This window comes from Xenia sp. Carnegie-2017, unplaced genomic scaffold, assembly GCF_021976095.1.
Source record: "Xenia sp. Carnegie-2017 unplaced genomic scaffold, XeniaSp_v1 HiC_scaffold_19, whole genome shotgun sequence".
Taxonomy (NCBI): Eukaryota; Metazoa; Cnidaria; class Anthozoa; order Malacalcyonacea; family Xeniidae; genus Xenia; species Xenia sp. Carnegie-2017.
Genome location: NW_025813481.1, coordinates 1,325,001 through 2,362,500, shown reverse-complemented (window position 1 = coordinate 2,362,500; position 1,037,500 = coordinate 1,325,001). Strand labels below are relative to the sequence as shown.

General features: G+C 35.3%; 72 protein-coding genes, 15 long non-coding RNA genes and 3 pseudogenes across 113 annotated transcripts in view; 28 read left to right on the top strand and 62 right to left on the bottom strand.

The window, feature by feature from the left end:
- Positions 1–7,644: 7,644 nt before the first annotated feature.
- LOC124438737 lies at positions 7,645–17,471 on the bottom strand. The gene is made up of 6 exons (XM_046988937.1): positions 17,372–17,471; positions 12,621–13,537; positions 11,092–11,807; positions 10,404–10,995; positions 8,358–9,073; positions 7,645–8,269 (listed from the first exon to the last, which is right to left on the bottom strand). Exons 2-6 carry the CDS (start codon positions 13,444–13,446, stop codon positions 8,027–8,029), a joined length of 3,093 nt encoding a protein of 1,030 aa, XP_046844893.1. The 5' UTR covers positions 13,447–13,537; positions 17,372–17,471; the 3' UTR covers positions 7,645–8,026.
- A 24,349-nt stretch (positions 17,472–41,820) lies between these two features.
- Positions 41,821–51,437, bottom strand: LOC124438525 (serine/threonine-protein kinase/endoribonuclease IRE2-like). 2 transcript variants are annotated; one of them, XM_046988693.1, is made up of 7 exons: positions 51,345–51,437; positions 50,717–50,792; positions 48,703–48,861; positions 45,237–45,949; positions 44,559–45,150; positions 42,536–43,251; positions 41,821–42,447 (listed from the first exon to the last, which is right to left on the bottom strand). In XM_046988693.1, exons 3-7 carry the CDS (start codon positions 48,776–48,778, stop codon positions 42,205–42,207), a joined length of 2,340 nt encoding a protein of 779 aa, XP_046844649.1. In that variant the 5' UTR covers positions 48,779–48,861; positions 50,717–50,792; positions 51,345–51,437; the 3' UTR covers positions 41,821–42,204. The 2 variants fall into 2 exon arrangements, with proteins under 2 accessions (XP_046844649.1, XP_046844650.1); XM_046988694.1 differs by having other exon boundaries at positions 48,731–48,861.
- Positions 51,438–53,995: 2,558 nt separating this feature from the next.
- Positions 53,996–77,022, bottom strand: LOC124438521. Of its 6 annotated transcripts, XM_046988687.1 has the most exons (11): positions 75,486–75,497; positions 68,973–69,088; positions 64,600–65,373; positions 63,096–63,802; positions 62,404–62,995; positions 60,500–61,212; positions 59,822–60,419; positions 56,034–56,737; positions 55,382–55,958; positions 55,144–55,221; positions 53,996–54,968 (listed from the first exon to the last, which is right to left on the bottom strand). In XM_046988687.1, exons 3-11 carry the CDS (start codon positions 65,279–65,281, stop codon positions 54,934–54,936), a joined length of 4,686 nt encoding a protein of 1,561 aa, XP_046844643.1. In that variant the 5' UTR covers positions 65,282–65,373; positions 68,973–69,088; positions 75,486–75,497; the 3' UTR covers positions 53,996–54,933. The 6 variants fall into 6 exon arrangements, 1 of the variants encoding a protein (XP_046844643.1); XR_006946121.1 differs by lacking the exons at positions 53,996–54,968; positions 55,144–55,221; positions 55,382–55,958; ... (5 more) ...; positions 64,600–65,373; positions 68,973–69,088 and adding exons at positions 69,951–70,068; positions 73,275–73,868; positions 75,794–75,844; positions 76,392–76,486; positions 76,915–77,022 and having other exon boundaries at positions 75,486–75,554; XR_006946124.1 differs by lacking the exons at positions 53,996–54,968; positions 55,144–55,221; positions 55,382–55,958; ... (5 more) ...; positions 64,600–65,373; positions 68,973–69,088 and adding exons at positions 69,951–70,068; positions 73,275–73,868; positions 75,794–75,844; positions 76,392–76,486; positions 76,864–76,875 and having other exon boundaries at positions 75,486–75,554.
- A 7-nt stretch (positions 77,023–77,029) lies between these two features.
- LOC124438538 lies at positions 77,030–78,527 on the bottom strand. 2 transcript variants are annotated; one of them, XM_046988709.1, is made up of 3 exons: positions 78,089–78,527; positions 77,422–77,600; positions 77,030–77,299 (listed from the first exon to the last, which is right to left on the bottom strand). In XM_046988709.1, the coding sequence occupies exons 1-3, from the start codon at positions 78,134–78,136 to the stop codon at positions 77,056–77,058; spliced, it is 471 nt and encodes a 156-aa protein (XP_046844665.1). In that variant the 5' UTR covers positions 78,137–78,527; the 3' UTR covers positions 77,030–77,055. The 2 variants fall into 2 exon arrangements, with proteins under 2 accessions (XP_046844665.1, XP_046844666.1); XM_046988710.1 differs by having other exon boundaries at positions 77,030–77,523.
- Positions 78,528–79,317: 790 nt separating this feature from the next.
- On the bottom strand, positions 79,318–83,234 carry LOC124438531 (annotated as a pseudogene).
- Positions 83,235–90,390: 7,156 nt separating this feature from the next.
- LOC124438544 lies at positions 90,391–90,754 on the top strand. The gene is made up of 3 exons (XR_006946128.1): positions 90,391–90,407; positions 90,522–90,620; positions 90,686–90,754. It is a non-coding gene; the product is annotated as an uncharacterized LOC124438544 (long non-coding RNA).
- A 992-nt stretch (positions 90,755–91,746) lies between these two features.
- LOC124438734 (isoaspartyl peptidase/L-asparaginase-like) lies at positions 91,747–101,797 on the bottom strand. The gene is made up of 5 exons (XM_046988934.1): positions 101,207–101,797; positions 93,524–93,641; positions 92,969–93,298; positions 92,699–92,868; positions 91,747–91,962 (listed from the first exon to the last, which is right to left on the bottom strand). Exons 1-5 carry the CDS (start codon positions 101,795–101,797, stop codon positions 91,747–91,749), a joined length of 1,425 nt encoding a protein of 474 aa, XP_046844890.1.
- Positions 100,117–101,200, bottom strand: LOC124438533 (probable LRR receptor-like serine/threonine-protein kinase RPK1). The gene is made up of 2 exons (XM_046988702.1): positions 100,900–101,200; positions 100,117–100,787 (listed from the first exon to the last, which is right to left on the bottom strand). Exons 1-2 carry the CDS (start codon positions 101,177–101,179, stop codon positions 100,168–100,170), a joined length of 900 nt encoding a protein of 299 aa, XP_046844658.1. The 5' UTR covers positions 101,180–101,200; the 3' UTR covers positions 100,117–100,167.
- Positions 101,798–103,259: 1,462 nt separating the features above from the next.
- LOC124438540 (propionyl-CoA carboxylase alpha chain, mitochondrial-like) lies at positions 103,260–104,055 on the top strand. Of its 2 annotated transcripts, XM_046988712.1 has the most exons (4): positions 103,260–103,375; positions 103,511–103,576; positions 103,731–103,805; positions 103,879–104,055. In XM_046988712.1, the coding sequence occupies exons 2-4, from the start codon at positions 103,526–103,528 to the stop codon at positions 104,023–104,025; spliced, it is 273 nt and encodes a 90-aa protein (XP_046844668.1). In that variant the 5' UTR covers positions 103,260–103,375; positions 103,511–103,525; the 3' UTR covers positions 104,026–104,055. The 2 variants fall into 2 exon arrangements, with proteins under 2 accessions (XP_046844668.1, XP_046844669.1); XM_046988713.1 differs by lacking the exon at positions 103,260–103,375 and having other exon boundaries at positions 103,413–103,576.
- Positions 104,056–104,109: 54 nt separating this feature from the next.
- Positions 104,110–147,779, bottom strand: LOC124438523 (probable serine/threonine-protein kinase ireA). Its single transcript, XM_046988692.1, has 21 exons — positions 147,592–147,779; positions 143,225–143,314; positions 142,908–142,994; positions 142,647–142,700; positions 141,624–141,677; positions 139,407–139,427; positions 138,424–138,504; positions 137,425–137,445; positions 137,268–137,324; positions 137,113–137,187; positions 136,954–136,998; positions 114,040–114,060; positions 111,743–111,829; positions 111,167–111,220; positions 109,475–110,184; positions 108,496–109,087; positions 106,409–106,536; positions 106,181–106,331; positions 105,626–105,955; positions 105,350–105,519; positions 104,110–104,611 (listed from the first exon to the last, which is right to left on the bottom strand). The coding sequence occupies exons 3-21, from the start codon at positions 142,960–142,962 to the stop codon at positions 104,393–104,395; spliced, it is 2,925 nt and encodes a 974-aa protein (XP_046844648.1). The 5' UTR covers positions 142,963–142,994; positions 143,225–143,314; positions 147,592–147,779; the 3' UTR covers positions 104,110–104,392.
- On the bottom strand, positions 144,436–177,966 carry LOC124438522 (AP-3 complex subunit mu-1-like). 4 transcript variants are annotated; one of them, XM_046988689.1, is made up of 16 exons: positions 177,858–177,966; positions 177,625–177,746; positions 177,310–177,382; positions 177,035–177,082; positions 176,840–176,872; positions 176,717–176,750; positions 176,278–176,357; positions 175,920–175,968; positions 175,763–175,819; positions 175,474–175,537; positions 175,326–175,372; positions 175,209–175,256; positions 174,611–174,658; positions 174,301–174,369; positions 173,090–173,224; positions 172,524–172,803 (listed from the first exon to the last, which is right to left on the bottom strand). In XM_046988689.1, the coding sequence occupies exons 4-16, from the start codon at positions 177,052–177,054 to the stop codon at positions 172,795–172,797; spliced, it is 693 nt and encodes a 230-aa protein (XP_046844645.1). In that variant the 5' UTR covers positions 177,055–177,082; positions 177,310–177,382; positions 177,625–177,746; positions 177,858–177,966; the 3' UTR covers positions 172,524–172,794. The 4 variants fall into 4 exon arrangements, with proteins under 4 accessions (XP_046844644.1, XP_046844645.1, XP_046844647.1 ...); XM_046988691.1 differs by having other exon boundaries at positions 175,326–175,339; XM_046988690.1 differs by having other exon boundaries at positions 177,310–177,379.
- Positions 177,194–180,091, bottom strand: LOC124438733 (AP-3 complex subunit mu-1-like). The gene is made up of 8 exons (XM_046988933.1): positions 179,914–180,091; positions 178,978–179,036; positions 178,471–178,549; positions 178,223–178,331; positions 177,858–177,970; positions 177,625–177,746; positions 177,310–177,382; positions 177,194–177,199 (listed from the first exon to the last, which is right to left on the bottom strand). The coding sequence occupies exons 1-8, from the start codon at positions 180,010–180,012 to the stop codon at positions 177,194–177,196; spliced, it is 660 nt and encodes a 219-aa protein (XP_046844889.1). The 5' UTR covers positions 180,013–180,091.
- A 1,570-nt stretch (positions 180,092–181,661) lies between these two features.
- LOC124438529 (serine/threonine-protein kinase/endoribonuclease IRE2-like) lies at positions 181,662–184,262 on the bottom strand. Its single transcript, XM_046988699.1, has 5 exons — positions 184,238–184,262; positions 183,127–183,833; positions 182,159–182,750; positions 181,920–181,997; positions 181,662–181,744 (listed from the first exon to the last, which is right to left on the bottom strand). Exons 2-5 carry the CDS (start codon positions 183,790–183,792, stop codon positions 181,707–181,709), a joined length of 1,374 nt encoding a protein of 457 aa, XP_046844655.1. The 5' UTR covers positions 183,793–183,833; positions 184,238–184,262; the 3' UTR covers positions 181,662–181,706.
- Positions 184,263–202,836: 18,574 nt separating this feature from the next.
- On the bottom strand, positions 202,837–203,217 carry LOC124438548. The gene is made up of 2 exons (XR_006946132.1): positions 203,145–203,217; positions 202,837–202,888 (listed from the first exon to the last, which is right to left on the bottom strand). It is a non-coding gene; the product is annotated as an uncharacterized LOC124438548 (long non-coding RNA).
- A 6,945-nt stretch (positions 203,218–210,162) lies between these two features.
- Positions 210,163–210,606, bottom strand: LOC124438732 (serine/threonine-protein kinase Nek2-like). The gene has a single exon (XM_046988932.1). It carries the CDS (start codon positions 210,604–210,606, stop codon positions 210,163–210,165), a length of 444 nt encoding a protein of 147 aa, XP_046844888.1.
- Positions 210,607–212,200: 1,594 nt separating this feature from the next.
- On the bottom strand, positions 212,201–214,264 carry LOC124438731 (serine/threonine-protein kinase/endoribonuclease IRE1-like). The gene is made up of 3 exons (XM_046988930.1): positions 214,021–214,264; positions 213,436–213,651; positions 212,201–212,793 (listed from the first exon to the last, which is right to left on the bottom strand). Exons 1-3 carry the CDS (start codon positions 214,262–214,264, stop codon positions 212,201–212,203), a joined length of 1,053 nt encoding a protein of 350 aa, XP_046844886.1.
- Positions 214,265–230,327: 16,063 nt separating this feature from the next.
- LOC124438730 lies at positions 230,328–296,207 on the bottom strand. The gene is made up of 12 exons (XM_046988929.1): positions 296,186–296,207; positions 274,499–274,807; positions 273,301–274,007; positions 271,310–271,934; positions 267,072–267,781; positions 266,407–266,983; positions 254,839–255,545; positions 254,181–254,757; positions 250,082–250,788; positions 249,563–249,993; positions 231,599–231,633; positions 230,328–231,079 (listed from the first exon to the last, which is right to left on the bottom strand). Exons 2-12 carry the CDS (start codon positions 274,767–274,769, stop codon positions 230,328–230,330), a joined length of 6,099 nt encoding a protein of 2,032 aa, XP_046844885.1. The 5' UTR covers positions 274,770–274,807; positions 296,186–296,207.
- Positions 256,453–259,248, bottom strand: LOC124438537. 4 transcript variants are annotated; one of them, XR_006946126.1, is made up of 5 exons: positions 258,652–259,248; positions 258,177–258,324; positions 257,506–257,773; positions 256,938–257,047; positions 256,453–256,561 (listed from the first exon to the last, which is right to left on the bottom strand). XR_006946126.1 is itself a non-coding variant. In XM_046988707.1 (4 exons), exons 1-4 carry the CDS (start codon positions 258,694–258,696, stop codon positions 256,996–256,998), a joined length of 513 nt encoding a protein of 170 aa, XP_046844663.1. In that variant the 5' UTR covers positions 258,697–259,248; the 3' UTR covers positions 256,687–256,995. The 4 variants fall into 4 exon arrangements, 3 of the variants coding, with proteins under 3 accessions (XP_046844663.1, XP_046844661.1, XP_046844664.1); XM_046988707.1 differs by lacking the exon at positions 256,453–256,561 and having other exon boundaries at positions 256,687–257,047; XM_046988705.1 differs by lacking the exons at positions 256,453–256,561; positions 256,938–257,047 and adding an exon at positions 257,056–257,383.
- On the bottom strand, positions 259,611–261,658 carry LOC124438543. Its single transcript, XR_006946127.1, has 2 exons — positions 260,483–261,658; positions 259,611–260,414 (listed from the first exon to the last, which is right to left on the bottom strand). It is a non-coding gene; the product is annotated as an uncharacterized LOC124438543 (long non-coding RNA).
- Positions 296,208–300,795: 4,588 nt separating the features above from the next.
- Positions 300,796–302,358, bottom strand: LOC124438545. Its single transcript, XR_006946129.1, has 3 exons — positions 302,251–302,358; positions 301,344–301,414; positions 300,796–300,971 (listed from the first exon to the last, which is right to left on the bottom strand). It is a non-coding gene; the product is annotated as an uncharacterized LOC124438545 (long non-coding RNA).
- Positions 302,359–304,791: 2,433 nt separating this feature from the next.
- On the bottom strand, positions 304,792–305,661 carry LOC124438547. The gene is made up of 2 exons (XR_006946131.1): positions 305,605–305,661; positions 304,792–305,489 (listed from the first exon to the last, which is right to left on the bottom strand). It is a non-coding gene; the product is annotated as an uncharacterized LOC124438547 (long non-coding RNA).
- Positions 305,662–308,642: 2,981 nt separating this feature from the next.
- LOC124438546 lies at positions 308,643–309,673 on the top strand. Its single transcript, XR_006946130.1, has 3 exons — positions 308,643–309,000; positions 309,375–309,402; positions 309,641–309,673. It is a non-coding gene; the product is annotated as an uncharacterized LOC124438546 (long non-coding RNA).
- Positions 309,674–313,559: 3,886 nt separating this feature from the next.
- Positions 313,560–314,384, top strand: LOC124438729 (putative nuclease HARBI1). The gene has a single exon (XM_046988928.1). The coding sequence runs from the start codon at positions 313,560–313,562 to the stop codon at positions 314,382–314,384; it is 825 nt and encodes a 274-aa protein (XP_046844884.1).
- Positions 314,385–316,678: 2,294 nt separating this feature from the next.
- LOC124438539 lies at positions 316,679–319,428 on the bottom strand. The gene is made up of 6 exons (XM_046988711.1): positions 319,328–319,428; positions 319,019–319,087; positions 318,151–318,192; positions 317,880–318,014; positions 317,468–317,594; positions 316,679–316,787 (listed from the first exon to the last, which is right to left on the bottom strand). The coding sequence occupies exons 3-6, from the start codon at positions 318,179–318,181 to the stop codon at positions 316,751–316,753; spliced, it is 330 nt and encodes a 109-aa protein (XP_046844667.1). The 5' UTR covers positions 318,182–318,192; positions 319,019–319,087; positions 319,328–319,428; the 3' UTR covers positions 316,679–316,750.
- Positions 319,429–320,034: 606 nt separating this feature from the next.
- On the bottom strand, positions 320,035–322,667 carry LOC124438535 (AP-3 complex subunit mu-1-like). Its single transcript, XM_046988703.1, is given in 11 exon segments — positions 320,035–320,293; positions 320,458–320,501; positions 320,504–320,536; positions 320,615–320,648; positions 320,743–320,775; positions 320,938–320,985; positions 321,188–321,266; positions 321,502–321,623; positions 321,754–321,866; positions 322,109–322,217; positions 322,354–322,667. Coding segments are annotated over 11 exon segments (882 nt in total). The 5' UTR covers positions 322,537–322,667; the 3' UTR covers positions 320,035–320,209.
- Positions 322,668–332,395: 9,728 nt separating this feature from the next.
- On the bottom strand, positions 332,396–335,434 carry LOC124438526 (U-box domain-containing protein 70-like). Its single transcript, XM_046988695.1, has 3 exons — positions 333,976–335,434; positions 332,743–333,452; positions 332,396–332,655 (listed from the first exon to the last, which is right to left on the bottom strand). Exons 1-3 carry the CDS (start codon positions 334,835–334,837, stop codon positions 332,398–332,400), a joined length of 1,830 nt encoding a protein of 609 aa, XP_046844651.1. The 5' UTR covers positions 334,838–335,434; the 3' UTR covers positions 332,396–332,397.
- A 1,652-nt stretch (positions 335,435–337,086) lies between these two features.
- On the bottom strand, positions 337,087–362,566 carry LOC124438727 (serine/threonine-protein kinase/endoribonuclease IRE2-like). The gene is made up of 13 exons (XM_046988927.1): positions 362,349–362,566; positions 347,466–347,641; positions 346,690–346,791; positions 346,337–346,403; positions 345,781–345,842; positions 345,361–345,444; positions 344,103–344,188; positions 343,804–343,854; positions 342,754–342,815; positions 341,062–341,128; positions 338,919–339,839; positions 338,112–338,806; positions 337,087–338,024 (listed from the first exon to the last, which is right to left on the bottom strand). Exons 11-13 carry the CDS (start codon positions 339,709–339,711, stop codon positions 337,395–337,397), a joined length of 2,118 nt encoding a protein of 705 aa, XP_046844883.1. The 5' UTR covers positions 339,712–339,839; positions 341,062–341,128; positions 342,754–342,815; positions 343,804–343,854; positions 344,103–344,188; positions 345,361–345,444; positions 345,781–345,842; positions 346,337–346,403; positions 346,690–346,791; positions 347,466–347,641; positions 362,349–362,566; the 3' UTR covers positions 337,087–337,394.
- LOC124438726 lies at positions 349,667–362,180 on the bottom strand (annotated as a pseudogene).
- A 2,954-nt stretch (positions 362,567–365,520) lies between the features above and the next one.
- On the top strand, positions 365,521–366,085 carry LOC124438541 (propionyl-CoA carboxylase alpha chain, mitochondrial-like). The gene is made up of 3 exons (XM_046988714.1): positions 365,521–365,649; positions 365,802–365,880; positions 365,954–366,085. The coding sequence occupies exons 1-3, from the start codon at positions 365,599–365,601 to the stop codon at positions 366,046–366,048; spliced, it is 225 nt and encodes a 74-aa protein (XP_046844670.1). The 5' UTR covers positions 365,521–365,598; the 3' UTR covers positions 366,049–366,085.
- A 94-nt stretch (positions 366,086–366,179) lies between these two features.
- On the bottom strand, positions 366,180–482,962 carry LOC124438520. Its single transcript, XM_046988686.1, has 30 exons — positions 482,782–482,962; positions 482,553–482,669; positions 481,776–481,877; positions 481,324–481,390; positions 480,460–480,543; positions 478,629–478,714; positions 478,321–478,371; positions 402,899–403,450; positions 401,776–402,496; positions 401,050–401,614; positions 398,648–398,714; positions 395,998–396,973; positions 394,748–395,463; positions 394,078–394,669; positions 392,716–393,428; positions 392,051–392,627; positions 388,724–389,416; positions 375,844–375,872; positions 375,180–375,756; positions 373,886–373,975; positions 373,556–373,642; positions 373,298–373,348; positions 371,674–372,383; positions 370,699–371,290; positions 370,460–370,537; positions 368,432–368,559; positions 368,205–368,355; positions 367,650–367,979; positions 367,374–367,543; positions 366,180–366,642 (listed from the first exon to the last, which is right to left on the bottom strand). Exons 12-30 carry the CDS (start codon positions 396,827–396,829, stop codon positions 366,418–366,420), a joined length of 7,341 nt encoding a protein of 2,446 aa, XP_046844642.1. The 5' UTR covers positions 396,830–396,973; positions 398,648–398,714; positions 401,050–401,614; positions 401,776–402,496; positions 402,899–403,450; positions 478,321–478,371; positions 478,629–478,714; positions 480,460–480,543; positions 481,324–481,390; positions 481,776–481,877; positions 482,553–482,669; positions 482,782–482,962; the 3' UTR covers positions 366,180–366,417.
- LOC124438528 (serine/threonine-protein kinase/endoribonuclease IRE2-like) lies at positions 410,369–414,643 on the bottom strand. The gene is made up of 4 exons (XM_046988698.1): positions 414,565–414,643; positions 412,858–412,937; positions 411,602–412,308; positions 410,369–411,226 (listed from the first exon to the last, which is right to left on the bottom strand). Exons 2-4 carry the CDS (start codon positions 412,913–412,915, stop codon positions 410,618–410,620), a joined length of 1,374 nt encoding a protein of 457 aa, XP_046844654.1. The 5' UTR covers positions 412,916–412,937; positions 414,565–414,643; the 3' UTR covers positions 410,369–410,617.
- LOC124438536 (serine/threonine-protein kinase/endoribonuclease IRE2-like) lies at positions 421,524–423,170 on the bottom strand. Its single transcript, XM_046988704.1, has 2 exons — positions 423,002–423,170; positions 421,524–422,679 (listed from the first exon to the last, which is right to left on the bottom strand). Exons 1-2 carry the CDS (start codon positions 423,131–423,133, stop codon positions 422,068–422,070), a joined length of 744 nt encoding a protein of 247 aa, XP_046844660.1. The 5' UTR covers positions 423,134–423,170; the 3' UTR covers positions 421,524–422,067.
- LOC124438530 (serine/threonine-protein kinase/endoribonuclease IRE2-like) lies at positions 458,883–466,676 on the bottom strand. The gene is made up of 5 exons (XM_046988700.1): positions 466,511–466,676; positions 465,135–465,173; positions 462,690–462,776; positions 460,956–461,662; positions 458,883–460,579 (listed from the first exon to the last, which is right to left on the bottom strand). Exons 1-5 carry the CDS (start codon positions 466,539–466,541, stop codon positions 460,271–460,273), a joined length of 1,173 nt encoding a protein of 390 aa, XP_046844656.1. The 5' UTR covers positions 466,542–466,676; the 3' UTR covers positions 458,883–460,270.
- On the bottom strand, positions 466,604–468,268 carry LOC124438532. The gene is made up of 4 exons (XM_046988701.1): positions 467,713–468,268; positions 467,184–467,492; positions 466,894–467,083; positions 466,604–466,780 (listed from the first exon to the last, which is right to left on the bottom strand). The coding sequence occupies exons 1-4, from the start codon at positions 468,020–468,022 to the stop codon at positions 466,684–466,686; spliced, it is 906 nt and encodes a 301-aa protein (XP_046844657.1). The 5' UTR covers positions 468,023–468,268; the 3' UTR covers positions 466,604–466,683.
- Positions 482,963–491,049: 8,087 nt separating the features above from the next.
- Positions 491,050–503,544, bottom strand: LOC124438527 (serine/threonine-protein kinase/endoribonuclease IRE2-like). The gene is made up of 5 exons (XM_046988697.1): positions 503,456–503,544; positions 497,433–498,145; positions 496,426–497,050; positions 492,327–493,024; positions 491,050–492,240 (listed from the first exon to the last, which is right to left on the bottom strand). Exons 3-5 carry the CDS (start codon positions 496,814–496,816, stop codon positions 491,611–491,613), a joined length of 1,719 nt encoding a protein of 572 aa, XP_046844653.1. The 5' UTR covers positions 496,817–497,050; positions 497,433–498,145; positions 503,456–503,544; the 3' UTR covers positions 491,050–491,610.
- LOC124438724 (serine/threonine-protein kinase/endoribonuclease IRE2-like) lies at positions 496,826–498,074 on the bottom strand. Its single transcript, XM_046988926.1, has 2 exons — positions 497,433–498,074; positions 496,826–497,014 (listed from the first exon to the last, which is right to left on the bottom strand). The coding sequence occupies exons 1-2, from the start codon at positions 498,072–498,074 to the stop codon at positions 496,826–496,828; spliced, it is 831 nt and encodes a 276-aa protein (XP_046844882.1).
- Positions 503,545–509,083: 5,539 nt separating the features above from the next.
- Positions 509,084–509,452, bottom strand: LOC124438009. The gene is made up of 2 exons (XR_006945948.1): positions 509,385–509,452; positions 509,084–509,202 (listed from the first exon to the last, which is right to left on the bottom strand). It is a non-coding gene; the product is annotated as an uncharacterized LOC124438009 (long non-coding RNA).
- Positions 509,453–512,253: 2,801 nt separating this feature from the next.
- LOC124439290 (serine/threonine-protein kinase/endoribonuclease IRE1-like) lies at positions 512,254–561,892 on the bottom strand. The gene is made up of 16 exons (XM_046989514.1): positions 561,824–561,892; positions 560,090–560,142; positions 559,542–559,568; positions 553,883–553,900; positions 551,663–551,698; positions 551,091–551,123; positions 549,208–549,240; positions 543,885–543,917; positions 543,449–543,517; positions 543,118–543,138; positions 542,773–542,859; positions 542,514–542,567; positions 541,501–541,554; positions 540,399–540,422; positions 513,394–514,106; positions 512,254–513,030 (listed from the first exon to the last, which is right to left on the bottom strand). Exons 2-16 carry the CDS (start codon positions 560,115–560,117, stop codon positions 512,410–512,412), a joined length of 1,851 nt encoding a protein of 616 aa, XP_046845470.1. The 5' UTR covers positions 560,118–560,142; positions 561,824–561,892; the 3' UTR covers positions 512,254–512,409.
- LOC124439293 (serine/threonine-protein kinase/endoribonuclease IRE2-like) lies at positions 523,188–527,978 on the bottom strand. The gene is made up of 4 exons (XM_046989516.1): positions 527,921–527,978; positions 526,214–526,293; positions 524,956–525,662; positions 523,188–524,585 (listed from the first exon to the last, which is right to left on the bottom strand). Exons 2-4 carry the CDS (start codon positions 526,269–526,271, stop codon positions 523,974–523,976), a joined length of 1,377 nt encoding a protein of 458 aa, XP_046845472.1. The 5' UTR covers positions 526,272–526,293; positions 527,921–527,978; the 3' UTR covers positions 523,188–523,973.
- On the top strand, positions 533,794–534,787 carry LOC124439295. Its single transcript, XM_046989519.1, has 3 exons — positions 533,794–534,069; positions 534,136–534,351; positions 534,441–534,787. Exons 1-3 carry the CDS (start codon positions 533,915–533,917, stop codon positions 534,544–534,546), a joined length of 477 nt encoding a protein of 158 aa, XP_046845475.1. The 5' UTR covers positions 533,794–533,914; the 3' UTR covers positions 534,547–534,787.
- On the bottom strand, positions 537,073–539,101 carry LOC124439294 (serine/threonine-protein kinase/endoribonuclease IRE2-like). The gene is made up of 2 exons (XM_046989517.1): positions 538,555–539,101; positions 537,073–538,232 (listed from the first exon to the last, which is right to left on the bottom strand). The coding sequence occupies exons 1-2, from the start codon at positions 538,906–538,908 to the stop codon at positions 537,621–537,623; spliced, it is 966 nt and encodes a 321-aa protein (XP_046845473.1). The 5' UTR covers positions 538,909–539,101; the 3' UTR covers positions 537,073–537,620.
- On the bottom strand, positions 561,683–565,737 carry LOC124439292. Its single transcript, XM_046989515.1, has 4 exons — positions 565,406–565,737; positions 564,253–564,978; positions 562,600–563,320; positions 561,683–562,446 (listed from the first exon to the last, which is right to left on the bottom strand). Exons 1-4 carry the CDS (start codon positions 565,525–565,527, stop codon positions 562,234–562,236), a joined length of 1,782 nt encoding a protein of 593 aa, XP_046845471.1. The 5' UTR covers positions 565,528–565,737; the 3' UTR covers positions 561,683–562,233.
- Positions 565,738–567,069: 1,332 nt separating this feature from the next.
- On the bottom strand, positions 567,070–582,687 carry LOC124439289 (nuclear pore complex protein Nup214-like). Of its 2 annotated transcripts, none has more exons than XM_046989512.1 (41): positions 582,642–582,687; positions 582,346–582,472; positions 581,856–581,927; positions 581,554–581,702; positions 581,384–581,432; positions 581,037–581,180; positions 580,714–580,784; positions 580,559–580,616; positions 579,414–579,511; positions 579,200–579,297; positions 578,858–578,921; positions 578,623–578,749; positions 578,253–578,420; positions 577,601–577,947; positions 577,060–577,521; positions 576,899–576,958; positions 576,673–576,828; positions 576,402–576,472; positions 576,229–576,277; positions 576,057–576,136; positions 575,743–575,796; positions 575,477–575,549; positions 575,187–575,278; positions 574,619–574,686; positions 574,471–574,554; positions 574,038–574,369; positions 573,536–573,710; positions 572,739–573,311; positions 572,288–572,499; positions 571,667–572,132; positions 571,142–571,576; positions 570,520–571,062; positions 570,276–570,314; positions 570,094–570,189; positions 569,882–569,934; positions 569,620–569,659; positions 569,487–569,546; positions 568,886–569,135; positions 568,763–568,801; positions 567,834–567,950; positions 567,070–567,346 (listed from the first exon to the last, which is right to left on the bottom strand). In XM_046989512.1, the coding sequence occupies exons 1-41, from the start codon at positions 582,684–582,686 to the stop codon at positions 567,316–567,318; spliced, it is 6,327 nt and encodes a 2,108-aa protein (XP_046845468.1). In that variant the 5' UTR covers position 582,687; the 3' UTR covers positions 567,070–567,315. The 2 variants fall into 2 exon arrangements, with proteins under 2 accessions (XP_046845468.1, XP_046845469.1); XM_046989513.1 differs by having other exon boundaries at positions 568,886–569,132.
- A 5,244-nt stretch (positions 582,688–587,931) lies between these two features.
- LOC124438999 (long-chain fatty acid transport protein 4-like) lies at positions 587,932–593,661 on the top strand. The gene is made up of 7 exons (XM_046989192.1): positions 587,932–588,465; positions 588,742–589,127; positions 589,195–589,350; positions 589,445–589,514; positions 589,818–590,019; positions 590,126–590,495; positions 592,002–593,661. Exons 1-7 carry the CDS (start codon positions 588,233–588,235, stop codon positions 592,571–592,573), a joined length of 1,989 nt encoding a protein of 662 aa, XP_046845148.1. The 5' UTR covers positions 587,932–588,232; the 3' UTR covers positions 592,574–593,661.
- A 1,705-nt stretch (positions 593,662–595,366) lies between these two features.
- On the top strand, positions 595,367–610,979 carry LOC124438922. Its single transcript, XM_046989116.1, has 26 exons — positions 595,367–595,539; positions 598,885–599,085; positions 599,156–599,302; positions 599,434–599,582; positions 600,021–600,170; positions 600,269–600,559; positions 601,000–601,098; positions 601,730–601,823; positions 601,928–601,992; positions 602,174–602,282; positions 602,709–602,999; positions 603,736–603,896; positions 604,305–604,454; positions 604,536–604,737; positions 604,896–604,975; positions 605,153–605,410; positions 605,492–605,680; positions 606,150–606,269; positions 606,999–607,373; positions 607,498–607,581; positions 607,750–607,965; positions 608,102–608,344; positions 608,885–608,943; positions 609,068–609,121; positions 609,643–609,784; positions 610,052–610,979. The coding sequence occupies exons 1-26, from the start codon at positions 595,485–595,487 to the stop codon at positions 610,106–610,108; spliced, it is 4,041 nt and encodes a 1,346-aa protein (XP_046845072.1). The 5' UTR covers positions 595,367–595,484; the 3' UTR covers positions 610,109–610,979.
- Positions 610,980–611,166: 187 nt separating this feature from the next.
- LOC124438428 (sodium/hydrogen exchanger 2-like) lies at positions 611,167–622,447 on the top strand. The gene is made up of 22 exons (XM_046988562.1): positions 611,167–611,574; positions 612,556–612,601; positions 612,682–612,723; positions 612,789–612,863; positions 613,273–613,354; positions 613,963–614,082; positions 614,349–614,424; positions 614,693–614,763; positions 615,311–615,422; positions 615,823–615,904; positions 616,014–616,109; positions 616,480–616,601; positions 617,260–617,333; positions 617,403–617,528; positions 617,780–617,869; positions 618,677–618,742; positions 619,065–619,180; positions 619,631–619,675; positions 620,178–620,218; positions 620,416–620,504; positions 620,893–620,966; positions 621,338–622,447. Exons 1-22 carry the CDS (start codon positions 611,319–611,321, stop codon positions 621,717–621,719), a joined length of 2,283 nt encoding a protein of 760 aa, XP_046844518.1. The 5' UTR covers positions 611,167–611,318; the 3' UTR covers positions 621,720–622,447.
- On the bottom strand, positions 615,526–617,780 carry LOC124438429. Its single transcript, XR_006946091.1, has 2 exons — positions 617,635–617,780; positions 615,526–615,763 (listed from the first exon to the last, which is right to left on the bottom strand). It is a non-coding gene; the product is annotated as an uncharacterized LOC124438429 (long non-coding RNA).
- A 97-nt stretch (positions 622,448–622,544) lies between the features above and the next one.
- On the top strand, positions 622,545–709,631 carry LOC124438426 (midasin-like). Of its 3 annotated transcripts, XM_046988556.1 has the most exons (94): positions 622,545–622,780; positions 673,952–674,050; positions 674,149–675,045; positions 675,492–675,724; positions 675,830–675,932; positions 676,273–677,116; positions 677,550–677,805; positions 678,018–678,236; positions 678,411–678,482; positions 678,646–678,721; positions 678,960–679,228; positions 679,769–679,947; positions 680,294–680,385; positions 680,955–681,071; positions 681,149–681,295; positions 681,402–681,546; positions 681,893–682,178; positions 682,810–682,951; positions 683,107–683,382; positions 683,453–683,579; positions 683,684–683,753; positions 684,369–684,709; positions 685,145–685,353; positions 685,571–685,693; positions 685,806–685,868; positions 685,952–686,086; positions 686,508–686,615; positions 686,695–686,802; positions 687,335–687,415; positions 687,485–687,571; positions 687,642–687,785; positions 687,983–688,111; positions 688,181–688,475; positions 688,661–688,817; positions 688,928–689,044; positions 689,125–689,209; positions 689,541–689,643; positions 689,720–689,850; positions 690,257–690,632; positions 691,028–691,154; positions 691,260–691,366; positions 691,434–691,567; positions 691,983–692,146; positions 692,252–692,399; positions 692,609–692,792; positions 693,109–693,358; positions 693,500–693,623; positions 694,265–694,321; positions 694,396–694,601; positions 694,682–694,965; positions 695,096–695,241; positions 695,344–695,550; positions 695,623–695,874; positions 696,071–696,157; positions 696,247–696,361; positions 696,444–696,510; positions 696,626–697,164; positions 697,280–697,377; positions 697,467–697,498; positions 697,571–697,703; positions 697,785–697,880; positions 698,081–698,175; positions 698,244–698,488; positions 698,617–698,726; positions 698,826–698,930; positions 700,023–700,160; positions 700,460–700,595; positions 700,663–700,715; positions 700,870–700,960; positions 701,044–701,164; positions 701,237–701,342; positions 701,862–701,977; positions 702,292–702,373; positions 702,460–702,642; positions 702,822–702,925; positions 703,005–703,091; positions 703,177–703,295; positions 703,700–703,819; positions 703,946–704,394; positions 704,838–705,095; positions 705,381–705,462; positions 705,561–705,863; positions 706,323–706,444; positions 706,513–706,566; positions 706,638–706,853; positions 706,961–707,083; positions 707,175–707,387; positions 707,601–707,783; positions 707,905–708,110; positions 708,318–708,492; positions 708,610–708,683; positions 708,760–708,874; positions 708,949–709,071; positions 709,289–709,631. In XM_046988556.1, exons 2-94 carry the CDS (start codon positions 673,952–673,954, stop codon positions 709,547–709,549), a joined length of 15,966 nt encoding a protein of 5,321 aa, XP_046844512.1. In that variant the 5' UTR covers positions 622,545–622,780; the 3' UTR covers positions 709,550–709,631. The 3 variants fall into 3 exon arrangements, with proteins under 3 accessions (XP_046844512.1, XP_046844513.1, XP_046844511.1); XM_046988557.1 differs by lacking the exon at positions 622,545–622,780 and having other exon boundaries at positions 673,839–674,050; positions 703,949–704,394; XM_046988555.1 differs by lacking the exon at positions 622,545–622,780 and having other exon boundaries at positions 673,839–674,050.
- Positions 623,634–624,843, top strand: LOC124438723. Its single transcript, XM_046988925.1, has 4 exons — positions 623,634–623,811; positions 624,053–624,247; positions 624,417–624,708; positions 624,792–624,843. The coding sequence occupies exons 1-4, from the start codon at positions 623,784–623,786 to the stop codon at positions 624,841–624,843; spliced, it is 567 nt and encodes a 188-aa protein (XP_046844881.1). The 5' UTR covers positions 623,634–623,783.
- LOC124438427 lies at positions 625,446–671,721 on the top strand. Of its 4 annotated transcripts, none has more exons than XM_046988561.1 (11): positions 625,446–625,694; positions 627,093–627,165; positions 628,884–629,849; positions 631,763–632,469; positions 632,563–633,154; positions 640,113–640,819; positions 667,454–668,039; positions 668,503–669,278; positions 669,829–670,113; positions 670,214–670,450; positions 670,739–671,721. In XM_046988561.1, exons 3-11 carry the CDS (start codon positions 628,988–628,990, stop codon positions 671,039–671,041), a joined length of 5,055 nt encoding a protein of 1,684 aa, XP_046844517.1. In that variant the 5' UTR covers positions 625,446–625,694; positions 627,093–627,165; positions 628,884–628,987; the 3' UTR covers positions 671,042–671,721. The 4 variants fall into 4 exon arrangements, with proteins under 4 accessions (XP_046844517.1, XP_046844514.1, XP_046844515.1 ...); XM_046988558.1 differs by having other exon boundaries at positions 668,497–669,278; XM_046988559.1 differs by lacking the exon at positions 627,093–627,165 and having other exon boundaries at positions 625,447–625,694; positions 668,497–669,278.
- A 7,545-nt stretch (positions 709,632–717,176) lies between the features above and the next one.
- LOC124439257 lies at positions 717,177–720,182 on the bottom strand. The gene is made up of 2 exons (XR_006946332.1): positions 719,858–720,182; positions 717,177–717,664 (listed from the first exon to the last, which is right to left on the bottom strand). It is a non-coding gene; the product is annotated as an uncharacterized LOC124439257 (long non-coding RNA).
- A 1,496-nt stretch (positions 720,183–721,678) lies between these two features.
- On the top strand, positions 721,679–724,060 carry LOC124437957. Its single transcript, XM_046987918.1, has one exon. It carries the CDS (start codon positions 722,479–722,481, stop codon positions 723,007–723,009), a length of 531 nt encoding a protein of 176 aa, XP_046843874.1. The 5' UTR covers positions 721,679–722,478; the 3' UTR covers positions 723,010–724,060.
- On the bottom strand, positions 723,966–725,985 carry LOC124438720 (DEK domain-containing chromatin-associated protein 3-like). Its single transcript, XM_046988918.1, has 4 exons — positions 725,977–725,985; positions 725,338–725,939; positions 725,145–725,232; positions 723,966–724,795 (listed from the first exon to the last, which is right to left on the bottom strand). The coding sequence occupies exons 1-4, from the start codon at positions 725,983–725,985 to the stop codon at positions 724,721–724,723; spliced, it is 774 nt and encodes a 257-aa protein (XP_046844874.1). The 3' UTR covers positions 723,966–724,720.
- On the bottom strand, positions 725,730–737,606 carry LOC124437955 (FK506-binding protein 15-like). Of its 2 annotated transcripts, XR_006945921.1 has the most exons (29): positions 737,437–737,606; positions 737,025–737,128; positions 736,834–736,891; positions 736,701–736,770; positions 736,383–736,457; positions 736,187–736,285; positions 736,043–736,114; positions 735,833–735,904; positions 735,693–735,761; positions 735,516–735,599; positions 735,191–735,372; positions 734,142–734,181; positions 733,812–733,961; positions 733,298–733,576; positions 732,513–732,779; positions 731,328–731,453; positions 731,103–731,197; positions 730,701–730,803; positions 730,199–730,370; positions 729,991–730,127; positions 729,803–729,886; positions 729,636–729,707; positions 729,278–729,430; positions 728,790–728,882; positions 728,350–728,484; positions 728,201–728,272; positions 726,967–727,188; positions 726,006–726,465; positions 725,730–725,931 (listed from the first exon to the last, which is right to left on the bottom strand). XR_006945921.1 is itself a non-coding variant. In XM_046987915.1 (28 exons), exons 1-28 carry the CDS (start codon positions 737,496–737,498, stop codon positions 726,085–726,087), a joined length of 3,528 nt encoding a protein of 1,175 aa, XP_046843871.1. In that variant the 5' UTR covers positions 737,499–737,606; the 3' UTR covers positions 725,934–726,084. The 2 variants fall into 2 exon arrangements, 1 of the variants encoding a protein (XP_046843871.1); XM_046987915.1 differs by lacking the exon at positions 725,730–725,931 and having other exon boundaries at positions 725,934–726,465.
- A 233-nt stretch (positions 737,607–737,839) lies between these two features.
- LOC124437956 (peroxiredoxin-6-like) lies at positions 737,840–739,335 on the top strand. 2 transcript variants are annotated; one of them, XM_046987917.1, is made up of 6 exons: positions 737,840–738,042; positions 738,371–738,668; positions 738,758–738,831; positions 738,913–738,985; position 739,031; positions 739,071–739,335. In XM_046987917.1, exons 1-6 carry the CDS (start codon positions 737,957–737,959, stop codon positions 739,199–739,201), a joined length of 663 nt encoding a protein of 220 aa, XP_046843873.1. In that variant the 5' UTR covers positions 737,840–737,956; the 3' UTR covers positions 739,202–739,335. The 2 variants fall into 2 exon arrangements, with proteins under 2 accessions (XP_046843873.1, XP_046843872.1); XM_046987916.1 differs by lacking the exon at position 739,031.
- A 287-nt stretch (positions 739,336–739,622) lies between these two features.
- Positions 739,623–748,831, bottom strand: LOC124437958 (ral guanine nucleotide dissociation stimulator-like 1). Its single transcript, XM_046987919.1, is given in 18 exon segments — positions 739,623–740,101; positions 740,555–740,666; positions 741,065–741,269; positions 741,944–742,012; positions 742,117–742,238; positions 742,316–742,348; positions 743,490–743,576; positions 743,907–743,987; positions 744,062–744,146; positions 744,215–744,318; positions 744,567–744,791; positions 744,990–745,120; positions 745,360–745,538; positions 746,084–746,137; positions 746,459–746,473; positions 746,476–746,756; positions 747,543–747,608; positions 748,417–748,831. Coding segments are annotated over 18 exon segments (2,037 nt in total). The 5' UTR covers positions 748,504–748,831; the 3' UTR covers positions 739,623–740,000.
- Positions 748,832–752,914: 4,083 nt separating this feature from the next.
- On the bottom strand, positions 752,915–753,486 carry LOC124439178. The gene is made up of 2 exons (XR_006946296.1): positions 753,417–753,486; positions 752,915–753,098 (listed from the first exon to the last, which is right to left on the bottom strand). It is a non-coding gene; the product is annotated as an uncharacterized LOC124439178 (long non-coding RNA).
- Positions 753,487–760,017: 6,531 nt separating this feature from the next.
- LOC124438912 lies at positions 760,018–761,219 on the bottom strand. Its single transcript, XR_006946215.1, has 2 exons — positions 760,964–761,219; positions 760,018–760,511 (listed from the first exon to the last, which is right to left on the bottom strand). It is a non-coding gene; the product is annotated as an uncharacterized LOC124438912 (long non-coding RNA).
- A 1,289-nt stretch (positions 761,220–762,508) lies between these two features.
- On the top strand, positions 762,509–763,188 carry LOC124438913. Its single transcript, XR_006946216.1, has 2 exons — positions 762,509–762,627; positions 762,712–763,188. It is a non-coding gene; the product is annotated as an uncharacterized LOC124438913 (long non-coding RNA).
- Positions 763,189–764,021: 833 nt separating this feature from the next.
- Positions 764,022–766,674, bottom strand: LOC124438911 (ribonuclease P protein subunit p30-like). Its single transcript, XM_046989104.1, has 2 exons — positions 765,805–766,674; positions 764,022–764,781 (listed from the first exon to the last, which is right to left on the bottom strand). The coding sequence occupies exons 1-2, from the start codon at positions 766,633–766,635 to the stop codon at positions 764,776–764,778; spliced, it is 837 nt and encodes a 278-aa protein (XP_046845060.1). The 5' UTR covers positions 766,636–766,674; the 3' UTR covers positions 764,022–764,775.
- Positions 766,675–767,427: 753 nt separating this feature from the next.
- Positions 767,428–773,473, bottom strand: LOC124438717 (adenylate kinase 8-like). Its single transcript, XM_046988917.1, has 17 exons — positions 773,195–773,473; positions 772,949–773,030; positions 772,647–772,696; positions 772,470–772,547; positions 772,368–772,394; positions 772,199–772,267; positions 771,115–771,153; positions 771,010–771,052; positions 770,854–770,925; positions 770,281–770,395; positions 770,040–770,125; positions 769,828–769,959; positions 769,239–769,328; positions 769,022–769,163; positions 768,350–768,430; positions 767,990–768,047; positions 767,428–767,800 (listed from the first exon to the last, which is right to left on the bottom strand). The coding sequence occupies exons 1-17, from the start codon at positions 773,276–773,278 to the stop codon at positions 767,621–767,623; spliced, it is 1,428 nt and encodes a 475-aa protein (XP_046844873.1). The 5' UTR covers positions 773,279–773,473; the 3' UTR covers positions 767,428–767,620.
- Positions 773,474–773,598: 125 nt separating this feature from the next.
- LOC124439241 (cilia- and flagella-associated protein 77-like) lies at positions 773,599–775,545 on the top strand. Its single transcript, XM_046989468.1, has 7 exons — positions 773,599–773,740; positions 774,015–774,106; positions 774,190–774,289; positions 774,463–774,694; positions 774,831–774,936; positions 775,049–775,151; positions 775,277–775,545. Exons 2-7 carry the CDS (start codon positions 774,050–774,052, stop codon positions 775,423–775,425), a joined length of 747 nt encoding a protein of 248 aa, XP_046845424.1. The 5' UTR covers positions 773,599–773,740; positions 774,015–774,049; the 3' UTR covers positions 775,426–775,545.
- LOC124439242 lies at positions 773,894–774,541 on the bottom strand. The gene is made up of 3 exons (XR_006946322.1): positions 774,457–774,541; positions 774,230–774,313; positions 773,894–774,079 (listed from the first exon to the last, which is right to left on the bottom strand). It is a non-coding gene; the product is annotated as an uncharacterized LOC124439242 (long non-coding RNA).
- LOC124439240 (abasic site processing protein HMCES-like) lies at positions 775,544–777,794 on the bottom strand. The gene is made up of 8 exons (XM_046989467.1): positions 777,663–777,794; positions 777,407–777,541; positions 776,932–777,165; positions 776,518–776,689; positions 776,344–776,424; positions 776,181–776,246; positions 775,871–775,977; positions 775,544–775,761 (listed from the first exon to the last, which is right to left on the bottom strand). The coding sequence occupies exons 1-8, from the start codon at positions 777,680–777,682 to the stop codon at positions 775,632–775,634; spliced, it is 945 nt and encodes a 314-aa protein (XP_046845423.1). The 5' UTR covers positions 777,683–777,794; the 3' UTR covers positions 775,544–775,631.
- Positions 777,795–778,372: 578 nt separating this feature from the next.
- LOC124439235 (serine/threonine-protein kinase N2-like) lies at positions 778,373–800,497 on the bottom strand. Its single transcript, XM_046989462.1, is given in 23 exon segments — positions 778,373–779,329; positions 780,519–780,620; positions 780,931–780,990; positions 781,517–781,597; positions 782,294–782,401; positions 788,858–788,938; positions 789,014–789,152; positions 789,605–789,667; positions 790,041–790,129; positions 790,233–790,320; positions 790,406–790,497; positions 790,611–790,701; positions 791,329–791,418; positions 791,838–791,932; positions 792,429–792,594; positions 792,938–793,085; positions 793,230–793,305; positions 797,499–797,642; positions 797,987–798,096; positions 798,228–798,375; positions 799,267–799,464; positions 800,072–800,298; positions 800,301–800,497. Coding segments are annotated over 23 exon segments (2,556 nt in total). The 5' UTR covers positions 800,419–800,497; the 3' UTR covers positions 778,373–779,287.
- Positions 800,498–804,192: 3,695 nt separating this feature from the next.
- LOC124438716 (laminin subunit beta-1-like) lies at positions 804,193–822,610 on the bottom strand. Its single transcript, XM_046988916.1, has 29 exons — positions 821,864–822,610; positions 821,547–821,780; positions 821,231–821,336; positions 820,529–820,693; positions 819,738–819,902; positions 819,005–819,088; positions 818,856–818,875; positions 818,138–818,341; positions 817,665–817,805; positions 816,704–816,958; positions 815,894–816,203; positions 815,508–815,786; positions 814,568–815,154; positions 814,278–814,400; positions 813,227–813,515; positions 812,501–812,706; positions 812,011–812,173; positions 811,757–811,929; positions 811,103–811,196; positions 809,715–809,849; positions 808,268–808,518; positions 807,777–808,028; positions 807,387–807,550; positions 806,894–807,104; positions 806,334–806,617; positions 805,747–805,888; positions 805,410–805,586; positions 805,031–805,175; positions 804,193–804,636 (listed from the first exon to the last, which is right to left on the bottom strand). Exons 1-29 carry the CDS (start codon positions 822,404–822,406, stop codon positions 804,491–804,493), a joined length of 6,048 nt encoding a protein of 2,015 aa, XP_046844872.1. The 5' UTR covers positions 822,407–822,610; the 3' UTR covers positions 804,193–804,490.
- A 322-nt stretch (positions 822,611–822,932) lies between these two features.
- On the bottom strand, positions 822,933–826,557 carry LOC124439239 (RNA 3'-terminal phosphate cyclase-like). Of its 2 annotated transcripts, none has more exons than XM_046989465.1 (10): positions 826,166–826,553; positions 825,971–826,088; positions 825,638–825,888; positions 825,504–825,562; positions 825,285–825,426; positions 824,556–824,677; positions 824,288–824,346; positions 824,026–824,120; positions 823,431–823,535; positions 822,933–823,357 (listed from the first exon to the last, which is right to left on the bottom strand). In XM_046989465.1, the coding sequence occupies exons 1-10, from the start codon at positions 826,214–826,216 to the stop codon at positions 823,250–823,252; spliced, it is 1,110 nt and encodes a 369-aa protein (XP_046845421.1). In that variant the 5' UTR covers positions 826,217–826,553; the 3' UTR covers positions 822,933–823,249. The 2 variants fall into 2 exon arrangements, 1 of the variants encoding a protein (XP_046845421.1); XR_006946321.1 differs by having other exon boundaries at positions 823,340–823,357; positions 823,917–824,120; positions 826,166–826,557.
- Positions 826,558–827,429: 872 nt separating this feature from the next.
- LOC124439237 (vesicular inhibitory amino acid transporter-like) lies at positions 827,430–829,396 on the top strand. Its single transcript, XM_046989463.1, is given in 2 exon segments — positions 827,430–827,882; positions 827,885–829,396. Coding segments are annotated over 2 exon segments (1,350 nt in total). The 5' UTR covers positions 827,430–827,716; the 3' UTR covers positions 829,069–829,396.
- On the bottom strand, positions 829,236–834,566 carry LOC124439238 (COP9 signalosome complex subunit 4-like). Its single transcript, XM_046989464.1, is given in 11 exon segments — positions 829,236–829,922; positions 830,386–830,470; positions 830,576–830,613; positions 830,616–830,690; positions 831,570–831,655; positions 831,727–831,811; positions 832,084–832,234; positions 832,982–833,135; positions 833,630–833,733; positions 833,796–833,947; positions 834,397–834,566. Coding segments are annotated over 11 exon segments (1,221 nt in total). The 5' UTR covers positions 834,557–834,566; the 3' UTR covers positions 829,236–829,791.
- A 453-nt stretch (positions 834,567–835,019) lies between these two features.
- LOC124438715 (neurogenic locus notch homolog protein 1-like) lies at positions 835,020–869,346 on the bottom strand. Its single transcript, XM_046988915.1, is given in 26 exon segments — positions 835,020–836,803; positions 837,109–837,206; positions 837,274–837,421; positions 837,852–838,061; positions 838,247–838,338; positions 838,341–838,606; positions 839,508–839,730; positions 841,179–841,312; positions 841,742–841,941; positions 842,860–842,974; positions 843,070–843,263; positions 843,660–843,769; positions 843,926–844,105; positions 844,108–844,824; positions 845,378–845,614; positions 845,841–846,028; positions 846,830–847,091; positions 847,811–848,038; positions 848,910–849,260; positions 849,949–850,167; positions 850,312–850,345; positions 850,820–851,055; positions 851,823–852,073; positions 855,886–855,949; positions 868,834–869,010; positions 869,145–869,346. Coding segments are annotated over 26 exon segments (6,015 nt in total). The 5' UTR covers positions 869,203–869,346; the 3' UTR covers positions 835,020–835,780.
- A 4,835-nt stretch (positions 869,347–874,181) lies between these two features.
- On the top strand, positions 874,182–892,386 carry LOC124438019 (A disintegrin and metalloproteinase with thrombospondin motifs 6-like). 2 transcript variants are annotated; one of them, XM_046988006.1, is made up of 32 exons: positions 874,182–874,396; positions 877,653–878,499; positions 878,702–878,787; positions 878,915–878,987; positions 879,087–879,367; positions 879,625–879,817; positions 879,892–880,067; positions 880,395–880,481; positions 880,845–880,969; positions 881,838–881,987; positions 882,297–882,425; positions 882,986–883,142; positions 883,506–883,610; positions 883,695–883,846; positions 883,988–884,051; positions 884,120–884,225; positions 884,597–884,721; positions 884,794–885,082; positions 885,356–885,485; positions 885,926–886,133; positions 886,229–886,391; positions 886,688–886,826; positions 887,169–887,570; positions 888,737–888,912; positions 889,010–889,102; positions 889,279–889,362; positions 889,496–889,531; positions 890,417–890,479; positions 890,570–890,623; positions 890,730–890,798; positions 891,224–891,367; positions 891,847–892,386. In XM_046988006.1, exons 3-32 carry the CDS (start codon positions 878,707–878,709, stop codon positions 891,993–891,995), a joined length of 4,203 nt encoding a protein of 1,400 aa, XP_046843962.1. In that variant the 5' UTR covers positions 874,182–874,396; positions 877,653–878,499; positions 878,702–878,706; the 3' UTR covers positions 891,996–892,386. The 2 variants fall into 2 exon arrangements, with proteins under 2 accessions (XP_046843962.1, XP_046843961.1); XM_046988005.1 differs by lacking the exon at positions 874,182–874,396 and having other exon boundaries at positions 877,602–878,074.
- On the top strand, positions 874,663–877,337 carry LOC124438026 (kelch-like protein 12). Its single transcript, XM_046988014.1, has one exon. It carries the CDS (start codon positions 874,946–874,948, stop codon positions 876,728–876,730), a length of 1,785 nt encoding a protein of 594 aa, XP_046843970.1. The 5' UTR covers positions 874,663–874,945; the 3' UTR covers positions 876,731–877,337.
- LOC124438033 lies at positions 878,607–889,278 on the bottom strand. Its single transcript, XR_006945950.1, has 3 exons — positions 889,263–889,278; positions 882,951–883,017; positions 878,607–878,728 (listed from the first exon to the last, which is right to left on the bottom strand). It is a non-coding gene; the product is annotated as an uncharacterized LOC124438033 (long non-coding RNA).
- Positions 892,387–894,467: 2,081 nt separating the features above from the next.
- On the bottom strand, positions 894,468–904,256 carry LOC124438023 (E3 ubiquitin-protein ligase LRSAM1-like). Its single transcript, XM_046988009.1, is given in 25 exon segments — positions 894,468–894,954; positions 895,055–895,192; positions 895,973–896,095; positions 896,218–896,349; positions 896,589–896,687; positions 896,838–896,933; positions 897,073–897,153; positions 897,244–897,318; positions 897,530–897,617; positions 898,457–898,526; positions 898,529–898,671; positions 899,495–899,546; positions 899,618–899,705; positions 899,875–900,024; positions 900,718–900,779; positions 900,865–900,915; positions 901,216–901,263; positions 901,427–901,469; positions 901,581–901,702; positions 902,321–902,405; positions 902,475–902,543; positions 903,070–903,144; positions 903,355–903,399; positions 903,895–903,948; positions 904,110–904,256. Coding segments are annotated over 25 exon segments (2,184 nt in total). The 5' UTR covers positions 904,182–904,256; the 3' UTR covers positions 894,468–894,831.
- A 94-nt stretch (positions 904,257–904,350) lies between these two features.
- Positions 904,351–905,791, bottom strand: LOC124438027 (probable palmitoyltransferase ZDHHC24). The gene has a single exon (XM_046988015.1). The coding sequence runs from the start codon at positions 905,678–905,680 to the stop codon at positions 904,673–904,675; it is 1,008 nt and encodes a 335-aa protein (XP_046843971.1). The 5' UTR covers positions 905,681–905,791; the 3' UTR covers positions 904,351–904,672.
- A 9-nt stretch (positions 905,792–905,800) lies between these two features.
- On the top strand, positions 905,801–907,046 carry LOC124438031 (uroporphyrinogen-III synthase-like). The gene is given in 2 exon segments (XM_046988019.1): positions 905,801–906,158; positions 906,161–907,046. Coding segments are annotated over 2 exon segments (984 nt in total). The 5' UTR covers positions 905,801–905,854; the 3' UTR covers positions 906,841–907,046.
- LOC124438714 (phospholipase A-2-activating protein-like) lies at positions 906,751–917,866 on the bottom strand. The gene is made up of 29 exons (XM_046988914.1): positions 917,552–917,866; positions 917,309–917,368; positions 916,863–916,953; positions 916,336–916,442; positions 916,040–916,169; positions 915,881–915,952; positions 915,699–915,772; positions 915,285–915,331; positions 915,219–915,241; positions 914,732–914,795; positions 914,608–914,657; positions 914,437–914,501; positions 914,048–914,106; positions 913,944–913,973; positions 913,581–913,658; positions 912,919–912,991; positions 912,581–912,814; positions 912,217–912,254; positions 912,015–912,049; positions 911,569–911,596; positions 911,352–911,391; positions 910,276–910,386; positions 909,770–909,869; positions 909,534–909,645; positions 908,635–908,711; positions 908,021–908,090; positions 907,791–907,853; positions 907,531–907,623; positions 906,751–906,973 (listed from the first exon to the last, which is right to left on the bottom strand). The coding sequence occupies exons 1-29, from the start codon at positions 917,781–917,783 to the stop codon at positions 906,932–906,934; spliced, it is 2,298 nt and encodes a 765-aa protein (XP_046844870.1). The 5' UTR covers positions 917,784–917,866; the 3' UTR covers positions 906,751–906,931.
- Positions 917,867–917,874: 8 nt separating this feature from the next.
- LOC124438020 (DNA-directed RNA polymerase, mitochondrial-like) lies at positions 917,875–927,805 on the top strand. Its single transcript, XM_046988007.1, has 16 exons — positions 917,875–918,050; positions 918,748–919,094; positions 919,262–919,513; positions 919,673–920,102; positions 920,381–920,586; positions 920,692–920,853; positions 922,724–923,006; positions 923,539–923,773; positions 923,873–924,081; positions 924,197–924,387; positions 924,612–924,845; positions 925,463–925,738; positions 925,996–926,331; positions 926,414–926,501; positions 926,976–927,188; positions 927,476–927,805. Exons 1-15 carry the CDS (start codon positions 917,915–917,917, stop codon positions 927,137–927,139), a joined length of 3,549 nt encoding a protein of 1,182 aa, XP_046843963.1. The 5' UTR covers positions 917,875–917,914; the 3' UTR covers positions 927,140–927,188; positions 927,476–927,805.
- On the bottom strand, positions 927,662–930,929 carry LOC124438029 (thrombospondin-1-like). Its single transcript, XM_046988017.1, is given in 6 exon segments — positions 927,662–928,234; positions 928,492–928,662; positions 929,206–929,232; positions 929,235–929,381; positions 930,019–930,124; positions 930,600–930,929. Coding segments are annotated over 5 exon segments (702 nt in total). The 5' UTR covers positions 930,600–930,929; the 3' UTR covers positions 927,662–927,983.
- Positions 930,930–930,986: 57 nt separating this feature from the next.
- Positions 930,987–934,508, top strand: LOC124438024 (repetitive organellar protein-like). Of its 2 annotated transcripts, XM_046988011.1 has the most exons (5): positions 930,987–931,292; positions 932,167–932,281; positions 932,351–932,439; positions 932,619–932,849; positions 932,892–934,508. In XM_046988011.1, exons 1-5 carry the CDS (start codon positions 931,085–931,087, stop codon positions 934,277–934,279), a joined length of 2,031 nt encoding a protein of 676 aa, XP_046843967.1. In that variant the 5' UTR covers positions 930,987–931,084; the 3' UTR covers positions 934,280–934,508. The 2 variants fall into 2 exon arrangements, with proteins under 2 accessions (XP_046843967.1, XP_046843966.1); XM_046988010.1 differs by having other exon boundaries at positions 932,619–934,508.
- A 2,170-nt stretch (positions 934,509–936,678) lies between these two features.
- Positions 936,679–950,123, bottom strand: LOC124438025 (xenotropic and polytropic retrovirus receptor 1-like). The gene is made up of 16 exons (XM_046988013.1): positions 950,001–950,123; positions 949,546–949,626; positions 948,368–948,413; positions 948,175–948,273; positions 945,819–946,051; positions 945,104–945,151; positions 944,932–945,030; positions 944,620–944,703; positions 943,239–943,317; positions 942,501–942,688; positions 941,541–941,720; positions 941,275–941,416; positions 940,171–940,359; positions 939,922–940,088; positions 938,897–939,030; positions 936,679–938,235 (listed from the first exon to the last, which is right to left on the bottom strand). The coding sequence occupies exons 2-16, from the start codon at positions 949,612–949,614 to the stop codon at positions 938,067–938,069; spliced, it is 1,926 nt and encodes a 641-aa protein (XP_046843969.1). The 5' UTR covers positions 949,615–949,626; positions 950,001–950,123; the 3' UTR covers positions 936,679–938,066.
- Positions 950,124–950,973: 850 nt separating this feature from the next.
- Positions 950,974–962,304, bottom strand: LOC124438021 (hamartin-like). Its single transcript, XM_046988008.1, has 17 exons — positions 961,866–962,304; positions 961,323–961,412; positions 960,611–960,673; positions 960,306–960,450; positions 959,784–959,944; positions 959,103–959,176; positions 957,217–958,896; positions 957,059–957,105; positions 955,836–956,002; positions 955,241–955,317; positions 954,940–954,993; positions 953,533–953,629; positions 953,350–953,445; positions 952,422–952,563; positions 952,027–952,115; positions 951,742–951,810; positions 950,974–951,330 (listed from the first exon to the last, which is right to left on the bottom strand). The coding sequence occupies exons 1-17, from the start codon at positions 962,127–962,129 to the stop codon at positions 951,220–951,222; spliced, it is 3,426 nt and encodes a 1,141-aa protein (XP_046843964.1). The 5' UTR covers positions 962,130–962,304; the 3' UTR covers positions 950,974–951,219.
- A 1,253-nt stretch (positions 962,305–963,557) lies between these two features.
- On the bottom strand, positions 963,558–966,186 carry LOC124438028 (proteasome subunit beta type-1-B-like). The gene is made up of 7 exons (XM_046988016.1): positions 965,978–966,186; positions 965,754–965,861; positions 965,599–965,680; positions 965,248–965,279; positions 964,774–964,871; positions 964,369–964,475; positions 963,558–963,858 (listed from the first exon to the last, which is right to left on the bottom strand). Exons 1-7 carry the CDS (start codon positions 966,184–966,186, stop codon positions 963,670–963,672), a joined length of 825 nt encoding a protein of 274 aa, XP_046843972.1. The 3' UTR covers positions 963,558–963,669.
- A 52-nt stretch (positions 966,187–966,238) lies between these two features.
- Positions 966,239–967,610, top strand: LOC124438030 (U6 snRNA-associated Sm-like protein LSm2). The gene is made up of 4 exons (XM_046988018.1): positions 966,239–966,294; positions 966,364–966,462; positions 967,023–967,082; positions 967,152–967,610. Exons 1-4 carry the CDS (start codon positions 966,292–966,294, stop codon positions 967,275–967,277), a joined length of 288 nt encoding a protein of 95 aa, XP_046843974.1. The 5' UTR covers positions 966,239–966,291; the 3' UTR covers positions 967,278–967,610.
- A 2,693-nt stretch (positions 967,611–970,303) lies between these two features.
- On the top strand, positions 970,304–988,163 carry LOC124438702. The gene is made up of 19 exons (XM_046988894.1): positions 970,304–971,024; positions 971,474–971,804; positions 971,990–972,278; positions 972,358–972,668; positions 972,825–973,042; positions 973,123–973,321; positions 974,146–974,280; positions 974,354–974,419; positions 974,773–974,875; positions 976,074–976,137; positions 978,269–978,889; positions 979,338–979,668; positions 979,852–980,140; positions 980,220–980,530; positions 980,687–980,904; positions 980,987–981,185; positions 986,414–986,548; positions 986,622–986,744; positions 987,039–988,163. The coding sequence occupies exons 1-19, from the start codon at positions 970,516–970,518 to the stop codon at positions 987,105–987,107; spliced, it is 4,521 nt and encodes a 1,506-aa protein (XP_046844850.1). The 5' UTR covers positions 970,304–970,515; the 3' UTR covers positions 987,108–988,163.
- A 5,119-nt stretch (positions 988,164–993,282) lies between these two features.
- On the top strand, positions 993,283–999,028 carry LOC124439550 (short transient receptor potential channel 4-like). Its single transcript, XM_046989802.1, has 9 exons — positions 993,283–993,991; positions 994,441–994,771; positions 994,955–995,243; positions 995,323–995,633; positions 995,793–996,010; positions 996,091–996,289; positions 997,619–997,762; positions 997,835–997,900; positions 998,254–999,028. Exons 1-9 carry the CDS (start codon positions 993,414–993,416, stop codon positions 998,320–998,322), a joined length of 2,205 nt encoding a protein of 734 aa, XP_046845758.1. The 5' UTR covers positions 993,283–993,413; the 3' UTR covers positions 998,323–999,028.
- Positions 999,029–1,003,392: 4,364 nt separating this feature from the next.
- LOC124438820 lies at positions 1,003,393–1,008,543 on the top strand (annotated as a pseudogene).
- Positions 1,008,492–1,037,500, bottom strand: part of LOC124438818 (exonuclease mut-7 homolog) — a 43,418-nt gene continuing 14,409 nt past the window's right edge. Inside the window, exons 20-24 of one of the 2 annotated variants that reach the window (XM_046989035.1) lie at positions 1,037,181–1,037,312; positions 1,028,841–1,028,972; positions 1,019,998–1,020,117; positions 1,011,097–1,011,216; positions 1,008,492–1,008,942 (exon numbers count right to left, since the gene is read on the bottom strand). In XM_046989035.1, the coding sequence (XP_046844991.1) occupies positions 1,008,865–1,008,942; positions 1,011,097–1,011,216; positions 1,019,998–1,020,117; positions 1,028,841–1,028,972; positions 1,037,181–1,037,312 (582 nt within the window). In that variant the 3' untranslated portion in view covers positions 1,008,492–1,008,864. Of the gene's footprint in view, positions 1,008,943–1,010,649; positions 1,011,217–1,019,997; positions 1,020,118–1,028,840; positions 1,028,973–1,037,180; positions 1,037,313–1,037,500 lie in introns of those variants that run through there. The other variant, XM_046989034.1, reaches the window with a different exon arrangement.
- On the top strand, positions 1,029,827–1,030,268 carry LOC124438825. Its single transcript, XR_006946171.1, has 2 exons — positions 1,029,827–1,029,947; positions 1,030,023–1,030,268. It is a non-coding gene; the product is annotated as an uncharacterized LOC124438825 (long non-coding RNA).
- LOC124438821 (short transient receptor potential channel 4-like) lies at positions 1,030,357–1,037,186 on the top strand. Its single transcript, XM_046989036.1, has 9 exons — positions 1,030,357–1,030,919; positions 1,032,629–1,032,926; positions 1,033,068–1,033,356; positions 1,033,464–1,033,741; positions 1,033,872–1,034,074; positions 1,034,182–1,034,380; positions 1,035,047–1,035,181; positions 1,035,987–1,036,052; positions 1,036,531–1,037,186. Exons 1-9 carry the CDS (start codon positions 1,030,408–1,030,410, stop codon positions 1,036,687–1,036,689), a joined length of 2,139 nt encoding a protein of 712 aa, XP_046844992.1. The 5' UTR covers positions 1,030,357–1,030,407; the 3' UTR covers positions 1,036,690–1,037,186.

Genomic DNA, 1,037,500 nt, shown 5'->3' with positions numbered 1-1,037,500 from the left:
CGTGGGTATACATAAGATCACACGAGGTCGATCATCTTCATGAACACTCTGTCCACGCGTTGCTTGAGGGTGACTATTCTCCACAGACTTGATTGTGCAATGTTTCAACCGATTGTAGTGAACAATTTGCTTTCTTCCTTCTCCATTCTCTGCCCCAATCTTGTAATTCACGTCAGAAAGTTTGTCAAGGATGACAAACGGTCCTATCCATGGCGATCGTAACCTGCGTGACTCGCCTTGTTTTGATGCGGAATTGAGAAGCCAAACACGATCGCCGATACAAAAACCATCACCAGTACCGCGAGCGCCATAATATCGCTTTTGCCGCTTCTGTGCTGTTTTCAGGTGTTCACGAGCTAGATCGTGCGCTGCCACGAGACTGTCTCTCAACTCCTCGACGTACGCGTGCAAATCCTTTGATTGGTCAGGAGTGTTTCCGAACATCACATCTGCAGGTGAACGGATTTCTCGTCCAAACATTAGCTGGTATGGATTAAAGCCAGTTGATTCCTGCACACTCGATCGGTAAGCCATCATTACTCGGGGAAGATGTACGTCCCAATTTTTTTGATGTTTTGCTACATATTTGGAAAGCATCGCTTCAAGGGTTCTATTAAAGCGTTCAATCATTCCATCTCCCTCCGGGTGATACGCCGATGTGCGAGTCTTATGGATTCCCAAAAGCCTACACACTTCTTGGAATAGTGAAGACTCAAAATTCCTACCTTGTTCTGTGTGGATGGTATCTGGTGCACCAAAACGGCAGATGAATTCGTTCACCAACTTTTCCGCAGCTGTATATGCTTCTTGGTTTGGAATGGCATAACCCTCCGTCCATTTTGACAAGTAGTCGCCAACCACCATGATGTATTTGTTGCCATTTGCAGACACTGGTAAAGGTCCCAGTATATCGATTGCAATTCGTTCTAAAGGATAACCAGAGGGGCAACTTACCAGTGGTGCCCGATTCCCTTTTGTTGCACCCTTACCTACAGCGCACTTTTCACATTTCATCAACCATTCTTCGACATCTTGACGTTGACCAGGCCAGTAAAATCTCTGTCGTACTTTCGAGAGAGTTTTTGTTATGCCCAGGTGACCGGAAGTTGGACTGCCATGCAAACTTCTAAACACATCGTCTACTAAACAACGAGGTACTACCAACAAGGGCTCCGTCGTTGTGCCATCGTCATTTTCATAACGACGATACAAAACACCGTCACGAATTTCCAAAACGTCCCAATGTGAACACAAATTGTGCACAGCTCGGCTTAATCCTTTTAATTCTTCTTTTCGTGGAGGATCTACCTGGATCTCCTTTTTAGACAACACATAGGAAATCGTAGGGTCAGCTAACTGTAATGATCGTAACTCAGCGGACGTCCACGTGGGACACCAAGCTTCCTCAGAATTTGTCCGTATTTCAAGCTCCATATTTCTTACATTATGAACTTCGATAGACGGGTTGGGCCGTCGAGACAAACTGTCAGCATTTCCATGTCGCTTCCCAGGTCAAGACTGCACCTTAAAATCAAATTCTGCAAGTTTTTCTAGCCAACGTGCTACTTGCCCGTTTGGTTCTTTAAAGTTCGTTAACCAACGTAAAGCGTCATGATCCGTTCTCGCAATAACGCCGAAATTGTTGGGTATAGAAAACTAAAGCCGACATTTCTCGTTTCGTCACTGAATAGTTACGCTCACTCTTGCTCAATGTTCTACTAGCGTAAGCAATTACCTTTTCCTCGCCATCTTGTATTTGAGACAGAACAGCACCGATGCCGAAGTCACTCGCGTCGGTGTCAAGAATAAATTCCCCGTCCGATCTTGGATAGCCCAAGACCGGTGCGTTCACTAAACACGTTTTAAGCTCTGCGATTGCACGATCACAGGCAGTAGTCCACACAAAGCTTTTCTCGTTACCAACAGTTAATGCATGAAGTAATGGAGCTGCAATTGCTGCAAAGTTCTTGATAAACCGGCGATAGTACGAAGCTAAACCGAGAAAACTCCGCAGGTCTGTTTTCGCGAGAGGTACCGGCCATTTTGTCACCGCATCTACTTTGCGAGGGTCTGTGGCGACCCCCTCCTTGGAGATGACATGACCCAAAAAAGGCACAACTCTCCGAAAGAGGTGACATTTCTGCGGTTTAACTTTTAATCCTGCATCGCGAAGCCTCTCGAGAACCATTTGCAATCGTTCGAGGTGCTCTTCAAATGTCGTACTAAAGATAATAATATCATCCAAGTACACCAGGCATGTTGACCATTGAAGACCTGCTAAGACAGACTCCATCAATCTTTAAAAGGTGCCCGGTGCACTTGTTAATCCAAATGGCATTACACAGAACTCGAACAGCCCTTGAGGTGTTGCAAACGCCGTTTTTTCTTGATCGGACGGTTCCACTTCGACTTGCCAATATCCACTAGCAAGGTCTATAGTTGAAAAGTACTTGGCTCCGCCCAGAGCATCAAGGGTCGAATCAATACTTGGCAACGGATATGCGTCCTTTCGCGTTACTTCATTAAGGCGACGATAGTCAACACAAAACCTTGTGCTCCCGTCCTTCTTTTTTACCGGCACAACTGGAGAAGCCCAGGTGCTGGAAGAGGGTTGAACTATACCGTCGTTCAGCATCGACGCCAAATTCTTATCCAACTCGTCCTTCTGGTGAATGGGAACTCGCCATGGGGACTGTTTGATAGGAGGTGCATTGCCCGTAGGAATGCGATGTTTTACCCGATTTGTTCTGCCAATGTTCGATAAATATTTTGACACAACATCCTCGAAGTCATTTAAAAGTTCGTTTACCCGAGATTTCTGTAAACTGCTAATGTCCGTATCGTCCCAGCTGAATAAATGTGACACTGCTGCACGAGATGCTTTTATCGATGTTGCTTTCGATCGCTTACGACGCTTACAGACGGATGTAACTTGAAAATCGTTGGTAGTAGACTTTAGAGAGTGGCTCACCTCACATTGAGCAAATGTTCCAAGTGTGCATCCCTTATGTAACACTACTGGCTCCGGAGAAGGGTTGCATAACCTGACAGGTACCTGGTTATCTTTTGGTTGAGTTACTACTCGGGCCACCAAGACTGAGGGCTTACCCAAAAATCTTGGACAGGGCTCTATTAAACCAGTGACAGTATCACTTACCGCCCTAACTTTTGCAGACATGATCATTTCATGTCTTCCCGGTATCGTAACCGTTTCCACCAAACTAACCCGACTACATGTCCAATCTTCCCGCTTACAACCCATGACAACCTCTCTATTCCCAGCCTTAACTACACCAGTCTTAAAATCAATTAAGCAATTGTTTTTACCCAAAAAGTCAACACCGATCAAGCAATCCTGAGTAATGTCATTTGCAACTAAAACATTGTGGTTAGTGCTAATGTCTCCCAAACATAGTTTAACTTCAAACCCCCCCAAAATTCCTAGAGTTGACCATTTGCTGAAATGACCTGTTCTTCTACGTCAGACATCTTCTTACCCTTATCCACTTTATCCAATACTCGCTTATGAATGAGAGTTACCGCAGAACCCGTGTCCAAGAGCATGTCTATTTCAACATTACCTACCCACCCAGGGACGTAAAGACTCGCGCCGTCATTGACGCTGTACGAACCTAAAACTTTGGGTATTGACACTCCTGCACCCCCTTCCCAGCTTTTGGAACCTGTTTTATGGGTCTTAGATGAATCATCGGCTGGCACGTGACCCGCGGTGCCAGCCTGGCCTAGTTTTCCTGTTTTTCGCTTGAATCATTGGTAGGGCAATTAGCTTTAAAGTGACCTACCCCACCGCCTTTCCATCAAGTTTTCTTACCACACTTAAACTTATTGCCTGGCCTATGGTTATTTTGGCGAATCTCAGGTTTAGCACGGTCAGTAAGTAAGCTTACGGCCTTTTCAAGTGCTGTAGTCTGCTTGCTGAGCATCTCCAGTATGCGTGACTCGCTAGGCCTCTCGACCGCCTGCACCCGAGACGTCTTACTACGAGCAGTACTGTTTTCTGCCTCGTAAATTTCCTCAAGCTGGATCGCACGACTTAAGCTTTCACCCAGCGTCTTTGGATTGCCTTCCCGCAGACGAATACGAAGGTCAACATTGTCCAAAGACGCTATAAATCGATCCATAGCCAAACGATCGAGACTGTCTGTCGTTGCGCCTGGGAATGCTCTCCTAGCCATCTTACTTAAGCCTGCTGCGAGCTCACCTAACTTTTCCCCCTGTGCGCGTCGCCTAGCTTGAAACTCAGCTTTATATAATTCTAACCGCTCTGTGGGTGCGAATTTCTTACTGAGGGCTTCAGAAAGTACTCCAAAAGTTCCCGCCTGCGCTTCCTCTGACAAGGAAAAATATGTTTCTTGTGCAGCGCCCCGGAGACGAACGGCCAAGAAATCACGTTTCTCTTCGTTATCCCATTTATTTAATTTTGCGCAATTATTAAAATATTTAAGCCACGAAATCCAGTCTTCCTTTTCAGATGCTGCGAAAGCTTCTGGCATTACAAGTACCCTGTGGGGGATGGAATTAGCGAAATTGCTGCTACTAGCACCTTCTTCAGTCATGTTTTCGCTTATTTTATTAGCGATTAACTCTCATTAATTATGCTTAAAAGACACATACGCCCAGACAAAGAACTAACCTAGCAACAGAACCTACAGTGCATATCCAATCCGTTCCTAAAGAACGAACACGAGCCCAGGGTAGCAACTGTCGGTTTATTTAAGCACAAACAGTTCGTCATCCACCGACTCTCTGACTTTAGGCTGATTTCAAGGATCCCACCGCTGCCACCAATGTAACGTTGGACCGTAGAACAGTCAGATTTGGATCCTCATGTCCCTCGGTATATGCACTTGCGCCAGGAAATCATACACTTGCCACGTATCATTATTATTATATTATATTTAATTATACGAGTTACATTGAATTCTGCTATAACTATTTATCTCTGGTCTTGTCTTTATATAATAACTAAAGGGAGTGTTCCCCGTCATATCCTGCACGTAATAGTGGGATGACTTAGTTCCTTCTAAGCGCGTTATAGTGCTTTCATACTTTGTGGTCGGGCTTGTGTGGTTAGCTTGTAGCGCGTTGTTGTGCTTACTCACATCGTATATCCGTTGACGCACAAAAACTATGACTAAGCTTGATTCTTCGCTACAGCTATTTTTATTTCGAAGTTCATTTGGTGAATATTAGTTTACATTTTTAGTAAAGTTTAATATCGATGTTTCCATTTAAAAAATTAACATTCATCTTACTTAATTAATCTCCACTCCATTAAAACTCACCGATTTTACCTAACTTATCTTCAGTTGATGATCATAAAGATTTTCGTCTCCATCATAAAAAATAAGTTAAATATATAACAAGTCAATAAAATGTAAAGGAAAGTTATAAGTGAAATATGACGACAGAAATACAATTCACTTGATACAAGCAGAGATGCTCTGCTTCTACTCGATTTTAATTTTGTTTAGAAAAACGTATTTTGAGTTAGAAATGGACCGTGACTTCCTTTTCACGGACTCCCACGAATTTCAAAATAATATCTTACTGACAATCAATAAGAAAGAATCCTTCATAACGCTCTAGATTTCTATAATGCTAGATTTCTAATAATTTCCAAGGCAAGCAGCATGTTTTTGGATGAAGATCGTCCAGGTTAGTGGAGTCTTGAGAAGGTCTGTTGAATACCGCCAAATTGTACATCAATACCAACAGTCGTTCTCAAGACTCTACTGACCTGGCTGATCTTCATCCACAAACATGTTACGATACTCCAGGGTTCAAACCATTTACTTTAATTTCCTAGCAGCTTATTCAATCCTCCCTGTGCATTATGGCAGAAGCAGATCATTTAATCTTTTTTTATTTCGTACTCCATGCATATCCTACTATCTTCAGTGACACTCTCTAGGCCAAGATGAAATTGATGTCGAAAACATTTCCTTTCAATTTAAAAGAAACATTCAAGCAAAAACAATGATCAAAGCAATTCAATCCTTTCTATCGTTTTTCAGAGAATGTGTAAGCGTAATTACAAAGACAAAAATATGCCATGATTTTTAACGCTATATAATCGATATTTTAGTTTGCAACTTCCAAACAATTTTTGCAGTTTCCATAACATTTTTGCAAGCCATGAACATCCATATTCGATTGAAGGATATTAGTTAAATACAATGGAAAATCCCCTAAAAATCAATGTACAACAAGACCTCGGTCTGATTTTTCTCTCTAAAGGCCTCGAGCGTGGTTCTTAACGGCTTAATATTTGCTCACTAATAGACAGATAACGTCAAATTTTTCTCAGTACTGCTATTCTTTGAGACAATTTTTACATAGCTGCTCAACATGTTGTTTAAAGCCTAGAGACTGTCACTTGTCAAGTATCACTCCAAGTAGTTTCTGGTTACAAACCTGGTAATCATCATGCATTTTGTTTTGCTACATTAATTAAGGCACATCTTTTACATCTGAATAGTTACTTATTCATCTGCACATATATTAAGTACAGAACGTTGTATTGCTAAAGGCATGTCATTTATAAAAAGAAGAAATAACAAAGGTCTTAAAAAATTTCTTTGCCGGAGGCCAGATAAGCTTTTCTGATTATCATAAATTTGGACATATGGAAGACGATCATGTAAATAATTTCGAAGAAGCTTTAAAGTTCAATTCGGTGAACCCATTTTGCTTCAATTTTTTGCAATAATACTTTATGATCGACCTAGTCATGCAAAAGCTTTTATGTAATCAATTGAAAAAAGGCAAGATACTTTACCTTTATGAAGATCAATTAAGTCTTGGTCGACTAGACGTACGAGAGCAGTTTTTGTAGAACAGAATTTACAGAACCCTCATTGTAATTGATAATATACTAGTTTGTCATGGGAAATCATTCTTTCTCCTGAGTGATAACCTGATGACTTCAGGAATTTGTCTTACATTAGTTGAGCGAAGTTGATCGACTTGTAATATAAGACAAATTTATGAAGTCATCAGGTCACTACTCAGGAGTAAGAAAGGAATATTACTTCATATTTAATAATAAAAACACGAAGTTGTGCTCTGCCAGTTACTCCACTCGAGAATTTACGTCTGCCCCTTCCCCCAAAAATGATGGAAGACTTAAGAAGGTATTATGCAAAGACACCATTAAATTTCAAGAAGAATCTTTTGAATGTCATAAACGAAATAAGACATTTTTTGAATGTCATTGTTTCCAGAAGGTTTATCATTCCGAGAATTTGCTCCTTTGAGCGCCGTCTCGGAACGAGCTCCTCACTCGAATGACAGCAGCATTTTTAAACAATATTTTTTAAAGAGCGCCGCACAAATTATTTAATGCATGAGTAATCGACACAGCATTAAAACTGATGAAGACTCTAACAAAAAACAACTATAAATTTCACTCTCGGAAATTTATTTTCTAGCAAAAATATTGTAAAAACGTGTTTATTTGATGTTAAATCTTCTTGTTACAATGCACAATTGACAGATCTTTTTGAAGAGCACTGCTCCCAAATGAGCGCGGCATCCAAAGTTCTAAAATTCGAAGAGCTCTGCGGCGCTCAAACGAGTAAATACTAAATTTACCGACAATAATGTGGAGTGCAAAACAAATACAGAATAACACTATTTGTTAGAATTGCAAAAGCAAATGATATGTGAAAACATATGTCAGAATAACTACGTTTTTTTTACATTTTTTAAAAGTTCAAACTTATTTTTATTCACAAGTGTATGAGTACAATTGACAGTGCAGGCTTAATATAAACATCTAAAAATATTTTCTGTTAGAATCAATACTTTATATAAATCGTTGGTATTGGATATTGACCAACGCACAAAGAACTACCTGACATCGTTGAAATAAAAAACAACAACAATGGATCTGTCCATAAACGTATTACATTAAAAAGTATGCAAGTTGTTTCTATTTTTTACTTGTTTTCTCATATATTTGAGTGTATAAAATATGGTGTATTTAAATTTGACTGCTCATTTATTTTGTGCCAAATTTTTCATTATCAGACTGTAGATAAGGGTGTTTTAACGCCTCGTCAGCAGATGGTCTGTCTTCCGGTTTTTGTTGTAGCATCCGCGACAGAAGATCTTTGAGTGAAGCATCCTTGATTTCGTTCAATCCGACAGGATTTCCATTCAACAAGTTTGGAAGTCTATTCTTTAAAGATCCAAAAGGATGCTTTCCTTTCGTTGCAACATAATAAGCCACCATTCCTGCGTTCTAAAACCAATAAAACATGACTGCGTCAGTGTAAATCAAAAAATTGAGTTAATTTGTAATATGCAAATAGCTACATTTCAACACCTACCATTACATCCGACTCTTTTTTGTAACGTGTTTTATCAAATGAATCTTCACCAGCACTATATGATTCAGGAGCAATCCAATACTGAGTTCCCCTGTTAGCATTGCTTTTTAATGTCGCGTAATCACTTTTCAAAATGCGACTAATACCAAAGTCAGTTATCAGAAATGTTCCTTCAGCGTTTCGAAGAACATTAGAAGGCTTCAAATTCCGATGAAGAATTGTACGCGGATCTCTGTGAAGATCAGCTAATCCTCTTAAAATTTGTCTAAGAATTTTGGGAAGCAATTTTTGAAGATAAGCCAAACTATTTAATTCGGAAAGCACAAAATCCTTCAGCGATTCTTCACATAGGTCTAGTACTAAATAGACATACTCTGTTCCCGTGTCTTCTATTAAGTAGGAATAACTCACAACATACTTCGACTTTTTTGCTTTGATTTCATTAAAAATGTCCTTTTCTTGTTGTGCTAGTTTGATACATTCATCACGAAGTAGTCGTTTCACCGCTTTACCGTAACCATCCTTTCCCAGTCCAAGAAAAACACGGGTTCCATTACTTCCTTTGCCAATGCAAAATTCCTCTGAGAAAATTACGCGTACATCATTCAAATATTTGACTTTAACAACGGGATTGTGCCTGTACTCAATCATTTGTAAGAACAATTTTTCATGTTTTGTTGATTCACCAATGTATTTCCATTCTTGCAACTGCAATTCTAAAATGACATACAATTGTTACAATAAGGGAGGACTAAATGGGAAAACGTAGCTCAAATTCCCTCATTGCCTACAAGTCTGACGAAGAACTTTGCAATAAATCATAAATTAGTTATCTAAAGAGTCGCTTCAGGTAGGACTGGAGAGTCACGGACAACAAATAAGTAATGACAAAAAGCTTTTTTAATGCATTAAAACGCTTTTGACACCACCAGCTCTGAAAAGCAACTGACTACGGTTTATCGAGTGAGCCATATAATTATTATTATATTAATTTTTTTATTGGTGAATTCATAAGTTCTGTCAAGTCAACACTGTATAAAGGTAAAACATAAAGTCATAAATAACCATTCGTCTCGTGTATTAAAATTTACAAAATACTGGAAACGATATTGGAGACCAAAACACCATTTAAATGCATAATTTTTCTCTCTCGTCTTTCTTGCTATCCCTTATTTTCTATAACTGGCTATATCTGAGACTTTCATTGTAAATCATTACTACATAAATGACATTGTTTTGGTTTTATCCAGGGGTGGATCAATGCTCATTTGACAGGAGGGGTGTAGAATTTTTAAAGGAGGGGGTGCATCGTAATCTTAGCCAAGGTCACCAAGGCCTCGGGCTGTTGTGGCTTTTTATGCTTACGGATTAGTGAATCTTGCGAAATGAAAGAGTAATTAGCTTTTCTTTCGCAAAGTTAAGTAAATTGCCAACGACGAGTGAAACACGAATACAACAGTAATTTTCACACATGACAAACAAGGGAGAAGAAAATAAACAGCAAATTAAATTGACATGATAAAACTGCTTACTTCGCGTTAAATAATGTATTTCGATTATAATGTTTAAATAAAAACAGGCATGGTAGTAACTCAATTGCAAATGGTGGTCATATAAAACATGTAATTGTCTTTGGAATGATAACTTCCACTTTTTACTCAGTCCTACTGTACAATTTCGTTACTTCAGATACTGTTATAATATTACTCTACAGTATGTAACACTATTTTAAAATTTCTGTTAGAGGGTACTAGAGAATTTGGGAGGAGAATATTCGCACCCTCCTGTATTCCTAAGAAAATATGCCCCTAATTTTATCCGTCATATTGCAACTGAAACTTAAATTACAAGTAATTGAGTAAAAAACTTAATTTGCTTCATTGACTAACCCAATTGATTATATATCTTAAGTTCAAGCCTTTCATTTTCCATAGCAAGATGTTTCTTTTGAGGGTCGTTGATATTAAGGCTGTTTTCACCTCTAAAGTTATCACAAATTTAACTACACTGTTTAAACTAGACAAATATCTAAATGTTGTAACTTACTTGAAAAGTGTTCTTCGAGATCTGGTTTTGACTTCCATTCATTTAATCTTATAATTCTGTTCACCAAAAGAGGAAGCTCTGGAAAAACTTGCAGGAAAAACGTTTTATAATTACCATCACTTTGAAGCCGTTTTGGACGAGGTACATCATTCCAATGCTGGTGAACATTTTGTATAAATTTCAAGCAACCCAACCATGTAGCATCGTAATGTCCCACATTGAAATTACTAAAGACTTCAGGATCAATACGATCCTTCCAATTTTTTAGCCCATTTAACTGCTCATGGACATTTGAGTTGAGAGGATGACCTAAATATGGTATCTCTATCTCGGGTTGGCTTCCCGCATCACACATCAAGTCAAACTTACATTCATCGGATTGTAGATAAGGGTGTTTTAACGCCTCGTTGGCAGATGGTCTGAGTTCTGGTTTCAATTGTTGCATCCACGAAAGAATATCTTTAAGTTCGACATCTACTATGTTTTTCAATTCAACAGGGTTTCCATTTGACAAGTTTTGCAGTCTTGTCGTTCGATCTCCAAAAGGATGTTTCCCTTTTGTTGCAACATAAAAAGCAACCATTCCTGCGTTCTAAAATTCAATGAAAAGAGCGTGAATAAAATAATAAAGATATGTATTTATTATTATTTATCTGTATTTTGAAAACTGTTATATTCTAAAACATACCATTACATCAGACTCTTTTTTGTAATTTGACTTTTTAATCGACCCATCATCCGGACAATACGATTCGGGAGTAACCCAATAATCAGATCCCCAAATAAGGCCGTGTTTAAATGTATTATATTCACTTTTCAGTATTCGACTGATACCAAAGTCAGCTATCAGAAATTTGCCTTGAGCATCTCGGAGAACATTGGAAGGCTTTAAATCTCGATGAAGAACAGGATGTGGCTCGCTGTGAAGATGAGCTAAACCTTTTAAAATTTGTCTGAGAATTTTGGGAAGCGATTTTTTAAGATAAGCCAAACTATTTGATTCCGATTGCACAAAATCCTCCAGCGATTCTTCACACAGGTCGAGTATTAAATAAACATATTCTGATGTAATGTCTTCTTCTAAGTAAAAATAATTCACAACATCATTCGATTTTTTTTCGATGAATTCTTTGAAAATTTTCTTTTCTTGTTGTGTAAGCCTAATGCAGATATCACGAGGTATTCGTTTCACTGCTTTTCCATAGCCATCTTTTCCCAGTCCAAGATAAACACGAGTTCCATCACTTCCTTTGCCGATGCAAAATTCTCCGGAGAAAATTACACGCACATCGCTTATATATTCAACCTTGACTTTGGGATCTTGTCCATAATTAATCATTTTTAGAAACAATTGATTATGTTTAGTTGATTCATCAACGCATTTCCACTCCAACAACTGCAATTCTGAAATCGGGTAAAAATATTACTTTTAAAGATTACTAAAATAAGAAAACCAATTAATTAGAAATAACTCAACATCCGCCATTGCACAAATGATTCAAATAGGTACTGACTGCACAATTTGCCATAACAACAATTTCATAAATAAATCATTTATGCCATCAGTTCAGGTAAAATTTAGGTATCCAATTCTAGAGAATTACTGGGTATAATTGTTCATCTCGATCACTAGCACGATCATACTTTTAAACATTTAAACTAGCTATTATAAGTATAATCTTGGTAGAATTCTTAAGCTCCTAACCCTGAATTTATTTTAATTGTTATACGCCAGTGATGGTTTAACTGCCGTAACGGTAAAACCGTATAGTAATTGTTAAATCATAAACCACTCGTTCGAGGAAACAAATCCTGGCAAGAGTGGAGGATATAGCTGATAACTAAAATTATCAGATATAATACATCATGTCTCCAGACTGGCGTAACAAAGCTTTGGCACTGGCAAATCCACGTCATATATTTTGGTAACGAACGACTATGTACATATAATGTGAATTGTAGAAAAGTAAAGGTTTCTCCGGATTTTTGAAAATTTATTTTAATGAGCGTTCTTCGAGCCTTTGTCAGAACCGAGTCAAAAGCTCAATAGAATAAATTTTAAAAATCATGAGAAACCTTTACTTTTCTACAATGAAACATTCCTGGATTACCAGTCATTAAACTTCTAATGTCAATTATAATGCATTATTTAAAAAATCCTAAATTTATTGTTAAGCCGAAGCAAAAGTTGTCTCTTACCCTCGCCTGCATTCGTACCTGCATTATTTTTTTTATTATCTAGTTCTTGTAATTTCAATTGTACTGACTCCCTCAAGTTATCACGCCCATCTTTTCCGTATATTCGTATTAAACACACCATAGCATTCCTTTGTTCTTGTACATCATCATCTTCAGTGGCCACCTCCATATATATTTTGTAAATACAAGTCGCCTCGTCCCATCTATTAAGTTTTTCAAACAATTCTGCTAATTCCCGATAAACAACTAACACTCCATTCATGATTTTAGTTGAAGTAATAACTGACAAGTTCTTCATGTTGTGGTCGATGAAATCTTTACTAATGTTAATACCATCAACTTTCTTTGGTTCTTTTTCTAGTTCCTGTTGATTTTCTTGGTGTTGACAATCAATAAGAAAGAATCCTTTTCTATAATGCTCCAAAGATTTCTCATAATTTCCAAGCCGCTTGTTCAATCCTCCCAATGCAATATGGCAAAGACAGACCATTTTATTTTTCTTCAGGTCGTCCACAAATCTTTCAGTGGTAGAATCGATATTTCCTAGGCCAAGATAAACTTGATGTTGACAAAATTTACGTTTCACTTTTGAAGAAATCTTTAAGCATTCATCAAAACAGTTCAATCCATCCTCCCATTTATCAGAGAGGACACAAGCGTTGCCAGCACCAAAATAAGCCATCATTTTGAAGCTATTCTTGCTTGGAGGTCTCAAACATTGTATATAGTGTTCAATTGCTGGTTCATAATCGCCATTATTTATACAACGATTCCCTTTTTTCAAGTGCTGACTCACTGAACCTGACCGCCAGCCAAATTTCAAGAAAGAAAAGACTTTACCCATGTATTGATCAGGCTGTTATTGGTTTGATGTGAGAAAATGAATTTTCTTTGTTGTGTCAGTTGTAAACGACAAATATAATCGTCCAGTATAACTAAAGACAAAACAATCAACTATTGCATCAAAAAAATTTCATGGGAAATTTTGAGTACTTGCAAGATTCGTGAATAAATCACCCCCTTTACAAGATGCAATTAAAGCTCAAGAACATTTTTTAGAGGTCTTAACATTTTTTAATTTCATTCGTTCTTCATTTTGTTGTCATTGCGTTTTGTTGCCATCCATCTTCGATCACATAATAATTTTAATTTTATTGAAATTTCTGTTCACGTTAATTTAATATTTAAGCTTATTTATGTTTCGACTCATTACAGCAAGAACAACAGTTTTACTATTCACACACAACATTACTGTTTTTCTTTATATGCCGTGTTTGATTAAACGGTAAGTCTAACGACTTTCAGCTTTTAACTTCCAAACCAAAAATCCACGCCAGAATACAATACAGTTAAGCCAATCGATCTCAGGAAACGAAGAGACCGTTTTAGAAATGTAGCAATTACCTGTGTATGAAATTAAACTGCAATAAGAGTGTGATCTGAAAATTCTTATTTGTAACATATGTGAAAGATATAAAAACTTATCAGCTTTATTTTGGTTTACTTTCTATTATTTATTAATAACGTTCAAAAAATATATTTATGAAAGTCTTAAGCAGCCTTATTATAGAAACAGACAGACCTGGCCTAATACGTCCTTAAAGGGGAAATAGAACAGCCAAAATGCATTACAATACTTTATTTCAGAACAACATGTAAATACATCACTATTAAGAAAAAGGAAACCCAGAGGTTAGCCCTATATCAAGGGTCTCCTATTTATGTAAAAAATCTTACAGAACTAGTTAATAAAAAATAATAAATAAAAAATAAATAGTAAATAATAAATAAATAAAAAATGTCAAATAAGAAACAGCTAAATATCAATTATTAACTGACGATTCAATAAATATTCGTGTGTTTCTTCAATTTTGATTTAAACTCACGAACGTTAGGTCTGTCACAAAAGTTAAATAAATTAATAGGAAGATTATTCCAGGATTTGATAATTCTAACAAAGAAAGAATTTTTGTAACAGTTCAGTCTTGCGAGTTTGAGCTGTAGTTTATATGGGTGGTTAGATCACGATTTAGTGTTCTTACAAAGTTCAAAATATTCGCTAAAACTCAATCCATTTAGATTGAATACAGTTTTATAACATTTCACTAAGGAAAGGAAATCTCTCCTTTGTACTAAAGAGTTCCATTTAAGAATTTTACACCTCTCTGTGTACGCCATCTCTTTTCTTCTTTGGCCTAAGGCATCTGTTTTAAAATATATTATTGTTACAATAATCGGCTCTTATAGAAATGGAGACAGATAATATGTGATAACTCGAAACTGTTTAAAACGTTGGCTCCAAACTGATGGGATTTTCTGTATTCTTTTATTTTGTGCACAGGTGTTTGAACACACGAAGAATACAATACGCTGCTAAGTCTGGAAAATTTAAAATCCCTACGACGATCTTTACCTGCCGTGCGTTTATGACAGTTTTACAAACTTTCATTTTTTAAAGTAAATGGTATGAACCCGGGAGTATCGTTAGTAGAGTCCTGAGAAGGACTGTTTTTGTTGTTGTTGACTGACGTTTTGACAACCTTAGCAGTAGTCAACCTCAGAGTTAAATGAGGAGTAAACGTCAGGTTAGCCGTATTTGTTGTCTGGTTCTTACGTCATTGTATTGTGTGTACAGGAAATGTGTGGGTGTCAAATGTGTATTGTCATTGTGAATTAGTTTGAAGTGTTATTTTTTTGTTGATCGTTTGTTTGTATTGTGAATAAGTCGTTTGTAAGGTGCAGGTAATTGCTGTGATCTGTTCAGGGGGGTTTGTTCCAAGTTGGTATACCAACTTTCTAAAGTAAGCCGTTGTCTATAGTCAGTACTGTAAGTGATGCATTTTGTCGAGTCCCAGTCAACGTTGTACTTTGTGATTCGGTGATTTTGGCAATGTGATTAATTTTGTCTTGTTTCTTTGTAGCTCGTTTGTGTTCAGTAAGTCTTATGTTTAAGTTCCTGCCAGTTTCCCTGATATAGGAGGCGTGGCACTCGGAGCAGTTTCTTTTGTAAACTGCACCTTGTCCTTCGTTGGGTTGTTCTTTATCCTTTATGTTCGTTAGTACTTGTCGTAACGTTGTGATAGGTTCATGTGCGACACGTATGTTGTATTGTCGTAAGATACGCGAGATAGTCTCAGACGTACCTTTGATGTAAGGTATCGTTGCTGTTGTCACTGAGTTGTTCGTTTCGTTGGGTTCGTTAGGTTTGTAAGTGTTGCGTTTGATAAAGTCAGACTTATAGTTGTTTTTGTCAAAAACACGTTTGAGATGGCTGTTTTCGTTTTATAGAGCGTCCGGTGAATCACGTATGATTTGTGCACGTCTTGTTAATGTTCTGATTGTGATGACTTTGTGTGATGTGGGGTTGTAAGATGATTGTTCTAATAGTCGGTCAATATGTGTTGGCTTGCGATAAACTGTTGTTCGTAGTTTTTGATTGACTTGTTTTACCAAACAGTCGAGAAAAGGAAGAGTTCCATTTTCTTCGACATCTTTGGTAAATTGTATGTGGCTGTTCTGTTTGTTGATGTGAGTGTGAAAGTCATCAATCTCGTCTGCATGTAGTGGTGTGATTGTGTCATCTAAGAAGCTGAACCAAAAAGGTAGTGCATGTCCGTAAGTCGTGAGCGCCCGTTCCTCTTTAGATTGAATTACGATTTCAGCAAATACAACAGAAACGGGTGAGCTCATTGCTGTTCCGTGTAATTGTTTGTAGTGTGTACCTTTGTACTCGAAGTAAGTCGAGGTGAGGCAGAGCTCCAGTAGCTCCATAATGTCTTCTGTCGGTAATGGCAGTACGTCCGTGGTGTTTGTAATGAGTGCTTTATTTTTTGGCATTTTTGGTGCCATTGCACTATAAACATTAAACTATGACAAATACCTGTTTTAAAATTTGTGGTAGATCAAGATATTTTAAAAATGTGGTAATTTCAAAAGACCACAGCAGGAAATCATGATCTTTGCTGGGGGGAGATAGAAGGTATTTATTAAGTATTGTGCATGAATCTAAAGAAATGTGTGTAATGGACAATTTCCGAAACAGTTTAAAATTCAAAATATTTATCTACATATGCAAAACTAGTGAATCGCCCACTCGTTGGCAACGCAAAGTTTTTTTGAGTGTGTGTGTCAGGGGGGGGGGGACAAACGTAACCAAAACCTTCCAAATTCTCATGATTGAGTTCGAACTTTGCAGCTAGTTTCAAAAGCTCTTTATCGAATGTTTACTTTGGAATCTTTAAAAGTTAGAAATAAATTTTTTGGTAATTAAATTTACTTATTAAAGAAAGAAGCGTTTTGTTAATAACAAATCTAACTAATTAAGAACAGATTTTTAAAATTCTTTGGTAGCTAATTTAGACGCTTGACCGGCATTATATACTTCTAAGGCTAAAAGTCTGAGTACTTATATTTCCCAGGATATTCTTTTTCATAAGAAAATTTGCTTGCGTGGGCACTTCTCGTCAAGTATATCGTATACCTGGCATACCACGTCGTCAAGATATAACTTTTACCGTGTCGTGCTCAAAACCTGCACTGTTAGAAATATAATCTAAGGATTTGTATACACAGAAAAATGAGAAACAAACCAACAAGGTAAAAAGACACGCTCCTAGCAATGAAATTTAACTTCTGACGCAATGCAATTTCTTAACGTAACATTGTTATTGTATGCAACGAAAGAATTCAAAAATTTAACCTTGTATTTTAACGCATATCAGTGTTTAACTTTCAAAGGAACACAAAACAAATAAATCTTCAAAACTTACGAAAAATTCCCCGTTCTTTAAGTGCTGCAACAAGATTGAATTCTTTGCCGGTTTTGGTGCGTCTGACTAGAGATAAATAAAACAAAAACTACTTGCTTTGTATCTCATCAAATACATACATAATATTTTAAACATGTGAGCATTTCTAAACAACACAGCAGGAACTACATTTTATGGAATAAATGCTATGTTTTCAATTAGTATACTATTTATATTAGTATTTTAAAGGAGAGGGAGATATTGAATAATTTTTTAAAAATTTTGAATATCAACCTAAAATATATTTGAGGAAGAAAAAAACTAATGGTAAATTATCAAAATGCATAAGTCTATCATAAATTCACTCCATAAAGTTAAATAGAGTGAAAAATAGTTTGTTCCGAAATCATTCAACTTGAACTTTTATTTTATCTTCATGGCCGCTATATGAACGGACTGGCTGCATGTATCTTGCTATCAAAATAATTCTAACGTAACTAATACCAAAAAATGAAATATTTAATCGATAACTAAATACACTACACTGAATGGTTGATGCACGATAAACTAACACTGGTGAATCATGGTAAAATTTATGTATGACAAAAGTTTGTAGCAACAAAAATAGCATTTCTCATTCATTCGTGTCATTTAAATTAAAAAATTTTTTGATTCCTGTTTTATTTTTTATTTCGTCGTCAGCGTTCACACGACCAGGGAGACTGGGGAAAGTTTTGAGAAAATACTCTTTCGGATCGCCAATCTTTTTAAATAATTCTTGTTGCAGCATTGGTCAACTGTACCAATGCTGGCAAACATTTCAAATAAATCTGACCCATTCTGTCCATGAAGGCCCATATTTGACAATCTTTCTATTCACCTCATCTGCTCTAAATTTGTCATAAACATCACTAGCATAAAACATAAAGACGGGTTCCATCACTTCCTTTACAAAGCAAAAACTTTTTCGAGAAAATTACAAGTTTATCACTAACATTTATAACCTTTGTTGGATGTTCGCGTCAATATTCCTTCATTTTTGCGAGTTTTTCAGGTGCATTGATGATTTATCAATACATTTCCATGATTGTGACGATATTACTTCAACTTAAAGGAAAATTATACAACAATGATAAAAGGAATAATGACTATGTTCAGAAATATGCTAATTTTCTCATCTGTATAACACGACTGGCACTAAAAATTCCAATAATGTTTTGATATAAAGCATTTAATCTGTGACAAAAATGAAATGGGTGAAGGTACTAATGAGGGTTGCAGGGGCGGATCCAGTTATTTTCGTAACTGTTGGAAAATTTATTGAGCAGATACAAGCGCTGTTTATAGAGGGTTCATGAACGTGCCCCTCCCCGTCACGAATTTTTGAGATTAAAGCTCTTTCTTGGAGACACAATGTTTTGCCAGTGTAGTTATTATTACGAGCAAGTGAAATCATGCATGCAGATTCAGTCTATACTCAACTAATATTAATACATGTACAATACTGCGCCTAAATAAGTTGTACTTTACTTATGTTATTGCTTATTAGTTGTCATGATGTAAAGTAATCATATAGTCAACAATAACAGACTAGCGTATTTATAAATACAAACGCAAAGTGACGTGTATAACAGTAATCTTTGAATTTGATCATTTAATTTCACTTTTTGGAGATTGCAGTTTAGAAAAGTCTTATCGTTTTATCGAAAAGTCCTATCGCAATCTAGTCCCTTATTTTAAAACGAATCCTGTATTCTTAGTGTAAATGATTTGCACATTGGTGTTGAAGGTATTTAACGCTTCAACTATATTATCTGATTTTGCTTGGCGGCGAAATATCTCTTCAATTTCACTAAAACTGTGGCCATATGTTCCTATGCTTGTGGTAAAAGACGTTTATTGAAGCATAAACAGAACAATTATGTGTCTTTTACATTACATCGTAGAACTTATCAACTATTTTGCTTATAGATTCAGACTTCACAATAATTCAGGGGAAACTCTTGCTTACTGTTGCCAAACTATTGCCATCTGATTAGAACAGCGACTTTTGATTCGCTGGTAACACTTGAGTGTTGCCCACCATGCTAAATATAGCAACAAAAAGACTGCTAACTGTTGCCCAAAAATCGTGTTGGCAGATGTACGAACTCTTTCCGAAACCTAAAAAGATGTTCGGTATATACTCGCGCAAACCTCGTAAAATAATCACCCGCACGGGTTCTTCCCTACAGCTAACACAAAGAACATAAAATTTACATGTTTTTATAGTCGTATTCAATTTGTTCTTTGCTATGCTCACTCCTCAGATTTATAGCAGAATGTATACTTAAAATGCCAGATATATGATAACTGCTTTCTAAGCTAAGCGTATAATAGCACGTCGGTGTACTTGTTAATATGTAACGACAAGTCTGACTGTTGCCAAGGCAAGTTTGACAACACTCTGAATCCGCCCCTGGGTTGCTAACAAAATGTAATCTAGAAATGATTTCCAAGTACACCGACGTAAACAAATAAATTCATACACTAGGGAATGACTATTTGCGGAGCATCAGTAAGCACAAATGTAGGGAAATCATTATAAGGTGGAAAAAACGTTACATTCATCGGGGCTAAGTGCAACAGTTTTGAGAAGTCCAAATTAGTATACTTCATAACCATCACGAATTTCTAATGTAGCTGCATAAAATAGCATTTTTATACGTTATTAATATTCTTGATTTCTCACGCACTTTAAGTAGAACTGCATGAACATCTTAGGTATGAAGTATCATCTCGCTACAATTTAAATTTCGTCCTTAAAGTTTTAAAAAGAGTGTGAGCTCCAATTGCTTATACACATACATTGCAATGACAGAATTTTATGACCAAATTTTTTTATTGAACAAAAACAAAAAAACCAATTATCTTTACGCTGTTCTACTTAGTATGTATGTACTAACCTGTACGCGGCTTTCAAGATGGTTTTACTGTGAATTCTATATATTATCAAAAAAAAACATTGAAAACATACATCATTTGAATTTGCACATGCATCATACATAATTATTTAATTCATTTGGTTCTTACATATACTGAATATATTAGCAACCCTGACAACCGTCAACGAGCAATCATCATGACAAAACCAACCTTCATTACATGACATTAATTGTTTTGAAAAAATAAAAACAAACAACAAAAACATTATTTTTTTGCATTAGCAACCCCCCAAAATCCATAAATACTCATCATCACTGTGCTAATTAACTTTACCAACCTGGACGTGGTGGATGTGATAGTTTCTCCATTAGTACTGAATTACGAAAAAAATGATAAAAATATAAAAAGATGCATACGTTTTGACATTTATAGAATTTGATATTCGTACTTCAGTACACAGTTGTGCAGACGTTTGTTAGTTCAAAACTAAGATTTTTTCAAGGTGTCTGAGCGACTTTTTTATTTACAAAATATAGACTTCATTATGAGAATAGCTTATGGCCATACGAACCTTCAAAATATTGTCCTTGCTTTGGCTTTTCGATTCCTAATATATAAAAAAAACAACAAAAACATTATTATCACGTTAATAATAATATTTAAGAATCAACAAATCGATATTTTACTGTCTCATTAATTTAAAATTGTTAGTTCATAAAGAGGAATCGAAAATAATAATTTATAATAATTAAAAGACTAAAATTTGTGATGGAAATGCTGTAGGTGAGGGGGAAGTACAAGATAAAACGTCATTTTTGTAACAATTGTATTCAAGTTGCAACGTCATTATTGTATCAATTACATTCAAGTTGCAACGTCATTCTTGTATCAATTGTATTCAAGTTGCAACGTCATTTTTGTAACAATTATATTCAAATTAAATGTAGATATGATCTTCGCACTTTGCTGGACAATTTAAGCAATTGTCTCAAGAACCTGAAAAATTCAGATGACTCAACGGGATATAACATATATAACATTCTGACATACAACATTCATATAACATTCATATAAAATTCTTATAACATTGCACTGCATATAACATTCTTGAATTGTATTCAAGTTGCAACGTCATTCTTGTATCAATTACATTCAAGTTACAACGTCATTTTTGTATCAATTACATTCAAGTTGCAACGTCATTTTTGTATCAATTACATTCAAGTTGCAACGTCGTTTTCGTCGCAAACGTTTCCCGGAAATTTGATAAGCTTGAACAACAAGTGCCATATTTTAACCCTAAGTGTTCCAGTTGCTTTTTACCTTTGTCATTTTCGTGCACAAGCTTTTTCAAAAGTGCTTGCCGGTAGCATACTTCTCACTCTATAAATAGCTTTTATTTGAAAAATTTTACCTACAGATAAACCATTGGAAGTCCATCTAACTATTTCCACCAAAGTTTTTGTTGATCTTGCGAGCTGATTACTTTAGCGACGTTTTCCTATCTGTTCAGTTTTTTTTTAAACACCCTGTATTGTGCGTTGTTTGACTACACCAACCTGTACGAGGTATCTGTCGCTGTGTTTTTGGCTTTTTCTCTTTGGATGTAAAAATGAACAAGAAAAACATTATATTTATATTAACAAAAGTAAACATATTACAAAATTTCTTTGCTTTAAGTTATAAAATTGCAAAACACAAATTAACAGATTAGATTAGATTTACACACTTCATATTAGCTCATAGCCAGTTTAGGTGCTTCACTGACTAAATAAATAACGACAATCTTTTAGTAAAACACAGCTCTTATGTTTTATCTTACGATACAATTTCAGCTCTGGAAAAAGTAGCAAGAATACTTGTTATCGTTGCCTATCTTAATATATGGCAATAGAAGTTCATCGAAGTCCTACGAAGTTTATCGTGCCAATGATGATTAACGTTTCTTACAAATCTTAAAAAGTCTTTTAGTTGTTGTTGACTTTAAACCTTCAAGACTTTAAAGTCCACACGCTTCACCATTCTGTCAGAAGACTCAACTGTTCGCAAACATCTGAATTACGAGCATTAAATTGATTTTTCATTATTCTATGCAGTCATTCTTGCAACTTAGATCAATAAGTAAATGTTGACATAGAAAAGATATTTTTTCCAGTCTTCTAAGTTTGCAATATTGTACATTTGTTCATGTGATAGAAAAATGCATAGAAACACAGAAATTGTCATTTCAAAACAAAGCATTTTTTGATACATTTCAATAAAAGTTTTTGATATTCAACTGTGAGTTAAATTTAAGATTTTGACTTTCAGATTCAACGATTAAGCCTCACACACTAGCAAATAGATTATTTGCGATATTATTTATATCTACCATAGACGATGAAATCAATGCGGATTTAATTTGCTATGAAAAAAACAACGTACACGCCGAAGGGTGGAAGATTCTAACATAAAAATATGCATCCAACAAAGACTTGTTTAATGTTTAATGTTTGGTGTACAAGTGCAAATGATCTGTAATAGTTTGACATTCTTTGTTGAACAAAAATTTTCCCAATAAGAACAGATGGTTGATATACAAGGTCCTTATTACATACACGTCATCGAGAAAATAGAATCACATCACCTACACAAGACGACAAACGTTTAGTTGAGAAATAATATAAAACATTTAAGTTATTAAGAAAAACAAAAATTAGGTGATGGTTAAGTACTACTGTTGTAAAGGGATTTTACAAATTGCAACATGGGTTTTATTGAGTAAAAATGGCTGTAGTGATGCAGTCAACAACAATAATGAAATCTTCTATAGAAACCAATAACTTCATTATCTATGTCTGTCTCTAGGGTCATCAAAACACCTTTAATTTCACAGAATTTAATAGACAATACATTATACTCAAGATATTTCACAAGTCAGATTTTTTGAAATCAAACCTGCATGGAAACACTTAATGAAAACTCCTTGTATGTCTTTTCAGTCTTGTTTATCTTGAAAGAATGTCATGCTTTTGTTGAATGAAGACAGTACATACATGCGTAGGGTATTCATACTCAACCCGACAAACAATCTCTTTTAATCAATGATAGTTACTTCCCAATAAACATTATCTAAATATCAATTGACAATCGATTAGTTTGGACACAAACCTTCATTTTTCAACAACAGAAACAACAAAGAGATCATGACAAAATATACTGATAAGATAACTAAATTCGGTTGCAATTACAGGAAGAATGTCTTCAGGAGAGTTGGCCTGAAATTAGAAAATATTTGATTTGATAAAATTAGATGCAATTATTGTCAGACAAATAAATTGTAATGGCACTTAATAGATGCTTAAAAATTCTCATCTAAATATGTCTTCAACACATCACAAGTGCTCAATACCTTAATGCCAATCACCAAAAGATTTTTCCCTGTGCTTTAAAGAAGTAATCACAAACAGCATGTCCTAAAACACGTCTCTTATATTTTCCCAGACATTTATCCCTAAATAAACATGTGCAAAAGGTATCACTAGATCCACAGTCACCATCTTCAGTGTGTATAGTAATGTTGGGCGATAAATAATTTATTATAATTATATACACTGAAACTATTGCTATGTAAATTACTAATGCTAGCAAATATCTCACAATTTTCATGACATTTTTCATTTTATCTATGTAGTAATCACGTCATATGATAACTGATGCCACCTTCCACATACTCTCACTTTGTCCAATCAGTAGTATACAGAGCGTCGTTTCTGGTGCAACCCCGGTCTGGGAGGCTGCGTACATAAATCTGAGCTTCCCAGCCCTAGTTAGCAGTTCTAGCGCACCCCGGTCTGTAGACTGCCATTTCTAGCTCACCTCAACTTGAGAAAGCGTCATTTCTGGCGCACCTCACAGTTTGAGAAGGAGTATACACAAATCTAAGCACCCCAACTCTAGTTCGCGTATGTATGCTAGCATAATTACAGTGAAGGCCAAACCCTGGACAACTGCAGGAGCCAAAGACAGCTGGCGCCCCCCCCTCCCGCGCCCGCGGGGCTGGCCGTCGGGGATAAGGCGGTGCCCTCCGCCGGCCGTCAATCATTTGAAGAAAGACGATTCACAGCGTATATCCAAACTCACAGCGTATATCCACACTTTGTACATCTATGAGGCAAGGCAAGATCAAGTGCGCGTGGCTGAGGGTCCACACTAGAGAGCCACATGGAAAGTTATGTATGGGGAAGTATTGTGGAGTGCATCTGCAACAAATCCAGCGTGGCTCGCCGGTGCCGGTCCTATGTCGCGGTTGTGGTATCAGCACGCAGGCAGAGGCGCAACGATGCGCAGATAGTGGTCAGCAAGCCGGAAAAGCTCGCCTTCGTAGAAAAGATGCCCGAGCACGAAGGCAGTTTAGCCTGAACCTCAGCGATGTGGAGGCTGGGAATTACTATTTAAAGAAGGGCGTATGGTAAGTTATATTAACTGAATTTTTCACTAAATGCTAGGATACATCCATTTAGAAAATAGCGTATGGTAGGTTATATTAGCTGAATTTTCACTAAATGCTAGGATACATCCATTTAGACAATAGCGTATGATAGGTATATTCACTGATATGGATACTGTTAATAAACTTCTGTAACTATATGACCAAGGTGTAATCAGCGGACATGCGCTGAACACCTCTCTTAAGGCTTTTCAACCGCCAGCTGACCCGACACCCACGCCAAGAAAGGGCGCAGGCCTATCCCCAAACCGCGAAAGCGCAGGCCTATCCCCAAACCACGCAAGCGCAAGCCTGCCGAGCCTACCGATGATGAGATGGACGCATACATCAATGAGCCTCTGACTGAATTTACCCACCACCCACGAAACTTAAGTGGGATGAAACAAAGGCCTTCAGCTATCATCTGAGAGCCTGGAAAATGCAGGTGCCGAATGGGCACCCCTCCGAACGCGACTTGATGGCTTTCCTCAAAAACGACCAGCCTCACATCGAACGCAAACTCGTCGAGAAGCTATTAGCTATACGAGGAGTTAAGTTCCAGTTGGCTGAAGAGGTTGAGCTTCAGAAGGATGAAGCAAATGGTACTGAAGTGCTTTAAGCACCAGTGTTCGGGACAAAGCAGATCACGCTGCTACAGGAGCATGAAATTCCGCAAGCCCTACATGAAGCCTTCCCAACAATCCTGGAGAGATTGAAAAAGTTCACTTGAGAAGGGTCTGGGTGGATAGTGGATCGTGTCAAAACACTCTGGCTTGACATCGCTCACTACCAGCCTTTACGTAGAAGCTCATACCTTCCTCTCCCCACCCCTGTCAAGAATAAGAAGGCGATCGTCAACGTGAAAAATAGAGATGACGACTGCCTCCGCTGGTCTCTAAGGCCTGCGCTGTTTCCTGCAGCTAAAGACCTGCAACGGCCGGGAAAATATCCCACTGAAGACGGCCTTGACTTTGTGGGAGTGAGCGCACCCACACCGCTCTCCCAACTCAAACGAGTAGAGCGTCAGAACGACCTTGCTATCAACGTGTACGGTTGGGAAGGCGGCGTCGTTCCTTGCCGTCTGAGCAAAGTAGAGAGAGCTTGCAAGACTGAGAATCTCTTCCTCGTCTCGAATTCGAAACATCCTGAGAAACATCACTACACTTGGATCAATAACTTCGACCGCCTTCTCAACCAGAGTGGCTACCATCAGCTGCACTTCTGTCAGCGTTGCCTTCACGGTTTCACCAGACAGGATTTGCTGGAAGAGCATAAGCCTGAATGTCGAGGCATCAACCAGGCCGCAGTTGCCTTCAGAATGCCAAGCCCCGGAAAAAACTACAAAATCCGCTTTGAGAACTACCACAAGCAGCTCAAAGCGCCCTTCATAATCTACGCCGACTTCATAAGTCTGGTCTGCATGATCGAGGGCCCAGCGTTTAACCCCAAAAGAGCGGCACCCAGCAAACCTCCAGACACGAGGCATGCGGCTACTCGTACATAGTCGCCCGTTCCGACGGGGAAACGCAGCCGCCGCAGCTCTACCGAGGGCCCGACGCGGCCAAACAATTCCTGGAAGCGCTCAAAGAAGAAGAGCGTAGGATCAAGACGATATTGGCTAACCCCGAGCCTGTGCACATGACAGGAAAGGACTGGGGGAGCTACAAGAAAGCCACAAATTGCCACGTCTGCAGCAAGCCCCTCGAAGGCGATTCCGTTCGAGACCACTGCCACATTACTGGCAAGTACCGAGGTGCGGCCCACAATGAGTGCAATCTGAAGTTGTGGCTCAGCTCGAAGACGACAACCATACCGGTTGTCTTTCACAACCTGCGGGGCTACGACAGCCATCTCATCATGCAGACTAGCGCAGAGACTGAAGGGAAGGTCACCTGCATCCCTCACAACGCCGAGAAGTACATCTCGTTCAGCATCAGCCAGCTCCGATTCATCGACAACTCCCAGTTCATGCTCTCAAGCCTGGATGGCCTGGTGAAAGCCAGCAACCCGTGAGACATGCGCATCACAACAGACTACGAGCCGAAGCTCCAGAGGCGTACCCTCTTGCTCCTGAAAGGGGTATACCCCTACGAGTACATGGACGGCTGTCCCCGATTCGTCGAGGAGGCCCTCCCGCCGAAGGAGGCTTTCTACGGCAAGCTCTTGGTAGAAGGCATTACCGACGGCGACTACGCCCACGGGAAAAGGGTCTGGGAAGCCTTCGGCTGCACAAGCCTCGGTAACTACCACGACCTCTATCTCCGGACCGATGTCCTCCTCCTCGCCGACGTCTTCGAGAACTTCCAAAAGCTGTGCCTCGAGCTATTCCGGCTAGACCCGGCCCACTATTACACGAGCCCGGGCTTAAGCTAGGACGCTCTTCTCAAGCACACAGGGGTTGAGCTCGAGCTGCTCACTGACATCAACATGCATCTCTTCATCGAGAAGGGCCTGTGCGGCGGCATCAGCATGGCCAGCAGGCGCTTTGACAAAACCAACTACCCCAAGGTGCCAAACTACGATCCGGGGAAGCCCCAAAGCTGGATCCAGTACTACGACGCCAACAACCTGTACGGCTGGGCAATGTCGCAGCCGCTGCCGACAGGCGCGTTCGAGTGGGTCACCCAAGAGGATGCGAAGGCGCCCTGAACCTGCCTGTAGATGCAGAGAAGGGCTACATTCTCGAAGTCAATCTGGAGTACTCAGAAAAGCTGCACGACAAGCACAATGCATATCCGTTAGCGCCTGAACGCCTGAAGGTCGACAACGCGTGGATGTCGGATTACCAGCAAAATCTCCTCAAACTGATGTATAGGGTTGCGTCTCACGAGGTCGAAAAGCTGGTCCTAAATCTGCTCGACAAGACTCGATACGTCCTGCACTATCGGAATCTGCAGCTCTATCTGCAGCTTGGCATGCGCCTGAAAAAGATCCACAGGGCACTCCGCTTCGATCAAAGCCCATGGATGGAGCCCTACATCCGGAAAAACACCGAACTCCGGAAGAAGACATAGAGTGACTTTGAAGTCAACTCTACAAGCTACTGAACAACAGCGTCTTCAGCAAGACGATGGAGAACCTCCAGAAATGTGTCGATATGAAGCTGCTCCGGCCAAGCGAGACCGAGAGACTCCGCAAACTTATTGCCAAGCTGACATTCAATTGGCATCTCATCTTTGGCGATGCGGGAGACCTCGCAGCCGTTCATATGAATAAAAGCAGTCTGCTGCTCAACCGGCCGGAATTCGTGAGCATGAGTGTTCTCGACCTCTCGAAGCATCTGGTACTACAACCATCTCAAGGCGCAGTACGGGTCGTCAGCAGAGCTCCTCTACACCGACAGCGACGGCCTTGTGCTGGAGATCCAGACGAGGACGTGTACGCCGACATGAGACGCAACGCCGGTCAGTACGACACCAGCAACTATCCCAAAGACCATCCGCTGTTCAGCACAGCCAACAAGAAGGTGCTGGGGATAATGAAGGACGAGTGCGTCGGGGTGCCTATCGCTGAGTTTGTGAGGCTCAGGCCCAAGATGTACTCTATCCTGAAAGCCGATGGTCAGGAGGAGCGCAAAGACAAAGGTGTTAAAAAGGCCGTCGTGAAAAAGCATATCAGTCATGCCCGGTGCAAAGAGGCGCTCTTCGAAGCAAAGCGCTTCCGCCACGGTGTGGATATGCTGCGCAATCGCGGGCATCAGATCTTCGGCGAGCACGTCAACAAGACATCGTTGAGCCTGCTGGACACGAAGCGCTCGATCGCGGCCGATGGGATCTCTACCCTAGCATATGGGCATAGGGAAGCTAGTGCCGCAGGAGAATAAATAATAAATGCGTAATTATCACATCAGAACTAATTATGCTGATTATTACAGTAGAAGAGCTGCTCCACGGCTAAGCGCAAGGTAGTACCTGGTAGTGAAAGGAGTTTTCATAAAAAGCGTGACAGGACCCCATCCACTAAGCCGGCGGCGCTTCGGTCCCAAAGGGCACCACTTGTATCTCCTCGCGCACAAACGCGCTGGGCCCTTCGCTCAAATAATACAACACGGGCTTCCCGCCCTCAACCTCAGCCCGCTCGACCTAGTGGGAGGTCACACTCCAGATAGGATCGGTTGCCATGCGCCGTTCGCCACCCTCGAGTTCGCCAGGCGCATACAAATACCGCACCATAACATCCGATGGTAAGCGTTTCTCATTGAAACCAACTGGACGAAGCGCTGGCGCTGCGGGTTTGGCCTTAACGCTCTTCTTTCGAATTGCAAGGGAGGGCGTTTCGCCCGTCAAACGAGTAGTTTCATTATTGAGGGCTTTAACCACCTCAGGCAATCGTGATACTCATTCTTTGTTCCTAGTTACGGGCTCAGCCAGCTCGCGATGATACTGGTAACCGAACAATCGCTCCGCCAAAGTTCGGTTAAATCTTTCTACGATCCCCTGATCTCTATGAACTCCGACTCTATCCCGTCGAATTGTGACATTATTTTTATCACACGCTTTTGCACAGCCCGCGGAACTCCGAGCCAGGTTCGACTTGAAACGTAAAACTTACACCTAAAACTTTAGGCCATCGAAGAGGCCCATGGGCATAAATAGATTCTAACGCCTTCCTAACCTGGGTCGCTGTCTTGTCTGTGATTTCCTGTGCCCCCATATACCGACTTGCTACGTCGTATTTGAATGTGGGTCTTCCGCCTCGATCGTAAGGCAGATACAAGAGATCGGCCTGGTGGACCTCATTCGGGGTGCTGATGTCAAACTTAGGTCGGGGGATAGCACTTCGCGCTGGTGCGGGCAAGTAGATCTGCCAGATGGCCTGTTTTGTTAGCCATTCATGAGCCACATCCTCGCTGAAGCCTGCCCCCTTAGCCAGCCTTGGGATAGCAGCACGTCCGCGCCGGTACCCCGCAGGACTGTAGTACGCGTCAGCAAGGCGTTCCTCAACGCTTCCGTCCATAGAAACGCGACCATCCTTTGTCGGGACGACGGCTTCGACACTACGACGTATCGTAGGCGACTTCTCTTCAGCTTCGAAATCGTCAGGACTACCATCAGTGATCAGAGGCACAAGGTCGAGCACCTTCTGATCATTGGCTAGAGTGTCTTCCCCGAACACCCCCCTTAATCTTTTTAAAAGCCCCTCTACAGAACCCTCTTCTATAAACAGCCGCCCCACCAGGACAGTATGGCGCCCGCAGACAGCCGTTGCTCGACTTTGCACTGAAAACGTATTTGTAACCATGACCCACTAGGAAAAGGCCTCCAGAAAATATCTGTGCAGCTGGGGCTCTGTATATGCTTCCTCTATTTCAGCGAGCGCACGTCCAAAGCTATCGAAGACAAGCACATGCGTTCCAGTACAACAAACCGTTAGCCAGTGGTGCCCCCCTTCGACCGGATCATGGAAAGGATAGATGTTGTCCGGGTTGCTGATGCAAAACTGCCCATCGTAGAGATGTGGTAGGCTGTCGTAGCTACAGACCCCAACGAACCGTCCTCGGGCTCGCTCGGCCTTCAGGAGGCGTTCGATGTCAACGATCAAGAGCGGGTAATCTATCTTCCATTCCTTACACTATAATTATGCCAGCATAATTACAAGAAGCACAGCGGAAGTCTAAAAAGGCACCAGGGCGCTGCTTGCCAGCGTTAATCAGTTCTCGATGATGCGCCTGTAAACATTCTCGAGTTGTTGGAGCGCTTCTACAGTAAGTGGGCAGCGGCCGCAATAAGCAATGCTGCCTTTTGCCCGCACTGCGCACGGTAGGTTCTTCTTATCCATGTCGACTAACGCTTCCCGAGTCATTGCTCCCTATCCCTCCAGCGAGACATCGGCAATATCGCCTAACTCCAGAAGTGGGAAACCTCGCAGACCTTGACCCCTGAGATCGTGGCGAGCCGCTGCAGCAACACCGTGGCAGGCATTCTAAAGTTCCTCCGGAAGACCCATCTTTAGCTTGAGACGTTGTTCGTATCTTATGGAACATTAAATCTCTGATTAAAATTAATCGATATCAATGGTTCTTAGATCCAGAAAGATCGGATACCCTTTGGAAATGTACTATCCAGTGTTGAATTTCAACTAAAAGGACACCTCATTAACTTGTTGGTAGGGGTGTAGACGCCGCAAGTCGGGCTTAGCAAACACATAATTGTTAATGCCGTCGAGTGTCTGCACGAGAAAGGTTTTGAGGACCCGGCTGTCAGAGTTGTCCTCATACTCCACAGCGGGGTAGATCCGTGTAAAGGAGGACTGTCCGCCGACTCGCGCTCAGGTCTACTGCATAAGGGAGGGTTTTCACGATTCCGGAGGAGCCCCCTGCGGCATCCCACGATTTGCCTGCCGCAATCTCGCCTAAGCCGAGGACGAGGGAGGGGCTATCTTTTTTCATCTTCAAGGTCTTACCAGCCGGCACCCTGACCTGAACTCGGCTCTGAGCCCGCACGTAGTTGAAGACTATACCTTCATGACCGACGTTGGCCAGAGTCTGGTTTATAACTCTGATGAGATGCCCGACCTCTGTGTATGTCCCCGTGAGGATGCTGAGCGCGGTCTCGCTGTCACCAATAACAACGTACAGCTTGTTGCTTTTAGGCCCGACATTCAGATAATGGAGCTCAAACTGGGCACTTTCGACGAAAATCGCCTTTCCCGCAGTGTTCAGGTCCTTAACCCACATAGTAAAGTTGGGCTCGAGGAGGCCGCGGCTGATCGCCAGCGAGTTATGCACCGCGGATAGGACTACGTTTGTTGCTGCTGCCACGTTAAACATGACCAAACAGCCCCCTTACATCCAATTGGAGGTACAAGCCACTGACGCATTTACCGAAGGTTAACCATGGCGACGACTCTTGACACACCCCAACTCCCCGAGCCCTTCCGTGGTCTGCTGTCACCTGTGAAGGTAGTCCAGGATGTCATCGAGGAGTGGAGTGAAAATAAGGTCTCCCTGCTTGAGGGGCGAGCTAGGGTCACTCTCTATCCGGACAATCCAAGTCTCTCGACAGGGATAGACATCAGCTCGGCAAACAGCTTTATGGCGCTTTCGGAATCGTATTTCATCGTAAAGATGCGGTACGCGGTAAAAGACAATCGCAACCACCCAAACACGGGCGATTATCGCAATTGGATCACTCCCACGAGCCCAGCCTTTAGTTGGGTACAAAACATCCGTGTGGAGCTCAACGGACAAGAGGTCACGCAGAGTGGCGTCGTGGCTGATATGCAGCCGGTTCAGCACATCCTGAGTCTTATGGAGAAACGTGTCCTCAGCGGGAACTTTCAGTATAAGTTTCGCCCATTCCTCCACCTCTTCTCCAGTGGGATAGTTGGCTGCCTCCGGGTACACAAGTGAAGATTCTTGTCGACCTCCCACAGGGCGATCTCAGTCGCTTTATGATCATTTCTAACAAAGGGAACGGTGCGGATAACGCAGACGCTATCAGCAGCATACGTATAGAACTGCTAGAGCTCGACTTTTTCCACCCCACCTATCGCATGAAAAAAGACTACAGACACCAGGTCTCGATCGCTAAGGAGCTGTATTTCCACACCTGGTGCCCCAGGATAGTTCAGAAGTCGTTGAACGATGACGCTGGCTTTCTCGCGCTTTTAAACAATGCCCCGATCCCAGGGACGCACCAGGACTTGCCCCAAATGTCGCCGCCGACTCCAGCAACCGATTTGCTATGATCCACGCAAACTTAAGCCAACTCCGCGTCATCGTGAACGAGCAGAACCTCTTTGAGCACCCCCTGAAGTTCTCGTGGCAGTGCAACGCGGGCGAAGCTAACCAAACAGGAGACACTTACTTCTACGACCCCAATAAAAGTTCCTACCTGAGAGGCTACAACTTGGTCCAAGAGCTCTTCGGAAAGACGTACGGCACGGAAGTGCCCATCACGGCCGAGGACTACTGCAACAACTGGTTCATGATCCCGATCAATCTCAGTCTGGACCCTGTCACAGACAACGCAAAAACGCGAGGCGATCTCACAATCGATTATACGTTCACGGCAGTGGCGGACAGTCCTATTGCGCTCCTTTCTGTGCCTCGATCAGTTTATGTACACGATCTCGAAAGAGAAAGGCATCAGCTGGAGTGTCGTCTTAGTTATACTGTAATTATCACATCAGACCTAATTATCACACATCAGAACTAATTATGCTAGCATAATTACATCTGAAGTGTGAAGTTTTTTGTTATAGTGTAATTATGCTAGCATAATTACAAGTAGCAACATGGAAGGTGGTGATCTGAAAACGAGTAACCGCCGTTATCGCGGGGGTGACCTCGCGACAACAAACCGCCAATATGGCGGGTTTCTTCCCCTCCTACGCATGTTAGGCCTGGGGGCCGGTGTGTCGCCGTCGGAGCTGCAAAAAGCGATGAGCGACCCGATCAAGTCACAAATGCTCATGCAGCGTGGAGGCTTTCCTTGGGCGTTGGCGGGGCTGAGCCTGCTCCCCATGCTGATGGGAAAGGGGGCAGGAGACCGGATCGCCAACCAAATGAAGACGCCCCCCCCCTGAACGGTAAACCACAATCATGATCCGTGGGGGATTGGCTTTCCCCCCAAGGCTGTTGGGAGCCGTCACCAGGATGGCCCCTTACGCGAAGATTGCCGCTATCCCCTTCGCCCTCGGTCCGCTCGGCTCGCTGGGGTCAACGTCGTTGACAGTATCTTCGGCGCGGGTATTCTTAACGGGAACATGTCTCACCCCTCCGACGACTACCGCGTGGAATATGTGCCATCCCGCGAGCAGACGACGGGCGATGCTGCAAAAAGATCGAGGGCTGGAAAGACTCGCAAGACGACGGGAACGGTTTGAAGAACACGCGCAGAGCCAAGGACGACAGACAGGGGACGGAAGACAGGGGCGTCGAAGCGCGCAGCGCCTAGAAGAACGGCAGGGATACGACGAAGACCACGGGACGAGCGAAGAATAGCGGTTTGGATGAATTCAAGAGCATGCTCCTGGATGCTGCAAAGAGCACGAGCAAGAGAGCAGCGAATCACGCAAAATCGAGGGCCATTTCTAGGTTGAAATCGTCAGCCACAAATTTGGCACTCAATGTCCTTGCTTCGGCGCCCGCGGCGGCTTCACGTTTCCATCAGCCCATCAGCAACAGCATCTCCCAGGCCTTGCAGACCGCGTCCTCGACCCCGACGAGCACCCACATCGGCCAGTCGTTCAGCATTTAGAGCGGTGCATATCTTTCCGAAATGGATTTTCGGCTGTTATTCCCCGGGTCAGTCGTCCCGACGCCATCACAGGCGCCTGCGCCTCCCGTTCTTCCAAGTGTTATCGCGCGCAATACTAGCACTGGTGGGGGCAAATACCCCGCTATCCCCGGGCTTGAATTTCCCAAAAAGGAATGGTTTGACGAGCTTCTGCCTTCACTCAAAAAATGAGGGCAGAATGTTTTGCTCTTGGGTCAGAGCAATATGGGCAAGAGCTTCTTCATGAAACGGCTCCTTGCTCACGTTCGTCCGAAAAGGTTGTACATCATTTCGAACACCTCCGCTGATCAATATATCCAACCTAACACGGTCTTGAAGCATTATTCCGTCATGCCTGAATCGATCGAGGATACGACTATAGAACCGGAGTCCTACGTCATCATCGACGACATCCGCGTCATGAATCTCAAATGCGGAACGCAGAGGGAATGCCTCTATAAGTTCTTTACGATGTATAGCCATCATCTGAAATTGAACGTCTTCTTCCTCTCCCAGAGCTTCGACAACATAAAGGACATGAAGGTTAACACAAACTTTCTCTATCTCTTCCGATTCACGGATAAGTCGAACGTGAAGCGGTTTCTTAATTCGCTCTTCGGCGGCACGGGCAATAAACCGGCTCTCATCTTCAAACTGTACGAGAAACTCTTGACCCGCTGTGAGCGCCCGATCCTCGCTATCGACTGCACCAATCAGCGATTTGTCTATTATTGCGACGAAAAATCTATTGCGGTGGACTTTCAGTGAAAGCTTAGCTTTCTCCGTCATTACCAGAAAAAATCTGAGCAAGAATTAGAGAAAGAAGTTCAGGAGGAATATCACCAGATTTTTTAGCGTATGTTTGAAGAAAATGGAAGATATTCGAATTCGGATCGTCGATGGTCTCCCACAGCGGCTTGATCGGGTGGCGAATGGTTATCTGTCGGCCTTCCTCATCCCAAAGGCGCGGCGGCTGGAGGTCCTCCAGTTTATCGAGAGCCAACCCGAGCACATAATCAAACGCGCTAAGACCTTTAGGAAGGTCTTGGGTTATCTCCCCGAAGGGGCCCGAGCAAAAGGCGCTGGAGCACCAAATCGCCACCGGGATTTCATCTCCTTCCTGCGCAATGCATTGCAGTATATACCAAACCATCCCCTTGCTAAGTTGAGCTTGCTGGAGCCAAAAAAACACCCAAGCGTAAAAGAACTCTATGCCTTGTTCGAGGGTCACCCTGAGCTTCTCAATGAAGAGTCGGTCCTGAGCGCGGTCAAATCCAGGTTGCTGAACTATTCTGAAGATACAGGCCAAGTTCGCAACAGCGTCGCTGATGTCCGTTTGAAAAACCAACTACCGGCGGTCACTACAACCGCGCCCTCTCTCCAGACTCGGAAAGAGGGGGATTTCGATCGTTTGGTGCTGCTCGTCTTTGGCCGCTTTCTGGCGGGCCAGAAGATTCCCGAGGCCTTTCTCAAAAGCAACAATTTCACTCCGCGTGCGCAGCTTTTCAATTGTTTACGTAAAACCCTCAAGGGTTTGAAGCCAATCTCAGGGAGCCTCAGGCGGAACTGGATATGCGTCTTGTCATCGTGGCTGACTATCGCGTGCTTGTGAACAACGTAAACCAACAGTTTCTCAGCAGGTATCCCTTTGAGGTGGTCGCTAACGCCGTAGTCGACTTCGGCCATCCCCAGTTTCGCCTGGCGAGGCAGAAGTTGCAGGAGATCAAATAGCATACTCTTGCGGTACCGGGGTCAGGGCAGAAGTTTGGTGATTTGGGGGCCTTGCTTGAGACCTACTCCAAAACATCCGAGAGCAAACTTATAAATTATGATCGTCATTTTATGCCTGGAGGCGTCAGAGGCAAGATGACTAGCGATGCTGCCTTTATTAATGCGCTCCTCATTAACGGGAGCCACATCATTAGCAAGTGTCTTGCTATATTAAACGCTCGGAGCCATGTTTGAATGTTTTATGGACATGGCATTTTGGACGACCACTTGGGATAAGACGGCGGCTGCTTCGGTGATCAGTGATCAGGAGGAGCAGCTTGCTCGTTTGCAGAATGATGTGGTGCAAAACAAAAATTGGGAATAAGGATACCGAGGGCACTCTCTCTCATACTGTCGCGCAGCTGAAGGTAAACAAGCTCGACCTCCATGGCGTTGATGACCGTTTAGGTGGTTTGCCGAAAATTGCTACAGGAACGCTGCCTGATCTCGTATGACAGGACTTTGAGGTGGCGCGGTTTGGGGAGGGTGCGAATCTGAAGAATGGCAAGATACAGATTCAGAGTCTCTGGATTGAACGGGCTGAAAACGAGTGGTATCATGAGAGCAGCGGTAAGCTGCGAGAGGCTTGTGGTTGGAACTTCCATCTCTTCGGGCGGGGTGATGAAACCTCTCTTCTCACTCGCTATGCCGCGGTCCCACGGTAAGTCTCGGACAACCGGGGCACGTACAGATACAATTGGAGACGTACCTATAGGTTGTATTATCTTGAGTTCCGCTGTTACTACGTATCAGCATGGCGTTAGATTTGTGTATGACCCAAGCAGTCGAGATTTGGCTCCAAGCAAGGAAACCTCCTGTGGCGGATTTAACGTGCTTCCGCTGCCAATACGATCCCGAGCATGATCCACCGAGCTCGATCTCTGTATGGGAATACGAATTTGACCGCCCCACCCGTACGCAGCTGGAGACCGTTCTCACCCAAGCTCAGGCCGCCAAGCGGGTTGGGTATCGTCGTTCCGATGGCGCTGTGAGGAGGTGGGACGTCCTCCTACGTGTATTACTCTGCAGGCGGAGAGGGGGGTCGACGGATGGTTTCCGCTTGGCCCGGTTCTCAGCTCGAGTCGAGTGCTTCGCATGGGGATTGCGGCTGCTGTAAACGATGTTGCAACCGTCCGGCTGTAGGTGAACGATGTCGAGAAGACAACTTTCCAAGTGCGCAAGCCACGCGGGCAAGTTTCAGTCTTTACAGTTTTCCACTCTGCACTAGAGGTTGACGCGGGGGCAGTTATTGGGTTTTCTTCAACAGACGCTACCGTTGGTTCTATAGTGACATTGCTATTGGAGCAGTATTACCTCGTGTGAGCCCTCCGCGCCCCCTTCTTCACCTCCGGTGTCGACGGCGCCTCTCTATCCTACGCTGCCTACTGCGAGCGTGCCGGAAATACGTACCGATTGCACACGGAAATGGAAGCCCGCCAAACGCTCTACAAAAAGTACATAAGAGCTGTGAACGGGTTAGACGGCGCGGGCAATGCCCTGTCTGCTATCACTGTGGGCAGTGCTGTTAGTGATGTGGCCGTACTCAGTACCGTTGTCTTAACTCCTGTCGGGATCGTGTTTGAAGGCCTAGCAGCTGTTTGCAGCACGGCTACTTTCATTGGTCGGGTCGTGAGCCGCAGATTGGAGAAGAAAGCTGTAAACCACGATCGCATTCGGACGTCCACTGAGACCGTGCTCCGAACAATCTCGCTGATCACGATCCAAGCGCTTCGAGATGGGAACTGCAGCGAAAGTGTGTACCAGCTCATTTCGGACGAAGCTGAGCGCTTCGCTTCTTTAAAAGACAAAATTAGAAGCCAGACAAAGAGAGCTCTCTGCGAACAGACTCGAGAGCTAGAAGCACAGCTGGGCGCTGCACGTGCGAGCATGCGTGAGGAGGGCATTCAGCTCGGGCGCATGGATGCTATGAAAAAATCCAGCGTCAAGTGACGGATGGCGATTCACGCTAGACATAAACTTTGTGCGCCATTGACAGAGTTGCATCATCTTGGTGTGACAGTTTTAATCACCCCACACACGCCAGGGGCAACAGATCGAAGCTGTGATCATACTAAATCACCGCGGTAAACATCTCTTTTGTTCGCGAGGGAAAACCAGTAGTTGAATAAAACGGTGTGTATGAAATAGTGTCAGTGGTATGGAGTGTTTGGCATGTCAAACTGGCGCTATGAGCGTCATGAATCTAGCCGAGCATTTCAATGGTCGGCGGCATAACCGTGCGTGGTTGGCTGGCAAAGCTATGAAATTCGTTTGCCACTTGTGTGACGACAGCGGCGGGGATGTAGAATGGCTGTGTAAGCATATCGAGTCGCCTGGGCACCGAGAAAAGCTAGTTGAGGAGCTGATGAGATCTAGGGGGTGGCCTCACCGCTTCTTCCGGGCTGCTTCCGAGGAACTCCAACGGCAAGTTGTGCTTGCTAGGGAGCGAGTAGATGCCCACCTAAGCATGTTGGACTGGGTTCTCGAGGGGAACTCTCTCGACGAGTACTAACTATCACATCAGAACTAATTATCACATCAGAACTAATTATCACATCAGAACTAATTATCACATCAGAACTAATAGACCCCAGACGGACGGCCGCGCGGGCACAGGGTGTGGGCCGGCCGTCTTTGGCTCCTGCCGTTCTCCAGGATTTGGCCTTCGCTGTAATTATGCTAGCATACGTACGCGATCTAGGGTTGGGGCGCTTAGATTTGTGTATACTCCTTCTCAAACTGTGAGGTGCGCCAGAAATGACGCTTTCTCAAGTTGAGGTGAGCTAGAACTGGCAGTCTACAGACCGGGGTGCGCTAGAACTGCTAACTAGGGCTGGGACGCTCAAATGTATGTACGCAGCCTCCCAAACCGGGGTTGCGCCAGAAACGACGCTCTGTATACTACTCAAGACACAGTTTAAACTTTCATTTAATACAGCAAATTATCACATTTTATCTTTTCATATTATTCTAAAGAAGTGATTTCAATAATCTCAAGCTAATATACACAAAACCAAACAAAGAAATAAAATATTAGTTTGAAATAAAACAATACCTACTGTGGTTACTCACCCTGATGGTTGATGATAAACAAACTGTCAATCCTTGTATAATTCGCAGATAATAAACCTATATAAAGGCAGCAACTAGCAACGTAAATTGCTATTTCACATTAATTCAACCAACTTAATGGTTATAAAACCATTTTTATTTCTAAGTTTATTTTGTGAATATTTATTTACATTTTTAGTAGAGTTTAATATCGATGTTTCCATTTAAAAAATTAACATTCATCTTACTTAACTAATCTCCACTCCATTAAAACTCACCGATTTTACCTAACTTGTCTTCAGTTGATGATCATAACGATTTTTGTCTCCATCATAAAAAATAAGTAAAATATATAACAAGTCAATAAAATGTAAAAGAAAGTTATAAGTGAAATATGACGACAGAAATACAATTCATTTGATACAAGCAGAGATGCTCTGCTTCTACTCGATTTTAATTTTGTTTAGAAAAACGTATTTTGAGTTAGGAATGGACCGTGACTTCTTTTTCACGGACTCCCACGAATTTCAAAATAATATCTTACTGACAATCAGTAAGAAAGAATCCTTCATAACGCTCTAGATTTCTATAATACTAGATTTCTAATAATTTCAAAGGCAAGCAGCATGTTTTTGGATGAAGGTTAGTAGAGTCCTGAGAAGGACTGTTGGTATTGATGTAGACTGACGTTTCGACAACTTTAGTGGTGTAGTCATTTTCAGAGACTACCACTAGGCTTGACTCTAAAGATGACTACCGCCAAGGTTGTTAGTCTGCATTAATACCAACAGTCCTTGTCAGGACTCTATTAACTTGGACGATCTTCATCCACAAACATGTTACGATACTCCCGGGTTCAAACCATTTACTTTAATTTCCTAGCAGCTTATTCAATCCTCCCTGTGCATTATGGCAGAAGCAGATCATTTAATCTTTTTTTATTTCGTACTCCATGCATATCCTACTTTCTTCAGTGACACTCTCTAGGCCAAGATAAAATTGATATTGAAAACATTTCCTTTCAATTCAAAAGAAACATTCAAGCAAAAACAATGATCAAAACAATTCAACCCTTTCTATCGTTTTTCAGAGAATGTGTAAGCGTAATTACAAAGACAAAAATATGCCATGATTTTTAACGCTATATAATCGATATTTTAGTTTGCGACTTCCAAACAATTTTTGCAGTGTCCATTTTCGTACTAGATTCCTCTTCTTTCAAGAATCAAGAACCGTACATAGCTTCTGATTGTACGTATATAACATGCAGCTCAATGAGCTTATTAATCTTAAGGTTAAATCCAACACTGGAAAAGAAATGTCAATTTTTGAACAGCAGCAATTATCCATGTATAGTATCTACTGTTAGTTACAAGTTAAAAGAATTTTCTTTGTTAAGTCAGTTGTAGTTTTTAAATGTTTAAGCCATTCCATATTTAACTAGAAATATGAAAATCAATTTTGTCGTTAGAGTCTTCATCTCAAGAGCATACAAATATTCATTGATCAAACAATATGAAAACTCTCATTGGGAATTGGAATACTTACACAACTACGGGTGGATATTTAATTTTTTTTATTAACAACTTTATTTCATGAGGGTAACACGAGACAGTTTAAGACTGATAAACGCTCCTAACATCTAAATAATTACAATGAAACTATACTACGTAAAGTAAAATATTACATAGACAAGAAAGTGTATTTACTATTTACAAAATTCGAAATGTCTTTACAGGACTTTTACGAAATGAGTTAACAGATGAATCTAATTAAAGAGAACATCGTGAGACTGACACTGCAAACGAGCTGCCACCTTCGATTTCTCGAGCATAAAGTGGGTAGACCCACTTTTCTGAATAGTTACTTATTCATCTGCATACATATCAAGTTGTATGCAGATGAATAAGTAACGTTGTATTGCTGAAGGCATGTCATTTATAAAAAGAAGAAATAACAAAGGTCTCAAAAAACTTCTTTACCGGAGGCCAGATAAGCTTGTCTGATTATCATAAATTTGGACATATGGAAGACGATCATGTAAATAATTGCGAAGAAGCTTTAAAGTTCGCTTCTGTGAACCACGTATGATTTAATTTTATGCAATAATAGTTGATGATCGACCTAGTCATGCAAAAGCTTTTATGTAATCAATTGAAAAAAGCCCAGATACTTTACTTTTATCAAGATCCATTAAGTCTTGGTCGATTAGACGTATGAGTGCAGTTTTTGTAGAATAGAATTTACGGAACCCTCATTGTAATTGATAATATACTAGTTTGTCATGGGAAATCATTCTTACTCCTGAGTGATAACCTGATGACTTCAGGAATTTGTCTTACATTAGTTGAGCGAAGTTGATCGACTTGTAATATAAGACAAATTTATGAAGTCATCAGGTCACTACTCAGGAGTAAGAAAGGAATATTACTTCATATTTAATAATAAAAACACAAAGTTGTCGTCTGCCAGTTACTCCACCTGAGAATTTACGTCTGCCCCTTCCCCAAAAAGATGGAAAACTTAAGAAGGTATTATGCAAAGACACCATTAAATTTCAAGAAGAATCCTTTGAATGTCATAAACGAAATAAAACATTTTTTGAGTGTTATTTTTTCCAGAAGGTTAATCATTCCGAGAATTTACTCCTTTAAGCGCTGTCCCAGAACGAGCTCCTCACTCGAATGACAGCAGCATATTTAAACAATATTTTTTAAAGAGCGCCGCACCCAAATGAGCTCTGCATTAATTATTTAATGCATGATTTATCGACACAGCTTTAAAACTGATGAAGACTCTAACAAAAAACAACTATAAATCTCACTCTCGGAAATTTATTTTCTTGTAAAAATATTGTAAAAACGTGTTTATTTGATGTTAAATCTTCTTGTTACAATGCACAATTGACAGATCTTTTTGAAGAGCACTGCTCCCAAATGAGCGCGGCATCCAAAGTTCTAAAATTCGAAGAGCTCTGCGGCGCTCAAACGAGTAAATACTAAATTTACCGACAATAATGTGGAGTGCAAAACAAATACAGAATAACACTATTTGTTAGAATTGCAAAAGCAAATGATATGTGAAAACATATGTCAGAATAACTACGTTTTTTTTACATTTTTTAAAAGTTCAAACTTATTTTTATTCACAAGTGTATGAGTACAATTGACAGTGCAGGCTTAATATAAACATCTAAAAATATTTTCTGTTAGAATCAATACTTTATATAAATCGTTGGTATTGGATATTGACCAACGCACAAAGAACTACCTGACATCGTTGAAATAAAAAACAACAACAATGGATCTGTCCATAAACGTATTACATTAAAAAAAGTATGCAAGTTGTTTCTATTTTTTACTTGTTTTCTCATATATTTGAGTGTATAAAATATGGTGTATTTAAATTTGACTGCTCATTTATTTTGTGCCAAATTTTTCATTATCAGACTGTAGATAAGGGTGTTTTAACGCCTCGTCAGCAGATGGTCTGTCTTCCGGTTTTTGTTGTAGCATCCGCGACAGAAGATCTTTGAGTGAAGCATCCTTGATTTCGTTCAATCCGACAGGATTTCCATTCAACAAGTTTGGAAGTCTATTCTTTAAAGATCCAAAAGGATGCTTTCCTTTCGTTGCAACATAATAAGCCACCATTCCTGCGTTCTAAAACCAATAAAACATGACTGCGTCAGTGTAAATCAAATAATTGAGTTAATTCGTAATATGCAAATTGCTACATTTCAACACCTACCATTACATCCGACTCTTTTTTGTAACGTGTTATATCAAATGAAACTTCACCAGCACTATATGATTCAGGAGCAATCCAATACTGAGTTCCCCTGTTAGCATTGCTTTTTAATGTCGCGTAATCACTTTTTAACAGTCGACTAATACCAAAGTCAGTTATCAGAAATGTTCCTTCAGCGTTTCGAAGAACATTAGAAGGCTTCAAATCCCGATGAAGAATTGTACGCGGATCTCTGTGAAGATCAGCTAATCCTCTTAAAATTTGTCTAAGAATTTTGGGAAGCAATTTTTGAAGATAAGCCAAACTATTTAATTCTGAAAGCACAAAATCCTCCAGCGATTCTTCACATAGGTCTAGTACTAAATAGACATATTCTGTTCCCGTGTCTTCTATTAAGTAGGAATAATTCACAACATACTTCGACTTTTTTGCTTTGATTTCATTAAAAATGTCCTTTTCTTGTTGTGCTAGTTTGATGCATTCATCACGAAGTAGTCGTTTCACCGCTTTACCGTAACCATCCTTTCCCAGTCCAAGAAAAACACGGGTTCCATTACTTCCTTTGCCAATGCAAAATTCCTCTGAGAAAATTACGCGTACATCATTCAAATATTTGACTTCAACGTCGGGATTGTGCCTGTACTCAATCATTTGTAAGAACAATTTTTCATGTTTTGTTGATTCACCAATGTATTTCCATTCTTGCAACTGCAATTCTAAAATGACATACGATTGTTACAAGAAGGGATGACTAAACGGAAAAAAGTAGCTCAAATTCCCTCATTGCCTACAAGTCTGACGAAGAACTTTGCAATAAATCATAAATTAGTTATCTAAGGAGTCGCTTCAGGTAGGACTGGAGAGTCACGGACGTCAAATAAGTAATGACAAAAAGTTAATTTTACTGCATTAAAACGCTTTTGACACCACCAGCTCTGAAAAGCAATTGAATACGGTTTATTGAGTGAGCCATATAATTATTATTATATTAATTTTTTTATTGGTGAATTTATAAGTTCTGTCAAGTCAACACTGTATAAAGGTAAAACATAAAGTCATAAATAACCATTCGTCTCGTGTATTAAAATTTACAAAATACTGGAAACGATATTGGAGACCAAAACACCATTTAAATGCATAATTTTTCTCTCTCGTCTTTCTTGCTATCCCTTATTTTCTATAACTGGCTATATATGAGACTTTCATTGTAAATCATTACTACATAAATGACATTGTTTTGGTTTTATCCAGGGGTGAATCAATACTCATTTGACAGGAGGGGTGTAGATTTTCCAAAGAAGGGGGTGCATCGTAATCTTAGCCAAGGTTACCAAGGCCTCGGGCTGTTGTGGCTTTTTATGCTTACGGATTAGTGAATCTTGCGAAATGAAAGAGTAATTAGCTTTTCTTTCGCAAAGTTAAGTAAATTGCCAACGACGAGTGAAACACGAATACAACAGTCGTTTTCACACATGACAAACAAGGGAGGAGAAAAGAAACGGCAAACTAAATTGACATGATAAAACTGCTTACTTTGCATTAAGCACTTTGCTTACTTTGTATTTCGATTTTATTGTTTAAATGAAAACACGCATGTTAGTAACTCAATTGCAAATGGTGGTCATATAAAACATGTTTTTACTCAGTCCTACTGCACAGTTTCCTTACTTCAGATACTGTTATAATATTACTCTACAGTATGTAACACTATTTTAAAATTTCTGTTAGAGGGTACTAGAGAATTTGGGAGGAGAATATTCGCACCCTCCTGTATTCCCAAAAAAATATGCCCCTAATATTATCCGACGTGCTGCAACTCAAACTTAAGTAATTGAGTAAAAAACTTAATTTGCTTCATTGACTAACTCAATTGATTATATATCTTAAGTTCAAGCCTTTCATTTTCCATAGCAAGATGTTTCTTTTGAGGATCGTTGATATTAAGGCTGTTTTCACCTCTAAAGTTATCACAAATCTAACTACACTGTTTAAACTAAGCAAATATCTAAATGTTGTAACTTACTTGAAAAGTGTTCTTCAAGATCTGGTATTGACTTCCATTCATTTAATCTTATAATTCTGTTGACCAAAAGAGGAAGCTCTGGAAAAACTTGCAGGAAATATATTTTATAATTACCATCACTTTGACGCCGTTTTGAACGAGGTACATCATTCCAATGCTGGTGAACATTATGTATATATTTCAAGCAACCTAACCATGTATCATCGTAATGTCCCACATTGAAATCACTAAAGACTTCAGGATCAATTTGATCTTTCCAATTTTTTAACTCATTTAACTGCTCACGCACATCTGAATTGAGAGGATGACCTAAATACGGTATCTCCATCCCTGGTTGGTTTGCCATCTCACAAAGCATATCAAAGTTCTTTTCATCGGATTGTAGATAAGGGTGTTTTAACGCTTCGTTGGCAGATGGTCTTAGTTCAGGTAGAAGTTGTAGCATCCATGAAAGTAGATCTTTAAGTTGAACATCGTCGATTTCCTTTAAGCCAACAGGGTTTCCATCTAACAAGTTTTTCAGTCTATACTCTGGATGCCCAAAAGGATGTTTCCCTTTTGTTGCAACATAATAAGCCACCATTCCTGCATTCTAAAATCAAGAAAACGTTTTTTCAGCATTTTTAAAATGTTAATAAATTACATTTCGATTTGCAAATGGTACAATTCTAAACCTACCATTACATCAGACTCTTTTTTGTAACGTGCTTTATCAACTGAATCTTCATCTTTACAATATGATTCAGGAGCAATCCAATACCCAGCTCCCATTTTGGTGCCACTTTGTAATGTGTTAGATTCATTCTTCAAAATTCGACCCATACCAAAATCAGCTATTAAAAATTTGCCTTGTGCGTCTCGGAAAACATTAGAAGGCCTCAAATTTTGATGAAGAATAGGACGTGGCTCGCTGTGAAGATGAGCTAAACCTTTTAAAATTTGTCTGAGAATTTTGGGAAGCGATTTTTTAAGATAAGCCAAACTATTTGATTCCGATTGCACAAAATCCTCCAGCGATTCTTCACACAGGTCGAGTATTAAATAAACATATTCTGATGTAATGTCTTCTTCTAAGTAGAAATAATTCACAACATCATTCGATTTTTTTTCGATGATTTCTTTGAAAATTTTCTTTTCTTGTTGTGTAAGCCCAATGCAGATATCACGAAATATTCGTTTCACTGCTTTTCCATAGCCATCTTGTCCCAGTCCAAGATAAACACGAGTTCCATCACTTCCTTTGCCGATGCAAAATTCTCCGGAGAAAATTACACGTACATCGCTTATATATTCAACCTTGACTTTGGGATCTCGTCCATAATTAATCATTTTTAAAAACAATTGTTTATGTTTAGTTGATTCATCAACGCATTTCCACTGCAATTCTGAAACTGGAGTAAAAATATTACTTTTAAAGATTATTAAAACAAGAAAATCGATTAATTTGAAATAACTCAAGCTCCGCCATTGAATAAATGATTTGGATAGGAATTAAAAGCACATCAACTTAATTACAACCATTTTATAAATCACTCATTAAAGCATTCAGTTCAGGTGAAGTATTATTGGTATAATGCATTCAGAGGCAAAACTAGAGCGCTAATTGGGGAGGGAAGGTGGTAAGTGAATATTTAGACACTCAGCCCTGCTGATTTCTTTTGAAATTAAAATCGCCAACAAAAGAAATGTCGAAATGATAGTATTTTTTTGTAAATATCTGCATTTTTGTGCGTAGTACTTAGTTTCTTTTGTATTTCTTCAGACCCCCAAATAGAAATAAGTACCATCACTTCTTCATTAAATCAGGTTTCTCCGCGTTTTGAAATATTTGCTTAAATAATAAAATAGAGACTTTGTCGTGGTGACAAATCTCAAAATAGTTCTAAAGATAGCAAATACCATAGTGAATGGTAAAAGTAATACAATATGTTGATAGTTCTTAAAAGAACTGTTTTAAGTAAAGAGCACTAACCCAATAGTTCTAAATTAAACGACACGATGCATTTCGGCAGACTACTCCTCAGGTGTAAAGGTCTGCTAAATGAAAATTTACAATCTCTCGATATTTATAATGCCAAGAAAGAGTGTACGTCATCTCAAAAAGGGGAGATGACACTCAAAACAGGGATAAATTAAAAACATAATCTTTTTGTCGGCAGAGGACGGATTGGTTAACTTAATTAAAACAGCCTCCAAGACGCGTAACAGAAAGAATGAAGGGCATTTCTTAAATGATTCTAAATGAACTCCTCTGAGGACAGTCTAAGCGTTCGCTTTATTAAACACTTTACTAAAGAAATCTTTTCTCTGTGTTAAGGAAAAGCGTCAAAGCGTGTGTACAAACCCGTAAAAGTTGCCTTGCGATGAATGCTTGTAAGGAATTGAACATTGCGTTTATGGACAAGAACATCCAAAAACGCTAACTGACAATTTGATTCATGTTCAGACGTATAATTTAAAGAAGGGTGAACAGAACAGAGTTTATGTAGAAATAATTGGCGATTTTTGTCGTTACGAAAAAGGGAAAAGGTGTCGTCAATGTAACGTTTGTACCACAGCACTTCCAGAGGCCCAGAAGAGGCAAACATCTTATACTCATTATAGCCTACGAAAATATTAGCAAGTACTGGTCCTAGTGCTCTTCACTTAAAACAGTTCTTTAAAGAACTATCAACTTATAATACCTTTACCATTCACTATGGTATTTGCTATCTTTAGAACTATTTTAACATATTTGCTTATAACTGTAAAATATTGCTGCAAGCAAACATAGCATGAAACGCGTGATATGTGTCCTCGCACTAAAAGCCTGGCTACTAAGCTAAAAACATGTGATTGATCAAGATTGATCCGATTCTATTCGTGTTGCATGTTCACATTATCATGCAGACTAATCCGATTCGAGACTCTAAGACAACCTTTTGAGGTGGCCGAAGTTATTTCTGATCGAATTCGTTTTCGCATCACTTGTAAGTGTTCACATTAGCTCTCGTACGGACTCTAATCGATTTCGAATCGATTTAAAGTGTTAGTGTGAATGGGCCCTAAAGTAGCACAAGTTTCTAAATTGAGAATTCGAATAGCAACATGCAAATCGTCAAAACAACTTATTAACAACCAATATATCATAAATTACTCGTTAAAACAAACAATGCTACCAAGAGTGAAGCATATTGCTGATAACTGATACAATTGTATACAATGCATCCTATCTCAAGTTTAGGGCAAGCAAGCTTTTAAACAGGCAAATTCAGGTAGAATTTTTACCACTAAGACCAACTTTTGTGAAAAAATAAAAGTTACTTTGTCGAAAATATGCATGTGCGTTAAAAAAGAAAGCGTATTCCACACTAAACATTTCTGTGAAAAACAACCTGTTTTATACGTCGCATTTTACATGCGTCGAATGCATTTAAAACAAAAGAAATTCAGATATAATTCCTCATTAGTTTTGTATGCAATCGACTCATGTAAAATGCGACGTAAAAAACAGGCTTTATGTAAATTTTCAATGATGAATTTCAAGTGCTAGCAATAAATCTATAGTTAATATACAAGGTGTATAGAAAATGATTGACTCTAGGAAAAAAGTTCTTGAAAAGTAGATGCACGCTAAATAACCAAAAACCTTTACTAATTCTAAGTATTTTAACGTTTTTTTGACATGGCAGGCACTTAAAAGTTGGAAAATGCAAGATTTTCTACATAGTTGTTAAAAATCCTTCAAAACAGACCTTTTGAAAAAAATAATCAAAAGAAAAACAATTCTATCGTAATCTCAAATTTTTGGCGCACGCGCTGAAAACATGGATTTTTGCGTTTTTGTATTTCATACCTTGCTTTATATAACAAATTCACTTTCAAGAACTGGAGTTGATAATTTCATATTGTAATTCATGCATTTCCTGATAATGCATAAATTGAACTTGATGTGATAGAACAAACTTTGTTTGAAATGCACAAACTCGAAAAATCCAAGTTTTGAAGACATCGAGTTTACCAAAGCGTGCACCAAATTACTTGAAATTTTGATAGGTTGAAATGTACAGTCCATATTTTGAATCTGGGTGATTAAATTGCTAATCCAATTATTATTTTTTGTGCACAGGGCCTGTTTTGAGGGACTGTTAAGAACAGATCATACCACGATTCCCCTCTTTCAAGAAAGCTACCTCGACAACGGGGGAGGTGTCAATTTCTGGACAGCAGCAATTACCCATGTATGGAATCTACAAGTCAACAGAAGATTCTTCTTTGTTGCGTCAGTTGTAATGGCCAAATGTTAAAGTCATTCCATATTCAACTAAAGACAAAAAAATAAACTTTGTCGTTAGAGTCTCTACTTCCAAAGCATACGAATTTTCATTCATCAAAGTAAATGAAAACTTTCATTTGGAATTTTGAATACTTACTCCACTCGAGAATTTACATCTGACCCCTACACACACACACATGATGGAAGACTTAAGTTGGTATCATGGGAAGACATTATTAAAGTTCAACAAATTTATAGATATTTTTGTCACGCCTTGCTCCAACGGACTTAAATCTTACAGCTGGAAAATTTGATATTTTAGCTTACAAAATGCATTTGGGATGAGCGTGCAGTCCCAGCATGTAGTATGGCAGACGATGATTACATATGGGATTACACCTCGATTACACACGTGATACTCGTGGTTTCTACCATTGCTTTATCTGCTGCGTAGCAGTGGCGTAGACTGCTTCATCAATAATTGGGGAGCCAATACTGATATATGTATGTTGTAATCTCAAGAAAACAATGGATTTCAAAGGAATTTAATACAGATTATAAACGAATATTGCCTTCCAATTATCGAGCTGGCTACGCCTCAGCTACGTAACCATAGCCTGACATTGTGGATGGGTGATATGATACCATCAATTTGGGGTACATCAAAACCAGATTTTCATACCAATAGCACTTTATTTGAACAGTTTGTTACATTTCACAATATACTATACAACAATCAAATTTATAAAAACTTTCTTCCAAGCATATAGGGGTAATTTTACAAATTTTAACAATGATTTCTCCAAAATTGTAAAATCTTGAAAACATTTTCTGAAACACAATGAGGTATTTCATGAAGTATTTGATTGCCAAGTGTATAAATGAGTAATAGCAAAACAATACTTGGTATTAGTATGAATATTGTACACAAATCATTTGTAAGATGGTATTGGATATCGACCAGCAGATCAAGTCCTACCTAATCTTGTTTAAATAAAAACAATGTATCTGGCCACAAACATATTTGACTAAAGTATACAAGTTATTTTTATTTTTAACTTTGCTTGTCACATATTTTAGTGCATAAAGTTATACAACAAGGTGCATTAAATTTGGTTACTCATTTCTTTTGTGCTAGCTTTAGCATTTCAGATTTTGGTTGCATTTTTAATCTTACTTTCAATATAAACAAAATATCACAAACGTATTCACACATAGCTAAAGATTTCACATGTACGCAATTCTTCTATTTTGATTATGAAGCAGTTGATTCTTTTCAAAATGTCATCAGATCAAAATAACAGCTTTGCTTTCATGCCAGTAGATAAACCTCACAAAATTTTCATGTTATATCTGTAGATCCCCAAACTTATTTTTTGTATAAAGCTTAAGATTTAAAATGCTATGATATCTATTATGTTTTAAATCCTATCTATATATAATATAAATCCTAACACGGTTTTTATATGAACATGAAAAACATGTGACTTGGATGAGACTAAACTCGCACCTTTGGGATACTAGTCTGTCCGCTCTACCTGCTGAGCTACCAAGCCAAAAAGGATTGGAGAGGAGTCAAATCTCTTAGGATTTATATTGTGAACCAAACCTAATCTATATACTGTTAACACAAGAAGTTTTTATGTCTTAACCTGGCAAAGAAATGAAGTACATAATCCTATTTGATTGTAGATCACACCAGAAAGATTGAGTACTGATAAATATGTCTTTAAATAAGTATTTTCACAACATTCGCAAGACATGTGAACAATGTGGGGAATCTAAATTCAAACAGCAAGTCCTTTGCTTTGCACAAGTGGCATGACTAAGAACTAAATTATATGGCTTGCATTCCCAATGCAAATTACATTCACTATATGTACTTAATAAAACCAAAGCTTACTTTTACTTATAATCTAATTCTTGCATAATGGTTTTTCTTCATTCCAAGAGCTTTGTGACCCATGTTCACCAGGAAGCTACAATGCAAGATAAGAGTTAACGTTTCATGCATGGTTAGTTATGTTTATAAGCTTCATATTTGTGCATTTATTCTCGTTAGCTTTTACTTTCAGGAAAAAGCAATTTGGGTGTTTTTGGCAAAATTATAAGATATCAATGACTGCTAATTTGTCAAGCAAGTGACCCTTATCCATTTTATTTTCACACATGCCTTGCTTACACCGTTTTACAAACTCTATCTACTTTATTGATTCATGCATTTTTTATACATACATGTCATGTATTTATCTATGTCATTATCTATTTTACAATCTTGAATACTTCTTACAGTCGTGAACACATGTTTTTATAGAGGTCAATATATTCTAGTTATTTTTACCGCACAGAGGAGAACACAAACGGCTCGAAACTAAGAAGTTGTTTCTTTATTTACATTAATGTTCACAACACTTATCGCTGATAGAAATAACTCAAAATAGTTCAGATAAAAACGACAAACCGAAAGATTGACAAAGATAAAGCCAAGACAAGACTTCCCAAAAGTAATACTTATTAAAAGGTTTACTTACGTGTCAATTTACAACTCTGATACCAACACCATCGCGTCACAGAGAATGCACAGAGTACTAACTTAATTAACTATACCTCTGACTATACGACAACTTACTCCCTGGATAAATATTCATAGGATAACGATTTACGAATGATTAGCAGAGTTGGGACAAACAGTCTGGGGTGAGCGCGGAGCCGCCATTTTGGTTCCTACTTGCAAAGTGAAACTATAATAATAATATTAGATACTGGGTTTATATGCAAAAGGGAAATCAATTTGGATTTATTCCGTGGTAATATCTAATATATCAGGCATAATAGCAAGCTCTTAGCGTTTTCTAAATGATTGTCGGCAGACCTGATTTCATTGATTTGAGCTTCATTCGTGGTTTAATAGTTCGTGCTTCAAAATTGATCGTGGCCCATTGTAAGACGTATTTTACGTATGTGAACGTGTTTTTGGGCATGTATTCCGACTCTGTTACAAGTTTTCAAAATCTTTAAGCGTTGTGGTAAGCGGCAATATTATCTTGGCATCAGTGTTATCAAATATTTGGACAAGACTTTTGTTCGACTCATAACAATTTAATGGTAGTGAGTTGTGCATGCCCTCCAATTCGATCCAAGCATGACAGTTTTTATTCTGACAGATTACAAAATTTTCTTGCTCAGGAAAAAATGACAAACTTTTTTAGTTGTTGAAAAATGCAATGATTTGTCCAAGATGAAAGTTGATTTTGTGTTTTTCCTGTGATAGTGTGATTGTAATTAAAGTTTAATTCTAGTGTAGTTTTTATAGGATTCTGCTAAACATTTTGGTGAAACATTCCTTTAAAATGAATATACTATTTCTTTTACATGAAACATTTCTGTTGTTGAACAGTCTTTTTGCTATAAATGTTACTGTTTGTAGAGTCTTTTATAAAGCATTTTAAGTCTAACCCAATCTTTAATTTATCAAAGAGTTAAATATATTGGTTGAGGAATGACAAAACTTCTGTATGTTTTTTTATGACCATACTAGATTGTGTTGGAGGGAGTTCAGCTCCCTTGTTAAAATTCTATGCCTTGTACTGCTAGTGAAATATGTATATCAGAAAGCCAGCAACATTTAAATTTACGTCAGAAAGACAGCAACATTTAAATTTACATCAGAAAGCCAGCAACATTTAAATTTACATCAGAAAGCTAGCAACATTTAAATTTACATCAGAAAGCCAGCAACATTTAAATTTACATCAGAAAGCCAGCAACATTTTAATATAAATCAGAAGGCCAGCAACATTTAAATTTATATCAGAAAGCCAGCAACATTTATTATACATCAGAAGGCCACCATCAGTTGTAATATACATTAAAGGAAATATGCCTTGTGGTTATATATAGACCTAACCTTTTATTAAAATCTCATTGAAAAGTCTAGAAGAAAAATAAATTATGTGTTTTACTTTGAGCTACAGAAGGCAATGTATAATTTTACAATTCATTACCAATAAAATATTGTACTCGGCAGTTGCAGTGAATATCCTCATTATAATTACTTCATTTTTAAATAATGAAATAAAAAAAACATGGAAAATCATAATAGCTTTTTGTGATTTGGTGTAGTTGTTTGTTTTAGTGTGGAAATGGCTGAGAATTGAGAGATTTGTATAATGACCCATTTCAGAACATAGTTAGAAATCATAATTCTCCATTGAAAACATGCTTTGTTGTAAGAAAACTATTGAAAAAGTATTAACACGAACTTTTCCAGTTAGAGTTGGCACCAAAATGATCCTCTACTTTAGTCAATTGAGTGAGCCTTAAATCAACAATCACCATACGCAATCAAATTTCGTAATTTCGACGTAAAAGCATTTCTTTCATTTTTTTCGTATTCCTTAATTTTGGCGATATGCAATGACATTTAGTCGCCGTCAACGATCAAATATTACACACTTATCCATAACAAAAAGTAATATTATCTCAAAATACCATATCACTAGCAGTAATCGCCATATAAACATTACCTGTAATTTCAAAACTAGGAACCAAAATGGCGGAAATTGATCAGGTGATCAATATTGTCCAATCAACGTAAGCATAACAGAGAACAATAGATGTCCCAACTCTTACAAATAGATGGCTCTGATGATTAGTGGCTATAAAATATGGCCGCCGACACCCGTCTCGCGTTTTTAGGAATTGAATCATTCAATTCAGAAATTTCTAGAGTTGGGACTAATACAATGTTATAATATTTAAAGGAAAAATAAACAAGAATTCAATTAAAATAACGAAACATGCATGAAGGCAATACAGCTGGAGTCCCTCGGCAGTATTCATACTTTGAAGTTCCATACACACCAATGATACACACTACAATAATAGAATCAATGGAAATTAACTGAGAATGTAAATCTTGACCTAACAAGTCACAAATGACTGAAAGAGACAGATCTGGCTAACTATTTAAAAGACTGAAATTTATAAATGCAAGCTTGTGGCTTAAAACATACGACTTTAGTCTCAAGAAAAATGCAACACAACTAAGCTTGAATAGACAAAAGTTGAACAAAAATTCAACTTTGACTTCGTCATCATTAACCTCAACGTACACAGATTTTCTTTTAACAATTTCAAAGCTGCAACAAAGGAAATACTAGGAAATGATCACAACCTCACATAAAAGTGTCATTTTATTAAAATATAACCAATTTCCCCGATTCAATAAGTTGTTCTTTTTATGCGTATCAATCTTTTACTCTTTGCAGTGGTACTGTAGTGACGTACATAAACTAAATAGCGTTCTAGTACATTGAACTCACGCTCGGAGCTCATACGAAAGACTTATATAACGCTAAAGTACAACGGATTTTGAGCACAGATCGAGCAACTCCTTAATTGCGTTACAAGTCATGACATCCATATTATATTGTTATATATAGTTATATGTATTGTTATACATTGTTATACTTGAAGAAATGTTATGTATTACTAAATTACACATGTTAAAATTTATTGTATATTTTACATAAGAAACATGATGTATGGAAATCAAATTTAAATTTCATTCGCCTTCAGTTTTAGATCGTTAGTCATTTGAAGACAAAAAAGTAGTTAATTATATAACATTGTAAAATCCAATGAAAATTCATAGCAATCTGGCCATGTAATATCCAACTTGGTTACTTAGCTTAATCTAACTTGCTTACGAGCCTTAAATTAAAACATACATAAAGGAGGATCTTGAATTGTGGTATCATTGATTTCCTTCTTGCCAATTGCTTTCCCATAAACCTCTTTTGCAGACAATAAAATGGCTTCATTGATGTGGCACATTTTAGCTTTAAATTGAAAACGATAATGTTCTTGTTTTTCCTTTCGTCATTTGATCTGACCATTTACACTTAGGATAAATAATGCAAAGAAGAATCGCAATTTCAGCATTAATGCATACGACGTGAAAGCATTTGCTGACTTAAAGCAAAGGATACGCAATATTTACTATTGCACATGTCTTCTTTACAAGTTTGACAACATAATAAGCTATAAGTTTCTTTTTACCATACGATAAAATTATGCCAAAGTCTCTGAATCACCATGATTCGTAGGTACTCTTCACTATCTTTGGATATCTGACAAATCGTTAATCTCGTCTAAAGATTTTTGACAATTGCTAGTACTATCACACATGCTTGAACCGTTATTTTCAGTTGCACAAAGTTAGAAAACGATGCACCAGATAGAACTGGAGGGATTACGGTTTTTGGTAGAATATTTTAGAAAAGTGACACGTACACAGCATTAGTTTGTTGTTACATAGCTATTTACCGTTGAGATCAGGGTAATCAACAACAGCTTCGCTTTTCTTTCCCTTGCCTTCTTCAAGTTTTACAGGATGTTCTCTGTCTAAAAAATGTTTGCAACGGCAATATACAGAATTCAAAACATACATGCATTAAGTACAATAAATGAAGAGGAGAATTAGAGTGAAAAGAACAAACACAGTGTCATGAACCCCTAATTTATAGCTTGGTCATCGAAAATGAAACTCATTTCTGTGTCTTACTTGGAAAATGTTTCTCTAGAACAGGTCTTGTCTTCCAGTCACTCAATCGTATGGTTCTGTGAACTAGAAGAGGCAGTTCCATAAAAAGTCGAAGAAAATACTTTTGATAGTTTCCATCTTTAACACATGACAGTTGTGGACGAGGTTTATCATACCAATGCTGGCGAACGTTTCGCAAAAATCTTAGGCAACCTAACCATGTAGAGTCAGATACTTTATTGAAATGTTTAAAGACTTCAGCATCGATACGGCCCTTCCAATCTATTGAAAGATTCAACTGCTCACGAAGATTTGAGGGAAGAGAATGTGGAGATGATGTTTTTATTTCTGGTTCATTCCCAACATCACACAGCAAATCGAAATTCTCCTCATCGGTTTGTAGATAAGGGTGTTTTAACGCTTCGTTGGCCGATGGTCTGTCTTCCGGTTTTAGCTGTAGCATCCATGACAGTAGATCTTTTAGATCGACATTATCTATTTTCTCCAAGCCAACAGGGTTTCCTTTCAATATATTCTCTTCAGTTTTAAAAGGATGGTCTCCTTTTGTGGCAACATAAAAAGCTACCATTCCTGCAGTCTAAAATAAATCACAACGTAATATGATGAAAGAAATTTAAAAAAAAATAATTAAACTTAAATTGCAAACACCTACCATTACATCCGACTCTGTTTTGTAACGTCCTTTGCCATCCTGATTTTTTTCTGTACCAAATGATTCAGGAGCAATCCAATGCGGAGTTCCCTTATTAGGATTACTTACTTTTGTCTTACTTCCATCTTTCAATATTCGACTAATACCAAAGTCAGCTATCAGAAATTTTCCTTGTGCATCTCGGAGTACATTAGAAGGCTTTAAATCGCGATGGAGAATAGGATTTTCGCCACTATGAAGATCAGATAATCCTTTTAAAATGTGTCTGAGAATTTCGGGAAGAGATTTTTGAAGATAAGCCAAGCTATTTGATTCTGATTGCACAAAATCCTCCAGCGATTCTTCACATAGGTCCAATATTAAATAGACATATTCTTTTCCATTGTCTTCTTCTAAGCAGTGATAATTGACAACAAACTTTGATTCCTTTGCGCTTAATTCATTCAAAATTTCTTTTTCTTTATGTGCAAGATTGATGCCTTTATCACGAAGTATTCGTTTCACTGCTTTACCGTAGCCATCCTTTCCCAGTCCAAGATAGACACGGGTTCCATTACTTCCACAGCCGATGCAAAACGCTTCTGAGAAAATTACACGTACACCGTTCACATCTTTGACCTCAGCATTGGGAATCTTGCCTCCAAACTCAATTAGTTTTGAAATCATTTCTTCATGTTTTGTTGATTTACCAATGTATTTCCACTCTTCGCAACACAAGTTCATAAAATAAAAAAGAGAAATACTTCAAGGGATAAATGATGAGATATCAAACAGAAACTAAAATCATCCCTGTTTCACATTCGGCACGCAGCTAGAACGACGATTAGGGAAGCATATTCATACATGCATGACATGCCGTATGAACATATGAATATTGCTCCCAATTATCGTTCTGGATAAGTTTCAAATGTGAATAGGAAGCAGACACATTAATTGCAAAAATTTTCTTTTCATGCATGCATGATATATAGCTTAATTCAATGTACACAAAAATATATGTTTGTTGCTTTATGTTGACCTCACTAAATTTAACGTTTGAAGAACATTAAGGTTATTCATTCTCGAAAAGAATACAACAGTTTTGTATAAAATCTTGACCGGACTTTTACTCTCAACTCTTAAATTTCATTCTGGACTCTGGTGGTTCATGACCAAATATTTTAAAAGCATAATTTTAATTTTGCGCAATAAACTGTCATAGCTACACGTGTTTCACTTTAAGAACCTATTGGGAGCCAACCAACCACTTGAAGATTACAGTTTCTTTTCTATATTGAATGCAATACGTTTTCAAGGTTCTTGAACACTCTCGGGCTGATCAATTTCTGATGTGATTGATTGAAATATTAAGTATATGATTCATCTCTATATGGAATAGGCACTTTTTGCTGCCTTAACTGTCCTAAACTGCGTAAGTTCGCCATGATTAATTCTGTGGACCTTTTTCATGTTGATTGAATTTCTGTTTCTTCCTTTGGCTCATCCGGTTGCTCAATGCCTTCAGTTGGATCATCTGTTTTTTGTAATCATGTCCATCATAGATCGAACAAAATTCTCAGTAGGTCATCCACTCAGTCTTCGATCGATCATAACGAAAAAGATTAGCGTTCATCGCAACTTATAGCAGATCTCTTTTTTTAGGCGGGGTCAGACTTGTCCTTGCATCTGTAAGACAACCAAAGGAAGTTTCGTCATTGATTATCCTGATTCCATGACCATTACTGTCCGATTCAAAATCTCTGTCAAAACCATTTTGCTCTGGAGACTAAGGAAATGTGAATTGTAACAAGACACCTTAATTTTCCGTGCAAGTCAAACTAATATTCATCTCCATTGTTCTTCATAATTACAGTTTTAATTTTATGATCTTTTCTCTGACTTTCATTAAAGCACAAAAAAGTTTTAAGCTTGGCCAGGACTCACCTTTCCTCTTGAAAGGATGTACCACAGTGTATCTGAAGACTGGAAAAGTACTCAATGAAAGTGAGAATGTAGCAATTAACTTCTTCCAATTGATTTTACCCACATACAAAACAATGCAAAAAAAAAGTTACATAACTTTGCTACAATATAAACCTTTTCCTCTCAATACAGGAGTAGTATGTTCCGATTTAAGCGTCTCTTCTCGATATATTTGGACTTTACTAAACCTCTCTTAGTTTGCAGGACATTTCCTCACAAACATCCCCAAAAGCATGCTCATACTTACAACACTTGCTCCCAAACTTCCTTACCGGAATGATACTTTGTGAAAATTTCCTGATGAGCATTTTACTCTCCTTTGGCTTTTGAACTTCATGAATTCACCACTTCGACCCATTGACCATTTAAATAAACAAACATTTGATGCCATTTATCTGAAGAATCAGTTGGTGAATATCGCTTGCACAGATATAAACTCTTTGCTGATCTTGGCACATGCAAAACTATGTAACTTTGCACTTATGAATCCACATCTTTTGTTTCCGACTTGATCATTACGTGCTGCCTTTGTGCATGTATCATCAACTTGTTGAAAATTTGTACCTTTTGTTATTAATGAGAGAGTTCTCGTATTTAGTCACATTCTTTTTAGCAGCTTAATCGAAATAACGTTCACTGGTATTTCTCGTACCAAAGATTAATGCAACTCCTCCTCTTTCAGGCATTTTTAATTATTCCTGTTGTTTTTCTGAAACAGTGAGTGGGAATTTCTTTGCAATATGCCCTGGCTTGCTTAACTTAAAGCTGACAATGTTCTTCCCTCTTCTGTGAATGTGTCTTCTTCCTTTTCCAATATGTGATTTTCTTTCAGTTACACGTGCATTGTCATTGGCGTTTTGTTATTTGTCTTCTTCTTCTTCAAATTTATCCATCAATGCATAGTCTCTTCGTAATGCCGCATTTCAATTATTCTGCTTACTTCACATTTAAGTTTGTTAAAAATTCGGAAAATGGCTTTCTAACACACTTTCTAACACACTTTCTAACACAAAGTTAGCAATTTTCTTACGAAAAGAATCATCTTGCATCTTTCTTAGTTGCTAAGCCAGTGACTTTATGCCGGTTAAACGCTTTATTTTCTTTCATAAAAGCAACATAGCTTCCATTTGAGGAGTGATTGATTGAGATTCAAATTGCTAGCGTTAGTTATATCTCCCATGGGATGTGGCTTGCTTAAATATGAATCTTTATATGAGTGTCATCGTTTGAAGCAATCAAGAAGTTTAAATTTATTTAAAAAATATTGAGTAAGACGGACTTTCATGCTGAGTTTTTTGTTTGTATTTTATTAGCTATTTGCTGGCGAAGGATTGTGTAAAAATGTATTGCTTTTGCAAATTCAAGTTTTATAGGCCTTTTAGAAAGTGAACATGCAGTAACAAAAACAAAGCTTAGCTTTGCACTAACATCAACGCTTTGCTATGTCGCTACTGACAGCAAAGTTTGAATAAAAAGAAATTCTCTTTGTATTAATGAATACCAGTAAAACAATACACCCTTATTGCTTAACACCATATGCATTTTAGGTATAGTTTAACAATTCAGAAACAACACATGTGCTTTCATACCCAAACATAGAGCTGCTGGGGTTAAATCGTCCAAGTTGAAAAAGCTAATTTTTCATAATATTCGACACGTTGATAAAGAAATATATCGCTAAATTACGATGAATCTAACCAAAAAAGTTTACACTTCCAGAGTATTTACTTGAAATTTTTACACTTGGCATTGTGTAAAATGAGGAACACTACCTTAAATTAATCCATCAGTGAAAATGAAAAAATATTTCTAGGACTGTGACTTACTTGAAAAGTGTTCTTTAAGATCAGGACTTGACTTCCATTTAATCAACCTTTTCATTTTGTTTACTAGCAGAGGAAGCTCTGAAAAAACTTTGAGGAAATACTCTTGATAGTTTCCATCTTTAACATATGATGACAGTTGTGGACGAGGTTCATCATGCCAATTCTGGTGAACGTTTTGCAAAAATTTTAAGCAACCCAACCATGTGGAGTCGTATTGACTTTTATTGAAATTATTAAAAACTTCAGGTTCAATACGGCCCATCCAATTATTTAGACCATTTAACTGCTCACGCACATCTGAGTTAAGAGGATGACCTAAATACGGTATCTCTATCACTGGTTGGTTTGCCACATCACACAACATATCAAAGTTCTTTTCATCGGATCGTAGATAAGGGTGTTCTAACGCCTCGTTGGCATTTGGTCGTAGTTCGGGTTTTACCTGTAGCATCCATGATAGAAGATCTTTAAGTTTAACATCATCAATTTCATTCAAGAAAACAGGGTTTCCATTCAACAAGTTATGCGATATTGTCGCTTGAGTTCCAAAAGGATGTTTCCCTTTTGTTGCAACAAAATAAGCCACCATTCCAGCATTCTAAAATCGTAACAGCGTGAATGAAATGTTAAAATATTGAATTTAAGTTTGGTTTGCAAATCTTACATTTCTACACCTACCATTACATCAGACTCTTTTTTGTAACGTGCTTTATCAACCGAATCTTCATCTTTACAATATGATTCGGGAGCAATCCAATACCCAGCTCCCATTTTGGTGCCACTTTTTAATGTGTTAGATCCATTTTTCAAAATTCGACTCATACCAAAGTCAGCTATTAAAAATTTGCCCTGTGCGTCTCGGAAAACATTAGAAGGCTTCAAATCCCGATGAAGAATAGGATATGGGTCACTATGAAGATCAGCTAATCCTTTTAAAATGTGTCTGAGAATTTTGGGAAGAAATTTTCGAAGATAAGCCAAACTCTTTGACTCCACAAAATGCTCCAGTGATTCTTCACACAGGTCGAGTATTAAATAGACATGTTCTGTTTCAGTGTCGTTTAAGTAAGAATAATTTACAACATACTTCGAGCCCTTTGCTTCGATTTCATTCAAAATTTTCTTTTCTTGTTGCACAAGCCCAATGCAGTTATCACGAATTATTCGTTTTACTGCTTTACCGTAACCATCCTTTCCCAGTCCAAGATAAACACGGGTTCCATCACTTCCTTTGCCAAGTAAAAACTGTTCCGAGAAAACTACACGTACATCGTTCAAATGTTTAACCTCAGCGTTAAGATCTTGTCCATACTCAGTTAGTTTTAACAACAATTCTTTATGTTTTTTTGATTCACCGATGTATTTCCATTTTTGCAAGTGTAATTCTGAAACTGACGTAAATGTATTACCATCAGATAAAAAAGCTCCAAGTTACTCTACTGCAGCGAGGATCGGAATTGTAAAAATATTATAACAGTAAAATAACAGTACTTCCAATCCTAGTCAAAGGCAGGGGCGAAACTAGAACGTTAATTGGGGGGGTATATATTCATATATTCAGCTCTGCCCTGCTGATTTCTTTTGTTTGCGATGTTAATTTCAAATATATGCATATTTACCCACCCCTGGATATATGCAGATTTACCCACCCCAACTAGCGTTCTAGTTTCGCCACTGGTCAAAGGATATTGTCCTTTATATTTTGGGAAACTAGCTTCACTGGATGGATCAGCTTAAACCTACATTTTATTTTTCTGAGTTAACGTAAAACCGTATAATAATTGTTGTTTTAATTCTTTTTGATGTTGAATACGAAAGTTCTGTCCAGTCAATACTAGATGAAAGCAAAACATAAAATCATAAAAAACACATTGGTCTCGTCCATTAAATCTAAAAATTACTGGAATTGGTACAGGAGACCAAAAAATATAATTTAAATATATAAATTTTCTTAAGCATTCTTAATTAATTTTCTTTATTTTTTGTAGTTGCATAGCAATTTCTCAGACTCTCATTGTAAATCATTACAACTTAAATGACTATCCGCCATGTTGGAACTCATAGTTAAAGTACAAGTAAACAAGTAATAAGTGGAAAAGCTTAAATTGCTTCACTGACTATTTCTATGTGCACCTTCTTTCCATACATCATCCTTCCAGTTATCTCTAGTGATACCAATTGGACTTTGTCGTTATATTTCTTAAGCAGAAACCGCAGAAGATCGATAATTGGGGATGGATCATATTCATAAATGCATTTTATAATACGCAGAAAAAAATAGATTAATTGGATTTCAAAAGAGCTTAATAAAGCATATCCTGCATTTACGAATACTATCCAATTATCGACCTTCTGCAGTCCATATTAAGTTCAAGTTCAATTCATCTAATGGTAAATTTTCGATCACAGCTTAAGATTTACAATTTAAGGATGACCCAATATGCAGTAACAGATCTTCCCGCGATCACAAGACCACTAACTTTCTATTGCGTGATGTTTCTTTTGAGGGACTTTTTAAAAGAAACACTAATTTAGCTATACGGTCAAAACGGAAAAAAAATTTCCAAATGTTTGTAACTTACTTGAAAAGTGTTCTTCGAGATCTGGTTTTGACTTCCATTCATTTAATCTTATAATTCTGTTCACCAACAGAGGAAGCTCTTGAAAAACTTGTAAGAAATACTTTTTATAATTACCATCACTTTGAAGCCGTTTTAGACGAGGTACATCATTCCAATGCTGGTGAACATTATGTATAAATTGCAAGCAACCTAACCATGTAGCATCGTAATGTCCCACATTGAAATCACTAAAGACTTCAAGATCAATACGATCCTTCCAATTTTTTAACCCATTTAACTGCTCATGGACATCTGAGTAGAGAGGATGACCTAAATATGGTATCTCTATCTCGGGTTGGTTTCCCGCATCACACATCAAGTCAAACTTACATTCATCGGATTGTAGATAAGGGTGTTTTAACGCCTCGTTAGCAGATGGTCTGAGTTCAGGTCTCAATTGTAGCATCCACGAAAGAAGATCTTTAAGTTCAACATCTACTATGTTTTTCAATTCAACAGGGTTTCCATTCAACAAGTTTTGCAGTCTTGTCGTTCGATCTCCAAAAGGATGTTTCCCTTTTGTTGCAACATAAAAAGCCACCATTCCTGCAGTCTAAAATCGTTGAAAAAGTAAAAGCGTGAATAATATATTAAAGACATATATTTATTATTATTTATATGTATTTTAAAAACGGTTATATTTTAACACATACCATTACATCAGACTCTTTTTTGTAATGTGACTTTTTAATCGACTCATCATCCGGACAATACGATTCGGGAGTAACCCAATAATCAGATCCCCAAGTAAGGCCGTGTTTAAATGTCTTATAATCACTTTTTAGTATTCGACTGATACCAAAGTCAGCTATCAGAAATTTGCCTTGGGCTTCTCGGAGAACATTGGAAGGCTTTAAATCTCGATGAAGAACAGGATGTGGCTCGCTGTGAAGATGAGCTAAGCCTTTTAAAATTTGTCTGAGAACTTTGGGAAGCGATTTTTGAAGATAAGCCAAACTATTTGATTCCGATTGCACAAAATCCACCAGCGATTCTTCACACAGGTCGAGTATTAAATAAACATATTCTGATGTAATGTCTTCTTCTAAGTAAAAATAATTCACAACATCATTCGATTTTTTTTTGATGATTTCTTTGAAAATTTTCTTTTCTTGTTGTGTAAGCCCAATGCAGATATCACGAGGTATTCGTTTCACTGCTTTTCCATAGCCATCTTTTCCCAGTCCAAGATAAACACGAGTTCCATCACTTCCTTTGCCGATGCAAAATTCTCCGGAGAAAATTACACGCACATCGCTTATATATTCAACATTGACTTTGGGATCTCGTCCATACTTAATCATTTTTAAAAACAATTGATTATGTTTAGTTGATTCATCAACGCATTTCCACTGCAATTCTAAAATTGGGGTAAAAATATTACTTTTAAAGATTACTAAAATAAGAAAATCAATTAATTAGAAATAACTCAACGTCTGCCATTGCCCAAACGATTCAAATAGGTACTGACTGCACAATTTGTCATAACAACCATTTCATAAATAAATCATTTAAGCAATCAGTTCAGGTAAAATTGAGGTAGCCCACACTAGAGAATAAATAGGTATAATTGTTCATCTCGATTACCAGCACGATCATACTTTTAAACATTTAAACTCGCTATCATAAGTATATTGTTGGTAGAATTCTTAAGCTCCTAACCCTGAATTTATATTAATTGTTATACGCCAGTGATGGTTAAACTGCCGTAACGGTAAAACCGTAAAGTAATTGTTACATCATAAGCCACTTGTTTAAGGAAACAGATCTTGGCAAGAGTGGAGGATATAGCTGATAACTAAAATTATTAGATATAATACATCATGTCTCCAGACTGGCGTAACAAAGCTTTGGCACTGGCAAATCCACATCATATATTTTGGTAACGAACGACTATGTACATATAATGTTAATTGTAGAAAAGTAAAGGTTTCTCCTGATTTTTGAAAATTTATTTTATTGAGCGTTCTTCGAGCCTTCATCAGAACCGAGTCGAAAGCTCAATAGAATAAATTTTCAAAAATCCTGAGAAAACATTACTTTTCTTCAATGAAATATGCCTGAATCACCAATCTTTAAACTTATAATGTCAATTATAATGTAGTACTTAAAAACCCCTAAATTTATTGTTAATCCGAAGCAAAAGTTGTCTCTTACCCTCCATATATATTTTGTACATACAAGTTGCCTCGTGCCGTCTTTTAAGTTTATCAAACAATTCTGTTAATTCCCAATAAACAACTAACACTCCATTCATGATTCCAGTTGAAGTAACAAGTGACAAGTTCTTCATGTTGTGGTCGATGAAATCTTTACTAACGTTAATACCATCAACTTTCTTTGGTTCTTTTTTTTGTTCTTGCTGATTTTCTTGGTGTTGACATTCAATAAGAGAGAATCCTTTTCTATAATGCTCCAAAGATTTCTCATAATTTTCAAGCCGCTTGTTCAATCCTCCCAATGCAATATGGCAAAGACAGACCATTTTATCTTTCTTCAGGTCGTCCACAAATCTTTCAATGGTAGAATCAATATTACCCAGGCCAAGATAAACTTGATGTTGAAAAAATTCACGTTTCACGTTTGAAGAAATCTTCAAGCAATCATCAAAATTTTTCATTCCATCCTTCCATTTTTTAGAGAGGACACAAGCGTTACCAGCACCAAAATATGCCATCATTTTGACGCTATTCTTGCTTGGAGGTCTCAAACATTGTACATAGTGTTCAATTGCTGATTCATAATCGCCATTATTCATACAGCGATTCCCTTCTTCCAAGTGCTGTCTCACTGAACCTGACTGCGGACCAAATTTTAATAAAGAAAAGAAGTTATCCATGTATTGATCAGGCTGTTATTACTTTCATGTAAATAGATGAATTTTCTTTGTTGTGCCAGTTGTAAACGACAAAATTTAGTCATCCAGTATAACTAAAGACAAAAGAATCAACTCATTCATCAAAAAAAATTCATGGGCAATTTCGAGTACTTGCAAGATTCGTGAATAAATCACTCCCTTTTATTTTATTAAGATTTCTGTTCACGTTAATTTAATATTTAAGCTTATTTATGTTTCGACTCATTACAGCGAGAACAACAGTTTTACTATTCAAACACAGCCATTACTGTTTTTCTTTGTATGCAATGTTTGATTAAAGGGTAAGTCTGACGACTTTCAGCTTTTAACTTTCAAACCAAAAATCTACGCTAGAATACAATACAATTAAGCCAATCGATCTCAGAAAATGAAGAGACCATTTTAGAAATGTAGCAATTACCTGTGTATGAAATTCGACTGTAATTAGACTGTGGTCAGAAAATTCTTATTTGTAACATATGTGAAAGTTATAAAAACTTATCAGCTTTATTTTCGTTTACTTTCTAGTATTTATTAATACCATAAACAAAATATGTTTATGAAAGTTCTAAGCAACCATATTATAAAAACAGACAGACCTGGCCTAATACATCCTTAAAGGCGAAATAAAACAGGCAAAATATATCTGTTTTAAAATATATTACTGTTACAATAATTGGCTTTTGTAGAAATGGAGACAGATAATATGTGATAACTCGAAACTGTTTAAAACGATGGCTTCAAACTGATTGGATTTTCTGTATTCTTTTATTTTGTGCACAGGTGTTTGAACACACGAAGAATACAATACACGGTTAAGTCTGGAAAATTTAAAATCCCTAAGACGATCTTTACCTGTCGTGAGTTTATGGCAGTTTGACCAACTTTGACTTTTTTGGCGTTTTTGGTCCAATCACATTATAAATATTAAACTATGACAAATACATGTTTTAAAATTCGTGTTAGATCAAGATATTTTAAAAATGTGGTAATTTCAAAACACCACAGCAGGAAATCGTGATCTTTGCTGGGGAAGATAGGAGGTATTTATTAAGTACTATGTATGAATCTAAAGAAATGTGTGTAATGGACAGTTTTCGATACAGTACAAAATTGAAAATATTTATCCACATATGCAAAACTAGTGAATCTTTCACTCGTTGGCAACGCAAAGTTTTTTTTGAGTGTGTGTGTAAGGGAGGGGGGGGGGACAAAGGTAACCAAAACCTCCAAGATTCTCATGATTCAGTTCGAACTTCGCAGCTAGTTTCAAAAGCTCTCTATCAAATGTTTGCTTTGGAATCTTTAAAAGTTAGAAATAAATTTTATGGTAAATAAATTTAGGTACTAAAGATAGAAGCGTTTGGTTAATAACAAATCTAACTAATTACGAACAGATTCTTAAAATTTTTAGGTAGCTAATTCAGATGCTTGACCGGCATTGTATACTTCTGAGGCTAAAACTCTGAGTACTTATATTTCCCAGGGTATTCTTTTTCATAAGAAAATTTGCTTGCGTGGGCATTTCTCGCCAAGTATATCGTATACCTGGCATACCAATGTTCTCCAATGTTCTTTATGTGAACAGCAAACTTTTCTTTATTGTACTATTTTTATGCGCCAAGCATCAAAGTTAACTGTTTAACTATATAAGGCAAAATTATCAGCTTTATTTAGTCCACTTTTTAGTTTCAAAATTACAATAGAGGAAATTCATTTATGGAAGCATAAAGCTAGCAAATAAGAGATCCAACTAACATGTATGTAGAGTGTGTGTAGGATGTTATATACCAATAGGTTAAAGATAGGGCAATATTGGTAGATCAATTCTCGATAATGAATATTTTAACATTCCCCCCCCGGATAAGTTTCGTAAGTTAATTAATTCATTCAAGTGCCCATTTCAGCAACATTGAATTTAGGAGTGATTTACACCGTATCAGTAAAAAAGTTTTTAAGTTTCTCAAATCGCTCCAAAAGGCTGTTTAAAGAAGGCAACATGTTCCTTTTATGGAGCTTGTTAGTCGCTCGAAAAGTCTGGAACGACTTACTTTTGTAACGTCATGCAAAGTATTCTTCAAGATATATGTACCAATCACGTGTTTGTCGGTAATTGCACGTTGCAACCCCCCACTCCCACAGTCACGAAAGTCACGCATCAAGACAATACTTAATTCTTCTAATTCTGTAAACTTCTTATAGCTACAATACATTATTTATCATATGAAGACAACGCAAGATACGACAACTTGAAATTGAATAAAATAATACATTAAAAACTTTCCGTCTGATTTCTTTTGAGTATCTTTTTTCCTAATATTTTTATACACAGGTGTTGAAACACGCGAAGAGGAAACAATACAACAAAGTCTGGAAAATTTACAATCAATATGACGATCTTTGAGTTAACGGTGTCACAAATTTTGATTTCTTTACCATTTTTGTTCTCCTCAGATCAGAACCATTAAACTATGTCGAATACCTGTCTTGCATATAATTGCACATAGTCGTAGATTAATATATATAAAATGGGACATTTGCTCTAGCTCGTGTCTAATACATATTTGAGCAAAATTGCGCATGCATAAACAAAGATGCGTCAATACCGAAGCGTGCTTTGAAAAATCCTCAGCGTTTTATTCATGAATTTGTAGTAAATAATGATTTTTCTAGGAAAGAAAACCAAACAACAAAATAATTTTTTTAATAGAGAAGTATATGAGGTTGACCAGGATCAAAACATTTTAAAATGTCTCGTAGTACAAAGCCCTCGGTGCAGTCCAATCTTAATTCGCATGTAGTTTCCAAATAGGGAGGTACCCACACGTCACAAATCATTGTAAATTGCAACTTACATGACAAACTTATTATAAACCACAAAGTTCAGGTCTACAGCGTGATGAATCTGTGTCAAAAGAGAATCACAAGACGCACTAAGAATCAAATTGTTATAAGCCGTTGGCCTTAGTTAGATAGTATACGGGAAATGCGCATAATTGAATCTTTGGAAGCTTCAAAAGATATACATTTGACAAAAGTTGCATTTAATCTATTCGAGATTGCAGTAATGAAGCATAGATGATTGTTTAATGACAAACTATCTCAAAAGGTTGATTCTTCTAATTCTCATCAATAAGGTGCTTCACCTTTATGAAATAAACTTATCAGCCTATAACTCTTAAGTATTGAAATCATTCCTAAGCATATTCTTTTTCATAAGAAAATTTGCAAGCGTGTGCTCTTCCTGCCACGTTTATCATACCACTTTTGTGATGAATACACGTTAACAAAGTAAAAACCTATGTTATTTCCTTGTTTTTTGGAAATCGAAAATCTGCATCTTGACTAGAGAATAAAAACTGTACAAAAATACACCAATTATTATGAAATGGTTTTAGTTTGAATTGTTATTGCCTAAATAATTTTTACTTTGATTCCGGTGAGTTGAAAAGAACTATCCTGTTAAAAATATAATCTGAAGATTTGTACTCGGAAAATAGAAATATAAATAAGGAAGAAAGACAAGCTTTATGTGATCAAATTTAACTTCTGACACAATAAATTTTCCGATGAAAGAAAAAATCCGCAAAATTCAACCTTACGTTTTAAAGCGTCCAGTTTTTAATATTGACTATTGATGAGAGTACATTACAACTAAGTCAGCAAAACTTACTAAAAATTCTCTGGTCTTCAAGTAATTCAACACTATTGACTTCTTCACCGTTTTTACTACTGTCTGACTACAAGCATCAAAACAACAAGAATGACTTGTTTTGCAAGTCCTCATACCTACATAAATTTTCTCAATTTGAAAAGATCACAGCAAGATATAGTGACCTGGTGACCCTTGGTAGCGGAGATTGGAGGAGTTTTGAAGGGGCGTAGTTTAAATTTTACACGCGAATGCTTTCGAAAATGCCTTTGGTGTTAGTCATAAGCAAATACATTAGAGGAAACACAAAAAACAGTCGGTTATTCATCACATACATCATCATAAGTTTGGTCCAAACAGCGAATCAGAAAAGATAAATACTTCATTTTCTAAACCATTCAACTGGAATTTACTTTCTCTTTATCGCATTTTTCATCATATTTTAGCCATATGATCCATTATACGAAAACTGCTGACAATATGAGTCCATGGTGAGCTCTTATAGAAGATAAATGATCATTCATTTTCTCTATGCTTTCTTACTCGCTCTTGCAATAGTTGTGTAAACGCTTGTATATTAACAAATTATTAAACGTTTCATAACTGTAGAAAATAAAAAGTATTACGAGAAAAATTATTAATTTGGATATGCTGATTGAATGGAATAGGCCAAGCAGTGGCTAATAAAATAAACATCAAATCCACTTCACTCGAACAAATAAATTCATGTGACGCATAACTATATGAAGGTCTCTTCACTCGTCATAGACAATCTTGAAAACTTGTTATCAACGAGATTTAGTCCCAACGATATCTGTAACCTTACTTGTGGTTAAAAACGCAACAAAAAAACTCCCAATTCCATGGAAGTACCGTATAGTTATCGCATTTATATTTTTTCCAATAAAATTGTTCACTTTTATACTTATCATCGCAGGATTCCTACATAGAACTTCGAAGAGTTTGGAGAAGATCATGAAAATTCAATCAAACTACGAATGTGTTTCAATTTTTAATATTGACAAAATTACACCCCACCCAGGATTGAAAAAACTCGTAATTCTCTTGTTTTCAAGTGTTGCAATAACTTTAATTTCTTCATCTTTTTTACTTCTGTCTGAAAAAAAAATCAAAGAAAAAAGACGATGAAAATTTAGGGCGGAATTTAGCCATAAGAGACTATGATCAAAATTCTATTATTCAAATTAAATAAAAAAGTGTATGCAACTTTGGTTAGTTATCAACCTTGGAAGTTGGCTGACAGTAAATATTGCCTGTGACACACCACAAAGTGTATGCAACTGTGGTTAGTTATCAACCTTGGAAGTTGGCTGACAGTAAATATTGCCTGTGACACACCACAAAGTGTATGCAACTGTGGTTAGTTATCAACCTTGGAAGTTGGCTGACAGTAAATATTGCCTGTGACACACCACAAAGTGTATGCAACTGTGGTTAGTTATCAACCTTGGAAGTTGGCTGACAGTAAATATTGCCTGTGACACACCACAAAGTGTATGCAACTGTGGTTAGTTATCAACCTTGGAAGTTGGCTGACAGTAAATATTGCCTGTGACACACCACAAAGTGTATGCAACTGTGGTTAGTTATCAACCTTGGAGGTTGGCTGACAGTAAATATTGCCTGTGACACACCACAAAGTGTATGCAACTGTGGTTAGTTATCAACCTTGGAAGTTGGCTGACAGTAAATATTGCCTGTGACACACCACAAAGTGTATGCAACTGTGGTTAGTTATCAACCTTGGAAGTTGGCTGACAGTAAATATTGCCTGTGACACACCACAAAGTGTATGCAACTGTGGTTAGTTATCAACCTTGAAGTTGGCTGACAGTAAATATTGCCTGTGACACACCACAAAGTGTATGCAACTGTGGTTAGTTATCAACCTTGGAAGTTGGTTGACTGTCAATATTGCCTGTGACACACCACAAAGTGTATGCAACTGTCGTTAGTTATCAACCTTGGAAGTTGGCTGACTGTAAATATTGCCTGTGACACACCACAAAGTGTATGCAACTGTGGTTAGTTATCAACCTTGGAAGTTCGCTGACTGTAAACATTGCCTGTGACACACCACAAAGTGTATGCAACTGTGGTTAGTTATCAACCTTGGAAGTTGGCTGACAGTAAATATTGCCTGTGACACACCACAAAGTGTATGCAACTGTGGTTAGTTATCAACCTTGGAAGTTGGCTGACTGTAAATATTGCCTGTGACACACCACAAAGTGTATGCAACTGTGGTTAGTTATCAACCTTGAAGTTGGCTGACTGTAAATATTGCCTGTGACACACACAAAGTGTATGCAACTGTGATTAGTTATTAACCTTGAAGTTGGCTGACAGTAAATATTGCCTGTGACACACCACAAAGTGTATGCAACTGTGGTTAGTTATCAACCTTGGAAGTTGGCTGACAGTAAGTATTGCCTGTGACACACCACAAAGTGTATGCAACTGTGGTTAGTTATCAACCTTGAAGTTGGCTGACTGTAAATATTGCCTGTGACACACCACAAAGTGTATGCAACTGTGATTAGTTATTAACCTTGAAGTTGGCTGACAGTAAATATTGCCTGTGACACACCACAAAGTGTATGCAACTGTGGTTAGTTATCAACATTGGAAGTTGGCTGACAGTAAATATTGCCTGTGACACACCACAAAGTGTATGCAACTGTGATTAGTTATTAACCTTGAAGTTGGCTGACAGTAAATATTGCCTGTGACACACCACAAAGTGTATGCAACTGTGGTTAGTTATCAACCTTGGAAGTTGGCTGACTGTAAATATTGCCTGTGACACACCACAAAGTGTATGCAACTGTGGTTAGTTATCAACCTTGAAGTTGGCTGACTGTAAATATTGCCTGTGACACACTACAAAGTGTATGCAACTGTGATTAGTTATTAACCTTGAAGTTGGCTGACAGTAAATATTGCCTGTGACACACCACAAAGTGTATGCAACTGTGGTTAGTTATCAACCTTGGAAGTTGGCTGACAGTAAGTATTGCCTGTGACACACCACAAAGTGTATGCAACTGTGGTTAGTTATCAACCTTGAAGTTGGCTGACTGTAAATATTGCCTGTGACACACCACAAAGTGTATGCAACTGTGATTAGTTATTAACCTTGAAGTTGGCTGACAGTAAATATTGCCTGTGACGCACCACAAAGTGTATGCAACTGTGGTTAGTTATCAACCTTGGAAGTTGGCTGACTGTAAATATTGCCTGTGACACACCACAAAGTGTATGCAACTGTGGTTAGTTATCAACCTTGGAAGTTGGCTGACTGTAAATATTGCCTGTGACACACCACAAAGTGTATGCAACTGTGGTTAGTTATCAACCTTGGAAGTTGTCTGACAGTAAATATTGTCTGTGATACACCACAAAAATAGCTACGAATTTCTCTTATAATGTTAATAGATTAAAAATGCACTTTTTCATGTTAACTACGACTTCTATATTTTATTATTAAAGCTTTAAGACATTAAACTTAATGAAAAATACGAGTAAAAAATGCAATAAAGCAACAATTATACCACAAATGATAAAGTTTACACAATTTTGACATGACAACTTGGTGGAAAAATATGACGCTTTCTTCACGTTTCAAAAACTTTACAGTTTTTTGATCTAATTAAATAGATTAGTTCAAGTATCTTTCGTTTTGTCAAACTAAATTTACAAGAAAAACACGTTAAAATAAATGATATAAAACTGTGAGTATTTTGTTCTCTCACTATAATTTATTGTTTCACTGATGTATTTTGAATTTTTATTAAAATCTTCAAAACCGTAATAATGTTAGAATTTATATATGTAACTTGCATTTTATAGTGCAACTTTGCTGTAAAATGTCTTCCTCTTAAATGAGATAAAATCTTAATTAGTAGGAATTATGAACAAATGTTTGCAGGTAAATCCATGATGACTGTCGATCCTACCAATCAAATTTTATAAAATTAAAACATACTGTGTCATGAAACGCCATTTTTTATTACAACATCAATAAAACATCGTAAAAATCATACGATATTCAAAACAGACAGGCTGCTGCCTCGTAATGGAAAATACGATCGTTTAGCGTTTTTGTGGATGAAACAACAAGTTGATAAACTGAATGATCAGTTTCCGCAGACAGAAATTTATTTTTAGGAAGAACATAATTAGAGATGTTCACAGCAGATAAAATTTTTGATCGAAAAATCTCTTAGAAAGTTAGAAACAATGCCCAACTTGCGACTGGAACACAGTATATTATGAACGAAAATCAAAATCTTTACATACGTTTAGGAACTACATTTTCTAGCAAATCCATACGCTCTAAGTGCCCCAAGTACGTAACATCAGAAGAACGGAAAGAATTGAAGCCACGTTGAATAGTGGAATGGCAACTTCTTGTTCCGACCAGCAACTCCATATGCTTCAGGCAGCCATGTAACAATAGAAAAATAACAAGAATTCAAGCAATATTGAACAACAAACCTACTAATATTATTGGCAAAACATACGAAATTTTCAGCTTGTAGAAACAAACCATCAAAAGCTTGATTCCAAGTTGGTATTAATGCCTTTAACAAGTCAGATTTGTCCTCCCTTCTACATTTAGAACGGTTCCCTTTTTTAACATTGTACATTGCACTCACAGTGACTGCACAGTTGCTCCAAGTGAAATTTTTCTCTGAATATAACGTGCTGCAATATAACTTAACTTTTTTGCTTGTACAGTATTGCTGCATTGACGCATTTTTATCGTTCAATGTAGTTGAAGATTGCATTCACAACTTTTCTTTTTTTCTCCAACGGTAAAGCTCTATTGCCAATGCAATCACAATAGATGATATATTTTTAGTGCAGAGATTATATGCAAGAAGTCCCGACCTGTAAGATACATACATGTATGTTGAAAAATACACAACAAGTTGAATTAACTTTTCGAAAGCTAATCAAAATTTGTTCTGTCGAAGGATTAGGAAGGAGATTCGCGAATTGTTAACCATGCGTAAATGTTGTGTTGTGCTTTTATTCAACAAAATTTTATGTTCTTATCTTATACCGTCCAGCTGTTGTGTCTTGACGCCTTTAATAGCTTGTAATTCTATAGAGCAGGGGTCTCCAAACTACGGCCCACGGGCCAGATGCGGCCCGTTGGGCCTCTCAATCCGGCCCGCAGAGACACTTAAGAAAATAATAATAATATTATTAAGCAAAATAAACTTTGTGCAGAAAGTTCACGTTATGACGCAAGCCAACTAACAAGAGTGGCTTACGTCAATTTTTGTCCCAACGTCCTACTGAGACAGAATCTGTTGACATGCCATATTACACTGCAGTAAGATGGCTAAGTTGTGGAAAAGTGCTTTCAAGGGTTTTTGAGCTAAGGAAGGAGTTATTTTCTTAACTAATGAAGCTTGTGTTATGTACTTCGTTTTATTAAAATATTCGCTCTTTGACCAGCGGTATAGGGTTCGTCGGCCCTCAACATGCTGGATGAAAGTTAATGCGGCCCTATGGCTATAAAGTTTGGAGACCCCTGCTATAGAGAATGCAACCTAGTTACATATTAGATTACATCAGAAACCATATAACATAAGTTGGACTCAAGTCATCTGTCAAGATTAAAATGAACACCAATTTGTACAACAAACCGTGCAAAGTGTACCCCTACATACACAACAAACCATGCAAAGTGTAACCCTACATACACATCAAACCATGCAAAGTGTACCCCTACAAACACAAGAAACCGTGCAAAGTGTACCCTACATAACAAACCATGCAAAGTGTAACCCTACATACACAACAAACCATGCAAAATGTACCCCTACAAACTGCAAAGTGTACTGCTACATACACATCAAACCATGCAAAGTGTACCCCAACATACACAACAAACTATGCAAGTGTACCCCTACATACACAACAAATCATGCAAAGTGTACCCCTCCAAACACAACAAACCATGCAAAGTGTACCCTTATGTGTACATCAAACCATGCAAAGTGTGCTACATACACAACAAACCATGCAAAATGTACCCCTACATACACAACAAACCATGCAAAGTGTAACATACACATCAAACCATGCAAAGTGTACCCCAACATACACAACAAACTATGCAAAGTGTACCCCTACATACACAACAAATCATGCAAAGTGTACCCCTCCAAACACAACAAACCATGCAAAGTGTACCCTTATGTGTACATCAAACCATGCAAAGTGTACCGCTACATACACAACAAACCATGCAAAGTGTACCCCTACATACACAACAAACCATACAAAGTGTACCCCTACATATACAACAAACCATGCAAAGTGTACCCTACATACACAACAAATCATGCAAAGTGTACCCCTACATACACAACAAACCATACAAAGTGTACCCCTACATACACAACAAACCATGCAAAGTGTACCCCTACATACACAACAAACCATGCAAAGTGTACCCCTACATACACAACAAACCATGCAAACTGTCCCTACCTCTCCATGTACATCCAGTCTACCGACTTTCAATCCCAAAGCGGCAAATGAATATATTTTGAAAGTTGACTACATAAAAGAATGCTACCGATGAAAGACGGCGAAAGGGAGACAGGTTTCAACAAATTTATGATGGCACTGTTGCAGGCTGTTGCATGTTTATGATTAAGGAGTATTGATAAATAAATCATGTCTGAGAGAAGTTATGTTAACTTTGTATCATAGAGAAAGTTTGGTTTGGGAATTATTTTAGTATATCATCCAATTACAACTGGTTTTATATACGTTACTCAGTAAAAAACACTTACGAATTCAGTTGGTGTTTCTTACGAAGGTGGAACATCGCTTTTTAAAGATATCTGAAAAATAAACATTGGAAATTAGACAAAAGGAAAGAAATTAAAAGATTATGGAGATATGCACTAATTCTTTTCATAAAAAAAACAAGAAAAATAAACAAAGATTATGATAAGAAGCAATAAACTACAGAAAACGAACATACAGCAAGAATTTGACGACAAGTAACGTAAGACGAAATGAAACAAGAGCAGTTTCATAAAAAGATCAGAGCGATTCTCACATCACCACGTTGTTTAATTATGGTAGGAAATCAGATCTTTAAAGGTGAATACCAAAGTGGAAGGGAGATAGTATCAATTATTAGAAAAGACAATACAATCTAAGAATATAACTACAGTGATAGCGACCTGTGAAGATCGACCTTACTCTGTGACCAAGGAATGGTTACTGGGAAGATCGACATTACTTTACTTCGTGAGCAAAAAATGTTGTGAAGGGAGATCTTGCTTTGCATGCAAAAAGTTTGAAAATATTTTCTTGAAAAACATGTCAAGACGTCGGTAAATCAACTGAGACGGGCAAAAATTAAAAAAAAGTTTTACTTACATTCAGTGGCGTAGCTAGCGAAAAATATTTGGTCGGGCTCACGAGGCGCCACCATGGTTGGCGCCGAGCGAGAAAATTTTCCGAATTTAGACTCCCTAGAACGTCGGAAACGGCAATCTTAGAAAGCAAATGCGTGATATTTATGCAGGAAATAGAACCATTTTGGTTAATTTAAATTGCCGAAGGATCTTATAGTAAAGAAGAGAAACAGTTCAAAAATAGTTGCAGATATGTGATTATTTTCTCAACACCACATACATAAATAGATACCTATGTACATCTTGTAAAGAAACTTTGACAAAAGAACCGAAAAAGGCTCAGATTTGTCATCAACAACTATCAAAAGTTGTGACGCCGTTCATTGTCGTGCTGAAATGACAATCATCATTGACTGCATTAAAAGTTCCCGGAAAATTCTCACATGCCATGGACGTAAGACATCATCAGCTTGTTATCAGCCATATATGAATACCTATTTGTATGAAAGCAAGTCTTCGTGGTTTTCAATGAACTTCTTTACTACCTCATCATGCAATGTGTTGGCGTCTTCTTTCTCTGACAGTATGTCTTTGTGAATGGAAATCCTGCAAAGAGAACTAAAACGTCCTTGGCTCAAAGTATTTCTAAGATAATTTTTACCCTCTTCAAACAAGAAAATGACCTCTCAACTGAAGCACTTGTAATTGACAAAACCCCATTTATCTTTAACTTCTGGAATACTAGATTGATAATGGAACTGAAAAATATATTTCAATAATTCATCGCATGAATCACAGTGAAAGTCTTTATCTCTGTAAATAAAACAAAGTTGGCTAACTAGCATTGGTATGTCAAACATATCACCATAAACCTCCTTTAGAAGATTTATCTTTTCTGAGGGCACTTCACCTTTCCACATCTTAAACACCCTAGGGTTAACAAGGTCAAAAATCTAAAACGCTCCATATCCTGAAATCGCTCAGTCAGCATAGTCACAATTGTGTCAAGAATTTCAAAATACATTTGTTTGTAATTATGCCGTTGGTCATACCTGGTTACTGGTGGTCCCACTTTCTCAACAGCCAGGTCGTACACCTGACAATATTCTGTATCATTTCTCAGAGAAGCAACAAAGGCCTTGAATCTCTCAAACCTACTCATTCCATAATGAAAGTCAGTGTCCTTGTCTTGCAAGATAGAATAAAGTATGGATGACTGCTCAAGAATTCTCTGAAAACATGTACCAAGAAACAAAACAAGAAGCCATTAAGGTAGCCAAGTAAACCAGTAACCTTACTTAACGTTTCATCATCCCAACCTATTGGATTATCAGTAAGATTTTCAAATATGTCTATCAGTTTCTCATAGTTAGAATGCAAGACATTGATGACATGAGCCCTATAATACCATCTTGTGTCACCAGGACTAGGAAACTCAAGCCTATGGGATGATAGTAAAGCTTTTCTTTGGGGAATTGCTAGTAAAGGTGCAGAAAGCACTAATATTAACAAAGAAAATCTTAACAGGTGAGATGGAGGATGCAGCTTGACATAATACTAGATTTAGTCTATGGGCAGCACAGTGAACAAATTGAGCATAAGGATAATCCTGCTGAACTTGAGCTTGAACACCATTGAGATGACCAGACATAACAGATGCACCATCATAAGTCTGTCCAATAAATTTCTCTTTCACATTATTATATTGACTTAACTTACCCTTAACCACTGATGATATAGCAGTTGCAGTCCTATCACAACTAACATCAACAAACCCAAGCTGTCTTTCAATGACACTTTCCCCTTTGTCCATTCGAACAATTACACTCAATTGTTCTTTGGTAGAAACATCAGTTGCCTCATCAACCTGTATACTTAAGAAAGTGCAGCAATATATTTCCTTTAAAATCTCATCCTCTATTATCTTATCAAGACAATCAATCAAATCATTCTGAATATCAGGAGAGACTCCAGTAAACCGCCCTCCCCCAGCAAGGTGGGTTTCAGCAAGCCTTCCATGTAATCGCCTTTCAAAAACAGAATCCATCTTGGCAAAACTTTCAAGTAGCTCTCTATAATTTCCTCTATTCATGCTGCTACTAGATTCATCATGCCCCCTAAATGCAAGCTCTTGCCTAGACAAGTATAAAACAGCTTCTGTTATGTTTTCAACATTTCCCTGTTTTGCCTTACCTCCTCGTTATGACGCTGAATCTCTTCACGTCTAGTTTGTGACATGAGACAGTCGATACGAGGCTGAAAACCGTAGGTCTTCCAGGTCTTGTAGGCACCCATGTGCGATTTTGCCTTCTCATGCTTCTTACAATCGGATAGGAAATTCTTCATGTTTTTGAATCCCGTCTGCGTCCATGAAGATGACGATCCAGGGCAAAATAAAGACAAGGCCAACAGAACAATGCATTCTTTTCTGAGCTACCACAAAGCCAATCTTTCTTCGAGTACCAACTTTCCTGAAAGCTTCTATTGCCTGTAGTCGCTTGTAAATTTGGAATTGGCTGCTGCTTTACGAGTATATTTTGCTCGCCTGATTGTCGAACAGAAAGGGTTTTTTGTAGTTCACTTATTATATCGATTTCATTAGCCGAAGCCATTGTAATGTAAGTTATCACGATTTCCGAACGTATATTTCGAAAGCTCAAAAATGAGCCCGACTAGATGTTGTTAAACGTTTGAGTGTATTCAGCTACTCTCAACCAATCAGATTACAGATATTCCCACTATAGATTTTATTACTTGGTCGGGCTGAATTTTCAGAGCCCGACTAGATGTTGCGAAACAGCGCATTTGAGTTTGCTCGGTTGCTGTCAACCAATCAGATTGCAGATAATCCCACTATAGATTTTACTACTTGGTCGGGCTGAATTTTCAGAGCCCGACTAAACTGCGTAATGCCTGGCACTAGAAATCCACCTGTCATTGTTGCTAAGTAACGTTTAAAAATATGATAATTTTGCTAATAACGACGCAATTTGACAAATATTACACTAATAGACTGTGGATTATTCCAAAGAGTCGCAGAATTTAAAATTTTTGCAAATCCAATTTTAAAGAAAACAAATTTTTCATTTTTGGGAAAATATTTGGTCGGGCTGGGCCCGACCAGCCAGACCGCTAGCTACGCCACTGCTTACATTTCCTTTGATGTTAGGTGACGATGTCTGAGATTGTATTTTACCGATCTAAAATTGTTTAACGTATCGTAAGATTCACATAACCATGTGATCGTGACAATTTCCTCATGAACCTACCTCCCATGAAAGCTCTTTTTTGATTGGATCAAATGAATAGGTACCTACTGAAAACATGGAACACAAGTCATAAATGTTGATGGGAAACGTCAATGAAGAGCAATGAAACATCAGACTGTAATGTTTAATATTTTATGAGCGTTTTCACCGTTTGTAGTCAAGTTAAGGTTGAGAACTTGTTTAGGAAATGGAACAGTCACGACAACATTCTCGATCTAAATAAAATATGGAAACAATGAGTGAAAAAACTTTGAAAAAGTTAATGTATACAACATTTGACTTGGTATGAGTACGTTAGGACGATGTAGTTAGTTTTATAAAAAATGCTTTGAGATAATACGTATGAAAAAAATGGACTAGTTTAGGTTATATCTTTAAGTTTATAAATGCAAGAAGATGCAACAGCAGTTTAATAAATTGACATGATTATAAATACATACATTTTTACCCATAACAGGTTTTGAACTTATCGACAATTCAAATCTTCCACTTCCACCCTGAAACAACCAAGTAAAAGACGATCATCAAATCAATGTTTTAAACAGTCGTACAAATTAAAACGCAGAAAATAAAACACTTTAATTTATTTCAATCAATAAAAAAAAATATTTTAAAATAATTTCAACAGTTGATAAACCATTTGAAACAAGACACGAGGCTTTGCAAACAATGGTAGCATATTTACTCTAAACAAAAAAAACAAAAATACCGTCAAAATAGACAATTTCATCATGAAAATATAACTGCTAAAACACCCACCCGGTTGCCACGTTACATGATATTAAACGAAAACGACCATCCGGGGGGACAAATGACAAAATTCGTTCAGACTAAAATACACAGACATTTGAAGCAGTCGCGTTCAAACGCAGTTTTAGTGCATGATTGAAAGAAAAGTGTTCAATGTAAAAAGACAATTTTTATTAGTCATATTAAGAATAATTTGTGTTGACTTTGATCAGAGACAATCCATATTCAACATTCACACTTACGTACCCCAAATCTTCTGAAGCGAAGACAAGGATGAAAACTGGCATCTTCAAGGATACGAGGATTTGTAAAACACATGTTGAGATCTATAATTAATAGAAATCTTTAATCTACCGATAAATTCAATTTTAATCTAGAGATATAACAAAGTATCATAAATATACCAGGCATGCCAGATAATTTACAGTTGCAGTCAATCTGAAAGAACAAAGTTGAAAAAAAGTGAAAACTTTAAAATGTTGTGCTAGAGAGTATGAAAAAGGGAAGGCACTTACAGTTCCTTGTATTTCTGAAAATATGGTGGAGCCCTACACAAAACAGAAAATTCTAGAAATTTAAACATGCCATAAGTTTTTAGTTCGTACATGTCCTTAGTTTTAATTTAACATCAAACAAAAACAACAAACATATTTTTGTCATACATCTTCCACATAGGGAACAAGAAATCCCCAGTATTATAATGTTGTTACCTGTTTATCAATGATGGCATCAATGATTTCGGCTACATCAAAATAAATCTATAACATAAATAGAACTAATTAAAAAATACTTATGACTAATTTGTGATGATTAGAATTAATTAGAACTAATTATGAATAATTAGAACTAACAACTAATTAGCAATATTTACTACAACTAATTAACAAAAGAAAAAAGTTCACTCATCACATTACAACTAAAACAAAGCATAAAAAAGGATTTTCTTTCAAATTTCTGAATGGAACAATGTGAATATAGCTACGAACTCATTATTTGCATATTTTACACCAGTTCTCCTCCATGGAACATTGGACAATTGACCAGTTGGGAGATGACTGCTCATACTAGGAAAATATGAAATATTTAACTTAAATTATATGTAGAATGATCATAAATGTGTAAACTAAAACAAATTTAACTAAATATTGTAGTAAGTTGCATATAAAAAACAATGCAATTATAGAAATGTTTAGTGGTTTTATGGATTTGCTTCATATTTATATCTGATCCTTATATGAGCAACAAATAGATCACTACATAAAAACATGGCTTGTATGTTTACTATAAGGAAGGTTCTTACTTGCTGTCTCCAGTCACTTTATTAACAACATTTCTAACTATACTAGGAGGTCTTATCAACTCTTTAAGGACATTTGACTCTGTAGCAAGAGGGAATCCATTATCCAACATCTCTTCCAATAACTGAAGAATATAAAGATATAACATCATATTTTACATCACACACAAAAGAAATAAATTGAAATTCATTCATCAAACAGCTGGATTCTCTACAAAAAATACTAATCTCAAACCTCATATACAATGACACAATTTTCTTTAATGATTGTTTCAGTACAGTCAGAGAAATATTCTTTGATCAAGTCAACGACTCGATGAAGAAATTCAATCACAAACAAAGGTGGAACTGGAAAGGAATGTTTTCAATTCATCAATAATAATAATCATGAAAGTGTTCACCACATGTTGATGATATGAAGGCTAAATTATTTTTATCTACCACTAGGAATGCCTAATGCAATGCCTTTTGTTGAGTGATAACACTTCTTTGCAATGCATACTAGCAATCAATCTCTTGATTGGATTAGAGGCAATCGAATGAATATAAACATTAATAAAACATTAACTAACCTTAATATAAACACAAACCTTAATTTTCAACAACAGAAATAAAGAAAAGATCATGGCGAAATATACTGATGAGATAACTGAATCCTGTTGCAATTACAGGAGGAATGTCTTCTGGAGAAATAGCCTGAACATAAAAGATGATATTTAATTTGTTTAGGAGCATTTTTGTCAGACAAATATAACATGAAAACCGTTCAAGAAAGTACTTACAACTTCTCAACCAAACAAGCACAAACAACAATTTACATATAAATTCATTTACCTTTCCTTGAGCTTCGAAGAAATAATCACAAACAGAGCGTCCCAAAACACTTCTCCAATGTTTTTCCAGAAATATATCCCTAAATGTGTATGAAAAACATCATATGACCTAGTGACTCACAGTAACCCATTTGGTGTAAAGTTGTGATAACGAAAAAATTGAGGAAGCTGAAATCATCAAAATGGCATCATCTAACTGACTTCAACACTATTGAAATTACAGATAACAGGTAATATCTCACGATTTTTATGACATTCTTTATTTTTTCTGGGTATGAATCCTGTCACATGATACTTCTCATAATCTACCTTCACTGGCTTCTGACATTGTTCAAGCTTTCCTTTAATATCTTACTGAAACTAATCTCATTTTACCTCATTCAAATAATTGTAAAGTACTTCTCACAATAATCACAAGCTGATACGTACAAAACCAACAGAAGAGCTTTGAGAGCAAACAAATATAAAACCAATAAATACTGTCACTACCGACTCACCCTGAATGGTTGATGATAAATAAACTGTGAATCATTGTAAAATCCACAGATAATAAAACCTATAAAAATGTATTTCTCCTTTACTTAACTAGCTTAATGGTTATAAAACTATTTTCATGTAAGTTCATTTCGTAAATATTTATTTATATTATTGCCAACATTTAACCAACATTTAAAAGCGATGTTTCCATTTAAAAAAAATTAAGATTCATGTAATCATCTTACTTGTCCCCAGACCACTGAAGACTCAACGGCTTTTACCAGCTGGCTCACCTAACTTATCTTTAATTATGGTCGTGAAGATTTTCGTCTCAATCCCATGATCCTAATTGATAACAAGTCAATGAATTGTAGGAGTCCTAAACAGTTATAAAATACCATGCACCCTAGTACAAGGAGAGATGTTCTGTTTTAGTCGATTTTAATTTTGTTTATAAAAACGTATTTCGACATAGGAATGGACCGTGACTTCCTTCAGTTTTTTAAGCACATGCTACAGAGTCCTTGGAATCTACTAACATGCTAAAACCTTAAACATAGACTGCATTTTGGGAAATAACTTTGTTCAAATCCTCAGTTTAATAAATAAGTCTCATTCTACTCGCTACGAACGCCCTGCAGTGGGTTAGCGGTTCGAATTTTGTAAGCTTGTCATTTGCATCATACAATACGATTTATACCAAAATGCTGAAAATCTTCCTTCTTAGCAATGACAATGTACATAATATCCACATCCTTATTGGACAACCCTTTCTTTGATAACGGATGCACTTTAGTGAAGTCTTGCTGGCGATGGTTGTTATATTTTTATGTTTAAAAGCATAACATTGACTGGTAAAGCCGCTGAATGCATTGCTAAAAATCGTTCTTTCAACCAATAACTTAGTCTAGAAAGTTGGAGTACAAAACATGAACAAAAGGCATTAAATCGATTCACAACAACAAGTTTGGAAAATACTCTCAGGCTCATATCATTGACTAGGTTTGGTTCTTCTTACACCTTGATATTTCGAGCAGACACCTCTTTTCTTCTGGGGTTTTCTGTCGGTACAACAAGAAAACAAGCCCAGAAATATATAATAAACACTTGCATATAAAACAATACATTCAACCGCAAGGGCTTCGAAAAGTTGTGTGTGTGCCATGCTAACTATGTGGTAATTTACAGTAGTTAATCTGGTGTGATAAATTTTTTGATATTCGATTCGATTTTTTTTTGTTTAACTTCATCATGTCACCCTCGTTGAAAAGTTAGCACATCTATATAAACCAGGTATTCAATTTTTTATCAAATCTTATAAAAAATGCTTACAATCTAAAAATTGGAGGTTTCCGAACATACATAGCTTCCCGACTCCGGAGCCATTTTTTTTGTAGAGCTTAAAAATCAAAAATTAGGAAAAAATGTGATTGACAACATGCAAAGACGAGTTGCATTACGAGCGAGTTGTTGTTGACAAAATTATGAGATTAATGACTTGGTTTACTGCATTTATGTTTAATTTGTAGTTTAAATAGCCATCAAAATAAAAATAATTTGATAAAAAATCTTCTCTCAAGACGAAAAGCTTATCATTAGATAACTGATAACTCACAAATAATTGCAAAAATTGTCTTTTGTAAGGCAAGGCATGAGAAATATGGATAAATTGACAAATTGACTTGGTACAAATAACGAAGTTCATTGTAGAGATGAATAAAACACGGGATGTAGTCCGGACTGTTGGCTATCCTGCCTTTAGTTTTCCCGTGTTTTGCTAAAGTTTTTTTTAGGGAAAATGTCATAACAGGGCGATTGACTTTTACAAAATTCATGCCCGCAAACATGCACGAAGCAACTTTGACGAACACATGCAACATTCAACTTGAGCCATCAAAAATTATGAACTTTTGTCATATTTTAATGAGGACATTTGTTATAGAGAAAATACAGAGATGTTCACTAAACACTTCTAAAAATTCCCCAAGATAAATTCTCTCATCACCTGTATTGCAGCATAGACAAAGCCAGCTATATCAAGCATTCCAAGATCATCTGGTTCAGCAATAGTGAAACCATTTGATGTCATGGCAACCACAATGAGTTTAGCATCGTGAATCCCTGAATGGTGACGATATTGTTTGAGAGCCTCCCTTGGATGAACTTTGCCATGATGGATTTCAGAGTTTGTGTAAACAATAAAAACATCAATCTTGAAATTTTTGTCAATGGCATAAAGCATGGGTTGAGCACAATGGGTTTGACTCATTGAAATCTGAAAAATGCAATATAAAATTTTTTGCTTTACACTACATACTTTAAATCTTTCGAGTGTTTTGAACAACTTACTTCATTACAAATCTTCAAAACTTCATTTAAATTCATGTTACTGGAGATCTTCATCGGAATTTTTTCTTGACTGAATGCAACAAATTTGTGATGTTTTTCTCTTCATGCTGTCATCATAGCCATTGCAGTAGAAGCCACGTGAGGATTTATTACACTTGCACCATTAAATCCAAAGGAGTGCATTGAGCCACTTACATCCATGGCTAGTACGTAACTTTTTCCTGATGGTTCAACATTCTAAAATTGTACAAAATAACTTGAAAATGAAAGACAACAGGGTTAGGGTTAGGGTTAGGGTTATTCTTCCTTAAAAATCAAAGAAGCAATCCATATTAACAAAAACTAACCCTGACCTCGATGTTTAAGTTTTTAAATTCAATACAATATTAAGTTTATAATACGCTCGGATGCTCCCCTTTAATTTATCTTATTTCCTTTTTATTGTTGTAATTTATGTATCATATTACATTCATATAAACCTTGTATGATTTATTATTTCACTTATACTGAACATGGCATCATGAGATGTCGAAACATGCCTATCTTAAAAAAACTTGTCGTGTATATTAAAATTGAAAATGAAATGTTTTTACCTCTTTGGAATTAAGCCAAAGTGTTGGAATTTGTTCTCGAACAAGATTATGTTGATTTATTAGTTCAATCACTCCTGCCTCCTCTTGCAATGTTTTAATTCTTTAACTGCCTTAAAAAACACCAACATTGCACTGCCATTCTCTCCAAAAGAACGACGTAGAACTGTCTTATGTCCAGAAAAGAATATTTCAAAAACCCCTTCCAACTATGAACAACATACGTCATAATAACAAACAATTCATGAGAGACATCACTTCCTTCTGACTTAAGATGCATTAACCTTGCAACATCCCTATGTGACCATCCTTCACGCTTCTGATATTTGGTGATATCCATGGCCGATTTCCATGGGTGCTTTCTTTTGTACCAAAGTTTTATTGCATTCCTAACGGCACGACTCCAACCAGAGCCAGACTGACTTAAGCATTTGCAGAATTTATAAACATAAACAAATGAGTCAGAATTTGACAGATCTTGGGTAAAGCATTTTGTGCTTTTCTTGTCATGGCTAAATCTCCTTTCCGGCACAAACAGCGAAAGAAAACACAATGGCCTGCTGCCTTGGTGCTCGTCCTTCAATGCTATACTTCTCTATTTCATTGACAACTTCAACACCCCTTCCTGCTTCCAAAAGATTCACGACGACTGTCGCATTTTCTAGGCCAAATGTTCTTTCAAAACATTAACTTAATTTATGTTACAGTAATAGTTAAGCCATCATGCAACGTGGTTATCATGTGGGTTACATGACTGTTTACCGCATATTGCAACATTTACTGAAATCTTATAACTTGATTTAAATGCTATGAAGACACTGTTATAACATCCCTTAATGTTATAAGTGTCATTCATAGCATTTAAATCCAAGTATACGTACATAAAGTAACGATTTATTTAACGTCGATACTTGACAGCTTGCTTGACTTATACGGTAATCACTTCAAATAGACCTTGAAGTTGTGAAGATTTTTCAATACTCTGCCAGCGTAATGCAACTTCTTTTTGTCACTGTATTTGATCAAATATAAATTCGATGTTATTTTAATATTATATGCATGATACAAAATGATACAAAACTTTAGAAAGCTCAAAAGACGCATCTTCATATTAACATGCTAACAAACATGTCAAATAAATGATCTGTACAAAGATCGTTTTCATCTAACGTCATTGCTGCCATGTTGGTGTACTAATTGAAAAGAATTCTAATGAAATTCTTTTGTTTGGAAAACCAATATGGCAGCTTCCTCCAATGGCATGTTGATCCCTGGGGAATGAATTGAAACGATCTGTATGACATCTCAAATTATCCATTCAGATTTCTAAATTTATCACATTTGTGAAATCATTCACTTCACTGCCATCTTTACGGCCTTTATCATCCCTGATTACAAACCTTTCATCATCTTATCATTCACTTTTTGAAATAGTGATTTTAAAACTGAATTACTTAGCTGATGATTCATGGTTGCAATTAAAAAGATGATTTTCATATCAATTGAGCAGTTTCAATTGCCAACGTCACACAAGGAGATTGTGAATTAAAATCATTATGCATCACAATCAATTACTCTACAAACACCTGCTTTTATCAAAACTATTTGCTAACTTTAACATAATCTAAAAACGACATCTTTGATAACTGAGATATTACCGCCAAGTGACCACGATTTCGCACCAACATCTTTCGAAAGATCCAATATTCCTTATCTCCACCTTCTTTAGGGATTTGCCTAGGAAATTCTTTTCTCTTCAATCAAATCAAACGCCATGAAATGAATTTTTCTAGCCGAACTTTTTAAATCATTTGCTTTAACGTCACTGTCGAGAACTGGTTTTCCCAAATTTCCTCAACACAGCGAAAAACTTACTTCAATTACAGCTTGAGATCCTCACTCGACAAATATCAATCAGATAATAGCAGTCGCGTCATTCAATGAAAATATTTTATCGATATCTACCAACATTATCAGAGTTTATGATTGGTTCAAAGTACAATAAAGAACAATACACTATTGTTCAGAGCTATTCATTGATATTTACTATTAAAGTAACCCAATTATCATTATTATTCTTGACATGCTGGTCACTAATAAGTCCTTTCACAAAATGTTCATGCTTTCAAAATATGTGTCTCATCTTAGATGTGCAAGGCTACAAGTCGTCCTTTATCTATTGAACTTACCCTTACTCTAATAAATTTGTTAAAATTATGTGGTTTGTTCTATTGTCACTTGGTAACAATTATCATATTTTTGAATAAATATTAAAGTTTCAAACTGCTCAATGACACGTTTGAACGGCTATCATTCTGATTCTTTTAGAGGTTTGGGAGGGACCGGTTTAGCTTTTACCTTTGCTTCCTTGGAAGGCAAGTCAAGCTGAAAGATGGTTTGTATTTCAAATACATTCGAAGCAGGCTGTGGTAGGATCGAGAAGCTCTTTCGTTTCTATGGAAACCAAAATAGCAACTTAGTTGGCTGCACCAACGAAACTAAAAACCGCTGTGTTATTTTATTACTAGCATGTTTGTGTTTATGAAAAGGAAAAAAATGGAGAGTGAATTTCCGTAACAAAATGTTAAAGCATTCATTTTCATACCAACTTATTGTGAAAAATATTATGGAAGTATCAAAATATGAAATGAACGATAAATACAAACATTATTTGCAAAGTCCATTTCATTATCAGGTGTTGCTGGCAACTTGATTCTATTGCCGTATGAGATTTTTTTTAACTTATCATTAACAACAAAATGCATGTCACTTAATTTTATCAACTGCTTTTAGGAATAATTTTCCACTTCTTGCCAGGAAACCAGTAAATATCTTTGCATTGACGCAAGAAAAGAGAGGGTCATAGCTGAGCCATCAAAAACACAATTGTTGACAAAAACTGGTCCACATGATCTTCCATTTAATGTTAAACTAAAGCATTCCCGAAACAATGTACGACCAAACAAAGTTAACAAACATATGATTAAAAAAGTGAGCATGTATTTTCATTTACACTACGATACTCTTCAGTATTAAGAATGACAGGTCGATCACGGTTTGTCTCAGAAAACGATGATCAATCATTGGTTATTGATGATTGATGATAGATGCTGGATTACACATTTAAGTGTAGTGTACAAAGAAAAGTTAAAAGCAAACGACAAACCAGATTGCTAACTACAAAATAACATTTCTGTTTTGTTTTCTTTAGACGACCAACCCCAACAGCCATTGCAAGTTGAAAACAAGACTAGCAATAGAATATGTTTGTAGTCTTCTCCCGGATAAACCACCACAAGATCGTCCCGTATCTCGACAAAATAGTTTGAGAAAAAATGGACCGTTAAAGACTTTTTTTCAGGCCAACGAGGCCAACTCTTCGCAAAAGGTTATTTTTTACAGCTAAAACTTTACTACTGTGAGTTCGTTGTAACTTAAAACTTGTAACGAGGAAAAGCCAACTGAAAATTACACTGTATGCTAAAAAGACAATACAATAAGAAAATATGACGAAAAAATATTCAAGCAAAATTTTTTCTTACATTGGAATGTAAATTTTCCAACGGTGTCAGACAGTGTTTGCCTTTTTTGTCCTTTCACTAGATTTTAAGATCTGTTTTTTCGAAGAAAAAAGAAACTTGAATATCCAGTTTTATAAAAAATATTGAGTCTATTACTCGCATTTATACTTTTTACAGAGCGATTGTTATTTTCGTCGATTTGATAGTGCTTAAAATACTAAATGGTTGTCATCTCGATATCAATAATTGAATATCCTTAAACACTTTGATATGTTTTAAAGGAAAACCCCAGCTTAAGAGCAGATCGACGTAATAATACTTTTGCACTGAGGATGATGTAGAATTAAAATAAATATAATTCAAAAGATTTTCTTCGTGAAGATAAGAATGACTAGTAAAATGAAATCACCTGAGGTCAAACTTAAGATTTAGGATCCGAAAAAATACAAATTGCTTATAAACACGCGAGAAACACGAGTGATGACGAATGATGACGACAAATATTTTTTAGGCTTCAATTTTTGGCTTCAGTTATCATTCCAGTTCTTTAAATATTGAGTTCACTGTGAACAATACGTTCGCCATAAAAAAAGGTATGTTTTACTTTTTTCAGGAAAACAGCTGAACAGTGAGGAAGTGAAGGAATTGACAGCCACAGCTTGTTATTTGTTCATACTTCGTGAAAATAGACAGAAACACTTTTTGAATCATACAAGGTATCCATTATAGTTTATATGAAGAACAACATAACATTCTAAAAATAATTTAAACCAACTTTCATGTTTTATCGTGTATTATATGTTTCAAAAGTTATTTTCGACCATTCTGACATATCCTACAACTTTCTATTTATCAGGAATAATTTCGGTTCTACAGACAAAAGCAGGTGGACGCTTTTTGTGCTGGTAAATGATGAGATATACAAAGTGAACGTTATTTTGATAGCTATCTGGTACGTTTTCTTCCAATGTGCATTTTATGATTTGTCACGAAGGAATTGCTTGTTTTGTGCACTTTTTTGGGAAAACGTTTAGTCTTATGTATGTTTTTGTTCTTTAAATGTCAGATGAATATCGACGGAACTTGTGTGAAATTCCATTCCTCGTCTAACCTTGCATCAAATCTTGTAGAAGCAACAATAAATGAGAAAAAAGTCTTTGTACAGGTAATTTGTTGTCGCATTAATTTGCAGGTAAATTTATCGTTTACATCTAATGAAATAATTTTTAGAGTTTGTCAAGAAATGGTCAAAATATCAAACTTCAACATTATGGATGAAAGGCATGAATGACTTTCAAAATTAAGATATTACGTTGAATAAAAACTATCAATTTAATTTATGGTATTTTTTAACGCGAGTCTTGCTAAGCGAAAGTTCTAATTATTATTTTCAAACCTATTATCATCCATTGTAAGTTTGATGTCATCGTGATGAATGAAACTCAGAATGATTACTCACGAAATATGAAAGAAAAACCAAAGGTATCGATTTTATGGTTCACATAGCTATTTATACCTTCAATTTTATACGTTTTCCCTTTTATTGAATTAAACTAAAGATAATAGTATCAATTTCCCGAGTACTTAAAGAGTAAAATATTCTTTTTCTAAGTTTTTTGTAAATTTTCATTTTCAGGAGGATTTGACTCCATTTTTGGATTCACCAATGCCAGGCACAGTGATCTCAGTTACATGAGAACCAGGACAAGAGGTAGTTTTAAAAATTGAAATCAATTGTAGTGCAATTACTTGGTGAGGATATTCTAAAAACTTCACTTTCTCAGGTAGCTGAAGGTCAAGAGGTCTGTGTTGAAACTATGAAAATGCAAAAAAGTTTATGCGTTTAGAAATCTGGCCGAATTAAAAAAGTGAACTGTAAACCAGGAGATAAAATATTGGAAGGTGATCGACTTATTTAGCTTGAGTAACACTGACTTTTAAAGAAACTTTTCTAAGCTGGAGTGATCCATAAACACAAGAAAAAAAACACTTTCCTGTTCAGACAATATTTGAAGTGAAGAAATTTAATCAACAGTGATTTTCTTGTATCATGTGAATAATTAAAAATGCATTGTTTCAAATATTATAGTTCAACAATGAAGGAAAATATGATATGACTAACCGATGCAGCAGAGTACTGTACTTACGTACGATAATTATGTACGTGTATAAATGATTATGATTGTTTTATTGTTTATTTGTTTGTGTAAATTGTGAATATTTAGTTTCAAATGCTAAAGTTCAACAGTGCATGATTGTGAATGAATATTAATTCAGGTATAAATCATAAACTATACAACGCCATTGTTTTCAATCAATTCAAAAGGATAGTTTCCTTCTTCATCCCTTTCCAACCCAAATTTCATTTCATCATTTTTGATGCTAACCCAAGGCATGAGGTCATTTTTAAATGCCTTTCCAATATTTCCATGACTGTCAATGGCAATTCCTCCTGGGCGTCCTCTTAATGTTTCTTGAGCTAAATTCACAGCATCCTGTACAGCTTCCTTTTATGAAAAAAAAAATAAAAGTTAAAACAAAAAAGGGAATATGGGTATTAGTTAAAACTGTGTTGTTGAAGTTTAATTTTATAAATTTCTTATTGGACGGTGTTTTATCACGATATCAAAAAAAAAACAGCAGTTGACCAGTCTTTGAACACTGTGGTAGAAATGTTAGAAATCCACAAAGATATTTTTAAGGCTTAAAATGTTAAAAAAAGAGAGATTGTTTGTTACAGGAATTTCGTTGAGATTTGAGAAGCGACAAAAGAGTTGGGAAAATATGTTTTTAATTTAGAGTAGAGCTTGAGATTTCATGTTCAGTGAATCAAATGTTCTGCCGTGTACACGTATTAATCGACAGCAAGATTTTCTTAAACAAAAACATGATTGAGTTTGGGTTTGATATCCTTTTATCTATAAGTTGATTTCTTAAGGATTAACAGTTGAGGCATGGTCCTTACAACAAAACGAAGTCTATTTGCATGGGGGTGAGAAAAATCAGTAAATTTTCGAATGTAAAGCGACTTGAGTTTGTGTCAAGAAAAGTGCTGAAAAAAAACTTGACTAAATCATATAATTAAATAAGTTGAACGTATCGGTTGATAAAATTGAATGGACTTGATAAATCACACAATTTTTGTCCACGTCATAAGTTTCATAACCTTACACAAAAAAAGTCAATAGTACATAAAATACAATACATCGAAACAATGAAAAAATTTTGAATATTTTGCATTACTTGGGCACTTCCTGATTCCATGTTAAATACAACTTGTCTTGTAAAGTTCAATTGTATCAATTTCTCTCCATGACCAGTTGCTGCAGCTGCTCCTTTATAATTTGCATATCCACCACAACCAACTAATGCAGTGTCACTAACACGACCTTTAAGTTTGCCGGGCATACCTCCTAAAATAATGATTAATTATGTATATGATAACATATAGATGACAATATAGAACTGAATTTATGTATGACTATAAATATGACCTGTATATTTATTCATTACCAGTTGACGTGGCACATGCCAAACGGCCATTTCTATCAATTGCAACAGCAAATGCAGTATCGCCATTGAAACCTTCTTCAAGAGAAATATCAGGGGAGATATCAGGAAAAGGTCTTCCGTCGCAAAAAAAATCAACATATGCCATGAAATATTCAGGAGGAAGACGTTTTTGTTTATTTATCAATTCATTTGGCGAGCAACAAGGAAAACCTTTACTCAAAGCAAATTTCAGAGCACCATCACCACTGAGAGCACAATGTGGTGTTTGTTCCATTATTTTTCGAGCAAGACAAACTGGATTTTTGAAATTTCGACCAGAAATTACAGCACCTACAGTAAACGGAAAAGAGTTAAAAAGCTTTTTACACTGATTACTCACAATTTTAAGAGTACCAAGTTTATTCTCGAGTGACATCATGAGATTTGCTTCGTACAAATTGTAAACAGCATGTATTATGTTTGCCAATTTCTAATGAAGATGCAGCTGGAAATACATTCTGGTTTTATTTGTTATTAAAAAAATTCAAAGTTAAAATATCGCAAATGGATTTTAACCTGTTTGTAAAGTGTGTCCCTCCATAATCATTGCATCACATTCAACTTCTCCTTCACTGTTCAATGGAGATCCACGACCTATCATGAATAAGTCACTGCTCTCTAAAATACTAACTGCCTTTTCTACAGCATCAACAGCAGTGTCACCATTCTGAGGTGATAAAAATAATCATAATGTTAATGCAGTTAATAAAAATTCTGACGAAATTTTTTAAGCGAGTTACTTACCGTTAAGACTGCATATCCCTCTCTGGCTGATTCTTTCAGTTTTTCAAAGTATTCATTACTGATATGTTCTTTAATAAGGTTGCTATAGACTACTCCCATGACAATAAATGCGGGGGCTGCATCGAAATCTTAGAAAAAATACCCATTGTTAAATTTGATGCGTCACTTTAAAGCTGAGCGAATGATGACATAGATGAATATGCAAAAAGTAAATTTTGTCCTGATTCATGCATATCCCATAGTAAAGTTTTTCCTTTTTGTCTTAGTTTAAGAGAAATAAAAGTTGAAATTTCCCGTGCGCACTTTTTTCTTACCACATTTGAGAAAATTGATAATTGATACTAAGACAACTTATCAAAATTTTACTCTGAAAAAGTACGTGTTTTTCGCATATTTAGCAAGCAATTTTATGATGAAAAATCACTTTAAAAACATAAATTTCATAAAAGCGAGTCTACTGTGGTTGCCAGTTGTCGGCTTCTACGACGGATGCCTTTTTTAACTATTGACGAACGAGCTATTTGTTGGCCACATGTGAATGCAGATGTGCGCGTCGATATCAAAGTGTGTAGTATGCACGAAATAAAATGTATCAAATTTTATCTCAACGGATCACGAGAGAAATGTTAGCTCATTTATTCTCATTAGTTTTTTGCTTTCTTTCATGTGATGGCCTTTTTCACAACAATTGTAGGATTTGTTTTTGTACATGCATCTCGCGTTTCGTAAATGAATAATGAAAAAAATATTGTATACAAATCATGAGAACCTTTGAGATTTTTGTGGTCTTCTGAACAAGAACTACATCAAATACTTGTCAAGTTGTAGCATATTTGATTTCGTTGTAATGATTGTGAAATGACAAAAATGCAAATAATTAAAACACTTAAATTACAATAGTGTTTATAACACTTGAATACATGAATACACAATTGTGAATTTAATACTTCTCTTCTTTTTCTCTTTTTTATGTGTTTCCTAATAGCCATGTGAGTTCAAAATTTGATTGACTAATACAGCTTTCGCCTCAAAAATAAAGCTTAAGTTCATCATTGAATCTTAAATGCTTCAATATGGCATGCATTACATATAAGTAACAAGAAAATAATATAATTTTTCTGAAAAGCGATCATTTCAGCGGAAATAGGTCCATTGGCCTCCATGTTTTGGCGTCAGATCCCAGTCCACTTAGCCGCTCCAGTTATTATAGAACTCAATGGTCAAACCAATCACAGTAAGACAAAAATTTAAACGAACCAATTACACGATAGCAATTGGACTCCCTTATCGGTCCGGCCACCCTGCTTAACGGTCGAGATTATTCCAGATGGTCCACTGATCTGGCTATTGACCAATGGAATGACTTAAATAATTGTTCTTAAACTCCGTTATCGGTCGAACCAGTCGAGACATCCCGCTTATCTGTCAGCCAGTTAATGTAATTCTAAATATGTTTTTATCTACTGATCTGTTTGCTAAGGTGGTATTTGTATAAGTTTTCCTACATAAAACAGAATTTTGACGATGAAATCCAAACGATTACAGAACGAAAATTTAACGATCAAAAAAAATTGTAATCATGAAATTTGATAAATAATTTTTGAACTATAAACATCAGTCACATGACTGATTTGACATACCCTAGGTTCCCCCCCTGCGGACAGTATCCTGGGTGTATCTTTGTTTCGCGTGTGCTGACAATATCTTACAATTTAATTTAATTTCAAACACCGCACTGCATAAAACATTCTTTCAAATATCTTACAATCTTACAATACACTGAATGGTATTGTCAGCAGACAATTCACGTTTGCGGAATATAATATACACAAATATACATCATTTTACCGAGTTTTCTTCATGTTGATATGGACTCGCCGACTCGAGACATTAGGGAGCTTTAGCAGTCGCAAAAGCGATCATCATGCAGGCGAATCAACCATCGCTAAGCTAGTTTGCCTTTAAATGTGTGTGCACTAAATTTTTACGTATGAAGGTATTCATTTGGTGAACAATTTGAGTAATGTATTCTCATCTGACATCAAAATGAGTAGTTTCTTATCAAGGCAAAGTTATAGGAGCGTGCGGCAGCAGTTTGATTAAGAATGGATCGTTGATAGCTATAAACTTGATACTTGAGATCATTTTTCGTAATCGCAATAGTTAGAGCACAGTTTTTAGAGAGTCATCAAAAGTTAGCGTCAGTCAAAACTTCTTCTGTGTATAAGTATAGCTAGAAATATGATTTCCTTCTCATACGTTGAATCAAGCTTTTCGTTTTTTTGATCATCCGTCTTCATTTATTACTTAAACTGGATGTTATATTCATGTGAATTGTTTGTCACGCGCAAGATCACGTGTGACTTCAAGTATGTATAGTCTTAACCTTTAACAGTTTTATATTTTTGACTCATATTACATACGTGAAAGTCACGCGAGATCACGTGCGTGACAAAATTACACATGAATCAAGGAATTGCTATTTACATAAATCAATTGCATAAAAAAACCTAAACAGATTTCTCGCCCGCATATGCTATACTTTGTATTTTTTGAACCAGAGAAACAGAAGCGCCACAAGTGCTCCGGACAAACAATGCAAAGAATTTATAAGGAAAGAGAGTATTTTTACGATTCCCGAGAAAAAATTGTTTTTGCAAACTAGTAAAAAACCCTATTATGTTCCAAAGTTACCAAAGGAAAATGCATATAATTTAGCGATATCATTAAAGCTGAAGAATTATTTCTATGGCTGTAACTTACAAGGAACACGTTTTTCCATATCAGCTCTTGAGATCCATTCGTTTAACCTCATGATTTTGTGCACCAGAAGAGAAAGCTGTAAAAAATACTCTTTATAGATGCCTTCCTTGATATATGGTGACGGTTTTGTACGATGCTCATCCTTCCATTGCTGGTAAACATTTTGTATAAATTTCAAGCAACCTAACCATGTAGCATCGTAGTGTCCCACATTGAAATCACTGAAAACTTCAAGATCAATACGATCCTTCCAATTTTTTAACCCATTTAACTGCTCATTGACATCTGAGCTGAGAGGATGATCTAAATTCGGTATCTTTATCTCCGGTTGATTTCCAACTTCACACAGCAAGTCAAACTTTTTTTCATCAGATAGTAGATAAGGGTGTTTTAACGCCTCCTTTGCAGATGGCCTGAGTTCGGGTTTATGTTGTAGCATCCATGAAAGAAGATCATTTAGTTCAACATTACTGATTTTCTTCAAGCCAACAGGTTTTCCATTCAACAAATTTTTAAGTATGCACTCATTAGTACCAAAAGGATGTTTTCCTTTTGTTGCAACAAAGTAAGCAACCATTCCTGCATTCTAAAATAAATTAAACATAACAGAGTACGTAAAATGTAAAAATTAAATTTACGTACAATTTGCAAATAGCAACAACCCAATACCTACCATTACATCGGACTTTGTTTTGTAACGCGCTATATCAAATAATTTTTTATCAACAATATAAGATTCAGGGGCAATCCAATGCGGAGTTCCCCTATTAGCATCGCTTACATATGTCTGAGAGTCATTCTTCATAATTCGACGAATACCAAAATCGGATTTAAAAAATTTGCCTTGTGTGTCTCGGAGAACATTGGAAGGTTTTAAATCTCGATGAAGAATGGAGCGTGGATCACTGTGAAGATCAACTAAGCCGTTCAATATTTGCTTGAAAAAGTTGGGAAGGGATTTTTGAAGATAATCTAAACTATTTGATTCGGATAGCACAAAACGCTCCAACGATTCTTCACATAGATCGAGAATCAAATGGACATATTCTGTTCTTGTATCTTGTCTCGAGCAATAATAATTTAGCACATAATCCGACTTCTTAGCATTGATTTCATTAAAAAATTTTTCTTCATGCAATGCCAAATAAGTATCACAAAGAATTCGTTTCACTGCTTTACCTAACCATCCTTTACCAGTCCAAGATAAACACGGGTTCCATCACTTCCTTTGCGAAGTAAAAACTCTTCTGAGAAAATTACACGTACATCGTCCACTTGTTTAACCTCAACATTAGGGTCTTTCCCATACTCAATTAATTTTAAAAACAATTCTTTATGTTTTGTCGATTTATCATTGTATTTCCATTCATGCAGCTGCAATTCTTAATAGAAGTAAAAGTATTCCATTTGTAGAGAGAGTAATATATTGTAGCTGAATAGTCAAATAATAAATAAATAGCAGTGCTCGAGTTTCCCTATTGCACCAACGATTCAGATAGCAGATAAAATTTGTAAAAAAAAACTTACAAAAACAAAAAATAAACATATTACGACCACTTATTTAAACAATGAGTTCTGATAAGAATGGCTCTAAAAAGCTCTTATACGGGAAATCTCACCCAGGTCTTTTACTCATATCATGAGGGCATTGTTTTGCAAAATGGAAAAACAAAAACTAAGACTAGTTTTTGTAACTAAACGAAAAGTTATTAGCTACTTTTCATAAACGTTAATTTCGACCACTATCATTAGTACCAGACCGTAATAAAATCAATTTGACTAAAAAAAAATAGAAAGTGCAACAGATGCAAGTGAAGGGTTCTAGGTTTAAGTTGAATTCAACAATATAGCTTTTATTGATTTTATCAAGAAAAATGTTATTCGAAAGAAGGATAAATCATTATTTGTTTGTCGCTTAGACATAAACAAAAAATCTTAACTTTTTTTGGCAAGTTTTAACTTTTGCCTATCGCTAACACTACGACACCTTTTGATAGTTTTCTCTATCTTGAAAAGTAATTCAACCTTCATAACGAATGAAAGTCACTCGTAAAAACCAAGATTGCTACTCACTCTTAAATTCAGACCTTTGCACGAAGCTCATAAAAACAGGACTAACCTAAACGACTCTTGCTAGTATAAAAAATAAAATGACTAGATGGACATCAGGAAGGCACCATATAAAATTCTCCAAACAAACATTTGTTGCCTATTTATCTATAGGATTGTTGAATATTTTATATTTTCTTGTTTTCATGGAATTACTCTAATAAAAACCACATTTGGAAGGGGCGTTCACCAGACGGAAACGCGTAAGTGAGGCTAGACGTGTATTAGAGGAATACGGTAACCCTTTTATATTAGAATAATCGACTTTTATTTACTGTTACAAAGTGGATTCTCATCAATTTACATCATTTACCAATTCCTAAAATAATATATGCTAAGTCGTAGACAAGAGTTATATTTTGAGAGTGATTAACTTCCAATAAGGATTAGTTTGTTGTAACTTTATTTACCGTCAAGATCGAGATTGTTCATGACGTCTTTGCTTTTCTTTCCACTAACTTCTTCAATTTTCACATGATCCACAGTATCTGAAAAATGTTCACAACGGTATTGTCACTATTATGTACAGCTTAAAGTGTAGAAAGTCCAGAGAGAAAACATTATAGAGTGTTAAAAACACACTAAATAAAAATACAACCAAAAAAGAGAGTTGGCAGAGTAAGAAAACAATTTTTTTATAGCAAAATATTTTAATTTACCGTAAAAGATTGAGTGAGCATCAAAATTAAATCAGGGATATTTATATCATCATGGAAGCCTAATTCAGTAATGTCTTTGAAAAAGGAAAAATATTTTTATGGCTTACAGGTAAAATGTTTCTTGAGAACAGGTCTTGTTTTCCAGTCAGTTGACCTTATGATTTTGTGCACCAAAAGAGGCAGTTCAGGAAAACGTTGCAAGAAATAATCTACATATTTCTCTTCCTTGACATAACGCAACAGATGTGTACGAGATTTATCTTTCCAATGCTCATTCACGTTTCTAATGAATCTTAAACACCTTGCCCATGTAGGCTCGTAAGTCAAAGTTTTCTTTTTGCCATTCTTTTCAAAAGTTGTGAAATCTTCTAATACTTCATCGTCGATAAGCTCCATCCATTTTGAATGACAATCCAACTGCTTACGAACATGCGAATTCTGACCTTTCGATAGTTTTATCTCTGGTTGATTCCCAACGTTACACAGCATGTCAAACTTCTCCTCATCGGATTGTAGATAAGGATGTTTTAGCGCATCGTTGGCTGATGGCCTGTTTTCTGGTTTTAGTTGTAGCATCCATAACAAAAGGTCTAGGAAAGCAGCATCCTTTATTTCGTTCAAGCCAACATGATTTCCATGTAACAAGTTTTGTAGTCTACAGTCTTCAGTTCCAAAAGGATGCTTCCCTTTTGTTGCAACATAATAAGCCAACATTCCTGCGTTCTAAATCGATCAAACAGAATAGCGTGAATATATTGTCAAGAATTTAATTTATGTGTCATTTACTAAAGGATAAATTTCTACACCTACCATTACATCTGACTCTTTTTTGTAACGTGATGTATCAACTGAATCTTCATCTTTACAATATGATTCAGGAGCAATCTAATCCTGAGTTCCCTTTTTAGAGCTAGTATGATATGTCTTAAGGCCACCCTTCAATTTTCGACTTATACCAAAGTCAGCAATCAGAAATTTACCATGTGTGTCTCGGAGAACATTGGAAGGCTTTAAATCCCGAAGAAGAATAGGACATGGGCCGCAGTGAAGATCAGCTAATCCTTTTAACACTTGTCTGAGAATTTCGGGAAGAGATTTTTGAAGATCCTGCAATGTAGAAGATGCCACAAACCTCTCCAACGATTCCTCACATAGGTCTAGTATCAAATAGACATAGTCTGTTTCAGTGTCCTCTTCTAAGTAGTAATATTTCACAACAAATTTCGACTCCTTTGCGTTGAATTCGCTCAACATTTCCTTTTCTTTCTTGGCAATCGTGATGCAGTTATCTCGACGTATTCGTTTTACTGCTTTGCCGTAACCATCCTTTTTCAGTCCCAGATAAACACGGGTTCCATCACTTCCTCTACCGATGCAAAACTCGTCAGAGATTATCACACGTACATTGTCTACATGCTTGACCTCGACATTGGGATTTCGTCTATACTTAATCAATTTTAAGAACAATTCTTTATGTATAACAGATCCACCAATGTATTCCCACTCTGATGACAACAATTAATAAAATGATAAAAGTATAAAATTAAGGTTAAGTAAAACGGAAACAATCAATGAACAGATTACTAAAAAGCTTTCTCATTAGTGTAAACTCTCTACCTTTTTCGTTCTTTTTCTTAATGATTTCTTGTAACTTGGCTTCCATCGAATTTCTTAAGTAATAACGCTCTTCTTCATCGTATATTTGCACCAGACGCTTCATGACGTTCGCTTGTTTTTCTATATCTTCATCTTTTGTGATCATATCCAGATATGTTTCATATACAAATGCTGCATCTCCCCATTGCTCAAGTTTATCAAACAATTCCGCTAATTCCCATAAAACAGCTAACACTCTATTCACAATTCCAGCTGAAGTAACAAGTGACAAGTTCTTCATGTTAAGGTTCACGAAATCTTTACTAACGTTGATACCACCAACTTTTCTTGGTCGTCGCGATCGATGATGCTGTTCATGTTGCTGCTGTTGAGATTCAATAATAAGAGAGAATCCTTTTCTATAATGCTCCAAAGATTGCTCATAATTTTTAAGCAACTTATTCAATCCTCCCAATGCAATATGGCAGAGACATTCCATTTCATCTTTCTTCATGGCGTCCTCCAATCTTTTCATGTTAGAATGAACACTCCCCATGCCAAGGTATAGTTGATGTTCAAAATATTCACTTTCAACTTTAGACGAAAACTTTAAACAATCATTAAAACTGTTCAATCCTTCCTCCCAATTATCACAGAGGGTGTAAGCATTACCAAGACAAAAATAAACCATCATTTTCACGTTATCCTTGTCGGCATTTTCCAAACATCTTTTGTAGTTTTCAATTGCTGTTCCATAATCACCATTATTCATACTTAAATTTCCTTCTTCAAAAAATGACATAGCTTCTGCTTGACTGCTGTATGAGTTTGATTTCTTATTATAATAATGCACAGATTTATCAGAGCTCTCAGCTGTTGTTTCCATATTGCTTCTACTTGCCTCTGTAGAAATTTCCATCTCTGTTGTCTAGTTAAATTTGGGAAATTTACCTGTTAAATTTGACTTTTAATATCAATTATTAGTTAGATGTTAAAAGCAAATCATCCTTATAACATTAAAATATATTTGCATGCGCCAAATATCAAAGATTTACTAGCCAATACAATTCTTTCTAATCTTTTGCATACGTAGCGGAACCAAAAAGGTAGTGCATGTTTGTAAGTCGTGAGCGCCCGTTCCTCTACAGATTGCATTACAATTTCAGGAACTACAACAGAAACGGGTGAGCCCATTGCTGTTCTATGTAATTGTTTGTAGTGTGTACCTTTGTACTGGAAGTAAGTCGAGGTAAGGCAGAGCTCCAGTAGGTCCATAATGTCTTCTGTCGGTAATGGCAGTACGTCCGTGGTGTTTGTAATGAGAGTTTTTGTACAAGTAAGTGCCAGATTAAGAGGAATACTGGTAAACAGTTTATTTCACATCAAAAGGCACTAGTAAATAGTATAATCTGGACGATATACGTCTACAAACATGTAACGATACTCCCGGGCTCAAACCATTTACTTTATTGACTATTATTATCAATTATTAGTTAGATCTTAAAAGCAAATTCTTCCTTGTAACATTAAAATATATTTACATGCGCCAAATATCAAAGATATACTGGCCAATACAATTCTTTCTAATCTTTTGCACACAGAAATTTCTCAAAATTTGTGGTTACTCTGCAAATTTGCACAAATATCAGTAAAATAGGTTTAATGCACTACATACAATACTCAAAAAAGGCGTTTCAACTTCAATGACCATTTAAAACGACTTATTTCCTTCAAAAATTTGCTTATCTTTATTTATTTTATTCTGTATGTAAACTATTCCAGAACCTTCAAAATTTGATAAATATACAATCTTTGATTTAACACTTTTAATTTTTTGACGAATCATATTAATTGATAAACTAAATGCAAAGTAAATTACTGTTCACTAAACCAAACTTCTGAATCAACCAATACAAAATATTTGGTCCAATTTAATAGCAGTGTAAAATCAGCGTGAAAAGAATTGCTTGCGTGTCAAAATACACGATACAACTTATCGTGTATTTTGTGTTTCAAAAGTTATTTTCGACCATTCTGACACATCCTACAACTTTCCATTTATCAGGAATAATTTTGGTTTTACAGACAAAAGCAGGTGGACGCTTTTTGTGCTGGTAAATGATGAGAAATACAAAGTGAACGTTGATCGAAATGTTGATAGTTATCTGGTACGTTTTTTTCCAATGTGCATTTCATGATTTATGTCACGAATGAAGTGCTTATTTGTGCACTTTTTGGGAAAATTTTTAGTCTTATGTATGTTTTTGTTCTTTTAATGTCAGATGAATATCGACGGAGCTTGTGTGAAATTTCATTCCTCGTCTAACCTTGCAACAAATCTTGTAGAAGCAACAATAAATGAGAAAAAGGTCTTTGTAGAGGTAATTTGTTGTCGCATTAATTTGCAGGTAAATTTATCGTTTACATCTGATGAAATAATTTTTAGAGTTTGTCAAAAAATGGTCAAAATATCAAACTTCAACATTATGGATCAAAGGTATGAAAGACTTTAAAAATTAAGATATTACGTTGAATAAAAACTGTCAATTTAATTCATGGTATTTTTTAACGCGAGTCTTGCTAAGCGAAAGTTCTAATTATTATTTTCAAACCTTTTATCATCCATTGTAAGTTTGATGTCATCGTGATGAATGAAACTCAGAATGATTACTCACGAAATATGAAAGAAAAACCAAAGGTATCGATTTTATGGTTTACATAGCTATTTATACCTTCAATTTTATACATTTTCCCTTTTATTGAATTAAACTAAAGATAATAGTATCAATTTCCCGAGTATATAAAGGGTAAAATATTCTTTTTCTAAATTTCTTGTAAATTTTCATTTTCAGGAAGATTTGACGCCATTTTTGGATTCACCAATGCCAGGCACAGTGATCTCAGTTACATGTGAACCAGGACAAGAGGTAGTTTTAAATATTGAAATCAATTGTAGTGCAATTACTTGGTGAGGATACTCTAAAAACTTCACTTTCTCAGGTAGCTGAAGGTCAAGAGGTTTGTGTTGTTGAAACTATGAAAATGCAAAATAGTTTATGCGTTCTGAAATCTGGCCGAATTAAAAAAGTGAACTGTAAACCAGGAGATAAAATATTGGAAGATGATCGACTTATTGAGCTCGAGTAACACTGACTTTTAAAGAAAATTTGCTAAACTGGAGTGATCCATAAACACAAGAAAAAAAAACAATACTTTCCTGTTCAGACAATATTTGAAGTGAAGAAATTTAATCAACAGTGATTTTCTTGTATCATGTGAATAATTAAAAATGCATTGTTTCAAATATTATTGTTCAACAATGAAGGAAAATATGATATGACTAACCAATACAGCAGAGTACTGTACTTACGTACGATAATTATGTACGTGTATAAATGATTATGATTGTTTTATTGTTTATTTGTTTGTGTGAATTGTGAATATTTAGTTTCAAATGCTAAAGTTCAACAGTGCATGATTGTGAATGAATATTAATTCATGTATAAATCATAAACTATACAACGCCATTGTTTACAATAAATTCAAAAGGATAGTTTCCTTCATCATCCCTTTCCAACCCAAATTTCATTTCATCGTTTTTGATGCTAACCCAAGGCATGAGGTCATTTTTAAATGCCTTTCCAATATTTCCATGTCTGTCAATGGCAATTCCTCCTGCGCGTCCGTCAAGTTTGCCAATTTTAAGCAAATTCACAGCATCCTGTAGAGTTTCCTTTAATGAAAAAAATAAACAAAAGTTAAAACAAAAAAGGGGAATATGGGTATTGGTTAAAATTGTATTGTTGAAGTTTAATTTTATAAATTTCTTATTGGACGGTGTTTTATCACGACATCAAAAAAAAAACAGCAGTTGACCAGTCTTTGAACACTGTGGTAGAAATGTTAGAAATCAACAAAGATATTTTTAAGGCTTAAAATGTTAAAAAAAGAGGGATTGTTTGTTAAAGGAATTTCTTTGAGATTTGAGAAGCGACAAAAGAGTTGGGAAAATAAGTTTTTAATTTAGAGTAGAGCTTGAGATTGCATGTTCAGTGCAATCAAATGTTCTGCCGTGTACACGTATTAATCGACAGCAACATTTTCTTAAACAAAAACATGATTGGGTTTGGGTTTGATATTCTTTTATCTATAAGTTGTTTCTTAAGGATTAACAGTTTGAGGCATGGTCCTTACAACAAAACGAAGTCTATTTGCATGGGGGTGAGAAAAATCAGTAAACTTTCGAATGTAAAGCGACTTGAATTTGTGTCAAGAAAAGTGCTGAAAAAAAACTTGACTAAATCATATAATTAAATAAGTTGAACGTATCAGTTGATAAAATTGAATGGACTTGATAAATCGCACAATTTTTGTCCACGTCATAAGTTTCATAACCTAACACAAAAAAAGTCAATAGTACATAAAATACAATACATCGAAACAATGAAAATTTTTTAATATTTTGCATTACTTGGGCACTTCCTGCTTCCATGTTAATTACAACTTCTCTTGTAAAGTTCAATTTTATCAATTTCTCTCCATGACCAGTTGCTGCAGCTGCTCCATAATCATTTGCATATCCACCACAACCAACTAATGCAGTGTCACTAACACAACCTTTAAGTTTGCCTGCCATACCTCCTAAAATAATGATTAATTATGAATATGATGACATGCAGATAGCGATGTAGAACTGAATTCATGTATGATTTTTTATATAAATACGACCTGTATATTTAGTCATTACCTGTTGACGTTGCACATGCCAGCTTGCCATCTCTATCAATCGCAACAGCACATGCACAATCGCAAGTGTCAGTTTCTTCAGGTCTAATTTCAGGCACATCAGCAGGAAAAGGTCCTCCCTCCATAAAATATTGTGCATAATCATTGAAATATTTATGTGGAAGATATCTCTGTCCATTTAACAATTCATTCGGTTCGCACCAATCCAATCCATTATCCTGAGCAAATTTCAGAGCACCATCACCACTAAGAGCACTATGTGGTGTTTTTTCCATTATTTTTCGAGCAAGGCAAACTGGATTTTTGAAATTTCGACCAGAAATTACAGCGCCTACAGTAAACAGAGAAGAATTAAAAAGCCTTTTATACTGATTACTCACAATTTTAAGAGTACCAAGTTTATTCTCGAGTGATATCATGAGATTTGCTTCGTACAAAATGTAAACAGCATGTATCATGTTTGCCAATTTCTAATGAAGATGCAGCGGGAAATACATTCTGGTTTTATTTGTTATCAAAAAAATTCAAAGTTAAAGTATCACAAATGGATTTTAACCTGTTTTTAAAGTGTCTCCATCCATAATCATTGCATCACATTCAACTTCTCCTTCACTGTTCAATGGAGATCCACGACCTATCATGAATAAGTCACTGCTCTCTAAAATACTAACTGCCTTTTCTACAGCATCAACAGCAGTGTCACCATTCTGAGGTGATAAAAATAATCATAATGTTAAATGCAGTTAACAAAAATTCTGGCAAATTTTTTAAACGAGTTACTTACCGTTAAGACTGCATATCCCTCTCTGGCTGATTCTTTCAGTTTTTCAAGGACCTCATTACTGATATGTTCTCTAATAAAGTTGCTATAGACTCCTCCCATGACAATAATTGCGGGGGCTCCATCGAAATCTTAAAAAATTACCCATTATTAAATTTGATGCCTCACTTTAAAGCTTTGCGATTTACAAAATTGTATGAATGATGTTGTTTGCTGATGACATAGATGAATATGCAAAAAGTAAATTTTTTCCTGATTCATGCATATCCATAGTAAAGTTTTTCCTTTTTGTCTTAGTTTAGGAGAAATAAAAGTTGAAATTTCCCGTGCGCACTTTTAGAGAAAATTGATAATTGATACTAAGACAACTTATCAAAATTTTACTCTATATTTGGGTTGACTAAAATTGTTTTAGGTTATGTGATTATTTCTTGATGAGAGCAGCAAAAAATAATCCCTCACTCTCAGACACCTCGAGTGGGGCATTCTTAGAATAATCATGGAAAATATCTTGATGTACATAACTGCGTGTCACTCTAGACATTTAAATATTGAGTTCACTGGGCTTTAATTAGCGGCTGACGCCAAAAAAATGGAGGATTTGTTCCATTACCGCTGAGATTTACCGAAATTGACTGCTTTTCCGAAAATCTCACAATTTCTCTTTCCCCCCTTGAGAAAGAGTGAGGAAAAAGTACGTGTTTTTCGCATATTTAGCAAGCATATTTATGATGAAAAATCACTTTAAAAACATAAATTTCATAAAAGCGAGTCTACTGTGGTTGCCAGTTGTCGGCTTCTACGACGGATGCCTTTTTTAACTATTGACGAACGAGCTATTTGTTGGCCATATATGAATGCAGATGTGCACGTCGTAACTGTTGTTTAATGATTTGCTCGATCAAAGTTTGTAGTCTGCACGAAATAAAATGTATCAAATTTCATCTCAACGGATCACGAGAGAAATGTTAGCTCATTTATTCTCATTAGTTTTTTGCTTTCTTTTATGTGATGGCCTTTTTCAAAACAATTGTAGGATTTGTTTTTGTACATGCATCTTGCGTTTCGTCAATGAACAATGAAAAAAAAATTGTATACAAATCACGAGAACCTTTGAGATTTTCGTGGTCTTCTGAACAAGAACTACATCAAATACTTGTCAAGTTGTAGCATATTTGATATCGTTGTCATGATTGTGAAATGACAAAAATGCAAATAATTGGTGACAAAAGATTTACTGGAGTCTCCCCAGAAATTCAAAATGATTTTATCAGCTATCTTGATTCAATTATTGAAGATGAAATCAGAAAGGAAATAAATGATTGCACGTTTATGAGTATTCAGGTTGATGAAGCATCTAATGTGTCCACCAAAGAGCAGCTAAGTGTTATTGCTTGGTTTGACAAAGCAAGTGAAAATATTGAGAGGCAATTAGGATTTGTGGATGTAAGTATGAACAAAAATGCCACAGCATTATCACAAGTTGTCAAAGATAAACTTGGTGAGTGTTCTAATATAAAAGAAAATTTGGTTTTGCAAACATATGATAGTGCTTCTGTCATGTCTGGCCATATCAATGGTGTTCAAGCATTGGTTCGACAAGAGTATCCTTTTGCCTATTTTGTTCATTGTGCAGCTCTTAGTTTGAACCTTGTCCTATGCCGGTCAGCCGCATCAATTTCTCCTGTTAAAATCTTTTTCATTAATATAGGTGCATTTAGCACCTATATTTTGGGCACATTTACAAGCAATGCTTTGCCCAAAAGAAAAGCTTTTCTCACATCAAACAACCTTAAGTTTCCTGCCCCAGGTGAAACAAGATGGTATTATCGCTCTAGATTAATCAATGTATTGTACAAAAACTATAAAAAAGTTTTAGATATTTTTGAGGGGGTACTTGAAAAACCAACTGGATGGGATGTGCACTGTCTAAAAAATGTTTGCAACGGCAATATACAGAATTCAAAACATACATGCATTAAGTACAATAAATGAAGAGGACAACTAGAGTCAAAATAACAAATATAGTGTCATGAACCACTAATTTATAGTTTGGCCATCGAAAATAAAAACTCATTTCTGTGTCTTACTTGGAAAAGGTTTCTTCAGAACAGGTCTTGTCTTCCATTCACTCAATCTTATGGTTCTGTGAACTAGAAGAGGCAGTTCCTTATAAAGTCGAAGAAAATACTCTTGATAGTTTCCATCTTTAACACATGATGACAGTTGTGGACGAGATTCATCATGCCAATGCTGGCGAACGTTTCGTAAAAAGCTTAGGCAACCTAACCATGTAGAGTCGGATACTTTATTGAAATGATTAAAAAATTCAGGATCGATACGGTCCATCCAATCTATTGAAAGATTCAACTGCTCACGAAGATTTGAGGGAAGAGAATGTGGAGATGACTTCTTTATTTCTGGTTCATTCCCAACATCACACAGAAAATCGAAATTCTCCTCATCGGTTTGTAGATAAGGGTGTTTTAACAACTTTTTGGCCGATGGTCTGTCTTCCGGTTCTAGCTGTAGCATCCACGATAAAAGGTCTTTGAGCGTGGCATCCTTGATTTTGTCCAAGCCAACTGGCTTTCCATTTAATAAGTTATCCAGTAAAAACCGTTCAGCTCCAAAGGGATGTTTCCCCTTTGTTGCAACATAATAAGCCACCATTCCGGCATTCTATTTTCAATAAAAAATGGAGTTAATTTGTTTGTTAGTTGCAAAAAATACAATTTCAGTTCGAAAAAAAATCAGCAAAATGTTCTCCAATTAAGAATCGTAGCCACAAATTTTTTAGAGCAATCTAAATGAGAGACATACAATCGTAAAACCAATAAGGCAATAACAACAATTCGTTATCCTACATATACATATTTTTATATTTTATACAGTACATGTTGTATTTCGCCACTATATGACTGTACAATGGAGGTAAACAAAAATTTTATTTAAAAGTGATAATGATATCAGTGGCAGTGAAAATAATATCCCTACCAAATACAACATTGAAATGCAAACACAACATTGAGCTGTAGTTGGACCTCTAGTTCTACTTCAAGAACTTACCATAATGTCAGACTCTTTTTTGTAACGAACTTTATTAATTGTATCATCTGATGCGTTGTATGACTCTGGAGCTATCCAATTTTTAGCTCCTCTTTGTATGCTCCAATGTGTCGAAGTTTCATCAGATAATAACATATGACTTATACCAAAGTCAGCGATTAAAAAATTTCCTTTTACATCTCGAAGAACGTTTGATGGTCTTAAATCCCTGTGAAGAATAGGACACGGATCACTGTGAAGATCAGCCAAACCTTTTAAAATCTGCGTAAGAATTGTAGGAAGTGCTTTTTGAAGATCTTGCAAAGTAGAAGATTGTACAAAACTTTCTAACGATTCTTCACACAAATCTAGTATCAAATACAAATAATCTGTGCCTGGTTCTTCTTCAAGATACCAATAATTCACAACATAATTTGAACGCTTGGCATTAAACTCATTCAAAATATCTTTTTCTCGTTTGGCCAACTTCGTACAGTTATCTCGAAGCAATCGTTTTACTGCTTTTCCGTAACCATCTTTTCCGAGTCCAAGGTAAACACGAGTTCCATCACTTCCTTTACCAAGCAAAAACTCTTCAGAACAAATAAACTTTACACCATTTACGAGTTTAACTTTTCTTGGATTTTCTTGCCCATATTCTTCCATCATTCTGAACTTTTGTTGGTGCATTATTGATTTATCATAACATTTCCATGGTTGAGAAAGCAATTCTTCAATTAAAAAGTAAAGTAGACTATTTACAAAGGAATAAATCAATGTATCAAGAAGCAATTTAATTTTCTAATTATACGCACATCAAAAAATTGTGCCTATTAGACAAGATTTGACATACCTACACCGCTTTGCCCGTTAAGGTGAACAGACTTTTATATTTAGCTACGAAATAATATCATAAAAACATAACAACATGTTTGCCTTTGTTTCAGTTTATTTGTATTAGCAGCGTATTTCCCTGCTCCCAAACACACGCATGAGAGATATTTAGTTCAAAGGACGTTGAGGGACGTTTAGACTGAATGTTCCTCATAAAAGTTATCAACACCTTGTTTCCACACTTAATTTACTCTCGTTAACTTTAGAAATTGCGTCAGCTCGCTTTTTGATTTTTCTAATGCTAAATAATTTTCAATTCTTGTGAATGGAAAAGTTAATGTCAGGATCTTTTCCCTTTGAATAGGGAAACATTGAGATTGAAAAATCAAAGATGAAAGCATCTGTCGAGGTGAAAAGAGTACGGAGAATTAAAGAACCTAATGTTTTTAAGGTTACCTTCTGAAATGCTTGTGTTTTTGACCAGAATTATTGGCTTTTATTGGCTATCAATAATCAAATAATATGCTTTAAAAGGATATTTTCAACAATATTCTTTTTAAGTTAATTTGTGTACGTGAAACGTATACATAAAACTGACACGTTGATCATGATGGTTTTCATAATTTACTTTTAGCATCATAGCCAGTTTTCACTTGCTATACATATTGATCAAATTTCTATGTTTGCAAAGTTTAAAATTTTCACATGATTTTGATCCACAACATTTGCATTATTTTTTAATTATAAGATTTCAGTTGGCTACATATAACGATACCTTTTAAAATTAATTTATTAGGTTGTAAATTATTGTTTGTATTTAGCGTTGAAAAACATGGAAATTTTTGGGCAAATGTTTGCTAACAAAATTCTTTTGCTTACCAGGTTTTGATGTGGAAGGCGAAACACCAATGATGAATTCACTGTTATTATCATCTAATAGATAAATCAAATTAATTTTTTGCAATGCAGTTAAATAACATTACAGCATGATGACAAATTCTCAAACTCTCTTATCTGACCCTTTACAAACATATGAATGATACGCATGATATAAACGACTCTTAATTGTTTGTGTTTGACTTTTAAAGGGAATGTAAAGATTTTTATGCAAATGTTTGCTAACAAAATACAATTTCTTACAAAGTACTGCTGAAGAAGGAGTTTTGTCAATGTCGTCATAGTCGTTGTCACTCATGGGAGATGGCAAAGATATCTTTTCGTAAAAAGCTGTACATTACACGGTTAATACATCATAGCAAGATAAAAGGAATACTTGCTGAGTTATTTCACTCTTCATTACATCTCACATTTTTGACCGTTAACAAAAGTATGTGAATAAGGAAGATATAAACGAATCTCAATGGTTACATTGCATTCTTGTTTGTACTTAACATTTCAAAAGGCAATCAAGATTACGTTTGTGTAAATATATGCATATAAAATTTCATTACTTACTAGGTCCTGATGTAGACGTTATACCAATATCAGCATTACTGTCATTATCATTTAGTAGATATAGCAAAGATTTCTTTTCTTCAGAAGCTGAAGCAATGTAAATATGAAACATTTAACAATGATAATATTATTATAAAGTATTGCAACAAATGTATTTTGTAAATAAACTTGAACATACTGATTTCATCGTGACTGCTGTGTAAGATGGTCTTACTAGGAAAAATCTGAGCGTATTTTTACCAAATCGAGAAAGGATCCTCAGAAAATTATGTTAACTATAGGTATTTGTTATGCCTTCGAATGATACGCAGTACTTTTACTTTTTACTATAGTATGTTTTCCTTTTAATACTTTCTACATTTAATGCACATTATTTAGAGTTCTATTCAAGCCTAAAATCAAAGTAATTTAGTCACCAATAATAACAAATGATAATCGGATTGGTAATGCAAATTTTAGATGTTTTCAATTGATTATCTGAAAAAAATATCCAAAAGAATTCGAGACGTTTGCAAATAATAGACATGATGATAACATGTCTATCACGACATATTGCGAATGATAATGGACATGATGATAGAATGATAATAACCTATAAGACAACTTTCAGGTATTCCAAAATGTTTGTAAGAATTTTCTAAGTTGGCATTCACGTAGCATTATAAATGTGTACATAAATTCTATGAAAATAAGCACACAAAGTGAATAAAAATCACTTTAACTTTTAAATCCCGAAGTGTAATTAGTTGCACAGCCATTGAATTTTTAATGTTATAATCTTGTGCAAACAAATTAATGTGTTTACAATTTTTTGATACATGCTGTACAGGGTGTCTCAAAAACTGCACATCTTTGAAATTAGCCGACGTTTAAGATTTGCAAGATTCAGCAGTAATTGATTCCCAAATACACCCTGTAAATTGTTCCTTACGGATGATAACACGCATTTATGAATATGAAGCTCTCCTCCCTAAATTATTGAGCTGGCTACTCCGCTGTTTTCTAAATCCTGATTCACATTTTCACACTTTTAAAAAATGATATCGTCCTTTGACGTATTAGGAGGTCCATTTATCGAAGGCGAGTAGCTACAATTGTATTGACACTAACAAATTAATGAGTGATGATAATATCAACACCACTAATAACGTAAAAAGGTTGGAAAGAAGCAGTTCTAAGCCTTTGTCAAAGAAAGTTTTACCGACCGGAGAATACCAGTTGCAGATACTCTGAAAAAAAAATAAACTGAAAGCATTCATAATTCCCATGTATCACAAGAATTATTTCATACTCTGACGCCAAAGTGGCGGTTTTGAAGAAGGAAGAGAATTAGCAGAGGTTGTTTTCTGTCTATGCTGAAAGGATGATGATGGTAGAAGCATTGCATGGTGTAGATGAAAGAGTAAAATTAAGAGGAAATGAATTTACTGAAAGACATCATAGGCTTGAAGTGGCGTAGCTAGCCCGCAAATTTGTTCGTTCTCAGTAAATTTTACACCATTATTATTATTCATTTCTTGAGAAAGTTATTTGTTTACAGTGAGTGAAAACATTGAAATTTGCATAGCATTAACAAAGTTGTTGGCTGGTTATATGCCACTGGAGGTTTGTGGATGACCAATGCATATTAGCTGGGACGAAAAAATTATGCAAAATATCTTAGATAGATTGGGTGATGTATCAGAAGAACATGGTATGAACATAAATACAAAGACGACAGAAGTTACGGCAGATTCCAAACAATTTGGTGGCAATCTTGATATAGTTTTAAAGAAGTTAGAAAATGAAAAATTGAATCATCAAAACAGTTATTTAATGCTTATAGTATCTTCTCTGGATCATAGCCATGAAAAGCGAGCGATAGATATGAGAAAAATAGAGGCACTTGTGATGTGAATCTCGGGAAGAATGGAGAGTAGACTGAATAGAAAGGAAAACAACAGAAATGATGTTGATGGTGTAGATGAAAAAAGAGAGCTGTTGGGTAGAAATACCATAGAATTAAAAAGAGGTAGAATTGACACATCTTTCGCAGTAATAACTTGTTGAAAGAAGTGGCAGAGGAAAGAGTTTATTGTAAAAAGCCTAAGGAAAGAAAAAGGATTGGATTGCTAAGTAACTTGAAAGGGAACGAATATGCCAACGTGAAAAGAAAACCTGAGAAGTGAGAGACCTGGAGAAGATAAATGCTTAAATAGACTTCTCGGTACATAAATAACTTGACGGCGACAAAAACTATTGTCGTTAATGCGTTATTTATAAACATTTGTAAGTATTATACTACATGATAAACTAACCTTCATCATCATCGTTACTATCTGCAATGTATAAAAAAATCACATTATTATCACATTTACGCATTACACTTCAAATTGAATGTCTTATTGTTACAAATTGTGACTAAATAGAGACGAAAAGCCTCTTAAATGAATTGCATTTGCTCCAAAACAGTTTATACAAACAGCAAACAGGAATTAACAACCACAAAAATCTATCCCAAAATAACGTCAATTCATACGTCAGTTGTCAATTTGTATATCAGTTGTATACACCTTTTTTAAAAACTCAGTGATATTTCAAGAGTGAAAATCAAGAACAGTACATTTTCAGTCAGTGTAATGTGTGAATGACTCTTTTTACTTCTTTTTAGGGACAAATAAACCTGTTGTTGTAACCGAGCTAATCACAGACAACAATGTTTTAAACAAATTTTTCAGCATTTATATGTCAATTTTCAAATGTCAACATTAAAAACTAATATTTAGTGCAAAGAGGACATGTTATATTTAAAACTATTCTTCTTAAATGTGGCTGCATAGAAACAGAAAACACGCTTAAAATTAGTTTCTTTTCAACACAGTAAAATGTAAACGGGCATAGATAAACAAAGTAATCATTATCGTAAGTATAGTTCACCTTTTTGACGTCGTCTTTTTTTTTTCTTTTCTGCATGATGAAAAAATAAAGAATATGAAAACAAACATAATAATTCACAATTTTTCATGATTTGAAATTTACAAATTTTTACTCAGGTTAAATAATTACATGTTTGTAGACGTTAGTAGATAGTTCAGGTTGCTGCAGACTGTTGGTGCTATCCTTAGCTGATGTTTCGACATTCTTTGAAAATTATTGGTATGATGGAAAACAAGGACATAAGCACCGGGTACCAGGTATCGGAAAGCAAATATCGGAAAGCAAATACCGAGTGGAGAGTACCTGGTACCAGGTAGCAGTTTACTCGTATAAATTAGTCTTTGTGCGAAAATATTGCATGCTCAATTGCTATCCAAGATGTGCCTAATTCAAGAAGAATTGAATACAAGCGCCCATAGAAGTAGCATTGTGTCTTTGCCACGCATTGTGAATGCTTGCGCAATGAAATTATGCAGATTATCTAGATCACCATAATAAATGTTGATCATATACAATATTAAACGATATTAAACTAACATGTTTTCAATAATTCCTTTTACAGATCTTTTTCCAGCCGCCAATTTCAAAATGTAACTGAGAAAACACACTCCAAAAATTATCATTTGCAAACTCGAAATTCAAGTTATAAAAGCAAGAGACAAGATTTAAAGCAATATTTCGACTTTATTTCAGAAACATGGTCAAGCCAAGTGATAATGACTTTGAAATAAAAGTTGAAATATTGCTTTAAAGCCAAGTGATAATGACTTTTAAATAAAAGTTGAAATATTGCTTTAGTCATATTTGATTCAGTTTTTTTAACATTTATATTTGTAATAGATAATAATGATCATAATAAAATACGTTTCTTCCCTGAAATATTGCTTTAAATCTTGTTTCTTGCTAACATAACTCAAATCTTGAGTTTGCAAGATGATGTTTTTTGGAGTGTATTTTCTCCGTTACTTTTACAGATAATTGTGGAGCTTTAACGTTACCTTCTGACTCTTCGGCATCTAATAAGGGAAAACTTTGATTTTTGGCATCACTATTCGAAAAGGAGGAATCTTTAATGTCACTTTCTAAAAAACCAGAATATTGACGTCTGAATAATGTTTATCTTACCATGTTTTCAATTAACCTATTAGTGGAGGCACTGAGATGAAAAACTCTATAATACAGCCTCTGTTGAGAGTCTGTATCTTTGAGTAGCGATAGTCTTAAACGTTACCTTTTGGAAAGAATTTGCCTTGATCCATTTGAGTGGCATGCAAGAAAGATCAAAACTAAAAAATCTGTAATCATAAAATTTATGTATTAAGATGGTACGACAATTGTTCAAAAATCAAAAAATGAAAAGAGTGCAAAATCTCATTGTGAGGCACAATACCATAAACATGATCTAAAAATTCTAAAATATTAAAATGGTGTGCAGCCATTCCCCTTGGAGGGAGTGAAAGAATAATAGAATTTTTGCCACGTTGAATGACACTTGCTTTGTGAAAACGTTTGTAAATAAAGAAAATAGTAGGCGTACAAGACGGGATGCTGCACTAATTTTAACAAGGAAATAGGAAGAAATTTTATTATTGGGCAAACTCTCTTTGACCTTTTCCTTTTCTTTTTTACTTAAACAATGCCGTCGGATAAAAACATTTGCGCGTAGCTTAAATATGTAAAAGCATTTTATCTAAACCATGTTTAGGATGCAGTAACATTAAGGCTTTAAAATTTACCAGGCAATATTTGCCATCCATCATTACGTTTTTCTGGCTTCCACATTTAAATTGAATTAAGTATATATTAGTGAAATAAGTTTCTAGTTTAACGTCGTATGGCAACAGAAAACTACCATGATAAATATTCAAAGTAGGTGTACTAAAACAAGTTCTGTGTTGTTCACTTTGGTCCTGAAATAAAGTCCTGAGAAGGACTGTTTTTGTTGTTGTTGACTGATGTTTCGACAACCTTGGTGGTGTAAGTGGTAAGTGTTTGTAAGTACCACTTACAAACAAATCAAAACACAAGCTACATCCCACTTAAACTTTCATTAAAAAACTGTGCACTATACAAATACCGGACAACTATATACTAGTGTCTTTTGATGTGAAATCACTGTTTACCAGTATCCCACTTAATCTGGCACTTACTTGTACAAAAACCCTCATTACAAACACCACGGACGTACTGCCATTACCGACAGAAGACATTATGTAGCTACTGGAGCTCTGCCTCACCTCGACTTACTTCCAATACAAAGGAACACACTACAAACAATTACATGGGACAGCAATGGGCTCGACTGTTTCTGTTGTAGTTGCTGAAATTGTAATGCAATCTATAGAGGAACGGGCGCTCACGACTTACAAACATGCACTACCTTTTTGGTTTCGCTACGTAGATGACACAATCACAGCACAACATGCAGACGAGATTGATGACTTTCATACTCACATCAACTAACAGAACGGCCACATACAATTTACCAAAGATGTCAAAGCAAACAGAACTCTTCCTTTTCTCCACTGTTTGGTAAAACATGATAATCAAAAACTACGAACAACAGTTTATCGCAAACAAACACACACTGACCGACTACTAGACCAATTATCTTACAACCCTACATCACACAAAGCCACCACAATCAGAACATTAACAAGACGTGCACAAATGATATGTGATTCACCGGACGCTCTACAAAACGAAAACAACTATCTCAAACGTGTTTTTGAAAAAAACAACTATAACTCTGACTTTATCAAACGCAACACTTACAAACCCAACGAACCCAACGAAACGAACAACTCAGTGACAACAGCAACGATACCTTACATCAAAGGTACGTCTTAGACTATCTCGCGTATCTTACGACCATACAACATACGTGTCGCACATAAACCAATCACAACGTTACGACAAGTACTAACAAACATAAAGGACAAAGAACAACCCAACGAACGACAAGGTGCGGTTTACAAAATAAACTGCTCCGACTGCCACGCCTCCTATATCGGGGAAACTGGTAGGAACTTAAACATAAGACTTATTGAACACAAACGAGCTACTAAGAAACAAGACAAAACTAATCACATTGCCGAACATCACCGGATCACAAAGCACAACATTGACTGGGACTCGGCAAAATGCATTACTTACAGTACTGACTATAGACAACGGCTTACTTTAGAAAGTTGGTATACCAACTCGGAACAAACTCCCCCAAGAACAGATCACAGCAATTACCGGCACCTTACAAACAACTTATTCACAATACAAACAAACGATCAACTAAAAACATTACACTTCACACTAATTCAAAATGACAATACACAATTGACACCCACACATTACAACTAAAAACATCACACCTAAATCACACATCACAACTAAAAACATCACACCTAAATCACACATCACAACTAAAAATAAAAATATTTCACTCAACACTAATTCACAATGACAGTACACATTTCCTGTACACACAATACAATGACGTAAGAACCATATAACAAATACGGCTAACCTGACGTTTACTCCTCATTTGACTCTGAAGATGACTACCGCTAAGGTTGTCGAAACGTCAGTCAACAACAACAAAAACAGTCCTTCTCAGGACTTTATTAACCTGGATGATCATCATTTACAAACATGTAACGATACTCCCGGGTTCAAACCATTTACTTTAATAAATTATACCTTTTCATCGTTCTTACATGCTTTGTGCAAGATCTCCAACCAGTTAGAAATGAGTAGCAATCGGTGACCTTTAAGCATATGATAAATGGACAGAATATTTTATCCACAAATAGCTAAGTATGGTACGATGTCAGTTAGTAAAAGTTGAAGTACGTACTTAAGCAATGAATACACAAACATAAAGTATTAAAACAATTTAGCGATATTATTGACGTTATTAATATGTTTTAGACAGCAATCCAGGCATAGAGTGTTTTTTTTACATCAATAAAATTCACGTCGGGCAGTTTTCGTTTTCGTCGGGCAAGAAAGTGTCAGCACCCCCATTTCTTTTTGGCCCCGTACGCGAATGAAAAAAATCCTTTGTTAAAATCATCTAACATGGTAGCCATTCATGACATGACTTGAATAAAAATAAAGCACATTCATCAAAAATCTTACACTATCATAGCTACTTTAGTTAACGCTTTACAAAAATACCAGGAATATAAATTTTTTTCAATGATAAAACGCACAAACTTATCTTTAATTTAAATAAAGTTAAATGCAATGCTTTTCAGCATCAGCAAACAGTCGTTATTGACCACTTTTTATTTTATTCATAAAATGAAATTTGAAAGATTATATAACACTACTTTGTTTTTAATGATGTAAATAAGCTGATACATTCGTAAAATTGTATATCACTACATTTATCTACGTTCCCTGAAGGCAATGTGACTAAATGGATATATTAGGATCAGGGAAATAACTTCTTTTGATAGTTAAATTGAGTTAAAGAACATTTGCAATATATTTGATAAGACAAAAATTTTATCTTTATGGGCTTTTTGCAATGGCTTTTTGCGCCTAAAAGTTCGTGACTTCGCACCGGAAGTGACGTAAAAAGAGAAAACGCAGTTCTACACTTTCTAAACGTTGTCTTTGATTATTCTCTCAAATGATGTAGTCAAAGTACACGCATATGTGGAATCTTTTTTAGGGTGACTTTTTAAGAGCAGTTGCTACAACATCATTATTCACTATTCTTGGGTTGCAAGCTACGTCATAGCCGCCAAGTTGGAAGATTTCCCTCATGTACAATGGAAATGTCATCTAACATGGCGAGCACTCTATTGTTCTTTCACTCCCAGGGGGATGGTCGCAACCCACCAATAATGAAAGCTATATCTTTAATGCATGAGTTCTCCTTTTTACGTCACATGCGGTGCGAAGTCATCTACTTCTAGGGCGAAACTTCTGGAAAATATTGGGGGGGGGGGAGAGGGTGATTATCTCCCAAAATATTTCCAATCTTTCGTCTAGTCGGGCAAGTTACATGAATTTCTCTGGCAAATTTTTGAAAATGAGATAGTAACATGTTGTTCTTGTATTCCATAATTTTAAAAAGTACATCGGGTAGGGTTTTCTACTTGCACGTATCAAATCTGATTACAACCATTAACAATTTTGAGATAACATGCACTACAAAATATTTGAAAGTTGCATGACTTCTCAAAATGATATGTGGAAATTCCGTTTACTTTTACTTAGGGAAGCAATTCAAATTTATTTTATGCTAAGTCCAATTCACACGACATAAACAAACCAAGCTAAACCTCGGTTTAGCTCAACTCACGTCCAGAAGTCGAATGAATTAAACCCAGATCAAACCTGAATCAGTAGTGTTCACACACCAAAAACGACAAACATGGCTTCATTTGAACCTGGGCTCAATCTAGATTAATTTATGTCGTGTGAATTATGCTCTAGTTTCCATTAACTTACAGTTTGTTGTATTTACTTGTAATGAAAAATGAACTCGTGTATCCTTTGTTGAATAATATCCTGATTGGTATTAATGGACAGTAAAGAGTAGAAACGTAATGTAGGAAATTCAATAACAACCTCAGCTACGAAAAAATACCGTTACACACACAAATATTTGAGAAATTAAGAATAGTACGTTTCCCACATGCAATTAACAAACAATATTGTCGTGCTGCTCCAGGTAAAGACGCCTTCTTTAAATAAACTTAAAAGAGTGCAAACTTTTAGGCATATATAGTTTTACAGTATTTCCAATTGATTGTCCAAAAAAAAGTGGAAAGGTTTTCTAGCAAAACTAACCTTGATTTTGCATCAGTGATGGTAGATGAAAATTTTTGATTAACAAAAAAGCAACTAAAGAAAAAGTAACTAATTTTGTGAACGTTTTCACGATAAACTCTCCTGCGTGCTCTTACGTTTTGGCTTAAAAGCATGGCCCGTTGTTGCCCTCAGCTTTTTAGTGAGCAATATGCAACACGTTTCTTAGGCCACTAAACACACTGTTTCCCCGAGGTGCTGTAAAATAGTTATAAGTATGTTACAAAGTATTCAGAAAGCATTTAGCTACTGCACTTTGTTGATTCAATTTTATAATTTGTGTTCATTACAGCGTACATACAAGTTTTATAGCGATTAGTCCGGAATTGTTAGATTAGAGGATCTCAAGATTGAGTTGAATTAGCATTTATCGTGATTTTAAGAAGTTATAAAAAAATGCATGTCACGACTCATTATTGCTAAAAATATGACGTATAGCCATGATTTTTATATAGCGCCGTAAAACTTTATTTTATAAGGTGAGTTATTATGCAAGTGAAAATAGCATAGTATTGAAAATTGCATTTATTGTATATATCTATCTCATAAATTACTTTTACAAGCTTTCAAGATTCATTGGGTAAGTCTATAGCTACACTATTTATGTCGGGCAAAATGGTCCGTCAGCCCGCAAAGTTTGTACCCAAATCTCGGCCCTGCCTTCATCTAGGACATAAAGTAAAATTTTCTTCCGTCGATTACATAGCAAATGTTCTTAAATTCTATTTAACTATGTAAACAAGTTATTTCTATGACCATGATGTAGGAACTTTAAGTATATTCTATAAAGATTGCACATACAAGAATTTTGGACGACACTGTGTATAGTTAGTATTCAAGATCATAACTCATATAAGTAGTCAGAAATTAAAGGACTTTCCAATACGTTTTAAACATGTCAAAGTGAAGACCGACTAGTGCCGCTATCATATAATAACATGATGAAGTAGAGCTAATATAATGTTGGTGAAAACTGCGTTGCAATTCATGTCTAAGCTATAAAAGATAAGATAAGTGATACGACCATATATTACTCATATCGCAATCATAATGCAAAGAAATTACAATTGTGAAAGGAACAAGTCATTTTAAAATATTCGGCATCATTTGACTTCCTGTTTTAGGTTGCCATTGCATGCATGTGTCTAATGAACCGGTAACTCTGGCCGAGCGACTGTGGCTACCTTCACTTTTAAAAAGATGATATTCGCCGACAGTCTTGAACATTTGTCGAAGTTGTGATTGACTTAACATTCACCAAGACTATCAATGCTCTCTTAAACATAAAGCTTCCCTATTCAAACGGCTATTAACATGCAAACGACAGACTTGAACAGTGTGTTGATTTAAATGCTGGAAAATCCAGGTAATTTTTCATTTACAGAACTCTCTAACAGTTGTTAGTCGCTTGATCAAATAATTAAAAAAGGAACTGTTCTTTTTCGTAATTTTTTTTATAAATTTTCCCGAAACCGGTCTTCCCATGCAAGAAATAAAAAATTTGCTTGCGTGTCCATTTCCGCCTACGTAGTTCAAGCAACTTTGTCATGACGAATGAACAAGATAAATTTTTAATACACAAGCTAACAATGTTGCTTAGATGATATGAACTCAAACTTTATTTTACTATAACTTTACTTGTGGGTAAAAATGCAAGAAAACTGAAGCCTAGTGAATCGTTTGCAATTGTTTTAGTTGGAATAGTAAAGTCGCTTGATCCTTTCCAATTTTCCGTAATTTGTAGAAATCTATTGCTATACGATTAAAAATATAGTATTGGGATTTGAACACATCGAAAGTACAAATTTATGGCGATAGAAAGTCAAATTCACGGTGATAAAATCAAACGTTTAACGCAATGGAATTTTAATATTGTCATTACATATACTGAATAAATTCGCAAATTTTTATTGCAAAGCGTACCAGTGTTAAATGATAAAGAGAATATGATACAAATAAAACTTACAATAATTTCAGTGCTTGTTCCACTACTTAAAGTTTTTGCTTCGTCTGATGAGAATCAACTATCAAAATAATACTTATGACTTGCTTTGCATCTCGTATGTAAATAATCTTTTAACAATGGAAGCATTTCCAAAGATCACAGCTGGAAAAACTATACTTTCCCTTAGGGAGGGGGTGGGTGGAGTGAAAATAAAATTTGTGAATATTGAATTTGGAAATGTTTTATTTAAATTTTATATGCGCATGCAATTGAGCATGTTTTCTATCGTAAAAATAAAATTTGTTTTACGGATTATAAAATTAATGTATATGAATATGCCCCAATTATTGTTCTGGCTACGTGCATGATCCTGTGCCAATAAATAATATACAAATCTTACCGTCCATAACACGAATAGTGCATGTACATAAAAAGACGTATAAGTTACTAACAGAATTTACTTAAAGGAATGTCAATAAAGAAGTGTAAATAAGAAAATTAGTGAACTATTGTAGGCGGATTGTAAAGAAAATATAAAGTCAAATTGGGTCTACAGCAGCTTGCTAGTGGCATTTGCTCCGTACGTTACAGTTACTACACGTTTTCGTTCATGCAGAGAATGTGAAAATGGAGTAGCCATTGTGGCATGTGGGTGATTAATCTGACTAGCGTTCTTGACATGAAAATGGCTGTTTACTCGCATGTTTTATTGTGCGTGTTAAATTAACTCAATTTAAATTCTAATTATAGTCTGGTTGCTAAATGCCAATTTAAGACAGAACGTTGCTGTTAAGGACCCCAAGCAGGTTTTTGCATTTTTTGTATCTTTACAAAATATAAAATTCATAATTTTAAGAGTGTCAACTTGGCACCCTTGGTGAAAATCTAATTTACGAGCTCATATATTGGCTGACACATTCTATTTCTAGATTTCAGCCATCCAAACTGTCTCACCTCTGCTTTTTAGCACGTTTAAATAAATTATGAAAGTAATACAGACTGATACTGGCATGCTATCTTGTAGAAATGTGTATATATACAAAATGAGTTACAAAGATTTTATAAAACAAAGAGGTTAGGAATCTAAAATTTTATTATTTGGCTGTTATTGAACATTTCCACTGACCGAATAAAAAATGCTGCAAACGATTGATTGTCGGGTTTTGTGGTGATTTTGACAAAGCCATGTGAACATTTTCTAAATTACTGTAATTTAACCCGATAACAAAAACATATTTTAATACTGCTTAAATGTACTCTTTCAGTCATACCTGTTTTTATGACTTCTTTTTACATTTATTTCCTGATCTTTCACCGTATTTTAAAAATAAGGTCATTACTTTTGACATAGAACAGACATATCCAGATTTTTAAAGTATAATGATATCTAATGACTCATATATGATAAAGACACACGAAGCGTAATGGAACATTCATGGAACATTTTTGATTCTCTCCAAGACGCACAGCTTCATCTATCTTGACGAATCTGGAGCAATTTCGCCAGTTACGATATTAAATAAATTCTCACAATGGCTTTCTAGATTTAGTGGAACAATACACAATTGCAGCTTACTCTCAATTTCTCTTGATCTTTTGCATCCGAAAATATACGTGCTGGCATTTCTTCGTTATGGGTAGCTACATCGTTTGATGATGATTCTTCATCTTTCATTTCAGATGCGCATTTAATCAGATCGCTGCAATATGAAGACTAAATTCCCAACGAGATATTGCTGAAAGGTTCAAAGTTTTACCAATATAGCCACCTGGCCATTACCATAACGCATAAACGTTGTTTCGATAAATATATCCGACCAAATTCATTCCATAAACCAGGCTTATGTCCTATTACATGCTTCCCTTTCATAAATCTATCTCTAAGTTCTGCCGGAAGACGCTCCATTGAGCGCAAATAATATAAACCATATCTTGCGTGGTTGAAATGCCCAGCCGCGAAAAGTAGGGCATCATAGCCTCCACTGCTCCAAGATGTAAAGACCAGTCACCCTCTCTCTTTGCCCGAACACACATCATCATGATGAACACTGGTTTAAAGAAATTTTCTAACAAAATTTTGGTTGTCGTTCTTTTTTCTGCCTTTTCTCCCATTAACAAAGTCAAGTGCTCAGAGCACTGGATATCTTTCATAACATTTTGTAAAATTTCCTTTGCAAGCATTCGCAGAGCTCGGACATTCGGAGGAAATCGTTTACCAGAAAGCTTACGGTTAACACCAACAAAAGCCGCTTGAAGGATCTCTTTAAAACCCGTATCAGACATCAGTGATCCAAGCATCCAACAAAACCCATGAAGATATGCATTACTCAATGTCTCGGAATGAATTTCTCGAACATATGCGGATACGCCAAAAGGATGTTTACCATTACTCGATATAGTTGTTGATCACAAGTAAAGCTGTGTAATCCTAGACAGTTTGCATAACAAGTTTCTTTACTTCAACCATAGCAGTCATCATTGTGTTTGGGTTTGACGGAATTTTGTTAATCAGGGATCGAAACACAGCTTTAGTTGCAGGATTCAATGTCTGACCTTGTTCACGCGCCAAATTTGTGTTAAATCCAGAACATTCGGGCATTGTCGACTTTGAAATAAGGGGCCATGAAAATTTTGAAATTGAATGTCGCGTGGTATGCTATCTTTAATTTCTTGTCTATTGAGACGGTGGATATTCTGTGCACTAATGCTTTGATCAGTGGATTTCGTCGATGTCGGCAGCATTATAGGGGCGTGTGTAGATAGCTGGCAATTCTGGGATGAAATGTTGGCATCAAAATTATCAGCCACCACCTGGACAAAATTTGGGAAGCATTTGAAATCCCCATAACAATTGTCAAAAGCTGCCATCGCAGCAGAGGTTTTTAACCTCAAAATTTCATCATATGAGCAAGTGACTCCAAAATCATACAAATTCGATATGAGGGATTTATCTCTCGCAAAAAGATCCCGTGAAATTTGAAGGTAGGTAGGCCGGTTAGAAAAACTGCTAGTTACTATATTGCCAATAAGTATTGCAGGTAAAGTGTTAATCAACTTAATCGAGATATAGGATAACAGATGCAACAACGTAGCGCTTTTGCTTTCGGCAGTAATATTTTTATCCACAGACGTCTTGTACCAGGTTTCATTGTCATGTTTAAGAGTTTTACACTCTTTAACTATACGCTCAGCAATGGCATTTATATCACCGCTGCCAATTTCCTCGACGACTTTAAAAAATTCTTGAGCTTTCTCCCAAAAAATGTATGCAACTCCAGGAGATGACAGGATTAACAAATGTTTACAAAGGACATTGTTAAGATTCTCCAAATGTTAACGTCGAGAAAGTTAGGTTCCACTGTTAGAAATGTACATATTGTAAATTTCAACAGAGTTCCAAACTTGGGAGTAATCGGATCTTATCTTATTAATAACAGTTTGGAAAACCTCATCTTAGTCTTCTTTGTTCTGACTTTCTTTTGCATTTGCACATTTGGACATTCGGATATTTGTCGTGGTGCCATAAAATTTGTCGGCAGTCCCAGTGGTATCTGGCATCGGCAGCATAAAGGTCACTAACTGCCCCTAGTACTCTGGTGCGTACTTGCTCTGCTCATTTATCATTACGTATGTCACACGCATGTAATATCGTTTCTTTAAATGACTTTTGCCCCACACCACGATCTGCCATCTTACACAAGGTAAGTGAATGCCATCGACTATGTTGACGGGGATCCTTTCGCATAAAATATTTTTCACCGCAAAAAACACAGTCTTCCTGGAAAGAAAACGTTGCCCTTGAATTTGATTGTCGTGTACGTTTTGCAACAAACGAGCAAGTTGTAGCATCAGTTTTTCCTTGACTCACGATTTGACTCTTTAAATGACACTTTATATGGTTCAGTGAAGTATATGATGATACATATGACTTGCAACATTGTATTTTAATGTCAGGATTCCCTTCAAGGATTCTCTTTTTCTAATCATTCATGAATGGAATCTCCTCTAGTTTTGCTCGAGTCAATGATTTTCTTCACTCTTTCTTTACCTGCCTTTATTAACACTTTGCTCGTGTCCTCACAATAAAAAAAACGTTCATCCATCTTCGAAAATTTCCATAGGGACTTCCAATTTTTAAGTAACAGTACAAATTGCCCACATTAATTTTTTTCTGATAATGTAGAAATAATTGTCGGAAAACCCTTTTCCGTAGTTCTTGCAATAAACATGATTGTTTTACTAATGATTGAGCTACTTCATGTAAGTTTTGTAAAATTATTTTGTGACTTAAGCATAAGCCGTATGCAAAAAATAACTATTCTTGATGTTTATGACAAAATACTGATCGTTTACCATACAATAAATCTTCTATTCTTGCTGTACCCTGTGGCGTAACATTTCAAACAAAGAGTTTGTTTGGAGTCCATTTTAAATAGAGTACGCAGCCAAAAGCTCCATATTTCACTTCCCTAAAGATTGTTAAATTGGCACACTGAAAATTATAAATTCAAAAACAAATTACATAAATACAAAAACTCTAAAAATCTGTTTGGGGTCCTCCAAAACAAAGTTTAGCCTTTGGCAATTAATTAAAAAGTAATTAGAGATTAATAGGAATCTAATCTAATAGACACCAGAAATATAAAACATAAAAATCATGTCTAGCAGACATCAATTGACTAGATATGGTTAAAAAACTCAGCCCTACGTTAAAAACGATTACAAGGTGGTAATTTTCGTTCCAGTGCTGAGTTCGACACATGGCGATGTTAGAATGTTAAGGGGCTGTTTACATGATCCCAGTTAACCGGGTTTCAGTGAGGCGTGAAATGATTTTGAGGGATTTCGAGGCAAAATTTCAAGATTAAAAACTAGAACAGTTTGTTAAATGCCGCAATTCATTCCTGTTGTAATTCTCAAATTAGGCCAAATTGATTGTTTTCATTTTAAATGTTTTGCGTAGTTATTAAATCAGAATATTGCGAAATTGCTCGAGAAGATTTATCTGATGACAAGTATTGCATTGTTTCCATTCCCCAAAATCATTTAACGCTTGGCTGAATCACGGCTACCCGGGTTTCTGTAATCAGCCCCTAATTGGAGCCGCAATTTTAACCCGATTAGCTAAAACAGGGTTGAAATTTCGACATTGGGCTTGAACTCAGCACAGGGTTGAAAATTTGGCTTATAATTGCGTTTTTGATATAGCTAATGATTTGTATTAAGACGGAGCTGTAGTTTCAACTCACTTAACGGAGCTCAATTTAGCACAGGGTTGAAAATGCTCCATGGCTGTGCAACTGGCTGCTGTATATTTAATTAGTTTACTGGCTGCCGTTGACCATTTCATCATTCCTATTGGTCAGAAATTGCAATTGTTGGCTGCTACTATGGTAATCACATGTGTAATAAGATATGCGTGACACAAAAAATTTCAATAGAGTGTCTCTACTGGCTTCACTATACTGTAGCTGAGCTAAGCTTCACTCGCGAAAGTTGGCGTAAGCAAGTTCTTTTAGTGTTCGGCGGCATTTTTGAGCGCTTTCCGGCACGCGTGTCATATTTGTCATGATATTCATCATGTTGAATAATGTTGGTCACGAATGAATGTTTCCTCCAAATGAGCGCGCATCAAAAGATATCGCCTCAGCAAATGTAACTTTACGCATGCGCAAAGTAACTCATTTTATACTTTAGACAAAGATGGCGGCACAAAACGTGATAGCTGATATAATGTTAGAAGACCAAATTCATTTATCGAAAGCGGTTTTATCCAATCTACGATACTTCCGAAACTGCTCAGCATCTTCAGCATACAGCTCACGGACAATATTTGTAGCTCCCTGTGTAGGCCGTCGAGAAATTCCACACTTTGTCCATGTAGTTTATTTAGCTGCTTTCAAACGCCTTCGCCGTAGCCGCAATAAAAGTGGAAAAAGCAACATTTCTTTGTCTTCTACACCTGACGACGAATCAAACAGATCATAAGCAGCAGCCATTTTGCTTTGAATAGCAAATATTACCGTAGACAGAGCATGCGTAAAGAATACATTTGCTGAGGCGATAGCTTTTTTTGCGCGCACACTTGGAGGAAACATTCATTCCTGACCGAAATTATTCAACATGTTGAATATCTGGTAATTATGACACGGGTGCCGGAAAGCGCTCAAGTTTTCACTCATTTTGCATTTTATCTAACACAGACAATTGTTTTAATCGATCGTTGTTTTCCAACTTTATACATAACATTCTTCGTCTGCAGATGGCTTGTCTTCTGGTTTTAGTGTGGCATCTTTGATTTCATCCAAGTCCACTCCAAGTAGCAAGAAATGTCGGTCAACTTCGTAGAAATGTCAGGCTGTGCTTCTACAGTAGAAATACACAGGACTGCGGTCTATGCGTATATTTTGCCGAGATCTTAAATAGCTCTCGAGATAATTTGATGCGAACGGTAATGAACTGTAACACGAGTAGGACTGAGAATGACCATAACAGGCTTGCAAACGAAAAATCTTCCAATTGTAGAATGGAATATGGCAAATCTATGGGTGTTTTTCGTTTACAAAGAAAGCGGAGAATTATCAATAAAGCATTTTGACATGATGTTGAAATGTGGCAGGTGTACAAACAGCTTGGATATGGCCAGTAATCAAAAGCAAATGGGAAAAGGAAGATTTGTCAAAAATTTCTCAAATTTTTAAAGTGAAGTGAAACATCATCTGTATTTCATTGAATAAATTTGACGAATTTCATTGCATAAAGTGTTACTTAAATAATTGACTTCAACTTTTTGCCAATATCAATTTCATACTGAAAACATTTATGGAAAAATAAAAACCGTTCAGGTCCGAAACGATGTTTTCCATTTGTTTCAACGTAAGAAGCTACTATTCCTGCTTTCCAAAATCAATAAAAAACATCATATTAGTTACAAGGTTAGTTGCGGTGGATACTGAAATGTCAAAAATTGACTTTATTTGTTATTTGCAGAATTCAACTACATTTAAATGTCCACAACAAACACTTATCAGAACATTAGACTATTTCTTGTAACAAGATACATTGATGATTGGATTTTGGATAGATCATATGACTGGAGTTATCCAATTGTTAACTCCTCTCTGTATTCTGCGATGAGGTAAATCTCCAACGCTCAAAAATCTAAATAATTTTGAGTCGCAGCCATGCATATATTTAACAAAATACGAATGACGAACATATGATTTTAATTCATTTAACAAGATGAATAACATGTATTGCGAGGGATACGTTGCCACTATATGACTGTACATTCGAATTAGTAATATTTTAAGTCCCATTATAAATATTTTAAGTAATCATATCCATTTGCGGAGATTACAATTTTTCACAGTATATATTGCATAATTAATTATATGACTCCAGTTTCAAGTGAGAAAATGTTTAAATGAAAAGTCATTAAATTTAAAAGCGAGACAACAAAACTTATGAGTAGATAGTGTAAACAAATCCTGAACAAATGCACGATGTTCTTAATTATTCTTGTGTTCAGTTTTAGTTTTCCTGTGAGTGGACCTAATGACTTTGTGCACCAGAAGAGGAAGTTCAGGAAAACGTTGCAGGAAATACTTTTTATAATTGCCTTGCTTTACATATTGTGATAGATGCAGAAGAGGCTTATTTTTCCAATGTTGGTCAACGTTTCGTATAAATCTTAAGCATCCTGCCCATGTAGACTCGTACTTTAGAGTTCTTATACTGTCGTTTACTTCAAAGTTGATCAAATCTTTGACGACTTCATGATCGATACTCTCCTTCCATTCTGTGGAACCATACAACTGCGCATGATCGTCTGAAGGGGGAGAATTTTGACCTTGTGAATGTTTCACCTCCAGTTGGTTCCCCATATCACACAGCATGTTAAACTTCTCTTCGTCTGATAGTAGATAAGGGTGTTTTAACGCCTCATTGGCAGATGGCCTGTCCTCAGGTTTCAACTGTAGCATCCACGATAAAAGGTCTTTGAACGTGGCATCCTTGATTTTGTCTAAGCCAACAGGGTTTCCTTCCAAAATGTTGTTCAATAAATACCGTTCAGGTCCAAAAGGATGTTTCCCCTTTGTTGCAACATAATAAGCCACCATTCCGGCATTCTATTTTCAATAAAAAATTGTCATAAACAGTCAGTGGTGGATACTAAAACCTTAAAGATTAAATTTATTTGCAATTTGCAGAACTCAACAATAAATGTGCAGCTTATAAAAATCTAAAAAATGTTCTCCAAATAGAATTGTAGCCATATATATGTATTAAAAGCAATCTAAATAAGGAACATACAATTATAACTGTAACACGATTAACAAAAACTAATTTATTTTAATTTAAATTTATAGGTTGACACTATATGACGATACAAATGAGGTAAAATCACTATCTCTACCGAATACCAATATTTAATTAAATGCAAATAAAACATTGAGCTGTAGTTGGACCTCTAGTTCTACTTCAAGAACTTACCATAATGTCAGACTCTTTTTTGTAACGAACTTTATCAATTGATTCATCTGATGCGTCATATGATTCTGGAGCTATCCAATTTTTAGCTCCTCTTTGAATACTTCGATGTGTCGAAGTTTCATTTAATAGTTTTCGACTTATACCAAAGTCAGCGATTAAAAAATTTCCATCCACATCTCGAAGAACGTTTAATGGTCTTAAATCCCGATGAAGAATAGGACACGGACCACTGTGAAGGTGAACTAGACCATTCAAGATCTGAATAAGAACTTTATGAACGACTTTTTGAAGATCTTGCAAAGAAGAAGATTTCACATAACTCTCTAACGATTCTTCACACAAATCTAATATTATGTACCAATACTCTTCGTCAAGGTTCTCTTCCAAATGGCAATAATTCACAACAAAATTTGAACGCTTTGCTTTAAACTCATTAAGAATTTCTTTTTCTCGATTTGCACAGTCTTTGCCTCTATCTTTGCGTATTCGCTTTACTGCTTTTCCATAACCATCATTTCCCAGGGCAAGGTAAACACGGGTTCCATCACTTCCCTTGCCAAGCAAAAACTCCTCCTTAAAAATTACGCGCAATTCACTGAACAGCATAACATTTTCTGGATGTTTGCGTCCATATTCCTCCATCTTTTTAAACTTTTCCTGATGTATTATTGATTTATCACAACATTTCCATGGTTGACGCAACAATTCTTGAACTTAAAGGAGAAGTACAAATCAGGAAAGACTAAAAAAGGACTGATAAATTCGTGCAATAAATTCATCAACTAACAGTTTTATTTGTTTTGGTAATATCACATAACATATAACATTGCTGTGTTTTTCTCTGGATGAGAAAACAAGGATGTTTTTACTTTGATATGGAAATTTACTCAGGTAGAAATGAGTTGGTCATCATACAATTCACGCGCAATAATCGACGTTCCACGATTAGTTCATTGCATGACCATACCAACTTTTAACTCAATAAAGCCAGTGGCGGATCTAGAGTACGTCAAAATAAATTGCTGCAGCTCATGCTTGGATATATTTCCATTTCCAAATACATGGAGGAATGTCTATTGATAAAGTTTAATTTTTTGAAATTCAAATCCAATAGTTTTGGTTTGAACATATTTTGAATTTAAAATTGAGCATCTATAATTCATTTTGACAAACTCTAGATCTGCTATACTATATTGAGCAATTCTGCAATGGATAAAACACACTTCGTTTTCACATTAACATAAAATATGAAATTTAGTATCTGAATGTTAAAAAGTTAGGACCGAAAATCATCTTAAATGAATATACTTAAATGAATAGTGAAAATCATCTTAAATGAATATACTTAAATGAATAAATGAAAATCATCTTAAATGAATAAATTGAATTTACTCAATGATCTCTACAAATGTTTACAAAGCAATGATCGCTTCATTAACTGACTTTATTTTAACTGGGAACAATAAGAAATAGTTGAAATAGTTGCTTACGACATGCTGCACTTTACGTTCTGACACTGACATTTTTATGCATGCAATGAAAAGAATGTTTCATTCTTAATTAATAGTCATTAAAAAATTCTGAGAATTGAAAAAATTTACAAAGCATTTTCTAACTCAAGCAATTGAGAGCAGTAAACAAATTAATCACAATCTTTTACGAAATTGAAAATAATTTGTTATACCAACCTTCCAAACGTTGTTTTCCCTCTTCTGTATTATGAAAAATAAATAATAAAATAATGTTAAAATATTATATAGTTAAGTGACAAGCAACTAGAGCATTTTTTGTTTCATTTATAACACAACAAAACAATTTCATGGGCTCTTTATCATGAAATATGAACAATGTTAATGTATGGGCTTCTTTTAATATTTGGTCGCATCATAATACCACACCGATTATAAAGATAAGAAAATATAAAAATTATAGAACCACAAATTACAATTTTCCATTATGAACATAAGCTCTCCTCCCCAAATTATTGAGCTGGCTACTCCGTTGTTTTTCAAATCCTGATTCACATTTTCACACTTTTAAAAAATGATATTGTCCTTTGTTGTATTAGGAGGTCTATTTATCGAAGGCGAGTAGCTACAATTGTATTTACCCTAAGAAATTTATGAGTAATGATAGTATCAACACCACCAATAACGTAAAAAGGTTGGAAAGAAGCAGTTATAAGCGTTTGTCAAAAAAATTTTTACCGACCGGAGCATACCAGTTGTAGATACTCTGAAAAAAAATAAACTGACTGCATTCAGCATTCCCATGTATCACAAGAATCATTTCATACTCTGACGCCAAAGTGGCGGTTTTGAAGAAGGAAGAGAATGAGCAGAGGTTGTTTTCTGTTTATGCTGAAAGGATGATGATGGTGGAAGCATTGCATGGTGTTGATGTAAGAGTCAATTTAAGAAGAAATGAATTTACTGAAAGACATTACAGGCTTGCAGTTGCGTAGCTAGCCCACAAATTTGTTCATCATTTGTAAATTTTACACTATTATTATTATTCATTTCTCAAAAAAGTAATTATTTTACTGTGAGTGAACACATTAAAATTTACAAAGCATGAACAAAGATGTTGGCTGGTTATATGCCACTGGAGGTTTGTGGATGACCAATGCATAGTAGCGGGGACGAAAATTATGCAGAATATCTTAGATAGATTGGGTGGTGTATCATGAGAATATGGTATGAGCATAAATATAAAGACGACAAAAGTTACTGCAGTTTCCAAATAATTTGGCGGCTAATAAATAATAATTTTGTTATTTGGGTTTCTTGATAACAGATAATGATAAGAGATGAAAATGAAAAGAGAAATGGCAAAATCAGCTTTCAACAAAAGTACTCACAAGAGGTATACGTAGGAAAAAGAAAAATTGAATCATCAAAACAGTTGTTTGGTGTTTGTAGCATCTTTTTTGGATCATAGTCATGAAAAGCGAAGGAAGGATATGAGAAAGATAGAGGCACTTGTGATGTGAATCTTGGAAAGAATGGAGATCAGGCTGAATAGAAAGGAAAACAATAGGAGTGATGTTGATGGTGTAGATGAAAAGAGAGAAGGGTAGAAATACCATAGAATTAAAAAGACGTAGAATTGACACATCTTTCGCGGTAATAACTTGTTAAAATAAGTGGCCGAGAAAAGAGTTTATTGTAAAAAACATAAGGAAAGAAAAAGGATTGGATTGCTAAGTAACTTGAAAGAGAACAGATATGGCAACTTGAAAAGAAAACCTGAGAATTGAGAGACCTGGAGAAGATAAATGCTTAAATAGATCTCTCGGTACATAAATAACTAGACGGCGACAAAAACTTTTGTTGTTGGTATTATACTACATGATAAACTAACCTTCATCATTATCGTTACTATCTGCAAAGTATAAAAAAATCACAATATTATCACATTTACGCATTATACGTCAAATTGAATATCTTATTGTTAAAAATTGTGACTAAATAGAGACGAAAAGCCTCTTAAATGAATTAAGACAGTTTATACAAACAGCAAACAGGAGTTAACAACTACAAAAATCTATCCCAAAATAACGTCAATTCATACATCAGTTGTCAAATTGTATATTACTTGTATACATCTACTTTAAAAACTCAGTGATATTTTAAGAGTGAAAATCAAGAACAGTACATTTTCAGTCAGTGTTATGTGTGAATGACTCTTTTTACGTCTTTTTAGGGACGAATAAACCTGTTGTTGTAACTTAGCTAATCACAGATAATAATGTTTTTTTAACAAATTTTCCAGCATTCTTTGCAAAAGATTGGCATGATAAAAAAAACAAGGGCAGAAGCACGGGGTACCAAGTATTGGAAAGCAGATATCGGAAAGCAAATACCGAGTGGAAGGTACCTGGTAGAAGTTTATTCGTATAAATTAATCTTTGTGCGAAAATATTGCATTTCAAATTGTTATCTAAGATGTGCCTGATTCAAGAAGAATTGGTCACAGGCGCACACAAAAGTAGCATTGTGTCTTTGCCACACATTGTGATTGATTTGCGCTTTAAAAATAAATATTTGCCGATTCGCTTTGAGAATTACGTGGAATGACCACTGTTGCGGTAAGAAAAAAAAGAAGTAACAGTTGTGGCATTGCTTGCTGCGTTTTACTTTTCTTTCTTGGAAAACGCCAACATTTTTTTTCTAGTGTTTTTGGTATTCCAAAAGTTCTTGCTTTAAAGTAGTAAATTCCTCCTGCGTTTTGCTTTGATTTTGAAAGGAAGCTAAGAAAGTATTTTGTTGTGTTTATTGTCAAAGGAGAAAATTACGTGTGCACAAATGGAGGAAGCAACGTATCGAGGACAAAATATCATAATGTTCAGTCAGTATTTTCAGCTTTTCATGCATCCAAACACAAATTCAATTTGCAATGCTTCCATTGTTATACAAAACAACATAAACACAAGTATATATTTTTTTGTCAAAAACGGTAAAAGCTTTAGACAATAAAACTTTTAAGACTTACAATTAAATATGTTAAGTTTCTTTGTTGAATCGCCGTTTTTTTTTACCACAACAAGTTCATTACGTCTTTTTGATAAAGCGTTTATCTGGTATTATATTATACTGCTAAATAGTACCAGTCTTCTCTAGCATTACCCCGCTACATGTTACCCAGTACTTTCTACTTGGTACCTGGTATCACACCCACATTTTTGACTCTGCCGCAGTGGTATTGAGAATCAAGTGAAAAGAAAATGTTCGTGTAAATGCTAATAAATTTGATAATAATAAAAAATGATACATGAAATGAAAGCGTTCATGGATTTCAGCATCGCATCATTATTTCTAATAGAAGTATAGAACCGGCTGTGTGTTGAACGCCCCTCGACATCTTTAGAATGATGATATAAGAATATAAGGCTTCCTGTGATTGGTTAATCCCTGTTTTACTACTTAATTTATTCATACATTGCAAATACTTATATCCTTTTTGCAATCTTATTCCATACTTATACTACCATTCTAAAGATGTCGAGCGCTGCGATGAAACGTCAATAAAATTTCCTCTTTTCATATTTCTGACTACAATGGCATTTTATATTATTGCAATAAGTTGGGCATTAATGTTCATGATACGACTACGTTTCACGCATGGAGAATCTACAGCCACTGTTTGAATTTTGCACGGGTAAACAAGCTGAGAGAGAAAAACTGGAGTTTGAAAGTAACGCTTTTCAAATACATTGAACATAAGCAGACATAAACAACCATATAAACATTATTACTATTAGTTTTTGCATGACTATACCGACCTTTACGATGTCGTTTCTTTTTTATTGCAGTATTAAAAATAAATCTTAAAAACAACGTTATGTTAAATTTACACGTGGCAGTTAACTGATCACTTGCGCATTGCGCATTTTTTTTCATTAGATAAAAAGTCGGAGACTTTGGGAAGAACAAAAACAGATTATTTTAATTTTGTTTAAGTAAATCAGATGGTAGGGAAATACAAAATATAACGCCAACGCATCAATCGTTTTCAGTTTCAGGAGAGTAAATTAAATAATTAATTTGCCGTCAATGTAATGAATAATTGATATTTGCTGAACACAACACAATAAAATAATTCATTCAATGGTAAGAATTTTTTATTCTTAGGGTTTCGGATAAAAATAGCGATCTTTCAAAACGCTGACATTTTGAAAACAACGCTTGTTATTTTTCAAACGACTCACGCCAATATCTAAGTCACAAAGAGCATTTTCATAAAGAACATTTTTTAGCATGCATTTTAATTTTTTGCTGCCCACATCGGCTTTGCATACTTTTAACGATCTTGTGCAAATATTCTAGTGTAACGATCTTATGTTATTATGCAGTACAGTACTATGCAAAACTTTTAGCTCACCTTTTAAAATGTGAAAAATTTAGTAGTAATGTTGCATTTTAGAAATTCAGTAAAGAAACTAGTAACTGTGTATGTAGAATGTAGATTTACATGTATAATTTACGTTGATAATATGAGGCTGGGAAGTAAAGAAAAGACTGTTACTTACCAGCTTCCGATTCAGAAGGCACAGCACTTTTGGCAACGTTAACATCTTCAAATGCAGTAACAATGCAATTATATGATAACATATTTACATAACATCGCATGCAGCAAGATTAAGGTAATATTTGGTGCGCTATTCCACAATAATTTCCCACTTCATTACCTCTCATTTTACTTTTTTCATCACTTTCTAAAGACGTGATATTGGGCAAAATACCCTCTCTTTTTATATGTTGCTCTATAGAGAATAAGACAAGAACATTAATGCAAAGAACAGAGTTTCAAGCTCCATTAATAAATATCAAAAATTCGTATTACTCATTGTACTAGAAGATGAAGATTGGTCTACTTTTTTAAGTTCATCATTATGGGAAACTAAAACATAAATTAGATTTCAAAGTTGACAGGAGTCATAAAATAATTAGCACCAATAGCTGCGGATAGCGCTGTAGATTCACATTGAAATAAAATGTACCTTCTTCTATCGCACGACAAACTAAACATAAAAACAACAGTATAATTACATTGAAACACAGCAAACTAACTGCTTGAAATGCATTTTAAAAAAGTACGTAAGCAATTCAATCTAGCTATAAAACATAATCACAGACTGGCTTGTCATGCTCATGATGTGGCTAACTTTTTTCTAACAATCATCAGTGATTTTTCTAAAACTTATTCTAAAGCTTAAAGAGAGGTTTTTGATTTTTAGTCGCTGAAAATTTTAAGAATTGTACTTTAAAAGACGTCCATGTTTTGGTCATATATTTAGGAACGCAAAAAGGGACTGTATGGATTACCCGAACTCAGGTTATACCTTAGAATAATGACATTTTAAACTTACGCTTCAATGTTTTGTATGACGACAAAAGTGCGTGAATATGACTGGCTAAATTATGATAAACTTCTGTAAAGCCATGCAAAAGTCATGATATTGTTGTATCCCATGAATTAAATAATAGCTTGAAAGACGCTATATGATACGTGATATTTTTTTCTGTGCAGTACAATTATACAGGGTGTCACACTACCGAAACCATCTTATGCTAGAGTATAAATGCCCTAGCAATGATAAATTCATTGTATAAATTTGAGGTATTTTCAGAGAAGTCACTATTTTGTGTTTTTGGCCAGCCCAGTGTGCGAGATTTTCAATACCTTGCGTAAGTAGTGTTTGTGACAATATTTTACAAAATTATTATCATAGTTGTGAAATTATAATCTTTCACTTCTTAAAGAGGCTTTTATAAATCTTATATAAATGTCTGATACATTTTATGTTCGTTAAATATGGATCATTTGAACTGTGTTGAAGAAAGGCTGTTACATGTACGCATTGCGTACCTGTTTTTCTTCAATAATCACTGTTATACACTTTAATGTAAAATTTACATTGTAAATATGAGCTGAGAGACAAGCAGGAAACAGAACGACAATGAAGAATGATTTTTCTAAAAAATAAAAATTTTGTTACCTGATGAAGGCATTGCATCGCTGTCTTCCAAACTGTCATTATCATTCAATTGACATTCAGAAGGTTCTCTTATTTTAGAAGCTGGAACAATGCAAATAAATAACATTACCAAATGATAATAAAATACAATACACAGCTTTCCTCAGTGGCGTAGCTAACTCGATGATGACATAATAATATTCATTATACATGTTTTGCAAGATCATGTTCTTTTGAAACTAATTGTTTCTTACGGATGATAACACGCATTTATGACGAAAAAATTATGCAGAATATCTTAGATAGATTTGTTGGTGTATCATGAGAATATGGTATGAGCATAAATATAAAGACGACAAAAGTTACTGCAGTTTCCAAATAATTTGGCGGCTAATAAATAATAATTTTGTTATTTGGGTTTCTTGATAACAGATAATGATAAGAGATAAAAATGAAAAGAGAAATGGCAAAATCAGCTTTCAACAAAAGTACTCACAAGAGGTATACGTAGGAAAAAGAAAAATTGAATCATCAAAACAGTTGTTTGGTGTTTGTAGCATCTTTTTTGGATCATAGTCATGAAAAGCGAAGGAAGGATATGAGAAAGATAGAGGCACTTGTGATGTGAATCTTGGAAAGAATGGAGATCAGGCTGAATAGAAAGGAAAACAATAGGAGTGATGTTGATGGTGTAGATGAAAAAAGAGAGATGTTGGGTAGAAATACCATAGAATTAAAAAGACGTAGAATTGACACATCTTTCGCGGTAATAACTTGTTAAAATAAGTGGCCGAGAAAAGAGTTTATTGTAAAAAACATAAGGAAAGAAAAAGGATTGGATTGCTAAGTAACTTGAAAGAGAACAGATATGGCAACTTGAAAAGAAAACCTGAGAATTGAGAGACCTGGAGAAGATAAATGCTTAAATAGATCTCTCGGTACATAAATAACTAGACGGCGACAAAAACTTTTGTTGTTGGTATTATACTACATGATAAACTAACCTTCATCATTATCGTTACTATCTGCAAAGTATAAAAAAATCACAATATTATCACATTTACGCATTATACGTCAAATTGAATATCTTATTGTTAAAAATTGTGACTAAATAGAGACGAAAAGCCTCTTAAATGAATTAAGACAGTTTATACAAACAGCAAACAGGAGTTAACAACTACAAAAATCTATCCCAAAATAACGTCAATTCATACATCAGTTGTCAAATTGTATATTACTTGTATACATCTACTTTAAAAACTCAGTGATATTTTAAGAGTGAAAATCAAGAACAGTACATTTTCAGTCAGTGTTATGTGTGAATGACTCTTTTTACGTCTTTTTAGGGACGAATAAACCTGTTGTTGTAACTTAGCTAATCACAGATAATAAATTTTTTTAACAAATTTTCCAGCATTCTTTGCAAAAGATTGGCATGATAAAAACACAAGGGCATAAGCACGGGGTACCAAGTATTGGAAAGCAGATATCGGAAAGCAAATACTGAGTGGAAGGTACCTGATACCAGATAGCAGTTTATTCGTATAAATTTATCTTTTAGGCGAAAATATTGCATTTCAAATTGTTATCTAAGATGTGCCTAATTCAAGAAGAATTGGTCACAGGCGCCCACAAAAGTAGCATTGTGTCTTTGCCACACATTGTGATTGCTTGCGCAATAAAAATAAATATTTGCCGATTCGCTTTGAGAATGATCGTGGAATGACCACTCTTACGGTAAGAAAAAAAAAGAAGTAACAGTTGTGGCATTGCTTGCTGCTTTTTACTTTTCTTTCTTGGAAAACGCCAACATTTTTTTTCTAGTGTTTTTGGTATTCCAAAAGTTCTTGCTTTCAAGTAGTAAATTCCTCCTGCGATTTGCTTTGATTTTGAAAGGAAACAAAAAAAGTATTTTGTTGTGTTTATCGTCAAAGAGGGAAATTACGTGTGCACAAATGGAGGAAGCAACGTATCGAGACAAAATATCACAATGTTCAGTCAGTATTTTCAGCTTTTCATGCATCCAAACACAAATTCAATTTGCAATGCTTCCATTGTTATACAAAACAACATAAACACAAGAATATTTTTTTTGTCAAAAACGGTAAAAGCTTTAGAAATAAAACTTTTAAGACTTACAATTAAATACGTTAAGTTTCTTTGTTGAATCGCCGTTTTTTTTACCACAACAAGTTCATTACCTCTTTTTGATAAAGCGTTTATCCGGTATTATGTTATACTGCTAAATAGTACCAGTCTTCTCTAGTATTACCCCGCTACATGTTACCCAGTACTTGCTACTTGGTACCTGGTATCACACCCACATTCTTGACTCTGCCGCAGTGGTATTGAGAATCAAGTGAAAAGAAAATGTTCGTGTAAATGCTAATAAATCTGATAATAATAAAAAATGATACATGAAATGAAAGCGTTCATGGATTTCTGCATCGCATCATTATTTCTAATAGAAGTATAGAACCGGCTGTGTGTTGAACGCCCCTCGACATCTTTAGAATGATATAAGAATATAAGGTTTCCTGTGATTGGTTAATCCCTGTTTTACTACTTAATTTATTAAGCCGCTGTTTGAATTTTGAATATCTGCAGCCACTGTTTGAATTTTGAATGGGTTAACATGCTGAGAGAGAAAAACTGGAGTTTGAAGGTAACGCTTTTCAAATACATTGAACATAAGCAGACATAAACAACCGTATCAACATTATTACTATTAGTTTTTGCATGACTATACCGACCTTTTTTATGTCGTTTCTTTTTTATTGCAGTATTAAAAATAAATCTTAAAAACAAGGTTATGTTAAATTTACACGTGGCAGTTAACTGATCTCTTGCGCATTTTTGAATTTGAATGGTAAGAATTTTTTATTCTTAGGGTTTCGGATAAAAATAGCGATCTGTCAAAACGCTGACATTTTGAAAACAACGCTTGTTATTTTTCAAACGACTCACACCATTATCTAAGTCACAAAGAAGATTTTCATAAAGAACATTTTTTTGCACGCATTTTAATTTTTTGCTGCCCACAACCTTTTTGCATATATTTAACGATCTTATGAAAATATTCTGGTATAACGATCTTATGTAAATATGCAGTGCAGTCCCTTTAAATGCGGAAACATTGAGATTGAAAAATCAATAATGAAAGCATCTGTCGAGGTGAAAAGAGTTCGGAGAATTAAAGAACCTAATGTTTTTAAGGTTACCTTCTGAAAAGCTTGTGTTCATCGAAAAGTGTTCATCCAAATTATCATCTGCCTCTAAACACATGATAAAAAAAAAACCTGTATATCACATGTTACACTACCCAGATTTTGTAAAATATGAATAAAAAGTAGGTCCACAAACGGATAAAAGACGAAAAATGTCATTCTAACTAAAATTTTGGGATATTTGACTCAATAAAAACACAATAAAGTTGGTTCCATGACGTAGAACACTCCCTCTCAAACCTTTAAGCGAGCCATAATGTATTTAGAATTTGCATTTACGTAACCATTTATTGTATGTTATTCGGTCTTGCAAATATTACATGCATGGTTAGGCTAATACCGTGTGTTTGCAAAGAGGGAGTTGAACCAGTGAGTTGAACTACCTTACTTTGTGGTTTCTAATCTTTTGGGTGGAAAAATGACAACGTGGGTTTCATTGCAAGTTTTTCCGTAAAGCTAATAATATACTTTTTCATAACACATCATAAATATCTCTTGAAACAGTTATTTCTCACAAAAAAAGTTAAAGAAACGAATAACTTAGATCAAACATCAGGGCAACTAAAGGGCAACTAGCTACCAACTAAATGCTAAATGAAACTATGTATTCGTAAACATAATTATTGGCTTTTATTGACTATCAATGATGAAATTATATGTTTTAAATGGATGTTATCAACAATATTCTATTTAAGTTCATCTATGTACGTGTAACGTATACATGTAACTGACACGTTGATCATGATGGTTTTCACAATTCACTTTTAGCATCATAGTCAGTTTTCACTTTCTATGTATATTGATCAAATTTCTATGTTTACAAAGTTTATAATTTTCACATGATTTTGATCCACAGCATTTGCATTACTTTTAAATTAAAAGATTTTTAGTTGGCTACATATAACGATACCTTTCACAATTAATTTATCAGGTTATAAATTATTGTTTATATTTAGCGTTGAAAAACATGGAAATGTTTGGGCAGCAAATGTTTGCTAACAAAATTTTTTTGCTTACCAGGTTTTGATGTGGAAGGCGAAACACCAATGATGACTTCACTGTTATTATCATCTAATAGATAAATCAAATTAATTTTTTGCAATGCAATTAAATAACATTACAGTATGATGACAAATTCTAAAACACTCTTATCTGACCCTTTACAAACGTATGAATGATACGCATGATATAAACAACTCTTAATTGTTTGTGTTTGACTTTTAAAGGGAATGTAAAGATGTTTGTGCAAATGTTTGCTAACAAAAAACAATTTCTTACCAAGTACTGCTGTAGAAGGAGTTTTGTCAATGTCGTCATAGTCGTTGTCACTCATGGAAGATGGCAAAGATATCTTTTCGTAAGAAGCTGAAAATTAATGCATTACCATACACGGTTAATACATTATAGCAAGATAAAAGGAATACTTGCTGAGCTATTTCACTCTTCACTTTTTTGATCGTTAACAAAAGTATGAGAATAAGGAAGATATAAACGAACTCAATGGTTACATTGCATTCTTGTTTGTACTTTACATTTCAAAAGGCAATAAAGATTACGTTTGGGTAAATATTTGCATATAAAATTTCATTACTTACTAGGTCCTGATGTAGAAGACGTTATGCCAATATCAGCATCACTGTCATTATCATTTAGTAGATATAACAAAGATATCTTTTCTTCAGAAGCTGAAGCAATGTAAATATGAAACATTTAAGAATGATAATATTACTATAAAGTATTGCAACAAATATATTTTGTAAACAAACTTGATCATACTGATTTCGTCGTGACTGCTGTGTAAGATGGTCTTACTAGGAAAAATCTGAACGTATTTTTACCAAATCGAGAAAGGATCCTCAAAAAATTATGTTAACTATAGGTATTTGGTTATGCCTTCGAATGGTACGCAGTACTTTTACTTTTTACTATAGTATGTTTTCCTTTTAATACTTTCTACATTTAATGCACAATATTTATAGTTCTACTCAAGCCTAAAATCATAGTAGTTTAGTCACCAATAATAACAAATGATAATCGGATTGTTAATGCAAATTTTGGATGTTTTCAATTGATAATCTGAAAAAAAAAATACCAAAAAGGAATGGAGACGTTTGCAAACGATAATAGACATGATGAGAACATGTCTATCGTAACATTTTGCAAATGATAATGGACATGACGATAGAATGATAATAACCTATAAGACAACTTTCAGATATTCCAAAATGTTTGTAAGAATTTTCTAAGTTGGCAGTCACGTAGTATTATAAATGTGTACATAAAGTTCTATGAAAATAAGCACACAAAGTGAATTAAAATCACTTCAACTTTTAAATCCCCGAAGCGTAATTAGTTGCACAGCCATTGAATTTTTAATGTTATAATCTCGTGCTAACAAATTATGGTATTTGCAATTTTTTGATACATGCTGTACAGGGTGTCTCAAAAAATTACACATCTTTGAAATTAGCCGACGTTTTAAATTTGCAAGATTCATTCAGCAGTAATTGATTCTCAAATAAACCCTGTAAACGCATTTAAAAAAAAATAATACATACGAATTGCTGCCACGAAAAGCTACGAAAATCAATACATTACATCAAAAAATCATGATTTTAAAACATGGCATTGAGATAATTCTCGTGTGCAGGGGCGGATCTAGGCCATGGCGAAAGTGGCTTGAGCCACGGTCAGAATTCTGCCACTTAAGTTTTTCCAGGGTTGACTTTTTCATGATTAAAAATTTTGCTCAAATACAGCAAAATTCGATTTTGTTAACAGAACAAAAACTTCAAATTAGACGTCTTGTTAAAATAGTATTATCATCCAGTTAAACTCTGAACTGTAAAATCACCGAAAGCGTCTCGAATCTTGCCGAATACGCCATGAATATGCTCGGAATATGTTCGTAAATTCGAGCCAGCAATCTCAGAATGAAGAGCCACGGTCAGCGTTCAAAAAATTTCGCAATAGTTGCTAAATATAGTAACCTTTAGCCACGGTGCAGCGTTGCAAGCCAATCACAGGGGACGTTTTGGTCATGTGCGCCATGGTGAGCCACGGTGAATGTATTTTGATTGCGCAATAAATACAAGTCATATGAAATTGCTCGATTCTTGTCGACTTGAAAAACGCTAGTTCTAGTACTACTCAGCGATTAGGATCAATGGAAACTTCTAAAAAGATCGATGTTCTTGAAAAGCTCGTCCAAACCTTTCAGCAAGAGAACGCTTGCGAAATTATTTCTGGTGAATTGTCTAACTTGAGACAACACTGTGTTAAAATAATCAACGAGGAAAGGCTTCGTCGTATAAATTCTACTGGCGATATTATGCTATGAACTTGTTCATTTTCAAAACTGCAGTTCCCTGAAAGCCAAATTGAAAGATCAGGACCCAATGTCCCTGTTAGGTAAGAATTTACATTTATTGGGGTATTAATTTATATTTTTATTTACGTTTGACATCTTGGCCTGAAATATATGATCAATCAGTTAATTATCAGCTATTCATATTTAGTGTATCATGTAAAATATATGTCTAGAGCTGTCATTATTTTGCATACTCAGTCTGTCTAATGTACGGCCTAAATAATTTTAATTATTACTGTCTGTTAAATAAAATGTTTTACTTCAATATTAGTCAAAGCTAGTCTTTTTAAAATTTAACCCAATCAATAATGTATTATCCTTGTATTCCTGGCATTTTATGTTATCCCCTGGTTAAAGAAACTAACATATCATTTTGAATAACTGTTACTTTCTTTCGCTGGTTATATAGAATATTGATGCTATAGTAGATGGAATCAATAAGTCGTCTGAATCCTGTTCGACATGCCTAGACCAGTTCCAAATCTTAGACTACCTGCCTGTGACTTTGACTTTATCATGATGTTACCAAATTAACACAAAGAGAAAATAACTTTCTCAATTTCAATATTATTAGTCTATCTTTAACAGTATTGGTTACCCTTATTTATTCTAATGTCAGAGTCAGTCTAGCAGATTTGTTTCCAGGTATAACTTGGTATAACAAAGCAGCCATTGATACTTAAATACTAATTTTTCTTTTAGTAGTTTAGCCAATGGGAATTTTCTGTTCAATGCATGTTCTATTGAATTAGTTGAGAATGAGACTCTCTCTATTTACTTGAGATTCCTAACTAGTGTTGAAATGTTTGAGAATGCAAAATACTAATCTATCCATCCTCTCATCGAGTCCCAGCATAAAAATGGTGCATTCACTTCACTTAAAAATGCCTTTGCCATGTGTATATGCGATGCAGCTCTAACCTCTTTAGAAAATGCGAATGAAATTGCAGCAGTTTTACAAGAAGCAGTGGAAAGAGCAAATAATTACACCTTTTCACCCTTGATGTGTATGTTTGCTTTGTCAACAGAAATCCAGTGTGCTATTCAGTCATACTACCCAATTACTAATGATGCTGAAGTGAAAGGAAATTGGGATTTGTTGGCTAAAATGTTCAATTTTACAATATATCCAAGAGATTTCGTTGATGGGAGTGCAATTGACTATGTCCATATCTTTCGTTGTGCTGCGATGCCACCTTCTTATTTGGTAGATCAAAAAATCCCATCCACCAAAAATCATTTTGTTACTTTGTTTTTAGAGGACCACCTTTGAACATTGCTTTTATTAATCTTGCCATCTTTACCATTGTTGGATAAACATCTTTGTCGCTGTTGGAAGAAGATCACCTTTGAACATTGTTTTTATTAATCTTGCCAACTTTACGATTATTGGATAAACATCTTTGCTGTTGTTGGAAGAAGATCACCTTTGAACATTGCTTTTATTAATCTTGCCATCTTTACCATTGTTGGATAAACATCTTTGTCGCTGTTGGAAGAAGATCACCTTTGAACATTGTTTTTATTAATCTTGCCAACTTTACAATTATTGGATAAACATCTTTGCTGTTGTTGGAAGACCACCTTTGAACATTGCTTTTATTAGTCTTGCCATCTTTATGGCTGTTACAAAAGGCATCCTCGCTGCTTTTCGAAAAAGACCATTTGATGGGGCAACAAAGATGGGGAATTATTTTTTTGTAGTGAACTGTCTTTTGGTTATTCACTGAAAAATAACATGCTTCATCTTTCTCTCACTCCTGTGGCAACAATCCTGTGATTACAGAAAGGTACGGAAACTGCGTTGATTTTACATCAGACACCACAAGATAAGTAAAATTTTTATCCGAACAGAATTAAAAAAATGGCGATATTAGAATTTTTTTTAGATGAGATTATAACTAAAATATTGTTATATTCTACATTAAAAATGCAGGAATTTGCTTTTCCGAGAGTCTAGATTTCAAAATTTTCTGGGGGAGCATGCCCCCAGACCCCCCTAGCGTTGGCTCGCGCCGAAGTCGCTCAATACGTCACAGGGCCACGGTCAGCCAAGAAGCTGGATCCGCCCCTGGTGTGTGATTGGTTGATGACAGTGCAGTTTATCTCTAAGTGCACTGTGAAAATATGTTATTGTACTCTTCAAATAAGACAACAAATATATGACAGAAAATCATCATATATTTGCGCATAGATCGTGAAACAAACATTTAACTACCGCAATCGATGTTTTCTAAAGACAAAGCAAAGTAAAATCTTACAACTATATAAATGATCATGGAGCTATATAACATAGGTACGTTGTGGAAACGCAGCAGCAGAGTATAAGAATAAATAATTATGCAGGTATTTAATTTACGTTTCTTTCCATCAACTACTTTGTTTTCCACAACATGTATGGTATCTAGAAATATTTGCAAGAGTAATTGCTAAAAATTAAGCGATATTAAATGCAAATATATTTTATAATTTAGGCAAACAAGTAGAGTGAAAATTACTATCAAAGTTTTGACATTGTAAATCGTAAATTGAACTCTATATATAGCTACTTAATTCGTATACACTAAAAATAATTTCGAATGCTTTACTTACTCGTAAAATGTTTTCTTAGATCAGGTCTTGTTTTCCAGTCAGTCGACCTTATGATTTTGTGCACAAGAAGAGGCAGTTCAGGAAAACGTTGCAAGAAATATTCTTTATAGTTGCCTTCCTTGACATAACGCAAGAGATGTGTACGAGGTTTATCGTTCCAATGCTCTTTCACGTTTCTTATGAATCTTAAACACCTTGCCCATGTAGGCTCGTAAATCAGAGTTATCTCTTTGCCATTCTTTATAAAGGTTTTGAAATCTTCCAAGACTTCATCATCAATACGCGTCATCCATTCCATGGGAGCATATAATTGCGCAACGACATATGAATTTGGAGAACTTTGACCTTGTGATTGTTTCATTTCCGGCTGGTTTCCCATATCACATAGCATGCTAAATTTCTTTTCAAAGGATATCAGATAAGGGTGTTTTAACGCCTTTTTGGCAGATGGCCTGTCTTCTGGTGAATGTTGTAGCATCCACGAAAGAAGATCTTTAAGTTGAACATCATTGATTTCTTCCAAACCAACGGGTTTTCCCTCCAACATGTTTCGTAGTCTATACTTCTCAAGTCCAAAAGGATGTTTTCCTTTTGTTGCAACAAAGTAAGCCACCATTCCTGCATTCTAAAATAAATTAAACATAACAGAGTACGTAAAATGTAAAAATTAAATTTACGTATAATTTGAAAATAGTAACAACCCAATACCTACCATTACATCGGACTTTGTTTTGTATCGCGCTTTATCAAATATTTTTTTATCAACAATATAAGATTCAGGGGCAATCCAATGCTGAGTTGCCCTATTAGCATCGCTTACGTATGTCTGAGAGTCATTCTTCATAATTCGACTAATACCAAAATCGGCTATCAAAAATTTGCCTTGTGCGTTTCGTAGAACATTGGAAGGTTTCAAATCTCGATGAAGAATTGGATGTGGACCGCTATGAAGATCAGCTAATCCTTTTAAAATTTGTTTAAGAATGTCGGGAAGTAATTTTTGAAGGTAATACAAACTATTTGAATTTGATTCCACATATTCCTTCAACGACTCTTCACATAGGTCAATTATCAAGTAGACATATTCTGTTCCAAGGTTTTCTTCGTAGTAGGAATAATTCACAACATATTGCGAGTATTTTGCGTTTCCCTCATTCAAAATTTTCTTTTCCTTCTCTGCTATTTTGATGCAGCTATCTCGACGAATTCGTTTCACAGCTTTTTCAGAGCCATCCTTTCCCAGTCCAACATAAACGCGGGTTCCATCGTTTCCTTTTCCAATGCAAAATTCGTCTGAGAAAATAACCCGTACATTGTTCACATTTTCAACATTCTCACACTTAATTAACTTTAATAACTTTTCTTTGTGCTTTGTTAGTTCATCAATGTGTTTCCATTCTTGCAACTGCATTTCTTAAAATTATGTAAAATGAATTTAGAGATTAATAATAAAAATATGCAAACAATTGGAAGTAGTTCAAAGTTTCCATCACACACAAAATTTGGATGGTGGCAAATTAATTATCATATATTTCTGATTTATGCAATTGATTGGACAGCAGTATAAAGGCATAAGCAGATATCATAACATGTTCTTTTTATTGTGAAATAAAGCCGTATATAATTACACCTAGTATTTGCTGCTTTTGAGTGTAAAAAACGTGAAGAACATGTTTATCATGTCTACAGCTATATAATCAAGTGACAAATACAACAGAACAAATTTATTTCAAATCTCAACTTTTACTCTTGACTTTCAGTCTTTATGAGCATTTCGATGCTCGCCTATCTAGCAATCTGTTATGTATTCACTTTTTATCAGTGAAATTAGACCACAGATAAGAGACTATGCACTATAAAAAGAAATCATCAATTTTAAACTTCAAGGGAAGTATAATGCATGGCCCAAATTTTTGATCTAATATTTTCAGAAAAGATTTAGTATTGTCTATTTCAACCATCATTTCCAAATTCCAATCCCATGATATGATATTGTACATTTTTATTTTTGATAAATTAACTGTGGTAAAAAGTATTTCTTTGATAGTAACTTACTGGTTAAATGTTCTTCGAGATCTGGAAGTGATTTCCCTTCAATTAACTTCATGATACTATGTACAAGTAGAGGAAGCTTAGGGAAAACATGCAGGAAATACTCTTCATAGTTACCATTGCTTTGAGGCAGTTGTGTAGGAGGCTTATAGCGCCAATGCTGGTGAAAATTTAGTAAAAAATCTACACAACCCAACCATGTAGAGTCGTAGTATCCTTTATTGAAAAGATTAAAGACTTCAGGGTCGATACAATCTTTCCAACTTATTTGACGATTCAACTGCATATTGACATCTGAATTAGGAGAATGAAGTAAACGCGATATTTTTGTCCGTGGTTGGTTACTCAGGTCACACAGCATATGAAACTTCTCTTTATCAGATAGTAGATAAGGGTGTTTAAGCGCCTCGTTTGCTGATGGTCTGAGTTTGGGATTTAGCTGTAGCATCCATGAAAGAAGATGTTTAAGTTGAACATCCTTGATTTCCTTCAATCCAACAGGATTTCCATGTAGCAAATTTGCCAGTCTACACTCTTCAGATCCAAAAGGATGTTTACCTTTTGTAGCAACATAATAAGCAACGAGTCCTGCATTCTAAAATCAATAAAAGCAGTGTGAAAGAAATGTAAAAATTCAACTTTATTTAACACATGGTTACATTTTTATACCTACCATTACATCCGACTCTCTTTTGTAACTTGATTTGCCAAACGACTCATAATCTTTACGATATGATTCAGGAGCAATCCAATACGGAGTTCCCCTCTCACCAATGCTTGCATGTGTCGTACGGCCATTCTCCATTGTTCGGCTTAAACCAAAGTCAGCTATCAGAAATTTTCCTTCTGCGTTGCAGAGAACATTGGAAGGCTTCAAATTCCTGTGAAGAATAGAACTTGGCTCGCGGTGAAGATCAGCTAATCCTGTTAAAATGTGTCTGAGAATTTTGGGAAGAGAATTTTGAAGATCCTCCAAAGTAGAAGAATGCACTAAACACTCCAACGATTCTTCACACAGGTCGAGTATCAAATAGACCCATTCTGTTTCAGTATCTTTTTTGAAGAAAGAATAATTCACCAGATAATTCGAATTCTTTTCTTTAATTTCATTAAAAATTTTCATTTCTTCCTCTGCAAAATCGATAAAGTTGTACTGAAGTATTCGTTTCACAGCTTTCCCGTAACCATCCTTGCTCAGTCCAAGATAAACACGGGTTCCATCACTTCCTTCGCCAATGCAAAATTCATCTGAGAATATTACTCGAACATCGTTTAAAAGTTCAACGTTCACATTAGGATCTCGCCCATACTTAATCATTTTTAAAAATAATTCTTGGTGTTTTATCGATGGATCATTATATTTCCATTGCAATTCTGAAACTGAAGGAAAAAAAATAAATTTAGAAATGAATGGAGATAATAAAATACAAAAAAGTAATTAACGTTAGACTATTACAGTGAGAAATTGGATAGTGACTGCACAGTTTGTGCAAAGTACTAAAAGCAACCACTACATCATAAACTACCCGTTCAAGCAAACAGTTCTAGCAAGAGTGGAGGATAGTTGATAACAAAAAATTAATGAATATAATACAATATGACTACAGATTAGAAAAATACAGACACACACCCTGCTGAGTTTTTACTCTAGCGGTAGTAATATTTTTATGTTCAACAAAAACAAACAAAAAACAAATTTTTTCAAAGAATGACAAGTAATTCTTTTCAAAATTTGCATAAGCACTGAAAAAATTGTAAATGAAGGATTGTCAAGTTCTTAACCCGGAACTTAAAATATTAGTCAATTAGAAACAAAACTTTGCATCTTAATCAAGTTGAATTTATTTGCATTTTGTACCTATAATTTTGTCAACTTCATGTAACTTCTTTTTCATCGAATCCCTTTGCAAATCACTTCCTTCCTTCCCATATAATCGTATCAGACGTTCCATAGCGTTCTTTTGTTTTGCTATATCTTTATCATTTTCGACGATATGAAGATATACTTCATAAACATCTATTGCATCCCTCCGTTCTTCAAGTTTATCAAACAATTCTGCTAATTCCCAATAAACAGCCAACACTCCATTCACAATTCCAGCTGAAGTAACAATTGACAAGTTCTTCATGTTACAGTTGACAAAATCTTTACTAACGTTAATACCACCTTTTCTGACATTTTTTTGTCGCTGCATTCGATAATGATGTTCTTGTTCACTGTCTTCCAATTGTAAACGTTGCACTTCGTCTTCTAGCTCTTGACTTTCAATCAGAGAGAATCCTTTCCTATAATGCTCCAAGGATTTGTCATAATTTTCAAGTAACTTATTCAATCCTCCCAATGCAACATGACAAAGACAGACCATTTCTTCTTTCTTCATGCCGTTCTCCAACCCTTCAGTGGTAGAACAAATACTTCCCAAGCCAAGGTACACTTGATGTTCAAAATATTTACAACTGACTTCAGCAGAAAGATTCAAACAATGATTAAAATATTTCGTTGCTTCATCAAATACATTAGAGAGGGTGTAAGCATTACCAAGGCCAAAATATGCTATCGTCTTCAGGCTATTTTCGTCGGTAGAATTCAAACATTTTTTGTAATGTTCAATAGCCGTTTCATAATCGCCATTATTCATAGAACAATTCCCTTCTTCCAAGATCTCCATAACTGCTGGAACCGTGGAAGCTAGTTCTCTTCTAGCAGTCATGCAAAAATTTATCTAAGTTCTCCAGTGTTCTTCATGTGAGCAGCAACTTTTCTTTATTGTACTTATTTTTTTGCGCCAAACATCAAAGTTAAACTTTTTAACTATATAAGGCAAAATTATGAGCTTTATTTAGTTCACTCTTTAGTTTCAAAATTTTAATAGAGGAAATTCATTTCTGAAAGTTTAGAGCAAGCAAATGAGAGATCTGACTAACATGTATGTAGAGTGTGTGTAGGGTGTTATATACCAATAGGTTAAAGATAGGGCAATTTTGCAAATTGAAGGTAAAGAAATTCTCGATAATGACCGTTTTAACATTTCCCCCCAATAAGTTTCGTAAGTTAATTAATTCATTCAAGTGCCCATTTCAGCAACATTGAATTTAGGAGTGATTTCCACAGTATTAGTAAAAGTTTTTAAGTTTCTCGAATCGCTCCATTTTTAAGGCTATTTAAAGTAGGCAAAATGCTCCTTTTTATGGAGCTTGTCAATCGCAGGAAACGTCTGGAACGACTTACTTTTGTAACGTCATGCAAAGTATTCATCAAGATATATATATACCAACCACATGTTTGTCGATAATTGCACGTTGCAAAACCCCCACTACCACAGTCACGAAAGTCACGCATCAAGACAATACTTAATTCTTCTAGTTTTGTAAACTTCTTATAGCTACAATACATTATTTACCATATGAAGACAATGCAAGATGCGAGAACTTAAAATTGAATATAATATTTTGCATTAAAAACTTTCCGTCTGATTTCTTTTAAGTATCTTTTTTCTTAGTATTTTTATACACAGGTGTTGAAACACGCGAAGAAGAAAACAATACAACAAAGACTGGAAAATTTACAATCAATGTGACGATCTTTGAGTTAACAGTGTCACAAATTTTGATTTACTATTTTTGTTCTCGTCAGATCAGAACCATCAAACTATGTCGAATACCTGTCTTGCATATAGTTACATATAGTCGTAGATTAATATATCTAAATTGGGACATTTGCTCCAACTCGTGTCTAATAAATATTTGAGGAAAATTGCGCATGCATAAACTGTATGAAGGTCTCCTCACTCGTCATAGACAATCTTGAAAACTTGTACTCGACGAGATATAGTCCCAACGACATGGGGATTACTTGTGGTTAAAAACGGTACAAAAAACTCCCAACTCCATGGAATTACTGTATAGTTATCGCATTTATATTTTTATATTTTCCCAATAAAATTGTTCACTATTATACGTATCATCGGAGAATTTGTACATAGAAGTAACTCCGATGAGTTTGGAGAAGATCATGAAAATTCAATCAAACTACAAATGTGTGTCAATTTAGATACATAAATATATATATAAATTGGGACATTTGCTCCAACTCGTGTCTAATAAATATTTGAAAATTGCGCATGCATAAACAAAGATGCGTCAATACCGAAACGTGCTTTGAAAAAACCTCAGCGTTTTATTGATGAATTTGTAGTAAATGATTTTTCTAGGAAAGAAAACCAAACAACAAAATAAAGGCGCCAATTTTTTTAATATAGAGGTATATGAGGTTGACCAGGATCAAAAAAATTTGAAAATGTCTCGTAGTACAAAGCCCTCGGTGCAGTCCAATCTTAATTCGTATGTAGTTTCCAAATAGGGAGGTACCCACACGTCACAATGCATTGTAAATTGCAAATTACATGACAAACTTATTATAAACCCCAAAGTTCAGGTCTACAGCGCGATGAATTTGTGTCAAAACAGAATCACAAGACGCACTAAGAATCAAATTCTTATAATCCGTTGGCCTTAGTTAGATAGTGTACGGAAAAATCACATGATCAAATCTATGGAAGCTTCAAAAGATATACATTTGATAAAAGTTGCATTTAATCTATTCGAGATTGCAGTAATGCAGCATAGATAATTGGTTAATGATAATGCAGCATAGATGATTGGTTCTATTTTTCCCAATAAAATTGTTCACTTTTATACTTATCATCGGAGGATTTGTACATAGAACTTCGAAGAGTTTGGAGAAGATCATAAAAATTCAATCAAACTACGAATGTGTTCCAATTTTTAATATTGGCAAGAATACACCCCACCCAGGATTGAAAAAAACTTACACGTAATTCTCTTGTTTTCAAGTGTTGCAACAACTTTAATTTCTTCACCATTTTTACTTCTGTCTGAAAAAAAAATCAAAGAAAAAAGACAATGAAAATTTAGGGAGGAATTTAGCCATAAGAGACTATGATCAAAATTCTATTGTTCAAATTAAATAAAAAAAAGTGTATGCAACTGTGGTTAGTTATCAACCTTGGAAGTTGGCTGAATGTAAATATTGCCTGTGACACCACAAAGTGTATGCAACTGTGGTTAGCTATCAACCTTGGAAGTTGGCTGACAGTAAATATTGCCTGTGACACACCACAAAGTGTATGCAACTGTGGCTACCTATCAACCTTGGAAGTTGGCTGACAGTAAATATTGCCAATGATACACCCACAAAGTGTATGCAACTGCGGTTAGTTATCAACCTTGAAGTTGGCTGACAGTAAATATTGCCTGTGACACACCACAAAGTGTATGCAGCTGTGGTTAGTTATCAACCTTGGAAGTTAGCTGACAGTAAATATTGCCTGTGACACACCACAAAGTGTATGCAACTGTGGTTAGTTATCAACATGGAAGTTAGCTGACAGTAAATATTACCTGTGACACACCACAAGTGTATGCAACTGTGGTTAGTTATCAACAACAGAGTTGGCTGACAGTAAATATTGCCTGTGACACACCACAAAGTGTATCTACAACTGGTTAGTTATCAACCTTGGAAGTTGGCTGACAGTAAATATTGCCTGTGACACACTACAAAGTGTATCCAACTGTGGTTAGTTATCAACCTTGAAGTTGGCTGACTGTAAATATTGCCTATGACACACCACAAAAAAAGCTACGAGTTTCTCTTATAATGATTTTGGCTGCCGTATGATTTACCGCTTTGGACGGAATGGGGAGCAGGAAGTGACGTTTGAAAGGGTGTTGTTGTTTAGCTAGAGTAAAAGACAAATTGTTGTTGTTGAATTTTGTACGTGGAACCAAACGGTCCTTAACGTAATTTGAAAGTAATAAATTGTAATTTGGTTTATTTCATTAAATTGTTTATTCCCAAGTTGTATGACGACTTGATAGTCACAACATCCTTATTCGCGGTAACCTTCCACTGACATGAACAGTCATAAACAAGCACATGATGGGGCAGCAAAAACCTATATGACTCGACATCTGAATGCAGTTACTAGACCCAATTCAAAGAAAAAGAACCGAAGGCTTGATTGGTATATTGTGTAGCTCATTCTTGTCTTTTCGGTTGACTAATGGCTGAAGTGGCTCACTTTAATCTACCATAAAATCTTTGAGCGAGACTACGTTCTACTGTCAGAACTGCAGATATCGATGCCTTTTTTTAAAAAAAGTATGCAGTGTTGCACGCGGATAGCAGTATTTGATATGAACTGGAGCTCAGGTTTGACAAATAAAGTTTGATCTTAGGCAAATATTGAACTTGTGATAGGTGCATATAGGGGTTTTATGTTATGTACCCATCACACAGACAACAGAAAGTAGCCGCAAACGAGCAAATTTTATACTAAGATCAAATACGAATTATGGATATCACTTGAATTAGCACGATAGGCGACATCATGAAAACGTACGTCCTTGTATGTGTAGTAAAGCTCATAAACTTCTTTGTACCGATTTAATGAATACAACAAATGTCAATTTTTAACTCTTCAGAGAGTGAAAACATCTTAGTCTGACATTGAACTAGAATTCGTAGCTTGCAAATAGTACGACCAATCGTTTAGGTTATTAGTTAAATTCGTTCGTTTTGTGCAATGTATTGATTTGAAGTCTCTTTGATACGCTAGGACAGCCTCGACACTTGATACGATCGTCTCAGTCGGGATTTGTCTAGGTGTTATGGAATGTTTTAGTCCGTAAGATAGTAGTCGCGTTTCAGTTTCGTCTAATGAGCGGGAAGAAATATTCCTCACCCAGTTATCGTCATGTCTATGTCTTGTACGTGTTTTAGTTTGTTTTAAACGTTCAGTTTTGTTGTTGTTTGATTTGGTGTTGTGTCTCTGTCTTGTTTGCTCGTTTCTCTGCAATAGTTTCATATCGTAGAAAGTAAAGTATCACTTACTGTCGTTGGTATGAGTTCCTTCAGTTTGTTCAGTCTTTGTTCTTGTTGTTTGATGCTAATAGTTGATTCATCTGCTGACAGTCGTTAATCCGTGCTCATCAGTCGTCTGCTGGTGGATTTGATAATCTGAATAGCCTCTTGTGTGTTCGGGACTTAATTCTAAGTCCTGCCGGAACGAGACCATAATCCTTGCAGCGGATGGTTGAACCAGAGTTGTTGGCGTATGCGTCTGACGTTCTTACCAAAACGTATGTAGTCGTTAGCAAGTTTGTTCGCTCTGTCGTCCAAATGATCGTAATAAAGTAAATGGTTTGAACCCGGGAGTATCGTTATATGTTTGTAATTGATGATCGTCCAGGTTAATAAAGTCCTGAGAAGGACTGTTTTTGTTTTTGTAGACTGACGTTTCGACAACCTTAGCGGTAGTCATCTTCAGAGTCAAATGAGGAGTAAACGTCAGGTTAGCCGTATTTGTTATCTGGTTCCTACGTCATTGTATTGTGTGTACAGGAAATGTGTATTGTCACTTACTTGTACAAAAAACCCTCATTACAAGCACCACTGATCTGGCACTTACTTGTACAAAAACCCTCATTACAAACACGACGGACGTACTGCCATTACCGACAGAAGACATTATGGAGTTACTAGAGCTCTGCCTCACCTCGACTTACTTCCAAAACAAAGAAACACACTACAAACAATTACATGGGACAGCAATGGGCTCGCCCGTTTCTGTTGTAGTTGCTGAAATTGTAATGCAATCTATAGAGGAACGGGCACTCATGACTTACAAACATGCACTACCTTTTTGGTTTCGCTACGTAGATGACACAATCACAGCACTACATGCAGACGAGATTGATGACTTCCATACTCACATCAACAAACAGAACAGCCACATACAATTTACCAAAGATGTCGAAGAAAACGGAACTCTTCCTTTTCTCGACTGTTTGGTAAAACATGACAATCAAAAACTACGAACAACAGTTTATCGCAAGCCAACACATACTGACCGACTACTAGACCAATCATCTTACAACCCTACATCACCCAAAGCCACCACAATCAGAACATTAACAAGACGTGCACAAATCATGTGATTCACCAGACGCTCTACAAAACGAAAACAACTATCTCAAACGTGTTTTGGACAAAACAACTATAACTCTGACTTTATCAAACGCAACACTTACAAACTCAACGAACCCAGCGAAAGAACAACTCAGTGACAACAGCAACGATACCTTACATCAAAGGTACGTCTGAGACTATCTCGCGTATCGATACCTACCGCGTGTCGCATAAACCAATCACAACTTTACGACAAGTACTAACGAACATAAAGGACAGAACAACCCAACGAACGACAAGGTGCAGTTTACAAAATAAACTGCTCCGACTGCCACGCCTCCTATATCGGGGAAACTGGCAGGAACTTAAACATAAGACTTACTGAGCACAAACGAGCTACTAAGAAACAAGACAAAACTAATCACATTGCCGAACACCACCGAATGACAAAGCACAACATTGACTGGGACTCGGCAAAATGCATCACTTACAGTACTGACTATAGACAACGGCTTACATTAGAAAGTTGGTATACCAACTTGGAAATAACCCCCCTGAACAGATCACAGCAATTACCGGCACCTTACAAACGACTTATTCACAATACAAACAAACGATCAAATAAAAACATTACACTTCAAACTAATTCATAATGACAATACACAATTGACACCCACACATTACAACTAAAAACGTTACACCTAAATCACACATCACAATAAAATATTTCACTTCACACTAATCCACAATGACAATACACATTTCCTGTACACACAATACAATGACGTAGGAACCAAATAACAAATACGGCTAACCTGACGTTTACTCCTCATTTGACTCTGAAGATGACTACCGCTAAGATTGTCGAAACGTCAGTCTACAAAAACAAAAACAGTCCTTCTCAGGAATTTAATAACCTGGACGATCATCAATTACAAACATATAACTTGTATCAATGTTTTAAAACATCCAACTGTATGAAGTTAATCGTCAAAAATCTACGATAATCATTTGATGCACGCCAAATAAGAGTGTTTCTTTTTTACAAATTATTGTCGAAATAAAAATATATTTATCATAATAGTAGTAAAGTAGCTACATCTTAGGGGAAAGCTTATCATTCACAGATTCTAAAAATTATGATTACCCAACAAAACAACAAAATCATAAAAAAATTGTCACAGCAACAAGGTAGTTATAACAAGGTATAGAAAAGACTACTATCGTCAAGTTTCATCTTTATAAACTTGATTTAAAACATATTAAGTGCAATGGTTTACTTTCACCAATTATAATGAAGCTATCACAATCAGGGACACCTTAAACTCAGTAAGGCAATGGTGTCTTTGTCTATGTGAACGTAATTGGAAGTTACTTTTTTCCGTACAAATCTCTACCAAGAAAATTAAAAGCATAAATGAAAACACAATCCGCTTATTGTAATCACAGCAAATGGAACGTTTTATAGTATAACTGTTTAATGTTTGTGATTAACCATTGATTGCAGTCGACTAGATTAAAAAAAAAAACACAGGAGATTCTAAATTTGGACAACCGAATCAAACAAGGCGCTACCATGCAACACCTAATGAGAAGAAAAAAACCTTAAAGGTATTGGCATGTAAGATATACAGTATTTGAATTAAGAATAGTCCGTTTATCTAAAATGTAAGAATTCATTGAAAAATGTGATATTACACGTGTCAATGATACACTTAATTGCATAACTATTTAAGATGCAACTATTTAAAATAACAAGAAAAAGATCTTTGTTCATTCGATACTAGCGATACCCAGTGGCGTAGCTAGCGGTCCCGCTACTCCCGCCCGGCGGGAGTAGAAATTTCCCAAAAAATAATAAATATTCTATTTGGACATAAGATATACATTATTTCACGAACAATTTGTAATATTATGTTTTATTCGTTCATATTTACGCTTTTATTAGGTATTTCGTAATCGTAATACAGCAAAATCTCGAGATTTGTTATGTAACCTAGCAACCGCCTTTTCTCGCACATTGCATACTCGCGCGATTCTCCACGTATTCCGCCCATCTTCAGAGGGCGGAACATACAATATAATTCTATATAAGAAGTTTTGAATTCTGGTTGGCTAAGGGACTTGACGCATGCTCAAATCTCCTGTTTTTATAGTCGAACTCCCGCTATTTTAAATTGGCGGAGGTTGTAATTATTCGACCTTTTAATACGAGTACAGCGATTAGTGATTATCAAATTACGTGTCATTGTCGGTATTAATTTTCCATTGTGTTTACTCTCAAATTGCTATTTTGTATTTGTGTATGACACAATGGCTTCAAGTGCGACTGCGATTTGCTCAACTGATGTTGATTTAGTAAATAGCTTATTAGCTAAACCGTTCTCTGCTCGATCGTCGGTCGAACAGAATGTTATCGTTCATGAACGGCCTACTCCTGATTTAAAGTGGTTATATCACGAATTTTAGCCCCCCTTTTTTATTAGCTAAATTGAAAGACCTTGTTTCAGTGATTTTAAATCTGCAATTATAATTGAAATTGGATTGGTGAAAGTGATTTTACGGACGTTCAAAGTCACGATTTTCAGCATTTTTTTGCGAACTTTTTGATCGGTATGCTAATGACTTGTGACGTAGAAAGTTGAACACATATATCAACATGGCGTATTCTACTAGTAATCTTAATAAGAAACGCGGAGGAAAACGCTGTGTTTCTGGCGGACCTAATCAAATTAGTTGCGCCAATGATTCAAAAACCGAAAGAATGTCGATGCATCTGTTTCCTAAAAAAGAAACAGAGCCGCAAAGACATAGAAAATGGGTAAATTTTGTGCGTAAACATAGACCGGGTTTTGAGACTTCCTCTACCTCGTGTCTGTGTTCTGCGCATTTTGAAGATTCTTGTTTTGACCTTAATTTGAGCGTGTAAGTCCAGCTCAAAAGAAAGTTGAAGAAAGATGCTATCCCAACCATTGACGTGGCTGGGATTCCTGAACCATTACAGGACGAAATAACCGATCGAAAGCGAAGACAAGTAAGTTTACGCTTGTTTATGTTAATTTTCTTTTGTCATTTGTAAATTCAATATAAGTTTGTAGATTATTCGACATACTCCATAAGCCATCGCTGAAGGAAACATGTTCTCTCAATGAGGAAGTACCATCTACTAGTGATGAAGCTGAGCATGTTTAAGTATGCACTGGGAAGCAAACGATTCGCCATTTGAACGGCTTGCTATTTTCCATTTTACATTTATGCTATGATTTAATTCCATATATTTTTCTTTTGTCTTTTTCCCAGACTGACATTGAAGAAAAGATATTCTTTCATTAATTCTTTCAGCTTAACCTCTCAGTAGTTGCACCAATTTGTTTTATTGTTTACTCTTGTTTCAAACCATTAAACTGCATGTCAACTTATATAGTGCATCCATGTATCTCCTATTTGGTTTTCATCTAGGCATATTTCCTGACCATTCCAAACTCAGCAAGAAGGTCAACAGTCTCTACAGTGCACAAGTTAAAGACTATTCCATCGCCCCTCTGATGGTATGTAACCTTTGTGTTACCACTTGGATATGCTTTCCGAATAAAGTGGTAAACACAAGCAGAAAAAGAGTATTCTCCCATCCCATAGACCCACAAACCATCGCATCAACCATCTGTATGCCACAGCTCTCAAGTACCTGAAGTAAATAAAAAGGTTGGACTAATTATTGTTGATGAAACAATGTTGATTATAAAATTGTTTCTCATACAATTTACAATCTTACATATTTAATGATTGTGATGCTTGGCGGCGATAAGCACGTTCATTCCTATCTCTCAATAGTGGCCCGACGTTTTCAAGGACAGCCTCATGAACTAAAGGCCCAAATTTGACATGCTGTGTTATGCATGATATTTTCTCAATGCTGCCATCGAATGTCATTTCTAAAGCTGGTCCAATTTCCTTACAGCATCTGTACTCTAATGCGCCTTCTAACAAATCGGTATGACAGCATTGACAATTACACCTGAAACGTGGGAGCATTCTGGTTTATAAAGTAACTTTATGTATATTACAAACAGGAGAAAACAACAACTTACCATTCACCAAGTGGAATTACGCCATCACTTCGTTGTTCTAATGTCGCAGGGAGAATTCCATCGGGATCATCTGGAGTATGCACTTCATCACCATCTCCTGCTAGCGGTTAATCGTCATATGCGAAGTCGTTTAAATGCTCGACATAACCCACGGATTCCGAGCTCGAATCAGATACGCATTCAGACATCGAATTCGAATTATCTGAGCACTGATTTGAGGCCATACTTTCCGGACAACTTGTTTTTTAATATTTTATTGAAAATACTGTCATTATTTGTTTTTAAGACAAGAAAAACGACAACAAAATCACCTACTAGAATATAATATTATATTGACGGAAACAGACGTGTTCAACTATCTACGTCACAAGTATCAATATGGCGTCGTAAAAAATTCGCAAATAGTACCCGACTTTGGAGGCAAAATTAAGCAACTTATATTTATCTGTTTAAGTCCAGCGACATGTCATAGTTCTTCAAATAATCCAAATTTTCAAGTAAGCACATAAAAAAGGGGGGCTAAAATTCGTGATATAACCACTTTAACTATCCAAAATAAGGGAAGAGCATTTCAGAGAGATTGGTATGAGGCGAAGGACTGGCTGTGTGGCAGTACAACCTTGCAGAAAGTGTTTTTGTTGGCCATGTCTAATGTTTTCCCCAAAAACATCGCCATCGTGGACTAAGAATGGCTACAACGATATGCGGAGTATTATGTCTGATGCTAAGAAGCATGAAAAATCTAAATCGCATTTGACTGCATTTAAGACATAGAAAACGTATGGAGCTAGTGAACGAATTGATTGTCTCATGTCCCTCGCTAGAAGAAATGAGATTCAGCGTCACAATGAGGAGGTAAGACAAAATCGAGAAATTTTAAAAACTGTTACTGAGGCCGTGCTGTATTTGTCAAAGCAAGAGTTGCCATTTAGAGGTCACAATGAGTCCGAAGGTAGCTTGAACAAAGGTAATTATAGAGAGTTGCTCGAATGTTTTGCTAAGTTGGATTCTGTATTTGAGCGTCGACTGCACAGTAGACTAGCAGAATCTGATATAGTTGGTGACAGAAGATTAACTGGAGTCTCCCCAAAAAGTTCAAAATGGTCTTATCAGCTGTCTTGATTCAATTATTGAAGATGAAATCAGAAAGGAAATAAATGATTGCACATTTATGAGTATTCAGGTTGATGAAGCATCTGATGTCTCCACCAAAGAGCAGCTAAGTGTTATTGCTCGGTTTGACAAAGCAAGTGAAATTATGGAGAGGTAATTAGGATTTGTGGATGTAAGTATGAACAGAAATGCCACAGCAATATCACAAGTTGTCAAAGATAAACTTGGTGAGTATTCTAATATAAAAGAAAAACTGGTTTTACAAACATATGATGGTGCTTCTGTCATGTCTGGCCATATCAATGGTGTTCAAGCATTGGTTCGACAAGAGTATCCTTTTGCTCATTTTGTTCATTGTGCAGTTCATAGATTGAACCTGGTCCTATGCCAGTCAGCCTCATCAATTTCTCCTGTTAAAATTCTTTTCATTAATACAGGTACATACAGTACATTTACAAGCAATGTCCCAAAAGAAAAGCTTTTCTCACATCAAATAACCTTGAGTTTCCTGCCCCTGGTGAAACAAGATGGTATTATCGCTCTCGATTAATCAATGTATTACACAAAAACAATGAAAAACTTTTAGATATTTTAGAGCTGGTACTTGAACCAGCTTGGTGGGATGATGAGTCATTAAGTAAAATAAGTGGCTTACTGCATTATCTTGGTAGCTTTCTCTTTTGTTTTCTAGTGTGTGTTTTTTACAAGATTTTAGAACAGTCCACAATTTTGTATTCCATTCTTCAAAATAGGGAAACCCATTTTAACTATGGCATAAGCAAGATTGACAATTTCAAGCAGTTTATTGTGTCACTTCGCACAGATCAAGCTTTCACCGAGTTTTACCAAACTGCACTAGAAAAAGTACGCCCACCAGCAACCACAGCAGATAGTAGATACAATTACAAACAGCTTTATTTTGAGATTATTGATTCCATTAAAGGCATGTTAAGTGAACGATTTCAAGATATTAATCAGTTCGAGTTTTTAGACCTTGTAAATCCTAAACTATTTACTACATGGAAGGGCATAGTTCCACAGGAGAAGATCAATCTTCTTAAAGATAAGTATAGTCCTCTTTTTGACATCCAAACTTTGGAGAGTCAACTTTCCTTCATTTACAACGACAAGGACTTTCACAAAGAGTGCAGTAATGAGGTTCTTAAATACATCTTCAAATTTAATCTCCAGTCGAGTTTAGGTCAAGTGGTAAATTTGTTAAAATTGAATGGTGTGTTGGCAGTGGCAAGTGCTTCAGTAGAGAGGTCGTTTTCTTGCTTAAAAAGGGTAAAAAGCTATTTAAGAAATAGAATGGGTCAAGGTCGGCTTAGCTCTTTGTGTAGAATATCTATTCACAAAGATATCATTGAAAAGAAAGAGGAATCAGAGGTGTTGCATAACGAGGTGGTTGAAAAATTTGTAGAAAAACCCAGGAGGCTGGCCTTTCTTTATAAATGATGAGTATAGTATGTGTTTTGATATTTGTTCGTATAATACATGGTACTGCATTGAGAAAATTAAGCATAACTTTAAAGAATAAAGCCATCCCTGTCTACTTGCCCCAATCTAAACAAGTTTAAACTAACAAGTAGAATGCTAAGAAAAATCTCTCTATGCACTTTAGAAGTGTCGTATACTATATTATTTTTGTGCTAATACAAATTTCTTCTGTTTATGCAGGGCAGTGATGAGTAAATTATGTTTTAGGGGACAATTGTCTCCTGCGTAACGTTTCTCTGAGCCACCTTTAGTACCTTTTAACTAGTTGCAGTTTCAACGATTGCCACATTAAGAATGCAGCTAACAAAATGGGTTTTATAAATTATTGTACAACAAATAATTCGCCCTCGAAATCGCAGGAAATGCTGTTTCCAAGGCTCTGGATTTCAAAATTTTCCGGGGGAGCATGCCCCTGGACCCCCCTAGTGGGGTCGCGCCTCTGGCGAGAGATGGATTGGCGGGAGTGACTATTTTTCCTAGCTACGCCACTGGCGATACCGAGAATTTGTCTATTTTTATTTTCCTATTATCATTCTAATCGAATTTTTCCTGGTAAATGTTCAAATGGTAAATATTACGCGTGTCAATGACACACTTCATTGCATAACTATTTAAGATGCAACTATTTAAAATAACAAGAAAAAGATCTTTGTTCATTCGATACAAGCGATACCGAAAATTTGTCTATTTTTACTTTCCTATTATCATTCTAATCGAATTCTTCCTGGTAAATGTTCAAATGGTAAATGATATTACGCGTGTCAATGACACACTTCATTGCATAACTATTTAAGATGCAACTATTTAAAATAACAAAAGATCTTTGTTCATTCCATACTAGCAATACCGAGAATTTGTCTATTTTTATTTTCCTATTATCATTCTAATCGAATTTTTCCTGGTAAATGTTAAAAATTATTTTTTGTTAACTGTAACTAATAAGAAACTGAAAGATATGTGTTAAAAACAGAAATTGGGGATTTGTACATGGAATTAAAGACTGTTACGCTCAAAAAAACTTAATTGAATTTGTGAAGTCTTTTGTTTTGTATAAAGGTAATAACAAAATGTTAAGAGTTTTTCATTTAGGCATTGGAAGTTCGATTTAATCGCCAAGAGACTGACTTTCTATCTTATAGAAAAACCCAATACAAACTATTGGCGATTGAATCAAACGCCTGACGTATGAAATGTTCTTAAAATGGTTATTAGGGTATTGAAAGAATTCACAAATGCATGTCACAACTATGTTTGTAAAAATTCTCTCACCTTTGAAAGTTTCAACAACCTCCACTTCTTCACTGTTTTTGCTTCCGTCTGAAAGCACGAATGCCTTCTTCTGCAGCTCGTGACCTTGAGAGAAATAAATATTTCTTTTACAATGTAGCATTTCAAATTCAAAAGATCATAGCTGGAAAAATATGCTTTATGGAGATTTCTCTAAGCAGATTTCGTAAATGACTGCATTTCAGTATGCTCACAATCGTAAAGTTGAAATGTGTTTGAAAAAAGTATCGTCTACAAATAAACAGTTATTACAAATAAACATTAATTCCAATAAATCTTGCGTAAATCTACCTATAGCAAAACACAAATTGTTTATGAATGGACTGTTTCTTAAATTATTCAACTGGAATTTTCTTTGCATCATACTGGATGATGGCTTGGGCAGCAAGAAAAAATCCTTACTTTATCGTTTCTGTCAACATTTTGTTGACCTTGCAACTGCTCATGAAAAAACTTCGGACATTCTGTGAATTTGACAAAATGCATTAACAAAAATAGGTACGCTTTGCGTACATGTGGGAAGCCTGTAAAACAGGAGACGCAAAAAGATTGAAACAAGTGGAGTTGCAGTCACTTTAACACAAGAAAAGAACTCTCTAGTTGGCATAAATTTAACTGTTCAAAATTGTTATGAGAACATCCGGCAATTGCGATGAAATATGAGTTATGTTAGATCCCATTTAACTATGCTTCAAGACCTGATATTTAAATTCTGTTTAAACAATATTACTATCTTGAAACATTGAATTCATTGATTGACAACTTGTTTTGTCATGATACTTTGAACTCCTGATACTAACAACAGAATTGTCATTATTTGTGGGGGGTTGAAAAAAGGTTTAAACTTTTTGTAAATAAGAAATATGATAAAAAGGCAGTGCATAGAGTGTCATCACAGACATGAGATCTGCCACTCTCTTGTTTTGTATAGCCTAATTTCTCGGACAAATAAAATAACTCACCTTCAATGTTGCAAACAGACCAGTGAGACCTCTCCCAGAAAATTGTACAGCTCAATATTAGTGCAAACTAGATAGACAGTAATGAGCAATTGTAAACAAACATTAAAAATACTCATTGCAGATACATTTTTATTCAGTGACTGTATCCAAATTATGAAAAATACGCATGAATTTAGCATAATAATAATGGAATCCAACAATTATATACTTTTTCGGAGCCCAATTGCAGATAGTACAGGTGTTTTTTGATTGCATAACAAAATAATGTGTTAATGAAAACTATTAGTAAGAAATAGCTTTAGGTGAGCTTATGTAAGGAATTCTCTTTTCAATAATACAAAAATCAGGTGCACCTTTACATGAAAATACGATCTTTGGCCGACTCTGGCCAGCAAGGTTGCAAATTTTTCCAAAGTATTTTTTCACAACAGAGGAATGTTTTCAGGAAAATGGGCATGAAATTAAATAAGCAAATACTTGATTTAATAAAGTTAGATATAATTACTGGTAAACAAAATAATAGCACATAATAAATACTTAAAATTTCTCAACTAAATAAGTCTTCATTTTCAACATATCACAAGTGCTTGATACCTTCATATCAATCACCATCAATTTACATATAAATTCATTCACTTTTCCTTGAGCTTCAAATAAATAATCACAAACAAATTGCAACTTTATGCACTTTTGCATATTTACCAACCCATAGAGATAATGCATTGAACTAGTAAACCAATTCTTGATAATGAATAATGTTGTCTCATTTTCTCACAATAGGTTTGTATGTAACCAATTCATTCGAAACCATATGTAACCAAAAAAAGTGAAAAAAAAGTTTAAATAAACACTTTTAAAAGTGGACTTATTTAAACAGCCCCGACTTCTTTAATTGGTTATTTATGTCCCTCGTCTTTAGCACAAATGGCCCTATACAATACTCATCAAGTTTGAGACACCACACATGTAGTTTTACAGCTTTAAATAAAATGAATTGTTTGGATTCATTCAAATAATTTATATCATTTAACAAATAATTGCATCTTTCGTGTTTGTACAGACAACGACATCATCCTATACACAACGCCTGGCTATTCATGTTTGACAGTGCCTTACATGTGATTTTACGATTTTCATGTGCTACATAAGCAAATTTTACATCTACGGTCCATATATTTTATTGGCGATATTACATTTAAGTGCGATTTCTAGCGTATCAGTAAAAAAGTTTTTGATTTGATCAAATTATTCCATTTTTATGGCGGTTTAAAGTTGTGAAAATTCCCTTTTTGATGGACGATGTTCGTCTCAAGAAAATTATGGGAATGCAATACATTTCCAATGACCAATTCAAAGCCATATGAATAAAATTGTTCATGTATCATATCGAACTAAAAAACGAATAAACACGTGGCGGAGGAAATAAGAAAGACTTATTCTAAACCATGAGCATTTCATATCTTTACTATGTCTCCAAAGTTAAACTAGAGTATTTTGTATATCCTATAATTCTTCTTAAGTCGATATTTATTGATAAAACTTACTTTTTAAATTTGTCTTCGTTGTAAAGCGTCTTCCTGCCATATGATGTAACTTAGCCAGTGTCGGGATTTATGAACAAACGTTTGCAGGTAAATCACTGATCTGATAATAGACTGGATATAGCTTATATAGGAAGCAAAAGTGAAGCCTAATTATATATGCAAAATGCACTTCCGGGTACCACGGCGAGATACAAATTACTATAGAAATGTATGGCGGATAACGTTTACAAACATGGATTTTCGAATATTTAAGACCTTTCGCGACTCCTTACTAACCTCAAGCATTAGTCATGGATATTAATTTTAATATGACAATTTTTATGCGACAAATATATTTGACCGTGTAAACGACACAAAATATATGTAAATATATCTGTTCGCATGGCGATTGATATATTGCGCCCATTGTAATAATGAACAGTTACATGTTCATACTTCATTTTACGACGTACTTTTAATGCACTGTTTGTGTAAAATGGCGCTGACCAAGGCCGAAAAACTTCAAGCAGTAGCCAGTGAACTCCATATATATATATATATCTGGAATGATAACGACAATACATTTTATAGATATAAAATTGAAGCCAAAGTCCTAGTCTCTTGCGCGGTTTGTACGTCAGTTCCAGTCCTTCAAAGTCGAATATTCACGCGGTTTGTACGTCAGTTTCATTCCCCTGAGTGCCAAACATACACGGCCAATATAAATTTGAATACAAATTGCAAAAGCATAAACATATAAACAACATCACTATAAACAACATCACTACAAACAACACACGAGGCCAACTCTTCGCAAAAGGTTATTTTTACAGCTGAAACTTTACTACAGTGAGTTTGTTTTAACTTACAACTTGTAACGAGGAAAAGCCAACTGAAAATTACACTGTTTGCTAAAAAGACAATACAATAGAAAATATGACGAAAAAATATTCAAGCATAAATTTTTCTTTCGTCGGAAGGTAAACTTTCAAACGGAAAACAAAAAAGACAGTGTTTGTCTTTTTTGTCATTTAAGTGGATTTAAAGATCTGTTTTTCCGAATAAAAAAGAACCTTGAATATCCAGTTTCATAACAAATATCGAGTCTATAACTCGCATTTTTACTTTTTACAGAGCGATTGTATTTTTCATCGATTTTGATAGTGCTTGAAACTTGAAATACTAAATGGTTGTCATCTCGATATCAATAATTGAATATCCTTAAAGACTTTGATATGTTTTAAAGGAAAACCGCAATAGAGCAGATCGACTAAGTTCACCTCATCTTGCTTCTCGATTTATCACTTTGATTCACTTTCCGTGAACCTTTTCCTTTCAAAAATTTCGTTATTTTTACGCTCTGATCAAGATCCGAACTCAACCATTACCAAGGGACAAATGATTTAAAAAAAATAAAATGAACACGCGAGAGACTAGAGCCTGACGTGTGATGACGAATGATGACGACAAATATTTTTTTGGCTTCAATTTTTGGCTTCGGTTATCATTCCAGTTATTCAAATGTCGAGTTCACTGGCAGTAGCTATTATAACATCTCTAATGGTGCACGAAGTGAAAAAAAACGAAAGTCACGACGATGGTGGGTAAAACCGTGGAAAACTGCGCAGCGCCGATACGCACAAGGGTTAGCACAAAATTTAATTCAAGAGATCCGAGTGACTGACCATGATGTATTTAGAAATTTGTTTCGGTAAGTTAAGAAATGTGATAGTCTTTTTATTCATGCACTCTTCAAAATTAAGCTAGTCAGTGGATTGTACAATCAATTCAAATTTTACGTTCTTTTTTTAATAATGAAATTTTCTTTTCTTTACTTTTATTTACAAATTATAATCTTTACTACTTTTAAGGATGGATTCCATTTTGTTTGATGAGCTATGTGAAAAGTTAACACCATTCATTGCAAAGAAAAACACCACTATGAGAGATGCTATATCTGCTCATGATCGCTTGTGCGTAACATTAAAGTTCTTAGCATCAGGATACTCATACAAAGATTTGATGTACAGTTTCAGAATATCAGTTTCATCTATTTCAAAAATTGTACCTGAGGTTTGTGAAGCTTTGTATAATGTACTGAAGGAAGAATATTTAAAGCCACCCACAACAAAGCAACAATGGTTACACATTGCTGATGAATTTATATGCAAATGGCACTTTCCCCATGCAGTTGGCAACATTGATGGTAAACATATCAACTTGTGTGCACCTCCAAACTCAGCGTCTGAGTACTTTAACTATAAAAACATTTTAGCATAGTCCTCTTGGCTATTGCAGATGCAATTGCTAAATTCATCTCATTTGATCTTGGACCCCCCGGCAACCAGTCAGATGGAGGAATTTTTAAAGACAGTCACCTTAAAAACATATGCAAGACATGCTATTTCCCACAAGCTGAAGAACTAAGAGATACATTATTGCCTATACCTTACTTTCTGCTTGGAGATGAGGCATTTGCTTTGAATGAAAATCTAATGAAACCATATCCACACCAGACTGCAATAGGTGATGAGAAAGTTTTTAACTATAGACTTTCACGAGCACGAAGAATTGTCGAAAATGCATTTGGATTGATGTGTAGTCGATTCAGATGTCTTTTGAGAACATTGGAGTTGGATGTTTCACATGCAATGCAGGTGGTGAGGGCCTATATGGCACTGCATATCCAAATCTAAATTGAGAGTCATCTGATTATTTACAGCAAGCTCCTGAAAATCTTCCTCCCTACCAATGATGATGTACATAATATCGACTTCTTTATTAGACACCACTCTCGTTTGATCCGGAACACGGACAATTGGTTGTCCTTTGTAAAAGTATTCCATGCATTCTTCGTTAACTGTGGCATTTAGAGATTCTTGGATTTCCATAAATTGGACTCCGCCACAAAAGTCTTGTTGACGGTTATCCAAATTATTGACAACACCTGCATGAGCACAGTTCAAGGCATAGTACATATCATTCTTAAGGCAAAACATTGTCAATGTTCCAAAACTACCCTCAGTTCTTTCCGCTATAATTTTAGACAGCATTCGAAACTTTGCTTCTTTCAATGGTTTAGATCGTAATTCGATGTATTTCGATGCTTTCCATTTTAACTTTTCATCGATCTCATTTTTGATAGCATCCTCCGAATTTTCTTTCTCAAAATCAACTGTGACATACAAATGAGGAAACGGCATCTTCTTGTTTGGGCAAGCTATTCCATACTTCCCACTAAGCCACGACCAAGAAACGATAACTATATATTGTCTAAAAACTATTTTTCTTAATGTTCCGACATGCACAGGTCAACATACATAATCGATATCCCATGAAAGAAAAATTACCTTTGGAGAGCCTCGTGAACGTCAGCTTTAATATTCTTACTTTTGTCTAGAAGTTTATGGAAGTTGTCGTCATGATTTGCTTCTAAATAACATAAAAATATAATTGATAACTTTGGTGCACCAACATTAACTACGATGAAACTTCCATACGATAAGACATAAATAAGCCTAAAAATTGACTGATCATATACATGGGATCATAAATTACTTTGCTCTGGATTCTGTGTCGAATACCTGTTTTGCAATATCATCTATTTTAAAAGATCACAGCAGGAAGTACACTAATAAAAAGATTTTTTTGAGTGTTATCTCAGCGCTCTGCGTAGAGTGAATAAATATATGGAAAATTTACAAGTATTATATTCGGAATAGAAAAAACTAGAATCCCGATGCAAAAAAGCTTAACATGAGATGTTTTCAAACTTTGTTTAGAACGCAGCAACATAAAACAGACAAGAAAATTTTCTCATACATTTTAACAGTAAGAATCATTTGCTCGTTATAAGTTATAACATACTTTCAACATATTGAAGACGCTGTATTTTTTGTTACTTTAACGCCATGTAGCTAGAGTGCTCAGTTCCTAATTTTTAGAACGAATAAATGCTTTCAAATATTATGCTATTTCAATAATTTCACTGTTGTTAGAAGAGCAAGGAAGGTGTGTTATGTACTGCAGCAATTCTGACTAACTTTGTAAACTTTTCTATCAATTTTACTATTTGTTATTTAGTTTATAAAAGTTTTATTACATTAGATTAACCAGAAATTCCAACTCTTGCTGCAATAAAAAAAAACGTTTACAAATAATTGCTGCAAGCAAAGCAGAGAGCTTCTACATTCTTATGTGTGTACGATATCAAGATTTTTATGGTATGTACAACCAACAAAATATTATGAACGACGTCATGTTAAATTTTGCATCATTCATCAAGGTGATGAAATGTACAGATGATATGTACAGGCACTTCGTTTTCTATTAGATATTTTTAGTTCATAAAAATGAAATTTTGAACAGTATTGTAACAAATCAAACGAAATAGACTAACCAACGGTAAGACAAATGAAAAATCTCTTCAGACTATATATTTCATAGATCAAATTCAAACATATCTAACAGTTTTTTCTAACAATGGTATTTAGAAAAAGAAAAAATACATGCTAAGTACTTTAAACATAGCAGTTGGTTTTTATAGGAAATGAATAGTGACATAGGATCTTTTACAGTTACTTGCTTAAAAACCTCTCTTCCTCTCAAACGTGATAAAATCTCTATTGCAGGATCTATTAGCCAATGTTTGTAGGCAAATCCATAATGACCGTCAAGACTACCCATCAAATTCCCTGAAATTAAAAATTCAATAAAACATTGTAAAAATCATATGATATTCAAAACTGCCATGCAGCTGCCTCGTATGATCGTTTGGCATTTTTTGTGAATGAAACAACAAGTTGATAAACTGAATGATCAGTTTCCGCAGACAGAAATTCATTTTCAGGAAGAACATAATTAGAAATGTTGACAACAGATAAAACTTTGATCGAAAAATCTCTTACAAACTTAGAAACAATACCCAATTGCGACTTGGGAACGCTATGTATCATAAACGAGAATAAAAACTTTACATACGTTTAGGAAATCCATACGCTTTAAGTATCCAAGTAACACCAGAAAAACGGAAAGAATTGAAGCCACGTTGAATAGTGGAATGCCAACTTCTTGTTCTGACCAGCAACTCCATATGCTTAAAGCAGCCATGTAACACTAGAAAAATAACAAGAGTCCAAACCATGCTAAATTTTTTGGCAAAATGTACAAAATTTTCAGCTAGTGGAAACAAACTCTAAAGCTTGATTCCCATTTTGTACTAAAAACTACTAATAACTTGAACAAGTCAGATTTTTCCTCCCTTCACATTTAGAATGGTTCCCTTTTTAACATTGCACACTGCACTCACAGTGACTGTACAGTTGCTCCAAGTGAAATTTTTCTCTGAATATAACGTGCTGCAATATAACATAACTTTTTTGCGTGTACAGTATTGGTGGGTTGACGTATTTTTATCGTTCAACATCGTTGAAGATTGCATTCACAACTTTGCTTTTTTATTCCATGGTAAAGTTCAATGGCCACTGCAGTCCCAGCAGACAATACATTTTTTTTGTCAAACATGCATACATGTTGAAAAAAACACAACAACTTGAATTACCTTTTCGAAAGCTAATCAAAATTTGTGATGTCGAAGGATTAGGAAGGAGATTCGCAAATTGTTAACCATGCGTAAATGTTGTGTTGTGCTTTTATTAAACAAAATTTTATGTTATCTTATACCGTCCAGCTGTTGTGTCTTGACTCCTTTCATAGCTTGTAGTTCTAAATTACATCAGAAACCATAAAACATTAGTTGGACTCAAGTCATCTGTTCAAGATTAAAATGAACACCAATTTGTACAACAAACCACGCAAAGTGTACCCCTACATACACAACAAACCATGCAATAAGTACCCTTATGTGTACATCAAATCAAGCAAAGTGTACACGTACATACACATCAAACCATGCAAAGTGTACCCCTACATACACAACAAACCATGCAAAGTGTACCCTTATGTGTACATGAAACCATGCAAAGTGTACCCCTACATAGACTACAAACCATGCAATAAGTACCCTTATGTGTACATCAAATCAAGCAAAGTGTACACCTACATACACATCAAACCATGCAAAGTGTACCCCTACATACACATCAAACCATGCAAAGTGTACCCTTATGTGAACAACAAACCATGCAAAGTGTACCCCTACATACACAACAAACCATGCAAACTGTCCCTACCTCTCCATGTACATCCAGTCTACCGACTTTCAATCCCAAAGCCGCAAATGAATATATTTTGAAATTTAACTAAAGAAAAGAATGCTACCGATGAATAAAGGCGAAAGGGAGACAGATTTCTAGAAATTTATGATGATACTGTTGCAGGCTGTTGCATGTTTATGATTTAAGGAGAATTGATAAATAAATCATGTCTGAGGGAAGTTATGTTAACTTTGTATCATAGAGAACGTTTGGTTTGGGAATTATTTTAGTATATCATCCAATTATAACTGGTTTTATATGCGTTACTCAGTAAAAAACCACTTACGAATCCAGTTGGTGTTTCTGACGAAGATGGAACATCGCTTAAAGATATCTGAAGTATAAGCATTGGAAATTAGACAAAAAGAAAGAAATTAAAAGATTATGGAGATATGCATTAATTCTTTTCATAAAAAACCAAGAAAATAAACAAAGATTATGATAAGAAGCAGTAAACTACAGAAAACCAACACACAGCAAGAATTTGACGACAAGTAACATAAGACGAAATGAAACGAGAGCAGTTTCATAAAAAGATCAGAGCGATTCTCACATCACCACGTTGTTTAACTATGGTAGGAAATCAGATCTTTAAAGGTGAATACCAAAGTGGAAGAGGGATAGTACCAATTATCAGAAAAGAGAATACAATTTAAGAATATAACTACAGTGATAGCGACCTGTAAAGATCGACCTTACTTTGTGACCAAGGAATGGTTACCGGAAGGATCGACCTTACTTTACTTCGTGAGCAAAAAATGTTGTGAAGGGAAATCTTGCTCTGCATGCAAAAAGTTTGAAAATATTTTCTTGAAAAACATGGCAAGACGTCTGTAAATCAACTGAGACGGGCAAAAATTAAAAAAAAAACAAGTTTTACTTACATTTCCTTTGATGTTAGGTGACGATGTCTGAGATTGTATTCTACCGATCTAAAATTGTTTAACGTAACGTTAGATTTACATAACCACGTGATCGTGACAATTTCCTCATGAACCTACCTCCCATGAAAGCTCTTTTTTGATTGGATCAAATGAATAGGTACCAAATGAAAACATGGAACACAAGTCATAAATGTTATTGGGAAACGTCAATGAAGAGCAATGAAACATCAGACTGTAATGTTTAATATTTTATGAGTGTTTTTACCGTTTGTAGTCAAGTTAAGGTTGAGAACTTGTTTAGGAAATGGAACAGTCACGACATTCTCGATCTAAATAAGATATGGAAACATTGAGTGAAAAGACTTTGAAAAAGTTAATGTATACAATATTTGACTTGGTATGATTACGTTAGGACGATGTAGTTAGTTTTATACAAAATGCTTTGAGATAATACGTATGAAAAAAATGGACTAGTTTAGGTTATATCTTTAAGTTTATAAATGCAAGAAGATGCAACAGCAGTTTAATAAATTGACATGATTATAAATACATACATTTTTACCCATAACTGGTTTTGAACTTATCGACAATTCAAATCTTCCACTTCCGCCCTAAAACAACCAAGAAAAAGACGAATGTAGAAAAATCAAACACTTTAATTTATTTCAATCAATAAAAAATATTTTAAAATAATTTCAACAGTTGATAAACCTCTTGAAACAAGACACAAGGCTTTGCAAACAATGGTAGCATATTTACTCTAAACAAAAAACAAAAAATATCATCAAAATAGACAATTTCATCATGAAAATATAACTGCTAAAACACCCACCCGGTTGCCATGTTATATGATATTAAACGAAAACGATCATCCGGGGGGACAAATGACAAAATTCGTTCAGACTAAAATACACAGACATTTGAAGTAGTCGCGTTCAAATGCAGTTTTAGTGCAAGATTGAAAGAAAAGTGTTCAATGTAAAAAGACAATTGTTATTAGTCATATTAAGAATAATTTGTGTTGACTTCAATCAGAGACAATCCATATTCAACATTCACACTTACGTACCTCCCATCTTCTGAAGCGAAGACAAGGATGAAAACTGACATCTTCAAGGATATGAGGATTTGTAAAACACATGTTGAGATCTATAATTAATAAAAATCTTTAATCTACAGATAAATTCAATTTTAATCTAGGGACCAGTGTGCGAATTAACGATGTGCAATGTGCAATTTGCACATCGTTTTAGCTAAAATGAAAACAATTTCACATCACTTTTTTAAACGATGTGCAAAAATCAGCGGTTTTAACGAAAAACACTGTCGTAAATCATATGAATTTGTTCACGTTTAAAAATATTAATTTGGCAATTAGCGCTATATAATAATTAACGTAATATCGCTTTATGCCTTTAAAGAAACACTTTTGTCAAAAAAATTGCACATCGTTTTTTCTGAACTAATTCGCACACTGCTAGGGATATAACAAAGTATCATAAATATACCAGGCATGCCAGATAATTTACAGTTGCAGTCAATCTGAAAGAACAAAGTTGAAAAAAGGGGAAAAAATCTTTAAAATGTTGTACTAGAGTACATATAACAAAGTATAAAAAAAAGGCACTTACAGTTCCTTGTATTTCTGAAAATATGGTGGAGCCCAACACAAAACAGAAAATTTTAGGAATTTAAACATGCCATAAGTTTTCAGTTTGTACATGTCCTTAGTTTTAATTTAACATCAAACAAAAACAACAAACATATTTTTGTCATACATCTTCCACAAAGGGAACAAGAAATCCACAGTATTATAATGTTGTTACCTGTTTATCAATGATGGCATCAATGCTTTCGGCTACATCAAAATAAATCTATAACATGAATAGAATTAATTAGAAATACTTAGGACTAATTTGTGATAATTAGAATTAATTGGAAGTAATTATGAATAATTACAACTAACAACTAATTAGCAATATTTATTACAACTAATTAACAAAAGAAAAAAGTTCACTCATCACATTACAACTAAAACAAAGCATAAAAACGGATTTTCTTTCAAATTTCTTAATGGAACAATGTGAATATAGCTACATACCTCATTATTTGCATATTTTACACCAGTTCTCCTCCATGGAACATTGCACAATTGACCAGTTGGGAGATGACTGCTAACACAAAGAAAATATGAAATATTTAACTTAAATAATATGTAGAATGATCATAAACGTGTAAACTAAAACAAATTTAACTAAATATTGTAGTAAGTTGCATATAAATAACAATGCAAATATAGAAATGTTTAGTGGTTTTACGGATTTGCTTCATATTTATATCTGATCCTTATATGAACAACAAATAAATCACTAGATAAAAACATGGCTTGTATGTTTACCATAAGGAAGGTTCTTACTTGCTATCTCCAGTCACTTTATTAACAACATTTCTAACTATACTAGGAGGTCTTATCAACTCTTTAAGTACATTTGACTCTGCAGCAAGAGGGAATCCATTATCCAACATCTCTTCCAATAACTGAAGAATATAAAGGTATAACATCATATTTTACATCACACACAACAGAAAAAAAATTGAAATTCATCTATCAAACAGCTGGATTCTCTACAAAATATACTTATCTCAAACCTCATATACAATGACACAATTTTCTTTAATGATTGTTTCAGTACAGTCAGAGAAATATTCTTTGATCAAGTCAACGACTCGATGAAGAAATTCAACCACAAACAAAGGTGGAACTGGAAAGGAATGTTTTCAATTCATCAATAATAATAATCATGAAAGTGTTCACCACATGTTGATGATATGAAGGCTAAATTATTTTTATCTACCACTAGGAATGCCTAATGCAATGTCCTTTGTTGAGTGATAACACTTCTTTGCAATGTAATGCATACTTTTTAAATTAAAACTAGCAATCAATCTCTTGATTGGATTAGAGGCAATTGATTCAAAATGAACATTAATAAAACATTAACTAACCTTAATATAAACACAAATCTTCATTTTCAACAACAGAAACAAAGAAGAGATCATGGCGAAACATACTGATGAGATAACTGAATCCTGTACAGGAGGAATGTCTTCTGGAGAAGTAGCCTGAACATAAAAGATGATATTTAATTTGTTTAGGAGCATTTTTGTCATACAAATATAACATGAAAACCGTTCATGAAAGTACCTTAAAACTTCTCAACCAAACAAGCACAAACAACAATTTACACATAAATTCATTTACCTTTCCTTGAGCTTCGAAGAAATAATCACAAACAGAGCATCCCAAAACACTTCTCCAATGTTTTTCCAGAAATATATCCCTAAATAAACATGAAAAACATCATATGACCTAGTGACAAACACACAGTCACCCATTTGGTATAAAGTTGTGATAACAAAAAAATTGAGGAAGCTGAAATCATCAAAATGGCATCATCTAACTGACTTCAATACTATTAAAATTACAGATATCAGGTAATATCTCACGCTTTTTATGACATTCTTTATTTTTTCTGGGTATTAATCCTGTCACATGATACTTCTCATAATCTACCTTCACTGGCTTCTGCCTTCTGACATTGTTCAAGCTTTCCTTTAATATCTTACTGAAACTAATCTCATTTTACCTCATTCAAATAATTGTAAAGTACTTCTCACAATAATCACAAGCTGATACGTACAAAACCAACAGAAGAGCTTTGTAAGCAAACAAATATAAAACCAATACATACTGTCACTACCGACTCACCCTGAATGGTTGATGATAAACAAACTGTGAATCATTGTAAAATCCACAGATAATAAAACCTATAAAAATGTATTTCTCCTTTACTTAACTAGCTTAATGGTTATAAAACTATTTTCATTTAAGTTCATTTCGTAAATATTTATTTATATTATTGCTAACATTTAACCAACATTTAAAAGCGATGTTTCCATTTAAAAAAAATCAAGATTCATGTAATCATCTTACTTGTCCCCAGACCACTGAAGAATCAACGGCCTTTACCAGCTGGCTTACCTAACTTACCTTTATTTATGGTCGTGAAGATTTTCGTCTCAATCCCATGATCCTCATTGATAACAAGTCAATGAATTGTAGGAGTCCCAAACAGTTATAAAGTATAACGACAGATGAAACACCATGCACTAGATACAAGGAGAGATGTTCTGTTTTACTCGATTTCTAGAAACCACGGAATCTACAAACTTGCTAAAACTTTAATTGTAGACTGCATTCTGGAAAACAACTTCGTTCAAATCCTGAGTTTAATAAATAAGTCTCATTCTACTCGCTACGAACGCCCTGCAGTGGGCTAGCTGTTCGAATTTTGTAAGCTTGTCATTTGCATCATACAATACGATTTATACTAAAATGCTGAAAATCTTCCTTCTTAGCAATGACAATGTACATAATATCCACATCCTAATAAGACAACCCTTTCTTTGATAACGGATGCACTTTAGTGAAGTCTTGCTGGCGATGGTTGTTATATTTTTATGTTTAAAAGCATAACATTGACTGAGAAGCCCTTGAATACATTGCCAACAATCGTTCTTTCAACCAATAACTTAGTCTAGAAAGTTGGAGTACAAAACATGAACAAAGGCATTATATCAATTCACAACAACAAGTTTGGAAAATACTCTCAGGCTCATGTCATTGACTAGGTCTGGTTATTACATACACCTTGATATTTTGAGCAGACACCTCTTTTCTTCTGGGATTTTCTGTCGGTACAACAAGAAAACAAGCCCAGAAATATATAATAAACACTTGCATGTAAAACAATACATTCAACCGCAAGGGCTTCGAAAAGTTGGGTGTGTGCCATGCTAACTATGTGGCAATTCACAATAGTTAAACTGGTGTGATAAATTTTTCGATATTTAATTCGATTTTTTTTTTGTTTAGTTTAATTGCATCATGTCACCCTCATTGAAAAGTTAGCACATCTGTATAAATCAAGTATTTAATATTTTATCAAATCTTATAAAATGCTCACAATCTAAAAATTGGAAGCTTCCGAAAGTACATAGCTTCCCGACTCCTGAGCCATTTTCTTTTGTAAAGCTTAACGATCAAAATTAAGAAAAAATTTAATTGACAACAAGCAAAGACGAGTTGCATTACGAGCGAGTTGTTGTTGACATAATTATGAGATTAATTTGTAGTTTAAATAGCCATCAAAATAAAAATAATCTGATAAAAATTCTTCTCTCAAGACGAAAAGCTTATCATTAGATAACTGATAACTCACAAATAATTGCGAAAATTGTCTTTTGTAAAGCAAGGCATGAGAAATATGGATGTTTCAATTAAAATAACGAAACATGGTAGAGTCCCTCGGCAGTATTCATACTTTGAGTTCCATACACACCAATGATACACACTACAATAATAGAATCAATGGAAATTAACTGAAAATGTGGAATCTTGACCTAACAAGTAACAAATGACTGAAAGAGACAGATCTGGCGAAGTATTTAAAAGACTGAAATTCATAAATGCAAGCTTGTGGCTTAAAACATACGATCTTTAGTCTCAAAAAAAAATGCAACACAACTAAGCCAAAATAAACAAAAATTCAGCAACTTTGACTTCTTCATCATTACCTCAACGTACACAGATTTTCTTTTAACAATTTCAAAGCTGCAACAAAAGAAATACTAGGAAATGATCACAACCTCACATGAAAGTGTCATTTTATTCAAATATTACCAATTTCCCCGATTCAATAAGTTGTTCTTTTTATGCATATCAATCTTTTACCCTTTGCAGTGTACTGTAGTGACGTACATAAACTAAATAGCGTTCTAGTACATTGAACTCACGCTCGGAGCTCATACGAAAGAATTATATAACGCTAAAGTACAACGGATTTTGAGCACAGATCGAGCAACTCCTTAATTGCGTTACAAGTCATGACATCCATATTATATTGTTATATATAGTTATATGTATTGTTATACATTGTTATACTTGAAGAAATGCTATTTATTATTAAATTACACATGTTAAAATTTATTGTATATTTTACATAACAAACATGATGTATGGAAATCAAATTTAAATTTCATTCGCCTTCAGTTTGCAGACAATAAAAAGACTTCATTGATGTGGCACATTTTAGCTTTAAAATGAAAACGATAATGTTCTTGTTTTTCCATTCGTCATTTGATCTGACCATTTACACTTAGGATAAATAATGCAAAGAAAATAAAATAAGTAAAATGAGCTGCTAAAAGGATTAATAACTCTAAGCGAAAACTCTCTTCTTTTTCTAAGCAAGCATTTTTCGCAATTTCAGCATTAATGCATACGACGTGAAAGAATTTGTTGCCTTAAAGCAAAGGATACGCAATATTTACTATTGCATATGTGTTCTTTACAAGTTTGACAACATAATAATAAGCTTTTTACCATACGATAAAATATGCCAAAGTCTCTGAATCACCATGATTCGTAGGTACTCTTCACTTTCTTTGGATATCTGACAAATTGTTGATCTCGTCTAAAGATTTTCGACTATTGCTAGTACTATCACACATGCTTGAACCGTTATTTTCAGTTGCACAAAGTTAGAAAACGATGCACCAGATACAAGTGGAGAGATTACGGTTTTTGGTAGAATATTTAAGAAAAGTGACACGTACACAGCATTAGTTTGTTGTTACATAGCTATTTACCGTTAAGATCAGGGTAATCAATAACAGCTTCGCTTTTCTTTCCCTTGCCTTCTTCAAGTTTTACAGGATGTTCACTGTCTAACAAATGTTTGCAACCGCAATATACAGAATTAAAAACATACATGCATTAAGTACAGTAAATGAAGAAGAGAACGAGAGTGAAAATAACAAATATAGTGTCATGGACCCCTAATTTATAGCTTGGCCATCAAAAATGAAAACTCATTTCTGTGTCTTACTTGGAAAATGTTTCTCTAGATCAGGTCTTGCCTTCCAGTCACTCAATCTTTTGGCTCTGTGAACTAGATAAGGCAGTTCCTTAAAAAGTCGAAGAAAATACTCTTGATAGTTTCCATCTTTAACACATGATGACAGTTGTGGACGAGGTTTATCATGCCAATGCTGGCGAACGTTTCGTAAAAATCTTAGACAACCTAACCATGCAGAGTCGGATACTTTATTGAAATGATTAAAGAATTCAGGATCGATACGGTCCATCCAATTTATTGAAAGATTCAACTGCTCACGAAGATTTGAGGGAAGAGAATGTGGAGATGATGTCTTTATTTCTGGTTCATTCTCAACATCACACAGAAAAGCGAAATTCTCCTTATCGGTTTGTAGATAAGGGTGTTTTAACGCTTCGTTGGCCAATGGTCTGTCTTCCGGTTTTAGCTGTAGCATCCACGATAAAAGGTCTTTGAGCGTAACATCCTTGATTTCGTCCAAGCCAACTGGGTTTCCTTTCAAAATGTTGTCCAGTCTATGCCGTTCAATTCCAAAAGGATGTTTCCCCTTTGTTGCAACATAATAAGCCACCATTCCGGCATTCTATTTTCAATAAAAAATGGAGTTAATTTATTTGTTACTTGCAAAAATACAAGTTCAGTTCGAAAAAAATCAGAATAATGTTCTCCAATTAAGAATCGTAGCCACAAATTTTTTAGAGCAATCTAAATGAGAGACATACAATAAGGCAATAACAACAATAAATTCATTATCATACATATACATATTTTTATATTTTATACAGTATAATTTGTATTTTGCCACTATATGACTGTACAATGAAGGTCAAGAAAAATTATACTTAAAAGTGATAATGATATCAGTGGCAGTGATAATGATATCCCTACCAAATACAACATTCAAATGCAAAAACAACATTGACCTGTGGTTGGCCTCTATTTCTACTTCAAGAACTTACCATAATGTCAGACTCTTTTTTGTAACGAACTTTATTGATTGTATCATCTGATGCGTCATATGACTCTGGAGCTATCCAATATTTAGCTCCTCTTTGTATGCTCCAATGTGTCGAAGATTCATCAGATAACATATGACTTATACCAAAGTCAGCGATTAAAAAATTTCCTTGTACATCTCGAAGAACGTTCGAGGGTCTTAAATCCCGATGAAGAATAGGACGCTCACCGCTGTGAAGGTGAACTAGACCATTTAAGATCTGAATAAGAACTTTAGGAACGACTTTTTGAAGATCTTGCAAAGAAGAAGATTTCACATAACTCTCTAACGATTCTTCACACAAATCTAATATCAAATACAAATTATCTGTGCCTGGTTCTTCTTCAAGATACCAATAATTCACAACATAATTTGAACGCTTTGCATTCAACTCATTCAAAATTTCTTTTTCTCGTTTGGCTAACTCCGCGCAGTTATCTCGAAGCAATCGTTTTACTGCTTTTCCGTAACCATCTTTTCCGAGTCCAAGGTAAACACGAGTTCCATCACTTCCTTTACCAAGCAAAAACTCTTCAGAACAAATAACCTTTACACCATTTACAAGTTTAACTTTTCTTGGATTTTTCTTCCCATATTCCTCCATCATTCTGAACTTTTGCTGATGCATTATTGATTTATCATAACATTTCCATGGTTGAGACAGCAATTCTTCAATTAAAAAGTAAAGTAGACTATTTAGAAAGGAATAAATTAATGTATCAAGAAGCAATTTAATTTTCTAATTATATGCACATCAAAAAATTGTGCCTATTAGACAAGATTTGAAATACCTACACCGCTTTGCCCGTTAAGGTGAACTGACTTTTATATTTAGCTACTGAATAATGACATAATAACATGTTTGCCTTCTCTTGAGTTTATTTGTATTAACAGCGTATTTCCCTGCTCCTAAACACACGGATGAGGGATATTTAGTTCAAAGGACGTTGAGGGACGTCAGGAACGTTTCACTTTAAATGAGAAAACATGGAGATTGAAAAATCAAAGATGAAAGCACCTGTCGCGGTGAAAAGAGTTCGGAGAATTAAAGAACCTAATGTTTTTAAGGTTACCTTCTGAAAAGCTTGTGTTTTTGACCAGAATTATGAAAGGTCAAGTGAAATGCTAAAATCAAAAACGTCGGAGGAGGTAGAAGAATGGTGGATGAATTTCAATGCAATCTGTCTTATCCTGATACAAACATCATGAATAAACAAAAACAACAGATTTTCCAGGCGTGAAATAAAATCTTATAATAGACATTAGAACTCAGCTTATTGCAATAATTTGAATTACCATTACAAAAATAAGAAGGGTTGAAGATTCGAAATAAGTTAGCTTTCACGAACTAATGGTTCAAGATTTAAAGTAGAATGAGAAGAGGATATTATGGAAAAATTTTCAGGAAAGGAGATATGTCCTGTTTCATTACAATGTTTATAGATACTGGACAACGGAGCTGTTTTGCATTTCTTCCCGTCAAAGGCGAGACTCCCAAATGTTCTGAGATTCGTGGATGAAAGTAGCGCCGTGTTTGGCTCACAAACAAAGCTCCGCATTGACAAGTAAATTTGAAGACTACAGGAGATCTCAGGAGTTTCGGAATCCGGTTTTTAAGCTGCATTTCGACACTACCGAAAACAACATGCATTTTAGCATGCTTTTTACTGGTAAACACGCTGTTCAAGTTACAACACAACTAGCTAAACTCTGCTCGTCTGCTTTCCTGCACTTATCACTTCACTTTATGTTCCGTTCTGGTTGCCGACCGTCCGATTTCTTTCCCTTCAAAGAGCTGGGTTGTTATTCTTCTAGCCCTCCTATGATTGGTTAATCTCTCAATTACTACTTAATTTATTCTACATTGTAAATACTGTAGCAAATTCTATTTTTGTTTTGCAACTTTATACCAATATTCTGAAGATGTCGCGTGTTGCGACGAAACGTCAATAAAATTAATAAAAATCCTTTATTACATTCTTATTTTTGCAATAACAATTCATGTAATTTCAATAAGCTGGGCTCTAATGTTCATTATAAAATTACAAACAAAAGCGTTTAAAACCGGATAGCGAAAGAGTATTAAAGATATTGAAACACCGTGTTAAAAAAAATGAAAATTGGAAAAAAGCAATCTTTCGTAAAGGAGAGTCTTACCAACCAAAGAATACACCAATTGCAGCCTATTTAGAACAACTAACTACCAATACATTGAACATTCACATTAGGCTTTACATAGCGCGTCATAACCGAGATGGAAAGAATCTACGCTAAATTCTTGCTAAATCCACAGCGGCACATGCAGCCACATCATTATCAACTAAAGTTACAGTACGCATACTTTAGTTTTCATATATCTCGTACGACCAGGTCTCCAATTTAGCAATATCATCGTCAAACTGTCCTTAGGTTATCGCAAACGTAAAATTGTGATATTTTAACCACTTAGCAAAAAATAAACTCGAGTATTTGAATTTTTTCTGGGTAAACAAGTTGAGAGAGGAGTACAAAATAAAACTTTAATGTACCAATCGTATTTTAGTTGCGTGAATATAAAAAAAGTAATTTTTTTTCAATATAGTGATTATATTACATGTATGTAGAATGTCGAACGATATAATGACTTGTTGCTTTGCCTTGTTTAAAGGTATTTAATAAGGAAAAAATGCAAGTGTATAAAAACACCTAGATTGATTTTGGACCACATGCATGCAGGCCTGGTCATGCACTATGTGTATTTCATTGTTCACAGGAAAAGAAACAAAATTACAATAAATAACATGAAACGGTGCAAAATACGACTGATATAACAAAAGAAATAAAATTATGTAAAAAACTTTGGGTAAAGACTTGAAATTGGACATATTTAAGAAGCAACGCTTCCATGTAGATTATTCATGACATGCACATTATTCGATAACACCTTTAGGCTAACCATATCCATAAAATATACTACCATGATGAAGTTATAGTAATGTGGCAGACTTTTGTCGTTTTATTATCAAAGTTAATAATTGTGGTCGTTTATAGTTGGATTAAAGAAACAATAATAGCTTGTTTCGTAGTTTTCATAATACTAAACTTCATTTACAGCAATGAAGGTTATTGTTCAAGCAATGAAATGAAATATTTTTGTTACTTATGCTTTATATATGAAGATTAATCATCAGTAAATCTCATGACCTCCAAGAAAATATTATTTCAATATTTACGGAATGAAAGATTAACTAATTTACAGTTGATTTTCTTATCGTTAAAAAATTGCAAGGATATGGTTAGGGACAACATATTTTCTTAAAAATAACGAGCTTTATTCAATTATTCTAATTTTATTGTCGTAAAAACCTGATTTTAAATAATGACAGCGAAATTCAGACATCAGAATTTTGCGTTAGAATGCATTGAATCGTAATAGTAAGAATGGAAAATAAAACAATTTAGAGCTCTTTGACTACAATTATAAGTCAAGGAGTGTAAAAATATTGATGACACCCCGTACTATACAACCGCGACTATTTAGAACAAAGCCTCTTTTCCATTTGCAATGTGAAAAATACCAATGAAAATAATATTATGCACATTTATACGTTTTATGGTGACAATTTCACTAATTTAGACAAAATTGCCCAAAAACATTGGTCATAAGTATTGTTTTTAGTACTTACTTGCAAGCAGCTTAGAAAAGTAAGATCCTGTGAAATTGAAAAGAAAACAGTCATTTCTCACTTACACATGACAGGCTCAATAATAAATTAATGATTATCTCATTTTCAGAAAAATTTATGACAAATAAACAGAAGAGATAATTAACACAAACATAAATCAGTCATATCGTATTCTGAGTTCTTTGACTACAATTATAAAAAAATGGAGCGTAAAAATATTCATGACTACTGTGACTTAATTTAGAACTGTAGAGACAGATAAACTGGGATAACAGAAAACTGCATGTAGTAAAATAAATTTGAAAGGAAAAGCATGGTACAAAACAAAATTATAATTTAGCACATGAATAAACATTGAAAATAATTTTGGCTTCAGTTAAGTAAATGTCATCCATCTCCATGAAATGAACATCATTTATTGACTATCGACCAAAGAATGTTCATATTACGTCACTATTTATGGGACACGAATAAATAGTGTCGTGAAGTGTCGGCAATATAATTTACCTCTAAAATGAAATATTAGGGTGCTTTTGCGTTACCTTCAACATTTACGAAATAAAAGGTTAACTAAGCACGAAATACATTGTATTCCAGTTGCATTAATAAAAATTAATTTGTAATGAAAATAATATTTAAATTTGCAAAAAGAATGTTGGTAATGTGAATGTTTTATTGAACCTTACCTTATTAAGAGGGAAAAATAACTTTTTACTAATAAAACTATTCTTTACTAATACATTGTTATATTGCCGTACATGCATAATCATACACACCTTCCCGAAACACAAGTGCTGTAAATAAAGAAAAACAAACTTTATTTTCACATTAACACAAGAAAGGCCAAATTGACGATCTTAAAGTTAAAAAACATATAACTGTATAGACACATAAAAACGTCCTAAAATTAATTAACTTTCTTCCATTTACTAAAAACAAAGACACATAAACAACAATAAACATTATCAATACTAATAAATAGTATGGCCCTACGATCGACAAACTGTCGTCAGGTTATTGTGGACTTCAGTTAACTTTTCAAATGGCGGTTGCCAAGTAACTTTCTAATGTTGCCAGTTATATTTCCAAATATGAAATATTCGATATGAAATTGTCAACTTGAGTTGACAAGTTGTGTACTTGAGTACTGAAGTTGTGTACTTAAGTACTGAAGTTGTGAACTAAAGTTGCGAAGTACTAGCAAACGCGAAAGATCTTTGTACCCTGTAGACATTTGGCAATGAATCCGTTCAGTAAGCAAGGAAAAGCTTTAGCAATTCTAATCTGTTTGACGGCCCTCTAAGAGTGTTATAATGTGATACGCCGTTAACATTATGAAATAAATTTAGAGTAAATGTAGCACTAGAAGCGTATCGTTGGATTTCAAATGCAGGAGTACCCTGCATACTGTGCCCTCGAGGTCTGTTGCCAATCGTAAATACTACAGACGACTCATAAAAGAAATGTATAAGGTTGCAATCAACCAATGAAATATTTGCTATTTAAGCTTCTAACTTCTCCATAACTTCCGGCCGTTCTGTCTCACGTGTAATTTGACTTATTATCTTGTAAGTGTAACAAAGATTTTTATTCAAAATTCTATTAATAGATGACCTGCTAGGTATGTTTGCTAGAAGGCAAACTTTGTTATTTTCTAGATGTTGCTAAGTCTCTTTTGCGTAAATAGATGGTTTATTAATTTTTAGATATTCAGTGTATGCAATAACGTCATCTGTACGCGCGGTTCGAACATCACGTTCGTCCTGGCGAGGTGCAATAGAACCAGTGTCTACCCATAGATCTATTATATTTGATATAGTCTTATACGGTAGGTTTGTTGTTTCGAAATGTTTGTCAAACGCTCGTTATTTAACCACATTTCAAGTATTTCATTTCTTATTTCTATTGGTATAGCTTTTCTTTGCTTACTGAACGGATTCATTGCAAAATATCGACAGGGTACAAAGACCTTTCGCGTTTGCTAGTACTTCGCAACTTTAGTTCACAACTTCAGTACTCAAGTACACAACTTGTAAACTCAAGTTTACAATTTCATATCGAATATTCCATATTTGAAAATGTAACTGGCAACATTAGAAAGTAACTTGGCAACCGCCATTTGAAAAGTTAACTAAAATCGACAATATCTAAGCACGAAATATATTGTATTCCAGTTGCATTAATGTAAATTAATTTGTAATGAAAATACTTAACTTTGCAAAAAGAATGTTGTTTACCTAAATATTTATTGAACCTTACTTTGTTAAGGAAAAAAATTAACTTCTTACTTGTAAAACTACCCATCATTTATGTATTATATATAATCTTTCATAAGTAAAATATAGCTGTGCACGATCATACTAACCAATGCAACATACAAGTAAAAGGCTTGTTAGAACTAGAAAAAAATAAAAAGTATTTTTATAATTACATAAGTCAGGTCAAGTCGACGTGCATGCAGTACCCTCGGCAAGCACTATGTATTTCATTGTTTACAGGAAAATAAACAAAGTCATAAAAAATAACATGTAACATTTACAATTATGGAGATTATTGTTCATGTGATTAAATTAAAAAAAAATAAATTCGTGATTATACATGAAATGCATGAGCTTATGCACTTTGCTAAAGAAAGAATTTCTAATATCTTTATTTTTCTGAATATTTTTGTCATTTATGCTTTATATATGAAGATTCATCAACAGTAAATTGCATGACCTCCAACAAAATATTATTTCAACATTTACGAAATAAAAGGTTAACTAAGCACGAAATACATTGTATTCCAGTTGCATTAATGTAAATTAATTTGTAATGAAAATAATATTTAATTTTGCAAAAAGAATGTTGGTAATGTGAATGTTTTATTGAACCTTACCTTATTAAGGGGGAAAAATAACTTTTAACTAATAAAACTATTCTTTACTAATACATTGTTATATTACCGTACTTTCTAATGTTGCCAATTACATTTCCAAATATGGAATATTCGATATGAACTTGTCAACTTGAGTTGACAATTTGTGTACTTGAGTACTGAAGTTGTGTACTTAAGTACTGAAGTTGTGAACTAAAGTTGCGAAGTACTAGCAAACGCGAAAGATCTTTGTACCCTGTAGACATTTGGCAATGAATCCGTTCAGTAAGCAAGGAAAAGCTTTAGCAATTCTAATCCGTTTGACGGCCCTCTAAGAGTGTTATAATGTGATACGCCGTTCACTTTATGAAATAAATTTAGAGTAAATGTAGCACTAGAAGCGTATCGTTGGATTTCAAATGCAGGAGTACCCTGCATACTGTGCCCTCGAGGTCTGTTGCCAATCGTAACAACTACAGACGACTCATAAAAGAAATGTATACGGTTGCAATCAATCAATGAAATATTTGCTATTTAAGCTTCTAACTTCTCCATAACTTCCGGCCGTTCTGTCTCACGTGTAATTTGACTTATTATCTTGTAAGAGTAACCAAGATCTTTATTCAAAATTCTACTAATAGATGACCTGCTAGGTATGTTTGCTAGAAGGCAAACTTTGTTATTTTCTAGATGTTGCTAAGTCTCTTTTGCGTAAATAGATGGTTTATTAATTTTTAGATATTCAGTGTATGCAATAACGTCATCTGTACGCGTGGTTCGAGCATCACGTTCGCTCTGGTGAGGTGCAATAGAACCAGTGTCTACCCATAGATCTATAGTATTTGATATAGTCTTATACGGTAGGTTTGTTGTTTCGAAATGTTTGTCAAACGCTCGTTATTTAACCACATTTCAAGTATTTCATTTCTTACTTCGATTGGTATAGCTTTTCTTTGCTTACTGAACGGATTCATTGCCAAATATTGACAGGGTACAAAGACCTTTCGCGTTTGCTAGTACTTCGCAACTTTAGTTCACAACTTCAGTACTCAAGTACACAACTTGTCAACTCAAGTTTACAATTTCATATCGAATATTCCATAATTGAAAATGTAACTGGCAACATTAGAAAGTAACTTGGCAACCGCCATTTGAAAAGTTAACTAAAATCGACAATATCTAAGCACGAAATATATTGTTTTCCAGTTTCATTAATGTAAATTAATTTGTAATGAAAATACTTAACTTTGCAAAAAGAATGTTGTTTACCTAAATATTTATTGAACCTTACTTTGTTAAGGAAAAAAATTAACTTCTTACTTGTAAAACTAACCGTCATTTATGTATTATATATAATCTTTCATAAGTAGAATATAGCTGTGCACGATCATACTAACCAATGCAACATACAAGTAAAAGGCTTGTTAGAACTAGAAAAAATAAAAAGTATTTTTATAATTACATAAGTCAGGTCAAGTCGACGTGCATGCAATACCCTGGGCAAGCACGATGTATTTCATTGTTTACAGGAAAAGAAACAAAGTCGCATAAAATAACATGTAACATTTACAATTATGGAGATTATTGTTTATGTGATTAAATTAAAAAAAAATAAATTCGTGATTATACATGAAATGCATGAGCTTATGCACTTTGCTAAAGAAAGAATTTCTAATATCTTTATTTTTCTGAATATTTTTGTCATTTATGCTTTATATATGAAGATTCATCAACAGTAAATTGCATGACCTCCAACAAAATATTATTCCAACATTTACGAAATAAAAGGTTAACTAAGCACGAAATACATTGTATTCCAGTGCATTAATGTAAATTAATTTGTAATGAAAATAATATTTAATTTTGCAAAAAGAATGTTGGTAATGTGAATGTTTTATTGAACCTTACCTTATTAAGAGGGAAAAATAACTTTTTACTAATAAAACTATTCTTTACTAATACATTGTTATATTGCCGTACATGCATAATCATACACATCTTCCCGATTACCAAGTGCTGGAAATAAAGAAAAACAAATTTTATTTTCACATTAACACAAGAAAGGCCAAATTGACTATCTTAAAGTTAAAAAACATATAACTGTATAGACACATAAAAACTTCCTAAAATTAATTAACTTTCTTCAATTTACTAAAAACAATAACACATAAACAACAATAAACATTATCAATACTAATAAATAGTATGGCCTTACGATCGTCAAACTGTCCACAGGTTACTGTCGATTTCAGTTAACTTTTCAAATGGCGGTTGCCAAGTAACTTTCTAATGTTGCCAGTTATATTTCCAAATATGGAATATTCGATATGAAATTGTCAACTTGAGTTGACAAGTTGTGTACTTGAGTACTGAAGTTGTGTACTTAAGTACTGAAGTTGTGAACTAAAGTTGCGAAGTACTAGCAAACGCGAAAGATCTTTGTACCCTGTAGACATTTGGCAATGAATCCGTTCAGTAAACAAGGAAAAGCTTTAGAATTTCCAATCCGTTTGAAGGCCCTCTAAGAGTGTTATAATGTGATACGCCGTTTACATTATGTAATAAATTTACAGTAAATGTGGTACTAGAAGCGTATCGTTGGATTTCAAATGCAGGAGTACCCTGCATACTGTGCCGTCGACGTCTGTAGCCAATCGTATCAACTACAGACGACTTATCAAAGAAATGCATACGGTTGCAATCAATCAATGAAATATTTCCTAGGTAAGCTTCTAACTTCTCCATAATGCCCGGCAGTTCTGTCTCTCTAGGAATTTGACTTATTATCTTGTAAGAGTAACCAAGATCTTTATTCAAAATTCTACTAATGGATAGCCTACTAGGTTAGTTTGCTGGAAGGCAAACTTTGTTATTTTCTAGGTGTTGCTGAATCTCTTTTGCGTAAATAGATGGTTTATTAATTTTTAGATATTCAGTGTATGCAATAACGTCATCTGTACGCGTAGTTCGAACATCACGTTCGCTCTGGCGAGGTGCAATAGAACCAGTGTTTACCCATAGATCTATTATAGTTGATATAGTCTTATAAGGTAGGTTTAGTTGTTTCGAAATGTTTATCAAACGCTCGTTATTTAACCACATTTCAAGTATTTCATTTCTTACTTCTATTGGTAAAACTTTTCCTTGCTTACTGAACAGATTCATTGCCAAATGTCTACAGGGTACAAAGACCTTTCGCGTTTGCTAGTACTTCTCAACTTTAGTTCACAACTTCAGTACTCAAGTACACAACTTCTGTACTCAAGTACACAACTTCAGTACTCAAGACACAACTTCAGTACTCAAGTACACAACTTCAGTACTCAAGTACACAACTTGTCAACTCAAGTTGACAAGTTCATATCGAACATTCCATATTTGGAAATGTAGTTGGCATCATTAGAAAGTAACTTGGCAACCGCCATTTGAAAAGTTAACTGAAATTGACAATAACACTAACTTAGTTGTAAAATTTGAATCACGTAGCAAAGAATAAACTCGGGTATTTGAATATTCATTGGGTAAACGAACGGATAGAGAAATATACAAAATAGAAGTTTAACGAACCATTCGTATTTTAGTTGCATTAATGTAAATTAATTTGTAATGAAAATAATATTTAATTTTGCAAAAGCTTCGTTTCAGGTTAAATAATGCCATATAATAATCCTTTTAATAACCTCACTTTCTCGGTTTTTTACTGAGAAATATCTGACCTCTGTCTTTTTGTACAAATTTCGCCCCTCGGTCCGTTATTTCTCCGTATAGACCTCGCGCTCGGTCATTAAAGGCTTAATAGAAACTTATATTTTGTATGACTTTTTATTGCAATTATGTGAATAGCCATAAACTTTCATTATTTTTGTAATATACAGAAGGATTATACCAACCTTCAAGCTGTGTTTGATATGTCGTCAGTTCTACATTATGAGAAAATAAACAATAAAAACAATATTACACTTGACAGTTCGACTAATTCACAGTCATCGTTATATAAATCTGTAATTATCTTAAAACAAACTTATTTCAACATGCACAAATGAAAGGTCAAGTGAAATGCTAAAATCAAAAACGTCGGAGGAGGTAGAAGAATAGTGGATGAATTTCAATGCAATCTGTCTTATCCTGATACAAACATCATGAACTAACAAAAACAATAGATTTTCCAGACGGGAAATAAAATCTTATAATAGACATTAGAACCCAGCTTATTGCAATAATTTGAATTACCATTACAAAAATAAGAAGGGTTGAAGATTCGAAATAAGTTAGCTTTCACGAACTAATGGTTCGAGATTTAAAGTAGAATGAGAAGAGGATATTATGGAAAATTTTCAGGAAAGGAGATATGTCCTGTTTCATTACAATATTTATAGATACTGGACAACGGAGCTGTTTTGCATTTCTTCCCGTCAAAGGCGAGACTCCCAAATGTTCTGAGATTCGTGGATGAAAGTATCGCCGTGTTTGGCCCACATACAAAGCTCCGCATTAACACGTAAATTTGAAAACTACAGGAGATCTCAGGAGTTTCGAAATCCGGTTTTTAAGCCGCATTTTCGTCACATCTAACACTGATACTAATAACACAGACGTTGACACTACCGAAAACAACATGCATTTTAGCATGCTTTTTACTGGTAAACACGCTGTTCAAGTTCCAACACAACTAACTAAACTCTGCTCGTCTGCTTTCCCGCACTTATCACTTCACTGTTCCGTTCTGGTGGCCGACCGTCCGATTTCTTTCCCTTCAAAGAGCTGGGTTGTCATTCTTCTAGCCCTCCTATAATTGGTTAATCTCTCAATTACTACTTAATTTATTCTACATTGTAAATACTGTAGCTAATTTTATTTTTATTTTGCAACTTTATACCAATATTCTGAAGATGTCGCGTGTTGCGACGAAACGTCAATAAAATTAATAAAAATCCTTTATTACATTCTTATTTTTGCAATAACAATTCATATAATTCCAATAAGCTGGGCTCTAATGTTCATTATAAAATTACAAGCAAAAGCGTTTAAAACCTGTTTGCCAAAGAGTATTAAAGATATTGAAACACCGTGTTAAAAAAAAATGAAAATTGGAAAAAAGCAATCTTTAGTAAAGGAAAGTTTTACCAACCAAAGAATACACCAATTGCAGCCTATGAAAAACAACTACCAATACATTGAACATTCACATTAGGCTTTACATAGTGCGTCATAACCGAGATGGAAAGAATCTACGCAAAATTTCTGCTAAATCCACAGCGGCACATGCAGCCACATCATTATCAACTAAAGTTACTGTACGAATACTTTAGTTTTAATATATCTCATAAGACCAGGTCTCCAATTTAGCAATATCATCGTCAAACTGTCCTTAGGTTATCGCAAACGTAAAATTGTGATATTTTAACCACTTAGCAAAAAATAAACTCGAGTAATTGAATTTTTTCTAGGTAAACAAGTTGAGAGAGGAGTACAAAATAAAACTTTAATGTACCAATCGTATTTTAGTTGCGTGAATATAAAAAAAGTAATTTTTTTCAATATAGTGATTATAATAAAGGTATGTACAGTGTCGAACGATATAATGACTTGTAGTTGCTTTGCCTTGTTTAAAGGTATTTAATAAGGAAAAAATGCAAGTGTATAAAAACACCTAGATTGATTTTGGATCACATGCATGCAGGCCTGGTCATGCACTATGTGTATTTCATTGTTTCGTAGTTTTCATAAAAACAGCAAGGAAGAGAAAAAAAGCAAGCTTCGTTTCAGGTTAAATAATGCCATATATTAATCCTTTTAATAACCTCGCTTTCTTGGTCTTTACTGAGAAATATGGGACCTCTGTCTTTTTTTACAAACTTCGCTACCTCGGTCCGTTATTTCTCCGTATAGACCTCGCGCTCGGTCAATAAGGGCTTAATAAAAAAACTTATACTTTGTATGAGTTATTATTGCAATTAATTCAATAACCATAAACGTTCATCATTTTTGTAATATACAGAAGGATTATACCAACCTTGAACCAGATTTTGAATTATCATCATTGCTACATTATGAAAAAATAAACAATAAAAACTAAACAATTATCAACTAAAGTTACTGTACGCACACTTTAGTTTTAATACACCTCAAGGAATATGATCATTCATGATTCAACATTGCAAATAAAATAGCAACCCTAAACAACCATATTATTATCAGTATGCTGCAAGATAATACCAAAGATAATACCTGTACGACGTCTTCGTTGCTCCTCTGCATTATATATAAATAAACGACAAAACAACATAATGCTTAGGTTCACACATGACAAGTTTGATTCGAAAGTTAAAAAAGAAGTACAAGACAGTGGATCAAAGTAGATATTACACTTCAGTTTTTAATCACTTAGCAAAGAATAAACTCGAATATTTGAATTTTTTCTGGGTAAACAAGTTGAGAGAGAAGTACAAAATAAAACTTTAATGTACCAATCGTATTTTAGTTGCGTGAATGTAAAAAAAAGTAATTTGCGCTCAATATAGTGATTATATTACATGTATGTACAGTGTCGAACGATATAACAACTTGTACTTGTTTTGCCTTGTTTAAAGGTATTTACTAAGGAAAAAATGCAAGTGTATAAAAACACCCAGATTGATTTTGGACCACATGCATGCAGGCCTGGTCATGCACTATGTGTATTTTCATTGTTTACAGGAAAAGAAATAAAACTACAATAAATAACATGAAACAGTGCAAAATATGACTGATATAACAAAAGAAATAAAATTATGTAAAAAAATTTAAATAAAGACTTAAAATTGGACTTATTTACGAAGCAACATTTCCATGTATATTCTTCATGACATGCACATTATTCGACAACACCTTTAGGCTCACCATATCCATAAAATATACTACTGAAGAAGTTATAGTAACGTGGATAACATTCGTGTTTTTATCATTAAAGTTAATAATTGTGGTCGTTTATAGTTGGATTATTACTTCTAGAAAAGAAACAATAATAGCTTGTTTGGTAGTTTTCATAATACTAAACTTCATTTACAACAATGGAGGTTTTTGTTCAAGCAATGAAATGAAATATTTTTGTTACTTATGCTTTATATATGAAGATTCATCATCAGTAAATCTCATGACCTCTAAAAAAATGTTATTTCAATATTTACGGAATGAAAGATTAACTAATTTACAGTTGATTTTCTTATCGCTAAAATATTGCAGTATTGATGACACCCCGTACTATACTACCGTGACTATTTAAAACAAGGCCTCCTTTCCATTTGCAATGTGAAAAATCCCAATGAAAATAATATTATGCACATTTGTACGTTTTATGGTGACAGTTTGACTCATTTAGAGAAAATTGCCAAAAAAAAAAGTCATAAGTATTGTTTTTAGTACTTACCTACATACAGCATAGAAATAGAAATGCAAGACCCTGTAAAATTGAAAAATAAACAGTCATTTTTCTCTTACACACGACAGGTTCACCAAGTAATTTATGATTATCTCATTTTCAGAAAAATTTATGACAAATTAACAGAAAAGATAATTAATACAAACATAAATTAGTCATATCGTATTCTGAGTTCTTTGACTACAATTATAAAAAATGGAGCGTAAAAATATTCATGACTACTGTGACTTAATTTAGAACTGTAGAGACAGATGAACTGGGATAACAGAAAACTGCATGTAGTTAAATCAATTGAAAGGAAAAGCATGGTACAAAACAAAATTACAATGTAGCACACGAATGTACATTGTAAAAATAATTTTGTCTTCAGTTAAGTAAATGTTATCAATCTCCAAGAAATGAACATCATTTACAGACTATTGACCAAAGAATGTTCATATTACGTCACTATTTATGACTAACGAATAAATAGTGTCTTGAAGTGTCGGCAATATAATTTACCAATATAATTATACGTGAGCATTGGGGTATTTTATGTTACCTGTATGCTTAAAGGAGTTTTCCATTTCTGAATATGTCGAGTTTTTAAGTCTGTAAATGAACAAGCATACATTTATTTGCGTTCACAGGAGACAATGTAAACTAGGTATTACAAAGAAAATAAGCTAGTTTTTAAAACATCATTAAACTTGTAACACGTCTTTCTTCAAGATAGAATAGAAATAATGCCCTTAAAAGGTGTCAAAATTAAGAGTACTGTTTTAATGTTACAAAATTTAGTATAAGATACATAAAAATATGTAAATTAGAAAATGTTAATCTTCGTTTGTTTTCAATAACCCAGGCTTGTTCAAAAAACTTGCCAACTTATATGGCGAAATTTTCCTGCAAATGTATAACACCAACACAAACTTTGGGAACATTTCTATTAAAAACTTCAAGGTCAATTAACGATAAATATGATTTTAAATGTCGTTACTATCACAGAAGTAGAATAAACATAAAATATTCATATCGTATTCATATGGCATATAAATCCGACTGCGAGAGAACAAGTCATTTTAATATTCTCATCATTCTTTAATTTTCTCTTTTGTGTTTGTTCAGTATGGTGCATCGTTAATAAACCGGTAACTTTGATTACTTACTTTTCAAGCATTAAAGTACATGACATCGTTCTTCGATATTCTTGAATATTTGCTATAGTTGTGGTTCACTAAAAGTTCAACAAGACTATAGGAGGACAATTTAAAACATTTAGGAAAGATTGAGAGTAATGTGCCCCCCCCCTCTTAATATAGTAAATGCATGCAAACATGAAGCAATATATTAATTCTAATGCTTAAAAATCCATGTAATTCACGATTTCCAGAAGTATCTGACATAAGATATTCTGACATTTTCAGTTGCACGATCACTGATCTCAAAATAAGATCTTATTTCAAGATCTCTCCGTACACGATCTAATAATCGAAGACAAGCAAGTAACCGTTTCTTCAATAATCTATTCATAAAAATGTTCATAAACGACGATATTTAAAGTATCAATGCAAAATGGTTTATATATAAATGATAAACCACAAGTTTGAATAAGATAAATCCAAGACCAGTTTTCTCGACAACTATACTTTTCATAATACAATTTGCCTGCGTATCTATTTCCGCCACGTAGTTCATAAAATTGTCACGAACATAAGAAAATATACACACTAGAAATGATTTATAACTACCACGGGAATATCTATCCGTAGAGATATCTGATTGGCTGTCGCTTGGCCGTGGAGGAACGGGTAAGAATTCAGAAAACTCACTGCCACTGACAGTGGACATGATTTCTGGGTCATGTGATTTCTCTTCCCACTTTTTGTCGGAATAAATTACTTGAAAATTTTGATCCTTAATTTGGTCGTGAAGGACAGGCGATGATTTATAATCTACTTCTGACGCATATGAATGTAAGCTGAGTTGCGATCGACCAGAAGCTTTGTAATAAGTCGAGGTTTTAGCATTTTTAGCATGGGATAGTTTTGGACGGTTTTCAACAATGTATCTTTTACTATAGGCAGAATCGTGACTTTTAGCTTCACGAACTTTCATTTCGTGATTCATGTAATCTCGTGTACGAGTTGAACCTTGATATTTGTCTTTTCTTCTAGGTGGTAAGTAATAAGAGTGAACATCTTCATAATTTTCATGTCTTGACGGCGAATTTCGAAGGTTTGTTGTCCAGGCAGATGGTAAAGGTTTTCGTCTGCGAGTCGTTATGGATTTAAATGATTTTTTGTAGTTCAGTCTTGAATGGTTTTTTGGCAATGATCTCCTTTGTCTACAAAGAGCAATGGTAATTTTAGAAACATTAAAAACCAAAGGAAAGACAACAGGGATGTATTGCTATCGCTAATTGGGGGCTCTTATTCAAATATTCATGATATGCTGAATTAATATCTTTTGAAATGTATTGTTATCTACGGATTTATAACATGCATATATGAACAAAAGCCCCAATTAGCGATAGCAATACATCCCTGAAAGACAACGTGTGTGTTTGATAAAATTAACCATAGTAAGCCATTGGAGGTGAATAAATAACAGAGTAGAATTACGTGTGCAGTTGAATTCGAGTCAATGGCTTGTACTGCAACCAAGCTGTAATAGTGTAAACGCTCTGTGGTAGTACGACTGACCTGTAATAGTATAACTGACCTGTGGTAGTACAACTGACCTGTAATAGTACAACTGACCTGTGGTAGTACAACTGATCTGTAATAGTTTAAGTGACCTGTGGTAGTACAACTGACCTGAAATAGTATTGCTGACCCGCGGTAGTACAACTGACCTGTAATAATTCGACTTTCCTGGATGATCAAATGTTCTCACAACAACAACAGGTTGTTGATGACCAACACTAGACATATCATCGCCATATTGACTGTAGCCCATGTTGGTATAATTTCTCACTGAATAACTGGGCATCATGTTTCTTGAACGGTTGTCATGTGATGCCATACTACGTGACGTCATTGACGCTGTCGCCTTGAAAGAGAAATTGATTGGCTGTAACCTCTCTGTACATAGTAAAGCATTGGGTTTTAGCTTCACATATTCTCCAAATTTATCATACACATTGAAATTACCACTTTCCTTTTTTCTGTTTTCATGAAACTCTGAAGAAGACTTCCATTCTTCAACAACACCATACACATTAGCATCTCGTCCACGTTAGATCCACGATTCTCGTGGGAAACACGAATCTTGTCGTCCACACGCCTCTTTTTAGCTTCATGAGTTTTATTCGCTGATACACCACCATTATGAAGAGTTTCACGAGACATTTGTAACCTGTTCTATTGCCAACATTACTCTCTTTAAGAGACCCATGATCTTCTAAGCCTAAAATATGAACTTTGTCTGTTTTCACGTTCAACTTCACCCTTGTTTGCACCACTATCAATTTCATCCAAAATATTTTCTTTCATAATTTTAGTAAATGTTTTAAGAGTCCTTAAGCGGACTCTTTTCCATGAATGCTTGAATTGAAACTTTGAAAATGTTTGTAGAAAAAAGAAATCAAGCGAAGTGATAACGGTAATTAATACTACAAGTTTTTTTAAAATAAACATGTTTCAACATCTCATGATGCCATCTTCAATATATACTTTCTTGTGATAGGTGCATATAGGGGTTTTATGTTATGTACCTATCACACAGACTACAGAAAGTTCAAGAACGAAGTAGAAGTTGACTTAAGAAGGATAACAATATCAATACTGTCAGATTTAGTAAAGACCGCAAACGAGCAAAATTTATGCTAAGATCAAATGCGAATTATGGATGTCACTTGAATTAGCACGATAAGCGACATTATTAAATGAAGATATGATCTTCGCACTTTGTTGGACAATTTGAGCAATTGTCTCACAAACCTGAAAAAATCAGGTGACTCAATGGGAATCGAACCCATGACCTCTGCGGTGCCGGTGCAGTGTTCTGACCAACTGAGCTATGAAGTCACACAGTGGTGAGCAGGTCAATTTTGTTGGGCTCATGTTTTCCCGTTGAGTCACCTGATTTTTTCAGGTTTATGAGACAATTGCTTAAATTGTCCAACAAAGTGCGAAGATCATATCTTCATTTAATTTCAAACACCGCACTGCATAAAACATTCTTCACAAGACATTCCTTTCACGAGAAAACATGAGCCCAACAAAATTGACCTGCTCACCACTGTGTGACTTCATAGCTCAGTTGGTCAGAGCACTGCACCGGCACCGCAGAGGTCATGGGTTCGATTCCCGTTGAGTCACCTGATTTTTTCAGGTTTATGAGACAATTGCTTAAATTGTCCAACAAAGTGCGAAGATCATATCTTCATTTAATTTCAAACACAGCACTGCATAAAACATTCATAAGCGACATTATGAAAACGTACGTCCTTGTATGTGTAGTAGGGCTCATAAACTTCTTTGTACCTATTTAATGCATACAACAAAGGTCCATTTTTAACTCTTCATAGAGTGAAAACATCTTAGTCTGACATCGAACTAGAATTCGTAGCTTGTAAATAGTACGACCAATCGTTTAGGCTATTAGTTAAATTCGTTCGTTTTGTGCAATGTATTGATTTTTGAACTATACTTGTACTTTGTGTGTTGTAATGAAGTACAACTAAATTATAAAGGTTTCATGACTTTCTCCAATTTCAATGTTTGTACTAGACTCCCTAAAGCTTCAAAAAATAAGGGTGGAGTATATACTATACTTGTCGACTTTAACCCCACCCCCAAATTGAAATCTGTTCCTACGCCTATGTATTGATCCTATGTATATCTATGAAACACCGAACCATTGGCGTTGTTGCTGGGGTACAGCCAGAGGGGAATACCCCACGAATGATTAAGGGGAGACACCACTACCAGAAGGCATATGGGGGCCGCCAGAACGCATCTTTACAAACTCCTCTAAATTTATTTCAGGAAACAAAATTCAAACAAATAAAACCACTAAACGGCGGAACGGATCAGAAAAAATGGCGGACGGATCTATTTCTGCTGAGATTCACCAAAATTGACCAATATTATTTCGCATTGTAATACAATTTGTACTCAGAATAATACAATATTTTGATCTATTCATATCCAACACTCTGTCGCGTTTTTACTCAAAATGACAAGGAACATATAATAAACAGGCACCGCGGAGGATCGATAATTGGGGGGGGGGGCTAATATTCATATATTTATATATGCAGGCTTAAGATCTTTTGAAATACATTGTTTTCTAAGGATTATAACATGAATATATGAATATGAGCCCCCCCCAATTATCAATCATCCGCAGTGCCTGAAACTTGTACGCCGAAGGTTCATCTGAATTGTCAAAAGCTCTTTTTTGATGACGACATTAACTTAAAACTGACTTATTTTGTGTTGTTCAACACCTAAACTTTGTGAATTATAGCTTTGGAAAATCGTCCTGTTTGTACAAATCTTCTTAAGGTATTTTTATAGTTATTATGGATATTATTATTATCTTACACAAACAATCTCATGAATGCATTTTGAATCGAAAATGCTTAAAAATATTGGGCGCAAGGAGACGTAAAATATCCTGAGATGACGAGATAACAAGGAAAGCATAATCAAGGAGCATATGTTGAATGTTAGAAAGTATATCACTACGTATGGAAGATACAATTTATAAGTGCCTTGTACAGAAATTTGATAGTAAAACTTGCTTTCATAGTCGGGGTAATATTCCGTTCCTTCACCTTTAGACTCGTAACGTTCTGTCAATTAAAAAGTCACCAAACGTGTGACAGTATTTTAGTCAATAAAATTCGACTCTGAAAAAACCTTAGAGATTTATCTATATTTGGTGCATAAAGACATAAAATCTCTAGACGACAATTATCGAGGTAAAAAGATCAATAAAGTGTATGTATGTTCTACGATAAAATGTTGGAAAATATATCCATATATTGCATGTATAGCTTACACACAATTTACGAGGGTCTCGCATAAATTTGATTGTATATAACTTACCGTCATCCATGAAGTAACTTTTCATTCGTTGAAGGCAACTCTATAAATTCTGTATTATCCAGGGTGAATATCGAATTAGGAAATTCTGCAATCATAAATACATATTTATCAAATCTTTGTCTTTCTCACTCGTTGAAATGAAAAGATTAAAATAGAATTCTTGCACAGTTTTAATATTCAATCATTAAGGCGTTTAAATTACATATAACATCATAACCTTAAACGCCGTACGTCAACAAAGCAACTTTCCGTGATTTGATAAACTATGCCTTAACATAGACGAAAATTTATAAAAATTAAACATACGCAGGAAGAAAATTTTCAGAAATTGTACTCATCCTTGTTAAACGTTACTTGTATCAATGTTTTAAAACATCCAACTGTATGAAGTTAATCGTCAAAAATCTACGATAATCATTTGATGCACGCCAAATAAGGCTGTTTTTTTTACAAATTATTGTCGAAACAAAAATATTTATCATAATAGTAGCAAAGTAGCTACATCTTAGGGGAAAGCTTATTATTCACAGATTCTAAAAATTAGAAAATATATTGGAAAAAATATATTTAGACTGAGCTGAAGTCGTTGTTTAGAGGAACTTTTTAAGACGCCATAGTAGAATTGAAGACTTAGCCCTGCACTTCATAATGTTGCTTCGCAGTCCCTGCAAACACTTACTCCTTGTTTATCTCCATATCAATATTAGTATATTTTAAAAATATATTTGCGTTTTAACCATTTCATAACGTCAAAAGGGATGCTGGAGATAAAATTTTTAAAATGGTTAGCTTCTTCATAACAATCTTTGATGCACTAATAAACAAACATATCGCGACAAATCAAACACAGAAAATTTATACTTCGACTGTATAACCGGAATAACTGACTGACTAGGTTGCATTTTTTCATTTACACATTTTAGAGATTGATTAGCAACATCATTGACGAAAAAGAAATATTTTAATGGTTAACTTACTAGCAAATTGTTCTTCCACATCTGGAGTGGATTTCCTTTCGATATACCTTATGATTCTGTGCACCAGAAGAGGAAGCTCCGGGAAAACTTGCAGGAAATACTTTTTATAGTGGCCCTCACTTGGCGGCAGTTGTGGATGAGGTTCATCTTGCAAATGCTCGCGAACGTTTTGTAAAAATTTTAAGCAGCCTAACCATGTAGGGTCAAAGTCATTGAAATTGTTAAAAATTTCTCCGTTGATACGGTCCATCCAATTTTCTGGATCATTTAACTGCTTATGGACATCTGACTTGAGAGGATCACTTATCTCTATCTCCAGTTGATTCACCACATCACACAACATATCAAAGTTCTCTTCAGCAGATTGCAGATATGGATGTTTTAACGCTTTTTTGGCAGATGGTCTGAGTTCGGGTTTATGTTGCAGCATCCATGAAAGAAGATCTTTAAGTAGAATATCAGCGATTTCCATCAATCCAACAGGGTTTCCATCTAGCAAGTTTTTCAGTCTATACTCTAGAGGTCCAAAATGTTGTTTCCCTTTTGTTGCAACATAATAAGCCACCATTCCTGCATTCTAAAATATATAAAAACATAACAGTGTCAAAAAGATTTCTAAAAAATTTGGAAGTAATTTGCAAATGGTTATATTTTTACACCCACCATTTCATCAGACTCTGGTTTGTATCGTGTTTATCAACTGATTCTTCACTAGAAACGTAAGATTCAGGAGCCATCCAATATTGAGTTCTCTTAGTAGCATCGCTTACATGTGTCTTAAGGCCATTTTTCAATATTCGACTAATGCCAAAGTCAGCTATCAGATATTGTCCTTGTGCATCTCGAAGAACATTAGATGATTTTAAATCACGATGAAGAATAGGATTTGGTTCGCTATGAAGATCAGCTAATCCTTTTAAAATTTGCTTGAGAATTTCGGGAAGAGATTTTTGAAGACCCTCCAGAGTAGAAGATTTTACGAAACTCTCCAGCGATTCTTCACATAGGTCAAGTATCAAATAGACATATTCAGTTCCGGTATCTTCTTCTAAGTGGTAATAATTCACAACATAACTCGACTTCTTAGCTTTGATTTCATTCAAAATTTTCATTTCGTTCTCTGCTTCTTTGATACAGTTATCTCGACGTACTCGTTTTACTGCTTTTCCATAACCATCCTTTTTCAGTCCAAGATAAACACGGGTTTCATTATTTCCTTTGCCAATGCAAAACTCGTCCGAGAAAATTACACGTACGTCGTTCACACATGTAACTTTGATATCTGAGTCGCATCCATACTTAATTAATTTAAAGAACATATCTTTGTGCTTTATTGATTGATCAAAATACTTCCATTCTTTCAACTGCAAGTCTAAAAATTATGTAAAAGTATTACATTTAAGGATAAGGAATGAAAATAATCAAACATGTGGAAGTGAGCTGAAAGTAATTCATCGCACACAAGATTCGAATACGTCCGAATAACATAATAGTATAGGCTCGGCTTTTTGGTATATTATTCAATACATTAAATGGTAATGTATTTATTTTTTTTCAAAAAGGCTAATCTTAATTTCGGACATTAAAATGTTACTCAAGAGACAGATCGAAAATTTCTTCGAGTTTGATCGGATATTACTTTCATTCAATGGTATTGTCCACATTCAATCATAATGCCAATCTCTCTGATATTATATTGTACATTGGTAAATTATTTGAGATGAAAATAAGAAGCAACTTTATTGTAAGTAAACGCAGGGATATCTGTGATTAAAAGTCTTGTAAACCGAGAAATCTAAAATTTTTTTCAACGGTTCGACAGGTGTACATGCGTTTGCATTTCTCCATCCCAAATTGGTTGAAAATCTTCTTTAAGTAATCGCAGATCAACATTCCCAGTAGAAAATGAACATTGCCATCGTCGATGTTCTTGAACTATATACATAACACCAGAATGTGAATATTAAGTAAAATTTATTGCGTTTCTGTCTGTTTATATAGCCAACAAAACAGCGTCATCACTGATCGATTCAATGCTGTGATTTTTCCAGTCAAACGCTCTGCAACCCATTATGCTCTGGAGAATAAGAGCTAGTAGTTTATTGCACAAAACCTTTGCAGCACAAAACTAAAGAAACGCCTCTACCAATATTCACCACAAATATCACTTCTTAAAGCTTTCATTTTATGATCTTCTGTTTGATTTAAAGTAAAGCACACGAATTCCTTAAACTTGGTCAACTGATGCTAAAGTGTATTTGGAGATGGCAGTTGAGGTAGAATCATTCATAGCAACAGTCGATAATCGAATATACAGGTCTGCATCGGTCAACAGATATGGTCGCCTCGGTTTCTTTTGTTGCAACAGAAATATTTACTAAAGTGTTACCGCAAATATAGGAATGAGGATATTTAGTCGTAAACGTCCATCCTCAATATTCTTTGACGTTACTAAGCCTCGCTTTCGTCAGCAGAACATTTAATTTCTTACATCCCTGAAAGCGTGCGTTTACTTATAATACAATACCACAAAGTATCACTTGCTCTGTTAAAACTTGCTTTGCGCAATTTTCGTGATGAAAGTCCCTTTCACTTTATTTGGCTTTCGGACTTCTTTGACTGCACCATATTTCATCTCATTGAGCATATCTTCCTCTTTGATCATCTTTTACTAATTTGTTGATAAAGTAACCCGTTTGGTGTCTTTTGTCTGAATTGCCAAAATTCATTATTTTCAATGGCGTATAACATGGTGTATAATATTTCTTACGCTTGTACTGTTTTCAAGGCAATTTAAGATGTTACAAATTATGTGGATCTATACATTTAGTAACAAACAAATCAGAAAAATTATCGCACTTCAGCAATGCCGGTTATCATGCGTTGGCGAACATGTTAATTTTCAAGCGTCGAGTAAAGAGTGAGTATAACTAAAGTAATGACTCATGAAAATCATTCCACAAATTAAAAAGCATAAAGGCTTAAATGACTCAATCACTTCTTAACACAATCTGCAAACGCACAAAAGTAGTAATTTAAGTTATTTAAAGCTCGGAAATAGTTAAGTGTTTACTAAAATCAAATTTCTACGAGTTTAAAAGTTATTTTATGAAACTTTTTGCAACATTGACAGATTTTTTGTGTTATCTGCATCTCTCCACACTAATGCGTTTTCGAAATTAAAAGTTATTACCGAAATAAAAGTGTATTAAATAATTAACTACGCATGTTTATACATAAAGCGCCCACACTTTTCGTGACATCTTGCGTCATTAAAGGTATCTTCCATGGCGAGTAATTCATAATTTCAGATACTAAGTTATCCCACCACGCGCTTGTTCTTCCTGGACAAAACCAAAATCTTTCTGGCCTTCTTTCATATGGCTTATTTATTCGATAGTGGTTGTGTGAGCCACTGGAAAAACCAATGTTCGAAGAGTCAAAATTCTCCTTTTATAAGTTATCAATAAAAGCTAGGAAATCAAAATATTAACTTCCAAAATAGGGATTAAACAAATATACAACCTCAAAAGCACGTCACTCAGGCTCGCCAAATTTGTATTGAATTTTAAAAATGCCAGAAAAAGTAGTCATTGACGTCATCGTTCTCAAAAGGCTCCGTTTTTTGACTGTCCACATTAAAACAAAATGCGTTATAGCTAGTTGAATTTCGTGTAAAATTATTGCGAATAAAAAGTGCTCAATATTGAAATAGAGTATATATTTACAAGTAAACTAGTCACAATTCTTACACTAGTTACTGAGAGTTTCATGCCAATGCAATCAAGAAACAAATGATCACAATATTGCGTGAGTTTAATAACTGATCGTCGATATTCATAAACTATTGTTACTTGAGACAATTTTTAAGAATGTCGCTTTAAAGAATTTTTAAGAAAATCTTTCGAGAGATGAATTGTTGGAGCCCAGTGTTTGAGAGGTAGTTTAAATTTAGAAGGATTCACAACTTCTTCTTTGTTAAAGTAAAAATATGTTTTCTATCTCATTGTCATAATCAAGCTTTTCATTTTTTTATCGGTCTTCTTAAATATATTGGTAATGACAGGGTAAACCGATATTCTTTAATGAATAGTTGAATTGGATTTTATGCTTTTTTAGATCAAACTTGAACTTTAAATATTGGAGTGCAAAACTGTTGAACAACTGAAAAATGCACGCAACAGCAATTTGTATCATTGTCTCAGCAGAAACAAAAGTGCTCAATGAAAAATTTTGAAAACGACGTCGTAAATCCTTTCCAGAGCTAACTGAAACTCAATTGGAAAAATATTTACATCGACAACCTTATCAACCTTATGAATGAAGAATATCTATAAAAAATTAAAACACATCACAGCACAAAGTGACGATGAATCAAAGGAGTGGATTAAAATTAAAGAAAATTAGCTTAACATCGATCCTTTGATAATAACACAGCATGAATTTGTTCGTGATTCATTTACCTATTCAAGATAATAAAGTCTTAACAAGACTTTTCACCTGACCGACTTTTTCAGAAAGAAATAATAAAATAGTTAACTTTTCTAAAATAGTTTAATACATTCCTAGAACATAAAATATAATTATAAGACTTAAAAAGGAAAAATTAACAGAGAAAAAGTATATTTATACGATTCCCGACAAAAAACGGACGTTTAAATCACCTTGCAAACAGGCGGAAAAAACAAACTGCTATGTTGGAAAGTAATCAGAGAAAAATGCAACATTAATTTATAGATCTGGTTCATACTGAAGAATTATTTCTTTGACTGAAACTTACTCACAAACTGTTCTTCAAGATCAGGTCTTGATTTCCATTCTCTTAACCTTATCATTCTGTACACCAAAACAAAGAATACGGAAAATACAGACGGGTCACTCGTGTCGAAGCCTTTGATGTTTTTGTCCTCGCGCATGTTGTGCCGCGCATATCGGCAGCCATTATTCTAGCAAGATGTTTAGGGTTTTTCACTTGTTCCCAACCACTGAAATGACACGACGTCTTATATTGAAATATTTTCGAGTTCATTATGAAGAAATGACGTCATGTAATTGCAGTGGTTGGAAACAAGTGAAAAGCCTTAAGTATCTTGCTGGAATGATGGCGGACATAAGGACGCAGTGCACACTTGAGTGGCCCTTCTGTATAACTTTTATTTTGTGACCAAAAAGGGGAAGCTCTGGGAAAACTCTCAAGAAATACTCTTTACAGTTGTCAATTAATTCTTGAGAGTTTTGTAGTCATGATAAATTTTGTTGTCATATAGTTGCCAATTAAATCCATCATTGAAAATAATATATTATTTCAGTGGTTATAACTTACTTGTAAAATGTTCTTCAAGATCATGTTTTGTTTTCCAATCATTAAACCTTGTGATTCTATGCACCAGCAGAGGAAGCTCTGGGAAAACTCGTAAGAAATACTCTTCATAGTTGCCTTCCTTGATATGTATGAGTGGTTTATCATGCCGATTCTGGCGAACGTTTTGCAAAAATTTTAAGCAACCCAACCATGTGGAGTCGTATTGACTTTTATTGAAAGTACTAAAGACTTCGGGTTCAATACGGTCCATCCAATTTTTTAGACCATTTAACTGCTCATGCACATCTGAGTTAAGAGGATGACCTAAATACGGTATCTCTATCTCTGGTTGGTTTGCCACATCACACAGCATATCAAAGTTCTTCTCATAGGATTGTAGATAAGGGTGTTTTAACGCCTCGTTGGCAGATGGTCTTAGTTCAGGTACAAGTTGTAGCATCCATGAAAGTAGATCTTTAAGTTGAACATCGTAGATTTCCTTTAAGCCAACAGGGTTTCCATCTAACAAGTTTTTCAGTCTATACTCTGGAGGCCCAAAAGGATGTTTCCCTTTTGTTACAACATAATAAGCCACCATTCCTGCATTCTAAAATCAATGAAAACGTTTTTTCAGCATTTTTAAAATGTTAATAAATTACATTTCGATTTGCAAATGGTACAATTCTAAACCTACCATTACATCAGACTCTTTTTTGTAACGTGCTTTATCAACTGAATCTTAATCTTTACAATATGATTCGGGAGCAATCCAATACCCAGCGCCCATTTTGGTGCCACTTTTTAATGTGCTAGATTCATTCTTCAAAATTTGACTCATACCAAAGTCAGCTATTAAAAATTTGCCCTGTGCGTCTCGGAAAACATTAGAAGGCTTCAAATCCCGATGAAGAATAGGATGTGGGTCACTATGAAGATCAGCTAATCCTTTTAGCACTTGTCGGAGAATTTTAGGAAGAGATTTTTGAAGATCATACAAACTAGAAGATTGCACAAAACTCTCTAGAGATTCTTCACATAGGTCGAGTATCAAATATACATATTCAGTTCCGGTATCTTCTTCTAAGTGGTAATAATTTACAACACAATTCGACTTCTTAGCTTTGATTTGATTTAAAATTTTCTTTTCTTGCTGTGCAAGCTTGATGAAGTTATCTTTAAGCATTCGTTTCACTGCTTTACCGTAACCATCTTTTCCAAGTCCGAGATAAACACGGGTTTCATTACTTCCTTTACCGATGCAAAACTCCTCTGAGAAAATTACACCTGCATCGTTCACTTGTTTAATGACGACGTTGGGATTGCATCCATACTTGATCAATTTTAAAAACAATTCTCTATGTTGTGTTGATTCATCAATATATTTCCACTCTGGCCACACCAAGTCTTAAAATCACGTAAAATTGTCACAGTTAGGCATGAATGATAAGAATAGTCAAACAATTAGCTAAAAATAGTCTTAAGTCTTGCAAACATGATTCTACAATAGAAGAGTAGAAATATGAATAAGCGACAATAACAAACAATACGTAGCTACAAAGCAACTTACAATATAGGCTTATTGATACAATCGGTTTAAATTCGACTCTCGACTATTCATTTAAAATATGGACTTTTTTTACTCTCGACTTTTACTATTGACTGTCACTCTGAAATATTAGTTGGAATCTACTAACTTTATTTAAAACTGTTACAAATGAAATTTGACTACAGGCTAAAGACCATGCACCATATGAAAACAAAACATCACGATATAGTCTTTAAGAGTATTTGGGCTCTGGATCTTCAAAAATTTAAAATGCTAAAAATGCAAAGAATATTTGCCAATCTTTAACGCGATATCAATGCCAAAATTAATTGCTAAATAGCAAAGAATCAAAAACAAAGATTCATGTTTTCCTCATCCCATGAAAGTTTACACGGAAACTCTAAATGACTGACTCGATTAAGTTTTCGTCAGTCTTATCAATACATCAATACAGCATGTTTAAAAAAAGTTTGTACTAAAAGCTATATTGTTTTGACATTGAAAAGAAAGCCTAAAATTAAATCCATCATAGAAAATAATAGAATTATTTCAGTGGTTATAACTTACTTGTAAAATGTTCTTCAAGATCAGGTTGTGTTTTCCAATCATTAAACCTTGTGATTCTATGTACCAATAGAGGAAGCTCTGAGAAAGCTCGTAAGAAATACTCTTCATAGTTGCCTTCCTTGATATGTATGAGTGGTTTCTCAGGCCGATTCTGGTGAACGTTTTGCAAAAATTTCAAGCAACCCAACCATGTGGAGTCGTATTGACTTTTATTGAAATTACTAAAGACTTCGGGTTCAATACGGTCCATCCAATTTTTTAGACCATTTAACTGCTCATGCACATCTGAGTTAAGAGGATGACCTAAATACGGTATCTCTATCCCTGGTTGGTTTGCCACATCACACAGCATATCAAAGTTCTTCTCATAGGATTGTAGATAAGGGTGTTTTAACGCCTCGTTGGCAGATGGTCTTAGTTCAGGTACACGTTGTAGCATCCATGAAAGTAGATCTTTAAGTTGAACGTCGTCGATTTCCTTTAAGCCAACAGGGTTTCCATCTAACAAGTTTTTCAGTCTATACTCTGGAGGCCCAAAAGGATGTTTCCCTTTTGTTGCAACATAATAAGCCACCATTCCTGCATTCTAAAATTAATGAAAACGTTTTTTCAGCATTTTTAAAATGTTAACAAATTACATTTCGATTTGCAAATGGTACAATTCTTAACCTACCATTACATCAGACTCTTTTTTGTAATGTGCTTTATCAACTGAATCTTCACCTTTACAATATGATTCGGGAGCAATCCAATACCCAGCTCCCATTTTGGTGCCACTTTTTAATGTATTAGATTCATTCTTTAAAATTCGACTCATACCAAAGTCAGCTACTAAAAATTTGCCCTGTGCGTCTCGGAAAACATTAGAAGGCTTCAAATCCCGATGAAGAATAGGATGTGGGTGGCTGTGAAGATCAGCTAATCCTTTTAGCACTTGTCGCAGAATTTTAGGAAGAGATTTTTGAAGATCATACAAACTAGAAGATTGCACAAAACTCTCTAGAGTTTCTTCACATAGGTCGAGTATCAAATAGACATATTCAGTTCCGGTAACTTCTTCAAAGTGGAAAGAATTTACAACATAATTCGACTCCTTACAGTTGATTTGATTTAAAATTTTCTTTTCTTGCTGTGCAAGCTTGATGAAGTTATCTTTAAGCATTCGTTTCACTGCTTTACCGTAACCATCTTTTCCAAGTCCAAGATAAACACGTGTTCCTTCACTTCCTTTGCCGATACAAAACTCTTCAGAGAAAACTACACATACATCACCCACATATTCAACCTTGATGCTGGAATTGCGCCCATACTCAATAAGTTTTTGGAATAATTCTTTATGTTTTGTTCATTCACCAAGGTATATCCATTCATGTAACTGCAGTTCTGAAATTGAAATTATAAGTATTACATTCATAGAGAGCAAATGTTAATGAATAATCAGATGTATAAAAGTAGCTCTTTTTATTGCATTGAGGATTTTCATACCAAGTGTACATTTCAAAATATTTTATGAAAAACCATCATCAACAACTTGTTCAAGCCAGTGACGTAGGAAGGATGGTACGTGTTTTCTACAACTTTTAAATTCAAAATAAAAAATTGCCTTTTTTTACAAGAAAAGTGTCGTTTTTGAATGAAAAATTTTACTAAAAAAGCTTGAGCCCCCCAAATTTCCCTTGCTTCTAAGGCCACTGGTTCAGGCAATACATTTTGGCATGAGTGGAGGATAGCAGATAACAAAAATACGGTTAAAAGAATATTACACACAAACAATTTTGTGACGAACAACTTGAGTGAAACTCTGAAAGAGAAATATTTAGTTTTTCAACCTTGAACTTATAATAAAAGTTGACTCATAGTAAAATTTATCTTTTAAGTTGAATTAATCTGATTCTGTACCTTTATTCTTCTTTTTCCTATCAAGGTCTTCTAATTTCAGTTCTATTGAATCCTTTAAGTAATGGCGCCCTTCCTTTTGTTTCTCCATATCTTCGCCATTTGTAACAATCTCCAAATAAATTTTATAAATATGTGTTGCTTCACCCCAATCTTCAAGTTTATCAAACAATTCAGCTAATTCCCAATAAACAGCTAACACTCCATTCACAATTCCATCTGAAGTAACAATTGACAAGTTCTTCAAGTAATGGCCAACGAAATCTTTACTAATGTTAATACCACCAACTTTTTCTTGTTGTTGTAGTTGACATTTATTTTGTTCTTGTTCATTTTGTTCTTGTTCTTGTTGTTGTACATGTTGGTTTCCTTTTTGCATTTCGTGTTGCTGTTGACATTCAAGAAGTTTAAATCCTTTTTTGTAATGCTCCAGAGATTTCTCATAATTTCCAAGCAACTTATTCAATCCTCCCAATGCAATATGGCAGAGACAATCCATTTCATCTTTCTTTATGGCGTCCTTCAGTCTGCTAGAGGTAGAATGAATACTCCCCAGGCCAAGGTATATTTCATGCTGAAAATACTTACTTTCCACTTTAGAAGAAAGATTCAAACAATCATTAAAACAGTTTAATCCTTCCTGCCATTTATCAGAGAGAGTATAAGCGTTACCAAGACCAAAGAACGCCATTATTTTGACGCTAATTTCGTTTGTAACTTTCAAACATTCTTGGTAGTGTTTAATTGCCCTTTCGTAATCGCCATTTTTCATATTAGAATTTCCATCTTCCAAGAACTGCATAGCTGCTGGTTGTGACGGCCGTATCTCCATCTTTTCTCGTGATACGGCAAATATTTGTTTGAGCTCTTGATTATTATTTCCAACTTTCCTTCAGTGGAACTTTCCAATCCCAACTTTGGATTAATCACAGGAAACGTAGTGGTTCTTTTAGAAGCGTTGATAGAGTATCTGTGAATTAACTTCGACTGTTATTTGTTACAAGCGAACAGGAAAATTTTTTGTTTCATCTATTTCTACGTAGATTCTAGGCGCTCATTTGTGATCGTGTTTAACGCAATACAAAATTTATAACGTCTTATTGACTGTTTTCTTGGGTATTCAATTTAAAACAGTAAAGAAAATTAATTGATGGAGATTCTTGAGCTAAAAATATGCATCTGATGCGCAATATATTTTTTGCTACTTTGGCTTGCAATATTGTGATGCATCACACAACATCACACTATCACACTCGAATGACGTAATGTCCGCAGTGTCGCATTCGTCTTTCTCCCGAAAATACTCGATGAAAACTCTCCTCACTGACAATTTAATCCATTCGTTTATTTTTACGTCTTAATACTCAATAATTCGAGCGAAAAAAGTTTGCAAAACGCTTGCAAATATCGAGCAAGAGTCTGCCATTATACTTTTTTACAATTTTGCATGAACAATTATATGATATGTCACCTATAGCAGTGTAGGTAGGTTCTTAGCCAATTGCAATCGAGATTGCATAATATGCATAATAATAGTATTTCCCATGACTTCTGACTGGGAAAAGCCAAAGTCATTTCTCACTGGATCACTGGGGAAAGCCGAAACCATTTCTGACTAGGAAAAGCTGAAAATATGTCGAAGCGCAGGCGTAACAATTGTCAATCGGTTGACGATTTGCGAAAAGATGTCAACGAGGAACTACATCAAGAATATGTGGGGTCGAGGATATTAAGTGATATCCAATCTATTAATTTGAAAGTCTGCAATGATCTAAATGTTGATGTAATTCTGTTTGTTCTTGTTTTGAAATATGGGTTGTCACTTGTGTGCTCTATTGCCAATGTTGCGTCTTCTTTGCTTGTACTCCCCGTGAATGTACGTAAAGAAGTGTTGGCTTTGGTATGTCCAAATTTAGAAGAAGAAGATGGAAATGTTCTTTTACAGTCCGCTTCTAAATTAAAAGTTCCTAGTACAACCGATAAGAAGTTGCATGTATTTACACCTCCATGCTCCAAATGTATTAAGTGCAACCATGATCTTGTGAGCTACAATAAGCCAGTAAAAGTTCAGGTACACGATCTTTCTGGAACTACCGATGGAGTGAAAGTTTCGCTTAGATGCAATCGCTGTAATTTGCTTTATGGATACTCCAAGTACGGTAATGGGAAAGATTGCTGGATGTTATATCCCAAACAAAGAAAAATGATCGAGGCTACGGATCTCTGTTTTGTTGATTCAACTTTGCTTCAGTGGCAGCTGTCACTCGCGTAAGTTACAATATAATCACTTGATTAATTAATGTTAAAATAGCAAGTAGATTTTACAAATGAAACATGTTTTCTATAGTTGTCATTCGTGGGTATCATTTAACGGTTTTTCTGAAGCGTTTAATGAAGTATACAATGGCAGTAAGAGAACGATATGTTGTAGATCTGTATTACTGTTATCACGTTGTTACAGTTTTTTGATGGTAAGCATTATTTGCGTTTTATATAAAGATTTTGGAGAGAAACAAGTTGCTGCTTCATTTTGGGTCGGCGAGATGGAGAATGAGTTGAGGGAATTGGGGCAACTGGACTTTTTTGGTTTGCTTAAAGAAGATGGGGACTCTTCTAGGGTTCTAGAACAAATCGACAAAATTAGGGCAAAAAGTTTGTACGAGCATACATTAGATGATTGTTCTGACACTTGCAAAGAGCGCGGTAAGTTAGATGCAATTGTATTTTAAAATTAGTTTAAAAGCTATAAATATATTCTATTGGAAAATAGCTGTGATTCTCATCAGGCTAAGATATTTTCGTAATCAAACTTATAGGATGTGGAAGGCTATGGGTTGCCGATGGAATATGGAAATTAATGTTTCCTCATTGCATGATGCGTAGAAAGGTACTTATCTTAGTTTTATATAAAATTACTCCTTTGCTTTTCGTAACTTAATAATATTATATGAAATTGTTTTCAGAATTTTGTAAAAGGTATTCCATTGCTGAACTATCCCAATGTATGCACTGAGTCGCCTCAGCATGGAAAGGCATTCTGCGAACAGCATGTGCAATATTTGGAAAAAAACTTCCCTAATGTACCCACTAGTGTGCGTGGATTTTTAAGATATTGTGGTGTGAAGCCAAGTAACATAGGTATGTACTCCAAAATTGTCATGACTATAATCATGTTTGAGAATAAAGTCCGATTTTTCATAATCAATTCGAGATACATTAACAGAGCTTTTACACTTAATCACAACTGCTCTTGCTTTGGTATATAGTGTTTTGCAGGGAAATTGGTACTCCTTTCTCTAAACTTATCTCAATGATATGTGTATTACAGAGCTGACAGAAAATTACTACAAAGAATTACTCTATTTTATAGGTGAAGAATTGATTGACGACACAGGTCTGCTTTCTAACAATGACGTGTCAAAAATGGACGAAACACTGGGAAAGCTTGATAAAGATGACGACACTTTTCCAGTAGGAAATAGTGTTGTGGAGTCACAAGGTATATTTGTCTAAAATTTGTTATTTCACAATATGAAAAACAGTTTTACATTATAGTTAATATAGTAATATATATCAGTGAAACCTAAGTTTACCTACTAACGTAAAAGTGGTCGTTAATGACAGTGTGTTATAAAGCAGGTTTGTGAATGACGGCATGAATTTGAATTTTCTTAACCTCATCCATATTATATATATGATGAAATTTCAATACATTGGTACCGATAATTAATAACTTATTATTTTTTTAAGATAGAAAAATAACTTTTTATGGCAGCATTTGGATTACAGTTATACATGCACGCGTGATGGTGGGGAAATTGTTACTTTGGATTATTTTGATTTTGCGTGCTTTTTCTTCGCCTTCTCGCATTTTCAATGTTTATAGAAGTGTGGCGTCAAAAGTTTCCGGCCTCAAGCCTCAAAGTCATTCTTTTGTAAATGAAAACCAAATCTCTTGACAAATTTCTTGTCGGTTAGAACTTAGAAAGCCTTGTGTAGGTGTTCATTCTTTTTGAACAATGCATGGAACAACAAAGCTGTGTATTGTGTGTCGTTTCTAAACACAATTGATAACTAGTGCTAACGCTAATTTGTACCATATAGGCAATGCTGAGTTCGTTAATAATGAGCCAGATGCAATTAAAGCTATTTTAAGAGATTGTGTTGAACCAACAAAAACAAAATGCAATAAGGAAACTGGGGGGAAACAAAGACTTCAAAAGTGGTCAAGAGGGCAATTGTTTATAGTTAGAGGAGGAGGATAATCGATAAATGGAGTCCTCTTTATAGGTAAGCACAGAGAATGCTTGTCAAAAGCGCATCTTCAGAAAAACTTTGTATTTATTATACATTTACATAACAATTGATTTTTTTCAGATCTGAAAGCCCTTCTCAAGTGTTTTTGATAACTCTTTCTTGGCTGCGCATTATGTTAAAGGAAATCAACCCAATGAATTGGAGTTCCGTTTTTTTTTCATATGACAACATGTGCCACCTAGATGGCTTACAAGCAGCGAAGAAAGTTTTGCCATGGTCTCAACCATGGGATAAAACATGGCTGTCAATTCGTAAAATAATTGATAGCCTTCATATCAAAAATCACAAAGACGAGAAATGCCTGGAGAAATACAATCCTTTGCCTTTAAAAACTGAAATCCCAAATGGAAATACAATGGCTGCTGAACAGACTTTCGTCTGGCTTTCCAGGTTTAAGAAGATACTGTGTGCTATGCCCAAAGTACATCATTTGTTTTACTTACATAGAATGGTAAAGCACAGAAACAAATATACTGTTAGATGCTATAAGACTGGTAAAAAACCTCTTTTACCAGTCGTTCGTAAGACGGAAAGCTAATTCATTCCTTTTATTTACGCATCTGTAATTGGAGATGAGCAATTATATATGCATGGTCGATTATCTACAACAAACAAATAATAGTCATTTTACTAGTATTGAATTGCGTGATTCATTCAACCTTCATTTCTTTAAAATTTATTTTATCACTTTATTGCGTTTCGATTAACCTGTTTTGACTATTAATGTTCATTCGAAAATCACCCCCATTCCCCGCTAGGTATCGTCTATTAATCGAATTGTCTCATCTCTAAATATAATCAAGCATTCCTTTGAACAATTTCATCACAATTCCTAGTTTTTTCAACAAGTTATATTGAATAAAAACATACAACATTAGTATTAAAAAATCAAGTTTTATTAAACGTTCAATTAAAATATGTACATATATGCCAGTTAGTGATCACTTGCTGTTAGTTCCTCCGCAACTTCGACAGAACCTTAATATTACTATATGTAACTAATGTCTAATTATTTTATCAAGGATCAGTAAATTAATTTACATTGTGATGCATTGTGATACATTGTGATGTAGTGTGATGCATTGTGATGCATTGTGATACATTGTGATACATTGTGATGGAGTGTGATGCATTGTGATGCATTGTGATACATTGTGATACATTGTGATGTAGTGTGATGCATTGTGATGCATTGTGATACATTGTGATACATTGTGATACATTGTGATGCATTGTGATGCATTGTGATGCATTGTGATGCATTGTGATGCATTGTGATGCATTGTGATGCATTGTGATGTAGTGTGATGGATTGTGATGCATTGTGATGGATTGTGATGGATTGTGATGCATTGTGATGCATTGTGATGCATTGTGATGCATTGTGATGCATTGTGACGCAGTGTGATACATTGTGATGCATTGTGATGTAGTGTGATGCATTGTGATACAGTGTGATACATTGTGATGGATTGTGATGTAGTGTGATACATTGTGATGCATTGTGATGCAGTGTGATACATTGTGATGAATTGTGATGCATTGTGATACAGTGTGATACATTGTGATCAGTGTCTGGGATTTATTAATATGTACTGTGATGCATTGTGATAACAAACGATGACGAACGCTGTAGTGTGACGTTACGTAATGCATCACAAACTTTTATACTGTTTAGCCAAAAAATATATCGTGCATGGTATATCTTCAAGTAGTCAATGCGATGATTCCATTGATTTATACGAAAGGAGTGAAGTTGATTTGGAGAGTGAAATTGAGAGAAATGCTTCAGATAAATAAGATTTGCCTCACAAGGTCAAAGATATGGGTGAATTCAGACGTAATTTAATTAGAAATCTGAAAGAAAAGAAAGATTCAAAGCTGACTAAGAAGCGATCTTTATATGAGAACATGCTTCAATTAATTAGCAATTCAAAGGAAGAAGTTGTTCTCAAGAAAAGAGTTGTTGATATGATGGAGGAAGCCAATAGAAAACATGAGAATGACATGCAGTGCTTAAAAGAAAGCATTGGAAATCTCACATCAGCTATTAACAATGGATTTAGTTCCTTGCAAGTGTTCTTTCAACAGCCAATGCTGCCAACTGACCAACATGGCTACAGAAACCATCGAAATGGATATTCGCAATCTTTCCCATCTTATCCAAATGGCTTTTAATAGCCCAAAATTTGTATTTTTCTATACTTAAGCTGTTTTTTTTATTGGAAAATTATTTCTAGACTTCATGTTTTGTGTTTGTAACACTGAAATTGGATTATTCTCATTGAGCTAAAACACATGTCCTTTTTCAGCTAATACACAATTAAAATATTCATATTATCATCCGATAACTTTAACTAGAAAATTTTAAGTGATTGTTATTGGTTTCATCAATCAAAAATTTTACAAAATGTCTCTAATTATTTTCCCACTTTGTTCATCATTATTACCAAGGGTGTATCTGTTTCCCAGAATGGGTGGTTGGAATTGTTTTTCACATTCCATTGCTTTGCTTATTTCTTCTTCAGCAACAACCTGCTTTTCTTCTTCACAATAGTTGTGGAGAAGAAAGCATGCATAAATGACATATGGTAGATCTTCAGTGTTGATATCCATTTCACGCTTTAATATTCCAAACCTGCCTTTCAGTCTTCCAAATGCACATTCTATGACCATTCTCGCTGAAGAAAGGCGCCACCCAAAATATTGTTGTTGCACACTGTTGCCACCACCTGGGAACTCTTTCATAAGAAATGGAAGGAGAGGATAAGCGGGGTCACCCAGTATACACACAGGGACTGGCATCTCATCATCAACAATTTGTTTTTGACATTTAAAACTCTCATTTTCACGAAACTTACGGTTAATGTTGGAATTAGAAAATATCCGTGCATCATGTACACTACCCGGCCATTTAATGACCACATCCATGAAACGATATTTAAAGTCACAAACAGCTTAAACATTAAGAGAATACCTGTTCTTTCTGTTAAGGTAATCTGTTGGTGAGGTACTGGGGCGTTTAATGAAAATATGCGTACCATCTATTGCACCCATGCACTGTGGAAACCCATGTTTAACAAAGAATTTTGAGACAAGAGTTTGCGTGTCTTCCTTATTTTGCGGTAGTTTTATGTATTTGGATCCCAGACTTTTTGTCAAAACATGGAATACTCGTCGAACGATTAGTGAGACTGATGATGTCGATACACCAAAGGCATTTGCCACTTTACGACATCTACCCTCGTCCGACAAGTAATAGAGTGTTATTGCCAGTTGCTTTTCAACCGATATAGGTACGCGCATATTAGTAACTTTTTTCTCGAGAAACGGCTGAAGTAAATTGCATAATTTGGTAAAAGCCATTTTCGACATTCGAAAATTTTCTCGCCATTCTTCCTCAACAACAAAACCATTCATGAAATTCGTCCACCATTCGGAGCTCCTTCCTGGTCTCACCCAGAACCTTCGCCTTCTTCCTTTTCGCTTCCCTCTTTTAATGGAGTGTAAAAGCAAGCTGAATTTTTTTGTTTGCATGCCCAAAATGGCTGTCATAGTTGTCAACCGTTGCCTTCGTTCACGCTCTCTTTCTAATGACATTACAACAGCCGGAATAATTTCCAAAGTTGCAACGGAGCTTAATAAAGCCGACGTGAATAAAACTAAAGGAAATTTTTTCTTCCATTGGTCCATGATTCGTGTATATATGTATTGCTACTACTGTTTTGTATACATCTATATTACCGAAAAAATTAAAGACGTAGTGAGGGTATGGATCGAACCCGATCAAAAAAACAACTGGATTGCGTTTACACAGTACAGCCAAAATATTCATCCGCACAAGTTTTTATTTGCCCGCTTTCACAGCAGCACGAATATTCTTTCGGATACATGTTAAAAAATTAGTACGGATGCGTGTTGTAGTGTAAACGGAAGGGCTAACGGCGCGAGTTTTTGAGCGGACGAAAACTTATCCGGTCTCGTGTAAACATAGCCTCAGGCTCGCCGAATTTGTATTGAATTTTAAAAATGCCAGAAAAAGTAGTCATTGACATCATCGTTCTCAAAAGGCTCCGTTTTTTGACTGTCTACATTAAAGCAAAATACACGCATTGTCAAATCACTCCATTTTTGAGAGCGTTTTCAAATCTATACGTTTTCATTTGGCAGCGTGTTCGTTTTCGAGCGTTTCAGTGTGGACGGATGGCGAAAAAGCATCAAAAAGTATGAGTTTTTAACAGAAAACGCATAAGTGAGGACAGGGTTTTACACAGCGGGGATGCGTTTGCAGAATGCGTGTATAAAATGTGTAAGTCATTCAAGTCTTTAATTTGCTTTTTACTCGCACTTTATTGGACGCGTGAATATTCACATGACGTCATCACTAAAGTGCGTTAGTTATACTGATTAGTTTCATATTATGTGACTAAATGTATAGATCTACATAACTTGTGTTATGTTAGATCACTTGTGATCTTGGTTTTGAAAAAAATTGCACCATGTTTGAAATGGATGTTAAAGTTAAGGGAGGCCAAATTTCCGAAGTGGGACCATATTTACAAGGAAATATTGCCCCTGAGGAGACAAATCTCTTTGGAAATGTTCATTATTCATTGCCATGTACATTGCTGATATTGGAACATGCAAAACTTTATTAACAAGATAAACACTTTTTGGAGTGTGAGGGTCATACTTTGTCTATCTGTAAAAATCCTTAAAGTTAATCATAAGCTTTGCACTAACGTTAACAGCTTGGGGGGCTGGGAGAGCTGAAGCCCCCTTTTTGCAAAAAATATAATTAAGATGAGCTGAAGTCGTTGTTTAGAGGTTTTTTTTAAGAAGCCATAGTATATTTAAAGAGTTAGCCTCGCACTTCATAATGTTGCTTCGCCGTCCCTGCAAACATTCACTCACTACTTATCTCCATATCAATATTAGTATTTGTTTAAAATATATTTGCGTTTCAACTATTTCAAACCGTCAAAGGGGATGCTGGAGATAATTTTTTAAAATGGTTAGCTTGTTCATGACAATCTTTGATGCACTAATGAACAAACATATCGCGACAAATCAAACGCAGAAAATTTACACTTCGACTGTATAACCGGAATAACTGACTGACTAGGTTGCATTTTTCCACTCAGAGATTTTAGAGATTGATTAGCTACATCATTGACAAAAAGGAATATTTTAATGGTTAACTTACCACCAAATTGTTTTTTCAGATCTGGAGTGGATTTCCTTTCGATATACCTGATGATTCTGTGCACCAGAAGAGGAAGCTCCGGCAAAACTTTCAGGAAATACTTTTTATAGTTCCCCTCACTTGCCGGCAGTTGTGGGTGAGGATCATCTTGCCAATGCTCGCGAACGTTTTGTAAAAATTTTAAGCAGCCTAACCATGTAAGGTCAAAGTCATTGAAATTGTTAAAAATTTCTCCGTCGATACGGTCCATCCAATTTTTTGGATCATTTAACTGCTTATGGACATCTGAGTTGAGAGGATCCCTTATCTCTATCTCCAGTTGATTCACCACATCACACAACCAATCAAAGTTCTCTTCAGCAGATTGCAGATATGGATGTTTTAACGCTTTTTTGGTAGATGGTCTGTGTTCAGGTTTATGTTGTAGCATGCATGAAAGAAGATCTCTAAGTTGACAATCCCCAATTTCTTCCAACCCAACAGGGTTTCCCTCTAACAAGTTTTTCAGTCTATTCTTTTCAGTTCCAAAAGCATGCTCCCCTTTTGTTGCAACATAATAAGCCACCATTCCTGCATTCTAAAATCAATAAAAAGGAAAAAGTGTGAACGAAGTGCCAAAAAATGAATTTAATTATTCAAAATTACCTTTCTACACCTACCATTACATCAGACTCTTTTTTGTAAAATCAATGAAAACGTTTTTTCAGCATTTTTAAAATGTTAATAAATTACATTTCGATTTGCAAATGGTACAATTCTAAGCCTACCATTACATCAGACTCTTTTTTGTAACGTGCTTTATCAACCGACTCATCATTTTCACGATATGATTCAGGAGCCATCCAATACTCAGTTCCTTGGTTAGTGTCGCTTGTATATGTCTTAGAGCCAACCTTCAATATTCGGCTAATACCAAAGTCAGCTATCAGAAATTTACCTTGTGCATCTCGGAAAACATTGGAAGGCTTTAAATTCCAATGAAGAATTGCATTTGGTTGGCTATGAAGATCAGCTAATCCTTTCAAAATTTGCTTGAGAATTTCGGGAAGAGATTTTTGAAGATCCTCCAAAGTAGAAGATTTTACAAAACTCTCCAGCGATTCTTCACATAGGTCAAGGATTAAATAGAAATAATCCGTTCCAGTGTTTTCTTCTAATAAAACATTCACAACATAATTCGATTTCTTTGCATTGATTTCATTAAAACACTTTGCTTCATGTTTTAGTTCAATGGAGTTATCACGAATTATTCTTTTCACAGCTTTGCCGTAACCATCTTTTCCCAGTCCAAGATAAACACGTGTTCCGTCACTTCCTTTGCCGATACAAACTCATCTGAGAAAATTACACGTACGTCGTTCACACATTTAACCTTCATACATGGGTCGCATCCATACTTAATTAATTTTACGAACATATCTTTGTGCTTTAATGATTGATCAAAATACTTCCATTCTTTCAACTGCAAGTCTAAAAATTATGTAAAATGATTACATTTATGGATAAGGGATGAAAATAATCAAACATGTTGAAGTGAGCTGAAAGTAAATCATCGCACACAAGATTCAAATACGTGCGAATAACATAATAGTATAGGCTCGGCTTTTTGGTATATTATTCAATACATTAAATGGTAATGTATTCTTTTTTTCAAAAAGGCTAATCTTAATTTCGGGCAGTGAAATTTTACTCAAGAGACAGATCGGAAATTTCTTCGAGTTTGATCGGATATTACTTTCATTCAATGGTTTTGTCCACATTCAATCATAATGCTAATCCCTGTGATATCGTATAGTACATTGGTAAATTATTTGAGGTGAAAAGAAGAAGCAACTTTATTGTAAGTAAACGCAGGGATATTTGTGATTAAAAGTCCTGCAAACCGAGGGAGATTTAGCAAAAAAGACTTTTACTAAATCTTTTCATCGTCTGAGAAATCTAAAATTTTTTTCGATGGTTCGACAGGTGTACATGCGTTTGCATTTCTCCATCCCAAATTGGTTGAAAATCTTCTTTAAGTAATCGCAAATCAACATTCCCAATAGAAAATGAACATCACTATCGTCGATCTTCTTGAACTATGTCAAACGATCGATTGTCCTAGTCAAACGCTTTGCAATACCATTATGCTCTGGAGAATATGAGCTCGTAGGTTATTGCACAAAACCTTTGCAGCACAAAACTAAAGAAACGCCTCTGCTTAATATTCACCACAAATATAGCTTCTTAAAGCATTCATTTTATAATCTTCTGTTTGACTTAAAGTATAGCACACGAATTCCTTAAACTTGGTCAACTGATGCCAAAGTGTAATTGGAGATAGCAGTTAAAGTAGAATCATTCATACCAACAGTCGATAATCGAATATACAGATCTGCATCCGTCAACAGATATGGTCGCCTCTGTGTTTTTTTGTTGCAACAGAAATATTTACTAATGTGTTACCGCAAATATAGGAATGAGGATATTTAGTCGTAAACGTCCATCGTCAATATTCTTTGACGTTACTAAACCTCGCTTTGGTCAGCAGAACAATTAATTTCTTACATCCCTAAAAGCATGCGTTTACTTATACAATACCACAAAGTATCACTTGCTTATTTCATGAAACTTTTTACCGCATTGACAGAATTTTTGTGTTATCTGCATCTCTCCACACTAATTCGTTTTTGAAATCAAAAGTTATTACAGAATCAAAAGTGTGTTAAATAATTAACTGCGCATGCTTACACATAAAGCGCCCACAGTTTTCGTGACATCTTGCGTCATTAAATATATCTTCCAAGGTGAGTAAATCATAATTTCAGATACAAAGTTATCCCACCACGCGCTTGTTCTTCCTGGACAAACCCAAATTCCTCCTAGCCTTCTTTCATATGTCTTATTTATTCGATAGTGGTTGTGTGAGCCACTGGAAAAACCAATGTTCGAAGAGTCAAAATTCTCCTTTTATAAGTTATCAATAAAAGCTAGGAAATCAAAATATCAACTTCCAAAATAGGGATTAAACAAATATACAACCTCAAAAGCACGTCACTCGGGCTCACCAAATTTGTATCGAATTTTAAAAATGCCAGAAAAAGTAGTCATTGACGTCATCGTTCTCAAAAGGCTCCTTTTTTTGACTGTACACATTTTTGAGAGCGTTTTCAAATCTATACGTTTTCATTTGGCAGCGTGTTTTTTTTGAGCGTTTTAGTGTGGACGGACGGCCAAATAGCATCAAAAAGTATGAATTTTTAACAGAAAACGCATAAGTGAGGACAGGGTTTTACACAGCGGGGATGCATTTGCAAATGTGTGTGTGAAATGTATAAGTCATTCAAGTCTTTGATTTGCTTTTTACTCACACTTTATTGGACGTGTGAATATTCACATAACGTCATCACTAAAGTGCGTTAGTTATTTTGATTAGTTTGATATTATGTGACTAAATGTATAGATCTACATAACTTGTATTATGTTAGATCGCCTGTGATCTTGGTTTTGAAAAAAATTGCACCATTTTTGAAATGGATGTTAAAGTTAAGGGGGGCCAAATTCCCGAAGTGGGACCCTATTTACTAAAATGTATTGCCCCTGTGGCGACAAATTTCTTAGGAAATATTCATTATTCATTGCCATGTACATTGCTGATACTGGAACATTCAAAACTTTATCAAAAAGATAAACACTTTTTGGAGTGTGAGGGTCATACTTTGTCTAACTGTAAAAATCCTTACAATTAATCATAAGCTTTGCACTAACGTTAACAGCCTGGCGGGCTGGGAGAGCTGAAGCCCACTTTTTGCAAAATATATATTAAGGCTGAGCTGAAGTCGTTGTTTAGAGGTGTTTTTTAAGACGCCATAGTAGAATTAAAGACTTAGCCTCGCACTTCATAATGTTGCTTCGCCGTCACTGCAAACACTCACTCCTTGTTTATCTCCATATCAATATTAGTATATGTTTAAAATATATTTGCGTTTTAACCAATTCATACCGTCAAAGGGGATGCTGGAGATAAATTCTTAAAATGGTTATCTTGTTCATGACAATCTTTGATGCACTAATGAACAAACATATCGCGACAAATCAAACGCAGAAAATTTACACTTCGACTGTATAAACGGAATAACTGACTGACTAGGTTGCATTTTTTACACTCAGAGATTTTAGAGATTGATTAGCTACATCATTGACGAAAAAGAAACATTTTAATCGTTAACTTACTAGCAATTTGTTCTTCCAGACCTGGAGTGGATTTCCTTTTGATATACCTTATGATTCTGTGCACCAGAAGAGGAAGCTCCGGAAAAACTTGCTGGAAATACTCCTTATAATTGCCTTGCTTCACACAATGTGATAGATGCTGACGAGGTTTACTTTGCCAATGTTGGTCAACATTTCGTATAAATCTTAAGCATCCTGCCCATGTAGACTCGTACTTTAGAGTTCTTAAACTGTCGTTTACTTCAAAGTTGATCAAATCTTTGACGACTTCATCATCGATACGCTTTATCCATTCTGTGGAACCATACAACTGCGTATGATCGTCTGAAGTGGGAGATATTTGACCTTGTGAATGTTTCACCTCCAGTTGGTTCCCCATATCACACAGCATGTTAAATTTCTCTTCTTCTGATTGTAGATAAGGGTGTTTTAACGCTTCGTTGGCAGATGGCCTGTCTTCAGGTATTAACTGTAGCATCCACAATAAAAGGTCTTTGAACGTGGCATCCTTGATTTCGTCCAATCCAACTGGGTCTCCTTTCAAAATGTTGTCCAGTCTATGCCGTTCTTGTCCAAAAGGATGTTTTCCCTTTGTTGCAACATAATAAGCCACCATTCCTGCATTCTATTTTCAATAAAAAATTGTCATAAGCAGTCAGTGGTGGATACTAAAACCTTAGAGATTAAATTTATTTGCGATTTGCAGAACTCAACAACAAATGTGCAGCTTAAAAAATCTAAAAAATGTTCTCCAAATAGAATTGTAGTTATATATATGAATTGAAAGCAATCTAAATAAGGAACATACATTTGTAACTGTAACACGATTAACAAAAATTAATTTATTTCTATTTAAATTTATAGGTTGACACTATATGACGATACAAACGAGGTAAAGAAAAAAATTGAGGTAAAATCATTATCACTACCAAATACCAATATTTAATTAAATGCAAATAAAACATTGAGCTGCAGTTGGACCTCTAGTTCTACTTCAAGAACTTACCATAATGTCAGACTCTTTTTTGTAACGAACTTTATTAATTGTATCATCTGATGCGTTATACGACTATGGAGCTATCCAATTTTTAGCTCCTCTTTGTATGCTTTGATGTGTCGAAGTTTCATCAGATAACATAAGACTTATACCAAAGTCAGCGATTAAAAAATTTCCTTGTACATCACGGAGAACATTTGTTGGTCTTAAATCCCGATGAAGAATAGGACACGGACCACTGTGAAGATCAGCTAAACCTTTTAAAATCTGCATAAGAATTGTAGGAACGACTTTTTGAAGATCTTGCAAAGAAGAAGATTTCACATAACTCTCTAACGGTTCTTCACACAAATCAAATATCATGTACAAATACTCTTCGTGAAGGTTGTCTTTTAAATCCCAAAAATTCACAACATAGTTTGAACGCTTTGCATTCAACTCATTCAAAATTTCTTTTTCTCGATTTGCAAATTCTTTGCCGCAATCTTTGGGAATACGCTTTACTGCTTTTCCATAACCATTATTTCCCAGGGCAAGGTAAACACGGGTTCCATCACTTCCCTTGCCAAGCAAGAACTCCTTCATGAAAATTACACGCAGTCCACTGATTAGTGTAACTTTTTCTGGATGTTTGCGTCCATACTCCTCCATCTTTTTAAACTTTTTTTGATGTATTATTGATTTATCAAAACATTTCCATGGTTGACGCAACAATTCTTGAACTTAAAGGAGAAGTACAAATCAGGAAAGATAAAAAAGGACTGATAAATTCAGTTTTATTTGTTTTGGCAATATCACATAACATATAACATTGCTGTGTTTTTTCTGGATGAGAAAACACGGATGTTTTTTCTTTGATATGGAAATAACATTTACTCCGGTAGAAATGAGTTGGTCATCATACAATTCACGAGCAATAATCGACGTTCCACGATTAGTTCATTGCATGACTATACCAACCTTTAACTCAATAAAGCCAGTGTCAGATCTAGGGTACGTCAAAAAAAAAAAGAAGCTGCAGCTCATGCTTGGATATATTTCCATTTCCAAGTACATAGAGGCAAGTCCATTGATAAAGTTTAATTTTTTTGAAATTCAAATTCAATAGTTTTGGTTTGAATATATTTTGAATTTAAAATTGAGCATCTATAATTCATTTTGACAAACGCTAGATCTGCTATACTAGATTGAGCAATTCTGCAATGGATAAAATACACTTCGTTTTCACATTAACATACAATATGAAATTTAGTATCTGAATGTTAAAAAGTTATGACCAAAAATCCTCTTAAAATAAATTGCATTTTTTGAACCGGAGAAACAGAAGCGTTAAAAAAGCTCCGGACAACAATGCAAAGAATTTATAAGGAAAGAGAGTATTTTTACGATTCCCGAGAAAAAATTGCTTTTGCAAACAAGTAAAAAACCCTTTTATGTTCCGTCGTTACCAAGGGAAAATGCATATAATTTAGCAATATCGTTAAAACTGAAGAATTATTTCTATGGCTGTAACTTACTAGGAACACATTTTTCCATGTCAGGTCTTAAGATCCATTCATTTAACCTCATGATTCTGTGCACCAGAAGAGGAAGCTCTGGTAAAACCCGTACAAAATACTCTTTATAGTTGCCTTCCTTGATATATGGTGACAGTTTTGTACGATGCTCATCATGCCAATGCTGATCAACGTCTTGTATGAATCTTAAGCATCCTAACCATGTAGAGTCGTAGAGTTTCTTGTTGAAATGATCATCGAATTCATGAATGAGACGGTTCATCCAATTGTTGAGACCATTTAACTGCTCATGGACATCTGAGCTGAGAGGATGATCTAAATGCGGTATCTTTATCTCCGGTTGATTCCCAACTTTACACAGCAAGTCAAATTTTTCTTCATCAGATAGTAAATAAGGGTGTTTTAACGCTTCCTTTGCAGATGGCCTGAGTTCGGGTTTATGTTGTAGCATCCATGAAAGAAGATCATTTAGTTCGACATTACTGATTTTCTTCAAGCCAACAGGTTTTCCTTCCAACAAATTTTGAAGTATGCACATTTTAGTACCAAAAGGATGTTTTCCTTTTGTTGCAACAAAGTAAGCCACCATTCCTGCATTCTCAAATAAATTAAACATAACAGAGTACGTAAAATGTAAAAACTAAATTTACGCACAATTTGCAAATAGTAACAACCCAATACCTACCATTACATCAGACTTTGTTTTGTAACGCGCTTTATCAAATAATTTTTTATCCTCAACATAAGATTCAGAGGCAATCCAATACTGAGTTCCCCTATTAGCATCACCTACATATGTCTGAGAGTCATTCTTCACAATTCGACTAATACCAAAATCGGCTATCAAAAATTTGCCTTGTCTGTCTCGGAGTACATCGGAAAGTTTCAAATCTCGATGAAGAATGGGACGTGGATCGCTGTGAAGATCAACTAAGCCTTTCAATATTTGCTTCAAAATGTCGGGAAGTAATTTTTGAAGATAATCTAAACTATTTGATTCGGATAGAACAAAATCTTCCAAAGATTCTTCACATAGATCGAGAATTAAATGGACATATTCTGTTATTGTATCTTCTCTCGAGCAGTAATAATTTAGCATATAATCCGACTTCTTAGCATTGATTTCATTAAAAATTTTTTCCTCTTGCTGTGCCAAATAAGTATTATCACGAAGAATTCGTTTCACTGCTTTACCGTAACCATCCTTTCCCAGTCCAAGATAAACACGGGTTCCATCACTTCCTTTACCAAGTAAAAACTCTTTTGAGAAAATTACACGTACATCGTCCACATGTTTAGCCTCAACATTAGGGTCTTTCCCATACTCAATTAATTTTAAAAACAATTCCTTATGTTTTGTCGATTTATCATTGTATTTCCATTCATGCAGCTTCAATTCTGAAATAGAAGTAAAAGTAGTCCATTTATAGAGAGAGTAATATATTGTAGCTGAATAGTCAAATAATAAATAAATAGCAGTGGTAGAGTTTCTCTATTGCACCAACGATTCAGATAGCAGATACAATCTGTGAAAGAAAACTTACAAAAACAACAAATAAACATATTACGACCATTTATTTAAGCAATGAGTTCTGATAAGAATGGCTCTAAAAAGCTCTTATACGGGAAATCTCACCCAGGTCTTTTACTCATATCATGAGGGTATTGTTTTGCAAAATAGGAAACGAAAACTAAGACTAGTTTTTGTAGCTAAACGAAAAAGTATTAGCTACTTTGCATAAACGTTAAAAAAACATTGGGTACTCCACATTGAGTTCATGCTAAACATTGAACACGGCGAACAAGTATTACGTGAATTTCAAAGTAGATATTTTCAATCTTCAACCTTAAATTTATAGTATTTGTTAATTAGCAAATTTGTCTCTTAATTAAGTTGAATTCATGTGCACTTTGTACCTTGGTTCTTTTTTCTTTCACGAAATTCTTGTAATCTCGTTGTCATTGAATACTTTAATAAATCACGTCCTTCTTTATCGTATATTTGTACCAGATATTCCATAGCGTTCTCTTGTTTTTCTATATCTTCATCTTCCTTGACAATCTCCAGATACATTTCATAAATTTCTGCTGTTTCCCTATATTGCTCAAGTTTATCAAACATTTCTGCTAATTCCCATAAAATAGCCAACATTCCACTGACAATTCCAGCTGAAGTAACAATTGACAAGTTCTTCAAGTTCTTCAAGAAATCTTTACCAACGTTAATACCACCAACTTTTCTTGGTCGTCGCGGTCGATCACGTCGTTTGTTTTGTTCTTGTTGATTTCCTTGTTGATTTTCTTTCCGTTGTTGAGGTTGCATTTCTACTTCTTGGTGTTCACAATCAATAAAAGAGAATCCTTTTCTATAATGCTACAGGGATTTGTCATAATTTTCAAGTAATTTATTCAAACCTCCCAATGCAACATGACAGAGACAATCCATTTCATCTTTCTTTATACCATCCTCCAATCTCTTACTGGTACAATGGATACTCCCCAACCCGAGGTATATTTGATGTTGAAAATATTTAATTTCCAGTTCAGAAGAAAGACTCAAGCAATCATTAAAGCAGTTTATTGCTTCCTCCCCTTTATCAGAGAGTGTGTAAGCATTACCAAGACCAAATAATGCCATCATTTTGATGCTGTTCTCGTCTGTAACTTTTACACAATTATTGTAATGTTCAATAGCCGTTTCATAATCGCCATTATTCATAGAACAATTCCCTTCTTCCAAGATCCTCATAACTGCTGGAACTGTGAAAGCTAGATCTCTTCTAGTAATCACGCAAAAATTTATCCAAGTTCTCCAATGTTCTTCATGTGAACAGCAAACTTTTCTTTATTGTACTCATTTTTTTGCGACAAACATCAAAGTTAAGCTGTTTAACTATATAAGGCAAAATAATGAGCTTTGTTTAGTCCACTCTTTAGTTTCAAAATTACAATAGAGGAAATTCATCTATGGAAGTTTAGAGCAAGCAAATGAGAGATCTGAGTAACATGTATGTATAGTGTGTGTAGGGTGTTATATACCAATAGGTTAAAGATAGGGCAATTTTGCAAATTGAAGGTAAATCAACTCTCGATAATGACTGTTTTAGCATTTCCCCCCGATAAGTTTCGTAACTTAATTAATTCATTCAAGTGCCCATTTCAGCAACATTGAATTTAGGAGTGATTTCCACAGTATTAGTAAAAGTTTTTAAGTTTCTCGAATCACTCCATTTTTAAGGCTATTTAAAGTAAGCAAAATGCTCCTTTTTATGGAGCTTGTCAGTCGCAGTAAAAGTCTGGAACGACTTACTTTTGTAACGTCATGCAAAGTATTCATCAAGATATATATATACCAACCACGTGTTTGTCGGTAATTGCACGTTGCCAAACCCCCACTCCCACAGTCACGAAAGTCACGCATCAAGACAATACTTAATTCTTCTAATTCTGTAAACTTCTTATAGCTACAATACATTATTTATCATATGAAGACAATGCAAGATGCGACAACTTGAAATTGAATATAATATTTTGCATTAAAAACTTTCCGTCTGATTTCTTTTAAGTATCTTTTTTCCTAGTATTTTTATACACAGGTGTTGAAACACGCGAAGAAGAAAACAATACAACAAAGTCTGGAAAATTTACAATCAATGTGACGATCTTTGAGTTAATGGTATCACAAATATTGATTTCTTCACCATTTCTGTTCTCAATAAAGTAAATGGTTTGAGCCCGGGAGTATAGTTACATGTCCTCATATCCTCATTCTGATGAAGGCTCGAAGCAACGAGTCGAAAGCTCAATAAAAATCACTTAAAATCCGGAGAAACTTTTATCTTTTATGTATTAAATGCCTGGATTACAAATTTTCAAACTTAGTTACATGTTTGTAAATGTAGATCGTCCAGGTTGGTATCGTCCTGAAAAGGACTGTTTTTGTTGTTTTTGAGTCAACAACAACAAAAACAGTCATTCTCAAGATTATACCAACCTGGACGATCTACATTTACAAACATTTTTGTTCTCGTCAGATCAGAACCATTAAACTATGTCGAATACCTGTCTCGCATATAGTTGCACATAGTCGTAGATTAATATACTGTATATAAATTGGGACATTTGCTCTAACTCGTGTCAAATACATATTTTAGCAAAATTGCGCATGCATAAACAAAGATGCGTCAATACCGAAACGTGCTTTGAAAAAACCTCAGCGTTTTATTGATGAATTTGTAGTAAATGATGATTTTTCTAGGAAAGAAAAACAAACAAAATAAAGGCGCCAATTTTTTTAATATAGAAGTATATGAGGTTGATCAGGATCAAAAAATTTTAAAATGCTCGTAGTACAAAGCCCTCGGTGCAGTCCAATCTTAATTCGTGTGTAGTTTCCAAATAGAGAGGTACCCACACGTCACAATGCATTGTAAATTGCAACTTACATGACAAACTTATTATAAACCCCAAAGTTCAGGTCTGCAGCGCGATGAATCTGTGTCAAAAGAGAATCACAAGACGCACTAAGAATCAAATTGTTATAAGCCGTTGGCCTTAGTTAGATAGTATACGGGAAATGCGCATGATTGAATCTTTGAAAGCTTCAAAACATATACATTTGATAAAAGTTGCATTTAATCTATTCGAGATTGCAGTACTGCAGTATAGATAATTGGTTAATGATAAACTATCTCAAAAGGTTGATTCTTCTAATTCTCATCAATAAGGTGCTTCACCTTTATGAAATAAACTTATCAGCCCATAACTCTAAGTATTGAAGTCATTTCCAAGCATATTCTTTTTCATAAGAAAATTTGCTTGCGTGTACTCTTCCTGCCACGTATATCATACCACTTTTGTCATGAATACACGTTAACAAAGTAAAAACCTATGTTATTTCTTTGTATTTTAAAAATCGAAAATTGGCATCTTGATTAAAGAATGAAAACTGTACAAAAAATACACCAATGATTATGAAATGGTTTTAGTTTGAATTGTTATTGCCTAAATAATTTTTAATTTGATTCCGGTGAGTTGCAAAGAATTGTCCTGTTCAAAATATAATCTGAAGATTTGTTCTCGGAAAATAGACATATAAATAAAGCTTTATGTGATCAAATTTAACTTCTGACACAATGAATTTTCTAATGAATGAAAAAATCCGCAAAATTCAACCTTACGTTTTAAAGCGTTTCGGTTTTTAATATTGACTATTGATGAGAGTACAATACAACTAAGTCAGCAAAACTTACAAAAAATTCTCCGGTCTTCAGGTAATCCAACTCTATTGACTTCTTCACTGTTTTTACTACCGTCTGACTAAAAGCATCAAAACAACAAGAATGACTTGTTTTGCAAGTCCTCACACCTACATAAATTTTCTCAATTTGAAAAGATTGGAGGAGTTTTGAAAGGGCTTAGTTTTAATTTTACACACGAATGCTTTCCAAAATGCCTTTGGTGTGAGACATAAACAAGTACATTAGAGGAAACACAAAAAACAGTCGGTTATTCATCACATGCATCACCATAAATTTGGTCCAAACAGCGTAACAGAAAAGATAAATATTTCATTTTCTAAACCATTAAGAGAAAGTAAATTCAACTGGAATTTACTTTCTCTTAATCGCATTTTTCGCCGTATTTCAGCATATGATCCATTATACGAAAACTGTTGCCAATACGAGTCCATGGTGAGCTCTTATAGAAGATAATTGATCATTCATTTTCTCTATGCTTTCTTACTCGCTCTTGCAACTGTTTTGCAATAAAAAAGATTATTTTGACCAAGTAGAAATTTCAAAATAACAGTGGGAAGTACTAGTCCGTATTCTGTGCATTAAAAAGTGTCTTGGAAAACGATTTTTGTTGCCCCCACTCGTGAACCCCGCTTTTTTCAATTTTATTGCGTGAATACTTGGCTATCAGTGGCGTAGCTAAAGGTCGTGCTGGTTGTACTCAACACGACCAAACATTTTTCTAACTAAGGTTTTTCAATGCACTGAAATTTCAATATTCGTTTACAATTTTAACGAATGTAAGCGAAAACAAAATCTATTTCTATGCGTCCATTGCATACAATTTACCAAAGATGTCGAAGAAAACGGAACTCTTCCTTTTCTCGACTGTTTGGTAAAACATGACAATCAAAAACTAGGAACAACAGTTTATCGCAAGCCAACACATACTGACCGACTACTAGACCAATCATCTTACAACCCTACATCTCACAAAGCCACCACAATCAGAACATTAACAAGACGTGCACAAATCATATGTGATTCACCGGACGCTCTACAAAACGAAAACAACTATCTCAAACGTGTTTTGACAAAACAACTATAACTGACTTTATCAAACGCAACACTTACAAACCCAACGAACCCAACGAAACAAACAACTCACTGACAACAGCAACGATACCTTACATCAAAGGTACGTCTGAGACTATCTCGCGTATCTTACGACCATACAACATACGTGTCGCACATAAACCAATCACAACATTACGACAAGTACTAACGAACATAAAGGACAAAGAACAACCCAACGAACGACAAGGTGCAGTTTACAAAATAAACTGCTCCGACTGCCACGCCTCCTATATCGGGGAAACTGGCAGGAACTTAAACATAAGACTTACTGAGCACAAACGAGCTACTAAGAAACAAGACAAAACTAATCACATTGCCGAACATCACCGAATCACAAAGCACAACATTGACTGGGACTCGGCAAAATGCATCACTTACAGTACTGACTATAGACAACGGCTTACATTAGAAAGTTGGTATACCAACTTGGAACAAACCCCTGAACAGATCACAGCAATTACCGGCACCTTACAAACGACTTATTCACAATACAAACAAACGATCAACTAAAACATTACACTTCAAACTAATTCACAATGACAATACACAATTGACACCCACACACTACAACTAAAAACGTCACACCTAAATCACACATCACAACTAAAAATAAAATATTTCACTTCACATTAATCCACAATGACAATACACATTTCCTGTACACACAATACAATGACGTAAGAACCAGACAACAAATACGGCTAACCTGACGTTTACTCCTCATTTGACTCTGAAGATGACTACCGCTAAGGTTGTCGAAACGTCAGTCAACAACATCAAAAACAGTCCTTCTCAGGACTTTATTAACCTGGACGATCATCATTTGCAAACATATAACGATGCTCCCGGGTTCAAACCATTTACTCAACTCGAAAAGTTGAAAATTTAAATTCTGTTGTGTATTGCACGCAACGTGTATAAAATGAGCGTTCTGGCAATTTTACCGTCTTATTATTTTTATAGATAAACCAGACAATGCCAAAATACTTCGAAATGAAAACGTTTTTGAGAACTTTTGATAAAATACTGTATGCATCCTTTTTCGCGGTAACCTTCCCCTGATTTGAACAGTTATAAACAAGCACATGATGGGGCAGCAAATACCTATATGACTCGACATCTGAATGCAGTTACTAGAACCAATTTAAAGAGAAGAGCGAAAGGCTGTATTGGTATATTGTGTAGTTCAATCTTGCCCTCAATTTGACTAATGGCTGAAGTGACTCACTTTAATCTACATAAAATCTTTGAGCGACACCAGGTTTTGCTGTCAGAACTGCAGAGATCGATGCCTTTTTTAAAAAAAAGTATGCAGTGTTGCACGCGGATAGCAGTATTTGATATGAACTGGAGCTCAGGTTTGACAAATAAAGTTTGATCTTAGGCAAATATTGAATTTGTGATAGGTGCATATAGGGGTTTTATGTTATGTACCCATCACACAGACTACAGAAAGTTCAAGAACGAAGTAGAAATTCACTTAAGAATGATAACAATTAAATGAAATTAAATGAAGATATGATCTTCGCACTTTGCTGGACAATTTAAGCAATCGTCTCAAATTAATTTCAATTACCGCACTGCATAAAAATATTCATACGACATTCCTTTCACGAGAAAACATCAGCCCAACAATATTGACCTGCTCACCACTGTGTGACTTCATAGCTCACTTGGTCAGAGCACTGCACCGGCACCGCAGAGGTCGTGGGTTCGAATCCCGTTGAGTCACCTGATTTTTTCAGGTCCTGAGACGATTGCTTAAATTGTCCAGCAAAGTGCGAAGATCATATCTTCATTTAATTTCAATTACCGCACTGCATAAAAATATTCATAAAATATTCCATGATAACAATATCAATACTGTCAGATTTAGTAAAGACCGCAAACGAACAAAATTTATGCTAAGATCAAATGCGAATTATGGATATCACTTGAATTAGCACGATAAGCGACATCATGAAAACGTACGTCCTTGTATGTGTAGTAAAGCTCATAAACCTCTTTGTACCCATTTAATGCATACAACAAAGGTCCAATTTTAACTCTTCAGAAAGTAAAAACATCTTAGTCTGACATTGAACTAGAATTCGTAGCTTGCAACTAGTACGACCAATCGCTTAGGACTATTACTTTAATTCGTTCGTTTTGTGCAATGTATTGATTTTTGAACTATACTTGGACTTTGTGTATTGTAATGAAGTACAACTAAATTATAAAGGTTTCATGACTTTCTCCATTTTCAATGTTTGCACTAGACTCCCTAAAGCTTCAAAAAATAAGGATGGGGTATATACTATACTTGTCGACTTTAACCCCACTCCCAAATTTAAATCTGTTCCTACGCCTATGTATCGATCTTATGTATATCTATGAAACACCAAACCATTGGCGTTGTTGCTGGGGTACAGCAGGGGGGAAATACCCCACGAATGATTTGAGGGGAGACACCACTACCAGAAGGCATACGGGGGCCACCAGAATGCATTTTTACAAACTCCTCTAAATTTATTTCAGGAAACAAAATTCAAACAAATAAAACCACTGAACGACGGAACGGAGAAGAAAAAATGGCGGACAGATCTGTTTCTGCTGAGATTTGCCGAAATTGACCAGTATTATTTCGCATTGTAATACAATTTGTAATCAGAACGCTACAATATTTTGATCTATTCATATCCAACAATTTGTCGCGTTTTTACTCAAAATGACAAGGAACATATAATAAACAGGCACCGCAGAGGATCGATAATTGGAGGAGGGGGCTAATATTCATATATTCATGATATGTAGGCTTAAGATCTTTTGAAATCCATTGTATTCTAAGGATTAAAACATAAATAAATGAATATGAGCCCCCCCCCAATTATCGAGCCTCCACGGTGCCTGAAACTTGTATGCCGAAGGTTCATCTGAATTGTCAAAAGCTCTTTTTTGATGACGACATTAACTTAAAACTGACTTATTTTGTGTTGTTCAACACCTACACTTTGTAAACTATAAATTTGGAAAATAGTCCAGTCTGCACAAAAGCTTCTTAAGCTATTTTTATAGTTATTATGGATAATATTATTATCTTACGCAAACAATCTCATGAAGGGATTTTGAGTCGAAAATGCTTAAAAATATTGGGCGCATGAAGACGTAAAATATCCTGAGATGATGAGATTACAAGGAAAAGCATAATCAAGGAGTATATGTTAAATGTTAGAAAGTATATTACTACGTATGGAAGATACAATTTATAAGTGCCTTATACATAAATTTGATAGTATAACTTACTTTCATAGTCGGGGTAATATTCCGCTCCTTCACCTTTAGACTCGTAACGTTCTTTCAATTGAAAAGACACCAAACGTGTGACAGTATTTTAGTCAATAAAATTCGACTCTGAAAAAGCCTTAAAGATATATCTATAGTTGGTGCATAAAAACATAAAATCTCTAGACGATAATTATCGAGGTAATTGTTTTATTTATAACACAACAAAACAATTTAATGGGCTCTTTATCATGAACTATGAACAATGTTAATGTATGGGCTTCTTTTAATATTTGGTGGCATCATAATACCACACCGACTATAAATATAAGAAAATATGTAAATTACAGAACCACGAATTACAATTTTTCATTATAAAAAGTATTTTTGATTGGTTTTCTCTTCAACAATAACATGTTTGTTTCTGTATTGATTACGAGGAAAATATCCATCGGTCAAGATATTGGTCGTCAAATGAATAATGATGTAATACGTGGAAACAAATGAAAGTATTTTTATATATAGCTATCATTATACTTTTAAGGTTATTGTAGACAAGCACATAGTTTGTACAATCAATTTGGAAAACAGCAATTTTATTATCGTCGTGTGCAAGCGCAATAGCAAAAAATTATTTTAGTTGCAACACAGTGAAAGTTGAGAACGCTTTGATTTATTAAGAATGTTGTATGTTTTTAAACACATATATATAGCAAACCTTCACAAAGGTATCCTTCTTTCACACTCTTTTTTGCATTAAGATAACCATCATTAATCCCTAGCACAAAGTTTATATTTATGTTTTGCATTCGATTCACAGTTGAGTATCTCACCGTCGTAAAATGGTGAAAGTATATGAATGAGTAAACCTTTTAAAATTTATTATTTTGCACCATTATAACGGAAGTAGTTAAAAATAGCTATGAAGAATGATTTTTCTGAAAAATAAAAATTTTGTTACCAGATGATGAAGGCATTGCATCGCTGTCTTCGAAACTGTCATTATCATTCTATTGACGTACAGAAGGTTCCCTTTTTTTCGAAGCTGGAACAATGCAAATAAATAACATTACCAAATGATAATATAAGTAGTAGTTAAAAATAGCGATCTGTCAAAACGCTGACATTTTGAAAACAACGCTTGTTATTTTTTAAACGACTCAAACCAATATCTAAGTCACAAGAACATTTTCAAAAAAAACATTTTTTGGCATGCATTTTAATTTTTTGCTGCCCACATCGGCTTTGCATCCTTTTAACGATCTTATGCAAATATTCCAGTGTAACGATCTTATGTAAATATGCAGTAAAGTTCCCTTTAAATGCGGGAACATTGAGACTGAAAAATGAAACATTAAAGCATCTGTCGAGGTGAAAAGAGTTCGGAGAATTAAAGAACCTAATGTTTTTAAGGTTACCTTCTGAAAAGCTTGTGTTCATCCAAAAGTGTTCATCCAAAGTATCATCTCCATCTAAACACATGATAAAGAAAAGAAACTTGTATATCACATGTTACACTACCCAGCTTTTGTAAAATATGAATAAAAGTCGGTCCACAAACGGATAAAACACGAAAAATGTCGGTCTGACTAAAATTTTGGGATATTTGATCCAATAAACCTTTCAGCGAGCGATAATTTATTTAAAATTTGCATTTACGTAACCATTTATTGTATGCTATTCGGTCTTGCAATATTACATGCATGGTTATGCTAATACCGTGTGTTTGCAAAGAGGGAGTTGAATCAGTGAGTTGAACTACCTTACTTTGTGGTTTCTAATCTTTTGGGTGGAAATATGACAACGTGGGTTTTATTGCAAGTTTTTCCGTAGAACTAATAATTTACTTTTACTTAACACATCATAAATATCTTTTGAAACAGTTATCTGTCACAAAAAAAGTTAAAGGAAACGGTAACTTAGATCCAACATCTGGGCATCTAGCTACCACTTAAACGCTAAATGAAACTATGTGTTCGTAAACATAATTATTGGCTTTTATTTGTTATCAATAATGAAATAATATGTTTTAAAATTATGTTTTCAACAATATTCTATTTAAGTTCATTTGTGTACGTGTAACGTATACATGCAACTGACACGTTGATCATGATGGTTTTCACAATTCACTTTTACTGAACACAGACGAGCTACTAAGAAACAAGACAAAACTAATCACATTGCCGAACATCACCGAATCACAAAGCACAACATAGACTGGGATTCGGCAAAATGCATTACTTACAGTACTGACTATAGAAAGGCTTACATTAGAAAGTTGGTATACCAACTTGGAACAAACCACAGCAATCACCGGCACAAAACCTGAACAGATCACAGCAATTACTGGCACCTTACAAACGACTTATTCACAATGCAAACATACGATCAACTAAAAACATTACACTTCACACTAATTCACAGTGACAATACACAATTTACACCCACACATTACAACTAAAAACATCACATCTAAATCGCACATCACAAGCAGTGGTGAGCAAGCTCTAGGAAAGCTCGTAAGAAATACTCTTCATAGTTGCCTTCCTTGATATGTATGAGTGGTTTATCATGCCAGTTCTGGTGAACGTTTTGCAAAAATTTTAAACAACCCAACCATGTGGAGTCGTATTGACTTTTATTGAAATTACTAAAGACTTCAGGCTTAATACGGTCCATCCAATTTTCTAGACCATTTAACTGCTCATGCACATCTGAGTTAAGAGGATGACAAAATACGGTATCTCTATCCCTGGTTGGTTTGCCACATCACACAGCATATCAAAGTTCTTCTCATAGGATTGTAGATAAGGGTGTTTTAACGCCTCGTTGGCAGATGGTCTTAGTTCAGGTACAAGTTGTAACATCCATGAAAGTAGATCTTTAAGTTGAACGTCGTCGATTTCCTTTAAGCCAACAGGGTTTCCATCTAACAAGTTTTTCAGTCTATACTCTAGAGGTCCAAAAGAATGTTTCCCTTTTGTTGCAACATAATAAGCCACCATTCCTGCATTCTAAAATATATAAAAACATAACAATGTCAACAAAAGATTTCTAAAAAATTTGGAAGTAATTTGAAAATGGTTATATTTTTACACCCACCATTACATCAGACTCTGGTTTGTATCGTGTTTTATTAACGGACTCTTCATTAACAACGTACGATTCAGGAACCATCCAATACTGAATTCCTTTAGTAGCATCGCTTACATGTGTCTTAAGGCCATTTTTCAATATTCGGCTAATACCAAAGTCAGCGATTAGATATTGTCCTTCTGCATCTCGAAGAACATTAGATGGTTTTAAATCACGATGAAGAATAGGATTTGGTTCGCTATGAAGGTCAGCTAATCCTTTTAAAATTTGCTTGAGAATTTCGGGAAGAAATTGTTAAAGATCCTCTAAAGTAGAAGATTTTACAAAACTCTCCAGCGATTCTTCACATAGGTCAAGTGTCCAATAGGCATATTCAGTTCAGGTATCTTCTTCTAAGTGGTAATAATTCACAACATAACTCGACTTCTTTGCTTTGATTTGATTCAAAATTTTCATTTCGTTCTCTGCTTTTTTGGTACAGTTATCTCGACGTATTCGTTTCACTGCTTTTCCATAACTATCCTTGTTCAGTCCAAGATAAACACGGGTTTCATTATTTCCTCTGCCAATGCAAAACTCGTCCGAGAAAACTACACGTACGTCGTTCACACATTTAACCCTCATACCTGGGTCGCATCCATACTTGATTAATTTTACGAACATCTCTTTGTGCTTTCCTGATTGATCAAAATACTTCTATTCTTTCAACTGCAATTCTAAAAATTATGTAAAAGTATTACATTTAGGGATAAGGGATGAAAATAATCAAACATGTGGAAGTGAGCTGAAAATATATTTGCGTTTTAACCATTTCATACCGTCAAAGGGGATGCTGGAGATAAAATTTTTAAAATGGTTAGCTTGTTCATGAAAATCTTTGATGCACTGATAAACAAACATATCACGACAAATCAAACACAGAAAATTTACACTTCGACTGTATAACCGGAATAACTGACTGACTAGGTTGCATTTTTTACACTTAGAGATTTTAGAGATTGATTAGCTACATCATTGACGAAAAAGAAATATTTTAATGGTTAACTTACCACCAAATTGTTCTTCCAGACCTGCAGTGGATTTCCTTTTGATATATCTTATGATTCTGTTCACTAGAAGAGGAAGCTCCGGCAAAACTTGCAGGAAATACTTTTTATAGATGCATTCACTTGGCGGCAGTTGTGGATAAGGTTCATCTTTCCAATCTCGCGAACGTTTTGTAAAAATTTTAAGCAGCCTAACCATGTAGGGTCAAAGTCATTAAAATTGTTAAAAATTTCTCCGTCGATACGGTCCATCCAATTTTTTGGATTATTTAACTACTTATGGACATCTGAGTTGAGAGAATCACTTATCTCTATCTCCAGTTGATTCACCACATTACAAAACATATCAAAGTTGTCTTCAGCAGATTGCAGATATGGATGTTTCAACGCTTTTTTGGCAGATGGTCTGAGTTCGGGTGTATGTTGCAGCATCCATGAAAGAAGATCTTGAAGTTGAAAATCACCAATTTCTTTCAATCCAACAGGGTTTCCATCTAACAAGTTTTTCAGTCTATACTCTGGAGGTCCAAAAGGATGTTTCCCTTTTGTTGCAACATAATAAGCCACCATTCCTACATTATAAAATCAATGAAAAGGTGAAAGTGTGAACGAAATGTCAAAAATTGAATTTAATTATTCAAAGTTACATTTCTATACCTACCATCACATCAGACTCTTTTTTGTAACGTGCTTTATCAACCGACTCATCTTTTTCATGATATGATTCAGGAGCCATCCAATACTCAGTGCCACTTTTTGCAATGCTTAAATATGTCGTACGGCCATCCTTCAATATTCGACTAATACCAAAGTCGGCTATTAAAAATTTACCTTGTGCGTCTCGTAGAACATTTGAAGGTTTTAAATCTCGATGAAGAATAGGACGTGGCTCGCTGTGAAGATCAGCTAATCCTTTTAAAATTTGTCTAAGAATTTCGGGAAGAGATTTTTGAAGATAAGTCGAAGAATTTGCTTCTGACAGTACAAAATCCCGCAGCGATTCTTCACACAGATCAAGTATCAAATATACATATTCTGTTCCACTCTCTTGTTCTAAGTAAGAATAATTTACAACATACTCTGACTTCTGTGCATCGCTTTCATTAAAAACTGTGTTTTCATGCGGAGCAAGATTGTTATCTCGTCGTATTCGTTTCACTGCTTTCCCGTAACCATCTTTTCCCAGTCCAAGATAAACACGTGTTTTACTTCCTTTGCCGATACAAAACTCGTCTGAGAAAATTACACGTACATCGCTCATTTGTTCGACCTCGTCATTGCCATCGCGCCCATACTCAATAAGTCTTTGGAATAATTCTTGATGTTTTGTTGATTCACCAAGGTATTTCCATTCTTGTAACTTCAATTCTGATATTGAAATAAAAGTATTACATTCATAGAGAGCAAATGTGCATGGATAATCATATATAAAAAAGTAGAACAACCGCCATAAAACACTCGTTCAAAGAAAATGTTTTGGAGAGAGTGGAGGGTAGCAAATAGCAAAAATTCAGTTAAAAGAAAATTGCGTATTTTATAACAAACATTTTGTCGCGAACAATTTTAGTGAAACTCTAAAAGAAGTAGTTTAAATAAATTTATAATAAATGTCATTTCGTAGTAAAATTTGTCTTTTAGCTAAGATGAACTCATCTGATTCTGTACATTTTTTCTTCTTTTTCCTATCGAGGTCTTGTAATTGCAGTTCTATTGAATTCTTTAAGAAAGGACGCCCCTCCTTTTCGTATATTTGCATTAGACGCTGCATGGCATTTTTTTGTTTCTCCATATCCTCGCCATTGGTAACAATCTCCAAATAAATTTCATAAATTCGTGTTGATTCACTCCAATCTTCAAGTTTATCAAACAATTCTGCTAATTCCCAATAAACAGCTAACACTCCATTCACAATTCCATCTGAAGTAACAATTGACAAGTTCTTTAAGTAATGGCCAACGAAATCTTTACTAACGTTTATACCACCAACTTTTTTTTGACGTTGTGGTTGTTGTTCTTCTTGATTTCCTTGACGATTTCCTTGCTGTTGTAGACGTTGGCAATCAATAAGAGAGAGCCCTCCTCTATAATGCTCCAAAGATTGCTTATAATTTTCTAGCAACTTATTCAATCTTCCCAATGCAATATGGCAAAGACAGTCCATTTCATCTTTCTTTATGCCTTCCTCCAATCTTTTCGTGGTACAATAAACACTCCCCAACCCGAGGTATATTTGATGTTGAAAATACTTACTTTCCACTTTTGATGAAAAATTCAAGCAATCATTAAAGCAGTTTATTGCTTCCTTCCGTTTATCAGAGAGCGTGTAAGCATTACCAAGGCCAAAATATGCTATCGTTTTCAGGCTATTATCGTCGGTAGAATTCAAACATTTTTAGTAATATTCAATAGCCGTTTCATTATCGCCATTATTCATAGAACAATTCCCTTCTTTCAAGAGCTGCATAGCTGCTTGTTGTCACGGCCGTATCCCTATCTCTTCTCGTGATACGGCAAATATTTGTTTGAGCTCTTGATTATTGTTTCCAACTTTCCTTCAGTGGAACTTTCCAATCCCAACTATGGATTAATCACAGGAAATGTAGTGGTTCTTTTAGAAGCGTTGAAAGAGTATCTGTGAATTAACTTCGACTGTTATTTGTTACAAGCGAACAGAAAAATTTTTCGTTTCATCTATTTCTACGTAGATTCTAGGCGCTCATTTGCTATCGTATTTAACGCAATGCAAAATTTATAACGTCTTATTGACTGTTTTTTTGGGTATTCAATTTAAAACAATAAAGAAAATTAATCGATGGAGATTCTTGAGCTTAAAAAATGATAGATATAAACCAATTTGCTCTTAATTGTGTAAATGTGTTCTGCGACAGTATATGTTATCTGTTTCAAAGACATGGATAAATGAATATGTGACTTGACAATGACCAAGACCTAACTCTTGCTACTATTTTGGAATTTTGTCCTATTCTTATCCTACTAAAGCAGCTATACTTCGTACTAGCTGTGGGTTTTTTCATGAGTAGAAAACATGTGCAGGCATAGCTGAAAAGCAAGTATGAATGCTTTATCCTTTGACATAACCTTTGCTGTAAATAAGCATGCAATTAAAATTATACATAGCTAAAAGTTGCTAGCTAAATGGTTATTCGCAAACAAAATTATAGATTTTCTTGTGAAGTCATTTGTATATTTCAATTATTTTTGCTCCATTTTCACGATGTCGTAGACTGCATATCGTGTTTGGCAAATCGATAGTTAGTTTCGACATCAGTGACTATATGACTTGTCATTGTTAAAATTTCATAATTTATTTATGTTTTTATTCAACTATTCACACATTTATTATATGTATTTTCTTATACTTCCATGCTATTTATCAACAATCTTCAATACTTCCTTTTGTCCTTATTTTCTCACCGCTCAACAAATACGAGCAATTTCACCTGAGTTTTAACACCCGGTTAATGCCCTAATGGCCAGTGGCTCAAAAACTGTCTGTTAACCAACTAATTCTTATAAATATTCACAAATAACAAAATTTTGAAGAAACAATGTTAAAGAAGTTTAGACACAAATGATAAATCGTGCAATCGATTTAAATAATGCCAAGATAACTTGCTCAAAAATTATTTTTTTTAAATTGCCTGCGTGTCATTTCCGGCAACGATTTACATCGTCATCCGACAAGAGAAAATATGAAATGTTTTAGAACAGTTCATCGGCTCAACAAAGTTTTTTCTTTTTTATCGCTGTGGCGAAAAGTATACAAAAAATATAAGGTTAAAGACACAGAGTTAAATACAGAGAGATAAATAAGAGAAACAGAACTAACCTTGGCAAATGAAACATTATAATCATGAAATATTTCACATGTATTCAACCTAACATTTAACGCGTGCCATTCTTTAGTTTTGTTGGGACAACGGGATTGAGTCACCTGATTTTTTCAGGTCCTGAGACGATTGCTTAAATTGTCCAGCAAAGTGCGAAGATCATATCTTCATTTAACAATACAACAAAGTCTGGAAAACTTACAATTAATACGACGATCTTTAAGTGTTTGAAAATTTGAGAAACTTTGATTTCGTTGCCATTTTGTTATAAACAGATTATAAACATCAAAGTATGTTAAATGCGTCGTAGATTAATATCGTTTGATAATAAATGTAAAGCATTTCTATAGATCGCAGCGGGAAACAAATATATTTACTTCAAGAATGGATAAGGAATTTCAAGTACTATTTCAAACGTCATACGCACATGTAACTTATGCCTCTGATTGTAAACAACAGAACGAGCCCTTTTATAGTGAAAAACACCGAATTTCCCTTTGGTTAGAAATTCTTTTTTGAAGAGTTCGCTCTTGTTGGGACTAGGCGACACTGTATCTCCAAAACAGTACTATATGATCTAATAGGTACTATGCTTTACAAACATTTTAAATACACCATAATATTTTTCAATTTTTTTATTTTTAATGATAGATAATTTTCAACTTAGTTATAAGACACCTTCAGTGTGATGGAATACGATATTTATATCATACAGTGTGAATCTGTGAAATGTATAAGATAGAAATTAATAATGTTGAGGTGATACAGAGGCCGCGGAGAGGTTTGAAAAGTGGAGGGGGGGGGGAGGCAAAAGAAGGTGGCAGAGTCGGATTGTTGTTGCCAATGTAGCAAAATTGTTTTCAAGAGTTTTATCAGTAATCATTCAATATAGAAAATTTGTTTGATTTTGTGTGTTCAGACTGAGTGCCCTGGTACGGTGTTCAGGCACGGGTACCAATATGAACACAAAGTTTTGATGGTGCATGTGTATAAGTGCCTGGGTCTGGACACCACGAAAAGAGGTATTACCCAAGTACAGTGCTCAGGCACGGGCACTAATGTGAACGACGACACCTTAGTAACGTGTACAGAAAAGCATGCATTCAGCTCATGGTTTTAAAACTTGTTTACAAAAAAAAACATGAAATTATAAATAGACGAAACTAGTGGGTACTACGTAGTGTTAACAACCTGCAGATTTTTGCCAGAAACAGGGTATCGCACTCCGGCAATCAGTCCGAACGTGCTATAATTAATCAATCTAACGTCAATTAAAAAATTGAAGGTGGAACAAAGGTGAGACACGAAATACTGTTAAGCATGCATACTTATCAAATGTAAGTATTTTCCTGGGGCGGATTTTTATACTTTTACAGTTTACAAAGCAAGAGATATTGAAAAAGTAGGGGTAATTGCCACACTTCTCCGCGGCAATCATATTTTTATCTTAAATCTGCGACTAAGATGGCTTGTAGTGAAGTCGAAACATGTCTGTCATTAAAATTAAAAAATTGAGAAATATTGTTGTTTATTTAAATGCTTACAAAATATTTCATAAAATGAACATCACGGTAATTAATATATGCAAATATATGAGATTAAAGTGGTTTGAGATAGAGACGAAAACACTTGTATAAAAAGATATTAATTATGGCAAAAACGTTTCAAATTTTTGGCTCTCCATTAGATGCAACATACAGTGGTGCTGGCAGTATTTTTTTTGTGGGGGGAGAAGTGTAACACCTCCAAAATGTCACATACAATGCATAACGCAATGTTTTATTCAACTGAAACTTTCATGTTACGTTTACAGAAACCCCAGTATGTGAAATATATTATTGGCAGTCGTCCCTCTTGCTGGAGCCTCTGACAAAATAACAAAAAAAAATGCTCACATCCTGCAAAACATTTATAAAGTACTTAAAACTAGCATATTGAATATTATCAAACGAAAAAAACTTTTTAGTAAAAATAACAACTAAATTGGGACATTGTATAGTGTCATGGAATCCTAATTTGGCTACATTGTTTAACATAAAAAATTGTTCGTATGACTAAGCTATAAAATGTTTCTGAAGATCGTGTCTTGTTTTCCAGTCAGTCGACCTTATGATTTTGTGCACCAGAAGAGGCAGTTCAGGAAAACGTTGCAAGAAATAATTTACATAGTTGCCTTCCTTGACATAACGCAACAGATGTGTACGAGGTTTATCGTTCCAATGCTCATTCACTCTTCTTATGAATCTTAAACACCTTGCCCATGTAGGCTCGTAAGTCAGAGTTTTCTTTTTGACATTCTTTTTAAAGGTTTTGAAATCTTTCAAGACTTCATCATCGATACGCGTCATCCATTCAATGGGAGCATACAATTGCGCAACAACATCTGCATTTGGAGAACTCTGACCTTGTGATTGTTTCATTTCCGGTTGGTTCCCCATATCACACAGCATGTTAAATTTCTCTTCGTCTGGTTGTAGATAAGGGTGTTTTAACGCCTTTTTGGCAGATGGCCTGTCTTCTGGTAAATGTTGTAGCATCCATGAAAGAAGATCTTTAAGTACAACATCATCGATTTCCATCAATCCAACAGGGTTTCCATCTAGCAAGTTTTTCAGTCTATCTTCTCGAGGTCCAAAAGGATGTTTCCCTTTTGTTGAAACATAATAAGCCACGATTCCTGCACTCTAAAATATATAAAAACATAACAGTGTCAACAAAAGATTTCTAAAAAATTTGGAAGTAATTTGCAAATGGTTATATTTTTACACCCACCATTATATCAGACTCTGGTTTGTATCGTGCTTTATCAAATGACTCTTCATCAACGTACGATTCAGGAGCAATCCAATAGTGAGTTCCCTTAGTAGCATTGCTTACATGTGTCTTAAGGCCGTTTTTCAATATTCGACTAATACCAAAGTCAGCTATCAGATATTGTCCTTGTGAATCTCGAAGAACATTAGATGGTTTTAAGTCACGATGAAGAATAGGATTTGGTTCACTATGAAGATCAGCTAATCCTTTTAAAATTTGCTTGAGAATTTCGGGAAGAGATTGTTGAAGATCCTCCAAAGTAGAAGATTTTACAAAACCCTCCAGCGATTCTTCACATAGGTCAAGTATCAAATAGACATATTCAGTTCCGGTATCTTCTTCAAAGTGGTAATAATTCACAACATAACTCGACTTCTTGGCTTTGATTTCATTCAAAATTTTCATTTCGTTCACTGCTTCTTTGGTACAGTTATCTCGAAATACTCGTTTCACTGCTTTTCCATAACCATCCTTGCTCAGTCCAAGATAAATACGGGTTTCATTATTTCCTCTGCCAATGCAAAACTCGTCCGAGAAAACTACACGTACGTCGTTCACACATTTAACCCTCATACCTGGGTCGCGTCCATACTTAATTAATTTTAAGAACATCTCTTTGTGCTTTATTGATTGATCAAAATACTTCCATTCTTTCAACTGCAAGTCTAAAAATTATTTAAAAGTATTACATTTAGGGATAAGGGAAGAAAATAATCAACATTTAGGGATAAGGGAACAATTTAGGGATAAGGGAACAATTTTACTCAAGATACAGATAGGAAATTCCTTCAAGTTTGATCGGATATTACTTTCATTCAATGGTATTGTCCACATTCAATCATAATGCCAATCCCTGTAATATTATATAGTACATTGGTAAATTATTTGAGTTGAAAATAAGAAGCAACTTTATTGTAAGTAAACGGAGGGATATTTGTGATTAAAAGTCCTACAAACAGAGGGAGATTTAGCAAAAGAGAATTTTACAAAATCTTTTCATCGTCTGAGAAATCTAAAATTTTTTTCGACGGTTTGACAGGTGTACATGCGTTTGCATTTCTCCATCTCAAATTGGTTGAAAATCTTCTTAAAGTAATCGCAGATCAACATTCCCAGTAGAAAATGAACATTGCAATCGTCAATCTTCTTGAACTATATATATAACACCAGAATGTGAACTTTAAGTGAAATTTATTGCGTTTCTGTCTGTTTGTGTAACCAACAAGACAGCGTCATCACTGGTTGATTCAATGCTGTGATTGGCCTGGTCAAACGCTCTGCAATACCATTATGCTCTGGAGAATAAGAGCTCGTAGGTTATTGTACAAAACCTTTGCAGTACAAAACCAAAGAAACGCCTCTACACAATATTCACCACAAATATCACTTCTTAAAGCTTTCATTTTATGATCTTCTGTTTGACTTAAAGTATAGCACACGAATTTCTTAAACTTGTTCAACTGATGCTAAAGTGTATTTGGAGATAGCAGTTGAGGTAGAATCATTTATACCAACAGTCGATAATGGAATATACAAGTCTGCGTCGGTCAACAGATATGGTCGCCTCGGTTTCTTTTATTACAACAGAAATATGTTACCGCAAATATAGGAATGAGGATATTTAGTCGTAAACGTCCATCCTCAATTTTCTTTGACGTTACTAAACCTCGCATTGGTCAGCAGAATATTTAATTTCTTTTATCCCTGAAAGCATGCGTTTATATATAATACAATACGAAAAAGTGTTTCTTGCTCTGTAAAAACTTGCTTTGTGCAAATTTCGTGATGAAAGTTCCTTTTACTTTATTTGGCTTTCGGATTTCTTTGACTGCACCATATTTCATCTCATTGAGCATATCTTCCTCTTTGATCATTTTTCACTAATTTGTTGATAAAGTGAGCCGTTTGATGTCTTTTGTCTCAATTGCCAAAATTCATTATTTTCAATGATGTATAACATGATGTATAATATTTCTTACGCTTGTACGGTTTTCAACATCATAAATAGTCTAAATTTTGCACATTTATTTTGTCCAGAAGAGCATAAAGTAAAAACTAATTATGTCTAAATACTACGGGCCTCTCGAAAGCCTGATCTCATGAGAAATTTGACACCCCCCAAAAAATTTAGGGCCCTCTTCCGAAATTTGCCCCCCCTAAGTAAGAACTTTAACTTTATCAAGAAAATGGTGCAATTTTTTCCAAAACTTAAATTACAGCCAATTTAAGATGTGACAAATTATGTGGACGTATACATTTAATAACAAACAAATCAAAAAAATTATTGCACTTCAGCAATGCCGGTTATTATGAGTTGGCGAGCATGTTAATGTTCAAGCGTGAGTATAACTAAAGTAATGACTCATGAAAATCATTCTAGAAATTAAAAAGCATAAAGGCTTAAATGACTCAATCACTTCGTAACACAATCTGCAAACGCACAAAAGGTAGTAATTTACGTTATTTAAAGCTCGGAAATAGTTAAGTGTTTACTAAAATCGAATTTCGAAGAGTTTAAAAGTTATTTATGAAACTTTTTGCAACATTGACAGATTTTTGTCTTATCTGAATCTGTCCACACTAATGCGTTTTCAAAATTAAAAGCAATTACTGAATTAAAAGTGTGTTAAATAATAAACTGCGCGTGCTTATACATAAAGCGCCCACAGTTTTTGAGACATCTTGCGGTATTAAATATATCTTCCAAGGCGAGTAATTCATAATTTCATATACAAAGTTATTCCATCACGCGCTTGTTCTTCCTGGACAAACCCAAAATCTTCCTGGCCTTCTTTCATATGGCTTATTTATTCGATAGTGGTTGTGTGAACCACTGGAAAAAACCAATGTTTGAAGAGTCAACATTCTCCTTTTATAAGTTATCAATACAAGCTAGGAAACAAAATATTAACTTCCAAAATAGGGATTAAACAAATATACAACCTCAAAAGCACATCGCTAAGGCTCGCGAAACTTGTATTTAATGTTAAAAATGCCAAAAAAGTAGTCATTGACGTCATCGCTCTCAAAAGGCTCCGTTTTTTGACTGTCCACATTAAAACAAAACGCACGCATTTTCAAATCCCTCCATTTTTGACAGCGTTTTCAAATCTATACGTTTTCATTTGGCAGCGTGTCCTTTTTTGAGCGTTTCAGTGTGGACGGATGGCCAAAAAGCATAAAAAAATATAAATTTTTAACAGAAAACGCATAAGTGAGGACAGAGTTTAACACAGCGGAGATGCGTTTGCAGAATATATGTATGAAATATGTAAGTGATTCAAGTCTTTGATTTGCTTTTTACTCACACTTTATTGGCGTTAATATTCACATGACGTCATCACCAAATTGCGTTAGTTATTTTGATTAGTTTGATATTATGTGACTAAATGTATAGATCTACATAACTTGTATTATGTTAGACCACCTGTGATCTTGGTTATGAAAAAATTGCACCATTTTTGAAATGGATGTTAAAGTTTGTAAGGGGGGCCAAATTTCCGAATTAAAACCATATTTACTAGGATGTATTGCCCCTGTGGAGACAAATTTCTTAGGAAATGTTCATTATTTATTTCCATGTACATTGCTGATATTGGAACATTCAAAACATATATTTATAAAAATATATTTGCAAAAAATATATTTAGACTGAGCTGAAGTCGTTGTTAAGAGGTGTTTTTCAAAACTCCATAGTAGAATTGAAGACTTAGCCCGGCAGTTCATTAATGTTGCTTCACCGTCCCTGCAAACACTCACTCCTTGTTTATCTCCATATCAATATTAGTATATGTTAAAAATATATTTGCGTTTTAACCATTTCATACCGTCAAAGGGGATGCTGGAGTTAAAATTTTTAAAATGGTTAGCTTGTTCATGACAATCTTTGATGCACTAATGAACAAACATATCGCGACAAATCAAACGCAGAAATTTACAATTCGACTGTATAACCGGAATAACTGACTGACTAGGTTGCATTTTTCACACTTGGATATTTTAGAGATTGATTAGCTACATCATTGATGAAAAAGAAATATTTTAATGGTTAACTTACTAGCAAAGTGTTTTTTCAGAGCTGGAGTGGATTTCCCTTCGATATACATTATGATTTTGTGCACCAGAAGAGGAAGCTCCGGAAAAATATGCAGGAAATACTTTTTATAGTTCCCCTCACTTGGCGGCAGTTGTGGATGAGGTTCATCTTGCCAATGCTCGCGAAAGTTTTGTAAAAATTTTAAGCAGCCTAACCATGTAAGGTCAAAGTCATTGAAATTGTTAAAAATTTCTACGTCGATACGGTCCATCCAATTTTTTGGATGATTTAACTGCTTATGGACACCTGAGTTAAGAGGATCCCTTATCTCTATCTCTAGTTGATTCACCACATCACACAACATATCAAAGTTCTCTTCAGCAGATTGCAGATATGGATGTTTTAACGCTTCTTTGGCAGATGGTCTGTCTTCGGGTTTATGTTGCAGCATCCATGAAAGAAGATCTCTAAGTTGACAATCACCAATTTCTTCCAATCCTACAGGGTTTCCATCTAACAAGTTTTTCAGTCTATTCTTTTCAGTTCCAAAAGCATGCTCCCCTTTCGTTGCAACATAATAAGCCACCATTCCTGCATTCTAAAATCAATGAATAGGTGAAAGTGTGAACGAATGCCAAAAATTGAATTTCATTATTCAAAGTTACATTTCTACACCTACCATCACATCAGACTCTTTTTTGTAACGTGCTTTATCAACCGACTCATCATTTTCACGATATGATTCAGGAGCCATCCAATACTCAGTTTCCCTGTAAGTGTTGCTTGTATATGTCATAGAGCCATCCTTCAATACTCGACTGATACCAAAGTCGGCTATCTGAAATTTTCCTCGTGCGTTTCGTAGAACATTGGAAGGTTTCAAATCACGATGAAGAATTGGACGCGGACCTCTATGAAGATCAGCTAATCCTTTTAAAATTTGCTTGAGAATTTCGGGAAGAGATTTTTGAAGATCCACCAAAGAAGATTTTACAAAACTCTCCAGCGATTCTTCACATAGATCAAGTATCAAATAGACATATTCTGTTCCAAGGATTTCTTCGTAGTAGGAATAATTCACAACATATTGCGAGTACTTTGCGTTTCCCTCATTCAAAATTTTCTTTTCATTCTCCGCTATTTTCATGCAGCTATCTCGACGAATTCGTTTCACTGCTTTTCCATAACCATCCTTTTTCAGTCCAAGATAAACACGGGTTCCATAATTTCCTTTGCCGATACAAAACTCGTCCGATAAAATTACACGTACGTCGTTCAAACGTTCAACCTTGATATCTGGGTCGCGTCCATACTTAATCAATTTTAAGAGCATCTCTTTGTGCTTTATCGATTGATCAAAACACTTCCATTCTTTCAACTGCAAGTCTAAAAATTATGTAAAAGTATTAAATTTAGGGATAAGGGATGAAAATAATCAAACATGTGGAAGTAAACTGAAAGTAATTCATCGCACACAAGATTCGAATACGTCCGAATAACATAATAGTATAGGCTCAGCTTTTTGGTATATTATTCAATACATTAAATGGTAATGTATTCATTTTTTTTCAAAAAGGCTAATCTTAATTTCGGGCAGTGAAATTTTACTCAAGAGACAGATCGGAAATTCCTTCGAGTTTGATCGGATATTACTTTCATTCAATGGTATTGTCAACATTCAATCATAATGCCAATCCCTGTGATATTATATAGTACATTGGTAAATTATTTGAGATGAAAATAAGAAGCAACTTTATTGTAAGTAAGCGCAGGGATATTTGTGATTAAAAGTCCTGTAAACCGAAGGAGATTTAGCAAAAAAGACTTTTACTAAATCTTTTCATCGTCTGAGAAATCTAAAATTTTTTTCGACGGTTTGACACGTGTACATGCGTTTGCATTTCTCCACCCCAAATTGGTTGAAAATCTTCTTAAAGTAATCGCAGATCAACATTCCCAGTAGAAAATGAACATCACCATCGTCGATCTTCTTGAACTATATATATAACAACAGAATGTGAACTTTAAGTGAAATTTATTGCGTTTCTGTGTGTTTATATAACCAACAAGACAGCGTCATCAGTGATCGATTTAATACTGTGATTGTCCTAGTCAAACGCTCTGCAATACCATTATGTTCTGGAGAATAAGAGCTCGTTTGCTCGTAGGCAAACGCACAAAAAGTAGTAATTTACGTTATTTAAAGCTCGGAAATAGTTAAGTGTTTACTGAAATCAAATTTCTACGAGTTTAAAAGTAATTTTATGAAACTTTTTGCAATATTGATAGATTTTTTGTGTTATCTGCATCCAGTGGCGTAGCTAGCGAAAAACATTTGGTCGGGCTCACGAGGCGCCACCATGGTTGGCGCCGAGCGAGAAAATTTTCCGAATTTAGACTCCCTAGAACGTCGGAAACGGCTATCTTAGAAAGCAAATGCGTGATATTTATGCAGGAAATAGAACCATTTTGGTTATTTTAAATTGCCGAAGGATCTTATAGTAAAGCAGAGAAACAGTTCAAAAATAGTTGCAGATATGTGATTTATTATCTCAACACCACATACATAAATAGATACCTATGTACATCTTGTAAAGAAACTTTGACAAAAGAACCGAAAAAGGCTCAGATTTGTCATCAACAACTATCAAAAGTTGTGATGAAATTGTCGTGCTGAAATGACAATCATCATTGACTGCATTAAAAAGTTCCCGGAAAAATTCTCACATGCCATGGACGTAAGACATCATCAGCTTGCTATCAGCCATATACGAATACCTATTTGTATAAGAAAGCAAGTCTTCGTGGTTTTTCAATGAACTTCTTTACTACCTCATCATGTGTTGGCGTCTTCTTTCTCTGACAGTATGTCTTTGTGAATGGAAATCCAGCAAAGAGAACTAAAACGTCCTTGGCTCATAGTATTTCTAAGATAATTTTTTACCCTCTTCAAACAAGAAAATGAGCTCTTAACTGAAGCACTTGTAATTGACAAAACCCCATTTATCTTTAACAGTTTTACAACTTCTGGAATACTAGATTGATAATGGAACTGAAAAATATATTTCAATAATTCATATCATGAATCACAGTGAAAGTCTTTATCTCTGTAAATAAAACAAAGTTGGCTAACTAGCATTGGTATGTCAAACATATCACCATAAACCTCCTTTAGAAGATTAATCTTTTCTGAGGGCACTTCACCTATCCACATCTTAAACACCCTAGGGTTAACAAGGTCAAAAATCTAAAACAATCCATATCCTGAAATCGCTCAGTCAGCATAGTCACAATTGTGTCAAGAATTTCAAAATACATTTGTTTTTAATTATGCCGTTGGTCATACCTGGTTACTGGTGGTCCCACTTTCTCAACAGCCAGGTCGTACACCTGACAATATTCTGTATCATTTCTCAGAGAAGCAACAAAGGCCTTGAATCTCTCAAACCTACTCATTCCATAATGAAAGTCAGTGTCCTTGTCTTGCAACATAGAATAAAGTATGGATGACTGCTCAAGAATTCTCTGGAAAACATGTACCAAGAAACAAAACAAGAAGCCATTAAGGTAGCCAAGTAAACCAGTAACCTTACTTAACGTTTCATCATCCCAACCTATTGGATTATCAGTAAGATTTTCAAATATGTCTATCAGTTTCTCACAGTTAGAATGCAAGACATTGATGACATGAGCCCTATAATACCATCTTGTGTCACCAGGACTAGGAAACTCAAGCCTATGGGATGATAGTAAAGCTTTTCTTTTGGGGGGAATTGCTAGTAAAGGTGCAGAAAGCACTAATATTAACAAAGAAAATCTTAACAGGTGAGATGGAGGATGCAGCTTGACATAATACTAGATTTAGTCTATGGGCAGCACAGTGAACAAATTGAGCATAAGGATAATCCTGCTGAACTTGAGCTTGAACACCATTGAGATGACCAGACATAACAGATGCACCATCATAAGTCTGTCCAATAAATTTCTCTTTCACATTATTATATTGACTTAACTCACCCTTAACCACTGATGATATAGCAGTTGCAGTCCTATCACAACTAACATCAACAAACCCAAGCTGTCTTTCAATGACACTTTCCCCTTTGTCCATTCGAACAATTACACTCAATTGTTCTTTGGTAGAAACATCAGTTGCCTCATCAGCCTGTATAGTTAAGAAAGTGCAGAAATATATTTCCTTTAAAATCTCATCCTCTATTATCTTATCAAGACAATCAATCAAATCATTCTGAATATCAGGAGAGACTCCAGTAAAATGCCCACCCCCAGAAAGGTGGGTTTCAGCAAGCCTTCCATGTAATCGCCTTTCAAAAACAGAATCCATCTTGGCAAAACTTTCAAGTAGCTCTCTATAATTTCCTTTATTCATGCTGCTACTAGATTCATCATGCCCCCTAAATGCAAGCTCTTGCCTAGACAAGTATAAAACAGCTTCTGTTATGGTTTTCAACATTTCCCTGTTTTGCCTTACCTCCTCGTTATGACGCTGAATCTCTTCACGTCCAGTTTGTGACATGAGACAGTCGATACGAGGCTGAAAACCGTAGGTCTTCCAGGTCTTGTAGGCACCATGTGCGTTTTTGCCTTCTCATGCTTCTTACAATCGGATAAGAAATTCTTCATGTTTTTGAATCCCATCTGCGTCCATGAAGATGACGATCCAGGGCAAAATAAAAGACAAGGCCAACAGAAAAATGCATTCTTTTCTGAGCTACCACAAAGTCAATCTTTCTTCGAGTACCAACTTTCCTGAAAGCTTCTATTGCCTGTAGTCGCTTGTAAATTTGGAATTGGCCGCTGCTTTACGAGTATATTTCGCTCACCTGATTGTCGAACAGAAAAGGGTTTCTTTTATAGTTCACTTATTATATCGATTTCATTAGCCGAAGCCATTGTAATGTAAGTTATCATGATTTCCGAACGTATATTTCGAAAGCTCAAACTTCAAGTCACGCTTTTGAAAATAAGCCCGACTAGATGTTGTTAAACGTTTGAGTGTGTTCACAGCTACTCTCAACCAATCAGATTACAGATATTCCCACTATAGATTTTATTACTTGGTCGGGTATGGCAAGCCATTTCGGAAAAAAAGTGGTCGAGAAAAAAATCTCCGTTGAGAAAGCAAACCGATGTTGAGAAACACGTGTTTATCATTGAGAATTTGCAGATGGTAGTTCAGAAAAGCAAATATATTGTGAGAAAAAATTCCCGGTCGAGAAAAAAATCCCGGTCGAGAAAAAAATCCCGGTCGAGAAAAAAAATCCCGGTCGAGAAAAAAATCTCGGTCTAGGCCGTATTCTATGGTGGATTGTTGTTCAGGTTGAGATGCAGAAATTCATGACTAAGTAAAAACAACATAGATGTACTGATATGTACTCACTTAACATAAATCTGCCTGTTTACATCCCGAAAAGTTGCAATCAAGAGAGCTAGAGCCATCAAAAATTCGACATTTATTTTCTATATCCGCCATATTGTTTTGTGTGAAATTCGCTAAATTTGCTGGCTCATATTCAAAACAACGGTGCTAAATTATGATTAAGGTCAATCTTTCTAAGTTAATTTGAAATGATATGTTTAGCTATTAATCTTCCATAGCTGCTTGATGGACAAAAAGACTAAAAAATGAAAAAACAATTCTTGAAATTGAATTGCGAAGGAGTCCTTCATCTTTTTGTGTAAATAATATAACGATAATAAATTGGCACATGAGATTGCGTACTCAGAATCCTTTGGTCGCCATCTAGCTCCTGCTGTACACACTGCTGAGCAGTGCATTCTTAATAGAATATTTCATTGAAATCGTTTATGAAGTTTTCATGTGTATCGTCGGCATCATCGTAATCGCTATCATCGCACTCATCCGGCTCTTTTATTGGGCCGTCATCTTCAGAGGCGTAGTTACTGCAGTCAGAACAACCGCAAATATCAGTACATTGCAAACCAGACTTCACGCACGAGCATCGAAGATTCTTGCAACCAGCTTTACACTTGCATGTCATGCATTCAATAAGTGTATCTGGAGCAGATGGTCCAGTCATCCAAAGAATCTCTAACTGACCATTTTTCATATGCCATCCATGGCTCACAGGAGGTTGAACATTAATGTGCGATTGCAAACTATTCTTCCAGATGGCTGCTTGGTAGTTGGCTCTCTTAATGTGCAAAAGCATGCTATCTGCATTCGGGGGAAGGCATTCGTCCGAACACTTGCCAGATGCAACGAGAGTGTACCTAGGACCGAAAGAAATACAAAGCAAATGCAAAAAAGACAATAGTAGCAAAAATATATTTACATTTACCTTGAAGCATTAACTATCGCTGAACTCTTGTCAATAAATAAAGATCTTTACCAAATTGTAGAAAAATTGGACTTTCCTCACCATCAGTAAGACAACAAAAGTAAAATCATATAGTAGGTAGATTAAGTACAGAACATGATGTTACAAAACAGGTATTGGAATACCTGTAACATATTGGTTTATTTGTTACATTATTTACCGATTGAGTGACGAAGGACTTTTCTTGCTTGCTTATTATGCCTATTGATGGCAAAACTGCTTTAGTTCTTATCGGAGGTTTAGAACTGTCATGACAAAACGAGGATGATCGTAGCAGTTTCGTGTGAGGCTCATTTACATCTGTCGACTTATTTTCTTGTATATAGTTTTCATCGACAGTGGGCTGCTGAAGCTTCAAACTTTTTGCTCATTCTTTTTTCAGCCCGTCTAATCAGGCCGACATTGGTGAACTTTGCATAGCAATTTCTATGGTACTTTAACTCTCCACGGTACTCAGCCAAAGGACTTTTCATGGACTGAATTTTTTTCATCAAATTTTTGTTCTTTTCAGCGATGTCTTTTTGCTCACCATTGTATAGTAACCAAAGCTCGTGACAATGTAAAACTTTTTTCAAAGATGTCTCGGTAAAATCAGTCAATGGCCCATTTTCACCTTTAAAATGGATTACACATCCCCGCAAGCTCGCCTTTTTGTTGTTTTGATCATTGTGCATGTTACGTGCGTGGTCCCGAAAGAATAACTATTAATTTTGGTTCTATTTCCACACGCAACAAAGATAGTGTGAACCAGTTATATTTCTCAAACAATTTATTAACCAACGCGTAAATATTAAAGTGGATAAGTGTCTTAATTATAATATCAATAAGTATGAATAAAACTTATCTCCTCTGTCTGAGTACAACCGTGAGTCTTTATTCTTGAGCGTTCGTGAGTCCAACAATGACTCACAACAGTTTTCCAAATAGATTAAAGGCACAAAAGCCAAAAGATAGTTATGGCATAAATGCCAAGATAGTTGTCTGGTAGATTGTAGCTTGTCAAACTACTTCGGTAGTCTATGCCTCCTAAGTTTATCTCCTCGTAGCTTGTGCTCGTAGGTTGTCCTCGTAGGTTGTACTCAGTGGTGTAAACTACTCATATATATATAATATCTAATGGGAAGTATTGTGGTTTTGTGACCTACGTCCCATACGCAATATAGTATGTTACAGCACTAAATAGTTAACCACAATAACAACAAATGCGGTTGCGGTTTCAAAATATGTTTACGCATGTAAGCAAGCTTCTAGCGCATGCAAGCAAGCTTCTAGATTATGTCCTAATTAGTAATGTCATTGCAAAATGGATTTTAAAGTTAAAATATAAAAATATGGAATGCTTAGTAATATAATATAATATAATAGTAGTTTATAAATGATATTACATGATAGTAGTTGCTATCATGTAACAGTGCACACGCAATTTTTGCTATATTGTCATCAGTTTCACAAATAAAACAAGATGGCGACAGGTAAAACTTTAAGCGAATATTATGAAACTTTGGAGTACTGAAACTCCAAAGATTGCAATTTCAAGAGATGCTAACAACTTAAATCATATTCAGTCATTAAAAATAAGTAGTTTTCTGTGATTTTTATGTAGTCATGAATTTCGGCATTTAGAAATCATTTTTTAGCACATTTTCTTGATACAGAATACGGCCTAGTCGAGAAAAAATCCCGGTCGAGAAAAAAATCTCGGTCGAGAAAAATCCCGGTCGAGAAAAAAATCTCGGTCGAGAAAAAAAATCCCGGTCGAGAAAAAAATCCCGGTCGAGAACCAGTGCACGCACTACCCAAAGATTGGACATGAGGCAGACGAGGGCTGTCATGTGGCACTGCATATTTGGTACTAATATGAGTTTGGCACTACTTTCAACAGCACAATCATCAGCACAATTCATCACCGCATTCAACTGAAATTTATTGATAAAAACAATAAAACAATAAAGTCCTGTTGAGGGAGGGACTTACTCCCTCTGCCTGGTCTATTTTGAATGATAAATTTTAGTTGAATATGATGATGATTATTTTGATGACTGTTGTGTTGAATGTGGTGCCATATGTGGGTGCCCATCGTGGTGCCAAATTCACAGTGGCAATTGTAAGATGGATGCGAATGCGAGTAACGGGTCTCCAAGAGCAGGTCAACTTATTAACAACATTTTAGCTCGAGTCGAAGAATTGTCAGAAGTTATTTCACCATGTCGTGAAAGCTCTGAATTATCGTCTATAAACGAGGAAGTGGCACGATCTTTTAATCGCGGAGGCCGAGGACACATTCAGCACAACAGTCATCAAAATAATCATCATCATATTCAACTAAAATTTATCATTCAAAATAGACCAGGCAGAGGGAGTAAGTCCCTCCCTCAACAGGACTTTATTGTTTTATTGTTTTTATCAATAAATTTCAGTTGAATGCGGTGATGAATTGTGCTGATGATTGTGCTGTTGAAAGTAGTCCCAAATTCATATTAGTACCAAATATGCAGTGCTACATGACAGCCCTCGTCTGCCTCATGTCCAATCTTTAGGTAGTGCGTGCACTGGCTCTCGACCGGGATTTTTTTCTCGACCGCGATTTTTTTCTCGACCGAGATTTTTTTCTCGAGCGGGATTTTTTTTCTCGACCGAGATTTTTTCTCGACCGGGATTTTTTTCTCGACCGGGAATTTTTTCTCACAATATATTTGCTTTTCTGAACTACCATCTGCAAATTCTCAATGATAAACACGTGTTTCTCAACATCGGTTTGCTTTCTCAACGGAGATTTTTTTCTCGACCACCTTTTTTCCGAAATGGCTTGCCATAGTCGGGCTGAATTTTCAGAGCCCGACTAGATGTTGCGAAACAGCGCATTTGAGTTTGCTTGGTTGCTGTCAACCAATCAGATTGCAGGTAATCCCACTATAGATTTTACTATTTGGTCGGGCTGAATTTTCAGAGCCCGACTAAACTGCGTAATGCCTGGCACTAGAAATGCACTAGTCATTGTTGCTAAGTAACGTTTAAAAATATGATAATTTTGCTAATAACGACGCAATTTGACAAATATTACACTAATAGACTGTGGATTATTCCAAAAAGAGTCGCAGAATTTAAAATTTTCGCAAATCCAATTTTAACGAAAACAAATTTTTCATTTTTGGGAAAATATTTGGTCGGGCTGGGCCCGACCAGCCAGACCGCTAGCTACGCCACTGTCAGCCAGACCGCTAGCTACGCCATTTTTCATTTTTGGGAAAATATTTGGTCGGGCTGGGCCCGACCAGCAAGACCGCTAGCTACGCCACTGTCTGCATCTGTCCACACTAATGCGTTTTCGAAATTAAAAGTTATTACCGAATTAAAAGTGTGTTAAATCATTAACTGCGCATGCTTATACATAAAGCGCCCACAGTTTTCGTGACATCTTGCGCCATTAAATATATCTTCCAAGGCGAGTAATTCATAATTTCATATACAAAGTTATCCAACCACGCGCTTGCTTTCCTGGACAAACCCAAAATCCTCCCGGCTATCTTTCATATGGCTTATTTATTCGATAGTGGTTGTGTGAGCCACTGGAGAAACTAATGTTCGAAGAGTCAAAATTCTCCTTTTATAAGTTATAAATAAAAGCTAGGAAATCAAAATATTAACTTCCAAAATAGGGATTAAATAAATATACAACCTCAAAAGCACGTCACTCAGGCTCGCCAAATTTGTATCGAATTTTAAAAATGCCGGAAAAAGTAGTCATTGACGTCATCGTTCTCAAAAGGCTCCGTTTTTTGATTGTCCACATTAAAACAAAACGCGTTATAGCTAGTTGAATTTCGTGTAAAATTATTACGAATAAAAAGTGCTCAATATCGAAATAAAGTATATATTTACAAGTAAACTAGTCACAATTCTTACACCAGTTACTGAGAGTTTCGGTTAGCACTATTTTCCACCCAGCAAACCGCCCTTTTCTTTGAAATATAATATTTTACACAATATAATATTTTACACAATCTAATATTTTACACAATATAATATTTTATATAATATTTTGCACAATCGTCGAAAAACGACATATTTTCCAGCCTGGATTATAAGTTTATAACTTAAGGTGGTTGCATGAAAATTTATACTGCAACATTTATCTGTAAATATTTTCATATGTTGATATTAAAAACTGTATTATAAAAATATAAAATTACTCGCCATCTCAAAACGACCTAGCACCAGTGCATGCATGGTTTCCTTTTAGCTTTTCGTTCTTTCCCATTAGCCGCCATCTTTAATTTATTTCCGATTGTGTAAAGTAAAGGGCGGTTTGCTGGGTGGAAAATAGTGCTAACCGAGAGTTTCATGCCAATGCAATCAAGAAGCAAATGATCACAATATTGCGGGAGGTTAATAACTGATCGTTGATATTCATAAACTATTGTTACTTGAGACAATTTATAAGAATGTCGCTTTCAAAATCTTTCGAGAGATCAATTGTTGGAGCCCAGTTTTTGAGAGGTAGTTCAAATTTAGAGTCATTCACAACTTCTTCTTTGTTAAAGTAGAAATATGTTTTCTATCTCGTTGTTTTAATCAAGCTTTCCTTTTTTTTATCAGCCATCCTAAACATATTGGTTACGACAGGGTAAACCGATGCTCTTTAATGAATAGTTGAATTGGATTTTATGCTTTTTTACGTGAAACTTGAAATTTAAATATTACAGTGCAAAACTGTTGAACAACTGAAAAATGCACGCAACAGCAATTTATATCATTGTCTCAGCAGAAACAAAAGTGCTCTATGAAAATTTTGAAAACGACGTCGTAAATCCTTTCCAGAGCTGACTGGAAAACTCAATTGGAAAAATATTTACATCGAAAACCTTATCAACCTTATGAATGAAGAATATCTATGAAAAATTAAAACACATCACAACAAAAAGTGACGACGAATCAAAGGAGTGGATTTGAATTAAAGGAAATTAGCTTAAGATCGATCCTTTGATAATAACACAGCATGAATTTGTTCGTGATTAATTTACCTATTCAAGATAATAAAGTCTTAACAAGAGTTTTCACTTGACCGACTTTTTCAATGAGAAATAATAAAATAGTTAACTTTTCTAAAATAGTTTAATATATTTCTAGAACATAAAGTACAATTATCAGACTAAAAAAGAAAAATTAACAGAGAAAAAGCATATTTATACGATTCCCGACAAAAAACTGACGTTCAAATCACCTGGCCAACAGGCGGAAACAACAAACTGCTGTGCTGGAAAGTTATCAGGGAAAATGCAACATTCATTTATCGATCTCGTTCATACTGAAGAATTATTTCTTCGATTGAAACGTACTCACAAACTGTTCTTCAAGATCAGGTCTTGATTTCCATTCTCTTAACCTTATGATTCTGTGCACCAAAACATAGAATATGGAATATACAGACGGATCACTCGTGTCAGAGTCTTTGATATTTTTGTCCTCGCGCATGTTGTGCCGCGCATTTTGGCAGCCGTTATTCCAGCAAGATATTTAGGGCTTTCCAATTGTTCCCAGTCACTTAAATGACACAACATCATTTCTTATATTGAAATATTTTCGATTTTATTGTGAAGAAATGACGTCATATAATTGCAGTGGTTGAAAACATGTGAGAAGCCTTAAGTATCTTGCTGGAATGATGGCGGACGTAAGGACGCATTGCACATTTGAGTGGCCCTTATGTATAATTTTTACTCTGTGACCAAAAAGGGGAAGCTCTGAGACAACTCTCAAGAAATACTCTTTATAGTTGTCAATTATTTCTTGAGAGCTTTGTAGTCATGATAAATTTTGTTGTTATATAGTTGTCAATTAAATCCATTATTGAAAATAATAGAATCATTTCAGTGGTTATAACTTACTTGTAAAATGATCTTGAAGATCAGGTCTTGTTGTCCGATCATTATGCCTTGTGATTCTATGCACCAGTAGAGGAAGCTCTGGGAAAACTCGTAAGAAATACTTTTTATAGTTGCTTTCATTGATTGGTTTGTCATGCCAATTCTGGTGAACGTTTTGCAAAAATTTTAAACAACCCAACCATGTGGAGTCGTATTGACTTTTATTGAAATTACTAAAGACTTCAGGCTTAATACGGTCCATCCAATTTTCTAGACCATTTAACTGCTCATGCACATCTGAGTTAAGAGGATGACCTAAATACGGTATCTCTATCCCTGGTTGGTTTGCCACATCACACAGCATATCAAAGTTCTTCTCATAGGATTGTAGATAAGGGTGTTTTAACGCCTCGTTGGCTAATGGTCTTAGTTCAGGTACAAGTTGTAACATCCATGAAAGTAGATCTTTAAGTTGAACATCGTCGATTTCCTTTAAGCCAACAGGGTTTCCATCTAACAAGTTTTTCAGTCTATACTCTGGAGATCCAAAAGGATGTTTCCCTTTTGTTGCAACATAATAAGCCACCATTCCTGCATTCTAAAATAAATAAAAACATAACAGTGTCAACAAAAGATTTCTAAAAAATTTGGAAGTAATTTGAAAATGGTTATATTTTTACACCCACCATTACATCAGACTCTGGTTTGTATCGCGCTTTATCAACTGTTTCTTCATTAACAACGTACGATTCAGGAGCCATCCAATACTGAGTTCCCTTAGTAGCATCGCTTACATGTGTCTTAAGGCCATTTATCAATATTCGACTAATACCAAAGTCAGCTATCAGATATTGTCCTTGTGAATCTCGAAGAACATTAGATGGTTTTAAGTCACGATGAAGAATAGGATTTGGTTCACTATGAAGATCAGCTAATCCTTTTAAAATTTGCTTGAGAATTTCGGGAAGAGATTGTTGAAGATCCTCCAAAGTAGAAGATTTTACAAAACTCTCCAGCGATTCTTCACATAGGTCAAGTATCAAATAGACATATTCAGTTCCGGTATCTTCTTCAAAGTGGTAATAATTCACAACATAACTCGACTTCTTTGCTTTGATTTCATTCAAAATTTTCATTTCGTTCTCTGTTTCTTTGTTACAGTTATCTCGACGTACTCGTTTTACTGCTTTTCCATACCCAACCTTGTTCAGTCCAAGATAAACACGGGTTTCATTATTTCCTTTGCCAATGCAAAACTCGTCCGAGAAAATTACACGTACGTCGTTTACACATTTAACCTTGATATCTGGGTCGCGTCCATACTTAATTAATTTTAAGAACATCTCTTTGTGCTTTATTGATTGATCAAAATACTTCCATTCTTTCAACTGCAATTCTAAAATTATGTAAAAGTATTACATTTAGGGATAAGGGAAGAAAATAATCAAACATGTGGAGTGAGCTGAAACTAATTCATCGCACACAAGATTCGAATACGTGCAAATAACATAATAGTATAGGCTTGGCTTTTGGTATATTATTCAATACATAAAATGGTAATGTATTCATTTTTTTTCAAAAAGGCTAATCTTAATTTCGGGCAGTGAAATGTTACTCAAGAGACAAAACGGAAGATCCTTCGAAGTTGATCGGATATTACTTTCATTCAATGTTATTGTCCACATTCAAACATAATGCCAATCCCTGTGATTTTATATAGTACATTGGTAAATTATTTGAGATGAAAATAAGAAGCAACTTTATTGTAAGTAAACGCAGGGATATTTGTGATTAAAAGTCCTGTAAACCGAGGGAGATTTAACAAAAGAGACTTTTACTAAATCTTTTCATCGTCTGAGAAATCTAAAATTTTCTTAGACGGTTCGACAAGTGTACATGCGTTTGCATTTCTCCATCGCAAATTGGTTGAAAATCTTCTTAAAGTAATCGCAGATCAACATTCCCAGTAGAAAATGAACATTGCCATCGTCGATCTTCTTGAACTATATATATAACACCAGACTGTAAACTTTAAGTGAAATTTATTGCGTTTCTCCCTGTTTGTATAGCCAACAAGACAGCGTCATCACTGATCGATTCAATGCTGTGATTGTCCTAGTCAAATGCTCTGCAATACCATTATGTTCTGGAGAATAAGAGCTCGTAGGTTATTGCACAAAACGTTTGCAGCACAAAACTAAAGAAACGCCTCTACCCAATATTCACCACAAATATCACTTGCTAAAGCATTCATTTTATGATCTTATGTTTGACTTAAAGTATAGCACACGAATTCCTTAAACTTGGTCAACTGATGCTAAAGTGTATTTGGAGATAGCAGTTGAGGTAGAATCATTCATACCAACAGTCGATAATGGAATATACAGATCTGCATCGGTCAACAGATATGGTCGCCTCGGTTTCTTTTGTTACAACACAAATATTTACTAACGTGTTACCGCAAATATAGGAATGAGGATATTTAGTCGTAAACGTCCATCCTCAATATTCTTTGACGTAACTAAACCTCGCTTTTGTCAACAGAACATTTAATTTTTTTCATCCCCGAAAGCGTGCATTTACTTATAATATAATACCAAAAAGTATTACTTGCTCTGTAAAAACTTGCTTTGCGCAATTTTCGTGATGAAAGTCCTTTTCACTTTATTTGGCTTTCGGACTTCTTTGACTGCACCATATTTCATCTCATTGAGCTTATCTTCCTCTTTGATCATCTTTCACTAATTTGTTGATAAAGTAACCCGTTTGATGTCTTTTGTCTGAATTGCCAAAATTCTTTATTTTCAATGGTGTATAACATGACCACGGTTAGCTTGCGAATCACATAATATTTCTTACGCTTGTACGGTTTTCAACTTCATAAATAGTCTAAATTTTGCACATTTAGTTATTCCAGAAGAGCAAAAAGTAAAAATTATGTCTAGATAGTACAGGCCTCTTGAAAGCCCGATCTAACGGGATATTTGACCCCTCCCAAAAATTTAGCCCCTCTTCGGAAATGCCCCCTTTGAAAACTTTAACTTTATCACGAAAATGGTGCAATTTTTTCCAAAACTGAAATCACAGGCAAGTTATGATGTTATAAATTATGTGGATTTATACATTTAATAAAAAACAAATCAGAAAAACTATCGCACTTCAGCAATGCCGGTTATCATGCGTTAGTGAACATGTTAATTTTCAAGCGTCGAGTAAAGAGTGAGTATAACTAAAGTAATGACTCATGAAAATCATTCCACAAATTAAAAAGCATAAAGGCTTAAACGACTCAATCACTTCTTAACACAATCTGCAAACTCACAAAAAGTAGTAATTTACGTTATTTAAAGCTCGGAAATAGTTAAGTGTTTACTAAAATCGAATTTCTAAGAGTTTAAAAGTTATTTATGAAACTTTTTGCAACATTGACAGATTTTTTGTGTTATCTGCATCTGTCCACACTAATGCGTTTTCGAAATTAAAGTTATTACTGAATTTAAGGTGTATTAATTAACTGCGCATGCTTATACATAAAGCGCCCACAGTTTTCGTGACATCTTGCGGCATTAAATATATCTTCCAAGGCGAGTAATTCATAATTTCATATACAAAGTTATCCCACCACGCACTTGTTCTTCCTGGAAAAACCCGAAATCTTTCTGGCATTCTTTCATATGGCTTATTTATTCGATAGTGGTTGTTTGAGCTACCGGAAAAAAACAATGTTTGAAGAGTCAACATTCTCCTTTTATAAGTTATCAATAAAAGGTAAGAAAGCAAAATATGAACTTCCAAAATAGGGATTAAACAAATATACAACCTCAAAAGCACATCGCTAAGGCTCGCCAAACTTGTATTTAATGTTAAAAATGCCAAAAAAAGTAGTCATTGACGTCATCGTTCTCAAAAGGCTCCGTTTTTTGACTGTCTACATTAAAGCAAAACGCACGCATTTTCAAATCACTCCATTTTTGAGAGCGTTTTCAAATCTATACGTTTTCATTTGGCAGCGTGTCCTTTTTTGAGCGTTTCAGTGTCGACGGATGGCGAAAAAGCATTAAAAAATATAAATTTTTAACAGAAAACGCATAAGTGAGGACAGGGTTTAACACAGCGGGGATGCGTTTGCATAATGTGTGTATGAAATATGTAAGTGATTCAAGTCTTTGATTTGCTTTTTACTCACACTTTATTGGCGTTAATATTCACAAGACGTCATCACCAAAGTGCGTTAGCTATTCTGATTAGATTGATATTATGTGACTAAATGTAAAGATCTACATAACTTGTATTATGTTACATCACCTGTGATCTTGCTTATGAAAAAAATTGCACCATTTTTGAAATGGATGTTAAAGTTTGTAAGGGGGGCCAAATTTCCGAATTAAAACCATATTTACTAGGAGGTATTGCCCCTGTGGAGACAAATTTCTTAGGAAATGTTCATTATTTATTGCCATGTACATTGCTGATATTGGAACATTCAAAACATATATTTATAAAAATATATTTGCAAAAAATATAAGAGGTGTTTTTTAAAAGGTGTTTTTTAAAACTCCATAGTAGAATTCAAGACTTAGCCCGGCAGTTCATAATGTTGCTTCGCCGTCCCTGCAAACACTCACTCCTTGTTTATCTCAATATCAATATTAGTATATGTTAAAAATATATTTGCGTTTTAACCATTTCATAACGTCAAAGGGCATGCTGGAGATAAAATTTTTAAAATGGTTAGCTTGTTCATGACAATCTTTGATGCACTAATGAACAAACATATCGCGACAAATCAAACGCAGAAAGTTTACACTTCGACTGTATAACCGGAATAACTGACTGACTAGGTTGCATTTATTACACTTAGAGATTTTAGAGATTGATTAGCTACATCATTGAGGAAAAAGAAATATTTTAATGGTTAACTTACTAGCAAAGTGTTCTTTCAGATTTGGGGTGGATTTGCCGTCAGTCGACCTTATGACTTTGTGCACCAGAAGAGGAAGCTCCGGGAAAACTTGCAGGAAATACTCTTTATAATTGCCTTGCTTCACATCTTGTGATAGATGCTGACGAGGCTTATTTTGCCAATGTTGGTGAACGTTTCGTATAAATCTTAAGCATCCTGCCCATGTAGACTCGTACTTTAGAGTTCTTATACTGTCGTTTACTTCAAAGTTGATCAAATCTTTGACGACTTCATCATCAATACGCTTCATCCATTCTGTGGAACCATACAACTGCGTATGAACGTCTGAAGTGGGAGATTTTTGACTTTGTGAATGTTTCACCTCCAATTGGTTCCCCATATCACACAGCATGTTAAATTTCTCTTCGTCTGATAGTAGATAAGGGTGCTTTAACGCCTTATCGGCAGATGGCCTGTCTTCAGGTATCAACTGTAGCATCCACGATAAAAGATCTTTGAACGTGGCATCCTTGATTTCGTCCAATCCAACTGGGTTTCCATCCAAAATGTTGCCCAGTCTATGCCGTTCAATTCCAAAAGGATGTTTTCCCTTTGTTGCAACATAGTAAGCCACCATTCCTGCGTTCTATTTTCAATAAAAAATTGTCATAAACAGTCAGTGGTGGATACTAAAATCTTAAAGATTAAATTTATTTACGATTTGCCGAACTCAACAATAAATGTGCAGCTTAAAAAAATCTAAAAAATGTTCTCCAAATAGAATTGTAGCCATATATATGAATTAAAAGCAATCTAAATAAGGAATATACAATTGTAACTGTAACACGATTAACAAAAATTTATTTATTTTTATTTAATGTTGACACTATATGACGATACAATCAAGGTACAGAAAAAAATTGAGGTAAAATCATTATCACTACCAAATACCAATATCTAATTAAATGCAAATAAAACATTGAGCTGTGGTTGGACCTCTAGTTCTACTCAGTGAACTCCATATATATATATATCTGGAATGATAACGACAATACATTTTATAGATATAAAATTGAAGCCAAAGTCCTAGTCTCTTGCGCGGTTTGTACGTCAGTTCCAGTCCTTCAAAGTCGAATATTCACGCGGTTTGTACGTCAGTTTCATTCCCCTGAGTGCCAAACATACACGGCCAATATAAATTTGAATACAAATTGCGAAAGCATAAACATATAAACAACATCACGACAAACAACACACGAGGCCAACTCCTCGCAAAAGGTTATTTTTTACAGCTGAAACTTTACTACAGTGAGTTCGTTGTAACTTACAACTTGTAACGAGGAAAAGCCAAATGAAAATTACACTGTATGCTAAAAAGACAATACAATAGAAAATATGACGAGAAAATATTCAAGCATAAACTTTTCTTTCGTCCGAAGGTAAAGTTTCAAACGGTGTCAGACAGTGTTTGTCTTTTTTGTCATTTAAGTGGATTTAAAGATCTGTTTTTCCGAATAAAAAAGAAACTTGAATATCCAGTTTCATAAAAAATATTGAGTCGATAACTCGCATTTTTACTTTTTACAGAGCGATTGTATTTTTCATCGATTTTGATAGTGCTTGAAACTTGAAATACTAAATGGTTGTCATCTCGATATCAATAATTGAATATCCTTAAAGACTTTGATATGTTTTAAAGGAAAACCGCAGCGTAAGAGCAGATCGACTAAGTTGGCCTCATCTTGCTTCTCGATTTATCACTTGGATTCACTTTCCGTGAACCTTTTCATTCCAAAAATTTCGTTATTTTTACGCTCTGATCAAGATCCGAACTCTACCATTACCAAGGAACAAATGATTTAAAAAAATTAAAATGAAGACGCGAGAGACTAGAGCCTGACGTGTGATGACGAATGATGACAACAAATATTTTTTTGGCTTCAATTTTTGGCTTCGGTTATCATTCCAGTTATTCAAATGTCGAGTTCACTGGTTCTACTTCAAGAACTTACCATAATGTCAGACTCTTTTTTGTAACGAACTTTATCAATTGATTCATCCGATGCGTCATATGACTCTGGAGCTATCCAACCTTTAGCTCCTCTTTGTATGCTTCGATGTGTCGAAGTTTCATTTAATAATTTTCGACTTATACCAAAGTCAGCGATTAAAAAATTTCCTTGTACATCTCGAAGAACGTTCGGAGGTCTTAAATCCCGATGAAGAATAGGAGGCTGACCACTGTGAAGGTGAACAAGACCATTTAAGATCTGAATAAGAACTTTAGGAACGACTTTTTGAAGGTCTTGCAAAGATAAAGATTTCACATAATTCTCTAACGATTCTTCACACAAATCCAATATCACGTACAAATAGTCTTCGTCAAAGTTCTCTTCTAAATGGCAAAAATTCACAACATAATTTGAGCGCTTTGCATTCAACACATTCAAAATTTCTTTTTCTCGATTTGCAAAGTCTTTGCCGCTATCTTTGTGTATTCGCTTTACTGCTTTTCCATAACCGTTGTTTCCCAGTCCAAGATAAACACGGGTTCCATCACTTCCTTTGCCAATGCAAAATTCATCTGAGAATATTACTCGAACATCTTTTAAAAGTTCAACGTTCACATTAGGATCTCGCCCATACTCAATCATTTTTAAAAATAATTTTTGGTGTTTTATCGATGGATCATTACATTTCCATTCTTGTAGTTGCAATTCTGAAAGTGAAGGGAAAAAATTAAATTTAGAAATGAATGGGGATAATAAAATACATAAATTTAGTTAAAGATAAACTATTACAATGAGAAATTGGATAGCGACTGTACAGTTTGTTAAAACTACTAAAAGCAACCATTACATCATAAACCACCTGTTCAAACAAACAGTTCTAGCAAGAGTGTTAGAGAGGAAATTTGATAACAAAAAATTAATGAATATAATGCAATAGGACTACAGATTAGAAAAATACAGACACACACCCTGCCGAGTTTTTACTCTATCTGTAGTAATATTTTTATGTTCAATAAAAAGAAACAAAAAAACATATTTTTTCAAAAGAATGACAAGTGATTCTTTTCAAAATTTGCATAAGCGCTGAAAAAATTTTAAACAAAGGATTGTCAAGTTCTTAACCCAAAACTTAAAATGTTACTCAATTAGAAACAAAACTTTGCATCTTAATCAAGTTGAATTTATTTGCATTTTGTACCTATAATTTTGTCAACTTCATGTAACTTCTCTTTCATCGAATCCCTTTGCAAATCACGTCCTTCCTCCTCATATAATCGTATCAGACGTTCCATAGCGTTCTTTTGTTTTGCTATATTTTTATCATTGTTGACGATATGAAGATATATTTCATAAACATCTATTGCATCCCTCCATTCTTCAAGTTTATCAAACAGTTCAGCTAATTCCCAATAAACAGCTAACACTCCATTCACAATTCCAGCTGAAGTAACAATTGACAAGTTCTTCATGTTACGGTTGACAAAATCTTTACTAACGTTAAAACCACCTTTTCTGACATTTTTTTGTCGTTGCATTCGATGATGATCTTTTTCACTGTCTTTCAGTTATAAACGTTGTATTTCGTCTTCTAGCTCTTGACTTTCAATCAGAGAGAATCCTTTCCTATAATGCTCCAAGGATTTTTCATAATTTTCAAGTAACTTATTCAATCCTCCCAATGCAACATGACAGAGACAGACCATTTCTTCTTTCTTTATACGGTCCTCCAATCTTTTAGTGGTACAATGGATATTCCCCAACCCGAGGTATATTTGATGTTGGAAATATTTAATTTCCAATTCAGATGAAAGATTCAAGCAATCATTAAAGCATTTTATTGCTTCCTCCCCTTTATCAGAGAGTATGTAAGCATTACCAAGACCAAATAATGCCATCATTTTGATGCTGTTCTCGTCTGCAACTTTTACGCAATTATTGTAATGTTCAATAGCCGTTTCATAATCGCCATTATTCATGGAACAATTCCCTTCTTCCAAGATCCGCATAACTACTGGAACCGTGAAAGCTAGATCTCTTCTAGTAGTCACGCAAAAATTTATCTAAGTTCTCCAGTGTTCTTCATGTGAACAGCAAACTTTTCTTTATTGTACATATTTTTTTGCGCCAAACATCAAAGTTAAACTGTTTAACGCTATAAGGCAAAATTATGAGCTTTATTTAGTCCACTCTTTAGTTTCAAAATTACAATAGAGGAAATTCATTTATGGAAGTTTAGAGCAAGCAAATGAGAGATCTGACTAACATGTATGTAGAGTGTGTGTAGGGTGTTGTATACCAATAAGTTAAAGATAGGGCAATTTTGAGAATTGAAGGTAAATCAGTTGTCGACAATGAATGTTTTAACATTCCCCCCCCCCCGATAAGTTTCGTAAGTTAATTTATTCATTAAAGTGCCCATTTCAGCAACATTGAATTTAGGAGTGATTTCCACCGTATCAGTAAAAAACGTTTTTAAGTTTCTCAAATCGCTCCATTTTTAAGGCTGTTTAAAGTAGGCAAAATGCTCCTTTTTATGGAGCTTGTCAGTCGCAGGAAAAGTCTGGAACGACTTACTTTTGTAACGTCATGCAAAGTATTCATCAAGATATATATACCAACCACGTGTTTGTCGGTAATTACACGTTGCAACCCCCCACTCCAACAGTCACGAAAGTCACGCATCAAGACAATACTTAATTCTTCTAATTCTGTAAACTTCTTATAGCTACAATACACTATTTATCATATGAAGACAACGCAAGATGCGGCAACCTAAATTTGAATAAAACAATCCATTAAAAAACTTTCCGCCTGATTTCTTTTGAGTATCTTTTTTCCTAGTATTTTTATACACAGGTGTTGAAACACGCGAAGAAAAAACAATACAACAAAGTCTGGAAAATTTACAATCAATGTGGCGATCTTTGAGTTAACGGTGTCAAAAATTTTGATTTGTTTACCATTTTTGTTCTCGTCAGATCAGAACCACCAAACTATGTCGAATACCTGTCTTGCATATAATTGCACATAGTCGTAGATTAATATATATAAATTGGGATATTTGCTCCAACTAGTGTTAATTACATATTTGAGCAAAATTGCGCATGCATAAACAAAGATGCGTCAATACCGAAACATGCTTTGAAAAAATCTCAGCGTTTTATTGATGAAATTGTAGTAAATAATGATTTTTCTAGAAAAGAAAATCAAACAACAAAATAAAGGAGCCAATTTTTTTAATATAGAGGTATATGAGGTTGACCAGGATCAAAAAATTTTAAAATGTCTCGTAGTACAAAGCCCTCGGTGAAGTCCAATCTTAATTTGTATGTAGTTTCCAAATAGGGAGGTACCCACACGTCACAATGCATTGTAAATTGCAGCTTACATGACAAAGTTATTATAAACCCAAAGTTCAGGTCCACAGTGCGATGAATCTGTGTCAAAAGAGAATCACAAGACGCACCAAGAATCAAATTCTTTTAATCCGTTGCCCTTAGTTAGATAGTATACGGAAAAAGCACATGATTAAATCTATGGAAGCTTCAAAAGATATTCATTTGATAAAATTTGCATTTAATCTATTCGAGATTTCAGTAATGCAGCATATATAATTGTTTAATGATAAACTATCTCAAAAGGTCGATCCTTCTAATTCTCATCAATAAGGTGCTTTACTTTTATGAAATAAACTTATCAGCCTATAACTCTAAGTATTGAAATCAGTCTTAAGCATATTCTATTTCATAAAAAAATTTGCTTGCGTGTGCTCTTTCTGCCACGTACATCATACCACTTTTGTCATGAATACACGTGAACAAAGTAAAAGCCTATGTTATTGCCTTGTTTTTTGGAAGTCGAAAATCTGCATCTTGACTAGAGAATAAAAACTGTACAAAAAATACACCAATTATTATGAAATGGTTTTAGTTTGAATTGTTATTGCCTAAATAATTTTTACTTTGATTCCGGTGAGTTGCAAAGAATTATTCTGTTAAAAATATAATCTGAAGATTTGTACTCGGAAAATAGACGTATAAATAAAGAAGAAAGACAGGCTTTATGTGATCAAATTTAACTTCTGACACAATGAATTTTCTAATGAATGAAAAAATCCGCAAAATTCAACCTTACGTTTTAAAGCGTTTCGGTTTTTAATATTGACTATTGATAAGAGTACAATACAACTAAGTCTGCAAAACTTACAAAAAATTCTCCGGTCTTCAAGTAATTCAACACTATTGACTTCTTCACCGTTTTTACTACCGTCTGACTACAAGGATCAAAACAACAAGAATGATTTGTTTTGCAAGTCCTCGTACCTACATAAATTTTCTCAATTTGACAAGATCACAGCAAGATATAGTGACCTGGCGACCCTTGGTGGCGTAGATTGGAGGAGTTTCGAAATGGCTTAGTTTAAATTTTACACGCGAATGCTTTCGAAAATGCCTTTGGTGTGAGACATAAGCAAGTACAATAGAGGAAACACAAAAAACAGTAGGTTATTCATCACATACATTATATTGCACACACTATTCTTGTGTTTTAACCCGATGTCTGCCTTAATCAATGCCCTAAAAGCACAAGCAACGTCTTTCGCCTGTTTTTAGTCGTGCTCACTCAGACCGGCACGACCAAATTATATATTCCTAAAGGGTTAGAAACGACTGGAATGAGATGCACAATTGAGCAATTGTATCTCCATGAAATGTTACAAAAAGTTTCCCTCTTTCTAAACCGAACTCCTTTGTTTTCATGCAAAGGTGTGAAAGGCGAGTTTCTGGCGCCTGAAAATCGGGTTGCTTATTCAGCGTTTTACAAGGCTGTCCATGCCGGATTCACAAGTTAACCATTTGTCATTGATCTATGATGTAAATGGCATTTGTAATTCCTAGGCATGCTGGTGAGCCCTGACATTGGCGAAACAACTATTTCAAAAAACTTATTTATTTTAAATAAATTAATGATTTGATTTAATTCGATTTGAAATGAAACAATGACTTTGAGAATTCAAATGTGAAAATTAAAATTAAAATTTCTAGGAGTGCATCAACCATAATGGCACCATCGACTTATGTTAACACCAATCATTTTAGTAATTCATGTTTACAATCGCAATAGCACGACTAGTTGTTTTAGTCTAGCAATGCCACTGATGTCAATCTTTGTTTTTTTTAATAAACCACGTTAGTTTAAAAATTGCCAACTGTAGACAGCAAAATTTTCCTGTAAGTGTATAAAAACAACACACACTTAACAACATTTTCAACAAACCATGCTTGTTCAAAAACTTACCAACTTTATGAAAACAATCGAAACTTAACAACAATTTAAAAACATCATGTTCATTTGAACAATAAACATGATTTTCAATAACGTCATTATCCCAGCAGTAAAAGAAACTTGTTTTTATTTGGATAGGAAAATGATACTTTTTGAAGAACGTAGCTAGATGTTAAAGATAAAGATTAAATCAATTTAGCTCTAACAAAAGCTTTAAGACAGTGTAAAATCTGTTGAAAGCGGCGTTGCAATACATTTCTTTGTTATAAAAGAAAAGATAATTAATAAAAACATATATTATTCATATCGTATTCATATTGCATTCTTATCCGACTGCGAGAGAACAAGTCATTTTAACATTCTCATCATTCTTGTTTAGCTTAGCATGGTGCATTTAATGAACCGGTAACTTTTACTTCTTTCGTTTTTCAAACATTAACGTATATATGAAGTCGATCATCGATAATCCTCAACAATTGTAATAGTTGTAATTTACTTAACGTTCACAAAGACTATAGGAATATTGCTACTCTTTAAAACATAGAGTAGACTGAAACTATGCGCCTCCACTAGCGCCCACCCTTCCGCATATAGGTAATGGAATGCAAACTTGAAGGGACTAATTTAATTCAAACGCTGCAAAATCCAGATAATGATGAGCTAATTGAAGACAAGCAATCGTTTCTTTTTAAATCATTTCATGAAAATGTTCACGAATGACAATATTTAAAGTATCAATGCAAAATGGTTTATATACATATCATAAATGAAAAAATTAATTTAGACAACACCAAGAACAGTTTTCTCAAGAATTATATTTCTCATAATACAATTTGCTTGCGTGTCTACTTCCGCCAACGTAGTTCATAAAATTGTCATGAAGAAGAGAAAGTATACACGCTAACAAAGCTAAAGCATCGTGAAAACGTTAAATATAACACTGTCGAAATTTTGTATGTGTGAAAGTTTAGTTGTGATTAAAAACGCAGCAAAAAAAACACTCTAATTCTATAGAATTGTTTTAGTCTGTATAGTTACTGCCTACAAACTTTATGTTTTTTGCGTGATGGGTAGAAAATCTTTACTTCTAAACTAAATCGGAGTATTTGTAAAGGGAGATATAAATAAGTTACATACACAAACTTTCGGCAATGAAAATTAACGTCTGACGCAATATAGTTTTCTAATTGTTGTTAATATATACACCCTAAAAGAAATCACAAACTCAAGTATTTTTAAAGAATATCAGCCTTTAATTATGTAAAGAATACAATATAACAAAGTCTGGTAAACTTACAGATAAACCACTGATCTCCGATCACAGTCTTCAATAGGTATTTCAAAAAGTGTATTTCTATAACGTTTGCCGTCAGGTTAGAAACATCAATAATAACGCCTTGTTTGCAATGTCGTCATAAAAAAGATTATTTTAACAATGTAGAAATTTCAAAATAAAAGTAGGAAGTACATTTTTTTGAAAAATGCTTTATGTTCTCCATGGAGGGAGGGGGGAGAATGAATAATTTGTGCATTTAAATGTCCTTCAAATGTATGAAAAATAAATAGAAAATTATTACATAGATAGTAAATTCACCATATAAAGTTAACTATTTTATTAGTCTAAAATAGCTTGTTAATAAATCATTCAATTTCAATTTTCTTTAAAAGATTATTTTAACAAATGCAAAAATTTCAAAATAACAGTAGGAAGCAATGCTATAGAATTGGGGGCGCCCTTGGGAAGGAGCCCCTTCTACCTTTGAAATGGATAATTTTTCATAATTTCATGGCTTCAGCTTTCTCAAGAGAGCCCCCCATCTGATAAATTTAATTCTACAGCACTGTTAGGAAGTACTAGTCCGTATTCTGGGCAATAAAAAGTGGCTTAGAAAACGATTTTTGTTGCCCCCACTCGTGCACCTTGCTTCTTTTCAATTTTATTGCGTGAATACTTGGCAATCAGTGGCGTAGCTAAAAGTCGTGCAGGTCGTACTCAGCAAACATTTTTCAAACTAAGGTTTTTTTAATGCACTGAATCTTCAATATTTGTTTACAATCGCAACGAATGTAAGCGAAAACAAAATCTATTTCTATGCGTCCTTTACATTTTCCAATACGTCACATTGCACACACTATACATGTGTTTCAGCCCGATGCCTGCCTTAATCAATGCCCTAAAAGCACAAGCAACGTCTTCACCCGTTTTTAGTCGTGCTCACTCAGGCCGGCACGACCAAATTATATATTCCTTAAGGGTTAGAAACGACTAGAATGATATGCAAAATTGAGCAATTGTATCTCCATGAAATGTTACAAAAAGTGTCCCTTGTCTAACCGAACTTTTTTGTTTTTATGCAAAGTTGTGAAAGGCGAGTTTCTGGCGCCTGAAAACCAGATTTCTCATTCAGCTTTTTACAAGACTGTCCATGCCGGATTCACAAGTTAACCATTTGTCATTGATCTATGATGTAAATGGCATTTGTAATTCCTAGGCATGCTGGTGAGCCCTGACATTGGCGAAACAACTATTTCAAAAAACTTATTTATTTTAAATAAATTAATGATTTGATTTAATTTGATTTGAAATGAAACAATGACTTTGAGAATTCAAATGTGAAAATTAAAATTAAAATTTCTAGGAGTGCATCAACCATAATGGCACCATCGACTTATGTTAACACCAATCATTTTAGTAATTCATGTTTACAATCGCAATAGCACGACTAGTTGTTTTAATCTAGCAATGCCACTGATGTCAATCTTTGTTTTTTTTAATAAACCACGTTAGTTTAAAAATTGCCAACTTTAGACAGCACAATTTTCATGTAAGTGTATAAAAACAACACACACTTAACAACATTTTCAACAAACAATGCTTGTTCAAAGACTTGCCAACTTTTTGAAAAACAATCGAAACTTAACGACAATTTAAAAACGTCATGATCATTTGAACGATAAATATAATTTTCAATATCGTCATTATCCCAGCAGTAAAAGAAACGTGTTTTTACTTGGAGAGGAAAATGATACTTTTTGAAGAACGTAGCTAGATGTTAAAGATAAAGATTAAATCAATTTAGCTCAAACAAAAGCTTTAAGACAGTGTAAAATCTGTTAAAAGCGGCGTTGCAATACATTTCTTTGCCATAAAACAAAAGATAATTAATAAAAACTTATATTTTTCATATCGTATTCATTTTGCATTTATATCCGACTGCGAGAGAACAAGTGATTTTAAAATTCTCATCATTCTTGTTTTGCTTAGCATGGTGCATTTAATGAACCGGTAACTTTTATTTCTTTCGTTTTTCAAACATTAACGTATATATGAAGTCAATCATCGATAATCCTCAATATTTGTAATATTTGTAATTTACTTAACGTTCACAAAGACTACAGGAATATAGCTATTCTTTAAAACATAGAGTAGACTGAAACTATGCGCTGCCCCCCACGAATAAAATTAATGGAATGCAAACTTGAAGGGACTAATTTTAATCGAATGCTGGAAAATCCAGATAATGTTTGATATACAGAAGTATCTGACATAGGACAAGACATTTCCGACATTTTCAGTTGTACGATGAGCTAATCGAAGACAAGCAATCGTTTCTTGTTAAATCATTTCATGAAAATGTTCATGAATGACAATATTTAAAGCATCAATGCAAAATGGTTTATATACATATCAAAATGACAAAATTAATTTAGACAACACCAAGAACAGTTTTCTCAAGAATTATATTTCTCATAATACAATTTGCTTGCGTGTCCACTTCCGCCAACGTAGTTCATAAAATTGTCATGAAGAAGAGAAAGTATACACGCTAACAAAGCTAAAGCTTCGTGAAAACGTTAAATATAACACTGTCGAGATTTTGTATGTATGAAAGTTTAGTTTTGATTAAAAACGCAGCAGAAAAAAAACACTCTAATGCCATAGAATTGTTTAAGTCTGTATAGTTACTGCCTACAAACTTTATGTTTTTTGCTTGATGGACAGAAAATCTTTACTTCTAAACTAAATCGGAGTATTTGTACAGGGAGATATAAATAAGTTACATACACAACTTTCGGCAATGAAAATTAACGTCTGACGCAATATAACTTTCTTAACGTTGTTACTATATAAACCCTAAAAGGAATCACAAACTCAATTATTTTTAAAGAATATCAGCCTTTAATTATGTAAAGAATACAATACAACAAAGTCTGGTAAACTTACAGATAAACCACTGATCTCCGATCACAGTCTCTAATAGATATTTCAACAAGTGCATTTCTATAACGTTTGCCGTCAGGTAAGAATTATCAATAATAACGCCTTGTTTGCAATGTCGTCATAAAAACGATTATTTTAACAATGTAGAAATTTCAAAATAACAGTAGGAAGTATTGTCCGTATTCTGTGCATTAAAAAATGGCTTAGTAAACGATTTTTGTTGCCCCCACTCGTGCACTTTGCTTCTTTTCACTTTTGTTGCGTGGATACTTGGCTATCAGTGGCGTAGCTAAAGGTCGTGCAGGTCGTACTCAACACGACCAATCATTCTTCTAACTAATGTTTTCTTAATTTCAAAATGTCAATATTTGTTAAAATCTTAACGAATGTAATCGAAAACAAAATCTATTTCTATGCGTCCTTTGCATTTTGCAATACGTCATGTTGCAAACACTATACTTATGTTTTAGCACGATGCCTGCCTTAACCAATGCCTTAAAAGCACAAGCAACGTCTTTCGCCCGTTTTTAGTCATGATCACTCAGGCCGGCATGACCAAGTTATATATTCCTTGAGGGTTAGAAACGACTGGAATGAGATGCAAAATTGAGAAATTGTATCTCCATGAAATGTTTCAAAAAGTCTCCCTTGTCTAACCGAACTTTTTTGTTTTTATGCAAAGGTGTGAAAGGCGAGTTTCTGGCGCCTGAAAACCAGATTTCTCATTCAGCTTTTTACAAGACTGTCCATGCCGGATTCACAAGTTAACCATTTGTCATTGATCTATGATGTAAATGGCATTTGTAATTCCTAGGCATGCTGGTGAGCCCTGACATTGGCGAAACAACTATTTCAAAAAACTTATTTATTTTAAATAAATTAATGATTTGATTTAATTCGATTTAAAATGAAACAATGACTTTGAGAATTCAAATGTGAAAATTAAAATTAAAATTTCTAGGAGTGCATCAACCATAATGGCACCATCGACTTATGTTAACACCAATCATTTTAGTAATTCATGTTTACAATCGCAATAGCACGACTAGTTGTTTTAGTCTAGCAATGCCACTGATGTCAATCTTTGTTTTTTTTAATAAACCACGTTAGTTTAAAAATTGCCAACTTTAGACAGCACAATTTTCATGTAAGTGTATAAAAACAACACACACTTAACAACATTTTCAACAAACAATGCTTGTTCAAAGACTTGCCAACTTTTTGAAAAACAATCGAAACCTAACGACAATTTAAAAACGTCATGATCATTTGAACGATAAATATAATTTTCAATATCGTCATTATCCCAGCAGTAAAAGAAACGTGTTTTTACTTGGAGAGGAAAATGATACTTTTTGAAGAACGTAGCTAGATGTTAAAGATAAAGATTAAATCAATTTAACTCAAACAAAAGCTTTAAGACAGTGTAAAATCTGTTAAAAGCGGCGTCGCAATACATTTCTTTGCCATAAAAGAAAAGATAATTAATAAAAACTTATATTTTTCATATCGTATTCATATGGCATTCATATCCGACTGCGAGAGAACAAGTGATTTTAAAATTCTCATCATTCTTGTTTTGCTTAGCATGGTGCATTTAATGAACCGGTAACTTTTATTTCTTTCGTTTTTCAAACATTAACGTATATATGAAGTCAATCATCGATAATCCTCAATATTTGTAATATTTGTAATTTACTTAACGTTCACAAAGACTACAGGAATATAGCTATTCTTTAAAACATAGAGTAGACTGAAACTATGCGCTGCCCCCCCCGAATAAAAGTAATGGAATGCAAACTTGAAGGGACTAATTTTAGTCGAATGCTGGAAAATCCAGATAATGTTTGATATACAGAAGTATCTGACATAGGACAAGACATTTCCGACATTTTCAGTTGTACGATGAGCTAATCGAAGACAAGCAATCGTTTCTTGTTAAATCATTTCATGAAAATGTTCACGAATGACAATATTTAAAGCATCAATGCAAAATACTTTATATACATATCAAAAATGACAAAATTAATTTAGACAACACCAAGAACAGTTTTCTCAAGAATTATATTTCTCATAATACAGTTAGCTTGCGTGTCCACTTCCGCCAACGCAGTTCATAAAATTATCACGAAGAAGAGAAAGTATGCACGCCAACAAAGCTAAAGCATCGTGAAAACGTTAAATATAACACTGTCGAGATTCTGTATGTATGAAATTTTAGTTGTGATTAAAAACGCAGCAGAAAAAAAACACTCTAATGCTATAGAATTGGTTAAGTCTGTATAGTTACTGCCTACTAACTCTATGTTTTTTGATTGATGGGTAGAAAATCTTTACTTCTAAACTAAATCGGAGTATTTGTACAGAGAGATATAACTAAGTTACATACACAACTTTCGGCAATGAAAATTAACGTCTGACGCAATATAATTTTCTTAACGTTGTTACTATATAAACCCTAAAAGAAATCACAAATTCAATTATTTTTAAAGAATATCAGCCTTTAGTTATGTAAAGAATACAATATAACAAAGTCTGGTAAACTTACAGATAAACCACTGATCTCCGATCACAGTCTCTAATAGATATTTCAACAAGTGCATTTCTATAAGGTTTGCCGTCAGGTAAGAATTATCAATAATAACGCCTTGTTTGCAATGTCGTCATAAAAACGATTATTTTAACAATGTAGAAATTTCAAAATAACAGTAGGAAGTATTAGTCCGTATTCTGTGCATTGAAAAGTGGCTTAGTAAACGATTTTTGTTGCCCCCACTCGTGCACTTTGCTTCTTTTCAATTTTATTGCGTGGATACTTGGCTATCAGTGGCGTAGCTAAAGGTCGTGCAGGTCGTACTCAACACGACCAATCATTCTTCTAACTAATGTTTTCTTAATGTCAAAATGTCAATATTTGTTAAAATCTTAACGAATGTAATCGAAAACAAAATCTATTTCCATGCGTCCTTTGCATTTTGCAATACGTCATGTTGCACACACTATACTTATGTTTTAGCACGATGCCTGCCTTAATCAATGCCTTAAAAGCACAAGCAACGTCTTTCGCCCGTTTTTAGTCGTGATCACTCAGGCCGGCATGACCAAGTTATATATTCCTTGAGGGTTAGAAACGACTGGAATGAGATGCAAAATTGAGAAATTGTATCTCCATGAAATGTTTCAAAAAGTCTCCCTTGTCTAACCGAACTTTTTTGTTTTTATGCAAAGGTGTGAAAGGCGAGTTTCTGGCGCCTGAAAACCAGATTTCTCATTCAGCTTTTTACAAGGCTGTCGATGCCAGATTCACAAGTTAACCATTTGTTATTGATCTATGATCTAAATGGAATTTGTAATTTCTAGGTATGCCGATGAGCCCTACCGCTGGGCGAAACAGCTATTTCAAAAAAAATATTTAGTTGAAATAAATTAATGATTCGAAATGATCCGAAATTAATGATTTGACTTGATTTGATTTGATTTGAAATGAAAAAATGATTTTGAGAATTCAAATGTGAAAATTAGAATTAAAATTTCTAGGAGTGCATCAACCATAATGGCACCACCAACTTATGTTAACACCAATCATTTTAGTAATTCATGTTTACAAACGCAATAGCACGACTAGTTGTTTTAGTCTAGCTATGCCACTGATGTCAATCTTTGTTTTTTTTATAAACCATGCTAGTTCAAAAAATTGCCAACTTTAGACAGCAAAATTTTCATGTAAGTGTATAAAAACAACACACACTTAACAACATTTTCAACAAACAATGCTTGTTCAAAGACTTGCCAACTTTTTGAAAAACAATCGAAACTTAACGACAATTTAAAAACGTCATGAGCATTTGAATGATAAATATAATTTTCAATAACGTCATTATCCCAGCAGTAAAAGAAACTTGTTTTTATTTGGATAGGAAAATGATACTTTTTGAAGAACGTAGCTAGATGTTAAAGATAAAGATTAAATCAATTTAGCTCAAACAAAAGCTTTAAGACAGTGTAAAATCTGTTGAAAACGGCGTTGCAATACATTTCTTTGCCATAAAAGAAAAGATAATTAATAAAAACATATATTATTCATATCGTATTCATATTGCATTTATATCCGACTGCGAAAGAACAAGTAATTTTAAAATTCTCATCATTCTTGTTTTGCTTAGCTTGGTGCATTTAATGAACCGGTAACTTTTATTTCATAAAATTGTCATGTAGTTCATAAAATTGTCATGAAGAAGAGAAAGTATACACGCTAATAAAGCATCGTGAAAACGTTAAATATATAACACTGTCGAGATTCTGTATGTATGAAAGTTTAGTTGTGATTAAAAACGCAGCAAAAAAAACACTCTAATGCTATAGAATTGTTTAAGTCTGTATAGTTACTGCCTACAAACTTTATGTTTTTTGCGTGATGGGTAGAAAATCTTTACGTCTACACTAAATCGGAGTATTTGTACAGGGAGACATAAATAAGCTACATACACAAACTTTCGGCAATGAAAATTAACGTCTGACGCACTATAATTTTCTTAACGTTGTTAATATATACACCCTAAAAGAAATCACAAACTCAAGTATTTTTAAAGAATATCAGCCTTTAATCATGTAAAGAATACAATATAACAAAGTCTGGTAAACTTACTGATAAATTACTGATCTCCGATCACACTTTCCAATAGTTATTTCAACAAGTGTATGTCTATAACGTTTTCCGTCAGGTAAGAAACATCAATAATAACGTCTTGTTTGCAATGTCGTCATATAAAGATTATTTTAACAATGTAGAAATTTCAAAATAACAGTTGGAAGTACATTTTTTGAAAAAAGGGCTATATGCTCTCCATGGGGGGAGGGGGTAGAATGATTGTATCATAGAAGACAATCTAAAGCAATGATGTGAAAGATTTTTGAAACTTAAGTTAAGTAAATAGAATAGACCCATAGCAGTGCAAGGACAAACAAATAAAACATCAAATACATTTACTTACTTTACATATAAACACCTCTAAAGTTTCTTCATTATGTTTTTCTTGATCTGATTGACTTCCTTTTTCAACAACAACCTCCCTGTTTTCTTTAACGTTTCTTTCAAGTTTGTTTTTAAATGATTTATAACTACCACGGGAATATCCATCGGTAGAGATATCTGATTGGCCTTCGCTCGGCCGTGGAGGAATGGGTAAGAATTCAGAAAACTCACTGCCACTGACAATGGACATGATTTCTGGGTCATGTGATTTCTCTTCACACTTTTTGTCGGAATAAATTGTTGGAGAATTTTGATCATTAATTTGGTCTTGAAGGACAGGCGATGATTTATAATCTACTTCTGACGCATCTGAATGTGAGCTGAGTTGCAATCGACCAGAAGTTTTGTAATAAGTCGAGGTTTTAGCATTTTTAGCATGGGATAGTTTTGGACAGTTTTCAACAATGTATCTTTTACTATTACCAGAACCATTACTTTTAGCTTCACAAACTTTCATTTCGTGATTCATGTAATCTCGTGTACAGGTCGAACCTTGATATTTTTTTTTCTTCTAGATGGTAAGTAATAAGAGTGAACATCTTCATAATTTTCATGTATTGACGGCGAATTTCGAAGGTTTATTGTCCAGGCAGATGGTAAAGGTTTTCGTCTGCGAGTCGTTAAAGATTTAAAAGATTTTTTGTAGTTCAGTCTTGAGTGGTTTTTTGGCAATGATCTCCTTTGTCTACAAAGAGCGATGGTAATTTTAGAAACTTTAAAAACCAAAGGAAAATACAACAGGGATGTATTGCTATCGCTAGATGGAGGGCTCTTATTCATATATTCATGATATGCTGAATTAATATCTTTTGAAATGTATTGTTATCTACGGATTTATAACATGCATATATGAATAAGAGCCCCTCCAATTAGCGATAGTAACACATCCCTGAAAGACAACGTGTGTGTTTTGATAAAATTAAGCATAGTAAGCCATTGGAGGTGAATAAATAACAGAGGAGAATTACGTGTGCAGTTGAATTCATATCAACACTAGACACATCATTGCCATAGTGACTGTAACCCATGTTGGCATAATTTCTCACCGAATCACTGGGCATCATTTTTCTTGAAATGTTGTCATGTGACGCCATACTACGTGACGTCATTGTGGCTGTCTCCTTGGAAGAGAAGTTGATTGGCTGTAACCTCTCTGTACGTAGTGGAGCATTGGCTTTTAGCTTCACATATTCTCCATATTTATCATCTACATTGAAATTACAACTTTCCTTTTTTTCTGTTTTCATGAAACTCTGAAGAAGACTTCCATTCTTCAACAACACGATCCTCATTAGCATCTCGTCCCACGTTAGATCCACGATTCTCGTGGGAAACACGAATCACGTCATCTAAACGACTCCCTTCAGCTTCACGAGTTTCATTCGCTGATACACCAGCATTTTGAAGGGTTTCATGAGACATTTGTAACCTGTTTCTATTGCCAACATTACTCTCTTCAACAGACGCATGATTTTTTAAACCTAAAATATGAACTTTGTCTGTTTTTACATTATATTCAACTTCACCCTCGTTTGCACCACTATCAACTTCATCCAAAGTATTTTCTCTCATAATTTTAGTAAAAGTTTTACTGTATATGCCTCTTTAAGCAGACTCTTTTCCATCCTTCGCATCGAACTTAAGAAGACAAAGCTTGAATTGAAACATTGAAAATGTTTGTAGATAAAGGAAATCAAGCAAAGTGATAACGGTAAATAATACGACAATTTTCTTTAAAATAAACATGTTTCATTATCTCATGATGCCATCTTAAGTATATAAGATAGAGTACATACTGAAGATGGTATCATGAGATGTTGAAATATGTTTATTTTAAAAAACTTGTCGTATTTAATAAATGCGCTTTATCAATAGTGTTTTTACGCAGTTACGATAACGGTGATTATAGAGTTGGTAGCAATTGCCAAACATCTGGGATGTGACCACCATTTTCAGCCGGTGTAATATAGACTGCAGTTTTCATTATTTTCTACAGAATCTTAAACAAAACTGTGTTAACAACTTACCTCTCGAAAAAATATCTTAAAATAATTCTCTCTAATAAACGACCTTTAAAGTTTGAAAAACAGATAAACCAATAGCAATGGCAAGCGGAAACAGAACTTATATTCTCCTTTTATTATTCCGTGCAGTCATTCTCGAGACTCAGTTCAACAAGTAAATATTGACTTAGAAAAGATATCCTTTTTCCAGTCTTCAAAATGTGAAAGTAGCCCTATTCTTTGCAATATTGTACATTCATCGATGTTATAGAAAAGTGGATAGAAACACGAAATTTGCCGATTCGAAACGAAGCATTTTTTGATAAATTTTTAGTAAAAGTTTTCGTTATTTGAATTAAAGGTTTAGATTTGCAGACTCACAGATTAGGCTTCGGACACCGGCAAGAAAAATGAAAAGTCATTTCATACATACGCAGTAGAAAACTACGAAACTAGATTATTTACGATAATAGTTATTGTTAATAGACGATGAAATCATTGCATATTTCATTCGTTAAGGAAAAAACAACATGTACGCCGAACGGTGGAAGATTTTCACATAAAAATAAGCATTCAACAAAGTCTTGTTTAATGTTCAAAGTTTGATGTACAAGGACTGACCTGTAATAGTTTCACTTTCTTAGTAGATCAAAAGTTTTCACAGTAAGAACAGTTGTTGGTTTTGAACATTAAACACATCATAACCATGTTGACCAACATAGTACACCTTCTCACCAGTGTGTTTATTGGCTGTAAACTCTTTTGCTTTTCTGTTTTTTTGTTTTCATGAAACTCTAGGTTAGACTTACATTTCACAACATGGTCCTCGTTAAATACACGTCATCGGGAAAATAGAATTACCTACGTCACCTAAACGAAACGATAAAGTTTAAGATGAGAAAAAATGTAAAACATTTACGTTATCAACAGAAATATAAACTAAGTGAAGGTTAAGTACTATAGTTTTAAAGTAGACATTTAATATAAACGACAACTTCTTTGAAAATAGACATGTTTCGACATCTCATGATGCCATCTTCAGTATGAGTGAAATAATAGGTGATACAAGGTTTATATAAAAGTAATATGATACAGAAATTACAACAATAAAAAGGAAATAAGATAAATTAATGAGGAGCGTCCGAGCGTATTAAAAACTAAATATTGTATTGAATTTAAAAACTTGAACATTGAGGTCAGGGTTAGTTTTACTTTCCTCGACGACTTCTCATCTTTCAACTCATCAACTTCTTCTCACAAATTCTTTATCTCCTACGACGTTTAAAGCCTATTTACTAACATACCACTTACTGAAACCATCAACCAAGCAATCGACTTAATATTCACTCACAACCCCAGGTTCAGTATAAACAGGACAGACCTCACACAACTGTTTTCAATAGCAACAGCACAGACGCATTTTTTATTTAATGGAAAATTTTATGACCAGACGGACGGTGTTGCGATGGGCTCTCCCTTAGCACCCATACTTGCTAACATTTTCATGGGCTCACATGAACGAAACTGGCTAAACAACTACAACGACACTAAACCACTATTTTACCGCAGATACGTTGACGATATTTTTTGTGTTTTACTAACGAGACTGAGGCCATGAAGTTTTATAATTACATTGACACACAGCACGCAGACATTAGGTTTTCATTTGAAACTGAACAACAAGATCAACTGCCATTTCTTGACATTTTACTAACAAAATCTCACGACAGCTGTACAACATCTACATACCACAAACCAGCAAACACAGGACTTCTGACGAACTATTTTAATTTCACACCAATTTCATACAAAACCGGACTTATACGCACACTAATCGACAGAGCATAACAATATCGTCACCTGATTTTTTCAGGTCCTGAGACGATTGCTTAAATTGTCCAGCAAAGTGCGAAGATCATATCTTCATTTAATTTCAAACACCGCACTGCATAAAACATTCTCACCACTGTGTGACTTCATAGCTCAGTTGGTCAGAGCACTGCACCGGCACCGCAGAGGTCATGGGTTCGAATCCCGTTGAGTCACCTGATTTTTTCAGGTCCTGAGACGATTGCTTAAATTGTCCAGCAAAGTGCGAAGATCATATCTTCATTTAAGAGCATACAAACTTAACAATACGAACACTGGCTTTCAACGAGACATAAAAAACATCACATCCACTCTTTTACGAAACTCTTTCCCACTTCACTCTATTAACAGAACCGTAAAACGATATCTCGACAACAGACAAAGCAACAACCTCATACTAGACACCGAAACTCCTGACACGACGATCACAACCAACACAAATGAAAATTCCAAAATAACAACTCTATACTCCAAACTACCATACATCGGACATTACTAACGACACACACAACGCAGACTTACAAACATTATGAAACGCTTCTGTAAAGATATTGACATTCGACTTATTTTCACATCATTCAAAATCAAAAACCTTTTCTCATTCAAAGACCCAATCCCTGATTCAATTAAATCTATGGTGGTATATGAATTCAATTGCGCGGGATGTAATTCCCGATACATTGGCGAAACTTCGCGCCATTTATCCACCAGAATCAGGAAACATACCACAATAAACAAAAACTCTTGTATCTACCGACACCTTCTTAAATCTTACTCATGCAAAACCAACTATTCACCCTCTTGTTTCAAAATCATCGACACTGCCGACACCTCATTCACCCATAAAATCAAAGAAGCACTCCACATTAACAAAACTAACCCTGACCTCAATGTTCAAGTTTTTAAATTCAATACAATATTTAGTTTATAATACGCTCGGACGCTCCTCATCAATTTATCTTATTTCCTTTTTATTGTTATAATTTAGGTATCATATTACTTTTATATAAACCCTGTATCACCTATTATTTCACTCATACTGAAGATGGCATCATGAGATGTCGAAACATGTCTATTTTCAAAAAAGTTGTCGTTTATATTAAATGTCCATTGGCAATAGTGCTTTTACGAAGTTGTAAAGTAACTTTCGTGATTTCGTGTGTTCAGACTGAGTGCCCTGGCACGGTGTTCAGGCACGGGTACCAATGTGAACACAAAATTTTGATGGTGCCAGTGTATAAATGCCTGGGTCTAGACACCACGAAAAGAGGTATTACCCAAGTACAGTGCTCAGGCACGGGCACCGATGTGAACGACGACACCTTAGTAACGTGTACAGAAAAGCATACATTCAGCACATGGTTTTAAAACTTGTTTACAAAGAAAAACATGAAATTATAAATAAACGAAGCTAGTGGGGACTACGTAGGGTGAAAAACCTGCAGATTTTTGTCAGAACCAGGGTATCGTACTCCGGCATTAAGTCTGAACGCGCTATAATTGATCAATCTAACGTCAACTAAAAAATGAAGGTAGAACATAAGACATGAAATACAGTATTTTCCTGGGGCGGATTTTTATATTTTTACACTTTACAAAGCAAAAGATATTGAAAACTAGGGGGGGGGGGCTAATTGCTCTTCTTCTCCGCGGCCACTGCTGATACTCACACGCAATAGAGAAAATAATTTACAAATTATTAGTAATTAGGAAAAGATACAGGATGTGCGTAGTTAGGGAAAGGGAGAAAATTAAAGTTGGAAAATACTATTAAAATGTTGGACTTGTTTGTTCATGTCTGGTTTGTGTCGACGTATGTGTAGGGTTTGTTTGAGTTTGAAAGTGAATGAAGTGTTAGCAGTGTTAGAGAAGCGTGACGAAGTGTATTTAGATTTGCTTTCAGATTTTGTTAATGTTTGTCAACGTGGAGTTTTTTTCGGAGGTCCATGTGGCAAAATTTCTGGTGGTTTCATGTATGTCACAGCTGTATCATATTTCTATCTTAAATCTGCGACTAAGATGGCTTGTATTGAAGTCGAAACATGTCTGTTATTAAAATAACAAAATTGAAAAATATTGTCGTTTATTTAAATGTTTACAAAATATTACATAGAATGAAATCACGGTAATCAATATATGCAAGTATATGAGGTTAAATAGTTTGAGATAGAGACGAAAACACTTGTATAAAAAAGATATTAATTTAGGCAAAAAGGTTTCAACTTTTTAGATCTCCATTAGACGCAACATATAGTGGTGATGGCAGGATTTTATTTTTTTGGGGAGGAGAAGTGTAACACCTCCAAAATGTCACATACAATGTATAACGAAATGTTTTATTCAACTGAAACTTTCAAGTTACGTTTACAGAAACCTCAGTTTGTGAAATATATTATTGGCAGTCGTCCCCCTTGCCGGAGCCTCTGACAATACATTAGAATCAAAAATCACATAAAAACAGAAAATGCTCTCATCTTGGAAAGCATTTATAGAGTACTTAAAACATGCATATTGAATATTATCAAACGAAAAAAACCATTTAGTGAAAATAACAACTAAATTAAGACATTGTATAGTGTCATGGAATCCTAATTTGGCTACCTCGTTTAACATAAAAAGTTGTTGGTATTACTAAGCTGTAAAATGTTTCTTGAGATTGTCTCTTGTTTTCCAGTCAGTCGACCTTATGATTTTGTGCACCAGAAGAGGCAGTTCAGGAAAACGTTGCAAGAAATAATCTATATAGTTGCCTTCCTTGACGTAACGCAACAGATGTGTTCGAGGTTTATCGTACCAATGCTCATTCACGTTTCTAATGAATCTTAAACAACTTGCCCATGTAGGCTTGTCAGTCAAAGTTTTCCTTTTGCCTTTCTTGTTAAAGGTTTTTAAATCTTTCAAGATTTCATCATCGATACGCGTCATCCATTCGATGGGATCATACAATTGCGCAACAACATCTGAATTTGGAAAACTTTGACCTTGTGATTGTTTCATTTCCGGTTGGTTTCCCATATCACACAGCATGTTAAACTTCTCTTCATCGGATAGTAGATAAGGATGTTTTAACGCCTCGTTGGCTGATGGCCTGTCTTCTGGTTTTAGTTGTAGCATCCATAACAAAAGGTCTAGGAAAGCAGTATCCTTTATTTCGTCCAAGCCAACATGATTTCCATGTAACAAGTTTTGTAGTCTACAGTCTTCAGTCCCAAAAGGATGCTTCCCTTTGGTTGCAACATAATAAGCCAACATTCCTGCGTTCTAAATCGATCAAACAGAATAGCGTGAATAAACTGTCAAGAATTTAATTTATGTGTCATTTACTAAAGGATACATTTCTACACCTACCATTACATCTGACTCTTTTTTGTAACGTGCTTTATCAACTGAATCTTCATCTTTACAATATGATTCAGGAGCAATCCAATCCTGAGTTCCCTTTTTAGAGCTAGTATGATATGTCTTAAGGCCACCCTTCAATTCTCGACTTATACCAAAGTCAGCAATCAGAAATTTACTATGTGCGTCTCGGAGAACATTGGAAGGCTTTAAATCCCGATGTAGAATAGGACATGGGTCGCAGTGAAGATCAGCTAATCCTTTTAACATTTGTCTGAGAATTTCGGGAAGAGCTTTTTGAAGATCTTGTAATGTAGAAGATTCCACAAAACTCTCCAACGATTCTTCACATATGTCTAGTATCAAATAGACATAGTCTGTTCCAGTCTCCTCTTCTAAGTAGTAATATTTCACAACATATTTCGACTCTTTTGCGTTGAATTTGTTCAAGATTTCCTTTTCTTTCTGGGCAATAGTGATGCAGTTATCTCGACGTATTCGTTTCACTGCTCTGCCGTAACCATCCTTTTTCAGTCCCAGATAAACACGGGTTCCATCACTTCCTCTACCGATGCAAAACTCCTCAGAGATTATCACACGTACATTGTCTACATGCTTGACCTCGACATTGGGATTTCGTCCATACTTGATCAATTTTAAGAACAATTCTTTATTTTTAACAGATTCACCAATGTATTCCCACTCTGATGACAGCAGTTAATAAAATAATAAAAGTATAAAATTAAGGTTAAGTAAAACGGAAACAATCAATGAACAGATTACTAAAAAGCTTTCTCATTAGTGTTAACTCTCTACCTTTTTCGTTCTTTTTCTCAATGATTTCTTGTAACTTGGCTTCCATCGAATTTCTTAAGTAATAACGCTCTTCTTCATCGTATATTTGCACCAGACGCTCCATGACGTGCTTTTGTTTTTCTATATCTTCATCTTTTGTGACCATCTCCAGATATGTTTCATATATAAATGTTGCATCTCCCCATTATTCAAGTTTATCAAACAACTCCGCTAGTTCCCATAAAACAGCCAACACTCCCTTCACAATTCCAGCTGAAGTAACAATTGACAAGTTCTTCATGTTAAGGTTGACGAAATCTTTACCAACGTTGATACCACAAACTTTTCTTTGTCGTTGTGGTCGATGATGCTGTTCATGTTGTTGCTGTTGAGATTCAATAAGAGAGAGTCCTTTTCTATAATGGTCCAAAGATTGCTCATAATTTTTAAGCAACTTATTCAATCCTCCCAATGCAATATGGCAGAGACATTCCATTTCATCTTTCTTCATGGCGTCCTCCAATCTTTTAATGTTAGAATGAACACTCCCCAGGCCAAGGTATACTTGATGTTCAAAATATTCCCTTTCAACTTTAGACGAAAACTTTAAGCAATGCTTAAAACTGTTCAATCCTTCCTCCCAATTATCAGAGAGTGTGTAAGCATTACCAAGACCAAAATATGCTATCGTTTTCAGGCTATTTTCGTCTGCAACTTCTACACAGTTATTGTAATGTTCAATAGCTGTTTTATAATCGCCACTATTCATAGAACAATTCCCTTCTTCCAAGATCCCCATAACTGCTGGAACCGTGAAAGCTAGATCTCTTCTAGTAGTAATGCAAAAATTTATCTAAGTTCTCCAATGTTCTTCATGTGATTAGCAAACTTTTCTTTATTGTACTTATTTTTTTGTGCCAAACATCAAAGTTAACTGTTTAACTATATAAGGCAAAATTATGAGCTTTTTTTAATCCACTCTTTAGTTTCAAAATTACAATAGAGGAAATTCATTTATGGAAGTTTAGAGCAAGAAAATGAGAGATCTGACTAGCATGTATGTAGAGTGGGTGTAGAGTGTTATATATCAATAAGTTAAAGATAGGGCAATTTTGCGAATTGAAGGCAAATCAATTCTCGATAATGAATGTTTTAACATTCCTCCCCCCCCCGATAAGTATCGTAAGTTAATTAATTCATTCAAGTGCCCACTTCAGCAACATTGAATTTAGGAGTGATTTCCATCGTATTAGTAAAAAGTTTTTAAGTTTCTCAAATCGCTCCATTTTTGCATATATGAACAAAAGCCCCTCCACCCAATTAGCGATAGCAATACATCCCTGAAAGACAACGTGTGTGTTTGATAAAATTAAGCTTAGTAAGCCATTGAAGGTGAATAAATAACAGAGTAGGATTACGGGTGCAGTTGAATTAAAGTCAGTGACTTGTACTACAACCGACCTGTAATAGTATAACTGCTGTGTGGTAGTAAAACTGACCTGTAATTAGTATACCTGCTCTGTGGTAGTACAACTGATCTGTAATAGTTTAACTGCTCTGTGGTAGTACAACTGACCTGTAATTAGTATACCTGCTCTGTGGTAGTACAACTGATCTGTAATAGTTTAAGTGACCTGTGGTAGTACAACTGACCTGTAATTAGTATACCTGCTCTGTGGTAGTACAACTGACCTGTAATAGTACGACTTTCCTGGATGATCAAATGTTCTCACAACAACAACAAGTTGTTGATGATGAACACTAGACACATCATCGCCATATTGACTGTAACCTATGTTGGTATAATTTCTCAATAAATCGCTGGGCATCATGTTTCTTGAAATGTTGTCATGTGACGCCATACTACGTGACGTCATTGCGGTTGTCTCCTTGGAAGAAAAGTTGATTGGCTGTAACCTCTCTGTACGTAGTGGAGCATTGGACTTTAGCTTCACATATTCTCCATATTTATCATCCATATTGAAATTAACACTTTCCTTTTTTCTGTTTTCATGAAACTCTGAAAAAACTTCTATTCTTCGATAACACGATACTCATTAGCAACTCGTTCCACATTAGATCCACGATTCTCGTGGGAAACACGAATCACGTCGTCCACACGACTCTCTTTAGCATCACGACTTTGATTCGCTGATACACCAGCATTTTGAAGGGTTTCATGAGACATTTGTAACCTGTTTCTATTGCCAACATTACTTTCTTCAACAGACCCATGATCTTCCAAGCCTAAAATATGAACTTTGTCTGTTTTTACGTTATATTAAACTTCACCCTCGTTTGCACCACTATCAATTTCATCCAAAGTATTTTCTCTCATAATTTTAGTAAAAGTTTTACTGTATATGCCTCCTTAAGCAGACTCTTTTCCATCCTTCGTATCGAATTTAAAGGACATTGGCAACGAAAATTTTTATGGCATATTTTTGAACCTTTGTGATGTCTAACAACTAAAATAGAAAAATTTTTTCTTAAAAATATTTTGTTGCTGAGATATTTGCAGCAAAAGTTCTATAAATTGCGCCATCTTGGATAAAATTTTGATAAAATTATCTCGAGCGGTAGTGACGTCATTGGCTGGTGAGCAGTCAAAACAACAATACAATAAACTTTGTGATTGACTGCGTTACAACACATTTAAAGCGTATTTTACGGGTTTTTTTTGCTGTAATGGGTGACATACACGAAAATCAACCGGTTGAGGTTCTGCCCTATCAATATGAACCTGAAGTGAAGGGCGAAACTAGTGAAGAAAGCGGTTCGGAACAGGAGAGTGAGCAGAGCGACTTGTCCTCGTCGGAGGATGAAATACATGCTGAATTTGAGAAAGCAAATGCTTCGCGCCTTCAAAGTCTTAGTTGGTGTAAGTGTGGACATTGTACTTTGTCAAAAAAGGCAATCGAGCGTTTTTTTTGCCACGAAAAAGCCCTTGTGTTTATGCTAGCATGCTTGTGTTTATGCTAGCAAACGAAAACGCTTCGCGTCACCAGACGGACTTTATACACATTTTAAATACGCATGTTATCATGAAAGACCGTAAATTTAGTCTTAGACAGACGCTCTTTGATGATCTTTGTTATGATCTGCAATTGCGATGCCATATCATTGTCAAAGGATTGTCACGAACTGCGCAAAAGCAAAATGTATGAATGATCCACCCAAAACTTGTATTCATTCATAAGTTATAAAGTTAATCGAAAAGTGTACTTGTACATTGTGCACGCAAACATGCACGTAAAACATTACGGATAAACGAAACTCTACAGTCAAGAACAAAACATAGCGGCTTAGAGCTTATCACCTATATAAAACTACATAATCTTTCAAAGACTCTTATGTCTAAAAATAATAAATTAAACGTATAAATGGGAAAATGAAATATTTCTATTGCACGAAATGTGCAGTGTATAAAACGCGCTAGTTGTTGTCTGGGCTTACACTTGGTATGTCGGCAAAGCCTAGTTGTAAGATCTGCTAAAATAAACGTTTCTACGTCTTATAACGACTAAATATTGGAAAAGTATATAAGCGTGATAAACTACACAACTTTTGTTAATCTTAACAACCGCCGACTGTTGTTTTGTTTTAAAATTCCAGTGAACAAATGTGCTATATATTATTATAATACTATTATTTTATATTGTGTCATTCAGTGGATACCAGCCAATGACGTCAGTAATGTATTCCGGCATAATTTAGCATAAGGCTTTTTTTCCAAAATGGCGGATAAGGTTCAACTTTATGTCAAATTTTCTCAACAGCAAAATTCAAAACAGACACGAAAACACGAAATTAAGTATTCCGTAGCTATCTATGATAAACGTATGAAAAAAAAATTTTCGTTGCCAATGTCCTTTAAGAAGACGAAGCTTGAATTGAAACATTGAAAATGTTTGTAGAAAAAGGAAATCAAGCGAAGTGATAACGGTAATTTATACGACAAGTTTTTTTAAAATAAACATGTTTCAACATCTTATTTGCCATGTCGTTTTTATCAAATGTGCTTTATCTATAGTGCTTTTACGCAGTTACGATAACTGTGATTATAGAGTTGGTAGCAATTGCCAAACATCTGGGATGTGACCACCATTTTCAGCCGGTGTAATATAGACTGAAGTTTTCATTATTTTCTACAGAATCTTAAACAAAATTGTGTTAACAACTTACCTCTCGAAAAAATATCTTGAAATAATTCTCTCTAATAAACGACCATTAAAGTTTGAAAAACAGATAAACCAATAGCAATGGCAAGCGGAAACAGATCTTAAATTGTCCTTTTATTATTCCGTGCAGTCATTTTCAAGACTCAGTTCAACAAGTAAATATTAACATAGAAAAGATATCCTTTTTCCAGTCTTCAAATGTGAAAGTAGCCATATTCTTTGAAATATTGTACATTCATCCATGTTTTAGAAAAGTGGATAGAAACACGAAATTTGCCGATTCGAAACGAAGCATTTTTTGATAAATTTTTAGTAAAAGTTTTCGTTATTTGAATTAAAGGTTTAGATTTGCAGACTCACAGATTAGGCTTCGGACACCGGCAAGAAAAATGAAAAGTCATTTCATACATACGCAGTAGAAAACTACGAAACTAGATTATTTACGATAATAGTTATTGTTAATAGACGATGAAATCATTGCATATTTCATTCGTTAAGGAAAAAACAACATGTACGCCGAACGGTGGAAGATTTTCACATAAAAATAAGCATTCAACAAAGTCTTGTTTAATGTTTAAAGTTTGATGTACAAGTACCGACCTGTAATAGTTTGACTTTCTTACTAGATCAAAAGTTCTCACAGTAAGAACAGTTGTTGATTTTGAACATTAAACACATCATAACCATGTTGACCAACATAGTTCACCTTCTCACCAGTGTGTTTATTGGCTGTAAACTCTTTCTTTAAGTCATGGAACATTAGTCCTTAAATTCACATATCCTCCATTATTATCATCAATGTTGCCATCATTGCTTTCCTGTTTTTTTTTGTTTTCATGAAACTCTAGGTTAGACTTACATTTCACAACATGGTCCTCGTTAAATACACGTCATCGGGAAAATAGAATTAGCTACGTCACCTATACGAAACGATAAAGTTTAAGCTGGGAAATAATGTAAAACATTTACGTTATCAACAGAAATATAAACTAAATGATGGTTAAGTAGTACAGTTCTAAAGTAACTTTGAGCATCTTTAAGTTTGTGTTGTAGATTTGTTCTATCATAATCGCAAATATCCATCAAATTGTATTTAAAGAAAACGAAGTTCCAACACCCTACATGGCCTAAATTGAAATTTTTCCACCTTTACGATTCGCAATAGGGGTTTTATAGAGTAAAGATTGCTGCATTGATGGAGTCAACGACAATAATAAAATCTTCTATAGTGACTGATATCTTCATTATCAGTGTCTGTCTCAAGGCTCATCAAAATACCTTTAATTTCACAGAATTTAACAGCGAATGCATCCTACCCAAGATATTTCATAAGTCTGTTTTTTGATATTGTTGTTCACCATGTTAAGGCTTTTTCCTTGAAAATTGTCTGCAAAAGAAATTATTTCTATTTTGAAGTTCTAAAATTTACATTCAGATATGATTTGGCTAATATCACCAAAATGTAAAATGTACATGAATATTAAAAGCCAAACATTTTACCACAATGTATTGATTTGTAATGCATTCATTTTTGTCTAAGCTTTAAGTCGAGAATAACTATAGAATCACAGTGTAAATGTCGCCACAAGTGACGGCATTATCACCCAGTACTTAATTCTTATACTCTAATCATGAGGATATGAATTGACATGTCGCAATTCCTAAAATCACTTTCGACCACTTGTGATGCACTAAACGTGCGGTAAATACAAAAAGCTAAATAACTTTACATTTTATCTAAATTTTTAAATCTCATCAACACGTTATAATTTTAATTTTATTGTTTTCATCTTAACTTTTTATTTAGATCTACTGGATGTAAACTGTAAGAAGTCGTGGCTTTTTCATGATTTTTAGAACTAGAAAAATAGTTCTTATTCTTGTGTCTACCTGTCGTAGTAAAATGCTTTAAAGTCAAAGCAAACAGAGTCGACAAAGTTTCAAACATTCAGACAAAGATGGTGCATTGTGCAATTGACATAACCAAACTGAGTATGTCGGAATTACATAGAACATAAAGATACTGATGACAAGTGTGAACTATAATAACTAACCAAACGTAACATGAAGAGTTTATGAGTTTGAAAATATTTTCATGCTTTCATGAACATTTAACAACTATGATAAACGTTCTACTTTGTCAATTTTGAAATGTTTGCTTTTAGTTACCTCAATCCTGTACTATGACTACTGTCCAGCAAGATATGAAACGAAACAACATACCAGAAACAAGAAACAAGGTATGTTTCTCATTTCAGGGTGATAGTTCAACAAACTTGTAACGAAAATTGCAATTCACTTTTCCACCTTAATTCACAATTTCACACCCTGAGATTCGTGACCAGTGTAAAATGGCCTTTCTGCCTAGTTTATCACAAAAGAATATCATGCCTTTAGTAGAGTGAAGACAGTACATACATGAGCATTGCATTCATATTCAAAAACTGACAAAAGTCTGTTTTGATGAATGACAGTTGCCCCACAAAAAAACATTGATGCAATATCAGTTCATCATTGATAAATTTAAACACAAACCTTCATTTTCAACAACATAAACAACGACAAAATATGACAAAATATACAGTTGAAATAACCAAATCATGTTGCAATGACAGGAATGTCTTCAGGAAAACTGACCTGAAATTAGCAAATACTTGATTTAAGAAAGTAAAGTGCAGTTATTGTTTTACAAATATATATTGGCACATGATACATGCTTAAAACTGATCAACTATATAAATAGTCTTCAATACATCACAAGTGTATGATCTCAATCACCAACAATTTACATATAAACCATTCACCTTTCCTTGAGCTTTAAAGATATAATCACAAACAGAGCATCCTAAAACACTTCTCAAATTCTTTTCCAGAAATATATCTCGAAATATACATGAAAAACATGATAACTTCCTTATACCTTCCCTTTGTTCATACTTTCCTTCATACAAAACCAGGAAAGGAGCCAGTCCCGGAGAGGAAATAAATATGTAAGTCATGTATATGCAAAAATTACTAACCCTGAGAATCATTGTAAAATCCACAAATAACAAAACCTGTAAAGAATTCGCAACATAAAATGATATTTCTCGTTTGTTTAAATTAAAAAATGGTTATAAAACTATTTTCATTTAAGTTCATTTCGTAAATATTTATTATATTTCTTCTAACAGGTTAGCACTATTTTCCACCCAGCAAACCGCCCTTTACTTTGAAATATAATATTTTACACAATATAATATTTTACACAATCTAATATTTTACACAATATAATATTTTATATAATATTTTACACAATCGTCGAAAAACGACATTTTCCAGCCTGGATTATAAGTTTATAACTTAAGGTGGTTGCATGAAAATTTATACTGCAACATTTATCTCTAAATATTTTCATATGTTGATATTAAAAACTGTATTATAAAATGATAAAATTACTCGCCATCTCAAAACGACCTAGCACCAGTGCATGCATGGTTTCCTTTTAGCTTTTGGTTCTTTCCCATTAGCCGCCATCTTTAATTTATTTCCGATTGTGTAAAGTAAAGGGTGGTTTGCTGGGTGGAAAATAGTGCTAACCCTTCTAACAACGATGTTTCCATTTAAAAAAATTAACATTCATGTTACTAGTCCCCAGTACACTTTAGACTCACCAACATTACCTTACTTATTTTCAGTTGATGTCAGGATATTTTCCTCCATTTTTAATAATATGAGTATGACCCATGTCCTCCGTCCCGCACGCCTTTATTTCTTTCATAAGTAGTAGGTTCGGCGAAAAAAGAAAAAGCTCAAATGGAAACCACCGAAACCATATCCTTCGCAAATTTCTACGTAAACCAAAGTTGTCACCCGATTCAAATAAATCCCCTTAAACGAAGAAGTTGAAATCTAAGAAATCGATCAGGAAATCATGAAAGAAAAACATTTATCACTCAACAACAATGATTGTTTATAACGACCAATGACATCACCCCACGTTTCGATAAATTTGCAAAATTTTTACTAAGGTTTCGTTCACTTTTATTGCTCTTGACGTCACAAGGTTACACAAACAAGTTACAATAATGTTCATAATTAAATATTTAATTGCGACTCACCCCATCACGCATCACCCCACACCACAATAAACGTGCTATTGTTCATCTACAAATCTACTTGGGCAAAATAAAAAAGCTGTACTGCAATAATGGTTAACTTAGGTGATGTCTTTCCGGATTTCGAGGCTGAAACGAACAAAGGTCCCATCAAATTTCACCAATTCTTAGGAGACAGGTTAGTGTCAAATGACCGAGTCATTTTCTTGCACAATCATAATCCACTTGATTTAGCATGCACTAACGACCATCAAGCTAACTCTACACAATTATTTGATGTAAATCATGTAATTCTTGTCTGAACATGGAAGTGATTGTAACATACATTGTTTATGCCAACCCTTGAGAATTACAAGGTAAATCCTTCCAGCAACTTTGAATTTTGAATCGTGAACTCTGTACTACAAATTTATAATAATCGTGGAAACTCCTTTTGATATGAGCACATATCAACGTTTCGTGAACATTTCTCCGAGTAAAGATATTCTCATACCTTGACAAGATGAGTGCTCTTGTCGTTAAATCACCACATAATTTGAGTCCTTGTAATAGATAGCATTCGTGACAAAACATTGAAAAAAACATCGTCTTATTTGACATATTTTTATTATACAAAATATAACTATTAAACCCAAGCATTGAAATGAATATGAAATAATGAAAGTACTGGTGTCTGTAAAACTTGACTAATTTTTCTTCCGTACCTTTATATTAGCCACAGACGCAAATATAGTTCTATAGCTGTATTTAGTTGTAAAAGACGGCTAATACTTACTAATAATTACAATTTTTGAATACACGCTTTTCATGATATGTAGCGACGGAAATCATGTTGAAGATAAGGACATTTCTAAAACAAGTTCTTAGCTACAGTAGGAACTTTCGCGAAAAAATTGCGCAAATGTCAAATTAATGAATACACTCTAGACAAATTGATGCCTGTAAATATAAATGAACATAAGTTAAATGAGTACATAGGTTTTAAATGATGCATATATATGTTCTTCATCACAAAGAGTAATCCTTTAGTGCCAAGTCTTTCGGAACTTTTCCATATCCAACATGAAGACAAGTCAACGCATAATGTTTTCCATCTCTATAGCTGAACAGAGTCAACGTGCCACGGGATCCTTCATTAGGCTCATCATCGCGCTTTGAGTGAACCATGTTGGATAGTGATCGAATTACTATTTCGTCTGATGGGTCGACAAAACGTAATTCAATGTATTCCGAGGTATTGCCATCAAATATCTTGTTGATTTCTGGTTTCAAATCAATCCCTCTCATTTTCTTGTCCACTTCGAGGTACAAATGAAGATAAGGCATCTCTTTGTTCGGATGGGCTATGCCATATTTGCCACAAAGCTAAGAAAAACTGTGAACGTGAAAACGTCATGGTGTTCGACAAAAAATCAGCATGATTGCGGCTTGTCAAACCAAATGAATCAAAATTATACTAAATATGATAAGAAATCATTACCTTTTCAATTCTTCATGCACCCAATCTTTAATTTTGCAACCTTTGGTTAAAAACGTATTTTTAAAATCACTCGTGTTGGGAATGAAAGCTTCATCTACAAAAAAAGAAAATTAATGCATTACATTACACGGTTAATACATCATAGCAAGATAAAAGGAATACTTGCTGAGTTATTTCAGTCTTCATTACATCTCACATAAGTGAGATAATAATGGTTACATCTCACATAATGGTTACATTGCATTCTTGTTTGTACTTAACATTTCAAAAGGCAATAAAGATTACGTTTGTGTAAATATTTGCATATAAAATTCCATTACTTACTAGGTCCTGATGTAGACGCAATACTCATCATGTTTGAGACACCACACATGTAGTTTTACAGTTTTAAATAAAATGAATTGTTTGGATTCTTTCAAATAATTTATGTCAATTAAGAAATAATTGTATTTTTCGTGTTTGTGTATAAAACAACATCATACTATACACAACGCCTGGCAATTCATGTTTGACAGTGGCTTACATGTGACTTTACGATTTATATGTGCTACATAAACAAATTTTACATCTACGGGCCTTATACATTGAGTTCTATAAGACCTGGAGGGGAAAAGGGGCCTGGGCCCCGTGGTCAAAAACATGGCGGTAATGGCGGATTTTGGTTGTCAAGACTTCCACTTTGAGAAAAATTTTTAACATTCGCTCCCTCCGGAACCCGGATTTTTTTTACTGCTTATATTAATGACAACCAGCGAAAACCACCACGATACCGTAAGCATAAATATTGAAAATAATGCTTCAGGTTTTTGTGAAATAGACCCAACAAATTAAATGAGGAAAATCTATCGTAAAATAACGTATATTTTGTCAAGTAATGCTTTAGCTATGTTAGAAATAAATATCAAACGGCATTCTTTAAACCAGGGGTCTCCAAACTACGGCCCGCGGGCCAGATGTGGCCCGTTGGGCCTCTCAATCTGGCCCGCAGAGACACTTAAGAAAGCCAATTTCACCACTCATATTGAGAAAACTGAACAGGCTAATTGTGATTTTGTTATGATATTACACTTGGTTGAAATTTAACATTTAAATTTTGAATAACTATTTTCTTAACTAATGAAGCTTGTGTTATGTACTTCGTTTTATTAAAATATTCGCTCTTTGACCAGCAGTATACGGTTCGTCGGCCCTCAACATGCTGGATGAAAGTTCATGAGGCCCTCTGGCTGTAAAATTTGGAGACCCCTGCTTTAAACTGTCAATGTGTTGTTAAGCTTTAATGCATAATCCCATGTGCAATACTTGTGTTTTGGACTGTTTGTGAACAGCTTGGTGCAACTGTCTTTCTTAAATAGATGGGTAAATCTTAGTTAAAATGTCCAAAAAGGAGTTAGAAAAAGTTAGCTTACCCCTACGACTTAAGTCGACTGGAAATATATTATAAGTAGGTATGTAATTTTTTTGAGTTTTTTTTTGGTAGGATTGATTCTGGGTGTCTTATAAAGTATTATGATATTCTGATAAATCTAATGACAACTTATGAAGAAATTATCTTGAACTAAGAAAGCAAAAGAACGAAATTCAGAAATTCTATAATCATGTTGCTGGTTCTGTTTTGAGCGAAGATATTAGAAACTGGATTGTCATTGAAAACCATGGATCTACTACTGAACACAACTACATTACTTTCCCATTGAAAATACGATTTCTTAAATTAAAGTGCATTGGTTTCTCTGACACAACACTTTTCTTATTGATAAAAGTTTTTGTGCTTGGCATTGATATTTTATATAATCGCAATTGTGGTTGTCAAATCCGTGTAGGCGAAAAAACTCTTATTTTATGAGCCCGCGTCTTTCCGCTGACTTTGACAACCAAAATCCGCCATGTTTTTGACCACGCGGCCGTGCGCTAATAATTTATAGTAATTTTGTTGAAGTTTCCCCTCCAGGTCTTATAGAACTCAATGGCCATATATCATTGGCGATTCTAAATTTAAGGGTGATTTCTAGCGTATCAGTAAAAAAGTTTTTGATTTGATCAAATTATTCCATTTTTATGGCGGTTTAAAGTTGTGAAAATGCCCTTTTTGATGGACGATGTTCGTCTTAAGAAAATTATGGGAATGCAATACACTTCCAATGACCAATTCAAAGGCATATGAATAAAATTGTTCATGTATCGTCTGTTTTGTCATATCAAATTAAGAAACGAATAAACACTAGGCTGAGGAAATAAGAAAGACTTATTCTAAACCATGAGCATTTCATACTTTTACTATGTCTCTAAAGTTAAACTACAGTATATTGTACATCCTATAATTCTTCTTAAGTCGATATTTATTGATAAAACTTACTTTTTAAATTTGTCTTTGCTGTAACACGTCTTCCTGCCAAATGATGTAACTTAGCGAGTGTCGAGAATCATGAACAAACGTTTGCAGGTAAATCCATGACGACTGTCGTCTACCAATGAAATTCCCTGAAATAGAAACGTTCAATAAATTGCCATGTTTATTTAGAAATTTCAATCATTTGTCTTTAAACTGAACACTAACACGAAGTTTTCTCTCTTTATAGGCCCGTTTATACGAGCAATTTTATCATGACAATTTTTATGCGGCAAATACATTTGACCGTGTAAACGACACAAAATATATGTAAATATACCTGTTCCCATGGCGATTGATGTATCGCGCCCATTGTAATAATGAGCAGTTACATGTCCATACTTCATTTTACGACGTACTTTTAATGCAATGTTTGTGCAAAAATGGCGCTGACCAAGGCCGAAAAACTTCAAGCAGTAGCTATTATTACATCTCTAATGGTGCACGAAGTGAAAAAAAAACGAAAGTCACGACGATGGTGGGTAAAACCGTGGAAAACTGCGCAGCGCCGATACGCACAAGGGTTAGCACAAAATTTAATTCAAGAGATCCGAGTGACTGACCCAGACTGGAAAGTATGTCTTGCGCAACCTAGATCTAGCTTGCGCAATTTCGGGAGAAATGCGCATCCTGACGCGCAGATTTTAAAAAATTTCTTGTTCGCCGCGCATTTGTGAAATTTGCCGCGCAGCGCGAGAAATTATTGCGCAATATCAGCACATGTGCGCTGCAGCGCTGTTGTTTCCGTTGAAAAAAATTGTTGCCTGTTGAATGTCAATCTTACAAGCTGTTTTGACAGGCAAGTTCCGTTAATTGGTTGGTAAGCCAATAAGCGTTTGATGACTAGAAATATGATATCTGAGCAGATTAACTACACATTCTTTGCTTTCGTTTTCGAGCTTTCTCTTTTTAAGTGACTTCAAGGCAAACCATATCGATTCTTCGGTGTATTCTACGGTGATACGTGATATTTAATTAAACCAACTTGGGGTGTTCAAATTTGTAAGGTGAGTACACGTAATGGTTTAGTAAAATCAAAAGTACTGATACAAAATTACAAATGATAAAAATTCTGAAAGCATTAACGCTTCTAACACTAAACGCCCGGGAAACAAGTTATTATTTAACAGTTATGTTTTTTGTGTAACCTAAAAGTAGTGGTACGAAAGGATTTCTTGTATTACAAACTACAAAGCATGTTTTAATACATTTAAGGCAAATAAAATTCACAATCCTTACATAAAACATATTGATAAATGAAGCAATTTATAATTAAAACCGGTTTGCTAACGAACTAACAGGGCTTAGCTCGCTATTGTTTGGTGATAAAGCGAGATTTTTTGACAAACTTTTTATCTAATTGTTTATTTATTTTTACTAGATGGCTGAGATTCAAGCAGTTAAATCAGGTAAATTCACGCGTTACAATAGCCGAAAATTTTCCTAACAACAATATACACAATATATATCAGCCATTGGTTGATTGCAGGAGCTGATTCGGTGATTCCTCGACAATATTCACTTCTCACTAAGAGTACCAAACCAACATTTGTGTGTTGCTAAAACTAGTGCTGCTTGCCTTTGATACCAAAAACGTTCATTACATTATCTTAACTTATGTTTTCATTGTTGTTGCCTAATTACTAGTTTGCGTTTCATGCAAGAAGGAATGTGGAAGCCATTTTGCAAAGTTTGCAAAAACGTGCCAATTCCGCCTTGCTCAACATCAGCAGGTGATGATGAAGGTTTTGGTGCCCAGGTCTTGTGTAGTGGCTGTGCAAAACTGAGACAGCAGCAGTGGCTAAAATAAGCAGCAAACACTGTCTAAGGAAGGTAACAGAACAATTATCTAGTGTTAGAATGTTAGTCGTGTGTAAGAGTGATCGTGTTTGCGTCACAAAGAAAAGTGGCATGACATTGTCAGTGGGTTTTATAAAGCAATAGTAAACAACCAAGATTGGCTATCGACACATTTGTAACCATAAAAATTGTGTGTTATAGAGTTTCAGTTTGCCAACATGTTTAAAAGACATAGCAAGCAGTAGAAAACAGGACCAGAAGCAAAGCGAGCAAAGAGTGGACACGAGAAAACCCCAATGGGCTTTTGCTTACTTTGTTTTATGCAAGGCAAACGCAAATTTTGGCTTGCTAGAGGGAACAAGTCCTCTCTAGCAAACCATTTAAAAACTCACAGCGACAAGGGCGAAAAGACCTTAGCAAATGACGCTATTAGAGAAGATTTCCCTCTTGCTAAATCTGCGCTACAGGCGTACAAAATGCTTAAATCGGCTAGGTAAATGAAAATCAAGTTCCCAATTCCCAAATTGAGAACTGCACTTACATTGTGTATGTTTTCTATGTTAATTGTATTTTCAGTACAAGCCAAGTGCAACAATAGTGTGGTGGCGACGGAACGGGAGAACGGATAGAAATTATGGAAGTCGATGAAAGGTAGCTAAATTGCTCATTCCCCTGCGTGAACCATAAAATAACCCAATATCACTAACTGCATACATGTTATATAATACATTTCTTTTACATATACAGTGATAGCTTTTTAAAATTATGAATATTAAATTGTTTCAGAGAGCTTGGTAAGGATACGGCTGGACATGCAACTGACGAGCTTTCGTGCAAAATCGTTTCTGGTGTCAGTGAATCTGAAAGTTGGGAGGAAACCGATGAAAAAGATGAGAGGTTTGTTAGTGAAATACGGCATTTTTCTTGCATTATAGTATCAGATTTTACGACATTTTGTCACGATATTTTGTGAAATTTATGCCATAGTGGTTGAAAGTGTTGACTTTTTAGTTCAAGGTTTCCAATAATTCACTTGTTCGGATAAGTAATTTCTACATTACAAATTTCTTAAGTCGTTTAATATTAACGATGAAATCATTAAGTATTTCAACGTCTTCTGTTGAATTTCTTAGTACATATACTTTTCACACAGTTTGCAAGAAAATTTTAATGTTGGCTTTTTAACACTTTCATTGTTACAACGAAGAGATTGTGAGAGTTAATGTAGTAAGTAAGACGAGTAAGGCTGCCTCTATTTCAAACACCAGCCGTCTTAGCTATCAAAGCTCGCTTGGAAGTTTTCTTCCTTCAATTTTATCAAGTGAGAAAGGCGACCTGCCATTTGATGTGGACGAACTTGCGGAAAAAATTGCTACTAAGGTGGCACAAAAGTTGAGTGGTAACCCTAAATCAGCCCAATCAACAAGTTCAACAACTACATACAATCCCACATCGAGTACCGCACTTCGATCTTCCAATTTGTTTGAGCTTGTGGATGAAGTGGAAGATTTTGAAATACTAACAGCTTGGTGCTGCAGTGTCGAACGTGTGTCGAATTTTTAAACGCTTCCCGTGTTTCCTTTTCGTCATCTTTTAATCGACCTACTGGCAAAGCAGACGGATCTTTGGCATCTGGTTTACATATGTCAGATGCCTTGTATGAACAGCTAATTGCAGGCAAGTGTGAAAAATGGTACAGCCAAAAGCAAGCGTGTCATCGACATCTTCTTTCTTTGACCCACAAAACGCTGATGACCACATGAAGATGGTAAAGCAAGGGAGGTCAAGGGAAGTACTTGTTGCAAAGAATCAACTCCGTGCAGCTCTTGGTGTTGTGAAAACAAAGTCAGCTGCAGTTCATTATGAAGCACGAATTGCTGAGCTTCAAGCTGCTGGTGCGGATGTTGGTGATTTTTGTCATTCTCGAAAATTGTTTCCAGACATGATCAAAGCAGCATGTGCTTACATCGACATGAGAGCAGCCAATTTTCTTTCTACCCCTCTTCCAAACACAGGAATGCCCCCACATTTTTATGTTACAGCTGATAAATCTACCAATCATCGCATCACTAATCAGGTTACTATCGTTTGTCCAGTTGTAAATGGTAGTCGCCGCCGAGGCATTGTCCTTGACGCAAGGGAGGTTTACAGTAACTCTGATGCAACTGGTGGTACAGGTGATGCTCTAGCTGCATCCATTTTTAAGGTGGCTCGACAGGAAAAAAATCAAGAAAAATTCAATTTTTCAAAAGTATCATTTTTAGATAGTTTTACTAATAATCTTTCATATACAATAGAGTTTTATAATACTAGGCTTTTATTTTACGTGATTTTAGAGGTTTTCTAAGATGCACCATAAATTTTTTATTGGTAACCATGGAAACTACATCAATTTTTTTTCAAAATAACCATGTTATACAGTTTTGCATGGTGATTTTCATTTTGTTTCGTAAAAGTAGAGTCCTTACAAAGAGGACTGGTAAGTAGCCCACTTACATCGCCTGGTTACCAAGTCAAAATCTTCATGCATTCATGCTTGTAAAGAAAGTCAGTGAAATGCTTTGTTGTAATCGCGTCAAAATCTGGTCAAAATGCCTAATAATAAGAAGTTTGTTTGATCGAAGGGTAAAAAACGAACGTTTCATGAGAATTGTTATGTTAAAGTCAACAAATTAGTTGATTCTCAGTCTTCTGAATCTGAGAAAGTAGATGAAACAAGTACGAGGGTTTATCTGATGGATTTCGCCTGGTAGATATATCTATTCTGATGTCGATTTTTAGCACATTTCTGTGCCCAAAATGTAAGCCTGGTCACGTCGTAATGGAAGAAGCACATCGGCAAAAATGGGACTTGTTTCTCAACTGTCATTCAAATGTTCGGCTCGAATGTGCACATATTCCAAAGTTTTTGATAACTTACAAGTGTATTATGGTAAGGCAATAAGAAACAATTCCCACAACATGGAAAGGATGAAGAATGCTATATGGGCAATATGGCACCACACTAAGTCAACAGATGCTAACCCAGACCACGACCTTTGCCCTAAAGGAGAAAGCAGTTGGTGTGGGTACCAGAGAGACCTTGTAAAGAATACCCAAGAGTATTCTCAGTCATCCACTGCCAGAAGCTGTTTCACAGTGTATATTGCCATTTTTCACAGATCTGAGCAAAAGTCATCTGCTGTCTTCCTGTCTCCATGGTGGTACACAAAACCAAAATGAGGCATTCAATGCCTTGATTTGGCAGCGTGCCACCAAGGAGACACATTCAAGCCTGCCAGCTGTGGAACTGGCAACCTTTCTGGCTGTGGGTGTTTTTAATGATGGCTCTAAAGCAGTATTAGATGTGTTGCAAAACATGGGTATCACTCCTGGCTATAATACTAAGGCTGGAATGAAGAAAATGGACTATGACCGTCTTCGTCATTCAACCAGAAACAGCTCAGAGAAGCAGAAAAGTAGGAGAAAGAGAACAGGACAAAGAAAAAAGGATATTTTGACAAACTTACAGAAAAAGAAGGCACCCACTATGAAGCTGGAGCATTTTAAGATCTAAACTGAAACTGCTTTGGTGATCTTAAACTTTGCAGCATATTTTCTCGGTAAGTTAAGAAATGTGATAGTCTTTTTATTCATGCACTCTTCAAAATTAAGCTAGTCAATGGATTGTACAATCAATTCAAATTTTACGTTCTTTTTGTAATAATGAAATTTTCTTATTTTCTTTACTTTTATTTACAAATTATAATCTTTACTACTTTTAAGGATGGGTTCCATTTTGTTTGATGAGCTATGTGAAAAGTTAACACCATTCATAGCAAAGAAAAACACCACTATGAGAGATGCTATATCTGTTCATGATCGCTTGTGTGTAACATTAAAGTTCTTAGCATCAGGATGCTCATACAAAGATTTGATGTACAGTTTCAGAATATCAGTTTCATCTATTTCAAAAATTGTACCTGAGGTCTGTGAAGCTTTGTATAATGTGCTGAAGGAAGCATATTTAAAGCCACCCACAACAAAACAACAATGGTTACACATTGCTGATGAATTTATATGCAAATGGCACTTTCCCCATGCAATTGGCAACATTGATGGTAAACATATCAACTTTTGTGCACCTCCAAACTCAGCGTCTGAGTACTTTAACTATAAAAAACATTTTAGCATAGTCCTCTTGGCTATTGCAGATGCAAAAGCTAAATTCATCTCATTTGATCTTGGAGCCCCTGGCAACCAGTCAGATGGAGGAATTTTTAAAGACAGTCACCTTAAAAACATATGCAAGACATGCTATTTCCCACAAGCTGAAGAACTAAGAGATACATTATTGCCTATACCTTACTTTCTGCTTGGAGATGAGGCATTTGCTTTGAATGAAAATCTAATGCAACCATATCCACACCAGACTGCAATAGGTGATGAGAAAGTTTTTAACTATAGACTTTCACGAGCACGAAGAATTGTCGAAAATGCATTTGGATTGATGTGTAGTCGATTCAGATGTCTTTTGAGAACATTGGAGTTGGATGTTTCACATGCAATGCAGGTGGTGAGGGCCTGTATGGCACTGCATATCCAAATCTAAATTGAGAGTCATTTGATTATTTACAGCAAGCTCCTGAATATCTTCCTCCCTACCAATGACGATGTACATAATATCGACTTCTTTATTAGACACCACTCTCGTTTGATCCGGAACACGGACAATCGGTTGTCCGTTGTAAAAGTATTTCATGCTTTCTTCGTTAACTGGAGCATTTAGAGATTCTTGGATTTCCATAAATTGGACTCCGCCACAAAAGTCTTGTTGACAGTCATCCAAATTATTGACAACACCCGCATGAGCACAGTTCAAGGCATAGTACATATTATTCTTAAGGCAGAACATTGTCAATGTTCCAAAACTACCCTGGGTTCTTTCCGCTATAATTTTAGACAGCATTCAAAACTTTGCTTCTTTCAATGGTTTAGATGGTAATTCGATGTATTTCGATGCTTTCCATTTTAACTTTTCATCGATCTCATTTTTGATAGCGTCCTCCGAATTTTCTTTCTCAAAATCAACTGTGACATACAAATGAGGAAACGACATCTTCTCGTTTGGGCGAGCTATTCCATACTTCCCACTAAGCCACGAACAACTTAAACAAGTAACGACAACTATGTATTGTCTAAAAACTGTTTTTCGTAATGTTCCGACATGCACAGGTCAACATACATAATCGATATCCCATGAAAGAAAAATTACCTTTGGAGAGCCTTGTGAACGTCAGCTTTAATATTCTTACTTTTGTCTAGAAGTTTATGGAAGTTGTCGTCATGATTTGCTTCTAAATATCATAAAAATATAATTGATAACTTTAGTCACCAATATTAACTACGATGAAACTTCCATACGATAAGACATAAATAAGACTAAAAATTGACTAACCATATACATGGGATTATAAATTACTTTGCTCTGGATTCTGTGTCGAATACCTGTTTTGCAATATCATCTATTTAAAAAGATCACAGCAGGAAGTACACTGATAAAAAGATTTTTTGAGTATTATCTCAGCGCGCTGCGTAGTGTGAATAAATATATGGAAAATTTACAAGTATTATTGTCGAAATAGAAAAAACTAGAATCCCGATGCAAAAAAGCTTAACATGAGATGTTTTCAAACTTTGTTTAGAACGCAGGAACATAAAACAGACAAGAAAATTTTCTCATACATTTTAACAGTAAGAATCATTAGTTCGTTATAAGTTATAACATACTTTCAACATATTGAAGACGCTGTATTTTTTAGTTACTTAAACTGCATGTAGCTAGAATGCTCAGTTCCTAATTTTAAGAACGAATAAGTGCTTTCAAATATTATGCTATTTCAATAATTTCACTGTTGTTAGCAGAGCAAGGAAGGTGTGTTATGTATTGCAGCAATTCTGACTAACTTTGTAAACTTTTCTATCAATTTTACTATTTGTTATTTATTTTATGAAAGCTTAATTATCAAATGGTACATTAGGTTAACCAAAAACTCCAACTCTTGCTGCAATAAAAAAACGTTTACAAATAATTGCTGCAAGCAAAGCAGAAAGCTTCTATATTCTGATGTGTGTACGATATCAAGATTTTTATGGTATGTACAACCAGCAAAATATGAAGAACGTGGTGTTAAATTTTGCACCATGCATCAAGGTGTTGAAATGTACAGAAGATATGTACAGGCACTTTGTTTTCTATTAGACATTTTTAGTTGATAAAAAAGAAATGTTGAACAGTATTGTAACAAATCAAACGAAATAGACTAACCAACGGTAAGACAAATGAAAAACCTCTTCAGACTATACACTTCATAGATCAAATTCAAGCATATCTAATAATTTTTTTTAACAATGGTATTTAGAAAAAGAAAAAATACATGCTAAGTACTTTAAACGTAGCAGCTGATTAGTATCTGTTTTTTATATGAAATGAATAGTGACATAGGATCTTTTACAGTTACTTGCTTAAAAACCACTGTAAAATATTTTATAAAAATTAATAGCACAGACAAAACGTAGTATTTTTTTAGTGATTACTTTACACTTACAAGCGTTAGTCGGTGGTCTACTGATTTCAAATGGCAGTACTAACCAGCAAAAGTTGTACTAAGTACTAAAATGCCAATAAGAAGCAGGCACCGGAATATTATTCGATAGAAGCGCAGTCTATTTCAGGTATTTATATGGGGTGTCCTGCTCATTTCAAAAGGCAGGAGTGAACACGACTAGCGCGCGATAACAGTAATAGTTCCAGAAACGCGAGTCAAGTGAGAGAAGAAGTCATTAAAAACATTTGGTTGCTAAGAGACTCACAATTTTTGAAATTGTCTTTTAAAACTGCTGAAAATGAATGAATAGTATAGTGTTGTACATTGAAATGGGGAGAATGGATAATACCAGTGTTAGCTTTTAACTTTGTTAGTTGGTTGGCGGTAAACATTGCTTGTGACACAAACCACAAAAATACAAATTTAGAACTCTTACAATGGTATAGAATATAAAATGCACTTTTTGATGTCAACTACGACTCTTATATGATTATTATAGCGATAAAACATTAATTTTAGAGAAAAGTATGAGTATATACGATATATAGCAACAATTAAAACACAACTGATCAAAGTTACACAATTGTGGCATAGCAACTTGCTAAAAAATAAGACGCTTTCTTCACGTTTCAAAAACTTTACAGTTTTTTTGGTATTTCATGTGCTTTGTCACTACAGTGTAGACACTCACGTATGTTCTGTTTTGTCACTACAGTGTAGACACTCACGTATGTTCTGTTTTGTCACTACAGTGTAGACACTCACGTATGTTCTGTTTTGTCACTACAGTGTAGACACTCACGTTTGTTCTGTTTTGTCACTACAGTGTAGACACTCACGTATGTTCTGTTTTGTCACTACAGTGTAGACACTCACGTATGTTCTGTTTTATCACTACAGTGTAGACACTCACGTATGTTCTGTTTTCTCATATCAAACTAACAAACTAATATAAATGATATCAAATCGCGAGTATTTTATGTTCCCACAGGCTAACTACAATTTTATTGTGTCACTGATGTATTTTGAATTTTCCTAGAAATGTTCAAAACTACAATTAATGTTGCGATTTAACTGGAAAACTTACTTTTTAATGCGACTTTTCTCTAAAACTCTCTTTCTCTCAAACGAGATAAAATCTCTATTGGCAGGACCTATGAGCCAATGTTTGCAGGTAAATCCATAATGACCGTCAAGACTACCAATCAAATTCCCTAAAATTAAAAATTCAATAAAACATTGTAAAAGTCATACGATATTCAAAACTGCCGTGCAGCTGCCTCGTATGATCGTTCAGCATTTTTTGTGGATGAAACAACAAGTTGATAAACTGAATGATCGGTTTCCGCAGACAGAAATTCATTTTCAGGAAGAACATAATTAGAAATGTTGACAACAGATAAAATTCGATCGAAAAATCTCTTACAAACTTAGAAACAATACCCAATTGCGACTTGGGAACGCTATGTATCATAAACGATAATCAAAACTTTACATACGTTTACGAAATCCATACGCTCTAAGTACCCAAGTAACACCTGAAAAACAGAAAGAATTGAAGCCACGTTGTATATTGGAATGCCAATTTCTTGTTCGGACCAGCAACTCCATATGCTTCAAGCAGCCATGTAACACTAGAAAAATAACAAGAATCAAAGCAATATTGAATAACAAACTGGTAACTGGTTGGTAACTAGTCGCGAATTGGTAACCATGCGTAAATGTTGTGTTGTGCTTCATTCAACAAAATTTTATGTTCTTATCTTATACCGTCCAGCTGTTGTGTCTTGACTCCTTTCATAGCTTGTAGTTCTAAATTACATCAGAAACCATATAACATTAGTTGGACTCAAGTCATCTGTTCAAGATTAAAATGAACACCAATTTGTACAACAAACCGTGCAAAGTGTACCCCAACATACACATCAAACCATGCAAAGTGTACCCCTACATACACAACAAACCATGCAAAGTGTACCCGACATACACAACAAACCATGCAAAGTGTGCCTACATACACAACAAACCATGCAAGTGTTACATACACAACAAACCATGCAAAGTGTACCCTACATGCACAACAAACCATGCAAAGTGTACCCTACATGCACAAAACCATGCAAGTGTGCCCTACATACACAACAAACCATGCAAAGTGTGCCCTACATACAACAAACCATGCAGGGGTGTTCCCTACATAATAACAAACCATACCAGTGGCCCTACATACACAACAAACCATGCAAAGTGTACCTTACATACACAACAAACCATAAAGTGTGCCCTACATACACAACAAACCATGCAAAGTGTACCCTACATACACAAACCATGCAAAGTGTGCCCTACATGCACAACAAACCATGCAAAGTGTGCCTACATACACAACAAACCATGCAAAGTGTACCCTACATACACAACAAACCATGCAAAGTGTACCCTACATACACAACAAACCATGCAAAGTGTACCCTACATACACATCAAACCATGCAAAGTGTACCCTTATATGTACAACAAACCATGAAAAGTGTACCCTACATACACATCAAACCATGCAAAGTGTACCCTTATGTGTACAACAAACCATGCAAAGTGTACCCCTACATACACAACAAACCATGCAAACTGTCCCTACCTCTCCATGTACATCCAGTCTACCGACTTTCAATCCCAAAGCGGCAAATGAATATATTTTGAAATTTAACTAAAGAAAAGAACGCTACCGATGAAAGAGGGCGAAAGGGAGACAGGTTTCTACAAATTTATGATGGTACTGTTGCAGGCTGTTGCATGTTTATGATTTAGGAGTATTGATAAATAAATCATAGCTGAGGGAAGTTATGTTAACTTTGTATCATAGAGAACGTTTGGTTTGGGAATTATTTTAGTATACCATCCAATTATAACTGGTTTTATATACGTTACTCAGTAAAAAACCACTTACGAATTCAGTTGGTGTTTCTTACGAAGGTGGAACATCGCTTTCTAAAGATATCTGACATACAAACATTGGAAATTAGACAAAAAGAAAGAAATCAAAAGATTATGGAGATATGCATTAATTCTTTTCACAAAAAAACCAAGAAAATAAACAAAGTTAAATGAAGATATGATCTTCGCACTTTGCTGGACAATTTAAGCAATTGTCTCATGAACCTGAAAAATTCAGGTGAGTCAACGGGATTCGAACCCATGACCTCTGTTTGTGCCACACGTGCCGGTGCAGTGCATATCTTCATTTAATTTCAAACACCGCACTGCATATAACATTCTTTCATAAAATAAACAAAGATTATGATAAGAAGCAGTAAACTACAGAAAACGAACATACAGCAAGAATTTGACAACAAGTAACATAAGACGAAATAAAACCAGAGAAGTTTCATAAAAATATCAGAGCGATTCTCACATCACCACGTTGTTTAACTATGGTAGGAAATCAGATCTTTAAAGGTGAATACCAAAGTGGAAGGGGGTAGTATCAATTACTAGAAAAGAGAATACAATTTAAGAATATAAGTGCAGGGATAGCGGCCTGTGAAGATCGACCTTACTTTCTGACCAAGGAATGGTTACTGGCAAGATCGACCTTACTTTACTTTGTGAGCAAAAAATGTTATGAAGGGAGATCTTGCTTTGCATACAAAAAAATTGAATTTAATTAATTTATTTCAAACAAAAAAATATTTTAAAATAATTTCAACAGTTGATAAGCCTCTTGAAACAAGACACGAGGCTTTGCAAACAATGGTAGCATATTTACTCTACACATAAAAAAACAAAAAATACCATCAAAATAGACAATTTTATCATGAAAATATAACTGCTAAAACACACATCCGGTTGCCACGTTATATGATATTAAACGAAAACGACCATCCGGGCGGACGAATGACAAAATTCGTTCAGACTAAAATACACAGACATTGAAGCAGTCACGTTCAAACGCAGTTTTAGTGCATGATTGAAAGAAAGTGTTCAATGTAAAAAGACAATTGTTATTAGTCATATTAAGAATAATTAGTGTTGACTTGGATTAGAGACAATCCATATTCAACATTCACACTTACGTACCTCCCATCTTCTGAAGCGAAGACAAGGATAAAAACTGACATCTTAAAGATACGAGGATTTGTAAAACACATGTTGAGATCTATAATTAATAGAAATCTTTAACCTACAGATAAATTCAATTTTAATCTAGAGATATAACAAAGTATCATAAATATACCAGGCATGCCAGATAATTTACAGTTGCAGTCAATCTGAAAGAACAAAGTTGAAAAAAGGTGAAAAAATCTTTAAAATGTTGTACTAGAGAGTACATATAACAAAGTATAAAAAAAGGAAGGCACTTACAGTTCCTTGTATTTCTGAAAATATGGTGGAGCCCTACACAAAACAGAAAATTTTAGGAATTTAAACATGCCATAAGTTTTCAGTTCGTACATGTCCTTAGTTTTAATTTAACATCAAACAAAAACAACAAACATATTTTTGTCATACATCTTCCACAAAGGGAACAAGAAATCCATAGTATTATAATGTTGTTACCTGTTTATCAATGATGGCATCAATGCTTTCAGCTACATCAAAACAAATCTAAAACATAAATAGAATTAATTAGAAATACTTAGGACTAATTTGTGATAATTAGAATTAATTGGAACTAATTATAATAATTAGAACTAACAACTAATTAGCAATATTTATTACAACTAATTAACAAAAGAAAAAAGTTCACTTATCACATAGGATTTTCTTTCAAATTTCTTAATGGAACAATGTGAATATAGCTACGTACCTCATTATTTGCATATTTTACACCAGTTCTCCTCCATGGAACATTGGACAATTGACCAGTTGGGAGATGACTGCTCATACTAGGAAAATATGAAATATTTAACTTAAATTATATGTAGAATGATCAAAAATGTGTAAACTAAAACAAATTTAACTAAATATTGTAGTAAGTTGAATATAATAACAACGCAAATATAGAAATGTTTAGTGGTTTCACGGATTTGCTTTACATTTACATCTGATCCTTATATGAACAACATAAAGATCACTACATAAAAACATGGCTCATATGTTTATTATAAGGAAGGTTCTTACTTGCTATCTCCAGTCACTTTATTAACAACATTTCTAACTATACTAGGAGGTCTTATCAACTCTTTAAGAACATTTGACTCTGTAGCTAAAGGGAATCCATTATCCAAAATCTCTTCCAATAACTGAAGAATATAAAGATATAAAGATATAATATCATACTTCATATCACACAAAACAGAAAATAATTGACATTCATCAATGAAACAGCTGGATTCTCTACAAAATATACAAATATGTCTTGTTTAAACAAACCTCATATACAATGACACAATTTTCTTTAATGATTGTTTCAGTACAGTCAGAGAAATATTCTTTGATCAAGTCAACCACTCGATGAAGAAATTCAATCACAAACAAAGGTGGAACTGGAAAGGAATGTTTTCACTTTATCAATAATAATAATCATGACAGACCGCTAAATTATTTTTGTCAACCATTCAGAATGCCTAATGTATACCTTTTGTAGAATGATAACACTTCCTTTCAATGTATATATGTCAGTATGCAGTACACTTGCAATCAATACTGACAATCAATCTCTTTCAATTGTCATTGAAATAATCTTTAAAACAATATTCATCAAACATGATGTAATATAAACACAAACCTTTACATATTTCAACAACAGAAACAAAGAAGAGATCATGGCGAAATATACTGATAAGATAACTAAATCCTGTTGAAATTACAGGAGGAATGTCTTCAGGAGATTCGGCCTAAAAAATACAATTAAAAAGTTGATATATGATTTGGTTAGATGCATTTTTGTCACAGAAATACAACATGAAAACTTTTTGTTAGAGTAGCTTTAAATTTCTCAATCACCAACAATTTACACACAAATTCATTCACCTTTCCTTGAGCTTCGAAAAAATAATCACAAACAGAGCGTCCTAAATTACTTGTCCAATGTTTTTCCAGAAATATATCCCTAAATTTACAAGAAAGAAATAATACGCCCACTGTCTCCATCTTTAGTGTACAGTAATGTTGTGATAGCAAGTAAATAATTGTGGAAACTGAAATCATTGCCATGCACTTGGATACATCTGCCTGACGCCAAAAACTGTAAAAATACTGCTACCAACTATTGCTTTATGATTTTCTTGTCATTTTGTAACTTTATTAACCATGTCACGTGACGGTAGATGACTCTCAATCCCATCCTTTAATATGTTTAATTTAAAATGTCTTACTACATTTTCGCTATTTCATATCTCACTCATATAAGCATAAATAACTTGTCACGTCAATAACAAGCTTTATGAGCAAAACCAACTAAAGAATAAATTACAAAAACCAATTCAGTACTCACCCTAAATGGTTGATGATAAACAAATTTAGGTTAGCACTATTTTCCACCCAGCAAACCGCCCTTTACTTTGCACAATCGGAAATAAATTTAAGATGGCGGCTAATGGGAAAGAACCAAAAGCTAAAAGGAAACCATGCATGCACTGGTGCTAGGTCGTTTTGAGATGGCGAGTAATTTTATATTTTTATAATACAGTTTTTAATATCAACATATGAAAATATTTACAGATAAATGTTACAGTTTAAATTTTCATGCAACCACCTTAAGTTATAAACTTATAATCCAGGCTGGAAAATATGTCGTTTTTCGACGATTGTGTAAAATATTATATAAAATATTATATTGTGTAAAATATTAGATTGTGTAAAATATTATATTGTGTAAAATATTATATTTCAAAGTAAAGGGCGGTTTGCTGGGTGGAAAATAGTGCTAACCATAAAATTACTCGCCATCTCAAAACGACCTAGCACCAGTGCATGCATGGTTTCCTTTTAGCTTTTGGTTCTTTCCCATTAGCCGCCATCTTTAATTTATTAACGATTGTGTAAAGTAAAGGGCGGTTTGCTGGGTGGAAAATAGTGCTAACCGACCATGATCTAGTGCCGACCCAAATTTACAATTGTATTTCTATTCAACGGTGTTTCCATTTAACAATAGTAAGTATTCCTCTTCCTAAACCTAAAGAGTAGTCGATGTCGTAGTCCGTACTCTTGCTAAAGCTCCCTAATGTCTCGATTCGGCGAGTCCATATCAACATAAGGAAAACTCGGTAAAATTTTGTATATTTGTGTATATTATATTCCGCAAAAGTGAATTGTCTGCTGAGTGCTGACAATACCATTCAGTGTATTGTAAGATTGTAAGATATTGTCAGCACACGCGAAACAAAGATACACCAAGGATACTGTCCGTGTGTTTCAGGCTAGGAATCACGAAGAAGTATTTTTACTGCAATATCTGACAATGGTTACAGCTAGAAAGAGTTAAACGATTATATATCAAGCAAATCATATTTTTCTTATTTAGCAACCATACTTCTTTGAGCCGCAAGGGAATATATAAATTATAAAAATAGCACATTTGCTTCCTTTTAACGATTATTTTTTATTAGAATAATTATGTTAACCTATGTCATGATAAAAAGTTAATATTTGAAACATACATCCAAAAACTTTTTCTAAAAAACTAACAATAGCTTTAAAAAATGCTTACATCTTGACAGCACATATGAACCAATCAAAAAATATTTATATTAGGACAAAATTACGTATCCATATGCTTCAAATTTATGTTTTGTCACTTTTGTGTAGATCTCTACTTTACCCTCAACAGATCAACTTTATTATAACTTGCAGCTACATTATCTAGAAATGTTGCAGTTGCTGTATTGAATGGAGCCTGCCAGCTAATATCAAGTAGCTTATGGTTTATTTAACAACAACTGTCGTTTTTATCGACTTCTCTTGTTGGTGATTTTCCCGATGGTAGTACAAAATTCCTCTTGTTTTAACATTTTCAATCAAGTCACATTCCGGCAAAGCACATTAAAGTTATTTTTTGTAGAACATATAAGGTCCAAGATCATAATGCTCTGCATTGTGTCCAATTTTGTCACAACATTTATCTCTTTGTTTTTTTGTGCAAATTTCACAAATAGTTTGTCTCACAGGGTCACCCTTCCATGAATGCGCAAATGGACAATCCGAGGGGAAGTCTTTTGCGTTGTGTTGAGTGTGACGATTACATTCAGCAGATTTTCTAGCTCCTGGAACAACAGCTCCATGTTTTATTCTTCCATTTTTCAATATTTTGATTGGAGGAAAAGCCAGCTGATTTCCTTCTGAAGTACGGTATGTTTTGATATATTGTGAATTTTTTTTAACATCTGCTAATCGATCATCGAATGGATTAATATTTGATGAAAAACTGAATTCTGGAACTAAATCATCTTTATCTTCTGGAACTAGAAAAGAAGGCATATCCAAGGCAACATTAGTTTCTTTAATTTTTTGTCGTGTTGGGGAGTGTTTTGACCATGCATTCCCGAAGGCCATGTCGGCTTTCAGTAAACTATTTTGCTTCTGTTCAAATTGCTTTTGCAATTCCATATATGTATCTTTCCCAATTGGGTCATAGGCATAAGGTCCAGTAATGGTAAATCCCAAACAAAACCACAAATCATCCCAGCTGATGTGTGGATATTTCCCATTGTCAAAAGGAATCTCGATGCCTCGATAAGTTAAAATTCCCTGTTTGATTTTCTTTCCTACTAATCGTTCTAGCTTATCATACACAGTTTTGCTGCGCCAAAATTTTGTTTTAATCTGAATGTCTCGGTTGTCTGCATTTGGTTCATGGTTATGATTGACAACGTTCACCAGGGGAATAATTGATCTCGCTCCGATACCTTTCCCCAACAGATATTCTGCCCCAGATCTTTGCGATGCTGTATTTCTTAACGTGATTTTCATTCGACATTCAGCTATAGACTTCTTCACAACGTCAAAATCGGTTTTCAGCGAATTGTTTGGAATAGGAAAATGGATCATATAATTGAAGACATGTGCCCAAGATGACTTAGGGAATCTCTTGCACCATGATTGCACAATATTTGACAATGTGTCAATGTCAATGTCTTGTTGAATCGCTGCTTTGACATACGTGAGCATTGCATTATCAGAGTGAGTTTTTTGTGGGACTGCGTCTTTAAGGAGGGTATAAATTTTTTCAACATGCTGCGGAGTTAATCTTGCCCATGAGCTGAACGGATTTTCGTAATGTTGGTACAAAATGTCATTAACAATATCCTCTGTCAAAACCAACCCCTTTTCAATCCTTGTTCGATCAAGGTTTGTCACTTTGTAAAACTTTGTCCTCAACTTCATTAGTCGGATTTGGGCATTTTCTAATTCCTTCAGTTCATGCTTTTTGAATGAGAGCTTACGCCGAACCTTTATTTCTCCAAAAAAGTCGTTGAAATTTTGAACAGCACTCTTTGTAAGAAAAATAAAGTAATCAAGGTTTTTTTTGTGTATTACGTCAGTAAGCTGTTGGGGATGCTGATGAAATGTCAGGTACTCTCGAAAACTTTCATCGGGACCAGCACAATGATGCACAAAATAAGGCAAACTCTTGAACATCTCTACAACAACGACTATTGTGTGAACTTTTCCTATCATGGCATGTAAATAGCTGTCGCGACAATTTGTTTGTAATGTACCGTCAAATAAATCAATTCCTTTTCTTGTTGTATTAATTGCATCCTCGATCAGGGATTTTACGTTTTCAATTTCTAACGATTTCCTTTCGACTTTTTCGAGAAGATATTTAAGTTGGCTTCTGTAAAATGTTGCTTTCGTTACAAAATGATGGAGATGTGACGGTTGCAGTTTTATTGATTCATCGATTACTCTGTGAGCAATATCAAACCCATTTCCTACGATTCCATACGATTCAATCATCTCATTCAAACGTTTTTTAATGGGAAAAAGCTCTTCAGCATTTTGATTCATTCCAATTTCGTAGGCAAACATTCTGGCAACCTGTTGAAGAGTGTGTGCTTTATGCTGAGTGGTTTCAACTTTTTCATTTAACGTGATCAAAAGATCTAGTGCATTCCGTATGTTCTTTACCTCTTTGCTTGATAGCACGTCCAATATTAGTTGCGAGTATTTTTTCCTTTGTTGTAATATGCCGACTAGCTCATCTTCACTGTTATCACTGTCATTATCACCAAATTGGTCTTCAGCAATTTTCTCGCGCTGTAGAAAAACAGTTACGATTTCTTCCGTCAAAAATTTTGTTACATATGTGCTTTTATTCTTTATTTGTTCGATTAACTTTTTGGCAGTGTCAACCAGATCAATTTTTTTACGGACAACCTCTCCTACTAGTGAATGGGCTGGTCGCCATCCACCGTATCCCTTTGATTTATTAGTATCATACAATAAGAGTCCGCCAAACTGGTCATGAATTGCTTTCGCTGTACTTTTCAGACAAAGAATGTTTTCAACGCATGGTTGAGGGAATATTGGTTGGCGTTTGTTGTAGTGGTTTAACAAACAGCAGAAATTTAAAATCATCCGATACGCATCATTCAGTTGATCCATTGACGATAGAACTTGATCAATGTGTTTTTCCAAACGTTTTTCTATGTCAGCATATTCGCGTCCAAAAAGCTCCAACCCAAGCCACACAAATCTTTGTTCGCGGCTTAGAACTTTGATTGCCTTTTTTATGTGCTCATTTTCCAAGGTATTAAGAGCCTTACGCACAAGACATCTTTCAGTATCATCCAGTTTTCCAAGGGTTAAATTACCGTCTTCAGTATTTGTTTGCTTGCCGACAGGTACCGTATTTAGAAGAAGACATTTGGTTTTACCCCTTTTCAGTTCATCGATTAAGTGGTGCACTTCTTGCTCAGGAAAGTTGTCAACGAGTACTAAAACCGGTGGAATTTGAAAAGGGTCAAAGTCAGAAGTTTCATATTGAAATTTGTGCAACTGGTTGATTTGATAATCTGTTGTCCTAGTTATCTTTTTCACAACAGCACATCTGTAAATGTCTCTTTTCTGCCATAAAATCTGCCTTCCAAGAGTTGTTGCTCCTGAGCCCGATTCATATTTCAAAGTTACTGTATCGACAAAAACCTCACTTTCATCAGGAGATGACAAATTTTGCAAACTTTCTTCAACACAACTGCTCAGATTAGTTTCCAGAGTTCGAATAATTGCATCCTCATTAAAGAGATTCATTTGACTGATAGCATTACCTTTGTAGAAATATTCTTTTGCTTTTTTCTTATCTTCTAAATTATCACTTAGTCTAGGCTTTGGTAGATAAATCTCCAAATCATTAAGCGACTGAATCCTTTTATTGAGCACAAAACAATGATGACCATGGATGTATGGTAGCTCCACAGTTGTGTCAGGCTCTTCGAATTCGTCTGCTCCAAGTAGCTCCAAAACCACAGTTTTAAGAAGATTCATTGGAATTCCGAAACCAGAGCATGAAGGTTTTATCTCCTTATTAATGTCATCATCTAAGAGTTTTATCAACTTTTCTCTAGTTTCTTTCTTCTCAGGTATGACACTGATATGCTTATGAGTGTCGTTTGCACGAATAATGCTGAACGATGCCTCGATAATAGAAGCCATTTCTTTCAAATTGGTGTCACCCATTATCAAAAAAACACAATGTGGATGACCCGTAGGGCAGTCACAAAAGGCTGTTAACGCTTTGTAAACCAAGTCTTTCGAACATTTTGTCCAGTTTTCCTCGTGCAACTCTTTACTACGAGTAATCCAAGCGGTATCAACTTTTAAGAGCTCTTCATTTTTTTTCATATCACTGAAGTCACTTAAATCTTTTTTTATTGGTCTAGCACGGTCATTTGTTTCATTTGCAATATAATAAAGGCCATCTTTTTCTGTTTTTAAGTCAAACAAATCGAGTACTGCGATCCAAGGTATCTTCTTTAAAAATGCCAAAGTATTTGAGGCTCTGTACTCTTGAGAAACTTTGTTCGCTATCAGAATGAAACTATTTTCTTTGAAATTAAGATCTTTTAAACTGTCTCTGACATTCATTTTGAACACCTGAAGATCTGCTAGCTTCATGGTATCTAAAAAGAGTTATAGCTAGTTAAATTTCGTGTAAAATTATTGCGAATAAAAAGTGCTCAATATCGAAATAGAGTACATATTTACAAGTAAACTAGTCACAAATCTTACACTAGTTACAGAGAGTTTCATGCCAATGCAATCAAGAAACAAATGATCACAATATTGCGCGAGGTTAATAACTGATCGTTGATATTCATAAACTATTGTTACTTGAGATAATTTTTAAGAATGTTGCTTTTAAAATCTTTCGAGAGATCAATTGTTGGAGCCCAGTTTTACAGAGGTAGTTCAAATTTAGAGTCATTCACAACTTCTTCTTTGTTGAAGTAGAAATATGTTTCCTATCTCATTGTTTTAATCAAGCTTTCCTTTTTTTTATCGGCCGTCCTAAACATATTGGTTACGACAGGGTAAACCGATGTTCTTTAATGAATAGTTGAATTGGATTTTATGCTTTTTTACATCAAACTTGAACTTCAAATATCAGAGTGCAAAACTGTTGAACAGCTGAAAAATGCACGCAACAGCAATTTGTATCATTGTCTCATCAGAAGCAAAAGTGCTCAATAAAAAAGTTTGAAAACGACGTCGTAAATCCTTTCCAGAGCTGACTGGAAAACTCAATTGGAAAAATATTTACATCGACAACCTTATCAACCTTATGAATGAAGAATATCTTTAAAAATTAAAACACATCAAAACAAAAAGTGGCGATGAATAAAAGGAGTAGATTAGAATTAAAGGAAATTAGCTTAACATCGATCCTTTGTAAGTAACACAGCATGAATTTGTTCGTGATTAATTTACCCATTCAAGATAATAAAGTCTTAACAAGAGTTTTCACATGACCGACTTTTTCTATGAGAAATAATAAAATAGTTAACTTTTCTAAAATAGTTTAATAAATTTCTAGAACATAAAATATAATTATAAGACTTAAAAAGGAAAAATTAACAGAGAAAAAGTATATTTATACGATTCCCGACAAAAAACTGACGTTCAAATCACCTTGCAAACAGGCGAAAAAAACAAACTGCTATGTTGGAAAGTTATCAGGGTAAAATGCAACATTAATTTATAGATCTCGTTCATACTGAAGAATTATTTCTTTGACTGAAACTTACTCGCAAACTGTTCTTCAAGATCAGGTCTTGATTTCCATTCTCTTAACCTTATGATTCTGTGCACCAAAACACAGAATATGGAATATACCGAAGGGTCACTCGTGTCGGAGCCTTTGATGTTTTTGTCCTCGCGCATATGTATTTTCGATTTCATTGTGAAGAAACGAAAACATGTAATTGCAGTGGTTGGGAACAAGTGAAAAGCCCTAAATGTCTTGCTAGAATGCTGCGGCGCACACTTGAATGGCTCTCCTGTATAATTTTTATTTTGTGACCAAAAGGGGAAACTCTTGGAAAACTCTTAAGAAATACTCTTTATAGTTGTTAATCATTTCTTGAGTGTTTTGTAGTCATGATAAATTTTGTTGTCATATAGTTGCCAATTAAATCCATCATTGAAAATAATATAATTATTTCAGTGGTTATAACTTACTTGTAAAATGTTCTTCAAGATCAGGTCTTGTTTTCCAATCATTGAACCTTGTGATTCTATGCACCAGCAAAGGAAGCTCTGGGAAAACTCGTAAGAAATACTCTTTATGGTTGCCTTTCTTGATTGGTTTGTCATGCCAATTCTGGTGAACGTTTTGCAAAAATTTTAAGCAACCCAACCAAGTGGAGTCGCACTGACTTTTATTGAATTTACTAAAGACTTTAGGTTCAATACGGTCCATCCAATTTTTTAGACCATTTAACTGCACATGCACATCTGAGTTAAGAGGATGACCTAAATACGGTATCTCTATTCTTGGTTTGTTTGCAAAATCACACAGCATATCAAAGTTCTTCTCATAGGATTGTAGATAAGGGTGTTTTAACGCCTCGCTAGCAGATGGTCTGAGTTCAGGTACAATTTGTAGCATCCATGAAAGTAGATCTTTAAGTTCAACATCGTCGATTTCCTTTAAGCCAACAGGGTTTCCATCTAACAAGTTTTTCAGTCTATACTCTGGAGGTCCAAAAGGATGTTTCCCTTTTGTTGCAACATAATAAGCCACCATTCCTGCATTCTAAAATCAATGAAAACGTTTTTTCAGCATTTTTGTAAAGTTAATAAATTACATTTCAATTTGCAAATGGTACAATTCTAAACCTACCATTACATCAGACTTTTTTTGGTAACATGAATTATTAACTGATTCATCCTCTTCACTATAAGATTCAGGAGCAATCCAATACTCAGTTTCCCATTTAGCATTGCTTTTAAATCTCTTGGAGTCATTCTTCATCATTCGACTAATACCAAAGTCAGCTAGCAAAAATTTGCTCTGTGAGTTACGGAGAACATTGGAAGGTTTCAAATCTCGATGAAGAATAGAACCACTATGAAGATCAGCTAATCCTTTTAGCGTTTGCCGGAGAACTTTAGGAAGAGATTTTTGAAGATCATACAAGCTAGAAGATTGCACAAAACTCTCTAGAGATTCTTCACATAGGTCGAGTATCAAATATACATATTCAGTTGCAGTATCTTCTTCTAAGTGGTAATAATTTACAACATAATTCGACTCCTTAGGGTTGATTCCATTTAAAATTTTCTTTTCTTGCTGTGCAAGATTGATAAAGTTATCTTTAAGCATTCGTTTCACTGCTTTACCGTAACCATCTTTTCCCAGTCCGAGATAAACACGGGTTTCATTACTTCCTTTGCCGATGCAAAACTCGTCTGAAAAAAGTACACCTACATCGTTCACTTGTTTAATGACGACGTTTGGATCGCGTCCATACTCGATCAATTTTAAAAGCAATTCTCTATGTTGTGTTGATTCATCAATATATTTCCACTCTGGCCACACCAAGTCTTAAAATCATGTAAAATTGTCACATTTAGGCATGAATGATAAGAATAGTCAAACAATTAGCTAAAAGTTGTCTAAAGTCTTGCAAATATGATTCTACAATAGAACAGAAGAAATATGAATAATCAACAATAAAAAACAATACGTAGCTACAAAGCAACTTACAATATAGGCGTATTGATACAATCAGTTTCATTTCGACTCTCGACTTTTCATTTAAAATCTTGACTTTTTATTTTACTCTCGACTTTTACTATCGACTGTCACTCTGAGATAGTAGTTGGAATCTACTAACTTTATTTAAAACTGTTACAAATGAAATTTGACTACAGACTACAGAGCATGCACCATATGAAAAAAACATCACGATATAATGTTTAAGAGTATTTGAGCTCTGGATCTTCAAAAATATAAAATGCTGAAAATGCAAAGAATGTTTGCCAATCTTTAACCCGATATCCATGCCAAAATTAATTGCTAAATAGCGATGGATCAAAAACAAAGATTCTTGTTTTCCTCACCCATGAAAGTTTACACGGAAACCCTAAATGACTGACTCGATTAAATTTTCGTCAGTCTTATCAATATAGCATTTTTAAAAAAGTTTGCACCAAAAGCTATAATGTTTTTGACATTGAAAAGAAAGCCTAAAATCGGATCCATCATTGAAAATAATAGAATTATTTCAGTGGTTATAACTTACTTGTAAAATGTTCTTCAAGATCAGGTTTTGTTTTCCAATTATTAAACCTTGTGATTCTATGCACCAACAGAGGAAGCTCTGGGAAAACTCGTAAGAAATACTCTTCATAGTCGCCTTCCTTGGTATGTAAGAATGGTTTATCATGCCAATTCTGGTGAACGTTTTGCAAAAATTTTAAGCAACCCAACCATGTTGAGTCGTATTGACTTTTATTGAAATTACTAAAAACTTCAGGTTCAATACGGTCCATCCAATTTTTTAGACCATTTAACTGCTCATGCACATCTGAGTTTAGAGGATGACCTAAATACGGTATCTCTATCCCTGGTTAGTTTGCCACATCACACAGCATATCAAAGTTCTTCTCATAGGATTGTAGATAAGGGTGTTTTAACGCCTCGCGAGCAGATGGTCTGAGTTCAGGTACAAGTTGTAGCATCCATGAAAGTAGATCTTTAAGTTCAACATCGTCGATTTCCTCTAAGCCAACAGGGTTTCCATCTAACAAGTTTTTCAGTCTATACTCTGGAAGACCAAAAGGATGTTTTCCTTTTGTTGCAACATAATAAGCCACCATTCCTGCATTCTAAAATCAATGAAAATGAAACAGCTTATAAGAAATGTCGAAAATCAAAGTCAATTTAATTTGCAAAAGTTACCCTTTTGCACCTACCATTACATCTGACTGTCTTTTGAAACGAGCTTTTTTTTTCGACTGACCCTTCATACAATATGATTCAGGAGCAATCCAATACTCAGTGCCACTTTTTGCAATGCTTGAATATGTCGTACGGCCATCCTTCAATATTCGACTAATACCAAAGTCGGCTATTAAAAATTTACCTTGTGCGTCTCGTAGAACATTTGAAGGTTTTAAATCTCGATGAAGAATAGGACGTGGCTCACTATGAAGATCAGCTAATCCTTTTAAAATTTGTCTGAGAATTTCTGGAAGAGTTTTTCGAATATAAGTCAAAGAATTTGCTTCTGACAGTACGAAATCCCGCAGTGATTCTTCACACAGATCAAGTATTAAATATACATATTCTGTTCCACTTTCTTGTTCTAAGTAAGAATAATTTACAACATACTCCGACTTCTGTGCATTGCTTTCATTCAAAATTGTGTTTTCTTGCAGAGCAAGATTGTTATCTCGTCGTATTCGTTTCACTGCTTTACCGTAACCATCTTTTCCAAGTCCAAGATAAACACGTGTTCCATCACTTCCTTTGCCGATACAAAACTCTTCAGAGAAAATTACACATATATCACCCACATATTCAACCTTGATGCTGGGATCACGCCCATACTCAATAAGTTTTTGGAATGATTCTAGATGTTTTGTTGATTCACCAAGGTATTTCCATTCTTGTAACTGCAATTCTGAAATTGAAGTAAAAGAATTACATTCATAAAGAGTAAATGTGAATGAATAATCAGATGTATAAAAGTAGCTCAAGCTTCTTTTTATTGCATTGAGACTTTTCATACCAAGTGTACATTTCAAAATATTTTATGAAAAACTATCATCAACAACTCGTTCAAGCTAGTGACGTAGGAAGGAGGGTACGTGCCCCCTACAACTTTTAAATTCAATATAAAAAATTGCCTTTTTTACAAGAAAAGTGTCGTTTTTGAATGAAAAAGTTTACCAAAAAAGTTTGAGCCCCCTATTTTTCTATTGCTTCTTACGCCACTGGTTCAGGCAATACATTCTGGCATGAGTGGAGCATAGCAGATAACAAAAATACGGTTAAAAGAATATTACACAAACAATTTTGTGACGAACAACCTGAGTGAAACTCTGAAGAAAGAATATTTAGTTTTTCAGCCTCAAATTTATAATAGATATTGACTCATACTAAAATTTATCTTTTAGCTAAGCTGAATTCATCTGATTCTATACCTTTATTCTTCTTCTTCCTATCGAGGTCTTGCACTTTCTGCTCTATTAAATCCTTTAAGTAATGACGGCCTTCCTTTTCGTATATTTGCATTAGACGCTGCATGGCATTTTTTTGTTTCTCCATATCTTCGCCATTTGTAACAATCTCCAAATAAATTTCATAAATATGTGTTGCTTCACCCAAATTTTCAAGTTTATCAAACAATTCAGCTAATTCCCAATAAACAGCTAACACTTCACTTACAATTCCAGCAGAAGTAACAATTGACAAATTCTTCAAGTAATGGTCAACGAAATCTTCACTAACGTTAATACCACCAACTTTTTCTTGTCGTCTTAGTCGAGGTCTATTTTGTTCTTGTTCTTGTTGTTGTACCTGTTGGTTTCCTAGTTGATTTTCTTTTTGCATTTCCTGTTGGTGTTGACATTCAAGAAGATTAAATCCTTTTTTGTAATGCTCCAGAGATTTCTCATATTTTCCAAGCAACTTATTCAATCCTCCTAATGCAATATGGCAGAGACAATCCATTTCATCTTTCTTTATGCCGTCCTTCAGTCTGTTAGTGGTAGAGTGAATATTCCCCAGGCCAAGATATACTTCATGCTGAAAATACTTACTTTCCACTTTAGAAGAAAGATTCAAACAATCATTAAAACAGTTTAATCCTTCCTGCCATTTATCAGAGAGAGTATAAGCGTTACCAAGACCAAAGAACGCCATTATTTCGACGCTAATTTCGTTTGTAACATTCAAACATTCTTGGTAGTGTTTAATTGCCCTTTCGTAATCGCCATTTTTCATATTAAAATTTCCCTCTTCCAAGGACTGCATAGCTGCTGGTTGTGACTGCCATAACCCCATCTCTTCTTGTGATACGGCAAATATTTGTTTGAGCTCTTGATTATTATTTCCAACTTTCCTTCAGTGGAACTTTCCAATCTCAACTTTGGATTAATCACAGGAAACGTAGTGGTTCGTTTAGAAGCGTTGAAAGAGTATCTGTGAATTAACTTCGACTGTTATTTGTTACAAGCGAACAGGAAAATTTTTTGTTTCATCTATTTCTACGTAGATTTTAGGCGCTCATTTGCTATCGTGTTTAACGCAATACAAAATTTCTAACGTCTTATTGACTGTTTTCTTGGGTATTCAATTTAAAACAATAAAGTAAATTAATTGATGGAGATTCTTGAGCTAAAAATATGATAGATATAAACGAATTTGTTCTTAATTATGTAAACGTTTCTGCGACAATATATGTTATCTGTTTCAAAGACATGGATGAATGAATATGTGACTTAACAATGACCAAGACCTAACTCTTGCTCCTATTTTCGAATTTTGTCCGATTCTTATCCTACTACAGCAGCTATACTTTGCACTAGCTGTGGGTTTTTTCATGAGTAGAAAACATGTGCAGGCATAACTGAAAAGCTAGTATGAATGCTTCATCCTTTGACATTACCTTTGCTGTAAATAAGCATGCAATTAAAATTATACACAGCTAAAAGTCGCTAGCTAAATAGTTATTCGCAAACAAATTTATAGATTTTTTTGTGAAGTCATTTATTTTTGCTCCATTTTCACGATGTCGTAGACTGCATATCGTGTTTGCCAAATCGATAGTTAGTTTCGACATCAGTGACTATATGACTTGTCTGCTTTCATTGTTAAAATTTCATAATTTATTTATGTTTTTATTTAACTATTCATACATTTATTATAAGAATTTTCTTATACTTCCATGCTATTTATCAACAATCTTCAATACTTCCTTTTGTCCTTATTTTCTCACCGCTCAACAATTACGAGCAATTTTAGCTGAGTCTTAGCACACGGTTAATGCCCTAATGGCCATTGGCTCAAAAACTGTCTGTTAACCAACCTATTCTTATAAATATTCGCAAACAACAAAATTTTGAAGAAGTAATGTAAAAGAAGTTCAGATACAAATTATAAATCAAGCAATCGCTTTAAATAATGCCAAGACCAACTTTCCCAAGAATTATTATTATTTTTAAATTGCCTGCGTGTCATTCCCGGCAACGATTTACATCGTCATCCGACAAGAGAAAATATTAAATGTTTTAGAACAGTTCATCGTCTTAACAAAGTTTTTTCTTTTTTATGGCTGTGGCGAAAAGTATACAAAAAATATAAGGTTAAAGACATAGATTTAAATACAGAGGGATAAATAAGATAAACAGAACTAACCCTGGCAAATGAATAGATTATACATTATGAAATATTTCACATATATTCAACCTAACATTTAACGCGTACCATTCTTTAGTTTTGTGATTAATACAATACAACCATGTCTGGAAAACTTACAATTAATACGATGATCTTTAAGTGTTTGAAAATTTGAGAAACTTTGATTTCGTTGCCATTTTTGTTATAAACAGATTATAAACATAAAAGTATGTTAAATGCGTCGTAGATTAATATCGTTTGATAATAAATGTAAAGCATTTCTATAGATCGCAGAGGGAAACAAATATATTTACTGCAAAAATGGATAAGGAATTTCAAGTATTACTTCAAACGTCATACGCACATGTAACTTATGCCTCTGCCCTCTGGTTGTAAACAAAAGAACGAGCCCTTTTATAGTGAAAAACACCGAACTTTGCCTTGGTTAGAAATTCTTTTTTGAAGAGTTCGCTCTTGTTGGGACTAGGCGACACTGTATCTACAAAACAGTACTATATGATCTAATGAGTACTATGCTTTATAAACATTTTAAATACACGATAATATTTTTCAATTTTTTCTTTTAATGATAGATAATTTTCAACTTAGCTATAAGACACCTTCAGTGTGATTGAATACGATATTTATATCATACAATGATATATCATAAAATGAGATTCTACAGTTGAGGTGATACAGGGGCCGCGGATAGGTTTAAAAAGTGGGGTGGGGGGTCAAAAGAAGGTGGCAGAATTGGATTGTTGTTGCCATTATAGTAAATTTGCTTTTAACAGTTTTATCAGTAAGCATTCAATATACAAAATTTGTTTCATTTCGTGTGTTCGGACTGAGTGGTGCTGGCAGGATTTTATTTTTTTGGGGAAAGTGCAACACCTCCAAAATGTCACATACAATACATAACGAAATGTTTATTTCAACTGAAACTTTCAAGTTACGTTTACAGAAACTTCAGTATGTGAAATATATTATTGGCAGTTGTCCCCCTTGCCGGAGCTTCTGACAATATATTAGAATCAAAAATCACATAAAAAAAAGAAAATGCATCTTGGAAAGCATTTATAGAGTACTTAAAACATGCATATTGATTATTATCAAATGAAAAAACCTTTTTAGTGAAAATAACAACTAAATTGGGACATTGTATAGTGTCATGGAATTCTAATTTGGCTACATCGTTTAACATAAAAAATTGTTGTTATGACTAAGCTGTAAAATGTTTGTTAAGATCGTCTCTTGTCTTCCAGTCAGTCAATCTTATGATTTTGTGCACCAGAAGAGGCAGTTCAGGAAAACGTTGCAAGAAATAATCTATATAGTTGCCTTCCTTGACAAAACGCAACAGATGTGTTCGAGTTTCATCGTACCAATGCTCTTTCACGTTTCTTATGAATCTTAAACACTTTGCCAATGTAGGCTCGTATGTCAGAGTTTTCTTTTTGCCATTCTTTTCAAAGGTTATGAAATCTTTCAAGACTTCATCATCGATACGCGTCATCCATTCCATGGGAGCATACAATTGCGCAACAACATCTGAATTCGGAGAACTTTGACTTTGTGATTGTTTCATTTCCGGTTGGTTTCCCATATCACATAGCATACTAAACTTTTCTTCATCAGATAGTAGATAAGGGTGTTTTAACGCCTTTTTGGCAGATGGCCTGTCTTCTGGTAAATGTTGTAGCATCCATGAAAGTAGATCTTTAAGTTGAACATCTATGATTTCCTTTAAGCCAACAGGGTTTCCATCTAACAAGTTTTTCAATCTATACTCTGAAGGTCCAAAAGGATGTTTTCCTTTTGTTGCAACATAATAAGCCAACATTCCTGCATTCTAAATCGATCAAACAGAATAGCGTGAATAAATTGTCGAGAATTTAATTTATGTGTCATTTACTAAAGGATACATTTCTACACCTACCATTACATCTGACTCTTTTTTGTAACTTGCTTTATCAACAGAATCTTCATTTTTACAATATGATTCAGGAGCAATCCAATCCTGAGTTCCCTTTTTAGAGCTAGTATGATATGTCTTAAGGCCACCCTTCAATTTTCGACTTATACCAAAGTCAGCAATCAGAAATTTGCCATGTGCGTCTCGGAGAACATTGGAAGGCTTTAAATCCCGATGAAGAATAGGACATGGGCCGCAGTGAAGATCAGCTAATCCTTTTAACACTTGTCTGAGAATTTCGGGAAGAGATTTTTGAAGATCCTGCAATGTAGAAGATTCCACAAAACTCTCCAACGATTCTTCACATAGGTCTAGTATCAAATAGACATAGTCTGTTCCAGTGTCCTCTTCTAAGTAGTAATATTTCACAACATATTTCGACTCCCTTGCGTTGAATTCACTCAAGATTTCCTTTTCTTTCTTGGCAATCGTGATGCAGTTATCTTGACGTATTCGTTTCACTGCTTTGCCGTAACCATCCTTTTTCAGTCCCAGATAAACACGGGTTCCATCACTTCCTCTACCGATGCAAAACTCCTCAGAGATTATCACACGTACATTGTCTACATGCTTGACCTCGACATTGGGATTTCGTCCATACTTAATCAATCTTAAGAACAATTCTTTATGTTTAACAGATTCACCAATGTATTCCCACTCTGATGATAACAATTCATAAAATGATAAAAGTATAAAATTAAGGTTAAGTAAAACGGAAACAATCAATGAACAGATTACTAAAAAGCTTTCTTTTTAGTGCAAACTCTCTACCTTTTTCGTTCTTTTTCATAATGATTTCTTGTAACTTCGCTTCCATCGAATTTCGTAAGTAATAACGCTCTTCTTCTTCGTATATTTGTATCAGATATTCCATAGCGTTCTCTTGTTTTTCTATATCTTCATCTTCTTGGGCAAACCCCAGATACATTTCATAAATATCTGCTGCTTCCCTATATTGCTCAAGTTTATCAAACAATTCTGCTAATTCCCATAAAACAGCCAACACTCCACTGACAATTCCAGCTGAAGTAATAATTGACAAATTCTTCATGTTAAGGTTGACGAAGTCTTTACTAACGTTGATACCACCAACTTTTCTTTGTCGTTGTGGTCGATGGTGCTGTTCATGTTGTTGATGTTGAGATTCGATAAGAGAAAATCCTTTTCTATAATGCTCCAAAGATTGCTCATAATTTTTAAGCAATTTATTCAATCCTCCCAATGCAATATGGCAGAGACATTCCATTTCATCTTTCTTCATGGCGTCCTCCAATCTTTTAATAATGGAATGAACACTCCCCAGGCCAAGGTATACTTGATGTTCAAAATATTCCGTTTCAATTTTAGACGAAAACTTTAAGCAATGCTTAAAACTGTTCAATCCTTCCTCCCAATTATCAAAGAGTGTGTAAGCATTACCAAGACCAAAATATGCTATCGTTTTCAGGCTATTTTCGTCTGCAACTTCTACACAATTATTGTAATGTTCAATAGCTGTTTTATAATCGCCATTATTCATAGAACAATTCCCTTCTTCCAAGATCCCCATAACTGCTGGAACCATGAAAGCTAGATCTCTTCTAGTAGTAATGCAAAAATTTATCTAAGTTCTCCAATGTTCTTCATGTGAACAGCAAACTTTTCTTTATTGTAGTTATTTTTTTGCGCCAATCATCAAAGTTAACTGTTTAACTATATAAGGCAAAATTATGAGCTTTATTTAGTCAACTGTTTAGTTTCAAAATTACAATAGAGGAAATTCATTTATGGAAGTTTAGAGCAAGAAAATGAGAGATCTGACTAACATGTATGTAGAGTGTGTGTAGGGTGTTATATACCAATAAGTTAAAGATAGGGCAATTTTGCAAATTGAAGGTAAATCAATTCTCGATAATGAATGTTTTAACATTCCTCCCCCCCCCCCGATAAGTATCATAAGTTAATTAATTCATTCAAGTGCCCATGTCAGCAACATTAAATTTAGGAGTGATTTCCACCGTATTAGTAAAAAGTTTTTAAGTTTCTCAAATCGCTCCATTTTTAAGGCTGTTTAAAGTAGGCAAAATGCTCCTTTTTATGGAGCTTGTCAGTCGCAGGAAAAGTCTGGAACGACTTACTTTTGTAAAGTTCAGGTCTACAGCGCGATGAATCTGTGTCAAAAGAGAATCACAAGACGCACCAAGAATCAAATTCTTATAATCCGTTGGCCTTAGTTAGATAATATACGGGAAATGCGCATGATTGAATCTTTGGAAGCTTCAAAAGATATACATTTGATAAAAGTTGCATTTAATCTATTCGAGATTGCAGTAATGCAGCATAGATAATTGGTTAATGATAAACTATCTCAAAAGGTTGATTCTTCTAATTCTCATCAATAAGGTGCTTCACCTTTATGAAATAAACTTATCAGCCTATAACTCTAAGTATTGAAATCATTCCCAAGCATATTCTTTTTCATAAGAAAATTTGCTTGCGTGTGCTCTTCCTGCCACGTATATCATACCACTTTTGTCATGAATACACGTTAACAAAGTAAAAACCTATGTTATTGCCTTGTTTTTTGGAAATTGAAAATCTGCATCTTGACTAGAGAATAAAAACTGTACAAAAATACACCAATTATTATGAAATGGTTTTATTTTGAATTGTTATTGCCGATATAATTTTTACTTTGATTACGGTGAGTTGCAAAGAATTATCCTGTTAAAAATATAATCTGAAGATTTGTACTCGGAAAATAGACATATAAATAAGGAAGACAGGCTTTATGTAATCAAATTTAACTTCTGACACAATGAATTTTCTAATGAATGAAAAAATCCGCAAAATTCAACCTTACGTTTTAAAGTGTTCCGGTTTTTAATATTGACTATTGGTGAGAGTAAAATACAACTAACTCTACAAAACTTACAAAAAATTCTCCGGTCTTCAAGTAATTCAACACTATTGACTTCTTCACCGTTTTTACTACCGTCTGACTACAAGGATCAAAACAACAAGAATGATTTGTTTTGCAAGTCCTCATACCTACATAAATTTTCTCAATTTGAAAAGATCACAGCAAGATATAGTGACCTGGCGACACTTGGTGGCGGAGATTGGAGGAGTTTTGAAAGGGCGTTGTTTAAATTTTACACGCGAATGCTTTCAAAAATGCTTTTGGTGTGAGCCATAAGCAAAGACATTAGAAGAAACACAAAAAAAACAGTCGGTTATTCATCACATACATCACCATAAATTTGGTCCAAACAGCGAAACAGAAAAGATAAATATTTCATTTTCTAAACCATTCAACTGGAATTTACTTTCTCTTTATCGCATTTTTCCCCATATTTTAGCTTATGATCCATTATACGAAAACCACTGACAATATGAGTCCATGGTGAGCTTTTATAGAAGATAAATGATCATTCATTTTCTCTATACTTTCTTATTCGTTCTTGCAATCGTTTTGTAAACGCCTAATTAATAATTAACAAATTATTAAACATTTCATAACTCTGCTATACCGGTCACAAGCCCGGGACTTGTAGCGTATAAGGCTCTCTGCTTTTGAGTAGACTTGTCTCGTTTACAAGGAAGAGGAGTGGAAGGTTAATTTCTCAAATGTTGTTAGATAAGGTCGTTATTGTTTGTATTTGTTGGTTATAGCGCTGTGCTATCATTCTTTTTGTTTAATAACATTCCAACTATTTAACCTTGTGATTATACTTATACATATTGGCAAGCGGGATGCTTGTAACAATCTATGTTTAACATCGATATTAGATTCTTTTCCAGTGGAAAGCGGGATGCTTTCACTGAAGGGCAATGATGTATTGTCTAACATTAACACCGGATTATGTTACTGATATTTAACATGGAATTCGAGCTTTGTCCATATGAACTGTTCAACATGCTTCCAAACAAAAAATGAGCAGGAATATTCAGTTGATTAATCTATGATAAACCTTTCACCTTTTAACTCTGCTATACCGGTCACAAGCCCGGGACTTGTAGCGTATAAGGCTCTCTGCTTTTGAGTAGAATTGTCTGGTTTACAAGGAAGAGGAGTGGAAGGTTAATTTCTCAAATGTTGTTAGATAAGGTCGTTATTGTTTGTATTTGTTGGTTATAGCGCTGTGCTATCATTCTTTTTGAGAAAATACAAAGTATTACGAGAAAAATTATTAATTTGGATATGCTGATTGATGCAATAGACCAAGCAGTGGCTAATAAATAAACATCAAATCCACTTCATTCGAACAAATAAATTCACGTGACGCATAACTATATGAAGGTTTCTCTTCACACGTCATAGACAATCTTGAAAACTTGTCATCAACGAGATTTAGTCCCAACGATATCTGTAAACTTACTTGTGGTTAAAAACGCAACAAAAAAACCCCCAATTCCATGGAATTACTGTATAGCTATCGCATTTATATTTTTTATATTTTTTCCAATAAAATTGTTCACTGTTATAGATATCATCGGAGGATTTGTACATAGAAGTAACTCCGATGAGTTTGGAGAAGATCGTGAAAATTCAATCAAACTACGAATGTCTTCCAATTTTTAATATTGACAAGAATACACCCCACCCAGGATTGAAAAAACTTACACGTATTCTTTTGTTTTCAAGTGTTGCAATAATTTTAATTTCTCCACCGTTTTTACTTCTGTCTGAAAAAAAATCAAAGAAAAAAGACGATGAAAATTTAGGGTAGAATTTAGCCATAAGAGACTATAATCAAAATGCTATTGTTCAAATTAAATAAGAAAAGTGTATGCAACTGTGGTTAGTTATCAACCTTGGAAGTTGGCTGACTGTAAATATTGCCTGTGACACACCACAAAGTGTATGCAACTGTGGTTAGTTATCAACCTTGGAAGTTGGCTGACTGTAAATATTGCCTGTGACACACCACAAAGTGTATGCAACTGTGGTTAGTTATCAACCTTGGAAGTTGGCTGACTGTAAATATTGCCTGTGACACACCACAAAGTGTATGCAACTGTGGTTAGCTATCAACCTTGGAAGTTGGCTGACAGTAAATATTGCCTGTGACACACCACAAAGTATATGCAACTGTGGTTAGCTATCAACCTTGGAAGTTGGCTGACTGTAAATATTGCCTGTGACACACCACAAAGTGTATGCAACTGTGGTTACTTATCAACCTTGGAAGTTGGCTGACTGTAAATATTGCCTGTGACACACCACAAAGTGTATGCAACTGTGGTTAGCTTTCAACCTTGGAAGTTGGCTGACTGTAATATTGCCTGTGACACACCACAAAGTGTATGCAACTGTGGTTAGCTTTCAACCTTGGAAGTTGGCTGACTGTAAATATTGCCTTTGACACACCACAAAAAAGCTACGAGAACTATAGCTTTGGAAAATCGTCCAGTTTGCACAAATGCTTCTTAAGGTATTTTTATAGTTATTATGGATATTATTATTATCTTACACAAACAATCTCATAAAGGATTTTGAATCGAAAATGCTTAAAAATATTGGGCGCAAGGAGACGTAAAAAATCCTGAGATGACGAGATTACAACGAAAAGCATAATCAAGAAGTATATGTTGAATGTTAGAAAGTATATCACTACGTATGGCAGATACAATTTATAAGTGCCTTATACATAAATTTGATAGTATAACTTACTTTCATAGTCGGGGTAATATTCCGTTCCTTCACCTTTAGACTCGTAACGTTCTGTCAATTGAAAAGTCACCAAACGTGTGACAGTATTTTAGTCAATAAAATTCGACTCAGAAAAAACCTTAAAGATATATCTATAGTTGGTGCAAAATCTCTAGACGACAATTATCGAGGTAAAAAGATCAATAAAGAGTATGTATGTTCTACGATAAAATGTTGGAAAATATATCCATATTTTTTCCATGTATAGGTTACACACAATTTACGAGGGTCTCGCATAAATTTGATTGTATATAACTTACCGCCATCCATGAAGTAACTTTTCATTCGTTGAAGGCAACTCTATAAATTCTGTATTATCCAAGGTGAATATCGAACTTAGGAAATTCTGCAATCATAAGTACATATTTATCAAATCTTCGTCTTTCTCACTCGTTGAAATGAAAAGATTAAAATAGAATTCTTGCACAGTTTTAATATTCAATCATTAAGGCGTTTAAATTACATATAACATCATAACCTTCAACGCCGTACGTCAACAAAGCAACTTTCCGTGATTATTAACCTTAACGTAGATGAAAATTTATAAAAATTAAACATACGCAGGAAGAAAATTTTCAGAAATTGTACTCATCCTTGTTAAAACATCCAACTGTATGAAGTTAATCGTCAAAAATCTACGATAATCATTTGATGCACGCCAAATAAGAGTGTGTTTTTTTACAAATTATTGTCGAAACAAAAATATTTATCATAATAGTAGCAAAGTAGCTACATCTTAGGGGAAAGCTTATTATTCACAAATTCTAAAAATTATGATTACCAAACAAAACAACAAAATCACAAAAATTTGGACAACCGAATCAAACAAGGCGCTACCATGCAACACCTAATGAGAAGAAAAAAACCTTAAGGGTATTGGCATGTAAGATATACAGTATTAGAATTTAGAATAGTCCGTTCATCTAAAATGAAAGAATTCATTGAAAAATGTAATATTACGCGTGTCAATGACACACTTCATTGCATAACTATTTAAGATGTAAATATTTAAAATAACAAGAAAAAGATCTTTGTTCATTCGATACTAGCGATACCGAGAATTTGTCTATTTTTACTTTCCTATTATCATTCTAATCGAATTCTTCCTGGTAAATGTTCAAAATTATTTTTTGTTAACTGTAACTAATAAGAGACTGAAAGATATGTGTTAAAAACAGAAATTGGGGATTTGAACATGGAATTAAAGACTGTTACGCTCAAAAAAATTAAATTGAATTTGTGAAGTCTTTTGTTTTGTATAAAGGTAATAACAAATTGTTAAGAGTTTTTCATTTAGGCATTGGAAGTTCGATTTAATCGCGAAGAGACTGACTTTCTATCTTATAGAAAAATCCAATACTAACTATTGTCGATTGAATCAAACGCCTGACGCGTGAAATGTTCTTAAAACGGTTATTAGGGCATTCAAAGAATTCACAAATGCAATCTAGAATAGCAACGTGTAGTTTTTATCCAGTAAAGAACATGTCACAACTATGTTTGTAAAAATTCTCTCACCTTTAAAAGTTTCAACAACCTCCACTTCTTCACCGTTTTTGCTTCCGTCTGACAGCACGAATGCCTTTTTCTGCAGCTCGTGACCTTGAGAGAAATAAATATTTCTTTTACAATGTAGCATTTCAAATTCAAAAGATCATAGCTGGGAAAACATGCTTTATAGAGATTTCTCCAAGCAGTTTTCGTAAATGACTGCATTTCAGTATGCTCACAATCGTAAAGTTGAAATGTGTTTGAAAAAAGTATCGTCTACAAATAAACAGTTATTACAAATAAACATTAATTCCAATAAATCTTGCGTAAATCTACCAATAGCAAAACACAAATTGTTTATGAATGGACTGTTACTTAAATTATTCAACTGGAATTTTCTTTATATCATACTTGATGATGGCTTGGGCAGCAAGAAAAAATCCTTACTTTATCGTTTCTGTCACCATTTTGTTGACCTTGCAACTGCTCATGAAAAAACTTCGGACATTCTGTGAATTTGACAAAATGCATTAACAAAAATAGGTACGCTTGCGTACACGTGGGAAGCCTGTAAAACAGGAGACGCAAAAAGATTGAAACAAGTGGAGTTGCAGTCACTTTAACATAGGATAAGAACTTTCTAGTAGGCATAAATTTAACAGTTCGAAATTGTTATGAGACCATCTGGCAATTGCGATGAAATATGAGTTATGTTTGATCCCATTTATCTCTGCTTCAAGACCTGGTATTTAAATTCTGTTTAAACAATATTACTATTTTGAAACATAGAATTCATTGATTGACAACTTGTTTTATCATGATACTTTGAACTCCTGATACTAACAACAGAATTGTCATTATTTGTGGGGGGTTGAAAAAAGGTTTGAACTTTTTGTAAATAAGAAATATGATAAAAAGGCAGTGCATACAGTGTCATCACAGACATGTCTGCCACTCTCTTGTTTTGCATAGCCTAATTTCTTGGACAAATAAAATAACTCACCTTCAATGTTGCAAACAGACCAGTGAGACCTCTCCCAGAAAATTGTACAGCTCAATATTAGTGCAAACTAGATAGACAGTAATGAGTAATTGTAAACTAGCATTAAAAATACTCATTGCAGACACATTTTCATTCAGTGACTGTGTCCAAATTATAAAAAATACGCAAGAATTTAGCATAATAATAACGGAATCCAACAATTATATACTTTTTCGGAGCCCATTTGCAGATAGTAGAGAAATTTTTTGATTGCATAACAAAATAATGTGATAATGAAAACTATTAGTAAGAAATGGCTTTAGGTGAACTTATGTAAGGAATTCTCTTTTCAATAATACAAAAATCAGGTGCACCTTTGTGTGAAAATATGATCTTTGGCCGACTTTGGCCAGCAAGGGCACAAATTTTTCCAAAGTATTTTTTCACAACAGAGGAATGTGTTCAGGAAAATGGGCCTGAAATTAAATAAGCAATTACTTGATTTAATAAAGTTAGATATAATTACTGGTAAACAAAATAATAGCACATAATAAATGCTTAAAATTTCTCAACTAAATAAGTCTTCATTTTTAACATATCCCAAGTGCTTGATACCTTCATATCAATCACCAACAATTTACACATAAATTCATTCACTTTTCCTTCAGTTTCAAAGAAATAAACACAAACAAATCCTAAAACACTTCTCCAATGTTTTTCCAGAAATACATCCCACAATTACCCATGACATCATTTTTGTCTAACCTTGGACATTTGTTTACTAGACTTTTTAATGTCATGGCATTTTTCATTTTATCTTAGTATAATTGCATTAATCATGTCAGGTGATACCACAAATAAAAATAAGCCTTCACTTTGTAGCCCTTGTTCAAGCTTTCATTTAATATCATACTGCAACTTATCTCACTATATCTCATTCAAATTTAATTATAAATTACATACTTGAATAATTACAAGCTAATATGCACAAAACCAACAAAAGAGCCTGAAGGGGAAATTTTATCTATAACCATTAACCAATACCTGCATAAAACTATTTTCATTTAAGTTCATTTTGTAAATATTTATATTTTTGCTAACATTTAATAAAGATGTTTCCATTTGAAAAAATTCAAAACATTCATCTTACTTGTCCCCAGTTACTTTCTTCAGTCGATAATAAAACTTATTATTTTTCCATGGCCTGATGTCTTTTGAACAGCCACAAACGTCTGCCATCCACAGCAATCAAACACAAGTTCCTAAACTGCATAAATGATCGGTGCAAACTAACAAACCAACAAGGGCCTAGAGAGGAAATTTGATCTATAAAAAACATTAACCCATATATATCCATCATATATATCATATCTACTCACATTAAAGCGTTGATGATAAACAAACTGTGAATCATTGTGAAATACATATACTAAACCTATAATAATATATTTCTCGTTTACTTAACTAACTTTGATGGTTGTAAAACTATTTTCATGTGAGTTCATTTCGTAAATATTTATTAATTATATTCATATTCTTGCTAGACAATATTAATGACGATGTTTCCATTTAAAAAAATAACATTCATCTTACTTTTTCCCAGTCCACTAAAGACTCATCGACACTAATCTTCACTTGATGATCATAAAGATTTTTGTCTTCATCGTCAGAGAAAACAAGTCAATAAAATGTAAAAGAATCTCCAACAGTTATAAATGAAATATGATGACGGATAAAATACCATGTAATACGTACATACAAGAGAGGTGCTTTGCTTTTAGCCGATTTTATTTTGTTTTGAAAAACGTATTTAGAAATAGAGATGCATGATGGACCGTGATTTTCTTGTCATGGATTCTTATCAATTTTGCTTTTCATCGACTAAAAAAAACAACTAAAAACTCTCGAGGAAAATATCAAACTCTTACATTTTACATGATCATATGGAAAGACTAAATCATATTGCTAACGAAAAGTTAATAAAAACAAACAAGAAAAATGTTATTCTGTATAGTTCATGTATCGTTACAACATGTTTGCTGACCAATGATTAAACAAAAAACCAAAAATCATACAAGGTTTATTTATAATTATGAAATAAACAAACAAAATGAATTAAAAATAATTTAAACGCTAAATGTACATAGCATCAAAATTCTTCACGAACAAAAATGGACGACGACTGTTTCTAATATTCTCGTTTTTCTTAGAGCAAAAAAACAGGATGTCAGATATGTAAGGTTTTCATTTATGTTATATGGTTAGTTCTTTACTAAGTAAAAGTTTCATATATTCATAATTATTGGATTATTACATCATCAATAAGGAGTTAGTATCTCGTAAATGTTTTTAAAATAACTGTTACTACACGACAGCCATTTAGGACTGCATAAGGCCTGGGGAAACATAATTGATCTTGTTTATATAAATGACCAAACTTTCACAATGGCACTCAATTTAGACTTTTATATTGTTAATTTTTAGAGAATTAAAAAGACAATGTAAAAGTTAGTTCCAATAAAAATAACTATGATTGATGTCATGGGAAGTTTTTCATGGGAAATGTTGTCGTGGAAGGTTTTTTCATCATCTGTAAAATATTGACCATCGCTAAGATTCAGTTCATTCAAAGCTATGTCTAATTTCAAGCAGATGAGGTAAGTTTCATCATCATCAGGAGTCTCCAGGATGAACTGATGGAATCACACGTCAAACAATAACTGCATTTCGAAAATAAATTTGTTTGAGTCCTAGCACCAAAAAGCTACATTCGAAATTTTATCTTTGGAGACTGCATAGAGAGATAATATAGTAACAAATCAAATGATAGTGTGCTATATCAATATATCAAGTCAAAAATAAGCCAAAACTCTTGAGCAAAATACCGAACTATATCTTACTACATGTTCACATCTCAAACACAGATGTAATGTGAGAGCGTTTTTCGCAACAGACCTTTGATAAACAATTCACGTAAGAGCTTAGCCCAAATATCTTATCTAAGTCATACAGTTATTGGTCCACAGACTCCATCACCATAACGTATATAGTCAACTGACAAGTAACAAGCCAGAAACTTAAGTATTATGCAGTACTCCACCTTGTGAGAGTTGCATATATGGTTATAATCTTTAGGTGAAAACACTGGGTCTGCTAAATGAAGAACCAGTATTGGACGAGAGTAAATTTGTTGAAGAACATGTAAAATTATTTCACTTGCAAAAAAAACAAGATCGTCAAATACGAAACGTTGTCGCTTGCTACCTGTGGTAGCTTTAAAGCTTGTTTTTGTTTTTGTTTTGTAGCAAAAGAGCTACATACTCATAATTAATGCATAACTACATCTTTCAAGAATTTTTGCTTTTTAATTGATTAAATTAAATAAGTGCAAACCATACAAATATTTATTTATAAATACATGACGGCAAAGTACTGAAATTAGTCATGTTGAATGGCAAATAATTAGTAAATGTTTTTATAGTAAGAGTAACTACATGACAATGTAAATGAATAAAAACGTGCAGTATGTAATATACACCTGTTTTGACTCACTCATCAAATCTAGATGTTTAAAAATCTACAGAGGAAAGTAAATAAATGAAGTTTTCGCTATAGGAGCTACATTATAAGTATATTTTAGTAATATAGTTATATATTTTTCAACTATATAGTAATATAGTTTTCGCTCTAGGGGCTACATCAAGCAAAGAGTATTATTATCATTTTAATTGTTGGGTTTTTTCTTAACGTCGAGGATTTGCAATTTGTTGAGACTCTTCAAATAAGCTCACTTAATTCTGACCTATAAACGAGAAAATGTATTAGACTGGGCTAAGATTGTCTTGCACATATAAGCTAATTAACAATAAAAATATCGCTCCACCGGGTCATTTATATTATTACTGATAGTCAGACGATTATGAAGAAGACGACGTAAGATTTTACTTACATTCACCAGAGTGATGCGAAGATAGGAGGTTGCTGGGTTTGTGATCTGTGAAGTATTCAGCGTTGTTAAGATTCAGTCCATTCAAAGCACTGTCCAATTTCAAGCAGATGTAACAGGTAGAATCAGATTCAGATTCATCATCTATTACTTCAGCAGCAAGATATGCAAACGGTTTCCAATTATTTTCTTTATTTAGAAAATACACTAAGGCTCCAGAGTCCCCGCGTTCAAATGATTGGTTACTTTTTGGAACAATCACCGCATTCTGAAAAACAACTTCCTTGGAATTCAGGCAAAGATAATTCTCACTCAATCCGCGAATAACGTCAAGTTTTGCGTCCGCTGTTCGAACTTCGACCTTTGGAAAATCAAAAAAATTTTCAAGAATCTCATAGCTTGCCTCCTCCAAATCTAAATTGAGAGTCATCTGATTATTTACAGCAAGCTCCTGAAAATCTTCCTCCCTACCAATGACGATGTACATAATATCGACTTCTTTATTAGACACCACTCTCGTTTGATCCGGAACACACCGACAATCGGTTGTCCGTTGTAAAAGTATACCATGCTTTCTTCGTTAACTGTGGCATTTTGAGATTCTTGGATTTCCATAAATTGGACTCCGCCACTAAAGTCTTGTTGAGGGTCATCCAAATTATTGACAACACCCGCATGAGCACAGGTAAAGGCATAGTACATACCATTCTTAAGGCAGAACATTGTCAATGTTCCAAAACTACCCTCGGTTCTTTCCGCTATAATTTTAGACAGCATTCGAAACTTTGCTTCTTTCAATGGTTTAGATCGTAATTCGATGTATTTCGATGCTTTCCATTTTAACTTTTCATCGATCTCATTTTTGATAGCAGCCTCCAAATTTTCTTTCTCAAAATCAACTGTGACATACAAATAAGGAAACGGCATCTTCTTGTTTGGGCGAGCTATTCCATACTTCCCACTAAGCCACGAACAACTTAAACAAGAAACGATAACTATATATTGTCTAAAAACTATTTTTCGTAATGTTCCGACATGCACAGGTCAACATACATAATCGATATCCCATGAAAGAAAAATTACCTTTGGAGAGCCTTGTGAACGTCAGCTTTAATATTCTTACTTTTGTCTAGAAGTTTATGGAAGTTGTCGTCATGATTTGCTTCTAAATATCATAAAAATATAATTGATAACTTTGGTGCACCAACATTAACTACGATGAAACTTCCATACGATAAGACATAAATAAGCCTAAAAATTGACTAACCATATACATGGGATTATAAATTACTTTGCTCTGGATTCTGTGTCGAATACCTGTTTTGCAATATCATCTATTTAAAAAAATCACAGCAGGAAGTACACTGATAAAAAGATTTTTTTGAGTGGTATCGCAGTGCGCTGCGTAGTGTGAATAAATATTTGGAAAATTTACAAGTATTATATTCGTAATAGAAAAAACTAGAATCCTGATGCAAATAAGCTTAATATATCTTATATGAGATGTTTTCAAACTTTGTTTAGAACGCAGGAACACAAAACAGAAAAGAAAATTTTCTCATACATTTTAACAGTAAGAATCATTTGTTCGTTATAAGTTATAACATACTTTCAACATATTGAAGAAGCTGTATTTTTTAGTTACTTTAACTGCACGTAGCTAGAGTGCTCAATTCCTAATTTTTAGAACGAATAAATGCTTTCAAATATTATGCTATTTCAATAATTTCACTGTTGTTAGCAGAGCAAGGAAGGTGTGTTATGTACTGCAGCAATTCTGACTAACTTTGTAAACTTTTCTATCAATTTTACTACTTGTTATTTAGTTTATAAAAGTTTTATTATAAAATGGTACATTAGGTTAACCAAAAACTCCAACTCTTGCTGCAATAAAAAAAACGTTTACAAATAATTGCTGCAAGCAAAGCAGAGAGCTTCTATATTCTTATGTGTGTACGATATAAAGATTTTCATGGTATGTACAACCATCAAAATATTATGAACAACGTCATGCTAAATTTTGCACCATTCATCAAGGTGATGAAATGTACAGATGATATGTACAGGCACTTCGTTTTCTGTTAGATATTTTTAGTTCATAAAAAAGAAATTTTGAACAGTATTGTAACAAATCAAACGAAATAGACTAACCAACGGTAAGACAAATGAAAAATCTCTTCAGACTATATATTTCATAGATCAAATTCGAACATATCAAACAGTTTTTTTTAACAATGGTATTTAGAAAAAGAAAAAATACATGCTAAGTACTTTAAACGTAGCAGCTGGTTAGTATCTGTATTTTATATGAAATGAATAGTGACACAGGATCTTTTACAGTTACTTGCTTAAAAACCACTGTAAAATAATTTATAAAAATAAATAGCACAGACAAAAACGTAGTATTTTTTTACTAATTACTTTACACTTACAAGCGTTGGTCGGTGGTCTACTGATATCAAATGGCAGTACTAACCAGAAAAAGTCGTACTAACTAAGTATTAAAATCCAATAATAAGAAGCAGGCACCGGAATATTATGCGATAGAAGCGCAGTCTATTTCAAGTATTTATATGGGCTGTCCTGCTCATTTCAAAGGGCAGGAGTGAACACGACTAGCGTGCGATAACAGTAATAGTTCCAGAAACGCGAGTTAAGTGAGAGAGGAAGGGCATTAAAAACATTTGGTTGCTAAAAGACTCACAATTTTTCAACTTGTCTTTTAAAACTGTTCAAAATGAATGAATAGCGTTGTACATTGAAATGGGTGAGAATGGATAATACCAGCGTTAGCTTCTAACTTTGGTAGTTGGTTGGCGGTAAACATTGCTTGTGACACAAACCACAAAAAATACAAATTTAGAACTCTTACAATGGTAGAAAATTAAAAATGCACTTTTAGATGTCAACTACGACTCCTATTTGATTATTATAGCGATAAAACATTAACTTAAGAGAAAAGTATGAGTAAATACGATATATAGCAACAACTAAAACACAACTGATCAAAGTTACACAATTGTGACATAGCAACTTGCTAAAAAATATGACGCTTTCTTCAGGTCTAAAAAACTTTACAGTTTTTTTGATATTTCATGTGCTTTGTCACTACAGTGTAGACACTCACGTATGTTCTGTTTTGTCACTACAGTGTAGACACTCACGTATGTTTTGTTTTGTCACTACAGTGTAGACACTCACGTACGTTCTGTTTTGTCACTACAGTGTAGACACTCACGTATGTTCTGTTTTGTCACTACAGTGTAGACACTCACGTATGTTCTGTTTTGTCACTACAGTGTAGACACTCACGTATGTTCTGTTTTGTCACTACAGTGTAGACACTCACGTATGTTCTGTTTTGTCACTACAGTGTAGACACTCACGTATGTTCTGTTTTGTCACTACAGTGTAGACACTCACGTATGTTCTGTTTTGTCACTACAGTGTAGACACTCACGTATGTTCTGTTTTGTCACTACAGTGTAGACACTCACGTATGTTCTGTTTTGTCACTACAGTGTAGACACTCACGTATGTTCTGTTTTGTCACTACAGTGTAGACACTCACGTATGTTCTGTTTTGTCACTACAGTGTAGACACTCACGTATGTTCTGTTTTGTCACTACAGTGTAGACACTCACGTATGTTCTGTTTTGTCACTACAGTGTAGACACTCACGTATGTTCTGTTTTGTCACTACAGTGTAGACACTCACGTATGTTCTGTTTTGTCACTACAGTGTAGACACTCACGTATGTTCTGTTTTGTCACTACAGTGTAGACACTCACGTATGTTCTGTTTTGTCACTACAGTGTAGACACTCACGTATGTTCTGTTTTGTCACTACAGTGTAGACACTCACGTATGTTCTGTTTTGTCACTACAGTGTAGACACTCACGTATGTTCTGTTTTGTCACTACAGTGTAGACACTCACGTATGTTCTGTTTTGTCACTACAGTGTAGACACTCACGTATGTTCTGTTTTGTCACTACAGTGTAGACACTCACGTATGTTCTGTTTTGTCACTACAGTGTAGACACTCACGTATGTTCTGTTTTGTCACTACAGTGTAGACACTCACGTATGTTCTGTTTTGTCACTACAGTGTAGACACTCACGTATGTTCTGTTTTGTCACTACAGTGTAGACACTCACGTATGTTCTGTTTTGTCACTACAGTGTAGACACTCACGTATGTTCTGTTTTGTCACTACAGTGTAGACACTCACGTATGTTCTGTTTTGTCACTACAGTGTAGACACTCACGTATGTTCTGTTTTGTCACTACAGTGTAGACACTCACGTATGTTCTGTTTTGTCACTACAGTGTAGACACTCACGTATGTTCTGTTTTGTCACTACAGTGTAGACACTCACGTATGTTCTGTTTTGTCACTACAGTGTAGACACTCACGTATGTTCTGTTTTGTCACTACAGTGTAGACACTCACGTATGTTCTGTTTTGTCACTACAGTGTAGACACTCACGTATGTTCTGTTTTGTCACTACAGTGTAGACACTCACGTATGTTCTGTTTTGTCACTACAGTGTAGACACTCACGTATGTTCTGTTTTGTCACTACAGTGTAGACACTCACGTATGTTCTGTTTTGTCACTACAGTGTAGACACTCACGTATGTTCTGTTTTGTCACTACAGTGTAGACACTCACGTATGTTCTGTTTTGTCACTACAGTGTAGACACTCACGTATGTTCTGTTTTGTCACTACAGTGTAGACACTCACGTATGTTCTGTTTTGTCACTACAGTGTAGACACTCACGTATGTTCTGTTTTGTCACTACAGTGTAGACACTCACGTATGTTCTGTTTTGTCACTACAGTGTAGACACTCACGTATGTTCTGTTTTGTCACTACAGTGTAGACACTCACGTATGTTCTGTTTTGTCACTACAGTGTAGACACTCACGTATGTTCTGTTTTGTCACTACAGTGTAGACACTCACGTATGTTCTGTTTTGTCACTACAGTGTAGACACTCACGTATGTTCTGTTTTGTCACTACAGTGTAGACACTCACGTATGTTCTGTTTTGTCACTACAGTGTAGACACTCACGTATGTTCTGTTTTGTCACTACAGTGTAGACACTCACGTATGTTCTGTTTTGTCACTACAGTGTAGACACTCACGTATGTTCTGTTTTGTCACTACAGTGTAGACACTCACGTATGTTCTGTTTTGTCACTACAGTGTAGACACTCACGTATGTTCTGTTTTGTCACTACAGTGTAGACACTCACGTATGTTCTGTTTTGTCACTACAGTGTAGACACTCACGTATGTTCTGTTTTGTCACTACAGTGTAGACACTCACGTATGTTCTGTTTTGTCACTACAGTGTAGACACTCACGTATGTTCTGTTTTGTCACTACAGTGTAGACACTCACGTATGTTCTGTTTTGTCACTACAGTGTAGACACTCACGTATGTTCTGTTTTGTCACTACAGTGTAGACACTCACGTATGTTCTGTTTTGTCACTACAGTGTAGACACTCACGTATGTTCTGTTTTGTCACTACAGTGTAGACACTCACGTATGTTCTGTTTTGTCACTACAGTGTAGACACTCACGTATGTTCTGTTTTGTCACTACAGTGTAGACACTCACGTATGTTCTGTTTTGTCACTACAGTGTAGACACTCACGTATGTTCTGTTTTGTCACTACAGTGTAGACACTCACGTATGTTCTGTTTTGTCACTACAGTGTAGACACTCACGTATGTTCTGTTTTGTCACTACAGTGTAGACACTCACGTATGTTCTGTTTTGTCACTACAGTGTAGACACTCACGTATGTTCTGTTTTGTCACTACAGTGTAGACACTCACGTATGTTCTGTTTTGTCACTACAGTGTAGACACTCACGTATGTTCTGTTTTGTCACTACAGTGTAGACACTCACGTATGTTCTGTTTTGTCACTACAGGGTAGACACTCACGTATGTTCTGTTTTGTCACTACAGTGTAGACACTCACGTATGTTCTGTTTTGTCACTACAGTGTAGACACTCACGTATGTTCTGTTTTGTCATATCAAACTAACATACCAATATAAATGATATCAAATCGCGAGTATTTTATGTTCCCACAGGCTCACTAAAATTTTATTGTGTCACTGATGTATTTTGAATTCTACTAAAAAATAGCTCAAAATTACAATTAATGTTGTGATTTAACTGGGAAACTTACTTTTTAATGCGACTTTTCTCTAAAACTCTCTTCCTCTCGAACGATATAAAATCTCTATTGGCAGGATCTATGAGCCAATGTTTGCAGGTAAATCCATAACGACCGTCAAGACTACCAATCAATTTCCCTGAAATTAAAAATTCAATAAAACATTGTAAAAGTCATATGATATTCAAAACTGCCATGCAGCTGCCTCGTATGATTGTTTAGCATTTTTTGTGTATGAAGCAGCAAATTGATAAACTGAATGATCGGTTTCCGCTGACAGAAATTCATTTTCAGGAAGAAAATAATTAGAAATGTTGACAACAGATAAAATTTTGATCGAAAAAGCTCTTACAAACTTAGAAACAATACCCAATTGCGACTTGGGAACGCTATGTATCATAAACGAGAATCAAAACTTTACATACGTTTAGGAAATCCACACACTCTAAGTACCTAAGTAACACCAGAAAAACGGAAAGAATTGAAGCCACGTTGTATAGTGGAATGCCAACTGCTTGTTCGGACCAGCAACTCCATATGCTTCAAGCAGCCATGTAACACTAGAAAAATAACAAGAATCGAAGCAATATTGAATAACAAACCATGCTAAATTTTTTGGTAAAATGTACAAAACTTTCAGCTAGTGGAAACAAACTCTGTAAAGCTTGATTCCCATTTGGTACTAAAAACTACTAATAACTTTAACAAGTAAGATTTTTCCTCTCTTCACATTTAGAACGGTTCCCTTTTTAACATTGTACACTGTACTCACAGTGACTGTACAGTTGCTCCAGGTAAAATTTTTCTCTAAATATAACGTGCTGCAATATAACATAATTTTTTTGCCTGTACAGTATTGCTGCATTGACGCATTTTTATCGTTCAACATGGTTAACGATTGCATTCACAACATTGCTTTTTTCTTCCATGGTAAAGTTCAATTGCAACTGCAGTCCCAGTAGACGATACTTTTTTTTGTCAAGCATGCATACATGTTGAAAACAACACAACAACTTGAACTGTCTTTTCGAAAGCTAATCAAAATTTGTTCTGTCGAAGGATTAGGAAGGAGATTCGCGAATTGTTAACCATGCGTAAATGTTGTGTTGTGCCACAGGTTTGTCAGCTTTTCAGCTGTTACGTGTCCCCCTCTATAATTAAAGTCCTTACTTACTATATAATTAAAGTCCTTACTTACTATATAATTAAAGTCCTTACTTATTTAACAAAATTTTATGTTCTTATCTTATACCGTCAAGCTGTTGTGTCTTGACTCCTTTCATAGTTTGTAGTTCTAAATTACATCAGAAACCATATAACATTAGTTGGACTCAAGTCATCTGTTCAAGATTAAAATGAACACCAATTTGTACAACAAACCCTGAAAAGTGTACCCCTACACACACATCAAACCAGGCAAAGTGTACCCCTGCATACACAACAAATCATGCAAAGTGTACCCCTACATACACAACAAACCATGCAAAGTGTACCCCTACATACACAACAAACCATGCAAAGTGTACCCCTACATACACAACAAACCATGCAAACTGTCCCTACCTCTCCATGTACATCTAGTCTACCGACTTTCAATCCCAAAGCGGCAAATGAATATATTTTGAAATTTAACTAAAGAAAAGAATGCTACCGATGAAAGAAGGCGAAAGGGAGACAGGTTTCTACAAATTTATGATGGTAGTGTTGCAGGCTGTTGCATGTTTATGATTAAGGAGTATTGATAAATAAATCATGTCTGAGGAAAGTTATGTTAACTTTGTATCGTAGAGAACGTTTGGTTTGGGAATTATTTTAGTATATCATCCAATTATAACTGGTTTTATATGCGTTACTCAGTAAAAAACCACTTACGAATTCAGTTGGTGTTTCTTACGAAGGTGGAACATCGCTTTTTAAAGATATCTAAAATATAAACATTGGAAATTAGACAAAAGGAAAGACATTAAAAGATTATAGAGATATGCATTAATTCTTTTCATAAAAAAAAAAACAAGAAAAATAAACAAAGATTATGATAAGAAGCAGTAAACTACAGAAAACGAACATACAGCAAGAATTTGACGACAAGTAACATAAGACGAAATGAAACGAGAGCAGTTTCATAAAAAGATCAGAGCGATTCTCACATCACACGTTGTTTAATTATGGTAGGAAATCAGATCTTTAAAGGTGAATACCAAAATGGAAGGGGGATAGTATCAATTATCAGAAAAGAGAATACAATTTAAGAATATAACTACAGTGATAGCGACCAGTGAAGATCGACCTTACTTTGTGACCAAGGAATGGTTACTGGGAAGATCGACCTTACTTTACTTCGTGAGCAAAAAATGTTGTAAAGGGATTCTTGCTTTGCATGCAAAAATTTGAAAATATTTTCTTGAAAAACATGGCAAGACGTCTGTAAATCAACAGAGACGGGCAAAAATTAAAAGAAAAAGAAGTTTTACCTCCATTTCCTTTGATGTTAGGTGACGATGTCTGAGATTGTATTTTACCGATCTAAAATTGTTTAACGTAACGTTAGATTCACATAACCACGTGATCGTGACAATTTCCTCATGAACCTACCTCCCATGAAAGCTCTTTTTTGATTGGATCAAATGAATAGGTACCAACTGAAAATATGGAGCACAAGTCATAAATGTTGATGGGAAACGTCAATGAAGAGCAATGAAACATCAGACTGTAATGTTTAATATTTTATGAGTGTTTTTACCGTTTGTAGTCAAGTTAAGGTTCAGATCTTGTTTAGGAAATGGAACAGTCACGACAACATTCTCGATCTAAATAAAATATGGAAACAATGAGTGAAAAGACTTTGAAAAAGTTAATGTATACAATATTTGACTTGGTATGAGTACGTTAGGACGATGTAGTTAGTTTTATATAAAATGCTTTGAGATAATACGTATGAAAAAAATGGACTAGTTAGGTTATATCTTTAAGTTTATAAATGCAAGAAGATGCAACAGCAGTTTAATAAATTGACATGATTATAAATACATACATTTTTACCCATAACTGGTTTTGAACTTATCGACAATTCAAATCTTCCACTTCCACCCTGAAACAACCAAGAAAAAGACGATCATCAAATCAATGTTTTGAATAGTCGTACGAATTAAAACGCAAATCAATAAAAAACAAATATTTTAAAATAATTTCAACAGTTGATAAACCTCTTGAAACAAGACACGAGGCTTTGCAAACAATGGTAGCATATTTACTCTAAACAAAAAAACAAAAAATACCATCAAAATAGATAATTTCATCATAAAAATATAACTGATAAAACACCCACCCGGTTGCCACGTTATATGATATTAAACGAAAACGACCATCCGGGGGGACGAATCACAAAATTCGTTCAGACTAAAATACACAGACATTTGAAGTAGTCGCGTTCAAACGCAGTTTTAGTGCAAGATTGAAAGAAAAGTGTTCAATGTAAAAAAACAATCGTTATTAGTCATATTATGAATAATTTGTGTTGACTTCGATCAGAGACAATCCATATTCAACATTCACACTTACGTACCTCCCATCTTCTGAAGCGAAGACAAGGATAAAAACTGACATCTTCAAGGATACGAGGATTTGTAAAACACATGTTGAGATCTATAATTAATACAAATCTTTAATCTACAGATAAAATCAATTTTAATCTAGGGACATAACAAAGTATCATAAATATACCAGGCATGCCAGATAATTTACAGTTGCAGTCAATCTGAAAGAACAAAGTTGAAAAAAGGTGAAAAAATCTTTCAAATGTTGTACTAGAGAGTACATACAACAAAGTATAAAAAAAGGAAAGCACTTACAGTTCCTTGTATTTCTGAAAATATGGTGGAGCCCTACACAAAACAGAAAATTTTAGGAATTTAAACATGCCATAAGTTTTCAGTTCGTACATGTCCTTAGTTTTAATTTAACATCAAACAAAAACAACAAACATATTTTTGTCATACATCATAAACAAAATTAATTAGAAATACTTAGGACTAATTTGTGATGATTAGAATTAATTGGAACTAATTATGAATAATTAGAACTAACAACTAATTAGCAATATTTATTACAACTAATTAACAAAAGAAAAAAGTTCACTCATCACATTACAACTAAAACAAAGAATAAAAAAGGATTTTCTTTCAAATTTCTTAATTGAACAATGTGAATACAGCTACATACCTCATTATTTGCATATTTTACACCAGTTCTCCTCCATGGAACATTGGACAATTGGCCAGTTGGGAGATGACTGCTCATACTACGAAAATATGAAATATTTAACTTAAATTATATCCAGAATGATCATAAATGTGTAAAATAAAACAAATTTAACTAAATATTGTAGTAAGTTGCATATAAATAACAATACAAATATAGAAATGTTTAGTGGTTTTATGGATTTGCTTTATATTTATATCTGATCCTTATATGAACAACATAAAGATCACTACATAAAAACATGGCTCATATGTTTAGTATAAGGAAAGTTCTTACTTGCTGTCTCCAGTCACTTCATTAACAACATTTCTAACTATACTAGGAGGTCTTATCAACTCTTTAAGGACATTTGACTCTGTAGCAAGAGGGAATCCATTATCCAACATCTCTTCCAATAACTGAAGATTATAAAGATATAATATCATATTTTACATCACAGACAACAGAAAAAAATTGAAATTCATCTATCAAACAGCTGGATTCTCTACAAAATATACTAATCTCAAACCTCATATACAATGACACAATTTTCTTTAATGATTGTTTCAGTACAGTCAGAGAAATATTCTTTGATCAAGTCCGCCACTCGATGAAGAAATTCGATCACAAACAAAGGTGGAACTGGAAAGGAATGTTTTCAATTCATCAATAATAATAATCATTAAAGTGTTCACCACATGTTGATGATATGAAAGCTAAATTATTTTTATTTACCACTAAGAATGCCTAATGCAATGTCCTTTGTTGAGTGATAACACTTCTTTGCAATGTAATGCATACTTTTTAAATTAAAACTAGCAATCAATCTCTTGATTGGATTAGAGGCAATTGATTCAAAATAAACATTAAAACATTAACTAACCTTAATATAAACACAAACCTTCATTTTCAACAACAGAAACAAAGAAGAGATCATGGCAAAATATACTGATGAGATAACTGATCCTGTTGCAATTACAGGAGGAATGTCTTCTGGAGAAGTAGCCTGAACATAAAACATGATATTTAATTTGTTTAGGAGCATTTTTATCAGGCAAATATAACATGAAAACTGTTCATGAAAGTACCTTAAAACTTCTCAACCAAACAAGCACAAACAACAATTTACACATATATTCATTTACCTTTCCTTGAGCTTTGAAGAAATAATCACAAACAGAGCGTCCAAAAACACTCCAATGTTTTTCCAGAAATGTATCCCTAAATGTACATGAAAAACATCATATGACCTAGTGACTCACAGTAACCCATTTGGTGTAAAGTTGTGATAACTAAACAATTGAGGAAGCTGTAATCATCAAAATGGCATCATCTAACTGACTTCAATACTATTGAAATTACAGATATCAGGTAATATCTCACAATTTTTATGACATTCTTTATTTTTTCTGGGTATTAATCCTGTCACATGATACTTCTCATAATCTACCTTCACTGGCTTCTGACATTGTTCAAGCTTTCCTTTAATATCTTACTGAAACTAGTCTCATTTTACCTCATTCAAATAATTGTAAAGTACTTCTCACAAATTCACAAGCTGATACGTACAAAACCAACAGAAGAGCTTTGAAAGCAAACAAATATAAAACCAATACATACTGTCACTACCGACTCACCCTGAATGGTTGATGATAAACAAACTGTGAATCATTGTAAAATCCACAGATAATAAAACCTATAAAAATGTATTTCTCCTTTACTTAACTAGCTTAATGGTTATAAAACTATTTTCATGTAAGTTCATTTCGTAAATATTTATTTATATTATTGCCAACATTTAACCAACATTTAAAAGCGATGTTTCCATTAAAAAAAAATCAAGATTCATGTAATCATCTTACTTGTCCCCAGACCACTGAAGACTCAACGGCCTTTCACAGCTGGCTTACCTAACTTATCTTTAATTATGGTCGTGAAGATTTTGGTTTCAATCCCATGATCCTAATTGATAACAGGTCAATGAATTGGAAGAGTCCCAAACAGTTATAAAATATAACGACAGATGAAATACCATGCACTAGGTACAAGGAGAGATGTTCTGTTTTAGTCGATTTTAATTTTGTTTAGAAAAACGTATTTCCAGATAGGAATGGACCGTGACTTCCTTCAGTTTTTTATGCACATGCTACAGAGTCTCCTGAATCTACAAACATGCTAAAAACTTAAACATAGTCTGCATTCAGGAAAATAACTTTGTTCAAATCCTGAGTTTAATAAATAAGTCTCATTCTACTCGCTACGAACGGATCGAGAAGCTCTTTCGTTTCTCTGGAAACCAAAATATCAACTTAGTTGACTGTACCAACGAAACTAAAAACCTCTGTGTTATTTTATTACTAGCATGTTTGTGTTTATGAAAAGGAAAGAAAAATGGAGAGTGAATTTCCGTAAAAAATAAAGAATTTTGATGCATTCATTTTTATACCAACTTATTGTAACAAATGATTATGGAAGTATCAAAGTATGAAATGAACGATGAATACAAACTTTATTTGCAAAGTTCATTTCATTATCAGGTATTGCTAGCAACTTGATTCTATTGCTGTATGAAATCTTTTTTAACTTATCATTAACAACAAAGTGTATGTCACTTAATTTTATCCGCTGCTTTTCCACCAAACTGAAACTCGCAGTCTGGCATTGTAAAGTATTTACTTTGTTCTAATGTTATAAAATAGATTTGACTATGTTCTCGTGGAGTTTTTAGAAAACATATATCAAAGAATAATTTTCTACTTCTTTCCAGCAACCCAGTAAATACCTTTGCAATGACGCAAGAAAAGAGAGGGTCATAGCTGAGCCATCAAAAACACAATTGGTGACAAAAACTGGTTCACGTGATCTTCCATTTAATGTTAAACTAAAGCATTCACGAAACAATATACGACCAAACAAACATATGATTAAAAAATGAGCATGTATTTTCATTTACACTACGATACTCTTCAGTATTAAGAATTACAGGTCGATCACGGTTTGTCTCAGAAAACGATGATCAATCATTTGTTATTGATGATTGATTACACATTTAAGTGTAGTGTACAAAGAAAAGATAAAAACAAACGACAAACCAGGTTGCTAATTACAAAATAAAATTTCTGTTTTGTTTTCTTTAGACGACCAACCCCAACAGTCATTGCAAGTTGAAAACAAGACTAGCAATAGAATATGTTCGTAGTCTTCTCCCGGATAAACAACCACAAGATCGTCCCGTATCTCGACAAAATAGTTTGACAAAAAATGGACCGTTGAAAACTCTTTTTTTCAGGCCAACGAGGCCAACTTTTCGTAAAAGGTTATTTTTTTCAGCTAAAACTTTACTACAGTGAGTTCGTTGTAGCTTACAACTTGTAACGAGGAAAAGCCAACTGAAAATTACAATGTATGCTAAAAAGACAATACAATAAGAAAATATGACGAGAAAATATTCAAGCAAAAATTTTTTATACATCGGAAGGTAAATTATCAATTGGTGTCAGAAAGTGTTTGTCTTTTTTTTGTCATTTCAGTGGATTTAAAGATCTGTTTTTCAGAAGAAATTGGAAACTTGAATACCAGTTTCATAAAAAATATTGAGTCTATAACTCGCATTTTTACTTTTTGCAGAGCGATTGCCATTTTAATCGATTTGATAGTGCTTGAAATACTAAATGGTTGTCATCTCGATATCAATAATTGAACATCCTTAAAGACTTTGATATGTTTTAAAGAAAAACCGCAGCATAAGAGCAGATCGACGTAACAATACTTTTGCACTGAGGATGATGCAGAATTGAAATAAATATAATTCAAAAGATTTTCTTCGTGAAGATAAAACTGACTAGTGAAATGAAATCACCTGAGGTCAAACTTAAGATCTAGGATCCGAAAAAATACAAATTGTTTATAAACACGCGAGAAACACGAGTGAGACGAATGACGAGGACAAATATTTTTTAGGTTTCAATTTTTGGCTTAAATTATCATTCCAGTTATTCAAATATTGAGCTCACTGTGAACAATACGTTCGCCATAAAAAAAGGTATGTTTTACTTTTTTCAGGAAAACAGCTGAACAGAGATGAAGTGAACGAATTGACAGCCACAGCTTATTATTTGTTCATACTTCGTGGAAATAGACAGAAACACTTTTTGAATCATACAAGGTATCCATTATAGTTTATTTGAAGAACAACATAAAATTCTAAAAATAATTTAAACCAACTTTCATCTTTTATCGTGTATTTTATGTTTCAAAAGTTATTTTTGACCATTCTGACATATCCTACAACTTTCCATGTATCAGGAATAATTTTGGTTCTACAGACAAAAGCAAGTGGACGCTTCTTGTGCTGGTAAATGATGAGATATACAAAGTGAATGTTGATCGAAATGTCGATAGTTATCTGGTACGTTTTCTTCCAATGTGCATTTCATGATTTATGTCACGAATGAATTGCTTATTTGTGCACTTTTTGGGAAAATTTTTAGTCTTATGTATGTTTTTGTTCTTTAAATGTCAGATGAATATCGACGGAACTTGTGTGAAATTCCATTCCTCGTCTAACCTTGCAACAAATCTTGTAGAAGCAACAATAAATTGTTGCTGCATTAATTTGCAGGTAATTTGTTGTCGCATTAATTTGCAGGTAAACTTATCGTTTACATCTAATGAAATAATTTTTAGAGTTTGTCAAGAAATGGTCAAAATATCAAACTTCAACATTATGGATCAAAGGTATGAATGACTTTCAAAATTAAGATATTACGTTGAATAATAACTGTCAATTTAATTCATGGTATTTTTTAACGCGAGTCTTGCTAAGCGAAAGTTCTAATTATTATTTTCAAACCTTTTATCATCCATTGTAAGTTTGATGTCATCGTAATGAATGAAACTCAGAATGATTACTCACGAAATATGAAAGAAAAACCAAAGGTATCGATTTTATGGTTTACAAAGCTATTTATACCTTCAATTTTATACATTTTCTCTTTTATTGAATTAAACTAAAAATAATAGTATCAATTACCCAGTATTTAAGGGTTAAATATTCTTTTTCTAAATTTTTTGTAAATTTTCATTTTCAGGAGGATTTGACGCCATTTTTGGATTCACCAATGCCAGGCACAGTGATCTCAGTTACATGTGAACCAGGACAAGAGGTAGTTTTGAATATTGAAATCAATTGTAGTGCAATTACTTGGTTAGGATACTCTAAAAACTTCACTTTCTCAAGTAGCTGAAGGTCAAGAGGTTTGTGTTGTTGAAACTATGAAAATGCAAAATAGTTTATGCGTTCAGAAATCTGGCCGAATTAAAAAAGTGAACTGTTAACCAGGAGATAAAATATTGGAAGGTGATCGACTTATTGAGCTCGAGTAACACTGACTTTTAAAGAAACTTTGCTAAACTGGAGTGATCCATAAACACAAGAAAAAAAACAACACTTTCCTGTTCAGACAATATTTGAAGTGAAGAAATTTAATCAACAGTGATTTTCTTGTATCATGTGAATAATTAAAAATGCATTGTTTCAAATATTTTAGTTCAACAATGAAGGAATATATATGACTAACCGATTATTGTACGTGTATAAATGATTATAATTGTTGTATTGTTTATTTTTGTTTGTGTGAATATTTAGTTTCAAATGCTAAAGTTCAACAGTGCATGATTGTGAATGAATATTAATTCATGTATAAATCATAAACTATACAACGCCATTGTTTTCAATAATTTCAAAAGGATAGTTTCCTTCTTCATCCTTTCCAACCCAAATTTCATTTCATCATTTTTGATGCTAACCCAAGGCATGAGGTCATTTTCAAATGCCTTTCCAATATTTCCATGTCTGTCAATGGCAATTCCTCCTGCGCGTCCGTCAAGTTTGCCAATTTTAAGCACATCCACAGCATCCTGTACAGCTTCCTTTTATGAAAAAAATAAACAAAAGTTAAAACAAAAAAGAGTATTGGTTAAAACTGTATTGTTGAAGTTTAATTTTATAAATTTCTTATTGGACAGTGTTTTATTACGATATCAAAAAAAAACAGCAGTTGACCAGTCTTTGAACACTGTGGTAGAAATGTCAGAAATCGACAAAGCTATTTTTAAGGCTTAAAATGTTAAAAAAAGAGGGTTGTTTGTTAAAGGAATTTCGTTGAGATTTGAGAAGCGACAAAAGAGTTGGGAAAATAAGTTTTTAATTTAGAGTAGAGCTTGAGATTGCATGTTCAGTGCAATCAAATGTTCTGCCGTGTACACGTATTAATCGACAGCAACATTATCTTAAACAAAAACATGACTGAATTTGGGTTTGATATTCTTTTATCTATAAGTTGATTTCTTAAAGATTAACAGTTTGAGGCATGGTCCTTACAACAAAACGAAGTCTATTTGCATGGGGGTGAGAAAAATCAGTAAACTTTCGAATGTAAAGCGACTTGAATTTGTGTCAAGAAAAGTAATGAAAAAAAACTTGACTAAATCATATAATTAAATAAGTTCAACGTATCAGTTGATAAAATTGAATGGACATGATAAATCACACAATTTTTGTCCACGTCATAAGTTTCATAACCTTATACAAAAAAAGGCAATAGTACATAAAATACAATACATCGAAACAATGAAAATTTTTTAATAATTTGCAGCATTACTTGGGCACTTCCTGCTTCCATGTCAATTACAACTTTTCTTGTAAAGTTCAATTTTATCAATTTCTCTACATGACCAGTTGCTGCAGCTGCTCCTTTATCATTTGCATATCCACCACAACCAACTAATGCAGTGTCACTAACACAACCTTTAAGTTTGCCGGCAATACCTCCTAAAATAATGATTAATTATGAATATGATGACATGCAGATAGCGATGTAGAACTGAATTAATGTATCATTTTTTATATACAAACGACCTGAATATTTAGTCATTACCTGTTGACGTTGCACATGCCATCTTGCCATCTCTATCAATCGCAACAGCACATGCACAATCGCAAGTGTCAACTTCTTCAGGTCTAATTTCAGGCGCATCAGCAGGAAAAGAACCTTCCTCCATAAAATATCTCACAAAATCATTGAAATATTTAGGTGGAACACGTCTCTGTCCATTTAACAATTCATTCGGTTCGCACCAATCCAATCCATTATCCTGAGCAAATTTCAGAGCACCATCACCACTAAGAGCACTATGTGGTGTTTTTTTCATTATTTTTCGAGCAAGACAAACTGGATTTTTGAAATTTCGACCAGAAATTACAGCACCTACAATAAACAGAAAAGAATTAAAAAGCTTTTTACACTGATTACTCACAATTTTAAGAGTACCAAGTTTATTCTTGAGTGATATCATGAGATTTGCTTCGTACAAAATGTAAACAGCATGTATCATGTTTGCCAATTTCTAATGAAGATGCAGCAGGAAATACATTCTGGTTTTATTTGTTATCAAAAAAATTCAAAGTTAAAGTATCACAAATGGATTTTAACCTGTTTTTAAAGTGTGTCCATCCATAATCAATGCATCACATTCAACTTCTCCTTCACTGTTCAATGGAGATCCACGACCTATCATGAATAAGTCACTGCTCTCTAAAATACTAACTGCCTTTTCAACAGCATCAACAGCAGTGCCACCATTCTGAGGTGATAAAAATAATCATAATGTTAAATGCAGTTAATAAAATTCTGACGAAATTTTTAAACGAGTTACTTACCGTTAAGACTGCATATCCCTCTCTGGCTGATTCTTTCAGTTTTTCAAGGTATTCATAACTGATATGTTCTCTAATATGTTTGCTATAGACTCCTCCCATGACAATAATTGCGGGGGCTCCATCGAAATCTTAAAAATTACCCATTATTAAATTTGATGCGTCACTTTAAAGCTGAGCGATTTATAAAATTGTATGGATGATGTTGTTTGCTGATGACATAGATGAATATGCAAAAAGTAAATTTTGTCCTGATTCATGCATATCCCATAGTAAAGTTTTCCCTTTTTGTCTTAGTTTAGGAGAATTAAAAGTTGAAATGTAACGTGCGCACTTTTTTCTTACCACATTTGAGAAAATTGATAATAAGACAACATATCAAAATTTTACTCTATATTTGGGTTGACTAAAATTGTTTTAGGTTATGTGATTATTTCTTGATGAGAGCAGCAAAAAATAATCTCTCACTCTCAGACACCTCTAGTGGAGCATTCTTAGAATAATCATGGAAAATATCTTGATTTACATAACTGCGTGTCAATCTTAGACATTTAAATATTGAGTTCACTGGGCTTTATTTAGCGGCTGACGCCAAAAAAATGGAGGATTTGTTCCATTACCGCTGAGATTTACCGAAATTGACTGCTTTTCCAAAAATCTCACACTTTCTCTTTCCCCCCTTGAGAAAGAGTGAGGAAAAAGTATGTGTTTTTCGCATATTTAGCAAGCAATTTTATGATGAAAATCACTTTAAAAACATAAATTTCATAAAAGCGAGTCTACTGTGGTTGCCAGTTGTCGGCTTCTACGACGGATGCCTTTTTTAACTATTGACGAACGAGCTATTTGTTGGCCACATATGAATGCAGATGTGCGCGTCGTAACTGTCGTGTAATGATTTGCTCGATCAAAGTTTGTAGTCTGCACGAAATAAAATGTATCAAATTTTATCTCAACGGATCACGAGAGAAATGTTAGATCATTTATTCTCATTAGTTTTTTGCTTTCTTTCATGTGATGGCCTTTTTCACAACAATTGTAGGATTTGTTTTTGTACATGCATCTCGCGTTTCGTAAATGAATAATGAAAAAAATATTGTATACAAATCATGAGAACCTTCGAGATTTTTGTGGTCTTCTGAACTACATCAAATACTTGTCAAGTTGTAGCATATTTGATATCGTTGTCATGATTGTGAAATGACAAAAATACAAATAATTGGTGACAGAAGATTTACTGGAGTCTCCCCAGAAATTCAAAATGATCTTACCAGCTGTCTCGATTCAATTATTGAAGATGAAATCAGAAAGGAAATAAATGATTGCACGTTTATGAGTATTCAGGTTGATGAAGCATCTAATGTGTCCACCAAAGAGCAGCTAAGTGTTATTGCTTGGTTTGACAAAGCAAGTGAAATTATTGAGAGGAAATTAGGATTTGTGGATGTAAGTATGAACAAAAATGCCACAGCATTATCACAAGTTGTCAAAGATAAACTTGGTGAGTGTTCTAATATAAAAGAAAAATTGGTTTTGCAAACATATGATAGTGCTTCTGTCATGTCTGGCCATATCAATGGTGTTCAAGCATTGGTTCGACAAGAGTATCCTTTTGCCTATTTTGTTCATTGTGCAGCTCTTAGTTTGAACCTTGTCCTATGCCGGTCAGCCTCATCAATTTCTCCTGTTAAAATCTTTTTCATTAATATAGGTGCATTTAGCACATTTACAAGCAATGCTTTGCCCAAAAGAAAAGCTTTTCTCACATCAAACAAACTTGAGTTTCCTGCCCCTGGTGAAACAAGATGGTATTATCGCTCTAGATTAATCAATGTATTGCACAAAATCTATGAAAAAACTTTTAGATATTTTTGAGGGAGTACTTGAAAAACCAACTGGATGGGATGATGAGTCATTAAGTAAAATAAGTGGCTTACTGCATTATCTTGATAGCTTTCTCTTTTGTTTTGTAGAATATTTAAGAAAAGTAAGACGTACACAACATTAGTTTGTTGTTACATAGCTATTTACCGTTAAGATCAGGGTAATCAATAACAGCTTCACTTGTCTTTCCCTTGCCTTCTTCAAGTTTTACAGGATCTTCACTGTCTAAAAAATGTTTGCAACGGCAATATACAGAATTCAAAACATACATGCATTAAGTACAATAAATGAAGAGGACAACTAGAGTGAAAATAACAAATATAGTGTCATGAACCGCTAATTTATAGCTTGGCCAACGAAAATAAAAACTTATTTCTGTGTCTTACTTGGAAAACGTTTCTTTAGAACAGGTCTTGTCTTCCATTCACTCAATCTTATAGTTCTGTGAACTAGAAGAGGCAGTTCCTTAAAAAGTCGAAGAAAATATTCTTGATAGTTTCCATCTTTAACACATGATGACAGTTGTGGACGAGATTCATGATGCCAATGCTGGCGAACGTTTCGTAAAAATCTTAGGCAACCTAACCATGTAGAGTCGGATACTTTATTGAAATGATTAAAAAAGTCAGGATCGATACGGTCCATCCAATCTATTGAAAGATTCAACTGCTCACGAAGATTTGAGGGAAGAGAATGTGGAGATGATTTCTTTATTTCTGGTTCATTCCCAACATCACACAGAAAATCGAAATTCTCCTCATCGGTTTGTAGATAAGGGTGTTTTAACGCCTTTTTGGCCAATGGTCTGTCTTCCGGTTCTAGCTGTAGCATCCACGATAAAAGGTCTTTGAGCGTGGCATCCTTGATTTCGTCCAAGCCAACTGGGTTTCCATTTAATAAGTTGTACAGTAAATGCCGTTCAGCTCCAAAAGGATGTTTCCCCTTTGTTGCAACATAATAAGCCACCATTCCGGCATTCTATTTTCAATAAATAATGGAGTTAATTTGTTTGTTAGTTGCAAAAAATTCAAGTTTAGGCCAAAAAAATCAGAATAATGTTCTCTAATTAAGAATCGTAGCCACAATTTTTTTAGAGCAATCTAAATGAGACATACAATCGTAAAACCAATAAGGCAATAACAACAATTTATTATCATACATATACATATTTTTATATTTTATACCGTACAATTTGTATTTCGCCACTATATGACTGTACAATGGAGGTAAACAAAAATTGTATTTAAAAGTGATAATGATATCAGTGGCAGTGATAATGATATCCCTACCAAATACAACATTCAAATGCAAACACAACATTGAGCTGTAGTTGTACCTCCAGTTCTACTTCAAGAACTTACCATAATGTCAGACTCTTTTTTGTAACGAACTTTATTAATTGTATCATCTGATGCGTTATATGACTCTGGAGTTATCCAATATTTAGCTCCTCTTTGTATGCTCCAATGTGTCGAAGTTTCATCAGATAATAACATATGACTTATACCAAAGTCAGCGATTAAAAAATTTCCTTGTACATCTCGAAGAACGTTTGATGGTGTTAAATCCCTGTGAAGAATAGGACACGGATCACTGTGAAGATCAGCTAAACCTTTTAAAATATGCGTAAGAATTGTAGGAAGTTCTTTTTGAAGATCTTGCAAAGTAGAAGATTGCACAAAACTTTCTAACGATTCTTCACACAAATCTAATATCAAATACAAATAATCTGTGCCTGGTTCTTCTTCAAGATACCAATAATTCACAATATAATTTGAACGCTTGGCATTAAACTCATTCAAAATATCTTTTTCTCGTTTGGCCAACTTCGCACAGTTATCTCGAAGCAATCGTTTTACTGCTTTTCCGTAACCATCTTTTCCGAGTCCAAGGTAAACACGAGTTCCATCACTTCCTTTACCAAGCAAAAACTCCTCAGAACAAATAAACTTTACACCATTTACGAGTTTAACTTTTCTTGGATTTTCTTGCCCATATTCCTCCATCATTCTGAACTTTTGCTGGTGCATTATTGATTTATCATAACATTTCCATGGTTGAGACAGCAAGTCTTCAATAAAAAGTAAAGTAGACTATTTAGAAAGGAATAAATCAATGTATCAAGAAACAATTTAATTTTCTAATTATACGCACATTAAGAAAATAAGGCTTACACCGCTTTGGCAGTTAAGGTGAACTGACTTTTATTTTTAGCTACGAAATAATAACATAAAAACATAACAACATGTTTGCCTTTGCTTCAGTTTATTTGTATTAACAGCGTATTTCCCTGCTCCCAAACACACGGATGAGAGATATTTAGTTCAAAGGACGTTGAGGGACGTTTAGACTGAATGTTCCTCATAAAAGTTATCAACACCTTGTTTTCACACTTAATTTACTCTCGTTAACTTTAGAAATTCTTGTGAATGGAAAAGTTAATGTCAGGATCTTTTCCCTTTAAATGCGAAAACATTGAGATTGAAAAATCAAAGATGAAAGCATCTGTCGAGGTGAAAAGAGTTCGGAGAATTAAAGAGCCTAATGTTTTTAAGGTTACCTTCTGAAAAGCTTCTGTTTTTTTTGGACCAGAATTATTGGCTTTTATTGGCTATCAATAACCAAATAATATGTTTTAAAAGGATGTTTTCAACAATATTTTATTTAAGTTCATTTGTGTACGTGTAACGTATACATGTAACTGACAAGTTAATCATGATGGATCACAATTTACTTTTAGCATCATAGCCAGTTTTCACTTTCTATACATACTGATCAAATTTCTATGTTTACAAAGTTTAAAATTTTCACATGATTTTAATACACAAGATTTGCATTATTTTTGAATTAAAAGATTTCAGTTGGCTACATATAACGATACCTTTTAAAATTAATTTATTAGGTTATAAATTATTGTTTGTATTTAGCGTTGAAAAACATGGAAATGTTTGGGCAAATGTTTGCTAACAAAATTCTTTTGCTTACCAGGTTTTGATGTGGAAGGCGAAACACCAATGATGACTTCACTGTTATTATCTAATAGATAAATCAAATTAATTTCTTGCAATGCAATTAAATAACATTACAGCATGATGACAAATTCTAAAACTCTTTTATCTGACCCTTTACAAACGTATGAATGATACGCATGATATAAACGACTCTTAATTGTTTGTGTTTGACTTTTATAGAGAATGTAAAGATATTTGTGCAAATGTTTGCTAACAAAATACAATTTCTTACCAAGTACTGCTGTAGAAGGAGTTTTGTCAATGTCGTCATAGTCGTTGTCACTCATGGGAGATGGCACAGACATCTTTTCGTAAGAAACTGGAAATTAATGCATTACACTACACGGTTAATACATCATAGCAAGATAAAAGGAATACTTGCTGAGTTATTTCACTCTTCATTACATCTCACATTTTCGACCGTTAACAAAAGTGAATGTGAATAAGGAAGATATAAACGAATCTTAAAGGTTATATTGCATTCTTGTTTGTACTTAACATTTCAAAAGGCAAGAAACATTACGTTTGTGTAAATATTTTCATATAAAATTCCATTACTTACAAGGTCCTGATGTAGAAGACGTTATACCAATATCAACATCCCTGCCATTATCATTTAGTAGATATAGCAAAGATTTCTTTTCTTCAGAAGCTGAAGCAATGTAAATATGAAACATTTAAGAATGATAATATTAATAAAAACTATTACAACAAATGTAAGCTTTTATTTGTTAAACGCCACACAAAAAGAAAGTTCCCATCTAGCTATTAAACTTTTTAACAGATTTTTCGGAGCTATAAATGTTTGTTTGTTTACGACAAAAGGTCAGATAATTTGTAAATAAACTTGATCATGCTGATTTCGTCGTGACTGCTGTGTAAGATGGTCTTACTAGGAAAAATCTGAGCGTATTTTTACCAAATCAAAAAAGGATCTTCAAAAAATTAAGTTAACCATAGGTATTTGGTTGCGCCCTCGAATGGTACGCAGTACTTTTACTTTTTAGTATAGCATGTTTTCCCTTTAATACTTTCTTCATTTATTTCACATTATTTATAGTTTTACTCAAGCCTAAAATCAAAGTAATTTAGTCACCAATAATAACAGATGATAATCGGATTGGTCATGCAAATTTTAGATGTTTTAATTAATAATCAGAAAAAGAAATATCCAAAAGGAATTGAGACGCTTGCAAATGACAATAGACATGATGATAACATGTCTATCATAACATATTGCAAATGATGATGGACATGATGATAGAATGATAATAACCTATAAGACAACTTTCAGATATTCCAAAATATCTGCAAGAATTTTCTAAGCTGGCATTCACGTAGTATTATAAATGTATACATAAAGTTCTATGAAAATAAGCATTAAAGGGGATTAAATTACGTCAACTTCTAAATCCCCGAAGCGTAATTAGTTGCACAGTCATTGAATTTTTAATGTTTAATGTTATTTGTAATATACCTGCATTTTATAATGCATTGCCCTAAACAACCACATATATCCATGTACTAAAAACATAAGAACCAAGAAGGATAGAATCAAATGAATATTTCATATTAACTTTCGCCTTGTTGAGGGAAGAAAATATAATTGCGTTTCACCATTTCATACCGGCAAAGGGGATGCTGGAGATAAAATTTTTAAAATGGTTAGCTTGTTCATGACAATCTTTGATGCACTGATAAACAAACATATCGCGACAAATCAAAGGCAGAAAATTTACACTTCACTGTATAACGGGAATAGCTGACTGACTAGGTTGCATTTTTACACTTAGAGATTTTAGAGATTGATTAGCTACATCATTGACGAAAAAGAAATATTTTAATGGTTAACTTACTAGCAAATTGTTCTTCCAGACCTGGAGTGGATTTCCCTTCGATATACCTAATGATTTTGTGCACGAGAAGAGGGAGCTCCGGCAAAACTTGCAGGAAATACTTTTTATAGTTGCCTTCACTTGGCGGGAGTTGTGGATGAGGTTCATCTTGCCAATGCTCGCGAACGTTTTGTAAAAATTTTAAGCAGCCTAACCATGTAGAGTCAAAGTCATTGAAATTGTTAAAAATTTCTCCGTCGATACGGTCCATCCAATTTTCTGGATCATTTAACTGCTTATGGACACCTGAGTTGAGAGGATCACATATCTCTATCTCCAATTGATTCACCACATCACACAGCATATCAAAGTTCTCTTCAGCAGATTGCAGATATGGATGTTTTAATGCTTCTTTAGCTGATGGCCTGTCTTCTGGTTGTCGTTGTAGCATCCATGAAAGAAGATCTTTAAGTACAACATCATTGATTTCCATCAATCCAACAGGGTTTCCATCTCCCAAGTTTTTCAGTCTATACTCTAGAGGTCCAAAAGGATGTTTCCCTTTTGTTGCAACATAATAAGCCACCATTCCTGCATTCTAAAATATATAAAACATAACAGTGTCAACAAAAGATTTCTAAAAAATTTGGAAGTAATTTGCAAATGGTTATATTTTTACACCCACCATTACATCAGACTCTGGTTTGTATCGTGCTTTAACAAATGACTCTTTATTAACAACGTACGATTCAGGAGCAATCCAATACTGAGTTCCCCTATTAGCATCACTTAAATATGTCTTAGAGTCACTTAAAATTCGACTAATACCAAAGTCAGCTATAAGAAATTTGCCTTGTGCATCTCGGAGTACATTGGAAGGCTTCAAATCTCGATGAAGAATGGAATTTGGCTCGCGGTGAAGATCAGCTAATCCTGTTAAAATGTGTCTGAGAATTTTGGGAAGAGAATTTTGAAGATCCTCCACAGTAGAAAAATGCACAAAACTCTCTAACGATTCTTCACATAGGTCGAGTATCAAATAGACCCATTCTGTTTCAGTGTCTTTTATAAAGTAGGAATAATTCACCACATAATTCGAATTCTTTTCTTTAATTTCATCAAAAACTTTCATTTCTTTCTTTGCAAAATCGATAAAGTTGTACTGAAGTATTCGTTTCACAGCTTTCCCGTAACCATCCTTGCTTAGTCCAAGATAAACACGGGTTCCATAACTTCCTTTGCCAATGCAAAATTCATCTGAGAAAATTACTCGAACATGGTTTAAAAGTTCAACTTTTACATTAGGATTATGCCTATACTCAATCATTTTTAAAAATAATTCTTTGTGTTTTATCGATGGACCATTATATTTCCATTCTTGTAGTTGCAATTCTGAAATTGAAGGGAAAAAATCAAATTTAGAAATGAATAGGAATAATAAAATACATAAAAGTAGTTAAAGATAAACTATTACAATGAGAAATTGGATAGCGACTGTACAATCTGTTAAAAGTAGTAAAAGCAAACCACTACATCATAAACCACCTGTTCAAAAAAACAGTTCTAGCAAGAGTGTAGGATAGTTGATAACAAAAATATAATAAATATAATACAATATGACTACAGATTAGAAAAACAGATCAGCTAATCCTTTTAAAATCTCTTATACAGACACACACATTGCCAACTTTTTACTAAAGCTGTGGAAATACTTTAATTTTCATTGGAACAACAGCAATTGAAACTGCTTTTTGTAAAAAATGAAAAGTAATTCTTTTGAAATTTTGCATTTGCATTGAAAAATGAATGCATTTTCCACATCAAATATTTCTTAGGGAAAACAAGAATTAGGAACAAAATTTTATGTCTTAAGCTGAATTCATGTGCATTTTCTACCTTGGTTCTTTTTTCTTTCACGAAATTCTTGTAATCTCGTTTTCATTGAATCCCTGTGTAAATCACGTCCTTCTTCGTCGTATATTTGTATCAGATATTCCATAGCGTTCTCTTGTTTTTCTATATCTTCATCTTCTGTGACAATCCCCAGATACATTTCATAAATTTCTGCTGCTTCCCCATATTGCTCAAGTTTATCAAACAATTCTGCTAATTCCCATAAAACAGCCAAAACTCCACTGACAATTCCAGCTGAAGTAACAATTGACAAGTTCTTCAAGTTCTTCAAGTAATCTTTACCAACGTTAATACCACCAACTTTTCTTGGTCGTCGCGGTCGTTCACGCCGTTTATTTTGCTCTTGTTGATTTCCTTGTTGATTTTCTTTCCGTTGTCGAGGTTGCATTTCTTCTTCTTGGTGTTCACAATCAATAAAAGAGAATCCTTTCCAATAATGCTCCAAGGATTTTTCATAATTTTCAAGTAACTTATTCAATCCTCCCAATGCAACATGACAGAGACAGACCATTTCATCTTTCTTTATACCATCCTCCAATCTTTTACTGGTACAATGGATACTCCCCAACCCGAGGTATATTTGATGTTGAAAATATTTAATTTCCAGTTCAGAAGAAAGATTCAAGCAATCATTAAAGCAGTTTATTGCTTCCTCCTCTTTATCACAGAGTGTGTAAGCATTACCAAGACCAAAATATGCTATCGTTTTCAGGCTATTTTCGTCGGTAGAATTCAAACATTTTTTGTAATGTTCAATAGCCGTTTCATAATCGCGATTATCCATGCTACCATTCCCTTCTTTCAAGAGCCGCATAGCTGCTGGTTGTGTGCTGTATGAACTTGATTTCTTTTCGTAAATACACAAGATTTGTCGTCGTTTACATTTTGTGTTTCTTATGGTGGTCAGCCAGTGTAGCTCACTGATATGTATATTACACTGAATAGCGCACCATGTATAAAATATAGTAAGATAATTGAAGCCGGAAGTTGGCTCATATGAGCTTCGTGGGGGGTATCGGCTTCACATTACTCTACTTTGTATTACAAAATGACAGTTTTTGCGTTTTTATTCGTTCTACAAACTTTTGATTCGAGGAAAATTTTGTGAAAGGAACAGAACAACCGGCAAAGATATTTAATCCTAAAAAGTTTGTTTTCTTGGCTTTATTATGGCAGAAAATTGAGATTGTACAAGGTCGACCTGCATTGTTTCGAAACAAACTGGAGATTATATGATGCTGCTGCTTCTTAAAAAATATAGAAATATTAAAGAATCCTACTACTGCTACCAAAATTTCATTTGCAATGTTTATGGAAGATTGCTACAAATTTACTTATTTAACAACACTTTGTTATTCACATCGCTAATATCATAATAATTTAAAATTACGTCTTTATTATATCAGAGAAGAAACTAAACAAATCGACAAAGAAAAATAATCAGAAAGACATTTTAATGAGCAATAGTACGTTGAAAACGGTATCATCAAACTTTACGAGATGTACATCATCAAAATATGCGAATTAAAGTACCTCTGTTGCCATAAAGCGAAGCAAAGTTTTTAATCAGTTCCTATGTGAACAACTTCCATATCGATGAATATGTTGAAGATGTGAATACCTTTGTTCTTACTTTGTTGTAAATTTGTAATTTAAGTATTCATCTTCTAAAAATGCCTCGCACGGCTGAAATTGCTCTCGTCACCTTCAACTTTCAAATTTTCAACCTTCAACTTTTCAATACAACTTGCCATTTTATTTTTCAGTCGTTACAAAGCCAAAAAAACATATCTTCTGGGTTAAAACTCTCTACCGGTTTTCCTCTACATGTCATAAATATTTTGCCCTAATCAGAAGTTTGTAAAAGAAATAAAAACGCGAAAACTGTGACTTTGTAATACAAAAGTATAGTAAAGTGGGACTGATACCCCCCATGAAGCCAGTATCAAATGAACGATTTTTCGGCTTCAATTTTCGCAAGAGATACGTTATCCAGTCTAATATACATATCAGTAATGTAGCTCCAAATACATTATCCAGAGAGATACGTGGTGTAGCTCCAAATACATTATCCAGAGAGATACGTTATCCAGTCTAATATACATATCAGTGGTGTAGCTCCAGTTTCAGAGTCGAAACTGGTAGTCCAGTTTCGACTCTGATAATTCCAGCAAAGTTTCAAGTGATTTGTCTAACAGTGTGGGATAACAAAGATCACTCATGACTGGTGGCAAGTCAGAGTGCAAAGCTTGAGGTACATAACAATCAGAATATGAATGTATTAAAGAAAGTATTGCTGGTTTTGATGAGGAAGAACTAATAGTTTTAAAATATTCATCCAATTCTCACGATGATGGGGCAGGAATTGGATTTCTTTGCACTTTGCCTTCGCATTTCTTATATTTACTAATTGATATTCTGTATGGCACAGCCTTGACAGCACTTGGAAGGACCCAGTATGCCTTCTTATCAGTCACAGTTAAAGAATCTCGTTTTCGTGCACCAACTTCAACAGCCCACAGAAGTGAAGCGACGTGAGAGCAGCTTTCACTTTTTCCTGCCATACAATCGCAGTGCGCTGTTAAAACTTTGCCGTTCTTTTCGCAAACAACCCAAGGAGTAAATCGCTTCTCCGACATTCTTTGAGAGTGATTAACCTGGTGTAGTGAAAAAAGAAACAAGGAATTCAGTCTCATTAGAGTACGAGTGCAGCCAATGTGCAATGTTTTTAGTGACAGCTGAGAAGCATTAATTTTAGCAATAAGCAAGCAATGATCGTCATATTTTTTCACCAACACTTTACGCACCCATCCATTCACAAAATTTTAGTAACTATCAAGACTCTTATAGTTTTTTAACTGCTCTTTCGTGTGCGGACTGACCGAAAATAATAAATACATGCCAACATGAATGTAGCTGACAGCAGGCCACAGATCGATATCGTCGAGCTATTGATTTTTTGGTATTTTGTACGGATCATCTCCATTGCAATGTCCTAATTTCATTTTGTAACACCCTTTATTATCCTCACACTGAATATTTTCTATATATCCAGGCAAAAAACCTTTTTTTGACCTAAAAAGCGCTGACTTTACGTTACCAGCCATATTAACATATAAAGCGTGCACATGTGTTGTCCTCCAGATGCCCCCCAGCAACAGTTGCTAAAGCGTGCGTGACGCCACTGCAAAGGGGCTATTCAATGCTGCCACTCTGTGTATGCACATTTCACCTAAAAAACTTTATTTTCCCCCTACTTCCCCCTACTACGATTTTCCTTTTTTCCACTACTTTTCCCCTACACAACAACATATTATATACCTACGTCGGGTCGGACCATTGAATTTTTTAGTCAGTTCTTAAAAAATGCATACAAAAAAAGGTTTATCGAAAACTAAGAACATCTAGACGACAAAGTTTGAATTTGGCATAGGAAGTAATGACATGCAGGTGGCGCAAATGACACACTGATCTTCTATTGCCATATATGGTCACAAAATGCGCCAAAAGAAAGATTCTGTTACAATTACTTGCTAAATGGTGAGAACACAGGAAGAAAAGAGTATTTTGGGCAAAAATGAGGCTCATATTTAAACGATTTTCTTTTCTCCCTACGATCACCCTACAATTTACAGTTTTCCCTGTAGGTTTCCCCTACCACCTACAAACCACTAAATCCCCCTACTGTACGTACGCGCGCGTTATGGCGTTAAAGTGCATGCCAAAATCATTCAAAATCAACTTTCGCATTTTAAGTTTGACATTTTTCATTTTATTGGACTTCACATGTTCTATGTTCAAATTTGTATTGTTCAAGTTGTTATAGAGTTCACTGTGTCAAAATTATTGAAAATAAACTTTCGCATCTTATGTTTGACATTTTTCATTTTATTGCACTTCTTATGTTCTATGTTCAAGTTTTTGATTGTACAGGTATTCCTTACGGTGGCTCACAAGGGCCACCACACAAAATAAAAATATTAATACACACACAAAATAAAAATACACACACAAAATACATTATACACACACAAAATAAAAATACACACGCAAAATACATTATACACACACAAAAGAAAAATACACACGCAAAATAAAAATACACACACAAAATATGATTGCGGGCGCTTGCAGTGTCGGCTTACTCGGAATTGCTCGTAATTGATCGCTTTTGTTTTCAAAGTTCTAATGGTTCCAACTTCCAGAGTACATAACAAAATTCACTGATTTCACTGTGATCAATTATTTCAAAGTTGCTTACGATATTGCTCCCCGTATTCTGGTTAAAATTAAGGTTAATGTGTTGTCCTTTGAAAGGACATTATTGCTCTAGCCTGTCATGTACCAGTTATAAACAGCTTTGGGGTACTTGAAGTTGAAGTTAACGGACTTGCAGAGCTCGAAGGGCAACTGCTTGAAGAGACGCTTCAGAACATTTTGGCAAAGAAGTTAATCTTCCCAAACGCACACCGCATTTGTGACAAAAAGAAGCTTCGTCAAGTGATTGTGCACCACAGTTGGCACAAAACATAATTATGCCAGGATTATGCAAGAGCTTGCTTTTGAATGTTTCGCAAATAAAACAGTTAAATACGACGACAAGTCGACCACATGTTAAAATCACAATTAGTGAATTACACATATCTGATTACAAACTGATAATATGATAGTCAGACCATCCGACACTGCAAGCGCCCGCAATCATATTTTGTGTGTGTATTTTTATTTTGTGTGTGTATTTTTATATTGTGCGTGTATAATGTATTTCGTGTGTGTATTTTTATTTTGTGTGTGTATTTTTATATTGTGCGTGTATAATGTATTTCGTGTGTGTATTTTTATTTTGTGTGTGTATTAATATTTTTATTTTGTGTGGTGGCCCTTGTGAGCCACCGTAATTCGTAAAAAAGGGAACCCGCACAAATAATTAATTCTATTTCGTCACTGCTTGCGTCACTAGGAAGTCATGTGAGATAGAGCGCGCGATATCAAGATCATTTCGAGCGTAGATTTCACAGTGATCAGTTACAAAAAGTTCCTTTCCACACTATACTACAAATTTTTTGAATTATGGCTTCTACAAGTGAAGAGTATACGAAAAGAGATGATGTCGGAAATAAAGCAGCACTTCTAGGTTTTGCTGAACACGATGAACAAGATGACATGATGGAAGAAAGCGAAGAAGTGCAAGTCCCATCAAAGAATTTGAATGTGGAAACCGCCCTTTGTAGGATGAGTGAAGCAATGACTGCAATGAGTGAATCACTCAGGTAAATGCAGCAAACGTCAGTATCCTCTACAGTAAAATCTACTCGTAAGAGGAAAGCAAGTGCTTTAATCCCTGAATCAGGGCATGAGGCAGATTGTGAAGTCTTGTTGGCACAAAAACAAACAACCTTCGACCAAGCGCAATTCTGAAGTAGAACAACTAGCAGTGGACCCGTTGCTGGAAGAGATTTCGCAGACTTAAGACGAAACTGAGAAAACTTCACCAATCGTCAACGAGAAGCTCGCCTCAATTATCAACCAGCGTTGGCTGAATAAGCTGAGCGACGAGCAATTGAAGGAAAAACAGGCTAAATATTTTAGGCCTAAGAACTGCGATCGCCTTATTGTACCTAAGGTAAACCCCGAAATTTGGGGAAAATTAGACCGCACAGCTAGAGGGCGTGATTTACAATTGAGTGCAATTCAATCAGCCCTGACGAATGTCGGTCATATAGCAGCACAAACCACCAATGATCTGTTGGTTGGCCGCAATAACAGCAGCGAACTGAATATTGATAATCTTGTTCGTATGAACGCTGATATCATAGCGATTCTGGGACATGTAAGTTTTGAATTGTCTCAACAACGACGTGACGCTATACGTCCCAATCTCCATCGAAAATTTAGTACTTTATGCGCATCGCATGTTCCCATTACGAAATATTTGTTTGGAGATGAATTGCAAACCCAAATTAATCACATTCGCACATCCAACAAAATTGGCAACGCGACAACAAGCTCTTCTAACACCATTTGGCAGCAACATTCCAAACAAGGGAAACGACAATGGCGCTATTTTTTATCCCGTCATCAGGGCAACACCCCCTATCGGTCGAAAAGGAACCAATTCGGGAAGAAACGATCGGACACAATGAACGATCGCAAGTAGAAAACACTGAATTTTTAAGAAAATTTAAGACTTTACAGGTCAACCAGTATTCTTCTTTTGTACCCACGCTAATAGCGTATTTGAATAAAAGCTTGGAGACCTATCAGGCTGGCAGCATATCAAATTTTTTAAGTGCATGGGAAACACTCACCTCTGATAAGGAAATCTTAGAGACAGTGTCCGGACAAAAAATTGAATTTGACACAATTCCGATTCAAAGAGCTTTACCCAAGCAAATACAGCTACCCGAGGTTGAAATGAACAATATTGATTTAGAAATAAACAAATTACGCAAAAAAGGCGTTTTACAGATTTCTCACCCTGAATCAGGGGAATCTGTATCTCCAATTTTCACTTGCCCCAAAAAAGACGGTTCTTTTCGCATGATTCTTAATCTGAAATCCTTAAACAGGCATGTCAGATATCACCATTTTAAAATGGAGTGTGTTTGGTTAGCTATTAGGCTCATGTAACCAAATTGTTTCATGGCATCTATCGATCTCAAAGATGCTTACTATTCTGTACCTATTCACCCAGCATATCAAAACTTTCTCAAATTTTGGTGGAGAGGGCAACTTTATAAATTTGCCTGTTTTCCAAACGGCCTAGCCATCTGCCCTCGAAAATTTACGAAATTCCTCAAACCTGTTTTTTCAAATTTACGTCAAAAAGGACATATTTCGGTTGGATTTATTGATGATACTTGGCTGACATCCGACACATATGCTTCCTGTGTTCGGAATATTCGAGATACCATCTGTTTATTTAGTGAAGTGGGGTTTTACGTACATCCGGATAACTCAGTTTTAGTTCCCTCACAAGTAATTACTTTTTTGGGTTTCTGAATAAACTCAGTTCTTATGCGAATATCTGTGACGACGGAACGAGCTGGGAAGATAAAACGCATGTGTTATGAGCTGCTACAAGCTTCTCACCCAAAAATAAGGGATGTTTCTCGGGTTTTGGGCACTCTAACCTCGTGTCTCCCGGGCGTAATGTACGGTCAATTGCATTATCACTGGCTGGAAATGGATAAAAGCGATGCCCTTAACTTAAACCGGGGTAATTTTGACAAGACAATGACCCTGTCTTCAGAGGCCATACATGATTTACGGTGGTGGCAGTCATCAATATGCACGACTTACAGGCAAATTACTCACAATGAACCTAGCATATGCCTATATTAACAGATGCGTCGTTGACAGGGTGGGGCTGTTCCCTAAATGGTGTATGTGCTGGGGGTAACTGGACGCCCTTGGAGCCTTCAAATCATATAAATTATTTGGAAATTCTTGCTGTATTGTTTGCCCTTGAGTCGTTTTCTTCAGAACTAAAAGGTCAGCATGTTAAGGTATTAATTGATAATACTACCGCTGTAGCTTGCATTAATCAAATGGGCACATGCCACTCAAGGTCTATTCACAAGTTGACATGCAATGTCTGGACCTGCTGCATTTCGTATGATATTTGGTTGACAGCAGCGCACATTCCAAGATTACAAAATGTCACTGCGGATCGAGAATCTCGAATATCACGCAGAGAAACAGAATGGCAGTTGAACAAGACTCTGTTTACGTGTGCCATTCAAAAACTAGACGTAACTCCGAACATTGATTTGTTTGCGTCAAGGTTGAATAATCAAGTGAAACCCTATGTTTCATACCAACCTGATCCGTATGCTATAGCTGTCAATGCCTTTACGATATCGTGGGCCAATTATACATTTTATGCGTTCCCGCCCTTTAGCATAATTTCGCAAGTGTTACAAAAAATAGTACAAGAGAAAAGCACAGGACTAGTCATAGTCCCTAACTGGCCAACACAAAGTTGGTGGCCAGCTTTAATGCAGATGCTAATAGCACATCCTGTTGTTTTACCTAGAGGAAGAATGACCTTAAACTCTTCCAGCTCATCCGGATCAAATACATCCTCTCCATACAAAACTGGAGCTACTACTTTGCCATTTATCGGGGAACTTCTCTCTGATAGAGGCATTTCACCAGAGGCTTCTGAAATCATCCAGCAGTCCTGGCGGACTGGTACCAAGAAGCAATATTCTACATACCTTAACCGTTGGCGACAATATTGCAATGCAAACAATATTGATCCTGTCGCGTCCTCTGTAGAAGAGGGCATTAATTTTCTTACAAAATTATACCAGGAAGGTTTATCCTACAGCGGTATTAATACTGCAAGGATCGCCTTATCTACTATCCTAATGCTACCAAGTGGCATCTCGTTTGGTACACATCCACTCGTTGCTAGGTTTGTTAAAGGTGTATTTGTTGCAAGACCAGCTCTTCCTAGATATGCCATGGTCTGGGACGTTTCAGTGGTATTCGAACATCTTCGAAATCTCCACCCTCCGAAAGATCTCAGTTTGAAATCATTAACACTAAAAACAGTAATTCTTTTAGCTTTGTTATCTGGTCAGCGATGCCAAACACTTCATGCATTGGATATTTCTCATATGGAGAAGAAAGAAGATCGAATAGTTTTTCATGTGCACCAACTGCTCAAAACATCTAAACCTGGTAAACATGCTACTCCTTTAGAATTTCGGGCTTATCCACCAGAGCCTGGGTTATGTGTATTCAATTACTTGTCCCATTATCTAAATGTCACTGCACCCATACGAAATGGTGCAAGACAACTCCTATTGAGCTATCAAAAACCTTATCATTCGGTCACTTCAGCGACCATTTCCCGATGGTTAAAATACGTGTTAAAGATGCTGGTATAAATACTGAGGTTTACAGTGCACACAGCACTAGAACTGCATCAACGTCTGCGGCAAACGCATTGAATATTTCTATGGATTCTATTATGAATGCAGCTACATGGCGTAATGAATACTCTTTTCAAACATTTTATAATAAACCGATTGAGGCGAAGAACTTTGGCAATGATCTATTTTCTACCATTTGTGAGATATGAAATGTGAAATTTCAATTATATTGTTTTGTTATTAGTTATTGCTCATGCCCATATTGCTTTAAAATCTCACATGACTTCCTAGTGACGTAGAACAGTAACGAAATAGAATAAGAAAATTAAACGAGACTTACCTGAAGTCGAAGTTTGATTGAAATTCTATGAGTTACTGTTCAGGGACTAGGAAGTCCCCCACCCAACTACTAACTTACTTCTTTTCAAATGATGTTAAATACTACTTGCCTCCCAATATCTATGTGGACGTTCGCAAATTTTTAAAAACTGATCTTGATATCGCGCGCTCTATCTCACATGACTTCCTTGTTCCTGAACAGTAACTCATAGAATTTCAATCAAACTTCGACTTCAGGTAAGTCTCGTTTAATTTTCTAAGTATGCATTAAGTGGAATCTGCATAAGATAATTAAGTCTGCAAATAGTTATTTGTTAAACCCTTGTCCTTGTTCATGGCAACCATGATGGCAACTTATAGACAACATAGAAAATATGATAACGTTTTTGAAGCTGCATATACAGCACTCTCCAATTTGCAAAAAATTTGGTGTAATAACCAGAGGAATTTGAGAAATTTCATTGGTCGAGAGCTACAGACGCACGGAATTGACGTCACAGCAAATTTCTTGTTTTTAAATAACAAACAAACAGCGAATTTATTTGAATATTTCCCAGCTGAGTTTATCCCTGAATGGACAAATAAAGAAATCAAGAATGCCTGTTGAAGCAGTGCATGTATTTGAGCAAAAAGAAAAAACACCGGTTTTCAAATTTTGACTTGTACTCTTCAAATATTAATCTGCTCTCATTAGTTTTTAGTCTTGGATCAATTACATACAATTCGTGTAAAATTTTAAACCAACGGCTCCTTTGTCATGCGAGCGACTTCTCATGCATTTCACACTTACACAGGCAGCACTTACTGCCTTTTAGGTACGCTACTCCAAAATGCATTTCTAAAATCTTAAATTTCGCAGCAATTAAGACAGTTGCAAGCATTTCTTACAAAAAAATGAAGACCTACCAATTATTTTTAGACCAAACAGAAGCCAGGCTTCACACAAAACTGTTTCAGGGACAAACAGTAATTTGGTTAAATTTTTTACCTCTTTAATTTACTGTGAACTTCTTCTTTCAAGTTGTACCCGGGGCAAGAAATGTCTTTTTTCAAGGACTCGACGTCATTGACTGTATTGTCTGAGACATTTTTCATCTCGCTACTTATAATAATGGATTTACAATCACAAATGTTTGTAATGCACTGTATCTTCAGTAGCATGTCGTCATAAAATAAATCAATTGTGAAGATTTTCAGTTATAAGAAATTATCTTCCTGACGCTTAATTAAAACGTCAGACTTTAATCATTGCATCTCACACACGTCTACCCTTGCACAAAGGAATACACTTTGAGTTTGCACAATTCAATCTTCATTGACTATGGGCCTAGTCTTGTATGAATATAACTCCTTTATGAAAATCGTGAAAGTATTTCCTCTTTAACACAATGGAATCTTATCAATACGCTTAATTTTAAATACCTCATATAATAATAATTTTTTTAACCGTTATCAGGGTTTTCAATTAATGATGTCTTCATTTTTGTTTTCATTGACTTCTGCAATTTTCACAAAATGTTTTCTAAAAATATTTGCAACGGTATCGGTAATATATTTAAAGTAGAGAGGGTTAGAAAACATTCATACAGTACTCAAAACAAACCTATTCAATATTTAAAGAAAGACCTTAAGTAAAAATACCAAAAAATTGAGATATTATACAGCGTCATGCAACCCTAATTTTTCTACGTTGCTAAATATGAAAAATTATTTCTACGGCTTTCAGACAAAGTGTATCGTGAGATCAGGTCTTGTTTTTCAGTAATTCGACTTTATGATTTTGTGCACTAAAGGAGGAAGTTCAGGAAATAGTTGTAGGAAATACTTTTTATATTTGCCTTCCTCAACATATGGTGATAGGTGTGAACGAGGCTTATCAGACCAATGCTGGCCAACGTTTCGTAGGAACCTTAAACAACCTTCCCATGAAGGTTTGTAATTTTTATTAACTGTTTTGCCATTGTCTTCGAATGTTGTGAACTCTTTCAAGACTTTATCATTGACACGCTCCATCCATTTTATTGGAATATTTAACTTTTCACGAACATGTGGTGATTGTCTGATATTGTTCCAGACGTCACTCAGCATATTGAAGTTCTCCTCATAAGATTGAAGATAAGGGTGTTTTAACGCTTCATTAGCTGATGGCCTGTCTTCTGGTTGTCGTTGAAGCATCCATGAAAGAAGATCTTTAAGTACAACATCATCGATTTCCATCAATCCAACAGGGTTTCCATCTCCCAAGTTTTTCAGTCTATACTCTAGAGGTCCAAAAGGATGTTTCCCTTTTGTTGCAACATAATAAGCCACCATTCCTGCATTCTAAAATATATAAAAACATAACACTGTCAACAAAAGATTTCTAAAAAATTTGGAAGTAATTTGCAAATGGTTATATTTTTACACCCACCATTAGATCAGACTCTGGTTTGTATCGTGCTTTATCAACTGATTCTTCATTAACAACGTACGATTCAGGAGCAATCCAATCGTGAGTTCCCTTAGTAGCATCGCTTACATGTGTCTTAAGGCCGTTTTTCAATATTCGACTAATACCGAAGTCAGCTATCAGATATTGTCCTTGTGCATCTCGAAGAACATTAGATGGTTTTAAATCACGATGAAGAATAGGATTTGGTTCGCTATGAAGATCAGCTAATCCTTTTAAAATTTGCTTGAGAATTTCGGGAAGAGATTTTTGAAGATCCTCCAAAGTAGAAGATTTTACGAAACTCTCCAGCGATTCTTCACATAGGTCGAGTATCAAATAGACATGTTCAGTTCCGGTATCTACTTCTAAGTGGTAATAATTCACAACATAACTCGACTTCTTAGCTTTGATTTCATTCAAAATTTTCGTTTCGTTCTCTAATTCTTTGGACAAGTTATCCCGACATACTCGTTTCACTGCTTTTCCATAACCATCCTTTTTCAGTCCAAGATAAACACGGGTTTCATTATTTCCTCTGCCAATGCAAAACTCGTGCGAGAAAATTACACGTACGTCGTTCACACATTCAACCTTGATACCTGGGTCACATCCATACTTAATTAATTTTATAAACATTTCTTTGTGCTTTATTGATTGATCAAAGTACTTCCATTCTTTCAACTGCAATTCTAAAAATTATGTAAAAGTATTACATTTAGGGATAAGGGATGAAAACAATCAAACATGTGGAAGTGAGCTGAAAGTAATTCATCGCACACAAGATTCGAATACGTGCAAATAACATAATAATATAGGCTCAACTTTTTTGTATATTATTCAATACATTAAATGGTAATGTATTTATGTTTTTCAAAAAGGCTAATCTTAAATTCGGGCAGTGAAATGTTACCCAAGAGACAGATCGGTAATTCCTTCGAGTTTGATCGGATATTACTTTCATTCAATGGTATTGTCCACATTCAATCATAATGCCAATCCCTGTGATATTATATAGTACATTGGTAAATTATTTGAGATGAAAATAAGAAGCAACTTTATTGTAAGTAAACGCAGGGATATTTGTGATTAAAAGTCTTGTAAACCGAGGGAGATTTAGCAAAAGAGACTTTTACTAAATCTTTTCATCGTCTGAGAAGTCTAAAATTTTTTTCGACGGTTCGACAGATGTACATGCGTTTGCATTTCTCCATCCCAAATTGGTTGAAAATATTCTTAAAGTAATCGCAGAACAACATTCCCAGTAGAAAATGAACATTGCCATCGTCGATCTTCTTGAACTATATATATAACACCAGAATTTGAACTTTAAGTGAAATTTATTGCGTTTCTGTCTGTTTATATAGCCAACAATACAGCGTCATCACTGATCGATTCAATGCTGTGATTGTCTCTGTCAAACGCTCTGCAATACCATTATGCTCTGGAAAATAAGAGCTCGTAGGTTATTGCACAAAACCTTTGCAGCACAAAACTAAAGAAACGCCTCTACTCAATATTCACCACAAATATCACTTCTTGAAGCATTCATTTTATGATCTTCTGTTTGACCTAAAGTATAGCGCACGAATTCCTTAAACTTGGTCAACTGATGCCAAAGTGTACTTCGAGATAGCAATTAGAGTAGAATCAATCATACCAACAGTCGATAATCGAATATACAAGTCTACATCGGTCAAACGATATGGTCGCCTCAGTTTCTTTTGTTGCAACAGAAATATTTACTAACGTGTTACCGCAAACATAGGAATGAGGATGTTTAGTCGTAAACGTCCATCCTCAATATTCTTTGACGTTACTAAACCTCGTACTGGTCAGTGGAACATTTAATTTCTTTCATCCCTGAAAGCGTGCGTTTACTTATAATACAAAACCAAAAACTATCATATGCTCTGTAAAAACCCAAACCCAAAATCTTCCTGGACATCATTCATGTAGCTTATTTATTTGATAGTGGTTGTGTGAGCCACTGGAAAAAACCAATGTTCGAAGAGTCAAAATTCTCCTTTTATGAGTTATCAATAAAAGCTAGGAAATTAAATTATTAACTTCCAAAATAGGATTAAACAAATATACAACCTCAAAAGCACGTCACTCAGGCTCGCCAAATTTGTATTGAATTTTAAAAATGCCAGAAAAATAGTCATTGACGTCATCGTTCTCAAAAGGCTCCGTTTTTTGACTGTCCACATTAAAACACAACGCACGCATTTTCAAATCACTCCATTTTTGAGAGCGTTTTCAAATCTATACGTTTTCATTTGGCAGCGTGTTCGTTTTTCAGTGTTTTTGGACGGATGGCCAAAAAGCATCAAAAAGTATGAATTTTTAACAGAAACCGCATAAGTGAGGACAGGGTTTAACACAGCGGGGATGCGTTTGCAGAATGTGAGTATGAAATGTGTAAGTCATTCAAGTCTTTGATTTGCTTTTGACTCGCACTTTATTGGACGCGTGAATATTCACATGACGTCATCACTAAAGTGCGTTAGTTATTCTGATTAGTTTTATATTATGTGACTAAATGTATAGATCTACATAACTTGTATTATGTTAGATCACCTGTGGTCTTGGTTTTGAAAAAAATTGCACATATTTTGAAATGGATGTTAAAGTTTATAAAGGGGGCCAAATTTCCGAAGTGGGACCATATTTACTAGGATGTATTGCCCCTGTGGAGACAAATTTCTTAGGAAATGTTCATTATTCATTGCCATGTACATTGCTGATATTGGAACATTCAAAACTTTATCAACAAGATAAATACCTTTTGGAGTGTGAGGGTCGTACTTTGTCTAACTGTAAAAATCCTTACGGTTAATCATAAGCTTTGCACTAACGTTAACAGCTTGGGGGCTGGGAGAGCTGAAGCCCCAACTTTTTGCAAAAAATATATTTAGACTGAGCTGAAGTCGTTGTTGAGAGGTGTTTTTTAAGACGCCAGAGTAGAATTGACGACTTAGCCCCGCATTTCATAATGTTGCTTCACCGTCCCTTCAAACACTCACTACTTGTTTATCTCATATCAATATTAGTATATGTGAAAAATATATTTGCGTTTTAACCATTTCATACCATCAAAGAGGATGCTGGAGATAAAATTTTTAAAATGGTTAGCTTGCTAATGACAATCTTTGATGCACTGATAAACAAACATATAGCGACAAATCAAACGCAGAAAATTTACACTTCGACTGTATAACGGGAATAGCTGACTGACTAGGTTGCATTTTTACACTTAGAGATTTTAGAGATTGATTAGCTACATCATTGACGAAAAAGAAATATTTTAATGGTTAACTTACTAGCAAATTGTTCTTTCAGACCTGGAGTGGATTTCCTTTTGATATACCTTATGATTCTGTGCACCAGAAGAGGAAGCTCCGGAAAAACTTTCAGGAAATACTTTTTATAGTTGCATTCACTTGGCGGCAGTTGTGGACGAGGTTTATCTTGCCAATGCTCGCAAACGTTTTGTAAAAATTTTAAGCAGCCTAACCATGTAGGGTCAAAGTCATTGAAATTATTGAAAACTTCTCCGTCGATACGGTCCATCCAATTTTTTGGATCATTTAACTGCTTATGGACATGTGAGTTGAGAGGATCACATATCTCTATCTCCAGTTGATTCACCCCATTACACAACATATTAAAGTTCTCTTCAGCAGATTGCAGATATGGATGTTTTAATGCTTCTTTAGCTGATGGCCTGTCTTCTGGTTGTCGTTGTAGCATCCATAAAAGAAGATCTATAAGTTGATCATCCTTGATTTCTTCCAAACCAACAGAATTTCCATCTAGCAAGTTTTTCAGTCTATACTCTAGAGGTCCAAAAGGATGTTTCCCTTTTGTTGCAACATAATAAGCCACCATTCCTGCATTCTAAAATATATAAAAACATAACAGTGTCAACAAAATATTTCTAAAAAGTTTGGAAGTAATTTGCTAATGGTTATATTTTTACACCCACCATTACATCAGACTCTGGTTTGTATCGTGTTCTATCAACTGACTCCTCATTAACAACGTACGATTCAGGAGCAATCCAATCGTGAGTTCCCTTAGTAGCATCGCTTACATGTGTTTTAAGGCCGTTTTTCAATATTCCACTAATACCAAAGTCAGCTATCAGATATTGTCCTTGTGCATCTCGAAGAACATTAGATGGTTTTAAATCACGATGAAGAATAGGATTTGGTTCACTATGAAGATCAACTAATCCTTTTAAAATATGTTTAAGAATATCGGGAAGTGATTTTTGAAGGCAGTCCAAACTATTTGAATCTGATTCCACATATTCCTTCAACGACTCTTCACACAGGTCGAGTATCAAATAGACATATTCTGTTTTAAGGTTTTCTTCGTAGTAGAAATAATTCACAGCATATTGCGAGTTCTTTGCGTTTCCCTCATTCAAAATTTTCTTTCCATTCTCTCCTATTTTAATGCAATCTCGACGAATGCGTTTCACTGCTTTTTTACAGCCATCCTTTGCCAATCCAACATAAACACGGGTTCCATCGCTTCCTTTGCCAATGCAAAATTCGTCAGAGAAAATTACCCGTACATTGTACACATATTCAACCTTGTTATCACGGTGACGCCCACACTCAATTAACTTTAACAATATTTCTTTGTGCTTTGCTGATTCATCAGGGTGTTTCAATTCTTGCAACTGCATATCTTAAAATTATGTAAAATAAATTTAGAGATTAATGATGAAAACATTCAAACAATTGGAAGTAGTCGAAACTCGAAAGTTTCCATTACACACAAACTTTGGATGGTGGCAATTACTTGTCATATCTTTCTGATTTACGCAATTGATTGGACCGCAGTATTAAGGTATAAGCAGATACCATAACATGTTCTTTTTATTGTGAAATAAAGCCGTATATAATTACACCTAGTGTTTGTTGCTTTTGAGTGTAAAAAACGTGAAGAACATGTTTATCATGTCTACAGCTATATATTCAAGTGACAAGTACAACAGAACAAATTTATTTCAAATCTCAACTTCTACTCTTGACTCTAAGTCTTTATGAGCAATTCGATGCTCGCCTATCTAACAATCTGTTATGTATTCACTTTTTATCAGTAAAACTAGACCACAGATAAGAGACCATACACTATAAAAAGAAATCATCAATTTTGAACTTCAAGGGAAGTATAATGCATGGCTCAAATTTTTGATCTAATATTTTCAGAAAGGATTCAGTATTTTCTATTTCAACCATCATTTCCAAATTCCAATCCCCGTGATATGATATTGTACATTTTTATTTCTGGTAAATTAATTTTGGTAAAAAGTATTTCTTTGACAGTAACTTACTGGTTAAATGTTCTTCGAGATCTGGAATTGATTTCCCTTCAATTAACTTCATGATATTATGTACAAGTAGAGGAAGCTCAGGAAAAACTTGCAGGAAATACTTTTTATAGTTACCATTGCTTTGAAGCAATTGTGTAGGAGGCTTATCGTGCCAATGCTGGTGAAAGTTTAGTAAAAATTCTACACAACCGAACCATGTAGAGTCATAGTGTCGTTTATTGAAAAGCTTAAAGACTTCAGGGTCGATACAATCTTTCCAACTTCTTTGCCGATTCAACTGCTTATGGACATCTGAATTAGGAGGATGAAGTAAACGATATATATTTTTCACTGGTTGGTTATCCAGGTCACACAACATATCAAACTTCTCTTCATCAGATAGTAGATAAGGGTGTTTAAGCGCCTCGTTTGCTGATGGTCTGAGTTTGGGATTTAGCTGTAGCATCCATGAAAGAAGATGTTTAAGTTGAACATCCTTGATTTCCTTCAATCCAATTGGATTTCCACGTAACAAGTTTAGCAGTCTACACTCTTCAGATCCAAAAGGATGTTTACCTTTTGTAGCAACATAATAAGCAACGAGTCCTGCATTCTAAAATCAATAAAAACAGTTTGATAGAAATGTAAAAATTCAACTTTATTTCACACATGGTTACATTTTTATACCTACCATTACATCCGACTCTCTTTTGTAACTTGATTTGTCAAACGACTCATTATCTTTACAATATGATTCAGGAGCAATCCAATGCGGAGTTCCCCTATCACCATTGCTTGCATGTGTCGTAAGGCCATTCTCCATTATTCGGCTTAAACCAAAGTCAGCTATCAGAAATTTGCCTTTTGCGTTGCAGAGAACATTGGAAGGCTTCAAATTCCTGTGAAGAATAGAACTTGGCTCGCGGTGAAGATCAACTAATCCTAATAAAATGTGTCTGAGAATTTTGGGAAGAGAATTTTGAAGATTCTCCAAAGTAGAAGAATGCACAAAATCCTCCAACGATTCTTCACATAGGTCGAGTATCAAATAGACCCATTCTGTTTCAGTGTCTTTTTTGAAGTAGGAATAATTCACCAGATAATTCGACTTCTTTTTTTTAATTTTATTAAAAATTTTCATTTCTTTCTTTGCAAAATCGATAAAGTTGTACTGAAGTATTCGTTTCACAGCTTTCCCGTAACCATCCTTGCTCAGTCCAAGATAAACACGGGTTCCATCACTTCCTTTGCCAATGCAAAATTCATCTGAAAAAATTACTCGAACATCGTTTAAAAGTTCAACTTTTACATTAGGATTACGCCTATACTCAATCATTTTTAAAAATAATTCGTGGTGTTTTATCGATGGATCATTATATTTCCATTCTTGTAAATGCAGTTCTGAAACTGAAGGGAAAAAATCAAATTTAGAAATGAATAGGAATAATAAATACATAAAACTAGTTAAAGATAGACTATTACAATGAGAAATTGGATAGTGACTGTACAGTTTGTTAAAAGTTGTAAAATGATAAAAGTATAAAATTAAGGTTAAGTAAAACAGAAACAATCAATGAACAGATTACTAAAAAGCTTTCTCATTAGTGCAAACTCTCCACATTTTTCGTTCTTTTTCTTAATGATTTCTTGTGACTCGGCTTACATCGAATTTCAGGCATTGTTGAGGGTATTGTTTTGTAAAATGGAAAAACAACAACTAACACTAGTTTTTGTAACTAAATGAAAATATATTAGCTACTTTGCATAAACGTTAAAAAAGAGTGCGTATGCCGCATTGAATTCATGCTAAACATTTCCACAGCGAACAAGTATAACGTGAATTTCAAAGTAGATATTTTCAATCTTCAACCTTAAATTTATAGTATTTGTTAATTAGCAAATTTGTCTCTTAATTAAGCTGAATTCATGAGCATTTTGTACCTTGGTTCTTTTTTCTCTCACGAAATTCTTGTAATCTCGTTTTCATTGAATCCCTGTGTAAATCACGTCCTTCTTCTTCGTATATTTGTATCAGATATTCCATAGCGTTCTCATGCTTTTCTATATCTTTATCTTCTGTGACAATCTTCAGATATATTTCATAAATATCTGCTGCTTCCCTATATTGCTCAAGTTTATCAAACAATTCTGCTAATTCCCATAAAACAGCCAAAACTCCCCTGACAATTCCAGCTGAAGTAACAATTGACAAGTTCTTCAAGTTCTTCAAGTAATCTTTACCAACGTTAATACCACCAACTTTTCTTGGTCGTCGCGGTCGTTCACGCCGTTTATTTTGCTCTTGTTGATTTCCTTGTTGATTTTCTTTCTGTTGTTGAGGTTGAATTTCTTCTTCTTGGTGTTCACAATCAATAAAAGAGAATCCTTTTCTATAATGCTCCAAAGATTTCTCATAATTTCCAAGCAACTTGTTCAATCCTCCCAATGCAATATGACAGAGACATTCCATTTCATTTTTCTTCATTGCGTCCTCCAATCTTTTAATGGTAGAATGAACACTCCCCAGGCCAAGGTATACTTGTTGTTCAAAATATTCAGTTTCAACTTTAGACGAAAACTTTAAGCAATGCTTAAAACTGTTCAATCCTTCCTCCCAATTATTTGAGAGTGTGTAAGCATTACCAAGACCAAAATATGCTATCGTTTTCAGGCTATCTTCGTCTGCAACTTCTACACAATTATTATAATGTTCAATAGCCGTTTTACAATCGCCATTATTCATAGAACAATTCCCTTCTTCCAAGATCCCCATAACTGCTGGAACCGTGAAAGCTAGATCTCTTCTAGTTGTAATGCAAAAATTTATCTAAGTTCTCCAGTGTTCTTCATGTGAACAGCAAACTTTTCTTTATTGTACTTATTTTTTTGCGCCAAACATCAAAGTTAAACTGTTTAACTATATAAGGCAAAATTATGAGCTTTATTTAGTCCACTCTTTAGTTTCAAAATTACAATAGAGGAAATTCATTTATGGAAGTTTAGAGCAAGCAAATGAGCGATCTGACTAACATGTATGTAGAGTGTAGAGACTAACATGTATGTAGAGAATGTTTTAGCATTTCCCCCCCCCGATGAGTTTCGTAAGTTAATTAATTCATTAAAGTGCCCATTTCAGCAACATTGAACTTAGGAGTGATTTCCACCGTATTAGTAAAAACGTTTTTAAGTTTCTCAAATCGCTCCATTTTTAAGGCTGTTTAATATAGGCAAAATGCTCCTTTTTATGGAGCTTGTCAGTCGCAGGAAAAGTCTGGGACGACTTACTTTTGTAACGTCATGCAAAGTATTCATCAAGATATATATACCAACCACGTGTTTGTCGGTAATTGCACGTTGAAACCCCACTCCCACAGTCACGAAAGTCACGCATCAAGACAATACATTATTTAGCATATGAAGACAACGCAAGATGCGACAACTTGAAATATATATATAAATTGGGACAGTTGCTCTAACTCGTGTCTAATACATATTTAAGCAAAATTGCGCATGCATAAACAAAGATGCGTCAATACCGAAACGTGCTTTGAAAAAACCTCAGCGTTTTATTGATGAATTTGTAGTAAAGAATGATTTTTCTGGGAAAGAAAACCAAACAAAAAAATTAAGGCGCCAATTTCTTTAATATAGACGTATATGAGGTTGACCAGGACCAAAAAATTTCAAAATGTCTCGTAGTACAAAGCCCTCGGTGCAGTCCAATCTTAATTCGTATGTAGTTTCCAAATAGGGAGGTACCCACACGTCACAATGCATTGTAAATTGCAACTTACATGACAAACTTATTATAAACCCCAAAGTTCAGGTCTACAGCGCGATGAATCTGTGTCAAAAGAGAATCACAAGACGCACTAAGAATCAAATTCTTATAATCTGTTGGCCTTAGATAGTATACGGAAAAAGCACACGATTAATCTTTGGAAGCTTCAAAAGATATTCATTTGATAAATGTTGCATTTAATCTATTCGAGATTGCAATAATGCAGCATAAATAATTGGTTAATGATAAACTATCTCAAAAGGTTGTTTCTTCTAATTCTCGTCAATAAGGTGCTTCACCTTTATGAAATAAACTCTACGTATTGAAATCATTCCCAAGCATATTCTTTTTCATAAGAAAATTTGCTTGCGTGTTGTCTTCCTGCCACGTATATCATACCACTTTTGTCATGAATACACGTTAACAAAGTAAAAACCTATGTTATTGCCTTGTTTTTTGGAAATCGAAAGTCGGCATCTTGACTAGAGAATAAAAACTGTACAAAAAATACACCAATTGTTATGAAATGGTTTTAGTTTGAATTGTTATTGCCTAAATAATTTTAACTTTGATTCCAGTGAGTTGCAAAGATTTATCCTGTTAAAAATATAATCTGAAGATTTGTACTCGGAAAATAGACGCATAAATAAGGAAGAAAGACAGGCTTTATGTGATCAAATTTAACTTCTGACACAATGAATTTTCTAATGAATAAAAATCCGCAAAATTCAACTTTACGTTTTAAAGCGTACCGGTTTTTAATATTGACTATTGACGAGAGTACAATACAACTAAGTCTGCAAAACTTACAAAAAATTCTCCGGTCTTCAAGTAATTCAACACTATTGACTTCTTCACCGTTTTTACTACCGTCTGGCTACAAGCATCAAAACAACAAGAATGATTTGTTTTTCAAGTCCTCATACCTACATAAATTTTCTCAATTTGAAAAGATCACAGCAAGATATAGTGACCTGGCGACCCTTGGTGGCGGAGATTGGAGGAGTTTTGAAAGGGCGTAGTTTAAATTTCACACGCAAATGGTTTCGAAAATGCCTTTGGTGTGAGACATAAACAAGTACATTAGAGGAAACACAAAAAACAGTCGGTTATTCATCACATACATCATATTGCACACACTATACTTGTGTTTAAGCCCGATGCCTGCCTTAATCAATGCCCAAAAAGCACAAGCAACGTCTTTCGCCCGATTTTAGTCGTGCTCACTCAGGCCGGCACGACCAAATTATATATTCCTAAAGGGTTAGAAACGACTGGAATGAGATGCAAAATTGAGCAATTGTATCTCCATGAAATGTTCCAAAAAGTCTTTTTATGCAAAGTTTTTTGTTTTCATGCAAAAAAGTGTGAAAGGCGAGTTTCTGGCGCCTGAAAACCAGATTGTTCATTCAGCTTTTTACAAGACTGTCCATGCCGGATTCACAAGTTAACCATTTGTCATTGATCTATGATGTAAATGGCATTTGTAATTCCTAGGCATGCTGATGAGCCCTAACATTGGGCGAAACAGCTATTTCAAAAAAATTATTTAGTTGAAATAAATTAATGATTTGCTTTTATTTGATTTGAAATGTAAAATGATTTTGAGAATTCAGATGTGATCAATTTTAAAATATCTCGGAGTGCATCAACCATAATGGCACCACCGATATGTGTTAACACCAATCATTTTAGTAATTCATGTTTACAATCACAACAGCACGACTAGTTGTTTTAGTCTAGCTACGCCACTGATGTCAGTCTTTGTTTTTTCAATAAACCATGCTAGTTTAAAAATTGCCAACTTTAGATAGCAAAATTTTCCTGTAAGTGTATAAAAACAACAAACACTTAACAGCATTTCATACAAACCATGCGTGTTCAAAGACTTGACAACTTTATGAAAACAATCGAAACTTAACGACAATTTAAAAACGTCATGATCATTTGAACGATAAATATGATTTTTATTATCGTCATTATCCCAGCAGTAAAAGAAACTTGCTTTTATTTGGATAGGAAAATGATAATTTTTGAAGAATGCAGATGTTAGGGATAAAGATTAAATAAATTTAGCTCAAACAAAAGCTTTAAGACAGTGTAAAATCTGTTGAAAGCTTCGTTGCAATACGTTTCTTTGTTATAAAAGAAAAGATAATTAATAAAAACATAAATTATTCATATCGTATTCATATTGCATTCATATCCGACTGCGAAAGAACAAGTCATTTTAAAATCATGGTGCATTTAATGAACCGGTAACTTTTATTTCTTTCGTTTTTCAAACATTAACGTATATATGAAGTCGATCATCGATAATCTTCAATATTTGCAACAGTTGTAATTTACTTAACGTTCACAAAGACTATAGCAATATAGCTACTCTTTAAAACATAGATTAGACTGAAACTATGCGCCTCCGAATATAGGTAATGAATGCAAACTTGAAGGGACTAATTTAATTCAAATGCTGGAAAATCCAGATAATGTTTGATACGCAGAATAATGTTTCATATACAGAAGTATCTGACATAGGACAAGACATTTCCGACATTTTCAGTTGTACGATGAGCTAATCGATGACAAGCAATCGTTTCTTGTTATATTATTTCATGAAAATGTTCACGAATGACAATATCTAAAGTATCAATGCAAAATGATTTATATATATATCATAAATGAAAAATATAATTTAGACAACACATAGAACAGTTTTCTCAAGAATTATATCTCTCATAATACAATTTGTTTGCGTGTCCACTTCCGCCAATGTAGTTCATAAAATTGTCATGAAGAAGAGAAAGTATACACACGCTAACAAAGCTAAAGCATCGTGAATACGTTAAATATAACACTGTCGAGATTCTGTATGTATGAAAGTTTAATTGTAATTAAAAACGCAGCAAAAAAAAACACTCTAATGCTATAGAATTGTTTTAGTCCGTATAGTTACTGCCTACAAACTTTATGTTTTTTGCGTGATGGGTAGAAAATCTTTACTTCTACACTAAATGGGAGTATTTGTAAAGGGAGATATAAATAAGTTACATACACAAACTTTCGGCAATGAAAATTAACGTCTGATGCATTATAATTTTCTTAACGTTGTTAATATATACACCCTAAAAGAAATCACAAACTCAAGTATTTTTAAAGAATATCAGCCTTTAATCATGTAAAGAATACAATATAACAAAGTCAGGTAAACTTACAGATAAACCACTGATCTTCGATCACAGTCTCCAATAGTTATTTCAACAAGTGTATTTCTATAACGTTTTCTGTCAGACTAGAAACATCAATAATGACGCCTTGTTTGCAATGTCGTCATAAAAAAGATTATTTTAACAATGTAAAAATTTCAAAATAACAGTAGGAAGTACATTTGTTTGAAAAAATGCTTTATGTTCTCCATGGGGGGAGGGGGGAGAATGAATAATTTGTGGATTTAAATGTCCTTCAAATGTATGAAAAATAAATAGAAAGTCATTACATACATAGTAAATTCACCATATAAAGTGAACCATTTATAAGTCTAAAAAAGCTTGTTAATAAAACATTCAACTTCAATTTTCTTTCTCCATCGCTACTTTCAAACTGAATAAAAACTGGTTCTGGTGGTAGGACTTGAACACCATTTATTGGCACATGATGTTTCTTTCTAAAACCGCTGTCATTATGAGTCCACAATGAACTGCTCGTCTCTTTATTAAATGAACCGACGTTTTTTCTACTTTTGTTTCCATTCCTCTCAAGCGTTTCGTCATTTCGTAAACGCTGTTTATAGAAAATAGAAAATAATGTACGAAAGAAGACATACTAAAGCAATGATGTGAAAGATTTTTGAAACTTAAGTTAAGTAAATAGATTAGACCCATAGCAGTGCAAGGATAAGCAAAAAAAATCAAATACATTTACTTTATTTTACATATAAATACCTCTAAAGTTTCTTCAAATGATTCATTATGTTTTTCTTGATCTGATTGACTTCTGTCTTCAACAACAACCTCCCTGTTTTCTTTAACGTTTCTTTCAAGTTTGTTTTTAAATGATTTATAACTACCACGGGAATATCCATCGGTAGAGATATCTGATTGGCTGTCGCTAGGCCGTGGAGGAGTGGGTAAGAATTCAGAAAATTCACTGCCACTGACAATGGACATGATTTCTGGGTCATGTGATTTCTCTTCCCACTTTTTGTCTGAATAAATTGCTTGAAAATTTTGATCCTTAATTTCGTCTTGATGGACAGGCGATGATTTATAATCTACTTCTAACGCATCTGAATGTGAGCTGAATTGCGATCGACCAGAAGTTTTGTAATAAGCCGAGGTTTTAGAATTTTTAGTATGGGATAGTTTTGGACGGTTTTCAACAATGTATCTTTTACTATTACCAGAACCATGACATTTAGCTTCACAAACTTTCATTTCGTGATTCATGTAATCTCGTGTACGAGTTGAACCATGATATTTGGCTTTTCTTCTAGGTGGTAAATAATAAGAGTGAACATCTTTATAATTTTCATGTCTTGACGGCGAATTTCGAAGGTTTATTGTCCAGGCAGATGGTAAAGGTTTTCGTCTGCGAGTCGTCAAAGATTTAAAAGATTTTTTGTAGCTGAGTTATGAGTGGTTTCTTGGCAATGATCTCCTTCGTCTACAAAGAGCAATGGTAATTTTAGAAACTTTAAAAATCAAAGGAAAAGACAACAGGGATGAATTGCTATCGCTAGATGGAGGGCTCTTATTCATATATTCATGATATGCTGAACAATATCTTTTGAAATGTATTGTTATCTACGGATCTATAACATGCATATATGAATAAGAGCCCCCCCAATTAGCGATAGCAATACATCCCTGAACGACAACGTGTGCGTTTGATAAAATTAAGCATAGTAAGCCAAATTGGAGGTGAATAAATAACAGAGTAGGATTACGTGTGCAGTTGAATTTAAGTCAGTGACTTGTACTGCAACCGAGCTGTAATAGTATAACTGCCCTGTGGTAGTACGACTGACCTATAATAATATTGCTGACCTGCGGTAGTACAACTGACCTGTAATAGTACGACTTTCCTGGATGATCAAATGTTCTCACAACAACAACAGGTTGTTGAAGATCAACACTAGACACATCATCGCCATATTGACTGTAACCCATGCTGGTATAATTTCTCACTGAATCACTGGGCATTATGTTTCTGGAAAGGTTGTCAAGTGACGCCATACTACGTGATGTCATTGTAGCTGTCTCCTTGGAAGAGAAGTTGATTGACTGTAACCTCTCTGTACGTAGTGGAGCAATAGACTTTAGCTTCACATATTCTCCATATTTATCATCAACATTAAAATTACTACTTTCCTTTTTTCTGTTTTCATGAAACTCCGAAGACTTCCATTCTTCAAAACACGACCTTTATTAGCAACTTGTCTCTCGTTATTTCCACGACTCTCGTGGGAAACACGGATCACGTCGTCCACACGACTCTCTTTAGCTTCACGAGTTTCATTCGCTGATACACCAGCATTTTGAAGGGTTTCACGAGACATTTGTAACCTGTTTCTATTGTCAACATTACTCTCTTCGACAGAGCCATGATCTTTTAAGCCTAAAATATGAACTTTGTCTGTTTTTACGTTATATTAAACTTCACCCTTGTTTGCACCACTATCAATTTCATCCAAAGTATTTTCTCTCATAATTTTAGTAAAAGTTTTACTGTATATGCCTCCTTAAGCAGACACTTTTCCACGAATGCTTGAATTGAAACATTGAAAATATTTGTAGAAAAAGGAAATCAAGCGAAGTGATAACGGTAATTAATACGACAAGTTTTTTAAAATAAACATGTTTCAACATCTCATGATGCCATCTTCAATAAATACTTGCTTGTCATAGGTGCATATAGGGGTTTTATGTTATGTACCCATCACACAGACTACAGAAAGTTCAAGAACGAAGTAGAAATTGACTTAAGAAGGAAAACAATATCAATACTGTCAGATTTAGTAAAGACCGCAAACGAGCAAAATTTATGCTAAGATCAAATGCGAATTATGGATATCACTTGAATTAGCACGATAAGCGACATTATGAAAACGTACGTCCTTGTATGTGTAGTAAAGCTCATAAACTTCTTCGTACCCATTTAATGTATACAACAGAGGTCCATTTTTAACTCTTCAGAGAGTGAAAACATCTTAGTCTGACATTGAACTAGAATTCGTAGCTTACAAATAGTACGACCAATCGTTTAGGCTATTAGTTAAATTCGTTCGTTTTGTGCAATGTATTGATTTTTGAACTATACTTGCACTTTGTGTATTGTAATGAAATACAATTAAATTATAAAGGTTTCATGACTTTCTCCATTTTCAATGTTTCTACTAGACTCAATAAAGCTTCAAAAAATATAAGGGTGGAGTACATACTATACTCGTCGACTTTAACCCCACCTCCAAATTTAAATCTGTTTCTACGCCTATGTATCGATCCTATGTATATCTATGAAACACGAACCATTGGCGTTGTGGCTGGGGTACAGCCAGGGGGGAATACCCCACGAATGATTTAAGGGGAGACACCTCTACCAGAAGGCATATGGGGGCCGCCAGAACGCATCTTTACAAACTCCTCTAAATTTATTTCAGGAAACAAAATTCAAACAAATAAAACCACTGAACGGCGGAACAAATCAGAAAAGATGGCGGACGGATCTGTTTCTGCTGAGATTTACCAAAATTGACCAATATTATTTCGCATTGTAATACAATTTACAATCAGAATGATACAATATTTTGATCTATTCATATCCAACACTTTGTCGCGTTTTTGCTCAAAATGACAAGGAACATATAATAAACAGGCACCGCGGAGGATCGATAATTGGGGGGCATATTCATATATTCATATATGCAGGCTTAAGATCTTTTGAAATCCATTGTTTTCTAAGGATTAAAACATGAATATATGAATATGAGCACCCCAATTATCGATCCTCCGCGGTGCCTGAAACTTGTATGCCGAAGGTTCATCTGAATTGTCAAAAGCTCTTTTTTGATGACGACATTAACTTAAAACTGACTTATTTTGTGTTCTTCAACACCTAAACTTTGTAAATTATAGCTTTGAAAAATCGTGCAGTTTGCACAAATGCTTCTTAAGCTATTTCTATAGTTATTATGGATATTATTATTATCTTACACAAACAATCTCATGAAGGGATTTTGAATAGAAAATGCTTAAAAATATTGGGCGCAAGGAGACGTAAAATATCCTGAGATAACGAGATTACAAGGAAAAGCATAATCAAGGAGTATATGTTGAATGTTAGAAAGTATATAACTATGGATGGCAGATACATTTTATAAGTGCCTTATACATAAATTTGATAGTATAACTTACTTTCAAAGTCGGCGTAATATTCCGTTCCTTCACCTTTAGACTCGTAACGTTCTGTCAATTGAAAAGTCACCAAACGTGTGACAGTATTTTAGTCAATAAAATTCGACTCAGAAAAAACCTTAAAGATATATCTATAGTTGGTGCAAAAAGACATAAAATCTCTAGACGACGATTATCGAGGTAAAAAGATCAATAAAGTGTATGTATGTTCTACGATAAAATGTTGGTAAATATATCCATATTTTTGCACCTATAGCTTACACATAATTTACGTGGGTCTCGCATAAATTTGATTGTATATAACTTACCGTCATCCATGAAGTAACTTTTCATTCGTTGAAGGCAACTCTATAAATTCTGTATTATCCAAGGTGAATATCAAACTTAGGAAATTCTGCAATCATAAATACATATTTATCAAATCTTCGTCTTTCTCACTCGTTGAAATGAAAAGATTAAAAAAAGAATTCTTGCACAGTTTTAATATCCAATCATTAAGGCGCTTAAATTACATATAACATCATAACCTTCAACGCCGTACGTCAACAAAGCAACTTTCCGTGATTATTAGCCTTAACATAGATGAAAATTTATAAAAATTAAACATACGCAGGAAGAAAATTTTCAGAAATTGTACTCATCCTTGTTAAACGTTACTTGTATCAATGTTTTAAAACATCCAACTGTATGAAGTTAATCGTCAAAAATCTTCGATAATCATTTGATGCACGCCAAATAAGAGTGTTTCTTTTTTATAAATTATTGTCGAAACAAAAATATTTATCATAATAGTAGCAAAGTAGCTACATCTTAGGGGAAAGGTTATTATTCACAGATTCTAAAAATTATGATTACCCAACAAAACAACAAAATCACAAAAAATTTGTCACAGCAACAAGGTAGCTATAACAAGGTATAGAAAAGACTACTATCGTCAAGTTTTATCTTTATAAACTTGATTTAAAACATATTAAGTGCAATGGTTTACTTTCACCAATTATGATAAAGCTATCACAATCAGAGACATCTTAAACTCAGTAAGGCAATGGGGTCTTTGTCAATGTGAACGTAATTGGAAGTTACTTTCTTCCGTACAAATCTCTACCAAGAAATTTAAATGCATAAATCAAAACACAATCCGCTTATTGTAATCAAAGCAAATGGAACGTTTTATAGTATAACTGTTTAATGTTTGTGATTAACCATTGATTGCAGTCGACTAGATTTAAAAAAAAACACAGGAGATTCTAAATTTGGACAACCGAATCAAACAGAGCGCTACCATACAACACCGAATGAGAAGAAAAAAACCTTAAGGATGTTGGCATGTAAGATATACAGTATTAGAATTTAGAATAGTCCGTTGATCTAAAATGCAAGAATTCATTGAAAAATGTGATATTACAAGTGTCAATGACACACTTGATTGCATAACTATTTAAGATGCAATTATTTAAAAGAACAAGAAAAAGATCTTTGTTCATTCGATACAAGCGATACCGAGAATTTGACTATTTTTATTTTTCCTATTATCATTCTAATCGAATTTTTCCTGGTAAATGTTCAAATGGTAAATGATATTACGCGTGTCAATGACACACTTGATTGCATAACTATTTAAGATGCAACTATTTAAAATAACAAGAAAAAGATCTTTGTTCATTCGATACTAGCGATACCGAGAATTTGACTATTTTTATTTTTCCTATTATCATTCGAATCGAATTCTTCCTGGTAAATGTTCAAAATTATTTTTTGTTAACTGTAACTAATAAGAGACTGAAAGATATGTGTTAAAAACAGAAATTGGGGATTTGTACATGGAATTAAAGACTGCAACGCTCAAGGTTTACAGCACCAAACCCTCCCCATCACCAATGACTTGGCCCTCACTATATTTGAGAACTTCATATTAAGTAGATGACATGTGAAAACATAACATTGCTCTAAAGGGGGTTCCAAAGTTTTGACACAATAAACACAAAACAAATTTATAGATATTTTTGTCACGTCTTGCGGCAACGGACCTAAATCTTACAGCTGGAAAATTTGATATTTTTGCTTACAAAATGCATTTGGGATGAGCGTTCAGTCCCAGCATGTAGTATGGCAGATGAGAATTACATATGGGATTACACTTCAATTACACACGTGATACTCGTGGTTTCTACCATTGCTTTATCTGTTGCGTAGCAGTGACGTAGACTAATTCATCAATAATTGGGGAGCCAATACTGATATATGTATGTTATAATCTCAAGAAAACAATGGATTTCAAAGGAATTTAATACAGATTATAAATGAATATTGCCCTCCAATTATCGAGCTGGCTACGCCTCTGCTACTTAACCATAGCCTGACATTGTGGATGGGTGATATGATACCATCCATTTGGGGGACATTAAACCAGATTTCCATACCAATTGCACTTTATTTGAACAGTTTGTTACATTTCATAATATACTATACAACAATCAAATTCATTAAAACTTGCCATAAACATATTTGACTAAAGTATACAAGTTATTTTTATTTTTAACTTTGCTTGTCACATATTTTAGTGCATAAAATTATACAACAAGGTGCATTAAATTTGATTACTCATTTCTTTTGTGCTAGCTTTAGTATTTCAGATTTTGGTTGCATTTTTAATCTTATTTTCAGTATAAACAAAATATCACAACTTATTCACACATAGCTAAAGATTTCACATGTATGCAATTCTTCTATTTTGATTATGAAGCATTTGATTCTTTTCAAAATGTCATCAGATCAAAATAACAGCTTTGTTTTCATGCGAGTAGATAAACCTCACAAAATTTTCATGTTATATCTGTAGAGCCCCAAACTGATTTTTTGTATAAAATGTAAAGATTTAAAATGCTATGATATCTATTATGAACCAAACCCAATCTATACATAATATAAATCTTAACACGGTTTTTATATGAACATGAAAAACATGTGACTTGGACGAGATTTGAACTCACACCTTCGGGATACTAGTCTTTCGCTCTACCTGAAGTCAAATCTCTTAGGATTTATATTATGAACCAAACCCAATCTATATACAGTTAACACAAGAAGTTTTTATTTTGACAATGTCTTAACCTGGCAAAGTGAACAGAATTCATTACGAAATTTAAATATACGTAAATGTAAATAAGTATGCCCATTATTTAAGGAGCCTTTGCATTGAACCCCAGCAGTGTTGTGTAAAACCTCCTTAGGTTAGTATATAGAAGATATAATAAATATTTAATAAAACTTTTACAACACAAAGAAATGACGAACATAATTCTATTTGATTGTAGATCACACCAGAGAGATTGAGTACTGATAAATATGTCTTTAAATAAGTTTTACAACATTCACAAGACATGTGAACAATGTGGGGAATCTAAATTCAAACAGCAAGTCCTTTGCTTTGCACAAGTGGCATGACTAAGAACTAATTTACATGGCTTGCATTCATAATGCAACTTACATTCACTATATGTACTTAATAAAACCAAAGCTTACTTTTTCTTATAATCTAATTCTTTCATAATGGTTTTTCTTCATTCCAAGAGCTTTGTGACCCATGTTCACGAGGAAGCTACAATGCAAGATAAGAGTTAACGTTTCATGCATGGTTAGTTATGTTTATAAGCTTCATATTTGTGCATTTATTCTCGTTAGCTTTTACTTTCAGGAAAAAACAATTTGGGTGTTTTTGGCAAAATTATAATATATCAATGACTGCTAATTTGTCAAGCAAGTGACCCTTATCCATTTTATTTTCACACATGCAGCGCTTACAGCGTTTTACGAACTCTATCTACTTTGATTCATGTATTTTATATTTACACACATGTCAAGTATTTATCTATGTCATTATCTATTTTACAATCTTGAATACTTCTTAAAGTCGTGAACTCATGTTTTTATAGAAGTCGCTATATTCTAGTTATATTTACCACACAGAAGAGAACACAAACTTAAGCGGCTGGAAACTAAGAAGTTGTTTCTTTATTTACATTAATGTTCATAACACCTATCGCTGATACAAATAACGCAAAATAGTTCTCATACAAACGACAAACCGAAAGATCGAGAAAGATAAAGCCAAGACAAGACTTCCCAAAAGTAATATTTATTAAAAGGTTTACTTACGTGTCAATTTACAACCCTGATACTAACACCATCGTCACAGAGAATGCACAGAATACTAACTTAATTAACTATACCACTTACTATACGACAACTTACTCCCTGGATAAATATTCATAGGATAACGATTTACGAATGATTATTGGCTAAAAAATATGCCCGCCGACCCCGTCTTGCGTTCTTAGGAATTTAATCTTCAATTCAGAAATAGTTAATTATATAACATTGCAAAATCCAATGAAAATTCATAGCAATCTGGCCATGTAATATCCAACTTGGTTACTTAATCTAACTTGCTTAAGAGCCTCAAATTAAAACATACATAAAAGAGGATCTTGAATTGTGGTATCATTGATTTCCTTCTCGCCAATTGCTTTCCCATAAACCTCTTTTGCAGACAATAAAAAAACTTCGTTGATGTGGAACATTTTAGCTTTAAAGTGAAACGATAATGTTCTTGTTTTTCCATTCGTCATTTGATTTGACCATTTACACTTAGGATAAATAATGCAAAGAAAATAAAATAAGTGAAATGAGCTGCTAAAAGGATTAATAACTCTAATCGAAAACTCTCTTCTTTTTCTAAGCAAGCATTTTTCGCAATTTCAGCATTAATGTATACGACGTGAAAGCATTTGCTGACTTAAAGCAAAAGATACGCAATATTTACTTATTGCATATGTGTTCTTTACAAGTTTGACAACATAATAAGCTATAAGCTTCTTTTTACCATACGATAAAAATATGCCAAAGTCTCTGAATCACCATGATTCGTAGGTACTCGTCACTATCTTTGGATATCGGACAAATCGTTAATCTCGTCTAAAGATTTTTGACTATTGCTAGTACTATCACACATGCTTGAACCGTTATTTTCAGTTGCACAAAATTAGAGAACGATGCACCAGAAACAAGTGAAGAGATTACGGTTTTTGGTAGAATATTTAAGAAAAGTGACACGTACACAGAATTTGTTTGTTGTTACATGGCTATTTACCGTTAAGATCAGCGTAATCAATAACACCTTCGAGTTTCTTTCCCCTGCCTTCATCTAGTTTTACAGCATGTGCACTGTGTAACAAATGTTTGCAACGGCAATATACAGAATTCAAAACATACATGCATTAAGTACAGTAAATGAAGAGGAGAACTAGAGTGAAAATAACAAATATAGTGTCATGGACCCCAAATTTATAGCTTGGCCATCAAAAATGAAAACTCATTTCTGTGTCTTACTTGGAAAATGTTTCTCTAGATCAGGTCTTGCCTTCCAGTCACTCAATCTTATGGCTCTGTGAACTAGATAAGGCAGTTCCTCAAAAAGTTGAAGAAAATACTCTTGATAGTTTCCATCTTTAACACATGATGACAGTTGTGGACGAGGTTTATCATGCCAATGCTGGCGAACGTTTCGTAAAAATCTTAGACAACCTAACCATGTAGAGTCGGATACTTTATTGAAATCTTTAAAGACTTCAGGATCGATACGGTCCATCCAACCTATTGAAATATTTAACTGCTCACGAATATTTGAGGGAAGAGAATGTGGAGATGATGTCTTTATTTCTGGTTCATTCCCAACATCACACAGCAAATCAAAATTCTCCTTATCGGTTTGTAGATAAGGGTGTTTTAACGCCTTTTTGGCCGATGGTCTGTCTTCCGGTTTTAGCTGTAGCATCCACGATAAAAGGTCTTTGAACGTGGCATCCTTGATTTCGTTCAAGCCAACTGGGTTTCCTTTCAAAATGTTGTCCAGTCTATGCCGTTCAATTCCAAAAGGATGTTTCCCCTTTGTTGCAACATAATAAGCCACCATTCCGGCATTCTATTTTCAATAAAAAATGGAGTTAATCTATTTGTTAGTTGCAAAAAATACAAGATCAGTTCGAAAAAAATCAGAATAATGTTCTTCAATTAAGAATCGTAGCCATAAATTTTTTAGAGCAATCTAAATGAGAGACATACAATCGTAAAACCAATAAGGCAATATTAACAATTCATTATCATACATATACATATTTTTATATTTTATACAGTACAACTTGTATTTCGCCACTATATGACTGTACAATGAAGGTAAACAAAAATTTTATTTAAAAGTTATAATGATATCAGTGGCAGTGATAATGATATCCCCACCAAATAAAACATTCAAATGTTGTGTTTGGTAGGGACCTTTATTTCTACTTCAAGAACTTACCATAATGTCAGACTCTTTTTTGTAACGAACTTTATCAATTGATTCATCTGATGCGTCATATGACTCTGGAGCTATCCAACCTTTAGCTCCTCTTTGTATGCTTTGATGTGTCGAAGTTTCATTTAATAATTTTCGACTTATACCAAAGTCAGCGATTAAAAAATTTCCATCCACATCTCGAAGAACGTTTGATGGTCTTAAATCCCGATGAAGAATAGGACACGGACCACTGTGAAGGTTAACTAGACCATTTAAGATTTGAATAAGAACTTTAGGAACGACTTTTTGAAGATCTTGCAAAGAAGAAGATTTCACATAACTCTCTAACGATTCTTCACACAAATCTAATATCAAATACAAATAATCTGTGCCTGGTTCTTCTTCAAGATACCAATAATTCACAACATAATTTGAGCGCTTGGCATTCAACTCATTCAAAATATCTTTTTCTCGTTTGGCTAACTCCACACAGTTATCTCGAAGCAATCGTTTTACTGCTTTTCCGTAACCATCTTTTACGAGTCCAAGGTAAACACGAGTTCCATCACTTCCTTTACCAAGCAAAAACTCTTCAGAACAAATAACCTTTACACCATTTACAAGTTTAACTTTTCTTGGATTTTCCTGCCCATATTCCTCCATCATTTTGAACTTTTGGTGATGCATTATTGATTTATCATAACATTTCCACGGTTGAGACAGCAATTCTTCAATTAAAAAGTAAAGTAGACTATTTAGAAGGAATAAATCAATGTATCAAGAAGAAATTTAATTTTCTAATTATATGCACATCAAAAAAATGTGACTATTAGACAAGATTTGAAATACCTACACCTCTTTAGCAGTTAAGGTGAACTGACTTTTATATTTCGCTACTAAATAATAACATAACAACATGTTTGCCTTTGCTTCAGTTTATTTGTATTAACATCGTATTTCCCTGCTCCCAAACACACGGATGAGGGATATTTAGTTCAAAGGACGTTGAGGGATGTTTAGACTGAATGCTCCTCTTAAAAGTTATTAACACCTTGTTTCCACACTTAATTTACTCTCGTTAACTTTAGAAATTGCGTCAGCTTGCTTTTTGATTTTTCCACTGCTAAATAATTTTCAATTCTTGTGAATGGAAAAGTTGATGTCAGGACCTTTCCACTTTAAAGGCGAAAACATTGAGATTGAAAAATCAATGATGAAAGCATCTGTCGAGTTAAAAGAGTTCGGAGAATTAATGAACCTAATGTTTTTAAGGTTACCTTCTGAAAAGCTTGAGTTTCTGACCAGACTTTCTGAGGAGTTGTAGCTTGGATCCATTTGAATGACAAAATGGTTAGAACTAAAAAATCCGTACCAATAAAAATTACTAATCAAAGACGGTATGATAATTGTATGGGATGTTTTAAAAGGTACATTATGCATGTAGATGTATACATGGCTAATTAAAATATACAATTTGAAATAATATACATCACTTCTGTCTTTGATGCAAATAGCTTTATAGAAATGTTCAGTCTTTAATTCAGGAAGAAATAATCTCATTAATGAAAAGTGCCATACATAAATTCAAGAAAAAAACTTGCGGTAGTTCTACTAAATTATTGGTTGAACTGCGTGTGTGGAAGTCAGTGAAATGAACTTCTATAAAGATGTGTGTGGAATGCATATACAAGAATTTTGTACTGTACGATGTAGTCAGCGTTGACCAATAACGAAGCATCATAAAAATAATTAAGTTTAGTGTATCTTAATCATTTTGGCTTTGACAATTTTATTTTTTTGCTTTTTATCAAAGCGCTTGGACATTTAATCATCATTATGACAGAAAGAAAAGCAACTTGTTTTTACTTTGATAGGAAAACAATAATTTCTAAAAAATAAAATTTAAGATGTTAGATACAGGTATTAGCAACAACGATTAAATTTCAGCAAATTAAAAACAAGCTAAGCTCTTGAAAACTGCATTGCAATCTACTTATCTATATTTAATAACACTTGAGATAGTTGATTTCGACATATGTATTATTCACATCGTATTGATATTGCAAACAAATTCGAGTGTGAGAGAACAAGTCATTTTAATATTCTCATCATTCTTCAATTTTCCGTTTAGTGTTTGCTTAGCATGGTGCATTTAATGAACCGGTAACTTTGAATATTTTCAATGTCAAAGATAAGTTATACGAACTTTTTATCGGCAATCTTTCAGTAATATTTATTTCAGTTATGATGTACTTAAGATTTACAGTTTTTCCTCTGAAACGTTAAACAGACGAAAAATGCAAACGATAAACTTGAATATCGTATTTATTGAAATGCTGCATAGTAATCCATGTAATTTCAATTTTATAGAGTTTTCAAGCGATTACCAGTTTTCAACCAAATCATCATGAAGTACCAATGGAAATTAGTCAAGATCTAAATGATAAGCTGATGAAAATAATTTAAACAACGCCAACAGCAATCTTCCTATGAATTTTATTTTTTATTGAAAAATTTGCTTGCGTGTCCATTCCCGCCTACGTAATTCAAACCTTTTGACTCATCACTCATGAACAAAATAAATATTTAATATGCACGCTAACAAAGTTGCCCAAATAATAAGAGCTTTAAAATGGTCTTGTTGTAACGCTATTTTATAAGAATAACGATATATTAGTGAGTAACAATCGAACACCCCAGCCCAATGGTATGGAATTGTTTTAGTACTTGCTGTCTGATTAATTTTTTTCTAAATTTTTCGCTATTTGTAAAAATCTATACCTTTAAAAATATAATCTTAGACAAGGAGAAATAAATAGAGACTAAAACTACATACAAATTCAAACTTGTCGCATTTAAGTCAAACGTTTGACGCAATGGAATTTGAGCATTGTCATTACATATACAGAAAGAATTCGCAAATTTTTATGGCAAAGCGTACCAGTGTTAAATCATAAAGAGAATACGATAAAAATAAAACTTACAATAATTTCAGTGCTTGTTCAACTACTTAAAGTTTTTGCTTCGCCTGATGAGAATCAACTATCAAAATAATACGTATGACTTGTTTTGCATCGCGTATGTAAATAATCTTTTAACAATGGAAGCATTTCCAAAGATCACAGCTGGAAAAAACTATACTTTCCCTTAAGGAGGGAGTGGGTGGAGAGAAAATAAAATTTGTGAATAATGAATTTGGAAATCTTTTATTTAAATTTTATATGCGCATGCAATTGAGCATGTTTTCTATCGTAAAGATAAAATTTGTTTTTACGGATTATAAAATTAATGTATATGAATATGCCTGCCCCCCCCCCAATTATTGCTCTGGCTACGTGCATGATCCTGTGTTAATAAATAATGTACAAGTCTTACCGTCCATAACACGAGTAGTGCATGTACATAAAAAGACGTATAAGTTACTAACAGAATTTACTTAAAGGAATGTCAATAAAGAAGTGTAAATAAGAAAATTAGTGAATTATTGTAGGCGGGTTGTAAAGAAAATATAAAGTCAAATTGGGTCTACAGCAGCTTGCTATTGGCATTTGCTCCGTACGTTACAGTTACTACCAGTTTTCGTTCATGCAGAGAATGTGAAAATGGAGTAGCCATTGTGGCATGTGGGTGATTAATCTGACCAGCGTTCTTGACATGAAAATGGCTGTTTACTCGCATGTTTTATTGTGCGTGTTAAATTAACTAAATTCAAATTCTAGTTATAGTCCAGTTGCCAAATGCCACTTTAAGACAGAACGTTGCTGTGAAGGACCCCAAGCAGGTTTTTGCACTTTTTGTATCTTTACAAAATATAAAATTCATAATTTTAAGAGTGTCAACTTGGCACTCTTGGTGAAAATCTAATTTACGAGCTCATATATTGGCTGACACATTCTATTTCTAGATTTCAGCCATCCAAACTGTCTCACCTCTACTTTTAGCACATGTTTAAATAAATTATGAAAATAATACTTACTGATACAGGCATGCTATGTTGTAGAAATGTAGATACAAAATGAGTTACAAAGATTTTATAAACAAAGAGGTTAGGAATCTAAAATTTTATTATTTGGCTGTTATTGAACATTTCCACTGACTGAATAAAAATGCTGCGAACGAGAGATTGTCGGGTTTTGTGGTGATTTTGACAAAGGCCATATGAACATTTTCTAAATTACTGTAATTTAACCCGATAACAAAACATATTTTAATATTGCATAAATGTACTCTTTCAGTCATACCTGTTTTATGACTTCTTTTGCATTTATTTCCTGATCTTTCACCGTATTTTAAAAATAAGGTCATTGTTTTTGACATAGAACAGTCATATCCAGATTTTAAAGTACAATGATATCTTATGACTCATATATGATGTAAAGACACACGAATCGTAATGGAACATTTATGGAATATTTTGATTCTTTCCAAGACGCACAGCTTCATCTATCTTGACAAATTCTGGAGCATTTTGCCAGTTACGATATTAAATAAACTCTTACAATGGCCTTCTGGATTTAGTGGATCAACACATAATTGCAGCTTTTCCCTCAATTTCTGTCGATTTTTTGCATCCGAAAATATACGTGCTGGCATTTCTTCGTTATGGGTAGCTACATCGTTTGATGATGCCTCTTCATCTTTCATTGCAGAAGCACATTTAATCAGATGGCTGCAATATGAAGACTGAATGCCCAACGAGATATTGCTGAAGAGTTTAAAGTTTTACCAATTTAGCCGCCTGGCCCATTACAATAACCCATAAACAATGTTTCGATAAACATATCCGACCAAACTCATTCCATAAACCAGGCTTATGGCGTATTACATGCTTCCCTTTCATAAATCTATCTCTAAGTTCTGCCGGGAGACGCTCCATTGAGCGCAAGTTATATAAACCATATCTTGCGTAGTTGAAATGCCCACCCGCAAAAAATTGGGCATCATAGCCTCTACTGCTCCAAGATGTAAAGGCCAGTCACCCTCTTTCTCTGCCCGAACAAACATCATCATGATGAACACTGGTTTAATGAAACTTTCTACCAAAATTTTGGTTGTCCTACTTTTCTCAGCCTTTTCTTCCATTACCAATGTCAAGTGCTCAAAGCACTAGATATCTTTAATAACATTTCGTAAAATTTCCTTAGCAAGCATTCGCAGAGTCCGGACATTCTGAGGAAATCGTTTACCAGAACGCTTACGGTCAACACCTGCAAAAGCCGCTTGAAGGATCTCTTTAAAACCCATATCAGACATAAGTGATCCAGAGCATCCAACAAAACCCACGAACATATGCATTCCTCAATGTCTCGGATGAATTTCTTGAACATGTGCGGATACGCCAAAAGGATGTTTACCATTACTCGATATAGTTGTTGATCAGAAGTAAAGCTGTGTAATCCTGGCCAGTTTTTGGTTCTGAGGTAAGTGAATGTCATCGACTATGATGACGGGGATCCTTTCGCATAAAACATTTTTCACCGCAAAAAACACAGTCTTCCTGGAAAGAAAACGTTGTTCTTGAATTTGATTGTCGTGTACGTTTTACAACAAACGAGCAAGTTGTAGCATCAGTTTTTTCTTGACTCACGCTTTGAATCTTTAAATGACGCTTTATATGGGTCAGTGACAGTGGCGTGCGGTCATGCAAGCGTAGGCAAGCGCCGCTTGCCTAAGCATTTTACCGAACAAAAATTTTTTGGATCAATCTCTGAGCAAAATCAGTTTAAATTTTTCTGTTCTAAACAATGTCAATGTAATCTTTTGTCTAAATTGTCTTTACAGTTGAAATGCTTGCTATTTATACGCGATTTACTGTCGTGGTTTTCGGTTTCACTTTGCTACACTTGTAAGATGAGTCAAGTGGATTAAATACACCTTAAAAATTTCTTATTTATTAACCAAGGCAAGCGCGCTTGCCTTCGGAGCTCAATTTGAACATTTGCGCATGCGTTAATCTAGATTTGGAGGCTTCTTATTCGAGGAATATCGAGAAAAGGCAAGCGGCGCTTCTAAGGGCGCCGCTTGATAGCGATTGGTCAACAGTCTTGTACGCTCGCAATTTTAAACACATATCAGCGCACGAATAATATTCGTATATTCAACACATTGGACATCCGAATTATTCACGCCGTTAATGTTATCGTTTATTAAAAGATGACTGAGAGCGAAAGGTAATGTTCTGATTTCTAATTCAAAGTAGTAGGTGCTTTACTGGTTATTTTATTATTTTCTGCGCACAATGTGCGTAAACAAGCAGGGGCCGCAGTCTGCAGAGATATCGAAATGCACGCAAACGTGTGTTGTGGTAAAGTATGACTAGCATTATGACCAAAACACTATGCTCTTGTCAGTCTTGTGTAGTTAAATTCGTAAATTAATGACTAAAAATATAAGGTACAAGATACTGAATAATAAACACGACTCTCCGATATTCTGAAACGTACGAGTCAGTGCCAAACACATTTTGAAGAACGGGAGAACACGTTGCCATGACGTCATTATACCAAAATAGAAACATTAAACAACGCCATGGCCTCAGTTTGTAACACACCGTGCCAATTTTGTGCGCGAAACTGGCTGTTCTTAATTGTCATAATCACGACTGCTACAATACATTTCGCGCCTATTATCTTGCAATTTATGTATGTAGAAGATATTATCTGTAGCATGTAATACAAGATTATGATATTGACAAGAGCTTCCTTTTGCGTAGTAGTTTTGATATTTGTATCCGGTAGATATCATGTAACTGATGTAAGGTATAAATAAGATTGATGTTCCTATAAAATATATAGCATAGGAATTTTCATCCTTTTATGTTCTACTTCTACATTCGGTATTTTCACGTACACCACGACCCCAGCGCTTGCCTATTAAATTCGGTCACCGCACGCCACTGGTCAGTGATGTATACGATGATACACAAGACATGCAACATTGTATTTAAATGTCAGGATTCCCTTCAAGGATTCTCTTTTTCTAACCATTCATGAATGGAATCTCCTCTAGTTTTTCCTGTGTCAATGATTTTTTTCACTTTTTCTTTACCTGCCTTTATTAACACTTTGCTTGTGCCTTCACATAAAAAAAAAAACATTCATCTATCTTCGAAAAGTTCCAAAGGGACTTCCAAATTTTAAATAACAGCACAAAATTTCCACATTAAATTATTTAATAATGTAGAAATAATTGTTGAATAATCCTCAAAACTTTTCCGTAGTTCTTGCAATAAACATGATTCCTTTACTAATGGTTTGCACTACTTCATGTAACGTTTGTAAATTTATTTTGTGACTTAAGCATAAGCCGTATGCAAAAATAACTATTTCTTGAAGTTTATGCCCAAATACTGATCATTTACCACAAAATAAATCTTCTATTGTTGCTGTATCCTGTGGCGTAACATTTCAAACAAAAAGCATTGTTTGCTTTTCAATATGGCGTCCATTTTAATAGAAGTACGCAGCCAAAAGCTCCATATTTCATTTCCCTAAAGGGTGCTAAATTGGCACCCTGAAAATTACAAATCACCGTGTTACATAAATACAAAAACTCTAAAAATCTGTTTGGGGTCCTCCAAAACAAAGTTTAGCCTTTGGCAATTAGTTAAAAAGTAATTAGAAATTAACAGGAATCTAATCCAATAGACACCAGAAATATAAAACATAAAAATCATGTCTAGCCGACATAAATTGACTAAATATGGTTAAAAAACTCAGCCCTACGTTAAAAACGATTACATGGTGGTAATTTTCGTTCCAGTGCTGAGTTCGACACATGGTGATATTAGAACGTTAAGGGGCTGTTTACATGATCCCAGTTAACCGGGTTTCAGTGAAGCGTGAAATGATTTCGAGGGATTGAAAGGCACCAAAACTTCAAGGTTAAATGTTTGTTAAATGCCGCAATTCATTCCTGTTGTAATTCTCAAATTAGGCCAAATTGACTGTTTTCATTTTAAATGTTTTGCGTAGTTATTAAATCAGAATATTGTGAAATTGCTTGAGAAGATTTATCTGATGACAAGTATTGAATCGTTTCCATTTGCCAAAATCATTTAACGCTTGGCTGAATCGCGGCTACCCGGGCTCCTGTTATCAGCCCCCTAATTGGTGCTCCAATTTTAACCCGATTAGCTAAACAGGGTTGAAATTTCAGCACCGGGCTTGAACTCAGCACAGGGTTAAAAAATTTGGCTTATAATCGCTCGTATGATATAACGAATGATTTGTATTAAGACTGAGCTGAAGTTTCAACTCACTTAACGGAGCTCAATTCAGCACAGGGTTGAAAATGCTCCATGGCTGCGCAACTGGCTGCTGTATATTTAATTAGTTTGCTGGCTGCCGTTGACCATTTCATCATTCCTATTGGTCAGAAATTGCAGTTGACTGGCCGCCACTATGGTAATCACATGTGTAATAAAATATGCGTGACACAAAAATTTCAATAGAGTGGCTTCTACTGTATATTCACTATACTGTGGCTGAGCTAAGCTTTACTCGTGAAAGTTGGTGTAAGCAGGTTCCTCCAGTGTTCGGCGGCATTTTTGAGCGCTTTCCGGTAGCGTGTCATATTTTTCAGATATTCATCATGTTGAATAATGTTGGTCACGAATGAATGTTTCCTCCAAGTGAGCGCGCATCAAAAGCTATCGCCTCACCAAATGTTACTTTACGCATGCGCAAAGTAACTCATTTTATACTTTAAACGAAGATGGCGTCACAAAACGTGATAGCTGATATAATGTTAGAAGACCAAATTCATTCATCGAAAGCGGTTTAATCCAATCTACGATACTTCCGAAACTGCTCAGCATCTTTAGCGTCCAGCTCACGGACAATATTTGTAGCTCCCTGTGTAGGCCGTCCAGAAATCCCACGCTTTGTTCATGTAGTTGATTTAGCTGCTATCAAACGCCTTCGCCAAACGCAAAAATGGCAAAAGCAACATTTCTTTGTCTTCTACACCTGTTGACGAATCAAACTTACCATAAACAGCAGCCGTTTTGCTTGAATAGCAAATATTACCGTAGACAGAGCATGCGTAAAACTTACATTTGCTGAAGCGATAGCTTTTCATGCGCGCGCACTTGGAAGAAACATTCATTCCTGACCGAAATTATTCAACATGTTGAATATCTGGTAATTATGACACGGGTGCCGGAAAGCGCTCAAGCTTTCATTCAATTTGCATTTTATCTAACACAGACATTTGTTTTAATCGATCGTTGTTTTCCAACTTTATACATAACATTCTTCGTCTGCAGAAGGCTTGTCTTCTGGTTTTAGTGTGGCATCTTTGATTTCATCCAAGTCCACTCCGAGTAGCAAGAAATGTCGGTCAACTTCGTAGAAATGCCTGGCTGGACTTCTACAGTAGAAAAACACAGGACTGCAGTTTATGCGTTTATTTTCCGATATCTTAAATATCTCTTGAGATAATTTGATGCAAACGGTAATGAACTGTAACACGAGTAAGACTGAGAATGACCATAACAGGCTTGCAAAAAAAATCTTCCGATTGTAGAATGGAATATGGCAAATCTATGGTTGTTTTCCGTTTACAAAGAAAGCAGAGAATTATCAATAAAGCATTCGACATGATGTTGAAATGTGGCAGGTGTACAAACAGCTTGGATATATTCAATAATCAAAAGCAAAAGGGAAAAGGAAGATTTGTCAAAAACTTCTCAAATCTTTTTAGTGAAGTGAAACATCATCTGTATTTCATTGAATAAATTTGACAAATTTCATTGCATAAAGTGTTACTTAAATAATTGTATTCGACTATTTGCCAATATCAACTAGCTTTCATACTGAAAATATTTACGAAAAAATAAAAACCATTCAGGTACAAAACGATGCTTTCCATTTGTTTCAACATAAAAAGCTACTATTCGTGCATTCCAAAATCAATAAAAAACATGATAACAGTTACAAGGTTAGTGGCGGTGGATACTGAAACGTCAAAAATTGACTTTATTTGTTATTTGCAGAGTTCAACTACATTTAAATGTCTACAACAAACACTTATCATAACATCAGACTGTTTCTTGTAGCAAGATACATTGATGATTGGATGCTGGATAGATCATATGACTGGAGTTACCAATTTTAACTCCTCGCTGTATTCTGCGATGAGGTAAATCTCCAACGCTCAAAACCTAAATATTTTGAGTCGCAGCCACATACAATTTTAATTCATTTAACAAGATGAATGCCATGAATTGCAAGGGATACCTTGCCACTACATGACTGTACATTCGAATTAGTAATATTTTCAGTCCCATTATAAATATTTTAAGTAATCATATCCATTTGCGGAGATTAAAATTTTTCACAGTATATATTACATAATTAATTATAAGACTTCAGTATCGAGTGAGAAAGTGTTTAAATAAAAAGTCATTAAATTTAAAAGCGAGACAATAAAACTTATGAGTAGATAGTGTAAACAACTCCTGAACAAATGCACGACGTTCTTCATTATTCTTGTGAACAGATTTCGTTTTCCAGTGACCTAATGACTTTGTGCACCAGAAGAGGAAGTTCAGGAAAACGTTGCAGGAAATACTTTTTATAATTGCCTTGCTTTACATATTGTGATAGATGCAGAAGAGGCTTATTTTTCCAATGTAGGTCAACGTTTCGTATAAATCTTAAGCATCCTGCCCATGTAGACTCGTACTTTAGAGTTCTTATACTGTCGTTTACTTCAAAGTTGATCAAATCTTTGACGACTTCATCATCGATACGCTTCATCCATTCTGTGGAGCCATGCAACTGCTTATGAACATCTGAAGTGGGAGAATTTTGACTTTGTGAATGTTTCACCTCCAGTTGGTTCCCCATATCACACAGCATGTTAAATTTCTCTTCGTCTGATTGTAGATAAGGGTGTCTTAACGACTCATTGGCAGATGGCCTGTCTTCAGGTTTTAACTGTAGCATCCACGATAAAAGGTCTTTAAACGTGGCATCCTTGATTTCGTTCAAGCCAGCTGGGTTTCCTTTCAAAATGTTGTCCAGTCTATGCTGTTCAATTCCAAAAGGATATTTTCCCTTTGTTGCAACATAATAAGCTACCATTCCGGCATTCTATTTTCAAAAAAAATTGTCATAAACAGTCAGTGTTGGATACTAAAACCTTAAAGATTAAATTTATTTGCGATTTGCAGAACTCAACAATAAATGTGAAGCTTAAAAAAATCTAAAAAATGTTCTCTAAATAGAATTGGAGCCATATATATGTATTAAAAGCAATCTAAATAAGGAACATACAATTGTAACAGTAACACGATTAACAAAAATTAATTTATTTTTATTTAAATAATTGTCACTACAAAATAGCACTATTTAAATAAATGCAAATAAAACATTGAGCTGTGGTTGGACATCTACTTCTACTTCAAGAACTTACCATAATGTCAGACTCTTTTTTGTAACGAACTTTATTAATTGTATCATCTGATGCGTTATATGACTCTGGAGCTATCCAATTTTTAGCTCCTCTCTGTATGCTTTGATGTGTCAAAGTTTCATTAGATAACATATGACTTATTCCAAAGTCAGCAATTAAAAAATTTCCTTGTACATCACGGAGAACATTTGTTGGTCTTAAATCCCGATGAAGAATAGGACACGGACCACTGTGAAGATCAGCTAAACCTTTTAAAATCTGCATAAGAATTGTAGGAACGACTTTTTGAAGATCTTGCAAAGAAGAAGATTTCACATAACTCTCTAACGATTCTTCACACAAATCTATTATCATGTACAAATACTCTTCTTCAAGGTTCTCTTCTAAATGGCAAAAATTCACAACATAATTTGAGCGCTTTGCATTCAACATATTTAAAATTTCTTTTTCTCGATTAGCAAAGTCTTTCCCGCTATCTTTGTGTATTCGCTTTACTGCTTTTCCATAACCATTATTTCCCAGGGCAAGGTAAACACGGGTTCCATCACTTCCCTTGCCAAGCAAAAACTCCTTCATGAAAATTACACGCAATTCACTGAGCAGTGTAACTTTTTCTGGATGTTTGCGTCCATATTCCTCCATCTCTTTAAACTTTTTCTGATGTATTATTGATTTATCAAAACATTTCCATGGTTGGCGCAAAAATTCTTGATCTTAAAGGAGAAGTATATCAGGAAAGATTAAAGGACTGATAAATTCATGCCATAAATTCATCAATTCACATTTTTATTTGTTTTGGCAATATCACATAACATATAACATTGCTGTGTTTTTCTCTGGATAAGAAAAGACGGATGCTTTTACTTTGATATGGAAATAACAATTACTCCGGTAGAAATGAGTTGGTCATCATACAATTCACGCGCAATAATCGACGTTCTACGATTAGTTCATTGCATGACCATGCCAACCTCTAACTCAATAAAGCCAGTGGCGGATCTAGGGTACGTCAAAATAAATTGATGCAGCTCATGCTTGGATATGTTTCCATTTCCAAATACATAGAGGCAAGTCCATTGATAAAGTTTAATTTTTTGGAAATTCAAATTCAATAGTTTTGGTTTGAATATATTTTGAATTTAAAATTGAGCATCTATAATTTATTTTGACAAACGCTAGATCTGCTACATTAGATTGAGCAATTCTGCAAAGGATAAAACACACATCCTTTTCACATTAACATAAAACTTGAAATTTAGTAATTGAATGTCCTGACCAAAAATCCTCTTAAAATAAATTGAATTTACTCAATGATCTCTACAAATGTTTACAAAGCAATGATCCCTTCAATAACTGACTTTGTTTTAACTGGGAACAATAAGAAATAGTTAAAATGGTTTCTTAAGACATGCTGCACTTTACGTTCAGATACGGACGTTTTTATGCATGCAATGAAAAGAATTTTTCATTCCTAATTAATAGTCATTAAAAATTTACACAGCATTTTCCAACTCAAGCAATTGAGAGTTGTAAAAAATTAATCATAATCCTTTACGAAACTGAAAATAATTCGTTATACCAACCTTCCAAACGTTGTTTTCCCTCTTCTGCATTATGAAAAATAAATAATAAAATAATATTAAAATATTATATAGTTATAGTGACAAGAAACTAGAGCATTTTTTGTTTCATTTATAACACAACAAAACAATTTAATGGGCTCTTTATCATGAACTATGAACAATGTTAATGTATGGGCTTTTAAGATTTGGTCGCAGCATAATACCACACCGACTATAAATATAAGAAAATATAAAAATTACAGACCCACAAATTACAATTTTCCATTATAAAAAGTATTTTTGATTGGTTTTTCTCTTCAACAATAACATGTTTTTTTTTCTGTATTCATTACAAGGAAAATAACCATGGCTCAAGATATTGGTCGTCACATGAGTAATGATGTAATATGTGGAAACAAATAAAAGTATTTTTATACATAGCTATCATTATATTTTTAAGGTTATTGTAGACAAGCATATAGTTTGTACAATCAATTTTGAAAACAAAAATTTTATTATCGTCGTGTGCAAGCGCAATAGTAAAAAATTATTTTAGTTGCAACACAGTGAAAGTTGAGAACGCTTTGATTTATTAAGAATGTTGCAGGTTTATAAACACGGATAGATAAACAAAAATTCACAAAGGTATCCTAATTCCACACTCTTTTCTGCATTAAGACAACCATCATTAATCCCTAGCACAAAGTTTATATTTATGTTTTGCATTCGATTCCCAGTTGAGTATCTCACCGTCGTAAAATGGCAACATGATAGGAATGAGTAAATCTTTTAAAATTTATTTTTTTGCACCATTATAACGGAAGTAGTTAAAAATAGCAATCTGTCAAAACGCTGACATTTTAAAAACAACGCTTGTTATTTTTTAAACGACTCAAACCAATATCTAAGTCACAAAGAGCATTTTCATAAAAAACCTTTTTTGGCATGCATTTTAGTTTTTTGCTGCCCACATCGGCTTTGCTTATATTTAACGATCTTATGCAAATATTCTAGTGTAACGATCTTATGTAAATATGCAGGACAGTTTCCTTTAAATGCGGAAACATTGAGATTGAAAAATCAAAGATGAAAGCATCTGTCGAGGTGAAAAGAGTTCGGAGAATTAAAGAACCTAATGTTTTTAAGGTTACCTTCTGAAAAGCTCGTGTTCATCCAAAAGCGTTCATCCAAATTATCATCTGCATCTAAACACATGATAAAGAAAACAAAAGTGCATATCACATGTTACACTATCCAGCTTTTGTAAAATATGAATAAAAAGTCGGTCCACAAACAAAAAAAAAGACGAAAAATGTCGGTCTGACTAAAATTTTGGGATATTTGATCCAATAAAGACACAATAAAGCTGGTCCCAGGACGTAGCACACTCCTTCTTAAACCTTTCAGCGAGCCATAATTTATTTAGAATTTGCATTTACGTAACTATTTATTGTATGTTATTCGGTCTTGCAAATATTACATGCATGGTTATGCTAATACCGTGTGTTTGCAAAGAGGGAGTTGAACCAGTGAGTTGAACTACCTTACTTTGTGGTTTCTAATCTTTGGGTGGAAAAATAACAACGTGGGTTTTATTGCAAGTTTTTCCGTAAAACTAATAATTTACTTTTCATAACACATCATAAATATCTCTTGAAACAGTTATTTGTCACAAAAAAAGTTAAAGGAAACGAATAACTTAGATCCAACATCAGGGCATCTAGCTACCACATAAACGCTACATGAAACTATGTATTCGTTAACATAATTATTGGCTTTTACTTGCTTCCAATAATCAATTAATATGTTTTAAAGGATGTTTTCAACAATATTCTATTTAAGTTCATTTATGTACGTGTAACGTATACATGTAACTGACACGTTGATCATGATGGTTTTCACAATTCACTTTTAGCATCATAGCCAGTTTTCACTTGCTATACATATTGATCAATTTTCTATGTTTACAAAGTTTAAAATTTTAACATGATTATGATCCACAACATTTGCATTATTTTTGAATTAAAAGATTTTTAGTTGGCTACATATAACGATACCTTTCAAAATTAATTTATCAGGTTATAAATTATTGTTTGTGTTTAGCGTTGAAAAACATGGAAATGTTTGGGCAAATGTTGGCTAACAAAAATTTTTTGCTTACCAGGTTTTGATGCGGAAGGCGAAACACCAATGATGACTTCACTGTTATCATCATCTAATAGATAAATCAAACTAATTTCTTGCAATGCAATTAAATAACATTACAGTATGATAAAAATTTCTAAAACTCTCTTATCTGACCCTTTACAAACGTATGAATGATACGCATGATATAAACGACTCTTATGTTTGTGTTTGACTTTTAAAGGGAAGGTAAGATGCTTGTCCAAATGTTTGCTAACAAAATACAATTTCTTACCTAGTACTGCTGTAGAATGAGTTTTGTCAATGTCGTCATAGTCGTTGTCACTCATGGGAAATGGCAAAGATATCTTTTCGTAAGAAGCTGGAAATTAATGCATTACATTACACGGTTAATATATCATAGCAAGATAAAAGGAATACTTGCTGAGTTATTTCACTCTTCATTACATCTCATATTTTTGACCGTTAACAAAAGTATGTGAATAAGGAAGATATAAACGAATCTCAATGGTTACATTGCATTCTTGTTTGTACTTAACATTTCAAAAGGCAATAAAGATTACATTTGAGTAAAGCCAGCCTGTGCAAACACCGTAAGTGTCTGTTTTGAACATACTAACCTTCGCTAAGTCGCTTAATTTCTGCAAGTAGAGAAAAATAAAAATTATTTTTGCAATTGCATAAGACACGTCAAGTTGACTGTTTTAACTATATTGTTAAAAAACTGAGACTATATAGACATAAAAAGCTTCCTAAAATTAATTGATATTTTTCCAATTTAATAAAAACAAAAATTCAGAAGGTTATCACAAAGTTAAAATTGCAAAATTTAAATACTTAAGAGCTGTTTATATGATCCAAGCTAACCAGGATTCAGTGATTTGTCTAGGTTTCCCGTCTAAGGATGGTGATAGCTACTATGATATCTTAATTAACAAAAGTCTGCATAAATACCGTTATCTTTTTTCATCGATGGATCAGTTTCAGATTCTTTTAATGTTGGCTCTTGAAAATTATTGGAGCCTAGTTTTGAAACGATTAAACGATATTTAGCAGAGTAATATAAATTAGAATCAAAGATTTTATGTTGAGTAGATAATTACTCATTCTATGAACAATTGTTGGACAAAACCTTTCAAAGAAAACTAGGAAAGATACAAAAAATTCATTTCATACACCATAATATTGTATTCCAGTTGCATTATTGTAAAATAATTCGTAATGAAAATAATATTTAATTTTGCAAAAAGAATGTTGTTTACCTAAATATTTATTGAACCTTACTTTGTTAAGGAAAAAAATTAACTTCTTACTTGTAAAACTACCCATCATTTATGTATTATATATAATCTTTCATATGTAGTATATAGCTGTGCACGATCATACTAACCAATGAAAACTTCAAAAAAGGTATACTAAACCTAGAAAAAAATAAAAAGTATTTTTATAATTACGTAAGACAGGTCAAGTCGACGTACATGCAGTACCCTGGGCATGCACTATGTATTTCATTGTTTACAGGAAAAGAAACAAAGTTGCAATAAATAACATGTAACATCAATTACAATTATGGAGATTATTGTTCATGTGATTAAATTAAAAAAAGGAAATTCGTTATTATGCATGGAATGTATAAGCTTATACACTTTGCTAAAGAAAGAATTTCTAATATCTTTATTTTTCTGAATATTTTTGTCATTTATGCTTTATATATGAAGATTCATCAACAGTAAATTGCATGACCTCCAACAAAATATTATTTCAACATTTAAGAAATAAAAGGTTAACTAAGCACAAAATATATTGTATTCCAGTTGCATTAATGTAAATTAATTTGTAATAAAGATAATATTTAATTTTGCAAAAACAATGTTGGTAATGTGAATGTTTTATTGAACCTTACCTTATTAAGGGGGAAAAAGAACTTTTTACTAATAAAACTATTCTTTACTAATACATTGCTATATTGCCGTACTTTCTAATGTTGCCAATTACATTTCCAATTATGGAATATTCGATATGAACTTGTCAACTTGAGTTGACAAATTGTGTACTTGAGTACTGAAGTTGTGTACTTAACTACTGAAGTTGTGAACTAAAGTTGCGAAGTACTAGCAAATGCGAAAGGTCTTTGTACCCTGTAGACACTTCGCAATGAATCCGTTCTGTAAGCAAGGAAAAGCTTTAGCAATTCTAATCCGTTTGACAGCCCTCTAAGAGTGTTATAATGTGATACGCCGTTCACATTATGTAATAAATTTACAGTAAATGTAGCACTAGAAGCGTATCGTTGGATTTCAAATGCAGGAGTACCCTGCATACTGTGCCCTCGACGTCTGTTGCCACTCGTAACAACTACAAGCGACTCATCAAAGAACTGCATGCGGTTGCAATCAATCAATGAAATATTTGCTACGTAAATTTCTAACTTCTCCATAACGTCCGGCTGTTCTGTCTCTCGAGGAATTTGACTTACTATCTTGTAAGAGTAACCAAGATCTTTATTCAAAATTCTACTAATGGATGACCGGCTAGGTATGTTTGCTGGAAGGCAAACTTTGATATTTTCTAGGTGTTGCTGAATCTCTTTTTGCGTAAATAGATGGTTTATTAATTTTTTAGATATTCAGTGTATGCAATAACGTCATCTGTACGCGTGGTTCGAACATCACGTTCGCTCCGGCGAGGTGCAATAGAACCAGTGTCTACCCAGAGATCTATTATATTTGATATAGTCTTATACGGTAGGTTTAGTTGCTTCGAAATGTTTGTCAAACGCTCGTTATTTAACCACATTTCAAGTATTTCATTTCTTACTTCTATTGGTAAAGCTTTTCCTTGCTTACTGAACGGATTCATTGCCAAATGTCTACAGGGTACAAAGACCTTTCGCGTTTGCTAGTACTTCGCAACTTTAGTTCACAACTTCAGTACTCAAGTACACAACTTGTGAACTTAAGTTCACAAGGTCATATCGAATATTTCGTATTTGGAAATGTAACTGGCAACATTAGAAAGTAACTTGGCAACCGCCATTTGAAAAGTTAACTAAAATCGACAATATCTAAGCACGAAATATATTGTATTCCAGTTGCATTATAGTAAAATAATTTGTAATGAAAATAATATTTAATTTTGCAAAAAAGAATGTTGTTTACCTAAATATTTATTGAACCTTACTTTGTTAAGGAAAAAAATTAACATTGTAGCGAGAGACTTGCCGAGCGGAAATCGAATTCGTGTGATAAAAATTAATGCCAACATAAAGTTCTGATTAGAGCCATAGAAATAGACCAGAAAAATTGTAAAATTAAATTTATTGTGACGTTTCGTCTTTACTCAAGACATCTTCAGACAAATAATAAATGGGATGTGAAGACAAGATATTATATTTACAAAAAGTGTTAAATTACGACTAAAGGAAGCGGTGTCGAATGATTGAATGAAAGAAATGCTAAAGGAAGCGGTGTCAAATGGATACATGATAAGGAAGTTAGGAAGTGAAATAAAGAGAAATTAAAAGAGGTTAAGTGGAATGGAGTTTCCTTGCACATTAAGTCAAGGCTTGTGTTTATTGATTAGAAGGCTTTCATGAATGGAGAGTTCATAAGTATCGTTGGAAGAGGAGATTATTTTAAAGTCGTCTAAGTTGGGTGTGTGTCCAGTTGTGTTAATGTGAGAAAGAATGCTTGATGATGCAGGGTGGGAAACTTGGTTGCCTGTAAGGGGGGATATTCCCAAGTGCTCCGAAAATCTGGTGTGTAGATGACGTGTGGTTTGACCCACATACGAGGCGTTGCAGCTTCGACACTTGAATAAATATACTACACCAGATCTCAGAGGCGTGGGAATTTTGTCCTTAAAGGGGAAGAAAGAAGAGATACGTTGAGAAGGGCGGAAAACAAATTTAATGGATATATGTGGGAAGGCTGCAGCACAAAGGCTATTGATTTGTGTGCGAATTTGAAGGGAGTGTGTGCCGGTGAAAGGAAGACAGAATTAGATGGGCATTTTTTGAGCAGTCAAGACAGGTGGTTTAGGGGCAAAGGTGTTGTTAAGGAAGCGACGTGTGATTTGCTCAATTATACGTGAAGGAAAACCGTTTTTGGTGAGTGACTTTCTGGTAAATTCGAGTTGTGTATGAAAATTTTCGTAAGTAGAGCAAAGATTGAAGATGCGGTGAAGTAAGCAGGAGACTAATGAAAGTTTGTAAGTAAGTGGGATGAAGCTGTGGAAGTTAGTGAAAAGGCCAGTGAAAGTAGGTTTGCGGTAGACGGAAGTGGTGAATTTTCCATTAGTACGAGAGATATCAATGTCAAGAAATGAGAGCTTTCTGTTTTGTTCGACTTCAGCTGTGAATGTGATGTTAGGGTATACGAATAGTGATTAATGGAGGAAAGAATGGGTCTGAGAGGGATGTTACATTTATGTATTTTAGGAAGGCCATATAATATACCTATTGATAAACTAGCAAAGTTTTTCATCCCACTCCTAAAACCCTTCACTATAAGCAACCTCATCATCAAAGACTCTTTTTCGTTTGTTGAAGAAATCCTAAACTGCGATATCAACTCCAGTAATGTTGTCCTTGCTAGTTTTGATGTCGTATCCCTATTTACTAACATACCTGTCGACGAAACCATCCACATAATATCCAAAAGCATTTTTAACAACCACCAGTACTTCAACGGACTCACTGCAACAGAATTTGAAAAACTACTCTCTCTAGCTGTTAAGAACTGTCACTTTATCTTTAACGGGAAATGTACCAGCAAATTGATGGTGTGGCTATGGGCAGTCCATTGGGCCCTCTCTTTGCTGATATATTCATGTCCTTTCACGAAAAATCCTGGCTCAATAAATGTCCTTCTTCATTCAAACCACTACTTTACCGACGCTACGTTGACGACTGTTTTTTACTATTTCATTCCTCCGATCACGTCCCTCTCTTTCTTGAATATCTGAACCGACAACACCCTAACATCACATTCACAGCTGAAGTCGAACAAAACAGAAAGCTCTCATTTCTTGACATTGATATCTCTCGTACTAATGGAAAATTCACCACTTCCGTCTACCGCAAACCTACTTTCACTGGCCTTATCACTAACTTCCACAGCTTCATCCCACTTACTTACAAACTTTCATTAGTCTCCTGCTTACTTCACCGCATCTTCAATCTTTGCTCTACTTACGAAAATTTTCATACACAACTCGAATTTACCAGAAAGTCACTCACCAAAAACGGTTTTCCTTCACGTATAATTGAGCAAATCACACGTCGCTTCCTTAACAACACCTTTGCCCCTAAACCACCTGTCTTGACTGCTCAAAAAATGCCCATCTAATTCTGTCTTCCTTTCACCGGCATACACTCCCTTCAAATTCGCACACAAATCAATAGCCTTTGTGCTGCAGCCTTCCCACATATATCCATTAAATTTGTTTTCCGCCCTTCTCAACGTATCTCTTCTTTCTTCCCCTTTAAGGACAAAATTCCCACGCCTCTGAGATCTGGTGTAGTATATTTATTCAAGTGTCGAAGCTGCAACGCCTCGTATGTGGGTCAAACCACACGTCATCTACACACCAGATTTTCGGAGCACTTGGGAATATCCCCCCTTACAGGCAACGAAGTTTCCCACCCTGCATCATCAAGCATTCTTTCTCACATTAACACAACTGGACACACACCCAACTTAGACGACTTTAAAATAATCTCCTCTTCCAACGATACTTATGAACTCTCCATTCATGAAAGCCTTCTAATCAATAAACACAAGCCTTGACTTAATGTGCAAGGAAACTCCATTCCACTTAACCTCTTTTAATTTCTCTTTATTTCACTTCCTAACTTCCTTATCATGTATCCATTTGACACCGCTTCCTTTAGCATTTCTTTCATTCAATCATTCGACACCGCTTCCTTTAGTAGTAATTTAACACTTTTTGTAAATATAATATCTTGTCTTCACATCCCATTTATTATTTGTCTGAAGATGTCTTGAGTAAAGACGAAACGTCACAATAAATTTAATTTTACAATTTTTCTGGTCTATTTCTATGGCTCTAATCAGAACTTTATGTTGGGCATTAATTCTTATCACACGAAAAAAAATTAACTTCTTACTTGTAAAACTACCCATCGTTTATGTATTATATATAATCTTTCTTATGTAGTATATAGCTGTGCACGATCATACTAACCAATGAAAACTCCCAAAAGAAGGTATACTAAACCTAGAAAAAAATAAAAAGTATTTTTAAAATTACGTAAGACAGGTCAAATCGACGTACATGCAGTACCCTGGGCATGCACTATGTATTTCATTGTTTACAGGAAAAGAAACAAAGTTGCAATAAATAACATGTAACATCAATTACAATTATGGAGATTATTGTTCATGTGATTAAATTAAAAAAAGGAAATTCGTTATTATGCATGAAATGTATAAGCTTATGCACTTTGCTAAAGAAAGAATTTCTAATATCTTTATTTTTCTGAATATTTTTGTCATTTATGCTTTATATATGAAGATTCATCAACAGTAAATTGCATGACCTCCAACAAAATGTTATTTCAAAATTTACGAAATAAAAGGTTAACTAAGCACAAAATATATTGTATTCCAGTTGCATTAATGTAAATTAATTTGTAATAAAAATAATATTTAATTTTGCAAAAAGAATGTTGGTAATGTGAATGTTTTATTGAACCTTACCATATTAAGGGGGGAAAATAACTTTTTATTAATAAAACTATTCTTCACTAATACATTGTTATATTGCCGTACTTTCAAATGTTGACAATTACATTTCCAAATATGGAATATTCGATATGAACTTGTCAACTTGAGTTGACAAGTTGTGTACTTGAGTACTGAAGTTGTGTACTAAAGTTGCGAAGTACTAGCAAATGCGAAAGGTCTTTGTACCCTGTAGACATTTGGCAATGAATCCGTTCAGTGAGCAAGGAAAAGCTTTAGCAATTCTAATCCGTTTGACGGCCCTCTAAGAGTGTTATAATGTGATACGCCGTTCACATTATGTAATAAATTTACAGTAAATGTAGCACTAGAAGCGTATCGTTGGATTTCAAATGCCGGAGTACCCTGCATACTGTGCCCTCGACGTCTGTTGCCAATCGTAACAACTACAGATGACTCATAAAAGAAATGTATACGGTTGCAATCAATCAATGAAATATTTGCTATTTAAGCTTCTAACTTCTCCATAACGCCCGGCCGTTCTGTCTCACGTGTAATTTGACTTATTATCTTGTAAGTGTAACCAAGATCTTTATTCAAAATTCTACTAATAGATGACCTGCTAGGTATGTTTGCAAGAAGGCAAACTTTGTTATTTTCTAGATGTTGCTAAGTCTCTTTTGCGTAAATAGATGGTTTATTAATTTTAGATATTCAGTGTATGCAATAAAGTCATCTGTACGCGTGGTTCGAACATCACGTTCGCTCTGGTGAGGTGCAATAGAACCAGTGTCTACCCATAGATCTATTGTATTTGATATAGTCTTATACGGTAGGTTTAGTGGTTTCGAAATGTTTGTCAAACACTCGTTATTTAACCACATTTCAAGTATTTCATTTCTTACTTCTACTGGTAAAGCTTTTCCTTGCTTACTGAACGGATTCATTGCCAAATGTCTACAGGGTACAAAGACCTTTCGCGTTTGCTAGTACTTCGCAACTTTAGTTCACAACTTCAGTACTCAGTACACAACTTGTGAACTTAAGTTCACAAGTTCATATCGAATATTTCGTATTTGGAAATGTAACTGGCAACATTAGAAAGTAACTTGGCAACCGCCATTTGAAAAGTTAACTGAAATCGACAATATCTAAGCACGAAATATATTGTATTCCAGTTGCATTAATGTAAATTAATTTGTAATGAAAATACTTAACTTTGCAAAAAGAATGTTGTTTACCTAAATATTCATTGAACCTTACTTTGTTAAGGAAAAAAATTAACTTCTTACTTGTAAAACTACCCATCATTTATGTATTATATACAATCTTTCATAAGTAGTATATAGCTGTGCACGATCATACTAACCAATGCAACATACATCATAAAGGCTTCTTAGAACTAGAAAAAATAAAAAGTATTTTTATAATTACATAAGACAGGTCAAGTCGACGTGCATGCAATACCCTGGGCATGCACTATGTATTTCATTGTTTACAGGAAAAGAAACAAAGTTGCATAAAATAACATATAACAATTACAATTATGGAGATTATTGCTCATGCAATTAAATTAAAAAGAAAATTCGTGATTATACATGAAATGCATGAGCTTATGCACTTTGCTAAAGAAAGAATTTCTAATATCTTTATTTTTCTGAATATTTTGTCATTTATGCTTTATATATGAAGATTCATCAACAGTAAATTGCATGACCTCCAACAAAATATTAATTCAACATTTACGAAATAAAAGGTTAACTAAGCACGAAATATATTGTATTCCAGTGCATTAATGTAAATTAATTTGTAATGAAAAAATATTTAATTTTGCAAAAAAATGTTGGTAATGTGAATGTTTTATTAAACCTTACATTATTAAGGAGAAAAATAACTTTTACTAATAAAACTATTCTTTACTAATACATTGTTATATTGCCGTACATGAATAACCATACACACCATCCGCATACCAAAGTACTGCAAATAAAGAAAACAAATTTTATTTTCACATTAACACAAGAAAGGCCAAATTGACTATCTTAAAGTCAAAAACTTATAACTGTATAGACATAAAAACTTCATAAAATTAATTAACTTTCTTCAATTTACTAAAACAAAGACACATAAACAACAATAAACATTATCAATACTAATAAATAGTATGGCCCTACGATCATCAAACTGTCCTCAGGTTACTGTGGATTTCAGTTAACTTTTCAAATGGCGGTTGCCAAGTAACTTTCTAATGTTGCAAGTTATATTTCCAAATATGGAATATTCGATATGAAATTGTAAACTTGAGTTAACAAGTTGTGTACTTGAGTACTGAAGTTGTGTACTTAAGTACTGAAGTTGTGAACTAAAGTTTGGAAGTACTAGCAAACGCGAAAGATCTTTGTACCCTGTAGACATTTGGCAATGAATCCGTTCAGTAAACAAGGAAAAGCTTTAGAATTTCTAATCCGTTTGACAGCCCTCTAAGAGTGTTATAATGTGATACGCCGTTTACATTATGTAATAAATTTACAGTAAATGTGGCAGTAGAAGCGTATCGTTGGATTTCAAACGCAGGAGTACCCTGCATACTGCGCTTTCGACGTCTGTTGCCAATCGTAACAACTACAGACGACTCATCAAACAAATGCATACGGTTGCAATCAATGAGTGAAATATTTGCTAGGTAAGCTTCTAACTTCTCCATAATGGCCGGCCGTTCTGTCTCTCGAGGAATTTGACTTATTATCTTGTAAGAGTAACCAAGATCTTTATTCAAAATTCTACTAATGGATGACCTACTAGGTATGTTTGCTGGAAGGTAAACTTTGTTATTTTCTAGGTGTTGTTAAGTCTCTTTTGCGTAAATAGATGGTTTATTAATTTTAGATATTCAGTGTATGCAATAACGTCATCTGTACGCGTGGTTCGAACATCACGTTCGCTCTGGCGAGGTGCAATAGAACCAGTGTCTACCCAGAGATCTATTGTATTTGATATAGTCTTATACGGTAGGTTTAGTTGTTTCGAAATGTTTGTCAAACGCTCGTTATTTAACCACATTTCAAGTATTTCATTTCTCACTTCTATTGGTAAAGCTTTTCCTTGCTTACTGAACGGATTCATTGCCAAATGTCTACAGGGTACAAAGACCTTTCGCGTTTGCTAGTACTTCGCAACTTTAGTTCACAACTTCAGTACTCAGTACACAACTTGTGAACTTAAGTTCACAAGTTCATATCGAATATTTCGTATTTGGAAATGTAACTGGCAACATTAGAAAGTAACTTGGCAACCGCCATTTGAAAAGTTAACTGAAATCGACAATATCTAAGCACGAAATATATTGTATTCCAGTTGCATTATTGTAAAATAATTTGTAATGAAAATAATATTTAATTTTGCAAAAAGAATGTTGTTTACCTAAATATTTATTGAACCTTACTTTGTTAAGGAAAAAAATTAACTTCTTACTTGTAAAACTACACATCATTTATGTATTATATATAATCTTTCATATGTAGTATATAGCTGTGCACGATCATACTAACCAATGAAAACTCCAAAAAGAAGGTATACTAAACCTAGAAAAAAATAAAAAGTATTTTTATAATTACATAAGACAGGTCAAGTCGACGTACATGCAGTACCCTGGGCATGCACTATGTATTTCATTGTTTACAGGAAAAGAAACAAAGTTGCAATAAATAACATGTAGCATCAATTACAATTATGGAGATTATTGTTCATGTGATTAAATTAAAAAAAGGAAATTCGTGATTGTGCATGAATTGTATAAGCTTATGCACTTTGCTAAAGAAAGAATTTCCAATATCTTTATTTTTCTGAATATTTTTGTCATTTATGCTTTATATATGAAGATTCATCAACAGTAAATTGCATGACCTCCAACAAAATATTATTTCAACATTTAAGAAATAAAAGGTTAACTAAGCACAAAATATATTGTATTCCAGTTGCATTAATGTAAATTAATTTGTAATGAAAATAATATTTAATGTTGCAAAAAAAATGTTGGTAATGTGAATGTTTTATTGAACCTTACCTTATTAAGGGGGAAAAATAACTTTTTACTAATAAAACCATTCTTTACTAATACATTGTTATATTGCCGTACATGCATAACCATACACACCTTCCCAATACCCAAGTGCTGCAAATAAAGAAAAACAAATTTTATTTTCACATTAACACAAGAAAGGCCAAATTGACTATCTTAAAGTTAAAAAACATATAACTGTATAGAGACATAAAAACTTCCTAAAATTAATTAACTTTCTTCAATTTACTAAAAACAAAGACACATAAACAACAATAAACATTATCAATACTAATAAATAGTATGGCCCTACGATCGTCAAACTGTCCTCAGGTTACTGTGGATTTCAGTTAACTTTTCAAATGGCGGTTGCTAAGTAACTTTCTAATGTTGCCAGTTATATTTCCAAGTATGGAATATTCCATATGAAATTGTAAACTTGAGTTGACAAGTTGTGTACTTGAGTACTGAAGTTGTGTACTGAAGTTGTGAACTAAAGTTGCGAAGTACTAGCAAACGCGAAAGGTCTTTGTACCCTGTAGACACTTGGCAATGAATCCGTTCAGTAAACAAGGAAAAGCTTTAGCAATTCTAATCCGTTTGACGGCCTTCTAAGAGTGTTATAATGTGATACGCCGTTTACATTATGTAATAAATTTACAGTAAATGTGGTACTAGAAGCGTATCGTTGGCGTATCGTTGGATTTCAAATACAGGAGTACCCTGCATACTGTGCTCTCGACGTCTGTTGCCAATCGTAACAACTACAGACGACTTATAAAAGAAATGCATACGGTTGCAATCAATCAATGAAATATTTGCTAGGTAAGGTTCTAACTTCTCCATAATGCCCGGCCGTTCTGTCTCTCGAGGAATTTGACTTATTATCTTGTAAGAGTAACCAAGATCTTTATTCAAAATTCTACTAATGGATAACCTACTAGGTATGTTTGCTGGAAGGCAAACTTTGTTATTTTCTAGGTGTTGCTGAATCTCTTTGCGTAAATAGATGGTTTATTAATTTTTAGATATTCAGTGTATGCAATAACGTCATCTGTACGCGTGGTTCGAACATCACGTTCGCTCTGGCGAGGTGCAATAGAACCAGTGTCTACCCATAGATCTATTATATTTGATATAGTCTTATACGGTAGGTTTAGTTGTTTCGAAATGTTTATCAAACACTCGTTATTTAACCACATTTCAAGTATTTCATTTCTTACTTCTATTGGTAAAGCTTTTCTTTGCTTACTGAACGGATTCATTGCCAAATGTCTACAGGGTACAAAGACCTTTCGCGTTTGCTAGTACTTCTCAACTTTAGTTCACAACTTCAGTACTCAAGTACACAACTTCTGTACTCAAGTACACAACTTCAGTGCTCAAGTACACAACTTCAGTACTCAAGTACAGATCGTGACTAAAACACCACACGAGTACATACGAGTACATACGAGTACATACGAGTAACATACGAGTACATACGAGTGACATACAAGTACATACGAGTAACATACGAGTACATACGAGTGACATACGAGTACATACAAGTACATACGAGTACATACGAGTGACATACGACTATTTTCTGGTGAACAAATGAGAAACAACACAATTTCTTCTATACATTGATATTTGCGTTTATTTTTCCTTGTATTTGTGGACTTTGGGGCAACCATTTGATGGATTTAAATGCTGAAAAGGTATTTTACTTTCATACTACATTCATTTGTATGTTTTAGTTGAATTTGTTATAGATATTTTGTCGATGCGATTTGCCAGTATTTGAGCGCTTTTTGACACACTTTCACCTAGGAAATACATATTTATGAAAGCGATTATACATTCATTTTGGTCTTTAAGATACTGATTTTTCAGTTAAAAGACTGAATTATATCAGCTAGAACTTTAAAAACATTAAAAGTAAGCTGAAATTGTACGCATAATATGATATATATACGTAACACAGTGCAACTCTCATTTAATTCAAATATATATGATGTACATTTATTTCATATAGCACGTTTTGAAAGCATTATTTATACGTTGTTTATTTAATCGCTTTCATAATTATGTATTTCCTAGGTGAAAGTGTGTCAAAAAGCGCTCAAATACTGGCAAATCGCATCGACAAAATATCTATAACAAATTCAACTAAAACATACAAATGAATGTAGTATGAAAGTAAAATACCTTTTCAGCATTTAAATCCATCAAATGGTTGCCCCAAAGTCCGCACAAATACAAGGAAAAATAAACGCAAATATCAATGTATTGAAGAAATTGTGTTGTTTCTCATTTGTTGACCAGAAAATAGTCGTATGTCACTCGTATGTACTTGTATATTACTCGTATGTACTCGTATGTCACTCGTATGTACTCGTATGTTACTCGTATGTACTCGTATGTACTCGTGTGGTGTTTTAGTCACGATCCTCAGTACACAACTTGTCAACTCAAGTTGACAAGTTCATATCGAATATTCCATATTTGGAAATGTAGTTGGCAACATTAGAAGGTAACTTGGCAACCGCCATTTGAAAAGTTAACTGAAATTGACAATAACACTAACTTAGTTGTAAAATTTGAATCACTTAGCAAAGAATAAACTCGGGTATTTGAATATTCATTGGGTAAACGAACGGATAGAGAAATATACAAAATAGAAGTTTAACGAACCATTCATATTTTAGTTGCATTAATGTAAATTAATTTGTAATGAAAATAATATTTAATTTTGCAAAAGCTTCGTTTCAGGTTAAATAATGCCATATAATAATCCTTTTAACAACCTCACTTTCTCGGTTTTTTACTGAGAAATATCTGACCTCTGTCTTTTTGTACAAACCTCGCCCTTCGGTCCGTTATTTCTCCGTATAGACCTCGCGCTCGGTCATTAAAGGCTTAATAAAAACTTATACTTTGTATGACTTATTATTGCAATTATGTCAATAGCCATAAACTTTCATTATTTTGTAATGTACAGAAGGATTATACCAACATTCAAGTGTTTGAATTATCGTCAGTTCTACATTATGAAAAAATAAACAATAAAAACAATATTACACTTGACAGTTCGACTAATTCACAGTCACCGTTATATAAAACTGTAATTATCTTAAAACAAACAAACTTATTTCAACATTCACAAATGAAAGGTAAAGTCAAATGCTAAAATCAAAAACGGAGGAGGAGGTGGAAGAATGGTGGATGAATTTCAATGCAATCTGTCTTATCCTGATACAAACGTCATGAACAAACAAAAACAATAGATTTTCCAGGCGGGAAATAAAATCTTATAATAGACATTAGAACCCAGCTTATTGCAATAATTTGAATTACCATTGCAAAAATAAGAAGGGTTGAAGATTCGAAATAAGTTAGCTTTCACGAACTAATGGTTCGAGATTTAAAGTAGAATGAGAAGAGGATATTATGGAAAATTTTCAGGAAAGGAGATATGTCCTGTTTCATTACAATCTTTATAGATACTGGACAACGGAGTTGTTTTGCATTTCTTCCCGTCAAAGGCGAGACTACCAAATGTTCTGAGATTCGTGGATGAAAGTATCGCCGTGTTTGGCCCACATACAAAGCTCCGCATTGACACGTAAATTTGAAAACTACAGGAGATCTCAGGAGTTTCGGAATCCGATTTTAAGCCGCATTTTCGCCACATCTAACACTGATACCAATAACACAGACGTTGACACTACCGAAAACAACATGCATTTTAGCATGCTTTTTACTTGTAAACACGCTGTTCAAGTTCCAACACAACTAACTAAACTCTGCTCGTCTGCTTTCCCGCACTTATCACTTCACTTTATGTTCCGTTCTTGTTGCCGACCGTCCGATTTCTTTCCCTTCAAAGAGCTGGGTTGTCATTCTTCTAGCCCTCCTATGATTGGTTAATCTCTCAATTACTACTTAATTTATTCTACATTGTAAATACTGTAGCTAATTTTATTTTTATTTTGCAACTTTATACCAATATTCTGAAGATGCGTGTTTCGATGAAACGTCAATAAAATTAATAAAAATCCTTTATTACATTCTTATTTTGCAATAACAATTCATATAATTTCAATAAGCTGGGCTCTAATGTTCATTATAAAATTACAAACAAAAACGTTTAAAACCGGTTTGCCAAAGAGTATTAAAGATATTGAAACACTGTGTTAAAAAAAAATGAAAATTGGAAAAAAGCAATCTTTAGTAAAGGAGAGTTTTACCAACCAAAGAATACACCAATTGCAGCCTATAAAGAACAACTAACTACCAATATATTGAACATTCACATTAGGCTTTACGTAGTGCGTCATAACCGAGATGGAAAGAATCTACGCTAAATTCCTGCTAAATCCACAGCGGCACATGCAGCCACATCATTATCAACTAAAGTTACAGTACGCATACTTTAGTTTTAATATATCTCATAAGACCAGGTCTCCAATTTAGTAATATCATCGTCAAACTGTCCTTAGGTTATCGCAAACGTAAAATTGTGATATTTTTACCACTTAGCAAAAAATAAACTCGAGTATTTGAATTTTTTCTGGGTAAACAAGTTGAGAGAGGAGTACAAAATAAAACTTTAATGTACCAATCGTATTTTAGTTGCGTGAATATAAAAAAAGTAATTTTTTTTCAATATAGTGATCATATTACATGTATGTACAGTGTCGAACGATATAATGACTTGTAGTTGCTTTGCCTTGTTTAAAGGTATTTAATAAGGAAAAAATGCAAGTGTATAAAAACACCTAGATTGATTTTGGATCACATGCATGCAGGCCTGGTCATGCACTATGTGTATTTCATTGTTCACAGGAAAAGAAACAAAATTACAATAAATAACATGAAACGGTGCAAAATACGACTGATATAACAAAAGAAATAAAATTATGTAAAAAAAATTTGGGTAAAGACTTGAAATTGGACATATTTAAGAAGCAACGTTTCCATGTAAATTATTCATGACATGCACATTATTTGATAACACCTTTAGGCTAACCATATCCATAAAATATACTACCATGGAGAAGTTATAGTAATGTGGCAGACTTTTGTCGTTTTATTATCAAAGTTAATAATTGTGGTCGTTTATAGTTGGATTAAAGAAACAATAATAGCTTGTTTCGTAGTTTTCATAATACTAATCTTCATTTACAACAATGGAGGTTATTGTTCGTGCAATGAAATTAAATATTTTGTTACTTATGCTTTATATATAACGATTCATCATCAGTAAATCTCATGACCTCCAGGAAAATATTATTTCAATATTTACGGAATGAAAGATTAACTAATTAACAGTTGATTTTCTTATCGCTAAAAAATTGCAAGGATATGGTTAGGGACAACATATTTTCTTAAAAATAATGAACTTTATTCAATTATTCTAATTTTATTGTCGTAAAAACCTGATTTTAAATAATGAAGCGAAATTCAGACATCAGAATTTTGCGTTAGAAAGCATTGAATTGTAATAGTAAGAATGGGAAATAAAACAATTTAGAGCTCTTTGACTACAATTATAAGTCAAGGAGTGTAAAAATATTGATGACACTCCGTACTATACTACCGTGACTATTTAAAACAAAGTCTCCTTTCCATTTGCAATGTGAAAAATCCCAATGAAAATAATATTATGCACATTTGTACGTTTTATGGTGACAGTTTGACTCATGTAGAGAAAATTGCCCAAAAACATTTGTCATAAGTATTGTTTTTAGTACTTACCTACATACGGCATAGAAATGTAAGACCCTATGAAATTGAAAAATAAACAGTCATTTCTCTCTTACACACGACAGGTTCAACAAGTAATTTATGATTATCTCATTTTCAGAAAAATTTATGACAAATTAACAGAAGAGATAATTAATACAAACATAAATTAGTCATATCGTATTTTGAGTTCTTTGACTACAATTATAAAAAATGGAGCGCAAAAATATTCATGACTAGTGTGACTTAATTTAGAACTGTACAGACAGATGAACTGGGATAACAGAAAACTGCATGTAGTAAAACCAATTGAAAGGAAAAGCAAGGTACAAAACAAAATTACAATGTAGCACATGAATGTACATTGTAAAATAATTTTGTCTTCAGTTAAGTAAATGTTATCAATCTCCATGAAATGAACATCATTTACTGACTATCGACCAAAGAATGTTCATATTACGTCACTATTTATGACACACGAATAAATAGTGTCGTGAAGTGTCGGCAATATAATTTACCAATATAATTATACGTGAGCATTGGGGTATTTTATGTTACCTTCTGTATGCTCAACGTCGTTTTCCATTTCTGAAAATGTTGAGTTTTCAAATCTGTAAATGAACAAGCATACGTTTATTTGCGTTCACAGGAGACAATGTAAACTAGGTATTAGAAAATAAGCGAGTTTTAAAACATCATTATACTTGTAACCCGTCTTTCTTCAAGATAGAATAGAAATATTGGCCTTAAAAGATGTCAAAATGAAGAGTACCATTTTAATGTTACAAAATTTAGTATACGATACATGAAAATATGTAAATTAGAAAATGTTAATCTTCGTTTGTTTTCAATAAGCCATGTTTGTTCAAAAAACTTGCCAACTTATATGGCAAAATTTTCCTACAATTGTATAACACCAACACAAACTTTGCCGACATTTTTAGTAAAAACTACAAGGTCACTTAACCATAAATATGATTTTAAATGTCGTTACTATCACAGAAGTAGAATAAAAAGCGATTTGTTTTTACTTGGATTGGAAAATGATACTTTTTGAAGAACGTAGCTAGATGTTAGAGATAAAGATTAAATCAATTTAGCTCAAAAAAAAGCTTTAAGACAGGGTAAAACCAGTTGAAAGCTGTGTTGCAATACAATTCTTTGCCATAACAGAGAAGATAATTAATAGGAACATAAAATATTCATATCGTATTCATATGGCATATTGATCCGACTGCGAGAGAACAAGTCATTTTAATATTCTCATCATTCTTTAATTTTCCCTTTTGTGTTTGTTCAGTATGGCGCATCGTTAATAAGCCGGTAACTTTGATTACTTTTACTTGTCAAGCAATAAAGTATATGACATCGTTCGTCGATATTCTTCAATATTTACTAAAGTTGTGGTACACTAAAAGTTCACCAAGACTATAGGAAGACTATTTAACACATATAAAAAAGACTGAGAACAATGCGCCCTTCTTAATATAGTTGCAATGAATGGAATGCAAACATGAAGCAATATATTAATTCTAATGCTGAAAAATCCAGGTAATTCCCGATTTCCAGAAGTATCTGACATAAGATATTCTGACATTTTCAGTTGTACCATCACTGATCTCAAAATAAGATCTTATTTCGAGATCTCTCCGTATACGATCTGATAATCGAAGACAAGCAAGTAACCGTTTCTTCAATAATCTATTCATAAAAATGTTCATAAACAACTATATTTAAAGTATCAATGCAAAATGGGTTTATATGTAAATGGTAAACCACAAGTTTGAATGAGATAAATCCAAGACCAGTTTTCACGACAACTATACTTTTCATAATACAATTTGCCTGCGTATCTATTTCCGCCACGTAGTTCATAAAATTGTCACGAACATAAGAAAATATACACACTAGAAAAGCTAAAGAATCATGAAAACTTATAACCCTGTCAAGATTCTGTATGTATGAAAGTTTAGTTGTAATTTAAAACGCAGCAAAATAACCATTCAATCTTGTGGAATTGTTATAGTCTGTATAGTTATCGCCTCACTAATTCAAGGGCAGTATTTTTTTTCCTTGATGTGAAGAAAATCTTTCCTTCTTTAAAAACATGATCATAGAACTTGTAGAGGTTAAACACACTCTTGACGATTGTCTTCAATGTTTGACGTAATTTTTATAAAGCATTCAATGAAACAATTTACTGAAAGAATTTACAATTTCAAACTAGTATTTTCGAAGAGAAGCAGTCTTTACTCGTGTAAAGAACACCCTATAAGAAAGTATAAAAAACTTACATGGATAATTCACCAATCTCCGACTAGTATTTCAACAACTTTAACTTCTCTACTGTTTTCCGTCTGATTAAAACCATTAAAATAATGTTTTGTTTTTTACGTCGTCATACACATATATTATTTTAAAAATGTAGGAATTTCAAAATAACAGCAGGAACAACATTTTTTTCTCCAAACAATGTTTATGATTTCTAGGGGGGGAGGGGGGAAATTGATTCATTTAGACGATATTTAATTTAAATGTCCTACAGGCAAGCATTTGTACATGACTTCAAATGTAAAGATAAAGTATGTTGGAGAATGATAAAAATAAATAGTCAATTATCTCAAATCATATATCAAACGTAAATTCACCTCCATAAAGTGAACCATATATAAATCTAAAAAAGCTTGTTAATAAAACATTCAACTTCAATTTTCATTCTCCTGATCGCTACTTTCAAACTTGATGAAAACTGGTTCGGGTGGTAGGACTTGCACACCATTTATTGGCACATGATGTTTCTTTCCAAAACCGCTGACATTATGAGTCCACGATGAACTGCTCGTCTCTTTATTAAATGAACCGACGTTTTTCTACTTTCGTTTCCATTCCTCTCACGCGTCTCACCATTTCGTAAGCGCTGTTTACAAAAAATAGAAAATGTTGTATGACTGTAGACAATATAAACAATGATATGCAGTTTCTTGAAACAGTAAATAGAATAGACCCATAGCAGTACAAGGATAAACAAACAAAAATCAAATACATTTACTTTATTTTACATATAAATACCTCCAAAGTTTCTTCAAATGATTCATTATGTTTTTCTTGATCTGATTGACTTCTGTCTTCAACAAAAACCTCCCTGTTTTCTTTAACGTTTCTTTCAAGTTTGTTTTTAAATGATTTATAACTACCACGGGAATATCCATCCGTAGAGATATCTGATTGGCTGTCGCTTGGCCGTGGAGGAATGGGTAAGAATTCAAAAAACTCACTGCCACTGACAATGGACATGATTTCTGGGTCATGTGATTTCTCTTCCCACTTTTTGTCGGAATAAATTGCTTAAAAATTTTGATCCTTAATTTGGTCTTGAAGGACAGGCAATGATTTATAATCTACTTCTGACGCATCTAAATGTGAGCTAAGTTGCGATCGACCAGAAGTTTTGTAATAAGTCGAGGTTTTAGCAATTTTAGCATGGAATAGTTTTGGACAGTTTTCAACAATTTATCTTTCACTATTACCACAACCATGACTTTTATCTTCACAAACTTTCATTTCGTCATTCACGTAATCTCGTGTACAGGTCGAACCTTGATATTTGGCTTTTCTTCTAGGTGGTAAGTAATAAGAGTGAACATCTTCATAATTTTCATGTCTTAACGGCGAATTTCGAAGGTTTATTGTCCAGGGAGATGGTAAAGGTTTTCGTCTGCGAGCCGTCGAAGATTTAAAAGATTTTTTGTAGTTGAGTCTTGAGTGGTTTCTTGGCAATGATCTCCTTTGTCTACAAAGAGCAATGGTCATTTTAGAAACTTTAAAAACAAAAGGAAAAAACAACAGTGATGTATTGCTATCGCTAATTGGGGCTCTTATTCATATATTCATGATATGCTGAATTAATATCTTTTGAAATGTATTGTTATCTACGGATTTATAACATGCATATATGAACAAGAGCCCCCCTCCCCAATTAGCGATAGCAATACATCCCTGAAAGACAACGTGTGTGTTTGATAAAATTAAGCATAGTAAGCCATTGAAGGTGAATAAATAACAGAGTAGGATTGCGTGTGCAGTTGAATTAAAGTCAGTGACTTGTACTGCAATCGACCTGTAATAGTATAACTGCTCTGTGGTAGTACAACTGACCTGTAATAGTACAACTGACCTGTGGTAGTACAACTGACCTGTAATAGTATAAATGCCCTGTGGTAGTACAACTGATGTGTAATAGTATAACTGCTCTGTGGTAGTACAACTGATCTGTAATAGTTTAAGTGCCCTGTGGTAGTACAACTGACCTGTAATAGTATAACTGCTCTGTGGTAGTACAACTGACCTGTAATAGTATAACTGCTCTGTGGTAGTACAACTGACCTGTAATAGTATAACTGCTCTGTGGTAGTACAACTGACCTGTAATAGTATAACTGTCCTGTGGTAGTACAACTGACCTGTAATAGTATAACTGACTTGTGGTAGTACAACTGACCTGTAATAGTATAACTGCTCTGTGGTAGTACAACTGATCTGTAATAGTTTAAGTGCCCTGTGGTAGTACAACTGACCTGTAATAGTATAACTGCACTGTGGTAGTACAACTGACCTGTAATAGTATAACTGCTCTGTGTTAGTACAACTGACCTGTAATAGTTTAAGTGCTCTGTGGTAGTACAACTGACCTGTAATAGTATAACTGCTCTGTGGTAGTACAACTGACCTGTAATAGTATAACTGTCCAGTGGTAGTACAACTGACCTGTAATGGTTTAACTGCTCTGTGGTAGTACAACTGACCTGTAATAGTATAACTGCTCTGTGGTAGTACAACTGATCTGTAATAGTTTAACTGCCCTGTGGTAGTACAACTGACCTGTAATAGTATAACTGCACTGTGGTAGTACAACTGACCTGTAATAGTATAACTGCTCTGTGTTAGTACAACTGACCTGTAATAGTATAACTGTCCAGTGGTAGTACAACTGACCTGTAATGGTTTAAGTGCTCTGTGGTAGTACAACTGACCTGTAATAGTATAACTGACTTGTGGTAGTACAACTGACCTGTAATAGTATAACTGCTCTGTGGTAGTACAACTGACCTGTAATAGTATAACTGCTCTATGGTAGTACAACTGATCTGTAATAGTATAACTGCTCTATGGTAGTACAACTGATCTGTAATAGTACAACTGTCCTGTGGTAGTACAACTGACCTGTAATACTATAACTGACTTGTGGTAGTACAACTGACCTGTAATAGTATAACTGCTCTGTGGTAATACAACTGACCTGAAATAGTATAACTGTCCTGTGGTAGTACAACTGACCTGTAATAGTATAACTGCTCTGTGGTAGTACAACTGACCTGTAATAGTATAACTGCTCTATGGTAGTACAACTGACCTGTAATAGTATAACTGCTCTGTGGTAGTACAACTGACCTGTAATAGTATAACTGTCCTGTGGTAGTACAACTGATCTGTAATAGTTAAACTGCCCTGTGGTAGTACAACTGACCTATAATAGTATAACTGCACTGTGGTAGTACAACTGACCTGTAATAGTATAACTGCTCTGTGTTCGTACAACTGATCTGTAATAGTTTAACTGCCCTGTGGTAGTACAACTGATCTGTAATAGTTAAACTGCCCTGTGGTAGTACGACTGACCTATAATAATATTGCTGACCTGCAGTAGTACAACTGATCTGTAATAGTACGACTTTCCTGGATGATCAAATGTTCTCACAACAACAACAGGTTGTTGATGATCAACACTAGACATATCATCGCCATATTCACTGTAACCCATGTTGGTATAATTTCTCACTAAATCACTAGGCATCATGTTTCTTGAAATGTTGTCATGTGACGCCATACTACGTGACGTCATTGCGGTTGTCTCCTTGGAAGAGTGGTTGATTGGCTGTAATCTTTCTGTAAGTAGTGGAGCATTAGACTTTAGCTTCACATATTCTCCATATTTATCATCAACATTGAAATTACCACTTTCCTTTTTTCTGTTTTCATGAAACTCTGAAGAAAACTTCCATTCTTTAACAACACGATCCTCATCAGCATCTCGTCCCACATTAGATCCACGACTCTCGTGGGAAATACGAATCACGTCGTCCACACCACTCTCTTTAGCTTCACGAGTTTGATTCGCTGACACACCGGCATTTTGAAGGGTTTCATGAGACATTTGTAACCTGTTTCTATTGTCAACATTACTCTCTTCAACAGACCCATGATCTTCTAAGCCTAAAATATAAACTTTGTCTGTTTTTACGTTATATTCAAATTCGCCTTTGTTTGCACCACTATCATTTTCATCCAAAGTATTTTCTCTCATAATTTTAGTAAAAGTTTTACTATATATGCCTTAAGCAGACTCTTTTCCATCCTTCGCATCAAATTTAAGAAAACGAAGCTTGAATTGAAACATTGAAAATGTTTGTAAAAAAAGGAAATCAAGCGAAGTGATAACGGTAAATAATACAAGTTTTTTAAAATAAGCATGTTTCAACATCTCATGATGCCATCTTCAGTTTATAAGAAAGAGTATATGTTGAAGATGGCATCATGAGATGTTGAAACATGTTTATTTTAAAAAAACTGGTCGTTTTTACTAAATGCGCTTTATCAATAGTGCTTTTACGCAGTTGCGATAACGGTGATTATAGAGTTGGTAGCAATTGCCAAACATCTGGGATGTGACCACCATTTCAGCCGGTGTAATATAGACTGCAGTTTTCATTATTTTCTACAGAATCTTAAACAAAATTGTGTTAACAACTTACCTCTCGAAAAAATATCTTGAAATAATTCGCTCTAATAAACGACCATTAAAGTTTGAAAAACAGGTAAACCAACAGAAATGGCAAGCGGAAACAGATCTTAAATTCTCCTTTTATTATTCCGTGCAGTCATTCTCGAAACTCAGTTCATATAAGTAAATATTGACATAGAAAAGATATCCTTTTTCCAGTCTTCAAAATGTGAAAGTAACAATATTCTTTGCAATATTGTACATTTATCCATGTTCTAGAAAAGTGGATAGAAACACAAAATTTGCCGATTCGAAACGAAGCATTTTTTGATAAATTTTCAGTAAAAGTTTTCGATAATTGAATTACAGGTTTAGATTTGCAGACTCACAGATTAGGCTTCGGACACCGGCAAGAAAAATGAAAAGTTATTTCATACATACGCAGTACGAAACTACGAAACTAGATTATTTACGATAATAGTTATCGTGAATAGACGACGAAATCATTACATATTTCGTTCGTTAAGGAAAAAACAACATGTACGCCGAACGGTGGAAGATTTTCACATAAAAATAAGCATTCAACAAAGTCTTGTTTAATGTTTAAAGTTTGATGTACAAGTACTGACCTGTAATAGTTTCACTTTCTTAGTAGATCAAAAGTTTTCACAGTAATAACAGTTGTTGGTTTTGAACAGTAAACACATCATAACCATGTTGACCAACATAGTACACCTTCTCACCAGTGTGTTTATTGGCTGTAAACTCTTTCTTTAAGTCGTGGAACATTGGTCCTTAAATTCACATATCCTCCATAATTATCATCAATGTTGCCATCGTTGCTTTCCTGTTTTTTTGTTTTCGTGAAACTCTAGGTTAGACTTACATTTCACAACATGGTCCTCGTTAAGTACACGTCATCGGGAAAATAAAATTAGCTACGTCACCTACACGAAACGATAAAGTTTAAGCTGAGAAATAATGTAAAATAATTACGTTATCAACAGAAATATAAATTAAGTGATGGTTAAGTACTACAGTTGTAAAGTAGCTTTGAGCATCTTTAAGTTGTGTTGCAGATTTGATCTTTCATAATCGCAAATATCCATCAAATTTTATTTAAACAAAACGTAGTTTCAACACCCTACATGGCCTAAAATGAAATTTTTTCACCTTTACGATTCGCAACAGGGGTTTTTTATTGAGTCAATGACAATAATAAAATCTTCTATAGTGACTGATATCTTCATTATCAGTGTCTGTCTCAAGGCTCATCAAAATGCCTTTAATTTCACAGAATTTAACAGCAAATACATCCTACCCCAGATATTTCATAAGTCAGTGTTTTGATATTTATTTTCACCATGTTAAGGCTTTTTCCTTGAAAATTGTCTGCAAAAGAAATTATTTCTATTTTGAAGCTCCAAAATTTACATTCAGATATGATTTGGCTAATATCACCAACATAAAAATTGTACATGAATATTAAAAGCCAAAGATTTTACCACAATGTATTAATTTGTAATGCATTAAGTTTGGTCTAAGCTTTAAGTCGGGAATAACTATAGAATCACAGTGTAAATGTCGCACAAGTGACGGCAGAATCACCCAGTACTTAATTCTTATACTCTATTCATGAGGATATGAATTGACATGTCGCAATTCCCAAAAAATAACTTTCGACCACTTGCGATGCACTAAACGCGCGGTAAATACAAAAATCTAAAAAACTTTACATTTTATCTAAATTTTTAAATCTCATCAACACGCTATAATTTTAATTTTACTATTTTCAACTTAACTTCTTATTTAGATCTACTGGATGAAAACTGTAAGAAATTGTGACTTTTTCATGATATTTAGAACTGGAAAAATTTTCCTGTTCTTGTGTCTAGCTGTTGTAGTAAAATGCTTTGAAGTAAAAGCAAACAGAGTCGACAAAGTTTCAAACATTCAGACAAAGATGGTGCATAGTGCAATTGACATAACCAAACTGAGTATGTCGGAATTACGTAGAACATAAAGATACTGATGACAAGTGTGAACTATAATAACTAACCAAACGTAACATGAAGTGTTTTAGAGTTTGAAAATATTTTCATGAACATTTAACAATTATGATAAACGTTCTACTTTGTCAATTTTGAAATGTTTGTTTTTAGTTACATCAATCCTGTATTATGACTATTGTCCAGCAAGATATGAAATGAAACAACATACCAGAAACAAGAAACAAGGTATGTTTCTCATTTCAGGGTGATAGTTCAACAAACTTGTAACGAAAATAGCGATTCACTTTTCCACCTTAATTCACAATTTCACATCCTGAGATTCATGACCAGTGTAAAATGGCCTTTCAGCCTAGTTTATCACAAAAGAATATCATGCCTTTAGTAAAGTGAAGACAGTACAAACATGAGCAGTGCATTCATATTCAAAAACTGACAAAAGTCTGTTTTGATCAATGACAATTGCCCCACAAAAAAACATTGTTGCAATATCAGTTCATCATTGATAAATTTATACACAAACCTTCATTTTCAACAACATAAACAATGACAAAATATGACAAAATATACAGTTGAAATAACCAAATCATGTTGCAATGACAGGAATGTCTTCAGGAAAACTGACCTGAAATTAGCAAATACTTGATTTAAGAAAGTAAAGTGCAGTTATTGTTTGACAAATATATATTGGCACATGATACATGCTTAAAACTGATCAACTATATAAATAGTCTTCATACATCACAAGTGTATGATGTCAATCACCAACAATTTACATATAAACCATTCACCTTTCCTTGAGCTTCAAAGATATAATCACAAACAGAGCATCCTAAAACACTTCTCCAATTCTTTTCCAGAAATATATCCTGAAATATACATGAAAACATCATATGACATACAGTCACCATTTTTAGTGGACAATAATTTTGCGATAAATAAATGATTGAGGAGACTGAAACTATTGCATTCAAATGACACTTGGTAACACCTTTCTGATGTCAAAACTTTTAAAATTACCAATACCAGCGAATATCACACAATTCTCATGATATTTTTCATTATATCTGTGCATTAATCATGTCACATGATAACTCCTTATACCTTCCCTTTGTTCAAGCTTTCCTTCATACAAAACCAGGAAAGGAGCCAGTCCTGGAGAGGAAATAAATATGTAAGTCATAACTTTATAACCAATACGGCAGTACTTACTAACCCTGAGAATTATTGTAAAATCCACAAATAACAAAACCTGTAAAGAGTTCGCAACATAAAATGATATTTCTCGTTTATTCAAATTAAAAAAATCGTTATAAATCTATTTTCATTCAAGTTCATTTCGTAAATATTTATTATACTTTTTCTAACAACGATGTTTCCATTTAAAAAAATTAACATTCATGTTACTAGTCCCCAGTCCACTTTAGACTCACCAACATTATCTTATTTATATTCAGTTGATGTCAGGATTTTCTTCTCCATTTTTAATAATAAGATGACCCATGTCCTCCATCCCGCACGCCTTTATTTCTTTCATAAGTAGTAGGTTCGGCAACAAGGAAGAAGGTCAAATCGAAACCACCGAAGCCATATTCTTCGCCAAATTCTACATAAACCAAAGTTGTCACCCGATTCAAATAAATTCCCTAAAACGAAGAAGTTGAAATCTAAGAAATCGATCAGGAAATCATGAAAGAAAAACATTTATCACTCAACAACAATGATTATTTATTGACTCTGAAGATGACTACCGCTAAGGTTGTCGAAACGTCAGTCAACAACATCAAAAACAGTCCTTCTCAGGACTTTATTAACCTAGACGATCATCTTTTACAAACATATAATGATTATTTATAATGACCAATGACATCACCCCACGTTTCGATAAATTTACAAAATTTTTACTAAGGCTTCGTTCAATTTTATTGCTCTGACGTCACAAGGTTACACAAACAAGTTACAATAATGTTCATAATTAAATATTTAATTGCGACTCCTCCCTTCACGCATCACCCCACACCACAATAAACGTGCTATTGTTCATCTACAGATTTACTTGGGCAAAGTAAAAAAGCTGTACTGCAATAATGGTTAACTTAGGTGATGTCTTTCCGGATTTCGAGGCTGAAATGAACAAAGGTCCCATCAAATTTCACCAATTCTTAGGAGACAGGTTAGTGTCAAAATGACTCGAGTCATTTTCTTGCACAATCATAATCCACTTCAATTAGCACGCGCTAACGATCATCAAGCTAACTCTACTCAATTATTACATGTAATTTTTGTCTGAACATAGAAGTGATTGTAACATACATTGTTTCTTGTGCCAACCCTTGAGAATTACAAGGTAAATCCTTCCAGCAACTTTGAATTTTGAATCGTGAACTCTGTACTACAAATTTATAATAATCGTGGAAACTCCTTTTGATATGAGCGCATATCAACGTTTCGTAAACATTTTTTCGAGTAAAGATATTCTCATACCTTGACAAGATGATTGCTCTTGTCGTTAAGTCATCATATAATTTGAGTCCTTGTAATAGATAGCATTCGTGACAAAACATTGAAAAAAACATAGTCGTATTTGACATATTTATATTATACAAAATATAACTATTAAACCAAGCATTGAAATGAATATGAAGTAATGAAAGTACTCAATTAATTTACTCAGAAACTGGTGTCTGTAAAACTTGACTAATTTTTCTTCCGTACCTTTATATTAGCCACAGACGCAAATATAGTTCTATAGCTGTATTTAGTTGTAAAAGACGGCTAATACTTACTAATAATTACAATTTTTGAATACACCCTTTTCATGACATGTAGCGACGGAAATCATGTTGAAGATAAGGACATTTCTAAAACATGTTCTTAGCTACAGTAGGAACTTTCGCAAAAAAATTGCGCAAATGTCAAATTAATGAATAAACTCTAAACAAATTGATGCCTGTAAATATAAATGAACATAAGTTAAATGAGTACATCCACCAAAAACCTTTACTAATTTTAAGTATTTTAACGTTCTTTGACATGGCAGGCACTTAAAATTCGGAAAATGCAAGATTTTTTACATTGTTTAAAATCTTTCAAAACAGACCTTTCGAAAAAAATGATCAAATAAAAAAAAGATGTATCGTAATCTCAAATTTTTGGCGCACGTACTTAAAACATGGATTTTTGCGTTTTTGCATTTCATACCTTGCTTTATACAACAAATACACTTTCAAGAATTGGAGTTGATAATTTCATATTGTAATTTATGCAATTTCCCGATAATGCATAAATTGAACTTGATATGATAGAACAAACTTTGTTTGAAATGCACAAACTCGAAATAATCCAAGTTTTGAAGACATTGAGTTTGCCAGAGCGTGCACTAAATTACTTGAAATTTTGATAGGTTGTGCAACACAGTCCATATTTTGAATCTGGGTGATTAAATTGCTATTCCAATTATTAATTTTTGTGCACAGGGCCTGTTTGGAGGAACTGTTAAGAACAGATCATACCACAATTCCCCTCTTTCAAGAACGGTTCCTCGCCAACGGAGGTGTCAGGTTTTGGACAGCAGCAATTACCCATGTATGGAATCTACTGTTAGCTACAAGTCAACAGAAGATTCTTCTTTGTTGCGTCATTTGCAGTGGCCAAATGTTAAAGTCATTCCATATTTAACTAAAGACAAAAAAATCAACTTTGTCGTTAGAGTCTCTACTTCCAAAGCATACGAATATTCATTCATCACAAAGTAAATGAAAACTTTCACTTGGAATTTTGAATACTTTCTCCACTCGAGAATTTACATCTGCCCCCCCCCCCTATACACACACACATGATGGAAGATTAAGTTGGTATCATGTGAAGACATTATTAAAGTTCAAGAACAATCCTTTGAAGTATTTCCTAACATGTCATTGACGTAGCAAGACACATTTTTTTGGTGTTATTTGCTTAGAGATTTAACGTTAGTTATATTCATTAATAATAGCACAAAATTACTCAAGGTTTACAGCACCAAACCCTCCCCATCACCAATGAGTTGGCCCTCACTATATTTGAGAATTTCATATTAAGTAGATGACATGTGAAAACATAACAATGCTCTGGAGAGGATTCTAAAGTTTTGACACAATAAACACAATATAAATTGCTTTTTAAGTCGCAAACACGTTTTGTTTTTATCCGTTTACGTACAACAAAACAAATTTATAGATATTTTTGTCACGCCTTGCGCCAACGGATTTAAATCTTACAGCTCGAAAATTTGATATTTTAGCTTACAAAATGCATTTGGGATGAGCGTGCAGTCCCAGCATGTAGTATGGCAGATGAGAATTACATATGGGATTACACCTGATTACACACGTGATACTCGTGGTTTCTACCATTGCTTTATCTGCTGCGTAGCAGTGGCGTAGAGTGCTTCATCAATAATTGGGGAGCCAATACTGATATATGTATGTTGTAATCTCAAGAAAACAATGGATTTCAAAGGAATTTAATACAGATTATAAATGAATATTGCCCTCCAATTATCGAGCTGGCTACGCCTCTGCTACGTAACCATAGCCTGACATTGTGGATGGGTGATATGATACCATTCATTTGGGGGACATTAAACCAGATTTTCATACCAATTGAACTTTATTTGAACAGTTTGTTACATTTCACAATATACTATACAACAATCGAATTCATCAAAACTTGCCATAAACATATTTGACTAAAGTATACAAGTTATTTTTATTTTTAACTTTGCTTGTCATATATTATAGTGCATAAAGTTGTACAACAAGGTGCATTAAATTTGATTATTCATTTCTTTTGTGCTAGCTTTAGCATTTCAGATTTTAGTTGCATTTTTAATCTTATTTTCAGTATAAACAAAATATCACAACTTATTCACACATAGCTAAAGATTTCACACATACGCAATTCTTCTATTTTGATTATGAAGCATTTGATTCTTTTCAAAATGTCATCAGATCAAAATAACAGCTTTGCTTTCATGCCAGTAGATAAAGCACACAAAATTTTCATGTTATATCTGTAGAGCCCCAAACTGATTTTTTGTATAAAATGTAAAGATTTAAAATGCTATGATATCTATTATGAACCAAACCCAATCTATACATAATATAAATCTTAACACGGTTTTTATATGAACATGAAAAACATGTGACTTGGACGAGATTTGAACTCACACCTTCGGGATACTAGTCTGTCGCTCTACCTGTAGAGCTCCCAAGCCCACAGGGATTGGAGACAAGTTAAATCTCTTAGGATTAATATTATGAACCAAACCCAATCAATATAGAGTTAACATAAGAAGTTTTTATTTTGACAATGTCTTAACTTGGCAAAGAAATGAAGAACATAATTCTATTTGATTGTAGATCACACCAGAGAGATTGAGTACTAATAAATATGTCTTTAAATAAGTTTTACAACATTCACAAGACATGTGAACAATGTGGGGAATCTAAATTCAAACAGCAAGTCCTTTGCTTTGAACAAGTGGCATGACTAAGAACTAATTTATATGGCTTGCATTCCCAATGCAAATTACTTTCACTATATGTAATTCATAAAACCAAAGCTTACTTTTTCTTATAATCTAATTCTTTCATAACGGTTTTTCTTCATTCCAAGAGCTTTGTGACCCATGTTCACCAGGAAGCTACAATGCAGCATAAGTGTTAACGTATCATGCATGGTTAGTTATCTTTACAAGCTTCATATTTGTGCATTTATTCTCGTTAGCTTTTACTTTCAGGAAAAAACAATTTGGGTGTTTTTGGCAAAATTATAATATATCAATGACTGCTAAAATGTCATGCAAGTGACCCTTATCCATTTTATTTTCACACATACAACGCTTACAGCGTTTTACGAACTCTATCTACTTTATTGATTCATGTATTTTTTATTTACACACATGTGAAGTATTTATCTATGTCATTATCTATTTTACAATCTTGAATACTTCTTACAGTCGTGAACTCATGTTTTTATAGAGGTCGATATATTCTAGTTATATTTACCACACAGAAGAGAACAAACTTAAGCGGCTCGAAACTAAGAAGTTGTTTCTTTATTTACATTAATGTTCACACCTATCGCTGATAGAAATGACGCAAAATAGTTCTCATACAAACGACAAACCGAAAGATCGAGAAAGATAAAGCCAAGACAAGACTTCCCAAAAGTAATATTTATTAAAAGGTTTACTTACTTGTCAATTTACAACTCTGATACTAACACCATCGTCACAGAATGCACAGAATACTAACTTAATTAACTATACCACTGACTATACGACAACTTACTCCATGGATAAATATTCATAGGATAACGATTTACGAATGATTAGTGGCTAAAAAATATGGCCGCCGACCCCCGTCTCGCGTTCTTAGGAATTTAATCTTCAATTCAGAAATTTCTAGAGTTGGCACTAATACAATGTTGTAATATTTAAAGGTAAAATAAACAAGAATTCAATTAAAATAACGAAACATGCATGGAGGCAATTAATAAGCTAGAGTCTTTCGGCAGTATTCATACTGAAGTTCCATACACACCAATGATACACACTACAATAATAGAATCAATGGAAATAAACTGAGAATGTAGATCTTGACCTAACAAGGAACAAATGACTGAAAGAGACAGATCTGGCTAAGTATTTAAAAGACTGAAAGTCGTAAATGCAAGCTTGTGGCTTAAAACATACCATCTTTTGTCTAAAGAAAAATGCAACACAACTAAGCCCGAATAGACAAAAAGTCAACAACTTTGACTTCGTCATCATTAACCTCAACGTACACAAATTTTCTTTTAACACTTTCAAAGCTGCAACAAAAGAAATACTAGGAAATAGTCACAACCTCACATAAAAGTGTCATTTTATTCAAATATTACCAATTTCCCCAAATCAATAAGTTACCCTTTTTATGCGTATCAATCGTTAATTATATAACATTGTAAAATCCAATGAAAATTCATAGCAATCTGACCATGTAATATCCAGCTTGGTTACTTAATTTAACTTGCTTAAGAGCCTTAAATTAAAACATACATAAAAGAGGATCTTGAATTGTGGTATCATTGATTTCCTTCTTGCCAATTGCTTTCCCATAAAATTTCTTTTGCAGACAATAAAAAGACTTCATTGATGTGGCACATTTTAGCTTTAAAATGAAAACGATAATGTTCTTGTTTTTCCATTCGTCATTTGATTTGACCATTTACACTTAGGATAAATCATGCAAAGAAAATAAAATAAGTAAAATGAGCTGCTAAAAGGATTAATAACTCTAAGCGAAAACTCTCTTCTTTTTCTAAGCAAGCATTTTTCGCAATTTCAGCATTAATGCATACGACGTGAAAGCATTTGCTGACTTAAAGCAAAGGATACGCAATATTTACTATTGAATATGTGTTCTTTACAAGTTTGACAACATAATAAGCTATAAGCTTCTTTTTACCATACGATAAAAATATGCCAAAGTCTCTGAATCACCATGATTCGTAGGTACTCTTCACTATCTTTGGATATCTGACAAATTGTTGATCTCGTCTAAAGATTTTTGACTATTGCTAGTACTCTCACACATGCTTGAACCGTTATTTTCAGTAGCACAAAGTTAGAAAACGATGCACCAGATACAAGTGAAGAGATTACGGTTTTGGATAGAATATTTAAGAAAAGTGACACGTACACAGCATTAGTTTGTTGTTACATAGCTATTTACCGTTAAGATCAGGGTAATCAATAACACCTTCGCTTTTCTTTCCCTTGCCTTCTTCAAGTTTTACAGGATGTTCACTGTCTAACAAATGTTTGCAACGGCAATATAGAGAATTCAAAACATACATGCATTAAGTACAGTAAATGAAGAGGAGAACTAGAGTGAAAATAACAAATATAGTGTCATGGACCCCTAATTTATAGCTTGGCCATCAAAAATGAAAACTCATTTCTGTGTTTTACTTGGAAAATGTTTCTCTAGATCAAGTCTTGCCTTCCAGTCACTCAATCTTATGGCTCTGTGAACTAGATAAGGCAGTTCCTCAAAAAGTTGAAGAAAATACTCTTGATAGTTTCCATCTTTAACACATGATGACAGTTGTGGACGAGGTTTATCACGCCAATGCTGGCGAACGTTTCGTAAAAATCTTAGGCAACCTAACCATGTAGAGTCGGATACTTTATTGATATGTTTAAAGACTTCAGGATCGATACGGTCCATCCAACCTATTGAAAGATTTAACTGCTAACGAATATTTGAGGGAAGAGAATGTGGAGATGATGTCTTTATTTCTGGTTCATTCCCAACATCACACAGAAAAGCGAAATTCTCCTTATCGCTTTGTAGATAAGGGTGTTTTAACGCTTCGTTGGCCAATGGTCTGTCTTCCGGTTTTAGCTGTAGCATCCACGATAAAAGGTCTTTGAACGTGGTATCCTTGATTTCGTCCAAGCCAACTGGGTTTCCTTTCAAAATGTTGTCCAGTCTATGCCGTTCAATTCCAAAAGGATGTTTCCCCTTTGTTGCAACATAATAAGCCACCATTCCGGCATTCTATTTTCAATAAAAAATGGAGTTAATTTATTTGTTACTTGCAAAAATACAAGTTCAGTTCGAAAAAAATCAGAATAATGTTCTCCAATTAAGAATCGTAGCCACCAATTTTTTAGAGCAATCTAAATGATAGACATACAATAAGGCAATAACAACAATAAATTCATTATCATACATTTACATATTTTTATATTTTATACAGTACAATTTGTATTTCGCCACTATATGACTGTACAATGAAGGTAAACAAAAATTTTATTTAAAAGTGATAATGATATCAGTGGCAGTGATAATGATATCCCTACCAAATACAACATTCAAATGCAAACACAACATTGACCTGTGGTTGGCCTCTATTTCTACTTCAAGAACTTACCATAATGTCAGACTCTTTTTTGTAACGAACTTTATTAATTGTATCATCTGATGCGTTATATGACTCTGGAGCTATCCAATATTTAGCTCCTCTTTGTATGCTCCAATGTGTCGAAGATTCATCAGATAACATATGACTTATACCAAAGTCAGCGATTAAAAAATTTCCTTGTACATCTCGAAGAACGTTCGAGGGTCTTAAATCCCGATGAAGAATAGGACGCTCACCGCTGTGAAGGTGAACTAGACCATTTAAGATCTGAATAAGAACTTTAGGAACGACTTTTTGAAGATCTTGCAAAGAAGAAGATTTCACATAACTCTCTAACGATTCTTCACACAAATCTAATATCAAATACAAATTATCTGTGCCTGGTTCTTCTTCAAGATACCAATAATTCACAACATAATTTGAACGCTTTGCATTCAACTCATTCAAAATTTCTTTTTCTCGTTTGGCTAAGTCCGCGCAGTTATCTCGAAGCAATCGTTTTACTGCTTTTCCGTAACCATCTTTTCCGAGTCCAAGGTAAACACGAGTTCCATCACTTCCTTTACCAAGCAAAAACTCTTCAGAACAAATAACCTTTACACCATTTACCAGTTTAACTTTTCTTGGATTTTTCTTCCCATATTCTTCCATCATTCTGAACTTTTGCTTGTGCATTATTGATTTATCATAACATTTCCATGGTTGAGACAGCAATTCTTCAATTAAAAAGTAAAGTAGACTATTTAGAAAGGAATAAATGAATGTATCAAGAAACAATTTAATTTTCTAATTATACGCACATCAAAAAAATGTGCCTATTAGACAAGATTTGAAATACCTACACCGCTTTGCCCGTTAAGGTGAACAGATTTTTTATTTAGCTACTGAATAATGACATAATAACATGTTTGCCTTGTCTTGAGTTTATTTGTATTAACAGCGTATTTCCCTGCTCCTAAACACACGGATGAGGGATATTTAGTTCAAAGGACGTTGAGGGACGTCAGGAACGTTTCACTTTAAATGCGAAAACATTGAGACTGAAAAATCAAAGATGAAAGCACCTGTCGAGGTGAAAAGAGTTCGGAGAATTAAAGAACCTAATGTTTTTAAGGTTACCTTCTGAAAAGCTTGTGTTTTTGACCAGAATTATTGGCTTTTATTGGCTATCAATAATCAAATAATATGTTTTAAAAGGATGTTTTCAACAATATTCTATTTAAGTTAGTTTGTGTACGTGTAACGTATACATGTAACTGACACGTTGATCATGATGGTTTTCATAATTTACTTTTCGCATCATAGCCAGTTTTCACTTTCTATGCATATTGATCAAATTTCTATGTTTACAAAGTTAAAAATTTTTACATGATTTTGATCCACAACATTTGTATTGTTTTTGAATTAAAGATTTTAGTTGGCTACATATAACGATACCTTTTAAAATTAATATATTGGGTTATAAATTATTGTTTGTGTTTAGCGTTGAAAACCATGGAAATGTTTGGGCAAATGTTTGCTAACACGGTTAATACATCAGAGCAAGATAAAAGGAATACTTGCTGAGTTATTTCACTCTTCATTACATCTCACATTTTTGACCGTTAACAAAAATATATGTGAATAAGGAAGATATAAACGAATCTCAATGGTTACATTGCATTCTTGTTTCTACTTAATATTTCAAAAGGCAATAAAGATTACGTTTGTGTAAATATTTGCATATAAAATTCCATTACTTACTAGGTCCTGATGTAGACGTTATACCAATATCGGCATCACTGTCATTATCATTTAGTAGATATAGCAACGATTCCTTTTCTTCAGAAGCTGAAGCAATGTAAATATGAAGCATTTAAGTATGATAATATTACTAAAAAGTATTGCAACAAATGTAAGCTTTTATTTGTTAAACTCCACACAAAAAGAAAGTTTCCTTCTAGCTATTTAACTTTTTAACAGATTTTTGGGAGCTGTAAATGGCTATTTGTTTCCGACAAAGTGTCATATATTTTGTAAACAAACTTGATCATACTGATTTCGTTGTGACTGTAAGATGGTCTTACTAGGAAGAATCTGAGCGTATTTTTAAAGAATCAAAAAAAGATGTTCAAAAAATTATGTTAACTATAGGTATTTGGCTATGCCCTCGAATGGTACGCAGTACTTTTACTTTTTACTATAGTCTGTTTTCCCTTTAATACTTTCTACATTTAATGCACATTATTTAGAGTTCTATTCAAGCCTAAAATCAAAGTAATTTAGTCACCAATAATAACAAATGATAATCAGATCGGTAATGCAAATTTTAGATGTTTTAATTGATGATCAGAAAAAGAAATATCCAAAAGGATTTGAGACGTTTGCAAATGATATTAGACATAATGCAATCTTGGTGATATTTTCGTCGTCCTCTTTCCTAAAGATAATCTGGACGAGCGACGCAGGTATTCTAGTTTAAAAATGATAGTCCTCGTTTTCTTTTGAAAGCTTGTCTCAAAGATTTCTTTAAATCTTTTTTGAAAAATCTGCTAGTTCTCATGTAGATAACATGTGAAAACTACATTTTTAATTCACATTTTTTGTAACTTTTTCATCAATGAAAAAAACAAAATGTATCAGACAAAATAAAAAATGATGGTCCCATAATTTAAACTCTTATGTTTCTTCAACTTTAATTAGCAACATGTAGTTAATGGAATTCACACAAAACATTAATATACAACATACAAATGACACACAAAAGTACATGAGTAAAAAAAAATACAATTGACTACTCTACTGACCTTGAACTTTGTTTATAGTAAAAACATCAATACATTTTTCATAAAAATAAATGTATAAAATAAAATGGTAGCATCATGTAACCTTTTACTTTATTCTTTTAATGCAAAAGTTCAATTTTCTCAGTTTTTTGAATAGCTAAAATATACAGTTAGAAAAATTTGTATCAATATAAACCAACATCCCTCAACTATACTCAGCTACGCTTCGGAAGATAACATTGACCTCGGTCTGAATAATTCTTGATATTGCTCAGACTCATCCAATAATTATTTATTACGCGCGGAAAATTCCACCTTGTTGAAAATAGCCTTAAAGTACATTCATCACAAAAAAATTGCAATTGTCGAATAAAAGAAAAGTGCCCTCTTGAAAGAAAATGATTTAATCACTTGTTTACAAGGCCAAACAAGAACAGATTGTAACGAATCAACACTGTACATTGGTATGACGGCCGGATGTTTCGAGCGTTACACCAACCATACTCATCGTCCCAGCAAGGGTATAGAAACGGAACTGAGCTATTTAAATACGCATGGCTCAAGGAACGAGACAAACCATTCAATATCTCATGGTGTCTGTAGTAAAATGCGTATACCGTCAAGATTAGCATGAAGTAAATTGTACTGTGTATGTTTAGAAGGAACAACTAACATCATGAAGTCAAATCGAAAGTACGAAAGGTCAGAGATGTTAGCTAAATGCCTTGATAGGAAGTGCTTTTTGCGCATTTATGAATATTAATATTTGTATGCTTTTTGTTTTGCAACGTTTTGATGCTTCATGCATCACTTTCAAGCAACGTATAAGTACATAACCATATTAAAAACAAATAACGTAAAACCGTGTTTGAAGGTCACGATTGAAATAATTGTGTTAAAGTGATGAAAATTAAGTAAAATATTAAATAAATAAATTTGACCTAGTTACAGAATCAAAAAACATTTTGCAGACATCCAACATAAACGTACATATCTACACTCAAATCTACTTCAATGAAAATCAATATGACTATTGTTTAAACGATTCTTAATGACAATGAATTTAAACAGGTCATGAATACAATGACATTTGCTTTGTGCGATGTACATTTAAAGATTCGACAGATTCAACATAGATACGTCAATTGCAGTCTAAGAGAACTGTCGGCAATGTATAGTCCTATCAAAATGTTATTTAGAAAATAGTATCCACTGACGAGCAATGGATTACATGCGCAACAGGAAACCGACTACACATGCAGTATTTCTACACAAGTATGCAACGCTTTTTTTTTAATTGAAGATTGGTGTACTTCATTAAATACATCATAACGGAAAACAAAAAGATAAATGAGATTTCGTAGTTTACGTGAATCATCAAAAATCAGCATCATGTAAACATATATTGAAAAGACTTATCTACCTGTTTTTGGAAGTTCTCCCAAACTTCTTTCATCGTCTACTATAAAAAATAACATGAGAAATACGTACGTCTGTTTTTTGTATCAAGTATATTGTTTAAATGTAATTCAAAGTTATACATATTTATACATATATAACTTTGAATTACATATTCAAACAATACTTGATATGATTTACTACCCAGTGTTTCACGCCTATATTGACGATTTTCAGTTAAATTAAAATAATAAAACTATGGCTCTGTTAATCAGTGAACTTATGTACTAATCATCATGTAGATGATTTCACTGAATATTCAAATTTAAATTGAATCAGTGGTTTAACTTAACCTTATAGTAAGAATGTAACAACCAACGTTGCAAACAATTTCTTTGCATGATAGAAAAGTATTTAACCACCCTCTTTAAATCTTTACAAAATCTTAACAGCACAAACCGCCCAATATTAAAAGCACAATCGTCAACCACAACCGTTCTATCACAAATAAATCTAAAGCCTTTTTTTAACCAGGCGGAATTTTCCGCGCGACGCTAAATTTGCAACATGATTGGTTGTCATACAATAATGACAAAATCATCTACCAATCATGCGCGTTATTAAGCCCTTAATAACCGAGCTTGAGGTCTTTACGGAGAAATATCGGACCGATGTCTTTTTGTAAAGACCGAGCCCGTAGGGCGAGAGAACATCAACACTACCTTGGTTCAATTAATTTATCAACTGAACTTTTAATTCTCCCGTATCTCCTTCACGAGCCTCAGAGCTTTACTAAGATGGAGACTAAATTAGGATATCTTAAGATAAACCAAGTTGAAATATTTATTTAACATTTACACCTTAACGTAGCCAGCCTGCACATTTCCTATGGTTATGTAAATTCTCATGGATAACCATTATTCATCTTTTTATAAATCTATTCTTCTCACAGCTAGTAAACACAAAAACATTTGGATACAAGTGGGAGTAAAAAGTCGAGCTGGCTACGTTACTGCATTTACACCTTACACAATAATACATTGACCTAAATATAAGCAAGCATGTAAAGCAAACTCTAAACTTACTTTTGGACATGAAAGTAAAACATGTCAGACCAAGCCTCAAGAACTTGGAGTCATTATTCGAAAACTAATCCTTGCAGGTGAGGAGTGGCGTTGCTATCCCACAAATTTAGTCCTGCTATGTAAATTTTAATGTGTTTACTTACTGTGAAAAAAACAGATGGGAAAAGAACAATAATGATCTGAGATTTACATAGCATACACAAAACTTGTGGTCTGGTTGTATGTACAAAACTATACTTTGATGCAACTGCTCAATCTGATAAGATCGTGCTTTGCTTTGAAAAATTAGACAACCACTCATTCCAACTTCACTTACCAGTTCTTTTCTCGTTTTCATTTAACTGCATGATTCCATCAACGGTGTCTTGCAGAACTTGATCAGGCAGCTTAACATCCAAATCCCTTTCTATCTCATGAGCTAAACCTCCTTGCTTACACTTTTTCAATGCTAGGAGCAGTGCTCTTACATTGGCATGTTGTCCGTCTCTATCAAACCAAGTGTCCAACACATATCGTGGGGTTACCAGAGAATTTCTCAGCAATGATGTTTTCTTTACCTTGTGGCAAATTCACTGCTTTGTACAGGCTTGAAAAAGTCAATTTGTGCTCAGTTAAGGAATAAAACTTTACTAAAACATTTAGTTACCTAAAGATAAAACATCAACTGAGTTAAAAAACTTTAATTCATTTGAAAATCACCTTCTCCAGTCATTCTCTAATAACTCATTGCCTTTGTTTAAGCGTTCTTCTAACTTTCTTTGAACATGGTCAGGTAGATCTGAACAGGTCGTTTCAAGATTAAACTGGGCTGTGGTCTGACCAGTCAGATGAGCATTTGTTGACTCCTGATAGAATTGTCTCTCATCAATTAGTTCGCCAGAATGAGTAGCTGACAAATCAGTGAGATGAATTTGACTTACAGGATATGTAAAGGGATAAATATTTATATGTAATAACAAGGAGGAATAATTATTACATTTTTTACATACCTTTTATTGACTGCCTCAAATCATGGGCAAGTTGCGGCTGATTTATATCCAAGGTTTTGAAAAAACATTGGAATGCATCAGGCCCTATACGCGGAAGCACATCACATATAAGCTTTTCCACTTTTTTGTCCAAAGATAGTTCTTGCAACACAGCTCTGATGTTGACACCAGGATTTCTGCTTGTGATCGCCACATTGTTGGATAAACTTTCAACCATTTGAGAGACATTAAGTGATTGCTTAAACGTGGACAAATGGCTCACAAGAATTTGACGATGGACCTCTTTCATTCCAGGCTCTTCAGTTTCTCCTAAATAAGACAATGGTAAAATAAAAGGTTTAAAACTTTCTGATGTTTCTGTTTATATATAAGAAGATGGTTTTTCATTAAAAACTTCTGCAAGTGAAGTCGATATTTGCATTCTTATCTTCTAGAGAATTTTACATCTTCAGAATGAATAAATAATAGACAGGCAAACAAGCTCACAGTACGTAATATATAACAGTATAAGAAATAAAAAATGTCGTACTTTGCGTAGCACTAGGAAGTATATGGTTCACATTAAGTCCGGCTAAGTCAGCCAAGTATTCCCCAACCCATCTTTGAACTTTAAGTGTCGCTCTAATAAAGGATATAAATGCTTCATCTCCTCGCCGATGCAGCAAATTAAGAAGTTCCAAAGTACGAGCTTCAGGGGTGGATTCTGCTCGAATTTTGTCTTCGCAGTTACGATCCAGAACGTCCGTCATTTGTGGCCAAACAGCATCAACCTCAAGATTTCTTTTGATATATTCCCTGTTTTTTCTTAAAAATTCGCGATGCGCTTCAGACATCGCCATTATCACCGAATATCCGAAATACAGGCACTTCGATTTCGTTGTAAACTATTCTAGAGCTTTTCTACACCTAAACATTCCTTGGTAAAGTTACAATTCCCACTTCCCATTCATCGCAATGACAGTGGTAATGACGTATGAAGGTTTTTCCCCCGCTGGGCCGCTTCCCCAAACTCGTCCAGCGTCTTACCAGGGTCCTGCTCTCCCCTGTTTTTCAGCAAATTTTCATCTTTATGAAGCAGCTCGATGAAGAAGAAATAACATTATTTGTCTTCTTTTTGATATCAAAATGAACAAGCTACTGATAGTTTGGTCGGTAAAGACATAGGCGTACGGGCACATATTTTTAGGGGGAGCTGGACTAAATTTGCCCGAATTATATGACGTCATATGACGTATGACGTCATAGATATTCTTATGTTGTCTCTGGCCATCTCAATTAATAAGCTAAAATCATTACAATTTGCTAAGAGGATGCTACGAAAGTAACTACATTTTATTTGATATTTGAAATTTTGTCATATATAACACTAGACGCAGAAGAAATTTAGTTAGTTAAATGTGCGACGATCTAAGACTAAAAGAAATAAGATTTACGATTACGTCGCTGTCCAAAATGTTAATTATCTTTTCCATGTCGTTCTTTAAAGTACTATTTGCATAGGCTCTTTCCACATTGATTAGGGCAATGCTGTTTAACCGTTTTTGACCAATTGTACTTCGAAGATAGGTTTTTAAGCGACGAAGAGCGCTAAAAGATCTTTCTGCTGAGCAGGATGTTGCCGGGATCGCGGCCAGAATCGAAAATACTTTGTAAGCCACAGGCAGGACTTCATGAACACCATTTTCGAACATTCTCTTAACAATTTTGGCAGCGTTTTCTCTCTCAGCATATCTGAGGAAAAGAGATAATTGCTCTGTTCGACTGATGTCTGCCGTTTCATCGACAACTATTCCGTAGTAGTCGCTACTTCTTGCTTCTTCTGCTATCCTCTCAAGCATGACACTTGCTACTATTTCCAGTAGTTCATTTTGAATAGCAGGGGATGTCCACTGAGCATGTGTCTGCAGCTGGCTTTGAAGTTTAGATTTCAGCCAAGGCAAATCGTTGCATCTTATGCAAAGTAACTCGAGAAAGTTTCCTCTATTTATATCAGATATCTCCCATATATCACCCCGAATCTCTTCATGACCTCTAATTGCAACATTTTGTTGTGCAGTGTACATCAAAGATTGTATGATTACTTTTAAGTATTGTCTGTTAATAGCAACCTGGTCCTGGTGTGCACTATTCAGCTGTTGTAGTACGGAGGTTTTCTTTCTTTCCATTGCTTTAAACTGGAGCCATCTTGTCATGGATCTGACGTGGTTCTCACTCTTGCCATGTTTTGCCAGCTTTGACGACTTCTTCCAATTTGTAAGCACAAATGAAGTATTCTTCCCAAATTCTTTACAGGCAAAACAAACGCATGCATCTTTATCCACTTCGTAACTAATCCATGGATATTTCTTGTACCATTCAGGCTGAAATCGTCGCACAAATGTTTCACTGCCGAATTTTCGTGCAGGATATTCACCTAATATAGGCTGTTTTGGGGCGTGCAAGGTGGAAATCTCTTCTTCATTCATACTGTTAAGGGAAACCTTTCTAGTGTGTTCATTTAGAACAGATGCTGTTGAATCTAAATCTTGTATTGCTGTTGTGTCTAGAGTGTTAGACGTCGTCGTTGATTCTGGTGTTGCAACGCGTTGTATATTTTGATTTAAGTTAAATTCTTCGATGAACAGTGCGTCACTGGAAGTAAGATTTTCATTATCCGTGACCGTATTCAATTCTTTATTTTCTCTGAACTGCGTCAGTGGATTTAATTCATCAACATCAATAAACGTTCTCATTGGTTCCGTTTGGTCTTCGCTTATGGGCTCCTTCAAATTAATCTCAGGTAGATTTTCCTCAAAAGACCCAGTGGCTGCTAAATCTTTACTAGCACTCGATTCTGTTTCCTGTAAGGTTAGGTTATCATCCTTGGTTGTCATGTTACTTTTTACAAAGAAACCACTGATCTTTGACTGCGATAAATCCGATGAATCCATCACTCGATGACACTTAACTTTTCATTATTGTGAACTCGTCGAAAGTGGACCTCCTTATAATCACTGTCAATTTCCTTGCTGCATTCCTCGCACCAAACGCGATGTCGATACGGTCGTTTACGAGACGCCATATGTACGCTTTATTAGAGCTTGGCTACTAAATGTTTTCCCTTGTGGATAATAGTTTCCTTGAACAACAATCATAGAGTGAATGGCACTAATCTAATCAATGGAATGGACAGTGCCTCTCCATACGAAGCCTAATTTTCATGCAAAAATTAAAAATCACTTTTGGGGATCGCAGCGATTGTTAATCTATATATTAATGTATAACGGATAGCGTGTGGGAGACGATTTTTCGCAATTTCAAGACATTTCAAGACTTTTACTGACCTCAGCCCTTTTTTATAAATGGAGAACGTTATGTGGATAAATTTAATACCAAAAGCTTTGCTCTGATTGAAAATATCGGCGTTCGTGTTCGTTTAAAAGTTGTAAACACCGAATATATTCGTCGCAATATCGCTAGTAAATAGACCGATTTCTCGTGACGTAATTTGTTTATATTATAATGGGGCGGATGTAAAATTCTCCTATTATGTCTCAAGAAAAATTTTGCACCCAATCACTTTACGCGATTTTTATTTTACCTCCTGAAATTTAAGTAATTTAAACAATTTAAAAACCATCCATTAAAAGACCGTTCACGCTCAAGAACCGAAGCAGTTTATGATCTAGAAATGATGTAGATTAATATTGAAAATCTAAAAACTGTAGTATCTTGCCAGAATATCATGTAAATGCTTGCCCGAATACACAAATTCTCGAGAAATTGGGGCTGCAGCCCCCCCAGCCCACCCCCCCCGTACGCCTATGGGTAAAGAAGTAAATGTGTATATTGCGTTGCTGAATTATAGAGAAAATTCTTAGCCAACACTGTATTTTTATAATTTTTTGTTCTTGTACATTTGTACTTTAGGAATACAAATTGACATGAATGACATAATGACTATTTATCAGTAATATTTTTAAGACTGAAGTAGTGTACCTAATGTTAAATTGGATAGTATTGCTTGGTATTGCCCTGGTTTTGCCGATTTGCAATCGATTCTGACCGATGATTCTGACAGATGGGTACAAAATAAACTGGTCATTCTTTGGTGGATTTTCGAAATGGCCTAGTTTTTGTTGAAAAATCATTGGTTTTGTATGAGAATTTTGAAATTTAACTATGCTGTTATGTTGGTTGAGGTAATGTGCATTTTGACATAGACATGCTTCATACAAAGTAATTAATTTCACCCTTATAACTTTTGCTATCTCAGGTGGGATGACTTGACTGTCTATCAAGCAAAGTCACACTCTGTTATTTTTTAAGAAACATTTTCTTATAATGGTGAAAAAGCCATGGAGAAAAATCTTGTACGAAGAACAAAATCACCCAGATAATTATGTTGACGAGTCTTTCCTGTATGAATTGAAAAAAAATGGTAAATATTTGAGTGAAATCTAGGAATGGTAAAAGATCGATAATTATGCCTACGATTTGAGTTGGATGCGTATAACAAAGTATATTTTTTAGTATACACGAGAAACTATCATTTCTGGATTGTCTCCAATGAAGCTGGAAGAGTTTCACAACAATTTAGCAGGTTAAAATCAGGCTATCTTTGACTATCATCCTGTTCGTCAATTCAATTTTTGGGAACTGTAAATGGTTGTTTGTTTACGACAGTGTCATATATTTTGTAAACTTGATCATACTGACTTCGTCGTGACTGCTGTGTAAGATGGTCTTACTAGAAAAAATCTGAGCGTATTTTTACCATATCGAAAGAGGATTTTCAAAAAATTATGTTTACTATAGGTATTTGGTTATGCCTTCGAATGATACGCAGTACTTTTACTTTTTACTATAGTATGTTTTCCCTTTAATACTTTCTACATTTAATGCACATTATTTACAGTTTTACCCAAGCCTAAAATCAAAATTTCAGCATTAATGTATACGATTTGAAAGCATCTGCTGACTTAAAGCAAAGGATACGCAATATTTATTATTGCATATGTGTTCTTTACAAGTTTGAAAACATAATAAGCTATAAGCTTCTTTTTACCATACGATAAAAATATGCCAAAGTCTCTGAATCACCATGATTCGTAGGTACTCTTCACTATCTTTGGATATCTGACAAATCGTTAATCTCATCTAAAGATTTTTGACTATTGCTAGTACTATCACACATGCTTGAACCGTTATTTTCAGTCGCACAAAGTTACAAAATGATGCACCAGATAAAAGTGGAGAGATTACGGTTTTTGGTAGAATATTTAAGAAAAGTGACACGTACACAGCATTAGTTTGTTGTTACATAGCTATTTACCGTTAAGATCAGGGTAATCAATAACAGCTTCGCTTTTCTTTCCCTTGCCTTCTTCAAGTTTTGCAGGATGTTCACTGTCTAAAAAATGTTTGCAACGGCAATATACAGAATTCAAAACATGCATGCATTAAGTACAGTAAATGAAGAGGAGAACTAGAGTGAAAATAACAAATATAGTATCATGGACCCCTTATTTATAGCTTGGTTATCAAAAATGAAAACTCATTTCTGTGTCTTACTTGCAAAATGTTTCTTTAGAACAGGTCTTGTCTTCCAGTCACTCAATCTTATGGTTCTATGAACTAGAACAGGCAGTTCCTTAAAGAGTTGAAGAAAATACTCTTGATAGTTTCCATGACAGTTGTGGACGAGGGTTATCAAACCAATGCTGGCGAACGTTTCGTAAAAATCTTAGGCAACCTAACCATGTACAGTCGGATACTTTATTGAAATGTTTAAAGACTTCATGATCGATACGGTCCATCAATCTATTGAAAGATTCAACTGCTCACAAACATCTGAGGTAAGAGAATGTCGAGATGATGTCTTGATTTCTGGTTCATTCCCAACATCACATAGCAAATCAAAATTGACCTCATCGGTTTGTAGATAAGGGTGTTTTAACGCTTCGTTGGCCGATGGTCTGTCTTCCGGTTTTAGCTGTAGCATCCACGAAAGTAGATCTTTTAGATCGACATTATCTATTTTCTCCAAGCCAATAGAGTTTCCTTTCAATATATTCTCTTCAATTTTAAAAGGTTGGTTTCCTTTTGTGGCAACATAAAAAGCTACCATTTCTGCAGTATAAAATAAATCACAACGTAATATGATGAAAGAAATTCAAAAAAGTTTTTAAACTAAAATTGCAAACAACTACCATTACATCCAACTCTGTTTTGTAACGTCCTTTGCCAATCGGATTTTTATCTGTACAAAATGATTCAGGAGCAATCCAATACGGAGTTCCCTTTTTAGCATTACTTACTCTTGTCCATCTTTCAATATTCGACTAATACCAAAGTCAGCTATCAGAAATTTTCCTTGTGCATCTCGGAGTACATTAGAAGGCTTTAGATCGCGATGGAGAATAGGATTTTCGCCTCTATGAGGATCAGATAATCTTTTAAAATGTGTCTGAGAATTTCGGGAAGAGATTTTTGAAGACAAGCCAAACTATTTGATTCCGATTGCACAAAATCCTCCAGCGATCTTCACTAAGGTCTGTTACACTCTACCAAATAGACATATTCTGTTCCATTGTCTTCTTTTAAGTAGTGATAATTGACAACAAACTTCAATTCCTTTGCGCCTAATTCATTTAAAATTTCTCCGTGACATATGTGTTAAGATATGCTCTCATATTCTTCCTGTAATTAGTAAATAATTAAGTCAAGTATAACTAACTAAATGATTATTTTAAGAAATACTTATGTGCAATAATCACAATATTTTTTATAGTTCCTAATAGTTTCTGTTATTGCAAATTAACCATATTTAGTAAAGAAACAAATACATCCATACGTAATATCTTGTATAAATAGAAGTAGTTTAACCATTGTAAGATAGATCGTAGACCATAGACATTGACGTTGAATATTAAATGTGATCGTAATAAAGTAAATGGTTTGAACCCGGGAGTATCGTTATATGTTTGTAAATGTCGATCGTCCAGGTTGGTATAGTACTGAGAAGGACTGTTTTTGTTGTTGTTGACTGACGTTTCGACAACCTTAGCGGTAGTCATCTTCAGAGTCAAATGAGGAGCAAACGTCAGGTTAGCCGTATTTGTTATCTGGTTCTTACGTCATTGTATTGTGTGTACAGGAAATGTGTATTGTCATTGTGGATTAGTGTGAAGTGAAATATTTTATTTTTAGTTGTGATGTGTGATTTAGGAGTGATGTTTTTAGTTGTAATGTGTGGGTGTCAATTGTGTATTGTCATTGTGAATTAGTGTGAAGTGTAATGTTTTTAGTTGATCGTTTGTTTGTATTGTGAATAAGTCGTTTGTAAGGTGCCGGTAATTGCTGTGATCTGTTCAGGAGGGTTTGTTCCAAGTTGGTATACCAACTTTCTAATGTTAGCCGTTGTCTATAGTCAGTACTGTATGTAATGCACTTTGCCGAATCCCAGTCAATGTGGTGCTTTGTGATTCGGTGATGTTCGGCAATGTGATTAGTTTTGTGTTGTTTCTTAGTAGCTCGTTTGTGTTCAGTAAGTCTTATGTTTAAGTTCCTGCCAGTTTCCCCGATATAGGAGGCATGGCAGTAGGAGCAGTTTATTTTGTAAACTGCACCTTGTCGTTCGTTGGGTTGTTCTTTGTCCTTTATGTTCTTTAGTACTTGTCGTAACGTTGTGATTGGTTTATGTGCGACACGTATGTTGTATGCTACGTAGAAAACATTTCCAAGCTCATCAACGTTAATAAATTAGCTCTTACGCTAAGAAATGAATTTTATAATTGAGAATAGTGAACGCTCTTTTGTAAAATTATCATCATGAGGTGAAAAATCGTTGCATTCATCGAGGTTACATAAGTGCAATTGTTTTATATTTATTTAGCACAAGTAAAATGATAAACTTAGGTACACAAACTTTGTCCAAATTAGTATACCGCAAATACAGCATAACCATAATATGAGTTTCTACGCAGCTAAATACATTTTCATTTTTACTATTGTAAAAACTTTAGGTCAGCCTTGTAACTTTAATTTTGCACTTTATGATATAGGACTGATGATACAGTATGTACTGTCCTGTACAAGCATCATCAGCGCTATACATAAATTATGTTATCGATGCCTAAAAAGCGTAATGCCTCTATATTATAATTGTTACGTGTAAATAAATACAAATACTGTATTTTACAACCAATAGTTTAGCTTTACACAAGACAGGTTAACTGTGCTCACAAGGGAAAATCTAACTGCAGAAAAATTAACATACATGTATATAACCTCAGGTATCATAACTTTGCAGATATACATATATAATAATAGAAAGAAAAGTGCAAAATCTATCAATTAATTTTATTTCAGTTGCACAAATGTACATTTACATCATTGCTTCCTACATAGTCATAGTGATTAACTGATTAGCAACCCATGCAAAAACAACCACTAACAGTCATCATTAATCATTATTCTGTAATATTATACCTGCAACCTGCAAAACGTCGTGGCTTCAGTAGTTTTGTTTCAAAACAACTCATAACCGCATAATAGTAAAATATCATTATTGGTAATGATGAATAAACTTTGGTAGTGAATTAAACCTAGGTGAGAATATCTCAAAATATATCCCATAAATCGTCAACACAAAACAATTGTTTTCAGCATGCAAGTACAATAAAAATAATATCTTCTTTATTACACCGTTCCATTATTTTATTTATAAATAATTCTTATCAACATATATAAGGATATTGCATGACCATACGAAACAAAGAATATGAGAAGTCTTCAAAGAGATAAACAACTAAAAGAATTTATGCCAAGTGAAGATTGTTTCTATACCGATGAAATGTCTGAAATTGAATGGATCTAAAAGCATTCTCAAAACGTTCTGTAAGATGACCTAAGACATGTAGTAGAAAATATAAAGATAAAAAGCTCCAATGCTGTTTTACTAACAGCAAAGATTTTCACAAAAAAATGATCTGCTCAACAACCACTTTTGTTAAGAATACATGTATTTGCAAAAAGTTCAATTGTTTCAGATATACTCCATATTTCAAGCATAACATAGTTATGGAATTTTCATTCTTACAATGGAGATAATTTAATTCGGTAAAAGAATAATTATATAAATATTTCTCTGATGTTATAGGGCGAGCCATTCGTGAAACTATTACGAACTCTGCCAAGGTAAGCAGCACATTTGAATAGGTATTTTTCCATTATCACCATTATGGAAATTGTAGGAAATCAACAAGCAATACCTGATACTTTATACACAGAGTTGCCAAGTTTAATATAATTGCCATAGACCATACACATTTATTTCTTCCTTATTCAAATGTACTGCTTACCTCGGCAGAGTTCGTAATAGTTTGATTAGCTTCACGAATGGCTCGCCCTATAACATCAGTCAATGATGTCGCAAGCCTTTCGGAGGAATCGGCGGAATTCATTGAAAACCGAAATCCTTCCTTTGTATGCAACAATCGTCAATAAGAGAGTTCATCAAACACAAAGCACGTATAGAAATTCGGTTGGAAAAAACCGCTACCTCTCGGAAGACATAAAAATCCGAAGGGGGGAGTAGACTTATCATGTTTTGACTTTTTTTGCTTCGCCAAGTGTATCAAAATTATTTTGGTTATTTGATATAACCATTTTGCGAAAAGTGGTTGTTTGATGTAACCAAATTTTATCAAAGGAAGTAAAACTGGTTATTTGATATAATAAACTTAAAGCACGTTGTCACAAAAATGATTATTTGAAATAAGCAAACTACTAAACTACTAAATGCAATTATCATATATAATTAAATAAATCATGAAAAATAATGCGATAATGTACTTAAATTAATAAAAGCACATTTGGCGCGCCATAGATGTGTAGGATGTTTAATTAGAGAGCAGACAACCATGAACTGTAAGATATCAACAATTCACAACGTGTACAAAAAAATTAGAACATTTTTAAATGACAAGAAAATTATCTTTATATCAAAATTTCTCAAAATGTGTCCACGTCTAAGTATTTTGAACAATACCTACACTTTGCGTATTGTAATGAAGTACAAATAAATCATAAAGGTTTCATGACTTTCTCCATTTTCAATGTTTATAATAGACTCCCTAAAGCTTCAAAAAATAAGGGTGGAGTATATACTATACTCGTCGACTTTAACCCCACCCCCAAATTGAAATCTGTTCCTACGCCTATGTATCGATCCTATGTATATCTATGAAACACGAACCATTGGCGTTGTTGCTGGGGTACAGCCAGGGGGGAATACCCCACGAATGATTTAAGGGGAGACACCACTACCAGAAGGCATATGGGGGCCGCCAGAATGCATCTTTACAAACTCCTCTAAATTTATTTCAGGAAACAAAATTCAAACAAATAAAACCACTGAACGGCGGAACGGATCAGAAAAAATGGCGGAGGGATCTATTTCTGCTGAGATTCACCAAAATTGACCCATATTATTTCGCGTTGTAATACAATTTGTACTCAGAATGATACAATATTTTGATCTATTCATATCCAACACTTTGTCGCGTTTTTGCTCAAATATGACAAGGAACATATAATAAACAGGCATCGCGGAGGATCGATAATTGAGGGGGGAGGGGCTAATATTCATATATTCATATATGCAGGCTTAAGATCTTTTGAAATCCATTGTTTTCTAAGGATTACAACATGAATATATGAATATGACCCCCCCCCCCAATTATCGATACTCCGCTGTGCCTGAAACTTGTATGCCGAAGGTTCATCTGAATTGTCAAAAGCTCTTTCTTGATGACGACATTAACTTAAAACTGACTTATTTTATGTTGTTCAACACCTAAACTTTGTGAACTATAGCTTTGGAAAATCGTCCAGTTTGCACAAATGCTCTTAAGCTATTTTTATAGTTATTATGGATATTATTATTATCTTACACAAACAATCTCATGAAGGGATTTTGAATCGAAAATGCTTAAAAATATTGGGGGCAAGGAGACGTAAAATATTCTGAGATGACGAGATAACAAGGAAAGCATAATCAAGGAGTATATGTTGAATGTTAGAAAGTATATCACTACGTATGGAAGACACATTTTATAAGTGCCTTATACATAAATTTGATAGTATAACTTACTTTCATAGTCGGGGTAATATTCCGTTCCTTCACCTTTAGATTCGTAACGTTCTGTCAATTGAAAAGTCACCAAACGTGTGACAGTATTTTAGTCAATAAAATTTGACTCTGAAAAAACCTTAAAGATATATCTATAGTTGGTGCATAAAGACATAAAATCTCTAGACGAAAATTATCGAGGTAAAAAAATGAATAAAGTGTATGTATGTTCTACGATAAAATGTTGGTAAATATATCCATATATTTGCATATATAGCTTACACACAATTTACGAGGGTCTCGCTTCAATTTGATTGTATATAACTTACCGTCATCCATGAAGTAACTTTTCATTCGTTGAAGGCAACTCTATAAATTCTGTATTATCCAAGGTGAATATCGAACTTAGGAAATTCTGCAATCATAAATACATATTTATCAAATCTTCGTCTTTCTCACTCGTTGAAATGAAAAGATTAAAATAGAATTCTTGCACAGTTTTAATATTCAATTATTAAGGTGTTTAAATTACATATAACATCATAACCTTCAACGCCGTACGCCAACAAAGCAACTTTCCGTGATTATTAGCCTTAACATAGATGAAAATTTATAAAAATTAAACATACGCAGGAAGAAAATTTTCAGAAATTGTACTCATCCTTGTTAAAACGTTACTTGTATCAATGTTTTAAAACATCCAACTCTATGAAGTTAATCGTCAAAAATCTACGATAATCATTTGATGCACGCCAAATAAAGGGTGTTTTTTTTTAAAAAATTATTGTCGAAACAAAAATATTTATCATAATAGTAGCAAAGTAGCTACATCTTAGGGGAAAGCTTATTATTCACAGATTCTAAAAATTATAATTACCCAACAAAACAACAAAATGACAAAAAAATTGTCACAGCAACAAGGTAGCTATAACAAGGTATAGAAAAGACTACTATCGTCAAGTTTCATCTTTATAAACTTGATTTAAAACATATTAAGTGCAATGGTTTATTTTTGCCAATTATGATGAAGCTATCACAAACAGGGACACCTTAAACTCAGTAAGGCAATGGGGTTTTTGTCAATTTGAACGCAATTGAAAGTTACTTTTTTCCGTGCAAATCTCTACCAAGAAATTTAAATGCATAAATCAAAACACAATCCGCTTATTGTAATCACAGCAAATGGAACGTTTTATAGTATAACTGTTTAATGTTTGTGATTAACCATTGATTGCAGTCGACTACATTTAAAAAAAAACACAGGAGATTCTAAATTTGGACAACCGAATCAAACAAGGCGCTACCATGCAACACCTAATGAGAAGAAAAAAACCTTAAGGGTGTTGGCATGTAAGATATACAGTATTAGAATTTAGAATAGTCTGTATCTAAAATGCAAGAATTCATTGAAAAATGTGATATTACGCGTGTCAATGACACACTTCATTGCATAACTATTTAAGATGCAACTATTTAAAATGACAAGAAAAAGATCTTTGTTCATTCGATACAAGCGATACCGAGAATTTGTCTATTTTTATTTTCATATTATCATTCTAATCGAATTTTTCCTGGTAAATGTTCAAATGGTAAATGATATTACGCGTGTCAATGACACACTTCATTGCAGAACTATTTAAGATGCAACTATTTAAAATAACAAGAAAAAGATCTTTGTTTATTCGATACTAGCGATACCGAGAATTTGTCTATTTTTGTTTTCCTATTATCATTCTAATCGAATTTTTCCTGGTAAATGTTCGAAATTATTTTTTGTTAACTGTAACTAATAAGAGACTGAAAGATATGTGTTAAAAACAGAAATTGGGGATTTGTACGTGGAATTAAAGACTGTTACGCTCAAAAAAACTAAATTGAATTTGTGCAGTCTTTTGTTTTGTATAAAGGTAATAACAAAATGTTAAGAGTTTTTCATTTAGGCATTGCAAGTTCGATTTAGTCGCCAAGAGACTGACTTTCTATCTTATAGAAAAACCCAATACAAACTATTGACGATTAAATCAAACGCCTGACGCGTGAAATGTTCTTAAAATGGTTATTTGGGTATTGAAAGAATTCACAAATGCAATCTAGAATAGCAACGTGTAGTTTTATCCAGCAAAGAACATTTCACAACTATGTTTGTAAAAATTCTCTCACCTTTAAAAGTTTCAACAACCTCCACTTCTTCACCGTTTTTGCTTCCGTCTGACAGCACGAATGCCTTCTTCTGCAGCTCGTGACCTTGAGAGAAATAAATATTTCTTTTACAATGTAGCATTTCAAATTCAAAAGATCATAGCTGGAAAAACATGATTTATGGAGATTTCTCTAAGCAGATTTCGTAAATGACTGCATTTCAGTATGCTCACAATCGTAAAGTTGAAACGTGTTTGAAAAAAGTATAGTCTACAAATAAACAGTTATTACAAATAAACATTAATTCCAATAAATCTTGCGTAAATCTACCAATAGCAAAACACAAATTGTTTATGAATGGACTGTTTCTTAAATTATTCAACTGGAATCTTTTTTATATCATACTGGATGGCTTGGGCAGCAAGAAAAAATCCTTACTTTATCGCTTCTGTCAAATGGGAGACGCAAAAAGATTGAAACAAGTGGAGTTGCAGTCACTTTAACAAGGATAAGAATTTTCTAGTATGCATAAATTTAACAGTTCGAAATTGTTATGAGACCATTCGGCAATTGCGATGAAATATAAGTTATGTTTGATGCCATTTATTTATGCTTCAAGACCTGATATTTAAATTCTGTTTAAACAATATTACTATTTTGAAATATTGAATTCATTGATTGACAACTTGTTTTGTCATGATACTTTGAACTCCTGATACAAACAACAGAATTGCTATTATTTGTGGGGGATTGAAAAAAGGTTTGAACTTTTTGTAAATAAGAAATATGATAAAAAGGCAGTGCACAGAGTGTCATCACAGACATGATGTCTGCAACTCTCTTGTTTTGCATAGCCTAATTTCTCCTACAAATAAAATAACTCACCTTCAATGTAGCAAAGAGACCAGTGAGACCTCTCCCAGAAAATTGTACAGCTCAATATTAGTGCAAACTAGATAGACAGTAATGAGTAATTGTAAACAAACATTAAAAATACTCATTGCAGATACATTTTCATTTAGTGACTATGTCCAAATTACAAAAAATATGCATGAATTTAGCATAAAAATAACATAAATTCATGGACCGGTCAACCCCCCTGGCTGGGATTAATACTGGCCGGTATACAAATGTTGTTTGTTTGTTTGTTTTTTGTTTAGCATAAAAATAACAAAATCCAACAATTATATACTTTTTCGGAGCCCATTTGCAGATAGTTGAGGTATTTTTTGATTGCATAACAAAATAATGTGTTAATGAAAACTATTAGTAAGAAATAGCTTTAGGTGAACTTATGTAAGGAATTCTCTTTTTTATAATACAAAACTCAGGTGCACCTTTACGTGAAAATATGATCTTTGGCCGACTCTGGCCAGCAAGGGTGCAAATTTTTCCAAAGTATTTCTTCACAACAGAGGAATGCCTTCTGGAGAATGGGCCTGAAATTAAATAAGCAAATACTTGATTTAATAAAGTTAGATATAATTACTGGTAAACAAAATAATAGCACATAATAAACGATTAAAATTTCTCAACTAAATAAGTCTTCATTTTCAACATATCACAAGTGCTTGATACCTTCATTACAATCACCAACAATTTACACATAAATTCATTCACCTTTCCTTGAGCTTCAAAGAAATAATCACAAACAAATCCTAAAACACTTCTCCAATGTTTTTCCAAAGACATATCCCACAATTACCCATGACATCATTTTGTTTTAACCTTGGACATTCGTTTACTGGACTATTTAATGTCATGGCATTTTTCATTTTATCTTAGCATAATTGCATTAATCATGTTAGGTGATACCACAAATAAAAATAAGCCTTCACTTTGTAGCCCTTGTTCAAGCTTTCATTTAATATCTTACTGCAACTTATATCACTATATCTCATTCAAATTTAATTATAAATTACATACTTGAATAATTACAAGCTAATATGCACAAAACCAACAAAAGAGCCTGAAGGGGAAATTTTATCTATAACCATTAACCAATATATGCATAAAACTATTTTCATTTAAGTTCATTTTGTAAATATTTATATTTTTGCTAACATTTAATAAAGTTGTTTTCATTTGAAAAAAATTCAAAACATTCATCTTACTTGTCCCCAGTTACTTTCTTCAGTCGATAATAAAACTTATTATTTTTCCATGGCCTGATGTCTTTTGAACAGCCACAAACGTCTGCCATCCACAGCAATCAAACACAAGTTCCTAAACTGCATAAATGATCGGTGTAAACTAACAAACCAACAAGAGCCTAGAGAGGAAATTTGATCTATAAAAAACATTAACCCATATATATCCATCATATATCTCATATCTAGTCACATTGAAGCGTTGATGATAAACAAACTGTGAATCATTGTGAAATCTATATACACTAAACCTATAATAATATATTTCTCGTTTGCTTAACTAACTTTGATGGTTATAAAACTATTTTCATGTGAGTTCATTTCGTAACTATTTATTAATTTTATTTATATTATTGCTAGACAATATTAATGACGATGTTTCCATTTAAAAAAAATAACATTCCTCTTACTAGTACCCAGTCCACTAAAACTCACCGACCTTACCTGACTAATCTTCACTTGATGATCATAAAGATTTATTCTTCATCGTCAAAGAAAACAAGTCAATAAAATGTAAAAGAATCTCAAACAGTTATAAATGAAATATGATGACGTATAAAATACCATGTAATACGTACATACAAGAGAGGTGCTTTGCTTTTAGCCGATTTTATTTTGTTTTGAAAAACGTATTTAGAAATAGAGATGCATGATGGACCGTGATTTTCTTGTCATGGATTCTTATCAATTTTGATTTTCATCGACTAAAAAAAACAACTAAAACTCTCGAGGAAAATATCAAACTCTAACATTTTACATGATCATATATCAAACTCAGATGTAACGTAAGGCAGCTAGTTCAAACAGACCTTAACGAACAAGTTACAAATGAGTTCTGCCTAAATACCTACGCTAAGTCATACAGTTATTGGTCCACAGACCTCAGTAATGAAATAATCATGTATAATTATTGTGTAACATGTGAAAAGCCAGGAATCAAAGTGTTTCTGTAATGGCCGAGAGTTGAAATTAAGTTGAACATAAATTTTCAAGAAGCAATTAGAATTAGAAGATTTATCAACATTTCTGTTATTTTCATGTACGACACTCACCAGTGTTGTGCCATGCTGCAAGAGTTGATTTGTTGAATAACTTTCATACGTTAAATAACATAATATTTACTGTCGGAAAGACTAAATCATATTGCTAACGAAAAGTTAATAAAAACAAACAAGAAAAAAGTTATTCTGTAAGTTCATGTATCGTTACAACGTGTTTGCTGACCAATGATCAAACAAAAAATCATGCAAGGTTTATTTATAATTATGAAATAGACAAACAAAATGAATTAAAAATAATTTAAACGCTAAATGTTCTTAGCATCAAAATTCTTCACGAACAAAAATGGACGACTGTTTCTAATATTGTCGCTTCTCTTAGAGCAAAAAAACAGGATGTCAGATATGTAAGGTTTTCATTTATGTTATATGGTTAGTTCTTTATTAAGTAAAAGTTTCATATAATCATAATTGTTGGATTATTACATCATCAATAAGTAGTTAGTACCTCGTAAATGTTTTTAAAATAACTGTTACTACACGACAGCCATTTAGGACTGCATAAGGACTGGGGAAACATGATTGATCTTGTTTATATAAATGACCAAACTTTTACAATGGCACTCAATCTAGACTTTGAGATTGTTAATTTTTAGAGAATTAAATAGACAATGTAAAAGTTAGTTCCAATAAAAATAACTATGTCTGATGTCATGGGAAGTTTTTCAAGGGAAATGTTGTCGTGGAAGAAGAATGCTGAAGATACTTCAAGCAGAAAAACATACCGAGGAAAAGCGATCCATTGATTTGGTGGAAAGAAAATGCCTGTCAATACCCCTTTTTTGAAAAAATTGCAAGGAAATATCTCTGTGTGCCAGCGACTTCAGTTCCTTAAGAGATACTCTTCTCTAAAGCGGGAGAGCTGGTAAGCGAAAAAAGAAGTAGAATAAAGGCAAAGAACCTTGACATGATGCTTTTTTTAAACAAGAATATGTAACTTTCAAAAATACATCGTTACTGTTAACATGTTCCAAAGTGCAAAAATATTTATTTATCTTTCAGAAGAGCATGTAACCAATTTTTTCAATTCGAATTCATACAGCTTCTGAAAATTTATCGTTACTCCTAATAATGTTATGACAGTTTGTAATTTAAAATAAAAAAAAATAAAAATTTCGTCGTATTGTTGAAGTATATAAGGCCACACTTTAGCGATTTCATTATCAGATCTTTATCATGTGGCTCAGACTTTTATTTTCGAAATTGGAGAAAGTAATCGCTTTAGTAATCGATAACTCGATACTTTTAAGAAAAAGTAATCGGTATCGTATCGAATCGATACTAGCGGCATCGCCCATCACTACAATTCATACAAAAATGACGTTGCAACTTGAATACAACTGTACAAAAATGACGTTGCAAACTTTAATGCAATTAATACAAAAATAACGTAGCAACTTGAATACAATTCTTATAAAAATATGGAGGGTGATCTCCGCCAAAATTAAAAGCTATATTTTCCAATTACTAATGCGCATTTTGCCCTTTGCAATGTGCATTTTGTCTTGATCATATTCCATTCTGGAATTTCATAATCGGATTTTGCCTGTTCAATTTTTGTTATATCGCTCAGTTCAACCTGCTTAGTTCAAGCTACTTATCAGTTCAAGCTACTTATCAGTTCAACCACTCTTGCCTCATCTAGCGCTGTTTTTATATCTTCAACCTCACTAAAAAACACTAACATTGCGCTGCCATTTTCTCCTTGAAAACGATGTGGAGTTGTCTTATCTTCAGGAAAGAAATATTCAAAAAGCTTCCGCCTAACACAAACAACATACTTCATTACAACAAACAACTCATCAGAAACATCAGTTCCTTCTGGCTTGAGATGCATTAACCTTGCAACATCCCAATGTGACCATCCTTTACGCTTTTGATAATTGGTGATATCTATGGCAAGTTTCTTTGGCTCTTTTTCTTTGTACCAAAGTTTTATGGCATTCCTGTGAGCACGACCCCAAACTTTGCAAGGCTGACTGAACAACTTGCAGAACTTAATAAACATATACAACTGAGTCGGAATTTGACAGATCTTGGGTAAATTGTCAGCCATTATTCCAGTATGATATTTAGGTTTTTCACTTGTTCCCAACTACTGAAATGACACGACGTCACTTACTATATTGAAATATTTCCGACTTCATTGTGTAGAAATGACGTCATGTAATTGCAGTAGTTGGAAACAAGAAAAAAGTCTTGCTGGAATGAGGGCGGCCGAGAAGACGCAGTGCACACTTGAGTGGCCCTTCTGTATAACTTTTATTTTGAGACCAAAAGGGGAAGCTCTGGGAAAACTCTCAAGAAATACTCTTTATAGTTGTCAATTATTTCTTGAGAATTTTGTAGTCAGGAGAAATTTTGTTGTCATATAATTGCCAATTAAATCCATTATTGAAAATAATAGAATTATTTCGGTATTTATAACTTACTTGTAAAATGTTCTTCAAGATCAGGTCTTGTTTTCCAATCATTAAACTTTGTGATTCTATGCACCAGCAAAGGAAGCTCTGGGAAAACTCGTAAGAAATACTCTTCATAGTTGCCTTCCTTGATATGTATGAGTGGTTTATCATGCCAATTCTGGCGAACGTTTTGCAAAAATTTTAAGCAACCCAACCATGAGGAGTCGTATTGACTTTTATTGAAATTACTAAAGACTTCAGGTTCAATACGGTCCATCCAATTACTTAGACCATTTAACTGCTCATGCACATCTGAGTTAAGGGGATGACCTAAAACGGTATCTCTACCCATGGTTGGTTTGCCACATCACCCAACATATTAAAGTTCTTCTCATAAGATTGTAGGTAAGGGTGTTTTAACGCGTCGTTGGCTAATGGTCTTAGTTCAGGTACACGTTGTAGCATCCATGAAAGTAGATCTTTAAGTTGAACATCGTCGATTCCCTTTAAGCCAACAAGGTTTCCATCACGTAAGTTTTCCATTATATACTCTCGAGGTCCAAAAGGATGTTCCCCTTTTGTTGCAACATAGTAAGCCACCATTCCTGCATTCTAAAATCAATGAAAATGAAGCAGCTTATAAGAAGTGTCGAAAATCAAACTCATGTTAGTTTGCAAAAGTTACCCTTTTGCACCTACCATTACATCTGACTGTCTTTTGAAACGAAATTTGTTTGTCAACACACCCTTCACCCAATATGATTCAGGAGCAATCCAATATTCAGTGCCACTTTTTGCAATGGTTGAATATGTCGTACGGCCATCCTTCAATATTCGACTAATACCAAAGTCGGCTATTAAAAATTTACCATGTGTGTCTCGTAGAACATTCGAAGATTTTAAATCTCGATAAATAGGACGTGGCTCGCTGTGAAGATCAGCTAATCCTTTTAAAATTTGTCTGAGAATTTCGGAAGAGATTTTTGAAGATAAGTCGAAGAATTTGCTTCTGAGAGTACAAAATCCCGCAGTGATTCTTCTTTGGTTTTTCAACCTTAAACTTATAATAAATGTTGACTTATGGTAAAATTTATCTTTTAAGTTGAATCCATGTTGAATTCTTCTCATTCATTTACCTTTATTCTTCTTTTTCCTATCGAGGTCTTGTAATTTAAGTTTTATTGAATCCTTTAAGTAATGACGCCCTTCCTTTTCGTATATTTGCATTAGACGCTGCATGGCATTTTTTTGTTTCTCCATATCCTCGCCATTGGTAACAATCTCCAAATAAGTTTCATAAATATAAGTTGCTTCACTCCAATCTTCAAGTTTATCAAACAATTCAGCTAATTCCCAATAAAAAGCTAATACTTCACTTACAATTCCATCAAAAGTAACAATTGACAAGTTCTTCAAGCAATGGTCATCGAGGGCCACAAGTTTTTCACACTTGTTGTGTCACGTGTTACCCTCTTTTTAATAAAGTTTAATCAATCAATCAATCAATCAATCAATCTTCACTAACGTTAATACCACCAACATTTTTTTGTTGTCGCAGTCGATGTTTATTTTGTTATTGTTCTTGTTGTTGTACCTGTTGGTTTCCTAGTCGATTTTCTTTTTGCATTTCCTGTTGGTGTTGACATTCAAGAAGATTAAATCCTTTTTTGTAATGCTCCAGAGATTTCTCATAATTTCCAAGCAACTTATTTAATCCTCCTAATGCAATATGGTAGAGACAATCCATTTCATCTTTCTTTATGGCGTCCTTCAGTCTGTTAGAGGTAGAATGAATATTCCCCAGGCCAAGATATACTTGATGCTGAAAATACTTACTTTCCACTTTAGAAGAAAGATTCAAACTATGTTTAAACAGTTTAATCCTTGCTGCCATTCATCAGAGAGAGTATAAGCGTTACCAAGACCAAAGAACGCATTATTTTGACGCTAATTTCGTTTGTAACTTTCAAACATTCTTGGTAGTGCTTAATTGCCCTTTCGTACTCGCAATTTTTTATATCACAATTTCTCTCTTCCAAGAACTGCATAGCTGCTGGTTGTGACTGCCATATCCCTATCTCTTCTCGTGATACGGCAAATATTTGTTTGAGCTCTTGATTATTATTTCCAACTTTCCTTCAGTGGAACTTTTCAATCCCAACTTTGGATTAATCACAGGAAACGTAGTGGTTCTTTTAGAAGCGTTGAAAGAGTATCTGTGAATTAACTTCGACTGTTATTTTTTACAAGCGAACAGGAAAATTTTTTGTTTCATCTATTTCTACGTAGATTCTAGGCGCTCATTTGCTGTCGTGTTTAACCAAATACAAAATTTTCAACATCTTATTGACTGTTTTCTTGGGTATTCAATTTAAAACAGTAAAGAAAATTAATTGATGGAGATTCTTCAGCTAAAAGTATGATAGATATAAACGAATTTGTTATTAATTATGTAAATGTATTCTGCAACAATATATGTTATCTGTTTCAAAGACATGGATAAATGAATATGTAACTTAACAATGACCAAGACCTAATTCTTGCTCCTATTTTGGAATTTTGTCCTATTCTTATCCTACTAAAGTAGCCATACTTCGCACTAGCTGTGGGTTTTTTCATGAGTAGAAAACATGTGCATTCATTACTGAAAAGCAAGTATGAGTGCTTTACCTTTTGACATTATCCTTTGCTGTAAATAAGCATGCAATTAAAATTATACACAGCTAAAAGTCGCTAGCTAAATGGTTATTCGTAAACAAATTTATAGATTTTTTTGTGAAGCCATTTTTATAAATGAATTATTTTTGCTCCATTTTCACGATGTCGTAGACTGCACATCGTGTTTGCCAAATCAATAATTAGTTTCGACATCAGTGACTATATGACTTGTCTACTTTCATTGTTAAAATTTCATAATTTATTTATGTTTTTGTTTCACTATTCATACATTTATTATATGTATTTTCTTATACTTCCATACTATTTATCAACAATCTTTAATACTTCCTTTTGTCCTTATTTTCGAGCAATTTTAGCTGAGTTTTTAAACACGGTTAATGCCCTAATGGCCAGTGGCTCAAAAACTCTCTGTTAACCAACTAATTCTTATAAATATTCACAAATAAAAAAATTTGAAGAAATAATGTAAAAGAAGTTCAGATACACATGATAAATCATGCAATCGATTTAAATAATGCCAAGACCAACTTTCCCAAGAGTTTTTTTTAAATTGCCTGCGTGTCATTTCCGGCAACGATTTACATCGTCATCCGACAAGAGAAAATATTAAATGTTTTAGATCAGTTATCGCTGTGGCGAAAACTATACAAAACATATAAGTTTAAATACGTAGAGTTAAATACAGAGGGATAAATAAGATAAACAGAACTAACCCTTGCAAATGAATAGATTATGCATCATGAAATATTTCACATAGTTTCAACCTAACATTTGACGCGTACCATTCTTTAGTTTTGAGTCAACTAAGTCTGGAAAACTTACAATTAATTCGGTGATTTTTAAGTGTTTAAAAAATTTAAGAAACTTTGATTTCGTTGCCATTTTTGTTATAAACAGATTATAAACATCAAAGTATGTATCAGGAATAAAGTATGTATCAATAATGGATAAGGAATCTCAAGTATTATTTCAAACGTCATACGCACATGCAACTTATGCCTCTGCCCCCTGGTTGTATACAACAGAACGAGCCCTTTTATAGTGAAAAACACCGAATTTTGCCTTGGTTAGAAATTCTTTTTTGAAGAGTTCGCTCTTGTTGGGACTAGGCGACTCTGTATCTCCAAAACAGTACTATATGATCTAATGGGTAGTATGCTTTATAAGCATTTTAAATACACGATAATATTTTTCAATTTTTTATTTCTAATGATAGATAATTTTCATCTTAGCTATAAGACAACTTCAGTGTGATTGAATACGATATTTTTATCATACAATGGGATTGTTGTTGCCATTATAGTAAAGCTGTTTTTAACAGTTTTATCAGTAATCTTTCAATATACAAAATTTGTTCGATTTCGTGTGTTCAGACTGAGTGCAATGGCAGGGTGTTCAGGCACAGGCACCAATGTGAACACAAAATTTTGATGGTGACTGTGTATAAGTGCCCAGGTCTGGACACCACGAAAAGAGGCATGACCCAAGTACGGTGCTCGGGCACGGGCACCGATGTGAACGACGACACCTTAGTAACGTGTACAGAAAGGCATGCATTCAGCACATGGTTTAAAAACTTGTTTACAATGAAAAACATGAAATTATAAATAAACGAAGCTCGTGGATACTACGTAGTGTGAACTGCCTGCAGATTTTTGCCAGAACTAGAATATCGTACTCCGGCAATTAATCTAACGCGCTATAATTGCTCAATCTAACGTCAACTAAAAAATGAAGGTGGAACTTAAGTGAGACATGAAATACTGTTAAACATCCAAACTTATCAAATGTAAGTATTTTCCTGGGGCGGAATTTTATGCTTTTATACTTGACAAAGCAAGAGACATTGAAAAAAGTAGGGGGGGGTGGTTATTGCCCCCTTCTCCGCGGCCCCTTCTGATACTCACACTCAATAGATAAAATAATTTACAACTTGTTAGTGATTAGGGACAAGATACAGGATGTGCGTAGTTAGGGAAATGGGAAAATTAAAATTGGAAAATACTATTGAAATGTTGGACTTGTTTGTTCAAGTCTGGTTTGTGTTGGCGTATGCGTAGTGTCTGTTTGAGTTTGAAAGTGAATGAAGAGTTAGCAGTGTTAGAGAAGCGCGATGAAGTGTATTTAGATTTGCTTTCAGATTTTGTTAATGTTTGTCAACGTGAAGTTTTTTCAGATGTGGTGTGTTATTTGATCCATGTTGGAAAATTTCTGGTGGCTTCATGTGTATGTAACAGCTGTATCATATTTCTATCTTAAATCTGCGACTAAGATGGCTTGTAGTGAAGTCGAAATATGTCTGTCATTAAAATTACAAAATTGAAAAATGTTGTCGTTTATTTAAATGTTTACAAAATATTACATAAAATGAACATCACGGTAATCAAAATATGCAAATATATGAGATTAACGAGGTTTGAGATAGAGACAAAAACACTTGTATAAAAAGATATTAATTTAGGCAAAAAGTTTTTAAATTTTTGGCTCTCTATTAGACGTAACATACAGTGGTGCTGGCAGGATTTTATTTTTTTTGGAGGGAGGATAGTAACACCTCCAAAATGTCACATACAATGTATAACGCAATGTTTTATTCAACTGAAACTTTCAAGTTACGTTTACAGAAACCTCAGTATGTGAAATATATTATTGGCAGTCGTCCCCCTTGCTGGAGCCTCTGATAATATATTAGAATCAAAAATCACATAAAAAAAATGTTCTCATCTTGGAAAGCATTTATAGAGTACTTAATACATGCATATTGAATATTATCAAACGAAAAAAACTTTTAGTGAAAATAACAACTAAATTGGGAGATTGTATAGTGTCATGGAATTCTAATTTGGCTACATCGTTTAACATAAAAAATTGTTGGTATGACTAAGCTGTAAAATGTTTCTGAAGATCGGGTCTTGTTTTCAAGTCTGTCGACCTTATGATTTTGTGCACCAGAAGAGGCATTTCAGGAAAACGTTGCAAGAAATAATCTACATAGTTGCCTTCCTTGACATAACGCAACAGACGTGTACGAGGTTTATCGTTCCAATGCTCATTCACTCCTCTTATGAATCTTAAACACCTTGCCCATGTAGGCTCGTAAGTCACAGTTATCTTTTTGCCATTCTTTTTGAAGGTTGTGAAATCTTTCAAGACTTCATCATCGATACGCGTCATCCATTCCATGTAAGCATACAATTGCGCAACAACATTTGAATTTGGAGAACTATGACCTAGTGATTGTTTCGTTTCCAGTTGTTTTCCCATATCACATAGCATGCTAAATTTCTTTTCTTGGGATAGCAGATAAGGGTGTATTAACGCTTCTTTAGCTGATGGCCTGTCTTCTGGTGAATGTTGTAGCATCCATAAAAGAAGATCTTTAAGTACGACATCATCGATGTCCATCAATCCAACAGGGTTTCCATCTAACAAGTTTTCCAGTCTATACTCTGGAGGTCCAAAAGGGTGTTTCCCTTTTGTTGCAACATAATAAGCCACCATTCCTGCATTCTAAAATATATAAAAACTTAACAGTGTCAAAAAGATTTCTTAAAAATTTGGAAGTAAGTTGCAAATGGTTATATTTTTACACCCACCATTACATCAGACTCTGGTTTGTATAGTGCTGTATCATCTAACTCGTACGATTCAGGAGCCATCCAATCGCGAGTTCCTTTAGTACCATCGCTTACATATGTCTTAAGGTCGTTATGCAATATTCGACTAATACCAAAGTCAGCTATCAGATATTGTCCATGTGCATCTCGAAGAACATTAGATGGTTTTAAATCACGATGAAGAATAGGATTTGGTTCGCTATGGAGATTAGCTAATCCTTTTAAAATTTGCTCGAGAATTTCGGGAAGAGATTTTTGAAGATTCTCCAAAGTAGAAGAATTTACTAAACTATCCAGCGATTCTTCACATAGGTCAAGTATCAAATAGTCATATTCAGTTCCGGTCTCTTCTTCCAAGTTGTAACAATTTACAACATATCTCGACTTCTTAGCATTGAATTCATTCAAAATTTTCATTTCGTTCTCTGCTTCTTTGGCACGGTTATTTCGACGTACTCGTTTTACTACTTTTCCATAACCATCCTTGCTCAGTCCAAGATAAACACGGGTTCCATCACTTCCTCTGCCAATGCAAAACTCGTCCGAGAAAATTACACGTACGTCGTTCACACATGTAACCTTGATATCTGGGTCGCGTCCATACTTAATTAATTTCAAGAACATCTCTTTGTGCTTTATTGATTGATCAAAATACTTCCATTCTTTCAACTGCAATTCTAAAAATTATGTAAAAGTATTACATTTAGGGATAAGGGATGAAAATAATCAAACATGTGGAAGTGAGCTGAAAGTAATTCATCGCACACAAGATTGGAATACGTGCAAATAACATAATAGTATAGGCTCGGCTTTGTGGTATATTATTCAATACATTAAATGGTTATATTTTTTTCAAAAAGGCTATTCTTGATTTCGGGCAGTAAAATGTTACTCTAGAGATAGATAGGAAATTACTTCGAGTTTGATCGGATATTACTTTCATTCAATGGTATTGTCCACATCAATCATAATGCCAATCCCTGTGATATTATATAGTACATTGGTAAATTATTTGAGATGAAAATAAGAAGCAACTTTATTGTAAGTAAACGCAGGGATATTTGTGATTAAAAGTCCTGTAAACCGAGGGAGATTTAGCAAAAGAGACTTTTACTAAATCTTTTCATCGTCCGAGAAATCTGAAATTTTTTTCGACGGTTCGACAGGTGTACATGCGTTTGCATTTCTCCATCCCAAATTGGTTGAAAATCTTCTTAAAGTAATCGCAGATCAACATTTCCAGTAGAAAATGAACATTGCCATCGTCGATCTTTTTGAACTATATATATACTATGTATATGACACCAGAATGTGAACTTTAAGTGAAATTTATAGCGTTTCTGTCTGTTTATATAGCCAACAAGACAGCGTCATCAGTGATCGATTCAATGCTGTGATTGTCCTAATCAAACGCTCTGCGATACCATTATGTTCTGGAGAATAAGAACTTGTAGGTTATTGCACAAAACCTTTGCAGCACAAAACTAAAGAAACGCCTCTACCCAATATTCATCACAAATATTACTTCTTAAAGCATTCATTTTATGATCTTCTGTTTGACTTAAAGTATAGCACACGAATTCCTTAAACTTGGTCAACTGATGCTAAAGTGTACTTGGAGATAGCAGTTGAGGTAGAATCATTCATAACAACAGTCGATAATCGAAGATACAAGTCTGCATCGGTCAACAGATCGCCTCGACTTCTTTTGTTGCAACAGAAATATTTACTAACGTGTTACCGCAAATTTAGGAATGAGGATGTTTAGTCGTAATTATCCATCCTAAATATTCTTTGACGTTATTAAACCTTGCTTTGGTCAGCAGAACATTTAATTTCTCTCATCCCTGAAAGCGTGCGTTTACTTATAATACAATACCAAAAACTGCTTTTTGCTCTTTAAAAACTTGCTTTGCGCAATTTTTGTGATGAAAGTCCCTTCCACTTTATTTAGCTTTCGGACTTTTTTGACTGTACCATATTTCATCTCATTGAGCATATCTTCCTCTTTGATCATCTTTTACTAATTACATGACTATTTGACTATTTTTCACAAAAATAACCCGTTTGATGTCTTTTGTCTGAATTGCCAAATTTCATTATTTTCAATGGTGTACAACATGATGTATAATATTTCTTACGCTTGTACGGTTTTCAACATCATAAATAGTATAAATTTGGCACATTTAGTTAGTCCAGAAGAGCAAAAACTAAAGAGTGAGTATAAGTGAGTCGAGTAAAGAGTGAGTATAACTAAAGTAATGACTCATGAAAATCATTCCACAAATTAAAAAGAATAAAGTCTTAAATGACTCAATCACTTCTTAACACAGTCTGCAAACGCACAAAAAGTAGCTATTTACGTTATTTAAAGCTCGGAAGTAATTAAGTGTTTACTAAAATCGAATTTCTACGAGTTTAAAAGTTATTTTATGAAACTACAGATTATATAACACAGATTTTTTGTGTTATCTGCATCTGTCCACACTAATGCGTTTTCGAAATTAAAAGTTATTACCGAATTAAAAGTGTGTTAGATAATTAACTGCGCATGCTTATACATAAAGCGCCCATAGTTTTCGTGACATCTTGCGCCAATAAAGATATCTTCCATGGCGAGTAGTTCATATTTCAGATACAAAGTTATCCAACCACGCGCTTGTTCTTTCTGGACAATGCCAAAATCTTCCTGGCTTTCTTTTATATGGCTTATTTATTCGATAGTGGTTGTGTGAGCCACTGGAAAAAAACCAATGTTCGAAGAGTCAAAATTCTCCTTTTATAAGTTATCGATAAAAGCTGTGAAATCAAAATATTAACTTCCAAAATAGGGATTAAACAAATATACAACCTTAAAAACACGTCACTCAGGCTCGCCAAATTTGTATTGAATTTTAAAAATGCCAGAAAAAGTAGTCATTGACGTCATCGTTCTCAAAAGGCTCCGTTTTTTGACTGTCCACATTAAAGCAAAAACGATCGCATTTTCAAATCACTCCATTTTTGAGAGTGTTTTCAAATCTACACGTTTTCATTTGGCAGCGTGTTCGTTTTTGAGCGTTTCAGTGTGGACGGATGGCCAAAAAGCATCAAAAAATATGAGTTTTTAACAGAAAACGCATAAGTGAGGACAGGGTTTTACACAGCGGGGATGCGTTTGCAGAATGTGTGTATGAAATGTGTAATTGATTCAAGTCTTTGATTTGCTTTTTACTCACACTTTATTGGATGCGTGAATATTCACATGACGTCATCACTAAAGTGCGTTAGTTATTCTGATTAGTTTGATATTATGTGACTAAATGTATAGATCTACATAATCTGTGTTATGTTAGATCGCCTGTGATCTTGGTTTTAAAAAAAATTTAAAGTTTGTAAGGGGGGCCATATTTACTAGAAAGTATTGCCCCTGTGGGGACAAATTTCTTAGAAATTGTTCATTATTCATTGCCATGTACATTGCTGATATTGGAGCAGTCAAAACTTTATCAACAAGATAAACACTTTTTGGAGTTTGAGTGTGAGGGTCATACTTTGTCTAACTGTAAAAATCGTTACAGTTAATCATAAGCTTTGCACTAACGTTAACAGCCTGGGGGTTGGAAGAGCTGAAGCCCTCCCCCCTCACTTTTTGCGAAAAGTATAGTTAGACTGACCTGCAGTAATTTTTTAGAGGTGTTTTTTAAGACGCCGTAGTATAAGTGAAGACTTAGCCCCGCACTTCATAATGTTGCTTCGTCGTCACTGCAAACACTCACTCCTTGTTTATCTCCATATCAATATTAGTATATTTTAAAAATATATTTGCGTTTTAACCATTTCATAACGTCAAAGGGGATGCTGGATTTAAAATTTTTAAAATGGTTAGCTTGTTCATGACAATCTCTGATGCACTAATGAACAAACATATCGCGACAAATCAAACGCAAGAAATTTAAACTTCGCAAAAAATTTACACTGAATAACCGGAATAACCGGAATAACTGACTGACTAGGTTGAATTTTTTACACTTAGAGACTTTAGAGATTGATTAGCTACATCATTCATGAAAAAGAAATATTTTAATGGTTAACTTACTAGCAAAGTGTTCTTCCAGATCTGGAGTTGATTTCATGCCATTCGACCTTATGACTTTGTGCACCAGAAGAGGAAGCTCCGGGAAAACTTGCAGGAAATACTTTTTATAATTGCCTTGCTTCACATATTGTGATAGATGCGGACGAGGCTTATTTTGCCAATGTTGGTCAATGTTTCGTATAAATCTTAAGCATCCTGCCCATGTAGACTCGTACTTTAGAGTTCCTATACTGTCGTTTACTTCAAAGTTGATCAAATCTTTGACTACTTCATCATCAATACGCTTCATCCATTCTGTGGAACCATACAACTGCGTATGAACGTCAGAAGTGGGAGAATTTTGACTTTGTGAATGCTTCACCTCCAGTTGGTTTCCCATATCACACAGCATGTTAAATTTCTATTCGTCTGATTGTAGATAAGGGTGTTTTAACGCCTCATTAGCAGATGGCCTGTCTTCAGGTTTTAACTGTAGCATCCACGATAAAAGGTCTTTGAGCGTGGCATCCTCGATTTCGTCCAATCCAACTGGGTTTCCTTTTAAAATGTTGTCCAGTCTAAGCCGTTCATCTCCAAAAGGATGTTTTCCCTTTGTTGCAACATAATAAGCCACCATTCCCGCATTCTATTTTCAATAAAAAATTGTCATAAACAGTCAGTGGTGGATACTAAAACCTTAAAGATTAAATTTATTTGCGATTTGCAGAACTCAACAATAAATGTGCAGCTGAAAAAAATCTAAAAAATGTTCTCCAAATAGAATTGTAGCCATATATATGTATAAAAAGCAATCTAAATAAGGAACATACTATTGTAACTGTAACACGATTGACAAAAATTAATTTACTTTTATCTACATTTATATGTTGACATTATATGACGATACAATTGAGGTACAGAAAAAAATTGAGGTAAAATCATTATCACTACCAAATACCAACATCTAATTAAAGGCAAATAAAACATTGAGCTGTAGTTGGACCTCTAGTTCTACTTCAAAAACTTACCATAATGTCAGACTGTTTTTTGTAACGAACTTTATCAATTGATTCATCTGATGCGTTATATGACTCTGGAGCTATCCAATTTTTAGCTCCTCTCTGTATGCTTTGATGTGTCGAAGTTTCATCAGATAAAATATGACTTATACCAAAGTCAGCGATTAAAAAATTTCCTTGTATATCTCGAAGAACGTTCGAGGGTCTTAAGTCCCGATGAAGAATAGGATGCTCACCGCTGTGAAGGTGAACTAGACCATTTAAGATCTGAATAAGAACTTTAGGAACGACTTTTTGAAGATCTTGCAAAGAAGAAGATTTCACATAACTCTCTAACGATTCTTCACACAAATCTAATATCATGTAAAAATACTCTTCGTCAAGGTTCTCTTTTAAATCCCACAAATTCACAACATAATTTGAACGCTTTGCATTCAACTCATTAAAAATTTCTTTTTCTCGATTTGCAAAGTCTTTGCCGCTATCTTTGTGTATTCGCTTTACTGCTTTTCCATAACCATTATTCCCCAGGGCAAGGTAAACACGGGTTCCATCACTTCCCTTGCCAAGCAAAAACTCCTCCTTGAAGATTACACGCAATTCACTGAGCAGTGTAACTTTTTCTGGATGTTGGCGTCCATATTCCTCCATCTTTTTAAACTTTTCCTGATGTATTAATGATTTATCAAAACATTTCCATGGTTGACGCAACAATTCTAGAACTTAAAGGAGAAGTACAAATCAGGAACGATTAAAAAAGGACTGATAAATTCATCAATTCACAGTTTTATTTGTTTTGGCAATATCACATAACATATAACATTGCTGTGTTTTTCTCTGGATGAGAAAACACGAATGTTTTTACTTTGATATGAAAATAACATTTACTCCGGTAGAAATGAGTTGGTCATCATACAATTCACGCGCAATAATCGACGTTCCACGATTAGTTTATTGCATGACTATACCAAACTTTAACTCAATAAAGCCAGTGGCGGATCTAGAGTACGTCAAAATAAATTGCTGCAGCTCTTGCTTGGATATATTTCCATTTCCAAATACATAGAGGCAAGTCCATTGATAAAGTTTAATTTTTTGAAATTCAAATTCAATAGTTTTGGTTTGAATATATTTTGAATTTAAAATTGAGCATCTATAATTCATTTTGACGAACGCTAGATCTGCTACACTAGATTGAGCAATTTTGCAAAGGATAAAACACACATCCTTTTCATATTAACATAAAACTTGAATTTTAGTATATGAATGTTATGACCAAAAATCCTCTTAAAATAAATTGAATTTACTCAATGATCTCTACAAATGTTTACAAAGCAATGATCCCTTCAATAACTGACTTTATTTTAACTGGAAACAGTAAGAAATAGTTAAGATGGTTGCTTACGACATGCTGCACTTTACATCCAGACACGGACATTTTTATGCATGCAATGAAAATAATTTTTCATTCCTAATTAATAGTCATTAAAAATTTACACAGCATTTTCCAAATCAAGCAATTGAAAGCAGTAGAAAATTAATCATAATACTTTATGAAACTGAAAATAATTCGTTTTACCAACCTTCCAAAAATAATAAAATAATACTAAAATATTATATAGTTATATTAACAAGCAACTAGAGCATTTTTTGTTTTATTTATAACACAACAAAACAATTTAATGGGCTCTTTATCATGAACTATGAACAATGTTAATGTATGGGCTTCTTTTAAGATTTGGTTGCAACATAATACCACACCGATTATAAATATAAGAAAATATAAAAATTACAGAACCACAAATTACAATTTTCCATTATAAAAAGTATTTTTGATTGGTTTTTCTCTTCAACAATAACATGTTTGTTTCTGTATTGATTACGAGGAAAATATCCATTGGTCAAGATATTGGTCGTCACATGGGTAATGATGTATTATGTGGAAACAAATGAAAGTATTTTTATACATAGCTATCATTATATTTTTAAGGTTATTGTAGACAAACACATAGTTTGTACAATCAATTTTGAAAACAGCAATTTTATTATCGTCGTGTGCAAGCGCAATAGCAAAAAATTATTTTAGTTGCAACACAGTGAAAGTTGAGAACGCTTTTATTTATTAAGAATGTTGCAGGTTTATAAATAAGGATATATAAAAAATCATTCACAAATGTATCCTAATTCCACACTCTTTTCTGCATTAAGACAACAATCATTAATCCCTAGCAGAAAGTTTATATTTATGTTTTGCTTTCGATTCACAGTTGAGTATCTCACCGTCGTAAAATGGTGACAGTATAGGAATGAATAAACATTTTAAAATTTATTATTTTGCACCATTATAGCGGAAGTAGTTAAAAAAAGCAATGATAGAATGATAAAAATAGCAATGAAGAATGATTTTTCTGAAAAATAAAAATTTTGTTACCCGATGAAGGCATTGCATCGCTGAAACTGTCATTATCATTCGATTGACATACAGAAAGTTCCCTGTTTTTCGAAGCTGGAACAATGCAAATAAATAACATTACCAAATGATAATATAATGCAATACACAGCTTTCTTCAGTGGCGTAGCTAACTCGATAATTACATAATAATATTCATTATGTATGTTTTTCTAGATCAAGTTCTTTGAAATTAATTGTTTCTTACAGATGATACCACGCACTTATGAATGTAAGCTCTCCTCCTCAAATTATTGAGCTGGCTACTCCGTTGTTTTTTAAATCCCGATTCACATATTCACACTTTTCAAAAATGATATTGTCCTTTGACGTATTATGAGGTCAATTTATCAAAGGCGAGTAGCTACAATTGTATTTACACTAAGAAATCAATGAGAGATGATATTATCAAAGACATTATAGGCTTGCAGTGGCGTAGCTAGCTCGCAAATTTGTTCCTCCTTTGTAAATTTTACACCATTATTATTATTCATTTCTTGAAAAAGTAATTGATTTACAATGAGTGAACACATTGAAATTTACACAGCATAAACAAAGTTGTTGGCTGGTTATATGTCACTGGAGGTTTGTGGATGACCAATGCATAGTAGCTGGGACGAAAAAATTATACAGAATATCTTAAATAGATTGGGTGATATATCAGAAGAATATGGTATGAGCATAAATATAAAGACGACAGAAGTTACTGCAGTTTCCAAACAATTTGGTGGCAATCTTGATATAGTTTTGAACGAAATTAGAAAATGAAAAATTGAATTATCGAAACAGTTATTTAATGTTTATAGTATCTTCTTTGGATCATAGTCATGAAAAGCGAGCGATAGACATGAGAAAGATAGAGGAACTTGTGATGTGAATGTCGGGAAGAATGGAGAGTAGGCTGAATAGAAAGGAAAACAACAAAAGTGATGTTCATGCTGTAGATGAAATAAGAGAGCTGTTGGGTAGAATTGACACATCTTTCGCGGTAATAACTTGTTGAAAGAAGTAGCCGAGGAAAGAGTTTATTGTAAAAGACCTAAGGCGATTAGTCCGAAATCGTTAGATTAGAGGATCTCAAGATTGAGTTGAATTAACATTTATCGTGATTTTAAGAAGTTATAAAAAAATGCATAATGTCACGACTCATTATTGCGACAAATGTGACGTATAGCCATGATTTTTATTTAGCGCCGTAAAACTTAATTTTACAAGGTGAGTTATTATGTAAGTGAAAATTGCATAATATTGAAAATTGCATTTATTGTATATATCTGTCCCATAAATAACCTTTACAAGCTTTCAAAATTCATCGGGTAAGTCTATAGCTACGCCTTTTATGTCGGGCAAAATGGTCCGTCAGCGCGCAAAGTTTGTACCCAAATCTCGGCCCTGCCTTCATCTAGGCCATAAAGTAAAATTTTCTTCCGGTCGATTACATAGCAAATGTTCTTAAATTCTATTTAACTATGTAAACAAGTTATTTCCATGACCCTGATGTAGGAACTTTAAGTATATTCTATAAAGATTGCACATACAAGAATTTTGGACGGCACTGTTTATATGGAAATTCGTGGAAAAATGTGGAAATTCGTGGACGATACCACTGTTAGTGAAGTAATTAAGAAAGATCAAACAAGAAACTTACAAAACCAAATGGACACATTAGCGAACAGCATCTCACGTGATAAGTTCCAGTTAAATGAAACCAAATGTAAAGAGATGCGAATTTGTTTTGGATCTAATACCAATGACCTTCAACCAATTACCATCAATAACATTACACTGGATATTGTACAACACGCGAAAGTTTTGGGATTGGTTATAGCCAGTAACCTTAAGTGGAACATCCACGTAAATGAAATAATTAAGAAATGCCGTAAACGCCTCTATTATCTAATTCAACAAAAACGAGCAAATATCGAAGTCAAGGAATTGCTCCAATTTTACAAAACGTGTATAAGACCTGTCTTGGAGTATGCTTGCCCAGTGTTCCACAATAGTCTGACATTATATCTGTCAGATGACCTAGAGTCAGTCCAAAAGCGAGCATTAAAAATAATCCTGCCTCATCAAGAATATGAAAACGCTCTGCAGTTTACTAATTTGCAACGCCTTAGCGAAAGGAGGAATGATATAACAACAGCGTTGTTTCAGAAGATAGTAGCAGATTCCTCACATAAGCTTCATGACCTTTTGCCTCCTCGTTTAGAACGTTCAACTATGGAACTTAGGACTCAATCTTCATTCAATACTAACTTTAATACCAAACGTTTTAGAAATAGTTTTATAACTTATAACTCATTGAAGATGTAATTTAGTTAATTTATTTATATATGTATTATATGTAATCTTAAACGTATTTCAGCGATATGGCTGCCAGTTTTAAGAAATAAATCATCTATCTATCTATCTATCTATCTATAGTTAGTATTCAAGATCATAACTAATATAGGTAGTAAGAAATTAAAGGTACTTTCCAATATATTTTAAACATATCAAAGTAAAGACCGACAAGTGCCGCTATCATATAATACATGATGCAATAGAGTTAATATAATGTTGATGAAAACTGCGTTGCAATTCATGTCTAAGCTGTAAAAGATAAGATAAGTGATACGACTATATATTACTCATATCGCAATCATATTGCAAGAAAATTACAATTGTGAAAGAACAAATCATTTTAAAATATTCGGCATTATTTGACTTCCTGTTTTAGGGTGCCATTGCATGCATGTGTCTAATGAACCAGTAACTTTGGCCGAGCGACTGTGGCTACCTTCACTTTTAAAAAGATGATATTCGCCGACAGTCTTGAACATTTGTTGAAGTTGTGATTGACTTAACATTCACCAAGACTATCAATGCTCTCTTAAACATAAGGCTCCCCTATTCAAACGGCTATTAACATGCAAACGACAAACTTGAACAGTATGTTTATTTAAATGCTGGAAAATCCAGGTAATTTTTCATTTACAGAGCTCTCTAACAGTTGTTAGTCGCTTGATCAAATAATTAAAAAAGGAACTGTTCTTTTTTGTAATTTTTTCTATAAATTTTCCCGAAACCCGCCTTCCCATGCAAGAAATAAGAAATTTGCTTGCGTGTCCATTTCCGCCTACTTAGTTCAAACAACTTTGTCATGACGAATGAACAAGATAAATTTTTAATACACAAGCTAACAAAGTTGCTCAGATGATATGAACTCAAAAATAGCCTTGTTATAAGGCTATTTTGTATGTATAGCTTTACTTATAAGTAAAAATGCAAGAAAACGGAAGCCTAATGAATCGTTTGGTATTGTTTTAGTCGGCACAGTAAAATCGTTCGATCCTTTCCAATTTTCCGTGATTTGTAGAAATCTATTGCTATTCGATTAAAAATATAGTATTGGGATTTGAACACATCGAAAGTACAAAGTTATGGTGATAGAAAGTCAAATTCATGGTGATAAAATCAAACGTTTGACGCAATGGAATTTTAACATTGTCATTACATATACTGAAAGAATTCGCAAATTTTTATTGCAAAGCGTACCAGTGTTAAATCATGAAGAGAATACGATAAAAACAAAACTTACAATAATTTCAGTGCTTGTTCCACTTCTTAAACGTCTGATGAGAATCAACTATCAAAATAATACGAATGACTTGTTTTGCATCGCGTATAAATATATCTTTGGACAATGGAGCATTTCAAAAGATCACAGCAGCAAGAATTCTTTAAAAAATTCCATATTTTGTCTCGGCGGGGAAGGTAGAATAAATGAATTTGCGAATGATTTAATGCATATTTTATATCCACATAGAACTTGAAATCTGAAGATAAGGAATACACCGTAGCAATGCAGCAGCTATTATTAAAAAAAGAACACAAAATAAATTAACTTCATTTAACAGATATCACCTCTAAATTTTCTTCATATGATTCATTATTCTTTTCTTGATCTGATTGATTTCTTTCTTCAAAAATTTTCAAAGCAAATTTTCAAAGCTCTTCTAAAACTTGTAGTTATAAATGCTTTCTTCCAAATAAATACAGGATTATTGACAAGCCTATTATGGAACGCTGGAGGTGTTTCCCCTGTAAATTTTGCATTGGAAATGTGCGCATCGTTTATGTGTAAAAACAACATTCTTTCCAAACGTTTTCTCAGAAAAACAATTAAGTGAACGACACTTGGCTGTTTCAAAAAATGTTAGAGCTTATCAGCAGGCCTAGGAACATAAACTTTACGTCTTTTATTCTTACGTAAATAGTCTTTTGAAATTTCTGTCAAGCCATCCCCCGAGACCCACCATTACACTTCTACATATGGTACCACATGGGACAGTTCATGAACATGGATATGAAATAGCTCAGATTTCACACATAAACAGGTTTTCATATTTTACAGGGGTAGTGCTAAACATCATGAGCGGTTTTACAGTGAAGCAACCAAACGTTGTGTAGTAAGCTGAAACAGTGCACAGAAAAACTTAATTCAACTGTATTACTGATGTGTTTTGCTCAAAACTGGGGGAGTTAAAATGTTTGTTAGAGGGGTGAAAAATTAATCTAGGGGGGGGTGAAATCTGATGTTTGGGAGATGGCACCTCCTAAAAATCTATCCATGTTTTAATAATTTGATTCCAGCCCTTTACCCCTTCTCCTATTATCTTCTGTCAATCCTGGCAAGCTGTCATGACAAGTACACAGCATGAAGATGTCACAATAACTTTATGTGACATAATCAGTAGTGATAATAAATATTTTCTCATACAATCAAAACTAGTAATCGTAAATCTTAAAAAATATATTTTATATATTAATGATTATCAAAAAAATTATCAAAAAAATATTAATAGTACTTGACTGTTTCACCCAAATTCAAGGTTTATATTATGCCTAGGAACACGTTTTCATTTCAAAAAAATGTTATTGTGATATGGACAAACGAACTTCTGCCAAATATTCTTGTTTTTGCTGTCCAGTTAGAAAAGGCAAAAACAGGGCAAATTTTGGAAATATGACATGACTCAGGTTTGAGATTTCACCACTGGAAATGGGTTTCACTGGTTTCACACCAATCCATCTCAGTCAAAATATCAAAATTTATAGCTTCACGTGTCATAATCACTGGTCATAAAAAACATCTTCTCGTAAAATCAACACTAGTTATCTCAAATCTAGAGCAATGTATTTCAAGGGACGAAAAAATGCGTGGCTGTAAGGTAAACATGTCATTATTAAGCATACAGTTACATAAAGAAAAGATTTCTGTCGGGTACTTTCTGGTTGATGATCATTTTTCAATGACTTATTGTGTTTATCTAGTTGCACATTACCGTTACACTTACTGTATGTCGCAATTATATCAACTTTGTTTGGAATTATAACTGGTCAGATAATTCATCTGTAAACTGTAATTATGCTAACACATATTTTTAATTTTGTTTATCTTATACACTATAAATTGGTTTTAACATATACTGAATTAAATGGAGTTAATTACCCGCTATCCGCTTCCATAATAGGGAGTGTACAATTGAGCTTGGAACATATGTCCCTAAACATTGTTATCTACAGTGAAAATATCATCAAAATAATTGTAATCATACGGCAATGAATTTTAATCTTAAGTCTCAAGCATTCTGCCTATGAAGACCCATAGTTGAGTTAAAGAATTTTCCTTTGATCTCATACGTAAAAAAATAATCATAGATATCACTATCAATTTGACTTTTTCAGTCTGCGGGTTCACTATACAATTTTTGAACAACACTTAAAAGAGTGATATTTGTCTTAGTTGGCTGTTGGTTCCCATGCACTTTAAATAACATTTCAAACTTTTCGCCATCCGACATAAGAAAAGGATGTTTCAATGCTTCGTTGGCAGATGGCCTGTCTTCTGGTTTTAGTTGTAGCATCCACGATAAAAGTCTTTAAGTTCAGCATCCTTGATTTCCTCCAATCCAACTGGGTTTCCAAATGTTGTCCAGTCTATGCCGTTCATGTCTAAGAGGATGCTTTCTTTTTGTTCACACATAATAAGCCACCATTCCTGCATTCTATTTTCAAAAAAGGCATTGTTTATAGTGTGCTGTTTGATCATACACCAACCCCTATACGATGTACCTGTCGTTATAATTTTTGCTTTTTGTCTTTTCACACAAAAAATAAACAATGAAAACATTACTTTTATGTTCACACATGCAAGTAAACTGAATGCAGTGTTTATTTGCTTCAGAAAATAACAAGCTAAACGCTAGCTAAATATGATAGCGGTATTTTCTAATAGAAAAAAAGACAACAACATAAATTTCACATGTTATACACATGATAGGTTGATTGATTCACAGTAAAGTATTTTGTTAAAAAATAGGTACGCATTGCGTACATGTGGGTAATCTAGAAACTACGAGGCTATAAAATAAAGTAAAATAATAAACACAGTACATTTTACATTAAATATGCTTGACACCAAAGACGTTTGAGATTTAAAAAATTTGTGCTTTGTGCTCATTGATCAGTCAAATAACCCAGTAGCTTTCTAACCTATTCTGCATTTACCAAACGGCTCCTTACTTAGATCGCATATCACGTGACTATGCTCACAGTAAGAAAAGTGAAGTCTCCAAGATTTCTTAGAAATTTTGATGATTAATTTATTATAATTTTCACCAAAGACCAATTTCACTATAAATACTCGTCAACAACTGTTTTAAAACACTTTTCTGACGCGAATATCTTCCACACAACCGATAATTCAAAACCATTACGACTTTTTTGTTTCACACACATATATGATAGCCATATTTCCTACGATACAGTGACCATTGTAGTTAGTAAGAAATGTTTAATATTTGAAAGCTAGTTAGAAGACTTCACACATTTGCAAGTGATCGTAAGTACTTAAAATGTATTTCCTGCTTATACTTTCAATTACTTTGACTGCTGAAACGTATCATATTACATAACTTTCATAGTCAATCTACGTTATATAAATCCTACACAAATAATAGTTGTAACTCGTAAAAGAGTCAAAAGCAAAATAAATGTCTTTATGGCTTTCATACAACTGATTAACTCGCAAACAGACTACGGTGATCCGCGAACCAAAGAGTTTACAAGCAAGGCTAATAAGTACAGAACCGGACTATAATTATGAGAAGTTATGATCGCCAACCAAGCCTGCATTTGTATATTATAAATCATTTGCTAAATTCATGAATCGATTTCATGTTTAACTCCATATGAATGGATCACTAAAGGTCGTACATGTGTATGTTTTATAATATTAGGGCTAATATGCCTTCAACAATTTTTTGTCGATTGCAAATAACTTTTGTTTCATCGTTTGAACGAGGATAAACGTTTTACATAATGTAAATATTTCGATGTATTTGATACACATTGAAAAGTATTATGCGTTCAGATTCATTGTCACAATGATAACTATACTACTCAGTTCAATCAACAATAAATAATTGCTGTAAATTCTCGATCACAATGCACTAATGAGCAATCGAGATACCAAATATAACCAAAATATAAATACAGTTATTCTCAACGTATATTATCAACAAGTTTTGCAACGTTAATCAAAACATATGATAGCAAATTTTTAACGAGAAATTAGCTATAAAACCAAATTTTATACAGTAACAATCTTGGCAAAGATTGTTGGTTTAAAGTTACAACTTAAATATAGTATACACATTGTCAAATAAATGTGTCTAGAAAAAATTCGCCATCATAAATTACCATTTATCATTTGCTGAGAATCACGGTCTAAAAAGCTGGGGGTCTTTAACTCTAACCTTCTGAAGTATCCTAGTCTTTGATCTCGCTTTCTTTAGCCAGACTATCAGAGAAGTCATTTTTTTCATCCATGGAGTGGCAAAAGAAGTCAAAACCAAAAAATCTGCAATCATCAAAAATTATTTATAAGTGCAGTACGATAAATATCATTTGCGCTGGATTTGAATAAAATGAAAGTTAAAACAGAGCGAATTTTTACATAAAATGTCACAGTTACCACACGGTTTAAACAGTTCTAAAACAACAAACTGTACAATGTACATTTCAATAAAATTCTTGGATAATTATACTTTAGGTGTAATTTAGACCAAATATATGTGAAGACTCTCTTAAAACTCAAATGAAGTTTCATCTTTACAGCAACATACCCCTTTGATTTAAAACAATTTAAATGCGTTGCACTTAAACAATTAAAAAAATCATAATTGCACAATGTTAATTGTGATGCATGGTTCTTTAGTCAGATAGATATGAATGACATCACTGAACTGTGTATATATTTGCTATAATTGTGATTAGTCAAAATTCCACAAAACAGGGAATACTGTATGAAACATAAACCAGAGTTAAACTTATTCTCCCTCGCAAGTGATCATTGACATGCAAACGTCAAACTAGATGCACTGTATTAAATCAAATGCTGGTGAATCCAGACAATTTCTGTTTAATCGTCTAAAAATTTGCAGTGGTCAAACAATCGAAGACAAAGTAAATCTTTCATACAAATGATTAGAACAGTGTCAACTTCTGCCGACGTACATAGTTCATAACATTTTGTAATGAAGAAGAGTTAAGGTATAATACACGTTGTGTAAGTTTCTGAAATGATAAAAGTCAAGATCCCATACATCTATAATTTTACTTCTTGGCAGAAAAACGCAGCAAAAAACATTACAATTCAATGGAATTGTTTTAGTTTTAATAGTCTGCATCACTCAAATATTTTGTTCTATGATATGTAGAAAATCTTTTCTTATAATAACAAAATCTGACAATTTTGATAAGGAGAAGTAAATAACATCAACAAAGTCTTGACAGTTAAATTTAACGTGTGACGCAATATAATTTTTTCTTGTTATACGTACGTACTGAAAGAATTCACAAATTCCAGTTTATTATAAACGTGGCAGTCTTTTATCATGTGAAGAACACAATACAGCTAAGTCTGGAAAACTTACAGATAACTCCCCAGTCCGTAATGAGTATTCAGAAAACACTGACTTCAGTACCGTTCTCTTTCATATTAGAACCATCAATCGCTATACTTTGTTATACATGTCGTCATACAAAAATGTTATTTTGAAAATGCAAGAATTTCAAAAGAACACAGCATGAAACACATACTACATGTTCTTTAGGAAGAGAAGGGCAGTGATTGGATAATTCTTAAAATTTCTCAATGAAATGTCATATGTGTATGTATTTAAAAAAAGATTTCAGTAACATACACATTAAGCAACAGTGCTCTTCTTGTGTGTCATGTGTGAACCAGTAGCTTCATAAGGTCCATGTAGCCAAGAAACACTAAAAAAAAACAGCACAAAAGTAAAATCATTTTGTCATTTAATCTTATTGCCTATAGCACATCAGTGATTATAATCTGGGATGAATAGAAACTTGCTCAGGAATTGAGCCAGACTGAAAGCTTGGTTGTGCAGTGTAAATGTTTTCAAACTTAAAGCTAAAATTTCATTTCAGAGACATACACATTTAAGAACGTGATCTTCTTGTTTGAGCCAGCAACTCCATATTGTCCACATAGCCAAGTAACACTAAACAGCATAAAAATAAAATCTTAATTTCTATTTAGCTTTACTGTATAGAGCATGTCAGTGATTATAATATATAGTAAATAGAAATTGGCTTAGTGGCATAAAAGGATTGACAGTTTGATTGTGCAGTAAAAACAACAGATTTCTATAAACATAAACAATGCTAAACTGACCAAACTGGCAGGCTAGCTACACCAAACATGCTGTAACCTTCAATGGTAATAAGTAAACAAATACAAATCTATCTTGGTGACAGTTTTCAAAAGCACAAAGTAAAACTTGCTTGAAACAAAAGAAACACTTTAACTATTGTAAAGCTATCCACAATCCAAAATCCAACTCTACCATGATGTATGATTATAAACGTATACATCCCAAGTGCAGGAGTCACAATTGTACTGTGGTGATAGCTGGGAGAGTACATTGTTAATAACAGATTGTATATAACCATACATGTATTCTATATTCATACATCAGTTCATTTGTACACCTTTAAAAAATGCCATCAAATGTTACAAGCAACTTAGAAATGATCAACAATCATTCTTTCAAATGGGAATCTTACAGAAGACAAAAAGAGATGTACAAAAATTTACAGAAGAAGAAATTCAATCACTAACAAGGTTGGAAGTAGAAAAACGTTTTCGCTTCACCATTATTAATAATCATGAAATTGTTCACCATATGCAGATGATAAGATGGCGAAATTATTTTGATCTAGAACTAAGAATGCCTAAGGTATGCCTTTTGTTAGTGATAACACTTCTTTGCAAATTCAATCAAAACTGGCAATCAATCTTGTTCAAAGAGGCATGCAGTTGGTTCATAAGAAACATTCATACAACATTAATTAATCAGAACTCAATAAAGACACAAACCTTCATTTTCCTCAACAGCAACAAAAACGAGATCATGTATATACTGGTGAGATAATAACTAAATCCTGTTGCAATTACAGGAGGAGGAATGTCTTCAAGAGTATTGACCTGAAAGTAAAGCAAATATTAGATTTAAGCAAAAGGCATATTTCTTGTTAGACACACAAGTTTCAAGTCCTTAATAAGTAATCACCAAAATTTGTTGGCAATTTGCACACAAATCCACCAACCTCATCTTGAGTTTCAAGGAAATAATCACGAACAGAGCATCCTAACACTTCTTCAATTTTTTTCCCAACATACATCCTTGAAATACAAGAAAGAGATCCTATGACCAATGGTAACATCTGACATCTAAACCTTTTGTAAAATTTTGATGCCAATTGCTAACTTCACGATTTTCATTTCATTTTCATTTTGTATGTGTTTGGTGCATAGTTTGGTGTTAATATGAATCATGTCACGTAATTCATAATTATGCTCACCCCTGAATGGTTGATGTTGAACAAACTATAAATCATTGTTAAATCCGCTTATAATAAAACGTATAAAAAAGTAGGAATATAAAATGTGCGTATATTTATCTTACGAAGTGGCAAAAATATAAAAAATTATTACATATTTACATCCTGATTCAGGGTAGTGGTGTTTCATTTAAAAATAGTTAACGTTCCTATGTCTAAATCTAAACAAATCTAAACTTAAGTTAACTACTCCCGAGGCCACATAAACGTACACGTAATGGGAAAAGACTGACAAGAAAATATTCTGCAAGGCTTAATAAATTGCTGTCTGATCATTAGATGTTCATGATCATTAAAAACCTTGGAAACATGATCCAGAAGTGACAATTTAAAGGTTTTAGCCACCATTGTGTTCTGTATTCAGGATTATAAAAGCAGAAACAGAAATTTCTGAAATATCGGACAGTTTTTACATGTTGCAATACACAGGAAACTCAAAACTTCTTCTCAGTTGCTTATTGAAAGCTTAGGAGTAAAAAATGGCTAAAAACGGTTTTTCTTTCTCGTTTCTGCCTACGTCTAAACAGGAATATCAAAATTACAATGGAATGGCTTGTTTTGCACTTTGTCATACATGAATATAATTTTATATAAAAATTTCAAAAGATCACTTCAAGAAATAGATTTGTAAGAAAGTTGGTGTACTATTTAGGGTTTATTAGAAGGGAGAAATTTGATCCAGAATAATTTGCGTACTCAAGCCTTTGATCTTAAATCTAAAGCAAATGAGCAAAGAAATTAAAATTGTCAGTTGTTACATCATAAGCATGTAATACTAATTTTTCAGATATGTGGTCATATAAGAGAGTAGCTTATGATGTGACATCATGCTTTGTAACGTGTTTTAGCTGTTTCCTTACGGGAAGACATGTTCATTGATTGTAAACTTTATCTACGAAGCGGCATATCACCGGGGGTAAAACTCCTATTTCCACGTGCAAGCAATTTATTGGGGAAAATTTAGCGTTCTACATAAACATAATTTTCTCATGTTTTTCCTTAAAATAAACCGCTCGATTGTAGTCCACTACAAACAATGGTAGAAAAGAAATGTTTTGATTTTTTTAACCATGACAACGTGTGAAGCCCTTTTATTTGAAAAATCTTTCTCACAGTTGGTGTGAAGACGTCAATCTGCAATGTTTACAACTTTAGAAATAGAAAAGAGTTTAGAGAAGATAGTTGTAATATTTCTTCGTTATTTCCTCAATTACATTATCATCAAGTTCATGTTTTGCTTTGTTTCAATTCGTCATTTGACCTGAGAAAAAACACTCCTTTGGCTTGCCAATCTTATAAAATTGTTCTTGTAGTGGTCTTGTCCTTGGTCAATCATATCGGTGAAGACCAATGTTGATTTTAATTGTTATACTCCTTCATCCTTAAATCTAATTACCAAAATTATAACCATGCCAAAAGCTGCAGAGAGTTTATTACAAATGATGTTACATAATGCATTACTTAATGATGTAGAGTGTTTTTATTTTACATCTATAAAAACATTCCTCAAACATAAATTGCGGTATGTAAAATGTTTATATATTGATTGGTGTTATTTCAATTGAAAAAGGTTTTGAGTTCTGGTTTGTTTTTCCATTCATTATTTGATCTGACAGCCGCATGCACCAAAACAGGAAGATTTGGAAATGTTTCAAGAAAGTACTCCTTTGGATCGCCAATCTTTTCAAGTGGTTCAGGTTGTGGTGTTGGCCGTGGTTTATCGTACCAATGCAGGCCAACATTTCGAATAAATCTTAAGCAATCTGTCCATGAAGGCCCATACATAACAATCTTTCCACTCACCTTATCAGTACAAAAATAATTATAGGCCTCATGATGTATTCGACTTTTCCAATCGGAGGGTTCACTATTTAATTGTTGAACGACACTTGAATTGACATCATTTATTTTAATCGGTCGTTGGTTCCCAACTTTACATAACATTTCAAATTTTTCGTCATCCGACATAAGAAAAGGATGTTTCAATGCTTCGTTGGCTAATGGTCTGTCTTCTGGTTTTAGCTGTAGCATCCACGATAAAAGGTCTTTGAACGTGGCATCCTTGATTTCGTCCAATCCAACTGGGTTTCCTTTCAAAATGTTGTCTAGTCTATATTGTTCAATTCCAAAAGAATGTTTCCCCTTTGTTGCAACATAATAAGCCACCATTCCTGCATTCTATTTTCAATGAAAAATGCAGTTCATTTATTTGTTAGTTGCAAAAAACACAAGTTCAGTTCGAAAAAAATTAGAATAATGTTCTCTAATTAAAAATCGTAGCCATAAATTTTTTAGAGAAATCTAAATGAGAGACATACAATCGTAAAACCAATAAGGCAATAACAACAATCAATTGATTATCATACATATTCATATTTTTTTATTTTATACAGTGCAATTTGTATTTCGCCACTATATGACTGTACAATGGAGGTAAACAAAAATTTTATTTAAAATCATCATCACTACCAAATACAACATTCAAATGCAAACACAACATTGAGCTGTAGTTGGACCTCTAGTTCTACTTCAAGAACTTACCATAATGTCAGACTGTTTTTTGTAACGAACTTTATCAATTGATTCATCTGATGCGTCATATGACTCTGGAGCTATCCAATTTTTAGCTCCTCTTTGTATGCTCCGATGTGTCGAAGTTTCATCAGATAACATATGACTTATACCAAAGTCAGCGATTAAAAAATTTCCTTGTACATCTCGAAGAACGTTCGAGGGTCTTAAGTCCCGATGAAGAATAGGATGCTCACCGCTGTGAAGGTGAACTAGACCATTTAAAATCTGCTTGAGAATTGTAGGAACGACTTTTTGAAGATCTTGCAAAGAAGATGATTTCACATAACTCTCTAACGATTCTTCACACAAATCTAATATCATGTACAAATACTCTTCGTCAAGGCTCTCTTTTAAATCCCAAAAATTCACAACATGATTTGAACGCTTTGCATTCAACTCATTCAAAATTTCTTTTTCTCGATTTGCAAAGTCTATGCCGCTATCTTTGAGTATTCGCTTTACTGCTTTTCCATAACCATTATTTCCCAGGGCGAGGTAAACACGGGTTCCATCACTTCCCTTGCCAAGCGAAAACTCCTCCTTGAAGATTACACGCAATTCACTGAGCAATGTAACTTTTTCTGGATGTTTGCGTCCATATTCTTCCATCTTTTTAAACTTTTCCTGATGCATTATTGATTTATCAAAACATTTCCATGGTTGACGCAACAATTCTTCAATTAAAAAGTAAAGTAGATTATTTAGAAAGGAATAAATCAATGTATCAAGAAGCAATTTAGTTATCTAATTATACGCACATCAAGAAAATGTGGCTATTAGACAAGATTTGAAATACCTACACCGCTTTACCCGTTAAGGTGAACTGACTTTTATATTTAGCTACTAAATAATAACATAAAAACATAACAACATGTTTGCCTTTGTTTCAGTTTTTTGTATTAGCAGCGTGTTTCCCTGCTCCCAAACACACGAATGAGAGTTCAAAGGACGTTGAGGGACGTTTAGAATGAATGTTCCTCATAAAAGTAATCAACACCTTGTTTCCACACTTAATTTACTCTCGTTAACTTTAGAAATTGCGTCAGCTCGCTTTCTGATTTTTCCACTGCTAAATAATTTTCAATTCTTGTGAATGGAAAAGTTGATGTCAGGATCTTTTCACTTTAAATGCGAAAACATTGAGATTGAAAAATCAATGATGAAAGCATCTGTCGAGTTGAAAAGAGTTCGGAGAATTAAAGAATCTAATGTTCTTAAGGTTACCTTTTGAGTTTTTGACTAGACTCTCTGAGAAGTTGTGGCTTGGATCCATTTGAATGGCAAAATGGTTAGAACTAAAAAAAACGTACAAACAAAAATTTACCAATCAAAGATGGTACGATAATTGTATGCGATGTTTTAAAAGCTACATCATGAAACAGTCATTATATTGACCACGTGTTTAATGTATACATGGCTCATTAAAATATACAATTTGAAATAGTATACATCGCTTCTGTCTTTGATGCAAAAAGCTTTATAGGAATGTTCAGTCTTTAATTCAGAAAGAAATAATCTCATTAATGAAAAGTGCCATAAATAAATTCATGAAAAAGACTTGCGGTAGTTCTATTAAATTATTGGTTGAACTGCGTGTGTGGAAGTCAGTGAAATGAACTTCTATAAAGATGTGTGTGGAATGCATATACAAGAATTTTGTACTGTACGATGTAGTCAGCGCTGCACATGATCAAACGTGGTAGCTAAGAAATACAAAAGGTATACTTTTGAACATGTTTTGAACATGTCAAAATGAAAACATCTTATATTAAAACAGTATAAAATAATTTTTGACCAATAACGAAGCATCATAAAAATAATTATATTTAGTGTATCTTAATCTTTTAGGCTTTGACAATTTTATTTTTTTGTTTTTGCTTTCATTTTATTAAAAGCCTGTTTCGAATTTCATTTTATAAAAACAAGATAAATTTCCAAAAAAATTTTTTATCAAAGCGCTTGGAGATTTAATCATCATAATGATTTTTAATGTCATCATTATGACAGAAAGGAAAGCAACTTGTTTTTGCTTGGATAATAAAATAATAATTTCTAAAAAATGAAATTTAAGATGTTAGATACAGGTATTAGCAATAACGATTAAATTTCAGCAAATTGAAAACAAGCTAAGCTTTTGAAAACTGCATTGCAATCTACGTTTCTATATTTAATAACACTTGAGATAATTGATTACGACATATGTATTATTCATATCGTATTCATATTGCAAACAAATTCGAGCGTGGGAGTACACGTCATTTTAATATTCTCATCATTCTTCAATTTTCCGTTTTGTGTTTGCTTAGCATGGTGAATTTAATGAACCGGTAACTTTAAATATTTTCACTTTTCAAATATAAGTTATACGAAATTTTTATCGGCAATCTTTCAGTAAGATTTATTTCAGTTATGATGTACTTAACATTCACAGTTTTTTCCCTCTGAAACGTTAAACAGACGAAAAAATGCAAATGATAAACTTGAATATCGTATTTATTGAAATACTGCATAGTAATCATGTAATTTCAGTTTTATAGAGTTTTCTAGCGATTATCAGTTTCCAACCAAATCATCATGAAGTACCAACGGAAATTTGTCAAGATCTAAATGATAAGCTGATGAAAATAGTTTAAACAACGCCAACAGCAATCTTCCTATGAATTTTATTTTTTATTGAAAAATTTGCTTGCGTGTCCATTCCCGCCTACGTAGTTCAAGTCTCTTAACTCATGACTCATGAACAAAATAAATATTTAATATACACGCTAACAAAGTTGCCCAAATAATAAGAGCTTTAAAATGGTCTTGTTGTAACGCTATTTTATAAGAATAACGATATATTAGTGAGTAACAATCGAACACCCCAGCCCAATGATATGGAATTGTTTTAGTACTTGCTGTCTGATTAATTTTTTCTAAATTTTTCGCTATTTGTAAAATCTATACCTTTAAAAATATAATCTTAGACAAGGAGAAATAAATAGAGACTAAAACTACATATAAATTCAAACTTGTGGCATTTAAGTCAAACGTTTGACGCAATGGAATTTGAGCATTGTCATTACATATACAGAAAGAATTCGCAAATTTTTATGGCAAAGCGTACCAGTGTTAAATCATAAAGAGAATACAATACAAATAAAACTTACAATAATTTCAGTGCTTGTTCCACTACTTAAAGTTTTTGCTTCGTCTGATGAGAAGCAACTATCAAAATAATACGTATGACTTGTTTTGCATCGCGTATGTAAATAATCTTTTAACAATGGAAGCATTTCCAAAGATCACAGCTGGAAAAAACTATACTTTCCCTTAGGGAGGGGGTGGGTGGAGAGAAAATAAAATTTGTGAATATTGAATTTGGAAATCTTTTATTTAAATTTTATATGCGCATGCAATTGAGCATGTTTTCTATTGTAAAGATAAAATTTGTTTTTACAGATTATAAAATTAATGTATATGAATATGCCCCCCCCCCAAGTATTCTTCTGGCTACGTGCATGATTCTGTGCCAATAAATAATATACAAGTCTTACCGTCCATAACACGAGTAGTGCATGTACATGAAAAGACATATAAGTTACTAACAGAATTTACTCAAAAGAGTGTCAATAAAGTGTAAATAAGAAAATTAGTGAATTATTGTAGGCGGGTTGTAAAGAAAATATAAAGTCAAATTGGGTCTACAGCAGCTTGCTATTGGCATTTGCTCCGTACGTTACAGTTACTACCAGTTTTTGTTCATGCAGAGAATGTGAAAATGGAGTAGCCATTGTGGCATGTGGGTGATTAATAATTGTCTCTGACCAGCGTTCTTGAAATGAAAATGGCTGTTTACTTGCATGTTTTATTGTGCGTGTTAAATTAACTAAATTCAAATTCTAATTATAGTCCAGTTGCCAAATGCCACTTTAAGACAGAACGTTGCTGTGAAGGACCCCAAGCAGGTTTTTGCACTTTTTGTATCTTTACAAAATATAAAATTCATAATTTTAAGAGTGTCAACTTGGCACTCTTGGTGAAAATCTAATTTACGAGCTCATATATTGGCTGACACATTCTATTTCTAGATTTCAGCCATCCAAACTGTCTCACCTCTACTTTTAGCACATGTTTAAATAAATTATGAAAATAATACTTACTGATACAGGCATGCTATGTTGTAGAAATGTAGATACAAAATGAGTTACAAAGATTTTATAAACAAAGAGGTTAGGAATCTAAAATTTTATTATTTGGCTGTTATTGAACATTTCCACTGACTGAATAAAAATGCTGCGAACGAGAGATTGTCGGGTTTTGTGGTGATTTTGACAAAGGCCATATGAACATTTTCTAAATTACTGTAATTTAACCCGATAACAAAACATATTTTAATATTGCATAAATGTACTCTTTCAGTCATACCTGTTTTATGACTTCTTTTGCATTTATTTCCTGATCTTTCACCGTATTTTAAAAATAAGGTCATTGTTTTTGACATAGAACAGTCATATCCAGATTTTTAAGTACAATGATATCTTATGACTCATATATGATGTAAAGACACACGAATCGTAATGGAACATTTATGGAATATTTTGATTCTTTCCAAGACGCACAGCTTCATCTATCTTGACAAATTCTGGAGCATTTTGCCAGTTACGATATTAAATAAACTCTTACAATGGCCTTCTGGATTTAGTGGATCAACACATAATTGCAGCTTTTCCCTCAATTTCTGTCGATTTTTTGCATCCGAAAATATACGTGCTGGCATTTCTTCGTTATGGGTAGCTACATCGTTTGATGATGCCTCTTCATCTTTCATTGCAGAAGCACATTTAATCAGATGGCTGCAATATGAAGACTGAATGCCCAACGAGATATTGCTGAAGAGTTTAAAGTTTTACCAATTTAGCCGCCTGGCCCATTACAATAACCCATAAACAATGTTTCGATAAACATATCCGACCAAACTCATTCCATAAACCAGGCTTATGGCGTATTACATGCTTCCCTTTCATAAATCTATCTCTAAGTTCTGCCGGGAGACGCTCCATTGAGCGCAAGTTATATAAACCATATCTTGCGTAGTTGAAATGCCCACCCGCAAAAAATTGGGCATCATAGCCTCTACTGCTCCAAGATGTAAAGGCCAGTCACCCTCTTTCTCTGCCCGAACAAACATCATCATGATGAACACTGGTTTAATGAAACTTTCTACCAAAATTTTGGTTGTCCTACTTTTCTCAGCCTTTTCTTCCATTACCAATGTCAAGTGCTCAAAGCACTAGATATCTTTAATAACATTTCGTAAAATTTCCTTAGCAAGCATTCGCAGAGTCCGGACATTCTGAGGAAATCGTTTACCAGAACGCTTACGGTCAACACCTGCAAAAGCCGCTTGAAGAATCTCTTTAAAACCCATATCAGACATAAGTGATCCAGAGCATCCAACAAAACCCACGAACATATGCATTCCTCAATGTCTCGGATGAATTTCTTGAACATATGCGGATACGCCAAAAGGATGTTTACCATTACTCGATATAGTTGTTGATCAGAAGTAAAGCTGTGTAATCCTGGCCAGTTTTTGGGTCTGAGGTAAGGGAATGCCATCGACTATGGTGACGGGGATCCTTTCGCATAAAACATTTTTCACCGCAAAAAACACAGTCTTCCTGGAAAGAAAACGTTGTTCTTGAATTTGATTGTCGTGTACGTTTTACAACAAACGAGCAAGTTGTAGCATCAGTTTTTTCTTGAATCACGCTTTGAACTTTAAATGACGCTTTATATAGGTCAGTGACAGTGGCGTGCGGTCATGCAAGCGTAGGCAAGCGCCGCTTGCCTAAGCATTTTACCGAACAAAAATTTTTTGGATCAATCTCTGAGCAAAATCAGTTTAAATTTTTCTTTTCTAAACAATGTCAATGTAATCTTTTGTCTAAATTGTCTTTACAGTTGAAATGCTTGCTATTTATAAGCGATTTACTGTCGTGGTTTTCGGTTTCACTTTGCTACACTTGTAAGATGAGTCAAGTGGATTAAATACACCTTAAAAATTTCTTATTTATTAACCAAGGCAAGCGCGCTTGCCTTCGGAGCTCAATTTGAACATTTGCGCATGCGTTAATCTAGATTTGGAGGCTTCTTATTCGAGGAATATCGAGAAAGGCAAGCGGCGCTTCTAAGGGCGCCGCTTGATAGCGATTGGTCAACAGTCTTGTACGCTCGCAATTTTAAACACATATCAGCGCACGAATAATATTCGTATATTCAACACATTGGACATCCGAATTATTCACGCCGTTAATGTTATCGTTTATTAAAAGATGACTGAGAGCGAAAGGTAATGTTCTGATTTCTAATTCAAAGTAGTAGGTGCTTTACTGGTTATTTTATTATTTTCTGCGCACAATGTGCGTAAACAAGCAGGGCCGCAGTCTGCAGAGATATCGAAATGCACGCAAACGTGTGTTGTGGTAAAGTATGACTAGCATTATGACCAAAACACTATGCTCTTGTCAGTCTTGTGTCGTTGAATTCGTAAATTAATGACTAAAAATAAAAGGTACAAGATACTAAATAATAAACACGACTCTCCGATATTCTGAAACGTACGAGTCAGTGCCAGACACATTTTGAAGAACGGGAGAACACGTTGCCATGATGTCATTATACCAAAATAGAAACATTAAACAACGCCATGGCCTCAGTTTGTAACACACCGTGCCAATTTTGTGTGCGAAACTGGCTGTTCTTAATTGTTATAATCACGACTGCTACAATACATTTCGCGCCTATTGTCTTGCAATTTATGTTTGTAGAAGATATTATCTGTAGCATGTAATACAAGATTATGATATTGACAAGAGCTTCCTTTTGCGTAGTAGTTTTGATATTTGTATCCGGTAGATATCATGTAACTGATGTAAGGTATAAATAAGATTGATGTTCCTATAAAATATATAGCATAGGAATTTTCATCCTTTTATGTTCTACTTCTACATTCGGTATTTTTACGTACACCACGACCCCAGCGCTTGCCTATTAAATTCGGTCACCGCACGCCACTGGTCAGTGATGTATACGATGATACACAAGACTTGCAACATTGTATTTGAATGTCAGGATTCCCTTCAAGGATTCTCTTTTTCTAACCATTCATGAATGGAATCTCCTCTAGTTTTTCCTGTGTCAATGATTTTTTTCACTTTTTCTTTACCTGCCTTTATTAACACTTTGCTTGTGCCTTCACATTAAAAAAAAACATTCATCTATCTTCGAAAAGTTCCAAAGGGACTTCCAAATTTTAAATAACAGCACAAAATTTCCACATTAAATTATTTAATAATGTAGAAATAATTGTTGAATAATCCTCAAAACTTTTCCGTAGTTCTTGCAATAAACATGATTGCTTTACTAATGGTTTGAACTACTTCATGTAACGTTTGTAAATTTATTTTGTGACTTAAGCATAAGCCGTATGCAAAAATAACTATTTCTTGAAGTTTATGCCCAAATACAGATCATTTACCACAAAATAAATCTTCTATTGTTGCTGTATCCTGTGGCGTAACATTTCAAACAAAAAGCATTGTTTGCTTTTCAATATGGCGTCCATTTTTAATAGAAGTACGCAGCCAAAAGCTCCATATTTCATTTCCCTAAAGGTGCTGAATTGGCACCCTGAAAATTACAAATCGCCGTGTTACATAAATACAAAAACTCTAAAAATCTGTTTGGGGTCCTCCAAAACAAAGTTTAGCCTTTGGCAATTAGTTAAAAAGTAATTAGAAATTAACAGGAATCTAATCCAATAGACACCAGAAATATAAAACATAAAAATCATGTCTAGCCGACATCAATTGACTAAATATGGTTAAAAACTCAGCCCTACGTTAAAACGATTACATGGTGGTAATTTTCGTTCCAGTGCTGAGTTCGACACATGGTGATATTAGAACGTTAAGGGGCTGTTTACATGATCCCAGTTAACCGGGTTTCAGTGAGGCGTGAAATGATTTCGAGTTGAAAGGGCCAAAACTTCAAGGGTAAATGTTTGTTAAACGCCGCAATTCATTCCTGTTGTAATTCTCAAATTAGGCCAAATTGACTGTTTTCATTTTAAATGTTTTGCGTAGTTATTAAATCAGAATATTGTGAAATTGCTTGAGAAGATTTATCTGATGACAAGTATTGAATCGTTTCCATTTGCCAAAATCATTTAACGCTTGGCTGAATCGCGGCTAGCCGGGCTCCTGTTATCAGCCCCTAATTGGTGCTCCAATTTTAGCCCGATTAGCTAAACAGGGTTGAAATTTCAGCACCGGGCTTGAACTCAGCACAGGGTTAAAAATGCTCCATGGCTGCGCAATTGGCTTCTGTATATTTAATTAGTTTGCTGGCTGCCGTTGACCATTTCATCATTCCTATTGGTCAGAAATTGCAGTTGACTGGCTGCCACTAAGGTAATCACATCTGTAATAAGATATGCGTGACACAAAAAATTTCAATAGAGTGGCTTCTACTGTATATTCACTATACTGTGGCTGAGCTAAGCTTTACTCGTGAAAGTTGGTGTAAGCAGGTTCCTCCAGTGTTCGGCGGCATTTTTGAGCGCTTTCCGGCAAGCGTGTCATATTTTTCAGATATTTATCATGTTGAATAATGTTGGTCACGAATGAATGTTTCCTTCAAGTGAGCGCGCATCAAAAGCTATCGCCTCAGCAAATGTAACTTTACGCATGCGCAAAGTAACTCATTTTATACTTTAGACGAAGATGGCGTCACAAAACGTGATAGCTGATATAATGTTAGAAGACCAAATTCATTCATCGAAAGCGGTTTAATCCAATCTACGATACTTCCGAAACTGCTCAGCATCTTTAGCATCTAGCTCACGGACAATATTTGTAGCTCCCTGTGTAGGCCGTCCAGAAATCCCACGCTTTGTTCATGTAGTTCATTTAGCTGCTATCAAACGCCTTCGCCAAACGCAAAAATGGCAAAAGCAACATTTCTTTGTCTTCTACACCTTTTGACGAATCAAACATACCATAAGCAGCAGCCGTTTTGCTTGAATAGCAAATATTACCGTAGACAGAGCATGCGTAAAGCTTACATTTGCTGAAGCGATAGCTTTTCATGCGCGCGCACTTGGAAGAAACATTCATTCCTGACCGAAATTATTCAACATGTTGAATATCTGGTAATTATGACACGGGTGCCGTAAAGCGCTCAAGCTTTCATTCGATTTGCATTTTATCTAACACAGACATTTGTTTTAATCGATCGTTGTTTTCCAACTTTATACATAACATTCTTCGTCTGCAGATGGCTTGTCTTCTGGTTTTAGTGCGGCATCTTTGATTTCATCCAAGTCCACTCCGAGTAGCAAGAAATGTCGGTCAACTTCGTAGAAATGCCCGGCTGGACTTCTACAGTAGAAAAACACAGGACTGCAGTTTATGCGTTTATTTTTCCGATATCTTAAATATCTCTCGAGATAATTTGATGCGAACGGTAATGAACTGTAACACGAGTAAGACTGAGAATGACCATAACAGGCTTGCAAACAAAAAATCTTCCGATTGTAGAATGGAATATGGCAAATCTATGGTTGTTTTCCGTTTACAAAGAAAGCAGAGAATTATCAATAAAGCATTCGACATGATGTTGAAATGTGGCAGGTGTACAAACAGCTTGGATATATTCAATAATCAAAAGCAAAAGGGAAAAGGATGATTTGTCAAAAATTTCTCAAATCTTTGGAGTGAAGTGAAACATCATCTGTATTTCATTGAATAAATTTGACAAATTTCATTGCATAAAGTGTTACTTAAATAATTGAATTCGACTATTTGCCAATATCAACTAGCTTTCATACTGAAAACATTTACGAAAAAATAAAAACCGTTCAGGTACAAAACGATGTTTTCCATTTGTTTCAACATAAAAAGCTACTATTCGTGCATTCCAAAATCAATAAAAAACATGATAACAGTTACAAGGTTAGTGGCGGTGGATACTGAAACGTCAAAAATTGACTTTATTTGTTATTTGCAAAATTCAACTACATTTAAATGTCCACAACAAACACTTATCATAACATCAGACTGTTTCTTGTAGCAAGATACATTGATGATTGGATGCTGGATAGATCATATGACTGGAGTTACCCAATTTTTAACTCCTCGCTGTATTCTGCGATGAGGTAAATCTCCAACGCTCAAAAACCTAAATATTTTTGAGTCGCAGCCACATACAATTTTAATTCATTTAACAACATGAATGTCATGTATTGCAAGGGACACCTTGCCACTACATGACTGTACATTCGAATTAGTAATATTTTCAGTCCCATTATAAATATTTTAAGTAATCATATCCATTTGCGGAGATTAAAATTTTTCACAGTATATATTACATAATTAATTATAAGACTTCAGTATCGAGTGAGAAAGTGTTTAAATAAAAAGTCATTAAATTTAAAAGCGAGACAATAAAACTTATGAGTAGATAGTGTAAACAAATCCTGAACAATTGCACGACGTTCTTAATTATTCTTGTGAACAGATTTCGTTTTCCAGTGACCTAATGACTTTGTGCACCAGAAGAGGAAGTTCAGGAAAACGTTGCAGGAAATACTTTTTATAATTGCCTTGCTTTACATATTGTGATAGATGCGGACGAGGCTTATTTTGCCAATGTTGGTCAACGTTTCGTATAAATCTTAAGCATCCTGCCCATGTAGACTCGTACTTTAGAGTTCTTATACTGTCGTTTACTTCAAAGTTGATCAAATCTTTGACGACTTCATCATCGATACGCTTCATCCATTCTGTGGAGCCATGCAACTGCTTATGAACATCTGAAGTGGGAGAATTTTGACTTTGTGAATGTTTCACCTCCAGTTGGTTCCCCATATCACACAGCATGCTAAATTTCTCTTCATCTGATTGTAGATAAGGGTGTTTTAACGCCTTTTTGGCCGATGGTCTGTCTTCCGGTTTTAGCTGTAGCATCCACGATAAAAGGTCTTTGAACGTGGCATCCTTGATTTCGTTCAAGCCAACTGGGTTTCCTTTCAAAATGTTGTCCAGTCTATGCCGTTCAATTCCAAAAGGATGTTTCCCCTTTGTTGCAACATAATAAGCCACCATTCCGGCATTCTATTTTCAATAAAAAATGGAGTTAATCTATTTGTTAGTTGCAAAAAATACAAGATCAGTTCGAAAAAAATCAGAATAATGTTGTCCAATTAAGAATCGTAGCCATAAATTTTTTGAGCAATCTAAATGAGAGACATACAATCGTAAAACCAATAAGGCAATATTAACAATTCATTATCATACATATACATGTTTTTATATTTTATACAGTACAACTTGTATTTCGCCACTATATGACTGTACAATGAAGGTAAACAAAAATTTTATTTAAAAGTTATAATGATATCAGTGGCAGTGATAATATCCCACCAAATAAAACATTCAAATGTTGTCTTTGGTAGGGACCTCTATTTCTACTTCAAGAACTTACCATAATGTCAGACTCTTTTTTGTAACGAACTTTATCAATTGATTCATCTGATGCGTCATATGACTCTGGAGCTATCCAACCTTTAGCTCCTCTTTGTATGCTTTGATGTGTCGAAGTTTCATTTAATAATTTTCGACTTATACCAAAGTCAGCGATTAAAAAATTTCCATCCACATCTCGAAGAACGTTTGATGGTCTTAAATCCCGATGAAGAATAGGACACGGACCACTGTGAAGGTTAACTAGACCATTTAAGATTTGAATAAGAACTTTAGGAACGACTTTTTGAAGATCTTGCAAAGAAGAAGATTTCACATAACTCTCTAACGATTCTTCACACAAATCTAATATCAAATACAAATAATCTGTGCCTGGTTCTTCTTCAAGATACCAATAATTCACAACATAATTTGAGCGCTTGGCATTCAACTCATTCAAAATATCTTTTTCTCGTTTGGCTAACTCCACACAGTTATCTCGAAGCAATCGTTTTACTGCTTTTCCGTAACCATCTTTTCCGAGCCCAAGGTAAACACGAGTTCCATCACTTCCTTTACCAAGCAAAAACTCTTCAGAACAAATAACCTTTACACCATTTACAAGTTTAACTTTTCTTGGATTTTCCTGCCCATATTCCTCCATCATTTTGAACTTTTGGTGATGCATTATTGATTTATCATAACATTTCCACGGTTGAGACAGCAATTCTTCAATTAAAAAGTAAAGTAGACTATTTAGAAAGGAATAAATCAATGTATCAAGAAGAAATTTAATTTTCTAATTATATGCACATCAAAAAAATGTGACTATTAGACAAGATTTGAAATACCTACACCTCTTTAGCAGTTAAGGTGAACTGACTTTTATATTTAGCTGCTAAATAATAACATAACAACATGTTTGCCTTTGCTTCAGTATATTTGTATTAACATCGTATTTCCCTGCTCCCAAACACACGGATGAGGGATATTTAGTTCAAAGGACGTTGAGGGATGTTTAGACTGAATGCTCCTCTTAAAAGTTATTAACACCTTGTTTCCACACTTAATTTACTCTCGTTAACTTTAGAAATTGTGTCAGCTTGCTTTTTGATTTTTCCACTGCTAAATAATTTTCAATTCTTGTGAATGGAAAAGTTGATGTCAGGACCTTTCCACTTTAAAGGCGAAAACATTGAGATTGAAAAATCAATGATGAAAGCATCTGTCGAGTTAAAAAGAGTTCGGAGAATTAATGAACCTAATGTTTTTAAGGTTACCTTCTGAAAAGCTTGAGTTTCTGACCAGACTTTCTGAGGAGTTGTAGCTTGGATCCATTTGAATGACAAAATGGTTAGAACTAAAAAATCCGTACCAATAAAAATGACTAATCAAAGACGGTATGATAATTGTATGGGATGTTTTAAAAGGTACATTATGCATGTAGATGTATACATGGCTAATTAAAATATACAATTTGAAATAATATACATCACTTCTGTCTTTGATGCAAATAGCTTTATAGAAATGTTCAGTCTTTAATTCAGGAAGAAATAATCTCATTAATGAAAAGTGCCATACATAAATTCAAGAAAAAAACTTGCGGTAGTTCTATTAAATTATTGGTTGAACTGCGTGTGTGTAAGTCAGTGAAATGAACTTCTATAAAGATGTGTGTGGAATGCATATACAAGAATTTTGTACTGTACGATGTAGTCAGCATTGACCAATAACGAAGCATCATAAAAATAATTAAGTTTAGTGTATCTTAATCATTTTGGCTTTGACAATTTTATTTTTTTGCTTTTTATCAAAGCGCTTGGACATTTAATCATCATTATGACAGAAAGAAAAGCAACTTGTTTTTACTTTGATAGGAAAACAATAATTTCTAAAAAATAAAATTTAAGATGTTAGATACAGGTATTAGCAACAACGATTAAATTTCAGCAAATTAAAAACAAGCTAAGCTCTTGAAAACTGCATTGCAATCTACTTATCTATATTTAATAACACTTGAGATAGTTGATTACGACATATGTATGATTCATATCGTATTCATATTGCAAATAAATTCGAGTGTGAGAGAACAAGTCATTTTAATATTCTCATCATTCTTCAATTTTCCGTTTTGTGTTTGCTTAGCATGGTGCATTTAATGAACCGGTAACTTTGAATATTTTCACTTTACAAAGATAAGTTATACGAAATTTTTATCGGCAATCTTTCAGTAATATTTATTTCAGTTATGATGTACTTAAGATTTACAGTTTTTTCCCTCTGAAACGTTAAACAGACGAAAAAATGCAAACGATAAACTTGAATATCGTATTTATTGAAATGCTGCATAGTAATCCATGTAATTTCAATTTTATAGAGTTTTCAAGCGATTACCAGTTTTCAACCAAATCATCATGAAGTACCAATGGAAATTTGTCAAGATCTAAATGATAAGCTCATGAAAATAATTTAAACAACGCCAACAGCAATCTTCCTATGAATTTTATTTTTATTGAAAATTTGCTTGCGTGTCCATTCCCGCCTACGTAGTTCAAGTCTCTTGACTCATGACTCATGAACAAAATAAATATTTAATATACACGCTAACAAAGTTGCTCAAATAATAAGAGCTTTAAAATGGTCTTGTTGTAACGCTATTTTATAAGAATAACGATATATTAGTGAGTAACAATCGAACACCCCAGCCCAATGGTATGGAATTGTTTTAGTACTTGCTGTCTGATTAATTTTTTTCTAAATTTTTCGCTATTTGTAAAAATCTATACCTTTAAAAATATAATCTTAGACAAGGAGAAATAAATAGAGACTAAAACTACATATAAATTCAAACTTGTGGCATTTAAGTCAAACGTTTGACGCAATGGAATTTGAACATTGTCATTACATATACAGAAAGAATTCGCAAATTTTATGGCAAAGCGTACCAGTGTTAAATCATAAAGAGAATACGATAAAATAAAACTTACAATAATTTCAGTGCTTGTTCCACTACTTAAAGTTTTGCTTCGTCTGATGAGAAGCAACTATCAAAATAATACGTATGACTTGTTTTGCATCGCGTATGTAAATAATCTTTTAACAATGGAAGCATTTCCAAAGATCACAGCTGGAAAAAACTATACTTTCCCTTAGGGAGGGGGTGGGTGGAGAGAAAATAAAATTTGTGAATAATGAATTTGAAAATCTTTTATTTAAATTTTATATGCGCATGCAATTGAGCATGTTTTCTATCGTAAAAATAAAATTTGTTTTTACAGATTATAAAATTAATGTATATGAATATCCCCCCAATTATTGTTCTGGCTACGTGCACGATCCTGTGCCAATAAATAATATACAAGTCTTACCAATCGCAACACGAATAGTGCATGAGTGTAAATAAGAAAATTAGTGAATTATTGTAGGCTGGTTGTAAAGAAAATATAAAGTCAAATTGGGTCTACAGCAGCTTGCTAGTGGCATTTGCTCCGTATGTTACAGTTACTACCAGTTTTTGTTCATGCAGAGAATATGAAAATGGAGTAGCCATTGTGGCATGTGGGTGATTAATCTGACCAGCGTTCTTGAAATGAAAATGGCTGTTTACTTGCATGTTTTATTGTGCGTGTTAAATTAACTAAATTCAAATTCTAATTATAGTCCAGTTGCCAAATGCCACTTTAAGACAGAACGTTGCTGTGAAGGACCCCAAGCAGGTTTTTGCACTTTTTGTATCTTTACAAAATATAAAATTCATAATTTTAAGAGTGTCAACTTGGCACTCTTGGTGAAAATCTAATTTACGAGCTCATATATTGGCTGACACATTCTATTTCTAGATTTCAGCCATCCAAACTGTCTCACCTCTACTTTTTAGCACATGTTTAAATAAATTATGAAAATAATACTTACTGATACAGGCATGCTATGTTGTAGAAATGTAGATACAAAATGAGTTACAAAGATTTTATAAACAAAGAGGTTAGGAATCTAAAATTTTATTATTTGGCTGTTATTGAACATTTTCACTGACTGAATAAAAAATGCTGCGAACGAGAGATTGTCGGGTTTTGTGGTGATTTTGGCAAAGGCCATATGAACATTTTCTAAATTACTGTAATTTAACCCGATAACAAAAACATATTTTAATATTGCATAAATGTACTCTTTCAGTCAAACCTGTTTTTATGACTTCTTTTTGCATTTATTTCCTGATCTTTCACCGTATTTTAAAAATAAGGTCATTGTTTTTGACATAGAACAGTCATATCCAGATTTTTAAAGTACAATGATATCTTATCACTCATATATGATGTAAAGACACACGAATCGTAATGGAACATTTATGGAATATTTTTGATTCTTTCCAAGACGCACAGCTTCATCTATCTTGACAAATTCTGGAGCATTTTTGCCAGTTACGATATTAAATAAACTCTTACAATGGCCTTCTGGATTTAGTGGATCAACACATAATTGCAGCTTTTCCCTCAATTTCTGTCGATTTTTTGCATCCGAAAATATACGTGCTGGCATTTCTTCGTTATGGGTAGCTACATCGTTTGATGATGCCTCTTCATCTTTCATTGCAGAAGCACATTTAATCAGATGGCTGCAATATGAAGACTGAATGCCCAACGAGATATTGCTGAAGAGTTTAAAGTTTTACCAATTTAGCCGCCTGGCCCATTACAATAACCCATAAACAATGTTTCGATAAACATATCCGACCAAACTCATTCCATAAACCAGGCTTATGGCGTATTACATGCTTCCCTTTCATAAATCTATCTCTAAGTTCTGCCGGGAGACGCTCCATTGAGCGCAAGTTATATAAACCATATCTTGCGTAGTTGAAATGCCCACCCGCAAAAAATTGGGCATCATAGCCTCTACTGCTCCAAGATGTAAAGGCCAGTCACCCTCTTTCTCTGCCCGAACAAACATCATCATGATGAACACTGGTTTAATGAAACTTTCTACCAAAATTTTGGTTGTCCTACTTTTCTCAGCCTTTTCTTCCATTACCAATGTCAAGTGCTCAAAGCACTAGATATCTTTAATAACATTTCGTAAAATTTCCTTAGCAAGCATTCGCAGAGTCCGGACATTCTGAGGAAATCGTTTACCAGAACGCTTACGGTCAACACCTGCAAAAGCCGCTTGAAGGATCTCTTTAAAACCCATATCAGACATAAGTGATCCAGAGCATCCAACAAAACCCACGAACATATGCATTCCTCAATGTCTCGGATGAATTTCTTGAACATATGCGGATACGCCAAAGGATGTTTACCATTACTCGATATAGTTGTTGATCAGAAGTAAAGCTGTGTAATCCTGGCCAGTTTTTGGGTCTGAGGTAAGTGAATGCCATCGACTATGGTGACGGGGATCCTTTCGCATAAAACATTTTTCACCGCAAAAAACACAGTCTTCCTGGAAAGAAAACGTTGTTCTTGAATTTGATTGTCGTGTACGTTTTACAACAAACGAGCAAGTTGTAGCATCAGTTTTTTCTTGACTCACGCTTTGAATCTTTAAATGACGCTTTATATGGGTCAGTGACAGTGGCGTGCGGTCATAAGCGTAGGCAAGCGCCGCTTGCCTAAGCATTTTACCGAACAAAAATTTTTTGGATCAATCTCTGAGCAAAATCAGTTTAAATTTTTCTTTTCTAAACAATGTCAATGTAATCTTTTGTCTAAATTGTCTTTACAGTTGAAATGCTTGCTATTTATAAGCGATTTACTGTCGTGGTTTTCGGTTTCACTTTGCTACACTTGTAAGATGAGTCAAGTGGATTAAATACACCTTAAAATTTCTTATTTATTAACCAAGGCAAGCGCGCTTGCCTTCGAGCTCAATTTGAACATTTGCGCATGCGTTAATCTAGATTTGGAGGCTTCTTATTCGAGGAATATCGAGAAAGGCAAGCGGCGCTTCTAAGGGCGCCGCTTGATAGCGATTGGTCAACAGTCTTGTACGCTCGCAATTTTAAACACATATCAGCGCACGAATAATATTCGTATATTCAACACATTGGACATCCGAATTATTCACGCCGTTAATGTTATCGTTTATTAAAAGATGACTGAGAGCGAAAGGTAATGTTCTGATTTCTAATTCAAAGTAGTAGGTGCTTTACTGGTTATTTTATTATTTTCTGCGCACAATGTGCGTAAACAAGCAGGGCCGCAGTCTGCAGAGATATCGAAATGCACGCAAACGTGTGTTGTGGTAAAGTATGACTAGCATTATGACCAAAACACTATGCTCTTGTCAGTCTTGTGTAGTTAAATTCGTAAATTAATGACTAAAAATAAAAGGTACAAGATACTAAATAATAAACACGACTCTCCGATATTCTGAAACGTACGAGTCAGTGCCAGACACATTTTGAAGAACGGGAGAACACGTTGCCATGACGTCATTATACCAAAATATAAACATTAAACAACGCCATGGCCTCAGTTTGTAACACACCGTGCCAATTTTGTGCGCGAAACTGGCTGTTCTTAATTGTTATAATCACGACTGCTACAATACATTTCGCGCCTATTGTCTTGCAATTTATGTATGTAGAAGATATTATCTGTAGCATGTAATACAAGATTATGATATTGACAAGAGCTTCCTTTTGCGTAGTAGTTTTGATATTTGTATCCGGTAGATATCATGTAACTGATGTAAGGTATAAATAAGATTGATGTTCCTATAAAATATATAGCATAGGAATTTTCATCCTTTTATGTTCTACTTCTACATTCGGTATTTTCACGTACACCACGACTCCAGCGCTTGCCTATTAAATTCGGTCACCGCACGCCACTGGTCAGTGATGTATACGATGATACACAAAACTTGCAACATTGTATTTGAATGTCAGGATTCCCTTCAAGGATTCTCTTTTTCTAACCATTCATGAATGGAATCTCCTCTAGTTTTTCCCGTGCCAATGATTTTTTTCACTCTTTCTTTACCTGCCTTTATTAACACTTTGCTTGTGCCTTCACATTAAAAAAAAAACATTCATCTATCTTCGAAAAGTTCCAAAGGGACTTCCAAATTTTAAATAACAGCACAAAACTTCCACATTAAATTATTTAATAATGTAGAAATAATTGTTGAATAATCCTCAAAACTTTTCCGTAGTTCTTGCAATAAACATGATTCCTTTACTAATGGTTTGCACTACTTCATGTAACGTTTGTAAATTTATTTTGTGACTTAAGCATAAGCCGTATGCAAAAATAACTATTTCTTGAAGTTTATGCCCAAATACTGATCATTTACCACAAAATAAATCTTCTATTGTTGCTGTATCTTGTGGCGTAACATTTCAAACAAAAAGCATTGTTTGCTTTTCAATATGGCGTCCATTTTTAATAGAAGTACGCAGCCAAAAGCTCCATATTTCATTTCCCTAAAGGGTGCTAAATTGGCACCCTGAAAATTACAAATCACCGTGTTACATAAATACAAAAACTCTAAAAATCTGTTTGGGGTCCTCCAAAACAAAGTTTAGCCTGTGGCAATTAGTTAAAAAGTAATTAGAAATTAACAGGAATCTAATCCAATAGACACCAGAAATATAAAACATAAAAATCATGTCTACCCGACATCAATTGACTAAATATGGTTAAAAAACTCAGCCCTACGTTAAAAACGATTACATGGTGGTAATTTTCGTTCCAGTGCTGAGTTCGACACATGGTGATATTAGAACGTTAAGGGGCTGTTTACATGATCCCAGTTAACCGGGTTTCAGTGAAGCGTGAAATGATTTCGAGGGATTGAAAGGCACCAAAACTTCAAGGTTAAATGTTTGTTAAATGCCGCAATTCATTCCTGTTGTAATTCTCAAATTAGGCCAAATTGACTGTTTTCATTTTAAATGTTTTGCGTAGTTATTAAATCAGAATATTGTGAAATTGCTTGAGAAGATTTATCTGATGACAAGTATTGAATCGTTTCCATTTGCCAAAATCATTTAACGCTTGGCTGAATCGCGGCTACCCGGGCTCCTGTTATCAGCCCCTAATTGGTGCTCCAATTTTAACCCGATTAGCTAAACAGGGTTGAAATTTCAGCACCGGGCTTGAACTCAGCACAGGGTTAAAAATTTGGCTTATAATCGCTCGTATGATATAACGAATGATTTGTATTAAGACTGAGCTGAAGTTTCAACTCACTTAACGGAGCTCAATTCAGCACAGGGTTGAAAATGCTCCATGGCTGCGCAACTGGCTGCTGTATATTTAATTAGTTTGCTGGCTGCCGTTGACCATTTCATCATTCCTATTGGTCAGAAATTGCAGTTGACTGGCCGCCACTATGGTAATCACATCTGTAATAAAATATGCGTGACACAAAAATTTCAATAGAGTGGCTTCTACTGTATATTCACTATACTGTGGCTGAGCTAAGCTTTACTCGTGAAAGTTGGTGTAAGCAGGTTCCTCCAGTGTTCGGCGGCATTTTTGAGCGCTTTCCGGTAGCGTGTCATATTTTTCAGATATTCATCATGTTGAATAATGTTGGTCACGAATGAATGTTTCCTCCAAGTGAGCGCGCATCAAAAGCTATCGCCTCACCAAATGTAACTTTACGCATGCGCAAAGTAACTCATTTTATACTTTAAAGGACACATGCTAGCTAGAAGACAACTTTATTTTATTGTAATGCCTATAGCGTGAAAATAAGACGTACCAAGTTTCAAAGTCGTCCGCGAAATATTTAAAAAGATATTTAGGGTTATAATCGGTAAAAACACGATATTAGATGACCATTGCTAAAACGCCGAGAGATTTTTTAAGTCTGGGAACTGGGAAAGAGTGACGTATTAGTTGACATAAACAAGCATCGTTCTTATATCATTCTACGACTTGCACGCAATTCTTGCACGGCTTTCGGTAGTTTGCTATTACTGTTTTTTATTTAACAAAAATTAATGGATTCTTCTTCTGAAGAAGCCGATTATGATATTGTCATCAATAACAATGAGGTACAACCTTACATGTTTGAGCCTTTGGCCAACGCGCAAGGTGGTCATAGTAATGAATACAATTCAATACAATTCTTCGTCATCGGAAAGCGAAGATAAATACATTGACAGAATTGGAAATGTTGAATGGTTAGTTGCATTTTATTGATGCTTCATTGTTTTTCCCAAAGTAGAAAGAATGTTTTTATCTTTTAGGTGCGAGTGTGGCTTTTGTGTGGTCATGAGTACAGGACGGGAAAGTATATGTTGCCAAGAGGTAAACAACACTGATCCTCTGATACATGGCGATCATATTTGCATCACACAAGAGGAAGAGTTTGCCACAGTATGTACAAACGAAGCTGTCTTAAAAACAGCTATGGTCGTGTACACACATGACATTGGACCTATGCCTGAGAGTGAAGAAAACGAGTAAATATTACCTTAGAAGTGTAATGACGTGTATGTCGACAAGTGTATAATGCCGATAAGTATCTTAGACAAAATTTTGTATCGTTCAGAGCATTACGCTACACGGCGTACCGACAGTGGCACGGCTTGGTGGACGGCTTGGTTGCATTGTCATTGTCGGATTCTTCATTTTCGCTTAACTCATTTGAACATTGAGAGTCTGATCCATTGTTGCTATTGCTCATCGTCGACGTGCTTTCTGTATCAGACCATACAGCGCTATCCTCAAAATGTTCAATTTCACATGACGTCGTCTGTGTGCTGTGATTTTTCTGTTGAAATGAACTCAACCTCCGTACCTTAGCATAAAATTATCGTATTGCTGGATTTTTCACAAAAATCAAAACGGCCGGAATGGAAAGTCTATACCTCTACTTATCATATTTGGCACTTTTGTTTGAGTGGTTCTTGACCTTACGTGTTTTTGCGGACGGATTGTTATATGGCTGCTTGGCATTTCACATTGCGCTTCTAAGGTACGTTAAGGAATTTTTTATGAGTTAAAATAACAAAGAAAAGATCAAACGACATTAGTCTGAATTAGTTACCACTGTATATGTTTGTGTTTCGCTGTCTACATATATTTTGACATCATTCATCTTAGACAAACTTCCTTTGAGGTAAAACGCACAAACATTTCGAGCCGATGTCGACACATCGTGGTCGTCGTCTACAAGAAAGTCGTCATGTTCTGCAAGAACGTCGTCAATAATCTAAAATTATAAAATTGTCTTCAATTTGGTAATGCTATATAGCTTAGTTTTTGATAAATGTAAAAAAATATTGCTAACTATAACTATAATATTCACCTCTTGCCTTCGTCTCTTCTCAAATGCAGTTCTAACATTTGTTGGCTGCTTCCTTTTAGATGCTACACTTGTGGGTTCCACAGAGTATTCAAAAATCGTGGGTACAGCATCCTTCTTAAGGCGAAGCCGTCCTGCTGTCCATCCTACTGATTGCATCGCTTCAAAATTTTGCACGAAGCACGAACTCTCGAAATGTTGCGAGCACAATTTTGAGCTCTTTGTTGGCTTCCAATTTTTGCGTCGGATTTTTTCAATCCAAATATCTCGCATGCGCTTGTTTTCTTTTGCTGCGTTTCGTGGTTCTTAGAAGAACCGTTTTTACAATTAAATGCGGCACAATAATCCATATTTTCAATGCTAAATTGTCGTGTTGTTAAGAAGTTACCAATATATTTTGAACGAAGCGCGCATTTGTCCGCGTTTAGCGAATGTCAACTATTACGTCACAACGACATCGGTAGCTGTCGCTAGCTCGTCGGGCATTTTCAATACGTTATCAGTAAAGCATCAACTTTAAACCTCCATATCTTCAAAAATATTTATCCTTTGAGTCTCAAACTTTGGTGAACTGTTAGTTGGAGCTATACCTTCATGTAAAGTACAAAAATAACAATCCGAATTTTATGTTGCATGTGTCCTTTAAACGAAGATGGCGTCACAAAACGTGATAGCTGATATAATGTTAGAAGACCAAATTCATTCATCGAAAGCGGCTTAATCCAATCTACGATACTTCCGAAACTGCTCAGCATCTTTAGCGTCCAGCTCACGGACAATATTTGTAGCTCCCTGTGTAGGCCGTCCAGAAATCCCACGCTTTGTTCATGTAGTTGATTTAGCTGCTATCAAATGCCTTCGCCAAACGCAAAAATGGTAAAAGCAACATTTCTTTGTCTTCTACACCTGTTGACGAATCAAACATACCATAAACAGCAGCCGTTTTGCTTGAATAGCAAATATTACCGTAGACAGAGCATGCGTGAAGCTTACATTTGCTGAAGCGATAGCTTTTCATGCGCGCGCACTTGGAAGAAACATTCATTCCTGACCGAAATTATTCAACATGTTGAATATCTGGTAATTATGACACGGGTGTCGGAAAGCGCTCAAACTTTCATTCATTTTACATTTTATCTAACACAGACATTTGTTTTAATCAATCGCCGTTTTCCAACTTTTTACATAACATTCTTCGTCTGCAGATGGCTTGTCTTCTGGTTTTAGTGTGGCATCTTTGATTTCATCCAAGTCCACTCCGAGTAGCAAGAAATGTCGGTCAACTTCGTAGAAATGCCCGGCTGGACTTCTACAGTAGAAAAACACAGGACTGCAGTTTATGCTTTTATTTTTCCGATATCTTAAATATCTGAGATAATTTGATGCAAACGGTAATGAACTGTAACACGAGTAGGACTGAGAATGACCATAACAGGCTTGCAAACGAAAAATCTTCCGATTGTAGAATGGAATATGGCAAATCTATGGTTGTTTTCCGTTTACAAAGAAAGCAGAGAATTATCAATAAAGCATTCGACATGATGTTGAAATGTGGCAGGTGTACAAACAGCTTGGATATATTCAATAATCAAAAGCAAAAGGGAAAAGATTTGTCAAAAATTTCTCAAATCTTTGGAGTGAAGTGAAACATCATTTGTATTTCATTGAATAAATTTGACAAATTTCATTGCATAAAGTGTTACTTAAATAATTGAATTCGACTATTTGCCAATATCAACTAGCTTTCATACTGAAAACATTTACGAAAAAATAAAAACCGTTCAGGTACAAAACGATGTTTTCCATTTGTTTCAACATAAAAAGCTACTATTCGTGCATTCCAAAATCAATAAAAAACATCATAACAGTTACAAGGTTAGTGGCGGTGGATACTGAAACGTCAAAAATTGACTTTATTTGTTATTTGCAGAGTTCAACTACATTTAAATGTCTACAACAAACACTTATCATAACATCAGACTGTTTCTTGTAGCAAGATACATTGATGATTGGATGCTGGATAGATCATATGACTGGAGTTACCCAATTTTTAACTCCTCGCTGTATTCTGCGATGAGGTAAATCTCCAACGCTCAAAAACCTAAATATTTTTGAGTCGCAGCCACATACAATTTTAATTCATTTAACAAGATGAATGCCATGAATTGCAAGGGATACCTTGTCACTACATGACTGTACATTCGAATTAGTAATATTTTCAGTCCCATTATAAATATTTTAAGTAATCATATCCATTTGCGGAGATTAAAATTTTTCACAGTATATATTACATAATTAATTATAAGACGTCAGTATCGAGTGAGAAAGTGTTTAAATAAAAAGTCATTAAATTTAAAAGCGAGACAATAAAACTTATGAGTAGATAGTGTAAACAACTCCTGAACAAATGCACGACGTTCTTCATTATTCTTGTGAACAGATTTCGTTTTCCAGTGACCTAATGACTTTGTGCACCAGAAGAGGAAGTTCAGGAAAACGTTGCAGGAAATACTTTTTATAATTGCCTTGCTTTACATATTGTGATAGATGCGGACGAGGCTTATTTTGCCAATGTTGGTCAACGTTTCGTATAAATCTTAAGCATCCTGCCCATGTAGACTCGTACTTTAGAGTTCTTATACTGTCGTTTACTTCAAAGTTGATCAAATCTTTGACGACTTCATCATCGATACGCTTCATCCATTCTGTGGAGCCATGCAACTGCTTATGAACATCTGAAGTGGGAGAATTTTGACTTTGTGAATGTTTCACCTCCAGTTGGTTCCCCATATCACACAGCATGCTAAATTTCTCTTCATCTGATTGTAGATAAGGGTGTTTTAACGCCTCATTGGCAGATGGCCTGTCTTCAGGTTTTAACTGTAGCATCCACGATAAAAGGTCTTTAAACGTGGCATCCTTGATTTCGTTCAAGCCAGCTGGGTTTCCTTTCAAAATGTTGTCCAGTCTATGCTGTTCAATTCCAAAAGGATATTTTCCCTTTGTTGCAACATAATAAGCTACCATTCCGGCATTCTATTTTCAAAAAAAATTGTCATAAACAGTCAGTGTTGGATACTAAAACCTTAAAGATTAAATTTATTTGCGATTTGCAGAACTCAACAATAAATGTGAAGCTTAAAAAAATCTAAAAAATGTTCTCTAAATAGAATTGGAGCCATATATATGTATTAAAAGCAATCTAAATAAGGAACATACAATTGTAACAGTAACACGATTAACAAAAATTAATTTATTTTTATTTAAATAATTTTCACTACAAAATAGCAATATTTAAATAAATGCAAATAAAACATTGAGCTGTAGTTGGACCTCTAGTTCTACTTCAAGAACTTACCATAATGTCAGACTCTTTTTTGTAACGAACTTTATTAATTGTATCATCTGATGCGTTATATGACTCTGGAGCTATCCAATTTTTAGCTCCTCTCTGTATGCTTTGATGTGTCAAAGTTTCATTAGATAACATATGACTTATTCCAAAGTCAGCAATTAAAAAATTTCCTTGTACATCTCGAAGAACGTTTGTTGGTCTTAAATCCCTATGAAGTATAGGACACGGACCACTGTGAAGATCAGCTAAACCTTTTAAAATCTGCATAAGAATTGTAGGAACGACTTTTTGAAGATCTTGCAGAGAAGAAGATTTCACATAACTCTCTAACGATTCTTCACACAAATCTAATATCATGTACAAATACTCTTCGTCAAAGTTCTCTTCTAAATGGCAAAAATTCACAACATAATTTGAACGCCTTGCATTCAACTCATTAAAATTTCTTTTTCTCGATTTGCAAAGTCTTTGCCGCTATCTTTGTGTATTCGCTTTACTGCTTTTCCATAACCATTGTTTCCCAGGGCAAGGTAAACACGGGTTCCATCACTTCCTTGCCAAGCAAAACTCCTTCATGAAAATTACACGCAATTCACTGAGCAGTGTAACTTTTTCTGGATGTTTGCGTCCATATTCCTCCATCCTTTTAAACCTTTTCTGATGTATTATTGATTTATCAAAACATTTCCATGGTTGGCGCAAAAATTCTTGATCTTAAAGGAGAAGTACATATCAGGAAAGATTAAAGGACTGAAATTCATGCCATAAATTCATCAATTCACATTTTTATTTGTTTTAGCAATATCACATGACATATAACATTGCTGTGTTTTTCTCTGGATAAGAAAAGACGGATGTTTTTACTTTGATATGGAAATAACAATTACTCCGGTAGAAATGAGTTGGTCATCATACAATTCACGCGCAATAATCGACGTTCTACGATTAGTTCATTGCATGACCATACCAACCTCTAACTCAATAAAGCCAGTGGCGGATCTAGGGTACGTCAAAATAAATTGATGCAGCTCATGCTTGGATATGTTTCCATTTCCAAATACATAGAGGCAAGTCCATTGATAAAGTTTAATTTTTTTGAAATTCAAATTCAATAGTTTTGGTTTGAATATATTTTGAATTTAAAATTGAGCATCTATAATTTATTTTGACAAACGCTAGATCTGCTACATTAGATTGAGCAATTCTGCAAAGGATAAAACACACATCCTTTTCACATTAACATAAAACATGGAATTTAGTATCTGAATGTCCTGACCAAAAATCCTCTTAAAATAAATTGAATTTACTCAATGATCTCTACAAATGTTTACAAAGCAATGATCCCTTCAATAACTGACTTTGTTTTAACTGGGAACAATAAGAAATAGTTAAGATGGTTTCTTACGACATGCTGCACTTTACGTTCAGATACGGACGTTTTTATGCATGCAATGAAAAGAATTTTTCATTCCTAATTAATAGTCATTACACATTTAATATACACGACAACTTTTTTGAAAATAGACATGTTTCGACATCTCATGATGCCATCTTCATTATGAATGAAATAATAGGTGATACAGGGTTTATATAAAAGTAATATGATACATAAATTAGAACAATAAAAAGGAAATAAGATAATATAATGAGGAGCGTCCGAGCGTATTATAAACTAAATATTGTATTGAATTTAAAACTTGAACATTGAGGTCATAGTTTTGTTAATGTGGAGTGCTTCTTTGATAGTCATTAAAAATTTACACAGCATTTTCCAACTCAAGCAATTGAGAGTTGTAAAAAATTAATCATAATCCTTTACGAAACTGAAAATAATTCGTTATACCAACCTTCCAAACGTTGTTTTCCCTCTTCTGCATTATGAAAAATAAATAATAAAATAATATTAAAATATTATATAGTTATAGTGACAAGAAACTAGAGCATTTTTTGTTTCATTTATAACACAACAAAACAATTTAATGGGCTCTTTATCATGAACTATGAACAATGTTAATGTATGGGCTTCTTTTAAGATTTGGTCGCAGCATAATACCACACCGACTATAAATATAAGAAAATATAAAAATTACAGACCCACAAATTACAATTTTCCATTATAAAAAGTATTTTTGATTGGTTTTTCTCTTCAACAATAACATGTTTTTTTTCAGTATTCATTACAAGGAAAATAACCATGACTCAAGATATTGGTCGTCACATGAGTAATGATGTAATATGTGGAAACAAATGAAAGTATTTTTATATATAGCTATCATTATATTTTTAAGGTTATTGTAGACAAGCATATAGTTTGTACAATCAATTTTAAAAACAAAAATTTTATTATCGTCGTGTGCAACACAGTGAAAGTTGAGAACGCTTTGATTTATTAAGAATGTTGCAGGTTTATAAACACGGATAGATAAACAAAAATTCACAAAGGTATCCTTCTTCCACACTCTTTTCTGCATTAAGACAACCATCATTAATCCCTAGCACAAAGTTTATATTTATGTTTTGCATTCGATTCCCAGTTGAGTATCTCACCGTCGTAAAATGGCAACATGATAGGAATGAGTAAATCTTTTAAAATTTATTTTTTTGCACCATTATAACGGAAGTAGTTAAAAATAGCAATCTGTCAAAACGCTGACATTTTAAAAACAACGCTTGTTATTTTTTAAACGACTCAAACCAATATCTAAGTCACAAAGAGCATTTTCATAAAAAAACCTTTTTTGGCATGCATTTTAGTTTTTTGCTGCCCACATCGGCTTTGCTTATATTTAACGATCTTATGCAAATATTCTAGTGTAACGATCTTATGTAAATATGCAGGACAGTTTCCTTTAAATGCGGAAACATTGAGATTGAAAAATCAAAGATGAAAGCATCTGTCGAGGTGAAAAGAGTTCGGAGAATTAAAGAACCTAATGTTTTTAAGGTTACCTTCTGAAAAGCTTGTGTTCATCGAAAAGTGTTCATCCAAATTATCATCTGCATCTAAACACATGATAAAGAAAACAAAAGTGTATATCACATGTTACACTACCCAGCTTTTGTAAAATATGAATAAAAAGTCGGTCCACAAACAAAAAAAAAAGACCAAAATCTCGGTCTGACTAAAATTTTGGGATATTTGATACAATAAAGCCACAATAAAGCTGGTCCCAGGACGTAGAACACTCCTTCTTAAACCTTTCAGCGAGCCATAATTTATTTAGAATTTGCATTTACGTAACCATTTATTGTATGTTATTCGGTCTTGCAAATATTACATGCATGGTTATGCTAATACCGTGTGTTTGCAAAGAGGGAGTTGAACCAGTGAGTTGAACTACCTTACTTTGTGGTTTCTAATCTTTTGGGTGGAAAAATAACAACGTGGGTTTTATTGCAAGTTTTTCCGTAAAACTAATAATTTACTTTTTCATAACACATCATAAATATCTCTTGAAACAGTTATTTGTCACAAAAAAAGTTAAAGGAAACGAATAACTTAGATCCAACATCAGGGCATCTAGCTACCACATAAACGCTACATGAAACTATGTATTCGTTAACATAATTATTGGCTTTTACTTGCTTCCAATAATCAATTAATATGTTTTAAAAGGATGTTTTCAACAATATTCTATTTAAGTTCATTTATGTACGTGTAACGTATACATGTAACTGACACGTTGATCATGATGGTTTTCACAATTCACTTTTAGCATCATAGCCAGTTTTCACTTGCTATACATATTGATCAATTTTCTATGTTTACAAAGTTTAAAATTTTAACATGATTATGATCCACAACATTTGCATTATTTTTGAATTAAAAGATTTTTAGTTGGCTACATATAACGATACCTTTCAAAATTAATTTATCAGGTTATAAATTATTGTTTGTGTTTAGCGTTGAAAAACATGGAAATGTTTGGGCAAATGTTGGCTAACAAAAATTTTTTGCTTACCAGGTTTTGATGTGGAAGGCGAAACACCAGTGATGACTTCACTGTTATTATCATCTAATAGATAAATCAAACTAATTTCTTGCAATGCAATTAAATAACATTACAGTATGATGAAAAATTTCTAAAACTCTCTTATCTGACCCTTTACAAACGTATGAATGATACGCATGATATAAACGACTCTTATGTTTGTGTTTGACTTTTAAAGGGAAGGTAAGATGCTTGTCCAAATGTTTGCTAACAAAATACAATTTCTTACCTAGTACTGCTGTAGAAGGAGTTTTGTCAATGTCGTCATAGTCGTTGTCACTCATGGGAAATGGCAAAGATATCTTTTCGTAAGAAGCTGGAAATTAATGCATTACATTACACGGTTAATATATCATAGCAAGATAAAAGGAATACTTGCTGAGTTATTTCACTCTTCATTACATCTCATATTTTGACCGTTAACAAAAGTATGTGAATAAGGAAGATATAAACGAATCTCAATGGTTACATTGCATTCTTGTTTGTACTTAACATTTCAAAAGGCAATAAAGATTACATTTGAGTAAAGCCAGCCTGTGCAAACACCGTAAGTGTCTGTTTTGAACATACTAACCTTCGCTAAGTCGCTTAATTTCTGCAAGTAGAAAAATAAAAATTATTTTGCAATTGCATAAGACACGTCAAGTTGACTGTTTTAACTATATTGTTAAAAAACTGAGACTATATAGACATAAAAAGCTTCCTAAAATTAATTGATATTTTTCCAATTTAATAAAAACAAAAATTCAGAAGGTTATCACAAAGTTAAAATTGCAAAATTTAAATACTTAAGAGCTGTTTATATGATCCAAGCTAACCAGGATTCAGTGATTTGTCTAGGTTTCCCGTCTAAGGATGGTGATAGCTACTATGATATCTTAATTAACAAAAGTCTGCATAAATACCGTTATCTTTTTTCATCGATGGATCAGTTTCAGATTCTTTTAATGTTGGCTCTTGAAAATTATTGGAACCTAGTTTTGAAACGATTAAACGATATTTAGCAGAGTAATATAAATTAGAATCAAAGATTTTATGTTGAGTAGATAATTACTCATTCTATGAACAATTGTTGGACAAAACCTTTCAAAGAAAACTGGGAAAGATACAAAAAATTCACTTCATACACCATAATATTGTATTCCAGTTGCATTATTGTAAAATAATTCGTAATGAAAATAATATTTAATTTTGCAAAAAGAATGTTGTTTACCTAAATATTTATTGAACCTTACTTTGTTAAGGGAAAAAATTAACTTCTTACTTGTAAAACTACCCATCATTTATGTATTATATACAATCTTTCATATGTAGTATATAGCTGTGCACGATCATACTAACCAATGAAAACTTCAAAAAGAAGGTATACTAAACCTAGAAAAAAATAAAAAGTATTTTTATAATTACATAAGACAGGTCAAGTCGACGTACATGCAGTACCCTGGGCATGCACTATGTATTTCATTGTTTACAGGAAAAGAAACAAAGTTGCAATAAATAACATGTAACATCAATTACAATTATGGAGATTATTGTTCATGTGATTAAATTAAAAAAAGGAAATTCGTTATTATGCATGAAATGTATAAGCTTATACACTTTGCTAAAGAAAGAATTTCTAATATCTTTATTTTTCTGAATATTTTTGTCATTTATGCTTTATATATGAAGATTCATCAACAGTAAATTGCATGACCTCCAACAAAATATTATTTCAACATTTAAGAAATAAAAGGTTAACTAAGCACGAAATATATTGTATTCCAGTTGCATTAATGTAAATTAATTTGTAATAAAAATAATATTTAATTTTGCAAAAACAATGTTGGTAATGTGAATGTTTTATTGAACCTTACCTTATTAAGGGGGAAAAATAACTTTTTACTAATAAAACTATTCTTTACTAATACATTGTTATATTGCCGTACTTTCTAATGTTGCCAATTACATTTCCAATTATGGAATATTCGATATGAACTTGTCAACTTGAGTTGACAAATTGTGTACTTGAGTACTGAAGTTGTGTACTTAACTACTGAAGTTGTGAACTAAAGTTGCGAAGTACTAGCAAATGCGAAAGGTCTTTGTACCCTGTAGACACTTGGCAATGAATCCGTTCTGTAAGCAAGGAAAAGCTTTAGCAATTCTAATCCGTTTGACGGCCCTCTAAGAGTGTTATAATGTGATACGCCGTTCACATTATGTAATAAATTTACAGTAAATGTAGCACTAGAAGCGTATCGTTGGATTTCAAATGCAGGAGTACCCTGCATACTGTGCCCTCGACGTCTGTTGCCACTCGTAACAACTACAGGCGACTCATCAAAGAACTGCATGCGGTTGCAATCAATGAAATATTTGCTACGTAAATTTCTAACTTCTCCATAACGTCCGGCCGTTCTGTCTCTCGAGGAATTTGACTTACTATCTTGTAAGAGTAACCAAGATCTTTATTCAAAATTCTACTAATGGATGACCGGCTAGGTATGTTTGCTGGAAGGCAAACTTTGATATTTTCTAGGTGTTGCTGAATCTCTTTTGCGTAAATAGATGGTTTATTAATTTTTTAGATATTCAGTGTATGCAATAACGTCATCTGTACGCGTGGTTCGAACATCACGTTCGCTCCGGCGAGGTGCAATAGAACCAGTGTCTACCCAGAGATCTATTATATTTGATATAGTCTTATACGGTAGGTTTAGTTGCTTCGAAATGTTTGTCAAACGCTCGTTATTTAACCACATTTCAAGTATTTCATTTCTTACTTCTATTGGTAAAGCTTTTCCTTGCTTACTGAACGGATTCATTGCCAAATGTCTACAGGGTACAAAGACCTTTCGCGTTTGCTAGTACTTCGCAACTTTAGTTCACAACTTCAGTACTCAAGTACACAACTTGTGAACTTAAGTTCACAAGGTCATATCGAATATTTCGTATTTGGAAATGTAACTGGCAACATTAGAAAGTAACTTGGCAACCGCCATTTGAAAAGTTAACTGAAATCGACAATATCTAAGCACGAAATATATTGTATTCCAGTTGCATTATTGTAAAATAATTTGTAATGAAAATAATATTTAATTTTGCAAAAAGAATGTTGTTTACCTAAATATTTATTGAACCTTACTTTGTTAAGGAAAAAAATTAACATTGTAGCGAGAGACTTGCCGAGCAGAAATCGAATTCGTGTGATAAAAATTAATGCCCAACATAAAGTTCTGATTAGAGCCATAGAAATAGACCAGAAAAATTGTAAAATTAAATTTATTGTGACGTTTCGTCTTTACTCAAGACATCTTCAGACAAATAATAAATGGGATGTGAAGACAAGATATTATATTTACAAAAAGTGTTAAATTACTACTAAAGGAAGCGGTGTCGAATGATTGAATGAAAGAAATGCTAAAGGAAGCGGTGTCAAATGGATACATGATAAGGAAGTTAGGAAGTGAAATAAAGAGAAATTAAAAGAGGTTAAGTGGAATGGAGTTTCCTTGCACATTAAGTGAAGGCTTGTGTTTATTGATTAGAAGGCTTTCATGAATGGAGAGTTCATAAGTATCGTTGGAAGAGGAGATTATTTTAAAGTCGTCTAAGTTGGGTGTGTGTCCAGTTGTGTTAATGTGAGAAAGAATGCTTGATGATGCAGGGTGGGAAACTTGGTTGCCTGTAAGGGGGGATATTCCCAAGTGCTCGAAAATCTGGTGTGTAGATGACGTGTGGTTTGACCCACATACAAGGCGTTGCAGCTTCGACACTTGAATAAATATACTACACCAGATCTCAGAGGCGTGGGAATTTTGTCCTTAAAGGGGAAGAAAGAAGAGATACGTTGAGAAGGGCGGAAAACAAATTTAATGGATATATGTGGGAAGGCTGCAACACAAAGGCTATTGATTTGTGTGCGAATTTGAAGGGAGTGTATGCCGGTGAAAGGAAGACAGAAATAGATGGGCATTTTGTGAGCAGTCAAGACAGGTGGTTTAGGGGCAAAGGTGTTGTTAAGGAAGCGACGTGTGATTTGGTCAATTATACGTGAAGGAAAACCGTTTTTGGTGAGTGACTTTCTGGTAAATTCGAGTTGTGTATGAAAATTTTCGTAAGTAGAGCAAAGATTGAAGATGCGGTGAAGTAAGCAGGAGACTAATGAAAGTTTGTAAGTAAGTGGGATGAAGCTGTGGAAGTTAGTGAAAAGGCCAGTGAAAGTAGGTTTGCGGTGGACGGAAGTGGTGAATTTTCCATTAGTACGAGAGATATCAATGTCAAGAAATGAGAGCTTTCTGTTTTGTTCGACTTCAGCTGTGAATGTGATGTTAGGGTGTTGTCGGTTCAGATATTCAAGAAAGAGAGGGACGTGATCGGAGGAATGAAATAGTAAAAAACAGTCGTCAACGTAGCGTCGGTAAAGTAGTGGTTTGAATGAAGAAGGACATTTATTGAGCCAGGATTTTTCGTGAAAGGACATGAATATATCAGCAAAGAGAGGGCCCAATGGACTGCCCATAGCCACACCATCAATTTGCTGGTACATTTCCCGTTAAAGATAAAGTGACAGTTCTTAACAGCTAGAGAGAGTAGTTTTTCAAATTCTGTTGCAGTGAGTCCGTTGAAGTACTGGTGGTTGTTAAAAATGTTTTTGGATATTATGTGGATGGTTTCGTCGACAGGTATGTTAGTAAATAGGGATACGACATCAAAACTAGCAAGGACAACATTACTGGAGTTGATATCGCAGTTTAGGATTTCTTCAACAAACGAAAAAGAGTCTTTGATGATGAGGTTGCTTATAGTGAAGGGTTTTAGGAGTGGGATGAAAAACTTTGCTAGTTTATCAATAGGTATATTATATGGCCTTCCTAAAATACATAAATGTAACATCCCTCTCAGATCCATTCTTTCCTCCATTAATCACTATTCGTATAAACTAGCAAAGTTTTTCATCCCACTCCTAAAACCCTTCACTATAAGCAACCTCATCATCAAAGACTCTTTTTCGTTTGTTGAAGAAATCCTAAACTGCGATATCAACTCCAGTAATGTTGTCCTTGCTAGTTTTGATGTCGTATCCCTATTTACTAACATACCTGTCGACGAAACCATCCACATAATATCCAAAAACATTTTTAACAACCACCAGTACTTCAACGGACTCACTGCAACAGAATTTGAAAAACTACTCTCTCTAGCTGTTAAGAACTGTCACTTTATCTTTAACGGGAAATGTACCAGCAAATTGATGGTGTGGCTATGGGCAGTCCATTGGGCCCTCTCTTTGCTGATATATTCATGTCCTTTCACGAAAAATCCTGGCTCAATAAATGTCCTTCTTCATTCAAACCACTACTTTACCGACGCTACGTTGACGACTGTTTTTTACTATTTCATTCCTCCGATCACGTCCCTCTCTTTCTTGAATATCTGAACCGACAACACCCTAACATCACATTCACAGCTGAAGTCGAACAAAACAGAAAGCTCTCATTTCTTGACATTGATATCTCTCGTACTAATGGAAAATTCACCACTTCCGTCTACCGCAAACCTACTTTCACTGGCCTTTTCACTAACTTCCACAGCTTTATCCCACTTACTTACAAACTTTCATTAGTCTCCTGCTTACTTCACCGCATCTTCAATCTTTGCTCTACTTACGAAAATTTTCATACACAACTCGAATTTACCAGAAAGTCACTCACCAAAAACGGTTTTCCTTCACGTATAATTGACCAAATCACACGTCGCTTCCTTAACAACACCTTTGCCCCTAAACCACCTGTCTTGACTGCTCACAAAATGCCCATCTATTTCTGTCTTCCTTTCACCGGCATACACTCCCTTCAAATTCGCACACAAATCAATAGCCTTTGTGTTGCAGCCTTCCCACATATATCCATTAAATTTGTTTTCCGCCCTTCTCAACGTATCTCTTCTTTCTTCCCCTTTAAGGACAAAATTCCCACGCCTCTGAGATCTGGTGTAGTATATTTATTCAAGTGTCGAAGCTGCAACGCCTTGTATGTGGGTCAAACCACACGTCATCTACACACCAGATTTTCGGAGCACTTGGGAATATCCCCCCTTACAGGCAACCAAGTTTCCCACCCTGCATCATCAAGCATTCTTTCTCACATTAACACAACTGGACACACACCCAACTTAGACGACTTTAAAATAATCTCCTCTTCCAACGATACTTATGAACTCTCCATTCATGAAAGCCTTCTAATGAATAAACACAAGCCTTCACTTAATGTGCAAGGAAACTCCATTCCACTTAACCTCTTTTAATTTCTCTTTATTTCACTTCCTAACTTCCTTATCATGTATCCATTTGACACCGCTTCCTTTAGCATTTCTTTCATTCAATCATTCGACACCGCTTCCTTTAGTAGTAATTTAACACTTTTTGTAAATATAATATCTTGTCTTCACATCCCATTTATTATTTGTCTGAAGATGTCTTGAGTAAAGACGAAACGTCACAATAAATTTAATTTTACAATTTTTCTGGTCTATTTCTATGGCTCTAATCAGAACTTTATGTTGGGCATTAATTTTTATCACACGAAAAAAAATTAACTTCTTACTTGTAAAACTACACATCATTTATGTATTATATATAATCTTTCTTATGTAGTATATAGCTGTGCACGATCATACTAACCAATGAAAACTCCCAAAAGAAGGTATACTAAACCTAGAAAAAAATAAAAAGTATTTTTATAATTACGTAAGACAGGTCAAGTCGACGTACATGCAGTACCCTGGGCATGCACTATGTATTTCATTGTTTACAGGAAAAGAAACAAAGTTGCAATAAATAACATGTAACATCAATTACAATTATGGAGATTATTGTTCATGTGATTAAATTAAAAAGGAAATTCGTTATTATGCATGAAATGTATAATGCACTTTGCTAAAGAAAGAATTTCTAATATCTTTATTTTCTGAATATTTTTGTCATTTATGCTTTATATATGAAGATTCATCAACAGTAAATTGCATGACCTCCAACAAAATGTTATTTCAACATTTACGAAATAAAAGGTTAACTAAGCACAAAATATATTGTATTCCAGTTGCATTAATGTAAATTAATTTGTAATAAAAATAATATTTAATTTTGCAAAAAGAATGTTGGTAATGTGAATGTTTTATTGAACCTTACCATATTAAGGGGGGAAAATAACTTTTTACTAATAAAACCATTCTTCACTAATACATTGTTATATTGCCGTACTTTCCAATGTTGCCAATTACACTTCCAAATATGGAATATTCCATATGAACTTGTCAACTTGAGTTGACAAGTTGTGTACTTGAGTACTGAAGTTGTGTACTAAAGTACTGAAGTTGTGAACTAAAGTTGCGAAGTACTAGCAAACGCGAAAGATCTTTGTACCCTGTAGACACTTGGCAATGAATCCGTTCAGTAAGCAAGGAAAAGCTTTAGCAATTCTAATCCGTTTGACGGCCCTCTAAGAGTGTTACAATGTGATACGCCGTTCACATTATGTAATAAATTTACAGTAAATGTAGCACTTGAAGCGTATCGTTGGATTTCAAATGCAGGAGTACCCTGCATACTGTGCCCTCAACGTCTGTTGCCAATCGTAACAACTACAGACGACTCATAAAAGAAATGTATACGGTTGCAATCAATCAATGAAATATTTGCTATTTAAGCTTCTAACTTCTCCATAACGCCCGGCCGTTCTGTCTCACGTGTAATTTGACTTATTATCTTGTAAATGTAACCAAGATCTTTATTCAAAATTCTACTAATAGATGACCTGCTAGGTATGTTTGCAAGAAGGCAAACTTTGCTATTTTCTAGATGTTGCTAAGTCTCTTTTGCGTAAATAGATGGTTTATTAATTTTTAGATATTCAGTGTATGCAATAAAGTCATCTGTACGCGTGGCTCGAACATCACGTTCGCTCTGGTGAGGTGCAATAGAACCAGTGTCTACCCATAGATCTATTGTATTTGATATAGTCTTATACGGTAGGTTTAGTGGTTTCGAAATGTTTGTCAAACACTCGTTATTTAACCACATTTCAAGTATTTCATTTCTTACTTCTACTGGTAAAGCTTTTCCTTGCTTACTGAACGGATTCATTGCCAAATGTCTACAGGGTACAAAGACCTTTCGCGTTTGCTAGTACTTCGCAACTTTAGTTCACAACTTCAGTACTCAAGTACACAACTTGTGAACTTAAGTTCACAAGTTCATATCGAATATTTCGTATTTGGAAATGTAACTGGCAACATTAGAAAGTAACTTGGCAACCGCCATTTGAAAAGTTAACTGAAATCGACAATATCTAAGCACGAAATATATTGTATTCCAGTTGCATTAATGTAAATTAATTTGTAATGAAAATATTTAACTTTGCAAAAGAATGTTGTTTACCTAAATATTCATTGAACCTTACTTTGTTAAGGAAAAAAATTAACTTCTTACTTGTAAAACTACCCATCATTTATGTATTATATACAATCTTTCATAAGTAATATATAGCTGTGCACGATCATACTAACCAATGCAACATACATCATAAAGGCTTCTTAGAACTAGAAAAATAAAAGTATTTTTATAATTACATAAGACAGGTCAAGTCGACGTGCATGCAATACCCTGGGCATGCACTATGTATTTCATTGTTTACAGGAAAAGAAACAAAGTTGCATAAAATAACATATAACAATTACAATTATGGAGATTATTGCTCATGCAATTAAATTAAAAAAAGAAAATTCGTGATTATACATGAAATGCATGAGCTTATGCACTTTGCTAAAGAAAGAATTTCTAATATCTTTATTTTTCTGAATATTTTGTCATTTATGCTTTATATATGAAGATTCATCAACAGTAAATTGCATGACCTCCAACAAAATATTAATTCAACATTTACGAAATAAAAGGTTAACTAAGCACGAAATATATTGTATTCCAGTGCATTAATGTAAATTAATTTGTAATGAAAAAATATTTAATTTTGCAAAAATGTTGGTAATGTGAATGTTTTATTAAACCTTACATTATTAAGGGAAAAATAACTTTTACTAATAAAACTATTCTTTACTAATACATTGTTATATTGCCGTACATGAATAACCATACACACCATCCGCATACCAAAGTACTGCAAATAAAGAAAAACAAATTTTATTTTCACATTAACACAAGAAAGGCCAAATTGACTATCTTAAAGTCAAAAAACTTATAACTGTATAGACACATAAAAACTTCATAAAATTAATTAACTTTCTTCAATTTACTAAAAACAAAGACACATAAACAACAATAAACATTATCAATACTAATAAATAGTATGGCCCTACGATCATCAAACTGTCCTCAGGTTACTGTGGATTTCAGTTAACTTTTCAAATGGCGGTTGCCAAGTAACTTTCTAATGTTGCAAGTTATATTTCCAAATATGGAATATTCGATATGAAATTGTAAACTTGAGTTAACAAGTTGTGTACTTGAGTACTGAAGTTGTGTACTTAAGTACTGAAGTTGTGAACTAAAGTTTGGAAGTACTAGCAAACGCGAAAGATCTTTGTGCCCTGTAGACATTTGGCAATGAATCCGTTCAGTAAACAAGGAAAAGCTTTAGAATTTCTAATCCGTTTGACAGCCCTCTAAGAGTGTTATAATGTGATACGCCGTTTACATTATGTAATAAATTTACAGTAAATGTGGCAGTAGAAGCGTATCGTTGGATTTCAAATGCAGGAGTACCCTGCATACTGTGCTTTCGACGTCTGTTGCCAATCGTAACAACTACAGACGACTCATCAAACAAATGCATACGGTTGCAATCAATGAATGAAATATTTGCTAGGTAAGCTTCTAACTTCTCCATAATGGCCGGCCGTTCTGTCTCTCGAGGAATTTGACTTATTATCTTGTAAGAGTAACCAAGATCTTTATTCAAAATTCTACTAATGGATGACCTACTAGGTATGTTTGCTGGAAGGTAAACTTTGTTATTTTCTAGGTGTTGTTAAGTCTCTTTTGCATAAATAGATGGTTTATTAATTTTTAGATATTCAGTGTATGCAATAACGTCATCTGTACGCGTGGTTCGAACATCACGTTCGCTCTGGCGAGGTGCAATAGAACCAGTGTCTACCCAGAGATCTATTGTATTTGATATAGTCTTATACGGTAGGTTTAGTTGTTTCGAAATGTTTGTCAAACGCTCGTTATTTAACCACATTTCAAGTATTTCATTTCTTACTTCTATTGGTAAAGCTTTTGGTAAAGCTTGCTTACTGAACGGATTCATTGCCAAATGTCTACAGGGTACAAAGACCTTTCGCGTTTGCTAGTACTTCGCAACTTTAGTTCACAACTTCAGTACTCAAGTACACAACTTGTGAACTTAAGTTCACAAGGTCATATCGAATATTTCGTATTTGGAAATGTAACTGGCAACATTAGAAAGTAACTTGGCAACCGCCATTTGAAAAGTTAACTGAAATCGACAATATCTAAGCACGAAATATATTGTATTCCAGTTGCATTATTGTAAAATAATTTGTAATGAAAATAATATTTAATTTTGCAAAAAGAATGTTGTTTACCTAAATATTTATTGAACCTTACTTTGTTAAGGAAAAAAATTAACTTCTTACTTGTAAAACTACCCATCATTTATGTATTATATATAATCTTTCATATGTAGTATATAGCTGTGCACGATCATACTAACCAATGAAAACTCCAAAAGAAGGTATACTAAACCTAGAAAAAAATAAAAAGTATTTTTATAATTACATAAGACAGGTCAAGTCGACGTACATGCAGTACCCTGGGCATGCACTATGTATTTCATTGTTTACAGGAAAAGAAACAAAGTTGCAATAAATAACATGTAACATCAATTACAATTATGGAGATTATTGTTCATGTGATTAAATTAAAAAAAGGAAATTCGTGATTGTGCATGAATTGTATAAGCTTATGCACTTTGCTAAAGAAAGAATTTCCAATATCTTTATTTTTCTGAATATTTTTGTCATTTATGCTTTATATATTAAGATTCATCAACAGTAAATTGCATGACCTCCAACAAAATATTATTTCAACATTTAAGAAATAAAAGGTTAACTAAGCACAAAATATATGTATTCCAGTTGCATTAATGTAAATTAATTTGTAATGAAAATAATATTTAATGTTGCAAAAAAAATGTTGGGAATGTGAATGTTTTATTGAACCTTACCTTATTAAGGGGGAAAAATAACTTTTTACTAATAAAACTATTCTTTACTAATACATTGTTATATTGCCGTACATGCATAACCATACACACCTTCCCAATACCCAAGTGCTGCAAATAAAGAAAAACAAATTTTATTTTCACATTAACACAAGAAAGGCCAAATTGACTATCTTAAAGTTAAAAAACATATAACTGTATAGAGACATAAAACTTCCTAAAATTAATTAACTTTCTTCAATTTACTAAAACAAAGACACATAAACAACAATAAACATTATCAATACTAATAAATAGTATGGCCCTACGATCGTCAAACTGTCCTCAGGTTACTGTGGATTTCAGTTAACTTTTCAAATGGCGGTTGCTAAGTAACTTTCTAATGTTGCCAGTTATATTTCCAAGTATGGAATATTCCATATGAAATTGTAAACTTGAGTTGACAAGTTGTGTACTTGAGTACTGAAGTTGTGTACTTAAGTACTGAAGTTGTGAACTAAAGTTGCGAAGTACTAGCAAACGCGAAAGGTCTTTGTACCCTGTAGACACTTGGCAATGAATCCGTTCAGTAAACAAGGAAAAGCTTTAGCAATTCTAATCCGTTTGACGGCCTTCTAAGAGTGTTATAATGTGATACGCCGTTTACATTATGTAATAAATTTACAGTAAATGTGGTACTAGAAGCGTATCGTTGGCGTATCGTTGATTTCAAATACAGGAGTACCCTGCATACTGTGCTCTCGACGTCTGTTGCCAATCGTAACAACTACAGACGACTTATAAAAGAAATGCATACGGTTGCAATCAATCAATGAAATATTTGCTAGGTAAGGTTCTAACTTCTCCATAATGCCCGGCCGTTCTGTCTCTCGAGGAATTTGACTTATTATCTTGTAAGAGTAACCAAGATCTTTATTCAAAATTCTACTAATGGATAACCTACTAGGTATGTTTGCTGGAAGGCAAACTTTGTTATTTTCTAGGTGTTGCTGAATCTCTTTTGCGTAAATAGATGGTTTATTAATTTTTAGATATTCAGTGTATGCAATAACGTCATCTGTACGCGTGGTTCGAACATCACGTTCGCTCTGGCGAGGTGCAATAGAACCAGTGTCTACCCATAGATCTATTATATTTGATATAGTCTTATACGGTAGGTTTAGTTGTTTCGAAATGTTTATCAAACACTCGTTATTTAACCACATTTCAAGTATTTCATTTCTTACTTCTATTGGTAAAGCTTTTCTTTGCTTACTGAACGGATTCATTGCCAAATGTCTACAGGGTACAAAGACCTTTCGCGTTTGCTAGTACTTCTCAACTTTAGTTCACAACTTCAGTACTCAAGTACACAACTTCTGTACTCAAGTACACAACTTCAGTGCTCAAGTACACAACTTCAGTACTCAAGTACAGATCGTGACTAAAACACCACACGAGTACATACGAGTACATACGAGTACATACGAGTAACATACGAGTACATACGAGTGACATACAAGTACATACGAGTAACATACGAGTACATACGAGTGACATACGAGTACATACAAGTACATACGAGTACATACGAGTGACATACGACTATTTTCTGGTGAACAAATGAGAAACAACACAATTTCTTCTATACATTGATATTTGCGTTTATTTTTCCTTGTATTTGTGTGGACTTTGGGGCAACCATTTGATGGATTTAAATGCTGAAAAGGTATTTTACTTTCATACTACATTCATTTGTATGTTTTAGTTGAATTTGTTATAGATATTTTGTCGATGCGATTTGCCAGTATTTGAGCGCTTTTTGACACACTTTCACCTAGGAAATACATATTTATGAAAGCGATTATACATTCATTTTGGTCTTTAAGATACTGATTTTTCAGTTAAAAGACTGAATTATATCAGCTAGAACTTTAAAAACATTAAAAGTAAGCTGAAATTGTACGCATAATATGATATATATACGTAACACAGTGCAACTCTCATTTAATTCAAATATATATGATGTACATTTATTTCATATAGCACGTTTTGAAAGCATTATTTATACGTTGTTTATTTAATAGCTTTCATAATTATGTATTTCCTAGGTGAAAGTGTGTCAAAAAGCGCTCAAATACTGGCAAATCGCATCGACAAAATATCTATAACAAATTCAACTAAAACATACAAATGAATGTAGTATGAAAGTAAAATACCTTTTCAGCATTTAAATCCATCAAATGGTTGCCCCAAAGTCCGCACAAATACAAGGAAAAATAAACGCAAATATCAATGTATTGAAGAAATTGTGTTGTTTCTCATTTGTTGACCAGAAAATAGTCGTATGTCACTCGTATGTACTTGTATATTACTCGTATGTACTCGTATGTCACTCGTATGTACTCGTATGTTACTCGTATGTACTCGTATGTACTCGTGTGGTGTTTTAGTCACGATCCTCAAGTACACAACTTGTCAACTCAAGTTGACAAGTTCATATCGAATATTCCATATTTGGAAATGTAGTTGGCAACATTAGAAGGTAACTTGGCAACCGCCATTTGAAAAGTTAACTGAAATTGACAATAACACTAACTTAGTTGTAAAATTTGAATCACTTAGCAAAGAATAAACTCGGGTATTTGAATATTCATTGGGTAAACGAACGGATAGAGAAATATACAAAATAGAAGTTTAACGAACCATTCATATTTTAGTTGCATTAATGTAAATTAATTTGTAATGAAAATAATATTTAATTTTGCAAAAGCTTCGTTTCAGGTTAAATAATGCCATATAATAATCCTTTTAACAACCTCACTTTCTCGGTTTTTTACTGAGAAATATCTGACCTCTGTCTTTTTGTACAAACCTCGCCCTTCGGTCCGTTATTTCTCCGTATAGACCTCGCGCTCGGTCATTAAAGGCTTAATAAAAACTTATACTTTGTATGACTTATTATTGCAATTATGTCAATAGCCATAAACTTTCATTATTTTGTAATGTACAGAAGGATTATACCAACATTCAAGTGTCTGAATTATCGTCAGTTCTACATTATGAAAAAATAAACAATAAAAACAATATTACACTTGACAGTTCGACTAATTCACAGTCACCGTTATATAAAACTGTAATTATCTTAAAACAAACAAACTTATTTCAACATTCACAAATGAAAGGTAAAGTCAAATGCTAAAATCAAAAACGGAGGAGGAGGTGGAAGAATGGTGGATGAATTTCAATGCAATCTGTCTTATCCTGATACAAACGTCATGAACAAACAAAAACAATAGATTTTCCAGGCGGGAAATAAAATCTTATAATAGACATTAGAACCCAGCTTATTGCAATAATTTGAATTACCATTGCAAAAATAAGAAGGGTTGAAGATTCGAAATAAGTTAGCTTTCACGAACTAATGGTTCGAGATTTAAAGTAGAATGAGAAGAGGATATTATGGAAAATTTTCAGGAAAGGAGATATGTCCTGTTTCATTACAATCTTTATAGATACTGGACAACGGAGTTGTTTTGCATTTCTTCCCGTCAAAGGCGAGACTACCAAATGTTCTGAGATTCGTGGATGAAAGTATCGCCGTGTTTGGCCCACATACAAAGCTCCGCATTGACACGTAAATTTGAAAACTACAGGAGATCTCAGGAGTTTCGGAATCCGATTTTAAGCCGCATTTTCGCCACATCTAACACTGATACCAATAACACAGACGTTGACACTACCGAAAACAACATGCATTTTAGCATGCTTTTTACTTGTAAACACGCTGTTCAAGTTCCAACACAACTAACTAAACTCTGCTCGTCTGCTTTCCCGCACTTATCACTTCACTTTATGTTCCGTTCTTGTTGCCGACCGTCCGATTTCTTTCCCTTCAAAGAGCTGGGTTGTCATTCTTCTAGCCCTCCTATGATTGGTTAATCTCTCAATTACTACTTAATTTATTCTACATTGTAAATACTGTAGCTAATTTTATTTTTATTTTGCAACTTTATACCAATATTCTGAAGATGTCGCGTGTTTCGATGAAACGTCAATAAAATTAATAAAAATCCTTTATTACATTCTTATTTTTGCAATAACAATTCATATAATTTCAATAAGCTGGGCTCTAATGTTCATTATAAAATTACAAACAAAACGTTTAAAACCGGTTTGCCAAAGAGTATTAAAGATATTGAAACACTGTGTTAAAAAAAAAGAAAATTGGAAAAAAGCAATCTTTAGTAAAGGAGAGTTTTACCAACCAAAGAATACACCAATTGCAGCCTATAAAGAACAACTAACTACCAATATATTGAACATTCACATTAGGCTTTACGTGGTGCGTCATAACCGAGATGGAAAGAATCTACGATAAATTCCTGCTAAATCCACAGCGGCACATGCAGCCACATCATTATCAACTAAAGTTACAGTACGCATACTTTAGTTTTAATATATCTCATAAGACCAGGTCTCCTATTTAGTAATATCATCGTCAAACTGTCCTTAGGTTATCGCAAACGTAAATTTGTGATATTTTAACCACTTAGCAAAAATAAACTCGAGTAATTGAATTTTTTCTAGGTAAACAAGTTGAGAGATGAGTACAAAATAAAACTTTAACGTACCAATCGTATTTTAGTTGCGTGAATATAAAAAAAGTAATTTTTTTTCAATATAGTGATCATATTACATGTATGTACAGTGTCGAACGATATAATGACTTGTAGTTGCTTTGCCCTTGTTTAAAGGTATTTAATAAGGAAAAAATGCAAGTGTATAAAAACACCTAGATTGATATTGGACCACATGCATGCAGGCCTGGTCATGCACTATGTGTATTTCATTGTTCATAGGAAAAGAAACAAAATTACAATAAATAACATGAAACGGTGCAAAATACGACTGATATAACAAAAGAAATAAAATTATGTAAAAAAATTTGGGTAAAGACTTGAAATTGGACATATTTAAGAAGCAACGTTTCCATGTAGATTATTCATGACATGCACATTATTCGATAACACCTTTAGGCTAACCATATGCATAAAATATACTACCATGGAGAAGTTATAGTAATGTGGCAGACTTTTGTCGTTTTATTATCAAAGTTAATAATTGTGGTCGTTTATAGTTGGATTAAAGAAACAATAATAGCTTGTTTCGTAGTTTTCATAATACTAAACTTCATTTACAACAATGGAGGTTATTGTTCAAGCAATGAAATGAAATATTTTTGTTACTTATGCTTTATATATGAAGATTCATCATCAGTAAATGTCATGACCTCCAAGAAAATATTATTTCAATATTTACGGAATGAAAGATTAACTAATTAACAGTTGATTTTCTTATCGCTAAAAAATTGCAAGGATATGGTTAGGGACAACATATTTTCTTAAAAATAATGAACTTTATTCAATTATTCTAATTTTATTGTCGTAAAAACCTGATTTTAAATAATGACAGCGAAATTCAGACATCAGAATTTTGCGTTAGAAAGCATTGAATTGTAATAGTAAGAATGGGAAATAAAACAATTTAGAGCTCTTTGACTACAATTATAAGTCGAGGAGTGTAAAATATTGATGACACCCGTACTATACTACCGTGACTATTTAAAACAAAGTCTCCTTTCCATTTGCAATGTGAAAAATCCCAATGAAAATAATATTATGCACATTTGTACGTTTTATGGTGACAGTTTGACTCATGTAGAGAAAATTGCCCAAAAACATTTGTCATAAGTATTGTTTTTAGTACTTACCTACATACGGCATAGAAATGTAAGACCCTATGAAATTGAAAAATAAACAGTCATTTCTCTCTTACACACGACAGGTTCAACAAGTAATTTATGATTATCTCATTTTCAGAAAAATTTATGACAAATTAACAGAAGAGATAATTAATACAAACATAAATTAGTCATATCGTATTCTGAGTTCTTTGACTACAATTATAAAAAATGGAGCGTAAAAATATTCATGACTAGTGTGACTTAATTTAGAACTGTACAGACAGATGAACTGGGATAACAGAAAACTGCATGTAGTAAAACCAATTGAAAGGAAAAGCAAGGTACAAAACAAAATTACAATGTAGCACATGAATGTACATTGTAAAATAATTTTGTCTTCAGTTAAGTAAATGTTATCAATCTCCATGAAATGAACATCATTTACTGACTATCGACCAAAGAATGTTCATATTACGTCACTATTTATGTCACACGAATAAATAGTGTCGTGAGAAGTGTCGGCAATATAATTTACCAATATAATTATACGTGAGCATTGGGGTATTTTATGTTACCTTCTGTATGCTCAACGTCGTTTTCCATTTCTGAAAATGTTGAGTTTTCAAATCTGTAAATGAACAAGCATACGTTTATTTGCGTTCACAGGAGACAATGTAAACTAGGTATTAGAAAATAAGCGAGTTTTTAAAACATCATTATACTTGTAACCCGTCTTTCTTCAAGATAGAATAGAAATATTGGCCTTAAAAGATGTCAAAATGAAGAGTACCATTTTAATGTTACAAAATTTAGTATACGATACATGAAAATATGTAAATTAGAAAATGTTAATCTTCGTTTGTTTTCAATAAGCCATGTTTGTTCAAAAAACTTGCCAACTTATATGGCAAAATTTTCCTACAATTGTATAACACCAACACAAACTTTGCCGACATTTTTAGTAAAAACTTCAAGGTCAATTAACGATAAATATGATTTTAAATGTCGTTACTATCACAGAAGTAGAATAAAAAGCGATTTGTTTTTACATGGATTGGAAAATGATACTTTTTGAAGAACGTAGCTAGATGTTAGAGATAAAGATTAAATCAATTTAGCTCAAACAAAAGCTTTAAGACAGTGTAAAACCAGTTGAAAGCTGTGTTGCAATACAATTCTTTGCCATAACAGAGAAGATAATTAATAGGAACATAAAATATTCATATCGTATTCATATGGCATATTGATCCGACTGCGAGAGAACAAGTCATTTTAATATTCTCATCATTCTTTAATTTTCCCTTTTGTGTTTGTTCAGTATGGCGCATCGTTAATAAGCCGGTAACTTTGATTACTTTTACTTTTCAAGCATTAAAGTATATGACATCGTTCGTCGATATTCTTGAATATTTACTAAAGTTGTGGTACACTAAAAGTTCACCAAGACTATAGGAAGACTATTTAACACATATAAAAAAGACTGAGAACAATGCGCCCTTCTTAATATAGTTGCAATGAATGGAATGCAAACATGAAGCAATATATTAATTCTAATGCTGAAAAATCCAGGTAATTCCCGATTTCCAGAAGTATCTGACGTAAGATATTCTGACATTTTCAGTTGTACGATCACTGATCTCAAAATAAGATCTTATTTCGAGATCTCTCCGTATACGATCTGATAATCGAAGACAAGCAAGTAACCGTTTCTTCAATAATCTATTCATAAAAATGTTCATAAACGACTATATTTAAAGTATCAATGCAAAATGGGTTTATATGTAAATGGTAAACCACAAGTTTGAATGAGATAAATCCAAGCCCAGTTTTCTCGACAACTATACTTTTCATAATACAATTTGCCAGCGTATCTATTTCCGCCACGTAGTTCATAAAATTGTCACGAACATAAGAAAATATACACACTAGAAGAGCTAAAGAATCATAAAAACATAACCCTGTCCAGATTCTGTATGTATGAAAGTTTAGTTGTAATTAAAACGCAGCAAAATAACCATTCAATCTTGTGGAATTGTTATAGTCTGTATAGTTATCGCCTCACTAATTCAAGGGCAGTAATTTTTTTCCTTGATGTGTAGAAAATCTTTCCTTCTTTAAAAACATGATCATAGAACTTGTAGAGGTTAAACACACTCTTGACGATTGTCTTCAATGTTTGACGTAATTTTTATAAAGCATTCAATGAAACAATTTACTGAAAGAATTTACAATTTCAAACTAGTATTTTCGAAGAGAAGCAGTCTTTACTCGTGTAAAGAACACCCTATAAGAAAGTATAAAAAACTTACATGGATAATTCACCAATCTCCGACTAGTATTTCAACAACTTTAACTTCTCTACTGTTTTCCGTCTGATTAGAACCATTAAAATAATGTTTTGTTTTTACGTCGTCATACACATATATTATTTTAAAAATGCAGGAATTTCAAAACAACAGCAGGAACAACATTTTTTTCTCCAAACAATGTTTATGATTTCTAGGGGGGGAGGGGGGAAATTGATTCATTTAGACAATATTTAATTTAAATGTCCTACAGGCAAGCATTTGTACATGACTTCAAATGTAAAGATAAAGTATGTTAGAGAATGATAAAAATAAATAGTCAATTATCTCAAATCATATATCAAACGTAAATTCACCTCCATAAAGTGAACCATTTATAAGTCTAAAAAAGCTTGTTAATAAAACATTCAACTTCAATTTTCATTCTCCTGATCGCTACTTTCAAACTTGATGAAAACTGGTTCGGGTGGTAGGACTTGCACACCATTTATTGGCACATGATGTTTCTTTCCAAAACCGCTGTCATTATGAGTCCACGATGAACTGCTCGTCTCTTTATTAAATGAACCGACGTTTTTTCTACTTTCGTTTCCATTCCTCTCACGCGTCTCACCATTTCGTAAGCGCTGTTTACAAAAAATAGAAAATGTTGTATGACTGTAGACAATATAAAACAATGATATGCAGTTTCTTGAAACAGTAAATAGAATAGACCCATAGCAGTACAAGGATAAACAAACAAAAATCAAATACATTTACTTTATTTTACATATAAATACCTCCAAAATTTCTTCAAATGATTCATTATGTTTTTCTTGATCTGATTGACTTCTGTCTTCAACAACAACCTCCCTGTTTTCTTTAACGTTTTTTTCAAGTTTGTTTTTAAATGATTTATAACTACCACGGGAATATCCATCCGTAGAGATATCTGATTGGCTGTCACTTGGCCGTGGAGGAGTGGGTAAGAATTCAGAAAATTCACTACCACTGACAATGGACATGATTTCTGGGTCATGTGATTTCTCTTCCCACTTTTTGTCGGAATAATTCGCTTGAAACTTTTCATTTTTAATTTGGTCTTTAAAAACAGGGGACGATTCATAATCTACTTCTGATGCATCCGAATGTGAGCTGAGTTGCGATCGAACAGAGGTCTTGTAATAAGTCGAGGTTTTAGCATTTTTAGCATGGGATAGTTTTGGACGGTTTTCAACTATGTATCTTTTACTATTACCAGAACTATGACTTTTAGCTTCACAAACTTTCATTTTGTGATTCATGTAATCTCGTGCACGAGTTGAGCCTTGATATTTGGCTTTTCTTCTAGGTGGTAAGTAATAAGAGTGAACATCTTCATAATTTTCATGTCTTGACGGCGAATTTCGAAGGTTTATTGTCCAGGCAGATGGTAAAGGTTTTCGTCTGCGAGTCGTGGAAGATTTAAAAGATTTTTTGTAGTTGAGTCTTGAGTGGTGTCTTGGCAATGATCTCCTTTGTCTACAAAGAGCAATGGTAATGTAGAAAGTTTAAAAATCAAAGGAAAAGACAACAGGGATGTATTGCTATCGCTAGATGGAGGGGCTCTTATTCATATATTCATGATATGCTGAATTAATATCTTTTGAAATGTATTGTTATCTACGGATTTATAACATGCATATATGAACAAGAGCCCCTCCAATTAGCGATAGCAATACATCCCTGAAAGACAACGTGTGTGTTTGATAAAATTAAGAATAGTAAGCCATTGGAGGTGAATAAATAACAGAGTAGTATTGCGTGTGCAGTTGAATTCAAGTCAGTGACTTGTACTGCAACCGAGCTGTAATATTATACCTGCTCTGTGGTAGTACAACTGATCTGTAATAGTTTAAGTGTCCTGTGGTAGTACGACTGACCTGTAATAGTTTAAGTGCCCTGTGGTAGTACGACTGACCTGTAATAGTTTAAGTGCCCTGTGGTAGTACGACTGACCTATAATAGTATAACTGCTCTGTGGTAGTACAACTGACCTATAATAGTATAAATGCTCTGTGGTAGTACAACTGACCTATAATAGTATAAATGCTCTGTGGTAGTACAACTGACCTATAATAGTATAAATGCTCTGTGGTAGTACAACTGACCTATAATAGTATAACTGCTCTGTGGTAGTACGACTGACCTGTAATAGTTTAAGTGCCTGTGGTAGTACGACTGACCTGTAATAGTTTAAGTGCCCTGTGGTAGTACGACTGACCTATAATAGTATAACTGCTCTGTGGTAGTACAACTGACCTGTAATAGTATAACTGCTCTATGGTAGTACAACTGATCTGTAATAGTATAACTGCTCTATGGTAGTACAACTGATCTGTAATAGTATAACTGACCTGTGGTAGTACAACAGAGCTATAATAGTATTGCTGACCTGCAGTAGTACAACTGACCTATAATAGTACGACTTTCCTGGATGATCAAATGTTCTTACAACAACAACAGGTTGTTGATAATCAACACTAGACACATCATCGCCATATTGACTGTAACCCATGTTGGTATAATTTCTCACTGAATCATTGGGCATCATGTTTCTTGAACGGTTCTCGTGTGACGCCATACTACGTGACGTCATTGTGGCTGTCTCCTTGGAAGAGAAGTTGATTGGCTGTAACTTCTCCGTACGTAGTGGAGCATTAGACTTTAGCTTCACATATTCTCCATATTTATCATCAACATTGAAATTACTACTTTCCTTTTTTCTGTTTTCATGAAACTCCGAACACTTCCATTCTTCAACAACACGATCCTCATTAGCAAATCGTCTCTCGTTATTTCCACAACTCGCGTGGGAAACACGAGTCACGTCGTTCACACGACTCTCTTTAGCTTCACGAGTTTGTATCGCTGATACACTAGCATTTTGAAGGGTTTCACGAGACATTTGTAACCTGTTTCTATTGTCAACATTACTCTCTTCAACAGATCCATGATCTTCTAAACCTAAAATATGAACTTTGTCTGTTTTTACGTTATATTCAACTTCACCCTTGTTTGCACCACTATCAATTTCGTCCACAGTGTTTTCCGTTGTAATTTTAGTAAAACTTTTAGTGTATATGCCTCCATTGACAGATTCATTTCCATCCTTCTTCTCAAATTCAAGACGACGAAGCCTGGATTAAAACATTGAACACATTTTTCTTAAAAGAAAATCAAAGGTAGTAATAGGGGTGATTTTTTAGCCATTTTGTAACTTTTCTAAGCGTTGAACGAATTCTCAATAGATATAAACACCTTTTCTTAACATTTGGAATGTGACAATCACGTGACAACACAAACCATTTGACCAAATATATACGTAGACATGTGATAATCACGTGACAGCACAAATCATTTGACCAAATATATAAATAGACATGTGATAGTCACGTGACAACACTAAACATTTGACCAAATATATACATATACATGTGATAATCACGTGACAACACAAATCATTCAACCAAATATATACATAGACATGTGATAATCACGTGACAACACAAATCATTCAACCAAATATATACATAGACATTTCTAAAACATTTTAAAAAATCATACTTGGCCTTTTTTCTTCGTCCACGTCGATGACATACAACAATAGTTGCTATGACAACAAACAACAATAAGATGACGGTAGCAGCAACGACAATCCACAGAACAATCTCTCGGGCCTCGACCATCGTCTAACTTCACAGGTATATATTAAAACCAGACACACTTTTCACCGACTATACCCAAACTTTTTCTATGACAAAAAATAAACTCAGAAATAAGAAAGGTCATTTAACTTATCACATATTCTATCAATTGAGTAAATTTATCAGAGAAATCTATCACACAGTAAAGTTTATCTTTATTTTAATCGCAAAATCTCTCCACTCACATCCACAATATCATTAAGAAAACTGTAGCTTTGTATGGAACTGACTGTAGTTACACTATTTCTTATAGAATTCTAAGGAAAATTTTGTGTAGAAAAACTTACCAATAGCAAAAAATCGTGAAATATTTTTGTCAAATGAACGACTAGTAAAGATTGAAAAACCCTCCAGCTAAACCAATAACGACGGCAAACGAAAACAGATCTTAAATTCTCCTTTTCTCATCCCTTGCTGTCATTCTCGAGACTCGGTTCAACAAGTAAATGTTGAAACAGAAAAGATATCCTTTTTCCAGTCTTCGAAGTGTGAAAGTGTTTCCTTTGCAATATCGTACTTTTATTCATGTGATAGAAACGTTTCGTGAGAACACGGAAATTGTCCATTCAAAACGAAGCATTATTTAATATAAAGCTTTGGAATTTAGGAAAGATTTTAAATTTCAGTTCAGTCTTTCAGACTTAGGTATTCCGGCTTAAGAAAACGCAAGAAAAATGACTATAGGTCTTTAAAATCGAAATTACGCCAAACGAAATAGATTAAGCACGATAATAATTCATAGCAGCAAATCCGTTTCTATAATTACGTACTTCAATTTTGAGTACCTTTGTAATGGCATTACAATATAAATAATGTTGTAAAAGCTAATCTCTTAGAAAATTTCAATTGTAGTCAAAACAGCCTGGTCACGGCTAGCTGCTTCGAAGGTCATACGAATAAGCGATTCTTATCGCTTTAAACGTCTGTAACCGTTTCTACTTAGGTTCGAAACTTTTCAATATCCATTATCTGAGACTTTAGTCAATTCATCATATTTCGCCGGTTTTAAAAACACGCTTGCTCTACCTAGATATTTCGTCAGTTCTTGTGCATATAATTTAAATCTTAATCAGTATTATATACTATTTGAATAATAATTTTATTTGGGGAGAGTAGTTATAAAAATTGGAATTTAATTTCCCCTTATACTATTGTCTAACGTGCTTATGTCTTTTTTGTTGTTTGAAAGTCAATTGATAGTAAATCTTCATTTAAATATTAAACTTCTTCACAATTATTGTGAAAGTTGCGAAGCATAAAAATTGCCGACACTTGTCTCGTGTGAGCTAGACCAGAAGTGTCATATAGACTTGACGTACACTTGAAGTGTGAACTAGACTTTAAGTGGCTATTTTTGCTTGATTTCTGTACTTCTTGACGTAGTAAGATACTTCAATTTCAAGAGTATATTTAATTAAAAATCTTCAATCGTTAGTTTCAATTCTTACCAAATAATAAGCGTTGTATCTATTGGAAGTACACGCTCAATATATTATAAAACGGATGTTCAGACGTTTCTAGATCTTTTTAAACTTGTCGTGAAATGAGTTTAATTGTTACTCTGACAAAAGCAAGTTTAGTGAGAGATTCATGACTACAATTCATTGCAGCATTTCAATAATTCATTAAGTTACAGCTTAAAAATGAAAACAAAAATCACGACTGAACACATAATGCAATATAACACACCTTAAACATACCGCACACACATACAGAAAAATATTCTAAAAAAACACTTATCGTCACTGGTATCTCTTTGAAAATCTTTTCCTATCGATACGATGAAAATGATGATCCAGACCTACGAAAATATAACGGATTATGTACAAAAAGGAAGGATATAATTCAGATCTATTGTTGGGTAATGTAAACCATGCAGCATATGAAGTATCATTAAGTTTAGGAGAAATTTATGGGAAATTTTTGCTACCGTTAACCATTTGCACTTTTCCAGCATAAAAATGTATATCTTTGTGTTTTAAAGAGAACGCGTTGACACTAATCAATATTTTAAAGTAAGCTTAAATAAACCTAACTATTGTGCCAAGCAAGTTTTTTAACACTTTAATTAAAATGTGAAAGAATAACAGAAATTTATACTCTTTATAAAAAGTGAATGTTATAACGTTGGTTTAAAAAATTTCCACTGAAATTTTCCCTAAACGTTCACATTGAATCCTGTTTTTCGGTTCTAACAATGTTTGAAAATTAAATCCATGTTTAATAATTATACTCTAACTATAACAACTTTTATTCTCATCCTTTTATTAACCACCATTTCAACATACATTGATGATCCAAATCCTTGATTAAGTCCATTATTCTGTCCACTAGCTAGACCACCAAACGAGGGTAAGTCAGTTTGTGATGATAGCGATCCAAACGATGGCGTGGATGATGAATTCCTAAAACGTTATATAAGGTAAAGAATAATGGTTTATAGTCAATGTGATAAAATACTCAAGAACAAATGAGTAAAAATTATACTTTTGTGTTGGAGCATAAACATATTCATGCCTATGATTATCCACTTTACAATAATAATACTTAACTAGCAATACTTTTACTCATACATGAGTAAAATCCTTAGCTATACTTAGGAAAAATTTTACTTTTGTGTTGGAGCGTAAACATATTCATGCCTACGATTATCCTCTTTATAATAATAATACTTAACTAGAAATACTTTTACTCATACATGAGTAAAATCCTTAGCTATACTTAGCTATTCACAATATTTAGCCATACGCAATGTTAACGGAGTTAACTGAAATAAATTTGCATGCATAAATAGCAATGTTATATAATCAGGCTTGCTGATCGTTGGTTTTAGAAACGTCGTATATAATTTTTTCCTGCATCTTCTACTTCGGTTAGTTGACTTGAAATGTTTTTGTTTATAAAAGTTCAGCGTAACCTGCATGTTTTTATTAGCTAAGAAGTCTTCTACAACATTTACTAAACATTTACTCGTACGCCTAAGAACTTTATACAAAGAAATAAAGAACAGATTAGGTGTACCCAAACGTAAAATATCTTCAAAACTGATTCATGATAACCATTTCTTCGTCTATGAGTACAATCAATTATTGCAAGTTTCGTTGTGCTAGACTGAACACGTGATGACACGTGTTCATCACGTGAACTTCTTATGCAAATAATCAAGAGTACCCACTGATCTTATATGACGTGTTATATCTGAATTGTTATAACGTACCCTAAAATTCCTGATGTTTCTGTTCCTGATCCAAATATTCTACAACAAATACAAAGGTAAGTCCCTCATGTACCTTCAAATCCTTCAATACATCCTTCATGTTCCGTCGTCCTACATTCTTACCTAGAAGGACTGGAACCGAGATTACCAAAAGAAGGACCAGCTCCAAATGTTGTTCCTCCAAACCCTGAACCAAACGATGCACCACTGCCAAAACTGGGGGGAGCACCGAACGTTGTTGCTCCGCCAAAAGAAGGAGGGTTACCAAACGCAGGACTCGCACCAAATGTGGGATTTGTACCAAATGAGGGGTTTGCGCCAAACGAAAGACTGGTACCAAATGAAGGCAGAGTACCAAATGTCGGTGCCGCTGCTAAGGTGAAAAATTCGTCATATTTGAAAGGGTAAGATAAAAGAATCGGGAATGTTTGAAATATTAAGATGAAGGAAAGGAGTTGAGATAAAGCCATTATTAGAAAGGCAGAGTAGCATGCCTTCAATTACGTAGGTAAAGAATTACAAGTTGCAACTTGTATAAAATCTAATCTTTGTGAAGACACGAAAACGTCCAGTCAAAATCTCTGGCAAATTATTACATCATCTTAATAAACCATCTTGAAAAACATCAATAACTGCTTGCGTGTGGACATAGAAAAATTCCTTCTCTGAAGAACAAAGTTTATATCTACAGAACTGTAGTCATGATAGCATTGATAATCAATACCTGCAGGGGTTCCGAATCCCGTCATTTCAACCCCACCACCAACCGTGCTCGATCCAAATCCTAGTTGTAAAATTTGAAACAAAATCTCTGTGTAAAAAGATAATCGCCATAAATGGAAATAAATAATACGTACCAGATGAAGAGGACCCAAACAATGATCCTGAACTGGAAGTCTACATTATAAAGAGAATATGAGAAAAGCTTCAATAGTAAAACTAATATCTCATGAGAAATGAAATTTCTATACTATAGATATGATTATACTCAGACATTCAAAAAGAATTGCTTAGGATTTATCAAGTAATATTGGATAGTGATTTTCACGCGCACCAAATATTGATTCACTTGTACAGAAGGATGTTTAACCAATGCAAAGCTGCAACTAAATCATTTACCTGAAAAGGATTGCTACTGGTCGTATTGGTAGGGTTTCCAAATAAATTTGTGGCTAACAAAGAGAACAAACATATGGTGGAAAATGATTGTCACATTATATGAGGGATAATGAAGGATTAACATGAGAATAATGATCTTATAAGGTACCTTATGTACCTTATGGATATGTGATTACAACAGGATAAGAATTAGAATAACGATCTTAAGGTACCTGTAGATGCCTGAGTGGATGAACCAACTTGAAATGGATTTCTGTTTGGATCGATTGGTTTCCCACCAAGGCCACAAAATCCACCAAAACCTGAAGCTTTAGGAAAAGAACACCCACCAGTACACACAAATTTAAAAATATTTTCTAAAAAACAAGACACAAGATTCTGTTATAAACGATACCTGGTTGACTTGACGGTGTCTCAGTCTTTGCTCCAAAACCTGTAAGATAACAAAAAAAAGTTAGTAAAAAGTGATGCGCTTGAGACGACATGTGATTGGTCACAGAAAGAGAGCGTTTTACACAACCAACTCCTTCACATTTACCATAATAATGTAAATGCAAAAAATCAGCATGTCTATAAATCAACGCATTATGTATCATTATAAATACGTAAAAGCCACAAAGATTAATGGATTCATTTACTTGATGTTTGCGATGTTCCACCGAAAGAAAACGAGCCAAACGAAGGAGCAGCACTACTTTCAGGAATATTGACATCACTTTGAGAGATGGAAAACATTGGTTTTTCGGCAGTGAATGAAATGGAGCCAAATAATGGAGGTGCTTGTGACGTTCCAGTATTTCTATCAAATCCACTTGCAAAAGTTAAAGGCGATGACGTAGAAGTTGTTGAAGGCAACGATTGGGAGACTGAGAAAGACTGATGTATGGTTGTGTCCTGAGAAAGCATGTAGGAGCTTTCGTTCGTTTGGATCGTAGGAAACGAAGCATTCTTTTGAGTTTCGGGAAAAGTTTTGGTAGAAGTTGATTGAAGATTCAGTTGGGCAGCAGGAACAATTGATGTTGTTGATACAAATGTTGTAGTTGTTACTGTTGTTATTGCTGATGTAGATGGTGTTACAGCAGTTGACGAAGATGTTGCAGCTGTTGACGAAGATGTTGCAGTTGTAGATAACGTTACAACAGCAGTGGATGACGTTGTTACGACTGTTGAAACTGTGCTTCCTACGTACAAAACATTATAATTATCACAATAACATGCATTTATTTGAAAGTTTTAAATCTATTCGTAGCCTCTCTTTACCTGACTTAGAACCAGGAGGGTCATTTGATTTCACTGAAGTCGACTCTGTAAACGGAATCTTCGAGTCGTGATCAGGTTGGGTCGGAGTATCTGAAAAACTGTTGGTAGTAAGAGGAGATGGATTTTGTCTGGATCCAAGAGCTTCCAGCCTTTGCGTAGGTTGTGCTTGACTACTTGAAGTAGTGATTTCTTGGAAACTGGGGACGGTGGTGGTTACCGTAGAAACTGACGCTGACGTTGATGAAGTCATTGTGGAGGGGGAGCTGAATTGAAGCGGTTTTCTATCACCAATCATGAACATATGTGAAGTTGAAGAAGTGACAGAAGAAGATTTCGACATGGAAGGGTTAGTGACTGTTGATTGAACACTGAAATGAGAGGAAGCTGTCGTCGAATTATTTAAAGTCAGTGTTTCCCCACCGAAGCCTGTTTTTCCTAAAAAAAAAACGTAAGATTATATAAGTAAGAATTATGTAAGTATTGTTCAAATATCGTTGAAATTATTTAATGACTGTAAGTCTTTACCTGAATTAGATTCAGGAGAACTGCTCGTCTTTAAAGATGTTGATTGAGTGGGTGGAGGAGTCGGTGGCTGGGTGATGGGGAGGGTTTGGGTGGGAGCGGAAGAGAAACCTTGTGAAACAAAAGGAGGTGGAGTTAAGGTCAGCCTCGACCCGAGGGCTTCCATTCTTTGTGAAGATTGTAACTCTGCTTGGCTGCTTACGTCAGGGACCTTGACATCAATGGAAGTTGTTTTTGAGATCGATGATGTCAGCAAATTTGATGCAGTGGGAAAACCAAATCCAAGCGTTTTTCCGTCACCAGTGCCCGACTTAAATGGTGTTGAAGAAGCGAAGGGGAAAGACAATCCAGCCGTGAAAGGCTTTGCGTTGGTTGCAGTGTTTTGAGCGTTGGTTTTGGACGGTGAAGGTGGTTTAGTTGAAGAACTTGAGATAGAAGGTGTATCCTTGTCTGACTTGCCAATAGCAGCCTAAATAAACAATTAGGAATTGTTGTCTAATTTCCAACAACAGTGTGTTCTCTCCAAAAATGTAAAATTGTCCATCGTTTCTCACATTTTGTATCCTCAACAAACTAAGAAAATAAGTACACCATTCAGACTAGACAGTTTTAAAGCTCTATAACCTGTCTTTGAGCTGTCACCGTCGGCTGTTTGCTCTCTCCTTCCGGCTCACCGCGTACAGGAACAACATCAGACTTATGGTCGTCCATCTTGGTTTTATCAAAGAGATTTTTCGTGACACTTTCTCTTCCAACATTTGAAGATAAATTTGAATTTAATTCTTGCTTTACTTTTGTTTGCTGTTTTTCATTTTCATCTTTTCCACCGCCTGCGCCTGAAACGATACAAAATGCACAAAGCGATCAGCAGATTTCATGAACAAAATGTCAACTCCTATCATTGAGGCTGTCGTTTCGTTTGACTGGAGTGTTTATGAATTTATCGTTCCTTTAAAGTGTAAACAAAACAATCTTAAGAAAACCACTGATGACGCGGGGAAATGTCAATTCAACTCGTATCATAGAAGTAGTCAAAATACCAAACTTAAGAAGACTACACACGTGATAATCATACCTTCTTCACGTGTTGGTGAAGGAACAACTTTAGCGGTAGGTTGAGTAAGATTGTTAGAAGTAAATGACAGTGGTTTCGTCTCACCAAATAGTTTACTTCCGGTACCAAACACAAGTGCACTATTGACACCACCAAAACTACCAGACGTTCCACCAAATGTGACTTGAGAGCCAGAGCTCTCATTGGCTCCGAAACTGGGGACACCAAAAGAAGGCTTGAAAGTAAAATTCGTTAATGTAGGGGGACCAAACTGACTACCAGGAGGGTTGGGAGCAAGAGGCTTGAAATCTGTTTTTGCATTGGTGAACTGTGTAACAGGCATGACAGGTTTGACACCTGATTGAACAGGTTCTTTACAAACATTTTCAACTGGTTTTTTTATAGCAAACGTTCCACCAGGCTGTAAAACCATCACAGGTGGACCGGATGATTGCGCAGCACTATTTGAAGATCGCAAGGTGAATGTTGTTGCAGTATTTGACGGAGGGGTAAGGGTTGTATTTTTCATCTTGTTCTCGGCATCTTTTACAGCTGCGTCCGCAATCATACGAGCATGGCGGTCAGCGTTAGGGTCTAAATAATGATTAGTTCAATAAAGATGACATGTAGCATTTAGCTTGGCGTTTTTCTTGCAAACAACATAATCACTAGCCATCGAATTAAAAGTTGGAAGCTAACATAAAGTGTAGCAGTTTATAACAGCAAAGTTTTTCTAAAAGTTAACCTTCACAAACTCAAGTTCTAAAACACAAGAAACTGTAAAAGAAATGTTTTGTTTTCGAAAGATCGCAAAATACCTTTCTCACTTTTGCCACCATCTTGAGCTTTATATTCAACCAAAGTTTTGGCGGGAATGGAAGCACCCAAGTCAAGTTTGCTATCATCACTAGACGCCCGCGCTAGGGCAGCGGCTGCAGCCGCATCACGAGGAGAGAGCACAGTGGGAGGTGTGCGAACACTTGTAACGACAACCTTAATGAATCAAAAACCAAAAAAAAAATTGCAGTACTAAGATACGTCTGCTATAGTTAGTGGAATTCTAAGACAGTACGTGCATAGAAGAAGAGAGTGAAATTTCAAACACAACAGAAGTGAGTGATTAAAGTTTCTACGTGGAAATGTCTTTTTCATCGTACAATAATGAAATGTATTAAGGCCAAACGTTCGGAGACAAAACCCGCAAGAAATCAAAGCTAGTACATTGATAAATTCTTCATTTTGTCAGCCCCCCTAACTTGTACCAGAGTTCCAAAATTTGAAATCTAAATTAAGTGGAAATCACAAACTAACTTTAGTTACCTTGTCAATAGGAAAAGTTCTGTCAGGCTCAGTGACCGTGTTCTCTTTGGTCAGTGGTTTCTTCGTTGGCAGTTCAGTCTTGAACAATGCACCGGGTGGCTGAACACTTTGCGCTGTTAAAAACGAAGAAGAAGAGAGGCCCGTTGAAAAATCTAAAAAGTGAACTCGACTGCCTAAATTCGTGTTTGACGTTGGTATATCTCGTGCTGCTGACAGATTTTCAGAGTTTTCATTTGATGGCGGTTTTTCATCACTTTCCGAGATCTCCTCGGCGTGGGCAGCGGTTTCTGATCGATCAACAAATGAATCATTGCGTAAATGCCAATCTGAAACTAAAATAAACGACTTCATTATCGCAAAACTTGTTCACTATAAGAAACTTCTCAAAGTTTCCATTCGGATTTCTAAATGTAGGCAATGACAATGCACATACTGAACGTTGTTTTCCTGACTGGAACAGTGGAACGCTTCGACAACATAAGACGAAGTTCAGCTTTTCTCTTTGCTCTCGCATTTTCTACAATGAAAACATCGTAAGTGGTGACAAAGGAAAAACAAACGTCAAAAATTCATTTTCATACCAGCTTCTTTTGAGGTTTTTTCTAGTTTTTGTTTACTCATACGCTCAGTCAAAGAGGAAACATCATCACTAAAAACATTTTTAAAAATTTCATGCTTAAGATTCAGTTTTCAATTTCTTCCTGCACTAAACATGACAAACATTTAACAACTGTGTAGTGTTGTTACGCAACAGGGGACGGTTTCCCGAAGCCTGGATAGCGTTATCCATTGAATAGCAAAAATCTTCAGTTTTGTAAACAAGGTGTTTGTATTTTCGTTACTACAAAAAATTTTGTAATCTTAGAAGCAATATTTTATTTCAGTGACTACTCAATTCAAATATTACATTTTTCCTTTTTATGAAGTTTTTTAACCGCTCGAAAAAATTTGCCATCCACTGGATAAAGCTATCCTGGCTTCGTGCAACCGGGCCCTGATGAATTTGCATTTCGCGACTTAATTATCTACATTTCATAAAGATGAATAATAATTCTTCGTACTAGGCATATGCTCATAGAAAAATGACAATAGATTTTTACATCTATCGTTAAGTCATAATGACGAGTATAGGCATGTTTCAATATATACCTTCCCAATATCGAGGAAGATCTAACACCATTAGTGCCGTTTCGAAAATAGCGACCATTGATGCGTTGCAAAATTGCCTCTATCTGCACCGACTAAAATGATTTGAAAAATCAATACTGGATATAAGTTCTTCCAAAGTCATATATTTTACGGTATTATATCTACTTAGCCCCTTCCCACCTTTCCACAGTCATTGTGTGTTGATAAAATACCTTCTCTTCAAATTCCCTTCTAAAAAATTACCTTCTCCGTGTAAAGTACAATAGTTAAACAGAAATGATCGAAAATACCTGATTTTTCACTATACTTCGGTTTCGCCTCATCGTTTGGTATATTGTATCAAAACTAGGACTTCGCATGGCTCTGAAAATGATGATGAAACATACAAAAACATACACGATAAACAAAGGCAATGACCAGTCTTTATTTATTGAACTATGTACACGAGCAATGAATGTTTTCATATTTGCCACAGGTGAAGGGAGGGGGGGGAGGTAGAATTAAAGATAATTATATAGCATTGGTCTGCACATCAAAATAAAATCATGAGACGAACCTTGATGATTTGTTTATCTTTTCCCATTGCTCGTCCATGGCCATATTTACTTCCCTAACAAAATCCTTACACTAAGTACTTCGATGTATAAATTGAGAGCAAACATAGTCAAACACACAAGGCCAATTTAGTTTGATTAAACAGCAAAAAACACATCGCATGAAAGTTTACAATAATCTGTTTCCCTCAATAAGCATAAGCTTTAATTCTAACTCCAACACTTTACTTTTGTTGTGTGTTTACTGACTCATTTTTCGTAAGCTTGAGATTAGTTTCCAGACCCCACTGCTGCGTATTGCCACTGTCCTACATACCTCAAAGTGTTGTCTAAGATCAAATAAGAAGAACGAATTTCTTTCATTTTCCTTTCCGAACTGGGATCAAGACCACGATTCTTGAAAATGGAAACACACATTGTCAATATAAACCATTTCAATCTTCATGATTACGTAATTAGTAGAGTAATTTAATGTACAATTTACAAACCTTCAATAGCTGAACATAACGCGGATCACTGGCAGTGTTATTGCGTAGTCTGTTTAAAATACAAAAAAAACTATAGAATAAACACTCGGAAGTGTTCGGATACCATCGGATTCGCCCGACACCAAGAAGAATGATTAAATTGATTTGAAAGAGAAATTATTGTATAAACATACTTGGCATCTTCGATCATTTCAAAAGCATTCAACAGAGAATTCTTCTCTTGATCAATGTCATTGTTTAACTCCTAAGTTAAACAAAACCGCACTCTCGTTTATAACATTTTATAACCAAACACTAAAGAAGCACGGAGAAACACTATGTGCTTTGCTCGAGAACAATTTTCACATAACAAATTTCTTAATGAGCCCACCTTCTTTGGTAGCAGAGAATTTGAAATTCTTACTCAGAACTTGGTGTAGAGAATACGCAGTTCGTTCAACTAACCTCGATAGCTGTTTTAACTTGGTTCATAAAACGTCGTTTTTCGTTAACATCCTGCGATATTTCTTGACAATTTAATTCTTTCAAAGCGATATCCAGTCTCTTCAAGCATTGGTATCTTTTTCGCGCAGCTTCCATTTCCTTATTGAAAGCTTCCACCTATAGAAAATAAGGTAAAAAACACTCATAGCTAAAGATAATAAAGTAACGGGAAAAAATGGAAGTTCACCTCGTTCTGGATATGACGATGAATAGCAGCTTCGAGCAATTCCTGTTTTGAAGGCGAAACCTTTAGGAAAGATACAGAAAATGACTGCTTTTCTTGGAAACAGATAATCTTACTGTTGCATGATTACTTGATCATTCGAAATTAAGGTCTTCTTAACATACCTTGGTCGATGTTTCTTCCTTTTGCCCAATCTTCGTGATTGGTTGTGGTGTAGCCGACAATGCAGTTCGAAGTTCCGGGGAAGGTGAAATGATGGTACTCCCGATCGCAGGCGCATTACTCACAACCCCAACATTTGATTTAGTGCTGACAACAACTGTTGTAGATGAACTGGAACGAGTGGTTTCTGTCACGACTGAGGTACCAGACTGCTGACTTGAAGTTACTGGAGCAAATCTGACCGACTGAAAGCCCAATGAACTGGAGTGAGTGGTTTCTGTCACGACTGAGGTACCAGACTGCTGACTTGAAGTTACTGGAGCAAATCTGACCGACTGAAAGCCCAATGAACTGGAGCGAGTGGTTTCTGTCACGACTGAGGTACCAGACTGCTGACTTAAGGTTACTGGAGCAAATCTGACCGACTGAAAGCCCAATGAAGTGGATTTTGGTGCAACAAGTCCCTTAAAAAAGAACAGACATTTAACGTGAGATGCAGAGTTTAACTCGTACGTTGAAGTCGAATTTTTACATGACACACACCAAACCAGTCGAAGGCTGAGTGATTGTCGTCGAGGATGGCTGAAACTGGAACAAACCAGTTTGAGTGGTTTTCGTTGATGCTGCACCCGAAAATGACAATATTTGTTGGCTAGTCTGTAAACCAGTTGAGGCAGAACTAAACGTCGACTGGGTGACTGTTGATGATGCTCCAACAAGGGGAGTGGAGCCGAGTAAGGGACCTCTGTTGTTGTCAGGAGGTTTTAAACCTATAGGGACACTACTTTGAATGAGAGAGCTTGGAGGAAGATTTGCAGGTTGCAAAGTTGTTTTGGGTGTCGTCATTGCAGCCGGAGGCGTTTGACCAGACGAAGAAATTGGTTTTAATACTAAAATATAAAACGTGAAATATAGAATGTTATTTATTGGTTTCTTGGCATGAAATATAGAATGTTATTTATTGGTTTCTTGGCATGAAATATAGAATGTTATTTATTGGTTTCTTGGCATGAAATATAGAATGTTATTTATTGGTTTCTTGGCATGAAAAAAATGATTTTGATGTTGATTGTTAAATCAACAATATTTTATTTATACATGCAATGTTTCCAGCATCGATGCCTGCCTGCAGATAAACACCTGAAAATGCACACGTACATTCCCCACTTCAGCCTGCCTGAAAACACACACACACCTGAAGCTGTAGAAGACGAGAGACGTTCTCCATCCATTGGTAACGGTTTGGGAAGATGACATACATCATTGGCTAACTGTGGATTCTTATAGATCATGTAGAATGGGCAAAGAACACCATCAGTGGTAAGAAGGAACAATATGGGAGCAGGGGGAAACTTTTGGCCATCTAAGAAAGCCAAAACATGAACAATAGTAAGTAACACTTAGATAAATAGAGGAAAAATCGATTTAGAAACAAAACAAAAACTTCCATTTTTTCAGCTATATGATTTAAACTCAATTCAAAAGTCATAAATTGATGAACTACATAACATCCTTAAGTTGTAATTATATGAAGACCAAGAAAATTTATCAACATATTTCGATACCTTGTTCCAAGGATTTCGTAACAGAAAAAGAGAGCGCCAAACCCAGAGGATACGTGTCCTCGTTATCATGTGTAGAAGGTAATGTAGCTTGACCTGAGTCTGGTAAAATCCACTTGACCCAAGGACCCTGGACAGCAAAAAAGAATAAAAAATACAAATGTAAAGAACCGGGTGGTAAACTACGAGCTGTGTTGACAGAAAGGAACAAATCGTACGAATAAATAAATTTTCACACCTTATCAGTTTGACTGATGGTAACCAGTTCGTATGAACACGAATACAAAGACAAAACCAATTTCCTTTAACGAAATATAAATGAAGTAATTAGTTGACACAAACAAATCATAGCACGGAAATGGGTGCTCAAGAGAAGCAAGCCAACTACAGGCGAGATGATTTAAGACATAGATAGATAGCAATGCAACCTCCCGAAAGATTATTGAACAGTTTGTTGATACTTCAAGATAACTCCTGTAGTCTGAGTTCAATGTACAAATAAAACATGAAGAAATTTTCAATGTACAAAAACTTTCTATTTATATTCAATAAAAGACTATTATATACTAGATTGCCTTACCATTGAGAAATAAAGTTTAGATAAAAACAAGGTTCACGATCTTCACCCAAGCTATAGTACACATCATCAAATACTTCATAGAAAGGAGCGCCTGTTTTCTATACAACACAGAATATACGTAATGTTTGAGCAAAGGACTGGTATCGTGTGGTGAAACCATGGCTACTGACATTGTATTAGATAACAGTAATCAAAAGAAGTTCACTCAACTTACAGGAGAGTTCACAATCACAAGACTCGACACTTCATTATCATCACACTCTGTGTACACGACGCCAAATTGAAAAGTCGATATCCAAACGACGTCGGTGACTACGGGAAAACAAGGAGAGTTCGTACGTGACGTCGGAATAAATAATGATTTATACTAACATTTAGTATAAAACAAGAACACTAAAGAGCCGATATGTAAAGTCAATAATGTTATAGGTGTTCTCTTTTGATTCTGTTGTGCATGTTATGTCAATCATGTTATAGGTGTTCTCTTTTGATTCTGTTGTGCATGTTATGTCAATAATGTTATAGGTGTTCTCTTGATTCTGTTGTGCATGTTATGTCAATAATGTTATAGGTGTTCTCTTTTGATTCTGTTGTGCATGTTATGTCAATAATGTTATAGGTGTTATATTTTGATTCTGTTGTGCATGTTATGTCAATAATGTTATAGGTGTTCTTTTTTGATTCTGTTGTGCATGTTATGTAAATAATGTTATAGGTGTTCTCTTTTGATTCTGTTGTGCATGTTATGTAAATAATGTTATAGGTGTTCTCTTTTGATTCTGTTGTGCATGTTATGTAAATAATGTTATAGGTGTTCTCTTTTGATTCTGTTGTGCATGTTATGTCAATAATGTTATAGGTGTTTTCTTTTGATTCAGTTGTGCATGTTATGTCAATAATGTTATAGGTGTTCTCTTTTAATTCTGTTGTGCATGTTATGTCAATAATGTTATAGGTGTTCTCTTTTAATTCTGTTGTGCATGTTATGTCAATAATGTTATAGGTGTTTTCTTTTGATTCAGTTGTGCATGTTATGTCAATAATGTTATAGGTGTTTTCTTTTGATTCTGTTGTGCATGTTATGTCAATAATGTTATAGGTGTTTTCTTTTGATTCTGTTGTGCATGTCAACACACTCTCTTAGTGAGAGATGTCAAACCGCAAACTCACATCATTTTTTTGATAGGATATTTAGGTATGAATGCCTTAGCATTTGCTGAGCTTTAAAGTGTCCATTCAACAGATCACTCTTACCTCATAAACACTGAATGTTGCAGTTCAAGTTCTATCCATATATGGTCATTAAATTGCGTTTATACTGCACAAGAATAAATTAACTCAAGAACAAAATTCACAAACCTTGACATGGATTTGTCAAAACATCAGGAAATGGTATTTCTTTCTTCATTTGTAAATCCTAACAAATGAAGTTGAATTCATGACTGCACAAATATCTTCTAAACATACTTAACACATTGTTAATTACAATAAAATGGTCATAATGAGAAACCTACAGGTTTATATTGAACCAACATTCCATTCTTGAGTCCAGCTACAATTTGCTTGCCTTTAGGACTCCATGACACTGAATGAAAAAATGATATATACAACTATTTTGACTATGAAAATTATATGAAATATTAGACAACTTGTTATATGAAGTATTCCTTCCATCAATATATCAAAATATTCATGGCTTAAAACTCGGAGGATGAAGTTTAAACAGGTATATTTGAGCAATATGGACTAAACAACATCCTTCAATCCCTTTATGAACAACATTGCATAAACCTGATAATCATTAGCCATGTTAGATCAAGGTTAAGTACATGGTTACCTGCAGTTGCAGAAGTTCGTAAAGCAGCAATGATATCTGCGTTAACACCATTCAAGGTCACCATCAATATTTGACCATCACTCAGTAAGACAGCTAAAATCTCTGCAGATGTTGGGTTCCAAGCCAATTGCACTACACTTACAACTAAAATCGAAATAAAAATACATATCCTCATTCCAATTGGATATTCTTTGAGAATGCCCCTCCACAATGTCTCCCAACAATCATTTGACTAATTTCTACTGGAAATAAGGTTAGGGTTCAGGTCTGGTATGCAGATAAAAAAGTATCTGCCACGATATTCCAAAACTTTCCCCCCAATTGCAGTTATTATGTTACATACTCACTTTCATTTCCAGGAAATGGTAGTTCAGCAAAAAATTTCTTGGGCGACCTCTGAGAAATTGAAAATTTGGCCACATTTTAGAATGATGAAGAACTGGACCAATGGAAGTTTTCCATCATACCCATTTTTTTAATGGTTATTAACCATTAATGTTTAATGCAAGAAACTTACATTTGAGAAAAATGCCCTGACATCAAGAAAACCAACAGCAGGAGTGTTTTGGCTATGATAGCCAACAGCCAATGTAAGTTCATTGCATGAGAGGGCAATGTTTGAAAATGAATGACCAACATTGATGGTTGCCGATGGAAATGTAGTTTCTAAATAATTTTGAAATCATGCATTGGCACAACATTATTGATGAATAAATAGACAATGCATTTTGATTTATTGTTACATAATAAAACAACATTTCCACATCATATTTGCTCACAAAATAAACTGAACATAGCATTTCTTTGACAGTTTACTACCTTCAACCTGTAAACTTCCTTGGACCTCTACGAAGATTTTTTCAACTGTCTCAACCTTTATTGCAGATATACCTGTCAAATGAAGTCAATCGTAAAAGCGTTACAGAGCCACATTGGTGAACATACTAGTGGGAGTAAGAATCATTATCATAAGTTCAAAATTGGAGCTTCACATTCCCAAAATACAGGGATCAAAAATTGCATTTAATTGTCACAAATTTATCCTCATCTATCAACTTCAGAAGCAGAAAAGGAGAGATAGACCATCTAGTACTAATTATAATTATCACTGAACTTAAGCAAGTTTTTTATATTGAATTGCAAGAATCCTGTTTCTTTCATGAAGCAATCTTGAAAATTTTGATCTTTGTATGTTTATTTTACTTTAAATGAATAAATATTATTCTTGCCATTATTATCAGGGTTAAATGTCAACAATCCACGACGTCTACACTTGGTTGGTATGTAATACAAAACATACAGTACATACATTTATCTTCCCCAGCTACATAAACTACACCATACTCGTTCGACACAGCCAAAAGAGAAGATCTTACGGTAACCACATCTGTTGATTTAAACACTCTCAACTTGCGCATTTGCTTATAATAGAAGTTCTGCAGAATACGAAAGAAAATAAATGAAAGCAACTGCAACAATGCAGCTAGTTTTAACGACAAGTCGGAATATTTTCTTGTACGTGTTGAGGAGTGCAAACAAGAGGAGAGCACTACAACATCAAATAAATGCACAAACTTGCTAGAACAAATTCAATGAAATATTTACCTTGACTTCAATGCCATCGTCATTATTGTCGTTGTCGGCCGACATTTTCTTTTGACTAGTTGTGAAATAGGTACGCCGTACGTACATTTATGCTTCACACGTGCATATATCACCATTGAAATAAGAGCAGATACGCTTAGCGTACACGTTGATGGTCGAAATGACACGTGCTGATTTAGAATGACTTTAACTTTCTTATTTACCGGTAAGCACAATACCAGTAATTTTGCCTACAGCAAGATTAGTGCTTCACCATGACTTTTCTAGCTCACTGAGTATCACATATTTCACGGTAATATTTTTAGTTCAATCTTGACAAGATGTTACACGTTTCTTGATATTTTATTGCAAATTTTTACATTGCTTTTAAAGACCCTATTGGTATGGATTTTTTATCTGTTCAAAGTATCAATACGTATAAAGTTATCTTGTCCCGAATATCATAAATGATGCTTCTTGAATCATGACAGCACGCTGAGTGACAACATCAATCATAACAAACCACAATAACAAAGTAAAATCTGCACCACATCAAAAAAAACATTTTCATTGAATTTCAAATATCCCATACAACCACCTAATCTACCTCAAGAAAAAAGAGCTGATAATATAAGTTTTTTATTACTTTATTATATACAAAATTGTATTAGTTTTCATCAAGGTTTCCAAGTGATATATGGTAATCATTTGAATATTGTCCATGCGCAACCCCACTTTATGATTTATGAGTAGGATCTTAGTTAAATGGCAAAAATTGCTCAGGTCATGAAAAGTGTGCTGTGAAAATATTTTGTACAAAGCTGTTCTAAATTCCAAAATAGGTGGCAGAAGTCTATTTTGGAATATATCAACTTTGTGCAGAACTTCTTTCCTAAATTAGAGAGCGAGGGAACTCTCTAATTTAGTAAGAATATTGGAAATACTCTGTGTTTTTGAGTTTACATGTAATTTTGCTAATGACGTTCACCCTTTTCATACTGAGCAAAATTTGTCATTGATCATCTGCAAACATTGGAGAAAGGAAGTCACAATATTTATTCCAAAAATAGTTTAATGAATGATAAAAAGACAGAGACTTACAGTCATAGCTTCTTCCATTCAATCTTTTGGTTCTCCATATCTGACGAAAAGCCTAAAGAACAAGTTTGAGCAGAAAAAAAACAAACAAACATATACCCATGTCTTCTTCTTCATCTTCTCGCTCACTGCATCTATAAAATACTGAAAAATAAGTTAATGGTCTGACGAAAAAAAAAAGAAACAAACAAACACGTACCGCTGCCTTCCATTTGCCATGCACGTCTGTAATCTGCATCTGTTGCCATGCAGGTCTGTAATCTGCATCTGTCGCCATGCAGGTCTGTAATCTGCATCTGTTGCCGTGTATGTCTGTAAAAGTAATTATTAAAATACATTCATGACAAACAGTAAACTCTTATGTTTTTTATGAAACCAATGTTTGCAGAAGATCAGCTCAAATTTGAGTTTAATCTCGTACTTTACAATGATTTGCCAAAACAGCTGTAAACTGTAAACATTTGGAGAGAAAGCTTCATGAAATCACAGTCAGATTTTTCCAAAAAGCTTTATCGGTACATCTATGTGGACACAGAACACTGTTAAAACATCCCTCAATGCTATAACAGTGCCAATTTTGACTATGTATTAAACGTTCATAGCTTTTTTGACCGATACGGTAATCACTTCAAATAGACATTAAATTTGTGAAGATTTTGCAATATTCTGCCATTGTATTGCAATATCTTTTTGCAGTTCACGATGGATCTATATATTTATAACTATGATTTCATTTTAATGTTACATGCATGACGCAAGGTCCGAGCATTTTTGAACGTTCGCAACAAGCACTTCCATGTTAACATGTCAACAAGAATGTTAACTTTGATTTGTGCTAACTTCTCTAACATTATACAATGGTATAAAAGTGCCAGTGAATACAGAATGAACAAATAGACATAGAATTATAAGCTGGAAGCCATATTTTTACAAGTAATGTTCTCTAGCTGTTGTCTGTTGGTCAGTCAATAATTGATATGTAGAATGAAGAAGGATGTCTCAAAAGATGAACTATCTTTTCCATCAGCAGCATCATCTTGACGACGGCTTTTTTCTCTACAAAAATACAAAACAGTGAAGCAATGAAAATGAATTTGAAAGTATAGGATGACATAAATATTGACGACCAAGTACGTCCGACATTAAAGCATTAATCATTAGCGTATTTCTTGGTATTTCAATCAAGTATTTCTGGATGTTAAACGTCATAGTTTTTGTTTGGCTCAATCGTCTTTGTTTCAAGAGTTCTTGTATACTACGCAGTTCTTCTTTGTATCTACTCTTGTTATATAAACAGATCATTATGGAATTATCTTTTTCAAATAGTTGCTTAAAAACAATGGTTTAATTGAAAAGATTATTTTGATATCTATAGGGCAGCTTTCGATGCCAAAGTTACACAGTGAGATGGTTATCTTCTCTTAAACCCGTCTTGCAAGCAGTCCTAGTAATACCACGCCAAAATAGCAAATTCCAAAATGAAATGAGCGCAAGCATTAGTGTCGATGAATTATGAAATGCAAAAAATTAGCATTGACATAAGCACAAGCATAAACCCAGCGATGAACAAAAGAAAATTTCATTTTTTTGTTTTTTTACGTCTTGCGAGAATTAAAAAGTCACACAAAGATTTTGTCTCTATTTCTCTAGAGGTTTACAAAGAAAAGGCATTAGAAATTTTTCTTGATTTTTCTATTGTTCTTTTTTTGTTCTTCTTTGAGCAAATGCCTGGGGAGTAAGGATTTATTTGGTCTGAAAAATAAGCGCGATGTAATTTTGCACATTATCGCTGTCAAAATTGCTCTGATAGCGAGAACGAGGTTCCAATGCAAAATCAATCCATGAATAACAGCGAGTCTTCTGAAGATATGTTCATTAGGTGTATCAATGAATTACATAGACAGTTTGGAAGCTCGTTGGCTTACGTGGTATATAGTAGTGAGAACTCTTCATGATGTTGATAAAGATATGCAAAAATAACTACCAGCGTCTTTCTTTTAGGTCGAAGAATCTGATTTCGAATGTGAAGAAGAAGCAATCACCACAATATCTTTGCCAGAAGATTCAAAGTGTACTATGCAAACCCAATGTATATACGAATGGAGTATTATGAGAAGAGAACTCTAAAGAATGTTATTGAAAAGGGATAGTAAAGGACAAACAGAGAATGTGACAGCTTCTCCTCGAGATTGTAGAAGGATTAGCTCACGTTCATTCACAGGTAGAAACTTTTGATTATTTTATGTGTTAATTGTATGTGTTTGTAACTAAACATGAAAAAATGTGAACGATTTTCGTTTAGCTCAATAAATATATATGAAGAACTGTTATTTGATATTTTTCTCTAATTTTTGCCAATAAAACAGGGTATGATTCAAGTAAACGCATTTCGACATTTTTGGTTTTCCATTGTTACGTTTTTTAGGTGTTTTCTTTAAAAAGTCAACTAATGTCAAGGAGTAAGAGTTTGGTCTTTGGATGAATTGAAAAGCTCGTTTTGGACTTCTAACTTCCTTTTCATAGGTAACTAATTCTTCCTTAGCACAGCAGCTTCTTGGCCATCTTTTTATCCCTCCAAATCCCATGTTGCTCGGTTTAAGCAATAAAATCACTTCAGATAAGCTTGACGCTGAAAAAGATCACTGAAGAAATCAAAACTGCTGTGATAATGGAAATGAGTCTCCTGATTTTATGCCTATTTCTTACGGCCACGCTGCGAGAAATTCAAGAGTTCGGAAAGAATTTGAAGTGTTGCTTGTCTTTGCAACACTTTGAGGACGCTTTGAAGAAGAATTTGAAGACGACTTTGTTCTCTAAAAAAAGACAAAACAGGGAAGCAATGAAAATGACCTTGAAAGTACAGGATGACATTAAATATTGACGACCAAGCACGTCTGACATTAAAGCATTAATCATTAGCGTATTTCTTGGTATTTTAATATTGCAATTCGATCAAATATTTTAGTATGTTAAACTGCATAGTTTTTTTTTGCTTATCCCTTTTTATTTTAAAAGTTCTTGCGATAACACTCACGACACTGCAATCTATCTTCTTTTTTATCTCTGATTAAATGAATGGCTCATTACTGGCGGCTCATCCTGTTCTCCTTTTGAATTGTTTTTTAAATCTGAATTTCTCAACCGATTGTTGTAATTGAAAAGATGATTTTCATATCCATAGTACAGCTTTAATTTGATGCCAAAGTTACAAAATGAGATGGCTATCTTCTTATTGACCCGTCATGCCAGCAGTCCAAAATGAAATGAGCACAAGCTGACAAGCACAAGGGTTGTTGAATTATTAAACGCAAAACATTAGCGTTGACATAAGCACAAGCATAAGAAAAGCTAAGGATAAATCAAACAATGAACAAAAACACATTCCTCTTTTTTGTCTTTGTAAGTCTCGCGAGAATATAAAAATTAATGTCTGGTTCACACGAAAATCTTGAGTCAGAAACTTTTTTTAATTTTTCTATTGTTCATCTTTTGTTCTTCTTTCAGCAAATGCCTCATCGCACCTTTTCTTTTAAACCCTGTTCTCATTAAGTCGCTTGAATCATCCGAGTCGTTCCGAGTTGTTTTGTTGTTTTTCAAAATGACTGGGACGACTCAAGCTACGGAATTCTCATATATTCGTACAAGCGCTGCCGAGAGACTGTGCTATTTATCAAAGACAAAGTCTTTCGCTAGTTATTTTCTTCTTTAAATCGTTTTTTGCCGTAAAAAGGTCACTTGCATTTCGGTCGTTCGGTCGTCCGGATAGAGCAAAGTTCTATCCAAGCAACCCTCTTCGTTTTAGTCGTGTGAGTCATTTGAGGTCATCCCGGTCGCCCCTGAAATGTTCTCATACAGTCGCACTGGTCGTCTGTGAAATTTTGGCAAGACTGAAACGAATCGGACGACTATACGAGAACCAGGCTTTAGACGTAGCTTGGTTCTGTTTTTGGAGGGGGTGGGTAAGAACTCATTTGACGTGACAAGTAAGGGCGACATAATTTTGCATGTTATCAGTAGAAAAATCGCTTTGTTATTTTTGAGTAATTTTTCATGAGTAATAATGTTTTAAAAATTTCATGAGCAATAGTGTTTCACGCCTGAATTTTGGAAAAATTCAATGCTCCTAAAACACTTTATCGCCGTGGGTCTTTTCTCGCAAGTCTTTTCCCGTAGGTGTTTTCCCGGAGATCTTTTCCCGGGGATCTCTTCTGCACTTAGCCACTACCGTCTTATGGTGTGAATCAAGCTTTAAAATCATCAACTCTACATAAATTGTTTATTTCGTCGAAGTTTATGTTATGATATGGGCACTACGAGTACGCCTACGTTTATATGGATTAGATTTTCGTTTGGTTCAGTCTGACAAAGGCTAGATTTTTATATCGTACAGTGACATCGTATTGTATTTCATTGTACCATTGTATTTTGAACCAATCTTGAATATTGATATGATCAAGGACTTCCAACACACCTCCTGAACAATTGCTAATTGATACTACGTTTTCGTACACTAAATGATTTGTTGTGGACATCGAAAACTTTCCATCTCCTCAAAATATTTGCGACATATTCGTGCCAACAAGATGGCTTATAAATTCTCCATTGGTCTGGCCATGATGGCGATTCAAATAGGTTGGCTAGGAATATCCTTTTCGCTAGCATTTTTCGTCACCTTTATGATTTATCTGGCGACTGGTGGTTGGAGATTTTTCCGACTTCTTTGGCTTACTTTTCCTAGGGATTTGAGGTTTGTTGTCTCAAAGATATTGAAGATGTAACTTTGGGAGAGCTTGGAATTGCAACATTTTTCATGAAACGTATCGATACCTTGGTATGGTTGTGTGACTTAAGTTTTAAACGTAGAAAACCGTTTAAATTTAGAACTGCTGATGAAGTTAGAAACATGAAAGTGTGTGCAACAGAATCTTTTAATTGTGTCTTTGTGTTAGCCAGATAAAATTCACTGAATGTTTTAGTTCTGAGCACATCACTTAAGCATGACTGTTTTAAATGTTTTTTGTAGGTTGATAATATTTCACATAAAGCATCAGTTACAGTTCAAAAGAGTGATTCGCCAGCAACTTACTGTATGCGACTTATTTTCTAAAACCGTGACCAACTATCCTGACAGAGTAGCATTTATGTTTGAAGACAAGAAATGGACATTTAGAGATGTCGAGTGTTTCTCAAACAAAGTGGCAAACTATTTTCAAAGTGTGGGTTATTCTAAAGGGGATGTGGTTGCAATATTCATGGAAAATAGGCCTGAGTTTGTGTTTTTTTGGCTTGGTCTTGCCAAAATTGGTGTCATCAGCGCTTTGGTGAATTACAACCTCAGGAAAGACTCACTTGTGCATTGTGTATCGATTTCAAAAGCCAAGGGTTTGATTTATTCATGTGAATTGGCAGGTATGAATATTTGAAATGGAAAATAACTTGGAAGAAGATAGAATTGCTTGAATTCTTGCTCTTGCAGATGCAGTTTCGGACATTTTACCACGTATATCTGATGTGAGACTGTATGAGTTTGGAGATGGCATTTTTAGTGGTCTTCAGTCAGAAAATCTTTTGAAAAATTTAAAGTCTTCATCTCATTCTGCGCCAACTGTGAAACATATGATAAGCAACAAAGGTATGTTTATGTTTTCCTTGAGATTCACAAGGATTTGAATTGGTAAAATTGGTTTGCTGCTATTTTACAGTCGTTGATGTTGATTTTATTTCAGATATTTTGTTTTATATCTATACATCTGGAACCACGGGCTTTCCAAAAGCATCAGTGATAAGACATGTCAGGTAGGTTTTTTCCAGATCAATAGTTTAGTAAATGTGCATGGTTTTTAAGCCAAAATTTTCACATAGAACATGAAAGGATGAATATTTTGTTTTTACTTAACTGTTGATAAAATTGCTAGCCTGGAGTTTGTGAGAACTTGGAGCTTGTGAGAACTCAAGTCAAATCTAATAAATGCACCAGATTTTACTTTTCAAAGAAACAAATCACTCTAGCTTAAAGCGGTGTAAGACTTTTTCAAACTTTGCGTTTTAGTAGTAGTATTGCCTGCAATTGTGAGTTCTATAGTTTGATTTCCTTTTCAGGTTTATCAATGTAGCTATTGGTTTTTCAATACTGAGTAATAGCAAGCCAGATGTGGTTCTCTACTGTGCACTACCGCTGTACCATACTAGTGGAGGCATGTTAGGCGCTGGAAGCACTTTGATACGCGGTTCAACCCTCGTCGTGCGCAAAAAGTTTTCTGCAAGATGCTTCTGGGACGACTGTATTAAATACAAAGCAACGGTAACTACGATTATGCGGATTGTTGAACTTATAAAAATTTTTTCACTTCGTTGAAGTAGAGTTTGAAAACAACTCGTTGAAATTTCATCTTTTTTTTTCCATTAAGCGTGCAATTTATATTGGCGAAATTTGTCGTTATCTCCTTGCTCAGCCACCAAAAGATTGCGAACGTAAGCACTCGCTTTCTGTGATCTTTGGTAACGGTCTGCGACCTCAGATTTGGAACGAGTTTAAGGAAAGATTTAACATACCTCGTATCGTGGAATTTTACGGCGCGACTGAAGGAAATGTTGGATTGGTTAACCTGGACGGGCATTCGGGTGCTATTGGATTTATACCCGTCATTTCTTCTGTACCTATTGTAAAAATTTTCAAGGTTGAGATGGGCACAGGGCAACTTTTGCGTGGATCGGATGGCTTTTGCATTCCATGCAAACCTGGAGAAATTGGTCAAATCGCTGGTAAAATTGTCGCTGGTAGGTTGTTTAGTCTGTCTTCATGTTTATTCGTATAATTAACGTGGTTCATGTATAAAGATTAACTTTACTGGGGCTTGAAGACCACGGGTATAAACCTCGGTTATAACCTACAAGCTAAAAGCCTTTTTGAAAAGATTCACTTGAATAAGTTCTCTGGCCTTTGTTTCGTTTTGCAAATGATTTTTTTCTCTCTCTTTCTATTTGAAAATGTTTGAAAGCGAGTGAACATGTTAACTATACGTCTAGTTTGTTCGTCTCATATTAACTTTTCTCATCTTTTAAATTATACTAGCTATAAATATGTTGTATGTTCACTTGTGTTAATTTGAATCGCATGATTTGTTTTCCGCTTTGTTTTTATAACCATGCTTTTAGTTCTGAGAATCCCCCTTATTTGTATTTATTCCTTTTGTCGTAACCGTGCCTTCATTTGTAACTGCGCCTTCTTTTGTCACCATGCGTGTATTTTCAACCTTACCTTTGTATGTAACCGTACCTTTGCATGTAACCGTGCCTTCATTTGTAACTGCGCCTTCTTTTGTAACCATGCGTGTATTTTCATACTTACCTTTGTATGTAACCGTACCTTTTCATGTAACCGTGCCTTCATTTGTAACCATGCCTTCTTTTGTTACCATGCGTGTATTTTCAACCTTTGTATGTAACCGTACCTTTGCATGTAACCGTGCCTTCATTTGTAACCATGCCTTCTTTTGTTACCATGCGTGTATTTTCAACCTTACCTTTGTATGTAACCGTACCTTTGCATGTAACCGTGCCTTCATTTGTAACCATGCCTTCTTTTGTTACCATGCGTGTATTTTCAACCTTACCTTTGTATGTAACCGTACCTTTGCATGTAACCGTGCCTTCATTTGTAACCATGCCTTCTTTTGTTACCATGCGTGTATTTTCAACCTTACCTTTGTATGTAACCGTACCTTTGCATGTAACCGTGCCTTCATTTGTAACCATGCCTTCTTTTGTTACCATGCGTGTATTTTCAACCTTACCTTTGTATGTAACCGTGGCTACCGTATGAATTGCCGCTTTGGACGGAATGGGGAGCAGGAAGTGACGTTTAAAAGGGTGTTGTTGTTTAGTTAGAGTAAAATGACAAATTGTTGTTGTTGAATGTTGTACGTGGAACCAAACTGTCCTTAAAGTAATTTGAAAACAGTAATTTGAAAGTAGTAAATTGTAATTTGGTTTATTTCATTAAATTGTTTATTCCCAAGTTGTATGACGACTTGATAGTCACAGTAACCTTGCCTTTGTATGTAACCGTGCCTTTGTTTGCAACCGTGCCTTCATTTGCAACCCTGATTTTGTACTTATTAAATTACTTTAAGGACAGTAGTAAATTGTAATTTGGTTTATTTCATTAAATTGTTTATTCCCAAGTTGTATGACGACTTGATAGTCACAGTAACCCTGCCTTTGTATGTAACCATACCTTTGTATGTAACCGGGCCTTCATTTGCAACCCTGATTTTGTTTTAGGTGATGAAACACGTCGATTCGATGGCTACGTGAACAAGAAAGCGACAAACAATAAAATTGCCCACGATGTTTTAAAAAAGGGCGACCAATGGTTCCTAAGTGGCGATGCGGTTTACTGGGACGAGTTGGGATATGTCTATTTTCACGATCGCCTTGGTGACACGTTTAGATGGCGTGGAGAAAATGTGTCCACGTCCGAAGTTGAAGCAATCATGGCAAATGTACTAAGTTTAAACTCGGTAGTCGTGTATGGAGTTGAAATTCCCGGATGTGAAGGCCGAGCAGGAATGGCAGCCATTGAAGATCCACATGACGTCATTGATGTAAAGTTTTTATCGCAGAAGCTACGGGAACTCTTACCCTCCTACGCCAAACCCGTATTCCTAAGGATTACCAACACTGTAGATGTAACAGGAACTTTTAAATTCCAAAAGGCTGTCTTGAAGAAGGAAGGATTTGATCCCACGCTTGTTCGAGATAAGTTGTTTTACTTTGATGACGTTTCTGGTGAGTACAATATCCTCACTGAAGAAATTTATAGAAAGTTTGTTGCCGGTGACATGCGCATTTGAAACTAAATATAGCTAATTAGAAACAGTGATATGTTTATTGGCCTGGATAGCGCATCTGTTGTGAAACCCTAAAGTTCTGTTTCAATGGCAATGACGTAGCCAGCTCCTTAGTTGGGGAAGGGGGGGGGAGGCAATATTTATATGTGTTTTTGCCGTATTAAGTTCCTTTGAAATCAAATGTTTTCTGGGGATACAATCGCACAAAAGAACTGCTTAAAAATACAAATGCCTTGATTGCATTATTACACTTCTAACATTTATAAAACCTGGTAACCACTGACCTCTCATATCTCACTTCAGATATTCACCGTATTCATATTGTATTTAATACGTGGTTGCGTTATCCAGTTTCATGTTCATATCAATGAATAAGAAATCATCCTATCGATTGACTTTACGTATTTGAAACATAGTTTTGTCAAATACGCACTAACAAAGTAATGATATACTGATGAACTAGAGAGAAACAAACATTGGTTGTTATAGAAAATTGAGCTCTAGTTCCTATATAAATTAAAAAGCAGCTTTCGCTTAAGAAAAGAAATCTGCTCTTTGAATTATAGTTTAATGGAAAGGAACTTTCAAAATGACAGTAAACTTTCTGAAACAGTTTGTGAATATTTGTTTTGAATCTCAAAATATTCGAGTTTTTATTTTTCGGTTTTGTACTACCAGGATATGATATTTGATTATGAAATTTGAACTGATCCGGTATATTTAATGATATTTTAACTACCTAAGTATTTCATGCAAAAGTTGCTGTGAAACTGACGGATATTTGATATTTTGGCGACTTGCAATACGATGTAAAGGGTTGTACAAAATGAACTGTTTTAGAAAGTCTTTTGTCATTTTAAAAGTTCTACGCGGCTGTTTTATCCTTTTCGCTGTTTTTGAAATTTCGTTCTCTGCACCCAGCCACTATATGTTTGTCAATACCTCATAAATCTTCATCAAGACAGGAAAATTCAACGTAGATTAATGTCGTAGAGAAATGATAAATATTTTTGATTTTCCCAGAATAGAATGCAGGTATCGACAGCAATTTTTGCACATATATTTTTGAATATATAATTTTGTCAATACGATCCTCGCTTTGCTCTTAATTTCCGGTAATTTAACTTTAGTTTCGTTCGAAAATGATTTACATTATGCTTGTCCTCGTATAACATCCTCGTGTTGCTTTATTTGAAAGCCTTTGCGCGTGCGCAGATAGCCCTAACGTGAAAAGTATGACATCACTGTTGGTCATAATGGTTCATAATGATTTCTCACATGACTATTGGCCAATCAGCGTACCAGTTTCAGTCCTCTCAATCGTCTTTAGAGAGCGAGCCAGTAGTCCAGAGCTCTATCGAGAAGAAAGACAAATATAGACGACTCAGACGACTCGACAACTGCATCAGAAGATGTACAATGTTAACACTGAAAAAGTTATTTAAAACTTTGGTACATTTATCACCCGAGCTTGTGTCACTCAAGGAAATTGCACTTCAAGTTTTAAATAGCTCTCGTATTCAAATCAAACAACCGGCTATGACGAAGCCTAGTCCGTCATACTTCCCCATTAAAGTATTAAGTAAACATTTGTTTCCATACTTGAATAAATCGGAAATCTTACCTCGTAGAACCCTTAATCCATGTTAGTATTATAAACATATTCTATAGAATATGACGTATCGATAGTGGAAGTTACTGAATGTTTCAGAACTCTTGCCGAGCTTAAAGTGTACCCTAGTAGCATATGCTGGGCAAGATATTTTTCATGCATTCGAGTATACAGCTCATTTTGAAATGTAATTCACACGATTTTTGAAATTTTTCGTGTGTGAGAACATACTTTGTGGTTGCTTAGTTTTTCGTTGTTTACCTGTATAACTTGTATGTAATGTCTTGTCTGTCATTTCCAAGGATGTTTTTATTTCAGTTTTGCAATTGTCCTTTTCCATATTTACCAGGCTTGATAACGCCTTCGTGATTTTGTACCAATTGCATTAAACAGCTTTTTGTAAGTGTAATTTTCTACTTGACTTCTGAAAACTGCATTAAACAGCTTCTTGGTAAGTGTAATTTTCTACTTGACTTCTGAAAACATTTTCACACCTCGACTACTTTTGAACGGCAACTCATGTCACCTCTTTCAATAGAGGAAATACTATATTGACAAACTGATCTTTTGGTTGACAAAATGTTTTTGTGTTAATACTATCCGCTTACGAAATGAACTCGTTATCGCTCGTGCAATGGAGATTACACGATTGTTTAAAAGAATATTTTCTTGAAAACGTTTATGACGCCAAGTATGTAATTGTAGGTGCTGTGATTTGTTTAATGAGATGTTCGTTTTTCGAAACTTCATTTGAACAAGAAAGAGACTCGATGTCTGCACGCTTACCCCGTCTTGATTTTGATTGGTTTATTTACGTTCAATAACTTTGTGACATTTTTAGTACGGCGATCTTGGCTATGCATAACGTGCCTACACCCAACATCAAACAATGACCATATGTTGTTAAAACAACTCGAAACAACTTTGCAAACGCCTTCGTACCATGAGCGCAATTTATGTAAACTACCGTGCGCAATTTATGTAAATTTTGGGAAATTATGCTTAGAAGCTCGCAGTTTTTTGCCCTTCTTAACCCAAAGTGCGGTTCGTGCTTAGCTGTGGAATGTGTGTCGCTTCCTGATAAATCTTACTTTCAATTAAAAATGACATTTCGGTGTCAAAATGTTGACACGGACTGTCAATTCGGTCTTGGGACCCCTAAGGTAGGCCAACATTACTTTCTTATCTTGCCTTGTGTATTAGTTCAAAACGCTCGCCGCACTCAGACGATTAATCCACTCATGTTGTTTTCCTGATAGAAATTTTCGCCGTTTGTCTGTGGGAACTACTACTACGAATGCTATGCTTTCGCACCGTATCCTTGGGTTAATTTTACTCTCCATCTCGTCTGTTCCAGGTATTTTATAATTTGATTTGATTTATAGCATTCTATCGCTGTTTCCCGATGCCATTTGTTATCCGTATTTAGCGTCTCTCCATGTGAATACTTTTCTCACTGTTACTTCACGCTGCTAAACACCATTTGTCAAATCTTTCGACGTGAACGGCGTACTCGCGTCCTATCAAAAGCCTCGCACGTTAGCTGGAATTTAATTCCATTTAACCTTAACGCGATTGAAATGTCAAAATATGATAAACAGCCCCGAATTAGAAGAGCAGTTTATCAAATTTTGGTCGTCTTGTTGAAAGTGATTTGTTGTATTATATCGTCTATTTGTTTGATATCTTATTGTATGTAGTGTTCCGTGAGCTTTTATTCGTCGAAGCAACGTGAGAATTTGCTCAAAATATTCTTCACATGATTTGCTTCGGAATTGGCCAATTTCTTATGTTTCCTTGTTATATATGTACATGTGTTTCTCCGTGTACAATTACTCTCTTTACTATGCTAAGCTTTTCATTCTTTGACGTATAAACAGTAGATAGAAAACGGAAAAGCTCAAAGCCGTGTTGTGTTTATGATTGCCGTATCAAAACAACTGATTTATCTCTCTTTAAAAAATTTCAAACTACATTCAGAGAAATTCGCGTTTTCGTGAAGACTTTTTCATTGTTTCTACTAAGCCATTATTCAGCACGAGATGCTGATGACTTACTTGAGTTTATATTTTACATTTTGTCATCAAAAGTCAATTTAATTTCAAAAGACGAAAAGTATAGTTGTGGCAACACCATTAGCGTATAGTGAAAAACAGATGTAACTCAAAGTCTGAAACTTTTAGAAAACTACAGTATATATGCCATTGGAAGAAAATAGTTTGATAGATTTTCTCCACCATTTGTTATAAGTCAATACAAACTGCTTGAAAAGTAGGATATTTAAATACAGAACGTCTGAACCGCGTGACATCATTGGCATCCAAAGCCATAAATCAAAAGCTGTCGTCTTGTTAATTTTATCAAATATAGTTTTCCCTTATTTAATGTTTCCCCATGTGGAGATTCCCGTTTATCATGTGTGCGCTCGATCAGACATACTCATTTACATAAAATGCGCGAAGTTCTTCGCGAGCTTGGGAAAAAAGTGAATTTTTAAATATAGAAGCGCATGTGTTTGAAATTCAAGCATAGTCTGGCAGCTGGGCGTATTTTCCGGGCAGAATGAAACCCGTCAAAACTATTATTGAAAAGTTCTTTTGCGTTTTCAGCTTGTTTGTGAATTAACATTATCTTGCCTGTATTTGTTGTACGGTTTTTCATAAAGTAGTAAAAATAAGCGAAATATAGTAAAAGCATAGAATACAAGCTCTTATGTATGAGGATGATTCCATTCTACGCGGGGTTGTTTTTTAACGAACCTACTGTTGATGGTGGTTTTTTGATGTAGCTATGTTTTGAAGACAAGTAAAATACTTTAGTGTTATGGAGTATAAACATTAATATGTTTATTCTCTGATGTGTATGGACTATGAACGTTGACTTTGGTTGAAGAACATAAATTAGACTATGTTTCATGCTGTTGTACTAGTTCGTGTACTGGCGTTAATGTTTTTTTTCCAATCGGAATTTCTACAGATTCATCACAAGAGTGCTTGAATTTTGAATGATCATAATCCTTCATGTTATATGCTCTTGTATACGTTTGTTTGAGAGCTTTTTTAAGCTTTGGTGATCGCCTTGGGCAAATTTACTAAGTGGTCTCAGCGTTGTTAAGTTAAAGTTTTGCGCATTTTTTCAGTTTATTTTAGTTTTTTTGGGTGGGAAACCATGTGAAAGGAATGTTTGTGGCACAAGTACCAAGTTCCATAAGGCTGGATTTGTGATCAGTTTTTTTTTATTTATGAAAGACGTGGTTTAGATTATCATCAGATTACGTTTTGTCTTTCTGCATGCCACTCGTTCTCTGTATATATGTATATCCGTGTGCACTTGTGTATCAATGAGGTTACTCCGAGTGGCAAGGTGTTTTAAAGGCCTTGATAGCGTGAATGCTCACGCCATTAATAATGTTCCGACGGAATTGTTGTCACGAATGAGAAATTTCTTTACAAAGATATTCATCGTAAATCTAATCCCGAAAAAGGATGCTTAAGCGTGTGAATCACGAGACTATAAACTGTGAAACCTGTGCCACATCACTTAAATTTAAGCTGCTAAATATTCTAATCCATTTTAATACTATTTTCTGTAACTATTTATTGTTCAATGTCACCTCGATTTAACCCTTACGTACTAGATCATATTTTTTTACAATGCGTTTCCTTTTCGTGTCGTGATTATTGCCATATGGTAACCGTGGGCAATAAGGGATTAAGCCGTTTTGATATACCGTTCTCATTCCATTGAAATACTGAACTTGTCGTTCGTTGATAGTCTATACAAATGGTCTTTACGCTATAAGTACACTATGACTATGGCCGTTTTTTATTGCTTATATAACGTTAGGTGTATGTAAATATTTGCTACGTTTACCTGTACTCCGCAATATTGGTTGGGCTATTTGTATTTGTACTGTGAAAACTATACTAAGCGTTTGAAAATAGTGTATTTGTGCATTCCTGTAAATAGGTTTTGATATTTTTTACTAAGCATATCATGGAAATTGTACCTTTTGACATTTGCTAACGAGATTCGTGCTTTTTGCAAATTTGCGGTAATCCTATCCTGATCATTTCATTAAGAAATGCTAAAAAAATCTTTATGTGAAAATGATTGGTTGAAATAACATAGCTGTGGACGTATGGTTATCTTTAGTGATGGAGTAGGCGAATATTTCTTTCATTCCTAACATCCACACCTAGTTAGTATTTTATTTGATTCTCATATAGATTGCTTCTGAAACTGTATAGTTTTGATTAAATCCTTTTTTTCCTAAAAAGATATCCATCTATGATAATGCTATGAAATCCATACTTTGACCTTTTCATATCGTCTTATATACCTACATATGTTTATCCATTACGATTCGTGATATTTTTTACCAATAGCAGATCTGTGTTTGAAGTGACATTAGCTATAGAAAAATCTGTGTTAGCTATAACATTGAGAAAGCACTTTCCAACATGACTTTAGTTCGTTGTGACGTCATACAAGTTTTGGTTGGCGTCATCATAAATGTGTTCTGCTATTTTGTGTAAAGTGCTTATGACATGAGTAAGAAGTCATGTTCTTCTATTTTGAGCCAGAGTTCTTTATTTTGCCGTTATCGTCTTTGGCTGCAATCCTCCATATTATTCTTAACTTCAAGCTTGTTGATTTTTAACAATCATTCTTTAATGTTTTACCAATCTTTCTTCTTCAGGTATATGTGCTAATACCAATACGACGAAGCTTGACAAAATCAGGATAAAACTCGGCTTTGTTGCACCTTTGGATAACAGATTGGCGGCCACAGCAACCCTCGGACGAGAGTTTGATTCTATTTTCCGTTTATCGGTGGAAGAATTGAACAAGAGAGCTAGAAAAGAGAAGAGTAAAATTGAGTTAGTTGCTGACTTCACAAGTAAGTTTGAGTGTTTATCCATATGTGTTGATAAAAACATTTCAACTTTATTGCTTGTTGCATCTCATAGGTCAAGTCAAAGACAGCGGTTACAATGACAAGGACCAATGTCTGCGCGTGGCCAAACAGTTCGTTGCCGATCCTGATATAGTCGGCGTTGTTGGTGCTTTCAGATCAACTTGCTCCGTCGTGTTAAATCAACTCTTCAAAACAAAGTGTAAGCTCCATTTCAAATAAATCCCCTACGAAATTATCAGGTGTTTCTCTCCATGATGTGATGACTTGTTCTTTGCTGCTCGTTTTAACGTTACGTCATCAACCATTAAGTCATCTTTTTTCTTCTTTTAGCTCGAACTTTGACTCAAATATCCTATGGTTCTACGGCTGCCGAGCTCTCGGATAAGCTCAACTATCCGAGATTTTTCCGTACAGTTCCGAGCGACATCCATCAAGCGGAAGCTCTTGCCGATATCATTAAAATGTACAAATGGAAGAAGGTATTTACATGTGGTAGGAATTTTATTTAAAGAGGGGGGAAACACATTACAGCCATAGACTGAAAAGCGAGTGGCCCTCGCTATACTTATATCAAGAAATGTGCAATCGTACCTGTGGCCTTCACTGTAGTAATTTCGGGAATTGTATGTTGCATAATATATAAGCTATCAGATCTATCCTTTCAACTCTGGGATGCCCGAGGTCGATCTCGGTCAACACAACCGTAGCTATTGGCTAGTTATGTCACGTGATTAGATTCTTAAACAGAAAATTTTAATTACTCACGTGATCCAGGCGGTTGAAATATTTAGGACCCGGAGCATGTGTTTGCTTTTGAAGTTGTAAATTGTAAATTACTATTTGTAATTTTGAGATTAATGGCCTTTTCCCTTGAATATGCTCACTCGTTCATCCAGTGTCTATGTTTTGTTTTGAAGGTGAGCACGATGGCTACTGGCGATTTGGATGGTCAAGACTTCGCAAATGCGTTTCAGAAAGAAGTGAAAAAGAGGAGCGTCAACGTTGTGGAGTCTGCACGATTCAGTCGAGGGGATACCTCTCATAATGTTCAACAGAAAGTTATACAGGTTTGTTCCTTTGCCTTCTTCATCGCGGAAGAAACTCATTCAGGTCGATGGTCTAATTTCCAATGAATGAAATTGTTGATAATAAACAATTTTGTTAGATCAAGAAAGGTGAAACGAGAATCAATGTGATCAGCGCCCTTCCCAATGACGCATTCACGGCTTTTCATCAAATACGACAACTAGGCATGACAGGAGAGGGGTGGGTATGGCTCACGTCAAGCAAAGTCACGGCTGCATCTTTGATCAATGAACCGGCACTACAACAGGCTTTGGATGGAATGGTTGGATTGTCTGTAAAATCCGGCAGTGGTCCAAAACACCTGGAACTTCTTGTCCAATGGACCACCAAAGAAGAAGGAAAATATCCTGGAGCAATTTGGTACAGTGATGTAAGTATTTGACAAACTTTAGTGCTGTCATTGTATGGTTACTTGTCACTTTTGGTGGTTATAGTTCTACACTTATACACGGGTAATATATTGTCTTTGATGCTAGTACATTATGGTGGACTGGGGAGAGTCTGCATTATATGTTTGGAGTAGTCTGCAGAAATGCATTGTGTCGTTTAATTTAAAAGTATTGGGTTAGTGCTCTTTACTTAAAACAGCTCTTTTACGAACTATCAACTTATTATTTTACTTTTACCATTCACTATGGTAATGGCTATCTTTAGAACTATTTTCAGATTTGTCACCACAACAAAGTCTCCATTTTAACATTATATGTTGTAGTAATGAAGTAGGGTGTACAGACTTTCCTTGATCCATCTCCTCCCTTGTAGGTCAACGTTTCAAGGTCTGTATAGTATATTTTTTTTCTTTTACGTTAGGAACCAGACATGTCATTGTTCTCTCCTCAAGTTTTCAATGCCGTATCTGCGTACTTTAGAGCTTTTGACAAATTGTCGAGGAAAGGAATCATTCAACCGGTATGTTGCATCGATTCAACCTGTTGCCATAAAGGCATGCGAGTGATGTGAGAAATGCAAAAAAAAACAACTCTACGAGCTTATGCATTTTTAACGCTGATCTGGATTAATGTCATTTACAAGGATTTATAGTTTGAGTCATATAATGGAGTCTATTATCTTCATTAATAATCCATGTTCTATGCGTGTCAGGAGGGTGGAATTCCCTCATTCATTTAAGAAATGAAAGATGTTTACTGTGTTTGCACAGGCTTATGCAAACCGAGGAAACCTTTGGGAGAACTCGAGAGAAGATCAGTGCAAGCCCGAGACCGAAGGTCGAGGGTTGCACATGCTCGAGAGTTCTCACAAATGTCTCCGTGGTTTTCATAAGCCAGTGGGAACACGAAAAAATCTTTTATTTCTTTTATAAAATAACAATAATGCGAAACAAACAAAACATTTTAATATTCTTCTAACGCATATTCATGATTGAATTGCAAATTCTCTTTGATTGATTAAATTATTCGATTGGTTGAGCTCAGATCTTCAGATCGTTTTTCACAGGCTAATGCAAACACAGCTCTAGAGCAATCACGCGTTTCACTGTGTTTATTTTATAATTCACTTTGAAAATTTTTGCTGGTGACAGGGCGAGAGCAACACAAGGCTTCGTGATATCGTTTATGATGAGTTGAAGAATTTCAATGCTCCTACGTCGAAAAATGGTTTTGAAAGTGCGACAGGTATTATATCACAGTCTCAGCTTTGTCGTCACGTTTGACTTGATTGTTCTTGAATATCATTCAGTGTGTTTTAAGGTTACGAAGATCCTTCAATATATGTTTAGGTCTTCCTTCATATTTTGACGAAAATCAAGATGCTCCACCTTACTACGACATCAAAAATTTTGTGGTATGTATGTTTATTGCTACATGAGATGAATCGGATCTCTAGAAATGATTCGGCACAAAAGCAAATCCATTGGTTCTTTGCTACATTGGCATCTTTCATCATAGTATTAATTATTTGATGAATGTGGTTTTAAGCATCATGGCTGACAAGAATGTTTTTGATCATTACGATTAATTTTTAGAACAAAAAATGGGTTACTGTTGGTTATTGGGAACGTGCTAGATTGTTGTCGCTTCAACCCGGCAAAATAAGATGGCCTGGCGACACGATGCAACCTCCAAGTGATGAAGGTTGGATATTACGTTCTTATGTTTTTTCTTTATGTTCTAATGTCTTTTTGGAGAAATCTGATGTTAAAGCTTGAGTTATTATATACTCCAGTCTAGTGTCTTCTTCAGGAGTGATCTGATGTTGAAACTTGAGTCCTTATATACTTCAGTCTAGTGTCTTCATCAGGAGTGATCTAATGTTGAAACTTGAGTTCTTATATACTCCAGTCTAGTGTTTTCATCAGGAGTGAGCTGATGTTGAAACTTGAGTTCTTACATACTCCAGTCTAGTGTCTTCAACAGGAGTGATCTGATGTTGAAACTTGAGTTCTTATATACTCCAGTCTAGTGTCTTCATCAGGAATGATTTGATGTTGAAAAATATGTATATTATCAATGTTCTTTTATTTGTAGCTTTATTTATCGGTTCACTTTCTTTTCTAACAGGAGAACCTGGCAAGATAACGTTGAAAATCGGTTTCATCACACCGTTTTTCCCAGCATTAAGTGGCCTGGCTGATCTGGGAAAGCAATACCTCGAAGGATTTCAGACTGCATTGGAAATGTTCAATAACGACGATACTCTGGCTGTAGACTTCCTTGGCATTGAGAAAGACTCCGGTATCTCACCATCACAATCTTGTCAGGATATTGCGGAGTCGTTTGTTAAGTCTGGTGTTGTGGCTGTTATTGGCGCCTATAGATCCATTTGCTCAATGAAAGCTGCTGATGTATTAGGTAAGTTGAGCAAGTTAACATTTCGGCGGGAGATTTCTACTCTTGCCACGCTTTACGACTGGATATGATAATAGTAAGCTTCAGACCAATCGTTGCCACGATCATGAACTCAAACATTCGAGACTAAACTGCGCATGTTCAGATGATATAGTTGGTTCTGGCCAAAACTATGAACTCGAATAGTTGGTCAAATGCAGTGCGCATGCTCAGACGATTGTTCTGATAAATTGTTACCGAGCGAGTTAGTCCAGCTGATTGGTATGAAATCCCTTATTTAGTCGAGTGACTGCGCTAGTATTCAGTCAAAAATTAGTGGCACGTTGTGTGTCATCTTCATCATGTTTCAACAAATGCAATTTCAAACTTGTTAGCTCAAGGACTGTTATTAGCCAGGCGTGCCTCCACCATGAGTAAAAAGCAAAGCAAGCAGGCAAAACACAATCACAAACATTACACCGCACCATGCACAAAACATGGACAACAAGACAATAAGTTATTTTAGACTACAGCTTGTGATATGTCTTTGCAAAAATGTTTTGTTTGCCATGAAGTCAATGTACGTTCATTTCTTGACACATGAAGTAAAAGTAAAGTCAAAAAGCAGTGTTTTTTTTAAACTTTGGCCTCCTGCTCTTGTAACGAGTTGTCTTTTAACACTTCATGAAAGACGTCGAACTTTGCTGGAAGACGTCTGAAATTCATAAAATTCTGTTTAAATTTTTTTTCCCTCGTTCAGGAGAAGACCAGAACATGATACCGCAGATATCATACGCTTCAACATCTAGCAAATTATCTGAAGTTTCGTCAGCGTACAAGTACTTCTTTCGTACCGCTCCATCAAACGTAGATCAAGCCATAGCGATTGTTGCACTTATAAAGCTTTATAAATGGAAAAAGGTTTGTCTACATCTTCTCGTACCATTTGATTACAGTATCTCAGCGTTTTACCTCTGAGTCACCACATTGTGGTGTGTACAGGGATCAAAGATTTAAATCCTTTTCTAATTGATGTTAGTGCAAAAATCGTCGCGTGATATTCTCGTGGTATACGCGCGATACCACGTTACTTACTTACTTTTGGCCTACGTTCGCAGAAAGACTTTTTTCATAAAGTTTTTACGGACCGTTCAAATGAAATTAATAGAAACTGTTTAATTAGCGACATGATCAATCATATAAGTGATTTGTTGCCTTTTTATCTTAACTAATCTTCTTATTCTTTATCAAACGACCCAACCTTAACAATGAATACGTTTGCATGACAATTTTTTGCGTGGTATGTAACTTAATATTGTTTTCATGAAGGTGTGTACCATAGCAACTGACGACGCTTATGGACGAGATCTTACGGAACTTGTCCTTGCTGAACTTTCAAAGACCAACGTATCTGTTACTGTCACGGAGACATTTCAAGTCAGAGCTCATGCTGGAATTGTGAGACCCAAAGTTGCAAAGGTAAAATATCATTCATTTTGTCGTTTTGATGCAAGAACGCCTGCTCACTTACTTGACTTGTTTGTAAATGTTTGCTTCCAGCTAAAACGCGCTGGTTGCCATGTTGGATTGGTGTTTATGGTTCGTAACGATGCGGAAGTTGTATTTCAACAATTGAGGGAGTTAGAGATGGTTGGTCGCGATTGGGTTTGGATTGGATCGGATAAGGCTACCACATCGGTGTTTGAAGATGCAGCTAATCTCCAGGATGCAATGCAAGGCGTTATTGGCGTCCATCCGAGACGTAAGTTGTTTTTTTTTGAAGTTGTTGTATTTTAAGTAGCAGGATTTACTTCAATTAATGATAATACCAAATTATAGCTTAACCCCCAAGATATTCTGATGCATTATTCGACATTGATTTCGACTCCCTTGATAATATATAACATTATATACTTTTAGACGGCGAAGGAAGATTGTTTGACCAATTCATGTTGGCTATAGCGAGACGTGAAGCCTCCCGCTATTCCGGAAAGAAAAATGTAATAAAAATTGTTGTATTGGTTAAAATTTTATAGATAGTAATGATGCATAATAATAAAACGTTGTTAAGAAATTGTCGTGTTTTGAAACTATCAAAACAAATTGAGAAACTGTTTTTTCGAATTCGATTTTCTAAGTTGTGCAAATCATCTTGACATTTACTTCTTTCATTACAGAGTCATTCTAAAACAACGTATCTTGCTCATTTATTTGATGCTATTCACGGAATGGCGTTGGAGCTGTCAGAGCTGGCGAGGAAGGAAATTATCACCAGCAAATCGAAAATCATTGACATGAGAAAAGCTCTTTATGACAAACTAAAACGAGCAAACAAGAAAGAAGCTGGTTTCCCTAGCTCTGTCGGTGGACTGGACACCATGTATTTCGATAAGAAACAAACGGGACCCCCCGCTTTTGAATTTGTGAATTTAGTGGTGAGTAAATGATACCTGTAAGTTTATACCCCCCCCCCTGGGAGAATTCATTAGCTTGACTTCGTTCTGTTGTTTGTTCAGGGAAAACAGTGGAAAACTGTAGGTATTTACATTCATCAAACAAGGAGTGTGTCGTTGTTCCGAGATCCAATATTCCCCGGTGGTGTAACGATTCCGATAGTGGGTCCGGTCAAACCTTCGTATAGAATTGCGGCGTTCTTTCCTACGAGTAAAACATTTGGTCCGCTTGCTGATCTTGCTGAAGAATGGGTACGTATTGTGTACAACTTTTCTGATTTAAAGCTTTGAATATCTGCCTCATTTGATTCGAAGACCATTACGAAATGACCAGGGATGGATTTAGTGCAAGGGTGCAGGGGGTGTAAATTTCCCAGCAGAATGTTAATGTACCAAAAATTTAGCAAAATTAACTGTCAAACTACACATTTCCTCGGATCTCAAATCAAACACAAAAAGTTTGATATATGAGTGATAAAACGACACTTGCAATATAACCACCAAAACATAATCCAAACTAGACTGACTGAAAGATATCTTATTACAAGTAGGTCATATCATACACCCCCCTCCCAGAAAATCATCCTGGGTCCTTCCCCGACAAAATCGAAGTGGAAAATATACTTCAAATTTCAAACAAACGTCATCAACAGTTGCTCAACGAGTCATGTGAAATTAAATAAAAGTATTATTATGCCTGCTTATTTTAAATTCATTATAGAAATCTGCTTTTAAAATCGCCGTCAACACAATCAACAGTGATTCGTTGTACAACATTCGTCTCGAATACGACATTATAGAAACCACTAAAGATGTAGACTCGTGTCGTAAACGAGCTGCTGTAAGTATATCTATGTTCAGGTTTGGGTTAAATTTTGTTCTCACACACAACAGGGAGTTGCTGCAGCCAATCCGCCGCAAGCTTGACATTTATTACACTCAAAAAAACAGTTAATACAGCTACCATTACATCGGCTAAGCGGCCCTATTCCCACGAGTAGCAGCCTAAACTCAACAGTCTTAGTTACCAATATACATATGTCTATAGTGTTCCAGGTAGGTGGGTGGGACTTTAGTCAAGCTTTGCGGATGCAACAACAAAATGCCGTTCCTCAGTCGTTCCTCAGTCGGCGGAAAATAATACTTTGACAGCGTAAGTTAATGATTGACGATTTGAATCAATGATTCACAGAATGAAATATCAACTAAGAGGGAGAGTTATTAATCGACTGGGTGTTTGTTGAAAAGGAAATAAGTGCTTGACAGGTTGAATTATCGATTGACCGAGGGGAATCATTGATTGACAGAGTGAAATATTAACTAACAGGGAGAGCTATTGATTGACAGGGTGTTGGTTTAAAAGGGAATAAATGATTGACAAGTTGAATCATTTAATGGCAGAGGGATATATTGATTGTCAAGGGTGAATAAAGATTGACAAGTTGATTTATTGGTTAAAATACTTACTGAATCACAAATACATGCAATCTTCATTAGTTCTATTTTTCAGAACTCAAGTCCATAAATTTAAACCAAAGATATTTGCTGAGCTTGACAACTTTTTATTTAGACTCTTTCTTCTAATGTTGACATGATCATTGGTGAAGCACGTTCGGAATGCTCTATTGCCATTTCCAAACAGACGAATCACACATTAGTACCTCAAATATCGTACGCGTCGACGTCTCCTTTTCTCTCCGACAAAAACAAATTTCCATTTTTGTTTCGTACTTGTCCGTCTGACGTTTATCAGGCCAAAGCACTTGGGGAATTGGTGAAAATTCACGAGTGGAAAAAGATGGGGACAATTGCCGTTAAGGACGAATATAGCCGGGAACTTGTACGCCGTACGGAGAAAATCCTCACTAAAGAAAACATTGTTTTGGGTGCTCAGGAGCGAATGAAACATGGTGACTACAAGGATGTTGCTAATCATCTAAAAGAGGTCAGTTGTTAAAGGTTGTCATGACTACAAATGATTTATGGATGCATTGAAATGTAATGTGAGAAAGGTAGCGAGGATGGTCTGCTTTCTGAATAAAATCATTTTGTTTGTCTTTTCATTACAGATAAAGAAGAGTAAAACGGCTGTGAATCTTGTCATCTCAAGAACTGACGAGGCTGAAAAGATATTTCAAACTGCAATCGACATGGTCAGTGGAGAATGAATTTTCATGCTAATAGACAGACTTAATATATCTATCATGTAGACTTTCTACTTTAACCTACTCCAAGCGGAAAAACTTTGAGTCAAACACCTTACATACTAATAATCGTTTCACATGACATTATTGTCCATATGCTTTACATATTTCCTAAAGGGTATGACGGGTAAAGGTTGGACGTGGCTGGGTGGCGATGGATCGACGTCATCAACCTTTAAACGATCCCCGAATCTTCAGAGTGCAATGCAAGGCATGGTGGGAACGAGACCACAGAGTGGAAAAGGCGCCGTTTATGAGAAGTTCCTTAAGGAGTGGAAGAATAGCGAACGAAATAAATATCCTGGTATAATCCACACTTCAAGAATAGAGCAGGTTTGTTTTTTGTTTTGTGGATTATGTTTTCCTTGTAAAACGATGGCCATATTGAAGACATGCTCTACACTAATTACTGTTGTTCATCTTCAACTTTTTAAAATCGACCATGACTCATTTAATATGAATACTTCAGGTTTCCTGTTATGTCCCCCAAGTGTTCGATGCAGTCTTAGCGTATGCCACTGCCTTGCAACGTCTCTACGAAGTTGATCTCATCAACGAGAAAACGAGCCGACGAGTTCTCAGGAAACATTTGATCAACGAACTAAAAAAGATGCGGAATGAGCAGACTGGTTTTGAAGGCACAACCGGAGGCAGACAATATTTCTCGGAAAAACAAGATGGAGTACCCATTTACGATGTTGTCAATCTTAATGTGAGTAATGGAGTCGAAGAAATTGTCGTTTTGTTTGGAAAACTCGCAATGAAAATTACTTTTTGCATGTCTGTTGAATGGCAACCTTCAACGAGAATTTTCACGCTACATAACTTCGGGAAATAATATGTTTTGAGAATTTTCATCATACTTTACCTTTCAGTGGTTCCAACTAAACACCACACAAAAAAGAACGTTCCTCTATAGATAAATTAATTTCTGTGCTAAATGAATGAATCCAAGTCGGTCTTTAAAAGGCCTATTGCAATTGCTTTGTTTTGAAAGATAATCTTAGCAATCTTTAAACTGCTTTACACAATGACTGTTACCAACAAATAGTGATCCCATTCTTCATGTGACAGTTGGCAAATTACTTATGTGGATGAGTTGTGCTGTGTTTGATTATCTGGTTTCATTCATTTAGAATTTTTAGCAATAAATTTTGGGCGAGGATTTTTTTTCTCTGTGGTGTTTCTTTTGACATGCTATCAAAACAATAAAGAAGGTTTTGTTGAATTTCCGTTTTGTGTTGTTGTTTAGGGCGAGAGTTGGGTCAAAGTAGGCACGTATACAGCTGAAGATGGTCTTCAACTCACGGGGTTTGTAAACTTTGAAGATATACTTTCAATATTCAAGAAAAATAACATGTAGAACTATTCTTTCAGTTCAACTGACGTAAATTTTCTTTTACTTATGTTGAAAAATTGATATTTTTCTTGTTAGGCATATCGTCTGGCCTGGAGGCGGGTTGAGCACACCATCAGAACATCAACCACAGTAAGTTTCTTATGATTGTTTGTCAACTTTATTTTAATTAAGGATTAACAAATTAGAACGGCAGACCAGACTGAGCACATCGATTTTCAAGTTCGGTAGTATGAAGGTAGAATCACTGCTTGCAAAAGCTATCTAGACTTTTCTCTCTGCCGTAAGCTAGAACCAGGCTGTCCGAGTTGCAAGATGGGGTGCCCCCCCCTCCCCAACGAAATTTGACAACATAATCATTTTCCTGGTAATCGTTAATAGGACACAATATGAACTGGTTTTTTTTTGTACAGAAAATTACCAATTTACTTTCATGGAACACGAATTCACGAACGACTCTGAATGAGAAACATCCACTACATCCACTTAACCAAATATACACCAACTTTTTTCTTTATTTTTGTAAATAACTCCCTTCAGGGTGACCTCTTCCAAGCTGATTGCTTGGGTTCCCGAGGCTTTGTCCAGCCGAAGCTCATAGCAGATACACCAATGACTTTCCTTTCATACTAACTCTCTGTGTTTCAATGTAGGATATCCACTGCAACAAGTGTCCAGGAGATTGTAGACAGGAAGGTCTTACTAGCACTGTGTGCTATATTTGGCATTTTTACGCTGGTCGTAATTATCGTCATAATTTTATGGATTATCACGAAATTTAATTGCGTCTGTAAGGTAAGAAATGAGTTATATAACTGAAATGAATGCTACGTATGCTTAAGAGCCAAAAGGACATGTTTGCGAATCGCAATGCCTAAATTTTAATGTGGGATGACAAAATGTTGTAAATGAAAGATGTGTAGTTTTTGCTTCAAAATGTATTTTCAAGTCATGCGCAGTGAAATTCTTCATAAGGGATGATAGTAAACGTAGTATTATGTGAGATTTAACACTTTGATGGTTGAGCAGTTTCTTAGAATTTCTCTACCTCGATTTTTATAGAAAAAGGAGAATAATTACGTGAACGGTAATGCTGTTAAAAACAACATCAACAGATAGTTGAAGTGCTTCAAAACGGAATCACGCAAGCCAGAATTTAATCCATTGTATGTCCCTCTTTACTACGTAGTATCATATATTGTACTCAGACTGTCATTATCGAGGAATCGTTCGGCTTAAGAATAATTTTACAATAGTGAAGAGTAGACATTCAGCGCTAAATTGTATTGACATGCGAGTTTCAACATTTTCTGGTATATAGTGAAAAGGACTTGCTTAAAGCATAAATTTTGGAAATGAAAACTTGTCTACAAGCTGGATTTTAACTTATTGGTATAATTTCAGTATTAAAAAGTCAGTTTTAGTTCTCTTCGTACAGGCAAATGTTCAGCAGTAGCTGTGAGGCAATATTGATAGTTATTGAAGATGGATGAACAATATTTTCGTTAGCGGAAATAGAAAAAGATGAAAGCCATTACTAATGAAAACGAAAACACGCAAGTTTTAAGTGCTTAAAGATAAGACTAAAATTAGACACTTTACTGAATTTAGTCAACTTATTAAAACTGTTAAAGACATTTGAAAGAGGCGATAAATAGAAAAACATATATTTCCGAATTTTCATTTGATAAAAACTTAGATTATGGAACTTATGTTTATGAAAATTCATCACTGACTCTTTTTTCAATACTGAAATTACATCGAAAATAATATCTGCTTCAGTAAAATATGTCGGACATTATTACTTCCTTTCCTTAGTAACATTTCGTGTTATGTGTCCGTCGTAGACAGCTAATTAAGAACACAAATCCGTTTGTTTTGACTCCTAATTGTATTACTTAGCGTCATTTTATTTTGTAAATGGAAATTATTGAACTGACCTACTGTATATAGAATATTTCTAGTTAAATAAAAAAAAATTCAAATTTTACGTCTGTCGTTGTAATGATCAAGAGTATTACAAGGTGCATGAAATAAGTACCCTCTATTGTCGTTGAAATCAGAACTTTTATTGAATACTGAAAGGTAACTTGCTTCTACGAAAAAATTGCACGGGCTGACTACCCCATCGGGTAATGGCAACTCCATCTTAAACCGCTGACGTTGCAGTTTTGGTTTCTGAGGAAGTGATAAATATTAATGATAGCTGTTTGACGAGTTCACAATAGAACCGGTGTTGCTCAGAATAAAAACGTATTTTTGGTCTTCTTTTTGTTTAAAGAAGGCAAATGACAAACGAGTATGGATTCCAGATAAACCATCTCGAATTATGATGAATGCTCGTGTGGAAACGATTTGTTTATGTACTTTGAGTTTGTTTATATTTTGTAATCAGTTTGTCGTTTTCGTGGATTCGAAACCTGTTAATAATACGAACCAAAATACATCAAATCATAATGGAAGTGAGAAGAATGAACCTCATCGTCATGAACACAAAATCAAAGTGGCGAAATTAGATTTTGAACATATTGCAAGGCCTTTTATCATAACAGTATGGGTGTTGCTCGCCACTCTACTCAAAGTCGGTATGTTTATAGGTTTTAACCAAATTTATTTGCTTAACATCTTTTGTTTTGATTTATATTTTCCTTAACTTGAAGCAACATTTCGTGGTAAATGTTTTCATTATGTCTTTAGTGCTTGTATATTTTATCATTTATTTTGCTTTGATATTTGCCAGATAAGTAAGTTTTAATCTCCGTGTATCCACATGAGGTCTTGAATTTGTAAATACATACGAAAGTCGATTTTATAAAAAGCGGCTTAACACCTGCTCGAGAGCAAATTATATTCTTCATTCAATGAAGTGTTCGTCTTTATTGAACAAGTAAACCTTTATTGTGCCACAAGTAAAAGCTGTTACGAAACTGCAATTAAAATTAAATACAAAATAAAGTTACATAACTCAGACTTCTCCCACGTAGAGCGATACAACGCTACGTATGAATGATCTTGAAATTTTTTCAGCAAACCATTCCCTATAATAGGGAATGAAGAGTATGTTTATTTTCCCATTGATAAAAATTGACATATGTTGACCGACTAAATTAGTTAGAAGCAATATGTCGCTTGTCATCATGACAGTCTGATTGCTAATTACAGCCAGGAAGCACGAAATGCAATTAAAACTTAAGTGTTCATTTCAAATATAATATTTTCATGCATTTACTTTTGAGTCTTTTGCTAGAATTTGATTGAAAACCATGTTTCTGGTAGTCTTACTACATATGAGGAAAACATACTTAAGAAATAAATAGTATAATGCCAGTAAAAGTCTGTTTCAATATATTGAATGTGTAATTTATGCATAGAAATTTATAATGCATGTGTAATAAATATAGCAACCTTCAAAATTAAAGTAAACATTTCACAAGGAAAGAAAGGCAATTTTAGTATTTTTATCTTGGCAAAATGTATGAAAATAGCCACTTGCTTTGGCATGCCAAGGTAAAATTTGAGGGTTGTATAAGAAAAGTTATTAATAATTTACATTTGGTTTAATATAGGATTTCATATGACCTCAAGATTGTCAAAAGTTGTACCTGAATCATGGTGAGCTACAAGTTACATTTATCCAAATCTGTTATCAGTGTTAATGTGTTCGAGAAATCATTCTCAATTATATCTTTCAGCATGGTTATTTTGCTTGGCATTCTTCTTGGATTAATTTTACAGTAAGATCGTGCTATAAACTGAGTGTTTGTAAATTGTTTATTTATCAATCTTTTATTTTGTAAAGCTATTCCAACTTCAAAAGTGTCGCAGATATTCCATTTTTCAACTCGAGAATATTCTTTCTGTTCATGTTGCCACCGTAAGTCGTCTTTCAAATTGATTGATTCACTTGCTTTGTCAAACAATGACATTTTCAAAATATTGAACACCAGAAACTATAAAGAGGATAAATCATGATATTGTTGAAGGCACCAAGGCTAGTGTTGATGATTCAACAACTATGACTATTCTTAGTGTGTTTCAAACTAAAGTATAACAACATTTAGTTGGTGTGAAATTCGAGTAGATTTCACAAAAGCAATAAAACACATGCAGTTATTGGTCCATGTAACATTGGCATTAGTCTGAGCCCAAACTGATCTGAGCCCAACAAATTAAATCAAATCAATAATACAGAGGTTGCAAGTCAACCATGAATACATGTTACAGAAAAAATTAAACATGGAAATCATGGAAATTTAATTTAATGATATGTATTTCATATTTAGAATTGTTTTGGATGCTGGCTACTTTCTTCATACAAGAGCGTTTTTTGATAATATGGGGACAATTTTACTCTATGCTGTCGTGGTATGTTATATCCTTCATGGTTTATTTTCTCAATCATAAGTACAATAAATATGGTGGAAAGTTAGGTGCTTGTCGGCAATATTCATTAAGGCTGTTGGAACATGGATAATTTGGGCGGCTGATATTCCTATAAGCATGTTATAATCTGTAGACAACAATGGATTTCAAAAAAAACTTAAATATGGCATTATCCTGCATACATGAAAATCATGTCAACAATTAATGATTTTACAACAGTACTGTAGATTATAAGCTCTTTCAAATAATCTTATCATGTGAAAATATGAAAAGGTTATTTGTACTAATAAGAAAGATTGAGCAAATTATGGTGTGTTAGTGACATTTGATGTGACGAAAAATATTCTTTTATGATGCAAGTGTTGAGTTACACTAATACTTGTTGAGAACCGTTGTACTGAGCTTGATGATGCTAGTGTGTGAGGATCAATCTGAGAATAGTGTGCTGAGCCATTTCCACCCTTCTACTCAAACATTTTACATATTAAATTTTTACCTTTTTTGTTCAGGGAACAATATACAACACATTTACTGTGGGAATTTTACATTCAATGCCATTAACATATTAAACTTATTACTTGCTTGTTCAGGGAACAATATTCAACACTTTTACTGTGGGAATTACACTTTACGCCACTACAGATCTTGGTATTCCTCTTCTACAAATGTTGCTCTTCTCGTGTCTCATAGCAGCTGTTGATCCTGTTGCCGTGAGTACTCAAATACTTTATCTATGTGTGCCTTATGAAGAAGAAACATACTAGTGATGTTTTCACTTATATTGAGACAGATGAATGAATAAGAAAGTCCGTTTTGTGTTATTTGTGAAACGAAATGATATCAGCGCTCTTAATTTTGAATTGGTTTACGTTGTTGTCAATCATTTTTTACTAAACTTGATTTGCTTTTTGGAGAAACATTTGTATCTTTTCTTACTGTTTGCTTGTATTTTTATTTATTTGGCAATATGTCCTAGGTTCTTGCTGTCTTTGAAGAAGTCCACGTGAACGAAGTGCTTTATATTTTAGTGTTTGGTGAATCACTCTTGAATGGTGAGTTTTGCTTTCGGTTTCAGGTCTGTCTACTTCACTTGTTCGTTGAGAAATTGCTTCTGAAATGAAACAATTTGTCTGTATTTTACATATGTATATGTAAATGAAATCATGACGAAAACTAGTTAATGTAAACTATATTTATATGGTATCAGGTCGAATACTTCTTTAACATATTTGACCAGATGCCTCATCTGACCAAAGCTGCGTTTTCGCCCCGTCTTTTCCATAGGACTTCGACTAAATCTGTTATTCTTGTTGAATTTAGATGCTGTAACCGTCGTGCTTTATCGACTTTTTGAAGCTTTAGTCACCCAGGCCACTGTGGAAATAGGAGAGGTTCGTATCATGAGTGATCATGCATTGAATTACCACCGACTTTTCATCGCCCAAATTAAAGGTGTTTCTTTTTGTTTTATTATTGTAATGAGAAAAACTAACACTTATCCACATAAAGTAAATGGTTCGAACCCGGGAGTATCGTTACAAGTTTGTAGATGTAGACCGTCCAGGTTGGTATAGTCCTGAGAAGGACTGTTTTTGTTGCTGTTGACTGACATTTCGACAACCTTAGCGGTAGTCATCTTCAGAGTCAAAAATACGAACCTGGACTGTACCAACCTGAACGATCTACAGTTAGCTTGATGTCGAAATTTACAAATGAACCTTTGATGGATGGTGTAATGGAAGTTTCATGGGATGTCTGGTGGTCATCTTCAGCGTCAAAAAATGACTTTCGCTAAGGTTTTCGAAACGTCAGTCAACAACAGCAAGAACAGTCCTTCTCAGGACTATACCAACCTGGACAATCTACATCTACAAACATGTATGGTAGTTATATTAACTTCATTTGATTTCCATTATGATTAAGTCATTTTCATTGCAGGTTTTCATCGGTATTGCAGCTTTCTTTGTTGTCAGTATTGGTGGTGTTCTTATTGGATTATTATGGGCGTATTTAACTGCGTATTTGAGCAAATTTACTGATCACGTGAGAGGTACGTATGTATGTACGGTAGGTAAATATACAGACGACATGAAGTATTAGAGAACAATCCAGTGCGGTTTCTGTGTGGCTTCAAAAGAATTATTAGAGAACAATTTTTAGAATATTTATTAGAATAATTATTAGAACAATTATTTGAACAATTATTAGGACAGCTATTGGAACATTTATTAGAACAGCTATTTGAACAATTAATGGAATAATTATTAAAGAACATTTTAATGCGCGTTCCATATGGCTTACCACAAACGTGTTGACTTCAATTTTTGATTTTTTGACTGCAAGTTTCGGACTCCAGGCTCAGTTTGATCTTTTTGTGGCGTCGGAATATTACTGAAAAAAACAAAAGTACAAAAAATATATAAAATGTTGAATTTGTTTTCTGTCTGTAGTTCTGGAACCGATTTTCATCGTCAGCATGTGTTACATGTCTTACTTAACTGCCGAGTTTTTCCACTTCTCAGGAATAATCAGGTAGGAAATATGACTTAATAAACTTAACATACTTTTTATTCAAGCGTAACATATATTATCCTTATCATTCTATGAGTGTTGTTGGATAAACTTCTCATGATTTTTTCAGTATTGTTACATGCGCCATTGTGATGAAACCGTACGTCGAAGCAAATATTTCGCACAAGTCCAGAATTCCTTTGAAGTATTTCCTAAAGATGGCAAGGTAAGGATCATGTTTTGTTTTATGTTTATGATTTCAATGGATACACGGGGATTTTCGTGAAGGTTTTCCTGTTATATGTCCAGGATTTTAATGGATACACGGGGATTTTTGTGAAGATTTTCCTGTTATATGTCCAGGATTTCAATGGATACACGGGGATTTTTGTGAACGTTTTCCTGTTATATGTCTAGGATTTCAATGGATACACGGGGATTTTTGTGAACGTTTTCCTGTTATATGTCCAGGATTTCAATGGATACACGGGGATTTTTGTGAACGTTTTCCTGTTATATGTCCAGGAACTCACTTGATGTAGATTCAAGAGATGACGAAATTTACGTAGTTGAATTTTTATGTGTAATTTTTCCAGCACCTTGTCAGAGACCGTTATCTTTATGATGTTGGGAGTGATGTTATTTGAGCGAGAACTCGAGCTCCATGCGTCTTTTACAATGGTCACACTGTTCCTAGTTTTTATCTATCGAGCTGTTGGTATGAGTCGCCTTTGCTCTATTTCTTATTGATCATTCTATGAATAGGCTAGTGACATTTATGATCATTGATCATTCTATGAATAGGCTAGTGACATTTATAATCATTGATCATTCTATGAATAGGCTAGTGACATTTATAATTATCGACTATTCTATGAATAGGCTAGTGACATTTATGATTATTGATTATTCTGTGAATAGGCTAGTAACATTTATGATTATTGATTATTCTATGGATAGGCTAGTGACATTTATGATCATTGATTATTCTATGAATAGGCTAGTGACATTTATGATTATTGATTATTCTATGAATAGACTAGTGACATTTATGATCATTGATTATTCTATGAATCGGCTAGTGGCATTTATGATTATTGATTATTCTATGAATAGGCTAGTGACATTTATGATTATTGATTATTCTATGAATAGGCTAGTGACATTTATGATTATTGATTATTCTATGAATAGGCTAGTGACATTTATGATCATTGATTATTCTATGAATAGGCTAGTGACATTTATGATCATTGATAATTCTATGAATAGGCTAGTGACATTTATGATTATTGATTATTCTATGAATAGGCTAGTGACATTTATGATTATTGATTATTCTATGAATAGGCGTCGTAATTCACTTTATTTATCAGGTGTTGTTATCCTCTCTTGGTTGGCGAATACATTAAGATTGAATAAATTAAACAAAGTTGATCAATTCATTATGGTAAGATGTGCTTAAAATATTTCCACCGGCCGCCGCCATGTTTGCTAAGCTTATAAAGTTTTTTCTCAGGCTTACGGCGGTTTGCGTGGCGCTGTGTCGTTTTCATTGGCTATTGTCTTGGATGAAAATGTTGAAAAGAAAAAAATTTTGGAAACTACCACCATTTGTGTCGTTTTCGCTACCGTGTTTTTTCAGGTAATCACCGTTGACGAAATTTAAGTTCATATTTTCACTTTGATCAATCATGTTTTTAGACTTCTTAACTTGCTTTTTGTTACGTCTGTTAGTCTTGATTTCCAACCTTCGTAACTTGCTTCATGCCAGTTTGTTTGACTTCCGCTTCTTCTCTCTGACTTCCGCTTCTTTCTCTCTGACTTTCGGTCTTCTGGCACATTACGTTCGACTGGTACTAAAAAGGAAATTAAAAAGTTTGTTGAAACATTTAGGGCATCACAATCAAGCCCCTGGTCAACTTACTGCGAGTTAAACGTGCTGTAAAGCGGAAGGAAGTCATGTTGGGAGAAGTTAATGATAAGGTAAAGTCTTGTTGGGAGAAGTGTATGGTAAGGTAAAATCATGTTGGGAGAACTTAATGATAAGGTATAATCTTGTTGCGATAAGTTAATGATAAGGTAAAGTCACGTCGAGAGAAGTTAATGATAAGGTAAAATCATGTTGGGAGAAATTAATGATAAGGTATAATCTTGTCGAGAGAAGTTAATGATAAGGTAAAGTCACGTTTGGAGAAGTTAATGATAAGGTAAAATTATGTTGGGAGAAGTTAATGATAAGGTAAAATCTTGTCGGGAGAAGTTAATGATAAGGTAAAGTCTTGTTGGGAGAAGTTAATGATATGTTAAAATCATGTTGGGAGAAATAAAGGATAAGGTATAATCTTGTCGAGAGAAGTTAATGATAAAGTAAAGTCACGTTGGGAGAAGTTAACTATAAGGTAAAATCATGTTGGGAGAAATAAATCATAAGGTATAATCTTGTTGAGAGAAGTTAATGATAAAGTAAAGTCACGTTGGGAGAAGTTAATGATAAGGTAAAATCATGTTGGGAGAAGTTAATGTTAAGGTAAAATCATGTTGGGAGAAGTTAATCAAAAGGCAAAAACGAATTTGGAAAACAAGTGATTTACAATTATCAACAGCAATCTCTGAGCATTTTGACAGATGTAAAGTTCAAAAATCTATCTTCTATGGTGAGGTAGGACTGACGTTCACCATAGGAGAGGGTGCAGTAAATCAATGGTAGAGTCCAACACGTTGCAAATGGCAAATCCCACAGTGCAATTGCCCTTTAAAAATTTAAAAAATTTTCTTTAATATTCTGCCTAGTTGATGGATCATCTTCTTGGTGGAGTTCAAGATGTAATCAAACACAGAGGAAGATATTACTGGATGGTATGATTAATGTTATTTACTAATGACGACCTTGTTATCATTTTGCGGAACGAAAAAATTTTCTGTTGTATTCATGTTTCGACTTGGACATCAGTCGTTCACACTGAGCATGATTAAAATTAGACATTTGCATTCTTGTAATAAATAAGTCTTTGCTATTCAGAAATAAATTCGTTGCTTTTATTTCCTGGTGATCGTATGCAATGACTCTTCCACTGAGTTGATACAATCTTAATTCGAAATCAGTTCGATGCTGATTTATTTAGCTATATGTTGTGTGAAGAATGGAATAATTTACATAATTTATATAAATTTATTGCAGAATTTGTATCACTATGTCGACTTAAAATACATGAGGCCTATATTTATGCGAGAAATGACGGACAAAAAAGTGATTGACGAGACTGTGTTAATGGTTTACAGAAAGATTTCATCGCGGTAAGTATTTGAATCTGTTTTTTATGTAATTCTCATTGTCTCAGTGTTATCCAGCTGATGGTCTCTTGTTTGATGTCTAAACAAGTTCCTATACAGGATCCTCTTAGAACCTTGTATCTTACCGTGGGATCCTACAAGATCCTGTAACGTCCTATAGAATCTTAATTAACATTTTATAGGATCCTCATTTAAGATCAAGATCTTAATTTTGAGCAATTACCAATTTACCCACCTGAATTGTTATTTGATAGAATCGAATCAGGGGGGTTAATGCATCAGATTACTTTTCGAATACTTATTATGACCACGAGCCCATCATCAATTTTATTAGTCTACACTAATATAACGCTTCTTTGAAGTATGTAATGTTAATCTGCATAATATGCGGACGAATTTGAAACCACGTGACTTTGATATTGCCTGTTTTTAAATTTTCTGAATATTTTATAGTGAACATGCTTCACCTGATATGAAACGTGATATACCCGATGACGAGTAAGATAATTTACATTCAATTTTATTATTCATTTACAATCATTAGAATTAGTCGTACACATTCGAATTAGAATTAGTTATACGTAATAGAATAAGAATTAGTATTATGTATAGTAATTACAATTAGTTGTACGCATTAGAATTGGAATTAGTAGTACGCAAAAGAATTAGAATTAGTATTATGCATTGGAATTAGAATTAGTCGTACGCATTAGAATTGGAATCAGCTAAAACGGATTAGAATTAGAACTGGTTATAAGACTTAGAATTAAAATTAGTGATACTTATAAGTAACATTAGCTCATTCATCAATGTTCTTTATTAGTGTCTTCCATTGGATTCCGTAACACGTAACATTACGTACTTTTTACTGGTGCAACTTTTGATTCTTACTGTAATCCATATTTTGGAAGTATGAATCCAATCCCTAAATCGTTAATCAATGTGTATTGGATTCCTGTAGCTACATTTTCATAACACGATCTACGTGATTATTTTTCAGTGAATTTGGGGACGTTGTAAGGGATCCACGTCGATCTGCAGGTAAATATTTTGATTTTTCGTGAAATTGTTTTTGGCATTCAATTTTCGAACACATCGTCTTTTTGAATGGACGTCGTTTGGTTGATGTATTCACGTAATGTCATTCGTACTGTTGCTAGTTTTGTTCACAATTGTCTTTGCTCCGAGACGAGCTTGTTTTCATTGAAATCATGAATATTCATGTCTCGTCACTTTAGGTGGTGGTTTGGCAAGCGAAGACTGTGAAAAATACAAAGTTTTAATGCAACATGCACAACTTTCAATGGCGTTGGGAAGTCAAATTAAGGTCACTACGCTTACTCTACGTATGAACTGATCTTTTCTCATATGAAACTATAAAAACCATTTCATTTATATCATTCCGTAACCAACACTCACGTTTGCTCGTGGAATGTAACACGTTTGCTTGTGGAATGTAACACGTTTGCTCGTGGAATGTAACACGTTTGCTCGTGGAATGTAACACGTTTGCTTGTGGAATGTAAATATTACATTGTTCATTCGCCATAAAGTCAGTAGATTTCCAAATAAATAAATGATTAAAATTTACAACGATAGCACGAGCAAACTTTCAGTTCCCGTGTACACATACCTCTCTAACTTTCTCACCTCAATTAGATGTGGTGGATCAAAAGGTACGTTTTTTTTTAAAATTTAATTTATTCGTGTTGCAGGGAACAAGAAGATTCTCAAAGAACAATATCGTTGACGAGACGGATATTTGCGATAAAGCTTTGCGCGTGAGAAGGTAGGAATGCAAGGAGTTGATCGAAATTCAATCAGTTTTCTATGGCTTCTCAAATGTGTACGAAATAATAACATTGAACAACACAGTCTTAAATGAAATGGGAGACCACAAAGTCTTAAGTTAAAAGGGAGACCACAAAGTCTTAAGTTAACCTTATAATATTTGGTGCACTAGGAAACGTAATTCTCTTCAATCAGTGTCGACGCTTTTTCCCCAACAAACATGGAGACTTTATAGTCCTCGTTCGAAATTTTAGGATTTTGCCAAGAACATCGTCCTTTTATTTAAAATTTAGTTTATCAGCATAATTCATCTTTCAACTGTCATGAAAAACTACTGCATGTTTTTTACGATGTGTTTCCCGTTCGCAGGCATTCACGACAAATGCCGCACGTTCCTCGCAGCGTAATATCAAGGCAGGTATCACGACAATCACCTAGCAACGGTGCCAGCGAAACAGATGGTCCACCACCACCCCGTTGCAGACATCATAGACACAACCGAAATCACAAACACCGTAAGCATAAGAAAGTAACAAAAAAGTTGAGTGATATTCCGGAGAGTCCTACGTCGAATGACGCAACATCAGATAGCCCTCCTTTGAGTAAATCTCCCGAAGATCGTAATCTGCTGCCTAAAATAAGTGATTTCGGATCCTGCAGTCCTCAACTCGCTATGAAATTCAGTAGATCAAGCGAGCCCGCGGTATCAAATGATCCCGAGTCACCGATGATGGCCGACACTGTAATGTGATGAAAGCGTATGACGTAGAAATATTGTGTTGGGTAGAAATACCTCACTTTCTCTCACATCGAAGAATATTATCTTGAATTCAAGCAAATAGTAGCTTTCATTATGGATGATCAAATATTTAAATACCACGCTTAATTCTTTCATAGTGAAAACTGTACATAGATGGAAAATAATCACCCCGATGAAGACGAGTTAACCTTCTCGGATGTACGCCCTAAACTTTTTTCTCAAACTCGCCATGCATTAACCATTTTGTATTCATTGTTCTTCAGCTAGATACCCACCCTCTTGTCGATTTTCATTCAAACGCTCGAACGGGTTCAACTTTTCACGGGAAATTTAGTTTTATTTAAAGATACGGAATGATCATTAGACAAGAAAGCAAAACATCAAGACTTAGCCACTTGCAAGCTTTTGCTTTTTCCTATAGGTAGTTATTCAATATTTGTGAATCAAATCATTTTAAGTTTCGTGCTCGTGTTAGAGGATTGGAACGAGTCGTGTAACATTAAATAACATTTGCTTTTCATAATACGATTTGTAATTCATAGGGAGTAGATAAATGGGCTGGCCACTACTCCTATCTTATTTGATAAACTTGTTTTTTTCTTAGACACGAGAAGATAATGTAATTAGCTAAGAATGTAATGTAAATGTACTTGTAATATTGAATTGTTTTGAACAATCAGCAATTACAAATGTTCAATTTTTCGCAGGATGTGACTTAATTTAGTTGTGCTTTAAGTAAAAGCTAAATGACTAGATTTTAAGCCTCACAAACTTTCGAAAAACCTTAAAAACAATCATTTGTCCAATGTCGTCCTCATGGATGGAAAAACGTTTTTGTCACTGCACATGGCACATGAATCCGACGAACATAAATGAAACAATATTTCTAGCTAAAAGTTTCGTAGGAATAAAATTATGTCGTTAATATTGTAAAGAAATTGTTTTAACACAAAATTTCAAGATAGAAGTTTCGAAGAAATGAAAATATGATTTTAAAATTTTAATGAAATTGCTTTAACACTGCAAGACGTCGAAGAAACATCGAAATTCAAGTAGGAACGACAGCAAATTGCGTTGACTTTTAACTTTTCTTATAATGATGTTGGAATTGTCGACATTTTCAATATTCTCTGTTTCGTAGATGGGTGGTAAATTCAGCATCGTTTGCAAATTTTCACCGAAAAGGCTGCAAGAAGTTTGTCTGGTTGGCTCGGATATTGAGGAAATTCTTGTGCCAGACTGGAAAGTATGTCTTGCGCAACCTAGATCTAGCTTGCGCAATTTCGGGAGAAATGCGCGTCCTGACGCGCAGATTTTAAAAAATTTCTTGTTCGCCGCGCATTTGTGAAATTTGCCGCGCAGCGCTAGAAATTATTGCGCAATATCAGCACATGTGCGCTGCAGCGCTGTTGTTTCCGTTGAAAAAAATTGTTGCCTGTTGAATGTCAATCTTACAAGCTGTTTTTACAGGCAAGTTCCGTTAATTGATTGGTAAGCCAATAAGCGTTTGATGACTAGAAATATGATATCTGGGCAGATTAACTACACATTCTTTGCTTTCGTTTTTCGAGCTTTCTCTTTTTAAGTGACTTCAAGGCAAACCATATCGATTCTTCGGTGTATTCTACGGTGATACGTGATATTTAATTAAACCAACTTGGGGTGTTCAAATTTGTAAGGTGAGTACACGTAATGGTTTAGTAAAATCAAAAGTACTGATACAAAATTACAAATGATAAAAATTCTGAAAGCATTAACGCTTCTAACACTAAACGCCCGGGGAAACAAGTTATTATTTAACAGTTATGTTTTTTGTGTAACCTAAAAGTAGTGGTACGAAAGGATTTCTTGTATTACAAACTACAAAGCATGTTTTAATTTATTTAAGGCAAATAAAATTCACAATCCTTACATAAAACATATTGATAAATGAAGCAATTTATAATTAAAACCGGTTTGCTAACGAACTAACAGGGCTTAGCTCGCTATTGTTTGGTGATAAAGCGAGATTTTTTGACAAACTTTTTTATCTAATTGTTTATTTATTTTTACTAGATGGCTGAGATTCAAGCAGTTAAATCAGGTAAATTCACGCGTTACAATAGTCGAAAATTTTCCTAACAACAATATACACAATATATATCAGCCATTGGTTGATTGCAGGAGCTGATTCGGTGATTCCTCGACAATATTCACTTCTCACTAAGAGTACCAAACCAACATTTGTGTGTTGCTAAAAACTAGTGCTGCTTGCCTTTGATACCAAAAAAACATTCATTACATTATCTTAACTTATGTTTTCATTGTTGTTGCCTAATTACTAGTTTGCGTTTCATGCAAGAAGGAATGTGGAAGCCATTTTTGCAAATTTTGCAAAAAAACGTGCCACGCAATTCCGCCTTGCTCAACATCAGCAGGTGATGATGAAGGTTTTGGTGCCCAGGTCTTGTGTAGTGGCTGTGCAAAAACTGAGACAGCAGCAGTGGCTAAAAATAAGCAGCAAACACTGTCTAAGGAAGGTAACAGAACAATTATCTAGTGTTAGAATGTTAGTCGTGTGTAAGAGTGATCGTGTTTGCGTCACAAAGAAAAGTGGCATGACATTGTCAGTGGGTTTTATAAAAACAATAGTAAACAACCAAGATTGGCTATCGACACATTTGTAACCATAAAAATTGTGTGTTATAGAGTTTCAGTTTGCCAACATGTTTAAAAGACATAGCAAGCAGCAGAAAACAGGACCAGAAGCAAAGCGAGCAAAGAGTGGACACGAGAAAACCCCAATGGGCTTTTGCTTACTTTGTTTTAGGCAAGGCAAACGCAAATTTTGGCTTGCTAGAGGGAACAAGTCCTCTCTAGCAAACCATTTAAAAACTCACAGCGACAAGGGCGAAAAGACCTTAGCAAATGACGCTATTAGAGAAGATTCCCCTCTTGCTAAATCTGCGCTACAGGCGTACAAAATGCTTAAATCGGCTAGGTAAATGAAAATCAAGTTCCCAATTCCCAAATTGAGAACTGCACTTACATTGTGTATGTTTTCTATGTTAATTGTATTTTCAGTACAAGCCAAGTGCAACAAAGTGTAGTGGCGACGGAATGGGAGAACGGATAGAAATTATGGAAGTCGATGAAAGGTAGCTAAATTGCTCATTCCCCTGCGTGAACCATAAAATAACCGAATATCACAAACTGCATACATGTTATATAATACATTTCTTTTACATATACAGTGATAGCTTTTTAAAATTATGAATATTAAATTGTTTCAGAGAGCTTGGTAAGGATACGGCTGGACATGCAACTGACGAGCTTTCGTGCAAAATCGTTTCTGGTGTCAGTGAATCTGAAAGTTGGGAGGAAACCGATGAAAAATATGAGAGGTTTGTTAGTGAAATACGGCATTTTTCTTGCATTATAGTATCAGATTTTACGACATTTTGTCACGATATTTTGTGAAATTTATGCCATAGTGGTTGAAAGTGTTGACTTTTTAGTTCAAGGCTTCCAATAATTCACTTGTTCGGATAAGTAATTTCTACATTACAAATTTCTTAAGTCGTTTAATATTAACGATGAAATCATTAAGTATTTCAACGTCTTCTGTTGAATTTCTTAGTACATATACTTTTCACACAGTTTGCAAGAAAATTTTAATGTTGGCTTTTTAACACTTTCATTGTTACAGCGAAGAGATTGTGAGAGTTAATGCAGTAAGTAAGACGACCAAATAAAGTTTTACATTTTAATCACGTCTTCGTAAATTCCTCCAATCTTCCCCGCCAACGATCATTAATTCTTGCTGTGATCTTTTCAAATACTTACATTGTTAAAAGAAAATTTATTTATAACGAGTTGCGAAACAAGTCATTTGTGTTATATTGATTTTATAGCAGACGGAAGCAAAACCCGTGAAGACTGTTTCAATTTTGTTGAAACACTGAAAGATCGGAAATTTGTTATAAGGTACGAAGACTTAGTTCTTTTGTATTGTTCTCAAAATTAAAGACTGAATGCATGATATATGTTTAAAATACCAGGTTGAGTTTTTAAATTTATTCATTGTATGTAGCCTAATGGCAATTTTGAGGAAATTACATTGCGTTAGGCGTTATAAATTTAATCGCCAAGAGCCTGTCTTTCTATTCAATTTGCTTCTTATTTTTCTTAGAACGTATCCTTCTAGATTAATCATTATATTTCTAACTGCGCAGATTATTCAGACAACACGGTAAAAAATCATTCAGTGCAAAACTATACAGACTGAAAGGATTCCATGCAATTGGAGTCTTTTTGTTGAGTTTTTATCCACAAGTAAAGTTGCGGATTACGACATCGTTAGAACAAGGCAATAATCTTGTTCGCGTATACTCATGACGCAGTGATATGATGTACCTGTCTGAAAATGCACATACAAACAAATTTTCCAATTATTAAAAATCTTCCAAGAGAAAAATTTAAGTACTCAAAGTTATAGGCTCAGAAATGTCTATTAGGCCGGTGAAGTATTTAAGTTATGAGAATCTAAAAAATTGTTACTCCTCTGGTTTATTATCAACCATTTATTTATGCTGCTATTTTGCATAAGTCAAATACCTTGATCAACTGATCATCGAATATGTTTTCAACTTTTAAAAAGTGCGAAAGAAACTTTAGAAGTTAGCTTGAAAAATTTTTGCTTTCAACTCAATGATGGAAATTCGAGGAGGTTTTGTCCCCAACCAAAATATCTTGCGGTGCTTTTGCGTGGGAGATTAGCGTGTTTTGTATGAGTGGATGAATTTTTGGAATTTCAAACTGTATCCAACATTGTCCATCATCAACATTTATTTAATTTCATGTATTGTAATAACTGACTAAAACTGAAGGGAAACATTCTCTTCCTCTAAGGTGACATATTCTTTTATAAGAGTTTGATAAGAGCTCAGCTCACCATGGGTTCAACGACAGCGGTTTTCGTTGGAAGAATCGTAGTCAATCGATTGTAAAAGTCAAACCATCAATTTCTTAGCAGTTGCGATCAGGAAAAACTAGCTGAATTCCAGTTTAATTATTAAGACTATGAATTTACTTATCTCTTGTGTTTTGTTGTTCGAATCATATTTATGGTGATTTATGCATGCGATATAATAACTGATGAAATTTTGTATTTTCTCAAATACTGATGATTTTCATTTTCAACCTAAGACATCTACGACCAAATAAAGTTTTAAATTTTGATCACGTCTTCTTAAATTCCTCCAATCTTCCCCGCCAACGATCATTAATTCTTGCTGTGATCTTTTGAAATACTTACATTGTTAAAAGAAAATTTATTTATGACGAGTTGCGAAACAAGTCATTTGTGTTATTTTGAGTTTATAGCAGACGGAAGCAAAACCCGTAAAGACTGTTTCAATTTTGTTGAAACACTGAAAGATCGGAAATTTGTTATAAGGTACGAAGACTTAGTTCTTTTATAATCTTCTCAAAATTAAAGACTGAATGCATGATATATGTTTAAAATACCAGGTTGAGTTTTTAAATTTATTCATTGTATGTAGCCTAATGGCAATTTTGAGGAAATTACATTGCGTTAGGCGTTATAAATTTAATCGCCAAGAGCCTGTCTTTCTATTCAATTTGCTTCTTATTTTTCTTAGAACAAATCCTTATAGATTAATCATTATATTTCTAACTGCGCAGATTATTCAGACAACACGGTAAAAAATCATTCAGTCCAAAACTATACAGACTGAAAAGATTCCATGAAATTGGAGTCTTTTTGTTGAGTTTTTATCCACAAGTAAAGTTGCGGTTTACGACATCGTTAGAACAAGGCAATAATTTTGTTCGCGTATACTCATGACGCAGTGATATGATGTACCTGTCTGAAAATGCACATACAAACAAATTTTCCAATGATAAAAAATTTTCCAAGGGAAAAATTTAAGTACTCAAAGTTATAGGGTCAGAAATGTCTATCATGTCGGTGAAGTAACTAAGTTATGAGAATTAAAAAAATTGTTTCTCTTCTACTTTATTATCAACCAATTTTTATGCTGTTATTTTCCATAAGTCAAATACCTTGATCAATTGATCATCAAATATGTTTTCAACTTTTAAAAATTGCTAAAGTAACTTAAGAAGTAAGCTTGAAAAATTTTTACTTTCAACTCAATAATAGAAATTCGAGGAGGTTTTCTCCCCTTCCCAAAAATATCTTGCAGTGCCATTTTGTGGGAGATTAGCGTGTTCTTGTATGGGTGGATGAATTTTTGGAATTTTAAACTGTATCCAACATTGTTCATCATCAACATTTATTTGATTTCATGTATTGTAATAACTGACTAAAACTGACTATTTTCTTGTCCTTCGTTAACGTTTTAAATGAATAATTTGAGAATTCCTTTCGTTTCTCCCCAGCAAGGATCACTGTCTCCTGCTGTGGTAATTTGAAATGCTTGCATTTTTGAAAGATTTTAATCTGCTGCTTGCAAATAGCAAAATAGGCATTCGAAATACTTTGATGGTTGTAATATGATGGGAACAAAAACAGCGAAGTATACTTGTTGAACTATGTCATACTTATCGTTCGTTTTCCTAAGTTGCAATGTTTTTTAACAAGATCAAACACCTGTATATAAAGTACAAGAATACAAGATCATCAAATATGGAAGAACCGAAAGTTTTAATGTAGTCATGTTAAGTAATTTCGAGCTCTACCAAATCATCTTTTAAAACTTATTACTACCTACAATAAATAATTCAGGCTTACAAAGATTTGGAAAAATGATTAATAGCTATATTGTTGCCAGTTGTACATTTACGCGTACATTTGGCCACTTCCATCATTTGCTAACTGAAGTTTCCACAAATGAATTACCTTCATTGTATTTTTTCATTGAATATCTTGGTGCATGGAATCTTTGAATGGGTTCAAATGTCTCAAAAATGGGTGTGCATTGTAGGCTTATGTTTCCAACATGTATCGTTTACACGTTTGCTTTAAAACATAAGCAAAAAAGCATATTACAAACAGTCCTAACATGTGTGGATTTTTATAAAACATAACGAATTAAGAAGTCAAGAAAGTATAGGACACAATACAAATATTAAGTAAGTAATGCATTGCTGAGATATAGTATAACGGTGACAGTCGACTTTATTACACAGGTATTTGCTACATTTCCAAAATGGATAACTCATCTCCTGACGTTGGTTCAACATTTGAGATGGAACTTTCCATTTAGGAAAGTGAAAGAAATTTGGAAATAACAATGGAGAGTTCCGACAAATCTTCGCTTGATTCCGATAAGAAATCTACATCATACAGTGACTTACCAGTGGCTTTATCGTTCTTGAAAAGGGGGAATTGTAGTATTGATAATAGAGATTATGAAACAGCAATTGAACTGTACAAAAAATGTTTAAAAGGTGCAGAGGAGAAAAGCGTCAAAATGATGGCACATTTTAGTCTTGGTAACGCTTACATCCTCTCTGATAAAATGGAGGAAGGATTGAACTGTTTTAATGAATGCTTGAATTTTTCATCTAAAGTAGACAGTAAATATTTTCAACATGAAGTATATTTTGGGCTGGAGAGTGTTCGTTCCACCAATAACAGATTAGATGATGGTATAAAGAAAGAAGAAATAGACTCTCTCTGCCATGTTGCATTGGGAGGATTGAATAAGTTGAGTAGAAATTACGAGCAGTCCTTGGAGCATTACAAAAAAGGATTCTCTCTTATTGAAAGTCTTTACAAGCAAGAAATACAACTTTCGCAACAGGAAAATCCACAACATCGACAAAAGAAAGTTGGTGGTATTAACGTTAGTAAAGATTTTATCGACCATAACATAAAGAACTTGTCAATTATTACTTCAACAGGAATCATGAATGGAGTGCTAATTGTTTATTGGGAATTAGCAGAATTGTTTGATAAACTTGAACAATGGGATGATGCAACACGTATTTATGAAATATATCTTGAGATTGTGAGAAAAGATGAAGACATAGAAAAACAAACCAACGTTGTACAGCGTCTGATACAAATATATGAAAAGGATGAACGTTATGCCTTAAAGGAGTCTATGGTATTAAATTTACAAAAACTGGATGAAAAAAAGAAGAACAAAGGTAAACAATACATACGAATTTAGTTTTAGAGGCAGTTTAGATTGATTAACAAAAATAAAAATAGGATTGAATGTGGCAGAATACTTTTATTTGCAGTTTATTACTTAATTTATTTGGCACAGAAATGTTTAGTGTGTTATAAGCATTTCTTTTTCAATGCAAATGCAATTTTTCAACGGAATAAATTTTTATTTTTTGAAAAAATCGGTCTCATTCGTGAAAACTCTAGCTGAATTTGCTCGTGTAAAGGCTTGATTATGCGATTTTGGAGACATGGTGCACATCATCAAATACTTTTTTGTCTTACCAGAGCTGTTTATTTCATGGTTTATGATATAAAGGTTGTTGATTAGTTATTTTGATAAATTATGCAATTGTATCAGAATCCTCGTTGCTATAAGGACACTTGAGCTTCTTTTTTAAAATCAATCAAGCAATCAGTCAATTGGATGTTGTGATCGTTAATTCCTTTCAATATTTAAGTGAGATCTGTTAACAGCAAGGTGTGATTAATGAGGGATGAGAGGTAGTGGTTTGTGTATTGGAGATGCTACTTCGAAATGTGATATTTCTTTGCTGATCATATGTAAGGCTTAATAAAAAGTTATCACATTATACAAACAGTCAATTTTTGTTTAATTTTGAACTGCGGTGAAGTATTTTTGCTGACTTATGTTTTGCGATTTATTGTGAGTTACGCTTTTTGGTATTTTAAAAAGTGTTTGGAAACAGTGTTTGATTCGTGATGTGTGGCATGTTTGCTTGTAGAGCGGAATTTAAGGCGTCTACCTTGTAAATATTGGATCAATTATTTGGCTTTTAACTTTTTTGCCGCAGATAATACCAAAACAGTGCATTAAGTACCATGTTTTATTTATTTTTTAGTTTTATTTAATTTTGCCTAAATAGAACTTATGTATTCACCACAAATAATTTAATGTACATTACTCATTTCAGCAGCTTTACTCTACTTCAACACAAAAATATAATGTAGTAATTAATTAATATATTTGCTGAAATCAGTTTCCCAGAAATAATGTGTACAATTTCATGTCACTAGGACTAATTCTTTATCGTTATTCATGTCATTACATATCTATTGTTTCTCATGTGGGTTGACACAAAACATTAGCGTAACAGGAATAGAAAAGAAGGCTGACTACGTTAATGAATGGGAGTATAAGCTGCGGATTGCATTTAAAAAAATATTGACTAATCGCAAATAAGAAATTCCAAGGCTGTCATCGGAGCAAGAAAAATGAATTCTGGCTTAGACGATTCTGAGTTTAATTATCTCATTTAAACAATAATTTTCACCCTTGCATTTTAAGTATTTCGAATTTACAATTATCAGCTGTAATTAATTTTCTTTGAACCTTTCGTATATGTTTTTCGTGTGCGTATTATTGTGTAAGAAATTAGAATTGGATGAAATGGGCCACTTCGGGTTTCATCACCAGTGGCATAGCCAGCTGCATGTTTTGGTCCTGCAATGTAAATTTCAAAACATCATTATTTGTTTTTCCAACACAGAAAAATTGCCATAACATTATTATTAAGTAAGCAGCTGGCTACGCCACTGCTCATCTGTAGTAAAATTTCACTGATAACCGTTTGGTATTAAAGAAACGAAAGTCAATGTAATACACACTGAAAGCGTTATATCACTTTTTAAAATTATAAAACTTCATGTATTTAGTGTTTTTGTGGTTTCCTATCTTTTACTTTACAAGAATAAATTGCTTAAATTAGTATTTTCTGTTTGATGCTTATTTCTAAGTTGGTTTTTCACATTGTAAATTGCTTTCCAAATCTTCGGTGCAACTGCGAAACTTGGAGTTACTTTTATTTGTTTGGCTTTTTTCACATTTTATCCATGCATTCTAAGTGTAATATTTTTACTCTAATTTTAGAATTGCAGTTTCAAGAGTGGGAATGTATCGATGAATCAAAAAAACATAAAGAATTGTTGTTAAAATTGATCGATAATGGGCGCGATCCCAAAGTTAAGGTTGAACATGTAAACGATGTACGCGTAATTTTCTCAGAGGAGTTTTGCATCGGCAAAGGAAGTGATGGAACCCTTGTTTATCTTGGATTGGCAAAGAATGGTTACGGCAAAGCAGTGAAACGAATACGAAAAGACAACTGCACCAACATTGCAGACCATGAAAAGAAAATTCTCAATAAAAAAAATGCTAAGGAATCAAAACATGTTGTGAATTATTGCTCTTTAGTGGAGGACGCTGGAGAATATGTCTATTTGGTACTTGACCTGTGTGAAGAATCGCTGGAAGATTTTGTGCAATCAAATGAATTAGCTAATCTTGTGGAATCGCTTCCTAAAATTCTCGAACAAATTTTAACAGGATTATTTGATCTCCATAAAGGCTCAGATCCTATTCTTCACCTGGATTTAAAGCCTTGCAATGTTCTACGAGATGCACATGGAAAATTTCTTTTAGCTGATTTCGGTATAAGTCATATATTGAAGAAAGGCTTAAAGACATATCGTGCTACATCTAGAAAAGGAACTGAGCATTGGATTGCTCCTGAATCGTATTGTGAAGATGAGGATTCATTTGATAAAGGACGTTACAAGAGAGAGTCTGACATAATGGTAGGTGTAGAAATGTAACCATTTGCTAATTTCATATAAATTCAATTTTTTAACTTTGCGTTTATCTCTGTTGCGTTTTTTCATTAATTTTAGAATGCAGGAATGGTGGCTTATTATGTTGCAACTAAAGGGAAACATGCTTTTGGATCTTTGGAGTTTAGACTACATAATATGTTGAATGGAAACCCAGTTGGCTTGGATGAAATCAATAATGTTGAACTTAAAGATCTTCTCACATGGATGCTACAGCTAAAACCTGAACTTAGGCCATCAGCAAACGAAGCGTTAAAACATCCTTATTTACTGTCCAATAATGATAAGTTTGACCTTCTCTGTGATGTTAGAAGTCAACTGGATACAGAGATACCAAATTTAAATCATCCTCTCTACGAAGATGTCCGTGAGCTAGTAAATGGTCTAGAAAATTGGAAAGACCGTGTGGATTTTAAAACATCAAATAATCTCAGAAAAGAAGACTACGAATCTACATGGTTAGGTTGCTTAAAATTTTTACAAAACTTTCATCAGCATTGGCAAGATGAATCTTGTCCACATCTGTCACAAATGGAAGGCAACTACAAAGAGTATTTCATACAGGTTTTCCCAGAGCTTCCTCTTCTTGTAAACAGAATTGTAAGGTTATGTGATTGGAAATCAATACTTGATCGTGAGGAAAATTTTAAGAGTAAGCAACAACCATAAAAATATTTTTGTTATAAAAGTATAGCTAAATTAGTGTTCGAAATATAAATATTACAGCCGAGGGTCTAATACGTAGAATTATTTACTGGGTCTTTGATATTTATACTTCGAGTCGATTCCTGTCTGATTTATTGGTTGCAACTAGATTAAATTAGTGTTCCGCTGTGGGGCGGATGCAGCTCAAATTTTAACATTCTATATTTAACGTCGCTCAAAGCAACATAATGCAATAGAAAGTGAAAGATTTTTTGGTTGGGGGAAGGGGGGAAGGTATATCGGCTACGACATGTTGTGTCACTCTCGAATGGTAAATCTTCGGTTATATACCCGATTTTGACTTCAACTTAAGAACAATAATCAAATTGTATTATACTTACAGAAAAATCTATAAGTCTACTAATACTACGCTAGAAAAAATTGATATTAGCTATCTTTTTAAAAAACTGTTCGATCTAGTTATATATCCCTTCCTTCGGTTCCTTGAATTCCATGTCACAGTAATGTTCCTCATGTATTGTATCTGTTTTTTGTCTGTTGCCAAATTCACTGATGAAAGTATTGTAGCAATAAAAATAGAATCAATCGAAATGTTCAGCGTCGAAAGTAATTTTTGAATGTCGAAAATTATAGAGTTGAGGCTCGAAAATAAAAAGTGTAGTGTCAACGATGTGTAAGCTAAAAGCCAAAATGAACCGTTCTTTTATTCTTCCGCTAAAAAGTAAATAGACACAAGAAACATGCTTCTGAAACTTTAGGAAAAAATATGTTGGAATCATTTATACACAATGAATGTGTTGTCGAGAATTTGCCTCCGCTTTTAGATCGTAGTCCTCGACAACTCACAGATATACGTTTGTTCAACTAAATATATTGTACTCATGCAACCCAAAGTTGCCGTTTTGAATACAGTCACCGTGCACGAACGTTTGCTCTTATTCTAATCACAGTACAGATACTAATGAATAATCGTAATGGTACATCACTATTTCACTATCATAAAAAACAAAACACTTCTAAGTCCCTCCCAATAAATGTCAATCATATTTACTACGGTATGTCCGTCAGTCCCGACACACTCCCCTATATATTAATTTTAAAATATATAACAGAAGGGACTGACTTCGTTAATGTTCAAAAAAGGATTATTATGCATGCAAATGTTTAAATATAATTTTATAAATGTCACCACTCTTCAGTTTCCACATGTTGTTGCATTCTTACTTCTGCAGCAACTGCTGCATCACGTCGTGGTTTCGGTTGGAATTCAGGAGCTGCAGGATTCAATTCGCCTTTGGGATCTAAGTCACACGATAACTCTAGAGGGTAGAGTTGCTGCACAGCCCGCTCGAGTCTTCCCTTCGCTGTTCTCAACCTTACTCCCCGTACAACTCCGTCCCGTCCACGGATCAGGTCTTCCACAATACCTACCTTCCACATATTCCGGTTCTTTTCTTCACTTTCAATTGCTACCACATCCCCATGGTTTGGATAATCTGATTGCTTTCCACCATTCCTTTGTTTGTGGCGCTCTCTCAATCCTCTGATGTACTCTCGCGTCCATCGTCGCCATATCTGATCTTTGTATTTCCTCAGCTGTTTAGCTCTTTTCCGTAGATTGGTCAATTCTTGTTGATGAGGTTTGACTTCAGGAAGATCATTTGGGTTTATGTGCAGCAGCTTGTTGGGAGTGAGCACTGGTTGCTCAATTTCGTCTTCTACGTAGCTTAATGGGCGATTGTTAAGTGCTACCTCAACGTCCAAGATGATTTCAGACAACTCCTCCCATGTCAATCTACCATTTCCAACGCTCTTATAGAAGCTACGCTTAAAAAGACCAATTAGTCGCTCAAATTGTCCACCCCACCAAGGAGCTCGACTTAAGTTAAACCTCCATTCTATCTTTCGTTTCGTAAGAAACAAGTTGAGGTTTTCATCCTTCTGGGCTAATCTAAGCCACTTTTCTGCAGCCTTAAATGTAGTAGCGTTGTCCGAATATATTATCTCCGGTCTTCCTCTTCTTGCAATTAATATTTTCAGGCTCGGGACGAACTCTGCAACTTCCAGTGATCTCAACAACTCCATGTGCACTGCTCGGGTTAGACTGCACGCGTAAAGAACAAGGTATGCCTTTCTTTCCACTTTTCCTTTCCCCATGTGTCGAATAGGGCCAGCGAAGTCGACTCCTAGCACTTGAAATGGAGTTGACCCTTGGGTTCTTGTAGTTGGCAATCTTCCTTCCGGTGGGTTTTGGAATGACTGTGCTCGAAACTTTACACAACCATAGCATTTGGACCTCACTTGCTTCACTAGTCGACGCAGTTTCGGGATCCAATATCGCTCTCGCACTTCGGCCATGGTTGCTGAGACTCCCCCATGGAGCGTTGTTAAATGTGCTTGTTCCACAATTCTCCTCGTAAATGTGGATTTTGTCGGTAGGAATATGGGATACTCCCCTCTATTCTACTGCGACACTCTAGTATTCCATTGCACCTTGGTTGAAGGTTTAATTCCAGCTTTAGGGTTTGATAACAAGACTGCTCTCTAAACCAATTTTGTTCACGTCTGATCCACCACAGTGTGCAGTTTTCAATTTCGTGGTACTTTATAGGACCTGCCTCTCGTTCATCGCGTGCTCGCCTGCAATTGTTGATGAATCTTCTTATCCAAGCAGAGATACGAAGGGTTTTGCATAATGGATACGATTCGACTAACGTGTCGAACTCGTTTTCCTCCTGGTGTTCCGCTCCAGCCATGACGTGTGCCGAAGACTTTTCTTCCTTTCTTATCTCCTCAGTGACTACAGGAAGTATCTCTTGCGGCCAATTCCCTTTATTGCTTAGCCACTTTGGTCCATGTCTCCAAAGCTCGTTGTCGACTACATGCCCACCGCGGCTCCCAATGTCGGCTGGGTTTTCAGTTGTTGGAACATGGCGCCAGACGATGTGATGGTGCTGTTGGATCTTTCTCACTCGATTTGCTACAAACTGGCGATATTCACCCTGACCGTTTATCCAGCATAACGCTACCGTGGAGTCGAGCCAACAATGAATTGATGTCACTCTTTCTTTACCGATTGCACGCTCTACATTGATCACCAGGTTTGTCACCATATGTCCAGCAACAAGTTCTAACCGTGGAATAGTAAGATTTCGTTTCGAGATCCGCGATTTAGAACAAACGATGCCTTGAGTGAGGTTATCTTCTTGATCCGTTACAGCGTAAACTACCACAGATACACCATCCTTGCTAGCATCTCCAAATCCGTGTAGATGAATAGACCGTACAGGCACATGAAGGGGTGCTAGTGGACGATTGACTGTATATGTATTAGGCAGTCTGTTGTACCAATCCCGCCATAACTTTCCCATGACATCATCAAACTCCTGATCCCAAGATAAACGACTTTCGCACATTTTCCGATACAGGAGTTTCCCAGTAAGCATTGTCGGAGATATAAGACCAATTGGATCGTAAATCTTTGCTAGTTGCGACAATGCACCTCTCTTTGTCGTCGCTGCGCTTTCTTCCTTTTCTGCGACGACACTGAACGTATCTTGCAGTTTATTCCAAGGCAGGCCCAGTATCTTTGCTCCTGTGTCCATTGTTCCGAGTTGTTCCTTTGCGTAGGTTGCGTTTGTTTTGTCTATGTCTTGTTCGGGTAGATCATCGTTGGATTTCTCCAGTTCAGCTGCATTGGAGTGCCATTTATGAAGCTTGAAGGTAGCATCACTAAAAATTTCTATCGTTTTCTTCTTCTTTAACAACACTTCGCCAACATTTGTGCCGCCTTCCATAAGGTCATCAACGTAAAGACCGTCCTTAATCTCCTTTACAAGAGCTGGATATGTTCTCTCCCATGATGTCAAATGTTCGTTCAGGACTCCTCCAAGAAGAAATGGCGAACACGTCAAACCAAACAATGCTCTCGTAAACCTATACACCTTAATTTCATCATCCCCGGGTGCTTTCCAGTGGAATCGTAACGCATCTCTCTCCGATTCCTTTATTCGTACTTGCAGGAAAGCCTTTTCGATGTCTCCAGTAACAACTATCGGGTGAAAGCGAGCACGGATCAGCACATCCCATAAATGATTTTGTAGCGGAGGTCCCGCGTTTAGGCAATCGTTTAACGATGGTTGGGTGGCGGACTCTTTAGCTGAAGCATCGTAAACTATCCGTAGCTTGGTGGACTCAGCAGCTTTCTTCACAACTGGTTTGTGAGGGATGTAGAATTCTCTTTTGGAGGCCTTTGTAGGGGCAATTTCTACTACGCCTTTTTCCAGCTGTTCGTTTATGATTGCGTTGTATTCTTCGTACATTCCACTGCGCTCTAAACGTTTCATCAAACTATTCAGTCGTCGCAGACTTCCTCGCTCATATGATGGAAGCTCCGGGTGGTATGTCTTCCAAGGCAGACTGGTCTCGTACCAGCCCTCGTCATCACGAGACAGATCTTCTCTAAATTGGTCGTAGACGAGAAGAGGGTTCTTCTCCGGCGTGTCTTCTAAACCGAGCACATCCAGCCTGCACAATCGTTCAAGGTCATTTTGCGAGTTTGTGGTTGTCGTTAGTAGCATCATGTTCTGGTCAACTTCAACGCCAGGGCTCATGATGATCCATCCCAACTTTGTCAGCTCTGCTATTGGGTCCCCTTCTTTACCAACCAACGGTTTTGTCCTGGTTTTTATGCGAGCATACTCGCCGCTTCCAAGTACGAGATGTATTGGTAACCTAGCCTTCGAATCATCATCGTCCATTTTTACCGAATTTAAATGTTTGTGTTCTCTCACGAGTTTTTCATATTGGGGGTTACTAGTAGTTAATAGTTCTGGGCGATGTACTTTGTTCAACTTTACCTTCATCACGTGAGAACCGTCTAGCGCACTAATCGTCGCGCGATGAATTTCGATACGTTTAGTTTGTGATGTCATGAGCATGTCAATACGCTGGTGTTTAATATCGCTAGGTTTTGTTTGAAGTGCATCAATTAGCTTTGCTGAGGCGTATGAGCTTCCAGCACCGGAATCAATCAACGCCCTACACTTAACATTGTTCACTTGAACTACAACAACAGGAAATATACCCTCGGCATGCACGCCATCGGTCATTAATGCTTTACTGTCACTTGCGTGTTTTTCGTCTTGTTTTCCAATATTGCGTGACTGTTCACAGATTGACGTATGATGACGTTTGTTACAGTGCGCGCACGCAATTTTACTTTTACACTCGGATGCCCTGTGAAATCCCGTGGCACAATTGAAACATAGCCCTTTCTTAGCTAAAATTCGTTTGCGTTCATTCGGCTTGACTATTTTGTGGCACTTTGTAGACTTATGATCCAGATCACCGCAATAAACGCAGCCGGATAATTTCTCTTCGTTTTGTCTGGCATGAAATACTTTGCGCGTTGTATTTCCTTCGTAACGCGAGTCGTTATTGACTACTGGATTTCGTTTTACCCACTGTCGCAAAGCTTCAGAAAGCTGACCAAAACTCCAAGACTCCCAATCTGGGTCGGTACGGACTAAATCTCCCCTTATCCCTGATAATTTATCTAAGGTCATGGACACGTTTCCGTTTATCTCATCAAGCTTCTTTAAGGTTTCTAAAGCTCGCACGCAATATGTAAGTTTTTCGCTAAAATTCGCAATTTTACGCGGATTGTTGTCTGAAATGTGCGGCAGTTCGAGGATTTCCTTGACATAGCATTTGACAATTTCAGACTCTGCCGTATTTATCCTGAAGTATGGATTTAGCTCGGTTGTAGCCTTCGGCTGAAAAAGGAAGTGACTCAACACACATTTTAACATTTGGACTCAACAATTCTAACAAATACGTAAATTTAGTTATTGCGGCAATGGAACTTTTGTCAATGGCCTCTGAAAACTGTCCCCAAAACCTGGGCCAATCCATAAAGGAACCCTCAAACTTCGATATAACTAACTTTGGTAACTTGGCATTCAGCTGGGGAAATTCTCGCGTTTCCGACTTCGAAGCGGACATTTCATTTTCCATTCGCAATTTTTCTTCATGCAGTTTTAGTTCTCTTCGAAACATCTCTGCTTCGGTTTCTACTCTAGATTGCCTTTCGTTTTCGGCAAGCCATTTATCAAGCAGAGAAATCTGGGCGTCAGCATCCTCAAACCTAGATTCAAGATCATCGTTCCAGTCCGAGATTAAGTCAATATTAACTTTACTAGCGATTTTTTGTTCTTCAACTAATCGCTTACATTGGTTTGTAGAACTGTTCACTGACTGCAGCGCTTCAACATGACGTTTAATGGTTTCGCGCTTACCTGAGGCCAAGACCTTTTCCGTTCGTTTCAACGTTAGAATTAACTGTACGAGTTTTGCCTCAAGCTCCTTTTCTATTCTCGTCAAGTTCGTGTTCACCAACGTTGATTCCCTTGTCTCCGTTTCTTCTGAAGCCATTTTTCTCGTTACTGTTTCTTGAGTTCTTTAGTATCCCGTCGGAGGTGCCACTATGTCGAGAATTTGCCTCCGCTTTTAGATCGTAGTCCTCGACAACTCACAGATATACGTTTATTCAACTAAATATATTGTACTCATGCAACCCAAAGTTGCCGTTTTGAATACAGTCACCGTGCACGAACGTTTGCTCTTATTCTAATCACAGTACAGATACTAATGAATAATCGTAATGGTACATCACTATTTCACTATCATAAAAAACAAAACACTTCTAAGTCCCTCCCAATAAATGTCAATCATATTTACTACGGTATGTCCGTCAGTCCCGACAGTGTTTTACCATGTATAAAACCATTTTGAGATGAATTTTTTTATCAGCACTCCCCCGCTCTTACTGGAAGGATTAATTGTTAATTTATAATGTCATATGAAAGTATTAACTAGTTTTTGTTAATTTATTTAAATTTAATGGTTGTGCTCATTTCAAAAGTCTATTATTCTAATTTCAGAATTGCAGTTTCAAAAGTGGAAATGTATCGATGAATCAAAAAAACATAAAGACTTGTTGTTAAAATTGATCGATGTTGGGCGCGATCCCGACGTTACGGTTGAATATGTGAACGATGTGCGCGTAGTTTTCTCAGAGGAGTTTTGCATCGGCAAAGGAAGTGATGGAACCCGTGTTTATCTTGGATTGGCAAAGAATGGTTACGGCAAAGCAGTAAAGCGAATACCTCAAGACACCTCCATCAAAGTTAAACCTGAAGAAAAGAAAGTTTTTGATGAAATAAACGCAAAGAATTCAACTTATGTTGTTAATACTGTACTTGAAAAAATTGGAAAAGAATATGTCTGTTTTATACTCGACCTATGTGAGGAATCGCTGGAAAGTTTCGTGCTATCCGAATCAAATGAATTAGCTAATCTTTTGGAATTGCTTCCTAAAATTCTCAGGCATATTTTAAAAGGTTTAGCTGACCTTCATAGCGTCCCACGTCCCATTCTTCATCGCGATCTGAAACCTTCAAATGTTCTCCGAGACGCACACGGTAATTTTCTGATAGCTGACTTTCGTATGAGTCGAATTTTGATTAACGAAGGAACATTAAGAAGCGGTTGCAAAAAGGGAACTGAGTTTTGGATTGCTCCTGAATCATATTGTGAAGATGACGAGTCACTCAATAAAGCTCGTTACAAAAAAGAATCAGATGTAATGGTAGGTGTAGAAATGTAACCATTTGCAAATTAAGCTTAAATACAATTTGTTCAGATTACATTTTCCTCGATTTTAGAATGCAGGAATGGTTGCTTTTTATGTTGCAACAAAAGGTAAACATCCTTTTGGATCTTTGGAGTTTAGACTACATAATATGTTGAATGGAAACCCAGTTGGCTTGGATGAAATCAATAATGTTGAACTTAAAGATCTTCTCACATGGATGCTACAGCTAAAACCTGAGCTTAGGCCATCAGCCTACAAGGCGTCAGAACATCCTTATCTACTGTCCAATAATGATAAGTTTGACCTTCTCTGTGATGATAGCAGTCAACTGGATACAGAGATACCAAATTTAAATCATCCTCTCTACGAAGATGTCCGTGAGCAAGTAAATGGTCTAGAAAATTGGAAAGACCGTGTGGATTTTAAAACATCAAATAATCTCAGAAAAGAAGACTACGAGTCTACATGGTTAGGTTGCTTAAAATTTTTACAAAACTTTCATCAGCATTGGCAAGATGAATCTTGTCCACATCTGTCACAAATGGAAGGCAACTATAAAGAGTATTTCATACAAGTTTTCCCAGAGCTTCCTCTTCTTGTAAACAGAATTGTAAGGTTATGTGATTGGAAATCAATACCTGATCGTGAGGACAATTTCAAGAGTAAGCAACAACCATAAAAATATTATTTGTTATAAAAGTATAGCTAAATTAGTGTTCGAAATATAAATATTACAGCCGAGGGTATAATACGTAGAATTACTTACTGGGTCTTTGATATTTATATTTCGAGTCGATTCCCGCCTGATTTATCGATTGCAACTAGATTAAATTAGTGTTCCGTTGTAGGACGGATGCAGCTCAAATTTTTAACATTCTATATTTAACGTCGCTCAAAGCAACATAATGCAATAGAAAGTAAATGGTTTGAACCCGGGAGTATCGTTATATGTTTGTAAATGATGATCGTCCAGGTTAATAAAGTCCTGAGAAGGACTGTTTTTGATGTTGTTGACTGACGTTTCGACAACCTTAGCGGTAGTCATCTTCAGAGTCAAATGAGGAGTAAACGTCAGGTTAGCCGTATTTATTGTCTGGTTCTTACGTCATTGTATTGTGTGTACAGGAAATGTGCAGGAAATGTGTATTGTCATTGTGGATTAGTGTGAAGTGAAATATTTTATTTTTAGTTGTGATGTGTGATTTAGGTGTGACGTTTTTAGTTGTAATGTGTGGTGTCAATTGTGTATTGTCATTGTGAATTAGTTTGAAGTGTAATGTTTTTAGTTGATCGTTTGTTTGTATTGTGAATAAGTCGTTTGTAAGGTGCCGGTAATTGCTGTGATCTGTTCAGGGGGGTTTGTTCCAAGTTGGTATACCAACTTTCTAATGTAAGCCGTTGTCTATAGTCAGTACTGTAAGTGATGCATTTTGCCGAGTCCCAGTCAATGTTGTGCTTTGTGATTCGGTGATGTTCGGCAATGTGATTAGTTTTGTCTTGTTTCTTAGTAGCTCGTTTGTGCTCAGTAAGTCTTATGTTTAAGTTCCTGCCAGTTTCCCCGATATAGGAGGCGTGGCAGTCGGAGCAGTTTATTTTGTAAACTGCACCTTGTCGTTCGTTGGGTTGTTCTTTGTCCTTTATGTTCGTTAGTACTTGTCGTAATGTTGTGATTGGTTTATGTGAGACACGTATGTTGTATGGTCGTAAGATACGCGAGATAGTCTCAGACGTACCTTTGATGTAAGGTATCGTTGCTGTTGTCACTGAGTTGTTCGTTTCGTTGGGTTCGTTGGGTTTGTAAGTGTTGCGTTTGATAAAGTCAGAGTTATAGTTGTTTTTGTCAAAAACACGTTTGAGATAGTTGTTTTCGTTTTGTAGAGCGTCCGGTGAATCACATATGATTTGTGCACGTCTTGTTAATGTTCTGATTGTGGTGGCTTTGTGTGATGTAGGGTTGTAAGATGATTGGTCTAGTAGTCGGTCAGTATGTGTTGGCTTGCGATAAACTGTTGTTCCTAGTTTTTGATTGTCATGTTTTACCAAACAGTCGAGGAAAGGAAGAGTTCCGTTTTCTTCGACATCTTTGGTAAATTGTATGTGGCTGTTCTGTTTGTTGATGTGAGTATGGAAGTCATCAATCTCGTCTGCATGTAGTGCTGTGATTGTGTCATCTACGTAGCGAAACCAAAAAGGTAGTGCATGTTTGTAAGTCATGAGTGCCCGTTCCTCTATAGATTGCATTACAATTTCAGCAACTACAACAGAAACAGGCGAGCCATTGCTGTCCCATGTAATTGTTTGTAGTGTGTTCCTTTGTATTGGAAGTAAGTCGAGGTGAGGCAGAGCTCTAATAACTCCATAATGTCTTCTGTCGGTAATGGCAGTACGTCCGTGGTGTTTGTAATGAGGGTTTTTGTACAAGTAAGTGCCAGATTAAGTGGAATACTGGTGAACAGTGATTTCACATCAAAGACACTAGTATATAGTTGTCTGGTATTTGTATAGTGCACAGTTTTTAATGAAAGTTTCAGTGGATTGTAGCTTGTGTTTTGATTTGTTTGTGAGTGGTTGCAGTATGTTAGTCAAGTACTTTGAAAGTTCGTAAGTAGGCGAACCACAGAATGATACAATTGGTCGCATGGGTATTTGTGGTTTGTGAAGTTTTGGTAGTCCGTATAGTCTGGGTGGTCGTGGTACTGAACATCTGAGTCGATAGTAAATACGTTCAGATATAATGTTAGATTTTCTCATAGAAGATCTTGCTGTTAAGTTGCGTACTAGTGATGGTGTTGGGTCTCGTTTGAGTTGTTCGTACGTTTGTCTGTCGTTAACAAGTGCGTCCATTTTGTTAAAGTAATCATTCCTGTCCATGACCACAGTCACGCGTCCTTTGTCTGCTGGTAAAATGACGATGTTGTTGTCGTGTTTTAGTCGTTTGAGTGCTTGCTGTTCGTCTTTTGTCAAGTTGTTGTCACGTATAGAGGACGATTGTAAAGTGGAGGCTATCCTGCTTCTGATCTCGTCTTTTGTTGTCTCTGACAAGTCTCTTTGATACGCTAGGACAGCCTCGACACTTGATACTATCGTCTCAGTCAGGATTTGTCTAGGTGTTATGGAATGTTTTAGTCCGTAAGATAGTAGTCGCGTTTCAGTTTCGTCTAATGGGCGGGAAGAAATATTCCTCACCCAGTTATCGTCATGTTTATGTCTTGCACGTGTTTTAGTTTGTTTTAAACGTTCAAGTTTTTGTTGTTGTTTGATTTGGTGTTGTGTCTCTGTCTTGTTTGCTCGTTTCTCTGCAATAGTTTGTATGGTAGAAAGTAAAGTATCACTTACTGTCGTTGGTATGAGTTCCTTCAGTTTGTTCAGTCTTTGTTCTTGTTGTTTGATGTAATAGTTGATTCGTCTGTGACAGTCGTTAATCCGTGCTCGTATCAGTCGTCTGCTGGTGGATTTGACAATCTGAATAGCCTCTTGTGTGTTCAACGGAGACTTAATTCTAAGTCCTGTCGGAACGAGACCAAAATCCTTGCAGCGGTGGTTGAACCAGAGTTGTTGGCGTATGCGTCTGACGTTGCTTGCAAAAACGTATGTAGTCGTTAGCAAGTTGTTCGCTCTGTCGTCCAAATGATCGTAATAAAGTAAATGGTTTGAACCGCGGAGTATCGTTACATGTTTGTAAATGATGATCGTCCAGGTTAATAAAGTCCTGAGAAGGACTGTTTTGATGTTGTTGACTGACGTTTCGACAACCTTAGCGGTAGTCATCTTCAGAGTCAAATGAGGAGTAAACGTCAGGTTAGCCGTATTTGTGTCTGGTTCTTACGTCATTGTATTGTGTGTACAGGAATGTGCAGGAAATGTGTATTGTCATTGTGGATTAGTGTGAAGTGAAATATTTTATTTTTAGTTGTGATGTGTGATTTAGGTGTGACGTTTTTAGTTGTAATGTGTGGTGTCAATTGTGTATTGTCATTGTGAATTAGTTTGAAGTGTAATGTTTTAGTTGATCGTTTGTTTGTATTGTGAATAAGTCGTTTGTAAGGTGCCGGTAATTGCTGTGATCTGTTCAGGGGTTTGTTCCAAGTTGGTATACCAACTTTCTAATGTAAACCGTTGTCTATAGTCAGTACTGTAAGTGATGCATTTGCCGAGTCCCAGTCAATGTTGTGCTTTGTGATTCGGTGATGTTCGGCAATGTGATTAGTTTTGTCTTGTTTCTTAGTAGCTCGTTTGTGCTCAGTAAGTCTTATGTTTAAGTTCCTGCCAGTTTCCCCGATATAGGAGGCGTGGCAGTCGGAGCAGTTTATTTTGTAAACTGCACCTTGTCGTTCGTTGGGTTGTTCTTTGTCCTTTTGTTCGTTAGTACTTGTCGTAATGTTGTGATTGGTTTATGTGCTACACGTATGTTGTATGGTCGTAAGATACGCGAGATAGTCTCAGACGTACCTTTGATGTAGGTATCGTTGCTGTTGTCACTGAGTTGTTCGTTTCGTTGGGTTCGTTGGGTTTGTAAGTGTTGCGTTTGATAAAGTCAGAGTTATAGTTGTTTTGTCAAAACACGTTTGAGATAGTTGTTTTCGTTTTGTAGAGCGTCCGGTGAATCACATATGATTTGTGCACGTCTTGTTAATGTTCTGATTGTGGTGGCTTTGTGTGATGTAGGGTTGTAAGATGATTGGTCTAGTAGTCGGTCAGTATGTGTTGGCTTGCGATAAACTGTTGTTCCTAGTTTTGATTGTCATGTTTTACCAAACAGTCGAGGAAAGGAAGAGTTCCGTTTTCTTCGACATCTTTGGTAAATTGTATGTGGCTGTTCTGTTTGTTGATGTGAGTATGGAAGTCATCAATCTCGTCTGCATGTAGTGCTGTGATTGTGTCATCTACGTAGCAAACCAAAAGGTAGTGCATGTTTGTAAGTCATGAGTGCCCGTTCCTCTATAGATTGCATTACAATTTCAGCAACTACAACAGAAACGGGCAGCGAGCCATTGCTGTCCCATGTAATTGTTTGTAGTGTGTTCCTTTGTATTGGAAGTAAGTCGAGGTGAGGCAGAGCTCTAGTAACTCCATAATGTCTTCTGTCGGTAATGGCAGTACGTCCGTGGTGTTTGTAATGAGGGTTTTTGTACAAGTAAGTGCCAGATTAAGTGGAATACTGGTGAACAGTGATTTCACATCAAAGACACTAGTATATAGTTGTCTGGTATTTGTATAGTGCACAGTTTTTAATGAAAGTTTCAGTGGATTGTAGCTTGTGTTTTGATTTGTTTGTGAGTGGTTGCAGTATGTTAGTCAAGTACTTTGAAAGTTCGTAAGTAGGCGAACCACAGAATGATACAATTGGTCGCATGGGTATTTGTGGTTTGTGAAGTTTTGGTAGTCCGTATAGTCTGGGTGGTCGTGGTACTGAACATCTGAGTCGATAGTAAATACGTTCAGATATAATGTTAGATTTTCTCATAGAAGATCTTGCTGTTAAGTTTGCGTACTAGTGATGGTGTTGGGTCTCGTTTGAGTTGTTCGTACGTTTGTCTGTCGTTAACAAGTGCGTCCATTTTGTTAAAGTAATCATTCCTGTCCATGACCACAGTCACGCGTCCTTTGTCTGCTGGTAAAATGACGATGTTGTTGTCGTGTTTTAGTCGTTTGAGTGCTTGCTGTTCGTCTTTTGTCAAGTTGTTGTCACGTATAGAGGACGATTGTAAAGTGGAGGCTATCCTGCTTCTGATCTCGTCTTTTGTTGTCTCTGACAAGTCTCTTTGATACGCTAGGACAGCCTCGACACTTGATACTATCGTCTCAGTCGGGATTTGTTTAGGTGTTATGGAATGTTTTAGTCCGTAAGATAGTAGTCGCGTTTCAGTTTCGTCTAATGGGCGGGAAGAAATATTCCTCACCCAGTTATCGTCATGTTTATGTCTTGCACGTGTTTTAGTTTGTTTTAAACGTTCAAGTTTTTGTTGTTGTTTGATTTGGTGTTGTGTCTCTGTCTTGTTTGCTCGTTTCTCTGCAATAGTTTGTATGGTAGAAAGTAAACTATCACTTACTGTCGTTGGTATGAGTTCCTTCAGTTTGTTCAGTCTTTGTTCTTGTTGTTTGATGTAATAGTTGATTCGTCTGTGACAGTCGTTAATCCGTGCTCGTATCCGTGCTCGATTAGCAGACGACTGATACGAGCACGGATTAACGACTGTCTGAACGATCGCTATTACATCAAACAACAAGAACAAAGACTGAACAAACTGAAGAACTCATACCAACGACAGTAAGTGACCGTTTTACTACATGAAACTATTGCAGAGAAACGAGCAAACGGAACGAGACACAACACAAATCAAACAACAACAAAAAGCTTGAACGTTTAAAACAAACTAAAACGATGCAGATAAACATGACGATAACTGGGTGGGAATATTTGTACCGCCCTTGAGTGGCTGAGGCGGCACTATCTTCCGGACTAAAATTCATAACACACAAACCGTCAGACTGAGACATTGGTATCAGGTATTAGGGAAACGTCCTAACGTATCAGAGACGTCGAAGACAACAGACGATCGAAGCGAGGCAACCTCCGCTACAATCGTCTATACGTGAACAACAACGACAGAACAACAGCGCTCAAACACTTAAAGACGACAGCTGTATCGTCATTTCGGCGTGATATGATAATGGACGAAGATGATGCTGTGGACGCACTGATTCGCTGTACGAACAACTCAACGAACTATTTCATCACCGCAAACCAGCAGATGTTCTACAGCAGAAAATCTGGCATTATATCTGAACGTAACACTGTCGACTCAGGTAATTCGTACACGACTTCCAGACTACTGCTTTCACAACCACAAAATACCATACGTGTGTATCATTCTGTGGTTCGCTCTACGAACTCGAAAGTGCCGACAACGCAACCCTTCCTGAAACAAATCAGCACTGGCTACAATCCACTGAAACTTAGGTAAAAAACTGTGCGCTACAAACCGAACAACTGCTACGAATAACGATAGTCACTGCACCAGTATTCCCTTATTGGCGCTTACTGACCGTTACAACACCGCGAACTGCTGCCGACGAAGACATAATGAGTTATTAGGCCTGCGACATGACTGAACACCTGGCTGACCCGTGGGACGGCAATAATTCGCCCGTTTGCTGGTAGCATTACTGTCTATAGAGGAACGGGCATGACTTACAGGCATGCGCTACCTTTTGCTTTCTTGCGTGAGCTGTTTATGCGGGCAGCGACGACTCCTTCATCGGCAAACAGAACAGCTACTATTGACATGATGAAGAAACGGAACTCTTCTTTCTCGCTGTTTATGAAACGATCAAAACTGAACAACTGTTTATCAGACAACTGCTGACCGTTACGAACATCTGCAACCACGTCACCTGAAACCACCGGTAACAGACGTGCGCAAATCTGTACGCCACGAGCAGCTCAAACGACGTTTTTTGACTGAAACGCAACTATAACTCTGACTTTATCAAACGCGGCCTTACAAAACGATCAACTCGTGACAGCAGCAACGACCTTGCAGGTACGTCTGAACAATATCGCCGACCATGCCTGATACACATGCTCACATAAACATCAGGCGTTACGTTGTACTAACGAACATAAGACGAGAACAACCCAACGGTGACAGGTGCGGTTACAAAAACTGCCATTGCCGCCTATCTGAGGAAACGGCAGAACACATGAACACTGAGCACAAACGGCTACTGAAAACAGACAAAACAATCACGTGCCGAACATCACCGATCACAAGCTTTGGCGATGACTGGACTCGGCAAAGTCATCATGAACGGCGGCTTACATTAGAAATTGACTACCAACTTTGTCTTCCCCTGCAGATCAGCAGATACCGACACAACGACTTGATGACAACAGATCGACTTAAAACATTACACTCAAACAATTCGCAATGACAATACACCACACATTAACTTAAAACGTCACACTAAATCACATCTGGCTAAAATAAAATATTTCCCACACTATCACAATGACAATACTGCATTTCTTCCGCAACACACTATTACTGACGTGAGTCGAACAATAACGGCTTGACGTTTGCTACTCATTGACTCTGAATGACAAATTAATCATCGACTTATCAAAACAGTCCTTCTCAGGACTTTATAACCTGGACGATCATCAACACTAATAATAAAGTGTGAAAGATTTTTGGTTGGGGAAGGGGTAGGGTATATCGGCTACCATTTTGTCACTCTCGAATGGTAAATCTTCGGTTATATACCTGATTTAGCTTTCAAATTTAGAACAATAATCAAACTGTATTATACTTACAGAAAAATCTATAAGTCTACTAATATTACGCTAGAAAAAATTAACATTAGCTATCATTTTGAAAAACTGTTTGATCTAGTTATATATCCCTTCCTTCGGTTCCTTGAATTCCATGTCACAGTAATATTCCTCATCTATTGTATCTGTTTTGCCTTTAAATTCAATGATGAAAGTATTGTATAAAATAGAATCAATCTAAATGTTCAGCGTCGAAAGTAATGTTTGAATGTCGACAATTATAGAGTTGAGGGTCGAAAATAAAAGGTGTAGTGTCAACGATGTGTAAGCTAAAAGCCAAAATGAACCGTTCTTTTATTCTTCCGCTAAAAAGTAAATAGACACAAGAAACATGTTTTTGAAACTTTAGGAAAAAATATGTTGCAATCATTTATACACAATAAATGTGTTTTACTATGTATAAAACCATTTTGAGATGAATTTTTTTATCAGCACTCCCCCACTCTTACTGGAAGAATTAATTGTTAATTTATAAAGTAGCTACTTGTTATTAATTTATTTAATTTAGTGGTTGTTCTCATTTCAAAAGTCTATTACTCTAATTTCAGAATTGCAGTTTCAAGAGTGGAAATGTATCGATGAATCAAAAAAACATAAAGACTTGTTGTTAAAATTGATTGAGTATGGGCGCGATCCCAACGTTAAGGTTGAACATGTGAACGATGTGCGCGTAGTTTTCTCAGAGGAGTTTTGCATCGGCAAAGGAAATGATGAAACTCGTGTTTATCTTGGACTAGCAAAAGATGGTTACGGCAAAGCTGTAAAACGAATACGAAAAGACAACTGCACCATTGCAGACCATGAAAAGAAAATTCTCAATAAAGATAAATGTCATGTTGTGTTGCTCTTTGGTGGAGGACGCTGGAGAATATGTCTATTTGGTACTTGACCTGTGTGAAGAATCGCTGGAAGATTTTGTGCAATCAAATGAATTAGCTAATCTTGTGGAATCGCTTCCTAAAATTCTCGAACAAATTTTAACAGGATTATTTGATCTCCATAAAGGCTCAGATCCTATTCTTCACCTGGATTTAAAGCCTTGCAATGTTCTACGAGATGCACATGAAAATTTCTTTTAGCTGATTTTGGTATTAGTCGAATATTGATGAATGGCTTAAAGACATATCGTACTAGTTCTAGAAAAGGAACTGAGCATTGGATTGCTCCTGAATCGTATTGTAAAGATGAGGATAAATTTGATAAAGGACGTTACAAGAGAGAGTCTGACATAATGGTAGGTGTAGAAATGTACCCATTTGCTAATTTCTTATAAATTCAATTTTTCAACTTTGCGTATATCTCTGTTGCGTTTTTCCATTAATTTTAGAATGCAGGAATGGTGGCTTATTATGTTGCAACTAAAGGGGAACATGCTTTGGATCTTCGGTGGATAGACTAAAGAATCTGGTGAATGGAAAGCCAGTTGGCTTGGATAAAATCAAGGATCTAGTGCTTAAAGACCTTTTATCGTGGATGTTAAGCCTAAAACCAGAAGACAGGCCATTAGCCGAGACAGCCTTGAAACACCCTTATTTTCTTTCAGATGAAGAGTTTAATCTGCTTTGTAAAGTTGGTGACCAACCGTCAATCAAAACAAATGGTGCCCATTCAAGTGTAGCTCAAATATTGAATGCTGATTCCTCCAACTGGCAAAGTCGAATGGATGGTGATGTCTATAAGTATTTTTGCACGGATGAGGTGAATAGAAGAATTGTTAATTATGGATCTTCATGGACAGAATGCTTAAGATTTATTCGAAATGTTGGAATGCATTGGAACGATCGACCACGACCTAGACAACAACTGTTTTATAAGATTGGTCATCCAAAACACTACTTTCTTTCGAAATTTACCGATCTCCTAATTCGGGTGCACGCAGCCATTAGGTCAAACGACGAAATGAAAAGCATTATATAATTGATAGAAAAAAATTTTAAACTTGTAAAGATGTATTTATATTTTCCTTATGAAAAAGAAAATTTGTAATTTGTAATCTTAAGTCACGCTAATAAGCACTTTATAATCTGCAAAATGTATTTATAGTCACGTCAATAAGCACTTTATAATCTGCAAAATGTATTTATAGTCACGCCAATAAGAACTTTGTAATCTGCAAAATGTGTTTATAAACGTACAATTTAACCAGGTGCAATTAATTTGCATTAGATTTTTTGCAATTTGTAATTGGCGACAAACAATTATAAATGTATGGCATTTATTAGATGGACAGTATCAACTTTGAATGCGTTTATACTTCTACTCTACATGATTACTTTCTTAAGATTTTACCAAACCTCAAAGTCAGCGGAAGACGCCGGCTAGCAAGTTGAAAACTTCGCCTGCTCGGATTTTGACCATCACGGGAATGGGATTATTCAAATTATTAAATAATCCCATTCAATCACGTCGTTTATTAATTGGGTGAATCTAATATCGGCGTTTAATTGTTTTGATAAATGCTTGCTTTCAACTGAAGGAGTACCTTCTTGCCAGAGGAAGACACCCTTTCTTTTTGCTTGTTTGTTACTGCAAAGGCTACTACAGAGACACATCCAGCAATAATTCCGTTTACGTTTTAGCCGATCTTTGTAAACATGCTTGTAATTTTACGTCGAGTCCGGCATGTATTTCGTGCACGAATTTCGTTTTATTTTGTTTTCGTGAATATAGACGATAGTGTAGCTAGGCTTAAAGCCTGGTTCACATATGACTGAGACATGACTGAGGCATACCTGTGACGATGCCTGCGTTGCTCTTAAGGCAAATGCACACACTCATCGCTGGCACAATAATGGTGTTTCAGGCAGTCGTAGGAGTTACCTGCGGTATGCGGCCGAAATGCCGTAAGAGTTGAGTTGAGTTGAGTTCAAGTTTCCCGGCATGTCGGTGACTAAGCGGCGGTGTACGGCGCATAATTGGTGATTTATGTTATATGTGAACGCTTCTCCGATCGACCGGCGGCAATATTTCCCATCACGCATTTGGGTAAAAAGACAGGACATTTGCAACACAGGACATGGAAACAGAAAAAACTCAATGGAACAATCCCAATCAGTTTACGATACAAATAATAAACTCATAGATACAGTACGCAGCTATCGGGCTATTATGATAAATCGTGTCCAGAATACAGAAATCAAAGAATAAAATCTAAATTTTCTTCTTTTTTAAGCCGGCTAACTAATCTTTGATGTATTTTGAAATGACTGTTAAAAAGACCGCAAAATTCGCTGATTGTAACGCTATTTTCTAATACGAAGCACCATTTTGTCATATTGAAACTGCCGCTAAATTTTGGTGGTCTATCGGCAATGTTGAATTATGTCATTGAAAAGTATCGCAGGCATGCCTCAGTCCTGTAGCCAAATAGCAAAGCATCTCCAGGCTGGCCTTAATAATGCCTCAGTCATGTCTCAGTCATATGTGAACCAGATGCTGTATAAAGACTACAAACAGTAGCACTTATAGCAAACAAACTGTTCTTCAACAACAGAAATGTTTCATGTTATAGAAATAATACATTCATTTTAAAATGCTTCACAAAATTTTCAGCAAAATTCTTAACAAACTTCATTAGAAATAGACTTTAATACTTTATAAAGTGTTGAAACAACTTCATATAAAGGAATAAAACGTTTAAGGCCAAATGCATCTTGGGCAAATCATTGCATATTTCAATAACTAAAAGTAAAAGTCTGTCATTTTCTGCTGAGCAGAAAATTTTGTGATCTTTCAGAATAAAAATTTCATGATCAGATTGGAGGGCATAAGCAACTCACTACCATTAAATTGTTACAAATCTTGAACACAAATCTCTCAGGACCGAAACTGCATGATTACTATGATTCAAGGTTTCGAACAAAGTCTTGTCCAACTATTTGATAACACTGATGACAGGATAACATTGCCGCTTGCCACCAAGCAAAGATCTTGAAAACTTGTTACAGAGTCGGAACATAAGCCGAGAAAACACGTTCACGTACGAAAAATACTTGTTACAATGGGTCACGATCAATTTGAAGCACGAACTAGTAAACCGCAAACGAAGCTCAACCCAATGAAATTAAATCAGATCTGCCGCAAATCGTTAAAAAAACGCAATTTGATACTACCATGCAATAAGCTTAAATTTCTTTCTTCTTTTGCATATAAACCCAATTTCCATTAGTATTATTATAGTTTCACTTTGCAAGTAGGAACCAAAATGGCGGCTCCGCGCTCGCCCCAGACCGTTTGTCCCAACTCTTACGAATAGAGGGCTCTGACTTTATCTATGACGCTGACTTAAAGGAACGAAAGGTCATATGAAGGAATTAAGTTCGACTGAATTTACATCGACGTTTGAATCAAGTTCCTATTTTTCCGAGCTCTGCCGAACTTAATAGTAATTTGGCACGGCACATGAGAAGTTCGCCGTTAGAACTAAGCCTCGTAGATTTATGAACTTTTGATTTTTATTTTGAATTTTTGTAAAGAAAAAGAATTTTGTGAACATTTCATGAACTTTTACTAAAAATTAAAAACATTTTATGAACTTACAGTTATAAATGACAAGTTTGTTTACAATGAATATACACTGGTATACAATGAATATACAAAGCGCTTTTGGACGCAAAAACGACAATACGAAATGCTATTGCTCTCGTTTAAAAAAGGATTTATTACGATAAAGTTGTTGGCTGTTTTTTGTAGGCAAAACTTGAAATGTTTACAGGCAAAGGCGCATGTACACCGTCCACGAAGGTCTTATTCTAAAAAGCCTTTACCATGGAAGATACAATGCTCCATAGCATGGTTAACTTTAACTACCTTTTAACTGCAAAAAGTGTAGTTAAAAAGCAGTTAAGAGCTTTATACAACTGTCCCCTGTTTGCAAAAGATGTGTTTACTATTCACTTTATGGCTTGTGTTATTATTGAAGGAAATTTATTACTCAATTTTTTACTTTAAAATTGCAAATGGACTCATGCATGTAATCATTGAATAGTTTAGTATTTAAGTCGTTTTAGAAAAAGAAATATTGATCAGGAAGTGTGTTGTTATCTTTGTGATAAACTAGTTTGTAAGTCCACATTTTAAGTGCGGCTAAAGAATTTGCTAATCTTTTTAACGTTACAATTGTCTTTCGTCAAGCTTTGGCTGCAAAGGTTCATGTATGCAAATTCATAACATTATAGTTACAATAAATTCAAAAACAGATATGAATATTGCAACTTAGTAATTCTATTAACACTCCCACTTTATGGTCATATCTTAAATTAAACGAGAAAAAGTTGCGAAATCTGACATTGTAAATTTTCATACCTTGAGTATGGAGCTGAGGTTTATCACCACGTACTTCATTATAAAATATCTTAAAAACGGTATAATTTAGTAAAATGTATACTTATTTCTATTGATTAATATGATCCAAATTATATTCAAACTTATGAACAAAAACAATAGAAATCATAAAACCATATCTTTGCTTTACACAACAATCTATTCTTAAGATGTTTTAAATTCCGTAGCGCAAAATAATTTTCCGAATATCGACTCGAAGGAAGAATATATGATGCTTAACTTGTCAGAACTTTAAGTCTTTCTAAAAGTTCAACTGTTCAAGGCTACACGCCGTTAACTAGTAAAAGATTTGGGAGACAAAAAACAAAGAATTTTCATGAGCGATTACGACGTATAAATGTGACCCATGGAAGCTTGTAATTCTGTAATTGTAGATAAATCAAACAAAGTTACAATTCCAAACAAGAACAATTTGGTGACCAAAAACAAATCACTGCCATCTTAAAGAAGGTAAGGCTTTTTTAAAGGATATTTAATTATTTATGACTCACCGCGAAGTACATTTACTTTAAAATCGCAAATTGACTCATGCATGTCATCATTGAATAGTTTAGATATTTAGTCGTTTTAGAAGTAGAAATATTGGTCAGCAACTGTGTTTATTTTCGTCATAAACTAGAATCGCTTATTGAATTTTGTAGGTCTGTATTTTAAATGCGGCCAAAGAATTTTGCTAATCTTTGTAACGTTACATATGTCTTTCGTCCATGCTAAGATGTTGACGCTAAGGTCGATGTATGAAAATTCATTGCATTTGAGAGCTTTAGCAAGAGTACGACTACGACAACGAGTTCGAAGTTTGACCGTGTAAGGGAATGGCACGAGGAAGTTTGTTGTCGTTGTCGCTTCCTCAAAATGTAGGTTTAGCTCAGTAAACTCCATATACATATTTATCTGGAATGATAACGACAATACATTTTATAGATATAAAATTGAAGCCAAAGTCCTAGTCTCTTGCGCGGTTTGTACGTCAGTTCCAGTCCTTCAAAGTCGAATATTCACGCGGTTTGTACGTCAGTATCATTCCCCTGAGTGCCAAACATACACGGCCAATATAAATTTGAATACAAATTGCGAAAGCATAAACATATAAACAACATCACGACAAACAACACACGAGGCCAACTCCTCGCAAAAGGTTATTTTTTACAGCTGAAACTTTACTACAGTGAGTTCGTTGTAACTTACAACTTGTAACGAGGAAAAGCCAACTAAAAATTACACTGTATGCTAAAAAGACAATACAATAGAAAATTTGACGAGAAAATATTCAAGCATAAATTTTTCTTTCGTCGGAAGGTAAATTTTCAAACGGTATCAGACAGTGTTTGTCTTTTTTTGTCATTTCAGTGGATTTAAAGATCTGTTTTTCCGAAGAAAAAAGAAACTTGAATATCCAGTTTCATAAAAAATATTGAGTCTATAACTCGCATTTTTACTTTTTACAGAGCGATTGTATTTTTCATCGATTTTGATAGTGCTTGAAATACTAAATGGTTGTCATCTCGATATCAATAATTGAATATCCTTAAAGACTTTGAATGTTTGTAAATGTAGATCGTCCAGGTTGGTATAGTCCTGAAAAGGACTGTTTTTGTTGTTGTTGACTGACGTTTCGACAACCTTAGCGGTAGTCATCTTCAGAGTCATTTTTTTGAATCTGAAGATGACTACCATAGGTTTGTCAGTGCATCAATCAACAAAACAGTGGATTTCTCTTTCTAGACGATAAAATTCTAAACATGTAACAATACTCAGGTTCAAACCATTTACCTTAAAGACTTTGATATGTTTTAAAGGAAAACCGCAGCGTAAGAGCAAATCGACCAAGTTTACCTTACCTTGCTTCTCGATTTATCACTTTGATTCACTTTCCGTGAACCTTTTCATTCCAAAAATTTCGTTACTTTTACGCTCTGATCAAGATGCGAACTCTACCATTACCAAGGGACAAATGATTAAAAAAAATTAAAATGAAGACGCGAGAGACTAGAGCCTGACGTGTAATGACGAATGATGACGACAAATATTTTTTTGGCTTCAATTTTTGGCACCGGTTATCATTCCAGTTATTCAAATGTTGAGTTCACTGGTTTAGCTGCATACAACAGAACGAGCCTTTTTATTGTGAAAAATACCGACGTTTGCGAAGCAGCTTCGGCTCCATTTGTCAATAATGATATCAACTATTCGGTAATACTGATTTTGCGAGAACATAGGCCTCTTTAGAGTGAAAATTCTTCACTATTTTCAATTTTATGTACGATATATTTATACTATTTTATTGTTTGTTCACCTTTCGCTTTGCGTACGAAATACATGAAAGTTTTGCAGGTCATATTTTCCTTTTTAATGTACATCTGCGCCCAAAAGTAAAGCCTGGTTGCTCGAAAATAGTACTGTAAAGTAATTTCTTACAGAATGAAGAAATATACCTACTTTCTTTGCTTAAAAAGACATCGTAGTCGCGACTACGAATTTTTTACAAAACATCGTACTGAAATTGATGACAGCTTCATGTAGGTGTTGTCGCAACAATAGGGAGTTTTAGCAAGAGTACGACTACGACTACGAGTACGAAATTTGACCGTGTAAGAGAATGGCACGAGGAAGTTTGTTGTCGTTGTCGCTTCGTCAAAATTTTGTTTTAGTTGTAAACAATAGAACGAGCCTTTTTATTGTGTAAAACACCGACGTTTGCGAAGCAGCTACGGCTTTATTTTTCAATAATGATATCAAAGAATCGATAATACTGGTTTTACAAGAATACAGGACTCTTTAGACTGAAAAATCTTCACTATTTTAAGTTTTATGTACGATATATTTGTACTATTTTATTGTTTGTTTATCTTTCACTTTGCGTACGAAATACATGAAAGTTTTGCAGGTCATATTTTCCTTTTTAATGTACATCTGTGCTCAAAAAGGGTTCTAAATTAAAGCCTGGATGCTCGAAATAGTACTGTAAACAAATTTCTTACAGAATGAAGAAATATACCTACTTTCTTTGCTTAAAAAGACATCGTAGTCGCGACTGAATTTTTACAAAACATCGTACTCAGATTGATGACGGCTACGTGTTTTTGTTGTCGCAACAATGTTTTCGCGCCAAAATGACGTAAATCGTACTCGTAGTCGTACTCGTAGGCTCTGCTAAAACTCCCTAATGATTTCGCGCCAAAATGACGTAATTCGAACTCGTAGTCGTACTCGTAGTCTTTTCTAAAGCTCCCTATTATATAATAAGAAACTGAATATCTTTGATTTCTTATCATTTGGATTATAAATAACTTTATAGATACAGCTAGGCAATCAATTAATTCTGCACATCTGTGTAAAAGGAAGCATGTATATGTGACGTCATTAGTGTCACGTGTCCTAAGATATGAATATTACAACTTATTAATTCTTTTAACACTACCACTTAACAGCCATATTAACAAAACTAACAAATCTTCATGATACAAACTTAAAACTTATCATTGTACTTTGACTTCAACTTCTCCTAATAGCTTTGTAAAGTTTTGATATTAAACTTTTGAGAGTCTTTTGGTCATCACCAAACATGTCCTCTGTTTGGCAACACTTGCAAGAAATGATGTTATTTTTGACGTGTTGTCACACATAGTGATACGACACATCTACAGTGGGTGACCAAAAAAGTCTCCCCGTAATGAAATATGAGTTTTGTTTATAAAATTCGTGAAATCAAAAAATGTTCAGAAATAATCATAATAGAAACAAACAACATTTTTAGTAAACGACAATACTTAAGCAGTAATTTACAAAAAACTGTGCATGTGCAGAAGTGTCGATAGTCCTGCAACACTGAAAAATTTCGTCATGTTAATATACTGCAACAAAAATCAACACAAACATCAAGAATTTTTAAAACCAACGCAACGTATACATGAAAATAAAGAAGTTGAATTGTTAAGAGTGACGAACAAGACGTCGTCTGCAGATATATCAGATTAAAAAAGGCGAAGGGATCGTGAAATTCGATTCATGCTAAATGCTGGAGTCAGTGTTTGTAATTAAGAAGTTGCACAGAAGTTTCTACACAGTTACTGTGAAGTAAAATACTGAGTTGAAAGTTGAGGTTAACTTGAGATTGTAATCACACCCTCTAGTGGTAGAAAAACTCAACAGACCACTGAGAGAAGGAATAGGGAGTTTTAGCAAGAGTACGACTACGACTACGAGTACGAAATTTGACCGTGTAAGGGAATGGCACGAGGAAGGTTGTTGTCGTTATCGCTTCGTCAAAATTTTGCTTTAGTTGTAAACAACAGAACGAGCCTTTTTATTGTGTAAAACACCGACGTTTGCGAAGCAGCTACGGCTCTATTTGTAAATAATGATATCAAAGAATCGATAATACTGGTTTTGCGAGAATATAGGACTCTTTAGACTGAAAAATCTTCATATTTTAAGTTTTATGTACGATATATTTGTACTATTTTATTCTTTGTTTACCTTTCACTTTGCGTACGAAATACATGAAGTTTGCAGGTCATATTTTCCTTTTTAATGTACATACGCTCAAAAGGGTTCTAAATTAAAGCCTGGATGCTCGAAAATAGTACTGTAAACTAATTTCTTACAGAATGAAGAAATATACCAACTTTCTTTGTTTAAAAAGACATCGTCGTCGCGACTACGAATTTTTTACAAAACATCGTATTCAGATTGATGACGGCTACGTGTTTTTGTTCATTGAGTTCTATAATAACTGGAGCGGCTAACTTTACTGGGGCGAGGATGCCAAAAAAATGGCGGCCAAAGGACGTATTTCCGCTGAAATGATCGCTTTGCAGAAAAATATTCTCGACCTCCCCTGGTGTCTGTAGTAAATTATAAAAATTTTCAAAAACAAACACGATATCACAGAATATGGATATCGTTTGTTCCATATTCTGTGACGATATCTTTTTGGCATTTCTTTTATAATGCCAACACTCAAATCGTTGAATTGTTGGATGTCAGTTTCCACAAAAGGAACATAACGCTTCACAGGTGAGATAGTTGCTTGTTTTGTTAATCCGTCAACGATTGAAAGGCAATTATACATGCACTTGAAAAGCCATAAAATACATATTAAATCGTATTTTTAAGACTGACTTGAACATAAATATACTGATGTTTTCCTGTTTTGTTTATAAAATTCTGCATACTTTTCTCTCATTTGTTAATGCATGAAATCGTAAATTTACCCATTTATTTGCAAAATAGTTTCCCTAAAGCAAAAAGACCCTGCATTTTGCTCTGTGAGTAAGTATCAAAAGAAATGATCAGCCCCAACTTACCCATGATTTGGAGCGGAGCTTGTGTTCTATTTGCTGACAACATGCAGGAAGATCAAGGAGTAAAGATGACTGGAAGATGTTATTGACCAGGCAGAGTCTTAAAAAATGATAATGCTGTAAAGATAATTGATTTATTGTCTGCCCTATCCAGAGTTATTTAATTTGATCGTGGTCAAATTCTATGGATGGAGACAAGGGATTCACTAATGATGCCTTGAATGCTTTGAAGTTAAAGTTCATGATCCAAAGAAAGATGGCAAGAAGGTTGTGTGTGTTTTAATGCTTAATGAAATGTCAATTCACAAACATGTAAAATGGAAGGCCATAAAGTTTGTGTCTATGTAAACATTTGTACTGAGATTGATGATGACTCGATGCAGATGTGAAGCTTCAAACTGTATAAGCCATTGGGTTTTATGTAACTTAATGTTTAAATCTTGTCATATCTTTATCAAAATATTTTAGTTGAGTGTTGTTTGAATGTTACTAATATCTAATGCACTATACTGAAGCATTAAAGATTCAGTGATGAAACCTTTAGTTACTGTACTGTATATTTCTTATATATTTCTTATACTTATTTAAGAAAAATTTGAGCTTATTTACCTATTAGAGTACAGAATGGAGATTTATCATATGCATTATTGCTGCTTTTTTAAAGAAAAGTTTTTCTTTTCAAAGCTTTTCTAAATTTTTGCTTCTTATTTCTTATCATGAGATTGATGATATAGAGTAATATAATCCAATAACTTTCTAATTTCTAAAAAGTTTTAAGCTTCTAGCATAAAAGTACACTATAGGAGTGTAATTCATTTGGTTTTATTGCCTTGCTATGACATATCTACTTGCACTTCATCATTGTATGAACAAAACACCAGATGTGGATACTCAGAGAACAAAATGCACTACCAACTGCTTATGAAATTTATTATTGAGGTGAACTGTGTTAATCATTCAAATTATAGTGCACTTTTATTGCAAATATAGGAAAAACAAAACAAAGTGAAAAAGAAAGGTAGAAGTATTAAAACTACAAATGAATTATAAACACCATTGGAAGCATAAGTGTTTTGATGATTATTTGCATTTTGCCCAATTCATATATCAATACAACAAAATCAAAATGTGCTACAACTTTACAAGTATTTGATGCACTTGCACTTCAGAACATCACAAAAAGGGTACTTAAAGTAATTTCTATACAATATAGTTTGTTTTCATTTACCAAACCTATGCAGACTTGAGTCTTTTTGAAATTTCATATGAAACTCAATTACAGAAAATCCGTATATATCCAGAGATTTAATATGTACTTTTTTAAAGAAACAAGTAAAAATCCTACAATTGTGGCGAAAAAAGCCATTGCCCATTGCATGAAAAGAAGCAAAATAGCAATGATAACAAATAAGCTAACTTCTCTCTCGTGAACCGTGGAGATGAACTATGATATACTTTTTTGTATAGACTAAAGAGTTTAATCGATCAAACAAGTTTGACGCTGGTAAGAAAACGACGCACATCTGCATTCATACATGTGTAGCCGACATAGGTCTTTCGTCGATAGTTATAAATGCATCCTCGTAGGAGCAGATAACTGACAACCACAGTTGACTCGCTGTTATGAATTTAAGGTTTTACCTTGATTTTCATCAAAAATTGCTTGCCGAATCCCAAATACACATACACATTTCCTCTTTCCTCAGGAGGGGTGGGAATTAATGAAATTTTCGGAAAAGCGGTCAATTTCAGTAAATCTCAGCGGCAAAGGACGAAATCCGCCATTTTTTGGCATCATCGGATATCTAAGGCCGCGCTTGAGATAGCCGCTCCAGTTATTATAGAACTCAATGGTTTTTGTTGTCGCAAATTGTTTTCGCGCCAAAATGACGTAAATCGTACTCGTAGTCGTACTCGTAGGCTCTGCTAAAGCTCCCTAATATCTTCATATCCAGATTTTAAATGCAGCCTTTAGATAGTCTTTGTAGATACATCAGTGAAAACACAAACTGTGCATCAGCCGTTTTTTACGTCAATTCTGGCATTCAAGACAAAGACAAAACATAAATTTCATTATGGCAATAACATACATTACATATATTATGCAAAAATTCGACTGAACTTTTGTTGTTTTTTTTTGTGATGGCCTATTGTTACATGATAACAACTACTATCATTTAATATTATTTATAAACTATTATTATATTATATTACTAAACAATTCATAATTTTATATTTTATTTTTAATTTGCATTTTGCAATGTCATTACAAATAGGACATAATCTAGAAGCTTGCTTGCATGCGCTAGAAGCTTGCTGACATGCGTATACACATATTTTAGAACCGCAACCACATTTGTTCTTATTGTGGTTAACTATATTTTTCTGCAGCATACTGTATTGCGTATGGGATGTAGGTCACAAAACCACAATACTTCCCATTAGATATTATATATATAGGAGTAGTTTACACCACTGAGTACAACCTTCGAGGAAAACCTACGATCACAAGCTACGAGGAGACAAACTTAGGAGGCATAGCCTACCAAGGTAGGCTTACAAGGTACTATCTACCAGACGACTATATTGGCTTTTGTGCCATAACTATCTTTTGGCTTCTGTGCCTTTAATCTATTTTGGAAAACTATTGTGAGTCATTGTTGGACTCACGAAAGCTCATGAATAAAGACTCGTGGTTGTACTCAGACAGAGGAGATAAGTTTTACTCATACTTGTTAATATTATTATTAAGACACTTATCTACTTTAATAATAACGCGTTGATTAATAAATTGTTTGAGAAATATAACTGGTTCACACTATCTTTGTTGCGTGTGGAAATAGAAAAGAAATTAATAGTTATTCTTTCGAGACCAAGCACGTAACACCTATATGTAAAGTTGAAATAAAAAAAAATACACATAAGTCAAACGAGGCTCACATTTTGCATGTCATTCAATCGATGCTGTGTAAAATAATGAATATTTTTAGCCGTACAACTGCATTTTTTCACTATCGTAGACGATGAAAGAGACATAGTAATAAGGAGCGTGTTTTGTTGACTTCTAAATAAAGTCAGCACACCTGGGTAAATGAAAGTGTAATTGGTAGAACTGCGTATTGTTCTTTGTTTTATGAGTTGTCGGCTGTGGATGCGCTTTGTGAAGGGCAACATTCTCTACCTCTAAGGTGACATATTCTTATATAAGAGCTTGATAAGAGCTCAGCTCACCATGGGCTCAACGACAGCGGTTTTCGTTGGAAGAATCATATGTCAATCAATTGTAAAAGTCAAACCACCAATTTTTATGCAGTTGCGATCAGGAAAAACTAGCTGAATTCCAGTTGAATTATTAAGACAATGAATTTACTTATCTCTTGTGTTTTGTTGTTCGGATCATATTTATGGTGATTTATGCATGCGATGTAATAACTGATGATAAATTTGTATTTTCTCAAATGCTGATAATTTTCATTTTCAACCCAAGGCATGTACGACCAAATAAAGTTTTACATTTTAATGACGTCTTCGTAAATTCCTTCAATCTTCCCCGCCAACGATCATTAATTCTTGCTGTGATCTTTTCAAATACTTACATTGTTAAAAGAAAATTTATTTATAACGAGTTGCGAAACAAGTCATTTGTGTTATTTTGATTTTATAGCAGACGGAAGCAAAACCCGTGAAGATTGTTTCAATTTTGTTGAAACACTGAAAGATCGGGAATTTATTATAAGGTACGAAGACTTAGTTCTTTTGTAATCTTCTCAAAATTAAAGACTGAATGCATGATATACGTTTTAAAATACCAGGTTGAGTTTTTTAATTTATTCATTACATGTAGCCTAATGACAATGTTAAGAAAATTACATTGCGTTAGACGTTATAAATTTAATCGCCATGAGCCTGTCTTTCTACTCAATTTTCTTCTTATTTTTCCTAGTGCAAATCATTATAGATTAATCATTATATTTCTATTTTTGCTGTTATTTTACATAAGTCAAATACCTTGATCAACTGATCATCGAATATGTTTTCAACTTTTAAAAACTGTGAAAGAAACTTTAGAGCTTTGCTTGAAAAATTTTTGCTTTCAACTCAATTATGGAAATTCGAGGAGGTCTTCTCCCCCTCCCAAAAATATCTTGCGATGCTTTTGCGTGGGAGATTAGCGTGTTTTGTATGAATGGATGAATTTTTGGAATTTCAAACTGAATTCAACATTGTTCATCATCAATATTTATTTAATTTCATGTATTGTAATAACTGACTAAAACTGATTATTTTCTTGTCCTTCGTTAACGTTTCAAATGAATAGTTCGAAAATTCCTTTCGTTTCTCCCCAGCAAGGCTCACTGTCTCCTGCTGTGGTAATTTGAAATGCTTGCATTTTTGAAAGATTTTGTGATGGGAACAAAAACAGCGAAGTATACTTGTTGAACTTTGTCATACTTATCGCTCGTTTTTCCAAGTTGCCTTGTTTTTTTAACAAGATTAAACATCTGTATATAAAGTACAAGAATACAGGATCATCAAATATGAAAGAAGCGAAAGTTTTAATAAAGTCATGTTAAGTAATTTCGAGCTCTACTGAATCATCTTTTAAAACTTATTAATAACTACAATAAATAATTCAGACCTAAAAAGCTCTTGAAACATAAGAAAAAAAGCATCTTACAAACAGTCCTAACATGTGTGGATTTTTATAAAACATAAAGTGTTAAGAAGTCAAGAAAGTATAGGACACAATACAAATATTAAGTAAGTAATACATTGGTGGGATATAGCATAATGGTGACTGTCGACTTTATTACACAGGTATTTGCTACATTTCCAAAATCGATAACTCATCTCCTGACGTTGGTTCAAGGTTTGAGATGGAACATTCCATGGAAGAAAGTGAAAGAAATTTGAAAATAACAATGGAGAGATCCGACAAATCTTCGCTTGATTCCGATAAGAAATCTACATCATACAGTGACTTACCAAGGGCTTTATCATTCTTGAAAAGGGGGAATTCAAGTAATGATAATAGAGATTATGAAACAGCAATTGAACAGTACAAAAAATGTTTAAACGGTGCAGAGGAGAAAAGCGTCAAAATGATGGCATATTTTAGTCTTGGTAACGCTTACATCCTCTCTGATAAAATGGAGGAAGGATTGAACTGTTTTAATGAATGCTTGAATTTTTCATCAATAGTAGAGAGTAAATATTTTCAACATGAAGTATATGTTGGGCTGGAGAGTGTTCATTCTACCAATAACAGATTAGATGATGGTATAAAGAAAGAAGAAATAGACTCTCTCTGCCATGTTGCATTGGGAGGATTGAATAAGTTGAGTAGAAATTACGAGCAGTCCTTGGAGCATTACAAAAAAGGATTCTCTCTTATTGAAAGTCTTTACCAGCAAGAAATACAACTTTCGCAACAGGAAAATCCACAACATCGACAAAAGAAAGTTGGTGGTATTAACGTTAGTAAAGATTTCATCGACCATAACATAAAGAACTTGTCAATTATTACTTCAACAGGAATCATGAGTGGAGTGCTAGTTGTTTATTGGGAATTAGCAGAATTGTTTGATAAACTTGAACAATGGGATGATGCAACACGTATTTATGAAATATATTTTGAGATTGCAAGAAAAGATGAAGACATAGAAAAACAAACCAACGTTGTGCAGCGTCTGATACAAATGTATGAAAAGGAAGAACGTTATGCCGTACAGGAGTCTATGAAATTTATATTGCAAGAACTTGATGAAAAAAAGAAGAACAAAGGTAAAGAATACACACGAATTCAGTTTTAAAGGCAGTTTAGGTTGATCAACAAATATAAATATAGGATTAAAAGTGGCAGAATACTTTGTTTACTATTTATTATACAACTTATACCATGGTTGGCGCGATTTCTATTGTTCTAGTAAGACAAATTAATAACATATATACCTAATTAGAATTCAACTATTCAAATTAGTATTACTAGTAATTTACATTACATTGTCTTCTCTACGTGTAGTATTACAAAAAATCCTGAATTTTAGGCTTGGAATAATAAAAATCACCACAAACGCCCCTCGGGCCTTTTACCTTTGGCTTTGAGTAGCTATATTTAATCACTAAGTAACGTCACGACGTCACTGCCATGGTTGTAGTTTTGATTAGGAAATAAAAGATGTTTACTGTGTTTGCACAGGCTTATGCAAACCGAGGAGAACTTTGGGAGATCTCGAGAGTAGATCAGTGCAAGCGCAAGACCGAATGTCGAGGGTTGCACATGCTCGAGAGTTCTCACAAACGTCTCCGAGGTTTGCATAAGCCAGTGCAAATACGAAAAACATCTTTTATTTCTTTTATAAAATAACAATAATGCAAAAATGACAAACATTTTAATTTTTTCTCTAAAATGTATTCGTGATTGATTTGTAAATTCTCTTTGACTGGTTGATTGTTTAGATTGATTTGATTGGTTGAGCTCAGATGTGCTTTGCATTGGCTAATGCAAACTCAGCTCTAGACCAATCAGCACACGCGTTTCATTGTGTTTATTTTATAATTGCCTATGTATGACCTTGTTCCTGCTAATCTGGAAACATCAATTCTTTCACTCTTACAAAAACTGTTTATTGATAAATTATTTCATTTATCTGAAAAGAGTAATATTATATAAACGAGATTTTTTCATTTATATGCATGATTTTACTCTTTCCCACCAAAAACTATTTCCAGCCGACAATTTAAAATAGTAAGGCAGGGAAAAAATTACATAAAAAACAAGATGTCTTGTTTTTAGCGGAATTTTTTTTCGCTTTACTCTTTCTGAAGTTATTCTTTTTCTTCAAATCAGAACTTCAGTTGCAAGAATGGAAATACATCGGTGAATCAACGAAGCATAGAGGTTTGATTTTGAAATTGATCGAGTATGGGCGAGATTCTAATGTCGACTTTGAACTTGTCAGTGAAGTAGGTGTAATTTTTTCAAACGAGTTTTGCATTGGCAAAGGAAGTGATGGAACCCGTGTTTATGTTGGACTGGGAAAGGATGGTTACGGCAAAGCAGTGAAACGAATACGTCGAGATAACTGTATGAAGCTAGCTCAGAATGAAAAGACCATTTTGAGTCAAATCAAGTCGAATTTTGTTGTACATTATTACCGCTTTGATGAAGAGAGTGCAAAAGACTATGTCCATTTGATACTCGACCTTTGTGAAGAATCTCTAGAAAGTTTTGTGACATCTGAATTAACCAGTTTAGCTTATCTTCAAAAATCTCTTCCTAAAATTTTCACACAAATTTTAAAAGGATTAGCTGATCTCCATAAGGACCAAAATCCTATTCTCCATTTGGATTTAAAGCCATCTAATGTTCTCCGAGACGCACAAGACAATTTTCTAATAACTGATTTCGGAGTAAGTCGAATATTGAAGAAAGGCCTTAAAACACATTTAACCGGTGCTAATAAGGGAACTCCATATTGGATACCTCCTGAATCTTACTATGTAGATGAAGATAAACGTGTTAAAGCTCGCTATAAAAAAGAATCAGATGTAATGGTAGGTGCAGAATGTGACTATTCGCAAAGCACAAATAAATTTATTTTTTATGTTTATTTAACACTGTCGCCTTCTCATCAAATTTAGAGTGCAGGAATGGTAGCTTATTATGTTGTAACAAAAGGGAAACATCCTTTTGGAAGTATGAAGTATAGACTATACAACATGCTGCGTGGAAATCCTGTTGGCTTGAAGGAAATCAATAATGTTGAACTTAAAGATCTTCTCACATGGATGCTACAACTAAAACCTGAACTTAGGCCATCAGCCAACGAGGCGTTAAAACATCCTTATCTACAGTCCAATAATGATAAGCTTGACCTGCTTTGTAATGTTACATATCCACTGGATACGGAGATACCAAATTTAAATCATCCTCTCTACGAAGATGTCCGTGAGCAAGTAAATCGTCTAAAAAATTGGAAGGACCGTTTGGATTTTAAAACATCAAATAATGTCAAAAAAGAAGACTACGAGTCTACATGGTTAGGTTGCTTAAAATTTATACAAGACTTTCATCAGGATAATAAACCTCGTCTACAGCTGTCACAAAGTGATGACAACTACAAAGAGTATTTACTGCAAGTTTTCCCAGAGCTTCCTCTTCTTGTAAACAGAATTGTAAGGTTACAGGATTGGAAATCGAGATCTGTTGTCGGGAAGCATTTTACTTGTAAGCAACAGTTATCAAAATAACTTTCGATTTCCAACGATAGAGCTAAATCATGTTTCCATGACTATAAGATGTGTTTTAGGTTTAAATGTTGGGAAGTTGACTATTCTATTTGTATTTTCTCATTTGAGAGCAATTCCATAATGGTTTCTAGATTTATACTAGCATTTACCGTTACTTCCAGTACAACGGGTTACGGTTAATACCTAACACTACAAACAAGTACAAGGAACAGCAATGGGGTAACTGTTCTCTTTTGTTGTTGGTTGAAATTTTCTTACAACTTATAGAGTAACAGGCGTTCATTACCCACTCTCTGTACAGTAGTCATGCACTACATTTTTGGTTCCGTTACGTAGACGATACAATCCCTTAACTCTGTAATGTGTGTGTTTCATTGATATTTTAACGAAAGTTTCACTGATATTAATTTTTTTTCTTTAAATATACATCGTGGACGAAGCTGTTACCAAAAGTCAAGTGTGGCAGGTCAAAGATATGAATAGGTTTCGTCGCTTTTTGGTGTTGGGAAATTGCACATCTACCTTCTATGTTAACGAAAAATCGTTAGGCTTAGAACATGAGCAAGTCCTTTCGAATCTTATGGAAGCAGGAAGGGGAGTTGAAGTTGTCAATGAAATAGAGAAGTATAGCATTGAAGGACGAACACCAAGGCAGCAGGCCATTGTGTTTTCTCTCGCTGTTTGTGCCCGGAAAGGAGATTTAGCCACGAAAAGACAAGCATACAATGCTTTACCCAAGATCTGTCAAATTCCGACTCATTTGTTTATGTTTATTAAGTTCTGCAAATACTTAAGTCAGTCTGGCTGTGGTTGGAGTCGTGCCCATAAGAATGCCATAAAACGATGGTACAAAGAAAAAGATCCATGGAAACTGGCGATGGATATCACCAAATATCAAAAACGTGAAGGATGGTCACATAGGGATGTTGTAAGGTTAATGCATCTCAAGCCAGAAGGAATTGATGTTTCTGATGAATTATTTGTGATAATGAAATATGTTGTTTGTGGTTGGCAGAAGCTTTTTAAATATTTCTTTCCTGAAGATAAGACAACTCCAAGTCGTCCAATTGGAGAGAATGGCAGCAAGATGTTGGTATTTCTTAGGGCAGTTGAAGAAGTAAAAACATTGCAAGAGGAGACAAGAGTGGTTGAGCTGATAAATGAACATAATCTTGTTAGAGAACATATTCCGACACATTTCCTTAATTCCAAAGAGGTAAAAAGATTTCATGTTTTTTGTCTTTTACATTTCTCAACTTGCAATCATTGCAGTGTTTACTAACTGGAATAATTTATAAAATATGGCTGTGACTTGTTTATATAAAATACATCATTATATTGCTTCTGTTCTATGGTATTTTAAAGTGTTACTGCTTATGTTAATGATAGTCATAATTTTGCCACTTAAGTGTTCCATCAGTTTACTTAAATGGACTTTATCATTTGAAACCATAGGCGGCTCACAACTACGGATTTATTTTTATCAATCAATCTCGTACGACAATCTCGCGCGACGTTCGTATAACGTGTATAGTCTTAAGTAATTATTCAGTCGATAAGACGCACGTCACAGGAACGTCGCGCGAGATTGTCGTCCGAGATTGATAGAGATCGAGCAAAATAAATCTGCAATTGTGGGCCGCATGCATATGATGAAAATGCATTATTCTATCAATGTAACGAAGGTCATGAATCAATGAATAACAAGTTATGATTTATTTGTCCTAATACTGGATATTAATTGCAAGCTGAACACCTGTTTTTAGGTGTGGGATGCTCTGTTAAAGAAAATGCCAATGACTGCAATGATACGTAACTTAAACAAAATGACTTCCATTGGCTTGCTTGCTGAAGGATCACCTCGGGTTAAAGAAGTTTGTGATAAACTGCGTGATGAAGATCTGCTAATGAATGCACGTATCCATCCATTTAACATGTTATTAGCTTTGGCAACTTACCAATCAGGAGAAAGTGAGAATGTTTCTCTAGAATTGAAAGCCAATGAAGAAATCATCAAAGTATTGGAGGAAGCATTTTATTTATCATTTAAGGTAGACAGAACACACAATCAATTTTTTAACACAAGAAGCAGTTAAGTAGCATTGTGTTTTTTGTTTTGTTTTGTATTTTCAACATTTTGTTCTATTTTAGACTGTTGAACCAACAGGTAAAAGGTACATGCTAGCCATGGATGTAAGTGGCTCAATGCAATCCAGTAGATGTGTTGGTTCAAGTCCAGTTAGATCTCACATGGCTTCTGCTGCAATGGCTATGATGACAGCACGAACAGAACAACATTGCAAAGTTGTTGCATTTAGTCATGAAATAGTTCTGATAGGGATCTCCAGTAGCATGAAATTGAATGAAATTTTAAATGTTATTAATGAAGTAAGTTTTTCAAAGTTCAAAACCCTTCACTTCTTTAAGTTTTATTTGTGCATAGGTACACCTCCTTTGCTATTATTGGCTTTGTGGGACTTGTTTTTAGTTTTAAAAACTGTTTTGGGAAAGCATTTTGAAATGCAATGTTTTTGTAAGAAGTGCTTAATTATTTAAAAGAAACAATGGGTTAGTTTATAGTAATGGTGTACAAATGCAACACCCTCAAATATATGTCTGTTAACCTTTTGAAAGAATTGAAGTATGTAGCATAAATATATATTTTGTATTTTTCAGATTCCAAAGGGTGGTAGAGACTGTGCTCAGCCCATGCTTTATGCCATTGACAAAAATTTGAAGATTGATGTATTTATTGTTTACACAGACTCTGAACCATGTCATGGCAAAGTTCATCCAAGGGAGGCTCTCAAACAATATCGTCATCAATCAGGGATAGATGATGCTAAACTCATTGTGGTTGCCATGACATCAAATGGTTTCACTATTGCTGACCCAGATGATTCTGGGATGCTTGATATAGTTGGCTTTGACTCTACTGCACCACAAGTGATGAGAGAGTTTATCTTGGGGAATTTTTAGAAGTTTTTAGCGAACATCACCGTATCTTCTCCACAACGAATGTCCTCATTATAATATGACATAAATTCATAATCTTTGATGGCACAAGTTGAATGTTGCATCACTTGTATGTGGTCGTCAAAGTTGCTTGGAGCAACTTTTCAGCATGAACTTCGTCGTAAAGGTCAATCGGTATGTAATGAGAAAAACATAAGAAAAACTTTAACAAAATGCGAGAAAACTGGAAGCAAGAGAGTCAATAATCTAGGCTACATCCCTATGAGAGGTGATTCCCGCAGAAAGCCTGCTTGAAATTCTGTAACAGCGACCTCAATTCTTGTGTTCCAAATTAATATTCTATCGCAACGGAATTTCAACGAGTGCAATAAATTTTCGTCAACCGAACAAAATTTAATGCGAAACAGAATTTACAAAGACAAAACAGAATTTAGTGCGACACGACAAGGTTTAACAAAGTACTATATATTTTAAAACGACACAACAAAATTTGAGTTGATCCTCAATTCTGATATTTCCATAATTTCTTAATAGCTTTCTATATATATAAAGCATTTCAAGTGAACGTCAAGTTTTTTTAAAGTAAACATGTTTCGGCATGCTTATGCCATCTTCAGTACAAGGAATGACTATGCTGTCTATTTGCAGTTATATTTACATTAGATCATTCTCCAGCTTCCGCTTCTCTTTTGATCGTTTGATTATAGAAGAGCGAAGCAATCGTTTGCGTATGGCGTGGACAATGGACATCTTGGGTATAAAGTAAATGGTTTGAACCCGGGGGGTATCGTTACGTGTTTGTAAATGTACATCGTCCAGGTTGGTATAGTCCTGAGAAGGACTGTTTTTGTCGTTGTTAACTGACATTTCGACAACCTTAGCGGTAGTCATCTTCAGAGTCATCTTCACTTTGACAAGAGAACCCTAGAAATCATGCTTGAACCTTGTCGAAAGCTTCACGTCAACACTTGAATGGACATGCCATATCAAAAGTGCTTTGTATGATGTTTTGTCCATCTTTTGTTTTCGCTGAATTCTTGAAAAAAATATATGAATAATAAGTTGTTAAATCACGACTGACATTCTATCACTAACACGAATGAGTAGAATGGTCAGCCGCCATATTGACACAAACAAAGTTCTAAGCGAGAGGACTGGAACAAATGTGTTGTGCTAAAATTTCGAAGTGTGTTGCGCTTATAATTTCGAAATGTGTTGTGCAAATTTGAAATGTGTTCTGCCTCTTATTATTGAGATGTTTTTAATTGCAAACATGTTTTGTTAATTTTAAAACAGGTTTCGAAATGATTTTAATTCTCTGTATTATATTTACAATGTGACACTTATGGGCCACCGTAACCACGAACCAGAAACGTCATCTATAGAACTCAATGACGTCATCCCACAAAGTTTATTTCGTACGTCACAAATGTAATCAAGGGGAGAAAATTCTGCGTGTAAATGCTTTAGCTCAATATCAAGCTTTGAGAGGTAAAATGGTACTTTGGTTCATAAACAACAACGTTCATGCTTCTTTAGTTATTTCCCCCTTAGCAGGACATCTTCCAAAGTCTGATCTACTTTTAACATTGTTCATGTTTGTATCCAGAAACATCTTTAAAACGGTTTGCCAAACAAAATCTACTTAAAACTTACGCCAGTCATTGTAATTGCTCTGTTTAGAACAGTGAACTCAATATTTAAATAACATATGTATATATATGGAGTTCTCTGGTTCAGAATAATGTAACTTTCCCGCCTTCGAAATGTTTCATTTTGATTGGCTCTTATATTACTTCTTTGTTTGACTAACCAATCAGGAGCAGTTTTGAAGAGAAATTTTTCGCTTTTAAGCACTGGTGTTTCGCTTTTCTGCACTGGTGTTTCGCTTTTTTGCACCGTTGTTTCGCATTTCTGCACTGGTTTTTAGGAAAAATTTCACTGCTTTTTACCAATTTTTTCATGAAATTTTTTTATGTACATGATTATGGCGGTAATCACTCCTCATACTATTGTGCATTCCGATTCTGACCAATCCCAAAGTACCCTTCTTCACGTTTCAAGTTATATCGATGTTTTCGCCGGATGTAACTTGATATGATTGTACTAAAAGTTAAAAGACAATACTTTAAGCAACAAAAACTCTCGAAAAACAATCATTTGTCTAATGTCGTCCTCTGATGGATGGGAAGAAGTTAACGAAACTACACATGGCACATGAATCGACGAATAAAAATGAAACACAAAATTTCTAGATTAAAGTTTCGTAGGAATAAAAATTTGTCTTTAAAATTGTAATTAAATTGTTTTAAAAAAAATTTCACGATAAAAGTTTCGAAGAAATGAAAATATGTCTTTAAATTTGTAATCAAATTGCTTTAACACTGCAAGACGTCAAGAAACATCGAAACTCAAGTAAGAACGACAGCAATTAACGTTAACTTTTAACTTTTCTTATACCCCGTGTATAGATGCCCGGCAGCCGGGTAGGAAATTTAAAATACTAAATACCCAGCAGTATAATACTTTTACTTTAAAGCCTGACCCAAACCCTAACACTAACCCTAACCTTAACCCTAATTATAGATTGTTTTTTGTTGCTTTAGTTATAAAACACAAAAGATTTAGATGATTTTTAAAAGATTTTACGCGCACATTGGTGTATGTAACTCGTCACACTTTCCACTACACCATCACAGGGATTCACAGCAATCTTGTCAAATTTTTTGTACAATTTTTTACTGCCAGATATGTAGAAGTTGAATAATTTATTTCCGGCTGCTGAGTATCTAGATCTAGACTCTAGACCATTTAGACCATTAGGTAAATAGTATACAGGTCAGAGATCTAGACAAAGTGTTTCTTATAAGGATTTTGGAATTCTCAACACTTTCAAAATTGTCTGTTTCGTAGATGGACGGTAAATTCAGCATCGTTTGCAAATTTTCACTGAAAAGGCTGCAAGAAGTTTGTCTGGTTGGTTCGGATATTGAGGAAATTCTTGTAAATAAGGTCAGTGATAGACTTTGAAAATTTTGCTTTTAGGTTCTCAAAAATATGAATATTGAGTTAACCTAACACAATAACCACTTTTGATGCTCTATTTGTAGTCACCATGCTTTGAAGACAAGCAAAATCTTTTGGACAAACTCTCCCATTTAATGCTTGATGTCAGTATGGCTTTGTGTATTGCTCGACAGTTTAGAGGAATCCTTTTGGAAATACTGAAAAGAACACAGAGTTTTATTGAAGCTTGTATTGATATGAAGATATTGAATCATCAACGATTTAGTCTGACATTGAGTCATTTGTTGCAGACATATCCATACATAATGCCGTTTGTATTAAAATATTTTCGCAAGAATGGTCCCTTCTTTTATAAGAAAATTGTGATTGAACATTCGGAAATCGCTGTTGTAGTTGAAGCTGCATATCGATTTCTTTCACTCTCTCCCTCAACTTTTCGAACATTATGGAATTGGGGAGACTTTTGTGAACTGGTGAATGTTTTAACTGATGATTTTAAAGAGATGTTTATGAAGACACTGACAATTCTCTTTGGTTGCAATAACAAAGAACTGATCCAATTGTTTGGTAATGATGATGAACTAAATTATTCGGGAATTTCATTGATTAGTGATCGAGAAAGATTGGAAAGAGACACGAACAAGTTTATCAGTTCATCAGACTCTCTAAATCTGGATGAAAGAGAAATCGTGTTTCTTGAAAATGATTTATGTGAAGATTACATCATCGTGGCAGGCAATGTGCTTGTTCCGAAGATTTCTAAAAGCATTTCATCTGGAGAAGATCTTGTTACAGTCTCCTCCATGTTGAAGAACATTGAAGCCCTCTCAATAGCCATTGTCTCTGGAAAACCAATATTGATATCCGGTGATGTTGGTTGTGGAAAGACATCTCTTGTTGAGTACGTTGCAGCCTTGACTGGGAGATCAAGACCGCCACATTTATTTAAAATACAACTTGGAGATCAGACAGATAGTAAGGTAGGATGTAGGGATGAACTGAGGCCAATCTATAGGCCTATCCCTAGTATACAAGTTTCTTTGTAAAACTTATTCTTTCCCCCCCCCCCAAAAAAAATAAAACACCCAGGACCAGTCAAACGTTGAAAAAATTATGTAAATAGAAAATTCTGAGTATATACATGTCAGACTAAATGAACTTTTCTAGGTGGGGTGTCTGACATTTCTCGTACATACATCTGAAAACTTGTGTATGCCATGTATATGTCATGTATATGTACGCTGTTCTGGTATGAACTTTTGACTGATGGACTCAAGTGGACTGCGCAAGTTTTCAGTCATGTTATTGGCATGTGTTCTTCAGCTTGTTTTAACAAATGCATTTTATAAGTTTTGTTTTTGGTTACATACATTTCAGAAACCATACATTGTATTTTTAATGCTCTGAACAAATGATTTAATTTAAGGCATTAATTGGTTCATACTGTTGTTCCGATATACCCGGTGAATTTATCTGGATACCTGGTGTCCTGACTCGAGCTGTACGAGAAGGTCGCTGGCTTTTACTTGAGGATATCAATTGTGCACCAATGGATGTTGTCTCTGTTCTTATACAATTGATGGAATCGCGTGTTCTTTCAATTCCTGGTAAAGAGAATGTTTCAGCTGCTCCTGGTTTTCAGTTGTTTGCTACTCAAAGGTAAACCTGCCCTTTTTTGATGCTACTTTCAGCCTTTGGACGGTCATTTTCCTCTGTAATTTTAAGTTGAAAATATTCGACAAAACGTTCTCCACACAATTTTAGAGTTGGTCGTGACGGCAGACTGTATAACGCGGAATCATCGATATTAGATCATTTGTGGTCAAAAGTCGAACTAAAAAATTTGACTAAAGAGGAATTTGTAGAGGTGAGGTCACTCGGTGGCGGCGGAATATTGATATTTAGGGGGGGGGCTATATTCATGTATCCGTAAACACGATTGATTTCAATAGAAACTAATTAAGTAAAACATGCATATATAAATAATAGCCCCCCCCCTCAATTATCGATAGTCTGCGACCCTTGAGGTTACTGTTTTCTATGTTAAAAGAGGAAGTGAAGACCGGAGAATCAAAAGAATTGAATAATTTTGACGATAAAGAATTGTTTTTTCGACAGATATTATGAACGTTATAACGCTAATCCTTTGTTTCCCTACTAAGAAAGTTTTTCGGTAGAAAGTATAGTAAGTGCGATTTCCCTTTTAGATTGCAGAAGCAAAATTTCCAAGTCTTCAACCTTTTGCTGAGAAACTGGTGGATATTTTCTCATTACTGTCACGTGACCTTGAGCTGATGACATCACCCGATACGAGAAGGACAAATCTGCGTAATTGTGAACGGTTGTCTTCTGCACGTGACTTTATGAAATGGTGTCGAAGACTAAACTCGTTGAGTGTTGCGGGACACGTCCTGTTGAGCCCGCAAGATGTTTTTCAAGAAGCTATGGATTGTTTCTGTGCTACTGTTTCCAATCCTGAGAAGCGTTTAGCTCTGGCACTGGCTATTGGTGCAAAAGTCAACATCAACAAAGCAAAAGTGAAATTTTTTTGCAATATGTCAAAACCTACAGTTAATGTGGCACCTCTCTCTTTTACTATTGGTCGGATAACTCTGAATCGTAAGCAGCCAGAAAGAGAAGTTAAATATTTTAACTTTGCTTTTACAAGGCATTCTCTTGCATTACTCGAGTCTATAGCTGTTTGTGTATCGCAAAATGAACCCGTTCTTCTAGTCGGGGAAACTGGGACGGGCAAAACGTCGGCTGTCCAATACCTGGCAGCAAAATGTAACCGCTCATTGGTCGTGGTCAATATGAGTCAGCAAAGCGATTCCACCGATTTGATTGGTGGCTTTAAACCTATAGAAACACGGCAACTGGTCGCTCCAGTTCGCGAGGATTTCGAGAATTTGTTTTGTGAGACGTTTTCACGAAAACAGAACGTAAAGTTTCTTGCAAATATCCAGCAATGTTTTGGTCAGCGGAAATGGGAAGTCTTGTTCAAAGTCATGTTACACACACAACAGGCAGCTTTGAATAAATTATCAAAAGGTTTGTAGAGTCTTATAGCGTTGAAGGCGTACACTTAACTGCAATCTACTAAAGTCTGAATATGTGTCGATGGTCATGATTGAGTCAGTAAAAATCTATTGTTGTACAGTAGAATATTTTCTTTCGTGCCTATTGCTCAAAGACAGTGGCTATAAGGAAGAATATCTTTCTTCACCGGGAGTGAAATTCCATGGTTGTGTTTGGAGAATGTTTTATACAATTATCATCACACATCTTCACGATAAACTGTCGGAGGGTGGGAAGAGTTGAACAAATAAGTTTTGTTTAGATTTCTTACCGAGTTAATATGTGTTTATGTGTGATATGACTTCTCATTTGTAGCAACTGTGGACTATTCATTGATTGTTTGAGTTCTGCTTTTTTTTTGCCATTGAGTTTGTTATTAGTTTGTTTCATTGTAGCTATTTTTTAGAATTGAATGGCGACGACAATCACTTGCTGTCTTGTTGGAAGAAAATTGGTGAACGTATCACTCATATACGTCAGCAAATCAAGCAATGCGAGTCTGCTCAATTGTTTTCGTTCGTTGAGGGTGCTCTTGTCAAAGTTATTAAGCGTGGAGACTGGGTCCTACTTGATGAGGTTAATCTTGCGAGTCCTGAGACTCTCGAATGTTTGAACGGGATATTAGAGAGCCAAAATGGATCTTTAGTAGTTCTTGAAAGGGGGTAAGTGGGAACAATAGTGATTTTATATATTATTGAATGTCGAGGAGTAACGTGAAGTAGTAAAAGTTTAGTAAAACATTTTGCTATTATGGAAAATAGTTTCTATCGTTCGTCAAGTGGTGGATAATGACTTATTTGATGACTCAAGCTTTATGAACGATTTTTATGGAATTTTTAAATTTAATTGCTATAAAAATATGTGTTTGTTTTAGAGATTGCGAGCCTATTGAGCGTCATGAAGGATTTCGGATGTTTGCTTGTATGAATCCAGCCAACGATGTTGGCAAGAAAGATCTTCCTGCTGGAATCAGAAATCGTTTCACTGAAATATTTGTCAACGAACTCCACGACGTTTCTGATCTAAAAACCTTGGTACATAATTATCTTCAAGGATTATCTCCTCCTGGCTCTTTGGTCGATGACATTGTCAGGTGTGATATACGTGATTGTGTTTTTGTTGCGCATGCTCAGTGAGTTGCTGTAAATCTTCATTGTGAAGAGGAAATGTGGAAAGATTGAAGTTCTATGCATACTTTTTGTTCTTTGTATTTGTAAGTGTATATCACAAATGTTATTTTCACTATATCAGCTTTGTTTTGCTTTAGTTTTTATTTGAGTATTCGTGAAATGGCCAATGAGAAGTTATCAGATGGAAGCGGAAATCGACCTTATTATAGGTACTTGCAAACTTTTATAATTCTTGTAACTGCTATAAGTATCATAACTCTTGTAAGTGTTATTTATAACTGTCATGAATTGTTATAACTAGAGGAGTTTTATGATCTCATAATTATTTCACACAATTTGTTTATTGACACGTCTTTGCTCATTCTTTCCCAGTCTTCGCACTCTGTGTCGAGCAATGAAATATGCGTCTGGAAATCCCCATGGCAACATACTGCGCTCTGTATACGAGGTGATTTTTTTATGAATTTAGAATCCGTTTTCGAGCTAGCTTTTCTGTCTGGCTTTCATTCCAGATGATTATGATATAGCTGATTATAAAAAAAGCGTTGTGTTTTATTACTTATCAAGTTAAGGATAGTTTTCAAACTTAACGATGTTAGCCATGCAATCTTCTGCTGTGTGATATCATAATAGAACGCCGTATCTATACTTTATTAGTCTAAATTTTACTTTTCTCCGTTTCTTAGGGTTGTTGTGTTAGTTTTTTTACACAACTGGACAGGTCCTCCCATAACATTGTTGAGAAATTACTTCAACATAAACTTTTATCACATGTTAACACACGTGGCTTGCTACATCAACCATTGCGTAAACCAGTGGGGAACGAAACGTTTTTGAACTTTGAAGGATATTGGGTGTGTCAGGGGAGCATGGAACCAATCATATCATCGGAGTACGTTTTCACATCCTCCGTGAAAGATAACTTGAAATGCTTGGCGCGAATCGTTTCTGGCAGGTTAGTCCAATGAATAAGTATGACTACTGCTAAGGTTGTCGAAACGTCAGTTTATACCAACAACAGCCGTCTGTCTTAGGACTGCACCTACCTGGATGATCTACATCGACAAACTTGTAACGAAGGATGTCTGTTGCGAATATTTTATTGTCCATTATAAAATAAAAACAATAAAACGCGTGCGCTGATTGGTGTATAGCTATATTTGCATTAGCCAGTGGAAAACAGATCTGAGCTCAACCAATCAAATCAATCAAAACAATCAATCAGTCAAAGAGAATTCGCAAATCGATAAAAACGTTCGTTTTTAATTTGTCTGTTTCGCATAATTGTTATTTTATAAAAGAAATAAAATATGTTTTTCATGTTTGGACTGGCTTATGCAAACCTCGGAGACGTTTGTGCGAACTCTCGAGCATGTGCAACGTCTCGGGCTTGAACTGATTTGCTATAGAATTCTCCCAAAGGTCTCATCGGTTTGCATAGTACATATGTTTTTTTCTTTACTTTTGCTGATTTCGCTCTTTCCATGTTTTCTAGAGATTTTCCTGTGTTGATTCAGGGTGAAACGTCCGTTGGTAAAACGAGTCTGATAAATTGGCTCGCTAAAGCAAGCGGCAATTACTGTGTACGTATCAATAATCACGAACACACGGATATTCAAGAATATATGGGATGCTACACGTCCGATAGAAATGGAAAATTGATATTCAAGGAAGGTAAGATTGTAATTTTATTTGTTTAATTTATTGTACGTACATCGTTCACCGTTGAAGTTATTCGTTCAGGACCAGCGGAAGGAGTCTGTTTAAGTATAAACGTTGTGTAAGAAAACTCAAAAAATCGCTCCTTCATTAGTTTTATCTAACAAGTGCATTAAACATTTACCTGAAATCACAATTTTTGAAAGAGTTAGAAGTTGCAAAGTGAACTCGGTTTTGGAAATCTGGATTAAAGCTTACATTGCTAAGGAAAACCTAGTTGAGTTTTGCTAGTGGTGGGTCAAGACGAAAATTGTTTGACACACAGGGTAGTGGCTTCCTTTTAATGCATAGATTTTTGCAGGAATTCTTGTCGATGCAATGCGCAAAGGATATTGGGTAATCCTGGACGAACTCAATCTCGCTCCGACTGATGTTTTAGAAGCTTTAAATCGGGTACTGTATTACGACTAACTCTTCCTTTGAGAACGTGAGGTGTGCACATGCGCGTCAGGCAGGCTACTTATACATGGATAAGGGAACATTTTCTTAAGCTTACTATCACTTACACAAGTATTAGAATGAATGAGCGTCTGGTTATTAATATACTTTTGTCGTGTGCTACATTGTTGAATTTTTTGTTTGCAGCCGCTGTGCATGTGCGTTATTGCCCGTTGTCACTTGTTTATACAGAACTGAACATGAGCTTCATTTGTCAGTTTGACTATTTTATTATCGTTCGACTATTTTAATATTGGTGCTATTACTGCGCTAATATGGCGCAAATGCTGTGCGTTAACCGCACAAATTCGCTGCAAATAGCAGCAAATACAGCACAAATGCGCTGCTGGGCAAATTCAGTTCAAATGCAGTTCAAATGCAATGCAAATACAACGCTAATGCGGCACAAATGCTGCGCATAACTTTTAACACAAGATGCTATCTCAGGAATCGACATTATTTGCAAGTAGAATTGCTGTATATACATACATGGATGTTCACCATTAATTTCTACTATTTTTTAGCTGCTGGACGATAATCGAGAACTTTTTATTCCTGAGTTACAAGAAACGATTAAAGCACATTCGAAATTCATGCTTTTTGCAACGCAGAATCCACCAGGACAATATGGCGGACGGAAGGTAAGCGGTGTTCATCATGCCATACAGCGAAGATGGCAAATCATTTTACGTTTGAAATCTTTTCATTTGTGTTGCAGGTTTTGTCTCGAGCATTTCGTAACAGATTTGTCGAGCTTCATTTTGAAGAACTCCCGAGTAACGAACTTGAAACAATTTTACACAAAAGATGTCATCTTCCTTTGTCGTATTCTAAAACCTTAGTAAAAATCATGTTGGAGTTACAGGTCTGTTTTGAAGTACATTTGTGCCCGCCAATTTCATTGTAGGCATCGGTCAGCGGCACGGAGTGCCTGCTCATCTGCCGTTTTGCTTATATTTTCCATATTACAGGTTCGTCGACGTGGATCTAACGTGTTTTCGGGAAAACAAGGTTTTATTACGTTACGAGATTTGTTTCGTTGGGCAGAACGCTACAGTAAATCAGAAAACGACGAGAGCACATTCTTTGACTGGAACCAACAGCTTGCAGAAGATGGTGAGATTTGAAACAAATAATGTATAGGCGAATGAAATGTGTGTATGGAAATAAAATAAAACATATCATTTATGGTATATATACAACACCATCAACACACTTCGATTTATTGGACTATGTTCTTTTGGAAATCGTAAACATTGCTTTGCCGCATTAAAGCTCGACCTGCCTCCAACACGAATAACATTTTTTTCAACCATAACACAAACAGGTGGAGAATTTTTTCAAAACTTATATTCGGCATGTTTTACTTAAAAAATTTTTGGTGTTTGTTTTTGTATGATCTCTCTGCATTCATGTTTTTTTCTTCTTAATGGTAATACTTAATATTATAAAATCTTTCTAGGATATTTTCTTTTGGCCGGCAGATGTAGAAATCCCCGAGAAGCCGAAGTTGTCAAAGAAGTCATCGAAAAACACATGAAAAGAAAGATCGATGTTCATTCACTGTTTGGTGATCCATTCTCAACGAAGTTATCAAGTTTCTCAGACAAAGTCCTGCGTCAACTCGTTGGGCAATGTCCAAAGGAATTCAATCACGTCGTATTTACACAAAACATGCGGCGTCTAGCTGTTCTTGTTGCAAGAGCTTTAGAGTTTCATGAACCTGTTTTATTGGTCGGAGAAACCGGGTAGGATTTACGTTTTGAATTTTTTAGGCCTGTTTCAAACGTCGCGTTTTACGTGAGCTGAATGCATTAAAGACAAAAGAAAAGGAGATCAAATTCCTTATCATCTTTTGTAGTGTTAGATTGAATTAAACATTTGTTGATTATTTCTAAATGACTGGGCTTTACAATTGCAACATTTGACGTATTTGTTCATGGTAATGTTGTCCGCTTTGCGTGAAAATAAATTGTTCCTTTAATAATATAATTAACAAGTGTATGTGCATGTCTTAGCTGTCTTTGTAAAAGCTGTCTTCAAAACAAACTTTCATAATGGGTTGCATACAATACAATTAATGCATTCATATTGATATGAGCCATGTAAAACAAAAAGTCTGGTTTGTTTTCCGTGACAGTATTCGCCTGCAAGAAGCATAACAATGGACCTTTTTAATTTCTAGCATTTATACGATTGTACAAATAGTACAAGTCATCGTCACTAGAATAAGAAAGCTTTAAAGGTCGTATTTTATAAGAATTATCTTTGATAGTCGTCATTTTTCACGGGAAAATCTTACAACAGCGAACCTCTATTTTCATAACTTTCGTTTCAATGCTTAAGCATAGATGAAAAACGTTGTTGACGTCTTTGTAGTTGTGGAAAGACGACTATATGTCAAATTTTTGCCGAAATAAATGGGAAGAAGTTGCGTACTATCAATTGTCATATGCACACAGAAACGTCAGATTTTCTTGGTGGTCTACGACCTGCAAGAAATCATCAAAATGATGAAAAGGTAAATGTTGTAAATTTTGCTTCTTTGTTACGATTTGAAAAATACTTCCCTTCTCAATAGTGCTGCATTCTTCGCTTTTATCTCTGTGTTGTAGAACATTCCAAATAAAGTTTAGTTAGTGTTAACATTTTGCATGATTCTTTATCATTTCATAGGAGAAACATTTGAGGTTGTTTGAGTGGTGTGACGGGAGTTTGGTGAAATCAATGAAAGAAGGAAACATGTTTCTAGCTGATGAAATCTCTCTTGCTGATGACTCTGTGTTAGAAAGACTTAACAGTGTACTCGAACCCGAGAGAACTCTTATTTTGGCAGAGAAAGGAGGGAACGATGAGGAGGAGTCTGAACAAGATATCGACATTGTTCATGCTCAACCTGGCTTCGAGCTGTTAGCAACCATGAACCCAGGTGGAGATTACGGAAAGAAAGAGGTTGTACACAGTATTGAACATGCGTGTGTTCGATGAAACTATCATATTTCAACGAATATTTGATGTTTAGCTTTCGCCAGCATTGAGAAACAGATTTACGGAGATTTGGTGTCCCAGCAATGATGATCGTGAAGATTTGATTGCCATTGTCGAGCATAATGTTGCTTCGGGTATAACGCTTACAGTTCATGAAGATGGTAGGTCGTGTTTGGGATTTCGTGACAGGCCATTCCGAGTGCAGACTGCATCGTCTTGTATTTTGTTATAGAAGCCTAGACTTGCAAATGTTTTTCTTTTATAGGCTCAACTGGTTTTGGCAAAGCAATGGTCGAATTTGTCGAATGGTTTAAAGACAAGAACTTTGGTAAAAGGTATGTTCTGTGTTCCTTTTTCTTTTAAAAACGATTATGTATGTTTTCCTTGTTTGACCGCTATCAATAGGGACCTGACTCACGTCATATTCAGCCGGCATTTGTGATTGGCCAATTAAATGGCTAGTGGTTCTCAGTTCTCACTCTTTTTGACTGTGAAGATGACTACCGCTAAGGTTGTCGAAAAGTCAGTCAACAATAACAAAAACAGTCCTTCTCAGGACTATACCAACCTGGACGATCTACATTTACTAACATGTAATGGCGAGTGGTTCTCACACAACTTGATTGGCCAATGAAATGGCTAGTGGCTCTCACACAACTTTTGATTGGCCAATTAAATGGCTAGTGGTTCTCAGTTCTCACACTACTCTTAAAATACTTTCAGCGGTCCTTTCAGCGCGACTGTTTTATTCAAGGTCTTAGTTAATAAAGTGCGAAAATGTCTCTTAAGTCAACATGAATTTTTACAGTTTCAGAACCGTTGCATGTTCAGCCTTTTATTCGAGAAAAACTTTTCATAATCCTGTCTTTTATAAAATAAGTGCAGATCAGTCATTGCACGCGTTGTATTGTTGTTTTATAAATGCTGATATTACTTGCTTTTAAATTTAGGTGTATCATAACAGTCCGCGACTTCCTTACCTGGGTTCAGTTCATCAATATCTGTTGCGCAGAGACCGCTATTGAGCATCTCACAACATTCCATCCGGCGCAGGCCTATTTTCATGGTGCTTTTCTGGTTTTTCTTGACGCATTGGACTTTGGAGGGTTGGTCGATAGCCAGACAAAAAATACTGCTAGGGATATTTGCGTGCAGTTCCTAATGAATCAGTTGAAAGGGATCTCGGGAACGACCAACGTTTTCGATGAGCATCACACGTCAAATGCCGAACTCAAGCAGAAGATGTTCAATGAGGAAGTGTTTAATTTTGGTGCATTCGCCATTCTCAAAGGTGATTTATTGCATACTCGTTTCTTGAGCATTGCTTTTCCTCTCGTAAGATTAAGGTTAGAACCGCATATTTAACCAAAAGTTTGTGCGTGAAAGCAATTAGTGCAGTACATTGTAATTTAACAGTCTTGAGAAAACACATTATAAGCAAAACTAGCAAAAATTCTCTTTCGTTGAACTGTACAAGTTTACGGTTCCTTCCTCGTCATATTCATAATTGAGTAAGTGCATTTGTATTGTTCTTCCTTTGTAACAAAACTTCCCAAACCCAACCAACCAATGAAAGGCAACCATGTTTTTTTCTTTCAAAAAAATCGAAACCGAGGTATTTTTTCCACGATTGCCGTTATTAAGAGAGAAACACAATCTTTTCTCCGCGTTGTTTTAGTATTTAAATAATTTCCATTTATTTATAGTTCTTGCTCTGTTTTTTAAGGTCCAGAAGTGTCGTCGAATTTTTGCAACAACTACGCCCTGGATGCGCCCACGGTAGCATTGAACGCTCAAAGGGTGTTGCGGGCAATGCAGTTGAATCGTCCCATCTTACTGGAAGGATCACCGGGTGTTGGAAAGACAAGTTTGGTGTCTGCTATTGCTAAAGTTTCACATCATCGTCTTGTGAGGATAAACCTTTCGGAACAAACAGTGAGTAACACTTTGCTATTTGACATTGACATTGGCACATTGTGTAGAATGGCTCTCTGATAGACTTGCGAATTTACGTCGATTGTCAAACTTATGGGTATACAGAGAGTGCTTAAGTAATGCAGTCTGTCACAGTTTTTCTTTGAGTGCGTCGCCTTTGATGTCCTATTTTTGTCTAAATTAATATATTCTACAAAGACATTACGGGTTTTTTTAGGACATCAGTGACTTGTTCGGTGCCGATTTACCCGTGGAAGGAAGTGACGGTTGTCGGTTTTCATGGTGTGATGGTCCTTTGCTTCTTGCGTTAAAATCTGGAAGTTGGATTGTATTGGATGAGGTATGTGAACTCGACGAAATCTATAAGCATAAAATCAATGGGTTTCATGTTTCTTCGTTTATTGAAATATCATTTTGTCGTTGTTTATTAATGCATTCACTCTTTTTGATAGCTAAATCTGGCTTCTCAATCCGTTTTGGAAGGTCTAAACGCTTGCTTCGACCACAGAGGAGAGGTAATTATTATTTTGCTTTGTTTTCATTATCCTGCAGTTTTCTTGATTATCCCGAAATCATGAAATTTTTGTGTCTTTCATAGATTTTTATACCAGAACTTGGAAAGTCGTTTCAAGTGCAACACACGAGAACAAAATTCTTTGCCTGTCAAAATCCTTTAAATCAAGGCGGTGGAAGAAAAGGACTGCCAAAATCGTTCTTGAACAGATTTACTCGAGTGTGTAAAAGGATTTTGTTTTGCATGCCTTGATGACTTACATGCCATTTTGCCCATTACTGGGGAGGGGGGTGCATCAACTTTGGATTAGATTTTGATGGCCACTTGTTGCCATAACATGCAAGATTTTTTTGTTAAATTTTTTTTTTACTTTTTTCTTATAAACTTGAGATTTTTGTTAAGCGTGTTCCATCAAACACGAATATCAATTGCTCTTGCTTAATTGTTCGGTATGTTAGTATTTTATAAGGAAATTGGGTACCATCCGCCACCTTCTGTTACCAAAGCAGGGAGGGGTGTGCACCCTTCCCGAAATCTGTTCCTGTATTAATAACAATTTGAATGTTTTCCGACAAGATACTTTTTCAAATGTTAAATTTACTGTGACCTTTGATTCTTTGTGAAACTTTATTTTCGACAGGTGTACATTGAAGCATTAACTCGCACTGATCTGATGTTTATCACCGAATCATTGTATCCGAATATCGAACAAAATACATTAGAGAAAATGATCAATTTTAACGACAAGGTGGGCTGAAATCGTGACGATAGGCTTTTAATGTTTTGCAATCTTTGTTCATGATTACCTGGACATCAACGTATTTTAGGTTCATCATGAAATCGTTGTGAAAGGTTTATGTAGTAAACATGGTGGAAAATGGGAGTTTAATCTACGAGATCTTTTTAGGTGGTGTGATCTTATTGTCGAATATAAAGTAAGCGCCTGGAAATGGTGATTATATGATGTTCTTTTGTTCATTTTTGAACTTGTAGATCTGAAATGCTCTGTTCCACTTTTCTTTTGTTCATTTTTGAACGTGTAGATCTGAAATGCTCTGTTCCACTTTTCTTTTGTTCATTTTTGAACGTGTAGATCTGAAATGCTCTGTTCCACTTTTCTTTTGTTCATTTTTGAACGTGTAGATCTGAAATGCTCTGTTCCACTTTTCTTTTGTTCATTTTGAACGTGTAGATCTGAAATGCTCTGTTCCACTTTTCTTTTGTTCATTTTGAACGTGTAGATCTGAAATGCTCTGTTCCACTTTTCTTTTGTTCATTTTTGAACGTGTAGATCTGAAATGCTCTGTTCCACTTTTCTTTTGTTCAATATTGAACGTGTAGATCTGAAATGCTCTGTTCCACTTTTCTTTTGTTCATTTTTGAACGTGTAGATCTGAAATGCTCTGTTCCACTTTTCTTTTGCTCATTTTTGAACGTGTAGATCTGAAATGCTCTGTTCCACTTTAGAGCGCAACCTGTTGGAATCCTGAAGCATTTGTCCACTTGATTTTTGCTGGAAGAATGAGATCAGACGAATGCGAGGCTAAGGTATGCAGGACAGATGAAATGTTGTTTTTAGCAATAATTATTTTGCTTAGTTTATAATGAATTCTTTAGGTGTGGGAAGTGTGCGATGCCATATTTGGTTGGAGCTCGGCTAAGGATTCGGCCATTTTTTTTCATGCAACACCTTCAACTATTCAGGTATTTTATTTGTCATTTGATTGGCTGATGTTTCCACATTAAGTGTCACTTTTGTGTTTTGTCCAATTAGGTTGGCAGCTGTGTGTTTCCAAAAAGCAAATCTTTGATAGAGAATGCAGCACTTCACTGTGAACCTTTGTATGTTCTTCATCGTGCGTTAAAACCGTTGGAAAGTCTTCTCACTTGTCTGAAGATGAATTGGTTGACGATCTTGGTTTGTGCTTTTTTTTTTGTTTTGCCGCATAAATCAAAAGTTTAATGTTGGTAGAGCAATTGAACAATAGAAACTCGTAACCAGTGTTTCAGAGATGTAGTTAATGGGGAAATTGTCACATTATGTAAATTATGGCCAGTATTGCAATGAGAATTTCGCAATGGTAAGTCTTAACCTTATGTTATTTGATGCATCAGGTTGGCCCCAAATCGTCAGGCAAAACAGCTTTGGCAAAACTAGCCTCCCAGTTGACTGGTAACAAACTTGTTGTCATGGCAATGAACAGTTCTATTGACACCACTGAACTTTTAGGAGGCTACGAACAGGTTTGATCTTTTTTTTTCGCATTTTATATCCTCAAATTCACTTTAACTTTCTCTATGTTAACATGCTAGGCTGACTTGGAAAGGCAGCGGACAGACTTGTCTTTGAAAGTTAAGGAAGAAGTGTTTAGATTGTGTCGTAGCTTACTCCTTTTGAAGAGCTTTGATGAAACGAAGGCTGACTTGAAGAGAATTTCGAAGATGTTGTTTAACCTTCGTGATTCTGTTTTCAACAACAACAACAATGATGATGTGTTGGAGATGCAAGAGGATCAAAATATGTTGGATTATGTCGATCTTATGACTCAACTGATTGATGAAGCAAGCAATGTATGCAGGAAGTACGCCTCGATTGACATCGATTTTGGTGAGTTCTTTATTTATTCGTTAGTTTATTACGTCATTCATTCAGGCTTGCGTTGTTTCGCTTGAAAGTGTTTGAATTCAAAATTTTTTCATCAAATTTTTTTAAACTTGCGATCGCACTACTTTCTTTTCAATTGTATTTTAAACGCTTTGATTCTAACTAACTGAAGACGGATACATTTTCAGAACATCTTGAGAATGCTGCTACAAAGCTTCGTGCTCAATTGATTAAAAGCAAGGGAAACACGCATCTTAGTGGTCAATTTGAATGGGTCGATGGTCAGTTGGTGAAAGCATTGAAAGAAGGACATTGGCTTTTGATCGACAACGTAAACTTTTGTAGGTGAGTATGCTGTACATGTATGTATTATACGGTTTAGTTGGGGATCAAGTTGTATCAGAGTTGCTATCAACCATGCAGAGAAAAATAAGGTGTTTTTTATGTTGTTGTAGTGCATCTGTTTTGGATCGTTTAAATGGTCTTCTGGAACCGAATGGAGAATTGAGTATAAACGAACGTGGGATTGTGGACGATGAGATACCTGTTGTGAAACCACATCCAAACTTCCGGTGAGAAATTTTTTACGGCATTATTGTTTATGATCTTTGCTGTAATTTCATTATCGTAATTTGCTGCTACGTGTTTACAGGTTGATTTTCACTATGGATCCAAAACATGGAGAAATCTCTCGTGCGATGAGGAATAGAGGCGTTGAAATATTTATGCCTTCGAAGGTATACATGCTTTTCCCTTGTTGATATGAATGAAAATGTACTTATATGTGTACATGTATGTACTTATTTATGCATTCGAAGGTGTAGATGCTTTTCCCTTGTTGATTTGAATGAAAGTGTACTTATACGTACATGTATGTACTTACTTACACCATTTTTGAAAGTAATGATAGTGTTTAAATAGACTTAACGAATGCATAGGAAACTGACAGTAAAACTTTGCTTACAGAAAAGGGTAAATGAAGTGGTATATAAACAATTGCTCTCTACTCTTGTATAGTTCCTGCTTATTTCGCATTTGCTAAATACTTAAATAATGTGTTTCTTTCAGTTGTGTGATGCAAGTGATCTTTGCAGTATGTTGAATGCGTCAGGATGCAAACATCCTTCTACAATAGCCGTACTTTCAAGATTTTACTACGAACAGGAAGAAGGTATTTTAAGAAGTGCTTTCCCTTTAGCGAAAGTTGATATTTATTATTAACCATTTTACTCAATGGCTTGCTTTAGGCACGCTTGTCCAGACTATACACGCTGCATCTCTTGCCACCAAACTCTATCAAAGAGGACTGGAACGAGATAAATCAATTGTCATGTCGTTAATGCACGCTGTTGGTTACACTAATGTGGACCTTTCTTTGGTAAAATATTAATGAATACATTATCATACTTTAACATACATTTACTGTTTCAGTTTTACCCAGTGAAGTATAAAATACCTGGAACGCTATACAAAAGCCTAATAGTTTTTTGAAGCCAAATCTTACACCCAGACACCCGTGTGTACTCAATCAATTTTCACTCCGCGAGAGAATCTCGAAACACAATACACGCATGTCTGGGTGTAATCTCGCGTGTCTGGGTCTAAGATTTGGCTTCAATTATTTGCTTTAGGTAGCATTCCATATATTTTAGTTCAATGGTTTTACCTCACTGGTTTTTAATCTCTTCTTTATAACGACGTTCAACTTCATATGTTTGATTGTATTCAACTTCAGATGTTTTTTAGCTTAGTTCAAGAATTGGACTTTTTGAATTTTCTTGCAGCTGTCAAATGAAGAGATGATGTCTCCTTCAAAAGGTTTCATTTGTCTCGAGAGTCCTTCTGGAATCGATTTTCAGAAAAAATCTGTTCATTCTATGATCGTCTGGCATTTTAATGCATTGAAACGAATTTTGAATGATGCAAGAAATACTTATAAAGAAAATACTTTGGCCATTTCTCTCTTTCTGGAGTGGTGTTGTGTAGGAGACTGGAGAATGAGATTGCAATGGTTGAAATGTTCGTTACCTGGTTTGATGGAGGATAATGTGTCAACGACAGAAGTCCAGAAGGCAGAATATTTTCTTGAACGTTTATTTGGTAGCAATGCTTGTAAAGGACTGCTCGACTTTTTCACATTTATGGCTAGTGAATTTAAAGGTACGTTTTGCTTTTTATATTTTTGTTGTATTTGAAGTATAATGCTGTAATGTATATGAAGATGTTAAAGGTATGTAGTCGCTCTGTCGAACAACTTGCTAACAACTTCCTTAGAACTGACTCTGAAGATGACTACCGCTAAGGTTGTCGAAACGTCAGTTAACAACAACAAAAACAGTCCTTCTCAGCACTATACTAACCTGGACGATCTACATCTACAAACATGTAACAATACTCCCGGGTTCAAACGATTTACTTTATTAAGATCTTAAAGATTGTCATATTTACAAAAAATTGTTGTAGTTGTCCGACGTTTTAGTTTGCATTATCTATGCAAATTATTGTATATGTTGAATACTTTTCATGTTGAAAAAACCCTGCACCTGTTTATGTAGATATTTGTTTTGATGACTGCTATCAACCAATAAATCTCAGAGTAAATGGACCAATGTTTGAGCAGATTTCTCACAAGTTTTCGTCCGACCAGCAGGTCGTAACTCAGCTGTATAGTTACACAAACAGGTAAAAGTATATGTAATGGAAAGATTTCACGTATTTTAAGCTATATCATCATGTTTTCATTTGTAACTATTTGAACGTAATGAATGCTTTGTTTTATATCAATAGGGTGTTCTTGTTATGGACCCTTTTGTGGTTGGAGGCTAAAATAGATTCTTCAATTAAGAAATTACATCCGAGAAGTCCTTTGGCATTATCATTGGCATACACGAATAGTATGCATCAATATTTATTTCAAGCATGTTGAAACATCTCCTCATGTATTATCCTGTCTGAATTTAGATGAAATTAGTGTCGAGAATCTCCCTCATGAAGGTCTTCAACATATTTTCCCACTTATTCAATCATGCCAAGAATGTTTACGATGGCTTTTGGACAACTCGGATGTGGTGTTCGATGATAACTTTTCATACAAGGTATACAATGTGATTGAAGACACTAAGTCATAGTGATCGAAAAAATTTTTGAGTGTTTTTACTGTATGTCATCGAAGTTAAACTGCGTGAGTGAGGTACACTAAGTGATGTAGGTAAACATTGCGTGAGAAGTACATTGAGGTACATAGAGGTACACTATGGGACTGTTGAGGCTCTATTGATATTGCCAAAAATTTTGTTATTGTGTTTGAGAATATGAAATTTGAGAAGGATTCGAAGGATTTTAGCAAAACCTTGTCTTTGTTAGTGTTGTCTTTGAGGCACTGCTCTAGCTGCTAAAATATGAATAAATGTTCAGTAAAACTTTGATGTTGTGAATGGTGTTTGAATGTTGTGAATGATGCCTTGTGTCATTGGATGACATTTTCCTGATTCGTAATTTTCTCGTTTTCAGACATGGATTGCCTTGCGAAATTACCGAAAGTTTTTAGACGCGTGTACAGAATGTTTGACTTCAAACGAGAGTTGTCATTATTTATTTGACATGTACTGGCGATTTTTTAGCTGGGAAACTGTTGACTTCATCTCGAAAACTTTCGACGCTCATTCTAGTCAAATGTAAGTTGTCAATCCCTTCGAAAGTTGTTATAGTTGAGATTTCTAGTGTAGCCATCGTCGTTACTAAGAATTTACGTGTTTTTTAATTGTTATAATTCCTTTCAGTGTTGACTTGCAAAAGCTTTTGACTGTTAGAAAGTGTCTCGACGACATCTGTCATCCTTACAACGAACTTTCTTCGTGCCACTGGAGCTTAATGAAAAACTTTCACCGCCCAACCGCTTTTAACATGAAAGAATTATGTGATTTGTGGGTAAGTCGAGAGTAAGTTACTGTTCATTGAGACTATTCGAGAGTGATGTGGGGGCCTGGGTACGAGGCTGCTTGTTGTCGTGGAGGCCTTGGGACGTGGCTGCTATGTGGATGTTATGTATGAATTTCCTTCTATGTTTTAGGAAACTAAAAACTAAAATCGACAGCAAATACCTTAGTTGTGTAGAAATTATCGTTTGTTTTTATCAGGCAAAACTTACCTACTTATACCGTCGCTGTAACAATTGGATCATCAATCATCAAGCAGATGGAACATTTGGTGTTTGGATGAAGCAGTTCCGATTTTGGGGAATTTCTTTAACGGAACACTTGATGGCATTAATGGCACTTCGTCATGGACGAATTACGAGAGAGAATGCAGTAGATACGTTGTGTAAGTTAAATATTGAAGATTGGTGCACTTGAATGATTTCATTGTAAAAGCTCACTCACACTTGCTGAGTACAACATAGAAATCGCTCTCTCTAATCAATGACAAAGTTATTCGTTCATTTATGGTAAGATTTACATAGAATATATCAATTCAGCATTCATTTGAGAAGAAACACCTTCACTTCATAATGAAGTAATTTTGAATCCATTCTGTTGAGTGTGCGTGTGAGTGAACTTTAATATTACGTACGGAAGATTTAAAATGAATAACGAATTCCACTTTTTTGAAAAAAAAACATCTTTGCTTATGATAATAGCGACGGTTAAGAAATTTATCGAAGACGTCATTCGACATCTGTCCGAGAAAGAAAAAAAGAATCCTTCCTTTGCTGATCTACCATCACAGTTGGCTCAGATATCTATAGCTGACCATGAGAACAAGGACAGCGGAGTTTCTGTTGAATTCCTGACTTCGGAAATGATCGAGACTTACCGTGAACTTGTTTCTTATTACGCTTTTATGGAATGCGTGACTTTGTTAAAGCTGATGTATGTTCGTGAAGCGAGGTATGTATGCATTTTAAATTCACTTAATAATGTCAGAATATTAATTCAACCCTCCCCTCGTCTCCCCGCCTTTAATACACAAGACATCAGACAGCACCAAAGTTACAATGAGTTTATGCGTCAAATTTTCCTGCATTGCAGGACAGATAAGTCGAACTCAAAGATGGCGAGGATGTTAGATTGCTTGCAGCAGTTTTGTGTTGTCCATTGCTTAAAGATTCCTTTGCACTTGTCATTGGTACGATTAATTTTGAAAAATCCTGAGGTACGTGTAAGTTTTGTTTGATTCATTTAAAGGCATAATCAAACAAACGCTCGGGAAGCTTAATCAAACAGGTGAATAATCAAACAAATAATCAAACTGTGAATAATCAAACAAACGCTCGGGAAGCTTAACAATAAATTATAGTGGTTGTAGTATGGTGTTTAATAGAGAGAGGCGTTTAGATCATTTCTATAAATTATAGTGCGAAAAATAAAAAGTAAGACTAAGTAAACTAAAGTAAATGCTTTGAACCCGGGAGCATTGTTACATGTTTGTAAATGTAGATCGTCCAGGTTAGTATAGTTCTGAGAAGGACTGTTTTTGTTGTTGTTGTTGACTGACGTTTGGACAACCTTAGCGGTAGTCATCTTCAAAGTCAAATGTACTGAAGATGTACTGAAAATGTGCTGAAAATGTACTAAATATACTGTTTCTAAGTCCAATGGAGAACCCACTATTATATTATATTGATATTCATTGCAGTGTGATGTATATTAAAGGAAAGTATCTAATATAAGCTCACGCTTTGAGGTGGGCAGGAGGTTGCTAGTTACGCGCGACGTTTGTTTGATGAGAGTCATTCATTTTCAGTAGATATATGTAGTCGTGAAGTGGTATTTAAGTTCTATCATCTACTGTAGATCAAAAATATGCTCAGCATCTGTGATGAGGCAGAATTAGGATACGTTGGAGACAAGGTACGTGATAAAGACTTTGTTTAGTTTCTCATCGTAATATGTGAAACGTTCAACTGTGTTTTGTACTTTCACAGAATACTCTTCCTCTTCACTCCTCGTGTTTTACTAAAACGTTTCAATTCTTACGTTGCAACGCGAGGAGTGAATACTGTTTGATTGGTAATGAAAGCGGTTTCCCGAGTTTAATGAATGTGAAGAAGAAGTTTGATGAATATCGCTACTTTGTTTCATTTCTTTGGATTAATCAAAATTACTTTCCGCATATGAAGCTCGTGCATTGGTGAGAGAAAAAGTTATAAGTTTTTCGTTTTTCAATGTTAAGGTATTTTTTTAGTTGCTAATGTGCTTTTCTTCTTTTAGTCAAGCTGAATTGAAATCGATCTTTATTGCATTTGTTCGGCTGCTTCAATGTTTCAATGATCAAGGAGATTTTGCTTCTATATGCACTAAATTGCTTAATATATCATGCGCTGGAAGATTATCGAACGAAGATAAACAAATAATACAGGAATGCGTATCAAAGATCAAAGAAAACATTTCTCAGCTGGAAATGAAACTAGTTGCTCGAGGTATTCTTGAAAAATGTTTATCACTTCTTGGTATTGGCTTAATTCAAATGGCAGATTTTAAAAATTTCAATAAAGGTAAGTGAATTTAGTGCGAGTTTTCCCTTCATTTACCTAATTAGTTTTATAGCTTATCGCTATTCACTCGTTCTTTCAAATGAACAAATTATGGGAGCATTAAGATACTTTATCTTCGTGATTTTTTTAGAGTCGAACCGTACGTACATGAGACAATTTTCTGTGGGTCTTTGCTGGATTCAGCTGGGAATGCTTCAATCAACGTTGCTTCGTCCCGTTGGCGTATTGGATCCAGTTGAAGAGACAAATTTCAAGGTTGATAGTATGAATAAAGAGGTATGCTCGTCACTGCATTTGACTCTGTTTTACCAGAAGAAAAACGATTAGAATCAGTGAAGAATGTGGCGATATACTAAATTTACTTTCGTGTTGTTTTAGATTGAAGATATGAACACTGAATTGAAGATTCGAGCACGGAACGAGGAAATGCTGACAGGTGTCAACATCAGCAGAGAACGCGATGCAGAATCAACGCTTCAAGTTAATCCAAGTTTCGTAAAGAATCTAGTCGAATATCAAAAGTTTCTAAGATCTCAACTTTCCTCTCTGGGTGAAGAGGTGGCCTACAGACCTGTTCCATCTCAAGTGAGTTGCTACATCCATAGTAAACATTTGACCACAAGATGTACAGCTGATCTTTTTTTACGTTTTTTTTAGTTTCGAAAGATAACTGGAATTCTCGAACATTTTTCAAACAATGTGGCAAACTACATGGAAGCATTGACGACACTTCACGCGATGTCGTCGTTCGTTTTGATTGGAGAAAATATAGAGAAGTCAGTTGATCTTAGTCGTGGTATTTCCTACTTGAAGACATGGAAGAAAACAATTCAAACATTTACAGAACAACTTGTAGAGTTCGTAGCTTATCAGGATATCTTGGGTCCTTATATTTGTGGCTTGAATCAGGTATGTACTCATGTCGGCAAAATAACAATTTTTGGCTTGAAAATTCTCGCAAAATCAGTAGAGTTGAGTTACTCCATTTTTATATGTTGTATTATACTACAAGAATGTTACAAAGACTAGATTGTTTCATTTATTGTGTCATCTTGATACACAAGGATTAATATGTTTTTGACATATTTCGTTATATTCTTCTCAGATTCTTAAAGGAACAGACATTGTTTTGTCGACTGTACAAAATGCTGTAAAATGGGCTAAATACGGAAAGAGCTTTAAAGATTTCAAGGTAATAATCATGTCGTCACATTTTTGTCAAACGCCGAAGCATTCCTAATTTGAATCTTAACTCGTATCGAAACAATTTTATTTTTACAGATTTGCTTTCCTAACGAAATGCTTTCACTTGTGCTTCCATTCTCGTTTTCGCATCGTTCAACTTCATCGACGGTCTCTGCCTTGTTGAGTGAGAAAGTATCTCTTGGCATAGAAGGTTTAAAAGCTCAGATTTTCATTATTTTAATTGTCTGTAATAATTGCTTTGCTTACTTTCAAATGTTTTAATCTTTGTTTAGCTCTGTTCAAAAATTATTCGTCTCCTTTTGTCAATAACGAAGAATATTGTGAAATGTTTAAGTGCAGGTAATTTTCTTTTAAATCTGAACTTTGTTTACTTATAAAAGGAACTTACCTTCATCTTTTATGTAATACTTATTCGAATATTTATGTCGTGTGATTACATTTCCTGTTTTTGTAGAATTTGGTTGCTCGTCCTGCGTATATTAAGACGAAAAGTCTATTTACAAGGTTACACGACAACGGATGACATTCAATTTCTGAACATCATTGTAAAATATTACCAAACTTTATGGTTGAAACGCGAGGAAGAAAGAAGACTTGAAGAAGTCGAAAATGAAAGCTTGTACAAGTTTAAAACGCAAACGTATTGTGAGGACGAGTCGTCCGAAGTTGAGCTAAATCAGAAAGATATCGAAGAAATATTTACAAGATTTGATGATGACTTCAAAGAACTTGAGTCAGCAGAAACACAAGAACTGTCACATGGCAGCGCGAAGAATACAAACGAGAAGAAGAGCGATATTGGTGTTTTAGACCTAACACAGTTCTGTAATATGCATCAGTTCATATTATGTTGTTCTCCCAATGTATGCGATGTGTTTTCAACCTTCAATAACAAAGATTATCTGAAGGTGGATGAAGAAAGAGATGCGTTTGAAATCGTGTTTCACCGTTATAACATTTCTTCTGAAGTGGTCGCACTTTCTGATCTATCCGGTTTGTACAAGAATGACATTTCCTTGTTTTGTACGGTTTATACTTTAGCCTGGAGAAGTGACTGTCTTCAAAGGGACGAATACATTGAATTTAGCAAAGTTTTTGTATTTTACAGATGGTGATTTACGGGACGATAGTTCTCCCAGTCATCTCATTATGAGCTCGATGTTGATGAGATATTTGTCTAGCCATGAAGAAGGAGCTGAAATTAAGGTGATTAGTGCAAGACCCATTTTCTATGTTTTATTAGCTTGAGTTGTCAATCACGTTTGTTTCTGTTATTTTTCTACTTTAAATTATAGCATCATTTCATGAGTTCTTTGTTCGAGAAAAGGTAAGGCGTTGCGCGTATCACATAGCATGCTTAATATTTGTCTTTTGTGGTTGAGAGTTTACATTTTTACAGAGGTGAAGAATACGATATTTACCACGACAGCAATTTAAAGGAAACTGTAAAAGTTGTACCGATACTTCTACGCTTTAAGACGAGATTAGAACAACTGCTTGTAGAATGGCCGGAGCATCCAACGCTCGCTCAGGTAAAGAAGAGACTCGAGATCGAAGCAAATCCTGTGCAATATTATATTGGTTTTCCAACTTTATCGATTCTTATTTTACAGTTGTGTCAAACCATCGAGCGTATTCTTTCATTTTCTGTAACAAGTCCTGTAATGAAAATTCTTAATGGTTTAGAAATCTTGTTAAAGTATTCACAGGTAAAGAAAACACTGTGAATTGTGGGTATGACTTATCATCTATTGTACTCTAATGTCTCAGTACTCTGTAGTCGAGTTACGTCATTCTATTACATGATAAAATATCCCTGGTGTACTTGTATGTACTTTGTTGTCATGTAAGGTCATGTATATAATGTTCCCGATGTATCCAAATGCTTGAACAATCGTTATGATTTCAGGAGTGGGAATGTAATGCCAGTCGCCATGTTTCCATAAGGATCAATCTGAATGAAGTCACCCAAATGATTATCCAATGGAGAAAGTTAGAGTTAAGGTAAAGTTAGATAAGTTCAAAAAATTTCTGAAGAAGCCTGCTAAATGGAGATGGTAATTTGTTTCAAGGTGCTGGTCTTCTTTGTTGCGAGTTTGTGAAGTGAACGTGAGTGATAGAGCCAATCATTGCTGGTTTCATCTTCATCACGTGATCCAGGAATTTTCCCGCTCTAATGAACAAGCAGATTGCACGGAATTCATCAATATCTTACAGCAGTTTATTGAGAAATCGTCCATAGGAGAATTCTGTCAGAGGTTAAACATGCTACGGGCCTTTCATTCTCAGAAAATCTTGGACAAGGAAGATAATTCAGGTTTACACACTTAACGGGTTTTGTCGCTTTGAATATGGTGACATCTGGAGTTTTTTACACACTTAACGGGTTTTGTCGCTTTGAATATGGTGACATCTGGAGTTTTTTCTTAATGTTTTTTTTCCTAGATATCGTGGTGATTATACTGTGGAACGTATATTGTTACTACAAACAATTTCAGTCGCAAGTGAATGATTTTATTCAGAAAGCAAAGACTCCGATCGAGAAAGAGTTAAAGGTTGTGTATAATTTATTGATATTTTTGCCTCCTTTGTATTGTTAGCAAAATGTGAACGTACAGTTCTTGAGTTACTTCATAATCATGAATTCTTGATAGGATTTCATCAAGATTATCAAGTGGAAAGACATCAATTATTGGGCCATGAAGGAAACAGCGTCAAAATCTCATTATACTTTGCTGAAATTCATGAAAAAATACAGAGTAAGTTCTTTTCAAGTTCTTAGAAATGATTCGTGTAGAATATGCACAATATTTTATTGCTCTCAATTTCATGCAAGGCTTTCTCCGTGTTCTGCAAGTATGATTGTATGACAGCTTTTTTTAGATAATATAGTCATGTTTAGTGGAAAGTTGTCTGGCAACTTTGCAATATATTTATGTTTAGTGGAAAGTTGTCTGGCAATTTTGCAATATAGTTATGTTTTGTGGAAAGTTCTCTGGCAATTTTGCAATATAGTTATGTTTAGTGTAAAGTTGTCTGGCAATTTTGCAATATAGTTATGTTTAGTGGAAAGTTGTCTGGCAACTTTGCAATATAGTTATGTTTAGTGGAAAGTTGTCTGGCAACTTTGCAATATAGTTATGTTTAGTGTAAAGTTGTCTGGCAATTTTGCAATATAGTTATGTTTAGTGGAAAGTTGTCTGGCAACTTTGCAATATAGTTATGTTTAGTGGAAAGTTGTCTGGCAACTTTGCAATATAGTTATGTTTAGTGGAAAGTTGTCAGCAACTTTGCAATATAGTTATGTTTAGTGGAAAGTTGTCTGGCAACTTTGCAATATAGTTATGTTTAGTGGAAAGTTGTCTGGCAACTTTGCAATATAGTTATGTTTAGTGGAAAGTTCTCTGGCAATTTTTCAATATAGTTATGTTTAGTGGAAAGTTGTCTGGCAACTTTGCAATATAGTTATGTTTAGTGGAAAGTTGTTTGGCAATTTTGCAATATAGTCATGTTTAGTGGAAAGTAGTCTGGCAACTTTGCAATATAGTTATGTTTAGTGGAAAGTTCTCTGGCAATTTTTCAATATAGTTATGTTTAGTGGAAAGTTGTCTGGCAACTTTACAATATAGTTATGTTTAGTGGAAAGTTGTTTGGCAATTTTGCAATATAGTCATGTTTAGTGGAAAGTAGTCTGGCAACTTTGCAATATAGTTATGTTTAGTGGAAAGTTGTCTGGAAACTTTGCAATATAGTTATGTGCCGAGCGATGAATATGAGAATAATACTTCTATCTCAACTTTTTCGGGATAATTTCGATGTATCTGAAACTTTGTGCTTGGTCTGTGTTGCAGGCCTCATTATCCGTAGGAATCGATGCAATTCTAAACTCTACTGGTAAAGTGGTCGCCTTAGAAAAGGAAAATCAAACGAACGATAACGAAATGTTTAAATTGGCAGTTGATGATTTCCTGTCGCCTAAAGAATTCAAGGTTTTTTATCAAGATAAAAATTTTGTTTAACAAACTGATTCCACTCTCTCTCTATGAGTTTGCTATCCATATAACGTGCGAATTTTTGCTTTTCACATATTCGTCTGCGTCATTTCAGTCATTTCTATCGAGGTTTTTAATCGTCCGTATTGGACTTCCCCCAGTTTGATTGTGTGACAAAAACGGCTGAAATGACACGAATGATTCTGCGAAAAGCAGTCTTTGTAGTGCTCTATCAAACGATAAGTTTGACTCGTTTGTTTATGTTGTAAATCGTATGGTTGTGATGATATTTTTAGATGCCGAATCTTGAGAATGAAGAAAGTGAATCTCAACTATCATCAAAATTGTTTACCAAAATGCGAAAGTTAACGCAACGCAAGCTGAACACTTCAAGATACGAGAGATCATCTTTTTCTGTGGATAAATTAGCCGGTATTTGTCTTTTCTACAAGTGCAGCATCATTTTGCTTGTATCTGACGAGTACATTTATATCTTAAGGTGAGATAGTGAGCAAGGCACTAAGTCTGCAACAATGGGAAATTGGAAAAAAGGTTTGTGACTTATTTCATGTAACTTGCAGTGCACAAGCTTCGATTTAGTAACTTGTGCACCATATTGTAGACTGGTGAAGAACGCACTCGGTTTATCAAACACGTTCACGTAATAAAAAAGAGATCTTTAGCTTACTTGTGCACCATATTGTAGACTGGTGAAGAACGCACTCGGTTTATCAAACACGTTCACGTTATGAAAAAGAGATCTTTAGCTGACTTGTTCAAGGAATTAAAAAAGATAGGTGATGAACGTTTCGTTGACGAAAATAATGCAAAATAAACTATGTTTCGTCTCCAACGTTTGACAACTTCAAATTTTATCCAGGTTTGTCGTACCGTAAAGGCATAAACATTTGCCAGCAAAACTCTTTGAAAAATCCTATGTTGGTCGATACCTCTGACCTTTCAAAACGACTGAAAAACATGGACAATATCATGGAAGACAAGTAAATAGCTTTGAAAAATGTTAATTTGTTGTGGGGAAAGTATTCACTCGCTTATTTTCTTTTTCTCTTCAGAAAATATGGATGTTTTGCATCATTGTGGGAAAGTTCGATGGAATATTATCAAAAATGTGTTTACCGCAACACTGCCGTGAACAACCTTCTTTCATCACCGTCAAAGGTAAATGGATTTGTCGTTAATAAGATTGCTTAACTTTATAAAGTTTGAACCAAAAAGTATTGTTACACGTTTGTAGAAGTAGATCGTCCAGGTTTGTTCAGTCCTAAGAAGTTTGTGTTAAAGTTGACTGACGTTTCGACAACCTTAGCGGTAGTCATCTTCAGAGTCAAGTAAGAAGTAAACAACCAGACATAAGAACCAGATAACAAATACGGCAAACCTGACGTTTACTCCTCACTTGACTCTGAAGATGACTACCGCTAAGGTTGTCGAATTGTCAGTCAACTTTAACACCAACAGTTCTTCTCTAGACTTTACTAACCTGGACGATCTACATCTACAAATATGCCTAGCTTAACTTTCCTATCATGACGACGGCTCATTTTTCCTCTGGTTGATAGTAACAGTCATTTTGTTTTTTTATTAATTTTATTTTTGACCACTGAACGTTGCTTCGTGTTGAGTTTCTTTAATCAGTAGTCTTCGGTTGTCTTTGTTTCGATAGTTTCTGTCTTGTAGGATTTAACGATGGGCGATGTTGACCGTATTAAAGGTATTGCTGAACATTTACGACAAATCACTCAAAGGCAAAGAGAAATAATATCAAGTGTTGGCAAGATGTTTTCTAATTTGCGGTATGAATGAACAATCGATACTTTGTCTTGCATTGCCACTTGTACCCCTTCATCATTACTTGTACCCCTTCATCATTACTTGTAGTCCTTCATCATTACTTGTACCTCTTCATTATTACTTGTAGTCCTTCATCATTTCCTGTAATCCTTCATCATTACTTGTACCCCTACATCATTATTTGTAGTCCTTCATCATTACTTGTACTCCTTCATCATTACTTGTAGTCCTTTATCATTACTTGTAGTCTTGTATCATTAATTGTAGTCCTTTATCATCAATTGTAGTCCTATGGTACGTTGTACATTTTGTTTAGCATGACAGGAAAACAACTGGAGAAGCTAGCACTAGAACCATCGTGTCGACTACCTCATCAAATCAAAGTTTCACAATGGACAGTTAGTAGAAATTTAATTCAATGCTTCTTTCTTTGAACTTGAATCGAAATCTTCCCTTACCGGTGATCTTTCTTCATTATTTGCAGCGAAAACTTGATGATCTCCTGAATAGATGCTTGGAGACCTCTGATGAAATTCGGATTTTCACAGAAGCTTGTCCTGATGTCAAAATCGATTCTAGCATGAGTCCGGATTTTCACAGCTTATCGAATCTTGCTAAATGTTCTAAAGACGATGATGTTTACGTTTGCCTAAAGAATGCAGTTGAGGTAAATTACAATATACTTCTCTGCCTTGTTCTCAAAACAGAAGTTGAAAGAGTATAAATGTCTTCATTGCTCTTCCAAGTTTTGGATTTAACAAACCTTTTTCTTGCTCATCTCATCTAATCAATATTTTCTCGCTCGTGTTGTCCAATCAATATTTTGACTGTCCTATCATATTGTAGACTTTTCTTGTCGAAATATCAAAGATCAAATCAAATCTCTTGAAGCAAGCTTTAGTTCTAAACCAAGAACCAGCTAGGGATGATGGCGTTTTTATCGCCTCTCGGTACGATGAAATGTCTTTTGATTTGCTCGTCACTATAATTTTTCTTCTCAACAATTCCATGCATTGTCATTCAACGCAGGGATGAATATGAAATGTTAAAGACGTCGTTTGAGAATGTCAAAAAATGTAATGAATATTTGGACGAGTTTTTAAAATATGATTCAAGGTTTGTTTGAAGACCATGAAAACAACTTTTTACAAGTGTTCTTCCCTTTGCTTACCTTTTGTCTACGTTTTCAACTTCATTGTAGTCCTGTTGGTTTGGGAAAACGTGTTCACGATTTAAGAAAAGAAATTTCCGTGACGTACACAACGTTTACAAAATGGTGTCAAATTGAGTCCAGAGACAACCAACGTAGTCATAATGAAGGTAAATGGCCTTGAGTATGTGGTACTTGTTCTTGTATTCATAATATTAATCCTAACACGGTTTTATATGCACGAGATTTGAACTCGCACCGAGGGATACTAGTCCGCCGGTCTATATGTTGAGCTCCCAAGCCCACAGGGATTGGAGACGAGTCAAATCTCTTTTAAACTGCGTATGGACGAGATATTCTCGCCACTATAACAGTTTACTGGATGGCACCGTGTTTCGACTTTATTCCAAAGTGTTCTCATATTTTTTTATTTATTTTTTGTACTCCTTCATCCATTACTTGTACTTGTTCTCGTATTGTTATTTTTTATTTTTTTCTAGTTCTCGTCTTTTTTTATTTTTCTCGTATTTTTATTCATTATTTACCAAGTTTTTTCTTTCCCTTACATACGTAGAGTCATCAGCACACTATCTCGAAAGAGTTTCGCAGATACGGAATCGAATTCTTGTGACCTTTCAGAAATGGTATAAGATAAGGGATTCTGAGAAAGATTTTGAAACATTTGACGATGAGGGTGAGCTTTTAATATTTTCTGCTCAAAAGCTAATAGGTTTTTGAAATCCCACAAAATAAGTTATAGACGATCGCGTCTTACAACTTGTATAAACCGAACTATGCTGATGCACTTCTATTACTTTAGCAGACTTCACTATTGAAAAGTACTTTGTTGGAAAAATGGAAGATCTTTTTGAGGATATATCATGTCTTTCGATCAAAGAAATAACGAATGACATCAATTCGTATGTGGAATTCTTTACCAAAGCAAGTGATGAAACGGATGATTGTCCTTCATTGAAACAGTTAATTTGCAAGATTATGATAAGTATTCTCCCACATTTTTCCCAATACGTTCTTCTTGTGGAATATCATTTTCACCAATTGTTGATATGCCATCGAGTTTCGTGTAAACTACAGTCGATTCTGCTTGCCGTCTTTGTGGAATTATTGACGAAAGGGTTCTGTCTGCCGCCCGACCTGGATGATGGAGAAGGCGAGGGAGCAACCTCTTTTGAAGATGCCGAAAATTGTGGCGTGGGGGAAGGTGAAGGCATGAAAGATGTCAGTGATCAGATCGAGAACGAGGAACAGGTAAGGGGGAGGTGTATATTTTTGTAATTTTACGAGGAATATTCATTTCAATGGAGGAACTGTAACTTTTCTTTCGAAATATGATGTAGAAATGATTTGTTCTATGGCAGACACCGGAGCCCATATTTTAAAAGACTAAAAATATCTTAAAAATCACAAATCACATGAATATAATCTAACTAATATGTTAATTAAGGACTATTTGATAGACATCTTCTCTGTCCACGTCCTAGCGTACGCTTTAGATCTTCATCACTTTCTTGTTGTAAGGGTACGGTGTTCTGGCGAATCCTTTCCCTTTGGGTCAAGCCACCCACTCACCCCCCACCGTTATACTTCATTAAGTGTCTGCCACTGGATCAGTTTCAAAAGGAAGATGCAGTGAAAACCTTCCTTTCAAGCTCGGTTGTTTGAAATCTTTTTCTTTTAATTTTTCGTTGTAGTTACACGGTTCTGCACAGCAAGATAGCGATGAAAAGGAAAACGAAAGTGGTGAACAAATAGCGGATGAAGAAAACGGTATTGAGATGAGTGAAGATTTCGATGGTGAAACACACGATGTCGATAATGATTCCGGAGACGAGAGTGGCGAATCTGAAGACAAGGATCTTGATGAACAGATGGGGGATATTGATGGTGCTGATGAAACACTTGACGAGAAATTGTGGGCAGACTCTGATAATGAAGATAACGAAGAAAATGTTAGTTTTATCCATTTCTTCGATATGAACAGCATACATGGACTTTTTTTTAAGTTTTGCTTCAAATCATCAAGTTGTTTTTTAAAAAATTAGAGATGTGTGAGCGATAGTTTCTAACAAACAACTATCTTCCATTATGTAGAATTGAACTGCACGAATGATTAAGATGCATAATGTTATTAAAGGAACAAATGAAATGATGTGGAAAGCGGATGCAAACTCTGTGTTTTCTTAAATTTAGTCTGTGCATCTGTGTTTTCATGATGGTATCGTATTTTTTGATAGAATGGTGACGAGAAGGCAGAAAGGGGCGCAGGGACTGATGGGATTGAAGAAAGTGAATTAGTGGCAAAAGAGGCGAATCAAGGTTTGGTGAAACGGCATGCATACATACGTCTTTATACAGTTTTTTCTCTTGTTTAACTTTGGCATTACACGCGTTAACCGTATTTTGTTCAATTCCAGGTTCTAGCCAGGAAAATCGAAACAAACTGAATGAGAAAAAAGTTGAAGAAGATAAAATAAACGAGTTAGCACATGACGAAGATGATCAAGGAAATCTTGAGGAGAATTTCCGTGAAGATGCAAGCCAACAACAACCGGAAGAAATTGAAACTAGCGATATGGCGCTTCCTGATGATTTGCAGTTGGATGACCTAGAGGATGATGGGAATGATATTGATGATTCAAAAGAGGACATGGCCACTGAAGAGTCAGCAATGGAAAATGACAATGACGAGATTAATGATGAAAATGAAAAAGATGATGGTAGGAATATTAAGTTTTTATTTCCCATTCAATTTTCGTCTTCTCGTCACTTCTTTTACAAAAATTGTAGTAGATATAAAAAAAGTGGATAATCAATAAGAGTTAGATAACGTGATAGTTGGCATTGAAAGTGTAATGTTACTCGAGTTGCGAAATTTTTTAGGTAGCAACTAGCCATCGTTGCAGTAAAATATTGATTTGGTATCACAGGCTAAAGGAATAATTTTTAATTGTGACATTCTGCGACATAGTTTTTTAGATTGTTACAAGAATTTGTGCATTTTCTATGGAACTGATTTTCGACCAAGACTTTTAATTCAGATATTTAAGGAATTTTTTTCACAGCTGCAGTCTTTATTACACATTTGTATATAACTCTTAAGATAATGTTTCTTATAATTGTTCTTGGGATGGCGAACAAGGAGATCATTTGGAGTAAATATTTTGATGTTTGCTCAGGAATTGAAGAAATGGCGGATGTGAAAGATCTTGAGCAAGTCAGTGATAATGAAGACGGCGACATGTCGAAGAAAGAGGAACAGATGCAAGATGAAATCGATAAGAATGATGATATTGACAAGGTAAACTTGATTTTGCACGGGATAGCTTTTGAATTTTAAAATCTATCTATTGCTGTTCAATTCTTTAGAACGAAAACGAGGATCATCTTGAAGAGGAGTGGAAAACAGACTCGGAAACCAAGGTACTGTAGAGTGCGCCATTAAATTTGCAAATTGATGCCCTGAGAGTTTGCTTTTCTTCAAATATTTGAAGGCTGAAAATGTGGAATCAGTAGAGGATCAGGACAAGCCTGACGGATCATCGGGTTCTTGTACGGGGAAAGAAAGAAATGAGCCAGTAGACAATGATGTCAGCTTGGCTGACGGTGATAGCGAGGGGACTGGTAATAGCATAACGCATAAGAGTGGAATGGATTTTGCTGATAGCGTAACTACGAACAATACAACACAAACAATCAGCAACGATACGGTACATAGATATTTTATATGCTTCATTATGACATTTTGAAGTATAACAAGTACCACTATAGATTATCTTCTTTTTACACTAACTAAACTGATTTGTGTTAATCCTAGAGTTTCTATCGCAAGCAAATAAATAAATCCAGAGCCGATCGCAGTTTGGGATCATCCTATGAAGCAGTTTACAAAAAACCCAAAGTTCTCGATTCGTCTAACGAAAGCTCGATTGAAGAGAAGGTTTTTACTATTTTTCATACACCCTATCATATATTTACCGCGATGTTCAACTTTCATGATAGTTTTACATGGTTTTTCTTTTTATTTCTAGCAAAACGATTCCTCGTCGGCGGAGCAGTTTGAACATTTAAGAAACAACGAGGAATCTCACGACTTACAAGTTTATGATGCAGCAACGTCTGAACAACTGGATGAACAAGAAAGTGTCAGCTACCCCAATGAGAACGAAAAGGGAGACGAGGCCGAGAATATGCAAGAAGACTGGGAACTACCTCCTGAAAATGAAGATGATTCTGGAAAACAGGTATGACGTCAATGAAATTTGAGAAGTCTGTCGGTGTTCATGTATTTGCATTTCAGTCGGTGCCATGAAATCTGTTCTTGATAAAGTTTTAAAAAATACAAAAAAAATGCGAACTGAGCCATGATTTTTTTCATACGTGTATAAATAGCGATAGTGTAGTATGTCCAAAGGAATCAAATAATATCAATATGAATACTGTTGATTATCATTAAGAATGGAAAGTATGAACACGAAGGAACATCGTTGCAATCTAAGATGTCTCGAGATGACAAAGAAAAGCAAGGAAAAGATGTCGAAATGAATGAAGAATATGTACATGAAGTATCAAGAAAAGAATGGACAAGTTATGAAAGTTCTGTCTTCATTGGTAGCAATCTTACTTTGAATGATGACCCGGTAGGCGAAATCAAAGTTTGCTAACTACAAAACATGATCATGTCGTCAGTTGTAGTGTTGTGCATTTGGTTAAAGTTTTACGGTATAATTGCATTCTTAACCTGTGTCAATCAACTTAAAGGTTGAACCATTGAATCCAGAGGAATGCCGCAAAGAACTGCAAGAATTATTGTGTCGATGGCGGGAACTTAAAGAAGGAAGCAAACAAGAACAAGCTATGGCGCTCGAAACTTGGCATAAGTACGAGAGCCTTACTTCCACGCATGCTCAGCAGCTCTGTGAACAACTAAGAATAGTTTTAGAGCCGTCAATTGCGAACAAACTGAGGTATTGTGCTGGGTTTTTTGTGGGTTTTTTTTTAGCGTAATGTTGACGTGAAAGAAACAGTATTTGAGGTCATTCGTGAAGCTATACCGTAAATTTTTAAAAAATAGTTAAAGCTCCTAGCTAACTTATGAAAAGATTTTACATCGAACAGATGATTATTTTTGTTTGCTGTTTTTCTGTAATGTGGATTTTCCTCTTACATATCAGAGGTGATTATCGTACGGGCAAAAGACTGAACATGCGCAAAGTAATCCCTTATATTGCAAGTCAGTATCGCAAGGATAAGATATGGTTGAGACGGACAAAGAAGGGTAAAAGAGAATATCAAATCTTATTGGCCATTGATGATTCTTCCAGTATGTGCGACAATCAATCAAAGCAGGTATAAATAATCGTATTTTGTGTAGGTTGCATTGTCTGTTCTGTCGTTTCCATATTGTTCCAGTTCTCACAGCTCAATCATCCTCATGTATACACTTTGTTTTTTTCTTATTTGCAGCTTGCATTCGAATCACTTGCAACCATTACAAACGCTCTCACTAGATTAGAAGCGGGTGAAATAGCAATATGCAGGTCAGACAAGAATCGTGACTCTGTATCGTCTTCCGTTGAGGTTACACGAGATTTAATTGACTGTTTGCATTTATAGTTTTGGCGAAACAGTGAATCTTCTTCATCCATTTCACGAAGTATTCAGCGATCAGTCAGGTGCAAACATCTTGCGTCAATTGCGTTTCGAGCAAAAGAAAACAAGAATAGCTCAAGTACGTGTTGTATAAATATTTTCATGTTTCAAACACAAAATGTTCAGTTTTCATTCACAATTGTTGTTCCGCAGTTGCTTGTGTCATGTACCAATATAATGACGTCGGCAAGATTCAACGCAAACACCAAGAATCCTGTTTCACAACTTCTGCTTGTTGTGTCCGATGGTCGAGGAATATTTTTGGAAGGTGTTGAGGTAGATTTCTTTACCGATCGTTATTTTTAGCAAATAAATATATCACAGTTGCTTTGATTAAACTCATAAATTGAAGCAACAATTTAAACCAGTATATTTCAAATCAATCCGTTTATCTTCAAGATATGTTACTAGCTAGAAATGTTTAACTACAAATAGCATGTGATTGCAGTTATTCGCTTTCTCTGACAGTCAATCTTTTCTCTTTTCTTTTAAGACTGTTCAAAGGTCAGTTAGACAAGCCAGGGATTCTGGAATGTTTATAGTGTTTGTCGTACTCGATAATGCGACCACAAATAAAGACTCCATTCTCGATATAAAGGTGCCAATCTTTCGACAAGGTCAACTACCCGAAATAAAATCCTACATCGAACAATTCCCCTTTCCATTCTATATCGTACTACGAGATATAAGCTCTTTACCAGAAACTTTGAGCGACTCTTTGAAGCAATGGTTCGAATTGGTTGTAAATATGTAACAGACATCGCCAAGGACTGTGTCAAAATGTGTATTCTGCGCATGGCTCTTAATGAAAAATTAACAAATTTAATTATTATCCATCTATGTTCCTTATTGTTCATCTGATATGTTTACGTCACGGCCGACATGTTTGTTGGTGGTAAGATTCAATGCTTGAAATGAAGACGTGAGATGTTCATAAGTTATGATTTATATGGATTTGCCAACATTAATCAGTGGAAATGCAATACATGTATTTAAAAACAAAAAATAAGGGGACTACTGCAGTGTAGCAGACACCTTAGATGCTACCCCAAACATAACCGAAAACAAGCCCGCCCTCTGTATATAAGCGCTTCGGTGTCTGCTAAACTGAAGTCTGGCCAAAATAAGACTGCTTTCACAAAGACTACAATTCACGCATTTTCCAACATTTTCACACAAAACTATAGTTCATGCATTTTCACGCATTTTCACACAAAGACTATAATTCACGCATTTTTACACATTTTCACCCAAAAACTGCAATTCATGCTTTTTCACACTAAGACTATAATAAACATATTTTCACACATTTTATCACAAACACTATAATTCACGTATTTTCACACAAAGTCTATAATTCACTTATTTTCACACATTTTCACATAAAGTCACATGTAAAGGGAGCTCCGACAGTCGGATCCGTTAATCTAAGAAATCAGATGGAAATAGAACTTGCTCTATTTCCATACGATTGCAACACGTATGTTGCATGGTTTATGTGCAACACGTATGTTGCATGGTTTATGTGCAACACGTATGTTGCATGGTTTATGTGCAACACGTATGTTGCATGGTTTATGTGCAACACGTATGTTGCATGGTTTATGTGCAACACGTATGTTGTATGGTTTATGTGCAACACGTATGTTGCATGGTTTATGTGCAACACGTATGTTGTATGGTCGTAAGATACGCGAGATACTCTCAGACGTACCTTTGATGTAAGGTATCGTTGCTTTTGTCGTTGAGTTGTTCGTTTCGTTGGGTTCATTGTGTTTATAAGTGCTGCGTTTGATGAAGTCAGATTTATAGTTGTTTTTGTCACAAACGTTTACGTCTGTGGTGTTTGTAATGAGGGTTTTTATACAAGTAAGTTCAAGATCAAGTGGAATACTGGTCAACAGTGATTTCACGTCAAAAGACACTAGTACTTAGTTGTCGGGTATTTTTACAGTATTCAGTTTTTTAACAAATGGCTGTTCTCACTGCTATAAATATGTAAACGAATATAAATATCAACACAATTATCGGGCCGTCTGAACAAGCAACCAAAAATCGGAACCGAAGCCATCGGGTCCGACAAATCGGATCGTATGAACGGGCTTTAATACTTCCAGTTCTCATATTTTGACGTGAAAATCACAATTCAGATAAATCGGAAGTGACAACGGACGACCTCAGTATCTCGAGAATGAAAAGTGGCATGCTTAAACTGTTATAGAAAGTCATGCATTGTCATTTTGAAATATTTCTTCAATGAAAGTGTAACTCAGATAGCAAAATTTTTGTTTCGATTGAAACGATTATAGTCTTTGGCATTAAAATGTGTGAAAATGCATGAACTATAGTCTTTGGCATTAATATGTGTGAAATGCATGAACTATTGTCTTTGGCGTAAGAAAGGTTTGAAAATCCAAAGACTATAGCCTTTGGCATGAAAATGTGTGAAAATGCGAAGACTATAGTCTTTGGCCTGAATATGTGTAAAAATGCATGAATTATATTCTTTGACATGAAAATGTATGAAAATACATTAACTATAGTTTTTGGCGTGTAAATGTGTGAAAATGCAAAGACTATAGTCTTTCGCATGAAAATGTGTGAAAATCCAAAGACTGTAGTCTTTGACATGAAAATGTGTGAAAATCCAAAGACTATAGTCTTTGACATGAAACTGTGTGGAAAAGCAAAGACTATAGTCTTTGGCATGAAAATGTGTGAAAATGCAAAGACTACAGTCTTTGGCCTGAATATGTGTGTAAATACATGAACTATAGTCTTTGACATGAAAACGTGTGAAAATACATGAACTATAGTCTTTGGCGTAAAAATGTGTGAAAATGCAAAGACTATAGTCTTTGGCCTTAATATGTCTGAAAATACAAAGACTATAGCCTTTGGCATGAAAATGTGTGAAAATGCGAAGACTATAGTCTTTGGCCTGAATACGAGTAAAAATGCATGAACTATAGTCTTTGACATGAAAATGTGTAAAAATTCATGAACTATAGTCTTTGGCGTAAAAATGTGTGAAAATGTATAAACTATAGTCTGGCGTAAATGCAAAGACTACAGTCTTCTACAAGAAAAGGTTTAAAAATGCAAAAATTATAGTCTTTGGCATGAAAATGTGTGAAAATGAAACGATTATAGTCTTTGGCATTAAAATGTGTGAAAATGCAAAGACTATAGTCTTAGGAATTAATATGTGTGAAAATGCATGAACTATAGTCTTCGACATGAAAATAGGTAAAAATGCATGAACTATTGTCTTTGGGGTAAAAATGTTTGAAAATCCAAAAGTCTATATTCTTTTTTTTTACAAAATTTTACACTAAAGACTATAGCCTTTGCATTTTTACACACTTTTACGCAAAAGACTATAGTCTTGCATTTTACACTGCTATAAAGACTAATCTTTGTATTTTTACTCTTTTTGCTAAGGATATGATGCTTTACCGCCAAAGACTATAATCTTTGCATTTTTTACCTTTTAAAAGGACTATAGTCTTTGCATTTTACTTTGCAAGACTATAGTTTTGTTACCTTACAACATAAAAGACTATAGTTTTGCATTTTACACTTTTTCTCAAAGACTATAGTCTTGCATTTTACTTTATAAAGAGACTATAATCTTGTTTTTACAGGACTATAGTCTTCACATTTTCACGCCACGCAAAGACTATAGTTTGCATTTTTACACGCTATTATAAAAGATATAGTCTTTGCATTTTCTTACATAGACTATAAACGTTGCATTTTCACCTTTTACGCAAAGAGACTATAGATCTTTCATTTTACCTTTTTTTGCAAAAGACTATAGTTTGCATTTTACGCTTCTTATAAAGATATAGTCTTTGCATTTTACCTGCCCTGGACTATAAACGTTGCATTTTACACTTTTTAATGCAAAGACTATAACTTTGCATTTTTTACACTTTTACGCGAAAGACTATATCTTTTACATTTTTACTGCAAAGACTATAGTCTTTGCATTTTACTTTTACAAAGACAATGAATCTTTGTATTTTTTACTTTACACAAAAGACTATAGTCTTTGCATTTTACCACTAAGAAAAAGACTATATTCTTTGCATTACCTATTTTACACTAAAGACTATAGTCATGACTTTTAAACACTCCAAAGACTATAGTCTTTGCATTTCACTAAACCAAAGTATCACTCCATTTTACACTTTTACGCAAAAGACTATAGTCTTTGCATTTTTAAACACTTTTACGCAAAAGACTATAGTGATTGCATTTTCACACATTTTCATGCCAAAGACTATAGTCCTTGTATTTTCAGACATATTAAGGCCAAAGACTATAGTCTTTGCATTTTACACACTTTTACGCAAAAGACTATAGTCTTTGCATTTTTAAACACTTTTACGCAAAAGACTATAGTGATCGCATTTTCACACATTTTCATGCTAAAGACTATAGTCGTTGTATTTTCAGACATATTAAGGCAAAAAACTGAAATCTTTGCATTTTTACACACTTTTACACTAAAGACTATAGTCTTTGCATTTTTACACACTTTTACGCAAAAGACTATAGTTTTGCATTTTCACACATTTTCATGCCAAAGACTATAGTTCATGTATTTTCATACGTATTCATGTCAGAGACTATAGTCATTGCATTTTTACACACTTTTACGCAAAAGACTATAGTCTTTGTATTTTCAGACATATTCAGGCCAAAGACTATAGTCTTTGCATTTTCACACATTTTCATGCCAAAGACTATAGTTCATGTATTTTCACACGTTTTTATGTCAAAGACTATAGTCTTTGATTTTTACACACTTTTATGCAAAAGACTATAATCTTTGCATTTTTACACACTTTTACGCAAAAGACTATAGTCTTTGCATTTTTACACACTATTACGCAAAAGACTATAGTCTTTGTATTTTCAGACATATTAAGGCCAAAGACTATAGTCTTTGCATTTTCACACATTTTCATGCCAAAGACTATAGTCTTTGTATTTTCAGACATATTAAGACGTCTTTGCATTTTCACACATTTTCATGCCAAAGACTAGAGTTCATGTATTTTCACACGTTTTCATGTCAAAGACTATAGTCTTTGCATTTTTACACACTTTTACGCAAAAGACTAGAGTCTTTGCATTTTTACACACTTTTGGCAAAAGACTATAGTCTTTGCATTTTACACACTTTTAAGCACAAGACTATAGTCTTCGCATTTTACACACTTTTACGCAAAAGACTACAGTCTTTGCATTTTTACACACTTTTACGCAAAAGACTATAGTCTTTTCATTTTACACACTTTTACACAAAAGACTATAGTCTTTGTTTACACTTTTACGCAAAAGACTATAGTCTTTTCTTTTTACACTTCAGATGAGACTATAGATCTTTGCATTTTACTCTTTTCAAGATATGATCTTTGCATTTTTACTCGCATAAAGACTATAGTCTTTCATTTTTTACACTTTTCACAAAGACTATGAGATCTTTTAATTTTACCTGACTATAGTCTTTCCATTTCTACTGCAAAGACTATAGTCTTCATTTTACACTTTTAAAAAGACTATAGTCTTTGCATTTTTACTTTTCGCAAAAGACTATATCTTTTCATTTTTACTTCTACAAAAGTTCTAGTCTTTGCATTTTTTTACATTTTTTACAAAAGACTATAGTCTTTTCATTTTCCACTCTTTGCAAAGATATAGTCTTTGCATTTTACTACTTTTACGCAAAGACTATAGTCTTCTTTTACACACTTTTAAAGACTATAGATCTTTACATTTTACCACTGCAAAAGACTATAGATCTTCTTTGTTTACCACTATTATGCAAAAGACTATAGTCTTCATTCCATTTCATTTAAGACTATAGTCTTCCATTTCACCTACATAAGACTATAGTCTTTCATTCCCTATACCTAATTTCAGATCTTTCTTTCAAACAAAAGACTATAGTCTTCTCATTCCACTTAAGATTTTAAAGTCTTTACACTCTTACGCAAAAACTATAGTCTTTATTTTACTACTACTAGACAAAGACTATAGTCTTCATTTTACCTTTACATAAAAGAGACTATAGTCTGCATTTTACACTTTTACGCAAAAACTATAGTCTTTGCATTTTACACCCTTTATACAAAAGACTATAGTCTTTGCATTTTTCTACTTATAAAGAGACTATAGTCTTTTCATTTTTACACACTTTTACGCAAAAGAATATAGTCTTTGCATTTTTACACACTTTTACACGAAAGACTATAGTCTTTGCATTTTTACACACTTTTATGCAAAAGACTATAATCTTTGCATTTTTACATACTATTACGCAAAAGACTATAGTCTTTGTGTTTTCAGACATATTAAGGCCAAGGACTATAGTCTTTGCATTTTTACACACTATTACGCAAAAGACTATAGTCTTTGCATTTTCACAAAAGACTTTAAAATTTTGCGTAAAAGTGTGTAAAAATGCAAAGACTATAGTCTTTTGCGTAAAAGTGTGTAAGAATGCAAAGACTATAGTCCTTGGCCTTAATATGTCTGAAAACACAAAGACAATAGTCTTTTGCGTAATAGTATGTAAAAATGCAAAGACTATAGTCTTTTGCGTAAAAGTGTGTGAAAATGCAAACACTATAGTCTTTGCATTTTCACACATTTTCATGCCAAAAACTATAGTCTTTGCATTTTCACACGTTTTCATGTCAAAGACTATAGTTCATGTATTTTCACACATATTCAGGCCAAAGACTATAGTCTTTGCATTTTCACACATTTTCATGCCAAAGACTATAATGTTTGTATTTTCAGACATATTAAGGCCAAAGACTATAGTCTTTTTGCGTAAAAGTGTATAAAAATGCAAAGACTGTAGTCTTTTGCGTAAAACTGTGTAAAAATGCAAAGACTATATTCTTTTGCGTAAAAGTCTGTAAGAATGCAAAGACTATAGTCTTTTGCGTAAAAGTGTATAAAAATGCAAAGACTATAGTCTTTTGTGTAAAAGTGTGTAAAAATGCAAAGACTATATTCTTTCGTAAAAGTGTGTAAAAGTGCAAAGACTATAGTGTTTGCATTTTCACACACTTTTACGCAAAAGACTATAGTCTTTGCATTTTTTTTTACGCAAAAGACTATAGTCTTTGCATTTTTATACACTTTTACGCAAAAAGACTATATTCTTTGGCCTTAATATGTCTGAAAATACAAACATTATAGTCTTTGGCATGAAAATGTGTGAAAATGCAAAGACTATAGTCTTTGGCCTGAATATGTGTGAAAATACATGAACTATAGTCTTTGACATGAAAACGTGTAAAATGCAAAGACTATAGTTTTTGGCATGAAAATGTGTGAAAATGCAAAGACTATAGTCTTTGGCATGAATATGTGTGAAAATACATGAACTATAGTCTTTGACATGAAAACGTGTGAAAATGCCATGACTATAGTTTTTGGCATGAAAATGTGTGAAAATGCAAAGACTATAGTCTTTTCGTAAAAGTGTGTTAAAATGCAAAGACTATAGTCTTTTGCGTAAAAGTGTGTAAGAATGCAAAGACTGTAGTCTTTTGCATAAAAGTGCGTAAAAATGCAAAGACTATTGTCTTATGCGTAAAAGTGTGTGAAAATGCATGAACAATAGTGTTTGACATGAAAATGTGTGAAAATGCAAGAACTATAGTCTTTGGCGTGAAAAATGTGTCAAAATGCAAAGACTATATTCTTTGCTCTAAATATGTGTGAAAATACATGAACTATAGTCTTTGGCATTAATATGTGTGAAAATGCATGAACTATAGTCTTCGACATAAAAATGTGTGAAAATGCAAAGACTATAGTTTTTGGCATGAAAATGTGTGAAAATGCAAAGACTATAGTCTTTGGCATGAATATATGTGAAAATCCAGTCTTTGGCATGAAAATGTGTGAAATTGACTATAGTCTTTGGCATGAAAATGTGTGAAAATGCATGAACTATAGTCTTTGGCGTGAAAAATGTGTCAAAATGAAAAGACTATATTCTTCGCTCTAAATATGTGTGAAAATACAAAGACTATAGTATTTGGAATAAAAATGTGTCAAATGCGAAGATTATAGTCTTTGGCATGAAAATGAAAATGCAAAGACTAGTTTTTGCATGAATATGTGTTTAGGAGATAGCATTGCGCATGCGCATGTATAACGTCGTGCATGTGAAGATCGTATCTCGTAAAATATAGAAGTTACGGCGATTTTCATTAGCTTATTGGAAAGATCTCGACGAGAGCTTTCAGATGAGCCAGAACGGAACTCTTCCTTTTCTCGACTGTTTGGTAAAACATGACAATCAAAAACTACGAACAACAGTTTATTGCAAGCCAACACATAGGTTAAAGGTTAAAGGTTTTTATTTTTCATCTTCAGATTAAAAAGTACGATGAATTTACATTGATTTTCTATATATTTATCATACTATACTAAAAATTACATGTTAACTTTATTATATATATATTTACAAGATCTAGCAATAAAAGATTGTTTATGACGTTTGGTCCGAGATAAAATACTATACGTTTTGCTTTTACGCAACTCGTGCGAGTTTTCTTTGGGATAAGGTACCAAAAATTTGCATGGATGATCAGGTTCTTCTATAATCCTTTTGATCTCTTGGGTAATTGCTAGTTCACGTCTGTTTTTCAAAGAGGGCAAGTAGTTTTTATCTAGTTGTAAAATTTTTAAACTTCTTCTTTGTACACGTTCAATTTCTTGCTGTAAAAAATGTGGAAGTCCTGCCCAGACTGCCGATGCATACTCTAATACTGGTCTTGTTTTTGATGTATATGTTAATAATCCAACATCTGAAGGTAATTGAGACTTCCTACAAAGTTGAAGATGATATAGTCTTTTATTTGCCTTGCTTGTAATTTGGTGTACATGTTCATTCCCCTTACAAACCCAACGAACCCAACGAAACGAACAACTCAGTGACAACAGCAACGATACCTTACATCAAAGGTACGTCTGAGACTATCTCGCGTATCTTACGACCATACAACATACGTGTCGCACATAAACCAATCACAACGTTACGACAAGTACTAACGAACATAAAGGACAAAGAACAACCCAACGACGACAAGGTGCAGTTTACAAAGAAACTGCTCCGACTGCCACGCCTCCTATATCGGGGAAACTGGCAGGAACTTAAACATAAGACTTACTGAGCACAAACGAGCTACTAAGAAACAAGACAAAACTAATCACATTGCCGAACATCACCGAATCACAAAGCACAACATTGACTGGGATTCGGCAAAATGCATCACTTACAGTACTGACTATAGACAACGGCTAACATTAGAAAGTTGGTATACCAACTTGGAACAAACCCCCCTGAACAGATCACAGCAATTACCGGCACCTTACAAACGACTTATTCACAATACAAACAAACGATCAACTAAAAACACTACACTTCAAACTAATTCACAATGACAATACACAATTGACACCCACACATTACAACTAAAAACGTCACACCTAAATCACACATCACAACTAAAAATAAAATATTTCACTTCACACTAATCCACAATGACAATACACATTTCCTGTACACAGAATACAATGACGTAAGAACCAGATAACAAATACGGCTAACCTGACGTTTACTCCTCATTTGACTCTGAAGATGACTACCGCTAAGGTTGTCGAAACGTCAGTCAACAACAACAAAAACAGTCCTTCTCAGGACTTTATTAACCTGGACGATCATCATTTACACACATATATAGTGGACTTACGACGATTTTCATTAGCTCATCGGAAAGAGCTCGTCGAGAGCTTTCAGATGAGCCAAAGATCATCGCCGTAGCCCCAGTAGTTTAGGAGATAGCACTGCGCGTGCCAGATCATATCTCGTAAAATATTGGGGTTACGGCTATTTTCATTAGGTCATAAGAAAGAGCTCGTCGAGAGCTTTCAGATGAGCTAAAGATCATCGTGGTAGCCCACGTGGTAGCCCCAGTTGTTTAGGAGATAGCATGGCGCGTGCGCAGAAATAACGTTGCGCATGCGCAGATCGTATTTTTACAGCAAAAACATTAGCTTATTTTAATATGCTGTTGACGATGTGTTTTTCAAGGTATTCACAGTCAACTGAACAAATAACTCCAGTAGGTAATTTTTGTTATACTATTATATGGCGTTGTAAAAGATTTTTAAATAAATTTTCTTAAATCAGACTGCCCTATTGTATTGTTTGTTAATGTCAATTGTCAAATTACATTGTCATTAATTGTGTGTTGTTTACAATAGTATCACTAATAATAAAACCTCCACTCCAAAATATTGAAATTTAAAATTGTGGATAGAAGTCATAGAAGATTGTACCATTACCCACTGCAAACTTCCGTAACAAAGATAATTTAAACCAAAATAATACTCAGCTTTAAATTCCAAATTAAGGGTCGCACATCCCATCAATAATGACATACCAAAGAAAAATTAGAGTCAATTAGAACTCAAACACATTTTCCTTTTTCTAATAGTAATAATAATGCTGTATATACATGTGCAAGGTATATTGAAATTCACACATCTATATGTACCTCCTCTTTAGGGGAAGTAAAAAATAAAAAAATGTTGCTAAATAAAAAGTAAAAGTGAAAAGACTATTATCTAGCATTTAAATAATAATATTGGTACACTGCATGGCCTCCCATAGACATACAATTGAATAGTAAAAGAATAATAGAAGTAACTTTCGTAGTAGAAAAAGGATTGTGAAAGAACTAATTACTATAGATAGATGAGTTAGATTGTTTACATTTTTTGGCAAGCATATTCGGTCAAGTGCTTTTAGAAAAACACCAGCAATTCTTAAACTCTCTTGGGATGAGCCTGCCTGCCAGAAAACGTAAACAATCTTACTCATCCATCTTTACCTTTCAAATTACTAAATTGAACCAGTCTGAACCGTGCTTTCAATTTGACAACACGCAAAAATACCCACCGAGGTCTAAATAAAATTAATTATAAATAATCTAATGTAAAAGATCATCAAACTCACTTTGCTTGGCAGCTCAGCCTCTCTACATTTGTGCTGGTTTTTCTTTAAAACATTTTCACGAAACTTCTCGGTTAACGTTGACCACAGAATATGATGGGTTTATTAGCGTGAAACAATTCATGAGCAAATATTTCAACCACAATTTTTACACAAGACATGGTGCCATCGCGAAACATGTGTAGCCAAGTTTACAACTTTATAACATCTTGCACATTAGAACTTTGACTAAGAATTCAATCAGCCATCTTGAATTTAATTGTGAAAAGACCATGCTGAGGTAGCCTTCCATCTAATTATTTCAATGGAAAATACTTGGAGTCTTGGAACCGCCAGTTAACTGTAATAACAAGAAAACAATGAAAACATTAATCAAAACAAGCATCATTTCAGGGGGGAGTTGATTAAAATTTAGCTGCATGTTTGGCTTCGACCAATCACGGGACAAAACTTTTGGAGTTATCGTTTCAGTTTACATCACAGATCACAGGAAACCACTTCTTGGAACGAGACACGGTTGCCATGTTTTCGACGATATGCAAATTTATGTTCAAACACTGAAATATACAAATTTAGTAGTCTTATTCGCATTTTTACATCTTCTGCTAAGTATAACATTAATTACATACACCCGGACCCATTCACACATTCAAACAAAAAGTTTTCAAATACATGGCTATCACTTCGCAGTTTACTCATGCAAATTTGTCAACTTCTGTACAAAGGACACTACCAAAAATACTTATTTTTGTAAAAGAAAGTGACACGTGCTCATCGTTACAACTGTCAACTGTTTCTTTTAAAACTTTCACAAATCTATACAGCTTTTATTCTTTTTAAACATCAGGTAGCTCTTTGATGTATAGTTCAAGTTCCTCTGCATCTTTGTTCGCTTCTCGAGGCACACTCCATGTAATGTATACGTAAGAAGGTAACAGTTGAACAACATTTAACCAATCCAATGATTTCTAACAGTTCAAAACGACATTACCATTGTTTAATTTCTCCTTAGACTTATATAATTACACTGAAATTGGCTGTTGTGAAATTCACAGTTTTGATCGAGAGTTTAAATAATCTCAGAGTCATCAACAAAAAAGTTGAGAAAACGAAACTGAAGTTACCATTTTACAAATCCTGAGCCATATCGAGTACGGAAAATGCTACAATGAATTTCCTTGAAATGTAATTCTTATTTATACGTTTTTTTAGGTCAAACTGTCGTTACCACGAAAAACCTGATTTCTCAGCAAGTGAGAAATACAATCGCAAAGTTCAAAAGCCCAAGTTCAAAAATATTTCTTATGAAAGCGTGAAAAAATTAACAATACAAGACACTAATTGTCGTTTAAAAACACGCAAAAAATATTTGCAGCATCCAACACAAAACTATGTAAATTTTAAAATGACCGTACGCAATACTGTAATCGGATAGTTGGAAGAGACCACAAGCATAAGCTTATCTTTATAGCAATTTAACTGCCCATACATCATCCTCCAAAACATTGAATTCTCCTCCATAGCATTCTTATCATTAGATGTAGAAGTCCTTCATGATAGTTCGGCAAAGAATTTAAAATTGTGAATGTAAATTTTGAAATAGTACAAATGCGCATTCTTGGAATTAGAATGCCAGGAATGATAGACGTGTAAAAAATGGGTAAGCGTTTGTGAAAATTGCTTGTGTATTAAATGAACTAAGCATTTCAAACAAAGACAACATTTTTATGGTTTCTGCTGCCAACTAAGCCATCTTCAATGCGAAAGAAACGTTAGTTGGAGCGTCATTAAATGAAGTATTAACGCGTGTAGGATTAATTGAGCAATTAATTTGTATACTTTGACGATTTCCTAATGACAGTTATTAAACATCTACATAAAACTGCTTTTGAAATAATGAAGCAAGACCAAGAGTTTTTCGCAAAAGTGATTTCAAAGTACTTTGATTGGGTAAATATATGAAATACAGTCTGTCAGAGACACATACAAAGAAATCCCAACATATCTACATATTATCATAAACAAAGCATGCGATTCAGGTTCTTTGTGACGTGTACTTTTTACAAACTCATAAGTTGTCGCTACTACCTCACATAAGGCATGGACAATAAGTAATGAAAGAGTACATTCTTGGTTAGATGTTAAAGATTGTCTTTTGGTGGATAGAAAGGGTTAGTCTTTAGTCACTAACCGACACAATAAACCATCTCAATTATAACAGGCGTATTGAGCAGCTGTTTGGTAACTCGATCACGCCAACACAAAGACTCGACTCTACGATACAACCACTTATTTTTACAGACCAAACAAAATTCGCGAAGTCATAAAGTTCATAATCTTTCAAAATGGCATACATATATTTCTAAGAACTTTACGTTATACATTTGGCTTCTTGGAATACGATATTGCCTGATTCCGTATATTTTAATGAAAAGAAATTGACTTGTAGAAACTAACTTCGAGGAAATATCTACCTACCGTGGTATAAAATGTCGTATGTATCTTTCTCAGAGTTACTTTGCTAATCGTGTTTGGCAAATGACAGTGCAAATAATTTGTAAAAATATTTCCCAAATTTTCTCGTCAGCAACTAACATACAAAACAAAATCGGTTACAAAGTGAAATGGAACGAAATGCACATGTCGTTGATTTCATTTTGCTCGTTTGTGCAGCACTAAATGTGTATGCTTGTAACCAAACTGCGTTGGGTAATCTTGCTTGTATACACATACCTCGCTACAATGAAGAGCAGTGGTCTAGTTGTGTTACAGATCTGTATATAAGACAGAAGTCAAAGGGTCGTCACGGCTGTCCAATAGGTCAAATGGTTTGTTTTTATCAGTGCATGTTAGAAGAACACGGTGAGAATGCGGGTATCGTAAGAGATCCATGTACTTGCTCAAAAGACGACCGACAGAATATGGATGCTGTGAAAGCCGTAGAAATGTTGACACCAACATTGCCGCTTCAATCGTGGTGTTTTACACCAAGCGGAGCTGACTGTAACTGGTTTGAAACATGTCTTGCTCGACGTTATTCTTGCGGAGAAAAGTTTCGAGGTGAGGTAATACGCTTTGCTAAAGAGTTCTGTAAATTGTACCTAAATCCCTACTCGGAATTGTCACGAAAAGGATTACTTTGGGTGAACGGGTGAGAAAGTGCATGCAAATAAGCCTGGTAACGATGTTGAGAAAATGGCAAGTTGAACGCACTGATGTGCGAAACTTTGACAAGGAACGCTCTGCGGTCATTTAAACACTGCTTTCATTCACCATTTCCTGGAGTTTTGCCGACCCTTTGAATTACCTTTGAACGATTTGTGGCGAATATTTTGGAATCTCCGTCAGAAGTTAGAAAATGAGAAGGCACATCGCAGCCTTCTGGCATTTCTTCAGATTATTGAAAATGCAGAAGCTTCAAGAATCCACGTTGACTAAAGGGAACGTAAGAAAACTGATATTCCAAGTAAAGCCAATGGAAATACCCAACAGCGAATTGAATATGAAAATCTCAAGACAACACTGAACAAAAAATCACACCACAATTTTGCTTCGACAGGAAGATATTTCATGGTTTGCTTACGCTAAGAAGCCTAGATATTCTTTGAACAATAAAATAGACTTTCACTTCTTCGTCGCAGACAAACGTGAGCATTTGATGATTCAAAGAACAAGCTCGAAGACCCTGTAAATCTAAATCGCACCGTTTGGAAATTAGTCGAAGCTGTTCGCATGAACAAAAAGTGTTACAAAAATGGCGCACCTGATGCATATTATGACATAATATCCACGACAGTTTGTGAAAATTTAGAGTGCGGTGAGAACAGTTTCACTGTTCAAACCGTTGCGCATTCGTACAAAAGTAAAGCCACGAAAACAAATCAAATTAGTGGTGGATTCTATGCCATGTTTGTATTAATAACGTACAATATGTTCAGAGTTTAGTTTCCTAGGACCTTCGCCGGCCTTCACATTATCGAACTATGGCAATGACTGCGTTAAACTGAGCATGATGTCAATCTGGGGATTACGCAAGCTTCGCCAGTTCGTGCAAACTGTTCAATCGTTGGGTTAAAACCATCTTTTATCGTACACACATATCACAACAAAGTAGAACGGATTTCATCGCTATAATATTCATCATTAGTCAATGTAATAATTTAAAATACAAAATTGATCATTGTAATAAAATACAGACGCAGCATACAGTGGGTTTAAGTGCTAAGTCAGGCGTACTGTTTAGACTCGATAAAGGAGTTCAAAATTTCAGGGTTTTACAGTGTGTCAGCTAAAACAAAATGACATTCGCGGGTCGCCTACAATTGAGAATTTAACAGCAAATGAAGAAATCTTATCATAGTGTACAATGCATTGCATTGTAACGAATCGTATAGTTTTAAGTTTACACAGAGTAAAACCCATCAATTGTTTAAATTTTCACAAGAAAAAACCATGAACGAATGATGGGACAATGTGCTGACGTATACATCTGTGAAACATATGGATGTCACATGGATGAGTGTTGATTTCATTGAACTTTTTATTGTGTTGGCACCATTCGAGTGGTTTTCAAAGAATTGATGTCCTCAGGAAGTTTGAGCAAAAACCTCCCGATTCAAACATATGGCGAACTCAAACATAGAAAACACGAAAAATTGAAAAAATGTGGCGTGCATGCGCGAAAATAATACGGAAATTTTGTGAATATTTCGAGAAAATTGTTAGTTAGATGATTACTTCAACTAATCGCCCACCGACACAGATAAAGAATTATCAGAATTTTGACACAAAATCAACTAACGTAAGCGGCACTGTCATATTTTCAAATATAAAAAAATCTGATTTCCTTCCCAACTGCTTACGTAGTTATGAGAACCAATCAAGATCGTCGTCATCATCGTCATCAAACAATGGCGGAGGAATTGCTTTCATCGTAGGAGTCTGGGGAGAGAGGTGTTAAAGAGCAATAAAATCATATTAGAATCTGTATGAATGGAACCTTGGTAAAGTATTCTACCTACCCTGACTAAATCATATAATCACTGATAATGATTTGTGTTATGAGTGTAATCTCGGTAAGCAACCCCCCGGGACAAGGATCATGTGAACACATGTCATAGTCTGTATTACAGGTTAGACTGAGGTAAGCACAACAACCCTCCTGACAAGGATCATATACAACGCTATAGAGGAGAGAGGGAGTCCTTGCTTCCAAGCAATTTCTCTCACAGATTATTAGGATCATGTGCCCCTACCCGGTAGTGTGTTAAATCAACTACAATGTTCAAACCTCATCTTTCTTCGGAGGAGTGTGTTTTGTTTTCAACGGTGGACCATCAAACAATCCTTCGACATCATCTTCGTCGTCACTCAAAAACCTAAACAAGTGTTTACAAACTACTTAACATACTTCAAACTTTTTATACGTACCATTCCTCTCTCTTGGAAAATGCATACTGACTACTTAAAACCTGTATACTTACTCGGATAAAGTCTGATTTTTCTTCACATCACTCTTTGCATCAAGTGAATCTTTTACTTTTGTTTCAACTTTCTGGACATCAGTTGAACCTTCAACTTCGTCCTTCATGTGTTCTACTTTGCTGTCATCCGTTGTACTTTCAGATTCCTTATTTTCAACTTCAAGATCGGTTGGACGGTTTTCATTATCCCCAGACAGACCTTCAACGTTGGGTAAATGAGACACTAAAGACACTTTAGGATCACCTATCCCTGATTGTTCATAATTGTCCGGTTGATCTTCTTTGCCTGAATTAGAGCTCTCTAGTTCCTCCAAAGGTGGAACTTCAAGTGAATGAATATAATCATTTTCATCATCACTGTTCTTCACGATATTTGATGTATCCTCGATGTTTTCCTTTTCCTCAACTACTAAAATATCATCCGTCACACTGTCGGTGTTGTTTGCAGGAGGTTCTAAACCATTACCACCACCACCAATACTTGATTCATCCTCAACTACTAAAGTGTTATCCTTTATATTATCGGTGCCAATTACAGGAGGTTCTGAGCCATGACCATGAGTAGGTGATTCATCCTCAGTTACTAGAGCTTTTCCTCTATGCTATTGTTGCTATTCGTTGGAGGTTCTTGTCCATTACCATTGCCATACTCAACTACTAGAGCTTCTTCCTCTATGCTATTGTAGCTATTTGTTGGAGGTTCTTGTCCATTGCCATTGCCGAGTGAACGTACCACTTCTTTCTCATTCAGTTCTTCAAAAGTTTTGTCTGCTTTACCAGCTTTGTCGTTTTCTTCAACAATTTTATCATCATTCTTCGTTTTGTTTTCATCGAAATCATCAACCACGTTTTGAACATCATCTTTCTGATCCTTCTCGCTGTCTTTAACAATAATTTCCTCTTTCTTACTGGCAACATTAACCTCTGTCTTTTCTTTTTTTCCACTATCGCCAACATTACCTTCAAGTCCCTCTTTGTTACCCCACTCTCCTCATCATCATCCTCATCATCCTCATCATCTCCACTTTGCTCCTCTTCATTTTCACTTTCTTCATCATCATTTTCACTTTCCTCTTCATCTTCATCACTTTCATCATCGACACCGCTGGTCATTTTCAACGTCATGCTCTAAATAAAAACCAGAAGAATTAAAACTATGCATTCAACAAGCAAAAATTAGCATCTATTATTCTCACGCATGAGGTATAGCTAAGAATATGAAACAAATTTTTTGCATTCACGAGGTTTAGCCACCACACACTCCTCCCCTAAAACGTTTTGCACTGCAACACTGCTACGAGTGTAAGCACCAATGGAAGTGAAATATATTATTTTGAAAAAACAAACAAACCTATTATTTGCACATTTGACATAGCAAACCTATTATTTTAATTTGCCAATTTTGCAACAAGAGGTTTCAGGGTTAAAAAGTTCCATAGCAGAATACACTTCTAGTTAATAAAATCATACAAAGCCTTCAAGCACATTTTCATGGAACAACCCAGTGGTTTAAGCAAAAATTTTTCACAGAGAAATTTCAAGCACAACAACTAATGGTTACTTCCGAAACTTTATGATAACCGCGGACCATTTAAGCATCAAATATCAAATATACATGACCTAGGATACCTTAACCACATTAAGCACGACGGAGACAACAGTAGAGCCATTGTAGTTATCGGAAGGAACAAACTTTTCTCGTATTTGGAAAAACACTTTGTTCATAATTTGTTTGACTTCAGTCACAATTTTCTCTCTCGACGGCTCGGGAGCATCTGTCTTTTGTAAAGATTCGGTTGCCTTTGCCGCCAAAGAAAGCTTCTTTATCTCATTCATGGCGCTCTCCTTTTCCTAAACGTAAATACAAGTCTTAGTCAAAATGTAGCTGTAGCAGTCTTTCAAATGGGCATTTTTCATTGGGGAAAAATCCGCTAAAGCAATATAATAAAACGTGTATTCCAAAGGATGTATGTTGTTCATAGGTAGCATCACGAATACAGAGGCGTTGGAAGCTTTCAAAAATTGCGGGTGTTCCATGTTCGCGATGTGATAATGCAAGAAACTAAGAATAGTAACGAAACCGTTTCATATTAGTTATTTTTGATAGTTTTTTTTCTTCCTTTTGCGGCACCTATTACAAAAATTGTCCAAAATGCATTACATACAAATGATTTGCATATATCGGCTATGCTCAAACCATTTGAAATTTAGTGCATGCTGGCGCTCGGCCCGTTCCTTAATCTGAAAACTCAGTGAGCTTGCAAAACTCAGCAGGCAATATGTCATATATTTTCAAGCAAGAAGCTAAATTTGAGGGTGTCCTTCCCATACAGAACACCTACACTCTAAAAGTTGTGGTGTCCTTCCTATAAGGTACACCCACACTATAAAAGTTGTGGGTGTCCATCCTATAAGGTACACCCTCCTAAAACATTTGTGGCTGTCCTTCCTAAATGGAACACCCACACCCTAAAAGTTGTGGGTGTCCTTCCTATAAGGTACACATCCACGGCTTTCCAAGCACCTGCACGAAAGAAATCTTCAGTATGCACAATCTTGTTGGGAAAAACACACTTAAACAGAAAACAATACAGATCGGGAAACATTTAACTTGTATACAAAATGCTAATTGACAAGTGTTAATATCACATATAGTAATTCTAGTTTGGAAATTTCGAACCCAAATATGACGATAATTACAAAATAAAATCTACCAGAAATTGGAATTGAGTTAAATTCAAAAAGATGAATGATTCCAAGCTTTCCCGTTCAAGTCATTGACATACTGGTGGTTTTAGCCAGTTGGTAAAGAGCTAGGAAGGAGACATAATAAAAATATAATCACGAAAAATATTTTCATTACCTTTTCTAATTCTTTGATTCTCGTTTTGTATGTTTCTTTCATTTCAACGCTTTTCACTTTCAAATCTTCGTACTAAAGCGCGCAAAAACAAAAGAAAGTTAAACGTTTTGCATGGTGTTGGTTAAAGCAATTGATCCGAAAAAACAAACTTTGTTTTGAGTTAGTTTCAATTCCTTGGCCTTCTCGCGAAGCTCGTCGTTATCTTCGGATTGTTCCGTTAGTTTTTCTTGAAGTTTTTCAAGTTCTTGCTTTTGTTGACGGCAAACTTCTTTCAAACTCTCACACTGTCGGGAAGATAAGAAGATAATACAGTTAACCTAATGGATGTTTAATCTTTAGTAAATATAGTTTTTGTTAATAGTGTTTTATAGCAGATGTAGCGCTGTTTTCAATGCTGCAAAAAAATTCGTTCATGCCCTACTAAATAACGGCTGGCCGAGCTTGAAGCTCCATAATCGCCAATTTTCACCAAAAATAATATAAAGGATGAAAAGGTTTTCCAAAAAAAGAAGCTGGCAATGATTTTTAGTGCAACAAGATGATATGGACACATAAGAGTGCCAAAACCACGATACATGAAACAAGTTACCTTGCTCTGTAATTCATCTTTATCACGAAGTTGTTCCTGAAGTTCGCCAATCTTTTGCAAATGCTGTTTTTGAGAGGTTTTGATGGACAAGTGCTAAAATAAATAATAACTATTTTAAAATATTGCGATGGGTAACAGAGCCATGACATAAGTATGGTGGTAGGGGATGGAGTAGTAGGGAGTAGGGCAGTAGGGGTGGAGTAGGGGCAGGGGTGGTGGGGGTGGAGTAGTAGGGAGTAGGGCAGTAGGGCAGTAGGGGGTGGAGTAGTAGGGAGCACGGGTGGTAGGGGGTAGAGTAGTAGGGAGCAGGGTGGTAGGAGCCAAGGGTGGAAAGGTAGGGAGCGGGGTGGTAGAGGTCAAGGGTGGTAAGGTAGGGAGCAGGATGCAGCACTATACGCAGATTCATGACACGAAGAAAACATTCATGGCCAACAATTACTTAAAATAAATTTAATCAATGTCTTCAAAAAAAATCTTAAAATATTAACTTTGTCATCGTTTTCAATCAACTTCTTCTTCAAAGTTTCATTCTCATCAACAATCTCATCATATTTCCGTTGCCATTTTCTCTCGCATTGAGTCACCATTTGTTTGGATTTATCCTGCCATTTCTCTTCTATTTCAGTCTCCAATTGTGATAGCTTAACAAGGTTTTGGAAAAAGATTTAGAAACGCTTGGAACAATACATTTTTAAGCCAGGAGGATAGACTAAGAAACAAATTCAAAAGAATCAAGAAGAACGACTTCTTGCTGGAAAAACTACTTTGAGAGGATAGAAGTTAACAAAATAAATATATTTAACAGAACTAATATATTTAATATATTTAAGTTTTCAACTCATTCACCTGTTGCGATGATGATGAATTGCTTGTAGTCAATTCTCGTCGATGTCTTTCTTTAAGACTGTTTATTTCTTCCTAGGAAAAGCATATTTTTTATTCTTGGCTTCGATAAGCAACAGTTTCATGAGGCACTTACTTCGATTAAAAAATTTACTTTGATGAACACTTACTTCGTGTCCTGCTTTCAGTTCTTCAATATCCTCATCCATGCGTTTTTTCGTTTCAGCGAGTTTCTTTTTCCGGTCAACCAAATTCTTTAACGAATGCATAATATAAAACAATGTCATAACAAAGCACATGATGAAAACAACAAAACTATGCATTAATTCAACGAAAAGTAGCTAACAGTTGTGCAGACCTTTTCTAGAGAGGCTTTCTCTTGTTTCAAATCAGCAATGGCATCTTGAAGAGCAGAATGACTACTTTCCACTTTTTTGTTTTCTTGCTTGAGATTTTTTAATGAAGACGACAATTTTTCAACTTCCTCTTGCCTCTCTATAAAAAAATAGATTATTAGACGATAAAAAATGCACCATCGGCATTTATGCATGTGACATGCCAACTACCTAATAAAGCCTCCTTTGTTGTGCTCAGTTCTGTTTTGTGTCTTTGCAACTGCGAAGATGTCTTTTGCAACTGCTCACGATTTTCAACATCTTGCTGTCTTAAGAATTCAAGTTCTGTTTCGATTGTCACCATTCTCTGCTTGTAAGAACTGACTTCTGTGGACAGCGTCGTCTGATAATCACACAAAATTTTTATGCCGAATAGAGAAATTTTAGACAACAGACGCAATGCCAATTGTAACAAAGTATATGTTGCATGTTGACGTCAAATGTTCATCAACTTTGTCGCAAATATTATAAAAAGCTAGAGAAACCGTAAGAGGATGTTCTTATTTTTCCAGCAATTAAATGATACAAGACGCAGTAGGATATCTAGGTGCTCGTAGGTATTTCAAATGAAGTATGATTAAAAACGCAGTGTTTAGAAGCCTTTAAGCTATTCATGAGATAAATACGTGATTTTATTCCAAAACAAAATCATTTCAGTTGAAGATGAACTGACCTTTTCTCTCTCCAGCTCAACCAACTTCGACTGTGAATAAGATGTCGATTGTTGTAAACTCTCGTTTCGTTGTTCGAGAAAAATATTACTTTGCTCGACATACCTGAAAAGAATAAAATATAAGCAAACAAGAATTACTTCAATTCCTAGAGCGTTCATTTAATTTTTCAAATGCATTCAAATTAACAATATATGAATAACAGTATATTTGATGGTGTAAATGGTTTGAACCCGGGAGTATCGTTATACTTTTGACTCTGAAGATGACTACCGCTAAGGTTGTCAAAACGTCAGTCAACAACAACAAAAACAGTTCTTCTCAGGACTATACCAACCTGGACGATCTACATTTACAAAAATGTAACGATATTCAATGGTTAATTAAAGGATTAACAGTCTTACTTTTGACTTTGATGTAAAAGATGAGATATTTTATCGTTGAGAACTTCGACTTTCTCCGTTTTTTCAGCATTGTCTTTCTTCAACCTCTCATTGTCCTGTTGTAAATTTGAATAACATTAACGTACATTGGAGTTACCTTTGAAAGGTTACGCAGCAAAAAACAATTCGTCTCCAGACTTAAATGTGTCTCAAAAAAGGAGTTGGACGAACACCGAACTTCGTTACCTGAACGAGTTTCACAATACTGTTCATCAAAACAGACGCTTCCACAATATTTTCAGATGTTAAACCAATCCCTGCAGGCTTTAACGCAACGCTATTTTCATCCTTAGATTTCTTTAAATGTTCGATCTAAGAGAATAGAATGTATTTCATACGTTAATGTGACAGTGAATGGACAACGTTCACATAAAAGTTATGTTCTGGTAGCATAGTTTCGACTTACAGACGGTTCTGTACACAATGGTAGATATAACCCATATATCTAGGCATACTATACAGATACGTAAGATATAACCGTTCGCTAACAGAGAAAACTAGACTTTGATAAATTGATGATCATGCTGAGAAATTTACTTAAACTCCCAGGTTGTCAACGCAATTAACTGTAATTATGCAAAGGTTGTCTACGTTATTAACTGTAATTATGCAAAGGTTGTCTACCTTATAAACTGTAAGTATGCAAAGGTTGTCTACCTTATAAACTGTAAGTATGCAAAGGTTGTCTACGTTATTAACTGTAATTATGCAAAGGTTGTCTACGTTATTAACTGTAAGTATGCAAAGTTTGTCTACGCTATTAACTGTAATTATGCAAAGGTTGTCTACGTTAATAACTGTAATTATGCAAAGGTTGTCTACGTTATTAACTGTAATTATGCAAAGGTTGTCTACGTTATTAACTGTAATTATGCAAAGGTTGTCTACGCTATTAACTGTAATTATGCAAAGTTGTCTACGTTATTAACTGTAATTATGCAAAGGCTGTCTACGTTATTAACTGTAATTATGCAAAGGTTAATGTTTGAAGTTTCAAAATATTTACTTCTGAAAGTAATGCATGAAATGAAGTTCAATGATGTTACACAGAAAAGACAATTTATATATCATTGAGTTCTTTAATAACTGGAGCGGCTAAGTGGACTGGGACCTGACGCCAAAAATTGTGAGATTTTCGGAAAAGCAGTCAATTTCGGTAAATATCAGCGGTAATGGAACAAATCCTCCAATTTTTGGCGTCAGCCGCTAATTAAAGCCGTGATAGAGATAGGCGCTCCAGTTATTATAGAACTCAATGATATGTATGCTTATTGATAAAAATTTACTATTGCGCCATCGTATCATTGTAGTCAGAGGTCATTTCTCCAGCAATCTAGACTGTACTTTATATTACACAAATTCAAAACACACCTTGTTCTCTATTGAGTCAATTTTCTCTGAAACTTTATTTATCGCCTGCTTTACTTCGTTTTGATGTTGCCGACTTTCACTCATCAACATTGGCATCATTACGTCACTGGCGCCACTGCTAACTGATGAAGGGGGTGGTACTGGAGGCGCAGGTTGGAAAACAGGTGGTGGGGGTTGTTGGTAAACGGGATTATACTGAGGCTGGGGTTGTATATAGGGTTGCTGGGAGGGTTGCTGGTAATATGGCGGTGCTGCCTGTTGAGGAGCCTGGAACAAAACAAAAACAATGTTTTAAAAAACAAGAGTGAATACCAACTTTCCCCGGTTTGCATTAACGAAAAAAACAAGCATTTATTTAAATGTAATCAAAAATTCAGTCGGGCAAAGTATTATCAAAATCGAAGCAATGCTTAACTCATAGAACATGCAATATATCAATGTTTTAAAGAACTTTTACTGCAAGTATTTGCAGATGTTAAAATTGGCATCAAAATATGGCAAAGTGCAAAGTGGTTGTGGCAACGAATGGGGAAGGGAGAAGAGGGGACAAGGGGGCAAGAGAGACAAGGGGAGAGGCTAGAGGGACAGAGGGAGGGGCAAGAGGGGACTAGGGGAGGGGCAAGAGGAGGAATAGTAATTTCTTGACAATTTTCTCTATTTGAATGAAAAAGGATAATATGTACGTAAGAGCAATTTTTTGGTCGTTTTTGCAAGCTCCTTCCCCTTCCTCCCAAAAAAACCTTTCCAGAGCCATTGCAAACTGGCATGACATCATTTCATTGTACCTGGTATAATGCAAGAGTTTGAGGTTGTGACGGGATTTTTTGTGGAATGGGCTGAGTGTTATGAAAATCACTGGGGTATTGATGTTGTGGTGGAGTTTGAGGCACGTGGTGCGGTGCAGGATTTGCATGTGCCATCTTGTTCACGTGGGCGGAACGTGGAGGTACACGAGGCCTTCCAGGGGAATGGCTGTGAATGTCGTCCATTTCGTGAACCTGGGCACGAGGTTGTTCCGGCACTTGCTGCACTTGAGACCTTCTTCTAGTTGGCAGCTCTTGAATCTGTACGTAGAAAGTTGGATGCGCATGCGTATATCGCTTGTCAACTGTTAATTAACTCTTCTCCAAACACAAAAACGTCTGAAATACTCATGGCCATTAAAGTAATTATTTCATTTATTTACAGAAGCTCAGGTCAATCTTTGTAACTGAACACATATCACTAAAATTAATGACTTAATTTGAAGCATAAGCGAGAAAAACGAGTTAAAATCTTATTCAAATTCGCAAAACTCACATCGGTCTTTGACGGTTCAGACGTGTCGGCGAGATCATCTTCATCGTCCTCAACGTCTGCAGCAACAGCACCAGGAAGAATGAGAACATTTTTACCCATCTTTGACATGCGAGCGAGTAGTTTTGCCTTCTCTGACCCTTTCTCTGCTGACTAAATAGGAAGAATTTATCCACATTTACTACAAAAACATTTAACTTTTCTAATAGTCGAATTTCAATATTCCGACAAATTGGAGTTAACGTCAATTTCATGTTCAATAAATGAAAAGAAATAGTGAAATTTCGACGCGATTTGCTCCGTACAACCAATAAAAAAATGTAAGCAAATTACCACAGGTACTTCAGCTGTATCATGAAGATCTTCGTCGTCTCTGAAAGACAACACAAGACATCAATTGGTTAATAACAAAACATCAACAGGACGACATTAGACATTAATAAGATACTCAATACAGGATGTAAGTCGGACGACAAGTTATTCTGGGGATAAGACATCAGTTTGACGATATAAGCAGGTACGTAAAAGTTGTTGATCCACTATTCTGTTGTATTTAATAAGCAAGAACTTTGTTGTGCAATTACTAACATAAGGTAGACGCAAAAACTAACATAATAGTAAGTTGTTTGAGGTAGCTTCCTGATAACCAATCAGTAGTTTCTTCGATCACTCATTCTGCTATATTTAATGTGCATAAACTTTGCTTTGCAATTACTAAACACAAAAGTAGATACGTAGAGGTAAGTCGTTGGTAACACTTTGAAAACTTGCTAATCTGAAATTCTGTTGTATTTTATTTCCAACAATTTAGTTGTATAATTACCAACACTGTAGTTAAATGTAACTCGTTCTTTAATATATAAGAAATTTGCTGTACACTTGCAAAAATGGAGTAGACACAAAAGTAAATAGAATAGAAGGTACGTCAAAGGAGCTCGTTGGTAACTTGCCCATCTGACATTCTGCTGTATTCAATAAGCAAGAACTTTGTTATGTAATTCGTAACGTAAATTTAACACGAAAATCAGACAAATATAAACAAAAGAGCAGGAAGATGAAGGCAACTCGTAGGTAGCTCGTCAGAAACTCGGTCAATGACTAGTTGCTCCGACACTCTGCTATCTTTAATATGTAAGAACTCTATTGGGCATTTACTAACGTAAAATAGACACAAAAAATAGACATAGAATTGAGTACAAATATAAGACAACTGTGAGACTACACAGATATATCATTAGGACGACACAACGCTAATGGAAAGATAAAATCTTTCGGTGGGGAGGTACAAGGAATCAGTGGAATGATAAAAGACACTAGTAAGAAAACAACAAGACGTGTTTTTAAGATAACATGATTGAAATCAATTGCAAAAGACAACTTACTTAGAATGTACAGAGCCTGTGACTGAATTTATTTCTTCGTGACTCTGATTGTGTGCTGAAGTTGGTGTTGATGATGAATTCTCTGATGAAGTGCTGTCTTGTTTCACCTTAGCAAACTTTACTCGCGATATTTCAACTTCAAAAAGCAGCGTTGATTTTGGTGGGATGCGCGATGGTATTCCCTTTAGAAAATGTTATTTGTACAGTAAATCACGATGCACAAAATGAAAAATAAAGGTTTAAGAGAAACTGTCAGTTTGGTTGGAGAAGGTTCTCTCGCCCCAGATCCCCATGGTGTCCAAACATATCCACAACTATCTTGTACCTTATCCCCATATGCCAAAGCAGGTGGTATCACCAGCAAACGTTTTCCAGATTTCTTCATACCAAGAACACCTTCCTCCCAACCCTAGTAAGGTAAAACATCACAGTTGCAGAAAGAAAAAGAAAAACTTGTTGAAACATGCACAGGAATTGCATTATTTAACAATAATCAACTAACCTTAATAACTTTTCCCTTTCCCGGACGAAGTTTGAACAACTTGTCTGCATTCACATTGGAATCAAACTCCTTGAGACATAAACCATTGAGATATGCATGTCAGAGAAGTATCAAATGAAAGGATAAAATACTCTTCATACCTTGCCAAATGTATTATTCACCAACAAAGAACCTGTATACTTGACTTCAAGCACATCACCTGTTTCGACCGCCTGTGGAAAGTAAATCAATTGAACTGACACCATGCACTAAGTTGAATTTCCAAATGTATGACATAAAACATCTTGGTTGTAAAGCATCTGAACTAAGGCTCTAAATAACTTTAATTTCATGAGGAAAAATGCAATAACCTGTCCATCGCCAACTTGCAAATCTTGCTTCACTAGACTTCCTGGAGCAGAGTTATACTTTGTCAAACCAATCTAAAAAATATCGCAGTATTTATGTGAATATTCTTTGGACATCAAAAATGCTTTAAAATGTTTAAATTTCACCTGCTTCGCAAAATTAATCACATCTTGTTGTGTATCGAACCTTATTGACCAGGACTGTCTTGCATCATCATAAAAGGATGCATAGTTATTTGCTTGAACCTTAAACAACAGGGATAGATAATGAACGAATGACGAACAGACAATCAAAGCTTAGTGAAATGAGTATGATAAACACAAATGAAAAATTGCTCCTTACCACAAATGAAAAATTGCTGGTGATTTTAGCGGTGGTAACTTGTTGCTTTTTACTAGCATACACCAAAATACGATACTGAAAAATGAATTACAATGAATTATATTTTAATCCACATAATGGAAACAACAAGTCAAAGGCGTCATTCTGGATAAAAAATCAACTATGTTGAGACCTAATACATTACACCCACAACAAACAAATAAATTATACAACAACATACAACATCAAGGCATTTTTTCAGCAAAACCTCAACAACATATAAAAAGTCTTGCTGACATGTCTCTTGATCGAAATTTCAATAAATAGAAAAACACTTACCTCTTTTTTGGTATGTTGTGCCAAAATGGCCACACCTAATTTCCCCTGGCTTGCATATTGACCATTCACACTAAAAAGATGATTTGCTTGTAATGGTCTTTCAAACTCAATGAAAAAAATGTAAAGAGCTTACAATTTGAATATTTGGGCAGCCACTGCATGCACGACAGCCGAAGCCTCTTCCTGTTTTCCTAAAGGCAAAAGTTTAAAACAAATTCATCTACTTTTAACAATACAGCTGAGATCACAACAATATTGCTGAGATCACAAAAATATTGCTGTGCAAAATCAGATTATGAGCAGATATTTTGGCCATCAACCCACCTGACTGTTTTTTAGGCTGCTTTGGCGCGGTGTATGTTAAAGACTCATTATTTGACGAATTGAAAGTCGCCTGATCGGCTCCAAACAAAGATGATAAATTGGATCTACAAAAAAATGAATCATAATTGAAAGTCACAACAAACGAGGCACGTGGTAAGCTAGGTCTTTAAAACTAGCAATTAAAAATAATAATTGCAACAACAAACAAAGCATCAAACGACTAAAACATGTTTTGAAACAGAAGTATTAAGGCTATTTATTACCATTTTAAACGAGCAGTTTAAAGTCATGAAGATATACTGAAGCACACGCGTAAAGCCGGACCGTCGGCGAAATAGGTGTCCTTATTTAGGAGATTTGTTTCTACAATCGTACATAACTATAAACAACGTGTACACTGCATATAACACACCTGCCTTGTCCGTGCCCAAGTGAAGGGCTGAAATCATCGTCGTCTTCAGCATTGAAAAACATTCCTTCACAAGTACAGAATTTCTTTCATAAGTAGTAGGTTCGGCAAGAAGGAAGAAGCTCAAATCGAAACCACCTAAACCATATCCTTCGCCAAATTCTACGTAATCCGAAGTTGTCACCCGATTCGAATAAATCCACGAAAACGAAAAAATTGCAATCCGAGAAATTGATCAGGAAATCATGAAAGAAAAAACATGTTTTTTATCACTCAACAACAATGATTATTTATAATGAAAAATGAAATCATCCCAGGTTTCGATAAATTTAAAAAATTTTTACGTTAAATTTTTACGTTAAATTTTTTGCGTTTTGACGTCACAAGGTTACACAAACAAGTTACAATAATGTTCATAATTAAATATATAATTGCGACTCACCCCATCACGCATCACCCCACATCACAATAAACGCGCTATTGTTCATCTACAGATCTACAGTAAAAAAGCTGTACTGCAATAATGGTTAACTTAGGTGATGTCTTTCCGGATTTCGAGGCTGAAACGAACAAAGGTCCCATCAAATTTCACCAATTCTTAGGAGACAGGTTAGTGTCAAATGACTCGGTCATTTTCTTGCACAATCATAATCCCTTGATTTAGCATGCATAACGATCATCAAGCTAACTCTACACAATAATTTGATGTAATTCTTGTCTGAACATGGAAGTGATTATAAAATACATTGTTTAATGTGCCAACCCTTGATAAGAAAAAGGCAAATCCTTACAGCAGCTTCGAACTTTGAATCGTGAACTCAGTACTGTTAATTTATGATCGAGGAAACTCCTCTGGGCTAAGTATAAAAATACCCACTATTGACAAAGATCGGGGACGTGGCAAGCGTAATATTTGCGTGTTGTATTTAAAATATAGCTGGGGGATCCTATTTTCTCATCCTGCTGACTACACACCCGTTTGCACAACTGAACTTGGCCGTGTTGCCCAACTTGCCCCAAAGTTTGCAGAACGTAATGTTAAAATGATTGCATTGTCCATTGATTCACCCGAGTCCCATAATGGTTGGATCAAAGACATTCAAAGCTATTGCTCATTGAAAGGCGATTTCCCTTTCCCAATCATTGCTGATGACAAGCGTGAACTGGCTGTTAAATTTGGTATGCTTGATCCTGATGAAGTTAATGCCCAAGGAATTGTGTTGACATGTCGAGCTGTAAGCATCCTGTTTCTTTTTTAATCTTTGTCTTCACTTGCAATGTGTTGATGCAGGTCATATATAAACCTTTGTCTTTTCTTGTGAAGGTTTTCATCATTGGGCCAGACAAGAAGCTCAAATTGTCTCTCCTTTATCCGGCTACCACTGGACGCAACTTTGAGTAAGTTTAACTATGTATGTAAAGATTACACAAAATATGAATGATTTCATCATTTGCAGCATTTGCTTCTATTCTTTATAGCGAGATTCTCCGTGTGATTGACTCCCTCCAATTGACTGCTAAATACAAGGTTGCCACTCCGGTTGATTGGCAGGTATATCTGAAAATTCATCACATTTTCATTTGTTATTTCATTCAGTGTAAGTTCTTCCCATTTATTTTGTTTTGTCTTGTTTTAGCATGGTCAAAGGTAATGGTTGTCCCTTCTGTTAAACCAGAGGAATTCAAGACATTGTTCCCACAGGGTGTGGAAGTGGCCAAAGTTCCTTCTGGCAAAGGCTATATCCGAAAAACAGATGCACCAAAGTGATTTTAAACATTACATATTTACTGATGGTTTTTATCTGGCATACCTAATAATTGCCATAGAAATGTTACTGAATACACATACTCAAAAAAATGAACTGTGTTTTCATATTACATAAATAAAGTCAACTATCATAATGACTGGCCATGTTTTATTGTTGCAGTTTTCATATATAAATGCATGTATTTGTAGAACTTATGAAAATATCTATGGTGTTACTGTAGTGTGATGGAAAAGCACTGCCATATTTTGGATCACAACACATGTTAGTTGAGCAATCTCCCCCCCCCCTCCATTATATCTTACAGTAGAATACTGAAGACCCCCCTGTAATTTACTAACTGCAATCTCAAATTATCATTACTTAAATCAATAGAAGAAAACATTGGATCATACAGCTGAACACAAATCAACTTCAAAGTTGTTTACCTAACCCAAATGTTTATCAAACCCTTTTTATTTGTACAAATCTATAAATACTCGTAAAACTAAAAATACAATGTGTGAACAAGAGACTGATTCAAGGTAATTAGGGTGTAAAATATTTACAATGATTTAGACAATGTTTATAAAAAATATGAAAGATTTAAGGCTGTATAAGATCTGGTATCAAAAAAATGTCTCAAGTTTATCCATCCATCAGAACCCCCCCTCTCAAGTTAAAATTTAATGTACACCATAGCTCATTCATTAGAGCTTATTAGAGCAATGGTGATGTCAAGAATGACTCTTATTTTCATAATAATCCTGAGGTTTCAAATGTACAAACATAGCACTTTGCAATACAATAAAATATTGTGCTTTACTTCTTAACCTTACGAAGAAGAAAATTTAATGCTACTTCTCTACTGTTTACCACAACTGCATAGTAGACATTTGCTTCTTTTGTGATTACCACTTCATCTACAAGGAAAATTTAAAAATCCCAAAATAAATTTTCAAGTATTATTAGTTAAGCAGTAAGATTTGCAAGTGCTTAAATAAAGTAGAATTGGCATTTGAGGTGATAGTGTGACTAAATATTCATGTCTTTAACGGCATTCTCTTTCATTGATGGTAAAAAATGATGTAGGTTTAAGGCAAAGTCTTCTTTAAACCTTATTATTGAGTTAGTAGCATGTGTACATGAAAGTTTTATCACTAGCATTTGCTATAATCACCAGCATTTGCTATCCCAATGCTATTGCAACTGACCCTCTCTGCTCTTTCAACTGTGGTACCACTATTTCAACTGTATTTTAACTTTTACACAAAATAAACAGTGTTTCATTGATCATTTGCTAGTCTAACTACAACAATTAATAAAAACAATTTGTATTGCATTTTTGCAAAAATGATGAAAAAACATATACATACTTCCATTTGATAACACTTGAACAAGATTGTAATTTTCAGCTTCTTTGACATCCATATTGTGTTTCATCAAACAAGACTTGATCACGGCACTAGTTTTCTCACCCTCAGTAACCTTAATGTGAACATGAGATCAGTGAGTATCTTATCTACTTAATAAAAATTGTGTGTGTGATTTGGAGCTTTGGGAAAAGAAAAGTCAAGAAGAAAACACATGTAAAAATAGAAATGTAGAAAAGAGTATAAACTTCATGCTAAGGTTCGAATTGTCACATTAAAGTTGAAAATGACACGCTAAATTTGGAAACGACACATTCAGGTTGGAATTTTCACGTATATAATACAATTATTTGTCAAAAGAATTGTGAGACATGTTGAGATCATCACAGAAAAACAACTGAAGAGTTCTAAGGGGGGTACATTGTTCTACATGATGATCGAGAGCTGCAAGACTTTCCTTTAAAACACAATTTATTAACAGTGTGCTTGTCGAGAACACAAACGCCAACTTACCCAAACACTTTTGTACATATTACAATCATTCTTATTTTCTATCGATACACGAACAATGTGACCACTACCACACGTCCGCAAACATCCTTCAGACTGAACTGACGTACCGGAATCCTGCCGTTTGTGACCTCTCTGACTGGATTCGAGCGATTCATTTCCTTTAAACGAGCCTACTTTTGCAAGGTCAGTCTCGCTCTTCATTTTCCTGAGGGAGAAATAGTGGGAACAGCTTTACATAACTGAACTAGTTTGTCATCGTCGTTGTCGGTATGGCATGTTGTATAGGAAAAGTCTGTCGCTGAAAGGTGTAGGTTAAAGCGTTAAATGGAATGAAAAAGTGTCAAGATATAAGGTAAGGTATACAGTGGTCAAAAATACAGTCTTTATTGTGCAAGTACAAGTTACGTTGACTATAATGAAATAGTGTAAATTAGTTGAAATGTTCAGCAGTTCTAACAAACTCAAGTTCAAATGTCCAACTTTACATTTAATATTCCATCTTACAAAAGTGGTGAGAAAAAAACGTCATCAACGTTTTTCGACATTAAAACAAAACCAACACATTCATTCACAACAGAGATTGATAACGAGGCTATATTCGCTTCCTAATAATTCGTTCATGCAGTGACGTAGCCAGTCTGCAAGTTTGGTCGTGCTATGCAAAGTTCATTATAATAGCACGACTAAACTTGCGCCCCGGCCACGCACGCCACTACGTCATGTAAAGCTAAACGTTTGAACCAACATGTTCTTGCATTTGAGTCTCGATCTTTTTCGTTAAAGTAATTTTTTTACTCCAAATATCAACCTCTATTACTACAATTCTCCGTATAAAAATCAGCACAAATATAGTTCGAGGTTCGAACCATACTTTAATACCTTGATCGAAAGAGAGACGTTTGTCTTTTATGGAAAGAACCCGATTCCAAGCTACAAGAAAGCGCGAAGCTAAAAAAAATATAAAAACATCATTATCCTCTTCAACTTTCAAGTGCAACAAACGTCAAAATTCTTCAACGGAACAATGAAGTATATTGATCCTTTTTACTCACTACTCGCCGTCGTTTAGCGTTTCCAATGAGTCGAACCATTGATGAAATCGTTCATCCCTGGATATGCTATAGTTCTTGGCTGCTTCTTGAAATAGTCTAATCTGAGCGATGATTTCGAATTCCTATAAACATATCACATTGCACTTTAATAATATAGTGTATTTTGAGAAATTTCTAAGGGTGTTAAAATAAAACATACCTTTTGACGCTTTTCGAAGTTTATAAGATTTCCCTACAATAAGACAAACAAAAGTTAAACAAACAATTATTCACTGAGTTATTTTCATATATAAAGCTAGCATGTCTGAAGTGTAATCAAATCGTACGTATATGATAAACAGCACAAATATTGTATGTATGATAAAATATTGATTATATCTAATAACCAACACTAACATCCACCATCTCTAATAACCAACACTAACATCCACCATCTCTAATAACCAACACTAACATCCACCATCTCTGATAACTAACACTGACATCCACCATCTCTGATAACCAACAGCAACATCCATCATATCCAATAACCACCACTAACATCCATCATCTCTGATGACCAACACTAACATCCACCATATCTAATAACCAACACTGACATCCACCATCTCCGATGACCAACACCAACATCCATCATATCTAATAACCAATGCTTAACATCTGCTATATCCAATAACCAAAACTAAAATCCACCATATCTAATAACCAACGCTTACACCCACCATCACTGATAACCAACACCTACCATATTTGATGACCAACACCAACATCCACCATACCTAATAATCAACACTAAAATCCACCATACCTAATAATCAACACTAAATCCACCATATCTAATAATCAACACTAAAATCCACCATATCTAATAATCAACACTAAAATCCACCATATTTAATAATCAACACTAAAATCCACCATATCTAATAATCAACACTAAAATCCACCATATCTAATAATCAACACTAAAATCCACCATATCTAATAATCAACACTAAAATCCACCATATTTAATAATCAACACTAAAATCCACCATATCTAATAATCAACACTAAAATCCACCATATCTAATAATCAACACTAAAATCCACCATATTTAATAATCAACACTAAAATCCACCATATCTAATAATCAACACTAAAATCCACCATATCTAATAATCAACACTAAAATCCACCATATCTAATAATCAACACTAAAATCCACCATATTTAATAATCAACACCAACATCCACCATACCTAATAATCAACACGAAAATCCACCATATCAAATAATCAACACTAAAAAAATCTACAATATCCAATAACCAAAACTAAAATCCACCATATCGGATAACCCACACCAACAATATCCAAATACCAACACTTACATCAATCTTATCAGGATAAGCTGTATCAATCATCATGAGATCGGTAAGAAACGTCCCTAAATATGGCACAGTGCCACTAATGACGCCCTACAAAATATGAACGTAAAATGCTTTGAAACAAAGATGAAATTAACGTAAAATGTCCCCCAATTGATGTTTGCTCAAATTTGTAACAAATGTTTTAAAAAATAATATGAAAAAAGTCTCCTGTCTAACTACAAATTCTACTGCCGATGTATGGGCTCCTGGAATATGATTTCCCTTTTCTAATGCATAGGGCACGCTGAATAAAATCTCCCCTCTGGAACTGTTTTTGACAAAGTCCAATCCTAATTTTTCAATTTTCGCAGAAACGCCTAAATGCCGGAAAAAGCACATTCTTTTGTTGTCCTATACATTGAATGAATGCTTACTTACATTATTGGGTTGTCGATGACTTGAGCCTTTTCGTAATAAGGACGATTTTTTCTTCAATTCAGGGTGTTTTGCCGTACCTTCCTAAGAACAAACAATTTCATCAATAAGAAAATATCGACAACCATATAATAAACAGATAATAAAATGTGACAAACCCTCTTTAATAGCTCTCTACCGATGTGCTGATTGCTATCTTCCGAGACTAAAGCGGCTAGCTCTTCAAATAAAGTCTGATGATTTCTAAAAAAAGTTCTTCTAATAATCGTAAAAGATACATGCGCCATGCATCTTGCATCAACATATAGTACCTTGAAATTTCTGCCCATGTTTTTTTCAGGCGAAATATGGGAGTGGATTGGAGTGCGGACAATATTGATTTTAAAGAAGAAAAGTTCTTTAGATCCCTACATTCCTAGTATAAAAAAAAGTAAGGAATTTGAATGAAATATTATTGACAATGTAAAAGACAGTGAAATTGGTATATAAAAAAATGTTTACTGTTTAAAGAAAGGGAAAAAAACAACAGATGACTTTAAAGAAAAACAAGTTTTCTGGTATTGCACGGGTGAGTCTTCATGTTGAAAATATGGCATGACTGCTCTTTGAACAAGGTTTCTTTGCAAGAAAAATAAGCTCCTAAAATGAGCTAGTATTATTTACCTGAGCAATCGCGATCCAAGCTTCTAATATTCTCGCCCGTCCGCGAATGTTAGGACTGCCCTTACCATCGCCAAAGAGAATAGTTGTCGTCACCCTTCTCAAAACAGCATTAAACTGATTCACCGTAGCTTTGACACTTGATGACCACGTCTTGTTCTCGTTCTTATCACGCCTCGACCAAACGCAACCAACACACTCCCGAGGTTTGACTGCTTTGAATAATTCCTACGAATGGAAGAAAACTTTCAAGTGAAGTACGTACATATAAATAGATAACTCGTGGTTGTTTTTACTATGAAAACAAGGGGCTTTAAAAAGAATCACGTGAGCATTTTTAAGGAAAACATTGCTCTAAAAGATAACTAGAAACGGGGAAAATACAACACGAAATGAAAAGCAAAAAAGAAACTATAATTAGCTTACAGCATCAATTAATGTTAATTGTTCCGCAATCTTCACTGGTTCACGTTCAAAAAGTGTTTTCAATTCAGATAATGGTACACTTTTTTCACTCTGGCCATCGACCTTGTCTTCCACACGAGAATAACACATATCTACAACAACATGAGAGTTACATGTACCTACAAAAACACGACAGTTACATGTATCTACAACAACATGAAAGTTGCATGTATCTACAACAACAAGAAAGTTACATATATCTACAACAACAAGAAAGTTACATGTATCTGTACAACAACAATACAAAACAAATTTTTTAAAGATGCCCTGCATTTTGCAACAAAAATACAAGTCACAAATACAAAGAACAACATAATAAGAAATCACTTACGGTTTAGTTGAGGTTTGTCCAACAGCTGCTCAATCTTACGCAATAGCTCTTTAGAGTGTGTCAACTTAAGCTCACTCTTGGCAAATGTCTGCAGTTGCTTCAATAATGAATTGTCACCATCTGTTTTAAAATCACCAGGAAAATTTTCGATCCACACAAGAAAAACATTGACAATCATCCTTGAGAAAAAGTAACATTGGCATGGTGTAAAAATGCTATCAGACTACACTAAATATAACAGAGTAACTGAAAATCTTACACAGAACTTACAGATTTAATGTTTACACATAACTTTGAGTGATGCAAAAAAAACAACAAAAATATTTCATTAACTTTACTTTTAATGTCTAAAATTGTTTATACTACTATATAACAGAACTAAGTGCCATTTACGTAATTCACTAAACCTAGTGTTTACATGACCAACTCTTTGAACAAACCAATGTTAATCAATCTATTAATACATTATCTACATGTGAAGTAAATTAGAATTTTAGCAATTTGGAAAACCTGGTTCACCATCGAGTACGTAGTGATTTTCAGTGGCATAGCCAGCTTGTAGCGTGTATATTTACTATTTCTGCTATGTAAATTCTGAAAAAGTTTTTCATTATTCATTTCTTCAGAAATATTTTATTCTCAAGATTTAGTGAACACAAAAATATTTGCACAGCGGAAGTTAAATTCAGGCTGGCTACGCTAATGTTGACATTCATACACCTACCTCGAGAAGCTGTCAAAATCAATGGATAAATTCTTCTTTTTCACCATCCTAAACCTAGTCAAAGAAACAAGATTAGGCCCTGTGAAGCCAAAAGCATTTTTCTACTCCTTAATAAGCTGTATGATAAAATAATATCATTTGAGTCCAGTTTCTATGCAGTTCTAATGAAAAACAGCAGGTGACATTTGTTATACATCATTTACATACAAAACACTCATGGTTGAATGAATAAAAAAAGAACAGAAGCAAACACAAAAAAATTTGTATGGTTACCTAGAACTACGAAGTTACAACATAGAGCTGTTAGTTCTATACTGTGATACCTATTCATTGGAATGTATATAACTGCAAGGGGTGTAATAAAAGCTGCATTACCTTTCAATCAACAAAAAAAAACAACTTTGTCACTTGAACAAAATGTCTGATGCATGGTAAGAAAGACTGTTAGAAAGCGAGTGTCAATTTCATCATCTTCATCATCAGCTGGTACCAAATACTCAATCAACTTTGTCATGGTTCCAGCTTTGATTGTTCGTCGCTTTTGGGTTTCCCATTCCAAGTGGGATACAAGCTGATCATTTCCAGGAACTTTGTTAGTAGTATGATAACGTACTTTCTTCAATATAACATGGTAGATGGCACCATCTTCCTTCTCTTCGCCCCAGTCCCTCACCTGAAATAAAATTTTGGCAAAATTCACATTCAAGGTCAATTTGAAGGTCATACAAGGGCAGAGATCTCAGCAAGGAGGGAGAACAGACATTTTTTTCATATATTTTGTAGACACTTGCCTCCTTCCACAACAAAAAAAATTATCTGCCCACTGTACCTGAAAGCTTTAAAATTTCTTATTAATTTAAAAAATTTTCATTTATAATAAAAAGTCTGTTTGGCGTAGCAAACATCAATTGAAAATTCCCAAGGCTATATGAATAATTGAACGCGACATTCTACTTTTAATAAAGAGAAAAACGAGCAAAAATCAATTATTCAACAAACATGTGTAATTTACATATGTTGGTTTTGATTTACAAACTTGCAAGGGCACGATCACTTAACTGTGTTTTTGTGTTTACTTTTCAAATATTGCAATCACAACAAAATAGTTCATTTTATTATTTGTAACGATAAACAGTTTCAATAACAAAACATAAGTTACATAACTATACACAATGACTGGAATTTCAACATACGAAGAACACAAATAGAGAAAATACGCACACATTTACAAGCAAGGGAAGAGTTTTTAACAGTAATAGAACTTTCCCGGACTACGAATTCGGCAAGGTTGGGATGAAACACGATTTAATTTCCTCGAACAAACGGAAGAAGTTTGAGTTGAATAAAGTGGTTGCATAAATTACATAAACAAATACTCATTTCAACAAAAATACTTCGCAATATGCTGCCCTTTTTTTATGCTTAAGTCAAGTACATGTAACATATTTTCAATACCAACCTGGTTCTCGACGGCACTCAGCATGTTCTCCTCGCCATTACTTACTGGTCTTGCAATTTGACTTAACTATATTAAAGAAAAATGGTTGAAACAATCGAAGAAAAGACTTTCCCTCGTATATCGTTCAAGTTGCTTCTTACAACACAGAATGAATGCACACTTCTTTGCTGTAAAGAAGCAACAAAAAATAGGTAAACAAGCAACAAAATTTAGAAAAACCAATCGAATAGATAAGCTCTGTTTAAAGCTATATTGTTCAGCATGCCAGCACGAACAAATCAACCGTATAGATGCAAGTTAAATAAGCTCCAAGAAAAGCTAACGCTTTAATGGAAAAGTACCTGAATTTGCAATTCGACGAGCGTCAGGTAAAAACACGGTTCGAACTCAGCAAAGTGTGGCGTACAAACATGTTGCCTCCATTAAAAAATTTCGAAGTAAAACATTCATAGCTAGAACTTTCTAATTATACATACATTTATAAATATTAAAGAAATGTCGCAATTAATTTATCCCACAATGGGGGAATCGTCTTCCTCATAATTATTAATAAACTTAATTCGCTTCAAGACTAAGCTCTTTTGTTTTGGGAACATTTAACACGTTAAGAAATTACAACAACCCAGTTGCTAAGAATAACATTCGCACACAACAATATATAACAATATTTATGCTTAGCGCCATTAGGATAAAACTTAGCAAACGTGACAATTCGTGAAAACTGGACCGCGCGAAATTTGACACATATTAAAACAACATATGAATGAATGCTATGCCGCAAGCAGCGTAAATTTCCACTAAATCATTTCAAGTCAAAAAATGGTGACAGAGTTAATCAAGAAATAGCACAATTATCGTTTGTAGTAAGACATACCGTGATGCTGTCGGAACTGTTTCGCCATTGTTGTCGGCGAAGTTGTTCCAAATTCAACGACTGTCGATTTAAGAAGTTGAACGGCATATTCACGCAACGATACTCCAGTTCATCAAACGAAGCATACTCTCATTGACGCTGTCATTAAAAGTGGACGATTATTTCTCACGGAATACAACAGAACTGTCAAAAAGTATAAATGAAAATAAATCACAGAGGCTTGAGCACATATGTAGAGACATCCGCAAAAAGCACTTAATTTAAAATTTCGATACAATGGCTTCCCTCTTCCGGTAATTTTATCGAAGCGAGTTGTGAAATTGACAGTGCTTTAAGCAAATTACGTTAATATTAAAAATATTGAAGCAGGACCATGTAAAGGTTGAAATATTTTGTGACATTCCCAAGCCAATCAAACGGCAGAGGTTAGCATGTTTGTCATCATATACTTATGATAATCCATTATTTGGTTTAATCGTCTAAAATGGAATCTGCATTCGAAACTGAAAATCTGACGAGTCAATACATAACGTCATGATTTCGATAATCTGCTGGGAAATCCGCAAAGTGGTAAACATCATTCAAGTAAGTTAAAAAGAATTCAAGAATCACAAAACATAGAATGCAAATAGCAACCAAAATAATCTTGAAGACTTCAATATAACTTTGACAAAAACTGTTTGCAAATACCTAGGCCGAAACACCAAACCATTATCTAGCAAAGGTTGAAATATATTGTGCTTCCAATATCGAAACCGTATTTCCGTTTCCCAGTAACCTCTTCATTGAGTTCCTTCGCTCGCTGACACGAAAACTCGTTTGCAATATGGAAGTCATTGTACTTTATGGAAATGTACCTGAATTAGTGGGCTGCGAAAAGTCATGCAAGACGCAATACTCACTTTGCCATTCAAAATCGTTCGAATCTAATTAGAGCCTCAATTGTTTCTAATAAAATACTGTGGCTTTTTTTTTTTTAAAGTGTGATTATCCCAAATCATCCCACCTTCACTCTTGGCCTCTTCTCCGCGAACCTCGTCATTCACAATCATTGCAATAAAAAATAACTGATTTATTATTTACTACAAACGTCGCTAGTAAACAGTCAGAAACGGCATTTGAACTTTGTGAATTGGAGTAAGGTCAAACACGACCGAAGATCGCTTCAATGAATGCAGTAAATGTTGCAAGTCATACTATAGCATTGATATTACCGACCTAGATACAGTAAAAAATATATACAAAAATATTTGCGTTATATGATTTATCTCCAAAAGTTAATAGCTGTCAAATACAAACCTGAAATGTTCTCTCAAAGGAAAGTAGGAAACCATGTTTAGCGTCGAGCCGATGCCTGATTTCATAAAGAAATAAAAAAATCAAAGCGTAGCAATATTACGACAATACCAACACTCTTTTAACAATTTACTTTTTTATGCAAAGACGACATTGAAAACTATGACAGCAATAGGAACTTTTTAACAAAGGGCAATCACAGATGGCCACAAGTTATTAATCGGATTACTGTATCCAACCATAGTATCAGATTTCAAATCACATCGTCAAGTCTAAACAAGAACGCCACATTGCTAAAGATAGGGAAGGTATTATGCAACTGACAAAAACATGTTTGTAAATGATGATCGTCCAGGTTAATAAAGTCCTGAGAAGGACTGTTTTTGTTGTTGTTGACTGACGTTTCGACAACCTTAGCGGTAGTCATCTTCAGAGTCAAATGAGGAGTAAACGTCAGGTTAGCCGCATTTGTTGTCTGGTTCTTACGTCATTGTATTATCAAAAACATGTTGAGGCAGGCATTTCAGGAACGCTGATACAAGCGATAAGATCATAATTGTAAAGTATGTAATTGAGAGAGGGGTTGTTTTTCTTCATTGGCAAAACACATTTGCATGTTTTGGGCGATAGACAACTCACGCGAGCTTGTCAAAAGAGTTCGTTTGAGAATGTGAGACACGTTTCCATGGCAATCCTTTATGAGGCTCACTTTGCTCGCCTAGATGAAAGGATCGTGGGCATGTTTAACAAGGGGAGATTTAGAGACAAAAAATGAACTGAACGTTTTATACATCGAAATTATCAACTTCAAATAAAAAATCGCGTGGACAACATTTTCTCTTGCTCAAACATACATTAAATATAATTCACGAAATTAAATATATGGCTTTGATAAAGAGTACATTAAGTACAGCCTTAAGTGTCATAAAACCTTTGATAGTTCATGAAAGAAGCATAGTCATAGTTTCCTGGTCTGTGTACAAAACGGGTGTCGAAAATTCTTCGCAGACATGGCCATTAGCTTGACTGAACACATCAAAAGGGGGACAACTTGCCATCGTAGGGGGAGTATTTGCTATCGTAGGAGGAAACCTTGCCATAGTAGATCGTAGGGGGAGTATTTGCCATCGTAGGAGGAAACCTTGCCATCGTAGGGGAGTATTTGCCATCGTAGGAGGAAACCTTGCCATTGTAGGGGGAGTATTTGCCATCGTAGGAAGAAACCTTGCCATCGTAGGGGGAGTATTTGCCATCGTAGGAAGAAACCTTGCCATCGTAGGGGGAGTATTTGCCATCGTAGGAAGAAACCTTGCCATCGTAGGGGGAGTATTTGCCATCGTAGGAAGAAACCTTGCCATTGTAGGGGGACAACTTGCTATCGTAGGGGTAGGTATTTACCATCGTAAGAGGAAACCTTGCCATCGAAAGAGCAAAACTCGTATCATGAGCAAAACTCGTATGAGAAGCAAAACTCGTATGAGAAGCAAAACACGTATGATTGTCATGAACATTCTGTATTTCTGACGCGTTGTGGGTTCCAAAATCAGGTATTTCGGAAATCTGAAATGGCTCATCCATATGAGATAATCTTGGACGGGTTGATTGATGGTCAGACATGACACCATTCTGTGATTGGCCAAAGATGATGTCATCCAACATGGCGTAAATGGAAGGAAGCGTTTGCTCTTCGGACGAAACACTTGTTGTTCCTGAACTGTTTTGTGATGGAATTGTTGAAATACCCAAGGGAATTGAAGTGATGGGAAGGCCTTCATAGCGTCATGACTTTAACTGACGTTCTTCCCTTGTGTTAGAAGGGTCGTTGTCTGCATCGATGAATGTGGCTTCATTAGAGCATTCGTCATAGTCTCTTTCTCTCATCCTATATAGGATAGCAATCAAAGACAACTAAATAAAACTGAAGAAAGATGCTTCATTACTTATTTATAGCTTAAAACTACTTAAAGGATGAGTATCAGAGTCATGCGCTTGATTGGCCATTTTAAGGAACCCCGAAAATGGCGACTATGATATATTTGATTTATATACATAAGTACAGCATATAAATACGGCGTGAATACCGTAGCAGCAGTCAAACTATCAACCATAAATGCCTCTTATAAATAAATATGATCACAGAAGTCACTAAACGAAACAAAACCTGAACTGAATACTCATTGGATTGCTTATCCCGAGAAAGTACACGAAGATTCCAGTATATGAAAACATAAGCATTAAGCGTGCAAAGCATAACCCTGATACTCATTCTTTAACTTTTGTGTATAAACTCGCAGTTATTATTAGCATCAATTAGAAATACAAAAATGAGTATTAAAGGGTCGAACGAAGAGGTACTAATAGTGACTAAAACCGAAGTATTCTATGTTGAAAAGTATGTTTTCTGACCAATGAAAAACAAGAACCGGACAATTTGAAATAATTTTCTTGATTTTGAAATCATTTTATAGTTCACTTGGCCGCCATTGTAAAGCATAAATTTGTTAAACTTTATGTCATTTAACGTAAACAACACTCCACGCAATTTCCACGAAAGTTAACTACGCAATTACTTAACTATCCAACAAACTACGTTTTCTGCAACGCAGTTAAGCCGAGCAGTTAAGTTACTACAGTTAAGGAGTTAACTACAGTAGTTAGCGTTAACTGTAGTTAAAGTTTACTACATTTTTATACAACCGGCCCCAGGTCTTATAGAACTCAATGACTCCAAATCGATTTGACGATCTGACGTCAAAATAATTTCCGCTGACGCTTTCTGTGCCCACGCTGCTAAACCTCAAAACAGCTCAAATAGCGCACTTAAAGACGCGATTATGTCAAAAATAAAATTGCTGATATCAAAATTTAAAATATAGTAACCTTTGCATAAAAAATGGAACTTTTAACACCAACATTATGTGAAGGTGGAGTTCCCCTTTAAGCGTGCAAAGCATAACCCTGATACTCATTCTTTAACTTTTGTGTATAAACTCGTAGTTATTTTTAGCATCAATTAGAAATACAAAAATGAGTATTAAAGGGTCGAACGATGAGGTACTAATAGTGACTAAAACCGAAGTATTCTATGTTGAAAAGTATGTTTTTTGATCAATGAAAAACAAGAACATGACAATTTGCAATAATTTCCACCTAGCTCTTTTCTTCTTCTCTCTTTGTTTTGTTTGCTATCCTAAAGGCAGTCGAAGATGGATTTGTGTCGATTTTCAATTGAGCAAGATTGTCATTCTTGTAACCGGTAACAGCAATAAATATTCGGTCAACGGAAACTTGACGTTGATTAAATGCAGTTGACAACACTCGCCACAAATTTTAAGTCTCCTAATCTCGACAGCAATTTTGTGCTTATGGAACGTTGAAAGTTGGATCTAAAAAACATTAAAAAAAAAATCACACACCAGTTTCAAAGATCTCGGGGAGCGATTACAGGAAACTCGTTTATTTTCAAAGTCACCCTTACAAATTCAAGGATACCACATACATAGTAAAACATAATAGTTAATTTAAACTAAAATATCATTTAGTTCTCAATTATTATTTATGTAGTATCATTTAGTATCATTTAATGGTCAATACAAAGAACAAAGTATAAAGAACGAGGCATATTATATAAGTGGAAGTGAGTGGACGGGTATTCTATAATCTAGCTCAATTTTTACAAAAGAATTCGCAACATCCTTCAGCACCTTAAAATTCTCCATTTTTTCCAATCTATTTGTTAGACGTATGTCGTCGAAAGATACAGACTTGTCAGTCTATGTGCATCCGAAATCACCTTTCGTTGGAAAGTTTCCAACGAAAGGTGATTTCGGATGCACATGGACACGGTTCAACTTCATCGTGCGATCGTCACGACGTTTATTTTGAGAAAACCATTCTTTCTTTGTTGAAGAAAAACGATACTCGTACGCATCGACGTTCTCGAAGTAAACAGCTACACTGTACAACACGTCTGGCTCCAAACCATCAATCTTGATCGAAAAGATAGGAAACATAGGCCTATAAAATTTGAACAAGTTAAAAAAACGTTGGCTTTGATGGTGGCTTTGTAACGTACGGAAAACTTTAGCTCATTATTTCTAAAAGTAAAGGCGTGACGAATTGGCATCAGAAACAAATTTAGCACCATACAACGCTACGTTTTTGTGTGGGACAAATACATATAGTGTAATTATCTGTCCTGGCAATTAATAATATGTACGATCTACATCTACAAACTTGTAATGAGTAAATTGACAAATCTTTTAGCGTGAATAACCTTATTGAAGGAAGCGTCCTTATGGAGGACGAAACTACATCTTAGTGTACTTGCTAAAACACAAGGATTTGTTGAATAGTATCAGCTCGTTTATTTAGTCGGATGTGATAAAAAGAAAGGCTGTTTAAAAAAATTGACGTTTGAAAATCTTATTCAAAACAATAACAGAAAGCAAGTTTACAGACCTTCCAGTGTTTGAAATTTTCATTTCTTGAGTCACACGATGAAAATTACTCCACAGTTCCTTGTCTTTTAGGTCGATACTATGATCCTTGAAATATTTCACGTTGCAAAAACCATTAACAACCATCTGACTTTAGATAAGTGCAAGGCGAGGGTTTATACAGCACTCTGTCGCTTTGTCTTCACAAGACGATGCCATTTTTTTGATGGACATAAACGACGGAATTATTATATATATACGATTCTCAAGAATAACGAACAGAGAGAAACGGACCTCTACATCACTCTAGTGTGCAACCTGGTGCTGTATGTATAAGGTTAATAGCTTCGGCTAGCCCCTAAACGCTCCAATTGGTCAGGAAGCGCATTTCATTGGCTGTCACTAGGCTAATAACATGCGTAGTAAGATATGCGCTTAACATAAAATTTCTTAATATGGGCGCACGTAACGGAAGTTGCTCTCAAATTGCATAAAGTGAAATGAGTTATGAGATTCGAGATTTATTGCCGCTATGAATAAGAAACAGACGACAAAATCGAGTCGAAAGATTTCGTAAACATCTATCGAATTCTAAGTTGAAAATGGCATCATGAGATGTTGAAACATGTTTATTTTAAAAAAACTTGTCGTTTTTGTTAAATGCGCAAGAATTCTTAATGAATGAAGTTTCGCTTCACTTGTTCCAAAGGAAAGATAAGATCCAAAGGTCTCAGATTTCGTCGTTCGAAAATGTCACCTGGATGAAAACGCATCACAATCGTATAAATTTACTGAAAAAAGTCCAGCCGAATCCAAGGAAAGATAAAATACTCTCGTAATATAACAAAAAACAAGAAAACATTTGGACCATTAATGAAGACAAAATTTTTCATTCATTTTACAACATATTTCAATGTTGACATCATTCCTAAAGGAATGTTCGTTAATCCCTCCAAACAAATTTCATTGTTTGCAAACAGGAAGAAACGCTTTCGTTTTGAATTATTGTAATCCAATAGCCATGTGTTACTGGACATACCTCACGTTATTAAAACACGGAATCAGTTTGAAATCCATTTGAAAAAAAAATTCCATGCAAAAATTGCTTTGCTATAAAAGCTTCAAGAAAGAGAATGAAAAATTGGCGAAATTCCCGAGATCACAATATCGTCAGTGATATTGAAACTGGGCGTTTTTATGCATTAAAGTGCCTACGAAACGAAAATTTTGCTATCTGAGTTACACTTTCATTGAAGAGATATTTCAAAATGACAATGCACGACTTTCTATAACAATTTAAGCATGCCACTTTTCATTCCCGAGATACTGAGGTCGTCCATTGTCACTTCAGATTTATATGACCTGTGATTTTCACATTGTAAAATGAGAACTAGAAGTATTTAAAGCCCGTTCATACGATCGGATTTGTCGGACCCGATGGATTCGGTTCCGATTTTTAGTTGCTTGTTCAGACGGCCCAATAATTGTGTTGATATTTATATTCGTTTACATATTTATAGCAGTGAGAACAGCCATTTGTTAAAAAACTGAATACTGTAAAAATACCCGACAACTAAGTACTAGTGTCTTTTGACGTGAAATCACTGTTGACCAGTATTCCACTTAATCTTGAACTTACTTGTCTAAAAACCCTCATTACAAACACCACAGACGTAAAAGATTGTGACAAAAACAACTATAAATCTGACTTCATCAAACGCAACACTTATAAACACAATGAACCCAACGAAAGGAACAACTCAACAACAAAAGCAACGATACCTTACATCAAAGGTACGTCTGAGAGTATCTCGCGTATCTTACGACCATACAACATACGTGTTGCACATAAACCATGCAACATACGTGTTGCACATAAACCATGCAACATACGTGTTCTATTTCCATCCGATTTCTTAGATTAACGGATCCGACTGTCGGAGCTCTCTTTATATGTGTTCACACGAACCGTTTTTTAGGATCCGACAAAATCGGATTGTTCATGGCAAATTTGCAGATACGTTACTTTAATCGGTAATAGTTCATGGTATAAGATCCAGCCTACTAATATCAACCTTGAGTTCTCAGTAAATTGAGTATTTGAAACGTTATGGCCACTCAATACGAAATATGACGTCACAAGTTTATAGATGAAGATCGTCCAGGTTAGTAGAGTCCTGAGAAGGACTGTTGTTGTTGTTGTTGACTGACGTTTCGACAACATTGGCGGTAGTCATCTTCAGAGTCAAGATTGTCGAAACGTCAGTCAACATCAACACCAACAGTCCTTCTCTATACTCTACCAACCTGGACGATCTACATCTACAAACATGTAACGATACTCCATGGTTCAAACTATTTACTTTATGACGTTACAAGTTAGATAAATTGGAAATAACAAAAACTTCAATATCTCGAGAATAAAAGACAAGAGACTAGGGTTCAAGAACAAGCATGAGGAAATACTACTATAGGTTATAAGACAAGAGACTTGGGTTTCAAGAACAAGCATGAGGAAATACTACTATGGGTTATAGGACAAGAAATTTGAGGTTCAAGAACAAGAATGTGGAAATACTACTATGGGTTATAGGACAAGAGACTTGGGGTTCAAGAACAAGCATGAGGAAATACTACTATAGGTTATAAGATAAGAGACTAGGCGTTCAAGAACAAGTATGAGGAAATACTACTATAGGTTATAAGACAAGAGACTAGGGGTTCAAGAACAAGCATGAGGAAATACTACTATGGGTTAAAGGACAAGAGACTCGGGGTTCAAGAACAAGCATGAGGAAATACTACTATGGGTCTTAGGATAAGAGACTAGGGGTTCAAGAACAAGCATGAGGAAATACTACTATGGGTTATAAGACAAGAGACTAGGGGTTCAAGAACAAGCATGAGGAAATACTACTATGGGTTATAAGACAAGAGACTAGGGGTTCAAGAACAAGCATGAGGAAATACTACTATGGGTTATAGGACAAGAGACTGGGGTTCAAGAACAAGCATTGTGAAAAATTGTGAAAAATGTTTCTTATGATTTGGAGTTTAAAACCTGTCTTTTCCCACAAATATTAAACCAGGGACGAGCCCCCTGCTCCACCCAACACTTCTACTAATCTCTCTGCGAAACTGCAATCGTAAAAAAAGCAAGTCTCTTCTGTGTTTTCTTGAAATCAAAAGAATAAAACAATACATCTGTAGATCATTTTAAAAAGACATTTCTAAGATAGAGAGCAAAAAACCTGGCTGAAATTGTGTCGCTGCTCATGAGATAAGACAAAGAAATTCAAACATTCATGATACGAATTCAAAGACTAAAAACTCTGACCAAAAAGGAAGAATTAAAGAAAGTGTTGGACATATTTATAAAAAAATGGTTAAAAAATGTTGGCATCTCAACTCCCCCGAAGTTTAATACTTTTAAAATCAAATTCTAGACTTTATGTTGCAACTTATCCAAACATGAAAAAAAAGGGGGAAGGGGGATCATTAACATACTTCATTATTTTTGTTTCTCGTAACAGAAGAAAGAATAAAGCAAAACATATTTAGTAATTTTGATGACAAAAGATAGTTTTTAAAATAAATATTGAAGAGTTTAAGAGGTCGCATGTGTTGAAAGAACATTCTATGTTCATTTCAATTTTGTGTTTCCATAAAGAATTTGCCCTTGCAGGATCAAATGTTCTTCATGCGTTCAATTTGGACGTTTCAAATAAAATTCTATATGCAACTCGCCGTTATGTCATATGACTTAGACTCTATCTAACAGAATTTAATGAGCGAATTAGTCTGCCTATCGCAACACGAAGAAAGTGTTTGCGCAGTTGCGGAGTATTACAACTCAGTAGTGGATCCAGCATTTGTCAAAATAATACATATCTCCTTCATTTTCAATTAAAAATACATTTTCCTATAATTTCACCATTAGATTTGCCTCTAGGGAGCTTAGGCCTGTTTTATACGTCACATTTTACATTAGTCGAATGCAATCAAAACAAAAGGTAAGGAAATTTATCTTATTTTCTTTTGTATCTAATGCATTTGACGTATGTAAAATGCGACGTATAAAAAAGGCCTTAGAAATGGTAATGATACTATTGATATATGCCAAAAGGTGGTGTCGTAATTTATTTTCACTTAGCCTAGATCCACCACTGCTACCAGGGGAGGATCCAAGAATTTTCGTGCGTTAGTCACAAATTTCGTGACGTACAAATATTGCGAAATATTGCGTCATTGATGACGCCATACTTAAAAAAATGTTATTATAATAAGTCTTGGCTACATCAGTCCAGCACTTGCCAGTTTTGCAGTTTAAAATGATGAAACTAAAGAACTGCTCTGCTCAACATGCCGGCACATCAGTATGTAATTTATCAAGTAAAATCTATGTAATGTACAATACTATATGCCATGCACAGCCCATAAAAATTAAAAATAATCTCTTGGTTGTGGTGTAAGAGAATTATATCCTGACGTTTCTTTTATCAAGATAATTTCTTGGCTTAGAAAGACTGAATCAAACTTAACAAAAAATAACATGAATCATAGTTGCTTACACCTTTCACAAACTTTTCCCCAAACAATTTAAGCAATGCAAAAAAACAATAAGTAAATATAAGAACTTCAACAACATAAAATGCTGTCAAGGCAAATATCTAATTTATCAAGGAAGTGGTGAACACTGTCAGGTTCATTTCAATCAAAGATTTGCTCACAAGCAACTATAATTGGTCAAAATATAAGGACAACATAATCATATCGCTCATGCAAGATCAAAAATACTCAAAACGTACATCACAGAGCCTCTACAGTTAAGTTTACTTAAGTAATATAGACGAACGACGATAAAATTTAAACGAGTGTGTCTGTCATGCCGGCAAGTTTTTTTCTGCTACATAAATTTTAAAGCATTTACATTAGAAATCAATTTTTTTTTATTCACAGTTAGCGAGCACGACAATTATGTACAAACTGAAGGAAGATTAACTTAAAGAGTAAGCTACTCCATTATCAACAATACGTATACTATATAACAAACAATCTTTGAGAATTCTCCTCTTACTCTTAATAGTGCTCGTTCCTTGCTAAACAATATTGCCTTGCTGCGCCAGTGCAAAGAAGATTCAAAGATCCGCAAAGTTTAATTTCTCATCTAGAAAACTTTTTGAGTGTTACATAATGCATACATATTATCTTACATAAAGTACTATAGTTTGTGCTATCATATTCATAATTTGACTGACACCCCTGACTTTAGTAAGTCAGAACCTCGTTCAGATCAGTAAAAATCAATGGAATTTGCCTGTACCCGTGGAAATCCTATGGAAATAAGCAGTCGGACCAATCAGAGCCCTGAATTTTGCCTTTTTGGCTGACCAAGTTTACGGATGACAGCTGCCCTGTGACTTTGCTAAATTAAGTTTGATGGCTCAGCCAAAGCATATAATTAATTAATTATCACTGCGCATGCAACTGAATATTAAAATGTGCTCCATATTGTAATGGACTGGCTTGTTATTAAATACAACTGTGTGAAAATGTAACGGGAAATTTTTCAGTTTTCATTAACATTTTACAATTTTTACGTTAGTCGTTAGTCGTGTGACAGATTTGACGACCCCTACATCCGCCCGTGACTGCTACTACTATATTTGTGCAGGTAGTCTTTGTCCAACAAGTTTACATGTGTCATGCAGATTAATGATGACCTACTTCCAAACAAAACTTTAGAAAATAGACAAAATTATTTTACCTTACTTTGCTAACAGCAAGACTGAACTAATGGGTCTTAGTGCTCCATTTCGTTAGTGGTTACCAATTTGTAGCTACTATCTACAATCCTCAATAAATGTGTGTTTATTTTACTTTATTTCTTAATGCTTCTCTAAAATTAGATACATACAAAATGTCAAAACTAGTCAATATTACAGCTACAATTTATTATTCAATATTAAAAAAAGCCGAAGCCAAGCATAGTGCAATTGGCCTGTAAAAAATTATTCAATGTTTAATAATCCTTCACCTTTTTATTATACCTTGTGTCGCTTTTTTCAATCTCAATGTGTTTTGGAAGTGAAACATTTACTACCACAGCGTTTACTATTGAAAAAGGCCATGTAATTCGTATTGCTGTCGCTTATAGAACAATCACAACTTGTCGAGACCAAAGAACAAGAACGTCTGCAGCTTCTGAATGCTAGTAGGCAACACATTGAACAACTTGGGTTGATTTTATGGTTACAAAGTCGTGGAAGATTATACGCTGACGTCATTACCATGGTAACTGCGACAGTGGTGAGAAGGAAGAAATGGTATTTCCACATATTTGACATCTTCTTGCCAAATCTTCAGGGAAAGAAATCATCGAATGAAATCAGCTGTCGCCTTACATAATTTCAAATTAGACGGCATAATTTTATGCGAGTTTTGGGGAGGAAGAGGGTAGTATTTTGAAGAAATTAAACCATTCTTCTTTATCTAAGAATTTTATTTCTTCATTTACAAATGATTTGAGCACGCACTCACAGCGTTCATATCGCTGTGTTTTGTTTTTCTCTTAAATAAGGGAAAGGTATTTTTTGTCCAAATTTTATAGATATTTTTTGTTACATAGAACAATTTGTGTCCTTAAGCCTTCTATACTTTAACATCAATGCAATATTTACGCAACTTTCGGCGAAAAACGTTGGTTCGTCACCACGGAATTGAGGACAATAAACTGTTCTTTAATCTTTTAACTTAAATATTTTCGATTCATCTCAAAAGTACAACTTTCTGTAAACTTTCACAATACTCACCGCGTAAATGTAAACAAACACCAACAAATGCGTGTCCAATGCGTCAGTTAAATGCGATTCAAATGCGTCTCAAAAGAGTATGAAAGCGAAAGAAAATGCGTATCGAAACAGCTTTTACAGCCTCTATATATACTAAATATGCTATGAGATTAAATTTCAAGTTTCCTCATTCCCGAGATTTAAATATAGATCGTCCTTTAGCCACTACGTGCTTTAAACGTCCTATGCCTTGTGAACTTGCGTCAATTTTTCCTGTTTATCTACTTCACTTGTTTGTCATTTATTTATGATTTCCTAATCCTACTTTATACTGATAACCTTTATAACCTCTATGTTATTTTTGCCGAGATATGCTGTTTACCGAGCCGAGGACTCGAGCTCGGACTCATAATAAATCATTTGGTTTGATCGAACGATGAATCAACGTGCATATAGAGTATGGACTTACCTTGACTAACATATATACGAGGGTCTCATTGGGTTTACCGCCGACTAGCGACAACGAGGCTCATACGTCCCTTGAAAACCTCGAAAGCATTGGAAAGACCTTATTACTTTCAATTTTTCTATAAAACCTTTGACAATATTGTATGTCTTAATTAACAACCTAATAGGCACTGCTCTCAAATGCCATATTATTTTACTTGTCAAATACCAAATGATAATTTTCATACAGCACATAAGCTGATTTACTGTACACAGAATTTGTAGTAGATTAATAGTGTTACCTATTAAGGCTATTATTGAAGATTTACTAACATAGCATATCTTCTCTTCCTGTAGAAGTAAATTTATGAAAAAAAACTTGTCAAAACCCAGTATAAAATTTGGTTTGTCAATTACTTGAATGCGACATAATCTTTGTATATTTAGTAGTCGTATATTTTGTTAATACATATAGTCCCCATATATTTAAAACTCCGAGTAGCGACAGCAAATCTTGTCAATTTTATTTTATATTTATTTATATATCACGATAATTTGCGTCAATTATAAAAGTAATATAGTATAATTATTGAATAAATTTATATGTTTTGCCATTCTGACCTTGAGGGGGAATGAATTTCTATCATACTGTTCAATCAAATAACAGCAACATCATCACAATGAAACTCCAAAACTAAACTGTACTCCTAAATTTAATATTCTCAGTGATAGTAAACGTTAGGTTTATCGCTTTATCTTGGTTCGTTGTTCGTGAAGCACTCGTTCCTTTTTTCCCGAAGATATTGCAAAACTCGTACCAGACTCTCAGTAGAAACCTTATTTTGAAGTATGCTATCTAGCGATCACCATTTAGGTATCCTCATTTTTGCCATCACACAAACACATATAACGTACAAACATCACGTTTTACAACACCAAGAAAAAATCTTTTCATCTGATGAAGAAATTTTTTTGAATAAATTTCTTGGCTCACTACACTAATTATCATAATCAGGTAAGCGTTAACGCACATTGAACGTCACTGCTGTAATCTCAGGTAAATAGATAAATGTTTTGCAGGGACAGCTAAAAATCGATAAATGAGGTTGCAGGCTCATATTCATTTACATATATTATAATCCATAGTAGTCAATTGATTTCAAACGAATTTAATGCGAGACATCATGCATTTCTGAATATTAACTCCCCCCCAAGTTATCAATCTTCTGCGTTCTCTGGTAAGTTGTGCGTCGTTAAAGTGATAATGTTGGCGCTCTCAATTTTCATAGCATGCGTATCAACATCTTTGCTGTATTTTTTAGTTAATAAGAAGATTAGTCATGACTACTGCATGTCAGATGTAAAGTTTTTTTCTCTATGATTGGAACTCAACTTGTCGAACTACTCACTTCGATTGAATAAAATATTGAACATCGCAACCTGTTGTGTACAATATTTAGGGAATTTAGAAAAACATTTGTTCTTAACGACAAACTTTTGCGTGTTTCCTGATAATGATAACTTTAACGAATATACATTTTCATAACTTTTTGGTTATCTGACTAGAAGCTTGTAATTACAATCATCAAATAATCCACATGCTGTTATAACTATGTAGCTACTAAAGAATCTTTGTTAAAACTCAATTGTCTTTGCAATTTCATAGTTTTAATACATTGTGTACACAAAGATAATTCTCAAGTACAGGATTTGTATGTTTTTTATAAAGAGATTGCTTTAAAGAACAGTAATTGCAAACAATTATCATGTAGAATAAATGTGATTTTTTCAACTTCGAATGCCGGCCCCTGTGATGTCCTCCATTATTAGTTTATAAATACAACTTATAACGCATGCATTAAGCTCTTGTACGTAACTCGAAAACTGATGGAAATGCTTAATTTAATAGATTAAGTAATTTCTTGTTTTCATCATAAATTGGTCTCCAGCCAGAGTAGCTGTACGTGCAAATATTTTTACCAAATTTGGTCTGATGAGCTTAGACTCACTTAACAACTTTATAAATTGTTACAAAGTTCAAAACTAGGGGTTGAAGATCATTCAACTGAATCTGGTAAAAAGTTGCATAGCCAAATGATCCCACTGAATCCAACTCAATATTTTTTCTTCGAAAGAACCTATTTTCTGCTGTTTGCCGAGTTTAGGTGACGATGGCTGAAAACATGCGAATCAACAGAAAAATGCTTAATCAATATGATAATTTAATACTCAAGTGTTTCTAGACTCAACATTAGCTTTGTGATTTTGTAGACATTTAGGGTACGTCAAAGCAGCGTCAAATTATACTGAGTAAGTTAGATATAAAATGAATAGTTTTTCGAAAATTTCAAAGCGCCTCGATCAAATTGAATGCGAAAAGGAAACTCGCAACTATTGAGAGCAATTAGCTCAGGTTCTAGCTGTTAAAATCTGGTGTCGTCTTAGAAAACAATAAAAATGTTTTACATTCAATAAAGAATAATACAAAATTCGTTGTATAGTTGCCTTCTTTTAGTTAAGCAAAGAAAAGTTCGAATGAAGATATGATCTTCGCACTTTGCTGGACAATTTGCGAAGATCATATCTTCATTCAAACGGAGTTGAACATAGAAAACCTCCATTTTAACGATACTCCAGGGTTCAAACCATTTACTTCATGACGTTACAAGTTAGATAAATTGGAAATAACAAAAATTTCAATACCTCGAGAGTAAAAAGAGACATGCATAAATTGTTTTAGAAACTACGCTGTAATTTCAAAAGTTCTGGTCAATGCAAACATCATCTAACTCGCGAAATCTTTTTGTCATAGGCGCTTTAAGATGGATAATACGTCAGGACAACTTAATCCTTCCGAAAATTTCACATTTGATTTCAAATATGATATGATATGTGAAACCTTATGTGAAATTGAAACACTTCATGTACGAAATGTCTATTTCATACATGAAATCAAATGTGAAATTTTCGTATGGGAAGACGGAATTTTTTGATGACGAATTTTTCTGAAGAATAAAGACGATCATAAGACGAATTAACCGTCCAGACGACTTTAACTTTAAATTTGTCTTGACAGACGAATCAAAGACATTGAATAGATAATCTGGTGAAATTTCCGTCACCGCAAATTCACGATAGCTTCAGTCATGGTTTCAATTAAAAAAATTTGTAGACATAATCACGTACAGAACATTTCAGATTCATTTAGTCCATAAATTCCCAAGTGAGATAAACGCGCCAGAATACAATACAAAGCCTTCAAGGCATAAAGCAAAGTCCTTACTTTTTGTCTTATTGAAATGGGTAAGAGCAACCGCTGACCGGTTCTCCAAAGTAATGCGTTGACAAATCACACAACTAACAATCCATTTGAAAATTGTCTCGCGTCATGACTACAGAAATAGGATATAAAATATTACTTTAGTTTCATGGACACTTTAAGTAGAAGTGAAAGGTAAAAATGGGTACGCTATGCGTGGGGAGGGGTGGGTGGTTGGTTGCACATCCTTGTAGGCAATGGTCAACAGGAGAGCATGGAGGGATGCACATTGCAAAAAATAAAGTAAAAATCCATCTTACTTTTGGAAAAGTAATTTATTGACAATATCATTAAAGTTTTTTGACTGTCAATGTTATTTATTTTTATCAAAAATGTGTCAATAATATTTATTTTGTTGACCAAAATGGGAACTAGTATCCATTTTTATTAATGAGTACATTAATTAATAATTGATCTGTAACCACTGTACTTAACTTTTCACTAAGCCAAGCATCCCCCCCTAAAAAACCCTCTGATCCACCACTGATCTAAACCACAGCCTTCAGGAAACATTATTATGACTTATAAGATGACGAAATACTACTATGAGTTATAGGCCAAGAGACTAAGAGTTCAAGAACAAGCATAAGGAAATACTACTATAGTTTATAAGACAAAAGACTAGGGGTTCAAGAACAAGCATGAGGAAATACTACTATAGGTTATAAGACAAGAGACTTGGGGTTTAAGAACAAGCATGAGGAAATACTGCTATGGGTTATAAGACAAGAGACTAGGGTTCAAGAACAAGCATGAGGAAATACTACTATGGGTTATAAGCCAAGAGACTAGGGGTTCAAGAACAAGCATGAGGAAATACTACTATGGGTTATAAGACAAGAGACTAGGGTTCAAGAACAAGCATGAGGAAATACTACTATGGGTTTTAGGACAAGAGTTTTGGGGTTCAAGAACAAGCATGAGAAAATACTACTATGGGTTATAAGACAAGAGACTAGGGGTTCAAGAACAAGCACAATGACACTTGAAAAACAGACAACTAAAAAATTTCAGGTATTCAACAATATCTCTTGATGCCAGACACAAAAGCATCAAAATACCCACAAACCTTAAGAAAATATGTACTTTTGTTTACCTTAAATTTCTTGGCTTTAGGATTACTTTGATTCTTCATTTCTACTTCTTCGTGACTCCTTTTGAGATAATCTGTTGAGAAAGCATTCTTTTCAAGCTTAAGAGTTCCCTTAACAGTTTGGTTACGAGCCTCGGCATGATACAAAAGACTTCGCACATTCTTTGAAATAGTTGCCTTTGCCTGATCTTGTTTGAGTCCAAAGAGAAGCCCAAGATTGACAATATCATATGGTCCACGTAACTCGATAGTTCGTTCAGCACAACTTGATATGACAACATTTCGACCTCTGCTGACTCTGATCAGTTCTAAGGCATTTATAATTGTATGTCTTCGTTGGTTTTGATCTCGAATTGCTGGTGTGTATTGTATCTCAAAGCTGATACCCCTTTCTATGGCGAGATTTACTTGAGGGTGTTTTATATAAAATGGCATTCTTGAGGTCATATCAAATGTTATGACGTCACATTCGACCGTTTGACATACTTGTTGGAAGAGTTTTTCTGTGGTCGGTTGTACACTTAGAATATCATAACTTTGTACCGTTTCGCCTGGGATAAATCGTACTTGTTGTTGTTCTTCAATCACCACGGTTATACGCGAAAGTAACTTCAGCTTTGGACAAATCTTTTTTACATCCTCCAATCCTACCAAACTAGAAAAGTCATCTGGCATTGGAATTTTGCCCTGTCCGCCTTTTCCTTTCACCGTAGGTGAGACAGTTCTGTTGACTGCAATCGTCTCGTAACCAAGTTTAACGAGAGCTGAAACGAATTTGAGCAAAGAACGCGAGTCATTTTGATATGGAATATTTATATCTGCAAAAGCCGCCATTAGCAACGTGTTTTCGAGCGAAATGAAATATCGGCACTTTTCGTCAGGGGCACTGGAACTAGCCTCAACTGATTGTACTTCATCTACCTCTTCCTGAAGTGTATCAATACGGTGTTACAAAGGAACACACGTAATACCTTCCTACGCAATCTTTAACCATACTTAGACCACTTTAGCTACACATACACCACCTTATCTATGCTTTGTAACCAGGGGCGGATTATCCAGTAGGCTGAGTAGGCTTAAGCCTACAGGCCCGGGCTTTCAAAAGGCCCATTGTATCTAGACACAGTTAGGATTTGAATGTTTTTGCTTTACGGGCTAACTAAATGTGCTTAACTTGGATAATTTACGCGGTTCAATCTATACGAGCAATTGAATGCAGAGAAGAAACGTTCGTACTATCTACTTTTCAAATCTTTTAAATTTTTCAAATCAAAAAGGATTAAGTTTTCCTATTTCCCTGACCATGTCGATGGTTTTTGAAATTTTGTTTTAACCTTTAAATGAACTTTTCCCATTTTTTACCCTATGGAGTTACTAACAGGAAATGCAAAGCAAAGAAAAACTGAACTTAATGGGAGGAATAGGTTTCGCTTAAAGACCCTTCATTTTGTCTTAGCCTAAAGGCCTCGTAATTAGTAATCCACCACTTCAGTTACACCTACATAACTAAGATTTGCAAAACAATATGCTTTTAGTAAAAAATTTTATCATTATTGATTCTTTTAGAAATTTGCATAGCACGTCTGAATGAACTATATAACCATAGTACCTAGAACTTTAGAACTGTAAAACCGTAGAACATTTTTGTAATGTAAAAAAAATCAAACTAAATCACAAGTATGAGATGAAACATAAATATTTGATTTGACATTATATTGAACTAACTTAGGCAATAAACTCAAGTTTCGAATCGAAAAACGGCGAAGAAATGTATAAAAAAATCTATGTGATAATGACAACGATAAATATGGCTGAAATATTACTCTTTTCGAGGCAATGGATTCACGATCATACTCTCAATGCATTCAAAGACAGTATGTGGATCTTGATCTGCGTTGATATGTTGTACAATTCTTTCGTAAAAATCTGTAACATCCTCTATATGATCATGATAAGTTAAAAAACGATCGATAACTCTCTCTTCTTGATCTTCCGGATGCTGTAATGATAAATTATAGCAAAGTGGATGAAATTTATTTGAAATTTTTGATTGAAATAAAAGAGCTATTCAAATGCTTTTGTTCTCTGGGATGTATTTCAGTGACACTGTATCATTTCTGAGACATTTACTTTATTAAAGACGCGTAGATGGTAAAGCAAACGAAACAAGATAATCGTAAAATTTTACCATTTTCAACCGATCCTTAACTTCACCGGTACGAGGAGGATTGTAGAGAAGATGATATCTGAAAGGAGGCAACACAAAATCGACAATAAATAACAACGAAAGTCTTTCGAATGCAGCCTGTACTACCATGACAAGTGAACTCGAAAAGGCTGATGACAAAAATCCCACTTAACCAAAAGTTTTCAAAGAAGCATTATAACTTATAAAGACTTACATTCAAATACAATTCTATCAAAAATAATTGATGACACAAATGTAAGATGCTGAGAAAAACAAAATGATACATCAATAGAAAGCAAGAGCACATATTCATTATATTGAGAAAACTGGAAAATATCACAAAACTTTACAATTACACACCTTTCCCCAGTCTGTGGATCTGTACTGCGCATGGTCAAACGTTCTAATATTGTGTCTTTAGGAACATCGAGAACCAATACTCTGTCGTGGCATATCATACCATCAGTCACAGAATAGTACAGCAAAGCATATGGGTAAATATGGTGAAATCATCGAAGAATAAAAAACATAAATTTTAGGGGGATAATTTAGTAGAGATAGTGACATACAGACACAAAGTGTTACTAAACAAAAATATGTTTAAGACGTTTAAAAACAACTTTCATATTTTCCATTGTACGTACTTTACTGGTAGCTATATCGTTGCTGCCTTTAAAATGAATCGTTTGAACCCGGGAGAATCATTACATGTTTATCGATGTAGACCGTTACATGTTTGTAGATGTAGATCGTCCATGTTGGTATAGTCCTGAGAAGGACTGTTTTTGTTGTTGTTGACTGACGTTTCGACAACCTTAGCGGTAGTCATCTTCAGAGTCAAACGTAGATCATTCAGGTTCATCTTCATAGCCATGAACACCGCTGAAGATGTCGAAATGTCAGTCAATATCAGCACCAGCAGTCCTTCTAAGGACGACACTAACCCAGAAGATCTACATCTACAAACATCCAATTGCTGCTTCTATTGTTGTTTCTACTGGTATATTGCAAAAATCACAATGGATGCTTTACCTATTTGGTTCAAATCCAGAATTTTTTAAACACTCAGCTTGTGCTCGTGTCTTTGGAAAAGAGTGCAACACCCAACCGTAGGTAACACAATCCAGCTGACTCAATCGCTTGCGTAGTAATTGCATTATTAGGTCATCTGGAACTATAGAATGGCAGTCAGATAAATCAAGCGTTATTTTAGCGATGAAATGACTTAACGATAACGTTAAAGTTTTACCTTGCATTTTTGTATCGATGAAAGATTTCATGGCTTCACCAGTTTTCGAGTCTTCGAACAGCGATTGCTTCATGAGAAGGTCGCAATCCACTGCGAACAGTAACAAAGAAAAATGAAAATATTAAGTGGCAAGTGGACTATCATGGGGCTGAGTGATCAGAGCGGACGATAAACTCAGAGAATCCGGAATTATGCACACGTAATATAATTAAAGAAAGAGTTAGGGCAAAGAACATGTAGCTATAAGTGCTTGAGGAGGCAGGATAGCAGGATGAGTTAATCACTCCAACACAGACGAAGGACATGTGGGTCTAAGCACAAATTAGAGGATCAAACAGACAAATGAATAAACTGTTATATCCATAGCGTAAATGGTTAGAACCCAGGATTAACGTTACATAATTGTAGATATTGATCGTCCAGGATAGAGCGGTACTGAGAAGGATTGTTGGTGTGGGTGTTGACTGGTGTTTTAATATCCTTAGCATGGTCATCTTCTCTCTCTAGACTAATCACCAACAATCCTAACCCTGGAATGCACAAACCTGTGCGATCAACATCTACAAACATGTACATAATCATTTCATACCATTGATAATATTGTATTTACGAGCAATAAGCGATGCTTGGACACTTTTACCACTTCCGCTTGCCCCCAAGAGTAGAACCTTGGGTGTATGAGGCGCCAGAGATTTTTTGCTACTACACAGATACGAGCTTACTGGGAACAAAATGTGAAGAAACTGAATAATACGTATATATAAAGCGACAGAATGAAAAATTCAATTGAAATAATTTTACCTTGTGAAAAGACATCGGCCTTAGGTTGATCTGCGTTGATTTTTTTTACAATTTTCTTGTAGCAGTCGGCAACACCTTCAATGTTCCTAAAAAAATATTTTTCACACATGGTATTTGTTTTCATACACCATTGAACATTTTGCAATGAAAGGTAATGGAGAGTGAATTCAAGTACGGCTGAATTTTACAAATGATTCTTTTGTTCCACAGTATACAATTGCAGGCTGACTGACCAACGTACCTGCGATACAAACGAAGTCTCTCCACCATAGCTGGTTCTGTTGAATTTTCATCAGGTACCAGTCTCATAGCAACATCAATATCATCCGCTGGGTCAAATGTTTCGTGGTAGATGTCTGCAATATAAAAGTAAATATCCAGATCAATGTCTCACTACCACCATTACACAAATTATACGTAGTGCTCATGCAGACAAAACCAAACTGCGTCATATGTACAATAAAGTCCCTCTACTTAGGTAGACATGTACATTCCAGTTGAGAATATGTTAAAAGAGCAGCACCTCTACATTAATTGCTTTCAACAAGGGTGGTGGAAAGGGTGTACTATGTATAGAAGTTTGTCTCTCATGCAGAATGAAGTATCTATAATTTCATTGACTCTTGGACTGAAACTTTTCGAGATGGTCAGAAAATGTCATACCCCCCTTGCCTCAACTTTTCTCCTAATTCAGCTCCCCCCTCCCTTCCAAGTGTAGTAGAATAGCTATCTTCTCCTTTTGAAATGCTCTGACATCTATGCTTAGAACAGGTCTCAACATATTTCACTGACACTACATTGTGAAAACTTATACCTCCATTCATTGGATCAATACGTTTCCCAAATGCTCTTTCAGTGAGAACAGTATCTGGAGCATCAAGTAAAACTAGCAAAACAAATAGAAAAGATAACTTCCATGTGACATTCTAAAAATTTAATTTTGAAGAAAATTAAGCACAGGATGACGCACCAAAATGCTTGGGTATAATTCCAGCAATTTGCATGGCTAATGCCTGAAATGAAGGAAAAATAATTCGAATCCAAAGCACTTCACTAAGATAAATTGTTGCAATACCTGAGATCGATTTGATGGAAAACCTTCAATGATCCAACCCTTAAAAAAATTCAAGATAAATAATTGAATTTCAGAAGTAAATGGTTTGAACCCAGGAGTATCGTTACATGTTTGTAAATGTATATCGTCCAGGTTGGTATAGTCCTGAGAAGGACTGTTTTTGTTGTTGTTGACTGACGTTTCGACAACTTTAGCGGTAGTCATCTTCAGAGTCATACGCCAGTCAACAACAACAAAAACAGTCCTTCTCAGGACTATACCAACCTGGACGATCTACATTTACAAACATGTAACTGAATTTCTGCAGTTTTGCTTGGGTCACTCTAAGAAATTCCTTCACATATACATACACTATAGCTGAAATTTGGGGCAACCTATACATACACTATAGCTGAAATTTGGGGCAACCTATACATACACTATAGCTGAAATTTGGGGCAACATATACATACACTATAGCTGAAATTTGGGGCAACCTATACATACACTATAGCTGAAATTTGGGGCAACCTATACATACACTATAGCTGAAATTTGGGGCAACCTATACATACACTATAGCTGAAATTTGGGGCAACCTATACATACACTATAGCTGAAATTTGGGGCAACATATACATACACTATAGCTGAAATTTGGGGCAACCTATACATACACTATAGCTGAAATTTGGGCAACATATACATACACTATAGCTGAAATTTGGGCAACCTATACATACACTATAGCTGAAATTTGGGGCAACATATACATACACTATAGCTGAAATTTGGGGCAACCTATACATACACTATAGCTGAAATTTGGCAACCTATACATACACTATAGCTGAAATTTGGGGCAACCTATACATACACTATAGCTGAAATTTGGGGCAACATATACATACACTATAGCTGAAATTTGGGGCAACATATACATACACTATAGCTGAAATTTGGGGCAACCTATACATACACTATAGCTGAAATTTGGGCAACATATACATACACTATAGCTGAAATTTGGGGCAACATATACATACACTATAGCTGAAATTTGGGGCAACATATACATACACTATAGCTGAAATTTGGGGAGTACCTTTTCAATACAATTAGTTTTCTTGAGTTGTTCTTTGATCATCTTTAACCAAAGATCTGTAGGAAATTCCTGTTTTGAAATAAGACCAGAAAATGTCTCATTATCAGAGTAAAATGATGGCATAATCAGAGTAAAATGTCTTTGTATGAATCAAGCAATCACTGTTTACCTTTTGTGAGTTCAAAGGTTTACTTGCCTATAACAAATATGATCCATGTATAATGCAAAGCACAGTTCAAAAATGAAAGAAAAATGGTTTCAAACCTGGTTAAACTTGAGAAAAATCAAGATTTGTCAAATGATCACTATTTAAATGCACACATCCCAAAGACTTTGCAATCATTCTGGCCTATAAAACAATCAACTGATGTTTACGACTATCACATACAAATAAAAACAAGATGAAAAATAAGAAAAATATTGTGAAAACAGATTGTTTTCTACATACTATTGTTCTTTTACCAGAAGCAGGAGCCCCCTGGATAACAATCTGTGGGACTAAAATGAGAAAACAGGGACACATATTTATAATTATACAATAAAAAACACCTATCATGAAACATAAAACAGGCATCGTAAATTAACAATGTAATTAATAACTACAACTACTTTTGTCAGTGTTGATCCTCTAAGATAAATGAGACCATTGCAAATTTGCAAGACTAGAAACCACCGAAGCTTTTAAGTACAGAAGTAAATCAGGCTTCATGGTAACGTTGAAAAATAATATTATTTAATGTAAAAACAAACCATTTTCGTCATACTGAAGAACATCGACCAGAAATTGCAGAGGATCATCTGGTTGGCTGATTATAAGTTTTTCTATAAGATGCTGCAACAAAAATACACGAAACTTTACAAAATATACATTGCTGAATTTAATAGATGGTAAATTCCAAGCCAAAAGACAGTGACTTACTAAATGCAACAAAAAAATTCACGTCAACAGTTTGTTATAGTATTATTACATTTTAACACACAGACACTTGACACTACCTCAATTGTCTGAAATATTTCATGTTTCTCGGCGTAGTTTGAAAATTCAGGAGGAATTAGCAATGGCTTTTTTGTCGCATCCATCGTAAAACAAATGTAAAATCATAAACATATAAAACACACGAGTAGATGAAGACTTTATCAAGACATTTTCTCACTGTTTGCCATGATCTGATTTGCTCGAGCCTTCGTCAACGTCAATAACATGTTGCTATGACAACGTACGGCAGATATTACTATTTCTAATTTTCCCGTTTATCTCTCATTCTCCCATCAAATATTCTAGCATTGAAATCTCTCATAACTTAGGGGTCTTGCAAATTCGTTCCTTTGAAATAATATATAAATAGATTTGTAAAGTTAAAACCTACATATCCGAAAATTGCACGTGCCTCCTAATTGTCATGGCAACTTTAAAGATATAATAAACAAAAACGTTTTGTCCAGCACAGAGGACATTATTGCATATGTGTTTCTACCTTCCTTGTCGCCAAACGTTTTATTATAGCTGTAGAAAATTCGCATCAAAGCAACTCTGCTCTAAAGGTAAAATGACGTTTCTATCGTAATCGTAGAAAGATTGATTCTAAACCAATACATTTGAAGCCTTTGGCTAAACAGTAATTTGATACTTTTTTAAAAACATCGAAGCTCTTCGATTATAAGTTAAAACTTTTGTATTCTTTCATTTTGCATTTGTATCTTAACTTTAAAATAGCGTATTGCCGATATACTTTGGTCTCTGTGCCCGCACGCTATTGCATTCATTGTGTAATACTTATGTTGTAATTTATACCTTATTTTACCTGTTTCTTCTCAGATACTTGATCGATTTTTGAGCCAATTCAGTCGAAAATGATGACGCTGGGTATCCAACGAGAATCTCTACAAAATAATCCACTTCTTCAAAAAGTATTAACAACTTTTCAAAAAACAATTCCATCACGATTATGGCCATGTTTACAATCAAATATTCAAATTTTCCACACATTTAGTCGGAGTTAGGAAAGCCTTTGAAACGATGCTTTAACTTACCACCTGACGACTTCACCTATGGTCGACCCAACCTTTACAGTGGAAATGGCACTGCAGATGGTAACTGATGTACATTACATTGACCTAGTGCAGAGTGATGAAAACTTTGTATTTAATGAGATGTTGAAAATCTGAAAGAACATGACGACAAAAAGTTGTGTAAAGTCAGTTTAGGAGAGGTACTATGATTCGTAGCATAATAGCAATTCAGTTTCATGCTCTGTTACCTATAGCTCTCTGCTCGTGGAATGTAGTGAAGCCCCGTCGTGTGTCCACAGCTCAGCCAGAAGAACGTGATTTCGTCAGGTTAAACAAAATGGCTGTGCAAGCTGGACTAACATCTGCACCTGAACAATATCAATTTCGAGCTACACATGATGTCAAAGTGTCATCTGGCTCCAAGGAGAGATCTTTAAATAAACTAAAAAAAATACCACCATCTGCAGTATTTGGAATTTCCAGGAGGTAGTAAAAATATGCAAATATTTAAAACAATCCATGGGAAAACTAACAACAAAGGCTTGAGAACATGTAAAGAATAAAAATATTTCTAATTGACAAATCAATGTGATTGGAAAAATCAAAAACAATTTTCTTGTAGACCGTCGACACCAGTCTTTGACCTACTGGCTCACAAATATCAGGAGAAATGGCTCGAAGAACGCAGAAAGGCTGAGGAAGCGCTTAGAGTTAAACAAGATCAGAAGGTTAGCATGACATTGTGCAGACATGTATATGAGAAACACACAATACATAATGTATGTAGCTAAAAGTTTTAACTAAATTCCAAAGGCTGACAATACTTTGAAAAATTTTAAGAAACAAGTTACTCGTGAGATCTATGAGACAAGAGCTTCACTCCTTGAAAACATGAACCTCAGTAGAAACTACACCATTTTGGCATATGAAAAGATTTCAAAAGGTATACTGTAATCCTATGTAGCATAGAGACAATGTAATATCAACTGATGTGTTAAAAACAACTGATTTTAGATTAAATGTTTCTTTTGACATTCTATTTCGACAAGTGTGCATTATACTTTACAGGTATTACAAAGCTTGAAAGCTTCGAACAAACAGAGCCAGAAGACTTTCATTCAAGCACCACGAGTCGGACAGCACATCGAGAAAAGGAGTATTTGGACAAGGTCTTTATGAAACAGCCAAGACATAAGACAGTTCACAATGACCAATAAAAACTAAACTGATTTATTTGTAAACCTCTCAATGGACTTGATAGTAAACAGAACAAAAATTTCATTTGTAAATAAATTTGCAGTCTTTCAAGCAAATAAAGACCGACATACATAAGTGTATTTGGCAATTTTAGTTTAATTCTTGAACCTGGTAAATGAAAATACATCGAAGGATTCATAACATATTTAAGCACACTTATCATGTGTTATTGCTCCAGTTTTTCCCTTTTAACAGCTGGTTCTGCATTAGTTCCGGATGTAGATTCACGTTTTTTAGGAGATGCTTCAAACCAATTTGTAATTTTACTTCGATTTTTCATTTTATCAACAAGTGTTCTGAAAACGAGAGTAATTTGAATTTCCCAACAGTTTGATACATAACTAATTTGCTCTTTACAAAATATTTGAAAGATAAAAAACATTTAAACACTCTACAAGGGCTTACAAATCAATTGCTTTGGTGCAATCCAGTTCTTTGTAACGTGAATTGTTGACAGCTTTTGAAACGGGGTGCCAATCAAGATAATCATCAGCAGAAAGAAGCTTCAATGCCTAAAATATTGCGTATGCCAAAAAAAAACCATGTGACTAGGTGTAGGATCAAAATTTTACAAAAATTGTCCACAAACATTGGGTGAAAAGAAGGAGCTCAGAATTAGAGAATGATCGCAAAGGATGAAGTCCCTACACAATTATTTTTGAATGTATAGTTACGTCTGCCTTTTTTAGTTCAACATCTCAATCAAAAATCTAACCTGCTTGTAATCCACTTCCTCAGAATGAAGCCACTGGTGTACCGAGTCTTCATCTTTCAAAAGAGCCTGCGTTTTTTGTGATGACAATGTTTATCAATCACAAGACAACAAGCATTTTGTTACACACATGCCTAAGGTGCAGGTGGATTCACCTTGTACTCACTGGTACTCGATGGTGGATGTTTCTAAATGGTGCCTTTGCTTCCAATGTGATCACAGAGTAACTATACAATGGTTCTCCTTCCTATAAAAAGAGTGGATCTATATAGCAAAAGCATAGATATATGTAGTTGAAACATAAAAAACCGTATATTTTACTAAGTAATCAACAATTTACCTCGGATGAGTGCCACACATCAAATATACCGGCCATGGTTAAAAGAGGTTTGCTTGATTTGTCATCCTCAAATGGTTTATTATTGTTGTCACAGGGCTTTATGTCTCTCTTGAAGTATACAAAATATGGCTGCTTTTCTCTGCTGCCTTTGACTACTTGCCACTCATAGAATCTATTAAAGATATTATCCTAAGATCATTGTTGTCATGCCAGTATCCCTGGAACATGAAATGTTACAATCAATTTCATGTTTCAATAATGTAGGCAGGTTTATAAGAAAGTTTTCATAGGTATGCTTATAAAATGTTCCATTCTAAGTTCACATTATTGGCAAATCATAATGAAATTTCATTGGTTCATAACATTAAAATTGGCTGCAGTCTGCAAAAGCGATAATATGACAAACACAAATACCCTTCGGCAAGCACAACACATCTTCTACCCTTTTCCAAAGGTCCTTTAAATGACTTCTTTTCCATAATGGACTCAATTCTCGCATTGTTCATCTTGTATCCAAAGGAACTTGGATCACCACGATGCCATGAAGGAATCAAGCCCCACTTCATCATTTTCAACATACTCTCGTCATTCGACATCAATTCCTTATTTTCTTCAGAGATGACCTTACATGCGGACACAAGTACAGGGCTAAATCAAATGAGGAAACAAATCATCTAACACTAATTGGAAAACTTCTATGAGCTTAGCACTTAGAGACATCACCTAAGAACAAAAAGATACTTCAAAACTATAGATGACTTGCCTGGTTTAGATTTGGTCGAAGGCTTTTTGGGCAAAACTAGCAACAATGGCTAACCTCACATGGGATAAATCTGCCTGCCAGGAAAATGCTAGCAAGGCAAGTCATCTTTATACCTCTTATACTTACGTGAATGACTGTGGACTTATGTTTGGTGATGGCATAAATTTGCTGCAGTCACTAGTATGCCATTGTGGCTTCCTATTCTCTCCCCTGTCATTTACATACTGACATGACTTCGCCAATTCATCGGGCTCCAAAGTACTACAAATAAATTGACACTTGTCAAAATGTTGCCACATGACGACATTAGTGGTGAATAAAGACATGCTTTTAGAATATATTCTGTTGGAAATTTACAGAGATAATAGACATCGCTACTAACCATGACGTTCGTCCGCACATTTTCAAACATATTATTTAAAATCACCAGGGTTAGAGTTTTGTCTTTTTCTCAATTTAAAACCATTAGTTTTCTGCAGATGAAATTTTAAGATCGGAAATTAGACGGAAGGCCTCGGTGCAGCTCGGAAATTACCGGAGTTGCTTGGTAATTGTCGGCAAACCTCGGAATAACTCCTGAAAATCGGACAAACCCACTGGACAAACTGAAAACTGTCATTGTTTAGTTTGTTTTGTCGACGAAAAGAATTGTCGAGCTATGAAAATTGCCTAAAAGTAGACATAAAAGTAGACTTTAAAGTGTGCATAAAGGTAGAAAAATAGGTATACACAAATGTAGATAAAAAGGTAGAAACAAAAGTAGACATAAAGGTACACATAAAGGTAGTCAAAGGTAGTCATTAAGGTAAACATAAAGGTAAACATAATGGTAGACATAAAGGTAGACATAAAGGTAGACATAAATCAAGACATTAAGGTAGACAAAAAGGTAGACATTTAAGTAGACATAAAGGTGGACATAAAGGTAGAAAAAAGGTAGATAAAGGTAGGAAGGTACATAAAAAGATAAAGTAGTTCTTTTGTGCACGCGAGACTTTTTTACTCGACCCAGTCTTTTTTTGGTAATAAATGAGGTAGTATTTGAAGAAAGGCTGCGAACCCTCGACAAAAGCGATTGAATTTCTTCATAAATTTGATCAAAAAATATTCATTTGCAGTCATCATAGGCATTAAATACGAATTACAAAAGTTCAAAATTTTCCACTAATCTTACAAATTTCACTACTTGCTATAACTGGACACCTGCACACACCTGCACACAGGTTTCATTCACGACATTGGTCCAGAGAACTCGTTAATGTCGGCAGCCCCTACGTTGGCCACGATTCAAAGGGAAATATTTTCATCTACACAAAAAGCTACTTGACAGTGTTTACAAAATGATCGCAAAACAATAAAAATAACCGTAAAACAAACATTCCTAAGGAACGAGTGATGGAGTTTGATAAAACAAATTTGACAAAGACTTACTTCAACCGTTCTCTTTGAAAACACATTGAAGCAGAGATATTGAACATTGATTATCCTTCAAAGACATTCAAAGTTCATATCATCCGGGACAGTAGATCAGTGACGTAAGTTAGTGTGAGGCACACCGTGGAGTAATTTTACGCATAAAAGCAAGTTTATAAATTTGTGCAAATGAATATCGATTTTAGACAGGAGGGTTGGCCAAATTCTCATACTCCACGGTGCTGTTTGAAAACGCCTTCCATTCATCTACCAGAGATTTACGATTTAGTGAACTTGACCATTATATATAAGCTAGGCATTTTCATATCGATGACATGGCTATACACATGACGTCATCAACTTTCAATATTTCCTAATCATTGCAAATTACTATGGATGAATCATCCCTATGATAACTATATGTGTTCGTGTACATTGATACAGGATCAGTAACATGAATGGCTAAGTATTGCCAGTTCAACCATCGATTCCGTAGAGCATTTGTGACAATGGGCAACCACTGGGTGTAGTGTGGGATTCTGGGTGGTAATAATGTTGATGTGATGGTAACATGAGTATATACGGTCTATCAAATCAACACCAATCTGCAATATAGTCGAAGTCTACGAACAATGCCTAAAATAGAGGATAGTCCATGATGTAGTACATTTAAAGAAGCATTATGGTATTCAAACCAACTGACAATGTGATTTAAACTGTTTCACAATGTGATTGAAACAACATCAAAATGTGGTTCAAACAACTTCACGATGTGGTTTAAACAACTTTACAATGTAACTGAAAAAGATCACAATGCGATTGAAACAACGTCACAATGTGATTGAAACAACGTCACAATGTGATTGAAACAACGTCACAATGTGATTGAAACAACGTCACAATGTGATTGAAAGAACGTCACAATGTGATTGAAACAACGTCACAATGTGATTGAAACAACGTCACAATGTGATTGAAACAACATCACAATGTGGTTCAAAGAACTTCACGATGTGGTTTAAACAACTTTACAATGTAACTGAAAAAGACCACAATGCGATTGAAACAACGTCACAATGTGATCGAAACAACTTCACAATGTGATTTAAACTGTTTCACAAGGTGATTTAAACAACATCACAATGTGATTGAAACAACGTCATAATGTGATTGAAACAACGTCACAATGTGATTGAAACAACGTCACAATGTGATTGAAACAACTTCACAATGTGATTTAAACTGTTTCACAAGGTGATTGAAACAACGTCACAATGTGATTGAAACAACGTCACAATGTGATTGAAACAACGTCACAATGTAATTGAAACAACGTCACACAATGTGATTGAAACTACGTCACAATGTGATTGAAACAACGTCACAATGTGATTGAAACAACATCACAATGTGGTTCAAAGAACTTCACGATGTGGTTTAAACAACTTTACAATGTAACTGAAAAAGATCACAATGCGATTGAAACAACGTCACAATGTGATCGAAACAACTTCACAATGTGATTTAAACTGTTTCACAAGGTGATTCAAACAACATCACAATGTGGTTCAAACAACATCACAATGTGATTTAAACTTCAATTTTAGTGGTAGACCATGCTAAACAGAAATTGCACATACGTGAGCTAACATGGTAGCACAGTCTACACCGTTTTCAAAGGATATTTATAGAACAAAAATCCCAAATTTTTGATTTCGATAACGTTGTTTTAAAAAATAAGAAACTTCAACTTTTTCAAAAAAAAACCCCATCAAGAATATTGCTATAGATAACTGACAATTCATTATGGCCATGACCAACTTACCTGATCCTCAACTGTAAGAGGTCTAGGCTCTTTGGGCGGTGTTAAAACTGGATCTTCTGAGGTGAATTCTTCATCAAAATTACTAACATCTTCCGCGTGATTCTAATTGCAAAAAAATGTCTTACAATAAACATAGAGTAGAGTAGCTATAAATTACGCATGCGTATGGGGTTGTCCCAAAATGCAGCATGTCTAGCAACATTGCTAGGAGTCGGTGCTTCCACTTGGCGATAAAATGCAAAGTTTGCAATTGAAGCAATAGGTTTAAAAAGGTCCCCAAGTCCCGCGACTACTTGAAATTATGACGTTATAGAGTGGGGAAGAAATTTGTACCGCGCCTGCAATTTCTCTCGGATAATTTGTTGACAATTGTGATGATTGACATTGAATAAAAATTCATCGATAAACATACCAGCGTTGGTACAAATGGTGGTCGAACTTTCCGTGATAAAAGTTCTCTCCAATTTACATCCAAGAAAAAAAACAATATTGGCAATTTGATAAAACATCTTAACCTCAAACTTATAAGTCGTGTAAAAACATGAAACTTATAAGTCGTGTAAAAACATGAAACTTATAAGTCGTGTAAAAACATGAAACTTATAAGTCGTGTAAAAACACGAAACTTATAAGTCGTGTAAAAACATGAAACTTATAAGTCGTGTAAAAACATGAAACTTATAACTCGTGTAAAAACATGAAACTTATAAGTCGTGTAAAACCATGAAACTTATAGGTCGTGTAAAAACATGAAACTTATAGGTCGTGTAAAAACATGAAACTTATAAGTCGTGTAAAAACATGAAACTTATAAGTCGTGTAAAAACACGAAACTTATAAGTCGTGTAAAAACATGAAACTTATAAGTCGTGTAAAAACATGAAACTTATAAGTCGTGTAAAAACATGAAACTTGTAAGTCGTGTAAAAACATGAAACTTATAAGTCGTAGCAACTTATAAGTCGTAGCCGATGCACAAGCAAAATGAAATGACATACCCTAAAGAACGGTTGTTTTTTCACATCCTCGGCGTCATTTTCACCAGCTCCAAGTCTTTTTTCAGGATTGCGTCGAAGCAACTAAATCGAGAAAATCGTTCCGATTGTAATTATGACGTGGTTGCTTTGAAAAATGCACTCGCCAAAACCTTACAAGATAATTTCCGAGGAGATTTGACATTCTAACGAAACTGTTTGATTACTTCAATCATTAAGAATGACAACTTTTGGGATGGGAATTTTTTGTAATCGAAAGCAAAGTATTCTCGTCAATTTTCGTCGAGAAAGAGAATATATTTTATCTAAATGCCGTTATTTCACTGATTATAAGAAAATATACATGATTTTGTAGATGGGGTAAAGGGTGCTCTAGTCTATAAAACATGTCGTTCAGTCAGTTTAGTTTGGATTTGATTTCTGTGAGTGTTTCTATGTCATTTTTAGCTAAAACTAGTGGGTGCACACCCGCTTAACGTACCTAAATCAATCCCTGGATTTAAATGTATATTGGATGTTTAATGTATGGCAATAGTAACGGACATTAAACTAGTTACTAATTCGAATATACGAATCTGATTTGATAAATAAATTCGCAAGAAGCAAAGACAATAGGAATGAAAATCTGAAAAATTACGCGTTAACTTCAGAACGGTAAAGGACATAAAAACAACTGACTATATAAGACATGTTTTAGTTCAATGTCGTCTTATAAATAGAGGAGATCATCACAGTATGCTAAAACAATACGTAAAATTAAATTGACGTCATAAAACTCACCCTTCTCATGATGGTGACAGCTTCGACGGATAAAAACTTAGGATAACGAACTTCGTCGTTCACAATAGAATCGAACACTTCCTCTTCATCATCTCCGGGGAATGGGGACTAGAAATGAAAACAACTCAGATACTTTCCCTCATCGTGTTCGTGAATGAAAACTGAAAGAAAACTTCAACACATAAATGAGCTGTGGGCAGGAAAAAGGAGACTACTTCAACACATAAATGAACTGTGGACAGGAAAAAGGAGACTACTTCAACACGTAAATGAACTGTGGGCAGGAAAAAAGAGACTACTTCAACACATAAATGAACTGTGGGCAGGAAAAAGAGACTACTTCAACATAAATGAACTGTGGGCAGGAAAAGGAGACTACTTCAACACATAAATGAACTGTGGGAAAAAGAGACTACTTCAACATATAAATGAACTGTGGGCAGGAAAAAGAGACTACTTCAACACATAAAGTAACTGTGGGCAGGAAAAAGGAAACTACTTCAACATATAAATGAACTGTGGGCAAGAAAAAGAGACTACTTCAACACATAAAATGAACTGTGGGCAGGAAAAAGGACTACTTCAACACATAAATGAACTGTGGGCAGGAAAAAGGAGACTACTTCAACACATGAACAACTGGGCAGGAAAAAGAGACTACTTCAACACATAAATGAACTGTGGGCAGGAAAAGGAGACTACTTCAACACATAAATGAACTGTGGCCAGGAAAAAAGAGACTACTTCAACATATAAATGAACTGTGGGCAGGAAAAAGAGACTACTTCAACATAAAGTAACTGTGGGCAGGAAAAAGGAAACTACTTCAACATATAAATGAACTGTGGGCAGGAAAAAGGAGACTACTTCAACACATAAATGAACTGTGGGCAGGAAAAAGGAGACTACTTCAACACATAAATGAACTGTGGGCAGGAAAAAGGGAGACTACTTCAACACATAAATGAACTGTGGGCAGGAAAAAAGGAGACTACTTCAACACATAAAATGAACTGTGGGCAGGAAAAAAGAGACTACTAACACATAAATGAACTGCGGTCAGGAAAAGGAGACTACTTCAACACATAAATGAACTGTGGGCAGGAAAAGGAACTACTTCAACACATAAATGAACTGTGGGCAGGAAAAAAGACACTACTTCAACACATAAATGAACTGTGGGCAGGAAAAAGGAGACTACTTCAACACATAAAATGAACTGTGGGCGGGAAAAAGGAGACTACTTCAACACATAAATGAACTGTGGGCAGGAAAAAGGAGACTACTTCAACACATAAATGAACTGTGGGCAGGAAAAAGGAGACTACTTCAACACATAAATGAACTGTGGGCAGGAAAAAGAGACTACTTCAACACATAAATAAACTGTGGGCAGGAAAAAGAAGACTACTTCAACATATAAATGAACTGTGGGCAAGAAAAAGGAGACTACTTCAACATATAAATGAACTGTGGGCAAGAAAAGGAGACTACTTCAACATATAAATGAACTGTGGGCAAGAAAAGGAGACTACTTCAACACATAAATGAACTGTGGACAGGAAAAAGGAAACTACTTCAACACATAAATGAACTGTGGGCAGGAAAAAGGAGACTACTTCAACACGTAAAATGAACTGTGGGCAGGAAAAAGGGAGACTACTTCAACATATAAATGAACTGTGGGCAGGAAAAAGGACTACTTCCAACATAAAATGAACTGTGGGCAGGAAAAAGGAGACTACTTCAACACATAAATGAACTGTGGGCAGGAAAAAGAGACTACTTCAACATAAATAAACTGTGGGCAGGAAAAAGAGACTACTTAACATATAAAATGAACTGTGGGCAAGAAAAAAGGACTACTTCAATATAAATGAACTGTGGGCAAGAAAAAGGAGACTACTTCAACATATAAATGAACTGTGGGCAAGAAAAAGGAGACTACTTCAACACATAAATGAACTGTGGACAGGAAAAAGGAAACTACTTCAACACATAAATGAACTGTGGGCAGAAAAAAGGAGACTACTTCAACATAAAATGAACTGTGGGCAGGAAAAGGAGACTACTTAACACGTAAATGAACTGTGGGCAGGAAAAAGGAGACTACTTCAACATATAAATAAACTGTGGGCAGGAAAAAGAAGACTACTTCAACATATAAATGAACTGTGGGCAAGAAAAAGGAGACTACTTCAACATATAAATGAACTGTGGGCAGAAAAAGGAGACTACTTCAACATATAAATGAACTGTGGGCAGGAAAAAGGAGACTACTTCAACATATAAATGAACTGTGGGCAAGAAAAAGGAGACTACTTCAACACATAAATGAACTGTGGGCAGGAAAAAGAGACTACTTCAACATATAAATGAACTGTGGGCAAGAAAAAGGAGACTACTTCAACATATAAATGAACTGTGGGCAAGAAAAAGGAGACTACTTCAACATATAAATGAACTGTGGGCAGGAAAAGGAGACTACTTCAACACATAAATGAACTCTGGGCAGGAAAAAGGAGACTACTTCAACACATAAATGAACTGTGGGCAGGAAAAGGAGACTACTTCAACATATAAATGAACTGTGGGCAGGAAAAATGAGACTACTTCAACAAAAATGAACTGCGGTCAGGAAAAAGGAGACTACTTCAACATAAAATGAACTGTGGGCAGGAAAAGGAGACTACTTCAACATATAAATGAACTGTGGGCAAGAAAAAGGAGACTACTTCAACACATAAATGAACTGTGGACAGGAAAAAGGAAACTACTTCAACACATAAATGAACTGTGGGCAGGAAAAAGGAGACTACTTCAACACGTAAATGAACTGTGGGCAGGAAAAAGGAGACTACTTCAACACATAAATGAACTGTGGGCAGGAAAAAGGAGACTACTTCAACACATAAATGAACTCTGGGCAGGAAAAGGAGACTACTTCAACACATAAATGAACTGTGGGCAGGAAAAGGGAGACTACTTCAACATATAAATGAACTGTGGGCAGGAAAAATGAGACTACTTCAATACAAAAATGAACTGCGGTCAGGAAAAAGGAGACTACTTCAACACATAAATGAACTGTGGGCAGGAAAAAGGAGACTACTTCAACATATAAATGAACTGTGGGCAAGAAAGGAGACTACTTCAACACATAAATGAACTGTGGACAGGAAAAAGGAAACTACTTCAACACATAAATGAACTGTGGGCAGGAAAAAGGAGACTACTTCAACACGTAAATGAACTGTGGGCAGGAAAAAGGAGACTACTTCAACATAAATGAACTGTGGGCAGGAAAAAGGAGACTACTTCAACATATAAAATGAACTGTGGGCAGGAAAAAGGAGACTACTTCAAACATAAAATGAACTGTGGGCAGGAAAAAGAGACTACTTCAACACATAAATGAACTGTGGGCAGGACTACTTCAACACATAAATGAACTGTGTGGGAAAAAGAAGACTACTTCAACACATAAATGAACTGTGGTCAGGAAAAGGAGACTACTAACACATAAATGAACTGTGGGCAGGAAAAGGGAGACTAACTAACACATAAATGAACTGTGGGCAGGAAAATAGACTACTTCAACATATAAAATGAACTGTGGGCAAGAAAAAGGAGACTACTTCAACATATAAATGAACTGTGGGCAAGAAAGGACTACTCAACATATAAATGAACTGTAGGCAAGAAAAGGAGACTACTTCAACATATAAATGAACTGTGGGCAAGAAAAGGAGACTACTTCAACATATAAATGAACTGTGGGCAAGAAAAAGGAGACTACTTCAACATATAAATGAACTGTGGGCGGGAAAAAGGAGACTACTTCAACATAAATGAACTGTGGGCAGGAAAAAGGAGACTTCTAACACATAAAATGAACTGCGGTCAGGAAAAGGACTACTTCAACACATAAAATGAACTGTGGGCATGAAAGGGAGACACTAACCATAAATGAACTGTGGGCAGGAAAAAGAAGACTACTAACATATAAATGAACTGTGGGCAAGAAAAAGAGACTACTTCAACATATAAATGAACTGTGGGCAGGAAAAAGGAGACTACTTATAAATGAACTGTGGGCAGGAAAAAGGAACTACTTCAACATATAAATAAACTGTGGGCAGGGGAAAGAGACTACTTCAACATATAAATGAACTGTGGGCAAGAAAAAGGAGACTTCAACACATAAATGAACTGTGGGCAGGAAAGAAGACTACTTCAACATATAAATGAACTGTGGGCAAGAAAAAGGAACTACTTCAACATATAAATGAACTGTGGGCAAGAAAAAGGGAGACTACTTCAACATATAAATGAACTGTGGGCGGGAAAAAGGAGACTACTTCAACACATAAATGAACTGTGGACAGGAAAAAGGAAACTACTTAACACATAAATGAACTGTGGGCGGGAAAAAGGAGACTACTTCAACATATAAATGAACTGTGGGCAAGAAAAGGAGACTACTTCAACACATAAATGAACTGTGGACAGGAAAAAGGAAACTACTTCAACACATAAATGAACTGTGGGCAGGAAAAGGAGACTACTTCAACACGTAAATGAACTGTGGGCAGGAAAAAGGAGACTACTTCAACACATAAATGAACTGTGGGCAGGAAAAAGGAGACTACTTCAACACATAAATGAACTCTGGGCAGGAAAAGGAGACTACTAACACATAAAATGAACTGTGGGCAGGAAAAGGAGACTACTTCAACATATAAATGAACTGTGGGCAGGAAAAATGAGACTACTTCAATACAAAAATGAACTGCGGTCAGGAAAAAGGAGACTACTTCAACATAAAATGAACTGTGGGCAGGAAAAGGAGACTACTTCAACATATAAATGAACTGTGGGCAAGAAAAAGGAGACTACTTCAACACATAAATGAACTGTGGACAGGAAAAAGGAAACTACTAACCATAAATGAACTGTGGGCAGGAAAAAGGAGACTACTTCAACACGTAAATGAACTGTGGGCAGGAAAAAGGAGACTACTTCAACACATAAATGAACTGTGGGCAGGAAAAGGAGACTACTTCAACATATAAATGAACTGTGGGCAGGAAAAGGAGACTACTTCAACACATAAATGAACTGTGGGCAGGAAAAGAGACTACTTCAACATAAATGAACTGTGGGCAGGAAAAAAGGAGACTACTTCAACATGAACTGTGGCCAGGAAAAGAGACTACTTCAACACATAAATGAACTGTGGTCAGGAAAAGGAGACTACTTCAACACATAAAATGAACTGTGGGCAGGAAAAGGGAGACTACTTCAACACATAAATGAACTGTGGGCAGGAAAATAGACTACTTCAACATATAAATGAACTGTGGGCAAGAAAAAGGAGACTACTTCAACATATAAATGAACTGTGGGCAAGAAAAGGAGACTACTTCAACATATAAATGAACTGTGGGCAAGAAAAAGAGACTACTTCAACATATATAATGAACTGTGGGCAAGAAAAGGAGACTACTAACATATAAATGAACTGTGGGCAAGAAAAAGGAGACTACTTCAACATATAAATGAACTGTGGGCAGGAAAAAGGAGACTACTTCAACACATAAATGAACTGTGGGCAGGAAAAAAGAGACTACTTCAACACATAAATGAACTGCGGTCAGGAAAAAGGAGACTACTTCAACACATAAATGAACTGTGGCATGAAAAGGAGACTACTTCAACACATAAATGAACTGTGGGCGGGAAAAAAGAAGACTACTTCAACATATAAAATGAACTGTGGGCAAGAAAAAGGAGACTACTTCAACATATAAATGAACTGTGGGCAGGGAAAAAGGAGACTACTTCAACATAAATGAACTGTGGGCAGGAAAAAGGGACTACTTCAACATATAAATAAACTGTGGGCAGGAAAAAGAACCTTCAACATATAAATGAACTGTGGGCAAGAAAAAGGAGACTACTTCAACACATAAAATGAACTGTGGGCAGGAAAAAGAAGACTACTAACATATAAATGAACTGTGGGCAGAAAAGGAGACTACTTCAACATATAAATGAACTGTGGGCAAGAAAAAGGAGACTACTTCAACATATAAATGAACTGTGGGCAGGAAAAAGGAGACTACTTCAACACATAAATGAACTGTGGACAGGAAAAAGGAAACTACTTCAACACATAAATGAACTGTGGGCAAGAAAAAGGAGACTACTTTAACACATAAATGAACTGCGGTCAGGAAAAAGGAGACTACTTCAACACATAAATGAACTGTGGTCAGGAAAAAGGAGACTACTTCAACACATAAATGAACTGTGGGCAGGAAAAGAGACTACTTCAACACATAAATGAACTGTGGGCAGGAAAAAGGAGACTACTTCAATACATAAATGAACTGTGGGCAGGAAAAAGGAGACTACTTGGAAAGAAAACAGACCACGGCCAAAGAAGGCTGCAATGGAAATACATGAATCGTACAAAGATATTAACTATAGAAAGATGTGCAACAGAGCAAGCTATACTATGTGAAGCAAGCATGTCAATAAAGCAGCAACACATCTTACCTCTCCGACCAACATTTCAAATATCAATACACCTAAGCCCCACCAGTCGACAGAACGTGTGTAAGAAGTTTCAGTAAGAACCTTCAACAAACAATACATTGCAAACATTAGAATTTTTTCTTTTTTTTGGACAAAAACAAAAGAATATCTCAGTACTTCGGGCGCCAAGAACTCCGGTGTGCCACAAAACGTGCCCGTTCTAGCGCCATAACCCATGCCTTCTTTACAAAGTCCAAAGTCAGCAATCTTTACGTAACCCTCAGCATCCAGTAAAAGATTATCCAACTTGAGATCTCTGTCAATGAAAACCAAGCATTTTAGAGGATGGTTTTACGTACAGCTAACCAACCAATACACACAGGATTGCAAGCAACCATTGACATGTATAATAAACGAGATAGCGCATTGCAATACAATGCCCAATCAAAAATTCAACCCAAAGTAAGCGGGTGCTTACATTGTATTCACCTGATTAGTAGGTTCCACTTTAATAGTGAAACCCAAATTTAAGATACGACAGAGCTTTAATGACGACGTATTTATGTTATTTTGGGAACTTAAAGCCATGTATAAACATAGCTGATTTTTTGGAAATATGATTTTGATTCATATTATGATTACTTCGTACTAAGTGAGACCTTCCAATATGGCGGTTCTGACTTCACTGAAATAGCGGAGTGCCGTTATCCAGTCTATTGTCAGATCAGTCATAACAACACACGAGAATAATTTAACTGGGATCCATACCTGTAAACAATTTCGTGGTCGTGTAGATACTGCAAACCAAGTACAACGCATGACGTATAAAACCTAATGAATGATGGAAACACGGCAATCAAAATTGAAAATGGAAGGAATTTTTCCCAAAAATCCAACAGGGAGGCGAATGCATTGTCAGACACAAAAAATATTATTTAAAGTATCCGTAAAATGCTTTCGCTAGATCTTGAAAAGTTCCACGTTTGAAAAAGATCTGAGCTACGTTACGCAAACATTACACAGTTTCATATGCTTCCCTGCTTCAAAACATCAATATTTAGCTCCATAACGGTTGCTTTAGTTCTAAAACTGATTCCACACCAACTATTTCTTAATAAATGAAAACTTTGGCAATCGTCTAAATTCACGAGCCAATCAAATACAGCCATAAGACACCCGAACACGACATAATCTGAGAACTTACACGGCTCTTTTTTCCGAGAATACTTCGTTATGTATATGCATCATGAGATCACCGCCCGAGGCGTACTCCATCACAAAGCACACGTGACTCTATGTAAAGATTCAATTATACCCAGTTTAAACATGGCGTGTGAAATTACAACAGGTATGCAAAAACATAAGGCAGTATATGCTTTATAACGGTCAAACAAACCTTCGTTTGAAAGCAAGCGAACAAATTGACTAAGAATGGATGTCTTGTTTTGTTGGCAGCCAAGAATATCCTTTTCTCCGACTGTAAACTGTAAAAGCAAATCATCAATGATTAAATACATGCATATGCGCATGACGGGAGATGAAGAATGACATAAAAGATCGTAAGCTCACCTTTCAACTTCATCTCTCGATATAATGTCGGATTTTTTTAACGCTTTTATCGCAAACAACTCGCGAGTGTTTTTATATTCGCCAAGAATAACCTACACAAATATAAACTGTTATTTCAACAAAGTCGTCAAACGTACTCGAAATCATACTATATTACACCAGATTAGATTGGATTAGATAAACAGATGAGAATCGGGATTAGTACCTTTCCAAAATGTCCCCTTCCGAGAACACTGATGGTTCTGAAATTTTTCATGCTCATCGCAGAAGACACGGACGACGTTGCTCTCGGCGCTCTTAAAAAGAGACACAAAATCGTACAATTTAAACTATTTAAAACCTCTTTTTGAACGCAAAAAATATCTAAAACAAGTATCCTTTTATATCCCATGCATCATTTCTATTTCTATTTATTCTTTACATCCCATAGATTACATTCCATTTTTTCTTCATATCCAATATATTCTTTATCTCTAATTAGAATTTCGTAATTAGAATGATATCGTATTAGCAATTATAATGATATCGTATTAGCAATTAGAATGATATCGTATTAGCAATTAGAATGATATCGTATTAGCAATTAGAATGATATCGTATTAGTAATTAGAATGATATCGTATTAGCAATTAGAATGATATCGTATTAGTAATTAGAATGATATCGTATTAGTAATTAGAATGATATCGTATTAGTAATTAGAATGACAACGCATTAATTAGAATGACATCGTATTAGTAATTGGAATGACATCGTATGAGTAATTAGAACGATATCGTAGAAGTAATTAGAATGACATCGTATTAGTAATTAGAAAGACATCGTATTACAATTTAGAATGACATCTTATTAGAAATTAGAATGACATCTGACGAGGATTTTGAATGTTCGGTGCGTTAACACAAAATTATTAAATTTATTACCTTCGTTCGTCAGAAACCAGAGGATAATTTCTCGGGCTTACATTAGTTACTATTCCACCTGAAGGAGACACATTCCCGCCACTACTATTACTAAAAATTGCAAAAGGCACAAAAAATTTTTGAAAAAAGAAGCACTTGCACGCAGATTCACAGACATTTTGGATGAAGAAGGTGGAAGCATTATAACTAAGCATTAAAACTACTCTTGCTGTGTGGTTATATAGGCAATTGATTCGTGTAAAAGAACTAAACATCAATTATTTGGGTAGGCACAGCAACATTACGAAAACATATACATCACTACATCACTAAAACATATACTTCTGAATAGAGACAATTAGCGATATAATCTTGCGTGATAATTAAACATATTACAATGAATTCTGCCAGACTTCGAGTAAAAATGTCAAGCAATAAACGTAAACAATACGCCATCAAAACCAACAACGGCTAATACTCCTCGGTAATATCCACACACAATACAAAAAATTAAATCAGTCCACATCTACCTCGTTGTTCTCCGGTGTGAAACTGTCGGTGATGCAGGTGAACCAACATAGTCGTTTGTTTGATGGTCGAGAAATCCAAATGCTGCCAAAGCTTCCTGGTAATACATAACATTACTCAGTATAAATGTTTTATGCAGTGCGGTGTTTGAAATTAAATGAAGATATGATCTTCGCACTTTGCTGGAGTCACCTGATTTTTTCAGGTCCTGAGACGATTGGTTAAATTGTCCAGCAAAGTGCGAAGATCATATCTTCATTTAATTACTCAGTATACTTCGAATCAAAATAAAATTGTACGAATAGTGCATAACATTTAAATTGAACAAGACATTAAATAACATTTAACACTATTGTAAGGAGCCAAATATGATGGTACGGAAGATTTTCTAGTTATTGTAGAAATGACCGGTATTAAGTAATCGCAAACTTAGACGAACGATTTTCCTTTACTAAAATGATATGCAGCAAAATACTCAGATCGATGATATGATCCTTCATATGAGCCTAACTTCAAGTTCCCCATTAAATAACGATTATTACTAACTTCCTGTCAATATACCATAATGATAAGAACGTCACTACTGAAGAAACCTGTTCTCTGTGCTTGCTCGGCGTTTGAACCACGGTCTTCTTGTGAGGCATTGTTTGAGATCTTTCATGAAAGTCATTTGATGGAGAAGACGGTGGGTTTTTATCGTAGTAAAGGTCATCGGTCGACTTTGGATATGGCGGAGGTGTCATGTTCGTGGGACGTGAACTGCAAGACAAAAACAGCAAAATAAACTTTCTTTTTTTATTTATAAGTATGTTTCTCACAGGCCAAATAACAACAAATCGATAAAGAAGGCATATCAATCCAGACAAAAACAAAGATCAATGAAGTCGCGCAAACGAACATAGTTCTCCTGGACTGGTTCCTTAATAAGTGTTACGGCCCCATTCTCAAGAAAAATTCTCTATTCTAAGGTATACTGGACAAGTTAAGCCTCCCCTAAAAATACACCGAGGAAGTGTTGCTTCATACGCAAGAAACGAAAGACGGGGGGAGAGAGTAATACTGATATACAATAATACTATTTTTATCTGCTTTGAAATCTTACTTGGATATGACCGAATATGTCCCAGTTGTTCCAGGACTTAGCGTGTTTGACGTGGTTTGACAATTCTGTGGTGTAGCGAGACTCTTGAGCAGTCTTGCCCACGTGACAACATTCGTGTTCATCTGTTGTGCTCGCAGAAAGTTCTTGCCTGAAGATAAAATAAAAATAAAGAAAACGATCAACAGGGAAAAGCATGAACGCATCTAACTATATGTTAATGTCCCCATTTTGACCAACGCATCACACCCCCTCCCACGCAGAAACGTTATGCCTATATTTAGGTTGTACATACCACGATTCATTTTGAATATCTTTCGTTGCCTTTGTAGTTTTGGCTTTCTGCTGACCATCGGGTTGACAAATGTGACCTACAGGGAAAAAGTAAAATAAAAATTTAAAAACACCGAGAAAGCTGTAATTTGAATGCACTAGCTTCAGCTGAACGACAGAGTACATAATCCTGATGAACCGCCAGAACAAAATTCTACAACTATTATAAGCACAAGGCTACCAACCTGCTCCAAACATTTGAACGGAAAAACAAACATATTGTCATGCATTCTGAAACATTTTACATCTTAATGTATGATCTCAAATAGTTCAACGTGCTTTCAAAAACGACGAAGTATTTTGTTCGACTTTAATATTTCATTTAATGAAATTAATATTTCATTAAACAACATGTGATACCTGCTGTAAGAAAACGTCTATGAACCACCGAACCGTTCTAAAGACTATGTAAAGTATTTATGCAATGGAAAAGAGGGGTGAAGTATGGAAAACTGTTGATGTTTGAGAATAAAGATGTTCGGTGGTGAACATCTTAGAAACTTACGACATTTAATGAATGACGTCATTACCACATAATAAAACAACGACCATCTCAAGAGCTTCATCGGTAAGGTCGCCAATCTTTTTAGGTAGGAATTCGAACCACGTGTCGAGACACGTTTCACCTTCGGAATATCTTCGCCACACTTCGGTAATAAACAATTAACGACGCGTATCTTTTGCACGTGAGATGAAGGATCCGTGATGCACTCTCGACAGTCGAAGTTTCCACGAAGGAAGTCGGTCAATGTACTTGATAACGAGACGGTGAACAATACCCAGTTGTCGTTACCATGTTCCTTCGAGAAGATTGCCTTCTGCTCTCGTTTTACGTAGTCGACGTTTCTTCGTAAAAATCGTCGAGATTTAACGTGTTTTATTTTCACGACGACGTCAGAGTCTGGTCTAAGTCGTACACCATTTCTCTCAATTTTTTTCCTCCTCAATTCAATATTGCGAAAGTTTTTCTCGCAGTTGCTTCGAATAAATCTCTCGTCTATGCAACGTTTGCTTTCTACTCCATTTACTGTCATTTTGGCTCACGATCGTACCATTCTCGAGACGATTTTTGCCACTAAACCTACCATTTAATCTGTTTTCTGAAGAAGATATTGTTTTCGCCTTCAAGTCTGTAGTACGACAAGACTTTCGTTCTTTTTCGAAAATATTCTCACCATTACGAAAATTTTTCAGGTTTTTATCACTTTTACATATATCGACAGCGGCGTCATTCTTGGTGTTAACCATTCTTCTATCATACTGCCTTCTCAATGTCCCCTTACCACCATTACTTCCATCGCTCGTTGCCCACTTATCCCCAATACATCCACCATCTTCATGACATGTACCTGTATCTACAGCATTATTCGATGGCACCATCTCCCCTTTCGAAGCAATGGTAACCAAGTCAGAGTTTAGAACAACATTTGCTGCAACACGTTTTGAATCGAAGGCACTGCCGACTTCACCATCTTGCTCCAGACTTTTTAAACGTTGACTATTTCTGTTTTCCGTATCTAACATTGAAACTTCTTTGTCACTTGCACAATTTGTGTTATGATCAATAACATTGTTTCTTGAGTAAGTCATACTTTTGAAATTCCACTTACAGAATCTTTATCTAAAGCCCTCGACTTGCCACAATGGGAAGGTGATCCTTTGGAAGACATCGATTTTTCCATATTAACTTTCTCTGGAGAAATTGATTGTCGATTTTCCTCATAAACACTGCCGATGAGCTTATGAAACTTCGAAGATTCCGCAGAAATTATTCTTTTAGAGTTGCCTTTCGACAGATCCGTCCTCACAGAATTACATTTGATGTCCAAATCAACACTATCCTTTTACACTTTACTGTGTTTTGAAAAGAACGCTCGTCGCGTCTATAATTTCTATCAAGCTCTGATTTGATCGTGCTCAATTGTGCTTTGTTGCAGGCACTATTCAATTGATATCTTGGGGAGTAATTACAAGAAAATACAGCTCGTCCGTACGAAGAAATATTACCATCACTGCAAGCTACCGACGGCAAATTGTTTTTTTCAATAAATTGCTTCGCACTTTTTTTAATATTTTGCTCACGCGGAGTTCTCTCATTAAAAGGTGATAAGCTTCCTTTGTTAATGACGCTTTTTTCAAGATCACCAAGTAGAGCATGTGTTGTTTTGTTCAGAGACATATCAGCAAAATCCTTGCACACCTCCAGACAACTTAAACCTCTTTCTTCAGCTCCAACAGTCATAGGTTTCCCGCCAGCATACACATCTATCTCAAAACAACTTTTCTTTCCATCCACACTCGTGTCAAAATTGCATTGAATTCCACTCACATCCAAACTTCGACACTTAGCTAATCTTGATTTCTTTACGCTTTTCAAGCCCTCGTTCTTGTTACTAACTTTACAATTGGTCGACGATAAATTCGCTAGTCCAGTTGTCATACTGCAGTCAGTACATCGACATCGAGTCCTTGACATGGTCCTGCTACAATTCTTGTCTCTTTCGATACCTTGAAAACTTTCACATTGATTTCTGCCAGCTATCACATCGACGTTCTTTCGTAATCTCGCTTTCAACTCAATATCCTTCAGGTGTAGTTCTTGTGAAGTTTGAGAGCCCCAAGAGCTGTACAAATACCCATCGGAGGGTACATAACGACCGCCACGAAATGGAGGCAAACTGCTTTGTTTACGAAGTTGCTTCGAAGCAACTGCAGGGAGCCGTTCTTTTCCAAAATCACGAGATCGGTGAAATCTGACCCTCTCATCAGACGAGTTCTTGGAAATAGAAGAATTCTCCGATATGCGAAGTCGGTAATTCGATTTATTTTGCTCCATTTCGGACACATAAGTTTTAGACACAAAAATTATTCAAGTTCATCAACTCCATTCACTACCTCAGCCGATAGCTACTTTTTACGCACATTTTTCCATTCCAGATGTACAGTAAAGATAGAAATAATCTTTTCCAAGATTACGTTTAACATTAGCAAACGATCAACAAATCAATGGATCAAGATAGGAGGAGAGCCTAAGTATTCACCAAATGGCACGGAGAAAAACGATAAAATGCGGACGGAAGAATTTTCGACAAGAAACGGACAAAACGACGCGAGAAGTAAATAAATCCAATTCCACTTGATTTGCCCAAACAAAGAGTCTTTACATACAATAAACTTTACTGTATTCGGATGCAACTGATTTGACGCGAAATCCTTCTCACAGAACGCAGTTGTTTTAGCTTTGCCACACTTAAACTTGCAATAATGTGAAAAAAAGATACTTAAAGAGAATTCGAGCGTAATATAGAACCGGAGAAAGATTTCGGAGGCCGCTGCAAAAGCAGCCCATAGCACTCCTTATCGCTGTGTTTAAATAATTAATGCGAATTGTCTAATCTTCTGATCTCTGCAACGCGACGCGTCCACCTGTCTGGTACGCGTGCTTTAAAGAATGAAATTGAAAAATCCGATCAAGAAACGCTGAATGCTTCGTTGTTAGCATTAAGTGAGAATCGATAGTCGGACGGTTAAAAGTTTTTTAGACATATGATGTCAGTATAGGAGTAGTGAAATACTTCATAGTTTTTAAACAGTGCAAACAGATTGTTGACATTTACAATGAAGATACCAGACTTAAGTTTTCAAGGCAACAACCGCCAGCTTTAGTAAACAAAAAACAATTGACGCTCCGCAAAAAGTGAATATTATTTATTCTAAACGTTTCGACAAGTTTTATATGTCATACTAATGACGACATTTAAAACTTGTCGAAACGTTTACAATAAATAATATTTACATTTTACGGAGCGTCAATTGTTTCGTGTTTAATTACTAAAACACTTTCGGCAGCATTTTGACAATTTCTTCAAAAAAGCGAAGAAATCAACTCACTCACACATGATCAAAGTGTAAGTGCGTACGAGAGAGGGGGTGAATAAGTTTTGAAAGCATCGGGAAAGATTAATTGATAAATAGGAAACTTTCCGCCAATAAGTTTTCATCATTCACTACCCACCCCACCCCTACTCGTGTCCCCCTCCCTGCATCTCTCTTCCATGAAATACCAATACGAAACTTTCCGCCAATAAGTTTCCATCATAAAGCAAAGATTGAATTTTGACGTATTATCCATTGAAGTATTGACTACCCACCCCACCCCTACTAGTGTCATCCTCCCTGCCTCTCCCTTCCATGAAATACCAACCAGATCCCTCACGCCCCATGTACTTACAGTGCCAACAATTTCTCCCTGAGGCTCTAACGGAACAGTTATGTTGTGCGTCTTGTTATCAAGAAATTCTTCCAAGCGCAGGAAGACGACAGCACACATGGCTCTGTAGTCGTGCCAATAAACAGCAATTTCAAGCTCACGTGACTAGAAAACATAAGATACCATCATTAAACAATGGTTCATGATGAAGCATGTTAACGAAGCAGAAAATACTCGTGAATAGGGAGAATTGCATGAATAAAATTCTATATTGTTCATTAACAAAATGAAGAAATTTTTTGGTGAAAATAGTAGAATTGGTATAGCATTTATTAATTTTATTTCAGCACTTACAAGCCAAGTGAAGGTCAAGCTAACATTCATTGCTAGAGCTTTCCCAACTTTTTCTCTGCTTTAGGCGAGTAAAAGCCTCAGTCTGAGGCCATGTCATGAATGACAAAATGTACAAACCAAGCGTTGGTAAACATACCACCAAAAAAGAAACTCACCCTTTCCAATTCTATACGAAATTCTTGTTCCCAGGCATCCCTGGAAACGGGTCTCCAATTAGTCTGATTCGTGTACGTGTTGTCCAGTTTAAGCACGGCGCAAACCTCATCTGAAATAACAATGAAAACACAATCAGCGGCAGAACAAAACAGTTTTGTAATTGCCAGAACATCACTCCAGTCTTGAAGATCGTAAAACAAAAATAAGAAACATTTATATTGCGAATTAGTGAACGTTTACTTGAAAGGTAATTTTCTGTTCCTGTCGGTGCTCCTTTCTTGCTCATTCGAAATTTATTCTCCGGACTGAAGACAGAAAACGCTGACATTCGCCTTGGATCACGGTTTGGTACGGACTCGAGTAAATTATCAGCACCTTGTAGCATTACCTAACGAAATTTGAAAACACATCAAAAATGATAAGACTTCATTAGAAATCAATATATTGTGATAGACACGACAGTGTGTACCTAACGACTGAAAAAAAACTAGTTCTTGAATAAAGCTAAAAGGTTTAAAGTTCTCCTTGCTTTTTCAGACTTGTCCGAATGCGTACCTAACGACTGAAAAAAAACTAGTTCTTGAATAAAGCTAAAAGGTTTGAAGTTCTCCTTGCTTTTCAGACTTGTCCGAATGCGTACCTAACGACTGAAAAAAAACTAGTTCTTGAATAAAGCTAAAAGGTTTGAAGTTCTCCTTGCTTTTTCAGACTTGTCCGAATGCGTACCTAACGACTGAAAAAAAACTAGTTCTTGAATAAAGCTAAAAGGTTTAAAGTTCTCCTTGCTTTTTCAGACTTGTCCGAATGCGTACCTAACGACTGAAAAAACTAGTTCTTGAATAAAGCTTTTGAAGTTCTCCTTGCCAGACTTGTCCGAATGTGCAACGACTGAAAAATAGTTCTTGAATAAAGCTGGTAAAGACAATGTCCGAATGTTTGACAGACAAATTCCCTCGATAGTTCTACACACTAGCCCTTGTGTGCAAGACGAACACATTACGTACTATGTGGTAGAGACAATGTCCGAATATTTGACAGAAGAATTTCCTCGATAGTTCTACACACTAGCCCTTGTGTGCAAGACAAACACATTACGTACTATGTGGTAGAGACAATGTCCGAATGTTTGACAGACAAATTCCCTCGATAGTTCTACACACTAGCCCTTGTGTGCAAGACGAACACATTACGTACTATGTGGTAGAGACAAGCGAAAGCCACATTCATTCAAGAAGACTACTGTTGCAGCAAGCAGCTATTTCTACAGCTACGAACTTACGATTAATTTTCCAGTAAGCGCAGCTGGTTTAGGAAGAGAGTTGTCGTTCCCAAACGAGCCACCAGATCCTCTTTTACCGTAATTTTCCTGGAAGATGCCTACAGTCGCTTGTCTCGGCGATGTCTGACCTATTCGTTTTTCTAAAGAGCATAGGAGCAAATCCAATTTCTGCTTCGATTCATTGATCGTTTTATCCGTCTAAAATTGGAAATGAAATGTCAATGTAAGCACGCTACCTCCTCAATCCTGTCCACCCTGCAAATCAATTCATTGATCAAAAATCGGGATTTTAGGTGAATTGACTAAGAAGTCGAATAACTGTTAATTTTTCTTTCTTCTTCCCCCGGCAAATCAGTAACCTTAAGCAAGTATTCTAGGAATACGTGAACACCCCCAGCAAATCGATTCAGAAAATCTTTGAAATTTACAAGCTAGCATTCTGGGAATGCGAGAATCGATTGGTAGAACAATATGCTGACGAGATTAAACACATAGGAAGGAAGGGATAACAAGGGACCTGCATTGATTACGAAGAGTAAGAGGCAATCGTTGACTAATAATGAAGCCGTTTCATAGAAAAAAAAAACTTCACGACTCCTCATTCACGAGGCTTCGGAGATGGACTTAGCGAGAACTTTTAACATTCCTGCTCATTTTTCGTCATAAAAACAACAATAAAAACTAACAAGAAATTGATTAAAATTGAAAACAACGAACAGGGTTATCATCACAGTTACAAAATGGTAATTTTTAAGCGACAAGTATGTTCTTAAAGCGTAGTTCAAAACAGCGGTCGAAAAAATACCTCTAGTGTCAGTTTCTTATCTTGTTTCTCCTGTAATAACTTCTTCATGTTATTTAGCCCATCAATCACGCGGGTTTCGATCTCAATGTGATGACGTATAGCCTCGATTCGATATTCCAACGGAGAAAGCTTTGGTGGGACTGGTTTACTGGAATGATTCTCTGGTCCTTCCATCGCATTGTGCTGCTGCTGTTCCTCGCGAAGTATGGCCATCTTAAGAAAGGCTATTTTGTCTTAGAATCATCCAACATTTGCTGAGCCTCCGCAAGCAATTTCTTGTCTTTCGACGCACTGTACATATGTATCATGTTCTCTGCTCCCTGTCGTACTTTCTGCTCGATCGCCATTTGTTTCTGTAGCGTCACCAGATGCTTGTTGACAAGATCGTGGTCATATTGAACTTTTTCCGGTGAATATAACTCATCCAGTTCTACAGTAAATTATAAGGTTTATGAGTATTTCACGGAGGAAAATCGGCCATCGGAAGTTCTGCTACAGGAAGTTATCAATTAATACTACGGCTGGGGTTTTTTCCGTGAATTTGGTATCAAACAATCAGTCACATATGGCGACGTTGGAAAAATTTATGGAAATTTGGGAAAATTCAAGCTTAAGTCACGTTTAACCCAACCAAATATGCTTCTGACCTTTCAATCTGGTGCTAGGAACCAGGGTGATTTCAAGTTGAACCAAGGTTTTTCTTCCTTACCTCAAAGATCTAGCTGGCTGCATCATTTACTCACTGTTTGGATAACTGTGATCATTGAGTACATTCATGGATTGCATTGGATGAGGGTCACGTGACTGTTATGAACTGTTCAAACTAACCTCACTTTGAAGTCACAAGAAGTGACAAAATTTATCATCTAAGTGCCTTGTTAACTTTTTTATACACAGCAAACACCATATCCAATGTTAACTAATCCACCTTGACCACAAAGGCCAATAAGTCAGAGAAGTCTTAGATTCAAGTCAGGTAACACAATCTTACAAACATTAGTCTGAGCATTTAAGGTTGGTTGCAACAATGGATCACCAAAAAGGTCTGACAATGGTTAAAATGATAATTTATCATTCTCATAAAAATATGTTTTACCAGAAAAATATATACACATATCAACAACCAAACAGTTCTTCCTATGTAATAAAATGTCGTCAATACATTAAGATGAGAATATCAACAAATTTCCAAGCAAAACCCAAAATTAAATCTGATTGAAGGGATATGTGTATCCATGTTAATTGTTTATCGGTGAAATTAGTAGTGACTGATTGCCATAGATTGACACTTAAGGCATTTCAGCTGGACAGCACAAGAAATTTTTAAAGTTTGATATACTTATTCAACTTCTCTAACACACATTCATTTTCTTTTCCTTAAACTACAGTCATTCACAGCAATCTCTTGTGAATTATCAATGTTATCTTCATTAGAATTGAATAAAATGCTCGAACATTTGTGTTTATTTTGTTTTTTTTAGTCTCCTTGGCTACTATCTGTACTGAACATGAAATTGACTAATAACAAATTAAAATAAAAGAATTTAAGTTGAATTGATAATCAATGAATAATTTATTTTACATTGTCAGTGGTCTTAGTTAAATAAACTAAGGCAATCTTCAAATGAACTGCTTTTGCCAGCTTTCTCACTATGTGCACCTGCAAAGTTGTTGTTTATTGTCTTCAAGTTATGCAAAGTTTACCAAGCCATTACTATGTTTTGTCAATGCTTTTTTTCTTCAATTTATGATCACTTCAATGAAAACAACACTTTACTATGCTCATCATTAACCTTGAGTGAACTATGATTATAATCTACCTCTTTGACAAGCTTCACAATAATTTAGAGAATGCACAGTCATAATTCAATAACTTAAATACTTCCTGTTTCATATTGAGGAACTAATTTCAAAAAACTACTTGACTTAATAGCCAAAGTAATTGTAAAAACTATTCTCCATGTACACAAGTCATGGCATAAAGACATTATTGTGAGTAGGTATGTCTTATGATATATCATAATAGATCAGCATGCTGCCTTCTTTATTTAGCATTTGTTTTTGAAATTAATGAATACCTTTGAAAAAATCCCTTGATGCATGCAAATAGTCAAATACCACCAAATATTTTCTTTATATTAAACTTTCGATAACTTCAAACGAAAAGAATCAGGAATGGCCCTTTCCTATTTCATACCACAGACAAACATCTAGGTTTTAGACATTGCCAATTAAAATTCAAAAACCAAAGTGCTTTACAACAGACAACGTTACTTTAGAGAATGTTGCAATAATACTACAGAGTACGGTTGACTGAATAGACGAAATTGCCTTTAGTAACTAAACCAAATTCCTCAAGACAATATCGCAGGCTCGACGTTCGTTGAGCGAAATATCTTTAAAATAATTATCTTATAATCTGCTGTTGTTACTAGAATTATATTCAAGTCGTATAACAACATTAGGCAAAAAATTGCACATGACAAATAAAGCTTTTAACTTCGCGCCTACAAACATGCAACTTTACGCAAAACTATTTCAGCAAAGGCGTTTTCTCGATGTTATAAAACAACAAATATAAGTAATTCAAAACAGTTTAAACGGTGAACGCGGAGGGAAATAAGAATTTCAAATGAAGTTAATGACTTGCCAAATGCGTACAAAGTAAATATATCAGTATAGGTACCGGCCGATTTCAACATTTCAGTAGCAAAGTTCAAACAAATTATATTTGTTGTGACTTTGTAAGCGATCGACAAAAATCATAACAGCATTAATACAAGGTTTGGTATTAAGTATTGATCGATTCTCCATGGTAAGATTGAAAATTTTTTTGCAATATCTTACGTTAATATGAAAATGGCAGTGTGAAATAAAATGAATTGAAGCAAAACTCATCGGTTGTTTGAAAAATTCAACGTAGGAGGTAACATTACACGCCTACAGAAATATCATTTTAAACATGTTTGGATGAGTTCAGTGACAAATCTTCGTGTAGTAATGGCGATTCTTAAACAGGTAAAAAGCTATTTCTGGAATACCTGATGCATTATCTTTAATCCCGGCGTTCAAATCTTGTAGTTGAGAATGAAGCTCTTGTAATTTGCAGTTCGCTTCTTTCAGAATTGAATTGCATTGTGTCAAACTTTTCTTGTCCGTCGTAGCCTTTTTGAAATTTTCCGCTCCTTCCTTTATCTTAAGTTGCCTTCGTATTTCTACCTTAAGGTTGTCGACATCGTTGTATTTCATGTTAGAGTCGGAAAGTGTCCTTGGCATTGAGCGAGGATCCTTGCTCATTCGTCGCTGATACTCGCTCTACACACAAATTGCAGTTAAATTCAAGCAAGTTTCGCAATCAAAACACGGCGTCATGGCAAAGTTTACAGAAAGAATGCCATGCTTCCATTCATGGTCACCTTAATAATTCATACTTGAGAACTTACCATAAGCACTCCATCTTGATCCATCGTGTTAAAGACAGACGTTCATCGAAAAGTCAACGGCAAAATAAGTGTGAACTCTTCATTAGTGCTTCACGTTCGACTCTTATCCATCCACAGAATGTAAATAAAACTCTTGCGGAATAACTTGCTGTAAACACGTCAGAAGTAAACTTTTATAAATATAATATCAAATAAAGGCTTGGGAAAACACTGTTCGTGTGAATAGTACACAGATTTCGATGTAGTTAACACAAACGACAGTAAAATTGCATATATACCATTGACAGAATTGAATGCACTTCGGCAAAGACCACGAAGACACAGAAACACGATATCTTTATCCGACCGGGCTAAAAATACCAACGGTTATCATACAACCACCACCGGATAAAGTTCTCTCAGGAAAAATTAGAACAAAGGAAATAGCAAAGCGCAGGCTCGAGAAATATATATATAAAACTGTCATATGCAAATTATGACAAAATGAAGCCAAGCAGCATTAAATATTCATTATCGTATAAAGATTAAATATTTATACTTCAGCGGCCGGTTGCACGAAGCCTGGATAGCGTTATCCATTGGATAGCAAAAATTTTCAGACTTGTAAAAAAAGGTGTTTGTATTTTTCTTACAACAAAGAAATTTTGTTATCTTCGTAACAATATTTTATTTGAGTAATTGCACAGTTCAAATTGTATATTTTTTCTTATAAGTGATTTTTAAACGTTATGAAAAATTTGCCCTCGTGCAACCGGCCCCAGACACTTAACATGACTATGTACAAGTTTAACTAAGAACTATAGCATAGAAATAATAGTTTAGCATATAAAAATATTTCCTTGAGTACAAGCAAAAAAGATATAGACATACGGTATACATAAAAAATGTGTTTGTGTTTGAAACTCTATAGATACACTAACTAAAACACTCGGTATTGTCATATTAACCTATGTAAAAGGACAAAACACCAAATCAATTATCCTTCATTTTTACACGAGTTGTATTCCCCCAACTTTTCATCAAAATCTTTATTCAAGCTGTCTAGTTCTTCTTCTAAGGTATCGACTTGAGATTGTAAAGTCGCCATTTCGTCTCGTTGATCCACATAGCTCTTCAGAAGATCTGAAAATGATGAAGAATATTTTGTATAGTGTCCCTCCAACGGCTTCAAGGTTTTTAGAGAATTTTGACTGTTTCTCGGAGTAAAGAATGATACAGCTTGTTGTATTCAACGTGTGTTCATTTAACAATGAAAAAAAAAGTCGAAATTGTAGCCAGCAGACTAAATATTCACTTCCGGAATGCAAATATCGAATCATTATCTTCATAAATCTATTGTTTCTACATTCAGAAAACTCAAAAAAAAATTTCACGATGGGTGTAAAAAATCTTACCGTTTACGCAAATGCAAACAGTAGATCATAACAAATTACCGCTAAAATTTCAATCCTATAATCAAATTTAAGGCTAGACCCAGTCTTCCTCGAGAAACAAAACAAACAGCACGTCAGAATACCTTCAGCCTCTTTGACTTCCTCAAAAAGTTTGTTTGCGTTGTCGAATGTTTCTGAATTATTTCGATAAGACGACATTGCCTTGTGATAGGATATATTTAGTGTCGTCTCAATGTCAAGTAAGGTCGCTTTGCTTTCATTGTGTATCTGAATAAACACAGAATAACTAACATGAGAAATGAAGGCGATACGACAGCAGGGATAGTTTTCTAATATGAATCAGCAAGAGCACAGAAAGATTATTCATCGTTATAGTCCCAGAAAAAATAAGCTATTTGTTTTAGAAATGTCCTAATAGCACAATGGTGGTTTGGTTATCGTGAATCCGAACTGTCTTATATCACACACCTAAGGTTTGTGTCGGAAGCATAAGTAAATTACCTGTGAAACATTAATGATCAGCCCGTACGTCATGTTCGCAACTCTGCTGGCGTTCAAGGCAAGCTCCTTGGATTCGTTGAAACATTTCAAGCTCTCGTCGATATCCTGTATGGTTCTTTTTAACAACGTCAACGACGCGTTGCCAACCGCGCTAGCTTGCAAAGATTCTTTCTCGACCTAACAAAGTATTTCTTCAAATTATTTAAATTTTTGACGAGAAATCAAACGGAAAACTTAGACTTCTTTACACAAACAAATTTGAAAGGTTTCCCCCTAAGACTGGAAGCCATGCAACAAGCAAAATACCAGAGGGCACTTTAAAACAATCAATTCCTACCTCATCTGTGATTTGCATAATCTCCGCAACCATTTTATCAGTGGAGTTTTGCAACGTCCGTGCTTCCTCGCGCAGCTTGTGGGCTTCCTCAATTTTCCTTTCTATTTCATTCACTTGTCGTAAAGTCGCAAAAGAAACATTCCTAAGAAAAAAGACGTCGATAGATTGATATACCAATCATACCCTACTGTTTCTAGCACAGCTCATTCGTTTAGTAAAAACGTTTGAAAAACTTTTTTCAAAAAAGCGTGGGATAAACAAGTTCGTAACTTTTTTGGTAAACATTTTCCCTTCACGAAAATGTCGATTTTTAATGGACTTTTATTCGAAAATATCATCCATAAAATACACTTTAGAGAAAAGTAAAAGGAACGAAGAAAACACGGCATACAAAGCTTCAAAACAAAACAATCTTTACAAAACTCAACACGCCAACTTCATAATATTGCTCGAATACTAATGAAGTTCGCTCAAAACCTAATCGATCTTTTCAATAGAGCGTTGCCCAGTCTTCAAGATGGTTTCCAACGAATGAAAAATATAAATAAAAATCAATGTAGATGAGCAGGTACATGCATAGTGCTTACATTGCTTTTTCAGCTAGTTTCTGGGCTTCGGTGGCGATTTTAAGTCCGGCAGAGGCATTTTTCAACGTCTCGCTGACTAACTCGGGATCCACTTCGATATCGAGGATACGTCGCGATATATCATTAATGTGTTGCTCGGTAACCGGAATGGTCATTCCGAGCACTTCGCGAGCAATGATCGTAACGTTGTCGACATTGTCACGAGCATGCGCCATGTCGTCAAGGCTCGCCTTCACGTCAGCAATGGAGTTATCAACTTGGGTCAATAAAATGCTCGAGTTAGTCTAGAAATAGAGAAAGACAGAGATGAAGAATTACAGAAATTTTTGTATGATACTTGCACTACAGATCTTTGGTTATAGATCTTTATGTGACGTAGGGATAAACCTTATAGACTAGAGGCTACTATGCAAGTTCTTCAGCGAGGGAAAGATCACACAATGACATGAATAAATCTTACAGCACGTTCACTTGTCCACGAGAAGAAATTCATATTGTGATAAAAAAACTCATTTTACTTTTTCCTACAAATGACAGAAAAAGATTATCAATTTACTGACCTTAAATTCCTCAGATGCATTTCTCGCTTCGTGCGCTTTCTTTTCCATTTGAACACTTTCATTGTACACCAGTTGACTTTTCTCCCAGTTTCTGTCAGAAATGCCACGGGCTTCGGAGATGTTGCTTTGCGCATGATCCAACATGTCTGATGCATCATGGGATTTGAGCGCTGACTCGTTCACCAAGCGATTTATTTCAGTGGAGTTCTTTGGAAGAAGGATTGAAAGTAGATAGATAATAAATAAAATTTACGTTGTGAAGTTTTGACTATTGATTTGAAAGGATTTCTAGCAAAAATTTTGAACAATTCTATTGAACAACAAGCTATGATTAAAGTGCGCAAGGCAATAAAATTCCTATAAAAATTTGTAAATATTATATGGAATAGGAAAATAGTACTTTGTACCAGTCAACATTTCACCAGGTCATCTAAAAGACATCATCAACAAAACAATCACCCCATCTACCAAAAACATCGGTGCTCTTTACCTTTTGAGATGTTCCAATAATTTTTCGTTTTTTTTAACATTGTCGTGGAATTCTGGACGGAAAATCGAGTTCACTTCCGATATGGCCATAGTGATGTTATCTAGACGTCTCGTTGATTGTCCAACAGCGCCAATAGCATCCAGACCTCTTGAATTGTAGGCTTTGATCTAAATTAAGTTATTTACAAAAATAGTAAAATATCCCATTTCGTTTGTTGAGTCACGAGAAAATTTTCGGCTTCTATATGAAACAGACACCTCCCGTGATTTTTTTATTGCAAAGGGGGGGTGGGGGTGGTGGTGGTGTGCTGTAGACTTCTGTTCGGTTGATTATTTGACAGCTATCCAGCCTAGAAAATGTGTAGTAGAGCGAACTTGATGATAAAACACTTACTTCATCGTAAAGAGACGAAATATTATGGTAGTCTTTATGGGCAGTTTTATTTTCGTCTTCAATGTGGAGTAGTATTTGTTCAGCCCATTTCCGTAGTGTTGTGTAGTTCGCCTGTACAGGTGGTGGCCTTCTTGAAACATTAACTGTACCATCAAAAGGTTGAATCGCGTTCATCAGTTGATACTGAATCATCAATAAGCTTTCGTTGACGTTGTCTAACTTTTGCTTGATTTTCAACAATGTATTGTTTATCTACACGAAATGATTCATCACGTACAATGAAGTGTATAGAAATAAGTGTAGTGTCATTGAATAATCTGTTCTAATGTTTTCATCACAAATGACGTAATGTTGAAACATGGGTCTTTACATACGAGTTATCTAGGGTTGAAACACGAGCCGCTAAAATCTCCAGTCAAGTTAATAAGGAAAGAGTGACTTGTTGTTGAAACTTTGAATCTTAACAGAATCTTAATAAGGTTTTATCCTACCATTCTATATTGTTCTTGCTTCGTTTTCGTATTGAAAAAAGCTCCTTTAAATATGCGTTCAGAGTAGGTCAACTTTTCATTCAGTTCATTTAAAGTCCGGTTAATGTCGGCAACTGATGATCCATTGAAAGCCTTCAATATGCTGGTCACGTTGCGTTGAAGTTCGTTTACTTTCACTCGTTCTGTATCAATAAGTTCATACCAGTTCCTGTAGCAAGTTTCATTACACTCTATGCAAACTGGGAAAGTTCCTAAAAACGAAAGAAAATGACACTAAAACCACAAATTCTCATGACGATATGATTTTGAAAAATTTTTCGGCAAAAATCCGCGCTACAAATGCTATAAGGGCTGAAATTTTGGATAAATCATGAAATGAATATTTTTAGTCTCACACTACAATTCTCACGACTGGGTGCTCACAACGTGGTTAAACAAGTTACACAACATGGTTTTCACAACGTTGTTAAACAAGTTACACAACATGGTTCTCACAACGAGGTTAAACAAGTTACACAGCATGGTTTTCACAACGTGGTTTAAACAAGTTACACAACATGGTTTTCACAACGAGGTTTAAACAAGTTACACAACATGGTTTTCACAACGTGGTTAAACAAGTTACACAACATGGCTTTCACAACGAGGTTTAAACAAGTTACACAACATGGTCCTCACAACGTGGTTAAACAAGTTACACAACATGGTTTTCACAACGTGGTTTAAACAAGTTACACAACATGGTCCTTACAACGTGTTTAAACAAGTTACACAACATGGTCCTCACAACGTGGTTTAAATTAGTTAGACAACATTGTTTTCACAACGAGGTTTAAACAAGTTACACAACATGGTCCTCACAACGTGGTTTAAACAAGTTACACAACATGGTCCTTACAACGTGTTTAAACAAGTTACACAACATGGTCCTCACAGCGTGGTTTAAAGTTAGGTTAGAAACGACACAACATGGTTTTCACAACGAGGTTTAAACAAGTTACACAACATGGTCCTCACAACGTGGTTTAAACAAGTTACACAACATGGTCCTCACAACGAGGTTTAAACAAGTTACACAACATGGTCCTTACAACGTGGTTTAAACAAGTTACACAACATGGTTCTCACAACGAGGTTTAAACAAGTTACACAACATGGTCCTCACAACGTCGTTTAAACAAGTTACAAAACAAGGTTCTCACAAAATGCTTATCACAACAAGATTGTCACAACATGGTTCTCACACATAGAAATTCTCATGTTTTCCAAGTTTTTAGTGAACACATAGAAATTTTCATACAAACAGTTAATAAGCAGACTAGTTACGACACTAGCAACAACGTTATTTAAACTAACTAACATAAAGTGATATGCTAACACAAAGTATCATGTTGTGTATGAGTAGTGCTGACCAACTTTTAAATCAAGAATTTGAAATATGACTTACCAACGGCGTCCCAACGACATTGTGTGCATCGACGTCCGCCGTAAAATCCTCCAGCAGAACTTTGCTTGCATTGACATTGACCGTTTCTTGGATCACAGATTGAATGATTTGAGTACGTCATATTACAGTCACACTCTGGAGAAGAAGCAAAAGATATGGAGGTAAGTCGACAATGGTAGGTTTCCATGCGTTTGCACTTTCACTTTAAGAGCAAGCTTTATTCTTATCAAGCGCGTGTTTATGGAATCTCTGCAGCGAATAGTTTTCACAGTATCCACAAAGTTAGAATCACGAAGCATGTTAACTTCTAGAGAACTGTTTTTGCTCTCACATAAAGCATGCTAACTTCTAGAGCGATGTTTTTGCCTTCACATAAAGCATGCTAACTTCTAGAGCGCTGTTTTTGCTCTCACATAAAGCATGCTAACTTCTAGAGCGCTGTTTTTGCTCTCACATAAAGCATGTTAACTTCCTAGTGTTTTGCTCTCACGCAAAGCATGTTAACTTCTAGAGTTTTGCTCTCACATAAAACATGCTAACTTCTAGAGCGCTGTTTTTGCTCTCACATAAAGCATGCTAACTTCTAGAGCGCTGTTTTTGATCTCACATAAAGCATGTTACTTCTGTGTTTGCTTTCATAAAACATGTTAACTTCTGATGTTTTTGCTCTCATAAAGACATGCTAACTTCTAGAGCGCTGTTTTGCTCACATAAAACATGCTAACTTCTAGAGCGCTGTTTTGAAATCTGCATAAAGCATGCTAACTTCTAGAGCGCTGTTTTCTCTCACATAAAGCATGCTAACTTCTAGAGGGATGTTTTTGCTCTCACATAAAGCATGCTAACTTCTAGAGCGCTGTTTTTTCTCTCACATAAAGCATGTTAACGTCTAGGGCGCTGTTTTTGCTCTGATATAAAAGCATGCTAACTTCTAGAGCGCTGTTTTCTACCTCTCATAAAGCATTTTACTTTTTACGATGCTGTTTCTATCTCCCGTGAAGAGTACAAAAAGCATGAAGGACTTTTTACGTTTTAACAAAAACTGCAGTTTATTATTAAATATTCCTGGAAAAGTTCACTAAATCGTCTTGTCAGTAAACATGTATTTGACGAATGCAGTGACGTATCCAGCCTGCAAATTTGTTCGAACTATGTATATTTCAGATCATTGGCATCATTCATTTCTTTAGAAAACTTTTGTTTTTAAGTGCGTGAACAGAGAAAAATTAACATAGCAGGACCAAACTTGTGGGTTGGGAACTTCACTGGACGGATACCAAGATGTGGCCACGTATTTGTGTTAGTCTTAAAACAACACACTTGAGTACACCACGTGATCGATTGCAAAATCACGTGATCGATCGCAAAGCAACTTCAAAGTAACTCACCAACACAACCAATGCTCACTCCATAGCGTCCATCAATACATCTATCGCACTGCGTTCCAGTTACATTAACTTTACAAGGACAAATACCAGTAGTCTGTAGGAAGAAAATAGGCCATAATAATAGAAGATCATATGAAAAACAGTCAACGTGTTTAAGTTGAATTTTACAAGTAGGGGAAGATAATTGGAGGCGAAAGCAGATTCCCATGAAGATAAAGGCTAAATTCAATGCACATTTAGCTAAAGTAAGTTTTGCTTTTTTTCCCAGAATATAACTGTTTACATACATGATACATGTCAATACCTTTATCAGAATAATCTTTTTGATACACGAAAGTTTGCATCAAAATAATCTCTTAATACAACGAGATTAACAAAAACAATGCCAAAATTCCGCACAGATATTTTCTTTTTATTGTTGAAGATGTCAAGTTGCGCATCAATGTATAGTTTCTTGAGGCAATGATATGCAGTTGGTATGATTAGGATTGAATAAGTTTGTCCTCGTTACTTAATGTAAACCTTAGCAAACATTAACTCTGTAACTGCCTGTGTAATTGAATAGAAGTGATAAGCCTTGCACTGTGGAATACAAAATACAAAAGATTACATGAAGTGACTATCATTAACTCACCAAATTACATTGTAGGCTCAAAGAACCATCTTCGAACAGTCACACTCCTTACATCCGGTCGCATTTCCGTAGTCCCAGGCTCCAAACTTACATTCAGAGCAGTTCCGATTGACAATGTTGTCTAGGCAATGACACTCGCCTGTGAATCGATCGCAAGTGTTGTTTATGCTGCCTCTCGGTGAGCACAGACATTCTATAAACGGAAATGGAAAAAAGAAATTTTAACAAATAAATCATCCACTCCTCAAATATCATTGCTATCCTTGATACCCACCACGACAGTTCTGCCTTGTGGCATCACCGAAGAATTCGTCCTTACAAAACTCACAATTACTGCCGGTAGAGTTATTTTCACAGTTTGATGAACAATCGCCTGTTGTTCTGTTACATGTCAAAGCGTTGCCGTTACATTCGCAGGGAGTACACACGCCATCAACCTAAGAGTTTTAAAATTTGAAATTAATACCAGATAATATAACACGTTAAACAGGTAACATATACAGGAAAACTTGCTTTATCAAAAAAGTTCACAGATACGTATCATGACATATGACTGAGTATTAACCGTCTATCCCCAAGAACTGGGTCCAAACCATGCCTCCTAAGGAACTGGGTCCCAACCATGCCTCCCAAGGAACTGAGTCCAAACCATGTCTCCCAAGAACTCGGTCCCAGTCATCTCTCCCAAACAACTGAGTCCCAACCATCTCTCCTCAAGAATAGGGTCCTCTGTCAATAAGCACACGAAAATTAATCAAACATACCTCTGTCGGTACACCGAAAAAGCCATCAGCACATGTCTCGCATTGATTGCCTTCAAAGCCGAGCCCACAGCGACATGCAAAAGAGCCATCACTGACGAGATCACATGACACGTGACCACCATAACACGTGCATGGAAGGCAAGCATTTCGAGAACCTGATGTGGCATTACCATAGTAGCCTAAGGCGCAGCGTTCACAATGATCCCCTGCAAGGAAAAGATGATTTGTCAGCTCAAAAATTGAGATCAGAGCACCATACGAAAGTAAATAAAATAAAGTTTTGATTTCAAATCATTCGTAATGTGGACAATAAGGTTGCTTTTATGTACACAGTGAAAAGAGAAAGGAGAATAAAACATATAGTTATATAACATTAGACTCGACTGAATAAAAACTTGAGATTCAACATGAAATTTTGAATGCTAGGCTTAAGACTGGGGTTTCAAAATCAGATGATTTTGCCATGATGCACCGGCATGTAAAAAAATAAAAGCTACCATTAAAGCACACACTAGATTAATATAGACTGAAAACGAAAGAATTGCAATTTGACTTTATAATCAATCGTGCAAAAGACTAACTGACTAAGTGTGTCAGAGCAAACATGCTAGGCTTAGTAATATCAAATTGTTTGCTACGTTAGATCAAAGTAGTGAGGAAAGTCGACAAGATTGCTCAAGCACATTTGCAACAAAAGGCAAGTTTAAGCTTTGTAAATAAATAAACCTGTTGTGTTGTATTGACAGTCGATACAGACACCGGAAATAGGATCGCACTTATCGCTGTTTCCATTGCAGCTGCAGGGAACACACTTCGTATAAGGACCAGACCCTGGAACCAAACGAGTATAGCCATCTGCACATCGCTCACACGAGTCACCGGCAAATTCACCTGGACAATCACACAGCTCCACTGATTTTGTCATGCGAGCGAGGTAAGGAGCCTGGGAAGGATCCTTATACACCTCACTCAGACGCATGTTGATGATGGCGATCGACGTTGTTGCTCCTGTGGTCTGAAATTTGAAAGAACAAGCTTATGAAAAAGCGTCGAGCAAATGAGAACAAAGTGACTAGTTTAAGATAATACAAAGAAAAAGAATAAAAAATAAACATTTAGACGCTCAAAGCTTTTCTAACTTGATAATCTAGTCAAAATAGAAAACTTTTCACGATAAAGACAATCGCCATTATACTCTTTAGAAATTTAAATATACGTGCAGGAAAGGAGTGAGGACCATAGGTCACAAGGGTAGCAAGACCCTTTTCGAAAGAGTTCGGCGAGATCTGATTCAAATGTGAATGTAAATCTCCACGTAAGTGTCAATATGTCCAAAAACCTTTTCCAGCCGACAATTTCAAGTGATACAAAATAAAGCATACTCAAAAAATCATCTTGCAAACACAAGATTCGAGTTGTATTAGAAAGGGGCGAGATTTGAAAGCAATATTTGAACTTTATTTCAAAATAATACAACTTTTAAACATCGTCACGTCACAAAGTATAATTTTAAGAGCAGTCAAACATTTTATTGAACATCATACATTGAACATTTATTGAGTCGTTTTTGATTGGTCAATTGACTTCGGCAATAAATACAGAACACACCAGTGGAGAAAATAGTAGTTTTGGGCAAAAACCTCAAAACTAAAAAAAATATGACTTAGGCAAAATTGATGATGTATTCTCTATCTCTTGCTAAGATAACTCGAATCTTGAGTTCAAATGATGATGTTTTACGGAGTATGTTTTTCTTAAATGTTGATACGTTACTTACATTTGACCACTTAGCTCTGATCCATAATTCCTCAAGATGGCTGAGAACAAGAACCATTTCATAAGAAGAGATATTTTTCCCATCGGTATTGTTCACTTTCCATTCGCCTTCTTCCAAAAAAACCTATGAATAAGGCGACATTAATCTGTCTTTTTCACCCGAAACCTTTACAAAATATTCGTCGCTTCAAACCACATCTTTAATGACGATATCATGGTGATAGTCGGTGAAAAAATTCAAGAGCAAATCGTCTGCGAGTTGAAAAGATTCAATAAATCAAAATCACTTACCGAGAATTCAGTAAATTTATCGCTGGGTCTTTTGTCAAACCTATGAACCAAAACGCCATCAAACCATTTGCCTTTCAAAATTACATCCCCTTGTGTGGTATCAAATGGATTATTCATATTATCCTCCACTTTTAAATAAAAAGAAAGTCTGTGTTGATAGGCTCTTCGCTTGTCGCCAAGAAATTTCATTGGTGCTTTGAAGTATACAATCTCGGCCGTACTGGAGGCGACCTCGATCACTCCAGTATAAGAGTCGTTGACGAAATCGAATACAGCAGACTGGCTCGGTCCAAAAGTAGTAGTCCAGTTTTGTAGTCCAGTTATATCATCGGGATCGGATACACTGAGTTTAGTAAGTATACTAGTTTCGAAGGTATTTTTCTTGGTAGTGCAGTTGTTGGTTTTCCCAGAGCATTGACATTTTAAACAACCAGTAGGATGATGTTTGTCGAGACCGTAAAACATAGCGGATGGACAAGAATTACATGTTCGACCAATCACAAACGACTTGCAAGAACATTCACCGCTCGTCTTGTCACACGATAAAGAAACACTCCCATCAACGTCACAATGGCAGTTTTCACAACCTTGAGCAGAAGAGATTTCTTCGTTAAGATAAGTATTCTCAGACGAAAAATTATTCCCGAAGTATAATTTGATGACAGAGCATTTTTTATCCAAAATATATTTCCCAAATCAAAAAAAATAGCAATGATCGAAGAGAAATCATCTTTTGTCTAAGCAACATGATTTCTCAGATTTTGCTCATAACCAATGAAACATTAAACTGGTTTCGAAAACTTTGCTTCTCGAAAATTGTGCTACAGACATCATAACATGACAGCGACATCAAACTGTTTTATACTGTCAACTTCCAAATAACGCTAAATGTTTTTCCACAGAATGCTATACTTCACATATAATAAAAGTGAAGACTTACCATTTAGAGTGAGATTAAACGCTGTGTCATTACATGCCTCGCATTTTGGTAGTTTAACGCCTGGTAAACAAGGGCAAACACCACGATTGTCGCATTGAATATTTGTCGAATACAGTTTGTCGCATGAACAGGGCGAGCAACCGATTCCTCTGTCGAAACCAAAGTAGTTTTTTTCACAATGACTACATTGTCGTCCAACAACACCGGACTTGCACTGACATTTGCCCGTCAATGTATCACATAATGTACTGTTTGATCCTATCAAATCACAATTGCACCCTGAAAAATAGCAAACAATCGTGGCATTCATTACCGATCAATCGATCCAATCACAATTTCATAAACCTTATCACTTATATCATCATATAAATTTAAAAGTGACCTACTTTGGCAACCGCTTTTGGAAAAATTGTAAAAGCTAGGCGCGCATCTGTCGCAGTTTAGACCAACAATGTTTGGTCTGCAGTTACACTGTCCGCCATCTTTGTTACAAGTACTGCTGTAAGACCCAGTCTCGTTGCAAGAACACGATCGACCACCATTATAAATTGCAGTAAAGTATGGCGCCAAGGACCTTTGCACATCGTCTTTAGCCCGTGACCAGGTTTCAAAGGCAAACGCTTTTTTATAGTAAAATAGCGTGTTGTTGTCCGCTTTGGGGTATGTGAAGTTCAGTACGCTCGGTAAAACGACCAACTAAATGAAAAACATTTCTCAAAGTTAAATAGCGACCTGTTCCGTATATCTTAAGTTTTATTCCAAAGTCATCATCAGAGAATATGTATAATATATTAATCCTAACACGGTTTTATATGCAAATGAAAAACATGTGACTTGGACGATATGTGAACTCGCACCTTCGGGTACCAGTCCGTCGCTCTACCTGTTGGCTTGGTAGCTCAGGTGCGAGTTCAAATTACGTCCAAGTCACATGTTTTCATGTGCATAGAAAACCGTGTTAGGATTAACACATTATGTATATTTTAAGGTTGAAGGTGACTTGAAATAGTTCATATTTTATTTAGATTAAAATCAACTTCAACTTTTTCAAAACAAAATACCTTAAATAGCTAAACAGACACTTTTTACAGCAACTTTGCAATCAAAGTCGATGTTTATACGTTATTTACGTCGTACTATGCCACAAAAAATCGCGTTACTATCCTATTCTATTTTATGCAAACGCAAACACTTACAGAATCAACGAGAACGCTACTTGAGGAGCGAGCTACGCTATGACTTCTGGGTAATGAAGGCAACTCCAGCGTTATTGCATAAGGACCATTCACAAGACAAGCATCGCCGAAATGCAATGCATTTAAGTGTGAAAATAAAGTGGCGGTAAAGACAAAGGAATGATTTCTAATTAAGATGGCATCTTGACAAGAAAATGGTGAATATGGACTCAACAGGATTCTACGTAACTTGACGTCTTTCCAATCGATTGCCGTCTAAAAAAAGACTTGAACTCAATTATCAGCAATCGGATCATAAACTCACGAAAAATTGTCATGAAGAGTGGGACTTCTTAAAAACGTTGTTCTTCATTGGAACTTCTCAAAAACATTTCTGTGCCAATGTTCTCTCTCGTGCATGAGAACAAATGAAAGACAAATCAGACAGTTTGTCCGGATGAAAAATACAAAAATGGCTTTGAAAAACGCAATTGCCATGGTGAATATGGCCAAAAATAACCAAAAATTTGAGATACTCTGCATTTCGGGAAGACAACTCGTGAGGTTTCAACATCTGCTCCTGATTATAAGTGAATCAACAACTTGTATTTTTATTAGTTGATAACATGATGACTTTTGAAGTGTAGGAACAGTAGTCGACATCAAAATGAAGCCAATTTGAAAAGAAATGTTTCTCTCTCCACAAAGAACCAGATGATTAAGTTCTTGGGTGACATTTGGGCTAGTGTTTCAATTCTAAAACATTTCTTTTCAGAACTATTGAGTTATTTTTGTTCGTTCACCATGGCAACTGTACTTTTCAAGGCAATATCAAAAACAATGACTGAGCTCGCTAATGCTCTTCTTTACAAGAACTTGTCAAAAATAGTCATTGTCCGCAATAAAATTGTTTCCTAGTTGACGTACGTATTAATTTCTGTAAATCATGATTAAAAACTCAAATGCAAAACACAACACAAACCTGATATCTTATAATCAATGAATACACGGACGTTTTTGGAATAAAGATTTGGAAGATTAGAGAACGAGAATATTGTTCGCCATCGAGAAGAACACCTGCCTTTGAAGATGTCTGGTTGAAATACTGTAGATTAGGATGGAACTGGAATAAATATAATAAGAAAAAACATGATACAATATGGACGATGTAAGTCCGTTAAAACTCGGGGGGGTGCACGGAGTTGTATAACGTTATTCATTTGATAGCAAAAATCTTCAAATTTGTATAAAAGGTGTTTATATTTTTCTTACGACAGAGAAATCTCGTATTCTTCGAAACCATATTATATTTCAATGATTGTTCGGTCCGAATCTTATACTTTTTGCTTTTTAAAAGGTTTCATAAAATTTTAAAAATTGCTATCAAATGGATAACGCTATCCAGGCTTTGTGCAACCGGCCCCAGGTGTGAAATTTATGTCGCTATCATCTAACCTGTTCTGCTTCGAAAGTAGACTCGATCACACCTGGAATGTACGAGTTGGCTTCTAAAACGTTGCATTTTGAACCAGAGAACTTATTACGACAGTTACAATGGCCTTTTGTTTGATCGCACGTGAGATTGACAGAGCCAACACGTGAACACGAACAATCTTTACAGGGAATGACGTTTGAGAACGTTAGATTGTAATAACCATCCTAAGAATAAATATGAAATCAGACACAGAAAAAAAATAGTTGTAAAAAAGTTTATGAAAACTGGCATCAAGTATATGAAAACCGGCATCATGTAAAAACAACAGCAGTTTTAAATGCTCATTTGGTTCTCACAACATGATTATCACAACATGGTTCTCACAACATGGTTCTCATAACATGGTTCTCACAACATAGTTCTCACAACATAGTTGTGAATAACATGGTTTCTAGCTTTACATGGTTCTCATAACATGGTTCTCATAACATGGTTCTCACATGATTTCTCATAACAATCGTTATAGTTATCGTTCCATTGTGCATGTTCATTCTCGTTGTCATTCTAACAACATGGTTCTCATAACATGATTATCACAACAAACTGCTTAACAAAATATGGCTCACTATGAGATAATCTAAACTAAACTCACACTAACACTTGTGTTTTTACAAATCGGCAACACCCACTGGACTCAATATTAAAACCGTAATTAAGTGTGCCAAATGCATAAGTCACCAATGCACTTTTGTGATAGTCTGAAGAGCCCATTGTAATATACATATCGTGGATAATAAAATCAGTCATAACTCCGGTACTCCGGTGAACAGCATTATTAACCAACCAAACGTTTTTCTTACCTCACATTTCGTGCATTCAATGCCAACCAGATGATCTACATGGACATTGACCGGTTACTTGATCACATACAACAGAACCGTTCACTGTTCCAGCACTTTGACAAATGCATTCTATGACCATAATCAAATATATCGGTCGGTACGTTCTAATGATTCGATGCAACTTCTAGATTCGTTTACTCGGTGAGAATATAGTTGGTCGGTTCTTTAGGTTTACGTATAGTTATGATTAGATGACATTTTTCAATGGTATCTTTAGGTTGTTCATTGGTACTATTAAATTTGCCAGCTTCGGACCAAGATATGGCCAATAGGTTGTTTGGTATGTATATATTTAGAATGTTAGTTGATACTTTTGGTTTATACATATAGATGGTTGTGGTACTTTATATGGTTGGTCTTTAAGGTTTACATCTGTATATGGTCGTTTGGTACCTTTGATTGGTACGTTTAAAAGGTAGATAGGTAATTTTCGGGTAATTTTAGATTCGTTTGTACCATTCCGTGGTCGGTCGGTTCTTTGGTTTACACTTTTAGAAAGTTGATTAAAACTTTTGCTGGTAGCTACACGAGGTTTACATGGTTTACATAAGCGGTTTCTGATTGCTTCGTGGAAGATTCTTCCTTCGGGCTCCAGAAAACTTACTATTATTAAGAGATTTCTAGACGAAGGGCCTAATCGTTAAAAACGTCACGGAACCATTCACAAATCATTCAGACTGTCGACCATAGACGAATAGCAAAGCTAATTACTACTCACTTTGACAACCGCTAGGATTATCACCAGACAAATTCCAAAACTCGTCCTTACATCGGTCGCACCTTCGCCCGGTCACATTTGCCTTGCAGTCACATTGTCCGGTCGTCTGGTCACACACATCGCTACCAGGTTCACCAGTTATACCAAAGGAATTACAATTACATGCTAAAAAAAATACGCTTTTAAATTTTTGTAAATCCAGATACAATGAGCACTTTATATGAAGCTGAATAAGAATTATAAGCAGTTACACCTGCAAGGATGGTCAATCACCTCCCAAGATTTTCCATAAGTATAGGGATAAGGGGGGTTTTAAAGTAAATGGTTTGAACCCGGGAGTATTGTTACATGTTTGTAAATGTAGATCGTCCAGGTTGGTATAGTCCTGAGAAGGACTGTTTTTGTTGTTGTTGACTGACGTTTCGACAACCTTAGCGGTAGTCATCTTCAGAGTCAAATGGGGGTTTTAATGTTCATTTACATTACATATCTTAACTTAAATCGGTAATTTTACAATTTATTTGCTCTTTGTCATCAGTTCCAACAGTAGCACTTAGATTGCCATAAAACTACAGAAAAAAATCCAGGGGGGGGGGAATGTCCCGACGATGGAAATTCAATGATTTTTAAGTGTAAAACATTTGAAAAACTACAGCTACATCCAAAAAGTTTCTCCCCACTTCTCAAAACACATTTGCACTGAAATAACAAGACTGTTTATGTGCTAAGAATTGCAACTTAAGGCTCAATATTTTCCTCTTTCGAATGCCTGAAATGATGCATACACTGACCTTGACATCTATCTGGATGCACAACAGGTAGCAACTTTTCATAGAAATATGGTAAGCACTGCTCACATGAATCACCAGTTGTATAGTCAGAGCAATTCTTGCACACACCTCGACCTTTTTCTTCATCATATTCACACATTGATGAATGGTTGTTGCATTCACAAGCTTGAATAGAAAAATGAATGGTTAACTTCATCGAGGGCAAATGTGGTGGAACTTATATATAATTACTTCATGAAAATGTTAACAAGAATTAATCAGTGATGGACACTTGGAGGGAAGAGGTGATTCATGGTTAATAAACATAATATAAAAAAGTCCTGGGGCTAGTTGCACAATGTCTGGATAGGGTTATCCATTGGATAGCACAAATTTTCAAATTTATACAAAAGGCTTTTTTATTTGTCTTACAACTAAGAAATTTTGTAATCTTAGAAACAATATTTTATTTCAGTGATTGCTCAGTTCGAATCTTATACTTCTTGCTTTTTAAATGGTTTTATTAAAGTTAAAAATTGCTTTTTAGTGGAGAACGCTATCCATTGGATAACGCTATCCAGGCTTTGTGCAACTGGCCACTGGTAACTCCAGCATTGTCATTGAACTTATGCTAAAATGTGACTGACATCAAGTTCCTAGGTCCATGAAATGTAGTATGTGAAAAATGTGCTACTTTTAATTGTTTTAATGCATTTCTAATACCTGTGCAAGCTTTTCCTGGCTCATATTTCTCTTGATTATACAATGAAAGACATTTTCCACAATTGTCACCAGTTGTGTTTTTCAAGCAGTTGCATTTCCATCTTTCCTGTACAAAATCATTGACATAAGTCAAATTTATACACAACATCAAGTGTAAACTCTGTGTTGATGAAAAAGACTAACATTAACCATGGTGCTAACAGGTTTGAGCAATTTGCATACCCATTGCAGTGTGGGCATGCAAAATATTTTAGAGTAGCACTGGAAAAGCACCTTTTCCAATGACTATCATTCTTTGTTGAAAAATCAACTTTACCTTAGCATCACATTCAGCAGATTGACCATTACAAAAGCAACTTCCACGAATTTGCCAATCTTTAACAGCAAAAAAGTAATTTCTTCCATCAGCTCTTTGCCTATCAAAGAGACGCGGTACCTGAAATTTGACCAACACCATCCGAAAGCTGGTAGCTAAGAATTCTCTTTGCAAACTATAGTTACGACGTATGCTTGCAGCAAACTGTGAGTCTCTCCAAGGCTGATATGATACCTAAATAAAAAAATAGTCAAATGTGATTTATACATCCAGACTGTGATTTTTTTGCAAAAATTAATATTCATCAGGAAAGAAACCTTAAATTGTGTATCCATCAAGTCAAAACATTGCACATTGAATCCATTACGATTCTTTTCTTGGGTTCCTGACATGTTGAAGTAGGTCTTGCAGTCAGTTGAAAAATATGCCAAAATTTGCCAAGTTGACCCATCATCAGCGCTTTTGGAGAAGTACATGGCCGCTGGAGAGCTGTATGCAAAAGTAGCCGTAATTGCAACGAAGAAGTATGCGTGTCCCAAATTCAACTCAAGCACTACATTTTCTACTAAGTTTTCCGATTTCCAGTAGCTGTTATCCGCATTAGCGCCACTGTCTATGGTTAGATTTACACCACGATATGTCGATGGTATAGCATTGTTGCATTGAAAACAATTCCCGTTGACGCAATAATCTTCGTTTCCATTCAACCCGCAAGTCGAATTTGCGATAATTGTTGCACCTTTAACTGTCTCAAGATCCCAGTTCGGTGGAAAACACGAGTCTTTCGTACAAATATTCGAATTACCAATTCCAAAGGACATGCACGTAAGAATAACTATAAGCACAAGACTACTATTCATATCTGTACTTTTCGCGACGTTCTCTCGACTCTAAAAGGTTTCTTTTACTATATCCCATTATAGGCAACAAGCAATGGCCAAGTTGGCTTTGTGATCTCATAAATTCCAATACAGGACGGTAGAACCATGAAAATTTCTTGTTTTACTTGTAATTTCCATAAGAAAGTGCCTTCGGTTAAGCAACGTGCGTGTATGGAGACTTTACAACAACGTGATAATGTGAAAAGATATACAACTATAAGAAAAGACGTTTGTAACCGCAAGTTTGTACGGGATATAAATTAACTTAAGTCGATAAATTAGCAGGAAAATAAACTAAGCATGTATTTTTCCCGCGGTCAAAACTCTTTGAACTAAATATATATATCGTAAATTCTCTCTACTTATTAAACTTCAAACTCCAAAACTGAACGCATTTGTGGTGTCCTAGCAACAACCAAAATAAAACAAATATTTATCCGCATAAACTGCGCTTGCGCAATAACACACAACGCAAATTTCATTACCTGCAAAGGTTGAGGAGTAGTAGTTGAGTACAACTGACAATTATTATTTAAACGTATTACTTTAAATAGTATTATACAGTCATCAAAATATTAACTTCACGACATCCTTATCTCAGGCTTGCTTTGAATTTTAATTTTTAATTTGACAGCATTCTTCATACAAAATTTGAAACATTGTCACACATAACAGGGCTTAAGTTTGTTCAAGCAAAAAATTGCTATTTTTGTTTCACTCGTCTCTCTCAAATTCATCGACAGAAAACTCAGAAAATGAAAGCCTTTAACATATGTGAACTCACGCACATGGCCACGCAGTCTCCATCCAAAATCACTACTGTCATAAAAACTTATTCTTCAATCCGATTCCGTTACACTCGATTATAAACGTTTCTTCACACCCATCCTTTCTTTCGTCTTCGGGAAAAGGTTTAACGTGGAATTTTGCCTGCAAAAAGCAGTAAAAATCAACAAAGGCAACAACGAAAGTTTCACTAATTTTAAGAAATCGACGAACGTACATTTGTCAACTGTTCGGCCACATAAATAGCAGTTTTAGTATGCAGAGTAATTTGGCCCGTTTTTATCGAAGATTTCCCTTCTGCTAATGCCATTAGAATTATAATCTATAAAAAAATTCTACATGTAAGTAATGCTGAGTGTATGAAAACAAACTTATTGAAGTAAGTAGGCAAACTAATCATACAAGACATCTGGAAACAGAAAGGATAAATGTGGAGGGTCAATGATGAAGGTTAAGAACACTACAAATGTTATTGGTGAAGGTCAAAATAACAGGGTAATGTTGAGATAATAGATGAAAAATAAGGTCATTTGTGTAGGTTAAGGTCACAAATTAAAGTATTGAATTAGGTTAAGGTCACTAATGAAGGTATTTAATTAGGTTAAGGTCACTAATGAAGATATTTAATTATGTTAATGTCACGAATGAAGATATTTTCAGATGATAATTAAAGTAAAGCATTTTTTTAGCACGATTAAACTACCTTCAAAGCCAATAAACGAATATTCAAAATGCATGCTGAGAAACGATAGAAAAGTGTACTCTCAAAAGATTATGAACCGCAAGATTTTGAACATGAATCCATCTCTCACTTGGTCTTGTAAATGCTGGTCAACACAACTGTTGCTTTCGATGGCATCCGTGAGTTCCTTCACGGCAGCGCTTGCAACTTGTTCCGCAGAAACACCTGGTGAATGGAAAGATGGCGGTATATTAGCAACAAAACACATCACTCGCATGTCAAAACAATGAGTTGTTTCTCTGTCATCTTAATTCATACAAAGCGAAGAATGTACAAAGAAAAACTTCTGCCGATTGTTGGATTATAAACTTGCAATATCATTCTGAACTAACCTTTCCTTCCAACGGAAGAACCCGCCAATCTACACCCGGTGGAGGTTTCTGCCACAATCCTTAACGATGAAATGAGTTAAATCACATGATTGAAAAATAAATTTTTTATGCTGCCACATCATGAATAAGTCGAAAGACACGAGCGTTAAAAATATAATCAAACTTTTGAATTTCTTCGATTATTTAATGTTCAGTATCTAGTCCACAAAACGGATTCGTCAAGATTTAATTCGCTTGATGCTCATGGCAACGACACGTGTTGTCTCACCAAATTCCAGAGCCAGTACCAACAGCTTTATGATTTGGCTCTTTTGATGATTTGATGTTCATAGGAATGTCGTATCTGCTCTTCAGTAAACTTGCTGCCTCTTGTGCCATACGTTGAGCAACCTAGTACAAAGTAAAACGGATCTTAACAACCCATTTTTAAACAATGATTAGTCATTAGACATTGTCTTTTTACATCTACTGTCACTTAAATTTACGAAGTGTTCTTCATTTTGTACGAGGGAGGCAGATCACGTGATTTGCTCGTACAGCTGCTAGACTTATTTAAAGATTTTGATTTTCTAGCTGTACATAAGATTGCACATTTCCAGTCACAGCTAGGATAATGAGCAATCATCAAACAACACTGATAGTCTTTGATAGTTGAGCTTAAAAAATTTTTCACATAGTTTTCAAGCTGTATTTTATTGCAAAGACCTGGTGAGATCAATAAGTGTGTGTGCAGGGGTCTCATATTCATATATGCATGAGATGCAGTGTTAAATTCTTTTGAAATTCATTGTTCTCCATGGATTTTAACATGGATGTATGATTATGCACACCCCACAGTTATCGATGTTTGTACGACCATAAAAATAATAAATAAATCGAACATAAATGAAGTCAAACTGAAGCATAACAACTTATAGCAAAAAATTCAATAAAAACAGATCACCAAAAGACACTCAAAGTGCATGCCAGCAAAGAGTGAAAGAAATTAATCGCATACCTTGATAGATAAAGCACCAGCAACATAAGCTTGTGCCCAAATTCTCCTAAGAACACCTCTTTCCATTATGGTCACTGAATTCAGCTTGCTGGCAGGCTGGACCTTCACCTGAACCTCGCCTCCACCCTTGGGATAGTATCCCCTGCATTTAAGGGTTTTTTTGTGATAAGATTCAACTACATCAAGACAAAACCCTAAGGTGCCCTCGTTCCTACATACCTCATTATAACATCAATGTAAAATTTCCCCCCAAATCTTTCAGCAATGGGTTGAAATACCTGAAATATTTGAAGAAATCTCATATTTCATGAGCCTAAGTTAAAAAAATACATAAATGAGGAATTACATTGTACCTGAATCATATAATCTATCTGAGGAGCCATTTCACAATTAGTACCACCCTTCAGGACCATGTTTGAATCGGCTGGTGCATACAGCAAACAAGGCAGGGCAATCTGAAGGAGAAGGCTGGTGCTACCTGCAGTTCCAGTATCGGCCAAAAATTTGTCACTCACGACATTTTCAGGACAAAATGCTATCATTGTTGAGCCTACCGACGCACCATCCAATTTTCCATTGCAGATATCACGGACTAGATAAAGCCCTGAAATACAAAAAACATTTGTGTAATAAAAAAACAGTATAAACTGACTTTCTTCCCCGCACCCACCCCCCTCCCCCATTACCTGTTGCATGCTGAGGACGTAAACCAGGAATGCTTCGACCAGCTCGAATTTTGCTCACGCGTACACGTCGTTTCAAAACACATGCAAAGGTCATAGCATTACGTAAAATCTGTCCACCCTAAACCAATAAACACAAATAATGTAGACAACAATTTTTCACTATGAGCGCAAAGTTACACAAAAAAATAAACTCACTCCTTCGAGTAAACTACCGTCGATCTCAACTTCACTCCTATCGGCCGCCATGTTATTTCTTGCTGAAGTCACTGAAGTCGTGAAGTCGGCATGAAAGTCGAAATAGGTCGAAATACAAGTCTTTTTTGACGGGAAAAGGGTGATAAACTCTAAAAGATTTATCTATAAACCACAAATAGTGCAGTGAAGTAAAAGAACAAGTTTTACTATCGCTACCTCAAAGGATTTTTACATTCCCATGTAAGCATTAGTACTGTAATACTGTAATACCTAGGCGCTCGTACCAGTTCTCTTTCGAGTAATAACATGTGATAACAAGAAAAAAATGCCAAAAGTTACAGCATTCAAAATTATATGATAAAAGTGACCTTAACGCAAAAAGAAATGTACTTTGAATTCTATTGATAAATTATAAATACGTTTTCTCAGCTAAGACTACCTGCTGCTTTGATAACGTCATCATTAACTTTTATAATCGACCAAAAAGTTGTGGAAAAAACAGAGACACGCCACAATGCAGGCAAATTATTACATCACAAATCTTAAAAAACGCAAACACAAACCGCAGATAAGGATAATTGTTTAGAATAAAAAGAAAGCTTTTAAAATCTTTCATTAAATGGAAAATCGAAAAATAGATCAACACATTTATTCACAGATAAGCGCAAGTTGATCAATCCTCTTTCTTGAAATATTCGGCGCTTCAAAGACAATAAAAATGAATACAAAGGCAATAAAAAATGGTAGTTAAGACTCTACATTTGTGGAATAAAATTCATTGACAAGAAAGCAAATACTTTAAACTTATTGAAGGTTAAAGTTAATCGACAAATTAGGCAGCTGTTTCATCATAGACATAAATAATTGAAAAGTACAAAGTACGACGTTTTATAAAGTTATAAGAAAATCCTCGTATTTTTTTTATTAGAACTGAAATATCTTTATAAAATACCAATGTTTAGTATAGCATGCATGGGTAACATACGCTGGAATGTCATCGCGTGAATTTGGTATGTATCTATTTTGTTTAATGCAATTAGCGGGTCTAATTACCACAGTTTAATTATTGAATGGCTTCGCTGCAAATCTTTCTGATTAATGCAAAGATTGACAGCGAATGTTCGCCGCAACAAGAAAAATGTTTGCGACACAATCAAAGCTGAAGTAATTAAAAAAACAACCGCCTTAGCTCACAATAACTCTAACCGCAGACCAACGCGTGATCCATTATAAAACCGACAATTGTTTACAGGCCAAACAGAATGAAGAGTTCTGCAAAATGAATAACTGACAAGAACCTTCATTTGACTTTAAACTAATTGTCATTAAACTATTTATGAAGCATTAATGATTCAAAGCACACAAGGCTTTCTTCATTGGGGTACATATTTGTTTGTCGACATGCTGGACAAGATAAATCTAACGTAAGTCCTTGGTTTGAGATATCATCAAAATAAATCACCTTAACGTAGATAAAAATCGATGTATTTCTTTGGGGAGAGTAAAGCTAGCCATAGCTTATGACAATACCTCACGAAACCAGTACAAATAATGGATGAAGACGTAGAAACAAGAAAATTATTGGAAAACGAAGATAACGTAGAAAGTGGAAAACAATCACAAAAGCCATGGTTTTATTTACCAAGCAGTAACGAAAGAATAGATGACGAAAAAAGCAACGATGGTGACGAAAGAAAAGATGAAATATCCTCAATGCAAACCTTTTCAACATATGCAATGGTAATTTAGGAACGGGAATCCTAGCTATGCCCTTCGTCATTCGTCTTGCTGGATCTTGGGGAGTTGTCATCATAATTTTCATCGGCTTCCTGGGCAATTACACAGGAAAGATTCTCATAGATTGCATGTACGACATAGAGCCCTCAGACGGACGTCGTAAAAGAGTACGGCATACTTATCCTCAGATTGGCGAAGCCTTCAACCATACATATGGCACATTCATGGTCCATATAGCAAATTGTTTTGATCAGTTTTCTCATTGTGCTCTGTTCCTCATAATGATAGGCATGGTCATGAAACATGCATTTCCTAGCATCCCATTATCGGAAAGCGAATGGACTTTAATTATTGGCATCCTTATTCTTCCCGCCATATTCATACGTAAGATGACGCATTTGGCGTGGTTGGGTACGCTGACCGCATGGGTTTCTATCGCAATTTCAATAGTCGTACTGATCTATAGTTTTACCAAGTGGGGAGTCTGGACAACAACGATGCCGCCATTCAAAATTAAAACTGTTCCTATAGCAATCGGTGTTGTCATGGTAAGTTATTCGTCAGCGGCATACTTGCCAAAAATGGAGATGGCGATGAGGTATCCGGAGGAATTCGGTAGTATAATGAATTTTAGTTACAGCGTGGTGACATTTTGGAAATTGTTCTGTGGTGTCGTTATATACATGACATTCAATGAAGAAACAGATCAGATTGTCGCTTTGAATCTCCCTCATGGTCCTTTCAGGGGAGTAGTTTGCGTTTCGGTAGTAATACTCGCCCTATTCTTCTTCACAGTACCGGCCTTCACCATTTTCGACATCGTTGAAAACCATCTGCAGATTCCTTGGCTTGCCTTCAATTACACAAATGAAAAGAGAGTGATCATTTCAGGTTTCCTGCTTCGCTTCTTTCTCATGTTGTTTACATTGATTCTGGCAGTTTCCGTACCACATTTTAGTTTGCTAATGGCGTTCGTTGGCTGTTCTACTGGTATGATACTAGTTCTCGTATATCCCTGCATGTTTCATTTGAAGATCCGCTGGTCAGATTTAAAAGCATTCGACGTTGCCGCGGAGCTTTTCGTGATAGGCTTCGCGGTGATTGGTGGAGCTCTTGGTATAATATATTCATCGCTTGCTCTCTACACCGTGTATAATGAAACCTAATGCTTTGCATCGATAACAGATATTTCAACAAAGGCAAAATAAACCATTGCGCAAAGCATAAACTTGTGAAAGCAGACTAACACTACCGCAGTAGCTAAATAGATACCGTTAATCTCTTCAGATCAAAACAGTGTTGACTAAATTATAGACAAGAAAGGTCCAATGAATACTGTACAGTTTGCAGTAAGCAAATAAGTCAATTTAACAAAAATTTAACTTCAGTAAGTTAAGACTAATGACGTACCTAGCTCGATAATTGGCGAAGAATACTTATAAATGCATGTTACAATCCAATATTTAAAAAGAAATAAACACGTCGAAATATGAATGTTTTCCTCCTTAATTTAGAGCTTGCCGCACCGTAGTTCTATGTCTATGTCAATTTCATAAATTTACTAAAGATTTCATTTATAATAATCCACAAAATGAATAGTGAAGTCAATGCTAATTCAATATCCTGCATTTCCAGCTTCTAAAATCAGACACACATCAAAATTCGTTGCTCTCTGCAAAAACTCTGCGTTCATATCTTCCCAGGAGAGATGTAGACAGGTACACAGTGTCCTGTTCAAGCACTCAGCATACACAACGCTTTCATAAGCCACTTCGTTATACACACATATCAATCAAACAATAAATTTGATGAAACTTCCCAACCTTAGATCGTGCGCAGTCGTACATTGTCGTACCTTTCACGTGACGTCAAGAAAGATTTCTCGACAGTCACGTCATTTGAGCATCTAAAGCTTGATTTAACCAGACCGGTTCGTGTTGTGAAATCTTTTCCATAATGTCATTAACTTGACTACAAAGTCCTTGAATTTGTTTATCCCACGACGGAAGGGGCTTTTGAGCTAAATGGACGATTTTCTAAGATCTCAACAAGCACATCACACGACACTTCGATGTCAAATGAAAACAAAGCTATGATGCATTTAATCTTTAGTATCTTGTAAGCAACATTGATATAATTACTCCAGTTTAAAGGTTTACACAAAAATGTTTCCTGAAACAGTTGTTCGAAACTGGACTATACTAAACTCAAAAATGAAAGTTTTACGAAGAACTAGATTTCACGGCAAGACAGTCAATGAACATTTAAGGAGTAAACGACAGCCTATTGCTAAGTAAATGTTGTTTTTCTCTTTTAGAGAAACCTACATGTCAGGCAAAAAAGCAATTATCTTTGGATCATTATATTAGTAAATCGTAGTCCGGTTGTAGACACTTACCGGAGTAGTTTCCAGTCTTCCGTTTAGATAAAACGACCAACATGATGATATAAAAAGTTAGTGTAAATTCCTAACTAATACTTACTTTCAAAATGAACAACGGCGTCAATTTGGTCAATAGAACCATTCATACGACCTTCCGAGATCATCTGCGATGCAATTCTTTCAGCCTAAAGTTCGAGGAACAGGACGGCATTAAACAAACATGAATGAAGTGAAAAAAAAAACAGCAAACATTTCAACAAGTTCGTAGCGAATTGATTCCATCAAGTTACCTTGGTCGCCGGAATTTCCAAGAGAGCGCCTAGCTCGGGAAAGTTATGTTATTATAAAGTTTACTTGCGGAAAGAAGATTGTGTTCAACAACTGCCCGATCAAGAATACTCGAACCTAAAAATAGAAAATATCAGGAATGTAAGACTGTGTTACGCATTGAATGAAGATATGATCGTCGCACTTTGCTGGACAATTTAAGCAATTGTCTCATGAACCTGAAAAATTCAGGTGACTCAACGGGATCCAATTTCAAACACCGCACTGCAAATAACAATCTTTCATACTGTGTTACGCATGTTGGACAATACGACTAATTCACTGATTTTAAAGCGTTTCAAATTTGAAATTTCAATATTTGCACGCTTATTTTGATATCGAAATATTTCATTTAATTTAGATCACCACACAAAGTGTTATGGTACATTTGCCTGATTGTACATTTCTTATCTGCATATTAATCACCTCTCTGAGCTTTAGGTAATTTGTATAATTGAGGCTAGCATGCTAAAATAAAGTTTGTGCTGACATTGTGTAGTATGAAATGATATGGCATATGGTTATGGTTATGGTATGGTATGGTATGGTATGGTATAAGGTATGGCTATGGTATGGTGTATGGTATGGATATGGAATATGGTATGGGTATGAAATGATATGGAATAGAATGGCATGTTATATGGTATGGTTATGGTATGGGTATGGTATGGTATAATATGGTATGGTATGGTATGGTATGATATATAATATGATATGGTATGTTATGTTATATGGTATGGTTATGGTATGGTATGATATGGTATGATATATAATATGATATGGTATGGTATGTATGGTATGGTATGGTATATGGTGTGGGTATAGTATGGGAATGGTATGATATGGTATTGTACGATATATGGTACGGTATATGGTATGTTTATAGTGTATCTTGGCATCTAATATGATACGCGTGATGTGGCTTGAAATTGAATTGAATGCAAGCTTATGTTTTACCATCCGCCATCTTCGCCTTTTGATGATCTTTCAATAACGTCGCAAACTCTTGAAGTTCTGAGCCGCGGATTATTCGATCCAAATACCTTACGAGATTAAAATATCTTAGATCAGATTAGCACAACAAGGATGAAACTGCTGACGTAATGCCATATACATTTTACGTAATATCCCACAGGCCCTGAGTTGTTGACATCTTTCATCTTTGAATAATGTTGCAAGCATTCTTGAACGTTGTTGACCTAAAAATAAAAATTAATCTTTCGATGTTTGGTTTGATTCTACAGTGAAAGGGGAGAGGGATGGTTCCAGTTTCACAATATAGTACGACATGATTTTAGTTTGGGATGTTTTAGTAAGAGCACATCTGTCCTTGACATGCCCATAAGATAATTCTGCATTTGTTCAGATGTATATACATATACATAAGGCATCTTACCAGAAGAAAAAAAGACCTTATCAAAAGAAAAAAAAGACCTTGTCACAGAGTAAGTAGTAAAGTAAGAGATCTTACCAGCTGAGGCGAGTATTGTGCAATGCAGAGCATGCTCCAATGACGTCATCCGTTCACTGTCATCGACTTCTGGGCGATATGAAATTTCAAGATATCGTTGAGCGGCTTCAATAAACTTTCGCCGGCAGTCAAGAACTCTTGCGTAACAAACCTTCAAATAAAAATTAATATCTTATTTACTTAACAATCCCATGGTGCAATGCTTGCAACTAACACTATTTTAATCATTCTGGAGAGTGTTGTTGATTACTTTTTGCAAAATCAAAATAAAAAACGCGTACGCTGATTGGTCTAAACATAAGTTTGCATTAGCCTGTACAAACAGATCTGAGCTGAACCAATTAAACCAGTCAACGAGAATTTGCAAATCAATTATGAACACATGTTAAAGGAAAAATTATAATATTTGTTTTAGAATTGTCAGCTTCTCATTGTTGTCAATTTATAAACGAAATGAAAGATTTTCGTATTTGCTCAAGCTTTTCCAAACCTAGATGTTTTTGAGACTATCAAACAGGTGCAAATCCTCAACCTTCAACTTCGGGCTTGCACAGATCTGCTCTTGAGTTCTCCTAAAGGTCTCCTCGATTTTCATAAGCCTGAGCAAATATGTAGAGTAAACATTTTTTATTTCTTAAGTGTTACACACTTGAACCTGAAACATCTTAAACTCTAAGCTCTAGCTAAGTTTGCCTTTAGTGCAGCATCATTTAGATGTGGGGTTCAATTTGAGCTGTATGCCAAAAGCTGTATTTTTTTGCAACACCTACTAACTTGGTTTTATATTGCCATAAAACTCTCTCCAGAGACAACAATGAAGTTAGGCATTTGATTGCAGCATATTTCTATAAAATCCCTAAAAATGTCAACATTATGCTCGGGAAACGACGAATCCAACCTTGTATAAAATTTGAAGACGAACATTTGTTGTGTCTGCTTGGATAATCGATGCTCTGTTGATATATGCTTCGGCATTCACAGAGTCCTCATCCTCCAAATACAGTTGCGCAATCTTCAAATATGTTTCCAGTTTATAATTCAGAGAGTACTGTCTGAAAAAATGCAATACAACAGAAATTCAAACACGATATTCCAATAGCCAAACTATTGATATAACATCATAAAATGATGAAATTCTGAAAAATAATTGTGAAATTGATGTATGAATGATTAAGCTTCCTGAGATCTGAATCATGATGATATTCCTAGGAGAAAGACCTTAGCCATTGCTATCAGTCATTCATACGCCATGCATATTACTAAAATATTGATGAAAAACAACAAGTAAGGTTTGATGGCATTGAGAGAACTGAACAGCAATTGAAAATTTTCTTCCCATAAGCTAACAAAATAAACTGCCCAAAGGAAAATATCTATTAACACTTCACCCAGAACCCTTTACCAACATTCCTAAATTTGGTGACATGCAATTTGAAAATCACATTGCAATTGCAAAATGCACATCAAATTTGAAAAATTCAAATGTCCCTTAAAAAATATTGAAAAGAAAGTTTAGTTCCGTGTGAGTGATTTTTTAATCACTTACTTTTGTCCTGTTTCAAGTGGGATGGCAGCAAGAATGCCTGCTGCCTCTTTCCAACATTGCTCCTTCTCGTAGATAGTGGCAAGATGTTGACGAATAATAGCAACCTGTAAAAAATTAATGACCAGTTCTATACAAATAGATCATAAACTTATCGACCAAAAGCTACCTGTTCCTCAAATGAGATTGCACGAGGTTGAAGCTTCACTAAAGCATAAAGTGAGACATCTTTAGCGACGGCAGTTTCCAATGATGAGATGTGACTGCACAGATCGGTGAGGAGTTGACGTGAAACTACAGAGCTTACACTTTCACTAGAAACTAAACAGTATTGTTATGTCATCTTTCTCAAATAAACATCGTCAATTTGGGGATTGTTGAAATATGGGACTTAATATCGTGTTTGTCTATCTCAGTAACTGATTTTTTCAAATTTCCTCTAGATGTGAAAGAATACTTCCACAAGACACATATTGTGTATTCATTTATTAACAAAACAAAATGCCTTTCGACGGGAATTGATGAAACAGTAAAGATTATAGTAGCCTTAAAGAAAACAGTTAACGAGTTACATGTGATCGCTGTGAGCAAGCAACAGCTCTGAGAGCACACTTATAGACTTGGGACTTATTTCATTACATTTCAGTTTGTTTCCTTAAATATCACGAGCTTTTATAGCCTCGTAATCTGTTTAAAGGGAAAACACCAGTCACCTGGCACCACAGTGGCTGTGGAACAGTATGGTCAATAAAGATATAAGTGGCCCAAACCTGCGTCGATAAACGATTTTAACCCCTCAATAAGCTCTCCATTCTTTAATTGCACGACTTTTCTTAGAGTAATCCTGTAGCGTTCGGTGAGGTCTTTAGGAGGAAGTCCACTATTCAACAAACTTGCCAATGATTGAATCACTGGCGTCAAGGCAGCCATCTTGCAGACTCACACCCGATTAGTAATATCCAAATTCAACGATCCAATGACAAATTTCGCTGTAAAAGAGCGAAACATGCGACTCTTAGAGAAAAATTTAAAATGAGATGGGTAATGATTGCTAAAAACAAAAACAATTTTCAAGTTTTTAAGCAAATCATCATATCAATGAAATCGAATCCTCTCTTAAAAAAGTCAAACAACTTATTCATGTCTGAGATATCATGTTTAATTGGGTCCAAGTTTCAAGCATTGAGAAGTCACGTGACCTCTTACACAACGACATTTGGCTTACAGATTATCGTAAGAACACAAATAATATTTCCGATAATATTGATCCATAGTCAACGTTGCTTTTCTTTATTTTAATGCCATAAAAAATAAGGCCATATTTCTGAGGCTCGAGTTGTATTGCCTTACTTGAGGCTTTTGAAATTTCAGCAACAAGATTCCACAAAAAAAGCATTTTGCAAAAATAACTTTATTCCGAAAACTCACAAAGCCTATTATACGAATTTACTTTACATATAAAGTAGTTCTAAATGTTCTTTCAACATGACAAACACGTCGAAATAACTTGTAGCAAACCAAAATCATAAATAGTCGTTGACTCTCACAACCATGGTATGTACTTGCATAAAAATATTTTTATAAAAGCAAGCGCTTTCGAGGTTATAACGAAATAAAAGGCGCTTGTATCAAAATTATTATATATTTACATATTAAACATCAACATAAATAACACAACCAAAATATATTATCTCGTTCATAGAACTAAGATCCATCTCTACAACGTCAATTACCAATAAAGTTGGTTGCTCATTACAGTCATAAACTGCGGCATATTATATAAACTCCATAACAAAATTATACAACACCTGAACAAAACGCGCGTGATTATAAAACTTTGAACGAAAACATTTCAATTCTTCTTTCCTCGATAAGAGGATTTCAAAATTGTCCTTATCATAGAACTCGAAGAAAAACGCGTTCGCTATCTCTTTTTTATTTTTCAGTACTTTCCTCGGGTCAAACGGGATGATGATACCCTTGTCATGTAAATCATCATTTTATGTATCGGTTAATGGTATAGCATCAAGATTCAAGCTAAAAGGACTGCAATAGCACCATACATGGTAGATTAAACCATGCATCAGCCAACTCACGACGCCGTACGGAAAAAACCCCCGACTTAGCAAGTCGAACAATCCGAGTTCGAGGATCTTAACGGCGACGAACCCGAGCCCCATTGTTCGGGCGAGTGTGATGTCGGTGAAAGTTCGTACGGAGGGTTGGATATTGTGAGTTTCGATTCCTATTTCCACGATGATAACCGCCGTTCATCTGGACTAAAGGCGCATTGTTACTTGACATTGCATTCCACGCAGCTATTTCAGAAGGAGATCGTACCCACGTTTTTGGAGCTACAGGGGACTTTTGACGCATGCACGTCGGATTATTCACTCCGTTGGGAAGTACATTCCCCGGTGGACTCTGATTTGCATACAAACAGTCTTGATTTGTATTTGTTTGCTGTGCCGGTTGGCTATTCAACATAAGCTCGAAATCCGCAATATCAAGATTATTTTCAAAGTTCAAAAACTCCGGATTGAAATTTTCTTCACCGGAATGAGTGCTTCCGTATATCTTCTCCGCAAAAGAGTAGAATTCCGCGTCTGGGATTCCACCGTGAAGTGGATCCGAGTCTCGAAACGGTGACGTCATGCTGTCCATATGACGTAACGGAGGTGAAAAGTCCGAGTTAGGTGGACTAAGACTGCCTCCGCAACTGTTATTACTGAAAGGTGATAAACCATGAGGTGATGATGTACTATTGCCAGTACTACCATTTAAGATGGCAACCTGAACTGGTGGTTGACTTTCGCCAATATCCCTCGACCTTCGTTGTCTCTTCTTGCAAGGCTTCGAGCTTGAACCTGCCCGCCCGACTATTCCTGGGTTGCCGTTTATCTTAGGCCTGACATCGGGTGGAGATAACGTTCTGCATGCCAGGGTCGACATGTCTTCATTTGGTGACGTAGGCGCGGGAGCGGCAGTCGGTGACTTACAACCAATAGACCAATCAGAGAGGAGTGCCACAATATCAGCGTGCTCTCGTTGCTTAGCAATGTCCAATGGAGATTGATCCATGTTATCAGCAAGCTTGCGGTTGGCAAACGATGAAAGAAGTATTTTCACAACTGACGCGCTTCCTTCTTTGGAAGCAAGGAAAAGTGGAGTCTGACCCTGTCAAAAATAGTATAACTTAAATAAACATGGAAATACTAATGTAGCAAGACTTGAGTCGGTAATAAATCAAACAAACAGCCAGGATTTTATTCTGCTAATATTAACGTTTCCTTCAAGACAATTAGCATTTGCTAAAATCATTGACTTTACCATTATCATTAGTATTGAACAGCTACATTCACAGTGATTGATTTCATCATTAGAATCGATTATGAACATTGGTATTGGTCTTGACTTTGACCAATGGTATTAACAAAACAAAAAAATTTCACAACAAAAAACAACAGTTGCCATAAACATACTTTGGAATCCTGGGCATCTTTCTTCGCGTTATTTTTTAGAAGAAGCCGCGTAGCTTTTTCGTCATCGACAGAAGCAGCCCAATGCAAAGCTGTTTTGCCTAAAACAAGACGAAAGTGTTGAAATCTCATCGCATCAGTTAAAATTAACACTGGCTAACTGCATACCTTGTTTATCACTAAGATTTACTTTCGCTCCAGCTTTGATTAGTTCATCGACCATGTCATGAACCATAAACCGAGCGGCATAGATCAAAGGAGTCGTTCCATCATCGGACTGAGCGTCGAGCTCTGTCGTGCGATGTCGTAGTAGCAGCTGAAACACGTGCACACACAACCATGATAAGTTAAAAAAGAGAAAAGATGCACATGTTTATACGAATAGAGTTTGACAAGAGTAGATCAGCTTATCATCCATGCTTATGTGTTGCAATTAATAATATTATTTCAATGTTGCTACTGAGAGAGACAAATTCTCCTTACTTACTATAAATAAGTTAACCAAAAGACTTGGCTAAATTTCGAGAGATGTTGTTGTTGTTAAGAGTTCGAGATGAGCGAAGGGAGAGAAACATATACATATAGGATCAACGTAGTGAGTTCGTATGTATTCAAACAGTTGTTTACAATAAAGCTTAAGTTGTCTTTTCATACGACATTACCAATTGCAGGGCGACGGGTGTAATATTCACCAAATATACTCGAGTTAACTTGCATGAGACCCAGCTGAAGAACAATCACCTTACCTGAAACACTCCTTGAGCGTCTGCAGTAACAGCTAAATGTAGGGGAGTTCTACCCGTTCTATCACGGGCATTTGCATCAGCCCCAGCATCCAGGAGTCTTTTCGCAGCATCTGCGCGTACGTGTCTGGCGGCAAGATGCAATGCCGTTTCCTTATATTCATCTGATCTCAATTCCAAGCGAGCGCCGTATTGTATCAGCTCCCCAACAACCTAACATTTTTCAAACAGATCATTTTAAAACGCAGCAAGAAACCACGCAGTAAAGTACTACACTTTGTGGTTTGTCGAACAGAAAGTAGACAAATATTATTCCCAAATTGTACATTAGCTAGGGAAGATTGAAGAAAGTCGTTTTGTAGTTTGTTTTCGTAGCTATAATGTACAGAAAACGTTACCTGTGATCCACTGTCATCACTATTTCCGTCTTCACAAACTTCATCGAGGTAACTGCCACGTGATGCAGCCAACATCAGGGGGGTGATTCCACCGGACCAACCGCATTAACGTTAGAGTTCTGCGCTGCTGTGCTTTCTTGACCTTCTTGGGGAGGTGTAAGCACGGAAAGACTCGAAACCGTCCTGTTATTCACGTTTGCAACCTCCTTGTGTAATGTCGTCCATTGCCTATTATCTGGTCGATTCGCAATCCTCAATGGACCGTCAGAATCAATAAGCTTCATGCGCTTTGGCGGACAAACTCGCCCAGGGCAAACATCTTCCGTCATCTCTTCGGAGGAACTTGTTTTGCTCATTGAGCTGTTAAGTAAACACAAGACATATGTTGTATTATTGTCGGTTAAATCTTCAGGTAGAACGCTAACATCAGCCATTTTTGTAAGGCACTATTTGTCCATAAGCAAATAAAGAGACACTCCGATTTTTTGGTCAATTAAAATAGCTGCTGTGGTAAAATAAATCGAAAAAATCTGTGCTATTTCTTCGTATAAAGATTACTGATGTATTTTGTTTAACTTGCAGACAACCTGTTATGATACACTAAAACTATAATACTTTTACTGCAGCACATTTTGGAATATATTTACATTCCTAAGCCCTTACACACAAGTTCATTGGTAAATTTTTTATTCTTTAGAAATTCAAAACCAATGGTGTTTTTCTGAAAGTAACTTAAATTTAAAATCGAGCAGCTACAATTTATTTTGACGAACGCCGGACCCCCACTGGAAGCGAAGCCATGCCGATTTAAGCCAGGTTCATACGAGGAAGATAAGCACGAACGTCGAGACTTTTGTTTCTATTGCACTAGAGGTTTATAAAGACAAAGACATCGGGATTTTCTTTAAATCTTCTTTATGTTCTTTTTTTGTTCTCCTGGCTTATGCTTGAATTTTTTTCTTATGCTTGCGCTTATGTCGCGTGCTTCGTTAATTATTTCCGTTTCATCTTTTGTGTACGCTTGTGCCTATCCTTATTTCACTCGTGTGAACCAAGCTTAAGTTTTGCCATTTTTATACAATGCTCCGCTTGTGAATGTTGTTTTACTGTGCGTTTTCACGATACCTACTAAATACAAGCAGTTTCAACAAACAGAACTATCTCCAATTTCGGTTTCACAGATTACGGTGAAGATAATGACCACTGACCAATGCCTTTAATTACTATAATACATTTAATATATCTATAAAGGAGAACATACTTCTTATCGGCCGAATCCTCTCCGATCGGAGCATGACGTTGTGAACGCTGCCGTACGTTACGCGTCGAAAAACCTTCGGGTACCCAAAGTTTGGCAAACACACGCTTGCCTCCAACGATCACACCGATGGCAATTAAAGGAATTGTAACACATATGATGGCGATCAACAGGATATTTTCAGTTGGTGTTGTAGATTGTTCAGGTTTTGGTGCGGATTTAGTTTCTAGTGGCAAAATAAATTGCATGTCTTAATGATTTTAAATGGTAAACATTTCTAATGCATAAGAATCTACAACATTAGGCCCGTTCCAAACTTTGCATTTTACATGAGCCGAATGCATCTAAAACAGAAGGAAATGAGATAAAATTCCTCATTATCTTTTGTTTTAAATGCATTCGGCACATGTAAAATACGATGTTTGAAACAATCCCTAGATAGTCCCAACTAAATTGAATCGCAGTTTAGCTCAAGTTCGTTTTCATATTTCAAAAGAGAAATACCACAATTTCGTAAAAGCGCAACAGTCATAAGACATTTAAAATAAACGACAAATTTCTTCAAAGCAAACATGTTTCGGCATACTTTATGCCATCTTCAGTGCGAGGTGAATCAATAGGAAATTTACATGATAATGTATATTTATTATATATATTGTAATAAAGCGGAAGTACAGAATAGTTGTGAAGAATTATTTACAGTTTATTAAAGTGCAATAAAATGTTTGTGTCAGGTGTTGTAAAAGAAAAAAAAACCCCCAAAAAACACCTAACACGAATATTTTATAACACCTTAATCAACTGTAAATAAATATTCATGACTATTCTTACTTCCTCTTTATCACTACATATATAATCATGTAAACTTCCTATATTGATTCACTTCACACTGAAGATGGCAGAATACAATATATTAATCCTAACACGGTTTTTATATGCACATAAAAAACATGTGACTTGGACGAGATTTGAACTCGCACCTTCAGGATACTAGTGCGCCGCTCTACCTGTTGAGCTATCAAGCCCACATGGATCGGAGACGAGTCAAATCTCTTTAAAACTACGTATGGACGAGAGATGCTCGCCACGATAGCATAAAGTATGCCGAAACATGTTTGCTTTGAAGAAAATCGTCGTTTAATTTAAATGTCTTAGAAATACCACACAAATTGATAATTTAGAGCGTAAAGAATGTGTTCACACGATGTTCACAGAAAAATTTCTTCTTTAAAACTTTCATCAAAATGAGTTTTTAGGTTGAAATGATTCTTGCTTATCAGTAACGAACTTTGTGTGACGATATTCTTCTCAGTCAACGATCTAGAACCCAATCTACTAGATACCTGACTTTACCAATATTTTCACAGCATTTTACAGTGACGCAGGCCGTCACCTTGAAAGGTGGTAAAAAACGACAATATTTACAACTAAAATTTGCTTCTTTTGCGTTAATAAATGGTTTTCGAGTTTGTAGTACGGGTTTGGTTTTCACAAAATTTGACAGGATTATTTTTTAAGCTATCTTCTGGCTTAATTTCGATTGAGAGTTTTGCTTTTTTCCCCATTTTAAGAGTGCGTACTTGCATCATCTCGAGAAAGTTGTTAGAAATCAAGGGTAAATCATTGTTCCAAGGCTTTTATCTAGAATAATATCGCAAACCTTCACTCCCTTACCTAATTTATACGGATCGCCCGGCAATTTAACGCCTTTGGTTTTCAAGCCTGCCAGATAGTTGGCTGCCTGATAATTTGAGATGAAACAATCTTGCTTGCAATATCTGTTGTCGATCTTCAGGCCAACCTTAGACCTGAAATGTAAAATAATTCGTTAGCAAAACCGACGATAGAGTCAACCACGTGAATGGTGTGAACCTTGCATGCTAGTAGATGGAGATCATCACAGGTTAGTACAGTCCTGAGAACGACAGTTGGTGTTAATGCTGAATGACGTTTCGACAACCTAATTACTTGATTCAAAAGATGACAACTTTTATTGGAATGTCGAAACGTCAGTCAATATCAACAAAGACTTATTTTTCACGAGAGCAAAAACCAGGACGATCCATATCTATAAGCACGTGACAAAGTATTTTCATTTATCATGGTGAATAACTGCGAAAAGCCTGAAACTTATGTCTTTCACTTGATTCACTAAGGTTTTCAAAATTCCTTTAAAAACATTGTGTCGGATGCGCGAGACCCAAACAAAACCAGGCGTATGACATGTTAAAACATACCCAGATTCAGCTTCTCGTCGAAATCTTAGCATCGATCTTTTCCTTCTGCTGACAACGGCAGACTCGATATCTTCTTTTCCATCTTGTTTAACATTAATCAACACAACAGTTCGAAGCAACACGGACATATTTAGCAAAAACTCGCCTTTCTGAGATTGAAAGAGTTCAACGTCAATTTTAAAGACATCACCAAAATACCATCAAGCTAAAAGGAGCAGGAAATTCAAAAGATTATGAATAAACTGTAGTGCTAAAGGTTGATATAAAATAGTGGGAGCAAGAAACGAATTTAACCTTAAGACAACAAATACTTGAAGGCTCGCGTTTGTTTGTGTGAAAGACAAATTCTATGCAAAAGATGACCATTAAAAGATATTTAATGAGTTCAAATCTCTCAAAGAAAAATCAAGTTGAGGTCCTAAATTGTTTAACACTGACAAAGACGACCAAAAACTTTTTACACACTAATCACAATTTTGCCCTTAAACCAACGTATTTGGTACAAAATAAACATTGAAAAAAATTCAAAAAATTTTGTTGTCTTTGCAACTCACGCAGGTATTAAAGAATTTGAAAATAATGACAATTCAAAAGTACTCATCCGACCTCGTTAAACGCTAAGTGAGCTTAATCATAAACGTTTGTAGATATTTAAACTTTGCTTTCTCCATAATTATCAAATCGCGTTTTACTTTCGAATGCTGCCAATTACATTTCAAAACCTTTACGTTGTTAACTTTTTTTTCCAAAGTCATTTTTTTGAGTTTTGAGCAAAAGAGAAAACAACAAATATCCTTTAAAAATAGTCAAACATTTAATCGAGCATCATACATTGAACATTTATTGAGTCTTTGTGATTGGTCAATTGACTATTGGCAGGCACGAATGGCATTATTGTGATTGGTCAATTGACACAGCAGTGGAGAAAATAATAGTTGCAAGCAAAAATCCAAAATGAAAAAAATATGACTTCGAAAAAATATTTAGTAACGTGACGAAATATGGAATGTTAGACGCGAGCTTATAAACGTAAGCAACGTTTGCAAGTTGTGTAGCTACTTCTTCCTCGCAACTAATACACATAATAAACTCCTCAAAAATCTCATGTTACCCCTTACCAGCTTTGGTTTTGTGTCATTACGACAATACATTACACCGTAACCACAACCAACATCGTCACAATTCGATTCGCATCGCTTGTCCGCTAGACTCCCGGAGCATTTCTTCATGTATCTATATAAAAAACAGCTTTTATCTCTTTGCAATAGCAAACTTAATTAAAAAATTGCTGGTGTTTTTGTAACGTTTTTCCTTAAAAATTTGCTAACCTGCAATGACGCACAGGCGCACGACAATCGAAGCCATCGAATAAACAGTTAGCATTATTACAAGCGAAATCACACTTCCCACCGTTGTTGAATAGTTGTGAGCAGTTCCTGTGAGGGCACTCTTTCCATGGACGACTGCGATTCAATGAACAGGATCCAGCGGCAAAATCGCACGCTTCAATGTTGCATTTATCCTACGTAACAAAACACGGATATAAATCGCTGAACAAGAACACACATCAAAACAATTTTCCCTAGCCCAATGTGATCCACAGACTTCGATCAAAGTCTTGTTGGAGTGTTTCAATGAAGTGCAGTGAACTTATCATGAACAGTCATATACTAACCAAACTAAACAAACAGTAATGAAAGATCAAACATACTCATACCTCCCTCCCCTCCCCCGCATTAAAACATCATCTTGTGAACTCAAGATTTGAGTTGTATTAGCAAAATATGTTTTTCGAAAAATGTTTTGTCTTATATTTCTTCAAACTGTCGTCTGGAAAAGGTTTTGAAACAAATGTAAAAGTTCGTACTACTAACTACACGGTCAACCTCTCGTTTCCAAGAGCTCCAATAAAACTTACATTGCAATCAGCATTTCTATCAAACTCATGTGAACAGTTCGTGTATGGACACCGCGAATCTCCCGGAAGGGAATCAGGACCTTTTTCGCATCTCTCACCAGTATAACCGTCTGTGAAAATTAAAAAAGACAAAATCAGCATACAAGCAGTTGACTATAACCTGCTTTGCGAAGTTAAAATCATGAAAGAAATGAAACTATGGGTAGTTAGGGCTATCATGTATCGTGCGCGTTATTTCTGGGCTTCCACTTTCCTTATTGAATTACCTTTGCATTTACAGCTGCAACTGTTCGCAACAAGTTCGCCATTGTTTTTACAGACAATCCCGCAGTTCTCGGCAACACTCAATTGACATTTTTCATCTACGTAACCAGGTTTACACCTCTCGCACTTCCAATCATTAAATCCATCGATACACGTCGTTCCGTTTTCGCAAGCGTCGGAGGACAATCGTTTTGGTTGTATTCACATTGCATTCCTAAGACACCAACTTTACACACGCAGACATAACTACCACCATTATCGTTACATTCACCTTCGTTTAAACATGGATTGTCTGCGCACGAAGTGACTCGTCGTTCGCAATTTAAACCGCTCCAACCATATTTACATTTACACACATACCGACCAATCTTGTCTAGACATGTGCCACCGTTCCGACATGGATTACTTAAACATTCGTTTATTTCAAACGAGCACGTCCGCTTTGCAAAACCTGGCTTACAACGGCAAAAGTAATCATTGACGCGATCTTCGCATCTTTCTGTCCCGATTGCGTGGCATGGATTCGAATGGCATTCATCAACGTCCTCTTCACATCGAGCGCCCTTAAAACCGGGCGGACATGTGCATGCAAAAGTTTTTATGCCATCAGTACAATTACCACCGTGAAGACAAGCATCCACGCTACAATCGTTCGGATTTTCATCACAGTTCGTACCCACCCACCCCTCGTCACATTTACAACCGTATTCGTTGACGAGATCAAAACATTTTCCGTGTACACAAGGCTTGCTGGCGCACTCGTTGATATCATTCTCGCAGTTCGTGCCAGTAAATCCGGGAAAGCATTGACAAGTGTAGTTTTTTATCCCGTCTATGCATGTGCCACCATTTTTACAAGGACCGGCTTTGCAATCATCGTCATTTATCTCACAAAGATAGCCTGAAAAATGGCAAAATTATAACGTAATACAAGACAACTGCGTACACAGAAATAGATAAACTTCACTAAAATACATCCTTCAAACTGTTACCAACAAAAGTACAGTTGAAGGCAAATGGTAATATAATTGATCAAATGTCATAACCATACGTTATAAAAATATGTTTATTTAAAACTCTTTATTATACATTGCAGCAACACCAAAAATAACTACAGCAACATTTTAGAGCTATATGCTGTCACTGTATTCTTACAACTGTCGATTGTAAGGTCCTTTTGACTAAATCATATTTGATACCATCTGATTATCCAAAACTTCCTTTGCTTCACTATTACTCAAAACTTCATCAAATGAGAACTTTCGAGTAAAATTTTTTCATCATATAATTCAACAAACTTTGGAAATCAATATCAAATCAAAAGTCAAGCCAATTTGCCTTATGGACCACAAATAGTCAAAAGCCGCATGTTTACCCCTTTCGAACTTGCCTCAAATAAAGTAATCCTTTAAAATAATCCTTATGAACATGTCTAACACAAACTATCCTCGTACCTGAATATCCAGGCGCACATTTGCACGTGGAATAAGCACCTCGAGGTTCACATTTAGCCCCATTTAAACATCTGTTACCATCAATGTCACACTTCCAGTTTCTGATATGACAAAGGTGGCCGGTGTGATTTGTACGTGCACATTCACAGTTATAGCTATTGCCCTCAGGTATACACGGTGCATTGTTTTTGCAAGGGTTAGGATGACACCAATCAATTTTCTTCTCGCAATGACGACCTAAACAGCATTTACACGATCAAAGTAAAATGAAACACAAACGTGAACGTGAAGTAAAATAGTTGAAAACAAACAAGTCAACGACAACTCTGACGCTGTGACACGCGCGTTTCGTGCAAATAAAGACACATTTTCGCGAACGGTAACATTGCAGATACATATTCAGATCAACGCAGTTCACAATTGCACACGAATTCTAGTTAAGGTTCCAGAGGGCTCAACTCACCTTGGTAACCAAAATCGCAATAACAACTGTAGTTCCCAATCCCCGTTACACAGGTAGCTCCATTCTTGCACGGTGCATCCTTACATAAATTTTGCAAGTACTCGCAATGAGCACCGTAAAAGCCGTAGGGACAATCACATTCTGCACCAGACCCTTTATTCACAGGTACGCCATTGTTGAAGCAAAATCTGAAGGAAAATATTGGAAGTTGAAGTATACAAACTAAGAGGACTTTTTTAGACGTGAAACGTAATGTACATCTTGAGCAATGACGTAATGTACATCATGAGCAATGAAGTCCGTTAACTGTAACCTTAACATCCGCCCATTAGTCCGGTGCTTATATAAACTTCAAAGCTCTTTTTTCATGGGCTTAGAGCATGGGTGACTTTAATACGGAGGGGAGTTTATGCATGGACTATATTACTATATTTTATTATATGGCAAGCGTCACTTCCGGCTAAATGACGCGCTTTGATTGGCTCAGAAGCCCTTTTGCTGGTCCATTAATTTCCCGTAATCGATCACGGTCCAAAAACGCGTAATTTTACTGTCAAATGTAAACAAACTTCGTAATGCAATCAGCAAAACGCAAAATAAACGAAACGAAAAACCATTTACGAATGTGATTCGAAGGAAAAACACTTGGAAAACAGTTTAACTATCCAGACGATACAATTTGAAACGATTTATTTTTTATGGACGAAAACTAGAAAAGTGAAAGCCAACCGGTAAAAAAAACAGCAAGGACGAGAAAGAAAGCAAGCTTAGTTTCAGGTCAAATAGTGCCATATAATAAAATATACATAAATGTACAAAATATCTTCGTTCCCATATTTCTCCGTACAGACCTCGAGGTTGACCTCCGTACAGATCGATCATTAAAGGCTTAATAATGCAATCATCTGTGCACATTACAGTAATAAATATGTGGGCTTATACGTGCAAGGAGGTTTACGCGGGCGGGAAGGTTTACGGTATTTGCTTACATTTCTTTGTAGTGGTATGCAAGTTTGTCACAATTCTTTCCCATCCATATTCCCTCGCATAAACAGTTGTAATCGTTTACAGCATCTTTACATGTTCCATGTAGACAAGGTGACGACGAACACTCGTTAATTTCAGTGTCGCAGAACTTCCCCGTGAAGCCCGGCTTACAATTGCATACAACCGAATCGCCGCTGACCACACAATGTCCATGTTTACAAAGATTAATTTTGCATTTGTCATTTTTTGTCGTGCAATTTTTACCTGGAAGATAAATAGATATTTGGTATATTATTTCAAGGCAAGTGAATGAACTGATCATTTATAAACTGATAGGAAAAGTGATCTTCGAAGTTATTCTAGACTTGAAAGTTGAAACCACATCACACTGTCAAGAAGTCACGGAGCTATTTACAAGCATTTCCACTTTGAAATAAAAAATATTTCTAAACACGAACAACGTCAACACAAAAAAGTTTCATAATAAATTTACAATAATTTACTAATACTTCGACATTTTGCCTTAACACGTCCCACTTCCACGCTTCAAAATAATTAGATGTCATATATGCAAGACCACCAAATGTTAATATATAGAAGATCATACAAGTGATAATTGTGTAAGCGCTATACGCCATTGATTCGTCACTCAATCAGTGCAGAAAACAGAGGCAATTGCCCCCCTGTAGTTAATTCAGAATGCAAGCAGATGATTCTTACAAAATTCTATCAAGGGGGCAGGGCGATGCCTTCAGTTTTTTTGTATAGCGCATGCATGAAAAAATAGAGATAATATGCGGTATGTTGATTTTCAAAATGCCAACTCTAAGACGACAATAACTTTCATCCATCGAACTTTTAGACCATAGTCAGGATGACAATCTGCATTGAAGATAATCGATATTTCGATCTAAACTCATGGACAATTTCCGATACTGAATTTCTTCATTATGTGTAAAATGAATTTCTTAACTAAAACATACCGCTCCATTCGCTTGTACACAAACATTTGTAGTCAGCGATCCCATCGAGACACGTGCCACCGTTTCTACATGGACCCGACGCACATTCGTCGATATTCCTTTTGCAAAATTTCCCTTCAAAGCCTGGATGACAATCACAAGTAAAATTGTTGAGAAAGTCCTTACATTTTCCGTCATTCAAACACGTTACTCGAGCACAATCGTCTACGTTCTTGTCGCAATTTTTACCTAAGCAAAAAGTGGAAATGAAATATTTAGAGACTGATTGAAAGTTAACACAAACAGCGTCCTTAAATAAAGTCTTAAAACTCGAGGATCTCATGCGGTAACGTCAACTGAAGAATGAGGACCACGTACAAGCAAAAACATGGCGATAAAAGGTGGGTGTAAATAAGTTTCTATATTCCGCAGAAGAAAAATTAAGGTTTCAAGTTTTACCGTTCAATCATAAAACTACAATACTTAACTTCAATAAATAATACTTAAATTGCCTATGAAGTGAAAATTTTGCAAGTTAAATTATGTTTGAAATGACCAGAACTTTTGAAATTACCATGTACTTTCTAAAACATTTAATGCATATATCTTCTATTCTCGTGATTTTGACGCTTTTGTTATTTCCAATTTATACCACTTGTGAGGTCATGTTGCATAACGAGTGCCAACAATGATTCAAATGTTCTTCAATTTCCTGACAACTTTAGGTTGATACTAGTAGGTTGCATTTTATACCATTAACCACGTCACAATGAAGGGAACTACGTCCTTGTGAATTAAATCATCGGTAAATATACCTAATAATCTTAGTTCTCATTATGAAATGTGACATCACACAAGTCAGATAAATCGAACAAAGCAAAAACCTCAATATCTCAAGAATTGAAAGTAATATGCATAAACTGGTTTAGAATTATCATTTTAAAATATCTCTTGAATAAGAGTATTACTAAGATGGCAAAATTTTCTTTTTTATTTAAAACTTTGAGATCACCACAAATCTTTAAAATGGGTTTATGGCAACAAAAGTTCCAGCCCAAAACCATAGAAACAGCAAGGAGTTGTCAATACATTGTATAACTAAGTTACACGTGAAACATACCGGTAAAACCAACAAGACATTCGCAATTATAATCCCCGTGTGTATTGGTACAATTGCCGCCATTCTTGCAAGGATCGTTACCACATTCGTCTATATCACGATCACAAAGTGTCCCCTCAAACCCTTCTTTACATGAGCAGGTGTACATGTTCAAACCATCTACACACGTCGCGTTGTTATGGCAACTCATATTACGACAATCGTCTATATTAACGCTGCAATTGTGACCGGTGTATCCGCTGGGGCAAGAACAGATAAAAGCGTTTCCAACACTCGTGCAGTTTCCACCGTTTTCGCATGGATCATCATCACAGCGATTTATCGACTCCCGGCAAGTTGGACCGGTATATCCTAAAATACAGAACGCAGTCAAAAAAAAACCCTGTGGAGATTCATCCGACATCGGAACTTATTGCTCACGCAATTTATCCGACATAACTATTTATGTCTTAAAAACTTAAATGAACGCAGACTCTAACCCTAACCCTAACCAAGATTATTGTTATGTTTTTATGTTTTGGTTGAAAAAAATGAAAGATTAAGTCGATTTTGAGAGCGACAAAATTATTGAATACTTCGACAAAATGCGACCTGCGACCTGCGGGGTGGGTTACGAACTCAAATAGCTAGGCTTTATTCCATCTGCTCCTGCCACTGGACTACACAAACATCGACACAAACCTAGCGAAACGTAATTTTATAAAATACGCAACATATATACGCAAAAATTAAAAACAAGATGTCAGATGAATATACACGGCGTAAAAGAAAAGCAAAAAATTTCATAAATAGTGGCAGCTAGCTTTCCCAATGTAAGAGGAATTTGCTCTACACAGACTTGTTAAACACAGTTTATCGTTATGTTTGTCATGCTTTGTTTTGAAATAACCACGAAAATAGCCACGATAACTTTTAAACTTAAAGAAAAACTAACAGTAAGGTCCCCTTAACATTATGAAGAAACATTTTCACAAAGCAGTAAACCGCCTCAATCCAAACACTTGTTTTATTTAAAATCAGATCTTGTGACTGGACTCACCTACAGGACATTTACAGCGATATCCTTCATCTATTTTAACACACTGGGCATTATTTTCACAAGGATTGCTGTCACATCCATTGGTTTTTTTTTGGCAATATGTACCATAGAAACCAGTTTTGCACAGGCATTCATAACTACCAGTTTTAGAGAAACACGTGCCTCCATTCCAGCACGGAGAGCTGTTGCAGTAATCGATGATAGTGGTACAGTCGTTGCCTAAAAATAGTGAAGAAAACACGTACAGCAGACTTTTACTTTTCGACCGCGAGGGATTTGGGTTCCACAAACAAGCTGACGTACTCGTAGTCAAGGCAGCAGAGTGTTTTTATAACTATGACTACAAGTACGAGCTTAACTTACGCAACTTTATGCCTGTATTTGTGCTTAAAATGAACTGTAATAAATATATTTTTGAAGCATTCATTACTCAGGAATGTTATGAGTAAAACACATTGTTTTTTTACAAAGTAAAAAGACAAAAGTCTCTGGCAAGTGTTTCCGTATTGCCATTACGATCAAACAATATGCAACTGGACAAATGAACGAAAACGCTTGTCATGTTTTTAGTGAATTTGTTGGAAAAAAAGCTTTAAAGCAAGTAATGAAAACACCGGATGGGGCTGAATAACGTATTTAATATTTATGATTTATTTTGAATCTGAAGCTCTCTGTTTACAAAAAGGCGAAAAATAAATGTCCATCATAGCAAGGATACAGTTTCAAAATTCCATCTCAAATGCAGCGCAGCATTATGGGACATTCACAAACAGTACGCTAACCTCGACAACAAGAGTGACATTTTGATTACCTCAAAAAAACCCCCAGCAAAAACAAGAACCGATTTCTCTTAGAAATGAATTCGTCTTACCAGTGTAGTCTTTTTACAGACACATTGATATGAACCGTGGTTGTTCACACAGTTTGCATGATGACTACACGGGTTTTGTGCGCATTCGTCAATGTCATGTTCACAAAAAGCGCCTGAATATCCTCGCCGACAGTCGCATCCGGTCGCCGAGCCGTTCTCGTTGTATCTGCAGTCGCCGCCACCATTACAGTAATTTTTATTCGCCTTGCACTGGTTAATGTGCTCACATAGCAGACCTTATGGATAAAATGGATAGAAAAAAAAATAATCATGTACAATCAAGACATAGCATGATATAAAATACAATGTCCAAATATGTCGGTCAAATATAACTGCTACAAAATGTAAGTCGTTTGCATAGAATACAAGTGAAAATATCTCAACAGCAAAGCACTGCACGAAAAATCTTCAAAACAACACAGAGTACACTTTCTTGAGTTCTTCTAGGTTCAAGGGTGAAAATCTCCATGTCATAAACACTCTAGAGACTTGTACAGTCAACGGCAATCACTTTTCTATTTAAGTTGCTTGCACCAATCAATGAAGTAGGTTTTAACCAGTTAACTGTAACATTAACTGGAACGCCAACTCCAATACAAGGGCCAGATGCCATTTTGAAGCCAGGTATGATTGCTTTTAATCTGCGTTTTTAGGCATAACACCTAATCTTGTAAGATAAAACTTATCATGGTCATTTGTGCCAATGTATTTTATGTATATCGTATATTATTGGCTTCAAAGATGACGGTGCAGTTAGCGCTCCAGTTGATATTATAGTTCACTGGTTTTAACACGATCCTTTGCGCATGTGTGAGAACGGAGAGGATGGGACTTACAAATCATGATTGATTTCTTCTCTTTTGTACAACTGATCTACAATACCCGACCGATCACGACAGAACCGTTTCAATACATAGTGAACACACAAAACAAATAAACAATACATCTTTCCAAACAGAAATATAAACACTTTACATGAAATAGTTAAATCAGATAAACATACCCATATACGGTTCTTTGCATTGGCAAATAGCCCTCCCAGGTCGATCATGACACGTCCCATTGTTTTTACAAGGTGATGGAATACAATCATCTATATCGATTTGGCAATCACTGCCAGTAAAACCAGCATGGCAAATGCACATATAGGAACCATGTCCATTAATACAGGTACCATGTGGTGAACACAGAGACTTATTTTTGCACTCGTCAGTGTCATTTTGACAATAAACGCCTTCATAACCCACACGACATCTAAAAAAGACCCAGACGCTTATGTCGTTGGGAAAATGTGTAACATAACAGTTTGGCAGAGCTCAAGTGCGAATAACCAAGGTTACTACACGAAGGTTATGGTTCAGTTGAGGGGAAAGGAACACAACTAAATGTACACTATGCGTTTGTAGATGTAGACATTCAGGGTCAGTACAGACTTCAGCTACTTGGACAATCAACATTTACAAACATGTAACGATACACCTGGGTTCAAACCATTCACTTCGGATTTTTATCAAACGAACAAGCGACGAAACTTGAAAATGTTATTTATTATCCATAAACAGTCTAAAAATATCACGCGGCTTACGATAGAACAATTCACAAGTGGTTTGATAAGGCAGTTACGTATGGACTAAACATCGGTGGAGCTTATGGAATGCTTTTGTGCGCATGCGTTATTTTGCTGTTATCGTATTTACAAGTGCTGGGGGTGGGGGTGGTGCATGACAGAAATTCATGAATGGAAAAATAACAAAGGTCTTTTACACGTCAATGTTAGCCGACAGCAAGATCACAGAGTTATCGACAACTGAATACTACAAGTGATATAAGCATGTTGCAATCTGAGCTTGTAATTGGTATTGGTTTAATGAAAACCTTGAGGATTATGGTAAGATGATCTTGATGGGATGCAGTGACGGGACAGCATGGAGCACGAGAAGCAGTTGTGGTCAAAACTTATCAGTGGTTGTAATCTAACTCTTTGTGAAAGAAAGCCCTGCTTTGCGATACGTACCAAGCTCGACTATAGCACTATAAATTCAACTGCGAAATTTTCATGACCATAAAAAGTAGTGGATATATTTATTTCTGAGAAATAAAAGTGGCGTTGTAATGTATTAATCGTGAGCTCTAAGTCGTGGTTTTGTAGATTTCAAGAGAGTTTAGAACCCATTGGAAAATACACTGCTGAGTGAATAAGAGAAGAACTAGATTAACTTTAAATATTCATGCAATTCAAAATTATAAGCAAGATGCTAGGAAGGGAGCTAGAAACTATTAAACGGAGCAAATAATGTACCAGATAGATGCAATGAAAATTTTCTGAATAACTGAACAACTGCGGTGTCGCGTTCCAATGGAAAAAGACAGATGTTGACCACATTAAATTTCGCTAAACTTTACACTCAGACAATAGACTGGTCGGTCATCAACTTAACTGATAAGAATGTATATTAACACAAACATAAATACACATCAAAGTGGCCCAATATTAAACTCTTAAAATGCTTTTCTCGGTACCATGAACAAAAAGCATGAGCGCCCATAAAAGTTAATGAAGCTTCAGATGGTAAACCGTCGAAACCTGGTAATAGAGAAATACCAAACGACCGGCAATCTAATGAACAGTGCAACTTATTTTTAAATTTAAGTTCATTCCACAACCCATTTACTGTAAAAAAATTTTGGACTAAATACTTTCCACTCAAACCAAAAACTTGGTTAAACTGAATACGTCATAGATAGCTTCCAATTATACAGCGTAGACTTCTAGGTTTTAAGTCTAGCATTATACCAAACCAACAGACAAAACAAGCTAACTTATCGTGGGCTTTTTTCAAAGTTGTTACATATGGTCATAGATACAAACGATAGCTGCCCGTTTAGTCTGGGTCGCAATTGATAACTATCTAGGAAATCAACGCTCATGATCAACGTGAGTTCGGACAAGCTTTTCTTCAAAAAATTAAATCCCAGTGTATATTTTTCATTATCTCAGTTTAAGCTAAATCCTCTCGATGTATATCGTAAAATACAAATAGTTTATAGTCTTCTTAAAACATCTGTTTTCAGCAGGAGTCAAGAACTCCCATCGGAAATCCGAAGACTTGCGTGAAAAGCGATTTTTCCGACGTATATGCATGAACAACTGTGTAATTGGTTGTCAAGTCAACTGAGGATTGTTACGAAAATTTACTTTATTCTTTGCAAGAGGCAGTTAAGAATGAAAACTTTTTCGAAACAAAACGCTTCCAGGAAGCACGCCCGATCGCAACTTCAATTTGACGACTTGTACAAATTCCAGCAACAACATCTTTTTTCAAAAGACAACTTTTGTCTTACAATTTTTCACGACTAGAAGTCCTTTATAATAAATTAACAGCACAAAGACACTTTTGAAATTATAGTGTGTACTACATATCCGAAACACAGAATAAAGATAGCCACAATTACTACATGTCAAATGCAGTATATGTTCCAATGAAGTCCATGGTTAGGCAACACTTGTAAGCTCACACCATCTACTGCAAAGTGATTATTGTATTTGCATACTGTCATCAGCACTCAGTCACATATCGAAGCACCATTTAAAAATTTCTACAGAGAACTTGAGACAACTTGAGATCTAAACTATATCTGCTTTCCCGGACCGTCCTTCCTGCAGCTAATTTAGTGAAACTACTGAATAAACGTCACTAAATGTCGAGCAAATGGCATGTTAAGGCAGGTCAAAACAACCTCTTCGCCCAAAGTATGAAGATACAAAGAGCTGTCTTTGTATGCCAAGTTACCCGTCTCAAAATTGCTCAAACTGAACTTTCATTGTAAATTTTATGATTTTACAGCAAGATTACCAGCATCGAAAGCGTTCTGGTTCTCAAATAGTCGTCACAGTCGTTTCAGTCGTGCCAAAATTTCACAGACGACCCGTGCGACTGCATTTGAACATTTCAGAGGCGACCGGGATGACCTCAAATGACTCACACGACTGAAACGACCAGGGTCGCTTGGATAGAGCTTTGCTCTATGCGGACGACCGAAACGACCGTTGAGAAATGCAAGCGACCTTTTTAAGGCGCAAAACGATTTGAGGAAGCCAAGTTACTACCCAAAAGACTTTGTTTTTGATAAACAGCAGCCGCCATTTTTACATACTACGCGCAAAAATTAATTAAAGCACAGTCTTTCGGCAGCGCTAGTACGAATATATGAGAATTCCATAGCTTAAGTTGTCTGGTCTCAGTCATTTTGAAAAACAACAAAACATTTCGGAACGACTCGGACGACTTACCGAGAACCAGACAACAGATCTGTTTGAGAGATAATAACAGGTTAACTACTTTTCGTGCTTTGTGTAATACGTTCTCCAGAAGAAACCTGCTAACTTTACATGCAAAGGTAAGCTGTTTTAGCTAACTTTTTTGCAAACATTTGTGATTAACATGCGAGTAAAATCAAGTAAGGCATTTTTCAAGTGAGGTGATTTTGCCGATGAAAGTGACAGTGTTCTCTTTCTTTTTTTTTCAAGAAAGAGGCAAAATGAAGCTTCGTCGAAAGCTCAAAAAAGTTATTGGGGTTTGGCAAAGTCCTTGATACTTTATCACACTCATTGAGACGACAAACTGCTGTTTTTCATCGGGCAAACGCAAGCGGCCCAACGTCCCAAATCCTTAAGGCTAAGCCAGCTAAGTCTCGCCAAAAACCCTAAACAACAGTCAGCATTTAACAAAAAATCCCATTTTTAAACGCTATTGAAAACTAAAATGTTGTAACAAATCACAGTATAAACTCTCAGAAATTCGACACTGAATTCCCGCTGTCGTCGATCGTTTAACTATATATAGTCTATTTATAAGTATGGAAGCTTGCATACTGTATTTTAACAGGGATCAACTAACGTTTAATAATTCAACATTCCCAGCAATAGGAATGTCAATAAACTACTCGTTACACGTGTGTGATCAATGTAGCGGCACAGAATATCAAACGGTGAATTGAAATAATGAATTTTAATGTCAACAAAACAAAATAATGAAATAGTCAATAGTGTTATCAATAAATTGTACCTGCATTTACTCCGAATTTCATCACAAGTTGCACCGTTCTTGCACTCGCTACAAACGAAAGATGCTACAGAAAAAAATAACCGTTTAGACATTTAGAAACATAAATTGTTCACACAAACGCGACGGACTAAAACCCTTATCACACCAGCAGTTGTCACTGATGGATTCAATTCAACCAGACAAACATGATAGACATCCCTCGAACGCGCTCTATTAAAGTTACCACACGAATAGACATCGAACGCGCTTTTAACTATAAAGGCTCTAAATGGCCACAAAAATACTATTTCACGTTGAGAAGTAAAGCTGAAGGCAAAGACAAATATTTCCTTTTGGTCACGATACATCTTAAACCATCGCTGCCCGCTATCACTAAACAGTGTGGAGTACCACCATTCAATTAATACGGCAGCGCAACTACTTTGCAACATTATTGTCCCACATTCTCATCGTAAAATTGAAAAATATAAAAGGACAAACATAGACGCAAAGCAAGGGTATTCAACATGGCTGAAAAATCGGGCACACGACACCGTATTTGGCACTCGGCTCACAAACACGATAAATCACGACAATTTAAACGCCGAACGCCACAAATACACGACGCAAAGTGAAAAGTTCGAGGCGTTGAGTGGTCATATCAACCGATACAATGGTAGTCGACAAACGGTGGAAATTGAACGGTGTGAACAACCGAAACGTGGGACGTATAAAAGTCATATTTTAAATCAAATAGTATTCAACCTGGTCGACACATACCAGAATTAATGACCAAGAAAGTCGACAAAAAAATTCCAACGCATAACCAAGATTTATATCGACCCATATCTCCAGTAGAAAAACAATTCACAAACGCCAAAACCTTAACTCTTCATTCCAATAAGTCTTCAGCACAAATTTCTATCGTAAAATCCTCAAACTATGAAATTTGGCAGTTCGGTAATATTGCCCGATCATCAAGCTCACTACGTTGTTTCAACACTGCGGCGGAATACAAACAGCTATGGCAAAGGTTGCAGACTAGCCAATCAAATCGTCGCATACAAATCCCTAAAGATGACTGGCCAATCACTAGCGCAATACCATGGAATTATATGTTCTGAAATGTTTCGAACTGCTCCCTACGGCTTTTCAGCCTTTCATGTAATTAATAATAAAGACGACTGAGAAAGACGCCATGAAACACCTGGAAGCCTAGACTTTTACAACACCCGTGTCGCAGACGCCAAATTAACATTCAATAGATTTGCATAATGCCGACATAAAGCAATGAAGTGACGTTGATTCGCCTTCGCTTGGTAGAGAAAAATAGCCGAGTTGCATATTTGCGCAAATGAACACATATCTTGTTTAATAGAGAAGTACACTGATAAAATTTTTGCTTGCAATCAAATCCACACTTAGACAAATCCCCAAAAAAACCCTAGAAATATCGACCTTCGTGCGAAGACAACGGAGTGCTACAGATTTTTTGCAATATCGCAAAATATTCAGCCATCGCAAAATATATTCCAACCTATATTTTGTTGGTTGAAGTCATTCGTCAAAACTGGTCAGTACTCGGTTGTTTGAATACGAAATGGACTCAATTGTGCCAAGTTTCATTCGCTTGCGTAATTTCCATGCACAGACTGAACGTTTGCCATCGTTTGACAAGCAGAAGAAAAATGAGTTCGATACTAATGGCTTTAAGCAATATTTGTGAATTATTTTATTTAATCTTATAAGCGCGGGTAGTTTAATGCTATTGTTTTAACATATTCTTAACATATTTCATCTCAAACGTAAATCCTCTCGATGTCTTTTAAAATGACTGCCCACATGTGCTAAAGACCGTTTCCTTTATGTTGGCGAATGAAAGAAAGAACACCGAACGTCAAGGAACAAGCCTTAGACGCAAAATTTCTCATTCTGTTAAAATGAAACACTTTTCTCTCTTCAGAAATTTTTGCCAATTGCACATTTTTTCCCTAATGGATGAGAATTTGTGATTATGACTTAACTGAATACTTTGTGATTAAGAAAATCACGATGCTATTCCGTAGAAATGAGATATCTGTAAATTTATCATTTTAAGAGAAGATCGAAACCCAAATAGTTCTGATTATGCCATTTCAGATCTGCAACAATACAAATCCAAGTTTTACTTCTAAACACAAAGACAATTGAGTCCAAGTTACAATCAACGGACCTCTTATGTATATATGACAGTAAATATACTCTATCATCAAAACCATTTCAAAGTGTGGGGGTGTAAAAGCTACAAATGATTTAGCCCCGACTCGTTGTCGACAAGTTATACTTGTAAGTTGTAATTCGAATTTCCTGATACATCTTCGTAGTCGCTATTCCATTCATTAGTGGCATAATTACATCCACCCGCCAAACATAAGCTATATATTAGCTTGGGCCTCTCACATTACACCCGATCGTTTACAGAGAATGATAAAATGGAAAGAGCTAGAACTTTCTGTCGTACAATAAATATTTATTAATTGACTAGCTCAACCGCATCGATCATCAACAGATGTCACCTAGCTTTTTACATTTTAATCTCATTAGAGAGAAGCAGAATATACTCGAAACTACAGACACAAGAAAATATAAATGTACAATAAGGAAGGCCACTCATTAGAAGCAAAAGAATTCCATGGCAAACTATAAGAGCACCAGTACAAACCCACAAGCGTCCAGAAAGGCCCGGAAAACACCCTACATAATGGGCTATCGTCGTTTTGTTGTACCTATACTTATTAAATTCGAGCATGTTGGAATTCTAGCTTAACAAGACTATCGTGAGTGCGTTGCCCGAGCCATCGAAATATAGGGCGCAACACCGGACATTTTGTATGGAGAAAGATTGGAAATACCCATAATAGCTAACTGGATGAAAACATCCATAAAAATTAGGTTTTTTGGAAATAGCAGGTTACTTGAATCAACCAAGGTCGAAGTAAAGAAATGTTTTTCAATATTTACGACTTCTTATGATGAAAATCGAGAAAATTGATAACAAAAAAACCCTTTCAATGAGATTTCCAAGACCTTTACAAACTCAAATAATCAATAACATCAAATGGAAGATTTCCTAACAGATTGAGAACACATTTTGAATGTCGTTTTATTAAATGCACAATGGGCATGCTATAATTACGTTGCGTTAATAATCTTTTATAATTACAACAACATGTGAAAGCCTGTCACAACTTTGAACGCTGCACGCCTCATATAAGAAGGTCTTGAATGAAAGACTTAAATTGAAACAAAATAGCTGAAAATTTACCACCATTTCTTTCAACAACGAAACATTACAAAAAAAAAAAGAGTTCCATAGCATACACATGTGCAAGAGAAGTCAATGTTCTACTTCCTCGATTCTACATTTTATTACGATAAGCACTTAGATACCACTTCATAATAAAGATAAACACACAGCAAAGCTAAGAGGGATTATCTCAAACATCATTCATGTACAAAAAAAAAACAAAATTTCCCCGAGGACACGAACCTAAAACTGTTGTGTTGTTAAATATGGAGTAATTAACGACGCGAAGTAAAAACTGTGCTCAACATCAACAATCTTGCACGACGTTTTTTAATTCGAACTAATTGTTGGAAAAATTTTAAATGACTGTGGGAAAGTTTCGGATCCTTTTATTCCAGTAGCTATTTTCTTTTTCTAAAAGCACAGCTCGTGACTTCACGGTTGCTTACGTGCTCAGCACTTAATTACACACCCAGTCGAGTCCGTGAACATGATTGGCTGAACCAACTCCACGCCAACCGAAACAATACTGGTAAGTTAGAGAAGATTGTTGATAACGAAGTCAAATAAGAGAGATTTAACGCACGACCTCTTTCCATACAATAGATAATGGTGCACCCCCAACTGAGGTGTATGGTTCGGTTTTGAAGCAGCACAATCTGCAATTATATGTTCATATATGGAGTGGAAATGTGTTGCGTGGTGTGGTTTTTGATATTGTAAATGCAGGATCACTGACTGAGATGAGAGATGAGAGAAAACGCCTTATTAAATCTAATATTATCGTTATTCTGTATTATATTTATTGAAAAACTCCAAATTCTTAGATAAGAAAAAACAATTCACTTTTGAAGTGAATGCATCTCTTCACGTCATAAGATATCGTGATCACGCAAGTTTTTTCCGTCCGATCTTTTAGCAAGACTCTTCTATACGCAAACAAAGAAGTAAAATGGTTAGCACTCGTTCAAAAACTCGTTCACTGCCGCTATTAAAGCGATTTGTTTTTTCCCAGCAATTGTCAGAGATGATTGCCTCAAATAAGTGCAATGCTTCCGCACGCGCCTTATAAGGAGACGAAGAACCAACAAAGAGTTTTGCTTACACACACAAAATATTTCTTCAAATGAGGAGTAAGCTGCTTTGGACTTATGAAGATTTGAAGTATATGATTCCAAAAGTGAAGAGAAAATCGACATTATGTCAATGGAAACAATTTATTTTTAGCTTACGTGTAGTTAATGCCAAATTAGAAAACTTCGCTGTAATGATAGAAGTGATAATCAAAAAGTGAACATATCTTTTTTCATTGCCGATATACTGCCGCTGACCTTATCCACAAGCCCGTGAGCCTCGCGAGATTGACTAAAAATAAACTTCAAAGCATTGTTTGCACTGTAAATAATAAAGAGTAAAGAAGCCAAGACAGAGAAGTAGCACGAGTAAGACTACATTTCCGTTACAGAGCCAACATCTTAGCTACTGCATCCAATACACGTTATGTGAATGCAAATATTTCTTTTAAAAGGACACCGACAAGAATTATGATAGTGAAAGAAAAGAGATAGCTGCAAGAGTATGCTCAGAGAGACTCTTTCCACGATCTCTTGCACAGGGGAAATTAGCCATTGACGTAAAATCTCATTTTAAGATGGTCAAAGCAATTGCTCGCTCTCATTCAATATTGTATCTTTGTTTGTTGTTTTTTTGTTGCCAAGTTTTGTCAATTCTTTTCATTCCAATATCTGATCAGACGTTTAGGGATGAAGAGTGTAGCACGAAGTCAAGGCAGACGTTTCTAACGTCAAATACTGCATTGCAAAAAATCTGAGATCAATTTCACAACGTCTTCAAATCTTATTTGGAACATGTCCAGACTTATAAGAGTTTAGGTGAGGCGAAGCTTCATGCATCCACGGACCATGAAATTCATAAAAAATATTTAATTCTCCTTGTATGTATGTGAATGTATCCTACATTATCTCACACCAAATAATGTACAAAGAATTAAGTACGTTTCGATTCACAACACTTTTTAATAAGGGTTCACTCAGTGACGATGTCAATGAAAGAAACCGATAAATTCAAATCGATTTTTATTTTATGCGGGTGAAACTGATTAAAAAAACCTTACTAATATAACAGCTATCCATATTACCGTTCAGACTTGAGAATTATTTACATTCAGCACATGCCATACTTGTGCTCATTTGCAAACCAACCACTACACAGCAATAGGCAGAACTCAAATACGACACAGCTGATTGGTTCGCCTTTTGAATTAACACATCATATTGGACAACCGTAAATATGGCGAAAAGGAAGCAACCATCTTCGGAATCAACCAGTTGCTCTTTTCCCAAATGTGAAAATTTTCATATTCATTACAAACAAACACTGGAAACGTTAGTTAAAAGACACGTACAGACATACCATCAAACCTGACCAATATTTTACAAGAAAACGACGCATACTTCGGCACGAATATTGTTCAGTAATCTTTGTTAAATTTTCTAAGTGTCAATATTGTATTAGCCATTACTATCTATGATGAAATAACGAATGCATTGAACACCACAAGATGCACACAAGCCATCTTGCACGGTAAATGTTCTCATTATATTTCAAGTACAACAGAAATCATTGATTTGTTTGTGAAAAAGCGTTTGCTACGCGCAACGAACTATCACTCGTTCAAACGTTTCCATCTTCTATATCCGCACAACACTCAATAAGACCTCCATTATTTTAACTTATGGAAGTTGATTTGATTCGTTTTCGACAAGAGTACACACTGATCTGTAATTATAGAAAATAGTTCGGAAGGAAGGAGTGTGAAACATCAGAAAAAATCACGTGGTAACTAAATACGGGACTGTTCTCTTGTGTTTTCATCCAGCTTCGAAGAGATTTGTTTGTGTATAATTCAAGTCCGTTTTATCATTTCCAAGTGGTGTTATGCAATGGCGCATCCATAAATGGAGCCAAAAAGGGAAGGCACGATATTGTCCATCGAGTTTCCCAAATAGTTTCACAACAACAACAATATATACATCGGTATTCGTTGCATGTTGCTGACATATATGGACTTGAAAACGAGGTAGAAAAATATTTATACACACATGAGAGGACCACAATCCGTTAGAACGCAGGGAATGCTGCGAGCGCCGGAAATCCAGTTTCCCACCGAGATTGTTAAATTGCATGAATGTTATTGTGTTGTATTGTTATGACAAGAGCATCCGGATTGAACATTACTAATTAAATAATATATACAATTGTTTTACTGTAGTGGACTTGTTTTTCCGACGAACAAGAATATGTTTGTCGTAGAACATTATGAAGTTAAGGCATGGCTGATTACATGTGATGATTAGAAAGGAGATGAACAAAAACCATAGCGTAGGGATAAGAAATTTAGAACTTTTAGAAATTGGAAAATATGACACTAGGCAGTTGGATGGAATTAGATGTGGAAATTGAGAAGGTTTAAAGCACACACACACACAGAGAAAGAACATTATATTTCAATGACATTGAAGTGTTGAGGACGTGTGACGGATCTTGGTATCATTGAACAGCGACTTCTCTCTGGTTGCCGTGAAAACATAAGTGGGTGACAAATCGAAGACAATAGTTTGAGCAATGGAGTCACACAACGACACGTGGGGGCCTGTCCATGTACGCATCTTCAAAACCAATATCACACATCCATTGGCTTCGGTACAATTGTATTATTTATTTCGGCAGTGATAAAACACGTAAACGTGCAAGGAAATATGCAACATATTTTTCGGGTTCACCTTGACATAACCATTAATGTACAATGACGCACAATTCTTTGATAGCTAGACTCTTATCCACTTACATAATTTCATACGTTGCCTTCAACTTTACCCAAGAAAACAGAAGACAAAGAGTCCCACTCGTTACGCTACCCTTCTTGAAATTCTAATTATAGTCATTTCGTAAGAAAGATTTACAGAGATTTAACATATATATATACACATACGTTAATTATTTTAATTACTAGTCTGATGATGTCTTGTGTAAAGACGAAACGTAACTGTTAATAAACTATGATTTCCTACACAATGGCTAGGGTATGTTGGGCAATTGTTTCTCTAATACGGATCCGTTTTCCCGCCAGGCAAGTCTCTCGCCGTAACCCTTCTTGAATGTCACGACATTAGCAAAGTACCATTACTTGTCTTAGTTTTTTCAACAGCTTTGTATAAAAAATCTTTTCGAGAACATAAGCCGAAAATTGACACATGAAAAGAAATTCTATGAATGTAACAACAGAAGACGGCGGTTAACGTTTCCTTGGAAATTAAAAACAACACTGTCGCCATTACGACATAAACATTCTCATATGACCATTATGTGACATGTTTTCAATTTAAAATTAAACAATCCCGCAACCACGAAAAGTTAAAAAAAATGAATGACAAGCTGAGCAATAAAAGTTTCGCGGTAGTCGACCATTACCCCAAACTCGTCATCAACTAATTCGGAACATGCACTATTCGTTACTAAGACTGGAACAGCCAGAAAATTGTATGGAGCGAACTTGCTACGTTCCGGACAAGTCTAGTTCGTGTTTTAAAAGATATACCGGTGCTGGCCCTCTTGATTTTTAGCATCTCTCTTCTCTGAAACAACATCCGTGTCCGAGGCGTATCTTTCCCAAATCTTATTCGGCTTACTCAAAATACGTCACTCAGACAGTCGTTATCTTTGCAAAAAGTGCGCAAAACATCGCCCACGGAAGGCAAACACCAGTCTGCATGTCGCCGTTCTTTCTGCGTCGCTTTCACTTGAGACCACGAAAATTCAAGTGGAAAGGCTGAGAGCAAGATAAAATTTGCATTTTGCACGCATTTTTCAGAAATGTCAACGGTGAGTGCTAGTTTGTTCGCGTGACGGGTAGTGTTATCGCTTAAATTTGCGTTTCCGGTAAGATGAGAGATGTTATGATAAGTCTATAACCATCTTGACAACGAAGATACGCAATCAAAACAAGAGTAATTAGAAAAATGGTATCTTTAAAATGTTAAACGTAAACATTCATCAACGCAAGAAACAAAACGTGCAGAAAATCGCCTTCGCGAAATCCCGCGTCCTTCTCTTACCCCACAAAAAATCATAGCATTAGATTTCTGACGACAAGGGACATGGACCACATACAGATAGATTGTACTAATTGCTTGTGCAGAAGATCAAGTGCGCAGTCTATGAAATTGACTAATTCCTGACATTTTCTTCTAGTGGATGAGAAGCTTCAAGGAAAGAGTTCATATCCCTGGACTCGCGGACAAGACGAAAAACGCAACATTTATTCGAAAAAGATTTCGATATACAATGCCATTTTAAAAAACTTGTTGCAACTCTTCGTCTCAAAACGAAAAGAAAATTGGCCATTATTTTCAAAGGAGAATGTTTAAAAAAAACTTCAATTTTTGGTAAGGTGTTTTATAAGGTAAAAGATCCGTCGATTAATAATAATGCCATTATTGAATAATTCGGTCTTTTTCGATTCGCACACCCACGATTAACTTGTATCATTTTGATGTCTTGAGTAGTGTCGCTATTCGCTAATGATGAAATTTCTCACATGGAAGATGCCAATCTTTCACAATCGCGTCAATCGATCATGAAAAGCGGCTTTCATCACACATAGGCATGTAAAAAGTTGCTGCATACGTAAGTGCTAACTGTCATCCTTTTAATGCTTTTGACACACCATTGAAAATAAATAAAACCTTCAAATATTCGTGTTCATATGCGCATGCGTTTTTCAATCACTTGTCATATATGGCACATGACCGGTTGCTACGCAACTTGGTTAGAAGAATATTTTCCCATTGTCAACCTAAACGTCGTCAAGTAAATATTTCGGCTTGAAATCTCACAAGTGAAGGTGATGTACCATATTACACGAAGACTCGTACCAGGCCTTTTTCTCAACGCTCGTACCAGGCCTTTGAGCAACAGACAATAGATTGCATTTACAGTCTATTATTGTGTAACTTTAGTCAGGATTAGCTCAGTTTCCATGAAATCAATCCCAATATATGATCCTGATCTCAACCCAATCCATCACAAATCGTATTGTCATTGGCTGACTATGCCCCCTAGTGCTTATAATCTGTTCGTGAAATAGCACGTAAGAGAATGGCGGATAGAAAATATATCTGTGCTCGAAATTTATTGTCCAGCAACCATCGTGTGTGGTAGTTTTCAGGTACAGTAAACCATCCAAGAGTTTGAACAACTCGACTTGAAATAAAATTCTCATATAGATGACGAAACTTCAAAATTTGTAGTGCAAAAAAAAACGTGTAGTTAAAATGGGAACTGAGAAGTTGTACTTGTATTTCTACAATTTTACCTATCACTAGAGTACGATTCAACTAAACTCCCGCCGAAACCAAACGCTAAGGAAGATGAATCGCATTTTCAATTGAAATAATCTCGTTTGCAGCTTAGACAGAACAGGAGAAAACAGAAAACTGCTCCGAAACACTGTTAAATCGCACACAAGCGTAAGTATTCATCCCCGCAGTTTGTTTATTTATCTCCACATTTTAACAGCTCCACGTCTTTGAAAATCACTACTTAGTTCATTGAATGTGATACACAGAACACGCGTTCAGAAAAAACACGTGGTAAACGTTAAAAACGCAATTAAATGGTTGTACAATAGCAATCAAAAGGTCTTGTTGCGAAATTGTCTAGTGCCCAGCTTGCAATAAATTTAACTCTGTACTAGCATTGTTCTCTTTTCTATTGCGACAAATAAAATAACGAAAGATAAAAGAAGCATGGTTCGTGTTTTAAAAAGCCGTTTTTCGTTGATACTTAAAAACATGGGCGGTATAACCGAGACATATATGCCCTATTTGATCTCAATACTCCAATAGTAGATATACCACAGATAATAGGCAGGTTTATTTCTCGAGAGTTTGTGGATTTCTGACAGGCATAAACCAACAAATGTCAAACAATAAGAGTTGACAAGGAACTGACACTATACATTAGCTTCAAATTTTCTTGTTTTAAGAAAGGCATGTTTATGATACAAATTACAACATCAAACATAAAGTTTGGCTGTTTAATAAACAAACTGATTCAATGATATGCACTGTCTAAGCGAACCGGGCCATATGAGTTCCTTCAAATTCAACCATTGAAATCAGAAAAGCAGATAATTGGACGTGCAAGAACAAAATTCAATATTTGCTAGCCGATTTCCTATACTTGACGTATTATTAACACTATCTGGATTGTGTAGACAAGACAATATTTATACAAACTTAGCACGTGTGCTTTAGCACCGTGGTGAGAAGTATAAACGAATTTCGTTTCATTCGAATAACAGATGCTAAATCACTCGTTTCCAGCATCTTCGACGCACACAGTTCAGTTAAGAAAGATTAGCGTAGATCATATGGCAATGAACATGATGGCAACTCGGTCAAGGGAACAACTGATTTCATTCATTGAAAACTTGACATGCTTAGCAATTACTCAATCAGCGTTCGTTTCTACAAACATCCGCAATATCGGTGAAAATCCATTGTAAGGATAAAGCTATGCAAATTAAATGAAGGATACAATTCCGCTTTTCGCCTCGATTAAAATGTAACCTACAATCTATCAAAACACCTGAATGACTGACCAAGAAATCTGAACAGTTTGAACTGGTTGATGTCTAAATAATTTGAACAACGACATACTAATTCACGATATAGTCACGTGATCTTACATGTCAGTCATATTAAAGCCATAAGGACAACATGATGAAGATGAATGAATTTCAATTATAGCTTTACATTATCAATATTGGAGTTGAGTAAAAAAGATGGTGCTATTTCTCTATATAATTATGTCAGAATACATACTACAATTAACTCGCAAACACATAGACAATACACTCCACTAAAAGTGCCACTGATAAGCCATTTCTTTTTATCAACAGGTTGATCTTTTAAAGAACGAATTCTACTTTATGAACTGATAGGTGAAGACATAAGAATTGCTCTTTTCTAGAATGTACGATCGAACCATATAAGACACAAGCAACTTATAAATCATGACTGACTTAACCTCCTCAACTACACACAACATTCTCAATTCATGTATTGTCAATGTACTACAGGTATTTTATTGCAGTTTCTACGCAAGATGGATGAATAAGCCAAGACAAAGATAAACCAGGCCAAGAGAAACAAATTTATAAATCGCAGATGCATGAGTTCGTTGATAAAATTGTCATTGTAGTTGAGGTTAGGTCGGTCGAGATTTTCAACCTACTCGTAGTTTGCTTGAAAGATCAAATTGTTGATGAACGAGAAATTCGTGTTTTACGGTAAAAAATACAATTTCAGTGTACATGTGGACTTTGAAAACGATCCATTAGCATGATACATAAAATGCAACAAATAATTCAAGCTAAACTGTACAAGCGACTACGTTTCCTATAATATCGAAAATATCGTTTAAACTAAAGCAAAAAACAAAGACGCATGATAGCATGTTCGTGAACGTTATTGAAGTAATTTTTTAATTCATGAATGCAGAGAATACTGAATGGTCAATATTCATTATAATTTAAATGGCAATTAGGCATTGATTCTTTACAACTTCGCCCACAACTAACAATTACAACCTATAGTTCGAGTCCCGACGAAACTCATCCACAGAAATTAAACATCCATGTTGTTTCTAATAATTAACATCTCTACACAGAACAAAATAGAGCAATCGTGCTTTTTAACTTGTGCGCACGATTTACGGATTTATAAAGCGAAATGCTAATCACCCCGAAGTATGTACATATATGTAAAACCAATTAGGTAAGATATGCTCAACAACTTTCCTGCAAAATAGCTTGGCCTTGTAAGACAAAGGCAAAAAACAAAGACAAAAACTTAATCTATGCGCTACACACGATAATCAACATGCGAAAGGGGATGTGTGTATACAAATTGATATATTTGACAAGTTCCAAATGACTTCAACACACGGTCGTTCATGTCAAACCGTTACAACAACACGACACAAAACAGTTTAAAGCACATAAGAATTGTTAACAAAACTAAGTGCGAGCACAACAATGAGCAACATGTGTTAGAAACAACTGCCGATAGTGCCAGAATAGTTGCGCCATCTTTGAAAGATTTCGTACAGAATTAGCTAATAACAACGACATCATGTCTACGTCAATATTATTTTAGCTAGATGTCGCCTGACAGAAAAAAACTATAGATCCCAGTCACGATACGTCGTCTCAGTAATTCACAACGAAGCAAAAACGAGCTAAATCCTCTAAATATACTTTACGAAACTCGATGACCAGAAGTGCGGTCTCGCGACAAATGATACGGCCAAGAATTACACCAGACATTTAAATTAATATATTCCAAACGTAAGGATTGCGGTTTCCCTGTTTACATACCAAAACGACTTTTCGCAGATTTCGAAGATACGAGAGCATCTCAACGCTGGACGCGCGCAATCACAAACAGATGGTGCAAAAACTTTCAAACTCTCCAACATCTCTCTATTTTTGAGAGAACAGTCGACTTATACACCCGTGTTACATAGCAACACCAATAAACTCTCATCAACGCGTGCACAGACTATAACAAACCAAGAATTGATGTAAAATCGCTTACTTTGATTAAGACATCGCCATCCACAATCTTCGTTGCAAACGCAGTTCGCATTCTTCGGGCAATCTTTATCGTTCTCGCATACAGTCCCCCATTTGCAAAGCCGAGGTTTGAGTCTATAGTTGAGTCGACCGGGACATTCGTACTTTTCTCTGGATCTCTGTCGCCCGCCGTACGTTGCTTGTTTAAGAAAAATAAAAATACATAATATTAGTGACAGAAATATTTGCCAGTATAGATCAGCATCGTCGTCCGTGAGAGAAACAACTTTTCAGAATACATGAACGACACTACGAGTATAAAATCGGTGTTACCTAAACTATCAATAAATTGAAACATGAAAAACCACTGAAGGTTAAAAATATTCCTCATAATATACAGATACAGTTCTATATTTCAATAAGAAAACGCGTTTCGCAAATACACACAACGCGACTACATGACGCATGTACATTCGCTATCACATCCACACGGAAGAACCTTGAAGACCTCGAGAACATGCCATCGTTGCAATTTTGAATGAAGTGTCGAGGGGAGTGGGGACAACAAGGTCAAGTTAAGACTACACCGCACATGTTTGTGCATGCACCAATGAAAACAACGCGTGTGTCCAGTGTACAGGAAGACGGCAGGTGCGGGCTTAAATATCCAAAATTACTCTTTGTTCTTCGACGCCAAATCGATCGCGTGGCCATTGTGAATAATTAACTGATCGCGTCAATGATTTAGGAGCATAAACAAGCATCAAAAGCGCGCTTCAGATTTTTAACAAAAGATATTGTGTCCGTTTAAACCTCAACCGCTCAATGACTGGTAGAACCAGAAAAAGCAGACGAGCACATTTAGGGCGAAAAGCAATGCATATAGAAACCCATATCATTTGACAACTATATAACCAATGGTTGTATTATCTGGTGGATATTATATGCACGCTGCTCTTAGTACCTTCTGCTCGCACGAACGAGCACTGCGTTCATAATCGTGTAACGGTTTTCCGTTGATCTTCGACAAGTAGGTTCGTAACTTAAAAAGAATAAAATTTACACGGAGTAAAGAAGTGATTTTTCGTGACCAATCAAATTCTTCAAAAATAATACAGACGATAAAATGTCAGGGCACATGCTTGTGATATGAAAGAAAAGAGTACAGATCTCAAAACATCGCTATCCTGCAAATGCATGGCGCATTCCATGACCCATTGCCGACAGACAATCTTTCACAAATGCATGCTTTCCATGTATTGTTGAAAATTGCTAGAGCGCACGCGTGCCATTGTACAAACACTGTACCCGAGACAACTTGTGTATGGCGTGCGTTATTAAACAACATAATTAATTAATTGCGAACTATCATTACATCCTAAAATAAACACACACAATACAACGTACGTCAAACTGCAATCAGATATTATCAAGTCCAGTAACTACGGAGTGGTATACAAATTATGACAAAGTTAATTATAAAATAACGTGCCCAATGCACATGTTCATGTACAAGGCAATATATGGACTATACAATTATGATGAGATCCAAACAATAGAGCAACACATGTTGCAAATTAAAAGAGCACGTCAGTCGTTTAAGTGGAAATATAAAAGCCCGGTAAGGAGGACGGGGGGAGGGGGGAGGGAGGTGAAAAGTTATTATTTTGTACTGTTAGGATTTTATTTAACCGGATTCTCCCCAGTTCTTGGTGCAAAACTTATGTAATCTTGGAATAAATTGTGTAATTTATGAATAAATTGTAAAACTTAGACGTATACAAATCTGAAGATACTAAATGTCAGTGTGGTAAAACTTGTGTAATTTATGAATAAATTGTAAAACCTAGACGTATACAAATCTGAAGATACTAAATTTCAATGTGGTAAAACTTGTGTAATCTATGAATAAATTGTGTAATCTAGGAATAAATTGTAAAACATAGACGTATACAAAACTGAAGATACTAAATGTCAGTGTGGTAAAACTTGTGTAATTTATGAATAAATTGTGTAATCTATGAATAAATTGTAAAACCTAGACGTATACAAATCTGAAGATACTAAATGTCAATGTGGTAAAACTTGTGTAATCTATGAATAAATTGTGTAATCTAGGAATAAATTGTAAAACATAGACGTATACAAAACTGAAGATACTAAATGTCAGTGTGGTAAAACTTGTGTAATTTATGAATAAATTGTGTAATCTATGAATAAATTGTAAAACCTAGACGTATACAAATCTGAAGATACTAAATGTCAATGTGGTAAAACTTGTGTAATCTATGAATAAATTGTGTAATCTAGGAATAAATTGTAAAACATAGACGTATACAGTTCTGAAGATACTAAATGTCAGTGTGGTAAAACTTGCGTAATCTATGAATAAATTGTGTAATCTATGAATAAATTGTAAAACATAGAAGTATACAGTTCTGAAGATACTAAATGTCAGTGTGGTAAAACTTGTGTAATCTAGGAATAAATTGTGTAATCTATGAATAAATTGTAAGACTCAGACGTATACAAGTCTGAAGATACTAAATGTCCGTGTGGTAAAACTTGTGTAATCTAGGAATAAATTGTGTAATCTATGAATAAATTGTAAAACTCAGACGTATACAGTTCTGAAGATACTAAATGTCAGTGTGGTAAAACTTGTGTAATCTAGGAATAAATTGTGTAATCTATGAATAAATTGTAAAACTCAGACGTATACAGTTCTGAAGATACTAAATGTCAGTGTGGTAAAACTTGTGTATTCTAGGAATAAATTGTGTAATCTATGAATAAATTGTAAAACTCAGACGTATACAGTTCTGAAGATACTAAATGTCAGTGTGGTAAAACTTGTGTAATCTAGGAATAAATTGTGTAATCTATGAATAAATTGTAAAACTCAGACGTATACAGTTCTGAAGATACTAAATGTCAGTGTGGTAAAACTTTTGTAATCTAGGAATTGTAAAACTCAGACGTATACAGTTCTGAAAATACTAAATGTCAGTGTGGTAAAACTTGTGTAATCTAGGAATAAATTGTAAAACTCAGACGTATACAGTTCTGAAGATACTAAATGCCAGTGTGGTAAGACTTGTGTAATCTATGAATAAATTGTAAAACTCAGACGTATACAGTTCTGAAGATACTAAATGTCAGTGAGGTAAGACTTGTGTAATCTATGAATAAATTGTAAAACTCAGACGTATACAAATCTGAAGATACTAAATGTCAGTGTGGTAAAACTTGTGTAATCTAGGAATAAATTGTAAAACTCAGACGTATACAGTTCTGAAGATACTAAATATCAGTGTGGTAAGACTTGTGTAATCTAGGAATAAATTGTAAAACTCAGACGTATACAGTTCTGAAGATACTAAATGTCAGTGTGGTAAAACTTGTGTAATCTAGGAATAAATTGTAAAACTCAGACGTATACAGTTCTGAAGATACTAAATGTCAGTGTGGTAAAATTGTGTAATCTATGAATAAATTGTAAAACTCAGACGTATACAGTTCTGAAGATACTAAATGTCAGTGAGGTAAGACTTGTGTAATCTATGAATAAATTGTAAAACTCAGACGTATACAAATCTGAAGATACTAAATGTCAGTGTGGTAAAACTTGTGTAATCTAGGAATAAATTGTAAAACTCAGACGTATACAGTTCTGAAGATACTAAATATCAGTGTGGTAAGACTTGTGTAATCTAGGAATAAATTGTAAAACTCAGACGGACGTATACAGTTCTGAAGATACTAAATGTCAGTGTGGTAAAACTTGTGTAATCTAGGAATAAATTGTAAAACTCAGACGTATACAGTTCTGAAGATACTAAATGTCAGTGTGGTAAAAATTGTGTAATCTAGGAATAAATTGTAAAACTCAGACGTATACAAGTCTGAAGATACTAAATGTCCGTGTGGTAAAACTTGTGTAATCTAGGAATAAATTGTGTAATCTATGAATAAATTGTAAAACTCAGACGTATACAGTTCTGAAGATACTAAATGTCAGTGTGGTAAAACTTGTGTATTCTAGGAATAAATTGTGTAATCTATGAATAAATTGTAAAACTCAGACGTATACAGTTCTGAAGATACTAAATGTCAGTGTGGTAAAACTTGTGTAATCTAGGAATAAATTGTGTAATCTATGAATAAATTGTAAAACTCAGACGTATACAGTTCTGAAGATACTAAATGTCAGTGTGGTAAAACTTGTGTAATCTAGGAATAAATTGTGTAATCTATGAATAAATTGTAAAACTCAGACGTATACAGTTCTGAAGATACTAAATGTCAGTGTGGTAAAACTTTTGTAATCTAGGAATTGTAAAACTCAGACGTATACAGTTCTGAAAATACTAAATGTCAGTGTGGTAAAACTTGTGTAATCTAGGAATAAATTGTAAAACTCAGACGTATACAGTTCTGAAGATACTAAATGTCAGTGTGGTAAGACTTGTGTAATCTATGAATAAATTGTAAAACTCAGACGTATACAGTTCTGAAGATACTAAATGTCAGTGTGGTAAGACTTGTGTAATCTATGAATAAATTGTAAAACTCATACGTATACAAATCTGAAGATACTAAATGTCAGTGTGGTAAAACTTGTGTAATCTAGGAATAAATTGTAAAACTCAGACGTATACAGTTCTGAAGATACTAAATATCAGTGTGGTAAGACTTGTGTAATCTAGGAATAAATTGTAAAACTCAGACGTATACAGTTCTGAAGATACTAAATGTCAGTGTGGTAAAACTTGTGTAATCTAGGAATAAATTGTAAAACTCAGACGTATACAGTTCTGAAGATACTAAATGTCAGTGTGGTAAAAATTGTGTAATCTAGGAATAAATTGTAAAACTCAGACGTATACAGTTCTGAAGATACTAAATGTCAGTGTGGTAAAACTTGTGTAATCTAGGAATAAATTGTGTAATCTAGGAATAAATTGTAAAACTCAGACGTATACAGTTCTGAAGATACTAAATGTCAATGTGGTAAAACTTGCGGAATCTATGAATAAATTGTAAAACTCAGACGTATACAAATCTGAAGATACTAAATGTCAGTGTGGTAAAACTTGTGTAATCTATGAATAAATTGTGTAATCTAGGAATAAATTGTAAAACTCAGACGTATACAGTTCTGAAGATACTAAATGTCAGTGTGGTAAGACTTGTGTAATCTATGAATAAATTGTAAAACTCAGACGTATACAGTTCTGAAGATACCAAATGTCAGTGTGGTAAGACTTGTGTAATCTATGAATAAATTGTAAAACTCAGACGTATACAGTTCTGAAGATACTAAATGTCAGTGTGGTAATACTTGCGGAATCTATGAATAAATTGTAAAACCCAGACGTATACAGTTCTGAAGATACTAAATGTAAGTGTGGTAAAACTTGCACAGACGTTCCTATTCGTTAGTTAGACAGTTTCATAGACTTTGCCATGGAGATGACTGGAGACAAGACCCTCCCAAACAAAAACATGCATTGAAAACACATCAGTTAATGTCCTACATCATCGTGACTGTGTTCATATGCACTGAATTATTCTTCGCCAAGGTAGGAACAAAATTTGTACATCGTAGCCAGCACTAACGATTCACATCAAACATCAATAGCTTATATTATGAAATACGAGTTTGAATTTTAGCATACGACGCACAATCGGAGCCACGAAATGAACAAAAAGACCAACTTCAAGATGCTTGATGAAAGATAACTAAAACTCGCCTACTCATATATCAAGCTCGGGCATTAAAGTTTCATGAATGTTTATCCCGCCCGCTACCTCAATATTCAGACTTAAACGAATCAACTGATAAAATTTATTTTTAATACCGACATACGAATGAGCTTCGGAGGAAAAAATCAACTAATTTCGCAAAATCACGCACAAATGTAGTAGTTTTAGAAAACAGCCGGAAGTTGTGTCCTCCAGTTGAGAAATTTAATTGAAATAATCTGTGAATAAGAGACAAATAAGCTGATTATTATTTTATAAACACGCATGTATGAGGCCAGAAGTCTACAAAGGACTGCGTCTCCAAAAAAGTTGTGTGTTTAAATCAATAACAAGAGCAATTGACTATCAATTCGGGGAGAAACGTCATGCAACAAGATAGAGGAGAGGTTTTACAAGCGAACAAAACCGCCAGCTCTAAAAAATGGTCTACAGACGACTGGGAAGTCAGCTATGCCGACCAACTGACCGCAACAATGGCAGAATTTCGAAAAACCCAAAAACTCTGCGATGTTGTCATTTCAAGTGAGAACTGCACGTTTCATGCACACAAAGTCGTTTTGGCAGCAAGTTCCTCATTCTTCCAGAGCCTTTTCACGGTGGATATGAGCGAAAAGAACAAACAGATCATTAAAATAGACAACATCGATTCTTCAACAATGCATCATGTCCTTCAGTACGTCTACACAGGTCGCACAACAGATGCTTGCGTTAAAGAAGCGAGGGATTTGTACCTTGCGGGAGACTATCTCATCCTACCGGGCTTGCGACATCAAGCCATCGACATGATGGTGAAAGATCTGAAACCAAACAACTGCTTGTCCACATTAATGTGGTCACACAAGTCCATGTGCCGTCCTCTCTTCACGCACACATTTCGCTTTATCTTGGATAACTTCCATAGCGTTTCACGTTGCGAAGATTTCGTGAAATTACCAACACACGAGGTGCAATTGTTGCTTTCTAGCAACAATCTCCGCGTTCCCGACGAGGAAGTTGTCTACGAGGCACTGAAACGCTGGTGCCTTACAAATCCTGACGAAAGAAGCATTCGGTTTGCAGAACTTTTTAAGTTTATAAAACTGGAGCACCTATCAAAATATTACATCGAAAACTTCGTGCAGGACGACATCTTGTCATTAACAAACGACGACACCCGATTCGAGCTCTTGGAAGCCACAACGGAATATACGGTTTCCGAGCGCACCGAGCCTGTCATCAATCCGTTGACGCCACCACGACGTCAGGTTGCCATGGTGATATGCGTTTTAACCCCAGACGTGTATGGTTACATTCCGACGACCAAAGAATGGCTGGAGCTCGCCTCGGTGCCAACACCAAGAATATTCAGTTCTTCGGTCCTTTTGAATGGCTATATCTACAACATAGGTGGATTAGCAGGGACAGGAGATAACATAGATGGATTGGCAGGGACAGGAGACAGTTCTAATATTGTGGAGTGTTTCGACCCGACTGCCAACGTGTGGTCTTCGAAAGCATCGCTACCAGTCCCTACACGCGCAGCTGCGGTGTGCGTTCTAGATAATTTCATCTACGTGGTAGGAGGGAGAAGTGACAGCGCCCGCTTTAATATCGTTCAGCGGTACGATTCTTGGAAAGATACGTGGACGTTAATTACGTCACTAAACGAGGAGAGAAGTGGCACGTCCTTAGTCGCTTGCCAAGGACGTCTGTACGCGATTGGTGGTAGGAAATACGAAGACACGTATCTGAAATCGGTCGAATGTTACGATCCAATAAAAAACAAGTGGACTCTCGTTTCACCCATGTGCGTTGCACGTGCATCTTCTTCGGCCACTTCAATCAAGCATACTATTTACGTCGTGGGAGGCGTGCGCTCACCAGGTATATCCCACACTTCCTGTGAAGCCTATGACACATCTCTGGACCAATGGAACGCGATTTCCAATAATCTCATTCCAAGATCATACGCTGGCATTGCAGCGTTCAAGATGAGCCTTCTAGTTTGTGGCGGTGAAGACAGCGGTAATTTTCACGACGAAATAGAGCGCTACGATGTCGTGAACGACACATGGGAGATTGTGGGAAAAATGCCGAGGGTCGAAAAGTTCGTAGATTGTTGTCCAATGTTCATTTCTAAAGATCTATTGCCCATCTTTCCACAGGCTTAAAGAATGGCCAATGACTGCGCATGCGCTGTAACTGCCCTAGTAATTATCGCTCGCGGCGTGTTCCATTCTTACTGAATATCTTTAATTTTTAAAAACAAAAACAAGGATATGTTACTGAATACCGAAAAACTATATTCTCACTCAGTGCTTAACAATATTAGTTGTGAAGTGACATTTGAACATGATCAAGACTCAACTGGATTGAATGTTACAATCAAGAGTATACAGCAGAACCATAAAGCCAGGCGTGCAACATAAAAAAATCTTTAGCGGGTATAAAGTGTCATAAAACGATGTTTTGGGGATCTTTGTCCCATTGTCTATTTTCATACAATTAATTTCGGTTAATTAATATACCTTAATTGATAACATGAACATAATTAATATTGCATACATAACTTTCTAAGGTATAATGATAGAAACAACATCAGCAGATGTGATGCCAGGCAACACGGTTTGTCATTGAAACGTCGTGCACATTGTATTAAAAGTCACAATTTCCACATCAACATTTTGGGCGTGCTGTGAATTTGTAACCTTTCGTTTGAAGTTGATGTTGAAAGAGTCATAATTCACTCTCTTTTATATAAATATCTTAATGTTTCAATTTCTCGAGTGTTTCCTCTTGTTAGTTCATCATCACCTTTTCGAAAAGTGACTGAAGTTATGGCAAAGATTTTACCACGACACAAGTGAAAAGCAAAACAAGCAAACGCCTTTTCTTCGCAATTTCTATTATGATCTTCGTATAATTAGCGACTAACTTTCCCGACATAGTTTTCATTCACTTGAAGTTCTGCTTCGATAAATATTCGTTAAACAAAAACATTTATGTCTTAACCGGGATTTTTTAAGGCCGGTGATACAATTGAAAAGCGTGCTTGATCCATGTCTTTCTGCGTGGAAACGCAACTCTTTTCAGAAGCAGAATTTTGGACCGTTAAAAGTCACCGTACAAACAAAACAAACAAAATACGCACCGATAGAATTTCCTCGCCGATTCATTTCTACCGCAAATTTAGCTTATCTAAACGGAAGAAGCCCTTATCGAACCACCAGCCAAACTGAGAATATTTAAAGAAAGAATTCAAACTTCATTGCATTAAGAGTTATCAATAACACGCCTGAGTGAATTAACAGCCAAGCATCGTGCAGTTGATTTCGTGTCAGAAATATGACGTCAACAACAAACACAATTGTCGTGGAATAATGGCCACCGGTCGGAAGAAAGTCAACTTTCATAAGAAAATATTTCTCGCGCGAGAATCTCTTTAAATGGACGATCGTGATGTGAAAATGTCGAAAAGAATACCGTCTTTATAAAACCGCTTTCAAAATCCAAAGGTAAGGTACTATTTTCAAAAAATAAGTCAAGTTCATTAACAGTGAAGAACACAAATGTAAAGCTATACAGCGAGAAATTATCGTAACAGTTGAGGGGTTTTAACCACGCATCAGTTGTGCAGGTATTCGGAGTGTTAAAGGAAGCCAAATATCAAAAAGTTCGTGATGTTTTAAAGACAAAAATCCGGAAAAGAGGGAACAAAATCAACAAATTTTATTCTGCATTAGTTGAACCTGCATCCGAGAAAAGGCAACTGATCAGTGCACCAAATCGCGAATCGCTCCAATTTTTCATCAAGAAAGAGAACGTTCAGGCAAGCCCCCTCAAAAAACGAAAACTTAAAAATTTCAAACTAAATCAAACGTCCTACACCTCAAAAACTTGCATGGTTTATAGAGTAAACGGGACTTTCGTTTATGGGCTTGTAAGTTTCCTGCTTTTGCTAAAAACTGCGCAAAATCAGATCTTTAACAATATGGCGAATGTTCAAATTACCTTCAATTTGTAAATCATGTAACAATTAAGAGCATGTATGATTTCATCTTTACTTGAGTAAATATTTAAAGCAAAGTCCCTGATGAAGAAGCAAAAACGTTTCCCTTTCTTTCTTTTCATGTCTTACAAAGTGGGAATGGCCATTATCTCCATGCAATCTGTAATCAATTTGGTGAGAATCGTTTTACTACTGGAAATAACAGATGTCTTTTCGAAGGTAATATATCTAAATCACGCGATACCGTTTAAATAATCACGTGGTTGGAGCAGTTAGAATAAACCATTCACAATCACCCTTAAACACACACACATCGTGGAGTTTGTGACTGACAAATTTTCTGTAGTCAACAGGCTTTCATCTCTATATGAGCAAGCAAGAGCTCGCTCGCTATTTTGGAACTGATGATCACGAAGAAGGTACGAATTACAGTAGTACATAACAAACATTAAAATACTTACGGTTCATTAAGGGACTACGAGGGACTTCTATGACGCATATATGTTTTGTGGTTTAAGTCCCGGATTATGAAGTCGTGTATCCAAAGAGAATGGGACAGAATGAAGAATCCAAGAGAGAAAAAACGAACTACTTACATTTTAACATAAAGGCATTTGGCGATGATTTCAATCTTCACTTGAAACGAAATGACAAATTGCTTGCCAAAGACATGCGGGTTGAATTTCTTGGTCAAAATGGCAAGATACTTCGAAAAGAGAAAGTGAAAGACTGTTTCTATCATGGTCATTCGAAAAATCATCCCACGTCGAAGGCGGCAATAACCACTTGCAATAACTTGGTAAGTTTGTGCAACACATTATCATTACTAGTGGCGTAGCGCAACTTCCGCGAATGTCTGATAAAATCAGGTTTCACGTCATCAGTAACAGTTCACTTGATTTGACAAAAAATTAATGACGTAGTAGGATGCTTTGGGGGAAACAGAAAAATCTTCGACCGTATAGCGTTCACTTTTCAACATCATTGGATACCATCACAAAAGTTAGAAAGACGCACTATACTAGATAAAGAAGTCTTCAGGTTTATTTCACATAGGCGGGAGCCATACACACCAATGACCAATCATATTACATTGAGCCGTTGCCAAAACACATTGCTCAGCGGTACAAAAGAGCCCAAACCAATGCTGGTACTCCTCATATCATTTACAAAAGTGGATCGTCGAGAATGCGTAGACATGCAGCAACAAAGAACAGCAAAAACAGAGAGCATTTTTGTGGAACTGAAGGTAAACCGATGAGAAACTTTAGGAATGTTATGTTCAATAAAACTTTTATGCTTCTAAAGACGTTTTCGCAACAGATAATCCAAGATTACGCCATCCGCGTGACCTTGAAAATGACCCGGAACTAATGAGCACTGACGTCAGCAAAGACCCCGAGCGCTATATTGAGACACTGATTGTGGTGGATGAGAATATGTGCGCCTTTCATGGCGAAGATGCCGTGAAGCAATTCGCTCTGGCGGCATGCAATATAGTAAGATAATCTTCATTTGTTCTCACAGAGCGGTAAATTCGTGAGTGAATTTCGCACAGTAAATTAAACAGCACAGACTCGCCATAACTTGCTTAATGAATGAACGATTTTATAACGAGTACAAACAGCAGCAAAATGTCGCTTAAGCAATAATAAAATTGCCACCAGGAAAATTTAACATGACCACATTTTATCTCTAGCTAGACAACATCACAATAGTTGGAACACAGCAACTGTAGAAAAAGTTCTTCACATTTACGTAGGGGTCCATTTTTTTCAAACGTATATGACAAACTCTGAATTCATTTTAGCTTTATGCATGTTTAGGCAGCAGGATTGTTGAAAGATTCCACCATTGGTACCAATCCAATCAACCTGGTCATCACTAAAATGCAGATTCATACCACACCACAGGTATAGCGACATCAACGTTCGTTCTCATGAAATACACAGTGACCATACCATATTGACAATAATGACTATACAGAAGAATCACTCATGTCGGAACGTTTGATTATTTTCTCCTCGCGCATGTTGTGCTGCGCATATCCATGGCCATTATTCCAGCAAGTTGAGAATCATCCAAAGTCACAAGTCTCAAGTCAAAATATTCTCGAATAGATTATGAGAAAAATGGTTAGAGACAAGTGACAAACCCTAACCAAATGCCTAAAATAATGGCCGACGACGTGAGGACGCGTTGTACACCTGAGTGAGACTTCTGTATAATCATTATTCTGTGCAACGGTACCAAACTTTTGTCTTTAATGTCTGCAGGATGGCTTCCTCATAAATAACCATGCCATGAATTCGCTGTCAAACTTTGGAAGATGGGCAGAAAGGAACACGGTGCCCGATGACACGGATCCCCAACACTATGACTACGCTACATTGTTTACGAGGTTGGTGGATAGTAGAGGATAATAGAGGACAAGAAGGTACAAGAGCACTTCAAGTGCCGAAAAATTAAACAACGAAGGAATAACATGAAAGAGAAACATAATTGCACACAAAGCAAAAAAAAGATCGCGCGTATAATTTTACCCAACACAGTAAAAAAGTTATACGTGTAGTTTTACCCAACACAGTAAAAAGGTTACATGTGTAACTTTACCAAACACAGTAAAAAGGTTACACGTGTAATTTTACCCAACACAGTAAAAAGGTTACACGTGTAATTTTACCCAACACAGTAAAAAGGTTACACGTGTAATTTTACCCAACACAGTAAAAAGGTTACACGTGTAATTTTACCCAACACAGTAAAAAGGTTACACGTGTAATTTTACACAGTAAAAGGTTACACGTGTAATTTTACCCAACACAGTAAAAGGTTACACGTGTAATTTTAAACACAGAAAAAGGTTACACGTAATTTTACCCAACACAGTAAAAAGGTTACACGTGTAATTTTACCCAACACAGAAAAAAGGTTACACGTGTAATTTTACCCAACACAGTAAAAAGGTTACATGTGTAATTTTACCCAACACAGTAAAAAGGTTACACGTGTAATTTTACACAACACAGTAAAAAGGTTACATGTGTACATTTACACAATACATCCGGAAGTGTGATCATTATATCGTACAGTAATAGCATGAAAAAATGTGACAAAATGAGCTTGAAGCAAAAGGCAAAACTTTTTCACTGATACATTCTAGTAACGTTTCAACTGAGTTAACAAAAACCTTTCTGCACCCAGAGAAGGAAAATCCAGTAAAAATGGTAATATATTACGCGATATTCTAATGTTTCCATTTAATTTAGAACGGATATTTGCAAGGATAAGAACCAGCCTTGCGAAACGCTTGGTGTCACGAATGTTGGTGGAATGTGTCGTTTTCCAAACTCGGTGTCAATTTGCGAAGACAACGGCCTGACGATTGGAAGAACTCTCGCACATGAAACAGGGCATTCGTAAGTAGAGAAGTCACTGACCTATGTGAACTGAGTACCTGAATGTACACTCAGCGGCTTATCAACCGACCTGCATTTAATGGTTTTTACCAATTAATGATAATAAATCGATGAACTGAATTTCGCATCTTACCCAAAATGCTACCGAAATTCTATAATTCCGAGCTTTGCATAAGTTAAATGGTTCCGGCTAGTAGGAGCTACCTAACTGGCAAGAATGTAGCTTATCTTCAGCCGTTCCCACAGTAAAATAGTTTTTAATATACAACTAGATGAAATTATGACAGTTATTCGTCTGTAAACTTATAGCCTTGGTATGAATCATGACCGTAGACCATTTTGCGGGGACAGCAAGAAGATAATGTCTTGGCATCCGGAAGGAAAAGACGCTTACAAATGGTCAAAATGCAGTCGCATGTTTTTGAAGCAATTTCTTGAGTACGTGAAATTCAAAAATATACATATGGTTTTGTTTCAACGACAAAGATGTTGGAAAGTCCCACACAGTTTTCATTATCTTACAACAACACGCACTGCAAATTCGACAGTGTTATTTTGACCTCGTTCATATCTCAAGTACATGTGTTGAATGTGTTCTTATAAGCATAAAATAGGATAATAAAATAGATTTAAGGGCAACTTTTCGATCGTAACATTGAATTGTTTGTATTGCAAAAACATGCACAGTTAAAATTTTAATCTGATAAACAGGCAAGCAATCGGCTTTTGTAATCCATGGCAGATTGCTTCTAATCATGCAGAGTAAAGGCTTATTTCTATTCAGTGCAAATTGTCGCGCGATCAACTTTTTGCGATCACTTTCTTCTGAATTGTGTTCAGCAATGTGAAACTGTTCCAGTCGAGAGCTTACAGTGATCGGAAAAAGTCGATCGCGCGAGAATTTGCACTGAATGGAAATCAGCCTTAAAACGGGTGTTCAATAGAGTGAAAACTGTTGCTCACCTTCTTTTCAGTCATGTAATCCTCTTCATTTGTAGTTCGAGCAAATCTCGTTGTCTGGAGGACAGGCCTACGACAAGAGAAACAATAAACTTACAAGTCTACAATGATCCGGGATTGCTATACAGTGCAGATCAACAGTGCGCGTTGGCCTTTGGGAATGGGGCAAAATACTGCGAAGATACACCATCAGAGGTAGACGATATGAGACGCAAACCTTATTTAGACAACAGATTTTTTCAATTGCACATATTCCTGCTTCATATCGTTAATAATTGTTAAACCTGAAATGAGCATGCTCATTTCCAAATTTAAAATCTCTTCATTTTCGAGATACGTTGCAACAAACTCATTAGAAACCTTTTGCGATTTAAATGACGAGAATTTATATTTTGGAAACTGTTTGCGATCACATTTAAAGGAAACAGAAGATGTAATCCTGTTTTTTAAAGTACATAGTTTACACAGTGTACAAAAATAAGTCGTACACAAGTTTTGCCCCCCAAATCATAATAGTTTGCCAAATAACAACAAAAGGTATAATTCCGCATCGTGCAGGAAATTTGCAGTCAATTATGGTGCAGCATTCCATATGGAAAAAGCAAAGATTGCCAAAATCTAAATGAACCATTGGCAGACGGAACAGTTTGCGGTGAGCTCAAGGTATGATATACCACTATCAATAAAGACGTGAAAACATGGGGCTAAACCATTCTCTCGTATTCGTCCTTGTCTATTGACCTTTAGAGGTGTAAACAAGGTGTATGTGTAAGCCAGTTCACAGAAGACACGGATGCCGTAAATGGTGGATGGTCTGACTGGTCTCCAGAATATACAGAATGTACGCGGTCTTGCTCCGGTGGTGTTCAATACAGAACAAGACAATGTAATAATCCATTGTAAGTATCTGAAGAATAGCTCCATAATATTAAAGGAAAAGTTAAGGAACGATGGCCAAACATATCCCCTTATGCTTAGTAAAGGAATGCGCTACTGCAACCAAAAGCTTCAAAGCCATATTTCATGTGTTTTTCTCACAGACCAACAAACGGTGGCAAATTTTGCGAAGGGGAAAACAGAGAATACCGTCTGTGCAATACAAAGGTAAATAACGTAAAATGATATTCGATACGAAAGATTTTAATGTACAAATGTCGCGTGACTTCATGTAGAAATGCACAGATAAAACGGATTTTAGAATGTGGCAGTGCAAACAAAAGAACCTAGAAATGTTCAACGACAAATTCTTTGAATGGGAATGGAGACCGTCAAATCTAAGTAAGAAACCAATTGCTAAATACATTCTTCGCGAATCATGTCCGGCTTCGGAATAAAAGTTGAAATAAATAAATAGAGTAGAGTCAAAGTGGAGAAAAATACATCAGAGAGAAGTTAAAATTTGCAGGGAGAAATGAGTGCATATGAACACGAATATAGTACATATGAACACGACTATAGTACATATAAACACGAATATAGTACATATGAACACGAATATAGTGCATATGAACAAGAATATAGTACATATGAACACGAATATAGTACATATGAACACGAATTGACGAGAGTAAAATCGTAAAGAGAAATAGAGTTAATTAAAAAATAGAGTTTATAATAGAAATGATCTACAGCATGTTCTATCATTGCAGTGAACAAGTGTACGTTGGGATGTTTTATAAAAAACACAAATCAAGGCTATGCCTTTGGAAATGTCGAGGATGGGACGAATTGTGAAACAGATTTCGATGGAAAATGTGTGAACGGTGAATGTATGGTAAGCAAAACATCGCAAAATAATTTCTTTTCATCACAATACGTTCTTGTCAAAATGATCCATCGATTTTAGCGTATAGGATGCGACGATGTGATTGGCTCTTCGGCCAAACTTGACCGTTGTGGAGTGTGCAATGGTGACGGCAACTCATGTCGTTATGGCAACGGAAACGACAACATAATAAAAGCATATCTTAAAGAAAAATACGAAAAGCAAGGGGAGAGCTTCAACAAGACGTTAAAATTGCTCCAAAATATGGGCTATAATATCTCGAAGTCTTTAAATTTGAACATAAACGAAGTTGTATCTGATTTTAACTGGGCCATTATGAAATCAGGGTGCAGTGTAACCTGTGGGGGAGGTAAGAGAAATGGAAACCATTATGAAATCAGGGTGTAGTGTAAGCTGTGGGGGGAGGTAAGAGAAATGGAAACCATTATGAAATCAGGGTGCAGTGTAACCTGTGGGGAGGTAGGAGAAATGGAAACCATCATGAAATCAGGGTGCAGAGTAACCTTTGGGGGAGGTAGGAAAAATGGAAACCATCATGAAATCAGGGTGCAGAGTAACCTTTGGGGGAGGTAGGCAAAGCAAAGTCGGCCTTTAGTCAATCTATAATAGCAATCTCGTTTAGGTATTGAAACAACAACGGCAGAATGCCGACGTTCTGACGATGGATCACCAGCGACAGATGAAAAATGTGAAGCAAAGAATAAACCAACAGAGAAAAGAAGGAAATGCAACACGAAGCCATGTGAACCAGAGTATGTATAATTCACACAAGATCATTGTCATGTGAACCAGAGTATGTCTAATTCACACAAGATCATTGTCACGTAAACCAGAGTATGTATAATTCACATAAGATCATTGTCATGTAAACCAGAGTATGTATAATTCACACAAGATCATTGTCATCTAAACCAGAGTATGTATAATTCACATAAGATCATTGTCATGTGAACCAGAGTATGTCTAATTCACACAAGATCATTGTCATCTGAACCAGAGTATGTCTAATTCACACAAGATCATGGTCATGTAAACCAGAGTGTGTATAATTCACATAAGATCATTATCATGTAAACCAGAGTATGTATAATTCACACATAATGACAACAAACTGTTATGAAGAGGCTTTCTAACTGGCTTGTCTATAAAAACGTGTTTATAACATAAGCTCGCTTCTTCCCACTTTTTTTAGATGGCGTGCAGAAAGATGGTCCGACTGCACTAAGACATGTAATGGTGGTAAAAGAACAAGACATGTGAAGTGCATTCAGATGGTTGATGGTTCCATTGAGTATGATATTGAAGACGAGCTATGCGCCCACCAAACCAAACCCACTACAACAGAGAGCTGCAACACGCATGAATGTAGGCCGGAGTGGGTGGTGGAACCTTTTGGAGCAGTAAGGACTTTAATATCTTGCGATCCATTTGAAAACCTTTTTATCCATCTTCAACTGTTTTCATTTTGTTATCATATTGACACTTTCTCCTATAGTGTTCAACAAGCTGTGGCCAGGGTCTACAAACAAGGAATGTAACATGTCGAAAGGTCAATACAAACGGAGAGACGGTCGACTTGGAGGAGGAGAGATGTGCTGAATCAGTGAAACCGCAAAAGGAGGAATTTTGTAACGTCCACAACCCGTGTCCCGGTGAAGGTAGGAAAACATGAAACATATAACGAAAATAATCTATGCACGATTTAGACATAAATGAAACACGAAAAAAGGACGCCGTAACCGGGGGAGCTGGAAGGGCTGAAGTCCCCGTCTTTTTGCAAAAGCAAAACAAAAACGATAATTATACTGCGCTGAAGTCGTTGTTCAGAAGTGTCTCTTCTAAGACACTGCAGTAGAATTGAAGACTTAACCCCTGCACTTCATATGTTGCTCCGCCGTACCTGCAGAACTCTAGCTTCAAAAAGAAAAAAAAACTAATTACACCTTCCATCTAGGAGAATGTGGTGGAAAATACACAACGAACAAAGGTTTCATTACGAGTCCGGGGTTTCCAAGCAACTATCCACTCAACAAGGAATGTGTTCACGTCATCAGCGTCGATGAAGATAAACTTGTTAAGCTGGTTTTTGAAAGGTTGGTTGAAATAATTGTCGTTGTCTTTTTTTTACTTTTTTAAAATGAATGAAAATAGAATTGAATGGCAAGAATGGCATTAAACTTCACACTAATTCACAATGACAATACACATTTCCTGTGCACACAATACAATGACGTAAGAACCAGATAACAAATACGGCTAACCTGACGTTTACTCCTCATTTGACTCTGAAGATGACTACCGCTAAGGTTGTCGAAACGTCAGTCAACAACAACAAAAACAGTCCTTCTCAGGACTATACCAACCTGGACGATCTAAATTTACAAACATGTAACGATACTACCGTGTTCAAACCATTTACTTTATTGCCCCTCTAGTTTCGATCTTGAAGATGGCGGAGGAAAATACAAGGACGGAATGTGTGGTGGAGATTTCGTCAAGGTTGTTGATGGTGAATGCCATGATAAAGGTTCAGAAACTCGTTACTGTGGTAACAAGCACGCTCTACCGTTCGTGGCTACCGGTAACAAGTTATGCGTGAAGTTTTTCTCTGATGATTCAAAAACAGGAAGTGGTTTCAACGCATCATTTGAAGCGGTGGATCCCCCAGCTATGCCTAGGGATATGTGTGGATCAACAATAACAACATCAACTGGCATGGTAACGTCACCCAACTATCCAGAGCCGTATCCAGCCAATGAAGTTTGTAATGTGACAATTAGAACACTGGAGGGGCCGATCGCGATGAACTTTCAGTATTTTGATGTTGGAGAAGATGAGTGAGTAAAGGTCGAATTTCATTTTGTATTATCAACGAAGGCATAGTAGTGAGGGAAGAATTTATGTTTCAACAACATCCAAAACACTTAGCTGAAGTAAATGAAGACCTTCCACATCATTCTTAGTAACACCATTTACTACAAAAACTTATGTATCAATATTGGATAGGTCACTCCTTGATAAAGATGAGGTATTGGAGAGTACATATAAGGATTCAAGTCGAAACAATTGTACATTCATGATGAAGACTTTTCACACACACAAGACTTAAATATATAGGGACTTGGTTGAGGTTCGACATTGAGTTACACTTGATAAAACCACTAGTCTATAGTCCATTAAATGAAACAAATTTTATCAAATAATCAACCACGATAAGAGCTCCGGGGTGCAAATTAACATGTCAAAATTCCAAAATATGATACCCCTTTGATGCAGTAAACAGCAAAAACTGTGATACACAAAGCTAGATAACTAAACTCCTTGAATTAAACTTTGTTGCCTGGGTAACTTTTTAGACTCCTAACACATGGCAATTTGGTAGAATGAGGATGTTAAAATAATGAAGTGTGTAGAACATTAATTGGTAATCACAAGTTTGATTACAAACAGCTTAATAAACCACAAAAAAAACAAGTATTTACTCTGCTAAATTTCAGACATTTACACATAAACAAAAAAATTATGAGCAGATGACATGAATACTGGCTACTACAGATTGCAAATGCTAAGCATAAAATTCCTTTCAGTTACATCAACATCTTGTTGGGGGTCTATTACGGCTGAATCATGAAAATTTCAAATGTCTGCTGATGTCAAAAAAGTTGCTGTTTACATACACCTTGCAGAAATGAATTATGAGTTTTAATACATTTTTACACTTTTAGGAACATTTGCAAATGATAATATAAATTGTATTAAGTGAAATGTTTTTTCTAAAATGCCAGGCTTGTATGAAGCAAGATTTTGTTTGTTGAGGAATTAGGTGAGGTAATAATGTTTCACAACTAAAATCAAGAAGCATTTTTCTTTCCTTTAATTTGCATCCTGGAGCTCTACATTAGAATGGCCATAAACGCCCTGAAGAAATCATAAAATCAAACAATGCAAGAGCCCACACTCCAACAAAAATTCAAACAAGTTTTATCAAATACATCTTTGACAGGAGCTGCGATGAAAATTATTTGCTGGTCAAAGGGGATCAATATGAATCAAAATTTTGTGGAAGCAATAAACCAAACACCTACAATGTTACTGGCAACACAATAAAACTTAGCTTTAAATCTGGTCAACAGAATGAGAAAAATCCCGGCTTTGTCGCCAGTTACATTTCAGGAAAAGGTGACTACAGAGCTGACTATTGTCTTCATGCATGTAATACAGACTACGGGTCCAACGCCAAACTATTAATAAACATTTCTCTACTTTTATATGCAAGATAATAAAGACTTGGAAAATAATAAAGTAATTGAAAGCTACGATACTCGAAACTCATCGGATGAAGATATTAAAACACTGAAAAGCATTCGAGGTTGGAAATACGCATTTTAAAAGCGAAATTTGGCAACTTTTTGTGAATTAATATAAAGCAAATTATGGACAAATTTCTCACTTTAAACAACGACTTATAACTCATGAATAAACAAGAAGAAATGCTCCCGAACACAAAAATAATCATTTTTATAATGTACCTTTTAATGTTTGTAGACACCATAGCAAGGCCACAATCCAAGCGAAATATTTCCGTTAGTTTTCTGCCAATACCATCGAATTCCTTGGATAGAAACGAAGGTAACATTTTGCACTATATATTTGATGTATAAAGAACCAAAGGATGCTTAAATTCCAAACGTGATATACAAAAAAAAGTCCCACTTTGACATTTCCACGTGGGTAATAAAATTTTTACTTTCTTCTACTGCAGTCGCAAAAGAAGAGGTCAGCAGTATCTCATCGCCTCGTAAGTCATGTAATATAGTCAATGTCATAATTTACATATTTTGCGATTATCTATTTCTTGAGCCCAAGACACCCCCACCCCCAAAGTAAAGCCAGCATCGTTTGGTGATCACTGTTGAGTCCCTCTTTAACTTTAATCATGCTGCTAAAGCCCTTATATCCACTCCAATAAAATGAAATCTTCTTGAAATAACTCCTAAAATTCACGACATTTATGAAATGACAACTGGGCTCGTGTGAAAAAAGTAGACTAAAGTAAACAAAAGGTAAAAATAAAAGTAGATAAAAGAAATCGTCATTTCATAGGAGTCTTTTCATCGTCCTCTGTGTACCCCTTTTGTCTACCTTCGTTAGGCCTTTGTTTAGTATGTGTCTACCTTCTTGCCTACCTTGTCTGCCTTCATTTCTACCTTTATATTCACATTTGTCTACTTTCATGTCTACCTTTATGTCTACCTTTATGTCTACTTTAGTGTCTACCTTTGTTTACCATTAAATCTACCTTTATGTCTATCTTTGTGTCTACCTTTATGTTTACCTTTATGTTTACCTTTAGGACTACCTTTGTGCCAACTTTTATGTTTAAATTTAAGTCTACCTTTATGTCTACCTTAATGTCTACAATTATGTCTACCTTTGTGTCTACCGTGGTACCCTTTTTTCTACCTTTTTCATAATTGGCAGAGTTCTTAAAGATATAATATTTTTAAAAGCATTTTATTCAATCCAACAACCTGCTCGACCAGTCGACGCGATGTCTTACGCAATAACCTAATGTTTAGATTTAGTTTGAAGGAACTTCTTCATAATCTCCAAAAAATTTAGGCAATAAAAAACATGAATTATATAAATTTTGTTTCTTGTATTCTCGCGTTTACTTTCATAGCTACTGCGTCCTCACAGTCGTTAGAAAAACAAGGCCAAAAGACGAACGAAACAAAATCAGCAGGTAAAAATGGAAATATAATAGAATAAGTAAACACAATGCAAGACATCTTGTATGCCATGTGATGAGCATAACAAAAAAAAAATACAACAGTTTCAGACAGTACAAAGTTCAAGATACAAAACGATACACGGCTAGCGAAACAAGGTTAGTACAAACGAAAAATCATAGATAGTTTTCTCAATTTTTTCACCGCAAGAATTCTGTTGTTCCTTTATTTCCATGTAATTCGTACGGTTTAAATTCTTTTCAGCATCGAAGAAAACACTCGTCAGACCGCTACAGAGTGTTTTAGAACAATCTGGATCGTTGATAACGAGAGGTAGTTAATAAATTTATTCTGGTGGCTTACCCAGCTTGTTTACGTAGTCTTAACGTGTAAATATTTGTGTTAACTCAATAAGAAACCATTTCTAAAGAAATAGACGAGGGCAAATTAAAAAGCTTGAAGGCTTGCTGCACTTCTGATTAGTTGTCGATTCAAGACTCGTTCTCAAATTGTAAACCATACCGGATACCTCACTTAAAAAAAGGACAGACAGTCAAAACTGTTTTGGATATTTGATTGTGCGCGTATGGCGCTTTGACCCACCGTCATGGGCAGATAGAAAAGTTCTGTTTAGCACGAACATAGCGATGAGGAAAATGAAAGCAGAAAATAAGACATGACTTAAATACTAGAAAGATACATTATTATATGACGTTCTTCCTAAAGTGTCCATACATTGATCCCCTTTATCCTTCTAGGTGAATGTCCGCATCCATCCAGATTATCCTGCCTAAACGTTCTGTATTCCTACCCGTGCCAAGATAACAGAGCTTGTCAATTAAGGGGAATGGATTGCTGTCCAACAAGCTGTTCATATGGGCCAAGTATGTGCGTGCCAAAAGGTAAGACCATCCAGGATGTTCATCTAGAATTGTCGTTTAGAAATCACATGTGAAACCAGACTGCCAATTCAATTATTTGAGAAACAAAATCATGTTGAAATTGCAGTACTTTGTGTTAAAAGGTACTTATATTGTTGATGTCGTATCAGTGAAATGAAGTCGAAAAATCATAGTTAATTAATATCAAATGCTTCATGAGCAATGCGATAAGTTATTGCTCCAAAAGAACCAACAGTAAAATAGTAATTTATTTGTTGGGGGTTGGGGAGGGGGGATAAGCCTACAAATGTGCAAAAGTTGAAAAAGTTTGAGCCAGGGGGGCGGTACATTGGTCATTTTGGATGGAGGGTCATATTCATAAATGCATATTGTATAATCCATAATCACAGTTGATTCTAACAGAAACTAACACATTAGAACCACAACTAACAATCTTTAGCCGACCCTAGTTTGAACGCGCAACATTTTACATTTATTAGTTTGGAGAGAGTGTCCTTTAATGACGCCTTACGTTGGTAAAATTCAACAACATTGTGTAACAACGGCAGACTGTGGTCCAAATCAGATATGTTGTATAGACATGCTAGCTAGACGTTACTGTCACGAACACGAGGCAACGGACAAATAAATGACATCGCTTAGCTCAAGTCTTTGGAACTTTAAAAAGTTTTCTCATGAAAACTAATGATGCCTTAAACTCGTGGTATCCATTGTTAAAGAAATATGCCGTAGAAGCAAATTTCAAGCTATAAATGAAATGTTATGTTTTCAATCAAATATGCTTTCATTTACAATGGTAATTTGCAACCAAACAAAACCTATCATAAAAAACAAAATCTAACATGTACATGCATGTCTGCTATACAGAAGAATATGTAAGTATAGATATGTGCATATGTAAGTGTGATATTTAGATTCGATTATTTAGTTTTGTACTTAGCCTGCAAACGGCAAAAACGCTTACCATGCAAACTCGCGTATGTAATAAGAAATACTATAGTTTTTGAAATTCATTTCAACTGATTTTTTCGTCATTTCTAACTTTCGTTCTGTGCTACACATTTAAACCGCCTGGAAAGAGCAACGATTATACGTATGTAATGGCGACGACATTATTAATAATGTACCACATCCATTGAACTAAAATACACGGAACGCTACCTGTAATAGAAAACCCTAATAATTTGCTGAAGCTAAATTTTACACCCAGACACGCGAGATTACACCCAGATACGCGTGTGTAGACAATCAATTGTAGTCAATCAATTTTCGCTCCGCGAGAGAATCTCGAAACACTAAACACGCGTGTCTGGGTGTAATCTCGCGTGTCTTGGTGTAAGATTCGGCTTTACTTATTTGCTTCAGGTAGCATTCCATGTATTTTAGTTCAATGACCACATCACACGAAATGTCACGTATGATTTTTTGTAAAAAACATCCAGCAACAGCGTCAAACAAAACAGAAGCTTCAGATTTGTAGATGCAGATCGTCAAGGCTAAAGGGACTGAGAAGGACCGTTGGGGTTGATGTTGACTTGCATTTCTACAACCTTAGCTGAACGAAACGTCAGTCAACATCAACACCAACAGTTCTTCACAAAACTCCAATAACCTGTACGATCTACATCTATAAACATGCAACAATACTCCCGAGTTCAAACCATTCACTTTATAAAGGAGAAGCTTCTTCATTTCATAAAGTCCAAACATGCATAAACCTACTTTGGTCCCTTATTTCCTTGCGCTCTACCAACCCTCTCTCCAACAGGTAAGCACAAAGACTTGACAGCAAACCCTGAAGGTAATAATTTTTAATGAATATAATGTAATTTTATATTTACCGCAACAGCATGGAGTCACGTGTTATTTTTTGACGACCACTCGGCAAAGGATCAGATTCCCACTTGTCATCCTTGGGTCAAACTTCCCCTTTTAGTTGTCGGTCCCAGGTTTTTCGTACATAGCTCGTCTATGCACAAATCACGATCTTTCAAAATCAGTCGGTCGCCAAAATTGCCCCTAATAATTATCAGAAAGAGCAGAGCCCGCAAACCGACTCGACAGCAGGCTTTCTCGGGGAGGAGACTCTTCTAAACCATGAACGAAAGCGTTTAAAATCAGTTTAGCGAATTTAATAACATCTGTCATTTGCTTGATTGGCGCTGCTTTGAGGAAAAACTCTGTAATATATAGTTGTAATACATGTTGTTGCAAAGTTGTTGTGTAGGGGAGTGAAGACATTTGTTAGTATTCGGCTTTTTGGATAATGAGTTAACACAATTGCATTATATCTTTGTGTAATCCACATTTTGTCACCCTAAAAACAAATGGTGTATAGGTGTCAACAGGTGTCTATATAAATATTTAGAAACCTATAATTTTCTTTCAACTTCACCGACAAAGCAGAGCTAATTTCAAAGTCAAGAAAGCTATGCAACTGTCTTACCATTTCTTACTCCACCGACAGATGAGAAATTCGAAAATTATAACCAAGTCGCAAATACTCTTGATAAATTGACTCCAACTGACAACGTTTGAGATCGCATTCAAATTTCACGATTCAGCGAACCGTTTTCCTCGAAATATCATCAACATTCCTTGCGAAGTAGCTAAAATAAAGCGAATGAGAAACCACACGCGTAACTAAAGAGTAAGGGAAATAATTCACACTTTAACAAGAGTTAGTACTTGTAAGGTTTACGCGTTAGAAAGACTTTATCTGAAAGTACAACAGGTGTTTTATTCTAAAACACCTGGGTTAGGTTACACGGAGACATTACAGTGTAATAATTTATTGCATAGGAATCTATAACGTAACATATGAGAAAGATATTTTTCTTCATAATAAAAACGAAAATTTGTAATATTAGAACTATTGTTTTGATTCATTGCTCGTCAAATTCAAATCGTAGATACTTTTCTACTGAAAGAATTTTGAAACTCTCAAAAAATTTGCGATCCCTGGTGACGAGGTAACAAGTCAAGTCTCCACACATGCAATGACACTCAAAGCCACAGTCTGTAGGCAAACAGGACAGTGCTATTTCCAGGCGAAATGTCGATCCTGAGATGAGGCATATACAAAACTGACACTTACTCGTCCGTCTCAAACGGGAACACTATATTTGTTCGAGATTACCATAAACTATACACATAAAATTACAGTACGTAACACTACCAATATACAAAGCATCTGCTTGAGGTTAATATAATATAATCAAGGCGATATGTTACATGTTCAAAATTTCTATTCACAATTTGCATGTTCACTCAATGTTCCAGCATTCAAGTGTTTTATATTGGAGTTACATAAAGTAGTTACGTTAATTCTCCAGATCCGTGATCATTCGTAATTCAAACTTCAATTGCATAATCAATGTATGAATGATAGCTATAACCATTGCATCAACAAAGGATACATGAAGTAATGATCAGTTCATTACTCATATTGTAAGCAGGCTCAACTAGACCATAAACATTTTCACGACCTTCGTAATACTCTGACGGCAAATCGGACATTCGCTTAAGCCAGACGAACACCTATAGCAACAGCATACGTGACCACAAGGAAGAAAGATGACATCTCGCTAAAAACATGGAACGAATATAAATGAAAAACGTCAACAACGCGTTACGAAAGATCGCGAAATCTTATGAAGATTGATAATAAATTATTCCTGAAATTACCTTTGCGTCCAAACATATAACACAAGAATTTTCCTCGCTATATTCAATGGAGTCAATAACAGGTATACTTGATGGTTCAGCTGGTGCACTTGGTGAAGCAGGAACAATAAAAGCAGGCGTTAAAGCATTTTCCTTCGCCTAAAGTAAAGTAAAATAAAAATAAAATAAGGTAAAATAAGGTAAAGTAAGGTAAAGTAAGGTAAAGTAAAGGTAAAATATAAAGTAATAAGGTAATTAGAAAAAGAAAGTTATTAGTGTAATAAAGTAAAGATTAAAGTTCAGGTGGTAATAAGTAAAGTAAAGTAAAAGTAAAATTAAAAGGTAAAAAAGGTAATAAAGATCAGAAAAAGTATTAAAAATAAAATATGGATAGTAAAAGGTAAAATAAAGAAAATGGTAAAAAGTAAAGTAAAAAAGTAAGGTAAAAGATTAAAGTAAGGTAAAGTAAAAAGTAAAAAAAAAAAAATAAGGTAAAGGTAAAGTAAAAAAGGTTAAAAAAAGGTAAAAAAGCAAGGATAATTTCATTAGATGCTCTAATATTTGGCATCAATACCACAATAGACAGTTATCATTAAAGGAAATAACGTGGAATCTCGAAAGTAGCCCGACGGCTACTTTGGGGAAGCGCATAGATTTGACTAGTTATTTTCAGCATGTGTTAACTCCAATGACTAACTCTTAATCCACGCTTTATAAACATTATCTTAGTGTAGGGTTGCGGTAGTTGACACAAATGTACAAGATACTTCGATAAAAGTGCAAATGTTGAAGGCTCTCAAAAGTTCTATAGAAAAATAGAGCGTTTACTTTCAAAGGAGGCTGTTTCTTTCGGGGAAAAGCTAGCTACTTTCGAGACTCAACGATATATACATCGAAATAAATAGCAGATAACATCCATAACAGAAAACACAACTTCACCTTGACATGTTCACTCTCAGATTCCAATTTCTTCGTTTTCTCGGCTGCTTTCTTTTCTTCATCCAATAAGACCCGAACGGCTTGTAAGATTTTCCAACGAAGTCCAAATTCGTGAACACCAATCTGACAAACAGGAAAGAGAAATGTTGCACAATTCTCCGAAATTACAATACAGAAGCAAATCTATGAAATACGCATGCATAAGCTGACATCATAGCAGCAACTTCTTCAACCTTAGTCAATACCTGTTTTAAATCATCATCTTTCAGATTGCGAAGAATTTGCCAGGAAATTTTATTGCGAGCAAAGTTGGCAATGTAATCTTGAGCATGCGCATCAGCAAGGACATGAGCGACGTTTTCATCACAGCCGTTTTCCTAAGGAAAAATTATGGATATTTGGGAATGTTTTTCCTCCACAGCTAAGTCACCCAATATACTCATGTACCCAACCGTGTCCTGTCATGTACCATGTCACATCTTATTATGTTTTTTTTGTCATGTCCTTTCATGTTTTAACATATGCACAGTCATGTCCTGATATGTGAACTAATCTTCACAAAACGCGCAATAACATGATTGATTGTATAGATACTCAGATACACAGAGGTACATACCTTGATGATAAGTGTTTCAGGTTTCTGATCCATCAATCGCTGGAATTGAATTAACCAGTAATCTTCAAACTCTCCCTCTCTTCTTTCTTCCAACTCCACCTGAACAAAATGTAAAAACTACTTCAGTGTGTTTCTCCCATGTAAACTTATAGCTCATTATCATGAAATATCCATGGGTGTACATATGCTATATCACGTTATCATTACACATCCATACGTGTACATATTCCAAATAAATAAACACACTACCAGTCGCTTGGCCAATTCTTCTTCTCTTTTCCTCCGTTCTTCCATCAACTGAACAAACATTTCCGCAAGGGCTTGCCGATTTGATTCCAAAACAGCCTATCATAAAAAAGACACTCAAAGAAGACAAGCCCGAAGTAGACTGGGAACTGCGAACATTGCTTTAACTATGACATTGATCTGACATGTCTAGAGGTAAAAAAACATGTCTAGAGGTAGTTAACATTTGGCTTCCTACCATATTATCCTCTTTCTTCTCCTTCTTCCGTTCCATTTCCAAAAAACTCAGCTGTTGAAGTTCGCGTTCCAGTAACTCAAGCTACAGAAGAGGAATTTATTGTAGCTATACTACGAATGTAAAAACAGAGCTCTACGTGAGCGATGGAATGTGCTCATTCCCACAAGTTACCTGAGTGGTTATTCGAAGATGTTTATCGTCGGTCTGAAGTTGGAGAACACGAAAAGCTTCCATTTGAGCAAAGTCCTAAAAGCAACTTCATTTGTTTATTTGCTGTTCACGATAGAGTTATTCTTCGACCTTCCCTCCCTCCCTCTCCGTGAACTTCTACTGAAATTCAACGACAGAGTTATTCTTCCACCTCCCTTCCCGTGAACTTTTACTGAAATTCATAACAATCCTTACAAGAACATTTATTACATTGGCAATGCTTTCATCTCATAGGAAGGATTTTTACCTCATTTGCGATATTTTTCAACATATCTGAATAGTCTTTATCTTTTGCGATGAGAAGTTCGTCGATTTTCATGGAGTGATCAAGTGCCCTGTTCATAAATATCGAAAAATGGAGGTCGATTATTGCTCGGATGGATGATGTTAATATGAAGAACGAGCTGGGATGGATTCATGATATTTCACTTCTAAAGTGTCCCCTTCACACCAGGCATGTCATTGGATTGTTCACGATAGTTTACTTCCTAAAGTGTTCCCTTCAAACCAGGGATGTCCTGGATTTATTCATGATATTTTACTTCCTAAAGTGTACCCTTCAAACCAGGCGCTTTAACGAGCATTTAAATAATGTACATAACATACAAGGTTTATAAAAACCTTCAAAGACCATAATTTTTATGCACAAGATTATACATACGTACATTAAAAATTCAATGGCTGTAAAAAAAATCACACTTCGGGAATTTAAAAATGCATTTAAGGCATTGGCTGAGCCATTCGTAGTCGAACTAATTAAATACCCTTTTTATATACCCCGCCCAATGTACATAATATATAATGCATAAAAAATATAATGTATATTGTAGTGATGTATATACATTTAATAAATAAAGAGTTTGTATTTTATTGAGTATATCAGCCTATACAAGTCCGGACTTTTCGATACCATCAAATAAGAAAAAATAAACATGGTAATGGATATAAATTGACATTTCCTTCACTGAGAAACATAGTAATGGATATAAATTGACATTTCCTTCACTTAGAAACATGATAATTAATATAAATTGACACTTCCTTCACTTAGAAACATGGTAATGGATATAAATTGACATTTCCTTCACTGAGAAACATGGTAATTAATATAAATTGACACTTCCTTCACTTAGAAACATGGTAATGGATAGAAATTGACACTTCCTTTACTTACGATTTCATCGCTTCAGAATTGGCTTGGTTTTTCATGTTGAGATAATCCTCAAGCAACTTTTCCTGGTTTTATCATTTTCGAGCAAAGCATTCATGGCCGCCAATACTTCTTTCTTTCGAAGCTTTTCGGCGTCCTCTTGCGTCACCTTAACTAGATTCTCCATTGCAATTTTGTCTTTTTCCATCTGTTCAAGTAGTTGCTCTGAATACTTTGTCCTTTAGGGGATAAGATGGGTAAAATGCAAAGTTTTTCGCAGTGATTAATTCTGTAACAAAACTGTTATCATGATGAATCTTGAAATATTTAGGTTTTATTGTGTTGTCATTACGAGTTACGTTGTTTGTAATAAAAACCAAGTCCTCCATCAGTAGTGATCTGATGTAGAAATTTGAGTTCTTATGTACTCCAGTCTAGTGTCGTCATCAGGAGTGATCTGATGTTGAAACATGAGTTCTTATATACTTCAGTCTATTGTCTTCATCAGGAGTGATCTGATGTTGAAAGTTAAGTTCTTATATACTCCAGTCTAGTGTCTTCATCAGGAGTGATCTGATGTTGAAACATGAGTTCTTATATACTCCAGTCTAGTGTCTTCATCAGAAGTGATCTGATGTTGAAACATGAGTTCTTATATACTCCAGTCTAGTGTCTTCATCAGGAGTGATCTGATGTTGAAACATGAGTTCTTATATACTCCAGTCTAGTGTCTTCATCAGGAGTGATCTGATGTTGAAACTTGAGTTCTTATATACTTCAGTCTATTGTCTTCATCAGGAGTGATCTGATGTTGAAACATGAGTTCTTATATACTCCAGTCTAGTGTCTTCATCAGGAGTGATCTGATGTTGAAACATGAGTTCTTATATACTCCAGTCTATTGTCTTCATCAGGAGTGATCTGATGTTGAAACTTGAGTTCTTATATACTCCAGTCTAGTGCCATTATCAGGAGTGATCTGAGATTCGAGTCATGCCAAATTCATGTCTTCACTATACATGCTACGCATAAAACATGACTTGCACAATTGTCAAAACTAACCTATCATTCATTTGCAAGATGGCCGACACTCTTTCATTTGCCAGTTGCTCCTCTGCAAACAAAAGAAAACTGCAATATAAACATCAAATGAAAAATACACAACGTGCATTTGCATGAACAAACCTTTGGCTATACTGGTCAAAGCATGATTCATCTTCCTTTCTTTGTTTATTTGCTCAATAAGAAGCTTCTCCTTTGCTTTGCTGTCATCCTACAGAGAAATATCGTTTCTTCAATATCTCAAAATCAGCAACAAAGTATTTATTGATGCATTTCAAATTCTTCGAAAACACTACCCAAACATAAAGCACTGAATATACCAGAGTTCTCAAAGGGTTCTCTTGGGATAACATTGGATAAACCCTTGTGATGGACAATACCTGCGATAATGCTTTCAACATGTCTTCTCGTTGTTTCTTATTCATTGCAATTAGTAATGCTTCTTCCTCCTTAGCTTGACGAATTTGCTGTTCCACCATTAACTTGTCAAGCTTCTCTGCTCTTTCTCTTTCCCGGTCTTGTATCTTTTTCTGGGAGTCATGAAAACATACAAACAGTTCGACGCATTTCACCAGGAGGGGCACACATTAGTGGGGGGTGGGGGTGGGGAGCTTTTGTGAAGGAGTAAAAGAAATCTGATCAGAGACTGACAAAGGATGAAAAAAGTCCGTCTAGCTAAAATTGTAAACTTAATTTTCAAATACAGGCACTAAAAAATGGGTCACGGAACGCGCAACACAAAACCGCCAACTTTTTGGATGGATGTGCATTTTGATACAAGTGTGTGTTCATTATAGAATGTGTTGAGTCATTTTACTGTAATTGAAAAGATTTAGCTCAGTTACCGTTGCCTACAGACTTGATCTAAACATTATCAATCTACATGAAGAATGCTCTCATCCAAAATTTTCCCAAAATTCCTCTCAGTTTTTCTTTACAACCAGTATTTATTATTTGCGAAGATTTAGCTCAGTTACCGTTGCCTACAGACTTGATCAAAACATTATCTATCTACATGAAGAATGCTCTCATCCAAAATTTTCCCAAAATTCCTCTCAGTTTTTCTTTACAACCAGTATTTATTATTTGCGAAGATTTAGCTCAGTTACCGTTGCCTACAGACTTGATCAAAACATTATCTATCTACATGAAGAACGCTCTCATCCAACAATTTCCCAAAATTCCTATCAGTTTTTCATTTCAACCAGTATTTAAAATGGCACCTGGATATGCTGATCTTCAAGTTCGGCATTGTTTTCAGGAAGCTTGATGTTCAAACCACCATCTAATTAAGAACAGACATTTCGCGAAGTCAAATATCGCGACATCAAAGAAACACAATTTTATTACTTCGATAGACAACTTCATACCCAGAACAGGCAGGAGACATTTTGATGGAGGTACGTACTCAATGCCAGCAGCTAAAAATAAATATTAAATAACAATAACATGAAGTACCTGCATCGTGAGGACGGCCACATATGTACACAACATATTTTAGTTCTGCTGCTATGTTAACTTTAGAGCTTTATCTATTAATTTCTTTAGAAATGTATTGTTGTTACAGTGATTGAACAGCGAGTAAAATTCACATAGCGCAACAACGTAAACTGCTGACCAAACCATTGCATTTCACGTTAAACTGCAGTGCATTTTTGAATTCCAAAACAACAAGTGTGACCAAAAACATACAGTAAACATACAAAAATAAATTTACCCACCAGTGCAAAGACTTTTCATCATTTCATCAGTTCCTGCGGTGGCTATCTCTATGGAACAATGAAGAAAAAATATCATCAGCCAAAGTTGCTCAGTGGAATGAGAGTTTGTTTAATTTGATGGATAGACAAGTTACAAATGGATAGTGGAGGTGGTAAGGAGATAAGTATGTACAAAATAATAAACCACTTCAATCATGGAATATTCATTTACCTTGAGATGGAAACACCATACTATTGGCATCAACAATCAAATTCTATAAATAAGTTCAAAACAAGTTCTATAAATACGTGCACAATTTGAAACTGTGTTTGAAAATAAATTTAGGCAAAATGGAAATACGTAGACTAAATTGACACTGATTTACCTCCAATGTTTTGACATTTGCCAGAGATATTGGTAGCCTTGTCACAAAATTATGCGATATATTTAATGTTCTTAATGACTTCATGTTGCCAATCTCATCTGGTAACATCTTGAGTTTATTCCCTACATTAAAAGTAAGTTACAGTTTTCCGTTGTTGGAAAGTTATCATCAATCACTAGTATGTTCCCTAGACAGTTTTCCGTTGTTGGAAAGTTATCATCATTCACTAGTATGTTCCCTACATTAAAGGTAAGTTACAGTTTTCCGTTGTTGGAAAGTTATCATCAATCACTAGTATGTTCCCTACATTAAAAGTAAGTCACAGTTTTCCGTTGAAAGTTATCATCAATCACTAGTATGTTCCCTACATTAAAAGTAAGTTACAGTTTTCCGTTGTTGGAAAGTTATCATCATTCACTAGTATGTTCCCTACATTAAAGGTAAGTTACAGTTTTCCGTTGTTGGAAAGTTATCATCAATCACTAGTATGTTCCCTACATTAAAAGTAAGTCACAGTTTTCCATTGTTGGAAAGTTATCATCAATCACTAGTATGTTCCCTACATTAAAAGTAAGTTACAGTTTTCCGTTGTTGGAAAGTTACCATCAATCACTAGTATGTTCTCTACATTAAAAGTAAGTTACTATTTTCGGTTGTTGAAGAGTTATCATCAATCACTAGTATGTTGAAAACATGAATAAAAATAGAAAAAAATAATATTGATTATACTTATAACTAACCTTGAACATTAAGAGTTTGCAAAGAAGATAATTTATTTATTTCCTTAGGAACAAACTTCAAGCTGTTATTCGCGACATCTAAAACCTAAAGACAAAAAAAATGTAGGTAGTATAATCACGAATTGTGGCAAGTTAATTTTTTTTTCTTAAAAACCTGAAGACTTGTCAAAAACTTTATTTCTTCCGGCAGCTCCTGGATTAAATTTCCGTGAAGATCTAACACCTACAGATCATAAGACTTAGTTCATGACAATTATTACATTTCCACGCTGAGCCTGACAACTTTAATCATTTTGGAACACACAGGGTAAAAGATTTGAGTTAGAAACAACAACAAGACTGCTACATGAAAAACAGCATTCTAGGCAACATTTTATGAAATCAGGCCAGAGGTGAAGCTAGCACAACCTTTATTCTTACAGGGTAAATTTTTCAGCAAAATAAATGTGCAGTTTCATTCATTGTTCTTCAAGTGATTGAACACAAAAACATTTGCATTGTACTAGTAAAAATGGGTAGGCTTTGCCAATGAATCACATAACATGTGGAATGTGAATAACATGACAAATTGCAAAATCAACAACTGAAATTTGAACAAATCACTACTAAGTGTAACTACAATGCAAATGATTAATCATTACACTGCAATTAAATTGTGGTAGCAAAGCGCTAATTTTGTTCTTGTTTTGCATGACATGACTTACACAAGTGTCGCATTTAATCTCCCATTTAAACAAGACCAGACTTACTCGTAGTTGTGCAAGGTTCTTGAGATCACCACCACTTTTAAGATCTTTTATACTGTTATCATGAAGGAGAAGCACCTTAATTTTAAATTTATTAGACATTAATGCTACATATTTACATGTTAACAATTTAAAAAAAAATGAACAAATGAATAAGAATTAAGATAGTAATGAGCTTGTTTCAAAAACATTTCCTTATGCATATACGTGTTTTAGTTATTCAGTAAAGAACTGATTTAAAAGAAAAGGCTGCATGCATACATATTAAAATATACAAATCTCACTGACCTCTTTCTGCAATACTTTGCACATCGAGTAAACTCTTTCTGGAATCTGTAAGTGTGATAAAAATCACATAATTAATAAACAAATTTAACCAGACTGCGAGTCATGAGCTTATGTGTAATGTATGTAAAACCATTGTTTTCATTTGAGAAAAAACCAGACTACCTTAGTAAAGCCTTTATAGGTTATGAGAAAAAGCAATCATTGCTAGAGGTTTCTGGCTACACTAATATTATCTTTCTATGTAGGTTACAATATTATGGCCGTGAAGAAACTTGGCAAATAACATAAAAAAGGATTTTCGTGAGAGCACATTGGTTATTAGACATTTAATATAGACGACAAATTTCGTTATAGCAAACACGTTTCAGCATACTTTATGCCATCTTCAGTGTGAAGTGAATCAATATAGGAATTTTATAGGAAGTTTACATGATAATATGTTATAGTTAACATGTTTGCCAAAAAGAAATTTGTCGTCTATTTTAAATGTCTTATAAAAAAGGAACATATTCATCATTCATTTAACTGCTTTTTAAATACCTGTTTGGCTCCACATGAAGAGATATCAAATGTCGGCTCTGGATCATCTTGAGCCTGTAGGAAACGAAAAAGAAAATCGCCAACTTCATCCATACTCCACAAACAAAACCTTATCTTATCGAAGCAATTTCCTTACATTAAGAATTATGCATCAAGCCACAAAGTTCTCACATGAAACCACAACTTATAAGATAAAACACATGAATAATACTAACTAGAACTAATTTTCGCTCGATTGCACGTTTATCCTCAACACTTCTTTGCTCTTTCTTCTTGAACAGTGGCATGACAGAAAATAAACAAAATTGAAGTCTTGTAATGTATTGTCATTGTTTTGAATTTTATATAACGTAGTTGACGCATGACGGGCAACAGTGACGTAACTCCAACAATCTTTCCTAAAATATCATTACGTCATCATACAAGATGTTTCGTAATTGTATCATAAGGCATGAGTTGATTAACTCTCAATTTAATTTGTCAAAATGTTGAATTGTACAAGAAATTCATTTTAGTATTCTTTTGCAAATTCTTTTATTTGATTGTCTACTTTAACATGAACTATCACCTCAAGGAAATCCCAAGCTCGCAATCTAATTGTCGAAGAGAAATACCCAGGAAATTTGTCATTATTCTAATCATGATGCCATACTTAAGGGAACTTTTTGCACACTTCAATAACACCATTATTTACTGAATAAATTACAAGCAATATTAGCAATCAAATTAATGGTATAAATCAATCGTTACATTGTTACTCAGATTATGTCTAACTTAACTACATTTTTTTAATATCATAAAAAATATCCCCCCGGCGAAAGTTTACTCCATCCCCGGGCATGGATGAAGGCAGAAATGGGCTTATCCACGCCATGTACCATCGTGTACCCATGACATCTTTAATGTTATCAATGTATCCTAGATCGTACTCCCTTTTCCCATGCTTGTTTTCATATGTGACTTGACCATTGAGAATAAGTTTTATTTGAAGATACAACAAACAGGAAAAAAGAAACAGCGATAACACAGAGATTCCCGCCAAAAACAATACATAAAACTGGTAGCCAGTTGAATACCCACATATAAGCATGATAAATGGCATAAACATTGTGAAAAAGGTAACCAAACTGAATCCACCAGCAATACTGTGAATGTATTCAAAATGATATATGTTTGCATACAGGGCACCAAGCCATAAATATACAACCATCATGAGGTAATAGCGATAGTTCTTGTAGCCAACGCATGTTCCACCAAATACACAATGGTGATCTCGTTTGAGGATGCATGTGTCACACACGTGGCAATGATATGATCTTGGTGGTGAATTGAGCTGACAGAAAGGACAGTAGGTCCAACCAGGTTTGAGTACAGCAGGAAGGCTGGCACTACCACTGGTTGTGTCCGTAGCCATCATGAAAAATAAGTTTGAAAAGACGTTAAAGGCCGCAAAAAATGCACAAACCGTATGAATTAGCCACCATGTAGAGTATGGTTCGTGATATATAGGCAGAACAGTTCGTAGTTCAAAATTCACTACAATTACTAAAGTTATTACCATAAAGCAGCAAGCGATACGATCTCCCGTACGCTTTGGAAAAAACGTGTGGCCAGACGACATGTTTCGACGAATGAAATGGCAAAATTGTTTACTTTTTATAAAATTTGTAAACAAAACAAACCACACCTGAGTCAATAATTTAATTCGTCTGAGCCTGCGGGTCCAAAAGATACCGGTCAAAAAATAGGTTACTTTATATTTTATGGCAGTATTTCTAGAGTTCATTAGACTCAAAGTTTATATTGACAACACGTTGGAAACTACCAGATACGTAAAAGCAAGAACTCAAAATCTGTAACCATAATAATGAAAGAATTTTGAAAACCATTGAAAACAATAAAATATTTTGCCTTGCGTATACTACTTCATCTTACATCAAACAAATTAAAACTGTCCAGCATGGCGGACGAAGTTCATCGTAAAAAGCAAACAATTTTGTTCTTGAAAACCCAAAACGTGAATGACAACTACGAAAAGCTCTTTACCGAAAAGAATTACTTTCCCGTATTTATACCTGTACTTTCATTCGATTTCATCAATCAGAATGAACTTAGAGAGCGACTACGACATCCACAAAACTGTCGCGGTTTGATCTTTACAAGTCAACGCGCTGTGGAGGCGGTCGACATTTGCGTCAAAGATACCAACTTTATCGAAGAATGGAGCTCAGATTTGCACGAAAAATGGTCCAAAATCCCAGTTTTGTAACAGGAAAAGCGACAGGCAAATACGCGAGAGAGAACTTGAAATTTGAGACGATTGTTGGTGAAGAATCTGGTTGCGCCGAGGAACTTGCGAATATTATTGTAAACAAGCTCACTGCGTCAGATGCAGGTAAAGAATTGCTTTTTCCTTGTGCTAACATAAAGAAAGAAACATTACCAAACATAGTGATGGAGAAAGGATTCAAGATTTGTTGCATTACGGCTTACTGTACCAAACCTCATCCAGATATTATTGAAAACATACAGAAATTATTTTGTGCGGAGCGCGACCTTTGTGAATTGGATGCATCGGAAAAAACCGCCGGGAATCCGTCGGGAAAAGCAGTTGTCCGTTCGCAAGAGCCTGCATGCATCGTTTTCTTTAGTCCATCTGGAGTTAATTTTGCGGGCGAAGCTTTGCGAAAACACTTGAAGACATTCAACGAGTCAAAGCTAGTTGCTATAGGAAAATCAACTGCTAAAGAGTTAGATAAACACAAATTATTTGTTTCGGGAACTTCGCAAAAACCAAATCCAGAATCACTACTTCAAGTAATCAGTTCTATCTTGGAATAGCTTAGAGTTGTTCGCTTTAAATTTGGAACATATATTACTGATATGCTTTATAAGTCATCACAGACCAATATTGAACAATATTTTGAAATAAAGAATGTTCATTAATACCTCTATGTACAAGAAGTGATTGTGAAAACCAAAATCGCGATGTGTAATTTTTATGAAATTTAATTTGTAAGAAGTTCATTCACAATTGTCACCTCAAAGCTTCCATTATCTGTATAGCACACTTGGCAACCTGGGAATAGTCATTAAAAATGACCTGTTAGAAAGCAAGATGTGATAATGAAATACAAAGTACCACAAACAAATCAATAATTTTTCACAATATGCAACACAACGAGAAAGCATTGTTGAACACATATACAATACTTGTATGGAATACTCAACTTGTCTACGTTTTGCTGGCAGGCAAAATTGAACTATTGTGAATTTTTTTTGTTACTCTGAAGATGACTACCGCTAAGGATGTCGAAACGTCAGTTAACATCAACTACAACAGTCCCTCTCAGGACTCTACTAACCTGGACGATCTACATCTACAAACATGTAACGATACTCTCGGGTTCAAACCATTTACCTACTTTACAAGCTAAATAGTTAACCTCTCTTGGGATTAACCTGCCTGCCAGCATCGTTTGTAAATCCTATGTACTTTTCGCAAAAAAATACTCTGTTTAATACATATATGGTGTAGAATTAATATGAGTGTAATTTAAGCGGCGATGCTGACAGCTTAGCAACACCGTAGTACCATAAAGTTATTGTATAAGCAATGAAAATTCCCATACTTACCTTGGAGGGGTCTGATATGGATGTTAGTGGATTAATCAAATTATGAAAATCCAACGTTTTAGCATATGATACACTTTCTTCGTCCTTCCAAATCTTAACAAAAAAAGAAAGATAAAGGATCTAGCTCAAAACTTTCTTTGACATGTACAACCAACGTTCCTCTAAGTGCCCTTTAAAACAAGGCATTGAAATGACCACTTTGTAACATTTTGTTGGAGGTTACTCTGCGATAACTAACACAATAATAAACACTGGCATACCAACGTCCCCAACGCAACCATAGCACGAAATTTCGCTTCGTTGTCCTTCAAATAATTCATTACCTTAAAACGCAATGCAAACTTCAACACAATCGAAAACTATTTTCATGGATATTTTTATGCAACAATGCACAACACACTCGAATCTTATTATCAGAGAGCGTAACTCCGCTCATGCAGGGTGCTTGTATCATAAAACAAATTTCAAACAGGGAATTATTTTGAATTACCGTTCGCAAACTGTTTATCCAAGGAGCTTTGAGCTCGAGACCTTTTTTATCTTTAGACTCAATAGCATAACTATTAAAAAGAATTGAATGAGGAAGTCTTAAGTGAAAGACACAACATATGTTTTTAACCTATGTGATGTTATAATAATTTACCAAGGTTATTATGTTATTACAACAGTTTAACATAAGGACACGATAGTTTACATGAGGATACAATAGTTCACATGTGAATACAATAACTTTTCATGAGGATACAATAGTTTTACACGGGAATACAACAGTTTTATATGAAGATACAATAGTTTTATGTTGGGATACAACAGTTTTAGATGGAGATACAATAGTTTTATGTTGGGATACAATAGTTGTACATGGAGATATAACAGTTCTAAAAGGGGATACAACACTTTTAGATGGGGGATACAACAGACCGGTTTTACCAAGTTCAAATAACGCGTTCCATTTAATACTGGTGTGTAATTTTTTCAGGCGTGCAAAAATGGTGGCCATTCTTACTTTAGAAAAATTAAACTTTAGTATTAGAGAACAAATTTTGCATACTGTTAAATCGACGTGTAAAGCGAAGCTCGCATGAAGATGAAAGTTGAACTTACTTTATAAGAACTGTACATGAAGCAATTTGAGTCATTTTATTGGTATATCGACAATTATCGTTGATGCATTGCTGGATCTAAGAGAAAACAAAGAAAAGCATGTACGCTGTCTTTATAATAGCTTATGGAAAATACAACACACACCAGATATATGCAATAATTCTGAGAAAACAGCATTGAGCCGACAAAATTTAAGCTGTAAGCATATAAATGCATAATGCAACAACACGCCAAAAAGGGGAAGTTTAGACACAAAGGATCGCGAGTTAAGCCTAGTTCTCATTCATTGAAAAGCGTCGTTAGAATCGGCGACGTTTATCGCCGATGGTCGGTGATATCGCCGGTTTATCGCCGATGGTCGGCCTAGTTCTCATTTAATGAAAAGGGTCGTTAGAATCGGCGACGTTTAACGCCGATGGTCGGTGATAGCAAGTGCACAAAATATTCTCATAAATCGGCGATGATATAAAAGCCAACGCGCTTTAGTATCCATACCAAAGTTTAAAATGCCTCCTTTTAATCTAAAGTTGGTAATTTCTCTGCAGCTTCAATCGTATGTAATATACGTCATCACCGAAATTGCCTGACTAAACAGATTCTCGTTCTAAAAGAGGTTTTAAGAAAGTAGCACACGGCAATGATCGGCGATGATCGGTAATGATCGGCGATGATCGCAAGAAACGAATTGTTTTGTTTCTAGCGATGGCAGCGCCGATGTTCGGAGACCGTAACAAAAAATCGGAAACACAATTTTCAATGGGTTCCCATTGATCGTAAGCGCTCGCAGATGTCGTAAAAGCTCTATGCCGACGTTTTGCAATGAATGAGAAGTAGGCTTTAGAGAAAGATCGCCTTCCAAATGCATACAGCGTCCAACGAACAATGAAAACTGCGCGCACCTCTTCTTTTTGTTTTAACATCACAATTCGGCCTTGCTGGTGAGCGAAAAGATTTGAAAATATTCTGAATACGACAGCGACGGTGAGGTCATGATTCTTGGCCTTATCACACCTAAAACGGCGGTAAGCCAGCGCCAATAAAAGAAAAAAACGACAATTATTTCGATTCGACGAGATTGGAAAGGCAGACATCAAACACAGTGCTTATACGTAAATCATCGACAGCTTTACTTTACCCAGTAATTTTTAATAGATGCTGAACAAGCTCATCGCCATTCTTGATAAAATCCTGTGAAATGACGTCATCTCGAATGAACATTCTTAGGACATCTAATCCTACAAGCGTACGATGAAAAATAAAAACGAGATGATATTATCATAAATATCCATAAAACGTGTGGCCGCCATTTTCAACTGTGTTGTTAAAATTGTCAAACATGTATCATATTTAACTTTAATTAACTTTTCACACAACATTTACAACATCGACTTTACTACTTTTTGACAACAAAAACGGTAGTTAAAAACTAGTCGAGAGCTTTATATAACCGGCTTACTTGTAAGCATGATAACTCACAAGATATCAAGCTTATTCATAGAAAATTTTCTGACCGCATTTCCAATCGGCAAAGAAAAAATCGATTAAAATCTGGCTGAATTACATTTGATTAAAATATGAAGTAGAAAATAACGAAGATTTTGTTAGGCAATTGAAGAAAAACAAATCCATCAAACGACAAACCTGGGTAACAAATATCAGTTGGCCATCTGATTAATTTTGTAATGGTATCAACTTGTTTAGGAGTCAAAGGATTCGAAGGACTTTTTTTATCCACAGCGACGGACAATGCCTCTGTTGGGTACGTAAAGATGATGAAAGTTATAATCAACAATAATATCAATAAAAATAAAAATAATAAAGGGCGTCATAATAATAATATTTCACGATGGTGAATGACAACTGAGAATTTCTTAGAACTATTGAAAACCAAAATAAAGATGGCAATGAAACTAAACGACGCGATGCTTTCGGCAGACTTCTCGCGTGGTGTCACGTCTGCTTCGATGAAAACAAAAATTACTTCTATTCACAAGAAATGGGCAGACGTGCCATCTGTCTGTGACGAAGTGTCATTTCATTTTACAGTTATCTTTATTTTGGTTTTCAACAGTTTTAAGAACTACTCAATTGTTATTAACCATGACAAACACGCTATTCATGCGGAGATGTATCGTGTCATTTATTTTAGATATCTTTATTTTGGTTTTCAACAGTTGCTTTTAAGAACTACTCAATTGTTATTAACCATGACAAACACGCTATTCATGCGGAGATGTATCGTGTCATTTATTTTCATATATCTTTATTTTGGTTTTCAACAGTTCTTTTAAAAATTACTCAATCGTCATTCACCATGAGAAATATTCTATTCATGCGGAGATGTATCGTGTCATTTATTTTCAAATATCTTTATTTTGGTTTTCAACAGTTCTTTTAAGAACTACTCAATCGTCATTCACCATGACAAACAAGCTATTCATGCGGAGATGTATCGTGTCATTTATTTTCATATATCTTTTTTGGTTTTCAACAGTTGCTTTTAAGAACTACTCAATCGTCATTCACCATGAGAAATATGCTGTTCAGGGAAATATTTAAGATTGTAACCACAGCCAAGTCTGTTTTGTAAAAACAATTCATGTTAATTGGTTGCGAGACAGGTTGGCAGAATAACTTCAGTGTTTCCTCGACTCGGATAAGTGATTTGAACGGAAAAATAGCTGTACCTTATACACAAAACTGAGTGATTTGTTTACCTTCAATTTCTGAAAAATCGTCATTGGAAAGCATCTGGTTCTAACGAAAGGAAAATACACAAATATTCGTTTTACTTGTACAAGATTAGACATAATACTTTATGTAAGACTATTAAGCGCTTCAATTAGTAGCACAACATTCCGTTCCCATGTAATTATTTTTTCAGGCTACGAGTTACCATTATGAATGATTTAACTGACTATGAATTTATGATACTGAACAACAGTCATCTTTGTAAATTGCTCTACCAAAATTTAACTTTCGATTTTAGCTAAGAGTTACGATCATGAAATTCTCTATATAATGCTGGCCACTAGTTACCACTGTGAAATTGCATCACCAACATTAACGTTTGATTCAAGCTACGAGCGACTATTGTAAAGCTCAATTTGTAATGCTGACACAAGTTATAATGGTGGAAAATTGAAAAGAAATAATTAATAACAAATCAAAATAGTCCACATTAAATTCAGATTTCTCATTAGAACGTGATCGATTGACGTCTACCGTGGAAAATGAAGAAATTTTAACCAAAATAGCTCAGACAAATAAAACAGATATAAAAATGAGAAGCGTGTTCTTTGAATGGTGGACCATCTTGTCGTAAAATGTTGAAATTTTTCTCAGTTCTTCAGTAGAAAGTCGTGTTGTCGTAGCCTTACCTTAACTTTGTGGATGATTGTCTTTCATTTCCTGTCTATATAAGAATACATTTTACTCAAGTTTAAAGCGTTTTCTCATACTGGACAAACCTCTTCATCTTCTCGACGAAGAATAAAAAAACGACACATAGTTAAGTATAGAGAGTCACTATTTGCTTGCTTGAGCACAGGTGGCTAATTATAGGTGAACAATACTACTAACCACGGATGTTGAGTAACTTGGTTTGTAGCTTCCTTGTCCTAACGTAAACAAATATAAAATGGTCAAACTTCCACAAAAAGTATGCACAATTCATATCTATGCATGGGCAGGTTTTCTTGGGAGTTCAGGGGGGGGATTTGGTGCACACACCCCTTAAAATGATCGAAAATGGCGAACATAGAGTAGATTATAGTCATAATGTTACTATTCGCTAAAAAATAAAAACGAGTAAGAGCACCGATGCAACCCCCTTGGAAACCCCCCTGTCAGACGACTATTAATCCACCTCCGTATACACGTATTATTAACTTTTATTTTGCAAGTTGAAGTGTGGGACATTTGGGGATCTCGTGTTGTCTTTTACCTGTAAAAGGATCAGCTCCACTATGAATGGCATCAGGCGCATTATCAGACGTTGATGCTCCAGGTATATAACGAGACCCGCCGGTAAAAGGGTCGGCGTATGAAGATTGATTGCTTTCGGCACCAATCGTTACCGACTTCGTTCTCGCCATGATGAAGTTAGCAACTTGATCGAGAAATTCTTGACTAAGCTGGTTCCTTTCTAAAAATTGCTGTGCGGCAAGCCATGGGTCGTCTAAAAAAGATAAATTCCATACAAAATATAGCGATAGGTTGATATGGGTCGCATTAAGACGAAGAGCAGATATCGCGGAGTTTCTATTGAACAGTTATTTTTACCTGTGATATTGTAAGGTAACTTCAATGCGGGTTTCCCTTCCTGAATATCAACATCAAACACATAATCATACTCCTGTCAAAGAAATCATAAATCATATCAATTAACAGAATTTTTACTACTGCTGTATCATTTAAGAAATAAAAGATGTTTACTGCGTTTGCAGAGGCTTATTCAAACCGAGGAGACCTTTGGGTGAGCTCGAGAGCAGATCAGTGCAAGTCAAGATTGAAAGTCGAGGGTTGCACATGCTCGAGAGTTCTCACAAACATCTCCGAGGTTTGCAGAAGACAGTGCGCAAACACGAAAAATCTTTTACTTCTTTCATAAAATAACAATAATGCGAAACAATAAAATTTAAAACAAATGTTTTAATTTTCCTTCTAACATGTATTCATGATTGATTTGCAAATTCTCTTTGATTGATTTAATGATTTATTGTGCTCAGATCGGTTTGCACAGGCTATAGACTATGCACGCGATATGTTGTTGTTATTTTATATTTACGGATAAAAATGACCTTTACATGAAAAGATCATATGATAAACATTGGATAGTTTCAAGTTGACAAATTCAATGAACACCTCCATTAAATCACGAATAACCGTGTTCCATTTGGTAGTTCAGGGAAAGAATACCATTTGAATCTACAATTTGACAATACCTTTCCTTCGAAAACTTTCTTTCCTGCACTTGTAGACGGTCCATCAGATCCACCGCCAGCTCCAACCACTTCACCAATCTAAATATCAATAAAGATCATCTTTCATACAAACGAGTCAATGTCAATTTCGCCACTCGTGTCGACTATATGGCTTGAGGAATGGATATGGGAAGGTCGATGATTGGATGACTCGTATTCATATTTGCATTATATGTCGAAATAAGTTCCTTTGAAATCCATTGTCTATGGCCTATGGCTTGTGGCATTTGGTCATTATGGATTCGTCATTGCAGAGTTTATGAAACTCAGTCATATCATCTCTTCTATCACCTTTAAACAAAGCTTGATCCCTCGTGAACATACCTTATTCCATACACTATCCGAATCATTCCACTGCAGGGAGAGAAACAGTTTTAAGGAGCAATTATTGCGTGAATTGTCATTAAATTGTAAATAGACTTTCCCACCTGATGGACCTCGATCGTTCCACCTCTCTTTATCAAAAGATTCTGTCCACTTGATTTACCTAGAGCAAGAACGACACGTCTATCATTGGCAAAGAGGCTTGGATTCAGATATGGAGGTGTAATAACATATTAAGTCAACTCCCTAATATCCTATATAATTTATCATATATTATACATAATTGATTCTGCCCACTTGATTTACCTAGAGCAAGAACGCAAATTAAATTCTTCACGTCTATCATAGGCTTGGATTCACATATAGAGGTGTAATAACATATTAAGTCAACTCCCTAACATCCTATATAATTTATCATATATTATACATAATTGACTTTACATTACATGACTGATTTAATAGCACGCATCCTTACAGGCTAAAAGTGGCCCACCTGGTCTTAATAATGCCTCGGGTCCGGGTAGATCTTTGACATCAATATCGCCTAGTTTGCCATCGCTTAAAGACAAGGCATTTTATCAAATATACATTGCTATAAAACGACAACACTGAATATAGTTGAATGATATCCTAAAATTTATTTTTTCGATAAAAATTATCTCACCTGGAAACTTGCACAGGAACAGCATGACTGGCGACCTCTTCTTGAAATTGCTGCATAAAAACAAGCCGATAATCTTATTTTAAGAATCATCTACTATGTGTACTCAAACAGTATGCACGCAAACCTTCAATACGTCTTCGTCTGCAATTCTTTGCGGATCGGATGTAAAAACACGAACGATACCGTCACTAAACAATTTAGGTTATATTTCTAAGATGCTCGTCATTTCAACAGCAGTGGGAATAGCCATGGCGTTTCCAGAGCCAGCTCACTCACATTCAAGTTAAAATAAAAAGATTTCCACTAACAGTTCAGCAAGGATAACCTGCAGACAGGCTACGCTATAAGTGAAAGATGCTCCAAAGAGGTTTAACCAACGGGTAATTAAACCCAAAGTCAATCGACGCGTAAAAGGCACATTAAGCACAGAATGCTCTAATGAGATGTATAAATATTTAACCCTTCAACCTTCAAGCCGTGAATAATTTAATCACGAAGGAAACCGTTGTACTTTAGATATCGTACCGATAATAATTAAACCAGTGACATTCTGCACGTTTCCACAACAATTTGCTGTTGCCATGGTTTCTCAAATAAAGTTTATTTTCTACCTTGAGCCGACAGCGATGTCCACCGTTGTGCCAGAGCAATTGTCTGAACGCATTGACCGTCTACACGGATTGAAGTCGCTGGCATGAGCAATTTGTCTGAACGCATTGACCGTCTACAAAAAACGGATTGAAGTCGGCGTTCTGTGATTTACATGAATAACTTTGACCAGCATATATCGTTTGTAGCATAAATTTGCTTTAAGATAAATTCCTTCAAATAATCCATTAAGAGACGATTTTAGGAATAGCATTTACAGGGAATTCCGATTTTAGAAATATGCACTGCAAGGCTGTTTTCAGATTGTTAATCAAACACTTCTACGTACGAAAGACAAGTTTACGTTATTGATATATATAATTATTGACAATGTTTGCTGCGTTGATGTTGTTTATTGCTCAAGAACACAAAACTTTGACATTTATATGAAATATCACATACGCCTGCAACTTAACTATTTGCACGAATGAAATTATAAATACCTTTCCAAACTCTGACAGTTCTGTCCTCTGATGTAGAGATGAAGCTATCGCTCTCGTTCGGAAAAACGGCGAGACTAAAAAGGAGAAAAAAAGTCCCATATCAAGGGAAAATGTTTACAGCAAACATGAACATGGTTAGATACAATATAACGACTTAAATCATACATAATTATTACACATACCTGTAAACAAAGTTTGTATGACCTTGGTAAACTTGTATGCAATGACCAGTTGTACTCCATTTGCGTATGGTACTATGAATAAGAATGCAGTTGGTAAAGATGACGTGGTGTTAGGAAGAATTTTTATTACAATTTATAAGATCAAATGAATTTACTTACTTGTCGTTTGAACTGGAGATGAATTCACTTGAAGAAAGAACGCTTATGCTACGGACACAGTCGGTGTGACCTGTACATGTTTTAATACATGATCCGGCCTTCCATATCTTTATTGTCCTGTCTGCAGAGGCTGCGTGTATCACATATTTTGAAAGAGATTGTTCAATTGATATAGTTGGTAGGATTTATAAGATCATCAATATAATTATTTCAGACAACAAAGGCAACAGCAAAAAATATCCTTGGCTGGTTTTTTTATTCAACATGCACCTGAATGATGTGAAATGATAACAAACCTGTGAGCATTAATCCTTGGTCTGTTATCATGGCCACAGACCAAACAGCTTGCTCATGACCTTTTAAGTTCATTATGCATTTTCCATCAAGCCATACCCTGGCTGTTCTGGTAATATAAAGCCAAAGACAATGGCACATGAAAATATTACATATTTAACATACATTGAATCTAAGTATGTTGCTTAATGGTAAAATACATAATTAAACCTATCTTTAGGTTCCTGGTAGGATCCTAAAAGATCTTGAAGGGTCCTAAGCTATGATCTGATGAGATTTTATAAGATCCTGTAAGATGCTGCACAGGGTCCTATGCAGATCCTGGTTTTGTCAAATCCAGATCCTAAATAATCTTATATAGGATTCTACATATAACTTCACAGGATCCTGCGATGGATCTTCAACCACTCCTGTGCAGGATCCTGAATCATATTAGGATCTTGAAATAGAGAATTTACAACTTATGATCCTAGGTATACGAAACTCAACATTTATTTATTTGTATTAATTTGTCCAACATGGTACTTACTTGTCCCATGATCCAGACAGTATTGTACCATAATTTCCAGAAGTTATTGTACAAACGGCACCAGAGTGCCCAGGTAGTTTTTGAATTGGCTCTAAAAGAACATAACAAATTCTTGCAGTCTTAAGCATTCAAAACAACAATTCAAAATTCAGTTGGTCTTAAAGAGGTTGTCCTGTCAACCATAAGATGACTTGCCTTGACTTACGTTTTCGGCAGATTTGGTCGAGTGCTTTTAGACAACACTTGCAACAATGCCTTGCCTCCATTGGGCATTATTATGCCTCCACCAACAAAATGTAAACAAGGCAAGTCATCTCTAAGAATTTTGACTAAAATGATATTGAATACACAGTCTGCTTTGGATCAGTGTATGTTCAATGTCATTGGTCCAGTTCAAAATATAATCAAAATGCAACCATTTGACTAACTATAGTTAAGTATAATACCCAAAGATTCGATACTCCAGATCAAAATAAGATTATCGTGTCCACCAGTAACGATCAATCCTTCATTAAAGCAAAATACAAATGAAAGCAAAACAAAAACAGCTATAACACATGTGAAAAATTATTCAAACAAGGAAAATTGTTTCAAGGAAGCGTCTTTTCAACCTTTTCCCTACCAGATTAAAGACCCATACCAGCGTTGGCAGAGTAGGGAAAAAATCAATTAAAATGATAATTCTGTACCATGTGGATGTTTTTCTGTTGCAGGCATTGCGTGTACTGATGCTACGAATCCTTGATGACCAGAGAAACATTGTCCTTCCACAAACTCATTGGTGGAATCATCTCGTTTCCATACCCTAACACTTCGATCCCTTGACACTGAAACAAGACCACCAATTGGGAAAGTACTCTTGCAGATTCCTCGAACGTCCATTTCATGACCTCTAAGCACTGCACTGAGTTTGTAAGACATTATCTTCTAAAACTCAACGTAAAACGAGTATTTTTTTACAGAAAAGTCTGAATGCTAAAGTGCGCTAGACGACAGTGTTACTAAATTACATACCGCTGAAAAGCAATCTCAACAGGCTCAGCTAAGGTTAAATGGCTCTAAGTAATATAACATCAAAATATCGCTGTATAAATTCTATCACAACATGTTCTTATCATTATAAAAAGTATTTTCTGAACCTTCCTTGTTCAAGCTTCCCTTCGAGGTATCCTGGAGATGCAAAATGCGGTAGGTTTCCCGAAGTATAAAATGAGCCACATCGAACTTTTCATAAACCATGACCAGGCGACAATTTAAAGAAATATAGTGTAAAGCAAATTCCGCAGAAGCAAGACATGTCGAGATTGCAAAATATGCATCAAAGCAAGACGAGAAGTGAACTGTAAATTTTCGACTTTATTTAAAGTCATCTTCAGACAGATTGATATTTAAAACCATACATACACATATATATTTACAACGCATGAAATACTTCCGTTTACTTATTTCAAGCCTTGTAAATATATATCTGTATGTATGGTTTTAAATATCATTCTGTCTGGGGATGACTTTGAAATAAAGTCGAAAATTTACAGTTTACTTCTCGTCTTGTTTTGATGCATATTTTGCAATCTCAAGATGTCTTGCTTCTTCGGAATTTGCTTTGATCTATTCATTTTGTTTGTGTTGTAACTGTAAACTGTTGTTTTGGTTTTTATGAATGCACACAAGTGAACAGGTCTTTGCGAAGACATATTATTATATTCAACTTAAAGTATGCAGTAAAGTTATTTATTTGGTCTTTTATAATCAAAATATATCTAAAAACATTTGCAATGGAAAATGCTGACTCAGCTTAATTGCGCGAATGCTAATTTATGCATTAAATAAATTAAAATAATCCCTTCAGAATTGTTCACTGCATAAAATACCTTTTCTTCTGCAGCTTCACAGAGAGAGTTGCGGGTCAGACCACTTCATCAGTCACCCTTGTATTTTTACCATGGAAATTTAAGGATCAATTTGGAACAGAAGAGAAATAAAAGTGGAAGAGAAACATTCAAACCCGAACGTTTGATACATGACCCTATAAGCCTAGAGGAAAATCTATCTGTGTTAGATCAGTTGGATGAAAGCAGCGATTCAGATCTATTTTTCGAAAGTTCTTGCAAAGAAAGAAAGGATGATTTTCTCATAAGCGAAAAGAAAGTTAAAAGAACTGAAAAAAGGAATAATGTCATAGATGAAGCTGCGAACATTGCTGAAATCGATGTACTTCTCTTTTGTGGAAATGTAAGATGCAATGATTAATTTTGCAATTCATATTGCTGTCAACTAGGTAGAAATATTAGCCACATTTTTTCATTCATATGTTAGTGAGTTTTCTAGTTTTCAACAAATATTCGGACTGCTATCTGAAACATACAGACAAGTATTTATTGCTAAGGCCAAATTTTCAGGTTGATGGTGCAATGCAGGTGTTCAACAGATGTCGCAGGAAAGGACATAAGTTTGATATATCAATCTTCAATATGATATTGCATGGTTTTGCCGCGCAGAAAAAGGTCCTTGATTTCCAAGTGTTTTACCACAACATGAACGCTGATAATATGAAGGCAAACATGCAGACCTACGCTGCATTATTTGAGATGTACGGACAAATGAAAGACACAAAGATGTTAAATGAAATTTGTGAAAAAATGGCTCGACAAGTAGGTTTTAGCTTCTTTAAAAGATTTGATTATCTTTTATATTCACTTCGCAGTTGAATGGAAACAAGTTTTTATCGTTGAGCAACCGTTTAAACTTTTCTTGATATCCGTTTGAACATTTTAACGTTAAAAGGATCGTTTTTTTTCCTATCTTACCAGGGTTATGACATTAGACAGTTGTTCGCAAAGACTATCCTTACCAAAGATCAAGCAAGACGCGTACTGGAAGCCTTGCGCCTTATCCATCCGAACTACGAGGCAACAATAAATGAAATTAAAGACAGTGCAAATATTTCCCCTTTGGTGAAATCTTTTTATAAGAGAGATAAGTCGAGCGGGTCTATGCTTTTACATCGTCCTTCAACTGACAGCTCGTTCGGACGAGAGTTATCGAAGTTACTTGAAAGACAGCTAAATCAGGAAAAAGTCGGCTTTCGAATTATGAAGTCTGTTGAAAAGAAGAAGAAAGCTACCGAAGGACACGACCGCGCGGAAAAAGCGAGCTTTATAGAGTTACAAAACGGATGGAAAAAGAAACTGTCCGAAGCTATAGAGAAAGAAATTGAACTCGTGAAAGCTAATAATAAAGGTTTGTCTCCCTATATTTGAGGAATATTGAGCATCTTAGATTTTGTCTTCAGACTAACATTGCACTGGGCGCACTAACTATACAGTGCACTGGGCGCACTGCACTAACAATACAGTGCACTGGGCGCACTAACATTCAGTCTGAAACAAAAAACATATATACTTTGCATGTTCCCATATGTAACCCGGGTTATTTTTTGAATTATAGTTGTCTATATTTGGGAATACGCTGTCAATTTGTCTGAATTTTCCATATACGTACGGTGTGTTATGTGTTAGGTAATAAACGAAGCAAGAGTGGTCCTTTTACTCGTATCATGACGCCATGTGACGAGTATGCTGATATTGCAGTCGAAACGATGACTGGGCCGGTGTGCAGTCAGTCCTATGGAACACCGCTGAACTATCTTTGCTGGCTCGTGGGGACGCAAGTGTTCTACCGTTACGCAATCAAGCACAAGGAGAAATCGGGAGTCGTCGATAAGGTGTTTGTTTGCATAAATCTCGCAAACTGAAAAACAAGTCTTCTTTCTCCATAAAAATTCTCGGCAAATCATGTTTATTTTCAATATTTTTAATCGTCGTTATAGATCAGAGGTATGTATGGAAATTTTGCTGAATCCGCTTGCAATGGCCAAGCGGAAACAACGATGAATGCGCGTGAGATGTGGTTACAACTGGAAGCATCTAAACCCTACGAAGGTTCAATCTATTGTGACGTTCCAGTTTGGCCTTCATCGATCAGAGTATTGGTAAAATCTTAGTACATTACCCATCGCTCTTGCTGTTTTATGTTTTGAAAGATTCAATCTGAATTGAATGAGATTTTACGGTGGCCGGTACGGGTCACCAGAAAATAATTTAGAAAACATAACAAACAATAAGAAAACATCACTCAAAATCATACTACACATTTCAAAATACTCACTACAAATTTCAAAATACTCACTACACATTTCAAAATACTCGCTACACATTTCAAAATACTCACTACACATTTCAAAATACTCACTACACATTTCAAAATACTTACTACACATTACAAAATACTCACTACACATTTCAAAATACTACATTTCTTTTTCATTACACATCAAAATACTCACTACACATTCGTCCCAGTCTTAACGGTCGTCATTAGTTTACATCTACGAAATTGACGTGATGGCAGAAAACTAATATAAATATACATACTAACAGTTCAGTTCGCTATGCTACATTGTCTAAAACTTACAAACATATCACAATAGCATCACACATTTCAAAATACACATTTCAAAATACTCACTACACATTCGTCCCAGTCTTACCCTGGTCTGGCCTGCCCACGGTCGTCATTAGTTTACATCTACGAAATTGACGTGATGGCAGAAAACTAATATAAATATACGCTTCCGATATTACTAACAGTTCAGTTCGCGTAAGGATATTTTGATGCTATTGTGGAGATATGTTGTCTATGTGGAACTCGGCACATAGACAAACATATCGCCACAATAGCATCAAAATATGCGATACGCGTACATGAACTATTAGTAATATTTCTTCCAGGGATTTCTTGGTCTTGTTTAGACAACACAACATGAGTGGTCAATCTACAGATTACATGTAATTGTATTTGTATTGGTGATATTGGACAATCATTAGTTTAACTAATGCACTTATTGACGTGACTGGTATTGAAGTTATAAATATATTGCGTTTACTCGAAATTACCGAACTTTTCATTTCCTTTGGCGTTTCTTGTGCAACAAATTATAGCACTATGTGTAAATTTCCACTTTGGTTTTTTTTTGTAACGCATCACACAAGTACGTACGCGACATAGCGAATGCAAATTCATATACTCAAATTTTTGCTATCAAAGTACGGACATGTGTCGAAAGCCACTGCAAATACATTTGTTGGCGATATGTAGATCGTCTACTAATGTTGTTGCCCGACCAAGTCCAGCAAAACCCTGGAAGAATTTCTGATTAGAGTTCAGCCAATATTTTCATGCTATTATCCCAATGTACCATTTTGTTTGCCTTGTGAAATACGGAATTATATATTTAATATGCTTACTTTATGATGTCATGTCAGTTTCGTAGATGGAAACTAATGATTACCGTGGGCAGGCCAGACCAGGGTAAGACTGGGACGAATGTGTAGCGAGTATTTTGAAATGTGTAGCGAGAATTTTGAAATGTGTAGCGAGAATTTTGAAATGTGTAGTGAGTATTTTGAAATGTGTAGCGAGTATTTTGAAATGTGTAATGAGTATTTTGAAATGTGTAGCGAGTATTTTGAAATGTGTAGCGAATATTTTGAAATGTGTAGTGAGTATTTTGAAATGTGTAGCGAGTATTTTGAAATGTGTAGCGAGTATTTTGAAATGTGTAGTATGATTTTGAGTGATGTTTTCTTATTGTTTGTTATGTTTTCTAAATTATTTTTCTGGTGACCCGTACCGGCCACCGTAAGATTTACATGTAGCTACAAACGCACAGAATAAAGAGATTATCACGTGTACAGTGCATGCAAATTAATTTTAGTGCACGGGGGTGTTGTCATTGGCTGAACCCAAAAAAAAACAATCAGTTGATTACGTATGTTTTAAACCGACCTTCATGTTTCCAGGTTGGCTGCACTCTCATAGACATGTTGATAAAAGAATCAAAAATCGATGCGAATATGTTCAAAAATAAGAAAGAGAAACGTGTACCCGCGTTCTTTCATACGTACGAATACGAACATACAACAGTTTCTGGCTACATCAAGGCTCATCCATCTGTAATCAAACTTTACCAAGACCACGTGAGTAATAGTGGTGATATCTCTATTCCGTCAAGTAAACTACCAATGTTCGTTCCTCCGCGACCATGGACTTCAATCACCGATGGCGGACATCTTCTCTTTTCCGGTATTTTTGACGACTTTCTGCAATGTTTGCCCTGAGACTGAATGTAATGTTTAACATATATTTTATTTTGACAACGTTATTGCGACACAAATACGATTTTCGAAAATACCAATTCGCGTGATTGTATCTAAAGGCTGGTTTCCATTCAGTGCAAATTGTCGCGCGATCGACTTTTTCCGATCACTTTCTTTTCAATTGTAAGCTCTCGACTGGAACAGTTGAACACTGCTGCATACAGTTCAAAAGAAAGTGATCGCAAAAAGTCGATCGTGCTAAAATTGCCCTGAATGGAAATCAGCCTTAAGTGGTAAGTGTATTCAAACAGGTTACTTATCTTATCATGTGGCCAATATGAAAGCTTGTAGAATGAGACAGCGCGTCTGAAGCGATTTCCCAGTGTTCTTCGAAGGAAATCTTACCACATTAACACTGACTTATTAGATCAAACTGGCAAATTGTAAAAACATCTTACTATATCTTGTTTAAAAGTTTTATGTGGAGCAAGGAAACTCTGTTCTTTCCGCCGATATAGTTCAGTTAGCCAGAGGTCAGGACAAGTCGACAGAAAACCTTTCCGCGTTGGCAGAGGCGGACAGAACTTCAAAATTGAATGCGATCTACGACTCACTAAACTGCTTGGGAATGTGTGGATGGAGGGTGAATGGAAAGATACTTGACATCATGATAGATATATTTAACGATAAAGGAAGCGAACAGTTGGAAATTCCCGGTCCTGATTTACCCAAATTACCGGAGTTTACACAGGAGTAAGTTGAACTCAAATCATCTCGAGCGAATTAAGTAAAATACTCTTTGAATTTACCGTTTTGATATCAAAAATAAACAAGTCGTATTGTTATTCGCAGGCTAAAAGAAAATGCCGAATTGTATACGGCATTCTTGAAGCAGAAATCGAACGCGAAGAAAGAGCTACACGAATCACATTCGCTAAGAATGGCCATGTTGTATCACCTTTCAGTTGCAAACCACTTTAGAGATTGCACTTTCTGGATGCCTTGCAACCTTGATTTTCGAGGCAGGGCCTATCCTATACCACCTTACGGCAGCCACGTTGGTAAGACGGAAACAAGATGTATTTTTAAGATGTATCTTAATACCTTTTACTCTACATTGCCACACTTATGTACATCATTATTCCTTATTTATCCTAACGTTCCTTGACTTTACAGGTGACGACACTACCAGAGGGATGTTGCATTTTGCTACAGGAAAGCCATTGGGTCGCAATGGATTGGATTGGCTCAAGATTCATTTGGTCAATTTGCATGGTCAGCTAAAAAAGGCGACTTTGCGTGAACGAATCGAGTTTGCGGACCAACATTTAGATGATATTCACGATTCTGCCGATAGACCGTTGACGGTATAGGAAAATGTTTATCACTACATAATGCAATAACATCTTCGGTGATTTCTTGAATGATCTGTTTTCTTACTTACAGAAGTCTGCCCAACTTTTCTTACTCATAAAATATGCAAACTATCTTTTAAATCTTTGCCAAAGGTTCTTTTCCTAGCCAATTTTACTTCATCTCAAATAAAATGCTAAAACCGTTTAGACAGCTTTTCCACTGGCTACAATTTCAGGGCAGACGGTGGTGGCAGACAGCAGATGAAAAATGGCAGGTGTTAGCGACCTGCATGGAAATCTCAAACGCGATCCGTTCGGGTGATCCAGAGAACTTCGTCTCGCATTTGCCCGTCCATCAAGACGGTTCCTGTAACGGTCTGCAGCATTATGCAGCGCTGGGACGTGACGAATATGGCGGAAAACAAGTTAATGTTCTCCCATCAGATAGGCCAGAAGATGTGTACACTGAGGTAGGTGTATGAACACACGTGTACGCCGAGGTAGGTGTATAAACACATGTGTACACCGAGGTAAATGTACATACACATGTGCAGATCAAGGTAGGTGTGTAAACACATGTGTACAACGAGGTACATGTGCCAACACATGTAGATATAGGTAGGTGTAGAAACACATGTGTACAACGAGGTACATGTGCCAACACATGTGTAGATATAGGTAGGTGTAGAAACACATGTGTACAACGAGGTACATGTGCCAACATATGTAGATATAGGTAGGTGTGTAAACACATGTGCAGATTAAACACATGTGGAAACAACGAGTACATAAACAACACATGTAGATATAGGTGAAACACATGTAGGTGCACACACATGTGAACATATATGTACATGAACAACATGTAATACATGTAGATAGGTAGGTGTAGAAACACATGAAAATAGCATCAATTGATGGGAAAGATAATTCATGCATCAAGTCTATGTACTGAAATGTTAAAATGAAATACTCAGCAGAGCAAGAAAACGAAGCAACAAATCTCCACGTGAGAAAGCGCATGTTTAACAAGACAAAAACTTCATCATTTTCACAACGTCCAATTCCATCAAAAATCTTTCGATAGGTTGCCAAATTAGTGGAGAAGATGTGCGAACAAGATGCTTCTAATGGCGTCGAGATTGCCCAAGAATTGGCGGGCAAAGTAAGCCGTAAGGTGGTCAAGCAGACTGTGATGACGTTGGTCTACGGCGTTACATTTATAGGTGGTCGTCGACAGATCAGTGGACAACTGGATGATTTGGGCCTGCCACAGTATGTTGTGTGGAAGGGTTCATCTTATTTAACGAGAAATGTGTTTGAAAGCATAAGAGAAATGTTCCGTGCGGCTAAAGACATCCAGGTAAAGTTCCTGAACGGATGCAGAAAATTTCTACCTCAGTTTGTTTACTCGGTCCAACGGCATATCAACGATGTTTACTTAAGAGTGCGTACATGTTTGCTAACACCTCCACATTTCTTCCATTTCCCAACTGCCAATTTTACCTTATTTTGCAAGTTCCACAACTTAAAAACTGTGTATAAAAAATCACCCTATCATAAAGAAAACGCTCGCATGTGCCATAATAAAATGCACATTTTATCTCATTTTCTGTCAAGGATTGGTTTACAAACGCCGCAGCTCAGATATCGTTGAGCGGACATTGCGTGGACTGGGTCACACCGTTGAACCTTCCCGTGATGCAATCGTATCAGAGAATGACAAAACGAGAAGTGAGTACACCGCTGCAGCTTATCAAGATTCGGGTTCCCGCGCGAGAAATGTTACCTAACCTCGTGAAACAGAAGGGAGGCTTCCCGCCAAACTTTATACATTCGTTGGACTCCTGTCATATGATGCTTACAGCGTTGTACTGCCAGAAACATGGGTTGACATTTACGTCGGTGCACGATAGCTTCTGGACGCATGCGCGCGACGTTGATACTATGAATAGAGTAAGGAGGCTTTTTCGAATGTAAAGTACAAGATGGAAAAATTCGTGTTCTTAAAATCTTGCTTTTGTTGTCTCCTTTTCAGATATGCAGAGAGCAGTTCGTCTCTTTACATAGTCAGCCCATACTCGAGGATCTTCGAGATCATTTTGTTAAAAGTTTGAAAAGGAAAGGTACATAATTACTAACCGTTGATGAAATCACTCCTGATGATAACTAACAGTTTCTAATATTAACTCAAGACTGACTTATGTAACTATTCGAGATCACTTCTATTGAAGACATTCGACTGGAGCTTATAAGAACTCAACTTTTAACACCAAGTCACTCTTAATGAAGACGCTTGACTAGAATATATAAGTACTCAGGTTTCAACATCACATCAGTCTTGATGAAGACATTAGACTGGAGTAAATAAGAACTCAGGTTTCAACATCAGATCACTCCTGATGAAGACACTAGACTGGAGTATGTAAGAACTCAGGTTTAAACATTAGATCACTCCTGATGAAGACACTAGTCTGGAATATATAAGGACCCAAATTCAGATCAATTCAGCGGGATTTCAGCCGTATATGCTTTCCGACAGCCTGTCAGCCGAAAGTAATCCACCGTAATCACCTGAAGAAATACTCCTCTATTTACAGGATGCGTCGACCATTACGTAATTCAACTCGTGAAAATGTTCAATTTGATCCACTGCCAGACAGAGGCTCCCTTAATTTGCATGACGTCCTCCACTCAACATACTTTTTTAGTTAATACAACGTCGTGCAAATGTCAGTTAACTGATTGCAAGAAAACAAAATGATGCACGGATCGATCGATTGATGGTAAACACCTTCAGAATTGTAAATATAATTTATACCAGGGGTCTCCAAACTACGGCCCGCGGGCCAGATGCGGCCCGTTAGTCCTCTGAATCTGGCCCGCAGAGACACTTGAGAAAAAAATAATAATATCATTAAACAAAATAAACTTTGTGCATAAAAGAAAAAGAATAGATGATGAATGTCGGCGATTTCAAGAAGAGTGAAGTGTAAAATACTTCTTCATCGCTCTTTGACCAGCGGTATACGGTTCGTCGGCCCTCAACATGCTAGATGAAAGTTCATGTGGCCCTCTGGCTGTAAAGTTTGTAAATATGATTTATACCATTACCTCGGTTAGTGGCGAAGAATAAATGCCCAACGTTGAAAGGATTCCATTTGATATTTCGGGATTTTGCAACCGAAGATTCACTCTTTGTTGAAACTTCTCATTCGTAAGTATACGTACCCTGGCTGAAGAAGATTGTTGCTGTGTGCAATCTTGCATCGCGTGGAGAACTTTATCATTTTACTCGATTTTATTTCAAAGCACAACTCGTTTGTAAAATCGCATCTATGTTTATAGTATGAGCTTGAGTGAACAAAGATTAAACTATATCTTATGAGAACAAACATTAAACTAGAACATCCTTACTGGAAAGAAAAAAGCTTACTTTGTCAGGAAAAAGTAAATTAGGACTTTAGGAGAAGGCCATGCTCGAAAAAAAACCCCGAAAGGTCCTCTTTGCAACTAGTGAATAAATAAGTGTAATACACAAATGTCTTCATCGCAAACGTTTTTCCTTATCTACTGATGCCATTCTGTTAGCATGCGTGTAAAAAGACTCAATTGTCATTATTCACGGCACCTGTGGTTGACTGATTTGTTGCAGCATTCGGTTCAGTCGTATTGTTAGAGCATGGTGCTTCCTCGCAGATCGCAGTCTCCGAAGCAGCCCCTAATCCCTGCTCCTCGCAGTTCTTTCCGCCATTTTGAGGTGAGGGATTATCGCATTTGCGTGTACGCGTTTTCTCTCCGCTATTACATGTCACACTACAGGCAGACCAATCGCTCCACTCGCCGTAACCACCGTTCACTAAAATTACACGACATTAAGAAACGTGCTAGATGCTTAATCACATTATATGTTTTGTGTGATGAGAGTGCTTTAATCACGACTAGACTTCAAATAACAACACATCTACGCTTTTCTAATTTTGCTGGTGTCAAGAACATCGAACTGAATATAGCTAACTTTTACAAGCCTATTTGCGAGGCGCCAGCGACCATGTACGAATGCTAACAATTGTGCCACGACACAAAGAGGCATAAATAGACCTGGACATTTCATACCTGGACAAGGACCTTGGTTACATGATTCACTCATTTTTTCTTCACCAATGCACACTTTTCCGCCATATTGTGGTGATGGATTGTTACATAGGCGCTCACGTGTTTTGGTTCCATCCCCACATGTTACGCTGCAAGGACCATAGTCTCCCCACTCGCTAAACCCGCCGTTTACTAAAAGAAAGGTTCGTTGCCATTATTTCAATTACTTATATAAGTAACAGGAGCGACCTGATTTATATTGGAATAGAGCCAGTGGGAATCCAGCTCTATAGCCAGTGGGAATCCAGCTCTATAGCCAGTGGGAATCCAGCTAAGTTTGGATGTTGTGAATATTCTATTTATACTTCATAGAGAAACTTTAAAACCAGGACAAGCAGACAATTTTAAGTAAAACAAAATAAAACAAATTCCAAAAACAGACATCTTGATTTCTTGATATTCAAGATGATAACAGAGGAATGATGTCTTTGAAATGAGGAATGATGATTGATGTCTTTGGAATAAAGACGAAACATTACACCATCTTTTGTTTTAAAACTCTTGTATCATCTTGAATATCAAGAAAACAAGATGTCTGTTTTCGGAATTTGTTTTATTTTGTTTTGAGAAACTTTAATGCAGTGCATTTCTAAGTGACAAAGTGTTTTCAATAACTAGTATTGACCATACACATAAATGTAGCAGCAACTATGATCTTATTGATATGTCTCTTACTTGGACAAGGTTGTGTTTGACATTTTGAGTCTCGACAGGAAGACCAAGAATGGAGCAATTTCGACCAAAGTACTTTGGAGCTGGATTTGTGCAGGTCCGATAGCGAGTTATGATACCACCCCCACAGCTTACAGAGCAATCTGTGAATTCACTCCATTCACTATAACCACCATGAACTATAACCATGAAATAGGACATGCAATATATGAATGAATGGTGTTACCATGCAACTTTAAATCAGCAGTGTTACCATGTAGCTATAAACAAATGATATTACCATACAGCTACAAACAGTATTACCATGAAGCTATAAACAAATGGTACTATCATGCAGCTTTAAACAAACGGTATTACCATTAAGCTATAAACAAACAGTATTACCATGCAGTTATAAATGAATGGTATTACTGAGCAACTGTAAATGAATGGTGTTAGCATGTAATTGCTATGAATGGTGTTACCATTAAGCTATAAACAAACAGTATTACCATGCAGTTATAAACGAATGGTATTACTGAGGAATTGTAAATGAATGGTGTTACCATTAAGCTATACTCAGACATTAAGTTTGCAATAGCAGCTGGGTGCAAAAATATCAATGATTAGGCAAACAAAAATTACAAAGAATTTAAAACTTTTTGAGGAAAAAAAACACAAAGGAAATAGCCAATAGCTGACACATATTTTCCTAATATTTATGCAATTTGCAATGTATTCTTGCAAATAATGTCTGTGATGTTTAATCCTCATATAGTAACAGCGACAATGGATACCAAAGGGCTTTGAGTAAAATGCAAACAAAATAACTGACACCTATAAGGCCTTTCTTTCCAGCAACATAAAGAACATACACTGCACATAGTGCTACGAGTAACCATATTGAGAGAGCAGCTTTTCCTTGCTTTTTAGCAGTCTTCATCTTAAGATAAATAACATCAGATTAGCAACGATACATTTAAATGAATACATTAAACTAGAATGACGCTAAATGAAATGTGTCGGGACCCGCTCTCACTATTAAATGCAAAGGCAGCCAGCTGTTATTATTGGACGGCAGTGAAATTTTCCAACTCCAGAGCATTCAAACAAAAATCAAAATCACGCCATTCGATCATTTTTTCGTTTTTAATAATCCTAGTTACGTTGCTATTTATTTTATTGAATTTGTCATTCACATTATTCCGCGTTGACGGTCCTATATAGAATATTAGAACTACGTGCCGGGCGTTGCAAATGGTGTTTTTGAAGAGAATAGGAACGCATTGCAAGTACAGCAAAGATTTAAATTAGTGCTCGCATTATTTTCTTATTTTGCAACGAGTTCTGCAGGAAACCTTTTTTTTTCAGAAAATTAACTTCTCGACGATAAATTAAATACAAAATAGAATACATACTTGGTAAAATGGTGGAAAGTTGAACGAACTCGAGGAAGAGCTTAAACACTGTAATGAGAAAGTTCAAAACGACCCGTATGTTCAAAGTATGCTGCTTATTGGGGCAAAATATTGGCCACGTCGAATGTCGACTGGTCATTGAAAAATTTTAAATTTAATTGTTTAATCTTTTATCAACAAACGAACAATGTAATTAGAATTTTACCGGACTATGAAATACTAAGATATGCACCTAAATGCTTTCTTTTTGACTGCACAAGCATACTAACATCTCACAAATGATTTCTTCAGCAATAAAACGAAAAATCGTTGAAATATTTTTGTATTTCTAATAATTCTTGCCATGTATTTACATTCGAATTAAATAAAGTCTACGTTTTATGAAACAGCAAACGCGGGCTCGTGCCATTTGAAACGTGCTGGTCTTATTGACGCTCGTTTGAATGCCGAGGTGTTGTCACATTTTGGGAAATTAATCCAAAATTATGGCATCGCAACTTCAGGTAGACGATCCAAACTCAACGGCGATTTATGGTGAAGATATGGAACAAGCAAAATCTTTTCAAAATATGGAAAATCTGCTTGCATCGGCTGTTTCTATATGTCGATTGGACGGCTCCGTACAGTGTCAAATTGTCAGTTTAATCACTGTCATACAAGAACTCCAAAGACTTCTACGTCAGAGTTTCAAAGGTTATTTACTACATTAAGTTATATAGAAGCTTGATGATAATCGCACAGCGTCTTTATCACTGGATTCAACGAACATCATCATTTATAAATATTTAAGATTACTAATTATTTGTAAATATCGATTTGGAGCCAACCACTGATCTTTTATGTGTACTGGCTTAACCGAATGTATATCTCACAGAATATTAAGATGTAGAAGGGCATATACAATAGAGTATATTTTTTTGCTCCTATACTGTGCCATTGATACAAGCTGTTTTGTATTGTGAGGAAGTAATACTATACAGGGTGTGTAATAAAATACCCTCTTTTGAAATCAGACCATTAGTTCTAAACATACATTTTATCACCATGAGTTAGATTGTTTATGTTTTTTGGCAGGCAGATTTGGTCTATTGCTTTTAGAAAAAACAAGCAACAATACTTAACCTCCCTTGGGATAAATCTGCCTGCCAAAAAACGTAAACAATCTGACTCATCTATTTGAGTGAGAATAGGAATAAATAGTTCTCCTTTATTTGCATAGTGTCGGCATATTTTCACGATGCTGACGCATTGGAAGTTACAATTATTCTACAATTCACTTAACTAAATTCCGAAAGTTTTTAGACAGCAGGTTTACAATAAAAGGTCTGATTTTAATGAAGGATGACTTTTTTGACACACCTTGTTAAGGTAAACTTATCTCTGAATAGCTTTTCATAAAAATGTTTTGTTGACTGTTTTAAGCATTTACGGCATGGCAATTGTCTATCTCTTGCATAGTCGGAGTAACAAATTAATGGCTAATAGCACTTGGGCAAAAAATGAAATTACCTTATAGATATTGGTAATGCCCACGCCATTTCATTGTGTGACTCGTATTTTTTTGTAGAAATCAAGATGCTTGAACAAGACATTAAAGACCAAAAGCACACATTTAGAAACTGCATAACAAACCTCCATTACCAAGTGAAAGAAATGCAAACAAATATTGATGATGTAAAAAAGTAAGATCTTAATCCCAACCACAATAATTAGCTAAAAAACTGTAAGCCCAAATTGTTGTGTGGTTTTAGGAAGTGTGAAGATGTTCAAACTTCAGAAGGAAGAAATGGCACCAAAATAGTTGATAGTGATGCTGACACACAAAGCTCTACTCTTGAAGGTACAGCACATGAAAGTTTTATACTAAGTTACATTGAAAGTGCCTTGAAACAGGATAAGATATATCTAGAGACTCCGAGCAGGATCTAGAAGTAGATGTTTATGAATGTCATGGAATTTGGCTTTTCTATACACTTTCCATGTGCCTTCAACTTCATTGTGTTGTTGTGAACATTGTAGTTGGAAAAAAAACCTCCAAAGATCATGTTGTGATGGACGAAGATAGCGCTCAAGCTACAACTGATGATAGTGGGCTCATGGAAGTTGTTCCAGTATCTAAGAGTATGGAGCCTGAACGAAACATCGTGGATGAGGATGTGGAGAACGATTGTAATGAAGATGTGAACACCCACGAGGACGAGTGGTGGGGTTTTCGTGTTCGCACCGAGGACGACAACACAAACAACGAAGTTCCCAACTCTACCAACGAAGTTGACAACGCTAACAACGAAGTTCCCAACTCTACCAACGAAGTTGACAACGCTAACAACGAAGTTCCCAACTCTACCAACGAAGTTGACAACGCTAACAACGAAGTTCCCAACTCTACCAACGAAGTTGACAACGCTAACGACGAAGTTCCCAACTGTACCAACGAAGTTGACAACACCAACAACGCCGATGACAACACTAACTGCGAAGAACCCGACAACGTTGACGACGAAACTAAAAGTCAAAAGAAAAAAACGAACAACGCAGATAAAAAGATTGACAACGCTCGACAAAAACGTGAGAGCGCTTTCAGAAAACGTAAAAAAACTGGTGGACAACACGAGACGACACAAGAAACAACGGGGAAAAATGGGGTGAGAGCAAAGGTTCAAGCTGCTAAGGAAATGATGTCAAGTACAAGCAAACAGCCAATGAAAGCAAAGGAAAGAGAAAGCGACCACAAAGAACATAACTCGATGAAGTCTAAAGTACACAGTGTAGATAATTCAAGCCAGGTAAAAGATCGTTCGGAAAGCAGCATGAATTCGAAGGAAAAGAGCGTTGCTCATGAAGGAATAGTAGCCAATGGTGAAGAGAGCAGTTCTTTGAACAAAACATGGCTGTTGAGAGATAGGTCGGCAATGAAAGCTGATAGTGTCGAGCTTGTTACGGCGCGCAAAAATAAAGAAAAACGAAAGAGTGTGGAGTTTTCATCGAAAGAACGAAACACGGTTCTCAAAAGTAGGCAGATAAATGTAAGGAAAGAGGCCAGCGACATTGCCAAGAAAACAAAGATGACTCTTAAAAAGAAGAAAAGCAACACTAGTATTCTTGTCAAGAAAGCCAAAGCAACTCTTTCCGCTAACCGAAGGCAAACCGGCAGGCCGACCAGTTTGATCAATAAAAACAGAAAAAGCACTTCAAAAGTTTACATTAAAAGGAAATCTGAAGACCGCAAGCACGAAGACCTCTCAGTCAAACCTTCCTTGTCATTCAAACCAGTTAACCAACGTATCAATGAATCTCAAGCGCTGATGGAGAACCCAATGGACCAATATATCAATTTGGATTTTCTTTTAAACGCGAACCAACTGATGACCGAATTAGTAGTAGATGTTTCACGTGAAGAGGGGACAATGGACACAGAGTCTAAAGTGGAAAGACGATTTGTGGCCGAGTTAGCTAAATTGTATCGTCTACGCGTGCGAATGATGTCAAAAAAAGGTGCATTGCCCGTTGCTTTCATAAAAGGTCGCGAGTCATCACTACCCATGCCTGGAGAAGTTGACAGACTGCTCCATAGGATCTCGCAAAAGGCCGTCTCTTCACAGTTGAGAAAGTCCGCAAAGAAACGCAAATTGCGTAGAAGAGAACAAATCACCGTCGCGTCGAAAAAAAGAAAGATTTAACTCAAAGAACGTGTTTAAGTTAGTATCCTTATGTAGTTAAAAGAACGGTATCAATATATTTAGATTAAAGTAGCTTTACATTTTGTTCATAATTCTCATCACAACGTATTTGTTGGGGTTTTATTTTGGAAGAAGACATTTTGGACATATATTTTATCATCTTTGTAGCTATATTAGCTAAGTTGGAAGAAAAAAGCTTAACAATAAAGAATTAAAATTGAGAATTGAACGGTTATTGCGATATTCGAAAGGGGTTTTCATTCCTCGAGGGACGTGATAAGAAATATAAAGATATGTGTACTTTATTCTGTCGATTTTCATTCAACGAATTTCCTTCTAACGACGCAACCGACATATACAAGACTATTGACTATAAACAAGCAATTCACATGCAAACTTGGCTTGTTAAAGTTGTTCTTCAATTTCAAAGTCCTCGAGTATAACAATACAAAAATATACATAAAATAAAAATTACCTTTCGTTTAGCGAATGCAGGAGCATTTTGCAGTACCGAACATTGGGCAGCGTACTACACAAATATACATACCTAGTATGGGTCCAACAAGTATCTCAGTTCTAGAGTAATAGCGTTTTCGACGTAAAAAACTTGTTATTTGGAAACGGAACACAGCTTTGCACAGACAGCATTAACGTGAGAGAAGACTCCAGTCAATAAGGCTATCTTTATCCACCTTTCTCGACGCATTCCAGAAACATAGTAGGCGTCGACTTACCACGTGCGATCTTCTTCAAACATTGCAACCTGCACGTATATAAATCATCATAATCTTATTATTTCAATGAAAAATATATAATATGGAAAGAGCAATGATTTTAAAGCCCCATGGGAGAGAAAAAAACAAAAGCTTATGTTTTGGGTAAACTTTGCGCAATGCTAATATATGATTAATCTTAAGGTATAATAATGGTTCTAGTATGGCATTTAAATCCAATGCAATAAAATACGAGAAGGACCAAGTGTTCACCTCCACCAAAACCTTTCAGTTTGTATTCCGTGTATCACGAGAAGTACGGGGTGTATAAAAGAAACTGTAATTCTATGAAATCATTAGAATTTTAAACGCAGGCTGATTTCAAAGGATTGCAGTTTATTATACACCTTCATTATGTATTCTTGGTTTTAATGTGCATGTGTGTCTCAAAGGAATAGCCAACAAAGAAAGGGCATCCATCATGCCGCCCAATAATAATAAAATCTAACGATATTTTTCTGTTAGGAGTGCGCACATGAAAACCACCAATAGGAAGATATTGACTCGAACAGACAAAATATAAATATTGTTGAAAATAAAAAACAAAGCCAACATACACACAGGCGCAATCGGAGACAAAATATTTTGACGAGACAAATTATTAGCATGATAACAAATGCGCAAAAAATTAACGTCGATGCTTCAATTACAATAGACATTACATATTGACATTATCACCAGCTCATGCTGGGCAACAGTTTAAGTAAGGGTCGACTAATGCCGATATGGTAGTTTGATGGATGGAAACTCATTCAAGCTTCAGCGCAGGAGCCTGCTGCTCGAAGGTGAAATAGCTCAACCCTGGGATCTTAAATACTCTGAGGAAAATTTCAAAAGCATTCGAATGCTGAAAGATTATTTACTTTTTCCAAGCAATAAGCCTGGATGTTGTGCTAAACAAACACAGTCGAACAAGTACATTCCAATTAAAACTATTATCATTTGACAATGCAGTGGAAGCAACTCTGATAAATTTCCTCTTACCTTTTTCCCCAAGTTTCAAGACTTATAGAAACAGGTTGTTCATTTCTGATGAAACCAAGTACATCCAAGGACCGCAAAGAAAAACAAATAAATTCTTTAATCCTGAATTAACGCCAGTCAAAGGTTCGTCGACCATATGAAGTATACGGAGTTGTACGAAAAACTACAACAACCTTTTAAAATCAAGCGACGTTTCGAAGTTTAATGATCAGCAGTGACTGATCTTCTTCAAGGAGATGAAAACGCAATTCAAGAGTTTCATTGTTTATTAACACAACATTAATGAGCAACTTTTTGTTCTCCCGAATATTCAATTACAATCCATGACAAGTTTCATTACGAATAGATCATATGATCGCAAAAATATGTAATAGCAGAACAACATGATGCTCGAACTCACACTGTTTAAAAGTCTAAATTGAAAAATTTGTTTGGAGAACAAATATGAATGGCTCTGCTACTGCACATCTCGCTGCACATTGCAAATTCTAAGCATAAAATTCTTTTCAATTGCTTTTACGCCTCCTCGAGGACAATCACAGCTGAATCATGCAAATTCCAAGCGTCATGCAGGTGATTGCAAAGGTTTGTATTTTTTCTACACCCGGTATAGCAAATGACACATAACGAAAACACCAGATATAATGATAATTTATCTATAAATTTACCTTTCCAAATATATTAACAATTTCGTACATAGTACACTATTTCACGTGATTCGCACTACATGCTATAGTTCCAACAATACCCCCCAATATCAATAAGTTCACATTAAATACTCATGTTTTGAACGTGAGCGGAATTTGTGGGCTTCACATGCAGACAAGATAATTTTCTAGTTATGTTTGACAATAAATAGTAATAGCGTGAGGTTGTTTTTATTTACTGTATCATAAATATCGTACTTTTCGGAAAGTCTAGGCCTTGGTGAGCAACACACTTGCGAGCATGGGTGGGTTGGGAATTTTGAAGTCAGGATCATATGACACATAGAAATCGAAAAACGTAATTGAAATCACTGAAATAACGTCATCGGGATAAATAAAACTTTCCGACTTCATCTCGTTTGTCAGTAGCAAAGTTCGATCATGATGCCGTGAACGAGACTCGTGTGCAGCCACAACCCGACCGAGATCCGTGCTTGTACACAGAAATCCTTATTGCATTAGCATTCAAGGTATATGCCATGTTATTCGATGTACACAAAGCCGACCCGTAATTGCCAGAAACGTTTTTGTGTTACGAGCGTAGCTTGTTTCACATACAATCACAAGTAACCGGACGTCTGGAATTTAACGAAAGCAGAGCGAGCAAAAGCTTAAACAGTCTCTCTCATGATTCATCATCGAGTGCGAGGTTTTTTTCATACAAACATTGCACTCGGGTTTTCCGGCCAGCCTTCGGTAAACTTTAGACAATCCATTTATTAGAAACACATTGACTTAAAGTTAGAAAACACGGGAAAATTGCAAAGCATGGTTCAAGAAACTGGCTGGCAACCTCTCCGAGTACAACGTGTTTATTGCTGTCTGAACCAAAATGCTACTCACGTCGCTTAACTTACACGAAGTTCTACTTGTCCACATACCTCATCGTCATGGAAACGTACCTTTACCATTCACAAGTCAAATGTGTTGGACAGCAGTTCATTGACTTCTGTTTGTCTCTCCGAGATTATCCATGTCCGCATCGAATTAGCACAAGTAGCTCAACTCAAATATCACAAATAAACATAATGCATTATGATACTCGTTGCTATCCATCATTATCCATCACCGTAACTCGATAACCATAAATATACGTCATGATACCCACCACCTCCATCATTACATCCCATGAGCTTAAATAACTTTTCCACGATGTTGGTACATCGCAGTATTCAATACATAATCCCTCTATACCATAAGGGTTATAAACTTGCTGTGCCCATATATCCATACAAATACATCATTGCTATACTGAAGTATGGTTAGCGAGAGTACTGTTACTAATGATTGTTGATCGTCGTTTATGCGTTAATTTACCATTGATTAGAACAGAGCTAAACGAGGCGGCCCCGTCTCGTCATCCATTAGAGTCTCGAGAAGGATATGATCGTTAGGATCCATAGGCATCACCGAAATATCCCTAACTGCACGGAATTCACCGCAATTGTTCAAATGTTCATTTTCTAATCTAAAGAAATTCCATACAAAACGCCTGCAAAAGAAAAAAACAGGGACGACTGATCGTGATTGTTGTGTACTGTGTATTATTGAAGAAATAAAAGATGTTTTGTGTTTGCACAGGCTTATGCAAACCCAAGGAGACCTTTGAGAAAACTCAAAGAGTAAATCAGCGCAAGACCGACGGTGGAGTATTTGCACCTTCTTAAAACGTCTCCGAAGTTTGCATGAGCCAGTGCAAACACGAGAAAGATCTTTCGTTTCTTTTATAATAGCGCACAATAGATTAATTCAAAATAAACGTTTTAATTTTTCCTCCCAACATGTACTGACATATTCTATTGATTGATTGAGTTGAGATCGGTTTGCATGGGCTAATGCAAACACAGCTATAGACCAATCACCGCATGCAAACACAGCCATAGACAATTAAAGCATGCAAACACAGCTATAGACCAATCAACGCATGCAAACACAACAATAGACCAATTATCGCATGCAAACACAGCTATAGACCAATCAACGCATGCAAACACAGCTATAAACAATTAAAGCATGCAAACACAGCTATAGACCAATCAAAGCATGCAAACACAACTATAGACCAATCAAAACATGCAAACACAGCTATAGACCAATCAACGCATGCAAACACAGCTATAGACCAATCAACGCGACCAGTACCAGACACTTACCTAAATATTTCACATACAGCTAACACGGTGATCATGACTTCATCGTGAAGATTGGTTGAATAACCAATTGATATAGACAGTGACCAAATAAAACGAAATACAAAGTCCTCGACGATTGCAAGGTAATATACAAACTGCAAAGAGAAACAATTCTTAAGAACTTTTCATCAGGGTCGTAGCTAGAGCGCTAATTGAGGAGGGGTGGGGTGTATATTCATATACTCAGTTGTGCCAACTGATCTCTTTTGAAAGCCCAATCACTTTCAAAAATATAATCAGTGCAGCACAACGGAAAATATGACTACCTCCACACAACAACTCCACACAACAACCCCCCCACAACAACTCCACACAACAACTCCACACAACAACTCCACACAACAACCCCCACAACAACTCCACACAACAACTCCACACAACAACCCCCACAACAACTCCACACAACAACTCCACAACAACTCCACACAACAACCCCCACAACAACTCCACACAACAACTCCACACAACAACTCCACACAACAACCCCCACAACAACTCCACACAACAACTCCACACAACAACTCCACACAACAACCCCCACAACAACTCCACACAACAACTCCACACAACAACTCCACACAACAACTCCACACAACAACCCACACAACAACTCCACACAACAACTCCACACAACAACCCCCACAACAACTCCACACAACAGCCCCACAACAACTCCACACAACAACTCCACACAACAACTCCACACAACAACTCCACACAACAACCCCCACAACAACTCCACACAACAACTCCACATAGCAACTCCACACAACAACCCACACAACAACTCCACACAACAACTCCACACAACAACTCCACACAGCAACTCCACACAACAACCCCCACAACAATTTAGCGCTCAAGTTACGGCCCTGCTTTTCATTGAGATTTAATAAACGCGTTTTTGATATCATTTAATAAGCAGGTTATCGCAATTCTTCTAAATTTTTGCATGAAATCGATGGAACCTAATATGGAAATATTACCTTATTCGGGTAGACAACTTCCTCACGTAAAAATGTATTTTCTTTCATATTTAACTTCAAGAGGCCCCAATCCATTTTGAGATCCCACGTCAACGTATAACAAGAGCCGATTAAAATACTTATCACCCATAAAATGAAGTACGTTCCTTGATATGAGTCGTCGTGATCTAAGCGTCAAAACATAGTTATTGCGAATCAAACAACGCTGTTTTGACAATGTTGAAACTGTACAATGAACACAGTACATACCAGTCTTTGATTTGGTCAAAGTAGAAAATATTACAATGAAGAAAGTCGTGGAATATTTTCCGGCGTTGACGAGGTGAGGAAAGACATTTTTTGTATCGTGGTAACGTCTGAGGCACTGAGCAAAGCGAAACCACGCTGGTAAACATAGAACTATGGGTCGAATACCGTAGGTATTTTTAACGCAGACATCTAAAATGAAGACCAGAGGAATTGACGACTAAAGGATACCCAAACAATTGTGCAGGCATTGTGATCAGAGCAATTCTGAAGTAATGGAGATCAGAGCAATAGTGAATGGAGATCAGAGCTATAGTGAATGGAGATCAGAGTCATAGTGAATGGAGATCAGAGCAATAGTGAATGGAGATCAGAGCTATAGTGAATGGAGATCAGAGTCATAGTGAATGGAGATCAGAGCAATAGTGAATGGAGATCAGAGTCATAGTGAATGGAGATCAGAGCAATAGTGAATGGAGATCAGAGTCATAGTGAATGGAGATGAGAGCTATAGTGAATGGAGATCAGAGCAATAGTGAATGGAGATGAGAGCTATAGTGAATGGAGATCAGAGCAATAGTGAATGGAGATCAGAGCTATAGTGAATGGAGATCAGAGCTATAGTGAATGGAGATCAGAGTCATAGTGAATGGAGATCAGAGCAATAGTGAATGGAGATCAGAGCAATAGTGAATGGAGATCAGAGTCATAGTAATGGAGATCAGAGCAATAGTGAATGGAGATCAGAGTCATAGTGAATGAAGATATGAGCAAGTATGCAATTACAGAGATCAGAGCAATTCTGAAGTGGTAGAGATCTCAGCAATTGGAAATCAGAAGAATTGTGAGATATGGAAATATGAGCAATCGTGCAGTAATGAAGATCAGGGCAATGGTAGAGCAATAGCCGAAAATTAATAATGCTGAAACAAGGTGATGGTTAAAGCAGTGTAAATAGCATAAGTTGCTTTTCAGAGCCAGAGCAAAATTAATAACACGTCCACTCATAAATCTCAATAAACAATCTTTCACGAAACAGGAGGTTGAAGAAGAGAACAGTTTTTGCCCCCAGTTCGAGAAACAACACTTTCAATCCTTCTATCTTACCTTCGTCAATTTTTTGACCATAAAAAAGAAAACAAATGCTGAACTCGAAGTCGAGAAACATTCGACATAAACTGTTCATTTGATCCGCGAGCCAAAAATCCGCGAAGCCAACGGAATGAAACGGAGCCGTGACGACGCGATACTAGAAACACGATGACACGAATCAAAACTTGTTCGAGATACTCAAATATGCAAATAATTCATGATGCCGACACAAGTGACGTTATACACTCACAATGACGACACAAGTGACGTTATACACTCACAATTATCTTCAATAGCCACCATCGCGCACCGTGGAAACCAACTTTAAAGGGATTTAAAGTAAATACGATGAACAAAACAGCCATAACCGATGGAGGGGTTAATGAGTAAATGCCGATGTTTCCATGGTAAATGTACGCCATTAGACTGAGACACCAAATGACAGCCAGCATTGCCGATGCCTAAAAATATCGCAGAAACGACGAGTGAAAAGGATTTGCGTAGAGAAGTTGCATAAGGGTTGAAAATTTCAAACGTGAAAATAGTTCTAAAGATAGCAAATACAATAGTGAACGATAAAGGTAATATAATAAGTTGATAGTTCTTAAAAGAACTGTTATAAGGGATAAATTCAATTGTTTTGAGCGTCATCTCCTTTGGAGATGACGTACACTCTTTCTTGGCATTATAAATATCGGTAGATTGTAAATTTTCATTTAGCAGACGTTGACACCAGAGGAGTAGTCTGCCGAAATGCACGGTGTCGTTTAATTTAGAACTGTTGGGTTAGTGCTCTTTACTTAAAACAGTTCTTTTAAGAACTATCAACTTATTATATTACTTTTACCATTCACTATGGTATTTGCTATCTTTAAAACTATTTTCAGATTTGTCAACACGACAAAGTCTCTATTTTATTAATTTCAAACATCGAAACTAATACATCATTCCTATAAGACAGAAGTCTAGAGTCTCAACATCACATCCCTCCTAATGAACAAGTACACAAGTACACAAGATTGAACACGTAAGATCAGTGAAGACGAAGAAATTAGCATGGAGAACATGATGATTTTAAGTCTAAAATTTAGCCCATCATGTGTGCAAATGAGCTTAGATCATCACATGATTCCTAAAATACATTGCGTCATTTTCATACAATGCACAAATTACGTCATCTCTAAGAGTTACAAAACCCATGAATCCGTTTGATATTGTTCCATATACAAACTACAACAGACCTCCAAGAGTTGTTGATAAGTCAGATGTGTTCGAGGATCGAGCTCAAATATAAGAACGTGATTGACACCAGCTGCCCTCCAACCATAAGTATTGATGGCCACGAGGAACACCATTACTACCAATAGAAACACTCCACGGTACATGCGCAGTATTGGCAACCATTTGTCACCGTAACCTTTTACTTGAACTACAAGAAATAATTACAAATTATAAGCATTTAAATGAACGCTATTTTTTTAAAAATGCGCATGTTTCGGCAAGCTAAAGCCAACTTTCGTACATAGGAATAAGATGACATTCTATTTTCTTTACCATATGTTCTAGAAATACATATGTAAATAGAATTATTATCCCATTTCTCTTTACTGAAGATGTTATAAGCATGCCGAAACATGATTACTTTAAAAAAATGTTGCTCATTAAAATTTTAATATCTATGAAAAAATTATACGAACTATACCCAATATTATCATTATTATGATCATTGTAACACAAACATTCGATTATAATAATTTTACATTACATGTCAGACAATTGTGCAATAGAAAAATAATAAATTTCCACTTAACTTAGCACAGGTAACAGAATATACATTAAAACTAAAGAATACGTATTTTATAATGGGAACATACGACGTCAATGCGTAAAGGAAGATCCTACATAATTCAGACTGCTATCATTGTTTGGAGAATTGAAAATTTACAATATGCAATTCAATGGTAGTTGTGTATACTTACAACCGAGAATGGCGGAAACTGCCAGCACGAAGAACATTCCGAAGAAAAAACCGCATCGAAAAATGACCCAGCTTCGTTTCTTGAAAAGAAATCAACAAAGAGTCAGTTAAGACGAGTACAAAAAACAAGAAGACTTGTACATTTCACCTTCCTGCGATAGAAAAGCATTTATACCAAGCAGTGGAAAACAACACTTCAATATGATGCTTCGCATTGCATTGTGGGAAGATGGAGGAGTTGAACATGATGCTAGTTTTACACGCCAGCTTTTATAGTTTTTACACGCCTTCTTTAGTAGTTTTACACGCGCCAGCTTTAGTAGTTTTTACACGCCAGCTTTAGTAGTTTTTACGCGCCAGCTTTAGTAGTTTTTACGCGCCAGCTTTAGTAGTTTTTACACGCCAGCTTTAGTAGTTTTACGCCAGCTTTTAGTTTTTACGCCAGGTAGTTTTACGCGCCAGCTTTTTTTTACGCCAGCTTTAGTAGTTTACACGCCAGTTTAGTAGTTTTACACGCCAGCTTTAGTTTTTACGCCAGTTTTTTTAGCTTTAGTAGTTTTACACGCCAGCTTTTAGTAGTTTTACACGCCAGCTTTTAGTTTTACGCCAGCTTTAGTAGTTTTACACGCCAGCTTTACTAGTTTTTACACGCCAGCTTTACTAGTTTTACACACGCCAGCTTTACTAGTTTTTACGCGCCAGCTTTAGTAGTTTTTACACGCCAGCTTTAGTAGTTTTTACACGCCAGCTTTAGTAGTTTTTACACGCCAGCTTTAGTAGTTTTTACGCGCCAGCTTTAGTAGTTTTTACGCGCCAGCTTTGGTAGTTTTTACGCACTAGCTTTACTGTCATTAGTTTACAATGCTACTTGTCTCTTTTACCATGATACAATGGTTGGCGTCATAAGGATTACCATCGAAAAGATGGTACATCTACCATCATCAAGTTGAGCTCAAAATTTTTTGAACAAATTATACGGTTTACCATCATTGTCAGTAGACATGTCGACGAGCATTTATAGGTGATGGTGTCAGTTTGGATTGGATTATATAAACATGCGGATTCAACATTTTATAGCTATCTAATGTACTAGAGTAAAGATAATAGAAGCACAACGTATGAAGACTGAGATAAGTAAGACATGGCCAGACATACGTTGACAAAAAGACTACGTAGGTCCATCTTTCGCATTGCAATAAAAAAATCATAAATTTATCATTCTAAAATCAAACACCTAGAATATCATAAGCCATTCCTTGGAGTCAATCAATGTATCTTTTTGTTTTGCGTTAAAAGCCATTTGTATATAACGCAACTTATCTTCAGCAACCATAATTGGTCGTCTGTCGACGCATTTTCTTAGTTAAATCAATTTTACCGACCTCTCTTTCAGTCAAAGGTGGAACGCGAAGTCTGTTCATTGCTTTTGACCTGTCACCGTGTTCAAGTTCGTTCGTGAAGATGTTCTTTACAAAGCAAAAGAAAACACGAAGTACAACATGAACGAAACAGCACGCAAACGAAACATTAACATAGACGTAATACAAAACAATGTCGTACAAGAATGTGCCAACTGTGATGTCAATAATGAGCAAAGACCACGGGGAAAATAGTTAAATATTAAAACTCTTAAATGAAGACAAATATTGGAGCGTATCTAAGTAACTTCGTTAAAGTACAAATGAAATAAATACCTCTGTTTCGCTGATGAGAGTATCGACACCTTTGTTTAGGAAAAAAGGAGCTTTTTGCACCTTCTTTTTGAAGTTGAGACCATTTTCTGTTTCGAAAAGCTGAAAAGATACACAACACATAAAACATAAACATCCAATGCCTGTCATGGACGCAATTATTTTCTTTGCAAACCTTATCATGTTTCTTCAAAATCTTCCTAAAACCAGTGAAGTTCAATTGCTGAAAGAACATATAATTCATGTCAGCAGCCACGTAAGGCCATTTTCAATGCCCAATTGTTGATGAGTGAAGTATAAATAAGTAAGGGTAACTGGAGAATAATAATGCACAGAATGATTGTCCACTGTAATTGGTTGATCAAAATGAATTTAAACCTAAACAATCGCGCAAAAATCTGCAACAAATTTGCACTTGACTGGAGGCTGAGTTTTCAACATTAGATCACTCCTGACGAAAACACTAGACTGGAGTATGTAAGAACTCAAGTTTCATTATCAGATCACTCCTGACGAAAACACTAGACTGGAGTATGTAAGAACTCAAGTTTCAACATCAGATCACTCCTGACGAAAACACTAGACTGGAGTATGTAAGAACTCAAGTTTCAACATCAGATCACTCCTGACGAAAACACTAGACTGGAGTATGTAAGGACTCAAGTTTCAACTCAAGATCACTCCTGACAAAACACTAGACTGGAGTATGTAAGGACTGGAGTTTCAACATCAGATCACTCCTGACGAAAACACTAGACTGGAGAATGTAAGAACTCAAGTTTCAACATCAGATCACTCCTCGAAAACGAAAGACACTAAACAAGAACTTAATAAAAATCATCTATACCATCCCGTTCGCGAATCTTTACTACAAATAAACAATATCAAACCTGAAAGTTTTGCAAAATAACCAAACTGAGATAGAATTCACTAAAAGCCAACTTCAAATTCTTTTCTTTGCGATGCGTTTTAGCAAGAAGTTTCTTCATATGTGGATTAAAAAACTGACTGGTAACCGTGCCACGTCGAATCTGATTCAAGCTCGATTTTGCGGTGACGTAGGCACTACCTTCAGCCTCATTCTTTAAAGTTGTGAACTTCCTTTGAGCCTCTGCTATTTTCTCTGATGTGTTAAACAAATGAAATAGTCAATAAAGATGATAAGCAATGTTTGGGGACTGGGTCGAGAGCAATCATTGATGTAAAAACTAAAACGTCTCATTTCTTTTGACTGCTAATGTTGAATTAAAGGCCACGATTTAGCAAACTGATAGATTTAGTTAAGTATCTACACAGATTGTCTAAACAGTAAAATAGAGACTCTGTCGTGGTGACAAATGCAAAAATTGTATTAAAGATGGCGAAACTTTGCCATAGTGGTAGCCTCAATGGTATAAAAGTTCTAAAAAATACAGTTTTACATCCAAAACACTAAACCAATAGTTCTAAAAAGAACTGTTTTTAACAACTGAAAGACGGGATGCATTTCGGCAGACTGCTCATCAGGAGTCAACGTCTGCAAAATGTGAACTTAAAATCAATGGATATTTATAACGGCAAGAAAAATGAACGTCGCCTCTAAACTGGGAGATGACGCTTAAAACAGAGTAATAAATTAAACACGTAGGTAATGCATAAGTTAAACACGTAGGTAATCCTTAAATTAAACACGTAGGTAATCCATAGATTAAACACGTAGGTAATCCTTAAATTAAACACGTAGGTAATTCTTAAATGAAACACGTAGGTAATCCATAAATTAACCACGTAGGTAATCCTTAAATTAAACACGTAGGTAATTCTTAAATTAAACACGTAGGTAATCCTTAAATTAAACACGTAGGTAATCCATAAATTAAACACGTAGGTAATCCTTAAATTAAACACGTAGGTAATCTTAAATTAAACACGTAGGTAATTCTTAAATTAAACACGTAGGTAATTAAATTAAACACGTAGGTAATCCATAAATAAACACGTAGGTAAGAAATTAAACACAGGTAATCTTAAATGAAACAGTAGGTAATTAAATGAAACACGTAGGTAATCTAAATTAAACATGTGGTAGCCATAAATTAACCAAGGTAATCCTAAAAATAAACAGTTTAAAAATTAAACACGTATAATTCTTAAATTAAACACGTATAACTTAAATGAAACACGTGGTATCCATTTAAACAGTACTGCATCAATGAGAACGTCTTAAATGAACTTAAATTAAACGGATAAATAACGTCAAAAACGTGAACCTCTTAAACTGGGAGATGACGCTTAAAACAGAGTAATAAATTAAACACGTAGGTAATCCTTAAATTAACCACGTAGGTAATTCTTAAATGAAACACGTAGGTAATCGATAAATTAAACAAGTAGGTAATCCTTAAATTAAACACGTAGGTAATCTATAAATTAAACACGTAGGTAATCGATAAATTAAACACGTAGGTAATCCATAAATTAAACACGTAGGTAATCCATAAATTAAACACGTAGGTAATCCATAAATTAAACACGTAGGTAATCCATAAATTAAACACGTAGGTAATCCATAAATTAAACACGTAGGTAATCCATAAATTAAACACGTAGGTAATCCATAAATTAAACACGTAGGTAATCCATAAATTAAACACGTAGGTAATCCATAAATTAAACACGTAGGTAATCCATAAATTAAACACGTAGGTAATCCATAAATTAAACACGTAGGTAATCCATAAATTAAACACGTAGGTAATCTATAAATTAAACACGTAGGTAATCCATAAATTAAACACGTAGGTAATCCATAAATTAAACACGTAGGTAATCGATAAATTAAACACGTAGGTAATCCATAAATTAAACACGTAGGTAATCTATAAATTAAACAAGTAGGTTATCCATAAGTTAAACACGTCGGTAATCCTTTTGCGGTAATCCTTAAAACTACTTTTAGATTGTCTAAACACTCCAAACACTCTACCTGTACTGTACAGTTTTGCGTGCCAGCACATACAATGGAAATGTTAGGTTCTGCCAAGATCTAAGATAGAACTTTAAACTATGTGAAAGGGCATGCTGGTCGAATGGTGTAAATCTTTCTAAAATTTCTAGCAAGGAAATATTGACCTTTTGTCACAAGTTTACATGGAAATGACTGATGAATAACGTTATATGACGTCATTATGACGTCATTTTGTAGATACGTTTTACTTCAATGGTGAACAAGAACACAAGGCCGATGACATACTTTGTTTGACTTACCCGCAAAAAATGTGTTCACTTTCTCCAATTCTTTTTCACAAAAAATAAAAAATTCTTCTTCAAACTGAGCAAAATGATCCTCCCTTTTAGGATCATCATCTGTAAGGCAACATTGAATAAAATATGATCAGAGACAAACAAGAAACCATTCAACAAGAATCTGTGGATACATCTAGTAAAATTAATGCAAAACCTTTTGGCATGCGTTCCAGAGCTTTGTACAACATCTCTTTCATTTTCTGAAGAAAATACATGAGAACATATTTGTGAAGAGCACTTTCTAAATGTATTCACTAAAGTTATAACAACATTCATACATCATCCGTTGACAATTTGAGCGGTCGATTTTGAAAACTTCAGTGACTGCTTCAAATGGATGAAAGCATATGCAAACATTTCCTTAATTGTTAACATTTTGGATGACCAAAGAAGATATGGAGAACAAGGAGGCCATAAATTAAGCAAGAATGGAAACTGAAGTAAGAGATATTCTAAGCTCAATCCATTTACATGGATGAGCTTAGATCAAAATGGGATTTATTAATTGATCGAAAGCCAACTCAAAAACAGTTTTGTATTTATGAAAAAAATTTATTAAAACATACAATGGATGACATTCTAAGGCCTTCATTTTAATGATGCTAGAAAGTATATCGACTTATATTTGCTAAAATGTGGGGAAAAGAGAGTTTAATGATCAAGATTGCAATTTGAGTCAAAATGTAATCCATGTCAAACAATACACTTTTGTATTATCATAGCTTGTGTATATGTCAGGTGATAGTTTCAGTTTGGTCAGCCTAACATAAACATGGCATTTTTAAAGGTTTGATACAAAAACAGACAACAAGATAATTGGGATGTGTTGGCTGTAGACAGATCATTTGCCCAAAAAATAATTGTACGTGACTTGAAAGTCCAGAAGGAAAGTAATGGAAGCCTTTTAATGGTGCCGAACAGTGTTCATTTCCAAAAAAAAATTATAACATTTACGTTGGATGTGTGTCGAAATCTTATGAATAATTCATGATACTTCTATCAAAAAAGTGCAAGCTGAACTTACATCAACAAGATTGTGTTTTTGAAACAAAAAAATGTGTTTAGTTATAAGCAACAATGTTGTACATATACTTATAGCAAGTCACAACTGCTCGAATTCAACAAACCATAATTTTCAACGACCATGAGTTACGACTTTGACAATACCAGCCAAATAATGATTTAACAATGTTTCGACAGAACACATTCATTCGCAATAAAACTTTTTAAACTGCCGTATTATAAAACTAGATTTCTTCAAAATTTCCAAGCCAGCGGGATGTATTTGATCCAAAAATGCAGTGACAGTTGCACTTTCAGAACAATTCTTACCTCGTATTGTATGTACTGACCGCGCCATTCTGGTGTTAAATGCGACGATAAATGCTCTTGAAACTTCATGTTTACTAGCAGCTGTTGAAATTCAAAAGTAGAGTAGATTAAACGTAAAACCACCACTTAAACAACTGAACGTCAGACATTCATTCCTGACACCAGGTCGCCATTTGACCGGCTATAATTAAAATTCACGAAAAAACAACAAAAGTTCGCAAGGTGCCTTGGGATATATGAGGGCAGTTTGCAAGAATTTCTATTTTGATCACATGCTTCAAAATTCACGCCAATCAAATCAGGGATTTATAAAAACAAAAACACGTCACGGGCTCACGTACATGGCGTGATATAGAGGGCGGGAGGGGCATAGTAGGTATATGAAACAATGCCGGCGCGTGCTTAGCATATTATACAAATTAATCAACGTAATCCAAATTTACAAGCCGTCTTACCAATGTTGTCACAAATGCAAGGTGTGATATGCAATTACTGATGAAGATAAATTAGCAGTTGTCGAACTCCTGTCCATAACTTAGAGCTAATTTATTAAATTCTTTGCTAATACTTTCTCAGACGACAAAATCAATTTATTTTTTCGATTCCATAGGTGTCGATGAAGCTGTGTTTTTCAACAAGTTCTCTCTCTGCCCCTCTTGTGTCGGTCTGAATTGATAAACATTGGATAAGATTTATTATGAAGCTTCGAATAAAAAAATCAGGTAATTTCAAAAGGCAACCTTGGCGGTTGACCGCGACACTCTAAGAAATCAATTGACATGACTTTTTTTAACATTGAAGAAATACCACCAACACTACTTCGTTGCCACCATTTCTAAGATCCGTTGACATTGTTAGACACTAAAATTTGTTAGCAAACCTTTCCTACCATCGCATTGAAGTACTCACGCTCCTGAGTTTCAGATGTTTAAAATCAATACAGCATAGGGCCCTGGGCCATACTACTTTGCTCAGGGCCCTTATAATTTCTCTCGGCTGCACTGTCAGTGATAAACTCTTTGTTTGAATAGAAGTAAGAGCTGTTGCCAGCGACCTTGAAATCTACAACCCGCGAAAGGGAATATACCAAACCTACCCAATATGACGTCAAAGAAACACAGGCTTACATTAAGTAACGAGTACCTGAAATGAATGCGTTGCACGTTTACCAACTCCACTTTTAAACAGGAAAAAAGTTTGAAACAGTGACGTCCGTCAGAGTAAGCGCATAACCTTTGCTAAAAGAAGTCTCTCTTGCTTTTGGAAGCGGTTTTAAGGGACATGTTTCAATTTATGTAGTGATACTTCGGTGGAAATTTTTTCAGGTCAAACTACAGTAAATTTTACTGCGCGTTTTCATTTATACGGACATAAAACATATTCTATACGAGAATTCGTCAACAGCGATATAAAACTAACATGAAGTACTTCAAGAAGCATTACATTTTTTGTATTTTTTTTCTGCACAAGTACTGAACAGATCTTCGATTTTTGTACTGTTTAATACTTATCCATCATTCGCCACTGAATGCATTTGGATATTTTCTTCTTGCGATAACCAGGTTATTAACAAAATAACAAAATTCTTAAAGATAGCCTGGCATTAATGAATTGAAAACCTAGATACGTGCTAATTAAATGACTTTTCTACTCTAAATATAAATGTATGTTATGCTACCTATCGCTGCCTTTCATTCGTGCTTCTAGTTTCGATTGTAAACTCATGACTTCCGCTTCGAGTCGTTGATTGGATCTTTTTATTGTTTCATATTTTGATTCGACCGCCTGTAAACGGAAAAAGTCAAAGATTCGGTTAAACCAGTCACCATTGGGTAGATATACAGACGAAACATAGGCTAGTTTTCAGGTTTTCGAGTAGCAAACAACTTCTATTAGTACCAGTCAATCTCAACCGACATGTTGAAGTCTGTCATATGATGAAGCACCAATCAAATTCAGCCCATAGGATGACGTCACATTGAAGACAAAAAAACACGATGTGAAATCAATCTTGTACATTATGTTGAATTTTCGCCAAATTATACTTTAAGTTATGAAAAAAGTATCTTTCACCGTCAATACTTGCAGCGTACTTTATTGTCGTTAAAACGAAGTACTTCACGTAACGTTAACGTAAGAGCTCAAGCACGAATCATGTGTAGACAATGAAAGTTAAATAAAACTGTATTGACTTACATCCAATTTATTTTTCCAAATTTTCTTAATACTTTCTATTGATTTTTTCAAATCTGTTATTTGGTGATCCTGAAACAACAAATGGTTCCAGTAATGAAGTAATACACAACTAGACAAAAGGTTAATCAAAGTCACGTGATCACTGTCAGCGAATCGCTGCTCCAGAAATCCCATCAGAAAAAAAATGTTTCAATTTCCACCTTCCTGTGTTTCCCGATCTAGTTCAATGCACCAACTCTCGGCACTCCAAGATTATATTGGTAAAAGCAAAGTAAGGACATATACCTTTTTGGTCAAATTTGTTTCCAATTCCAAAATATTTGATTTGAAAAAGGACATTTCAGCTTTATGTTTGTTGACCAATGTTCTAGCTTCTAACATGTATAAAAAAACAATATCAAAAAGCCGAACTTTGTTAGCAGTAGGAGTAGTCGTAAAACTTGGGTGCTTTCAAAGCATGTAAGCAAAACAGGAAACTAGAAACTTCAAGAGGACCACCACTCAAAGTGTCATTTGAGGCTCGGTAGCGTATGAAGAATTATACAAGTATTGCCTTTCAAATACTCGACATTGGTTTATAAAGCAAGCCGCATTACAAACATGCTGCTTCTTACAGAAGAATATTACGAACTTAAACAGGATACGTGGATTCGTATTAAAGCAATTCTTGTGTGGATTACCTTCTAAATCTTTTTCATAGATGGCCAATTTCTTTTCATCTTCTGGTGATCTTTTTACAATGGTCCGTAAAACCTGAAATGCATCTTTGTATCGCTCTTCCCGTTCTCCCATAAGCAGCAATTGCATCGACTGCGTGTTGGCCTTAATAACGAAAAAATACTTTCATATTTTAAACAGTTGGCGAAATAAGTTGGACGGTAGACACTATCCGTCAGAAAGCATCAAACTTTCATAAAATTTTGTCGACGATAATTGGAATCAATATCACTGAGCATCAAATAATTTAACCAAGACAACGGACTACGCTCAAATAACCGTAGTTAAGACCACAGAACTTACTCCCCCCTCTCCCCAAAACAAAAAGATTAAACTCACCACTGCAAACATATGATTACTTTTAATATTAATGTAGGAGCATTTTGGCGCGAACCCCCCAAAAAACCAAGGAACCCAAGAGAAAACAGAGAAATTAGCTTCATTTTGATGACTACCATTACTGATTACTGCTACAAATATACAAGTTGATTCAGGGTTAAAAATAACAGACGTTGACACACGATGAGTTGTCTGTCGAAATACATGGTGTCTTAAATCTATAGAACAATTCTTTCAGAAACTTTTGGGTTCGTGCTCTAATTCTCAAACAGTTCTTTTCGGAACTCTTAAGTTCCTTTTCTAGGTTTCCTCTTGGGTATTTTGATTTTGCTTGGGTGTTCAGGAAAAGTCTCAGTTCTATTGCAACAAGCGATTTCGCATCATCGAAATAGACACAAGGCTTGGAAAGTAAAAACGCGAAAAAAAATTATCAAACACAAGACATGTGTAAATTATAAGAATGCTATATTGCAGATATGTGAAAAACACAGTATAGCAAAAGAGCAGTGTAAAAATACTGTGTAAAAAGACCTAAACGCTATTAGCAAATACCTTAGATTTCAAAACAGCATTCTCGTTTTCCACGATTTTCAAATAAGACGAATCATTTTCCAATTGGAAAATCTTTGCTTTAGATTCTTTTATATCCTTAATAAAAGAAAACATTGCCGTAATTGGTGATCTTGGTCGCTAGGTGACGTCTCAGCCAGCAAGGCATGACGGTATTGCACGTACCTTCAGCAGTTTATCATTTTCGCAGCGATAATGCTTTACAACCTCAGCTAGATGAAGTTTTTCCGTCATCAATGTTTCGTTTGTTTCTGACAACTGCCTAACAAGTATGAAGATGGAAGTAAGATGTTATGAATTTAATGTAAACGACGAGCCTTTTGAAAATAGACATGTTTCGACATCTCATGATGCCATCTTCGGTATGAGTGAATAATTACATATATAATACAGAGTTTATAAAGTAAATGGTTTAAACCCGGGAGTATCGTTACATGTTTGTAGATGTAGATCGTCCAGGTTGGCATAGTCCTGAGAAGGACTGTTTTTGTTGTTGTTGACTGACGTTTCAACAACCTTAGCGGTAGTCATCTTCAGAGTAACAAAAAAAAATAAAAAAATTTAGTGTTAGGGTTAGGGTGAAGATGACTATGAAATACAAAGTACCACAAACAAATCAATAATTTTTCACAATATGCAACAAAACGAGAAAGCATTGTTGAACACATATACAATACTTGTATGGAATACTCAACGTGTCTACGTTTTGCTGGCAGGCAAATTGGTCTATAGTGAATTTTTTTTGTTACTATGAAGATGACTACCGCTAAGGTTTTCGAAACGTTAGTCAACAACAACAAAAACAGTCCTTCTCAGGACTATACCAACCTGGACGATCTACATTTACAAACATGTAACAGAGTTTATATGAAAGTAATATGATGCATTGACATAAATATATAAATGTGGATAAATTATAACAATAATAAGGAAATGAGATATATTAATGGGGAGCGTGTTTTATGACTAAATATTGTGTTGTATCTAAAAATTTGAACATTGAGGTCAGGGTAAGTTTTGTTAAGCACTCCATATTTATATATTTATGTTACTGTATCATATAACTTTCATATAAACTCTGCATTATTTATGTAAATATTCACTCATACTGAAGATGGCTTCATGAGATGTCGAAACATGTCTAATTTCAAAAAAAATCGTCGTTTTCATTAAATGCGCATTAGCGATAGTGCATTTACAAAACTATGAGATGAATTAGTGTTCATCCTCTTATTAAAAAAACAATTTTTGAGTAAACGCGTTCAACCGCCACATTGCTATATCTTTAAAACAACTTTCCTATAAAGCATAGCTTACTTTTATATACGTCATGTTTACGTTACATACTTAAATTTACTGAAATGCCTTCAATTCTTCATTGAAGGATCTCACCAATGTATCAATCAACCAGATAAAGGATGGACACTCAAATGACAGATTTTCGATTTGCTGGCCTATTGTGCAACGGGATGGCCCAAAATTTGCATACATTGGACATTCGATATTGGATTTGCTGTTGAATCAGTTTTTCAAAAACATAACTCAATTTCTGTTTCCCCAAATACTTCATACCTTATCCTTTCACCTTGCTTTTTGTTCCAAGCATCTGCTATTTCTTTTAATTGCCTACAAATATGCAAGAACACAATAATAATCACTTTAATCAGTGAGCCGTTAGAAGAAATCTCGAATGCAATATATTTTGCGACCTTTGCTGAAAAACAGTTTAGGCAACAGGCGAAGATAATTAACAAGCTGGAGAAAAAGTGTGAAATGACTGACAATTTTTTCGCGATCAATTAAAACGTTCGGTAATCGCAAGTTTAAGTGCTCAAAGCAACGTCGACCGATGTTGAGACACAATTACACAAACCTGTTTTCCTTTTCTTTATCTTTGCATGACTGTTTTAATACACAAACTTCTTTCTGTTGAACTTTAAACTGATCTTTCTATGGCGTTAAACGAAATGATTTTATTCAAAACACAATGGCTAATTCGAAACTCTACATCTCGGAAGCCTATAATAACCATTGAACTAAAATACACGGAACGCTACCTGTACTAGAAAAGCCTAATAAGTTTTTGAAGCCAAATCTTACACCTAGACATGCGTGTGTGGTTCAATCAATTTTCGATCCGCGAGAGAATCTCAAAACACTAAACACGCGTGTCTGGGTGTAATCTCGCTTGTCTGGGTGCAAGTTTTGGCTTCAATTATTTGCTTCAGGTGGCGTTCCATGTTTAGTTCACTGATTATAACACAGTTGAGTATATAATTTTTTACGCAAAAGCGGCAAGAGATTTGAGGTTTTTCATCAGTTCAAAATTCTTGACTAAAAGATTAACAATAAGATTATATGTTTTGATGTCAGCATTAACGTTTACTGCATTAACAGTACAGAAGTACCCCTCGCTATATCGACCACAAAAAAACCCTGGATAAATAAAAAGATTTATAAATAATTACTAAAGCAGCCAGCTCCTCTTTTACAGCGTTTGTCTGAAAAGCTTTGCCAATCAATCTTCTGTTTCTCGTTGCATGAAGATCGCACTTGTGTCTTTCAAACATCAGTTCACTTTGAATTAAAAGTAACTCTCTACGAAGAAGGTTGACTTCGTCGTTTGGAGCAGATCCTAGACGAGATGAATATATTTATATAGTGATGACGGAAATGGTGGTTTCCTAGAGCATGGTGGTTTCCTAGAGCATGATGGTTTACTAGAGCATGGTGGTTTCCTAGAGCATGGTGGTTTACTAGAGCATGGTGGTTTACTAGAGCATGGTGGTTTACTAGAGCATGGTGGTTTACTAGAGCATGGTGGTTTACTAGAGCATGGTGGTTTACTAGAGCATGGTGGTTTACTAGAGCATGGTGGTTTACTAGAGCATGGTGGTTTACTAGAGCATGGTGGTTTACTAGAGCATGGTGGTTTACTAGAGCATGGTGGTTTACTAGAGCATGGTGGTTTACTAGAGCATGGTGGTTTACTAGAGCATGGTGGTTTACTAGAGCATGGTGGTTTACTAGAGCATGGTGGTTTACTAGAGCATGGTGGTTTACTAGAGCATGGTGGTTTACTAGAGCATGGTGGTTTACTAGAGCATGGTGGTTTACTAGAGCATGGTGGTTTATTAGAGCATGGTGGTTTACTAGAGCATGGTGGTTTACTAGAGCATGGTGGTTTACTAGAGCATGGTGGTTTACTAGAGCATGGTGGTTTACTAGAGCATGGTGGTTCACCAAAGCATGGTGGTTTACTAGAGCATGGTGGTTTACTAGAGCATGGTGGTTTACTAGAGCATGGTGGTTTACTAGAGCATGGTGGTTTACCAAAGCATGGTGGTTTACTAGAGCATGGTGGTTTACTAGAATATGGTTTATTATAGAACGTTGATTAGCCAGACAATGGTGGTACAATAGGATAAAGATTTAGTAAATGATTGTGGATTAATAAAGCATACAGTGGTTTACCATAGAATATGGAGGTTAACTATAAGAACGTGACTAGCAAGAGTATGGTAGCTTACTCTACAATGGTGGTTTACTTTAGGAAGGAGGCTTACATGAGTGTGAGGGCATACTATATAGAATGGGGGTTTACATGAGTTCGATGGCAATAACTCCCAAAAAAATTACTCTAAAATCGTAGCTTGTAAAACAAAAGAAATAAAAATCAAAAATGAAGTACCTCCGAAGTGTGTCCACTCCGTCCCTTCTTGACTCACCAACGGAATACTAAGAACAAAATAAAGAAAGTGAAACTTCAAATCGAACTCTTAGATTCAACATAAAACATACAAACAACAAAAAAATATAGCAGGTCAGTGCAAAAATACGTTAGAATACCTGTGTAATTTTCCACGCTGCAAGCTTGCCCCGAGCAAAAGGTATTGATCGAGCAACTGTGATGGAGACAAACTTCTTTCCCATTCAAAAGGATCCGCTTTCTTGCCATGACAGTTACCCAAACAATGTCGACAAACACTCATCGTGAAAGATTGTAATGTTTCCAGTAAATCTAATGGAGCTTTAGGCATTGCACACTTCTCACTGGGCGCAGCACAAAATGTATCTGACTTCTCTTTGTGTGGTCCACGTGATTGCACAGTTTTATCTAAATCAACGCGTACCGCATCCCTTTTCTCAGAGTCCGTACCCTCCGTCTTCTCAGAGTTCATACCCTCTGTCTTCTCATAGTTCATACCCTCCGTCTTCTCAGAGTCAACCCCCTCCGTTTTCTTATAGTCAATCTGCTGTGTTTTCTCATAGTTCAACACCTCCGTTTTTTCATAGTTCATCACCTGCGTCTTCTCAGAGTTCTTTCCCTCCGTTTTTTCAGAATTTTTTTTCTCCGTTTTCTCACTGTTCACCACCTCCATTTTCTCATTGTTCATCCCCTCCGTTTTCTCACTGTTCGCCCCCTTCATTTTGTCATTGTTCATCACCTCCGTTTTCTCACTGTTCACCCCCTCCGTTTTCTCACTGTTCACCCCCTCCATTTTCTCATTGTTCATCCCCTCCGTTTCCTCACTTTTCATCCCTTCCATTTTCTCAGAATTCATTTCCTCCAATTTCTCGTAGTTCATGACCTTAGTTTTCTCATAGTTCCTTGGCTTCTTACTCTCGAAATCTATAGTGTCCATTGAGGCTTTTTCTTTGCTTTTCACGATCTTCGCTTTCTCGACGGTCGATAAAAGCGACAAAGAGTTCTTGTCGAAGAAAGAGTAACTGTGAAGGACAATTTCGTTATTCGTTGCAGCGTATTGATTATTTGATAATCTTGGTTGACCAAGTGAAACGATAGACGTCGATTCATCTTTAATGGCGCTTTGCTTGTACAGTGAAGGATGACCTTCAAAAGGATCATGCAAAGTCGGATCACATCGTGTAGAGTCGTCCACAGGCAGCTGCCGTGAGTTCATAATCCTAGTGTTTTGACCACAAAGAACACCCTCGGTTTGTGTAAAGGTTTTACTTCCCTCCGTGTGAATGCCTTTCCTTTCCTTCTGTTGAGAATGGATGGGTGTCGCAGGTCTCTCTTGACTTACATTGCTACATCCATCCAGAAGTAATGAGTTCAGCTGATGTATCGACGTATGCCCTATTGATATATCAAGAATGCTCCCGGAGGGGGATGTGTTCTTAGACGAAGGAGGTGTTGACAAACTACATAGGGCGGTGGGACTGGCGAGCATTGCAGATGATTTAACCAGGGGGGTGCAGTTACCAATCTCTGCACCACTATCTAGTGAATATTGATTTGAACAATAGCTGACACTTTGTAAGGATGTGCCCGTTTGTGTGGCAATGTCGAGACGTTCCTCCTCACCAAATGCCGTCTGATGAGCGCTGTTAAACGAGCTGCTTAATATGCCCGAGCTTTCCGAGGCTATGACGTCATAGGTGTTCGGGCGTGACGTACACACGGATGATAGATGATCGCTCTCCTGAAGACGAACGGACCTGGGTTCCAGTGATATAATCTCGCAGTCAATCACAACGTCATGGGCTTCTTTACTTCTCCATCTGAATGAAAATAGAAGAAAAAGTAATTGGCCGCCTTGAGGGCGTTCTGTGAAGATGACGTTATTGTACTTTGAAGATGACGTCATTGTACTTGGAAAACATTGTCTAAGTTTGAAAGAGAGATTTGGGCTGCACCATCTTCAAAATAAAGTCGACCCCCCCCCCGAATAACCATTCCTCAAAGTCACGAAACTTGAAGTTCTTACCTGTTCTTGCCGATTTCGGTTTCCTCAGTTTCAGTGACCAACCATGGATGAAATTTAACCCATCTCAAAAGAGCCTATATGTTGAAAATACTTTATGTAACTGTGTCGTGAAAAAGAAGTAAAATTAAGCGACGAAACGCGAAATAAATTGATTATTTAGGTATTCAAATTTCAACATCAAATATTTCCCGATAATAACGCTAAAGTGGAGTATATAAAGACTACAGTTTCAACACTAGATGACTTCTCACGATTCACAAAGACACTAGACTGGAGTAGCTATATAAGGATTCAAGTTTCAACATCACGTCAATCTTGATGAAGACCCTAGACAAGAGCACCTTCATAGGGACTTAGGCCCGTTTCAAACGTCGCATTTTACACGCGCCAAATGCATTCAAAACAATAGAAAATGAGATAAAATTCTTTATAATCTTTTGTTTTAAATGCATTCCGCTCATGTAAAATGCGACGTTTGAAACAGGCCTTACAACTGAAAATACCAGACTTAATTTTCAAAATCAAATCAACTCTGATAGACATTGTAGCACATAATCAAGTTTCCACATTAATTTACAACACGTAACATAAGTCACTCAAGATAAAAACGAAGAAAGGAGCTTTGTCATATCGTTACAATCAAACAAATGTAAAACTAGCAAAACGAAGACAATATAATACCTCGAGTGATCTGTGCATCTCTTCACCGTGCTTACCATGCGCTGATTCGTAAAAGGATTTCAGAAACGAAATGGTGTGATTAGGATACATAGAGTACAAACGATGAAAATACACATTCACGCCAATTTTCAAATGAAGTAAATGCGTGTCCGAAGCAATTCCTGCGATGAAAATGAAACGAAAAAAAAACATAACATAACTTCTTGAACTGGCTATCATGGTCGACTATAACAAAGATTGTTTTTGTTGTTGTTGACTGACGTTTCGACAACCTTAGCGGTAGTCATCTTCAGAGTCAAATGTCAGACCTACGTTTGACTCTGAAGATGACTACCGCTAAGGTTGTGGAAACGTCAGTCAACAACAACAAAAACAGTCCTTCCCAAGACTATACTTACCTGGACGATCTACATCTACAAACATGTAACGATAATCCCGGGTTCAAACCATTTACTTTATAACAAAGACGTAATGCAAAAATTTTCGTGCACAAAAACAAAAACAGTGTGTCGTTGAACGAACCTTTCTTCTTAGCAGTAATCAAGAAAATCCTTTCAAAAATATCGTAGAAATCCGTCAACATGGTTCCAACAAGCGAAGGAACCGACGGTAACAATGACGCAATGATCAGAATTCCCGCCATTAATACCACAATATCTTCGTCAATCTGAACAAAGTTTAAAACTATTAAGTAATGATGAATTATACAACTTTTCATAAGAGTATGGCATAGCTACAGACTGTATTGTTTGTGAAGGAATTGTAAATAATTTCATAAGATAGAAAATTGTAATGTAATTGATGGTTTTGTAGAAATTCACACTAACCTTGAGACACTTTATGAATGAATTGAAAAATCCTGCAGATATTATTGTGTGAAGCCATGATGGCTAGTCAAAATGGAAAATTTACAGTATTATTTAGTGACATGGGAAGCAAAAATGGTAAATGTCTATGGGCACATCCTAGGACTTAAACACAAAAATCTGTCTACTGTACTTAAGACAACAATACTGAACTTCAACAAATTGAACATTGATTCAGTCACACAATCAATCAAATCAATCAATCAATCAATCAATCAATCAATTAATAAATCAATTAATTAATCTAAACACATTATTCCTGGGAATACTAAAACCAATAAAATGCATAAATGCATTTAGCTCATATAAAAGGCAATGGAGTATTATTATATAATATTGAATAATAAAAAAATGCCAAGTATTGAATGATAAACAAATGCCATTTTATTCCAAAGCCATCATCAGAGATTATACATAAATGGCTTGGTAGCTCAACAGGTAGAGCGGCGGACTAGTATCCCGAAGGTGCAAGTTGAAATCTTGTCCAAGTCACATGTTTTTCATGTGCATATAAAAACCGTGTTAGGATTAATAGTATGTATAAACAAATGCCAAGTATTGAATGATAAAAAAATACAATAAAGTCAAGCCTGATAAAATGTATACGTAATATTATATTACTTGGATATTCTGGGTTGAATTGAGCTTTATAAAACAATAAAGTTACTCATACCTGTCGTTGAATTACACTCCAAAGCAACATTAACGTTGGATATTTCTTTGCTCTGTGTTTTAATCCTTCGTTCATTTTCTCAAACAGAAACTGCAAATTTTAAGGAAACTACCCTAAATCCTTCGAGAGATGTTTTTCTATACATCACTATAAAAAAATTTTCAACTAAAGTGTAGTAAATGATATCAGCTTATTCATTTGTTTCTGTTTCTATTCCAAATGGCTTCAATGGTTCTCACAAAGATTCATCCAAAAAAATAATACATATTTGAATGAAATAGCACATGACACCTGTGACAAGTCAGAGGGGGCATGTTTTAGACACTGATTTAGGTTCATTTACTGAAAAATAAGAGTTTAATTGGAGATGGGTGGGTGGTGGGTAGGAGGCAAATATCATCTCCAGACATCCTCCACCACGAGTGTTACAATAGTCTATGCGAAGTAAATACATGTTACACCACAAACTGAAGTAATACATAGTTATTCAAGAAATTAACACATAGCAGGCATATCGTGGTCACTGGATAGCGACATACATACGTTCACGTGATTTTGTTGACTTTGATCCAAGAGGATTTCGACAGCCGCGCGACAATTTGTTTTCACGTATAAACCAAAAAGGTCGCTAATAATCGCGTTGCACTGCTTGGAACTCGTCAAGAGCAGCCGGTGAATCTCTTCCTTGGCCTCCGCAACTTCCAAGTTTACAGGTGAACATAATTTCGCAAGGGGTATTTTGCAATCAATGTCATCTCCATCGCTTGTGATACTAAACTGCACGACAGAACTGGCCATACTTTTCATCTACGTATCGCTATTTGCACATGAACACTGCCCCACTATACACGGCTATCCGTGTTCGATCATATTTTCATCCATACTACACAACCGAACTGCAAGCAAATGATGATTATCATCAAGGATTAGCGAAGACACACGTTTACGTCCTCTGCCATTATTAATTGCCCAGAGCAAAGAAAATTTACCGTGCTTCCGTTTTAAAGAAGTGATGTCATCGTTTTATTTATAATCTTTATGATCGTACCACTGTCATACCACCTTGATACATCCAAAGTAAACTTTGGCATTCATGCGTTCAAGACAACTTTCACTTATATTCTTTTGTTTCGCGATGTAAGTGGATTAAGACCATCATTAAAGCGTTGAACACGACACTGCGGGGTAGAATTAATTTCCCCTGGAAAAATCAACAAAAAACGCTGTGTGAAAATTGAATAGATATTTGAAACAAACCATCATATTTAATTGTGAGTCAATGAATCCTTGAATTTGACACCTTATTAAGTTTTCAATAACAAGCCTTTAATACACTTGTCTTTACACACATTCAATTGACCGCCAACTTTTCTAATGTACTATCACAAAGGAACAAATTTCCGGAATTTGTGTCACAAGCTCTCTGTTGTCAATGCACCAAATGAAATTCAGCAAGAATTCCTTAATTTCTTTGATATAGAAAGCCGTCTGTATAATTATAAAAACTAACATGTCCTTTTTGTCGTGTCTTCTCACATGGGAAAACTTAAAGGTAAATTTGCTGATCGCTTGAGAAATTATTAAAAATTGACGTATATTATCAATTTCATTTCTAAATTTTCTCAAGACGCTTCTTTCAATGTACGTCAATACGTTTGGTCAAACTTGTGACAGAAACTTCGCCTTTATTTTTCAAAATGAAATTTCGCTAATGTAGCATGCTGAACAATTACGTACAGCTTAAAATTTTCGTGTAAAAGAGGAATTTCTTTCAAATAAAACGTTTTGTTTGTTCATGTAGCACAATACCATATTTTTCTCAGAGTAATCACGAAGGCAAACGCTCGATTTTATGTCCAAATAAGTCCATTCTAACTACTACAGTCTACAGCAGGTACGAAGAGGGCAGAACGTTTGTACAAATGAAACATTGACCACATTACACAGATGTTTACACTTTGCATGAAAAAAGATAATCCAGTAGACTGGAATGATGAGAAAGCCTGTTGCAAGCGAGTTACTTTTAGGAAACCATCAGCTATCAACAGCCTTTCTTAAAACGTTAAGGAACATGATCTTTTTCTATCGAGGTCGGTAGCTCCACCTTTCAAAATTTAAGTTTGTGTTCGAAAAAGACGAAACGCTCATAAAGTGCCACAAAAGAACAAGAAAGAAATTATAAAATATTCAAAAAGTACATTCATCGCCGAGAAATGAGAAACGGGAAAACGGAAATGAAAGAACAATAAAAATTTTTCTATCATTCAAAAGCTTCAGTTTTCATTGCCAAATTGAAACAGGCGTAAGTTGGCAAAGTCTATGAAATATAAGTAGTTCAATATCCCATCTAATCCCGTCGTAACGGAAACGAATCCTCGTGTATCCCGTCTTTAGTTATCAAATGTATGACGACGGCATCGCCTGTGTAAATATCGCGTTCTGACGCAGACGTAAAAACATCTTTAACGAGAGCGACAGCTTTCTCCTTGGTGAGGGCGGGAATCTCCGAGGCTCTCTCCTGATTTTTATAACCAATCTGTTCAGAAAATTGACGAAAAAACAACGATTATGCTCAAGATTGTCTACAGTTAGTAGCAACGAGAGATCCCTTTTTAAAGGAAATAAAGTAAATGGTTTGACCCCGGGAGTATCGTTACATGTTTGTAAATGTAGATCGTCCAGGTTGGTATAGCCCTGAGAAGGACTGTTTTTGTTGTTGTTGACTGACGTTTCGACAACCTTAGCGATATTCATCTTTTGACTCTGAAGACGACTACCGCTAAGGTTGTCGAGACGTCAGTCAACAACAACAAAAACAGTCCTTCTCAGGACTATACCAACCTGGACGATCTACATTTACAAACATGCAAAGATCCCTTTTAATTATACAAAGGTTGCACACTTTAGAAATAGATAATGTGCGTGGAAATCTTCAGCAAAAGATGGTTAAAGCTGTCAAACCTGGTTGTCCAGCAAAGCTTGCACACTTTAGAAATAGATAATGTGCGTGGAAATCTTTAGCAAAAGATGGTTAAAGCTATCAAACCTGGTTGTCCAGCAAAGGTTGCAGCAAGGACGAGGCGGAACCAGCGGCCCGGAATATTTCACGTTCGTAAGAACCAACTGGATCGAAACTGTAAACGCATCCTTTTCCTTTGAAGAAAATAGTAACATTACACTCAATTTAGTTTCAGAGTGAGATATAGTGGCACATTTGGTGGAAAATAAACTGGTTTAGGAGGAAGGTAAACAGGCTTTGGAGGAAGGTAAACTGGTTTGGGAGGTAGGTAAGGTGGCTAAAAAGGGTGAAAAGTTGTTTAGAAGGGAGGTTAACTAGCTTATGAGGAAAGCTAAGTGAAAGGCCCAGTAAAAAAGCAACAGCATACAAAACCTAATGCATTGTTATTCCATATGAAACAAGTAAAAAATACAAAAACTACAGTATACGTACCTTCTGAATCCAGTCCAGCAAGAATGTTGTAAGTGTAAAATGGGAAAAATCGTCTTGAATACAAGATGACTGATAGCATTTGAGCAACAGCTGGACAGCTAAAATTGTTCACAGTTTATACAACATGTACAAGTGAAGCTTGAGATAGAGACGTTTGGCGTGGAAAAATTCATGGACCGGTCAACCCCCCTGGCGGGGATTAATACTGGCCAGTATACAAATGTTGTTTGTGTTTGTGTTTGTTGTACAAGTGAAGCTTGTAAATACATATTTTGATAGAAAGGCTGAAATTGTCTATACATTTATCTTATTATTTAAACAATAAACATTAAGACTCGTGACATATTCTTAGATGATTCTTCAGTTCTATAGTTTGTATGAATTGTATGAATTTTTGCAACTCAACACTATATAGCAAAGTTTTCATGGAAATTTTGCACTAAAGCATTATTATTCCTCATTTACTTTACAAACCTCATTCTTTTTCCATGCTCGTGGTAATACATCTGTCGAAAAAAAACAAAAAATTTTGTTAAAATTAAACTAGTAATACACCTACGATAGCAGTACACTCAAAACAAGGAAAATGCTTGAGGATTGAAAAATTTTCTCTTCTGTGAAATAAAGCATGTTTTATTGACATCAATAGAGAGTATGTGTTACTTCAGAAAGTAACATTTTTTAAAAAGATTGATACTTCAATCTGAAGAGGTTCATGGTTTTAACAACCATATTGGGCTGAAATGTACCAAACTTCTTTCTACAAAGCTAAAACATGGCTTTCAGGGGGGGGAGGGCTATTCCATAATCGAAATGATAACTTGCCTGAAGTCTTGCATTGATATGTTTCATCAAAGTCAGACAATCTCCATGGAAACCAGCACATCCAAGCACTGTATTGTCAGTTCTTAAACGTGCAAATGAAAAGCATTATGAAATTACAAAATTTCAGGGTTTAACATCAGACAAAACAGACTTACAGTTTATAGTTTTTTGGACTAGTTCGAGAATGAATTGAGAAGCCCTGACTAAGTCTTGTGTCTGAAGCTATCACAGCAAAATCTTCACCAGAAATGGCTAGTACAGTTCTATATTGAAAATATAACTGCTTTATACGGGGGGACGTGAAAACACAAAAGCAAACAGAGCCTTGAACACGTTTCTCAATATTAAGTTTCGGTAATCATCACATCTCAAAACTTACCCTCCATTAAAAGCATAGGGATTGAACTGAACTTCTTTTGGAGTATTTTGATAATATCTCTGGCTCTCCAACATATTAATCTTCTTTTTAAAATTTTCGTTCAAATTTCTTGCTGCTAAAGAATACAGTTCATTCGATGATGAAGATGAGGACGGCCAAATAATTAATTTTCTTATTATGGAAATTGGGAAAATCAAAAGCGGAAACATTACTTGGCCTTCCACTTGACGAGCACGCTTTCAATTTTCTTCTATCAATACATTCAAATTTTAAAATATAGTACAAATATCCTTCGAAAAATCCTCTTAAAAACAATGGTATGTTGGCGTCATCTGTTCCTTTTTCCTACGTTTCCTTTCTTTACGTTATTTATGAATTTATTTCAGTTGTTTTACTCATTCTTCAAGTCACTGGTTGGAAAAGATGTCATAATAGAATTGAAGAATGATCTGAGTATTTGTGGCACGCTGGATTCAGTGGATCAGGTACACGATAAACTGTTCAAGTAATGACAACCTAGTACTTGGACCAAATATGCCAATATTTGGCTTCTGAAGACTTGGATGAGGTTACTCAAGATACTGCTTCGATTAGTTTTATAATGATGGAAAATCCTTCAACTAGTGTTAGTTTAGTTTGTAGATACTCTAATTTATTTAAGCAGTACACAAGATAGCGAGGAACTAATGTGATGCACAAAAATATGCTGTGCCTGTGTTGCTAAATAAGTAAAAACAAAAGCAGATACTGAGATACATAACAAAGACTAAGTTATAATGTTGTCTATTCTAGGCAAGGGTTGCATATTAGGGGAATTTTGGGTGGGTTTATTGTTTCCCTCTCCCCCAAGTTCTTTTTATTTACCCCTCACACTATGAGTGCTGAACACCTTACATCAGAAGTGATAAAAAGGTAAAGCTGTATTATCTAGTTTTACACGATAGCTAACAATATAGACAGTACATTTTTATAACTTAGTGGTGTAACACCTCCAGTGTTGTACAAAACATGTGATTGCATGGTCTTGCTTTTCAAATACATTCAGTTTCTGAACATCAAGTTGACGGATATCAGTGTTACGGACCCAGAGAAGTATCCTCATATGGTAAGAACTTTGGTAAACATTTGAATTGTTGCAAGTCACGGGAACCTAAGATAATTGCAACCATTTCAGTTGTCTGTAAAGAACTGTTTCATTCGTGGTTCGGTTGTGCGATACGTGCAGTTGCCAGCAGAAGAGGTTGACACCCAGTTGCTTCAGGATGCCACAAGGAAAGAAGCAACTCAAACCAAGACGTAGTCCAAGCTTTTAGGAGTGAATTTGCTACCCGTTTTGTGCAATAACTGCCTTCTACATCCAACAATGCTCGAAGATTGAGGACACCAATAAATGCCTTCATAGATTGATGTATTAATTTTATGTCAAACTTAACATAGTTGTATGGAAGAACTTTTTTTATGAAAACTTGAGTGCAAACTGTGTGTGTCATCTGTTAAAGTTATTTTGATTGTGATTGCCTCTGTTGTTTTAGTAGCATCAAAAGAACGATTTGTGTAAAAATTAACGACCCTCTTATATGAATTGGTGAATTAGATTTTTCTTTTCTGAAGTAATAAATTTTATGACAACTCATTGTTCTTCTCTTTTATTCCGCGCAATATTAATTAAGTGCCAAAACGCTTCTTTCAATGAAGTGTTGGTTGTACGGGGTAAAATGAACATTTGATGTTCGCAACAAGTGGTACGAGCATCTAGCAAAACGAAATGTTGAGTGTGAGAATGTATTACAAATTGAAATATATCAAAGAGATGAAAAGGGAGATGGAACTTTAAACTCGAGAAGAAATGCGAAATGTTATTGTATGTTTTTGTTACATAAATTGTATCTATATGGTGTCTGTGAGACTACATGTGTAGTGTGCGCAGTTTTTTACTTACAAGCAAATCAAAACACAAGCTACAATCCACTGAAACTTTCATTAAAAAACTGAGCACTATACAAATACCGTATACCGTATAGCTCCAGTATACCAACTATATACTAGTGTCTTTTAATGTGAAATCGCTGTTCACCAGTATTCCACTTAATCTGGCACTTACTTGTACAGAAACCCTAATTACTAACACCTCGGACGTACTGCCATTACCGACAGAATACATTATGGAGCTATTGGAGCTCTGCCTCACCTCGACTTACTTCCAGTACAAAGGTACACACTACAAACAATTACATGGAACAGCAATGGGTTCACCCGTTTCTGTTGTAGTTGCTGAAATTGTAATGCAATCTGTAGAGGAACAGGCGCTCACGACTTACAAACATGCACTACATGCAGACGAGATTGATGACTTTCACACTCACATCAACAAACAGAACAGCCACATACAATTTACCAAAGATGTCGAAGAAAACGGAACTCTTCCTTTTCTCCACTGTTTGGTAAAACAGGATAGTCAAAAACTACGAACAACAGTTTATCGCAAACCAACACACACTGAACGACTACTAGACCAATCATCTTACAACCTTACATCACACAAAGCTACCACAATCAGAACATTACGTGCACAAAGACGTGCACAAATTATATGTGATTCACCGGACGCCCTACACAAATATAAAGTAAATGGTTTGAGCCCGGGAGTATCGTTACATGTTTGTAAATGTAGATCGTCCAGGTTGGTATAGTCCTGAGAAGGACTGTTTTTGTTGTTGTTGACTGACTTTTCGACAACCTTAGCGGTAGTCATCTTCAGAGTCAAATGAGGAGTAAACGTCAGGTTAGCCGTATTTGTTATCTGGTTCTTACGTCATTGTATTGTGTGCACAGGAAATGTGTATTGTCATTGTGAATTAGTGTGAAGTGAAATATTTTTATTTTTAGTTGTGATGTGTGATTTAGGGGTGACGTTTTTAGTTGTAATTTGTGAGTGTCAATTGTGTATTGTCATTGTGAATTAGTGTGAAGTGTAATGTTTTTAGTTGATCGTTTGTTTGTATTGTGAATAAGTCGTTTGTAAGGTGCCGGTAATTGCTGTGATCTGTTCAGGGGAGTTTACACTTCACAACTATCTCAAACGTGTTTTTGACAAAAACAACTATAACTCTGACTTCATCAAACGCAACACTCACAAACCCAACGAACTCAACGAAACGAACAACTCAGTGACAACAACAACGATACCTTACATCAAAGGTACGTTTGAGACTATCTCGCGTATCTTACGACCATACAACATACGTGTCGCACATAAACCAATCACAACGTTACGACAAGTACTAACGAACATAAAGGACAAAGAACAACCCAACGAACGACAAGGTGCAGTTTACAAAATAAACTGTTCCGACTGCCACGCCTCTTATATCAGGGAAACTGGCAGGAACTTAAACATAAGACTTACTGAACACAAACGAGCTACAAAGAAACAAGATAAAACTAATCACATTGCTGAACATCACCGAATCACAAAGCACAACATTGACTGGGACTCGGCAAAATGCATTACTTACAGTACTGACTATGGACAACGGCTTACATTAGAAAGTTGGTATACCAACTTGGACAAGCCCCCCTGTACAGATCACAGCAACTACCGGCACCTTAGAAACGACTTATTCACAATACAAACAAACAATCAACTGAAAACATTACACTTCACTCTAATTCACAAAGACAATATACAATTGACACCCACACATTACAATTAAAAACATCACACCTAAATCACACAACACAACTAAAAATAAAACTATTTCACTTCACACTAATTCACAATGACACCCACACATTTCCTATACACACAATACAATAAGACATAAGAACATGATAACAAATACGGCTAACCTGACGTTTACTCCTCATTTGACTGTGAAGATGACTACCGCTAAGGTTGTCGAAACGTCAGTCAACAACAACAAAAACAGCCCTTCTCAGGACTATACCAACCTGGACGATCTACATTTACAAACATGTATAGTCATTATTGATGCTGAGCTATTGTAATTAAATGCACGACGCATGATCAGGATGTTACAAGGAATGACGTAAGCAATAAAAGTGAAAGCGCTGTGATTAAAAGGGAGTAAAAAGAAATGACAATCTTCTTTGTCACTTTCAAGGTCAGAATTTAAATGAACATTCCTGAAATGGGTGTAAACATATCTACATTTCTAATAAATCCTTTAAATAGTAACATGTCGCAAGGAGTTTATAACTTCTATCAGTTGCTAGGTTACAGGTTACTAAATTACGTTCAAAACAAGAATAAAAGGAACAGAGAACATAGACGACCATAAAGGGCTTTATAATAAAATGTAAATTTTCTTGTGTATTCCGCCGGTTGAACAAAAACAGCTACGGGGTGCGCAACTGCATGCAGATAATTTTAACGTTTAAAACGTATTACAGCATAGTTTACAATTGAATGACAATCCGAGTGGGCACAAGTAGAATACTTCGAATTTCATTGATGTCCAAATATTTGTAGCGAAGCAAATAAATGCGAATCAAGAAGAGGTTATTTGCAGTTCGAAATGACTTTCCCGGCAGCTCCTGAAAATAGCCTCGAGTTGCAAGAACGTTACTTGGACAGTGCTGATGGAAATTCAACACGAATTTCGCATGCCGAAGTTCCGAATGAAGAAATCTTCGATGCTGCAGCAAGAGAGGATGTTAAAACGGACCTTCAAATTGCGGCTAAAAAAGGTTGCGAAGATGACATACAAAAGCTTTTGACAGAAAAAGCTGACTTGAAATATGCTCTTTTACGATGCGTTTATGAGAACGATCTTCAATGCCTAGAAGAGTTGCTGACATATCACAAAAAATCAGACGACCGCTTGCTCGAGCCAATTATAAAGGCAGCTCAATTGGGTCACTACAAGATTGTAGAACACTTCATGTCAAAGGATTACCTTATCGATGATCCGGACAAGTGTGAATACAAAAGTGAACGGTGCAAGCTAAATTCGGAGATGCTTCGTTCACGAATTGCCATAAATTGCTTCAGAGGGCTTTCAAGTCCCGTCTATATGTGTTTAGGGTAAGTCAAGGTAGTTTAGAGACACGTAGTACTGTTGTGAACCATGGAATGAGGATTTGTTATAAACAAGAATAGATCTGACATATATGGTGTATATAGAGTTATGTATTGTATTAAGTAAAAGCTAAATATACTCTTGTGATCGTTTTCTTTCTACTGAACTGACTTTTGTCTGTGGCGGCAAGAAGAGACAAATTCGTTACGTTTGTTGAGTGCTGATAGTTGTGGTTGGTTGGTAATGTAACTGAAAGAGAAATTCTTCATCACCTACTAACCACAACTATCAAACAACTATTATCACCTAACAAACTTAACGAACTTGTCCCCTCTTCTCGCCATAGACACAAGGCACTTTCATCTAATTTCAGGCTCGTCGGGATGAAATTGTAGTTTTTGTAAGTTTTCTTCTTTCTGACAATATTTATGTATATAGTGTTTTCTTTATTAAGTTACTTAGAAGACAAGATCAAAGATAACAAAGGCAACACAATAGACCCCCTTTCTCAGGCGTTTGAATTAAATAAGAAGTTACAAAAACGCGCGAGAGATGAGCCTGAACTGAAGAAGGAGTACATGGAATTGTCAGACAAATGCAAGACGTTCACGACGGAACTAAACAGTGCTTGCAGAGACAAAGAGGATCTTATGGCTCTGTTAGATATCGACGAAAAACATTTTGCCCCGAATGATGATGAGAAGGATGATGAGAATGTAAAGAAAGAAAGCAGTTCTGCGGTAGCAACTTCATTGAAAAAGGCCATCAACAGTAATGACAAGGAGGCAAGTAAAAAACTGAGCATTCTACACTTGCACACACACACGCGAACACAGGAACCATAGATATAGTGCTTGGCGAAAACCTCATAAGTATAATGTTTCTTTGCATTTTCTCTCAAGTTCGAAGTTTCACCCTCGGCCACAGAGTATTTCACAACAAAGACAATTTTTTTATTGATATATTTCAGTTTGTAGCCCATCCTCATACTCAAATGTTGGTCAACTTCGTCGTATACTCGGGCCTTCCAAAGAATATCCAAAGAACACGCATTGTTTACCGTCTGTTTTTATTTATCTTCTACACGATTTTCTTCCCTGTCTTTGCGTTACAATACCTCTTCTGTCCTTGTTCAAAAATTTCAAAAATGATGTCCACTCCATACCTGAAGTTTGTCAGCCATATTTCGCAGTTCATAATCTTTCTTTTCCTGATTGCTGGCTCCTCGCTGCGAGATAACCACACTCCAACAGTCATAGGTAAATTATGAATCAACTAGAAGTCGTCTCCAGTCTCCAGTATGAAACTCGCGCGTTCATTGTATCCCTTTCTGTCTAGAATATATCATTTTCCTAACTGTCATCGGAATGGTATGTCAGGAGATTCGTGAAATGCGATGCCATGATCGCCAAATGAATTATGTCTTCAAGTGGTGGAACATCAACATGATCATAATGCTGACTTTGTTTGTCATGGCAGGATTAAGTTGGATTGCTGGTTTTGCCATCACGGGGGGTTGGTCAATCAAAGACTACTCCGTTAGGAAATACGCCAAGAACAAAGATGGATATAATTTACTTTTACTGGGAAATAGCTTTTTCTCAGTGGCGAGTGTCTTCAGCGTTATTCACTTGATTGATTTTTGTCAGGTAAGACGAAACGTACAAAGTCAGACTAGCCATTTCTTCGTAATATATTTTTGTTCGGGTATTCTTGTTATTGCAAGTGTTGGAAACTATTCGCACCAGATATTTTCGTATAAAAGCCCCTCACATAATTGCGCCTTCTAATTCTTCTTTTCGCAGGTCAACTCCAGGTTAGGGCCGCTGCAGTTATCACTATATCGTATGATTCAAGATGTCGTGAAATTTCTGATATTATTTTCTGCCATTTTCCTCGCATTTGTCATGGGTTTAAGAAACCTTTATTCGTACTACAACAGCATTCAAGACGAGATTATCAAAGAAAACAAAAATCTCAGCGACAGACGAATCTTAGAAGATACCAACAAAAGGTTTTCAACGTGCGTAAATGAATCTTAATCCTTTTCAAAAAAGCCAATTTTACCTCATTGAATTACAATCACAATTTCTCCTTTTACAGTCTTTTTCAATCGTCAAAACATATGTTTTGGGCGCTCTTCGACAAAATCGAGTTAAGCGACTTTGATACGAAAGACTCGACGTTTGAAATCACACAAGAAACTGGCAGATTGCTATTCGCAATGTACTCAATCCTTGCTGTCTTGATAGCACTCAACATGCTCATTGCAATGATGAGTCATTCATACGACTATATCTCGGTAAGGAGCATGCACAAGTTGGACTTAGTACGATAGTTAGAATACTCATTTACGCGCAGGTCTCGCCAGTAACGGATCCAGGGTATTTCATTACAATTTTATGATCCAAGTCTAATTAACATCCTCACATAGTGAGTTCCTGTGTAGTGTGGCTCTGTAAATGCCTCTGTTTTCACTAGATATTCTAAAACCTACATAGCAAAACCAAAACGCACAACAAATTCAAAGCTTATTCATGCAATCAGCACAAACATGCGCCACTTGGCTTTATAAAACGTCTTATAAACTTCAATAGCTAATAGGTTTACTGGAACATACTGTCCAAGCAGTTGGAATAAATATTTCACCACTTCAAAGAATTAACTAAGTTTAGCGATGAGCTTTGTCTTTCACAAACATGACAATTTTCATACATCAAGCTCGACCAGATAATAATGCTCAATAATTCTATGAAACGGACACCTTTAATTCCCAAAACCAGAGCCCCACTAAAAATTCAAAACGAAACTCGAAGTGAATGAAGCCAGCGGTATTTAATTCTATTTTACTTGCTTAACTCAATCACAAAACTTTGAAAATCAAGACTCTGGGAGATTGTAAAAGAACAATGTTTGATCATAGCAGCATAACACACAGCCATGCTAAATCTATTAAAATCACGCTACCATTTGTTTGCATTAAATTTTCAAAAAATCATCACCATGTAAAATATCAACTATCACATTCACATCTACTGTTTACAAGTTATTCTTCACAAAACTGACCCAACAAATAACCAGATGACCAACCGATTAGCTTTGAGTTTAAGGGCATTTCAATTATAGCAAGACGACGACATCCAGTGGAAGTTCAGTCGAACAAAATTGTGGCTGGAATTCATGGAAAAAGGAAGTACTTTACCAGCTCCGTACAATCTAATATCGATTGTGATTGAACTGTTTTGCAAGTTAAAGCAAAGAGTAAGCGCGAAATATTGTACGTATCATAAAAATATGGAAAACGTAACAATATTTGCTTTACTTAATCTTTAAGCTCAAAAGAGAAAGTGGCGATACCCATTCGAAAGATCAACCCAGTAGAGACGAAGCACAAGACAAGGTACGTGTAGCAAGATGCAAGTATGCAAGTTCTTGTTCAGATCTTCGTAAACATTTGGTATGTATTCGTAAACTAATACCGAAGATTCTTCATAAAAATGAGCGAAGTAAAGCCATGTAAACATAAGATTCTAACAAATCGTTCGTTTATATTACGGGCTAGAAGAAAAAGGGCTGGATGCGAAATCAGGTTTTCTTCCGGAAATCTTCGCTCTTTGAAAACTATATATTTGCACTGTGCGTATAAGCGGAGTTTTAGCACCATGGTAATGTGAAGGTACCAGGATGCCGGTACCACGGTAAATATGAATGCCGGGGAAAATTTTCATGGGAATAATTCGACATCTTTTTTAGAGAAAAGAGATAATCAAACGCCTAATTCGACGATACGTCCTAGCACAAAAAGCTCGGGAAAAACAATGTTTGGGAACAGCTAAGGACATGGAGGAAAGCAAAATCTAAATCATCAAAGAACAACGCATGCAAATGAAACGTCTCGACGTCTTTTAAAATAAATTCACACATATCTATCACACAAAATCCATTACCAGCCGACAATTTTATGTAATACAAAATGAAGCATATTCCGAATAAAAAGTTCGTGTTTACCTCAATATTTGAGAAGGAAACAAGACAATTTTTATTTGAACAGTTATATTTATAATTTGTAACAAATTCATCATCAGACTATATGTAACAAATTCGAAATATAAAGATTGAAATAAAAATTGTCTTGTTTCCTTCTCAAATATTGAGGTAAACATGAACTTTTTATTCGGAGTATGCCTCATTTTGTATTGTTACACAAATCACAAAATTTTATGTGAAACTTAACATAGTTGTATGGAAGAACTTTTTTATGAAAACTTGAGTGCAATATGTGTGTGTCACCTGTTAAAGTTATTTTGATTGTGATTGCCTCTGTTGTTTTAGTAGCATCAAAAGAACGATTTGTGTAAAAATTAATCTCCCTCTTATATGAATTGGTGAATTAGATTTTTCTTTTCTGAAGTAATAAGTTTTATGACAACTCATTGTTCTTGTCTTTTATTCCGCGCAATATTAATTAAGTGCCAAGACGGTTCGTTCAATGAAGTGTTGGTTGTACGGGGTGAAATAAACATTTGAGTCAGTTTCTTAGCTGCTGTTTGCAACAAGTGGTACGAGCATCTAGCAAAACGAAATGTTGAGTGTGAGAATGTATTACAAACTGAAATATATCAAAGAGATGAAAAGGGTGATAGAACTTCAAACTCGAGAAGAAATGCGAAATGTTATTGTATGTTTTTGTTACATAAGTTGTATCTATGTGGTGTCTGTGAGAGTACATGTGTAGTGTGCGCAGTTTTTTACTTGCCTTTTTGTCATTACTGTCGATTTCTATGCTAATAACCCCGATAGAAGATATTTTAACGGTTAACACCAATCAAGGACGTGGAATGAACGTTTGAAAAGGCAAACGCGTTTGTCCTGCCGATCTTGGACGCTAAAATGAAATATATATGATGCCCCCAACGATGGAACACCAAAATAAAGTAAAAACCGATAAATATAAACTTTAAAACTATTCTACTCGTAGGAGTTGAAGCACCGTTTACTGTATTGGCTTCTTCCTAAGAGGAGAATCTTTCTATGATCAGAATGACATTTCGAAGTTTGTCTTCATTTGCTGGTATCGAAACTGTTCCTGCAATTAGATGTTTGTATCTGTATGAAAGAGTAAGTTAGCGACTGGTAGGCTTTATTTATTATACATTATCCTGGCAGGTTTTGCTCTTTTTTCGAGATGTCCAAAAAAAATGAGGAGGTACAGGACTTAGAAAATATCTAAAATGAAACGTTTATTTCATTGTTAAAAACAATATGTTGCAGTATGTCAGTCAAGTACTTATCTTTCTCACTTACAAGCAAATCAAAACACAAGCTACAATCCACTAAAACTTTCATTAAAAAACTGAGCACTATACAAATACCGGACAACTATATACTAGTGTCTTTTGATGTGAAATCACTGTTCACCAGTATTCCACTTAATCTGGCACTTACTTGTACATAAACCCTAAACCCTAATTACTAACACCTCGGACGTACTGCCATTACCGACAGAATACATTATGGAGCTACTGGAGCTCTGCCTCACCTCGACTTACTTCCAGTACAAAGGTACACACTACAAACAATTACATGGAACAGCAATGGGTTCACCCGTTTCTGTTGTAGTTGCTGAAATTGTAATGCAATCTGTAGAGGAACGGGCGCTCACGACTTACAAACATGCACTACATGCAGACGAGATTGATGACTTTCACACTCACATCAACAAACAGAACAGCCACATACAATTTACCAAAGATGTCGAAGAAAACGGAACTCTTCCTTTTCTCGACTGTTTGGTAAAACAGGACAATCAAAAACTACGAACAACAGTTTATCGCAAACAAACACACACTGACCGACTACTAGACCAATCATCTTACAACCTTACATCACACAAAGCTACCACAATCAGAACATTAACAAGACGTGCACAAATTATATGTGATTCACCGGACGCTCTACACAACTATAAAGTAAATGGTTTGAGCCCGGGAGTATCGTTACATGTTTGTAAATGTAGATCGTCCAGGTTGGTATAGTCCTGAGAAGGACTGTTTTTGTTGTTGTTGACTGACTTTTCGACAACCTTAGCGGTAGTCATCTTCAGAGTCAAATGAGGAGTAAACGTCAGGTTAGCCGTATTTGTTATCTGGTTCTTACGTCATTGTATTGTGCGCACAGGAAATGTGTATTGTCATTGTGAATTAGTGTGAAGTGAAATATTTTTATTTTTAGTTGTGATGTGTGATTTAGGAGTGATGTTTTTAGTTGTAATTTGTGAGTGTCAATTGTGTATTGTCATTGTGAATTAGTGTGAAGTGTAATGTTGTTAGTTGATCGTTTGTTTGTATTGTGAATAAGTCGTTTGTAAGGTGCCGGTAATTGCTGTGATCTGTTCAGGGGGGTTTACACTTCACAACTATCTCAAACGTGTTTTTGACAAAAACAACTATAACTCTGACTTCATCAAACGCAACACTTACAAACCCAACGAACCCAACGAAACGAACAACTCAGTGACAACAGCAACGATGCCTTACATCAAAGGTGCGTCTGAGACTATCTCGCGTATCTTACGACCATACAACATACGTGTCGCACATAAACCAATCACAACGTTACGACAATACTAACGAACATAAAGGACATAGAACAACCCAACGAACGACAAGGTGCACTTTACAAAATCAACTGCTCCGACTGCCATGGCTCTTGTATCGGGGAAACTGGCAGGAACTTAAACATACGACTTACTGAACACAAATCTCAGAACTATACCAACTTGGACGATCTACATTTACAAACATGTGTAGTCATTATTGATGCTGAGCTATTGTAATTAAATGCACGACGCATGATCAGGATGTTACAAGGAATGACGTAAGCAATAAAAGTGAAAGCGCTGTGTGAAACAGGTGTAAACTTATCTACATTTCTAATAAATCCTTTAAATAGTAACATGTCGCAAGGAGTTTATAACTTTTATCAGTTGCTAGGTTACAGGTTACTAAAATAACGTTCAAAACAAGGATAAAAGGAACGGAGAACATAGACGACCATAAACGGCTTTATAATAAAATGTATATTTCCTTGTGTATTCTGCCGGTTGAAGAAAAACAGCTACGGTGTGCGCAACTGCATGCAGATATTTTTAACGTTTAAAACGTATAACAACATAGTTTACAATTGAAAAACAATCGGAGTGGGCACAAGTAGAGTACTTGGAATTTCATTGATGTCCAAATATTTGTAGGGAAGCAAATAAATACGAATCAAGGAGAGGTTCTTTGAAGTTCGAAATGACTTTCGCAGCTTCTCATACTAACCTCGAGTTGCAAGCACTTCACTTGGACAGTGCTGATGGAAATTCAACACGAATTTCGGATGCCGGAGTTTCGAATGAAGAATTCTTCAATGCTGTAGCAAGTGGGGATGTTGAAGCAGTCCAGAGTAAAATCAAAAACACCAACAATCCAGTTGACTTTAACGCCATAAACTCAGATGGCAAAACGGCGCTTCAAATTGCGGCTGAAAACGATCGCAAAGATGTCATAGAAAAGCTTTTGACAGAAAAAGCTGACTTGAAATATGCTCTTTTACGATGCGTTTATGAGAACGATCTTCAATGCCTAGAAGTGTTGCTGACATATCACGAAAACTCAGACGACCGCTTGCTCGCACCAACTATAAAGGCAGCTCAATTGCGTCACTACGAGATTGTAGAACACCTTATGTCAAAAGGCTACTTTATCGATGATCCGGACAAGTGTGAATACAAAAGTGAATCGTGCAAGCTAAATTCGGAGATGCTTCGTTCACAAATTGCCATAAATTGCTTCAGAGGGCTTTCAAGTCCCGTCCATATGTGTTTAGGGTAAGTCAAGGTAGTTTAGAGACACGTAGTACTGTTGTGAACCATGGAATGAGAATTTGCTATAAACAAGAATCGATCTGACATATATGGTGTATATAGCGTTATGTATTGTATTAAGTAAAAGCTAAATATACTCTTATGATCGTTTTCTTTCTACTGAACTGACTTTTGTCTATGGCGGCAAGAAAAGACAAATTCGTAACGTTTGTTGAGTGCTGATAGTTGTGGTTGGTTGGTAATGTGCATGAAAGAGAAATTCTTCATCACCTACTAACCACAACTATCAAACAACTATTATCACCTAACAAACTTAACGAACTTGTCTCCTCTTCTCGCCATAGACTCAAGGCACTTTCATCTAATTTCAGGCTCGTCGGGATGAAATTGTAGTTTTTGTAAGTTTTCTTCTTTCTGACAATATATATGTATATATGTTTTCTTTATTAAGTTACTTAAAAGACAAGATCAAAGATAACAAAGGCAACACAATAGACCCGCTTTCTCAGGCGTTTGAATTAAATAAGAAGTTACAAAAACGTGCGAGAGATGAGCCTGAACTGAGGAAGGAGTACATGGAATTGTCAGACAAATGCAAGACGTTCACGGCGGAGCTAAACAGTGCTTGCAGAAACAAGGAGGATCTTATGGCTCTGTTAGATATCGACCAAAAACATTTTGCCCCGAATGATGATGAGAATGATGGTGAGAATGTAAAGAAAGAAAGCTGTTCTGAGGTAGTAACTTCATTGAAAAAGGCCATCAACAGTAATGACAAGGAGGCAAGTAAAAAACTGAGCATTCTACACTTGCACATACACACAAACACAGGAACCATAGATATAGTGCTTGGCAAAAAACTCATAAGTATAAAGTTTCTTTGCATTTTCTCTCGAGTTCAAAGTTCCACCCTCGGCCACAGAGTATTTTACAACAAAGACGATTTTTTTATTGATATATTTCAGTTTGTAGCCCATCCTCATACTCAAATGTTGGTCAACTTCGTCGTATACTCGGGCTTTCCGAAGAATATCCAAAGAACACGCATTGTTTACCGTCTGTTTTTATTTATCTTCTACACGATTTTCTTCCCTGTCTTTGCGTTACAATACCTCTTCTGTCCTTGTTCAAAAATTTCAATAATGATGTCCACTCCATACATGAAGTTTGTCAGCCATATTTCGCAGTTCATAATCTTTCTTTTCCTGATTGCTGGCTCCTCGCTGCGAGATAACCACACTCCAACAGTCATAGGTAAATTATGAATCAACTAGAAGTCGTCTCCAGTCTCCAGTATGAAACGCGCGCGTTCATTGTATCCTTTTCTGTCTAGAATATATCATTTTCCTAACTGTCATCGGAATGGTATGTCAGGAGATTCGTGAAATGCGATGCCATGATCGCCAAATGAATTATGTCTTCAAGTGGTGGAACATCAACATGATCATAATGCTGACTTTGTTTGTCATGGCAGGATTAAGTTGGATTGCTGGTTTTGCCATCACGGGGGGTTGGTCAATCAAAGACTACTCCGTTAGGAAATACGCCAAGAACAAAGATGGATATAATTTACTTTTACTGGGAAATAGCTTTTTCTCAGTGGCGACTGTCTTCAGCGTTATTCACTTGATTGATTTTTGTCAGGTAAGACGAAACGGACAAAGTCAGACTAGCCATTTCTTCGTATTATATTTTTGTTCGGGTATTCTTGTTATTGCAAGTGTTGGAAACTATTCGCACCAGATATTTTCGTATAAAAGCCCCTCACATAATTGCGCCTTCTAATTCTTCTTTTCGAAGGTCAACTCCACGTTAGGGCCGCTGCAGTTATCACTACATCGTATGATTCAAGATGTCGTGAAATTTCTGATCTTATTTTCTGCCATTTTCCTTGCATTTGCCATGGGTTTAAGAAACCTTTATTCGTACTACAACAGCATTCAAGACGAGATTATCAAAGAAAACAAAAATCTCAGCGACAAACGAATCTTAGAAGATACCAACAAAATGTTTTCAACGTGCGTAAATGAATCTTAATCTTTATAAAAAAAAACCAATTTTATCTCATTGAATTACAATTACAATTTTCTCATTTTACAGTCTTTTTCAATCGTCAAAACATATGTTTTGGGCGCTCTTTGACAAAATCGAGTTAAGCAACTTTGATACGAAAGACTCGACGTTTGAAATCACACAAGAAACCGGCAGATTGCTATTCGCAATGTACTCAATCCTTGTTGTCTTGATAGCACTCAACATGCTCATTGCAATGATGAGTCATTCATACGACTATATCTCGGTAAGGAGCATGTACAAGTTGGACTTAGTACGATAGTTAGAATACTCATCTACGCGCAGGTCTCGCCAGTAACGGATCCAGGGTATTTCATTACAATTTTATGATCCAAGCTAATTAACATCCTTACATAGTGAGTTCCTGTGTAGTGTGGCTCTGTAAATACTTCTGTGTTCACTAGATATTCTAAAACCTACATAGCAAAACCAAAACGCACAACAAACTCAAAGCTTATTCATGCAATCAGCACAAACATGCGCCACTTGGCTTTATAAAACGTCTTATAAATTTCAATAGCTAATAGGTTTACTGGAACATACTGTCCATGCAGTTGGAATAAATATTTCAGCACTTCAAAGAATCAACTAAGTTTAGCGATGAGCTTTGTCTTTCATAAACATGACAATTTTCACACATCAAGAACTACCAGATAATAATGCTCAATAAATCTATAAAACGGACACTTTCATTTCCCAAAACAAGAGCCCCCATAAAATTCAAAACGAAACTCGAAGTGAATGAAGCCAGCGGTATTTAATTATATTTACTTGCTTAACTCAATCACAAAACTTTGAAAATCAAGACACTAGGAGATTGTAAAAGAACAATGTTTGATCATAGCAGCATAACACACAGCTATGCTAAATCTATTAAAAATACGCCACCATTTGTTTGCATTAAATTTTCAAAAAATCATCACCATGTAAAATATCAACTATCACATTCAAAACTGTTTAAAAGTTATTCCTCACAAAACTGACCCAACAAATAACCAGATGACCAACCAATTAGTTTTGAGTTTAAATGCATTTCAATTATAGCAAGACGACGACATCCATTGAGTTTAAATGCATTTAAATTATAGCAAGACGACGACATCCATTGAGTTTAAATGCATTTCAATTATAGCAAGACGACGACATCCATTAAGTTTAAATGCATTTCAATTATAGCAAGACGACGACATCCATTGAGTTTAAATGCATTTCATTTATAGCAAGACGACGACCATAGGCGTACGGGCACATATTTTTAGGGGGAGCTGGACTAAATTTGCCCGAATTATATGACGTCATATGACGTATGACGTCATAGATATTCTTATGTTGTCTCTGGCCATCTCAATTAATAAGCTAAAATCATTACAATTTGCTAAGAGGATGCTACGAAAGTAACTACATTTTATTTGATATTTGAAATTTTGTCATATATAACACTAGACGCAGAAGAAATTTAGTTAGTTAAATGTGCGACGATCTAAGACTAAAAGAAATAAGATTTACGATTACGTCGCTGTCCAAAAATGTTAATTATCTTTTCCATGTCGTTCTTTAAAGTACTATTTGCATAGGCTCTTTCCACATTGATTAGGGCAATGCTGTTTAACCGTTTTGACCAATTGTACTTCGAAGATAGGTTTTAAGCGACGAAGAGCGCTAAAAGATCTTTCTGCTGAGCAGGATGTTGCCGGGATCGCGGCCAGAATCGAAAATACTTTGTAAGCCACAGGCAGGACTTCATGAACACCATTTTCGAACATTCTCTTAACAATTTTGGCAGCGTTTTCTCTCAGCACAAGGGAAATCAACGTCAATATTCTCAAAGACATTTTTCTCGCTACTAAGAAGCTCACTGTCGATACCATAGAAGTGTGATACCAACTCAACATTCGCCGTGGTTGGAGACCTGTTGAACACAATATCTGCAAGTGCCAATAGGACCTCTTGATCACTACCTTCAAATCTTGATTTCATCTCCGCCACAATCTTGTCAATGCTTAGGTAGTAGCATGTGATACGATAGTAATCTTTTCTGTTCGATTTTCCACTTCTGCATTTACTTCAGCCATTTCACCGACGAGAGCTTGGAGCCGCCGTGACGGCTGTTGGAATCTTGGTACTTTTGCATCTTTGAAATTGAATTCTGTACCTTCAATTTGCTCCTTAATTTTGTGTGCTATGATTTCAGCCCGTGACCATAACAGTTCGAAATTTTCGAGGGAACGACATCCAATTAATGTCTTAATCACGCCATCAACACTCTTCTTTGCTGTGGCGACATCCATTTGCTTTCCTTGTAGGTACCTGCTCAAACCATCGGTGTTAGATAAAATAACCTTTAATACCATCAAACCAAAAACGAACCGAAAGTCGCAAATCGAGTTAAGTAGCGAATTGCTGTCATTGTAGGTCTTCGGATCGCGATCTTTTGAGAGTGTAAGGAGAACCTCGATGATCTTAGGTAATTGGTTTACTACTGCTTTTACAGCTGCCCAACGACAAGACCATCTAGTAGCACTCTGCGATTTAATAGTCAGTGTAATATCTTCGTCCTCATCTTCGACCTTGATGTCATTGAAGATGGAGTGGCGTTTGGGACTTCCTTCCAAGAAATTATGGAGACTCTGGATCACACCTAAAGCTTTCTGAAGTGGCTCAATTGTAGTCATCGTATCTTGTAGCGCCAAGTTAAGCCGATGCCCATGGCAGTGAACATAGATGCTAAGAGGTGAGCACTCCTTCATGCGTGCAGCAAGTCCTTTGCGAGGGCCACTCATATTTGCAGCGCCATCAAAGCATTCTGCGACAATGTTTTCCAATGTCAACTCTAGCCTGCCAATGGCTGTCTTTAACAGCTCATACAATACTTCTCCTTCCGTAGATTTGGTTGAATAGAAACCAGTGAATGTCTCTTTGGTTTCGCCATTGAAAACATATCTGAGGAAGAGATAATTGCTCTGTTCGACTGATGTCTGCCGTTTCATCGACAACTATTCCGTAGTAGTCGCTACTTCTTGCTTCTTCTGCTATCCTCTCAAGCATGACACTTGCTACTATTTCCAGTAGTTCATTTTGAATAGCAGGGGATGTCCACTGAGCATGTGTCTGCAGCTGGCTTTGAAGTTTAGATTTCAGCCAAGGCAAATCGTTGCATCTTATGCAAAGTAACTCGAGAAAGTTTCCTCTATTTATATCAGATATCTCCCATATATCACCCCGAATCTCTTCATGACCTCTAATTGCAACATTTTGTTGTGCAGTGTACATCAAAGATTGTATGATTACTTTTAAGTATTGTCTGTTAATAGCAACCTGGTCCTGGTGTGCACTATTCAGCTGTTGTAGTACGGAGGTTTTCTTCTTTCCATTGCTTTAAACTGGAGCCATCTTGTCATGGATCTGACGTGGTTCTCACTCTTGCCATGTTTTGCCAGCTTTGACGACTTCTTCCAATTTGTAAGCACAAATGAAGTATTCTTCCCAAATTCTTTACAGGCAAAACAAACGCATGCATCTTTATCCACTTCGTAACTAATCCATGGATATTTCTTGTACCATTCAGGCTGAAATCGTCGCACAAATGTTTCACTGCCGAATTTTCGTGCAGGATATTCACCTAATATAGGCTGTTTTGGGGCGTGCAAGGTGGAAATCTCTTCTTCATTCATACTGTTAAGGAAACCTTTCTAGTCTGTTCATTTAGAACAGATGCTGTTGAATCTAAATCTTGTATTGCTGTTGTGTCTAGAGTGTTAGACGTCGTCGTTGATTCTGGTGTTGCAACGCGTTGTATATTTTGATTTAAGTTAAATTCTTCGATGAACAGTGCGTCACTGGAAGTAAGATTTTCATTATCCGTGACCGTATTCAATTCTTTATTTTCTCTGAACTGCGTCAGTGGATTTAATTCATCAACATCAATAAACGTTCTCATTGGTTCCGTTTGGTCTTCGCTTATGGGCTCCTTCAAATTAATCTCAGGTAGATTTTCCTCAAAAGACCCAGTGGCTGCTAAATCTTTACTAGCACTCGATTCTGTTTCCTGTAAGGTTAGGTTATCATCCTTGGTTGTCATGTTACTTTTTACAAAGAAACCACTGATCTTTGACTGCGATAAATCCGATGAATCCATCACTCGATGACACTTAACTTTTTCATTATTGTGAACTCGTCGAAAGTGGACCTCCTTATAATCACTGTCAATTTCCTTGCTGCATTCCTCGCACCAAACGCGATGTCGATACGGTCGTTTACGAGACGCCATATGTACGCTTTATTAGAGCTTGGCTACTAAATGTTTTCCCCTTGTGGATAATAGTTTCCTTGAACAACAATCATAGAGTGAATGGCACTAATCTAATCAATGGAATGGACAGTGCCTCTCCATACGAAGCCTAATTTTCATGCAAAAATTAAAAATCACTTTTGGGGATCGCAGCGATTGTTAATCTATATATTAATGTATAACGGATAGCGTGTGGGGAGACGATTTTTCGCAATTTCAAGACATTTCAAGACTTTTACTGACCTCAGCCCTTTTTTATAAATGGAGAACGTTATGTGGATAAATTTAATACCAAAAGCTTTGCTCTGATTGAAAATATCGGCGTTCGTGTTCGTTTAAAAGTTGTAAACACCGAATATATTCGTCGCAATATCGCTAGTAAATAGACCGATTTCTCGTGACGTAATTTGTTTATATTATAATGGGGCGGATGTAAAATTCTCCTATTATGTCTCAAGAAAAATTTTGCACCCAATCACTTTACGCGATTTTTATTTTACCTCCTGAAATTTAAGTAATTTAAACAATTTAAAAACCATCCATTAAAAGACCGTTCACGCTCAAGAACCGAAGCAGTTTATGATATAGAAATGATGTAGATTAATATTGAAAATTTAAAAACTGTAGTAAGTATCTTGCCAGAATATCATGTAAATGCTTGCCCGAATACACAAATTCTCGAGAAATTGGGGCTGCAGCCCCCCCAGCCCACCCCCCCCGTACGCCTATGACGACGACATCCATTGAGTTTAAATGCATTTCAATTATAGCAAGACGATGACATCCATTAAGTTTAAATTTATTTCAATTATAGCAAGACGATGACATCCATTGAGTTTAAATACATTTCAATTATAGCAAGACGACGACATCCATTGAGTTTAAATACATTTCAATTATAGCAAGACGACGACATCCATTGAGTTTAAATGCATTTCAATTATAGCAAGACGATGACATCCATTGAGTTTAAATGCATTTAAATTATAGCAAGACGACGACATCCATTGAGTTTAAATGCATTTCAATTATAGCAAGACGATGACATCCATTGAGTTTAAATGCATTTAAATTATAGCAAGACGACGACATCCATTGAGTTTAAATGCATTTCAATTATAGCAAGACGATGACATCCATTGAGTTTAAGTGCATTTAAATTATAGCAAGACGACGACATCCAGTGGAAGTTCAGTCGAACAAAATTGTGGCTGGAATTCATGGAAAAAGGAAGTACTTTACCAGCTCCGTACAATCTAATATCGATTGTGATTCAACTGTTTTGCAAGTTAAATCAAAGAGTAAGCGCGAAATGTTGTACGTATCATAAAAATATGGAAAACGCAACAATATTTGCTTTATGTAATCTTTAAGCTCAAAGGAGAAGTTGGCGATAGCCATTCGACAGATCAAACCAGTAGAGACGAAGCACAAGACAAGGTACGGGTAGCGAGATGCAAATATGCAAGTTCTTGTTCAGATCTTCGTAAACATTTGGTATGTATTCGTAAACTAATACCGAAGATTCTTCATAAAAATGATCGAAGTAAAGAAATGTAAACATAAGATTCTAACAAATCGTTCGTTGATATTACGGGCTAGAAGAAAAAGGGCTGGATGCGAAGTCAGGTTTTCTTCCGGAAATCTTTGCTCTTTGAAAACTATATATTTGCACTGTGCGCATGAGCAGAGTTTTAGCACCATGGTAATGGGAAGGTACCAAGATGCCGGTACCACGGTAAATATGAATCCGGGGAAAATTTTCATGGGAATAATTCGACATTTTTTTAGAGAAAAAAGATAATGAAACGCCTAATTCGACGATACTTCCAAGCACAAGAAGCACGGGTAAAACAATGATTGGGAACAGCTAAGGACATGGAAGAAAGCAAAATCTAAATCATCAAAGAACAACGCATGCAAATGAAACGTCTCGACGTCTTTTAAAATAAATTCACACATATCTATCACACAAAATCCATTACCAACCGACAATTTTATGTAATATAAAATGAAGCATACTCCGAATAAAAAGTTCATGTTCAACTCAATATTTGAGAAGGAAACAAGACAATTGTTATTTGAACAGTTATATTTCGAATTTGTAACAAATTCATCATCAGACTATATGTAACAAATTCATCATCAGACTATATGTAACAAATTCGAAATATAAAGATTGAAATAAAATTGTCTTGTTTCCTGCTCAAATGAGTTAAACATGAACTTTTTATTCGGAGTATGCCTCATTTTGTACTGTTACACAAATCACAAAAATTTTATGTCAAACTTAACATCGTTGTATAGATGTATGGAAGACCTTTTTTTATGAAAACTTGAGTGCAATTTGTGTGTGTCACCTGTTAAAGTTATTTTGATTGTGATTGCCTCTGTTGTTTTAGTAGCATCAAAAGAACGATTTGTGTAAAAATTAACGACCCTCTTATATGAATTGGTCAATTAGATTTTTCTTTTCTGAAGTAATAAATTTTAAGACAACTCATTGTTCTTCTCTTTTATTCCGCGGAATATTAATTGCCAAAACTCTTTTATTCCGCGGAATATTAAGTGCCAAAACACTTTTATTCCGCGGAATATTAATTGCCAAAACTCTTTTATTCCGCGGAATATTAAGTGCCAAAACACTTCGTTCAATGAAGTGTTGGTTGTACGTGGTGAAATAAACATTCGAGTCAGTTTCTTAGCTGCTGTTCGCAACAAGTGGTACGAGCATCTAGCAAAACGAAATGTTGAGTGTGAGAATGTATTACAAACTGAAATATATCAAAGACATGAAAAGGGAGGAGGAACTTCAATCTCAAGAAGAAATGCGAAATGTTATTGTATGTTTTTGTTACATAAGTTGTATCTATATGATGTGTGTGAAAGTACATGTGTAGTGTGCTCAGTTTTTTACTTGCCTTTTTGTCATTACTGTCGATTGCTATCTCAATAACCCCGATAGAAGATATTTTAACGGTTAACACCAATCAAGGACGTGGAATGAACGTTAGAAAGCGCAAACGTGTTTGTCCTGCCGATCTTGGACGCTAAAATGAAATATATATGATGCCCCCAACGATGGAACACAAAAATAAAGTAAAAACCGATAAATCTAAACTTTAAAACCACTCTACTCGTAAGAGTTGAAGCACCTTTTACTGCATTGGCTTCTTTCTAAGAGGAGAATCTTTCTATGATCAGAATGACATTTTGAAGTTTGACTTCATTTGCAGGTATCGAAATTGTTCCTGCAATTAGATGTTTGTATCTGTATGAAAGAATAAGTTGGCGACTGGTAGGCTTTATTAATTATACATTATCCTGGCGGGTTTTGCTCTTTCTTTGAGATGTCCAAAAGAATACGGAGGTACAGGACTTAGAATATACCAAAAATGTAACGTTTATTTCATTGTGAAAAACAATTGGTGTGATTGATTTAAAACACATCACACGTTCACTTGGGTGGCCAGAAAAAACCTCCGATTTTAGAAACAACCTGCTCTTTTGAGAGCATGATAACGTTATACAACAATACTTTCGTACAGGTACTGACGTTGGCACTAACACTAGGAGAGTAACAGCATTTTACATTTTGCCACTGGGTGCTTCCCTTTGAAAACTTAACATATATAACGTTAGCACAGTGAAATGTTACGCGCAGGGAAAGATTTGCAACGTCCTCCATCAAACCATGCATATCAGCTAAAGCGTTGTATTTCTATAACTGTACTATTCTATTCCTGACTTCTATTCTTCAATTCTTCTTTATTATATTGTATTTATTTTCTCTTACTTTTATTTTACTCTTTTAGCTATTTTATTAATAAGCAATTTTTTAATCAACTCCAACAGAATTACTTGCAACAATAGTCATTATTTTATACGATCACAGCGAGACATAGCTATTCCGAATAGCATACCAAATTTTTAGCCCTTTTTTTCACCGCACGTTTTCTTACAAAATTTAGCGAAGGAGGATCGAACTCGTAAAAATGTTCTTCAAAAATGATACGCAGACCTACTAATTTTCATTTTATCCACATCATAGCACAAATTGGTTATTACTGCAAACTAAACTTTGGAATGTAGAATTGATGTTCGTTGATAATGTTCGTCCAACTGGTTGTGCTGAGAATGACTTTTGGTGTTGATGCTGACTGACGTTTCAACATCTGAATATGACTACCGCTAAAGATGTCGAAAACGTCTGTCCACATCGACACCGACAGTCTATTACACGACTCCACTATAACCTGGATGATCTACATTTGCAAACTTTAAAATCATTCCTTTCTATACTGGAAGTAGCATGATCATCAACATAGTCATTGTTAAAGTAAATGACTTGAACCCGGGAGTATCGTTACATGTTTGTAAATGTAGATCGTCCAGGTTGGTATAGTCCTGAGAAGAACTACTTTTGTTGTTGTTGTTGACTGACGTTTCGACAACCTTAGCGATAGTCATCTTCAGAGTCAAATGAGGAGTAAACGTCAGGTTAGCCGTATTTGTTATCTGGTTCTTACGTCTTATTGTATTGTGTGTAGAGGAAATTTGTGGGTGTTAATTGTGTCTTGTCATTGTGAATTAGTGTGAAGTGTAATGTTTTGAGTTGTGATGTGTGATTTAGTTGTGTTGTTTTTAGTTGTAATGTGTGGGTGTCAATTGTGTATTGTCATTGTGAATTAGTGTGAAGTGTAATGTTTTTTAGTTGATTGTTTGTATTGTGAATAAGTCGTTTGTAAGGTGCCGGAAATTGCTGTTATCTGTTCAAGGGGGTTTGTTCCAAGTTGGTATACCAACTTTCTAATGTAAGCCGTTGTCTATAGTCAGCACTGTAAGTAATGCATTTTGCCGAGTTCCAATCAATGTTGTGCTTTGTCATTCGGTGATGTTCGGCAATGTGATTAGTTTTGTCTTGTTTCTTAGTAGCTCGTTTGTGTTCAATAAGTCTTATGTTTAAGTTCCTGCCAGTTTCCCCGATATAGGAGGCGTGGCAGTCGGAGCAGTATATTTTGTAAATTGCACCTTGCCGTTCGTTGGGTTGTTCTTTGTCCTTTATGTTCGTTAGTACTTGTAGTAACGTTGTGATTGGTTTATGTGCGACAGGTATGTTGTATGGTCGTAAGATACGCAAAATAGTCTCAGACGTACCTTTGTTGTTTTCGTTGTGTAGAGCGTCCGGTGAATCGCATATGATTTGTGCACGTCTTGTTAATGTTCTGATTGTGGTGGCTTTGTGTGATGTAGGGTTGTAAAATGATTGGTCAAGTAGTCGGTTAGTGTGGGTTGGTTTGCGATAAACTGTTGTTCGTAGTTTTTGATTATCTTGTTTTACCAAACAGTCGAGAAAAGGAAGAGTTCCTGCAGTATGTCAGTCAAGTACTTATCTTTACCACTTACAAGCAAATCAAAACACAAGCTACAATCCACTGAAACTTTCATTAAAAAACTGAGCACTATACAAATACCGGACAACAATATACTAGTGTCCTTTGATGCGAAATAACTGTTCACCAGTATTCCACTTGATCTGGGATTGTGCAGGTGTTAGGGGTAGTACCTCTGTACCCTGGGCAGCCGCATGCATTTGTGCATGGCTCAGAGCATTGGCCCTCACCACCTGTCTAGCTCACATATGGCTCCAAGTAGTTGCTTGTGCACGGCAACGGCCATCCCCCGGTAACGTCCTCGGCTGGACGGCGAAACTATGTGAGCGAGCTGCACTCTCGATTCTCCAGGTGTAGGCGGGTGTCATCTCACCCAAGTGCATGAAGACCTTCCGGCAATGAAGGCTGACGACTCTAACATGTTAGCGAGTACCATCTGTGTCATGGTCGAAAAGTCGGCGACAAATCTGACTCACCATTGCCTATGGCGATGGAAGGATGGTCAGACACCCTGACAATACAAAAACAACAACTGTCTAAAAAGCCACAGGCACTATGGAGTCTTGTGACCATCTGACACCTGCTTTCAGCAAACCCCACTGCCTTGTGGGAAGGTCTTTGCTAAGACTAAAGGCTAAAGGAAGGTGAACCTCAAACAACTCACTACGGAGATGGGACCCCGTAAAGGCAACCATGTTCAGTCAACGACAACTGGATTGGCAGTCCCTGCAGTGGAGTATTGTTGCCAGCACGTCCTGACTTGTTCTTGCCCGCTGGAGAACAGCAGTGCCCCACCGAGAGTGTCCTGGTAATGCAAAAGCCAGTGCCACTTAACATTTTGCATGCAGTTCTATGGAAATGAATAAGGAAGCTAGACATGATACCGGCTCGAACGTCGCCCGGGTTACAAAGGTTCGCGCTGGTCCGCTCCCGCTCCGGCGACCAGTGAGAAGTAAGCTAGGACGCAAGGTGGACCGCAAGGAGGACATCAAGAAACATCTGAGACTCGCAGGATGGAACGTGAGGACGCTGCTTGATCGACCTGGATCTAAACGACCGGAAAGGCAAACAGCGCTAGTAGTACTTACTTGTACAAAAACCCTCATTACAAACACCACGGACGTACTGCCATTACCCACAGAAGAGATTATGAAGCTACTGGAGCTCTGCCTCACCTCGACTTTCTTCCAGTACAAAGGTACACACTACAAACAGTTACATGAAACAGCATTGGGCTCACCCGTTTCTGTTGTAGTTGCTGAAATTGTAATGCAATCTATAGAAGAACGGGCGCTCACGACTTACAAACATGCCCTACATGCAGACGAGATTGATGACTTTCACACTCACATCAACAAACAGAACAGCCACATACAATTTACCAAAGATGTCGAAGAAAACGGAACTCTTCCTTTTCTCGACTATTTGGTAAAACAGGACAATCAAAAACTACGAACAACAGTTTATCGCAAACCAACACACACTGACCGACTACTACACCAATCATCTTACAACCCTACATCACACAAAGCCACCACAATCAGAACATTAACAAAACGTGCACAAATCATATGTGATTCACTGGACGCTCTACACAACGAAAATAACAAAGGCACGTCTGAGACTATCTCGCGTATCTTACGACCATACAACATACGTGTCGCACATAAACCAATCACAACGTTACCGACTGCCACGCCTCTTATATCGGGGAAACTGGCAGGAACTTAAACATAAGACTTACTGAACACAAACGAGCTACAAAGAAACCAGACAAAACTAATCACATTGCCGAACATCACCGAATCACAAAGCACAACATTGACTGGGATTCGGCAAAATGCATTACTTACAGTACTGACTATAGACAACGGCTTACATTAGAAAGTTGGTATACCAACTTGGAACAAACCCCCTTGAACAGATCACAGCAATTACCGACACTTTACAAACGACTTGTTCACAATACAAACAAACGATCAACTAAAAACATTACACTTCACACTAATTCACAATGACACCCACTCATTTCTTGTACACACAATACAATAAGACATAAGAACCAGATAACAAATAAGGCTAACCTGACGTTTACTCCTCATTTGACTCTGAAGATGACTACCGCTAAGGTTGTCGAAACGTCAGTCAACAACAACAAAAACAGCCCTTCTCAGGACTATACCAACCTGGACGATCTACATTTACAAACATTTATAGTCATTATTGATGATGCTGAGCTATTGTAATTAAATGCCCGACGCACGATCAGGATGTTACAAGGAATGATGTAAGCAATAAAAGTGAAAGCGCTGTGATTAAAGGGATTAAAAGAAATGACAAGTTTCTTTGTCACTTTCAAGGTCAGAATTTAAATGAACATTCCTGAAACGTGTGTAAACATATCTACATTTCTAATAAATCCTTTAAATAGCAACATGTCGCAAGGAGTTTATAACTTCTATCAGTTGCTAGGTTACAGGCTATTAAATTACGTTCAAAACAAGAATAAAAGGAACAGAGAACATAGACGACCATAAAGGGCTTTATAAAAAAATGTAAATTTTCTTGTGTATTCCGCCGGTTGAACAAAAACAGCTACGGTGTGCGCAACTGCATGCAGATATTTTAAAGTTTAAAACGTATTACAACATAGTTTACAATTGAATAACAATCGGAGTGGGCACAAGTAGAATACTTCGAATTTCATTGATGTCCAAATATTTGTAGCGAAGCAAATAAATACGAATCAAGGAGAGGTTATTTGCAGTTCGAAATGACTTCCGCGGCAGCTCCTGAAACTAGCTTCGAGTTGCAAGAACGTTACTTGGACAATGTTGATGGCAATTCAACACGAATTTCGCATGCCGGAGTTCCGAATGAAAAATTCTTCGATGCTGTAGCAAGAGGGGATGTTGACACAGTCGAGAGTAAAATCAAAGACACCAACAATCCAATTGATGTTAACGCCATAAACTCAGATGGCAAAACGGCGCTTCAAATTGCGGCTAAAAAAGGTCACAAAGATGTCATAGAAAAGCTTTTGACAGGAAAAGCTGACTTGAAATATGCTCTTTTACGATGCGTTTATGAGAACGATCTTCAATGCCTAGAAGTGTTGCTGACACATCACGAAAACTCAGACGACCACTTGCTCGCGCCAATTATAAAGGCAGCTCAATTGGGTCACTACAAGATTGTAGAACACTTTATGTCAAAGGACTACCTTATCGATGATCCGGACAAGTGTGAATACAAAAGTGAACGGTGCAAGCTAAATTCGGAGATGCTTCGTTCACGAATTGCCATAAATTGCTTCAGAGGGCTTTCAAGTCCCGTCTATATATGTTTAGGGTAAGTCTGGGTGGTTTAGAGACACGTAGTACTGTTGTGAACTATGGAATGAGAATTTGTTATAAACAAGAATAGATCTGACATATATGGTGTATATAGCGTTATGTATTGTATTAAGTAAAAGCTAAATATACTCTTATGATCGTTTTCTTTCTACTGAACTGACTTTTGTCTATGGCGGCAAGTAGAGACAAATTCGTTACGTTTGTTGAGTACTGATAGTTGTGGTTGGTTGGTAATGTAACTGAAAGAGAAATTCTTCATCACCTACCAACCACAACTATCAAACAACTATTATCACCTAACAAACTTAACGAACTAGTCTCCTCTTCTCGCCATAGACACAAGGCCCTTTCATCTAATTTCAGGCTCGTCAGGATGAAATTGTAGTTTTTGTAAGTTTTCTTCTTTCTGACAATATTTATGTATATAGCGTTTTCTTTATTAAGTTACTTAAAAGACAAGATCAAAGATAACAAAGGCAACACAATAGACCCGCTTTCTCAGGCGTTTGAATTAAATAAGAAGTTACAAAAACGCGCGAGAGATGAGCCTGAACTGAGGAAGGAGTACATGGAATTGTCAAACAAATGCAAGACGTTCACGACGGAACTAAACAGTGCTTGCAGAGACAAAGAGGATCTTATGGCTCTGTTAGATATCGACCAAAAACATTTTGCCCCGATTGATGATGAGAATGATGATGAGAATGTAAAGAAAGAAAGCTGTTCTGAGGTAGTAACTTCATTGAAAAAGGCCATCAACAGTAATGACAAGGAGGTAAGTAAAAAACTGAGCATTCTACACTTGCACATCCACACAAACACAGGAACCATAGATATAGTGCTTGGCAAAAAACTCATAAGTATAAAGTTTCTTTGCATTTTCTCTCGAGTTCAAAGTTCCACCCTCGGCCGCAGTGTATTTTACAACGAAGACAATTTTTTTATTGATATATTTCAGTTTGTAGCCCATCCTCATATTCAAATGTTGGTCAACTTCGTCGTATACTCGGGCCTTCCGAAGAATATCCAAAGAACACGCATTGTTTACCTTCTGCTTCCATTTATCCTCTACATGATTTTCTTCCCTGTCCTTGTGTTACTATACCTCGTCTTTCCTGATTCAAAGATTTCAAAAATGATGTCCACTCCATACATGAAGTTTGTCAGCCATTTTTCGCAGTTCATAATCTTTCTTTTCCTGATTGCTGGCTCCTCGCTGCGAGATAACCACACTCCAACAGTCATAGGTGAATTATGAATCAACTAGAAGTCGTCTCCAGTCTCCAGTATGAAACTCGCGCGTTCATTGTATTCCTTTCTGTCTAGAATATATCATTTTCATAACGGTCATCGGAATGATACTTCAGGAATGTCTTGAAATGCGACGCCATGATCGTATAAGGAATTATTTCTTCAAATGGTGGAACATCATCATGATCACAATGCTGACTTTGTTTGTCATGGCAGGACTAAGTTGGATTGCTGGTTTTGCCATCACGGGGGGTTGGTCAATCAAAGATTACTCCGTTAGGAAATACGCCAAGAACAAAGATGGATATAATTTACTTTTACTGGGAAATAGCTTTTTCTCAGTGGCGACTGTCTTCAGCGTTATTCACTTGATTGATTTTTGTCAGGTAAGACGAAACGGACAAAGTCAAAGTAGCCATTTCTTCGTAGTATTATATTTTTGTTCGGGTATTCTTGTTATTGCAAGTGTTGGAAACTATTCGCACCAGATATTTTCGTGTAAAAGCCTCTCACATAATTGCGCCTTCTAATTCTTCTTTTCGCAGGTCAACTCCGCGTTAGGGCCGCTGCAGTTATCACTTTATCGTATGATTCAAGATGTCGTGAAATTTCTGATATTATTTTCTGCCATTTTCGTCGCATTTGTCATGGGTTTAAGAAACCTTTATTCGTACTACAACAGCATTCAAGACGAGATTATCAAAGAAAACAAAAATCTCAGCGACAGACGAATCATAGAAGATACCAACGAAAAGTTTTCAACGTGCGTAAATGAATCTTAATCCTTTTCAAAAAAACCAATTTTACCTCATTGAATTGCAATTACAATTTCTCATTTTACAGTCTTTTTCAATCGTCAAAACATATGTTTTGGGCGCTCTTCGACAAAATCGAGTTAAGCGACTTTGATACGAAAGACTCGACGTATGAAATCACACAAGAAACTGGCAGATTGCTATTCGCAATGTACTCAATCCTTGCTGTCTTGATAGCACTCAACATGCTCATTGCAATGATGAGTCATTCATACGACTATATCTCGGTAAGGAGCATGCATTAGTTGGACTTAGTACGATAGTTAGAATACTCATTTACGCGCAAGTCTCGCAAGTAAGTAACGGATCCAGGGTATATCATTAAAATTTTATGATCCAAGCTAATTAACATCCTCACATAATGAGTTCCTGTGTGGTGTGGCTCTGTAAATACTTCTGTGTTCACTAGATATTCTAAAACCTACATAGCAAAACCAAAACGCAAACAAACTCAAAGCTCATTCATGCAATCAGCACAAACATGCGCCACTTGGCTTTATAAAACGTCTTATAAATTTCAATAGCTAATAGGTTTACAGGAACCAACTGTCCATGCAGTTGGGATAAATATTTCAGGACTTCAAAGAATTAACTAAGTTTAGCGATGAGCTTTGTCTTTCACAAACATGACAATTTTCACACATCAAGCTCGACCAGATAATAATGCTCAATAAATCTATGAAACGGACACTTTCAAATCCCCAAACCAGAGCAATTCAAAACGAAACTCGAAATGAATGAAGCTAGCGGTATTTAATTATATTTTACTTGCTTAACTCAATGACAAAACTTTGAAAATCAAGACTCTGGGAGATTGTAAAAGAACAATGTTTAATTATAGCAGCATAACACACAGCTATGCTAAATCTATTAAAAACACGCTAACATTTGTTTGCAATAAATTTTCAAAAAATCATCATTATGAAAAATATCAACTATCAAATTCAAAACTGTTTAAAAGTTATTCCTCACAAAACTGACTTTACAAATAAACCGATGATCAACCGATTAGTTTTGAGTTTAAGTGCATTTCAATTTGTACTAAAAAACAAAAAAAATCTTTCAACGTGAAGCTAGAAGCATTCCCTTGCTATAGTATCTCTCAAATGGTGTCACGAAAATTTTGGAATAAATCCTTTCTTAATAGTACAACTGCTTACTACACTTAATCTTGTTAAAGCCAATACGTATCAGTTTTGTCGATGCATCATAAGAGACGCCTCTCGCAATTTTTCATAGCAGAAATTGATGTAATTATTATGTCAACTTCGTGAAGTGGGACTGTTCAATATGGCCGCCTTCCGGCTTCAAATTTAATTAGTGATGCGCGATCCATGTAATATACATATCAATGTATATCATAACACACAGCCATGCTAAATCTATTAAAAATATGCTACCATTTGTTTGCATTAAATTTTCAAAAAATCATCACGATGAAAAATATCAACTCTCACATTCACAACTGTTTACAAGTTATTCTTCACAAAACTGACCTTGCAAATAACAAGATGACCAACCGATTAGCTTTGAGTTTAAGTGCATTTCAATTATAGCAAGACGACGACATCCAGTGGAAGTTCAGTCGAACAAAATTGTGGCTGGAATTCATGGAAAAAGGAAGTACTTTACCAGCTCCGTACAATCTAATACCGAATCCAAAACTTGTGATTGAACTGTTTTTCAAGTTAAAGCAAAGAGTAAGCGCGAAATATTGAAGTATCGTAAAAATATGGAAAACGTAACAATATTTGCTTTATGTAATCTTTAAGCTCAGAGGAGAAGTTGCCGATACCCATTCGACAGATCAAACCAGTAGAGACGAAGCACAAGACAAGGTACGTGTAGCAAGATGCAAATATGCAAGTTCTTGTTCAGATCTTCGTAAACATTTGGTATGCATTCGTAAACTAATACCGAAGATTCTTCATAAAAATGATTGAAGTAAAGCCGTGTAAACATAAGATTCTAACAAATCGTTCGTTGATATTACGGGCTAGAAGAAAAAGGGCTGGATGCGAAATCAAGTTTTCTTTTGGAAATCTTCGCTCTTTGAAAACTATATATTTGCACTGTGCGCATGAGCAGAGTTTTAGCACCATGGTAATGTGAAGGTACCAGCATGCCGGTATCACGGTAAATATGAATGCCGGGGAAAATTTTCATGGGAATAATTCGACATCTTTTTTAGAGAAAAAAGATAATCAAACGACTAATTCGACGATACTTCCTAGCACAAGAAGCTCGGAAAAAACAATGATTGGAAAGAGCTAAGGACATGGAAGAAAGCAAAATCTAAATCATCAAAGAACAACGCATGAAGATGAAACGTCTCGACGTCTTTTAAAATTAATTCACACATATCTATCACACAAAATCCATTACCAACCTACAATTTTATGTAATACAAAATGAAGCATATTCCGAATAAAAAGTTTTTGTTTGACTCAATATTTGTTCGTGTTTGTGAACAGTTATATTTCAAATTTGTAACAAATTCATCATCAGACTATATGTAACAAATTCATTATCAGACTATATGTAACAAATTCATCATCAGACTATATGTAACAAATTTATCATCAGACTATATGTAACAAATTCATCATCAGACTATATGTAACAAATTTGAAATATGAAGATTGAAATAAAAATTGTCTTGTTTCCTTCTCAAATGAGTTAAACATGAACTTTTTATTCGGAGTATGCCTCATTTTGTACTGTTACACAAATCACAAAAATTTTATGTCAAACTTAACATAGTTGTATAGATGTATGGAAGACCTTTTTTATGAAAACTTGAGGGCAATCTGTGTGTGTCACCTGTTAAAGTTATTTTGATAGTGATTGCCTCTGTTGTTGTAGTAGCATCAAAAGAACGATTTGTGTAAAAATTAACGACCCTCTTATATAAATTAGTGAATTAGATTTTTCTTTTCTGAAGTAATAAATTTTATGACAACTCATTGTTCTTTTTTATTCCGCGGAATATTAATTAAGTGCCAAAACGCTTCGTTCAATGAAGTGTTGGTTGTACGGGGAGAAATGAACATTTAAGTCAGTTTCTTAGCTGCTGTTCGCAACAAGTGGTACGAGCATCTAACAAAACGAAATGTTGATTGTAAGAATGTATTACAAACTGAAATATATCAAAGAGATGAAAAGGGAGGTAGAACTTCAAACTCGAGAAGAAATGCGAAATGTTATTGTATGTTTTTGTTAGATAGGTTGTATCTATATGGTGTCTGTGAGACTACATGTGTAGTGTGCTCAGTTTTTTACTTGCCTTTTTGTCATTACTGTCGATTGCTATGCCAATAACCCCGATAGAAGATATGTTAACGGTTAACACTAATCAAGGACGTGGAATGAACGTTAGAAAGCGCAAACGTGTTTGTCCTGCCGATCTTGGACGCTAAAATGAAATATATATGATGCCCCCAACGATGGAACACCAAAATAAAGTAAAAACCGATAAATCTAAACTTTAAAACCACTCTACTCGTAAGAGTTGAAGCACCTTTTACTGCATTGGCTTCTTTCTAAGAGGAGAATCTTTCTATGATCATAATGACATTTTGAAGTTTGACTTCATTTGCAGGTATCGAAATTGTTCCTGCAATTAGATGTTTGTATCTGTATGAAAGAATAAGTTGGCGACTGGTGGGCTTTATTAATTATACATTATCCTGGCGGGTTTTGCTCTTTCTTTGAGATGTCCAAAAGAATACGGAGGTACAGGACTTAGAATATACCAAAAATGTAACGTTTATTTCATTGTGAAAAACAATTGGTGTGATTGATTTAAAACACATCACACGTTCACTTGGGTGGCCAGAAAAAACCTCCGATTTTAGAAACAACCTGCTCTTTTGAGAGCATGATAACGTTATACAACAATACTTTCGTACAGGTACTGACGTTGGCACTAGCACTAGGAGAGTAGCAGCATTTTACATTTTGCCACTGGGTGCTTCCCTTTGAAAACTTAACATATATAACGTTAGCACAGTGAAATGTTACGCGCAGGGAAAGATTTGCAACGTCCTCCATCAAACCATGCATATCAGCTAAAGCGTTGTATTTCTATAACTGTACTATTCTATTCCTCACTTCTATTCTTCAATTCTTCTTTATTATATTGTATTTATTTTCTCTTACTTTTATTTTACTCTTTTAGCTATTTTATTAATAAGCAATTTTTTAATCGACTCCAACAGAATTACTAGCAACAATAGTCATTATTTTATACGATCGCAGCGAGACATAGCTATTCCGAATAGCATACCAAATTTTTAGCCCTTTTTTTCACCGCACGTTTTCTTACAAAATTTAGCGAAGGAGGATCGAACTCGTAAAAATGTTCTTCAAAAATGATACGCAGACATACTAATTTTCATTTTATCCACATCATAGCACAAATTGGTTATTACTGCAAACTAAACTTTGGAATGTCGAATTGATGTTCGTTGATGATGATTGTCCAACTGGTGGTGCTGAGAATGACTTTTGGTGATGATGCTGACTGACGTTTCAACATCTGAATATGGCTACCGCTAAAGATGTCGAAAACGTCTGTCCACATCGACACCGACAGTCTATTACACGACTCCACTATAACCTGGATGATCTACATTTGCAAACTTTAAAATCATTCCTTTCTATAATGGAAATAGCATGATCATCAACATAGTCATTATTAAAGTAAATGACTTGAACCCGGGAGTATCGTTACATGTTTGTAAATGTAGATCGTCCAGGTCGGTATAGTTCTGAGAAAAACTGTTTTTGTTGTTGTTGTTGACTGACGTTTCGACAACCTTAGCGATAGTCATCTTCAGAGTCAAATGAGGAGTAAACGTCAGGTTAGCCGTATTTGTTATCTGGTTCTTACGTCTTATTGTATTGTGCGTAGAGAAAATTTGTGGGTGTTAATTGTGTATTGTTATTGTGAATTAGTGTGAAGTGTAATGTTTTGAGTTGTGGTGTGTGATTTAGTTGTGTTGTTTTTAGTTGTAATGTGTGGGTGTCAATTGTGTATTGTCATTGTGAATTAGTGTGAAGTGTAATGTTTTTTAGTTGATTGTTTGTATTGTGAATAAGTCGTTTGTAAGGTGCCGGTAATTGCTGTGATCTGTTCAAGGGGGTTTGTTCCAAGTTGGTATACCAACTTTCTAATGTAAGCCGTTGTCTATAGTCAGCACTGTAAGTAATGCATTTTGCCGAGTCCCAATCAATGTTGTGCTTTGTGATTCGGTGATGTTCGGCAATGTGATTAGTTTTGTCTTGTTTCTTAGTAGCTCGTTTGTGTTCAATAAGTCTTATGTTTAAGTTCCTGCCAGTTTCCCCAATATAGGAGGCGTGGCAGTCGGAGCAGTTTATTTTGTAAATTGCACCTTGCCGTTCGTTGGGTTGTTCTTTGTCCTTTATGTTCGTTAGTACTTCTAGTAACGTTGTGATTGGTTTATGTGCGACACGTATGTTGTATGGTCGTAAGATACGCGAGATAGTCTCAGACGTACCTTTGTTGTTTTCGTTGAGCAGAGCGTCCGGTGAATCACATATGATTTGTGCACGTCTTGTTAATGTTCTGATTGTGGTGGCTTTGTGTGATGCAGGGTTGTAAAATGATTGGTCAAGTAGTCGGTCAGTGTGGGTTGGTTTGCGATAAACTGTTGTTCGTAGTTTTTGATTGTCCTGTTTTACCAAACAGTCGAGAAAAGGAAGAGTTCCTGCAGTATGTCAGTCAAGTACTTATCTTTACCACTTACAAGCAAATCAAAACACAAGCTACAATCCACTGAAACTTTCATTAAAAAACTGAGCACTATACAAATACCGGACAACAATATACTAGTGTCCTTTGATGCGAAATAACTGTTCACCAGTATTCCACTTGATCTGGCACTTACTTGTACAAAAACCCTCATTACAAACACCACGGACGTACTGCCATTACCCACAGAAGAGATTATGAAGCTACTGGAGCTCTGCCTCACCTCGACTTTCTTCCAGTACAAAGGTACACACTACAAACAGTTACATGAAACAGCATTGGGCTCACCCGTTTCTGTTGTAGTTACTGAAATTGTAATGCAATCTATAGAAGAACCGGCGCTCACGACTTACAAACATGCCCTACATGCAGACGAGATTGATGACTTTCACACTCACATCAACAAACAGAACAGCCACATACAATTTACCAAAGATGTCGAAGAAAACGGAACTCTTCCTTTTCTCGACTATTTGGTAAAACAGGACAATCAAAAACTACGAACAACAGTTTATCGCAAACCAACACACACTGACCGACTACTACACCAATCATCTTACAACCCTACATCACACAAAGCCACCACAATCAGAACATTAACAAAACGTGCACAAATCATATGTGATTCACTGGACGCTCTACACAACGAAAACAACAAAGGCACGTCTGAGACTATCTCGCGTATCTTACGACCATACAACATACGTGTCGCACATAAACCAATCACAACGTTACCGACTGCCACGCCTCTTATATCGGGGAAACTGGCAGGAACTTAAACATAAGACTTACTGAACACAAACGAGCTACAAAGAAACCAGACAAAACTAATCACATTGCCGAACATCACCGAATCACAAAGCACAACATTGACTGGGATTCGGCAAAATGCATTACTTACAGTACTGACTATAGACAACGGCTTACATTAGAAAGTTGGTATACCAACTTGGAACAAACCCCCTTGAACAGATCACAGCAATTACCGACACTTTACAAACGACTTGTTCACAATACAAACAAACGATCAACTAAAAACATTACACTTCACACTAATTCACAATGACACCCACTCATTTCTTGTACACACAATACAATAAGACATAAGAACCAGATAACAAATAAGGCTAACCTGACGTTTACTCCTCATTTGACTCTGAAGATGACTACCGCTAAGGTTGTCGAAACGTCAGTCAACAACAACAAAAACAGCCCTTCTCAGGACTATACCAACCTGGACGATCTACATTTACAAACATTTATAGTCATTATTGATGATGCTGAGCTATTGTAATTAAATGCCCGACGCACGATCAGGATGTTACAAGGAATGATGTAAGCAATAAAAGTGAAAGCGCTGTGATTAAAAGGGATTAAAAAGAAATGACAAGTTTCTTTGTCACTTTCAAGGTCAGAATTTAAATGAACATTCCTGAAACGTGTGTAAACATATCTACATTTCTAATAAATCCTTTAAATAGCAACATGTCGCAAGGAGTTTATAACTTCTATCAGTTGCTAGGTTACAGGCTATTAAATTACGTTCAAAACAAGAATAAAAGGAACAGAGAACATAGACGACCATAAAGGGCTTTATAAAAAAATGTAAATTTTCTTGTGTATTCCGCCGGTTGAACAAAAACAGCTACGGTGTGCGCAACTGCATGCAGATATTTTTAAAGTTTAAAACGTATTACAACATAGTTTACAATTGAATAACAATCGGAGTGGGCACAAGTAGAATACTTCGAATTTCATTGATGTCCAAATATTTGTAGCGAAGCAAATAAATACGAATCAAGGAGAGGTTATTTGCAGTTCGAAATGACTTCCGCGGCAGCTCCTGAAACTAGCTTCGAGTTGCAAGAACGTTACTTGGACAATGTTGATGGCAATTCAACACGAATTTCGCATGCCGGAGTTCCGAATGAAAAATTCTTCGATGCTGTAGCAAGAGGGGATGTTGACACAGTCGAGAGTAAAATCAAAGACACCAACAATCCAATTGATGTTAACGCCATAAACTCAGATGGCAAAACGGCGCTTCAAATTGCGGCTAAAAAAGGTCACAAAGATGTCATAGAAAAGCTTTTGACAGGAAAAGCTGACTTGAAATATGCTCTTTTACGATGCGTTTATGAGAACGATCTTCAATGCCTAGAAGTGTTGCTGACATATCACGAAAACTCAGACGACCACTTGCTCGCGCCAATTATAAAAGCAGCTCAATTGGGTCACTACAAGATTGTAAAACACTTTATGTCAAAGGACTACCTTATCGATGATCCGGACAAGTGTGAATACAAAAGTGAACGGTGCAAGCTAAATTCGGAGATGCTTCGTTCACGAATTGCCATAAATTGCTTCAGAGGGCTTTCAAGTCCCGTCTATATATGTTTAGGGTAAGTCTGGGTGGTTTAGAGACACGTAGTACTGTTGTGAACTATGGAATGAGAATTTGTTATAAACAAGAATAGATCTGACATATATGGTGTATATAGCGTTATGTATTGTATTAAGTAAAAGCTAAATATACTCTTATGATCGTTTTCTTTCTACTGAACTGACTTTTGTCTGTGGCGGCAAGAAAAGACAAATTCGTTACGTTTGTTGAGTACTGATAGTTGTGGTTGGTTGGTAATGTGACTGAAAGAGAAATTCTTCATCACCTACCAACCACAACTATCAAACAACTATTATCACCTAACAAACTTAACGAACTTGTCTCCTCTTCTCGCCATAGACACAAGGCACTTTCATCTAATTTCAGGCTCGTCAGGATGAAATTGTAGTTTTTGTAAGTTTTCTTCTTTCTGACAATATTTATGTATATAGTGTTTTCTTTATTAAGTTACTTAAAAGACAAGATCAAAGATAACAAAGGCAACACAATAGACCCGCTTTCTCAGGCGTTTGAATTAAATAAGAAGTTACAAAACGCGCTAGAGATGAGCCTGAACTGAGGAAGGAGTACATGGAATTGTCAAACAAATGCAAGACGTTCACGACGGAACTAAACAGTGCTTGCAGAGACAAAGAGGATCTTATGGCTCTGTTAGATATCGACCAAAAATATTTTGCCCCGATTGATGATGAGAATGATGATGAGAATGTAAAGAAAGAAAGCTGTTCTGAGGTAGTAACTTCATTGAAAAAGGCCATCAACAGTAATGACAAGGAGGCAAGTAAAAAACTGAGCATTCTATACTTGCATATCCACACAAACACAGGAACCATAGATATAGTGCTTGGCCAAAAACTCATAAGTATAAAGTTTCTTTGCATTTTCTCTCGAGTTCAAAGTTTCACCCTCGGCCGCAGAGTATTTTACAACGAAGACAATTTTTTTTTGATATATTTCAGTTTGTAGCCCATCCTCATATTCAAATGTTGGTCAACTTCGTCGTATACTCGGGCCTTCCGAAGAATATCCAAAGAACACGCATTGTTTACCTTCTGTTTCCATTTATCCTCTACATGATTTTCTTCCCTGTCCTTGTGTTACTATACCTCGTCTTTCCTGATTCAAAGATTTCAAAAATGATGTCCACTCCATACATGAAGTTTGTCAGCCATATTTCGCAGTTCATAATCTTTCTTTTCCTGATTGCTGGCTCCTCGCTGCGAGATAACCACACTCCAACAGTCATAGGTAAATTATGAATCAACTAGAAGTCGTCTCCAGTCTCCAGTATGAAACTCGCGCGTTCATTGTATTCCTTTCTGTCTAGAATATTTAATTTTCATAACGGTCATTGGAATGATACTTCAGGAATGTCTTGAAATGCGACGCCATGATCGCATAAGGAATTATTTCTTCAAGTGGTGGAACATCATCATGATCACAATGCTGATTTTGTTTGTCATGGCTGGATTAAGTTGGATTGCTGGTTTTGCCATCACGGGGGGTTGGTCAATCAAAGATTACTCCGTTAGGAAATACGCCAAGAACAAAGATGGATATAATTTACTTTTACTGGGAAATAGCTTTTTCTCAGTCGCGACTGTCTTCAGCGTTATTCACTTGATTGATTTTTGTCAGGTAAGACGAAACGGACAAAGTCAGACTAGCCATTTCTTCGTATTATATTTTTGTTTGGGTATTCTTGTTATTGCAAGTGTTGGAAACTATTCGCACCAGATATTTTCGTATAAAAGCCCCTCACATAATTGCGCCTTTTAATTCTTCTTTTCGCAGGTCAACTCCACGTTAGGGCCGCTGCAGTTATCACTTTATCGTATGATTCAAGATGTCGTGAAATTTTTGCTCCTATTTTCTGCCATTTTCGTCGCATTTGTCATGGGTTTAAGAAACCTTTATTCATACTACAACAGCATTCAAGACGAGATTATCAAAGAAAACAAAAATCTCAGCGACAGACGAATCTTAGAAGATACAAACAAAAAGTTTTCAACGTGCGTAAATGAATCTTAATTTTTTCAAAAAAACCAATTTTACCTCATTGAATTACAATTACAATTTCTCATTTTACAGTCTTTTTCAATCGTCAAAACATATGTTTTGGGCGCTCTTCGACAAAATCGAGTTAAGCGACTTTGATACGAAAGACTCGACGTTTGAAATCACACAAGAAACTGGCAGATTGCTATTCGCAATGTACTCAATCCTTGCTGTCTTGATAGCACTCAACATGCTCATTGCAATGATGAGTCATTCATACGACTATATCTCGGTAAGGAGCATGCACAAGTTGGACTTAGTACGATAGTTAGAATACTCATTTACGCGCAGGTCTCGCCAGTAACGGATCCAGGGTGTTTCATTACAATTTTATGATCCAAGCTAATTAACATCCTCACAATGTGAGTTCCTGTGTAGTGTGGCTCTGTAAATACTTCTGTGTTCGCTAGATATTCTAAAGCCTACATAGCAAAACCAAAACGCACAACAAACTCAAAGCTTATTCATGCAATCAGCACAAACATGCGCCACTTAGCTTTATAAAACGTCTTATAAATTTCAATAGCTAATAGGTTTACTGGAACATACTGTCCAAGCAGTTGGAATAAATATTTCAGCACTTCAAAGAATTAACTAAGTTTAGCGATGAGCTTTGTCTTTCACAAACATGACAATTTTCATACATCAAGAACTACCAGATAATAATGCTCAATAAATCTATGAAACGGACACTTTCAAATCCCAAAACCAGAGCCCCCCCCTAAAAATTCAAAACGAAACTCGAAGTGAATGAAGCCAGCGGTATTTAATTCTATTTTACTTGCTTAACTCAATCACAAAACTTTGAAAATCAAGACACTGGGAGATTGTAAAAGAACAATGTTTGATCATAGCAGCATAACACACAGCCATGCTAAATCTATTAAAAAGACGCTACCATTTGTTTGCATTAAATTTTCAAAAAATCATCACGATGAAAAATATCAACTCTCGCATTCACAACTGTTTACAAGTTATTCCTCACAAAACTGACCTTACAAATAACCAGATGACCAACCGATTAGCTTTGAGTTTAAGTGCATTTCAATTATAGCAAGACGACGACATCCAGTGGAAGTTCAGTCGAACAAAATTGTGGCTGGAATTCATGGAAAAAGGAAGTACTTTACCAGCTCCGTACAATCTAATACCGAATCCAAAACTTGTGATTGAACTGTTTTTCAAGTTAAAGCAAAGAGTAAGCGCGAAATATTGAACGTATCATAAAAATATGGAAAACGTAACAATATTTGCTTTATGTAATCTTTAAGCTCGAAGGAGAAGTTGGCGATACCCATTCGACAGATCAAACCAGTAGAGACGAAGCACAAGACAAGGTACGTGTAGCAAGATGCAAGTATGCAAGTTCTTGTTCAGATCTTCGTAAACATTTGGTATGTATTCGTAAACTAATACCGAAGATTCTTCATAAAAATGATCGAAGTAAAGCCACGTAAACATAAGATTCTAACAAATCGTTCGTTGATATTACGGGCTAAAAGAAAAAGGGTTGGGTGCGAAATCAGGTTTTCTTCTGGAAATCTTGGCTCTTTGAAAACTATATATTTGCACTGTGCGCATGAGCAGAGCTTATCATGGGGAAAATTTTCATGGGAATAATTCGACATCTTTTTTAGAGAAAAAAGATAATCGAACGGCTAATTCGACGATACTTCCTAGCACAAGAAGCTCGAGAAAAACAATGATTGGGAACAGCTAAGGACATGGAAGAAAGCAAAATCTAAATCATCAAAGAACAACGCATGTAGATGAAATGTCTCGACGTCTTTTAAAATAAATTCACACATATCTATCACACAAAATCCATTACCAGCCGACAATTTTATGTAATACAAAATGAAGCATATTCCGAATAAAAAGTTCGTATTTGACTCAATATTTGAGAAGGAAACAAGACAATTTTTATTTGAACAGTTATATTTATAATTTGTAACAAATTCATCATCAGACTATATGTAACAAATTCATCATCAGACTATATGTAACAAATTCATCATCAGACTATATGTAACAAATTCGAAATATGAAGATTGAAATAAAAATTGTCTTGTTTCCTTCTCAAATATTGAGGTAAACATGAACTTTTATTCGGAGTATGCCTCATTTTGTACTGCTACACAAATCATACAAATCTATAAACGATTTCAAAAATAGTGGGTAGCAACGAACTGCAATTATCTTTGTATAATCAATATTAAATATTTACGTACGAATCGCTAAAAGTGTATTAATAATTATTGAATCCGATAAAATTGATCCGACGATCAATACTTTTTTAAACTGGGCGAAATATGATAACTTGTGAAATCAAAGTTCTTAAAGAAATTATTAATATTTCAAAACAGGAAGACTTACTGGACAATGCTGTAAGTGTAAAAAGGTGATAGTGCTAATAATATCTCTTCTTATTCCAAAACTTCTGTCTTTGGTTTTTATCTGGCGATAAATATCTGAATTAACGTGAATTAAAGTTCACAAATTTAATAATTTTCGTTGGTACAACCTCTCCAGACAACGTGTCGTCAGGCTTCGTTCGGCAACAACTAGGATTTCAGTTCACAGCAATGTCCAAGGTGTGTGTGTGATGACCAGTTCCATTCATTAATCAACATGCTTTCCTGCTACACATCATAGATATGTATAATAAACTAGACAGCGCGCATTGCAATACAACGCCCAATCAAAAGTTGAAGCCAGAGTAATCGGGTGCCCCTATTGTTATCACCCGATTACTAGGTCTTACTTGAGGAGTAAAAACAAACTTTAATGTACGACGGGAGTTTGACGACGTATTTCTGTTATTTTTGGAACTTAAACCCATAAATAAACCTAGCTGATTTTTTGGGAATATGATTTTGATTGATATTATGATTACTTTTTCGTATTAAGTGGTACATTCCAACATGGCGGCTCCGGCTTCCCTGAAATAGCGGAGTGCGTTATCCAGTATATTTTCAGATCAGTGCTACAAATATTACTGACGCTTGACGAAACAAGTCACGTGTTCTGACATTTGTAAACCTTGAGTTGCTCCGACCAGAGACACTTCCCATTCACGAAATGAAATATTCGATAAAAGAAAGTGACGTCACGATCTTCGCGTACGTAAAAAATTGACGTCTACTAAATGACATCATCATAACAAAATGCCTATCCATCAAGTGGGTTTATTAATAAAACTTGAAACGCAATGATGAAACTGTGCTTCAACAAAAAAATTTCACAAGCTTTCTCTTTATGTCTAACTGTATGTATACAAACAATCTAAACGATGGTAAAATTTAAAACTTTCACCGCATTTCAAAATTTCAAGGGAAGATCTGATTTGTGATATGCATTTGTCTTTGACAATTCATCACACCTCATACTTTCATATAGTTTAATTTGTCCATAAAATGAGATCATATTTTATCTTTTATTTGTACTCAATTGCGTGTCTTTTGGGTGTTCGAATTATAATTATAGTAAACAGTTCATACATTGGATTGAATCAAGTTATTAGTTAATAATATTTAGGAAAAATATTTCTCAATTCTGATAGGTTGATTGCAGTGCAGTTTATCTGTAATTGCAATGTGAAAATGCGCTGTAGAAAAGTGTAATTGTACTGCAAATACTGTAACCTGATTGGCTGAAAAGCACTGAAAGCAAAAAACAAACTTCTTTTCAATTAAAAAAAAACATGGCGGCAGTTGTAAGTGAACAAACATTTCCACAATTGTAATCGTTTGAAATTAAAGAATTACCAAAGAATGCAAAGAATAAAAACAAAACAGCAAGAACTATTTTTTGGGTGAATCTTTTCTAAAGTTAAGCAGCGTAACGAGGCTTTTCTGAAGAAATAGGGAGAAACGAAGTAAGACAGAGTTAAACAGTACAGTTTTCAATATGAACATAATAGCCAAACATAAGACTTCTAAAAAAGTCATCACAGTAATAAAATAAAGAAAGATTTATTACTGTGATGGCTTTTTTAAAAGTCTTATGTTGGGCTATTATGTTCATATTGAAAATTCGCTTTCCGCCGGGAAAATCTCTGGCCACGATTTTAAACAGAACAGTCTAGTAACATCTCGAAGTATATTATTATTAAGTAATAGTATAGTTTCTTGTGCAATTACGGCTAAACATAAACTCGTGAGTTTTTCAATCACTACAAATAGCACTATTTCGCCGCAGTCTTTAAAAAACTCATTCGTGCATGTTTATCCGTAGTTTCACTATATTATTACCAATACTAATTGATCGACAAGTAGCTAAGAACATTAACTTCGCTGTAAAAATATTACATAATCACGTTTAACTAGCTACTAGCAACAAACAATGTCTTTTCAATTGAAAAAACCGAAATTTAATAAAACAACCTAGCATAGGTACATCTCTTGTGTGTCTAATTCGTGCATTGAAAATCATTATGCAATGAAAAAAAACAACCATTGTCTTGCGCATGCGCAATGAGCGAGCATCTTTCAGTCGGAAAATTCTCCCGGGACAACATATCAGGTATATTTTTTCTCTTCCTGGTACATTGTTCCTGTACGGTTTAACACCTCGGAAAACTGCGTGCATATACGAGAAAAATGACCACCCTCCCAGAATATTTTCCCGCAAGTCGCACAGCAGTAAAACAGCTCAATCTTATCCAATATACTCTCGGGAAGAGCTTCAATCTGCAGGCGAACGCCGCTACTAAGTTTTAAAGTGTTTACATCTAAGGGAAGCGTAATTTTTGATGACCCATTTGAAATATACTGAGAAAATAAATTGTTACTAACTTTGTGTTGTTGATGTGCCATGTTTTGTTCATGTGCCTGGCCAAGAGCTTCGTTCTCTCTTGCATCGTACTTGATGTAAGCCTTAGGCATCGATACTGTATGTTCATTCCGATTAGAAATCTGAAAAAAAAGCATTTAAAGTTTGTTGTAGAAAAATGTAGCAAAGAAGCCCAAGTATTAACATTCTTCAGAAGGGAGGTTTTTAAACAACAATGTGTGTTGTATAATTTAGGATATTTTATTTATATTTTTTATTGCATGCCAGATTTTATAAGTTCCCATGCAGAGTTTTATGTGTGCCAAAACTATAATTAAAAATTAGGGTGTATATACTTAACACTTCCTAAGTATTTTCTCTCTTAATTAATTCACGTTGTAGTAGTGCACGTAAGTCACGAAATGTAAACATATAAATAGACTCAAATTTGTAATAGTCAAAAAGATTGTGTAGATTGTTCATTGCTAATAAACTCCATAAAACAAACCGAATCAGAGTGCAGATCAATTTTCTGGACGAACTCAGTGAATTCTGCGACAAGTGGTCCTTCGAGCCGGATAGTATGGAGGAGTTAGCAAGAAAGAAAAGAGTACGAGCAGGTCATCGCGGTTACCTGACGAAAGTTGTGGCGTCGGCAGCAGGCTTAGTCGACGCATTCGATGAACGAAGAAAGAATGACGCGGAACAGCAACGCGACAAAATCTTGGAGACAGTCGCTATGCTCCAAAAACTGGATGAAGACATCCTTAACTTGATTGCTGGGGACGAAGAAGCGTCAGAACTTGACATTGTCAGCGAAGTCGAGGAAGCTGGAAGAATAAGTTCTGAAGCAAAGTCGATGGCGAGGAAGCTTCGCCAAAAGATTGACGGCAATTGCGCTTCGGAAAATAGAATGAACAGTTCGTTAAGGTCTGACGGAGGAGCGTCGGTGACCAATAGAACAGTTTGCGCAAAATTGCCAAAGCTGCACGTTAAGCGGTTCAATGGAAATGTTTGCGAATGGTAGGAGTTTTGGGATTCCTTCGAAAGCGCCATTCACGGAAATGGAAGTTTGTCCGACGTTGACAAATTCAATTATCTTCGGGGACTCTTAGGCGAACCAGTGAAGTCATGTATCGCGGGATATTCTTTGACTTCGGCGAACTACAACGCTGCAATAGACGCGTTGAAGGAACGCTATGGGAAGCCAGAATCGGTCCAACGAGCGCACATGCAAAAACTTTTGAACTTAGATAGAGTGAAAGATCCGAGAGATATTACGTCTCTTCGTCACTTGTGTGATAGTGTCGAAACACATCATCGAGGTTTGGATGCATTGGGAGTGGACAGCGCTACGTATTCATCAATCGTGGTACCTTACGTTTTGAACTTGATACCGGAATCGATTCGATTGTTGATCACGAGAGGCGAAAACTTCCATCAGTGGGATATGGACGATATGTTAAGAGCGTTAAAGTGCGAAGTTGAGCTGCGAGAAGAGCATCGAGTTCAGAGAGAGCAACGAGAACGGCATGGTGATCCTGAGAAGTCATCAAATGGAGCCAGGCGGAACGATACGAAAACAGCAAGCGCCCTCCTGACAAAATCGGGACCGGTTCGTTGCGCATTCTGCCTGGGATGTCATCGGCATGAAGAATGTGAGAAGATCAAGTCAATTGAGGAACGTAAGACTATTATTAAGAAATACGGTCGTTGTTATATTTGTTTGGAAAAGGGCCACATGGCTCGTGACTGTGACAACAATATTAAATGTAGTATATGTAAGAAGAATCACCACAAGGCTCTGTGTGATTCGGGAAAGGAAAGTAAGCCCCAGGGAACTGTTGGACAAGGGGAGGTTGGGAATGTAGATACCAATAGTAGTAATACTCTATTTGTAAGTCCTAAGAATAGTTGTGAAAAAGCAGGATGCAATGTTGCTTTGCAAACTGCACAAGCAAAACTGATTGGTAGTAAGTCGGGACGTGTAAGGGTTTTGTTGGATTCTGGGAGTCAGAGATCATTTGTTACTGAAAGGACGGCTAAAGCGTTGGGATGTAAAGTCGTTCGTGAAGAAAATCTGAGAATAGGAACGTTTGGGAAAAGGGCTTTAGAGAACGAGTTGAGAAGGGTTGTGCGATTGGATTTGAGTTCGTTGTCGGGTGGTGAAGTCGTATCTATCGAGGCATATGTTGTACCAGAAATATCAGTAATTAGTAATCAACATTTGGAGGTGGTTCGAAATAACTTTGAACATTTGAAGGGTTGTGGTTGTCTGATGTTTGTAAGGTAAATGAGGAATGGAGGTAAACGTACTCGTGGGTGCGGATTACTTGTGGTCGTTGCAGAAAGGTCGTATTATGCGAGGGAAGCAGGGGGAGCCTGTGGCTATCGAGACGGTGCTTGGATGGGTAGTTTCAGGGCCGGTTGGAAGCACGGATAAGAATCAACCCGCCACTGCTCAGGTAAATTTTTGCTCCGCTAATAAAACTTGTATCAACGTAGAAAACTTTTGGGATTTAGAAAGCCTAGGAATTAAGGACAAAGTAAGTGATGTGCATGAATCGGTCATAAACGATCTTAGTTTTGACGGTACGCGTTATTCAGTGGGGTTGCCCTGGAGGGAGGGTCACGATCCTTTACCTACTAACTATGACTTAAGTCTTAAGAGAATGAAGGGACAAATCAGACGACTAGGTAAGAACCCAGAATTACTGAAGGAATATGACACTATCATTAAGGCCCAAGAAGAGTTAGGCATCATAGAGAGGGTAGGAAAAGATAGTGTGATTAATTCTCATGCCAAAATACATTACATGCCTCATCAAGCTGTCGTGCGAAAGGATGCCAAGACGACAAAGGTTAGAGTGGTTTATGACGCAAGCGCTAAAGTACTCAAGTCAAGTGTCTCTTTGAATGATTGTTTGCATATCGGACCTTCACTTAATCATTTTTTGTTTGATATTCTGATTAGGTTCCGTGAGCAAAGAATAGCGCTAATAGCGGACATAGAGAAGGCCTTCCTAAACATTGAAGTGCACGAAAGGGATCGAGATAGCCTAAGGTTTTTGTGGGTAGATGATGTACTGCGCAACAATTTGAATCTTGTAGTTTACCGTTTTTTTAGAGTCGTATTTGGGGTGAATTCGTCACCATTTTTGCTTAATTCGACGTTAAGGCATCATAATAGCAAATATTTACAGTGCGATAGGGAATTTTCAGAAAAACTGCTAAAAAGCTTTTACGTGGACGATCTTGCCAGCGGTGAATCTAGTACAGAGCGAGCGTATCAGCTATATCGTAAGGCCAACGAACGCATGAATGAAGGCGGATTTAAGTTACGCAAATGGCGGACTAATGATAGTGCGTTAAGATCGCAAATTGAAGAAGATGTGCGTGACGTGGAAAGTAGTTGCGTTGATGAGCAAACGTATGCGAAAACCACGCTTGCTCAAGTACAGGGTCAATTTGGTAAAGTATTAGGGTTGGAATGGGATAGCGTCGGGGACGTAATAATATTCGATTTCGAAAATTTGAGTGCGAAAGCGGAAAACACGGAACCGACGAAGAGAAATGTGTTGAGTCTGTTAGCTTGTATCTTCGATCCATTAGGGCTCTTGAGTCCTACGATTGTTAAAGCTAAAATTCTCTTTCAAGATATTTGTTACAGTGGCGTGGATTGGGACGATACATTGCCTAAAAGTGTGAAAGAGAAGTGGGAGAAGTGGTTGAGAGATCTAAAGGAGGTAAAGAGTGTTTCAATAGGATGCGTCAAAGCGAGCTTATTGTGCGGTTGTGTATCTAGTAGTTTTGAACGGTAACGATGTTCGTGTTAAGTTGATTGCCAGCAAAACAAGAGTAGCCCCGATGAAAGAACTTAGTATTCCGCGGTTAGAATTAATGGCAGCTAGAATATTGGCTCATTTAATGTCTGCAGTCAGAGTATAATTTTGAGGGCGTTAAGTATTGGACTGATAGTATGACTGTTTTGTATTGGATAGTCAACTCAGGCAATTGGAAGCAATTTGTTCAGCATAGAGTTGACGAAATATTAAGGCTTAGTTCAAAAACAGAGTGGAGTCATTGTCCAGGTAAGGAAAACCCTGCAGATTTAGGGTCGCGAGGGGTCTTGATGACTGAGTTAAAGAACGCGGAGGTTTGGTGGTCAGGACCGTCTTGGTTGCGGGGTAGTCCAAGGCATTATCCTATGGTGAAGGAGATAGTTCCCACAGTAGACAGCAAGGTTGAAGAGAAAAGGTCATTTGTTGTTAACCTAATCATAAGTGCAAGGTCATTGTTTGGAATTGGCAATGTCATTAGCATAAGTAAATACAGCACACTTACACGGCTGTTAAGAGTTACTGCGTGGGTGAAGAGATTCGTCTATAATTTGAAACAAAAAAGACTAGGATTAGAAATTTTTACCGGACCAATAAAAGCGAGCGAAATGAATGATGGAGAATGCGAGTGGATAAAGTCAGCCCAGCTAGAGTTACGAGAGCAACCCGAGTTTAAGCAGTTAGAAAGACAGTACGGACTGATAGAAATGAACGGGATACTGCATTGTACGGGAAGATTGGGTGAATCAGATTTGGAGGCAGAAGCTAGAGAGCCGATTGTTTTGCCTAGGAGACAGTATTTCACAGAGCTAGTGATTAGGCAGTGTCATGAATCTGTTATGCATGGGGGAGTTCGGAGCACGCTGGCGCAACTGAGGTCGAAGTATTGGGTACCCAAGGGCAGACAGGAAGTTAAGAGAGTGAGCGGTGGATGTGTAGCTTGTAAACGATGGAACAGTAAGCCGTGTACACAAATAAAGCAAGCAGCGTTACCAGAGTTTAGGGTTAGGAGAGCCGCACCATTTGAAAATTCAGGCGTAGATTTTGCAGGACCTTTGTACGTAAAAACAAAGGCAAGTATGAGCAAGGTGTACATTGCGCTGTTCACCTGCTGTGTGACACGCGCGGTTCACTTAGAGTTAGTGCACGATTTGAGTGCAGCGACATTTCTGCGCTGTTTAAGAAGATTTTTTGCAAGTTTTGGAACACCGAAACTTATTGTTTCTGACAATGCCAAAACATTTAAAGCCGCAAAAAAGACGTTGCGCGACTTATTTCAATGCGAAGAAGTAGATAATTGCCTTAGCGCTAAGAACATTGAGTGGCGATTTAACCTAGAGAGGGCCCCATGGTGGGGAGGGTTTTTCGAAAGGATGATAGGGCTAGTGAAAGTCTGTTTAAGGAAAGTTTTGGGCAATGCAAAACTTACTTTCGACGAACTGACAACTGTTCTAGCTGAAGTTGAAGCTAAATTGAATTCTAGACCTTTAACGTATGAGTACGAGGAAGTGAATAGTGAAGTACTTACTCCTGCACATTTAGTCTATGGTAGGTGCATCGTGACATTACCCGATAGCAAGGACTCAAAAATTAATGATTTAGGACAAGATTCGACTAGAACAAACACTAGGACACGATTCAAACATTTAAGTACCATACTGGAGCATTTTTGGAGCAGGTGGAAACGGGAGTATCTCACGAATCTTCGGGAATTTCATAAGGTTGGGATGGCAGACAAACAGTCGGCGATAATTAAGCCAGGGGATGTGGTCATTGTGTTTGAGCAGGGTAAGAAAAGGGGGGAGTGGAAGACAGGTGTGATTCAGGAATTGATTTGTGGCAAGGATAAGGTCGTTCGTGGTGCAAGGGTTTGCGTGATGACAAACGGTCGTCGCCAGGTGTTGAATAGAGCGATTCAGCATTTATATCCAGTTGAGGTTAAAGACGAGAGTAAGGTTGAAGGGGTTGTTAAGGAGGATATAGTTAGCGGATGTAAGGAGAAGACTAAGAGAAAGGCGGCTTTGGACGCCAGGTGGAAGGTTAGGGCGATGCTTGACTCCTGAGTGAGTCAAGGGGGGGGAGAGTGTTGTATAATTTAGGATATTTCATTTATATTTTTTATTGCATGCCAGATTTTATAAGGCCCGGTTCAAACGTCGTATTTTACATGCGCCGAATCAAATCTGAGTTTTAGTCGACTAAAATAGTTTTATGCGTAGTTTGATTCAGACATCGAATTTAATAGTCGCATTTATAAAAGTTATGCTTCCACTTTTTCATAGTTTATTCATTTTCTTGTACTAATTTCCTAAAATGGCGAACAGAAAAATGTTGAGTTTATGCATTTCAAATATGATTCGTGTTAATAGGAAAAGACGAATATTGATGCACGTTGCAGTAAATAAACTATTAGAAACGAGACGGCAGCTTCTGCAAATTTCCCATGTTTTTCTACCCTTAATTGGTCAAAAAAATGCCTTCATACGTAGCCCTCCTTATCGATCATGTCGAAGACAAGATAGAAATTCCGGCTGGTGGAAGAAAGTTTGGAGTATTTATTCTGATCTTCGATTCAAAAAAACATTTCGTGTATCTCGAGGAAATTTTCCTTGTAAATATAATTTTTTTGCACTTTAAACAAGTGTATTTTGTTAAACTTGTGCACGAAATACAAGGGCCATTACCATCACTCGCCGCCGCCATGTTTTTACAACTTTGCGCATGGCATTTAGCATGGAAATAATTGATTTTTGCTTAGAAATATCTTAAAATAAATTATGCATTAAATTCGGCTCATGTAAAATGCGACGTTTGAATCAAAGTCGAATTTTCGTCGAATATTCGACTAACTCAGTCGAATATGCGACTAAAGTCGCATTAAATTAAAATCCGTCGAATTTAATTGATTCAAACGTCGCATTTTACATGCACATAATTCTCGCATTTGATTCGGCGCATGTAAAATGCGACGTTTGAACTGGGCCTAAGTTCCCATGCAGAGTTTTATGAGTGCCAAAATTATAATTAAATTAGGGTGTATATACTTAACACTTCCTAAGTATTTTCTCTCTTAATTAATTCACGTTGTAGTAGTGCACGTAAGTCACGAAATGTAAACATATAAATAGACTCAAATTTGTAATAGTCGGGGAGATTGTGTAGATTGTTCATTGCTAATAAACTCCATAAAACAAACCGAATCAGAGTGAAGATCTATTTTCTGGACGAACTCAGTGAATTCTGCGACACACTTATAGGAAGTCAGACATTCGAGGCTCAAAAGTTCCGGTCAACAAAACTAAAAGAACTAAAAATAAAACACACTGAAGCACTTGAACACAATAACACCGGAACATTCAAACATGGGAAGTTATGAACATTTAAACACCGGAACACCAAAACAACGGAACTCCAATGAGGGCAGAAGACTGGAACATGGGAACACTAAAACAAGTGACTATTGAAAGACAAGAATGGAAACACCGCTTTCTATGACACGCAAAGCATAACATCAAAATATATTGACGATATAAACATTCGTCGTCGCGCTGCTTGCCAGTGAAAATTCACTATCATCCATCATTTAGAATGATATGTTTAATGAAAACCGAATAGTGACGCGTTTTTAACAACGTGAAAGGTGGAACATGTCAAAAACCATAGTATTTCGTGCCGTTAACCGAACGCCTCTCTAAACTAAAATTAATGTATGAAAAGAACGTTATTATGACAAAGAAACTTTTTATTTGTGTACGAACTTAGTAACACTAAAATAGTCTCGTCTTCCTGTTCGACTTTATATCCCACCAGATGGCCTGCGTATTTTATATAAAAGCTCGCATTGTCTCTTTTAAAAGAAGTGCTATTCCGATATTCTTTCGTTTATGTGTACTGCTTGTATATAGTTCAATTAGTCCATAAAATGAGATCATATTTTATCTTTTATTTGTACTCAATTGCGTGTCTTTTGGGTGTTCGAATTATAATTATAGTAAACAGTTCATACATTGGATTGAATCAATGTATGAGTTAATAATATTCAGGAAAAAAATTTCTCAATTCTGATAGGTTGATTGCAGTGCAGTTTATCTGTAATTGCACTGTGAAAATGCGCTGTAGAAAAGTGTAATTGTACTGCAAATACTGTAACCTGATTGGCTGAAAAGCAATAAAAGCAAAACAAACTTCTTTTCAATTAAAAAAAAAACATGGCGGCAGTTGTAAGTGAACAAAGATTTCCACAATTGTAATCGTTTGAAATTCAAGAATTACAAAAGAATGCAAAGAGTAAAAACCAAACAGCAAGAACTATTTTTTGGGTGAATCTTTTCTAAAGTTAAGCAGCGTAACGAGGCTTTTCTGAAGAGATAGAGAGAAACGAAGTGAGACAGAGCTAGACAGTACAGTCAAGTAACATCTCGAAGTATATTATTATTAAGTAATAGTATAGTTTCTTGTGCAATTACGGCTAAACATAGACTCGTGAGTTTTTCAATCACTACAAATAGCACTATTTCGCCGCAGTCTTTAAAGAACTCATTCGTGCATGTTTATCCGTAGTTTCACTCAAAACTATATTATTACCAATACTAATTGATCGACAAGTAGCTAAGAACATTAAATTCGCTGTAAAAATATTACATAATCACGTCTAACTCGCTACTAGCAACAAACAATGTCTTTTCAATTGTAAAAACCGAAATTTAATAAAACAACCTAGCATAGGTACATCTCTTGTGTGTCTAATTCATGCATTGAAAATCATTCTGAACATCTTTCAGTTGGAGAATTTTCTCTCGGGACAACATATCAGGTATACTTTTTCTGTTCCTGGTACATTGTTCCTGTACGGTTTAACACCTCGGTAAACTGCGTGCATATACGAGAAAAATGACCACCCTCCCAGAATATCTTCCCGCAAGTCGCACAGCAGTAAAACAGCTCAATCTTATCCAATATACTCTCGGAAAGAGCTTCAATCTGTAGGCGAACGCCGCTACTAAGTTTTAAAGTGTTTACAACTAAGGGAAGCGTAATTTTTGATGACCCATTTGAAATATACTGAGAAAATAAATTGTTACTAACTTTGCGTTGTTGATGTGCCATGTTTTGTTCACGTGCTTGGCCAAGAGCTTCGTTTTTCCTTTCACCGTACTTGATGTAAGCCTCAGGCATCGATACTGTATGTTCATTCCGATTAGAAATCTGAAGAAAAAAAAAGCATTTAAAGTTTGTTGTAGAAAAATGTAGCAAAGAACCCCAAGTATTAACATTCTTCAGAAGGGAGGTTTTTAAACAACAATGTGAAAATTTTAATTCTTGACTTATCATATAGTTTAGCATTTGTCTGGTGTCTTCATCGAGAGCGATCTGATAGTACAACTCGATTATTCACAAGTTTACGATGCTGAAACTTGAGTAATTAGGTTTTCTAACTAGGAAGAAAGCAGTGCTACAACATAGGAAGTCAGACATTTGAGGTCCAAAAGTTCCGGTCAACAAAACTAAAAGAACTAAAAATAGCACTAAAAGAACTAAAAACATCACTGAAGCACTTGAACACAATAACAACGGAACATTCAAACATGGAAAGTTATGAACATTTAAACACCGGAACACCAAAACAACGAAACTCCAATGAGGTCAGAAGACTGGATATTGGCAACACTAAACAAGTGACCTTTGAAAGACAAGAACGGAAACACCGCTTTCTATGACACGCAAAGCATAACATCGAAAAATATTGACGATATAAACATTCGTCGTTGCGCAGTTTGCCAGTGAAAATTCACTATCATCCATCCTTTAGAATGATATGTTTAATGAAAACCGAATAGTGAGGCGTTTTTTAACAACGTGAAAGGTGGAACATGTCAAAAACCATAGTATTTCGTGACTTTAACCAAACGCCTCTCTAAACTAAAATTAATGTATAAAAAGAACGTTATTATGACAAAGAAACTTTTTATTTGTGTACGAACTTAGTAACACTAAAATAGTCGTCTTCCTTTTCGACTTTATATCCCACCAGATAGCCTGCGTATTTTATATAAAAGCTCGCATTGTCTCTTTTAAAAGAAGTGCTATTCCGATATTCTTTCGTTTATGTGTACTGCTTGTCCACGCAAGCTTCAAGCAATCGTTAAATCAAAGCGTAATATATTTCGTTAACGAGTTGAGAAATAGTCATGAAGCGGAGTGCCAGAGAAGTTGATGAAAACGAAGTACAATTCTTCGATTCTCTTTCAAGGACTGACATTGATTTAGTCAAGAGTAAAAAAGACGACGATAAGAATCCAGTCAATGTTAACGCCATAAACTCGAATGGCAAAACAACTCTTGAAATCAAAGCTGAAAACAGAGACTTTGCCGTCATGGATGAGCGGGATAAGCTTTTGGCAGCAGAGGAGGACGATTCGAAAAGTTTTCTTTTACAATGCGTTGCCCAAAACGATCTTGAGGGCGTCAAAGTGTTTCTGTCAAAAAGTCCAGACTGCAAAGTAAGTATTTACTATTTATGAAAGGGTATCCTAATAGTGTGTTAATCAAACAGAAGCTATGAAGTATGAACACAAATTATTTGCTCTTTAGATTCATCATTTTAACATATTGTACTTCAAACAAATCGTAAACTTATCATATGTATACATATAGGACTATACAGACTTCGAAAACATATTAACGACAAGCTTTATCACGCCAATAATACTAGCAGTTCAACTGGACCACCGGGAGATTTTACATCATTTAATAGTGAACAACTACCGTATCAAAGACCCGGATAAATATGAATCCGAACATATTCCAGACATGCTTCGTTCAGCGATTGCCATAAATCGCTTCAGAGGGCTTTCAAGTCCCGTCTATATGTGTTTAAGGTAAATCTGGTTGGTGAGGATATTTTTTTTTGAAAGTAAACTATGGAATTTGCTAGCTTAAAGCAAGGGATGCTAGCACTAGTAGGACCTAATTAGACTTTGATAGCAATAAAAACCATGTATCTTAGGTGCGCGCTTCTACCGTGTTTCATCTTTTTTAGCTTCCTCCTCTACATACTCCCCTACTTGCAAAAGAATAACTCCTCGCCCCGCTCTATTAATCTCCCATTCTCAGTAAATTAAAAATCACCGGGATGTCCATCACTCGATAAAATTATAACAAAACAGGAACGCTAACGAAGCTTTATTCATTGATATATGAGCGTTTACTCGTTTGAAATTTAATAATGTAAAAGTTAAAATAATTATACTTGCTTCGTGTCAAAATGTCATACAAAAATAAAGTCAATTTTTTCTTTTACCATGGGCTAAATGGACAAAATGTCAAATAAGGAAAGATAGGAAAACACTCCACAATTGAGTATGTACGCTAATGTTGCAGTTGTACAACAATACCCTTGCAACAACAGCTATAAAATTCACAATAAGAATCACATTTGTTGACATATACCAACTTTTTTTCCGAACAAGTTATTTAGAAGATAAGGAAGACAGAATAGAAGACCCGTTCTCTCAGTCATTAGATCTAATTTCAAAGTTACAAAAGCGCACCAGAGATGAGTACGAACTGAAGAACGAATACACCGAATTATCAAAAACGTGCAAAACTTTTACGACGGAGCTGTACAACAGTTGCAGAAACATGGAGGAAGTAATGGCACTCATGGACGTCGATTTTGAGTTTAAGACACGCAACGCGTTGACCTTAACGCACAAGACACGTAAAAATGTGGTAAAACGTCTGAAGTACGCCATACAATGTGATCAAAAACAGGTAACGGGAAAGAAAAATTGTGCAAAGTTCATATTATATTATAAATAAAAACGCATGGAGAATTTGTCAAAAAATGTGTGTTCCATCACAGCTTAGAAAGTTCGTGATGGTTCCATGCACAAAACATCTCAGCCGCGTACTAAATAACTACTTAACACAATTCTCGTCCAGAAAATGGTTATTGTTGTGATAGATTTATTGTCGGATGAAACATTTGAAGTTGAACGACCTATTTCAATAAAAAACTTTTGCAAATCTTGTGCGCTAATTTTAACGACGTTCTCCTAACTGTTCACTCTTTTGTACAACCTGTAGCTATTGAAGAAACAAAAACACGCGAAACTAATGCAAGAAAAAATTTATTTCCCTTTTAATTTAGAAATTTTATAGCTTCCTAAACTATGGAAAGATTGAATTTACGTACTGACAAAAAAGTGACTTTTTTCATTGTATTTTTTTTCAGTTTGTTGCGCATCCGCATACTCAACAACTCCTTAAAATGATCGTGTACTCTGGCTTCCCTTGTAAAGTCCAAAAAAAATCCATGATATCTCGCCAGCTATGGTTTATCATGTATACAATTCTTTCCCCTCTCCTTATTTTAATATATTTCATATTTCCTGCTTCAAAGATATCAAAAATTATGTCCACTCCATACATGAAGTTCATCAACCACCTTACTCAGTTCATAGTCTTTCTTTCGCTGATTGCTGTCTCCTCGCAGCAGCATAAGCCCACTCCAACAGTTATAGGTAATAAATACATCTGAATCAGCCAGAACGTTGTTTCTAGTATTGATATAATGAAACTCACTCGGTTCTTTAAAACTTATTCAGCCTTCGTTTTACCAACGTCTAGAATCTTTAATTTTCCTAACTGTCATCGGAATGGTATATCAGGAGATTCGTGAAATGCTACATCATGAACCAAAAATGAGCTATTTCTTCAAATGGTGGAATATCATCACAGTCATAATGCTGACTTTGTTTATCATGGCGGGAGCATTTTGGATTGCTGGTAATATCGTCACGGGGGATTGGTCAATCACTGAACGTACTCTCGCATCGTACGACAATAAGAAAAATGGCTATGCGCTCGGGTATACGTTGTTGCTGCTCGGAAATAGCTTTTTTGCAATGGCCACTGTCGTCAGTGTTCTTCATTTTCTCGATTTTTGTCAGGTGAGATGCATTAGAAAAGCTTAAACTAATCTTTGCACCGAAGCACATTACAGGTAAAGGTAATCTTATATGGTCAATATGTTGGTGTTATGGCCACTAAATTCGTGTTAATTTTAAATTTTTCATATAGGTGCATCCCACGTTAGGACCGCTTCAGTTATCGCTTTACCAAATGATTTTGGATGTTATGAAATTTATGCTATTTTTTGCTGCCATATTTGTTGCATTTGTCGTGGGTTTGAAGAATCTTTATTTGAACTGTACCAGCATCCAAGAAGAGATGTCTATCAAAAACAAAAACAAGACAGAAAACATAAACGAGAATTTCTTAAAGTTTGTAATAAGATATTTGCCTTGGTTAACAAAACAACAGGCTTTTAGCGACAATGTCAAAGCAACGAACCTTATTTTTTAGCCTTCTGGAAGCGTCCAAAATTATGTTCTGGGCACTCTTCGACAAAATCGATCTCGAAGACTTTGATACAAAAGATTCACGTTTTGAAATCACACAAGTAACAGGAAAACTGTTGTTCGCGATCTACTCAATCCTTGCTGTCTTCATTGCACTCAACATGCTCATTGCAATGATGAATCATTCATACGAGTATGTGTCGGTAAGGAACATGCATTAATTGGACTTAGTACAATAGTTAGAATACTATTTTAGGCGCAAGTCTCGCCAGTAACGGATCCAGGGTATATTATTAAGATTTTATGATCCAAGTCTAATTAACATCCTCACATAATGAGTTCCTGTGTAGTGTGGCTCTGTAAATGCTTCCGTGTTCACTAGATAGTCTAAAACCTACATAGAAAGGACCAAAATTTCACGCACAACAAACTCAAAGCTTATTCATGGAATCAGCACAAACATGCGCCATTTGGCTTTATAAAACGTCCTACAAATTTCAATAGCTAATAAGGTTTACTGGAACCAACTGTCCCTGCAGTTGGAATAAATACTTCAGCACTTCAAAGAATTAACTCAGTTTTGCAATAAGCTTGTCTTCCACAAACATGACAATTTTCACACATCAAGCTCAACCAGTTGAATACTGCTCAATAAATCTATACGAAACGATACTAGACATGCATGAACGACTAAATCGATGATGGCAAAAAAACATATAATGATTGCACTCATTTGAAAACTAACTAGTCATAAATATGCTCTCTTTACAGCAAGAGCAAGACAATCAGTGGAAATTCAGTCGTACTGAAGTGTGGCTGGATTTCGTACAGAGAGAAGAAGGAAACACACTACCAGCTCCATACAATCTAATACCGAATCCAATACTCATCTATCGCTTTTTAAAGAAAAAGGTGAGCAATGTAGCCTTATTTAAAGTAAATGGTTTGAACCCGGGGGTATCGTTACATGCTTGTAAATGTAGATCGTCCAGGTTGGTATAGTCCTGAGTGGGACTGTTTTTGTTGTTGTTGACTGACGTTTCGACAACCTTAGCGGTAGTCATCTTCAGAGTCAAAACGGCTTACATTAGAAAGTTGGTATACCAACTTGGAACAAACCCCCCTGAACAGATCACAGCAATTACCGGCACCTTACAAACGACTTATTCACAATACAAACAAACGATCAACTAAAAACATTTCACTTCACACTAATTCACAATTACAATACACAATTGACACCCACACATTTCCTGTACACACAATACAATGACGTAGAACCAGATAACAAATACGGCTATCCTGACGTTTAAGCGCGGGCCACACTATCGTCGAAATGCAACGAATTTCGTGACGAGTCGCTCGTCAACGACCCGTCGTGACGAGTACTTGTGCCACATTGTAACGATTTTCCGTACAAGCATGGACGATTATCAGCGCAAAAAGAAACTTCTATTATTGAAGAGAAAAATTCTACTGCTTCTAATTTCTGCAAAACGACGTACATACAAAAGAAGGTTCTGGGTACATCCCATAAATAAAAGGCGAGAAAGAGAAGGGCTTGTATGACACGTTGTTGCAAGAGCTTCGTCAAGCTCTATTGGTCGCAACTTTCAGTTCCCGAGCGACATCCTTCCAATTATTTTCCTTTATATTGCGTGTATCTTTATAGTCAGGATGAAATTTGTCCCACAAACATCGCCTCTCTCTCACTAGCTCAATTAATATTTCTTGCCAATCCGCCATTTTGCCACAGCACAGTGAAAGTAAACATTAGTCATGCGATTTTTCTTGTCCAATCAGAGTAGATATGCAACAATTACTCGTCACTCGTTGACGATTTCGGTGTGCATGCTCAACGGCGACGAATTCGTCCATATCGTCATATTTTCTCGTTGACGAGCGACTCGTCACGAAATTCGTTGCATTTCGACGATAGTGTGGCCCGCGCTTTACTCCTCATTTGACTCTGAAGATGACTACCGCTAAGGTTGTCGAAACGTCAGTCAACAACAACAAAAACAGTCCTTCTCAGGACTATACCAACCTGGACGATCTACATTCACAAACATGTAGCCTTATTTGTTGAACATTTCATAAACTGACGTCATAGACATGTTTTGATAAGTGTCTTGCAGTGCTCAATATAAGTTAAGAATGTTCTTGTAGAATCTTCGTGTTTGGTTATTGTTTTTGATGTTTATTATTTTGCATTAACGTGTTAAGCCTGTTTTCCACAAGCCACGTATCGTAAAGTATCGTAGCAAAACGTAACATGGCGCATGCGTACTTGTGAATTTGATGGTCAATAGGCACAATCACGCATGCGCCATGTTACGTTTTGCTTCGATACGTTACGATACGTGGCTAGTGGAAAACAGGCTTTAGTGTGGTATGCAGCAGCGTAGCCTGACCTTCTTGACTGGGGTGAGGGGCTTTTTTTTGCAGAGGAGCGCATGACCGTGGTCCCTTCACCTAATATAGCTTATACCAACAAGCAAATAGTGGCGAACACGTAAATAGCTATGGTCTGTTCCTTTGAGAGTATTTTGGTTAAAGCAGTTTCACATAAAGCCAAAAAAGTCGACAATTACTGCCGACAAAACTTTGTAGCATTTAAACATTTACAGCTCTATTTAACAAAGGACCAAAAAAAAACGAGGAGCAAGACTCCATTCAGCCCCTCCCTCTCCAGTAACTAAGAACAATCTAAAACAATACATTGAAGTTTTTTTTGCGTGATTTTCATAGTATTTGTAGCAATTTTCTCCTTTGCGCGTTAGCACAAAGCAGTTATGTGTCTGCCGATTCGTTTTTGGGACTGTATACCATCCTACTGTACGCGCAGTCGACACACAATTCTCAATTTTACTCATTATAACTATTCTGCATCACAGATAATCTTAAACATTTCAAGCTTTTACATTCACAGCCAGCGACAGAAGAGCCTGACTTTCAACGTGTCAAAACTAATAAATATTAACATAAGTTCCTATTTTCTTTCATACGTTCCTAGTATCAAATAATAATTATCTATTGTTTATTTTCATACGTTCCGACAGTATTATAACGTTGAGGAAACAGCTCATTTAATTCAAAAACGAGATGAATTGGAAGAAAAACAAAGAAAAAAGGTAAACAAAAGCTTTCTTAGCTACATTCAAGCATATCGTGTTTGTAGCTACCAGTAGTTGGTTTTTATCTTTTAGTACAATGCCAATGCAATTCGTGTTTATGTAATAATCGTAAACGACGACAAAAAACTTTCTTTAGTTCCCATAAATATGCGCGACAATCGTAAAGTTTTCATTTGACAGATCGTAGGAAAAAAAGAAAGCTCAAGTGTACAAAAAGAGCATTAACAAAATGAAAAAAAGAGTCAACAAATTTCACATATATAAAAAACGTTTTATGAACACTCGTATGCAGGTTGAAAGTGATATGTAAAATCATTTTGATATTTCCTTAGAGAAGAAAGGTAATAACACGCCTAATCAAGCGATATTTGATGATGAAAGATGCTCAAAAAGAAGAATCTGGAACTGCGACGAACATCAAAAAGAGCGAGCCTAACATCATAGAATTATTGACAGACCAACAAAACAATATGAAGACCACTCGACTGTAAATGCGTACAATGTGTATCTCGTCAGCCTAAGAAAAACTCAAAACCTAAAAGTTTATCTATAGATGAATGATAAAAGGAAAATTGAGTGTCTAAACACAATCAAATCGCAGCAAAATATACCTGGAAGGAAAGATCTGATTTTTGACATGTATTTTTCTTTGATAATTTATAATACCTCAAACTTTCAAAGTTAATTTGTCCGTAGAACAAGATGATATTTTGTGATCTTTCATTTTTACTCATTTACGCGCCTTGTGTGTGTTCTAATAATAATTAGATTAAGCAGTTCATACATTACATTGGATCGATTTATCAGTTAATCGATCGACAAGTAGCTAACATCGTTAATTTCGCTGTGAAAATATTCTAAAATCACGTTTAACTAGCCACTGGCAACAAACAATGTCTTTTCAATTGTAAAAAGCGAAATTCAATAAAACAACCTAGCGTAGGCACATCTCTTGTGTGTCTAATACATGCATTGAAAAATTCAACACATTACGTAATAAAAAACATAATTTTCTTACGCATGCGCAATTGCGCAATGAGCGAGCATCTTTCAGTCTGACGGTTTTACTGCATGTCAGACTAAATTGGCAAGTATGTCAGCTACTCAACTTGATATCCATTCGACAGAAAATTCTCTCCGGAAAACATATTAGGTGTATTTTTTTCTCTTCCTGGTACATTGTTCCGGTACGGTTTAACACCTCGGAAAACTGCGTGTATATACGAGAAAAATGACCACGCTCCCAGAATATCTTCCCGCAAGTCGCACAGCAGTAAAACAGCTCAATCTTATCCAATATACTCTCGGGAAGAGCTTCAATCTGCAGGCGAACGCCGCTACTAAGTTTTAAAGTGTTTACATCTAAGGGAGGCGTAATTTTTGATGACCCATTTGAAATATACTGAGGAAATAAATTGTTACTAACTTTGTATTGTTGACGTGCCATGTTTTGTTCACGTGCCAGGTCAGGAACTTCGTTCTCGCTTGCATTGTACTTGATGTAAGCCTCAGGCATCGATAGTGATCCGACTCTCATATGTTCGTTCCCACTATATGTCTGAAGAAGAAAGAATGCTATTAAAGTTTGCTGTAGAAAAATGTAGCTGGCAGTGAAGTGTAGGTATTAACATTCTTCAGAAGTGAGGAATTTAAATAACCACGAGAAAATTCTAATACTTAAGTAATTGTATAGTGCGGCCGTTATCTAGTGTCTTCATCAAGAGCGATATGATAGTACAACTTGAAACTAGGAAAGAAACCTAAGTTTAGTGTTTACACTTAGATACACAGCATCACTGAAACATCTAAATCATAAAATAGAGATTTTGTCAAACTAACAAAGTCAAATATTGCCTTAAAAAGCGCAAATGACATGCGAAATGGCCTGAACACTAAAGAAAAACTAAATTACCCAAGAGAAAACTCAAGAGAAAATCAAAACTTCTGAAAAGAACTGTTTTACAGGTATAAAACACGATGCATTTCGGCAGACAAACAGATGGCAGACGTTGACACCTGTTGAGTTGTCTGCCGAAATGCATCGTGTTTCATATCTGTAAAACAGTTCTTTTCCAGAGCTTTTGGGTTTGTGTTCTAATTCTAATACATTTCTTTTCAGAAAGCTTAGGTTTCTCTTGAGTTTTTCTCGGTTTTCTTTAGGGCATTCAGGCCATTTAAAATGGTAATTGCGCTTTTTAAGGCAATATTTAGATTATCCAAACATGGAAGTCAAAAAAACAACATTTAAAAGCCGGAACCAAAAAAATAACATCAGAATATTGGAACACGTCAACATAATGACATATCAACACTGAAACTTTAGAATTCCAGAATATTGGAGCATGTGAACATTATAAAATATAAACAGTTAAACACCGGAACACACAAAAACAACGGAACTCGTGAATTTTGTAAAATGCGAAACGCTAGCACAAGTGACGGCCAAAACACCACAACCTTTCTCTGACACACAAAGCACATCGCCAAAAATATTGAAGCCTTAACTTTTTCAAAGGAAGAAATTCTAAGAGAGGTTCTCAATTATATCAATAGTTAAAATTAATGATAATTAGTTTATTGATTAAACAAACTTCATCCTACTTTTCAGCTCGCTATGCAGCACTTAGTACAACATCTTGACGCCCGTTGGCGCAATGTATTATGAAGCGTCGAATTCGTCGCACATTTTCCCGTTGAAAATACTCTATCATTAAAATAGTATCTTTATTGAAAACTGTATGTATAACACATAGTTATAATAGCGTTGTAATTCGAGATCAACCAGATAGCATGCACATGTTACGTTACAAACTGATTCGCACAGCATTTTTAATTGGCATTTTTTTTTAATTAAGTTGCGTTGTTTTTCCGGGTGGGTTCCTATATAAGTTTACAGGAGTTCCATATAAGTACCAAGACCACACAGCTGATTGCCAAATCCGGGGACACAATATAACAAGTACAGCAAATTTTGTTGATGAGTTGAAAGAGTTATGCAAAGGGGAGAAAATCAAAACGAAGTAGAATTCTTCGATGCTGTTAAGGAAGGTGACATTTTTTCGGTGAAGAGTAAAATCCGCGACACCAACAATCCAGTCAATGTTAACGCCATAAACTCGTATGGAAAAACGGCACTTCAAATCGCGGCCAAAAACAGTCACAAAGACGTCATAGATGAGCTTTTGGCGGCAAAGGCCGACTTCAAAATGGCTCTTTTACAAAGCGTTGACCAACACGATCTTGAAGAGATAAAAAATTTGGTGTCAAACCTTCCAGAAAACATCAAGATATCAGACTATAGCTTCATCACGCCAACAATAAGAGCAGCTCAATTGGACCACTACGACATTGTACATTATTTTATATTGCACAAGTACTTTATCGAAAAGCCACATGAGTGTGATTGCAATTGTGAATTATGCAAACCCAAGTCGGACATGCTTCGTTCACAGATTGCTAAAAATCATTTTGAAGGGCTTTCAAGTCCGGTCTATATGTGTTTAAGGTAAGTCAGGATGGTGAAGATACATACAATGTAAATGCAAAGCAGTGGCCGATTACTAGTTACGGGGTAAAGTTGAGCCTTTAAATTATATTTATTCCTCTCACTAAGTTTAGTCTCGTGATGACGTTTGCGTTCTTCGAGTTCCACTGCTTTTGAATAAAAGTAAAATAAAATTTTTTAAAGATCAAACGAAATTTTGAAAATCGTTGACATAGTCAGAGGAAACTGGGACAACCCACTACTTCACGAGTTCGTCGCGCATTTAAACAGTAGATAGTATGAAAGCCTCAATATTCAATAGCTCCTACGGTTTTCAATGGAATAAATCGTCGAAATCTTTGGTTCGGTGTAATGTTATGTCTTCATGTGCACAACTGGGACAAACTTTTGACGATGACGAGCTTATGAATAAAAAGCGCAAGGATATTTACAAAGGCATAAGCTTGCCGGACGTTCACAAACATCAATTACTTTTTATAAATGCAAACAAAACAAACTTGATAGACCGTACGACAAAAATGACAATGAATTCAAACACACGACACAAATCAAGCGACGGCTAATGTATACAATAAAATACTTGCTCAGGGAAATGTCTTCAACACAATACACGGCTCTAATATTGTTTTGTCGACATCTGTTTGTTCGATATTTCGGTTGAGTAAACGACATATCATGCCATTCACAAAACGTTCGCAAGACAGAATGTTCAAAACAAAGTGTTTATCTTCAAAAAAAAAAGATTTTCATTGTAAGTGCCAATGAATTAGTCGTTAAAATAAATTCATCGTACGATGTATGCATTTAAAACGCCAATAAAAGCATGCAATTTAAGCGACAGCCAATGGACAAGGTGAAAAGTTAAGACAATTACCAAGTCTTTTGATTAAGTTCAGTGAGCACAGGTCACAACTTTGCACGAGTGAAATTTGGACAAGATGAAAAGTTAAGACAATTACCGAGTCTTTTGATTAAGTTCAGTGAGCACAGGTCACAATTTTGCACGAATGAAATTTGGACAAGGTGAAAAGATAAGACAATTACCAAGTCTTTTGATTAAGTTCAGTGAGCACAGGTCACAATTTTGCACGAGTGAAATTTGGACAAGGTGAAAAGATAAGACAATTACCAAGTCTTTTGATTAAGTTCAGTGAGCACAGGTCACAATTTTGCACGAGTGAAATTTGGACAAGGTGAAAAGATAAGACAATTACCAAGTCTTTTGATTAAGTTCAGTGAGCACAGGTCACAATTTTGCACGAGTGAAATTTGGACAAGGTGAAAAGATAAGACAATTACCGAGTCTTTTGATTAAGTTCAGTGAGCACAGGTCACAATTTTGCACGAGTGAAATTTGGACAAGGTGAAAAGATAAGACAATTACCGAGTCTTTTGATTAAGTTCAGTGAGCACAGGTAACAATTTTGCACGAGTGAAATTTGTCAAAGGAAGGGAGAATACTTTCTTTTTGCTGCTTTTGTGACATTTTGACACAAATGACAAAATTATCGTTATTCGAACTCGTTTCATTGTTGTAAAAGGAAATAAGCTTAGAACTTCAGAACTCCAAATGAACTAAAGACGTTTTTATAAATTTTTTTTTCAACGTCTCGTGTGCTTTTATGTACGTTAGTAATGTATCACTCGACTAAGTACATCATTATTGTTTAACGACCTGTACGTACTGCGTATCTATCTTTTCCTACAAGTTATTTAGAAGACAAGACAGGCAAAACGGAAGACCCGCTCTCTCAAGCATTCGCTCTAAATTTGAAGTTACTCAAGCGCGCCAGAGATGATTTTGAACTAAAAAACGAATACACCGAATTGTCAAAGAAATGCAAAACTTTCATGACGGAACTGTACAATTGTTGCAGAAACATGGAGGAACAAATGGCACTCATGAATGTCGATTTCGACTGTAGTAGTGCACACAAAGGAACAAGCGAGGAACGTAAAGCTGTTGTGAAATGGCTGACGAAAGTCATTGAGAGCGATCTAAAAGAGGTAAGTGGGAAAGAAAAAGCGAAGAACTGTTCATTCTCTACAGCTTAGAAAGACTGTAGCTTCCAAATGTAGGGGAAAATTGCCCACTCGCAACAAAGAATTTCATTCACGGAAAGTGACTTTTTGGCTTGGATATTTTAGTTCGTGGCGCATCCGCGTAGCCAACAACTGTTGAACATGGTCGTGTACTCCGGCGTCCCATGGAATATCCGAAGAAAATCCACGACATCTCTTCTTTTTGCTTTTATTCTATATACCATTCTTTTCCCACTAATTGTGTTTATATACATCTGCTTCCCCAAAAAAACGATAGTGGAAATCATGTCAACTCCATACGTGAAGTTTATCAGCCACATTTCGCAGTTCACGATCTTTCTTTCGCTGATTGCTGCCTCGTCAATGCGCGATAACCACACTCCAACAATTATAGGTAAAATACATTTAAATCAACGAGAAATTGCCTCCAGTTTTGATGCTTATGAAACGTGCAGGGTCTTGAAGATGTAGAGCTCAATTTTACGACATTTTTCTATCTAGAATACTACATTTTCCTAACCGTCGTTGGAATGATGGTTGAAAAGTTTGATGAAATGCTACGTCAAAAAGGAAAAATAAATAATTTCTTCAAATGGTGGAACATTATCACAATCATAATGCTGACTTTCTTCCTCATGGCGGGACTAACATGGATCGTCGGTTATGTCGTTAAGGCGTACGGCGCTAAAAAAGATGGATATAAGTTGCTGCTGCTCGGGAATAGCTTTTTCACGGTGGCAATTGTTGTCAGCGTTTTTCATTTTCTTGACTTTTGTCAGGTGAGATGCAATGCAAAAACCAAAAATAATTCTTGCACTAAGAACACTGGGCGAAGGCAATCTTATGGCCAAAATGTTAGCGTTAAAGTCACCAAACTCTTATCAATATGATCGTTTTGCTTTTTTTTAGGTCAATTCCACATTGGGACCGTTTCAGTTGTCTCTTTATCGTATGATACAGGATGTCTTAAAATTTATGCTATTTTTTTCTGCCATGTTTGTCGCGGTTGTCGTTGGTTTGAGAAATCTTTATTCGTATTACAACAGCATCCAAGAAGAGATGTTGGGGCAAAACAAAAGCAAGGCAGAAAACATCAACGAGAATTTCTCGAAGTTAGTAATAATTAAGATATTTGTCATTGACCACAGAACGACAGATCAAATCAAAGTGACGAACCTTATTTTAAAGATCAAATCCAAGTGACGAACCTTATTTTTAGTCTTCAGGGAGTGAGTAAACATCTGTTCTGGGCACTCTTCGATAAAATCGATCTCGAAGACTTTGATACGAAAGACTCACGCTTTGAAATCACACAAGTAACAGGAAAACTGCTGTTCGCAATCTACTCAATCGTGGTTGTCTTCATTGCTCTCAACATGCTCATTGCAATGATGAATCATTCATACGAGTATGTGTCGGTAAGGAACATGCATTAATTTGACCTAGTACTTTTGTTAGAATATTCACTTAGGGAGCAAATTTCATGAGAAACGGAGGGTAAGACATTAAATTACTATATGTTTTCAACTCAATGTACTTTCCAATCCGATTGGTAATGTTTTGGCTCTCAGGAGTATTGAGCCTGCAACTCAGCCAGCGGTAAAACGTACTTCGCGTAATCGGTCCCTGTATAGTGTTGCTATTAAATGTTTCTGTGTTTGATGACTGTAAAAACAATAGATTTTTAAAGAAACCGGTGATGATGTTTTAAAATCCACAGAGCAGGATCACATTTTCAAATGCAACAAAAACAGCACCTCTTTATGGAGACAGGGCAAGCATGCGTCATCTGGCATAATGGAACGTCCTGTACAGGGTGCATGAAAGTAGATATACAGGAACCAACTATCCAGTAGGAATTACTATTTCAGCACTTCAAACAACCAAACAAATTTTGCATTTAAGCTTTACTATTGTAATGCTTCAACTTCAAAGCATAAATTTTTAACACATCACCTCAACCAGATGAATAAGTTTAAATACATCTACGGCATCATACAAACTATCAAATCAATGATCGCCAGAAAATAAAGCGATTGCACTTATTTGAAAACTGACTGGTCATGAATATGGTTTCTTCACAGCAGGAGCAAGACATTCAGTGGAAATTCAGTCGTACTGAAGTGTGGCTGGATTTCGTAAAGAAAGGGTGCACACTACCAGCTCCATACAATCTAATACCGAACCCAAGATTCATCAATCGCTTTTTAAAGAGAAAGGTGAGTAGTATAGCTTAAACATATCATGAAATGATGTAAGACAACTTTTTTCATCGTCAAGAATGTGTTCCACAACACTCTGTTCCTGCTACAATATATTTTAATTAAAAGCGCTTTTGTAAGAAATCATCAAAACAACGTTTATTGCTGCCAAAATTTTACGGGATGTAAATATGATATTTAACATAGAGTATTTATGAATCAACGCAGATAATTGGGGCTATAGGCCTCCCCAGCCCTCCCCACATTTTCCACCTCAACTTATAAACAAGGCATATGTGTGTGTTACAAGAGCATAAAAATGGGTGGAGAGCAAATTCACGAATCAGTTCAGCCTATTCTGAAAATGAAAATTCCCCGGAGTCGCTGCCATTAATCGCTGCACATACAGAAGGGGTGACTGGGCTATACACCCTTAAAGCCCTCCCTCAGGCACTACCTATATAGAAACACCCCCCGGGCACCACCTAAGCAGAAACACATCCATGGGCACCACCAATGCTGAAACACATCCCAGGGCACCACCAATGCAGAGACACCCCAAGGCACCACCAATGCAGAGACACCCCAGGGCACCACCTATGCAGAGACACCCCAGGGCACCACCAATGCAGAGACACCCCAGGGCACCACCAATGCAGAGACACCCCAGGGCACCACCAATGCAGAGACACCCCAGGGCACCACCAATGCAAAGACACCCCAGGGCACCACCTATGCAGAGACACCCCAGGGCACTACCAATGTAGAGACACTCCCTGAGTTACACAAAATAAAATTGAAGTGCTTTTTGTAATTTTCGCAGCGGCAAAAGAAATTGAGAAAAGATACACTTATTCCAGAACAACACGAATTGGAAAAATTAGAAGAGGTAAACACAATGTTTTTCCAGCTCAAGAAATTCGTGTTTGGCTTTTATCTTAACAGTGCAATTAGTGCTGACGTACTATTCTTAAACATCGTGAAAGTGCTAACAAAAACGAAGTATAAATTGTAGTTTTATTTAACAGAACTTTTAAAATGACATACGTACGAAAAAAACATTTACAAAAAGACAATCCAGTCAACAGAGCTCGTGTAGAATGTGAATCGTTACACGCACATGTGGCGAGGCCTTGAAAACGGCCAATGATAGCGATATCAATGAAAAAATTTGACTGACAAATGTCTATGTCTGCGGACATCTATTTTACGTTTTTCTATTCACACTCCAGGAGATTACTATAATTTCAATGTAGACAAAAAATGGGGACGCGTAACTACCACTTCAAGTGAATTGTGATAAACTGAGCTTCACATGATAATGCCAGGCAAATATTCATTAAGGAAGTTTTCGATGTTTTTTTTAGAGAAGAAACATAATGAAATGCTTAATCGATCGATATTTTCAAAAACAAAAAGTTCAGAAAAAAGAAGCTTTGGCAACGGTGAAGGACATCAAAGAAAGCGAATACAAGATCGTGAGATTTATGAAACAACAACATCATTCTCCCGTTAAGACTATGTAAAACGTTTGACACACTTGTGCAAACAAAACGAACGACGAACGAAAAACTGGATGTTTAAACGAAAGCATGTCACAGCAAAATATTTCTAAAAGGCAAGTCTCGTTTGATCTCTGCTATTTGACTTCTAGTTTGTTATGAACTTTGCATGCTTTATGTCTTCAAATTGCCTCTTATGGACCATTTATGTCTTCAAATTGCCTCTTATGGACAACATATCAGGTCTATTTTTTCTCTTCCTGGTACATTGTTCCGGTACGGTTTAACACCTCGGAAAACTGCGTGCATATACGAGAAAAATGTCCACCCTCCCAGAATATCTTCCCGCACGTCGCACAGCAGTAAAACAGCTCAATCTTATCCAATATACTCTCGGGAAGAGCTTCAATCTGTAGGCGAACGCCGCTACTAAGTTTTAAAGTGTTTACATCTAAGGGAGGCGTAATTTTTGATGACCCATTTGAAATATACTGAGGAAATAAATTGTTACTAACTTTGCATTGTTGACGTGCCATGTTTGGCTCACGTGCCTGGCCAAGAGCTTCGTTTTTCCTTTCATAGTACTTAATGTAAGCCTCGCGCATCAATACTGATCCGACTTTAATATATTCATTCCCGTTACATGCCTGAAAAGAAACGCTTCATTCCTTATATACTCCAGTCTAATGTCTTCATCAGGAGTGATCTGATGTTGAAACTTGAGTCCTTATATACTCCAGTCTAATGTCTTCATAAGGAGTGATCTGATGTTGAAACTTGAGTACTCGTATACTCCAGTCTAGTGTTTTCATCAGAAGTGATCTGATGTTGAAAC

What these genes read in the sequence shown, in the direction of transcription:
- LOC124439550 (XM_046989802.1), top strand. Translation starts at nt 993,414, where the DNA reads ATGACTTCCGCGGCAGCTCCTGAAACTAGCTTCGAGTTGCAAGAACGT. An exon ending in CCCGTCTATATATGTTTAGG is followed by an intron (nt 993,992 to 994,440) that starts GTAAGTCTGGGT and finishes TTCTTTATTAAG; the next exon opens with TTACTTAAAAGACAAGATCA. An exon ending in ACCAACGAAAAGTTTTCAAC is followed by an intron (nt 996,011 to 996,090) that starts GTGCGTAAATGA and finishes CTCATTTTACAG; the next exon opens with TCTTTTTCAATCGTCAAAAC.
- LOC124438529 (XM_046988699.1), bottom strand. Translation starts at nt 183,792, where the DNA reads ATGCATCAGCAAAAGTTCAGAATGATGGAGGAATATGGGAAGAAAAAT. An exon ending in AAAAAGAGTCTGACATTATG is followed by an intron (nt 182,751 to 183,126) that starts GTAAGTTCTTGA and finishes TATTGAAAATAG; the next exon opens with AATGCCGGAATGGTGGCTTA. An exon ending in TCTAGAGAAACATTTTCCAA is followed by an intron (nt 181,998 to 182,158) that starts GTAAGACACAGA and finishes AACATTTGTTAG; the next exon opens with ACAGTGAACATCCTGTAAAA.
- LOC124438922 (XM_046989116.1), top strand. Translation starts at nt 595,485, where the DNA reads ATGCTTTCGCACCGTATCCTTGGGTTAATTTTACTCTCCATCTCGTCT. An exon ending in CTCCATCTCGTCTGTTCCAG is followed by an intron (nt 595,540 to 598,884) that starts GTATTTTATAAT and finishes TTTCTTCTTCAG; the next exon opens with GTATATGTGCTAATACCAAT. An exon ending in AGCTTTATAAATGGAAAAAG is followed by an intron (nt 603,897 to 604,304) that starts GTTTGTCTACAT and finishes GTTTTCATGAAG; the next exon opens with GTGTGTACCATAGCAACTGA.
- LOC124438520 (XM_046988686.1), bottom strand. Translation starts at nt 396,829, where the DNA reads ATGGGGATCTTGGAAGAAGGGAATTGTTCTATGAATAATGGCGATTGT. An exon ending in AACCAGAGTCTGATGTAATG is followed by an intron (nt 375,757 to 375,843) that starts GTGGGTGTAAAA and finishes TATATATTTTAG; the next exon opens with AATGCAGGAATGGTGGCTTA. An exon ending in GCCTTCCACATCAAAACCTG is followed by an intron (nt 372,384 to 373,297) that starts GTAAGCAAAAGA and finishes TTTTTATTGAAG; the next exon opens with ACTTGCTGTCTCAACCATGG.
- LOC124438541 (XM_046988714.1), top strand. Translation starts at nt 365,599, where the DNA reads ATGAATGAAACTCAGAATGATTACTCACGAAATATGAAAGAAAAACCA. An exon ending in ATATGAAAGAAAAACCAAAG is followed by an intron (nt 365,650 to 365,801) that starts GTATCGATTTTA and finishes TTTCATTTTCAG; the next exon opens with GAGGATTTGACGCCATTTTT. An exon ending in TGAACCAGGACAAGAGGTAG is followed by an intron (nt 365,881 to 365,953) that starts TTTTGAATATTG and finishes TTTCTCAAGTAG; the next exon opens with CTGAAGGTCAAGAGGTTTGT.
- LOC124438716 (XM_046988916.1), bottom strand. Translation starts at nt 822,406, where the DNA reads ATGAATAGTAGTCTTGTGCTTATAGTTATTCTTACGTGCATGTCCTTT. An exon ending in TTCCAAAAGCGGTTGCCAAA is followed by an intron (nt 815,787 to 815,893) that starts GTAGGTCACTTT and finishes GCTATTTTTCAG; the next exon opens with GGTGCAATTGTGATTTGATA. An exon ending in CTGTCAATACAACACAACAG is followed by an intron (nt 812,707 to 813,226) that starts GTTTATTTATTT and finishes TTTTCCTTGCAG; the next exon opens with GGGATCATTGTGAACGCTGC.
- LOC124438737 (XM_046988937.1), bottom strand. Translation starts at nt 13,446, where the DNA reads ATGGGTAAAGTCTTTTCTTTCTTGAAATTTGGCTGGCGGTCAGGTTCA. An exon ending in TAATAAAAAAAATAATGCAG is followed by an intron (nt 11,808 to 12,620) that starts GTACGAATGCAG and finishes ACCCGATTTCAG; the next exon opens with AATTGCAGTTGTTGGAGTGG. An exon ending in AAAAAGAGTCTGATGTAATG is followed by an intron (nt 10,996 to 11,091) that starts GTATGTTTTAGA and finishes ATTGAATTTTAG; the next exon opens with AACGCAGGAATGGTTGCTTT.
- LOC124438702 (XM_046988894.1), top strand. Translation starts at nt 970,516, where the DNA reads ATGACTTTCCCGGCAGCTCCTGAAAATAGCCTCGAGTTGCAAGAACGT. An exon ending in GAGACGAAGCACAAGACAAG is followed by an intron (nt 974,420 to 974,772) that starts GTACGTGTAGCA and finishes CATCTTTTTTAG; the next exon opens with AGAAAAGAGATAATCAAACG. An exon ending in TTTGCAAGTTAAATCAAAGA is followed by an intron (nt 986,549 to 986,621) that starts GTAAGCGCGAAA and finishes GTAATCTTTAAG; the next exon opens with CTCAAAGGAGAAGTTGGCGA.
- LOC124438734 (XM_046988934.1), bottom strand. Translation starts at nt 101,797, where the DNA reads ATGGAAATTTCTACAGAGGCAAGTAGAAGCAATATGGAAACAACAGCT. An exon ending in GGCATGTGCCACGTCAACTG is followed by an intron (nt 92,869 to 92,968) that starts GTAATGAATAAA and finishes TCATTATTTTAG; the next exon opens with GAGGTATGCCCGGCAAACTT. An exon ending in TGGAATCAGGAAGTGCCCAA is followed by an intron (nt 91,963 to 92,698) that starts GTAATGCAAAAT and finishes TTTTCATAAAAG; the next exon opens with GAAGCTGTACAGGATGCTGT.
- LOC124438026 (XM_046988014.1), top strand. Translation starts at nt 874,946, where the DNA reads ATGCAACAAGATAGAGGAGAGGTTTTACAAGCGAACAAAACCGCCAGC.
- LOC124438731 (XM_046988930.1), bottom strand. Translation starts at nt 214,264, where the DNA reads ATGGAGATACGGCCGTCACAACCAGCAGCTATGCAGTTCTTGGAAGAT. An exon ending in TCTTTCTTCTAAAGTGGAAA is followed by an intron (nt 213,652 to 214,020) that starts GTAAGTATTTTC and finishes TTGTTACTTCAG; the next exon opens with ATGGAATTGTGAATGGAGTG. An exon ending in TAGGAAAAAGAAGAATAAAG is followed by an intron (nt 212,794 to 213,435) that starts GTACAGAATCAG and finishes ATGTATGTGTAG; the next exon opens with TTTTCTCTGAAGAGTTTTGT.
- LOC124438521 (XM_046988687.1), bottom strand. Translation starts at nt 65,281, where the DNA reads ATGGATAACTTCTTTTCTTTATTAAAATTTGGTCCGCAGTCAGGTTCA. An exon ending in AAAAAGAGTCTGATGTAATG is followed by an intron (nt 60,420 to 60,499) that starts GTAGGTGTAGAA and finishes TTACGATTTTAG; the next exon opens with AATGCTGGAATGGTGGCTTA. An exon ending in AAACAGAGTCGGATGTAATG is followed by an intron (nt 55,959 to 56,033) that starts GTAGGTGTTTGC and finishes GATTTATTTTAG; the next exon opens with ACTGCAGGAATGGTAGCTTT.
- LOC124438428 (XM_046988562.1), top strand. Translation starts at nt 611,319, where the DNA reads ATGATGAATGCTCGTGTGGAAACGATTTGTTTATGTACTTTGAGTTTG. An exon ending in AAAGTTGTACCTGAATCATG is followed by an intron (nt 612,602 to 612,681) that starts GTGAGCTACAAG and finishes TATATCTTTCAG; the next exon opens with CATGGTTATTTTGCTTGGCA. An exon ending in TTTCTGTTCATGTTGCCACC is followed by an intron (nt 612,864 to 613,272) that starts GTAAGTCGTCTT and finishes TTTCATATTTAG; the next exon opens with AATTGTTTTGGATGCTGGCT.
- LOC124438527 (XM_046988697.1), bottom strand. Translation starts at nt 496,816, where the DNA reads ATGCTGTGTGATATGGGAAACCAACTGGAGGTGAAGCATTCACAAAGT. An exon ending in TCTGGAAGAACACTTTGCTA is followed by an intron (nt 493,025 to 496,425) that starts GTAAGTTAACCA and finishes CATAATTTTTAG; the next exon opens with AATTGCAGTTGAAAGAATGG. An exon ending in AACCAGAGTCTGATGTAATG is followed by an intron (nt 492,241 to 492,326) that starts GTGGGTGTAAAA and finishes TATATATTTTAG; the next exon opens with AATGCAGGAATGGTGGCTTA.
- LOC124438532 (XM_046988701.1), bottom strand. Translation starts at nt 468,022, where the DNA reads ATGGCGATGTCTGAAGCGCATCGCGAATTTTTAAGAAAAAACAGGGAA. An exon ending in ACTTCCTAGTGCTACGCAAA is followed by an intron (nt 467,493 to 467,712) that starts GTACGACATTTT and finishes TGTCTTATTTAG; the next exon opens with GAGAAACTGAAGAGCCTGGA. An exon ending in TTAGAGAATGACTGGAGAAG is followed by an intron (nt 466,781 to 466,893) that starts GTGATTTTCAAA and finishes GACTTTTTCAAG; the next exon opens with CCTGTACAAAGCAGTGAATT.
- LOC124439295 (XM_046989519.1), top strand. Translation starts at nt 533,915, where the DNA reads ATGATATTGTCATCAATAACAATGAGGTACAACCTTACATGTTTGAGC. An exon ending in AGAATTGGAAATGTTGAATG is followed by an intron (nt 534,070 to 534,135) that starts GTTAGTTGCATT and finishes TTTATCTTTTAG; the next exon opens with GTGCGAGTGTGGCTTTTGTG. An exon ending in CCTGAGAGTGAAGAAAACGA is followed by an intron (nt 534,352 to 534,440) that starts GTAAATATTACC and finishes TGTATCGTTCAG; the next exon opens with AGCATTACGCTACACGGCGT.
- LOC124438539 (XM_046988711.1), bottom strand. Translation starts at nt 318,181, where the DNA reads ATGAAAGGAGTCAAGACACAACAGCTGGACG. An exon ending in CAAGACACAACAGCTGGACG is followed by an intron (nt 318,015 to 318,150) that starts GTATAAGATAAG and finishes TTATTTTTCTAG; the next exon opens with TGTTACATGGCTGCTTGAAG. An exon ending in AGCGTATGGATTTCGTAAAC is followed by an intron (nt 317,595 to 317,879) that starts GTATGTAAAGTT and finishes TTTTAATTTTAG; the next exon opens with GGAATTTGATTGGTAGTCTT.
- LOC124438020 (XM_046988007.1), top strand. Translation starts at nt 917,915, where the DNA reads ATGGCTCTAAGTAATATAACATCAAAATATCGCTGTATAAATTCTATC. An exon ending in CTGCCGATAGACCGTTGACG is followed by an intron (nt 924,388 to 924,611) that starts GTATAGGAAAAT and finishes CTACAATTTCAG; the next exon opens with GGCAGACGGTGGTGGCAGAC. An exon ending in ACGTTGATACTATGAATAGA is followed by an intron (nt 926,332 to 926,413) that starts GTAAGGAGGCTT and finishes TCTCCTTTTCAG; the next exon opens with ATATGCAGAGAGCAGTTCGT.
- LOC124438025 (XM_046988013.1), bottom strand. Translation starts at nt 949,614, where the DNA reads ATGAAGTTTCAAGAGCATTTATCGTCGCATTTAACACCAGAATGGCGC. An exon ending in TTTTGAAGAAACATGATAAG is followed by an intron (nt 945,031 to 945,103) that starts GTTTGCAAAGAA and finishes GTATCTTTTCAG; the next exon opens with CTTTTCGAAACAGAAAATGG. An exon ending in CTTATCAACAACTCTTGGAG is followed by an intron (nt 941,721 to 942,500) that starts GTCTGTTGTAGT and finishes CGATATTTTTAG; the next exon opens with GCATCGGCAATGCTGGCTGT.
- LOC124438526 (XM_046988695.1), bottom strand. Translation starts at nt 334,837, where the DNA reads ATGGGGTTATGGCAGTCACAACCAGCAGCTATGCAGTCCTTGGAAGAG. An exon ending in TAGGAAGAAGAAGAATAAAG is followed by an intron (nt 333,453 to 333,975) that starts GTATAGAATCAG and finishes CTTCAATTTCAG; the next exon opens with AATTGCAGTTACAAGAATGG. An exon ending in AAAGACAGTCAGATGTAATG is followed by an intron (nt 332,656 to 332,742) that starts GTAGGTGCAAAA and finishes CATTGATTTTAG; the next exon opens with AATGCAGGAATGGTGGCTTA.
- LOC124438536 (XM_046988704.1), bottom strand. Translation starts at nt 423,133, where the DNA reads ATGTTATCTAATGAAACTTTGACACATCAAAGCATACAGAGAGGAGCT. An exon ending in AAAAAGAGTCTGACATTATG is followed by an intron (nt 422,680 to 423,001) that starts GTAAGTTCTTGA and finishes TTTTGAAAATAG; the next exon opens with AATGCCGGAATGGTAGCTTA.
- LOC124438727 (XM_046988927.1), bottom strand. Translation starts at nt 339,711, where the DNA reads ATGGTTCCAGCAGTTATGGGGATCTTGGAAGAAGGGAATTGTTCTATG. An exon ending in TATGAAAAAGAACGAAAAAG is followed by an intron (nt 338,807 to 338,918) that starts GTAGAGAGTTTG and finishes TGTTATCATCAG; the next exon opens with AGTGGGAATACATTGGTGAA. An exon ending in AAAAAGAGTCAGATGTAATG is followed by an intron (nt 338,025 to 338,111) that starts GTAGGTGTAGAA and finishes TGATCGATTTAG; the next exon opens with AATGCAGGAATGTTGGCTTA.
- LOC124438427 (XM_046988558.1), top strand. Translation starts at nt 628,988, where the DNA reads ATGGAGAGTTCCGACAAATCTTCGCTTGATTCCGATAAGAAATCTACA. An exon ending in TGAAAAAAAGAAGAACAAAG is followed by an intron (nt 629,850 to 631,762) that starts GTAAACAATACA and finishes CTCTAATTTTAG; the next exon opens with AATTGCAGTTTCAAGAGTGG. An exon ending in AAAAAGAATCAGATGTAATG is followed by an intron (nt 640,820 to 667,453) that starts GTAGGTGTAGAA and finishes CATCAAATTTAG; the next exon opens with AGTGCAGGAATGGTAGCTTA.
- LOC124438733 (XM_046988933.1), bottom strand. Translation starts at nt 180,012, where the DNA reads ATGCAAGTGTTTATTATATATTTCTGGGCTTGTTTTCTTGTTGTACCG. An exon ending in TTTATCATCAACCATTCAGG is followed by an intron (nt 178,550 to 178,977) that starts GTGAGTCGGTAG and finishes ATGTTTATTTAG; the next exon opens with GGATATATTTCTGGAAAAAC. An exon ending in TCTTCGAAGCTCAAGGAAAG is followed by an intron (nt 178,332 to 178,470) that starts GTAAATGAATTT and finishes TTTTATGTTCAG; the next exon opens with GCTACTTCTCCAGAAGACAT.
- LOC124439241 (XM_046989468.1), top strand. Translation starts at nt 774,050, where the DNA reads ATGATGACGCTGGGTATCCAACGAGAATCTCTACAAAATAATCCACTT. An exon ending in TGGAAATGGCACTGCAGATG is followed by an intron (nt 774,290 to 774,462) that starts GTAACTGATGTA and finishes TGTTACCTATAG; the next exon opens with CTCTCTGCTCGTGGAATGTA. An exon ending in ATATGAAAAGATTTCAAAAG is followed by an intron (nt 775,152 to 775,276) that starts GTATACTGTAAT and finishes TATACTTTACAG; the next exon opens with GTATTACAAAGCTTGAAAGC.
- LOC124438021 (XM_046988008.1), bottom strand. Translation starts at nt 962,129, where the DNA reads ATGAAAAGTATGGCCAGTTCTGTCGTGCAGTTTAGTATCACAAGCGAT. An exon ending in AGATGCACAGATCACTCGAG is followed by an intron (nt 959,177 to 959,783) that starts GTATTATATTGT and finishes TTCAACATATAG; the next exon opens with GCTCTTTTGAGATGGGTTAA. An exon ending in ATGCTGTTTTGAAATCTAAG is followed by an intron (nt 952,564 to 953,349) that starts GTATTTGCTAAT and finishes TTCGTTATTAAG; the next exon opens with GCCAACACGCAGTCGATGCA.
- LOC124438522 (XM_046988688.1), bottom strand. Translation starts at nt 152,354, where the DNA reads ATGACTGCTAGAAGAGAACTAGCTTCCACGGTTCCAGCAGTTATGGAG. An exon ending in TGAAGTTGACAAAATTATAG is followed by an intron (nt 151,024 to 151,501) that starts GTACAAAATGCA and finishes TTTTTCCTTCAG; the next exon opens with TTTCAGAATTGCAATGGAAA. An exon ending in AAAGAGAGTCGGATGTAATG is followed by an intron (nt 150,239 to 150,316) that starts GTAGGTATAAAA and finishes TATTGATTTTAG; the next exon opens with AATGCAGGACTCGTTGCTTA.
- LOC124438821 (XM_046989036.1), top strand. Translation starts at nt 1,030,408, where the DNA reads ATGCAAAGGGGAGAAAATCAAAACGAAGTAGAATTCTTCGATGCTGTT. An exon ending in TTGAGAGCGATCTAAAAGAG is followed by an intron (nt 1,032,927 to 1,033,067) that starts GTAAGTGGGAAA and finishes TGGATATTTTAG; the next exon opens with TTCGTGGCGCATCCGCGTAG. An exon ending in ATTCATACGAGTATGTGTCG is followed by an intron (nt 1,034,381 to 1,035,046) that starts GTAAGGAACATG and finishes GTTTCTTCACAG; the next exon opens with CAGGAGCAAGACATTCAGTG.
- LOC124438911 (XM_046989104.1), bottom strand. Translation starts at nt 766,635, where the DNA reads ATGGCGGCTTTTGCAGATATAAATATTCCATATCAAAATGACTCGCGT.
- LOC124439290 (XM_046989514.1), bottom strand. Translation starts at nt 560,117, where the DNA reads ATGGAAAACGACGTTGAGCATACAGAAG. An exon ending in AATTAAGCGACTTAGCGAAG is followed by an intron (nt 542,860 to 543,117) that starts GTTAGTATGTTC and finishes ATTAATTTCCAG; the next exon opens with CTTCTTACGAAAAGATATCT. An exon ending in GGGAAAACAACGTTTGGAAG is followed by an intron (nt 514,107 to 540,398) that starts GTTGGTATAACG and finishes TTTACTTTTTAA; the next exon opens with TTGAAGAATTGTTGCGTCAA.
- LOC124438426 (XM_046988556.1), top strand. Translation starts at nt 673,952, where the DNA reads ATGGACGGTAAATTCAGCATCGTTTGCAAATTTTCACTGAAAAGGCTG. An exon ending in GCGCGAATCGTTTCTGGCAG is followed by an intron (nt 679,229 to 679,768) that starts GTTAGTCCAATG and finishes CATGTTTTCTAG; the next exon opens with AGATTTTCCTGTGTTGATTC. An exon ending in TGCATTCGCCATTCTCAAAG is followed by an intron (nt 684,710 to 685,144) that starts GTGATTTATTGC and finishes CTGTTTTTTAAG; the next exon opens with GTCCAGAAGTGTCGTCGAAT.
- LOC124438714 (XM_046988914.1), bottom strand. Translation starts at nt 917,783, where the DNA reads ATGTCTTACAAACTCAGTGCAGTGCTTAGAGGTCATGAAATGGACGTT. An exon ending in CTGGAGTATCGAATCTTTGG is followed by an intron (nt 916,954 to 917,308) that starts GTATTATACTTA and finishes ATGTTCTTTTAG; the next exon opens with AGCCAATTCAAAAACTACCT. An exon ending in GTTACCTTACAATATCACAG is followed by an intron (nt 912,815 to 912,918) that starts GTAAAAATAACT and finishes TATCTTTTTTAG; the next exon opens with ACGACCCATGGCTTGCCGCA.
- LOC124438523 (XM_046988692.1), bottom strand. Translation starts at nt 142,962, where the DNA reads ATGAGTGACAACGACTATGACGACATTGACAAAACTCCTTCTACAGCA. An exon ending in CGATGCAATGCCTTCATCAG is followed by an intron (nt 137,446 to 138,423) that starts GTAACAAAATTT and finishes TTTTATGTTTAG; the next exon opens with TTTGTCGTGCGATAGAAGAA. An exon ending in AACGTCTACATCAGGACCTA is followed by an intron (nt 111,221 to 111,742) that starts GTAAGTAATGAA and finishes TTTATCTATTAG; the next exon opens with ATGATAATAACAGTGAATTC.
- LOC124438999 (XM_046989192.1), top strand. Translation starts at nt 588,233, where the DNA reads ATGATTTGTTGTGGACATCGAAAACTTTCCATCTCCTCAAAATATTTG. An exon ending in ACTTTTCCTAGGGATTTGAG is followed by an intron (nt 588,466 to 588,741) that starts GTTTGTTGTCTC and finishes TGTTTTTTGTAG; the next exon opens with GTTGATAATATTTCACATAA. An exon ending in ACATATGATAAGCAACAAAG is followed by an intron (nt 589,351 to 589,444) that starts GTATGTTTATGT and finishes ATTTTATTTCAG; the next exon opens with ATATTTTGTTTTATATCTAT.
- LOC124438537 (XM_046988705.1), bottom strand. Translation starts at nt 258,696, where the DNA reads ATGTCACAAACTGGACGTGAAGAGATTCAGCGTCATAACGAGGAG. An exon ending in TTCAGCGTCATAACGAGGAG is followed by an intron (nt 258,325 to 258,651) that starts GTAAGGCAAAAC and finishes TTAACTATACAG; the next exon opens with GCTGATGAGGCAACTGATGT. An exon ending in TATATCATCAGTGGTTAAGG is followed by an intron (nt 257,774 to 258,176) that starts GTGAGTTAAGTC and finishes ATAATCCAATAG; the next exon opens with GTTGGGATGATGAAACGTTA.
- LOC124438533 (XM_046988702.1), bottom strand. Translation starts at nt 101,179, where the DNA reads ATGAAGAACTTGTCACTTGTTACTTCAGCTGGAATTGTGAATAGAGTG. An exon ending in TAAGAAAAAGAACGAAAAAG is followed by an intron (nt 100,788 to 100,899) that starts GTAGAGAGTTTA and finishes TGTTGTCATCAG; the next exon opens with AGTGGGAATACATTGGTGGA.
- LOC124439240 (XM_046989467.1), bottom strand. Translation starts at nt 777,682, where the DNA reads ATGTGCGGACGAACGTCATG. An exon ending in ATGTGCGGACGAACGTCATG is followed by an intron (nt 777,542 to 777,662) that starts GTTAGTAGCGAT and finishes ATTTATTTGTAG; the next exon opens with TACTTTGGAGCCCGATGAAT. An exon ending in ACATCCACCATCGAGTACCA is followed by an intron (nt 776,247 to 776,343) that starts GTGAGTACAAGG and finishes CAAAAAACGCAG; the next exon opens with GCTCTTTTGAAAGATGAAGA.
- LOC124439289 (XM_046989512.1), bottom strand. Translation starts at nt 582,686, where the DNA reads ATGTCGGCCGACAACGACAATAATGACGATGGCATTGAAGTCAAG. An exon ending in GTTATGTTCAGCTATTGAAG is followed by an intron (nt 576,137 to 576,228) that starts GTTTGTAAATTG and finishes TCCATTTTCAAG; the next exon opens with AATCGTGGTCTTGATCCCAG. An exon ending in TTCACCAACACGTGAAGAAG is followed by an intron (nt 572,500 to 572,738) that starts GTATGATTATCA and finishes GTATCGTTTCAG; the next exon opens with GCGCAGGCGGTGGAAAAGAT.
- LOC124438024 (XM_046988010.1), top strand. Translation starts at nt 931,085, where the DNA reads ATGGCATCGCAACTTCAGGTAGACGATCCAAACTCAACGGCGATTTAT. An exon ending in AATATTGATGATGTAAAAAA is followed by an intron (nt 932,282 to 932,350) that starts GTAAGATCTTAA and finishes GTGTGGTTTTAG; the next exon opens with GAAGTGTGAAGATGTTCAAA. An exon ending in ACAAAGCTCTACTCTTGAAG is followed by an intron (nt 932,440 to 932,618) that starts GTACAGCACATG and finishes TGAACATTGTAG; the next exon opens with TTGGAAAAAAAACCTCCAAA.
- LOC124438717 (XM_046988917.1), bottom strand. Translation starts at nt 773,278, where the DNA reads ATGGATGCGACAAAAAAGCCATTGCTAATTCCTCCTGAATTTTCAAAC. An exon ending in AAACTAATTGTATTGAAAAG is followed by an intron (nt 771,154 to 772,198) that starts GTACTCCCCAAA and finishes AATTTTTTTAAG; the next exon opens with GGTTGGATCATTGAAGGTTT. An exon ending in TAAATACAATATTATCAATG is followed by an intron (nt 769,329 to 769,827) that starts GTATGAAATGAT and finishes TACTGTTCGCAG; the next exon opens with TGGATTGCGACCTTCTCATG.
- LOC124438019 (XM_046988006.1), top strand. Translation starts at nt 878,707, where the DNA reads ATGGCCATTATCTCCATGCAATCTGTAATCAATTTGGTGAGAATCGTT. An exon ending in ACCGTCTGTGCAATACAAAG is followed by an intron (nt 884,052 to 884,119) that starts GTAAATAACGTA and finishes GACTTCATGTAG; the next exon opens with AAATGCACAGATAAAACGGA. An exon ending in TACACGGCTAGCGAAACAAG is followed by an intron (nt 890,624 to 890,729) that starts GTTAGTACAAAC and finishes AATTCTTTTCAG; the next exon opens with CATCGAAGAAAACACTCGTC.
- LOC124438538 (XM_046988709.1), bottom strand. Translation starts at nt 78,136, where the DNA reads ATGTTAGTTGTGATAGGACTGCAACTGCTATATCATCAGTGGTTAAGG. An exon ending in TATATCATCAGTGGTTAAGG is followed by an intron (nt 77,601 to 78,088) that starts GTAAGTTAAGTC and finishes ACATGTTTTCAG; the next exon opens with AGAATTCTTGAGCAGTCATC. An exon ending in GTGGGACCACCAGTAACCAG is followed by an intron (nt 77,300 to 77,421) that starts GTATGACCAACG and finishes TGTTAACCCTAG; the next exon opens with GGTGTTTAAGATGTGGAAAG.
- LOC124439292 (XM_046989515.1), bottom strand. Translation starts at nt 565,527, where the DNA reads ATGGTCGAGGCCCGAGAGATTGTTCTGTGGATTGTCGTTGCTGCTACC. An exon ending in GGAAAGTCGTACTATTATAG is followed by an intron (nt 563,321 to 564,252) that starts GTCAGTTGTACT and finishes TGCTCTTTGTAG; the next exon opens with ACAAAGGAGATCATTGCCAA. An exon ending in CATTTGAAGAAATTTTGGAG is followed by an intron (nt 562,447 to 562,599) that starts GTATTTATATGT and finishes TTTTGTAAACAG; the next exon opens with CGCTTACGAAATGGTGAGAC.
- LOC124438530 (XM_046988700.1), bottom strand. Translation starts at nt 466,541, where the DNA reads ATGCAGTTAAATGAAAACGAGAAAAGAACTG. An exon ending in GGGAGAACTTCCAAAAACAG is followed by an intron (nt 462,777 to 465,134) that starts GTAGATAAGTCT and finishes ACATTGCTTCAG; the next exon opens with CTTCTGAAGAAAAGGAATCG. An exon ending in AAAAAGAGTCTGACATTATG is followed by an intron (nt 460,580 to 460,955) that starts GTAAGTTCTTGA and finishes TATTGAAAATAG; the next exon opens with AATGCCGGAATGGTGGCTTA.
- LOC124438732 (XM_046988932.1), bottom strand. Translation starts at nt 210,606, where the DNA reads ATGCTTAAAGATAACTTCATCAAGCTTGCACAGCAAGAAAAGAAAATT.
- LOC124439293 (XM_046989516.1), bottom strand. Translation starts at nt 526,271, where the DNA reads ATGGATCCAAGCTACAACTCCTCAGAAAGTCTGGTCAGAAACTCAAGC. An exon ending in AAACTCAAGCTTTTCAGAAG is followed by an intron (nt 525,663 to 526,213) that starts GTAACCTTAAAA and finishes TTTTAATTGAAG; the next exon opens with AATTGCTGTCTCAACCGTGG. An exon ending in AAAAAGAGTCTGACATTATG is followed by an intron (nt 524,586 to 524,955) that starts GTAAGTTCTTGA and finishes TATTGAAAATAG; the next exon opens with AATGCCGGAATGGTGGCTTA.
- LOC124438528 (XM_046988698.1), bottom strand. Translation starts at nt 412,915, where the DNA reads ATGGATCCAAGCTACAACTCCTCAGAAAGTCTGGTCAGAAACTCAAGC. An exon ending in AAACTCAAGCTTTTCAGAAG is followed by an intron (nt 412,309 to 412,857) that starts GTAACCTTAAAA and finishes TTTTAATTGAAG; the next exon opens with AATTGCTGTCTCAACCGTGG. An exon ending in AAAAAGAGTCTGACATTATG is followed by an intron (nt 411,227 to 411,601) that starts GTAAGTTCTTGA and finishes TATTGAAAATAG; the next exon opens with AATGCCGGAATGGTGGCTTA.
- LOC124438525 (XM_046988693.1), bottom strand. Translation starts at nt 48,778, where the DNA reads ATGGGTAATTGCTGCTGTCCAGAAATTGACACCTCCCCCGTTGTCGAG. An exon ending in TCTTGAAGAACACTTTTCAA is followed by an intron (nt 43,252 to 44,558) that starts GTAAGTTACAAC and finishes ATGTCATTTTAG; the next exon opens with AATTGCAGTTGCAAGAATGG. An exon ending in AAAAAGAGTCGGATGTAATG is followed by an intron (nt 42,448 to 42,535) that starts GTAGGTGTTGAA and finishes TATTGGTTTTAG; the next exon opens with AACGCAGGAATGGTGGCTTA.
- LOC124438028 (XM_046988016.1), bottom strand. Translation starts at nt 966,186, where the DNA reads ATGTTTCCGCTTTTGATTTTCCCAATTTCCATAATAAGAAAATTAATT. An exon ending in CCCTATGCTTTTAATGGAGG is followed by an intron (nt 965,862 to 965,977) that starts GTAAGTTTTGAG and finishes TTTTCAATATAG; the next exon opens with AACTGTACTAGCCATTTCTG. An exon ending in TGCTGGACTGGATTCAGAAG is followed by an intron (nt 964,476 to 964,773) that starts GTACGTATACTG and finishes TTTTCTTCAAAG; the next exon opens with GAAAAGGATGCGTTTACAGT.
- LOC124439239 (XM_046989465.1), bottom strand. Translation starts at nt 826,216, where the DNA reads ATGGCGGCCGATAGGAGTGAAGTTGAGATCGACGGTAGTTTACTCGAA. An exon ending in TTCTTCCGTTGGAAGGAAAG is followed by an intron (nt 824,121 to 824,287) that starts GTTAGTTCAGAA and finishes TCCATTCACCAG; the next exon opens with GTGTTTCTGCGGAACAAGTT. An exon ending in ACCAGCATTTACAAGACCAA is followed by an intron (nt 823,536 to 824,025) that starts GTGAGAGATGGA and finishes ATTTTTTTATAG; the next exon opens with ATTATAATTCTAATGGCATT.
- LOC124438724 (XM_046988926.1), bottom strand. Translation starts at nt 498,074, where the DNA reads ATGGAGGAATATGGACGCCAACATCCAGAAAAAGTTACACTGCTCAGT. An exon ending in AAAAACAGTCTGACATTATG is followed by an intron (nt 497,015 to 497,432) that starts GTAAGTTTTTGA and finishes GTTGCAACAAAG; the next exon opens with GGAAAACATCCTTTTGGAGA.
- LOC124438723 (XM_046988925.1), top strand. Translation starts at nt 623,784, where the DNA reads ATGGCTGAGATTCAAGCAGTTAAATCAG. An exon ending in GATTCAAGCAGTTAAATCAG is followed by an intron (nt 623,812 to 624,052) that starts GTAAATTCACGC and finishes CCTAATTACTAG; the next exon opens with TTTGCGTTTCATGCAAGAAG. An exon ending in GCAAACACTGTCTAAGGAAG is followed by an intron (nt 624,248 to 624,416) that starts GTAACAGAACAA and finishes TGTGTGTTATAG; the next exon opens with AGTTTCAGTTTGCCAACATG.
- LOC124437955 (XM_046987915.1), bottom strand. Translation starts at nt 737,498, where the DNA reads ATGTTTTTCAATGCTGAAGACGACGATGATTTCAGCCCTTCACTTGGG. An exon ending in GAATCAAAGAATTAGAAAAG is followed by an intron (nt 727,189 to 728,200) that starts GTAATGAAAATA and finishes ATTTACGTTTAG; the next exon opens with GAAAAGGAGAGCGCCATGAA. An exon ending in TCGTGCTTAATGTGGTTAAG is followed by an intron (nt 726,466 to 726,966) that starts GTATCCTAGGTC and finishes GTTTTTATTTAG; the next exon opens with AGCATGACGTTGAAAATGAC.
- LOC124439294 (XM_046989517.1), bottom strand. Translation starts at nt 538,908, where the DNA reads ATGATATTAGATTTGTGTGAAGAATCGTTAGAGAGTTATGTGAAATCT. An exon ending in AAAAAGAGTCTGACATTATG is followed by an intron (nt 538,233 to 538,554) that starts GTAAGTTCTTGA and finishes TTTTGAAAATAG; the next exon opens with AATGCCGGAATGGTAGCTTA.
- LOC124438540 (XM_046988712.1), top strand. Translation starts at nt 103,526, where the DNA reads ATGAATGAAACTCAGAATGATTACTCACGAAATATGAAAGAAAAACCA. An exon ending in ATATGAAAGAAAAACCAAAG is followed by an intron (nt 103,577 to 103,730) that starts GTATCGATTTTA and finishes TTTCATTTTCAG; the next exon opens with GAAGATTTGACGCCATTTTT. An exon ending in CATGTGAACCAGGACAAGAG is followed by an intron (nt 103,806 to 103,878) that starts GTAGTTTTAAAT and finishes TCACTTTCTCAG; the next exon opens with GTAGCTGAAGGTCAAGAGGT.
- LOC124438730 (XM_046988929.1), bottom strand. Translation starts at nt 274,769, where the DNA reads ATGAAGAACTTGTCAATTGTTACTTCAGCTGGAATTGTGAATGGAGTG. An exon ending in TCTGAAAAAACACTTTGCTA is followed by an intron (nt 250,789 to 254,180) that starts GTAAGTTAACCA and finishes AATAATTTTTAG; the next exon opens with ACTTGCAGTTGAAAGAATGG. An exon ending in TACGAGCCTACATGGGCAAG is followed by an intron (nt 231,634 to 249,562) that starts GTGTTTAAGATT and finishes AATGACAACGAG; the next exon opens with ATTACAAGAATTTCGTGAAA.
- LOC124438729 (XM_046988928.1), top strand. Translation starts at nt 313,560, where the DNA reads ATGGGTTCCATTTTGTTTGATGAGCTATGTGAAAAGTTAACACCATTC.
- LOC124437957 (XM_046987918.1), top strand. Translation starts at nt 722,479, where the DNA reads ATGGAACGAAATGCACATGTCGTTGATTTCATTTTGCTCGTTTGTGCA.
- LOC124438027 (XM_046988015.1), bottom strand. Translation starts at nt 905,680, where the DNA reads ATGAACTCTAGAAATACTGCCATAAAATATAAAGTAACCTATTTTTTG.
- LOC124438720 (XM_046988918.1), bottom strand. An exon ending in AAAAATCAGACTTTATCCGA is followed by an intron (nt 725,233 to 725,337) that starts GTAAGTATACAG and finishes ACACTTGTTTAG; the next exon opens with GTTTTTGAGTGACGACGAAG. An exon ending in CTCCTCCGAAGAAAGATGAG is followed by an intron (nt 724,796 to 725,144) that starts GTTTGAACATTG and finishes CTCTCTCCCCAG; the next exon opens with ACTCCTACGATGAAAGCAAT.
- LOC124438030 (XM_046988018.1), top strand. An exon ending in CGCTGGATTCAGTGGATCAG is followed by an intron (nt 966,463 to 967,022) that starts GTACACGATAAA and finishes AAATACATTCAG; the next exon opens with TTTCTGAACATCAAGTTGAC. An exon ending in CAGAGAAGTATCCTCATATG is followed by an intron (nt 967,083 to 967,151) that starts GTAAGAACTTTG and finishes CAACCATTTCAG; the next exon opens with TTGTCTGTAAAGAACTGTTT.
- LOC124437956 (XM_046987917.1), top strand. Translation starts at nt 737,957, where the DNA reads ATGGTTAACTTAGGTGATGTCTTTCCGGATTTCGAGGCTGAAACGAAC. An exon ending in CACCAATTCTTAGGAGACAG is followed by an intron (nt 738,043 to 738,370) that starts GTTAGTGTCAAA and finishes TTTAAAATATAG; the next exon opens with CTGGGGGATCCTATTTTCTC. An exon ending in ACCACTGGACGCAACTTTGA is followed by an intron (nt 738,832 to 738,912) that starts GTAAGTTTAACT and finishes TATTCTTTATAG; the next exon opens with CGAGATTCTCCGTGTGATTG.